This window comes from Aquila chrysaetos, chromosome 1 (assembly GCF_900496995.4).
Source record: "Aquila chrysaetos chrysaetos chromosome 1, bAquChr1.4, whole genome shotgun sequence".
NCBI lineage: Eukaryota > Metazoa > Chordata > Aves > Accipitriformes > Accipitridae > Aquila > Aquila chrysaetos.
Genome location: NC_044004.1, coordinates 53,576,385 through 54,729,817, shown reverse-complemented (window position 1 = coordinate 54,729,817; position 1,153,433 = coordinate 53,576,385). Strand labels below are relative to the sequence as shown.

Here is a 1,153,433-nt window from a genome sequence, read left to right as displayed (position 1 = left end):
GCACAGTTACAGAGAAGGAGATTTTAAACAACGTGCAACTAATGTCTTTTTCCACACTGGCCTGTTGTAAATGTCTCTACAAGACTAGTGGCTGGCGTATTTAAGGGCAATTCTCTGTTTTCCTGGTCTTTAGCAGCCTTAGGGAGTCAGGTCCTCTGACTGCCATTACCCTCTGAGCAAGCTTCAGCAGCTGAGAGGTCCTCAGCCCTCTGCCTGAGCAGATACCTGCTTTTGCTATTCATCAACCACTGAACCGTGGCCGAAGGCAGGCAGGAAAAAAGATACCCTGTCATTTCTAGCTCTGTAGGCACCTCAGTCCCTGAGAAATAAGGGTAAACCAGGATGTAAAATGGAGTGCAGTTGAATGGGGTGAGGCTGGACCCTTCTGGTTTGCACGGTAGTGCAAAGACAGATGAAATTCAGTAGTGCCAAATGAGATTTGGGATTCTTTCTACTCTGTCACGCCATCCAAGGCTGAAGGAATGTAAGACCTGTGCATCAAAATACGTGAGAATACTTGAATGAGACCCTGTGAAATCAGCCAGGCATGTTTCTCACCATTTACAGGACAGAAAGATGGAGGTGTACGGGCATGTAGTCACAGTAATCCCAGCAATTTTCTTAAATCCATCTGCTTACACTAAATGGTATTTTCTATTTGAAAACTTCTTAACACCAAACAAGAAATAAGGGTTACTGAGAGCGTTACGTAGAAGTCAGGGCCTTGTAGTGCGACCTTGAATATGCAAGCACTTGCAGACTTTCCATGCAGATGTCTGTGCATGTGCCTGCAAAAGAGATGTGTACACGTTAGTGGCAGAACAGACATCTGCCTGGCTGCGAATCATGCGAATCTTTGGTCTTTCGAACCCACATAATGTCAGCACATAATTTCCCTCACTCAAATGTTTGCAATTTAATTGCAAAAGCCTGGCCCTTGGTATTTTGGGAGTGAGGGATATGACACTCACAGATGTACCAATAACATTGGAGAAGGCAGGAAAAAATGGAGACAGGGAAAACACACAGCAACTTTTAAGTTTTTGGCTTTAAGAGACCTTCTACGGTATCTTTCCACTCCTGTATGAAGAAGCTGGCAACCATAATAGAAACGGATTTTAATTGCTCTGCTCTCTTCTTTTTAGAAGGATAGCAATTTACTTTGTGTGCTGACTAAATGCAGTCTGAATAGATAGGTGCCCTGACAGAAACTGCCAAGATACTAGATCATTCTGTGCAAATACAGGTACTCAAAATTAGATCAGGACATTTTTGTCAATTGCTTTATCTCAGGTTGCTAGGACAGTGCTAATAAAGCTTTGAAATCCTCTCTGCAGCACAGCTTCTAAATCACAGAACAGTATTTTATTTTTCTTAAATGAGCAATTAATACTCGTCAGCCAGGAGAGCAACACGGCATAGCTCCTGCAAACTCTCCTTCCTCTCCCATACTTCTCTGCTTTACGCACAAAATGCACGCTAACGTACAAACGCAGCTGTAGAGGAGACCCACGTGCCCCGCTACGAACGCGCCACGCACCATTTCCCTCCTGTTGGCGTATCCTTCGCCGGGCAAACGTGGGAAGCGGGTACGGCACCAAGGTCTTTGCTGCCAGCTTCCCTCCTCCGCCAGCTGGGAAGAGCGAGGGCAGGGCGGAGGGGACCGAGAGGCTGGTCCTCATCTCCCCAGCAACAAACCTGCCGCTTGGCTGACGTTCCACTTGAGTGGCCTGCCGGGACGGAGAGGAGCCTGTCCGCTCTCCGTGGGGGCCCGCCGGTCACCACTGCTCCACTGAGCTGGCGGCCCGCTTCGCTGGTGCGAAACTGAAAATTAAAACCGCGGCAAACTCTCTTCTAAGTAAACTGAATTAAGTAGCAGGCGGGAGCGCCTCGGAGCAGCTTCCTGTGATCAGAGCACTTCGCTGGCATCACCGCCGATAAGGAAGCGCAGGCTGCAGTGCTTTTTATGCTCCCTTTGTGGGCTTGATCTTATTACAGAAAACAAATTTACCAAGCATGAATTATCGCTAAAATTCTTAATGCTTTGGCAGAGAAGAAAGTCAGATGCAGACACTAGTAAATACAGGCGACAGTGGGTGAGGATGCCTCTTCCTCAGCACACTGCACTCTCCCAACTTTCGGCTATAAGCTACTGTGAGAATTATTTCAAAAGACCGGCTGCAGAAAAAGGATCAATTAATCTGCCGAGCGAGTTTTCGAATCCATTCTCAATGCTGCTGATAGCCGGAGACCCCCTCCCTGTGCTTAGTAATTACCCCAATATTTCCTGCACGCTTGTTTAAACGGCTTACACTTGGGCTGCCTGTGAAGAAGAGCTCTCCCTCCGCCGATCTGAGGCTGGGGAGAAAGGCAGCTCGCCTTATCGCTCCGCTTCACTCCATCTGCAGCCAGCGGGGGGGCTGCCTAATCGTCATCCCTGGGACAGGGGAGGAGCAGGCTGGGGGACGCAGATAGATGTGACACCAAAGGAGACTGGGACTTTCCTACCGTGCCGGTGCAGCAGAAAACTCATCACGCTCTCGCCGTTTCAAAGGCGAATGAGGAGCCCCTTTAAACCGGAGGCCTGTCCCTTAATTATACAAATGCAGCGATCAAAGTTATTATCTGTCCTTACAAAGGCCGGAGCTTTAATTGAATGGTGTGTTGCTACCTTTGAGAGAAAGTGTTCAATCCTCCTGGAGAGCAAACTGGCAGGAGGGGGGGGAATGGAAAAAAGGAGAGCGAGCAAGAGGAAAAGAGCAAGAGGAAGAGAGATGGTATTTAACAAGCAGGCTGCTTTATATGGAAATGTAATGAATACAGTTGATAAAAAAAGGGAGAGACAAAAGTTGTGAAGTTTCAAGCTGTGAAAGAACTTCAAAGTGTATTCAAATGTCACATTGATTTTTCTTCAAGTCTCTAAGTAGTAAGTTTTTCAAAAGAGGAATATGATCCCCTATTTTATCCACTAATGTTTTATCTACAAAAAGGGGAGAGAAAGCACAGTGTTTTCCTTTCACATGATATAATCCCTATATTGGAAGTCTTTATCTTTTTTTCCTAACCAAAGATTTCTTCCGTGTCTCTGAAAATGGTGACATCTTCACCATATTTGTGTATTGTATGTTAAACTCTAGAGAATTTCAGGTCCGAGACCCTGCTCTACACTGAGATAAGTGGGGGCGAGCCGTACCATGGTGGGACCTCATTACCACAGTACTCCAAGGCAACAATAGTAAGAAAATACTTCCTTCTCTGGAAGGAAACGATGGGACAACTCTGGGAGCAATCTTCAAGGAGACACAAACCAAGGCTTTGTATCATGGTGGTAATATGTCAGCAAAGTAGCACATTAAAATTATGCTAATTATTAAGGCAGCAACACAACCCAATACAAACAATTCAGTTCTAAATCAAAATTGACAGCATGACTATATATCATCTTCAACAGCCTACCATGGATATAGTCACCAGGAAAAACCTATTTTATGCCCTGAAACACTGATTAGCAGTTGTTTTACATGTCCACTGCTTTCCACAATAGCTTGGTAGAAATTCCAGATAGCACCTCTGAGAAGCAGAACATAATTAATGCAAAAAGTCATTAGAGAGGACAAAAGCCATTTTATGGTAAATTCTGAATATCTACAGCTCTTCTTTGCCTGAGCTCCTACAGCAACGCAGAGGCGATGCTTATGCAGCACTCACAGTATAGGGATTACTCTGTAAACATGCAAACCTCAAAGGGAGAGGAATGAAAAGAAAAACAAATGTATCAAATTTCAAGAAAGCGTGATTCCTAAGCTGATCTTGAAATATTTGAGTGAGTGGTTTCATAGTCTTCTAAAGATAGCTTTCAAGCAGAAAGGCTACTTTGGATTTTGATGCTGCTCTGGGAGCCCATATCAAACAAATACTGCTGAAGGCCATATAAATATAATACTGGAAGGAAAATAAGAGATAAAAATAAGGATAAAACTGGATCACAATGGTTGTATCTTTGTCCTGTGGTGCACTTTGTCATCCTGGCAACAGGTGTAAACCTTGGCTAACTCCTGGCCTTGTAGGAGCTGCATCCCCTTGCAGACTGGAGAGAAACCTGGGTGTGAATAGCATAAGGAGCACTCCAGTGCATCTCTCACTCAGGATAATCAAGGCATTAGAACTGCATGAAGCCCACAGAGCACACCTGCTTCAGGTGACTCACATGAATTTTTACACTTAGCAAAAGAAACTAAAGTCTTTGCTTGGGGAGTTTTTTTCTTTCTTTCTTTCTTTCTTTTTTTTTTTTTTTTCCTTAAGATTTAGCCCTCTTATTGAGAAATCACAGAAATGGAACACATTCTCTTCTTTACCATGTCCAATTCCCTCGCAAGTGGATTTCAGTGCCAATACTATTAAATCCAGGCAAAATACACTCAGATTTGTATGGACAGTGGCCCAGAATTTGGATTTCTTACTTAAAAAGATTTGCATTTGGACATCAGCTGGTAGCGGGAAGGGTGCCTGCCTCAGCTGCCTAAGATTGCTCCTTTGTGGAGGTATCCTAAACTAAGGTGTAATAGGGACAGGGTCTCAACTATACCTCTGCCTGAGACTGTAGCTGTTGCACTTTGTGGAAGGGCAGACGGGTGTAAAATATAGCAGTGCTATGCCCAAGTACTTGTGAAATAAGGGTTTCTTCAGCCAGAGGAAAGCTGTAAGAGCCTGTCTTTCAATAAGTATTTTGAACAGTAAAAAATACTCTTGTAGATTACAGAGTTTGTAGTGAGAAAAACCTGTGAATACAATTCCAGTTAAGTGGATATGAAATTTTTTTCAAAGACTTCAGCAGCAATCCTTACATGCCCAGGTGGAGTTCTCCACTCCTTCTGCTGACAGCTTTGAAGTCAAAATAACCACAGTTAAAATTCCTGCTGTAGGAACAGTGCCACTGCTGGCTCTTCAGCAGCCTTCCAGGATTGCTCGAGGAAAACTTTTGGTGTGGTCAGTATTTGCAAGAATCCCTTCTTCCCCAAGCCCCTGCAGCAGAAATAAAGCAGGCCTTCAGGCATATCCTCCTGGGTCATCTGTAGAAAATAGATCCAGTCCCTCCACACAGGGATTCCAGTGTACTTTCTGGGGGGGGCTTAGACTCTGTCTAATGCAAATGCAGATGGGATACTGTGGTGGGTTGACCCTGGCTGGGTGCCAGGTGCCCACCAAAGCCGCTCTATCACTCCCCATTCTCAGCTGGACAGAGGGGACAAAATATAACAAAAGGCTCGTGGGTCAAGATAAGGACAGTTTAATAAGGTGAAAGCAAAGGTCGCGCGCGAAAGCAAAGAAAAACAAATGATATTATTCTCTACTTCCCATCAGCAGGCGATGTCTGGCCACTTCCTGGGAAGCAGGGCTTCAGTACGCATGGTGGTTGCTCCAAAAGACAAAAATGCCTTCCCTTCCGCCTCCCTTTACTTAGCTTTTATATCTGAGCTGACGTCATATGGTATGGAATATCTGTTTGGTTAGTTTAGGTCAGCTGTCCTGGTTATGTCCCCTCCCAAGATCTTGCCCTGCCCCAGCCTGCCATTGAGGGAGGGGGCAAAAATGTTGGGGAGACAGCCTTGATGCTGTGCCAGCGCTGCTCAGCAGTAGCCAAAACACTGGTGTGTTATCAACACCTCTCTAGCTACTAATGCAGAGCACAGTTCTATGAGGGCTGCTATGGGGACTATTAACTCCATCTCAGCCAGACCCAATACAGATACATAAGCAGCCTGAGCCAGGGCTGAATGTATGATGCTTACAAAAGACAAAACGAACATTAGGAGTGAGGTTTTGCAGATAACCTTGACTGCTGGTCCTCCTGACATGGATCTAGCAGGACAGGATGGATGGAACCACCATGAATGAGACCTAAAGAGAGGAAATCCAAATAGGCCAAGTAGGCACCACTATGACACAGCAGAAAAGAAACAAATAATTTATCTTTCCCTGTCCAAAGCATTCAGATGAATGAATAATTCTTTTAAAGCTGTCAGTCCTCTTTGGCTTTTTACACAACTCCCAGCAGCTTTTTGCTGAGTGCGTGCTCCTCTTTCTGTGACCGCTTTCACTATCTCTGCTCACAATTATGTTCCTGTAACTTGCTCATGCAACACTAATTGGTGAGATTTTCTCATCAGGTGGTTCAAGCTCCAGGAATACCTGCTAAATTTCTAATGCAATTGGAGATAAGATCTGAATAATAATAAATGTGATTCTTCATCTCTATACGGAAATACCAATTTGTCTTGTGCCTGCTTTGTAATACAAATACCTGCTTCATAAGACAACAGAAATGTGCCCTTCTTGTGCTACGTTTTCAGTTACCTACAAGATAATTCACACAAACTTCAGAGGGAGAGGTTTGTTTGTCATTTAAATTCCACTGATGGAAAGTTTATCTGAACTAGAGCAGGATGCACTGAATTTCCTCTGGTTACTGGCTGAGATAAAGGATTCTTTTGGAGGCCATGGAGAAGAAAGGGTTGCCACCAGCCCTAGGGACCATTACAAATCTTAACTTGCTCATGCTCCATTTGCAAGGTGTATTTCCTTCACCTTGCCTATTGTAATGTAAGCACATTGCATTTTAAAGCAAAATAAAAGTCTTATCATGACAGACATTACTACCGCAGGTTTGGACACCCGGTGTGATAAACTCCTTCCCTGCTGCCTCCCCAGACATTAGCTCCTGTTAGCGCTGGGAGCCTTCACTTACATTATCCAGATTAGTAATAGCAAACTCCCCCTCCAATGAACCCCTCTTCTGGAGACTCTTTTACAGCAGCTTTTTAAAAAAGCCAGGAAAGTTAGAGCCATTCAGTTATAAATTTTTCTAGACTGGAATTTCCTACACAATTGCGGCTGTTTTTCTTCTAAAGATTTCTCTCACACTAGAGAGCCATTATTTACCCCTGCGGGAGATGCCATGGTTTGGTCTAAAATTATAATCATCTAATACTTGGACTACAGTCAGATTGTTAGTAGATTTCCTTGAAGCTGAGATTAAGCTCATCAGGCTGCAATTCTTGAAACTGATCTTTTAATCAGTTAAAAAAGAATAGTAACTTTTATTCTAAGTATAGGCATCCCTCTTAAAGGGAACAGCTGCTATTTTTAATGATTTATTGCCAGTATCTTCCCTGTTTCGCACTTTATTTCTTTCAGAACCCCCCGATGAATACCATCTGGTTCAAGTGATTTACTACGCTTGCATTTCATGAGCTGCTCAGTGACATCCCAAATTAAGACAAGGAAAATATAGTCTGAGTTTCAGGAAAATCTTTCTGACAGATCTATTAGACTACGGAGTAATCTTTCAGTGGGAGTCTCATTGTCTGAGACATTTATAGCAAGACTGGACAAAGCATTGGTAAAATATACTGCAGGGGACAATTCTGCATTAGCAGAAGAATAGTCTAGATATATGGCTCTGAAACTGAGCCTGTCAGAAAAAATTTTAAGGGAACCATTTTCTATCAGAAAATACGGTTCTGACAAAACTAAAAATACTTGGCTAAACTGTGTTAATTTTGCTGAATATTATTTCAAAGAGAAAAAAATGGGAGGAATTTTAATGTCAAAGTGAAATATTGCAGTCTTTTCTGAATAAAGAATTTCATTTTTTCCCATATTTATTTATCCCATTTCTGTAGTACATTCTGAAACAAAAATCAAAATAAATGCAAAATATTTCCAATAACCCAAATTTTGCATTCTTCCCTCCAGAATTGTACTTCCTAGAGAAATACTGAAAAGTGTGGTTTTGTTGCAGTCAAAAATGAAAGCAAAATTGTATAACTTCACCACTGAAAATTGTCTTCCAACACACTTCTGAAAGTTTTCCATGGCAAATGTCATGTCTTTATGTTCCACGTTTATGACATGTTTCTCTGCATTTGCCCTTTCCCTATGTCATTTCAATGTTTAGTGCCTCAGTTTCTTCCAGATTAAAAGGAGAATAGGAATGTGCATTTTGCTCTGAGAAGCAGAACCGAAAGGCACTTCATAACAGCTTACATTTTCACTAGTGAATATCTTTCTCATTCCCTGTGGCTTGGCTTCTTTATTGTCCTCAGGTTGCTTTGCAGTTTGGTTCTGCTTTCATTGATGTGCTTTATCCTTCCAGCTATAATATAATTGGAAATCTTAATCATGGTTGAAATCACTCTAAAGACAGACATGGAGAAGCAGTCCAACTCTGAGGTGGATTGAATATTTTTTCTAAAGCTTGGCTGGTCACAAATGTTCCTGGAAACCTTTCTGTCCTCTTCAAGAGTAGGAGAAAAAATACAGGTTCCTTTTATAAACAAATCAACTTTCAAAAGTGTCAAAGCCTCATATTTATTTTTGAAGTCCTGGGATCTGGCCAGTGCTTAATAGCTTGGAAAATTACTGTCCTTAGAAGCAGAAAGTCTCTATATTCGAAGACTGACGGTTGCTTCATCTTTCTAAAGGAAGGAGCTTTCTGAAAGTGCTCTGTTACTCCTTGATCTATGGACCCTACTGGGTCTTCCCCTCCTTTAATCACTATTTGAAGCCTAGTATCTTCCACAAACTAAAACAAGAATCTGCAAAAAGCATACATGCCTGGACTCCCACTTACATTCCTCCCACAGGGAGTTTCTTTCCCTTTTCTCACAGAAATTCTCTCTTCTGCCACCAAGAAAATTATCTCCTGCTACCGGTGGCAAACTACCTTGCTGTCTCTAACGAGCCCTGGATGCTTCCCACACACATCTTGTCTCCTTGGAGAGGATCTGAAAGACAGGAGGGTTTCCTTCCTGCTTTGAGGGATCCATCTGTGTTCCACAGAGGACTGGAAGAGTGAAGCATTCCTGTCCCCATCTGCAGAAACAAGCCTATAGGCAACTATCGCCGTTCAGCAATACCTTAGCAACTATACGATCATACCTTGTAAGGATAAGGTTGCTAAGGTCCCTTAGCTACCATGTGTAGTTTTAAGGATCTTCATCCACGCCTAAGCTTTAACAGAGCAGAAGGTGGACGCAAACTGGGCACCTTCTGGCTCTGCCTCGTATGTGTATAATATGCCTCTTCTGCTATGCATCAAGAGACACAGGCTTTTAACAGGGTATGCAAAAAGAAAGTGCTCAGTGGCCCTATTTGACTGCTTTTTTAACAAAGAGAAAAATGAGAAATACCTGCCTAGTAGCTCCCACAGCCTTGAGAGAGAAACTCTCCTGAACCCGAGCTGCAGCACAGAAAGGGAAAGGAGATCTCTGGATTCTTTTACAGACAGTAACTTTGAGTAATAATGTCCCATGGTTCATTTGGTGGGAATCGAGAGAAAAAGGAAAGTCCCAGGTAGGCAGAAAGAGGTAGGAAACGTGACTGACATTTTCTGAAAGATTTCTTGTCATAATGCAAATAGCCACATCAGTCTGCAAGGAAATGTTTGTTTCAGCTCCTTCTGTAACTTCTGCTGTAGGACTCAAGTCACAAGGACTTAACTGTACTTAACGTAAATGCACCGCTCTCACACATTCTTGACACACCCCTGGACTGCTTTAGGCAATATCTGAATTCACCGCATAGTGCTTTTTTTGTGTATTTTGCACATAGGGAAGAGTGAAACACATCATTGATATGTGAATACAGATACATTGTGCTTGTATATACTCATGTAAACCTTTTGCATAAATATAGCCGATATTGATTTTGGCCCTTGCTGGGAAAGGAGTGATCCTTTCGGATCTCTGCCCCCAGAAGGGAGCTGTGCCTTCCCAGGTGCCAGCCAGCCCGTAGGTAACCTGTGGATATCAAGTGACCTACCAGGTGTTTGCTTTCTGCAGCAGTGTTCATTCCAGTTGTTGGGCATTTTCCTTGCAGTTTTAAATCCTGACGTTCAGTGACCACACCGAAAGGGACTTTGTCAGTAAGGGATACAGGAAGGCCCAAGTCTCTCCCTCAGAGGCTGGGGTGAGGCAGTCCGAGGGACCGCTGCCATTTCGAGGGCGTGCTGTGCAGAGACTTTAGCTCACATTTCCACATCATGTTCAGCCCTGTGATGGTGGAGCAGTGAACTTGATGCAGGGAGGTATGCTGGATATTACCTTATGCTTTCAGTTTTAAGATCAGAATTAAGCAAATAATAACAAAAAAGTTCTAGTCAAGAACAAATCTATAAATTCTAGCACTTCTAGCACAAATAGTGCAGTCTGCCTGTCATGAAATATCTGTGATAAAAATAAAGTGTCATTAACCTGCTCATTTCAATCCCTTCATTCAGATCCAATATTTGATAATTAGCTTTAACTACTCCTAAGACGTAACTCTTGCTCATGTCCATCCACACACTAAAATGCCTAGCCTTTAGTAGCAAATGCCAAAGAGATTGATCTTGTCAGGACAGGACTGAGCTCATCTGCTGGACAAGCACTTCCATTGTTCTATGGGAAGTAAAATATTTCAGATTCCAGTAGACTTGCACAATATTTCAATCCTCAGTTAATATCAAGGATTCTTTTTTAATGGACATTAAACACACATACATACACATGTTCAAATTTGTTGTCCAGAACATGCTAGAAAAAGGACTTCAACACTTCCAGATTAAATATCATCATATACTGAAATAGTGATGATTAGCAAAGCAAGCAGGCATACCAATAGCACTTGAGTAAGAGAAGAACAGTTGAAAATATGGCCTAGAAGTTTAGTCAATAGATCAGGAAGCATATTCTTATTTCTCCTTTGATTTAAAACATATAAATGAAATCACTTGCCACTCTACTTATGCAAAAGCGAAATTAAGGCAAACATTATCAATTTCATTGAATCTGCATTAGGAGGGCCAAGTCTCCTGTGGAAACAGTGCTGAAGTATAATTGACCATGTTACCTTCTAGCTTAAAGGGCTAAGTTATTGCCAGATCAAAGAGGACAAGTTTTAAATAACAGTGGTTATTTCAGATCCAGGGAATGCTATTCAAGTTAAAAGCAGTTATAATGCAACCTAATGCCTTTGCCTGTTTTATTTACATTTTATCCCTAGCATGTAACACCTTCCAGAAAGGTTACAGAAAAATAGCCACCTGAAGGCAAAAAGGAATTTCATGATGATCTCACTTTTGTTTAGTGTTAGATGGTTAAATTCTGACACTCTTATTCACATTATTTCCTTAGTCCATAAATACTTTAACTAATTTTGACTGCAGTATGTCTTTGCCTCCATAAAATCAAGAAGATGAGAATCTGACTTTTAAATTCTGCAGGAAAAAATCACTGCAGTTTATTCTGGATCAGATCTACTGATTGATGTTTTGCTATCCCACAGGAAACCAGAGAAAATATTCCTAACTCTTAATTCTTGCTTTGGTGAGCTGATGGGTCTTAAGATACATAGCTGACTCAATGAGTGGACACACTGTCAGTAAAGCATTCTCTTTGGACATACACCAATTACTATAAAAGGAATATTTTATTAGCAAACTAAAATATTCATACTTCATTGCCATTATACAGAAGAGGTGAAAATCAAAGGAGAACATTACAACCTACCTGCAACTAGCCACTGTATTCACTGATTGTCTATAACACAAACAGAAAATGCAGTGTTCAACAAGTAGCATGCATAATTAATTCTACCTACTTCCCACTCCCGTAATTCCAAGAAATTCTGTGAAGTTGCTGCCAGACTACATAAGGGAAACCCAAATCGAAACAACTCCATTATGTATCTTCTTCTGCTGAAATCAATTAATTTGGAGTGGCAGCATACAAGTAACCTAATTTGTTTTATTTATGAGTTACTTGTCTCAGGTCTCACCTTCTAATAGGAACTTAGGCCGGTGCCTCTAAATACATGGCTTCTTGAAAGTGAATGTTAGTGCTCCTGAGAGATACTGCAATGTGATTTCTGACTCCAGGTCACGGGACTATCAAGTGAGTTTCTATTTTCTCAGTTTTCTGGGCAAGCAGGTCAGGGGGTCTCCTGTGAGACTGATTAAACTAGACAAAAGTGGGTCATGCTCTGGTCAGGATAAAAATTTGTGCTTGAGAATCATAGTGTTAAAAGCTAACACTAGTCCAAATAGTCTTGCGAGAGGTGGGAGAGCTGGAATGTTACCTGCTTACAAGAACATTTTCATTACTATAAATCTGGAGTTTCATCTACACAGAAACGCCTATTGGAATATTTTCATGCCCCATCCAGCTTCATTATCCTGTCTTAAAATGCAGTGTTAAAAACGGTGCATTAGCTGAGGTCATTACAGTACTGCTATCTGATAATTTCAGTGCTTTTGCTAATTAAAATGATGACATTATAAAAGAAGAAACCCATCTCATGAGGCTCAGAGGCTCAAAGGCTCAGAACCAAAATGGGCTTTCCAGATTGCTTGCGGAGACCTTCTGGGGAGCAGGAATTACACATCCGTGGCTGCGTGCTCCTGCCATGTCCCCTGAACTGGGCTGCCTTTGCTGCAGGCAGCGTAAGCCTCGGGGCATGGCTACTTTTTGCCATGAGGAGAGTCACCTAGGTTGTCGTGGTTTAACCCCAGCCAGCAACTAAGCACCACAGAGCTGCTCACTCACTTCCCCCCCCCCCCTCCACCCAGTGGGATGGGGGAGAGAATCGTAGAAAAAAATTTAAAACTCGTGGGTTGAGATAAGAACAGTTTAATAGAACAGAAAAGAAGAAACTAATAATGATAATGATAACACTAATAAAATGACAATAGTAATAATAAAAGGATTGGAATATACAAGTGGTGCACAATGCAATTGCTCACCACCCACCAACTGATGCCCAGTTAGTCTCCAACTGGCGACCCCCCCCAGTCCCACTCCCCCCAGTTTATATACTGGGCATGATGTCACATGGTCTGGGATACCCCTTTGGCCAGTTTGGGTCATCTGCCCTGGCTGTGTCCCCTCCCAACTTCTTGTGCCCCTCCAGCCTTCTCGCTGGCTGGGCATGAGAAGCTGGAAAATCCTTGACTTAGTCTAAACACTACTTAGCAACAACTGAAAACATGAGTGTGTTATCAACATTCTTCTCATACCGAACCCAAAACCATAGCACTGTACCAGCTACTAGGAAGACAATTAACTCTATCCCAGCTGAAACCAGGACATAGGTGCAAGCACAAAAACATTTGCAGAAGCTGGTGTCCCAGGGAGTAGAGAAATATTGGCAACTACATATTTGCTGTTTTTCCTTTCCAGGGGAAGGACAGTCTTTAGAGAAGCCACCTATTTCTTGATTTTTGCATTCTCTGTCATGGTAGACACTGGTAAAACCCTGTAGACCACTTCAGATCAGCTGGCCTTCCTGTGACCAGTCTGGATCTTGAATACCTCCTTCAAACATTTTTAGGCACTGTGTGAATTGATTTACCACCAGATACAAAGGAAATATAATTTTTTTTTTCCCCTAATTTTTTAAAAAAACTCAGCTATTTTTTCACTAGCATTGGGGTAAAATGGGGAAAAAATGCTAACAAATGTTAAAAGCCATTAGAAGATTCTCCCAGGTGCCACTGTCCCCTATTGCTACCAGAAAGCAATAAAACAGTTCACACTAAACCACATATTAAATTTGATTTTTTGAAAAATTCCAAATGGAGCCTTTTTAGAATGCAGAATTACTTTTGCTCCTTGAAGCATGGTTGACAATAAAAAGACAAGTCTGATACAGCTTAAACATTTGTAAAAATAGCTATTTTCCAAATACTTTTGACATACTGCTGTTTCAAAATCTACTAAAGGTTATTATGAAATGAGATTTATATACTAAGTGATCTGATTGGCCGTTACAACTTAATAGCTAGATATTTATGATAAAATCATCATGTAGGTAAGCTATAATTAGCCTCAACTTCTTAGCTTCACAGAGAAAATAATTTCATTATGGAATTAATTTTTTAAACCTTCACAGACAGAAAAAACAAATATGAAAAGGAAAAAGACTCATCAGTTTTTAAATGTATTTTCTTCATGAGAAGTTACTGAAGCAGAACATGAACCAGCCTGTTGCTAGTTTCATGAAAGAAATAATGGAAATGTAGTTCAGACCTTACTTTTCAAAGAGATCATGTTCTTTCTTCTACTCCTTCTTTAGTAAATTCTACCAACAACATAAAAACTATATTGGTCACGATTATAAGAGATTGTATTATTTTATAGCTTCATACACAGAAAAGTTCTACGGTGTTTCAGAGCAGATTGGAGAGTATGCATAGAAATGATGCAATTTCAAAAAATGAACAGTAGAATTGATTTTCATTGAGTTGAATAAAATTTTAATGGCTGAGATCAGAAATGTAATTTAGTATGTATCAGAACTTCGTAATTTGGGTTACAAGTAAAGCCACACCTTCCTTAGGGGACAGGTCTAGATGAGTTTCTGATAACTGCTTAAGTAAACTTGAGTTAGGCAGCAAGCAGATTTACTTGAATTAAGAGAGAACCATATACTTTAACATGATGTCTAACTCTGATGCCACTGTATATTAAGCTAGTGCAGAGTGCAGGGAATTTTTTGGGGTGGTTTGATTTCCTTTTTTTTCCAGCAACACATCTAATCTGATATAAATATCGCTGTGGATGCCTTAGAGCTTGTATATATGGAAACATTTTCCCACCAGCTAAGAGCAAACACAGTTTATTCCCTTAAACCTATGTCAGTATGATTCCTCCAGATGGACTCCAGCCCTGCATAACAATGAGTGGGTCTGAAGTAAGGACTTTGATTAAAAAGCTCTGTTTCGTAACCAACTCTTAAATCACCCACACTCCAGAATTAGGTATTTTTATTATAGAAGGTGTTAGCAGTCATGGGTCAGAGAAAAGGATGGGATCCAAAGAGTCAGGAGCCAATTAGACATAAAGATGCTGTTGCAGATGGTGAACTCACATAAGTCTTCTGTGCAATACAAGATAACAAGGAAAAGCATGGGGAAATGCCATTATGGTGGATAAGGTTATAGGATGCAGGAAAGACTAGAAAAAGAGGGAAACATAATTTAAGACTAAAAATTAGTAAGCTATCATTTTGATAGGCAGAAAAGAATAACTCAAGAACAGTGGGTGCATTGGTGTGCCCCACTGATGTGAGAACATTGTGGCACTAAACTGAAATTTTAATCCTTCAGCTGTGGGAGGGATGAAAGACGACTGGAATAGAGGAAGAGATACCAGGCAAGGGCTCCATGGAAGCAGAGTAGCAGAGCACATCACTTGTATCAGTTTCTTCTGATTGGATATTAGGGTACTTCTAGGCTGTCAGACCACAAAAGCTCCAAGTTCCTAGCTTGGGGACACACCTCAGCTGTGTCTGGACTCTGCACTGGATCAAGACCCAGGCATGGATCTGACTGCCCTACCACTGAGGCAAGGTGGCAAAGCTATTGAAAGGATACCTGGGTACACACCCCAAAACCAGCCTCAGGGCATGTTATTAGGCATCTTATTTTGAACAAGGTGGGGACTGGGACCCCGTGGCAGGCTGTGCTCCACTATGTGTGTTCCCAGCGAAAGACGGTGGGAAGTTAAAAAAGAAACTGCTTGAGAAAGCAGCTCAACTTCTGGTCTTTAGTTTACCTTGGCTTGCATCCAAGATTCTCAAAGGAAAAATGGTATCTTAAAACTTTAATTCAAAGGCTGCACAGTATTCTCAAATATATTCAGTAAAGGGAATAACATCAATATCAACAACATTTAGAAGCACTCTGAGTAGAAATTTGTGTGTTCTTTTGAAATAAGTATATTACCTAAAAAAAGTGTTTGTCTTGCCAATTTCTAACTGAAACATACCCTAAGAGTGTGAAATTTAGGCCCTTCTGAAATAGGGTGACAAAGTTAATTTTTACACAAGTTTCCATTAAGTGATACCATTCCATTTATGGAAATGACAGCGGAGACTACTTTGTTTGCTTGCAAACTGTCTTTGGTATTATCTTATCAAACCTCAATTAAACATACTTTGGTATCATATAAAAAGTATGCATATGCACCAACTGAGCAGAAGAGTTAATTAGCTGAAATATGCCAGCTCCATACCAAGGGAACTATGAATATTCATTGGCTCAGCTACACAACAGGTAATCAACTATCCGTTCATGAATTATGTCAACAATGCCATCAGTTACTGTGTACTTTCTCAGAAAGCGATTTTTAAAAAAACATTCTAAGCTCATAGTTCAGGTCCTTTGAGAAGTACACACATATATACATACCATATATATGTATTTAGAAGTATATATATACATACCTGAAATTGTTTTGGAGCTTCTGAGCACCAGTACACATTTAAAAATGTGATAGTGCATGTGGTTCTCAAACCATCAGTGTCATCCCCTACATGGGGTTCAGCACGTGGAAACTGGACTTGGCAGCTCACGCTGAGTGCTGTTCATACGCCCAGGACTCAAAGCTGTGAGTACGCAGCACCACGCGGCACCACGGTTTGTGCGAGCCCATGGGACACTTATGCAACCAGACTCAAGGCATGCAAAGTCAGTACTTGTGAGAAAAGGTGCTCCTTCAGGATAAAAGGGGAGTAGGAAAGTAGAGCATGGCAGAAGAGAAGCCAGTTGTAATGCAGAAGCAAAGAACTACCCAAATTTAAAAAACAAACTAGTCTAAAAATTTGCTTTGCTTGTGGTCAGTCTATATGGATAGAAGTCATGTCTTTTTTCACCTTTCATTTCATGGAGTTATGATCTACAAGCAGCTGTATTATCCTAGAGCTCTGCTGAAACTTGCCATCATTTACTCCTGTATGCCACCACTTATAGTTGTTGTGTTGTGTGTGAAAATGACCACAGAAGATGACAGAGAATGAGTCCCTACATCTCCCTAGAGCTCATCCGTATTTCTCTGGCATTTTCCCACAACAACCTTTAATTTCTTCCTACTCAAAGCCCTAGCGATTAAGAATTAAATTGCTTGTAAGGAGATGCTTTGCATCACTGAACTATTCTTACAGACAATTACTGAAAGGCCTCTGAAAATTCCCAGTGGTGGCCAGCGTATTTCTCCTCCTGTGGGCATCTGCGACACAGCTTCAGGACCATGGGAAAAGGGAACATAGAGGAAAGCAGAAGCTGTGTCAGAACCAGAACAAGTTACACCCAAAGAGCTGGTGGCTGTGGGCAAAAATGACCAGGCAAAACCAAACCCCGATCTATATATCAATACAACCCCTGTTGCATTGTTAGCTTTCACAGATATGTAAATATTTATTGCTGTTTCTTCTACAGATTAAGGTCACTTGTCTCCATAAATTCTGAACAGGTACATAATCAAATTGTGAATGTTCCATTTTCATACTTAACATTATACCAAAAATGTAGCGTTATTAGCATCTGTTTTATACAGTCTTTATCGCAGACTGCAGAGAGAAATGTTAGTGGGTCTTTCTAAGCTGCAAAAATAACAGTTCCCAGGAAAGGTGTAAGTCAGGATAACTAGTATGTTCCCTAAATATATAATGTAAATATTGTATGATTTTTAGGATTCTTTCCAGTTTGAAGTTTGGTGAAACTCCAAGTATGCATAGTAGTTCCTTTAGTGGCAGGAATCATTGTGTTTACAAATCATTTTCTTGCATTACGGCTATCAGGCTCTGATAAACCAGTTATGATTTCCCAAGTCTTAAGGAACAGTAAACAAATAGTATGCAATTACGTAATTGAAAATATTATAGTATATATGGGAGCGGAAATAATGGCCCAGAAGGAAGTTTTAATTCTAGCACTTTAACTTTGACGGGTTGCTGTGTATGAGCAGGTCAGAGAGAGAGGGGGGTGTGGTATTTCACAGGACTCAGAAAAACCAAGCTGCTCCCCTGACCCTGCTCCTCCTTCACACTGCCTTACACCGGGCGGTGACTTCACAGGATCGCAGACTAGCTGAGGTTGACAGAACCTCCGGAGGTCCTCTGGTCCAAACCCCCTGCTCAGGCAGGGCCACCTAGAGACGGCTACCCAGGACCACATCCAGACGGCTTTTGAATGTTTCCATCTCTAAGGATGGAGACTTGCCCCATGGGTGCTTGCCGTTTGGGCTAATGGCACAACCGACAACTGTGTAACACAGATGTAATCTTATATGTGGACCAACGCTGTTAGGAAATAAGAACCATAAGTATTTCACGATAGCAAATGAATGGAGAGAAACGGGAATCAGTTCTCTTGCTGCTGCTCAGTACAGGGCGGGTCTAGTGAGTACAGGCACTGCTGCTCATTTCCCCAGACTTTGATCTGTCTCCCTTAGGCTTACATTATACATTGCTTGTAAATCCACAGTCTATGTCCAGCCTTTCACAGTCCCTCAGATCGTTGCATCCAGCTTCATTTTCTCTTCTCTTTCAGTTTGGTGCTTCCTTGCACTTAGTATACTCTGACTTTCATTACAGCCAGACACAAATTAGTCACACAGATGTTGCCTGCTTACCACTGGCTTCTGGCTTTCTTAATTGTCCAGTCTTCTTTTCTTTCTGGGTGCTATTTCATCTTTCTGTTTCCCCAGTCCCAGCATTCCTTGATACCCTATATGATTCTTGTTCATCTTCTCATACCATTATTCTCAGATGCCTTCTCCCCATTCATCTAATTCCTGTCTTGATTAAATTTTGTGTGTCCTACACAAACACCCACACTCAACAAAAATGCAGTCCCGGTCTGTCGTAGTTTCTCTTCCTACCTCCTTTTCCTTGAATCCAATAGCTGATCCCTTTTTTCTAACACCTTCTGTGACACCTTGTTCTTAAAAAGTTCTCCATCCTGAGGTTAGAGCAGATGCAGCATTTTCAAGAACAAATTTCCGATGTGCAAGCTTTCAGAAGCTTATAACCTTGGACAGCTTGTCCTATACCACAGTTCACCATGCCCTCAGTTGTGCTGACGCAACTCTTTATTAAGATACTTGTTAAACCAGACCACTGAAGCCTCCAAAACAGAAGTGTTTGACTGGTTTGTCATTTTCTCCAAGATATTCGAAGAGAAATATGATCAACATAGAAAATTTCAATCTCCATATTGAAGAAATTAAAGTTTAAAAGCAGTTGAGAATGTTATCTTACAGTGCACAATGTTGGACAGCCTTAAATAAAAATCCTCACATGATACCTAGTAAGGCAAGGCACGATTTATAAAGTATTCTCTTTTCTGTTCATTCGACAGCCCTGACTTTGCTGTAAAGCAAATCTGTAGTTTAATGGTACAACCTGTAATGTTAGTAATCTCCTGAAATAACTGAGATTAGTGAACCAAGAAACATCTACAGAGTGCACGGTCTGTTGCCACTCAAGCAGTAGCATGAGACCTCTTCCTTTTACAAATATGTATTTTGGTGTACGTGCTTGATCTCAGATGACAAGGAAGAGATCGTATGCATTTTCCACTTTCCTGTTTGCACTGAGAAAAATATCATCAAAGTAGAATACAAGCTCTAAGAATTTGTGCTAGGAGGTATTCTGTTTGCCTACCTAACAAAAATGAATTGTGCACAATGATCCTGCTGGTGTTTCGCCTAGACAAAACCCATTAATATTAAGAGATTACTGAGAAAAATAGAAAGGACTTCCAGGACAGGAAGATATCAGTGCTGTTTGATCTTACCAAACAGATGATATAAGCAATGGTTAAAATGCAATTTTTCAAAAAGAAAAGGTGCAACAGTAATTGCTTTTTTTTGCCAAGTCAGGAAGAGCCCTTAAAGGCATGAAATAATCCACTAATATGGATGAGAATGCGAAGTATTTGATTCTTAGAGGCATCTGTTGATCAGGGCAGATGAGAAGACTAACCAGTATATACATCTAGCTATTCTCAAATGTGGATGAATGGTAACTTTATTCTCAGTTTCAGAAGATGTAAAAACTCAGCAAAACTGATCAATGGATGCAATGATATTCTTGTGATGTTTGTGTTTTCATCAAAGCTTCTAAAAAAATTGTCAACATAAAAGCAAAACCAAAAGAAGAAAACATACTGCCACCTTAATAGAAGGAGGTACTGACCAGCCAAGGAATATAAGGAAATAGGAATTCTCTAATATTAATTTCATATGGGACACATAAATTATAGTGGAAATTTTTTAAGTATAAAAAAGAACAAACATAAGAAAACCCACCCATCAAAAAAACCCAGTAAATAACTAACTCCCTTTCCCTCCACCCCCAAATTCCCACACACATGCTGGTATTTTCCAATTCATTGTAACCAGGTGTTCTAATTTAAACAGGAACAGTAACTTTCACTTAGTAATTTTGTATTTTAAAGACTCATTTAACACTGTATGTACATTTGCAATGAACATCCTACTCATCTTCTGTGTAAGTTACAGAACAGAGGTCATTCACTGTGGTAGAGTCCTGTTTTCTAAGCTTTGTCCCAGTTTCTCTGTAAACTAGTATGGTACTTCATACCTGTATTTAAACAAAAACTGGATGATGATGAAATTTGATACATAACAGCACAGATGCCTTGCATACTTCCTCTTTCATGTAGTTTCTAGCATTGGGCTCTTCATAATCATGTATATGTTCAGCCTATTTCAACTGTTTCTCCTCACTTCTCCATTATCAAGGCTTCTTCCACAGCTATTCATCTTAATTCCTCACTCAGCTCTTGTCTCCTTACTCAAATTAATGTCCATTATTTACCTTGCTTGTTGACATTTGTGTATCCTCCTTATTAGAAAAAAGGCCTGCCTTTATTTTGAGTTTGGGTGTGTGCAGCAGGTGTGTGGAGGTGTGTGTGTTTGCACACATGCATACACACCTGACTCACCTAGCCCTTTTAGAAATACATGCACGATCTTGAGAAAAAGTTAGCAGCAAATAATAAAAGCATTTTCTTTAAAATATTTCAATCTGCTGTCAGTCTTATCCAGATGATCTTGCTTTGTCAAACTGCATATAGACAGTCTTGTGCTGAAAATATATGCACACAGAAAGAGATACTATAATCTGAAAGTCAGTTGTAAGAAAGACAACTGGATCAAAGCAGGATTAAAATTTCTAACATACAGATAAGGTGAGCATAATAAGATACCAAATAGTTTCCCACCTTTTTTCTGCAGAGTGTAGCATGTTATTCTTTTCTTTTGTTTTTCTTGCAGAGACCCTTTTGCTATTACGCAGCATTTAACAAATAGTTCTTTAGTGCCTTCTTGGAATTCAGTGAAAAAAGAGATTAATAGATAAAGGTCTGAGAATAGACATAAGCAATCTGTTTCATACTTTGGGAACTGTAGTTCAATGGATGCATTTAGACAAGCATTTTTATAATAAAAAGCCATCCTACCAGTGTAGTACTGGCACCACTGTATGAATGTGAAGTCAAAGAATTTAAATTCAAGAAGAAATATTGTTAATGAGGAAGAACATGCTTTCTCGCTGAGTTAAAAGTTGACTCTCCCATTACAGAGTATCACAAATGTGCTGAAATGAATCCCAAGTAATGCATCTCTTTGTGATTATTACAGTCATTTAATTCACCCTTTCTGCCAGGTCTTTTCCTCCTATTAGGAATTATTAATAACTTGCATATAATTTCACACTGCTTACCTTTTCTACAAGATTGGCTGATCTGCATATCAGCTTCTAACTAAAATGCTTACACTGTTGAAGGGAAAGAGAAAGAAATTTCCTTCAACTGCACAGTGACTTGTTTACAAACTAAATATATATTCTAATTACATCCCTACAGTGAAAAATACATTTTAATAGTGAAAGTTATAAAGTAAGCTTGAACTTGAACCATGTAGGTACACCTGGACTATAATGTAAGGTCTGGAATGGAATGTATAGAACATAATGTAGTCCTGTAGTGGGCAGAGTCAAAAAAGAGCCTCAGGCATCTGTGCACTTAGAGCTAAATCTAGGGATATGGTTAAAGAGGGAGAAAGCTGGATATAAAGCCAACTTTTTTTTTTTTTTATTACACTTCCTAGTTAAAGGCTTTAAGGATCATTTTGGAAAAGCTTGCCTCTAAATTGTACTACCTCAAAATTATAAATGATATCAAAGGCGGAGCTGGACAATAGCTGACTGTCAAATTTTGTTCCCCGTCAGAATTGCCAATGAAGTACATTCAGTTTTGGGATATGCCTTTAATGGCATGCAGAAATAACCCAACTGTAAGAAGGATTTCAGAATATATTTTCTGCCCCAAACCTTTTTCATATTGGACTAATTCCAAATGCTTGATTCAAAAAGTCTGAATGTTGAAAAAAATTAGGTTGGGTCCAGGTGCTGATCGTTCAAATTTAGAAATGCTGGAATGGCAGATTTTGTTTGTCCAGTAGGGACACTAGGCTGAGATGCAGGGCTGAGGGGCTTGCACTGCTGGTCTGCAGTTGGTCTGATGTGTAGCTTTTCCCCACTGTGAGACAGGGGTACTAGGTGGAAGTAAGGTACAGGCAGTATTCTGACCTATTGGTTCGCACTGACTGTACAATACTCTTCAGATACAACGTAGGTGGACACAAGGAGACAGGAAAAGTATAGTAAGTAACATTTATACTAATCAGTGTATATCTCTACTGAGCCTGAAAAGTGGATGAGCTCTAACATCAACAGGTGACCCTGCAGCTATTTTGCTGTGCTGTTACTGGTGGTATTCACAGTGAAGTATTATCTAAGGTAAGATTTATGGAGATAGAGAAAAGGAGTTTAATACATAGAGGAAAATATACTCAAAACTTGTAGAAAATACAGAATATCTCCTAAACAGCTACTTCATAAAATGTGAATAAGAGTTCTATTTCCACTTAGTAGAACACAATTCATATAAATGTTCTGGCAAAAAGTCAAATTTCCTGGAAAGGAAAATGAATACAGACTCTGCATATGGGCAAATGTACTTCCAGTAGCAGTAGCATCTTAATCGATTCTGACCCACTTGGAAAATTCATCTTCGTATGAAATTATTTTTATTGATCGTGAAAGGCACTCCCAAGCTGCCTTTCTGCTCTCATTTATGTCAATGCAATGCCATTCAATTCAGCAGAGTTGAACAGAGAGCAGAATTGGGCCCCCAATGCCCAATCCAGGAAGAGGGAGACTTACAACTCATCTGTCAATATGACATTTCCTGTCCTCAGGCATACGAATATGGTTCTGACTATAATTCTAGGCAAAAAAGAACCTGAAGAGAATATTTTTAAGTTTATGTTTGTCTGATGCCTGAGACAACTTTGCGAAAAAGTGATTTATTTACCACTAGACATAAATTCAGGCTGGATCATGAATCAGTTTTACCAGACTCTAGATACAGGATTTTGGTACACAGTCTTCCTGCAGCTTTCATTTATGAAGTTCACTGGAAAAAAAAAAAAAATCAAAAAATTGTGGATTATTTTGTTGGTCTGATATGAAGCCCCTGCTGCAGGGTGTTTCTTTTTAGAAAGCAAATATTTTCCCAGGTAAGTGAGCAGATGCAATGCAGTAATATTTTTTAATCTAGATATAAAGCATACTGTAGTATCCATGAAGCCATCCTTATGTGACTAGAGGCAGACAGCAATTTTTAACATTATATTTTTATAGTGGTAATGTTAAGGATGTAGCTTGCTTCAGGCATTTGTATAGGCTGTTGGGCACTAGCATGGAAGGCAGCATGAGTTAGCGTTGATGCTGAAAGGCAGGATCCTGCTCTCACCTTGCCCTGGGCTGATTACTCTTCTGCCTCTGCCTCCCTGTTTCTTGTGCCATGCAAGGAACCAGAGTGAGAAACTGGCTTGGGTTAAAACTAACTCAGAAAAAGATGAAAAACAGACTTAACCCAGAGCAGCTGCTCAGCTTAATTCACAATGAAAGCTCAGGACTATTTGTCTGACGCAGAGGAAGCGTGGCGCAACGCCAGCCACAGGTTCAGTAGTCACCGTAGTGATGCACTGCTTGAAACCAAACAACACAATAATAATAATAGCTTGTATGACTGTTTCAGAAATAACTTGCAGATTTATCTCAATCCTTTGTGTCTGTCGCGTAACTGAACACGCATATGGACAATCCACACAGTGTAACCACGGTCTTGATTTTCCTGCTAATTCACAACATAGCAATAGCATTATTAACCCAACTTATGAGAACTATGTAATTCTGCCAGCAAATCTGGGGGCACAGAGAAGGTGGAGGACAGGGAAATGGGAAGATATAGATGCCCAGTGTTCTGTAAATGCCTCTGAAGTAAAAGACCCTATGATTTTTCTTGATAAATATGTTATTCCTCTCTGTTTAAATTCTCTCTCACCCTCTAAACATTTCTTATTACCACATCTATTCTATGCCAATGCCTCTTGAAAACTGACCTCCTCCTCTTCTCCAGACACCTCCATGCAGCTTGTGTACCACACGAGGATCTTCTTTCTGAGTCCTCCCAGGCCCTCTGTGAGCTCCCAACCCCACAATGTCCCACTTAACTTTAGTTGGTCTCCTTTTAGCATTCTCCTTTTAGCAACTGAAGTTACTCAGGTTCTCCCCCTGTGGTTTTCTCAAATCCTTGTGTCTCTCGAGCTCCTGAGCTCCTCTCCCACCTGATCCCAGTGAACCACTCAGCCGCTATCAGGCGGTGATGTAGAGTGCCCAGGGCTGCCTGGGCGACCTCACAGATCCCATTTCTGCTCACTCAGTTGCCTTTCCTCCTTCCACAGGTAAGACTGCAAAGTGGAGAAGTGCAGAGAGAATTTGGGAGGAGGATATAACTACCCTGCAGAGCTCAGCCTGGGACATGGTGTCACATCCTGCAATACAATCACGCCAACAGAGAATAGCTCTACACAAAATATTTCTGTAAACCTCTTATTTTTTATCAGCAGAAGAGTGGCGGGGAAGATCAAATAGAGGCAAAACACTAACTCTGTAGTGAAGACTCGGCACACAGACCACAAGAAAAAATGTCCTGCAGTTTATCTCTTTGCAGAATGCTTTGACAAACACCTTTTTATAAATGCTGTCTAACATATATTTCATATAATTCTTTTAAAAATTTACACATTTGGCCTTTACATTAAAAAAAAAACCCACCCCAAACCAACTGCAATGGCTATATTTTAGAAATGCCTATTGCAATCTAGTTTTTATTCCTGTAGTATAAACTGTAGAGCTAAAGCTGTATGTACCCCTCAATATCCCAGACAACCCTTGATATTCTTTTTCTTTCTATTAAAATAATTGCTTCTTCTTGAATATTTTTTTAAAGTTTTCTTGTTACATGGAAAATATAATAGTTTCAACTTTAGTCACAGAACAATTTGGATCTCTAGCAGCTCATGTAACCCATTCCTTTGCACCAGGTAAGCATAAATTTAATTACCTATAAGAGGTTCTGATAGCTGGCTCTAACTTGCTTATTTATATTGAAATAATTTCCCAAACTCTTGTGATAATTTGCCTCACACCTCTACGTGGTAAGGTTTGTTTTTCTTGGTTTTTTTCTTCAAAGGTGACATGGTTTAACCCCAGCCAGCAACTAAGCACGACGCAGCCGTTCACTCCCCCCGCAACCCCCTGCAGTGGGATGGGGGAGAGAATCAGAAGGAAAAAGGTAAAACTCATGGGTTGAGATAAGAACAGTTTAACAGGACAGAAAGGAAGAAACTAATAATGATAATAATAACAATAATAAAATGACAATAATAATAACAATAGGATTGGAATATACAAAACAGGTGATGCACAATGCAATTGTTCACCACTCACCCACTGATGCCCAGTTAGTTCCTGAGCAGCGATCCCCCCCTCTGGCCAACTGCCCCCAGTTTATATACTGGGCATGACGTCACATGGTATGGAATACCCTTTGGCCAGTTTGGGTCATCTGCCCTGGCTGTGTCCCCTCCCAACTTCTTGTGCCCCTCCAGCCTTCTTGCTGGCTGGGCATGAGAAGCTGGAAAATCCTCAACTTAGTCTAAACACTATTTAGCAACAACTGAAAACATCAGTGTGTTATCAACATTCTTCTCATACTGAATCCAAGACATAACACTATACCAGCTACTAGAAAGACAATTAACTCCATCCCAGCCAAAACCAGGACAAAAGGTTAAGAAGATGACTTTTTCCTCTCTTTCTTGTCCTTTTCTTAACTATAGGGGGTTTTTTTGCATGCCAGCATTACAGTTTTCTTTCCTTCCTTTATTCTCTTATCATGTGTTACTTTCCTCTAAACTGTATCTCAACAAAAAGAGATGCTGAAAGAAAAAGAGTAAGAATACTGAAAAAAACAACAAAACAATAACTGAAATTAATTACTGTTATCAATGCTTTGGATTAGGCATGATTGTAGGAAAGGAAGTATAGTTTCATCTGATTCTTTTCTCTCAGCCAGATTCTGTAATGCTTATTTGGGTTGAGGATTACTTTTCTATTCATGCAATTTCATTGAAATTAGCAGGATTATCACTGCAGCAAATATTTCTCATACTGAAAAAGGTGGCAGAATCTAGTCTTGAATGATTTTCATGAATCATAACCCTCAGTGATTCAGTAGATTATTTACCCCTAAACTGAAATATTTGTATTAGAGAGGTATTTGCTTCCCAAATTGTGGATCACCTTTAAGCAACTGCCTACCTTTTATTCACACCCAACACCAAAAAATACCACTTTTGCTCTCTAGCCTATGAGTCTGATATGCAGAGACACTTTAATTGCTCTGCATTCCTGAGTAATCATTTTATGATGGGTTTATTGCCACCTCTCCCTTATCAGGGCATGGCACTGTTACAGACCCTAGTGATAAATTACCCTTTAGAGAGGGAGAAGACAGTGCCACTTTAACAAGTGCAATAAAGCACTTTTTATACCGGGAGAGTTCAGTGCATTTCCCATTCATCATACACCCTCAGTGATTTTACACAGATTTTACACTGTTGATTAGCTCATTAGTGGGGTTAATTGGATACATTAACTGGCAGAATTACAGCTTGACTATGAACCAGAGGCTGCAGTATTATAAATGACAGACAAACTACAGACATGCATGGCCAGCCTGAAGGAAGTTCTTCTCTTTGATTAACTTTCATTAGGTTTTAATTCTTCCCCTTCTACTTCTATAATTGACTCTGCCTGAATATTTACTATAGCACGAAATGAATAAGGGGATAGATTACAGGAAGCTGCATTTTCCATGGCCGTCTGTCCTGATGTCACAAATATTCAGAAGATGACGACTAGAAAATGAGCAGTAAGAAGCCTGTGAATAGTCAGGCCTTACAATTAAAGTGTATAAGCAGTCAAATCCTAGCTGCCATCACATATTCTGCTAGAAGACAGTGCCCACCATTGCATATTTGGGGCCTAGCCCTGTTCCCCGCACATAGCCAGAATTTTACAGATGGATTAGTGTGACATAAAAGGATAGGAAACATTTGTTGTCTGTGGGAAGCAGAACGGAGCCACTGAGCAGCTATCTGCTTTGCCTAAATTTTGCACTAGCTTCTGCCGCTGCTGGGATGATGTTGTTGAAGGGGTCTGAGTTGTTACATCTCACAGATGCTCAAAGGATTCCCCAGTCATTTTGTATGCAGATTATTTTTCTATGAAGGTAATATGGTTTTGAACGATGTTGGCTAATAATTATAGAAGTTTAAAATTTAGTGATTTATTGTAAGCAAATAATTTGGTAGTGTTTTTACACTGGTTTTCTCACAGCTAGTTCTGGCCATGTGAACCAAGGTTTTTCCACTTCAGGTATTTCATTTTGTCTGCCAAGCACCCAAACTTCTTTCAGTCTGAATAACTCAGAAGGCCAAAAGGGAAGAAACTGTGTCTGCTTTCTCCCCCGTCCCTCTTCCATCCCGACCAAAACCCATTGCTTCCCCTTATAACGACACTGTACATCAGCGGGCGGCAGCTTGGGGCAGATGCAGCATACAGACCCGCCTTTGACCACCCCTGTTTCTCTCCCATTGGAAGCTCTCCCTGCATTTGCACACTCTTCCCAGTTTTACAGGTAATGTTTCCAAATGCTGTTGTTAATCAAAAAATTTATTTCACAAGTCCTGGACACCTCCTCGTGCATTTGCTATTTGCTATTTTGTTTCATACACCTTATTTCTTAGGGGTAACAGATACAGATATGAATTGGTATATGTCCATATGCCCAAGAGAGTATTTGCACATGCAAATATAGGAGAAAGAAATGCCTAAATCTGTCGAGCACACAGCTGAAAATGTGGAGCGGGACCTCAGGCAAACTCATTTGACTACACAAGCAGGGATTACTTTTTAATAGCTCTCTTTGCCTTTTTAGGCCAAAGCTCTTAGTGGGATTTTGTTGCAGGGTTTTTGTTTTTTCATGTATGCCTGCAATTGTCAGCCTAAGATTATTGGTTGTTTTACCAGGATGGAGAAAGAATGTTGTTGTTACTGAGTTTGAGCCAATTAGTATGCACAGTTCTGTCTGTGACCTTCATTTTCACTTTGGCTTGCCCATCTGGAAGGGAATATGTTCCTTGGTCTTTTTTATTGAATGGGTCTGATTTCCATCACTGTACATTATCTTAACTTTTCTCATTTCAGTAAGATAGGCTTTGGAAAGATAGCCATTTATTTTGCTTAGCTTCTGTTTAGGGCCTCTTTTATTTGCCTTTTAATTTCTCTGTTAAATAATGCTAGCTTTGGATTGCTACCAGTCTCTGAGTTTTTTATGCCTCTTCTGGTTAGACAGCACTTAGTCGTGACTGGTAGCAACATCAAAACACTTGGGTATATTTCCCTCAACTACCTATAAACCATTACTTTCCAAATTATGTTATTATCTACAACAAAGTAACTACAAGCAATTGAAAACTTAGGATGAAATCTGTGGGTTGTAAAAGCCATGCCTACATCAGCGTGGAGAAAAGTAGTTTTGTTGTTGATTTTGTTCCACTGAATCACCACCTTACACTCAGAGACAACTACACTTTTTTCTAAAATAAGGTCCTTAATAAAGAGGATTCTAGACTTCCCAGGTGAACAGTTTATTAATTCAGCCCTGAAAGCACGGCAGGATAAAAGCAAATCAACAGCAAGACGGACGTTTTTCTTCCTAATAGGTGGTTTGTTATCTTAAAACCAAAGGAGCAGTTATCAGAAACATCTGAGATGAGTATTTCTTCAAATAGCTCTAAGAACAATATACTCCCTGTTTTTCCTGTCAATAATTTGGTTCCTTTTGGTCTTGTGGTTTATCCCTTTGGGAACAAGATTATTGTTCCATAAACCAGCAAGTGGTTACTATTATCCATTAATTACTAATAATGGTGTGAAGCTGAAAAGTAATATTGCGTGGCTTGTAATATGAGTGTTATTATGCACTGCACTTACTGACAGGGAGATTGATTCTATGTCTGTTTTAGCACTGCCAGAATCAAACAGCTCAGACTGAGATTTGTACTGTCACACAGACATCACTACCCAGACTCTGATGTTTTTACTCACATCAAGTAGCGTTGCTTTGCAAATGGCCCCACTAAAGTGAAAGGAAATGCCAAGAGAGTGAAGTAATGATACTTGGCATAAATAAACACATTTGATCTTGGCCCAGTGTTTGCAAACTCTTCCTCTGGAAATCACGGTAGGCATCAAAGACAGCAGTAACATGGTGTGACTGCAGAAGTAGGCTCCTGGCTCCCTTCAGCCACAGGCACAAGAACATGCCTTATTGTAAATGCATGAGAAGTGCCCTTCGAGTCAACAAGATTGTTCATGCACCTAGGGCTAGACACTTGTGCGAGCACCTGGATTGTTTGCATAGGCATTATGCATGCTGCTGTAGTTTCAGAGAGTTCCCAGGTACTTTTAGCACAAAAGTCATTATATTGTCGAGGCTACCGTGAGTGAGCTGATGAACATTACTCTCCCGGTCACCATTTGAACTGAGCCCGTCAGGGTGCCAGCACGGCACAGCGGATCTAAGCTCTGCCCTGCTCCTACAGCATTTTCACACTCACAGCTGCCGCATTTATTTAACAGTCTGGAACTTCCTAAACAAACCAAAGGGAAAGCACAAACAGAAGAGCTGGTTGCCCTGGTTTCTGCTCAATTAAATGCTCCTTTTCCTAAGACAGGTTTTCTTCCCTATTAATTAAGGTTCTTCTGCTAGCAAAGTTCAACACCACCATGCAGGCAAGAGGCTGAGCACCCAACCTGAAAGCTCTGTGACTACAGCTGCTCGGCCAGGTAATTTGGTTCCCCAGCTTGCTCCTCAGTCCCCTGACCAGCCATGCTACGTCTGTGTTAGCTTTCTTCCCAGCCCTCTTTTGAAATGAACTGACTAGTTAGTTATCTTTGAGGCAAATGCAGATGCAGTTCTGCACCTGCTGCAGTAACAGAAAGGGATCACTGGTGGAATACAGTACAATATCATTTTAGATACTCTGAATTTAAAAACTGTTCGACAAAATTGTCTTAAGGTTACAAGGGGTTTGGGGAGACCTGAGAGAGACACTTAGTGTAGACAAAAAAATTACATTTATATTACTAAAATTATTATTATTACATTACTTGTATTATTATTATATTACTAACAATACAGTGTGGCTTCATGCAAACTGCCTATTGAGGATAGTCCAAACTCATGCTGGAGATGGCTCTAACAACATAATAGTCCAGATAATCCAGGTCCAGCACTTGAGAACATTACCTGGGCCTGCTTAATTCACTCCTACGGATAGACAGCGCTAGGTGGATAGCTCTGAACCTCTGCCCTGGGCACAGGGACACTCACCCGGGCAGATGCCTTTAGTAACCACCTGGCTTAACGTGACTCCTTTCAAAGAAGCTTGCCTGAGTCTGTTGTAACCACTGGCAGATGGTCTTTGAGAGTCATTTTTGGGGTTAAATGTTTATCAGCTAGCTATACGAACAATAATTGTATTCAGGTTAAGAACCTTGTGAATAAAAAGCCTGGAATAAAAAGGTAAGTCCCAGGGCTTGGATAAAAATATTAATAAAAACCTGTATTTGTTGACTTCAGTCTGGCTTACATTTTGGAAGTTCCAGCAAAAAACTTTCAATTCCTTTTGCCAATGGACTTGGAAAAAGGAAGTAATTTGATAATATTAAACCTTAATTCTTCTATGGCTGTTGGTTTGGGAGAACTAATTTGTGATTTTACCATGAAAATGAACAGCGTGAAAGGTATAAAACTGGCTAGAATCTGTTGCTAAAAGGAGGAAAAGAACTTGCAGCGAAAGGCTCCACACATAACTGGATGAATAATTACATCAAATAAGACACTGGGAGTCAGCAGAGAATCTACGGATGAGAATGGAAAAAAAAGAACTGATTGACAAAAATAAGCTGTGTCTTTAGGGACAACATGCTGAAGGTTTTAGTGAGAATTATGAAAAGGCAAGCTGGACTGGAGCAATCAAGCAGATTAAAAGTACCCCCAAAATGTCCTTCAGATACATGCTAAAAGTAGGGAGGAAAAGTGGGATCTTATGTAATGAGAAATAGTGTAGAAATGAAACATAGTGCAGGTATGAATGAAAAAACCCAAAATTAAACATCTCACCTCAGTTTTCTAAAATGACAGAGACATGGGCTACTGGAGACAATTCAGGGTGGTTCTGAGTTGGGAAGCCCTGCCAAAACAGGGATAATACTACCTTGATTAGATAACAAGAGAAGAGCCATTATTTAAGAATTGAAAAAAAATAACCAGGTATCTGTTGGCCAGAGTTAGCTTCTCAAAATTTTGCAAAGCTGGAGAACAACTTCTGAGGGAAAAACTAAAAAAGAGGTAAATAGAATATGTACTTACTAAAGGTAGTCTCATACTAACCTGACACCTTTCTTTGACATGATAGATGATCTTCTAGGAAAGGGAAGCACAGTACAAGTTAGCATCAGTGTACGCAGTCAAGGCTGATGATAAAGTCAAAGTCATATTTTAAAATCATTTGCTTCTTAAATGTCATAGTTTCTATATAGTTATTTATTCTGTTCCGGAAGATCTGAATTATATTTTGTGGGTAGAAAAATTGTAGGAATAGATAATTTGTTCAGCAGCAGAATCCTTGTAAGTTGTCCAGTCTTTTTGTTGTTGTTGTTGCTGCTTTCTTATATATTTTGCTCTCTAGCTACTCTATGATTCATATTCCATAATGCAATTTTTGGCCACTTTCCTTCCCTCTGAATTGATGTTTCTTTCCAATGCTGTTAGCTAACATGTTATTCAAATTCAAAACATTATTATATTTCTCCTTTCTCTTGCTTGTTCTTTCTTTTTTTTAAAGATCAAACCTTATTAACATCCTGGCTCCAATCCCACCTATTTTTCTGCATGCTTACAGTATGACTTCAAATTTTACAATGGAAAAAAAAGCACACCCCCACCCTCACCCCCAGCACGCGCAATTTAATTTGTCAGGGAAATTTAGTTTCCACACTTCCTGCCTTCCCCTCTCCAGTATCCCAGTTTTTACACCTCATTAATGTGATGCAAACACACACACACACAAATACTCCATTACTTTGTTTCTAGACCAAGACACAGACATTTGTAGCTACTCTTCCTCCAACTCACAATTGCTCGCTCTCTCTTGTTTTACTGCTGTAGAAGTCCCTTGATATTTTGACCATTGTAAGGTATTTTCAAATCGTTCCATAGCCAGCTTTTAAAAGCTACTTTAATAAATTAATATAGTGCAAGTGGCTGGAAATGTGAGCCAGGATTATAAATCAGATGACAAAGTATGTTTTTGTGTTAAAAAGGATGGCTTTTATAAGCCTTGGTCCTCACAAAAATATAGATTCCTCTTTAGGTCACTTTGAGAAAATTTCCACAGTCTGATGATTTTAAAATACCGACCTTCCTACTATGTGCAGGTTTTGGTTGTTTTTTTTTTTTTTTTTTTTTTTTAAGAACTCAAGCTGTTTTACTTCATTATAAGGTTATGGAATTTATAATCCAGCCTCAATTAGCCATCAAAGGGGATCTCTAAAATGAAGGACAAACAAGATATACTCCCCATTATCTTCACGTGTCAAGGTTAAGTAGTTTGGATGTATGGTGAAGAGAATATGCAGAAAGTCGTAAACAGCCACATAGCTATTATTTATGATCTGTGGAAGAGTGCTTTCAGCAGCAAACACATATTTGGAGCAAGGCATTGCAAGCACAGTTGTACAAAGCAGTCCGGTCCCACTGAGCCCAGCTGGGTGATGCCACACCACACCACCTCTCAGCTTGCTGCTTTCTCTGACGTTTGGAGGGACAGACAGCGAGGCACTGCCCAGCGAGCCCTTAGTTTCTTCTCCCTGTGCTGGCCTGTGGCCTCAGCAGGCATGGCTGGAGGCCACTTACTTTTTCAAATAGCGTGCCCCTGGCTATAGCTTAGCTTTTATTATTTCTGTTGTGAGATCTGTCATGCCTGTCCCCTTGTTGTTTGACCCGTTTGGATTTCAAATAAGCCTTCCTTAAATTATGACTACAGAGAATAGAAAAAAGGTAAGTACAAAGTGAACCAACATGACTGCAACAACTACATTTAAATCCTGTGTATGGATTTCTTCAGAGTCTCGGCTACCACCATGATATCTTCCATGCCTCCTCAGACAAATCCCAGTCCCTTCAGTCTCAGGTGAAAACTGGGGGAATACCTGAACGGTGCAATGACTCCCGAAGTCATCACCTCCGAGACGCAGAGTGGGAAGGCAGCGAGCCCCTCTTTTGGAAATGTGGCAGCTGTTGCTGACAAGCCTTGAGGTCAGCCTCCTTCCTCCCTCGCCAAGCCACGGAGGAGACTCCGCCTGGGAGAGTATCCCCAGGGGCAGAGGCGATCTCTCAAAGGGACAGAAATGTCACTGACAAAAACATGTTTCCCTGCTTCCGAGGCCTTAGCGTGAGAGGGGAGGTGTGACCGGTTTGGCCTGGTGTGAAAGCCCAGACAGGAGACCAACAAAAGGCGACTGAAAGAGGGCAGAGCTGCATGGTTGTTTTTCCTCATTACAAGCTGGAGCTTGTTTTGCTGGAATATTTCCTGCTCAAGCCTAGTCAACAGAGCAGAGCTGGTCAGAGGTGAATGACAAAACCATTTAATAGGGATCAGTCCCTCCCGGAGGAGTGCAATGTGCAGGGGAAGCCAAAGAACAGGGCAACCTGTTCTCTCTGCATCATGACTTGCAGGTTTGGTTTTCTGCAAGTTACCAGAGATAAGGTGGAGGAAGAACCTCTGCAAGACCTGAATGCCAGGAGTTTTGAATGACAGGCACTCGTATGCTCATCCCAAAGCACTGTCACACCTGAATACTAAGCAGTTCCTTCTCTCTCTCTCTCATTCTCTCGTCATTATTATCAGATCACAACTCTTCGGCAGAGCTTATGCAAGACCCTGAAGTCCAGGCTATGCGTCCCTAGCAGTCATTGTTCCCCCAACTTTACAAAATATCTTCTGGATAGCCTTTACCAGTGATTTTCCCCTGGAGTTGTAAATGGAATTACATGTTCCCCAATGGACTCCTAGGAGACCCAACAGCAGTTACTCCACGTGCCTTCTGCTTAAGGACTGTTGTTCTCAATTATTCTCATTCTCTCACATTTAAACAAGTGCACATGCATACAAATATACACACAGAGGATGCCTGCTTGAACCCATAAGTCTGAGTCACCACATGTTAATACAGAGAATAGCAAGTTCTTAACAGGAATATATCAGATAGCATTTTTCCTTCCCAAATGTGTGGTTCAGAAAACAGATTCAAGTTCAGTTTCACAAAGATATCCAATCAGCCAGCCACATCTAAAAATCAAGAATTTTACTGCAGCTAATACAGTTATATTGCCAAAACTGAATGCTAGTAAAATACAGGTGCACAACTTACCCTCCTTCAGAACTCTGCTGAGAACAGGAAAGAAACTGCCCTTCACAGGAGCAAGATACCAGGTAAGGGAAGGGAGTTGTCTTCCCTTCTGCTAAGCTGCCATTTAGCATTCAAAATTCTTATTTGCAACCTCACACAAAGTGCTTAGTGATGAGTGCTTACTCATCACTATCTGGATTTTACTAGATCCTCACTTATGGTGACAATTATCTGGCTCCACCTACTTGCGTCCCTGATGTTAGTGGAACCACTGATGGCAGACCCTGGCCCTGTGCCTTTGGTTATTAATACTGACACTATGATTTTTACACTGCTGATAGACAAAGTTATTTCAATTATTCTGGGGCATGCTTTCTCTACTTTGTATTTTGCACACAGGGCTTTACACTGACAATCTAGGCAAAGTGTGTCTTTTTGTATTTAAAAAAAAGCAATTCCCTAGAAGATCTTATGGTGTTTGCATATGACAGGGGAGATTTACAGACAAATTATATTTTAGTACATTCTCACTAGAACTGTAGCTGTTAAGAAATTCAGAAACACTGGGAATATAAATCCAGAAATCTCAAGCAATATGTGGAATGTTGCCAGATTTAGAAACAATCCAATAATGTCATATTTTGGAGGCAAGATATCTTCAGTCTAGCAGCATCTTAAAGCTCATAGCTCACATTACTAAGTTCATATTTCATGGAAGTTACACATACAGAGACTTCATTTTTGCTACAAAGGTGATGAATTGCAAAAGGAGATGTCATACCAAAACATAAACATAAGCAGTGAAAATGCGTTGCAAAGTTTTACTGTTTCTATAGAATTCCAAGCATCACCTGTAATGCAAAATTATAGTGCATTATACACTGTGCTTGATATGGGACACCTGCTTATACTGCTTCAAATGTAAAAATTTGGGATACTCACTCTTTCAGTAACCTGAATACAGTCCACTGGCCTTCTGAATCTATGTATAAGCCTATGATTTAGTTGCTATTCAAAATACATCCACTAAATTAAGTAAAAACTACATGGGAAGTTATATGCAATGGTAACAACGCAAGATTTGTTAGACACTCACTAGAGCATGATGTGACACAAGGCCATGTAGCTGGACAACCTTAGAAATGACATAGTTGTTCGCCTTAGGTAGAAATATAATGTCAAAAGAAACCCACCTAGCTCCTTTTCTCTTTTAATGAGATTTTTACTCTTCTCAGGCATTACAAATCATCCAGGAAAGTATCTTGATGTAGGACGTCCTCTGATGTTGGCCAGTTTTATGCCATTTATCCTCTCCCCTCTCCAGTCAGTGCCAAAGATGTTCCACAAGAAAAATAAAGATGAAGGAAAACCTAATTGGATCCTGCTATCTGACTAAAAGCTGCAGCAATAAAACAATGCCTTGAATACAAGGCTTGCTGTAATAGGTGACCCAGGCATTTTGAATTTATAGCTACATGTGTAGACTGACTTGTGGATAACAAAAACATACATGTAATTACTCCTTGGCTGACAGAAAAGGGTCTGGGGGACGCAAGGTGAGAAAGAGAGGAAAAATGCAGGAGAAACGAGGCAAAAGTACCTACTTTTTATCTGGCTTTTGACAACAAATAGTAAAATATTGATTATTAATGGTCTTTGGCATGGGAAAGTGCATTACAAGCTCCCTGCTAAAACTTGTATTTAAGCTGTAGGAATATAAATATAGATATTTAAAGTTAGAGCAAATTGTAGGAGGTGTAATACCTTTTTTACCAACTAGTATAATTTAGTGCAGCTGTGGATATGCTAAGCACTTTAACTATCCATGATATTTTTTGCTCAAAAATCAAATGCAGAAGTGCAGAACAACATCATAACTTCTCCACAACACTTCATGCCTGTGTGTAACACTTCCCTGAAGGACCTGCCTTCTTTCATTAAAGAAGTCTAGTGTTAGATGTAAGCTGGTGCTGCTTCACTGAAAGCAGAGCAGTGGTGCTGATTTACACCAGCTAACTACATATATTCAAACAGCATCAATTAAATGTCACAACTTTTGTGACCAGGGAAGGGGAACATTTTTGCTGAGGAAGGAAGCTTATGCTAATATTGCCCTAGGCAGAGCAGAAAGGTTCTTGGTTTTGAAAGTCTGAAATATTTAAAAACAAAGCAAACTGCACCACCACTAATTTTTCTGGCAACGTTTTTAATAAAAGAACTGAGCCTGTCTGTGAGATTGTTGCAAATACTCGAGTATCTAGGTAGAAACATGATTCACCACTCATTAGTTTAAAGAGTTTTTCTTGGATGAAGCCTGTGAATGTGATATGCCACAACACAATGCCCACAATGAACCCAGACATATTTTTCTATACAAAAAGAAGATCCAAAAATGCAGCAGAGTATGAGAGAGAACAGAGCTTTAATATTGCTGCAGAGACTGTCTGAATGAACTTCTTATTATAGAAGGAGATTGAATCTTTCCATTATAAAAAAGTCTTTCCATTATAAAAAGTACAGATTACTACATCTTGATGAGCCTAGTTTATTAAGGGTTTCTCGCATGATAGGAGGGAGTAACAGTGTTATCTGCCTTCTTCAGGATTTTGGTGGGAGGAACATGTAGCTTTTTCAGAGCCGCCTCAGTCGAAGATGCAACAACAGTGACTTCCCCTGTGCCCTTACATCCGCTACCTACATTTTTCTGTTTTGCATCCAACATATACTGTTACAACACAGATAAGATGGACACTTCTGCATCAGAAGCCCTACATTAAAATGAATTTGGCTTACAATTTTAAAACTTACTCTTTAAAAATGCCCTTTATTACTCAATAAGCCTTTTGCAATTCTTGAAGCCTTAATTCTTGAAGTCTGAATTCCTGAAGCCATAGTCTTCAATTCTAAAAATAAAAAAGGACATGCTGTATTTCATCCTGCCAGCAACACACTTGAAGGTGGGCTGGATTCTCTTCTACCTTGGACATCAGGAATGTAAGCCTTAGCTAAGTGACTGGCTGTTGAATTGTTGCAGTGGTGAGGAGTCCTGCCCGCTTAGCTTTCAAAGTAGTTAATGGTACAATTAAAATTGAAGCTAGTAATCCGTGTAGCTAGTGAGGCCATTCTTAAATTCTGCCTTTACCTATACTCCTTTTAGATTATTTCTCGCATGCTTATGCATTCACAGACATAGGCACACACGAGTGCACAGTGAGCCACACCAGATCTGATTACACTAGTACATGACATGGGGGCAGGATTTAAGGAACTGATGCTGAGGGCCCAGCAGCAAGAGTTATGTCTTGAGAGTGGAAAGAGGTGGAAGGGCATGGTTTCTGAATTGCTGCCTATGGCTACACCAGCAATTCTCCCTTCATGGGATTTGGGGTCTCAAGTGCCACAGGACTTATTGTTACCCCGTGGCTAAAGTAGCAGTCAGTTCTGCCACTGAATCAGGGTATCTTAAGCAACAGGAGTTATTGCTGCCCCCAGGCTGTAGTAGAGGTCACAGCCTTGACCTGCCAGTGCTGTGCTAAGCGTTGGAGAGAAGTCTTCCTCCTTTCCCATATCGTATCCTCAGGGCTCAGCCTGCCTAGCTGGAGAGGGCATGGGGTTGACAACCTGGCCCTTTAGGCAAGACTATTGAGTTGATTATTCCTTTATATGGCAGGCATCACTTTCTCACGTGTCAAATATGTGTCTGCTCACTGCTTTGAAAGACTGACTTCATAAAGAAAATAGAACGGTACCTGTTCTATTACAGAAAAGGGAAATCAGGACTCAGCTGAAATACTAGGGCACAATTTCTATCACACCTCCAGCTCACGAGTTCAACGGCACTACCTTTGATTTACAAAGACCGAATTTTTATTGCCTCTATTATTATTACTCTCAGATTATTTTAATGGGGACACAATATGGATGTGGAAAACCATATCTCTTACATTTTCATCAAATTTACAGATTCTGTTGAAACATCTATCATTTCACTGTGCAATTTTCTTCTGTAAGTGAAATGTCAACTATTCTCTTTCTATCACTGAAAAAAATAAATTATTACAAAATGTCTGCAAACCAACTGCCCACCAAGTCAACTGGAATTTTGTCTGAGATGTGAGTAACGGATCAGGTCCATTATTTGAAAATTTTCCTGTTTCAGTGATATTTAATCACATACCTGTTATGCAAAACACACTGATTTATACAGTGCTCAGTTACAGAACCCAAGCCATACGAAATATAGGATGACTTTCATTTGGAAACATAATCTGGATATAGATATCTAATTAAGTAGAATTCACATTAATTCATTATGATGACATGTCAGTAGACATTATCCTCCCATTTGGTTGTAACGGCTATTACCAGTATAATCAGCATATTATTACTATAAAACACAGAATTTAGCAGCAGGTTTGAATCTTCTGTTCTCTCTTTCTTTAAAGACGAGAGGCCATAAGATGTACCCGGTGATGACTCTGCGAGTCCAAAAATACATGTCAGACTGTTAACATTAACAATATCATAAAAAATGTATCCAATAAATTAATTCTAAGGAAAAAAAGCTCTTTCTGTGTATGCAGATGATGACACTGTAGAGTTTTTAACACCTTGTACTGAAAAAATAAAGCACAGAAATGCATTAGTCCCATAGAGAATTGCCTTAATTGCTTTGACCCCAAGGGTAAGACATTAGGAACACCTTAAGAGCTATATATTCAGTACAAACAATGGTGCCCTCAAGCAGAAAGCAGCCTTTTCACTCTATTGCTTTGATTTTGACCAATGCCTTCAGTGTAATCAACTATGGCAATGTTTAATCTTGCATTTTTACATCTAGATAATACAAAACAGAGGAGGATTTGCAATTAATAACTTATTCCTTATACCAGATATAGGCAAGAACAATTTTGTACTGCACTCCATAGTTAGAAAATCATACTATAAGAATGTAATATCTGTTTAGATTAGAAGAATTAAAAACAAAGTAATAAATTTGCTTGATAAATGTAAAGAGTAGTTCTAATCTTAGTTTCAAAAATATGTAATACTTAGTTCATGTTACCTACAGAAGGTGAAAATGTGACAGAATTTCATAGTAATGTAACCTTGGTGGACTGGATGTGTGTTTGTCCTGTAGGCTGGTTAGTTTAGTTTATACTTGCATACATGTTATGAGTCAGAGTATATAAAATGTGTATTTAACAAATGGATTCAATTTTCTCTACCAAATCAGCCTCTTCCAACTTTCTTTTTCTACCAAATTTTGTATCTGTTTTAAAGACAGGCTCATTCCTGTCTCTCAGAGGTCATTTTAAAAGCCGCGTGTATGTTATTTGGTTTTTCAACTTTGATACGTGCTCTTTTGTTTTATAAAGCTTTTGTTACATGCTGTTTGCCTTTTTCATATCATTTCAGTCTACACTTACTAAGGATCAAAAGTCTCAGATTTGAGTGTTTCAGTATGTTTGTAGATAGACACTTCTGATGCTATTTTGTTATAGAAAATAGCAAGCCCCTGAGTACTTTGAGTCATCAGGAGAAAAAAAGTCATGAATCTTCATAATGTGAACACAGACTTGCAGTCCTGCTCTCCAAATTCCTCAGGCTTTTCATTATGTCATTATAAATTAATAATAACAAAAATGGTGGTGTGAGCTCACCATAGAAATTACAAGTTTAAAACTGTTTTCATGTTTTCCTACAAGCTGGCTGTGATTACATAGGCAAACTGGGGAGATTTGCAACCAAGCTGTGATGAAGTGCTCAGTTTCCCAGAATGGAGGTTCTTTCTGTGTGGGTGACTGCAGTAAATGAACATGGGACTGCTCTGCGTGGGTGCGATGTAAATGGATCTTGAACCCACACTTGGCCTTGCTTCTCTTTCTTGTCTGTGTAATGGATAAGGAGGAGAGAGAACGAAAATATCATCCCAAATAAAATCTTAATCATCTTTGCAGAAAGTGGGGTATTCTCCTTCTCTAGAAGGATTGCTTTTGGCTGATGTGTTCCCACTCTGTTTTGGTTGACAGACTAGCTACCTGACATGCACAATATTTAAAGAGAAGACCACCTCCATTTTTGGCTTTGAGTGTGGGTGACTTGACAGTCAGCAGTGTCAATGTATATTCCCTTACACTTGGGGGAGCACTGAACCCATGGGATCATTCTCCAGTTGGCATAATGTAGATTCCACATTTCTGTTTTGTACATCGTATGGGCAGTTGTGGTTACACAGTGTATTTATTTGGTGATTGCTGGCACCTAGGAGCACGGCATCTCTAATTCAGAAATAATTTTGACTTGTATAAAATCAATTCAGGTATACTATGACATGCCGTTAAGGTAAATAACTGGCTCTGGTGGCATGCAAACCTTTTTTGTTCATGTAACTATATGGAGAATATGTGGCGCATCAGACCTCATCACAGTAACTTATCATAGTTTTCAGAAAGGCTCTCTTTTTATCTGAAAGTCTTCATATGCCTTACAGTGGAGGTTATTGCCATAACAGATAAGGAAACAGCATCACAGGAAAGTGAATTACGTATCTGAAGTGACTCATGGTGGGCCAGGAGCAGACTTGGGAAAGAAGGTCCTATCTCCTTGACATAGTGATTTAAGCAAAATAAAGCTGAAACAATGTGGACAAACGAAATTCATCCAGAATGATGAAGAGGAAGACCTAATCTGAGTTAATTAAATGCTCTCCTCCAGTGTTCCATTCCATGGCCTATTCCCACCTCTACATGAAAGGATTGGGCTGCTCTGATCATCTGAGTTCTTAGCTGCAGGTATTTGCTTCTTGGTGAGGATCTTCTGTGATGAGGGAAGGCAGGGCTCACTACAGTTGGCAAGAGACCAAAGTCAGGACAAGTTGTTCAGCCTTCTAGATTAAAAAAATGGTGTCAAAGTGAAATGAGTCACCAGGATAACACTGCCTGTACAAATTTAAGTGCCACTCACAGAACGGGAAAGCAATACCCTGGGTATTCATCATAGTTGTGTCAAATCTAATGTGCAACAAAATTATGATGAATTCTGGATGACAGATGACAAATCTTTGTGAGTGAATGTGTCCCTGAGGGCAATAGCAATAAACAGAGTGAATAGGCCACAGAAAAGAAAATGCATAAATGCATACTGCTGAACGCTAGGAGTTAAGACTTTGCTGCCAGGAGGCCACGCACAAATATATCCAGCTAGAGCTACCCTTGTGGTATGGGTTATGCTGACTTGAGCATAAGCAGGCTATTTCTGTCTACAAAAGCAGGTGAGAAGGGAGGGAAAGAAAGCAGGTAGAGACTTAGCTACCTCTCACTACACCAAACAAAGTCACTAAGGGCTCAGTTTAGGCTCCCACACATAGATATCAAAGTGCCACTTTGACATAGTGCCAATTTGTTGCTCTAAGATACTTCACCCGGGATTGTGCTGCCACTTCAGAAGACACAGGTCTCTTGCAGGTCCTATTTCTCTATCTGTCAGCTCCATATGGATGTTATTGATACACTAGGGAATCTAAAAAAGCACTAGGTACCTTATGTGGAGAAGCGAGTTCAGCCCTAAAATGTCAACTATGAAGTAGGTCAGCAGCAGAGCTACTACCAGAATGAACAATAATAAGAAGGGGTGGAATGGATCTCTGATCCATAATGTCACCCCTAGCATGACCTTCAGTCAGAGAAGCAATGGCCACCACAGTAGCTTCATGCAGACACATAATTCAGCACTACCAGTCTTTAAAATCCTGAAGTGCAAGTAGCTACAGCAACTTGTGAGAGCTGCTAAATCCATGAATGCTTTTTTTTTTTTTTTAAATTAAAGTTATTATAGAATATCTTTTATCCTGAATTGTTGACTTTTTAATGGTGAGTACTTTAGGTCTGAGAGACTTAGATGGATGGAGTAGATTTCCTGTATATATTTGAATATATTTGTTCTCACTGAATGAATATACACACGCTCTCACTCCCTATGAATATATTTTTAATGTCCTTCTACATTTACTACAGTACATGATATAACATTCAGTTTGACCTTTTAAGCTAATCTTTACTTGTCAAAATAAAGATATTTTAGACATTGAAAGTATCTAAACCTCAGCTGTCTTTTGGCTTCACTGTAGTGCCCTGATGCTGTCAAATATATTTAAAAAATGCATAACACATCATTCCAAAAGGAAGGCTCCTGTTACCTTGAATGGATACATCTGTGGCCAACATTTTCCATTTATGTATTCTAAACTGATAATTGTATCTTGTAACCAAATTCAGCTTATCCTGAATTTTGGCAAGGAAAAAGTAAAATATTATTTAAAAAGAACCCTTCAAAAGTGGTTTGCATTACTGAAAGTTAGAAGCTTCACACGGTGTTTAAGAACAGGGAAAGGATGGGTAATAAATACGAGGCCATAGATAAAGGAGGACACATTAACCACATAGGCTTGGGCCAGTACAATCCAGGCTTCTCCATTTGTCATGCGTAAAGCTCCACATGTTTCTCTAATTGTGATTTCCTCTTTCAGCACTAGAAGCCACCCTTCCTCTTCTGTACTCCCAATAAACAGAACCAGCAGCAGAGAAACCTTGATGTTGGTAATGCAGGTTCAGGCTGGACTCCCCACGCTTTTCTCTCCAGCAGTCAGCCCAGGCCTGCGCTGGGCAGGGATGGAGAAAACCCCCTTGGCTCTGTTAGCTCTTCTTTGGGAGATACAGGACAACAACATTCCTCATAGCTTTTGCTTCTGTCTCTCTGCAAACTCAGGCGGATTATCTCAGTACTAGCCACAGTTCAGAGTTTTTTATTGCACCCATGAATATGAAATATTTATTCCTTAAAAAAAATAATCAACTAATATTGCATGACCATAGGTCTTGGGGCCCTTCCCCAGGACTCCAGTCCCTCTGCCTTAACCATGCTCTGGAAAAATAGGAATTACAGGGTAGGGGAGCAGCATACCCAGCCCTCTGCTGGGAACACCCACAATCTTCATCTGCATTTGCAGTTCAGGGACACTGAACACTGTGTGTGGCTTGCAGGAGTCAATCAGCTCTAAGAAATGGGTTGTAAAAAAGGAAGATTGAAATTCTTCACCTTCGTTTAATTCTTTAACTCAATAAAGCTGAATCCAAAAGAAAGACCGTGGGTGCAAATGCCCCAGTACTACACGTCCTTTAAGGATTTCTCTCTCACCTCCAAGATTTTGAAAAAAGCTAACTTTCATTTCAGATAGCTGCTTTCTGACACTACTGGTTTTGGGTATCTCAAATAAGAAAATTGAGAGGATATCTAAAGTATTCTCTCTCTCAAAGTATCTATTTCTAGAAAATATTAAAAGGAAAAAAAAGTCTAAGGATGCAGAATTAGGCAGCCTGAATGACTGGCAAATGTTCTAAAGCTTTTTCATAACATTTTGGTTTTGTTGCTCATGGGCACCACAAAAAAAAAACCCAAAAACATTGATATCAGATTCTTATGTTTAATTTCCTCCACTCTTCTAAAAGTTGTTTTATTCTTTGAGATTTTTAAAATTATTCTCTGAAAAATATTTCAAATCAGATTAGCTCATGACCACTAGCATCAAGGAAACCATTCTTTTTTAGGTCTGGTTAATTTTAGTTGCATGTATCAGGGAATTTAATGGGCAACTTCTTTAACAATTAAAACCTCTATTTTGCAAATGTATATGCATGCATCTAATTTATAGCATGTAAATAATACCATCAAAATCTATGGGACAAGCCACATGTATTATGTTATATGTATACCTGTACCTACAGAGAATGAAACTCAAGCTCATCTCCAGTGAAATGTTAGGACTAGGAAATAGTTATTAAAATCTAAAATATTATCCTAACAAATAAATGTATGACTTTTCTGTTCCCTGTAGTATATTTTTAAGTAGCTCACTTTTTTTATTATACAGTTCTGAAACTGCTATTTTGGTATCTTTAAGAAAACCCTCCCACACTACATTGTTTGTTACATCCATAATCATCAGCACACTCCATCTGTCTGATGTTTGTAATGGACTTTGAATGCTGAGTTTCTTTACTGGCAAAATATTGCCATTGAATGATATTCTTTGTCATGTCTTCAGACAATATACATTCCATAAAATTAACCAAAGACAACTGGATAAGCAGTGTAGTACCTTTAAAACCTTGGAGGGCTAAGAGTTGATGTTGTGGCATAATGGGGAAAAGAGGAAAGCTGCGCCACTTCTACATTTTTCTTGTTTATAATTATATAGAAACTGAAGGTTAGGCAGAGTATCCTTCATAAACTGGAAAACATTCTTTGTCACCATAGAGTTTTAATAGGCAACTCATGTCTATTAATAGGGGCACATCTGTTCCAAAGGCTTGCATTATGCAGGTGTCTGTTCTCTTGTGTTTTTTGATTATACAGTAGGTATTAGTTAGGCATGATTATTTGCAACCCCCATTTGGACCACTTATCACATTATCAAAGGCTTTAGTTTCTAATTATGAAATATGAAATAAAAACCTTAACTTTGCATGTGTATCACTCAAATATATACCTGTTAGAAGGATTCTGAGAGATTAAATGTTCTTTTACTTAAAAAATTAACACCAAGGTAATGCCATTGATGAAAGAGGAACTATTCCTGCATTACAGCTCTGTGACAGGAAACCACAGCCTCTCCTATTCTTCTTCCTAATTACTACAGGAACCTTAAATAATACTTCGTTACTTAATTCATGTTTAAAATACAGCTTTTCCAAAATCTATTTGATGAGTGTGACAGGCCCAGATCTTAAAGACCACAATTTCTTCTCATGAACCACCTATTTAAGTACCTTCTCTATTTTGACAATTCATGGATCCATTTTGCTATTCCAAAATTTTCTCTCTCCATCTAAACTAAAATCATAGCCAGTCTCTTTGACATCTCTTGCAGTGGTGCAGCTGTTAGTTTAAGCTCAGTATGGCTAAAACTGAAATACCGTTCTGCCTTTCAAGATTTCCATTTATACCCTCCATCAGAATGAACAAGTGTGATGCCTGTTACTGTCACACTTGTCTGGATGCCATTTTTGGTTTGAACCTTTTCCTAAATCTGCAAATACAAAGTTTGCACATTCTTTCTGAGTAATAGTGCTAAGATTGTGCCTTACTTACACTTTCATGCAGAGAAAACTATTTCCTGGGTAATTTTGTTTTTGTGTCTTAGGTACTTCAGTATTGCGCTCTTCTGCAGAAATGCAGTCCTTCCTGTCCAATGTCTATCTTGGGCGTTACCTTAACCTAAATCATCCCACTACCTCTCATTCTTCATACTCTGCTAATCTCCAAGACCTTCCCTTGCCTCTTAACTCAGGGTAATCTCAGTGGCCCACTTATTCAAACTGGCATCCTTGTGCGTTCTTGGTGATATCTCTACAATTTGAGAAATCCCCTGTGAAGTCATTTACTCACTGAAATCTCTAAATAATACTCTTAAACTTGACAAAATTCATGACAGTAATCAAGAAGTATTACTCAGTATCCAAGCATTTAGGATATTCACCTTGGTGAGGGATAACCTGTTAGTCCAGTCTCTGCTGAGACTAAGTCCACTTCATGCCTCTTTTGTCTAATGGAAAATGCATAAACTGTTGAGGCAGAATCCACTACCATCATTTCATCTTTTGGCCATACTGAAAAGTGCAATGAGTGGGGATGCTGGGATTTGCTCAGGGACTCTTGCTGTGGAGTAGATTTGCTGTGGGCACACTTAGCAGATAAAGCTAGGCTTCTCAAGCATCTGCTTTTGGGTGCTGTTTCATCTCACATCTGGCATGCAGCAAAGAACTTAAGACGTTTCTACATATGTGTGGAAACCTTCATTTAGGCTTCTAAAGGTTCTGACAGTTGCTAGTGCAGTGACATCCACATACCTTTTTATTTTTGATTTAGAAGTCTAAATTCTGCCTTAACTAGTTTTTTTTAGAATATTGTTGATACTCCATTTTCAAAAGACATCTATACACTTTTGAAAAAAAAATAGCTACTATGTCCTATTATCACAAATTGGGGCCAAGACAGAGTCTTCAGTGCTTAAAATATGAAACTACACAAGATGGCCAACAGTTGTTAAACAGTGTCACTCCTCCAGATACCCTGACTCTTTCTTCACCATGTCAGGCATTATCCTCTCATTTGCATGGCCTTTCATTGCATAATTCCATCATACCCATCATAAACTCTTGGCACCAATTTCAGTTACACACGTGCTTAAACAAGCACCCTACTATTTTTCCCTGGCTGCATCTCAAACTTGGGAGGCCTCTATGGATACACTTCTCACGAATACATGTACTACAGCAAGATTTTATTTAGAATACTTATGAATCCAAGCATTTCCCATGATGGTTTTTATTCAGGCCACATGGTCACCACTACCAATGTCAATTAATCATTTAGGGATAATCAGATTCAAAGTTAAAATTAATTTCCTCCCTAATATCCTTCATGGATGCAAGAAGATAAATCTTATTTCTGCAATTCATTTCAAAGTGCAAGCAAAATGGTGGAAAAATCAGAGGAGTTGTAAAAGTAACTAGGAACATTATCCTGTCTGAAAGGCAGACTGGAAAAGGTTGAACCATTTGATTAATAGCTATAACACAGAATATGATGGGCATAGTGTCTGGAATAATTAAGCAACAACAGGCAGCAAAGTGACAAGAATAAATGCATGAAACAGAGAAGTCAACTGGCAGGCAAAGCTGTATTTCATGAAACTTCTTCCTTCCTGCCCCCAATTCCTTACTCCTCTGCAAAGTCCCAGGTTTCTTTATCAAACCTTATGCAATAATTTATTATTGTTATACTGACAGAGTAAATTCCACCACGTGCCAGTCATGCCTGTAAGTTCAATTAAAATGACAAGACTGACATGCATGGGTAACTTTTGTGCAAAAGGGAAAAGAGAGGCAGCTCTTCAATGAAATTAAATTCCGATACCACTGTTTTGGCAAGGTGATTCTGCAAGCACAGAAGAAAAATTGTGTTCCTGAGTTTCCATCCCTGGAGACAGTTAACCAATAAAAGCTATAGCTAGGTTTGATTAACTCTGCATGTTTTTCTTGACCTCATTAACAGAGTCAGCTGATGGATTTCTGGATCAATTTGCATGGAAATGTAAAAGAAAAAGAGTTGTGCTGTAATGCTAAGCTATCCACCTTTCTAGACTCTTCCTTACGTCATTTATCTTTCTGTAGGCAAAACTTAGCAATGAATGGGCAGGGGAGGTAATGCACCCTCTTTGAACTGTCCTTTTCCCAAGATCGCAGAACAGAATACTTCACACGCTAGCCTCATGACAGCTTTTCAAGACAAACTTATCCAAGACTTCACAAATAGTCTCCCCTTGGCAGTATGTAGGCTGTTCCTCTTTTCAGAAACTTGAGGTACATACAAAGGGAAAACTAAAATAATACAGTTATTGGAATGAGAAAGAAAGTTTTTAGGTTCATATTGTTCAATTATGTAAAACAAAAAAGTTTTATGGCTATCAATGCATATGTGCTTCTTTACCCTGTATAGACTTGGTATCAGTAAAAATATAAGGTTAAACCCCCCTGTTTTGCTAATTCACTGTCTGGTTTCAACCAGCTCTCATACTGAAGAAGAAGACAATGTTTGCGCAATTAATAAATAAAGATTAAAAAATTCAGGACCCATCCTGTTACATTTTATAACGACAATAGAAAAACATCCATTTTCTGGGAATATGTTGTTTTCAGTGTTACTTTCTAATAGTGTGTAAAAGGAAGGTACACAGGAGCCAGTAAGATCATTCCGGGTTTAATTTTTGACCAAAAGTTCACATAATTCTGTGAGTCATATGACTTTTTAAACACAGGAACTAGGACTCATTTATAACTCAGTTTCACTTGAGACCTCATATTAACACAGAGATAATAGAGGCAGACAAGGTAATTAGATGAGGGCAGGTAAAGCTGAGGGGGAAAAAATAGGTCCCTAACACCATATTGATTTGTTTCTAGAAAGTAGGAGCTTACCTATTAGCTACATTAGCAAAGCTTTTACCCACTGGACCTGTGACAAATATCCACTGACTTAAGGGGATAGTAATACAGTATCTGCATAACACTGGTGTTCACAAACACGTGACAACAGGAGAGCACAATAACATGATACCACCCACTTGATCTTTTAAACAACAAAAATTGTCATAGATGCTATTTATGTATATATACAGCTCCAAAAATCAAGCCAGTTTAGAAGAAAAGGGACTATAGAAAACCTTCCTGTTATTAGTTTATTGATCAGCAGATTAGTATATATTATAAATTAGAATATATATACAAAGTTGTTTTGACTAAGCAAAACACAGATGTCAGGAAGGTAGTGCTGAAAGACCTGTCAAAGATAGACAGCTGGGCAGCACAAGGACAAATGAAATTCACTGGTGAGAAAAAGGTAGCAGAGAACATGTAAGAAAATGCAGACAATCTAGTCACATTAATACCATATGAATGATCTGTAAATGTATTGATAACAACAGACATGGCAGTATTCCTCTACCTTGAATAATATGTTCAGTAACATTCTCTCTTTAAACAGATGCAATATGGATGGATAAGTAAGAGAAGGACACTGAATGATCAGAGATACAGATTTTATACATGGAAAGACTGAATATCCCTTCTAAAACATTTGACAATGATCTGATCGTTAGATCAAGCTTCTGTTAATAATAGGGCGAGAAGAAAGCACATGAAAAACACCTCTCAGCAGTTTCATTTTGAACCCCTTCCAAGCTACAAAGTGAACAGTTAGATGAATTAACAAAAATATTAACTGTCTTTCTGAAATTTCAGTAACGTTTGGGGGGGTTGAGGGTTCATTGTGATTTCTTATTATATTTTAATTAGTCCTAATTACATACACAACTTTTGCCTCAGAAGAGAGTGGAATGACCGGCCATTGACTAGTGCAATATGCTAGAAACAATAGCAAATGTTTGGATTCAAATTTCTCAGTGGAAAAAGAGTTTGCAGAATGACTTTTGTCATATGTACCAAGGCCTGAAAAGTCATCTGGCAACTTAAAAGAAGATGAATATAAACATTCAAACAAGACACCATCAGATGATGGCACTGGAAAAAGCTTAATGGAGTAAGATCGTTAGCCTGGCATCTTCGAGTCAACATCACAAGAGAAAGTGGAGGTTTGTCATCCCCAGAGCTGAGTCTTGTCAGCATTGATCTGGATTTATGAGCCAGTAAAATAATCCTTCATGATTATCTGTCTTGTTGTTCACCATTACTGCATCTTCAAGGAGGCTGTTTCGTTGTGTGCTCTTCATGTCATGCTTAGCTGAAGTATAATTGACTTGAAGACCACCTGTACTTACAGCTTATTCATATACAAATTAATGGATGCTGGTAAAGTTGTACATCCATTAAGCAGAGCATTAGCTTTCATGGTATTCATTTATCTATCAAAGATACTTTATTTATCATAGTTTTTCTGAAAGCTTGTTTACTAAGAGACCATGCTGGCAGGATATTGCTGCTATCAATGAATTTTATGCTTTATACATAAAGTTTGAAAAATGAAAACTCATATCATTTGCCTCTTAGTTGGTACGCAGTGGTCTTAAGCTAATGACTTCTCTAATCTCTTTTCATGGAAAGAACATAGTTCAAAAATTCTGGGTTTGTTCCCCTTAGGTTTAAAAAAAAATCCAACTACCAACAAAGCTTTGATTAGTTAATTAATAGCAATGGTCTTGAAACGTAGAATAACTTTGATCACATTAAAATACTATAGATTCATTGATCCAGAAAAAGGAAAAAGAGTGTGAACAATTTTATAACTTGATTGTCAGGAGAAGCAACTGATGAATCCATTTTCCAGCCTTGCTACAGGTACTTATTTCATATTCAGATTCGCACCTAGAGCCAGCATTCAAATTTGGGTAGAGAGAGAAAGTTTTGAATTGGACACCATCACACTCTGTTTTTATCCTAAGTAATACGTTACTTGGTGGGTCATTATCATTATCTTCACAGGGATGTCATTCACTCAGAAAATCCTTCTTCATCAGGTTTCACAGAAAAGATTCATAAAGCATTCTCAGTGTTGAGAATCCTGCTAGGGTTAAGGCATCGGGTCCAGCACTTGGCAGTCTGGCATTTACCAGTGCTTATGCAGGATGTTTCCTACCTCAGGGACAAGTAACACTGTAATCTTACTGATGGCTATATGACTTTAGAAATTTAACTTGTCATCTAGGCTGAAGTCCCTAGGCCAGATCCTTTAAGGCAGTTAAGCGTGACAAAATCAGTGAGATTTTGCCATCAGAGTACTTCATTTGCACCTAGAGTTTGGCCAAATTTCAATGCACTGGCCTCTAATTGTCTACATTGTTTCTCCACTGTAGGGCACTTTCTTAGCTTTTACTGTATCTGCAGTTCTCAGAAATGGGAGCAAATGTTTTGCCCGTGTTTAAAAAAACCTTGTGCCTTTTTGCACTGAGAAATCCTAGCAAGTAAACAATTTGGTGGAGTGACTTTGAAGTATATGCTCACAAGCTTAATTGTGGCATTCCCTGATTGTGGACAGCTTGGCTTTCCGATTCAAAGACTCTTTATTCCATCTTTTTGCAAGTAACTTTTTGCCAAGAAAGTATTATGGCTTCTACATAGAACAAAGTATTATGATTCCTACTTAGCCATATCAATCTCAATTCTTAGTTCCTCTAGCTGGCCAGGAAAAGACAGAAGATATGACACATTTTCCTTTTAATACTCTTCTATTCATGTAAAACATTTGAGAGGAATCTCATTAAAATTTTGCATTTGAGAAATGTCAACCAGTGTTTCCACTTGTGTTTGACGGCTGTTACCTTCACACCTTCTTCTGCATTATGCAAAGATATGTAGGACTGAAGGGTTACATTGTAAAGCATTTAATCCTAAATATTTGAATATGAAGAAATTGTATATACACTCTCAATCGCTAATAATTTTTAGCTGATTCACTTATCTTGACAATTGTTTCTAAACCAAACTCTCTTCTGCAAATTGTCTTTTATTTACAAATCAACGCTCAGATTTCACTTGTAAAACCCATGCTTGCACTATAGAGACATCTATCCGATCTAGAGATAAAATCACTAGAAAGATCAATCTTTAGAAACATCTCCATCCATGCTGTCAAATTCTAACCTCTCCTACTGACATGAAATATGTTACAAGCACCAGTTATTTTACTAAATACTCATCATCTTTATTGATACCTACAAGCTCAATGAATTTAGTCAGAAAAAGTGTATTTTACACAGGCTTACATGGCATTGAGACTTTATATCAGATGTTCTCAATGGATCTGATATATTTTATGCTTTACAATGCTATCTCATGTATTCAGTAATATCTTAGTGTCAGTATTCTCTAGCTAGAGACCAGAGAGACACAGAGGTACTGGTACTGAGGCATTGTTATTTAACAAAACAAATCTATTATGTTTGCCTTATTTTAGATTCACGGAATTATGTATAAGTCTCAAGGAATTAAGTTTGATAACTCTCTTGTGACCACACAGTAACATGAAATTGTTTAGATACTCAGAGACATCGTTTCTTTCATGCCTACGCTCCTAGAGTTCATAGGAATGTAAAAACTGACCATCATACTTAGCAATGTTTTTGTGCCCTGCAAAGATGGTGTTGACATATTCAGGTGACATTAAAAAAACCCATGACATTCGAAAACTAGCTGTGTTGTCTTAAGTTCTAAATTTAATCACCCACATCAACCAGAAACCTGCATTCCTAATTCCCTGAAGGGGACCCAAATTAGGCTGTGAGTGAAGCAGCAAACACCAATGCTACAATAAACTCCACTTCAGCCTGCTGCTAAATTGGTTGTTGTGCGAACCCATCACCGTGATCTATGCTGCAACCAGTGTCAGCAGCACAGATGTAACATGGTACCTTGGAGGAAGGACAAGGATTTGAAACACCCGCTGACATCCCTGACACCTATGATCACCTGCTGAGTCAGGCAGCTGGACCTAGTGCTCTCTTTGCCATTACTGGGCTATGTAATTTAGAATCTTCATTCTGTAACTGTATATGTATATATATACATACACATACAGCTGAGTACACTTTTACGTGTATACACATACATACAAATTATGCAACATTAACAAGGTATATGATACTTTTATTCATATTTGTTTGTAAACTGGAGCCATTGTAGATTTCCTAGAGACAACCATTAAGTTTATTCCACATATATGGTGGCAAAATGTACTTGTTCAACCATATTTTATGTTGGTTACCAGCAGAGGAAATACCAAACAGTGAGTTTGGATGTTATCTCAAGAACAAAGACAGAGACGCAGTACGCTTCAACTTTAGAACTGTTTTGCAAACAGCGAGCACCCCGTGGTATTTTCTTGAGTGAACGGTACCTATTTACATCTGCTCTTACTGAGGTCAACAGGAGTTCTACCACTTACTCTAGCATTAGCCCACTGCTGCTGTCTTCTGAAAATGTCGTGTGAAATAAATATGCAAATGATTGCAGTAATTTTTAAAGTCCATATTAAAAAATCCTAAATCCTAAAGGGTTATCTCTTCATCCTGTTTATTTTTCCTTTTAGCTCCTAGAGTTGTGACATGTTTAAATGCATGCAATGGCTGTTTTTCCAGGTAGCTCCTCATAAACATTGAAAAATATTAATGAAGTTGTTAAGAAAGCAAAAGGCACACAACACCAACAGTCATCACATATTTAATTCAGTGCTTTGTTCATTCTTTCCCATTACAAATGTACTAAATGACAATATAATTATAACCTAAAGCTGTTGGTAATTATATGCAAAGTGCTATAATAGCAATGAAACCCTAATGCCGAGAGAGGGAGAGCGAAAGAGACTGAGGGAAGCCAGAGTCAAAATAACCATTACTCATTGTACTCCTGGGTACCCCCTAAAATTGTTTCATTCTGATGGGTTACCCAACCTGCAAATTACGGGGAAAAAATTCAGGTCAGGTATAGAGAAAACAAATTAATTACGAGGAAATTACTTGCTGGTGTTGAGCCAAGTATTAGCTCATCAGCATTCAGCACCATTGGAAGAGGGTAGAGTGAAGGAGAACAGTACTGACTTGTGTCAGGAGCTGGAAGCGGAGAACAGCAAAAGGAAAAGTCTTATTGGAAACTTTCCTTCTAATGCTGTCACCTTTCTTCCAGCCAACCTCTACCTCAATGTCCAATGCCAGAGTGTGTGCTACCAGCAGACCACCATTCTCCTCTCCTTCCTCCTGCCTTGGACATGAGCTGCGCTACCTGCAGGCGGCCATTCTCTGGCTCTCCATAGGGCCTGGGGTGAGCCATCCTGGTGGGGACCATCCCTGCACCTTCTGGTTTGTTGTAGACCCTAGAGGGTCCCACCTGCCAGAAGAGCTCCTCGGTTCCTTTGGCATTTGGAATAATTCTACCAGCAAATCAACCAAGACCAACAAAGTCTCAGAGCTGAGATGTATAGTAACCTAGATGTCTCTCATCTTAGCTAAACTGATTCTTTTCTGGCTAGAAATGAGAGCCTGGCTCATACAATTTGTCAGGGGAATGTTTGACTTGTGCTTATTCTGTGTTTGCTGGAATCAGAAAGATATGCCATATAGCTATTGCTTCATTAGCAGATCAGTAATATGCAGCAGTGTGCTCTAGAGATGGAACTTAATTGAGATAAAGCACATAAAAACTGTGAATTACATGACAGGTGGAATTGGCAGCTTGTGATAGTGAAGTAAAGTCCCTGTTTATCTATAATATGTACAGTATGCCACAGCTGAATTAGTTAAACTTATGCAAATACAGTCAGAAAAGTTACAGCTCCTGCTACCCTCCTTGCTCTTGCAGACTTGCTGCCATGTTTGAATTTCTCCTGCTAAAATATATTTAAAAGAGAAAAAAAAAAAAAATAGCATCCACAACAGAACAGAGCAAAAAGCAGCACATGACTCAAAGATTTAATTCTGAACTGTCTTTACTGTCTCTGAACCAGCTCCTACTATACTAAGTTATATGACTTAGGTAATTAATATAATCATAAAAATTAAAACCGTTTCCAATGCACAGCACTCGTCTTGTTTTGTGTTCACACAGCACTAAGCGCAACACAGCTCTTACTAGTGATGCTCCAAATTGAAGCCCAGGTTCAGATAATTCAGAGGACAATGCTCAGATACATGCAGAGACTCCTCTATTTCTCAGTGCCCTTTCCCCAGCTGGGAGCCACCGGGCTGAAATATTGACTACAAACTGCTTGGGCTTTTCAGACAGCCACCTGAACCTTGCTGGCTTCCTCCCTCCACGCACAGAAGCATTGCTTCGCAGCAAGCCCCCCTCTCCACCATGCTGAGAGCTCACAAAACCCTTCCAGTCTCACCTATCCAAGGAGTGAATGGCAAAATGCTTGAAACCACTTCTTGACTGTAAGAAAAGCTCATTACTCCCTTAGATTATACAAGTTCCACACAACATGAGGAAGTTGAACAGGGTTATTTTTTCAAAAAACATGGACCTCAAATTCATGAACAATTTTCAACTAAAATCACTTTCTGCATTTTAATGGCCAAATATTGATTTGTTTGCTTATGTGTGCATTTGGTATGGTGTAGGGGGTAGAGAAGCTCTGAAATATGTGACCACAAGTGCAAAGCAGCTGTAAAAAATTATTGAATCTGAAAGGTTGTGACAGATATCTGCTCTGCACTGATTATGTCCTGGATAAATTATTATGTATGATTCATAAGTGTTTAAACCAGAAAATACAATTACAGTCACCAACTATGAATTCCTTCATTTTAGGTGTAGATTTTTATCCACTGTTTTTAGCTAAATGAGAAAATATTTTGATAAGCAATAAATTGTACAGAAATGCAAATAAAGGGCAAAATTATTTTAAGTGATCTGGGCACCTACCCAAATATGAACACAGAAATAAAAGGACTGCCCTCGAATATGTGTTTGAAAAAGCATGACTCTTCTGATACAAGAAAGATTTTATAATCTGGGATGAAGAGCCATTCATTCCTTCAGTTTGTCTGACAACTGACTGCTTACATGTTAACATGACAGAACAAGAAACCGAGCCCCTTCTCCACCTCTCCTCACAGCGCAGGTATAACATGGGAGCACTGCCCTTGGGGTGACACCGGTAACGCAGGCATAAGACCTACCGCAGCTCTTGATTCTCTGCCAAGTTTGCCCACAAAAACAGTCACAATTAGTTCTAATTGCGACAACAGTGGTTTTGATACCTATCCATCGCACATCCAATATGAGGTAACGATATTTTGCACAGGCTGCCCAGCTGCTATCAGCTACTTCTGCATTTAGTCACTGTCAACCCAGGCTGCTTTTGAGCTGAATTTTCATCTTTTCCTTGATGCAGGTGGATGAGTTCGACCGAATGGGCTGAGTTTCACACAGCAGACATTCATACAGCCAGAGTGTGTTTGACAGCCAACAACCTCCCCACTGGGGCAGCACTCTTCTTCCAGCCGTTTTCTACCCCCGCCCTCCTTCTGCCCACTTTCTGACACCTGCCATCACTCTTAGCGATGGTCGGAGGAGAAGTGGCAGAAAGTAATGTATTTTGAGAGGTTATTTTCAGTTGTTACCACCATGATGTCCCCAAGGGACCTAGCCTTCCCGTCCCACCTCTGAGCTGCTGTAAGCCCATTTTCTGCCTTACGTGGTATTCTCTGCCACTCAGGGATATCAAGCGGTATGTGGCAAAAAGCCTAACTCAGTAAACTGCTGTCCATCAGCTGGCTTAGTTACACTGTCAGGGAAAAATTACAGAAGAAATTTGAAACTCCCCCAAAATCTCGTCCTTTTATTCTTTAAATAACAATCTGAAAATATACTGGCCCTCAAAGTCACAGCACTTTATAGCTCAGGATGCCCAGAGCTTTTTCTCCAGACCTAATTCTAATGCAACAAGAATGATAAACAAGAATCACTACAGCCTCATATTTGTGGATATTCTTTGTCACACAATGCCCTCAGCTCATTTCTCTGTAGATAACCATCCCTCTTTTGAGAGCTGCTAGCAGGGGATGCTTATTGGCAGGATTTGTCACTCTGGTGAGTGACTAGCAACCTGGTGTGTCAAGACAGCATGACTTGCCTGCTCCTCGGGAAGTTTCTGCCAGCCTTGAAACACGCCGGTGAACTAACAAGAAATATGTGTTATCACCAACAGTGCAGGTCAGGCACTCTACTTAATACCATCACCATGTATCTGCAGACAGGTCACATAAGGTCTAGAAGTGATTCAAGATATCTTGAAGAAATCATCATCAGGAATCAAAAACATGATAAAAGATCCAGGAGATGGGCTATTACAATGAGAGGGCAACAACAGATATCTGAAGACTGAACTGGGACACAAAAGAGGGCAAGCATAGTCATTGCAGGATGAAAGTAAGTTTATCACTGTAGTCTTGTTCTGTGAGGTACTAAGTGGAAATTTCATTGGATATTCAGATTTGGCAACTCCACCACTTTCACATGGGCAAATAAAGTCATATCCCAGATGACAAGGCATCAGATTTCAACACGTCAGTTAAGTAAATGGAGGCATTTTCCCTTTCTCTTTGCTGTTATTTAGTTGTGGGTTTTCTTCTGGCAGTACAACTTATAAAGTTGTTGTACAACAAAAACAATTTGATGGACATTGTGCAACAGTTGGGTTTGCTTAATTCTGTGATTCTTTTGTACATGCAAAGAAAGTACAGATATGTTCTGAATGACTGAAAGTTCTTTGGCTTAAGGGGCTAAAGTATCAATGAGTAAAAATAGGAAATATACATGAGATAACAAAGCATCAGTGAAACCTGCCTAACAGTCTGAATTGACCTAACTGGAATAAAAAGTCACTGCCAGTTTTTGCAGACTGCTCTGCCAAAGGAACATTTGATACCTACAATTATAAAGCAAGGTCGGTGCACCTTTGTTCTCAAAATATTTTACCAAATACTCCAAGTACACCACCTGGAGTACTACATCCAGTTCTGGGGCACAAGAGCACAAGAAGGACATGTTGCTGTTGGAGTGGGTTCTGAGGAGGACCATGAAAATAATCAGAGAGTGGAACACCTCTCCTATGAAGACAGGCTGAGAGAGTTGAGATTGTTCAGCCTGGAGAAAAGAAGGCTCCAGGGAGACCTTACAGCAGCCTTCCAGTACCTAAAGGGGGCCTACAAGAATGATGGGGAGGGACTTTTTACAAGGGCATGCAGTCATAGGAGGAGGGGTAACGGTTTTAAACTGAAAGAGGGTAGATTTAGGTTAGATATTAAGAAAAAAAATTCTGTACTGTGAGGGTGCTGAGGCACTGGAACAGGTTGCCCAGAGAAGTTGTGGATGCCCCATCCCTAGAAGTGTTCCAGGCCAGGTTGGATGGGACTTTGAGCAACCTGGTCTAGCAGAAGGTGTCCCTGCCCGTGGTGGGGGGGTTGGAACTATGTGATCTTTAAGGTCCCTTCCAACCCAAACCATTCTGTGATTCTACAATGCTAAATATCATATGAAATGTAATTCCAGATCATGAAAATATAGTTGTAGACCATACTTCGAAAAGTATGCTAAGATACTGGGGAAAGGCTGTTTTATTTTTCAAAAGAGAAAAGAAAAAAGGTTAACCTATGGTCAACCTACAACATTTCCTTCAACCCAAAATAAAACTTTCAGGTCATTTAACTCCTTTGTGTTTTCCTTCAAATGAAAATAAAAGCATTTTAACTCCCAGGAGTTTAAACAGTGCTCAGTCAGTGCCCCTGAGTGGCAACCACCAGGGTCATTTTTGATGCAGAAGACCTTCCAGTTTTTGTTATCAACTGGGACCACAGTCAAATTCCCATCCTCTGCAAAACACATACATTTCCCTGAACACAACTCACCTGGGTATTTGGGGGTTGATGGTTTGCCTTTTGGGGGTCACAACGTATGTGGTAACACAATGAGAACTTAGTTACACAGTCACTTTTGCCTGCACTAAGTCCTCAGACTCCAAATCCTGCCCTTCCCCACCCCAATAAAAATCACTTTGGACCTCTCCCTTCTACTTAGTCTTGCTCTCTTTCTTATGCACATGTGTTTGTGTGGGGGGAGACCATCATAAATCATATGTGTAAGCAGCAGCACTATTTATACATAAGCTACAGTGGGGTTTAACTATGGCCTGAAACAAATTTTGCAGTGAATCTCTAAACTTATGTAAATGAAAAAGTTAGAAAAATGAGGAAAAACTGTTCTAAGTATAGTGCCCTGCACCGCCATTGCCTGATCCAGCTTCAGGGAGTCCTTATAGGAGTTTCTAGATGTAGATGGGATGGGCTCCCATACCACCCAAAAGGTTTCTCTCACTTTGAAATAATGAAAGCACTCCCTATGCAACTCTCTGTCCCAAGCTGGAAAAAAACTTGACTTTTTACAGCCTTCCAGACATGAGCTGCCAGTCAGTCAGCCTTGCACTGGATGATCTCATCACTAGGCAACCATCCATGAAAGGCCACTTCTCCTTGAGGATGTTCACTTATTGTTTAAAGGTATTTCATTTCCGTGGAAGAGCGTTTCACCTGACAACTCTCTTTTGTTAACCTTGTGCTGGTGGCCTTTAGATTTATTTTCTGATGTGGAAGTAAGAGAAAGACAGAAACCCGTCTGCAGAGTCAAAATGAAATATTCCATTTGAATAAGAGTCCTGTAATCTGAACAGTGTATATAGCTGAATAAGCCTATTGATAACAGGTACTATGGGGCATCAAAAGGCATGTAGCATGGCCACATTTTCACTATAAGTGTAGATCAATAACAGAAAAAATATTTTTTGTGCTATTCTAAGCGTTGTAAAAGGTATCCTCAGACCTGACACAGCTTCCACCATGGAGAATAATTGTCCTCCTTGGGTGAAAGGCTCCCATTTGCCATGTTAATGGAATGAAACACCCTGACAGTGGTGGTGAAGATCATGGGAAATCTGCCCTTCTGCAGGAAGCTCCCCATCTAGGACCAGCCAGGCCAGCTCCGCTATGCTTGACTCTCCACTTCTATCAAAACCCAAACAATGCAAGAAAATAAGGCCAGACCACCCTGACACTGCAGCTGTAACTGTGCCCTTGGGCACCCTGCCCTGTGTGCCCTGACCACAGGGCAGAGGGAGCAGGGTCCTGTGGGAGCTGAGGACAAGAAGGTTGCACAAGTCCTCGCTGGACAGAGAAGAAGAGCCTTGGGGGCCAGGAAAAAAATGGCTAAGTGCTTGACAGTAGTATGGGTAGTCCACTTCTGCTTGCTGAGTGAGTTTGTAATTGATAAGGTTCAACTCTGGCTAGAAAAGCTGCTTATTTGTTTTTATTGCGCATTGTTATTTCTCCTGAAATAACTTGCCTAACAGTACTGCTTTATCTTCTAATTGCTTCTAAGATAGTAAATAAGTGCATATCAAGCAAAAAAAAAAAACCCAAAACATCAAGGCAATAGCCCAGAAACTCCTTTTCTGGTGTTGATACTGCTGCAACTTCAAAATAGAGTACTATTCTACAAACCCCATCTGAAAACAGATAAATCAAAAAGTGATACTTTCAGCAAACAGAAAATCAGCATGTATACAAGTGGCTGATTCTTTCCCTTTGCAGAGTGATTTCTTACCACCTTAATGAAATTATGAGCAGTGGTCTTTCTTCCAAGATAGAATAATTAAGAATCAATTACATTTTACACTGAAACACTGACTACCCTGTAACCATTATGTAATTGGGAATCAGCTATATTGTCATTTTTATGTAGTTACACTGAATTACACAATCATTTCAATGGAGTTATATTGCGAAATTGCAGGTAAATTTGTTCATATTAAGTCCTGCAACTTAAGGACTCAATGTGAAATAACTGCTCACTTGGAACAGGCTCTAAATCTAATATGTACAGCCTTGTGACTATGAAGGGAAAGAAAAGGTTCCTTAATAAGTCAGAAGTGTTATCATTAGTATCTTTTAATGTAAAGTGGTTACATGCTAGTGAATTATTTCAATTACTCTATTATATTGCTGAGCAAAAGAAAAGGAACAATTGATAAAAATGTGGTGAAAACTTCATAATATGCAGAAATTAAGAACAGGGCTCAAAAAGCTATCACTGAGTGCATTCAGCTGGTACCTTCAAAATTCGAAAGATACTTAACATTAAATGGGAGAACTTCAAATCACTAATTTAGTTCACAGTGCGCTTCGGGGATTTGAGTAATTTTGTATTTGTATAATGTCTCTATAATGCTGTGAAGTTAAAGTTGAGCAAGGTTTTTAATTTTTACTTGTGGCACAGTGGGTTATAAAACACACCTACAGTGAAGCTATAATAGAAAGTTTTCATTTTTGACTGATCCAAACCATGAACCTTAGGGCTTGAAAGAATAAAAGGTTCTTACTCAAATGTGGTGCAAAAATAAACACTTCAAAGGAGAACCCCACCTGAACGCAGCAGAAGGAGGTGTGTGAGTCAGGAGAAGGGGCTGGCTGAATTCGGAAAAGAAGCTGACAGGGACAATTTCTTGCCCTACAGGGGACTGATAACTCTGGTAAAGTTTGAAAATCTGAGACTGATAAATAGGAACCTAACCTGGGCAAGGCTTGCACGTTAATTGTAAAGGATTTCTAAAATATCCCTCAATCCTCCAGCAACTTAGCTATGAAGTTAAGCCTACCTAACAGAGAGATACAGAAAGAATCACTATTTTGAGTAGCAGTAACTGTTTTTTCTCACCAGAAAACTCTCCTGTTTAAGCAGAAAGTTTTAAAAATAAATATAGAACCTAAACAATAATTTAAAATGTTCACCTTCACAGAGAACTTTGCTTTTCTGTTGAGAGCACAGAGGTGTTCAGAAATCTCACCTTTCTAGCAGTGGCTTTAAAAGCTTGTCAAATGCAGATGAAAATAATGAACAATCTTCTTCATTAGGCACCATGTATCAGTCACTCGTCTTCATGAGAAAACAAGATTTTAAGTAACAAGAACATAAATTTCACTGAAGTTAATCTAAAATCCTCAATGTCATTTGACTGCATCTGTTCTCAAATTGGTCCCTTCCAGGGTATTTTTTTGTATCAGAGAGTAACCACAACCCTTTGCTCTACAGAGATTATTACCTTGTGACTGAATCAGATAATGCTGAGGTAAGAGATCGGCTTCTTTCTCATCTAGGAACAATGTCTTCTACCCTCCAGGCTCCAGCAAACCTGACATTCAGCTTGTCCAAAATAAAAGCAGACGTTATTGGAAAATTCCTTAATTAGCAAGGAAAGATGGAAAATAAGAGGTAATTACAAAGAAACTAATTTAGTTGGACATTATGAAAAGGACTGATAGGAGGGAATGAAGATTAAATTAGAGTTTGGGAATATTACCTGCAATGCTCAGAACTGATTTTTTTTCTCTTATTTTTAAGGTTGTCCCTGAGAACATCTCAAGTCCTGCATAATTTGAGGAAACTGCCCTGCAATATGCCTCATAAATACGATTAGTTCTCTACTTTCTCTACTGCCAATCCATCTCATGAACAAGGTGACAGCTGATTCATAATGTTACCTTATCAAAGCATTTTGTTTTGATTCATATGACTGGTCCATTTCAACCTTGCATAATCTAGATAAATGCAAAGATATTTCCTAAGTAATATTTTCCCAAACTGCACACAGAATCGTTATTTTCTTCAACTAATTCAGCTCCACCTATCAGCTTATGAGAGGTCTGTCTGAAGATACTAACCAAAAGAAAACCTTGGAAGCTGAATGTCCAAAGCCGGTGATACAGTACCTTAACACAAAACGACATCACAAGTTTCATAGTGAAGAATGCATTAGTCATATCTGATGAGATACCCATCATAAGCATCAAGGTTTCAGAGAGATTTGTTGATGTGTTCCATCACTTGCTCCCTATTTTTGGAAATGGTTTTGAAATTCGTTAATGATAAGATGGGACCAGTAAATGGGTAGATAAACCAAGACTAAATAGCCTGCTCTGAGCCAGTTTATGGCTGACTTTAAAAAGATACCTTTTCTACAGAGAAGCCCTGCTATGGGAACACAATGCTTTCAACTTCACTTTCACAGCACTTTCTGAGCAAGCACCACCATTGGCAGTACTTCTGCATTAAGGGAAATCCTTGCCATTTTCAATGCAACAAACTTTAAACACAGAGTTATTTAAACACTGTTTAAATCTTCACAAACTAGTATTTTTGCCGTTCTCCATTATTTCCATTTTACAGGTGGGTAAATTGAAGGACAGAGAAGCTATGACTCATCTAAAACTGAGTCATATTGACTTTCATCCCTTGGCTTCAACTGACAAAATGTGCTCTGTCCCTTATGTCCCAGAGTAAATCAAAGCAGCTTTTTCATTAAGTTTCAGACATGTCTCGTCCACACCGTTGTCTGCTGATCATGGAAAACATAATGAAGTAAACTAACTTTACCCATGCACCAAAGTGACCTCAAAATTTCTCTTTTCTTTTTGTACTCCTGAAAGGTATATTGTCAAAAAGATTATATGAGATTTTAAAAATTACCCAAGAGAGTTTCTTTTACATAATAGGGGCCCTGGAACAGAAATTTGCAATAAAAATTTCTGACAGGCTCTTAGCTAAAGTTACTAGCAAAATTCTCTGGTCTGTGCATTCTGACTAATTTGTTGGTACATTTTACGTTCACTTATGCTGTGTACTCTCAGCTGATCTCATTGGCATTTGAAATTCTGGTTAAGAAACAGCATAAAGAGCAGTTCAGGCTTTTTACCCCTGTCCAAACTATACGACAGTGTCAGCCTCCACATTTGTCATTAGATTTCTATTAGACATCTAATGCAGCATCCAGCTTAATATTCTGGCTAAAATGGAGTAATTAAGATTGATATATGGGCTGTAAAATCTTTTATCTTCTTGTGCGTATTAATTAAATAGAAAGTGGTTATACATTTTATCTCATTCAATCACCACAATACCCATGTAAACAGTATTTTGACTAAATACACCTGTGCCTAGTAAAATGTGGTTTATATCCTCACTGTACTTTGACTAACTGTAAAGAATTTATTACACACTGGCAATCTGGACCTGTCTATTGAAAATCTATCCGTGCTTTCTGCTCCATGAAAATATGTTTAGGATTATTCTAGTGATGCTTCCTTTCTGTGATATTAGTTGGCCAAAGCTTCTCTACTAGCTTCCCTCAGTGATGCAAAATGAGGTCTAAGCCCTTGGTAACCCATAAATCACTTCATGTCATCTGTTGCTAAATGGATGCATTTGCTAGTGAAGTTGTCCCCAGTTGACTCACTGGAGATGTCACATAACAGCACAATCTTCAAAGATCATTTCAGCAGCCTTGCTATGTCTGTGTGGCATCACTACTGAAGGTCACCAGCAGCATTAGTTAACCAGTTATGAGTTAATCCATCATCATGAGCAACTTTTGCAAGATTGCAGCTAATTTAAATGGGGCTCATGCATATTTTAACTGATCTGCAGTGATGACAGCAGTTGCAGTGTAGACTGACTCATCATCATTAATCCTGGAGCACTAACATGCAGAATAGCTTTGGCTGCAGTTTTGTACTGCGTAGAGCTAATACAGACATATGAAATAGGGTGGCACCTTGGACCTGCTCCCCCATCTCCTTACTTGTATTCCTATTCAGTGCCAAGTATAATAAACCTCTAAAATACAAGCTCCTTTATGTTAGGCTGTGTGACAAATAGCTCATCTGCAGATGTGCAAAGGAGTAGAGGCACGACAGGAGGTGGGGAACTCGAATACCACCCTACCCTGCCACCATCCAGGCCCATCACAGGAGAGTATCAGCCTACACAATGAGGCACATTAGCAGGTGGAGAAACCTCAGTAACACAGGCAGAGGAATGGAGCCCCTGCCCAAACATCCCCAGGGCTGTCCCAGGACAGCCATCAGCCCCAGCGGTTCAGCTGGGAAACCCAGCACTATGGGTCAATGGAAGAGGCTCTTTGGAGCACCTCACAGTCTGAGAGGTATGGGGCACATTATGGGATGCAGGCAAGAGCGTTTTGGGATTGCGTAAGACTTATTACGGTACAAGTGCGGAAGCGAGGGATAAGGGGACACAAGGGGCCAGTTACTTGTAAGCAGGGTGCTGGTCAGCATGTTTGTCTGGCCATGCCCTGCACCTGATCAGTACAGTCAGTCCCGTCTTCTTATTTAACTATTTTCCTGGGAGAGGGAAATGTCTGTTCTATGTGCATGTATGTGCATGGAGGTCTCAGGGCCAGCAGCTGGATTGAGTACCATAGGGACCATGTATCTGGGGTGCCAACAACTAAAGGTAGTGAGGGTACATAAACCAGTGTGTGACTGTTAGTGAAGACCAAGCCAGACTAGCCAGCAAGTAGGACAGGTGCATATAGAAGCTCAGCTGCTGGAGCAGTCCACGTGGTAAATACGTATGAATTTCCCACTAACAGCTCTTCAGCCCAGAGGGGGGAACAAGGAAGAGGCTGTTGGGGCAGTTTGTTTCTGCGTGAATACCACGTGTTTCTGCCTGTGTTGATCTGTGTATATGTGTATTTTACACCTGCCTTTGCACATGTACCTATCAGGAATACATGCTCAGCCTTGCTACTGGTTGGACTTGGAGCACTGACCTGTGACTGCCTTGTCTCTACCAGAGAATTGCTGGATTTGGCAACTGCCTAAAACTGTATCCTCTCATGAAATTATATACCATCTATTGCAGCTCTGGACTGTAGTATATACGGACAGTGTGAAGTAATTGACAACCTAGGCCTCCTTTCCACACCAAACATGCAGACGCCAGCGCACTGCCAGGGAGCTCCCACTAAACTCCTTTTCCCACAAGTCTGCAATCACTGCCAGGCAGACTACCAGTAGAAGGGCTGGTTTTCCCCCCATTTCTGATACTACTCCTCCTGGGAAGTAGAGTAAACAATACAAACACAAACCAAAAAAGAAAGGGACAGACAGAGCCCTAAACAAAATTCTTTTGAAGTTGATGGGACCCCACCTCATCACATTTTAAACAGAAGCTTTAAGACTCTCTTATAAATGAACTACTGTCTTTTGGTCTCCTTTTTGATGTTATTGTGAAGCGCCTTGAGGATAGTTGATAATAAGGCACTTTATAAGTTGTTTTACCTTGTTCTGTATTGCAATGTATTATTAACACCAAATGCCAAATGAATAATGAAAACAGAAGCTGGGAAATTACATTTTCTTCTTCCATAGCCTGTTTTAGTCTGATCTAAGCAACTTATTAATTGCCTTCTTTTTGATGGTATGGATTTATGTTTGCTTAATGCAAAAGAATGCATACAGCATCTATCAATACCAATTACCAATAACAATACCAGTGTCTGTCTTTAAAGGAGGGACCTGCTTATAGACAATATTGCTTCCTGGATTTCATGGAAGCTTAAGTATTTTGCGCAAACAGCTAAAAGTAATTTTCTAAAATAAAAAAAGTCTGTAAATTAGAATTTTTCATTCTACTTTTGAATAGGAAAACCAGCACAGTTCTCCTACAGATGCAATTTTCTAAAGATGCAAGTCTAGGAAAGACATCCATAACAGTATTTTATGCTACAAGTATTGTGCCAAGCAGTTAGTGAAAAACATACCATGAGAACAGAATTTTGGATGCTGTCCCCAAAGAACATTAAAGTTCATCTCCAATTCTAAGCTCAATTTCTTTCATATTTTGGCTTCTCCATCACACTGTTATTTAAGACTAATTTATAGCTTCAGGCTTTCAGGTCTCATAGAAATTGGCTGGGTTATTTTGTTGTCAAGAACATAAATGCTTTTATTGGAACCAGGATTTCATCCAGGATGTTTCATCTGTAATATAATTAAGGAGGTAGTTTGGAAAAGCAACATTTATACAGGGAATATATGCAAAAATATTCTCACAGATGCTACTTGTAGAGTTGAAAAGGCTATTGTCGCTAACTCATGGGAGATCTCTAGATTATGGCACTTTTCTTACTGTCCAGCTGCATAACAAGGATATTATAAGTAACACTGGTCCCTGAAAAATGACACTCCTAACTCAGCATTCTCATTTTCAAACACTATACAAAGCACCTTAGCAGCAAAAAATGTCTTCAGCCTGTGTTTGAGTCAGGGAAGACAAGATCAAGGATTTCTATATATCACTGATTTGAAGAGGGCATGCCTGGGATGGACCAGCTACCAAGCAATTATTATGCACACTAGGCAAATATAAATAACTACTTTACTTAACATTAAAATAGAAAGACTACTACTGCTATATTTATAAAGAGATGTACAGAGATGAAAAGAAAAATGCCACTTAAGATAACTAAATAGTAATTTCATCCTCATGGGATTTTTCTGTGTCTTCCGATTACAAAGTTACCAGACATCAAAAATGGGATTCAATCTTCAGGTAAGACACTCTGGGTGATGCTTTTGCTATTGGGAATACTGACCTGGGTATAAGTATGTGCCAATTTCTGTTTGAGATTACAGTCAGAACCTTATTTAACCCTTTCTCCTATGATTTCTTCTGCCTTGCAAACTGAAACTTAATCAAAGTACCAAGTTTTAGCACTTCTCCCAAGATACTAATTTTTCTTTCCATTTTTCATTCTGATTTTCCCTCAGTATCAGACACACTGATATCCCTTGAATTTGGATGGTTAAAACTATCTGCCATTTAGACATAAGGAAAATTCAGTACTGAATTCAATTGAGTCCAAGGGCACAACCATAAATGACTCTTCATTAGCATCGTCATTAAGAGGGAAATGGGTAGACAACCCAGCTAACTGGCTGAAACATCAGAGTGCAACTTTGTGCTCTGAAAAACATATTACCTCCATATACAAAGTGGAGTTCATAGGAACATATAAAGGGGAATGATGCCTTCAGATCATTGCAAATTCTCAACAGAGACTAGACATAATTGAAAACATTTGAGCAGCAATACTGGAAAGGGGTGACTGATTCAGCTTTCAGGGGACGTGATAGACATGAAATCGTGACTAATGTTTGTACAAAGGGACTTTTGTTCTTCCCCTATCTCCTGCACACCTCGTGCATAAACTGCAGTTTGGCCCTTGGAGCTCTCAACTCAACTAGGGAAAGGAAAACTCAGTGGATACCTAAAGAGTCTTGCCTTGTGCCGCATGATTCCAAAATACAATTGCTGAAGAGAGAAAACATAGCTTGAGGCTTGAAAGATATATCAGGCAATCATACAGATTTTCAGATGGCTTCCTAGTTGGGAAAGCTGACTACAGTCTTACTTGTGTGCCATTTGTCATGACAGGTCTATTCAGCCATTGCACAACCTTCATAAGACACTCCCCAATTAACTGCTTGACTTTATTTAATTAAGATCACACCTGTAATAACAAACTAGGTGTCCTGGTTTTGCTGGGATAGAGTTAATTTTCTTCCTAGTAGCTGGTATAGTGTTGTGTTTTGGATTCAGTATGAGAAGAATGTTGATAACACACTGATGTTTTCAGTTGTTGCTAAGTAATGTTTAGTCTAAAGTCAAGGATTTCTCAGCTTCTCATGCCCAGCCAGCAAGAAGGCTGGAGGGGCACAAGAAGTTGGGAGGGGACACAGCCAGGACAGCTGACCCAAACTGACCAAAGGGGTATTCCATACCATGTGACGTCATGCCCAGTATATAAACTAGGGGAAGTTAGCGAGGGGTGGGGAGGATTGCTTCTCGGGAACTAACTGGGCATCGGTCAGCAAGTGGTGAGCAATTGCATTGTGCATCACTTGTTTTGTATATTCCAATTCTTTTATAATTATTATCATTGTTATTATTTTCTTCCTTTATGTCCTATTAAAAAGTCTTTATCACAACCCATGAGTTTTACTTCTTTTCCCGATTCTCTCCCCCATCCCGCTGGGTGGGGGTGGGGCAGTGAGGAAGGGGCTGCATGGTGCTTAGTTGCTGGCTGGGGTTAAACCACTACACTACGGAAATTAATGCCTACTTTGACTAGAAAACATTAGGACTGTAATGCTTTATTTCTTAAGAAGAAAGAGTAAGTCATCGACTCATTTTCACTACACACCAGTAATACCTCATGAGACCACATTCTGAAAATAGCTGTGCTGCTGTAAACCATAATTAGTTTAGTTATGAATTCACAAATACATTAGTGAAATCAGAGGGGGTTTTAAAATTTTAACCCAATACTGTGGTTAAAAACACCACCAGAGAAGAGATGGTATAAACTTTATACAGTAAATACTACTTTTATTGATTTGCTTAGACCAGTAATGGTGTTTGGAAAGCTCTCAATTCAGATGCTTCTTGTGGTAGTAGATGTCATTTCCTATTGACGAGACATTTTTAAAGTATTTTACAGTAGCTTAAAACTACTATACTGAAATCAATAAAAATTAAGAGAGCAAGAGACAGCCATCTCAAGAATATATTTGAAAAATGCTCCATAGTATTTTGCAATTGCAAGAATTTCTCAAAGTCAGAAAGTGGAGTTACTTGTCCAGTTCTTATTGAAAGCTAACAGACATCAAGCACCTTTGTCCCTTTGAAAGGTTCTCTTTTAAATAGTCTTGACATTGTGTCCTGGTTTCAGCTGGGATAGAGTCAATTTTCTTCTTAGTAGCTAGTACAGTGTTGTGTTCTGGATTTAGTATGAGAATAATGTTGATAACACACTGATGTTTTAGTTGTTGCTACGCAGTGCTTATCCCAAGTCAAGGATTTTTCAGTTTCCCATGCTCTGCCAGCAAGCAGGTGCACAAGAAGCTGGGAGGGAGCATGGCCAGGACAGCTGACCCGAACTAGCCAAAGAGATATTCCATACCATAGCACGTCATGCTCAGTATACAAACTGGGGGGAGTTGGCTGGGGGAGGCTGATCGCTGCTTGGGGACTGGCTGAGCATCAGTCAGCAGGTGGTGAGCAATTGCACTGTGCATCCCTTGTCTTTCTTGGGTTATATTTCACCCTTTTTTTGTTATCTTACTTTTAATTACTGTTATTATTATTATTGTATTTTATTTTTTATTTCAATTATTAAACTGTTCTTATTTCAAACCACGAGTTTTACTTGGTTTTGATTCTCCTCCCCATCCCACCAGGGGTGGGAGGGAGGAGTAAGTCAGCAGCTGCATGGTGCTAGTTGATGGCTGGGGTTAAACCACGACACATCACTATCTCAGTAATGACAGTTTTAAGTGTAGACTGTGTATGAAAGATCTACCCTCTTCTTGGTGTTCTTGATTTGCTACATATTTTTCTCGTAGTGTTTGGTTGAATTCCTTTTAAAGCATGATTAAGAAATTTTCTCTTAACTCATTACTGTTCCTGAAGCAAATGGATGGAAGATGATATAAAACTGGTTTCTATCATCATGCATCACACTAATTGTTCTAAAATTTCTGGACTTAGGGACTGGAAAAGCAGAGGAATGAGTTTACTTTTCTCTTCTGGAAGTTCCTGGTCTGGGCTGAGAAACCAAGGAACGAAATGCAGAGCCAAGCATGTAACATATGTGATAGGGTTTTGTCTTATTTGTGGTTCAAACAGAAGGCAACAACTTGCAGCTGTCTTTCATATGTTCAATGGCATTATTCACATATACAAATTTGATTATTTGCTTAAGCACTACATTAACTTAGAATCCATGTTTTCAAGTCTTTCCATACTACTAAAGGGCTAATGTGCAACTGCAAGGCACAATACTTAATTTAATTGCTGTCCTGGTTTCAGCTGGGATAGAGTTAATTGTCTTCCTAGTAGCTGGTACAGTGCTAAGGTTTTGAGTTTGGTATGAGAAGAATGTTGATAACACACTGATGTTTTCAGTTGTTGCTAAGTAGCGTTTAGTCTAAAGTCACGGATTTTCCAGCTTCTCATGCCAAGCCAGCCAGAAGGCTGGAGGGGCACAAGAAGTTGGGAGGGGACACAGCCAGGGCAGCTGACCCAAACTGGCCAAAGGGGTATTCCATAACGTGTGACATCATGCCCAGTATATAAATTGGGGGAGTGGGGGCGGGGGGATCGCCGCTCAGGGACTAACTGGGCGTTGGTTGGCGGGTGGTGAGCAATTGCATTGTGCATCACTTGTATATTCCAATCCTTTTATTATTACTATTGTCATTTTATTAGCGTTACCATTATCATTATTAGTTTCTTCTTTTCTGTTCTATTAGATTGTTCTTATCTCAACCCACGAGTTTTACTTCTTTTCCCGATTTTCTCCCCCATCCCACTGGGTGGGGGGGAAGTGAGCGAGAGGCTGCATGGTGCTTAGTTGCTGGCTGGGGTTAAACCACGACAATTGCCCAGCATAAATTTTGGAAAAGGACCTTGTACAATCTTCTGATTTTATGTCTTTCAAGAATTGAAGTTTTGTTTCATCACATTCCATGATGCAATCCTTATTCTACGTTCTATTAAAAATCATAACTAAAATATGAACCTGTTATTCCTAATATTGAAAAAGAAAGCATCCTTGGCAAATCTATTCATTGTGTAACTTCACTTAGAGATCAAGATCAAGATAAATTTGCATTAAATTCTGGTTCAAAGTAGTCAGCATGTTTATTTAGAGTCAGTAGTACTTTCTTTTATCATTATTTTACCTTTTACCTCCAAATTCAATGGCATTCTACGCCATTTTGAGACTTAGGAAGGTCTCCTATAAGAGATCAAGCCAGTATCTTTCATGTCACGATGAGGTTTTATTTTTCATGGACTTCTCAAAACAGACTTTTCCCACTTTAAAACTGGAAATTGACAAAAGTATCTTTCCAGTTCGGAATTTTATGACATTGAAAGGACTTTTTGTAAGAAAAGAAAGCAGTATCTCAGTATAACAATGACTGACAAAAAGAGATGGGAAAAGTTCTTCAGAATTCATCCCTTTCTATTTTATTTATTAAAATTTAAAATGTTTCTAACAAAAATAAAGCATACTCACTGCTTTAGAAGCCCCATTATACAATGAAATTTCATCAGTATTAAAATAATCATTCCAATGGGAACTTTGGCAGCCAGATATGACAGAAGTTATTTTCATTTCTTCTTTGTTGTGGGTAGGATATCACTACCCTTCTCACAAGCTCAGTGAAATTAGCAATGCTTTGATTATGCACTAAAAGGAATAGCCATCGAACCTGTGTGTAGTTTCCTGTACTCTAACTCCTCTAAGATCTGCAGAAATTCAATCCAAGATACGATCCATGACATAACGCCAGGTTTTGCAAACCCTTAAGTATATACATATATTTACTTACATGAGCAAAAACTATGCACATGCTTCATTGTTTGGCACATGAGGGATTAGTCTGCATAATTCACAGTATGCAATCCGGTACCTTTACTGATTAAAGATACTAGGTGATTACCTCAAAAGGATAATAATTTTAATGATGCAGTGTTGTACTGCTTAACTTTTTTAAAATTAGTTCATCACTGGGACACGGCCTAAGAGTACATAGAAAATGAGTAATTTACAACCAAAACGAAAGAGAATATTAACAGAGAATAACAGGAGAATGAGAAGTACTACACAGACGGGATTAATTGGAACATCTACTGAGCAATGCTTTTATGAAAGATTATTACCTACGTTATTTTAAGTCCCACAAGGTCAAACTGATCCATGAAATCAGTTCTCATTAGGCATTCACAAAAGTACCTAAGGGTAGTTTTAAGTCACAAATCCATTTTCTCCCAAATTTTAAAAGTTTTTCAGAATGGGAATTGAATTCATCAATTAATATTCACAAGTTATTTTTAATCCTATTTCAACATACACTTATCAAGATATATACCAAACCCTAGAAAACAAAAAGCTGATTTTAAATCACTTGAGAAAGAAATGCTAATATTTTTCAGTCCTTTTGCACTTAGAAAAAGACTCATCTCTGAATTCATCTGCTTTAATTCACAATGCTGGTACTGAGAGGAGTTTTGGGTTCAGAAGCAGGCAACTAAACAGAAGGGGGTGAAAATTAGGACAATATATGTTGAAATTCACAAGAAAATAAATATTTTCAATATCTTTCAAACTTAGAGCTGTCAGTTTCAGCCAATATTTCTTTTGTTTTTCACGAGGAACATGCATCTTTCCAGACAGTTGTTCCCTATTTCTTATTCTCTCTCTCTTTTAAAAACATTTTTTGTTTGCTTTCTTTCTCTGACTTGTTTGCTGCTTTTTTATTAGGCAGAATGTCAGAAAAGATTGATCTTTATTTATCTTTGTAAGAGAGGATGTCACAGTTTGCTTTGTGTTTGACTACTTGTTTATGTAACAGATGAAAGAATATCAAGCAGTAAACCAGAAACCTATTAGTATGTTGAGAACTTTAACAGAGTTGGATCAACATATTTTTATTGACACAATCAGTTGCTTCATTGATCAGATGAAAAAGTCCTGTACACCTATCCTATGCAGGTAGAGGACTCATTGAAGTTTGAAGATTGGATATCTGCTACCTCAGCAGTGCTTCAAGTTCAGTTTCTGCTTCTCCCAGTGCTAGGTCATTTTATGTAAACCTATATCCATGAAAGGAAGTAAATAAATAAATAACTATATAAAAGAGCTGCTCAGCATTTTTCCCTGTTTCCAGGCTTTGCCTTCCTTGCTTCCCTTCCCCTCCCTGTGCCAGACACACTCTCTGTTAAATTTCTCCTTTCACCTGGAGATGTCTCCTTTCTGTATGCACAAGTTGAGGTTAAGATGCTTCTCTATAACCAGCTTGGTGCACATACAAGCCTGAAATGCCTTTTTATATTCCCCATTTACACTTGAAGCTTACTGTGTTAGGGATGCTCTCTTGCGTGTTTGCACAGGGACTAGGCTTGGGGGGGTGGCTATCAAGGAACAAAGAGTATATAATAATTCTAGCCTGTCTCCCACAGACATTGTATTGACATAGCTTTATTTTATGTTGCATGGAGACTTTTTCAAGACTGTGTTAGAAATACAGATATAAAAAGATTTATTTCTTATTATTTCAGTAAATCTTAGCAGTTACCAAATGCTCTTGGGCAACATTTGAAACACCTGTGTTTGGTTTTAATTATTGTCAGAAATTGTCTGCACAATCATAACAACTTGGTATGTACTGCTTTTTAGGTGCAGTTTTAGATGATCGAAAATTAGTCCATTTGAATTGATTTAGCAGAATCTGCCAAAGAAAAATAAAGTAATGTGGAGCTCCTAACGCCAATGAAGACTGGTTTTGGAGGTAGTTTACTGGGTCAAACTGTTCTTGAACCAGACAAGGAGAAAACTTGTGCTCAGATCTCTGACGACATGAGGAGTTGTCCGTACTGCTGGGAGGTAGGAAGAGCAATATTCCTCCCACTACTGATTTTATGACTGATGCCTGCTGCTTCTTTGTTCAATGACAAGGTATGTAAAAGAGGTTTCATCTGGTATTCAGGATGGAAACCAAGGATAACCTATGATCTTCAGCACTTCTCCACATCCATTTACATACTTCAGCAACTATGAACAGCATCAATATAGGTAAGGTAAGCATTAGACCCCAGAGTTAACAATCACCAAGAGGAATCCTGGCAGTATACGTGTTATACTATTGCTAAGTCAAACTTTTTCTTATCCAGTTTTCCCCTGATGACAAAGCAGCTAGGTGTGGGATGAATTTGGCCTGTCTGCTTACATTCACAAGGATAGTCTTCAATCACAAATAGGATCTTTTCTCATTTTGTTGTAATGAGTGTTTACCACACTCCAGATTCTGAGGAGTAAATACATAGTTTTTATCAAACCAACAATTCAAAGCACTTATGAGCCTCCAAAATGCTCTCACAGCACCAAAATGTAGTGTATGAGTGTAGAATACTAATTTGACAAAGAGGTAAATGGTTCTTTAAATACTAGAAGCATTTATTAAATACTCAAATTTCTGAGCCCTGCTGTGACTGGATCGGAGAGGACACATGAATGAACATCTATATTCAGTCAGTGACTTGCTAGAATGCTCTTCAGAGATTCAAAATTACTCATTTAGCCCCCTTCGCTATTTCTGTGAAGGTAACCTGGCTCTGAAGTGATGTTCTAAAAGAAAGCCAGTGTTGGTCCCATCATGGTGGTATCAGGACACCTTCTCTAAATGCTCCCCTATACAACAGAATGTCTCATTACCACAGTGTTCTCTCACCCCCAAATAAAAGAGAGAAAAGCAAATTGCCATCCACAACTTGCCTGAAAGAGAGAAAAGAAAGGAAACGCTACTGACTTTATGAAGTCTGTTAATGACCTTCTTACAGCAACCTTGATTATTAACATAGAGAGTGCCTTGGTGCTTCGGTGCAAGCCATACTCCCCAAGCCCAAGCCTGTCAGATTTTGATGTGAACACTCTGGGAGCTCTGACAGCTGAATACCTTTCATTACAATTAATACTGGAAATATTTGGGTGACCGAATGTAGCTTAGCATTGCAATATTCAGCAATCCTTAGCAAACGATTTGCCCATCACAGGACATCCAGCTGAGACACAGTTGCATGTTGACTGAAGGTTTCACTATCTTTGTAGATCTCTAAAAGCTTCCCAGACTTTTCTGTCTGACAAAGAGACTCAGACTTAACTGCACAGGGACTGTTATCAGTATGGGGATATCTGCTGTTGACCAATACAGGGCAGCCCTGACAACCTTCTATGAAAGAAAAGGCTTATTCTGTGTGGTCTAAGATTGCCCACAGTCCTTCAGGCAGCAACTTCAAAAATAAGTTGACAGTGATGGCTCCCTTTTTTAGTTACTATAAATGACAGTGCCTTCTGATGAACATACTGCAGCACCAGACACATAGAGGAAAGGAGTGATACATTTTAAATGCTGTTTTAATCTCTCCTTATTAAACTTAGTGGGATATTTACTTTTCATTCATTCTCAAAGTTGTCTACTTGCAAAATGTGAAATAGCCAGAATAGAAACAGAAGAATCAATTAGAAACAGCACAACACATCACTGTCCATATTCCAGCAAACCCAGAGCATATTTAACATGTGAGAGTTGAAAGTGAGGGAATGAAATGCTATGGGCACTTGACTCTTTGAAAAAAAAAACAACAAACCCACAACTGAACAGTACTTGAATGAGCCAGCAAACTTTTACTAAAAATCGAAGTCTCCTGTGGTTGCCTGTGTTACTGACCTCTTCCCAGCAGAAGGGTGGAGTCTGATCATTTCTCTTCAAGACAAAAATAATGCTTAAAATCAATTGTTGACAGAAACACAAGGCTCTTCTTAGAAGGAATTATAGACATTTCAGGGGATAAATTGTCTAGCTGCCCGAGCACTTCGATTTACTTCTCCACCTATATTGAATAAAACCTCATCAGAAACATTTTGGGCCACAAAGAGCAATTGTGTATTCAGCTACATTATCCTACAAGGCCTCGGTTTCAAGAAGCTGTTTCTTCAACAGCAACAATCACCTGCTGATCTCCTGTTTTGGGGAGCCGGTCAGCCCGAGGAATTTGCAGAAAGCAAGCCCAGTGGGGCAGCTGGAGGAGCAGAAGCTCTTTGATGGCTTGGCCCAAAGCAGAACCCCACAGCTGGTCTCCCCGTGCTCTGGGCACCCCTGTTGCAAGCCTGTCGTACCAGCCCGCTGCTAACGGCACTGACCTAAGAGTGGGCAATGCTTGCACAGTGCTTCTCATTTTTAAATGGTTGAATAGACTTTACATGGCAGTTAAGTTTTGGAAGAGTGAAGTTTTATTGGACATATATATCTACCTCTCACAAACCCTCATATTTTGCAGCTGCCCAGCATTTTTGTGGATCAGTACTAAAATACTTACTGAACATTAGCAACCTTAAGACATACGTACCCAGTGAAGACATACATGCATTCTCTCTAGAATATAACTCAGAAGTTTTTAACAAAGGTGCTGACAGTAGGCCTCTTTTATTCACACTTAGCTAGCTAAATAAACAACTGTTTTTACAGTTACTGAGTGTACCTTTGAAAATTAAGGCAGTGAGATGTTTAAGTGCAGATCATGTCACCAGGCACTCTCTAAACACCAATCATTCAAGCTGTACATATGTGTGAGGTGATTTTCTTAATCTCTGTGGACCACTGTGTCCCCAGCTAGCCACAGGCTGCCAAATTTTGCTCTTATTATCTTACAACATCAGGCAAATTATTTTATTCTGAAAGTCAATAAGCAAGTTGGGGACTGAGACTTTGTATTAATTGTGATCTCCTAATGGAGCAAATGAGGGCTAAGTCCTTGCAATTAATATAGTGTACTGCCATGCAATAAACACTGTAAGCAAAATAAAAAGCTATAAATGAGACCACATTAATGGTCTGTTCTTTTATGACTTTTGCAACGTGATATAAAACTCTGCTCTGCAAGATACTGTGCATATATATGTATCTGTATATGCAGTGTGTATGTATGTGTATAAATATATAAAGACGGTTCTTCCTAGAAAGCATTAAAAACTTCAGTCCTTCTCCTACTTTTCAAATACCCGTAAGTCACTAACCCTATATAAATAAATACAAAATGCCTTCCTTTGGCATTGAGATGGATTTCATTTTAGCGTTCTGAGCTATGAGCAAGACTCCTAACAGAAATTGAATGACAGGTTCAGCATTTTTGCCTTTTCAGGCAGGCTACAGGAAGAGTAGCAGACAGAGACAGTGAAACAGTTGTACTAAGAGCCTGACATCCACAGCATATGCACTTTCCAGGGATTTACTTCGTAGCAGCTCTAGCCTGGTCCTGTCAACCAGGAGTGTTCAGCTCTGGGGCCCCCAACATAAGAAGGACATGGACCTGTTGGAGTGAGTCCAGAGGAGGGCCACGAATAGGGTCAGGGGGCTGGAGACCCTCTCGTGTGAAGACAGGCTGAGAGAGTTGAGGTTGTTCAGCCTGGAGAAGAGAAGGCTCTGGGGAGACCTTACAGTAGCCTTCCAGTGCCTAAAGGGGGCCTACAGGAAAGCCGGGGAGGGACTTTTTACAAGGGCATGCAGTGATAGGATAAGGGGTAATGGTTTTAAACTGAAAGAGGGTAGATTTAGGTTAGATGTGAGGAAGAAGTTCTTTACTGTGAGGATGGTGAGGCACCGGAACAGGTTGCCCAGAGAAGTTGTGGATGCCCCATCCCTGGAAGTGTTCCAGGCCAGGTTGGATGGGGCTTTGAGCAACCTGGTCTGGTGGAAGGTGTCCCTGCTCATGGCAGGGGGGTTGGAACTAGATGATCTTTAAGGTCCCCTCCAACCCAAACCATTCTATGATTCTATTATTCTATGAACTGAGAAGCCATCAGCAGCTGCAGCATCAAGTGTGCAACTGGACTGCATCTTCCCGTTCAGCTTCATCTGAAAGGAAACTGTGCAGTGTGAGACTGCTCCACTGCAAAACAAAGCAGAGCCGTGGGGATGCTGCGGAGCCCACTTCAAAAATGCATTTCTGATTCCAACTAAAATGTTACAATAGATGCACGCTCAATTTCCATCCAGGCCAAGCACCCTGCTGCCACTTCTATCACCTTCATAAACTAAGAGCTTTGCCTTTTTGTTAGAAGGATAATCCAGAACCCCACTATTATGATTTTTAAACTTCATATTTTTATTTAATGGCATTAATTTATACACATTTTCTTGTATCTTGTTTTTTCTACCTTTAAAGTTTCTTTGGTACTTGTTTCTCAATTCATTCACACCAACAAATGACATTCTCTTTCAGTGTTTATTTTGCTAGGCCAACAAAGCCATCCCACCTTAGTTTCTTTTTCTTCATTATTCTAGTCTCCTCCTTTATGCCTATTTAAGCCTAAATTCTTCTTTTTTCAATATGCAGGTGCACAGAATGGTACACACAGTATTCCAGATGAACCAGTGAGACATCCACTGGCATTACTAGCTCTCTTGGAAACAGCTTGTCAAAAGTATTTTAGAATTGCATTTGCCTTTTAAATGGCAACATGATAGAAGCAGCTCCTAATCATTGTATGAGAAACTAGTAGATGCAGATCCTTCTCATCCTTAATAAATTCTGACTAATGAGCTCCCATGATATAAGAGAAATTCTGCTTATACATTACTGACTATTTAACCTTACACTTTCATGATTATATTTCATCAAATTTTTATTACTGTGATCATGCAGGTCACCTGACTCTTTCTGAGAAACACCCAGTTTCTCCTCTGTATTGATGATACCTTTAACACTGTGTCACCAGCAAACTTCCCCACACTACCTTACCTCTCAGAGACACTAACATTTGTTCTAAGTGACGTACCAACTAACACACCAACACTAAACTGGAACAGCTCCATGATATGAGAAATCAGACTAGCTGAGGTGTCCTGGCAAACTTCCTCTGGACCCTTTCAGCATGACTTCTTGTCATTTTAACCACCTTCTTTGCGGATGTATTCAATTTAGATAATTAGCACTAATCTGTATCTCTGTTTTAAGTAATACTTTCCAATTCTTAATTGTTCTACTGAACTGTACACAGGTGAGATCTCCCAGATGTTCTGAATTTTGGAAATCAAAATTACTTCAGTTCTGAAAATCATGGCTCAGCACCCACGTTTGTTGAAAATGTCCTTCTCAACCTCTTATTTTTCCTTTTTTCCAGTAAAATATTTAACTATTCTATGCCATTAATTGAAATCAAGTTTTTTGAAACTAAAGACATTCTTTTTTCTTCTTTTATTGACAAAGCTTAATTTAATGTTCTTCATATTCTTATGCAGCTGATGCAATTTCCACCTTTCAAACTATTGCAACTTACTCTTCAATGGAAGAATCTTGAATTACTGCCATTAAAAGAATAACTGAAATTATTGTAGGATAGAGAGAATTCGTTATGCTTTTACTGAAGCAAATGAAATTTGCATTGCATTATTATGTCAGTGTGACTTCCTAATTTTATTCCTTTATTACTGCCCACTATACATTTCTGCAGCACAGCAAGAAATGCCTTTGTTTTTCCTGCCACAGCTGACTAAAGCTATCAAGAGACATAACCATTTTCAGCAGAGCTTTATCTTGTACTCCCATGTTCCCATGTTGTGACACTTCTGGGAACAACTGTGACATTTTGTTCAGATTGGAATCATTTTGTTTCTTTTAAGTATTGCTGAACTGTATGGTGATTTTTTTCCTCCTTCATCTTAGTACAGCCATGCCAGACAGTATCTTGTTTATTATAGAGTAGCATTTCCCTTCTAGGCTACTTCCCGTGGTGATAATAGAACAGTTTTTCAAGTTAGCCATGGAAATACTGCATGATATTGAGAACAATTCAAATAATTGCTCAAAGACTTAGGATTCGGAATTGTATTTCAACTTCTCCCAAGGCTATGTAAAGAATAGAAGCCCCTTTCACTCCAGGGATGTGAAGCTGCCTGTATAGATTTACCTCAACAGACATCACTATTTTCATCAACAGCGATAACAAAGGACACAGAGAGACACACGCAGACAAATATTAGGAAGTCCCTTAAGGAGGTCTTGCAGATGTTCTATTTTCATCAGCCTTGTCTCTGTCTTGCTTTGAACTCCCCGTTTCACTTTGCAGAATCGTATCTCAAACAACCAAGGACAAAACTCCTACAGACACGGATGCAGCACGCCAGAAGAATCCCTTGCTTTTGAGCTTTTCATTGATCCCCACGTATTTCTTTTCCAGCAAAAAAAATTCCTGGCAGAGAAGCGCTGCTGTTGTTCTTTTGCTATACGAACTTTGAGGGAAATTAAGTTAAATATTTTTTCTAACAGATACAAGCCGTGACCCAGAGCTCTATTTTTGTTCTCAGTCTTTCACAGTGGCTTAAAATAGCATTTGACATTAGCAACAGTGTTTTAAAATGCTCTACAGTTCTACTGCTGTAGTCATGACGGTCTAAGGACATAAACAATAAAAGGCTATAAGTATAAGTAGTATATTTTGTTTGAACAGCTGCTAGAGTTCAAAACACTGGAGAAGATTTTGGGCCCTTCTTAATGTCTGAAAAATACACACGCATTATAGTGACTAAAAAAACCCACCCGAACTCTGTAGTATGTGCTGAAGGATAAGTGGGAAACACAAATGCCAGTACGACACTAAATAAGAGCTAATTAAACTTACTGAAGATATAAACAAAGTAAGAGCGGATATTTTAAAGGCCAGGAACAAACAAGAGGAAGGATATAGAAGAATCTTTGATGGGTCAGAACGTGACTTAGCATAACACTGATTTGGCACTGTAGTACATCGTTTCATGATGTGATGAATCATTTGAAATACCAGCGCCTGGAGAATTGGATTTTTTCTTTATTCTTGATAGAAAGCAGCATGCAGACATAATTGGAGGATGTAGAGCAGTGCAGTTTAGAAAGATCAGTGGTTAGAGCAACTCTTTTTCAGTTAAGGCTGTGAATTCTAATTCTATTCTTTTCACACTTCAGGGTTTTGTGTTTTGTTTTGGGGCTTTTTTTCTTAAGCCTTTTTCATGTTCATTTGTTTTCATACTTCTTAACTTGCCAGCTATGCAAGTTTTTTCTCTTGGGCTTCCAGAGGGATAAGTCCAAGTTATCTGCAATATTTGCAAGTACTCAGATATCCAACAGGTGATTTGGCACACTGCAAGCAGCACCTTCATGTGAATTAGCTTTCTCCATTTCCACTCCTCACCCTCCCCCACGACTAAAGGTGGCATGTAGGATACATGTTGCTAGTATTTCCAGCAGAATCCAAATTATATCACTCAGATCAATGTAATAATTTCCTCACAGCCTGCTTTCTTTTATAAGCAAATATCACAGAGATAGAGGTGGCTTATACAAGTGTAAGGAATTCTTTCCTTCTCACTGACACCCCATTCACTTCCATCTGCCCCAGATTTGGAGCTGGATAATACCAAAGCTGATACGAGATACCCAAGCTGGGCTCAGAGCTTCTTCTGAAGTTAAACGCATATGGTGCTATCTGAAATCACACAGCCTTGTTAGATGAGATAATATGAAATGATGTAACACATCAGAGGGAGAAAGGAAAACTTTGAGAGCGACTATCTGCTGACAACCCCAAAGACAACAATCCCATCACAAAATAACATTACAGATAAAAGTGGAAAGGGCTGCCATGCACTATATATTGTGTACCTGGTGATCACAGCAGTCTGTCTGCTCGAATCTTCTTCTGCAAATCTTCTATGAAAGGCTGGGAAATTACTCTTCATTTTGTACTTTTATAAGCATTTGTTTTATCATTATTGACACAAAATGTAAAAAGCTATATGTACAGATAAGGAGAGAAATATCTAATGAGGCTATCTGCCAGGGTGAGAGAGAGATTCCTGGCACATGAAAGAAATATTGAATAGTAACTTAAAGAACTCTCTCCTCTTCGAGTGCTGCTTAATAGCAATTTTTTATGGCAGCTCCATTCTCCAATACATTTATTTAAAAAAATATATTTTTATTGCTAGGTTCTACATAGGTAATAAATAAGAAAGCTTAACAGAATCAATAATGAATTACAAAACAGCCGTCTTGCTTTACTTAAACTGGACTGTGTTATGGCTATGCTCTTTCTCACTTTGGCTTCAATTCATCAAGGTACTTAGCCTAAAGTTAAGCACATGATTTGTGCCATTGGCTTAAGGAGGTCTGATGGTCAGACATACATCCTCCTGCCTAGGGGCTCAAAATTAGACACAACCTTGCATACCCTAGTGCATGGGAACCTGCACGCAGATGCGCATGTCATGGCGTATCATAACTGGAGGACTCAGAGCATCCTGGATCCAACTTAATTATTTTGAAGGCATTTTAAATGGGTTTATACAGTGCTCAGCTAACAAGCATTTAATCCAGAGGTTAAAGAAGGCAGTAACCCTAGAGACTGGGCTTGTAAAGGGCTATAAAGATTTCTGAGGTAGAAAGTCATCTTTAGCCCTAGGGAGTGGACTGTAAAGGGCTGAGGGGGATTTTATTAGCATCTTTAATTAAGCATTTATTTGAGTCCTTTATTTGGCATTGAATCAATTTGTCATTAGTTGTTTTGTTATTTAATTAGTGTGCTTAATTACTGTAAATACTATTAGGGCTAAATCCTGCAAGTTGCTGAGAAATCTCACAACTCCTAGGGATGTCAATTAAAACACAAAACATTTCCCAGGTCTAGAAAAGTGCAGAGAGTTGCTTCTGAGGTACTGCTTATGACAACCATAATATCAGTGCAAGAATAATTTTTGTTTCTGGAGTGACTCAAGTGCCAAATAACAGTTTGTTAGTTGTACAAGGAGCTATTGTGACCACACGAAGTTGATGGAAGTTTTCATTTGACTTCATTGGGGCAATGATTTTGTCCTTAGAAATTGAACACTCAGAAAAAGAGTAAAGCCTTTGACTTCCTTGTTATGGGAGGAAATCACATAAACTTTAGTCAAAGCCATTACTGAAGTGAGACACCATGCAGGAGGTCACAAGATGGTGTTCTCAAGCTCAATGGGGCAGCAGGCAGCGTTAACTGGAGAATGCAATAACAATTATTCCAGTCTTGTACTAGATTGAAAAAAGGGAGTCACCACACAGCCTAAATGATAAAACAAAAGTTGGTGGTAGAGCCACAGAAACCCTGTCTTTTTTGTCTTTTTCTCTTTTTTTTCCCCATCTTCCATTTCTAGGCCTACAAAAGGAATAGGTGACTGGGAAGGATCTCAGCAAGAGAGGGGGTAGATAGTGCTTTGGAATACAGAGAAAAATCATGAGAGGAAATAGCATCAAATAACTTAGTAACTGATTCACCACAAAAGCAAAATATGGTTTGGGGTTAATAAATATAACCAATGAATTTGGGGAAAAAATGATTTATGGAAAACTGTTTGCATTGTTTCATGAAAGGCAAAATATTTCACTGTGACATTTTCAAAACAGAGGTGTATAATTTCTGTTTTGACATGATTTTTCATTTTAATTAAAAATGAAAACCCAAGTAAAACAAAACATTTCAATTTCATTCCCATAATATTTAACTCAAATTATGTTCCTGTTTTCTTTTTGGTTCAGTGAGGAAAAAGCTAGAGAAAGTGTTTCAGAGTGATGCAAACTGAACATTTTTCACAGGTTTTCTTTCCAGCTATTGACATGAGCAGTATCTATTCCACGCAGCTTTCCCCGTCACTGCTCTGCTGAGGCTCTTGGCAAAGTGCAGGGAGCAAGAAGAGAGATGATGCACAGACAGGATCCAAACTGTTGAGAGGTCAGAACAGGGATTTGGGTTCAGGCATAGCTAAAGGGAGGACAGATCACAGGAAGTATGACGCAAAGCCAAATAAAGTCAGTGGGAGATTCTCCATTGACTTCAGCGGGTGTTGAATCCAAACCAAACCAACAGAGAGGTGTGAAAAATGAACAATGGGGCATGAGGAAGGAAAGGACAGAGAGTGATGTGGAGTGGGGGAAAATACCATCTGCTCTACTTGCTGCAGCTCTAGGAAAGTAAGTATATTCTTTTGGCTGTCAACACAATCTCAACATCCCCCTCTAACTTTGTGAAGTGTAACACTGAGCACATCGGGGAGACGTAGGATTTTTCAGCTGATGCTAACAGCACCCTTGCTCAAGCTGCGGAAGTTGTTCATATATAATATAGTACCATTTTCCCATGCATCTACTATAAAATATGTAATCTAAAAGCTTTCACAGAATTAAATAGACCAAGCAGATGGACAGGGAAATTAAAAGAAATTGGCAAGGTAGAAAAGATAAATGGTCAACTGAGATTTGAAATGAAGAAGAGAGTCAATGAGGCAGAGAGCCACAGTGAAGCTATTCCAGATGGTAGGGGCTGCGAAGAAGGCGGCTCTCAAAACACTGGTGAAATTCAGACCGAGAGAGAGGTCCAGAGGCAGGGAGGGCATGGAGACTCTGAATCCACCTAATCCTGTGATGACATTTGGGTCAGAAAAGAAGTCACAGCCCAAGAGGAGGACTTCAGTGACTCAGCAGAGGCCAAGCTGCTTCTCTCGGTCTATCAAACCTCAGCATGTACATTACAATGGCCACTCTCTGTCATCTGTTAAGCTGCTTGCTGCATCACCTTCTCCTCATGAATCAATGGACAATATCTTTCTATGTGGGAGAATCAGAAAAGGTCAGAACCAGCTGTCCAAATACAAACAACTCTGAATAATGGGAATGTTTAAAACCCAGACTTATGTCCAGATCCAGCTGTGCAAGCTCTCTCTGTCTGGATCTGAATACCTTTTCTTCAGAGTGGCTTTTTCCTCTGGCCAAACAGCAAATTGGTCAGACTTGCTGTTTCTTGTTCTGTGCTGGCAGAACCACATACAGCTGAACTGTACACAGTACCTACGGGTTAATGTGCTCCAGTGTGTTATCTTAACTGCTACAAAGAGAAAACTATACCTAGGGATAACAATTGCTAAGTTACAAAGGATTTATCAAATGTGTATTGGCTTTAACAACTGCAGATTAGTTTTCCCAGATCTAGTCCACAGAAGCCATTGGTGTGAATGTTTTAAGATGTTATCCTTGCCCTGTCCTGAGCAAAGGTGCCTGCTCACAGTCTTTGAGGACCTCAAAGGAGAAATTGCCACCTTAAACCTTCTTCAGTGGCATCCTATATTCTGCAATAAAATGCAGCACTCTGTTCCAAACCTTCTTCTTTTCATTACTTATACTGAAGTAATGTTACAGGAATGAGAGACTGGGGTCTACTTCTAATTTTTAATACTATTTTTGGAGGTAATCCTAATAAGGTGAAGGGTTATATTGCTGAAGTCTATTGCATCCACTGCACAATTTTACAGCTCCATTTTGTGGTAAGATCCATGTAACTGAACCTTCAACATCAATTTCCTTGATTATAAGTCTGTGTCACTGAGCAAATGGCCATCAAAAGCCTCTCCTCCTACTTCTGATTTCCTGAACTTCAAAATGGAATATTAAGTGCCATTTAGTCACTGACAGTAGCAATACCCCATTTATCAGCCTATTAGGTGCAGCAAGTAACACTAATGGGGGTGAATGTAAAATAACAAAAGCCTAGCACCCATGTTGCTTTCCTCCTGCTGAAAGGCATAATTCAGTAATTACCGAGCATGCCTCATTTAGTAGCCTGGCCAGAGGATAGGAAATGGGTTATTCACAGGATTTCAGGGGGCTAAATTAAGCACCTGCTGTTATATTTTTATCTTCATTGTATCTTTCTGTGTACTCTAATGGCCAAATTTCACCACAGGAAGATCTCTTTCAAGAACTTCACACAGGAGTCTTAAGATTTCTCATACACACTGAAGTCAGAACAACGTATCTAGGATACAACCTGTCATTCCCCACACCTTGAGGTTGCTGTGAAACCTGTTGTTTCCAGTCAGTTTGATGAATTACTATTTTGGTGAAGTGAGCAGTAACACTAAACCTGTGCAATCCATACCACAATACGTGCTGGATAAGGGCTCTTCTTTTTATGATGGTTTCCTCAGCAGGAAATCACAGGTGTGCCTAGAAGAGATACTGTGCTATGCACAGCAGAATATTTTGAAATCACCAACCAGATTGTCAGCTACTGTAAATCATTCTGCTTCTTTGAAATAAAAGGCCTTTGCTAATTTATATCATAAATACACCAAAATATTTATATATTGATATTAAATTTGGCTTTATGGGAAACTAAGTGTACTGACAAAACGGTGCTGCAACACCTTTACGTTCGCTGTCCTACCAAATAGTGTTACGCCTCACACCTCATCCCAATGAACTGAACCTCTTCTATTTCATTAGGAAATGGTGGCAGAAGACTCTGGGCACACCAAACTGTGTAGTCTATCAAACTACAAAGATCTTAGCTGAAGTAAAAATGATAATGGACCATGTGAAAATTGGACAAGATCTCTGTGCATCTGCTTCGCGGCAAGCTCTTCCCATTTCAGTCATCTGTGGGCATACCTACAGTTGCTCAGCATTTGGCAGGGCATTTTGAAGCACCTCTGTCAACTGTCCCTGCTTCGGTTCATATCACAGGGTGGTCTCAGCACAAACTGGACTTGTTTAGAATCAAACTGAACTGAATAGTTGTTCCAGGGCTTCATCTGGTATGCTCCAGTCACCAAAGGGCAGCTGTGGGACTGGGGCTAGAACCAGTGCAAAGTAAAGCCCTTGAAATACTTACATCATGGATTTGGGGTTCTCGGTTGCAACCTTTGTGCTATACAAATCTGTTCATACAAGCTGCAGTATTTGCTAAAATAGACATAGCTTATGTGTACTAAGTCCAAATACTAAATAACAAACACAGGTGATGGCAATATGGCAACAGAGAGCCAGGACAGCAAGGAGATGTACCATTTCCTGGAAAAACTTGACTGCAACAAGTACAAAGATTATATGACTACATGAGAATTCAGGCTACTTTTGTGTTTGGGCTTGGGCTAAAGAAAATAAATAAAAACATTAAATGAATAAAGGAATTTGTTAGTGTAATCAGTATTATCACAGGACAGGACATGTTAATCACCAGCCTTTAGTGCTGCATAGTATGGCATAAGAGCCTGGGTGTTTTGAACTACAGAGTAGATCTCACCACCAGTTACCCAGTTTAATCATACAGATTTCTAGAATATCAATTCCCTGCAGACACAGTCTACAGACTCAAATCAATAAGGTAATATTTATTTACAAAAACAATTAAGTTCCTTTTTTTGGCTGAAAAAGATTGAAATCAATTACAATTAAAAAATACCTTATTGAGCCTGATCCAGCCAGTACTATGGCCAACAGGAAAACTCAGCTGGTCTGTGGATCAGGCCTGAATTTTAAACTTTTAACCTCAAGAGTCTTGGATTCTATGAGCAAACACAATTTATGTCAGACTAATTCAATTCCTTTCTGTACAAATACACAGATGATATAACAATGTTTTTGTAAGGTTTAAAAATATTATTGTACAAAGTTACACTTATTCTTTCACTTTTTTTGTTTGTAGTTCCACTGTAACAAATCAAAGTAAAGCGATATATAATAACTTTTTTCTCTCTTCCCTTTGAAATCTTCTTTCAGACTAAGTACACAAAGAGTTTCTTCTATGTCCCATTTGAAAAAGTAAAAGATAAGTGAAGGAGTATCTATGCAACAAAATGAAAGTGTGGCTGTAGTATATGAGAGTATATGAGCTAATAAACTTTTAAAAGTATGGATGTCAATTCCAGAGAAGATCTGGCAGAGGCAAGCAACAAGAATAAAAATTCTCAAGAAGTGCAAAAGAAAGGGAGTCCAGCACTGTGGTTCTGATTGTCCATCATTAAAGCATGTCTTTAAAAGCAGTAAAGTTACAGGAACAATATTTATAGTAAAGCGCACCTTCAATAAATAATTGCTGCGAGAGTACAACAAGAAAAACAAACCTTAACAGTGCACTGAAGTGGACAAAAGACCATAAATGTTAGATAAACAGACATTAGTCACCCATAGATAGCAGCCATTCTAATGGAATTTTTGTAGCTTTGCTTTGTAATCGCACAGCCCTCCATAAGAAACATTACGTTCTTTCAGTCTTTGCTCTTTATCATCCTAAGTAATTTCCTAATTTTTCAACACTTTCCCGGTTTTGAAGAGTTTATAATTTTGCTGAAGTCACGCCCATAGGAAATTCCTGACACGTGTAGTCATTAAGGCAGTAATGTGATGTGATATGTCATCTGAAGGTGTTTACAAAATACAAGAATTCTAGTTGCCCTAATTCCTGGCTTTACTCCTTCTACCCTTAGCTCTTCCCTATAGCAAACGCCAAGAACTCCTGCAAATTTTAATTTGCCCTGAAGACAATGATGATCCAACAAAATAACTGAATGAAACACTGACAGGACTATTGTTCATGGTGTCCGCAGTTCCCAAGAACCTTGTTCTGCAGGAGTTGGCCTGGCTGCAAGGGCCAGACGACAAGGCTGCTGTGCAAGGACTCACACCTGGGATGATGGCACTGTTGGAGGGTGGTAGGGAAAGAAATGAATGAATTTGAAATGAATGCCCTTCTTTCCCCAGCTCTTCAAATTCATCACCTGAACATCATGATTCCTCTCTCCCTTTTTGCAAGTCCAAAGAAGAGATAAAATAATTCTTACAGAAAGATCACACAAGTAAAAAGAGTGTGTACAAATAGGGTGTAACCTAACAAACTAACCTTCTACAAAATAAAAGTAGATGTGTGATTTGGGGGGTCAGAGAGCAACTCTATACTTTCCCTCACAGCTTAGAGGGAAATCCACATCTTGGTAAGAGTCAATTTTGCCCTGAGTAATGCAGGGTTTCTAAAGATTTAGATAATTGCAGAATTGTGAAATTTGTCTATCTGACCTTAAGGATTCAATCACAGTTCAGCAAGAAAGAAAACTCAATATCCCTTTTCCCTAGTAGAGTAATCATGTTTGCAAACATGTTCAGAGTCTCTTTCATTTCTCCTTCAAGTATTTAAGGAGTAGTTGTTGTACAGCTATATATGATGTATAAATATATATGCAATGCAACTATTGTATATTTACCGCGCAAATATGCTTTTTATTTTCACATATTACTTATTCCCAGAAGAAATTAAGCAAGAGTAGAGTCTTTCACTGTTAGCTTGCAGGCACATATTTTAGCTAGTGACACATACTTGGCTCCCAGGCATATAATCTAGCCAGGCACAAGACTGCTTCTCATAAGGAAACATAAAGGAAGTGGCACATTAAATAGAAGTTTATATATGGTAGTTTCATTTTAAGAAAGAAAAGCTTACAAGTTCTATTAAATGTTTTGTCTTCAATTAGAAAAGAGGTTGATAATTTCCTCCAGATTCAATCCTGACCTGTTTAAATTTTCTGATTAGCATCTATAGAAGTTCAAAGACCAAGGGAGTCAGTCAGCTCATATTTTTTCAGGAAAAGCTATTGTAGCTGATGCTACAGTTCAGCTTAATGTAAATCACAAATACTATTATTACACTTCTTTTTTCCCCCCCTTTTGGTTTCTTGCTTCTTTATAGCAAGTTACCACTGAGTCACATCACAGTCAAGCTTTTATGTTAAGTTATTTCTTAAGTCACTGTGGAACAAAGATTTCAGTCCAGATACAAAAAAGATAAAGTGAATATAGAGTTAATTTTCCCCTCTTTTTCTACAGAAAATAGATTTTTAATTCTTTGCTTTCCCCACTGCAAGTTCAAAAATAGATATTTAAGAAACATGGCAGTTCACACTTAAACAGCAGTTGAGTAGCTCTTGATGTTGTAATTAGAATACTTTTAGTGGAAGAAGTCCCAAGAACAAACTGAAATAAAAGAAATCTACTTTTAATTAAAAACAACCAGCCAAACAAACAAAGCCATATTTCTAATTTGAGGACTGTCATTAGTTTGTTTATTTGGGGGCTTTATCCCCAGTTCTGAAAAAAGGCCAATATAGTTTATTAAATTTGATATTGTCATAAAGTTATAAAAAGGTTCTCATAACATTTAATGAAAATGACTACACAAAAAATAATTTATTTGCTCTTCCAGAGCATTTCCCAAGTCCCAGTTTCAAAACACTTAGCAAATATTACACTATAAACCTCGCACCAATACTGTTATCACACTGCATATCACTAGCTCCTGCAACTGCTAGGAAAAGTGCCTGAGGCAGAGAGATGCAACAACTTTGGGGGACAGGGCTCATCAGTACTTCTAAAGACTAAGCAGTACTGAATCTTCATTTGAGAAAGTGCACAAAAATTGTTAATAAGTGGACAAAATTTATTTGGTCTCAGATGTCATAAATAGTGTTCACAGTAAACAATCCTTCAAGATCTTAGTTGGGAGAGCACAAGAAAGGGAAGTCTTGCATATTGGTGCACTAATACATCTCATTCTGGTTCATTTACAACATAATGCTTTATTCTAGAAATTCAAATCCTGTTCTTCTTCCAGCTGCAGGTACAACCACTGAAATGAATGGGATCATTCATCATTCATCTACATCAGAAAGGGAGCAGAATTTGCCTCGCAATAATTAAAAGAATTCTTTTCTTCCAGCCTATCACCGCATGCTTCACTTGCAGCAAAGGGACAATTTAACGGTACCAGCTCTTCCCACATTCACCGGCAGAAATCCACTCATCTCAGGGGGACTGCGACTTGAAGGACTGACCTCTATTATCTGAAATGTCAAACTGTCATAAATTTGCCTGCTCGATTCCCTCCCTCCATAGCTATGGCAGCTCCTGACCCAGCCTAGTTCTCGGGCACTTCCACATCATTTCTGCAAAACACAATCCTGAAAACAGATCAGCGAGAGATGGGGATGAACGTGTGGAAAAGTGCACAATCTGTAGGGTCCTGAATAAGACTTATTTTCAGATTAAGAAATTGAAAATGACACTTCATATTTTGCTTTTTAGCTGGTGAGAAAAATGCTGACTATATTTTTTCTGGTCTATATTATTTGGTGATAAGACAATGAATTTCAGTCAAAATACAAAGGGAGTATCTCTGTCTTTCTCCCTTTCATACGCAGGCACGTGAGCACACGCTTGCATGCTCTTGTCTGAGAAGAAGAGGTAGAGGCTGCAGAACAGCCTGACAGCTGTGTTTCATGGCATCAGCCAAGCATACCAGACTATTTTTTTACAAGTACACATGCCCAGTTATCTCCTGTTAAGTGACTTAAACCACTAATGAACTTTTATGTAACTTACTATGGAAATTACACCATAACTTGAAAAAACTTTTATGTCACTTCAAATTCTTCAACCACAAAATGAAAGCATTTCGACAGACATGTACAAGAAAACACCTGAACATGAGGAAGCTGATACACTGCAAGTAAATGATTACTAAAGTAAATCCAGGAACACATATGCATTACCATGAGAGACACCGACCTAGCTTACTCCAGAAAATTACTTATGTCATGACCTTATCAGCATGAGCAAAGCCAATACCTTCATTTTGTAGACCCATGTCTTTAGAGTCTCCAAGATCTTTTTTTGCCAAATACTTGTTCTTTCATCAGAAATGTCAAATGTCGTCCCCTTCCCCTAAGACTGAGAAGATCCCTTATGCATGAAGAGCTGCAATATTATTATACTTTATATTCCAGTAACGGTGACCAGCCCCAGGAAACGTGTATGCAACATGCAGTACATATGCAGAAAAAATATATAGTCACTGCTTGAAAGATAGAGAGGAAAATATTCCAGAGGGCCAGCCCAAAACTAATACATTGCGCATAGGCTAAGCAAGCCCAGAGGCTTGAGCTCGCCTTTTACAAAGGAGTAAATTTCAGCCCGAATGAATGACTCTTATAAAATAGTATTTCTGCCACTCCACTGGCCTGAGGGTGGTCTTGTTACCTCTGAGAAAGGGGATACTTTTGGTAAGGAAATGTTTTGCTATGGGTATGACTGCAGTCATCTGAGAGCAGCGAACCACAGTGTATCACTACAGAGCTTGCAGAAAGGAAACAGCAGAGATTTAAATAAGTCAGGCTTGCTTCGATTGATCAGGATATTGCTGAGAGTGAGAGGGGATAGATAAAAGCTGTAGAACTCTGAATCTAGGTTGAAATGATATCTCTAAGGACAAAATTATATTGAAACAGGCATTGTGTTTATAAGCTTTCTGTTAAATTCTACGAACTGTACTGTTAGATGATGATTTGAAACCAGATATGTTTTCAAGGAAAACTTCAGGAAGGTTATTTTTCATGCAGATTCTCTTGAGGTATAATCCATGAGGTGCTAAGAAGAAAGGCATTTTACATAACCCACAAGCTTTGCTCATTTCCAATTAGACAAAAAGAGATCAGTTGCTGAAAGAAAACTCCAGTGAAAGCCCGAGTGGCACAGCGTTACATAGAACCAGATCCAAAGGGGAAGGCTGGGAAGAAAGGGGATGGTATTTGTGATTTTATGTACTGCTTCTTTCCCAGTCCTAGAACGAAGATTATGTAGGTTTCCCATAAACTGGACAGTGCTAACTCTTGCAGTTTTGCTTTTGACTTGGTAGTGTTAATTTCCTAACCCATCCCTGCATTAACGTACTGCAACATTCTCATTAATCATATGAGACATCCTAGGCAACTAGTTCGCTTGGGTTTGGATTCATACCAAACTTTTACTCTAGTCATTATCCCTTGTTTTCCACATAGATGTCTTTCACTGCCTGTTTTAATTTCCTCCACAAGTTAGACCTAGAGCAGGTCTTATGAGATCTGTGCACTTCAACAAGCCATAGCTTTCTTTCCTATTTATATGCTTTCTGTAAGCTTTCTGTTCTCATATTATATTTCTATAGGTTGTCATAAAGACTAGAGCCTCTTTGTTTGCAACAGATTTTCCAGGCTTTAGGCATTATCAACCCTTCTCAACATCACACTAAGTTCAGTTGATTTGTCTTTGTCACCTACATCATTTATGCCTCTGTAATTGTCAGAGTTAAACTTCCCTAATGCCCTCATCTGTTTCCTGCTACAAGTGATTTTGACCCAGCTGGGTGGTATTGCTAATGATCTATTCCTGTATTCATATACACCAGGATCTCTACCTTTATTATTTTCTTTCCTTAATAAATTGTATCCCCCAGTACCTGCACTGTGAACCCATGTTTCTGTTACCCTGTGATACTCAATTTCACATCTTCCACCAGCAATTCTGTTTCTTCCACCTTCTTGCCCATTCTTCTTGCATTACTACAAAAACATTTCAGTTGTTTCTGAAACCTAGTAAGGAAACTTCTCTTAATTTTCCTTCACTGTGTCTGTCTTATCATGACTGACAAGAACTACTGTTTTTAACCTGATGCTCAACCTTCTACTCTCCAGTATACTTTCACCCTTTGTTATATCCTTATTTTGCCATCTCTGTATATTTAAGAAAGGTTTTTATCAGCCACACTCAGCTCAACCCCAGAAGGCTACTAGCCCAGCTACTAGCCCAGTGGAGTCCATCAGCCCAGAGGAACTCTTGTTCCATGAATGCTTCCCGATGGTCAGACATCCTCAAGCTTTCCTCACAGCATTTTTCCTTGAACCATCTGTTTATCTTTGTTGTCTTGCCATGCCTTTGCCCTCCTCCTCTGGGAACTCAAAGACTTCCACTGAATGTTATGCACATGGAAATGTCATTGCCACCTGGCAGGAAGAAAATATCTTCCACGTTGTGGATGTTATACCATTTTAAAATGAAACCATGTTTACAGTGAATAATACAGCATTCCTACAGCCAAATCTTCTTTCCTCCAGTGGGTACTGGGCCAGCTAAATGGGGCCACTTCACTCTCTTTCCCTGCTGCTTTTGTGCAATCCTATTAGAGAGCAAGGCAGAGAAACAAAAATGAAGAAAGATGCTGGCAGCAACACTACTGGAGGAGGAAAGGGCAGATCTAGAAGAAGATGTAAATTTTCTGTAATTATTTACAGGTAACATGTATTTGTTGTTGGAAAAACATACATCTTACAACTACTGTGACCTTGTTGGGCAGCATAGGGATGTTCTATAGCAGCTCTTATAAATGGGAATACGGAATAAATTAGTAAATATCCTCAGGTAAATCCCAGCCAAAGTCAAGTCAGTGGAATTCTTTTCCTTTGATTTAAACACAGTTGAGATTTCACATCCATTATTTAAATGTATTGCCTTTACAACAGTAAAGAAATAAACCGAGAGAGACAAAGAGAAGGTGCTTGGAATACTTTCCTATCAGACTCAGCAGTCTTGGTTCAGGGGCCTAAAAGTTTTCTGAGCTTAAGGACTCTCATCTCACTGATTTAAACCACTTTCACATAGGAAACTGTCCCAGCATTCTGTCTTTATAACTTATCTGATGGAGGATAACATCAGCCTACAGGGACAAAGGGTACTGCAGGCAGCTATGAAGGTGAGAGCAGTTCTGCCCACACCCCATCCAGTCATGACAACCCACCCCAAATCCAAAGGCTGCATGATCATGTTAGCAAGACGCTAAGGCTCAGCAGCCTAGCTAGCTCCAGCTGAGCACCCTGGCTGCATGGCTTTTGCTCACCTTGAAGACCAGGCAGAGTAGAGGCAAGCATGCTGTGCAGGTACCCCTGCCTTGCTTAATTTGCATATTGTAACTTCTTTAGTCAGAAAATGCATAAAAAAGACCAGGCAGATGATCAGAGGTATTTATCCACCCCCATCTGAAAGAAGTCAAAACAGACTAAAACTTTTCAACCGGGACCAGGATGACTAATGTTGTGGTTTAACCCCAGCTGGCAATTAAGCACCATGCAGCCGCTCGCTTACTGCCCCTGCCAGTGGGATGGGGGAGAGAACCTAAAAACCCCTAAAACTCGTTGGTTGAGATAAAGACTGTTTAATAGGACAGAAAAGGAAGGGAAAACAACAGCAATAATAATAGAATATATGTAACAAGTGATGCTCAATACAATGGTTCACCACCCTCTGACCGGTGCCCAGCCAACCCCCAAGCCACAGTGTCCCCCAGCCAACTCCCCCTAGTTTATATACTGGGCATGACATCATATGGTATGGAATACCCCTTTGGCTCGTTTGGGTCAGCTGTCCTGGCTGTGTCCCCTCCCAACTTCTTGTGCCCCTCCCAGCCTCCACTGGCAGGGCAGTATGAGAAGCTGAGAAGTCCTTGACTTAGTATAAACACTGCTTAGCAACAACTAAAGCATCAGTGTGTTATCAACATTATTCTAATCCTAAATCCAAACACAGCACTATACCGGCTACTGGGAAGAAAATTAACTTTATTCAAGCCAAAACCAGGACACTAATAAGACAAAAGTCTGCAGATTTGTGAATGATAGATGGAGAAGGTCTTTCACTTGTTCATAATGTGACAAGCACAGGCATTCAAATGAATTCAAAGCAACGTTTTCTCATACAGTCCATAATTAAACTGTGGACTCCACTGCCACAGAATAATTTGGTGGCCAAAAAGCCATGAGAAAAATTCAGGATGGCAAATAGATTAATAGTTATTAAACATAGATTAGTGAGTTTTAAACGTGGTCTTCCAAACGTAACCTCTGCCTCAGGAGCTCAGTAAATCTCTCCCTGTTGAAAGACCCAACAAGGGAAGCTCCATTAATTCCTTGTGCCATTAGATTATTTCTCTAAGCATCTACTTCTGACACTCTTAAAGACAAGATGCTGGTCTAAACCAATGTGGCAGCTCTTAAACTATACGTTTTCACATCCTCTTTTTTATGCTTTGATATGTAAATTATACCAGTTTAGACTTCTTTACACACTACTATTCTGCACATAAGTATGACAAAAAAGCCTAACAGAATAAAGGCCTGCACTTGTAAGAGGGTCACGCTTACATTGCTTTGCACACTACCTTTAAACCTAACTTATTATTTACAGAGAATTCCATTTTAAACCTTTTATTTCTTAAAAAGCAGATGCCTATACAAGAATTGCTGATGGAAAATACAGTCACAAACAAATATGAAGAAATGCCATCATCTTGCCCTGAACTTCATTTTGTGGTAATGTGTGATGCCACTGACACACAGCATCTTCTCTCCCACTTACTGGAAAGACGAAGGTTTCTTTTATCCCATCATTTCTGTAACTGCTTGAAAGGGTGATGTAGGATCTATTAATCTGTTAGTGCTTACAGCATCTGAATTCCTTCTCCCTCATGCAAGGCAGAAAAAAGGCTGTTGGTCAAACAGCAGTGTCCCAAGTCACCTGCTGAGGTCTGAAGCTTCATATGGTTTTGAAGCCACATGTTAAATATCACTAAAAAGCCTATGTAGGTTTATTTCTAATGACTTGGTACAATCTGACATTGGCTATGCTTGACAAGTACTGTAGATTTCAATATGAAAATAGGAATTTCATGAAAAAAAACCACCACACAAAAAGTAACCAACTTTTCAGGCATGCAAAGAATGCAAAAAAAACCCCACCCCAGAACCTCAAATGCTTGAAGTGGTATTATACAAATCTTTTCCATTGTTTTTACAAGGACATAAATTAATATTTGGTTTTCTTAATAGATGGCTTTTCTCACCTATTGAAAGTGGCAGCACCATACAGATGATCAGTTTCTATTTAGCTGAGCCATTCGTCTCTAAAAACAGGGTGCACATAAACACAGCCTGGTAATTTTCTTATTTGAACCCCCTCTCTATTTTACTATTCAATAAACACTAAGTATTTAGCATTAAGTCTACATGGTGCTTAACTACTGAATACTGCATAATTCAGGTACAAGGGCCACATTTGTGATGCAGCTGAAGTGCGGTTCTATCACAGTGCTAAAGAAAGCTGAGCAACTTGACAACAGCGAGTCATCATTAAGAAGCCGGACAGGGGTTTAACAGCACAGAGCTGTTCTCTGACTTAATAAGCAAACCACAGTTTTGTATGCTGCACGGCCACATTTGTTCCAGTACTAGGAGATGCAAACAGTGTTTAGATCTATGGGACTATGCCAGCTTCACCACATAAATAAGTGAGACCCTAAAGAGTTGCACTTCTATAAGTTTTTGAAGAGTATCTAGCAAGAAAATATGAGCTACCCCAGCCCCCCAAAAATAAAAGACTTTGCTCTAGCTAGTATTTCAAAAGGCAAGCATTTTTCTTTGTATTTACTTCTATCCCTGCAGCTATAATGAATTATTTAAGCAATATCTATATAGTACAGGATTTGTGCTTTTATTTTATTTATTTGTCTATTTTATCACAGGCTACTTACAAGGGCAAGTGTGCTGAGTCAACACAGGTATAAATCACTGCACTTTTACTTTAATCAGTGGAACTAGGCAGACTGACACCCATCACAAAGCTGATCCAATATATTTAGCACAGAAGATTTTTTATTGGGTTATTAATAATGGACTTTTTTATTGCTATTTCTCAGGCAACAGGGTTGGCAAGGTACGCTTCCCCCTTTTTTTTTCCCCTCTCATTTCTTTTTAATAGCAATAGAAAACCAAGAAATATTCAGTGCATGTAACCAATCCCTAGTCTAGCACAGTGTCACACCTTCGGGAAGGACTCTCCAGGTAGGCCTAGCACTGTGAAATGTGCTGCAACGTAAAGATCTTTGAGCTAGTTCTGAATGACCTGATACAGCCACTTGGCAGAGCACTTCACTACACAGAAGTGTCAGCTTGGTTTCTAAACGCAGCAAAGTTACATCAGTGCTGCCTTCTGCCAGGACTAACTGGGTCAGCAAAGCACCCCATGAAGTCGGCTGTGTGGTTTCTAGTTCTAGAGGTCATTGTTTTTGGAGCTAGCTCGTACCTCTGCATAGTGCTCACTCTCCCACTTGAAGGTCTAGACCCTCAGCTGATGACTCCACGCCTAGTTGAAAGATCTACATTAATTAAGTCTCACTTCCAAGTTAACTGCATTTATGAACAAAGATCTCTGCAGTCTGTCTTTGACTTCAGAGCATTTCTAAACATTCATTTTCATAAGAAGAATTCAACGCTGTCAAATTCCATGATAGAAACGTGATAACTTTTGAAAGAACCTCCACAGAGAACAAAAAAATGTAAGGCCACACTCTGCATTGGCAAATCTGCACTGCACTGGAAACAAAGCAGAGGAAAGGCTAACAAGATCGTATAAGTGGCTTGTTTCCAAGATCTATGGTAATGTGTGAATGACAGTGCTGGCTCCTATCAATACTTTCTTGGCACTAGGAGGCAAAATATGTGGACAGGAGACGGGGCACAAGTCCAAAGAGTCACTGCATTCCAGGTAATGATAGCTGGCACAAAACCCCCTTGAAACCATAACCGGCTATTAGTGTTTATGGCAGCACTAAGAATAGAGAAACCACAGACATGCAAATAACAGCTGACAGTCTGGTCCCTTACGTTGTTTTGTATTGTTTACGGAACTGTATTAAATGCTATTTGTATAAGTTACACATTTATACAAATGTATTAAAATGTAAAATGCAATAATACTCTTTTCTGTTAAATCCTTTACTTGAATTAGTGATTGAAGCATCTGAGCCTAGATCAGTGTAATATGAAATATGTAGACCTCCAGGTATTGTTACTGAATGAGATCAAGTTGTGTCACATTAGTTTATTGTATTGCCATAGCTACCCTTCACTTCCTTGCTGTAACACACGCGGGGGGTCAATAGCCTGGCTTTGGTCATTGCACATGGAATGAATCGTAACTATCTTGCTGATATTTCCAGGTTTGCTGAGACATCTTGCCTTATGTTAGGAGTTTTTGGGGATGGGAACCACGCTGTCATTATTATTGTCTGAGGTCAAAGACGACCATGATTGTTGCCTAGGTCCTGCAGCATTTATCCTAAACCAAATCATGAACATGAATTCCAGGGTCCTTTGAGGTATGAATTTGTAAGGTATCTGCCTGTCTGTGCACACTTTCCCAATAACAACGTGACTCCCAAAATCATTAATGCAGGACTGCTAAACAGATCCAGGTTTGTTGGCCAGTAATATCAGCAACTTATTATAACTTTGCAGGAGGTTTTAGCTTAGAGATGATGGAGCAGGAGTTCAGAGGTGGTCAGAAAGGGAATCCTGCCTTCATCCAGGCTAATCATTCTGATCTGAACTAGCCTGGCTTAGGTTTTTCACTAATGTGAAGGTGGGATCCATGACATCGCTGCTCATTTGAAAAAAAACCCTGCAGATTTCAATTTAACATAGTCCATGTTTTAAGGAAAGTTCAGGACAGCTGCCTAGTCATTGTATTAGTGAAGTGCCTTTAACTGTAACAAGCAAAAGAAAGTACAAGTGAAAGGGCAGAAAAGCCAGGGTGCCTATTAATTCCATGCTCTCCATTTGATGACATTCTTTAAAATGTGAAACAAAGCTTAAATTCTCGTTATTCGGGACTCTAAGACCAGAAGAAGCTTTTGGCACCTGAAGAGCAGGTTCAGGTCATGTTCACTGTAAGATGCAAAGGCAAAAAAGCAGAAACGGCAAATCCGTGTTCCAGCCAACATCTTTGCAAATGTTAGGAAACCAAATGTAGTAGCAGGGGTTTAGGCTACTGATATTAAGCCTATATTATGTAGACTCCGAGTTTACATGTAGATACACAGGTATCTACATATTTCATGATAGTGTTTTGACTGAGTACTGTTGAGTGCTTCAAACTAACATTCAGATGAATTCAAGTTCAGTTATTTTGCAGCTCAAACTGCATTAGATTAAAACTAGATTTAGAGCAAGATCCCAGGGGTTACAAGAAAAAGAGGCTTGCATGCTGCTGCTAAGACTAATACAGTCATAGTTTATTAATGTAGACAGTAATCCATAATGAAATGTCATTAATTCTCACATGTAATATAGGTTTCTAATTTGAGGAATTGTGTCCAATTATCTGTAGTTTAGTTATTCAGATTTATAACTTGGCAACTGAGAACAAGAAAGTGCTGAATTCTTCTCCATTACCTGAGAAGTTGAAAAATAAAGTACCTGTTCCTTATAAGGGCAGCCTGTGTATTTCTCAACTCTTTTTGCTGTTCTGGATTTATGATTCAGTTCTCCAAGGGAGTCACTGAAAAGCCATTTGGTAACTCTCACTGCACGCATTATGCCAAATCTTTTTCCTTCATATTAAGTCTTTTGTCCGTAAAAGGGCATTTTATTTCAGTGCCACTCTGAGGGGCTGGTTTTTTTGGTGCTCAGAGGCACCTTCCAGAAAAATTTGTCAGGCTTTCTACCAGTTATGAAGGTCACCAAGTTTATGTTTAGTATCTCAGACCACACCTTTTTATCAAGCAACTAAGGACGTATCAATGTAATGTCAGCCAAGCTAGTACTTGTTGCTGCCAAAGGTCATTCTTTAAAAATGCCCATTGGAATTTCATGTATTCTGCTCCCTACCCGAGTTCAGGGACACTCTGAAGCTCCTCGCTGAAATGACTTAAGAATTGGACCCTTTAAATAAAAAATGTAAGTCGTTCCCCATAGAAAGCGCTGCTGATCTCAGCTGCAAGGCTTCTTCAGCCTGCTCAGCAGGGAAGCATGAAGATGTCAGGTAAACATAATCATGCTATTTGTGGAAAGTGTGAGATGAGAAAGAGGGAGGGTAATGAAGCATAGACAGAGCAATTCAGTTTCCCAGCCTATTTAGGTAGATTGTCTTTCTCTAATTGTTTTTCTCCCTGGAGGTACAAACACAGCGAATTTCGATACCATAAAGTTAAGCTTTATTATTGCAGCTTTCAGTTCTTTCACAAAGAAATATGTACTGTATTATAGCAGCGCCTAGTAGCAATGCTATACTTAAGGATGTGTCAGCAGTTGTGCTACAGACCTCTATTTTTCCATGAGATGTAAAAACTAGTTTTAGGCTAAAATTAGGCATATAAGGTGGGTGTCTAGATTCATATCAGTTTATGGAAAGAAATTCCTAGGCATGTTCCTTGGTAATTGCAGATTATAACACTTCTTCCAAAAAACAATCCCAACTGAAAAAAACCCCACCCTGACACAATATCATCTACATTACAAAAGGCTGGATAGACACATGTTAAATGTATCATTTTGCAAGTGTTAAAATATTGCCCCCGGTGACTTCAGTCATTATCTTCAGTATGAAATGAATTTCATCTTAATGTAGCAAAAGATCTAAATTTTAATGGGCTTTGTCCGGCAGAAGCCAATCCAACAAAGCACATATTTATCTCATTAACACTTAAACACATGAACAGTTCCTTTGAAACCATCAGGACAAGATTGTTCATCACCTTGCAGGACAGAGTTCAGAAGAAAAAAAAATGCAGGCATATTTTAAAATTCAAGCAGACACTCAATATTTCTGTGTTTCCTTGCTCTATTTCATAGTGAAAATTAGCAACTTTAATAACTAAAGAGTTTATAAAAAGTCCTTAGGCAGCCAACATATACTGAAGAAAGTTTATTCTAAAAAGTAAGGTCAGTAAGCATGTATTTACATTTAGATACTGGGTATGCACTGACATCCAAAGTTATAGCCACACAAATGCAAAACACCAGTAAAGCAATTAACTTCAAAGTAACAGAGAAGAAAGTGAGCCCCAAAGTTAGATGTAACAACTGACAGGAAAGAAAATTAATGATGAAGTAGTAAGACCTAACTCTTATATTGTCTACTTATGATTAGATCTTAGAGTGCTTTCCAAGCAATTTGATAGAATCACCCAGATTTCACAGAGGAGGAGAGTAAAGTATATGCTGATTAAGAGATTTAGTCAAGGTCATCCACCAGGCCAATGACAAGAGTTAGGAGCAGTAGCCCAGCAGACTGGTACCAGTTCAGTCACTGCTCATGCGATGCTTTTTCCTGCAGTGGATGAGCAGTGCAGTTCAGCATGCCTCCTGCCCTCAGCAGACTTGGCTGTTTGAGCCACTGATTGCACAAGGCAGCCTGAACAGGTGTCCTGGTTTTGGCTAGGACAGAGTTAATTGTCATCTTAGTAGCTGGCACAGTGTGTTCTGGATTTAGTGTGAGAATAATGTTGATAACACACTGATGTTTTAGTTGTTGCTAAGTAGTGCTTATCCCAAGTGAAGGACTCTTCAGTTTCCCATGCTCTGCCAGCAAGGAGGTGCACAAGAAGCTGGGAGGGAGCATGGCCAGGACAGCTGACCTGAACTAGCCAAAGGGATATTCCATACCATAGCACGTCATGCTCAGTATATAAACCCGGGGGAGTTGGCTGGCGGGGGCAGATCGCTGCTCGGGCATCGGTCAGCGGGTGGTGAGCAACTGCATTGCACATCGCTTGTCTTTTGTTGGGTTTGGGTTTTTTTTGGGGGGGGGGGGGGGGGGGTATTTTCCTTTTCATTATTATTATTATTGTATTTTTTTATTATTAGTGTTAGTATTATAGTTTACTATAGTTATTAAATCATTCTTATCTCAACCTACGAGTTTTACTTTTTTTCTGATTCTCCTCCCCATCCCACTGGGACAGGGGGAGGGCAAGCAGTGCTTAGTTGCCAGCTGGGGTTAAACTAGCAGCCACCTAGTAGTGTCCTACCACTCCTCAGCTGCATCTTGTCAACCACCTGATCTCTTACCTGTATTAAATAAGAGTCAAACTGACACTCACCAGCTACTTCACACTTACCACAAAGTGCAGAAGCCTGCGCTGGGTGATTACCATGGCAGAAGTGATGCACAGCAACCTGCTCTCCTGTGATAAGTTGGCCTAAGTTGCACAACTCCCCTCGCTAAAACAAGTGCCACCAGGCTGGCCTGGACCCAGCCGAGCCATCGCTTTCTGGGCACCTGGGTTAGAGCCAGGGCTTGCACACCTGCCTGCAGACATGGGCAGAGGAGGAGGGAAGTGGAGCTGGCACCGCGCAGTAGGAGGGAAATGGGCATTGGATGATCAGGTTCCTAGGGTGACAAATGTGAAAAATACGTAAAAGATGAAGCATGGGTCTAGGTGCAACAAAATGAAAGCCAAAGGACAAAAGATACTCCAAGTTGCTGGAGACAGCATGCAGAAGGTAGTACAATTGGAGGGTGTGTGATTGCACAGAATATCACAGCATCTGGAGACAGGTACAAGGAAATAGCGGTAGGAAGCCTGTAGGGTCAGATTACCATGCTAATAGATGCCGTTATGTAGAGGACTGTGCTACAGGTTGTAGAGTACTACAAAACCTGGGCTCTTGAGTATGCAGCACAGGGAGTCCCCTGAGTGAGCTGACCCTAGATCTCATGAAAAGAGAGTAACAAGACTGTCTCATTAGCTGCAGGTCTTTAATGGTCTAACTATGTATTTGAATTGCATAATGCTAGATCAGAGAATAATTTCGATCATTTTCTACAAAGCTATTAGCTTAGAAAGGAGAAGTACTGTTTATTTTCTGCCCCCCACCCCCCCAAAAAAACCCCACCCAAACAAACTCCAGCAAAAAAGTTTGAGAAACACAAAAAAAGGCTACAGTAGACCACAAAGAGAGCAGATCAAAAGAAATTATTTCACCATCTGAGGGACCCTGTCACAAGGACTATACTGTTGCCCAGTTCTGAGGTCCCCACTACAGCAAAGTGTCAGAGAGTAAATAGCTTAATGAAGGGTGCCTGGCATTCTACCCCACTGGAAGAGGATACGACGCATTGCCCTAGACATGCTGCCCACCAACATTTTGCCACTGCTGTATTGCTCTGGCAAATGCACAATTTGACCTATAAGTGTAAAGCACCTGGAAGCATAAGCATAATCCAGAAACAGATAAGAAAAGTGAAAAAAGGCAACTTTTTTTTTTTATTTTACTGTGTTTTCTCAGTAATTACCTTATGACCTACGAACTATACCAAAAAAGCTCTTCACTAGCATAATTATGTTCAACAAGGGTGTTTGCAGACTGCTAATAACAGAGTCAGGATTTCTGCTGTTTCTCATTATTTTAACTTTTGCCTTTTACATTCCCTTTCTCTTACATCACCTCATTTGCAACCATGAACAAACAAGTCAGTCAGAACTGCATTCACATTGACAAAAATGCCAGGGAGAAAAGAACCTCAGTCAAATACTACTGTGGGTTGGTGGGCTAAAAATATGCAGGATGCTATGCTGCAAATAGCATAATCCAAAGTGATAAAATTCTTTGATTTATGATTTGCTTTCAACAAGAAACATTGGATCCTTGCAGTAATGATGGGTATTTCAGTTGGTCATGTATTAGGTATGCATGTATATATAAATATATATATAAATATGTACATGTATATATATGTACACACAACCTACTACACATCTGAGAGGAGAAAAAAAAAAAAAAAAAAAAGAGTTAAAGAGCTCCAGTCCCCCCCACTCCTTCCAGCTATCCAGGAAAAACAATAAGTAGTTCAGCAGGTGGCATCATGTGTATGGGATGAAGCACAAATTTCTGTCAGGAAACAGTATGTGATAACTTTTTACTTATAGTGCAGAGAGGCAACACTCAGTTTACACAGCCAGTTGTCAATACTTGTCTGAATATTTTGATGGCTTTACTTCACTCCCTGCAAGGCAGTGTGGACCAGTGCTGTTGTGGGGTTCACATAACATCTTTTTCACCACTGTATGCAATACAACTTTTTTCCTTGTATTTGTACTACTTCCTGAACTACTACAGAGGCAGTGGCAGTTTAGTGCAAAGTATTTTGTATGACACGAGTGCACATTTGTAGTTACTGTAAGCTAACACCATTCTTTGAAGCTAACAAAGGCAAACCTGTGTATACTAGCTGAAGATCACGCATCTTCTATGCTGTCCTTAACAACATAGTAAGAATTACTTCACAGATAACAGAAAACATTGAAGAATTTAACAGGAAATAACCTTACCAGGATACAACTTTTTGAAATATAACTGAGTATTCAGAGAACTTAATTAGAACATTAAAAAGTTACCTCAGGTTTTTTTATTAATTCTGTAAGTTTGGGAAAAAAAATACAACCCCCAAACAATTCCATTTTAAAGTTAGATAAGAGATACCATACTCAACGAAACATATTCCCCAGTGATGTCATGGGACACATGAAAAACTAATGAAAATGTCATGAGTTAAAAGGGAGTAATTTGAGACTGTCATACTCTGTGTACACTGCCAAGCATTTCAAAAAAGAATATACACTTGTTTTCTAACCCAGTTGACAGGACATAGACCAAAAAATCAGACTAAAGTGGCACTCTGCTCTGACTCCGCTAAATCCTAAACCCATGCTAATATAATGGCAAGGAATGAATAGTCTATGGAAATAACAAGCCAGCACATAGAAGCAAGATTCTGGTCTCTACCTGGTAGACAGTGCTTTTGTAATCATGGAGAATAATTGCAAGAGGACACCTTTTCTCTTAAGTGCACAGTCATTTACAAATCTTAAAATGCAACTCCTGTCAAGCTGCACAGTGCCCATCGTGTGCATACTTCTGGCAGCGAGGCCTTTAGATTCATGATTGAGAATGTACAGTTCACTACAAGAAATCAGTCGTTTGAATCCAGCAGTGATAAGTATTGATTTTGAACCAATGTGATTTCTTTCTGTAATAAAAAAAAAAAAAAAGAAAAAAGAAACCTCTGCTAGGGTTTTTTCTTCATTATATCCATGGGAACTGAAAAAAGAATTATGAAAAGAGGTGATAAAGGTTAGAAAGTTAGTTCTTAGCTTCCTCCTTTTTCCTCATCTTTCTTCTATTTTTTGTAATTTTTTGGAAAAGCTTATTTTGGCCAGTGCAAATCCTTTGGTGTGGTACTTTTCACCCGCAGGAAAGAACGATGGGACGATAGTGCAGTAAAAAAACTAACAATGTATCTCTCCTTTATAAAGAACATTAGTAGAAATAAGAAGATGCAATTAGATTTTTAATTCTTCAACATTGACTTATAAATGGCAGCAATTAAATACACTAGTATAGCCAATAAAGGAGTGTGTGATACCAAATTAGTTACCTGGCTTTTGTTGCATATTTTTTGTTGCTATGTTCGCTAGTTAGCATCCATTTTCATTTCCTATTGACATACTTCCCCTTATACTGGCTAGAAGCTTTAAATATGTATGTCTTCTCCTATATTCTAATGATACACTTAAAATTACAGTACTGGCTGTGTTGAAAAGTCACTTCTATATAATACTGGAAACAAGTTTCCTAAACAGAATTACAAGTACGAGTAGGTAGAAACTGTGCAGGAATCCTATTTTTTGTGGAGCTGTTTTCAAACTATTCCCACTATTTAATTATTGAAGGTGAGGGCTTGCATTTGCACAGATTTTATCTGCCACCAGCTTTGTTTCTTTGATAAGACAACCAAAAGTTCCCTTCTTCTAACTTCTACACTTGCAGTTATTAGAAACCACATTTATTATGAGGCTCCATAAAAGCCAAGGGTAAGATGGCTCCATGTATAAACCTAGGGATGTCAGGAAGGGTCACAAAAGCCTGAGTGGTACTTGCCTTCAGTAATTCAGGACTTTTCATCCTAAATCCATATATTTAAAAAATGCTGATTCATCTTATTTTCAGGATTTAAAAAAAAACCAAAAAAAAACAAACACACCAACCCCAAAACCAAAAAAAACAGTACAAACTTTTCTCTGTACTTTAATTTAACAGATGAAAACAATATAATATTTCCTACCTACTTAAAAGTCACCGAACTTCCTGGAAGAAAAGTACCGTTTCACACAGAATGCAATATAGAATATTGGAGACAGATTAGTTGAAACATTGCAAAGTTGAAACTCATAAAATATTTAGAAAACTCAGAAACAAGAAGGAATAATACCAGCTAATCTGACCTCTTATGCAGTATTAATTACTGTTTAGTGTTACCGTTACTGCTGAGGTGCTTACACAATTATCACTCCAGGAAATTACTGAAGGAGGTCTTGATGAAAAATAAAGAATTAATGTATTAAATGCTTTTAAAAATACATCATTGATTAATAGATACAAAGGTAACGCTATAAAAGCTATACGCCAGGATCTGAATACCAGTACAGAAAGGCTGAGATGTAATCTAAGACTTATACTTCATTTCAAAAATGAACAATAAACATTTTAAAAATTAATGTAGTGAAACTGGTTTTATAGTAATTATCCTGCAGAGCAGTTCATATTACCATGAACACGGGAGGTAGCGTAAAAAGAAAAAAAAATGCTTTTTTTCCCCAAGAGTGGTTCAGAAACGGCACATCCTGTCAGCAGTATCATTCAGTATATCACTGGCATAACCACATTTTACCTCATATTTTATTCCTACAACTTGAAATTGCTGTTTTGCTTCTCCTACCGCGCAACGCCGTCTGGTTGATGCCCGTTAGGGAAACTCAACCTGCGGACACTGACACTTTGTTAGGAAACTATCAATACTGACAGCAAAAACTGTCCAAAGAAATAATACAGGTTTAGTTACTAAAATGAATGAATCAATTTCTGTTTTGCCTTAAACAACAGTTTGCATTCATATATGATGTAGCATGAAATAGAAACAGGTGGTATAACCACAGTTTAGGCCATTGTAGGCACTTGCAGAAATCATAAAAATCATAAATCAGTCTGGCACAGCTTAGAAATTCTGTATATGAGGGAAACGCTTCCGTAAAAGAGAAAGTTGTTACAAATATATATAGCACTGGACAGTGGTGTATAGTTTTTTATTTTCTCAGTAGGATTTAAGATGTCAAAATGAGTAGTGATTTTACAGAAGAACAGAGTAGGTATTGTGAAAGACACAAGACACTTCAGTATCCACCTCTCGGCACTTTAGCTGGGCATCCAAAATCACAAGTTGCGATTTTGAAATTTAAAGGCAAGCTATATAAATTTACAAGACCTGTCCTAGGAGCAGTGTACTTTTTCTGTGCCAGCATAGATCAAATCCTGTTTTGTAATTACCTACTTTATTTTCATACCCTCATCCTGTATGTGAACAGCAATAGTTTTCGAAATATTTTAAATAGTGACAAGCAGAGTAAGTGATTCTATTTTACAGTGTTAAGGAGTATGACTGCACATTTCTCAGTTGTCAGGGGAGATACTATGTTTCCTTGCAAAGGCTCCAACTTTTTCCTATTATCTGTTTTTAAAAGTACACGCAGCTTGCCCATTATATGAAGAGATCCTTCAAATAGTGCTGAGTGGGTAGAAGCTCCTTAATAAAACTACTTTATTAATAATTTTCCATTAGTTATAATCTTTAATCCATGGGGTCAACTTATATTTATTCATTTCCAGTAAACCTTTGTAAAAATGGTCACAATGACTTCTAGACGAACAATGCACATCACCAAAAATTCAGCCAGCCTCAGACGCAGAAGTGTGACACCATTTGAAATTTTATATGAAGCTTAGATCGTTTTTCCATCACAGTTTTAGCACTGCTATACAATTGCCCATCAGATACTGAACGGCAATGAAAACACAACAGTGCAGATGACACTACAGCTCTAGTATATGGGGTGTTACTCTAAGGTCAGTGCCAAAATAAAGCAATATAGCGTTAGCAGTGTTTCTTATTTCAAATGTGTGCTGTATTTCAAAAGGAGAGTAGTAATCTATATTTGAAATACAGATACAAATCAGCAATAGACTCCCTTTGGTTTGTTTTTTTTTTTTTTTTTTTCCTATGGCGTGCTGCATATGGTTGGCCAACAGAGAAGCTAGTTTAAGGTTTGTCGTGGTTTAATGCCGGCCAGCAACTAAGCACCACGCAGCCGCTCACTCACTTCCCCTCCTTGCCCAGTGGGATAGGGGAAAGAATCAGAAGGAAAAAGGTAAAACTCATGGGTTGAGATAAGAACAGTTTAACAGAACAGAAAGGAAGAAACTAATGATGATAATAATAACAATAATAAAATGACAATAACAATAATAGGATTGCAATATACAAAACAAGTGATGCACAATGCAATTGCTCACCACTTGCTGACCGATGCCCAGTCAGTTCCCAAGCAGCGATCTGCCCCCCCCCAGCCAAAAAAAACAGTTTATATACTAGACATGATGTCACATGGTATGGAATACCTCTTTGGCCACTTCAGGTCAGCTGCCCTGGCTGTGTCCCCTCCCAACTTCTTGTGCCCCTCCAGCCTTCTGGCTGGCTGGGCATGAGAAGCTGGAAAATCCTTGACTTAATCTAAACATTCCTTAGCAACAACTGAAAACGTCAGTGTGTTATCAACATTCTTCTCATACTGAATCCAAGACATAACACTATACCAGCTACTAGAAAGAAAATTAACCCTATCCTAACCGAAACCAGGACAGGTTTTGTAACACAAAGAAATAAAAAATGTTCTGGTTTGTGTGGTTTCAAAGAAAAACAACATGAAACTCAATATCTTTAATGTAAGGTTTGGCTTAGATCCCCGATTAACCAAGGTACCAAAAAAATCCATTTCATGCTACATAGATATAACAATTCAGTAATAATCAAGCTTTGTATTTTGGGTGCCACCTGAACCTGAAAATCACTGTGAAGTAGGCTCTCAACTGATTCGAGTCCCTTCAGACCAAAGAGTGTTGAAAAATACTGGTAAAAACTATTTGTGTGGTAACTATGCCAAGTTTCGTTCTTCTGCTAATTTACCAAACAGTATCTTTTCCCCCCATGAGGATGGCGCATCGAGAAAAACATTTTTTTTAATGAAGGATTTTCATGCCAACTCATTCGTAAAGTCTTGAAGATAGCCTTGTGTATTTTTTGTGTTTCATAGCAGCATCCACACCAGAGCAATAAGACAATCCACAGACCGCACTGTGCTGCCCATCTGCAAGTGATCAACTTGCAGAGCTGCACTTGTAGCTGCCACGAAGATGATCAGGGGGCTGGAGCACCTTCCCTATGAAGACAGGCTGAGAGAGTTCAGGTTGTTCAGCCTGGAGAAGAGAAGGCTCTGGGGAGACCTTACAGCAACCTTCCAGTACCTAAAGGGGACCTACAAGAAAGCCAGAGAGGGACTTTTTACAAGGGCATGTAGTGATAGGATGAGGGGTAATGGCTTTAAACTGAAAGAGGGTAGGTTTAGATTAGATGTAAGGAAGAAGTTCTTCACTATGAGGATGGTGAGGCACTGGAACAGGTTGCCCGGAGAAGTTGTGGATGACCCATCCCTGGAAATGTTCCAGGCCAGGTTGGACGGGGCTTTGAGCAACCTGGTCTAGCAGAAGGTGTCCCTGCCTGTGGTGGGGGGTTGGAACTATGTGATCTTTAAGGTCCCTTCCAACCCAAACCATTCTATGATTCTGCAATACATTAATGTCTAGAAAATCTGCTTGGGTTTATAACTCTTCCCTACAATTTACAGTACCTACATCTGCATGAATACAGCTGAGGTTGGTCTTGCATCCCTTCCAGTGTATTTTATTGCTACCAGTCTCTTCTCTAAGCGTGAGGATTCATGACCATACCTATATCTCAGCACTCCTACTTTTACTGCTTCAAGTACCATGCTTCCCTTTTCCCTTCTCTTTACAGCTGATTACATGGAAGGTGAATATCCACTTATGCTTTAAAGGGATTAAAACTTACACACGAAGCCCCAAATCTCTGAAGAAAGAGCTGAGAGTAAATAACGGTGGACAATATGCCTCAAATACAGTCCTTTTTTTCTATTGGTGAACATGGTAAAGGCTTTTATGATTTCATTTATTGCATGTATAAATTGTTAACTTAATAGTTGCTGTGAATAATTCTAGCACTGTATTGCAATATAGCCAGCTATCAAGCTATTAGCCTTTTGATTTCTGTTTCTTCTATCATTAAGTTTCAATCTCTGTGCAAAAAATTCAAACCATTGTGTGCTGTAGTAAGAAGGAATAGCTTGAATTTGACCAAACATAAGTGAAATTCATGAGTTTTCCGTTTTCATTGAAACACCAAGCAAGAAGAATTTCATCCACTTTTTGGAGTGAAACAGCCATTTAGCTTTACTGAGCGTGATACAAACTTCTGTTTGTCCATATATTCACTTTGCTATTTATCTGATTGTTTTATAAAGCATCTTGGTACTCCATGGGTAGGAAAATATATCATACAAGACTGAAATTAAATTGTCTGTTCTGGTGAAGATGAAACATTCTCTTAAGTGTTTATCCTGCTACAGACTTAGAGCTGTGTAGAGATAAGCGGGTGTTTTATAATTACTGAGCTTGAATACTACTGTCAGTTTTATATGTTTAATAATATATCAAATATTTAGATCCATGGGGTGCCATATAAAGACAGAGAAATGAAAAACAGACCTCATTAACTAGTGTTTTGTTCTTTACAGGGTCTTGCTACTACCAAATACTGAAACTTGCCCGAAAAGTTCAAATGGCACTTTGTCGGAGAAATCAGCATCTGCAAGTGTGTCCACGCTGCTTTAAGCTTTGTTTTTGAAAATCCTTATCTGCCTTTATAAATGCTACTGGAGATTCAGAAGTTGAGAATAAGTAATGAAATTGCAGCTGCCTATGGAATTTGAGGAAAGCTATTAAAAATATGCCCAAGTATCAGCCTCTTTGTTCTTTCCATTAGTGATGGCACTATTTCTTCAGTCAGTGGCTCTTGAAAATGACCTTTATGTGTCAGCAGCAGGAAAATAATGTACTTTGTCTACCTCAACAGATGGTAGTAGAAATACCAATTAGAACTTCAGCAACCTCCTTTGCAGTTATTGCCATCTACTAATTTAGGGACGTGGAGGGCATACAAAACTTTCTTCAGACTTGCACAGCCATAATTTAATTCCCATTATTCTTTGTTTCTTCCCTGTATCACCAAAAAGGTGCAGAATGCACCTGCAGAGATAAGGCTCATGGACCTACTTTCTCTGTGCTTTGATGGCAGAACAACAGGTAAGTGAATTAACTATAGGAATTGAACTGTATGAATTATGAACTGAAGAGCAGAAGGACCTTACCTCTCTGAATTTAGGTTTACAGGATAACCCATGAGATTCACTCCGCTTAACATGCCTGCAGCCTACAGACTAATTAAGAGGCAGGGAGAAAAGACACAAATGGAGAAAGCACTATAAGAAAATGACAATTTAGTCCCTTTCTGTAGAGAAAAACAGCTAAGTAGCTAATTCTTTCATGAAAAATGGTGTATTCTAGCTGATGTTGGCCAATATGGTTCGTAAGTTTTTCATGGGGTTTACTTATTGCCAAGAGCCTCTACAACATCAGTGAAGAGATTTGACTCCTGCAGAACTGCCACAATAAGTTCCTTACTGGCTTCAGTCCGTGTCCCTCCCCGCCCCCCCCCCCTCCATATTTTCAGGATACAAAACTGTCTACTCCAAACCTTTAACTTTCTCAAGGATTCAACAACAGTTTGAGGTCTGTTCCAATAGTTATTCTTTTGTCAGAAACTTGAATGAATGGTCATACCCTTGAACTATCCTCACTAGGAAGAAAAAGAAATGCCATAGTAAGCCCCCGGGGTGGTCAAAACAAAAAGGAGTGCTTCACTGGAGCTTCACAATACTGAAGATAAAGATGGATAGCTGCAGGTCAGTCATTAATTCAAACAATGAGAGGAGGAGAGATGCAATATTTGTCTCCCACTTACCTTCATCCAAAAACAGTATTCTGTGAAATGAATCTTAAAATCAGTGAACGTAAAAAAAAAAATGTAATACAGAAATGCATAACCATGGTGGGGTGCAAATGAAGTAGAAAAAAGTGGATCTTGCATAAGAGATATTAATAAAAAAATTCATGTTTTGATTTTGTTATGTGGAAGGAGGAACACAACATGAACCGGATAACATACTCAGAAGTTAAAGTGACATACAACTCTGATTCTGATTGAAAGTTAATTCAGAAATCATGGTTAATGACTGAGTTAAGAAAAAGGGAGGCTATAAGCAACACAGGAAATGAGTATAAGACTCCTGGCAACAAAATAAGGTAGAGCAGCAAAGACAATATTCTCCAAAGGCAAGAGTAAAGTGCCATACATAATGCCTTCTACAAGCATCGAGTTTGCTGGTAGAAACGTGCAAGTCACAAGAGAGGTCTAGTATAAATATATTTTTCTTAACTCAGAGGTCTTAGAAAAAGCATCCTAGAATCACACAGTCAAATGAACAAGGAGAGTATCTCCAAGCAAAGATGGAATGCCAACTTCCTAAGCTCTTTCTACAGAAATACTTTCTTAAGTAGCCTTGAACGATTAAGATGCATAACACTGCTGTCAAATTCCAAGTAATTTTCAGGCAGATGAAAACAGAATTTCTGAAGAGGCCTTGATGGCAGCGCCAGCTCTAAGTGAGGCAGACCTGAGCTGGCATTCCCTGACCCAGGGGAATGTAAATGTTATCTGCTTCCCTTACATAATAGCTACTGCAGCAAGAACTAGATTTTTGGTTGATGAGGGTAGTTCAGGTCACCTAGGGCAAATCACAGGTATTAGGGAAGTGACCATAAAATAGCTTATTGGAAAATGATTAAAATGAATAAAGCATTTCTTTTGTCTTCAAAGGCCTTGTGGACAGTGAACCAAGGAAACCTGGATAGTGTTTTGTGAATGCTGTTTCAAACTGCACATTGTCCAAGAACAGACACTCAAATATTCTACAGTACAGAAGTGATTAGTATATCCTCTTTACAACCAGCTCAGAAGTGTTTGTATTCAATGGCCAGAAAGTGTTATTCATCGTTCTCAGAGGAAGAGAATGCAACGTGCTTCTTTCCCTAAGCAACTGTGCTAAAAACTGTCATGCTTTCTGGAAGATTTGAGCTAAAACTTCCACCTCATCCTGCAATTCTATATGTTTTTTTTATATATATATAAAAGAAGAAATCTGTTGCATATAATCCTTTAATGCGTGTTTTACAGTCGTACCAAAATAATAGTCCACTTGACAAATATTTCTCCTTGAGTAAACTCAGTACGTAGTTAGATCAATACACCTAGTGGTCAAATGCTGTCCTTAGAAAGCTCAGATTAATCCATTTCCCTCTTTATAGCACAGCAAAGAACAAGTTTAATTTACAGTTGCTTTAGCTGCAGCAAAGTTGCTTGGGAAACAAATTCAGCAGATAGGAATACACTCTAATTCTTTCTTTTCTCTCACCCATAATTCTCACTTTTAGTAGTGGATATTGGCAGGGGAAGTGGTAATTGAGGACAAAATGCATTCTGCAGAGACATGTGAGATATATCATACAGTATTTCCCCACCACCTGTCTCAATTTCTAATGTGCCTGCCCCAGGTTTACTCCGGTACATCTTGGGTACAAAAGAGTTATGACACTGGTACTCAGGTAACTGGGTGTACAGAAGAGCTCCACATAAGCAATAGCTGTTTTCAATTATTGCTTTAGAGCTGTTGGTTTTGAGACTTAGTGAACAAAGTGGGATTGGCAGGTAATAGGGGAGGAATTTGCATAGGGTCTACAGCATTACTTGTAGCTGTTCTTGCTTGTCAACAGCCTAACTAGCTAACCAGAAGTCTGTTATCAAGACTTGCAGTAAGATTGTAAGCAGCAGTGTTTCTCTGAAGTATTATGCATATACGAGTTTTGAATGATTTTTTTTCCATGTGAAAATTTCAGTGACCTAGGAAATTGTGCAGTGTGCAGATGTCAGGGAGAGCTTTAAAAAAAGCCAAACCAACACAACTTACCAGTATACCAATGCTCTAAATGGAGCATGACTGAGATTAGTGAAAGATAATTTGCCTTAACTAAGAAGAGAGGAAAATCACTACCATCAAGACTGGAGAGTACTATATAATGGGTTACATTTATAATACAAATTACAGTCTCACAGCAAAACAGAGTGAAACTTTCCAATTATTCAGCGGAGTGCCTCACATAGCCAAGCCCTGACTTCCTTCACCACAGTGGAAAAAAACCTTCCACTTCCAGAAGACATGATTTTTTTCACACGCACACCAGCACGGGAGAGTTTTGTTTAGCAACATGACTTCAAAATCAAGTGAACTATATTCAATTGATGAGGTAATATATGTAAGCTGACTGAAAATCAAGACAGTTTGAGCCTATCCCTCATTAAAGCTGACTTGCTGTCAGCCAGCTGGCAAAGCCCTCAAACTCTGTGTGCCCAAGTTTAACCACCTATAAATTGGGTTTTAATAACACTGTTCTACTGCACACAATGAGACCTTGTGAATTAGCATGTGTAATGTGGAGGAAAATAAATGGTAAATCATTACCTAAAGACTAAGTGCTATTATTCTGAATGTGTACAGTGATAATAACTTGCTTTTATAGACTAGTAAAATCATGAGATCATAGGAATAAATTCAGATTAGCACATGTCAGAGGGTCGCAGAAGACTAGATAAGGTGACATTCTGGCTTAATCTTCTAAAATGCATTTTTACATAGCAAAACCAGGTTCAGAAGTGTTGTATAAAAAATGGAATATATTTCTTTCCAGATTATGGAAAGTCCTGGTAAAACAACTTTACCTGAAAAATAGTAATAATTTCAAATATCAATTATTCATATTTTTCAATATAGCTCAGAAAACTCAATAAACTTTGAAGTGTGGAATTAAACGCTCACAACAAAGCTATGAAAAAGGGAATGTTTTCTTTCTTTAAATTATGTAAAGAATCGGTTAAGCTATCTGTCTTTAATTTACTACCAATTCTTCAGACGAATATAAATTCAAAGATCTTTCCTCATTAGCGTACAGAATGCTTTCCTTCAAAAACTGTGTTGACATGGTGCAACACAGCAATATGATCACAAGCAGGACTTTGGTGCAAATTCTTTCAGGTACAAAAAGGTGCTGTGGCTTGGAGAGAAAGGAAATAACCTCATAAGGAGAGAAAGTACTGTTCAGCGAGGCAGCATTTTGGCTGGACATTCTTGTGCAAAACAGCTGCAGATCCAATGCTAAACCCACACACTGGATTAAAGAAATTACTGGGATTTCAGCAAAGGACCACAGCCCTGTGAAGAAGGCTGCAATAGCGGTCTAACACTCAGAGAAAGTGATGGGGAAGAAGCCCTGCCTCTCAGTCAGAGGGGAAGATTAACAAGATGCCCTTCTCCTACTCATTTGGGAGGTGGATGTGGATCAGTAACTAGCCCACTGCAGCAATACCAAAGTGTGTATTGCTAACAAGGGGACTAAAAAGTCCTGTTTGATTCTGAGTGGTCATCTGTCATAGCTATGAAGCACTGCTCCAGTGTGTATATATATGCATATTTATATCCTCACTTATGCACCTGTAAGCTTGTCCCCACTTGCAATTACATTCAGGGCAGGAGTTTAACACTTCCTCAGCTCTCTGGAGTTAAATGATAAACTGGGTAGTCAGAATGAGATTTCATTTTGTTCAAAAGACACAGAAAAGTAGCTATCACTACCCTCTGTTCTTCTCACTTCCAGATTTGGGACACTTACATGCACGCAAATATTTCATTTATGACCAAGTACATCCTGGGAAGTGTTGCAGTAGCAAAGTAGGATCTTAGGTCATGATCAAGTTGAGCTAAGAACAGTTCCAAACATGAACAAAACGGTCTCTTTCCCTGAAGACTTGCAGTTTAATTAAATGCATGTTTCTCATTAGGGTTCTGCTTGATATTTTGATTTCCTTTACTAGTTAAGGAACAAATCTTTGCTTGGCCATGTTCAATTACCAAGAAACAAAGTCATCATCTTAAAACACTACTACTTTTATTGAATAAGGCACTGTATACCTTTTCTGATATTGACATTTTTCCTCATCTACCAGATTTATAAAATTTCCATTCAACAAAGAAGATGGAAACTAAGAAAGTATTCATGATGGTATTTGCTGCTTCCCCCCCCCCCCCCCCCCCCCCCCCCAAAAAAAAGATTTTTAAAAAATCAGCAAACAACTAGTAACATTTTCCACAACAGAGGAAGCAGTATTATTTTAAGTCTATTGGACAGATGAACTCCTACTTTAAACCCTATGATGCAGGAGTGATATTGTGAAGTTCATTTCCAATTTGGCAAGAAGTCTCACTCTGACTTAAACCTAGAACTTCTGTTGCCACTGTTATTTTGTGTACACTAGAGAGGGACTTATTAGGGTAGGGAGAAGAGGTTTAGTTAGAGACCTTGCCATGGAGTAACTGACCATATCACAAAAAAGTTATACCACAGTATACTGATGTGATACAGGGCTCTTTTTTTTTTTTTTTTTTTTTTTTTTTTAATAGGATAAGAAGTGTCTAGGAGGAAGGTAGAATATGTGAGCTGAAAAAACAAAACCAATATGTAGTACAGAACAAATGGAGGCAATACTACACAGAACAGATAAGAGAGAGCAAAAAAGAGACACATAATTCCAAGGCAAATACAAATGCCTCACATAAAAAGGTTATAAAAGCAAAAGAAAGAACAAGCAACAAAAGAAAACAGTGAAAACAACCACATTCCATTCAGAGATTGGAAAAATCAACAAACAAAAGAAAGCTGGCATAGATTTACAATACAGTAAAATAATTTTTACTGCTTTGAAATAAGTATTTTTGCATCTACAGGAATACAAAATGTCAGAAGAAATGTATAAGAATCAAGAATACACTAATTGTATATTGGTTTGATATAAAAAACATTATCAGCAAATGAATGGCTTGTCTAAATAGTAGTTTGTTGACAAGTGTTTAAACTTAAAATAATGCTTGCCAAATTCTCTAGGAGGGTTTTGGGAAGGTAATCTGAATGACTTTTGATATTCATTTTTATAATTTGCCAGCAACATGTGAAATATTTCAAACTACATCTGAAATACACTGATCGGAAAATACTAAAAGAATGGGTCATTACCCTGCATACAAACCAACAGGGAGAAAGCTGTCAAATTCTCTTATTTCCTTTCATCCTCTTGCCCAGTTCTATTCTAGAAGAAGGATAAAATAAAGAAGATCTAAATCAATTACCTGGACATTTGATCACTGACATAAGAAACCACTTTTTCCAAGCAACTCAAGGGGTTCTGGAAAAATATGAGAAAAATAACACACACACACCCCAAGTTTGCCAAAAACCTATTTCTCCAGGAGGAGATCATACACAACTAACATTTATAGTTAATAAAACTGTGTTCCATTGGAATTATATCGTAGTTCATAACAAGCACACAACGGTAGTTGTAAGAGATTTACAGAGTAGAATTACATCACTTAAAATAGGTTGCTGAAAAACATTCTGGACACACTACTGATACAGTCAGTAATGGCTGCAGTGGATCTCTCCTGCCATATATTTAGCAAGTTTTGTCTGTGTTTAAGGAACAAAATAATCCATATGTTGCAATGACTAACACTTTACAACAAAACAGATTTTTTTTTTTCCACAGAACATTCTTCCCCAATTAGAAAAATAGGGAAAGTGAAGTAAAAATATAACTGCTATTAATCAGCTTGTCAAATAAGGCAATTACCAAATACTTCATGACCCTTAGCAGAGCTTGCCTGAACAGCAAAGATACATTAAATTTTCTTTTTTGTTGTTTGATTTGAAGTTCAGCAATTGTACAAGCAATTTAAGTCAAACTACAGAAATTTTTATAACAGTCAAGTCTGGTTTTTTCTTATATTATGTGCTACTAGTGAAAATAGGAAATTTATGGCAACTATGAATGATGCTTGGACCAGGCTGTTACGTTACTGGCTTGCAAATAACAGACTTATAAAATGCAATTTCCCTAGATATATATATTCTCCATACAGTAATAGTGATCTAGCTGAGTTTTCAGAAAGAGCTTTAAAATTTGTCTCTAAAATGGTAAATGGTAGCTAAATGATTTCAGGTACTAAAAATTGTCAGGTATAATGGTGTGCTCCAGTGCCACTTGCTTTCAACAGACACTGACTTTTACTTCATCATAAAGTGGATTAGGCCATTCTAGTATACAATTAAGAAAGAATCCATTTCTAATCTTCCACTCAGAGTAATACCAAAGATGGTAAAACATACTGTAGTTTAAAGGGCATAGATCTTTTCAGAAATATTTACTGATCCAGTGATATAGAAGTAATGAAGAAGTATATATGATCTTCCAAGAAGTATCTTAAGAGAACCAGATATTCACAATAGTAATTACAATATCTTGTAAACCCGGAAGGCAAAAATCACCACCAAAAGCAGAGTAACAGTAAGCATTTAAATCTCAAGGTACTCCCGATGGACCTTTTCCTGTGTTATGCCATATTTCACCAAACATGAAGGACTGGCTTTCTAACCCAGGTATGTTTATTCTGATCTAAACCTGCCCACGGAACTTTGGACTTCAAAACAAAGCAGCATTCTCTCATAGGAAAAAAAATGCCTAAATTCAAGATTTGAAGTGAAATGGGAAAAGAGTTATTGATATATATTGCCAAGATGAACAGATATACAATATGCAACTCTCATACAGACATTAACTTCCACAAGCATTTTTACCAAAGAATTATTAAAACCCACTCTGATATATTCAGAGACATAAGAAAAACACCTTTTACATACATTTATGCAAAACTGTTTTACTGCATGTTTGCCAAACACCAACAAACCCATAGAGACAAAAATTATGTAGTTTCAAAAATTCCAAAATTATGAATATGTAAATCTGCAAGAACTGCACTGAACATTCCTGGAAACAACAGACATGAACCAGTATGTACTTCTCTTTTGTTAAGCCTTTAAGCAACACATCATTACCTACAGGAAATTATCTTAAACTTACCTTCCCATTTTTCTGATTAAATTCTTCCTCCCTCCCATCTGATTTAGTTCATAGTTGCTTTCAGCCTTCTAAAACTGGCTACTCTAAAAACATATATTTACACTTAAAGTGGTGTGTTTTGTTTCTGGGCTTTACTTCATACTGTTTTTGTGCTATTACCTAACTGGTGTTCAGTGTATCTGTAAAGCAGATATATAGATAGATAGATAGATAGATAGATACATTTATATATCTCTCATACTAAACAATGTTGACATACCATTCCTACTGCCCTGATATCACAAGAGTCACAGATTGCAAGAATAACTGAAGTTGGAAGGTGCCTGCGGAGGTCAACAATATGCAAGAAACTAACGGAGAACATGTGCACACAGACACACCTCAAGAAGCCAGAAAACCCCAAGGGAACGATCATACTGGTGATGCCTGTGAATCTGAACCAGCATGAATGTGTTTAAAATTCCTCAAAAGCACAAATTCATTTTTTAGAAATACAGCTAAAATGAAAGATTTTCAGTAGTTGCCAGTAATGATCAGAGTTTAAGGGGAAGACAGTCAGTTTATTAACTACCACTTCCAACAAAGTAAACTCATATTTCTGGTTCTCAGAGAAGTTCACTAAAAAATTAGAAGGATATATGTGGGATGCCAATGTACACACTCATAGAAAACCAGCAGAGGGAGAAATTCCTGATCCAAATATGAACACCTACTGAATATTTTGACCATGAGAGAGAGTGCCATGAACTCCACAAATGGAGAAACACTATACTGAAATAGTTTTACATGCATGTAAGAGATATGCACCAATTAAAAGGAAAAACACCTCTGTGTATCACAACAATAACAAAAAGAAAGGGGAGGGGGATCATTACCCTCACCAAAAAGAAAGCACAAAAATTTAATGATTCAGAGACTAAATGAAGATTTTTTTTTTTTAATCATAAAATGTCAATGCATTAGATGGAACTCATCTCGCCAATTGTCTTGTTAAAAGAAGGCTGAAAACTCTCACCTATGACCAAATGTTTCCAGAACTGACTGGGGAGGAGAAGGAAAGCATGAGTACACATTTGATCCTCGTCTCCTGCCACACAGGGATAGAGATATAAATTTAGGCCATTGCAGAGATGCAGGGGAGAACATTAGAGTTTTAAAAAGATGCTAAAGGTCAATCCATTCAAGAATTTATGGAAAATTTGATCATACTGAACTACCCCAATCAATCCCTCATGTTCAGGTCAAATTTAAATTATTGAGAGAACTTTATGTCAGGGAAAAATAATTCCCAGCATTGGTAGCGTATGTCCTGTCAACATAAATCACAAAAAGTGGATATAGCTGCATCCATCTGCACTTCTCAGGTCTGCAGTTAGAAATCTTTGCATGCACCTTACTCTGCTTGCACAGCTTAAGGAATGTCCTTGATCCTCCTGCCTGACCACGTTAGCTTTACTTGCTCTCTGGACATTTGACCGAAGATTGTACAATTCTGTTCTTCTGCAGAATCTCTTACTTCTCTCTAATGGAATTATGAAAGCTTTTCTTCAGGTCCATAAGTGGATTATTTTTCAGACAGAGATATTTAGCCTCCCTTATAATATAATGTGCATAAAACTTAATGACCAAAAACTTTCTTGCTTTCTCTTCCTATTTGCCCCCAGGTCCTGCACAGTTTTACTTTGCGAAGGAATGGGAAAAGATGGATACAGAAATTCATGCAGAGGTTTGGTATGTATAACACTTAAATAAAGTGTAATAAAACCAAATTTGTAGAAGAATTACTACACATACAGACAGTTTTTTTCTGATTTATGCTTAGTGTTCAATGTGCTTTAACTGAAAGTATTAGGAACACGCCCCAGATAATACACAGTATCAGCATGTGACACCTTGATTATGACACCTGGCTAAAGAGTATGTGCTGCACATTGGAGGGATTGTAAAAAGAGGCAGATTAATTTTCTGCGTAAAGGAAAGCAGCCTGGAGGTTGCATCATATGCCAAAAAAGCCTACCTGACAAACAGAGCACTCACAGGGCTGCTATGCTACTTTTCTTTGAGTCACAGCTTACACCACAGACATGAGAAGTCCCATCCCCACTCTCTTAAGGGGATCTTTTAATGGCAAAGTGGAGGTCTCCTGGCTGCAGTACTTGCTTTCACTCTAATGTCAGCTGGTGATGGAATGTGAAGCAGCAGCAACAGGGGAGAAAGAAAGCTATAGCCTACATGACTGACCTTTCGGGTAAGTGTTTGACAAGACCCATCACGTTACTTAAGGGTAATACTGGCAGTGTTCTAGTATGAAAATGTACAAAGAGCTTCCACTATAATTGTCAATTAGAAAGTCACATCTGTCACATTTGTGTCCATTTTTACTCCCATTTATAGATGAATTTAATGACTAGCATCAAAGAAAGGAAATACACTCATCACAGATTTTGCAGCAGAGAAAGGCTGCATTAGAGAAAAAAAAGCACATTCCCACTAGGAACATAATTACAATAAAGGAAATCCTCAGGACATCACCAATTAAAGTCTGAACGTCCTTGATGCATAGCAAATGGTAATTGATCATCACAACATGCTGCTTCTCAGCAATGTTCGGAACTTCTGCCCGTTATTCATAAAAACTCCAACAGTGATGCTCTGTAACATGTGCTACTGTACGGTTTCCCTTTAAAACTATTAGCTTAATAGATGCAAAAGATACAGAGAAGATTTGGAGAGTTGCACAGTCGTCTGCAGTCCAAACTTTAACACTAAATAACAGAGACAGCAGAAACTTAGAGGAAACGTATGCAATTACTGCAGACATGACTTATCATCCCTTGCAGGCCAAGGTGCAAAATTACCTCTTAACATTAACTGGTTTGGACAGTTCAAATCTAAAATCCAGTGCAACTGCATGCGACAGCCTAGCTTTGGCTACATAAAACAAAAAGATACTGAACAATCTGAATAAGTCAGGCTTGCACACCACAGTGCAGGAGTAGTTCCTTAAATGTCTTAAAATGAAGATGCAGCTAACTTTCTTGTCTGCTAAGAACTGCAAACATCATAGTTTGTCAGTGAAAGCTTATCTTTGATGGGATTTTCCTACTTCATTAAATAGTCTTTTCTATGTGTGGTTTATCAAAACAAACAAATTCCTACAGACAAATCCAGCCCTGAGGAACAGTGCTGGAAGTGTCAGTCATGTTCAGCAGTGAGTATTAAAATCTTCAGGAGAGCAGAGCTCTAGGCTAGTTCAAGTCTGCCTACATTTTCTCAGACTGAAGCCTGATGGCTTCAGAAGTTCCTTCCCTACATCCTACTTGATAGCCAAAGGTGGATGCCAATGGTGGGGATGTCTGAAGCATTACATTTATTTATTGTAATAAGAAATAACATTCTTGATTTTTGTTTGTCCAATATATCTTCTAGTTGGGATATACAAATATTGTATAACCAAAGTGGCATCGATCAAAAGTTCTAGACTGGCCTTTCAAGGTATGAACTCTGTATTTCATATATGGACACTGGTTAGTCTTTTATTACCACTATGTGACAAACCACAGAATATTCATAAGGAGTTCTTTATCTAGGTGAAGAAAAATAAAATTCTATTTCAACTTGACATGGGTAGAGAATTGCACAGAAACTGTTTTTTCCGCTGGAGTGATCTGCTGTAGGAGTTAGCCATATGCTTTAAATGTGACTGACATGTCTCTGAATTTAATGTGTCACCTGCTGAGTTCAGGATCTGCTGTCTATCTCTCAACGTGTAAAAAATGCATTGCTTCAAAATGATTTATTGCCAGCAAAACAGAATGTGAAAACAACAATAGGAACAGTGCTGTAAAGGCATCCTACATTTAATAGCACTGTTTGACGAGTAAATTATTTCACAAATATAATCAAACATTCTTATTGTGAAACTCTCAGCCTTGATAAAGTTATTGCACAGTCTAGTATCTGGCTTCCTGATTCATTAAGAGCTAATGCCATTAAGAACATGGAGAAATGTAGCATTAACTCCCTGGGTTCCATTACAGCTTGTAACTCCATGCAGAAAATATAAGGTTATAATTTCACTACCAATCTGTGGAATTAATCTCTCCACTTTTATCTTCTGTGCTTTTTCTTCTTCTCCTGTGAAGTATCTACAGAAGCATCGTTAATAAAGGATTTTCATTTTCTATTTCTTTCTACAAATGGGTGGCTTGCTTTATAAATCTCATCTGTGTACATGCTAGCAAAGGCTTGATACGTAGAACTATTTTCAAAATATCATGGGCTACCCTTCAAAAATGTTAAAAATGTAATAGATTGATGTTAATGTTTAATATTTGTAATATTTTAACCTTAGAAAGATTAACATAAGTGTTAAAAATTAGTGATAAATACCGGAGGTAAAAGCTCCAACTCATCAAGAAGTTTAAACATAAATATCATTGAGCATGTGAATAGTTTTAATACATAAACAGGATTACTATGCTTTAAAGCAGGCTTAACAGAAAATACATCACATTGCATACTGAATCACACTCAAGCTTCTAAATGCAGCAATCCAGTAGACTTCCATAAAGTATATTTCATGTCCTTAAAAACAAAGCCTAAGTGCTTACCTCCCTTTCCAGACTGCACCCATGTCATCCACACCGACATTACTTGCCAGAGCCATTCCTAGAGCACAAACAGAAGATACATGAATAAAACTACTGGCTTTGTTTCTTGTCAAGCATCACACCAAAAACACTATCAGTAATGAAAACAAGTGCTACATATTATTAGGTGTTTCTTGGCTGCCAACATAAACCAGTTTGGTTATTTTTTCTGAGGTCAAGTAGCTCTTTGATCACTAGGTTGTTAAATGACTCAAGCTTATAGTCAGCATTGCCACTGGACCCCCCACCTTTCCCTTTAGGTGCCTGCTGTCACATATTCGGGATTATAATCTCTAAGATTAGCAAAACATGGTTGGCTCTATAAGAAGTCCTGCGAGTTACACAAGCAAACAGAAATGGTAATAAAGTGTTGAGTGGTTTGTTCTTTTTTTTCTTCTAGCAATTACCGGCGCTTACTTTTTATTTTCTTCTAGTAATTACTAATGATAGGGGGACAGAAGCACTTCCTCTGAGCAAGGCTGATTTTGCCTGAAATGGTTTGTTGCTGTTTGGTTTTACAAGAAACTGAAGCAGTGAATATGAATGACAGTGGCTGTTTGCCAAGTCATGGTCAGTTATTTTAAACATTGACAAGATCTAGCTTCTTTCCAGCACTTAAATTTATCCACTAACTTTCAACATATATTTTTCCCTGTTTTGTGAACGTTACCACATTATTCTACCTGCAGAGGAACTCTGAGATTTTAATGACTATTAGTCACAGACACAAGACTGGGAAGTGGGGAGGGAGAGGTAAGAATCTACTTTCTGCACTATTTCTCTCTTTTTTTAAATATGTGCAGAAGTTAGGAGGGAGCCAGGTGCTGCATTTTTTTGTTTGTTTGTTTGTGATATTCATGAAACTAATAACTCCTGTGGATAAATAGATATTGCTTATGCCCCCAGCATTAGCTAGGGCTTCAAAGTGCAGTTGGAATCCCTTTGCCATGCAAGGCACATAGCCATTGTCAAAGTTTACTCTAGAAAACTTCCAATACAGACAAATCTTGGAAAGAAAAATGCAAACAAACCTGGAACAACAGACCAGTGAAGTGATTTGGCCATAGTTTTGCATAAGGTTAATTGCAGACTTGACCGTTCAGTGTTGAACTGAAAGTTAACTAGTTTTGCCGGACCTTATGTACTACCCAGAGTAGTCCGCCCAGTCACAGACTATTCGTAACCACAAGAGGTACATTCCTTAGCAGAGGTATGTGCTTAAAGGTACAACTGATTTACAATCACATTTCTACATGACAGAGAACGGACATGCTCAGTATAAACAAGAACAGGTATTGGACAACACCCGTCCGATCTGCATGCAACTCCAATGTTAACTTCAGGAACAAGCTGTTCATAGCTATACTGGTGGGGATTTTCCTTTCACTTTTATACCTTGAAGGAAAAAGACTGTTTGCAGTCTCTCCCTATTTGAGATTGCGAAGGAATTCCTTAGCAGAATGACAATATGACATTTGAAATACTGAATGTATTCTCTTAAAGGTACAAAGAAGTCTATTGTCATGCTTGATAAAACATGAAACAAACTCATTGGACTTATGAATATTACTCTTTTCTTTTTATTATGTATAGGTCACCACGTTGCTCTGAGAATAAAGAACACAGGCCACTGCAATCTGGTTTGGATGCACGACCTGTTATTGCTCAATCCCTTTTCCCCTCCTACCCGAGTACCAAGGAGAAAGGTTACAGTTTGGGAACAGAGCTTTCTGCTTCTTCCACCCAGCTTCAGCTGCTGGCAGTGTAGACATGATACTCAAAATCCTAAGCTTAATGCTCAAAGGTAAATTTAACGCATAAAACCCAGGAAAGGTGGTGTGGGAATGAATTTCACCTTCTCTCATTAAAAAGGAGAGGGACCAGAAAAAGTACAGAGGATTTCTTTTCAAACACTGAGTATAATACACACAGTATTATACTTCTATCAAAAAAAAACCAAAACAAAACAAAGCAGCTTGGCTCTCCAGTGAGTGCTCCAGCATTGCATACACACAGCAGCAGCGGCTATCCCATGCACATCACTAGCTCCATCACTGTAGAGATACGGCAAAATGACTAACAGTAGGATCCGTGCCACATTGGTTAGTGGCAATATCTGTACACATCATTGCTAAGTGACACGAAGTATGCATAGACAGCTATCGACAGCACTATTGTACTAGAACATTACTTTTATAGCTGAGCTGCTTCCTCAAATACAGGAATTACAGAGTAAATACAGGATTTGAAATCAGGTTTTTAGCTTGAAAAGTATATAGTTGTTCCTTTTCCAGCTTCTACTCTATGGGTAAGACTCCAGAGCCCGTGATTACATTTTAGGGTCTTCACACTAATTGTCATTTTGCCATTTCCCTTCTTTGCTGCATTATATCTGGCTCCGAAGTCAAAACCTTTCATTTTGCTCTATTGTTTTTTAACCACTTCAACAAAAAAGGAAATTAAAAAAATTAAAATTAGATCTATATTGCCCTCAGAGGAGGCTTTGATGATCTGGACAGATAAGTCTTTTGCTTACCACTGAGAGGACACAACATGCTATATCATGGGTATTAAAGCACTTAAGTTTTAAAGGTCTGAAATAACTTCTACGTTTGCTTTTAACTTCCATCACTAACCAGGTTGTGTTAATGCAGCACTTTCAGCTCACGAAAATCTTGAAAACACATTGAATGTCACAGCAAATTACCAGTAATAGATTTTATGCGTTTTAATAACTATCAATAAAGTCCCAAATAAATGTATTGTTACATGTAAGTTTATCAGCATTAATCTTGGAAAGAACTGTAATGTCCAAGTCAGGTACAACTTCTTCACAAGATCTCTAACATAAAATTATTTTAAACAACAATAAAGAAATTTATTTTCTACAGTTACTTAAGAACCAGCTTTGTTAGATGTAAAAACGCAAAGATATATAGAAATAGGTGGATGGGTCGAGATCCATCCACCTACCCATCTATCAATGGGTAAACAGACAGGTAGGCGTACTCCATAGGAAAATAACATTCTCCAGAACTGAACAGTCAGATTCTGGGATTGCAATCAGATGCATGACGAGGGAAAGAACATTTTGTCTCTTAATTAACTATTCATGCATTTTTGAGAAAGGGAAGAGAAAAAGCACATAAAATTACCTCTTGCATCTCCCTGACAGCGTGCTCAACTCCAGTGCCCATCCCACCTTCCTTGCCGGGGGAAGCTGTCTCAGTTCTGCGTGTCAGGGAGCAGCCAGAGCAGCACTGCTCCCTAAGGGCAGGGGAGCCAGGGGCAGAGGACACCCCACGCCTGCCAGGGCAGCGGCCACTTCTGCCAGAGCGCACCCCCCAGCACGCAAGAAAGGCAAGCGGCACGGCCCTGGAGATGGCGGCCAGGTCCAACCAAGCATCCAGATCATAAGGCAATACCGTGGTGATGAGGCAGGTCTGCAATCAAGACACAAAGCCAGCCCACAGGATGAGCTCTGGCTCAAGGGGTGGACCAGCACTAACAGGGCACAGCTGAGGAACGGACTGGCAGCCCCAGGCTGAGCTTAAGGAAAGCTTGGGGGGGGTGTGGGGAGACCCAGGTGAGGTTGGTCAGGGCCATCAAGGCTTATTAGTACACTCAGGGCCTCAACTCAGGGTGTCATGGGGTAGAAAAGCTGTATGCCTTTAAAATACTGGCCTTGCCAGTGTTACACTGATAAGAACTATGAGATTATATGATTTGATGTACTATATTGTTGTGGGGGAGACCCCATATAAACTATGGAATATGTTAACTACTTTTCTAAAAAGGACTTCTTTTTCTGCAGAAGGGGAATGAAAAGAACTCTACAGACTTGATTTTTGCCACAGTGGCTGCAGATAACTTGTGGGTGGTATTTTGGCAAAGGAAAACCTGTTTCGTTAGAGACACAAAATCTGGCACTCTATTACATCTACCCACCCAATGATGGAGACTAGAGATGGAACAATGTATTAACTCTTTTATTCCATATTTGGTTATAAAATCATGGATATAGTAAGCCATAAGGTAGCACGTTAATACATTTCATATAGTCCTATAGGGTGATTTTGCATATTTTCTAGAAAAAAAATGGAGCAAGATACCATTCTTTGACCAGTGAATAAGGAAATATCAAAGCAGAAATTATTAGACAAGTCCTAAAATTTGAATAAAAAAATAATTTCTCTTTTAGTTTTAGCAATAGTAACCATTTACACTAACCCAGTTATTTTCAACTATTTTTTCAAGAAGGAAGAAGAAATTTCCTGTTTCTTTACAGAAGTAAACCACATTAATGCTGTATCACTAAAATACTCTCACAAATTAATATGAGATTAAACACATGAAACCAATAAATTAAAAAATTTGTGAGATTTATCAATAAACGGAAATAACAGTAATACTTCAAGATGACATGCTTTTATAGGTAGTTTAATAGGCATAAGATTTCTAATAAATGTTATGAAATCTAATCATTATAACCATGCCAGATGCTGGATTGTACAGGCAAAGGTTGGTTTGAATGTGCTGTCATGTTAGACATACTTGCCAATATTAAACAGACTGTGACTACTATCGGTACATTTGTCTCTCTCTAGGGCATTTTTAAGAATTTTTTAATTAGCTTTTGTTTCCAAGCAGTGCTTTCATTTTTCTTGATAAAGCTTTTGTTTTTCCAGGTTTTATTGAATTCAGATTAGGTTCCACATTTTCTATAGTCATTACAATAAGAATATGAAGCTTTTAATAATATATGAAAACTAGCAATGACAAGTACCTTACAGTGTTTTCAAATCCGGTTAAGAATGAGATAGTTTAATGGTTACTTTCTTTTATTGTTTTAATTTTGGCACTATCTTGTAGAAACAGTGCTTCTCATTAGAAAATTCAAATAATAACAGTCTATGAAAAATGAATGAGAGGTTGAGCCATCATGACAGAAAGCATAATCTGTAACATAGGTGCTAATCTTAACCCAGTTACTCTACTTTTCATGGTCAAGGTAGAAGACACTTGTCTGAGAGCTGCGTTTATTTATCCTTTGCCGTATTTGTCTCCATTTGGGGGCAAATATAGATACGCTAGGTTAAGATAAGAGTAAGCATATTCCATATGCTGCCAAGAGGATGTAAATCAAGGTTGGGCCAGAATATAGTTTAGCGTGATTTCTATCTTCTCTGCACCCCAAGAGCCTATTGTGATTCTCTGAGCCTACTGTGAAATCTTTGCAAGTCTAGACACTCTTGAGACTCAGTCTGCCAGTCTGTGCCTATTTTATTTATTTCTTATAGTCAATTTTTCCAATTGACTCCAGTTAGGGCAACAAATTCAGTGACATAGGTTTTAACCTATTGTTTTGTAGTAGCAGTCAGATTTAAGTCAGCAGTTACAAACCAACATGATTTTCAACAAATTAAAGTAACCAAGCAATAGTCATTTACCTTTATAGATATTAATAGTGGGTTTACCAAGCAACAATATTCACTATTACCTTATAAAAAATGATGTTTATTAATGGCGTCTCATTGCCTTTCACAGCAGGGCTCCTCATCCTATTTTGCCATAATGACTGAGCCAGCATCAGATTTTAAGAACGAATGTTATCATTATTCACTACAGTACTCCACCGAAGCTTCACTAGAAAGCAATAAAGAACAAAATGTATATTTTAAAGACCCTCATTTTCCCCTAAATGCTTGAATTAAGTTGCAGACGGTGGTGTTCTGAGAATTGAGTTATATCCTAAAGCAACGCTTCTGAAGAAGTGCATCATTCCTGGAAATTGGGCTCTGATTAGCCTGTGAGTTTTCCAATACAGGCTCCTGATTTTCTGCAACTGTAGCTGCTGCTGGATTTTTGCATTCTGGCATGGGGATTCTTTCTGTCACCTGAGAGAATGATGAATAGTTGTCTGAGTAGCTCCGAGCACATACTTATTTCCTCTTCAATAAGAACAACAGTCAATATCATTTAGGCACAGGAAGGCATCACTACAACACAACAAATCCAAGGAATGCTTTCTTTTTTACTGCTGATCCTAGCTACTAAATTGTAGCTCTTTCACAAGCTTATTTGCATTGCTGCTGTGCTCCAATGAACAGGTATTGCTAAAAAAAGGATGGGCCTTCAAACGCCCTAACATAATAAAGCATGAATTCAAAACGGGGCATGGTACATAAAGTACCTGTGAAACTGCAGCAGTCCTAAAACTTACAATTCTTTCACTCCAATTTGAATTTCATTTTAATGACAACAACCCAAAAGTCATACCAGCAGAATGCAGTGCATGCAAGAAACAGTGTGAGACTTGGTTAAAAGCTGTTTAAGGTTTTTGTACTGAAAAAAAAAAGTCAATTTATTGGACTGAGAAGTTTGCAGATCTCAGCTCTTTTGATAAATTTCACCCCACTTTAAACTTCTGTTTGTCTGGAAAAAGAGTTTTAAACTGGTAGACCATCCTGGTTTTACATTTTGAAGGTGAAAACCTGGGAGGTTAATTAATTGGACATGAACACTCTTGAGAAAGAATGAAATGAGAAGGAAAAAGGTTGAAATTAAAATGAAATACTTTGCAATGGCCTAAATGAAACATTTTTATTTTCAGCTTACAGAAATCTGTGAGATGCTTAATGACTTCTGTTGTTGATATCCCACAGTGTGCTACAGGAAAAAAAAACCCTTAACATTTCTTGAAGACTCCATATAACTAAATGGGTATTACTTAGAAATGTGCTTACAGACTTGCATCGTATCAGCAAGGTTCACTGTATTCTTTAATCACAACACATTAGTAAAGATTTCTTGCTAGTCACCTAAGTCCTGATCCCATGGTCACTGAAGTCTTGGAAAGATCCCGCGGCTGAAGGGATTGATGAAGCCCAGAATACTGTATAGAGTATTCTGGAGCCTGAAGTTATGGTATAGCTTTGTGTAATACAGAGGAAGCATGTGTCTGCTCTTAAATTACCTGTTGTAACCAGACATATGTTCTAAATATCGTCACAGTTATACTACAGGTAAATACAATACTGTGAGTATCAAGCAATAACAAAGCTCAGTGACCAGCTTCAGACTTTCTATTTTTCTGACCATTCTCAGGTGGGAGTCACTAGCCAATATCTCTCAGAATTTTATGGTTCATAATCAGGCATAATGTTGATAAATTGGTAAAAAAATACAACTTTCATCGCTGCAGCCAGCAAAGTGTAGGGTATCACATGGAGTGCAATTGCCCTCCACGTAGGCACAGCCTATGAAAGCTCTACGCTGCTCAGTCTCTCCTTGCATGGTGCACAAGCATTTTACCACCTTTGCCCACCTGGAGTGGAGAAGAGAATCTATCGCTTTCATCCAGTGCAATATTTCTATTTGCAAAAAAAGAAGTTTTAAAATGATGCTACAGCCAGATTAGGGCCATAGAATGGAACAGTGTGCAGAATGGAAATCAGACACAAAAAACTGTGCATAGGCGCCCTCTCAGCCCGCACAAGAGTAATACCCACCCCTAGTCTCTGCAGTCTCTGCTATTCAAGCCGTGCCCCAGATAGGGATAGCCTTAGACTTTGTTTCCTCTGCCTACAACCCCCTCCCTGATTATTAGAGCAGGGCAGCTCTGCCTGGGCCGGGCTGAGCCTATGTGGCACAGCAGCACACTAACAGCATCCTTTTGTGTACTCTAGCAATAAACGGATAAACATGCAAAAAGACCAAGAGATTTACATATCTGCCAAAACCAACTTTCAGGTCTCTGCCTCCTGTGCAGAACTGGGTAATAACTAGGGGCCAGCGAATAATGTATATATTTTTTGTTAATATTGATTTGAATTTTTAAATGGACCCACTCTGGCTGTTGTTGCATCTGTGTAGCTGTCACTGGAGCCAGTGCACTCTCAACCAAAGGGAAAAGACAAAAAGATTAACTCTCTCTAGTCCTCCATCCATTAAGATGAGAAAGCCTGGAAACTAAGTTGTTTTTCATAGGAACTCCATGTCCTTTATACAACAAAAATTCCCTATATTTTCACTGGTCACTGATATTCCATTATCAGAACCTTGTTATACCGCTGCCACTTCCATCTCGGTATTTAGCAGTTTGTAACAATATTAGCTACTGAATATCTAATTAGCAGCTAAACATGTATTCTCACATAGATGCTTTTTTCAACAACAATGACAAAAAACAGCAAAAAAAGAAAAGGAAATGGAAGAAAGAATCGCATGTCTGACTTACATCCTCATTTCAAAAAAGGTTTATTGGTAAGCTAATTAGCATGAGTTCCAATTTGGGACTCAGCATCCCTACAATTTGGGATCTAAGGAAAGATGGCACTCTGTAGCTATAAGTCAGTACAGAGCAGCTGAGAAACAGAGCCCTTCAGCAGGGGTGCGGGAAGTGGCTTCTGAGCATCTGGGAACCTACAGGCTGCACACTGCCAAAACAACACTCCTTTGTCAGGACACATTCATCTTCTCCTTTCCCATTTCCCTGTGGTTTGCTGGATGCTGTACCAAGGGATGCAAGCAGCAGAGTTGAAGCACTGCATCGTGCATACTCCTTGCTTTTCCTCCCAGAAGGCTGGCAGAGCCCTGGGTACAGTGGAAGGGTGACGAAGCCCAGCCCCAGCTCTCCCAGGCATCAGGCACCACTGCTGCCCCTTTCACAAGTGATAGCTGGGAAGTGGGAAAGAGCCTGTTTCTTCACAAGTACACTGCACTGCTGGCTAAAGGCCAGGCAGATCTCAGCAGGGCAGGTGTTTCTTTTTTAGGTCAAATCTTTTCAGGCTTTTTTTGCTTTCTGTTGGAAAGCTCTCCTGCATGCATACCTAGTGCAGCATTTCAAAAGCAGTCTGCTAGAAGAAAATATGCTCTTGACATGAAGCAAACTTTACAGTACCCTTTGATATGTCAAATTATATCAGTGAGTATCAACAATATTCTCCAAAACACAGCATGTTTTTAATACTTAAAGTTCTTGGCAGAAGTGTGCCAAAGTTGCTATGAACAACTTGCTAAAAAATAAAACAGCTAAAAGAAGGAGTTTTGCAGATGTTTTTCCAGGTCTGTCAAGTTTCCTGGCAAATTATCTGTGTACGTGAATTGTTAGGTTACTGAAAGTAAAATGTACTCAGCAAACCTAAATCAGTAAGTCATATAAAAGACAAAACAATTATTTTCTTTCAGGACGGAAGAAAATAAGTGTCTTATTTAATTTCTCCTCCCAGTGGGACCTGGATTGGTTGGGAAGATGAGCTGGTACAGATACATTGAATTATCTCAATTTTAAGCCCAGGCAGATTGCCACGATTCGATGAGTTTCTTTTAGAGAGCCTATCTGTAAAAGATGATGTCATGGTATCCACTATTCAGTGCCAGGATTTGTATTAACATTGATTCACCCTTGATGCTGGACAAAGTACTCAAAAATATTGAGATCCTCATGATGAGTTTCTCAAGGGTTTATTACTTGTTGCTTGACTGGTTGCCACCAAATTATCCCTCCTTTGATCACTCTATTTCTTATGAAATGACTGACAAGATGGAAAACAGAAAAATGGCACCCTTGTTCACCTATTTCCTTTTCAACCACAATGGTCAATATCCTCTGTCAAAAGGCAGCGGTGGCAGTGACAAGTCAATTGAGCTATTTTAAAATTTTTAGACAACACCTACTTAGTTTAAGATGAAAGGGAGTCTGTGCTCCTCCAATTTCCTATGATTTTTTTTCTTACTAATGAATACATTTGCACTGGAAAGATTAATGGATTATGTTTTGACACATAATGAAAAGAACTCTCAAGTACAAAAGTATGGAGCTCATCAAGCAATAGTAAAATTTAATTAATATCTGAGATGTCTAAAATGTAGAACTTTAATTTGTATTAAAAAAAAAAATCCCCAAAATCCCAGCACCTAGGAAGCCCTTACAAAAGTGCATGTGACTTAGCTGATTTTCAATGCAGTGTATTAGAAGACTGTTTCAAATTCATGTGTTGAGCTGCTTCACAGACAAGGTTCATTAACTATAGATCTCTATAAGTTGGAAAAAACGAAGTGTATCTCCTTCAGACAAGTCTCAGTGCAACAGAGCCTAAACCCCATCCTCTCATATGATACAGACCTGATGATAACCTGCCTTTCAGCCTTTCTACACATACAAAGAGGATGTAAATCACTAAGAACCCCAAAGAGCAGATTTTTTTTTTTTTAAAGCACTCCACGATAGTGTATAAGGATAGCTAGCATGCGAAACAGCACTGTGAGAATAAGCCGGGTCAAAATATAGGAACACATTGCTACAGCTCAACTGAGAACACAAGGACTATGTTCATTTAGTCCACTTGTGAATTTGGTCTACACAATATATTAATCTAGGACTGTTTCAAACCTCTGTTCAAAAATTCAAGCTCAACTTGCAGTTTTACTCCTGTTCTATATAACAGGGAAGTCTTGCTACCCTTTTGTGAACTCAGGTTGTTGGTTTCTTTCTTACTACTACTTTTATTTGTTATCATACTTCCTGATTTATTTCATCAAGAAATGGGAGTTCAAAAAGACCTCAATATAGGCTGCTGCATCAATAGTTCTGGCCTAAATGGAATTAGAAAGTGATAGGATCTTGCCACAAATTCAATTTCAGCTCTCTCCAGTTGCCAGCTCAGCAGAGGACCTCCCAATTTTGTTGTGTTTCTCTGCATGCCACAGAGGAAAGCAAGAGGCCCAAGAGAGTGACAATTTCATCAGGGGACACAGAAAATCATATCTGCACACTATGCTGGCTTTCACCAACAGACATCCAAGACTGATGCAGATGAATCCAAGACTAAATCTAGGGAGCCAAAGGTTTCCTAGGTTCTTTATCTAATTCTTTGTTTGAGATTTTGCCTACATTTCACTCCTTTCTTGACATGTATTTCTGGCAGTTAAATATATAGCACTCTGTGAAATGGGTTTGGAAGTATATCCTTGAAAAGACTACAACATGGCAGAGAAGAAAATTGCTAGCTAGAACCAATAATAGCATTTCCACCACCATAAGCTCTGCTACCGTCCCTTACTTATTAAGAGACCTATGTCCAAGCTAAATACAGCTTTACATTTTTTAAACAATCCTGAAATCATGCATTATCCATTCTTATACCCTTCATTCATGTTTCCATGGCTGGATGTTTCTAGTAATTGCACTTCTACAAGTTGCTAAGAATGGCACCATATCCCAGTTAACATTTGCAGGATGGTGCTTTAGAAAATAGCACATATAATGTATTCGTGGGTCTGCTACAGTGACTCACTCAAGCTGGAATATCTCTCTAATGGTGCTTGTTAGGAAGAACATTTTTTGGATCTGTTTCAGAAAGTGGTGTGCTAGTGGTTCAACGGGTAGTTAAATGAACGCTTTTGTTCCACCTCTAGGTAGATTCATAAAATGAATAACTAACTATCAACCTTTCTCTTCTAGGCAGCAGTACCCCCACTCACATCTCACACTTAGGACGAAAGTGAAGACTGATGCTTCCTATTACTTTTCTGTAATTAGTTTCTTGTACTAATGGTACAGAATAAATAGAATAAACTTATTCCAGGTCTTCCTCCCTGTGTATCAGGAACACATGCAGAAATACTCTTCTCTGATGTCCAGAGACTTGCTAGACATCTGCATGACGCACAGCTTCAGTTAAAGAAATACCTTGCTTAAAGCAACACTCTTAAAATCTACCTCTGTTGTGTTTGTGAGGTACTGAGAGGGCTTAGGGCTGGTTTTTGTAGGAGACTCAATTTTTTTTACTATAATGTAGACAAAGGGGAAGAAACTGCTTATAAAAATGTTAGCAGGGAGCTACAGTGTTTGAATTGACATGCATTAATAGTTCAAGTTAACTGATAAAATATTCTGTGGTTACTACTTAATGCATGGAAAGGTCAAAAATCCTTTTCGTGTGAAACCTGTTGTAACCTACATCAAAACTTAGCGAGAAAGATCAAGTGTCTGATAAAAGCCTGAAGAGCTGTTAGCTGAGGCTTTAATAAAGACCTGCCTCCTGATCTTACTGTCCTGTAAATAGTGTTCATCACAGTGTGGCCTTTTACTTGGCAGGATAAGCAATGATCTTCAACATTACTTGCAAGGGCTTTTTATTTATAGACATCTCTGACTCTTAACGTCTAAAACCATCATGTGCTGTGTCATATTCTTCCACATAATGCACGTATAAAGCAAATAGGCCCGCTGTTCAGAGAAAAGCCAGTGTGTGGTATCTGCACAAGGGTTTCCAAAAATAAGTGGCATTACTAAAATGAATTAAAAATGCAATTACTGTCTCTATAGACATACTTGGCAACGCCTGTATAAATGGAGAAAAACTCTAACAAGCCATGAAAGCCTTAAGTTAAGTACAGAAAAGAGACAAAACAGGAGACTGGATGCTGTATAATGGACAAAAGAAAAACCCGAGGGATGATTTATTTTAACAGCTGTGTTTCGTAAGTGCTATGGAGCAAGTTGTACTTACTGCAGATAGCCTTGAAGGACCTTAGGCCTTTCTGTGCAGGCCTGTCATTTCTTGTCTGTCTTCTCCCCTTTTTTATTGGAAAGGCTGGTTTTCATTTTAAAACTTAGACTCAAATAGTTCAGTTCTCCCAAATAGCAGGTACAAACTGCACCGCTGGATAAAACAAGCAACAACAACAGCAACAACAAATACAGGCAAGTAAGTAGCAAGCTGACAACAGTATTACACAAAGGAACAAAATTTTTCAAAAATAAATCCAATTGGCAAAAAGGTCTGTAGCTGTACCGTTTGACTATTCGCCGTGAATGAAGTGTGCATATTCCAAATTTAAGAATCGGATTTGTCCATTCAGGTTCACATATGACACCCAGAGTAAGATACACATGGGTGTCTCACAATGCCAAATAGAGCAAACCGAGCGGGTAGTCAGTCAACAAGTTCAGATGTTCTCAGCTTCCCCTCTGTACACCCTGGGCTGCGCTGGCATGTGACCCTCTCTGTTAGCAAACTGCGGATGATAATCCCCAGCACAAATTTAGCCAGGTCTAAGAAGCACTGCCTTGGAGGGGTCCTGAGCCCTGACTGGCAGTTAGACTTGTTCCAGGGGCCCATCACAGCAGGGAGTTTGCACGAAGCCGCGCGGTATTGCAGGCTAAGCAGTTTACTAGACCTGAACTACTCCCCCCCAGTTGGCTTCAGTGCCTGGAAACATTCTCATGAATGTTAAGTTTACATTAATGTGTAGCCCAAGGCCTTGTTTTGTGGCACTGGGAAATTTCCATACAGGCAAGCAAGCAAAAAAAATGAACCGTGAAAAAATTAGCCTAATATTTATTTGGTTGTAAATGAAAATCACCATGGTGACACTGCAGTAGGATGATTAAGTCTGGCGTGTCTTCTCCTAAATTCTGGTCACTTTGTAAAAATGGTGCCTATGTCCTTGCTGCACACTGAAGGAACAAGGGGAAGCAGCACAAGGAGCTTTTTGTGATGCACTTCAAGTCTGAACAGGACTTCAGTAACTCTCCCACAAATTGAAAAATAAAAGTGCACTGGGCTTCCCCATCCCTGCTTCAGCACAGATGCCTAACACTCCACAGATGAGAGCTTTCCTATTGCAGCTCACCAGCAGGCATAATATGATGTGAGCTCCCTTCAAATAGAAAAGAGCTGCCAGTAGTTTTGATAAATAAGACTTGTTTCAACATCACAAAATTACTTGAATGGAGTGTCTAGCCTATATGTGACAATTCTTGTAGACCAAACATCAGCAAAGCAAATTAGGCAGGAATGTAAAAACAAAACAATCAATAGCTCTCTTCGGTAAACCCATGCTTTATCATCCTGTGGTACTCACCTGAAGCCTAGTCACTTCAGGAATCTAACACTTTGCGCATTACCCAGCCTCTCTATTCTGTACGATAGCCAGGGCATTAAAAGCCTACCGAGGCAACGCTTGACTTCAGCTCAGCACAGGGAAACACACACTGCACATGAAGGATGTTCTCATTACTAAAGAGCTATAGGTCATGTCATTGTCATCACCCTATTTTAACACTGCTCATTGAAGCAGAGATGTGCTCACTCTCCTTGCTTCCTTTCATCTCCTCTTTCTGATGCATAGGAGACTGCCTGATGTTAAGATTTTATTTTTTTTCTTTTCTTTTAGGATAACTTCAAAACACCTGCCAAGCAGGTTCCTACACCTCAATTAATTCAAGTTCAGTTGATAACTGCATTGGAGCTCAGCTAGTCTGAAAATATTGCTTAGTCATGCATATACTTTGTTTCTGATCTCTGCTCAGGACTGAAGTCTTGCTCTGCAGAAGAGTCACATAGATTAGACCAATGATTTGAGTAGTTCTGGGTCAGTATCCAGATGAATGCAAACAATAGTGAACTGAATAAAGGGGAGCAGTGGGAGAATAGGTAAATATACTACTATAGAAGGCATATGTGTGGCACATAAAATCAAACAATGTAAAAACAAAAAGTCAGAGAAGGTCAACTCATCAGAAGAAATGATCCACATGTGGTATTAATGACTTGTGGTGTAAGGAAAGGGAACATTCTGCTCCACCTCACTTAAGCATTTCTCACTAATAGTTAAAACTACCCCAATGGTATCATAAAGTGGTCATTGATTTGTGAGCTAAACTCATCTCCCAGTTCCCAGAACACCACTTATTTCTTCATGTCTTCTACTCCTCAGATCCCACAGCACAGCTCCCAGTTGTTTTACTCACACAATACTTCCTTCTGAGGGAGTGCACAGAGTGGGTTACCAGTTGCATGTCTACTGCGGTGACTACACAAAGTACAATGCAGTGGTGAAGGCTGTAATAAATGCAACAATGAAGGAGAAAAAAAAAAAAAACAAACACATGAAAGTGCCTTCAAATCATTGAAATTGGCATTTCTGTCAATGCCTATCTGTTCATCTGGTTATTATCAGGCTGGGGAAAATTCTGGACAAAAGATAAACCTTAATCTCTTCGTACACTCTTTCATAGGAATGGAAGCAGTTAATAGGTGTTATTTTAGGTATTCATTAAGTGGAATGAAATGGTGAAAAACAGATGAAAATCGCAGGACAACTGGTAAATTACAGTGTCACTTGCATCAGTTTACTTACTGAATCTTACACAGCATCACTGAATTCTAAGTAGTGATCCACAAGCAGATTTGAATAAACTTGTAGCAAAAATACTGAGACACAAAACTGTTAGCAGTATAACACAACATTTATTAATCTCTCATCTATGAAATCCATTCCTTGTTCCAACAGATAAAGGTTTGGGATAATTTTATTTTGAAGGAAAGTGACTTATCAGTGACCAAATCCTTCATCCTCCTCTTATTGGTTTCAGTCACAGCTGCTATTACATCTGACCCTGGAACCCTTTCTGTACCTACAGCAGAACACTATCCTAAATTGGATATCAAGAGATTACGGAATTATAGCTGTTGTGAATCAAGTTTAAACTGTTTTATTTTTTCCCCAGAGCTAAGCAGATCTAAGGCAAAAAAATACACAAACTCACAATGTTCAGAAACAACAACCCTGAAAACAGCAGGAGTTACTGTGTTTAAGCAATGCTATAGTCCTTGCTTCCTGGACCTTTAGCCCTGAGAGGACGGCAAGAAATTTTACATATAGCCAACAGTGATATTATATTACTAAACTCCAAAGAATTTGGCAAGTATGAGGAATACCATTCAGGGTAATGCTAACAACTTCTGCCAAAGCTCACAAGCAGCCCAGGAAGTGTCCCTAGGGCTAAAGAAGGTGGAAAAGGCTTTTGAAGATTTCCCAGGTCTTTGATGTTAAGCCACACAGAACTGGATGTGTGTGTTCTCCTCTTTAATGTTACCCAGGAGAAGTGATTTTCCTACTAACTTTCAGGGCAGTTCCTGAGACCATCTTGTGTGGCACTTTCCCAAATAAAAATTAAAATGAAAGCAATGACAATGTCAGTAATAAGAGAGCACTGAAGACAAAATCCAGCAATCTGTACACATGCTGGGGAACATGCGGCTCCGAGAGCAATTTCATTGGAAAAAGAAAATCCATGTAAGCCTTTGTCAAGTGAGGTACAATCACAGTGCGGATCGGAGGGGAGATGTCACTGTGTTAGGTGCTCAGTCCTGCCCAGGGCAGACACAGAGAGAGTGTATAAAATCATGGTAATACAGTGATGAGCCAGCCTGAAACACATTTAGGCTCTTTCCTGCCCAATACCAAAAATAAGACAAGGATTGCAGTTAAGCCCAGAATTTCTCAGCTATAGTCTCTTCTCTGCCCATACTGTCCTATTTTGTTACCCTTGTTTCTAGCTTCAGCAGGCTTAGGTGATCACGTTCATCATGTGTCTGTGCATGTGAATGCCTGTCTGCGTTTGCATGTGTGTGTTTCTAACTCACAGACCAATTTCAGCTCAGTAGGACAGAACATGAAAGGTCTCAAGGATAAATCAAGTTACACAAGTTTAAATACCATAAGGAGCTGAGTGGAGATGGATGGTCAATGCCCTGCCAGGGGGGAGAACAACAGCCTGACTTCAAGCTCACTGGCCGTTAAGGATCCCAAAATAGGAGAAAAATTTGGTACATACCCAAGCCCCTTACTACGCTAAGTTTACTTATTTATGAACCACGCCCACGAAGTAAAACCAGGCTTTGTTAGTTCCAGTCTCCTCAAAGCATCTTGTTCATGCTGTGCTCTTTTTTCTCCATAGAGTAATCCTGGAAAAGGCCTGATGTCTACTGCTGCTTAGTATGAGGGACTGCATCGCAGGCTCAAAAGTGCAAACTGTGAACACTTACAAGAACAAGGTTTTGGGCTCTAGGGAACTATTAAAGTTTGATAAATCTCAGCCAAGGTAAGGAAGGAGCTGAATAATTTGGTCATCATTTAATTTCTCTTGTACATGATTGTTGCCTTCATACACTTGCCTCAGAGCAAAAACAATTTGGCTTTCATTAAGGATTAACAAGTCCTGGCCCCACTGAAAATCCTAGCAAAATTTCCTGCGATTGGAATTTCATCCAATGAATCTGAAGGATACTATCCATGTGCAAAAAATATTTCCATTTTCTTACAAATGTAACTACTCTTGCTTCATAAGTAAATAATGTAAGGTTATGGGGAAAAAAAAGCAGAAAAAAATGATTAAGGTTTTTAATCCTGAACTGTGGATTATTTGATGTCAAAGACAAATTATGGTTCTTAATGAATTCCTTTCTGTTGGAATCAGATTCAATACGAAATAAAAGCTAGCTTCAAAACAGTCAGTGTGATAAGCAGATGATCTAGCAAAAACCACTTTGCTCTTCAGATCAATTTTTTCTACTGATGAAAGTTTATTTTAGACTTACATGCTATACTTAGAAAGTACAATCTTGTTTTCAGAGAGATGGAGTATGTTCTAGGCCTACTTACAACACTGGGGGTTATGGCTCATGCTTGCCACGTCTGAAAACCCAGATTTGACAAAAGGAAAAATAGAGGCAAGTAAATGAGTCAGATCCTATGCAAGCTACACTTTTAGGGGGAGGGAGGCAAGATTAAATATAGTAGACCATTTTTAGTCTCAGAATCTGTGATGCTAAGTCACTTATTGCACTGTAATAGCTTTCCTTGCTCACCTGTTCCCTAAGTGTTTGAGTTCTCACTGCAGTGCTGCTGGGGAAGCTCCTAACAGCAGTGTGCAAGATGATATAACAACTACCATGCTTTAACTGAGGATTAATTTAGGTTGTAACCTCTTCTCTAGATTACACACAAGTCTGTTGGCCACATTTCAAGGTGATATGCAAAGGGACGCAGGTTATGGAATAAGCAGTTACAGGGCTATATATTAAAATGAGTAAGACTGTGTATCCCCGTGATAGACTGAAAAGAAACGAGACCACGTGACAGCTCTCCCAAACTGCACACTTCTAAAGCACAGTGTTACCCTAAATAAATGTATCCAAATTCACAGACAAGTAGGTCAACAGTGAAATTTTCCAGGATTTTTCACAGCTAGTAATAAGTTTGATCAAGTATATTCTTACTCACTCCCTCTCTCAGGCCACTGTAACTACTGCAGTGAACAATACAGACAGGTTACGATGCTTTTCACTGGAGTGGTAGCATTGATAAAGATAAGATACTTGATTTCTAAAAACACACAAGAGTTCTTCTTAATATCGAGTGGTTGGAATGACTAGGCCAGGTGCCAGACTGGGATCTTTGGAGATTTATGTCTTTTCCTCACCCACAGACAGCAAGAGCTTATGCAGCCGTCCCCTCACAATGACTCACTCATTTGTCTCACCAGTTGTGGCCAAGAGGCTTTTTCCAAGAGGGAGAACATAGTTCATACTCAATTCACAATTGACAGTGGCCCTCTCAGATGTTCTGATGAACAAGAGCACTTGTCGTGATCGTGGCTCTTGATTAAAAGCAATTCAGCAATAAGAACAAAGCTGACAGCACTAATTTGTTTCATACAAGCCAGCCCAAAGCTTATCTTCAATTTCTGCCACACTGGGCCAGATTTAAACTGGCAACAAACCAATAAATGTCTACACTTTAAAATGCCTAAGCCACCCAACTTTATGCTGAAGAACATATTTTTATTTGTCTGTAATTATTTATTTTTTAAAAAGGGAAGCTACAGATTCTGAAACGCTGTTCTTCCTCCCCTTGATCTATTTTCTACTTTCTGACAGCACAATATCTCTAAAGCAGCTCAGATAGGGAAAGAATAAAGTAAGAGGCTTAGGCATTACTTTTTGGTTTGTTTTTTTTTTTTTTTAAATTTTTTAATCTTCTCATCACGTCAGGAGTTCTAATAATCACATGCCAGATGCAAAATAATTAGGCCTACGCCTGTTTGTAAGCTGAGGAATAATTGAAGTGATGACAACCCAAAGCTCTTCAATTATAAGAAGAAGGTGGACATATCAACTCAGGGAGGGCTGGATCTATTGCTAGACTGAATATTATTCTGGCATATTCATATGACCTAAGGAATTCACCTTCAGCTATCAGCACAGGGTCTACATGGTTAGAAGAGGTTTAGTTAGAAAAACTCATAATTACTGTATGTGTACTGGGTGAAAGATGCCATAAAGGAACTTGAGAACCCAAGCAAAGCAATTATCAGGTGAAAGGAAAAAAATAATCTCTTTCCTCTGCTATAAAAACCAAAATGACGCTAGCAGAATCAATTGGTACTAGTGGAATCAGTCAAGGTCTCCTATAATGTTTGTCTTCATTCTCAAACTTGCACACCTAGTGCCTACAAAAGAGCCTGAAGTTTCAAGAAAATTAACTCATTTTGTTTCATTCAAGTAAGCTGTTTTCCCTAAGGCTCTGCTGAATTCTCTCACTCTCCCTTCCCCCTGCTCCCTCATCTAGGTAGCCACTAGTTCCCGGGCTTATTCTGTGCTGCGCACATGAGATCCCCTACCCTTACTCCAAAACTAATCACAAACAGCAAGTTACTCCTAACAATCTCCCAGTCCATTAAGGTCATTCCTGATGTCATTAAGATAACGCTTCTTTATTACTGCCCTCAAAGCATCAGTGCTGATAAAGAGAGAGCCAAAGGAGGCAGAAAGTGATTCCTCCCTTTCACGTTAGCAGCGATTGGCAAGGGAACAGAATTAAACTCAGGGCACAGCTGCCTGGCCTGGAATGCTGCAAAGAGGAAAAGAGGCTTTTTTCTCTCCTAGTCCCAGCACTGCCTGAACCTCAGTGGTGTAATTAATAACAACCCCCCCCACACACACAGTAAAACCCACCAATGCTAAAAATGTTCCTCTTCAAACCAAAGAAAATTAACAGGAAACATTAGTAACTTTATCTGTGCAAAGAAATTAAGTCTGATCACTCAATTAAAAATAAATCAGATTACACACTCCAAACTGATTCCAATGAATTAGTACTCAGGAGTTTCCGATTAATCGCTGCAGCCAGCCAGAAAACATATCGTCTGTAGTGTTAATTTTTGTTCAAAAAGAAAATTACACTTCCAGAGAAAACATTTCTTGTGTCTTTAGCACTGTTATCAGAACTGTCTTATTAAACAAGGTTAAAACAACTGGCATTTTGCACTGCAGAGAAAGATCAGATGAGTGAGAGGAGCTGTGGAAGAAGAGGGAAGTGAAAAAACTGTCTCCTTATCTTGGTATTAAACCATAAAAAGCAATTGAAACCTTGATCATGTCATCTTTCAAAAATATACTGGGGAGGGAATCTTTAAAAGGTGCAAAGGACTTTTTCTCATAATAGATATTACATGACCTGCTTGGATGGACAGAAGAACAACACAGATTTTCACCAAACTTTGAAATATAGCTATAATCTGCAAACACTGTTACATTTGTCTGTGGCATCATTTGCTCAAGACAAAAACATTCATGTTACCCCTTTGCAGGAGAAATGGGAATGCTGGATAACATGGCCATAGAGGAGATACATGGTCTATGGTGCCTGAAGGTATGTGTAGAGCTGGATCTAAGATGTAGCTGGAATTAGCACACAGCACAGCTGAGTTCTCAGTGTGCAGCAAATATGGGTGCCTCATTGCTGAGGTTCATTCAACAAATAGTCACCAAGGACCCTTCTTAGTTAGAAGGCCTGATCAAAAGTGGAGGCACAAACCAGGGAAGAAAAATCTTAATCATTCTGGGATAGCTGTGAAACCAGGTACTGAAAACAGCAGCCTGCCTTTATGGCAACACAGTTTTAAGTACTCAGATCCACCTTTGTACTGGCTGTCCTGGCAAGAAAAGAATTCCTCTGGCAGAGCTAAACAAAATAATTTCTATTCATTCTTTAATGATAACAATACATTACACTGTTATGGTGCTTTATTCTGTCCATAAAATGACTTGCAACATCAGCTAATTCAAAAGCTTGTCCATTGTCGCACAGCCAACTCCTACAGTAATATGGCTGGATTGTGTTAAAGGGATAATCTCTTAGCAGTGCTAGTATTTGTGTCCCCAAGTATATCCTCACTGTATAACCAAAATATGCAATACAATCATCATATAAAATATTTATATATCCAGGCGCACTATAGAAAATGTATATTATATAATAGTTATCTATTTTATAATCACTATACTTCACCCCTGGCCCAATGACAGATACATGCCTTTTATATGTAACCATTCTTCTTAATCCACATCTTCAGAATAGGCAAGCTGTTTTTACCAGACATGCTCCTTACCTTGCAAACATACATATTTCATACAAAGAGGCACTGTGATATCAGTGATAAACACTGTGTGCAACTGCAAACCATCCTGCACTGCACATGTGTGAAAACAACATTTTCATCAAATATCTGTTTGCACAAATGAAGCCCTGTGGAAAGGGTTCATGGATGGTACATTTGTGATTTAAGCTCAACCTGTATCCCAAGTCTCTAAGTACAGGCAAATATCCCCAGGACAAACAAAATAGTACCTGAACATAGTAACTGCAAAATGATTCTGGAACATGATGGAAAGGTTCTGGATTCCCCTCCCATCAATTCCTGGCGCCATTATCTTCACCCAGAGGAGCCAGCCACAGATTCAACAAGTGGCCACGGGTACTGGGTATCAGAAAGATCACATAGACTTGCCATGGTTGTGAATGGATAGTCATAGCCCTCCCTGGTTCTCAAGTTAGGAGACAGGATCTGAAAATGTGAGAGAGGAGGAAAAAAAAAGGCGTCCTCTATGAAAGTTTTATTGATGCTTCTGACCACAATCTCTTTAATCACTGTTAGAAGGAAAAACAATTGTTAAAAAGAACACAGAAGTAGGCCCTTCCCTCTCTTCCCTCCCCCCCCCCCCCCCCTTCTCTTCTATTCTCCCTACTTATAATTTTTAGGAAGGAGAAAAGCAATTTTGGATGAAAACTGCCATAGGTCTTCCGGTCAAAATGAAGGAAGAAGGATGTAGAGCACCTGCATTAATAATGGACACTGAGCTGACCTCAGTTCTGTCACACCGGCAGACAACCTTTGCTTCAGATTTACATTAGAGTAAGAGACAAGAAGTGAGCTCAAATGATGAACACAGAGAAAAAGAGCAAGTTTGTTCCTCTTTCAGCTTTGTACCTTAACTGCTACTCCAAAGTGAATGTCCCAATCTACAGTCATTCAAAGCCACCAGTTTGGATGCGAGAAAGGTTCCACAATTTCCCCTTCTCCTCAAACACTCAGCCATCAACTCAAGTCAGTCATTCTATTCAAAGCCAGAGTTTTTCCGTGTTGAACAATAACATTTCAACACATCTAGGACCCACGCACATCTACAATTCATCAGTAAGCAACAGAAGCAGCGAAAAAAAAATCTCTGCATTCTCAAGGAATAATTGTTTGAAATAAATTAAAATAATTTTAAATTTAGAAGAGACAAGCATTTACAAAAATCTGCAAATATTTGAAAATACATGGTGTTGGCAGAAGATTGGTTTATGTATTTTAGTTGCTTGTTTTATTCAATGGAGCATTCTGGTCTATTAAAGAAAGGCCTAAAAAATCTCACCCATCTTATAAACAATCACAGACAATAAAAAGCTTCAAAGAAAATCTCTTATTTCTGATGTATCATTCTCACATGCAGGTCCAGTTGCAGACAGTGGAATGCAATTCTATAGCTTTTTTTTGCTATCTTCTGTAGCACTTATTGCTAAGAATGTTGTAAAGGATACTTGGATTTTAGTTATGACATTTGAGATTTTCAATAAAGCATTTGATAGGCCCTTTTAATCGTGATGTCATTGTAAACTTGCAAGTTATTAGCTGAGAACTAAACACATGAGAAGTGTTTCCTTATGCAGTTGGACAAGTTTCCTTTCTTAAAGATTTTGAATGTATTTTCTCAGTTCTCCTGTTGAAATCAGGCATACCAGCTTTTACCCTTGTTATCTCTAGGTCTATAGCACTCAAGGCATCATACAACATCCAGTGAAAAATGTTAGCTTTGGCCAGACTATTATGTCTATACGCATACTTTACAAGACACTGAAGTGGATCTTATCAGTTAGTAAAGAAAGAACCCTGGAGACTCAATATTACTGGGAATGTATTTGCAAATGTTTAGGATGCAGGGCTCAAAGCAGGATCCTTAAGAATCGAAGAGAGATGTTCTCCTACCTAAAAGTCAGCAGAGACACCAAATTACAGACAGATGATATCCTTGAAAGCCATAGTAAATAAGTGACAACTGTTCACCAGGAGTGCAGCAACCAGAGGAAACAGCTTAACCAGTTTGCACATCAGTCAGTCTTAAAAGTACTATCTATTAATTCTTGTGATTAAATTCAGGTACTTCTCAGTGGAGATAACACCACAGAACACCTCATTTCTGCACTGAACATTTCCTAAAATGCTTTTGGAAATCTACACATTTTGTTTGAAAAGGCCACTCTGTAATGCAGAACAGTGAGGCAACCGTGCCTGCGGTTTGTGAAAAGCAGCTGAACAAAGTGCTTCTTCACACACTCAGGTGCTTTCCGTAATAAGATTTCTTATGAAGAAAAGTCAAATGAAACTTTAGTTGAATTTTGCATAAACATAACACATCTCGTGTTTTGCTTTGTATGAGAAGAGTCTTCTGGAGAGGAAAAAAAGTTCTCACTTAACTGCTTATTAGTTGTGAAGAAATCTGAAAAGGTCAGAACCTCAGCCACGATTATCGGCTGTCTGGCCAGGCGTGTTGATGCTGCAGGCTGCAGGCTGCATTGCGGTCCCAGATAGAGATAAAGCCAGTTACTGAGCTCATTCGGACATCAAAAACAATCTAGCCAGAACAACAAAGAGCTCCGCATGATCTCATTTACTTGGTCCGCCTTTGTTTCTAATATGTGTTTGATGTTTTTTACAGTATTCAAAGGAGCACCACAATAATGAGAAAATAATACCCCATAGCCTTTCTTCTCCTCATGCTGACATTTTAAAGAACACAGTGACAATATGACATTATAATTACAGAACCATTAGGCCCAGTTCTGAAGTTCTTACTCGGTTTCTGGTCAGGAAAACAGCAATTTCTGAAGTCTGAGGCATAATGAGTTCAATCCAGCCCTTTTTTTAAAAAAATAAAATATGCTGAACACAAAAACAAGAACAACAAAAGGTTGTGTTGCAAAAGGCTGGCACAAAACTTGATTCCTCTCTCCAGGAATATACATTAAAACATATGCAAAAGCACATGCAAGTCACTCAGTTATTCAAGAATCTTTGCTGTTTATTTGACTCATCTGGAAACAATAACATGAGGGGAAACTTGGTAGAAAACAATGCTTGCTTTCTGCTCGTTCTTTCCACATTTCCCTTCTGCCAAAAGAACAGGTGCCACTGCTCTCCCGGGTGTCACTGAAAAGCTGGGCTCTGCAGAAATAGTGCTTCCCAGAAAGGACTGGCTGAGCCTTGAGTAAAAAAATGGCTATCTGGCAGGAAGCCCTCCAAAACCAGGGATATGAATGTGGATAATTTTAAAGGATAAAAAGGTAAAAAACATATGCTGGTGTATCCTGGGGTGAAACCCATGGATTTAAATGTATGCTTTAGTTATAACAATAACGCAGCTGGGTGTAAGGGCTGCACCTATGCACACACTCAGTCATCAGTAGGGCAGTAATGATTGCTCCTCTGCCCATTTCTGCCCAGGTGAGATTCTTGATGGATAGATAAAGGACCCCTGCAAGGCAGTCCTGGCCTCACATAGACATCATCATCAGCTGACTGACAGGAACTCTTTGATGGGGAAATCTGGTTCCTGCTCTCTATTATGCTCAGATGTATTTATTACTGGATAGGGCACTTTTTGTAGACACTTCAGATATATTTTCATAACAAAATATGTTTTCATAAGATATGTTTTGTACATATCTTGAGATAGTCAGTAGACCACAGAGTGGTCATGTAGGACCATGGGTAGCTGAATTACAATAATTCACTGGACAGCAGTTCAGGGAGTCTCACCTGACGCAGGTGAAGAAGCTGTCACAAAGATGTCTGTGATGGAAACCCCCATGACCATCTAGACAGTGAATGACCAACCTATTAATAGCATTCCCTGTGTGAGTATTAAACTTTGCAGATGATCCCAGTAAATCCATTTCTTTAACTAACAGTCTGTGCATGGGTATCTGTGCAGCATGCCAGTAGAGGAAAGAAACAAGCTCAGTCCGGATATGACCCAGATAGTGTATGATATGGAATAGCAGGAGTTTTCCTAGTAGGAGAAGGAAGGTTGTTCAGCAGTTTGAGCTTTAGCTCATGGCTTAGCAGACATAGGTTTAAATCCCTGCTCCAGCTATTTCCTTCCTGTAGGGTTTCTGGAAATTTTCAAGATAATAAACCTCTAAGTACTTTTTAGTGCACTAAAGATGATTAGGTGCTCAGGTGCTGCAATGGTGAGGGCCCTGTAAACATCTGGCTCATAATCTTGTTGATGTGGTGCCTGGCTGTGTGACTAGAACAAATCCCTCCACCTCTTAGTACCTCATTTCTTCTTCAGAATTGGGAGAATATTTTTCTACTCCCTTTCCAAAGTATATTAATGCCAAAAGGTGATGAGAAAAATAATGATGAGCAGCTTCTGAAAGCTTATAAATAAATAAAACATACTCTTGTAATCAGGATCTGTGATAGCTTTACTATGAAAGGAGACTGTAGATAGACAGGCGAAATAAATCCAAAGGAATTAATGGATTTATGTTTTAGGTTCCTTGATATCATGCAGATAAAGAAATAAGGCATTTTAAGAAAAAGATAAGACCTAAGCTGCTCAGTGTAAGATTAAGATCTTCTCTGCATGCAGAACAGACCTTTAGGAACCTGGGGAAATCCTGGCCCTAACATTTTGGGGGTTTTAGGCATCTGAAATGTTTTAATCATAAATCTTGGCCCCTCAATTCTTCTTGAATAAAACTCTATACTCTTCAATACTTCTGCAGAGCTTTAAGTCTCTTTACACTTTGACTTCTATAATCCAAGACTTAGAAAAGTATTTTGATGTTTAGAAATTGCAGAGAAATTATCATAGAATTTTCAAATGCTTGTAAGAAGATAAAGTGCTAGGTTCTACTTGAATCTGCATTTACATTCTAGTCAATGCCTGACCACATAGTTGCATAGCTCAATGCCCTAAAAATCAGATCTTCTGCCATTTAGGTGCATTAGAAAATTTTACCCAAATCATATTGCTATGATTTATTTTGTGCCTCCCTTATCAGTAACAGATGAGCAACTACTGAGAGAATTTCATACAATATGAATCATCTGGAAGTACTTTGGTATGGGTTTTACTAGAGCTTAAATAATTGAAGCTTATTACTTGTGACTTATCATTTATTTGTGTAACAGTGGTAATGCAAGACTATACACTATCCAAAATGAAATACTTAGATAAAAAGGAAAATGAAACCCCACAGCTTTTTTATATTTCTGTTTAAGTCATGGTGGATGATCTACTTTATTAGAGAAAACTGTAGATTATATCTGCTACTTCAGGTAGAACTTCCACCAACCCATCACATCTTCATTCGAAAGTCACCTGACTGCTGTGCCAAAATGTAAAAATCTTTTAAAAGATGTAAAGTAATAGCTATTAAGTCTTGATACATCTGATGCATCACTGTGCCAACCGCTTTCCATTAACAGATGATCTTAAAGAGATGATATAAAATGTTACATAGATGAGAAAAGCTTGGTACGCTGTCCAAAAGAAATTGCTGATTTGGGAACTTAATTCCCTCCACACTGGAAGGACAGTAGAAAGATTATTGATGCCACTAAATCAAACTCTATGTTAATGATCTGTGTGAGACCAAGGTGAGGGTCAAGCCTACCATTTCTGCAAATTTAAGTTTCCTTTTAACTAGATCCATCTTTACAGAAAGTGGGGCATCCATTCCATTATCAAGCTGCTGTAAGATGCTTACAGTTGATGCGTTTGGCAAGCAAAATGATTTGTAACAGGAAAAAAAAAGACATGAAACTCAAGAGAAAATGTGGAGCTGAGAGATTCATTCACAGATTGTTTTTATGAGAACTTTTTCATATTCATTTCCTACTTAAGCAGTGGAAGCGTGTATTACTGAGAAGCAACTATGTTCAGCATGGCTGGGAGAATCACCTATGAAGTCTTTTGCTGAATGATATTCTAGGTCAAAGTAAGGAAACTGTGAGGTGTCATCATTATAATTGAAATGTTTCAGTTCAGATATACTTATTCTCAAACTAAAGACCAAGATCAGGAAGCAAAACCAAAAATACTTATTACTTAAATGTGTAAATCTATCAGTAATGCACAGATCACTGTGTAGTTAGATACTGTTATTTTGATGTTTTGCAAATAAGTATGTAAATGAGTTCCTTTTCTTGTGGACAAATCTCAGTGATTCTGCACCTTGGAGATAGAGATCATTACCTGTTTTCTCCGTATTGACTCATAAAAGCCAATAGCTGAGAAGTATCACATTTTCTATTATCATGGTATGTTTTTTTCTTTTTTATATAATTCATGCATAGGTCCAAATTGATGTTTTTAACATCACCTCAGAGTTGAGAATAAGCTGAAACCAATATATTTTTCAGAATGTTCCCAAATGTCTAGTTATTAATACTCTTTATACGCATATTTGACTTTGTGAAGTGAAATCACATCTTCCCGGAATCTATCCAGGATGTTTGCCAAGGACTGTATGCACATCAAGGACAGCACGTTTCACAAGAAGTGCATTTGGTAGCTAAGAGCCCTCAGAAACAATGTTTAGAATCTAAGTGAATTAAAGTTTCTCTTAAGACAAAAATCTGCCCACAGACTTAGCCCATCAATCACTGCTGCGCAAGTTAAAAAGAGAAGAGAATGTATTTATTTTTGGAATTCATATTGATTTTCATGCAATGTATGGGATTTTCAGCTATACAAAGCCAAAATGACAAAAATTAGCGACACATATGTCATAAATAAAGAGAAATAATCAGCGATCTCCAAAATGGCTTTGAAATCACCAGAATGGATAGAAGGCTATTTTCTAGTCTTGGACATTGCCATACATCGGGAATTTCAATTTAGCTAAAAATTGCCCTGTAATATTCACGTTCTATTTGGGAAATTCCCAAAAGAAACTGATACATTCTTTCTTTTTCTCTTTATAAGCATAAGCACAGAATCAAAGAATGTGAAGACAGAAAGTACCAACCAGTTCATACATTCATGCCCATCTCAGTCATGTTAGATTGATTGTTCCTTGTTGTACTGATCCAGTGTGGTTTTAAAACTCAAACAACGTGTTTTACAGCTGAAATTCTAAGATCTGCTCTGAGTTATCCACTTACCACGTAACACTCGGGACATTTTCTATCTTAAGGGGAAATATTCAGTGAGCATAGTACTTTAAAACTTCAAGCTTACAGTTGTTTCTAACAAGTATCTCATAATCTCCAGCGTATGAAAAATATTTTGACACTACGTTGTACTAATGTTGTAGCCCTGTGAATCTTCAACAGTTTTTAATACTATTGAAGTATTGGTCAAACCAATTGGCCTTGGACAAAAATCTGGCACTAAATACCTTAAAAGGGTAAGAAAATGTCACTGGGGTTCTCATTGAAAGTGTTCCATATTGGAGACAGTCCATAGCTTTCCACCCCTTTAGAACTTGCATCATTTCAGCTATTCATCATAAAATTTCAGTGGGGAATTTTACTGTCATTCCTCAGAGCCTCTTGAGTCCTTCCTTCATGTCTCACAGTCATTTGCAAAGACTAGTTTGATAATCAACGGCCAAATTCTTCAGTGGTTTTCAGCCAGCTCTCTGTGCATTGCTAACTTCACTGTAAAGACTGCTAATGTGGACAGTTTTTGTAAACTAACTGAACACACTGAAATAAATGCATGTATGCAAACCCCATATGTGTATAATAAAGTTTAATGAGTATTATGAGATATAATTAATGGGTAAACTGAAAACATAAGCAATGGCACTTTGAAGTTGTCATGCAGAGACAGAAACTTCAATTTAAACATTTAATATCTACTGTCACTTGCAGTAACTTTTTCCTAGGAAGGTGAAGGATTTGGACTGTTTCATTCACGTGTTGTCATTCCTTTGATAATAACAAGGTGTTGCTGAAATTATTAACATGTTCTACTCTGAAAAAAAAAAAAAAATTGCTGTCTTTCTATTACATCAGGAACTTTATTTTCTCACAGTTTTCCTGTTACTTCCCAAGAATAAAACCCCAGGGCCAGTTTTCAGAAGGTCTGAACACTTACAACTCCCACCGACTTCAGCTACAATTCTGTTTTGAACACTTCTGAAAACCAAGCTTGCAGCACAATGGTTCTTGCTCCTTATGAAATACACAAAAGGATTTCTAATGTTCACACAAAATCTCTGATTTTACAGTGTCAGCCTAAAGATTCAAATATGAAATCTGTTTATTATAATTTCCTGTCTCTGAAAGATGAGGCCATGCTGCCCACATTTGAATCTATCCCTCCAAGGAGTTTATGAGTTTCATGTCAGAGGTGGAGATAATTATGCTAGGTTTAGAGATAAAACACTAAATAGAAAAAATGAATCATAAGCACTTAATAGCACTTATGCAATTAAAAAACTGCTCCTATTCAGCTGCAATAATATAAGCAATTGCACTCAGCTTTTGGGGTTTGGAAAATGCTCATCAGAACATTTTCCCTTTTGTTCTTTGAAGCATACTCACTCACTTAACCTATTAATTTTCTGCCTATTTCCAGAAAGCAGTTAAATATCAGATGTAACTTTCAATTGCCTCATTGCAATGCATGGTTGTATTTATAGGACAGCTGAAGAGGTATCTGAGTTAGAGAGTGAGGACACAGATGTGGGGGGAAAAAAACAAGAGAAGACAGAGATGTTCTACGTAAATTGAATCCGCCTGTTGGTGTCTTACAGAAACAATTAAACTAAACAATGTAAAGAAAAATATCTCTAGGGAAATACTTCTCTCCTGGAAAGCTGTCTGAGCATAAAGGACTGCTCTTTCTTCCCCTGCTCTTTCCTTCCCCAGACTCAAGCTGCCTATTAAGCTAATAGAGCTATAAAATGAAGTGATTGCGTTTGAACAGGTTGTGTGTGTTTAAGGCCGTGGACTGCAGAGTGCACGCTGCCATCATGCCGCACTGAAACTGCTGCCACATGGAAGAGTTCAGCATGCTCCCCTCTCTGTGTTTCTCCAACACAACTGATTGTTCTAGAGACAGACTGTCAAACTCTGACAGTGGAAAAGGCATAATTACACAAAGAAGTAATTAGATTGGGATGATTACCACAAAATGATAGTTTCGAAAGGCAAGACAATGAAAAGTGCAGGGAAAAATTATTTGAATCAATATAATGGTTTTTAAAATTTAATAAACTGGCACCTCTTTGAAGAGTTGAGCCATTATATTCATTCCTTTTTCCGTTGCTTGCACATCCAGATTACCCAGAAGCCTGCGCTGCCTTTATTTTTGGCAGCAATGCTAAACCAATCAGGTATTTGTTACTTTAAGAGGCTTACATTTTGTCTCGGCTATGATTACACTCTATCATACTGTATCACATGTTTGTGGTGTTGCTTCCCTCTTGGCAAGCTGAGGATGCTGCCATTTAGCTAGTTCCTAATAAGAAGTAAACCTCCTAAACCTTTTTATTCCCTGCTTGACAATTTACATGAAATTATCGTGTAGTAGTTCTGTAACACAGTTTTTAAACCTATTTTAATGCAAATTAGGGCTATTACCTAATACCTAGACATGTTCAACTTAAACAGTATTATTCAGATTAGAGATTTGATTGTCATGTTTATTATCTACCTCTGATCACTAGGCTTGCATGTATTTTCATTTGACCTCTTTTGTTTGTTTGTTTCAGGACTTAAAGGGAAAATATCACTTTTAATTATGTGAATGGATTTTATTATCATTAATAATGTCTTTGTGGTGAGCTACTATAAAGTATTCACTCACACGAATCTCACTGTGGAAGTGGCACCCTCTTTCTTTAGCACACTAGCAAATTTCACCTTTACTTACTAAAACAAATAGTATATAAAAATATAATAACTGCAGCACACTGTTTGCTTTGGATGTTTCACTCTGGTCAGTTACCTGTTTTTATGTACAAGTGCATTTTCTTCCTCACATTCAACAGCACAATGCTGATCTCACTGAAATTTTCAATGACATTTAGAAAAATGATAAACATCATTTTCAGTGGAATAACAAATATCCTGGAAAAATTTCTATCTAACAAAACTACGTGTAGGTCCTCAGCCACTTGACATTGTCTCTTTAACAACTAATCTTTTTGATAAAGGGTCTTGAAACTCTATAATTACTCCAGTTAATGGGTAAATTGTCCTCATTAAGAATCAGTAGTTCTAGCATGAAAGCCAGCTAAATAGAAACATGAAGTCTAGGCTTATTGGCTTTGACACAGAACAATCATCACAATTTCACTGTATAGTCATCAGAATGGCTCTCTCTGCAAGGACCTCTTGCAGCAGTGATTTCTGGAGGGATGAATCGTGTATCTTCAGAGCAGTAAAAGAGTTGAAACAGTCGCGCATCTATTGGTTCCACATTCAAAAATATTTTTTTTAGGGTCCTAAACATTTCCTGTACTTGCAATTAATCTGAGATGGTGTTATCTGAGTAAAGAAGTTCTCCCCAAGGATGATTAATATGGAAAGCCATATATCTCCACAGTTTAATAGTTTTATGTGAGTTTTATAGTGCAATGCAAGTCAAAATTCAGCATGTGATTTTCATCTACAAACCTCTGCTGTTACAGAATCCTTGTTAACTCCTTATAAGACCAAGTGGTAAACAATCCCTTTACAATGCCTTCTGGAACACTTCTGTAAAGGACATCTCATTATATTAAGCCAACTTGGCAGAGGCATAGATATTGTTGAGCATTTATTAAAGTGCCTCCTACATTGCTATAGCTGTGCAAAATCTAATTAGAATGGAAGCCAATGTATATAGCCTTATAAATAAAATAAAGCCTTGCAGTAGAGACCTGCTGTCTTTGCACATAATCAGAGCGATCATCTATACAGCAGATGGCTACTTAGCCAGTTGGCTAAGGGTTACGGCACATTTACATTTGTAAAAATGGCCGAGAGTTTGTTAAAACCCTTTCAAATAACTGATTTTCCGTGATGTACTTGCCCAATAACATAACTTTAAAGACAGTTTCTTGGCTAATTGAAAAGATCAAAAAGGAAATCAAACTGGTTAATTAAGGGGCTGTTGTAATAACACCTTTTTATCTGTTTTCATTTAATATTCCTTGATTTTTACTATCCTGAAAAAATAATGACACTTCACTGAACATAAAGCTTAACTGCCCTGCTGCTCTGGATAATCTTTCAGACATTTAACAGCTTTTTAGCCATATGGACAACGTATATACAGTTAGAAAACAGCTTTTATCCAGATACATATGAATTTACAGGGAAATAAAAGGGAATTATGTATCTTAGGAAGTTAAGGGCAAGCATCTGGCAATCCCAGAAAATATGTAATTGCTTATTTGTAAACCAGGTATATTGGAAGTTATCTTCAAATAATAACAGTAAAAAATAACACTAAGCATAGATTCATGCATTTATGTTCTCTCTATATACAAACACACACAGAGTACAGGAAGGTTGTGGATAGCTCTATAATTAACTGGTTTCAGCACTGCAGTTAAAAGGGACTCTATCTTTTGATATGCATGAAAATTACAATGTATCCTTCCCAAAATTACCACACTGACTCATTAGGAAATGAATTTGTACAGAATGAATCATAAATCTGCTAATTCTTTTAGGAATTACAATTAATTAAAATTTATTAATTTAAGATACTTAACACTCAATGCCAGACTAATCTTAGTAACAATAACACTGAAGCTTCAGGCTTCTGATATAGTTAAAATAGGGGAATGTTATAGATAGTCTACATTACAATTTTTCAGAGTTATGGCCATTTTTACTTCCATTCTTTTTTCATTCATTGTAACAAAAAGTTATTTATTCACTGCACTCTAAAGGATAAATAGTCAACTCCAAATCATACTGTGAAGAACAGCCTCTTCTAAAGTGATTGTCACCTCTTATTCTTCCCTGGTGAGACTGAAACCAAAGCTGAGCTCCACTTCTGACCACTCTGAGAAAGACTGGATGGCAGCCTCCACACCCTCACCGCGCAGGGGACCACTGTGCTCCCTGTGTGGATCTTGGTTAGGATTAAATTCACACTGTGCTTTCAGGTCAGCATCACACCTGAGTTAAATCCAAGACTGCACAGGAAAAAACTTACAAGATACACATAATGTAGCTCCTAGTTATCTCTGCTTCTGAACATGGTGGGCACACATATAGGTGCAATTCCTTGGCCTGAAAGTACAGTGTATATACTAAATTGCTTTGTAGTGCCATATTGCGGCAAATGTGCAGCATATGATTGTGATTTCTTTCTGGGAAACTCCTGGAGTTGTGTGCAGCAGCATACTGTGCTGTAGGAGACTGTCATGCTTGTCAGCCGCTGGGGTAAGATATGTGGATGCACAGCGTGTAGATTATACACCACACCATGCTTTAGATTGCTCTTGGCCTGTGCTCCACTGAACAGTACAGATACAGCTTTTGACAACACAAGGTGCTGCTGATTGATCACTCTGAAATGAGTCCTTTCTTGTGCAAAGAACCATTTTTGAGATGATAACTGCAAAAATGGACCATTCATTTCAAATCTATGATTTCTGAATAGCTATCCACTGAACCTTATTATCATGTCTGGGGTGGAGGATGGGGAGAGGACAGTGTACATACACTTGCAAAAATGAATGAAGCAGGTGAGAGAAGCAGAAGAATGTTTGCACAGGAAATTCAGGGATGCAAGAAACTGTGTGTATTTGTGAAGATATGATTGCACAGGTGTATGTGCAGGTATACAAATTAAAGAAAGCCAGAAGGGGCAAAAGCCAGGAGCATTTTAAAGCACAGGAGAAAGTGAAAAACTAGCCTGGCAAAATGCAGGATATCTCAATCCAGTTAAAATGGCTAGTTTGCATAGGCAGCTTTGTGCAGGGATAACAAAATTAGAATGTATTGTTGAATCCACAATGCTAAAAAGTTGATGAAAGATTGATACTTCTTATTTCAAATTACTGAAAATATCAGTGGTCACACCATGTTTGGTTTTCAATGTTATTTTGTGCTTAGGGACACTGTTTTTCACCTCGAAGAACCAAAGACACACACCCCCCCCCCCCCCCCCCCCCCGCAAGAAACTGTGCAAAAGTGAAAGGTGGGGCAAATGTACATGTCTATGATGTGGAGTAAAATACTCTAGTGGGATGTTGTGAGTCTTCTTAAACATGCATTATGACCCCCAAAATTAAACATTAAGACTAAGCTTAGGAGCACTCCAAACAGATCACATTAGAAATGTGCTGTAAAGGTTCTGAAATGATTTGGTACTATAACAAATTCTTCAAATGAGGAATAATGAAGAATTTGTCATTCTTCACAAATGAATGATGAAATTCTTCACCAATGGAACTGTACAGAAGCAACATTTGCATATTATTTTTGGACTAAATTGTATGTTTTCTTATGCAATTATTCAGCGTTTATATTCTTTTTCTTTTTCAATAGACATATTTACCCCTTGGTGATGCTACTGTTTCTGGTACTTGACATAAATGAGAATGAAGAAGAACGTCCCACTTATCTGCAGTGGAACAAGAATTTTCATCTTTTCTAAGGCAAATAAGGTTTAAATAAAATTAAAATAATTTTCCCTCAAATCCCAGATGATTTTTTTAATTGAACTTGATCTGTTCTTTTTTTAGGTTCTAAACCACTTGAATAACTTCCTATCTCTGCCTACCAGCCTAAAACAGGCGTTTGTTTTAGACTTGAAACTAGGTCAGGAACTGACAAAATACAGAGATAGGATTACTTTTTTAGCAGTGTCAGCTCCAATACTTTTTAGCTGCTGGGGATTCTTCTTTGCTGAGGGCTACTGCATAGGCACCCTATACTTTCAGTTCCTGTGTGCGGTGGTGCTGGTGTATAAGCCCCTGCCATCGTTGCTTAGTGCAAGAGGAAAACAACTCAGAGAGCTGTTACAGAAGTGATGATCAGGTAGGTTCTGGTGGGGATGGAAGAGCTTCCCTGTGGAAGAGCAGCCCCTTCCCTGTAGTATTTCCAGCTGGCAGCAAATGAGGAAAATAGTGGGAATTCCAAAATCAAACCTAATCAAGCCTCTCCCCTCCCTCAAATTAATCTTTCCATGTATGCTTACCTCAGACCAAACCTGCTTCTCAATTACCTTTTCATGTTTCCTCCCTCACTATTTCCAAAGGGATTCTTTGCCTCTGAGAATCTCAGTGGAGATCAAACTCCAAATCATCACAACTATTCCAGACGGATCTTCATTTGCCAGCTTTCTTCAACCCTGGGCTACTTCTTAAAGTAAAACCCTTTAGAAACTGCTGGAAAAAGAATTATTTGTAAAGGTTCATTATTTGCAGTTCTTTGTCCATCAAAGTGAGCAGGCTATCTGTGGTATTTTTTTCTATACAATTGTTCATTTTAAAAGATTTTCATATATCAAGTTGATACTTACTCAAAATATTTTTAAATCTAAAAGCCTGTCAGAATTTTCGACTGCAGTCAGTGAATTACAATAATTAATAGGCTAGTCAGTTATCATGTTGCACAGATTCGTGATAAATAACTTGTAGTATTTCAATTTTTTTATTGTTCCACCCACATGTGCAAATACCTGAGGCATTAGGGCCTCATACTATCTTAAGAACAATTACTTGCTATGTGAGAATGTCATTTTATCAATGGCTCTTCCATCAAACCAGCCTTCTGTCTTGTTAATGTCATGGTCTTTTTTTAAGATCTTGACATCATTACAGTATGTCACTGCAAAAGAAAATCTTTGATGTTTTTAAATACCAGATGAATAAATACATATTTCTAGTGGTGATAGCTTAGGATTCAAAACTTTCTTCTCCTTATAGGACCTTGAACTCTCCATAAGACACATGCAAATATAAACAGAACGTCACTGGGTGCAACCTGAAATTCCAATAATAAATTTGGAATGTTTCAACTCCTGTAAAGTTTATTTATTTAATATTTTGAGATATTGCTATCATCTAAGACAATATTACAGTATGCATGGTGTATACATACTACATATTTTCCCTGAATATAGGAAAATACTCTGCCTTTGAAGTATAGCAATTCCCTGAACATACTAATTATCTCCAAAACCACAACCTGCGAGGCTTTCATCCTGACAAGGATTTGATTGAGTAAATGTAATTTGGAGCATTTAAAATCATACATGCATTAGAAAATTTTTGTTTGTTTGTTTCTCCTGGTGTTTCTGGCAGGAGGTATGATAATTTTCATGATTATTCTAGCATGCAATCACATATATGCCATTTTGAATGTCATGTGTCAAATGTCTAATAATCTGATCCAATGAGTGTTGAAACTAAAATGAAGGATTTTACTAATTTCACTGAACATTAAACATAACCTTATATGTAGAAAAGGAGTCAAACCCATTTTTACATTTGCAGAATATGAAAGTTTGAATGACATGGTGAACTCTGACTATGAAATTATTTGATCTCTTCCTGTTTTTCCACCGCCTCTACATTAAGCAACATACAAAAGTCTTAACAGAACAAAGAGGAGGTAAAGGACAGTTCTTATGTAGTTTAGAAATAAGATCTACCTTTTCTTGGCTACTTCATGTGGATGTATGTAATTCAGATTTTTAATGCGAAGTTCTGCCTGTCTGTCTTGGTATTGTATGTCTATGACCTCGACCCATTAAGAGATATCATATAGCTACTGTGCATTGGAAAGATATGAGAACCCATTAGAAGGAAACAAAATATAAACTGTTGTAATTGACTGAAATGTGATGCTCTTGCTACATTAAAAATGAAGCAAAAAATCAAAACCAGAGACAGAAATAATCAGAATGCTGGGGGCAGGGGGGAAGATTACCAGTTATCAATACTGCACCATTACAGTATTTTAAAGTCTGTTCCAAGTTATTCACACACAGCCTCAACATGTTTTTGTTAAATAATTGCAAAACTTCCAATGATTTCAAGAAAGGCTGAGTCAGGTCTACTTTTCTTCAGGAATATTAGTGCATTATTTTCTGTAGGTTCCTACTGCAACTACCACTTTGTTTTGTACATTGAATATTCTGGCTGAGTGACTTGAGGACAATTTAAAGTTGCAGGACTGAAACCTTAACGTACACCTTTGGTTTTGATTAACGTTTCTAAGTTAGATTACACAATCTGGCAAGCTAGTACAGGAAAGTTCAAATCAACACATTTCACAAGGTACAGTTCAAGGAGTGGTAGGGCAGAGAAGAGAGAAATCAGGATAATTTCCAGGATTTCTGTCAGTTTACAGAGCTATCTATGATTAAACAATATTAAAATCAATGCTAACATCTATGTTGACCGATGGTATTGCTTATCCGTCAAGTCTGGGGTATCTTTTCTGCTAAAGGCTGCAAAATTGAAAGTAAAAGACAAGAACAAGACTTCAAAAGAGAGAAGAAATCTGGTAAAAACAATGTGTAGCAAACTTAGAACAAAGTTGCATGAGCATCACCAGTGCTGAGATCTGCTTTGAACCTCTAACAGCAGAGCAGAACATCCTCAACCCACTGGTAAAGAGATTACTTTACTTGATCCTGACATTTTTTATTCTGTCTGAGTATCAAACTGTATTCCTTCTATGTATCATATGTAGAAATTTTTTATTGAGATAAAAAATGGCCTCCTCCAGACAACTGCAGTTTTGTTTACTTTAGTTTCTATCAGTAAAACCCATAAAACATGTCTTTGTTTTCAAATTAGCTAATTAAAACATATAATATCAACTTTCCCCATTTTTTACGAATAGATGCAGTTTGTGCTTCTTTAACTATTCTGGTTTTCTAAAAATAAGAGAAGATAAAATGTCTTTTTCCTTCTTATATAAATAGGTCTGAGTATGAATGGAACACATCACTGAACAGTCAAACTAGACTGGTTTCCTCTGAGCAGATAGCAATATTAACAGCAATGTATAGTCCTTTTATATGCTTTTCCATTTTTGGTTTCAGATACTCCCTGTTCTGCATTTGAGGAAATGGAGATATGGTGATGATGTGACGTTTACGAGTTGAACCTCCAGAGCTTTACAGGAATCTCTTTTTTGGTGTATTAATCTCCACATGAATGCTGTAATGTTTAGGCTGCAATTAAGAAATGCATATCTTTGTTGCAATCATAAACATTATTTATCACCCTGACCATTTGACCATCTTTCATCAGCACGCTCAGCACGCTCCCCATGGCTTCTTCATATCCATGTTCATTAAAATAAATAAAAAACAGCTTTTGGAAGAGAAGATGAGTAGGCAGTTTGATCCATCCTACTCACAGCCTGCAGCCTTCCCCACCACCTAAGAAAGAGAGACAAACTCTCTTTAGTCTTGTGTGGATTAAGGAAAGAAAAATTTAAGTACCATTTAGAAATGCCAATTCCTTCCACGTAACCAATTGCCAGCAAGTAGTTTACTGGTATTGATGCCTATCCATACTCCAGAAATCTTGAATGAGTTCTCATCCAGTGGAAAGGTGGTATATGTGTTACACAAAGCAAAGCTTATGACCATTTCCACTCTTTCAACCAAATTTGCATTTTGAATAATGTACAATAAAACTTGAAGTTAGTCAATGCGAACACCACAGCAAATCAGAACTTACTTTGGAGATCCCCGGGTGGACTTTTATTGCTGAAGACTGTAGTTGATAAGAAATGAAGAAATAAACAACATAAATTAACAAGCAAACAAATAGAAGTCATCCTCACAGGTGTGACCTAGCTGATAAAACTTTTACAACCCCTTAAAGAATATTTTCATCACCTTCTCTTGTTTTTTGTTTGTTTGTTTTCCTTCTCAGATGCCACAATTAAATAATGGCTCATTTTTAAAGCTTCCTACTTAAGTTGGTGACAGTTTTTTTACCTGTATCAATGGATTGCTAGTTGGGCAGAATCAAGTTACAATTGAGGTTTTAGCACAAGGCTAGCTTTCACTTTTACTAGGGCTAGTTTTAACTAGACACCTAGGTATTTGTGGTATGTGTAATGGAAGCACAGATACTCCCCAAACATTTGATCTTGAGTATGGTGTTTGCTTTTTTAGCTTAGGCTTTGTCTTGGCTGCTCAGGACATGAAGACTGATCTAAAGAACTCCTTCTATTTGAAATACCGGTTTTCCACTTTTTGCAGGCATAAGAAGGTATGCAGGAACAAAATGTACTTTTTTGAGAGGACAGAGCAGAGACTGGCTTGCAGAATATGATTGCCAGAAAATCAAAGCTACAATTTTGTGAGAATCTTAGGATACCTGTAAGGGTCCTCCCTTTCTATGATTTTTACAAATAAAAAAAGGAAATTCCCTTAGAAACATTTTGTTAAACTAAGAGTACAATTGAAAATCATTACCTTTAAAGATGAGGTATTCTTAACGAATTTTAAAAAGTAAGAAACCATGAAATTAATCTACAGTCAGCCTCAGAAGAAAAAGCCTTTAGAAACAAAGATATTAACCATGACAGAGCTAAGCAATCCCACCAACTTAAAGACAGACAAAAATTTTGACCAGACCATAGTGCTAAATGAAATGCTGACCCATGCTAAGACAAAGCAGGAAAGATTTTACTACTGCAACTCAGTTTTACAAGTCCTCTAGATCCACAGGCTGCATTATGTGGTTCAGTGCCAAATGGATAGCCATAGCTGCAAGCTAACAAGTACAGATGACTGCAACAATACATTTCTCAGAGACCTGCTTATCTGAAACAGATAACACAAAAATTGCTCTATTTATCTGAACTGCAGAATGTGAGGTGTTTAATATTGCTTATCTTAACTTAAGGCCCATAAATCCACTGCTTTATATGTCAATACTCATAGTGTACCCCCCTCTCAAGTGTCCTCATTCACACATGGCCTCCTGCAAAAACAATCCTCATCCTTCCAAAACAGGTCTAGTATGAAAAAAGTTACCTCTTACACCTAACATCTGCTTGCCCCTTCCAATTTGGTATATCATTGTAATTATGTTACAATAATAATATTGCAATAATATTGTAATTCCTGGTTCAATTACAACCAAGTGTGGCAAGCAACAGCAACTCATCGTTCCTCTTCATTCCAAGCTTTCAAGCCATCCATTTATAATTTCTACTTTTGCACTGGTCCCTGTGGAAGTCTCTAAGGATGTTTTCCTAAAGAGAAGAATTGGTAGCTGGGAACCTGATATGGGTGTTAATGACTGGAAGGTATAACATAATGCTGGAAAGGGTTAATGTTCTCTCATTAACCAAGCGACCTCCAGACATTGTCAGTTTGGCCCAGCTGAAGTGATTGATGACTAGAGAGAAGAGGTTAGCAAATATCCCCCAGGTATTTGTATACAGCATCCTCACTTACACCCTTTCGAACTTTTCCAGAGAGAGATTGATTTGTTGCACAGCTTCAAAAAGGACTTGACAAACTGTTAATCAAGGGATCCTGTATTACCACAAGAACATCAATGTCAGTGTCAAGAAGAAGGACCACCTTTCTCCACCATACTCTTTCTAACCTGTAGTTTTAAATGTTTTAGAAACTTTTTTCATAACTGACTATGGGCATGAAGTAACAGGCCTGAAGACAAATACTGCCTGAAGATGCCAAAGAAATAAATTACTTTGACTCAGAATTTTTGGATCAACAGCTATTTCCCACTTGAGTTCTTTCTGGAAAACTTACTGGGTAAAGGTAAGTCATGTACTCTTCCATTCCCCCCCCACACACATAAAGAAACATAAATAAGAGTTTGAGTGTAACAGAAAATACGGCCAGGACACTCATGGGTGAAGAGGCTTGCCTAGAAATCCTTGCCCAAAGTTAGAGCACTGCAAACAGAAGTTTTTTTACATGCACTATGGATCTGCTTTTTGCCAATACTGTAAGCTCCGTTCGAGTCCAAGCAAATGCAACAGAGTCTACTTCCTCGGTAAGAACAACCATGATCACTGTTCAGAAATTCCTCCCAACACGTTCCTAGAATATTTAATCCCTATTTTAAATATGCAAATACTCGCGATCATCCAGAAAGATCTCTGTACCTTACAGAATGTTCACATTAGAAAAGTAAATTATAAACTGCCTTCAGCTGGTGAGAAATCAGTATGTTTTGTATCAAATCAGCATAGCTATGCCTGATTGCACCATTCAAGGAGCGTTTGTTGACATTGAGACATCATACTACTACCTTCATAATGAAAAAGACGCACTAAATAAAAAGAGAAGAAAAGGACAACATGCTTTAGTATAGTTATATTTGGATCTACTAACGAACATTTATGTTCTGGTACCTTGTACAGAGGATCTAGATATTTGCAAATTCATACAATATTATTATTTATTATTTCACATATGTACATATATTTATAAGTGCATAAGTTTTCAAATCCAGGCACTGTGGTAATTTTCTGCGTTTGCTTATGAAAACTTGCTTTTGTTAAATGCAACGAGACGGAAAGAGAGACAACCAGTTCAGTTACAACGTAAACTGGTCTGCACTTTAGAAAGCCCTTGATAATTTCAAAACCTAGGACCTATGTTTCAAGGACATATCGCTAACTACTGAAGCAGAATGAAGCATTCTCATTGTGAGGAAAATTTCATGGTAAAAATAGCCTTTGAGTAAGTCACACAACATTAGCAGAATAATTAGTCTTTAACAATTTTCAAGGACAATTCAGAATGACTTATTTTAGAGCCTGGCTTTTTGTTCTTAAATCCAGTATGCAGAGGTATAGAATGACCTGCAAGGTACAGCTTTTATTTCCCTTGTATTGTAACTGAAATCACCTGTACGCTGAGCTGTTAGAAGGCTTAGGCAAATACAGTATGTTATATTTACAATGAGAATCCTGAAGCTTGTTGTCCAACGCCACAATTCAGAAGGTTTAACTATAATGCACTTTTAATATTGACATGCTCTCATATCATCCCCTTCCTGTGATAACAACACCTTGTCAATGTTGGCAGAGCCTGTTGCCTTCCTTACCAAAACCAACACCAAAGCTCTCAGAATATGTTATGTATATTAAAAATTTACTGCAGGGAAGTCACATAAACTGCATTCAAATCTGAAGGTTAAACTACAGCTGACTTTGCCGAACTGCCAGGCACTTTAAGCAGAAACATCACTTCAGGTGTTACAGATTATTCCATCTGGGAATAACAAAGAAGTAGCAGATGCTCTCTGGTACTTCAGAGAGGTATTCTAGATGAGGTCATTCACTGCAAAATTAGGCATTCTCTTGCGCTGAAAGTTATGAAGAGGCTTCCCTACCTTCCTGAATCAGGACCTTAATAATGATGAAAATACACAAATACCCACAACACAAAAGACATCAATCCTTCCTGCTAAGGACGTCCCAGAGTCTACTCTGGCCTCTCTGTGTTTCTTGGATTTTTCCCTGAAAGAAATGATAATGCACAGGTACAGAATTTCTGTTGGTAACATCAACAGGAATGAGTCTGTCTGCCCTTAGGCTTTACTTTGGGACAACTTGTAGAGACTATTTGATGAGGAATTAGATGAAAAAATGTCCTTGTCTCAAAAAACTACTGGCTTATTGAAAAGAATGTAGCCACACTGCTGCAATACATTCCTTGTATCCTGGCACTCTGCTGGAGAAGGGCAATGCCACAGGCTCTTTTTTCCCCCCAGCCTCAAAGCCAGTGCCGCTATTCTCAGAGGTGTTCCCCTAAAGAGCGTGATGTGGCACCATTTCCCACAGGCACATGGTTAGGAAAGTGGCCTTGGTCACTTGCAAAAAGGACTGGCTGGTAGTTTCCAGCGGTCTGGTGAATCCTAGCTGCTGTGTCCTGGTACAAGTGAGCTCTCGATATTTTCCCTGAGGACCTGGCTTAAGTAGACAAGGTTCCAGCAGCATCAGGCTGTCTTTTCACCCCTCTAGCTCTGAACTGTGCTACATGCAGAGCTAGGAGAATCTAGGTCACAGATTTTATACTGTGGCACGCCAGGGGGACTTGTTATTTCACTTGTTTGCTCTCAGTGGCAGCCTGATGCAACTTGGCATGCAAAAATATGTGCAATGTCACACTGGCCAGGAAAGTAACACATATCACCCTACGGTGAATCTGAAAGCCAATGCTTTTCTGATTAAGTGCATCGGGCAACATTTGCCCCCCATTTGCACCAGCAAAACTCCACGCTTTTCACCAGAGTTGCTTTTGGATGTGTATGTGGAAGTGCAGATAAGAAGACAAATAGATTTATGATAAAATTTTTCAGCTTATTAGGATCAAGGTTTTCTCAGGAAACTGGGAATTCTGCTCACACACTTAAACTACAATGATCTGCAAGGCTCATATTTAACTTAAATGATTTTTATGCAGTGCAAATTAGTTACAGACTGGGGAGATAATGAATCAGTATTTTGAGCTGTTGTGTCTGTGTTTTTCCTGTTGAGTTGATGGGTACTGGTTTTCACAGCGTTACAACCTACACTTTGTTACGTCAGGCACTATTATGAGCCTGGACAGCAGCTCATATTTTTTGTTTTTTATAATGCATAAAGCTTGCAAGGCTCCACTGCTACCACTAATAAGCAGCTTCATAGAATAAAATGACACAGCTGAAGTTAAAATTATGTCCTCTCTCAGAAATTATCAAGCGTTATACATCATAATTCCCTCTAACAAAGAATAAGTTTAACAAATTCAGGGGAACCATTAATACTTGTATAATGTTTTTCAAATCATTTTATATTAAATCTTTTAAATTTTATGTGATAAAAGTATATGTTAAAAAGTAACTGAGAGAACACTTCTGGCTATAGAAAAGGGTTCAGTTTTGAAAGCATATTGAGACATTTTATTGTTGCCAGCATTAAACTGGACTAATCTTTTACTTTCTAATATTATACAACTTTATATAATTTCCAGGTGCTAAGAAGATGTGCTGAGAAGCTTATTTTGGCTTTGGTGAATGCTCCATGAATAAGACATGTATATGAATGCAACCAAAGTTCTGACAGTAAATTGGATTTTGCTCCAAAAGAAGCTTGGAGCTTGCTTCCTAAGCTGTGTAAAAGCCTCTGCACTGCCACTGTCCTGGGAAAGCTTTTCACCTATTTTTGTACACACCACAATCTGCTGGCATCTCCAGTCATATGCAGATGCTTGTGTAACACAAGTGTAATATATAGCTTTATACACTGGAAAGAAAAAAAGGCCTGTGCAATTTCATTCTTGCTTCTTTTTTTTCTGCAAGCAATGGGGTTGCTTTCAGAATCATGAGGAACCTAAGTTGTAATAGAAGATAGATAAAATAGGCCAAATAACCTTCATCTTTGCCTTTGTGAAAGGTCTTCTATCTGAAGTTCCTTGTTCAGAACTGAAGAAATAAGGGTCCTGAGGTCAGTATTTACTAGGAGTCAAAAGAAATTTAACTGGGGATCGGGGAAGAGCAACACAGGACCTGCAGCTGATATTAAAAAATAGTGTGTCCATATTGAAGGCAGTCTTTCTGAGCATGAGACACACAGGAAAATACTTTTCAGAACCTCTGAGATTATGATGGCTTGGCTTTTGTCATTTTGGTTTAATTGATTTTTAACAGTAAATAGAATAAATTAAAGCATAATAAAAATGGAGCATTAACTGAGCACAGAGCCTCCATCCAATCCATGCATCATCCATGGCATCACAGCTATGACAAGATTCTTAGTTTCAAACCCAAACAGCTGTGGCACTGCTTTCTTTCTCAGGATGTGATGAAAAATTCATAGAAGGCTGCCTAAGTATCATCTCACTTTTCTTTAGCTATCGAAAATATAACTTTCATTTATTTTCTTCACAAGTGTTTGCTTTCTTGTTGTATTTTCCCCCGATACATCACTCCATTCTGATTAGACTCTTTTCATGTTTTAGCTGCTATCAATTTCATCTCTCATAAGAAAGCTCCAAAGCAATTTCGCTTTCTTCATAGCTTTATTCTCCCCTTGTTCAGGAAAGTGCACACCACTGAGGTAAGCATAAGCTGGTCACATTACACAGACAGTGACAAGCTCTGCACTGCCAGGTGCTCACTAACCAGGCTTCTTCCCCTTGACCACTTTCCATCCAGATGGGACAGTTCAACAGAGTGTTGGACTGATGACCTTCAATATCAGCAGTTCCTCTGCACAGAGTTCAGCGTAACTCTAGCAGTCCACATCTCTTCTTCACAAAAAGCACTCCTAAAAATGTTTAAACTACTTGTCGTCTACTCCACTTAAGGTTCTTGTTGTTTGAAAAGCTAAACTGAAGGAAGGAAATGTGTCTGTTCAGTGCCAAAAGTCCAAACTAAGGCTGGTGAAGGAAACTTGGAATTTCTTAATCCTGTACTTCATAGGGAGCATGAAAAAATGTTTTCCATTAGGAACTTCTTTCAGCCAGGAGCTTTTTTTTTTTCATATGTGTATCAATAGTCATTCTCCCTTGGACATTCAAGCATAGAGAAAATGGTTTTTTTGTCCAATTTACATTCGCTATTATCAAAAGTAATATGAAGACATAACACTGAAGAGTTAGAAAATTTGGCTCTGCAAGCCTGGTATCTTCTCAAACAAAACACATTTTGTACAAAGCAGGAACTTAATTCTACCTAAAACAAGGAAACAGGAGCACTGTGATCTCTTCAGGCATTTGCAGTTTCAACACTACCAGCAGAACAACAGTAAAATCTATGACCTGACTATTTGGGTTCTCTTGCTAGTTCATTAACCTTTCTCTGATATCTACTACACATTTCTTATTTTCATTTTCAAATAAGCAAAGAATTGAGCTTGTTTTAGGACAAGAACAATAAGGAATATTAGTGATTGCTACCTTACCAGATAAAGAAAGAAAACTTGGTATCTGTATTCTAAATACTCTGCAAAAACCTTCATTATGAAAGAGAAACTACAAAGGACTTGAAACAATGAGCGTGGGTTTGTTTTTATGCCAGAAAGTATGGCCTGAGGGAGGAATATGAGCATGGTTTTGTTTGTAACTTCCTAACATACAGAAATTGTTACTATTTTCAGTGGAAACCCTATTACAAACTGTGGCTGTTAGTTGCCCACACACACACATTAGCTAATACTACTACATCTGTGCATGGTGAAATTTTTGTGTGCTGTTATGATACAAGTATTCATACTTTACACTGACTGCATTATCTACCATATATTGTGGGGTTGTTGAGTCTGGGGTAGTTTAGCCTGGAGAAAAGGAGGCTGAGGGGAGACCTTATCCCTCTCTACAACTACCTGAAAGGAGGTTGTAGCAAGGTGGGTGTTAGTCGTTTCTCCCAAGTTGCCTCAAGTTGCGCCAGGGGAGGTTTAGATTAGATATTAGGAAAAAGTTCTTCACCAAAAGGGTTGTCAAGCATTGGAACCAGCTGCCCAGGGAAGTGGTTGAGTCACCATCCCTGGAGGTATTTAAAAGACGTGTAGATGTGGTGCTTAGGGACATGGTTTAGTGGTGGACTTGGCAGTGCTAGGTTAACAGTTGGACTCGATGATCTAAAAGGCTCTTTCCAATCTAAATGATTCCATGATTCTACGATTCTATGATATTGTCCTCTTCAGAACACAGCTGAATAATCTGTAATAATTGGCTGTCAAGTATTTCCCTTCCAGTAGCTAAGCTGAATTGTTGCATTACTGCTTTGGAGATTCGGACGGAGGGGGACACTGGATTACTTTTTCTTTTTAAATGGTATGCTACTGATGCAAGAGGTAAGAACAAATCATGGGATGTGGGAGATGATGAAACTAGTACTGTTGTCAAACACTGCACTACTAAAACTCTGCTCTTGGCATATCGTCCAGAGCGTGAGGCCCCAATTTTCAAGCATGCCATTGAACATGCTCTTGTGGGAAGGCAAGAGAAGAATCTAGTTAGTCTTTTTCTCTAGCAAGAAAGGGTAATAAATAATAACATGAAAATAACTTTTTGGCTGTTTTACATTTTATATGGTTGTACCGTGTTTTAGATTTGTATTTCATGTCAGTTGTAGGCATAACCTCCCCCCCCCCCAAACAACCAAATACCCCCGAAGCACAGAACATTTAGAAGATTCCCTTTTAAAATGTTTAGACTCAGGTTCTGCCCAGAGATTATAAAGGCAAACTTATAATCAATGCAGAAACATAAAGAATTAAAAGCAAAAATAAAACAAGCTGAATGACCAAAGTGAATGACTCCCTACAGGTTAGAAGCTTGCAAATGAAATACTAAAAATTTCTAAATCACTGTAATTTTCTAGATGCAAAGAATTCTCCTGGTATTTTCATTAATGAAGCATTTCAGAAGGTAAGTGTTCAGGTTGCTATGGTTAAAATGCAATTTCAGGTTGATGATTAGGTGGTTTGTTTGTGTACATGGCAGGGGGCACTGGGAATCATGTTTACATTTGAAGTTACAGTTTTTGTAGAGCACTTTGTTACAAAGAAAACAGCATTACTGTGATTGGAACAAAAAATATCTAATTTTTTTAAAAGGTGATTTTCATATTTTAACAAAGCAAACAGAAAGAAATGTTCAGTCTGTCCAGCTGCAACACAGAAGTCTTACTATCTGCCTGATAGGTATCTGTAAAATACCTGTAGAATAAATATCACATTCATTCCCGTAAATATATAGAAGGGTCTTCTCAGAAGAAAGGAGGGAAACTGGGGAAAAGTAGCATTATCTCAAAAGACAATGAGGTAGCAATAGCCAAAGACTAACAGTAAGGTCACAGTTTTTACAGTTACTTCACTTGCACATTCTTTTCAGATTCATCCAATCCCCATTGGATGATGAGTATGTATTTAGATGCTAAAATGTTTATGGATTTCACCACTAAACCAAATCAATACAACTGGTCAAAAAATGTAGTCTGTTAATATAAAAAAAGTTTAAAGGAATATGATGGCCTCACTGAAATTTTTGAGGGGACTATGCTATATGCTACTTGCAATACAATGAACTTATAATTTTGAGATTGTCATTTATATGACTTATGTTGCAACATTCACCTCCAGGTATTGATTATAACATGATGTTTACTATTTTATATTCCAGTATACTGTCTTCTATTATTAAAAAGAAATATTTTCCTTATTAAATTGAAACATGTGACATTAAAATGACATAACTCACTGACTGTTTAAAAACTGAACTTTTTCAGACAATGCAAAATGTTCAAATTTCTTCCGTTTATATCAATCCAGCATGAAACACTGGAGCTTAGAAATTCCTTTTTAATTTTTATTTGTTAATAGCTGATGAATAAACATACTTGTTTTTTGAAAGAAAGTATGGACATACGGTGCAGCTGGGCATTGAAGTTTTACCCGGACTAGGCTGTTTTAAGAAACAGCATGTTCTTAGAGATGTATTGAACAAAAAAATAATGGAAGGAGAAAAAAAAAATATCTAGAGTTCTAGCTTGTATGGTCACTGCATCCCAGATATGTCCAATCCTAATTTTTATTATGATACTGTGCAACCTGGTATTTGTTAGACCTTCACAGTGCATAGAAAATCAAGGTCTACTTAAAGTACAGTGAAATGTTTTTATATTAGACATTGGGCACAAATCAAAACATCTCCCTCTGTTTTGAAGTCCCATCTTTCCTTGGTGTAAGACTATCTATTCATTATCTCCCTATCTACATTCAGGATTTGTTCACAAATGTTTATGGAGACGAAATTATTTTTTTCCCATAGTGGTGAATCCTCCAGCTTACCTTGAGATGTTGGTGATATATTTGAAGGTCAAGAACCTGAATCCTTACTCTCAACTAAATGCTGTCCTTAAAGTTGTAGCTTTTCATAAAGCAGCAATGTACACAGAAGGAGTAGCACTTTGGTGCTACTTGCAAAAAAATGGGTTTATAGAGTGTGATAACAGAATGCAAATATTTGTACCAGAGGTCATGGCTCATACTCTGTTCTCAAACACTTTTAAACTTAATGGCTTAGACAAACACAAGAAGAGCCTAGACCACGGCTGGATATGGTGACTTTCCAACATTGCTTATACATCTCAACATGGAATTAGAACATTCTCCCTCCTGACGTTCTAGCAATAGCTTTTCAGAATTACACGTTAACAGAAAGGATGTCTAGCCAAATGCTAGCAAAAAAACACTTGAAAGATGCATCCGTGTAATTCCACTAAATGGCTGAAAGCCACAGTATGTTTTTGCTATGAGCAGAGAATCATGACTGATACCTGATGCTAAAAACCAGAGTGCTTTGTCTTTTATATAAAGCATATAGGTATGTATGTGTGCATGTATAGTATAAATTTAAAGCATAAAATTGTTAGCCCAAGTACAGTATCTTACAATAAAACCAGAAGCAATTACCATTTTTCCCTTTTATCCAATTGATAAACATTCATCTTATCTGACAGAACTATCTCAAGAAAAATCATGTTTGATTTTTCCGGCTCAGGATTTCCAAACTGCAGTTCCTTGCTGAGACTGGCAGACAACTACTATGGTTTGTGAAGCAGACGACAGGAGTGACCATGGGAACAAAAACCAGAACAATTGCCATCACCACCACCACCATCACTGTCCTGTCTAGGGACAAACATACAAACTAGTCCAGAGCAGAGAATTTTACCTAATACACTGGCAATATTACAACACATAATTGTACATTCAACTCCGCCACTCAAAAGTCTTCACCCTGTACTGAGAACTGTGAGTTACATCTGTGTTGCATAAGTGTTTCATAGGTCTCAAATGTCACAACTCTCAGATTTTACAGGAAGATGAAGCAGTCTCCATCAAAGCATTAGTTACACATATGCAATGATTACTGAGTACAGCAATTTTTTCCTCTTTAGTTATGGGTCACCTCATTTTGGTTTAGAGACAGTTCACAATCTATTACCCACCATCTAAAATACCATGGATCGGGTTGTCTTAACTTAAAAAAATCCCAGACAGTGCAAACACATGAGAGGCATAAACTGAATGTCAGTGGTTAAATTAATAATTTATATAATAAAGTTAGAGGTGAACTGCAAATCTTTTTATATATTCCCCCAACTTCAGCAGCAGATGTTGAGCTGGAAGATAAAGTTGGGCATTCAGCACAAATGAAATGCAAACCCTACTGGTTCTTAGGTCCCACAACATCCAATCTGTTAAACTTTCTGCCACCAGTTCTTCAGTGATGCCCCACTATACATTAAAGTGTTATCATTACCTCAGTAGTGACACCAACCTGAAGCATAAAAGTGACCTTTAAAAGTAGAGAGGTCATACAAGTGACACCTTTTAATATTTAATATAGGCTTAAAATGTATTTTTATATCTTCATAATATTGAAGATATAAAAAGTGATTTTTAAACTTGTCGAAAACTTTACTTCCAATTGGAAATATAGAGAGCATTTAAAATACATATTTTTATAGCTGAGATAATAGCATGCCATTAGAAGGTATACTGACTATAAGCATCATTTATTTCAGTACTTGAAAGGGTGATGGATATTCTCAAAATATTATTGTAAATACACTTATTGTCTATTGCACCTAAGTAATTGTATGTGCATAGTCATTCTTTATTAAGCTTGTAACAAATATAAACACCATAGATGCATATGTGCATTCTCTGATTACTTTTGAAATATGCATCATTAGAATAAAAAACTGTCTCTAAAATATCATGCACCCCATGATAGGCAACCAGTGTGATTACTTGTCTAAGCAGGGCCTGAGTAAGGGAGAGCTGCAGGATCATGCTCTTAATTTTCCATTTTGAGTTCATTTTCCACCTTTATGATCACAATCTGCTGTAAGAATAAATTTCTTTTAAAATAGGATCTTGATTGTCCAATCCCCTCCCCAGAAATCATCTTAGAATTAATCACAGCTAAGAGACACTTTAAAGGAGCTGTAGCTGTGAAATAACAATATTTGGTATTTAATTGACCCATGGAAATAAGACTTTGTTAAAGCTGATTCCATAAAAAGCTGGTTTCAAAGGACCATGGAAAGCAGATGGATTCTGGGAAGGGATTAAGTGTCTGCTGGTAGGGGGGTGATGGGTTGCTTCATTAATAAAATGTGAACAGCAGGAGGACACTAATGAATAGGCACCCTAGAACTGGCATACCAAATTTATTCCATCAGGCACACACATTCACACACTCTCAAAATGAAAAAAAACCTCACCAACCCAACACAGTTTTACTGTACTGACAAGTTGAAGGAGCCTACAAAGGGACTGCTCTCATAGCAAAGTAAATGGTGACTGCATGATAACTTTGAAAGCAATGGAAAGACCTCTGAATGCTAGGCAACTTTCCCCAACAGGTGGTCTGGCTTTTATGTTGTGTTTCTTCGCAGGCTTAGGTTTCCCAGAACTATCTCTCAGTACACTGATACCCTGTGCAGTATAAAAGATGGTTTGCTATTTTCCTATATGCATTCATGGCACTTGATGGAATGTGACAGTATCACGCAAGTAAAATGCAGTGAATTTAGATCCCAATTCAATATGGCAGTTACTTAGGTATCTAACCTCAAAGACTGTGCTGCTTTCCACCCCTCTTTAGCAAAGAAACTTTCTGTCATGATTCAAGATCTCTGACTCGACTACATACTCAGCCTTCATGGTTGTATATGGTGGTTCTTTATCATGGATTATGAAGACCAATAAAAGTTATATTCAATTACCCCTCACAACACATAAGACCTAGATATACAGATCATGTCCCACACTTTTGGAAGGGAGTACAGAAATCCTGAATAGCAAAGCATTAGTGTTCAGCCGTGACAAAATGCCCGAAGAGCTCTATAGAGAAAGACAAAAATACATGGGAGGGCTTCACTAAGCATTAGTGATAAGGACTGCTGCAAAATGAGTGATATGGTTCCTTTTTAACACACATTAAGGCACATATTTATTATTGAATATTTATGCAAAAACTGTCACTTACATTAACCCTTTTCTTTGGTATACAATTGCTTCTTGAAGGCTTACCATGTACTATACTGGTCAAACCCCATCCCCACAGTTTATAAGATCTCAGGGGTTCATTTATCATTTAAGTTGCTATATTGTGGACCAACAATTAACTCTATCCCAGCTGAAACGAGGACAGTCCCTCAACAGTTAGCCTAACATTTCTCCCCTGCAAGTTGAACGCATTAGGAAATGCTGGAATGAAAAGCCATTGGAAATCACTCTGGAAGCACTAGCTTATGCAAGAGCATGCGTGCTTCCACACCAGAAGATTGCAGTCTATTCCAGGAGGCTCCTTGCTCTTGGAATTGGCTTTGCCAGATGAATGCTGAAGGCATAAACATGTAATTGGTGCTTTTTGTGCCACTACATGTTAATGGCTTCCTCACTGTTTCCTCACTAATCTCTTTTGGGAGCAGGATAAATTTTAGTGATATCTGAAGACAATTCTAGTGGTATCTGAGTGGTTTGAGAATCAGAGTAGTTTCTGTTCTTTGAATGAATGAATGTATTTATGAGAGAGACCTGAAATAAGCCAGTGAATCTCTGTTTTTGCTATGAAGAGGAAGCTACTTAAAAGGAACTATCTATTTAAATATAGTAAGGAAAGATGATAAACATGGTGTGAGGGGTTTTACAGGTTTTTTTCTGGGCACCTACAAGCTTTCCTGGAGGCATTTTTTTAAAAAATAGGCTACTACAATGTCCATTAATTTTATATTCTTTCAGTATTGTTTATGTGCCTCATGATACCGACGTGCAAAGAAGCAGAAAGATGTTTCTCCTAGCTTTTTTAAGGGGTTCCCGTTCAGATATCTAGTAGGAATTTTAGGGAACCCAACACTTTCCCTCCAGGGGTGTCCCATCCAAACTACTTTTGGTATAAGCACTCAAGTCTGGGAATGTGAAATATTCTTTCAGAAGCATAGCTTAGAGAATATAATATCATTGAGTACCAAGCATATTTCTGCTTCTTCTGCAGAGTTAATGGTAATGGTAAGCTAGTTTTTGCTAAAAGCTAGAAGAAGAGGGGTAAGGGAGCAGCTAAACCACTCATTTTTACATTTGTCAAATGTTTATTGATATATTTTGCAGTTTTCACTCAGATCTATTAATAAGTCTCTAAGAAATCATTACTTTACACTACCAAAAGTCTAGATGTGCTCTATTCCTTGGAGTTTGGAAGTTGGTGTGGTAACAAAACATGTATTTTCTCTAGAAATATTGCCATTTCCAAATGAAGTCCTAAGATAGGGAAAAAGCAGCCTGAAAAAGCAATGCTGCCATTTAATACAAAAGGGCAAAAAGTGCTAAGAGTTAAAGCATTGAAAGGAAACTGTTCTTTGAAGTACAATGAAATGGTGTTTTTCCTCTGTAAATTATTTGAAGCAGAATACCACAAATCACCCACTAATCTTCTTAAGTGAAATTCACTGTAAGATTTTATCACCACTTTATTAACTTAGGCACCCTGTGCTCTTCTGCCCATCACGGAAGAGGCACGGTTAGGATATGGAAGATGAACATTCCTTATTTATCCCAACCTTGCTTTCTACAGTCCTTACGCTTGCTGAGGCAGGATGGACCCTGTTACGTATGGCACAGAGCCATGAGGCCTGGCTGTGAAACAGCAGAGCATCTCCAAAACAAAACCACAGCCTATGCATATGGATTTCCTTCTCCACCAGTACAATACATCCAAACCTCCATGCACACTGTGGAAGCTGTCACCTGTGTCCAGTGCCCTTTAGAGGCAATGGAGAAGGGAGCTAACATTGCACCCACACTCACTGTCCTCTGTAGTGATACTTATGAGTTAGGGCGAACACCTCTCAGGTGCAGCAACTGCCCTGCAGCACTACTGCTAATACAACCACAGTTATTAATGGCTTTGAAAGTATTCATTGCAACTTCTAACATTTGAATCCTTTTTAAAAAGCAAATGAGACTAAAAAAATATTAGCTGGATCTGGAGAATGCTTTTTTTTCAACATTAAAAAGGCAACACTCTGGAAAGCTCTTTAATCATTGTTGCCACTAGATAACAGCTGTAATCCCAGAATTTGCTCCTCTCTTCCTCTCTCTTTAAAATCCTGTGCACACTTTTCTACCAAAGATTTCCATTTGCATGAGGTAGGAAAAAATCTGAATTGTCTTTAAAAACGTAATTTTATATTTTCTTCTCTACTCCCTTGGCACATGAACAAATACAGCTAGATAAGCTTAGAATTGGGTTTTCTAAAAAAATCATCTCTTACATTCTAGAAAAAAATATTTAGAAAAGGTTACTTGACAGTGAAATGGATTCTCATGGTTTAGATTAGCAAGCTTTAAATTAAAATAGAAGAAAATTCAATACACGAAAAGAACACAGTAGTTTCTAAATGCAGAATAATTGTACTTAAGGTATTTAAATAAAATTACACATTTTAAACGTACATATGTAAAATACGTTAAAAATTCTTTCAGTTGGCATACATATTTATGTATGTGATATGAATGCGGTTTCAACTTTACTTGATGAGAAAGCACTAGTTTCCTTAGATACATATAGTCCCAAATTCCTTCAAAATAGAACTTTTGGAAAGCACTTATGAATCTAAAGTGTATGTGTGTATGATTGTTTTGGAGGATTCATTGCAACGATCTGAAACATTGTGCATTGCCTCCACTGATTTCCTCTGAGAAAAGCACCTCCACACGATCCCATTAGGTAGCTGTAGACAGAAATAAGATCCCCCTTCATCTTCTCAAGGCTGAACAACCCCAGCTCACAGCCTCTCCTCATACACCTCATGCTGCAGTCTCCCGCTATCTCAGTGGCTCTACACAAGCCTCATTCCAGTATGGCCCTGTCTATCTTGTACTGGTGAGCCCAGCACTGGATCCAGTGCTGAGCAGAGGGAAAGGATCCTCTCCCTCAATCTTCCTAATACAGCCAGAATGCCACTGGCCTTCTCTGTTGCAAGGGCACACTCATGATTCCCCTTCAACTTACTCTCCACAAGGACCCCAATGCTTCTTTCTGCCAAGCTGCTTTCCAGCTGTTTGGCCCTCCACCTGGTCTGCGTATGGGGTTCCTCATCCCATCTGTAGGACTTTGCACTTGCCTCTGTTGTACTCCATGAGGTTCCCGTCAGTCCACTTTTTCGTCTTGTTTAGGTACTTCTGAATAGCAGCCCTGCTTTCCATTGTACAAGCTTCCCACAATCTGGTATCACCTGAAAATCTGCTGGGATACTCCATCCCATTATCTAGGTTGTTAATAAAGCTGTGACCTCGTCCTGGCCCAGTGTCCCTGAGGCATGCCACTGATAACCAGCCACCCGGTGGACTTTGCACCACTGATCACTGCCCTTTCAGCCCCCTGGTCCAGCCCATTTTTCACCTGCCTTGTCATCCACTTTGGTTGGAAGTTGCTTCATGTTACTAAAAATGTGTTTAAGTTCAACAATTGGCAAAGATTTTTCCATTTATAGCAATGAAGATTGCAAATTGACTCAAAAGATCATTCCCCAAATCCCCAAATCTCCATATCCCCATTCCTGTGATAAAATCTGAACACGATGCACTGAAATCCCTACGGATTCCTCATGACTGACAGAAAGTCTTACGATAATAAGGTTCTTCAGGATCATTTGAAATAGATGCTACTATCTAAATATAAATGTACTATCATTATTTCAATGGGCAATCACTGAAGTAAACAGCAACATTTCTATCAATGTGAAGAGCTCCACTGCAGACAGGTGCACATATATTTGCATGTATCTGGAGCACCATGCACTGGCACACTGTTTGGATTCACTGGAAAGCCAGAAGTGGAGGATTTTCAGCATGGAGTTTTCAATCACTTCAAACTATGTTATGTCTTAAGCAAATGTAAAGGCACTTTTGTTCTTGCTGCAGGCTGAAGAAATAAAAATAAGCTACTTCCGAGTTACCCGTATTCAAAGAAACAATCTAAAAAGGTCTTATAACCTGAAAACATCTTTCCATGTAGATATGGCTATTCTCAAAGCAGAAGTATGTTTATTAAAATCCTTGGGAATATCTGACAGTTGAATGTAACAGTAAACATGAATATTTTCGGGTTGAGATCTCTACAAGAATGTAGTTTCTTTTAAAAAACTAGTTAAGGGAGAGGAAACAAAGTACGTCTGTATCAGTTGGAAAACCCAGAAAACAGCAGCTTGTTACAGATTGACTACTTACAGGTTATAGCTTCTTGGTGTAAGTATTTCAAAGGCCAAACAGATGAGTGCGCAGGAAGACAGCTCCTGTGAACAAATAAATAAATAAAAAATAATCTTGTACAGTAGAAAGTTAGTGAAGGCAGAAAATCATCAGAGATATCTCCAAAACTTCTTCACCACAACCTCAATAAAATACTTGAATCCCAAGCACACAGGTTGTAAGACCTGATTTTACAGAGCCATTCCCAGTAGGGGTTGCTGCTGTTTTAATTTCCTTCACATAAGCAAACTCAGTTTGACTTTGGGAATCCTCACTTGTACCCCAGCTTCTCTGTGTTCCAAGACATAACTTTCTTTGCTGAACAATGATATCAGTGCAATACAAAATGATGAAAAGATTTGCAAGCTCAGCTGATTCTGCCTACAAAGACAAGGCAGCAGCACACAATCAGGGAACTGAATGCCATATGGACAGAAGAGCATCACTGATTGTGTTCACTTGCATCAATGCCACTGCAAAGCATATGCAAGACTGTTTATACTCTGAGGGCAGGGAGAAACATCCTTTTTACATCCCTGGGCAAAGCATCTGACTCACTACAGAAGATAAAAGTTACTATAAAAAAATTCACATTGAGCTATAAGCTACAGTATACTATTAAGTATGCAAGAAGATTTAATTTTATCAGATAAATGAGATAAAGGGATGTTACAATAAACAGCATTCTAAACAGAAGTTCTGTAGCATGTGTGTATTCAGGAACCCATCAACTCTACTTTCCAAAAATGTGTAGTGAGAATGGCAAGAGGGGGGGAGAAGGAAGAAACTCAGAATGGTACTACTCAGTCTTGACATTCACAAACAGTACAAATCTCAAGTTGCTGGAGCAAACAGGAACTCTGTTATGCCTGGGTATTTTTTTTCCTACAGTCCCAGTCAGGAATCTAATAGAGAATTACTTTCCTTATGGTATTCCTGCTGGTAGGTGAAACTGTACTAGCTCATAAATTGCAAATACGCAATGAAGCTCCTAATTTATTTGCATTTATGTTCAGCCCTTAAGGGACTTACTGATACCAAATGCTATAAAACACATCATCATCGTCTCTAAAAAGAATTCCTGCCTTGCCTTCAGTGATAAAAGATGAGACCATCATCCCCTAATTACATATATTATTTCCCAGGTGAAACTTAGCAGATTCTAGCTCCAGAACATAGATCATATTATTTTCATATTAAAGAGCATATAATTTTTTAAAAAAATAAGTCCATATGTGTGTATTAATCTTTCCTTATGAACAGAGCCAGGGGAAAAGTTGTGGAGATGTAGATTCTGAATTTGTACAATGGATTAATAGAAAACTTCAACAATATGCCTTGATTTGTACTAAAATATGAAGAAAATTAATCAGCACAATGACAATAAGAAGCAAGATACAAAGTTGTTCAAAAGAGTAAAGATAAACCATTTGCTTAAAATGAAAAGCTGTTGCCTTCCTGTCAAAAATTTTGAGGCTATTTTCACAGTCTTCTATAAAAAAAAAAGGAAATGCTTCATGAAAAAATTTTTTTTGCATCAAAATCAGATTTAATTCAGTTAATATTCCTTCTGTTAATTTTTGGATATGGTATATATTTTATCCCTCAAGATGGTGAAAATATTAAAGAAAAATAATAGAAATAATCATGCTAAAATAAAGAATTTGACTCTTAAATTTAAAAAAAAATACTCTCAGAACTTTTTGGTTTATGGGAAATGCTAAATATCAATTTTCTGTTCCAATCTAGAACATATTTTTTACATGTTAGAATTGCTGATAAAATGGAAATTCTATTCTCAATTTGAATTGAAAACAAAGCCAGTACACCAGAATTTTCCTAAGCTTACTCAGCACAAACATATGGCATCGCTTCTGCCAGGTAGAAATCTTGTTCATCCTTGCCATCTTGCTGGCTTCCTTGTATAGTTACGAGGTTTTACCTAATCTTGCAAAGATGGCAAGATTGAACCGAAATGATGCTTTCCTGACAAAGTCGTCATAAAATTCTATACAATTACCAAAGAAAAGACTTTCCCAATTCAAATCATCATTAGGAAAAAAAAAAAAAAAATTGCCTGTTTGAAAAGATGAATTGCATCAAATCCTTGAAAAATGGCTATATTACATTTTGCTAGGAGATTTTCATTGACTGTATGCTATGGTATCTTGTCTGGACACTTGAGGGAGGAAAGCTGTGTGGGGCTGTTATTATGTGCAATGTGTGTTTTGTTCTGGGACAGCTGCAGGTTCTTTATGTCAGATCTGCTGCTCCTCTTGATGAGATTGATCCTTGACTAAATAGCACACTGAACATAATGACTCATATTTTTTGTCTTTCATATTCCAGTAAATAAATAAAACCCACCAATCATAACAGAAGCCCTGAATCTAGCTGCAATAACGTGAATGGCAAAACATTAATTGATTGACTGGGGCAGGAACAGATCTCAGCACAGCCAACTGGTGCAATCCCAGAAAGGGCTCTAAATAAAACACCTGCATAAAGCTTATTTGAGAATATCTCTGATAGTGAAGATTTAGCCTCATTTTTCACGGTCATTTGGGCCTTGAAAACAATAATAAAATTGGATGTCCAGATGCAATTAGGAAAAAATAAAAAAACCCATCATACTTAATATTTTCATTGCTCTTTTGATTAGAAGATGTGCCTTAATATTCCTTTTTATACAAATAAACGCTTCAGCTTACTATATATTATAAACACTCCATAGTAGATTAAAATTATTATAGCTCTTAAGACTTTTAAAAGAACTATGCAAATTCTCTTTTAACTATAAAACTATTTCATAGAACTAGAATCCATGAAAGATGAGATTACTTTAACTATAAGGCAAGAACACAATTTTTTAATTATTTTTGTATGTGGCACGTAGCACAATGTATGTTCTATTCTTAGTTCAGACGTCAATTTTTTAATCAAGGCCAAGACAGCTGCAGTAAACAAGCATCTTATCAAGCAATATTTTTTTGAGATATCATGAGAAAGAAACTTACACTGAAATCCTGACTACTCCTGATTAGTCATGTAAATAATAAATGCAGCTATGTCTTGTAAACCACACAATTTCGCTACTCATTCTCAGTGCTTGACTTTCAACAGCATTGTAATCCAAGCACTTTCAGAATGTCCATCTGGAGCATGCGCACAGTCAGATAAAGCTATTTACTTGTTTCTAAAAGCCAGCAAATACAACCTCTTTTTGCCTCTTTTGCCTCTTTTTGCAGTGCCGTGATTATTTTATGCAGACATATCATACTGACTTAAGGTGCTTGGACATCCTGATTCAGAGGAGATCAAGTAGGAAATTGTTTCCAAGACTCACTAACTGCCAGTCAGTATCTTTTAGGAGTCATTAAGCCCTTGGCAACAGAGGAATCTACATCAAACCTTTGCTCAGAAAATCAACAGACCAACTTTAAGGGGGCTTAAATAAAGATAAAGGCACCACTCTTATCTCACTTATAAGCCAGAAATAAGCCACATGCATTGACTTCATTAATATTTGTTTACATGAAGAGTTGTTGACTTAAATTTTTATGTGAATTATTAGCTCCAGCACATGAGAAACTTCACCTGAAAATATGTATATTGCCTTACCTGTGATAAAAGCATTTTTCCTCTCAATGGGTTAATGGCTTGCTAGTAGTTTGGTCAAGCACAGAAGTTACACCTGCTGTACTAAATGGGCATTGCCACTTCCAAGAGACGGTCACATTCATTGTGCTGGCTGCTGCTGTCTCTAAATTCCACTGTGCAGTTTAGTTGGCCAGTTCCTGTCACTAAGTGTGCAGAAAACTAGCCAATAAAAGTGAAGAGTTTCTCATTAGATAAACTCTAATTATATTGTTTGCTTTTCTTCCCTTTAGTCACTCATGTCTTTATGAACATCTATTTCCTGAAACCTAAATAGTGTATTTTGGATTTATAATTAATTTTGTTTCCACATTACCATAACGATTTTTTTAAAGTACCTCTCTAATCTGTGGGCACTTACTCTGTAGAGGCATGGCCATCCTTAAATGAAGGAAGTGGAAAAGTCCTGTCACGTCCTGGAGATTCACAAGCTCTACTTGGAGCCAGGCAACTGGGCGCCTGCTCAAGGACAGCACTAGTGTTAGGCAGGTAGCCCAGCAACAGGAAAGTAGTAAGATGAGTATCTGAACCTTCAGAGAATTTGCGACGCACTTTTTACATTTTGAAATGCTTCAGAAAGCTAATTTGTCCTCCCACTGGAGATCATAAAGGAGATTGTTGGCAATTCTAACTGAATGAATGGGGAGGCTTTGGTTTATTTCTAGTACCAAGAAGTATTTGCCTAAGCTCAGAGAGAAAGCAAGAATTTTCAAATTGTATCTTGGTGGACAAGAAAAGTTGAGACTTCATTCTGAAAAAATGAAATGTCCCATCTTTAACTCTTTCCAGCATTGGAAGTGAAATATTAAAGCAAAGCACAGATGGTATGTACTTTTCACTCAAATTCTTCCAACTCTCTCCATGCCATAAAGAGAGTTTAGTGAATGAAAATCCCTTCAGCTTTCACCCACATCCTTGGCCTCTTCCTGACAGATGGGATGTTACACTAGATTAATTTCTTAAGAAGTCAACAACTACTCTCCTATGAAGACAGGCTGAGAGAGTTGGGGTTGTTCAGCCTGGAGAAGAGAAGGCTCAAGGGAGACCTTACAGCAGCCTTCCAGTACCTAAAGGGGGCCTACAGGAAAGCTGGGGAGGGACTTTTTACAAGGGCATGTAGTGATAGGACAAGGGGTAATGGCTTTAAACTAAAAGAGGGTAGATTTAGATTAGGATTTCGATTATATGTAAGGAAGAAGTTCCTTACTGTGAAGGTGGTGAGGCACTGGAACAGTTTGCCCGGAGAAGTTGTGGATGCCCCATCCCTGGAAGTGTTCAAGGCCAGGTTGAATGGGGCTTTGAGCAACCTGGTCTAGTGGAAGGGGGGTTGGAACTAGATGATCATTAAGGTCCCTTCCAACCCAAACCATTCTGATTTTATGATTCTGTGATAAGTGAAAGCTTCTTCTCAGTCTCTGATGAGCAGTATGTGCACCTGTTGGAGATGATGGCCCCAGCTTCACTGAAGAGACCCTCCAAATACATACAAAGCAGTAAGCAAGAGAGATGGATGAGTGCCAGGGCTGGCTAAACACCCTCCTTTAACTGCAGGAGGATGGGAATCAGTAAAAACTAGCATCCTGTTCTAGAAAATGTTATTATATGTTGCACTTTGCAGCAGCAATGGCATCAGGCTGCTGCTTTGCAAGAGATCACAGCCCAAGCTGACAGCCCTCCCTCCAGTCCAAAAGGGAAGATGACTTATTGCTGTCTGCCTTGACAGCACCCATGGTATTTTTACCTGGTGCTGCCTTTAAGTACAGATGCTGTCTTGAACCAGCACGGATAATGACTTCAGCTTCAGGTCAACAGAATTATTTCTGTTCTGATAAAACTCTGGTACTTCTACATCTGAGGTTTATGTATGCCAGCATGTCTCTGCTAGATGTTTCAGGGATTTTGTAGATAGCAGATAGCATGATTTGCATGAGGGATGTCTCAGTAATGTCACTCTGTTCCTAGCTGAGGTCTGTGTACATCTTGGTTCTTTGTTTAGCAAAGAGGCTGTTCTATGACTTCATCAAAATGCAGGAGGATAACATTAAGTTTGCTGAGGATTTACTGAAGCTGTGCTGTTAGTCAAAAATGCAACAGTAAAAAGCCATGTACTGCATTTAAGTCTTCTGCTATTGATCCAGCTCTCATAACCCGCATATCATCAGTTGTCTGGTCCCTGGCCCTCACACACCAGCACTTGCGTGTAACCTCAGTTGCTTGCAGCCACTCACACAGCAGAAGACTGACTACTGCATTTTAGTGAAAGAGGTACAGCTATGGATCTGTTGGCTGGGAGTAGCTATGCCATGTGAAGTTGAGTAGGGAGTAGCTATGTAGAAGGTGAAGCCTTCTATACAGAGAAATGGCTCATGTCAATGTGTACTTCTTCATACACCCAATAAATACATGTGGGCTTTTATGACTCCTGAGTTTGCCTGATCTGAAAAAGACTGAAAAACACTGCAAAGCAAAGTTTTTGAACTAAGCTAATGAAATCATGGAAGACAGCAGTAGTGGGAAGATTAGCTCTCTACTGGACTTCCTGCCTGCTTGCTTCTCTCATGAGCTAACTTTTTTTACAGCGTGTTTTCTCCATGATTGTTTTCTATATGTTTTATAGGACCCAATGTCATCACCACTCTGAGATGGTTTTCTGTACCTACCCAGATGACAAAATAGTTGCAATGCTTCTAGCTTTGCATTGGAAAGGGTCCAAAATGCAGGAGGCTGCCTACTTGTCCTTATCAGGGGGCCAGCTGGCATGATGAGAGTTGCTGATGAACTGCATACAGGTTTGGGGCACTGCCTAATCTCTCCTCAGTTTATGTGTCCAAATGAGGTCCAGCAGAGGTGAACGGACAGAGGTTTTTTCTCCACTTGTGAACAGGGATGAATAATTACATCCTCTCCAGAACTAAAAATAATCAAGCACAGTCTCTAAGTAACTTGTGTCTCTGGACAGTATCCTGCAGCTGTAGGGACTCAAGAAAAGCAATTGCATATACTATTGCACTAGAGGAGGATGGTCTAAACTCTTTTTCCTCCACAAGTATCATTACTTCCTGAACCTGGAATAGTCAACCAAGTTTTGTGACCCTTTTCAGAGCAATTATTTGCTTGTAGCAAAGCCACATTTGGCCACATAGGGTTCATTTTGCAGAATTTCCACAGTAGTTCCTTGATTGAATAAGCTTCCAGAAGAAGGAAACCTGCTTATTTTTCTCTTTCTAAAATGGCCCATACAAAGAACACTCTTGTGAGCAATCATTTGCTGTGATCTCCTAGTACAACTAATTCAACTCCCAGATTTCAGTTTTGAGACAGAAATGTTGGCACTTGAAGTAGAACAATTGTGTAAGATGGAGCTCTTTTCTTTTTCTTTTTTTTTTTTTTTTTTTCTTATCTAAACTGTGTTTTCCAGTCCATTTGGATGTTGGGAACAAACCAAGACCTTGTGGTGCTGACTTAAATTCAAGGCCTGATGGCTATCTCTTAAAACATTAATGGTACAGGCCAGCCAGCACAGGAAGAGTCCTGTGCTGGGAGATGGAGACAGAAGCTCAAGAGCTATTATCTGCTGTTTTGTCCCATGAAAGATGCAATATACTCTCCTCCTGGGTCATACACAGGCACTATATGAATAGGCACTCTATCAGCAATCACACTGTGAGAAGCTAAAATATGGCTACAAATGTCTGAGCTAAGCCAAGTGGAAAACAACATTGCTATACCAAGGAATAAACATACCTGATAGCAAAAATTTCCAGCATCAAATCAAACCAAACAGACAAACCCAAAATTAAACTGGACATTTGAAATGAAACTAATTTGTAAAAATGAGGTAAAGCAAAACAATCCACTCTCTTCTTGCTCTAGCTAGACAAAATTCTTCCAAGTATGATGCTATTTAATCACAATACTGAACTTGAACACATCAGTACTTTTTAACAACAATAGAGTTTATCAGCCTTGTCCTCTCACAAATTCTGTTCATTAGAAATTGCACTACTTGAATACTACTCCTGATTATTTCAGGTAGTCAATCTGACCTTTACAGCTTGATCTGTGGACACTGAATTGCACAAGACAACTTTTCCAGATATGGAATGAGAATCTGTATGTAGCCTTGCAAGTGGGAGGCTTATAATGCAGCCCTTCTGTGCTGGTTTTGGCTGGGATAGAGTTAATTTTCTTCATAATAGCTAGTATGGGAGTATGCTTTGGATTTGTGCTGAAAACAGTGTTGATAACACAGTGATGTTTTTCTTATTGCTGGGCAGTCCTTACACAGAGCCAAGGCCTTTTCTGCTTCTCACCCCACCCCACCAGCGAGGAGGCTGGCGGGGCACAAGAAGTTGGGAGGGGACACAGCTGGGACAGCTGACCCCAACTGACCAGAGACATATCCCAGACCATATGACATTGTGCTCAGCAGATAAAGCTGGGGGAAGAAGAAGGAAGGGGGGGACGTTCGGAGTGATGGCGTTTGTCTTCCCAAGTAACCGTTCCGCGTGATGGAGCCCTGCTTTCCTGGAGATGGCTGAACACCTGCCTGCCCATGGGAAGTGGTGAGTGAATTCCTTGTTTCGCTTTGCTTGCGTGCACGGCTTTTGCTTTACCTATTAAACTGTCTTTATCTCAGCCCACGAGTTTTCTCACTTTTCCTCTTCCGATTCTCTCCCCCATCCCACTGTGAGGGAGGTGAATGAGAGGCTGCGTGGTGCTTAGTTGCTGGCTGGGGTTAAACCCTGACACTTTCTCAATAACTTTACATCAGACTTTTAAAATAATTCTTCTGGTTCACCCTTGTCTGAACTAACTACTGTTATCGATTAGCAGACTTGTTTAATATTCTTTTGAAACTAAAATAAATGAGGCAATTCAATAAATAAAGTAATTTCATGCTATGATAACATTTCAAATAAGAAAAAAAATATCTAGTTATGTGTGTGTCTGTAAGAGAAGGTATGTTAACAGCCTTGACATACTGAAATATATCAAAAAGCAAATGCCTCTATTCTTAGCTCATCATGCAAATGCAGACCTGAAGTACGAGACAGTAAATTATTGACGGAAGGAGAACTGCATGACTTACATCAGGTCTGAATTCACATGTTTTGTAGGTTATACCTTTTTATACTCATCACATTGACAGTTCATATTTAATCTATGATCAAGTACAGCTATAAGGACATTACTACATTTGTATCTTTTCCATCCCATTCTTGTTCAGCTGGTTATTTCTACTTAAATGTAATATCATGCACGTACTGAAATAGCCTAACTATGTTTTTAGATCACATCTCCAATTTGTAAAGATCATTTTGGAAGTAAACCTCTTAGAACATTTTGACAGGTTTCCTAGGATGGTGCCAGCAGCACCTGTGAGAAGCATACTTTATTTCATCAATCATGCCATTAGGAAAAATATTGAATAGCACTGGAATCTGAAGAGATCCCACTGAGCTTCCACCCATTTTGATGGTGCAAGGTTGGTAACTGCTATCTGGGAACAGTTTTCCAGCCAGTTTTACACAGAAACTTATAATAGATTAAAATGGGTTAGGATTCTCAAATTGATTATACTAATGTTATGAGAGACAAAATCCCTAGTGAATTTTAGATTTTTTTATCTGTTGTTTTTCCTTGCACACAAGGGCTGTCAGCATCCCATAGCATAAATGGAATGATTATGGCGCTATTCATTCTTGCAAAAAACATGTTGGGTGTTAATCTTCTCCCTCTGACGTTCTAGGCAACTACAGATACTTACTTTTTTGCCTTTTTTTTTTCTTTTTTCTTAATAGTATATCTATCTGCTCTATTCTGGTTGTCCATCATCTTATCCACCCCACTAACTTCAAATATAGTTATCTTTGAGATTTTTGAGATTTCATCATCCAGTTTATCAAGCTCAGTGGATTTAAGAACATCTAAGATGTTCCTAATCTATTCTTTCCTAACTGAAGATCTTGGTGTTGAAATACTAGATCAAAAATTAATAGGAAGATACTGTTTTATCTCCAGCACTGAGTGGATGTATTTCTAACTGAGGGAGCTTTTCCTGGTATTTATCTACCCGTAACCCTATTTGCAAGCACTGGATATAGGCATGCATGTACATATGAATGCAAATGCAGACCATGCCACAGGGTGGAAAAATATTGTTCCTTTTAATGCTGCAGTTATCCCCCATGCTCATCCAACACAGATAAGTGCACAAACATACATGTTGATATTTCACGTTAGTTGTGTAATTTGCATACAGTTGTAATAATCAAGAAAATGTGGATTAGCTAACTAATGTAAGGTAGGTAAGTCATTCATGGTTCTAAAACATTATCCTCTCCATGATGCACTTAAGTAATTTTTGCAGTCTTGACTAATTTCTTGGATTTGCAATTTGGTAATAAATCTGTCATACACTTCAAACATGAAATGCTAATCTGGCACTGGACTTCAGTTTAGTTATTATGCTTTCATTTAATGCTGGATATGCAGTAGGGTTCTAATTTATAAATCCTCTCAGTGTGGGAAATTTTTCTTTTCTTATGGACATCTGAAACTTTTTTTTAAATTAACATGTGTTAAAATTTCACCATAAAAATAAAAATGCAAAGCATATGTGCTTACTAAGATGCAAGGATTTCTTAGAGTTGTTCCTTCATACAGTTTATAAGGAAACAATTGTGTAGCAGATTAGTGAAGAAAAAATACATTGAGGAATTGCATAAGTACTCGGTCTTAAGCATCTTGATCAGCTGATATCATCCTGACAACCCATGTCTGATCACCTGAAGGCAACAAGACTACTAATCAATGCAGTCCTCTTCTAAGCTTCTGCACTATGTTCCTAGTCCCTGCCTATCTGAGTAGGAACCATACTAGCAGGTCATCACTCAGTTTGTATTCAATGTTTTTATTTGTGATGTCATACACATTTGGCACAGAAAGCAGATGGATAGATAACAGGAAGTGCAGAAACCTGCTGTGGATTTCTTTCTTTCACAGTGCCAGCTGTGTTTCTTCAAAACAAAGATCCTTCTAGAAGCAGGTGAATTTCTGCTCTTTAAAGCTGTGTCATTTCCATCCATTTGTAAAAAAGGCAGGGTCCTAAACCAGTTCTTGACTATATATGCAACATTAGCTTCCCAGGTTTTCCTGGAAACAGAAAGGTTAATAAAATTTGTTGGAGGGATGAGGTTTTTTTGTCAAGAAGCACAAGTGAATAAGTTTCATAAAACATTGCCAGGTTATTAAAGTGAGGTTCTGAGGGGGAAAAAAAGAGATTTTAGAAAGAGTTCCTTTTTTTTATAACATCAGGTAGCCATATTTCTGAGCAAACAAAATGCAATAAAAGAAAAGAATCAATAATGGAACACATACTGCCTTTCCTTACCTATATGGATTCACATTCACATTTTTCTTTATGCATCTATACAAGTTTATTTGCATGAAATTTTACTGGTAAAGAAGTGGAAATTTATAATGAGTTTCTTCCCAAAGAATATTACACTTGTATTTCTTAATAAAATAAGTGCAAGGATAGCAATTTAAAAAAAAAAAAAAAAAAGTATGCAAAGAGAAAAGACTAGCACATAGAATCTTATCAGTATGATTCATAAAGAAACCATGAGAGTTACGTAGTAGTGGAAACTATTCAGAAGGGTCAAACAAGTACAGAAAATGGCGATGCAGAGAACCGTGCAGATATTTAATGAAAGCCATTGACAACCTCTAAGGCTGTAAATTTGAACTGAAAAAGTTCTTGAGAGTATGGGGTTTAATTTTATTTAAAAAAAAAAAAAAAAAACAACAAAACCAGAATTACTTTTGTTTCCTTGTCATAGTCAGACCTTTAACGCAGCTAGGTCATGCCCTCTCAAAATATTTATCAAAGCTGTCTGGTTATATTTTCCCTTTCAGGGAATACATGCAGTCATTGAAATTCCTTCTTTTATACTCCCAACAGCCTTCTTCCCAGTGGCACCTCTCCACGCTGTCCCTTCACAGTATGTAGGCTTCTCGCTAGGGTCTTGTGTCTGGAGAGGTGGAATCTGCACTGCTCTCTCACAATTTTATTCCCATCTTCATGGCAGATGTTCTACACCACTTCAGAAAATTGCCTAATCTTCCTCTACTTCTGCTTTCTCCATATGTGAAAAGGGGTGGGTGGGAAGGGAAAATAATAGCCACTTTTGCTGATAAAACACTTAGAATGTTACACATGAGAAGTATCATATACACAGTAAGTAACTGCAATAAAGAAAGAATTACTATGAAGTTTTAAGCACTTTAAGTGCTGTGGGAAAATTTTGCCCCTGATTTTTTGATGCTATTCATACTTGGATGGTTACTCTTAGGTTCATCATAAAGAGTTTCCTCATGTGTACAAATTTAAAGGACTGTTTTATAGATCATAAAAATATGTACTCAATTACTTCAAATAACACTTGGGGAACTGCATATAAATGGTGCATAAATTGCTCAATGAATCAAGCCAAAGTCGCTTTCAAAATCAGGAACCTGGGGGTAACCAACATCAACAAACACATACACACTGTTAAGAAGGGAAAGCTTATTACTGCAGAGTAGTTTTCATCTGCGCTGTAAATAAAACAAGGGCTTTAAACAAAGCCACTTCAAACATGCATCTGCAGCAATTCTATTATTAAAACTGGTAGTGGCTCAGGGACAATCAATGTGCTTTGCGTCAATATTGTTTTGATTTGCATTACAGTATACTTGTACAGCTTATAGATTTATAAAACAGCTTATGCTCCACTATAGATGTTCCCAACAAGCTTACTTAAGCCCTGTATATCATAAGCTGTAAATCAAAGGTTTGACACTGCAGAGCTCTAGAAAACTGATTTCATGAAGTTGGAATTCTCCTCTTGCCCTCTAGCAAGAGGTGTATTGTCATCATCAAGGCCTCTAAAATGCTCCTAAAATGCATTTGTAAAATGTGTTATACTTACTATGATGTTTTAAAAAAACCTATCGGTTGTTTGGGGGCTTATTGGTTTTTGTCTTTTTGGTTTTTGCCTTTTGACCCATCAAATTTTAGATTCAAATCCTACTGAAATTCAGTGCAGATTTTTTTTTCAGTTGATTTCAGTCATAAGTTCACAGTTGCAGGCTCAATAATGTACAAGTAAAGCCTGATTGTTTGGGGCTTTTTTACACCGAAGCCCATTTTAAAGCTTCTGCTAATTTATATGGAAGACACTAAGATCTTAAATCCCAAACCTGGTTCTAACAACCTGACCAGCACAGAAGAAAGAGAAATATAAGTCCCTGTTGGTTCCTACTTCGGACTAATTACATTACTCTGTCAGTGCATATGGGAAGTGCCTCTTGGGGCAGAGAGCTAGCTGCTGGAGGAGGGGCTGGTGGGAATCCATGCGGTTTGGCCCTCACTTCCTCCACCCCCACTTGTGCTTCACCTAGAAGCTCCTGGGGAGCAGCACATATCATGGCAAAGGGAGAGCTCACCCCCACCTCAGGCATCACATTGCTTGTCTGCAGCTGTGAAGCACTGCAGATAACAAGACTCTAATAGTGCCTTAGCATATGATATTATTCCTACTTTACCTTTATCAAGCACCCTATACCTATGGACAACAAAACATTTCTCAGATACTCAGTACTCTTCAAAGCTTCCCTCAGCAAGATCAGTGAAAGAGGCACATAAGATTTAAATAGTTGTCCTTAGTCACCAAGTTATTTGATGGCTGTGCAAGGGGCACAGATTTTATGATATGCTTATAGGATAATTTGTTGATACTTCAATCTGGAGAGCAGAGTAAAGGAGAGAAGACCTACACTGCCTTGAGATAGGGGCTATTGATTTCATGTTCACTACTGCATTATGAGACTGCATTAGGAGCAAAGAAACCTAGCATCTGAATATAAAAAGGAAATACAATTCAGTCAGTACAGAATAAAATAAATATTAGTTTTATCATCCAACATCATTATAAACCATGCCAATCACTCCACACAGAGCAGAGGTCCCTAAATATAGTTTTGACTTCTTGACTGTTTAAGACTGATAATTGTTTCTGAAGGCAAATGAATCCAAAAATGTGCTTTCCACTGTGTACCTTAAATCATCAGTCTCCAGTTTACAAAGAGTATCTGACCAGATCTACTGCTTCTAATAATGCAATTCAAAATAATTCATATTGTGTTTAGGAAGGAAAAGCACCTTTTTTCCTAAGTATTCTCTCAGCTTTTACTTCAAGAATATCTCAATACCTTGCACTTGAAAATAAATGGATATATGCTATGCCAATTATGCCAGCAAATAGTGCTTTATATCATATTTTCCAGCCTTTTCACGCTGCTGTTTATGCATGGAACAAGTTTCTCATAAACATATGCAAAGACAATGTATTGTGCTTTAAATTTCTCCTTGTGACTAGCGCCTTTCATGATGCTTATTTAAACCAGGAGTGAGTTAGCAGCTTGGATACTGTTCTCATCACGCTGCTCAGGACCTCCTGAATAACTTACAGTGTCTCTCTCTCAACAATACAAACCTCATCTTTATATTCAGCTGCTGTCCAACTGTTACTTAGATAGTTCATTGTTTAGGCCAAACACTAGTATATGTTGTGACACAGAAAGTTTTGATTCTGTGAATAGTACCATAAATACTGATAGTAGCAGGAGTTACAGTAGAAGTAGCAGAAATAAGAATCATACCAGTTCTATCTGATGCAAACATATTCTAATCCCCTCCTTTAATAGATGGGCTATTGAAGCACAAAGATGGAATAGCTTTCAGAGTTGTCTAACAGCAGAGACATAGCTAAAAATCCAAGCATTCACTCACAAATGTTTTTAAGTTTTGAAGATTTGGTGGATGTTTTAACTCTTAACCTAAATATACCGGATAACTTGATTCCTTGGGAGAAAAAGCGAATTGTATTTTTGTCATCAAGCAAAAGCCAGCTTTGTCACAATAGGTTGAAGGACCTAATTCTTCAGAGACTACTGTACCTTTGGAAAATAGCATGCAGACAGAGACCAAAGGACTATCAAGTACACAGTGGGCAACGGACAGCATCCACCACTGTGGATGCTGTAGAGTGCATCTTTGTGGATGTGTGCTGTGGAGTTACGATGCATCCACTGTCCAGAGGACTGTGCATGTAGCATCTCAGCTTGGAATAAAAGGTAGAGAAGTACTGCAGAGAAGGGACAACACTGAAGTACATTTCCATCTGAACTGTAAATATTTCAAATAAGTATGCAAATCAGATCAGAAATGTTTGTGGACAACATCTTAGATCTCTGCTTCTTTGAGCATGTACACCAGAGGAGCATTTTTGTATAAATTATTTGCTCATGGATTCACCAATACTTCTTGACAGAATTAAGAATTAAATGCAGACGTCTAGACTTCCAAATCCACACATTAACCAGAAAACAATGTGTTTTCTTGGCTACCTCACATGTAATACAGTACGGAGAATTCAAACAGGCCATTGACTATATCATCAGTTAAACAAGGCCAAATTCTGATCTTTCATTTAGTTTGGAATATTGCAATAAATTCAGTGACATTTCCATGGATTTAAACGCCCCATGTATGAAATCCTGCTAATGCAAAGCTCAGCCACAAAACTTTAGATCTCATAAGGTCTAAGATGTGGCTTTCAGGGTCAGGGCTTAAGTAGGTGACCTCTGTAAACCCTGTGCTGGGCTAAATTTTACCTTCAAACTAATCTTTTGTAACAGCCTCATAGAAGATATAGCATATCTCATTTTTATAACCATCAGTCCCTATTTAGGACAGATTAATTTAACCAGTAAACTTTTACATAAAACAAAGATTTTTGACCTTCAAGACAAGTATTTTCTGCTGCATCTAAGACATTGCCAGACCACTAACTAGTGACTTTACAGTCCAGAAGCTGCTTTCATTTTCAAGCCTCATATGTCCCAACCCAACAAAAGACTGTGATGTTACTGTACGGCTTCCATGCAGAAATTCATGCTTTCCTGCAATTTGAAAGCTTAAATTGCTCCTCTGGTTGAAGTAGACAGCAGTGCTATCTTTATTAAGCTGTTGGATGCTTCATCCGATTGCCTGAGTCATTGGCAAAATAGCTTGAGGCTAGACAGGTATATTACTCTTTAGAAACAGATGGTGATGCACACAGGAGATTTGAGAAACACACATTCTCAACGCAGCAACAGATCTCTCTAAAATGAGCTGTCCAATTTATTATGGTTTATACAAAATTTCTGCTATTGCCCTCTGTTACCCCACCATTAAAAGTACAGTATTTAGAAATGGGCATGAACACAAAGGAGTTTTATTTTCTGGGAAGCAACATCAACAGAAAAGAATAATAAATTCTTTTTTGTGCAGCAGGTATTTTGGCAGAGACAAATTTAGAAAATTAATGTTGAAGATTAGCATTAGAGAAGGAATTTTTTGTCATCAGTGCCTGAAACGCATAGTTTTCCCAAGAAGATGCAGTAGCTTGATATTATTTTTTGTATTAACAGCTTGGGGGCGGGGGCAGGAAGGGGGGGAGAAAAGAAATGCATTATTATTGCAACCATTTCCTGATTATTATCTTGCTATTTCATCATCCAGCTATCTATCTGCACTTTTCTCATGGTAACAGATAGCCTATTAAAGGTATATCAATATTTCTTTGCAACCCAGCTTATTTAAAAATAAAAAAATGAGCATGATATGTCAATGTACCCTAGCACAACATTCGGTATCATAATCACATTTCTAATGCCAGCTCTGAAGATTGAAATAAGCATCATGCAGCTAAAACTACTCTTTAGTTTCCATGAGAGTAACTAAGCATCTTCAAAGCAACCACAGAATCTGCAGGTCATAAGAGAGAGCAAAGAAAACTACTATTCCTACATGTTTGCATTTCAGTTTTCATTTTGGATTTTGGACCTCTAGATTTGGACTTTTATATTTGGTAAGAACTTTGGAGACAAAGGAAAGTAAATGAGTACCAATTTCCTCCTTAAAAGTGCCAAGATAAAGAAGCCTAATGGCACGCAAAGATCTTATTCATCATATTAGTTAAAAAAAGAATAATTTAGATTCTAAAACTAGCAAACAAATAAGCGGGTAACTACCTCTCAAACCCAGCAATGTTCCCAGCATAATCACCTGCCACAACTAACAATCAGGAGTGCTCTACAACCTTATTATTGTATATTAACCTACAGGTTAATACTTAACCTTAGCACTGTAGGTTGTGGGGGGTGGAAGACTATAGTAAACTTTGTAGTATGTTCAGCACTGTTTTATAGTAACAATTAATTTAGAATTTAGATAGTAACAATTTAGTAGAATCTGCAACACTTTTGTCTCTCAGCAATTCCTCTTACTGAGGAGATAGAATTCAGATTGGACGCTGGCTTTTGTTAAGGAAAATACACTGCAGCATTCTCCTGCTTCGAACAGTTTATGTTACTGCCAGCACTAATCCCAGTTAGGAACTAAGTATTTGCTAGCATTTTTCTTTTTGTGTCTATATTTTTCAAGAACTTGTAGCTTACAGCATTGGCCATCTTTACAAAAGATGAAAGAAAGAGTGAGAGACTAAGTATGTAATAGCATACAATGGTTTGTGCCTCACTGTTGCTCAAACACAGAATTAAAACAAGTAAATGGAATGTATACAATTGCTATGAAAACTGAAGTGATGACAGTATTTAATGACCTAGATGGCCACAAAAGGTGACAGACCCCAGTAATTTTTCAAGATGTGGAGATCTAAGGGGAAGAAAACCACCAATGCTATAAGAGTTTCTATCTTCCAACTAAGTAAGGATGTACTTGCTTGCTTACGGCTTTTCCAGAACCTACCAGGTACTATCTATTTTTCAGGAAAGAAAAGATAAACAACATTAAGTATCACAGCTAAGAACAGACTGACTCATCTTTTCCTTCACAAAATATGGGTTACATCATTCCTCCAGCTGCTCAGCATGAGGGAGGTCAGTTGGTGATAATCCTTGCCAAATGTGTCCAACAAGCACAGATGAAGAGTGGAGCCTTCACATCATCATAATCTTCTTCCTTCTGAGCTTGTGGATTCTCTTTTGGATGAACACAGCATGGTCCAGGGCTTCACATAGTTTCAGGGATATGTCTAGCCAGGAGGAAATGGAGCCAGGCAGCAGCCACTCTTGGTGGCATTGTTCCATGGCAAACTGGTCGATAATCCACCAGAAAATCCACTAAAGTAAATGCTGATTGGAGATGCATTACCTCTAGCTTCTTGGCTTTGCTCACATTAATGTGTGTTCGTTGTGGGCATGCACAGTGAGGGAGTAAACAATTTAAGCTAGGTCACTAATGCTACCGTGTCTCATGACTGATTTTTTTTGCCAGGGAAAGAAGACAGACCACAGCATGAACTGCCCAGAACTCTCTGATTTTGCCCTGAAATTTGCAAGGTGGTGATGAAGATTCCTTGCAGATCCTTATGTCCGAAATGCATATGGACATGTTTTGTGGCTCCTGGCCACATCCAAGGATTTGCAGCAAGTCTCTTTCTCCCATCCTGTTAACAAGAAAGTGGTTAGATATATCTTGATGCACAAAAGGGAATGGGGTATCAATCATGGTACCATTAGCTACTACATTACTTCTAGTGCATGCATTTAGAAAACTGGGGATTAATTTTATCAAGAAGTTGCAAGAAGGAATACCCTAACTACATGCTCATCAAACATTTGTTTTAAAAGTGCTTGACTAAGTTTCTGGAATGGAAGCACCCTAGATAGGAAAATCATTAGAGGTACTTGTGCAAACCCCATTCAATTTCAGGGAAGTACATTCCATTGATTCTAATGGTCTTCACATCAAAGTCTTAAAATTGATTGATTTTTTTTAAAATGCAGTTGCACTCCTGATTCACAAGCCACTCATGTCTTCTCAATAGCCAGCTAAGACTAAGCTACATTTATTGGGAAGAGTCCATGTTCAAGCTAAGCACAGAGTAAAAGGTGCAGCAATAGGGAGAATTAGTCTGTAACAAAGGAGAAATAACATTTAAGTACACTTTATTTAAAAAGTACAGTGACTAAGGCCATTCAATTGCATTGCTCCCATTCAGCTAGAGGATAATCAGATAGGTATCATCTTGTCAGCACAGGAAAAATGCTTTCTAATCAACTAATCATATTCTGATTAATTTTAGGCTACCTTCATTGTTCAATAATAGTCTGAACAAATAAGTAGAAAATAAAATCCTCTGTGGAAGGCACTAGTCAACTAAGACAGTCCTAGAGAGTGGTGAAATCTATAGGAATCTTCTCCAAGATTAGTCAAGTGGTATTTCATCCCTTACAGAGGATTTTAAAACATTCCAACATAGGAGTGAATAGAAAACACCTACCTATAATTATGTAGTGGGTTTTGTTTTTTTCTTTTTTTTTCCTTTAGAATAGCAAAAAAAGCTTCCTAGTGTGGGAAGCTGGCATTTCAACAGAGCATGAGAAATGTACATCACATCCATAAAAAACAGTGATGCCTTTATATTCAGGTATCTATTTACCCAGTGCATCTGAAAATACTGAGGCATGATAATGCCGCTTCTGTTTACACAGAGTAGTACCTTGCTCCACAAAGTGTCCTATCAAAATTAATCTAGTGTCTTGCATATAAGAAATGGATGCTGGAAGTGCACGCCTCAGTCATCAAATCTAGTACTCCACAATGACAAAGGTCTGGGCAGTAAGTGTTTCATACAGCTTGGTCTGAAGAACGGCTGCTTTTTATCCTGCTCTGTAGAAATTAGTTCTTGACACTCCATAGGAAACTAACAAAAACAATACACAAAAAGATCATAGGCATCACAAACAATGTTTGGGGTTCCTGAAATAGCAGGGAACTTGTTATATAAAACTCCAAAATGATCCTAGGAGAAGACTGGTCCTCATATTACAGTCAGAAAATAACAATGACACTAGCAGAAATCCCCGCCAACTTCACTTGAAGGGAAAAAATTCAGCTTGACCTCAAATCTGAAGATAACCTTAATCCTAAACAAGTGAGCAAGACTAAGATATTTTTCCATGTCATAAGCATGGAAAAGAATCTGGTTCCATGTAACGGAAAAAGTTTTAATCAATACAAGCAGGAATCAACAGTACAGATATATACAAAACAGAATCACAGTTGTGCACATGGATCGATCATTTCAACTAAAATTAACTGCACTCACAGTCATGCAGGAATGTGTTCTATTTTACTTGTACCATAAACTTCACAGGGGAAAAACTTCCCGCAGAAACAAACAGGAAATAAACAGCTGGTGGCCATGTAGGCAATATCGTAAGTAACCTCTTTAACTCCATGCTATTACACATCTCTCTCTCTTAATTTTCAAATCTAATACCAAATTTTAACTAAATAACTTGCATTAGCTCCATAAATGGACAGGGCCTCTCTGCAACAGCAGTAAGGGAAAAACTTGCCTCCTCCTAGTTTCATAGCAGACATATTGGAAATATGTTCTTTTCTGACTTTCCTTCCATCCTCCCTCAGCTTTACTTCCTCAGACTGTCACCTCCACCCAATCCAACTCTGGACTTAAGTGCCTCACGGTCCCTTTGAATGATCTCTTTGGAGCGATCTTATGAGTTGACTGGACAAGACAAAATGGATTTTACTTCGCATTTAGTCAGTTCAAGGTAAAATCAACGTAAGCAAATGGAAGGATACTGACACTTCTAGGAGAGTCTTCAGGCCCAACTCTAACTTTCACATAGCAACTACAGTTTTGACTGCAGAAAACAAGCTCTTCTAGCATTTTCCCTTTTGTTCATCAAAGGATTAAAATCAATGCTGTTAACTTTTTTCCCAGCAACCCATGAGCCTCTGCATTGTGTTCATAAGACTCACAAGTCTATTGGCATGCTAGGCAAGCATAAAGGTTGCCATGTTTCTTTGTGGTGTGTTTCTTGTTCTACTATTTCCAGGTCCTTCTCCCTTTTTTAGTCATACCTCTGAGCCAAAGATTTTGTGCAAAAAATATCAGGGCGAGTCTTATGCTATTCAGCAAAGACTTTGTCTAATCCTCATACAGAGATCTGCACTCCATACTTCTTTGTATACAGTCTCCTCTCTTATATCCAGAATCATACTGAATCCATCTCTACCTGAGGGGGCGTTATTACTAAGAGGTAAAAGTGTTTCATAGGAGACACCTTCTCCTGGAAATGCCACAGTATTCTTTTCTTGGTTTTAATTTTTCTTGTACTGGTAATAAACTGAATGCAACTGCACTCAAACACTGATAACTAAATTTTGCATATTTCATAACCACATGTGTTTAAAAACAATACCCAATGGTACACTTAAATTCTTACCTATTATACAAGTCAAAGTTCTCATCCAATGCTTTATGGAATATTTTTTGCTTTGTTCCATCAGCTGTGAGTAATCCCATTCCCAGAAATTTTTAGTCAGAAGACTCATCTGTTTAACTCTTCTCCAAAATTTCTCAGGGTATATGACAAAATTTCCCCATGCCATACAGTGCCACTTTCTGTGACAACATGATTTTCTTTGCCTAGGTTTAAGCAACCACAGATTTTAACACCTCAAGCCACTGTTAAAGACTCCTGGAAAACTCTGCTTTATCTCTTTCTTCAAAACTCTGCAGTATCATTCTTCAAAGACTGATAGAAAGGCCTATTCTTTTGTGTAATCATGATTTAATACACTTCAGTATACTCATTGCTCAATAAGGTAAGAGGGAGCTGAGGTCCATTCAGTTGCTGTAACCATTCCTGCAGGTTAAGATCTCCATGTCTACTGTGACAATCAAATACACAGTTTCATAAATAGGCATTGTCTTTGTTTTAAGCCCCACTCTCTCCAATCTTGGAAATACCTTTTCCAGAGTGGACAGATGTTCAACATTACCTCTGCTTCTTCTGGGAATGTTGTCAATTCTCTGTACCACAGTGTTGAAAGATAACCTTCAACAACTTTTCCATTGTTCTCTAGGAATTTCCAGGTGGTGACAACATTTCATATGGCAAGGTGTTACATTTCAAGTAGCCCTTTCAGAGTTTTAGAGTGGTAAATGTCTTCCTGTCTTCCTCCAGTCTCACATGCTGACAGGGCATACAACCTGCTGCACTTTACTAATTTTAACCCTACAATGGAGGGTGAGATTAATCATAGGTACCATAGATATTTTTGACTGATTTAACTAAAGGCAGTAAAAGCATAGCTTATTCAGGAAACTGCACAGGTGACATAATACCCTCAACTCTCGATCTTTATTCAGGGAGCACAGAGGACTGCTCCTGCTCTCAGGAATTTGGCTGGACCTCAACATGGACACAAACTGCAACCCTTGTCCCTCCCAAGTCACTTTTTTTAAATACAGTGGGCATGTCCAATGTTTTTCCAGAAGGTTGGCCTTTAACTAGGGTATAATCTGAGAAGTTAATTTCTAATTCCAGTAACCCTTTGTTTATGCACTTAGATCAGAGGCATATTTTGTTTCATTTTGTGAGAACACAGAGAACATGAAAGTGCAGCAAACTGAGGCAGCCAACACGCACAGCAGTTTGCACAGCAGCATCTGGGTTCTGCTTTGGGAGTTTCTGGATCTTCTGGGCACAGGGTCCAGGATCATTGGAGAACTCAGGGGAACTCTGAGAACTTGAGAGTGCCTCCTACTCCCAGGTGAGGACAAGGTAAGGGGAGCCACAATACTGTACACAAGAGGAAGCTCTAGCAGCTTCAAACAAGCTTGGTCAGCTGCCCTTGACTCAGAGTACCTACAGCCTTTCTTGCTGCTACCCCGTGATTAGGGAGGATTGAGGACCCTTTTAGGTGGTGCTAGGCAGAGGTCCATATAAGAGCCAGGCCTAGAGTACAGCAGTTTGTGCAGAATAATAGTAAATATATTATATATATTATCTATAAAAGAGCTGATTTATTTTCCATTTTATTTTTTGTGTTTTGGGGACTCACCTCCTGGATTTGGGATGGAATTTGATTATTACCCTTGCTTTTTCAGGCTACGTCAGTTATAATGCTGGACCAATTTAAGTTTACAAACAAACACAAAATAAGTTCCTCTACTTCAAAAGTACCTTTCCTGGGCTTGATTGCTTTCAGCTGGCTTTGCATTCTCCGTGTTGGTTCTACATGCAAATCTTCTAAGTTATTCACTGCTGCTTCCACTAGAGTTGCTAATTCTGTTGCTTTGGGGCAGATCAAGTTCCTTTCTGTCAGCAGCAATCTCCAAATGCTCCTATCACAACACCACAAGCCAATCTATCCTCCACTTTCAGACATCCAAGCAAGCAAGCTATATGCTATTAGTCTGACTGGTCATCTCATCTTTAGCAAAAGAATCCTAATATAATCCTGCAATATATTGCCACCAAATCTCATCACCTGCATTAGATGTTCCTATGTTTCAATCTTCTCAGCATTTTTTGTACTTATATTTTTCCAGTCATCACCATTTTATAAAAAATAATATGAAGGAATGGTTCATTTAGTGTTTTCTTTCCCTTTGACAGCTTTATAAAGGAATCCCTAAACATTCCTTCATATTGCCTGACTAGTTTTAGCTGATATACAGTGAACAAATGTACTATATGCTTCTCTTCGTAATGTTTTTGCACCTCACTTCCTACAAAATAATATCTTTAAAAAATAGCTGCATTTGGAACAGTAAGGGTGGCATGCTTCTTTTTAAAGGCTAGACCTTCCCCCCACAACCTCCTCTTTTTCTGCTTTAAGTTAAAATAAAACCCACTAATGTTGAAAGCACATGGGGTTTTGTGCTCAGCCATTTGATTAGAGTAATTGCATTCTACTTCCCAAAATTCCTCTTTCAGATGCAAAAGGAAATTCTGCCTTTTCTTTTGTCTGTTGTTCTGAACTTCAGCTCTTTGTAAACCTTATCCCACAACCAGCTGTGCTTCATTTCTAGAATAACTCATAAACTTACAAAGCTAGCTAGTAAGGTTGTCGGGTCCTCTGGGAAGAATACTGATAATGCTGCATAAACTATTATCAGATTAGCATTTCCCAGTGACATGACTGCTTTTCCTCCATCCTCCTTAAGATGTGCAATTTATGCAGCAGATGACATAATGATCTTTGGTATATCATATAGTGTATGCCATATACATACTACAATGTGATAGCATTGGATAGAAAGCTAAGACTACTTACTTCCTTAGCACTGCATCTCCTGACTATAATTATAGACATTTGTGTGTTATTTTTATTTTCTTCTAATAAGGGCTACAAAGAGAAGGAAATAAGTCATACCTTACTCAATGTAGTTCACTTTTTAGCTATGTGACACCTGCCCCTGAATAAGACTTCTATTCAGCTATTTACAGAATCAAAGTTTTCCATCCCTTTTTACCTTCACAAGTCACAAGTCTTTCATTCTCTGTTGACACTTAGCCATCAATGGATTTTCAACACTGAAAAAAATAGTATTAAACTATATATGCTTCAAAAATACCTCTCTGTCCTCTCATAAAGGTGTACTTCCAATTTACAAACAGTGCACAGAAACAGGAGCTGTGCTTCTGATCTGCACAGACTATACCTGACTTCAGAACCCAAGCCTTGGAAAGGCCACGCAGGAAAGCATGAGGCTATTCTAAAACCCCACCAGAAGAAGCAGGCTGCCTGGAGCAATTTATTTCCTTACAGTTCAAGGGATCCAAACATATTTACTAAAGACTTGCACATACACCAGTGCTTCAGGGAATGGTGTTCTTCATAACGAAGTCCCTGTGCATTGAAGGATACTGTTAAATGCCTTCCAAGCCAGTTGTCATTAATGTACTATTCAGAACACATGCATGCAGAGATTTGTTCAATAAACTGCAGTTACCACACAGCTTCAACTATCTCACTTTCATGCTGCTCAGTAATCCATCAATCCTGGGATTACTCATAATACCCATAATATTCCAAACTTTAGAGTGCTGCCAATGACTACAGTTTTAAAAATAAAAATTGCCAGAATGTTTCCTCTCTTCATCATAAATGAGGACTTTCCCTATACGATCACACTGGCCTGTGACCAAAGACAGGCAATAATCAGCACTGGAGCAGTCGCAAGTTTGAATGCCATTATTTCACAAGACAGCCAGGCTAGACATGAATGGTATCTGCCAAGAGGTAACAGTGATTCTCATCTTCCAGTGACAAACAGAACCTGCTTCTATGTCTGAAACATAAACTGAAAAATCACAAGCTAGTTGCTCTATCACTCATGTATTTCATGTACATATAATAATATATTTTTAAATCCTAAGTCTTCTGTATCATTCTGTCTCTCCCTGCTGCCTCAAAAGCTAGACTTGCTGTAATAAGGGAAATACATTTTAAAAATAGGTAAGGAAAAGAAGCCTTACGGAAACTTTGTAATGCTCCAGAAACACCTGTCAAGACTTAATCTGCAAACTCTCTTCTATACATAAAGCAGAATACATGAGTGGGTATGAGGAATTACATGCTAGTTTTTGCATATAACACCCCAAACTTAATACTGGTAGCCCAACTCATACCCATAGATATTACACCAAAAGTCTGTAAGAGCTTGTGGGGGCAGAATTACAACTATATGAATTGTAGTCTTCTAGAGAAAATACTGGCTTGGTCCTCAATTCTTCAAGCTGGCATTTGATGGAGAAACAATTCTTTTGACTCTCAAAGGTATTATTTAAAACATAGATATAAAGTTCATTCTATGAAGCTGGATGAGATTAAGTATCCTTCAAATACAGAATAAATCAGAGCCTAAATGAGTCAATGGCAGTATTATCAATTTTTATGGGGCATAGGTTTTAGTGTAGAAGAATAAGTATATTTTGCTATGAAAACCTCTTTAGTACTTCTGTGGAGATCCACAAAGAAAGCAATCATCTTGAGGAAACAAATACATAGTGCTAAGTAGTAGGAGAGGCAAATGAGATGTTTCAGTTTTTAGGCAGTTGGTTTCCCTGCAAAAAATCTGAAATTTACAGCAGAAATCTGTAAAAGTAGGAAGCTGTATTTGCTCTAGTTATCAGCATGTGGCAAGTCCTGCTATTTCTGCAAAAGATGTTATTTTAAAGGATTTTTGGTCAGTGTTGCTACAAGAGTACCAGAGAAAACAGAATGAGAACCTTTACACTGCAGTGACTGACGAGCAAGAGGATGGTGCACATTGTGTCTATGACTGAATGAACAGGAACAGCTTTCTCCCATGTGTTACCCTTATTTTTCATTATGCTTGACATTTATGAGATTTACTGTAACTTCTGAACTGCCTGCTGCAGTGAGAGGTAGGAGATTAGACTTCACCGTGTTGTCTTATGGAGACACAGGAAAAAAGAAAACACATGAGAAATTGGAATGGCCTGGCAGTGAAGGCTGAGATGGTGTCCTAGATGATGCTGTCAAACAAAATACATGCTGTGTGTACATACCACAGAAGTTCTCCACATAGTGAAAGAAATGCTATTTCTTTCTTGTTCTTTTGCTGTGCTGCGATGTCTAATGTTGGAGTGGAAACCTGTGCTTGATGTTCCCAGCATGTTTAATGGTACAGCTATTCCTGAGAGTCCACACTTGCCTGGGACCCCAAAGTAGGATACTGACAGACAGAGAGAGTTTAGGGTCAGTCCCATTACTGTTACAGCTTGCTCAGAATGAAAGTAGAAGAAAAAAGTTGGCTTCTGGTTGGTGAATCCTATGTTAAAAACCACCATAGATGCTACAGGTAAACTAGGCACTTTTTAATCCTCTCCTCATTTTTAAAGAGAGGCTTAGCTATGTAGGTTCCTTAATGTCAACACAACAGATGAAGGTATGCTGGATCACTTTTTTCACCCATTAACAGAATTGTGGTAATTATAATGCTTAATTCTTATATCCTTCTTGAATATACCTGAAATTTAGTTTGGACCTAATTTACCTTGATGTTGGAACACTTGGTCAGAACACAGGAAGGTAGGGCTCGTTTTGGAATAGTCAGTGTTTGAGGATTCATTTGTCAGAGACAAATAAACAGTAAGTGTTACTACTGTAAGCATAAGCTAACAATCAGAGCTCTCGTCCAGTCTGTTAAACCTTATTTATTGATGCATGGAACTTGCATTTCATTTCTGGCACGCAGGACTGCATTGCTAGCAACCTCTGACTTGAGCACAGCTTTTCTAAAGAAAGCAAAATAAAAAGCTTTGCCACCACTCTACCCTTTGTGCTTGGAGGAAGACAGCATTAAAGCAGCTGTGTTTTCAGGGATTGTTCTAAACTGGCCATTTGGGCCAGTTTTCTACTTGCCTGGTGTCACTAGAGCAACTCAAAGTGGTCAGATGCATGACTGGGATCTGAGCCTCCAAATAATGAATCCTTCTTGGTCTGAGAGAGCCAATTTTCTTGGACAATTTCCTCTGGTATTATTCCTTTCCTCCTTTTCAGTTTGATTTAAGAGTGCCAAAGCAATGATCTCAATATATTATAAGCCCTTCAGATAACAGTTTCAGGATTACAAAGAATAGTTGAATGACTAGCAGTGGAGCCAAGTATGTCTTGTCTGGTGCTAAATCAACATTTCAGGAATATTTTTTTTCCCCCTGGTGCTAAATGTTGAAACGATTCAAGCATTTCACATATGGCAGTATTGCCTTAAATCCTCCCTTCTGTTTAGTCAGCTTCCATGTGTACCACTAGACCACTGCTCATACACTAACACCACACAGGGAAGAATCCCTTAAAATCTACTGTTTCTTGATTCCCTTCATGCTGATTCTACAGCTGCTTTCCAGTATTGTAGCTGTCATCCTGAAAAAAGGGAATCTGTTCTTCTTTATAGCAATATAAATCAGGATTCATTGGCTTGAGTGAAGTGATTCCTTACACCTATGTGTGTGTGTGGAAAAAAAATACTCTCATGTTACAGCACTCCATTAAACCGTACTTCAGTGTCTCTGCAGAGATCAGGACACACTGGCATTCAGTAAAAGGATAAATAGGAGAAAAAATATCTGAGTGCTGCACCTCTGCTGTGGAGGATTTGGCCCTGCACTAACTCATTGACAAAAAGGATGCTGGAAGGGCAGTGCTTAGAAATTGTAGACAAATGACAGACTCTTGAAAGAGTCTATTGTCTATCACAGTAGCAAGTAAATTCAATAGAACAATATATGATCAAAAAAACCCAGTAGCATTAGCCAAGTATTAATGGAATAAAAAGAGAAGATGGAACTACCATACAAAGGTGAAAATATTTACATCAATACACACTTGCTCTACATAGGTATAAATGACCAAATAATGTTCTTGTCACTGAACAGGCAGGCATACTTATATGAGAAGCTGAATGGCTGCATGTTGTGATGTAGCATTGAAAAAAAAAAAAAAAAAAAGGCTTTCAGCTGGGTTTAAGCTAAAGAAAAGAGAGTAGGAATTATTATGAACTTGACATGTGCTGAAGAAGCAATTTACCATTTTAAGAATCCTTCCCCCTTCCCCTCATCCCCAGTACCTTTCCTCATGCATTCAACATTTCTTACACACTAGGGTGATGCCATTCTTTGGTGAGACACATGCTCAGTCTTGGTCCAGACATTTTATGTTACTCCTATATGTAACTCTTACTATGGCAAGACTGCCAGGTTTTTCACTTGAGCACCCCTGTCACTGCTCGGTGAGGAGGGAAATAAATAGGATGGGAGAGGACATCCCATGCACTCTGCAACTTCTGCAGTTGCTAACAAAAAACCCTGAGGGCTCCACTTCAAAAGAGACTGTAGCTCCAGCTTTATGTCAGAAGGGTGGATGCACTGGAAACAAATTCAAATAGATTTCCTGTCTCCCTGATATGGTGATAGGTTTTAAAGGCGATGTGCATCTGACTGGATTCTCAGGTCTTCCAGGTTCTTGCTAAAAAAATCCAAAAGTCTGGAAGTCCTAGGCTGTGCATTCATGTCAGAATCTTCAAGGCAACTTTGTCTTACAGACTCATAAAAATGAGGCTTTTAGGCTTGTGGGACATCTGTCTATTGGACTGCCTGCATGTTGCAGTCTGGTGAAACCAGCTACCAAATCAGGGAGCTCACGGGTCAGCTGGTTGTGGAAGCTGAACACAAGGAAATGTCTCTGCTCTGGATTAAGACATATGGTGGCCATAATCTTTGCATCTCTCTCTGCTTTATTCAGTAGTGAACAGCCACGGACCTAACAAAAGTCAGACTGATTTCACTTGATATCTGCTGTAGTCCCAGGCAGCACATGCTGTCCATCTGCTGTTCTTTATATCAATCATCTTTTTTATTTTCCCCCAGTATGTCTACTCTGAATATTTTTCCAAAAAAATACTTTGTCTTTAGAATCTGCCACCTATTATATCGTGCCACTTGTGTGTTGGTGTTTCATTTTATTTTTATTTTCTTAACACTTCAGCAAAAGCAAAATACTGTCTTACTAGATACTTTTCCTCCTACAGCAGTGTTCTGGTAATTCATAGAACAGTGAAAAAGCAAATCCCAAGACATTTTATGGAGCAGGTCTTTAGCTGATGCAACATGGCTTAGCCCTGCGGGATTCAATGAAGCAATATCAATTTACACCAATGGATGGTGTGGCCCTGCTGTAGCTATTCCATCTTTGAAATAATGCAGCAGGAATCTGAACACTCACAGCAGATTCAGCAGCATCAACAGCTGGGGAAGGAAAAACCACATAATCAGTCTATGGGACGCCACAACTGTGCTGAAGAAAGCCTGAAGGGATTCCCTTATTTTGGGTTTTCCATGCTATATTCAGCAAGGAAGGCTGCAAAACTGAGAAAAATATTCAGTTGTGGCTTTCTTAGTCAAGCCTAGCAACAACTGCCTCTAAAGGCTTTGTTAGCTCATGATAGAGGTGCTGGGTGATGATGATGTGCCTTTTGCACTGCAAAAGTGAATGGATCTTATTCCAAGATTTAATACATGCATTTCCCTTACCAAACCCAGCACTCGGTGCTCACAAGCCTTTTGACCAGGACAATGGGGGAGTTGCACACTTTCCATGTCAGCTGAAATAACAAAGACAAAGACTTTGTGACTTTTTTTAGCCTCCCTTACTTCCTTGACTTTTCAAATTACTTTGCAATTTCATGAAGCTCGATATGCTGCACTGGTGAGCTACTCAGTGAGTGCAGAAGCGGTGATTTTCCATAGAGTATTACAATTAACAGGCCTACCAGCTCATTGATTCATTAATTCAAAATGAACACATTCTTTCATTCTTCTTTTTTCTTTTTGGTTGCACATGGTTCATTTCAGACATATTCCCCTCTGCTTTCAGCAACGTAAGCAAATTAACACCAGAGAGATTCAGAATCTATGAAAATGCATCCTCTGAGCATCTGTTAAGTAGACTTTTGTTATGCCATATAAATGAGGATCAGACCTAGGTCAGGTCAAGCACTGTGAAGGACATGCTAAACATATCAATTTGCAGCAATCACTAATCTCTGTTGTCTGCATTTTTAAGACACAAAGTAATAGCTTATTCGTCGACCCAACATGCAGAATTATTGATAGAATTAACATCTATAATGGCAAAAGGAGGAAGTCTCCAGATTTTTTTAATGTTTAAATTTCTTTCTCTCATTTGAAAATCTGTAGAGGTTTTGCTATTTGCAGTGTTTGATGGAAGAGAACAGTGTTAGTAGCATTTGGAAAATAGAGCAGGAGTATTCTAAGCACATTCATTAAGAGACACAAGACTGGAAACATTTCAAAAAACCAGAATTTCCTGCTTATCTACATTAGCCTTTGCTTTCTTGCCTCAGCAGGGATGAAGGGGATCAGAATAGATTAGGATGGCTAGACAGACAGACAGACTGACCAACCACCCAAACTATCTCTGGTCCCCTTCTGTTGAACAGTTGGCAGTCTGCTGTTGTCAGGAGTCTACTTAATGTACAGCAGTGAAACGACACACACAATGCATTACAGTGACAACGTGCATAACATCAGTGGAGAAAGCAAAAAAATCTTGGCTTCACTGGCATTGTCACTCTCACAGCTTATCCAGACAATGGCTTTTGTTAACTGTTACTTGTACTAAAGAGGCAAAGGACAAAGAACATCTATGCAGAGTAATTTTTTAAAGAAAGAAGCTTTTCTACAGGACTTCATAAAATGGCGAGCCATTTCTAAAGTCCTTACACATCGGTCTCCTATCTAAACTGGGAGCACTGGCACTGCTAAACATTGACAAATTAAATTTGTTTCATTATATTAGGACTAACTGTATGATTGTTTTATGGCACAGACAGCTGTCCCCTAGGATTCTGGCCAAGACAGTGAAATTCCTTTTCTTTCCTGCTGATGCTAAGGTGAATTTCCAGCAAGGGGCAAAAATGAGAGGCTGTGACAACATATAGTGCCAGGAAAAGAAATGGGTGACAAGATTTGAGTCTCTCAAGGACCGGTCTTCAACCTGATTTCATTTAGTGCTTCAGTAATGGTCTCAGTCTAAGAAAAAAGACTGTGGTAATTAAATGTCTTGATGACATGAGGAAGAAAACAAAACAAAACAAAAAAACCCCAACATTGAAAAGGCATCCTAAGTATAAGGAATAGGAATAACACGCAGGAAGAGTTGCATGACCTTAAGAAATGGATTAATGCAAGCAGATGTAGTACATTAAAGGACAAAAATCTTCTTCTGTAACTTTGGATCTCATTATAGGAAAGCACCTGCGGAAGAATGAGAGAATTACAGCTCTTGTAGGCAGTCAAGAGCTACCCAAGTGAGAAAGGAAAAGACAGTGATCTACCTGTACCACCAAGCAAGATCCTCTGTAGAGAGCACATCTGAAGCTTCACCCTGTGTACAACCTGGACATCTATCATTGTGCAAGACCACTTTGGTGAACAAATGGAAAAGAAAACATGAACTGAATTGAGCTTGCTATTTTAAGTTTATGCGGGAGAAGGTATAGGTCAATGATGTACAAACACATCGGGGAGATGAAAAAATGACTACTTAAGTTAAAGGCAAATACTGGAACAAGGATTTATACATTATCAGAACTTAATACAGCAGTAGGAAAATTAAGACGTAGAAACTTAATTCAGCAGTTGAGCCTCTTAAGTTTTCATTAAATGTTTAGGATCACAGCCAGTAGCTACTGTTGTTTGCATGAAAAATTAGGACATTTAAACTTCACTGTTATTAGGACTGAAAATGAAAAATAAATTTAAAAATTATAAAATGTATTCTATCTGCAAGTAGAAGTTTGGAAACAATCCACAAACATTTTTGCATTTAAAACACAGAAAGTCCATTCCATGCCAAGAAAGAATTATATTTTAATCGGTACATCAGATTTCCCCACTTTAAAGCACCTTTTCAGTGTTTTCTAAAATCAAGGCTAGAAACCAGTATATAGCTCAGATTCTGTAAGATTCTGCAGTAAATGGTAAGAAACTGTATGGTGAAACAGAAAAAAGAAGCGTGCTTCATTTAACTGAAATCAATGAAAACAGCTGGGGAAAAATATTTTCATTGACATCTTTACTCAGGCATCCTTAGTGACTCAAACTTTGGGTCAGACCCTAAGTTTGCAACTGGAATCAAATTTTGTATTAACATACTGCCTTAAATGCAAGTGTTTGTTAAGAAGGGCCTCATTACTGAGAGGATGTTTGTTGTAATTAATGATTTTGTTTTACTTCTGAAAAGAAATTTTATAAATGTTGTTTGGGCAATAATACTTAATGATACATTTCAATTCCATTTTACTTAAATTATAAAACCACAAGGGTCAGTTTTTCATTGCAAGCTGAAATAAGTTGCTTCTGAATCATTCAAATCACTGTTTTGCAAGGCATTATCCTCAATTACCTAAATGGTTGTTTGACAGGATATTTTTCAAAGGAAACATACATTCTAGTAAAGACTTCGCCAGAAAACGAAGAGTCCAGCCGTCTAGCCAAAAGAACAGCATCTTTACCAAAAATATTAAACTATGGTACTGAAAAGAACATATAGATCTGCTAGCAAGTTCCACAACTAGAAAAAGAAGCTGTCTGAAGGTGCTGTGACTAATAAGTCACCAAATCAGCACTTCTTTTATGGCAGCTTTGGAGAGAGACCCAAATAAATCAGATTTGTCATAACTCTAAATACCATTTGAAATGTCAGCTGGGATTTTGAACTCAGTGTACCACGGCAATGTGTTTGTAAGCCTTGACTGCACTTCATGAGAAGCCTGTTGTTTTCAGAGATCAAGAAGCCATTTTCTGTGGGAGAAATTCTTCAATTTCTTCAAATCATCTTTCTTCTATCTGTTCACATCAGATAAAGATGCTCATTCTGTTCAATCTGAATGTACTTTCTTTTTAACAAACACACTGCTAAGTATGTAAAAGTTGTTCTGTCAGAAGCTGTTTTAAACACTGCTTGCTTTTTACCCATTTGGTTTTCAAAAAAAATGGGTGACAGCACAGAGCAGTCATATTGCCAGTACAGCATGCAGCTCATTTACTTTCCATGTTTTAAAAATGCCCCTTTGCCTTAGAAAAGGTCTCTATTCCTCAGAAGCCCTCTGCTGTAATGTAAGTGGTCATTCATTTAAAAGAAATCGGTAATGGATGGGATGGAATCTCACAGCAGCTTCTTGACGGCGTTTTGTTTTTCAGTCATGAAAAACCAAATGTTTAATCTGAAACAGATTGAAGTCTAAATAGAATAACCATCAGCAGAAAGCAAGAGTATAAAACACATTGGACTGGATTGGTTCAGAGCACAGTAGCTGCACGTTACCTGACTTACCTGTACCATTACTCTTCTGAAATCATTCACTCACAGGAAAATCTGTCCACATCATTTGTGACCACCAATCCTCAGATGTATACCACAGAAGTCAGGGACTACTCTAAATTAATAAGACACCAGTAACCAATAGGGCGAAGGTAGCATTGGTTATACATCATTTTCCATCTGCTATATAAAGACAGCATAGAGGAAGGGTGAAGAAAGATCTGACTTGGTTTTGTGGCATGAAGATCCCCCTCAGAGTTAGTCTGCCTTTATACAGCTATGCTAGATTTAGAATTATATTGCTTTCTTGGCAGAAAGTAACTGCAGTTCAACAGAGAATCTAAATGTGAATATCCAAGGTGGCACTTTATCTCTTCTCTGACGGCTGGGACAGTTTAGGATATTACATTCCTAAACTAAATTCTTGCTAGTGTAGAGACATCCTGTACTCGTATTCAGGTATCAAAGCTCTGTTTCAGTTAGAATCACTACAGAACTGACTTTTTTTGCTTTCAATTCTATGTATATGTATTTTGTCAGTACATTTTTTTTCAAGCCATCGATATATCTGTATTGTCTTTGGAAAACCGTATGTTTACAAAGCCTTAGGAACAATCAGGTTTATACAAGAGATAAGCCTATTACATAAAGTAATAAATGCTACCTTCACAAAACTCCCAAATGACTCCCAAAGAAACAAAGGCCACCATCACTGAAATTAAAGATTGTCAGTGTCCTCCTCACCTTCAGAGACCAGAAATATTATTTCCCTGAAAAATCTCACCACAGCACAGGAATAGATGGTGCAGCCAAATAACTACCCACTCATGTAATCATTTTAAGATAACATTTTCAGGTACATTTTCATAATAATGTAAGCCTATGAATTCATTTTTAAAACAAGGCTTTATCCTTTATACTGAAATAAAGTGAGGAAAGAATTCTTACCTTTTTTCAGTCTCGTAACTCTTATAACAAAGGCCATATTAAAATGGCTTGTTCTCTGATATTCTTCGGAGAAAGGTATTATTCATTAACTAGTGTGATATATATTGGGACAGGGGAAATGATTCCCTGTTCTGAATCAAAACTCCATTGTTCATGGTGCAAACATTGAGCAAAGAGGATGTGCAATCTAAGTAGTGGCAGATACAGAGAAGGAAGGCAGCTGGGCAGAAATGTACTGTCAAAATGCTCTGCACTGATGAACCAGAGCCCACATAATTACAGGAAGCATCCTGGGTAATTCAGGACCATTTAAACCTCTCTGCTTCTGCAGGCATTTAACTAAAAGGGGTAAAAATTCCTGCAGAAAGTGAGCATTGTACAATAGCAGGAATGGAAAATAATCATTTACATAGCATAGTACTTCTCATAGTATCTTGTTCCACATTCATCTTGTAAATGAATAATTATTTTACTTTTTTATTAATTCTGACAATTACAGAAATGTATCCATTGTTTTTGAAAATTTTATAATGATTCTATCTATATGCATGCACCAAAAAGCATCATACCTATGTAAAGGAGTACAACAGATTGCCCGTATACAGGTATACGCCAAACATAAGATACATGTCCTAGCCACCAGCACTGCATCCAACCATGAAAGAGAGGCCAGACCAACCGTTACATGGAGAAGCCAGCTCTGAAAATGCAGAACTTCTTTGGAAGCTCTGTCTAAATTTTAGAGAGCTCCCAGGCCCATGATAACTGCAGCCATCACATTCAGTGGCAGCTGGTCTTGCAACTTCCATACTCATATGGCTGTGAAATGCTTTTTTAAAGCCACTAGGAGTCTAGGTGTGATTTTCAAAAGGTGAAATATGCTACTACAGTGTAATTTCCCCATATAGGGGTTAGCCCACCAGCTGCACTGGCTGAATGCTTAGTGGAAGTAGAAGAGTTAGGGAAGTTAGGGCAGCCAGGACTGGCTTCCATCATAAACCAAGTTCATCTTATCATTCATTTCACACTGGCATAACACCAGTGATTTTTAGGAAGGTACTTCTGACTTACATTTGGGTAAAGAACTGAGTTAAAATTCAGTAAAGACCATGGAATCTTAGGAACATCTTTAATGCACACGATAACAGGCTGTAAATGATATCAGAAGAGCAGCCTTTGTTTATAACTAACATATTGATTCTTTTTTTAACAGTGAGTCAATAGGACAGGAAAAACATATTTTTAAGTAAAATGAATGCCTTTGTGTTAACTACTTAATAGTTTGATATTTTCTTAGAGTATTTCTTTTGAGGGTATAAATCATTGGGCTTCGTGAGCAGTGTGTCAAAGGCTGTTTTTCATCCTGGAATATCAGGTTACTCTTTATTTCCATTAAGATGCATTTTCCTCAATCTATACAGACTGTATTTCCCCTTCTCTGTAATTTCAAAAAGGATTTCTCAAAAAAGAAAAGGACTGAAGTATTTTACACTTCAAACCTTACCCATTTCTGAAAACGTTCTAAAAGCCCAAGTAGGAATTCAGTTTTGCAGATGTATTGTGTTTCCTAAAAACAATGAAAATGTTGATGTTTTCTCAGAAACTTCATAACCTTTCCTGGATCCACAAAGGCAGCATTACACAGCCACAGGATAAAATGCTCTCAGTTCCATCTATTCAAACACAGCCAACTTTTTTTTTAAGATAGCTAACTAAACTGTATTAAAAGCTTACTCAGTACCCTTTGCCAGTAAGTACATTTTCTTGGAAGTATTGTTAAGGCTCTAGAAGTGAACTTAGGAAACTACAACCTTTTGGATCATCAAGTCCTATTCCCTGCTGCTACAAGGGCACCATGACAACAAGTATTATCACTGTAACAAACTTTTCCAGTGCTGTTTTAATTCCAGTTTTGCCCCCATCTTCTGCTGGAGAGTTGATAGAAGCTCAGTGCTCTCACCCTCCTCTAAACCTGGGGAGCAGCCAGTTCACATCTACCAGAAGTTATGTGAACCGATAAACTTATGAAGAGCTGGAATAACCTTTCATTACTTTTCGGCCTCTCTTCCAGGACCTCTAAAAGGTGCTTCAGCTCTGAATTTCCTTGCCCACGTGCCAAGTATTCCCATACAATCTTTCCAGTAATTTCCTTCTGAGGAAACAGAGTGCTTTAGCCAGGTTCAGTACATGCAAACTTACTCATTCGAAAGCCTGCCTCTTTCTTCTATATAGTACCAAATCTTTATTCCTGTCAGTCCATCTTCTCACTGACACAGTATTTTTTGCCATATTCTTATTTTTCCAATTTTCCTTGTCCTATACATTGAAAATACTTATCTCAACCATCTCTCCCTGCTTCTATATTTCTCACAGTAACAGAGTCATACTTTTCTGTCTCTCTCTCACTACAGTTGGAACAGATATATTTGCTTCTTGTTCCTTAGATGTTTCTCCAACCTTGGTTATTTAAGCTGAAACTGCTACGCTGCGTGCTTGTGTAATAGTGCCCTACTTTTAATTGATTTTTTTTTTTTTAAACTCCTGGTATTAAGAGAGGAAATAGCTGGTAAATATATAACCAAAAGTTGTACAGAGAAGAGGAACGGAGCAATAGGGATGCACAGAAAGGCCTGGGGAGAAAAAGGCTGATGTCTTACCAAAAGAGGAAGGTCAGTCTAGTGGAGAGAGGCAAGAAGAGTGTGGGGAGAAGGGTGCCAGACCTTTGGCTGGGCTGTGGAAATGAGGATCTGGATGACTGAGGTAGCAGAAATGTTTAATGCTGCTGCAGCACACACCTCACAGAGCTTCAGATTGAACCCTAGAGTCCTGCTGATCTAATCTCAGCAAAAGGCTATTAAGTCCTCTAGAAAGTATATGGATCCATGAGTGACTAGATACAGATGGCACCTGAACAGATCTTACCCTGCACTTCACCCCTTGCCCCTTCTGCTTCTGACGGATCAGTGAGTGGAGCTGACCTCTGTACAGACATGCCAAAAGCTGAAAGGGATAAAAGCACGGAACTGACGCAAAGCGAGCAGAAAGGGGCTTGCGGTTGGAGCAGTCAAGGAACTGGAGGCTGTGCTGCCCAAGGTATGGGATTTAGATCTATATATAACATCAGATTAAAAACCCAAGAAAAGTCTGAGTTATGAGCCTATAATTCCACCTCGCCAGGGTTCTGGTAGCATATAAAACACTGTGGTAGTTTATGTCACCTGACCCTGCAGTGAAATCGGAGATCCGTAATTCACGGTTACCTGCTAGTTTCCCACAATCAGAAATTTTGAAATAAGTTAGTAATATCATTAAGCAAAAAAACCAGTTATTGCTATATCAAAAAGAAGACTGAACTTCTGATTTTAAAACCGAAACAAAAAATAAAGAATATAGCACAGGAATACTGTATTTCATTCATATTTCACGTTTTTCCCTCACCTAGGTAAAAGCTGGCCAATGTTGATTTTTAGTTAAAATGTATTTAAAAAAAAAAAGTTTTATTTCACTCATTAATGCACTAATGAAGGCACTAACACAGCCTTCATATGATATGTCTTATTCAATATAATAAAAGATATAGTTGATTGATAGTGAAACTAGTCATAAAACAGATCTATATAGAGACATATAGGCTGTACTGTTTCATTTTGGTCTTATAATATTGAACTACAGACTCCCTTGTAGGCAAAGCAAAGTCCTGTTCTAATCATAAAGTACAAGTACACTAAGCAAGAAAAAAATTAATATTTACTTGCTTTGAAACCAGACATTAAGAACTCTAAAACAGCGTGAGAATCTACTACTATGTAAGCACTTTGTAAGACTGTGACATTACAAACAACATAACCAGAGACAATGCATGAGCATTTTGTACAACAGCTAAGCTTTTTATACATATAGACATGTATATAGACATGTATATAAATAATATATAACCGCAAAGGGTTAAAGGAAAACCTGTAGTGTAACTACATGAAAGGGTATGGGTAAACCTGTGTAAGCAGTAAAATCTGCAGGGTAAGAATAAAATGTAGTACTGGCAGGAAAGCTGTATGGTGGAGCCAGAACAGGAACTGCCTCTTTAATTTCAAGGAGGGGGTGAGGAGCATAAAACAACAATGATGAGTATTTAAAAATGGGGAAGGAAGAGATCACTTTGGTTTCAGTTCCCCTCAATGAGGGCTGGAGCCTAGTCCCTCGGCCTCAGTGACTGAGACCAGTGCAGACCACAGCCACCAGTGCTAATGACACAGCATCCGCTCCATGGGGCTGTACATGCACAGCTAATGTGGGATATGATCGTTAAGGACCATCTGTTTGAATACTTAGTGATAATGATTGATAGTGAGTAAGAGCTAACCATTAGCACAAATTGCTAATGAATGTCAGTCAAGCAAAAGGGTGCTCTGAAGTTTGCAACCAGCCTGATTCATCCATCTTCCAAACGTGCCCACCGCAGCAACCTCTCACTCCTGACACAGAGATACGCCCCCAGTCAGTCACAATGCCCTCCTGACAGTGGTAGATTCATTCTCATGTCCAATCCTGTCACAACATAAGTTTCTTATCACTCATACTTAGGTTTCCCTTACATTGCTTAAAAATATTTTATACCCAGAGATGGTCAGACACATGCACACATCCACCAGCTATCTTTACTCCACTCTCTGTTATATTTCTCTCACCTGTTATTGGACATCATTCAAAAAAACTCACTGAGTATTTTGATTCATCTGGTTTGTGCTTTCTTTAGGTAAATATATAAAAGGACATCTTTTCCTTCTACCAATAACACAGTGACAGATAAGAGTTAGAGTGAACTGCTGCAGGAGGGGAATGTATTTTCATTTAACTCCAATAACCACTATCACTATGTATCCATAATGACAACAACAATTATTTCCAATTTTTTTCCAGGCTCATGCTCAATGTTAACATTACAGTGAAAAAGGTCAGAAACAGACTACCCAATTTATAATCTGGTTCCAGAGATACCTAAATGCATACCCCAAATTCCAAAGGTGTTACCAATGTACAGTTACTAAAAAAAAAATAATCAAATTGTTTTAATCTACAATTTAAATACCCCCCTTTTACCCATTAGATCATGAGAAACACATATTACAAATACAAGTGATATCTTTTCAGTGCTATATCAACAGTTTCAAGATTTCATAGACAGAGCTAGTGAGTAATAAAAAACCCCCAGATATATAGTGTGTTGAAAGCACATTATCTGAAGTATTCTGAGCTTTATAGTACCTCACCACTGTATCCTTTATGAGAGTTGTGTAAAAGGACTGATGCAAAATCACCGAGTTCAGAAAGCATTCCAAACTTGTCTGCTTTCCAGCAGAGTCGCACTGAGGTTCAGCCACATACTTTGCTCATTACCGTAATTACCAATGAAATTTTTGAACCATGAGTTCGGTTACATGGTTGAGGCACACAATAGCTTCGGGGTTTTGTTTGCCTGTTTGTGTGGTGTTGTTTTTTTAAACAAGTTTCCCCACCTACTGATCTTACGATTGAGGTGACAGGGAGTTTGTTTCAAAGACCACCAGCTGATGGGTAATTATGTGTGATCTAAAACCATCACAAAAACAAATTGCACAAGGTACTTCAGTATTTCTCTACTCAAAAAGATGATAGAGGATTTTTTGGTTGTTTTTCCGCCTGTAATCACCAGCAGAGAACAACCTTGTGTTGAAGGCCAGTGTTTATTTTCTATCTATGAGGATTTGCTCTTCAGGAAGAGACAGGCCTTTGTGGGAAGTCATGTCTTATCTCTGAAGACAAAACTGTAGCCTTCAACGACGTGCAGTAGGGCAAAACAAACAGTTTACACAACTTTCGGTATTTTTAAGGGAAAGCCTTTTTGATGGGAAGAAGATTAAGTGACAAGAGTGCCTTAAAGGCCAGGGCCAGCTCCAACAGTTTCCTTGCCTACTAAGGCTCTCATACTATTACAAGGAGTGTATTTTGTTCTGCTCCAATGCAAGCATTTACATGACTTATGTAAAGCTCAAACAGGTTTACTGCATGTTTTACCAGAAAACATTCTTATGTGAGAAAAGACAGCCATGAACGTATGGTCCCATCTACTTATAGACTCACAGAGCTTATTAAATATGCAAAATTAGTACCCACTAATGTGAGTTTTCTGTCATGTGAGAATTACTTGTAAAATAAGGAACCTGACATTGATTGATTTATTTTTTATTCTGTGTTTAGATTCTGTGCAAGAGATCTTCTCTAATTGTGATTATTTAAATTAGATTATTATTTGGAGCAACTCCTAACTTAATCCTGATGTAGGCAAAACTCTATTGATTTCACTGGATTCACTTAAACCCATTATGACACTAAGTTTGGAGTCAGACACGTACGACAATAATCAAAATAATGGCAATATCGGCTGGATCTCAGAGAACAACATAAGTAAGAATAAACAAGCTTCTACAGTTAGAAAGTATGTAATATAGTATACAATAAAAATTTTATGCACCTTGTAGGAAAGTACAATTAATAAAACACCTGACATTTCACATTGTGTATATGCTATAAAGTACTTGGTTATTAATTTTTTTAATTCTATTTGTAAGTTATTTACCACTACACTGACTTAAAATCCCTGTAAATTCCTTCTGTATGTCTATTCCTTTTCTAGGCATAATTTGTTATTATATAAACTAATTAGCAGTTTACATATCTTTTCCTTCATTTAATTCACAAGCTAAAATACCTTTTCTTTGCCCTAATAATTTCTTTGTAGTAATTTATATTCTATAGGTTGTTCCCTTCAGGATTTTTGTTCAGTCAAATGGGTTACCTACTAGTACTTTAGAGGACTTAAACATGCAGCTATTGCTTTGATGATTCTAAGGAAGCTTCTTGACCGTATTATCCAATATTTTTACAAGTTCATTCCTCTACCTAGCTTGTTTCAGGAAGCTCCTGGTTCATCTAAATACTTAAATATGCATTTAACTTTAAGTGCATAGGAGAATACTCTTGAAATCAGCTAGTCCTTCTAAATTAAGCAGGAGCTTAAGAACCTTGTTGAATTAGGGTGTACGTGCCTTAAGAGATACTGAAATAACTACAGTTTCACAAGCAGAGCTTTGTGGTTTGCTTTTTTTTTTTTCCCCCTTTTTTTTTTTTAAAGGCTCTTATCTGATTGAGATAAAGTTTCTGGAATTAGCAGAAATTGTGACACCCGTGGTAATACTTCTGCACATTTTTCACATTCATTATGCCCAATTTGAATAAATTGTGCAGTTAATATTGCATTGCTTTTTATTTATGTGACCTCGTTTCTACAGCAGTCAGGCTTCTTTTCACCTCATAGCTGCTTTCTGCACACTGGGGACAGAAACGGGGGGAAAAAAACACTCCAAAGAGAAGATACAGACACTAAACCATAAAGTCTCTAAACTGCTCTCACTTGAAACCAGGAAGGGTGTCAGTGAACTAAAAGTGAGCAATGAGGAAAGACTGGCATATGCATAAGAGCATATGATTTGGGATGGCACGTCTAAGAAAGAAGATGCAAAAATTCTTCATCCCTAAACTAAGATAGGTCAGAAGTTGGAAATAAAGAGGAAGTAAAAAAACAAATGGAGTGACACTTAAGGAGAACCAGGCAAAGAATCAACACAGAGGTAAACACATCTATACAAATGCTAGAAGGCTAAAAATAAAATACGGGAAGTGGAATGTCTATCTCTAAATGAAGACACTGATTTACTAAGTATATCAGAAACCCAGTGACAGGAAAACAGTCACTGGAGTACTGGAATGCCATGACAAAATATTCAGTAAAGAAATAGTAAACCATGCTGCTGTCAGAAGAGATCAATATGTTTATGACAGTCTAAAAGTAAGCCTCATCAATAAGTTAATCATCTCAACAAATACCTGAGAATCTGCATGGATTTAAATTCCAGGCCTAAATAATAGGAATATAATAATGGGTTTGTGTTACTGAATAACCCAGATGATGACCCCAGTGAAAGACCAAATGTGAGGGCAGAAAATACAATTGGGGTTACTTCAGTGATCGTCATGTACTCAGGGCAAATGTCACATACATACATTGTAGGGGACACTAAGCAGAGGTAAAAAATGTTATAGGTCACTGACTGTCTTCCAATGAAGCATCCACCCCTTCTTCTAGTACCTCCTGAGCAAACCTCCACTAGAGAACCTCCATCGGAGAATGTAGGGGGCCAACTTTTTTGGTACCTGAAGACTGGAAGATGTCAAATGTGCCTCCAGTCTTAAAACAGGTTTTTGGCATAGTGTGGAGGAACATGATGAGCTGATGGACTGTTGGTCTGGTAAGTACATACGGCAAATAGGTAGAGGCTACTTAAAGTATAGAGATTCAGCCACTATGTAGTTTTAGTTGACTGTTTAGTTTCTGTTACAGATTTATTGACATTAGGATAAATACAGTAAACTTGGGAAGACTTAGTATGGCTTCTCTAAACAGAAATCCCACCTTACAAACCTCTTGAGTGTTCTTTGAACAGATTTATAACCATGTGGACAAGACCGATCCAGGTGATACATTCTACTCAAATTTTGTCAAAGGTAGTGAACAGCTTCCATACAAGGCATGAAAGAGGATTATCCTATCAGGAAAGAAGATGATGTTATGGGGATATAGAAATCCATAAATTTTTGGATAAAATACAGACCATCCAATAAGGTAGCAGGAACCAAACTCAAAACAAACAGAAGGAGGTGGTTCCATGCATCAGGCAGTAGATCCCTATGACAAAGGATGGTGTAGGTGCAATTCATAGAGCTCAGGGGAAGACTGCAGAAGTAATGAGAAGAAAGATCCAGAGCAGACTACTAATTAAGCAACAACAGGGTCAGGAAATTTCTGAGCTGAACACAGCTGGAGATTTGGAGAGAATCAGAAAAGTGTACATGATTGCCCTCTTATTACTTTTCCCTCGGTGCCTGCTTAGGGCCACTGTTAGAGAGCGCTTACTGGGTTGAACAGACCACCGGTCTGCACCGGTGCAGCCTGTTCTCATGTGGGAAAAAGATCAGCACAGCCTGGGCTGCATGGATGCACCAGCATGTTGGGCAGACAGCGCTGCCGCAGGGTTCCTCCCCTCCTCCTCCGATGGGAAGGAGTAGGAGTGCTGGTAGAAAGCAGAAGGAAAATGGGTCAGTTTGGCCAGAACAACTACATGATGCCCCTCACTGAGGGCATATGGCAAAACCCAATAGAAAACATTGCATATGCTTCATGAGACAAGCAAAAGATCCTTTTAATTCCAATGAGTAGGAGCAGCTTTTCAAAATTACTATTTATTCCATAATTCACTGTTAATAATGTTTGTTGATTTGTATATTAGCAACTACTTCTTTGCTAAGAGATGTTTTTGTTATTTGACAAGTTGCAGTATTTATTGTCCCTACAGTGAACAAAGAAAATATCAGCAGATACCCTTCCTAATGCAAATACAGAGAAATGCCGAAGAAAGTAGAAAATAATAGACATTTTAAACTGTGATAATATAAAATTTTCTCAAAGGTATTTTAATTAACAAGCGAACTGCAGTTATAACTAAGTCCATTGCCTTAAAAAATGAGTACCCCAATCATTTCTTTTCAGTAAGTAAAATTTACTTCAGCTGTAATTTATGGTATAACTTTACAGTTCAGCATCTCTCTGCTAACCCTCTTCCATCTCATACTTTTCAGAGGGTTAATTAATTTTATGTCCAAATGAGTGCAAAATATTTATTTTCATTATTATCACCCTAGTAAGATTAAATTGATAATCACTTTGATTCTAACCAAAAGCCATAAATATCTCCTTGCCTTCTCTTTTACATTTTATTTTCTATACCATCAGACTGAAGTTGCAACAGCAGACTGGGCTTGCACACTTGGCTGCTTCCCTTCTCCCCAAGCTCAGCAGCAGCTGATTTACTCAGTTGTTTAAATAGACTGGCAGGCTGAGCTACCGCTGGTGTTCAACAGTCAGCCTCACCTGTTCAACCTATTACTGCCAAATTCAAAGGGTTTTTTTCTCATCTTCTTTTTAAATAACACAATGGTGGAATATTGAGCTTGCACATAGCACCACATTAAGCAACAACACACACAGTGGAGGACAGGATTTGCATTGCTGAGAAACTGGAAAAATGAGTTGGGAAAAAAACAGAATTCAGTTCAAATAAGACCATTTAAAGATATCATTGGGCAGAAATGATCAGCCAAGGGGTACAAGCAATGAGGCAGCAGTATAGTGGGGTTAAAGTTGAACACAAATCAACACTGTAAGGGCATGGCATGAGACAAACACCATCATTGGCTGTGTGAATGCAAATGGCTGCAAGAAACTTTAAATGACTCATTGCACAATCCAGCACCAGCAGTGCTAAATTTAAGCACTGTGGCTTGTTTTGGGCACGCTCTACAAGACAGATGCACATGCATGGAAGGTGGCCTAGAGAAGAGCAAACCAAGTATTCAAAGGTCTGGAGAATGTGAACCCACAAGGAAGAGATGAAAGAACTGGCTTTTACTCCACAAAAGCAAAGACTGAAAGGAAGAATAGTAATAGACTGTGAAGGAGTAGTGCAAAAAAGAAAAGGGAAAAGATTGTTCTTGATATGTGTGAGGGACAGAACAGGGTGAAAAATGGGCTTAAATTGCAGAAAAGAAGATATAAGTACCTTTCCATGAAAGCTTTCTATAGACAAGGACAGTGAACCAATAGAAGAGCTCATCTGAGAAAGATATAGAGCCATCGTTATCATGTATTTTAAATAAAAAGTAGGACAATCATTTGTCAGCATCTGACCTTATTCTGAGGCAGAGGCAGTAAACTATATGACTTCTCAAGATTCATCCAGTTGTCTTTTGTACAAGTAAATAGCTTAATTGGCTAGTCTCCACATAACAATCTTTTCATAGGTACAGACCCTCTGGTTCAAAAAAGGGCAGAGAATATAGCTTGGTGATCTTGTAATTTCTTGACCTTGTGATCAGGTGGGAGCCTTGAAACAATCTAAAGTAACCCCCAGGCTCTTTCTAGTTGTGCTCACAGAAGTCCTCTAAAAGCATTTTGGCCACAAGAAATTGCAAAATTTCAGCAAATTAAGTTTTAACCTCAGTTATTCTCCTTTATCAGTGATAATCAACTTTAAACTGCATCTTCCACGCCACAGGGATCCTCAGTTGCTTGCTTCAGCCAGAATTAGAGTCCCTCTGCACACCCCAGGTAATGGGTCAAGTGCTTAGACATTTCCCTACTTGTTTATAGTTCTATAGCATCTTATCTCCCAAAGTGCTTCATGATGCTATGTGGACATCCCACTGAAACGGAATCAGCTCTGAGCAGAGAAGGCAAATGCCAATGAAAACTCAGCATGCTGCATGCTGTAGGAAAAGAGCAGAAGAATAATTCTGGCAATGTCAAGAAGAAAAAGCGAGGTTGGATCTTTGACATGCACAGTGCAGGCACGCAGTGCAGGCACGCCCTCATTTGAAGGATGCCATTCAGAAGAATTACTTACTTCTAAATGGATTCCCTGAATATATTGGTCCCCAAACCATGATTATGCACAGTGCAAATATATCCCATTTGAGTTCTCCTAAAATTCTAACGCTAACAGTAGGAAAGCAAACTGCATTTTCTAAATGTCAGAAAAGTTTAATAAAGCCTGAAGAAGGATATGAATGTGCCTATCTTTTACTTGGAGCTGTAATTCATAGTTATCAATGATGATGTTCATTACTGAAACACAGTGCAATGATTGAAGTACCTAATTCAAACTGTGTGCATTAACTAAAAAATAAATGCAATCATAATTCCATGGGCAGACTCCCTATGCCAGACCCTTAATAAATGTAAATTATCGGCTGAGGATCTGGACCAGCCTTGCTATATCTTCCTCCCAATTTAAAAGAAAATGCCATTAGTTGTACATAAGAGATACTGATGCTTCTTTTTTAATTAAGCACAGCAGGACTTTTACATTTTTATGGCACTGCGTAAAAGGAGCTCACAGATCAACCTAGTCAAAGCTTCCAGACCACTCATAGAGGACCTAAAGATGGAAAGAGTCATTACGAGTCCAGGATTAGTACTAACCATGACGCTAATGACTGCTGACACTTACAAAAAGAACTGGAACCTGTCTGTAGTACACATGAAAAGCACAAAGAGATGCTTGGCAAATATAAATGCTAATGAAAAAACTTACATCTAAATAATGCCTGATGAGTGCATTAATTCAAATTATTTCTCAGAATCTTGTATTAACTATCATTTAATAGTTTGGTTAGCACAAGCTCATTTCAAAGCCATCAGAAACTGTTCTCTCTATTCCAGAGCGTGCAAGGTTAAGTAATGTCCAGTCCCAATGACTGCCCACCTGATATGCTTTAGGTAATCCTGCGGTGATACAATAGCTTGCTTGCACAAAACTTACTACAAAGCCACATACTTCTCACTTCACTGACCTGTTTATTTACCCAGACTAAGCTCCTGCGAACGCATCTTGTCAAAAGAGTAACCAGGCTCACAGGCCCATCAGTCAATCAATCCAAACGGACAGTAAAGCTTATTCTGAAGTTCAGCACAGAAGATTTTGTGAAGAAGATGTAGGCCCCTGAAATACTTAGAGATGTAAATAAATTCACTGTGATGTCTCTGTGTGTTGCTATGAATAAGTTAAATGGACACTGTCAAGGTTGTTTGGCTAAGAAATTGTTAGGCACGAAATTTAAAACAAATAAAGCCCACACATGACTTACTGTGTAACCCAGTAAAAACAAACTTGAGCCAGCTATTGTTTGGTGCTTGCTGCTTTTGTTGTTTTTTTGTTGTTGTTGTTGTTGTGGTTTTCATTTGGGTTTTTTTGTTGTGTTTTTTTTTTTATATTTTGGTTTGTTTTTAAATCCATGACCTTGAGAGAAGTTGGCTTTCCAAATGAATACATCACAGGAATCCGGAAGCCAAGATATATGTGAGGCGTTTTTTGGTAGGGCATTTTATTTTTGTTTATCAAAGTTAAATAATAGATGTTGGAAACTAGATTAAATTTAAGCACGTCATTGAAAAAAAAAAAAAATCAAAGTTCAGTCAGAAGGTATAAACCAATGCGAGTTGTGAGTTTAAAATCTGCTAACCATTCTCTTAAAGCTGTATTACTTCTGTGTGGAGTCAGAGAATTAAAATTAGTTATGCTATATTTCAGTTCCCAAAGGCTTTATAAATTAGAGGACATCTTTAATCTCTTTTACAGATACCAAAAAGGATACAGAAAACAGTATCTCACCAGGTGTTTATGTTTTTCTTACAAAAGTCAAGCATGTGGCCACTGTGTTTCTACTTGCATATCCAGCAATAGAAAATACCTTTTCAAGGAAGCACTAGAGTAACATTAAGTAGCAGAAAATAAAATTATATCTCTATATTTATTTTGACAAACCTACATCAGGACCATTCTGTTTTCTGTCAGAAAAACATCATCCATGAAATGCATTCAGATCCCTTCTCTTTTTCTGGTATCTTTTAAAGATATTTTTTCATCACAAGCAAAACTCAACCTTATTGAAAATCAATTGCCTCCCCTTCAACATATACTCTTTTGGTTTCTGTTTTGTTTTATTTTGTTCTCCCCAGTGGGGCTTTCCATCTCAACTTACTCTTCTGTGTTAATCAATTCCAACATAATTACGTGAATTATTTTTTCTTTTTTTTGTCTATCTAAAAATATTGCTGTTTTTATTATCCAAAACCATAAAAAAATATTCCCACCAACATAAACTAAAAAATGCATATAGGCTATGCTTAATGCATGTGCACATCTTACATTGAGTTTGTTTGTCGTTGTCTGGCCTGGTATTTTTTAAATAGCCAGAACAGTACAGTTTAGTGGAAATTCTTCATGGTAGGAGTAGGTTATCTTGTTCATAAACTGAAAAATGCAGTACAGGAATCTTTATCTAGGTTATATATTGATTATTTATAAGTATGTTTTTAAAATTAAAAAAAAATAAATCAAGATAGCTTTGTGGTGCTGTTTCACAACAGGAAGATCACTGAATTTCTACTGCTCTAAATGTTAAGACTGGGGCAATTTTTGTTTTGACCAAAATAAACTTCAGCATCTTTGGCCTCACATCTAACATTTAAAACCTGATTCTACAAATGTTAATCATATATAAGGCATGCCTTCCTCACAGACACCTTAGAAAACTAGTTCTGTAAACATTAGAGCAGTTTTTGAGTGAACATTAATAAAGAGATATTGTTAAAAAAGATTTAAAAGATGGAGGAAAAGGGAGAAGTGTGCGGTTGCAAGATGGTAGAAAATCTAATTTCCAAAATTAATTATGAAAAATTACAGGGCAGGCATAGCATTCTGAGAAAAATAAATGCATCAGAAGACAAAACAGAGAACATCCAAAGGCTTCAAAAGGGACTGTTAAAACAAAAAAAGTATATAACTATTCATAATCAGGAGATTCAGGTATGAAAGTCTTGGCTGAAATTTCTGGACATGTGGAAAGAAAGCAAGTGACTTTTAAACCCTACTCACTCTACACAAACAAGTTTGTGGAGGCCTCAGAATAATTTTGTCCCTATTACCAGTACTGGAAGCGGGCAGTATGACGGGGGTGACTGTAGAGCTGTTCTCATCTATCATCCAGCCCTCTTCACCGAGCCTGTGCCTGAAGGCTCAGAGAAGGAAAGTTTAGATGGAAGCTGCACATGGTTTATTCATCTTCCTCCAGCAGTCTCAGCATATTGTATGAGAGTATGGGTGCGTGGTACGGCTGGAGCTTGGAAGACACAGGTGGGTTTTATTCCACCTTCCTAGAAGCCCTGCACTGCACCTGTGTAGAGCTCCATCGTCCAGCTCTGAGGTGTGGATCCAAGTCAAGATGAAACTTGAGAAACTAAAAATCCCATGGCTTATACTAAAAATCAGTACAGAATGGCAAAGCATAAAAACAGGAAAGCAATACAAGCAGGTGTACAACTGCTTATTTCAGCAGCTCAAACTCACAAGGATGGAATCTGTTTTTTCTAGCAGAAGTTGGCAGCTTTGTGGTTGTGGTGTCCCAATTTGGCTGAAAACTTCCATGTTTGGATGATTCATTATTTGCTGCCTTCCAGAACTGCCATTATGGAAGGAATACATTTTAAACTGAGATGAAGTGCACATTTAAACATATTGCAAAAGATGGGCTAGAAGCAGTGCAAAGAGGTTGCTTTAAATTTCCCAGGTCTGACTTAAGCATTGCTTTTTTTGAACAGAACATGTAACAGACTCAGCTGAGGAACTACTTACAGCCTGATTCATTTCACAGATAGGACTAATCCCTACCTATATTCCTTAATTATTTCAGTGCATGGTTGTGGTCAATCAAAACATATGTGTAAGTGTGCAAACTAATTCTCCATGCTTATATGAAACATATAGTCTTTATTATCCAACAATCTTACCGTAATCCCCTCATAGCTAATTGTTTTGACATCTGTAGGAGGACTGACTCATTCTTCCAAAAATACAAGGTTCGGGAGACTGTAAACTCCTACTCCCTTATTCTATTTGTAGTATCAAGAGGGGAGCTGATTTTCATTTACAGAAAACTAGTGACTTCTCACAAGCCCTAGTCCAGCAATTCAGAACATATGCACACATCCCCAACTCTCCCCACCCCCACCCACCCCCAAAAAAGAGAAAAACCTCTGTGAATTTGAAGGATTCCATTTGAACATTTTTGAAATAAATGTCTTTTTTTCCCAAAAAAACAATAAATATACTTTTTTTTTTTTTAAGTAAAATAATATCGGTACAACTTTTACTTCTTTTCCCCTTAATTTTCACTTTTACTACTGAAAAGAAAAAAGAAAAAAAAATACTTATCACAAAGATCTAGCTCTGGCTCTTATACCTGAAAAACCTTAGCTAATATGCCCTGATTCCCAGGAAATGATAAGTGATGCAGTTTAAGTGTTCAAGTTTACTACTCTCTTTGTTTTGTTCTCAATTTCTCCGTTCCACACCAACATCGGAAAAATAAGAGAACCTCAGACATTACCTCAGCATTTTGCCCTCCTCATACTTAGTACCTTCTTTATGGAAGAAAAGGCAAACCAGCCACTTTTTTAAATTAGGTTCAAGTAGGTGACTTAGATCAAGTAGGTGAACAGTTTTACATCTATATTTATGAACCTCTAGAAACTGATACTTGTTTGATCACATTTGATAGGACTCATCTCACCTTGTCTTACAAAATACTATGCATGTATCAAGTCTCACCTAGTGTCCCCTGTTTCCTCCAGAGTCACTCTAGACAGCAACTCATCCCATCCATGATCCACATGCATTCAAGTTTGTTTCTCCTTCTGGTGACTGGAGTTAATAGAGAGTAAGGTACGATTCATCGCTTAGACATTATGCCCAAATTTCAAACTGTTAAGCACCCAGTCAGAGTTTACCTAAATAACCAGGCTTAATGAGTTAGAAGGATATGAGCTCTTTGTTATAATTCAATGACATTGGCTCAGAGCCTGAATATTGCAGATCATGGAGGATGCAACATTAGAGACCATGAAAATTAAGAAAATAAAACGATGCAAGTTAGTAATACAGAAAGTCAAAACACAGATTCCAGAAGAAGAGGAAGGATTAAGCCATTGCTACTTGACACAGTCAAGTCAGTTCAAAAACAGGATCAGGCTTTACTACCTTTACACAGTAATGAGTGTGGTCTTGATAAATGGAAAAATTATGAATTATATTCCTAAACCACAAAGGCGAGATTGGAACAAAATACGCCGTTAGTCACCCTGAAAGTTTTTTAAAAAATAAACCTAATTTTGAAAAGCTGTTTTGTCTTCTTGTTTGGTGAGATTTTCCTTTTCCGTTTTGTAATTGGGGCCTGAAACTGCTATAACAACTTACCTCCAAAATACTTTTTATGCAGTGATTTTCACCAAGATATATTAGCAACTTTGCAACACACCCTTGTTGAGGTTGGGAGGCAGGGGCTGCTTGTCAAGGGAGGTTTGTTTAATGTGCTGTGCTTTTTTTTTGCAGACAGCTCGGACTATTTCAAACGAGCATTCAAAGTTCTTACTCAGAGTGAACCAGATCATTAAACTGTGGCTCCCACTGTGCTCATATTTAAGCATGTATATGACTTCACTCACATGAGTAACCCTCTTGACGTCTCTCTGGGATCAGGCATCAGAACTGTATTAGGGTTTGCCTGTCACCAGAATGAGGAATAAACACAAATAGTCTAGTTATGAGCTAAAAGTATATTGCAAAACTTTCAATAAAGAAACTTCAACTTTTATATTGAATATTAATAGAATTCAGTTTTGTCAAGATTTTTTCTGGGTTAGCATCAGATCTGAGAGAAGCCTGAAATCCTTCCAAGTGAGAATACTTTTTTGACAGCCCATTAATTTAGCCCTGCTCTCTATGTCATTTTGCTTGCCTTTCTGATCACTTCTGAATCACTGTGAAAATGACATTTCAGAGTTATGCAGGAAGGTTTTTGGGGGCACCATACTAAAAGAAAGAATATAAAAGGGATAAGAGAAGGACTTGCCGTCTGACGTTGCAGGGTTTATAGTCAAGGTAAATTCACTTATCAATTCCCATCCTATCATCTTTCATTAGTCAGTTCAGTGCAGGGTCTGAACACCTCACGGGCTACTTGTCACAGGGACCAAAAGAGAGATAAGAAATGATGTAAAACTATTTCCCTTGACAGCACCGACACAGATGGAGACTTCATTCTGACCATATTGTCTGCTTTAGTGCCATCCCTAAAGCCATTAACTATCATAATGATGGGGCTCAAGTTATTTATTTCTTCACAATTTCCTGATGTTTTTTTCAGCATTACATCAACGTGCTGAGACCTATGACAAGCCTTTGTGTTTGTCCTTGAAGGCGGCTGCCACATGCAAAATGCTCGATCTAAGGTATTCACTTATCAGCAGAAGTACAAATGAGAGTTAAAACACCAATTCTGTACAGTAACTGATCTAACACGAAATAGAAACATTACACTCATTTGCTGCATATCTGTGCTTTCTTGTATCAGGGCTTGAGAACTTTTTTTAACCTTTCTGGCATTTTACTGATGATTAAAACCAGCAGATAACAGTTACTATTACTGATTTGTTATAATCTGTTTCACTTCAAATGCTCTTAGGAAAATTATCATACTTCCTCACTTACTGGAGTAATGAAAAACTACTGTTTTCGAAATTACAATTTAATAAAAAAGAAAATAAATATATAGTAATGCAGACTTGTTAAATTAAGAAATACCCCTTCTGTGTTTTTCCCCTGCATTCCTACTCAGACAATATAGAGCTCCCTAATTGTAGAGCTGCAATAAGCAGCTCCCTAATTCAAGATCTGGAAAAGAAATATATTTAAAATTAGAGATTACAGCAAATTAAAAAACAAGGGGTAAGTGATATAGGGACAGGCCATGACTTCCTAACACCAGAATCATAGAAGCGTTGAATCATAGAATACCAGGTTGGAAGGGACTTCAAGGATCACCTGGTCCAACCTTTCTTGGCAAAGGCACAGTCTAGACAAGATGGCCCAGCACCATGTCCAGCAGAATCTTAAAAGTGTCCAAGGTTGGGGAATCCACCACTTCCCTGTGAAGATTATTCTAATGGCTGATTGTTCTCATTGTGAAAAATTTTCCTCTTTTGTTCAATCGGAATGTCCCCAGGAGTAACTTGTACACATTACCCCTAGTCTTTTCCATGTGACTCCTTATAAAAAGGGAGTCTCCATCTGTCCTGGTTTCAGCTGGGATAGAGTTAATTGTCTTCCTAGTAGCTGGTACGGTGCTATGTTTTGAGTTCAGTATGCGAAGAATGTTGATAACACTGATGTTTTCAGTTGTTGCTAAGTAGTGTTTAGTCTAAAGTCAAGGATTTTTCAGCTTCTCAAGCCCGGCCAGCAAGAAAGCTGGAGGGGCACAAGAAGTTGGCACAGGACACAGCCAGGGCAGCTGACCCAAACTGGCCAAAGGGGTATTCCATACCATGGGACGTCACATCTAGTATAGGAACTGGGGAGAGTGGGGGCGGGGGGAATCGCTGCTCAGGGACTAACTGGGTGTCGATTGGCGGGTGGTGAGCAATTGCACTGTGCATCATTTGTATATTCCAATCCTTTTATCATTACTGTTGTCATTTTATTAGTATTACCATTATCATTAGTAGTTTCTTCTTCTCTGTTCTATTAAACTGTTCTTATCTCAACCCATGGGTTTTACTTCTCTTCCCGATTTTCTCCCCCATCCCACTGGGTGGGGGGGAGCGAGTGAGCGGCTGCGTGGTGCTTAGTTGCTGGCTGGGGTTAAACCACGACACCATCTTCTTTGTAGCCACGCTTTAAATGCTGGAACATGGTGATAAGGTCTCCCTTAAGCTGTCTTTTCTCAAGGCTGAACAAAGCCAGTTCTCTCAGCCTTTCCTCACATGGCAGGCTTCCCAGTCCTTTGACTGGATTTGGGTGGAAGTTTGGGTGGAGTTGCTAACAAAAGAGTTTCTCATCTTAGAGAGGATGAAAGGACTGAACAAGGTTTGGCAGAAATGCTATTTCTGATATCAGATTTTCCTAATCTGCTTGTTCGTACCAACTGGACATTTTCTGAAAAAGGAGCTACAAAAGGCCTGGCACAGATTGCTGATGCTCTGGATGATAGGGGACACTGATACCCCTGGCCATGCTCTCCTGCTAGGGTAGCACAACCTTGACTTTTTCCTCAGATTTGACTCCAAAGACACCAACCAGGCTAAGCTAACAACTGCTATATACATATTTACCAAACTTAGTTGAAAGTCGCTGCAATAATTTACAATGAGGAAAGTGATGTTCAAAATAGCCCAAATTAAAAAAACAAACTAACAACACCCCCCAACTCTAAATAGCTCATTTATGAGAACAACATTATTTATCTGCTCTGTGCTAAGGAGTTTCCCACTCCAGCAGGTACCCTGACAGTAGGGAAGCAGAAAAAGCAAGATGGAATTACTAGAGTGATGCATTTTGTATTCTTAACACTTTTATCCCAGGTGTAGTTATGTCAGTTTTTACATGTCAGGCCAAATTCAGCCCTTGGATGCCACTCTCACCATCACTTCTGATGGGGCTGCACGCACGTCTGCCTCCGCAGGGCAGAGTTTGCCCCTTAGGTCAGTGAAGGCGTTTTGAGAGGTGTTAACATACATGCAGCAAAATATTAAAGAGAAACATCCTAAAGAGTTGTGAAATCCATCCCACCATTTGTCTGATTTCATTTACTTAGAAACTAGCTTAAATTACCAGTCCCTCCAGTTAACCTACGTGTGATCCATGGAGACCCGCATTATGATGTGTTTGACTTCCCCCGCGAGAGCAGGTATTCACACCTGTGCTATTCATAGTGCTGTTTGTCAATACAGTGCAACAACCCAATTTCAATGTAATTGGAATGGTAGCTTTGGTGCTCAGAGCTACTGTGCTGCAGAAATTAATAGGGAGACGTTTCATCCCTGTAATCATAGTGATGTTTATAATTTGGTGCAAAGTAATTCAGCTAATAGGATTTTAACTAGAACAAGCTCCATGGTGAATGCATAGCATGAATGTGAGCATGTGCTGGACTAACAGTCACCTGCAGGTGATAAAACTGGTTGCCAGCTTGAGTGTCATGTAATTTAACAGGTTAATTTGCCAAAGTTGTTTGAATGCCATGACTAAAAAAAAATTGAAACATTTAAATACCAAACACACCTAGTCAAAAGGCTTCATTCAGTTAGGTAATTATTCATTTAAACCTCAAGTCGCAGAGATACTGTGTAACAGCTGGACAAATTTGTGACAGGCCAACTAACAGTGCGTGTATGTGCATGTACACTTACAAGTGTCCATACACATATGCATGCACATGTACTCACACATAGAGCTCCTCTCTCCCGCCTCTGCAATTAATCCCTAGGGTAGGGACAATGCAGGAATTTAAAGTAACCTCTTAAAATAACTATGTCCCTCATACTAAAAATTATTTTGTGTTCCTACATGCTTTAAAAGGAAAAAAGTCTTCTTTTGGGAAAACTGAAGGCAAGAGGCTGAGGTTCATATTTCCACATATTTTTTAAAAAGTATTAAAAGTCTGCGAAGTTTTATCAATAATGACAGCTCACATACCTCCCAAATGAAGACTATAACCTTCTCTTTGCATTTACCTTTATACACCATTTTCTCATTTTGAAGTCTGACATCTAGTATCATTTTAGGGCTAGGAATACTACTGAAAGAAAGTCTTCCACTGGGAAGTTAGGAGCACTTCACTTGCCCTCTAAGGGCCACATATGACAATATTAAACCCATGAAAACGAGATACATAAGGTACTTCAAGTCTACTTCATACAAATAATAATACAATAACAACTAAAAAGCATGGTAATTACATTTGCAAATACACATTCCTTTAAGAGGAAAGTTCAGTAGATTAAAACTCTGGTGTTTTATGGAGGGAAGGTGCATTTCATATGCCCTGTGGAACATCTGTGTCAATCAGATTCTAGTTCCTCTGTGGTGTTTTTCATAGGCTTTCATCTAATTCTGGAAGAGTACAAGCCAGTCCCTTTGGAAAGCAATAAACTACAAAGACCATATGTTTCCAGTGTATATAACATACCTAAACAAACATGCTAAGTGTTGGCTAGCCCTAGACTTGGTGCATCTGTTGAACTCCAGCCACGAGCCTACCAGTAATGAGAGACATCATTTGCACAGTTGCAGAAGTTGCCACTTTTTAGATTCTTTTCTCTTTTATTGGAGCAGACTGAACAACAGGCAGGGCTGCCAGAGAAGAGTAGCTTTTGATTTTTTGTCACACAGAAGTCCTCCAGTGCAGAAGTCTGGCACTGACAGGAACACTGAATGAGTTTAGTGTTTGGACTCTTTTTTTCCTCCGTTCTTAGAATATAAAACAAAATAGAATTTCTTCCCTGATAAGAGGAAACGTGAGCTTGTAGTGCACAGGCCCTGGAAGGCTCATACATTTTCTGTCACTCAGCAGTAAAGTATGGAACAGGTTTTTATAAAGATTAGAATGTAAGTGGGCGTACACCTGTATGGCCAGGCTTATTATTGACAGCTTTCATTTCTGCTCCACTGGTGCATAAAAATGTGTGGCATCAAAACACCAGTCCAATTTAGTTGACAGGCAACAGCTATATGCCTTTTCAAAGTAGAGGTTTAGAAAAGAAGCTCACACTAAATGCAAAGCTCTTACCTGCTCAACCTCTCTGTTCAATTAAATGACTGCTTTCACTGCAAATTTTCCTTCAAAATTCCTGTCATTCAGGATTTCTATGCATTTTTACAGCTCTGTATGTGTATATATCCTGGTGCTATGTGAAGAATCACATTCCACTTCACTGCCAGAAAGAGTAACTGTCCAGAACAATACAGCTCTAGAATCTGTATGCATATAAGCCAATTTTGATAGGGGAAACTACATAACAAAAAAGGTGTACGTTTCTTTTCAGTGATACTCTGACAAGACTGTAAAAAAAACCCAAACCACCCTCTATCAACTTTTAAAGAGTTTCTTGGAAGAAGCTATGTATTACTTAGACCATCTTTTAGTTACAGAAACCTATTTTTCTTTGTTTCAGTAATATAACTAGAAACTGCATTGACAGCTGAGAATTTGAAGATGTTTAGGATTTTTTTTTTAACTTTATAACTTTTCTGTTCCTTATTTCTCTGTTTTTTAACAGTTGAAGTTAAATTCAGTAACCACTGAACTGACATGGCAAAATTTAGTTCAACAGCAACAACTATTTTTATTATTACTACTTCGACACAAAAGTTAACATGAGGAAAGGGACACCACCCACCCCCCCTACCGCATGTGAGAGAATCTTGAGATACAGAGCTCATCCTCTCCTCAGCAATGGCTACTAGTTCAAATCCCATTCAGGGATGGGATTTTAGTTAAGTCCATTACTTAAAATCCCATTCAGGCCAACAACAACAAAACCTTCCCTATACCCTAGCTACAATTTGTCCAACCTACAAGAAAACAGAGCTTGACCATTTTGTTTCCTTGTGTATCAGTGCACAAATTTTAAGAAGTAGAGGACCTTTCAAGCAATACCAATAATGTTACTCTAAGCTCAAAAGGAAAGAAAACAGGTAGGAAACATGCCATTGTAACACAGAGGTGGTGTCTTTTCCTGGTACGCTCTAAGGGCAACACAGAGAAGATGTACCACGTACCTGTTCTGTGAATTCATTCAGGAACACTGTTCCCAAGGCAGGCCAGCAGATGTCTATATACAGACACAAAATCAGCCATCTGCCCTGACCCATTCACCTCATATAAGGTGAAAGGAGACGTCATTTTATATCCTTGTCTTATTTTTCAAGTCACAGAGAAAGAGTGCTTGTTACTGGCCTTGTCTTTTGGAAGAAAAGATTATACAAGGAGTGATTCTGGATCCAACAGAAAAGAAACCCGGCAAAGCTTTCCATTTCCACACATGCCTTGGGAGATTTGCCCTTCAGTTTCCAAACAGAAGCCTAAGTGGTGTTTTTACACTTTCTTTCCATTATTGTCCTTGCCTCACTGATGTGAATAGTGCCACTGAATTAAGTGTCCTCAGCGTGACACAAGGGAATTGCAAAATACAACTGTTGGAATATGTTGCTATTCACTTGTGTTTACATATTTTTTTTAAAAGAAAGATTTGTGTCTTTCTGTCTTAAAAAAAAAAAAAAAAAAAAAAGAGAGAGAAGGGTGATTCCCAGTGGAGTTTTGAAGCATGCCTAATAAGCTGATTTAGTAGCTAACAACTTCGAAAAAAATTGTCATTTAAATGCTCTAAAACAGTTTCTGCTCTCAAAGACTACCAGTATCTAGGGACTCTTTATCATGTTTCTGCCTCCAGATGTAGCTCATCCCAGTTGCTGAAAATGAGAATGGCTAGATGTGAATAAATCAATGTTTCTACTTAGACAAACTTCATGTCTGAAATTACTGGACTGACCCCAATAACATGCGCACACACACATACACACACACACACATTTTTTTGTGGTTTTGTTTTCTTTTTTTTTAAAGACTTATGGGGCTTCAGATCCTTTGTAAGTAAAAATGGAAAATACTAAATGCTGCCAGCTTTCACACAGCATATGTGACTAGCAAACTCTCCTTGTTGTTTGACACTTGAATCATTTCATGCTAACTCTGCTTCCCTACATACACACACAGACACCACCTGCATGGTTGCACATATGCACCCACACAGGCATGGAGTGGTAGAGTGGACAATCACGTTTGCTTTGAAGACAGCTTCCCATCAAGTTAGCATATGGTGATAGCACGCTGAGTGACAACTGGATGATTGGTTTCTGGGACAAACTCAAGCTTGCAGCCTTGAGAATAGCAAAGTAAGAGGTTTTTAGGGAGGTGATGCCCCTGTCTTTGGGAAGACAGCTGTCCAATGCAAGAGCATCTCCCAGAAGACTGGAATTGGCGATAGTTGGTGTGCTGTGCTATTCTTGACTGAATAGAACAGGACACTGCAGAACAGATGACTGAACGTGAAATAAAGAGGGAGAAAAATAAGAGGGGAGGAAAGGAAAATAAAAATCCTTGTTCTCCTCTCTGCAGGATATGCAAACAAATCAGATGATTCCTATGGAAGCAAGTTAGCACCTTTTCCTGCCACGTATTGTTGTTGTCTGGAGCACTACACTCTGCCATGTCTTTCTCTCCTCATGTAAATATGGTCCTCACCTATTTCCTTTTGCTCAGCTTCTTGGAGTGTTGCACAGGTCTGACATGAAATTGCCTTTGGTCTCCGTTTTTCAGTTTGTGACACTAGATGTGTGGAAATGACTGGACTGGACAAAATGCTTAACGTACTAGCATTTGTCTAAGCCTGCTTGTCCCTCATTCTCTCACTCTACCAGATTTTGCATTCAGTTCCCTTACTAATCACAGGGTAATTTTCACTTAAAAAACAGAGGTTAAAAAGCCCCTTTCCTGTCTCACAAACTTTGCTGCTTGTCTCTTTTTCTCCCATCACTTCCCTTAAATTTTCTCTGCCACCTTTTCCTTGTTTTCACTGGAACGCCTTCCCTCTTCTTCCACTTTGTGGTTCTCCATCAGCCTTCTCATCCCTCAACCCTTCTGATGAACCTTTACTTTCTTTTCATTTTATCTTTGGAATAAAGACAATAAATAAAAAATTAACATTGGTTAGTTGGAGCCCAGATGACAATGGGCCATTCTGGATGAAACACAGAAGACAGTCTTCTAACAGGCATCTTAACATACTCAGTTCTCATTCTCAGGTCTCTTTTAATGCTATGTAGCCAAACAAAATACAATAGGCCCATAATAATATAACTGCCCACTCCTCTCCTGTAGGTGATTATCAGAGGAGGACACACTTGGAAAGTACAATATTTACTTCTTTCAGGAGTAAAGATATTTCATTTTCAGTTTTTTAAAAACTGCATGATTTCCCTCTCTCACATAACAGTTCATCACTTAAACAAAAAAAAAGGTATTAGCATAAATTAAATCACATTCTGAGGACAAATTCCTTTCTATTAACATAGTATTCCAAACCCCATTTTCTTTTTGAAACAATGCCTTATTTCAATATCTCTCATTTGAAAACAGTATGTCAGTGTGGGACAGTGGCATAATGCTCTCCAAAAAAAAGCATCTGCACTGAAAACTAACAACCGCATGCTTTAATGTAGACTGAAACGACCAATCCCACTCCATAATACAGATGCCAGTAAACATAGTTTAAGTTAATTGCATAAATCTCCAAGCAAGATGGGAAATTGTATATAGGCAATTGTATTATATATAATCTTCTATATCATTGTATTTTATATAGCTTCATTTTAAAAAGAATATTACATATATATTAACTAGAAGAAAGAGAGGGATGGGAGGACAAGATTTAGATTTGGCCTTCAAACAGATAAAAAGTGTTGTTTTTATTTCAGACAGTTATAAATGTTCATTTATCTTAATTTTTAATGTGTTTCTTTGGTAAGGTAGGGACTGTAAAAATCTGATGTCAATTGCTTATTGAAAGCCCTCTCCCATCTCACTCACATTGAACTCCTCCAGCACCCTACTGACCTTCCTTCTATCTCCACAAATCCCCTGAATATTTGTATTTAAGGCTATTATTCTATAAATGCAAATACATACATCAGTGGCAAGTATACACGAGCTCCAGAAAGGCTCCAATGCTCAGTATGAGCCTTCATAATTTTGGTAGGTGACCTCTGTTTCTGCTGGAGCAAAGGATACAGTTCTAAGTGCTGCAAACCTGGTTTTGTTGCAGCATAGTTTGAAGATCACAATGACAAAAATATATACCTATTATGAGTTTGTCAGTACTGGATTTTTTCTTAGCTGCTTTACTTTCTGCCTAAGGTGAAAGAGCTACAGTTAAGTTATCATTGGTTTAGCTAATGGAACTACTATCAGATATATACAGAGCAAATGGTTTAATCATTAGAACAGATGCTTCTGAGCTTACAGCCATGGATTTAAACCCCAACTGGGAATTCACTATTAGCCCTATCATTAGCATAAATTGATTGCTCTGATTGGCTAATCACTTAATTAGGAAAGAGATCTTTAATATGGAACCATTTTGGAATAGTTTCTCTAACTACAGGATTTTCTTAGGCACATTCTGTTTAGACTTTAGACTCTACTTGTTACTTGCCATCTATGTGGTTTTCAAAATCTTGTATTATGATGAACATACCACAGACCATATTGACTCTCTTCTAATTTTTGAAACTTGTAAAATGAGAAGAATAGATAAAGAATGAATTTTTGCTCAGCTTTCTACACTGATTTCCTCAAATTTTCCCATATTCTTCCCCAGTACAATGTGGAGTGTATTACAAAGTAAAGTTTCACTGTCAGCTCCTTCACTGCCCTTAAAGTCACAAGCTAACACTGCCCTCGAATCACACAAGTGTAGTTCTTGGGTGCAAAGTAAAAGACCCTGTGTTGCATCATAGAGCAATTAAGCTACCATCTACATTCCTTAAAAAGATTGCCCTAACAGTGATACGAAAGTAGGAGCTGAGTATTCTAGTTAAAGATAATAGACGATAGAATGTGTTATGCTGAAAAGGTATGAATAAGATATAAGGAAATTGTTTCAAAGGCTAACCCAGCAATTCTCCGAAAGAATCCCATGGGGTCTGCTGCTTTCCGTCTCCGATGAGCCAGATTAACCGCCTTGCTCAATGGCATCACAAAGTAACTAGTTTAAAACAGCACTTCAAGAGCTTTTTAAAAGCAAGAATTAAGTGAGTCTGTCTCGTTTAATTTCATTTAATGTAAGCGAGCCTCTGAACTGCATTCCTTTGCTCTAACACTGAGCTTGAAGCCTTGCTGGCTGATTAATGCCAAGCTGTTTGAAGTATACTCTTTTCTTATCTAGCACTGTGCAGGCCTCACTACAGCCTGGGGAGACCCGCTGGTAAGTCAGAGCTTGGGGAGATTTTTGTCTGCTCTTCACAGAGGGGGATGGAGGCCAGATAAGCCTCATGCTATAAAACAGAAAACAAAATAAAAACCTGTTGCCAATCCTGAAAAACTTGTTTATATGGAAACCAGGGAGAACACGCCACCCTACAACACTGACTTGCTCTGTCTGTCAACTCGCATATGACTCGCGTTAATGCATTAATGTCCTCTCAATTGAAAATAATCAGATACCCTTACCAAAAAACTTATATTTCTATGCAGATGTCCTTTTTAATTCTATTTGAGCTTCTGACATAATGTAAATGTGCATAATAATCATTAAAGGAAGGCCATGAGATATAAGGTTAGCCTCTAAAAGGGTAGCTATGAAGACCTCCATTTCCAGACTCTGGGCCAGTTAACTTCACACTGTGTTCACAGTGAGTTTCACACTCTCTCTCTGATCTTTTGAAATGTACAGATATTATGGATCTCAAGGAAATTAAATTTAAGGTATCTTCACTAAAACATTGGGAACACATACACATTTGTACAGCAGTGATTACTTCTGTTGCCACACAGTTAAGATGGAGCGAGAAAACTGCTCATAGGAAGCACATCCTAGAGGTGTCTTGTATTTTCTTCGCTGCTAGAAAGCTGTGTAAATATCTGACTTTGATAGCATTAAATGATACTTCATTCTAATAGGATGTCCAAAGTTGATTGGTGTTGGAGCCAAAGAAATGAAAACAAATACATAAGCACTTCTTGTCTTAACTTACTATGACAGTTTTATGCAGTCACCGAGAGGAACAGCTCCCTCATCAACAACATCCAGAGAGATCAATAGATGAAAATACTAAAATTGAAGGTGTTTCCTTGTGGCTTTCAGGTGAACTTAAAAAAGGCTGAGAACAGGTGAAAGAGTTCAGAAGCAACACATTCTAATAAGAGTTTGCTGAAGCATGTTTGTCTATCAGTGCTATTATGTTATTTAAAAGAATTGTGAAGCATTAATGGGCATAAGAGGGAAAAAAATACCACCAACAACAAACTCTCTGAGCTAGAAAATGAGGAAAAAAAAGGGGAAAAAAAAGAGTCTTCTTTTGAACTGTACACCATCAGGAAAGTTTCCATCTCAAAAATACTCATGACAGGCAAGAAAAAAGAACTTCCGCACTTCCTTGTTGGCAAACCTCAACCATGCTTCAGGAAAGCAATATATTGTTTTGCTGACCAGATGAACATTAGGTGATCTTAACTGTATTAAAGTCAAGATGATGTAAGAATAGAGAAGACAGTTTGTATGAAGAGAGACTGTCTTTTATTAGATGAGTTGATAGGCTTAGAAAAGAAGATGGGGTGGGGAGGGAAGAAGCAGCACACCCAATGAACAGACCAGCCCCAATACATAGAGAAACTTCTGGGGACATGTTCCTTACATTGGATCCTTTTTCTTCCTCCCTTCTCACTTCCTTTCCCCCAAAACTTTACCTGCATTTATAAAAAATGTTGTCCCTCATTACAAACTGTATGTCTTTAGACAGCCTTTACTGCAGAACACCATCTGATCACCACAGGTCAGAGAATTACCCACTTCAGAGAAAAAGTCTGATCTAATGCCCATATATATTGAGAGGTTTGAGTCTCTCACTTTGGAAAATTCACATGTCTTTGGACTAGGTTCTAGCTAATTACATACTGTGAGAATTTATGTATAAAAAATTATCTGACTGCAAAAAGCACATAAGATTATCAGAAAACATTTTGAGATGAAAACTATCTTTAGCATCAGTAATATAGTTATTCAATGTAAATTTGAAAGTATATCTAATGAAGCCTTATGAAAATTTCTCTTCAAAATCTTTAGATGGTTTGCTGTTTATTTTTCCCTTTTCTCACTGCTTTAGTCTCCATTAAGTAGTTTCAAATTTCTAGTATGAGAGTGCTGCTTCTTCTCCTGCCCTCCTATTCTCCTGTTCTTCTGTCTTCATCCCCCATTCCAAACAACATATACTGCATTTTCATGTACATCACTGCTTCACTACAGATACTGAAGATTACTAGGCTATGATTATACTTGAAAAATACTTTTTGAATATGAAGGATATTGACTGAAATTTGCTCTGTCTTTGCATCATGCAGAGCAGCCCCATTCTTGACTGCACTTCTTAAGGGAACATAAATAAGTGGATTGTCCTCCATCCCTATTCACTGTCAGCCTTCAAAAGTGAAATTTGTCAGCGTGAACAAGACTATAACTATAAAAAAAATATATTTGGCAACACAAAACCCACTACAGTATCTTAGTACAAAGTAGATTTTAAGCAATGCTTAAAGGCTCAAGAAATGTTATCTGCTAACTATGAGCTCCATCGGTGAGGCCAGTGTGGTCTCACCAGCTCTCTTCCTGCACAGGTTAGTTCTATCAATATGCTACTCTGTGGCTGGAAAGATTTCCTAAATACCTTTGAATCAAACAAATAGATGCAAGATCTCGTTACCTACCATACTTTTAAAAAGCCTAGCTTTTAGGGCTGTTGAGTGATCTTTCAGATGTAATTTCAACCGTGTAAGTCACAATGGCAATCTGCACATGAAACCTAATACAAATGCTCATCATCTTTGACCTTTGTCAAAGACAATTTCCTAAATATCAGTTTTCTTCTGGAGTCTTACAGGAAAATAAAATGTCTTTCTACTGGTCTTGAGCTCATTAATATCATTAATTCAGTGTTAATCCACTCTATATTAAAAGCAGTGTCATTAATTTGCAATATTAGTTATGCAATGAGCACAGTAAATCACAATGTGTGTTTGAAGGACTGTGTTTCAGCCTTAGATGTAAACTGTTGTTTTCTTAAAGCAAGGCAAAGTTTGGAGAGAGATCTGTTATTAGACTGATAGAGCTGGGCAATAACAACTTTTTCTAAACCTTTAATAGCACTGGAAACCAGCAATTAGATTTGTTTTGTAAAAAGTCTGTAGCAGATGCTTTTAATACAGGCATGTCTCCCTCATATTATAGTTTGGATGCTATATTTGTATACAAAACTTACATGCTTTCATGTTCCTGCAGATTGTGCCCTGCCTGCTTTTACAGTGTGGTGATTAGAGCTCTAGGTGGTATCTTCCATATCTATTACAATCCTAGTAAAGGACACATCTCTACTGTGGAACTGGTTTGTTAAAGCAAGAGGCAGAAAGACTGCAGGTATTGTTTGGATTTTCAAGTTTGCTGCTGCCAACTACATGGCTTTGTATAAATAGCAAACTCTGCTTTTCCAGAATCCTCATCTGTACAGGACAAAAATCTGTCTATGTAAAGGAAATCTGGATTCTTACAAAGATATCTCCTCCCAATTTAAAAAAAAACCAACCAAACAAACAAAAAACCCCAACAAAAACAAAACCCCCAAACCAAACAAACCAAAAAAACCCCAAAGGACATTTCTAAACTATATCATTGTTAGTGGAGACAATTATTACATAAAACAAAACAAATAGCACTTCGTAATCAGAGAGGGAAATGAGCACAGAAGTAAAATACAGATCTAAGACTGAGCTAGATCTGACATTGAGACCAAAGTGACAGAAGCAATGTTCAAAAGCACCGCTTTATCCTTCTGTGACCAAGGAGTTCAATGGTGCACATTCTCAGAGAAGAATACACTTGGTTACCTATACTGTGCATGAAAAACTTCTTCTGAAAATTCTCTGGAAACCAAGTGATTTCATTAGGCTGATGTTTTCTTATTCATTGTCCACTGATCTATGGTATCAGAATGCACAGCACTACTTCAGATACTGGAAACAGGGGAAAAAAAAACCCAACCAACCCAAACACATTTGGGGGGTTATATAAGTTTGGGGCTGAATTCAAAAGGAGGCTTAGATGCTAACTGCTGAGCACCACATCATCTGCTTTCAGGCTAGTCCATATGGTGGCACGTACACTCCCCATGAAACACCTGGATTTCACGTACCTGGCCTGCACGTGCTAAATGGGAAATTGACTGGCCAATGAGAAATGCTGTGGACTGAGGATCATGTTATATTTCATCTCCTTGTAATGCTATGCTTAAGAATCCTTAAGAATGCTTAAATCCTTCAGGCTGCAAGGAGACATCCTCTCATATTCTCCAGTGCCTTCCGAAATGCTCATACTCCCTCATCTCCTCAAAAATCTAAGAAAAAAATACTATCTTTGTGAACAATCTATCAGCAGCAATGATGATGCTGCTCTACTATTTTTTTTCACCCCAGTAGTCCACCTTTTTATATTCTTTACATTGAAGCTGCTCCAGAAGAATTTAAGATACACTGTGCCAGAAACACAAGGAAACTGAAGCACTCTGATCAGAGCACTCACTGGGCACCAGGTTGTCACAAAGACCTGTTTCTGTATTTCATCAAATTACCACTTATTGCAACCTTCAAGAGATCAGAGATCTGTTCCAGATGAGAGTCTTCAAGTGATACAGGTTGCAAAAGCATCTAAGGCTAAGAAGCAAACAGAAGTGGTACAGCTGGTACCTGGTAACACAGAGATTCCTGAATGTCCACACTCAGGATTCTAAACCCAAATCTAACATATTTCTAAATACGCATTCTCAGCTATTATTCTAGGAAGGGTTGTTTCTCAGCTATTTATACTAAACATCGGGCAGTTTCCACTTCAAAACTGGGGCTTTCCTCATTAGTGGCCTGCATCCTTTAGATGGAAGACACACCAAGATTCAAAACACTGTTATCCATCTACATTGTGTGACATGGATTGTATACAGCAAAAGCTTTTCCTATTCCCCACCCTTAGTTTTTTTCCTCATGGGCCTACAAGACTCTGCTTTAAACTGAGTCAGATTAAGGAAAAAAAACCCAAAACAAAACAGGTCCTCTGCCGAGACAGCACCACTTTCCATTTGTTTGTTAAGCCTGCCCAAGTAATTTTCCACTCTTTTCTTTTGATTTGAAGGATAGCCACTGTGATTGTCTGATCTCCGTACATAATCTCTGTTGCCCCTTGCTGTGCATTGGCTTTTAGAAAAAAGCTGCAAGTGTTGAGAAATGAAGAGTCTTAAAGAAATTTATGATACAACTAATAACTATCAAAAATGAAAAAGTTGCTATTCTAGTCTGTAACATACACTGGAACATTCATTTAAAAATCTCAATTACTGATGATTATTGGCTTGTTGAAAATTTCAAAGGACAGCAAGGTCTGATCCACTTCATCCGTCATGGTTGTGCATTCTGCTTCCATATGTCAGTCATTAGTTCCATTTCACTTCTAGCCAGGACGGGGCAATGCAAGCTAATCTATGTCATCATATGATGTGCATCAAAATGACAGCTCTCTTCGATGAGAAGCTGATCAGAATTGCAACCACGAAGAAAGGAGTGAAGGGAAGGACACCTAAAGCGAGTGGATTTCTCAGAACTTTGGCAAGGTGCCCACTGATAGCAAAACAGGCACCAACAGGCAGAAGAAGCAGCTGACAACAACAGTTAAACCAGACTTAGGCTCCACAGGAATCAGTCACTGAAAGCCATGGCGGCTTACAAGAGCCTCTGGTGGGAATTTTTAGACAAAAGACCCAAACAGCTTGCAATGTTCTCATTATCTGCAAAACAAAGTGTGTTAATAAGTATGCCAAAATGCTCCCTGTTTCTGAAGTCTGTATGCTGCAGACCTTTCTTCTTTTCACCACTGAAAGTTGGAAAAATATTATCTTTAACAGGCGAGAAAAGCTGGGCTGGGCATAAGGGGCAGCTTAATACATAGAACACATCAGTCAAATTCATTTTCATTCTCTCTTGATTTTTTACAAGAAATTTCTTCTATAAACCCATATTTTTGTTATCATATATGGAGCATTAAATGAACTGCATATTACACTAAAATTAAAGATAAGTAAGTCTCATGATTCATCATTATGGACTTATTTTAAATAGAGCCAACAAATTCTTGTAACTCGGGTCCTACTGTAATATTAAAACAAAAATATTGCATGTTAAAACAAAAAGGTATGACCTGTATGTGTCTTGCCCCCAAAAAATCTTAGAGGGAGGGGTGACTCATTCTGAAGAAAATTAATAATAATTAAGATGTACACCTCAATTACTTTTAGACTTGATCCAAAGACTATTCATGTCAATGGTAGATTTTGCTGATTTTGAGGAGCCTGATATAAATAGGTCACATTCAATGTCTATTTTGACCTCTTTACTTCAATGCAAAGTTATCCAGATATAATATATGAAGGTTACTCATATCTATTATCAGTATCTAAAGTATCGTTATTAACAAGAAAGAAATATGCTACAATAAGTCCATAATCTGAACACAAAATGTGGGCTACAAATCTATTTTAGTAATTACCACAGTATTCTTTAACTAACTCGTATGATGTGATAGATAAACCAGATAAAGACGATGTACTTACTCCTTATTCCCAAATACGTAAAAATGACTAGCTGGACATAAACTCCCCCCAAAACCATTAAAAGTTGAAGGTTGTGCCATTTGTCAGTGGAAAGGTCATTTCACTAACATTTGGAATCACGTCTCATGATCTGACATATGACTTAACATCAAAATGACTTGAGCATATTAATGTACCAATTTTTTTTCCTCCAGACTAGTATAAAGATTAATGATGTGGGTCCAGCTGATGCCATCCTCGTGTACCCATCAGATAAAGAGACTGGAAAAATAAACAGGCAAATGATTTTCTAAAAATTCTTCTCTGGATATGGAAATTTCTAAATCTAGAAATGTTTGCCATCCTTCTCTCTCCCTTTGTCTCTCCCTTTAGGGAGATACAAGGCTCAGTGGATGCTGTGGGGCTGAGAAGGAAAGGAATAAAAACTGTATACTGCCACACACCTTGCTTTCTATCCTGGTACTCATAGACCATGAATGCCAGCTTCCTACATTAAAACAAGAGGTGGATGTTTCAAATTATCTGCAGTGTATCTTACACAGCTCAGAGTATACAGGTTCTCTTATAGAATCATAGAATTGTTTAGGTTGGAAAAGATCTTTAAGATCATCAAGTCCAACCATTAACATAGCACTGCCAAGTCCACCACTAAACCATGTCCCTAAGCACCACATCTACACATCTTTTAAATACCTCCAGGGATGGTGACTCAAGCGCTTCCCTGGACAGCTGGTTCCAATGCTTGACAACCCTTTCAGTCAAGAAATTTTTCCTAATATCCAATGTAAACCTCCACTGGCGCAACTTGAGGCTGTTTCCTCTCATTCTATCAGTTGTTACTTGGGAGAAGAGACTGACACCCACCTCATTACAACCTCCTTTCAGGTGGTTGTAGAGAGCGATAAGGTCTCCCCTCAGCCTCCAGCTCCTCCAGGCTAAACAATCCCAGTTGCCTCAGCTGCTTCTCATAAGACTTGTTCTGTACACCCTTCACCAGCTTCGTTGCCCTTCCCTGGACACGCTCCAGTAACTCAATGTCTTTCTTACAGTGAGGGGCCCAAAACTGAACACAGTATTCAAGGTCAGCCTCACCAGTGCCAAGTACAGCGGGACAATCACTTTCCCAGTCCTGCTGGCCATGCTATGTCTGATACAAGCCAGGTTGCTATTGGCCTTCTTGGCCACTTGGGCACACTGCCAGCTCATATTCAGCCAGCTGTCGACCAACACCCCCAGGTCCTTTTCCTCCAGGTTACATTCTTCCCCAAGCCTGTAGCGCTGCATGGGGTTGTTGTGACGCAAGTGCAGGACCCGGCACTTGGCCTTGTTGAACCTCATACAATTGGCCTCGGCCCATCAATCCAGCCTGTCCAGATCTCTCTGTAGAGCCTTCCTACCCTCAAGCGGATCAACATTTCCACCCAACTTGGTGTCATCTGCAAACTTACTGAGGGTGCAGTACTCGATCCCCTCATCCAGGTCATTGATAAAGAGATTAAACAGAACTGGCCCCAATACTGAGCCCTGGAGAACACCACTTGTTACTGGCTGCCAACTGGATTTAACACCACAAATCTTTAGGCCTGGCCATCCAGCCAGTTTTTTACCCAGCAAAGGGTATGCCCATCCAAGCCATGAGCAGCCAGTTTCTCCAGGAGAATGCTGTGGGAAACAGTGTCAAAGGCTTTACTAAAGTCCAGGTAGACAACATCCACAGCCTCTCCCTCATCCACTAAGCAGGTCACCTTGTAGAAGGAGCTCAGGTTAGTCAAGCAGGACTTGCCTTTCATAAACCCATGCTGACTAGGCCTGATCACCTGGTTGTCCTGTACGTGCCATCTGATGGCACTCAAGATGATCTGCTCCATAACATTCCCTGGCACCATGGCCAGACTGACAGGCCTATAGTTCTCTGAATCCTCCTTCCAGCCTTTCTTGCAGATGGGCATCACATTTGCTAACCTCTAGTCAACTGGGATCTCCCTGGCTAGCCAGGACTGCTGATGAATGATTGAAAGTGGCTTGGTGAGCACTTCCACCAGCTCCCTCAGTACCCTTGAGCGGACTTGTCTGTGTTTAAGTGGTGTAGCAGGTCACTAACCATTTCCTCTTGGATTATGGGGCCTTCATTCTGCTCCCTGTCCCTGTCTTCCAGCTCAGGGGGCTGGGTACCCCAAAAACAACTGGTCTTACTTTTAATGCCTTCTTTGTTTCAGTCTTTAAGTACTTCAGCCTTTTCCTCATCTTTTGTCACTATATTTCCCCCCGCATCCATCTCCTTAGCCCTCCTTTTGTTGCTAATGTATTTATAGAAACATTTTTTATTGTCTTTTACGGCAGTAGCCAGATTAGGTTCTAGATGGGCTTTGGCCCTTCTAATTTTCTCCCTGCATAACCTCACGACATCCTTGTAGTCCTCCTGAGTTGCCTGCCCCTTCTTCCAAAGTTCAGAAACTCTCATTTTTTTCCTGAGTTCCAGCCAAAGCTCTCTGTTCAGCAAGGCTGGTCTTCCTTCCTGCTGGCTCATCTTTTGGCACATGGGGACGGCCTGCTCCTGTGCCTTTAAGATTTCTTTCTTCAAGGATGTCCAGCCTTCCTGGACTCCTTTGCCCTTCAGGACTGCCTCCTAAGGGACTCTGTCAACCAGTCTGCCCTCCACAAGTCTAAGGTAGCAGTTCTGCTGACCCCCTTCCTTACTGCTCCACAAATCAAAAACTCTATTATTTTGTGATCGCTATGCTCAAGACGGCCTCCAACCACCACATCACCCACAAGTCCTTCTCTGTTCACAAACAACAGGTCCAGCGGGGTGCCTTCCCTAGTTGGCTCACTCACCAGCTGTGTCAGGAAGTTATCTTCCACATGCTTCAGGAACCTAACCTGTTTCCTCTCTGCTGTATTGTATTTCCAGCAGACATCTGCTGAGTTGAAGTCCCCCACAAGAACAAAGGCTAGCAATTATGAGATTCCTCCCAGCTGCTTACAGAATATTTTGTCTTCCTCTTCATCCTGGTTGGGTGGTCTATAACAGACTCCCACCACATCTGCTTTGTCGACCTTCCCTGCTAATTCTTACCCATAAACACTCAACCCTATCGTCACCATCATTAAGCTCTAGACAATCAAAACACTCCCTAACATACAGGGCTACCCCACCGCCTCTCCTTCCTTGCCTATCCCTTCTGAAGAGTTTATAGCCATCCATTGCAGCACTCCAGTTGTGCGAGACATCCCACCATGTTTCTGTAACAGCAACTATATCATAGTTTTCCTGCTGCACAACTGCTTCCACCTCCCCTGTTTGTTGCCCATGCTGTGTGCATTGGTGTAGGTACATTTCAGTTGGGCTATTGATCCTGCCACCTTTTTGGGGGGAGAAGCCCTAATTCCTATGTGACCATTCTCAGGCACTTCTTTGGTTTCTCACATATCAATAACGCTTGCGTCTTTGTTGCCACATGGATGTCCATCCTCTGCCTCCACTGAGACGGCAGACCAAAGGACATTACTAGCATACCATCCCTCAAACTTTGGCATGCCGCCCCCAGGCTTATCTCTATCGAGCCTGGTTTTATCCCTTTCCCCCTTCAAATCTAATTTAAAGCTCTTTCAATGAGCCCTGCTAACTCCTGTGCAAAGATTCTCTTCCCCCTTTGAGACAGGTGTACCCTGTCTGTTGCCAGCAGGCCTGATGTCATGTAAACTGACCCATGATCAAAACCCCCAAAATTCTGCTGGTGACACCAGGCTCAGAGCCAGGTATTGATCTGCTGGCAACTACCATCTGCTTACTACCTCGCCAACTTTTAACATCTGTCCCAAAGCACTCTGAACAGGGAGCTTTATGAAAATACCAATGGATACGTCCCCGGCAATTCGTACTCTCAAAAGCAGAATAGTAAAAATTAAAACAGAAGAGAGGAAGAGAATGCTAAGGCAGATGGGATATTCTGGGGGCTGTGTGAAAACAAGGAACCTGGTAGGAAAAACAAATACAGTGAAGGGCCATCAACATGGAATTGGAGGACCCATGCACCAGTCTAACCCCGGGAGTGTGGTCTTTCATGGAGTCATAGCTACATTGGCGTACAGGTCAGTCAACATGAGCACAGTAGCTGTTCACTCCTTTATACCTACATCACTGCCTAGAAAAGGTAATGGCTTGGCCTTTCTGAAGATTCTTAGCTATAAGTAGCTTCTGTGGGCTCATTTTATCACATGCTGGCCACTCCATCCTTTGTAACAATTCCTGATAACAGAATAGAAAGCCAGTGCTGCTGGGCTGCCCTTCGCTCAGGTTAATGACTTACGGAATTCTCCTAATGGGATTTAATTGCTGCTATATTTTGACAGTAGTCATTCCATATGCATCTACTGATAATTGCCTAAGATCCAAAGGCAGTTAATGAGCAATAATAATGCCAGTTGTTTACTTTAGTTTTCTTCTAAAAATCTGTCTTTCTTTAATGATTAATACTGTTGATTCCTTCTGACATCATTTGTTCAAAACCAAAAATAACCTGCATATAAGCTAACAGCTTGTCTTTCAGGTGATGTGGAGGATTTATTTTATGGGCAATGCTTTCTAGAACATTACTTCATTCACCCACCTACGTAGCTGTTCTGGGCAAGGCAGGAAAGACACTAACTCAATCTATCCGGGAAAGTAAACTGTGATTATGTCAGTTTGTAAAGACTACTGGTTTGTGGGTGTTACTTGCACGTAATGCCTCCCCCTCCCTGTTGCTAGAAAGCAGTTTGGCTGACTTTGCTAAGGTTTTGATTTGCTGTAATAAAGATACATTTTATTTAACAAGAAGCCCCAATCCACAAACACTTCACCACACTAACAGGATAAACATGAAGTAGTTACAATGAAAAAAAAGAAGTTTACTTGACAGAAGTGAAGGGAAATTCATTCTCAGTGAGCTGCTGAACTAAGATTCACTGTGTAAGTCTCCTTCCTTACTGAATAATACTCATCAAAATTGCCCCCCCCCAGGGCAGTTCAAATGACAGAAGCAAGCATAAGATCTCTGTGACTTTCAGAGAAGCTTGTTCTCTCAAGTCACATGTGCCCGGACCTGTTACTTAGGCACCCAAATATGCCTGAAAGCTGGTCCCTACATATATAAAGTAATAAAAAATGAATTAAATAAACATGCATGCATGCAGGATTTTGAAGAAGACATCACAGGCTGGCTGACAGGTAGCCTCAGTTGAAAATAACATGGTTAAAAATTCACATTTACAAGGAAGTGTGTGTGCGTGTGTACACAAATAATACACACACACACACACACACACACACACACTCTCTCACAATTTTTTTGTTCTTCCTTTTAAATGAACAGTACATATTGAAAAATCATAATACCCTTCTTATTCATAGCCCAAAACCTAAAATTTTCAGAAATATGCCCAGACAGGCTCAAAACACCAAGGAACTTTTATGAGTTGTCCATTTCCTAGACATTTCTATTTATAGAGCAAGAAGTAACCGGGGCTTGGGAGTGCATATTACACTATGAAAACTTTCTATCTGAACAAAAAGGTGCTGGCTGATGTCATTGCGAGGTCACTCTCAATAATCTTTGAAAGATCATGGCGACTGGGAGAGGTGCCTGAAGACTGCAGGAAAGCAAATGTCACTCCTATCTCCAAAAAAGGCAAGACAGAGGACTCACAGGACAACCAGCTTCATCTCGATCCCTGGGAAGGTGGTGTAATAACTAATCATAGAAACCATTTCCAGGCACATGAAGGACAAGAAAGTCACCAGGAGTAATAAGCATGGCTTCACCAAGGGGAAGTCATGCTTGACCAGCTTGATAACCTTCTATGATGAAATTTCCAGCTTAGTAGATGAGGGCAGAGCAGTAGATAGTCTATCTTGATTTCAGGAAGGCTTTCAACACTGTCTCCCATAAGATCTTCATAGGGAAGCTGATGAAGTATGGGCTGGATGAGCAGATAGTGAGGTGGACTGAAAACTGTTTGAACCACTGGACCCAAAGGGTAGAGCTCAGTGGCACAAAGTCTAGTTGGAGGCTAGCAAATAGCAGTGTACCTCAGGGGTCAATACTGGGTCCAATTCTGTCCAACATCTTTGTTAATGATCTGGATTATGGGCAGAGTGCACCTTCAGCAAGTTTGCTGATGATACAAAACAGGGAGGAGCTGCTGGTATACCTGAGGGTTGTGCTGCCATCCAGAGTAACCTCAACTGACTGGTGAAATGAGCAGATAAGAACCTCATGAAGTTCAACAAGGGGAAGTGCAAAGTCCTGCACCTGGAGAGGAACAACCTCATATAACAACCAATATAGGCTGGGGGCTATGCACCTGGGAAGCAGCTGTGCAGAAAGGGATCTGGGGTCCTGGTGGACACCAAGTTGACCATGAGTCAGCAATGTGCCCTTGTGGCAGATATGGCTAATGGTATCCTGGGCTGTACTAGCGAAAAAGTATGGCCAGCCGGTTGAGGGAGGTGAACCTTTCCCCTCTGCTCAGCACTGGTGAGGACACACCTGGAGTGCTGGGTCCAGTTCTGGGCTCCTCAGTACAAGAGGGACATGGACATACTGGAAAGAGCCCAGCAAAGGGCCACAAAGATGACTAGCATCTCTCCTACAAGAAAAGGCTGAAAGAGTTGGGACTGTTCAGCCTGGAGAAGAGAAGGCTCAGGGGGATCTCATCCATGTATACAAATACCTGAGGGGAGGGTGCAAAGAAGATGGAGCCAGGCTCTTTTCAGTGGTGCCCAGTGACGGGACTAGAGGCAATGGGCACAAACCTAAACACAGGAGGTTCCCTCTGAACATCAGGGAATGCTTTTTTCACTGTGAGGGTGAACGAGCACTGGCACAGGTTGCCCAGAGAGGTGGTGGGGTCTCCCTCCTTGGAGATATTAAAAAGCCATCTGGACATGGTCCTGGGCAACTAGCTGTAGATGGCCCTGCCTCAGCAGGAGTTTGGACCAGATGACCTCCAGAGGTCCCTTCCAACCTTAATTATTCTGTGTTTCTGTAGTAGAATAACCACTACTCTCACTCTTCCCAAGCTGATGCAAATTAGCTAGCTATGTAAAAGTGCTAGTAAAAGACGCCAAGGCAAGCAGTACTCCTTTCCTAACAAGATGAATCTTCTTAGCAGACCATAATATCCAATAGTTTTTCCTTTTTTTCTCATTTTCTCTTTCCTGTTATTTTTATTCTCCCATAAAATCATAAGGAAAACATGATTCATACAACAACAGATGGTGACAAAAACTCTCTCTCTACACAGGAATGTAGGTGATGTCAGTAGTTATTCATCTCAGCTTAATAGGCTACATTCAGTGCTTCAGTAGAGTAAGGATGAGGATCCATTCCATATAAATTATTGACATTATATAAGTCAAGGCTATATACCTAATACATAAACCAAAGATAACTATAACCCAGGGACAAGATTTTCTAAAATGAGTAGTGATTTTTCATGCCCATCCTGATAAAATTTAAATATGACCAGATATTCAAGATGGCGGGGGAGGGGGGGGGGGGGGGCGTGGGAGGACAATGTTTAAGATGTCTTTAAAATGTTCCACACTGGAGAAAAAGAAAACACTAGGCATCAAATTTACAATATGCCTTTAAAACACTTGGCCAAATAGGCCATTGTCGTGTCATTTTAGAAACGCACAAAATCCAATTTTTCACTTACCAGACACCATTTTACCTTGGATAATTCAATTCCTGCTTTCAGTAGATTTTGCTCCATGGAACATTCTGATTATTTCCACACTTAGTTCTTAATACTATTTGCATTTGATAGCACCACAGTGGCTTAATCAGGGAACAGGACTTTTCCTGAGAGGGCATTTTGGAAATGCTCATCAAATTTGTGTTCCTCACTCAAAACCAAAGAGCCATACTCTTCAGTGCAGCTGTATTATCCCTAATAAACAGGCTTAGCCACAGCAAGAATCTGATTCCTATGCAGCATGACTACAAACTACTGGAACACAAACAGGAAGGAGTAACCATAAGTCACTTGTTCTTGTTCATGTCTTTGTTCTAAGGAGCTAGTATCAACATTTGATTCACCATTATATAAAGACACGTGTTTGCTCAGGCTTTGCCCTTTTAAGACTGTGCAACGTCATCATAGAAACACTCAAATTAGTGGCAACTGCCTGGCAATCAAGTGTGTGACCTTTTGTTTCTTACAGAACTTCTTTTGACTTTGAAAGAGCCCAGGGAAAGCCCAAAGCATCTTTAATTCTGTACATTCTTATAACAACGTAATCTTAGTTTTAACTACGTCCATAAATATCTTGAATTCTATGCAGAGCTAGTGTTAGTAAAGTTGAGAATCTGAGTTATTACCTTAAAGATATCATGGGACATTGGCCATTATGTGTGACCTGATTACACTTCCACATGTGCTTAATTTTACATATATGAGAGTAGTCCTACTGAAGTCAAACGAGCACTTCTTTTATATAGATTTAACCACATGCAGAAGCAAACTATTATTTTTCATTTCCTTATAGGCACTATATTTCATTACTGATCCCCAGCTTTGGGCAAATACTTTTAAATGTCCTTGTATGGTGCTATCTTCCTGAAATAATCACACACTATCTAACAGATTGGTTTCTAAACCTACTGCTGTTAATGAAATTACTTGGCTTTCTACTAGCCCATAGTGAATTGCAAAAATATTACCACACTGAAACTTGCTTATCTTTAAAAAAAAACAAAAACAAACCACAACAACCCCCCCCCAAACCACTGTTTACACAGGAGAGAGAGAGAGAGTACCAACAAGCACTGAAACAAGAGAACTGAGAAATAGGAACATATTAACTGCACTGAAAACTTAAAGTTCTGATCAAAAAATAGCATAACTGTCTTTTTTTAGCTATAGATGCCTCATCAGAGATCAGACCTGCATCATACTTGATACTACACAGAATACACTTACATATTAGAAGACTCTTTTTGTTCTGAGGAATTTACAGTCTTATCAAGGAAAGTAAAGAATGTGAGTGAAACTGAAGGAGAGGTGAATTTATTTGCCCTCTCTCACACACTTCCCCTCTGAACAATGCCCTGACTCCCAATCACTGTTCCATAGAGATGGAAAGTACAGTGTTACTTACTGTAAGATATCTTCATAATATATTTTGTGATCTATACTACCTTTGACTGCTGATTAGATTGTGAAAAACAATCCATGAAAGTGGATGGATGAGAAGCCTAAAGCAACTATAATACGAATCACTGCTTTCTGCAATTCCACTAAAATGGTAACTAAGAGTAGATCATTCATTTGACTGCTGGAATAAGAATTGTTTTTTCCCACAGTGTATATAGAGAGAGCAATATTAATATCTGTATGTTTCATAAATATGTACTATATACAGTAGCATGAAATAATCTGTTTGGCAGTTTCAACAAAAATGATTTTTACAAAGAGATCCCTAAAGCAAGGTACTTTAAACACCATGGCAAATATTTAACTACTTTGTCTTCATCAAAAAAGCCACAACACATCCAGTTAGTTAACCAGACTCATGGAGTTTCAATGCAAATCGTTAAACTAAACCAGACACTTTCTGTCTGAATAGTACATCACGTACAGAAATAGCCAGTTCGCCATGTGAAATGTTTGAGAAGAATATTATATTTACTCATCTTTTCTAAGTCTGAATAGAGACTAACACAGATCTCATTGCACAGGCAGCACATCAAAGAAGTGGCTACTTGCTTTATTCTGCTGTTAGTGATGGCGTAAAAGGGACAGGCTTGGGGCAACTTCTAACCCCTGTTGGAAATTACTAACTACTCTGGAGATTAATCCAGATGATGGAAAGATAATCCTCTGTCTTCACACATCTGCATATTCATCTGCACAGACTCTCAAGATCAGACACATTACTGACAAATGCCATAATAATTCTTTTTTTCCCTTAACCTTTATCACACTTTCACGCCTGATGAACTGCCTATGGCTAGTAGAAAGATTGTTTCTATATAAGCAACTAGGCAGAGCTGACTTATTTCATGGGCATTTGTAATTTTTCATCAGAACCACCAGAATGCCCATAAATCTTAACAGCATAAACCCAGCTATTTTTGTATATGTCATTGGGACATACAGATTATCAATTGAATCAACAACCATAGATTATTTCGATCATTAATAAAAGTCAAAATTAATATAAAAGACCAACAAATTTCTAGCATTATTGTTTGTTCTACCATCACAGTCAGCCAAAATTGACATTAAACTGGGTGGGAAAACAGTTACCGAAATACATATTTCTAAAATTTTCCAAATCCTTTTTGGACTCTTCAATGAGGAAAAATACAGTCAGCAATTCCAAATCAGTATTCTTTAATTTCAGTCACACAGCAAACATTACTAAATATTGTTTGGCCTCTTAAAACAGCTTTACAGGTATTAAACCAATTTGACATTAATGAATGATTTTTTGAGATCCTCAATTTTTAGCTGCATATATTCTCCACTTGTAAAAATTTCTTCTCTCATGTATGTGTCCAGATTTAATTACTGCTGAGATTTTCAGTGCAGCTCAGCATATCTATTGAAATTCAATAGAAGTTAGGCATTTGAGCTCTGAAGTTCATTTGGTAAACCTCAATCTTGAAACCTAAATTCAGGAATCAACATTTGGGAACTCTCATTATACTGTTCTAGTTTCAGCCAGCATAGAGTTAATTTTCTTTCTAGTAGCTGGTATAGTGTTGTGTTTTGGATTCAGTATGAGAAGAATGTTGATAACACACTGATATTTTCAGTTGTTGCTAAATAGTGTTTAGACTAAGTCAAGGATTTTCCAGCTTCTCATGCCCAGCCAGCAAGAAGGCTGGAGGGGCACAAGAAGTTGGGAGGGGACACAGCCAGGGCAGCTGACCCAAACTGGCCAAAGGGATATTCCATACCATGTGACGTCACGCCCAGTATATAAACTGGGGAGAGCTGACTGGGGCGGTGGATAGCTGCTTGGGAACTGACTGGGCATCGGTCGGCGAGGGGTGAGCAATTGCATTGTGCATCACTTGCTTTGTATATTCCAATTCTTTTATTATTATTATTATTGTAATTTTATCATTATTATTATAATTAGTTTAATAGGACAGAAAGTAAGAAAATGTCTTTATCTTAACCCACAAGTTTTATTTTTTTTCAATTCTCTTCCCCATCTCACTGGGTTGGTGGGACTGAGTGAGCAGCTGCGTGGTGCTCAGTTGCTGTCTGGGGTTAAACCACGACAATACTCTCTAAGGAAAAAACATTCCACATTTGTAGACCTGTTGGCTGACTTTATTTTTTTATTTTTCCACCACCAAAGAGGAGAGGCTTTCCAGCAGATAGCAAAATATAGATTTGTAGTAATAATGTAATCCTATGCCACATTGCAATAACTTGTGGTGATGCCACGGCTTAAATAAGGCACAGAGCCCATTTCCTTTCAGACTAAGTCAAAGCATTAGAGACAGTACAGTCTATTGTCTTGGACTAAACAGATTTGGTGGATTCACTGGGAAAAAAGTTCCTAAGCAAAGAAAAAACAAAAATTCTGTTTGATAATATTAAAGTATACTAAATATCAGCACTAGATGGCTTTTTCTTCCCTTGATTCTGTGACGAAAAACAAGAGACAATACCAGAAGTCATTCATAGCCAGTTACAGAGTATCACAAAAGGCAGAATAATTAATTTTAAGACACAATGACCTTTAAGATGTTTAGTGGCAAAAAATATACTTTAAAATTATAAAGGTAGTACTTACCAAAAATAGCTTTACATTGTCTTCTGAATAAAGGCATGAAACTAGCTGAGATATGCAGACAGATACACCCGCATTCTTCCATCTTATGTTTAATTTTCCTAAATAAAAGGTAAGCTTCTAATTCTAATTGCTGTAAACAAACAAACCAACCAAAAATATCCTTTAGGATCACAACTGTCTTATTTGGTGCAGGAATGCAATTGCACAAACTTGCAAAGATCCTTTCAGAAGAGTTCTGAGATCTCAACTGCCCTATTTCAACAGGTAGTAAATCAGATGACAAATTGTTATTTTCATCAGAATATAAGAAAGGAGAGCAAATATCCTATTATAAAGTTCAATAGCAGCATTTCTCAAAGTGTAGAGGACTGAGAAGGAAGTAAAAGGATTAAATGGAGGGTACAGAAGATGCATTAATAGCAACCTTACACTCTAGCACCTGAATACCTTACGATCTATGATGATCTACCCTTAGAATACCCTTAAGACAGGGAAAAATACCATGTTTCTGATTTTATCATGAACTGAATTTAGATCATCTGAAAGTAAACACAATGCCCTTCAGCACCTGCTTATCCTTTACTTGCCAGCTTTAACCTAAGTGGCAGAGGAGCAGTGGGAAGTTGCAAAAGTATCATTAATGTCAAAGAAACCTCAGTCTGAAACTACTACTATAAATGCTCTTTTCAATCTCTAGCTTTTTTATCCTAAAATCAACATTTAAAAAATGTTGACATTTGTTATCCAGCATTCCTGTTTGAAGGAACAGGGTGTGCTGAGGAACAATCTGAAAAAAAACCTCTCAAGAAAATTCCTGAAATGGTGTACAATCTAACTTTGAATCTGGAACTTACCACTTTACCTATTTAAAAAAAACTAAAAGCTTTGGTTCTTAGGATGAGGTGGAACAAAAACTGAATACTGAGGTATACTAAATGAAGAGGATTCAAAGCATCAATGGTTGGACTTCCCTCAACCTACCATAACATTTCATCAGAGCACTGACAGATAACTCCAAAGGTGCTCTTAATTAAAAAGCTTCCTGAAAAGGAAGGCAAGATGTATTTCTATGGCTGAAATTTTGATGTGGGGAACTTACTGTGCCAACAGCATACTCTAGATTACAACAATCGACTTCACAGACAGAGCACTATGTTCTCACCACCTACAGAAATCAGATGTTTAGGTAAGAATTTAGATAATTCATTTTAAGTTACAAGTTTAAATGAAAAACAATCCTGTAACAGAGAATTTGAACTTTATATCCCTATAATCTGTTTGTTTTGAAGGTTGATTCATACAAATGGTTTCTATACATATACTCTGCTCTTTTTCTTCTGTCAGTTAATGAATACTTAGCAGAGTAGAAAGACATGGGTCAGTTCACACAATCAAACCAAAGCCTAAGAAATGGCAAAACAAACTTCCTAAGACTTATAAGCTACACAAGAAATACCTTTTTGGAGAGGAATGCTTCCTACAGGAGATAAATCAGCGTTATACCTCTTCTGCCCTGCTGCCCTCCATTGACCAACTTCTCCTTATGTTGCTATCCAAATTCCACTTGTATCGCATCAGAAATTATTGCAAGTGAGAACAAGCCTTAGCAAAGAGCCCACAAGAAGAGCCTGGCTTGTACTCAGGCGCGCGTGTATATCAGTTGCAGGACACACACAAGTTGAGAGAACCTAACTTCAATAACTGACTTCTTGTACTGATGCGTCTGGTATAAATGACAGGAAAGTTGTGCTCAAACATACATTTTTAAGTGACAATGAAGGAAAACAGCTCTTCAGTAACTGTAAAAACTGTTTTCACTAGGGCTCCATTTTAAAGTCCTCCGCTTAAACAGTATTATTCCACACACAAAGACCTTTGAAAGCTGAAATTTCACAGCTTGCTTTTTTTTTTTTTTTTTTTTTTTTTTACTTAAGGCAACAAGCTTCATTCTTGGTTTTTGTGAATGCTGACTAGAAAGACAACTATAATTTGAATTTCAGTTTTAAATTAATCAGTGTTCTACTGTGATAATGTTCACTCTTTAAATTGAAAAAATACATATCTCTACATTCATTGGTTGAAAAAAAATCTGGGTAATGCAGTATATGGAACAGTTTTCAAAATATAACTATTAAGACATACATTAAGTTGACAATAATGTTATGGCTCAGCTAACACCTAACTAATGTTCCTTGCTAAAGTAATTTTAAAAGTTTGGTACAGTGCAGAAGACTCATATTCTGGAGCTTAATACCACCACAGTTGTAGGGCAACAGATTTTTTTTTTCTTGCTATCATGCAGACTTAAAAACCTCAAGAAAGCATGTTAGTTGGAATCCTAATTAAATACAATACAACATAAACTGGAGCTCTGACATTTAACAAAATTTCATAGCCCTAGGGACCTAGTCTTGAACAGGAGTTTGAAATATGAATGAATTTGCAATTCCAACAACACTTAAGCTGAGCTCAAGGTTAAAAATATGATTTTGAGGGCGGATAACTGAAGAAATATGAGAAGGTTAAACAAAACACTAATAGGCAGAAGCACAACACAAACCTATTTGAAAAGCTGAGTGGTGCTTTTACCTATACAGGTCCTAATTATTATTGTATGAAGAACGTGCTAACAAAAATGAATGATCGAATATCAAATACTAGGAGGAAAAATAAGTCCAAGACACAATGTGACTGATTAAACATGTGGGGAACAGAAGTAGGAAGAAAACAGAGAAAGTATTTTATTTTTTTCCCCATAAAGGTTTTGAATGACCAAAGTTCCTGGAATAAAGACAGAAGTATTCTGAATAACGTAAAACAGTAAAATGGCACTAAAAAGAAAATTAAAAATAAGGAAAATGGATTTTCAATACCAAGAAAACTTCTATCTAAAAAAGGATAGGCAAGAATTCCTTACTGCACTCTGACATGAGCCAAATCAAACTTCAAGAAATTTGGGGGGTTTTTTTCCCCCTCAAATTATGAAAGGGGAAAGAAGAATTCTCTCTTGGAAGTATATTTCAGGAAAGACTTAAACTATTCTAAGAGCATGCAAAAAGTTGATTACCTTGAAAGCATCTTTGAATAGAGTAAAAACATTTAAAAAGCTGCTATCTCTCACAATATTTTGAAAGCATTCAAACACTTTGTCCTTCCTCTATTTTTTTTTACTACAAAAATGGGAGATATTTATGTGTTCCAATATCTATTTGATTTTATGAATATCTTTTTCTTTCTTTCTAAGTGTCTTAAGGAATGATTTTGGAGGCTGAAATAATCACACCTTGTCTTCAGAAGAGTTCAGTTCATGGCTGGTGTATCTGCTATGCTTTCATCTTTCCCATAGTTCTCCCCTGAATTTTTCTGTCTCTTCAGTTTCAGCTGAGGCTTCATTGCCTGCTCTGACACTATTTGGCTGCCTTTAGTTGAGAAAAATCAAGTCCTTCTCATTATGAAGCAAAAAGTCCCTTATTTTCATGCCTGCCTTTACCTGTTTTCCCTTGTCCATGAAGGAAAGATTTAGTTACTTCTGCCATGTCAGAGCATACAGCCAGGAATATCAAGATCTCTGTGATTACAAAAAAGGGAAGATTATACTTGTATTTACCTGGATATGACTGTGGAGAATCAATATTTCTTCTAAATGACAGAATATCTGAGGCCTTAATTTTTAAATGCATCACAGAAAAAAAGTGTGCATGTGCTTAAAGCTGTTGTAGCAGTAGACTACTGTAATTCGAGAAGTTTCAACAGTTGTGATCTGAGAGGCAAATTTCTGCATTTTGCTCATAAAGGAGGTCAAAACCTGTATAGGTCCAAACATGCACAGGCACACATTTGGGTTTTCTTCTGCAAATCACAACTGTGTGCAAGGAACACGTGATTTTAGAATATAACATATTGTGCCAGTTTCCAGAATTGTTCACAGTTAGAGCCCTCTTGAAGAACTTGTGGAAAGGTTAGCTTATGTCCTGGCAGCATCAGTCTCTTCTTCCTCTGCAGCATATAGGTAGCTTCCATCAAATTAAAGAACAAGATTTTCAGAAGTGCCAGTGGTCAAAGCTCATATGGTAAAGAAAGGTGCTGGTGTATTTTTAAACCATTTTAATGCTTCTCTCAGTTCTTTATCATCCTGGAAATTGTGCGAAGCTTTCCCATTCAAAAATACCATTCAAAAAAATGGTATTTCAGAGAGAAGTATACTTAGGATAGGACAAAACCTTCTCACCACATGGGAAAAGCATCCCATCTAATCATAAAGCATGGTTGCCAAGTTCACTCCCTCATGGTGTTTACCAAAAGCTTTCAAATCTCATTTCTAAATGTGTGTGAAGAGATCCACTATACTTAAAAAACGGAGAGAAAAGAAGAGCCTAAGGGAAAAAATTACAATAATGTATGGCTTGTAATAGAGAGAGAAGACTATCTATGACACAAGCCACCCGTTTTTTTAATCTTTCCAAAGCTGGTGTAAATAACAATAACTAAAAAACAAAAGGCAAGTCACAGCATACAAAAATTTCCCATCTGATTTGAACTCCTCTGAAAATTGTTAGTATTGATTTTGTAAGAAATCCAGCAGAAAATATCTGTTATGCTTTGGGGATAGAGATCAATACAGGTATCACAAATCACTTCAATAATCAGAAGTGAGAGATTTTTCTTGGAATATTATTTATCCTCCTTAATGTAACACTTTCACACAATACATTTATCACACTATTACATTCAAAGACCAGAGAGATGGATAAGAGCACTTTATTCTAGCAAAACTTTTCTCACTTTATATTCCATCAGCCCACTACGATTATATTGTTAGCCTATTCCAGTTGGTGACAGCTTAAATAGCACAGCAGTATTCTGACTAGTGAACGCATAAAAAGCAAATTATTTAGTTGCTAATGGAGCTGTTCCAAACAGGACACAGAAATAAATACCTTTCATCTGCAACACGGTGGGCAAAAATTAAAGATATCCAGTGACTATTATTTGTATATTTAGGGTTTTCTTCCTTTCCCCAAAGTAACTGACATGACTTAAAGTCTTAAAACACACTTCTGTACCTGTGCTTATTGCAACAAGAACTTCTGCATGTTGTGCAACAAAGCATCATAGAGCTCTGAGCTGGAGAAACCTGCAGAGCTCAGCACCACACACACCTACTTATTCAGGTTTGAAAACATTACAGTTGTATCCCCTCCTACTCTCCAGGTAGTCCTCAGGTGCTTTGGAGCCAGTCACAGCTTTCTATATCGAGCAAGCCAGCACTTGTAGATTAGCATACCTAATAAGAAAGCTTCTGCTTAGCCAATGAATTAATGTCTGCATTTAAGAAGGGAGGATCAACATGCCCACTATTACACATGAGGAACCAGACTTAAGAATGTCTGAATATTCAACCAAATCTATGTTTCCATTGTAAATCTGTCCAGAACTGAACTGCTTAAAACCATGGTGAAAGCCAGATACGCTGTAGGCAGTATCTTAAAAATAAGAACTTAAATCCTTCCTAACAATGAAAAAGTAAAAAAAAAAAAAGTCCACTGTTTTGGAACTTTTCTACTTAGGTCCAACAGTAAAGTCACCACCAATACACACTTAAGTAAAAAATAAAGCCAAATCTCATTTTCATTGAAGTTTCTTTCTTCACCAGGATGATGAGAATTTTCATCAGTGTGGAAAGATGCGTCCAGAGAACCTGGAATGAGTCCTTCCATAACTGATTCCCCCACATCGACTCCACACCACTGCGCAGAGGATTAGCTCATCAGATTTAGACTTTCACTGGTCACCAGATGAGGGGCACACTAAATGACAGACTGCTCTTTCAATGTACTGAAAATCTAAGATAAATGCTTATCTTTAAGAAATAAAAAATAGTTGTTAGTTAGGTTTTAGAAAGCTTCCATTTGAACCACTTAGTATTTACTTAAAAGATCAATACCACAAACTAGTGGGACCTAATAAAACTGAGAGTAGTTCAGACATAAGCCTCTTAAGAAATCAAATTAAATTCTTCAAAATAACAGGCAAAACACCTAAGCTTTTAAGAAGAAACAGAACCACAGCAGTGCATGTATTACAGCTGCTTCTTTCTATCTGCTTATATCCAAAAACCTCTGGTATCGGTATCAGGAATTCTCTGTGTTATTAACCAGCAAAGCCATTACACAAATGCCTTTGAAGAGCAAAACTTGCATTAGCTAGTCTTACTAGTAATTTTCAGTATTCTAATTAATATATACCACTTCAAAAATTAAGGGAAAAATTAATTCTGGGGCTTTTAGGCTATTGGAAAATGTCAGTTTGCAGGAGGTGCCATAACCTAGTTTATCTATGCACAGCAAAAAATTTATCACCAGAGAAAATGGATTCATGTTCAGACTCTTTTATCTGTTTCTGAAATTTGGACATCCAATATACTTTTCAGACATTTTTAAACATGTGTATATTTGAATAACAAACAAACAAAACATTCAGAAACACTCTGCTATTCACTTCTTTAATTTTGAAAAGTCCAGAAAGAATCATTATTTAACAAATCTCCAAGAGCTTATTTTTCCACTCACACAACTAGTGCAAGTGCTAGTGAAAGAAAATTAAACACAAAACAGTGTTGCTTGTGCAAACTGAATGAAGAGAAGCATATAGGTACTGTGGAGTGTCACACCTTTTGCTGTTCACAGTTGAGGGGTCAGAACTTTGACTATAGACCTAGACTGGCAGATCAAAGTATAACAAAGATTATAGTATCCAGTCTCAAAACAGTATCTGGAATACCCAAGCCTTACATATTAATAAAAAAGAAATAATTGAGCAGTAATGAAAACTGTACTATAAAAGTTCTGCATTTTCCTGCATAATTTTCAAACTAGCTTGAGAGAAATGCTGTGCCTGGACATTTGGCATTGTGCTGCACAAAGAATAAATCACAAGACCTTGAAGACCAAGTGCCACAAGGAGAATTTTAGGCACTGCAGTTTTTTGGACAGATCATGCAACACACTGCTTATTTCAAGTGACTACTCCCCATTGCTGAGGCTGAGCAGCACCCTTGGAGAAGAATATTAGCCATAACTTTATCACATGTAAAGAGGAAGGAATTGTAAAAAGACCATTTTATAGAAAATTAATTATATTTCTACTAGCTTGTAAAAAAGACAGTTATTCTAAAAGCTTGCCTTCACAAGCCATGTCCTGTGAATCCAGGAATGTAACCGATCAGTTCAGCCATGGTAAAATTTTAAATCGCGTTTCAATTGACCTTTCAAATTTGGGGAATTCTGAAATGTCTACTTAACCCACTAACCCAGAAAGAAACATTTCTAATTGCCTAAATTGGGCCCAAATTCCATTTGTAAGCATCAGTTTCCCTAGCACAGGTATACAAAATTACAGCCTCAGATAAGCAAGTGCACACTGAAGTTTGTTTTTTTTTTTTTCCAAAATGTGACTAGATAAAACTGTATTAAGTCAGACGAACACAGAAACTCAGGCTATTAATTAAACAAAAGTTAAAGAAACAGAAGAGGTTTAAACTACCCTAATAAAAATAGTTGCATGGTATACTCCAGGTAGCTGGATTTATTTTTGTAAAAAAAAAAAAACAAACCCAAACAAACAAACAAACAAACCCCCACACCAAACACACACAGTTGAAGGACATCACCTGGGTGGATTTGAATGGATCTTTATAAATTGGCTAGGGAAAGGGGCAGAGATGCATGACTCAAACAGAATGGGATTAATACTGGTGCAATCTTTTGTTAAAGTAGTAAGACAGATCTCACTGTCTGGGAAGTGACCTCACAGTCACTTCAACAAAGCAGAAAGTTCTTAATTTGAATCCTTCTTTTATGTCAGTACTATGATATAGAATAAAGTTGTTTTATTACATATTTCCAACATAACTATCCCTTTGGTATTTGGTATATTATTACTATTTTTAGTTATAAGTTCCTGAGTAGAGGTATTTGCCTTGAACTTACAGCTGCCTGAACACCCAAGGTAAATTTATCATGAATTAGTTTATTATTATTCTCATTACTTACTAGGAGCTTTATTTAAATCTTACCTGCCTGCTCTTAAAAATAAAAACGAAAAGAAAGCTATGCTTGTCTTCCTTTCATTTTCCCTTGTAGTTGAAAAGGAATGCTGCTTACTTTGAAGCTTCTAGGTGCCCCATACAATATAAGATTGATTCCCTTAACTCTGAACTAATTATGATTTAATTCTCTATTTAATTGAGTCAAGCATCTTGCATGAACCATTGAAACCAAACTATATGAAAAATTATGTATGATTCAGCTCTTAACTTTGAAGGTCAAAACTCTGAGGCAGACCTGAATAATGCTGACATTTCCTGAGGTACATTTGAGAAACCATGTTATAGACTGTCAGAAACAACTTGTTAAGATTTGCCAAGCTAACTGCGTAAGTAACTTTCTGTGCAGGGTCTGAGCTCTGTGGAAGTCTCCATTCTTGCTAGATAGCAAGATAGCAGGGTCTATGGTGCCATGATTGCCCCTGGCACCAACAGGCATAACATTGGGTGGATGGAAGGATGGATGGGAGAGGGGGGGGCAGGCAGGCAGGAAGGAATAAAGCACAACTTTTCTTTCCACAGACAGACATTGGAAACACAGATCAAGTAACGTGCTTGGCAGCATTGTTTGTCCCTGCCACAACAAAGTAAAGATGAGCTGGTAGCTCTTCTTCACATAATTCAGAGAACCACTGAACCTTTATTCGAAGGGAAGAAAATAACCTGCTCTGTCTACCAGATGCACTGCCATGTCTTGGTCCCAAAGATGCTTCATGTTGCTCAGTATATCCCTCATCCTCCGAAAACTAAGACTTCTCTTAAGAAACATTTGGCACTTGAAAAGAATGGGACAAAACACACTTCCTTTGCTTTTAAAAAAAGACACAAACAATGAAAATGTTTTGCATTTATGGAATCTTAGATGCTTAAATACTTCCAGGTCCTTCTGCCAGCCTGGTCAGATTTCAGCACAGTGAACACAAAAGCTAGAAACTGACAGCCAAGCCAGCCATTCCTCTTCCTTCAAATGTTCACTAATTAACTGTGACAACAATTTCTGAAATCCCTGTAAAATCTGTTGGGGGAGGAGAGGTGCACACACAGGATTGTACTGCTTACCTATCTTCTCATTCCTCAGGCACAAAAGAAACCCACAACCACTCACTGAATTTTGGTAATAGCAGTCCTCATTTTGTTTTGCAAGTACAGATTCCTGCTCTGATTTATTAAAAGACTAAAAGACAAATTTATTTCTAACTAGTCCATTGTGTAGACCAAGTGATGCAGAAAATAATTTCCCTTCTTCTTTTAGAGCTGACCAGGATCTACAGAACCCAGATAACATTCAGATTTTGTGAACACAAAAAATAAATCCCAGACTTTATTACACTCTCCTAGCTGTAACAGTCCTAAAGACAAATAATGTATGAAGAAAATACAAGAAGCTAATTCTAAGCCTCACAGAATTACTGTTCTCATTCTCTTTCACTGTCTCTAGTGCTCTCTCTCTCTCCCTGCCCCCCCCCCCCCCCCCCCCCCAAACACAGCAGTAGGAAAGAAGACTTGCAGGGATAAAAAGACACCGCTGTTAAAACTATTATTAAAACACCACAAGGAACACTGAGCCAATTGTGGCATCTAAGTGGAATCTGTCTTTGTTTACATACAGGCTAAATTGTTACAAAAAGCATAACAAATCAGCAAAACCAAGACGGATATGTCTTAGTTCTTCGTAGGCTGGAAGATTTTTGTCTAAAATGAAAGAAGAAAAAAACACCAGAAAATACTTTTAATTAAAAAAGCTAGTAACTTTCAGATCTGGACAAATAAAACACAAAATTTATCTATAATAAGTGAGTTTTGTGGCATCAGTTCATGTTTCATTATACAACACTCTCTGCAAATTATTAGACTAGAGCTGAAGACAGCATGGAAATACAAAATACATAAACTTTGGTAATACACAGATTTCACAGTGAGGTAGGGTGCTGCCTCAATGTGAATGCCATTTCTCAATAAATGAATGACAACTCCACAATGTTAGAGATGCATATCTGAATCAACCAGAGCAAATGCAGATCCTCCCAGTTATTTTGTTAGCCATAGGGGAAAAAAATTTTATGTCTGCAGGTTCCTTTGCTTCTTCCAACTTTTACTCCCACACCTTCCTTCTCCACTCTTCCTTTTCCTTCATTCTTCCCACACTGACTAACGTAAGAAAGATGCTGAAGAGACTTTAACATCACAGAAGGTTTAAAAACCTAAGCCTTGGAACAGGGGTGATCACAGAAACAAGATCAAGCCATTAATTCTTAAGTGGGGGAAGGGGAAAACTTTTTGACATATAAAAAAGCAGAGGAATAAAAGGTATTTCTATATCTTATTTTACCAAAGAGGAAGTCTCCACTGATCAGTTTAATCTTAGTTCTTTCGGAGGTATTTCAAATTGTAAAAAGGGCACATTGCATAACACATTCTTCTTTAGATCCCCACCCCCAAAAGACACAGCATTCAAATAGTCTACGAAATTAACCTATTATCAGTGCATAAAGATAGTACATGCCTTCAGCTCTAGGTTTTCAACAGCCAGAGTGAACACAAGAACAAAGCAAAGAAAGAGCAAAGTAGATGGATGGTGTGACACAATCATGTGAGATCCAATCCTATGCACATTTGTAGAGAAACCCAATGTACTTGTCTGGCAGCCTGCCCAGCAGAGAGGCTGTCATCCTACAGGTGTGACAGACCTCCCTTTGGAAGCTAGTGTAGCTTTTCTGACAGGATGTAAAGAACGAAACTGTATTTTCTTGATGCTGTGGTTTGGAGCTTGAGAGCCTTTATAAATAGAATTCTTTTTCTAAGAAAATTAGAAGCAGAGAGCATGTTCTTCAAGAAACAATCACCAAGCAAGCTTACTTAATGTTCAAGCACAGTCTCAAAAGTCATATTAGGATTAGCTCTCTACTGATTCATCTTTTTCCCTAAGAATCATTTACCTACTCAGTATAAAACAGCAGTGGACAGAACGCAATGCAAATGCAGATTCTGCATTTGCTTGGTCCCAGTTCTTTCCTGAAGAGGGCGTAATTCAAGATAAGTTTCTCACACATGCTAATTCCAGATCCTGTGCCCCAAGAGTCAAGCATAGGCTGACCGATTTCATTTCATTCACAATAGGCTGTTACATGTTAAAAGAGGATGTTAAAAAAAGACAAGGAATTTTCCTTATTTGAATTAATGCTGCTTAAAATTGTCAACAAGGCAGGCATTAAAAAAAAAAACCAAAAACCACCAAACAACATTTTGAAGAGAAAAGCACCAAGGCTTTGCAGTTAATTACAACATCAAAAATGGAAGGTGGTACTGAAAGAGAAGTATTCTACTTAAAAGAAACTGATGGCTTAGTAATATTATCTCAATGAAGGCAAAATGACAATTTAAGGAAAGAAGCTCGCTAGGCTTAATTTAAACAGATTCTATAAATATTCGTTGGTATCATGAAATTGTTAATAACAAACCTAATGCATCTGTTCTGTTTTTGTGCAGTTACCTAGACTACATTTCTTGACACCACTGTTCTGTAATAACCTCCATCTGCTCTGCTGTGTCTGTCATTTCTTTTGCTGTAACATATTGTGACAGAGGCTTCATTTACCTAAACTTATCTTGGCAACTTGTACTTCATTAAAGAGAATCCTGCAAGCATCAGTTAAAGCTTTCTTATCTGGCCATGCATAGCTAAGCTTCATAAATCATTCTTTCACTTTCCATTTTGCAGCTTCTGGAAAGGTAACATTATTGAATTCAGATCACTGGAATAGAGCAGTACTAAAATGTTTATTGACCAGCTTTTAGGCACTGAGCTCTGCTTTGAATGCAGACAGTAATATTAGCTAAAGCTTTTGAATTTAAAAGGGATGTCACTAATATGTTTTATACATTGCTATAAATACTGTTTGATGGCAGGCCACTTAAGCAAGCTGCTACTAATCTAGCAGAAACAAAATATTATTAGCATATATTCCCTCCTTCCTTGTCCATTTTTTTTAATCATAGCATTTGTAAATAAAATATTATATATTCATAGATCAAAGACCTCAATCACAGCTCAGTAGTGCAGACTGTATCTGACAAAGGCGGCGGCAATGGGCAAAGGGACCTTAAACCAACCCTTATGTTTCCATCAGATCAGTCTGGCATTGCACCAGGACAGCACTTGGTGCAAATCACAGCAGCTGTGGAAGTGCCAGTCACTAGTACAGTGGTTCCTGGTTTGTAACACAAGAAAATTAGGTGAGGTTTCTGCCTCCATCCACACTCCTATGTAGGAATCATATGAAAACCAGCAATTTTTATACTGCAGACAGTATTACCTCATGATAAGAATCATTCGTAATTAGAATGAAAATAATGATGAGCCCATTTACAGATGGACAAAACTATTCTCTTTTGCATCAGATTCAGAAGAGCCCCATGCTGTGCTGGCTGGTAAGTAGAATCACAAGTGCTGAGCTATAATAGGGTAGGAGGAAAGGAAGAGGGAAGACCTTATTTGCCAGACAAACAAAACTTAATCAACACAGAATGACATAATTCAGACGAAATTCAGCCAATAGTTTTGAATGGATATTTCTTATATGAAAACAATATCCAAACTGTTCATTTCAGCAATATCAAAGTACACTGGTTTAACAGTTAAGATTAAACAGTTGTAATAATTCATAACAGTCCAGGAACCTCAGAGACAAGTAGAATGCTGATGGCCTGGATTCAGATTCATACCCTGATCCACAACAATGATTTGAACTGACATGTCACACCTTCTGTGTGTGCATCACTGGGCTCCAGGGAATGTGGGGATAGGACTCTCCTGTTTAGCATAGTCTAGTTTATCTAAACTAAGCATTTTGTAGCCCGGAGAGACAAGAAAGGACATGAAGGTCATTAAAAGACACCCACCTAAACAGTGAGCAACCTAGATTTAATTACCTTTCAGAATTTATAAAAATGCAGTGGTTTAAGCTGGACAGATTAACAGTTCCTTGGAAGTTAGACAACCTCCAATGACAAGGAAAGGATCTGTGTGGGCAATGAATTGCACTTCAATGCAACGGGGTAATGTCCTAAGCCCTGAGCTATCCAAAAACAGCACTAAGAAGCCCCCTGTAGTAGCTGCCTTTCGCCCTTAAAATGCCCCCAAAATTGAATTACTTTTGAATGGATTAAGTCTGAAATTAATAGTCTCAGTTCACCAAATTTAAAAAATAATTAGTTTTAAATTAATCTGAAGCAACATTTCCATAGCTTTCCAATCACAATTCCCAAGTGGGAATTACACCTGCTGAGAAAAGTAAGCCTTGATTATTCACACTAGCCCACAAACCAGCCGTAAACAAAGAGAAATGGCAGGACAATTCTGAATAAGGTATAATCAGGCCTCAGGACCCATACTCAGAAAACAAGCAGCTGCCTAGGACACCATTTCCCCCTTGTTCTGGGCCCTATAAAATAGGCCCAGTATCTAATAGGAACTCCAATGAAATGTTACTAAACTATCAAGCTTGGTCTCCTTTCATTCCCATGCCAGTTTAGTGGAGTCTGTAGCCTCTAGAAGAAAGTCTACCACTTTGATAGTGGCTCTTTTTGGTGGAGTCATGATGAGGGGAAAAAAGGAAATGCTGCAAGGACAAGGTTGCCAGCTTGAAAAAAAACTGACTTTCATGCAGATGGTCACATATTCCCTATGGATCCTGGATACAGTCAGATCTTGGTGGCTGTAATTCTCTCATGGGATTTTGTATTTAAAATAAAAATAATTTCTCTAGCCTGAAGACTACTAGCTATATTGAAGGGGTTTATACACAAAGATGGTAACAAGTTTTCCTAATCTTAGAATCTGTCTAACGCTTAAATAATGTAAACTTACTTATAGCTGAGAAGTCTGTTATCAGTTCAGATAGCAATTTTGTCATCAAACGATGCTTCATTTTAATGAATTATAGCACAAATAATTCCATTTTAACTAAGGGTTTGGGTTTGGTTTTTTTTTTTTTTGCTTTTAAAAGGTTTATTCTGCATCAACTACAATTAAATCCAATCTGCAAGGCAGGTAAAATGAAACTATTATTTTTTATGATCAAGCAAACCATTTTCTGCTGGGGATTTAAAAGCAATTGTTTGTGGCTGCTTAATTATGATCCTTGCAGTGGTAACGGAAAAAAAAAAAAGCCAATGGAGATGCTGCTTCACAGAAGGGAGAAACAAGAGTGTTAATACAAAAATGCAGGCTTAAGGATAATCCAGGGAATAAAGAGGCAATAGACAATTGTATTCAGCCAATAACAATATGCCTCTAATTCAGATCTTGCATGTCATTACAGTAATACTAGGTCTTTATATGACTTTTCATTAGCAGATCCAAAGCTTTTCAGAAATCGCAATACCCATTTGAAGGGGGATGTAATAATTTCCTTTAGACTACAGAGTCAAATCCACAGAAAAATAACTGGGCCCTGTCTATAGCTGGGGTCAACAGACATATTCATAAACCTTTGCCCATGAATAAAAACCTCCTAAGAGTCTCTGAGTAGCTGAAGAGCTGCTGAATTCGCATGCCTTCTTCATTTTCACAGCCTGAGAGCAATCGCCCATCAAAATACATCTTCTCTCACACCTTATCTGCACAACTAGGGCATAAAACTTTTGAAAATGGAGAAAGAAGTGGGAAATTAATGAGCAGAGATAGACTCACTTTGAAGATTTCCTCTTACAGCTCAATACACAATGAATTCAAATCTCTAGATGAACCTCAAGGGAACTATTTCATTTGTAGCTCTTGCAAACCAAATAATAGGAGTCAATGTATGAGTCTTTCTATACAATGATAACTTGTGAGGCTTATGTAATGTTTTTAAAAGACTTTTTGATCCTCAGGTGAAAGGAGCATGTAAGGGCAAAACATTATTACCTCTAATTATAGAAGAGTTCATACTGTACTATTTTTAAAAAATGTAACTTAGAGCTTTATGGTTTTCTACAGTTACACTGGTCTGAAGTTGTCCTGTACAAAAATCTTTCCCTAATAAAAACATATAGATATGCTGAAATTAATACAGATCCCAGTTGCTAAGCAATTCAGAGTGCCACACAATCTTTTTTTTTTTTCTGTAAAGCACAGAGTTAAGACAGCAACTCTAAAGACATGGATAGTTTTCTTATAATCTTTAGTTGTATATATTATAAGCAAACTGATAGCTTTCCCTTTTATTAAAAGCTGTCTCCTTTCTCATTTTCAATTGGTCATAGCTTTACTAAATTATGCAAACTACAATTTTGCATGCAAAGATTTCTTTTGAAGTAAATTTTTGTTTCATTTCTTTTAAAATCTTCAGCCAGAACAAAAAATTACAGAAAAACAATGTTGTTGTTTTTTCCCAGGGATGCGCTTCTACACATCCCTGAGATATTCTGCTAAATTACACCAAGTGGTAAAACTTCGGGAAAAAAAAACCCATAGTTTGCACATGCTTAGCATACATGTGGTGGATCTTTACTGCTGACGTCTCTGAAGAGTCCAGACTGAGAAAGACTTTCCCTATGAGTAAGATGTGGGAAGCAGTGAAAAATTTTTCTCTCCTCTGTTTTCAATGTCCAGTTGGCTGAATTCAGGTAGCACAAAAGTGAAAGCTACTTGAGAGAAACCAAAGTCTAGGGAGGAAGAATGAGACCAACATTCAAGTGGAGAGAGGTGTTGAGCAAGGATGCCACACCTGGGACCTGGAAGGATAGAGTACAAAAAAGCCCAAAACCCAGGAATGAACAAGAATAATTAAGGAAAGGAGAGGAGTGGAAACAGTACTAGCTGTATAAGAAAGTTGGGGATAAAAATGGGGGTGGATGAGCAAGAACAGGTCTGGAATGAAAAGCCATGAATCAGGAAGGAAATTTAAAAAAACAAAACAAAACAAAAAAAACCCAAACAAACAGAAAAGAGACATGGGAAACGGATTGAAAAGGAAATGACCTTGTGGAGAACCTGAAACATCAGTGGCAGAAGAATGCAGTCCCCTGCAGAGCAGAGAAAAAGCCAAACTCTGCTTCCTGTAGTTCTGTGTTACAAGAACAGAATTTCATTCTCTCCCATAATTCTCAATAATTCTTATTAGTTCCTTATCCCTAGTTAGCTATTATCTACAAAATATGACAGGCCACTTATGTCATCTGTTATTCCTTTAGCTTAAAAGCAGACATCAGTATCTGAGTTTTTGATGATAGAGTGATTCTTTTGCATGCAGTTCACAGGGACTTGAGCTTTTGTTGTTCACGTGATCACATAAACTCAACTTCCCTGGAGTTTTTAGATACATTTCATAATCCAAATACTTTAAGCCACAGTGCTGCAGGTTTTTGCTAAAAAACTGAAGTTTTACTTGGAAATGCCCACAATCATACCACTTTCTAATCTGTTTTGTACACTATTTTAAATTACATTATCCAGCAATCTTCCTTCTGTGCGAAGCAAAGAAAATTGTCTGCTACATTTCTTGTTAAGACACATGAAAGATGTACCCTGTTGGGGCCATATGAATGCATCTTTGTAAAACTGTAATAATAATAAAAGAGTAATAAAAGAGTGAAGCTGAAATCCTGAGATCCGAGTCTGTGTATGACTTTCTACCAAATAGGTGGGATTTCCAAAGTGGTTAACAGGAATTGCAGTAGTTTCTCAATGAATCTTAAGTATCTATCAACAGATTAGGTAAAAAATGAACAAATCTTACAATTGGATAAAATGAGTTATTGGGGTATTCTGAATGCTTAGGGTTCAGGATTCTGTCAGCCAGGAATAAGGAGTCTCCAACTAAATTTGTTGGCTCTTATTTCCACAATTTTACAACAGAACCTCTGAATTCAAAATAATTATCCATGGTACTCTGTAACAATGAGTTCTCCTGTCTCAGAAACTATTAATATGAAAATAATCACCAAACAAACAAACAAAAAAACCCACAACAACAACAAAGAAACCCAACAACAAAAAAACAAACCCCAAAAACCACAAACCACAAAACTTGTTGATATTTTTCCACTGTATTTGCTTTCCTTGCACCTCTGAGTGATAAGTAACTTAAACTCCATTTCAGCAACATATGGGCATGGCAGTCTTACTTAGGGCATGCTGCTCAAGCATACAAGTTATCTTATGTACTCTAACATGAGCATGCAAAATGGGAAGAGATTCCCCAAAAGTAGTCAAGCACAGAAAAGAGTATCTGATGAACTCTCCGAGAGCATGGTAAGGGTTCTGTTTTAGCAGATATGCCAATATTCCTCTCTGATCACACTGAAGTAAGACTGTGCTTTAAAACCACTGCAAAATTCCTTAGTCAGCCCTCATCTGCAGGGCTTTTGTCTGCACCTTGTTTATAAAGAAAATACACGTTTATAAATCAATGGTAGTAGTGCTCTGATTTTGAATATGTCCAAAAAAATTTCTTTCAAATACATCTATAAAGCACCAACCGATTTTACACAGGGTTTAAAATTTTCACTAGCAAGGTAAAAAATACCATTTTAGTTATTAATTAGACTGTCTTCATATCCCAATGTGCCAAACCTACAAATTAGTTTGCCATAGGCTAGCAAAATCATTAAAAACTATGAGCAAAACACATCCCCAAAAAATCTATTTTGCTAGCTATATAAAAACTATTAAAAGCATCAAGTTCCTTTGTGCCAAGAGTACAAAATACAGTGCAAGTTGGAAAGACAGTATCACACACACAAGTTATCGCTTTTAACAGGGATTCTTCTAGTTATTAAACATCTACTTTTCTGACAACACTGGTTGCATTTTGTATGAAAAAAACCCTCTGTGTCATAATCTAATCCTTTTTTAGGCCATTATTAAGTTTTTATAAAGAAACAGATTATCCATAATGTGGCTTTTCATTCATTTGTTTGTTGGCCACAAACAGTTAGTTATAATCATACTGTTGTTACCACAAAGAATTTAATCAAGATCTGTAGTCAGATGATCATGCACAGTATGATTACTCTGAATGAAAAGAAACAGTAAAAGAAAAAAAAAAAAAAAGAAATCTGCTACTTCCCTGTCCTCTCCCGTCCCTGAAAGCAGGTAGGAGAAGGTGCTACCTGCTAAAATTCTGGTCAAGGAGATCCAAATTCTGAGATACTATTACAGTAAACACCTCATGGCATGGGAGAGGAATGGATGGGGACAGGTCTGGCAAAAAGAAATACTATTGAGAGGTTAGTGATAGGCAGTAATATGTCAGAATAGGAACGGTTTTGGTATCATTTAGCAAGCATCCACTGACTTGAGCGGAGTATGACCCATTTCACATCAGATGCAGGTCTGGCTGATTGATTGCTAAAAACACAGCACAGAAAGTTTGTGTTGAATTCTGCTGTCTTTGTTGCTCTTTCATAACGAATGCCAAACTTGTCCTGCCTTGGAAAAAACTGTCCCCAAAAGCATTCCATAGCAGTAACACAACCCTAACTAAATAGGATGACTCACTTCCTTCCAAAACCACATAATGCACACACAGTTTGAGGAACAAATATGTCATAGGTCTTCTTCAAGTTTGGAGAATTCAGTACCTTTTCTACCACAGTGGACATTCCCAAGGGGACAGGAAGAAGCCCTCCTGGTTAGTCTCAACTATTGGTACTTAATCACTTCACATTACTTACTACACTAGTGCTTTATCCCTCATATACTTAATTTTAACATGGTTGAAGAAGCAGGAGTTAAATTATTATTTGTACTAACTTCTGAAACAGCCCTCGCTTCTGGTCATAGCAAGAATATGTGGATAAGTATCAGTGCTATGTACTAAGACAAATGCTATCTGTTTGTATACGGGATTCCTTGTGTTCCTGTAATTACTCAGAAGAAAAAAGTTTTCTTCACCGCCATTTGTTTTTTCTGCATTATACTAGTTCCCCACACCCCTTGATGTTTTATTACCTGTCTTAAATGCATGCACCTTTCACACCTGTATGGAACATAGCAGCTTCTGCTATTACAGTTTCTACTGACACCTCCAACACTAATGATTCATGTCTTAAAAATCTTCAGCACAGCAAAACAGATTTTTAAAAAAGCTTCTTTTGCTTTTTGAATTGTCTTTATAAAATGTATCACTAAAGCAATCCAACACTGTAGGGCAAATGGCAACTGCATGAAATTAATACATTCATTGAAGTTGTTCATACTTGAGAGGTCCCTTCTTTCCATGGAAAAGGGTTAAAAGCATTTAATGGTCTGGGTTAATAATAGTCAAGTTACTGAGTCAATTGAGTGATGAACTGAGAAAAATCATTAATGCTGGATAGAGCGCTTGACCTGCTCTTTCAAAGGCAAAAGCTAAAAATGCCTTCCCTTTAAAACATCAAGCAACCTTGAGTGATCTATGCTTATGCGAATGTTTGATTGACACCTGTCTGGTGTGTCAGTATGATGAGTAAGATATTGGCTATTCTCAAAACTGTAGAAAATTATGAAAAAGACACTTTCTCAGTACATTGATAATCAAGGCCAGAATTTTCATGAAACATCTTCAATTTATTCTCAGGGGAATTTAATAGCTGGCCTTCCAATAGTTTTTTTTGAAAATCCCAGACCTATAAGGGTAACTTTTTAATCCACATTTATGCTTTAACACACATCTTTAGCAGCGACATCCACATTACCAAAACTGAAATCACAAAAAAAGAATCAGGTGAATTTTTCACTTGCAAACAATTGCAGAAAACAATGTTTTCTCACTTGAACAGAAGTCCTGGTGTGAGCATGGGGGAAGGGATGAGCAGAGATGAGAAAATGTAAGTGTGACCTATGGCATGTTAGGCAGGAGGTGTGCTCTAGTATGCAGAGAGGTTCAGCTGGGAGCCATCTCTGGGAAGAGCAGCAGATGTAGAAAAATGCTACAGCTAGAAAATCAGCATCACTGCTTTTCTGGAAATCAAAGCAATGTTATCTCTCAGATTCACTTAGAAAGTACACATAGTTTCTGCCCCTGAGTATCCCCATTAAAAAAAACAAGTAGTATAAATGTATCACTCAAAAAATACAATTTCTGCTTCTTATATCTTTATCTAAAAAGTTTCTACTTACGAAAGGAAAAAAAAGCAACTCATTTGGGTGCTCAAAGCTTCCTCATATGGTGAAAAGCTGAGATGCTGACTAAAATGCTAGTGTATTAACAAAGACTGTCACTCCATGCTGAAATATGAAATACACTGAATTATGTCTTTCTAGCTTTAATCTAGGAAGGTACTTGAGCACAAGCACAATTTTAAATCCAACACCATTAATAGTGCCAAAGTCAAAGAGACTGTTCATACATTTAGATGTATTTTGGTGCCTTCAAGAATTTGGACTCTTGAACTAGCATTAAGTACAAGTATGTGAAGTTGGGCTTTCACAGTTCTGAGCCTGGACCTGAAATTTCCTCACTTCGTGGCTTTGGCCTACTCATTTTTATAGGCACCTTCATTTCCACTTACCATAAGGAAAAAACTCTTTGACTGCATCACCAGAAGTGTATTACCTGAAATTGTTTACATCCTTTGAAGATGAAAGAAAGACACATTTAGTCAACATCATATGTTATTATTAAATCTAATTTAACTCTTATGCCTGAGTCAGAAAGCTTAATATTCTCAATTTATAAACTAAATTATAGTTAGCCACAACTTGATTTAGACTATCATTGAACTTTCTCTTCTGTCTTGGTCTTCTATCTTCCATCACTGTAGTACTGGACAGTAATAAATAAAGAAGTGTTGCTGCTTCATTCATAACCACCACTGATGGTATAATCAGAGTTTCAACAAAAAGAATAAAAAAAGATCCACATTTTTTCAAAAAGCAAATGTTAATGCATGAGTACTGAAACAACAAAAATATCATGCCCTTTTAGGGAATACATGTGTAATTTATTTCCTTTGGGTCTAGAGAAAGCTAATTTTTATATTTATTTTTCTTAAATCACACTGTTCCTCCATAGATGACAGCTTTTGGTTCTTACATTTTTCTGTGCATGCTGAACTTTGCACTATCAAATTGATGAGAACACCTAGTAAAAAGCACCAGCAAACATCAACAATGAGATAGTTATTGGCAGACAGTGTTTTGAAATGCAAATAATTATAACAGTCTATCTTTCCCTCAATCTGTAATTGCAGGGTAGAATGGAGGACAGGTGGGTATTTCGAGCTCTGTTAAGCACTAAAGTTTTAAAGTGTCTCTCTGGACATGGATTTGGATTGATGGCTGATGTATTATCAGTTACTTAGAAATCTTGAAAAATTCCATAAACAACACACCCAACGTCCTACAAACCTTCTCCCTTGTACTTTTTTTCTATCAGCAGTTAACACAAAGAGTTGTTTCTAATTAAACTGCAGTGTGGGCGGGGGGGGAATAAATGGATGCAGCAATGAGCTGGACTATTGGATAAACAGAAAGCATGCAGGAAGAAAGTGAATAGCAGCAAAATGAGGATAAAGGACAAAGGCATACACTGTTGCTAAAAGAAACAATTACCAAACCACAGGCAGTCTTTGTTTTGCATGAAGTCATCTGTAATTCTAACACTGGCTCAGCAAAAGGAATTCTTTCATTAAAATAACCTGATTTGTCCAAATGATATGCATTCCTTTTAGCTTGGACTTGCCCAATTTTTACAGAGAATTCAGGAATGGCTTAGACCAAAATTTTAGTATTTCACAAACTGAAGAGAGATGCTGGCCCAACAGTGTAATTTGTTATTTACACATTGATCTTGAAATCTAGGACATGAGCTTGTTCATGGACTACTCTAGGAAAAAAAAAAAAGTATGCTAATACAGAATTTTCAGCCTGAATTAGTCCAATGGATTACACACCAAAGAACGAGCAAATCTCTCACAGAAAGTAATTCTTGGAATAATCCATAACATCATGAAGGAAGTGAAAGATCGCAGCATGCTTGATGGATTATATAGGTACAATACTTAACATTTTGCTCAAGAAACTTAATAACCTCAGGTCAACAAACAAGCAAGATTTTTTGAGAGAGGAAACCTTAACAGGGTTTCTCCACTACTACTTAATACCACTGCTCAGCTTCCTGTTTGGCACAGTAATATACAAATCACCTATTTTACAGCAATTAAGTGCTATGTATGTGTGCTAGGACTGAGTATGAAGGGGGACACACAAGTACACTGGTAAAAATACTGATCTGTTTTCAGGCCCCAGTGCGCAGTGCCTCATGTTCTCACCCAATGCCTGCAGGCATTGTTTCACGGGTGCACTTGGAAAAAGGAGTGAGAAGAGTCCACTTACGAATTATCTTTTCTACTACCCAATCCAAGTACTAAGGCAAAGGCAACTTCTCTCTGAAACAACTGAAGGCTAAGTGGCAGAACAGCTTTGCTGGCTCAGACAACAAGGCCTTGGACAGACATTGTGTATCCTTAACTTCTCCATTCACTAGCTGGAGGGTTTTGTCCCTACTGGCAAAAATGCTCAAGTGATAGCTCATTATTTATTTCAGGCCATACAAACCTAGCTGGTCCAGCCTGAAGCAGATTAAGAAAAACTACAAAATCTTCATAGGCAGACTACAGGAATGGCAAACTCTACAGAGAGGGGATAAACTTACGAGTGGGGAAGACTTTCCAGCCACCAGGGTTATTTGGACCTCAATCAATTACAGAGAGAGATTAAACCTGCCAATTGCCACTTGTATCTTCTTGTCCACATATAGTTCTATCTGTATTTGAAACAATTAATTACAAAAATCCCATAAGGTAATCCTCAAAGTCCCACACTCAGTTCAGCCAGCTACAAGCTAATGTGAACACACACGCACCAAATGAAAAGACTGCTGACTCTACAGAATGAGCCTCCACCTGTGGGAACAGCAACAACCTCTAACACTGTATACAGACTGGGAGCTGGCAGTTTCTCAAGTGGCATTCAAGTGATCAGCATCACCTCCATACCTTACTCCCACAGCAGCAGTTGACAGCAGCTCAAATTATTTAAAAGGCATAATCACTAGGAAAGGAAGACTGCTGACAAAGAAGATACAAATACAAGTACAAGTTCTGCTCTCAGATGCTCAAAGAACTATGGGATTGCACAGTATGTTCACAGTAGGTCAGTGTAACCATATGGTCTGGCTCTTCTGGGAAATGCATCATCTCTACTTTAGTCCTCAGAAACATCAGGGGTAATTACGTGAGGCCTCCAAATGTTCACCATGGTTCAGGGAGTCAGTCTTCTGAAGAAATAAGGAGCAGATTAAGTGTCCACCTGAATTTAGTCCTGAAGCTCAACTATATTAGTTATCTTGTGGTTGTAAGGTTCTCTCCAGCCTTTCGTTTCAGTTTTCTAGTCAAAGCATTTTACCGATCTTCAGCAAAATGTTACCTGCTGTTGGGACTTGATAATATTTATAGAGCATTCAGAGCACACTGTGATAACAAGTGCTACTAATACCCATGAAAAGGTAACAAGACTTGCACCTACAAAAACATGCCTTTCCCTGTGGATTGAAGGCAAAAGACACAATGGTGCAACAGGCATAACAGGATTTAACAATAATACTAACCAGAGGGAAGGAAGACAACAGGAAACTAATGTAAGTAAGTCAACCACATGAAAATGGAAAATGCTTTTCCAGCATATTCAAATAAGACAGGTCCAGAATGGTAAAACACTGAAAAAAACCCAACCAAAAACCACATCAGAGATCAGACACCTGTAATGGAAGGTGTTCAGATCAGAACTGGAACTCTTGCTCTATTTTGAATGCCAGTGGAGCACATGATTGAATTTCACTGCAGAACATTATCGGGAGAAAACAGAGCAGTCAGTGAGTTACAGCTTATCCTCAGTCCACTTCATGACTAAGATCTAAGTGTTAAGGGAAGATATTTGTATTTGGAAATGAAAGATTTAGAATCTGGAAGAAAAGTTTGAAGTTTTGGATTGTGTGGTTGAGAAATGAGAGGAGTATAAGCAGAACCCATGGAGATATACAAAATAATAGAAAAAGAAAATACAAATTGGATAGTACTATTTACCACAATTTATAATACAAAAACAAATGGATAGACAGTGATGTTGAACAAAAACAATTTGAAAAGAAGAGGGAGAAAATATTTCTACACAGCACATAATTAACTGGTGGTGGTTTTCCTAAAGGTATTATCAAGACCAAGAGCTTAGCAAGATTCAAAAAGGATTTAGACATTTATATGCATAATGAGAACATCCACAGCTACATTAGATGAGATTAAAAAAAACACGTGAGATATAAACCTTGATGCTTCAGTGAATAAGTCAACTTCTTGCTGGTGGGCATTAGAAAGAATCTTTCCCAATGGGCAAACTGCTCCAGAATTACCCGTTACAGTGCTTCCTTCACTTACCCTTGAAGCAGCTGGTGCTGAGCACTCAGAGTCAGAATGCCAGAACAGACTTGCTTTGGCCATTTCTACATGTCAAGTTAAAAAAAAAAAAAAAGGTATTTTTATATAATACAATTAAGCATGTGTGATAATGAGCTTGCAGAATTTGAAAAGGAGAATAAAGCTTCTTATCTCATACGTTAACTGTCATTAACTGTAAGGTTTAAGGCACTGTAAGATGACAGCTTTGGCTTTTATAGAAAATTCTGTTTGTGTACATCTTTCTTTAAATCCATATTTGGCATTTCATACTACCTCTTAGTCTCTGGGCCAAACTCCCTGACAATAGCCAGCCGCACTGTAAAACAGACAATCTCCTCGTGTTGTGGGCATTCCTGTCAAGCAAGCAACAGTATGCACTTAAATTCTGCTTTCCTGCAGCTTACCACTCACTAAAATGTGACACCAGTCCTCATGATGCATAAGGGGACAGCCTCTTGGTGGCACCACTCGAATTTACCATACATTTCCAGAAGGCCATGCTTTACCAAGTTTCCTAGTAGCCAGACCTCCTTCCTTCCTTGCAATACACTAATGCTCTCTCCCACCACATTATTTTCCTGCCTTTCACAACTCTTAATAAATACAAATTCCTTCAACCTGTCCCAAAAAGCAAAAATCTCTTTTCAACAGCCAATCCAGTTTGTGGGGAAAGCTTCAGATACAACCAAGATTCTCAAAGAATAACCTGACAATGGGACACTGATACTGTATTCTGTCACCTATGCTTAGACTGGAAAAATGCTTGGACTCAACATGCCACACTCGCGTGAAAAGAGCTACCTGTGGAACAAGACAGTCCACTAAAACATCCTAAAACCTCAAGGCTTATTCACATAAAAAAAAATCCCAGATGATAAGAAAGGGTTGTAATTTGAAGATGGATTGCAGTCCCTGTCTGAAGGGCCATTTCTGAATTCTGACCTATGACCATTTAGTGTAAGACACAGGCACAGTTCTCAGAGCAATGACTGAAATCCCCACAGATGAGTATCCTAAATATTAGTCTGACAAAACATACTCTCCCCTCAGTGTGAACTAATGCACTGTTAAAGCTGCTCTACTGTTCAGAAAAAGACTTCATAGAAAGACAGAAGACTGTCTCCTAAACTTAACCCTACCCTCTTACTCTAACCCAGAGATCCAATGATGGGCCCCCTTCCATGATAAAAAGCATGTTTGAAAAACCTACAGCAAAGTGAACTGGGTTTCCCTACATTCAAGGCAAAAGGTTTTAAGTTTGGCTACCTTACATAAGAGCAGGCATCCCTATCTGGCTGCTTCTTGCAACAGACGTTGCTGCTGTGTTTTGTATAGGGCAGAATACTAGATCCTGCAGCTGCCAGTTCATCTTGCTCACAGCATACCCATGACTGGAGACCAGGCTCCTCAGAGAATACAGACAGTAGAAGGATTTGACTGCAGACACGAACTGCTTCACCACAAGATGGGACAGCACGGAGCTGCTCAGTGCTGAAGAGATTAAGCAGGTCTAAGACAATCACAGAGAGAAATTCTGGACACCCAAGAGAGCTTTACAAGAACTAATGTAACTAATGGGCTAGATGAAGGCCTGAGAAACACGTTTGCTGACTTACATGGCTAGCTCCCAATTACATTTTCCAGATATAAATAAACTGACACTCAGCTATCAATAACAGAGTGGGAACTGCACTTCCAGAGGTCATGCCAGACCCCAAGTGAAAAGAAACCATCATTCATCTGCTACCTTTGCAGAAAAGTCAATGTTTAAATGTTACTGATTTTGAATGCTGATATAAACACACATAATATCCACTTGGATCTTCTCTGAACATGTGTATTTATATTTTCACCATATGCCAAAGACATCTAATTTGAAGGAGGAGAGAAAAAAAACAACCCTATTTATTTCTTTTATAAGAATCTGGCATGCATACAAAATTTGAAATACTTTATTTTTATAGATCACGTAAATTAATGTAAATAATTCAACATGCGGATTATTCACTGTGCTGAAAATGACTGGCATTTTTCAAGAGTATAAAGAGAACTGCTTGACTAAGGATATCAGCAAATGATATAAAGGCAAAAAAGACTTAGCAACTTCCAGCAAAATATCTCAGACTATACAGATTGTTCCACATTTGAAATTGTACAGTATGTCAGAGGTTAACACACAGCGAGCAGCACATATTTTGAAGATCTGTTGTTTGCAATTTAAACAAAATAGATTGCTTTAATTTATTAAAAACTTAAGTGGTTGAACGTGTATATGACCATATTGCCTGGATTTCACTTGCACTTGGCTCAAGCTATTGTACCATCAGGCATCAGAGGGTTTTTTTTTCCCCTGTAGAAAGTTAACAATATAAGAACAAAGGAAACATCTTCACTGACAGCTCAAGATCATCCCTAGAGACTGCTCTTGCTAAATAAGTCTGTGGATAAAGTTAGGTGGAAATGTGGTAATCGTAAGTGCCAGATGGATGCAACCAATCACTGGTGCAGATGACCAACTCAAAGGATACCAAGGGTTTTAAAGTCCAAAATAAGCTCTATCTTCTATCTTAATTAAAGAATGTAGGATTTCTTGTATCCTCCTTTATCTTACACTGTAATGTACTTCAAAAATTCAAATGAAAACCAAAAAAAATCCCAATACCTTCCCATTAGATTAACAGCTGAGGAGGCAAGAATTATTTTTCTGTTTGGTCAGACTTGGACAACCACACGTGACTTTCAGTAACGTGCTATGGATTTGTCTATATTTCACTGTAAGCATAAAAGACATTTCCCTATATCAGCAGTTAGGAGGTTCCATTAACCCAAGGCTGTAAAATATACATAACATATATGGATACAGTATACAGTCAGATGGGCTACACTGATGGGCTTCTGTAGCAGATGTCTTTTTCATTTCTCTGAAATAACATAGCTGCTGTTATAGCTAAAATTTGTAATAAAAATGTAGCGCACCTCTCAGAGATCTTATCTACCAACCACTACAGTCCAAATAGCTTGGGATGCTGGATGCTCTGAGTCCCTAGCTGAATCCAGATTCAAAGTTTACAGCAAGCCGCTACATTTATAATTGATGACAATACTAATTACAGACATACAGGCACACACACTGTCTTCATCTCCCTTTGAGGTGTTAAATATGAATATATAGCCCCAAGTTGTTGCATGAGTGTATCCTTAACATATTCTTTTTAATGCAGAGGGCATAAAATTCTCATTAACAATAATTGGAGTTAGAAGCAGGAATTCCAGGAAGGATGTGTTGTCTCATTAGATATTAACTAGAAATACTGTAAAATACTCTGTTTATGCATTGTTAGAATTCTGGAGTCTTTTTTTTTTCTTCTTTTTTTCATCTTTCAAATTAACACCTGTATGAATAAGTCATTTAGATCTAAATGAAAGCTCCTGCAATTCTAGAAACTATGTGTGTACGTGTAAGCTCCCCCAAGGATACAGCCTTCCCACTAAACTGTAGAGTTATAAGAAAATAGCTCTACAGCACCTGCTTGCCTTACTGCACAGGTAATTAATCCCCACCTCAGTTTATAGATCTAATAATTCCAGCCGTGTCATGTCCTCTCAAAATTCCCACCATGTTGGGGTTCATGAAATGCTGGTGGAGTTCTGCTTCGTGATATGCAAGGGCCTGAATATGTCGATACTTCTTGGCTACACACAGGACCACACCATTGCCCCTCCATGCAAGGGAACATGGATGAGCAGGTATAGTTTACTTTAGGATTCACAACAGAGAAATCAGAAAAACTGCAATTTTCTCTCAGGCAATAATCCCTACCAGGAGCCACCCAGAAGTGGTTTACAGCTCCATCAGAAAACTGCTTCTTCTCAGAGACCAATCTTTCCGAGTCTTAGAAAACTAATTTCATTATACTGGATATGTTAGGATAAGACCTTCATTAGCAGCTTATGCCTGTCTCCTTAAGCCAATAAAAGCAGTTCCAAGGACTCCAAGAAAATTCGGTTATGCTCATTCCAAACATGTTCACAAACCACTCCTCAAGATGCCCCAAATATCAAAAAAAAAAAAAGGGAAAGAGGGGGAACCCACACAGATTTTGCCATTTATAGTAAGATTCACAAAGGGCTTCTTTAACTCTTCCGCTTTAATAATTATTGTCTGATGATCAGAATTATGAAAGGTGATCCTTCCAGCTGCCACTCCCAACTAAGAGATGGCACATGGTCATTTGTTTAAAAAAAAAAAACAAACAGAACTGCCTTCTTAAATTGATGTTGTGAATTGGTTGTTTAGCAGTAAATAAAATCCCAAGGGATGCTTCAGTAATTAATTTCTCAGAGCAAATCTACATAAGGATACAAAGTTAGTTCAAAATAAACAAAGATGTAGTTAAGAGTTAAGACAAAGGACCTGTATCAATTCTCATTTGCTGCTAAACCTATGGTCCTTTCACACAGCAGTTGTTACTTCAGAGAATGTATACTTTGTACACTTTCCAAAGAAACTTTTTTCTATAGGATGGAAAGCACCCTATAGAAAACAAGATAACTGGAAGAGTCTCTTAACGAAAGTAACAGTTGCTTGCAAAATTTTGCCACAAAGAGCTTTAAAAAAAAAAAAAAAACCACAACACAAAAACCCCACACTAGAAAGCAGTATCCTCTTATTGCCATTTCATTGCTTGATTGGTCAAAACTGACAGTACGATTTATCATCTTCACTTCATCTGTTAGGGTTAAACCTTTCCAAAATGCTGCAGGACTGCAAAGGACACTACTCCCACCCTCCTCCTCCTTCCGTTAACTCACTGGTAATTCAGAAAAGCTGGCCAGGATATTTCCAAAGCTGCACCTCCACACCAGAGCATTACACCAAATCTTTTGAAAAAGTTCTTCCTCCTTTGTGGCAGAAGCAAAAGTCTATAAAAACACTAAGTTCTTAACATTAAAATCCTGAAGAAAATTAGATAAAAAGGAATGATATTTATGTGTATGGTAAAAAAAAAAAAAAAAAAAAAAAGGCCAAAACCAGCAAAACAAAACCACAGAAGTCAAGAATACAGACAAGACATACACATACGCACAAAAGAACAACGGGTTCTGGGGGCTTACTGCTCTTCACAGCAATGATAAATCTCCCACTAGACCTGACATTACATTTTGGTACTTAGATTTATTGCCACTGAAGTGTCTTGCTGCATTTAACAAGAGAATACATGTTTGCACAACATACTACCTCCATCCACAACTTTGTCCCATCTCCGGTAGCTACTCGGTTCAACCCCACAGAATACCAAGTGATTTAGCAATGCTTCTACATTGATTAGCAATACTTCTACAGTCTTTCAGCACCTCTTGACTTCAGCAGGCATGGCAAGTTTACAGGGCTTACAGAAGCTGACTTTCCAAGGCAAATCCTTGAAGAATCAGTACGTTCTGTAAAAGGAGGTTTGGATGTTGTGTCTTGGCTCTCTTCACAAAGTCATCTATTGTGTTTATTTTGACATACTTCTCTATAGGCTACCAACAGCTCACCTGCATTGCCATCAATTCATCAAACAAGGAATACAGTTATGTGTCTTTCTAGAGTTTCCTGTACAATGCTATGAAACAGAGTACGGAGCATTTCTCAGCTCAAAGGCAACAGTAGTTTATATCAGATGCAATAAAGTGAAGTAGAGCTGGTCAGCACTTATAGTGTGCTTGCTTTGCCTACCTTAATGAGATATCCTCCAGTCCAGAACTGACTACTGGCTTTTTTAGACTCAGCAGCCCAGCTTTTCTTGTCTTTTCTGACCTACATTCAAAATAGCATCTCCTCACATGGCTCAAGGAGTGCTTAGGACCATATCTGAATTTCCCATGCAGGAGGAAAAGGAAAATGACACATTATTACCTGTCACCCACCATGCAATAGACAAGTACAGAATGGTCTCTCCTGTATATCTCCAGCACAGTTTTAGTGAAAGCACCTTCTCAACCATAAAAACATAAGAGTGGTAACACTTCCTTAACCTCTTCCATAGTTTTATAATTGATTACACTTGCATGAAGACAAAAGATCTTTTCTTTTAGAAGGTCTTGATACTTATTCCCCACTCAAATTGATAATGCTCTACTGTATCTAATATAAAAGTTATATGGTGTTTTTTGAAAGAACATTCACATTGTCATCAATAATGTTTATAGATACAGGGATAGAAATAGAATATGCAGAAAACATATGTAGTATATATAGTATAATGTTGCACCCTAACGTTTGCCACAGACAACTTGCCTCAGCTTGTGAGAGATATAGCTCTTTGTAACGCTTCACAACCCAAACATCTTAACGCAATTACATAGTCATTTCTAATAAATTGCAGACTCTGCATAACTGATGTACCACAGACTTCTGACTAGCTTTATCATGCTTTGTCCAGTAATTCATTCACACCAGCAAACTATATTCATGAACAGAAACAAACATGTATATCTATAAATAAATGAATTATATTGCTTGAAATTTCAGGTATTTATGTAAAAGGTTATGCCATTATTCTCTATTATTTACAAACTGGAAGTCCAAAGTGTGGCATTTTCTACATTCTCAGTACCCAAATTTGGACTCTTAATAATGGTATTATGTTTTCTGTTACAGTACAATGCACCAGCTAAAAAATATTTTATAATGATACACTGAAAGTCTCCAAGAACTATGATCCACTCTATTTTTTTTCCTGCATAGAATAGCCACAATAAAGTGTTCAGTGATGCATACATACAGTGTACATTGATGTTCTTAGCACCATTAAGTAGTCAAGAAACAAAAGTAGTACAATACCAAATCTCAAACTGTGCTAGAAAAGTCATATTAATTCAGTTTTTACAACCATAATTCCTCTGCTCTGCAAGACTAAGACTTTTGGAAAAAGCAGTCTCTTACAATGCTCTGTACACAGTACCTAATGCAACAGACCAAGACCCTGCTTGTAGCTTCTAGGAAATAACCTAACCATGGCAGCTCTCAAGTGCACACCTGCTTACCAAAACTTATACACACACATACATAAGTAAAAAACTTATATTTTACTCTTTGTTATCTACAATAAGCAGTAGCTTAACAGAGCCAGTTTTATTCTGTGCCTGAGGAAACTGAGAAAAACATTACATAGTCATTATTTTGTATAAATAAGTGATAATATTCACCTTCTTACCATCTCAAACACTTACTTCTATTTATTCACATTTACCATAACTACTTCCAAATTCTCCTACATCTCTAATGCAGTTATTATCATAATAATTCTCAAGAGTTAGTCCTAAGTATTCTCTCTATGAAGCAACATCAGAGATACTTGTTAGTTTTTCAGGTCTGTGTATTTTGGCCTCCTGAGGAGATCCTGCACTTAGTTGTCTGTGTTTCTTAGTAATATCCATTTGTTGGTCGAAATTCCTGTATGCTTCTGATCAAAAGCATAGATTTCCACCCCATGACTGCATATGGGTTGTTTTACACTCACTTCAGTGATTTAATCCTCAGATCCATAATCTCAATTTTATTGATAATACCTGAAGAACAGCATATTCCAGATCTGAACTAAGTTTTAGCATTCCCAAGTCTCAGTGGCAGCAGAAAGCCATAGTATTCCAAATTGCAAGTGAGGTTAACAAGTGGGGGGGGGGGGGGGAGGGCACACATGACACAGAAAAAACAACAAAAAATCCTGACATTCTGGTTCAAACCTGATTATTTTTTGTATTACCACCCCCCCCCCCCCCAATACTATAGCGGCAAAAGCTTATTCATTTGAGAGACTGAATCCACCAGCAGTGGAATGGTTTTACTTTCTTCCCTTCCACCCCCCAAAAAGGGCTGGTTCTGATTCAAAACAAATGCGTTCAAATTTGGTTTTCCTTAAAAAATTTTTTGTAATCATAGAAATGTGTCAGTATTTTTCAACTTTTTAAAATGTTCCTTATTAAAAGCTACTTAAAATCCTAAGTTTTTGCATATTTAGTTCTAAAAGGAGAAAACATGAAAAAGTAATAAAAACAGATAAGGGGAACATTTAAAAATTATAAAACTAAGCTGGCATTTCCTAAAGGCAATTTTTGGTTTTTAGAATTGTGAAATTTTAATCCCAATTCCAGAAAATAAAATTTTATGAACGTTACATTTTTTCCAGAATTAAATACTTCCCATCAGGTATGCTGATCTGCTCTTTGGGAAGAGAAGAAAAAACTAGGCTTTTCAGAATACCTGGTTTTGGCCATTTTTAAAGTATATATCATCAAGTCATCTTAAAACCATCTCATTGCATGCCTGCTCATCCCAGATTCAGCTAAAACTATACATCAGCTCCTGCTAGTCAGTGTGTTCTTCCAGCCTAATCAAAATTTTGAAACACCAGTATCTTGTGAGAAATCCTTTGGTTTCAACTTCATACTTGCACTTAGGAGGAGTTAATTAGTCTGCAATGTTATACAAAGGCACACAGCCCTTGAGTTTGGGTATATCTAAAAAACTATATTAAATGTACACTTCTATGAAAATCTGCTACATTGTGACCCCCCCGATCATCATCTCCTTTTTCAGATGCCAGGATGTATTGAAAAGTTTGCTGTTACCATACACTTCCTACAGAAGCTAAGCCTTGTTATCCCCCTAAGACATTACTAGTGTTTGCATATTTTACTGAGGGCTAGACAATGTCACTAAGACACAGCCTGGAGCAGCATGTTTCTGCACTGGAGCATTCCACAGGAATGACTGCAAATTAGACAGAGGCAATTCCATCCTGCTTCCCTGTTGTTGGAGACAGAAAGTAATTAGCTGCTGGCCTATACCAGCAGCAAATCATTAACCCCTCCTGCCCCTAAACATTAGCTCAGCTGTGCTGGCCACTGAATTGCAAAGAACAGAAATACATCTCTGTCCATCTTCGGCTTCGTCAGCTCCAGAGAATCAGCATACGTGTGCTGTCCTCAGCTTCTGGATATCCAGTCTGGGAAATCTTCTTGAGAGGACTGGGCAGCATTTGGATTTGCTCAGACCTGATACCCAAATCACAGTCTAGCCCTCGGTGACTGCAAAAGGTTTCCAGAGCTCCAGAAAGGGCAATGCTGCCTGCACACACGCTGCACTTCCTATACCTCATTATAGTGTGACAAGTCAGCAGATACAAAGAAGGGTACAAAGACAGAGCATGATCTGGAGCTGGGTTTTGTCACCTCTGTCTTGGGTTATCTTTATTTCACATCACTTAGCTAGATCCGGGTTTGTTACTGTTTTGGACTCCATCCAATAAAGGCAATGCTTGCCATGTAACCTAGACTACATGAAGCCATTCCAAAAGCCTAACTTTGAGAAGTATTTCATCAAAGTATTTCTTTCAATACTCTTATTATATGTACTTGAAACGTATGTTGTAAGAGCAATTTTTCTTCACAGCTATCAGCCTAGCAGCAAAGTACGCCAAACACATCCATCTAACTCAATAAGCCAAACACTAAAATGTAGGCCTTTTACAAATGCTTGTAAGAAATTATGTCTTATCATTTGAAAGATGGAGTCATTGCATTGGCATTACACAGCCTGTGCATTAGATCAGACAGCAAATGAGATATTGATAGAACTACTTTGAACAGTCAATAAGCTTTCTAATGATTGATAGCTTTGACATAACTCTAGTAATATCAATGTCTGCACTTGGAAACTAGAGATTGAAACTGTAATGTAATATTCTCTTTGTGGAATTCATAAGCATAACTTAAATGTAGGCAGTGGCTCCAGTTGAGGAATTTGCATGGAGCTCGTTCTTCATAGCAGAAGGAAAGAATGACAGCAAATTTTACTTGTTCTAATCTTTCCATCTAAATCCAACCAAAGCAGTATCTCAGAAGATAAGAAAAGGGAGGGAAAAGCCATGAGAGCAGTCAAATTAAATCACTAAGCAAAAGAATAAACTGAGGAAACAGAATTTCTCCATGAACGTTGTGCTTAAAGCACCCTGCAGGTTAGTCCCACAGATTTCAGCAGAAGTCAGAACAGAGTAAGTTACTGGACACTCCAAGTAAAGAACCAGAATTTTCCTTTAGAATATTTTATGTAGTACAAAGAAAAAAAGCAGCCATTAAGGAGGGGGAAAAGTAGCCATTAAGGAAGGGGAAAAGGAGCAGAGGAGAAAACATACAGCCAAGACTTTTAAAAGGGATATCAAATAATTATCAATGCAGACCTAAAGTAGCTAGATTTTCAAAGACCACATGCTCTGTACTCTACCAGCATAAGCTTCTTTCATCTCACAAGGAATCCAGTAAAAAGCCCCTACTAAAAATATTCCTTACACTTGTAAAAAATTATTTTTGCAGAAGAATGAAGAAGGAATTTTAATTCCCTAACCTCCATCTAATAATGATTGAAATTAACGACAGCATATTTATCTTAATTTAAGTTTCTAAGCTGTCAAGGTGACAGCAATGCTCTAAGAAACCTATAAATCCTGTTTGAACTACAGTTATTCACGTACAGTAGTTTCTACTTGGTTATCAACCAAGTTTTCCTTCAGTTTCATCCTAGATTGGAGAGGGAAAGAAGGTGAAAGAAGTAGACTGAGAGTCTTTCCTTATCATTTATAAACAATTACTTCCCCTTGCAATCTTATTGAAGTTGATGCTACTATTCACAGGCGTATTGGCTCACACTTGCAAGAGGTTTGCAATCCAGCTACTAGTAAAGTAAAATGCAAAAGACATTAAGATTCTCTACAGCAGAAAGAAGGTCCATAAGGATTACTTGATCAAAGTAACTGTTAACGGTTTAAAACCTGAGCTGTATCAGACTACAAGTACTAACGTTACTCCAATTGCCACTAAGATCATCAACGTTTCAGTACACCCAGGCATATCACCCTTCTGCCCTCTCTGTACCTTACGTGGATGCATCCTTGCTCCCTCCTACACAACACAGAGCATAAAGGTGCCTGAATAGTTAGGGATTCTCTTTGGAAAACCAAGTCAGCAGAGGTAGCTCTTCTTTCACTTACTTGGTGTTACGCCAGTGAGAGTCTACAATCATCCATAATGCTGCTCTTGGTTTATGCTGAGGTGCAAGATCAGGATCCATACCTAAAACAAATACAATTCAGCACTTGTAGATTTATTGTCATAATCTACTTAACCAATCCAAAATATTTCCTTCACCACTAGTATCCTGCCCCAAGGAGGCACTATCCTTCTTCTCTACTGCAGCACTTCCATCAGGTTTTTACATCCCTCTCGCTGTTACCTACATGCTTTCTCTCTTTGCCTTTTTAGAAACACTATGGCTGAACTATGGTGTTTGGGTAATCATTTCTAATGCGAACTTCATGGTGTCTGAACAAAAACTGCCCATTTTTAATTTATACTCTTTACACACATGCAGAAAGCTGCTTGAAATTTTAGTTCACTAAAACGGTTCAGTTGCAAGGCATTCCAGCTGCAGAGAGGTGAAGCGGCAGAGTATACTATATAGCAGTGGGATAAGCATATTACATGCAGATAAAGTAATTTAAGAAAAACAGTGAGGACAATAAAGGTTTTGGAAACTAATGTACACTATGCTGTTTGTTTATTTTTATTACACTGACTCCTTGATCTAATACAAACTCAATGAACAAGCAGGCATTGCAGTTTATTAAGGAATCATGTCATAAGCAAGGATATAAAAATAACAGACATTTTTCAAACTTTCTTTGAGCACCTGCATGCCACAATAGAAACAACTGGGGACTGTGAAGGATTCTGAAATTAAATAAAGAACAAAACTGGCATAGTGAAAAACAGACAGAATCCTACCCAAATGAACATGTATCATTTTTCAGATTGAGAGCTAGAAATTATTTTGCCTAAATATTTGGTTGTTACAAATAATTCAAGGTATACATACCCTGTGAGTTTTGCTGACTAATAGTATAAAAGCCTGGCTTTTTACATTCATTGAAAAGCAGTCGTTCTATACTTAGTACTACTCTTGAATTATTTTTTTAACAAAAAGTGACAGCATGGAAACAAATGATTTGGAAAGTGCAGGGAAAAAAAAAAAGATACAATCTATGATCGCTTAGGCTTATGATGATTTATTCTCCCCCAAAGGATACTGGTGTGCATCTAAATCTGCATTTAGAATGTATGCCACCTAGTGGGAGTGAAAATTTGATCAAAATGTTAAAATACGATTCTCCAAAAACTTTAGCTTGGCACACTGCAAGCTGGAGGGAAATTAGAACTTGCATTAGGTGATGAAGCACAGTGTTTACATACCAAGGCCTTCAAAGGGAAGGGTTTCTGATTGTCCATTATCTCCTCCTTACTGCAAAACATGAGTAAAAGTTAGTTGAGTCCTAGGTATGAAAAGCTACTGCTTGATATCACTGTGCACTATGTCTACACTGGAAACACAACTGGCTGTAGACAGACTTCACTATCTCAGGTTAGGTCTAATTCTAGTGCTGCAGCTCAGTACAAGCTTTTTTTTTTTTATTTTTTTATTTGAACTTTGGGAGGAACTAAGTGCAGCAGTTTGGCTAAGCTGCAGCCATTACAAAAGGAATGATGTGTTCATCCATAAGAGGCAAGTCTTGCATATATGTAAGCATGAAGGGAGGTGCACATCTGCCCTGAGACATTTCATAGTCTTCACTTCAGCCTCATTTGGTATGTTAAATACCGAATGAGAAGAGGGATCTTCTTGCTCTAAGGCTCGTCAGCAGACTGAAGGGAAATAAAAAATTTTGCTTAGCTTCACAATGGATAGGTAAAAGGCAAAATATTTCTATTTCACAATATAAATTTCATGAAACAGATCTATGAAACTCACTAACAACAGATGCAAGTATGTCAAAGACCACATGAATTCAAGGAAGGCAGACAAGCAACTCAGTTACGAAATACTCACAGCTACTTCCAGCCTAACAAGTCTCCTGAACAGAAAATGTCAGCAAAGCTAAGAGCGTATGAAGTATCCTTGCCCTAGCCTTACTCTCTACAGAAACTATTGAAAAGGGGACTAGATGGACCTTTGATGTGACTTAGCTCAGAAATTCTTGTTTTATGTTAGGGCAAAATAACTTGTGTATCTAAGCCCTAGTCATTTGAGACTAATACAGAAATATGAAACTTTTGCTCTGTAGAGTTCAAAGGCATAGTGATCTAATATATGTAGTAAACATATTGGAATATTATTTAAAATTAATGATACAAGGCAGTGCACTGTAATCTAATTACCTGACCTTCAGAAAAAATAAATAAAATTCTGGAAACGCAGGAAGTGCCACTACATAATCATAGCTTCAAACCTAATCAGCTTGTATCATTAGTACAGGCATGGCAAGTAGCATACATGAGAGGATGAGCACAAGAGCCTGGAGAAGTCTTAGCTCTTAATGCTTCACAGCCCGGCCACATCGAGTGCCACCTGCCCGCTCTTAGCTCTCCCGGTGAAAGGCCACCGAGCACTACCTTCTGTGAGGAAACAAGGCGAGAGATTTTCAGGCCGATACTATTTCCCCAGGAGCCAGCTCACACAGAGTTCAAGGCAGAACAAGCCTCCGGAGAACTCCTCTAAAGGCCTGTCTATGCTAACCCGGCAAAAGGATCCGTAAACCTCCCCGGTAAGGAGGCAGAGCCTGCGGAAGGGGGAAAGAGGGGCTTACACCCCACGGCACAGCCCCCACCTGCCTGCAGAGAACGGCCCCTCAGCGCAGGCCCGCTCTCCTGCCTGCGCACAGCAAAGGGCAAGGCACAGGCACAGGCTCCTTTGGGAAGGGTCACCCCACAGTCCCAGCCCCTCTCTGCCCCCCTACCCCTCGCAGCCTTTCCCACCCCTCAGCCTCTCGCCCAGCTCGACTTCAAGAGCAGCCCGGCTTGGGTTTTGCTGGTAAACAGTTACTCGAATACAGGAGACGATGGTGCTCGAACACTCGCCTTGAGCACAACCGGCAAGGAGACGGAAGATTCTATTTCTTCCCTCTCTCTCCTCCCCTTCCCGGCACGCAGGGCGCTTGGCTGGCTCACCGACAGCCTCCCCCGGAGCAACGCGGCTTGCATTCAGCCAGGCAAGCCCCACGGACCTCTCGCGGTCCGGGAGCGTCCGACAAACCCCCCCTTTCCCCGGGCTGTCCCGGAGCAGAACCGGCGGTTTTCCACGCAGGGCTGGCACCTGCAGGCGCGCCGCCTCAGGGAGCCCAACGCGGCGGCGGGCCCGTCGCCCTGGCAACGCCACGGGCTTGGGCGGGCGGGGCGCGCGGCACCGCCCCCGGCCGCCCCACGCCGCCCCACGCCCCCGGCCGCCCCACGCCGCCCCACACCGCCCCACGCCGCGGGGGAGAGCTTCTCTCCGTGTGCCGTCGGTGAGGCGCTGGCTTGCCGCCTCGGGCGGGCGGCCCTGCAGCGAGGCTGTGGGGGCTGTTGGGAGGCACAGGCCTCACCCCAGCGAGGATTCGCCTTGGTTCTCCTCCCCGAGACACCAGGGCCGCGTTACAGAGACGGTGGCGGCCCGGGCACACGATCGTGGCAGGAGCTGGAGAGGAGGGGTCTGTGAGGCCGAGTTCAGGCGGCACCAAGAGCCGGGTGCTGAATCCATAAGGCACTTGTGAGGAGGTAGCGCTCTTTTGTTCCCTTTTGTGCTCTCAGCAGCATCGAGCGCTTTATTTTTCACGGTTTCTTGGAAGTATTGCAAGCCCTACAGATGTTGCCCTGCTTTTTGTCTCTTTTGTTCCTCAAGTAGAAGGGCGCTTTAAAAGAATCTCTGTCCCTTGTAATTAAAGTCAAGGCTATTGGCGCTGTGATTTGTCTTCCTCTTCTCTCAAGAGAAAATTTCAAAACGACTTCTACCTGGGCTTTGAGTGCTGGAGAGGATGGCAAAGAGAAGGGAGAAGGCCTTACGCTCTCAAGAATAACTCCTGCTTTCAACAAAACCTCTTCATACAATCGTATCTTTGTAGCTGACATCACATATTTCCATTATGTGTGTTGTTTCAGCTTCAACTTCAAATATTCTTCGCGTAAGATTTCAGGTGTTGGAGAGAGTAGATGCATTTTTTGATTCATTCTGGTGGGTTATTTTACATGAGCTATCTGACGAATATGAAAGCAGTTCACAGCGCATTTCTGTCCTATCAATTTATTACACTCTCCAAAATTTGGTCACAATCTCGTGCAGCTCTATTCTTATGCCTCAGGGATAAGAGTCAGTAAAACTGAAGCAAGAGATGTTTCCATTATTTGGGGGCAACTAAAGAAAAGTGAATGGACGTGTTCACTCAGGAAAGTAGAAGACGTCCTCACCTCTTGCCAGGTCTTCTTGGGAAGAAAACAGACTTTCACAAGCAAAGCTCAAAGGTAGGTAATAACTGTCTGTGTTTAGGTGGTCTGATTTTCAGTAGTGCTGAACATTTGTCAGATTATACATTGATAATCAGGCTGCTGACCCAAGTAGTAACATGAATTTTGGCACCACATTTTAGACCCTGACTTTCTAAAATATGATGTGTAGAGCTAGAGAAACAAAGGTGCAGGGGAAATAAGAAAAACACCTATAACAAACAGTAGAAGGAAGCATCAAGGCTGTTCATATTAATGCATTGAGCTTACCAGGGTGTTTTAGAGAAGGCGTTGACATCTTCGGCAAATAGTGTTAGAGGACACACTTCCAAATCATTATGTGTTTTACAAAGGAACATTTATGAAAAGAAAAAGGCTTTCTAAGAGTGTGCCTTCAGCTAGTAAGCCAGTGTAATGAGAAGTTGGGACCAAACAGGTGCTTCTTCCTGCTTCTCTCACACACATGGTCCTATCTCATCCTCTGGGCTGGCTTTAGGGCTTGTCTGACCCCACAAGAAGCTGGTTTTGGTAACCTGATGAGTAGAAAACAATTCATTTTCTGCGGGCTTCCAATTTGGTTCCCTGAGCTGGTTACTGCTCAAACAAGTGCTGAAGGAAAGGAGGATGGAGGGGAGCAGAACTTCCCATTTGTACAACAGGTTGTTTGGCTGGCTTAGTGTTAAAATTAAACCTTGATATCACACTAGAAACAATTGTTCCAGAGGGCCAGAGACTTACCTGGTACAAATTTGTAAAAACCCATGGAAACTCAGTTTTTTCCATCTGTGGTCTTGATCCACATGGTTTGAAACCCACTGCATTTCAATTCTAGTTGGCCTACTTCCAAGGCAGTACATGGAAAAGTAAACGGGGAAAAAACATCACTAAAAATAATGTACTAAAGAATGTGAAGTCAGTTTAGGTCAGCATATCTACGTAAACAAAATCAGTTATGGGTGTGTATGATCTCCCTGCAGGCTGGCAACTAGCCAAAAATAATGCTGTTGTCTTGCATTTTTTGCTAAACTAGACTATAAAGCAGGATTAAATTTTGGAAGTAAAACCCTACTACTGTTTGGTAGCTCCTCCCATTCTTTACCAGCCTCCACGGTTTTCATGTAACTTAAACTTCAGGCTTACTAAATTTTCAGAATTTGATACGACTGCTTTCCTAAATCTTCCCTTTAAGTTATTGAAATGTATTTGTTTTATCTAGCCTTCTATGACCCGTTGCTCATCCATCTCCTTTTGCTGAACATTATTTTCTGAAGAAGAGAAGTAATACCAGTATACCTGGTCACAGTATACTATCAAGAAAATTTCCTCCACAGTGGCTATTTTGGATCTGTGGTGTTTTATGACAACAAATAAAAAAGTGTATGAGGGTCTGAGTCCACTTAAATTGTAAGAAAAATAATGGCCCATAAAGTGCGTAGAAATGAACAACAAATCTGGTTTTGGTCCTTCTGAAGTCTTAACAATATATTTTTCTTCTTTTCCTGGGTAAGTTGTTTTCAAATCTAGAGATAAGCTAAAGACGTAAAATTGATATAGAATTTGTGTCTGCATTAAATTTTCAAAATGCTTTTTCAGACACTTAAAACATTACCCTTTTTCTACTGAAGACTACAGTAGTGTCACAAATAGGACAATAGGGCCAAGATCAAATTTAAGAGTAGAAAATCAAGTGGCTTTAAAAGTGATAAAGCACTAGAGATTTGGGGGTGATCTACTTCTGCTATATTAAACAGAACAGATAATTTTGTAATTGCCAACAAATTGATTTTATGTTAGAATTTCTCTCGCTTTATTAGCTTCATCCTTAAGAAAAAGACTGATTGTCCTCTTATTCTACAGTGGCTACATCAAAAATTAGAGGTGTGGTACCTATTTAGAATATGTAATGCTGTTAAGGAAATTTCATGAGGAAACTTCATTTCTGCTTTCCTGTGGCACACATTTTCAAAGTTTCATAGAGGGAAATTTGCATCAATTATGCCGAGAAGGCACTAAGTATCCTCAGCTCCTGTCACGACCCGATCAGCAAGCTACCCTGAGTAGTGTGGGAGGTCGTGTAAAGCTTGAAATCCCCTCAGAGTAAATTAAGGCGAAGCAACACCAAATGACCAATCAAATTGTTTATTGAGCGAAAACAGTAACAAAGCATATGTGTATGTGCAAAAACTCCAGTTATTGCTGTCTGCCAGGTAAGTCAGAGAACCAAAGGGAAAGGGGAGGGGAGAAGTTTTCCCGACGTAATCTTAATTCAATATTCAAACTTTATAACACATAACTCTATGGATGAACTATTCAAATAACTACAACATCAAATTATGTATATGAAGTGAGGTAGATGCAGTGAAGAGAAGGAAGAGCGAGATAGATAGAAAGGAGGAGAAGAGAGAGAGAGAGATCACCACCCTAGGATCCAGCAACATCTCACAGGTCATGTTTCAGATGTGGTCCGTGGTGGGCGCGTGCGCTGCCCCAAGTCCCTTTTCGTCTTACATAGTCTCTGGTTATTGGCATCCCTCCCAAAGGAGAAACATCGTTTAGTGTGCGCAGTTGTTCATCTAGAAAGTTCCCAAGAGTTCCAGAAATGGGTCTGGGGTACTAGGGTGGTTGTCTTGTTTAGGACCGGAGTGTAGTCTCATATCAGTGCAGGCACAATAACCTTTTGTGGTTATAAGGAGACTGATGCAGGAAGAGGCACTGTCCAGCCTCCACAGAACCAGTCTCTGTCTGCGGTCAAGTCCCCTTCGAGGCAACTCGTTTAAGACATAAACAATTCGTTTGAAAGGTACTGACAGAGTTCCCAGAATCAGTCCATGACAGCTCCCCATAAATTCAATAAAAGCAGTAAGGGCTCCCTAGAGCACCTAGCCACTTAAAGGCTTGAGGCCTTAGGTACTGCTGTCGTTTACACCTGGAGAATAATGCAGATATATACATGCAGATGTAAAATTGGAGGTCCTTTGTATCTTTTGTTTTGAAGCAAGTTCCCGTTAAAATACACAATTCTTCTCACATGCAGTGCCTTTACCAGTAATGGTGAGTGTATAATGATGCCATTCATACAGCCTCTCTAACAGCTAGATCAATGATACTTGTCACGTGTATGGTTTCCTCGGCTGCTTCTTAAAGCTAACTTTGATGGTTTTACTTGAAAACACACATTTAGCTTTTGGGTTCCTCTTATTGATTTTTGTTTTTCTAAATGTAATGCTTGTTTCACCCTAATATGTAAGTGTTTCTTTAAAGTGGATCTATAATGAGGTAGTTTGGACTGTGTGTCTTACCTCTCTCTGCACACTATTAGTATTGGACTCCCAAGGGCAGTTTGTGCAGTGAACTGCGATAATGAGGTTGATGGTTCATAAAAGGGCTGATGTGACAAATTACTGACCTGTTTTGGAGATTAAGTAACCGTACCTTTGCCAAGGTCTGCATATCAGCTTTTTATTCAGTATAATTCTTGTAAGTATGGTAGTTGCCCTGTTGAGTGTTCCACGTGTCAAGCTGATCAAGAAAACAGTTGCAAAATATAATTACTGATGTGATTAGTTGTGGTTCTCCCAAGACAAAACACATTATTCTGTGATTCAGAATTTACACTGGGTTAAATTTTATGCAGCTTCTTGCAATACTTGAGGTCTCTAGAAGTTCTTCCAGTACCCTACATCTGCCGCTCTAGTTGGGAGAGTGTCGGAAGGAGGACATGTTATAAAACTCACTTCTCCATAATACAAATGTCACCTTTTCACTCCATTAAAATATCTATGACATTTGGTTAAGCTGCAGCAGTATCAATTGGTTACCTACTTACAATCAAGTCTTCTCAGAAGCACTGTCTTTCATGAGACACCATAGTTTCTCTCAGTTAGTGGGACCTATATTCTTTTCTCTAACCTTCTTTTTGGTGGTAATATAACATACCACTTGATTCACTTTAATATCTCAAGCATTCCAGATTGCTAGTAAAAATGAATTGGTTTTGTCATCTGTAAGACATCTGTATAGATAGTTTTTTTAATACTGGTCCATCAACTGGTTTGTGAAGGTAGCCAATAGAAACAATATCCACTATGTATTTTATTTCGTTGCTACTTTTGCTCGTATTTTTTTAAACTTTTCATTTATGCCTGCCAGACTTTGGATGGGTGCATTTTTATGGGTGAAAAATGGCTCTGTGATATACAATGTGTATTTACATGTGTTCCACAATAATATATGGTTCTCAGCAGGAAACACAAAAGCTGCTGTTGTACACTTAGAAGTGTGATGATGATGCTTAATTTGTCATTTTATTTTTGGAACATTCAGCAAACCGAGCTTTATTGTCCTACTGATGTGGCCAACAGAGACTTTGTATTGATAGTCGTTCCTCATTAGCATTGACACTGTCGGTTGTGCTAGCTTTCATCTTTCCCCATAGCTGTTGCTTTGGGTTTTTTGCTACAAGGGCTCTCAGGCATTTAAATGAGCACAACTTGCTGTTGTCCCCTTGCTGCAGTGGGATTGTCATTTCTGTCCCTCTTGCTGTCTCACATGCATACATTTCCTGAGGAAAAAATTAATTCTATGAAGTATCTTGCATAATTGTCTGTGCCATTGTGATGTATATAATGATGTGTAACATTATTTTGGAAAGGCTAAAGTAATGATCAAAAGTTGAATCCTTGCTGCATGTCTGCTTCATGTTTTATCATCACAGTTGGCAGGCGGTGGTCATGTTCACTTCTGCAATGATATACATCACTCTCTAAACAAAAGGATGGCTTTTGCAGAACTTATCTCCTGCCAGGTGCCGAGAAATAATTGAGGCTTTTTGCACAAATAGCAGTGTTGTGTAGTACAAGAATATCAGCACCAGTGTGAAAGTATGACTGAGAAGTGCTGGGCAGATGATGTGGCAATGACAGAATTTGTACTGAAAATGTCATATACAAAGAAGTGCTTTAATTTCCCCAGTACTTTTCACCTTCTCTGTATGCTTTAAACTTATCTTTACTACTTAAATTAGTTATTAATGTTTTTTTCCCAGGAAAATTGAAATGTAATCTGAATGATTTTGGAAGTACGGGACTCTGCATACAGTACTCAGTAGGCCTTTGTGATGATGAGAGTAGGCTTACTTAAAATGGAAGTCAAGGTCCATTGCCAAAAAGCTGAGCTTCACTATTTCATGCATTTTACATATGAATGAATGATTTGTGTACGCCCAGAAAAACCTTGTGCTATAAAGAGTCATTCTTAAATGTCAGTATTATGAAGCTTGCTTTTGGTTTACCAGTCATTTCCAATTTTGATAGCCATCCTCAAAGTCCCAACACCATTTATTTTTATTTAAGTCAGCTCACAAGTCATGCTCAGAACAACACCAAAACTCTTCAAAGCACATTTTGCCTCCAGATGAATATGGTCCACTTGTGAGAAATGCTTATGAACATAAATCTATCTGCTTATCATTATTTATTTTTAATAACCAAGTAATCAAGATTGATTTACTCATTTTCTTGGTCTGAAATGATGTTAAAAATGCTTTCTTCCAAAATGAGTGTTTTGGAATTCTGCTTCTCATTCAAGATTTCAAGGCAGGTGTTCTCACTGTTATCACTCTTTCCAATGCCTTAAGTCTCCAGACCATTCTGTATTCTGCTTGTAAGTACAGCGAGACAAACCCATCTCTGTCAGTAGCCCTACTTGGAGCAGAGCCTTCCTATTCCAGAACATGTCTTAATGAGTATTGTGACATCTGTTAAAGAGATGCAGTGATCATCTTTTCTTTGCAGGGAGTGTCCACATTGCTGGGACACAGCAGCATGATCTGTTATGCAGAGGTTTAACGGACCTCCATTACAAACAAAATGTTTACCCATTTTTATGGGTAAATCATGATTAGAACAACCCTGGAATTTACTGATACGTTGATCAGAGGTGTCTGTGCTGATAATGTCATAGCTGAGTTAAGGGAGCAGCAAAAATAACTTGTCAGTCAAAAATTCAAAAATAGTAGTACTTTGATTAAACTTGATATGCCACGTACGTGTTGTGTTAACATGCATGGCTCCTATTTCAATAGGAATAATTATGCCAAGACTGATGAATGGCATTTTGTGAAAATCTGTCAGCACCAGAAATACTGGGTATCTGTCATTCAGGGACTCTCCTAGTGCCACTTAAACATTTGAACAGGTATGACAGAAGTAAATTTTTAAAGACATAAAATTTCTTCTTATGTTACAAGTTCTAGTAAATGAGGGAACTTCTGAATGGCTTAGCCTTCCACTGACTTGTCTGGGCTCTAGACTGGTAATCAGATTGCTCGCTTACTCTCTTCTTGAAACAAACTTTGGTTTTAGAGAGACTAAAAGTAAACTCAGAAACATTACTAAGAGCAGAGCCCTATTTTGACTTCCTATCCAGATTAATTATGACAAACTTCAAACACAGTATTTCACAGAATCATAGAATAGTTTGGGTTGGAAGGGACCTTTAAAGGTCATCTAGTCCAACCCCACTGCAATGAGCAGGGACATTTTCAACTAGATCAGGTTGCTCAGAGCCCCATCCAGCCTGACCTTGAATGTTTCCAGGGATGGGGCATCTACCACCTCCCTGGGCAACCTGTTCCAGTGTTTCATCACTGCCATAGTGAAAAATGTCTTCCTTATATCTAGTCTAAATCCATGCTCTTTTAGTTTAAAACCATTACCGCTTGTCCTATCACTACAGACCTGTCATGGTTTAACCCAAGCCAGCAACTAAGCACCACACAGCTGCTCACTCACTCCCCCCCACAGTGGGATGGTCAGAAGACTAAAAGTGAGAAAATTCGTGGGCTGAGATAAAGACAGTTTAATAGGTAAAGCAAAAGCCGTGCACGCAAGCAAAGCAAAACAAGGAATTCATTCACCACTTCCCATGGGCAGGCAGGTGTTCAGCCATCTCCAGGAAAGCAGGGCTCCATCACGCAGAACGGTTACTTGGGAAGACAAACGCCATCACTCCGAACGTCCCCCCCTTCCTTCTTCTTCCCCCAGCTTTATCTGCTGAGCACAATGTCATATGGTCTGGGATATCCCTTTGGTCAGTTGGGGTCAGCTGTCCCAGCTGTGTCCCCTCCCAACTTCTTGTGCCCCCCCCCAGCCTCCTCGCTGGTGGGGTGGGGTGAGAAGCAGAAAAGGCCTTGGCTCTGTGTAAGCCCTGCTCAGCAATAAGGAAAATAGCCGTGTGTTATCAACACTATTTTCAGCACAAATCCAAAACATAGCCCCATACAAACTACTGCGGAAAAAATTAGCTCTATCCCAGCCAAAACCAGCACAAGGCCCTACTAAAAAGTCTGTCCCCATCTTTCTTATAAGCCCCCTGTAAGTACTGAAAGGCTGCTATAAGGTCTCTCTGGAGCCTTCTCTTCTCCAGGCTGAACAACCCCAACTGTCTCAGCCTCTCCTTATAGAAGAGGTGTTCCAGCCCTCTGATCATTTCTGTGGCCCTCCTCTGGACCCACTCCAACAGGTCCGTGTCTTTCCTGTGCTGAGGACCCCAGAGCTGAATGCAGTACTTCAGGTGGGGTCTCACCAGTGTGGAGTAGAGGGGCAGAATCACCTCCCTCGACCTGGTGGCCACACTTCTTTTTATGCAGCCCAGGGTACGGTTGGCTTTCTGGGCTGCGAGTGCACATTGGCAGCTCATGTCCAGCTTTTCATCCACCAATACCCCCAAGTCCTTCTCAGCAGGGCTGCTCTCAATCCCTTCATGCCCCAGCCTGTATTGGTACTGGGGGTTGCCCCAGCCCAGGTGCAGGACCTTGCACTTGGCCTTGTTGAACCTCATGAGGTTTACATGGGCCCATTTCTTGAGCTTGTCCAGGTCCCTCTGGATGGCATCCCTTCCCTCAGGCATGTCAACCACACCACTTAGCTTGGTGTCGTCTGCAATCTTGCTGAGGGTGCACTCGATCCCGCTGTCTGTGTCATTGATGAAGTTATTAAACAGTACTGGTCCCAGTACAGACCCCTGAGGTTCACCACTCATTTCATGGGACTTCATTTCTGAGTATATATCAGCTTTGGATAATCCTCTCATTCTTCCCCCATAAATTCCTTTACCTAGTCAAACTGACACAGAGCTGCAGCTATTAGTAACAGCATTATCATGTAATTCTCTTTATCATATCTTAAAGTTCAATAGAATGTATTATCGCTGTTGTCATGGCAAGAAGATGGGGTGCCTTTCTAGTCCTTCAAAGTCCTTAATTGTTTCAGTTGATGTGATTTCATTTGTATAGCATATTTTTCCATAACACTAGCCACTGTAACTCCCTCAAAGAAAAAATTGAAGGGGGCTTAGTATAATGCATGTAGATAAATTTTTCTCCTTACAGGATCCAAAAATTCTCAAAAAAAATTACCAGATTCTCAGGCTCATAGTCTACTGATTACTTGCAAAGATATATAAAGGATAAATTAGAGGTCACTCTGATTGGATTCGCTCAGAAAAATGTTTTGAATTAAAATGACAGTAAAAGGCTATAGTATGTGCTGCCTCATCCATGGTGAAACTTCTCTGAAAATGTTTCTGATCCACATGCTTGTAAGTCACAGTCCTGCACTGTACAGTAACAAAATTATCCAGAATTACAGAGGAAACCTTTATTTATCACCATAATACTGCAGACAAATGATTGTGCAGATGGGAAAATAATTGCCTATGGATATTAAGTATGTATCTACATGTTCATAATGGACTCTTTATCTTACTGTCTGAAAACCAAGTCCTAACTAGGCAAAGACATAACAAAAAGGTTTTGTTAATGCAGATAATAAATAAAAACAGTTAAAATAGGAATTCTATAGAACCCAGTACCTTTAGGAATTACCCACATTATTTGTGTTACTGTTTCACATTAAGTGCCAGCTATGAGGTGGTTATTACACAAGTAAGGAAAAAAACCATTTATTTTAGTCTAGTAAAAAGTTGGAAAAAATCTTGTGATCTTCATGAGGATTTTGGTGAGATTTCTGACATTAGTATCAGAGAAGGGGAGACCTTCATGTGTAGTTAATCCTGCCAGTTCTCTGCAGCTCTTCATAGTACTTGCGTCTTCTAAACGAGACCCAAAGAGTTCTTGGATGTTAACATAGCAGGGATTCTCACACCAAATGCCTTAAGGCTCCTGCCCACCTTGTCCTCCCTTCACCATTACCCTTTCCTAAGAAAAAGTATCATGCAATGCCAGTTCAAGAGTTCTTTCTAAAGCTAAACTGATGTTTGTAATGTGTGGAGTCAGTATCGCCCTACAGATAGCTTTTCACTGTAATATTTCAGACCCTAAGCCTAATTATTTTAAATACAACAAATTAACACCAGTACATTACACTCATAGATAACACTCAGAAACAGTGTTAAGTCTGACATGATGATGGTACTCCTGGACTTGATGCAACTCAGCCAAAGTGGGCGTCAGAGCAGTTGAAAGCCAACCGATGCCTGCTGCACCAAGGTACAGGAGGGCTCAGAGGTGCTGGCAGCACAGAACATTTTGTGTTACTCTCCTACAGAAAACAGGATCTTATGTCCCTTTGATTTTTAAACCAGTCTGCTCCATCTGGCACAGTCTATGCTTCCAAATAAGGTTCAGCTCTCTCTTGCCTGCATGAGGAAGAATGGAAGAAGGACCCTTGGAAGGAACTTGAAACTGAGGTTCCTGTACAAGATGACTAATTTTCCCTGTCATAATTTTGCCTTAAATGTGGTGCCTGCATTTAGGGGAACATAGAAATTCTATCATCCAACTATGTCTAAACATTATTGTTTTCACAGATTAGTGTGAATATTTGCCAGGGAATACACACTTCAGATTGTTCTAGGAAAAGGGTAATGGTATCATGGGGAGGAAAAAAAGAAGGATTTTCATTAAGCTAATAACTGACGTGATTTTTAGCATGATAGAAGTAACATAACAGATCAAAGCCACAGATCTAGATAAGTTAGCAAATGAAATATTGCAATGGGAGACACTGAGAATAACCAGCATGCAGCAGAAGATCATATCTGCTAAAAACAAATTTGGATTGGATTATACCAAACCCCAAACAATTATGCTCTTTATTTTCCCACTGTAAAGTGTCTTCATTGTCCCCAGGGTCTGAACACTCTTGTAAGTCTTGAAGATCTTCATATTCATATGAGGTTGTAAAATCTTGCTGCTGAACTTTTTAAAATCTATGTTGCACTCAAGTGGGTATTGTAATTGCAGAATGAGCAAGGATAACTAGGTGTATCATGATTTTTGTTAGCCATGCTATTCATTATTTGTATACTTCTATCATGTTGCTTCTTCTCAGTCTGCTCCTTGGATTGATTAGTTCTGTTCTGTATATTTATCTTCACTTGGAAGTTGTTCATTCTCCTACAAACTTCTATTACCTGTGTTTGGATTTCTTGTATGCCTGTGTTTCCCTCTCTAAAGGGATGGGGAGAGAAAATATTATTGTCAATGAAAGCATATAATTGATTTAATGACATATTTTCAATTATTTGCTATCCCAGTCTTTCTGTTTATCTTGTATTTAGCTACTGATGAAAATGGACTAGGTATTTTTAGTGGTGTCCCAAATTAATTCAAAGTCATTCTTTCCTCACTTACAGGAGATTTACAATCACTAATTATCTATTCAGTATACACAATGCTTTTGTCATAGAATGACAGGAGTCACTGTGTTTTATCTCTCCTTTTGACATTCTCAGTCTTTATTTAGGCTTGAGCAACCTAAATATTCTGCTGTCTGCAAATGCTGCCTCTTACATTCTGTTATTAGTGAATGCACAGATTCTGCTGTGACACCTTCAAACGAGGCATCTAGTTTTCAAAACAGACATAGAATAACACTTCTTTGAGATTATTGCATTACTATACTTCTTTACATGGGCAAGAAATGCCCCCCAACAAATGACAAATGATCTAATAGTAATGATCTGTGTCAGTGCTTGAAAAGAGTACATGATTTTTGACGATCAGAGGGCAAATGGATATTTTTGGAAGTTCCAGTTATAAAGCAGTTCTCACAGGAAAAAAAAGGGGCGGGGGGAACATGGTCAGTCTTTGGCACTGAGCTAATGTGCCAGAAATCTTAACAAGAACCTATTTAGTGACCTTCTGAAACAAGACACTGTAGATTGAATAAATGATTTAATAAATGCATGAAAACTATGAAACTGACTTTCAAAAATTTTATGAACTCCATCCTAGTGTTGATTAAAATACATTCCTCCTAATCCTCTCCCCATTCTGCGTCATCCCTAAGAGAATGTGAAGATCTGGCCTAGTGCCTCAGGAGAATCATAGCTCATGTCTTTTCCTCACTAAACCTTACAGGTTAGGCATCTTGGTTGGATTTCATTTTCCAGATTGGTATTCCTGTTTGAAAAGCAGAGGGCGTATATTCTGGGGAACTTGCCCTGAGAAGTGGGGGTCTGTGACAGTGCAGGAGGCATTTAGCAAATTAAACATATTTGTTTCTAGATGGTTTTGGATCATGACTTTTGGTAATACCAATATATTTGAGGTATACCAATTTTGTGTTGACAGTCAGCTCTACGTGGAATGTCATGTCTACGATACATCAGATCCATTGTACCTGGTGTGCAGAATTTTCCTGTTCCACGTGCCAGGCTGCCAAATTGCCACAGTCTGTTAGATAATGGAAAAAAGCAGTTCAGCTGGCAAGTGTTGAAACTGGAGTGGCTATCCCAAACTTCAGATACAGTGTGAAATTTAGTTTTGGATTGAAATCTAAATTTGGTACGAAGTCTTGCGTATAATTTTAGTAAATGTAAAATGTGTAGCAAACTTACACATAATAAACTAAATCAGTTAGCCCTGTTATACCTCAATCAAACTTTTAAAGTTTACTCTTTGAAGAAGGTATGTCAACCAGTTGTAGTGGTTTGATAAGTATTTCAGCTATGCATCACACTAGCCAGTAGCTAACAGCCTTTTTCCTACACCAGTACTCTTGTTCATTTTCAAAGCAAAATCATCAACAAGGTACTAATAAACCTCTGATTTAGTCATGCAGCTTGCAGTGAAAGCCTCAAGCTGAAGGCTGTGTGTGTTTGTAATTTCTTAACTGCTGCTCTGAGCTACAAGCTTTTTCTGTCAAGGTAAAATGCATTAAACTAGCTCATAATTCTTCAGTCTGCTTTGTGTTGCTTGAGAGGCTTTAAAGAGCTATAATCAATTTGCCAAATGAATAAAGAACAGCCATGACCCCGCATAATGCACAACGAAGAATTCACTAGTGAAATTACTGTGCATATGTGTAACTCCTCACCTGTTACACAACTGCAGAAGCATCAGGGTCCTTGAAATGATATTGTATGCTGAATAAAGGAGAAAGATAAAAGAAAACAATGGATATTGTACTTTTCTGAAGTGAAATCACCTATCTAATCTGGAATTGGGTATGATAGCAAACTAAACTTGCTGGTAAAAATCCATTCTGATTCACAGGTGCTGCATCTTTCTCCCTGCTCCTAATTTAAGTAAAAAATTGCAACGTCATATACTGTGGGATTATTTCACATGAAAAATGCTTTATTCAGCCAGTTTGCAACTGGGAATTAAGGTTGTAGGTGTGTTTGGGTGAGAAGAAGAGAGAACTACTAATCCATGTGTTTGGCCACAATTTCTAAAACTGCATATGTTGGAAAGTCATTGTTGGTAAAAACAGCTCAATGAAATTAAGGCTAATTTGGACTGATGTATTTATTTATTTATTTAGGAAGTCATGATCAGCCTACCAAAAATGCTGGCAGAGAAGAGTGAATAACTCAAGCTGTTGCTTATTCCACGTGACATATCATAAAATAAAGAAAAGTTCAAACCTGCTACACTAAAAACTGTATTTCTAGAGAAGAGCTGTCCTACATGTGTACACTTTTATCCTATCATCTCAATTACTATCCTTTGTGATGGCCATCAAAGGCTGATTCTACAGCGAGAAACTCTTTCTCTACACTTACATCATGTAATACAGCCGTGATATAATGACCAGGAATTAGGTGGCAAAACCATCTCTGTGTCACAGTGAAATTCTCCTATTTTAGGGAAATGCCATTGCGTTGTGCTGCCAGAGAAATAGCTGATAAAGAGGCCTAGGATGTGACAGATTATTAATCACCTTTTCTTAGAGTTCCAAGTGTAATAATCTTTTTTTAATTTATTATTACTTTCTCTCTCTTTTGTCTGTCATGTAAAACTGATAAAATACAGGGCGGGTTGGGTTAGCCTCAAAGTGAAATTCACTGAACACATAATCACCATATGTCGTAGCTTAACCCCAGCCAGCAACTAGGCACCACGCAGCCGCTTGCTCACTTCCCTGCCACCTAGCGGGATGGGGGAGAGAATCGGGAAAAAAAGTAAAACTCGTGGGTTGAAATAAAGACAGTTTAATAGGACAGAAAGGAAGGAAATAATAATGATGATAATGATAACAATAATGATAATAATAATGATAATATGTCCTTGGTTTGGCTGGGGTAGAATTAATTGTTAATTGTTAATTGTTTATTGTTGAGTTAATTCCAATCCTTTTATTATTATTATTGTCATTTTATTATTGTTATTATTATCATTATTAGTTTCTTCTTTTCTGTTCTATTAAACTGTTCTTATCTCAACCCACGAATTTTACTTTTTTTTTCTGATTCTCTCCCCCATCCCATTGGGGGGGGGGGGGGGGGGGGGAGTGAGTGAGCAGCTGTGTGGTGCTTAGTTGCCGGCTGGGGTTAAACCACAACATAATAATAAAGTGACACTAATAATAATAAAAGAATTGGAATATACAAAACAAGTGATGCACAATGCAATTGCTCACCACTCACTGACCTATGCCCAGTTAGTTCCCAAGCAGTGATCTGCCCCCACTGTCCAACTCCCCCCAGTTTATATACTGGGCATGATGTCACATGGTATGGAATACCCCTTTGGCCAGTTTGGGTCAGCTGCCCTGGCTGTGTCCCCTCCCAACTTCTTGTGCCCCTCCAGCCTTCTTGCTGGCTGGGCATGAGAAGCTGCAAAATCCTTGACTTGGTCTAAACACTACTTGGCAATAACTGAAAACATCAGTGTGTTATCACCGTTCTTCTCCTACTGAATCCAAAACACAACACTATACCAGCTACTAGAAAGAAAATTAACTCTATCCCAGCCAAAAGCAGGACACCATATAACCCAAATAGGCCTGAACTTTTCCATATATAAAGACTTCTCAGAAATGTCAGTGCCACAAAGAAGAAAAAAAGAAATTAAATGATTGAGATGCCCACTGCTCTGAGGCTGACCTCAGAGCTTCAGTATCACCATTTCCCCTCACTTTTTTCACCTTTCAGATTGCTTATAAAACAGCAATCTGTAAACCTCTTTTGTAAATTTTTTTTCTATTTTCTGTAAGATACACTAGTTTTTAAAATTATTATTTGAGAACATGTCTGATTGGCGATCAGGTTCATTGGTGGTAGTGCAGCCAGGAAGGTGCACGTTTCCCTATTAATAATATTCAGCAATGATTTTCTGACATCACAAATTAAAACAATTGGAGCTTGGCTATAGGTCAAGTGAAGCATTTTGTTTGTCTTGCAAAGCTCCATGGCCTACATATTAGCCCACAATGTCGTTTCCTCCAGCCAGATACCTAGCTGTAAAGCAGTCAGTTCAACTTTATGCATTTACCTTGTAACTAGCATAGCTGTGATTGACAGTTTAAAAAAAATGTTGAGGGAAACACCAATTTTGTGACCTTGCCTTTTAATGGGTAATAAATTTTTAAAATTATAAGCCTAGGACCTACTGGGGCTCTTCCTTGGGTTTATTCTTTCTGGGCAATTACATCGGTGAATAATATACTTGAGTACCTTCATTTGCTAACATCGTAACGGCAAGTAAGGGTGTTAACCAAGAGACTCAGCAAGTTTTCAGAATTTTATCAGTATTTTTGAAAAGCTAGTCATGAAAATGGAGATATTCAGAGCAGGGATTATGAAGAGACAAAGGATGGCATTCTTGCGACCTTTCACAGACCTTAAATAATCTCTTTTTAATGACTAGTATGATTTGGTCTGAAACTTGAAAACCAATTAACCCTGTGGAACTGTAGCCCCTTCAGTTTGTGAGCTTATTTCTCCCATAAAGCCACAAAAGACCTGTGTGACTGATCCCTTGCATGCTGCGTGTACCATACAGGCTCATAAATAAGGCCAAAAGCGCTAAAAAACTAGTCTGGTTTTCAGAGTTCAAGATGAAAACAGTGTAATCCTTTGAAGCTGGAATCAATTGACAAACCAGGAGCCAGCTCCTTGAATTGGAGTACATGGGAACGGTGCCACCCATTTGAAAAGGAGCAACAGTAGACCCTGAGTAAGCAGAAAAGGAAGCTTGCTCAGTTTTCAACGAGGAGCATAATTCAGGTCATGAGAGTGTGGTCTGGAGTTACAAGTTTTCTTCCAACACTGAACAAGACCCTTTTCTGTTTTATGGCAGAACTCCTACCTAGTAAGCTCCTCTGTAGTCCTGATGGAAGGCTGATGAAAATACACAGTATTCTCATTTCCATAGTCTGTTTCATTGGTGCTATATGATTGCCACGTATTCTGGTATTTTGAATGTCCCAAAGACAGGGTAACAGTATGCAACATTTTCTAAAACTTCAAATGCTATTGCAGTCTTTATCAGGGAACAGTTAGCTCTGGAACAAGGGCCCTGCTTCAGCTGCAGGCCATAAAAAACGGAGCTTAGACTAATCAGAAGTGGATTCACTGTGATCTACAAATTAAAGGGTATACTTGAAATTTAAAAAAAGTGTGGAGCACTATGATTGGAAATTTCTCATTGGTGATCAGTTAGGTAGGAAATAATTTTTTTTTATGTTTGTTTGGGTTCTTTCGTGCCATGTATTTGTCTTTGAATGTTCTTCAGATCCGCTTTCACTTTTCTGGTGTTCTCTTCTTAATAAACCTGATAAAATGCCATGAAACAGCCTTCAGCTATCTTTCAATACTTACATTAACTGCAGAAGTTCTCGGAGGCAATGGCCCATCTTGTTCAGGTACTGTCTGACTCGGGTACTACAAGATGCTACCTTTCCTGTCTCATCACCACCCCTGTGCAGACACATGCATGTAGCCTTTTCTCCACACCAGTTGGCAAGTCAAGTGCAGCAAAGAAGTGACTCATGGAAGAAACTGGCAAGGAACCATGCTTAGGGCTGTAGGAGCCATGTGGAGAACAGCTGTGACCTGGCCACAGCAGCTGGGGTCACGCTTACAATGAAGTTGCAGGAAGAAGCAGAGATGGGAGGGACAAGGTGCCAGCACAGCAGGTGAGGTCCATTCATCCTGACTGCCAGCTCCTCTCTGCCTGACAGAGATTAGATGGGAGAAAGGATGTTCACAGCAGTAGTTTTCAGAGTGTGAGCAACCGGCTTTGGAAAAGTACATTCTGCCCGGCAACTGCAGTGCTTGGTCTTGGTTGATAACTGCCTGATGGTGTGGGACACAGGAATAGTCACTTCCTTGTTCTTTGTAAATCTGTCTTTTCCCCTGGAACTTGTACTTATACATAAATATGCATGCATATGTGTGTATATATATGTGTGTGTGTATGTATACTTCCACAACTCTTTCTTCTCCATCAGTAGTAAAGAATGGTACCCTGAAAAGTCCTAACCCTGTTCTACCAAAGGACTGCATAGGAGCAGAATTTTATGTTACAGTTAATCTTTTAAACACTCTTGATTTGAATCCCTCCCCTTCTGACAGTCCTTTGCTAGCCGAGTAATTGAGTGGCTATGGAAATGAACTACCAAGGCATGAGCAAAGTATCTTTAGTGCCATCACTTCATGGCCCTGCAGTGAACTCTACTCATGCTTTCTGTACCTTGGAAGTGTTTTGTGACCCAGCAGTGGTGGCTGCAGTAAATTCAGCACACAGTGTCCCTGCCCTAGGGACCATAAAAATGAGTAAGGAGCAGGGAAAGTTTAGATGTAAAGGTACTGTAACTTTTGAGGGCACTCAAAGACTGGTGGTGTGAGTTTGCTGATGTTTCATTGTAGGGTCTTAACTATCAAACTCCCTTCCTTGCAATTTGTTTTGATAAGATGATGTTAATGTTCCCTCTGCATTTGCAGCTAGTGAATGTCATCCCCTAGGGAGAGGAGTCCTGATTATCTGTTTTTCACTAGTACACTCAGTACTTCCCACACAGAGAGCCAAAGAGCTTCTGGAAGAGCTAGGTTGACAAGAGTGAATTGTAGCTCTTGTAGCAGATGTAATTGCCAAGGAGCCTTTTGAGGAGACCAGTCCGATTGCTGGTGAAATTAAAGCTTGCCTAACTGTGAAAGGCTGAGAAGTATAATGGGGATGGTAAAGATTAAAACATTAACATTTGAGGAGAGTCAGAAGGGTTCTTCAGGAAGATCAGATAGCTCCTGTCTGCAGCAAGCTCTCCTCAACTAATGCCAGTCCAGCAGGTGAGACCCTCAGCCTGTAAACTCTCTAGGGAAAACTCTACAGGAGGAGAAATCTCCAGAAAGGATCTGTGTGTCAGATCCTAACTTAACAAATCCCTTCCTTCTTATGTGGGAGTTATGTTTGCCTAATTCATAAAGATAATATGGGGGTGGGTGGGTGTGTATCTTAACAATTTTACAGGGAAAGTTTCAGGAGAGTTTCCAGCTGTTCAGCTGCAAACCATCAATACTAGACTTTCTTGCTTTCCTTCTCTCTTTGTTTCTTTCTTTGGCAAGGGATTTTTTTTTTTTTCCTTAAGAGTTCATTTACCTATTTACTGAATGCTTTCTCTGACAAGTTGGAATGTTTGAAGAAAAAGTGTACCTTAGGTTTCATAACATTTTTAGTATTGCATCTTTTTGTCCAATCTTTTAACCATATTTTTTACCCTGAGCTGCTACTCTCCCTGTTTTGGTAAGGCCTCACTGCCCATCTAATAAGTTCCTAGTGCTCAGTGTCTGTTTTCATGACCTGGATAATATGGCTTTCATAAATATTTTGCACTGTAACAAGTTTTTCCAAGTGACCACAGTTTTCATTCAAACTGTAAAGAAAACATTCTCAGGAAAACTACACAGTTTTAAATCTCATGTTAAGTTTATCCTGTTGACAGGTACCCACAAAATTAAAATTCTTTGTTCAAATACCTGTGTTCAGAGTGTGTGGAAGAACAAGACCATTAAAAGCTGTGTTTATTTGCCACTCCTCAGTTTTACTGGTATTTCATGAGTACAATTTTAGGCAATAAAACTTTTAACTGTAATTGTATGGGCAGCATGAATAATCAGTAGTGTGTTTTCAAAATGGGTGGTTCCCAAATAAGGAAGACTAAAACTGTTTGAATAAATTCTTTAGGAAAAATTAGGCCTAGGTCTGTTTTCAACTGACCTATTAGTGACACAGTAATAGAAGATTGTGTATTTATTCCGAAGTGGTTATTTGTAATCAGTATTGTACTAATTTTGTTGCTTGCAGATTGTCTACCCGCTGCAGTATTATGTCTGTTCAACCATGTTTCATTTTACATGTTTGGATTTAACTGTGTTACATCCTGAATTGGTCAGTATTTCCTACAGAGAATTAGTTTTTGTATACCCTATTTTAGCATCCACTCATTCAAGCTGTGGCTGTAGTTCAGGTGGAAGAACATCCCCTAGTAAGCAACATAGGCAAGAAATTTCAGTACCAACTTCAATTGTCATTCACCCCAGATGCTTAATAGAAGTATCCAGCAGAGCTCTCTTCACATATTTACTAAAAAAGACCAAGTTAATCTCCTATTTTAGGATTTGTTTTCAGCATTTGTTATCAATGAACATCAGTTTCTGCAGCAGAGATTAACTATCTCTTCTGGATTATCTAGCATTGCATGAATCATATTTCTTTCAGGGGAGCCAGCTTGTTGCAGTTAAGCCTCTTTATCTTTAATGCAACATTCATTAATGCTGGGGTTCTACAGGATCCCATTTTGGGACCCATACTGTTTTGTAATTATGTATTTCCCTTAGGCAGTATCAGATTGGTCTCATTGTTTCCAGTATCTCATACAGATGATCTTCACATTTGCCTTTTTCTATTCCATCCTAAACTGAATGCTAGCAGGACAGAGTAGTCACTAATTGGTCCATCTCTAAGTCTTTGCGCTCCTCACTCATTGCTTCTATAAATAGATGTTCCGTTTTCCCTGTTGCCAAGGCTTGTAGCCTTGGTGATACAAGAAGAAAGGGGAAAAAATTGGGTCCCTGAAAAACAGTAAAGATCTCCTCCTTCTAGGCAAGGGCAAGCAGTTCTCAAGCTTCTGTTTCACTGGAGTCCTTACAATGCCACAGATAGGAATTATATAAATACAAAGAATAGATAGCCATGACTAAAGGGAGTCAAAGTGCAATGGAAAAGATGGGCTAACTACAGATACTATATACCATCCTAAGAATCATTATGGGCAATGGGATTTTTTTGCAGCTAGACAGAGGATATCAGTTTAAAGAAGCGTTGCTTAGCCCATCATGGCAAATCTGCTGTCTCAAATGCCTCCAAGCAACAAATGGAAACATAAACATGACAGGGGAGGTGGCAGTGAAGTCCTACATAGTGCAGGATGATAGCAGCTTGACTGTGACGTGGAGCTTTTGACAATGTAAGCTAGAGAGCCTTAGAATTGATAGTCACACTTCAGGAAAGATGCAGACCCACTGGAGAGAGTCCCATGCGGATCAACAAGATCGTAGGAACAAAAAGATAGCTATAGTGCATCGAACAGTCCATCTAGTTCAGTATCTTGTCCCTAACACTAAGAAGCAGTGAGTGTTTAGGGAAAGAGTCTAAAAACTAGGCATAGAACAAAATGCCTCTTGATGTATTTCCTAGATTTTAGTAAATTGGAATTTAGGGAATTCCTGAGTTCAAAGGTGTGTGTCAGCATCATGCTTTTTAGTTGCCATTTTGGATTAAATATTGAATGTAGCTTAATTACTTCTTAAGCCATTTATAATATTTTATCTACCACATCTTTCAGTGAAGACTCCCACAGAAAAGCTTTCTATCAGTAACAAGGCAATGAAGCACTGAAGTAGATTGGAGCTTATGCTGATCTCTCAGCGTATGTCTTTAAGAACAGGTTAGACAACTGTCTGTCTGGAATAATACAGGTATAATGTGAGTTGGGCAAATGGGTGGACTGTTTCATCTTTCCATGTTGGTTTTGGCCATACTTTTCTACAACTCTGTGAAAGTGATATCATCCCAGGAAGGAAATCCCTGCTCCCTAAATCCTCACTCACATAACAGCCTTTGAAGTCAGTTTATTTGCTGTCTCTTCCCCCTGCTATATCTTGCACTGATCCCACAGCAGTTTGGGTGACAAGTCATATCCTAAAGCTTGTTGTATAGATGTAACACTAAACAGGTATGATTTGCAGAGAGGACATCTTCACTTGATCGGACACTGCCAGAATTGTATAATTTTGGCATTTTATTCATTGCCAGTTAACTCGGGTTGTGCAGAAGAGAACAACAGGCCTGCAGATTTAACTTCTGTGTTGGGAAAGATTTCTAGAATTATTCATAAAGGATGAATTTGTTAGCTTGTTAGATAAAAGTCTGTTAAGCAGTAGCCAAGAGCCATGGGTTTATAGAAGTAGATCTTGTCAGAAGCATGTGATAGAATTAATCAAGGAGCAAGTGGGACAAAGAAATTAGAGACTGGGGATGCTATAGATCTGATTGACTTAGATCTGAGTAAGGCTTTGATAAAGTTTCACAGAAGAAGTTGATATGCAAATTCAAGGATATTAGAGTCAATGAGAGGATGATGAAATGGATGAAAAACCGACTGAAGAGAAGAATACTGAATAAATGGGCACTAACTGACTTACTTAGAGAATAGAAACAACTAAAGGCCCCTGGATTCATTCATTTGCCACTTTAAAAACTTCTCCGGGCTTTTTTCAGATGCTTACTTACACCTACCATATGTCCTCTGTTGCAGAAAAATAGCTAGGGAGATGCAATGATGGAATATACTTCTACATCTGAGGAAATTTCCTCCTTCCCCCTAAGAAAGAGAGAGAAAAGGAACTTACAGAATGCAATTTCTCTCATTCCAAGGCACAAATACTAAACAGACAAATTCATTTTTAGAAGGTTTTTTTTCTCTGTGATGAATTATGTGTGACTGGCTCATAGACACAAACATTGTGGACATCTAAAGTGCAAGCAAGATTAAATTATTCTGGTGCTTCCTTTTTCCCTCATTTATGCTCGTTGTACATGAGTATAATTGCATTGACTTGCGTTACTACCTTAATTCTCCCTTTTGTAGGATTTCCCCCTTATACCACCTTTAAAATGCCCACTTTCTCAGGAAGTGTTCTGTCTTCAATCTCCTCTTGCATTCTTTCAGTTTTTAAAGACTGAAGTGTAAGGACAGTACATGACCTTACGAAGGTCCATTGCTCTTAAAAAATTCTCTAGTTCTGGAAAAACTCCTCTCTCCCTTTATAGGGAGTAGGTCTCAGAGCCAAACTATAGAAGCATCATCTGGTACATAGAGGTTTGGGCTGGGATTCAGTCCTGGGTCAACTATAATTTGCCCTCTGAACAATCAATTTATGCTTTGCCTCAGTGCTTCATGTGTAAAAATGAGAATGATACAGAGTTATTTTGTAGATGTAATCAGGTAATGAGGCATTTAGCATTCTGCCATGAGGCAGGAATGCATGTTAAAAAACAGAATCTGTATAAACAAACTCAGGTCTTGGAAGAATCATGCTGTACATGCTTTTACTGGTTTGGGAAAGGGAGGGAGGGGGAATGTATACATATACATACATAAGTGCCTAAATCCTTTCTGATTTATATTGGTGAATGAAATCACAGTGGAACACATTGTAACAGAGCTAGTATGTATAAAACTAATATACATTCATCCATAGAAGCAGCTTCATGATAAGATATATTGAGAGACTTTTTATCCAACCTGTTGTTGTTCATTGGGCCTCTCTGAACTGGTTCATCAAAAACTTATGTATATGGTGAAGAAGCATTGCTCTGCATTCTGGAAGCTGTTAAACATCATGCTTTTTATCAGAACAGTATGCTAGAGAAGCTGCACAAGAAGTATCGTTATTCCTAGGGACAAGGGATATAGTCTGTCCTCAGTCAATGGCAAAGAAACATATGTTAAGATCTGTTTTGGGTTTTTTTTGCTAAGAGTTCCCGTTCTTCAGTATAACTCCATTATCAACATCAACTGTACAGTATAGACACAGACAGAACATAAATAGCAGTACTTTAAAAACAGATCTTCCCTGAGGAATTGTGGATGCCCCATGAATCCAAAATTGGAACTGGGAATAACATTGGAGCAACTCTCTGGGAAAGCAAACCAAGCGCAGGCAGGCAGAAAGGAGGCAGTGTGGCACGCTTGCATCTTGTATGCCCTTAATTCTACACAAAAAGCCTGCAGTTCCCATCCTCTAAAGTACCTAAAAATACTCTGTTCCACTGCAATACGCCATCACAGTGCTCTGTCTCCCAGTACAGTCCCACATACATAGGTTTTCATTCAGCATGACTTTATTTTCCTTTCCCTGCCCCCCCCAAGATCAAGAGAAGCACAGTGTCTTTAAACATCTAGGAAGCTTGTAACAGTCATTCTGAATTCTGCATCGCAGCTGGGTTAATAGAAGTGTTACAAATACAGCAGTCCCATGTTGCTTATGTCCTGCTGTCTTGAATTGGATAGCAGAGTGTCTGAAAATACTTTTTTGATGCTCTGGGGGTGTCCTGACATGCCTGAACCATCTCATGGTCATTTCCAATTTTATTTAAATAAATAGCTTGAAAAATAGAAAGCACAAGAAAATAGTACATCTTTATTTTTGAAAAGTTTTTGAATACAAAATTGAATGATTTCTTCTACTTCTAGATGAGCTGATGATTTGATTTTATTAGATGGTCAATCTTTTTTGCTTTTATTGAGTTGCTTGAGTAATATAACAAGTGGAATATAGAAATTCTAAGTTAAGAAAATGGTTAATGTTGATAAAGAAATGAGTACTTATTCTGCTAGATACTTCTACTTAGATGACTTGTTCATGCTGAGTCTGTGATCGTAAGGTCAACACTCTGTTCCAACAATATGCTAATCAATGCCTTTCCAAACAACAAACAGTTATTTTTCTCCCATGGGGAAAGTGGAAAATCCTATAAAGCTTTTATTGACTTCAAGCTCTGGGTTTGGAAGCAACTTGGTGAGTCCTGAGCAATGTATTGGCTGAGTTCAGTAGCAAGGGGCTGATGAGTGAAGAGTTTTGTCCTTTCTGGTAGATGTCACCACAAGCCAATAAGAGCTACCACAGGGGATTTTTGAGGGACATAAACCAGATTTGACTAGTCAAAAAAAGTCATTAGGCAGCTAGTTTTGTAAATAGCCCAAGTGATTCTTTGTAAAAAAGATTGCATGGTAGTAGCTATGTATTTCCTACTTTCTTCCAAATATATAATCTGTCAGAAATAAAACAACATTGTCTATTTTGAGAAAAAGGAGGCGTTCATTTGAAAACTGTCATGAAGCTTTTTCTTTCTTTTTTTTTTTCTTTTTTTTTTTTCTTGTGGTTCAAAAGGGAAAATACAAGGTGTCCCGCATAGGCCAGGATGCCTTCACTTATAGAGCTTTGTTCTATGTACAGCCTTCTTTATTCACATTTGCAAAAGTCCAAAACCTTATGGTTTTTACTTCACACTGCTTAACATGCGTATGCTCAAAGTACTAAGGAAAAAATTCAAGGGCTTAAAGATAAACATTTAGTGCCATTTTTATGTCAGTTTCTGGCTGCCACTCAAAAAGATTTTGGTCCTTCAGCATACGTATCAGGTCATATAACATTTAAAATGGTGCTAGATGTCTGTGTTTAACCCCTGGACCCAACCTCCCAAACAGGCTACTGGCCTTAATTTAATTATTAAATAAAATGTGTTTATTTTCATTTTGTTCCATTTTGTTCAAGGGACTATTTTTATTCAAAATATGTATGTGGGTGTGCAGTTACCTTGTGAATTCTGTTGTTGGTTCAGCAACAGTCTCAGAGACTCTCTCTTCATTGCCTTTTTTTTCCTGATTGTTTTCAACTGGTTTGCTCCTGAGGAGTTCTCTGAGTTTCCTATGGAAATATCTGAGAAGTCTGTCATCGCTGTTAAACTGAAATGAAAGAATATTTCAAAAATTCATGCAGAATAAAAGATGCCTTACAAAGAAAGAGGAAAAAAAAAGATCAAGAGAAATTTCCATTCCTGGTGCTTTGTTTCACAAAGTACTATCACAATCTGTGTCATAGATTGTTTTCGTTGTCCCCTGATCAATCAGTCATATCATATGGAGCTTTTCATATCAAAGCCCTAACGTGAAGGAGTTTCTAAAGGTAAGACTTTAAAGCTACTATACCTTGTGACCGAAGGCCCTTGATCAGTGTTTGCCAGTGAATGATTATTACAAATATAAAGCCTAATCACCTGGGCTTAGGGAAACTGGTATCTTCCGCTTTGGGAAGGCAGAGGAAGTTGAGGGAGATGGATCAGTTTTTCCATAGAAGAGGTGCTTCTACAAGCCAGGAGACTATGCTGAAATCCCACAATTGAGACATGATCACTTGTTCAATGGATTTGAGTCCAGTTGTTTGGAAAAAGCCTGGTGCCTTGAAAAAAAGTCTCTCTGGTTCACTTCTTGGTCCTGTTAGCATTTCCCCAAGACAGTGGTTTGAATGGAAGCCCTTTGCTATCCCATTTTTAGCTTGAGTTCCCTTGACTTGTGCCCATTTCAGTGCTCAGTTCTATACTCTATTTCTGTGTTACGGGGATCAAAATAATTGCCAGTGCTTTGCGCTACTACCTGAGTCATTAACTTTCCTAAAGGATATGTAAGGGGTGAGGGACACTAATGAATAGGGATTTTCTCCTGAGTAAACCACAGAACTAAACAGATCTGGCCAGTGCTGTCTCATGCAGAGATGGACCACATGCATTGTACTGCAAGCCCTAGCATTTCAGTGTATGAGGATTTACATATAACTTGGGCAAGCTGTTAGCAAATCAAAATCTGTCTAAAAAGACCACAAAATGGATGTTATCTTGCCTGTGCTACAACCCATGTTGCTAAGTAATTCGGTTGGACAGGATTTAATTAATAACAATCACAGCTTGATAAAGGCAAAGATATTGAAGAGCTTTAAAAGCCACTTGATCTATCCCAAGACAGAAGTACACTTGTAATTAAATATTAGTAGTTTACTTAATAATAATTAATAATTTCACTTTCATAATGTTGGTGGTGTTCTCACTTTGCATATGAGGAAACAGCAGCAAAAGCAGGGAAAGCTTTTCGGTCAACTAACCATTCATGTAGCTATCAAATAACACTGTTGTAGGGTTTTTCTCCCCCAGGCTTGCCCATTTTTGATAATTCTGAACCAAGATAACAATACTGATGTGTGACTCAAAAGCTGGTTTTAGTTTGTCTTTCTAAAATTCAGTTATGAAATCTCAGTTGTTAACACTAAAGAATATGGTATAGTATTATGTAAAGAGATATGTTTAAAAAATATTGAATACCTATGCATAACATGGGTTTTTCTGACTTTATTGCTGTTTGTTTTATGACAGCAGCCTACATGGACTGAAATGACAATGAGGCTTTGCATTTTCTTTCCTCTCTCAAGGACTTTTTTAAAAATGGGATGTATCATCCCAGAATTTCTAATGGTAAGTGAAATGCTAATAAACAGATAAATCTGAATACCTTTTAAATCATGCTTTTGTATTTAGAAGAATTTGGAGAGGAACTGGATAACTTCACTGAGTTGGCAGTAAATGTCCACTGCTTTAAGCTGTAGGTCACCTTTACAAAATCTAGCTCAGATCAATAGATCCTAGGTTCTACCTGCCTGGTGGCTGACTGGCATCTCATCTGATACAAACCGGTGACCTTGATGTACCTGCTGGACAGGTGTCTACTAATGTCAGAATAGTTTTAAAGATTTTAATAGAAAACTGATAATTTATGAGTAAGAACTACATTGCCAATATGGAAGATTAAAGAAAGTATAGAAAACAGAACAATCATATAGCATTTAGATTGATGGAATAAAAGTGTAGTCCATTTCCATAAGAGCAACTTGGTTACACTGATAGAGGAGGTCTTATAGGCTTGAATCAAAAGCTTTGGTTTAAGCTGTAGACTCTCAGAAGAGGTGTCACAGAAACAAAGTGTGTGTTTGGCATCAACTTCCCACTAAGTTGCCTATATTAACCAAGAAGTCAAGGAATGAAGTGGCCCAGAGATTAGAAATGTCTGAATGATTTGTCAGAAAGGGCAGAGAAATACTGATGAGAAAGCACATAAAAGCTACTGCCACATGGCATGTGATGTAGTCATACCTTTTTCTCCTCCAAAGGCATCAAGTTTATTTTCTTTCACAATGTTAAACTTCTACAGAAAGCCTGCACTTCTACAGAAATTTGGCCATAAGATGAAACTTTTGGGGGCTATCTTAAATATTATCCACTGTAAACCATTCTGCTGCATAAGTGAAACTACTCCCATTGGGTGCATTTAAGAGTCTAAAGGATTTTTTGCAAGATTGAAACCTTGGACAACATTTTCTGCTCAAAAGAGTTCTGTTTGGTCCTTTTCTCATTTTATATCTGCTCGTTATTACTGTCTGTAATTTAAATGTCACATAAGCTACATCTCAAAAAATAATCTTGATTTATAATTAAATAACAGGTGTTATTAATAACTGCTATGCATTTAATGGAGGCCTATGACTAAAGGCCTTTTTTCATCTAATAATGTCAAAGCAAATGCATATCTTTAAGTTATATTCCAACATGTCATAAAAAATTTTCAAAAGCTTCTTTTCTGATATTTAACAGTTTTAACTACTCACACATTAAAATGGAAGCAGGAACACAGAAAGCTATGCCAGTGATGGTTTAAGAATTTGACCTATACTGAGGCATGGGGTATAATAGTTTTGTGTTGGTTTTTTTTAAAAACAAAACCTTCCTCAAATTCACTTAGGACTGTATGAGACAGTTAAGTACAGACATTGATTTATAGAATTATGTCTTTGTGATGTGCAATAGGATTGTTAATAATAACAGTGTCTCTTCTTTGTTGCATTTATTCTTTGGAAACGACTAGATCCACTGAATAGCTCGTTCTGAGCTTATAGCTCAGTAGGTTTTGGCACCCAGTCATGCATGGCCATGAGTTTTCTTCTTTTGGAGCTAATACCAGAATAAATGCTACTAGGCAACTAGTTTTTATAAGTGAATGTTGTCTGAGTTCGGATATCTAATGGATGTTTTGTTACGTCTACTACATAAACCACAAAAATTGTTCTGTAGAATTTGGTTTTTAATATACCAAGGGGCCTCTCTATCTCATTTGATCCTTTTTTATCATTTTTCAGAGACAGTGTAGCTATGCTATGGATTTTCTCTATGTCATTCTTGAAGGATTTTTAATAAAACAGACCATGTACAGCCATCAGCAGTAATTATGAAAGCAAAGATTGATCACTACCGATACTAATTAGTCAAGCTGATAATTAATGGCTGTAGTACTCCTACCACGGTTTAAAATGGCAATTCTTTTACCAGAGACTAGCACCTCAGCTATGTTATCTCTCAAGTTACAACTGTGCATGACAATAAGATGTTAAGAATAAAACACCTTGTGGCTATGGAAAGAACTGAAACAAGCCATCTTTATGGAGATTATGTTTTCTTCCCAGGCATAAAGTATAAATTACATTTTATTAGAAAAATAATCCAGTGGCATTGTAACTTGTGTAAAAGGCCAAATTCTGCCACCATTTACTAACTGCTATCCTAGTTATTTCTAATTATTTACAGTTGGCTTTACTTCTTTGTTGGAACTTGCAAAGTTACCTGTTTTCTGCTAATACCAATAAATCCATTTACAAACATGCTTATTGAAGATGCTTGTATTTGAGTTTTCACATTTGACTGGTAAGGACAGCAGCTCTCTTTCTGAAGTGCCAAGTATCTGTGGTTACATTTACTTGGATCCAAACTGTACCTTATGCCACCCCACATCGATACCTAAATGTCTCCTCTTCACTTAAAATTGGAGTGCAGTGTTTCATCTTTGCCATGTCCACTCTCCTTGAAGATACTGGGCCAGCATTCAAGATCAGGGTCTATGTAGTCCCATCTGGACATAAAAACTAGCCAAGCATACTTTGTTTTCCTGAAAGTTGATATCACAAGTAATCACAACTGTTCTGTTTCTCAAAGGCAGTAGATTTGCAAATGTTTGCAAGCAGCACAGCTTGTCTCCTCCCCAGTGCCATTGCCCATCCTGGGAATCGCACTAGCCAAGCTATACTGTTTGCAAACGCAAGCGCTCAATAAAGGGACTGTTGTTTTAATATCTAGATACACATTTGGAGTCTTTCACCTTGAAAGTAAGCATTTGTGGTGGAGGAAATATAGAAAAAAAAATTGCAATTTAACCTGCTACGTTAGTCCATACAAGCTTAGTGTAAAATAGCTTGGGCACGAATCCAGGGTATTCTAACCGAGGGCTGGAGCTCCGTTGCTTAAAAGCAAGTCCTTGTACCTGGAACTTCTAAACGTGGAACAGGAGTTAAAACTACAAGTTACAGGAGTTTACTTTTAACTAGGGCATACAGGTGCTTAACACTTTTGAAATAGTACGAAAATTTGGACCCCATCGCTTAGAGCTGCTTTCTCTCCATTTTTTACGCATGCTTCTCTTTTGCTATTTCTTTAAAAGGTTAATATATTAAATTCTTGGGAGTTTTTTTAAATCTTGTTGTGGTTTGATAGGACTCATTTTATCACATCCTCAGCATGGACAGTGGTAGAAAGAAAAGTATCTGTTAAGACTGAGATTTGAGATACAAACTGAAAGAGGGGGAAAGATTTATTCTACAAGACAATAGGAATAGGAATGCCTTGGAAAATGATAGCTACATGTAGGTAGAATGTTGCAAATTATTCAAGTGCACAGGGAAGTGAAGGGTAGGAAAAGGAGTTAAGATGAGGAAACCAGAATATGTATTTATAATCATAAAAAAACAGCAAGAATAAACATTGTTGGAATTGTAGAAAGAAAAGGATATAGGAGTTTCAGCTGTTGCCTTAGCTGTGCAGATGTGATACGAGCTTATAGAGCTTTTTTCAAAAAATGAATGGTGTTTTCATCATGAATAAGAGTTTAGAGGCTTAAATTGGGATTTTTTTAATTAAATAAATGGTCTAGTCCCACAACACCAAAATGAGAACTTTGCAAAGGGAGGTCCCAGCTGTATACAGGGGAAAATGTGACCCATTACAGCCCTCCGAATATGGCAGCGTATTGCAGCCTTCACAAATATGTAGGACTACTGGTATAGCTGGGGAATAGAGACAGTACCCTGCTTTGCCACACTGTACCTCTTTTGCTGGCTCTTCTTCTCCTTGCACTTTCCAGAAGGCAGGATGAGTCTCAGAGCACTGCTTGTTTTCCTTTGAGCCCATAGGATTGGTTCAAGGTGGTTTTACATGGTTTCACAAAGAGAAGGAAAGTGGAATGATTATTTCTTTATAATGTAGCTGCAATAAGCACCACAGTAAAATCAGTAGAAAAACAGGTAAGGAATGAAATAATGATAGCAGAAGTACATAGCTAGGGTTGTTATTTTTACCCTTCAGGTGAACTACTTTGGCTCTTTTGTTGTTCATGCTTGCTGACCAATACTCTTAGGGAAGTAAGACAAGGATCTCCCTGCTGGCCTTTGCTCTTTCTGCCTTATCAAACTCCTAGCAAGCATTCCTGTCAGAGGGGTCTCTCAAGCATAAAAGTCTGCTTGGCCCTCTACCAAATCCTGGGGGGCTGGCTGGAGAGAAGGGGACATCAGGACACTGCTGCAGCTTGCTTCCGCTGAGAAGCAGATCCTTGGAGACAATTGGAACCAAAATAAATTTGAACAGCCTCTAAGGACTAGGCCCACATTACTTCCAGTACAGAGTGTTTTAAAACTGCTTTTTCCTCCCACTCTCTGATTCCTGCGACAAGTACAGCTCAGCTGAACAAAGGATCCCACTCAGTGGGCTGGCCAGGAGGGAAAATAAGAATACGTGTAAATATACACAGTTTGGGACCCTACAGAGGTAAGGAGCTGGAATTGATGTCCCTTAAGAATCAACCAAATTCTTGCATACAGTAATAATAACAATAATAGCAGTTGGATTATTTTACATAGTAAAACTTGGATACTATTTAAACAATTTTTTGAAAAACAAACAAACAAAAACCTGCAAGTTTTACTGCAAAAATGAAGTAAAATATACTGAACTTGGATGATATTCACATAAAGAAAAATAGAGCAAACAGAAAACTACACATTCCAGAGAATTAATTCTTAATGGGCCTTAAAACTACTACTGGATATTTTAGAAATAAAGACAGCTAAATGCAAACATAAATTGCCTAGAGTAGAACACAAGTGAAGTTTAAGTGCCAAGGTTCAAAACTGTTATCATGAAAACTCCAGTTGAAGTGCATGCTCCTTGCACCCAGAGGTGTTTAAATTCCAGTAGCATGGTACTTCTTGGACAAGTTCCCTACAGCTTTGTCTATATGTTCCTAGAAATGCAAGAGTTTTGACAGGATGCCTAGTTGATACTAACTTTTACCCAGTCCTGAGGAGAAGCCAGAAGCAACTTCTTTCCAAACACCTTGAGAGGCTCAATCCAGGAAGCAATCTCAGAATATTTGTAATCTCCACCCAGGTTCCCAAATCCAATGATGACTGCTAGTACTCTTGATGTGAACACTGTTTATTTGATTACCAAGTACTTAGAGAATTTATCTATGAAGTGGGAGACTTAAAGTTCAGTTCTGCTGTATGTCTGTGTCCTGGTTTCAGCTGGAATAGAGTTAACTGTCTTCCTAGTAGCTGGTACGGTGCTATGTTTTGAGTTCAGTATGAGAAGAATGTTGATAACACCGATGTTTTCAGTTGCTGCTAGTAGTGTTTAGACTAATGTCAAGGATTTTTCAGCTTCTCATGCCCAGCCAGCGAGAAAGCTGGAGGGGCACAGGAAGTTGGCACAGGACACAGCCAGGGCACCTGACCCAGACTGGCCAACAGGGTATTCCATACCATGGGACGTCCCATCTAGTATAGGAACTGGGAAGTGGGGGCGGGGAATCGCCGCTCGGGGACTAGCTGGGTGCCGGTCGGTGGGTGGTGAGCAATTACACTGCACATCATTTGTACATTCCAATCCTTTCATTATTGCTGTTGTCATTTTATTAGTGTTATCATTATCATTATTCGTTTCTTCTTTTCTGTTCTATTAAACTGTTCTTATCTCAACCCGTGGATTTGCTTCTTTTCCCGATTTTCTCCCCCATCCCACTGGGTGGGGGGGGAGTGAGTGAGCGGCTGCGTGGTGCTTAGTTGCTGGCTGGGGTTAAACCACGACAGTCCATTATGTACAAAACTACTTTTCTTCTTCCAAGGTGGAAGATGGGTCTTTAGTCACCAGCCATAGGTGACGCTGAACATGGACATATTTCTCTGTTCTTGTTGAAGTTCTGTTGCAGTACAAAAGCATTTATTAGGTCAGGATGAAAGAGTAAACTTAAGGATGAATCCATAGCCTGGAACACTTGCCTGGAAAAGGGAAACGCAGGTCTTGGCCAAAAGGCTGTTGGCTCAATTTTGTTTTCTAGGGTCTTCCAAGTAAAATAGCCTTGTGGTTAGAACAGTCTTTGTGCAAGTAAGAGTTGCTGGTTTGAATCAACTCTAATAGCAAATCTGAGAAGTCTGACGTCTGATTGATTTAAAAAAAAAAAAAAAAGTTGTAGCCCTCTGTCCCCAGAAAACCACACTCAGCTTTGGAGCCACATACATCTGAGTGAACACAGGCACATCTCTGCACTGTAAACAAAGAGGCCACCTTTGAAAGACACAGATTGCTCCCAGCAGCATTGCCTATTGCCTGTCTTCACGGTGATGATGTAGGATGCGTCTGGCCCTGTGCTTAGCACACTGGTTGTCTTGGATCCTGTTCTGAAAGCTCCCGGTGTTGCTCCTTGGCACCTAACCTAGTCCTGGATTTCACTAGAACTTTTCATGTTAGTTTCATTTAAAATGTGGTTTACTGCGTGTAAGTTTTTAAAGCTATTGTTGAAAGCATTTTGAAGACAGTGATTTCCTTAATCTCATAGAGGGAGACAATACAGTGAACCAGCTTAATGATAGGTGAGATAAATCATCTACATATCAATCATGTTATAAGAGATTGTAGCAGCTTTCAAAAGGGGAAGAAGAAAAAAAAAATCCATTTAGGCATTTAACAAAGCTTATTGATATTTCACATGTCAAAATTATTTTAGTCATGACCCGTGACCTAATCCTTGAATGTACGACTGTTTGGAGAGGAAGGTCTATTTGTGAGAGTTGTGTCTTAAGAGTTGAATTCATGCTTCTCAAGGAAAACCATTCCAACAATCTGCTTTTGCTGCAGTGTTTGCATTTGCTTATGCTTTTCTCCCCACTTCAAGCCTCAAATTGCATACTTAAATGCAGCTTCCCCACCGTAGTGCTCAAATACTCACTCTCTGTGCTACATAAAATGATATTGAAGAAAAATGAAGATTTTGCTTGAGCAAAATCTAAAGAAGGCTAGATTGCTCTTAAGATAAGAGGAAGAAGAAAAAATAGGACCAAATTAAGGGCAAGATGGAATATTAGATTTTTAAAGACAAAGGACTCTTCTGTTGATGTTAATTGACTTTGGCCACTCTTAATCTGGTAAATGAGAGTAGTGCCTCAGACAGAAAGAACTGCATCAGCAGTAGCTGGTAGCAAGATGTTGAGCAGTTTGACAATATCCCAGATGAACCAATCCAAGATGGTTTGGTCTAGAAATCACAGGCATTTGGACTCTAGAATTTCTACAGTGAAACCAGTAGAAGGAATTTCAGCAAGACTTAACATGCCTTTATTTTTCATTTATCAGGAGATAAACCTAAGGAACGGAGGTCACTTTTGTTTCACCAAACTCAGTAGAAAATCCAACCTGGGTATTTTTTTCTTTCTTCATTTTGGTATTCCAAATATCCCTATGCACTGTCTCACAATGAATATCCTTTTGAAAGACTGCTGCAGCAAGATCTTTTGTCTCCAAGGAGCAAATAACCCTCTGAATTGGTGGGACAAGTAGTCTAATTCATTTTGCCTCAACTGATTGCCTTGATCCTCTTGTTTGTTTTTTCCTGGGTTAACTTCTTTTGATACTTTATGCTGTTCATCACTATGGGATTTTAATTAAATTGATATATTAACTGTTTGGTAATTACAGTTGAAGTATCTGTTGTAAATGTCACACTGCTGTGCTCTCACCCCAGGTCAGCGATGAAAATGAGATGTTGTGCTTCAATATATTTACTCAAGGAAATTAAAACATAAGATAATTTATGATTTATCATTATCATTAGAGTCATTTATTAAAATTATTTATTACCATGCATCATGCAATGTTTCATAAATGCATAATGTTTTGTGTCTAAGTAGAGAATAAAATAAAAATTGAATGGGCAGATTCAACTTTGGTATCAGTGGTAGCCTTTCTGAGTGGCCACCTGCTTAATCTCGCCTTGCCTGCTGGAAGTTAGGCCAAAGAAGGTAAGAGGTAACACTAAAAAACAAGTAGAAAGTTTTAACTTTAGGTCATGCCTTAGACTCTCACTATCCTAAAGTGGAATTGTTAACATGTGTTTGCTTCATAGAGCTACTACAATGAGCAAAGACAAGCTTTTGGATAATTTAACAGTAGCATCATAGAAAAGATTGTGAGGTTGCTCGTTCTGTATTCAGCAGAGGATGAAAGTGAGTCAGCTGTACAAGGTGTACATTGACTAGTGAAGAGGAAATTCATAGCCAGTTAGGCAAGTAGTTTCAGCTAAATGATGGAAGAATTCTCTAGAAAATACCTAAGTAAATACATTATGAAAGAAAATATTGTAGTGCAAAATGTGCAGGCAGTCCTAGTCCCGGTAGTTCCTATCTATTGAAAGCTTGACTTTGCTGGATTAACATTTCAGTGTATAATATATGCATATATTTGACTACATGTTTCACTTAAGAATGACTTCCAAATAGGATTTCTAGTTCTATTTCAGAGATTAAATGGACATGTCACTAGTGCGTGTAATATGATGGTGCAAGATGTGCTAGTTAGCATCATTTCTGAGCAAGATCCCAGCTGAGACTGAAACCACATTATGCAAGACACTGCTCATATGTATAATTCTACAGAGTTTAAAATGTAAAAAATTTAAAAGATGAAGGGTGAAGAAGCTGAGTACTATTATTGTCCTTTTATAGCTAAGGAATTTATCAGATCTTACTTACAGAATTAATAGACTTACTCTGGAAGGCATGTAGGAACTTATGAACTAACTCAACCCAGCTGTTGAACAAAGACTCTGTCTGTGTCTGCCCTATGGGACAGGAAAGGTCCTCATTCCTAGTGAACAGCTTGTCTGTGTCCTCGTTTCACACCACAGCTGGGGGGCTGTCAGTGCAGCATCGCCCATGTGCCCTGCTTTCCTATAGAGAACCCTCAGCACACTCCAGGAGAGGCCTCTGTCTAGACGATTAAAGGATAAAGGCTGCAAGACACACCATAAAGCACATCTGCCACAAAATGGGTATACAGCTAGTAGGAACCTCCCTCCTTTCTTGTTCTGTTAAACACTTACTTGGGGTTCAAAGTCTGTAGTTCTAAGGTGGTTAGTCCCATTGCTCTCCATTGACACAGCTGTTTTGATGTTATGTTCACTGAGGATGTTAATGATCTTGCACATGTCAAATAATCAATATAAATAAAAGAGGGAAGCTCTGAAAGCAATAACCAGCACTACATCAAAATAAATCACTACATAGATTCCTAAATGTAGAGAGTTGTTCTACAGATCATTGTAATTTCTTGACATTGCTCTGCTGCCAGTATAAATACTTCTTATGTTATGGTGTACTATAGATAGAGCAGTGTGTTCAAGTCACGTAAATTCATTAAGTGGGACAGCTTTTTCAAAATGTCAATTTCTGGCCAAAATGCTGACGTTTTGTGAAAGCTGCCTCACTTAATAAATGTGTGTATATCCTGAATGGACTGTTCTGCCTGGAGTGAGCTATAACTGGAAAGAGTACTTTTCATGTAGGGTTCAAAACAACTGAAGGACATATGTAGACTGTTAGGTTTGAAATGAACATTTTAAATTTCATTTTTATGGAATTTTATGATCTTATGTATTCAAGGCTTCAGAAATATTTGAAAAGTGTGAGGAAAATGCAGATTAAAACCTCACCCCAGCAAATGCCAAACAGTTGAAGGTGTTAGTGTGATCCTGGCCTCATTTCCACTGACTACCGTGGCACAACGATTTCTTGCTTTGCCCATGAACTGACCTTTAACTTTGATTCCTTGTGTGTCTTTGGACAAGTCATTTAGTTTCCCAGTATCTTGATTTCTTCTTCTGTAAAATTGAAAGATTCATACTTAGTTAATTTTCATGGGCATAATGATGCTTAATTAATATTTATATAATTTATGAGAGCCTCAGAAAACAGATTCTTAAGGAAGTTATTAATAATCAGAACAAATTGTTTTATTAATTGATGGAGTGATGCACATGACAACATTGCTAGGCAAAGGAGAGACACAACATCCTGGTTAACAGGACTTTAGACTAATCAAATAATTCTTGTAAGGATTTTAACTTGGCTTAGCTATTGTTTCTCCCAGTCAAATTGCATCAAACCTGCAAGAAAAAGTCATATTCTCTTTCAGCATTGATACATAATGAAAGCCAATGAAAATATTAGACACCTAGAAAATTCAGACTTAGGTTTACTGGGGAAATTGTCTTGAAAATCTTGATAGAAATAGTAGTCACAATCTGAAAACATGGTTGGCAGAGTTTTAAAACCACAACACGATCAAATTGATTAAAGCTGCACAGTGCTGTCATTTGGATATTACAGTTTAGGACAATTGACTTTGAATTTTGAAGAATACTTTCATATTATCCCCAAACTTATGTTACTTTAGCATCAGGCTTTTGGGGATATAAAATAGAGTGAAATCAGGACTGGTGAAATCTTTGTTCACTACACAGCACCTTTTATGGATCCAAAACATGTAGAACAAAAACAGCTAAGTGTGAATATCCACCAAATTAATAGCTGTAAGTAGCACAAGAAACCATTTTCTTCCAAAAGTTCTGTATTTTTCTCAACACAAAATTTAGCAACAGCTAGTCATTAGAGCGCATTGGGCACTCTATATAACTGCAGAGGAAAGAGCAGCAAAGTCCAGGAAACAAGCCACCTCCTCTAGATTTAACATTAACAGTTATTTGAAACAGTTTAATCCTTTGTGATTTTCTCCTTATAGGTACTTGGATCATAACTGTGAGACATTCCTTAGATGCAGGTCCCTGTGCTCCACCCTTCCATCACTTATCTGGAATAGAGAGTCTGGGGTTTTTTTGTTTGGCCTTCTGAAATACAGCAAACTTGGATCTTTTCAGAGTAGTGGACTATTCTATCCACAATCCCATGATTGAACAACTTAAATTTTAATGGCTGACTTCTTGTGCTGCTCCCCATCAGCAGCCAGAATTGTTCACTATTGAAGCTTGTTCTCTTTCACTGGACGGACATGTCAGACGTCTGTAGCGCATAGTACTTTGGTGTGTTCCATCAAAAGAGATCTTCATAGTTGTCTCTACACCAGAGTTGGGCAAGAATGGAACTCTAAGTATGTTTATATGGATAATATTCTTGCTCATGTGTAGGTGTATGAGTGCCATCATTATTGAATGGAATTCGATGTTTACTAAAATGATTTTCTTGTTCTGAGTGAATCTGAGTTTTAATGTTCTGAGTGTAGTGCTGCTGCACTTTTTTCTGGTTTTGAGCGAGTTTTCTTTGTAAATATACATTTTCATTGTTTAAATTAAACAGTACTGCTTACTTCCTTCACAATACGATTGCATATTTATGAGCAGTTTAACAGCCAGACTGCTCTCACAATGTGTTCGATGAAGGATAGAAATCAAGAGGTTAAAGCTTTAAGACGTTAAACAATAAAGTAGGAAAATAGTGCAAATAATGTTCTCTCCCTTAGTGACATAGCATCCTTTATTAAAAAACAGAGGTAGTATTCATCTGAGAGTTACTCTTTATTTCTGTGTCCCCCACTGGCATTCCAGAGGCAAGGGAAGAGTTTCTTCATAGACTTTACATACACTTCAGAGCTTTTGCAGAAAGCTTCTTGTAAAAGTAATAAAGAATGTAAACTTGGTGAAGCTGAAGCTGAAGAATATAAACAAACCTGATTTAACCCAACTTTTAAGAAGATCTTTTACATTAGTCTAGCCGTTTGATCACTATCACATCAGTTATTCACAGGCTGGTCTACTGGGAATATTCAGGTGGAGAAAATGCTGCTGGGCTCAAAGTAAGCACCAGAAAACCTATTTGTCCTGTCCAGAAAGAAAGAAAGAAGGAAAGACAAAGCTGACTGAACCTATTCCTCCATAAAACTGTGGGAAAATACGGTAATATAAAGTAGATGAGACTAATGAAAGAATATCAATTTAGAAATTAGTATTCAATGAGTTATAAAGAAAGATCAAAGAGAAGATTCCCAGAAAGATGTAGAAATGAATAAAAAACTGATGTGGCTTGGAATCTTTCTCAGAAAAATGGAAGAATACCAAGAATGAAATACAAGTTTTAATTGACATGGAAAAGTACCTGCAGAACTGTATAACATTTCTGGTCTCTTTTAAGTACTTCCCTGAGTAAAATCTAAAGATGATCCCAGTGCAACCACTCAAAACAGGCACCAAGCCACCACAGGAAAACAGGCTCCCTACTTGTTGCAGTAATTCTGTCATCAGGTCCATTATTTTTTTTTCACTGCACAATTGAGAAAGGGCATTCAGACAGACATGATGTTAGTAATTTCTAAAAGTTTTCTTCTATGTGGAAATCACAGTAGTAAATTCATAATCTCTGTGTTGTTTATTTTGAATAGAAATGTATCTGAGCAACTGACTGGATCTAACTGAAGGTCTTTGAGTTGATCCAGATGCAGGTCTCAGTTGGTTTCTCTTCTGGAGTGCAATACTGTGGATCACTTGACTTTGAAGGAAGTGTGCTGATTTCCATCAGCTGGAGTCTGAAAAGCTGTAATAAATGTTTATTTTCTCTGGATATTCACCTGAACCAGAAGTAGATTTTGGCTTCTCATAGAAACTGAAGAAGTTTATAGAAGAAAGCAGAAATTTTCCAAAAGTACCTGGAAATACCTGTGCTCGTGAGATACCTATTTACTCTGCAGACACTTAAGTTTTAACTGTTGTGAATAAATGGTACATGATTGTCAATAGTTTTGATGTGCTCATATATAAAACAAACCTCTTACTTTATGAAAACTTTTCATGCTTCAAATAGAGTTAATCAATTTTGCAGAATTAAGAATGAAATAAATTATGTGTCATCACCTATTAAAGAAAAATGGTCTTCACACATGAAAGACTCATTCACGAGTCGCTAACACAGTTAACTCTCTGTAAGGTGTTGCCTTAGGCATGAAGATGTGATCAGTACAAAGCGGGGCTCTGGAAAGAAAAGATTCTTCTCTTGAAAAGCAAATTGATCATTTCCATCTTGAAGAGCCAGTAGTTCATCACTGGTTATTTCAGCCATTGTTTTGTCTTGAAATCTCTCTGTTTAGGCTGTATGGTTATGCCATAAATATCACTGTGGGTATCTAAAACCACTTGGCACATGGTTGTTGCTGTTGCTGAGTCTAAGGAACATCTCTTTCTCATCTCATTCCTCTGACATAATGAAGTTTTGTGTAGGCTCATTACAGTGTGTAATGTGAGCTGTGCCACTCTCATTTCTCCTTCTGTCAAATGGTCTTTTATTTTGGATGATGATATATTATTCACTCTACATTCTGCTTTCATTTGGGATTCTGTCATTGCTTTCCTTGCGAGTATCACCATAGCTTTGCTGCTCAAAAGGCAGAAACTAAATACAGTATAACGCTGGCAGAATTCAACTGAATAATTTACAATGTCAATTAGTCAGAGGAACACACTTTAACAATGTGTTACATTATATCTGGAAAATAATTTTCCACTTTGTAAGGCCATATGACTACAGAAAATCAGAACTAAATTTGCTTCCTCTACAAACCTTGGTAATACTAAGAGTATGTTTTGTAAATGACCTCATTTTTTTTCTTGTTTAATTTGACGAATAAAATGCTGAAGGTCTAAACAACTTGAAAACAGCTGTTAGAATTTTCTTTGTAGTTAACTACAGTTGCTGTAAAGACACATGCTAGGGTATGCATGTGCCTGAAGTCCTAAATTCTGAAGAAATGGTCAGAAATAGTCAGTCATGTGCTCAGCTGAGAAAGGTGGTACTACTGCTTACGCAGTTCTGGCTGTTGGACTTCACCTACTGCTTTCCGCGGCAGTGCAAGCCCATTTACAGCTGTGAAAGGGCTCAACCTGACAGAGAAAAGCAAAGCTGGGATTCTGCTGGACGCAGCCAACCTGCAGGCTGACATCTGTGAATTATGCAAACAGAAGAGCAGAACACAAGCTTATAAACAGGTTGTGTTTTCAGTGGAAGAGGGAATGGAGAAACACTTTTGCCTAATAATTATTGAAGTTGGGAGGGAACGTATTCCCATGGTGCTTCTCAGGGAGGAATAGTTTGTTTTGGCTTGTCTCTTCAAGTGGAAACATAACTGTGAATTAAAAAATGGCATGCTGAGTTTTAGGAGTGGCTTTTTTGCTGCTTGCCAGTGAAAAGCAGTGGGTAGAGGGCAAGTTGTCATTGATTTTTGAAGCTTGAGTGCGCTTTTCATACCCTAATGCTGAATGGTGAGCAGTGTAACGCTGCTTATGATAGAAAGTTTATGAATAATGCTAATAAATGGAGTGTTCACACTGCTGTTCTCCTTCCCTGACATAACATAGCCACCTGCTCCCTACTTTTGGAAGAAGGTGGTAGAAGATAAATTCCACCTTATTTAGGAATACGAGAAGCTAATTTATTCACAATAAGAATGTAATTCCATAAGCATTAGGCTTCTTTTCTTTGTTTAAGTTTCTTTCTAGTTCTGTTTGACAATTTGTAATGAATATATTAAGTTATTTATTAAGTTTAGTTATTTCAGTAATATTCTTCTGTATGTTATGTTCTACGGTAGTAATAATGACAATGCTATCACTACCGCTTTAGCACCAGTGTGAATGCAGATCTGGATGGTGCTACGTGGAGTCAAACAACAGGTCATTATAGTTATTTTTAGTATTGATTTCTTGAAGAAGAAGAAAAACACTATTACCATCATAAAACATAAACTGATTTTTGTAGACCTTAACCACTGAGTCATTTCATAAATTTCCAGACCAGATACAAATGATGATGATTTTATTTATGTGTAAAACATTTGAGAAGCTGTAAAGAGTGTAAATAGCAATACATATGTAAAACTAAACCATTACAGAATTTGAATAACTTTTATGTGATGCTCCCCATCAAAAAGCTGGGCTTATTCCATCAAATGTGATTTCATAAGGACCACCAAAATTAAATCACATGCACAATATACACATGCACAAGTAGCACTTCTGGGCAGGATTGTTGTCATTCTGGAGCCAATATAAACTCGTGGTCTAACTGGTCAAACATAATATACATAGCTCATTTCTACTCTTGATTTTTTCTCTTTAATAAGATCTTATTACAAAGAAAGAGAATGAAAAAGCAAACAAGAACTAGAGTTCATGCATGTTTTCACCTCAATGTCTCCTTCCTTATTTCATGGAAAACTTTGCTTACACACTTAGATATTTCAGCTATAGCTGGATGGTAGATTTCACTGAGAAGAGGTGTAATTTATTGCCTATGTTACTATAACATAATTTTGCATGAAACCATGAAGGATCCAGTGTCATGTCACAGGAAAGAGTTTGCTTTGTATTCTTCCTTTTGAAACAAACATGACATTAGGCTTTCTCTGCTAACAATTGGGAGTTACTCTGTAGTTGAATTACATTTTCTAGAACAATGCCTGAGTCAGCATAATAAGTAGAAATTATATATTCCCATTTGTGCATGGAAAAGAGAGTTTAAACAGGGAACTTTTAAGCAGTACAACTCTTCTTGCCTTTTTTTCCTCTGTGAATGAAATTCAACATTGTGCAGACTGTACGCAAGACCTAAATATCACGTACATTCTATTTTGAGAGCTAATGGGGACTTATGTAGTTCATAGGTTTTGTTTGGACATGGAATTTTACCTGTGTGCTGCAAGGCACCTTCGGAAGTCCATAAATGGATTCAATAAATGTTGCTTAGGTTAGGCTGAGTCTTGGAATGATTTTCTCACTTTCATTATTTTACTTTCCTTTTTGAATGATACTTAATAGCCTCCGCCAAGTGTGTGACTTACTGCTCTTGGACTCACAAACATAATATTGAACAGCAAATTATTTTCTGTAAACAGATTTAATTAAATGGCATTTTTTGTCAAAGGCAAATGATACTCCCATAGGAAGACATCCTCAGATTCCCATAAAAGTCTTCATCTCTCTCTCACCTTTCATGTCATAAATAATATGCTACTTTTGATATTGTATAAGCTTTGCTTCCTCTCTTTGCCTGGTTTGTGGAGGGAAAACAGAAATACAACAAATGTTCTCTTAATAGGTAATATTGCTTAGTGCCATTGCTTAGGAAGGCAAGTGCCTGTGCGTTGCAAATTGTAGCCTCCACAAAAAATACAGACACTAGAACAAGTATCATTCCTTTAGCTACCGTTAATCATGTAATGTAGCTGAAAAGTTTGTTTCTTTCCATTGCAGACTTACAACTGCCAATACCCACAGAGCCCAGAAAAAAAAGTATGTAAAAATAATAGTGTACAGTAAGTGAACTGTCTTTGATATATTTTATGAGTTACAGATGCTCTTGTGAGGAAGGGCAGAAAGAAGATCGTATTTCTTACACATAAACCAACATTGTGCATAATATGAGAGGATGAATGAACCTCAAAGGCTTAGAATTAAGGAGCTGTTTGGAAAAAGGGTGCACAAGTTCACATGAGCATCCAACTGTACCGATGCAGCAAAATATGACTGAAAATGTTGGTAAGAAGGTTTCCTATGAAAGTATTTGTCATAATTTTTTTCCAGCCTGGAGGTCCTTTAGTAAGGGCCATAGTATTAGCTGATGTTGCAATTAAGGTGAAAACTACATTTCAGAAGAGTCATATTCCATGTGGTTCTGAAATGGTTGCATTGCTGTGGTTTCCCTGTTTGTGTACTTGGTTGTCTTGAAGTTTCAGTGGAGAAAATTTTGGGATTAAATATGCTTTTTTAAGGTTATGTTAAAGAAATCATAGTTAAACTTTGCTTTAAGCAATACAATTTGGGTTTTCATCAGAAAACCTAATTCCTTGAAAGAAATTACAGGCTATTTATTTCTTTTCTTCAGTGAAGTGCATGCACAGGTGAGGTCAGTTTTCTGCATCATTACCAATTAACTTACAGGTAAAATGGGTATTCCTAGCAATTGTCTAGATGGCCTCCTGTTTTTCCTTGCCCAGTTACCTGTGACTGCCTGTCTCCTAACAGCTCACCACAGTATTTGCTTTGGTTGGAAGCCTTACATTATCTCCTTGAAGGGTGGCACTTTTCTCATATATGAAGCCTAAAGCAAAGTATGCTTGAGGTAAGTGAAGATACACATGAATAAAATTAGCTACATCTAGAACAATGTATGAAAAGACTCTTTCTCTAGAGAGTCTACTGCCAGGCCTTTCAGAGCACACATGATATTCCCTCTCACTTCTTTTCAAAATGATACTGTAGATGAGTAGGATTTAATTGGAAATACAGTACTGTGGTAAATACTGTCACTCATAAGCATAAATATTGCATGCAGTTATCAGATATACTGACAAGGATCTCAGAAATATGTGTTGTAGGACAGTTTTATTGCATGCTAAGCGTAAAAACTGTTCTTCATGGATGTCCCCAAATGTTACAGTGCTCAAAAAAAGAGGGAGAATTCTATTCATCAAGGGAGACGCTGTTGTTTTGCTACCACTACTGGTATTATAGCTTCAGTGGAAGTTATTCTGGGCTCTGCTGGAACTGCCAGTCTGCAAGCCTCTAATGGGAGCAAATGATAGACTTCCTAAAGCGACAGTATCGTTTCAATAAAGTGCAACTAAAAGTATTCAGGTGAAATCTAATAGCTTCTACTTTCCAGAAACATTGTTGAAATAATTGTTCCCTCTTTTTGCAAAGCAATATTTCATGTAGCAGATTGTCTGAAAGGAAGGTAACCTAAACTATAACAGGAGAATGTAAATTGCCCAGACAATACTTTAATAATTCTCGAGTGGTGTGACCAGAAGGTTTCAGCATACCAAGACACTGTGAGCTGAACAGAACCTGCCTGGGGATAATTGGTGTCTTTCCCATTGCCCAAAAGGTCATGGGACTCAGCCCATCTTGCTTATTTTACTAAATTATTCGGTCTGTGCATTTATTTATCTATCATTAAGGCAGCAGTGTGACAGCTTCATTGTAGTCTGATGTCATCTAATTTTATTTCCTTTTTCACACTCTCAAATTTGTGTGTGTGTGTGTATTTATACACGTGAATACTTGGGTAGCGTGGGTATGAATATATGTATACATATATATGAATCAATGAAGAGAGAGAATACATGAATAAAATATTAGTGATATGCAATTAAAATATGATTAAAAGCAAAAGTAACATTTGGAAAACACTATATATCTGAGCACATTGCCTTTCTTGGCATAAGGTGTATTTCACAGTATTGTTTACCATATTTTAATTTTTTTTCATTTAACAAGCGAAGAGGAATAGGAAATATATATGAAACAACACCATAACGTGAGCGTTTGGTGTTATAAGCTTCTGAGTACGCTGCTGATCAAATGGGCAACAAGTGGTTTTCTGTTTTATTTTTCTGAGTCTTCCTGACTCAGACATGCTTTTTTTTTATTATTATTAAAAGACTAAAACCACATTTCATTACCGCTATGAATTAAGCACAATCTCATGCTGTGTTTTTGATACCTCATTGCCCTCAAGCATGGTAACTGGCACACTTGGTCTCTTTGCTGCTGCCTCAGGAAAGTGATATAATCAGCAGCTCAGAGTTTTCCTGCTAGACCTGAGTCTATTCAATTCCCGCTCACAGCTGAAACAGGTAGCCAGGAAACTTAGGGAAAAACGAACGAGGTGCGGGATGTGGGAGGGCTGTGCTCTGTTCACGCCGTTGTGCTGGAGGGCAGCAGTGCCTTCAGAAACTGCTGCCAGCTCCCTGCAGTTGCGGTGCACCACGCACTCTTGTGATCCCTCTGCACTGTGCTGTGGGCATCGGCTGCCAGCCTGAATATGTAGCGCTGTCTGGTTGTACTTCAAAAAGGAGACTGTCTGCTGCAGCTGAGCTGCTGTTATTTCCCCCAGAAGCAAGAAGTTACCTTTGCAGGCTGAACCCTCTGTTGGTTTCCACGTTCTTCAGATCGTCTCCTGCTAGTGACAATTGCATGGAGAAGAGCAGTGCGGGAGGGCATCTCACCACATCAAAGTGAGGGCCAGAAAAGGGAGAATAACTTTAAGCTTCTATAAAGTGAGGGGATCTCCCATTCTTTTCTGATCGTATGGCTGTGGGCCTTACAATCGCTGTGTGATTACAGCCTTGCATTAAGCTGACAGTGCAGCTCACTGCCTGAACCTTGAAATTTAACACTCTGCAAGTATTTAACCTCCCTGAAATGCTGACAGCAACATTTGGTTTTAAGGTATATAAGGCCAAATTCTTCCCTCCCATAATGTCATTGGCTGTAGTGAAATTATACCACAGAGAAATTCGTCATGGAAAATCCTAAAATAGCCAACCTTTATGTGCTTAAATCACTAATAACCTCTAGACACATAGTGCTGCATGAAATAAATAAATCCCCTTTTCAACCTTCAAAGTGTGTGTCTAATAAGAAAAGTGAGAACTTATAATGTGGCACCACTATACTCAACTGATCTGCTTCCTTTCAGGAGCCAGAATCGCATTAGCTGGCTTCAGTGCCTGCATAGGACCCTTCCTGCTTGGCAGTGTTAGTAGTCCTGCAAAACCAGTGACCTAAGTAGAGAAGAGTTGCATTTTATTCTAACTAATTTTGCTCTGAAATGATAGCTTAAATATATATTAGTATAGTATGTGTGTATACATTGTTTTAATTCTGTAATTCATTATTATGAAATTTTATAATTGTATTGCTATATAATGAAACCTCTATAATCTCTGTCTAAATCTCAACTACCTCTGTGCAATCTCATTGAGAGCACTAGGACAACACAGATGATTCTGATTGTATAATTAGAAGACAGTGGTGTTCGTTGTCTCGTCAGTCCAGCTGAGCAATTGCTGGGGAGAGTGCACCAGAAATAATCCCATTTAAAGCGAGACTCATTACTCCCCTGTGACACCATGGTAGAGAAGGCTTAAGCTACTCTGAAGACAGTTTGAGTTTAAAGTTACTGCGATGTAAACATCCAGCCCAACGATACACCTTTCCCCCAGGTCACATTTCAGAGTAGGAATGTTCTTTAGAACTAATTGGCCCCCATGTGGACATGCTGTAAAGTCCATATATTAAAATAAGTGTTTCTCTGGACTCGGCAAGGCATAAACATGCACTTCATTGGAGCATGTGCTTGGAGTGTCAGCTGGGCTTGGGAAACAGGAGCAGATCCAGATTTAAGTGATGGGCAAACCTAGGTGGTGGAAAATGAGAACACTTATGTACTGACCACACAGAAAAGATATTTTTCCAATGTTTTTAATTCTACCAGCAAACTGGGCTTTTACTCTTTTCTTTTTTGAGATCACATGGCTACTTGTCAACCAGAAATAATTTCTTGATAAGTCTTTAGCAGCACAGTTCATCTGTCTTTCAATTCTTTGTGGGCAGAACAAGTGGAGTCAGGTGTCCAACCTTTGTTCTTTTCCGTGAGTTTTTGCTTTTGTCTTTGTTTACAAAACCTGGGAGGCGGAATTCTTTTATGTTGTTTTATGTCCATCAGTGAACATGACCTAGAGGATGGAACATGGGGTCTGCAATGTACGGAGTTTGAGTCCCCTGCAACAATATCAATACTGAATTATTCCTTTCGAAAAAGAATTATTTTTCTGTTCACGTTTGTATAAATTTCTTGCGTTCTTTTCTGTGACTTCTTTTTGCATTGGGTGTGGCATGGATGTGTGTTTTTGAGAAGAGAGGAAGAGAGAGGTTTGAATCTTTAGAAATGAAACCTTGTTACTGGATCATTCTCCACATAATCAACAGAATTGGGACTTTCGTTTTCGCCTCACAGCTGTAATCATGCCTGAATTTATCTTTTCCATTAAGTTTTAGACTGTTTTTATTTGTTTCTTTTTCTCATTTTTCTGCCTATGTGCATGTGCACACACACACACGCATACTTTTGTCTTGTCCTCATATGCATATGTACACACACCCACACACTACTGCAGGTAAGGTACAATTTAATTTCCCAGTGCACACAGCGTGGCCTAAATCGTATATATGCAGTGAATCCGCAGTGTATTAAGCTGCTGGGGAGATGTGCCCGAGCTCCACAGGCAGAGTGACGTTGGCATTATCTTCTCCTGTACTGAATTGGACCTGTGCTTTTGCTCCCCGTAGCGTAAACCCCACAGAAGCCTGAAGCGATATTCTTTTTATGTCAAACGGTACATTGCAGTGTGTTCAAATTATTTTGTGTACAGTCGGTAACAGGACTCTGGATAAAGAGAAGAAAAGAGGCAGCATTTTGATGCATGATTTTCCTTATTCTCCCAATGGTTCCCCTTTACATTTGAGAAGCAGCAGCAGGTGTTTGTTTTATTTAACACCTCACTGGATGGGTCCACAGGGCAAATGGAGCAAAGTGTGTTCCTGCAGTACACCAAAGGCGCTCGGCACTGGCCTTTTACATGTGCACGTGTGTGTGATGTTGAAGCGCACAGCTTGTTAGAGATGATAGCCCATTTAAAACTGGCTCGCCAGGGCAGGGTAGTGGGTTTCAACTCTAGTTTGGGATGCTGGCACAAGACGCTCTCCCACTACGTCGTTTGCTGCCCTGTTTGATAGTGCTGCTGTCGCTGCTGTCCTTCCCTCATTCCTGCAGGTATTGGGGATCTCCAGGGAGCACTATCTTTGTGCGAATGAGGACTATGACACTGCAGGATACAACTAGAGCGTTAATGGGTCAGTGAGTGACAGCTGAGCCTTCTCTCTGAGGTATTGAGCTGGCTATCACTGCCAGGAGCACAAGGTCTATACAGTGAAGTGTGCCAATTTAATTTTGTCACATGTGGCCTGGGTTGTACAGATAGGGCTGTTTCTAGAACTCTTTGACAATGCTAAAACTGATTCAGGCCACAATGCAACATTTAAGGATGCTAATTAGAAAATAATTGTGCTGGGTTGTACAGACTTTACCATTGTAATATATCTTAAAGGCCCCTATAGAATGGGAAAGAATGTATTTTAATGCACTTTACATGCAAAATGAGGCACTAGATTTTGTGATTTGTAACAAAGTGCAGTACAACTGCCATCACCCAGTAAATCAGAAAGCAAAAATAGTTGTTAAGCAGTTAGTATTCTGCTTTATTTGCTAATTAAAATGGGGTTTGGAACTGCTCTTCAAAATGATTGCTCTAATTAATTCGTTGTTCTTTTGCAGTTCTACCTTCTCTACCATTTGAATACAAGGCAATCCCTTGTGCGTCTCAAAAGCATGATGGCCAACAGAGCATCCTTCCCTTGCTCAGAACAGGCTTTATTGCTTGTCATTGTTTAATAAAATGTCTACTCTATACCAGGGCTAAAAAGTCATCCATATACACACTGTCACAAATCTATTTGCAATAAAATACAAGTATAAAGCCACATTTTAATTAACATCAAGTATTTGTTTAATTTATGCAGAATTAAAAACAGATGATGACTTTTATAAGGCCAGTGACAGATTTTAGCTTTAATTATTTTTTAAAGCTTAATAAAAGATAGTGATTATTGTAATTGCTATTCCTGTCACTGTGATATAATCTTTCATTTTGTGGTTGATGGATGATATTTAAGGTAGTTCCTACACTTGCCTTTAAAACATTGCCTGAATTACTGGCATGACTATGCAGAGTACAAGACATCATGTATGAAAAGGGAATGAAGGGAGTGAAGTATGGAAAAAGATGCACTCATTTTGCAGAGTGCTTGAAAGTTTGAATATGATTCACATCAGTCAGGACAGACATTTAAGGAGATGTAACTGAAATATTGGCTGTGAATATACTATCTGGTAGAGGTAGCCTTGTATTTTCTCAAACCGATCCTCCTATCTGTGCATATATGTATGTTATTCACAGGTTTCACTGAAGAATTTAATACCACAAAGACTGCTTGCAAACTGTTGTTTTTAGCGACTTGTTCAACACAAGAAGATGTGTGTTCTATTGCTTGTTCTACTTATTAGAAATTTTGAATGAAAGGAAAAAATGACAAATGGGTCTGGAAGTTCTAGAGATTCTAGATGGTTTCAAAATCTGTTTGATCAAATCTGTAATACTTGCAAGTAGTAGTATGATCCCACAAGTATCACTGAGTGACCTCTCAGCTTTATTCAGAATAGAGGCATGAATCTTCACGTCTTGCATCATTTGACCAGTTGCACTTACAGTAGCTGACGAGGTTTTAAACTCTTCAGATTTTCATTGCCAGCACATTTGGAACTAACCTCTGTGTCATGGTTTAACCCCAACCAGCAACTAAGCACCACGCAGCTGCTCAGTCACTCCCCCCCCCGCCCACGGTGGGATGGGGGAGAGAATCGGAAAAAGAGGTAAAACTCATGGGTTGAGAAAAGAACAGTTTACTAGAACAGAAAAGAAGAAAGTAATAATTATAATGATAACGCTAATAAAATGACAATAGTAGTAATAAAATGATTGGAATATACAAGTGATGCACAATGCAATTGCTCACCACCTGCCAACCAACGCCCAGTTAGTCCCCGAGCAGCAATCCCCCCACTTCCCCCAGTTTCTATACTGGGCATGATGTCACATGGTATGGAATACCCCTTTGGCCAGTTTGGGTCAGCTGCCCTGGCTGTGTCCCCTCCCAACTTCTTGTGCCCCTCCAGCCTTCTTGCTGGCTGGGCATGAGAAGCTGCAAAATCCTTGACTTAGACTAAACATTAATCAGCAACAACTAAAAACATCAGTGTGTTATCAACATTCTTCTCATACCGAACCCAAAACCATAGCACTGTACCAGCTACTAGGAAGACAATTAACTCTATCGCAGCTGAAACCAGGTTACTCTGTTTTCTTCAGTAGTGTATAAATGACCATGATTACAGCCTGTCGTATTTTAAAGAATTTAGGATATTAAAGATGAATGGTCCTAAATTTAGTTTTGTGGGCTTTTTTATGGCCTCAAGCTAGAGCTAGGTCAGCATGGAGGTTTTTGTATTCTGCTTTGTGCAATATGTGGATACAAGGTGTTATGAGTACTGTATCAAATATTGGATAACTCTAACAAAAATCCATTTTTCAGAAAAACATCTCTGTCAACCCAAACCTCCAAGGTATTTGAAGTTGGTCGCTCCATATCTATTTGGTTTGTCATTAAAAAAAAAGTGAATATGGAAATGCCCTCACAGCGTCTAGCTACTCTCTGGTTAAGCAATTTCCAGCACGACAATATTTGTTAGCAAATTATAAATCACGGGAAGGAACTGGCACCTATTTACCTTTCTCTTCTTGCCCATCTGTCTTTTCCACAGCAGTTCAAGATCAAATAGTTGCTTTTAAATTTTTCTTCCTTAAAAATGAGCAAGCAGACTAAGTGGTCCCTATGGGTCCTGTAAGACAAAATCTTCTCTGGGAACAGAGGCAATGCACAACCTGTCTTCTTGGTGCAGGGTGCCTCTGGCCTCCTTGCAGAGGGCCTTCTCTCTGCCAGGCACACGCTGATCTTCTGGGACAAGGTCCTTCCTACCCTTAGGAACTATCCTCCATCCACTTCTGCTTATCTCCCACCCTCATCTTGCTCACCTCCATGAGATCCTCATTTCAACCTGGCACTAAATGGTTTATGTTTCTTCTTCCATTTTTTTCCTCTTAATGATTTATTAAATTAATGACCCACATTTTCATAGCAACGAACCTTGCTGAGTGTTTGCATTTCTCAAATGGCTGCAGGTACTTAGCCTTCCGCCTCGTGCTTCACAACATCATGACTTATTGCTGTAATAGTTATCTTCCATACATCTGGAATATGAGCTTGCATACTTAAGTCTTCATGCTCCTATACATTTATACGTGCAATTCCTTTGCATTTCCATTCCCACCACCCAGCAGTTTTGTAGATAGGCATTTGCAAAATATTACATCAACAACAAAATCTTTTTTCAGTGAAGTCTATGTTTTAAAATAGCAAAAGAAAGACTCCTCGTGGTAGCAGTAAGACAAAAATTGCCACGTGATTTTCTTCCTATTTTCACTAGATTATTGTCATTCCTAAGTACCTGTCATCTACTCCTGCCTGTCAAAATCTGCTGATTTTCTCTGTTGTCCTTCAACACCTTATTTTAATGGAGAAAGGTTTTTGGAGGTGCTTCCTGATACAAAAAGTAGCTAACACCAGTTTGTTCTTGTGCATGAGCAGCATCTGCTGATGCTTCTACCTGTTAGAACAAATATGTCTGTGGAAAAATGCAAAAGTGTGTATAAGGTAAAACACAAAGTCTTACCAGTTTGAGTACTGATGAGATGTCTGCTGGGAAATGTGTGAGATGGAGAGGGATTGAATGGGAGAGGCTGGTGGTATGGAGAGATAGCTGAAACAAGCAGATGGCTTAAAGGAAGCTGAGAAAGGCTGTTAGCACATAAAGCAGCAGACACTTGATGATGAATTGCCATTTTGAGTTGCTAGCTTTTTCTTCCTTATTTAGCTAACTACTGTTCTGATAATGACTTACATAATAGCTTCTCTGTGAAGACTTTAAGTCTCCTTTAGATTGAAGGTATCTTTTTTTATAGAATGAAAGCACTGACTTAATCATTAAGGTCTAATGCAAGGAGAGGAAAAAACTGGAATGAGAGAAAGGTAACCATGCAATTTGCTTCCTTTCCCCTTAATCAAATGAAACTCATTCATTGCCCTATCAATGCGAAAGAAGACCTAGGAATCCACAGAAGGCAGTCCAAAATGGCCAAGCTGCTCAGGTTGTATCATCTACACCCACATTTGAGATAGCTTATCCCCGTCCAGCTTTTATGTCCTGGACACAGGCTCTGTATGACCCCTAAACTCTTCCTATCTTGCTGTTTAAGATGTCTCGTTATAGCAGTAGACCTATCTGTTACTTCTTGTCTGACTTTGGACAGGTGCCTTAGTTTACTCTTAGCCTTAGTTTCCCTTCCTGCAAAATCTAGATTACAACACTGGCTGATCTCAGGGTGGCATGTTTGGGAGATGGAAGCTCATTACAATATATCAGGTAATAGAGTAAATATCAAGAACACTTAAGGAGGAAACATCTGTTCAAAGCAGGACACAAACATTGCATTTTGCCACGCCAGTAGAGTGCCAGGCAGACCCCTCCATCAGGATAGTCCTGCACAATCAGCTGGTCGCAGGAGAGAGGCTTTTTTCACTTCTTGTCTTTGACATTATGGGTGAAATATGGCAGGTGTATGCATGTGTCGTGGTTTGACCCCAGCCAGCAACTAAGCACCACGCAGCCACTCATTCACTCCCCCCCCACCCAGTGGGATGGGGGAGAGAATCAGAAAAAGAAGTAAAACTCATGGGTTGAGAAAAGAACAGTTTAATAGAACAGAAAAGAAGAAACTAATAATGATAATAATAATAATGATGATAATAAGATTACAATAGTAATAATAAAAGGATTCGAATATACAAGTGATGCACAATGCAATTGCTCACCATCCACTGACCAATGCCCAGTTAGTCCCCAAGTGGTGATTCCCCCCCCCCCCACTCCCCCCAGTTTATATACTAGACGCAACATCACATGGTATGGAATACCCCTTTGGCCAGTTTGGGTCAGCTGTCCTGGCTGTGTCTCCTCCCAACTTCTTGTGCCCCTCCAGCCTTCTTGTTGGCTGGGCATGAGAAGCTGAAAAATCCTTGTCTTTAGACTAAACATTACTTAGCAACAATTGAAAACATCAGCATTATTCAACATTCTTCTCATACCTAACTCACAAACATAGCACTGTACCAGCTACTAGGAAGACAATTAACTCTATCCCAGCTGAAACCAGGACAGAGTGACAGTCATTGCTTATTTGGACAAGGGTGTACTAAGGCATATTTCAGAAAGCTATGAAACATAGACATTCATGTGACCAGGCCTGTGCTGAGTCTTCAGGCAGCTCTGTCTCTTGAGTTGTGAAAGACACTCTGGATTAGACCCGAAAAGTGTCCTTCATCATTGTTACCTAACAATGGAGGAGTTCTAGTTTTTAGGAGAATAGCGTATTGATGTGTTTCAAGGCAAAAGTCCATGCAGCCCTTGGGATCAAGACAGTACATGCGTTGGTTTCATTTTCCTAGATACATTCCTTCAGTGATTTTATAACACCTATTCATTACTGCTAATGAGTGTAGAAATGAAGATGAAGATATATCTCCAATTTCTTACTGTACCTGTAAAATATTAGTAATTTAAATGAGGCCATGCAAACTATAAAATTACAGCATCATGCACTTTCATTGCAATATGATTGGATTGCCTCTCTAAATGGTTCATCATCAATCCCAATAAAGACAAAGCTTGGGTCTAACTGTTGTCTTGCATCCAATAGCTTAGTTTTATTGCCTCAGTAGCAGCTGTTTAAATGCCCCTTCCTCTGCCACTCAGTGATGTGATACGCCTTTTCCATAAGGCAAGTCCATCAAACTTGCCGGGATTCTGCTCCAGACCACCACAAGGGATCATCTCAGGTGTAGAACTGCACAAGTATATTTAGAGGGACATAAATGAGTAATGAAGGCATGAGTGCCCCTTATTTTCCCTTAACTGAATTAAAATTCGAAAGAAAAAAAAGGAATATTCATCAACAGTTCTCAAAATCTCTGGCCATCCATAGGCCATTACTTCCATGAAGGAAAGACACAGCAGGATAAGAAACATCCTGAAATATAAGAACTCTTTGGAAGTCTCCTAAAATAAGTACTAATGAACTCTGGGTGAAGAATTTCCTGTTCCAGCTGGTCATTAAGTGCCAGGAAATTCCAGGACTGGACATCATTACTGATAAATTCTGAAAATACTTGAGAAAGAATTCAATTAGGCAATTAACTTAAAGTTTAAACTGAAAGACAAAAACATAAATGTAAATATGTGTTACCAGGGCCTGGAGTTCTATTCAGTTATTAATATTTTCTTAACAGGTGAAGTTTAATAGTAGGCAGGAGCTGATTCTCTGTGATACCCTGGGTGTATAAATGTCATAACTTCTAATTATTGTAATTCTTGTTCCAATTTCAGTACATTATTTGAAGTAAGAAACAGTGCTGATGTCTTAAATGGGGAAAAAACCCCACATATGCAAATTGAAGCTGATCAAAATGAGGGTAACATGTGCAAATTATTTTGCGATTTCCTAATCCAGTTTTTTAAATAGTGTTTATACAGTTCATACTCAGGCAAAATTGCTTTTTTTCTCACTTTAAATATATTTTTTTTAGTGGAAAATTCACATTTACTTTGATTTAAAATCCACTTCACTATGGTGGCTGGGGATCTGTAAGCATGCATACTATGGAAATGTTTCTTTGTAATTTCTGGGGCTCTCCCATGCCTGAGTTGATGCAGAATGAAAAATTGCTTCCTCTGTCTTTCATATCAGTTGCAATGAAAGAGGTACTGCTCAGTCTGAACACATGGCAGGCACTCTAGAAAGAGGGAAAGTGCAAGGGAGTTATCATATATTGCATTGGATGCCTAGGCCTTCTCTGGGCATCTACCTGGGAATACAGTTCTGTCCCTATAGTTCAGAATTTCAAGTTTGAAATGTCCTACTGTCCTATTTAAGATGAATTTTAGCTATATCTTGGTGCATGCCAGAAATGTTTTAAACAAGGAAGACATCATTTAAATGGAAAAGGATAGCATTCGTGTATCCTCCTGGACAGTGCAGCTTTAACTGTGCACTTTTTGATTGTGTGCAATAATAGAAGATCTTTATAGTCTTATTCTTATGTATTATTTCCCAGATAACCTAATTTATGAGCAGGTTGCTAATTTACTGTTCGAATGCATATGAAATACAGGTAATACACTGCCAGGGTGATTCTCATAAGATATATTTCTGCTTTGTTTTCTAAAATCAAGATTATTAATATTCAGTGAGAATAAAATGTAATGTTATTATTTTGTTTTCAGGAGATTTTCACAAACATTTTATGCCACAAGGAGAATAAATATACACATCTCCACTACAGCTACTGTACATATTTTATTATAATCTTCTATTGGTTTGCATTTTTCAGCCTGGAGTTTTGCAACCTTGATGACAATGGTTATGCTGATGAGTTGTTAAGCTAATTAATATATAATAAAGTAATAGCTAGGTTTATCTCTGTACTTCCACACTGCTGCCCTGTAACAAGGGCTGTTTATAAAAATAAGCATTCATGCTGAAAAAAATAGGTCTGTGAACACAAGTCATTTCAGGCAGAAAATAAACTAATGCAGCAAGATTGATGAAAAACAAACCCACCAAAGATTTTGGTGTGAATTTAAACTTTCATCCTGACAGGTTTTATCATTGTCCTTTAGACAAGTGTAAACCAGCACCTGGTAAAAATCCACAAAAACAACAGTTTAAAGAAACTTCTATAAACACTTTTCCCCTGCTTCAGAGAATGGATTCATTCAGGGACCAATGAATTCATATGTGCAATTGAGAAAAATTCTCATAAATTGAATTTTGAGGTCTCCAGTGGTTACCACAGTATTCCACACATCCATCCTATTCAGCAGACTGCTTAAGTGCATGCTTTAGGACAATGCTTAGGAAATATCAACATTGCTGGCATGAAAACAATTGATACTTACAATAATTTGCTAAATAAGTGTACTGCTGAACTGGGACATTTCCCATATGCTAATATAAATATTTTGAGCCTTTTCTAGGCAAATGTCTAAGCACAGGACTTCCACCTTGAAATTTAGTTACTTGAAGAAAATATCTTACTCTATTTATTAGTCATTTTATGGGGGAGGAGATGTTACTTTTTCACAATCGTGACATGATTTTGTGAAGTGTATATTTTCCAGTACTATTTATCAAATAAGTTCTCCAAATAATTTTGAAAATTTATCAAAATATTTCAAAAATATCAGAAGATATTTCACTATAAATGTCAGTATTACCAAGTTCATGTTTCCTTATTTTCTGGTGTGACTGGAGTCTTTGGTGACATATTACATTTTTTTCTGTTCCCTTGTTAGCTGACTTACTTACAAAAAATGGGTTTTCTGAGTCTAAGCACTTGGGTTTCAAAATTCCTTTCTTTCAAATACTTTTGGAAAATTTAAAAGAAAGTATAGTTTCTGTGAATATACTTCCCAGGAGTGTAACATTCTGGAGAAGAAAACTGTCAAAAGTAAGGAGTGAGGTTTGGGTTTGTTTTATCAAATCAATAACATATTAATTATTTTTTTTAAAAAGTTTGCCTAGATTCTAGTGGAATTGTAGCATCCTCACTAAATGGACCTAAAACACTTTCAGGCTTGATTATAAGTGGGGTTTCATTGTGTTCACTTGCATCGTGTCTGATTTTTATTGTACAGTCTACAAAATCTGTAATCCTGTTTCCATTATTGTACAACACAGGGACAACCATGTCTTTATTTCTACAAACCCACTAATTATTAAGAACCTCATCTTGTTTCAAAGATGGATTTAAGATTAAACTATTTTATGAAAGGCTACATGGGCAATTCTATATCACAGATATAAATCTGTGCTTTAAAAAGTGCATTTCAAATGTGCTGTTGCTGTGATTCTTTTTTAACATCTACTAAATAAGTTATTTTTCTAACAGCTATGCCTTCTGCCCAGGGTTATTTTATTTATGGATTATTTGGGGGTTTTTATTCATAGACATGTCCTAGATCACAGCAAAAGTAAATCTTGGAGGGACTGTAGGAAAATAATTGAAAACATCTCTGTATTGATTTTTCACATTTTTGTCCACTTGATAAAGGAAGTACATAAAACCTTTAGGAAGCAAAGATGTGCCTACATGTAGTACAATGATCAGAATAGTTGAAATCACAAGAACTAAAGCAATTCCCTGAGTCAAGGGAGTATTTTATTAGAATAACACAATAAATTCTAGCAGTTGTCTTTAATAAGTTTCTAAATAAGCTTTAATATCCTCTTTAGTACAATATAGGTTGATTTGATAGCCAGATTCATGGCAGCATTTGGATTAGCAACTACCCATTTCCCCTAAATTAGGAGCAGTTAGGAAATGAGTTATTAACAGACTGTGTGGAGTAGAAAAAGTATTTTTGTGAACTTTTTTGCATTTCTATTTGTTTTGCAACTAACAGTAAATTGTCCCATCAAGCTATTGTGTCCCCTGCATTGTGACTGTCCGTTCTGAACAAAATTTGTAAATGTGCAAGTGAGCCTGATTCGGGTTTGCGTGGTGGGGTTTTGGTAGCGGGGGAGGGGCTGCAGGGGTGGCTCCTGTGAGAAGCTGCTAGAAGCTTCCCCGGCTCCAAGTCGGACTCAACTCTGGCCCAGGCCGAGCCCATCAGCGATGGTGGTAGGAGAACAGATTTAAGGGGAACCTGCAGCGGAGAGGGATTGGAATGTGAGAGGAACCCCTGTGCAGACACCGAGGCCAGTGCAGAAGGAGGGGAGGAGGTGCGCCGGAGGAGGGGATGCCCCTGCAGCCCGTGGTGAGACGGCAGGCTGTCCCCCCCAGCCCACGGAGGGGAGCGGGGGAGCAGATGCCCACCTGCAGCCCGGGGAGGGGCCCACGCCGGAGCAGGGGGATGACCCCCAAGATGGCCGTGACTCCATGGGAAAGCCCGCGCTGGAGCAGTCTGTGACTGAAGGACTGCGGCCCACAGAAAGGACCCATGCTGGAGCAGTTTGTGAAGAACTGCAGCCCATGGGAAGGACTCACGTGGGAGAAGTTCGTGGAGGACTGTCTCCCATGGGAGGGACCCCACGGTGGATTAGGGGATGAGTGAGGAGTCCTGCCCCTGAGGAGGAAGGAGCGGCAGAGACAAGGTGTGACGAACTGACCCCAACCCCCATTCCCCGTCCCCCTGTGCCACTGGGGGGATGAGGTAGAGACAACCGGGAGTGGAGTTGAGCCAGGAAGAAGGGAGAGGTTATCCTTGTTTTGATTTGATTGGTAGTAAATGAAATTGATTTTGTTTTTTTCCCCCCAAGTCAAGTCTGTCTTTTGCCCGTGACCATAAGAGGTGAGTGATCCCTCCCTATCCTTGTCTTGACCCACGAGATTTTCTTTATATTTTCTGCTTCTCATCCCACCGTGGCGAGGGCAGGGAGGAGTGAGTGAGCGGCTTCATGGTGCTTTGTTAGCGCCTGGGCTTAAACCATGATAAAGCCCCATCCTAGTTTTGTATGAGGAGCAGACATAAACTATGTTTGAGATATAGCTTAAAATACTTCCTTTGTTTCTAAATGAAAATACTTAGTATTTCTAGCAGATCAACATCTTCTACCATTCCTGTTAGTGGAGTCCAATGTCTGTACAAAAAAAACTCCAGAGAAACTACTTGCCAGCCATTGAAATGCAAATGGGTGAAAAAAAAGTGGATTGCAAAACCTCAAAGTAACCACGTGGCCCAGTTTTTAAAGCATATTTATGTGACTTTAACCCACAAGTGCCAGTTTTCAATGTGGAAAATTAAATGTAGGCTCTTTAACCAGTCATTTTTAAAAAATATTCTCCCCACAGCATTCTACTACTAAAAACATGTTGCATTTTATTGCCCATCAGGTTCCAAGTTTGAGAACAGCTCTGATTCTGGGAGCCAGGGAGGTGGCCTGTTCAGGATGCACACGCTTACCTGGTCTTTGACTATCCTTACCCTGGGGATTTTAGATCAGTATTTTCCTCCGGGATCCTCCCTGGCTGAACTAAGACTGGCTGATTCTGAGAAGTGTCTTCAGAAAAGGAAATACATCATAAATAATAGTGAACCAACCTCCCCCACCAAAACATTTTTTGTAATTTTCTGAAGGCAGAATTCAGTGTGTCCATGTTTGACTGGAAGTGCTTATCATAAAGGTTATGCTGAAAGTTTTCACCCCAAATGCCATTTCCCTTTTTTTTCACCTCCCTTCAATATTCTTTCACACCCATAATTTTGTGCTTTCCCACTGGGCCATATCTGGTGTCCACTATTTATGCATTTGTTCAGAGCCCTTGAAACTGGGACAGTACAGCTGCTGTCTCCCATTGGGTTTTTTTAGGTTTGTTCCCATTAACATTTCATTGTAATACAATGTTATCAGAAGAAAATCAAGGATGATCTTGTTAATTAAAATGGCATTTTGGATAACCTTAAGGTGATGACAAATGGGTAAAAGCCAGGACATGTAGTATAAAGGCTGACGTGCTTTACTAGGCTTGTCACGTGGACTCAAGCTTGGTGATAGAATATGCAAGCTAGCTATGGTACTGTCTCAGTTTTAAGTTCAGGATGTCTTACCAGAAAATCTGTTGTGTCCTATAATTAAAAATAAGATTTTGTAGCCACAGGGTTTCCCTGGAAAGCTATACTTCTTTTTTGCATGTTGCACCTTGAAATATAAGAGCTCCCTCATCTCTGCTGTTGAGGTAGCAAGTGTTCAGTCTCTTAACTCTAGAGCAGAAGAAAGCAGAAAGAGCTCCTCGTTCAGGATTTCGGTTCTGCTCTTCATTTTTCATTGTCATTTAAATGTGTCATCCAGACTGAAACTGAATGCTTAGCCCTTCATTTCACTACGGTTATGCCATGCTCTCCGAGGTTTAAACTAGCTCGTGCACCAAGAGCAACCTGGCAACCCAGCCCATTTGTAAATTTTGCAACCGATGCTGAATGCCAGGCTGTGATCATACCTCAGTGGCAGAACTTAAATGGTTTCTTTGTAGTAAGTGGGACTCTTTGGATGAACAGCTGTCGGAACTTTAGCTGTCGTGTAGACATAGGCTACCCTCTTTCACTTCCTGTTTATTTTTACAGATTTTAAAATGATTTTTCAGTACTGTTATAATTACAACCTGAAAAACTGTTCTACACAAGAAATTTTCTTTTCATATGTTGTAATAAATCCTTTGAGTTACTGCTCAGTTGAAAGTAATGGAGCCCTTTGAAAAGCATATTAATATATATCACGATACCTTTGCTCAGTGCACAAGGGAGCTACAGAAACCTGTTCAGTGAGCTACTGCAATCAGTAATAGTTTGTAGTAAAGGGTCTGTATACTTTATGTCTAAGACAAAATGTCTGGCTCTGAGTGAAGTTCAAAAGCATTATGGGCAAATTAATTTCTGATAGGATGCAGCTAGTGCCACCAGGTCATAGTCTTAATTCAGTGCTGCTGGATGCCTAACATAGTTTCACCTGCCGTGGAGGAATTGCTCTGGTTTTGGTTTAGGACACCAAAACGACCTCGGGTTTAGGTTTTGGTCAGGAGCTGGTCCACTGATTCCACAGCCACTAATTGGCCAGTGATGTCTTTCTGGTGATGATAGAGCCCTTCATAAACTCCCAGCCCTGCACATCTGTGGTCCCTGTGCCAGGAACTGCAACGAGAGGGGGGGAAAAGTAGAGGATGTAAATACTTGTGTTCTTTATCTGTGTTTTCAATTGCTTTTGAATTTAAAAGTTTAAATTAAAAAATTAAAAATCTTATTTTAAGATAAAAATCTTGGCTTTCGATATGATCAAATTTAGTCTGTAGAAAGAAGAGCAATGCCAGCCTGTGAAATTCTTGATTACTGTTTCTGTGCTTCCTCTTTCTTCAGAATTTCCTTTCTTAGGAAGAGTTGGGAAACTTCAGTGCCTGTCAGCTGAGATCTCTCAACAGGCTCAGTTTGATCCAGATAGCCTGATTTTCACCAGCCCCTGAGAAATAACCAGGTGGCTTCTTAGTGAAGCCAAGAAAGGGATAGCCTATACTCCCTTGCTGGGCAGTTCTGAAGGTGGAGACCGCTAGAGGTCTTTCTACAGTGTGTTGAAGTTAAAAACACCCTGATCATGATGGCTTTCCAGGGCAATTGTGAGGTTAGTGGAAGCCCTTACAAATGACTTTGGGGAATCTGTTGTATTCTGTGTGAGGTTTCTAGGGGTTTTCAGCTTTTTATCACCTTTTAAAATAAGAGAAAAAAGAAAAGATGGATTTTCTTTATGTTTTAGAGAGAGATTGTATTTTACCCTTGTTCTCTGATTATGGATGAATGGGTGTAGCAGTACTTACAGCTCATTGAGTTTATGTTCAGGTGAAGACCTGAGTATATTGTTCCAAGAGGTAAATATTGGCTTATGCCAACAGTAGTCAATAACACCATTTTGCATGCTCAGTATTGCACTTCAACGAAAAAAAGTGGTAACAAGGACTGCACAACTGCATGCATTCCTGACCCAGGTCTTCATTCAGCTGCTCATAATTACCTAGAGACTTAAATCACTCTTTCAACCTTTGAGACATTAACAGTGTAAGGGAATATGTTTTATCCTCCTTTCCCACTTTTGATTTGTCTTGTGTGGGTTTGTTTGCCGTTTCCTGATCCTTCCTTGGCACTTAAATCCTGGAAGAATAGTACTTTATAGTCTCTACTTACATTTTAAAAAATAGATAAGAATTGGGGGGGTTTATTCATATTTGGATGTTGAATCCATATGTATAGTTGTTTCCAGCTCTAGACATGCAATATTCAAGAATTCAGCAAGATTATTGTTTTTAAAAGGAGAGTGCTTTTTTAAAACTCCCAATGAATAATTAGTTCTTGGACTGATACTTCATATATCCATCACATTTCATTATCATGCAACAACTTTGCGTGCCCTGGCAATAGAAGAGCTTTCATTACAGTGGCACTATTATACAGTGTTAGTATTCTAAGAAATGAAATATTAGAAAAATGTACATTTGCAGAGTGTATTACAAAAAATCTGTTAACACCCATGAAAATGAGGAAATTCAAAGTTAGGACCAAATATGGGGATTTCTGAAACAAGCATAACTACAGCAAAACCACTGCATTGTTTAGGTAGTTCCAGCTGTTCCAAGTCTTTCTTATGATATACTCTATTTCTAATCTTGACTGTTTAACTATGCCCGTTTCCCTTTTTTTAGAAGTAACAGTCTATCCAAAATAACTCCTGAAAACAAATTTTTACTTTGATCAACTAGTATATGAGGCCAAATGCACATTTCCACTCTCCTCATCTAAAGTTTTCCAGTGTAAGTATTGGAAAAGTATTCCTTTATAAGGCAGGCTGCTCTTTCACTTGGGGATCCATGTGCACACGTTTAAACTAAGCTTTTTAATAAAAAGCAGGTGAAAGTAAAACATAAAATAAACTATGCCATGAAAATGACCAACCTACAAGGCCCTCTGAGAGTCTTAACATAAAAATAAGCTTAAAATATGGTTATTTATTTCTATTCAATAATTGGGTACCTCTATAGGTGTGTATAACACAGGTATTTTCAGTTACATTGTGGACCTGACCCTGATTCCATTTTGTATTTCAAGCTCCCTTTGGAGTAAATTGCATATACAACACAGAGCACAAAAAAAATTCAGTCCACAAAAATTTGTGGCATTAAATAATAACAGTCAGAAACCTGCTTCGCTACATTTGATATTTTATCTTCCATACCTGATCGACTTGTTAATCACTGGTCAGTTACCAATTCCACCTTTTATTTCACTAGAAATACTTCTTATTTTCTGAAAGATTGTACTAGAGATATACTTTGCAAAAGTACTGCTCTTAAAGAAATGCATATCTATTTACCCAGCTTTGTGACACTGACTTTGAAAAAGAACTGACGTGAATGAAAGGAAGTGTTTTCTTATGACTGTCACTATTATCCTCTTATGGTATCTCAGCCTTATGAATTTAAATCAGTGAGAAAACAAAACAACAGTAAAATCTAGCTTGGTCTTCCTTCCAACTTTAATTTTGCTTTATGCATTGGCCATGTGCCGGCTAAATCACCTTGCATTTATTTAAATGCTTTACAGGTTTTCTCAGTCCTAGATTTTATTCTTTTTTAATACCACAAGTTACAAGAAGAGTCACATCTCTAATGTTTGACCTGTGTTAGCTGCAATAATATATACCACAGGCTCATCAAAATTGTCTGTATGACTAAAATTCCCTCATTAGCTGCTAGAAGGAAGGTTATTCCTTGTTCTTTTACTTTTTAGCACTAATTTTCTGTTTGCCTGACTGTTTCTCAACAACTAAGAAAAGTTTGCGGTTATAGTAATTGGAAAGAAGGAGAAATCTCCTGCTTCTTTATTGATATAGTCTATTAAAATATATATATATAGCCATGCAAAACTTATATTTATTTTTCATAACATCTAAAAGTAAATACATTTTAAGGGGCAAAAGAACAGCAGAGCCTTAGGCAGTGGGCAAAGTAAACATCAGGTGAAAGACAAAAGCCTGGAAGAATTCATTATGCCACTTGGCTGCTCTCCTGAGGAAGATAAAAGAGGCCAGGACATGCTCTGCTACTCCCTGCATGTAGAAGTCAGGCTTGGAAACAATACTCTGACATCTCTGCCATGCAGATAACTCCAGCAGGCAAGTCTGCTGATTTAACTATTCACATTTTGTATTTTTTGTGCCCCCTGATTGACAGCTACAGAACACATTCTACCAGCTTGATCTTTGTGTACTGGCTTTAATGAAAAAGAAAGAATTAGGATTGAAAAGGGATGAAATTGAAAAGATAAAGTGATTAAATGAAAGATTAGGATTCCTGAAGACTGGGTATTCTGCCAAGATAATGCAAGGAGAACTTGAGCCAAAGTGTTGGGCTGTATGCACACAGCTGAGGACACTGGAGACTGTACGAATTTCTGCTGTTCAAAGCCTGCCGGAAAATGTAACTGCAAAAGAATAGCACTTTACAGATGCTCAGCCTTTGAATGGCTGGGTTACAGGCTGGGTTACAAACATGGTGTTACCTATTGTGCTGTAATACCTCCAAGCCAATATGTCAAAGGACAGCATACTACTTACATTCAGTTCCCATTAAATATAATGTCAGTTAAAACTCACCTCACTTGGTACCGTGCTGGATCAAACTGGAGGTACCATGTAATGTTTTGCTGATACAAAAATCTAAATCATAGTCATTATCTGGGAAAGAAAGAACCTGAACTCTGCGAGATATGCATCTGCCCTCGAACAAGTGTAAAGGAAGGAGCTGCTTTGCACCAGGAGGTGCTGGTCCGAAACGATCCCAGTGAGACACCCAGTCCCTGTAAGCTATCATTTAAAATGCTATTTATTACAGCTAACACTATAAGAAGAGAAGAGAATAGGTAATTTTAATATCCTTTTATATGCTGGGAACTCTAGGTGATGTTGCGTCAAAATGACCTCTAATCCACATGCCAAGCAGACCCCGTCCATGGAAGAGGTTCTCCCGTTTTGGTCATTCCAGCTATTATAAGATTTTCTTACAAGAAAATAACTCTATTCATCATTTCTGCTGTCGAACAGAAAGGATGTTCACATGAGAGCTTACTGCTGCAGTTGTAGATAAAGGCAAGGCCACGCATGTGGTGTAATCACCAAGTGGGAGCTGCCTGCAGGCTCCTCTCTTGCGACGAGCTGGCTGAATTTATCCTGCGACCAAGGGATTTATGCGGCACAACACAGCCTGAAGGTCGCGCTGGGCGTGCAGTGCAGGGCAGGCCTGCGCCTGCTTACGCTAACTGCTAAGTGTAAAGTGGTCGCCTGGTCAGGACCGCTGCAGGAGCTGATTTGGTTTTGTTTTAGTCTGAACTTTGACACTGCCATAGTTCAGAAACTAATGATTCTTGAGATGAATATGAAACGTCAAGTTGCACTGAGCAACAAGAAATTGGAATGGCTGTTTATTCTGAGAGGCAAAATAAAAGAAAAGGGCAGAGACATTATGGATAAGAAGTCTTCCCCAAATTGTGTCACTGTAGCTTCTCCCTGCCTTCTCTAGGAGCCAGGCTGTCCAATGGCAGAATTAGGATCTGTGTATGAAGAATCTGAAGAAAAATAAAAGCCAGTAACAACATACAAGAGCTTTGAGATAAAGCCTGAGGCCTTGAGATCTCATGTTCTCAGGGTATGATGATCTATCTTTTGCTCTTAGCCTAGCCTTTCCCTTTTCCAGATTCATGAGATACAAGTGTCGAGACTTCCTACAGATGATAGCATGATCATTTCTAGGCACTGAAAGGCAAATCTATGGAGTTACAGAGATCATTCTGCCTACATGCCATGGCAGCACTGTTCCCAATGACTTCTGTCACTGTGGTCCTCCTCACCCTAGGTGGGCTCTCCAGATCCTCCTGGGTGGAGCAGGAGTCTGTGCACCATTAGGTTTTTATACGTAAAGGAACCTCACTTAGAGAATGAGTTCAAGATTAAGCTGTTCCGAAGTCCTCCAGTTCTCTACTCTGCCACCTGAGAAGAGGAAAATAACAATATCATATTATTTCAATATGTTTCATGTCACCAGTTTTCTTAAGAAAAGGAGGAATTTTACAGTTCTGTCATTCTCTCTTCTGAATACACTTGAGAGGTACACCCTACTTTGGCAAAAATAGCATGTTACATCTGCAAGGTATTCAGGCACATGCAGCAAAACATAAATGTGCACAAACTCAATTTCTTGCATTCAAAATGGAGTTTCAATTATGTTAAGGTAAATCCAGTGCTATAAGACGAAACAGAAAAGCTTATAAAATAGAAGTTATATTCTGTGCACAGGTAAGGATATTACAATGTACAGTGAGTTCAAAACAAACTCATGAAAAATTGCACTGAGGGGGAAAGATCATATCAGCTACGCTACCTATTAAAGATGTTAGTGGATGCAGAAGATGAAAAGTATGAAATGGCCATTATATAGAATAATTGCTGAGAGCCAAATGATAGGAAAGAAATGGGAAATGAAGAGGAGACTCAAAAAATAATAGAGAAAGGGAAAAAATCTAAGATGGCTGCAATTGTGGGATTAGGAGAGAGACGTGTATTAGTAATAAAAATAGTGTATTTTAATCCAGACATAACTTACAAAGAATGAATTTGAATCTGTGGTTCTGAACTCAACATGACATCAACAGAAGTAGCCTCGCTGCTACCTTGTAGACACTTGTAATGTGAAATCTGACAGCCGAAAGACATAAAAAAACAGCACACTGCCTAGCTGGGAACAGTGACCATGGGCAGTGGAGCATGCTCCTCTGCTTAAGAGAAGTATCACTGGTCTTTGATATGTGTTCCTACAGGGACGGACTGTAATGTTAAACTTTTCCTCCAAAGACTCACTCCGTGTTAGGAACATATTAAAGATAAAGGGTGCTGTAGGAAGGTGATTGGTGACCTTGCATTGAATTTAATCTATTAGAGCAGAATTATTTTAGCTGGCATTCATCTTACTGAGAGAATTATTTCTTGGCACTCACTACTGTAGCAACTGAACACATAATGAACATTAATAGATTGTTTTCATCATCATAAGCTTTATGTGAACTGAGTAAGAATTAGCCCCATTTTGCAGGTGGTGAACTAAGCCCAATCCTTCAACATGATGAACATCTCCTACATAGTGTTGTATGCCCTCAACTCCCATTGGAATTGCAGAGCACTGAATACCTTAGAGAAAGCTTTCAGACATCCAAGCATTTTGTTTAAGTGATGTGCTAAAAGTTCTACATGTGTGGCATTCCTTATTCTCAATTACACTAAAACCATATTACATTAACTGGGCAGGAAGCCAGGGAACACAATCTGAACCCTACAATACTAACACAGTGTCTTGACCACAGAATCATTCTTTCCCCTTAAAACAGGCACCAAAAATTCCAGGATTTTCAGCAAAAATGGATGTTGGGATAATGGAATGAGTGCACTTCCCTGGCACAAATGACAGTCTGTCAATAAGAGCAAATGGATAAAAGAAGGAAGGGGGGGGAGGGGGGAGGAGGGTGTAAGGAAGCAGTAGAAGAAAGGAGCGGCAAGATTGAGAGGATGTGGAGAAGGTCAGTAATAGCAGAAAGTCAGGAGAGACAATATGTTTGGTAGTAGTAGTTCATGCAAAGGAAGCCATTATGGGAGTGAGAACACACACAGCAAATGGTAAGACATGAGTAAATGTATTGCAGATGTTTTAAATGAACAAATCTAACAAATCTTCAGTACTTGGTGTGTTATTTGTATGCAGACACAGGTAAATCTCTGGAAGAAGAAGTCATATGTACCTTAGAACACCACAGTAGCAATAAATATTAAATATAATGCAATTTCTACCAAATGGTGATTTGGATTTAATGTTTATTCTTACTTGTCTTTTATGACTCGTGTATTATTTCCTTATCATGTTACAGTGTTTATATTGATTTAAGTAATTATTAAATGTTGAGATATATTTCTTTGTACTGATCCACCACTACAGTAACAATTGTGCTTTGGGGTTTGCTTTTCATTTCATTTGTTGTTATCTTTCATGGAATTTCCCTTCAGGTTCTCCTAAGTCCTACCCAACAGCTTCTAAACAACTTCTTGAGGGAATACTTGTTAAAAGGATTTCAAAGACTTGGGAATTAACACTGTAAAATCAAAGGGCATTAGACAGGGGCTTTGATCTTGCAGCTTTGTGTTCTACCACCTACTCCCACTCCTTTTGATACCCTCCATGTTTGTTGAAGCTAACTGCTGCCCCACAAGCAAACCACAAGTTGTCTAAGAAGGAACATGTGTTCTCCTCCCTTAAACCAGTTTATTCTGCAGTGTCACTTATATATTCATTTATATTAGATGCTGTTTTGGAGAATTCCTTCCAGCTGCCAGGTCCCACCCCTTCAATGTTACATTCCTCTGTAGGAAGAGAAGAGGAACTATATAGACAAAGGCATAGTCACATGCCTATTGAGGAAAGAAAGGCAAGTTTTCCTGAGAAAGGTAATATGTTTTATCAGAAAAACTCTATACTGCTACTCTCAGGCCCACAAGCCCTTCATCAAGTGTGTGAAGTTCTTCTAAATAATTTTTGAAAAATTACTACAATATTGCTAAAATTATAAAGTAGAGTGGAAGAAGGCATGAGAATGTGCTGACCCAATTACTGCTGTAAAATTTCCCAAGTTAAAGTTATCTGTTGTATCTCTGGTTGAAGATACCAATGGTGCCTCATGCTTTCACCTGGTATGTCATACACAGTGATCAGACACTTCCACAGTACAGCATCCTCTCTTCAAAGATAGAGCTTTTAAAATGATCCTCACAGATTTGCTGTATCATATTTTCTGGCAAAAGGACCTTCAGTGGGATTTGTGGGCTGTTCAAGCAAATGTCAAGAGCTGTTACTCACCTTGTGCTTACATTCCCCTCTCTAAAGGGAGAACCAGCTACCTAAACTTCTCTGGGTTGACCACAGGAAAAGTGATAAAGACCCAACAGCCTAACAGTGGGGAAGAAAAAAGTTGAGCTGATAGACATAGATCACACACTGGGCTGAATAGCAGCCGACCTGTCATCCAGTCTATTAACACTGCAGTCACTCACCATAACTTTTACCCTACATTGGTCATTGGCTACTTATTTTCAATGAGAGAAATACAGTTTGTCAAAATACCAGCTTTTCCTGCTAAAAATACCTGTCAGATATTTTGCATGTCACCTCTGGAGAGACTGATCACTTTCTGAGAGCATGTTGGAAATGCCCCTCCAAAGTGATATGTCTTGTGTAATAGCTGCAACCTCTTTATTATTTTTGTACAGCTGAAAAACAGTAAAACATCTTTTAAATAATCCCACTTAAGGTTTAAGCTCAGTGCTGCAGAAAGCTGTCATGGTGATTTTGATTTCAGAGGCTGAGAGAAAGGGAAAATGATGAAAATTGCTCTGACCTTTATTCCTGGTATAATGGGAGTGGATCATTTCTGTGGTTACTGTATAGGCAGCTTTGATGTTTTAGGATGAAACCGTAAGATATTATTCACTGTTCACTTTTGAGAAACCACACACACAGCATAAATGTAACTTGAATTTAAAGAAAAATGTATGCACACACACACATACACGCACACACATCAGCTCAGGTACTACAGAGAATACCGATGTGCAGTAATTTGGAAGAACTTGATCTCTTACCTGTACAACCTCCCCTGTGTGTTCTGTTTTATTCCTCGTGTCCTTCAAGTTGTCTGTTGTTTTAACATAGTCCCAGGTATCAGAATACTGTAAAAATATTGCAATGCCTCACCCAAAGGAGAGCACAAGGGCACACAAATGATGGATGTAAATCTGAACACACTCAAGACCAAGTGTTGCAAGAACAGTAAGGATTCTGGCAAGTTGGTTTGACTCCCACGAAATAATTTTTACTGGAAAATATGACTAGGATGCTTTTTAGGCACTGTATTAGCCAAGACTGCAATGCAATGGCAAGAAGACAAAGCTGTGGAGGAGGCTCTATGTGACTAGCTATAGGAATTAGAAGTGAGATTGGCAAGGCAATCATATCATACATATGAAAATCTATGAGCACATTACTGAATACCAGAAAGCAAGGAGCAAAAAAAGCAGAGCAGTGATTCAGTTTCTCTAAGAAATTATATCCATTACTTTTAAAACCTATACAATAGGTCAGGTGCAAAAACAAGGAATGAAACAGTATGATTAAGGCCACCTACAGCCTACAGACCTTCTTACATCCATATGGTAAATTATTTGCTATGACATTTATTTGTTATTAAGAGTGTGCTGTACTGCTGATGTCATCAGATTATTGAGCACTTCCCAGCTAAAATTGGTTAAATATGAGGAAATCCTTAGAAAACCTAATGAAATCCATAGTTCTCCGCCATACAACATTATTTCAATTGGATTTGTTTATTAGCCGGTGTTAATTGGCATAAGGTCAAATATTCAACCCACTTCTGTTATCATTTTAATCTTTAAGAGCCTAAGGACATTACTAGTCATTACTTAATTGGAATTTCCCTTCAAGTACATTTAATGAAATACCAGGTATGAGAAACAAACAACTAGCAATAAATTTGTGGTATGCCATGCATCCTCTTTGTATTTGGGTGTGAATGTTTTGTTAATAATAATTTTTTTTTTATTGTCATTGTGTCACACTTCCAAGGACCAGAATTTTAATGTTAAAACATTCTGCAGTCTTCCTCCACTCATTTTAAGAACATGAGTCATGAGAAAACTCCAAAATTCTTAAAACATAAAATAAGATTAGGCAAAAATGACTACAAAAGTTCCAAACATAATACTCCCAGCAGCTCACATGCAAAATAGGTTGATTCTCTTCTCTTATCCCATGCTATCAAGAATGACTGGATCGTCTACTTACCATATGAAACAAGAAACAGGTAGGATGTTACGAATCAAAAGGAAATACATAGACAAAAAAGACAGGAATGAAGATAAAGTGTATTTCTCATCTTCCCCATGTCACAATCTCTGACATGTTTCTTAACGGCATTATGAATTGATCTTGAAATTTATTATTTCCAATATTTTTTTACTCAGTGATCAGAGAGAAGTAGCTTTTTCCACTAAAAACAAATTACTCTCTCAGTGGCTGAATTAACATTTCTGAATACAAACCACTGCATATTACTTGAGCCAGTGAAGTATATTTGACTTAATATTATTCAACAGACTATGGAGAAGGTATCCAACCAAATAAACTAAATTAATGGCAAATCTTAAAACTAAGGAGAAATGTTTTCCTTGCGTATTTAATCCTGTACTGGATTTGACTTTGGACAGTAAGAGAAGCAAATCCTCTAGCTGATCAGCTTCACAGGAAAACAACCCAACCTGAAAACAGGGGTCCAAACACAAAGGACTTGCAAGCTTTGCTATTGTTACTGGACTTTATAAGTTCAGTTAGTTAAACAGATAAATGAAGGAAGTCACAGCATCTGCTGAGAAGGTTTGAAGAGTTTAAATAAGCACTATGTGAAAAGTTGCTCTACCTTACATGGTTTTCCTAACCATTATGTAAGGAAAATATCTCCAATCCTAGCTTTATTATCAAGTCCCAAGATGAAAACAGCCCTGGAAATTCAACCGTTTCTTTCTCTAGCAAGGATAACGCCTCCACAGCTGCTGAAGGCAGGCTCTGTAGTTGTACCAACTCACATTCTTTACTTCTTGATAAATGTACTACAGTGTATTTTTAAAATATGGTGGTTGGCACAAGAACAATGTGTGGATCCATCTTTTTGTATCTCTCCAGTGGTACTCTTTGTACTAATACAAAGGAGGAGTGTAAATCATGTTTATTCGGGAACCCTGGCTACAGATATGATTACTGGAGTGCAGGGCTTCGTGATTCACCACTATTTTTTGCTGAGATTGATCACTAGAATGTTTCATTTTGTTGTGTACACCAGATTACCTGAGGACAGGTCTTACACTATTGTCTAAGAAGTATCAGGACTTAAAAAAATATTTTTGAAATAAGAAGAGCCAAATTGTTGACCCCGCAGGCCTGTTTGGTACTATGTCTTGGCTATATTGTTAGTGCTCCCAGCCTGACTTTTGTCTTCTTGCACTAGTTCTTCCCTTTCCCCTTTCATAAAGGGTTCCAGTCCCTTCACTTACACTAGCAGAACAGCTACTTCATCACAACTTTTCCTTTTTTATTATTTTTTTAATGGTTTCTTTCATGTATCTGGTTAATGGTGCAGACACACAAATGGTCGAATCAGTAGGACTGGGGGAGTGGCAGTGTGTGACAGCAAGGCCAAGAATAAGGAGCACAGAGCATAGCAGAGGCAAGGATCTCTTAAACTGGTTCCCAGTTGGCCTCCTCTGGTTCCCAGTTCTCATTTTCTCTTTGGAGAAGCAAGCATAATCTGTGGCAAAATACGGCTGTTCCTCACCCAAACTCAGTCATAAGGAGGAACAAAAACCAGAATGATGGCTTGGGGATTCAGGCTCCTGAGGTTACAACTCTCTGCACCCTGGTCTTAAATACTCATCATTCATCCCTTAGACCTGTATGTAAGTTAAAGAATACTCTTAAATATTTAGTTATTAGCTCATGCATTTAACACACATCAGAACTGCAGAATCACTATGGGCAGATAGCAAGGAAAGGAGAGGTATAGCTGAACCACCAATAACTGCACCTCTCCCTGACTGATGGCTGCTATACACTAGGAGTGAAGAGATTTTACTGTTCCACTTTGTGCTGGCAAATAATTTTGTCTAATAATGTAACTATGAAATTATTGAGTACAATGTGTACTGAAAGGCCATGTCTCAGCTTGGCTGAAATCAACCTCTGAGTAATGCTGTGGAAAAAATTAAAAGAAGATGGGAGAGAAAGGCTCTTTTTTCACCCTCTTTGTTCTGCATTTGTATGAGGATGAAGTAGTCTTCACTGTAGAACAGTAGTTTTGTCACAGAAGATATCTTAGCTGATAAAAAGAAATAACCTTGTCACCTTCTGTATCCTTTGCTGAAGTTAACATTATGTCATTATGCGTCTGGTATTTTACAGTGAGACACTAAGTCAAAATAGCATTTCTTTTGTCTTTTTATTTTTTGTCCTCATCCTCAGAGCCTTGAACTCTAGGCATAATGTGGGTCTTGAATTAAACATCTGCTCTTTCTGGATTTTAGATATTTCCACCTTTACTAGGGACTTCAGCACAGGAGTGTAACCCTGTTCTTGCTAACACTGGTGTAAAGTCGGGATCACTACAATGCAGTCAGTGAAATTACTCTGGTAGAAAATGGGGGTAAATGGGGCTCTGGATTGTCCACAGACTTTCAGACAATTGGAAAAGATGTTGCAGTATGTCCTCCAATTACTGTTAACAAAAGTGCCCTTCCCCACATAGCCATTTTTCTCAAAGTGCCAATTTCTTTTGAGCTCTGCTTCCCATTAAGACTTTTCCTGAATGAGGGCAAATGAGAATGATGCTCACTTTCATCAGCCAAGCAGTATTGGAGGACTGGCCTTGCTATTACTATGCACTCACAAGCAGCTCAGAAGCAATTGCAACACACTTGGTTGTCTAATTTGAAACATTGAAAAAGGAAAGAAAAGGTTCTTTAAGGCTCAGCTCAGTAAGTGAATAGTCTGTGTAGCAGCATTTAAAACTTTCAAGTGCTTTTTAGAACCAAATTCTTGAGAAGAATTTTTTCCTCTCTTCTCTTTTCCAGCATCCATCATCTGGTGTGTTTCTCCTGTGAGAATTCATGACAGCAACAGATATCTTAGAGTTAACGTAAGAATTGCAAGAAAATGGTTTGCATTGATTGTTATTATCATGCCCAGATTTTACAGCAAAAAGCAGAACTGGTCTTGGTAGGTGGGTGAAGGAGAATGTTCAGATATATAGAAATTAGACTGCACTGTAAAACAAGCTGTGAGCTTTGAACAGCAATCCCAGTCTGGCTGACAAATTAAATAATAAAGAAGTTCTGCACTGAGGCCTCCCAGTGAAGTAATGGGTGAAATCCATCGGCTCCTGTTCTTCCTGAGTCTGGGAGAAGTCTTGCTCAAGGCCCGTGAGCCCAGATCTGACATGGGCACTCAGAGCTAACCCAGTGGTCAGGGTCCTGGCAGTCTATTAAAGCTAAAACAATTTTCATCTCTGTGATATCAAATTTATATCATTTAGACTCCCTTATATATGGTTAGATTAAGAGTGACAGAATCGAATTTAGGCAGTTTTATTAATCACTTCTGAATCAAACTCTGTATCTGTTTTCTAAGGGAAATTCAATAAAAAAGATGTCCTGTTCATATTTATGAGGGATTTTCCTCTACCTCAGAAACATATCCTCTGGCTTATTGTTCCTAAACAGCTTCTCAGAAGAATGCGGGCCAAGAAACTGTTTACACTAGGATGCACACAGCTCTCTTTACTTACATTTATTTTTTGTGTCAGTGTATAAGCAGCTGCCAGCTGAGGAGTACCCAGCACCAGCCCTCTTGGACTGCAGTGAAGTGTTTGCATGCTCTGTACCTCACCCAGCAAAGCCATGTCCAATAGGGAAAGAATATGCATGTAATGGAAAAACTTACAGTTTATTGCAAAGTCTGTGCTTTATCAAATTAATATGAAGATGTGCTACTAAAACAAAAAAGTTACTATAAATTTTTAGGAAATTTTCAATAGAGAAGAGTTGAGTCAAAACGACTAAGACTGAAGCAGTCTGATTTCTAAGTGGCTTTTGTTTACTTTAGCAATCGTGCTGAACTTACTGTTATGGCTTAGGTAAATAAAAATCGTTTGTTTGAGAAAATATTTACTATTTTGCATCCTTGTGGCTTAAATCCTCTTTGGTAAAAATCTGATAGAAATCTGGAGTAACTTTCAGTGCCTACAGAGATTAAAGCTTTTTCATCAGGAAATCTCAAAATGCTACACAAAACCCACAAGTAACAGTTTTGTTTTTAAGGGAAAAACTGATAGAGAGTTTGCTTGGGCCATACAGTTGCAGATGGGTAGCAGTGAAATCTTCATCTGAAGCTCTATCCACTTGGTATTTCTTCCTCTTTCTCTCTTAAGTTCAGTATAGGTGTTGTACATATATATGGCATGCATTGTATACGTGCTTTTCGGGTTCCTGTCAAGTTTAATCGGTATGAGTAGAGTATGTCTCTGTACGATTACAAAGATGATGATCTACCTTCCATGCAAAAAAATTCCACCAAAACCTGTCAAAAATCTGTCTGGGCCTGTTTGGAAAACCACTGCCTTCACTGGTGCCATTTGAACTTGATCATTTTTCCCCTTCTCCTCATCTCTTCTTATTAACTTAAATCTGAAGGAAGTTCCAGTGTTTTGATTATAGCTACTGTGGGAATTCAGTTAAAGGAATTCTGATTACAGTGAGCTACAGGAAAATGTTTTACAGAATCTTACCCTAAAGTTGTGTATGTCAGAGCCTCAGCACTTGTTCAGAGTTTTTTATATGTTCTCAGTCAATGTTGCAGTTTGTCTGCATCAGTGATGGGAGCTAGTGCTAGTAGGGACAAAAGGGAGGTGTGTGCACTCTCAGAGTGCTGCATGGAGCTCCCTTACCTTTGAGAGGGGGCACATGGATGTAGGATTCTTTTCAAATTAATAGGGTCCAAATGGCTGAGCAAACGATGATGAAATCAAAAGTTTCAAAGCTGCTTTCACATGAATTCTCTTTTAAAATAGAAGTAATTTATGGGAGGACAGCATTTCAGGTGTTGATTTTTTAACTCCAAAGTTCACATAAATACTCAATTATATTGCATGGTATTTCTGTCTGATGGGCAGAGTGGCACCTATATGCCTACTTGACATCTTCAGATTATGACATTGCTTAGTCATTTTCTTTAAAGTGATTCTAAACATTATTTTTTGTTGTAATTGTGTCTAGTGGTTAAGATGCAGGCTTGCAGCAGAACCTTCCATCAGGGAAATTAACATTTTAGTCTTAAATGTTAAGCACTTTTCATGTTACCGTTTTAAAGAGACAGGTTTATCAAACCTGTTTTAAGAAAGCAATGTTCACTGCCTGAAGGAATCTGATCTGGTTCTGTTTACTACTCTTCAAAGTGTAGAAATGCAGAGATAACCTGGAATAAGATAGACACAGAAAACATTGCTGGAGTGGTTTTTCAGCATTGCTTAAGTGGATGTGCCTCATCTTGGAGGCCTTCTTAACCTTGGTCGGTGGCCTCCATAGCACTGCAGAGCACGTCTTTGATTCTCTAGCTTGTCTACTTGATTCTATTAATTGTCTCTCCTCACAACACCCTGCCTAACTAACCTTGAGAAAATTAATTATACACTCACTATTGATTAGTAAGGGTACATATTTAATTATGTGCAACGGGTTCCACTCTTAAACTTTTAGTTCTTTGTTCATCAACACGTCACGTCAGATTGCAGTTTACTTTCAGCCATTGCAGTAATGATCTTCACAGGAAAATGATGTTTCCCACCTTTCTTAAATTGCTTAAGGTAGAGACTTATTTCCTACTTCTCTAGCTGCATGCAAGCTATCATCCATCCTTTGGTACAGAAGCATGACCAGTCATTCCTCATTGAAGGATTTTTTTTTTATTATTTTATTTTTTCCAAAGAAAACAGTTTTACTGAGGCAGTGCTTTGAGATCTTTGCACTGAATCTGTACTGTGGTCTCTGGGCATCATGTCAGTTAAATTTGGACCTATTGTCATAGCAGTTTCTTTATTTTTAGTTCACAAAAACTGTTAAACACTAGTGTTATGAGATCATGTACTTGAACAAACCTAAAGTCTTCCCTAACCAGTTCCTATTTACTGCAAAAATAATATAATTAAAAACTCCTGAACTCTAGCTTTAGCTTACTACAAACTATCCGACATTGCAGATAGTCTCCCTAGAAGTAATATGTGGTGATTTTCTTCCTGTTGAAAAAGGAAATGAGCATGAAATAAACCTGACTTTACAATATTTCTCTCAAACAGGAGCCTAATCAAATCTTCCTTCCAAGGCAAATCTGATCTATGATCCCTAGAGATGCAGATTGCAATTCTTGCTTCTGAATCTGCATCCCCCTGTGGGTTTTTTTTGTTAGTTCAGTGAAGAAGAATTAAAACCAAAGGACCTTTAGACTCTAGATATGCTCTGAATTGGAAGAAAGGCCAGCAACTCACATCACTGTAGTATTCCCAAAAGCCAGACCTTCCACCAGACTGCACTTCAGCACTGGAGTTCTTGCCTAGACCTTTTCCAGTCTCAAATATGGGCTGATTGTTACTGATAACTCAGGGTCAAATTCAGAAGCATCAAACTGGGTGCTAACTAAGGGAATTAACTTGGGATGAAAGAAAATTAAAAAGTCTCTCCCCAGAGATCACCTCTTTTTTCTTGCTGAAATAGCTTCTATAGACTTTACATAGCATGATGATATTTGTTAGAAGCATCCTTGCTTCCATGGACCTGGCCTGTCTTTATATGATAACTTCATAGGAATCAGGGTTCTGCATTGTGCAGAAGCTGTGCGGCCATGTCATATTCCTCATTATCTGGGGAGTTTTGGTTGCTACCAAGGCAGAGCATAGGAGAGTAAAAGGAGAATGAATGTGTACTCAGAAGACACCATTACTAAAATATTTCCCTATGCAGAAACTGTGACATGAAAATGTACTGATGAGTTCATTGCTTAGTGGGGCTCTTTCTAGGATGTTTACATTCACCTCTTGCTCATAGCTATGCCATGTGTAAGCAACTAGTTTTGAAGGTTTGCTTAAGATAGTAGTGCAGTGTTAAGCAGCGGAAGCATTTTCCTTCGAATATGGCTATACTCCAAAAGAAAGTAGTTCTGAGTAGCTCATTTGTGCAATAAAGCTAGTTGGTAATATTCTTTGGGAGCTGTTTGGATCCAAGGTGTTATAAGTGGAGGAACATTATCACTGGAAAGTGCTTTTAATGGCAAATGGTCTGCATGAATTAACAAAAAGAAAGAGGTTGTAAGGGAAGTGTAAAGATCAAGTTCAGAAGCATATCAGAGTAACTCATAGGGTTATAGCAAAGATTTACATACAGTAGTGTCAGGGGGTTCTGTTTGTGTTGTGAGCATCCCTGGTAAGCTATAGGACTACAAAGCATGACATTGCCATGACTGAACTGAGAATGAGATACTCATAGTTGATAAAGGAGGTATAATAATATCTCATGATAAAAATAATTTACAATATACAGGATGAATTACATTTTTCCTTTACACTGAACAAGAACAGAATGGGAAAAACAGTAGTAATCCTAAGGCTTGTTCATTCTCTGAGCAAGAACTAGGTCTCCCAATCTTCGTGGTTGTCTAGATCAACAGAAAAAAATCAGACTGTGAAAACCTCTTTTAAAAATCACTTCTAAATACAGTAAATAGCCAGTGGATTTTAAATAGGTCTGGAAACAAAAGGCAAAAGAAATGTGTAATATTCATATATCAGAATATAGGTTGCTTTAATTAAATGAAATCTCTTGTATGCTAAGAATCAGGGACTAGAAAGACATTGTTTTATTTTCAGGATATGTGTTGCTGGTACTGTAAAAGTATATTCTCCAGCTGGTAAAAACTTCTGATTGAAATCCTCCATTTTCTAGTACTATTGATTAGCTCTGGTGCATCCTGCAGACTGTTTCTGCTCTTATTTTACGTCTGATAACACCACCACGATGAATTGTGTTGTGTAGTTCTAAAAATAATAACAACCCTCAAACAAACATTATCATTTGAGGAACTAGAGAAAGGTGTGCAAGATGGTGATGGCAAGACTGACAGGAGAAGAATTTCGTTTTGAGAAGTTCACTGTGAGGATTTACAAAACAGTTTGTATGAGCTGAAACAGAAAATATGATGAGATGAGATTTTATCTGAAAATTACATCCAAGCTACTTTTTTAGAATTATTTTTTAATGAAAGCTTATTGGCCTATCCTTTTAATTTTTTTGCATTTGGAAAGGAGGAGAAAATGGACAAGAAATTACCTAACTAAAGTAGTCCTATACAAGTTACATTCCTGCTAAACAATTAACAGATCACGCAGTAACCAGTGTCTACATCAGGTAGAGAACTCTGGTAGTTGATTTAAAAATTGCTTATGGAAAGTACTGTTTCCAATCTATTACTTGGAGCCATGGCATTTTAAAATTTATTTAGATCCTCTCTTTAGGAGCAATATGATCAGTATTTACACTTGACTTCTTAACCTCAAAATACAAATTGCACCACACAGACAATATGACATCCATCCCTGCCTTCTCTTAGCTTTTGCAGAACCAGTGTTATAGGGCAGGCAGTCAAATAGTCAGTCCTGTATAGGTAGATAGGTCTGTTGGATGCAAACTGAATCCTGACATGTAAGTAAGAAGTCAGTGTGTAAAAGTGATGGCACAGTGTGTTCCACATCTCTTGAGGACAGTGTCACTAGTTTCATGAGTTATTTGGAGTAAAGCTTGTTTACTCTCAACACATGTGTCTGTGTAAGCTAAACTGAATAGATCTTTACTGCAAACACCCGACTGAATGTGTTTTCTACTTCATAATGAGCAGGGAAGAGGAGAGTCATATACTTACATTTATTTTGTTATGTATATTATTTATATGTTTGAAATTATTATGTGTCCAAGTTTTTGAAAAATCTAATAAGCATAGATCCTGCATAGAGCTATTTTAATATCCTAAATGTCAAACACCCTCCCCCACAATAAAAAACCCTGACATTTGAGACCTAATTTTTTTCTTCAAGCTATATGCATACATATACAAATAAGTAGTGGATTATATTAATATTCCTTCTGACTCTAGCATCACATGCATGTAGCTGCATCTTAAATTTCCAGTTTACAGGCCATTGTAGCTATTTTGCAGGTGATTCTTAGCCACTGCTTGTATACAAATCTTGCATATAAAACTACTGTACAAATCTTGCATGCTCATTTACTGTGTTGCTTGTATTTTCAACTAGAAAGTAGTAACCCCTGCCTAAACGGTAATGTCAGCCATTCAGACGATGCTTAGGTACACTGTAAAGTTATACTTCATGAAGTATGCACTTAGCATGAATATAGACAAAACCTTTTTTTTTTTTTTAATTAAATGTTCTTGAATCAAATAATGTGACAAATCAAACAAATGCCTGAAATAAGGAATTTTGAAAGACAGAGGGGATAAAAAATAAGTAGAGGGCAGTGCATCTGGATCTGGACTCATCTATCATATCTGGGTTGACAATTACAAATGTGAGATTATGTCTTTGCTTTAAGAAAACTTCTTCTCCTTGGTCAGTCTATCAAAGCTCTGAGATTCATGATTGTTCTGAAACAGGGAAAATAACTTCTGGCAGCAACACCTGGGAAAGCAAAAGTTTCAGATTTCATGGGATTTTAAAACATTCATCTGACTTTTAGTAGATCCACAAAAACGTTAAGTACTAGAGGAAATCACAGTGAGTCTCCTCACTGATATTTGTCTTTGGCTGCTCTGCTCCAGCTGCCTGTTAGGTTAATGCATACAAAAGCACTGCTAACAAGGCCCAGCTAAGACCCCCATTTTTTCAGGTTAATACAAGAAGGAGGAGTGTCAGAATATGACAGTCATCTGCTGTAAACTTGCTTGATAAATACGTGTACTAGATGGGAAAACTGCAGTCAAATTGTGTTATTTTCTAACTAGCTCTGCCAGTTAACCAAGGCACAGTTATGTCCTCCAGCAACAATTCATGGTATGTATTATATCCTGTCATTTACATGGCCTCAGAAAGTCTTTAGACAAGTCATGTCTGACACGGTAGAATCTGAAAAGATTGGGTAGAGGAATCAGCTATCCTGTGCTCAGTCCGTAATGGGGAACCTCAGAGCTGAAGAAACCATCTCAAATGGATCCCTTCTGATTACAAGAAGTAGCAGCTACTTCACAGGGATCATCACTTGGTCCCTGTTTTCAGCAGCAGTGATGCCTGGGAACCCTGATGGTCCTTGATATGGGAGAGAACTTTTATGTTGTTGAAGTAGCATTTCCCCATGAAAACATCATGAGAAAACAGGGCAGGCATATGGGGAAAGAGGGTAGGGAAAACCTCAAATGGCACAAGGAGGAAAGTTCTCTTCAGGAGGTTGTTTGCTCTTGTGTAGTGTTGAGAAGAAAAAGAGAATAAAAGAATAGGAGAAGGATGTGTAGAAGAAGCACTTGTTATCCAAGGCACTAGAAGAAAAAAGTGAAAGAACTCTGGTCCCTTTAAGAGTTCAAAGAAGAAGGTTAAAGTCCCAGTCTGCATTCCTGGACCATATCTCATTACACTTAAATGAAGGATGCTGTTTACTTTGATAAGAAATATTTGTATCAAAAATTACATTGGACTTGGACTGTGGAAAGAAAATAATGTGCATAGCCTAGTCAGTACCTTATGTGAGTGGACCAGAAGCCCTCACATAAATATGAAAGCATGGAGAAGACAAAACAGGGTTCTCTGGATAAAAAGTTGCAAGGACTGATGTGATATTTAATTTTTTAAAGTCTGCTAAGCTGAAATAATGGAAGGATATAAGTCTGAAAATTTTGTGGCACAATTGAGTAGAAAAGCATGAGTTTTGTCAAGTATAATATGCCTGGGAGCTTTCATATTATTCAGATGATGTCAAATGCAGAGTAAACAGCGTAAATGCTGAGCTGTGAGAAACTCTGTGTGAATAAATATGTGCCTATCACACTTTAGACATAAAATATTCATGTATTTCAATGCTAATTCTTCCCTAACTGGACTGCGTCCTGAAAAAAAAAGGATGTTTTTACAGAAAAGTCACTGGCTACAAGTTATACTTCATATTATTGGCTAGAAACACTAACTAGCCCTTTTTTAAACTCCATTTAATTGTGAACCTTCACATTACAGTGTAATTACAGAAGCAAACTTAGCATGGGAACAAACAGCATTTTTCCTGCATCATTGCCTAATAGTGTGGAGGTGGTTGGGATTCAAGTCCAGACCCTGAATTCGCTGGTGTCTCAGAAGCAGCTACGGATTAGTGTTTAATAAAGAATAGGTCAGCTATGACCAGCTTTAATTGAAAAGGGACAGCCAGAGATAATTTCAAATGTAACACCATGGTTTCTTGCCCGTTTGAAGGAAAGAAGAGCTCTCACTTCCTTAAGTGCCCTTAGTGCTAATGGGAAAAGCCCAGCATTTTCAATCTGTCTGATCAGGCCTGGGGGCAATACTAAACCAAAAATTATGTATATATACTATTTTTATTGGATATTTTGGTCATTTGCAGCACTGTGGACTGAGAGAGACAGCTCACCTGTTTGTATGGCAAGTCTGAAGAGAAGAAGCAATTTTAATTAATGAACAAGCATTGCTCAGCTCCTCTGTCATGCTCCAAGTAAGCACATAAGCAATGCAACAATCTGATTCTGTGCCTCCATTCCTAGATCTGTATATTTGGAATGATAATCTCTAGGGATAAATAATGGTCTTTAAACTTGTGGGGTACTGTGATAATGGAGTGATACTACAAAAATATCTGTAAAGAGATAGGTGCTCCAAAGCAATCTCTTCCTGGGGAAAACAGCATGCACCCTACTGACATTGTAATTACCTAGCACTGCCCAAGCCTGCCTTTGCTTGCTTTTATGCCTGCTGGATTCCTCTGCCATGTTATTGGTATACACCTACCTTGGCTAGTTCAGTTCTCTCTTTGGTGGCATTCCCAAGGAGTGGGTTCCTTGTGCTTTACCCAAGGCATTGCCTGTCTTGTGAGCTCCCTATTTATTTCTCACTTGGACTTTGTATTCCTTGAACTCTACACAAACCTTGCCCCAGGATATTTTATTGGGTGTTTTCTTTCTCAGTCACCCTCCTTATTTTTCATACTCATCTTACAGCTGAATTTTCATTGTCTCTGTACAACTCACCACTTGTGGTTCATGATGCATTTTTTTACTGCAGTTCCTGACATATGAAACTGATTCCCTATGGTTCTTTGCCGCATAAACTCTCCACCTTCTTCCAAATCTCAGCTGAGGATGTACCTTTTAGCACTTGCATATATCTCTTAATTTTCTCTTTGCAGTTTTTATTATATTATATAACCCATCAATTTTGTTGCTAAACTGCATAAAGTATGTAGGAATACATGGTATATAAAAAAAAAATTATATAAAGTATGGCCGAATTGTCTTGGCCAGATTCTTCTCATTCACATTAGTTGGAAGAGAACTCCATAATTTTCCAGGGAACTACACAGATACACTCTGGAGTCAGTGAAAGAGACTAGGACACAGTATATTTTATGAGAAGACTTGACAGCAACCCTAGCTGCTATGCAATGTGCCAGAGGCTGCTCACCTGTGAGGGGGGCTGCTCTAGATTGAGTAACAAGCTGGTCCAGGATCGGGAAGTTGGCGTGGCAGCAAAAAGCCATGTTATAATAAGAAACAAGCCAAGTGAAGGCTTCTGTGAAACAAATCTGGTGCATAAATTCATCATTTTGCTTACTGTCTCCAGTGAAAAAATCTTTTTTTAGCCCTTGATACTTTATTCTCTGCAGCTTCCTTATTGATACAAAGCATTAGGGTTCAAATCTAATATGCACAGAAGCAGCAGTAGTTGTGCTTATCTTGAATCCTTGATCACCTTAGGTCCATATACAACCTCCCAAAGCCACAGGGCCAGCAGAGCTGCAGTAAGGCTTTAAAATCACTTTCAGGTACTTACATCAAATGAGTTTTCCGTGCCCCTGCTCTGAGGCTGAGTAATTCAGAAAACAGAGAGTACATATGCTGCCCCCAGAGGTTGTGTCACTGGCAAAGAAGTGAGGCATTGCTAATTACTGAAGTGCCTTACTGTGTCCTTTGGCTTAAGTAACTAAGGGACTGATCCAAAGAGACCACAGGAATCAGTGGGAATTTTCTTCCATTTACTTCAGCAGGCTTGGGGTCAGGCCTTTGTTACAGTGTTCCAAAACCTGCTTAAGTACACCTCAAGTTTCTGCTGGTCTCGTAAACTCTATCAATTGTTCCCAGATGCACTGTGCAGAAAATAATTTTCCTTTTCTGTGAGATTTCACATACAAAGAGCAAGCAATATGAGAAGTCTGTGGGCAGCTGGTTTGACTTTTGTCCTAGAAACTCCAGACTGACCATGCATAACCTTTCTTGAAGAGAAAAAATAACAATAATTCAAATTGATTTGGATGTGAGTGCAGTCAAAAGGATTGAAACTGGCTGAAAAGACCCTGGCTTGGAAGGAACTTCAAACACCACTGAGGAGAGAAATAAGAAGAACAGAGAATGGAACTGTAAGCAGGAAATTATAAAATTAAATTCAAACCAGAAAAGTTAATAGATCTTCATCCAAATTCTGTCTTCATTTGCACCTTATGTATTCATTTCCTTTGCTCCTGATCGCCTCCTCTCTTGCAGGTTTTAGATAGGCCTGATAAGGCCATTGGCTTCAGTAAGGGTGTTGCTGTTTTGCCTCAGTGCCATTGCAAAGTGTATCAGCCTCAAAGACTGTGAGATGACTGCATGTAGTCTGTAATAACATGCCTGAGTTTCTCAGAATCTTCAGGAAAAACAAGTATGAATGATATTTACATGGCTGTTCTTATATTATCCTTTTTCTCAGGATATGCTGGGGAGGGGACCATTAAGATTATACAGTCAAATGGGGATCTGGCATTTCCTAGCTCAGTGGAGGGATGTGTCCTAATGAACTTCCAAATAGCCTCGAAATACTGATCCTGAACACTGAAGAGAGAAAGTAGGCAAATTTGTTAGTGTGACACTGGATGGAAAAGAAATTAAATTTATTATTAAGAGAATTCAAACTAAGTTTCACTTCCTGTCAGAAGAGAAGCGTTTCCCTTGAAATGCGCCTAAAAGACCTATTTCTTGAGATGCCTGAGAAACAGTGGAAGATAAGTACACTGTAAGAGGCAGTCTTGCCTTGGCAGGAGGAAGAACCAGGTAACCTTAAGGTTATATGCGTCTAAAATGGATCCTGCAATGATTTTAATGGAATGGGTCTAATATGTTAGCAGCTGAATTCATCACTTCACTGGAGGATCAGTACATATTTGAAAGTGTTAACACAGTGATATATATTTAGAAACCAACAACAGCCTAGTTTCAGCTGCTTGTCACACGTGTAGGATAGGTGCTAGATAAAAGTGACATGGATTAAAAAAAAAAAAGAAGAGGAGATTTTAAGTATGAGCCACAGAGGCACTGTGTTCTGCTGTTCCAAGGAAAGGTCCAGGAGCCAGAAGAATTAGCTGAGATCTTGTCAAAGTCATTTATTTCAGGGGTTTAATGAAGCCTGGCTACCAAACTTAATTCAGGAAAAAGAAAAAAAAAAAAGGAGCTAAGGAGCTAGCCTTCAATTTGTAGTTATAAATTTGAGATGCTATATCTAGGACATGTGGTTAAACAAAGTGTATCTGCTTCTATATCTAGTTCATCTTAGATAAAACAATCTATAGCCATAATTGATTTATGGAACTAAATGAAGCAATTATGATCAGGCCAGAAAATATCTATATGCATGAAAATCCAGTGTGTACAAAAGTAATTAGATAAGCCACCAATCCAATACAGTTAGACATACTGTACAAATAAGTGACCTGATTGTTCTGTTGTGCTGGTGTTAAGCAGATGTAAAATAGGTTAAATTCAGATCTAATGGCTGCTATGTGTTTTTTATTCAGACCGGGTTTGCTCTGACTTCATTTGATTACAGTGGTATACACCTGGTGTCATGGGGAGCAGCAACAATTTACTAATATTTGTTTGCTAGTTTAAACATTTATTGGTTTGTTAGGATGGACATAAAGATAGAAAGAAAGAGGAAGGAAGGACTGAGGGACTATTTATTTGGGGAAGAAAATGCAGATATACAAACTAAAGGACAAATAGGTAAACACTTCATCCAAGTTGATTTTCACATCCATATACCCATCACAGTTGTGCCTGGTAAAATCAATACAGTTTACTTTTTCTTTTGCTAGAAACAGCTGCCTGTTTCTTTTTAAGCTACCACTCTGAAACTGCTTTCTCTCCTGTGTGCTTTCCCCCCCTCCCCGGTTTGCGTTTGGGATTGATAATCTTAATTGTTGAGTAGCAGGGACTCAAATGCTGTTCTTCTCAGTCTTAAAAAGCTTGTGTATCCCATTCTTCCCCTGAAAACAAAAATTCTAGGGGTTTTTCAATGTTTTTAAGGTTATGAAGATTGCAAAGTAAAGGAAGCAATTACACTAGCCGTTTAAAACCATTGATAGACTCTAACTGGCAGGTCTAATGTGATTGTAGTGACAATTGAAGAGGCAGGAAGGCTCAGCAGACCAACCCCACAGTGGAGGTGTACACCAAGGAGAGTGTAGGAGACTGAGAGGGACAGACAGTGCCTAGATAAAATCAGATACCTTGGTAAAATACAATGAGAAATGCAGGATTGTTGCAGATATGAATAGCAAGTCTTGTTGCTTTTGTTATTGCAGATGCTGCTGTTGCTGGGTTTTACATATTCTTCTTCACTCTTTATGCTTTTTTTTTTCCCTGAGAAAAACAGATATATATCACATCCACATCTTGAAATGTGCTGCATTCATAAGCCTCTGAATGACAAAACACATGAAGAAATCTAACACAAAAGATGAATTGTAAAAACATAGAATGATGCATAAAAACAGAAAACAGAAGAGTGTAGATTAAAATCCAAGAGGTGTTTATAGAACTGAGTCAACAAATCAGCTTGAACACATTCATACATTTACTTTAGGCCTATCTATAATTCAGTTTCTAGATTGTTTGCCTGAGTACATAGGGACTGATTGCCCTCTTGCTTGTTTGTTTAAATCAGGAACATCTTCAGTGCATTTACTAATATAACAGTGACATAGCGGAGAGATGAGTCAGTCACAGAAAAAAGTTATATAATGGCATTTTAAAAAGATGTGCCATAGATTTCTGTAAGGAAAAAATAATTTTTATAAGCTCTTAGCAAAGAGGTGAACAAGTCAGACTATATACTGGGGACCGGTTCCTCAGAGGCTCAGTCTTGATCTATGCTGATGAAAGACCCACTTGGGGATGTCAGTCACTGAAATGAGCACAAGGCAGCAGTCTCTCCCAGTGACGCTACTGACTGGAATTCATGCTGGCCCTGTGCATGCCAGCCAGTGGTCATTCACGCAAGATGTGAGAGCCAGAGCCATCCTGTTCTTCTGATTCCTGGACTCACATGCAAGGCATCTACGGAACCCCCTTTTTGCAGCTTTCACATCCAACATAGCTTTCACTCTGTCAAGAAACAGAAGTGAAGCCACATGGTAGATTTGACGTCCTACAATTATTTGCCAATCTTTTTGGAGCAAGAGAGATCTAATACAGAGAATGGTTCATATTCAGTCCACATGGTTAAACAAAATTAACTTTGGATAATGAATACATTTGAGGAAATCGTGACTTGCATGTGGATAGTCCCACAAACAGGAAATGAGACTAAATCAATTTGATAAATTACTCCTTGCAAATGAGTCATTCAGACATCCTTTTGCAAGCACTGCATTGAGAGCTATCCAGGGCGATTGGTGAGGAGAGGAATAGAGGGACTGTTTCCTGGCCGAAGTGTAAGCAAGCTGTCCATCTTACCCTGTCCAGGAAGAGTCTAATGGTAGTTCCCAGGCAACTCCCTCTATCTCCCACCTACCATGGTGTTGATGTCTTTTTGCTTGAAAAGGTTTCCACAGTGACCAGGGGACATCACTGTGAGAGCTGTAGTTTACACTGATGCTCAGGTCACCTTGTAGAGAGCTGTCAGAAGACAAGGCCCCAGTTCTTTCCTGGTGAGCTGTTCGGTCTGTGAATTTTGAACACTGTCACTGTGGAGGTCCTCAGCCCTTTATGTACATACTTCATAGGATTGAACCATACATGTCAGTGGGGAATTTCAGCCTCATTAGCAACTATGTTACATCAAATTAAACTCCCTGTGAACTCACTAGATCTAGCTCTACTCCTAATGTTGTATTTATTTTGTTTTATGTTGTATTTATCTAGGCACAGCTACACTGGGAAAAACAAAGATTCTGGATAGTTAGCTGGGTACGTGAAAGTAAGCTGGCTATTTTCATGTAGGATACAGCTATGAAATAACATGCAGAGGACAAACTAGATTCCTTAGTGTTGATCTTAGACCTACCCGTGTCTCCTTTATCCATGTATAAAAGAGCCTCATATTTCACAAGAGGCATAAGGACATGGCAACCATGTACGGTGTTAGGCTGCCATGTACACATATGCGTGCTCTGCTGGTTTCCCTGTGGGTAAGTGCTATGACCACAGCTACTTTTTTGGGAGGCAGGAATATATTGGCTCAAAGAGAATCTGATGCAAAATGATTTAACACCCTTTCTTAGCTTTCCACTGAATGTAGATACAAATTGGTAGATTAAATTATTGAGTCATTGGTGCTACTAGATGGAGCAATTCTGTCTTTATTTTTCTATCTTTCTGGGGACCCAATCCCTCTTTCTGTCTGATAAGACTGAGAAGATGGACTTTGTATTCCCACATATTAAATGGCAGGGATATTCTGTCTGGAAAGTAACAAAGCTGTTACTATTAAAGCAAGAAGGAATAGGAGAAACTTGTGGGGAGGACTTAAACGGGAGTATACTGATAAGTGTATAAGTGCTTTTTGTTCAGCAGCGGTAGGTATTGTGTGTGCATATTTGTGGGTGAGAGAGAAATGCTTTCAAAAACACACACATTTTTCAGTGCAGGTAGAATAACAGTTTTTACTCCTGAGAATACTCAGGTGACAGACAAAGTAGTGCTTAAAGAAACTGTGAGCTGAAGTGTTATTTCTACAGCCATTATCAGCTGCACTCCCATGACTAAAATGTGTTCCTCTAGAGAGAGAGGAAGGCTAACAGAGCTTCTAGCCAATTCGCAGGAAATCTGTTTTTTCTTCTTCAGAAAGGAGCAGAGGGAGTACTAGGTGAAAAAATTAACTTGGTTGAGACTGGATTTTCAGCACACAAGCAGACACCAAATGGATGATTATATAAGAAGTTAAAGCCCTAGTCACACAATGGGAATCCCAAGGCCTCTTGGTTTTAATGGTGTGGTGACATTTGGGAACAGATAAGCACTCACTCTTTCAGACTACAGCACACGCAGTGAGGTAGTAAAAGTTTTCAGTTGCCAAAACTGTAAATAACTTTAAGGAGTTCTAGTTTTTTAATCTTCTGTGCTTAAAATGGTACCACTTTATGTACATATTTCTGTTACATGTTCTGTATAAGGATAGCATAGATTCACAACAGATGGAGCCACACCATTTTTATACCAGTTGATGGTATGACTGAGATATAAGAAGTTTTTACCATCTCTCAGAGAAACAGACATTATCAAACCCATTTTGCAGATGGAAAAACAAAGACTCTTACATATATTCTGTAGCAGCATTTGGAAAACTCTGTTAATTTGCAGAGCCCACTCTATCTCTGCCATGTCAGGTCTGTAGGTACTCCTCCTCCTCACTAAATACTATCACTGAGGCCAAAGGGCACAAGGTGCAATCGGTAGATGAAACAAACACACAAGGAGGTAGCCCACAGCTGCAAATCTCTTCGAGAGACCCCATTGTGCAGTCTTTCTAGTTTCTTTCCTCTGTCCTATCAGCTGTGTAGATTTAGAAATATGTTTCCCAGTTATTTCTGTTTCCTTTTCAGTACAGCATTATAATGTATCATGGAACTCTGTCAGCACAGATCTTTTCCAGCAACATGCCACAGAGAGACATTTTGAAATATAGGATAAGTAAGGGTTAAAATCGATCAGTGGAACAAGCTAGTGTCTCCAAATTGCATTTGGTAATTTTAGGTTGTCCTAAAATACCCAGTGAGAGACATTTCATGAAATGTTTTTCAAAAATAATGTTTGTCTGGATTAGAGGATTTTTATCTCATTTATGTCATGTGCAGAAAAACGCTGGCAGTATGAAGCAGTGAGAGAAAACAGTCTGTTTTTCAAAGGACAGTATGTATTAGCAAGTATCCTATGTGTCAGGTAACTGAATTCATTGCACTGCTTGTATGGCCATTAACCTGGTGTTCCGGACTGTCAGGGCAGAGGAAGAGAAACACAAACCAGTAACTCCTCTGCACTTCAGAAAGCAGGAAAAAAGTCAGGAGTACATTTTCAGAAATACAGAGGATGGTGGGAAGTATTTCTAGCCATGTCAGTGTCTCAAAACAAGCATTCCCTCCCAAATCAGACAAATATGGAAGCTCCATTTGAAAACGTGGTCTAAGCATTATGGATGTCTATGTCTGCACTGAATATATCGTCACTATTAGATATGAAATAGAAAACGCCAGGGATCATGAGAGAAACAGCCAGCCAAAGGACATGATGGGAAGCAGTAAGATTTTGAAACTGACTGTGATTAGTCTTGGTATTGAAGGAAAGAGTTAATGCTGGAATACTTATGTATAGCATATCTAATTCACTGAGATGAACAAATTATCTAGGGTTGAGCTAAAAAGAGCCCTGGTTTTAGACTACAAGAGAAAGACCACTGCTTTGAACTACAAGAAGTCAAAAAGTCCTGCTTTGAACTACAAAAAGAGGTACCAGTAAGAAGAACCTTGCTTTAGTTGAGCAGTGAAAGAATTCTGCTTTGAAATACAAGTAGGGGGGAAAAAAATCCTATCATATCCTGAGATGAAATGAAGTAAGAAATGCGCTTCCAAAATAAAGACAAAACCTGGGTTTGGACATTTGAAAAGAACAAAGAGAAACAGCTGTAAATACATCAGCAGAGTTGTGTTATCTAATGGTCAACATCTAAGATTGGAAAGAGCTTCTGAATCACGGTTGCTGCTAATTTTGTCTCTCCTTAGCTGTGTTACTTACCTAACTGCTTCACTTGCTCTCTCTGTAAAACGCAGCTGATGCTGCTTACCTGCCTCGCAGAAGTGGGGCTATTTTTCACAGTGCTTTGAAGATGTTAAGCCTTATGTACATGCTAAGTATTGTTGTTATACTTTGCTATGGATGATTACAATGCAAAGAAGAGAATAAAAGCCTGCTTTAATATAGAAAAGATAAATGAACATTCTAGCTGTAAACAAGAGTAGGTAACGTAGGAAAAAAATCAAAAGACTGAATAACAGAAAAGAAAAAGATGGGGAGGAAAGAAGTAAGCAAGAAAGCTCTTCCAAGCACATCCGTCATCCATGAAACGGAAATGACTTGGAAATGACTTGCAACGGGGTGAATTTCCACATGGAAATGACTTGCAACGGGGTAAGTGCCGTTTGCTTCCCTCCTACCAGATGAAGTAGGCCTCTTGCTGTTGCATTGCCATCTGGTGGGGAAAAGCGACAGGCTTTCACAGCTTGTGCTCTCCAAGGAAGGTTATGCAGGTAGAGCCGAGGCAGGAGCCGCCAGGTATCGATACCAGACATGCCACTGCCTGCAAAGACTGTTTGCTTGATTGATCTCTCTGAGTGCTCCACCGTACCGAGGAGACTGACTGTGCTAATCTGAGAGCAAATGCAATAGGTAATGGTGCTTCCGCTAATGGGTAGACAGAAGAAAGCTAGTCATGCTGAAGAGTATGTGCTGAGTACCTCAAAAAATAATATATAATTAGGGAGACATATGGGTAAATGAATTCCAAAGACTGGATCCTTCATCCACTCATCTGTACGCTGTAGCTAGCTCTTTTCTTTAATATTTCCAGTGACAAAGGAGTAGTAATAAGACAGAGCATATGTACTTGTACTTCTGTATGCATTAAACAAAGAGTTTGCTTTGGATGGCCTGATAATTATGTCCAGCGTAATGAAGATATAGGAGGAAAACACAAAATTAACTTTGTCTTGCAAAAAAATCAAAATGTGCTGAATTCAGTTTTGTTTTTTTTTTACTCAAGCACGCACAACAGAGGAAAGTGAGAATGAAGCTGGCAGGAACAGAAATGTCCACATTCTGCAGAATGTTTTGCCATTTCAGAAGTGAATACTAATTGTGGTATAAATTTGTTGCATCTCCAAACAAAGTCAGCTATTTAAGTCAAACCTTTCCAAACAAAATGCTGATGTTTGTGGGCTAAAGCATATTTCCACTATGTGACAAGACAAATCAGTTGAAACAGGAGTGCCCCGGATAAAACTAGATTCCCTGTAGTTACTTTATCTTCATGAATGAAACGATTAAAGTCAGTCTTGTTCGGGGAGGCCTGATTCTCAGTTCGTTTTCACCCGTGTTTGTCAGGTCACGTCTGCTGACTCCATTCATCAGCCCTGCAGCAGTAAGGTTTCTGTGGCATCATTCAAAGGCATCAAAACAGAAAGTCCTTCAGATATTGATTCTGCCACTAAATATTAGGCACACTGTTACATTTGATTTTTATGGATTGTTACCTTCCTCATGGACCTTTCTATTCCCGGTTCCCCTGAGATCGATGAACATGCATGCTAAATAGAACCTATCAAACATTATTCTTCACTCGTTTTAAACCATACATTTCAAAAAGGAGGATGGAATTCAACATACCACAAAAGGCTACTAGGGAACTGCAATTCAGCTTCCTGTCAGACCAAGAGCAGTAAGGACTCCTGTGCTGCCAAAGGGCATTCTGGACAGGGAACAACTGTGTCCTTCTAAGCTGCATGTTTCAATCACAAGACACCGGCATAAACCTTCTCCAGCTTCCTAAACATTTTGCAAAAATGGAGTACGGACCCATTTTCCTCCTGCAGCTTGTGATGACCCTTCTCTCAACACCATGATGTGGCCTGGAAAGCAAGAGCCTAGGCGGTCTTCTGGCCAGTAATGAGATGGTATGACATCAAACTCTACCTGTGTTGTTGTACCAGCACCAGAACAAACCCTTGGGCTTTCCACAGTTTATACAACTCATTTTAGGGTTTGGTCCTCTGGCTCAAGGGAGCTTAGTGACATTGGGCAGTTTTTTCCTACATTTTTTCAGCTCTGTGGCATGTAATGTGTTGACTTTCTGAAGCAAAAGAACTGCCATGTTTCTGAAAGTGAAGAATGGATGCCTATAACTTTATCTCAGAACAGGTAAAAGTCAGGAGCACCAGCAACTAGGTGCAAGAGAAATGGAGAGACCATAAGGTGGGAAGCAGCTGAGTGTTTGTACTAGCAAAGGTCCTTCTGCAAGGATCTCTGTGGTGCTTGGAGCATCTTCCGCTGACTTCTGCTCTTTAGCTAGGCTGAGCATCAATTCTCCCGGCAGTAGATAGAAAAGGGTGAGGACACAACAAGAGAAGACTGCATTTAGGTTTTATCAGAGTGGTGGAATGGTCCCATGGAAAGTGAAGCATAGTCCACAGCAGTCTTTCTCCCTCCTCAGTTTGGATCAATGTGTACAGGCTGCCCAGGTCTATGAGCATGTGGCTTTTCCCTTTGTCATACCCCAAAGAATCCCTTCTTTCCTTGAATTCTGTTGTGGTGCCTCTTTAGATGGGGGGTTTGGATGGATATGATTTTTCAAGTTTTCTTTACCTCAAAGTAATTATCTTTTAGCTTAAAAATCTAAAAATTACTTTAGCTAAAAGTGTATATTGAAATATGAAAGATTGCCAAAATTAGACGATTACTGGAACAGAACTTATTCTGCTCTAGACCACTGTCCTGGAGGGTACTTAAGTCTCTGCACATAATAAAAACTTAAATTCCATAATATGAAGCTTTGATAATCCCTTCAGTGTGAGGAGATACTTTCCCCCTCCTTTCTGCATGGCTTTTATTACATAGCCCTGAATTCTGTTTAAATATGTCTCTCAATTCACGTGGGCCGTATGGAATTTAAATAATCTGAAAAACAGGTGCCATTCAGCATGGTGTTTTTAGGAATATGGGGCTTGATCCTCCCTTGCAGCATCCACAGGTTGACTCTTTCCACCAATGCAAGATGAAAGCAAGGTGGGTGGGAAGCATTATCGAGTCTGAATATTAAATACCCACTGAAGGCATGTGACAGCAGTATAAGAAAAAAACTAGTGACAAATGAACTCTACAGAGTATACTATAGCCACTGCTTCCCAGGATTGTTATATAAAATGCAAAGTCATAGATTAGATATAGATATAGATATAGATATAGATATAGATATAGATATAGATATAGATATAGACAAAATGCAAAATACTTTTCTCAAATCTTCTTCAGTGTTTCTGGAACACAGCTAGCAGAAAAGTGTTACACACTTTTTTTTTCCTTCTTTTTTATTTGTTAAGTGCCTATCAATTTAGAAATGCAAAATGTCTCACAGAAATCATACTGATATTTGTCTGTGGGCATATTTCACCCCTGCAGGAGTTTAACAAATACAGTTAAGGGACGAACACGCTAAAACAGTGGACTCCAAGTCCATGATTTGGCATTACAGGCATCACTGCAGTATAACAATTGGTGGAGGCTCAAACATGAAATCATTCATACCCAGTTCATTTGGGTTTCAGGTGGTACAGTGAAGAAGCATTTGTTGATCAAGCAAAAATAAATGCCACTGTGACAAGATTCATTATTTAAGTTATAGCAAGATACATTCATCAGCAGTTATAGCTGAAGTACAAGGCAGAATGCACAAATGATAATGCACTTGCCATTTTCATACTCTTTAGCAATTCCAACTTCTACCTTGCAAAATCTTTATTTCACTTAGTATCTTGCAGGACAGAGCTGTTTATATGACTATTTAATTAAAACCAATTATCACAAAGTGATCCCATTTTCTGCATTGCAGTCCCTTTGCTTTACTTAGGAGTGCTCTGAATTTACATCAACTTGACAATTAAAGCTCCAAACCAGTTGTGAAAGCCTTTTATATCTGGTTTTCATTAGTTCATATTAAACGATTCATTGGGTTGATTTTCACTTCAGTGAGCCTTCTCATAAAATCTGCTTAGACATAATGGTGATATCACATAGGAAGTGAAATGAATTAATACATCAGCAGAAACACTAACTAGAAGGCTATTTTTTTTCTCACATTTTATTATTTTGCAGATATACTTGTCAGTCATGTGCAAGATATACTGAGACCAAGAGAGTGGGAAAGAAGCACTAAGTCAAAAGGATGCTTTGGCACTGTATTCTGTGTTCATTTGCTGAAGCAGGTGTGTAGTCAGCAAATCTCTGCTGAAGGGAATTATTCTTTAGACGATCTCTTCTTAGTATTATAATGGTGCCACTAAAGCTGCAGTAATTAAGGATCTCTCAGCATTTCATTACAAAACCATATTTTCAAGTGGATATATAAATTGCATATAGAGAAATTTTGCTTCTTGTTCAAATGTCTTCCTAAAATTAGCATTCTGAGTGCGTTCTTAAAAAAACACACATATTAATTTGTTGATAAGAATGACTTAATGAGTATTTAGCTCAAAAACCATGGGGGAATAGCTGTAACCCAATAAGAAGAAATGGTTTACCACCTTCCAGATCTGTGCAAATATTGCATAAAATGTAATGTACAAAATGCGCCTGTACACAGGAGCAGACATTGATCATCAGAAATATATCTGTTTAGCAGGCAGGGAACATCCTTGCATTTATAGGTTTTTGATGTTTGGCAGAAGGCCTGTACAGGCTAACTGAAAATACAAATCTGCAAAATCTCACGTATTATTAACCTTATTAAAAGGTTGGAAAAAGAGATTTACAGCGTAGCTTGCCTAAGATGGCAATGACGAGAAACGTGCTTCTGCCATCCAGTTGCGTACCCAGTCCAATAAACTCTGTTTTGCCCAAATGATCTTCCATAATCTCTTGTGTACACTTCAACAAAAGGTGATCATCAGCTATAGGAGCAACATGCTGGAAATGTATCTATCATCTACTGCATAGCTTGTGCATACCAAGTATGGCAGGTTAGGCTGGCATAAGTGAGGGGCATTCTTTGCTGGCTGAGATGCTTTAGCCCATAACTATGTAGGCAGACGGCTCGATAGCATGGCCAGGCACTCTGGCTTGCAAATGTAGTTTGCCTTTGTGGCAGTCAGCAAAAGCAGAGTGACTCAGACAGGGAAGATCCTAAACTCATCTTCCCTGAACAGCTAGAGCAAGCCAAGGTTTTCTTTCTCCAATTATTATCGGTCTGTTTTCACTCTTTTCCCTTCCACAAGCCTCCTAGTAACAAGACCAGATTGGGACCCTGGTTTTAGCGTGTGAAACTGTGTGTGTTCGTGAGGGGCTGTCCATGGGTAAACATGGCAATGGCGATAATGTTATTCTTTGTCAGGCTTCATTCTGTTATTTTGGCGTTTCCCTTCTTATGCAAAGCCTGTGTTCACCATTTAGGTGTTAGGCGGAGAAGGATCAGCTGTGTACTTCTGACTTTGAATACCAAATGCTTTCCACAGCACTGTCACAGGCAGTTCTGGGGTCTGAGTTCTGTCTTACAGGTGTAAAAGACCACCAAACAGCATGTGGGTTTTTTCCTTCATTTATAAAGGATTCAACAAAAATTTTTAAAAAGCACCATTTAAATGTCTTTGCTGCACTACAGAAGTGTTTATTTAATTTTACTTTAAAAATACCTAAACATTTTTATTTCAGATTTATTCAGTATTTATCCAAAAGACTGAAGCAGCTCTTTTCAGAACATATAGTGATATGATCTATAAATAACAAAGAGGATTAATTAGGTATTTATCCAACAGATGGTCAGTGAATTAAATAATACAGGTTTTAGAAAACTTGATAATTATGTATTTTTGCCTGAGAGCCCAGCTGAATCTATACAGAACTCTAAACATGCAAATCCGAAGGATGACATTAAAAGGAAAATGTAAATAACAAGAGCACTGAAGTTTCTTTTCCAGGACTTGTGCAGTTCAACAGCAAATGTCTGCTCCTGCAATCTTGTTTTGTTGGAGTTACTTCTGATTCATGCCAGTGTAACTAGGAGCAGACCCAAGGATGAACTTTTGTTCTCTATAAATGATGCTGTTCTGCCTTTTTTTTTTTTTTTTTACTTAAATAGTTCTAGCTTACCTGTCAGTTTGTCAGATCGTTGACACTAAACTGTATTAAGCCATAGTTCCTGTTGGAGTTACCCACTGCATACCTAATACTTGCATAACTGAATCATTCAAATTATGTGAAACAGGGCCTGTATGTGGTGGAATATATTAACCTTTTGCAAAGCCCCATTTTTAAGCAACAAATGAATTTGCACTACAATTATGTTCCCTTTACCTGCCCATCTATGTAATCTGACATCTTGAATAGGTGACATCTGAGCCAGGTGCTGTGGAAAAGCCAGTCTGTCCCACCTACTGAATGATGGTCATTTCCCTACTTGAACAAAATTTTTTTTTTCTTGATAAACAGCCCATACAAAATGAACAAAATGAACTGCAATTGTGTCACAATTTTAAAATCTCACTGCTTTTAAATTAAGCACATGGTATGATTTGATTGAAAACTGATTTCAGCATTGGCAGAAGCGTCCCTCTGTGTCCTCACTGGACATGGGTGGGTGTCAGGAAGATCCCCCTCCTGCCACCTGTCCCAAGGCTAAGACTGTAAAGATTAGGCTGCCATTAGGAAGCATGACGATCCAGTCTGTCTCTGGTGCCCTCCCACTATCATGATCACTTGCCTCCAAGTAGATGAGAAGAGATAGATATATCTGCTAAAAATGTATGTCTCAATAGCTGAAAAGCGAGCAGGAACAATGCTGTAATGCCCTCTAGAAACTAAAAGGTGGGGAAAAGGGCAGAAGGGGGAGGAAACATGGAAAAAAATGAGAAGAGCTGTACAGAAAAGTCAAAGGGGAAGGAAGGCAGGTGACCTACAAACCAGCTACTACTCTTTGGGAAAGTGGCTTTGTCTTGGAAGTCGGAAGAGAAAGCATGACGAGTAGTAGATATGGAGTGTGCAGTGAATGTGAGCCACCCCTGTTGAGCAGAACCTATAAAGCAAGCCTTTTTTTAGTTAAAAAATTGGATTAAATTTCTGTTTAGCTTGATACCACTCACAAATTTTTCTAGGACCAGAGCTAAAGGGTCATCAGAACTGTTTTTAATTTATTTTTCATTACTTAATTTTGGGGGATTTTTCTTTCTTCTATCAACTTTTTTTCTCTTTCAGCAACAAAATGGGATGAGGGAAATGTTTTGTAAGATTTGAATCCACCTTTGTTTAACTTTGAGGAAATACTGGAAGATTTTGAATAAATATATTTTCCTGAAAATACTTGTAGGGTTTTGCAAAGTCCTGCTGGAGGTAGGATAAATAAATAAATAAATCTGGAACTAAAAAGTCAGGCTATACCCTGCCTGACCTTCTACCACAATATCTAAAGCAAGGGTGCCACAGTTAATACTGAAAAGTGGAAGGAACCACGGACACCATAGCACTTCCTAAACTTCATCTGGTCTTACGATTTTTCTGTAGAATTATGACAACTTTTAATTTAACCGAGGGTCTGAACCTACAAAAACGGAGTCGTGGTCTGAAGGGAAGCAATGCGAGCAGTAGCAGACAGGTAAGAACCCCCTGCAAGTGCCAAATGCCAGGTGAGCTGGGACCACTGCCTCTCTTCACACATGTCATCATGCAGATGTGATCTGATAACAATTTACTTAACACTGTAGAAAGAGGAGTTTTTTCATCTTAATTCCACCAGCTCTGAAACACCACCATGGATTTAATTGAAATTATTGCATAATTAAAGTGGTGACTAATGTAAAGGAGAGTATAATCAAGATTCATATTTTATTACTTATAAAGACCACAAACTGTGGCCTGGGGTCCTGGTTTGTGGAAGTGAAGGAGGAAAATGTGGGTATACAATTGGGACCCCACAGCAGAAGGACAGTAGAGGACAAGGGGAAGGAATTGGGGACTATGGCATTGGTGTTCTGCTTTGGGAGGTGGGACAAATTGCGATATACTCCATTATAATGTGGATTATAATATGGAAGATGGAGTAGTCTGAGGATCTGCAGATAACTATAAGCCTATATATTACATTTCTCCCTAGAAACTTGTGCTTAGTGGCCAAGGAACAGCAATTCACAGCTGGTAAGTGGTGAACAGCAGACGAAGCGAATGAATGAAGTGGTAGCTGCTACTTAGGGGCAGTGATGGCAGAGACAGGAAACATTAGAGGTATGCTAATAGCTACAGAGCAATTCAGTGCTGCAGCTGGAACTGCAGCTGGAACTAAGGCTCAAATAGCCCACACCTAAATTTCTGAAGATTACATGCCAAATCAGCCCAAAGAGCAAGAGAACTGACCACTCAATGACCCAAAATTTACAAAACTGAAACCATGAATAGTTGGTAAAACAGCTTGTGATAAATGAAAACCAACTCCAGTCTTTCAGCTCACCCCTTAAAAAACAATCAAGTCGCCCTTCTCTGCCATCAGAAATAGTACTTGGGGGAAAAAAGGGAACCATGGAGTATTTAGAAGTATTGGCTGACTGATTTAGGGGCTTTTTGATTGTATATAATCATAGGAGATGGTCTAGCAGAGAGCTAAAGAGATCATCTAATCCTTTTCCACATCCACAGAAACATCTCCATTCCAGAAAATATCTATTATCTTTGATTTCCAGCTTTCTCAGAACCACTTACTATTAAGAAACTTCAGGGAATCTTTTCTTCATGAATTTCAAGCTGGGGCACAGAGAGACAGAAAATCAAGCAATTGCATTACCTTTTGGAATAGATATTACTTATTTCAAATAGGGCAGAAATCTGCTCTGGCAGAGCAAGTCAGGCACTGGACCTTGGACTGTCTCTTGCCCATTTAATGGATTAAGGGCACACCACGGTTCATGCCTATCACGTGGTTTCTTTCATTGCTAAGAACTGCTCTTATCAAGAAAATACTAACATTTACTTAGCACCAGTAATACAAATAGAAAACATTCTCTGTTCACAGCCCATGACTGGTTACATGGCTGTTGTCTCACACGGCCAGCTGAGTGACAGCTTCCAGGATAGGGATGAATGTGCTGCAGGATAGAGGCAGAGGAGGGATCTTCTTACATCCTGCAGAGAAGCCTGAAGGGGAATGGGATTTGCTTCTTAAAGTCCAAAACAGGAAAAGAAAAAAAAAAAAAGAAAAGAAAAAAGCCTGATTATATATAGATTCTTCGTTGTCCAAATAGCTAGCAATTTGGTAATATGCCTGCATATTTTTTGGCTGAATTGAATACTACTTGGTGTTATCCCTAGGGGAATTTTATCAGTAAAAACATTCTTTCCTGTGTGAGAATTGAGACATCTCTAGGACAGTGATTGCTGAATAGAAGAAAACCAATAGAAACCCACTGACAGCCAAATATAGCATTAATTTGTGCCTCCTGAGAGGTAACAAAACATATGTTTTGGTAGCATCAAGTGGTGAGCAGTGGGAGGAAATCTTAAGATCTCCCTTGATTATGTGACATCTTTCTCCTGTATTAAAACATAACCTTTCTTTTGCCCACTGAGAAATCCTTTTGGCATTTCACAACACCTCTGAGTACCTTGCCCCAAGGCTTTGTAAAAGTCCTCCTCCCAACTAGCTTTGAAAGTGTGAAAATTCTGCACAATATCTTGGGGAATGGAAATAATTTGTTTGTCCATTTGCACTTACTGCAGATCAGACAAAGCTCCCAGTCAGGGCTCTGGGCAGAGTTTTCCTATGCAAATTCCAGCAAAGTGAACATCTTTTGTGCTAAATATTCCCGCACAGTACACGTTATTCCCCTGTCAAAAACAGTTTGTGCTGAAGTGCCTACTTGTTTTAAACAGGGAACAAGGACAATGACTTCAGGGGAAGGCTCACGCGCACGCACACACACACACACGCACACACGTGCGCGCGCACACACACACACACACACGTAGCTCTGCAAGCAGCTCTGATTGAAGCCGCAGGCAAACCAGCAGTTTAAATCTGTCTTTGGAGACTGGAGGCCAAAGAGACCTAAACAGCACAGGAAACTTAAGACATTATCTAACAGATGTGGTTTAATTTTGCTACATCTGTTGGCAGATATACAGAACGTGAGAATATAGGATGACTGATAATAACAGCCTGGGAGGGGCAAAGCCACAGGCACTGAAAGCTGAATGTCAGGAACGTGATGCCCAAGGCAGGTGTCTCTGGGCATAAAGTGAACTCTTTCTGTTCAGTCTGCCAGCTTGATAACATTTGTTTCCATAGATGGAAAAGGTATTTCCTCTAGAGATGCTGCAGTCTTCTAGCAGGGTACATCCAGCAGGTACAGTGAGCTGGGAAGTAAAAAATTACCTTGGCAAATTAGCAGAGGGTTAAAAAGTTAAAGTCAGCATTTTCAGGATTGCACACAGATTTAGGAGGGCTCAGTTTCTGCATGCTCAGCCTAAGACAAATAATGGCTCAGATGCTAAAGGGCTAAACCCCACCCCCACCTCAGTAAGTTCCAGTTTTTCAGGGTTTTCAGCCCTCATAAAAACGAGACATTAGCTCTTTTGTGTAGTGAACACTTACAGATTAAGCGCCACTGTCACTACCAACTTCTGGAAAATGTTGCTTCCTGTTTCCACCTTTATGCTTTATGTCTGGCACCTCCATCCAGCTAACCAGATGTGCTAGTGCAAGTGAGAACTGTGATCTCAAAGTCACTTCTACTTTCATTCAGCTGTTGGGGTTTTGTTGTGGTTTTTTTTCAAATTAACAGTAAGCCCTTATATTTAGGACTGTATTCAAATAGGATTTTCAAAAAGAAAGAGACAATAATGGATTTTTCATTTTTGAAGTGTCATATGCATTGACTTTTTAATAAGGTCTTCCTGAGCATCTCCTTGTTAGTCTGTTGCTAACTTGTTCCTAGTTTATGTGCATAATAATTTAAAAAAGAAGCTGTACAAAGACCTTTCACCTTCGCCTTGCTCTGGCAGTGAGAAAGCAGACTTGCATCTGCAGTTTTTTCACCATACCTCTTCACAGTGCCTGACATCTTCTCAGTTAGACTTCCTCAGGAGAAGCGTAGGTATTTGGTATTACCTCCTGCTTCTGCCATTTACAGACAAGAGGAAAGGCTCCTGCCCATGCTCATTTTGCACTAGCAACCACTTCAGTAAACTGAGGACTGTTTGGAAGGCACAACCGTGGGCTGGTGGATACCCAGCTTAGCTCTGGCCAACCCAATTCAGTCCCAGAGAGATATGGCCATGCTAACACAGTAAATTCGGTTAGACTAATATAGTTGCCATCTGTAGAAATGCCTGTGCTTGCTGTGAATGAGCCGTAGGCTCTGTAGGTCCTTAATACCCTATAGTTATGTCAACATGCCACTCTGCCTGGTGTAAATACCCCACATCACGGTCTCCTGTGGGGCTAGCTCATCCGGTAAAGGCTCACATTCTTCATGCCTTTACCATCAACTCAACTTTCTTCCTTCTCCCCAAAAGGATATTCAGTTTAAAACTAAGCATAAATTCATTGTATTAACATAATTATTTTTATTAAATTATGTCCTGGTACTTTATTTAAATGTGGCTTGAGTATTTTCTACATCATATTGGCAGATACGTACAAGATTTCCCCCTGTCTTTGAACATGAGTGTATGATCGTGCTTGCAGAAGAAGTGAAAATTTTTTTATGTAGTTCCTCCTTCTTCATCCTGTTCTTCCATAGCTTCCTATATCTGTGAAATACAGATAGTGTTGTGTATAGGCTTTCTCAGTGCCAAGGAGAGATAGGGAATGGAAGAAAATGAATTAACTGGAGCTCAGTCAAAACAAGACTAAAATAATATCGTTTAAATATTCAGTTTATTTCAGAGGCAGAGAACAGCAACTATCATTGTAGTAAGGCAAGATAGATGGAGAGAAATACAGAAAGTATCACTGGTCTTTGCCCAGCTGTCGTGGTTTAACCCCAGCCAGCAACTAAGCACCACACAGCCACTCACTCACTTCCCCCCCACCCCGTGGGATGGGGGAGAAAATCACGAAAAGAAGTAAAACTTGTGTGTTGAGATAAGAACAGTTTAATAGAACAGAAAAGAAGAAACTAATAGTGATAATGATAACACTAATAAAATTACAATAATAATAAAAGGATTGGAATATACAAAACAAGTGATGCACAATGCAATTGCTCACCACCCGCCAATCGATGCCTATTTAATCCCCGAGCGGCAATCCCCCCCCCCCCACTCCCCCAGTTTATATCCTAGACATGACATCCCATGGTATGGAATACCCCGTTGGCCAGTTTGGGTCAGCTGCCCTGGCTGTGTCCTGTGCCAACTTCTTGTGCCCCTCCAGCCTTCTTGCTGGCTAGGCATGAAAAGCTGAAAAATCTGTGACTTTAGACTAAACATTACTTAGCAACAACTGAAAACATCAGTGTGTTATCAACAGTCTTCTCAGACCTAACTCAAAAACATAGCACTATACCAGCTACTAGGAAGACAATTAACTCTACCCCAGCTGAAACCAGGGCACCAGCATAAATGGTTCTTGCTTGTAAGCTATAAAAATCTACACGATATAATCATAGAAATAACTATAAGTTTACCTTCTAAGGGACACTAAAATTAATCAGATCATTTTCTTCAATTTCCCTGTCTTGAAGCTGACACCGAAACTCTTGTGTTGCATTGTTCATTCAGTCAAATTTCCCAGTGAATTTGGGGGTTTAAAGCACAAAGGAATACATGACTGGCTCTTCAGGACACATCAATTTTGATGTGAACTGAGAAAAAGACTCCTGCTGTGAATATAACCATTAACCTCATGCTTTGATACTGACAGGTAGGATTTAGCCACTAGGCAGAGAATGGAGCAGCCACAGCTCTGGGAAGCTGGAGAAGGTAACGAGACTTAGCAGGGAGCAGCTCACTATCCTCAGGTACTGCTGCACCCCAGGCCCCCCTTCACTGTGCCCACTATGCATGGCCTGATCCCTGCTTGCACCTCGTAGGGCAGCGTGGGCAGCTCCTGGTGTTTGTGGTCTGCAGTTGTAATGGACCTATGTCCCAAAGGGTACTTATGAGTGAACTTAAAATGGAAAGACAGAAAGCAAGTAGCCACTGAGATGAGGAAGAGGTGCTCAGGAAGCCAGACCCCGGGTCTACTGGTAGCCAGCATCAATGGGAATCAGTCCCATAACCTGAAAACAACTGTTCTGGCTCAAATGCAACTAAGGGCTTTGCAGGGAGCTGGGGCGGACTGCTCAGGGCTTGTATGGGGATATGTGGTGGTTGTGTTTCCCATCACTTGGAAAATCCATGATGTTGTGCTCTTCTACAAGCACCTATGGGCTCAGATGAAATTATGAGAAGGAATGAAAGTAAATTTGGAAGGATTCAGAAATGAAAAACAACACAAAGGAGCTCCAGGAATTTGCAAGCAGAATTGTGTTTGCAGTGCCTGTAGTGGAAATGTGTTCCTTTTACACTGGGCTGGTATAAGCTGCTCTCACGTATTCTGTGGCAATTTGGGAGGCCCACTGATGAAGCCAGTGCACTTACAAAAGTGTAAATCCAGTGAGAGAGAAAAATTAGGAGCTATTATTATGACATACATTAGGAAAGTATATTTACAGTGAATATAAACAGAGATAACTGTTGAATATAGTTGTTCTTGGAAAAGTTTTGCCTGTGCACTGTTTGCCCGAGCAATATCCTGCTTATCATAGGCTGAGTGCTTATTTAATGAAATCAGTTCCTGTTTATCTTCAGTTTCTGATCTGTCTGTCTTTCTATCTGTATTGTAATGGCCTGGGTTTGCATTTTCAGGCTAGTACTATGCAAGCTTTTCATCTAAGCCCACTCCTTTTTTTTTGTCATTCCTGGGCCTGTTCAGAGGTCCCTCCCAGCTCCAACCTGCCAAGGCTTCCTTGTAGGACTCCTTGTGCAGCAGGAAGGGCCGTCAGTATTTCTTACTGAAATAATCTTTTTCTCCTAAGGTTCTGTCAAGCTAGACACTTTAAAAGCTACATTAAACTGACAGAGTTCTTTGGGTTTTGCTTTTCATTTAATTCCTGTGTTTGACTGATTCATTTCTTTTGTCTGCTCTGTCAGCTTACTGTTTATCCTCCCCTTACTTGCTTTAGACCTGCTGTTTGCTCCCTTGGCATTTTTCAGCTCTCTGCTTTCTTTTTGTGGGCAGCTCTATCATCTAGAGGTGGGATCACAGCACATGCTTCCTCTCCTATCACCCACTTCTTTCTGAATAGTTGACCTTAATTTTCTCAAAATTAAAAAAAAAAAAAAAAAAAAAAAATATGGGAGAGTTTTCCCCTCTCCAGAGTTTCCAGCTAATGCTGCACTGCGTAACTTGCAATGTGGTAACTGGCCTTAGTCCCCTTCTCTCTGTCCCCTTCACAAATGTACTATTGAGTTTAACAGTCCTTGAGGTAGAACAGCGGGGCCTTTACTATCCCTGTAGAGCACTGTATTTCAGAGTATAAAGAACAACACCAACAAGAAAATTATAATCATAGAATCATAGAATGGTTTGGGTTGGAAGGGACCTTAAAGATCACATAGTTCCAATGCCCCCACCCCCCCCCATGGGCAGGGACACCTTCCACTAGACCAGGTTGCTCAAAGCCCCATCCAACCTGGCCTGGAACACTTCCAGGAACGGGGCATCCACAACTTCTCCGGGCAACCTGTTCCAGTGCCTCACCACCCTCGCAGTAAAGAACTTCTTCCTTACATCTAATCTAAATCTACCCTCTTTTAGTTTAAAGCCATTACCCCTCATCCTATCACTACAAGCCCTTGTAAAAAGTCCCTCCCCAGCTTTCCTGTAGGCCCCCTTTAGGTACTGGAAGGTTTCCAGTACCTATAAGGTCTATAATGCTATAAGGTCTCCCCAGAGCCTTCCCTTCTCCAGGCTGAACAACCTCAACTCTCTCAGCCTGTCTTCATAAGAAAGGTGTTCCAGCCCTCTGATCATGGACTTGCTGCAACAGGTCCAGGTCCTCCTTATGTTGGGGGCCCCAGTGCTGAATGTAGTACTCCAGGTGAGGTCTCACAAGAGTGGAGTAGAGGGGAAGAATCACCTCTCTCAACCTGCTGGTCACGCTTCTTTTGATGCAGCAAACACACATTGCTGGGTTATGTTGAACTTCTCATCAACCAACACCCCCAAGTCCTTCTCTGCAGGGCTGCTCTCAATCCATTCTCTGCCCAGCCTGTATTTGTGCTTGGGATTGCCCCGACCCATGTGCAGGACCTTGCACTTGGCCTTGTTGAACTTCATGTGGTTCACACGGGCCCACCTCTCAGGCGTGTCAGGGTCCTCTCTGGATGACATCGCTTCCCTCCAGCTTGTTGACTACACCACACAGCTTGGTGTCATTGGCAAACTTGCTGAGAGTGCACTCGATCCCACTGTCCGTGTCGCCAACAAAGATGTTAAACAGCACTGGTCCCAATACCGACCGCTGAGGAACACCGCTCATCACTGGTCTCCACTTGGACATCAAGATGTTGACAACAACTCTTGGAGTGCGACCATCCAGCCAATTCCTTATCCACCGAGTGGTCCATCCGTCAAACCCATGTCTCTCCAAATTAGAGACAAGGATGTTGTGCAGAACCATGGCAAATGCTTTGCACAAGTCCAGGTAGATGATGTTCGTTGCTCTTCCCTTATCCACCAATGCTGTAACCCCATCATAGAAGGCCACCAGATTTGTCAGGCATGATTTACCCTTAGTGAAGCCATGTTGGCTGTCACCAATCACCTCCTTATTTTCCATGTGCCTTAGCACAGTTTCCAGGAGGATCTGCTCCATGATCTTGCCAGGCACAGAGATGAGACTGACTGGCCTGTTGTTCCCTGGGTCTTCCATTTTCCCTTTTTAAAAATGGGGGTTATGTTTCCCCTTTTCCAGTCCATGGGAACTTCCCCAGACTGCCATGACTTCTCAAATATGATGGATAGTGGCTTAGCCACTTCAGCCACCAGTTCCCTCACGACCTGTGGATGCATCTCATCAGGTCCCATGGACTTGAGCACCTTCAGGTTCCTTAGATCCTCAAACCTGATCTTCTCCTATGGTGAGCAGGTCTTCATTCTCCCACTCCCTGCCTTTGCCTTCTGCAACTTGGGTGGTGTGGCTGGATCACTTGCCAGCGAAGATAGAGGCAAAAAAGTCAATGAGTACCTCAGCCTTCTCCATGTCCCAGGTAACCAGGTCTCCCGTTTCCTTCCAGAGAGGGCCTACATTCTCCCTAGTCTTCCTTTTATCACCGATGTACCTATAGAAGCTTTTCTTGTTGCCCTTGATGTCTCTGACCAGACTTAATTCTATCAGGGCTTTAGCTTTCCTAACCTGATCCCTGGCTGTTCAGACAATTTCTCTGTATTCCTCCCATGCTACCTGTCCTTGCTTCCACCTTCTGTAGTCTTCCTTTTTGTGTTTAAGTTTGTCCAGGAGCTCCTTAATACTAATAATACAATATTGTAACTGAAATAGGATTGCTATAGGGGTTCAAATGGGCGATCTCCAGATACAACTCAGCTATCACAGGGAAGGATGTTATTGAATACAAAGGTTTTATTTTTCCCAACTCATCACATAGCCAATGTTTCAGCAGGATGACAAGAGATGCTGTACTGCAGGGCTTCTTTCACTTAACTGTAAAACCAAGTTTATGACTGCTTATGGTCACTAATGTGTCCTGGCATACTTCCAAGTGTTGGATCATTAACCTTGCTGTCAGAGCTAAAATCCACTTACATAATTAGGTTATCTTCATCTCAAATTTCCACTTGCAGTTTCACTTGGAAAAAAACCAACCCTGTTCTTCCTTCCCATTCCTTCAGAAAAGAAAACATCCGTGTGGAGCTGCTGTTAAATAAAGGTGACGTTTTGTATCGGGTTTGTGTGGCGGGGTTTTGGGTGGTGGGGGAGGGGCTGCAGGGGTGGCTCCTGTGAGAAGCTGCTAGAAGCTTCCCCGGCTCCAAGTTGGACCCGCTTCTGGCCAAGGCCAACCCGATCAGTGATGGTGGTCACGCCTCTGGGAGAACAGATTTAAGAAGGGGAACTTGCAGTGAGTAGAGGGATTGGAATGTGAGAGGAACGCTGATGGAGATACGGAGGTCAGTGCAGAAGGAGGGGAGGAGGTGCGCCGGAGGAGGGGATGCCCCTGCAGCCCGTGGTGAGACGGCAGGCTGTCCCCCCCCAGCCCACGGAGGGGAGCGGGGGAGCAGATGCCCACCTGCAGCCCGGGGAGGAGCCCACGCCGGAGCAGGGGGATACCCCCGGAGATAGCCATGTCTCTGTGGGAAAGCCCACACTGGAGCAGTCTGTGACTGAAGGACTGCAGCCCACAGAAAGGACCCACGCTGGAGCAGTTTGTGAAGAACTGCAGCCAGTGGGAAGGACTCACGTGGGAGAAGTTTGCGGAGAACTGTCTCCCGTGGGAGGGACCCCACAGTGGAGCAGGGGACGAGTGAGGAGTCCTCCCCCTGAGGAGGAAGGAGCGGCAGAGACAAGGTGTGATGAACTGACCCCAACCCCCATTCCCCGTCCCCCTTCGCCGCTGAGGGGAGGAGGTAGAGAATTCAAGAGTGGAGTTGAGCCTGCGGAGGAGGGAGAGGTGGGGGGAAGGTGTTTTAAGATTTGGTTTTACTTCTCAGTATCCTTGTTTTGATTTGACTGGTAGTAAATTAAATTCATTTTGGTTTTTTCCCAAGTTGAGTCTGGTTTTTGCCCGTGACCATAATCGTTGAGTCACCTCTCCCTGTCCTTGTGTTGACCCATGAGCCTTTCATTACATTTTCTCCTCCCCATCCTAGCAGGGAGGAGGAGTGAGCGAGCAGCCTCGTGGTGCTTTGCTGCCGGCTGGGCTTAAACCATGACACTTGGCTCTTCTTTTGCCTTTTCCACTTGTTTTTTAAACACAATAATAGATCTAATCCTTCATCTCCTTGCTTTACTCTGATTCTGTATCTAAATCACAGAATTCCGTTTAATACTTTTTATGTCCTTATTCTGCACCCATGACTATTCCAGAGAGGTGTTAGGCCAGGTGAGTGGCAGCTTTCATGTTTTTTGCTTTCCCTCAGCTGACTTCTGACCAGACAAAAAGTTATGGAGAGAGGGAAATGTTGTGGTTTTCTATGAGGTGCTCTGGGGTTTAGCTTTGAAGACAAGGTCAAAGCACCTTTTAGTCTTTGGAAAGGATAATGACAGGGTTTGAGGCAGTTCTTATTGTGTGAGAATTTTTACGTGATATTTTTTGTGCTGTTTTTATTCACATCTTTCCTCTATGTAGCGCATTCCTCAGTAATTTAGTACTTTCTGTCATCTGTACAATCCTGTACTAGGATTTAATGTGATAGTCATACACGGAGAGTGCACCCCACTAGGGAAACGAAAAGCTCTGAAGTGCAGGCAGACAGCAGAAGGCACCTCACATGCAATCAGCAGTGTGCATGCTTCCAGGTTTAAAGTGCAATTATGATTCGAAACGTCTACCTGTGAAAGCAATGTTGTGAGAGTTTGGAGTATCTGCTCACAATGGTCAGAGGCAAAGTGCACTAGGAATTTCCTAATGGCCAGCACTTTCAGCCACTGCCACTGTTAGCATGTGAAAATCCATCATTATTCTGTCTGGTGGAGATAACTTCACCTGTAACAAAAATTCTAGCAGGGCAAAATCTTTCCTAATTTACATTTGCAACTTCATTGCCATCAGATGCCTCAGTTCCCATCACAGTTTTTTCCCCCTCTATATTCCTGAAGGGATGTAGACAGTGGAACTGCACAGGGGCCATGGAGGCACATCTGGTCTGGCAGCTGCAGCTGCATCAACAGGTTTGTTGTGAATGAGAGTAGAATCGAGCTCAGGCACGCTCTGTGCCAGATCTGCATGACTAGCAAAAGTATGATAGCAGCTAAGACACGTTCTTTGCACTAATTCCCATCAGCTTGTCTTGAAATGCATCCTTTCCCACAATTTGATGGAGGCATACACTTCGGTTACCTGCTCCACTGATGGGAATTTGGACATCAGTTTTAATGAGGTAGAGTTTTCTGTTCCTTTTTTGCCAGAGCAAAGAAAATGTTTTTAACGACTCACAAAGCTTTTGTGCTGTTCATTCAGTGTGGTGGTGTTCATGTAAACAGAAGAGGTGATGGCCACATGGGTTTGCATCTATTGTGGTGTAACTATTTGTATTTGTCTCCCCACTACAACCCATCCCTTTCAGCTGTGCTGAGTACTAAGAAGCTGTTCTTGGCAAAGACTATGGGCATAAAAGAAAGCAAAAAAACACCCCAAAATGTTTTTCTCATGAACCATAACTGAGACTGCCAGCTTTATACCAAACCTTTCATAGCTAAAGGGAAGGATATTTTAAGTAATATAATGTTGATGAGAAAGTTTTATTAGTGATAGCATTGCCTTGCTTTTCTTCTTTTAAGCTATTATGGAAACTATTCTGTATTTAGGACTACAGTCCATCTCAATTATATTTAAGACAATAAACTGTATAAAGTAATATCAGTAATTGGATAAGAAAGAACTTCAACTCTTTAGATATATAGGGGCCAGAGTATAACCAACAGGAAAATACAGATTGCTTTCATGAATTGCCATGCTCTTTTAGTAAGCAGTAAGGTGTACTTTGGTGGTGAGAAATGACATATGAAAGAAAATTAGCCCCATCATATGTTATGCTTCACAAACTGTCTCCATGGAAATGCAAAGTTCACTTTCTTCTTTGCTCAAAACCTGTTTTGGGTAGAGATCACTATTGATTTGAAATGTAAATCAAAATTTCCTCATGAATCAGAGGACTTCATTAGTCATGCATGGCACCGTTCTTTCCAATGTGACCTCTGTTTGCAAAATGATGTCTCGCTCCCATTGTCAGACTGATAGAGTCAGCAGTGAGGGAAGAAGGTTGGGCAGCTTTGAAAAAGGTAACTATTTGTCTTGAGTGCTTATTTCAATATTTTCTGATGTGAAAGCAAAACCACATAGGAACCAATTTCCTTACCTTCTGTCAGTCTGCCTCTCTTCTTTCACAAGGTGCAAGTTGTGGGAATTCACTGAACAGAAGTGATACTGCTCATCCTGTCCTAAGCAGAGCTCTTACTTCCATTTTAATGGGCTTGCCATGTGAGAGTGTTGCATGGAGTGGAACATCATTTAACATATACCGTATGATATTCTAGTCCCTGATGCCAATGGTGGATGGCTGAATACTAAAATCAACAGAGAACTTGGTGTACTATAACTTTTTTCCCACAACACTTCTTCCATGTAGTGAAGTTCATTGGTGTCTTTGATTAGCTCAATTTTAGCATAGAGGATGGTGCAGTTTCTTCTCCTTGTTGTCTGGAAATAGTAAAAAATGCAAAGTCTGATATTTCTAGTTGGTATTTGTTGACCAAAGGTACTGCTCATTCCCTCAACCCCAAAATACACTGAAGGATTTATGTAGTGCAAGGTGAATGCATTCAATAGTAGAAGTAAAATCCATTCTCTCTTCTAAGGAATATGCACGAGCATATATGTAGATGAGCAAATACTTTTATTTCCATTCTAAGAAACTTACAAATCTAGCATCAGGATCTAACAGTCTGATTAATGACATTTTAATTAATTTTAATTATATATGTACTAAATAGGCTTCAGTTACATGTTTTTATTAAATAGAGCTTTTAAAAGTTCAAATATTTCATATTAGTTTAAATTAAAATGGCAATGAGCATTTTCTAGCAGTAAAATAAAAGTTGAAAAACTTTAATTAAAAGACAGAGCTGTAAAAACTCTAAAAAAAAAATCTGCTCGAGTGATTTCATTATTTATACTAATAGAAAGTCTCAATGAAGTTTTCAAAGATCTCCATAATGAAAAAAAATCTAAATATAATAGCTTTTCTTTTCTTTTTTCCTCTTTTTTAATTTAAGTCATATAAATAAAAATAAAATGTAAAGCATTTTGTGAAAAGGGGGTATGCAATCACATTTTATGGCTTACATTTCAATTGGTTTAAAAATAGAGACATCAATGAGACAAGGTTTCTATGAAGTTTTATCATTAACTTTAATGTTCCCATAAAAGTGAATGAGAAGTGACAGTGTTTTGGTCATCTCAGTAGTTAAACTAATAAAAATACATACTTTTTCAACGATGCATACAAGTAGTCCCAAATGATTACAACAGTTGCTTCTTTTTTTTTTTTCCCCCCTCAGTTTTCATTTTCTTATTTATTCTCTGAAAATTTCCCTTCTAACTATCCTAAATTCACCTGAGCATCAAATGGTAAGGCTCAGAAAGACCTCTCTTTTCAGGGAAGCAAATAAATCACAGTAAGGACAAAATAATATGTATTCAAATTTGTTTTGTTCAGAGCCATGTCAATTTTTAGCTGAAGCAATTCTTTTGGAGAAAAATGTAAATTGGAGGGGATGTATATTCCATTAAACTTTACTGAATTGTTCCATTAAAAGAACAAAGGTAAAAGAAAAAAATGTTAATATTTTACTTGTAACTTTTAGAATGATTTTTTAAAAATGAAAATGCTTTAGTTTTTCATTAAAAAATATTTACATTTTGAAATTTCCCTGCTTATTTCAGATTTTTTTTTAAAGTGATGAAATCAAAATGGTGTTCTTCCACTGTCCTGATTCGTTCTCATTGAACTATTTCATTTGATCCTCCATTTTTGATGTTCCCCCTGTAAAAGACCTCAAATCAACAACAATGCAGAAAGAAATAAAACTCTTCTAGTTTCAATTTGGAAAACCCAAAGCAAACTAACAGAAAATCCCACCTTGCAGGTCACTTGAAAGCACTGGAAAACATGTCTTCTGAAGCTAAACTGAACTAAACCAGGAATTGTTCTCATCATTCTAGTTGTATTGGTTTAGATAGGAAGGAGCATGGGGAAAGTCCAACCATACATCAGGTGTGCATGGAGAAAACCACAGGCATGGAGAGACTGTAGAGATAAATGAGGCTGTTTGCGAAAGGTACATAGACTCTTGAGATAAATATTCTCCTTCCGAGTCCAAGCTAGTGTCTCTGAAAGGCATTGCACCACATGCATGTGCTCACTGGTGTTGAGGCTGCCTCTACATTGTGGTACATCGCTTGTTTGCACTAGGTAGAAATCACCACAAATGTATCTAAATTATTTTATTAGCCAAATGAAACTCCCCCAGAATTCAGGTGGCTGTGGATTAGCAATGACCTTGTACAACAACATTTCTAAATCCAAAGAGAAACAAAAGGTGCGTACCAGTCACTCTCAGTTATCTTCTGTCTCTCGTTTCCTTTGCGGTGGGTCTGTTCAGCTCCAGCTGGTGCTCCTCCCTCTTCCTCATTACTGCCCATTATCTGAGGCATAAAAGAAAGAGATTGGGTATCCATCCACTACAGTAGTAGCAGTGACTGCTGCTTGGTGTTGAGATACCCGTGTGGACTTTTAAGCAGCTGTGCTCGGGCATAGGAAGCAGTCCCGTTACCCTGGCATGTCAGCACATCAATTCCTGTGGCACATCAATTCCACATCGTTCCTGTGGCTGCGACTGACGCGTGGACAAATGCTGTGTCTCTCAGCAGTGGAAACAAATCACAATCCTTTCACTCTTAACCTTGATTCTGCCTGTTGAAATAGACTTGAAAGCTAATGAAAAAGAGATTATTATTTGTTCCATACTTCATTTCACCAATAAGTCAGGACCTTTAAATATTCAGTGTTAAACAAGGAGTATTTGGAAAACAAGGTGCCAGAAGGTGGCTGTGGATCTCTGCTCGTAGGTAGGAGCCCTGTTAGCTGATTGATATAAAGCAAATGAAAGTTAGATTTTTAAAACAAGAGTAAGCCCAGCTTCTGACTCTAAAGGGAGATGTCAGCTGTTGAATTTGCTCATAGTCCAGCTACTTGTTTCAAGGACTGGTCATTCAAACATGCTTTCCCATAAATATTCTATCTGTTCTCTGTAATAAGAGTGAAAAACAGAAATCATTATGTTAATATAAATACAAGTGCAACAGAATGATCATTATGAGGTAAGAGGGAAAAAGTAGAAAATTTGGAAACTAGGTCATTCAGCATATGTTAACGTGGCCTTTTACCAGAGAGAGTAACAGAGAATTTTGTACAACAGCCACCCCTTCCAGAAATATAAAGATGATATGTTGGAAGCAAAATCTTTCCAATGTTAATGTTTAATTCCACAAAAAATAATTTTTGCACATGGCTACTATTTTTTTAAGCCATGGATTTATGAATATTATGTACATGAATACTATGTATATTAATGCACAATATTTTCTATGAGAAAAGAAATCATCTAATCTACGCAGTATCCACCCATTCTTACAAAAACTAGACGTTCACATAGCAATGCACTGAGCTTGATCAGATAGACAACTTTTAAGATTTGTCTTTTAATATATGACCCTGACAAAAAATTAATAATATTGTTTTCTTATATGTGCCAAGCACATGAAAAAAGTGCTTGGCACTCGCAGCCTGTTAAAAGTAATAGAAATTTCACTCTAGAAATTTCAGTGCTTTGTGGTTTGCTGTTTTACTAATAAGAAATGAAAGAAAAAGGACTCCTTGCTAATCTTCTTCTCGGTGTTTCTCTCAAAGTTACACATCTGTTCAATCCCAGTGGAAATAATTTCTTAACTTTATTTTAGTTACTAAGCAAAATTTTACAGCTGACCTACCAAAGGAAATGTAGTCTTACTTCCCCAGGTCCATTTAAAAAGAGCCGCAAGAAAAGAGTACTCTGACCTCAGCAGTGCACAGTGGGATTGGCACAGCAGAATTTCCTAATCTTGCATTAGCATTAGCGATATCCATTTTTAAACTGTTTCACACTTTGTAGAGCAGAATGCAAAATTTTTACAATTTTAACAATTACTGCTGAGAATATGGAGCTGACAAGTTGTGACATCCAATAAATTAAAAGATCTATTAGCAGGAAAAGACTATGTCTAATCCAAGCTGCAAACTCCTGTTCATCCAAGTGGACATTCCTGTGAAAATCATGGAAAAGGTGTGATCCTAAGCTGTTAAATGAAGGTAATGTTTGAAAGTGGGACTTAAAACCCTGAATCACTTAGGTCCGTGTAGAGTCAGACCAAAATATCTTCCAGACATCCAACTCTTAATCTTGCTGTCCCAGATCCTGAAAGCTATTCAGGTTCTTAATTCCTATTGAATCAAACACCTTTGAAGCTCTGTGCATTCTGGCTCCAGCTAGGTCTGGAGGAAATTACTGTCACACACCGGTGCTGGCTCATATCATTCCTTCCATAGGTTTTCATAAAATTCCGTCTGTACCGCAGAGATAGTACCACTTCCTGAGCTTTTTATAAGGCTGTGAATAGAAATGAAGACCTGAGAGAAACTGGTAGTATTGTAAAAGAAGTTTTGTCAGTACAGTAAGTGGTATCTAACGCTTTTTCTGAGGATGGGCTACTGCAGGTGTTCTCGTTGGCTTCTGTGTGGCTTGGGATGGTACCAGGTACTATTTTCAATCAGTGTTGGAAATGATGTGTGACCTTAAATGAAGAGTGATGGATAAGTACACTGAGAGACTCTCCAAGGCAGGTAACGGTTGAAGGAGAATTGTAGTTTCTGCCAAATAAAGAAAGAAAGGATAGAGGGACAACGGGCTAGACAGAAGAAGAAAGAAGACAATTAGGGATAATTTTCTTACACAAAATTGTGCATCTTGCCCATGGGTTCCTTGCAACTAAGCAGAAAAAAATTTGGATAAACAGGAAAATTATACAGAGGTTCTTTTTGTTTATCAAGAACTCCCCTTCCTTCTGTAGATATTTTGTGCTGAGTTTATGTACATGTTCGTGATGGCCGGTGTCTGTGAAACATTGCCGTGGAGTAACTGTCCCTTTCTTTAGTGATTTTCCTTCAAGGCCTACAAGGTCTGTTCCTGCTTGCTTTTACTGCACTGCTCTTTTGCTCACACAAATCATTCGTCCCGGATTTAAACAGAGAAAATAAGTGAGATTTGTTCTTTGTGATCATGACAGAAACCTTTAAAGATTAAATGCCTTTAGCTAGTTTGGGATCTAGAGTCTCTGGGCCAGAAAGGGTAAATATGATGGCGACAAGTGAGCAATGCTTCAGTCTTGACATGACCGCCTCTTCTAGCAATTACAGTAAAGAAACAGTACATTCTTTCCCTTCTAAGCAAACAGTTATTCATTATTTGCACGAGATGCCGGTTAATAACACTGTGCCTGAAGTAGCCAGAGATTTCTTTCTTTTATTTTGTTTTGGGGTTTTTTTGTTATGTTTTATTTTATTTTATTGGTGTCTTGGTGGCTTTTTCTCTTTATCCCAAGGCATTAGGTGGATATTTTCATCATGTAGACTGGCTCATTTGTCTCTGTAGCTCTTCCATTCAATGCATGCTCCCGCTGCCTGGCGTATAGCCCTTCAGCTAGCAGAACCAATTAACCTCCCTCTTTTTCTTTAAAAGTGAAAAAAACCCTCCTCCCTTCTCTGTGCTTACAATAGGGTTAGCCAAAGTACATATTCACAGCTATAAATATATCTCTTGGAAAACTGTAAGCATGTGCCATGAATTGGATTTATTTTGTCTTGGGAAATCACACTTAATATAAAACTACAGTTTCTGACCTTTTCTTTGTTTTTCATTGTATTACTTATTAGCATAAACTAACATTTATACTGTCACTAATATCCAAAGAGGTGTTGATATGCTTGTGGATACATAAGCTTGCCAGATAAATGACAAGCCGAAAGGACATGTCTTACCTATGCAGTCGCTGCAGTGCATTGCAGAAAAGCAAAATATCCTGCAGGTCAAGGAGGTGTTGCACAATGAACACCATCACCTTGACTGAATACAATCGATCTGCTTGAAAGCACCAACATCAGCTCAGGAAAAGGTAGTTGCTCTATCAAGACAGGATTGGTAAACATTATTTGAGCCACCTGGGGCTCTTCCAGTTGCAATACCTATGACAGGGGTGGGTGGATATACTTTAGTAACCACTGGGTAAAAATTATTCCTTGTTCCTGCCTAAATCCTAGATGAAACACATGGTTTATTTTGATTTTTATAAAGGGAGAGGCTTGATTAAATTGTTTCTGTTTCCCCAGAGTGTTTGTCAGCTGTAGGTTGGAATCCTTATTAATAAACTGAATTAATTAGAATCCTTTTTAAGGGATTTATGAGAAATATTTGTATGGTTTTGTCTTTATTATTTTATATACCATTTATAATTTTTCATGTGTTCTTATTATTTATTAATTTATGAACTTCCTTGAAAGAAGGTGTGATATGTATGGGCTAGCACCTGCTACAACCATGGTCAAGGCTTCTGCTGACTATTAGGGCCATTCTTCAATTCACTGAGCTCCTTTTATTGCTAGCCTGAAAAGGACTGAAGCTTTGTAAGCAGAGGTAGCACCTGACGCACAGCTGTGATGGAAAAAAATGAATTGTGAATAAGAGTCAGAGTGGAAATAAGACTATGGTATTTGGCCGGGTATCTAGTCCTCCCTACTTGAAATACCTATGATCTTTCCTAGGAAGAAAAATGCAAAAATCAGATTAAGTAGGAAAATGTGACTAATTTTGACACATTCAGTCCCTGGTAAATGCATGTTTGTCACTCATAATGTGAAATTTGTGACTTTACTGCAGTAATGTTCACTTTGTTCCCTGTATATCAGTCTTCCAGTTGCAGATGCCTGGAGCATCTCCATGAACTTCCCCATTCTGAAAGTCACAAGACAATGCTTCATAACTGCATCAAGCCCATTTATATAAAATCCTTTCTGTCCATTTGATATCACATCAGTACAACAGTTTCACACAAACTCATGCATAGTGATCTGTTTAACCAATGTCTCTGGCTTTGGTAAAATTGGGAGCATTGCCTTTTGGATCAGTGAAGGACAAGAGGATTTTGTGACAGCATACGTTGTCCGTGAGTGCTCTCCCTAAACCCTCATCAGTCCCACTATGTTATGCTGAGTATGGCAATATGCTAATGGGGACTCACTCCCTCTGCTACAGGGTAAGGTTCCTGGTAGCTGGCAGTTTCCTCAGTGACTAGCTTTTCCAGGACTTTGCTGAGGAGCACAAGCTGCAGTGTTGCAGTTTCCAAGGCAAACTCCTGAACAAAGCTGTAAAAAGCAGCCATACATATTCCAGTTAAAGGTATGGCCATGCTAACCCTTGTACTATCATAGGACTGTGGCTTCTGCTCATCTGTAAGGGGCTTCTACCCTTGCAGCTTTAGCTGCCTGTACTGCTGGAGGCAGAAACGAAGAAGGTGCAGCCCACAGGGCTGTGAGCAGCTGTGTTGTGTTTGCACATTGTTCTGCACCAACAAAAGCAAGCTGAGAGGAATCATCACACTCTTGTTCCTAGGTCTCCCCTCTCCTCATTCTGCCTGTTCTTTCTCTGAACATGAGAAATTCTTTATTCAGAGCTTTCTCTGCCCTGAAATCTGTTGCTTCCCAGAGAGCTTATTTTGTTTCCAGAGGTCTCCTACAACATGCAGGCTGGCAATCAAGGGCTAAACTAACATCTACAGTAGGCAACAGAGCTTTAAGGTAGGTGAGTAATGTGGTCCACAGTAATTGTACCCTGCTGTATTTTGGTACCTGCTGTGAATTTAATGTGGAGGTAGGTAATTGAGTACGCTTCATTTGGTCATAGTGTAGAGGGGATAGTTCTGCAGAGAGGCATCTTCACCCAGCTGTGCAGGCATAGTATGCAATCTGTGTGTGAGGCTGGTGCAGGCAGAACTGAAGTATCTCCAGCATGTTTTGTCCTGCCTAAAGAAATTTAGCAGATATCACCCTTTCCAGACCCCAAATGCTTGAAATGTAGGAACTGTGATTAGCTGCATGACAGAAAAGTTGCCTGACTGTTCTTGCTACTCTAAGACCTGGTTTTAAGGCTATTTTCTCTCTCTGTGAATCCAATAGACCTCTTGGAGCAGTTTTAAACTAGCTAATTGTGTGATGGAGGGGTTTTGTTACAGATGCATTCAAAAATGGGTCATTACCTTCTCACAGTGTGGGAAAAGGGTGAAAGAGGAGACAAACTATTAAACATCTTCAGGGTTAAAAATGAAATCGGTTGCTTTTGATCTGGCATAAAACCAAATGCAGGTAACAGATTTCCTGGGAGGAAAGGTGAGGAAATCAAGGAGCACTGATTATTTGGAGTGCCTACTGAATCAGAAGCAATTGTAACACAGGAATCAAGCCCTGCTGCACAGGTGTGAAATCGAGAAAGTCACACATGTCCAAAAATACATTGAATGCATCAGATGCTGCTGTGATTGACCTTATTTTGTGTACATTATGTTTGTAACCTTGGACAGTAAGTAACGTGTTGCAGGCAGTACGTAGTCCTGATATCCAATGTGCAGTCCGTTTGTTCTTTGCCTCAACAGATTGACTCAATGATTTGCCAGCACCAGTGATCCAAAAGTGGCTGATCTTTCTGTCCAAGTCCCAAAGACCTGTGCCCAATTCTGCTTCTGTGTGTTCCTTGCAATGTTGTTTCAGATCAGAAGCTTCCCTCTTCCCAGATAAAGAATGAAGTGGCAATTAATTCTGCTGTGAAGTCAAACAAAGAAAAAAAGATGCAGGGGAAATATGTTTCCCTTTTGTATTGGGTTTGCACGGCAAGGTTTTGGTAGCAGGGGGGCTACAGGGGTGGCTTCTGTGAGAAGCTGCTAGAAGCTTCTCCTACGTCCGACAGAGCCAATACCAGCCGGCTCCAGGTCGGACCTGCCACTGGCCAAGGCCGAGCCCATCAGCGATGGTGGTAGTGCCTCTGGGAGAACAGATATAAGAAGGGAAAAAAGGTTGCGGGGACACAGAAACTGCAGCCAGAGAGAGGATTGAGAACATGTGAAAAAAACAACCCTGCAGACACCAAGGTCAGTGAAGAAGGAGGGGGAGGAGGTGCTCCAGGCGCCGGAGCAGAGATTCCCCTGCAGCCCGTGGTGAAGACCACGGTGAGGCAGGCTGTCCCCCTGCAGTCCATGGAGGTCCACGGTGGAGCAGATATCCTCCTGCAGCCTGTGGAGGACCCCACGCTGGAGCAGGTGGGTGCCTGAAGGAGGCTGTGACCCCGTGGGAACCCCGCGCTGGAGCAGGCTCCTGGCAGGACCTGTGGCCCCATGGAGCGAGAAGCCCACGCTGGAGCAGGTTTTCTGGCAGGACTTGTGACCCTGCGGGGGACCCACACTGGAGCAGTCTGTGCCTGAAGGACTGCATCTTGTGGAAGGGACCCATGCTGGAGCAGTTTGTGAACTTTAGCCTTTGGGAAGGGCTCATGTTGGAGAAGTTCATGTGAAGGACTGTCTCCTGCGGGAGGGACCCCACGGTGGAGCAGGGGATGAGTGAGGAGTCCTGCCCCTGAGGAGGAAGGAGCGGCAGAGACAAGGTGTGACGAACTGACCCCAACCCCCATTCCCCGTCCCCCTGCACTGCTGGGGGGAGGAGGTGGAGAAAACTGGGAATGGAGTTGAGACTGGAAAGAAGGGAGGGGTGGGGGGAAGGTGTTTTAAGATTTGGTTTTCTTTCTTATTCCCCTACTCTGATTTGATTGGTAATAAATTAAATTAATTTTCCCCAAGTTGAGTCTGTTTTGCCTGTGATGGTAATTGGTGAGCGATCTCTTTGTCCTTATCTCGACCCACAAGCCTTTTGTTGTTATATTTTCTCTCCCCTGTCCAGCTGAGGAGGGGGAGTGATAGAGCAGCTTTGGTGGGCACCTGGCATCCAGCCAGGGTCAACCCACCACACCTTTTTATCTTATCATATTTTTAAATAAAAATGTTGATCCTTTCCAACCAACTTCGTCAGTAATCAGAAAGGAAAAAACCAACTATTTAAAATATGGCTATTTCCCTCTCATCTCTTTTTATCTATTATTTCTTAAATATTGTTAACAACTTTTGCAATTCAATAGACACTGAGTGGTGATGCAGAGGAATTTCCAGCTCTGCTTAGTGGGTCAGTTCTGAGATCCAGCTGATCACAGACAGGCTTTCCATCAGCCCAGCTTCAATTAATGTAGCCAGGCATGTCCTGCAGGTTCAGGCAATTGTTTAGATTGAGTGGAGCTCAGCCCCACTGCTGCCTTCTTCAAAACTCCCACTGTCTTTGATATAGCCTGAATTTCCAGCTTTGCATAACACCAGGTAACCATTGCCCCAGTGAAGTAGATGAACTTGCCTTTACATAGGCTGTTAAAAATGACCATGACTTCTGCCACCTACCCCAGGAAAATGGATGTAAACCACTGGACATCAAAATTAATTGGCAAGATGTTCAGAAAAAGCAGGAGCATTCCTGTGAGAAGTGCGGGAATAGCAGCAGCAGAATCACCACCTCCATGTTGCGTCTTCTAACCTGAATCAATTCCATTAGTTGTCCCGCTTCTTGCATAGAAAGAATTTGTCAGCAAAGGAGCGGAGGCAAAAGCTCTGTCTTATTATGAAAATCTAGCATTTATCATAGCTTTTCCTATAGCACACTTAGCTAATGCTTGCTCAGTGATTAAAAACTCCTTCAAGAGAAACAAAAACCAGTTAGGTTTTTCACTTCCTATTGATACTGCATGTTAAGGGTGCCCTATTAATTAATAGGTATATGTGAAAGCTCTCTTCTTTTTAGAGTAGAAAAAAGCCATTCCAAGTTGCTGGTTTGTGTTTACCTACAGCACAGTTTCCATCCTGTCCCACTGCTACTTTTACTGTTGTCTGCATATTGCATACCTTTCTCCCTCTAACCTCATCACTCTCTACTCTGCTATTGAAGCAGAAATACATTAAAGTGCTTCTTTATAACCACCGAATGCTTCAGTTGCTTTTCCTTCCACCTTTCTCAGTTCCTTGCACTGGCAATGCTCCTAACAGTTCTTTGATGGATCATACATCGTGGTGTATACAGTAGAGCGTGGTAAGGCTGTATCTCCCTTGCAGCACGCGTTGTCGCACTTACATTCCCAGGGAGCAGGTGCAGAGTTCTGCCTCTCTCTCAGGTGCTGTTCTGTCGTTGCGTAGTATAGGTATAAAGGGCTGCACTGAGCTCAAAGCAGAGGTGGGCCCTGCGTTTGTAACTGCTAATACCTATTCTTACTTTTGAATCAAAAGTGTAGAAAGCTTGTGCAAAAATCTGATCCTGGAGGGGGGCAGGGAAGCAAAAAGCCTTCCTAAGGCTTGTCTCTGCCTGCCTCTCTACACAATTGGCAGGATAGATATTGCCCTGTTTGAACAGAATCTGCTTCAATTCACAGAAAATATTGGTGGGTAAATTATTTTACTATCCATAACTTCACCGCTTCTGTTTGCTGAGCATATGTCATGGTAGTGCATCACCTGCTTGTGAAGGCTGAGCCTCACAAGATGGAATAAAACCTCCCAGGTCAGAAGAGCAAAGCACTGTGGAGAGCCCTGCAACTCAGCATGGTGACTGAAAGAGGTGGGAAGACACGCTCCCCAGATTTGTCCTTTGGGAAGGGAAAAAAGCAATAAATTCTCTTTGTTTCTACATCTGTGGGAGTAGACAAGAGGAGGGGAAATTAAATGTGGATAAGGGGCAAAGGATGAAGAGCTACAGGGCTGCTCTGCAGATTTTTTTTTTTTTTTTTTAAAGAATATAAAAGTGGGAAATATAAATAGATTAAGACTTCAGACCCCATAGGCCATGCAAGGAGAGGCCCTGCTGTATACTCTGTAAAGTGTAAGAAGACAAGCTTCACAGTATGATTCAGGCTGTTGTTGAAGAAAAGCAGTACCACAGAAATTAAGACAAATTGGAAGCTTACTACAAGTTCGTTCCCAAAACATCATCATGCTACCGCTTAACATTGGATTTAAATGTCTAGCAGTCTCCTTTCATCCCAGCAGCTCACAGCAGGCAAGGTTTCATCTTGCAAATGCCATCATCACAACTGGCAGCCTTGCTGACCACCTTAGCAGAGAGGCCAAGGACTCATCGATGTTGTGTTAATTTAAATGGAATAAATTGGCCTAAAGAGTCAAAGGCATTAGCACGACCCTGTCGCTGTATGCTTAAACAAGGCTCAGGGTTTTGAGCACAGACTTCAGCTGAGTCCCATGGCAAAAAGTACCATTAAAAAATCTTTTAACTTTCATTAAAGATTCAGAAAAATTAAGAAAAACATTGAAGTCACTGAAATGTAGAGTATTAAGGCTTTCAGTCAGCCTTCCTTTAACCTTTTAGTTACAGAGCTTGCTTTATTTAGAGGAACAGAAAGAAAATATTTAGTCTTAAGTAGGATGAAACTGTGGTTTTGGGGAAAAAAAACAACTTTGTTGAGATGATCTAGACTGTTGCCGTTAAGGTCCAGCCTCAGCTTCCCGAAAACAAACACTCACAGTCACACAGCAAATGGAGTTTTTGCCACTAATGGTGACTCTTCCTTGCACTTCTCCAGTCCCCTGATGGGTGAGGACAGGGACAACCTGAAGCCCACCATAACCCAGTAAGCTTGCAACTCTTTTCTGTGCTGTTTAGTATATGGCTGTTAATGTCTTCACTGGCTACAGAGCCTTAACGGTACTGCAAGGGATTCACTTGACCAGGTAATCAAAACTGAAGGCAAAGGGGAAATGGAAAGAAATTGAGATTAAAAAGAGGAGAAGACACACACTTGGAACACCAGTTCCAGGGGGTCTAGCAATGCTCCTCTTCATGGCATATCCTGCTCAGGAGGCTTTCAGGGCTGGGGAAGCTGAGGTCCAGCAGGGGCTCAGAGCATATGTGGTGTAGCTCTGATGGCAGAAATGGTGTCCTTCAGGGTAATATTTCTTCCTGGCAGAGTTGCTCATTGGGAGAACTGCTGACTAAAGAGATCAGCCCATGTAGGATTTTGTTCACCAGTTACACAGAGAAACAATTTTTCCTTCTATTTGCCTGTGTTCCTTGGGTAGGACCTCATGCCATATGTGAGTTTTCTCAGTGCTCTTGGCTGGACCAGTTCTGTGTCTCTTTAAAGTTTCCTAGCTTCACTACATGTACATATGTAACAGTCTGATCTGGACTTTGTGTACCTTAAATAGCTTAATGTGAAGAAGTGAAGACACAGGCTGGGCAATTGTGTGCCTTATGGATCTGACTGAGGCAAAGTCATAAAGCAGTGTGGAACAAGCATGCTATACTATTTCAGAGATTAACAGAACTTAATTCACCATGCCATCTATTACGATGGTGCCTCAAGCAGCCAAGCCTGAGCCCTGGTTGCGGTAGGTGTCATACAGGGATAGATGACAAGTCCAGCTTGCAGATATTTGATAACATAGTGATGATAATAACTTAAAGTTTCCAGTGGCAAGCCTGCTTCTCTTTCCATTTGGTTACTTAAAAAAAAAAAAAAGGGTAAAAGTCCTGTGGCGTGGTGGCCGTGTGCCCTTTGAAGCACCACCACCAAAAGTTCAGTTGATACCTAGTTTAGAGGGTTTAGTTTAGTTAGCTAACAGTAAAAAGGAGTATTTAAAAGAAAGGAAATACAGCTGCCCATGAATGGCTTCCAAAAACACTCAATGGCATGTTCCCTTACAGTGTACCAGGCAATTCTTGCATGCTGTCAGCCACAGGTAGGTATCAATATGGGACCAAAACAAGGGAATCTGTAGAGCTGCTTGAACAGAAAGATCATGCTCTGGAGCAAATGAAGCATGGAAGGCAAAGGACAGAAATAGAAAATAAAACCTTCTCGCACCTGTAAGGGCAGACATAAAATGTCCTGCATAGGTCTGTACACCTATCTTTCTAGTCACCCAGCTTGCCTGACCCACCTCCAATTATTGTGCCATTCTCGGCTGCTACAGGGACTCAACAGTAGCAAAGGGGGGAAAAGAGGAAGTTTCTCCAGATCTGCAAGAGTTAAGGCCTTTAAAACTCAAGGAGTGTTTTCCTGCTATGCTGGGTTCACAGGGGCAGGACCTATTGTAAATGTAAAGTTAATTCCACATTACCAAGTAAATTAAAGAAGTTTACTTGAACTTGGAAAGGGGGAAATATAACCTGAGTCTATCTCCGCATGTAATCAGCACTCTTTCCCATGCAAAGGCAGCAGGAGCTCTCCCGAGTGCATTAATAAGCATTTCCCTGCAAGGCATTGTTCTGGAAGGTGGGGAGAGGAAGGCTGTTCTCGAAGTAGGTATGGTAGAAATGCAGCAATGCAAACAAATTCTGGTAAGTAAACAAAGTAGGTACATGAGCTTTGTAGGGGGTTTAAATTATAAAATTGCAAAGATAACAGTGTGCACGCTTTGTGGGCCTTCACCCGCCACCTGGTAGATCTCAGGAGAGGGCAGTGAAGCATCTCCTGGCGATCTGGGACGGGGCCAGACTTCAAGATGCTGGAGCTAGTTCTCTGTATCTGCTGTTCTTGTGTCCTTTCAGAGATGGCACGAGGTCAGAAGAGCAGAGCCAGGGTTCAGTTACCAAGCAGAACATTCAGGGGAGCCCAAGTGCCTCAGACACGCTGGCAGCACTTGCTGAATGCATTCACTCCCTGAATCCAACCTGCAGTTGTTCAGTGGCAGGATCAGAGCAGCACTGCACAGCTGAGACAGAAAAATGAGGCCTAATTATTTGGAGACCCTTACAACCCAGATGCACTGTTCCACTAAGCAGAAATTGGTGCCGCTCTGTTCATTATACAGAAACATTCTGCCCATGTAGAATTTCGTTTATAGGTAGAACTTGATACCTTTTTTATTATTATTATTAATCATTCTCTGCTGCTGTGTAATACTACACTGAGCTGTCGGGAGCTACTTTATTGCCCCTGAGTTGTTCCTTTCCTGTAGTGGATGAGCTGACTCCTGTGTTAGAAAACAGCTTTCCTTTTCCCAAACTGTGTAGTGTAAACAAGACTTTTTTTTGCAAGTATGTAATGTTGTTTAATTGAGGTAAAGTACTGTCTAATTGCACAGATCATGCACAAGAAATAAAAGTAGCAAAATTGCAGGATGGAATTTTTAAGGGTTTGGTTTGTTTTGTTTTGTTTTTTTTACTTTCGCTGGGAACAAAACATATTTTTACCCTGATGAGTTTTTAATTAGACACAGCTCCCATTAGCTAAGATTAGGAGCTGGATTACATCTCCTGCATTTTTGAAACGCTATATGCTGATGAAAAGGATAAGTGAAAAGGAAGAATTAACACAAAAAGTTTCATTGCATCTAGGGATATGCTAAACAACATCTGAGAGAAGATAACTGCCTTCCCTCCACCCCTGCTGATGCGTCTGCGTTTATCAGCAGGAAATGAGAGTGTTTATGTATTGGGAGATATTTGTTTTAAATATTTATAGGGTGCAAACTCCTTAGGCATTTACAAGAGGCTTTGTGAATTCATCACGAAGTTTTTTACACAGACATATTTTGGTGAATCTTTTTGGCATAATGCAAAAAGATTCTGTGCCCAGCCTCTGCATTAACCTTACTGCACTGTTTGGATTAAGAGGAGTAGGAGAGGCAATGGCACAGTTAGAGATAAATGGGCAGTACCTGGAACACTGGACAATCTCAGTATGAAACAACGAGGGTGGAATTACAACACTGGCATTCCTAACATTTCATTCTTCCCTTTACTTCACCCGCGCTTGCACAAACAAGTATACACAAATATGATCTAGAGTGTTTGCTCTGACCCTGAGTGTAGCAAAGAGGAGCTTCTTAGTAGCTAGTGACTATAACACTGATGATAAGGCACTGAGAGCAATCAATCTCCTGTGAATAATCATAAAAATCTAGGTGTTTCCTTGTTTCTTTGCCTTCCTTGCTCCATCTTTTGCCCTCAGATATGTTTCCCTTATTTAGCCTAATAAAGCTGCACAGGGCAGGGAGTTATAGATGTTTAAAGACAGGCGTAAGTCAGAACTTTAGGATGCAAGGTAGGTATTCTGGATCATGTCCTTTAGGTTAAGGGCAGCCCATTTGGTGCTTTGGTTAGTTTTTTTGGAGAGGTATGAATGGGAGGCCATGTGGCTTGCTTTCCTCTCAATTTAAGCAACTGTATGTGATGAAGCACAACCCATGAATTTTCTTTTCCTTTTTGTCTCTAAGGAGAAACAAGAGGGTAAGGTAGAGAGTGTATTCTTTGTTGCCATAGGTCACAGTGAGGTACGTGCTCCCAGATCCTCTGCTAGCTCTTCACCTGCAAAGCAATGGATGAGCTAAAAATTGTTTCTCTCTTTGTGGAATGCCATTCTGCAGAAATATATGCTGAGAAGCACTTTAATGAGAGACAAATACTCTCTCCCACTTGGCAGTTCAACATCAGTGATATTTGGGAATCAGAGCTCTAAAATATTCACAGATCTCCTTGTACACCACCTTTGCCATAGGCATACTAACTGAAGATGCAAAATCTGGCTGGACAGGCTATGCTTTGTGCCCACAGTTGATGAACAGAATGGGTATTTCAGCTGCCAGCTCTCCAATCCCATCTGTTAGGATGCTGCTTATGTGGGTTAGAAGTTGGTCAGACCTGTGCCGCTACTCTAGAAATGCTGTATATGAAAAAGTTGACAGGTCAGTTTGATTCCAGACTTGCAATTATTACTTGCAGAAAGCAGCAAGATGTGTATGAGTTGAGATGACTTATGACTGACACAGAATGTAAGACTTGATTAATTAGAAGCTGTATTAATTAGAAAACTTTTTTTTAAAGTCATGGGGTTCTGTATGCACATTATTTTTAACTTTGTTAACTGGAAAAAAATTTAAGCGAGAAGATTATAATTAGTCATGTTTTTGTACTGCATGCCTTCATACACTCTGCCACACCTGTTGACATTTAAGTTCCAAAAAACCTTTTCTAAACAAGACAATAGCCAAATAGCAGATGAAGGGAAGGCATGCAGATCATAAGGCTCATAGACGCCAAAAAGACAGATTGCATGCAGCAAGCACCCTGAAAAAATATTTGGAAAGTCACTTGGTCTCTCTAAGTTTGTCACAGTGAAGAACTGCTTACAGGCAGCCCCACTGCATCCACTGACACCTGGAGATAAACTATAAAAGGGGTTAATCAGATGAGAACATACTTCGGAGCCTGCCAGTCAAAAAGGAATAATCCCAACTGGCCAACCTCAGGGTGCCTAATGCCCTTGTAAAAAGACAAAGGACATCACAAAATATGACTTCCCTGTTAAGTTTATTGGAATATCACCTACAGGTCCCACCTGCGACCAGGACTTTGTTGTATTATAGAATGTACAAATGTAGCCTCTGCAATCAAAAAGCAGAGAGTCTGCGTGAATGAGGTTGTTGGTGCCCAGCCACAAAAAACTGGCCTGATTTGGGTACGTAATATGTAACCTCATTCTCTAGCAGAGAGCAGGGAGTTAAACATGATACCAAGCACAAGGCTGGCTGCTTGGTTCATTGCATCCTGCCTCCTCTTGGTCTGTATGGCAGCTTTTCTTTGTACTGTATGTACTCATAAGTAAAAGCCTCTCTTAGTGCTCTGGGGGGTGACCGTACAAATGTCAACGCTGGCTGCAGATCATCTGTCATACAAGCAGAACACAGCAGACAGCATGTGTTAGGCAAGGGAGAGAGATACTTTAATAGCTCTGAAAGGAGTTCAGTAATTGTTAATTTGAGATCTGACTCATTCCGTCTACCTTTAGCTATAATGGTACACTGAGGAAGTGGGATTTATCATAATTACATTTTCACCCTGAGGAGAGAACTACCTGGAGGTAATTCTGAACTTCAGTGCTATCTGCTGGCTTTCACAGAAGGTTTGGGATTAAATAAGAAAGATCAGGTTTGCACCTCTTGCCAACAGGCTTTGCTGCTACAATGTCAATTTGAGCAAAGTTCCCTCACACAAAGATTGCTGGGAGTCACCATGAACCTCTCTAATGATGGTAGGGTTACAGGTGCCTTTTGTTTGAGAAAGCAACTGTGCTCCTTTCTGTGACCAGATAGTAAAAACAATTGGGGGAAATACATAACTCTCATCTGTGAGAACCCCCTGGACTTCTGCTGAGAAATTGTTCCAAAAAAACGCCAAAGCACTATTAAAAAAATGGGAGGATGTTTGAAGGCTTAAGTCACCATTTATTGTTTTTATTTTCTCTCCCTGTCTCCCAGTCTTTTTCTTCTCTAACCAAATATCCTTCACCACACAATATATCTTATCTTAGCTCATGGATGTAAACAGTTTTCCTCTTGAACAGAAGCCTTTTGAGTACAAACAACATAGAGCATGGCAGGAAACACAGCAACTGGTGGTCTCAGTGCCATGGGAAAAAAAAAGTAGCTTTTGTCATTTCTGACTTATAGGGCAATTACAAAATTACTTCCAGACATCAGCTGAGATCATCCTCTTCAGCCCATTGTAACTTTGATTCGCTTACGTTGTAAAATAAATAAATAAATAAAAATAAGCAAACAAGCAGTAACAGAGTGCACACCCCTATAATCTGTTGCTTCATTAATACAAGATGTAAATGCTTCTCTTAATCTTTCTGAGCCTAGGAGTACAGGATGGTGTATCACGATGACAAAGCAGGGTTACTGAAGGGACACTCTATACACCCTTTTTAGCTCAAATGTGTTCAGTGCCATAGAACAAAAAGCTTTAATTTATCTCATATGCAAAGCTCTGAATGTTTTGCTTGTTTAATCACACTGATGCGGACAGTGCAATTACTGAGAGCTGGAACTTCTTTCACTAATGGCTCAACTGCAGGTCGCATTTAGAAGGAAAAGACAGAGGTTGATTCCAAAATGTTGTGTGGCATGAGACTCATATTGATAGCGGGGCTGGCCACAGAACCGGGAGACTCAAAGTGCCCTGAGTTCCCGCTGAAGTTGTTGGGAATGAAAGCAGCGAGGTGCTCACGCTCCCCGAGGCCACTGACTTGAGGTCCTTGTTGATGCCCCTTGTTAGTGCACTGGGTAGGCACTCGGCCACATGTCGCGTCCCAGAGTTGGAGCGACTCAGGTTCGTGGATTTCCTTTGTCAGAATTAAGGTGAAACGACACCAGGGGAGTTCAAACAATAATCAACATTTATTCAACCTAGATAACCTTGCCCAAGTACAAGTGAACTTATCAATATGAACCTTGCAACATGTCGTTAAGCCGCTGTATGAGAAGAGAAGTATAGAAAAATGAAATGGAAAAAGGAACATGAAACTGTGTCAGAAGGAGAGCCCTCCCGTTGAGTCACGAGGTTCAGAGCAGACCCCCTTGCTTTCTGGACTCCTTCTCAGAGAGGAGCCCAGGGGCGGCTAGATCCACTCCTAGTCTCAGACTTGGTCAACGGTTTATGTTTAAAAGGATGAGGTGTAGGGACTGTGGAAAAGAGAGAAGGAAAAGAGGGAGGGAGAGAAAGAGAGAAAGAAAGAAAGAAAGAGAGAAGGAAAGGGTTTCACCAGTCCTGGGTCCAGCATTGGTCCAGCCAGCGTAGAGATCCAGTTCCAGAGGGCGCGCGCTGAGAACTCGTTCTCCCTTCTTTTATAGCGTGTTAGTCGATGGTCTCGATATGCGCAGTCCCATTCCCGAGGTTCTCTGGAATCGGTCGGAGAGCTTTGGCGGGGGGTTCATCGCAGAGTTGCCTCTCTTTTTCTGCTGGCATGACCGCTTAAGATAGAAGCACAGTCCCATCCTCCGTGGGGCCTCCTCCTCCAGGTGCATATGCTGTGCTCCTTCTCCTGGTCACTTAAGATAAGGAATTGCGGCTTTGGAGAAGCGCGGTCCCACCCTCCGGGGGGCCCTCTCCTCCGGCCACATTGTCCTGTTCACAAAACTCCAGCATTTTTACAGAGGCCGTTTTCTCCACCAAAGTTCTTTAACGAATGTTTGAGACATTGACTATAATTTGTCCGACCGTCACACCACATCTGCAGTGCAGCTCTGCTGATGGACGTAGGTACTTCCAAGGTAGATGCTGGCAGAGAGGACTCAGCTCAGCATCTTTGGACATCAGGCATTTTAGCTGGATAGTTGGGAAGGTCATTACAGGTGTGGATAACGGGTGAAACCACGTTGAACATTTTGCCTCCAGATGCACATGTAAATTGCAGTGGACTTAATGTAGCTTCATAAGCACACAGCAGAGCAGGATATTTATAATGCCTGTCTCTGTGGTATATAAGCACTTATCTAACTTATTTTAAGTGCTGAGCAAGCCAGCTGCAGGCCTTCCAAGGAAGCAGGATTAGCAGGCAGCTTGTCGCTGCACCCTCAATGGGAAGCACTTGCTACTGTGAATTCTTGCTACCAAAGGAAGGCAATGGTTGATTTCTGTGCAAAAGTCATATCCAGATCTGGCAGCAGGATATGTATCCTGAGCAGGATACATTTGGCTATAAATTTTAAATGTCTCAGAACTTGGTTGTATTTTTATTTAGCTCATGCAGCTCTTGTACTTCAGCTATTGAACTGCTTTGGTGATCTGAAAGAAAAAAAAGCAATTATGCAATGCAGAATACAGGTTGTGCATACATGACCTGTTGCATCCCATAGAAAATAATTGTATTAGAACAGATTTTTGTCCTGCCTCTTTCCCCCTGGTGAATCCAGTCTATTTCCCAATCAAGTATGTCAATCATTATAACAATAATTTCTAGATCATTTGAGACACTGCTATGTCCATGCCATGGGAAAAGGAGGAAAATCTTAGAGGATATTTTCACAGTTGCTACAGAGCTTTTCCCCAGTTTTCTGTGTTCTAGGCCCATGAAGGAGTATGTATGGGACAGTCCCTGAATTTGAGTTCAGCCCCATTAATCTTAATGTTGCTCTGCATGGATATAGGACCTAATCACAAATTTCCACTTGTGCATATGTACTTACAAACACACTCAATCTTCACAAGCAGCACAACTACAGTGCAAACCTCTGCAGCTCTTCTTCACACAATACAATGGGCCATAAGAGGTCTGAGCTGCTAGGCAGTGTAGCAAGGCATCCATTTTTGCTGAAAGAAATTCAAGCCCAGTTCATGTGCCATTGAATTTCAAAAAAAACCCAATTTTACTCTCCTTGCGTTAACCTAGAAGGAGTTTAGCATCACAGGATGTTTACACAGAGTCAGTGCTCTTCTGAAGTTGCTCCAATGTTTTGAGATGCTCTTTAACTTGCATTTTTAAGTTAGATATTTATATGGCCACCTTCTGTAACAGCCATCTTTCATTAACTGTGTGAGTGAGAGATCAAGTCCTTTACTTTGCACTATTCAAATTTAAGCTTCAATTTTATATATGTCACTGCCTTTAAATTCAGTTAAGGAATAAGAGCTGAGATGATTATTACTGGCAACATGTTACTCTTTGAGGCACGGACATCTGATCCTGAAATGCAGTCAGTGTCTTGGGACTCCTTTGATAAGGTCTGAAAACAAAGGTAACTTCTCCATGTACTTCCCGAACATACAGCTTGCTTGCATCCTGGTTAAATTGATAGGCTAATGCAGTGTGACTTGCAGAGGTGCAGCAATGATGTAATAATTTGAATTAATTTGAACTACCCAATATCATTTCTAGGCATCATGTGTTCAAAAGCTGCATTTCCAGGAACGATTTAAAAAGGTCACACTGCCAGCAAGTTGAAAGGCAGCTTAAATACCATTTGACATCTACCGTGTCTGCAACTCAGCATCCATCACGTTAGTGTATGCGGACCTCATTCTACAGCTTTGGTCCAGTTTTGGTTGAGTTGAATTAAGTTTTAATTAGCTCAGAAATAGGGATTGTAGTGTTTTGGAAGTGAAAGCATATCTTGTTAATGTTATAACTTCAGTGTATGCAAATTTACTTACACCACTTTGGGGAAGCAGAATTTAAGTAAGTGCCAAGATAAAGATCTCGAAGCACTAGACTCAAACTTTCAGTTGTAGTTGAAGCTGTTCAAGGTGGGATAGACGAGAGGCCATGAATATTAACTTTGGCTCTACAATTTGACATGTGCAAAAAAGAGGACAATTTTGTCCCTTAATTGCCAGAAGTTTTATTGCTGTATGGAAGTGCAAGCAAGAAGGTATCCAAACATCTTTGGGCTAAATTGTTTCCTTCTCCTTTGTGATACATTAAGTTACCTTCATGAAGTCATAAAATACATATTTTTGTGAAAGCCTGGGGCTCTATTATAAGACTTGCACATAAATGGTAATCAAGCAGAGTTTAAAGGGCTATTTAAAAATGTGTACAGAATGGGATTAATGAAACTAACTGGATTTGTATTTAGCCCAGTTTTGCTGTCAAGTTTTCAAGTTTCTGGTTTTGAAGATGAAGAGAAAAGCTTTGTTTTATGCTTAACAACTGGCAGGTAGCACTTCACACATTACGCAGTAGTAAAAAGGTCTACTTTCACTATGGAGCAATGGATTATATTTCTTTATTTCTAGAATAGTTTTATTGTTACTATTTCCACTTAATTGCTTCCAGGAAAGGCATCACTTAGGTTTTTCCTCTTTTTCCATTCTTTCTTCATCTTTTTTTTTCCTTTTCTTTCCTTTGCTTCTAGACTTTGACTTCAGATTCTTTTTATAGAGCGAGCAAAGCTGAGCAGGTTTGGCATTCTATTTCGAGTACCATTAAAATGCATATAAAAGTAATACTCAACAAAATGTGACATTAATGGTAGTCCAAATTCACAAGTGTTGCTGTTTTACACTGCAGTCCCAGCTCCCTTGCAATTAAAAAGCACAATAGATAATGTTGGGTGACATACTCTCAATATTTCCATGTGTTTCTGTTTTTTATAATTCTAACTCAATTCCTCTCCCTTATAACAGTTAGGTTAGGGATTATTACAGTTGTTAGTATACTTTCCAGAAGTATTATGCCAAACTGTATCTCAAACTAAATTCTGTTTAATGTAGGCCATAATCTCAAAAGATATTTAGATGCTGAACTTTGAGGATCTTGGCCCTAGGCACATCGCAGGATGTACACACATGAATAGTAACAGCACTAGTCTTATTTCTGAAGTTACTGCATGGTGGGACATATGCAGGACCAGGAGCTAGTGCTACTGAAATTAATGAAAGTATGCATTAGGACCGTGGTCATAAAATGAAAAGAGCAAATGCAGTGCCCTATAATTGCCTTATTTGGAACACGGCTTGCAGATCTCCTGAAGTTTTCAACAATAATGGTTAAACAAAAGACAATTTACCTTTAATACTTAGAATTCCTGGGTCCTCCCTTCTTTTGGCTCTCCAGACCACATGGCCAGCAGTAATGAGTCTGAGTTTCTCCTGATTTACCACCTCAGAGCAGGTAAAGAATATGTAACAGAGCTGCAAACTTTCCAACTTCTCAGCCCTAATTAACCAGAAATCGAACTAGATATTAACTAAAGCCTAAAGACGCTGCCCTGGCCTCAGCATCAGCCTTAATGTCTGCTCTCACAATAATTTATCTTGCAAAAGAAATCTCAAGTGTGTGTTTTGTGTATTTACAAGCCAGACCATTTGCTGTTGCAGAGGTGATTAACTTGCACATTGTCTACTACTTGCCTGCTTCTGCAGCTACGAATCTGCATAACAAATCTGCACATCATTGTTTATTTAGAGTAGCATCCAGTGTTGCTAATTAGAATTAGATTTTAATTGTCATTCCTAACAGTGTGCTCGAGACAGTGGCTAATTTACCCCTCCTTCAGGCACTGAGATCAACCTCCAACCTTTCTATGATTTCTAAGGGATAAATGAGTTCCATTTAATGTCTAGTTAAGATGTACCCAGACCAAGCATGACCTGAAGAGTCTGGAAGCACAAAACCTTGTGGCCTTAGACTAAAAATGTTCATCCTCAAGTTCCCAAACTCTTGACATTGTAATCCTCTTTGCGCCGTGCCTATTGGCACTTTACCACTAATGACAAGTACTTCTGTCCCTTGTCTTTCTCTGGAGGGAGCTCACAAAGTTTTGGTAGAAACTGTGGCAAGCATTTCTGTGTGTGCTCTTCTCTAGTGGAAATAGGACTTGCCCCAGAGATATTTCATACAGGTTCATCAGATCTTACTCTGTAATCTATACAGAAATAAATTGCCAGGACTTTTCATGTGTGCTGGGATTTGCAGAACTGGGTAGTTTTGTTTGCCATCAGTTTGTACTGGTTTCTGCAGAGGGGTTGAATGGCCTACTGGCAGTCCTCTAAGTCAGTGTTTCTTAGTCTGTTGCAGCTCCCAAAGAGTCTGTGAAAAGGCTGGGAGGGAGTTGTGAGGAGTTAGGGAAAAGCAGTATTGTTAAGCAACACATTTCCTTCACACTGCGAGAGTGAGACGTGGTTGTGGTTATTGACTGCGAGTGCTCACACCGGCCAAGGAGCTCCCAGGTGCCTGCCTTCCTGGAGGCAGCCAAGTTACTGAAGGGCAAGAGAGTGAATGTCTCCACAAGTAACCAAGAATGACAACTGGTTCCCATCCCACCTTCCCGAAAAAAACGCTCTGAGATTATGCTGAGGACTGCGTATGTCAGGGGGACAGACAAAGAAATATAAGACATGTGGAGTGCATATCTTTAGAAATGTCTGAGGAAAGATTGTAAGCCATCTACATATGTTTTGGGTACTTACACTAAACTTTTCTGTTGTTGGACTGGATTACAAACATTTAAGCAAGGCTTCTAGAAACCCCACCATCCAGGCTGAACCACACTTGATAAATATTGTTGTATTAAGTTTGGGGTTTGTTTTGTTGGTTTGTTTTTTTTTTTTCCTCCCAATGTCTATACAAGGGTAATGGCTCGTTTTTCAATTCCCTTGAATGTATGCTCTGTGTGCAGAATCCATCAGCCAAAACAGTCCTTGTTCCAGCAGCAGCCTCAGAGTGCACAACTAACAGAATTACCATCAATAAAATGCATATGGAATTCCTTAAGCTTGTGAACACTTATTTTCCCGCCAGAGGTATACGGTAGTTCATAAGAGTACTAGCAGGAGATTCCAGTTATAAAGAATATTTGTGTCAGTAGCGGATGTAATTAAAGGAATCGTTCTTTGGTTTAATGTTCACCTTTGGCACTAATTCTATTGGGGTTTAAACGTGGAAGGACATAAATATTGTACGTGGGGAAAACAGCATCTCTATTTGCAGACCAGCTGAATTAAAAACCGCAAGCAGTTAGGTGGTCCAGATGAAAACTATTATAGTGAGAGGTGAAAACCATACTGAGTATTGTGGCCCTGAGTTTCAAGAAACGCACACACCTACAGTGATTTGCAGCAATGGCTATGTAGTTGCATGGCCAACCTGCTAATGCACAGGCAACCTTGACTAGCTATAGAAGGAGTTAGTTCACTAAGTGGTATCTGCTGAATTTCTCAGGAAACCAGTAACAGACAAAGCATGGAAGACTTGTTTCATGTTTTCATGGATTTTAGGTGACTTTAGACAAATATTAGTTCTCTTCTTTGTTATTTTCTCTTCCAGTTGCTTTCAGTTTATGCCTCTCAATACCAATCACCTTCACCTTGTATTAATACTTAACAGGAAACAGGAAAAAAAAGGGCAGTTCAGCTTCTAGTTCCACCACCAGCTGTGTCTATTTATCAGTGCTTCCAAATGAATCAACTAGATGCATAGATGCAGTGATCTAAAAGTGTCTTTTTCCTCCTATTGTAAATCCCCAGACTGGCACAGGTTTCTTAATTATGCCACTCATCAGCAGTGAATAAGCATGACACCAGTCTGATACCCAAGCAAACTCCATTAGCTTTGGCCTTGCAGCTTTCTACAGCACATAAAATGTTAGGGGTCTTCCCAGCTTATAATTTTTTTGTATAATTTGGGTACAAAGTACCACGTAAATAATCTGCTGTTGTCAAAATTGTTTGTATGGTTACATTTGGATGTCTCTAATAATCTTTTCTCCAAAATTACTGCTTGAAAGCAAGGGACCTGACTAAACAGGTCTATCAAGATTTTCTATAATCAGCTGAATGGAAAACTGAAAAAATCCTTTATTTGGAGGCAGAGAGCTGTATTGCAGTGTAATGTCCCTGTGCAAAACTGTATTGTTAAGTCCAGACTAGGTCTGAGCCTGATCCTGCTCCAAGACACTACACATTGTTTAGTACTTCTCCACAGCACAGAGTTTTACTGGTGGTTTGGAGAAGGACAAATGATTAATGCTGGAGCTGTGGTAAGGAATAAACAGATCTTACTCATACATTATGGGATTGTTGATGTGTGTACTAATTCTGGGAAAAACAGCTAGGAGGATAAACACGGTATCGAATGTAGACTTGCCTCTTGATCCTAAGACCACTATCACTGGACATCTTAATTCTCTTGTAAACATTAAGGACACATGGTACTCCTAAGGCAGAAGAATGTCCTTAAAAGGGCAAGAAAAGGTCTGGACCCATGCCAAAATGGGGTAAGACTGCACAGGGGCTCCTTTGCACTCCCTGCACTCTTTTTTGGAGCTCCACCAGGCACAAAGATCTGGCTAGATGGATAAAGTCACAGAGCTACCTTCCACCGCATACTCAAAGGCAGTCCAGCTCACAGCACATACTGCTGTGCCAACCACTGCTGTCCTGACATCACTGCGGAAAGGACAACGAGTAAGTGACTGCTGAGGCCACTCACCAAAGGCTGCGCTGTTAAGACATGTCTGAACACCCCTTAGAGCTGAGACCTCTAAGGTTTTGCGGATTCTCTGCCTGCCATGACAATGACCCTGGCTGCTACGCTCAGCTGATGGCCTTCCCTTTGGGGATGATAAAGCAGAACAGGGCCATAGTGCAAGCTGCATCACTATGAGAATGATCTTCCTTGCAGAAAAAAATGGAAAGCATGTGTGGAGTAAAAGTAAATTTAAGTGGAAAATAAATTCTTCCGGGGGGGGGGGGGGGGGGGGGGGGGGGGGCGAAAGAAGGGAAAAAAAAAGAAGGAAAAAAAGAAGAAAAAAAAGAAAAAAAAAAAAAAGGAAAACTGGCTAAAGACGGGGTGAGCTACTTTGTTCTGTGCTCCTGGAGGGATTTTGACAATCCCTGAAATGTTAGAGGTGTGGGGAGGAACAAGAATCATGAAATCTTTTCTTGGCTTGTAACTGTGAGTCTTGTCCTAGTTTTGATCATATTGTTTATCTGATTCTAAGAAAGAGGATCTTGCTGCTTATATATAATGTCCTGCTAGTTTTACAGTGTTCCATCCTCTGCAGTCCTCCCACATGCTCATCCTTGTAAACTGTGATCAGTTCTTCATTTTTCTTCTAAAGTAAGCAAATCTTCCTTATCAATTAAAAATTCAAGGGATAAAAAGTCAACCAGCAGCCTCCAAAATGCTACTCTTGCTCAGTTCCAATTTATGCCTTCCTCTTCCAGGACATGTTTGGGAGCATGCAGAGCAGGCAGAAAGCATCAGAGGTCTCCAATCGTTAACAAACTTACTGCCATTCCCTGTGAATTTTGAGACCATCCAATAATGTGCTGTCTCACCCCCCTCCCACGTCTACTCTCTTCCATCCCATGCCTTCTATCTTTGTCACTTGATCATTAAAAGTTGCTTTTCAAGGGGATCATTAAGTGAGATGGCATTGTTTCTACTTGGAACAATTTAATTCCAGAGAAATTGATGAGTGCCGAGGCAGGTCTGTTATGGTCTAACCTTGTTGTCAAAATCGTATTCTTCCCTTTTTCACCTCCTGTGGTCTGGAAAAGGAGGAGCTTTTAGGGACATTATTCTTGCTGATAACACAATCACTGGTTCTGCTTTGTTGGGTCCAAGAAACTGAACTTTACCATATCCAGTTTTTCAGTGGTAAGTTCTTGTTCCACATTTCAGAACTGTTTTTAATAACCTAGAGACTAAATAGTGAATGATATTTTAGTTATGAAGATAAAGTATCCCTTCTCATCTTGAAGTTCATGTTACTCCGAGAGGAAGCAAAAGTCTTGGCCATTATCAAGCCGGTATTGTAATCTGTATCTCTCTTGAAGAGAGTCTGTGAATAGTTCCAGTTCAGAAAAAAGAAAAAAGAGAAAAAAACCTGCAACATTTTATAGAGGATAATGTAGAATATTAAGTTTTTATTAATAGATTACCATCAACTAATTTATGAATGCACATGGAATGAAATGAACTAAGAAACTCAGTGCAAGATACTTTAATCATTCTCGAACACAGATCAACTGAGACATCTAATAACAGAAAGCATTGTGTGAGGCCACAGCCAAGGGTCCATTTATTTGATACTACCTTTTAAAACATTACTCAAAAGAGAAACAATGAATAAAAATGTACGTCTTGAATGAAAGCAATAATAAACTAGGCAGCTGCAGATAACCTGCAATGCTCCCCACTCAAAATAAGGCACTCACTATTATCTTTCAGTAGAGTCCTATAGGTGAAAGGGCACAAAGTTTTTCACATAGAGGACTTATTCCCAAAGGGCCTCAGCTGGTTTCTGTGAACTTCTATGGAACTTTGTCTGAAATAAGAGCAGACCTGGAATATCTACATCTACTCGGGACAAAACTTAAACCTTTTTTTTTCAGTGTGTTACGAGAAACACACGTGGTCATGGTTAGACTTCAGAAGTATGGGGAGTCTTCTCGTTATTTTTCAAGTTTTGCTTGGTATTGTCCGTGTTGCACATGAGGAAGTGCACAGCTGAATTCCTAATAACATCTTCAGACAAAGAAATCTTAAGGCTGTCAATTTAAATTACTGTAGTAACGCAAACCACATAAGTTACTTTCTAGTATTGAATAACATGCGCTTGAAGGAGCAAAGGTCATACTTAGAACAAGATGACATGTTGTCATTATGGGCAATCTTTATTTTCATAAACTTTTCATCTTCAGCTGTGGGGCTGAACGTTTTTCTTACTCCATCATTTTTCAGCCTCTGTACAGATAGATGAAACCAAGTATTTCTATGAAAACAAACTAATTATTGCTAAACAGTCAAGAATGTTGTTAATTATGTGACTTAAACAAATCACGCCGTTTGTGAAACATTAAGGTCTATTATAAGATGATAATGATAACTACGAGGATTATAACTGCCTTTATGAAAAGACCGTTAGGATAAATGTTCTGGAAATGATACAGTTTCTCTTCTATGGTTTTACACAGAACTTTTCAACTCCGTCTCTGAGTTCATAAGCATTAAATACACACACAGCTTGGAGCACTTCACAAAACAGAATAAATACATCTCCTCATTTGAATCAATAAAGCTACTTCAGTTAACAAAGACTTCATTCTTGTTGGAGCAATCAAAATTTATATAATGTTTGCTTTGATTACTGTACTGGGATATCTTTTCCCCGTACGTTTGAGCTCTAATTGCCCTGCCACCAAGAGGCCAGCAGAAAAAAGACTGAAAACAGACAGCCAGCCTTCCTGTTACAGGCAACTGCAACAGATTTCCTCCTACTGTCACACACTGCTCAGAAATTTGAAGGTTTGCCTATGACAGCTTCTTTCTGCTAGGTAAAAAAGATAATCCAGCTACATGTTGGCAGGAGTAAATGAATTCTAGAAAGGTGCAGTAGAGCAGCTAGTAGGGAGAGTTGCATTTCGAACGCAGCGTACAAGAGTAGTTTGTCAAGTTTCAAAATGAAAAAGGAAAAAAAAACCCAAACAAAGTGAGGCTGTTTGTTCTTGTTGTAGCTGGGTTTCCTCACAGAGTAGATATAAATGGGAAAGCTGGGGCCATTGCCATATACTCAGACTCCCATAGTTTGCTTAATGTGATCCATTTTCACAAAATAGCTTATGCACAAAACTGCAAATACATTGAACTATAAAAACAATCCGTAACAATTAAAAACATGTCATTTTTGGTTTAGAAGACAAATGAATGTTTTACAGTTCTGTGTGTAAGTTCGCTCTTATTGTAGAGCACCAAAATACTGTGTTAGCAATCAAGTTTCTCGGAAAATGTGTTTCTTCATAGGACCTGCATCTTCCTAAAAACGTCTTTTGCCAGAAAGTTTCCTTATTCTTCCTCCGCATTTCTTTCTGCGTGCTATCAGTTTCCTCCTTTAAGAAGTGGTTTAATAAATACTGCAACTGTGATTCTTTCTAATGTCGCTTTACGCAAAGCGGATCAGGCAAGAGAATCCATAAAATAACGAGCGGAGTTAAGAGCAACCCAGCACACACCCCTATAGGGAGAGTTTGAAACACAGCTCCCCAAAGCGGTGGTGCCTTTATCTCCCGTTGCCTGAGGCAGGGAGGAAACACGAAGGCAGAGGTGGGCAGCGTGGTAGTACCGGGACATCGGAGAGAGGATTCCTGTGACACCAGTAAAGAAACGTGGCCCGTTCCCGGGCCGCTCCCGACTCCTCCTCTGCCGGCGGGAGCGGTGGCGGCGGCGGAGCCGGGGCGGGAGCCGCCGTGTCACACCGCCCCCTGCTGGCCGCCGCCGCCGCCGCCACCGCTCGGCGGCCCCCGCCACCGGCCGGCCCGGCTGCCCTCCGGCGGGGCCGGGGGAACGCTCGCCGCCCGCCCCGGCGAACACACGCACACACAGAGACCCGCAGCGGGCCTCACCGTCCGTCCTTCTGCGGTGAGTTGGCAGGCAGGGGCCAGTTTCTTTGTAGGCGGGGAAACGTGTCGGTATCGTGTCACGCAACGGGAATAAGGCAAATAGTTTGAGTATCGAGCGTCAAGCGCTCGTGTTGAATTGTGCCTGAATGAGCTGCAGCCCGGGAGCTGTTCAGAGAAAATATTCACCAAACAAACGTGAAGAGCGAATAAATAAATAAGAAATCTGTGATCTGTTTACTGATAATTCACATGAGTCCCCAGCTCCAGCAGCACCCTCTTGCACAAGTCACGACAGGATGTGATGCACGGTAGGATACAAGAGGATGTTATGCACAGTGTCCAGCATGAACACAGGGAGAGAATTTGGCCCTACCTTTAGTATAATTACTTGAAATCGTTCTTTAGTTCAAGAATGTCCTTCCTCTTCAGGTGTTATGAAGAGCCAAACTGTTAGAAAGAACAGCGAGGACAACAAAGAAGTTGTTCATTGCCATAAATCCGTTAAACAAACGGGAGCTGTGCACCTGAAGAGGCATCAGGTGCGGGACATCATATGGCCTCCCAGGTGATTCAGCACAGTTCCGGGGTGACGGCTGTTATGAGGTGAAACACTGTTTAAACTGTTTCTGGGGGTAGTAACATGTATGCTGACCCATGGTCTTGCTAACGTAATGTGGAGACTGAAAATTTAGCACACTAGTATAGTGCATGAGTATGGATGAACTCAGGAAGATTTGACTCCACAAATAAGCTAACAAAGTAGTGATTTTGGAAGCTGAAACGCAATCAGCTGTTTTATTAGATTTCGCTAGATATGAAAGAAATTTTCCTCGGACCACAATTCTACCACAAACAGTCATTCTCAGCGTGAAAAAAAACGCTCAGAAGTTTTTACTGGGAATGAGGTTGAGTTGCTCTTGAAATGTAAGATATCAGAAGGGTAGTTTCATTTGCTGATCCACACTATCACACAAGGCAACTGCAGAGGAAGTAATTGCCTATCTAAACTGCGAGAGAAAACTGCAGTACTTGATAGCTTGCGGTATGTATGTCAGTGAAGTGAGAGGCTTGTCACACACCTGCTTTTTGGATTGCATTGTGCTGGGCTCTGCCATAAAATAAAAGCAGCGTGGCAGAGCCTGGGGGAATGGCACAGCCAAAAGCAGGTGTGTGATATACCTTTCATGGCATGCATGCCACGTGCTACCCAGCATTGCAAACAGGCAGCAGAGAAGCTTGCAAAACATAGCCCTTGCTCAAATACCCCACGCTGCTTTAGGTGTATCTCAGTAGCTGAGAGCATCTTGACTATCAAACATAATCACCTGATGTGGAGCCTGAATTTGCATCCCTTATTGATGTTTGTGGAGCAAATGAGTCCTCAGGCCGGTTGCCCAGAGGTGACAGTATCCGCCTAGGAACGCAGCGCTCAGTGCAGGGACGGGTTTCCGAATCTTACTCGTAATTATCAATGCACAGGAGGGATTCCTCTCCTTGTTCAAACCAGCATTGCTCAAGTCCTGCGTAACACAGGGGACCTTAGTACCGCTGCTCCAAAATCATTAATCAAATTTTGCAACTCTTTGCAGTGGGGATCAGGGCTCTGGGGATCAGGGCTCTTTGTTTTAATACAGTGCCTGCTGCAATGTGGTCCTGAGCTGTGCCACTGTAACAAAAGAAAATATAAATTTCCCTTGAGTTCTGTAATTAGATTAAGGTTTGTATAAATCGTTACGAATGTAGAGGATCCTGAGAAAACAACTAGAGCAAAACCTGGTACCTCTACTACCATTCACAATATTAATTATGAAAGCTGATAGGACTTTTCAAATCCAATATGCCTTCTAATTGATTGGTTTGCAACTCCAGATGCTTGGGCAATAAAATACACCGAAGTCAAATTCACCAGCTCTGTGCTTTCAAAAACTGCTTGTCAAGAGCTTGAAATTCCTGAGTTGACAGCAGGGGTGAAAAACTTCAAGTATTGATTTAGAACCTAACTCTCGTTTAAAAAGCTCTTTTGGAAAAACAAACAAACAAACCAACCCTTAAGTACACAAGTTACACAGAAAGCTTTAAAATGTTACCCTAGATTTTATAGTCACTCACTGTGGGTATCTGATTTGGAGTTGCAATTTCTTGAACTTACCTGAAAAACTAGCTAAGGCAACACCTGTTAGGCTGCTAAATCCACTTTCCAATGCAAACTGTTTGACACCTGATATTCTTGTCAAAGTATGAAAATTGGAGATTAATATTTGCTTCAGTTGCATTTATGAAGGTTATGCAGTGATTTTTAAGAACATTAAAGGTGCCAGAAAGATAAACTTACACTACATGTACTTTTAAGTCACTAACTTTTCAAACAGCTGCGAGAAAACCCTCCCCAGCCAGGTTCTATCAGGGAAAAAAAACACTTTTGGAATAAATCCAGGCAATTTGCACTTTCTAATCCCAAATCCCTGAATTATCTCAGTCCTTTAACTCCTGTGTCAAATCTGAAATTTATTAAGCTGGGCTAATAATTCTGCTTATCTCATAGGGAGAGAGGTAAAGAGCCCTTGGGACAGACTGGCTCCTGAATAGGCAAAATCCAGTGCAGTGGCATTAGGGATGGCCCAGGCACAAGTGCTGTTTGTCAGTGCGTGGAGGGCCTCTGAGGAAGCTCCGTGATGCAGGCACATGGAGCATCCTTGGATGCCCTTTGTTGAGCATAATGCAGCATAGAAGGATTTGAAAGCACGTTTTCTGGAGCAGACCCCTATTTAGCTATTCGTTGCTGTTGCTTGAACCATCTTCTCCAGGTCGAGGTGTATCTACTTCCAGTAGAAAAGTGATTACTGAACACCTCAGGCTGCAGTACCCTTGTTTCTCTGTTGGCCACCACACCTTGGGTACTGGAGAAAGACTTGCTTTCTCCCCAAGCTGAGAGCTGGTGGTCCCCGTGCCATCACTTCCATCACAGCTGTGAAGCAGCAATGCTCCCCTGTGCACCTACTCCGGGGCAGAGAGGCTGACAGGTTTGCAGCCACCAGGGATCCCTGGGCAGGGCTGCAGGGACATCGTCTTGAAATTGGGATGGACCTATTTAATGAGGTCACTGAGCTACTAACTAGAAACTAAGCCTGGAACTATAGGTATTACTCCTGGGAAGCCCCAAAACATCAAAAATAAATTAACTCCATTTAATGGAGAAGCAAGCCCTCCCTCCCCTGTCCCTCGTGGCTGTAGATGTGCCCGTCAGCTGGTGCTGCAACGAATACATCTTCCACGTGTGACATCCTTCAGGGGTCTGTTTTCTTGCCCCTGCAAAGTTTCCCCTAACACAAGGGAAACAGTAAATACCCAACAAATGAGAGATGCTCCCAACTTACAGAGTTATGGCAAAATTGGCAAACAAACATCACACGTGGGGAGCTGCTCTGTTGACTACCAACCTGAGACATAAGGCTAGGGAGCATGAGGTCAGGAATTGGTGTGGGGAGCACGTGCAATCAAAAAAGCTCTTGTTCAGGAGCCACATTCTCCTTTGAACGTGGCTACAAGTTGAGAGTTTCCTTTCCACCACTTACACAACCTCACGGGTTATGGTGGAGCCTTAATGTTTTCTGAACTATGCCATCATGTTTGAAGCAGATGGGACTCGCCCCCTTAAAAGATGTAGTACAGCCAGGAGATGGAGAGCTGGAGTGCTCTAGTTGGAGAGGACCGCTTAGTGTTGCTGGGTAAATCAGCCTGTTGGGCTTGTAACGTGCCCTTGCTGGGGCACCTTCCAGGCGTACCCAGGTGCGCTGCCCAGAACAAAATCTGCCCCTTTTTCTTGCTCTGTGCCTGTACAAAAAAAGGAACGTTGCTTTCCTCTCGCACTGCAGCTTTGTGTCAGCTGCTGTGGAGGAGAAAAAAAAACCTGTCCCCCCCCCAAACCCAGAGATGGGAACAGTCTGGGTAATTCCCTGGGAAGGGCATTAAAATCAGGGGGCAGGTGGGACGGAGACTGGGGGCAGGCGGCTCCTGTGGCCCCTGGGAAATCCTCCTGCAGCATCAGCAAGGCTCTTACTGTTTTCCTGCCAGGGGCAGAAGGCAAAGCCAGCGTGTCTGGGAAGATCCCGGCTGCACCTCGGAGGAAAATAGTGCTCCTTGCCTCGCACACAGCCCTGCTTGGGGGAGATTCTAGGCTGGAGAAGGCGATGCTCCCTGGAGTACCATGGTGTGGGGAGAGCTGTGGGGCCGCAGTCCCCTGACATTGGCAAACCTGGCATGCGAGTAGCTGAGTCTGGTCATGGCTGGGGACAGCCTGCCTGGGATCTGCAAAGGGAAAGGCAACTTAAAAAAAAAAAAAAAGATAAAAGAAAAACCCCCAAACAAACCAAAACAAGCCCTAGAAAGCAACAGTAAAACCCAAGCGAGCCCTGGTTGAGCAGCGAACCCGAGATGTGGGCACTGCCATCCCACCGGGTGAGATTTGGTGGGTGTGTGGTGAAGGCAGAGGCAAGGGGAGAGCTTTTTGGGGGTGTAAGAAGGGTGGGAGGGTAAGGTCTGGCAGGGAGCAACCCCAGCCTTAAGAAAGAGACCCTGGGGGGCAAATGGGGAGCTATTCCCCAGGGACGGGGGGCTCCTCAACATCCCTCCTAGTGCCGCCTCTCCCCCTGCCCCCCACCCTGCTGCTTGTGGGAGCAGAGGGGTGCCCCCTGGCCGGCATGGGGCTTCCCCCCCGCCCCCGCATTTGGGGGCTCCCTAAGGACGGCCCCGGCCTCCCCGAGCCCTGCAGCTGTGGGGGGTGTGAGCTCCCCGGGGACGGCGTGGGCACGGGAGAGCCACGGGCTTAGTGGGGTCCGGCCAGCGCAGCCCCGGCTCCCGGGGCTTCTCCCGGCTGCACGGCCCGGGTGGGCTGGGGAGGGGGGGCGGTGTGAGCGAGCGCGCGTGTGTTTGTGTGTGTGTGTTTGTGCGTGTGCACGCGTGCACACGTGTGCACTAGCATCTGCGTGCGAGTGTGCCCGCGGGTGTGCGCGCAGGGGGCGCGGGCGGGGGAGGCGAAAGGGGGCCGGTTCTGCAGCGGGTGGCTCCCAGCCTCCCCCGCCCCCTTCCCTCTGGGTCTGCTCCTCGCTCCGGCTCGCATTTTATCGCAGGCGGCCGGCGCAGCCCCCTCTCCCCAGCCCCGGCCCCGGCCCCGGCCCCGGCCCCCGCCCACCCCCGGGGTGGAGGCAGCCGCGCCGAGCCGCCCGCGGGAAGAAGGCAGCCCTCCGCCGGGCTCCGCGCCGCTCCGCGCCCCTCCGCGGGGCCATGCAGCGCCCCTGCCCCCCCCGCTACGAGCGGTGCCCCCAGCCCCGCCGCCCCCCGCGCAGCCTGAGCGCCTCGCGGGGGCTCCGCGCCGCTCCGCGCCCCTCCGCGTCCCTCCGCGCCCGGCGGCGGGACGGGGCCGGCGGAGGCAGAGGCGGCACAGAAAAGCTCCGCGGCTCTGCGCGACACCCCCGCCCCCCTGCCCCGGCCATGGGGAAGGGGCTGGAGGGGACGGCGGCCCGCTGCGGGCTGGGACTGGGATACCTGCTGCAGACCGTGGTGCTCCCCGCCCTGGCCGTCCTGGGGGCCAGCCGCCCCGGCTCCGCGGCGCAAGGTAAGGCGGGGGATGCATGGAAGGATGGAGAGGGGCCGGGGCGTCCTCCGGGTGCGGGCTGAGAAGGCGAATTGATGCCGTGATTTTTTTTTTTTTTTTTCTTTTTCGCCTGTGCGTGTATGTGCAAGCAGCGCATTCCCCCGCACGTACGGCCCCCGCCGGGGTCGGGCGGGTGGGGGTCCGGTCGCCCCCGCCGGGTCGGGTCTGTCGTCGCTGAGCCCAGCCGGGACAGGCGTTTCCCCGCGCTCCGTCCTCAAGCGCGGGGGCACCGAGGCCGGAGGGGGGGCTCTGGGCTGAAGGAGCCCCGCCGGCAGCGCTCGGGGGCGGGGGAGCGGCGGCGGTGCGCCCCGGAGGGCTGGCAAGGTGCGTGGGAAAGGCAGGTGCGCGGCGGGCGTCCCTCTGCCGCGGCACAGCCGTGCCCCGGGGCTCTGCCGGCGACGGTCATTCGTGAGCCCCCCATCGCAATCCCCCGCCACCCTCCTTCGTCGTGCCCAAACCGCGATATACCCGAAGGGAGTTACCGCGTTTCTGTGTTCCTGCTTTTTTTTTTTTTTTTCGCTTTTTTTGTTTTCTTCCCTCTCTTGTCGGGGGTTTTGGAGTACATCTAGATCTGTTTTCCCCGTCGCCCGTGTGTAAATTCCCCTTTCCAAGTGAAAATGTCTTGCTTCTCAGTGCGTGTTTAGCGATGTCTTGAGAGCATCACAAAGAGCCCTGGCTCACTGTGTCACCCACCCGGCAGACAGCCACAGCAGGAGGCTTTTTCTCCTGCGAGCTGATGCTGGATAAACTTTCTCGGTGCTTTTCTTCTCTCTTCCCAGGAGTTAGACCTTAAGTGGAAATGCGTGGCTTTTGCTGGGAAATACTTTTCTACAACCTCCTCATCACTGGAGAGAGAGGGGTTGCTGCTGCATGTGGGCAGAGCTGCGCATAGCAAGGATGTGCGGTTCATTAAAGCACTTGGAAATCCTGGTTATATGGTTAACAAGAGAAAAGGAATTTTAGAAGCCGTTTCGTTTTGGGGTTTGTCTTTTTTTTTTTTTTTTTTTTCATGTATGCCACCAAGAAATAGTAATACACACCAAAGCTTTGATTCGGAGTTGTTAGCATAATGCAAGTGGAAGAATGCTTGGTTTTCCCCCCATCATCTCTGTGGAGGGGCACTTGAGACGACTGCACAGATCTGACCCCGTGCTCTCACCCAGCCATTACAAAGTGCACTCCTCTACGGCCTCTAGGAGAGCAGTGCTGGTTGCTCTGACTCCCGGTGCCCCGGGCAGGCTTTTGGGAGCCGTAGGCTTGCTGCCGGTGGGCTGGATGCACTGTACATCATGTCTGTACATGTAACGGTGCTAATCCGTTTCCCGCTGATACTTGCTCCATCCTCAGAGTCACGTTCCCTCGCCCATACCGGGCGTTTATCTCACAGGAAGATCAGAAATCTGGTCATGAAAAGGGGGTAGCAGAGAACGAGAGTACGAAAATGCCTTATGCATTGTGTCGCATTTCTTCGGTGTCTTACGTGTCTTTTCCTTTCACTGGTTGGTTTCATGTTCGAGATAAGACAGGTTTGCTGTTATGTATTTGAAGGTTTTAGTAGTACCATGTCCACGTAGACCTAGATGTCAGTGGGTATATATCAGTCTGTGTAGATGGGGGGCTGTTGAAGAGGAAAGATGCTCTCAGATAGTTGGACCTGGAGCAGAAAGGAGCCTGCCCGCTCTGCTGGCAGGACACGGCTAGTTCGCATGACAGATGGCCTGAGTGGGGAAGAGAGGACCCCCTGCGTTCGGCTGTTCCAGAGCGCGCATCTCAGTGCCACAGGGCATACCTCACGCTTTCAGATGGTCGCTCCTTTCCACGCGTACCCTCTGTAACGCAACGCTGTGCGACAGAAATGCCACGAGGGGAGAGGAGCTAGGGCCCCTGAGCCTACGCTGTGAAGGGCGGCACGCGTGTGCGACCTCTCACAGGACGCAGGTGTGCTCACATACGCAGAAGGGGTCGGAGAGCTCTTCAGCGATGCTTCCCGTCGTGCGGTGTGTGATAAACTTTCACAACAGAGTGGAAAATCCAGGGAATGTGGCTGGGATATAGTCATTCGTCTTGGATTTGTTTTTCCATGTATGCTTTTATTTTTATTTCCCGTTTGCTAGGACCAGGCACAGAATTCGGGTGCAGACCTGGTTTTGGCATCTTTCCCAGAGCTGAGGGATTTTCTGATTGGTGTTTGTCATGGGGATCTTCATGTGTGTGTATGTGGTGCTTCAGTGAGGCAATGAATCAACAGTTTAACTATGCCCTCTTCAGGAAGTTTTCTCATCATATAGCACCGGGCAAAGTTTTCCCTCTGTTTTATTTATACATTACCAAAAATGCGTGAATACTGAAATGATTTTTACCCAACCTCCTTTTCCAAAGTCATCCTCCATTCAGTCTGTCTCCTTTGAAATGGAAACACCCCTCTAGTCTTTTCGGCTGCATTCCTTTGACAGCAATAGAAATAGGACACACGGGAGTTACACTCCAAACTGGTCTTAGTCTTTGATTTTCAGTGGGTCTGGAGCCAGATGACTTGGTTTTAATTGTGCAAAAAAATTCAATCTTCTTTTGTGATACCTTGAAAAGGAGAAAAAAATTGATGTGGTGTCTTCATACAGCAAACACATAGTTACGACTGAGAAAGGTGAAGAGGGGAAGGGAAAGAGGGCGTGTACATTTTTTCCAGTACTTGCTGCTAGTATTGTTTCTTGTTTTGCCTTTCTTCCCCATTCCCCAACCATCTTTATCTTTTGAAGCAGGCTAAGGAGGCCGTGAGCATTGCTGGGGCTTCTGCTTTCATGCCTTCCTTTTCCATTGCCTCGTGGAAAATAAATTTATTAACTGAGTAGTTGTTGGACCAACCCCCACACTCCCTGGCAGAGAGATTCATATCACTGCATCTCAGCATCCTCCTCTGAGCTTCTCAGCAGAGCTAAATACACTTTTTGTTTTATTAGCATTTCTTATCTTCTTATCTGAAGCTGTCTAAGTATTTTTCCGCTGTTATCAGGAGAGAACAGGAAATGGCCACAATGATGGAGACAGCCCGTAATTCTCAAAGTGGGGTGAATGGGGCCAGAGCGATTATCAAGCCACAATCAACTCTGATCTGGCATTCGCTGCATTCATTTTACCTCTGTAATAAGCTACATCAGAATGAGAATTCAAATGTCCCAAACTGTGAAAGAAAGAGCAACCAACCCTGGACCCAAGCACCTACCCCTGCCTGGCATTTCACTGCCGTCCCCCATAAGAGCAAGTTTTCCTTCAGCTCTTCAATCAGCAGAGATTGGGTTTCAGCTGTTGCACTTCCCTACTTCCCGCCCCACCCCATTTTTGGGGCATTAAAAGTGTTTGAAGAACTTAGCCTGTGGCCCCCACCTTTTTGGGGTGTAGGTGGGACGAAAGGGAAGGTCAAGCTATCTATCTGTAGCCACAAGCATGGTTCAGACAGCTTTATGGGCTAATAACGATGGCATAAGAGGTGGATAGAAAAGCTAAAGGGTCTACGTATTAATGAGTTTTTGTTTCAGTTGTTCCTTTACAACAAAAGAGTGCTTTTTTTTTATGCTTAACCCCTCAAGCCTAATTAAATCAAAGTGATAATTTAAAAAGAAAACTGTAAAAGAGCCATATGCACAGATACTTGTCTTGCCCCAGCATAGTCCATAGTAGCAACAGCAGCAGTTTGAAAATGCTTGGTGCGGAAAAAGTGAAATATAACATGTGAATGTACTAACCTTTTGGGGATGCACTTCTTAATTAAATACCTAAACAAATCTTGTTGAAAAAAGGGGGGAAAAGGACTTAATTATCTTGATGCATCAGTGGACCATGTGGGTTTAATAGTATTTGTATTAGTAAAGTGAAGGCCAAGCAGTATTCTGTTGTGAATGGATAAGCCCCTTTGGAACATTAAAATTGTTTTAAAGCGATGTGCTCTGCGAATTTCAATGATGTTGATGAGTTTGGGCTGGATGTGGTAGCCCGTACTGGCCCTGAGTAGCATTTTAGTACTGCAGTAGGCTTCACTGAAAGCAAAGCAGCCACCGGGTTTCCTTTGCTGACTGAGGTGCAATTTAAGCAGGATTAAAATGAAGTGGACGGATCTGTCTGCGGAAGAGGGATTCCTCCCTGGGAACATGGGAGCCAGAATCTGGGCTCCTCTTCCTCTGGCTCCAGTCTCTAGCAGCTGGTTGCAACAGTTATGAAAAAAAAGTATATACATCAAATACAGCCCCCTTCTGATGGCTTTTCAGTATTACTGAAAAGTGTCATTTATTCCTCTGCACAGTAAGAATGCCTGAGTGTATCTAAACATTTCCACAATTGTTGTGCATACTTACGCTTAATCATTATACGTGGATCATTCACCACACAACTTTTTTTTTCTTTTATTTTTTTCTTTAGTAATGGTCTCCAACCCTGATTATTCACTATATTTTGGGACTAGCTTTGTGTGTGACATCCAAAGTCAGAAACAGGAGACAGCATTAACCATATTAAAAAGATTTTCCTAATTTAATTTTCCAAATACAGTATGTCTGAAAACAGGAATACAGCTCTGTGCCAAGGCCAGGCAAATCAGTTCCATAGCTGGTCTGCACAGCAAGAGAGGAGAAAATGTGGATTATATTTATTAGACATTTTCAAGTAAATATCTTGATTTTTGTGCAAGTTGAAGAGTGGTGTTTTGAGGCACAGTCTGTCCAGTTCAGTTGAATAGGATGCAAAGCAACATCAGTTCTCGTGGAAGGTGAGAAGAGCCCAGACTGACTAGGACAGCAACTGAGTATTTCCATACAGTAAATGACCAGAGTTTTGTGTATATGTAAAATACTAAGGAACGCTGTACTTTGAAAAGTGAAGCTACATTTATTTCATGCTACCAGCTAAGTAATCTTGTTTGGAGTAACCCGTTCTATCGTGTGTGGCTATGTTTGTTGCTTTCTGGTGTCTTTCTGGATTTTAAATCATTGGACTTCTGAGGAATCAGTTCTGGCTACTTTTTCTGGAGAAAGGCAGAAAAGTTGCTTTTGCGTCCTGTCAGAAAAATATATTTTAATTGCTGTTGCAAAGGGGAATTCCTAAGTAAATTTGCATTGCTCATAGTGAACAGTTTGCTCCGATTTAGTCAAAGAGGATTTGACTCAATGTGAGTCTCAAACGTTAAGATCATTGGTTTGTCATTGAAAACACGTCACTGGAGGCTATCTTTGAAATAAAAGTTAATTTAATCGTGGGTGTTCTGCCTGTGCAATATGTTTCGTATAACTATCTATATGTCACTATAGGAAAAACTGGCGTTCCTTTTCCCATTCCCTCTTTCCTCCCTTTTGAGTGGGGAGAGAGTTGTGCTAGTTTGTGAAGTGCACATCTTGTTAGCCACCCAGTGGAGGTATTCAAGTTTAGCAGGCAGCGATCTTGGCATCGGTGCCAATAAAGCAGTAATTACATCGCCTGTCATTTTCATTAGCCATCTTTGCTTTCACGTTCGACTTGGAGGTATAAAACAGCACGAGCTTTTAGAGCGCAAGTCAAGGATTAAAAGCGAGGAGTACAAGACGAGCAGCGGTTTTCCAGCTGGCTACAGCCTCCGTCAACACAGCGGCAGAATAATGTTGTGCAGAGGCACAGTTCAGTGCTAACTGCTTCCAAGGACTGAAGGGATGGTGGTGTTTTAAGTGATTTATTGCGTGTGCTCGGTAGAGTCCAGTCTTGGGAGCAGGCGCCCCTGGAGCTTTCCATCATAACATTATCCAAGAGGTGATCTGAAGGAAATGGTATTAAGTCTTCTGGGAGACAAATTGTATCCAAAGAAAGACTTAATTTGCATCATTTGTAAGCAAGCGTTTGAAATTATGCGAAAAGGGAAATGGTTATAAAGAAGCTTACGTCGAACAAATAGGAACAACAAAATTCCCTTTAATTTTGCATGTACTTTGTTTCCATGTGTTTAATGTAATGGGGTCATCTGCAGATACTCTGACCCCAAACTCCAGCATTGTGATGGGGAGAGAATTTATTTAGTATTGTCATTGGTTTTGTGATAGGTCTGCTTAAACATTTTGCAGAGCATCAGCTGTGGTTTTTGTATTTAGATTTGTCTTTCTCAGGTAAAGATGTAGCATAAAATCTCAGGTAGCATAAAGCTGACTGTAAGCTGTGGGCCTGCATGCTAGCCGGAGAAGGTAAAAGAAAGTGTCCTGGTTTTGGCTGGGGTAGGGTTAATTTTCTTTCTAGCAGCTGGTACAGTGTTATGTTTTGGGTTCAGTATGAGCAGAATGTTGATAACACACTGATGTTTTCAGTTGTTGCTAAGTAGTGTTTAGACTAAGTCAAGGATTTTTCAGCTTCTCGTGCCCAGCCAGCAAGAAGGCTGGAGGGGCACAAGAAGTTGGGAGGGGATACAGCCAGGGCAGCTGACCCAAACTGGCCAAAGGGGTATTCCATACCATGGGACGTCATGTCCAGTATATAAACTGAGGGGAGTTGGCCTGGGGGGATCACTGCTGGGGAGCTAACTGGGCATCAGTCAGCGAGTGGTGAGCAATTGCATTGTGCATCACTTGTTTTGTATATTCCAATTCTTTTATTATTATTATTATTATTATTATTATTGTCATTTTATTATTGTTATCTCTATCATTATTAGTTTCCTCCTTTCTGTTCTATTAAACTGTTCTTATTTCAACCCACGAGTTTTACCTTTTTCCTTCCGATTCTCTCCCTCATCTCACTGGGGGGGGTGGGGAGGGAGTGAGTGGCTGTGTGGTGCTTAGTTGCTGGCTGGGGTTAAACCACAGCGGAAAGCCCCAAACTGTAGTTGTGTTCCAGTCGCTTTCCTCGAGGCTGGCTCTGCTCGTACAAACAGCACGCACAAGTAAGGCACAGCGAGTCAGAGTAGCGGGCAAGAGCTGCCGGAGGTTTTCCCAGCTTTCAGTAACCTCAGAGATGCTTGTATACAGCTTTTCCCCTAGGTAGTCATCACTAGAACAGCTTCCTGTTTGCTTTTATAACTCCATCCCGAATCAAACGTACGTTAAGCAGGAAACGTGGGATTTCCTTCTAATTCATCAAACTCTGGGATTTGGGGAGTCCCTTTATAGCCTGGCACATTATTATCTAAAAGTTTGGGCTGAGGAAGAAAAGCTTCATGCAAAAGTAGTTTCACTTAAAAATATCCTTTTTATCAACATGGAAAATTTTGGGGGAAACAAAACAAAACAAGAGTCCTTTTTGTTTATTTGCTGGGGGAGGTTGAAAAAAAACAAGAAACCTTAATCAAAACCAGAAAAGATTGAGTTATTTTAGTGAAAAGGTCAATAAAGCCCCAAATATTTACCTCACTGGCCAAACTCTTTCTACTTATGGTCTCTGAAAATCTGTTCGGTGTTCAGGGAAAATGAAAAAGTTAAAAGTTGTAAGGTCTTCTGACAATAACAGTTTCATTTCCATTTACATTTTTCCATATATTTCAACCAGCCTAGTGAAAAACCTCACTGTTAAACTTGACTTACAGTCCTGATTAAGCAGTGGTTAAGGCATATATTTACAGCATTTTCTAGGTCTCGCTCTCTTCTTTATCTTTTAAATCACACTGATTTTACTGTGGTGCAGATTGAGATAGAGACCCAGATTCTCAGTGGTGCCAGACATGCCCTTAATGCCGCCAGGGAAGGGCAGGCAATGCCGGATTTAGGTGAGTACCTTTGCTATTCCCCACATATAAGCAGTGCTGCTCTAGCTTGCATGACTGTGCAGTAATCCCATCTAGGCAGGGATGTCCCCTGTGTCGATATGCAATGCTGCAGTGCATCAGCACCTCCTCAAATTCTCACTTTCCTTCGTTATGAGTCCTACACAGGCAGGACAGTAAGAGGCAGCCAAAAAGCTGTGCATGCTCATCTCGGTGATACCTCCCATGGGGGACATCTGCATTTGCATCTTTAGGATAGCTTTGCTACATGTTTGCGTTGCTAGAGACAATGGGAGGTTCTTATTTGTCACATTGCATTAGCTATTTAATCTTTAATCCATCTTGCTGGATCGGAAAGACAGCTATATTTCTCTCTATTTGGTGGAGAGATATAAGGGGAATTGCCTAAGGGTGCAGAGCAAACGTGTACGGAAGCCAAAATGCAAACTCAAGGCCTCTGAGCGCCCAAGACTCTGGTGCTCCAGTCCATCCTCCTTCTTGTCTGACAATCCCAAAGATAGATGCTACAGAGGGAATGCTAGGTTGAAGGCTCTTGGGTGCCTTCCCAATGTCAAATTTGTAGGGTCTCACTAATGGTTTCTTTGTATCTGCTGGTATCTAGAAATACGTGTAAAAGACAAAGGGCAAACCCAACTGCTGTTGCTCAGAAAGAGGGATGCTTCCTGGAAGCTCTGACTTTATGGTGGCAGGCGGTTTGGGAGGATTTGCTTCAGCCAGTGAAATCCACAGCGTTATCCCAAATTTGGAAGGAGCAAGAGCAGATCCAGCGGGTGACTGTAGCACTGTTGTAAATGGAATAAGGATCACTGCCTTGGGTTGTTTTGTTTCATTTGGGTTTAATCTGCAATTCAAGACTATCTTATTCAACTGTACTTCATTCATCTGAATGAACAACTTACGTTCCAAAGGACCCCATTGCCTTACGAGTCATAAAAGCTATGAGGTTGCCTAGGCAATTAAATCAGTATCTTTTTTTCTCTTGTTGAGGTAACTTTATCAACAATAATGCTAAGGAGCTTGGATGGGTTTTACTGGCCTGGCAACAGCTGAGCATTTTCTTGTTAGGTAGCTCCTGCCAATCCCTTTTTAGTTATTTTCAAGAAGGAAAGTAGCTTTATTTCTTAGTCTCATATTGAGTGAGAGGTTGAAATGTTAAGCTCTGTGGATTAATGGTGTATCCTTTGAGCAAAAGGAAAGCTTGCGTTCTTTTTGGTCCCCTGAGTGCTGGATGTAATTGTTTGAGAAATCTTGAATTTCATCAGCTAGATACAAGGAAACGTGCAAGTAAGTCTTGAATGATCTGTCAAAAGAGGTTGACGCTATTGCAGCTGTTTTGGAAACTTGTTTGAACTGATAGTTGTTCCTCAGGCATTTCTTTGCTTGAATTTAGTGCGTTTCAAGTCAGGCAATGAAAAGTGATCACCACAGGATTATTAGTAATTCAGAGCTTCTTGGAGAGCTATATTCCAACCATAAATTTGCTAAAATAATGGCTGGAATGTGAATTGCTGCACTCATACGATATGGTGTATTTATTTATTGTTTAAATACATCGCTTGTCTTATCCTGTCCCAACATATGTGTTTGTACTGGAAAGTTTACGTAGTGAGAGAAAATAATAATATGGTCTCACTGAATGAAGTTAATTGCAGTTTGGTGATACCGAAATCGAGGAATAAGAAATGGGACAGAATAGCAAGCAAGATTAATTCTTTTCTCACGTGCATTAGGTTTACCTATAGTGACTGTAGCGCAGGTAATTACTGTGAGTAATTCAGAGTACAGACATGCACACTGCCTTACTCTGAATTAATTTTCTCCTTCATTAATGTATCTCCTAGATTTGCCAGTTGCTCATGGAGTTAGCACAGATGTATTCCTCTGACCTTTCCCTACAACATCAACAACTTCATGTGTCCGCCTGGTTACTCTGCAGCTCTACACTTACAAAAGATGGGTGGCTATGACTAGCAGTGAATAGCTGGGGCTAGCAGGGTAACAGTGAGGTGTCCAGACTGAAATTTCGGGGTTGTCTGCAGTCAGATGAGGCTATAGAGAAACCTCTGCTGCTCGAGCCTTTATTTTAGGATTAGGACAAAACTCAGTGGTGCTTTCAACTAGGAGGAGATAAAGTTTCCCCTGTTAAACTCAGTCACTTCAGATCTGAAAATCAGGGTTGATCGTGGAAACTAGAAGCCTGTTCGGTTAAGGAACAGGGATGTAATTAAACGGTGAAGAATGTGCCCTTGTACTGGTGGTGTTCACTGAAAATCTTGCTGAATTTTCTCATGAAATACTAGTATTCCTTGCTCTAAGCTTTTTGGCCCCAAAGCTGCACTAGTTTTTTTGGCAAGTCATCATCCCCATTACAAATTCCTTTCATGCAGACGTTGCAAACGTAGCTTTAGGGACTTCCTTTCTGCTTCCTCACCAGTTTCTGAAGGTGAGGGTAACTTTTTCGGTCTCTTGCTTAAATAAAATGCAGCAATCTTCTTATGCAGCAGATCTCTGCTGGCAAGAATGTGAGTGTTGGTTTTCCTTCTCTTCCTCATATAAAATAGCTGTGCTGTAGCAAATAGGAAGTTCCTAATTCCTTAGTTCCTAAGTAACTGGAAAGTTTGTAGCTAGAAAGTTCAGTGCTGGGACATGTCAGTTTGTTGTCAGTTTCCTTTTGTTTTTTTAAATCCCTAGTGCTTATGCCAAGGATAGACTTACACTCTACAAGGCCAGGTTATGACCACCAACAAATGTAGCTCCATTAATTTCAAAGCCAGCACACGTCAGAAGCTGATCTGGTTCTGCGTTAAAAATACGTTGACACAGTGGAGTGAGACTCTAGGATGGACGGACCTTGATCTCATCTTTTTTGCTAGCAAGTTTTTTTGTGTTTTTTTTTTTTTCTTTTTTCAAGCTCAGTAATTTTAATAACTTTGAGGCTTTCCATTTCCCTTACATGTAGCGATGTGGCTCTTTGCTGTGGAGAGATTAACACAGTGCCTCACTTGAAAACATGTTGGCGAGATTCTTCCAGGTGGATGTTTTTTCTCTTGGGTTTTGTCATGTTATTTCAGATAAGAACACTGACAGCCAAATGTCACCGACTGTAGGCAGATATCCACATAAATATCTCTTACACACAAATGCATGGCAATTTCCTGCCTCAGCAATCAGTTGTTTTTGAACTGAAGACCTCTACTACTAAAAGCATGAGCTTTGCAGGCTTGAGTTAGAAATGCAACCTGGTAGCTGGTAACAAAAGCGGTTATTATCCTAGTTTAGGCAGTAGAATGAGAAGTGCCATATGCCTTTCACGAGCACTGGAAAAGGCAAAATTGTTCAGCTCCTGCTAGCTTTTGCCCTTTGCTTGTCCTGCACTATTTCTGTATGGATCTTCTCCCCCCCCCCCCCAATGTTATATATTAATTCTTTGTAGTAAACATAGCTATTAGATAAAACCTTCCAAATCTTAAAAAAAAGTCCTAATTTACTTATTTGCTTTATAAACATTTCTATTGTTTTGTAGTCTCAAGAGGAAAGTCTTAAATTTGCATTTATAAGAAACATTTGCAAAAAAAACTGAATTAAAATGACAAAATGACATTGCGTGGACTATTTATCTGCTATGTTTTACTGATGAGCTTATTTTATGAGTACTTGGTTTCATTCCAAAGATCCTTTCTCTTAGGGCAATCAATTGGTGGCAGTACCTCGATCAAATTTTGCTTTCTGTCCGATTAGTTTCACTGGATTGCTTGGGATTTACTCACTGGAGCAAGACAAGGAAAATTCGGTCTTTTGTCTTTAAAGTTTTATATCCACTAGTACCAATGCAGAACACATATTTCGCTTGTGGAGGCCGGGCTGAGGTTAAGTTGGTTTTAAAGATAACAGTAGATTCCAGCGTCCTTGCATTTGTTTTGTATTTGGTGACAGTCACTAAATCAGAGGAAGGAATGTTCAAACAACACACTTGAGGAAAAGTGATTTTTATAGAAAGGGCCCATTCTTGCTAATAGCCAGTAACTGCACATAACCCCACTGACATTAAAAGTCCATTAGCTAAGCCCAGTTTAAACAGCAGCTGATGCTATGTCAGCTAAATGTACATTGGAATTTTTCATGTAACACAGCGATAGCACTTCTGTAATTTTTCTAAAACTGTGTACATTAAGGAAAGCAAATGTCATCTGATAGTAGTAAGATGAAGAGTTCACATTAAAGTGGGGAGAATTGTAATCAAACTGAAGTTACCATCTGGTTGCATTAACAAGAAACAAAAACGGTTACAAGAAAAGCAGAGAGTGTCAGGTTTCTGAATTAAAGCTAGATTAACAAATCTAGTGTACAAGCTTCTGTAACACAGGATAAGCACAGAGCTGCTTGTCTGCTTGATTCTTTATCGTTAAATATATTATGACCTTGTTTGAGAAAAGTTTCTACTGAAGTCAGTAAGATGCTTTGTCACGTGGAGCACTGTGTTGCCATGGAAAAAAAAGGTTATTTGCTAGCTATTTAGGAAATATGTCTCATTACAGCAGTGTGAAGACATTGAAACTTGTCACGATAGTGTTTGTATGCCTATGGCCTTAAATTCGAGTTAACCATTGGCACAGCAAATAGCACCTATGCATCTCAGCGTATCAAAAAGAGGGTTGAGAAGTATGGTGGAAAAAGTGGTGACTGCTTGGTAAAGAGAAGTGTGACAGGTGACATACTTGTTACTCATCTTCAAAAGCAACCAGCAGGCTGAGGTCCTAGTACTGTGGTCTTGGGACCCACTGAAGCACAGTTTAGCACCCGGTTTGGCAATCAGTCTAATTCTGAGAAGTCACTTTGAAGTCTGTTTTGAAGATAGATCTTGTGCTATAAAGCCATTGTGGAGACAGGCAAAGGGTCGCTTAGTAAGTTAATGTGAGAGCTGGAAACAGAGGGGTAATTAGTCGCTTACTGACATGCTCCCAAGTACAGTGAAGTATTACTGTAACCTCCTCCGCCTCCTTTTTGCTATTATCTGTCCATTAGTGAAACCTTGTACAAGTACTGACAGGAGTAGAGAGCTTAAATGCCTGATGCAAGTAGACATACCCACTGCAAAAATCCTGTGAACGCATCTGGAGGGCTCACTTAAACTCTTAACAAAGTGTGTTAGTCGTGCAAAACTCTCGAATGTGTCATGAGGCTGAACTTAAATTTTTTGTCTTACCAAGGTGAAGAAGTTGACATCAGTAGCATGCCCAGGGCAGCTCATGTGTTTGTGAACTACAGGGTTTAAGGAGAGTAATTCAATTTCATTTTTTTCCTCTTCTGGAACATAACATGTAAACATATTGCTGAACTAAAGCCTGGTTTTAATTACAAGCAGTAACTTTTTCATGTTGACAGATTTTCACATGGAACCCTTTACTGAAAATGAGAGAAGACCTTTTTGCCGTCATTAGTTCTTGCTGCTTAGTGCTTTTATCAAGTACAGTAAAATACTGTTTGTAATTAATTCCAAGCTTATATGGACATGTTTAATATAATTACCAAACAAAATCCTGTTTACTGACATATTGCTTGTGAAACCAGTCTGAATAATCTGGTCTCTGGCACACATAAATCAGGCAGTAATAACAGCTGTAAATATTTCACAATATACTTAGAGTGCTTTCATTTTAATACTGAATCCACTTTCGGGTTTTAAGGATAAAACATAGGTCAAAAGTGACTTTTCCCATATGTTCTTTCCTAATCTCTTTCACTACTTTGCCTGAAAGTTATTAAAAAAATCATTATTGTAGTTGATTATAAAAAAGTAAATATATACACATTCATGAGCTGGGAGAATTATGTAATGGAATTATGCTGGAGCTAACAAAATGACGCCGCTCACATTAGTGCGGGACAATTCCTCTAATAGAGCTGTGAATATTTTTCATTGGAAAAGGCATCGCAGTGCCAATACTCTTTGTCTTTCTCGTAGCTTTACTATTTTTATCTGTCTGGATGTGTCTATATTGTATACTAAGCCTAAAACACGTGCATAAAACTGTTAGAAGCAGCTGGTTATGCAGCTAATTCAGGCGCCCAAAGGGCTGTGGAACTGAAGGTGACCAGGAGCCAGGTTTGTGGTGGTGTGCTGGGGGACTGACGAGACTGTGTTATGTGCTGGGCCCCCTCTTTCAAGGAAGGCTTTGAGCCTGTATTTAAATAGAAGGAGGAAAAGGAGACTGGTAGTCTGTCTACTGCAGAATATTTGGGGTTGCATAAGGCTACTAAACCATCTTTGTGAGTTAGGACTGTGCGTGTAGTTTGTCCAGTTCAGCAGGCAGCCTTGAAATTTCGAGAAAAGATTTATAATCATCCCTCAAGTCATTTTCCCCTGCCCCAAACAAAGACCTGAAAAATCAGTTGTGCAAAACAAAACATTTTGCAATTTTTGCTTGCTTGAGAATGTTCTTTAACCTCTAAAATAAAATAAAAAATAAAGTAACCAGAGTACTATTTTGAAAGACAAAGTTGAAAAATGTTCACTTTGGGGATTTTTTTTACCCTTGTTCTGCAGTTGGATTCCCTCACTAAATTTGACATAAATTTTCAAATGTTTTGGCCATTGCGCTCTCTGAAGAAATTATTAGTCTGCAGAACTGTGCCAGGCTCCTTCATGAATGCTGTCTCCTCTGAGCCATGAGCCTCTCAAGCTTAGCACCCTACCTCCCAAAATAAAAAGCACGACTAAAAAATGGTGTCAGGTAGGCAATAACATTGGGAAATGTTGCAGGAGATACCCCCCCCCCCCCCCCTCCTTGAGGGGATAAACAAAGCCTGTGGATGTGTTCAGCTCCCCGAGATGCATGTCCGTGCAAAGGGAGCCCCGGGGCACAGGACGCAAGGAAACTGCAGGGTGTCTCGGCTGCTACCGTGCACTGGGCGCTGGTGCCCAGTGCATTGGCAGTGGGGGTCTGCAGGGGTGGCCCCTGGGAGGAGCAGGAGGAGGATGAGGAGGTGCTCCAGGTGCTGGAGCTGGGATCCCCCTGCAGCCTCTGGAGAACCCAGGCTGGAGCAGGCTTATCCTGAGGGACTGCAGCCCGTGGGAAGGACCCACGCCGGAGCAGTGAAAAAACAGTTTAAGTGGCTCAGCAGAGGGTTTTTTTTGTAGGAGGCAGATGAAGATCTGTGGCATAACTGGCACACTAAGCTGCCATTAATATTTTCTGCAGTTAGTTAAGGACAATAAGTGATTGCATGCGGTCGCTTATGGAAGCAAAAGCCTGTATCAAGCAAAACTTTGGGGATGTTCTGATTGTGTCAGCTCTTGGTGATATGTCTGACTTCAACATGATTTTCCCAAGGTTTCTGCTGTTACAGTATCTAGGCATTTTGGAATTTGGTGGTCTTATACAAATGCATTTTCTAACTCCCAAGTTATGAAAAGGGCTCTTATTTGACTAAAAAGATGTAAGGACTTTCTAATGAATTTGCTTCTTTTTCTGTTTCTTCTTTATGTACCGCAAAAGAAAGAAAGTCTGGTTGCTCTTGTCGAAGTTCCTTGTTTTGAGCTGTGGACTTTAGCACTTCCATGGAAGTACATTAGTGGGGAATTGTATTTGCCACATGATCTGTAAGGTCAAAATTAATCTTAAAACACTATTGATTACTTTTTGTCAGCTACTGAAGTTTTGTTTGCTTGAGCAAAGTAACCCATACCCACAGTGCAAGGTAAAAACGGATCTATTGCTTGCTTTCTGAAATGGCATCTGAAAAAGAAATACAAATACTGGCCTATTTATTATCACTTGTGCATATTAGAAAATAAATGTACCAGGGAAGGTTTTGCTTAAGGCAGTCCTTAAAAAAAAAAAAAAAAAAGAAAAAGAAACAAACCAAAACATACTCTTTAATGATCAGATTTCATCTAACTTTGCCTTGCTTTTAGATGGTCAGTATTTTAAGATAGATCAATATGTTTTGATCAGTATAATAACACATGTTGTCACTTGATAGTTGTGATCAGTATCAAGTGTCCCTATCGATATCCTATGGGCACTTAGGGATACATAGCTACGATTTGCAAAGGTGTTACTATAAAATATGTAGCAGGTCATCTCTAGAGAGATCACAGGGGTTCCTGAATGCAGTACTTTGATTTTGGAAAGCTGAAGTCCCAATTCTTAGTTTTCTGTAGTATGAGAACTTGCATTGAAGTGTGAGTCATTGCTTGAGAACATTGCAGTGCATGAACAACATTAAATTGCTTTGTTATGTGTATGTGCAGGCTGCATCCAGACACTGTCATTGGGAAGTTATTAGTATATATAATTACCTAACCACAAGGAATTTCTGGACTGAAATAGCTTATGTAATCCTATGTGTTTCCTTCCCACAAACCCAGCTTAAAGGCTCATCCAAGTCTCTTGCCAAGGAAATGTCTTGCTGACCATGAAATCTTACTTGGGAAGATACACTTACCTGCAAGAGTAAAGAGCTTACCTGACAATAGCCCTACCTTCAAAAGTCAGGTCTTCTGACTTATGTTCTGGGTTGTTTATCAAATGCTGGGTTGTTTCGTATTAGGTGATGTGACCTTTAGATTTCAGCTGCTGCCGTTATCTCATCAGCAGCATGAGTCTTCCTACAGGAGCCAAAATTGCTAATGAGAGTTTGTGCCACACCAAGTTTTCATGACTTGAGGGCCACCAGATATGACTTGTGTGTATAAAAACCAAGTAGTTGTAACAGTGTAGGTCTGGAATTTGAGAAGGCCAAAGGTGTTTTGATTAGCGAGGAAATGGATACCAGCTGGTTTATTTATGCTTATAAAGATATATATAACTGTATTTAGGTGCACAGGTAAATTGTGTATACCACTTAGCTCCATCTGTTCCTAATAAATTTCAGCCCACAGGCTCTAGGTTTTGAAATTTCCGATTATGCTCAGATAGGTGAACTTTCTAAGTGGAAGAGCCGGCCTTCACAAAATGTGTATGCAGCTGAGGCTCTTTTTGTGTAAACCAACACGGCTTCCCCAAGTTCAGTGGGTGCCTCAGTTCTGCACCACCTGAAGGTTGTTAACAGGATTTCTGTAAGACTGTATCCTTGGTGGAAAGATTTCTATCTTCTCTGATTGGACAGAAAAAAATTCCATGACTCTAAGAACACTTTTTAAAAAATGGAAAAAAAGGAGCAGACACTGCAAGGTACACCAGAGAGCAATCCCGGTGTTAACAAAGACATTCTTTGCCTCTAAAATAAGGAGGAAAATGTATGTATCTTTACGAGATCTTGTCCCACTTAAGACAGCCTAAAGAAAAGATAGGCATCTAGAATGGTAATTATTGGCTAAAATGCTGTTTTATGACTACTGGTTGTTTGGGGCTTTTTATTTTTTTAAAAGAGAATTTTCCTTGGAAGTTTTTGCAGCCACCCAGCATCCCACCAATGCAAAGTCTCTGCAAAGACTTAGTAATTAAAATGAAAAGACTGTATGTTCACATTGCCCCTGCTCTCTGCAGTTGTTTGTTCTCAGAACATTACCTGACTTCTGATCTAAACCTGAGATGAACTATTCTCAGCAAGTCTCAGTAGCATCGAAGCTGACTTCCTAGCTACGGCAATGGCTGGTCACTTTTGATCATCTTAGAGGATATTTACAAAAATAAAAATAAAACTTGATTTTCCTTATTGTCTTCTCTCAAAGTAGGCAATGGAAACTTAAAACATACAAAAATCAACCTGTTAGGATTAGTAGTTTCAAATGTTAATTAGTAATAACGGAAAAAACATATTTCTTTGGAGAATTAAGAGTTTTGAATACACTACAGTATTTATTTTTATTTCCCTGGGTGGTAAGACAAATACTACACTGTATAAAGAAGTTAAAGCATCCTCTTTCCCCCAAAATACATGTTTATAAACACAAGGTATAGACTAAACATTCTTTTCTCTTGCATGAAAACTTGGGATGGGAACAAACTTATCTGTGGGATTCGAGGCTGGAGAAAGGCGGTGTTTTGATCCTCCGGCTAAATAAAAAGTATGTTTGGGGGAGTATTTACTAGCCACTTCAAAACCACGAGACAGACACAAATGCGTGCAGGCTGTCTGTTTAAAGGTTACCAAAGCATGTTATGCATGATGTTACCTGAGGCAAGAAAGGGAAGATGGTGATTGATAAAGAAACTGCTCTGGATTGTTAGGACACCAGCACGCACAAAGCAGACTGGTCCTGCCTAATGACGGCGAGGGGCCGGCCACACAGTCCTCTCTCACCAGTGGTTGTTTGCAATCGAGTGGACTGAATGTGGCCCTGACATAAAATAGGGGAAGCGGTTAAGAGACAGGCAGGGAATTACCAGCAGCAGGTGCCCATAAAGAAATGCCGGAGAAATGTTTGTAGAGTCAAATGCTGCTTTGGGAAAGACCTCGGGATCCTCTGGTAAGGCTAGAAGATGATTCAGTATGAGCTGAGGTGAGCAGAGAGGGAGAACTTGGAAAACCAAAAGAACATCGCATGAATTTAAGTTTTGGGTTGGTTTGGGTTTTTTTAAATAAATGCGTCATTATCTATATGAACTATCTATGATATTGTGGCCATGAGGCATATTAAATAACAAGTACTTTAAAAACAAGACAAAAAATTAATATTGCCACCAGGTTATCTCTTGATGTTGTGGTGTGGTGTGGTTTGGTTTGGTTTTTTTTTTATGTGAGGCTGTTCCTTGTCCACCTGAGAAATCTTGCAGAAATGGGAGGGGAGGACTTAGAACAATTTTCTGAATTGCTGCATCTAGCCACTAAAAAAGGTATCAGAGAGTCATTATGATCTTTGAATGCAAGAGGAAACTGTAAAACCCAAAGACAACATAAAGTGGGATCCCACAAGCTGTCTGAGTGAGGAATTTGGAGCAGAACAGATGGAAAGTCTCGGTGAAAAGGCCATGGATCAGGCCCTTGGTTTTGAGTGCCACCGCTGCTGCCAGGGCAGCGCCATTTGTTATCAGTGACTCTCCTGTTGGGATGCTGAGATAGGTGTCATTTTGGTGTGCTTGCTGGGTGCACTAAGCTGTAAGTTACATAAAAGGAACCGACAAAGTCAATTTAAGCATTGTGGGGTTTCATACCCGTGAAAAAATGTCAAAGGAAAATTTAAAGCATAAATGGGAGTAAAGGCACAGTGCTGTAAAAATCCTTTCTCCCATGAGCAGGCCTATTAACCTTTGAAGTGTGACGACACTTCTGCGAGCATCTGTGTTTCAGTGCATGAGTAATCCCACACCTCTAATACGCAGCTTTGCAAGGTTGTGGCCTAAAATGAGTAGTCCCACCAAAGTTCCCCAGTAGGATCAGGAACAGTCCCTTAGGAAGGAGTTCAGAGCAGGAACATAACTTCTCCAAAGAATTCTTAATCTAAACTCCCTGTTGCAGGAGCTCTCATCAGAGAAGTTTTGGTGATGTCTATTGATTACGTTTCTTTTTTTCCTATCTTAAAGAGTAAATCGAAAGGTCATTTTTTATATTGGCGTGCAAGGAGTTTTATTGATTCTCTTTTATGAGGCATTAATGAAATCTATAGAAGCCTAACAAGATTGTATAGTTAACCTTGGCAAGATTGCCTGCTCTTTTTACATGTGCAGAAAAGGGAAAAAGACAATGTTCCATTTTGGCGGTTTAAATTATGTGGGAGTGAGTGAATTTCACAGAATCAAATACCTCTTAGCACAGAAAGAGAGCATAATGTATCTATACTAACCCATTAACTCCAAAATGTGCTTAGCAGAGATTTTTTGGGAATACTTTGTTTTCCTGCCTAATGGTACCACATATTTATCACTATGAAAACAAGCAGGGAAGTCAATCACTCATTACGCGTGCCAGAAACGCCTTCCACAGTCACAATGGTGGTATGTCAAGAGTCTATCCCACTTAAAAAGAACAGGCAGGATTTATTCTGGAAATGTACCAAAATGGACCAATCTTTCTTAAAAATATGAAGCTGGGATCAATTTTGCAAAGTTAAATAAACAGTAGTCACACTTGACCCAGTATATTATGCTAACAGAGGAAGAAATGTAAAGAGCTGGGGGTATCCATGGATTTGGCTTGGTAGAACTTTAAACATGATACATTGGATTAAAAAATTATCCACTAACTTAAAAACTATTCATAATAAAATTTGGGAAAAATTTTCAGTGTATTGTTTCATTTCACATTATTTTCTTAAACATATTTTCTTTTTATACCACTTAAATTAATGAAGGCCATCTTGTCTATGAAGTACAAAGCTAATGCCCCCTGAGAAAGGATGCCTTTGCATAGTGAAAGCTCAGATCACGCTCATCAGAAGCTCAGAAGCCTTTGAGTGAATGTCATGCATTTTTATTTGCAGTAGGAAAAACATATCGGAGGGAGGCAAGTATAATTATCTCCATTTTTAGATGGAAACCAGAGGAGCGGGAGGCAGGACTGGGGAGTGAGCAGACACAGGAATTCCCCTCTGGTGGGCTCACAGAAAACATGGAAGTAATTTGTGGTATGAAAATGCCTGGTGTTGCTTGTTTCTATCAAAAGGCCATGGAGAATGTAGGAAGCGGGTGCTAGGTTTTTACACCGCAGTCTGATTTGTGACCAGCCTAACTGCTGCTGGCCTGTATCGTCTTTGCCGCTCAACCTCATCGGGTGGTCAGCAAGCTGCTGGTACAGACACAATTAGGAGTGGGGCTCCTAATGCCAATTTTCGGCTCCACAGACCCGCGGTGAGAACAGCGGCTGGCTGCAAAAGCCCAGCTGGAGGAGCCCTGTCCCGCAGAGCCGTTGGTCCTGCTCTGCCGGTGCCTCTGAGGACCAGCCCTCCCCGGTTTGCTCCATGCCATGTGGTTTTCTCCAGCCTCCTTGCCTACGTGCGCGAGTTTGACTCTCGTGACACCCCTCACGTGGCTTTTCTATTACTCGCTGCCCTCGTGAAAGCCTCCTTTTCTCCCTGCCGGATGGACAGTCTTCCCAGAGCATTTCCAAGACCGTTTTAGCAGTGAAGGTGAGGGGACGCAGCTCTACCACTGCCACCGTGCCCCATGGGGGCTGCGCTCGGGTGGGCGGCTGTGCCGGGTTTCACGTGAAGGAGCCGCACTGCAATGCTGCATCCTTCAAATCTGTGCAGCTGGAAGTCCCTCAAGGTCTTGGTGCAGTTACTCAAGGGAAGTGCCCTCACCTCACCCCTCTGTCAGGCACCCGTTGTATTTGAAGAGGGCGGAATGGGCTAGAGATGCTGGTCTGGAGTTGCTGGAGGGGGATCACATAGCGAGTCAAGACTTTGCCTGTGCCCAGAGGGTGAATGGCTTTGCTTCCCGGTCTGGAGCTCCCGTCTCCTTCAGAGCACTACAAAGTCAGGCTGTAAAGAAATACATCCCAAAACACAGAAGCGGTCTTTAGCTCTCGGCTCTCGCACTTTTATTAGCTGTCATGAAACTGACGGCTAGATGTTGCTGCTTTTCTCAGCTCATGAAACAGGTATAAGTCAATTCTTTTTGTATTTTTAAAGTCGCATTATGTGTTCTATTACTGCTTTGGATTTTTGAGTAATGAGCATTCAGGCTCTGGTGTTTATGAAATGATGTCTGCACTGGAGGAGAGAGATCTGCAGTACTTTAGGCTCGCTTTGTTTCCTCCTTTGGAAGATGTATCCAGAAAATCCATTGCTTGGGTCTCTCTGGGTGGGAGCACGCCCAGAAACCAGCTGGAGTAACCTTCTGAGATACTGTAAGAAAACTTCAGGATTACCTGAACAATATGTCTAAAATGCATTGCAGGATGTAAGTGAATCAGAGGGACAGGCAGGCGAGTTACCTTTTGTTTTCATGTATAAATAACACAAAGGATAAGAGTTTGGTTATTTTCCTTTTAAGGGAACATTTTGATTAAACTTCCTTGTAGTTTTGAGATGTCAATACCTCAGTAGATTAAGATATTTGAAAGTTAAAGACATTTTGATGGCTGCTAATATTTAGTTTCTACTTCAGCTAAGCTGCTGAATTCTTTTATTTATTGATCAAATGAGCATTTAGGGTTAAAGGATGCCAAGAAGTATTTGGACCCTGGAACTCCAGTAATAATATAAGGAGTAAGCACAATTGTATACACTATCTCCAGGTACGTTTCCAGGCAGTACATTTCCAAGAAGGCAGACGCTCCCAGTTTTGTAACAGAAAACACTGAAAAAAAGACTGAGAGAGATAACTGGATAGATGCAGAGACAAAGAGATGAATAGGTGGATGCAAAGATGAAGAGAGATAATGGGGATTAATCAATCCTTTGCAAACATAGTACATGCTCCAGAAATGGCTACTTTTTCTTCCAGGGAGCGTGCTTGAGAGAGGGCGAGCGTGCAGTAGGCAAATGGTGGCCAGGCTGGGGGGCAGGAGAGGGGGTGCTGAGCTGTCTAAAAATGCTCCTGCACAATCCAGCTGACAACTGAAATGAATGCAAACAAAGCCGGTTTTAGCTGTCAGTGCCTCGCAGCACCGGGCAAAGGTAGGAGCACGTAGCCGTCGGAGGAGGCATTTGGCCGCCGGGGAGCAATGGCCACGTCTGCAGTCCTGGTGACTCAGCTTTCTCTGCCCCTGAGCTGTGCACGCCAGCCTCTGCGTGCTTGCAGGTGAGTGCACCTGCCAAACGCCTGTGCCGAGCGCTGATGATGTGTCTATCCGTGAAACAAAAGCTGCTGTGAGGCCTTTGCCACAGATGTTGCTGCCTAGCCCTCTGTCTGTCTTCTGCAGATTGCCAAAGTGACTTGATTTATGATGTGGAAAGGGGGTAATGTGATTCAAAAGGAAAAAAACAGCTACTGACCTAAGGGTGCTCCTCTTAAAGCAGTTTCTGGGGCTTCTCCAGCAGGCATTGTTCTTCAGCCGTCCCATGGCTGTTACTCATTTCCAAAAGCCTTGGCCCAGCTCTCTGGATGGGCTGCACCTTACCCCTGGCTCCACCGGCTCCTCCCACCCAGCACTTCCCATCAGTCTGAGAATCCATTAACATTCAGAAACTCTTGCCTGTATACTGGCATTTACTGCTTTATGGAAGTTAAGAAGCGATGACCCATGTTACAAGGCTGTCTCTTTTTATCTGTCCTTTGATGCAGAGGGCTTCCCTGGACATGGTGGAGCTGGTGACTTCTCCAGGCTAAATGAGGTGTCTGCCTGCTGTTGAATTTGAGAGTATCTTTGTTACTAGTTTGTTATATATACCTCTGGGTCCAAATAGGTGTTTGAATCCCAGAAATGGCCATTTCCTGCACAGAAGTACCACCGGGGTACAGTGGTACTGGTACCAAATACGCTTTAAGAGGCAAACCACCTTCCCCACATGTTTGGAAGCAGGGGTTAAAGCCTGGATAGATACGTCCTAGGCACTTGCACTCATTTAACTGGGCTCAGAAGGAAAATGGACTCCCACAACTACAGCCAAGAAGGCAACATATTTTGGACAAGTGGCCAAAAAAGCCCTTGCTTTTTGGAAGTGTGGAACAAGAGTTCAAGCTGCATCCAAATCATTATTGACCACAAAATGGGACTCTGTTGCAGTAGCCTTTAAAGTACCCCTGGCTTTCTGGCTGTGATTAACCCTCCCAGTGTTTCACTCGAAAGCATCCCTGCCCACGCATGAACTCCATCATCCCCCCCCTTCCTTTCCTTTCCTCTGTGTGGTATTTTGCAGGCTTCGTATCACAACTCATGTGTTACACACAGCCTCCAGGACACCCTGATGAGCAAATCCTGTAGGAGCTGCCCCAGGTACTGGTGACTGCTACTGCTGTACCAGGTAACACTTCGTGCCTTTACTGTAAGAAGCTGCATGACGTTCCAGTGGGAGGCCAGCTGAGCCCCACACCTTCTACAGAAGGTCATGCAAAACAAAAATCCCTGCTCTGCAGCAAAGACAGGACTCAGTGGGTGCGGTGCACAACTTAACTTAGCTTTGCTCTTCAGACAGGGAGGGTTAGTTCTTGATGGTGATGTAAAGTGAATTATGTTCTTGTGATTTGGCAGGGGTTTCTCATTGAAGTTCATCCTCTGGTCTCCACTGAACACAGAATTAAAAAATTAGTGAAACAAAGTATCTCTAAACAACTTTCATGTCTTTTTTTGGTGGTTACTTTTTTGGCATTGGTTTTACCTGACACAGGAAGTTTTGTATTCTTTCCTTCCCCCCCCCCCCCCGCCTCTTCCAAATCAGGAAGCTATATAACCTATGGATATTAGATTATTTCTCCCAAATGCTGTAGTAAGTACTGCACAAAATGAAAGGAAGAGAAGAATGATAGAGTTGCACTCACCTTGGGCTGTCCACCATCTGGCTGCCCTTCAAGGAGCCTGACTAGGACTTCTACGCAGAGAGACACTCTCACTCTGTCCCTGTGCAAAACATTGTTAGGGTTAAAATGGTCGGGACTGCCTTTTACTTGTCTGTTACATTCAAGGTCAGATTAATGAAGAATTTAAACTGCTGATAAAAATAGGGGGAAATGGAGTTGCAGTTTTTTATATTGTCCTAAGGACATTCCATTCTCTTTGGTGTAATATTGCAATTTTTAATGGGTGAAGAGTGACTTACACACCACTTATGTCTTGCTTAAAACATTCTAGTAGAAATTCAGTGTCAATGAGATTTTGTATGGGTCCTTTGCAGAGGTACAAATTAAATTCAGAAATGTCATTCATTTGCACAGGGTAGGAAAAAGACTTTAAGATTTTGTTCTGTTCTTAAATCTATTTTATTATACAGTTTACCACTCTAAACCTTGCTTTGATATTGGGATCATTATACATACTTCTGTTGTCTTAAAAGGTTGTTTTCAAATCTGTCTGTCTGTCTAGCACATAATAAATCTGCTTCAGTCAATTAATATATGGTGCAGTACTTTATACTGCAAATAAATCTACTTTGCTTAATTTATACATGGTAGAACAAATGCTTGAGCTGGGGGACTGGAATCATGTATCTAATACAACTACCCACTTTGGATGACATGGAGATACTGTGCTTTCCATAACAGTCTTTGTCTTTCTGTGGAATATTTTGAAGCATTAGGTCAGTTAGTCAATTGCATATTAATAGCATATTGAAGCTCAAGTATAGGTACAGCAACAGCTTTCTGGAGTGAAAACTGAATGATGCTTTCCAGCTTTTCTCACACTGTAAAGCCATGTCTCAGTGGCAAAATGGTGGGTTTATGTTCTCTGGAATATATTAACACCATTTAAATGGGCATTACGAGAAGTAAAGGAAAGGTAGATGTACTCTGGAGAAGAACTGTAGACTGAAGTTCCATAAATACATGCCATGACATAGACACATGATGTAGCGAGCAATGTTACCTCATTGCTGTCCATTGGATCTGATGTGCAGGAAGCACCGGTTTCCTATTGATCCTTATTCACAAGGCTTCCACTGGGGGATAAAGATACGGGAGTTACATGTGCCTTGCAGTCCTAGAAACTCCTATTTTTTTCTTTTTAAGCCTACAAGAGTGCTGCATCTTGATGGATAAGACCAAAAATATTTAAAAGTGTTCCTAACAAGTGCAGCTTTGTTGTTTCAAGGGAAGGTAAGGAAAAGATGTAGCAGAACAGTCAGGGTGTCTGTTGTGAGGAACAACAGACCATACTTGGTACTGGTTTGCAGTGTGAAATACTAAACGATGCCTTCAGACAACCTGAGTCTCCAGAACATACTCCAGAACATACCAAGAGGGTGGTCAAACACTGGAACAGGTTTCCTAGAGAAGTGGTTGATGCCCTAAGCCTGTCAGTGTTTAAGAGGCATTTGGACAATGCCCCTAATAATCTGCTTTAACTTTTGGTCAGCCCTGAAGAGTTCAGGCAGTCGGACTAGATGATTGTTGTAGGTCTCTTCCAGCCTGTTCTGTTCTGTTCTATTCTAACCTTTCCTGTTGGGAGGGGAACTTTTGGGAGAATGAGTAGAGAAGCATCCGTTCCCAGTTATATACCAGCAAGTTTGGCTGCCATAATCTCTTGCAGCCATTATGTTAGTTACGTTTGTATATGTACTTTAATTAATCAAATACTTGCCAGTTTTCTTGGCATCAACCCCAATGCAAGAAAAAAAAAAATGCTACTTTTTAAAAGTTCAGGAAATTCTTCATGTGTGCGTGCTATACTCAAGGCTTCGTTAGCAAGTTTGGGTCAGTGAAGGGTGCGATGGAATCTGGATACGGAAGGCAGAGTTCTCCAGTCATTTTGAGTTTCCCAGCCAAAATAGTTATGCTGTTGACTTACTCTCTGACTACAGAAATATGTGCAGGCAACGTTGGGGTGTTCTGTAAACTATTTTGTACGTAGACTTGACCAATGAAAACATGTAATTGAGAATGGGCATTTTTCCTTCCTTTTTTAAAAGACATGCCACTAGGATTTGCTCTCTGCTTCATATTTAAATAACATCCATTGTAGCTGTCTGTTCTCCCTATTCCCTGAGCATAAACCAAATGAAAGCAGAAATATGTTAAAGCATGTTAAATTCTCTCTAGCGTAGTCTCAGCCTTTCCTTCCAATTTCTTCTTCCTATGATTACATGAAACAATTCTCAGAAGTTAAGGTCTGCCTCATTCCCCAGCTCCTCCCTCGCTTCTTCCAAATATTCTGGATTTAAATTTGAATCTTTCAGAAGTTTCTAAAACCTTCAGTTAATTTGCATGCTTTTCACTGTCATAGTTTGTTTCTGCACATCATTTTGAAGGGTGGTCCTGATGGAGCAGCAGGTTTGCCTGTGGCGGTGGTCCTGCAGGACAGGAGACTAGCCTATTTCCCCCCAAAAACCATCCCCAGCAACCTTTTTTTAAAAGTTTCTGGCTGAATTCTACAGGCTATTTTCAGAAGCTGTCCCAACAGCTATCCAAATATTTTATTGCTTTTCTGGACTTTGTTGATAAGGTTGATGCTGTCATTAGTTGTAATGCTTTTTCTATCCCGGAGCAAACAGAAGTGTTAATGCAGATTAGCATATTTGTCAGTATGTAACTAGTTTTAATTTCTATGACTCTTTTGGTCATCCTCACCACTATTTTTCAGCATCGGGATAAGGTAGTATTGAAATTATTTGTGAATCCTTAAAGTCCATTGAGTTGTGGTGTGATTGATCATTTGTCTGAAAATTCGTATTAAAAATGTATTGCGTATCAGAGGGGTGTCAGCAGCATACTTAGAATTTACTACTTTCTAGCACTAGGAAGCAGGAATGGCTTTTAATATCTTGTATGCTTTGCCAGGTGAAATGGTATATTGCCAACACAAAGAGTTTGGGAGTAAAGTGTACATAAAAATGTTCCATGAAAATAATTCCATGAACACTGGCAAACAGCAAACATAGCTGAATAATATTCAGATTGAATTGTAAATAAAACTAAGAAAGAAATAAGGCGGTATATAACTTGTAAAGAAGAACGTGATAATTCATTTTTTGCCACTACTTTATCTTCTTGCTGCCATTTTTCAGCGCCAATCAGAATTACTGTGGTTATTTCGAAATGCACGTTTGAATGACTGGGTTTCGGGACACATAAATCTAACCAGCTCTGTTATCACCTTTGACTTACACCGCACAAAAAAAGGCAGATTTTTCTTAGGAAGCAAGTTAAAAGGAACATCAGTAGCCTGGCACAGGTAGAGTTGAAGTTTTGTGAAGTGGGGCTGGTACCTGAAGCAGGGGTGATGGTGCGAAGGGGAGGAAGGACTCAGCAGGGGTCAAACCCTGCCTCCACAGCAGCCAGTGGAAAGACCTTTGTTAACGCTGGCTGGGACAGGACTTCATCCAGTGTATTCGGGGAACACCAACGTGAAGCTACAAGTGAACCAGCCTTGTACAGGACTTTTTCACGATCCACTTTAAAAAAAAAAAAAACCAAAAACGCAAGCAAAACATCCATTTCAATGGCAGAGCACAGTTTGCCTTTCAGAACAGGACAGGAGTGCCGATTTTCAGCTCGCTTGAATTTGTACCCCTGAGGGCACAGCAGAAAATCGGAGGAGAGACAAAAGCAACTGAAACACTTCAGTGTGTTCTCCTACTCCAGTTGTAATGATTTCTTCCATCGCATTTTGCCTCTACCGTCATGCTAGGCATTTTACCTGAATGTGCATTATTCTTTTATAATTGCAAATATTTGTTTAGAGAAAAATGTCTAAGCATTTAAAAATCTCTCTAAGGGAGAAAAAAAGTTAAACCAGTAAAATCTGTGGGACTTCACATAAACCTTTTCTTTTTGAAGGGGGCGGGGGGGCACAGGATGGAGAAAGAGGGTAAGTCAGAAGGACAGAGCAACCGGTTCCTCCTTCCTCAAAGTATCCGCTGCAGGCGTGATAAGTGGTGGGAGGCTGTGCAGTGCTCGACGTATTGGGATGGAACACACGCCGTGTTTCTTGAGTGACTGTCAGTGGTGACAGACCCAGCAGAAAGGAGCTTAGGCTGTCTGTCTCCCCTTTGGAGAACTAGCACAGCCAGAGCCTCCCTCTGGTATTTTATCAGTGCTTGCATGAGGACTGCCAACTTACGCTGAGTAACAACACATCCTCGATCTTGCTTGACTTTTTCTTTCCCCTTTAAGTCAAGGAGAATCAGCTCTCAGAGTGTAGATAGCGTGCTCTGTGATTACAGCCAATGCAGTCGCTAACATCTTCCAGATGTTTTATAGTCCCTCGCATCAGTTTCACAATGAAATTCCTCTCTTTGTTGCCCATAATTTCTCTTATTTTCAGTTAAATCTATACTCTAATGGATACCTCCTTTATAAGAGGTAAATCACTCCATTTTAGCAGTCTGTAAGAAACATTTACTGCCTGACAGCTCTACGTGAAGTTAGTGGGCTTTTTATAAACTGGCTTCAATAGAAACAAGATTGAATATGTGGTAAACACTTACCTACAGAAGCCTACTGTCAAACAAGGAGTCAGGGAAATAAGTAATTCTTATATGAGATTATATAAACCAGGATATTCCTGTACATAAAGAATAGGGATTTAATTCTTGCAGTCCTGCCTGGCTGCTGAAGTTGGGCAATGAAAGGGGGCTGGGGATTCAGCTGTGAGTATATGGTAAATGCTTTCGTCTTCAGCTGGAGTCAGTCATTTTCAAGCCCTTCAGTAGGCATCAAGTCTCAAAGCTTGGAAGCGGATCTGCATGATTCAGTTGAATAAATGTGTTTGACATTGAAGACAAATATTGTACTCAGTAGAGCAATTTTGAAGTCTAATACTATCCTCTCCCAACTAATTCTAAAGCTTAATTACTGAATACCAATATTGTATAATTCACAAATAATTCCCTGTCTGCCTTTTGTTCACTTGTGCCTTTAGTACCGTATTATCAAATACCAAAAAGATTATCAGATAGCATGATTGGTTTGCAGATGCTCTGCAGTGCCAAAAAATATCAAAATACAATGATTTGCCAATTCGCAAAGTGGTGTTTCACTGGCTCCGTAGGAGTATTATTCCACTCTTTCATTTTCCAAGCTTGATTTACATGGAGTAATAAAACCTTCCCTTCATAAGACTATTTATCTCCCAAATTTCAGAGGCAGACAGACTGAGTTTCCTTTGTCTTAATTCGAGAAAATATATGCTTTGCCTGTATAGCTTACCAATTATTTATCTGCTGTCAAATAACTGTAGCCCTAGGAAATAGGAGGAGACCAAGCCTTTCTGCGTGAACAGCTTCTGCCCGAGTATAAACAACTGCAGCTCTACTGACTTTATGTTGCAGCCTTTACCAGGAGGGGTCCATTTGGTCCACTTTTAACAGCTTGAGAAAATACTTTTTTTTTTTTTTTTTTTTACATTAGTTTCTTGAAAAGCTGAGCTGTTCATACGAGAACTTTTGAGTGTCAGTTAGTTGAAGCACTGTACACAAAAGGACGTAACAGCAATATATCTAGCAATGGAAATTGCTAGAATTGATTTTTGTACCATAAATTGATCTTATTTTTAGCAAAAACCATATTACATTATTACATCTAGAGATTTGATAGATGTGTGCAGTTTTTTCTCCCTTTAATGAAAAGGTGTCAGTCAGAAACTTTTAGCATTTCTATGCTCAATGTAAAAATAACACTGTGGGAAGGACTGGGATTTTCACTGTGAATATATATCCCATCATCAGACAGAGCAATTCAAATATTTCGCCTGACAAAGGAAAAGGTGTGAAAACTGAATTGCTGCAAAGCCCTTGGAAAGCAGCAGAATGGTTCAGACTTTGCTGGGCACTTATGGTCTCACCTGGTAATTGCCCACCCTCAGGAGAGGAGCTTTCCTCCCTTATGATCCTTTAATCTGGGAGAGGTGCAGAAGGCTCCATGGAAGGTCTTTGCTCTTGTTTGTTAAGGTATAAATGAGAATTTTGAGTTGAAGCTCAGTTTAGTCATGGCTCTCAAATTCCTCAGGCCAAGCGGTGAGTTCAGAATAGGCTTCATTGTTTTCTGTGTTTCTGGCCTAGATCTCTTACTGAAGTGGAGTGTCTTTAATCCCCCTGAAATATCACATATGGCAGCCACAAGAAGAGTAACAGTGCTGCCAGCCTGCCCAACAAAGATGGAGTGACACGGAACTTTCTTTGCATAGACTTTTTTCTACTGCTTGGCTTTTTGTACTGAAGGAGGTGGCAGCAGCTCGAAGTGTTACCCCAAGCATCAGTGATCAGTGAGAGCAGCAGCTTGAGTCCTTCCCCGGGTGAGCTCCTGCCACATTCGGTGCTAGCAGGGCTGCAAATTCTCTGTCACCAAATGCAAAGCTGCATACTCTTTGGCGATAATTCAAGGTTGTCGGGTGCTAGTCGTGGCTGTGGCTTGCAGCACGGTGACTTGCGCGAGGGACTGGGGGAGATGAGGAGGTTAGAGAGTGGTAGGGCTGAAGAAAAAGCTGTTCAAAGCAGTTAACAAGATAAATTACACAGTTTGTACTATGACACTGGGTTGGCAGCCATGGCTTTGCGTAAGGGTTCAGTTTCATTTCCCCTAGCGTGTGTTTATAGAGGATGCAGGCTGCCACGTAAGGAGGAGGAGGCTTCCAGTGCCTTCTGCCATGTGCTCAGGCAGATGGCTATGCCCTCCCACGGTTTTCTAGGAAACAACAGCAGAGCAGCAGAGCTTATTGCAGCACGAAGAGCAGTGGAACAGGGCTTCAAAATCCCAGACACGCTCCCGCGCATGCAGAGCAAAAGTGAGGCGACATGGGCTCAGGAAAAGCACGTAGGCACTGGGGGCTGTGCTGTGCTAAGCCCAGGGCTCAAACGTGGGGAGCAAGGGCTGAGTTAACCCTCTGAGAAAGATACGCTTTTAATGGTGCTGCTACAGTGTAGACTGAAAGTGCATCAGTAGGATATCTCAGAGAAGCTTTGTACTGCTCCTGACCATGTGAAATCTATCTGTGCATGAACAAAGGCTGTTGGTTTCTAGGGCTACCTATCCATTACCTCAGAGGAACGAATGCAAGGGCTAGAGGAGAAGTATGTTTCAGCAGCAATTACGTGAGGTTGTATTAAGGAGCCACAGCTGGCCACGTAGCTTGTCGTTAGCAACCATCGCTAGGTTCGAGTCAGGAAACCCCAGAAATCTGCGGAGGAAGCCTGAATTAGCAAAATTGTGAGGACAGTTTTGAGATCAGATGTTCAAAGGATTAATTAACTTTTGGAAAAACCACCTGCTGATGGATCCATACTGAGCCTTTGAGACTTCAGGGTTTGGACCACCACAGAGCGGGATGTGGTCCCAGGGCTATGGTGTGGCAGAAGCCATAGCCGTGCAACCACCCCTCTGCCCTGACAGAGCCTGCGGCAAAAGCCAGGCTGCAAATTCAGTGTTAGAAGTGCTTGAGAAAAATATCAGGTCTGAGCTGGAGTTTGCAGAGATAACGAGGTATAATTTTTGAATGACGAAGGGCGTGCATCAATAGCAAAGCTGAAACAGTGTGTTGAATCCTGCTCGCTTGTCCGTTCGTTATTTTGTACTTGAACCCTCTAATGGCTTCATGCCCGCACTTTAACATGAAGATCCTTTTTAACTTGCTGACCTCCAGAAGCTACCGTGAAGCCGAGTTCATTAAGCTTTGAAGTTTTCAGCCTCAGCAGAGGCTGAAGAACTACCTGCATATAAAGCACTGTAGAAGGAGCACAGTGGTATTTTGTTAAAGCAACACATCACACAGGCTGATAATACTCTTGTAGCACCACTCCCTAGAAATACATAAATAACCAGAATTTGTGATTTTTTTTTTTTTTTAGGGGATTTTGCCCCTTATTTGAGAGAAGCACTTAAGAATGGGTACTAAGAGAGTACTTTGGTAGCAGAAGACTTCTTCAGCCACTTTCCCTCCGATTCAGTATTATGGCACTGTGTGGGACTCTTACAGCTGTTACTGCCATATAATGCAATGAGTGACAAACACTACTTAGCATACTGAATGGGGGCACTGTCCCCAGCTTAATCTACCTAATGCCCCCACTGCAAGATATAAATAGATTAAGAGAGAAAATCCAATAATTTCTCCATTCTCCCACCAGAGCAATACACATTACATGTTCCTTGCCATCTAATTGCATTACATGGCAGGGATGCAATAAACATTTAATGGCAGTCACAGTCATCTGTCACTTCCCCTTAGATTGGTAATGTTCAGCATGATTTACATGCTTAACGCTGTACATTTTCGGGGGGAGGGAGGAGGATATCAGTAACCCACATCAAAGAAGTTGTGCTTTTAGCTAAAAGATTTTCTTTAATTAGAGTTAAGAAAAAGGAAGAGATTGAGTACCCAGTGTTCCTGAGGTACCTTAATTAATCCCTCATGAAACCAGGATGGGACTTTAAAAGTCTTGGGCCTGATTTACCCCCAATGGTACTTTAGTTTTGCACAGGTATAATGCCACTGAAATGCAACTGGAGTCACACCAGTGAGTTAAGTGCAAATAATTAGAAGTGTTTAGGAAAAATGTTTTGAGTCCCACGTCTTCACAAATTAATGTGTTTCAGAGGGAGGTGCGGTGGGTGCTAGGAAGCAACGTGGTCTGATATATGTGTATATTTCAGGACATTGTGCATGTAATTGATCTAAACAGCAAATCTTCCATTAGCTTCAAGGAGAACAGGGCAGTTCCATCACAAAAGTCTGTTAAAAACACAGAGACCATGAAATATATTGTTCATGTTGAACACTTTAATGGAAAAGCTGCAAATCCCTGTGGACATGTTAATATCAAATTATAATTCCCCTCCCCCCACCTCCCAGGGCAGGGTGCGGGGAAGATCTCAGCCACACTTCTCGTAAAGCTGCTCTGCTTTGCCTTGTGTAGAGTTTTACCATGTGGTGGGTAACATGTTACACATCCATTGGTAAAACCCAGCTGTTTCTGAACATGGAGAACAAAAGCTTTCACATACTTGTTCTTGTAGTAGCATCGAGAGCTGTGCTGTTGAGTACAATATATACAATATATTGGCTTTATTGAGCAAAGTTAAATGACACTGCTTCAAAAAGTGTCCTCTCCACATCAGTGTCTTTTTCTTTTGAATTTACTAGATAGGCATGAAATACTAAAAAAAAAAAAAAAAAAAAAAAAAAAAATCCCAACGTGGGTAGGAAGAAAGCATAAACCAGACACGACGACAAAGTTAGTGTGAATTAGAAGAGCGAATTTTTAAGGCAGATAGGAAGGCACCGGCTTATGCCAGACAGACCACAAGCAAGTCGTCATCTGGTGAAAACTTTCAGCCAGTGTGAATTTGAGCCAAACAGTAGCCTGCAGGTGACAGTCTCTGTAGCCCATTAACACTCTCTGGAGACCTGTAATCCTGCAGCTGAGCCCATTTCTTACTCTTCCTGAGAGCTTGGTTCATGTTCGCGTTTGCTTTGCTGTGCTTGTGGCTTGCAAGCAAATTGGGGAGCAACTGTGCGCTGCTACGGCATCGTGGTTCCCCAGCAGTTAGGCAGTTTCCCTTCTCCGGCTCCTCCTGTTGATCCCGAGAAGGATTGCTCCAAGGTTTTCTCTACAAACACAGAGTACAAAAGCAAAACTAAGAGACAAAAAGAAGGGGAGCAGGATTTAGTTTTCTTGACTGTTAGAAAGTCAGAGTTGGACTTCCTGGGATCTTTCACCAAGGCATGGGATGAGCAGAACAGAAATCCAGCACTGAAGTACTCTGTCCTAAAAAGAGCTCCTCGAAATTGTGCTCAGCCAGGATGAAACACAGAGAGTGTGTGTGTGTGCGCGCGCCTGCAGAGATTCACTTATTGATAAACTCACCCCTGTAATTTGCCAGCGAGTTACGTGCTGTATGGTGCTCTGGGCTTTTGCTAATTTGACAAGGTCACTTCACATGGCACTATCTGCAATGCAAACAATTACCAAAGGCGGCAAGGCAGCTTTTCTTGTATGAATCGCTAAATCATTAACTTCTGTGTCACTGAAAAAGTATCCTAGCTCCTGTTTGTGTCCTTCTCAATCAATATCCCCAGACAGAGTATCCGTGTCCTTTATCCCCCCCAGGAATGACTAAACCTTTCCAGCAGCTCCGAATCACTCGGCTAATGGGCACGGGAGCAGAGACCTTAATTGTCCCTGACACCAACACAACCGCTTTTTCTCCTTTGCATATCAATCCTATACATCTCTGTCAGAGCAGAGGCAAATCGAGTTATGAAAGCGCTAAGGCCGGTCTCAGAGTACATTACATCAAGTTCGGGGCGTATTGACTTGATTCTGCTAACATACCTGGGATTTTAACGCCCATCTGAAAGCAGTTACCTGTCATGCCTCGCTGAGGTTGTCCACCTTACGCTGCTACAGAGTTGCGCCACGCAAGTCCGGCAAAATCCTCCCGGTTTCAAACCTGGCCTGTTGAAATCACTGCCGGACCAACCGCGTTTTCAGGCGGGGGGGGGGGGGGAGAAAACAGAAGGCACAAACCGACGGCAGTACCCACGCAAATTAAAATAAATAAATAAATAGATTTGTAAAAAGGGCCGTAGTTGCGGATTTCTTTCCCGTAAGGGGCCGGGAGCGGGAGCGGGGGGGGGGGGGGGGCCGGCGCGGCGTCGCGCGCCGCAGGCCGCCAGTCTGCGGCGAGGGCGCCCTCTAGCGGCCGGCGCCGGGGGAGCGCGCGCGGGGTGTCGTGCTGGCGCCGTGGGGGCTGCGGAGCGGGATGGGCCGTGTCACACACACCCCCCCCCACCACCACCACCACCCCCGTCGCTTCGAAGGCCACGCAGTTGTGTTGCTGGCCTTCTAATGAAGCCTTAGGATGGGGAGACGTTTTAAGCATTTAAAGCCTTTCAATGCTTGCGCTAAAGCGCCATGAAACCGCTTCCACACCGATGAAAAAATGAAGATTACAGCTACTGCTATCAATCCTTTGCATTCAGTGACTCGGAGATTTTAAACGCCTCGAAAAGATAGCAATGACTGAAGTTTTGATCGTGTTATTTTTGCACGTACGCTTTGGATTCATCCGTGCGGACGTTTTAATTGGGATTTCTGCTCCTCTTTAACGGTACAAAAACAACTCAGAGAGTTATCACTTTTATGTTTCACGTTCTGTGGTATATCTTCTAACTTTCTAAAAGAAGTTGAGGCACTAACGTAGCCAGAACAACTGCAAAACTCCAGGTCCTTTCTTTATGATTTGAGAAATGCAGGGATTTGTGGGGCTAGCAACACCTGCGAGCATGGATGCGACTGCTCGACTGACACACTCAATTTGGGGATGGCAGAGCAGGAGTGAGTTCTACACCATCCCTCGCTGTCCACTTAAGCATAAGTACATGCTTTGATTTAATTTTCTACTAATGAGGTAAAATTTTACTTAACTGAAAAGGTTGCAAGGATTACTGCCTGTCTGTGCAATTGGGCTTTTGTGGGCTGAGAAGTTGGGAGCTTTGTTTTTCCAGGTGACAGGTCTCTTCCCATACAACTAATATCAGAACGGTATTTTGAAGCTATACCTGTATAGGTAGCGTGAATACGTATGTCTTTTTCATCCTGTCCCACATTTAGCGTAGAACAATGCATGCTTTCACCCAAGGCAGCCGCCCCAGTGCCAACCCCTCCTACCCCTACTGCACCCACTGCTGGACCACGAGAAGGCTGCTGCAGTGGGAGGGTATGGTGCTCCCAAAACACACAGTAGTCTGTATGGTCCCCCCAAATCTGCCCTTTCTCCCCACCCACCTGGCTGTGCTTTCTCTGGAAGCGCCTGCATTTGTGATTGAGTGTGGGAAGATGTCTGCTTTTACACACTGGCTTGAATATTCAGCTTCGTTGCCAGTTTATTATTGTGCTTCAGGCCTCGTTAGAAGTTTTGATAGAAGCATGTGCATATAAATATAGTCATTAACACATTTATTATTTGCAAATTTACACTTAAGTTTGGCTATTAAATAAACAAATGGGAACAGCCTGTACCAGTATTACTAAACTGCCTGAAATATTCATTTCAGTCAGGTCTTGCAGTGGTGAAAACTGCTGTAACCGCATTCAAATCAATGTTACCGTGCAATTTAGAGCAATTTGAAAATCTGGCCACAGTATATATTATTTGTTAATAATTTGGGGAGGGAGTTTTATTTATTCCTTTGAGGACGAACTCAGAGAAGCCTAGATTTAAAAACAAAGTGAAACAACCTATCATTAATATTACGTACAATACTCATCTCAGCAGCACATACCATAAACCAGTATAAAAAACTAGCCCCTAGAAATCTTCTTTTTCTTTAACAAAAATATGTATTTGTATAGCATACAAAGTGTGACTCCATCAAAAATAATAAAGTTTTTGTAAGCTGTTTTCATACTGTGAGAAGGCGTAAAGGACCATGTTGAAGAAGAACAGTGTAGAGAAGCGGTGGGTAGAGGTTACTTAGTATCCCTGTTGACTGGCTAGCCCAGAAAGGGAGACCTGAAAGCAGAAGAGGGTGCTTAGGGTGGCTCCTGATGGGACTCTCGTAGGGGTGATATGTCAGTCCCTGATCAGCATGTAGAGAAAGGCACTCATCTCTTCTGCTCCTTTCAGATGTTCTTGGAGATTTTCATGTATATATGTATATATTTTATATATACATGTTTATATATAAATTATATTTTTATGTATATAATATATTTTTATATGTAGACACACACACACACGTATACAATAACAAGGAATGCACAAATTTAGAAAGTAATTTCCATCCTACTGCAGTGAAAATGGAGTTTTGTTATTGGCACCATGTTGGTAGTATGCTTTGAATGCAATATTAGCAACTGCGCAAGGCTTTGCATCCTTAAAGGAAGCAGTTGATTCTTCCCTTTCCACTGCAAGGCAGGGAAGCGTCACTGTCCCTCTGTTACGGCAGGAGACCCCAGCTTGCACTCATGTTAAATGTCACATGAAACACTCAAAGTAGGGCAAGACTCAGTGTTCAGGAGCTTTAGGGACATGTGCGTTGACCGCCCTCCCGTCCCAGGAGGAAACCCCAGGGCTCGGCAAGGCAGGGGTGAAACGCTTCGGCCACCGCAGAAGCTGGTGGTCAAAACCCAAAAGTTCCCTGGGAGTTTCGTGGCTGTTCAATGCAGGCAGGATCCTAGTTTTATGGGTCTTATCTGTAATGATTTGGGGGTGGGGAGACTGTTGGCTTTTCCAGACCTGCTCTGCCTGGCAGCAAGTGTGCTCTTGCTATGCTCCACTATCTATCATTACCTATTCATCAGAAGCCGTGAGAGTCAGCTGCTCGGTCCTCTGAGTGTTCTGCCTTCCTTTAATGTATTCCTAAATTGCTTAAAAGTTTATTGGTAGCTGTAATAGCCTGTACTATCCTAATTTCTGTCTGCATGTTTGTAAAATCATATGTCAGCAGCCATCAAAATCATTGAAATCATTGCAACATATTTCAATTATATCCCTTTGATGCTGGTAAAGACTGTTTAAGAATAAAATAACAACCGTGCACTTAATGCAATCAAAGTTTCCTCAAAACTAGTTTATACCATCATCACTCATTCAGTATGGTTGAAAACATTTTGTATAATGCTATTACAGTGACTTGCCAGTGAACAATACAAGTTAATACTGATTTTAACATACACAAATGATTCCTTAAATCCCCAAATGCTTTATGAATATTTCAGTGTAGTCTTACAAAAGAATCTGTGGATGTGATCTGGATAGCATGCAAAGAACAGTAGATTCTTCCATTCCAGAATACAACCTGATATATGGCATATTTGTTTATCTTACTGATCCTCCAGGTAAACAGATTCATGGCTCTATAAATAGTTTCTGGTTTTTTTTTTTTTCCTTTTTTTCTTTTTCTTTCTTTTTCTTCCAAAGAAGATCACAGAAGTGTGTCTTTAAGGCTCTATCTGCACTGGGAAAATTCATAAAGTAATTCCCAGGCTTAGCAGTGATAGGAGTCTTGGTACTGACAATGCTTCATACTCAGACCTATTTTTAGCACCACTTCACCGTAATGAAAACTAGCTGCGTTGAGTAGCAATGGGGGTTTCTCCACCTGACCTCATCCTCTAACCTCGTTTCGACTGTTTTAATTTCTGAGCTCCTATGTGAACTGTGTTCCCAACAAGCTAAGGCGGGAGACATGGAGAAGAGAGATCTGTAGTTCATGGTGAGGGGAAGTGCTAACAGGGTTGGTTGTTTAGTTGTTTGTTTTTATTTTAAATCAGACCTGAAAGTGTACTTGCACTGTAAAAGTAGAAAGCCAAAGAAGAGGATTAGGTAAATAAAAAAATAAAGAAAGAGGGCTCAAGAGGGATATCAGAAGAAGAGGTATGCGAGGATCATGCAAGCAGGATGGAGATCCCACCTTCCAGTCCAGATCTGCACAGATCAGCTGGGTCAACTGGGAAGGGAGAACCTCTTCACTCCATTGATCCTCGCCCTCCTCGCTGCAGCTGGTGATTTTACAAGGTCTATATAAGCTGGAGACTGGTATATGCAAAGAACTCATCTGAGATCGAAAAATCATTTTACTCGTAAGCCACCAAGCAACAGTAGACATTAGTACATCTGAGTCACTAGTAAAGTAGGTTAGATTTGCATTAGTGACCTATGGTGAAAAATTCCATATGTGACCGATGCTCCCTGGAGAGATGCATTGCCTTTTCCCCTGTGTTGTTATTAAGCAAAAGTTACGTTTTTATCTCTCCAGCTTATGCATTAAGTGCTAAGGGAAGGAAGATATAGAAGGTACACAGAAGAAATACCTTGCTCTAAAACTGTACAAACTTGCTAATATTTGTGCAGCTTTACATTTTCTTGATTCTTCCCTAATTTTTTTGAAGTTAGAGTTTGCTGTGCAAGAAAGACTTGGCACCCAGGCTGCAATGTGAAATTGCGACAAAAAAGGAGTTCTTGTTGCTGCCTGCTTTTTTTTCCAGCCTGAGAGATACAAAAGCATCAAGGGGCATACTGATGTTTTAACTACAGGCGTCCAGCAAGCACTGCATCTGAGCTTTGGGCACGAAAGGAAGCGTGAGTGCAGGAATGGCCCATCTTCTCTCTGGTCTGCTCTCACCTTCCTTTCCCTTCTGAAACCCCCATTAGCTGGTCCATCGCCGCTTCCTTTTGCACCGATTCATGCATGGAGGGTTGTTTCCCCTGCCCAGAGGAAGGGGGAACGTGGCCCTAATGGCTTCATCCCATTGAATTCAGTAGAGTAGATGGCTTTGCGTCCCCTGCCGCGTTTAGTTCACCCATTGCCACCCTTTCTTCTCCCTGGGGTGCCAAGGGGGGGTTGTGTGCTGAGTCAGCACACAACACACCTCCTCCGTGCAGGGCACTCGTGTGGGCACAGCCAGGCACGCTCAAGTGCCACTGCAGCGTATGCCTCAAAGCGCAAACAATTCCACTCTGAAAATTGCTTTGAGATTGTAAATTGCTTTTTTGATCCTTTGGGATGAAAAGTTCTATATCCGTGTGTTATTATTAATGACAGTAAATTATTCTGGAGGTGGTGGGTCTGCTTCGGTTTCTACGGAGCGAAATGAGTAAGCGCTTTCCCGTGAGTACACCCAAAATGCAAAATACCGGCAGGTGAGCCTAGTGACCAGGCAGCCTGATGCTTCGCTGCCGCGCGTGCGTTTTGCTTGCTGAAAACGCTGCAAAAGAAGACGCCCCGAAGAGCAGGCGCACTGTACTGCTGCGGGCACGCTGCCAGGCGGCAGGGCTAGTGCTAGCCCTGCGGCTCGCCGGTAGCCTTTGCTGGGAGCTGGCTGTACCAACGCCCTCTTTGAGAGGCTCACTGAAGTCCCAGCTCGGTGGCTGAAGCCATCGTTTGTTTTTCTGGGATCCCTTCCAGTTCCTCTGAATCAGCCCCTTGTTTGCCCGCCTTCCCCCCGGCGTGTGCACGGGCCTGCGGCACTCCCCGGGCCTCCGCCGCTCGCTCGGCTCGCACAGGGGGTTGTTTGGGGCCAAGGAATGATTCAGAGTCAAATTTCGGTAACGGACAAAGCGTCCGTTAACTCCATCACCAACTTTCGGCAACAACCTTGTCTCCTGTTTTTTCTAAAACACCGAAGTTCATTACTGCAAGTTCAAGAAAGAAGAAATAAGCCCCTACACTGTAATCAGTGGCTATGGAGAAGCTTGTTTTTTCTTACTCTGCTGCTGACTTTTAAATACTCAGGATTTATTGTTTTGAGAGATGCCCTGTGCAAAGGCATATTTCAAAAGGCAGAGGGGCTGACGGTGCTTAACGTGTGTTCTGGCGCTTTGGGAGCACTGTTAACAAAGTGAGCTTCGCAAAGATGCAGTTCAACTAGGAACAATAGAAATGTTTAGCGTGATGGATCTGTGGCCAGGCACGAGCGGGAACAGCTTTGCGCAGGCTTGGGAATGGGAGAAGTGGAGGGATGACAAGTCATGTAACGGCAGATTTGCACAGCAGTTCTTTTCCTTCTGTTTTTATAGTAAGTGAGAGGCTATGGCAAACTGTTTTGTGCCAGGGAGCCTGTTTTCTGAAAGAAGTCCAGACGCTGTGGAGAAAAAAAGCAAAAAACGGTTGTGAACCACCCCTCAGCCACTTCATACCAAGTTTTCAAGGCTGAACTAAAGCCAAATCATAAAAAGGGCTCTCATTAATTACTGTAATTTCATGCAAAATGTGTTTATTTACTAATCTGAGAACAAACAAGGTGAGAAGGCCAAAAAAAACCCCACAAAACAAAAAAAAAAAACCCAACAACTTTTTTCTCTTTCTACAAAACCTAAAGGGAATGAGGTAGCTGATGCTTTGGCAAGAGAGGGATGGAAAGGGGCCAGGCGGGCAGCGGTGGGTTTATCCAGGTCTAGCACAGGGTGGTCCTACTTCATGGCACGCACTCCTAGGTGGTCTTGCAATACAGCTGCTGATAATAACTAGCCCAAGAAGTGGATGCCCAGTGGTCGGCGAGGCCGTAGCCCTGTGGCACGAGGTCTCTGGCAGCAGCGCCGTCCGAAGGGGGACTCGCAGCCCCCCTCTCCTGCCTCGAGCTGCACGCGTCACCCCTGCAGCTCTGCCAGCTGGGTTCAAAACCACTCACGAAGCTGGTATTGATGCCAGGGCCACTGTACTCTGCAAACTTGGCTTAGGTATGTAAAGCCCGTAGTTGCTTGCTCATGTTTTCGTAGGTAATAAAGTACTTCTTGGCCCTGTGTGTGCACGTGTTCCATTTTCACACTTGCATGCGTGCCTCTTCCAGGAGTGCAGAGATGGCTAGATTTTTAATGGTAAGCTGACAATAAGCTGATAAGATTGTCCTTCTGGATATACTTTTCTACCAGTCTGAAAGGAAAAAAGTGCAGTCAGTCCTCTGGAGATCAGGAAAATATTCTGAACAACAGAAAACTCCTTTTCCCGTCTTTAAAAGAAAAAGGTGAAGAATACAGCAACTGCAGGCTTTGGTTGCTGGGGGTCTGCTGAGGGAGATTTGGTAGGAAATTCTTTTGGAGGGTTTGGTGGAGAGTATTACAGCTGAAAAATGTCATTTCTCTAAAGAAGGCTAGAAGAATGATAAAAGGAAATTCCTTTTTACCCAAGCCATTGAGAGGCAGCACTGAGAAGAAGAAAAGAGGGGTTAGGTTTTATGTGCCTTTTTTCTTCTTTTGCATAAGTGTTTGTATGAATTTTCAAATGCATAAACACAGGGTTTTGATCCAGCAAATGCTGGGCTAGGTACTACCCACTCCATGCCTATGTGTTGGCAAGAAACAGGAAGGGAATAATGAGAAGGTATAGAAGCATTTTCTTTTCCATAAAGCTGAGAGCCCTTGTCTGAAGAGAGCTCTGCGAGTTCAGTGTCTGGGCAGCTTTCCCATCTTCTAGGAGTGGGAGCGTAGGTAAGATAACCAGGGGAGCGGTTATGAGCTCTCCTGGATGTGTTCTGAATTGCACAGATGGCAGATTGCGATCCCAGGCTCAGATGTAGCACTGGGTGTGCGTGTGTCTTTGAAAGATGCTAATTCGGAAAGCTGGCGTGGTTAGTTTTAAGAGATGTTCTTGCAGACAGATGTAAATGATGTGGATAGCAGGGTTCACTGTAGCTGTCGTTGGGATTACCAGTGTAATCAAATATAAATATATCAAATATAAAATTCTGTCTAATTGATGGGATTTTGGTCTTAGAGGCCAGATCCTCCATGGAATTGCTCCGTCTTAACCACAGCTTTCTAGGACAAGAGGTAAATGGATAGGAAATGCAGCTTACTGCAAGATGCAATATCATCACAGAAAAGGTGGATATAATAAAAAGACTAAACCACACTAACTAGACCACATCTTGACTGTGGTGTTTATCATTCAGAATTTAATGCCCATTGCAGCAAAACATCCTTAAAAATGTTAGGCTAGCATACAGGTATTTATAGGCTTCATCAGTAAAATGGAAGAATATAGGTCCAAAGAACTGGTGGTATTATTGAAGGCTCTAAACTAGACCTCAGGGACAATAAAGGGTTCAAATTTGCATGGATGATTTTTTAATTATTTTTTTTTCTTGAGAGCTGACTGCACTTGTCCTCCACTCAAAGACGGGAGGAGTGGATGGCCAGGGACCTATGCTCTTTTTGTCTCTGCTTTTCTTGATTTAATCTTTCTTAATGAGACAAAAAATGAAAGAACCATTTGCCTCTTTTTGTAGAGAACAATTTAATATGACCTAACAAGAGCATTAACAGAATAGAGGCTGAAAATTATAACGATAAAGTAGACCACTAGTAATCTATTCGCATGGCATTGTGTGTGTGTTGTTTTTTTTTAAAAAAGAGTGAGCCATGCAGTTGGTCTAATTATTAGGAAATTAAGAGTGAAAGGGAAGTCAGGCAGAACTGTTCTACTCAGATAGAAGCAAACATATGGAATAAGTTGTAGAGCAAAGCTATTAAAACCAGTATGTGGGTTACAGAGAGACAAAGAGGGTGATGTGTTTATTGTGAACGTGGAGGGGGTTCTAAAAACACAGAAACAGATGCAAGGGAGGGTGGTGAAATAAATTTAAAGGGGATAGACTGGATTCTGTGGGCATAGTGTCCTTTTCTTGTGTGATGAGTTTGTACACACCAATAAGGTAAGGGAGAAACTTATTTTTACATTGAAGTTCAAAGTTAACTGGGTGCTTTTAAAAAATAAAGGAGTATGGAGATGGAAGCGTTAATTTTTCTTGCAGCTGCTGTTTCAAGAGTTTCATTTCACATCCACCAGACCTTTGTTGGACTCTGGTGACACTGGTTTCAGTGGACCTGGGTATTTTATACTGGCCAGTAGGTCCTTGTGCAGGTCTGCCCTTCCCTCCGAAGTCAATGGCTGTCCTATTGCAAAAAAAGATCTCCTGATGCTGTGATTCTGGTGCTTCGGCAAGATACACAGCAGAAGCAGAAAACATATGATGAGGGTGTCATCTTCACAGTGCTCTGCATGTAGAGGGTTCAGCCCTGCCCCAAGAGACCGGCTCTGCTGGCCTCGATGAGACTGCTCAGGCGAGGGGTGGGCAGCCTGCACAATTTAGAAATTCAGAATCCTTGTGACACAGGGAATTAATTGGGAATGGGCCCTGCCTTTCCAAGAACTGGTCAGGATGCTTGCTTTTTTCCTCCCAGTTTCAGGAAAAGTGTGGGGTTTCTTTAAACGGGAATTTTAATGATCTGAGCACTGCCAGGGAGTCCAGCTTCCAGTCCTTCCTCTCCCTGCAAAATCGACCTCTTCCAGGAGACTGCTCTGATCGCAAAGATAAGGCTGTTTTGTGAGAAAGCATCCCCTGCCTCCTGGGGTCTCCTTTGTGAAGTGTGCTGAAATGAAGAGCAGGAGGACAGATCCTTTGGTCCAAAGTGATAGCGAGAAAAAAAGGAAGCGTGACCTGAGTTCCCCTAATTATGGCTCTGAGCACAGAGATCCAAGGCCCGGGGTCTGGTCTTTGCCCCCATGCCTTTTTTTCCCTTGATGTGAAACAATCCCATAAGTGTGATAGCTGGTCTGTGGGTATCCTAGCAATGATACGTGCAGCTGGGAAAGACTGTCTGCTGCTTTGCATCAGAGGTCTCTTTATTTTGTGATTAAAACATCAAAACATAACATCAATCTTTGCATCCTCTCTTAGGTCTCAGAAATTCCTGGCTTCTTGACCAAAAAGTCAAGCTAATATTTAAGGTCTCTGATAGATTGTTCACTAATACAATTAAAAAGTGCATAGTGGATAACATAGTGTAGGAAATTTTTCACTTTTAAGATTGTCTTTTTTACAAATTGATAGCAAATACCGTATTTGAAAAGTTGTAGCAAGCCTTAGGCTGGGAAAAGCCAGCCCCAGTTGTGAGCTGGGCCCAGCCACAGTAGAATTTAGTCTCTCGTCGTCTTTAAAAAATTTGCCTGTTTCTCAAGAAAAAAATATTCATCAATCCTCTGTTTATTTCTACATCTGCTGGAACCATTTTCTATTGGATGATGTGTGAGCAATGATTAATTAGTTGCTTTTGTTTCGGCTTTAAGGTTTGTGCAAGCAAGAGTGGGAAGAGGGGGTTTGTGAGCTGGTCTTCTGCCAGGGGTTGTCATTCACGTGGTTGACAACTCCATCTCTCTAGAAGGCCATATAATAATGTATTTCAAAATAAAAAGTCAGTTAAGAGGACATTCATCACTTTGAGAGCATGTTCAAAGCGAGTGTCAGGCATGTAATTCAAGAGCGCTTCAAAGTAGGGCTCCTGAGAGAAGAATTAACAGGAGAGAAGCATAGCCAGTACTCCCCGTGTCCTTCCCTACCTAACTTTTCCTAATGGGAGAGACATGGCTTTTCGTCTCCGTCTCAAAGACTCCAGGTTCAGCATTACCAGCTGTGCCTGAGCACCACTGCCTGTTAGCATCAGCACGGGTTCAGCCAGCCGGCGGTGCCCTTCCTTCTGTGCCACCTTTCCTTGGACAGAAAGGGACAGCACTGATTTCACTCACAGTATTTTCACACTTGAAATGGCTCCATTAATATGACATCAGTGTGAGGCAAGCACTGGGTCCGGAGCATGCTTGCCAGCTGGTATCCTGCACTCCCATGGTAAGAAAAGGCAGCAGATGCGGTGATGCGGCCCTGTGGTGTGTGCTGTTGATTCAACAGCAGCAGATGTTGCATCCCTGAATCACTTGCACACTTCTGCTTTAGAGCCCGATCTCATTCTTGATGGTCACCTCACTCTCTCACTCCCACCACTACAGCCACCATTCAAAGATGAAGTCTTGGGATCCCGGTAGAAACTGGTGGTGTTTTGCTATGGCCATGAGACCCCACTTACTAGCCCAGGACCTAGCCACAGTCATGTGAGTGTTAAGAGGGGTACTTGAGTCCTTCAGAAAACTGAGTACTTTTGTGTTTTCTGAATAAGAAAACAGGGTGAAACTAGCACATGTTAAATTGCTCTTAATGCTGGTTGAGGATGATTTTATCAGTTCTTGTCTCAGGCTTTAAATTCGTCTTGCCATTTTTTCCATGACATTGCTTTGGACCAATGTAAAGACATTATTTCTCTCATCTTGCTGTTTCTGTGCAACATGCCTGCTGTTCTGGGTCTCAGTCTGGGTGGACCCTTCCACTGTTCTGTGACAAATGTATATTTTGGTCTCACCATGATCTTATCTAATATCTCCATCGGTGCATAGGAGCCAATGGGAGTTTTAAACCCAACTTGTCTTGATTGTATTAGGAATAGGAATGCATCTTAGACCCATTTGTGCCTTAGGTGGAATGCTGTTTTCTGAAATTCTTGTCACTTTGGGTCCAGGCACATACTGTGTGACAATGTTTCTGGGCAGAAGACTTCAATGATTGCTGTATACTATCCCCAAACCAAAAATGTCTGACAACTGCAGGCAAGAGGATCAAGGTGCTATCCGTGAAACTACAGGTTGTTTTCACCTTTAGAGAGCTGGTAAATGAAAATTGCTCTCCAATTTCTCAGAGGGATGTGTTAGAAACTATTAGCTAAAAGCTTCCAGCCTGACAGCGTTAATTTCCTATTCATTTCATTAAAGGGACATTTTTTGAGAGACTTGTAAATTGCAGCATGCTCCTAGCAGAATAATAGCTTCAGGAAAAACATGTAATAGCTCTCCTTAATCAAAATAAGGGCAAGTTGTTGTTTATCCAGCTGAAGAGCTGGGGATCACCAAAGCTTGATTTCTGTTTTTCACATTAAACAATTGTACGTTTTTTGAACTATGTTTTAAGAGAAACATGGGTATATTTCAGTAAAGTACATGTCTATTTGGTTATTTGTTTGTCCTGAACATGTTTCTACTTCTGTTTCCTTTTTTATTCCTATACCGGTCTCCCTGTCCATGACCTTCCTTGAGTGTGACACGTCAGCCAAAAAGAAGCAACCTCGAACTGTTGGACAAAACAGAATTCTGCCCCTGTGGGATAATACAGCAGATATTATCATTGTTTAGATAAAAGCTGCTGATAAAACCTCTTGCCAGAGCTGAATGATTCTTGTCTTAGTCATGTAATGGATCAGGTGGGAGTTTCTGCTGGCGCTTGCGCTGTGATGCTCAAAATCAGCTCACGCTAACTCTACACATGTAAATAATGAACACAAGGTGGAAGGACATCCAGAATGAGGCCACTGGTTCTAGTGGGGCTTTTCAGAGAAAGGTGGATGCAAGCTGGCTGGAGATAGCTAGGACTGTGATCTTCAAAGACATTTTTGATACCAAGTCTAGATCCCCATGTGTATTTAGAAAACAGAGTTCATTTAAAATTAATGTGCCAAAAAAATGTTTTGGTTTTTTTTTCTGGGGTACCATTTTCCTGCTTAGCTTGGCCTATGTCTGCTTTTAATTGGATTTTAGACAGTTTGTACTGTGGAGTTGTGATTCCTCTTGCATTATCTTCTCTGTGCTTTGCAATCAAGAACAGTTTCATTCTGTGTTCCTGCAGGCTGTAGGTTTAATTAAACCTCAGAACCTCAGTTTACCACAAAGAGTTTTATTTTCATTATAAATAAATAAAACAAAACAAAAAGAATTTAAATAAAATAGAATAAATACATTTCTGAAATAACACAGCAATTTAGTAGCTGTAATCCCTTGCTTATTGCTTGTGTTCTTATGAGGACTGGCAGCATACTACAGCGTATCTTCGTACCTCCCAAAACCTGGGTGCTTGTGCTCTTTCCTAAAAGACTAAGACACAGTAAAGCTCGGGACTATTTTTTGAAAGTTAAATACATGAAGATCATTTTTTGGAGTATGTACTGTGTTGGATTTTCAGAAATGCAGGTGATTTCCACTGGTAAATTTGTAGTGTGATGGTTGGGTGGAGGCAGGAAGGGTTATATGGAGATGGGGCAGGACCGTAGTGTTATTGGTTGCAAACTATCATGAGCACTGGCTTTTCCCTAAAGGAGTCTGTCAGCATTTCTAGCCTGGCTGTGCAGGCTCCCCTGGAAAAGGGGAAAGTAACAGCCCTGTCTGCCTATTCAGATTGATGTGTACCTTTCAGTTGGCCTCCTTGCTCTGGTCCAAGAAATGTATGTACAGATCGCAGGGTGGCAGGGAGTCGGAGCGAAGAGGTGAGGCCTCTCCATGTCGTGGTAGAGGGCAGGAAACTTGTGATTAGCACTGCAACAAAATCATACTTTTCAGCGCTAATGGCTGACTTTACTAATAGTGGTGTCGATGCACATGGGGAGGAGCAGAACGAAGAAATAATTGAGTAAACCATGAACAGCAGTAACGTTCCCCAGAAACAGCTTTTTTTTCGTAGATATATGAAGTGTGGCGTGCAGTGCTCTTGCCTATATTGCATTCTCCATCTGGCTGGTTACTGAAAGCTCAGATTCTCCTGGGCTTTTCTGAGTTATTTACTTTAATATTCTGCCTTTTATAGAAAAGATTATCTTACAAACTGGATTCTCCATAGTGGATAGATTTTTATGGTTTAATCCTGTTTTTGATATCTAATTCTATTTTTTCCCCTTGAATTTAATATCAATTCCCCTGACACACATGCATAAACATGCACAGGATTTCATGTCTTTTTTTTTTTTTTGTGGTAGTGTCTCATGCAGAGATTCTTTTCTTACCACACTTGATTGAGAAATAGCTCCTATGGGATTCAGAGAATTGTTCTATACCTCCAGCTTAGGGACCGAGAAATCGCTGTGCGCCTTGTTCCCTTTAAATGGGGACTACAGCCAAAGCCCAATTAATACAGAGGGAATCCTTCCATTGATTTCAGTTATCTCTTGGTCAGTCTGTCTGTCTTTTATGCTTCATTATCATTATCACTGAGCATGTCATAATACATGTATTTATCCTACTACGTGCCTGCGAGGTAAGGAAGCAATAGTCTTCCCACTTTATTTATGGGGATTTGAAGTACAGCGAGATGAAGTGCTTGATCTGGCAAGAGACTGAATTCAGTTATTGAAGCCCTGGTTTAGATAAATTCCAACGTATTGCCACCAAAAGGCCCTGCCAAGTGGCTGTAGGTGCTGGTGAAATGTATGTATCCTTTATGCAGATGCTGCAGTTCATGCGAAGTAGTGTGGAAACAGTTCTGGGAGCACAGCTTGGGATTCAGGACTAGCCCTCCTTCTGGGATGATGGCCTTAAGTGAGAACAGCAAGTCTGCTTTGTCTCTCTCTCTCTCCCTGCTCTTTTTCTCCTGGGTACACAGTTCAGCATTATGCTCAGTGGCGTACATGCAACGAGAGTAAAATCCACCCTGCACAGAATATTGCTTGGTGGCTGTAGGACTCTGGACCTGAGTTATCTGGAACTGAGCCTGGGTAGTGAATGACCAGTGATGTATTGTTCTGCTTTGTTCCTGTGAGATTTCCTGCAAGACACTGGCTCTTCAGAAGAGGGTTCAGGGTTGGAAAGCCCTAAACTGGCAATTGTGGGTTTGGGGTTTTTTTGGTTTCTTTTAGTTGGAAGGTAATTAACTGGTCTCCAGAATGGCTGGTGACAGGATGCTTTGGGTTGCACTGGAGGACGTGCTTAGGATGGGAGGAAGAACATCTTCCAAAGTGTAGCCAAAGCACAACAGCTGGAGTTTTGGCGGCCCTGGGATCTTCCTCTACCCCACTCATCACACTCACTGGTACAGCACTGGATTATGCAGTGAAAGATGGATCTCTTCTGGTTTAGGTATTTAATTTTATGCGGGAAAATAATATTTTTTTTGTCTTTTCTCTACTTTTTAAGACATCCGTGTAAAGGTCCTGCAGTGCCTTAGGCAAATCACTGTGAGATTTAAAGCAGAAAGCTTAGGACTGTGTTTAGTCTTCCCATTAGGCTGAAAGGGGTTTAGATTTCCACTGATTGACCACCGAACCCTCCCTTCCTCCCTCCCCCCACCAGCTCCACTTCTCTGGCCCAGATCAATGTCAGTAGTTAAATGGATCGGTTATTTGAAAGCTGTCTGTTGACCTTTCCTTCATGATTGATTGCATGAAAAGTGCACAGGAGTGTGGCTTCCAGCTAGGCAAGCAGTCACTGCTGACGGCTCTCTTTCACCACTCCCCATAGCCCACTAAGATTTCCCACAGAGGAATAGGCTGCCTGCGAAGATGCCAGACCAGAGAGTGCTCTCAAGTAACCATAATGAAGCTGAAAGCCAGCTCTAGTCTTCCTCAATGGCCGAGAGGAATTATTTATGAAGAGGAGACCAGGGCTGAGTGGTTTACTGGCCTTCAAAAGACTTCCTGACCGGAGGTCTGGAATTGGAGAGCCACAAGAGCCCTGGGTGGCAGTTGCCTACGGGTGTTGGCAGGTGTCCTACCAAAAACGAAGAAAGAGGACAAAACCAGGGCCATCTCACTCTCTCTGGTGCACACATCAGCATGCACTTGCCATCTCATGTGCTCGCCACATCGCACACGTGCTGTCCTAGCCCAGAGAAATAATTAACTTTTCTATCTTTCGATATGCTTTTGAAATACAAAAACAGCCTGCAGTAGCAGATGCATAGAATTAGTCTTTGTGCAACTCTTCTTTCTTATGCTTTCCCAGTCTAAAACTAATGTTGTCAGAGCTTTAATTTGCTTTAAATCTCCTGTAACCAATTCCATGGTAACAGGTTTTGATTTCTGGCATATGGAACATTTTAGTTACTCCCGATTGTTAGCATTATGAATAATAAACCCACCTTTTAACTCTTAAAATAAAGTTTGACAGTGCAGTAAGTGACGTTCTGTTTGCACAGAAGCAGAGAATACAAATTACCCTAAATCAGGTAATGGGAAGCTGATGTATGATGATTATGTTGTTTCATCACCCAGTTTTTAGTACGTTGTGCAGGATCAGTAATTCACTGCATGATCTCCCTTTTAAATCACTTTCTTAATAAACATGTAACAACACTAGCCTGATGTAGGGCACAGCATGACTCTATGCTTAATCTATATTTTACAAACCAGCAATACACCACAAGTAATGAAAAGGTTCGTAATGTCAACGCTTGATTCTGATTATCAGGGAATTGCTCTCTGTAGAGCGTGGGGTGACATGGAGAGCTGGAGAGGAGGGTGGAGCAGGCTTAGAATTGGGCTTTCTGCTGATAAATACCATGTACCAAAGCCTAGGCTGGTACGTGAAATGACTATTGTAACCTAGGTTAATGGTGGATGCCAGGCAATTTGGCAATTGGAACAGAAGTTGGGTCTTTTTGATGGCAACAACTTGCCATCAACTGGCTTCTCTGTTGCCCATCAGTGCTCTTCAGCTCTGCCACTGCAAGGGGATCATGCCGAAGGGTTAGCCTTCACCATTCACAAACAGTGGAGAAAATAGCTTGTGGAGGAGCTCTGAAAGGCATGAGCTGGGAGTGAGGAATGAGTGAGTCTGCTGGAGGCTGAAGAGGTCTTGGGAGCCTTAGAGAGGTCAAGAGTGTGATCTTGCTCCCCAGGGAGGGAAGTACTTGCAGCCTGCTGTATTAATCCATGGGGCATGGTGTGGTAGAAGGAAGGGCAAACAGCTGAAAATGTGAGACCTACCTCCTGTGAACTGCTAGCTGTGTAATAGCCACCCTAAGTTTCAGCTGCTGTAACTCAACACCAGCAGATGAAAGCAATATAAGCCAGGTTTAAGGCTAGGTAAGGCTGCTAGAGGTAGTTTCACTACATTACATGTACAACAACTTTGGATGAAAAAGCCACTGATTTGAATGTGATTCCCATGTTCGAACATGGGAATGCAGAGGGCTTGGGAATAGTGCTTTGTGGTATTTATGACTGACTAATTTTGCCCTCCTGGCTGCTGGAGTCTGACTCAGGGTTACCACAACTGGTGTGCTGTGCAGGTCCCAGCGATGGGGCTGAGCTGGTGGGGCTGAGCTGGAGAAGCACACGAGCGCCCAGCTCTGCAGCCATCCCCAACTGATGGGACAAGGTGGGCAGAGCCAGGCCAGAGCTCTCAGCTCTGAGAAGATCTTCCTGGGCCATTCAGGCTTTAAGGGGCCTCCATGTGGCTGCGCACCCAAAAGTGAAATTCTAATAGGGAAAACCCCACAGATCCACCTGAAGGATACTTGTACTAGACTGTGGTTAATGGCATCTCCATGTTCTCTCCATTTGGCTCCACTCCTCTTTCAGTTTTTATAAAAGTTGTATATGGCTTTTCTTCACCCAGCTAAGACATGTAGCTAATGAATTGACTCCTTCTCTTCTCACATGCTCCTCCACACAACATGGGGTTTATTATGGCAAAACTCTCAATTTGCCATGAACACCCTAGTAATTAACAAATGCCATCAGCATGCCCCCAGTTACCACTGTTGGAAAGTCCTGGTGGAGAGGGTTCACCGTCACTTTTACATCGTCCTCTAAATGGCCTAATAAAAGACCAGGGAGAGCTGTTTCAGGGTTAATAAAAGAAATTGAAGCTCTTGTAATTAATAGTAGCTCTTACTCTTCTATCCAGTCAAAACTAGTACCTTCTTTTTCATAAGAGGTGAAGGATCAAATGGTGACTTACCAAATCATAGGGAAGTGAAATTATTTCAGGCTCTAAAAAGAGTGTAAGCAGGAATAGACAATTTATTTCTTCTCTTGGTGCCAGATAATTTAGTTATTCCTTATACTGGAGGGGGGAGGGAAGGAAGGAAGGAGACAGAAGATGAATAAAATAAATTAAAAAAAAAAAAAAAAAGGTGGCAGCTAGCCAGCTTGCTTGCAAACCCAGTTTGAACCTAGTGCATGCTCAGTCTGCACAGCTGCATGTTTCCTTGCCCGGCTGACTCATCTGGAGTAACTCCACGTATGACACTTATTTTACTTACAGTGGCTTGGTTGGGTGAGAGGGGTGTTAGGCAAAGCAAATCCGTGATATTTAAGAAATATTTCTGTAGTTAGAATTAGCAAGAGAGTTGGTGTGTGTTAGAAAGGAGGCTGGCGCTTATTCGACCCACTTAGTCTGATAAAGATTGAATGGTAACAAAAACCTTCCAGGCAGAAAGCTGTTATATTAAGGACTTGAGGAACTGGACAACACACTGGATGCTATGAACACCAAGAGGCTTGGACTCAGACAAGACTGTCACAGAAATGTCTCTGCTTTCCTGCTCAGCTCTTTTACCAAAGTGGTGCGGAGAATCTAGAGAGAGCATCTTTAAGTCAGTTTAATGTCCACTGGGAGAGTGCCTTCCTCTTTCCAACAAACCTTCAGGTTTTGTTCCAGTAATTCCCTTTCTTATATTGTTTTTAAAACAGAACCTTTTTTCTGGAATTAAAAAAGAAACCTATAGGGACATTCTTCTGTTGCAAAGATGGGATGAGGGCCTTTAATAGGGCTAGAACCTACAGACCTATCAAAGAAGACATTTAGAATTACAAAGCTGTTCATGGGAGAATTAATTGCTTGGGAGTAGCCAGCACCCATTGGTTTGGGTGGTTGGGTTTTACAGGGTCAAGTCTCCATTCTGACTCGGACAAGGGGCTTGAATTTCAGTTTCTACTGAAAAACACCCACTGAGTGTCCTGACTATTGGCTGTGTGGGTTCATTTCTGAATCGGAACTTGTATCTTTGATCTGAAGAAAGGACTGGCAAAGGCTTCAGAGAAATAAAGTTATTTCATTAAGTTGTTTTCATTATGGATACTATGCCAATTTTCCTTCAGGAGGGAGTGAAAGAAAGAAGTCTAAAAATTTCCAACCAACCTAATAAAGAATGAAACAAAATACAGATGTCATATTGGTACTCACTTTCCCTCCCTTCCCCAAGGATCCTTTCATTGCCAAAGCTGAGATACAATGATGACTCTGCAACAAGCACTGGGGCAAATCCTTATCCCAACCCTGGTCTCTTTGCATGGTCGTTCAGACCCAGTGCTAAAGGGAGTCCTTGTGCCTCCCACTGATCTTGCCAGTTAGAGCCCATGGACAACTTCTGAGCACAGGTTTACAGCTCAGGGAAGCAATTACCCAGGATCACTGCAGCACCTTGTTGGTAGGGAGTTATTTCTGAGCAGAGTACTAGGTTCCTACAGGGGATCTTGCAGTGTGCCCAAGATAACAGCACCTTACCTTTGAATAAAACTAGGGTTGATGAAGAATTGCTTTGGTAGCTGAACAGAAATGAAGAGGATGCAAAGCTTTGCCCCTTCCTCTCTTCTTCCCACGTAGCACAGCTGTCCTTAGCTCTCTTTCCCACCCAGCCCTGGGTGCCCAACTGTTCCCAGCGTCGCGGTGTTCTGCACCCATGTTTCACAGGGAGCGCAGCTGTCCTTTCCACAGCATCCCCCCGTTCAGCTACCTGACATCTGATAGACTGGAGAGTGAATATGCTTTCCTGTCCGCTGCCAGTGCAAGGATGACACCAGATTTTGCAAACGACCCTTTCATCCCTCATGGAAAGCTCTGGGTCTGGGCTTCAGGTTTCAGCAGTTTTATTTCCCAAATGGGTTTTTCCCCATAGGTAGGCAGAAAGCAGTAGGTTGATGGAGGACACACAAGAGCTATTTAACTCCCTGCCATCTTAGTATAATGTTCTGCACCAGTGTGTTGTCTTGAAAAAAGGGGGAAAAATATCAGGCAATCTGATTTGTTTTCATTTAGAGGGAGAAATGGAGATATTTTGAGAGATTAAGTGATATGCCTATGGCTGGGCAGGGGGTCTGACCGGAGCTCAGACCTGAATTTACTGTTGCCCGGTCATGTAACTCGAGCTCAAGACTTTTTCTAACCTTTGAATAAAACGTGTTTAAAGCCAAACAGTTACAGTTCTTTCTGGCATAGCTTCTTTCACATCATCCTAGTAAATCCAAGGATATTAGAAAGTTTAAGAATAAACCCAGGTCACAATATCCTGCATTTTCCTGAAGTCTCCTAGTGAATTTTGAGAACATAATTTCTATTTTATCATGGTGAAAAGTAGCACCTGCAGTGGGTTTATTTCTTTGCAAATGCCAAATCTAATGTTTCAAAGAAAGCTCAAGATGAAATGAAAAGGAGAGCAGAAGGGTACATAGCTGTCATTAGCCTTAAGATCTGTTTATGAAAACCCGAGATGACCTACAGCTTTAAATGACATTGATTGGCGTACTTTAACTTTGTGCTAATGGACTAATGACTTGCAAAGCTCTGAACATTCAAAGGAAAAAAAAAAGAAGACTGGCATATGTGAAAGATGTTGATTGCAATCTGTGGTATTCAGCTGACTTTTCCAATAAGTGTTAAATATGCAGGACACTGCATAGAATTGTAATTGTTGCTATTTAAAAAAAAATAAATCATTCCTCAAATAACAAAGTCTTTTGTCTTTAGTGCCAGGAATACAAGAAGTTGAAATGAATATTTTCAACTGTAGACTCTGGACACTAGAGGCAAATCTTGCTACAATTAAGCAGCAAAGCAGCACGTAGTGTCTGAACAGTCCTTCTAAATCTTCAGTCTAAAGGAAAGAGTACTGAGGGAATAAAGCTAAAAAATTATGAGAAAATCCCTTCTTCCTCCTGCTGCAGAGCACATACCAGCTACCTTTGATTCTTGTTTTCCCCCTTAACTGAGTTGGATGTTTGGGATAAAAGGAAGGATAGGATTTGCCTTAAATTTCCAGTGTAGTGGTGACTGTTTCTTCTTCTCCTTTTATTACCCCAAGTAAAATGTGCCACTACAAGAATCCTTTTGAGATGTGAAATACTGCTGAAAGGTCACTGTTTAGAGCACAGCCAATATAGCATGAGACACTGCTAATCTATCGGTTCTATGATGAATATGTTGACAAGCAGCTGAATTTTAATAATTAATCATGATAAAACTAAGGCGAGTTAATAATTTAGAGTCTGATAATGGAGAGTGGTGTGACTCCTTGAGTAGGCAGTTTCTGTTAAGTTTCACCTCTGTTAATTTTAACCAAAAGGAGCACTGTCACTTTTAATTATCAATGAGAAGCTCTTGGAGCTGAACGGGTGGCACAGAGGAGGTCAGCTCCAGTAAATGTTAACAGCTCAGAGAGAAAATTCGGGGAGCACATATAAAGTCAGTCTAAAGCTATTCAATGCGGCTGGTTCGTCAAGATGTACATTTGCTTTAGCATAGTAGTGCGTTACTGGAGAACAAGTAAGCAAAATGGTAAAAAGGTGAATAGATAGAAATTAGATGTTTGCCATCCCAAATATGTCAATCATGAAAAGTCAGTGTGAAGCCCTAACCTTACCAGTAGTGGTGGCAGAATTGTCATCATCTCTAATGGTACCAGAGTTTACCCATTTATATGCAAGTTTTCACCAAAATGTTCTCATGACCTCCTCTGCAATTTCCTTCTCTGCAAATATTTTGGACTCCTAAAGACCTGAGATGTAGGTACTCATGCTTTTGTCAAGCAGGTTGCCCCTCCAAAAACTGTATTTTTTAATTTAAATACCCCATTTCAACAGAAAGAGGTAAGAGACCCCATGAGATATTTCTCCAAGCTCTGCGAAAATCAGTAGCAGGATATGAGAGGACCTAGATGATGTTCTCGTGGAGGGAAGGATGCATGTGTGGAGGGAAGGGTATGCACACCCTGCCGCTGCAGCACTACTCTATGCTGCCCCAGCAGCCGCAATGGGAAGACCGCGGTGCTGCCGGTGGTGAGAGCCCACTGGGCCCAGGGAAGGAGGTCTAGGGGATGTAAAGCAGGAATTTAAAGGAAAACAGGCTTCAGCAATTCTGCCGCTGATTGCTTTTATATCCCAACTGATAAATGCATCATGCTTTCTCAGGGCTGAATATGCCGGTGTAGGGCACTGCAGCACGCACGCTGTATAAGATTGCCAGCGTGGCATTAGATGCTGCAGTGCCTGAGCATTGACTTGTGTTTCCCGCTACTTACGGTAGGAAATTCCTGGAATACTGGGACTACTGAGGTACCTATTCAGTTATCAGAAGCATTTGGCAAGTTCTAAGGGTGGCCACTGTAGCTGAAATGTTATTTTAGTAATTTTACAAAGCTCTTTGATAAACAGAGGTTGACATTTCTAAGGAACCCTGTTCTCTTCACCCTTGTGGCGGTCAGAGTTGGCCAGTGGAGAGGAAACACCTCACATGGTGTGGCTCAGGTTACACAAATCAGATGATTTAACAGACTTTTCAATGTTCACTGTTTAAATAGCTGCTTTTGTTCCAGGCTTGGCCAAGTTTTCAGAGGGCTGCCATTCTCCCCTTAACTGTCTTGTTTTCAAAAGTTGGCCATTCGTGTTAAAGACGCATTGGTATGGCTTTAAAAGAAGAAATAATAAGCAGGGCAGTAAGTAGTTAAAGTATATGGTGTGTAATATTCAGAGTTACTTTACTTGGCCTCAGCACTGTATCAATGGCAAAAAAATTAACACCAAAAAAATGCATGCAAAGAATGGCTGCTTCTCAGAAGCGCTCTGAGCAGTACCCGCTTGCCACTCTTACATCTCCAAGTGTGTGATCTTGTCTCTGTTAGTTTTTTGTTTTGGCCTGACTCCAACGGATTCGTACTACAGGCTGTTTTGTCACTGCAGTTGACATAATTCACAGTTTTTCTCTTTGGTTTTTCACTAGAGATAATTGTATTTGTTGTACTGCACAGAATAACTTCATCTCACGGTTTGTAGTTTCATGTCATGTTGTGTTGATGTGTGATGAAGGCATGTCCTGTCATGATTTTATGTCATTATATGACAAGACACCTTCCTCATAAATTAACACAGTTTGATTAAGTTGCAGTATTGGGTCAAGTTATTCCATTGCGAAGTTTCAGGAGTCCCGGAGACCCAAACTATTTCAGAACAATAACAAAGCTTTAGGCTAAGCTTGTGCGTTGTGAGATACTCCCCATAAAATCAGGAGTGTCCCATGAACTTCTTTGTAGACAACCTTTGCATCATATCCCAGCCTAAGGCTGTTATTAAAAATGTTCCTGAATTGGCTAGCAAGCACGAGTGGTGACATACATGTGTTTTAGGCATCCGTTCCTCTAAAGACAACATTCGCATATATCTGTACCTGCCAGTTTCCAGTCAACCTGCATGAAAGGAGTCCCCAAATGTCTGTCCTTCTTACTCCCTAAATCCATTATGCAGCAGTAGGATGTACTGTAGCAGATGTATGGATGTTTGAAAGAATGACAGCATCCAGTGCCCCATCTATCCATGGGGATACATGATCCATAAATCATTACAACTCCATGTAGCAACCTGCTGCATAAAGTATGGCACTTAAGGTGTGAACAGAGAATGTTACCTGGCAGGGAAAATAGAGCTATGCCTATTTTAGAGTAAATCGTAATTAATAGGCCGTGTCCTCAATAAAATGGCCAATCTCTGAAGTCACATGTGAACCGCATGCAATTATGGACAAATGTCTGCATGAAAGGGTCGCATGTGTTTCACATGCCCTGAGAAGCCCAGTTACTTAGCACCAGACTTAAGAGCTAAGTCTGTATCTCAGGGGTCACCAAATTCAACCCCCTTATGTTAATGCTATCACCTACTGACCTGATTTATTTGTTAAGGTAATTGCATATGCTATTACTCAATTACTGTAGAATTTTTATTATAATTCACTCATCTGTAAATTCCAGGCCAAATTAGACTGCATATCAGATAATCTTTGTATTTGTTACATCTACAGAAAGAAATAGTTGAATCACATTTTTATGTATGACTATTTGTATCAGCAGTCATCAGCTTCCTTTCTGCAGGCTGGAGAAAGAGTAATATTGCATTCTTTCTTAAAGATACATGCCTTTAGTTAGATTCCATATATATGTGTAGAAGGCTTTTGAGAATCTTGTAACTCTTTCAAGTGTTGAGTATTTTTTGTAGGTGACAGAAATGAGCTGAAAGTATAAAATTACCAACCCCCCTTCCTTCAAGTTTTTCTTCTTTGCAGTCATTCATCACATTACAGCATATAAAACTCTGGAGCTTTTTTCTATCCAGCTTTGTACTTACTACATAACATCAATAACTACTTATATCTTCAATACAATCTATGGACAAGAAGACAAATCAAGTCTAGCTTGTTCATGATTTATTGTAAAAGGGTTAGCTATTAGGTTTTGATTTCAGGCCAGCAGAAAGCCCTTGCACTTTAACTATCCCTATCTAGTAAATAATTTTTTTCAAATCATTCAACCAGTAGATGTAAAAAGTGAGCTCTCTCCTACAAACTCACATAGTTGTTGAATGGTTAAAATTGCCTCTTGCATTTTGGCTTTTACTACATTTTAAACAACGGGCATCACATTTATTCCTTCCCTAAACAAATGGTGCAATGAAGTAACCTATTCTACATGACAAAAAAAAGTAATGACAAGAAAGTTTAGTGTTTGGGAGCTGACAAGCTCACTTTAGGATTGAGATGAATCACAGCCACTGGGTGTATATGATAATGTTAGTTCTTCTCTCTGCTGCATGATCTGCAGCTCAGAGATGATGTGCGGGGATGCACTGCGACCTCATTCCTTGGGTGTCCTGTGACACATTCACATCTTCCTCTATCTAAGGTGGAAACCCACCTTCATCTGCCTGTCAAAGGAATGACGAGAGAAAAAGAGAAAGGGCCCGATCCTGCAAAGCGCTAAGCACACCCCAAAGTCTTGCATTCCCTCAGCTCCCCAATGATTAAGATGCTCGGGTTTGTCCATTCTGCATTAGGCATGGCAGCATGGGGAATTTCAAGCGCTCATTTCTGTTTTGCTTGTTTCTGTCCACTAGTAGATCCCTAGTGTTTTGTTTGGCTGTTCTGTGGTAGCTGCAAGGCTGGTGGACTGTAGCAGTAAAAAGTAAAACCTGCTACATAAATCAGATAAAGAAAATATCAGTCAATTCCTTATGGGAGTTTTATCTGGTTTAAATTACTTTCATATGAGTGAAGTTGTTGCTGAGCTAAGAAGAAAAGAAAGCAAGCTGACAGTACCTCTGGCCATTTTAAGATCTCTTGTGGAGAGTTTAATGCTCCTTTTGGAATCATTTGGAGTCATCTACTTGGGCTGATCATAAGAGAACAGTGAAGTAAAGACCATGAAATGAGCAGTGAAAGAAAGTCAGGATTTTCCTCCTGTGGGCTCAGACCTATCGTGGTGTAACTGCCTGTCGTGGTTTAACCCCAGCCAGCAACTAAGCACCACGCAGCCGCTCACTTGGTACCCACCTACCCAGTGGGATGGGGAAGAAAAATTGGGAAAAGAAGTAAAACTCGTGGGTTGAGATAAGAACAGTTTAATAGAACAGAAAAGAAGAAACTAATAATGATAATGATAACACTAATAAAATGACAACAGCAATAATAAAAGGATTGGAATGTACAAATGATGCGCAGTGCAATTGCTCACCTGCCGATCGACACCCAGTTAGTCCCCAAGCAGCTATCTCCCCCGCCTCCACTCCCCCCAGTTCCTATACTAGATGTGACATCACACGTTATGGAATACCCCCTTGGCCACTTTGGGTCAGCTGCCCTGGCTGTGTCCTGTGCCAACTTCTTGGGCCCCTCCAGCTTTCTTGCTGGCTGGGCATGAGAAGCTGAAAAATCCTTGACTTAGTCTAAACACCGCTTACCAACAACTGAAAACTTCAGTGCGTTATCAACATTCTTCTCATACCTAACTCAAAACCACAGCACTATACCAGCTACTAGGAAGACAATTAACTCTATCCCAGCTGAAACCAGGACACTGGCCTTAGCTCGCTGGTGATCACAGGTTGCTCCTGAAATAAACTGCACTTTATGTAGGCTAAAGGTGTACTCCCACCATACTGGTTTTAAGAGAGATAAATATGCTTGGGGTTTTGTTTGCTTTATTTTGCAAAGGTTTTATAGTTTTGTTTTTTTAAGAAAGTGGCAGGGTGGCAAACGTTTCCATATGCTGCATTATGGAAAATTTGAAATGCAGAACTTGATACTGGTGAATTACTGTCATTTGCTTTTTATACTAGAATACCCAACATGCTATAGGAGCTACTCAGAGATGCCAGGAAGGCATGATTCCTCCACTGCAGAGCTCCTCAAATCAGTATAGGCATGGAGAAGAAGGCACAAACCAGCACAGACAGAGAGTGTTAAAATGGAAGTCAACTCTGCTCGCTGTAATATGGCACAATTGTTTCTTAAGGGTATTTCATGGGTAATGAAGCTAAACAGCTTAGTTTCATTATCCAAGCTGAGATAAATGTATGGGGAATACATTTCAATACATCATCTAAGCCTCCATGTGATTTAAGTCTCCAGTCAATTCATGGTCTGTTCAACACAACACTACGTTTGTAGGAGTTGGACTTTAAACACAATTAAAACTTCAGTTCCCCAAAGTACATGAAGTCTAAATTTTTGTAAAGGATTGAGTGATTGCACAAATAAAGATGTTTCCCCGACTAATTAGTTTGGGATCACTGCAGACTATCGTATCTTTGGCATGTCCCATCTCGCAGATTGTACAGAGCTTGGGCACTCTCGCTGTGCTCAGGGCTCGGACAAGAGAGGAAGAAGCAAACTGGAGGGTTGCTGGAGTCACTGGCTTGGCAATACCGGGCAGTTGGCTTCTGGATGCTTGACCGTGGTAGAAGGGTGAAAACAAGAATATTTTCTGGCCTGTTGTATGGAGAAAGGCCCTGTCCCCCTGTGGGCGTCCTGAAAACAGAACAGGATATGGGGGGCAGAGCTGGGAAATCAAGTAGCTTGTGTGGATGTAGGGCTGCAGATATACATATACACGACCAGTCTGACGTGTTCCTGAACTCAGGCACATACACTGAGTTATGCCTTTGAGAGGGAGATTGATACTGGATACATCTTAAGGAATTTTGACTTAACAGTATATCTTATGCAGTGTAAACTGCATGGCTTTAAAATTTCTTCTAGCTACAATGATCTTAGAGCAATTGAAAAAAAACAGGTAAGAAGCGTAAGATGACACAAAGTGGGCAGAGCCCTTGGCTGGCCTCTGCCTGCCTCTTTCCAGCAGGACTCTGGTTGGGGGTTTGGCCTGTGGCGTTTATCTTAGTAATGTCCCTTTACATGTCTTATGCTCTTCAACCCCAGAAACTCACTCCATAGCATCATTTCTGTTTCCTCCTGTGCGGTGCATGCACAGAGTGAACAGGAAAGCTTCAGTGAACCAACCAGTTCCCACCAGAATTCACTGGAGAAACACTCCCTGATACCCATGGAAGTGAGATTTGGCTTCACTTACTGATAGATTACATTATCCAGAAGGTAAAACTTTCCATTTTGAGTTCTTTGATGACCCTGTACTAATTACTGCACATTGATAAGCATCGTGCTGTTCTTCAAGCGGTGAGTAGAAAGCAGAAGATGCCGTCAGTGTGTAAGATCAAGAGATGCGGGAGACATCATAAGGCTCTCTGTCTGGCTCATTTGCTTGCGTGCCCTCCTGTGATCTCAAAAATCTGCTGCGACTCTGCGGTCTGTGGAAAAGCCGTAATATGCAAAACAAACATGATACTGGCGATGCAACATTAAGCAACTGATGATGTTAAGAAATGTACTAATACTCACGTTTGAGGCCGTCTGGTCTGGTTTAGCCCTCCTGAGCCTCTTTAATAGATGAATACTGTGTATTACACAATGAAGTGCTTTAGGATAAAAGTCTTCATGTTATTGTTGCTACATTATCTGCAATTAATATTTTCTGTTTTATATTTCCCCTGCCTCTCTCTTCTTCATATGTATGCGTGTATGTATGCAGTGTATATACATTTTGAAAGAGAATTTTGTATTTCATCTCTCTTGGGAAAATTCGTTTCCCTGAAAATGCCTGGTTTTCCCTAATGTGGGCTAGTGGCAGTGATTTAATGAATTTTTGCTTCTTTCCGTAAGAACTTTCACCAGAAACACTTCAGTAACAGGATAGTACTGAATGTAAGTGGAATATAAATTTTACACAGTTGAAATGCCTGCTTTGATGGAAGGGGGCAGAATTACGAATGTCAGATATTCCAAAGCGTTTTGAGACGACTGGATTCATTTGAAATACAGCTTTGGTGCAGAGAAACAGCCTGGGGGTGGATTGATCTTGTTTACCTACTGACACATTCCTTCCGTAGTTGGTTGTCTGTGCAGAAATTTGTCTGGGCAGAACTGTATGCATTGAGGAGGCAGGTTCATTTTAGACCTTTTGACTGATTTTCTTAAGAGTATCTGGTTTGTGAACAAGGAAAAAAAAAAAAGAAGTGTTGCACTGTTCCTTAAGCTTGAAAAAGGAAGCTCAGCATTCATTTAAGCCTTTAAAATATTTCAGTCTCAGTCTTCCTGCAGTGTCCCAGTGCAATGTTGCATCACCCAAAAGAAATACTTGGTATTTTTCGTTCTGATATTGTAGAGTTAGCCAAGGGACCCAGTGTAAGAGGTAACATCCATACTGGCACGCTGTGGTGCTGTTTCTCTGTTGGATTTGTTGTTTCCCACATTCTGCTGAAAGCATGTCAAAATGGTGCTGCTGCACAGGTTCCTAAATCAAAGAGCTCTTTCCTCTCTCTTACCTCCCACCCTCACCCACACACCCTGCTGGGGGCCTTGGGGTAAAAGGGAAGAGAATGTGAGTTTCCCTCTGACAGCATTGTTTATAATGATTTATTATTTCTATTACTGTGGTCCTTAGAGGCCACATGTAAAGATCAGGGCTTAATTGCACTAGGTGTATTGCAAACGTGGTAGAAAAAAGCAGGCATCATCCTGAAGACACTTGTTAATAAAACACCCTCGCTGACCGCAAAGTCAAACAGGTGTGTGGGGTGGATACAGGGCAGAGAAGGTACAAGATAAAACAGAGGATGAGGTTTGCCATACAGTAAATGTATGCAGAAACTATAGGAAAGTGTACTTTACTCAGGTGTCAGGCACTAAAATAAATCATACCAGCCTCTGAAGAAGAGTCAAGACTGAGCAGAGTGGCTGGACCTGGTGCTTACCAGGAGAATCAACAAGCCTGGCAATAAAACCCTGGGTAATGATGGCTCTGAAGAGTTACATTTGCTTTGGAATTTACTTTTATAAAAGCATGAAATTTTATGTATAAACAAGATCTCTAACCACCTATATAAAAGTAAGGGGTTTTAGTACCTCTGAGAATGATGGACCATATTCTGTATGCTACCGCAGGACAGATCTTGTATTAGGAATGTAGGAGCACAGTAAGTGAGTAATTCAATATTGGTTATTTCATAAGCTTTGTCTTTGGTGAGCATAAAATATGATTTTCTTGAATCAATTTATTATATGACTTTTTTTTTTTTTTTCTGCCAATCTGCTCCTGCCAGACTTATTCTTAGCATTTCCTGGGTCGCTAAGCAGTGACCCAGATGCCAAACCAGAGGTGCCCTAGCCGGGGGTGTGGGAGCCCACTCTGCCTGGGGTAGGGAGGGACCAGCCCTCTCTACTGCCTCCTGCGAGCGTGCCCTTACCACCCTGCCTGGCCTTTCTGCTGTGCGAGGACACGCAGCCTGGAGACCATCCTTCTTCTGCGGCTGGCAACCTTGCAGCAGCTCGCGGTCTCCCTGCAGCCGGCCTCTGGGCTCCAGCTGTGGCAGGAGCCAGGAGATACAGGGACAAAAAAGGAAGGAAGAGCAAAAGATTTTTTCTGAAGTCTGTCTTTGGTCTCTTCCTTCTGGAAACACTGGGGCATGAGTCGTGTTTAAGGGTAGCGCAGATACAGTGTTGCCTTCGGCAAGAACACGCTGAAAAGCAAACTTGCTGGAATTACAGTTTTGCTTATTGCTCCCATGAAGCAGCAGCTTTGTGAACCTGGTGACAAATCACGGTCCAAAGCCCACAGCGATGATGAGGTGAAGTACAGAAAAACCCTGCAAAGGAGAAAGCGAAGACAATGGAGGAGGCATTGATTTGATTCTGATAGCTGCTAAACAAAGTGGGCTGACAAAAAACATTAATGCCCCTTTCAGCCGGCTCCACAGGAGGTCACCTGCCAAACAAGAGAGGAAAAGGCAGGCGTGAGTTATGTGCCAGCTATAAGACCGACAACTTCTTGTGCTTGATGGAGCCAGAGTTGCTTGCTAGTGGATGTCCTGGCGTACCAGAGGGAGGCCTGGGTGTTCGCTTTCTGACAGGGGATCCTGAAGGAGAGGCAATGAAAGAGCGTTGCTTGCATTGGGCTGGCAACAGCTGGCTGTGGGAAGTGCCTGAGCTCTGCTGCTGCCCTGGGAGGCACACTGGGATCACCTGAAAACGCCCTGTTCTTGCGCAGGGCACGGCAGCAGGGCACTGCCAGCCCCGACGTGCCGCAGGGTGTGCTGAAGGTAGTTTTGGTACAAGTCCTTAGCGTGACGATGTCTCCTTGCTGGACTTTTTATGGTGATGTTTAGTGTTAGTGGTTTTGTTGAGTGATCAGCTTTCGTTTTCCTATGCAATGAAATTCAGAGATGATCAAGGTACTGCTGCTTGTGTTAAATAGCCCCAAGAAGCGTAGCGTTGTGGGAAGCAGGGGAGCAGGGTGCAGTGGTAGGGCAGGGTGGGGGAATCCTTCCCAGGCAGCAGTGCTTGCAGTGGGTTTATTTGTTAATCTTCCCCCTTTTGGTTTTCCTCCACTCCTGCCCACTCTTCCTCCAGGATCAAAATATTCCTGTTTGGGTCTATGTGCATTTACAAACTTGCTTTAAGACCATATCTAAGCTTATCCTATCTCAAAATAGTTTCCGTGTTGGCCATGATTAGAGATGCCATTTGTGTCACTATTAATCTGTAAAAATTTTTGCTGAATCAATAAGATACTGCTTTGAGATCACGGGGCCACTCTGCACAAACTCAAGTTGTTTCAATAATGGAGAAAGAAAGAGCAGCCACAAATTGAACATTTTATTATTGATAATGGCCAGCCAAGATGACTAAAACAGGATGCTGGCTACAGTGCTGGTTCTTTCTTCTGTTTTAACATTTCTGTGGCTGGCAACTTGAAAAACACAACTAAATTTTGCAGTAATCAACAGACATGAAGTTTAATTACAATGCAATAAGATAGCTTGCTTAGTGTTAAAGTGGTGCTCAGCTGATGGGCTAAAGGAATTCTGAAAGAACAGTTTTCCTGTTCATTTTAACATCGCATTCTTTCACTGGATGTTTTCCCATTATGCACCATGGAAAACTGTTGGCAGTCTGTTCTGTGTGAGTGACAGAGTATCTTAAAATACTGTAGATTTTGATAGCGAGTCAGAGTTGGCTTGTTTACTCAAGTGGTGGCCAGTGGGCCAGAGACCCAGTAGCCCTAACGGAAATTTTGTCAGTAAAAATCTGCTCTACTTTTAAATGCCCAATTTGTTTCCATTTCATGTGAAAAAAGATAACTTACTCAAGGCTACCTGGACAAATTTTCTTTGACTGTAGATGTCTGATGTAGAAGTCTGTAAATTACTAATAGAGGCAAATTAAGTGAGATTGCTGACTGTTTTCCTAGATATGTTACCAAATAACCTAACTAATGGCTTGTGCCTGACTAATGTGCCCTTCCTTGGCAGCAAAGTTAAATCACAGGGTTCCTCTGTGCTCCCCATCCTCCCTTTGCTCACTACTACCCACTTCACCAGATTCTTCTCTCTTGCCTGTGCCCACACTAGTGTTTGTTGGGCAGCACTGTAACCTTATTGACATGATCTGAGTTGAGAAAGAAAGCCTTAGAAGAGATTAAGAGTTGATTTTTTTTACCCATATTGCTTCTCCAATGCAGTTTGTAATAAAGCCTTGAAAATTATCAGCGTAACTGGGCAAAGAGTGAGCTGTTTTCCCCATCCTCAGGTGATGCAAATACCACTGGTGCCTACTCTAATCTCTCTCCTTTTGATAATTACCTTTATCCTACCACTTGCTGCGTTACTCTCTTCAGTTTCCATCACCTTCCTTAAGCGTCTGATAAGCAAGTAGCTTCTGCATGTGTACAGAATTGCTGGCTTCCAGGACTTTTATTTCCATTACTTGCATCAGGACAACGCTAATGAGGTATGAAATCATGCTGGCCATGAGACATTTTCTAAGCAAATTCTCCTCCAAAATAAGCAGGCATCTGGGCCTGATGGAGCAGTGGAAGTTGCATGGCGCAAGGAGGGCCTTGGAGAGCCATATGTTTGAAGGCTGGTGGTGACATTTCTGCTTTTCTTCCTTATATGGTTCATTACTACAGTTTGTTTGTTTTCTTAATTGCTCTCTGTTGCTGAGCCTCTGTGGACTGTAATGTATGTAAAACAATGTGTATGATTCAAGGAAAAGCAAGGGTTTGACTGTCTTGCTATACATACCAATATGTAGAATATTGTGAACTACAAATTTAAGGGACCTACTGTCCATTGAACTAAATCCTAAACCAGTTATAAGTTAAATCCTTTGTTCTAACTATAATTTAATATTCTGTAGCGGCAGATTTGCTGTATAGCAGTACAGTGCCTAAGGCACTCGCACAAGATCAGGGCTTACTTGGCTGGACTGCTGCACACGCCATAGCCGTTCCAGCAGAAAGGAGTTTGTCTGAGCAGGCAAAAAGTCTGGAGAGAAGGGAGTGTTTTCATCCTTATTCTGCAGAAGAGGTGGACTGAAAAATTAACAGGCTTGCCCGTAATCTCCCAGGGTCTTCACAGATGTGCTGGCAATTGAACCTCCTGAGTCCCGGTACATCGTCTTCATCACAAATTCTGAACTAATCGATAACACGTTTATTTGCCATCCCATAATTGCAGCAGTATTTTGTTGTTAAATACCCTGCAGTGTCATTAAAACCTAGGTTATTTAAGAATTGTAACCAACGTGGGCACTTGAGGCATTTTTAAAGGAAATAGTGTTTGAGCCGTTCAATAGAACTAACAATAAAGCAAAACACCCAGTGATGCAAACCTGAAATCCTTCCTGAAGTAATCTGGAGAAAGCCTGACAGTGTCATACCACCATGGCACATCCTCTTTACTACTCTGCATAGCACTGTAAAATGGATACAAAATGAAACACAAGATTTAAAACAAAAAAATAGACCTGGGCTACCTTGATCTGACGCCAAGAGTGAGAACATGCCCCCACTGACACCCTGAAACAAAGCAGCACGGCACAGAAGGGGAAATCCAGAACGGCAAATTAGATCTTTGAGATTGCAAATTCAGCATTAAAGAAAATTGAAACGTGGCCCAGCAGGCTGGTGGTCCACTGGAGTGATCACCTGCAGCCACATTTTCAAACAAAAGCTCTGAAGAAAGCCACAGGGTGACCAACAAAGGGGAAGAAAGCTAATTTTCCACCTACCTTTTGTTATAAATGGTGGTGAACTGTGACTCCTGGTTCTAGAGGCAGAACACTGCAAGGGGGTGATTCTGTGGCTAGAAATGATGTGTTAAGACACTTTAGGCAAAACCAAAAAAGTTGCCCCCCCCCCCCCCCCCCCCCCCCCGTCTTTACATGGGAAAAATCTGATTAAAACACTGCTATTGTATCAAGATCGGAAGAACTGAAGCTAACAAGGTAGGCAAAGGAAGATGGTTAAGATTTAGCCGACAAAGGAAATGTCTATAGATAGTTTTCCAAATCCCAACTGTTAAAAAAACCTACAAATTGAACTGACATATGGATAACGCAGCATTGTTTCTGCTTTCTGGATGGGAACGGTGCTTTTAATTGGGTTTTCAGTACATGTACTTGCTGTTAGAATTGGGTTTGTATAAACCTGCTGAGAAGTTTGCTTTTAATGTATTGTTTTAGCAACATTCTTGTTTTCTAACATTCTGGTGAGATCGATATTTAAAGGCTGTGAAAGCACTTAAGTAATTTTATTTACAATTTTGAATGAACATTTCGGGGAACTGTTCTTCTTTTTTAGTTGCCTTTTTTCGCATTTGGTTATCAATATGCTGGAGATAAGAAGGCAAATCCTGTTCATCTCCTATTGATTCTGGACTAAGTGAGCAATCAGACCCTGTAACTCTACTCCTCCGCATGCTCAAATAACAACTGTAAAAGCAGAGATGCAGTAACAGATGTGAAGACCAGATATAGATACACTGCTTCTGTAAGGGAAGCATTTCATAGAAACAGGAAAAATGAAGTGAGTACAGCGAGTAGTTTGGGAAGGCTACCTGAATTATTTGCACTCTTGAAAGTGATAGTAACTGAAAACATAATTCCTCTTTAAACCAGTGGGGGAATTCCTCTACATCAAAAACTTGACTGGAGTATATGAAGCAATTAGTGCAAATATACTACAACATTACAGAGCACGAGCATATTTTTTCTTTTAATTTTGCAACAATAGAAGAGGCCAAATACCATTATATATTACATTAATGAGATAGATTGCTACTTTTAATGGAGCCTCTCTGCTCTGCACTGCACTGTATGCAGATTTGCTAGTTAATAAGCCCGAACGGTGTTTCTGTTTATGGAAAATGAATCTGAAACGTTTGTCAGATTATCTGTTTGGCATGCCTGACTGGTGTCTGGAGTGGCACTTTGCTAATGTGCTATTACTCGGTGTCATTAACCCACAGAAGTGATTGAAAGGTGAATTTATATTTGCATCATGCTTCTCAGAACAGGCGGTGCTCTGGATTAATCTGGTGCTCTGTGAAATGGTGCTGCATAGGATAAAACGAACCATGCATCTCAGAAAGCGCATATCCCTAACTCTTGGTAGCTTTTTTTGTTAGAGGAGTGTCCCGTTGTGATTATGGTAAAATGTGGTCATGAAGTTGCTTGTGTGAATGTTTGTTTGTTAGCTGTCTGTTCAACATAATTAGAAATCCAAAGTTTTTATAATTCCTGTGAAAAGCTTCCGATTGCTTTACTCATCAGCATTAAAACCACATCAAATATTTTGGCAGCTGCATTATGTATGCATAGCTTTGAAATACTGCATTAAAAAAAAGGGGGGGGGATTGGTCTGAGAACTGCAGAGCTGATGGTTTTTTCCTTATCGATCAAGAAAGTGTATCTGTTTGCATGCAAGTAGATTACTTTCATCCTACAACATATTTCCTTCTCCACTGAAAGTGAATAAGTCTTATTTTCTTTCCATAAGCAGAACCACCATTGTTAGTTTGTTTTGGGTTAAATAAGTGTTTGGAGACTGCTTAATGCTTTTTATCTTACAATATTTTTACAAACAATATTCTTTGCAAACAGTTTTTAAGAGAGGTTTGCCAAGTAAAAGCCACAGCTTTTTCATTTATGTGGATTTTGGAGCTGAAATGGGGTGTCCTATGACCTGTTCAGGCATGCAAGGAGATATACAAATCCACAAAACAAAACAGTTTCTTGCTTACTGAAAATATAGAAAGATGGGGGGAGAGAAGGAGACTGGGGTTACTCTGCATCTCTCCTGATTTGAGTTCTTTCTGTTTGGTTGAAGTAATTAGTCTTCTGGATTTTTTTTAACGGTTTTTCTTTCAGTAGTTTTGAAATATTGGCATATTTGTCCTGTAAAAAAGCGAGAAAACCCCTTAGCTCTTTTGCACTGTGCTTCACAGAAGACAGAGGAGTGTGACATACTGTGATAATCTCCCTTTGACGTACCCCAGAGTTGGAAATGTTTTCAAAAACCCAGTGAATGGGGATTTTATTTCCTACATTAGGGGCTCAGGGCTCCCACTCGCTCTGCAGCCAAAATGCCCACCGCTCCAGCAAGAGTTTTACCCACATAACCGCGCAGTGAGAGCCTGCGCCCAAACAGAACTGAGAAAAATAAATTTAAAAAAAAGGTGTGAGTGAAGACTGTGACGTTAACAAATCATTGTGAAAATGAGCGCAGAGCTGATCTTAAAAGAGAGGTGTCACGGTAATAAATGACTTCTGAAAATCGTGGTGACAGGCTCGCGTGTGTGGGAGCGGGGTGTGTAGAGACGCCCGCCGGTGCTGTGTTACGCGCTGCGCTAAGACATTGCTTGTCCCACATCTCTTTAGAAAGATGCCCGTTCTTATCCATTTTCCTTGTAGTAAGGATTAGTTCTGTCTCCATTTATGAAGTTTAGCCCATTTATGAAGTTTAGCCCTTTTTCAGGGACTTGAAAATAACGGACTTGATGTTCTTCTCAATTAGTGCTTTATTTTGTTTAATCAGATAGAGATCAGTTTTCTGTCGTCATTCCTTAATAACAAAAAATGCACTGATGAGCCTAATTGTTATAGTAATTAGACCTCAAACCCAGGAGCAGTCACCCCTAAGTTTTGTTGTTCAAAAAAGGATAAATGCAGAGCAACCTTGAATGTCTTTCCAGATGTTGATTAGCTGTATAGCCTAAGTACTGGGATTCTTCTGTGTGTTATTTTTACTGTTATTGGATGGTAAAACAAAGAAAAGAAATCCCGAGGAGTTCATCTACATTGACATGATAGATTACAAGAGCTTCTCCAGGGCATTTGTTCATCACATATAGATAAATTCAATCTCTCTCCTTTTTCTGTAATGGAAAGATTGCTACAATGTGGGAGTTAATTAGCAGAGCTGTTTATGAAAGGCAGGGGGGTGGTTTATAGGCATGGATAGATGGGTGGATGGATTGATGGATGAATAGATAGATGCTGGGATGATTTTAAGTTTAAAAAAAAATTCAAGTTTACAGGGGATTGCAAAATTCGCAGTTTGCCAATTTTTATATAAACAAAATTACTGCTTGCTGTCAGCCCTGGAAAAGCATTTTACCACAGAGATATTTTTTATTTTTGTGTGTGCACATGTGTTTTTGTTAACTGAAAAGCACTGTCTGGACATTGTGTAATTCCACTAACAGGTAAGTCCCTTCATAGCACCCAATGGAAGCAGGACGGGAAGCATGGAAAAATAAAGGAAAAATAATTATGAAGTTTAAGAAATTGTTAAGGAGAGCCTGGAGTGGTGGTGTAGTCTGTTAGTTGAATTCTTATGTTGATGAAGAAAATACACATGGTAATAGCATTTGTAAAGAGAAGGCAACACTATTAATTTTGCTTCTTTTTAAAGACAAAACTGGGTCATATTTGGGGGGTATTTCTTTATTACATTCTATATTACTCAATTTGGAAAAAAGTTACAAACTGCAACTAATACATTTAGTTTTCTGCATTTCACTCCAACGGGGGTAAGGCAGTGACCTTCTCCTCTTTCCTCTTTAATGGCTAATACCAATATAAATCTGAACAGATTCAGGCCTTTTCTGTTTCTGATGATTTTCTATTTCTGGTTTGCATTCACTAAGGAAACATCCTTGTGGACCAGCACAGCACTCTGCTACTTGGATTTCCATTCCTCTGTTCTGATGTTTATTTCATTTCATTTGGTTTTTAAATAAAGCCATTGTTCCAATTTAATTATAAAAAAACTGAGTAGCTCTTGAAGTTAAGGAGAGAGCTCATGAAATAATTAATTCCCATTTTAACTTCATTTAAGTAAATATATATTTTTAAGAGATGGTTGAAGCCTTTTCATTAGAATATATACATATATTTCTAGGTTTAGCTGAATAATGTGTCTTTGACTCAGAATAATTTTTCTTTACAAATATAAATGTTAAAAAAAAAATACAGAAGTCTTAAAAGCACTACAGTTATTTGCAAAGTCCATTAGCAGGATGTATATAGATAGCATTTCTTTGGGCTTTAAGAGGGAAAGCAGAAGGTTCAAAGTCAAAATGCAACCAAAATTCGTTGCTAATGAGCCCATATACAGTGAAATATGTAAACATGTCAGACAAAACACATTTTGGGATTGCACAGAAATACTTTGAAACTTGCTGTGAGATGAATTATGTTTCATAGTTGCCTTATTATCTGTTGATCTGGAAGAGACTGTCTTACTGAACATGAGACCAGTGTGTCCCCCAGCCTCACAATTATTTCATTCTGTGATTTAATGCAGAAAATAGTATGGCTGTGTTCACATGAAAGTAGGTAGAAGTACTGCTTAGGAAGGGTCTTCAAGAGGAATGAGGACATTAGTCCCGGAATAAGAACCCCTTTGTGCCGTTTGCTCCTCCATTGCCCCAAATTTGGTCTTGGACTTTTGGAGCAATTCATGCCCTGGGCTGAAGCACACCTCACCCAGAAGCATCCTCTCTCCCCCAAGCATGCCTTCGATTGAAATGAACATCCCCCCCGTGGCTTGCCACTGCTTCCCCTGTCCTTGCTTCTCGCAGCAAAGTCTTTCTTCAGGGAGGCTGCGAGATGTCCAGCTGCACGTGGTCTCCTCACCAAAATGTCTCCCCGAGGTATCCCACGAAGTTTTCCATTTCCTAAAGCTGCCTGCAAGAACACAGTTCGGTCACAAACATACAGCATGGCTATATACTGACCATCGTCAACAAATTGTGCCAAATCCTCCACGTGCTTTCTATACACAATAGTAGTAGAGAAAGTGAGAGTCCTTCCACTGGGATCTCGCCACCGATAGGTGTTAGTCAGGTTCATAGTGAGCACTTATATGTAGGCCATGTTTTCAAACATTACCAGTTGAGATCCTTCTCACTAACAAAAGGGAAGATCATGAACCAGTTTTCAAGGCAATAAGCTGGTGAAACACACTTAGGGCAAATGTCTCGCTATCGCTTGGAAAAAGAAAAATGAGGTGGGGACTCATTCCTTTGTCCACGTGAGAAACCACCCATTGCTCGCTCTCGAGTGCTCGGGGGGCTCTGCGATTGTTAGATTTTAAATTTTTTATTGTTTTGTTAGCTTAACCTGCAGTTGACCCATACAGATTTCATTCAGAGTGATGCCACTTAGTAGTAATGCATTTTCTGACACCCTGTAGAAATTATGCTGCCGGCATCGCGGTCTGGACCATCAGCCCAGGTGGAGCTTCTGGCGGGCTCATCCCCTGCCGGGGAGCCTTGTACAAGGCTGCTCTTTTATTATTTAGCACCTTGCTTATGGCATCACACTTGAACTCTGGAACTTTTCAAGTCCACTTCCCAGGGGTTCAAGGGCAATTATTAACCCCTGCAATGCCCAAAATCTCCAAGAAGACGAAACCCTATAGGTGCGTCCGTGCCTGGCTGGTGTGTATGGGGCATTCACTTACCGCTTGACAACTTTAAATGAATTTAGACACCATCTTCTGTAACTCCCTCAAAGACATCTGTGGGAGTCCCAGCATGGGGCCGGACCCCACAGGGTCAGCTGTCACCACCCCAAACGTCCCTTTGCATGCTCCTAGGTGTGGGCATAGCCCCCTAAAGGCAAAGCTTCCTTTAGCCTTGACATGGCCAGGATTTCAATCCCGACGTCTAATGCCATCATGTATTGAGAGTCCTACGTTGCCTGCAGAAAGAAGTGTTTAGTCCAGTTATTTTCTGTACTTGCCAATATATGGTACTGGTTTCTTCAAGCGGAGCTTGTAACAATGTCTAAGTAAAATATGTCTGTTATAATGTAATGAAGGCTAACAAAACAGGCTCATTACCACACTGATTGCTGCTGATATTCACTGCTCAACGCCTTCTTGCAAACGTGATCCTTTAGGAAATCAATTTTAATTAAAAAAAAAAAAAAAAAAAACACGACGTGTTAAAATTAATGTTTCTGCTGTGCGTCAGCCATTGGAACAATCAAAGGCAGGCAGAATTCAGGTTTTATTCTAGAATGTGTGAGAAATGAGAATATTTTATCTCATGAAGTAGAAGTTATGAAGAACAACCAAATTCATTAAGGTTTTATTTCTAACTTGAAGCTGCAGCTCAGGAAAGCATCAGGTAAGAGAGTAATAACGCCAGGAAAAGCTCGGCGACGAACAAGCAGGGTTCTTGTGCTGGCATGTGCTTCCCTGCGGCTGTGTGCAAGTCTGTGGGGAAGGGGAAGCCGGTGCGTGAGCGCTTGTGTTTCGGAAGGACTTTGGGAAGCCATCCTGACCCTCCTACTTGCTTCTCCCATTCTCCTTCTGAGCAGTGAGACAGCTCTCATGGGCATTGCAATGCAAAGAACAGGGAAGGAAAAACCAGCACCCGTGAGTACTATTAAAGGCTCCCTGGAAGTGCTGGAACGAGCCCTGTGTTTTGGAAGAAGACATCCTTAGGGTCCCCCCAGACAGATTGTCTAGGTGGACTTTGTCTGTTATTAAGGCAAGGGGTTGCTGGTGGTAGCACAGCGAGGGTCCTGTAAGGTGGAATGGAGAGTCAGGGGCTGTGCATGGTGCATCACCTTCAGGAGGGCCCTGCTCAGGCACAAGGGCTCTCTTTATAGGCTACTCCCTAAAGAAAAAGGCTTAGATATTTTAAAATGGAGCTGAGTGACTGTCTCAAAACCAAACATGGGCAAAAATGCCTGAATAAAAAGCCAACCCTACACCTGTTTCCCTTGTATCTTTTGGCCCCATCTGTGCAATGGAGAAACGTTTCTTTTGTACTCGAACGAGCTGGATGCAGATGGCAGCTACCTATAGTCCCGGTGCAGCAGTACTTTGAGATCTTTGCATTTTGCTCGTTTTTCACACCACGGCTTAAACTCTCTCCTAGGGTAGGAGCTACCTGCCAGGTGGTTGCAGCAAACCACTCTTCCAAGCACATGGGGCTGATCCAGCCTTCCTCTCTGCAGCTGCTCTGTCTGCCCTTCTCAACGCAATGGGAAGATAAAGATGTAAATGGTATGGCACTGTCATGAATTTTGTCCTAAATAGAGCTGTACCTCCCTTAGCTTTGTAACTGTGGACTGTGAGTCAAAATAAAATGTGGCAAATCATTATGCAAATGAGGAAGGGAAAAAGTGTTATTTCTTAAGTGCTAGATCTTGCAAATGGATGTCTGCAGGCTGGCAGAGCCCTGCCCTCATGTAGAGCTCTGAAGAGCTCTGCAAAAGGAGGAGAGGGCATCTCTGTGCATTGGCTTGCAGGATTAGGACTGCTAAATTAAAGCAAGGAAAAAATGTAGAGCCATCATTTGTCTTATAGAAAGTTAGAGTTTGGAAAGGTTTTTCTATAGATAGATTATCACTGCTTCACAACTAAGTACCCACATGAAAACACAAAATGATTGCAGTTCCTTTGTTAAAGGGATATTAACTTTTAGTGGATGTGAATTTAATCTAACCTATCTATTTGCATTAGACAGATCATGCATTATCACTGATGATTATTGGAATTCTGCTTAAGCATTTGAAATTCAGACAGGATGCTATGAAAGTAAAATTGAGTAGGAAATGACCGCAGACAAGTGTGAAGCTGACTAGCCTGTCTTCATCAAGAAGGGAAGAAAAAAACATTTTAAGCCTTGAAAAATGAGCTAGGTGGTCAGAAAATCTTTCTGGTGTTGATAATCTTCACATGCTTCTACTGTTTATATGAACTCTAAAATCCAGCACTTTTAACCTTATGAATGTATCCTTCATTCATTTGATAGCATGTTTATTTTTCAGCTATAGAGTCTGTATCATAAAATTGATTGGCCAATTGATGGGGAATTGCCTGCGAAAATAAAAGTTAACGAAGCCCCCAGAATCAGAAGTTACCCACCTCTGAGTATTTTTTGTTGTTGGTTTACAAGGTAGCATTTGCACTTTGGTGGCTAAAATCCCTCTGATCAGATCTGCTGTGCCATCCTGTGGCATTTCACAGGGTCAGCTGGCAGGAAAGCTTTGCACTTGTGATTTATCACATACATGACTTGCACTGCAGTTTTATTAATGCAGTAGACCCAGCTTAGGCTGAGTTTTGAATTAAGAGGGACCTTCAGGGAGAGGAAGACTTTTGAGATTGATCATCAGATCCTTATATTGCCTCTTTTTGCTTATTTTACACTGCAAAAAGAGGTTATTTTCCACCTTTCAAAATGGGAAAATGAGTCTGGAGTGTCTACTAGAGTGCCCAAACTTTGGATGGTGAGACACATCTCTTTAGTTCCATCTTGCTCATGGTTTGCCATAAAAAAGCAAACCTCTCCCAGTCAACCAGAATTTTGTTTAAAATACTTAAATTTTAATTCTTTAGCTCACAGGACTGTTTTGGGAATATAATTATTAATATTTATTCATTTAATTTTCTTTCATTAAAACTAACAGCTAACGTTTTAATTTTTAATACTGCTCCTGGTATACCTGGTCCTAGAGGGAAAATAAGGATGCGCCTGGGAATCTTGTTAAATTTATAGCTGACCTATCCAGTATGAATCATCAGCCTTCAGAGAAATTAGAGGTCCATTTTGGTACTCCTTTGTCTAGGGTTTTGCATCTGCAGCAGGGAGATAGGGGATGTTTAAACACTTAACCAGCTCAGTAACTATCTGCAGACGATAACTGAAAAGCTCAGTTATAAGTGATGGCCAGGCAGTGGTGAATTTGGTCCCATATGTTGAAGGACAGAAAGGTATATAGTCCAGTCAGGTGGGCTGGACTGTTGGTAGGTGACTGGAGAAAAAACAATGTATGGATGAAAAGAGTCAACAGGTAGTTTTTGCTCCAAACTGCCTTTCTGAGGAGGAGTGAGCTCAAAAAAGAGATATAACTGAATATTTAAATTGAAATCCAAAGTCCTCTTTGGTTATTAGAGTTCATTAAGCACTTCCTTATCTGAACTGCTTTCGCTAAGTGTTCTTGTGACTTTCTGACACCTCCAGAAGTCCCCCAGAGTCCCTAATGATCAGAGGAGGTCGTGCCGTCAGGAATAATGTGGGAAGCACAGGCCAGGCCCAGCCGTGAACTTGCTCTTCCTGCAGTCGATCGCTGTGGCCTGAGGCATCTTGCAGTGGCCCAGGTTCAAGGACGGGTGTTCAGAAAAGGGCTGTGCCTTTGGAGTAGAGCTTTCCAGCTGTGAGTCCCTTTGAAGCCGCAAGTCCTGCGCCTATCTCTGAAGGTAGTATGGCATCCCTCTGTTGAATATTTCCCACCTGGCTTGAGGCAAGGAGGGGTTTCAATGCAGTCAATGAGAGAAGCTATATGCCTAGTTAATCTCTGGCATGTCTGTGAAAAACACCCTTCTGGGGCTGGCTTTTTCTGTTGATTATGTCTTCAAAATACATCAAAGGTGGCAGGAACCTTTCAGGGTTTTTTTTGCTTAACTTCTAGTTTTTAAGAAAAAATTAAGGTGGCTGTTTTTTGGGTTTTGGTTGTTTTTTTCCCTAGATAACTAACATTAACATTGATAGAAAGGGATCAAGTCTCACAAGTGAATGACTTCTATTTGAGAAATCTCTAGGGAAATCTGAGGGCTTAAAACTTACCTCTCTAAAAGATGGAAAGCAAAGTTACAGTTTGTGTACATATATCTGAGGATCAGTTTCTATACACTTAAGAGTATACGTTCTAGTTGCATGAATGAACATGTGTGGATAGAACTCACACTTTTGTTGACAGCTTTCTTCAGTGTGTCGGCTGCAATGTGGCAAAGCTTAACAGAAATGGACACTGAATTGTTTCCTCACCTTAGAGTGTCCTGTAGGAATAAGGGCCTGGTCCTGCACCAAGCAGGGACAGCTGCAGTGATGCGTTATCTCTATGAACGTTAACCTTCATTCAGATTTGAGGATCAAGCCCATATTCCAGCTGTTCCTACAGTGTACTTGATGGTGCATTTTCATGTTTTCAGATCGTCCCATAGATGGTCGGCAGGTGCTCTCGTGCGAGTGCTCAGGGTCACGCAGGTAGAGGTGAGGTGTCCCGTCTGCTGCCCTTCGTGACCCTCACGGATTACACTGTCCCTGTCCCTCAGGTGATGTCCGGGAGCTCCCACCTCTAGCTGCTTCTCAGGGTTGGTACCGCACCGGAGATGTGGCACTGCTGGTCTCAGACCTGCAGCGAGCATGCAGAGGATGGGGAGGTTCTTCTCAGGGAGTGGGTTTACACACCAGGTACAGGGCAGTTTCTGTAGCCCACCCTCCTTGCTATCATGGATTTTGCTGGAGAAGAGAGAATCCAGCAGTGATGGTGAGCGCACAGCTCCCTTTGCGAAATGTTGCCTAGACAGATGGCAAGGTCAGGTCCTGTACAAAGCAATATTTAAATTACAGGCCACGGAAATGACTATTCTGACCTTTTTGTAAACTTTCTGCTACTCACTCTGTTCGCTTTTATTCTTCGTTCATCAGTGTTTAAAAAAAAAAAAAATCCAGCAGAAGGTCTGAGACTGACATTTCCGAGTGAAACAGAGAGTGCAAAATTTCAGTTTGACCCTGGCACTGCAGCTGCTGAAATATTAACGGCATTAAATGCAGGTGAATCGGAAATGTGTGTGCAGGCCAAAGATTCCTCCAGGCGGTTTTCTTCGAGCTCGCCCGCTCCCTGCATTGCTGCTGCCGGTGGGGAGTCTCCTCTGCTCACCCAAATGAAGAGTGACAGGGGTGATGAGGACGGCAGTTATTGCAACAGCCTTTCTTTGATAGCAAAAGCTGTCTGTCTGATAAGATTTAACAGGCAGCACGGGTTGTTCAGGCAGTGCATAACCACTGCCAGAAAGCGCATAAGCCAGCTAAGGAAAAACCATGTTTTCTTGCACAACGCCGGCTGCCACTGCCAAGCCCACGACCGTGGAGGCTTGGGGACATGGGTCACTTTGTTGAGGTAAATCGAGACCTCAGGCTGGGCTGCATTACCTCCCCCGTACCAAGCTTTGCCGGCGGTGTTCCGACGTTTATTTTGTACATGTATGCTGTAACATGGGCTACCCCAGCACGCGCTGCAGTAGCGAGGTAGGGGAGTCCTGCAGACACTCTTCCTGGGAATTGCTTGCTTGGATAAACGATTGCAGCTTGAAGCCTAGAAAAGGAAATATTTGATGAATAGAAAAAAACCACTCTGAGCTGTCTGTCCCAAAGAGCGGAGAGGGTGGTGGTGCTACACGGCTGTCAGGCACTAAGCTCCCGTAGCAGCAAGATTTTGGTGGTGTTAGGAGGTGAAATATTTGGAAGCAGGCACTCTTGTGGCTGCCAGAACCATTTGAATTGTTAATTTCCATCAATGTCATGCCAGCTTTTTCACAGAACTAGTTAATGAGTTAAAGCAGTCATTTCGATATTGCCACGTTTAGGTTACTGGAAAATCTTCCCTGACATAAATGGACTTTAAAAAAAAGCCAAAATGAAATGAAATGTCTTTAACTATTCCCCCCCCTCCGCTTTATTTGAACAAAATAAAATGCTAAGAAGGGGATTTAAATGACTATATATGTGCCCAAGGCATGAGTTGCACTCCTTTCTCCTTTTAGGACATGAAAGAAGACCACAAGTTTGTTTTCAAAGTTAGTTCTCCATCAAGTTTGTTGCCTGATTTTTCTTTAACTTTCTTTCTGCTCTTTTACCCCGTCATTCTTCCCTCCCCCAACTGCCACCACACACCATCCTTGCTCGCTTTCTTGCAAAGCTGCCAAGAAACTGTGAGCAAATTTAATGTCTGAATAACTGCTCGGTCTCTCAGTGACCTTGAAAAAATTACTTTGCATCATTAAAAATTCATAGAAATGAAATTTTTGTGAGGAGACTGGCACATGCAAAATTAGTACTTGTTGAAATGCAGCTGGAGTAATCCAACCTCGTGAACTTTCAAAATTGTAATTCTTATGAGAGCTAATTGCGGCCACCTTACAACTTGGATCAAGTGTTGCTGTTTGACTTCCTAGAATAATATCATCCTATGCATGATATACCTGTAAGCACGTGCAGTAAGTGCAGGTAAAATTGATACATAGCTTCACAGAGAGAAAAATGTTTAAAGATTGTTAAGCGCTGATACGATGATACGTGCTGTAACAGGATGCAATGACTGAGTGGGATAGTTGGGAAGTTAAGTAAATTATAATGCTTTGCCACTCTTAATGGGCTGCATAGAGCTCTAGGCTGCACATCCACTCCGTGCCATTAATTAGTTGTGGTGCTGTGAAGTTCAAGCCCATGTTGGATGTGACTTCCTGAACTCTGAGAATTTATCAGTCCAGATTTTTTCCCCTTGTGTTGGTAATCTAAAGCTGTAAAGTGTGGTTGTGCATTTGGGGGGGCGGGGGGAGGATGTTTGGGTGCTAACTATGTTCCGTGTTGTCTCGCTTTCCTGTTATACGTGAAGAATGTTTCGCTGGGGAAAAAACATAATTAAATAATAACCACTGAAGTATAGCATGTAGTAGCAAAGTGCACTTTCCCTCCTTCAGCTGTGTGGCAGGATGGAGGCTTTAACAGATGTCGCTTGTTCAGTTTTCAGTTCAGGGAAATAAAATGCAATGTTCATGGGGCCTGAGCAGGAGGGATGCTGTCCGAACCCGAGCGCACCGGGTTGTTCAGCCCTGATGGAGGTAACCGCTTAGGGTTTCCCAGTACTGACCAACATCCTCATGGTCTGGCTCTCAATTTTTGCAGTTCATCCCTTGAAGGCTGCTTGTTAATACAGGAAAGCCCTGCAGTGTATTGGGCACGATCCCAATTTCATTAATACCACTTGGAGACTTTCCTTCTACTTGCCGGATTTGAGATTTGGGTTCATTGCATCCATGGGAAAAAGAAGGAGATACCTTTTATGCTTATGATCCACAGAGGTTGTTTTATGCTGTCATAATGTAAAAATCACCAACTTTGGGGGTGATTTCCTGTGGAATTCAGTGCGTGTCACTAAAAGTGTGATGTCCTGGGCTCTCAAGCAGAGCTGGGACCATGCGAAGGCTGCAGCCGGCAGCGGCAGTATTTCATTGTAAGTAGCTTTTGTTTGCCCGGCTCCGAAACATGCCTGTGAGTTCAGTGGACATGCTGAATACCAGTTGCAGCTCCGTCACCACCCACGCTGTGGTCCATTTTGCTGTCACATCATAATTAAAAAATCATTGCTCTCAGTAACGTTTGGCACTGTGGCTGAACCGAAGCAGTAAGTGGCTCAGCTAGGATGTGTCTGAATGAAAAAAGTTTGACTGCCCAGCCAGCATATTTTCAGCCAAAGTCTGTGAGGATAGCAATACACGCGTAACTTTGGGGAGCAAGCTCACTCCTTTTTGATCTGGCTTTGTTCCTGGGCATTTTCCTGCCTTTGTTATTCAGTACCTTGGTTTTTTTGAACACATCGTGTTGTCTTCCCTAGCGCCTTGCTGCTGGATGCCATTAGCATATATCTGGGCCGCCCCTTGTGCAGAGTTGTCCCCAGGTGAAAGCCCTTGTGGTCTGGGATGGAAAGAGGCTGCAATTTACTGAGTCCATTATCACCTCCGGACGTGTAGAATGATAATGGAAGTGACAGAGGTGCAGCTGAAAATTGGCTCTTAATATTTTATGTGTTAAAGCTGAGGATTGGAAATCTCACACTGCTCTTCAGGGAAAATGAAGTGTGTGTGTCTTCCCCCCCCTCCCCCTCCCATCAAATTCAACCATTGGGCAAAACAGCTCTCTTTTTACACCTATGCATGATGGAAACATTGTGCCTCAGTAGTGGTATTTCAAAAGACAATGGCATGAAATAGTATGAAGAACGACGAGTTATCCTGGATGGTAGTATGGTGCCATCAGGATCACTGCTGCAGTGAAACTTTGGAGGACATAAATGCAAGGCTATTTCTTCCTTTCTCCCTTCAAGTTAGGGACGAAACAAAATGTCTGCCCTGAAGCAGCATCTTCAGATTGCTTTCCTTCCCATCTTGTAGTCTGTAACTTGGGTAGTTTCATCCCTCTGCTCTAATACTTGCAAATTATGCTCTTTTATCAAGGCAGCTCCCTTCCCCCTCCTCTGCACATAGAGACCGAACTATTATTCAGGATTACTGTTCATCTGTTCACGTGTAATGTGTCATAGATACATAATTTTAAATAGTTTCTTCTTCTAAATGACTTATGCAAATGGCAAATTAGCTTCCTGGCCTTTCACCAAACTCTGCCTGCAGACTTTCTGCATCTTCTTGGTAGTGATTACAAGCAATATTAGATGAAATTGGTTCTTGCAGCTTGGCTTTATTAATTTCTCGTGTTCTTACATCAGTTAAAACACTTAGGACTGGGTGCTTCTGTGATTCCCATTGACCCAGAGATTTCTTGAGTGCTTTGGAGGACTCCTTCCCTTCTGCTTAGCTTCTTCTGTGCAAATGCTAAGACTGGGAGTAAGAGCACTCTGCTGAGGTGTATTTTCATGCATACAAAAGGGATTCTGGCTTTCCTTGTGTGCTCTGCATTTTTGAATGAGATATTCAGCAAAGTCTTCATATGTATTGCATCATTTCCCTTGCAGGCGAGTCTCGCAGCAAGCGGACTTAGGGGCCACATGTTGTAAGACCCGGGTGCAGTTTAATGCCTCCCATTAGCCTGTATTATAACAGCCCCTGAATATAGTTGCATTCAACTTCATATCATGGGCTGCCTTACTCTGTGCTGTGCATTGTTTCTGCTGTCCTACCCACAACCAGAAGTGTTTAAATATTAATGCAAACCACCATTTTGTAGTTGTCATTACCATAATGGGCTGCGAGTTGTGTAGATAATAGATTAAGCTTGGATTTGGGGAGCCTAGGTGCTAGCCGTGGATCTGCAGAGACTTCTTCTGTCGGTCCGGACGTGTGATTTCTCCATGACTCGGTTCTTCATTTTTTAATGAGAAGTAAACACACTTTCTCAGTAGAGTTGTTGTGACATAACTGTTACTAATTTGGAGGTTGCTCAACTATGATGCCATTATGACAATAGGAAAGCTTAGGAAAAGTCAATATTACTCATCACTTTACAAATTGGTAAAATAAAGCCTTGAAAGAACTGCAGCATAAACAAGGCTGAGACATCATAGCTAATCATGTTTTTATAGTGTGCTGAACTAATTTCGCAGAACGGAGAAGCACTACCCACCCCCACGCTGTTCCTGCTTCTCTTCTCCGCAGAGACATGCTGGGATGCAGGGAACACCGTTAGCTGTAGCTGGTTGCAACTGGGGTGCAAGAGATAGACGTGCCAGTTTGATGAGTGGGGAAAATTGCCAGGGTAATAAACATCTTTTCTTTAGCAGTTCCCGCTTGACTGTTGTGAAAGTTATGGAGGTTTTTTTAATTAAAAATCGTTATTATTGAAATGAGCAACCCTGCATGCCATATGGGTGCAAATAAAATATGAAGTCCAACCTTTCCATACTATTTGTATTCTCTCTTTTTGCTTGTTCTGTTTTAAATAAAGAACCAGGGAATCACCCTATTAAGATTTAATTGACTTAACACACACAAAAAATCCTAGCTAAGAATGAGGAGCAAATGTTTCCTGTAATTCCAACAACATTTTATCTGAAATAGAAAAAAACTACCCATATTCAGAGTTTGTTATTTAATCACCATGTTTGTTCCCAATTTCTATGTTTCATGCCAAGCCTACTGCAAATAGGCAATGAGTTTTTCTAATGGAAAGCCCTTGTGCAGATGGTCAGCAGGAGCAGTATATTTGCAGGACGTTATGGAAGTCATAAAAAGTGAAAGAAGATGCTCCAATAGCCTGAGCAAGGTGAGCAGAGAAGAATGGGATGGGAGTCGAAGTGAAACTGGGCAGCTGGAGTCTTAAATCCTTTTTGAGGGTGTTGGAAGGTGTTGGCAAGGGGAGGAAGAAAAAATCGAGGAAGATTTTTCTCCGTATCAGATGGTTAAGATGAGCAAATAATGAACTGCGATGTTAAAATGTGGCTCCAGCTCCTCAAAATTCAGGCTGTTTGGATCTTCTGGGTTTTGGATTTGTATTAAGTCCTCCTGAAAATAGAACCATTCAGATGTTTTGCCTTTTGCAAAATACAAATTTGGGGAAGGAGGTAACTTTTTTTTTTTTTTTTACGTTTACATCTGCTTTCCAACAATGGTTATTTAAATGTATCTACTGTTTTAGGGTTTTAAAATGTAGGGAGTAATTTCTTGGCTACCACAATAAACATATTCCAGAATGGGGAAGAAATCAAATTATAAAGTATCCTCATGAACAATTGTAGAAAGTTGAGATTCAATGTGATCTGGTGCACATGGGTTTGATTAGCTTAAGATACGAGTGCTTGAAATAATGACAAGTAACATTCAACCATTTCAGCAGCCTGACCTTTTTGAGGACGCTGCTAGGTTGCTCGTAGTTGAGGAGCTTGGCGTAAAGGCACATTCAGTTCTCGTGTCCCATCAAATACTGGCTCCTGGCTGGAAGCTCTTGCCCAATGCTGTACGAACAGGCAGGCTCCTATGACAGGGCTGTGTCTTTCTTGCTTCAGAAAGGTGGAAGCGGGTTAGACTGAGCTCTTTTTATTTCAGGGTTTTCTGCTGGCTCGTGTTGTTCTTGACACTTCACAACTTAGGAACATCTGCCTGCGCTGTGGCCGCCTCTGTCACCCAGATGTGGTGACTGAGGCAGGGAGAACAGAAGTGGTCAGTTTAAGCAGGACGCTGTGGCAGGAGGAAATAAACTCCAGATCACTGATACAATCATTCTCTGCCTCCTCTCGCAGACCACAGCAGCGCTGAGACATCTTATTTCAATTCCATGTACTCAGTACTCGCATCAAGTATAAATAGGGCTATTCATGCTTCACTATCTGGTTGGTATTTTCCCCCTTTTCTTTTTCCAGTTGCTTTAAGAGCAACAATTGAAAAGATCGTATTTTGATTAGGTCTTTATTACAGCTGCACAAAGTGCAGAAGGACTGACCTGGGCAACTTTGCAAGTTAGAATTTTCTGAATAAGCATAAAACCATTTCATTTATTTTTTTCTTTTTTAATTTTGCTCTTTGACATTGGGTTAATTGCCTAATGTTTGAGAGAGAGAGACAGAAGTAAAACAAAAGCACTGATAAAGGTGGTGGGCGCCTCTGTGTGCTGCCAGACCTAGCATCGGAAGACTGAAGTTACTCAGATTGGAATGACCTCAGGGAACTAACGTGTTCCCAAAGCAGCCACACTGTATGAATTTTAGCACTGACAGTGCGTTGCTTTCCACCTGCAATTAGTTATTCCTTAATTTTTATTATTCTTTTTTTATAAAAATAATTCGGTCAGTGAATTAGCAAAGAAAAAAACAATCCTATATGATTAAAATGACTGGTTCTTCTAGGTTATTTTGCAAATACTTCTAAGTAACATATATCCCCAAATTCAAGATCCAGACACAGACTGTTTTCATTTGAAGAAGGGAAGCAAGCAGGGTTACACGTGAAATCCATTTTCATAACAAATGATTTTGACAATATTTTGTCATGATTTTGCACAAATTAATCATATATTTTTAAAAGTGACTACTTCTTAATAAATACTAGTGTGCTTTTATAATTTGAAGGAAGAGATACCATTGCCTGGTGGGAATTAGCTAACACTCCTTTTCTTCTCAGAGCCCATTGAGGGAAGAGATCCTAAGGATTTACAAATAAAGAAGGAGTTGAAAAAATAAAATACTTGGTATAAATACTTTGTGTAAAGAGACTTATTGATTTAAGGAGAAAATAAGAGAGGGAGAAGAATTCCATTGTAGCAGTTGGCTTTTCAGACACTTCTAGAGCAGATGGTCTAATGGTCTAAGCATCTGGTTTGAAATATCTGCTTTCCCTAGGGCCATCAGCTCAAATTTAGGCAAGCTTCATTTATACCTTTATTTTCAAGACAGATCATTTGGTCTGACTCTGGTTCGTTACAGGAGGGGTTTTTGCCCTACTAACACCACTGATACTGGCTCAAAGGGTTTTGTGCCATTCACAGGGTACATTTTTCAAACTTGACCTTAAAAATGGAAGTTCAATTGGCTATGTGTCATTCTTTAAGAGGATCCTTGTGCCTCGGAGGGATTTGTCATGGTGCCATTGTTCAGAATTTCCCCCATGTCCCTACTGCTATGTAACATGTCTTGGATGGATGATGTATTGTTCTTGCTTCTCTTCCGTGCTTTGAGTATTTAATTGAAAACCTTGAAGATCATATCTGAATTTGGATGGAAAGCTTTTGGGTAAGAGCAGGTAACTGTTCAGAGTGAAAAAAAATCACTCTTATATGGCAAGTAATACAGGAGTGTTGCATCCTCGGTGCTAGTTGCATGAGGTTTTACAAGGTAAGGCTTGTTATGTGCCTTGAGTCACACTTATGTCTTGCTTTGCTCTCTGCTATCTATCACACAGAGCATTCCCTCAGACACGTTCTAATAAAACCGAGAGGTATATTTTCTTGTAATAAAGAGGCAAATCTGAAACAACAGTAGGAGAATAGGAGGGCAATGGAAGGGCAGGTTCATTTTGTGATCATTGTGTGAAATTGTTTATGCTATCATGTATTCCTCATTGCTGAAATCGTCCTTCTAACAGATTTCCTGCAAATTTCGTATTATGCTGCGCTACAGCTGGTGACCTATATGCTGTCATCTGCATGGTTTTTTATAGTAAGAATTTGAGTTTGAATTAGTTTTCTTCCCTATTATTTATTGATAGCATGTTTTTAGAAAACCGAGGAGAAAAAACAAATGAATAACAGGGAGATTTATAAGCCAAATGATGAGAACGGAATTTAGCCTGCTGTATAGTAACTGAGTGGCAAAAACAATTCCCCTTGTTGAAGAGAGATTAATCAAAAGATTAACCAAAAACACTTGCTAACGGCAGTTCTTAGGACAGTCTGGAATATGTACTAGGCAAAATTAATCCTTCTAAATTGCTAGGAAACTCAGGGACTTCGAGATTTAACCCAGAGTGCTGCAGGTAGTTAGTAAACCATTTCCAATTAGTATGTCAGGTTTGTAATTCTTTTTTTATTTTGTTTTGCTTTGAATATAAATCTCAGCCATGTTTGTGCCAGGGGTCAAACCCTTGCCTGGACTGTGGCATGCTTGTGTCCCTCAGTTCCTGCGCAGATTGTACAGGGCTGGGGCCCTGGAGACTGCTCCGAGTTGTGCCGGCTATCTGTTCAATAGAAAATGGGGTGGCCGCCATTGATTTGGGGAGACTTCCTTTAGCTTGCGTCCCATCAACATCTTTGCCCGCCTCTAGAACGGATCCCAGAGCGGTTGATGTAGGCACTATGCTGACGGCTTTTAGCCACTTTAAAGTCTAGCTACATAAGCAAAGGGATCCTTCATTAGTCAGCTGTATTGATTTTATGTTGGCTTTGTATAATTGCTGCCCTACTGCAAAAGAGGTCTTACTCCACAGTATTGGATGTCACAGAGCTTTGATGGGGCATTGTGGATCTCTAGGGATGATCAAGGGCTATAATGAAGAGCATGTGTTATTAAGGGGTGTCTGTGTATGTTAACTTAATAGGTGACCTGAGCCATTCTATAGAAATATTTAGTACAAATAATGTCTGCTGTGATTAGAATTTAAAATAATCTGCTTCTCAGATCTGGTTCCCGACGGGTTTATTGTGATCAAGGAAAAATTAAGAAAGAAATGAAAGATAAAAAATACTGAAAAGATAAATGGGAATCCTGCACCATTCATTTAGTAAATAGTTTTTTCCTCAAGTGCCTTTCAGAGTGCAAGGGAGAAAGAAGCAGCAGAAAGACAAAAGACTTCTGGAAATTTCACTGCAATGTTCTGTTTTCTTCAGGCTCTTTCCTCTGCCAAAGCACGACAAAAATCACAGCAAACTGGGAATGAGGCAGCAGCTTTGTCTTTTTTTGGGTTGTTTTTTCTCTTTGTCTTCATGACTGACATACTCAGTGCTTCACTTTCCAAACTGTCACCTTCCCTCCTCAAACTGCTTTCAAATCCCACGGAGCTCCTGCAAGGGAGCAACCCTGTCAGGTGTACCCATCTGCTTCTGAAACATCGATGAACACAAGGACCTGGAAGAGGAGTTAATCCCTCCTGCTCTTGCCCCGCTTTTCTTCTGCTCAGATTTTCCCAGTCCAAATTTTCCTGGAAGTTGGGGTTTTTTAAGTAAGCAGGGAGCCAAGCAAGAAACCTGAGCTCCATGAACCTTCCGGCCCTGGTGGCTTTGCTCCTGTACCTGGAGTTCAGTCTTGCAACTATCCTGCCGCATTTTTGGTAATGACCTGCTGACAGGTACTCCTGCTGTTCCAGGCCCTTCCCACACCGGGACCCGGCATCTCGGGGGATACATCTGCCGCCTTCATGGAGAGCTCTGCCAAAGGTTGGCCGGAGACCACAGCAGTCAGAAGGGGCAAAGAGAGTCTCGAAAACCTCTCCTGAGCTAGAGCAGGCAAGGCTAGGAGATACTGCAAGACACAGGGGTACAAATAAGGTTTCCTTTGCTGTGATAACCAGGATGTTTCTTAACTGTTAAGTGTTGGGCTCCAGAAAGCTGTGGTTTTCCGTAGGGCTGTGAAATGCAGCATAACTTTTTCCTTGCCTTAAGAAGTGCTCTGGAGGGTGAGCCAGCAAGTATCCTGAGTTTACCATTCCCTTCCCTCTTGCTGAATTTTTTTGTTCTGCTGTATCGAATTTCTCTGAGCAAGTAGAAAATTAGTGTCTAAGGGGGGGGGGGGGGGTGTGATTAAAACCAGGCAGCAGAACAGTAGGATCCCATTGACTTTCTGAAGGGTTTTCTTCAGAGGATAATCTAGTAACTCAGTATTTTGCTGTTGCTTGCTTTTTTGCCACTTTAGAGACCTTTAAAAATGTACTTGTTTGCTGCTAAAATGGATTAATTCTTGTTGAGTAGCCAGTTTTCTTTCTAGGTGATGGCCAAATATAAAATACTTAAGCAAAACTACCACCATTGATTCTTTATCAGATACTCTGACTCGTTATCACATATTCTGTGTGGGGTTAAATGAGTTCCCATGTTATCTATTTTTGCTACAGAAAATGATCAGCGTTTTTTTCATCGCTGGTCCCCTCAGTATTTTGAGGGGGGCAAAAAAGGAAAACTAAACCAAAGCAATATTTCTTGAGTAGTTAAAGGCTAAAACTGCAGCAGACACAGCCCCATTGCTTTGCCTGTCAAGGCAGTCGAACACCACCGGAGTTTCGGGATTGGTACTGTTGCAATTTCTGTGCAGTTTCCTTTTGACATACTGCAGTTTTGAGCTCCTGAGGTCCCCTGAGGCTTTATGTGGATTGAGAGAGCCTTAGTTAAGCTTGATTTGATGCAGCACTCCTGGAGCCAAGACAAAGCAAAGCTTTTGTATTTCCTAAAGAGCATGTTATCCTCAGAGCACTTAATTTGTACCCTCTACTTTTGCTAGTAAAAGAGGCAGTGCTGCTCTGCCCTCCATGGGGTAGTAGCAGGGTTTTACTCCCTTCTGCCTCCCCTACACATCTGTGTTAACCATAGTTATTTACCTGTCTTTGCCTGCAGATCTTGATGAGGATTGTATAAATAAGGTGATAAAAATGCGGCGCAGGAGGATATTTTGCTTTGAGCCTAGTGCACATCTGGAGGCCTTTTTTGTCCCACTGTGCCTGTGCGAAAGGGTATCTCAGAAAGCAAGGGAGAGAAAATATGCATTAGTAAACATGTGATAATGCTTCACAAATAAGAGAAGTGGGAGAAGAGCAAGAAAAATGTTATCCACCAATATTGTGATACGGGTAGAAAGTCTTGTAGCTGAGCTGGCAATGTACAGAAAACCTAATCCCCTGGATATTTTCCCAGGCCTAATCTGATGGCCTCTTTTCACTGCTGATTGTTGTCCTATTTATTCTTATCCTTGGCCACAACTCATGCAGCAGATACAAGTATGGGGTGGCATAATACTCTTGAGGTTCTTAGTCCACATATCAGCTCGTAAATACCTCTCTCTGATGCATGTGGCAGAGCCTTAGCAGTCGCTAAGCAGAAACTGCTTGCCAGCCGTGCCGGGGAAGTGGAAGCGTAGCTGCCCTGATCACACGTGGGGCAATGTGCTTGTAGAGCATCTCATGCTATAGTGTTTGACCAAACAGAATACGGTCACGAGTACTTTAGGTGGCAGCAAGCACCCCCTGCCCAGCACACGCAAATGCTGGAGATTTGCCAGAGACTTGCCTTTGCTGTGCAGGCGTGAGCCTGGCACAGTTCCACCAGGGTCAGTGGGCAGCCTGCTGGTGGGCAGCAAAACGTATGAGATGAGAAGCTGCTCCATGATGTCAGGTGTTATGCAGCTCTGTACTTATTTACGCCTACATGGACCATAGTCCGGGATAAAAGAAATAAGAAGGATGAGATCCAGCATCCAAGAATGCCACAGGGTGGGACTAAGGATACAGAGATGAGACAGCAGCTTAGGAGTGCTTTTTCTGCACCCAGCTGGGCTTTGCTGTGTGGATGTAGAGTAGAGGTATTAGAGCTTTGAAATGCACCTCCTTTTATTCTTATTTTGCATCCTCAGCTTGTTAGGGATCAGTAATAACCTAATTTCTGTAAATGCTTGCAGTTTTGCCTGGAAAGTCAAGGACCAGTGCGATCTGCAGCACGCAGCAGATGGAAGAGATCTTTGATTACCTGTTGTGTGCAGGGATCAGGAGATAAAGGTTAGGTTCTGAGAGGTGTCTTGTGGAGCTGGTGACATGCATCTGATCCTCCTGAGATTTCCATGAAAAGCTGTGGCACGTGTTAGTGTGGGGCCATAGATACTGCACAATAGAAGTATCTAGGAGGTAGGTAAGAATCATAAGTTATAGGTGCTCCTTCATGCCTAGAAATCCAGGAGAGCAAAGCCACATGCTTAGGCAAGGAGATGGGAGAGTAATGAAGCATGCAAGCCTTGTATCAATTCTTGCTAGCCAGCTCTTGCACACTCCCTTGCTGCATCTATGTGCAATACCCAGAACGAGGGGAGCTCCATTTTGACTGCCTTATCTAGGCACTGAGTAATGCAAGCTATCAGTAGGAAAAATTAAAAGCCATTCTGGGATCTTTTTATGTAATCTGTGTAAATCTATCTAGGTAGTGTGTGTTTGCTATGCCTGTTACACTCTCATATTTTCTGTGCTGCATTTCTGTTGCTTTACATGTCCGAGATAATCCTTTTCTAAAACTGGAGGGAAAAGTGGCACTGGCTAGCAAGATAAATCTGATTTACCTGCAGTGCTAACAAAAAATGTTGAAGAGGTGTTCTCTGGGAAGAAGAAGGCAAAAGCATTAAATGCATTTTCCATACAGCAGAGCTCCTTTATTGGTTTCTTTTTTTGGTTTGGTTTGGTTTGGTTTCAGTGAGTGAATAAGATCTGCACGCATTATTAATAGTCAGGAGCAGGAGTGAGCTGGCTTTTACCCGCAGCCGTGCTGTTATCTCTAACGCACAAATAAACTACAGCTAAATTGCAGAATTAATCACATTAAATTTTTGGTCCCTGATAAGGAAAATGCCACTCTGTTTTTATTTATTCTGAGCCTAGAAAACAATTTAGCTGAGTTCCTCTGGATGTGCAGTTTGCTTCCGTTTCGGCATCCCACAGCATTACATTAGATCTTATCATTACTGCTGCATTAGTGTGTCTAAGCAGCATTCCAGTGATTATATCTACCTTCTTCAGCTCCACTGCTAAATGAACTGGGACAGAAAAGCTAATTACACCTTTGCTATGGAGGAAGGTTTCCTATTATCCAGTCTACCCACTGCAAAAGAAATGCACTCTGAGAACTACAAGCCTTGGCAGGTTTGTTTTTCCCTGTAGAGTTGGGGGGCTCCATGAAATGTACGTTTTTGGGAGGTTTAGCGATAAGATGTCTCTGAGATCTGGACCTGTGGACAGAGGCAGTGGCAGCTGTTTGCCAAAAGGTCCAGAATCCTTTTATTATATAACATGCTGAAAATTTGGAAGGGCCTAGACTCGAGATCTGATTTATAATATTGCTTGGTCTGCCAACTGGCTTACCCAGGCCCAAAAGGATTGCTAAATCACGGACCACCAATACCTGTAGTTCAGGAAAGACTGGAGGCGTGTGTGTGAACAGAGGAAACTCAACTGCTTTTAGCAGAAGGAGGTGAACAAAAGTGTGCAGGAGCTGGGATGAGGAAATTTTGGAGGCAGGAAGGAATGCAGCTTAAGAAATGATGCAAGTAGAGGTAGGCTCCAAACCTGAAGCCACATCCTTTATAGGGCATTGGTAGGTTTGCTGTATGTGCAGACCCACTCGTCACTATAAATGTTATAAACCATAGTCATAAAAAATAACAAGTATGTCTGAGGAAACCATGACCTGATTATAAAAAAGCATTCTAGTTTCACTGAATGAACTATTTCCTGAAAGTGATTAACTCAGATGGAGTAATAAATGAAGTAATAAATCTCTGCATTTGATCCTCTGGGTTTAATCCATGAGACAAGATTTATGACTGGACCCATTAACTCTTGTACTGGGGAAATGGTCTTCATCTCTCATCCGCATGATATTAATTTGGAAGATTTGCATTCAGACAGGTACATCTTAGCTTTCAGTTGAAGTAGGGAAAACTTTTGAGAATATTTCACACTAAAAATATGCAAGATAAGTTCCCAAACCAATGCTCTTCTGATGTGTGCAGCATTTTGCTGGTTATTCTGAAATTAAGCTATGCTCTGACTGAAACCTAAAAAATGAGGAAAATCCATTTAAAGCTTCAGTCTGTTCTGAATTCATGCTGCTCTTGCCAAATGTGTTGGCTAGTCGTGGATCTATTTCTGCACGAGAGAAGACCATATGAACTGCAATGTATTGTCCTAACAGGGAGTGTTAAGAGCAGAATGGGGCACTTAACTCTGCATTTCACTGTCTGTCTGGATTTAAGCCGGTCTACTGCAGGCTTGTTCAGGCAATTTGAAGGTCCAGTATATATATTTGTACATTTTAATAGTCTAAACAATTAGAAAGACACTAAAGCATATAGATGCATTATGTAGGAGATTCAGCCAAGCCAAAAGACCAGATCTCAACAGATCTGGGCTTTTGGGTAGTTCAGCGCCAAGAGTAAAAATGACCTCATATTTAGGCACTTGTAAGTGCCTACGCAACAGCATGACTTGGAATCCTTGCAAGAAATCTAGGAACCTCATTTATAAATACTGTTAGCTCCAGATCTTGTGTCTGTACCATTCCATAGCAAAAAATAAAGACTGTCAGCAGAGATTGCTATACAGAAGCATTCAGCTGCTATTGTACGTTGAAACCTTAGGAGCCGCAGTCTTAGAGTTTGGCTCTTATGGTACACAGTACCTTTCTTAGAAATTCTATTTCAAGACACTTTCCATAGTTATAAAATAGCCGCAGAATGATGTGCAATATTGGCTGACAGTGACGGCGTCATAGCTAATAAGCTCAAGTGAGATCTCTTTGTTTCTTCCTTAAGTTGTTTGAAAACAGATTTTTAGCTTATAGGGTAAAAAAACCCCTGCTAAATAAAAGTTTCACAGGTAAGCAAGAAGCAATATCCCATTTTAGGGTTCTTTTAATTGAATTAGTGCAGAAGAGCCCTTCTGTCTGTGTATCGTATAATCCAGTGGTCAAAAGTGTGTGTATGTATGCATACATATATATATATATATATGTAGTAAAAACTACCCACTGCTTTGAGTGAGTTTAAGTGCCTATATTCAGATTGTTACTTCTGACACTAATGGGGAAATAAGTTCCTTTACAGTGTGCTTTCAAGCACTAATATAATACGGTGTTACTATCCACAGCATTCAAGGTCCTTTAACATCAGTGAAAGCTTAATTATAAAACGTTACCCCATAATAAGGACGTGCAGTGTTTTGGAAGTGTAAACATTAAGGCTGCTCCAATTGCAGGTTTCCCTTTTTCTGCTTTGGAAAGACACATACCTCTCTGCCTGCTTTCAACAAGCAGAGAAAGGTGTAATCCGTGTTATGGGCCGATCCTGTGCATGTTCAGCTGCACTGGCTGAATAGTCCATTGACATCAAAGAAAGTTTTTGGAAGATAAAATCTTGGCATCCTATGGCCAGCTAGGATTTCACCTAGGTTCCCTAATTAAGGCGGGTATGTACATTTTTTGCAGATTTTGGGCCTTAAAACCAAACACTACCCTGAGGTAGGGCTCTTTTAAAGTCATTAAGACCGCAAAACGGAGCTGTGCCACTACATGTCTGGAGAAGAAAGATTTCTTTCTTTTTTTACTTTTTTTTTAAAGCTGGTGAGGTGGCAAACTGTGAAGGATTGGTTTGGGATGAGTATCTGGAAGGTGATATAAATTAGTAAGCTGCACAGAAATTTCCACACTTCTTATTTGATCATTTCTGACATTAAGTGTTAAGTCAAAATGTTCAAAGGATGTCTGCAGCCAGGCACTCTCTCCCTCTGGTTCAGCACCTGCATTCACATAGCTTGTGTGCAGTAATGCTGCCTGCAACCCGTGCCCGACCAGCCCCGTGTGCTTTGCTGTGGCTGGAACTGACTGAGGTCACCTGGGTTCGATAGCGTTGACGCAAACGACTTTTAAGCTAATGATGGGACATGCTGAATTTCAGGAACTTCTCGGGGCTGCCCATGGGAGACAACAATATGGTTAAAATTCAGTTTTCCTCTGGACTAATACAAATTTGCTGCTAAAGCAAGGCACGATGCTCTGCAGACCAATTCAGCTCAGACTTGTCAGAGGAGGAGGAGGGCCACGATGGTGAGATGGGTAGCACCCGAATCACAGCCATCCACAACCTGATGACAGACGTAGCTGGGAGATAGGACCTCCTGTTCTAAGGAATGCTTTTCGAAATGAAGCTTCTGCTGTGCCACTCGAAATACCCGTGTGCCAAAATTTCCGACACACTTTTAACACTGCTCTGCGTGTTGTGATGCCGTCCTCTGCGCCTGTGCAGCGTTGGGTGGGTGAGCTGCCTTTCTCTTTGCATGTAGAGCCCTCACTGACATTGGGGATGTCAGCCAGGGTGGCTGTACTTCTGTGAGCTGGAAAGCCCATGGTTCCCGTTTTGTGCCCAGATGTCCTCATGGGTACCTTAGTATGCTCTGCTTTTGCTCTTGGTCGGCTGTCAACTTTATACAATAAAATAAACACTCAAACACTCCTCCGTGGTAGCTCTGGAAGCAGTTAATTAGCTGAGTACAGCCAAAGCTGAAATGAAATGTAGATTCCCCCCCTCTTTGGTGGTATTCCTGGAGAGCCAGAGGTCTGTCATCTGCTGCAGTATCCAAATGCCTGCCTTCAAATACTGGACAAACACAGGGTGGGTGGTGGTTATGCAGAGTGCCGGACGCAGGGCGGGTGAGATGTCTGGGCTCTCCCGACTGTCACAGCAGCAGAAATGCAGAATAACTCATTCTGCATCACTGCAGTTTTCTGGCGGTGTAACTTTGCAGAGTTTAACCCCTGGCCCTGCTCATGGGAGCTCCTCCGATCATCCCACTCCCTTCCCTGTCCAGGAGTGGGGGAGTGCAGTCACCCGTGCTCATGGAGCGGGGAAAACATAGAGGACTCTTGGCAGTGGGTCTGGCCCATGACATCCCCTGGCTGTGCACTTGAGCGACCCATTTCTTACCCTTTGGTTTATTCTTTCCAGCCCTTGCACAAGGGAATAATCTGTTTTCATTTTATTCTTCCGATTCAAATCAACATGACTGCTCGCATCGTCTACGTTTACAAGATCAGGCTCCCTGGTTTGTAAGGCTGCATGTAGTTCATCTCTGTTGGTGAACTTCTTTCCTTACTTGCAAATCTACCCAAGAGGAAACAGTCAGAAAATGTGTTACTGGCTTGGAGACTCACTAACCTGCCATTTAACGATGGTTGTAAGGGTTTCTCTATTTTTATGTAGAGTGTAGATCGATAAATCTTTAATAAACATGTATTATTTTAGACAATGCATCTTTTGAGCTATGGGAATGCTAAATTACCTACAAATATGATTTTCAGTACAGAAGAAGAAAAAGAAAAGCTCACATATAAAATTTCAGCCCTGGGAATTTTATGTTTTAATAAGTTTGCTTAATAAAATACCATAAAGCTATTGCAGTTATCAGCAAGATACTTTTCAGGAATCTGACACTTACAGCTGTCTCATTTATTAATGTGAATCACAAAAATAAATGGCAAATACAAAGCATTCAGCCGAAGTTGTGTTAACTCCCAAGATGGCTTTCTTATTCTGTTGCCTCACTAGCTTAAGTTTATAATGACAGCACTGCAGATCTGATGTCTTTGTACTGAATTTTTAAATAATCCTTAGAAGAAAGAAAAATCGGGCGTCTAACCAATTAAGGCTAGGGGTTTGGATTCAGAGTTACAGACACTTCAAAGAAAGCTAACTTTGCCCAAAAAGACGTTTTCTCATGTCACTTTTGGTTCAGATGTGAACTGTGAGATGTATTTGGTAAAAACAAATGCTGCTTGTTTCACATTTAAAAGCCATCTAAACAAGCCTGTGGTTGTAACAATGACCGTCATGTTTTAAAAGTAGTTGTATATATTATAACATAATAAGACAATAAATAATACATGTCTGTCTATATCTATCTATCCACCCATCCATCCATCTAGCCATCCATCCATGTAAATCCGTTCCTTTTAACTGTGAAATTACGAATAGCAAAAAATGCTCTTTCTCCCTGATATGCTGTGTTTTGTCCTAGGAATGATTCTGAACCTAAACCTCAGATTTAGAGGAACTCTTATTTTGATCAGGCCTGCTTACAAATCTAAATTTTCTTTGTGACACCAGAAATGTCAGTGTGACCAAAAGGCAGAGCTCCCCTTGTATTCAGCAGCGACTTTTTGTGCTTGGCCTTTCTTTCCAGGCAGGAGAGGTCCGGTGATAAACCATTATTGGCATTTACAGTTTGTTACACTTTGCTTGCGTGCAGTCCGCATCAAATGGTGCGGGAGCAAGTCAGGCTTCACTAGAGTCCGGGCAATATTTGGGATTATCTAGAAGGGGACCAGAGCCGTCCTCTTGTGCAGAAAACGTGTACAGAGACACAGCCTTGCTCAAGCGGTTGGTCTCTGCATGAATCTGAGGACCGGGACCTCTTGGGTCCAACTCCCAGCAGTGTCTCCGTGGGCTACAGTCAGCTAAATGGTGTTTTCTGTTATCTGCTGATGGCGGATAAAAGTCCCCACCGACTTTGGCAGGGCCCTAGGAGACTCAGCGAGCTGTTTGGGGTTTGGGAGGCAGGCGGGGGAGCACGCCTCCCTCATGAGGAGCATCGCTGCTTTGCATCAAGGCGGCTGCTACCAGCCGCGGGCTCCAGGGATGCCAGTTTTAATAATTGAAAGCTTTCCTCCCCTACACAATTCAGAGCTTTATACCCTCCTCTTACAAAAACTTCCCGATTCCTTTTGCTGCCGGTAAAACGCCCGTGCCTGCGGGCAGGTGCCGGCTACCTGCCGATGCTGGCAGCTGGAAATGGGCATTTCACCGCGGGGCACGGTGAGCGCTGGGGTGGCGCGGGGACCACGGAGCCTCATCCCTGTGCTGCTCGGCAAGTGGGCCAGTCTGCAGGGATGCGCTGGGACAGCCTGGCACAAGGGGCACCGCATGCAAAACCCCGATGCCGGGCTTTTGTGCTGCGGGCTTTTATCATTCATGTGAGGTGCGGATGATGAAATAACCTCTCTAAGCTGAAACTTCATCATCGCAGCGGGGCACCCCTGAGGGAGAGCAGTGAGGGGGCAAGTGCAGTGAGGCGGTGGGGCTGCTCTCAGCATGCCTGCCTTCTCCAACGTGGGGCTGGAAACTGCTGCATGGGGGTCACGGCAATATCTGGCATATGGCAGGGATGCTTCCCATGAGAGGAGGGGAGAGACAAGGCAGGGGCAAGGTTGGGGTGGTGGGGAGACAGCGAGAGAAATACTTGGCACAGTGTGATGCTGGTGAGACCAGTGCTGCAGAGCAGTGGTGTTCACACAAGTAACCGTAACTCTTTTTGGCTGCCTTTGCATCCTCGCTATGAATTATTTTAATTTCTTCTGTGGATTTATTAAGCGCTTCTTGTCCTGGTGGCTCAGCACTTATTTACCAAGTTAAACCAAGCAGTAAATTACCTGTGCTTGCTTGGCCACAGTGGACAACGCGACAGAACTGCCGTTGATGTGTTAGGAAATTAAAAGCAGGCCAGAAATAAAGAAAATGAGAAGGCTTTTACTATATTCACTGCCTTTGCCTTCTGCTAGATCTCCCTGGAGAGAGGAATCCGTGCTGGAAGTCCTCCTGGAGAAGACCTCTGCTGTCCCCAGGGCCTTAAAACTAAGGAGCCTCCCAGCTGATGGATAAGCACTGATTTTCTTCCTGCTGGAGCCTATGTACACGGTTGCTTTTTGCCACAGCTCCTAATATTGACATCAAAATACACCTTCTCCCCAGCAAAGACTGATCCAGCCTGAGAACTTGCTCCATCCATTTATTCTGGCTCCATTTGTCTTCTGCAATGGAGTTGCAGTGGGGCTACGTTTCCCCCAGTGATTCGCAGATAGGTCAGGTATTAGCCAGGCACGCAGGAGTTTTGCGGCTGGTTCCACAGTTGGCCCTCCTCCACGGAGCCCATTAAAGCTTTTACGCTACAATTTAGGCTAAGGAATTCTATTTTATCAATTTTATTGTCCTCAAGGTATCATGGTGAATGTCAGATTGGATTATACAAATGAAGACAGTTTTACTGAGAGCCTGTTAAAGGCTCTGTGCTAATTTTATAACTTAGTTTATAAAGTGCTTCTGCTAACATTGAATTGATTGTGAGCAAAGAGGCAGAGGCTGTTTGGTCTTTTGATACATTGCTTCTCGGTAGAAGCAACACCACTGTGGAGTTTAGTCAAGAGCATCAGATAATCATAGTGGGTTCCCAGCATTTGGTCGTTTACAATCCCCATACGTTTTCTGAGCAAACATTTTCCCTTTTCTTATGCTTGTTTTTGCTGACCCTCTGTAGTCAGGAGACAGGGTTCCCTTATTAATCTGTAAATCAGAGACATTTAATTGCTTCTGCAATTTCAGTATGGGTTTGGTCATGTTCCAGTGGAAAAAATGTTGCTTTGACCAACCGCTGTGATGTCTGTTTTTCTAAGCGGGAGACAGAAGAGAGAGCAGAGATAAGATACAGTCAAACAGAGAATGCCTTTTCTAATTACAAATGGCCGATTCTGATCTGCTGTGGGCAAAAGGCCAAATGTAATATATTACAGAATATAACAATATAACCGTATATATGTGTGCTTAATATTAGGGGAAAAAACCACATGTGAACTTAGAGTGTCTTCAGCAGAAGGAAGCTGCATGTTTCTTTGGAATAAACTAGCAGTTTGTAAAAGGGAGAATTTTCTTCTATCTTTCTGGCTAGCTGCAGACTCAGGGTGCAGTTACAATGCTGTTTACATTCACAACCATACTCAGATCAATTCATAATGAAGGCAGGCTCCCCTAATGACTGGAAAGAGTCCAGAGTATGTCAGGAATTTCTGAGACTCTTTTGAGGATGCACTGCAGCTAATTAAATCCAAGGAATAATAAAAATAATAATAATTAAAAAAAGTAGAGGAAGCGCAAATACAGATTGCAGAACTAACCTCAAGGGTCTTCGCCATTTCTAAGCTGTCTTCACTTGAATCTAATTTTTTGGAGGGGATAGCTGCATTTATTTACATTTGTATGTACATCTCCTTTCTCACAGTGCTGCCTCCAGCTTTGTGTGACGAGCATCCTCAGTGCGGGGCCCAGAGGCTTGTGCACAGATAAGAAAGAGCCAAGCAATCCCAGTAGGATGGGCACTGCCTTCCTCCTTTCCTTCCAGCTCTTGGAGCGCCTCCGTGTTGGTTAGGCTTTGTGCACCCCATCGGTACCTGAAAATGTTTCTTTTCACTTCCACGCGTGAGCATCTCTGCGAGTGTCTCGTTTACTCCTCTCCATTTGAAGCTGTCTGAGAGTCCAGGCACACCACGGAGAGTCCGCACACGGGTTAGGCTTTAAGCATGGGAAGACTTACTCTCTTCCCGAGGTTGGCAGCCGGCACTGGAAATCAGCAGGCTCTTGCTGGACTCAAATAAAATGCAAACTAAGGCTTAGGGGGAGTGGAGCGTCCGTGTGCAGGGGTGCAGGGCAAGATAAGGCTGGGCTGCTCAGCGGAGGAAGCGCTGTCCCCGGGGTGCCTTGAAAGCCTGGTTTGGGTGAGCAGGTGGGGTGCAGTGCAAGGTGGGCGATTGCTGTCAGGGTCTCCATCACCAGCGAAAAGCTTGCTCATCCCCCCAGCTACTGCCACTTAAATCACACTGCCTTAAATAAACAGTGAGGAGGGTTAAAGCTTTTAGCTGTCTTTTCAGAAGCCATTACAAGGAGCTGATAGGGCGGCCGGTGAAAGAGAGAGCTGGTTTGGAGCTAAAGATCCAGGTGATGGCTCGACGTGTAAGAGATGGCTTCATGGGAGAGGGATACTGGAGCAGCCTTGTCGCAGGGGGAGAATTGCTGGGCTTTCCCACTTGACCTCTGGTGGGAGTAGGTGGGTTTCAGGGGCTCGCAAAGAGCTTTGCAGAGAAGCTGTCTGCTCTGCCGACGCTCGCAGATCTGCGCTGAGGCTCAGAGGCCAGCGGCTGCTGTCTCTTCTGGGCCCCTCTGTTTATTTCCCTTCAGAGAGTCTTTGAAATCCTGCTATATGAAGTCTGGTGTAAACATATTTTTTAAGGCCCCACAGTTTAATGGGAATAAAAAGAAACTTCTGTGTTCCTGCATTTGCTGAGCTTGTTTCCCACTGAGGAATAAGAAATTGTTTTAAACAACTAGTAAAGTGGCTGCAAAACTTGAGGAAGAACTACGGGAGGGATGCAGACTTTGAATTTGTAAATCCTTAAGTGTGGTCCTGTAGACTGGCTACCGAAATCTGCTTTGAGCTATTTATTTGTGGTGTGCGTGCAGGCTGCAGGCCTAGGCTCTGTTGTGCTTAATAATGCCAAAGATTTTCTACATGAACAGATAAATGCAGATAACAAATACTGTGGCAATAACAAAACTCAAAAGGACCCCAGAAACCCCAGTGCAAAGCTGCAGAGCACCTTTTTGCTCATTTATGCTGGTGCAAGGCTTTGTTTCGAGATCAGACCTTGGTACTGCAATGCCATTCCAAGGAGCTGAAAACCTAAGAAAGAGCTGTACGAACCATCGGATGAGTGACATGGCTGAATGGTTACTTCATTCAGTGTTCTCAGTTCAAAAGTGGGTTTTTTTCAATCTACTAATTTTGTTTGTTCTCTGCCAGTCAGTTACCATTAAGTTCCCAAATATTTTCTGCCCTTACATGTGTATGTGCATCTATATATTTGTGTAGGCTTACAATAAAGCTCGAAAGCAGAGTAGACTTATTTCATTATTTTTCTCTTTAAGAGCCATTTTGGGTTTATTTTTTAGTGAAAACATAGATGCTGGGAACATGCCAGGTTGTCATGTCCCACTAATAACTAGAGGAGCTGCCCTCTAAAATGTCACTCTTCATCTTGAAGGAGTAAGTTCCTGATTTTTCTTTGCTGGACAAAAAGTGGAAAAACTAGCCGATGTGGGGCATATCTGAATGATAGCCATTGTGGGCTTTATTCTCCTCCTATTCCCTAACCATCTTGTAAATGGAGGGACTTCCCATGCTGCTACCATTGGGACAGAAGCATCTCTGAGCTACCCGTGGCCTTCAGCCCTTGCCTGCAACAAACTTGCTCTTGGGTAGCCATGGAATGGGAGGGGAGTTCCCAGTGTCTGGGAAGGGAATGTGGTTTGTGGGGTAAAAGAGAGGCCTGGAGTGTGGCTGGCCTTCACAGAGCACTCGCAGGTTTTGCAGCATTTGGGGTCCTGTGGGAACCACAGATGCTGGACTGCAGTTGGTATTTGTGATTTCTAACCTCCATCGCTGTAGGCAGAAGCCTGACACTGTGACCTTAGGCATGCCAGGACCATCCCAGAAAAACTGCAAAGGACCTTGAACAGATCCTTTTCTTTAGTTTTCCTTTTCCTTTTCCTTTTCCTTTTCCTTTTCCTTTTCCTTTTCCTTTTCCATCTTTCACTCTTCTAAGAGATCAGAGTGGGAAGGTTCAATTGATTTTGTTTCTCTTGGCAGCATTGTGTTTGGTACAGGTACAAGAAAAAGGTAGTTGAGTGGTAAGCCAGAAGGAGAGGGGGAGTGCACTCTGCATCCCCCAGGGCTGTACTCCTCACCTTGGGGTACTTGCCAGGAAGGAGGTAGGATGACACTTTGAAGGAAGAGTATTCCAGAGCATCCTTCAGAGAGGCCGGGCTTTTTGCAGGTTTTTTGTTCATTTTCCTGTCTCATCCTGCTCCAACATATGTCCCCATTGATTTCAGGAGCCTCTCCCTCAGCGGGAGTGATGTGCCGGTGCCTTTAGCTGTTGAATACTGCTAATATAGCAGAGATTCTCCCTGAATGCCTTAACTAGATGGTGCCAAGCTGAACCTTACAGTCTGCAAAGCATAGTTCTTCCAATGCTCCCTGTCTTTTAATGAAAACAAGGCCCTTCCTCTGACATTATGTGATGCTTTTGTTTTATACAGATTACGCTGAAAGTCTCACTTACGAGGTTATTACAGTTTATAATCCCCTGAAACTCCATTATGTATACTCTTGTAGTAACAAGTACCTGACTGTCATGTATGCAAATGCCTTATCTCATGAGAGCAGCCGGGCACAGAGGGTACCCTTTGTTGAACACTTCAAGGTATGTGCTGAGATTGCTCGTTTCTTTTTGTGCGAGTTTATCCCAAAAGGAACCTGCCCTCCAAGAAATCAATAATGCTTCTATATTTGTCCAGGGGTTTTTGTTGGTTTGCTTAGCTGTGCCAATACAAATCCCAACCAGAAAGTTACTGAAGCAGGGAGATAAATTTTGACTGGCTGCTACCAGAAATACCTTGTTACTCAAAATTTGTAGGGTAGCATGCTGTATGTGCGATCTGCCTCATCCGTGATGATCAGCAGCAGTGTGTACTTTCCAGTAGCCGATTTTGCATGTTTAAAACAAAAATAAAAATTACAGTTCTTTGTAGTCTCCTGCAGTACTTTTAGGTCCTTGGAAATATGCAGCGAGCAGACAGGGCTTTGCTTTGCTGCCTCCCAGCTGAGGGGATCTTCTTGTCTTACCAGCAGTGACTTAAGGATCTGAATTTCTTACAAACTGTCCAGTCTAATCTTAGCACTTGATTTGTCTCTAACATCTTCCTGCCTACACTTCTCTTCAGCTAATGATAGGGGTAGTTCATCTTTCTGCAACACTGGGGAAAAACTACAAACTCGGAAAACTACCGCTCGTCCTTGCTATAAAAGTAATTAAGGAACTTGCTGCATTAACATGCGCAAAGTGAAGCAAGATTGCATCCTCTCCTGAGACCCTGGGGAGAGAGAGATACTAGGGCTTTATCACAGGAACACTGGGTCTTCGTCTGGGCTAATTGAACTGTCATAAGCAGTGCATCAGTTAAGATGGCCAGATACATCTCCATTGCGAAATCCACAACTGACAACGTGGCTTTCTCCGGAGAAAATCCTGGCCTCGCTACAAGGCCTTTGGCTTCGGAGATGGGGGCAGGGAGCAGAGAAGGTTAAAAAGAAGAAAAGGGAAAAAGCAGGGCAGAAAAAAAATGCTAGGGCCTAATTGAAGTTAGAAGTGATCTTATTTTAGAGAATGTTTTTTTAACAGAGTGCTGCAACCCTCCGCCTCAGAGTTTTGGATTAAATTACTGTTGGTAGAGATAAGCTCCATTAGGGCTGTCATTTCCAAAGGAGGCTTTTCCATGGCCTTTACTCTCCCTTCCTCCCCCAAACCTCAGGTACAACGATAAAAACATTAATTGGAGCCAGAGCAGGCCGTGACGATGAACTTTTTATTACTATGCAAATGCAGGCAATCTAAGAAATTAATATTTCATGTGTGCCTCTCTTCACAAGGCGTGTTTCTATTATAGGCTCCTGGTCCCTCGGCCGGGTGGCTGGCTGCGAGGGCTGTTGTCGTAAGCAGGGTCTTGAACTTATTTTTGTTTCTTGCCAGCTGTTACTGAGGACCAGTCAGGGGACTAGCCGTGTTGTGTTGGACGGGCTGCCCTGGGGGCTGTCTTAGCATTGCCACGGGAGGAGCGGAGCATCTGGGTGTGCGCAGCACGACGAGTGCCGCTTCCCAAGCCCATAACGCTATGTTGCACATCCTTCCCGGGAAGTCAGCTTACAGAAGCAGCTGGAATAGTTTTCTCTGCACTTCCCTAGCAGGTAGCTGGGCAATGCTATAGACAGATGTACGGCCAAGATGTGAGCAGGACAAGCTGCCGCCCGGCGTGATAACCCCGCTGTGTGTTTGTACAGCACCAAGTAACGCAGGCAGGGCCACAGCGGTGGGGTGCTCCTGGGAGCGGTTTCAGCAAGGAGCAGGTCTGCTTGGCGCAGGTGAAGTTGCAGATTTCCTCAGACTCCCCCAAGGGCACTGGCAATCCTTGCACCTGGCTTTGAGAGAAACGGCGTGTGGGTCCCCCAGCACCTGCTGATGGGCAAAACGCTACCTGCATCTGCAGCGCCGTTTGCTGTGGTCCCTTAGGCTGGGGCTGGCAGTAGGCACGCTGCCCAAAAAGCCTCATGCGCTTGGGAATACCGAGTTATGGCTGGGTCCTGCCCCTCTTCTCTCTTCCTCAGCCACTTTGCAAGGAGCAGCTGCAGCTTCACCTTCATTAAGCCTTGCAGCGTGCCTGCGAGGTGAGTAAATGCTGCTGTACCATTTGTTCGGCAGGCAGGCAGTTGGTAAATGGCCCAGCCAAAGTGACGCAGGGCTCAGTAGTGAAGTTCAGGGTGGGTGTCAGGATTCAAGTGCTCCCTTGCTCTTTATCGTGATTTTAATGAACACTTATCACAATATATATGCAAGGCAAAAAGCGTGAGTCAATACATACCGCAACCTGAGACCACGCAGGGAGCATTCTGCTTCAGATGCACTCACCCAGAAGGAGTAAGAGCCTCCTAATGTGTTCAGAGCATTAATAAACTTAAAGTGGATTTGAAGAAAAGGTAAGAGAATTGTGAATTAAATATTGATCCTGGTATTTCATTGTTGAATTGCAGACATTCAATTGCCCATGGATTATTTTGCCATTGAATCATAGCAGCGAGAGATGGAAAAGCCGTACAATTATCCCATTCATCTCCTTGCCAATGGAAGAGTGTTCCCCACAGTACATTCTCGTAGTGGTTGAAGTTGATTACTTAATTCCAATTACTGACAGTCTACTAATTGCTTAGGCTGTATTCCAATTTTTGTCAGCCCTCCCATCACGTTAACTCCTTATCTAGAGGTCTGCCCTGCCTTCTGGAGGGGGATCACATGAGTGGTTTTGAATAGGAACTTTTAAAATAAGCCAAAGTTTCCCCCTGTATTTTTTTCTGTTCACCTTCATTTCTGACTGCATGTGCTCTTGATCCACCTGCACTTTATAAAATAAACAGGCAAAGTAAAATGCCTCCAAATGAGTCATATAAGGAGAGCAGACGTGTGTCAGCATTCCCCAGCAATGATTATTTTCCTTTCAATGTGCCCTGGTCACTAGCCTCCAGCGAATGGCTTTCTGATGTTATATACTTCTAAATAAATTAAGGCAAAATATCTCTGCCAAAATCTGTAGCATCAGATTCACATCATTTTTTTCCCTGCCATTAGAGAATTATCCTCCAGCAATCCTTAGTTCCAGAAATTAGTCTTGATGAAAAGGAAATACTAACTTTCTCTGTTACTCACTGGTAAACTCACACCTCAGCCCTGCACCATCTTTTCTCTCCCTAAAACTGCCCTGTTTTACCCCAGGCCATTTTGCTGTCAGGGAAAAATGAGCTGCACGCTGGCAAACATCAGAGGGCAATGGGCAGTTTTCTGACTGCTCACATTCCTTTAAATCATTTATTTATTCACTCATACATTTTTTTGGCCAGGAAATGTGTGTGAGCAAGAGTTTCTTGATGGGACTGGGCAGCCAGAAAGGTACCAGATGGAAAGGTTGGCAGAGACAGGGGTCACAGGAGAGCGAGGACGAGTCTGTGAAGTTTATTTAGAAAAGAAAGTGCTAGTGATGGAGCCGAGGGGTAAAGGCTGGTGTGGGTCTGGGGAGAAGATGAAATGCTTGAAGGTGGATAAAAGGACTTTTCTTCTGTGTGTGTGTGCACTGCAGAAGCAAGTAGCGAAAGGCAGCTGGGGCGATAGCAGCAGACTGGAAGAATGCTCAGCATCCCTGAGCGGTGCTGGGCTGTGCCCGGCACCATGGGGGGACAGCGGGCACTGAGGGGCTGGCGGGCTGCCTGTGCCCACAGATCTCAACCGTCCCTGGAGGTGATGTCAGTGTGAAAGGAAAGCCTTGCGGCTCACAGCAGCATCGGGAAGTCTCCGAAGGGACCGTGGTAAGGAGGCTTAGTTTTGACAGGTGAGGGCACGGCACTCCCAGATGAAGCGATGTCAGATAAATGACTGTCATTTTCAACCGCATCTCTGACGCGGAGTTTTGTGAAGGAAGATTTCCAGGCACAAAGGGAGGAATTTGACTGTTGCTGGGGAATGCAGCCAGAAAGAAGTAAGTCAGTAAAAGAAAGTCCACTTTTTAAGAAGTTTACAGAAGACAGACAACCATGTGGAAGCAAATCTATTAGACCTCCAGGCACGTGAAATTAAAGAATTCTGCTCAGTCACGAGATGACACAGAGATATGTCTAGCTTTCGGCCTGAGAGCTTATAAAATGGCTTAAAGTCTTGGCTTTGCTTTTACTTTGAACATCCCAATTGAGTGCTGAACGAAAGAATAGCTGGGGAGCAAGCAGGCTGAAAATGAGCCTGTGCAGCAGAGCTGCTGCTTTGAAGGTGCGTGGCCTTTCACCGCCACAGAGCTTTATCATCTGAGGCTCGCCAAGTTTTTAACCTGATAAAATGAACTAGGCAAAGGGAAAGGAAAATGTGCGAAGGGAAAATGTTACATCTGTCTGCAGTTTAAGCTGAGCCTCGAGTTCAGGTTACAGAGCAAAGTAAGGTTCACAGGAGTTATTTTAATATTTCAGTAACTGTGGTCAAGACCATGGTTGCGTTTATGACTGGCAGTGTAGAATAACCTACAGGAAACATTATCTGTCCTGAAGAATACACAGTCTGAGACAAGGATGCTCTATGTTAGCTCAGAGTGTAATATTAAAAGGAGCTACTATCTCCCGTGATAGTTGCTTACGAAAGAAATGTATTGCCAGTTACTGTAGTTATGCTATGTAACCTCCAAAACAATTGCAACTGTCACCTCCAAACAATAGTTTGCAGATTTTTAATCTTCTATTTGATGGTTCACATGGCCATTCTCTCAAATGTGAATTGTGTCTCCATTAGAGATGGCTAGCTAAAGCAAGAAATCATCCTGCTTCTTTCAGCTTACCTTATGTTGGTATGTACCTTATGGCACGTGCATGTAACTGCTCTCAAACCTCAGTATATCCTGTATATTTCTGTCCCTTGCAATATGAGTCTGAACCGAAAAGATGATAAGATGATGCGGGTGATATGGGCCCCATGGGTCTCACACCTTAGGCAGTTATCTTTAGACATAAATTTTTTTATTTGAATAGCACATAATTTTATACTTACAACTATGGCATTCCATAATTAGGGACTGCTTATACTTAGGAGATTTTAAAAATTTACTTACCTTCCTTAATTTCCATGCCAATTCTGATGGTAAGATATTTGTGTTTAAACAGATGAAAAAAATTACTACAAAGAAGAGATCGGACATCTTTCTGTGTTCTCACAGGGCAAAACTGAGTGGGCTGAGATTACAGGAAAGGAGATTTGGGTAGATCTCCTGAAAATCTTTCAAAGGAGAAGAATAATTAGGCACCAGGATAGTTGCCTGGAGAAGTGGTCAGGTCTGCACTGAAGGTGATTAAAAACTCATTGGTAGTGTGTCATAAGTGTGACCTAAGTTGAGTGGATCTTGCCTGTGGACTGAAGGGTGACGTCTGTTTTCAGTGATTCCCAAGAGTCAGGGAAGAAAGACAGCGGGTCTTACACCAGCTACTACTGTTCTGCCTGGATTTAACACTCCTTGTCCAGGCTGGGTTGTAGGATTAAAGGTCTGTAAGCCCCCAAAACAGTGCTGTAATTGCAAAGAAAGGTCAATGACCTTATTCAGAGTTAAGTGAAAAGATCTATGGTCCAACCGGGAGTAAGCTTTTGGCAAACAAAAATAGCCAAATTTAGCAAAGCAAAAGAAAATAAATTAGTGGGCAAATGCCATTCTGTCATTGTTTACACTGTAATGCTCTTCTCTTTCAAGGCTGCTCTCCAGTTGAACCTTAGGCAGTTGCGAACAGAAATTTTAGGATCTCCTTCCCGAATAAATAACAGCTCTGGAAAGCAGGTGCAGATTTACAGGGTGGTGATGAATGACTGCAGAGACCTTGGCACTCCATTAACACTGGCGTGTATAGAGTGTCCTCCCAGATCATACAGTGTGGTTCACAACTCTTCCATCCACTCTCCATGAAGTTTCTTTAAAAAGCAATCACCCTCCATCCTGGATGGCATGTTGTAATGGGCAAGTGGAGGGGATTACAGAGCTCTAGTGTTGCAGCTCTTCTCCCAGTAGATGTTGCCATCAAGGCAGCTCTGGAAAGAGAAAGAGAGAAGGAGGCAATGTCTAGTTCTTTTGCCTTGCTGTGATTAGCTATTTCACTGAGAAATATTGAAGAAGGGATTCGGGTGCTTTTGCTAAGAACGCTTTGTGACAAATGCTGATAATCACGCATGGCCCATCTGGCTGGTGGGAAGGCTTTCCAGCAGCCCAAACGCAGCAATACCATTCTCCAAGCATGGACCTTTGACCTGCTCTGAGCAATTACTTGTCAGCTTTCAGTTGTGCTACAGAACTGCTAAGCGCTCTACATTGCATATGAAATTAATATGTGTGGGTAAGAATGGAAAACCAAGCAAGCAAAAGTATGTTTCCAAATGCTTTTTGTTTTTTTCCTCCAGCTTTGCACCCGAAGGAAAGCTTCCTGGAACTTCAGGGTTGGACTGCCAATTGAGGAAACTGAGGAAGCATGCCCATGCGTGTGTTTATTTTCAAAACAGCCATCCTTGTTTTGGGTGTTGTTTCCCAGGTGAAACAAGGGAAGTGTTCCCTCCCCTGCTGCACACAGCTCTGACAGATTGACATAGTATGCCCAGGAAGAAAAGAAATGCTTGTCCAAAAATTATTTCCTATATCTTTGAGAGGAACAAGCCATATTATTTTTTCCCTTGGTTCTTAGCGCTGAAAGCTCTGCCTTTACTCTTTAATAGATGACTGTGTGTGATGAAGGTTTTTGAACTGCCTAAATGGTCAGGTGTCAGAGATCTATAGGCAGCTGGTGTTTGTTTAGTAAATGATGTCCCTGTTATTGTAGTAAAAGACAGGCCTCAGTGGGCTATAAATACACTCTGTTCCCATGCATCATACCTCTGTCCAAAGGTACATTTCAGACCTTTGGTTGTTTGCTCTCCAGTTTCTTTCTTTTTCATTACATTTCTCCCTCCCTCTCTCCCACCAGGTTATTACACTGAAACAAGACCAAACCAAGTAATTCATGTAATAACCCTTTCAGAAGGAAGCAGAATTTTCTGTATACAACAGTTGTCATTGTGATCTTTATCGTTGTCGTTTGTGAACCAACGATGCTCCTGTGTTACTTGAATGATGTGACAAAGACAACAATGAACGTGTATTTAGTGGATACTACTAGTGCAAAATGCTCCTATCTATCTGCATGAGAAATTGTGAAATGGAAATGGTGGACTTTAATCTATTTTCTGAAGTTGATTGCACGTCTGCATTGTGGAGGGTTAGAAAGGGAACTCTGCTGGTTAGAGAGTGCATGGGGTTTTGTGATCGGACGGGTGGCCAGAAGAGAACTTAAACAGCAGGACTATTTCCTGTCTGTCTCTCCAAATTTTACTTCTATGATGGTTGGTTTTGTAGAGGAATTTTAGGTAATCTACAGGGTCAGTAGAGCCCCACCAAGATCCCAAAGCTCACCAGACATTCATTTGAATATCTAAAGCTGTAAGGTCAGAGGAAAAAGTGGCTTTGGGGAGCCATTTTTTTAGAACTATATTTCCTATATAAAAGTTCATGTTCTTCTCAGTTTCACATAGACTGATATAATTGTAAAAATAGCTTGTCTTGTGGTGTCTTGACCATTTATTTACTGGTTATGTTTGGGACTCTAGTATGTAAAAGTGGGAGTTCGGTGCAAGGCTTGGAAAATACACGAATGGGACTTGTGCAGTAAACGGGAGCTGACCTTTCCTTGTCTTGGATACTGCATGGTCATTATTATCTCATGTCAACTGGGTTGTCTGCTCTCTTTTTTCTTGCCTGTAAGCCAAAGCTGCCAGTCTGCTCAGCTGGAAGTGCTGGTGCAGTGTAATTGAGAATAGAAAGTGCTCTGAACACATCTGCCATACAGGTGGCGCTGGGTCAGACCTTGGAGTCAAATCCATCCCGAATTTGAAAACATCTGAATCCAGGAGGAGAGAGTATTTGCAAGAGGAAAGGAACATGCAAACACTTGGAACCTTAGAGAGATTAATAGGCTCATCAAACTCTGAGCCCAAGCTTTCCAAATAAGAGCAATCTCCGCCCTTAACTCTTTATGCAGTAAAACTGAACATCTGATATTTCACTTCTGGTGAACAACTGGCAGAAAGCCCAGGAACACAGAGCCTTGAACTGTCCTCCAGTTAACATCTCAAAATCTCCAAATCTGTGAGTGGGAATTAAGTGTCCCATAGGATCTGGGCACACCCTGTGGCTAGGTTTGCATTTGACTGTGATTTAACAAAGGCACGTATGATTTAAAAATCGCCTTCAGATTCAGAATCAGATCAAGTTGCTGGAGGAAGTCCTCCCCTGGTAGACAGAGTTAAATTTACGGTCCTCACCAAAAGGTCACGAGGACAAGAAAGGGTGACATTGCAGGATTTCTAATACTTTTCTGAAAGAACACAGTCATTTGTTTAGTATTGAGGAGAAGCACGACCTCCTTTTAATATTATTTTTTCTCTTCTAGCATATCTGGCAGAATTAGAATTGCAATAAAACTGTCCTGATAATGATGCAAATGTGTGAAATTGCAGATCTCCTTCAACAACCTTTTGCTCTTTGTTTCTTTTTGGCTGTCAAGCTGCTGATTTTAAGTGTCCCTTTCCCCTGAAACAATATTTTATTGGAAAAAAAAAGATGTTTTCTCACTTTTTCCTGGCTTAACTTTCCATTCTCCTCATTGATACTCCAAAGACGAATCTTTGAGGGAACCGAATAATTGGAATCTTCAGGGTATGAATTGTTCATTTTCCACTAAATATGAAACCCATCATGCTGAACTGTGAGTACAGCAGGATACACTTAGCAGGTATATGAAAATGAAAATAAAAGGACATTGATTGAAAGGAGAGGGAAAAAAAATCATGAAAGTGATATTTCCTCAACTCATCCAAAATATACCAAACTATTTTAACTGCTTTTATAACAGATACCATGCAAAGAGACCCAATTAATTTTATCTTCATGCTGCTATACAATCTGTATAATTCTTTTGGTCACCAAAATGTCTGAGGTACATTATATTATTCATACAGACTTCACTCCTTGGAAAAAGAAATCACATCTAACCTCTTATTCTCTTTATCTACGGATTGATCTGTCTGTGAACACCTCCAAATCTTAGCAGGAAAAAAAGTGTGAGTAATAACAACCTGATAAATTCTGGAAGAAACCTTAAAGAGAAAGCATGTTCGCATCAGACAGAGATTGACGTTTAAATAGAGGAGCACATACTGCGTGAATGTAATTGTGTTTAAAGGTATAATGTCTTCTAACTTGGTATATTGAAGAGATGAAGTGCTTTTGCAAGAGGTCACAGTAGCTTTACAATTCGCATGAGAATAATGGAGGGAACGCTAACAATAGCAAATGAAGCCCTAATTCCTTGCGTAGTTACGGGTAGCTAAATCCATTTCTACAATTCTTTGAGCCAGACTCAGTTTTGGTTTCCACTGCTGGAAACCAGTAACAGTTTTGTGTATCAGCAAAGAAGGGGATTTTTCCAAGACCCCCAAAGGAGAGTGCTGGTTCAGTTGAGCAGCAGGCAGTGCCAGAAATTTTATGAAACTTTTGTGCCCGAACACAGGATGGGAAGGTCAAGTTGCCCTCTGGTTGTAGGAATGGGTACCTTGTTTCCTTTGCAAGACTAGAGCCAGGTAAGTCCTTACATTTGCATTGTTGATCTTCGCTTCAGCCTATAGTGAACATTACAGGCTGCTCACTATGCCTGAGCCTAATGTATTGATCTACAAGGATGTTGGAGAGGGAAAATGACACAGTCTGCTGGAATTTGGTTATAGCCTGGCTAGCTCAGTCAGGAGAGCATGAGACTCTTAATCTCAGGCTCGTGGGTTCAGGCCCCACGTTGGACACCAGGACAAGATGTTAAAAATGTGCCCTATACCGCAGCCGAGGAGAATGGCCCTACCTGGAGCCTCTGGCAGAAAGCACCTGGGGAGACCCGAAGCTGAGTATAATTGACAGGTTAGCAAGTGGGTACTCAGTGATTTTTTTCTCCAGAAACATCAAAGAGGGAGGGTGGATGGATAGATTGATTTCATAATTAGATGTGAAACTGCCTCATTTTCTGGTTTCATTGTCAGCTCAGAAGCCAGCCCCGGTTTCACCAGTTTACAAGGCTTTCAGAAAGCTTTGGTGCAGTTTCAGGTAATCTTGGGCTGCATTCAGCTCGAGACAGGGGTCTGGGTAAATCTGGGTTAGTGTATGATTTCATGCATCTAGTACAGAGAAATCAGCAAATTGCATACAGTTCTTTTTCTGCCTATGGGCTAACGCAGAGAAGTGCCGCAGCCAAAAAACAGACAAATTTGCAGGGGACTCCAAATGCCAACTTTGATATGTGGGCCTATGTTATTTTTTAATCCCCAAAGACCCAACATTTGATGCTTTATGTTTGTTGTCTCATCTGAATCTAAATCACAGTGTAAAACTTGTTTATCTCCTGCAAAGTAAAAGCATGAAAACTAGTCTTGTGATATTCACTGAATAGAGCCTGCTGAATCTAGAGACCAAACTGTGATCAGCTCACCATTGGGAGAAGTCCGTAGGGTACCTGTGGCCATTTGGCATGCGGTATGTAGGAGAACCATCTGGATCTGCATTTGAAGGTGGAAAAAGTAAATGGCCATAGAAGAGGGGAAAACACCACAACTTTCACTGGCTACAGATTTCAATGGCTCCTTTATTTGCAGATGAGAACCAAGAAGGACCTGAGACCTGATCTGGAGTGCTGCTTGCCCTCCAGTTTGCTGCCCAGGTAGCCCTGCTGCTCCCTGCCCCTTTCTCCCAGCAGATCAAAACTACAGGCTAGCCTGCCTTGCGGGCTTGTTTTTGAAGATAGCAGTATCTTCTCCAGTCTGGCCTGATGTCAACCACATAGTAAGTGTGTATTTGTTACAACATGGGTGGGAAGCCTGTTGGAATATAGGACAGAGAGCCTGCCCTGTATTACAGGAGGTTTTTTTCAATTAACAAACACTCATTTATCAGGCTACTGAAACCCAGCTATTTATGCCTGTGTGCCTGCTAGGATTTAAAAAACACCTTTAAATGTATAAACAGACTTGAAACCCCAAGGGATTTAAAGACAGACATGAAGCATATGCAAGTTTTCAGAAGGATAAGTAGCTAGCTCCATCCTTATTGTGTTTTTACTGATTCTAGAAAACATCTTAAAGCAGGGATTTAAAAATGCTTCCTGTATTCCTCTCTATGCATTCATCTTTGCATGGTCTGCACATTTCAAGGGGGCTTATTTTGAAATACTGGATTTGGATAGTGCTTCTCCTTTTCCTTCTTTTAAGTCATCTTCTTGGCAGTGATTGTACTTAACATTAATGCCTAAACTAATAGGCAGAATGGATGTCATTGGCCCTCATTCCCTTGTCTTTACCAGTCAAAGGGTAACTGAAGTCAAAGTAATTATGTTGGTCTGAAGTTGGCATCAGAGGCTTATGCCTGCTAGAAATTATCTTTTGTGTGTTTAATATATACAATGTTTTTAGGTTTTTGCTTATAATATACATACGCACAACTACGTGAAGAATCAGACCTACTCTTTGTGTCCTCTAGTGACCTTATTTATGATATAACTGCAAAAGAAAAAGCTAGGTTGGTTCCTTTTTGAGGCTATGACTTTGATCATAGGACATTGAATCGTACCTTTATTTTAGAGATTCTAATGAGAACAAAAGTCAGGAAAATTGAGAACAGCGGGGAGGGCATTTCTATTCAGAGGTAGATTACTTTTATCTTTAATCGTCTTCCCTTTCTTGCGTCTGATGCGATATGCACATACACACATCCATGTGTACACAACTACTTGTACAGTTTAAGTTTCTTTTGCCCTCCCTCAGAGCCAGAAGCATAAATCTTGTTCTTCTAATAAAGGCATTTAAAGCATAAAGTTATGAAAATATTCTCTATATTTCTGTGTCGGGTATGTCACTGGCAGTAGGAAGCATTTATCTTGCCTGTCACTTAGTTTCCTTGCTGAAGTCCCTAGGGACAGCAACATTTGGTTTTCTTGAAATTTTCAATAAAGGACAGGCAAATAATGTCTTTCTCTACTAGGCTACCCCAGCTTAGCTCTACCGAGGGTGTCTTCCAGGGACAATTACACCGCGCCATTGCCTGAGTTTCGGTGGACATTGTTATTGCAGCATTTGTCCCCTTCCTGACAAATCACATTATTCCTGTAGTCATGGACCATTAGTGGGCCCAGGGGAGCCAGGAGGGGATCGCGACTGCCTGCTTGCCCCCAGGCAGAGGCAGCCCCAAGAGGGGACGATCAGAAGGCGGCCAAAAAGGAGCCCATTTGGGTGCTCTCCTGTACCTCTGAGCTGCCAGCTACTTAGTGCTCAGTGTACCTGATGCCCCTTCCCTGCGTGGGGCTTGCTTCTCTCTTAGCTCTGCAGTGCTGTACCCACTGCCCTCCCTACATGTCCTCCCACCAAGGAGGGGACCTTTTCCATGTGCTTCTGTCTCTGCCCAAGCATTTGGCAATAGGTGGTCGCTTAAAGATCAGCAACGCCTGGAAACCATGCCGTTTCACCAAAATATCCCTTTTTTCTTTGCCTTTTGAGTGGGTTTTTTTTTGCTTGCTACCTGATTTAGTTTCAGGCTTTGCCTTCTCTGGCACACAGCCAGGAAGGATAGAAGAAGTCATGGTCTAGCTGAGGTTTTGAGGTCTGCACAGCAAAAAAAGGCTAGAGCTTTTCAGCCTCACATCGGGCACTACACAGGCAGCAGTCAGGCACTGTCTGTGTGGGGCATCGCTGAGCCCGCGGGAGCAAATACAACCTTGATACTGCTCATTACATTAAATGGAGCTATGCTAGTGGCAGTTTTCTCTTTGAGACACTAACGTGAGGGGGACAGGAAAGTATTAAGAGATCAATAATTAAAGTCTTATCTTGAGTTGAAATTCTTCCCCTGTTCAGTTCCTGATCCCAAACATTCAGCTGCAAAATCCCCAAAGACGCCAGTTTGTAATTCTCACCTAGTCTTTATGTAACCAGCTGTGTTTTCCGCTTCCCAGGGGTGATGTGGGTCTCGAGGTCTCTTGCTTAAGCCTTATTAATTCATGGGTTTTTTTCTAATATGGATGTTCCCAATTCACTTTTTGACATATAGACAGAAGTGATGATGCATTATATATTTCCTACTATATAGGTATTTCTGTTAACCTAGATAGCCTGCTTGGGGAGGGATGGAAGGGAATGGTTGTGCTTTGAGAGGTAAACATAAAAGAGTCTCTGGTCTTCTGTCAGTTTGCTTGCTTTGCCCAGAAATTTTCACCCCAGAAACAGCATGTACGTGGTACTCCCTTCATGTGTGTCACCTTCATATGGCACTACACCTTGGTGAAAATACACTTTTGGTGTGTTAGATAGGCTGGTTTTACTTACTCGGTACTTCAGGTTCGCATCTAGAATTGTAAGCACAGCCGTATTGGTAATTGTTACCATTGGAAAACAGATGCTTCGCTCTCTCAGTGAGGCAGGTCATTTGTCTGATGTTCTTGCTCACTAGGAATTTTTAGATTTTGGTGGTATTTGTAGTATTTCCATTTGCTGTGGACAAAATGCATATGCTAACGCACCAATCTTGTGCACATTTCTGCTGTTAGAATTTATACAGAATCTAGGTGGAAGCACGTGAATCAAAGTGGTTAAAGAGTTAATACATAGCAAGATTTGTTCCTTCAGTTCTCTTTCTACCTTTGCTTCAGACAATGCGTTATTTAGTACAGGTGCTTCGCTGGGAATCTCAGTGCCTTGCAGTAATGATCACTGCAGATAATCAGCCTCTGTCTACAACAGAAAAATGACTGCAATTGGATAAAGTAGTTTATCTCCGCTGGGACCCCGGATGAGGTGCGTTAGCGTAACTGCACAGCCAGCCGACGCAGCAATTTTAAGTACCATCTTGAACCGTGAGATCAGCAAGATGCTGCGGTGCTTGGTAGGGCAATTGTTGCCAGCCATCTGCCGAGGCTACAGTCCCTACTGCTATTAACAGTGTGGGCACTGAATTCCTAAAATATTCCTTCCAGGGACCAGAGCCATGGCTAGCAGTCCTGCATTCCTGATTGTCTTTATTCACCTGTGAAGCTCTTTCACTTGCAGAAGGAGAAGCGCTGGCTTCAGTGGCATTGCTCAGCTCTCCTGCACTCTTTTGCTAAACATAGCAGGGTGCTTTGTCTTAGCATGCCTAAAAATAAATGCTGTGTTTTAAAGATAATTTCTTGAGGAAGTGCACCATTTAAAGTTACTGCTCTTATAAAGAAGCCACGTTACACTCCAATGACTACGTGGGCCTTTAATTTGCTTTGGTGGTTACTTGTCGTGGTTTAACCCCAGCTGGCAACTAAGCCCCACACAGCCACTCAGTCACTCCCCCACAGTGGGATGGGGGAGAGAATCAGAAGAATAGAAGTGAGAAAGCTCATGGGCTGAGATCAAGGCAGTTTAATAGGTAAAGAAAAAGCTGTGCACGCAAGCAAAGCAAAACAAGGAATTCATCCACCACTTCCCATCGGCAGGCAGGTGTTCAGCCATCTCCAGGAAAGCAGGGCTCCATCATGTGTAACGGTTACTTGGGAAGACAAACGCCATCTCTCCGAACGTCCTCCCCTTCCTTCTTCTTCCCCCAGCTTTATCTGCTGAGCACAATGTCATATGGTCTGGAATATCAGCTTTGGTCAGTTGGGGTCAGCTGTCCCAGCTGTGTCCCCTCCCAACTTCTTGTGCCCCCCCAGCCTCCTCGCTGGTGGGGTGGGGTGAGAAGCAGAAAAGGCCTTGATGCAGTATAAGCACTGCTCAGCAATAGCTAAAACATCTCTGTATTATCAACATGTGTTTCCAGCACAAATCCAAAACATAGCCCCATACTAGCTACTATGAAGAAAATTAACTCTATCCCAGCCAAACCCAGCACATTACTAGGTAGGTTTAGTTGGATGCAGCTAAGCTTTAGAAGCACTGATCAGGTCTGAGATTTGGGAGTGCACCTTGACAGCATCCCAAATCTTCATTAGAGTAAGACCTGAGTGCATGGGAGCACAGCCCCCAGGCATGCTGCAAGAGCTGTACGCCAGCAGCAAATACTACGTCCTCATGGAAGCTCCTGCGCACACAGAGATGAAGCAGCCCTGAGCTGCCAGTGCACGGGAGCCCCCTGACAGGAGAGTGTAAAAGGGGTAAGATGATGCCAAATTATGAGACAAGATAGCTCCATGTTTTTCACAGGGTGTTCTTTTTGAGGGTTTTGTTTTTAATTTTGGGGTTTTTGCATTTGAGAAAACACCAAGGCTTATGCTTCTGAGAGCTGGGTTTGCAGTGCTTTATGCTACATAGATGTTCATAGCACCTGTGAGTTAAGATCTTGATCCTAATAGGAACCATAAGTGGTATATAATGTTCCTCATTTCACTGGCTCAGCTGAATAAAACAAAATAACAGAAACAGCAGCTATGATAAAGAGTGAACTTTTAAAATTCTTTTTGTTTTGTATAAGGTTAATTTGTGCATCCAGTTGGTCTCATGAACCTCAATGGGACTGTTGTGGGAATAAATAGGCTAGTTTTTAAACCCCTCAGGTTTTCCTAATAACATCATTATGTCATTAAAGCATAAGCAGCATTTATCTTGATGACTTCTTGTTACTTGACATCAAAATCAGGTAAAAGTTGAAAATGAATTCAACCTAGCAATCGCATTAAGAAGTCATCTACAATAAGAGTTTCACTACAGAGTCATTCTGAAGGTTTCATTTTGGTCCTTCACTGAAGTCTTTCCTTCCAGAAATCCACTTCTTGGCTTGGGGCACTAATTACCATCTTTATCAAGAGCCCTGTCCTGAAAATGTCTGCGCACAGTCTGTGTCTCCTGGCATCACTAGCATCACCAAATGGGAAATGAATCAAATTACAAAGACCTGAAGATTTGACGAATTCTAGCCTTGAGTAAGAAATAATACCTACCTACTTCAAGGTGAATTGTGAGGGTTTGATAGGGACATAAAAAATCCCTATTAGTGCTAAAGTATTATTGGAATTAGGTCACGATCCAGTGTCTTTTTCCTAAGGATAGGGGTGTGATATTTATATCAGAAAGACATGTGAATCTCTGTGAGCCTGAAGCTGTACTAGCTTCAGAGTTGCTTTTAAAATATTATTCTTCCCTCCTCGCTTTCTGAAGGGTCTCATGAGTCTGTCTGGAGCTAGTACCTCAGTGAAGACCATTTTCATTGTCTAATTCAGATTTACTATAACATATGGCGCTGGTGGCAGGAGCATCACATTTTGTGAATTAAATTCCAGAGACAGAAATAATTCAGCTTTTTTTGAGCTTAAAAATTTCCTCCGATGAGTCTTATTTATTACACACATTGGTAACAGAGGAAAAAAAACAACAAAAACCTAACATTCTGCTTTGGTCTGTTGAATACATCCAAAAAGTTTCCTTTCTAATCATCTCCCTTTTAATGGCTAAATCTTGCTGCTTGAAAAAAGGTATTCAAAATACTATGTAGAACAGAACCGGAGTATTTTCCCCTAAGTTTTTAACTCTTGCCAACCCAGTGGATGCATGATTTTTAATACAGCACATCTCAAATTACATTAGGTATCTACGTTTAGGCAACTGATTTAAACCCTTTGTATGGTGATGGCAGTATAATTAATTCATACTATGTAATAAAATATGCATAAGTAATTCATACTGTAATGAAAAGTGACATTCTTGTTGTCTAGTGTTAGTAGAAAGACCTGGTACAGAAAAAGACTTTAAGATTTCCTTGTAGGTGTTCACACATATGCAGGATATATAAAAATATATTTAACTTCTTATTGCATTGGGCATATCATCTAATGCAAAAGAAGCAAAGTTGCATTACAAAATACATAACTGACCTCAGCCTTGAAAGTAGTGCTAAAGATGGAAATTCATCTTAAGCTCTGTTTGTAAACTCATGGTACAAAGTAAAATTTATTGGCAGGTAAGTTTTAGGTGGACGCTCATCAGGGGCTATGAGAATTGGCAAGATCTGTATAGGCAAAGGGAAATAACAAGCTAATGCTGAAGTGTATCAGGAGCAGGAATCCACAGAAATCAGCAGGTCCCTCAAGATATTAAGCAGTAATCAGAGAAGATAAGAATGTTGCAGATGCTTTTCAAGATATTCTTTTCCTTGGTCTTTACTACTGAAGATGATGAATAAATTTGGAGTGGGGGAATTCCAGAGAGTAAAGGTGCAGTGCCCCCTTTGACAGATGGTTCAAAAAAATTTCTCTCTCTCCATATATATATTTGTGTGTGTGTGTGAAATGGAAGAACTCAGGAAATTAAATGTCAATAAATCATTGGGACCAGATGGCATTCATCTGAGATTTCCAAAAAACACAGTAGCAGAGTTACTATAAAAATATGTATAGATTATCACTGAAAACAATCTCATCTATTAAATGAGAACAGTTGTCAATTGAAAAGACTTTTTAAAGGACAAGAATAGTGGCAGGAATGATATTGTGGCCAACGAATTTAATCTGCATAGTAGGAAAATAGATGTATGATGTTTTAATAAATTAACATACTATTACTTTTGATGTCCTACAGTCTTTGATTGGCTTAACAAAATATTTAAAACAATGCAGAAAAACCCCCTGGGTTATTAGAACATAGATATAACTAATATTTTTTTTTTTCAGATGTCTTCTTATAAAGTTCTTTTTACGAAGTTTGTTAATGAAACTTGTTAACTAGAGGGTGAGGGTAAAGTTAGATCTGTTCAGAGATTAAGAGAGGGAATTAGATTACCTAGATTACAGATAGGAAAAAAGAAGACAAGGACTGATATCTGTGCCTCAGCACGGAAGGTTATTAATACATAGCCACAGGGTTTAAACCTAGAGTGGGTGTTGTTAAACACGTTTAGAGTAGAAGGGGGAGGAAAGAGGTGACTGCTGGCACAACAGGAACTCGTTTGTGCAGCCACACAATGCACTGAAAATTCCTAAGAAAGCTAGAAACTTGGGCAATGTAATTCAAGATAGGCAGGTGCAAGGAAATGCATACTGGAAAGAACAACTTGGCAAGCACCCAGACAGGCTTTGGATTAACCCGAGCCACCCCTAGAGGAGATAAAGGTATGGGAGGTAAAAACCTGTCCCTTCTACAACAGAGCACACCTGAGATCTACAAAAAATTCAGCCCCATGGCTGGAGGGGAGACAAGCATCACGTGTCATGGGGGTGTCTGAGGTGGGTACAGGTCCCAGCAGCACCAGACGAGCACTGCGTGCCTTTTCTTTGCCCCTCTAGTAATGGTACCCATGACCGTGTCTCCTAGAGTGTTTATGCAACACATCAGTTAGCTTTGTGCAGGCATCCGGGCAGCTTCCCTTACCCATCCCAACACAAACGTGTAACAAGCATAATTAACCTTACAGAGCTAAGCGGCACTGAAGATAGACAGCTAAAGATATCTGTGTGGCAGAGAAAGATGATGAGTGGAACACCGAAATGTTGCAGTTTGTTAAGGAGGAGATAAAGTTGTCTATTATACCTTTTCACCTTTACTAAGGGATTCACTTTTGCTCATTTTATTCTGACAAAAAAAGTAAAAGATAACAAAGAAAAGAGTGAGGGAAGGCTCACCAAAGATGAGAGGAATGGTAGATAGAAGTGAGAAAAGAGATTTGGCAATGAAGACTTGAAGCAGTGCGAGGAAATCAATTTGTCTCCCTTCCTATGCGCAGGCTGTAACTAATGATTTGGAGAACGTTTCTGAAGGAGTCACTTGCTATAAACCCCAAACTAACTGATCCATTTCACTTCAAAGTATGTGATAGGGGAAAAGTCTACTTTATCTTCTCTACTCGGGGTAGCAATAAAGTCCTACTCATACTCCTTTCACTTCCAGCAAGAAGTCCGCATTACCAGCATTCTCAAGCCCAGCTTTGCAAAGAAAACATCTAGAGATTGTTTTTTAAAAGCAGGCTGAGATCTGGTTTCCTCCCTGGGATCAAAAGGCTGGACTTTTCACAAAAGATTTATGGGCATCTCTTCCAAATTCTCAGCATTCAGCTGAATAGGAAGTCTGCCTGTTTAAGAGTTGGATTGATAATGCAGTGCAGTGGGGATAAAGTATAAGCTTCTGATGTTTGCCAAGAATTTTGTATCAGAGCATCCTAAAGGAGTGGGAAGGAAAGCTTCTGTGCCTGACATTACAAAGCTCATCTCTAAAAACAAATATCTCACAGTTGTGAGTTTCAAAAGAGGACTCATTTTATTCTGCAGTGTTTGGAGAATTTGAGAGGTCAGGAGAATGGAACTTTCTTCCGCTGTGATTTTTTTTTCCTAATTAGACAAAAGCCAACTTTTCCTCAGAAGGAAAGCCTGCCTTCCCCAGCTCCCTCATTTCCTTGCAGAGCGTGCTGTTGGCAGAACGAGGACTTGCTTCTGAAATCATTGCTACCAATTATACAGTAAAGATAATTCCGCTGAGAAAGTGTAGACCAAACTTTATCTCATTAAGACAAAGTCCAGATGCTCCGTTTATGTGTGTTTTAAAACCAGCGCAGTAAAGTCTTCCAGATACATATAATTGGCAAGAGAAAGCAGAGTACAAAAGGGTAATAGTTCCGCTCTTTTGTTTTAAATTAACAACTGCGGTGTATCGTCTTGTCTCCAAATAGAGATCTGAACAAGGACATGGATTGTATGGCATGCCAAAAAGACTTTGCGGGCGTAAGTTGCAGGAACAAAAGGAAAGGACTCTCTGATGGATAGGAGATGCTACAAAGCATCTAGGAGAGAGTAATGTTGGAAAGAAATCAAGATGCCAGAAATGTGAGAAAAAATGTCAAATTGTTGGCTTCATTATTTTCAGGGTAGGAGGGGAAATAAATGTTCTTTTGGGTCTTTGGCAGGGGAGTGTTTCTGTCCATGAACAGGGGTGGGAAAGACCCTCTCCCAATTAGTCAGGCTGTCTGAAAGCCAGGGTGGGAGAGGTTGGTTATGGCTATAGATGCCTTTGTCTCAATTTACAGATACTCAGTAGTACACATTCCTCTCCTGCCCCTGGGAGCTCGCTTGCAGGTAATCGAGAGTAGCATTTTACACAGGAAGAGGAAAAAAACCTGCATTTAGAAATTCTCGTTGGAAAATTGTAGCCCAAGGCTGTAATAAAGATGCCAGTTTCATGAAACTGAAACAGGCTTGGACATGCTGAATTATGGAGTAAGGGGAGCCCAGACAATTAATAGTAAAATTGCTCTTAAATATAAATGAGAGTTTAGGATAATGTTTTTGATAATAATCTCTTTGTAATAGCACAATAAAGTGATCCGCACTCCTCGCCGTGCACAGAAGAGCTTATTTAAATGTCCTCTATTCCCTCAAGACCAGGCTTAGATATTCGATGTACACCGTAATGTCAGTCATTATTTCCTGAGCATAATCGACAAAGTTTGACTCCATTTATCCTAAGTGCTGAATTTAGCTGGGGGCTCTGCAGGCTCCATATTGCACCAGCATGACCGCAGCTGTAATGCAGAATGATATGTGATATGGAAATGGCATTGCCATTGAAGTTTCTGCCTTCCTTGGCAGGACACGGTGGAGGAGCCTGGTGCCGTGTGCTGGTGGGACGCATGCCGCGGCTCAGCGCACCCACTGCGGGGCAGGCAATGCTCTTGGCAGGAACAGGAGGAAAAAGCTTGTTATGAGGAGTCTGTTTGTAAGGCGAACACTGACAGACTTTTTTCAGTCTCTTGTTTTGAGTAATCCAGTAAGGTTTTTAAATGCGTCTCTTGGAAATTATGCACTGGAAGATTGCACGTAGCCGCAGCGCAGGAGACGGCGCGGAATTGCTCCCTTATCTGTTGATGTTGGCTTCACAAAAGAGCCCGGCAGAAACTACGGCCCCAATCTGTCTCCCGGCGGAGGGCCGCTAGCAACCCAATCTTATGTCTGCGCTGCTTTATAGGGCATTGATTGTCTCTCTTAGGAGTGGATAAAGCTCTCACTAAATCAAGGACAAAATCCCTATTGATACCAGTGGAAGTAGAATCTGGCTTTTGTGATTTAAGTGGTGTGTATAAGGAGGGGTCTCTGTCCCAAAGAAGAAAGCCTCTAACTTTTTTAAGCTTGGTTGCATTCATCTTACAAGCGATCTGAAAAAGGTATTATAAGCATCCCAGTTCCCTTAAGTGCTTTCCGGGGGAAACGCCAAGTGCACCAAAGCTTCGTGTTATTTCTTTTGCCTCTTGACTGAAAGGGCTGACTCTGATATTTGTGGATGCAGCAAAGAAGCAGCTCTCTTTCATGCTTGGGGGAGCCTGGTTGTTGCCCAAAATGCCGTGATTTCCTTCCAGCTGGGGCAGTGCCCTCCACAGGCTGGAAATCCAGGCACAACTTAATGCTCTTGCCCCTGATCTGGCTGTGTCATTGCTTGTGGTGAAGGAAAAGTGACGCATCTTAGTTATACCATCAGGATGTGCTGTTCTAGGGATAGGGTTAATTGGCTTTTTAGGGTGGTGGGAGGGAAAGGAGGGAAAGTGTGACAGCTGTTTCATTAGACGGGATGTGGAATAAAACAGTTCAGAGGCTGCACCCCCCAGAGTTAACCTTTCCTGCCTGCATTTCAAAGCTCAGTCGTGAGGTTAGGTTTGAAAAGGCTGATGGGGTGGGGAAGGGGAGGTTAATGTATTTTATTAGAGTCAGCTAAGGAAAAAAAAAAAAAGCTTTTCTTTCGTGATGACCTGAATTATTCTTTCCTACTATAAATGAAATGACAGCTCACCTGGGAGAAGAGAGAGGGGAGTTAAAACCAAATAACGATTCATAAAATCCATTGCCGCAAGATAGGTAAGTTTTGAAGAACATCTAGTGCTAGGCCAGCTTTGCTGAGTGCAAAAGCCTTATAGCTGAAAGCCATTAAGTCAATTAATACCATACAATACATCAGAGCTAGTTCGTGCCGACAGAAGGTCAGCTCAAGGGAACGATGCCCGGGCCCAGCTGATGTACTTAGCTAAGATGTCACGTCCCAGGGCCCTGTCCCAGCAGCACAGGGCAGGACGTGGATCCCGGCTGAGCAGTCCAGGTTTTTGTGGTTTATAGCTGGCTACTGCATAGGCTTTTTTGTCCGACTTCTATCTCCTGGCATTTACTTTCTGCACATTTTCTGGCTTCTAGGCCAGCATAAACATCTCTTTGGCAGAAATTTGCATGACCGGTGTACTATCGGAAGATGTCCTTGGGGCTTGTCTTCTGAGCAGGGGAGCCATGCTGCCCTGTGTTTTGTGTTCCCAGGTACCACCAGGCTCTGCTGTGTTTCACACTGGTGTAAATCTGGAGGAAATCCATGGCCTATCAGTTTACACTGAGGAGAGAGAGACCCAGTGCAGCAAGTGCATTGTACAAAATTAAGTAATAAGTCAGTCCGGGTCTTCACTTGGCCTTGTCAAAGGGCAGGCAGAGAGACATGCAGCAGGGAGGTGAGGTGAGGTGGGGGGGTGGCAGGCTCAGTTTGAATGTTTGCCCTTTGAATTAATTCTGGTTGACCTACTTCAGCAATGATTGAAGAATTTTTTATTCAGTTTGCCCTGATCTATCCCCTGGTGAGAGTATGCTTGTTATTTTTTAATGAAACCATTTTCACAGCCTGTTGTTTTAGGTGTTGCGAATGGAGGAGAGTGAGGTTATTCTTTGGTTCGTATTCTATTTTTTGTTTCTTCAGGGTTCCCGGTGCCGCGCGGTTGCTTTTAACTGCGTGAGCACAGTGCGCTCCCCGTTCCTCACTCTCGGCTCAGCAGGATTGTTTTCACAGCAGATAAAAATAGTGTAAAGATATAATCAATGATTAAAGAAAGATCTCTCTTACGGAGTCATAACCGAGTATTTTTGTCTTTCCCTGTGAGTCATGTGCAAGTAGACTTGAGGAGCATCTTGCTCTGGCTTTAAACTTCTCTGGAGCATTGGCGTTTGAGCCTTTAGACACAGAATACGCGTAGGATGGGATGCACTGAAGTAACTGTGAAAAATAGCTGTTAATTTACACTCTGTGCTTAGGTCAGACACAAAGGACTTGCCATACTGGGTGACATCACTGTTCCATCTTGTTTTCTATCCTGAGGAAAGTGCAGCATCTCTCCTCTCCCGTCACAGCACGTACATGCACATCCTCCCACTAAGGCTGTTTCACTGCAAATGCAGTACCAAATGGTGAGGTCCTGAGGTCTCTGCATATTTGGGAGCTTAACTCCACAAGAATTGCACTTACTCTCCACCACTCTGAAGCTTTTGTTGTACAATGAAAAAGGCTCCAGGGATGACTAATGGCTTAGTGACTGTGCAGATCCAGGGCTGATTGCCTTTTGAAGGTACTGCTTTGGCTCTGAAGTAGCAGGTGTACGGTAAACAACGACTTTTGGGTTTTGTTAGCAGTCAACAGCCGCCGCATTTTTATCGCATTAAAAGACAACAGGTTTGGTTTTGTTAAGCACACAAAGGAGGTTTACTTGTGGCAGTCTCAGAGACACTTGTGTAATGTGCCATTCCCTGCCTGTTTGCTGACAGTCTCAGCTTTCATTTTGCAGGGCAAGGGTAAGCAGCAGTGAGCATGGAGGTTAAAAACATTGTCTTGGTTCTTTTTGTGGTTTGGACTTTTTTTTCTGTCTTAAAGAAAGTAATTTCCAGGTTTCTGGCTATGAAAGAAACATGAAAAATGTTAGTTCTGAACAACTGAAAGTTAAATAAAAAGGCCCTCAGTTTGTTAAGTGAATGCTTCTTAGGCAACTGGCATTGATCACAGTTTCAAATATTGATTACTGGCTTAAAAGAAAAATTGACCAAACGCCAGTAACCTTTCTTCAACAAAGAAATAAATAATGCTTCTAGAGAGGAATAACATAGTGTTGTTACTTGTTGTATCATATCACTGTCATCAGCTACATGGATTAAGGGACATATAAGTTGAAAGGGAAAAAAAAAAAAAAAGAAGCCTTTATCTTAAACAAAGACATACAGCTTTATTCCTCCTTCTCAATATAACTTGCCAGGAACAGGTTTCATAATGGGACACTATTATCATAACTTTAATCTTGTTTAAATTCAAAATTCTTCCTGCAAGCCTCAAGGCCTAGAGGAAAGACCTTTAGTAAGTTATCTTAAGAAAGCAGATTGCCTGTGAATCACTTCTTGTAGTCTATAAAATCCTTTGTAATTTACAGAACAGCTGTCCATAATAAAACATCAGAAAAGCTCTACTTTGAGTCCTTAAACTGAAATAAACACGACGTAGAAAAATACAATTATATGGAACACATTTAGAAAGGTGCAGGTGCCAGCTATAAGCTTTTCACCTCCTTACTGCTAAAAAGTCTTAAGGTAACAGATTAGAAAAGGATGCCAGATTAAATAATAGCCAATAAAAATCCATGGAGGAGCATCAAAATGTTCAAAGATCATCCACCGGGGCTTCTAGAAAAAAAATGTGACCTCTAATGAATTTGAGAGGGAGAAAATGTTTCTAAATGCAGGTTTTGTTAAGTCATTGACCTTCAGATTTTTAAGTTATTCTTCTTTTTGCTGTTCTTATAAACAAGTTCCAGGATCTTTTCAAGGTTAAGAGAAGAGTTGCTGTAACATTTCAACGTAATAGGTGTTCACTTAGCATATGTTGGCCATGAAGAGGACAAATGGAGCCTTTTCATCCCATGGCTGTTTAGAAAAATAGCATTCATGATACTGATCCCACGTAAATGTCTTCATAACTTACAGATACGCTTTTTTGAAATGAAATTTCCCATAAAGTCAGGTGCCAGTTAAAACAATATTGATGCCTGTTTCTCTACCACCTTTGTTCCTTGAAGACCTTAAACTTACTTTGGCATCACAGACCCATCCATAATTTACTGACAGAGTCTAGGACATTGTAGGATGGGAAATAAAATAACGGACCTGAAGAGAGATTTTTTCAGAGAAGAGCTCTTACCTCCATTGGGAACTAAATTGCTCCTTCTGCTGCTCTTTCTGGGATTCTCCAGAGTGGACTTCTGTTTTCAATAATTTTCCTAGGTTTTCTAAGGCAACCAGCTCAAATTTATTGTGGAGGCCTTTTTTTTTTTTTTTTTTTTTTTTTTTAAAAAGAACTGCTGCAACTGGGATGGCATTTATGGTAAGCCTGCCCACCGTGGAAAAAATCCCTTCTTGAAAAGCAAACCATCAGCATTCAAGCAAAGCAATGTGGGCTCAGCAGAAACCCCGTATCATGGTACTTGGGAATGAAAAATTAGGCAACTAGATTCTGGTGGCAAATCTCTTCCAGCCCTCTTTTCATTTTTATACCATCTGAAGTCTTGTACTTCTTTTCTGACATAGTGACTGGTTGTATACTAACTTCACAGTGGTTAGATTGCGGTAGGTTTGGACACCTGATGATAAGACGTGTATAATTTGCAACATGTGATGGCCTTTATATGAAGCACAAGATTACTTAAACTATGTTGTCTTGCTTCTGTCTAATCAAATGAGAATGATGAGAGGAAATGGTTGTTACATCCTTACATAAGGACTTCATGTTATGTATTAACAGAGGAGTAGGTTTGTTTCTTCTGCCCAGTGTTAATAAATAGATGAGACAGGAAGACATAGTGGATTTTTTAGGGATCCTTTAGTTTGCCCAGCATGCATTGAAGATTGTTCCAATGAAAAGGCATAGCTTTCTGGAGGGTAGGAGGTGTGTGTGCTTAACTAGTTGAAAAAATATGTTCAATCGTATTGCAGAACTACAGCAACTCCTTCATTCAAAAAGCATCAAGAAGATCTATTGACGACAGATTTCAAACCAGCTTTTTACATGTTTTCTCTTCAAAACCCAATAGCACCATTATCCAAATGGTGGCACTGGGAATCCAGTTGTGGTCTGACCAGAGGAACTACGGTAAGAGCAAAGACTGAATTCAGCAGAACTGTGGAGTAGAAAGATTTTCGTTCTAAGTAAAAAAAAAAACCAAACCAAACTTGGCACACCGTATACACCAACTCCCTATGACCAGTTCCATAGTCCAAGGTTCTGGGATATGTCACATACCAGTGAGCAGACTGGGAGTGGGAGTAAGGAGGAAAATCGCAAGCCACAGGAGTTAAGATAAAAAAAAGAAAGGGAATGTGAACAAAAGATAGCCTGTGTAACAAACACCCCACATGATTATGCTTAACCAACTAAATAACTTCAATAAGTAATTCTTTCAGTTGCTTCCCCCTTCTGTTAGTATTTCTCATTATTATTTTCCCAGTACCACCTGATCTCAAACCTTCACCATTATAGTAATCACAACTTAAGCTGTCACTTTCTTGGAAGAGTAATAGATTATATTGGATAGGGGAAGGAAACTAACATGAAAAAAAATGGGTGATGGGGGAAAAAAAAGAGGTTGGGAAAGGATGCATAGAGTCTGGCCAGAGCTACAGACACGTTTTGTGTCCTCATGTGTGAAAGGATATCCCTAAAGATGGTTCTGCCAGGAAAGATTAAGTCATGCTTGGGAAGAGGGGCTCAACGGTGGGTTTGGCTATTGAGTAAGTGCAGTAACTCTCCTTGGCTTTCAGGATGTTTTTAGCTATCTATTCTTGATAAACACAGGCAGAAAGAGAAGGTTGAAAAGGATATAGCTTCCAGTTGCGATTAGTCCCCCATACTGATAAAGGATTCAGGACTGTCAGTTTGGGATTTTAAGGGTTTCATTACCGTTTTCTAAAAAACATCTTGGTTGCTGATTTTTTCTCTTCTAAACTGGGCAGATTTCGGTGAATGCTGCCCCTGCACCTGTTCTCCAGCATTATCCTGACAGCGAGCTGATGCTGTGCTCATGGTTGCAGTTCTCCCTGTGGCATATAAGAGGTAGTGTTAAGCAGTTCCTTTTTCTAGATCAGTAATATTCACAGTAGCTTGTTTTTATTTTGCTAAATTCAAGCAATTAGTATATCCATCTGATATTTTTCCGACTTTCAAATTAGATATTTCAGATATGTACCTCCTTTTTGTCATCTTAGCAGCTCCAGCAGTTAAGCTGAATTTGCCAAAAGCTCCATTTATGGAATAACATTGGTGGCAAAAGTTAGCAAAAGCTTTGATGCAGAGGCCCTCAGAGCAGAGAGTCTTCAAGGGGGAAGGGCAACGTAGCTTAAGGTAGGTAATCTCTCTTTTGTGCTGTGTACCTGAGCAACGTCTGCACAGCTTAAAGTTGGCCAGGGCCTCTTGAGTAGGTGGCACGCTGGAGCAACACAAGCTGGAGAACCTGAGATAGCCTCAAAAGGCTATCCATAAACACCCACAGGTGTCTCGAGATGGTAAGAGCGAAGGAGATGAATGATGGGAATGATAGCTCTCCCCCACACCACCCCAGCTGCAATGTTGTGCAACACAGGGTATGGCCCAGCGTTCCGGGGTGTGATTTACACTCCCCTGGCCCAGCAAGGGCTGACAGTGTCAAGATACCACATACTTATTGCTCCCACGCACCCTAAAACTCTGCAGTCTCGGCTGTCAGTTTGTCTTTGCTCAATGGAAAGACAGCAACCTTCCTCCCTTATCAGGCCGTGCAACATCTGTTTCAGTTTATTAGCTAATTTCCTACAAAATTGGGAGGCTTTAGTTTGCTGAAAATGAAGTTTCTGCTATCAACAGCTGCCAGTGGACTGTGCGTTTGTGGAGCATCTCGTGCCTTTGCACAGGGCTTGCTCAGCTGCTTAATTAAACCTCTCTGGTCTGGAGAGTGCACAGAAGGTGTAGAACAGGAGCGGAGCTCATGTCAAAGACATCATTCACAATTATTTCATATCCAAACTCTGATTTTCCCATTATAGGCCTGGTGAAATTTTATTTTCCTTCTTTTGTTGGCTCCTGCCGCCAGCTCAACCACATATTGTGGTTTCCTTCATCTTAACAACCTGCTTTTCCAAAGCCACTGCTCAAGCGAGGCAAAGACTTGCTAATAGGGTTGTTTTAGTAGCTGATGCACTAGCTGCGAGGGAACTACCTTCTTGGGGTGATTTTTAGTGACTCTTGCTGGGATTGGTGATGGAGCACTAAAAAGAAGTAAAGCCGCTGTGCTGCCCAGGGAGTAAGATGGAACTATCAGCTCTGGCAAAGAATTCTTCTGGGGTAGTAGCATATCTGCCTTGTATTTCTATTTGTATATATTTCGATGTGGTAAAGTGTCCTCCAACTCAGCAGCTTGAGGAGTGCAGCATTAAATTTCCCTGTTGTCGTTATTTTGAAATTTATCAACTCCTGCATTGATGCATCCTAAAGTGACAGGTTTAAAAGGCAGTGTTGTTTTCATGTCCTTCTTTCCCAGATGCAAAATATCACTCTCTTTTTGAACTCCCGTAAACGCATGTACAGAGTAAAATACTGAGCTCTCCTCACCCTCCCATCTGCAGATTGCTCCCCATATGTTACATTTTAAGATGTAATTTAATAACTAAAGGGAATTAATACATTAAAAAATTGGGCATGAATTTTTAGTGCTTGTGGAAGGTGCCAGATGGACAAGCAGTGGAGAGGGAAGACCTTTCTTTGTCACCAGAGACCCTAAAACAAGAGTAGCAGCAGTACAAAGCTCCTCACGTTGCCTGTTAACGTGCCTTAATCTCTCTTCTTAGCTGATCGCTGAGCTTTTTCTCAGGCTTTGCTCCAGACCCAGGCCAGACTGAATTTTTTGGCTCTTCGGATGTCTGTAGGTCCACCACCCTGCCCCAAGCAGGGGGATCAGCTTAACACCAGGAGGAGAGGAAAGCAGCGCATTTGGGCAGGATGGTGAAGCGTGCGCTACTCCTGGGCTGGGAATTGGTTTGTGGACTTGCTGGAAAGGATGAAGGCAGAAGCCAGCAATTACTGAAGCCCTTCTTGGGTGGCTGGTGTTTTTTGCAAGGATACAAAAGCAGCTGCAGATAAACAGAACTAGCACTTTAAGCACGTCTAGTCTGCATTGATGTAGTCTGTGGTTTGCTGAGATTGCCAGAGTATTATACAGCAGAAGTCTGTTTGAAACCTGGATTTATGTAACTAATCCACTAAAATACTATAATGAATAGTGCATTGAGCTTTTAATCAAGAAGTGGTCTTTATAGCTACAAAATCATCGCACAATAGTATTATGTAATACAATTGCACATTTTAAAAAAAACCCAGTGGTTCAGTACTGATGGCTTTTGCTATCTTATTATTTTCCTCCTCCTAAATCTGCTATTCATCAGGTTGCTTGTTTCTCAGAGCATGCTTTTAGGTAACATCACAGGTAAGACTTGCCACGTTTATTTAAAAATAGGTCACCAACAGTATTCCGTCTTCATTGAAAAGTATCTGCAATTGCTTACTGAATATTGAGTATGGGCACCCATAGTACAGTGAAGCAGGACTCTAGAGAGTTTTTTTCAGCTGTTGAACTGCCTCATAATCATTGTGAGATTTCATGTATTTTTGATAGAAGTCAAACCATTGATCATAGAAAGCCTGAAGTTTTACAAGAGATTTACCTACTACAGCTGTTAAAATAATGAAAACAAACGAACAAAATAGAATAGATAAAAACGTGATTTGAGGGCATGCTAGAAAAGCCAACCCCCTTTATCACCCCGGTGCTACTGCAGCTCATTCTGAGCCGCAGAGCACTGCCAGCCAGAAGCTGTGACTGCAAGCGTATGTGCTTCATATATAGGGTAAGGTTTGGAGCTAGGTCAGCTATAGATGAAGCCATTATGTCAGTGGCACACCGCGGGTTATTATTTTTAAAACTTCTTTGATGGTGCTTTTTACACCTACATGACATGGGGAGAATTTTTGTAGCTTTCTCACCAAGCTGTGCAAAGGTAGCTGTGCAAAAAGAGGCAGAACAAATGTATGCAATTGGAGGGGGATTTTTTTTTTCTATTTTAATTTAATATTTGTTGTGGTTAAAAGTAATCAAAATTCAAGTTGGTAATAAAGAGCTTATAGCAGCATTTTATGTAATATATGAAGCTAATGAATGAAAGAACAGTTAATGGAATAATTTTAAATGGATGTGATAAACATAATTGTTTAGATAATAAATGTTCACATTTTTTATATGTAAGAAAATCTAACTTTTCCCTTCAGGATGATAAATACATGGTTGTAGGTACCTGGATCGGTTACTGCCTGATGATGGCTACCAAGTGACAGTATTCTTGCCGTGGTGCCCAAGCACCTGTCTTGGGTGGCCACAGAAACACACCACATCTTGTCGAGGAGTGTGTAGAGGCATGTCAGCTTGAGGTAGTTATCCAAATTTAAAAAAAGGGAAGTAAGTGTTCAGGTGGGTAATGCGTACATTTGCCCGCTTTGCAGTACGTGAGGCGTAAGGAACGGAGGTGCTTTAGGCACGGTTAAGTGCAGAGACTATGTCAGAGGTGTCAGGCACCGCTCTGCAAACCCTGGAGATGGATAAGCCATTTGAGAGTGGGGTTGCCTGCTACCATCAGTAGGAGGCATATCTGGCCAAAGCCAGGCACTTCTGAAAGTCCTGCTTTAGAATGATTTACCCGGAGTTACAGGGTATGGCCCAGTCCTGCAGGCGGGTGTAGGGTACCCCAGAGGCACCGAGATTCCGTATAGCCTGCCCCGCTTCTGGGTGCCTGTCCTGCCCAGCTGTGACATGTGGGTCCCTTGTCCCCTGGTACGGCGTGTGCCAGCTCAGAAAGTGGGGCAGCCTCCTTATCCTGTAAAAATTGCCTGCTGGCTCCAAGGGTGCCTCGTGGGGGTCTCTGAATGCTGGCCAAGACTGCAGCTTGCTGCTGCTAAGCTCATCATCCCCCCCGATATTGCCCCTACACGTCGGGTCCGTAGCCTGGGGTCCGGTGTATGTTTTTGGCCAGTCTGTACCCTGCTTTGGTTGCTGCCTGTGATAAATAAGTTTAACAGGTGAAAGGTGTTCCTTTTCTAACTCATGGCGTTGCGTCTGCACCCTTTATCTCAAAAGGAAGCACCAGACAAAGTAGTAGGGTTTTTAAGTTAAGTTTCTTTTTATTGTCTAATTGTCAAACAACCTGCAGCCCAGCTTTGATGCTACACCGTGTTTTAGAGCAGTTCTTTCGTGCACGCTACCCTCGGTGTTTATCTCTCGTTATCATACCCTGCTGACATGATAGTGAATAGAAATCGCGGCGAATATGTGACAGGCGATTCAAGGAAGCATTTGGATGCCCCTAGTAAGTTAATCACTTTTTGATACCTGCAAACTAACTGTACTAGGGGCTAGAAGACTGATGGCATGACGCCGCAGTAAATTGTGTCTTCTTCGTGGGAAGTATGTGGCAGCAGCGTAATTTGGACGATGGAGCATTTGACAGCTAACCCGTCACGGGCAGCGCACCCCACGGGAGCTGCTCACCCTTGCTTTTGCATGCAGCCAAGCACTGATGAAGCAGGGGCTAAGTAGGAGAATGAACTTCCCAATCGAACAGCAGCGTGGCTATTTATCCCATTGCTGAAAGGGTTTCTGTCAAACCCCGCTGCCTAGAGGACATTTGCTTGGCATGTTTATTCAAGTGAGCCCTGTGCTTGGCTGGTTATGCTTTATGCATCAGGTGCTGTAGCCTTTTTCTTTTTTTTTTAAAAAAAAAAAAAGGCTGAGGAGATAGGGAAAATGGTAAAAGTCTTTGCTGATGTATGGTCTCATCACATTCATTAATGCAAGGTGGCAGGGCGACAGATATTGAGAAAACTGTGCAGGGTCGGTGCAGCCATGCAAAGAGGATCTTGCCAATATTTAATAAAAGAAAGAGTGATGAGACAAAGAATGTATGTACATGGGCTGACCTGGTTAATCGGTGTTTGGCTTGTCCAGATGTTGGAGTATTCGAGTAGCTTAAAGAGTGACCTGTAAGCAGAGTAAACAGTGTTATGCATGTGCTGTTGAGGCATTAATCTGAACTTCCTGAGGGATTTAAAATCCAAAGAAGAACTATGATTTTACAAGTGATGGGGATTGGGATTATCCAGGTCTTAATATAGCTATTTCTTTTTCATAAAGCACGTGATCTCTACTCAGTGGAGAAGCACTTATCTTCTAAAACTACTGGGAAAATCCTACAAGCAAAGATGAACTGAAGCAGTATTATCTGAAAGGGGGGTGTGTGGAATGCAGTTTTCATACAATAAAATTCCCTGAATTATTTTACATGTCTTTGCATGAATTAGACAGTCTTTTCCGCTACCTTAAATTTATTATTCTACCACTGCAATACTATGGTTTTTAGCTGTTGGGTTTTTTTAAGCATTTCTTAAAAAATAAAGATAATATGTAGTTTGAAAAGTGGTAGTTTAGGAGCTTACAGAGGTCAGAGATCAATTCATCTTCCCCCAGTGTTCATCGGGAACTTTTTGCAGATGTTTGTGACTTTTCTTTAAGTCCTAAAGTACTGCAGACAGCTACTTGCTTTCTTGCCTAATCCTGTATTTTCTTCACCAAGCACAAATCTTTTGGTTTAATTGTGTTAAAAAAACCTTTAATTTGCAGTGATAGGAATTCAGTCTATTTCTGCTGAAATGGATATGTCAGTTTTAGACTTATACCCAGACAAATTGAAAGCAGATTTTAGCTCACTGTGCCTGTACATATGCACACACTTATTTTTAAAATCTTTCATTATGAAGTTATGTATTAGATGTCCTGACCACTCAGATTTGCTGATCCAATAACTTTTGGGAATACTCTACCTCCTTTGGTTGCCTAGCTTTTCTCCTGGGTGTTGTCTCCTTATGCTTTAACACAGCTCTTGTTCAGTTGTGTCTCTCTTGGATCACTGCAGCCAGAGCTGTAACTTTTAGGAAGGTGGCCAGGTTCAGGTATGCAAAGTGTTTTTACTTCAGTTCTTAACCCAAATGTGGGTCATTGTCCGTATGCAGAATCAGTGCATGTCCTAAAATTCCATCTTAATTTCTGCCCATTCCCAATTGGATGCATATATCAGTCTATCAGTAGGTCAGTAAAAATTACGAGGGGTCTTTCCAAGTAAAATTTGGAAATCTATGTCATTTTTACTGAGTTATTTCTTGAATCAACTCATGCATCTCAAAGATTGAATAGTTTGGCATCATGATGCTTGATCCAATATCACTCAGAGCTCAGGTTTTACTATAACTGTACATTACCAAAGATCATATGTGATCACATCACATGCAGTGTATGTCCATCAGACCTCTTGGGGGCCCTGTGAGATCCTTGATTTTGGTGCTTAAAATTTCAGTTCAAAGTCTGTAAAGACACCGGAAATCATCTGTCCCTCTAAAATTAGCTTCAAAAATGTAAGCCCTAAAACCTGTCCTAGTTCCTGTCTTCCCCCACACTCCCTAAAATATGCCTACATGTTAACACATGCACCTGCTTCCTTTGCAGAGACGACCCATTTTTGAAGTTATATATAAGTGTGTTTCACTAGGTTTGGTTCTGTGTTTTCTACAAGCGAGACCTCAAGATTGTGTTTGGGTTATGCTACAGATATAAGACCACAGACCTCTTAACTTTGCTTAGCCCTGTGCTGGGGAAAGAAAGCATGGGTTTGATCTGTTGGTTTTGAATGCCCACTCACAAGTCAGTAAATTTGGACACTGTATGGCTCGTAGCATCAGGATGTGGAGGTTGGTGCTCCATGACTTTGCACTGACAGTGTCTGTCCCCTCACTATTGCTTTGTTCAAGGTCAGGAGCCAAGAAATTTGGAGGTGGGATGGGAGTAGAGAGCCAGGAGAGACAGACCTCCAGGTCCAAATCTATGTGGGTGGAAGAGAAGAGGGGGGAAGGATCAGGGGAAATGACACAACAGCATTATGCTGACTGGTTGTGATTTTAGCAGCAGGTTTGCCAGAAAAACACCAGACCACCTCCTGCCTGCTGTCGAAGTGTCCCCTCACTTAGTAATCCTCTGCACAAATGACAAAGTACATACCATTAGAGACTCACAACCAGAACATTTGGTCCTAAGCTATCCCTAATACATCCCAGTATTTTCTGTAAGAAGTTAATTTTCTTAAATTTGCTGTGTACCAGAAGATAGAAAATTAAGTTCAGTGATTAAATAGCGTCAACCTTGTCTCAACAGGGCTGCATAAACCATAGTCATGTAACATAGCAGAGGTTCATAGTACGTTGTACACTGTGTGGGCCTTTGAGTTTCTGCATGTGCTAATGACATGTACTTACCAGAGCCAAATAAAAGATCCCTGGGAGAATTCTCTTCTGATAACACACTTCTCTGTTAGAGTGATGTTACATAGCATAATGATATGTTACCATATTGCACGTAGCTCCTTTTAGAATGAAAAAAACTAAAAAAGGAGTAGGTCAGCTGCATCAAAATACCTAGTTGTACACCTTTCTAGTCAGTTAAAGAGCAGCAGTTTATGGACCAGCAATTCCAAATGGATGTGGTGGGAGTTACGTCTCGCTGCCTTTGACTTTGTAGCTCAAATAAAACAGGACTTGTTTAAATTAGAGTCAGCTGGCAGCCACCTTGGGAGGTTTTCAGAATGAGATCCAAATTTGCAGCCCTAAATCTTTAGGAAAGTGTCTTCCCTGCTTTATTCCCTTAACTACATAGCCTATGGCAATTCTTGGTTATGCTGAAGAAGCATGTGATAAAGACCTGAAGGAAGAAAGTTAAATAGGAATGAAGCAACACTGCCTGTTTCCCATCTTTGCCGCTCTCACTCAAGGGCTCTTGAAGACTTCTTGTTTGGGGATAGGTATGGAGGAAGAAATGGAGTTACAGTATCTCTTGAGCTGCTTTGTGAGTTCATTTCTCCATCATTTAAGAAACTAGATAGTCATTTCCATAGAAGCCAAGAATCTAAGGGATATAAACATACTGCTTTAAAACTAATGGTGCACTGTTGACTCATAGGATTGTTTGAGCTGGGAACATAGCAAGAGTGCCTTGAGATACACAATGCAAATGTCTTGTTTTGTACAAAACAATATCGTGATTTTAAAATGTAGAACTACATGGTGATTTTTACAGTCAATCAATCAAAATACATGTTTTCTGGCAACAGTGATTCACATGGGTTCTGTAGCAACCTCTAAATGAAATACCAACATTAAAAAGGGCCTGCACATGCTTCTAGAAGCATTTATATTTTTCAGACAATGTGACACTTGTGGGTTTTTTTGCGAGGGGGTGGGGGTTTTTAAAGACACAGAAAGGTTTATCTAACCCACGGCTGCATGCTATTTGCTGTGTGTCATAACCTTATCTTCTTAGCAGATTTTCCAATACTGCACAGTGTGCATCTGTGACTGAGACAAAATCAATGCTTATAGATTTAGCTGTGTAATCCTATCGCTTGTCCTCCTAGATATGATTTGAAATGTAAAGTTCGTTAATGTTTAAATGAACTTGAAGGCCTAGGGTCTCTAGAGGAGTTTTCAGTTTCTTAGACAGTAATCCATTTCTTATCTTTTTTTCCCTGCTTGTCACTGTCTGTCCTTTTGTCTCCTTAATCATTTAAGACTCTGGAACACTCAATCATGGCCAAAGTATATATCGAAAGAAAAAAGCATGAACGTTGCTAATCATGTTACCAATAGCTGCTTAAGCATCAGGAATGCTTGAATTCCTCTGTACAAATCAGGGTTAGGGAAAGTGAAACAGAAAGTGAGTAATTGGCTTTTACTGCTTTTGTCATAAAATCAGTTAAAATTCAGTTCCCCCACACCATAGGCAACTGCTCTTACCTCTTTCAAAAAAAAAAAAAAAAAAAAAAAAAAAAAAAAGGACTTTTCTACAATGCTCTATGTTACCTGTTTTGGCAATAAATATTTTAATGAAGATGTAGAAAAAAATATTTTATTTTTCTCTTTCTCAGTTTTACTGGAGTATATGTACCAATGTCAGGGGGAAAAAAAAATATTGGGCGGGTACTTTGAGGCAAAAATTCCTATATGAATTTGTAGAAGAGGGAGGCAAAATAATTTTGGGACTTGTTGCAAATTTTGCTAATCCTGCATTTATAACCGTCTGTTACTTATTTGGATTGCACTGGTGAGAAGCCAGGCTTGTTTGCCTAAGTAAGGAAGTAGACTACTTGGGAGGAGGTATTTGGGTGCTTTAAGAGCTCACCTGGCATGAGTGCTTGGATGCTGAGAGTAGTGATTAATTACTTTCAGTCTCTTAAAGACCAGCCTAACTCTGAGACAAAATGCTGTTTCAGTGGGCTGATGTTCTGCACTTTAATGGATTAAACTGCTGGATGGGGCCCTGATTCCTAATGTTTTTCCTGCGTATTCAGTGTCTTCCTACACTTTGTCTCGTGCTTGCCTCCAGGCTGAGCATTATTTTTGAACGAGAGCTGCTCTGAAGTTTGGAGATGGGGTTCACGTAGCAGAGCTGCATTCACCGCCGTCAGCGTAGGCTGCCAAGCCAAACTGCCTCGAATGCATCAAACTCAGCCTAGTGTTTGTGTTCTTCATGTTTATGGCCTTTGGCGGTTCTGGCGGAAAACTTGGCTCTGGATTTAGTTTATTCCCATCCCAACTCTCCTTCCGTCATTTCCCACCAAGTGAAATTCCCTCTGCGGGGGCACCTCTGAAAGTGCCTGGGGCGTGTTGGGAGGGACGCCTGCACGCCTGCCTGCTTGCGGTCGGGGGACAGCAGCTACGTGTGGAAGAATTTCTCTCAGGTTTCTTCAGCTTGAATCCTCAAACAAACCAGCAAAGAATCAATAAGCTTTTTTCTTTTTTTTTTTATTTTTTTGAAACCACGCTCAGGATTAATTTCCTAAAACCCTTACGAAGTGAATCCTCAAAAGTGTGTTTGTGTGTGCATGCACAGGCAGGAGAAACGGTCAAATCACGCTTTTCCCACAAGCCTCAGTATGAGCAGGGCCTTTCAAGGACTCTCAGGCCAAATGCAAGGAAGAATCTGAGAAGGATTTTTAAAATGCCATTGTAGGTTGGGGGATGGGGGAAGACCATCAAAGTTTCTTGCCTTAACTCAAGACTAATGCCAAGGCAGTTTGTTACTTCTATCATTTATTTATTTATTTATTTATTTATTTATTTATTTAGCAGGAAGGTAGGTTTAACAAGGATCTTGGGATGTGAAGTTTGCATTTGGTGATCCCACAGCAGTAACCTGTTCAAGTTTCTGTATATCCAAGTCCGATACTTCCAGCTTGGTTGTTTTCATCGCCAAAGTAGAGCAGGGTAGGCGCAGCAGAGCTAAGCGTGTTTGATCCGAGCAAAGTGTCTCAGATCATTTATATAACATCCCCGTGCGGCTCCCAGGTGGGACCAAAACTGCAGTAAGATTACTAAAAATGTGGGGTTTGCCTTTCAAGAAAGAGTGTCCTGATAACAGAAGGATCTCGCTTTGAAAATCATTATCCGTGTGGGCTGATGCCTGCTTACATATACACAGCCTGTGGGCTCAGCTTTGATGTGAGGTTTTACACGTTGGCACGAATACTCCCCCAGGCTGACCTTCAGCCCTGGTTGAGCAGCTGAAGCTCAGGGCCGGTGGGTTGGCTGCTCCCACGGAGCAAGGGCTCGTCCTCTCCCGGGGCAGGCAGAGGGGCTGCTGCTGCAGGAGGGAAAAGCAGCAAGGTTTTCTGGTGGCTGCGGCATTATTATTGGGTGTAAACTCAAACTGATGGTGATCCGGGAGCACTGAAGCCCAAGAATGGACAGTTCTCATCTGCCAGGTGGGTTCTTCACAGTTTGCAGTGTGCACCCACTGGGAAACGTTGGGGTTGGAGTCAACTGGTCAGATTCAAAGCATTTTGTGACCAAATGAACTCTAATGACAAAAAGCAAGGCAAAGAGTGCTTAACTTGTTTTTTAACTTACCCTGTCAGTGTGCTGATAAGGAGAGAAGGATTTGGGGGACTTTGCAGATGGGGAAATTAAGGAACATAGGTGTTACAGTTACTTTGGCCTTGCCAAGTGGCATTTAGGGGCAGAGGCAAAGTCCAAGGAGGTGAAACAGACCAAGAGGGTAGCGTTAATGGAAACTAGGGGCTATTGAGTGGCTTGAGGGAGTATAAATTGCACCCAAGGCTCTCTCAGATCAAGCAGGTGTCTGCATGCAGTGCTGTTTACGAATGTGAAAATAATCTATGTTAATAATTGATTGTTCAATTAGTAAAACAAATGTTACAAAGTTAGACAGCTTTGTGTGCCAGTGATGACAAGAATATATTTGACTGCAGCCCATTATCAGTCCAAGGCTGAGAAACATTATTCCAAGAAAATCCTGTTTGTTATTCCTCTTGCTTACCCTTTTCTTCCTTCACCACTTACAATGGAATAATAAAGGCAGTAAGTACATGCAGTGAATAGCATTAGATGAAGATGTAGCTATGCTTATTGTATCGCTGGTGATAACGCTAGACAGCATAAAAGGCCCAGAGCTGTCTAGGCAAGGTGACATCAGAGCCCCAACTTCTTCTGCAGATTTTGAGGAGGAAAAGCAAGCTGGCAGGAATTCTTGCAGAGGGGCACAGAAACAACATCTGCTGCTGTTTTATCTCATTTGCCCTTGTAATGTCGTTATGTCCAGAGTGGCGGTGTGTTTTGCAGAAGAATGCGGAAACTCTGGTGTAAGCAAATGTAACTTTTTGACAAGCCTTGGAAATGCATGAATGCAGGTACAGATTATTCCCTTTACAGTGCAAGGCTTTAAGTCTTAAAGATGTTTGAAAAAGTGAAAATAAATCCTTTTCTTGGTGGCTTATCATACAAAACAGTGCACGTGGAGTACACTGTAAAGGTTTTCTAAATCAGTTGCCAGAAGCTTGCAAATCCCTTATCAGATGTTATACAAGAGCTGGACCTCTTCTGGTTACTTTATTCAAATCTATACAGTTTTTGTACAAATCTGTATTGGAAGTAACAGACCAGTAATCATTCTTCTGATTACCCCTAGTAATACATGGAGTAGCTTTCCTAGAAGGTTCTCAAAGAAACACGTAACCATTAATTGCTTAATCCTCACTGCACTCCTGCCAGGTCAGTCTGGTGGGTGTAAAAATGTATTATGACTGTTTTTCAAGGGAAGGTTGCAAGTGAAAGGAGGCAGCTTAATAAATGGATGCAACAAACTTAAATGGCTGCGCCCTATGTTGGGCTCTCTCCTTTCATGAAGCATGATCCAGTCCCGCGGCCCCACTAGCTCGGTCAGCACTTTTCAGGCTGCTTCCTGTCCATTTGGGAATTTGAACTTCACATATTTTTGCCCCTTTGAGTTTTGGGAAAGCAATTAGCAAGTTAGTCTGCTTATTGCTTATTTCCGCAATGCTGAAGCTATGTGGAGGTTCCGCGTGCGAGCATAGGGATGCACACCTCCGCTGGCAAGCCCCCATGGCCCACGGTGTGAGAAGTGTCTTGGCACAATGGGCTGTAGTTGGGGACGTTTGGGGATAGGTCCAAACCTGCAGCGGTGGGTGTCTTTATTGACATCAGGAGTGAGGAGGCAGAGCTAAGTGCATTTATGTAATGAATGTTGAGAAGAGAGCTGTGATTAATAAAGATCATTATGAAGCTGAATGGGTACAGAGGTCACTAATGCTCATTTTAATAATCCCAGAAGGCTTTGTGCCTTTAAATAATGGCAGTGACAATAAAGGGAAAAAAATAATGAGATGAGACTGAAAGGCAGTGGTTTATTCTATTGTAAGAAGTGTTGTACTTCAACTTTCAAAGATTTCATGCCGAAGGAAATGGCACGACAGTTTGGAAGGAAGAGGCAGCTATCAGAAGCGGGTCTGCTTTTTTCATTGTTTTGTTCTGGTTTTCTCCCATCTTCCTTTGTGTTTTTCTAGACCCTATGCTTGCCAGTGCAGGAAGATTTAATAGGTGTTTGTACAGCATGTTTGGGCCTCGTTCTAATTGTAGTATTTGAACACTACCAGAACAGAACTAATAAACAATAATTATATCAATAATAGAGCCACAATGACACATGTATAAAAGTTTGGAATGCTGAAATAAATCTCAATGAGATTAATTTGTGGGTAAGGTATATAATCAGGCTTATAGTAAATTGCAATGGTTTTCTGATATGTGCCTCTGCTGATCCCATGAAAATCCCTGTCACAAGTCTGGCATATAAAATAGCTTTGCTGTACACATTTTTCTATACATATTTCTTACATCAGTGCAGCATGAAAGCGGACTGTTTTGTGTTACAGATTGCCATAACTTTGACAAAACAGTTTCACAATTCCAAATGAATTAATAAAAAACAATGGTGACTGTTTGCAACTCTTCATGTGTTTTGTAATATTAGAAGTCTTAAGGGGATGGATGTGGTAGGAGACAGACTGCAAGGAAGTTTGTCAAAGGTGTGATAAGTTCTCATATGCCTCTCAGATTTTATGGCACAACTTTCTACTCCACACATAGTGTTCTCCTACTGCTCTGCACTTATACATTTGTTTAAAATGCAAATAAATTAACTTAGAAGAGCAGCTGAGGGAAGTGGGTCAGCATCTTGGAGTGAGCGTTCTTGGCTTCTCCTCGGGCTTGTGTTCAAGGAGATAGATAGTGAGGAGAAAGCAGATAAATGGTCAAAATTATGATAAATAAATTTGTGACACAGATCTGAAAGTTACATTTGGGTTTGGTTATGAGGTGTTAGCAGATGTTATGTGCCACTGGCATTTATTAGTGAATTTGATGTTGCATCATTCAGCTTGGCCTGAGGGGAGTTTGTAGAGCCGTACAGGTTATTGATGGCAGGGATGCAAACGAACATGGTGGGTTTTTTGGCAATGTTGCTAGGTCCTGACTTTCTGAAGTGGTATACATTACATTAGCCAAAATGGAGCCTGAACTATGACATGAAGTCCATAATTGTCACTTTCTGTCAGTGCCTTTCAGGGAAGGGCTGCAGTTGGAGTGGTTTCCCAGCCAGTGGCACAGGTAGCCCCTGACCGATAACATATAGGGCCTGGGCAGGGCTTTTCCTTACATGTTTGACTCACGGCACACATGCCGAGTGGCTCTGTGCACAAACAGGACAAGGTCACGTGCAAAGAGAGATCTGGCTGGATTCATTGACTCACTGTGCCAAAATTGTTCTGCATTGCCGAGATGTATTAGCCTGGGACATGACAGTAACTGCATCAACGTTGGGTCCAACTTTCAAAATTTTAGGGCACACTGGATCTCTGTACTTTGGTGGTTTTCTGTGTGATTGCTAGCAAGTGCCAAATATGAATACAACTAAGTTGTTACACTTCTCTTTGCTATACAGTTCACGAGTATGTAAAATGTATATTGAAAAAGCTGTTACTAAAGGAAGATTAAAATGGGAAGGCTGTGATAGTCTTGTGCTGTGTTAGAGAAATGCATTGAAAATTACTGCTTCGCTGAATCTAAATTCTGCCTCTTAAATTTAGGTACAGCATATCTCATCTCCTGGAAGTCTATGGTGCTAGCAGTGATGTTCTATTGTTTAGCTTAATTTAGGCCTTGAAAACATGGAAGCCAAACACTTAGAAAGCAGCTGTTCATCTGAATGTATTAAGCAATTTACTTTAGGTAATGTAGCCTATAAAATTTTAATTTTGGATTAAATAAACCGTATCCTTCAGCATGACTCTCCTACCTTGATGTTCAGAGAATGAAATATGGGCACATTTAGTGAATTTCTTCTCCAGGATGCTCCAGTGGATAAGGGTCAATAGTTTCCTAATGAAAGCAGTCAATAGCAATTTCTCTTAGTAAGCACAAAGAAATTAGCATTAAACAACAGGCATCAGTGACAAAAGTTTTATGTGATTATGTGGTTGGACTGCTACAGGCTTTAGGAAATAGCTGTAGCAGGTAGCATACTATTCAATAGATAGGAAGCAGCTTAATTATATCCCTGTTGACAGAAGATGCATCATCAAAAAAAGTGTCTAAACAAGTTGGCAACAAATGTACAAATATTTTTGTCTGTGTGTGCAAAGGTAGGCATGTTTTCGACTGTTTATTTTACACATTTTATGTCTTAAGATGTGGAACTAAGCAGATGTTTTGCTACAGAAGAAAGGCTGAAATGATTTCTTGTCACAGTTCCTTCGCAAATACCATTCTTACCCTAAAAACATGTAATTTCTTGCCACAGTTAACTGAGGCAAGATTGCATGTGTTTTACGGGCACTCCTCTAGGGACGAGACCTTCAGCTGGTACCGAGAAGTTTTGCTTTCCTGACAGTGATTGAAATGTCACTTGGAGCTGCTGAAGATCTAGCCCTCCTTTCCTTAGTCTTGGAATAGCACAGCATTGAAATGATGTAAACTAAAGCATTAACTGAGGCTGTTTTCCTATATGAAGTGAATATTATATTGCAAGTTTGAATCAAAATCCCCCAGATACAGTAGAGTCTCTCCATTGACTGGAGTCACTGGGATCTAACTGTGAGAGTGTGCAGGCAGGGATCTTGATGCGGGTACAAATAGCAACAGAGGCTATGATGGAAAATAGTCAACTATCTCAAACACATCTTGGTTTTAATTTAAAAAATCTAAGCTAAAGCATATGTAGCAATTTTCTAAGGAGACAAAGGTTGACCTGTATCTAGAACAGTTTCATAAACACATGTAAAAATAACCAGCCCTGAGAATCAGTGAACACCTCCAGCCTTTGCTTACTCCTGCTTATTCTTGATATCAAGTTAGCTTTTGACTTGTGACTCAGTCTCACATGTAGGCTCTGAGATGTGAGAGATAGGAATTCAACAGATTTCATTAATCTATGTAGGAAATGTTAATAGCCTGGGAGGCTTGGTTAAGTGTTGTTTGTCATCTGTTTGTTTTTAACTCCTTGTTTTTAATGTGGTCCTTCTAAAGCTCTTCTGAATTTTTCACAGTAAAATAGAAGTCTCACACGGTCGATACCTAAGTTTGTACAATCTATATCATAGTATTGATTTGGGACAGATGAGGAACTCAGCTATTGGCAGACTGAGGAATGAAGGAGCATTTTTAATATGGCTCAGATGAGGTTGTGCCAAGGGCCCTTTATTCATCCCAATTCCAAAGCAATACCTCATTGCATCTAAATAACAGCAAGAGAGGCAGAGAGGCTGAGTAAAAACAGGGGAGAATAGCAAGATCTTAGAAACAAGTCTCTTCCAATGTTGCCCAAGGCTGTAGGCTGTGAGGGACTGTGAGGGTAATGCCAGTTTAATGTGTTGCTTTTAAAGAGTAATGTTTCATCTCTTCACATCTTGAGAAAATCTAACTCTTAGAATAAAATTAATATAATAAGCAAAAATACTTTTTGAATGGCAGGAGGAAAAAAATCAGGGTTTTTTGTATGGTGGCACAGCCAGCAGTCACTTTTTTATTAGTTTTGAAGACCCATGCTTTCATGTACTTGTTTCTTTGATGAGAAAAGTAATTAGTTTTGAAGACATGCTTTCATGTACGCTTTGATGAGAAAAGTACTATTGTATTACACTTCAGAGCCGTTGTTTGATAGAAAAATTTAAGGCATGGATAGTTTATTGAAGTCTTGGTTTTATTCTTGATAGACTACTGATTCGCCCAGCAAAGGAAATTGTTAGGGTAAATTTTTCTTCTGCCTGCTTCATTCATTCTGCAGTTCCCTTTCCAGAAAGCACAACTTTATTACATATTCAATCTCATTCTCTGCTGTTACACAAAGACTATGCCGCAGAGATACGCACTGTCTGTCAGAAAAAGCTTTGCTCTTGGTCAGTCATGACTTCATGAATAACCAGGCAGAGAATTACTCACGTCGTTTATCCAGGCAGTGTTGCGGTAGCAGCCTGATTTGGAGGCAGCTCAGGCAGAACTGAAACGGTGCTCTGGGCTGCCTGTGCCACAGGCATAGGGCAAAAAGCGGTGTTTTGACTTCCAGGCTTCTCACATCTACACAACCCCACAGCCATCATCTTCATTGCAAGCAGTGTCCAGTTGCTGTTTAATCTAGAGGACAGAGACACCTAGAGCAGAGAGACAAATTATCATTTATTTCTTCATAAGCCCAGGCTCCTTCAACAACAGGATTTGCAAGACCAGTATTATTTATTATTGTTTAAATGACAGTTTTACTAGAAATCCCAACCACTTGTACCAGGTCTACATAACGTGTGGCACAGGCAAAGCACACGAAGGCCACTTGCTACTGGGAAGGCTAATTGTGTGCCCAAATAAGTACAGAACAGGGGCAAATGCTCCCATTTGTATGTACATTCAGTGTGTTAGCCCAAGTCCTTCAGTCGCAGTTGACTGAGGGACATATTATTCTGACACACTGGAATAGCTCGTCAGTTGGTACAAGGCAGTTACTTACAGTAGCCAAGACTTGTGTAAGGATTCATCTGACTCTGCACAAAAGCCCATTTCTGCTGAAAGAATAGGAGATAAGCTATTTGAGAATACCAAAGCAAGTCAGGAAAGATGCTCTATATTGTGTTACTGTATTTTGGAATAGGACTGGTATTATTTTTCATGGAATACCACTAGCAGGAGGAAAAGCATGTGTTAAAATGGAGCAATGGCATAGTGTAGATGTCTATAATTTGGATCGAAACACAGTACAATTATTCCCAATCAAGGGTTATAAATGCAGGATATTTGGACTCCAGTTCAGAGATCCATGCTTGTCAAGGTAGGGAGGTGCTCCCTATCAAAACAAGCTTAACACTTGCCACTCCCAGTTAGCAACCCTATTATTACGAGCGAAGCATTTAACCTTTCTGGTCCTGGATTAGGTTAAACTCATCTTGAAGGGCAGTTCTTCTAGGTTTTTCTCTTCTGTGGCTGTGAGATTAGGTTGCGTTCCCATGCCTCTAGCCTTCCCTTGGACACACACATTCCCATGTGCACCTACACTCCCTCTCTCTGCGGTATCCCCTTCTGCCAGGGCCTCCCACCCCACAGCTGTAAATGCCTGCTCTCCTTTTTTCAAGACTGCTGCCATCTCCCCTTGGTATTAAAAGACTGGTAACAGAGCTGTGCTATGGTGCCCTCTCTACATGACCGTTTCCTTCATTATTTTCAAAAAAAGTGAAGTTGTCTTTTTCAGGAACTAGCTGTAGTCTCAGTTCCCTTGTGAATAATGGGGGATAAATGTTCTCAAAATAGCCACCTAACAGTGGGTAAATTACAACCTTTGTCCCTTTCAGAGCAATAGGAAATGATAGCCATTTGGAAAGATGGCAATTTTACATTAAACTCTCTATGGTACAATCATGTGCTCATGCTGGAAAAAATAAAAGTGCTCAAAGTTAAAAAGAATCGCTAGAAAAATACTAAAAGGTTCCCTCCCTTCCCACATGCCCAGCTTCTGCGTGCTATTTCAGTGAGTCCCTGGCTATTTCTGACTGCAGAGTATCTAGACATACCGCAGCTTGCATTTATCTTAGGCACCACTGGTACAAATACACTTGGAAGATCCAGCACTGCAGATTGCGATGGAAGCTAAATATCCAGGGTCCCAGGTGGACTGGCACACAAGGTACTGAAGACAAACCTGTCACTTATTCATCGCTTTTATTATCCAAGCCACAAAGATTAAAGTGGCTCAGTGCCTGCAAATACAATTCAAATTGTGATGTAGACCCAGATTTAACTCAAAGAGAAGCATAATGCATCCATCTTACTCAATAATGAGACAGAAATGGTCTGACACCCACAGGCCAAATTTCTTGAAGGGCTCATTTTAAAATAAACTCGTACATTAATCGGTTTATTTGCATTGTCTCAGAGAGAAACGGTTCTTTGATCAAAGTCGTAAGCTCATTGTCGGTGGAAGGTCAAGTGACTTCCTGCTAGAAGCGTAAACACTTTGTTGCATCTGCACCTAAATTCTGTAATTTTGGGAAGGCTATTGTAGACATGTAGCCATAACTTTAACTTCAAGGCTAAGCTTGCTCTGTTCTAGATGCAGTGTGAATGCAGTGAAAGGACATCTTTGTCCCTACAAGACTAAAGTATTAAGGGGTAAAATAAGGGTGGAAGGAAGAACGATTGCTGCTACGATTCTACGGACTGAATGGCTTGCCCGTGGTTACCCAAGTTGTCTGTGACAGAGCTGGGATTGACCTTGTAAGCCCTGTGTACACATCTGTCACGTAGCTCAGCTTCCTTCCCTCAGGACTTTGCCACCCGGTTTATGTTATATTGGACTGGACTTGTTTCCTGCGTGAGATTTTAAATCTTCCTTTCCATGCCTGGCAGGAGCATGCTTCACGTTGCCCTTGCTTAGGTTGTTGAGAGCACGTGGAAAGCCAATAAGGGACGTGCGTCAGGCACAAAGACTTGCTCCCACCTGACTGGCACATCCTTGCACAGAGAATTGAGATATCATTGCAGCATGGGACACAGCTGTTGGTAGCTGTAATACAGTGTGCTTGCAAATTTCCTGGCAAAATTGATACAGTCAGCACACCGTATGCTTTACAGCAATGATAATCAAATGTTCCATAATGATGTATGATTGAAAAATAGTGCTGGCATTCCTGGCCCCGCTCTCACAGGTTCTTCATATTAATGGACAGCTCTGCCAATTGTCCCTCTCCACCCTGGGCAGGGTGGGGGGGAATTCATCCAGGCAGCTGGGTTGCGTTTAGTTTTGCAAACCTCAGGGCATACTCAGCTTGCTCTGGAGTGACAGGAGCAGCAGTGCCGTATGTTTGCAGGAATATTCCTCAATCATTTCTGAAGCGCACCAGGTACTGGCTGGGGCTATAATGGGGGTTGCTGAGAACTTAGTGCAAGTCACGGTGGGTGCCTGCTTGTAAGGATATGTGAAATAGCAGCGGCTGTGGCTAGCATGTGATTCGGGGAGCACATGAAGACCATCCTCCATCTCCCCTGCTTCTGTCAAAATTCTGCAGGAACTGTTCTCAGCACAGCCGCTGGAAAGAAAAATAATAGGCAGCTCACAGGCTGTGTTGTTATTATTCGGCTGGTATTGACTGGCAGTACCAGGACACTGCAGAGCTGCCTTTCTCTAGCTGTCAGCCGATCAGCTGTGACAGCCCTAATAATGGTTATGTCAGGAGGCAAGTAAAGAGATGCCACAAATGGATTGCACGTGTATAATTGCTTCAAAAACAAATCTGTTAATAAAAGGAGATGAGAAAATTGACAGGAAGAAATGGCTTATTGCATGCTAATTTTCTCCAGCTTTTATATTCTCTCTCTCTCTTTTTTTTTTTCTTAAATTCAATTGGGTCACTTCTGGGGGAGAATCGTGGTCAGAAAATTGAATATGGGGAGGAATTCTATACAATAAATAATTACAATGATGTGTTTTTCCCAATAAAGATCAAGTTCAGGCAGATGGATTTGGCGGAAGAGCTGTTACCTATCTGACGGCTCTTTCAGATTACATTTACCCTGTAACAGTCCTTAGAGTTTATAGGCGAAGAAGATGAATGGAATGGCCCAGAGAGCATAAAATCTCTTGGCCCACATGTCTTCAAAGGTACCATGATGTTGTCGCACCTGCGTTATCCCTCTAGAGGAAACAGAAGATGCTGCAAGTTCTTGTTCATAGAAATGGCAACATCCACAACAGAAGAAAAGGATTTTATTTTCCTAGCCCACAGCCTATCAAGATCCATATGGGTGTTCCTGAATTAAAATGCTTTGCCTTCTGCACCATCTCAGTAAGGTTGCTAGTGTACATAAACAGGGGTATTTACAGAGTGTATAAGACAGACTGATATGTATATCTAAGCAGTTGAAACCTGGGTCATCCCAGAAATAAGATAAGGAAGCCCTGAAGCAGGGGAACAAGAGAAATGAATGGATATAGCTGATGAGACAATAAGGCTAGAAGTAAATAATTTGAGAAAATTGTACCAAATAATGGGATCAATGCTACTCTTGATGAAGGCAATAGTTTTCATATGACATTAGTGGAAGCAGCTGCAAGACCAATAAATACAAGCTCAAGAATGCCCATTTTGGTGGAAGTTTTTCTTTTTCAGAAGAAAACATTTAGCTATTCTTTCTAAAGAAAACCATCTCTTTATCTATATATAGCTAAATATATCTATACTCCCCAAATATATTTAGATCCCGCCAAGTCTCCAAACCATCAGCTGTAATGTGAGTTGTTCTGACTGCAGGAACAGCTGGAACGCCTCCTGAGCTGGGGCCCTATCATGATGCTGATATACAAATCAAAGTCATGTGTACCCTGCTGCAGTTTAGTGGTAGAAAAGGTCGGTGTATATGCACTGGGATCTAGATATTTGGGTAGTTTTATGAACTTTGTTGACAAACATTTGTTTAGTTCAGAGTTACAGGCTGAGGTGCATTCTGACTTGCAGAGAGTAAGTGGAAACAACCAACTGGAAAGGATCTGTTTGGAAGAGGTGGGGACAACAGTATGGTTTATTTTTTGGTTATTTCTGGTCTGAGGTTGCTGAAGATGAAAGTTCTTATTGTAGAAGTCGAATCATACCTGAGAATTGTGAAGTTAATTTGCGCTCTTGCTGGCTTTATAGTGAATGCTTTTCTATTGCATGAATCTCGGCATCTAGATTGGTCACAATTTGCAGCCTCAGCAGAGAGCCCAGGAGTTAGATTGCTTCAGAGGTAAGGTTTACCCTTTGAAAGCAGTCTAGTAAAGCTAGACAAACTGCTTTAAAGGAAGAATTGAGACTAAACTCCCTTAGGCTCTGACAAAAATCTCAACTCAAAGTGACAACCCTACCCCTGGAAAAGTTTGTCTAAGTGATGACTAGGGATGATCTAGAAGAGTGAAGACTAGACTGAGATTTCAGAAGAGTGGGTTTGACTCCCGATTCAGCCATTTCTAGTCTGACAGGGTCCCTCTGTTGTAAACAAAAAAGGAAAAGAAAAGAAAATCTTTGTCTCCAAGATGCATGAGACCACTGCTGACAGGGAAATGGACAGGTTCTCTGGCAGGGGGGCAGGGTTACTGTGCACTTGCAGAACCTCCTTGATGTGTCCGGTTTTGGGTGTTGGAGCAACCAGCCTAGCATTTTTTCTAGTACTTTATTCATGCTACAAATACAAATTTCAAAAAATGTATCTGGGGAACAGTTATTTTCAGATTTGTAAGGAGATACTAGAAATGGCAAATGATAAGAGCAGTAATACAGCCAGGGAAAGTGGGACAAATATGAAGAGAGATTTGAACGATATTCTTTGATGTTATTCATTTAACAAAGATAGAAAAGACTTGGTTCATAGCTGACTGCTGTGATCTGTGCTAAGATAGTTTATGGCTGCATCAGTTTTTACACTTTTCCTTAAGTTGTTTGGGGATGTAGCATTTACAGTACATTATTTAAACACAATGCGTGCTTCGTATTCATGCTTTCCTTAATTAAACATTCTGCGCTGTGGCTTGGGGTTCAGAAGAGCAGTCACTGCATGAGCTCTCTCCGCTTGAGCAATGAAGAGCAAGTTGCTGTACATGACAGCATTTCATCTCTGTATGGCTGGGGACAGTAATGCATGAGCAGCAGGTGAAGGCATTAATCTCCTTAGATATCCAGAAATGAACTGTCATGTACAGCAACTTGTTCGCTGCTACTGCTGCTGCTACCTAGTCCCCTCTCCTGTGTCCAAGATTACCTTTGCATACATTAAGCATATTCTTGAAGTAATGACATTTTTCCACCTGGGATTAGCAGACTGGGGGAATATGAAGCCAGGAGGTGCTGCAGTCCATGGAGCCAGGCAGTAGTGGTGGTTGTGGCAAGTACAGAGGTGGTGGGATGCTGCAGGACATCCCCTTTCCAAGCCTACAGGTCACAGGGTTTGAGGGGTGCTATGGAGGAGATCCTCAGGACTTGAAAGAAGCTGCCATGTGTGGGGCGGTGGAGAAACAGGCTGGTAATTTGTTATCTCTGAAGCGTGTGCGATACATCGGAGTGTGTCCCCAGTACCCTGGGCCATTTGCTGCCTGGCTTATGTGTAAAATAGTCCTTTCCCAGTCAAATTCCAAACCCTTTGGGTTTCTGCTCATGTGGCCAGAGCATAGACTGTCCTACATGGGAAGGAGGATCCTGGAAGAGAACAAGTCACTTAAAAACCAGCTCCAGCTGTGAGTAAATCGTGCAGAGCGATCTAACTTCAGCATATTGGCAGAGATTAACACCATAGCGGGTTTTTTTTTTTTGTGGGAGGAGGCAAATTCAGCTTAATTTACAGTGGTGGGAAGTGCTGTGCCCTGTTTAGTGTTGATAGGGTGACAGTGTACTACACGTTACCAAACAGCAGAGGTGGACTTGGGAAAGAAGTAGCTCAGCTAGCAGAGATTTTGTTCTTTAACAGGAAGCTCCAGCCCAGACTCCGGAGGCAAAATGCTGACTGTCTTGCTTGTACAATACCTGTTTTCAGCTGTGCTATAATGCGTTTTGGCATCAGCGCTGAGTACAGTGGGAATCCAACCAAAATACACCCCTCGCTTTAAGTATTAGCAACAAGCTTCTGAGGTTTCTTGCATACAATTACTACCCAATGCACAGCTGCTGTTTTAATTTAGATATTAATTTGATTGTGTGCTGTGATTTTGCCACTTAAAAGGAAATGTGGCTCAGAGAGTGAAATAGAACCTTTACAAATGACCTCTTTGGTGTAAAACCTTCACATACTATGGCTAATAATTAATGTTATACGTTTTCTACCCTTTCTGCCCCAAGCCTTGTACGATCACAGAATGTGACCTTCTCCCATATATTTACAGATGTTTGATTTAATACTACTGTGCTCTGCTGGTCACAAATTAGAAACCTGCTGAATGAGGCTACCTAATGTCAAAATGAACTTGTGCTATTCAAGCCAATTTTGCCAAATGAAGAGCATAAAAAATTATTTACACTAACTGGAGAACCACTTTAAACTGTAATCTCTGGTTAGACACTAGAATAAAGTAGGATTACCTCTTGCCTTATTTAAATATTAGAATATTATTACTATTGCATGAATGGATGGATTTTGCATGAATGTGGGTAAAGTAGATCTGTAGTTAATTATTCTGAAAGTTATAAAAGTAGGTATGACTACTTAGGTTTGATGTTGTCTTTTGCAAGATTTCTGTCCTCAATCATTCTCTGTCTCCACTTCTTGGCTATTAATCTTTATCCATTTGTAACAAAATGGGGAGATTGCTGACCAGTCAGGTTTGCTGAACTTGAGGAAAAAAGGATGGGAGGGATGTGGAAATAAAAAAAAAAAAAAAAGGGATAGAGAGCCTAGAGGCAAGAAAGAAGAGGATAAAAATGGTGAATAAAAGATAGGACAGAAAATCCAAGAAAAGGGATGAAGAAGGTCAGAGATGAGAAAACAGAAAGTGGGATTGAAATACATATGTTTTATGCTCAAATCAGTCAGATAGCTTAGGTCTGTGTTTCTCTAGTGATGGCGTTTATGATCAGGACTTGACAGATTCAGCTGGGGCTGGATATCAGTTTCCTCAGAAAGGCTGGGGATGATGGAGAGGGAGATTAGAGCACTGATTCATTGCTCCCCAGCTTCGAGCTGACCTGCTGAGGAGTGCTGAATAAATAAATACGATACAGCAATACAAAACATGTCCAGCAAAGCCTGCAAATTAATTGCATTTCCATTATTCCTCTACAATGTTTCTTTTTCTTTATGTTTTGGATTCATTCATTAACATTGCTATGCTGTCTTTTTGAGTGCAGGTCCATATTTTAAAAATCAAAACCAAAGGAATCTATTTGCTTCTTGTTAGGGCCAAGGCTCTGGCACAAACAGCAAAGTTACTTGTGCAGGGAGTTGAGACCTCAAAGATTTACAGTTTTGGACTAGACTGAGATACAGACAAATGCAATTTCTTGGAATAATCTGGGCTATTATTGAACGATACCGCTTTCTTTAGACGCAAGGGAGTCAATGGCAGGTATAAATGACCACGTGTCCCAATACAGGCAATGCACATTTAAGGGCCAGTTTAACCCTGGCTAAACAATACTGTGCTGAGCGCTACGCAGTGTGTTAGCCCTTGCAGCATCTGCAAGGCAGAGGTAGATCTCTCTCAGCATTTCTTATCGCTGCTGCTAGAGGCAGTTAAGCTAGAAACACTTCAAGCAGCCTTTTTGCTCTGTTCCCGCATGTGTGCTTTCAGCTACTGAAATACAATATTGTTATTATCTGACCTATAGTTTCAGTTTCAGAGTGCTTCTGATTTAGTCCAAACCAATTCACAGCACTGATGAGAAACAGCAATGTAACTTGGTAGCAAGGCTTTTGCTTCTCAGGATCTGAAGCCCCACTTCCAGTGGCATTTTCTGTTGGCATATTAAGAGATACCAGTCCCTGTAGGAACCTTACATTAAAAATGGATGTGGCAGACAAGAAACTATTCACAGATAAGGAAGGGAAGCAAGTCAGTGTGTGATAGATCCAGGAGTTAAACTTCAGCTGCTGGTCTCTGAACATCGGCACTGTCTGTCTTTCCACAAAACATCAGTGCTGGATTTGTTCTCAGCACTTGTTGGGGATTTCTCTGGTTTAACTACCATTGCCAGTCCTAACTTTGATTACTGAGTATTCAGAAGGTTTCCTTTCCTTTTTCTTCCCTTGTTTGTTCTTCCTGTTAGTGGCCATGGAGTGAACTTGAAAAGATTTGGAGGCAAAGGGTAGGGTGGTGGCTATGAGGGGTGACCATGCACTTTACTGGTACTGGAGTTTTACATGCTGGGATCCAGAAGATGTCTGATGGCACATCTCAGAGCTTCCCATAGGCACAGCACATTTGCTATCTCGTCTCAACAACTTCTGTCTGAGCTATCTTGAGTGCTCCTGATGATGGAAAGGGCGATACTTCACAGGCACTTGGGCCAAAGGTTGAGTTGGAGCTAAAGCAAGGTCAGGAGCCTGCTGTCTCAGGTTGCTCTTTGAATTTTGAGATTTTTTTTTTGTTTTAATTGTTAGGGAGTTTGAGAGTAAGAAATCAGCAAGACTTAGGAAATTACTGTGAATGAAATTAATCACTGCAGGGGGAAATTTCCCATCTGTAACCGCATACTTCAGACCTTTCATGGACTCCTGAAATAACCGTGTGGATGCAGACTGTTTCTGTAACTTGTATGAGAGGGACTGTACTGCAGTTTCCCTCTGTGGGTCCTGGGATCCGTCCATCATAGCTTCCAGCTTTAGAAAACGATAGGGTGGATGTTAATGTCCATGAATTAGCTGCATTCTTCTTCCATGATCCTTCATTTGCTGAGTCTACTGGTGGTGGGGGTAGAGTGGCAAGAAGAGAGGATGTGCTCTCCTGTAAATAAATGTGTGCTCAAAGAGTACATAGTCCATGCATCTCCTCAAATAAGCAGGCTCTGCATGGAGGATGATAGCTGATTAAATCATCCTGTATGTTTCCAAAGTAAATAAGCCTTTCCTGCTTTCATTTTCCCTTAGAGGGAGGAATACATTTTATTATTTTGTATTAAGATTTCATTGAACACCTTATTATTAGCTTTATTAATATATATAGTGCACACAATCTGTTGTTATTTTCATGAATGCAACCATGATATTCAAGGAAATCAGTGCTTTTCATCTGCTTACAAAGTCTCATGTATTTACAAACCTGATAGCTACTCAAAATAAATAAATAAATGCTGGAGTCATATTTCTGATCCTAGGGAATAATCTGTGTTCTTCCATCTGGCTCCCTAAATACCTGGGTGCTTAATTCAATAAGAAGATATTTATCTTTTCTATTCCTTTTCTACTTCTTTTAAGGATTTCTTTTCCCCTTTTCCACAACTGGTGCTCAGATTTCCAAGTTCTGCCCTTCCCTTTCCCCTTCTCCCTAGAAGCTCCTGCTTAGAATTTCACTAATGGATTTATAATTCAATTTGGACTTCTGCTGGGATAAATCAGCCTCACACAAAATAATTTATGGTTCTTGAAAAATTGGCTGTGGATGAAATTAGGTAACTAGCACCAGGCAAATAATAATCTCATTAAGATCCATGGAAGAAATTAGTGAGTAGATAGATATTCATGAGGACTAATGTTCGTCTCAGGACAGCAGTCTCACCAGGATGCCCCTAGCCCATGGAGGGAGCCCTTCAGAGCACCCAAGGTCAGGCTCCTGCTCCAAATCCTGCTCCTCAACTGCTCCATTGATACAGAGGGAGACCAGCGACAAAACTTGCATCAGCTCCAAGATAGCCAGACTTTGTTCCCTAATTGTTTCATAAACATAGATTTGTTTGTTGTCCTTTGTGTAACTGTTGTTGGCAGTTTAGTAAATGATGCTGACAGGTATTTTGGAGAAATTTTGAAGGAAAAATCAGAGTACTGAGTTGTTTACTCTGTTCAAAGGTAGTGAATTAGAGTGCTACCTATTACGCTGCTACATCCATTTTGCAGATGGGACCCTGAACCTGACAGAGTAGATTTCCCCAAGGTTGCACAAGAATATCTATCCCCTGGGTCTCAGCTCGATGCCTTAACCAGGTGGCCATATGACTGAGCTATTATTTTAGGTATAGGCAAGTGTCCTGTGTTTTTCTGAGATGGAGTGATCCCACTAACTAGATTAACTATACACTTCAGATGATAGCTCATGAAGTCAGGATCCATGACATCCCACTAGATCTCAGTTTTACCAGTCATGAGATGTTGGATCATCACTCTTTGCTGAGAAAAATGCTTGCATTGAAAGTGTTAGAAATCTGGGAGCAGAGCTCTGCAGCAGTTTTAATAATGGGAAAAGTAAGGATAAAAATACCCATTCTTGCTAGAACCAAAGGATTGACATTTTAACCCTAACATACTGATGCAAGAAGCAAGCTTAATTATTAATATGAAACAACATAAAAAGCTTAAGAAAGTATTTGCAAAGTACTACATTCAGTTACAGATCCTCCCTCAAGCTCCTTTCATTGCGCCCTAGCCATCAACAATACGTTGCACACAGATTTATCTATATTAAACCAACTTGTGCTGTGTAATATGATTTACCACTGGCACTAAAATCCATCTGCCTATGGCTGATGACTCTCTAGCCTGAGCTCTGTTGTTGTTTCTAGTACATGATAGAGCCTTAAGAAATAGTCGCATGAGAAAAGGTAGGATCAATTCTTCATTTGTTCATCATATTCAGGACACCACATTTGGACTGTTGACATGGCAGTCAGATGAAGGACCTGAGTCTGAACTTGTAATTCTAAAAATACATAGAGTTAATTATCCTCAGATTTTTCCTGAATTGTGTGCTTTGGACTATACCCAGGAAACTTGTTTCCAGTATGCTTTGAGAATATATTTTATGTGCTATAAAATGCATCCTACCGTCTAACCACAAAGGTTAAGTTAGGTCTTGTAAAAAGAGATTTTTCATATTGTAACAGGCACCTACTTTCATGTTCATGCAAATATGGCAGGCTCTGTCTTGTGTGACAAAGAGTGCCTGAAGGGGACTTGAGAATGAATAGGTTTAACAAAAAGTATTTTAGCCTAAGCCTTGTCCATCTTTAATTAGTTATCAGGGTTAAAGGAGGGGTCAAAAGCCTGGAGCTGCTTCAGGACTAATGTGTCAAAGGAAAGTGAAGCCTAACACTGAAGAGGAAATGATGCTCCTCAGAGGTTTAATAATTTTTTGACCTTGTGTCAACCGTTATGACTACTAATGGCTGCTGGGGCAGAAATGTTTCAAATTAGACTTTGCTTTGCAGGTGATTAGGAGGGGATCCCATGCCATCGTGCAGACCCATCACATGCTAGAAGCCAAAAGGAAAAATGCATTTCAGTTTTACAGGCAGGACAGAAAATCTCGTGGTCTGACACCGAAGTTCCTCTGCTGTTCATACGTTGCATTCGTATCAGAGAAAACAGAACTAGCAATAATATGCAGCCAAACTGCTTGAACTCGACCAGCGCAACCATGTCTAACAGGAGTCGTGTTAATTTTCTAATTAGGTTAAATGCCCAGAGCTCACACTTATGGAATACAGTGTATGTGCTCGGCAAAGTAATACTTGCGTGTTATTCTCTGTGGTTTTGTTACATGATGGAGTAAGGGAGATAAAGTTTCGGAGACAGTCTGCAACCCACTTTTTTTTTAGGCATGAATATTTTATTAGTTTTAAACAAATGGAAAGAGAGAGCAACAGGACAAAGGAGAACAATCTTCCACAGGATAATAATTACCAAGAAATGTCACTGGTATCATCTGCTGTTTGTACAAGCACTTTTGTTTTATTTTCAGATGCTGTACTTTTGATAGCCATGGCACAGTAACTTAGCCAATCTTGGCCAGTAGCTCTGCACAAGCACAAAAAAAGTTTCCATCAGAATTAATGAAAGTGTTGCAAAGAGGGATGTGACTGCTGGTACACAGGACAGGGTGGCAAAGCAGCAGCGCCTTTGCCTCTTGACATTTCACACTGGTGGTGCTCATAAGTCAGCCTCACCCCCCGATGATTTGCCTCCACCCTGTTTTATCTATTTGTATGGTTAGGCAGGCTCATAACAAACAGCGCTTGCAGATTAGTGCATTAGATTTCTTGACAACGATTATCATAAACCTCGTTGCCCAAAGAACAGCTTGGTGCTCTTCATATGTGACAGAAAGTATTTTCATTGCCTTGAGTGAAATCATACCATGTGCCAGCATTTTCCTACACCAAGTCCAATGCTAACAAGTACCTGTACCATCTCTTGCACGTTTAGGCAGCAGCTGGTAGTCTGATGGAGTTTGTCTCAGGGCAATGGTAAAATTCTGGACACAGAACCTTAAATGTCATGTCTGTGTATATACCTGCAATTTTTGTCTTGGATTAGCAATGGGATGTATAAAGAAATTCCTCTCCCTTACAGAGGGTTGTGGGAGTTGTTTTGAGGACACGTGTTTTGTCTTTAGTTTGCCTCTGATCTGATTGATGATAAAATTGCCATTAGCCTCAAGAGAAGCAGAAACTTTAGTTATAATTATGAATTAAACAAACTGGGGGAAGATGCCTTTTTCCCAGACAGTAATATATAACTTGCAAGCTGCTTTATAAAGCTGGTACAGTCAATGTTTTCCTCATCTAGACCTGATTCTCCTTTTCCTTACTCTGATGCAAATCAGATCTGACTCCACTGGAATTAATTGTTGATTACCAGCAGTGCAGTCTACCAGGGTAAGCCAGGCAAAATATATTCCAAGCATTGACCTGAGAGAAGGAGATGGTGCTATCAAAGCAGGGGAGGTGAAGCATGAGATGACTGCCGTAGGTAACATGGTTGCACAGTGTCCAGACTGGCCATGGCCGCGTGGTAACCGTTTACACTTTCGTCTTCCTCTGCCGTCGGCTTTGTGTCGGACCGTGCCGCGTTCGCGTGAAATCGGAGCACGGAGAGAAGCGCACAAGAGGAGAGGCCTCTGCTCAGGGCGGTGCTGCCAGGGGGGAGCACCAGCAGCTGCTCGCTTGGCTTCCTCGACTGCGAAGTGTCCCCGCTTTTGAACCACAGCCCCCAGTCTTAGCAGGCACCCTCTCTCATGCCAGGCCGTGCACTGCCGTTGCAAGGGAAAGCATGGCGCTTTCTTGTCCCTTTCAGCTCTTCCCAGCTTTCTGAGAAAGGCTAGTCGACGCAAGATGGGCATAACGAGCACGATTACTGTATTAGGCCTTCGGTAGCCTACTTATTTATTTGGGGCGTTCAGTGTAGTAGGCCTGTCATTGAATAACGGAAACCTCCTTCCCGGACTCTTTAGTCGAGCCAAAAATCCACTATTTGAGATGTCCTAGATGCCCATCGTCTGGGTTTTGGAAAGGGCTCCCGGTTGGCACCTGTGGCTGACAGTGGATCGCATATTGATTCCCATGCCTCTGTGGAAGTTGCTTTTTCGGTAGGGGTACAGGAGGACAGGAAAGGATGTGTTTGAGTTTTGTTTGATGTGTGTGTGTTTGCGGGGGAGACTTTTGCCCAGCAGCCTTCTGATCTATACGTAGCCACTCAGTGGATATGTTCCTCGTTCTCTAAGTGCATGCAAAGCTTGGGTTTAACCTCCTGGGGATGTGTTGTTAAGCTAAGATGTGCTAGGAGGGTCTTCACCAAGCCATTGCAGGTGCAGGGGAAGTTCATTCCTCTTTGCGGTCTTTATTTATTCTGTTCCTGGACTGAAGTCACCCAAAAAAGATGAACACTGCGTGCCCTATCGATTTCTCTATTACTTTTCCCAGACCATGCCTGCACTCTGCTTTCCCTGCCAAAAAGAGCATTTAATTTTGTGGGTGCTCAGTAAATCTGAGTCTGAAATTCCCTTGACCTTGCTCCCGTGAGAGTTCAGCAAGGTTCAGTAAGCATCTGGTTTGTGGGCTGCCGCAAAACCAAGCCTCGTCTTTAGGCACGTAAGGGCCTGCAGTGAATTCAGCTACAAGCAAGCAGATGCCAGCCTCCCAAGCTGTCCAAATATTATACTGTTATAATATTGCAATCTTCCTGGGCTATTTGGTGAAATCTTCCAGTTTTGAGATGCTGAAGAATAATGTGTGATTGCCTTATTGCGTGCCCACCTTGCAATCAGCTGGAGGTAGGGCTGACAGAGGATAAGTGCTGAGAAAGCCACCCTCCTCCTCCTCTTCCCCAGGGCAGGGCAGGAAAATGTGCTTTCTCTTTCAGGGCACAGGCTACACTTTGCTGTGCCCATTCTCTGTCCCTGTGTGGTCTCCAAGGCTGAGGCAGGGTCAAGAGGGCCCTCTGACATGGAAACCACTCACTAGTAATTTTTAGGAAAAGTCCCGTTTTCTCCCATTTCTCATTCAACTTGGCCTAATTTTGGATTCATAGTTCTGTTGGTGTTACGGGGTTCTAAGGTGGAGGCAGGCTGTATGGCATACAAATTTTTTGCTTCCTTGCTTCCCATTTGGTGGCACTGTGATATGGCATGCCCTTCCTAGGAGGACAGAAAACCCTGTGACCAAAGGACTTCCAGCTGAGCAATTTTCGTTTCCTGAAAATGTGTGCACTGTAATCCAAACCCTTGCTTCCACCCTGATAAGCTGTCTTACCGAGCTAGCACCTGCTGTTAATTTCACAGTAAACAGTACTTGTTGTTCTAGAAAGCTTTTTAATCATAACATTAAAAAACTGAACAGAAATCCCATCCATACAGTTAACTCCAGCTGCCTTTCCTGCAATGCATGGGGAATGATCTTGCCGAGTGATGGGCATCCAAATGCAAATGAAATTAGCTTTGCAGCCATTCATTTTAAATTGCTCTTGAATCATTCTGAAGTAAATTCCATTTGAGAAGAATTTGCTTCAGGTCTCGCACAAAGAGATAATGGTCCAATATATTATGATCTAAGCAATAATAGTTTAAGTCTCGCAGTTCAGAAATATCGTGAGTTATATGCTGGGTTGATGAGAATTAAAGCTTGATATATAGTAATAAAACTAGTGATCTAGAGATGAATAGATTGGTGTACGGAGCACAATATTTTCCTGCCACAGATGAGAGCAGGGATACTAGTCCATAAAAAGGGAAGTATACCATAAAATCTCCTTTTTCACTTGTTATGCATGAAGAGCTATAATATGTACAGTTTTACAAACAAATGCATGAAAAGAATAAAGACCTTTCCTAACATCAAAAGGTTCCTGACTTAGGCAAAGATTTGTTTTACCTTAAAAGAAAATTGAACTAAAATTAAACTGACATTCCTATGTGTGACAGCGCATGCCAGGTTCTATCAATGCTGATTTCAGTGGCACTTCACCTGTTCCTATAGATTTTGGATTTGACTTGCCTTTAAAAAAAAATATATTGTTGTCAGATACTACAGAAGGGAAATAAAAGACCGTATCTGTATTTGGGCCAGCAACTAAAATAAAAATTCCAAATTAAGTTTGTAGATTAAAATGGCTTTTTAAAATTTATTTTCTTAATATGAATGAATTGCATGAGTGAAACCAGTTTAGCGGTGCCATTAATCAGGTCTTTTGTCTTGCTAATATAAATCAGTCAATAACAACAGATGGGCTGTACACTTTATTATGTGAAAATAAAGATGAATGTGACATACTGCAGAAGTAAACTTGCAGCTCAAAGTTACTGAGCACAGAAGGGGATTTGTTACAACAGGAGGGTGTGTGCCTCGTATTTGCATTTGATCAAGGTTGTAAGGAGAACTTGCTGCACGTGACATTGACATAATGATTGGAAATCAAGTATGTGAATTTTTAGTTTTTGTTTGTATCTACACTCTCAGATCACTCCTAAATAGTTTAATTAGCTTTTTTTCCTCCAGACAGAAGAAAAAATGTCTAACTACTTAAAGGAGTTAAATAAGAGAGTTATAAAGTTTGCTGCTTTGTTGCACCATTGGGAGATGAACATTTTAAATAACCAGCGATAACCATCAGGAAGATTCAGATCAAAGTCTCAGGCAAGATTTATCTCCTAGTATAGTGATGGAGCACACAATGAGAGGCAACCACCCATCCGAATTATAGAAACAGGCCCAGGAGGCCACACGGTTAGAACAAAGTCATCCCTGAAAAACCTAAGTCAGAGTTTGGTCTTTGTACAGACAGAGGAATGACCTGTGTTTAACTGGAGCTGGTCAGGAGAAACTTTGATAGAAGTGTTTATTAGGTTGTTAGAAACTGTGGCCTCATGAAAACACAGATTCACGAGATTGCTTCAGTGTTACCAAAAGTTTGCTTTGTAGAGAGTTGCAAAAAATCTCAACACGCTCAAATGTCCTATATTGGCATTTTCAGAGGTAAATATCTGTGTTGGATTTTTAAGAATATTTTGCTATATAATTACACTGCCATTATAATTATGCTTGCATGTTGCTGCAAGCATTGCAATGAAAGCATAACAGCATATCAGTCTAATTAAAAAAAATGAAATGCAAGACTTGGATGCGAGATGTGTGTGTCCTGGTTTTGGCTGGAATAAAGTTAATTTTCTTCCTAGTAGCCGGTGTAGTGCTGTGTTTTGGATTTAGGATGAGAATAATGTTGATAACACACTGATGTTTTAGTTGTTGCTAAAGCAGTGTTTATACTAAGTCAAGGACTTCTCAGCTTCTCGTACCGCCCTGCCAGTGGAGGCTGGGAGTTCACAAGAAGTTGGGAGGGGACACAGCCAGGACAGCTGACCCAAACTGGCCAAAGGGGTATTCCATCTCCTTGGGGAATGCGGGCAACACCAAGTGACTTCCCGCTGCGATTCACACAGGCTGATAAAGCCGCCTGTTACCTTTCAGCAGTGAATAGCAGGAGCGAGGAGCACTGCATGCTAATGGACTAGCTTTGCAGTGTGATTGGGTTTTTTTCTGCCAAACACAGGAAAACCCAGTCGTGGTCATATTTTGGATGTTCCTCTTAAGAATCTGCTCTATAAAAAAACTCCAATGTTGCTACTAATAGCAACAGTACGAGGGCAGGGACTGAATGAACATTCTCCAGCTTAAAAAGCTCAAAAAATCTGTGTTAGCTACTATCTTAAGTTTATTCTAAAATTGCAGGTTTTTAAATGCCAGTTTCCAGGGACAAGGCAGTGCTCTGTTTTTGTGACAGTTTGTGAATGGTTTCCATCTATATCTATAACATTTAAGAGCGGTTCAGATGCCTCTCGACAGCAATGAGAAAGAGTGTGGAAAAATAAACCTAGGCTTTATTATTGCTTAAGAAGAGTAAGGTGGAATTATAGCAAGAAGCCAGTAAGAAAACTGGCTTATACCTGATTGTGGGATACCAGGCTGGTGGAGAGAAACAGCTATCTCCACAATCAAAACATGAGAGTAGGTTATCGCGTACTGGGCAGTACTGTGAATCCACTTTAACATAAAAATAGTATTTAAACTTTAGAATCATTTACCTTCAGGGGGGAAAGCCAAAGCCCACACACAATCTCCAGGCTGATTAAAGCAATAATTTTAAACCCCACCTTTTTCTTTTCTGCAGCTTCCTGATCCCTCCTTTTAGACTTTCTAGTTACATCTTTGACAAGATGCAGTTAATTGGTCAGGCAGCATAAGTATTGTCTTTGATAATGTGCAGAAATCTAGTGGTGAAAATAAATACATTTGTTCTTCCAGTCACCAGAAATTAGTGAAGCAATACTTGTTTAATTATAAAACATATGTGTGCTTTGTTAGTTTCCATCTGTCTGCTCGCTGATTTGCAATTAAATGACCAGAAGAAAAAGATACGTCCTGTGGCAATTCAGGGGAAATGATTCATCTCTAATGTTTCTGTGTTGTGGATGTCTATGGAGCGGCGTGTGTGAGAGGGAGGGAGTGGGGAAGAGGGGGAGGTAGGGATAGAAGGGAATGAGGAATGCTGAAAAGCCTCTTGCTTCAGTTCAAACATGTTTTGTTGCCATGAAACCAAATGTGGACTCTCATTAACTTATTGTAACTCATCTTTCTCTTTGGGAAAAACTGGGGAGCAAAATGGAGCAAGGAAGAAATGCCTAACGAGGAAAGAAAATGGGATTGCAGAAAAAGGAGGCTGGTGTGGTCAGAGTGAAAAGGAAACCACAGAAAAAAGGAAGGATGGGAAAGTGATAAAAATTAAATTTAATTTGAGTATTTGGAGGTGGAAATTGAATTGTTATAGTATGTCACAGATTTTCCCTTTGCTAGAAAAATGCCAGGCCTTCTTTAGTGTTCCTTTCTTCCATCATTGAACCAGTTCATTTCTATTAGCTCTCAGGGATTGCTGCAGTGGTGAGTCAGGCCTGTTACTCTTTTTAAAATGAGACATCCAGAAAGGCAAGAGTATTTTTAAATTAATATGAAGAGAAAAAAAAGAAATTGGTGAACATATGGTCTCTTCATAAATAGTTCAAGAGATTCACAAAATCTTTTGCTGTGTAAGGTATTCCCATCACTGATAAAGACACACAGTCTACCTCCATATAGCTATGTGGATGGGTATCATATTAGCTTCTCCCCGTCTCCTTCATGTGTTACTATTCTTCCTTCTCTTTCTGCAAAGCAGTGGCTGGAAGGAGAGCCTTTCATGCCCCTTGTAATTCTGGACACAGCCTGCACAGGCACATCTTTGGTACCGGAAGGTAGCTGTCTGACATTTCATCATCTTCATGAAGACTGGCAGGGAGAAGATAGCCAGCCTTCCCCAGTATTTTTAGTCTGATGTTCTGCGGTGTTTTATTGATCATCAGCAATGTCCGTCACTGTGTATAACGATAACTGCTTCAGAGGCAGGAAGGGGGAGACTGAATAAGGCCTTCAGGACTGTCAGCTTGCTGCTGGTGGATCTGTCAGTCGTTGGTGCCCCCCCACCCCTTTGCCACTGGGAGCTTCTTGGATGTTCTTCCGCACTGATGGCAGGTGGGGAGGTGGGTGGGAAGAGGGTTATTCTCCGCTGAATTGGTGCTTTCTGATGTGGAAGACTTCCTCTGCACAAAGGGGCAGAGGGGTTTTAAAGGGAGATTTGTGAAGAGGGAGGGAGAGACAGAGGGAAGTCTGTGTGTTAGGTGTTTTCAGTGTTGCCTCTTGTGCGTTGGATTCTTGTCCTCCTTCTCTGGACTTCTTGCATCGACTTTCTTCATTACCAGCAGCACCAGAGAGGGGCAGAGGTTCCTTATGTTAATAGCACGCGTCTGTGTTGGCCCAAAATGTCCCCATCTCACAGCTGCTGAGCCCCATGTCCCAGCTCCCGCTTCCTCTCTGTAGTGAGGACTGCACAGACCAGTGTACTAAAGATGAAGTAAATAAAGCATAGCTTGGCGCCTTCATTATCAGCCTTAGCAAGAGAGTCAGAGTATGTACAGAGCAGCATAGACTGGACTTGCATTTCGTCTTTTGCCCTTAGAGCAGATTTCAAATTGCTCATCTGAAACGAAATCACTATTTCCTATTTGTACCAGCCTCAGCCAATATGTGCATGCACTTGATTAAACAGTGCGATAAGTCACTATTGAAAAGTGTGACCTTGAAGCCTCCAAAAGTTTCTATTATTTCTTTTTACGGTTTTGCAGGCAACTCTCCCAAGCGCTAACATAATGCTTTATTGCTAATATTGCTGGTGATGATAACAAAGGACCGTTCCCAGTCATGTGAATGTGCACATGCCTGTTGCATCACATAGAGGGAAGAGAGCTCAGGATGTAAAGAATACTTTCTTCTCGTCTGAAAAAAGCAGTAAATTTAAGACTCAGTCTAGGAATGCTCCTAAGATAACATTTTATTTGAAAAGTACTCTCCTTTTGAAATTTTCAGAAAATGCTTGTAAATCTTTGCCAGATGAATTTTGGTTGTTTCATTTGTCCTTTTCGTCTCTTCTCTACAGATGATGATTTTTTTCACGAGCTTCCAGAAACTTTTCCATCTGATCCTCCAGAGCCATTGCCCCACTTCCTCATCGAACCTGAAGAGGCTTACATTGTGAAGAACAAGCCTGTGAACCTGTACTGCAAAGCAAGCCCAGCCACACAGATCTATTTTAAGTGCAACAGTGAATGGGTTCATCAGAAGGACCATGTGGTGGATGAGAGAGTAGATGAAACCTCTGGTGAGTTTGCATTATGTCATGGAGGGATGAGAATTAAAATGCATTAATATCAAGCCCACTGTTGTAATCTACCAGCTATGTCATATGGCAGCTACTTTATTCTTGATATAGCTGTGACTTCTGTATCTGGCATTACTGAATAGTAGCTGTCATAGTACAGAGGTGGTGTCTGTATCCAGATCAGTTAGTGAAGCATGCTTGTAGAGCACCATGCCCGAGTTTGAAAAAAAAACCAAACAGGATAACCATGCACAAATAAAAGGGAATTGCTTTCTCAGCCAGGTCTACCCTCCATTCACTTCCCCAGTGTCACAAATTCCCAGTGGTTGCACTGTATCGTAGTCACAGACCAAGAGTCATGTTCTCCCTAAAGTGCCAAAGACCATTTGGGTTGTTCCTAGAATGATGTTTTCTTTGGGAGATTTGTGAAAAAAAGGAGAAATTTACTCAGCTTCCAGCAAGAAAGAAGGAGAAAACACACCTGGGCATAGTTTAGAGCAGTGTATTGATCCAGAGCAAGCACCTGGCTGTTATTCCATTACACTTTTCTGCCTGCTTCATAGAGCCTGTATGAAGGAGAACTACAGTAGGTTAGCAAGGAAAAGAAAGAAAAAAAAAAAAGAAAAAAAAAGGAAGCCAAGAGCCTCATCCTTCCTCAGTCAATACCAGAAATCCCACTGACATTCATGGAAAAATAATAGGAACTTCACAGTCCAAAAAAAAAAAAAAAAAAAAAAGGTTTAAAAACTTGAGTAATAAACGAGCATAAATCAAAGATATGATTGTTTCTGTTTAGGAAGACTGGTAATCAATAGAGTTTGAGTCACGTGCAAGGAGAAGCAGGACTTACTTTTGTTTTGATGGCTATGAGAAATAACTGGATACCTAGCAAGAAGGTACCTTCCATTTGGGAATTACACCACCACTTGGTCTAATTACTTAGAAAAATAACTCCACCAGATGTCTTGGAAGTCTCTTGTGAACTGGGTTTTATTTGTTTCAGCTCATTTATTTGCACAGAGATCAAAAGCATAAGCTTTTAATGGTGCTGTGGTGCTCTCAGCTTGAGAAAGAGAAGGTGGGTGTAGGAAGAAAGGCTGTAGAAAAAAAATCTGTATTAAACTTTGGTCCGGTTTATTTGTTTGTAAGAATTGACTTTTCCAACAAGTTGACTGCAGCAGAAAAACTAAAAAAAGAAATTCTTGTTACTTAATACATCTTCAATTTTTTTCATCCATGGGAGTCCACTGGAATGAATAAGGACAAGCAGGAGGGGAGCTATCACTGTGTTAATTTTTTAAGCTTTTATTAACATCAGCATTCAGAAATGTGGAAATGCTGATGTGGTGACTGCAGTTTTCACTACAGGTGAAAAATTCATTCTTTTTTCTTAAAAATCTAATTGTAGGGGAACTTCATGATACTGTAAAGCAAATTGCATTCGACAAATGTAGAAGGCCAGTCTTGAAAAGAGATGCATCTGAATATATTGGAGGACAAATGGTTTGCATAATAAACAGCAGCAATTCTATGCAAATGAAACCCATATCCACTTAGAGATTAACATTATCTACTGGACTTTGGTGGGGCGGAGAGTGTCAAAAGCTATGCACATCAGATTATTACCACAAGAGTCACAAACCCAGCCACACTAATAGCTTGTTGAAATGAAACTGTCATCAGAACCTAAATTTGTCAGTCAACCGGGTTGTTGCCAAAAGGTTGGATAACGCATGTCACAGTTGGAGTGTTTGTGCACTTTCCTGTAAGTAGACTGAGAACCTAGGGCTCACAGCACATAGTATGGAAAAGGATAAACAATGTATTTCAGGTAGTGGTAAAATAATATCTTTTTCAAAGCGCTGGAAGCTTGGGAAAATATATCCACTGCAGATGGAGCTGGAGAAAAAGTTGCAGGAGACGGTGACTGTGAGGATTCATTCTCACAGTCTGAAGAAGGAGGTATGAGATCATCGGCTTGGCAGCTTGCACCAGTCAGGCTGGGAAAGCCCTTTGACTCCACCACTTTTGAGGCCATTTGGGTTTCTTTTGTTATTTTTGGCTAGCTAGTGCGGTAGTTGTGACCTAGGGCGCAGCAGTAGTGACTGAGCTGCTCAGAGGGTGGCATCAGGATGGCAGCGCGAGCCTACGCTGCTGCTGGCTTCAGGCTTGCGCTTAGGGGCTGGAGAAATTGTCCACAAACCAGGCTAGGTCTAGCCTTTACGTGGGCTCAAAGGGATCTTGGTTACACAGTGTTTCTGCTGGGTCAGTCGTGTAATCCCAGCAACTAAAACTGGGTGCATTCTTCTTTCCTTATATTTTACTGTTCTTAAGGTCTGTTCTGCCTAAATACGAAGAAGAGCACCATGCTGAGGCCGTCTTCTGCTGCCGTTTTTGAACCAGGCTTTCTCTTTCAGGTCCTTAGGTAGAAAAGCAAAGCAAAGAAAATCAAGACAAACAGACAATAAAATATATGAGAGGAAAAAAGTAAAGGTCACCTGTGCTTTCTTTTCTAAAGGATGGGTAATCAGGAAGAAAGAGGACTAAAATACAGGTGTGATGCTAGCAGTACATCATCTTGGGATTGTAAATGATGCATGAAAGAGAGAAATAGGTTTTGATTTGCAAAAGATTATGTGTTCATGGACTTTGAGCCTGTGCCCAGGAATGAATTCTATGTAGAGATGATTAACTCTTCTTACAAGGCAAATTTGTTTCTGTCATTGATAAACCAAAGACAACAGCACAGCAATAGCAGTGGCACAAGAGATGGAATGAGAGTGCAGTCCAGCTCTCATTGAAGAGAGCTGCTAGATAGGAATGTTGAATATATTAAGAAGGTTAATTTTATAGAAAGGAAAATAAATATTTATATGTTTTTCCTCGGTGTATATATATTTTTTCTTTGTAACAGAGAGAAGGTACAAAATAAGAGTTATATGCACTTTGCACTGTGTGGTATTTTTAAACAGTAGGTAAAGCATTGCTGTAAAGAACATGCATAGAGACTCTGTGGGAGTTGTTGCCTTCTGGTTGGAGAGGATGAGAACAGTAATAGTGACAGGGTGTTCTAGTACCACTTTATTTAATTAAATTAGCCTGAAGAGAGAGCCTTGCAAAAAAAAATTCCAATGATTGAGTCTGAGAAGCCAGGAGCTGTACATAGAAGATCATTACATTCTGGTTTTTAATCCTCAGACTCACTGGAATTTTTCTTCTTTATGGAAAAAGCTAAGCATTTTCATAAAGAAGTCAAATGGGTGCTTTGAAAATCTTTAGTGCACATCTTTGACTCTTTCATTTCCCATGTACGTGAAATACAAGGCAGGGCATGGTCTTTTTTATGTTTTTACTGGAATATTTCCCCATTAATGTGGAAAAATATATGTAAAGAATAAGAACACAGGTTTTAAAAAACAAAGATGAAAGTTGTTTTGAGGGAACACATTTGATTTTATGGCTGACTGTCATAAAAGATAACAGCAATGAAAGTAAAAGGAACCCTGCAGAACTGATGTTTTTGGGGGCAAGAAAATTCCATTGTCACAGGGCAGGAAGCTCAATAGCATCAATAATTGTTAGAGCAATTTGTGCACGTTTTCCAAATTACTGTACCTCTGAAAATTACTATGGCAAAAGATTTTATTTTGCATGTGTGTTTTTTATGGAGAAATATTTTCAGACACAGACACACACCAGTTCTGCAGTGGTGGGAAAGTTGTGGATGTATAGAAACTCAGTGTCCTGCACCCCTTTAATTTGTCCAGAGGGATTAAATGCTGCTAAATCAAACCCCACATTCCAGTGATGTACAACAGAGAAAATTCAGGACTACAGGGACCTTGTTTTTGTCTTTTCAATTTGGATATGCATTGTAATAGTTTCTCCATGACTATTAAGGTGAAATGATCTATAAAACCCCTCTTGCCCTCTGCAATGCCAGTGACATGTTGTTCTCTCTCCTTCAAGCAAGGAGAAAACAACATTTGGGACTCTTCTAAGTGCTAATTAAATAGACATATTGGGCAATTCAGCCGGCATTATTGTTTGCCTACACTTTCTGTCTTCTTTTGCTGGGATGCATAGGGAGAGGAGGGCTCAGGGAGTTTGCTGATGACCTCCTCCATGTTCCCAAATAGCAGCAAGACGGAATAAGGACTCTTGAGCCTGGCCCGAGGCCCCCGCTAATGCAAAATGAACAGGCTTATCTGTGCAATCTCAGAGGAAAGGCATGCTGAGGGAGGCTCTGTCAAGGAGCAGGTGAAATCGCCAATCCTTTTCCCATGTCCTGCCTTCAGAAGCAGGCTCTCAGAAGACCTAATGTCCCCTAGGAGCATCCCTGGTGCCACCCAGCCTGCAGCAAGGAGGATAGGTGGCTCTGAGGACTTTCCCTTCAGCTGCCCCTTCAACTCTCTGCCTCCCCACAAATCAACGAAAATGATAAAGTTAGAATCTGGCTCAGGATAAGGTTTTTGTCTGATTAAGAGCGTTTATTGAACTGCACTGAGGTGGATGAATATGCTCTTCTTTTCAGACAGAAATCTTAGACTTCTTTGTTTCAGTTTCTTTACAGAGCTGCTGCTGTGATTCCCATGCTTACCGCCCACCATCACCTTTTCCCATTAATAAAGTATTTTTGGATGACTTGCAGATTTGATGAAAGGAGACTGAGCTTTTGACGTAGGGTCAGCATTGATCTGGTAAATAGGAGGTTGTTACCTTAAGCAATGGGTTTGGCTGCCTATTGAGGGAGCAGGTACCCAGCTAGCTAAATCTTTAATAGATCACCCTCTCAACAGAAATATCAAAGATTGACGTCTGCCCTTTTGTCTTTAAAACAGCTCTTACAAGACGCTGCAGCCAAGACAGCAGTGGGGAAACCTCCATAGTGACTGTCCCTGCTCTTCTGGCACCATGTATAGAGGCAGGAAAACGACTTCCAGCACACAATGCTCTGTCACTTTATCTTCCTCTTTGTGTGTACATCTCATGAAAGCTGTGTATTTTGGTGTTTGTGACACCACATTTTAGAAGGCTGCATTGCCCTAACAACAAAAGTCACATCAACTTGTTTGGATGTTGTTTAAGCTGGGACTTTTGATTGTATATCAAAGATCATCATACAGCCTCTCATTTTGAGAAGTTGTGCTTATTTGTCTTAGTATTTTTTATAAATAAGAAAAGCTATTGTTTCTAAGTATAGCACTTCTTTGAATACCAGTGTTGAGAACTTAATTTGGGAGCCTAAATACAAAATTCACATGCCCCCTACCCCCATGTAAGCACAGCTCAGGGAGAGGAATCTCGAAGGGTAATGTTTTCCTCGTTTTCTCTGACCCACAGATTTTCCTTTCCTTACTGCTGTTTTCCCTCTCTGCACGTCTTCCTTCCTTAATCCCTTTTTGCTTCTTGACCTGCTGCAGCCTCCTAATTCTCTGTATTATTTTTCAAGAGTCCAAAAGATAAGGAAAAAAGCTATTTTTCTGAACAAATGTGGCCAGTATCCCTATTAACTTCACTAAGGAGATGACAAGTGATGCTAACTGCTCCAGTTATACTTAGCCTGCAATATTTTGACTCTCTGGGGTAGAATACCTTGGGGTTATGTTAGTAAGGGTAGCCACATATCATAAATAAGGATTGTTTTCATTCCACTGTTGTCACAAGTCATTTTATTTTCCATTTATCATTGGATCAAATCCATTACAAACTTCAAGCACCCCAATTCAAAATAATTATTTCTCAGCAACATATTGCCAATTTTTAGCTCTGTTCCTTCAATACTCTGCCCTAATCCAACTCATTTCAAGGAAATTTAAAAATGTGTCTGTGTGTCTCTTCCCAAATGCTTCTATTAATAGTTTTGAGGTGTGGGTTAGAATTGATAGATACTACAGTCCATTTTCTTTAATAATTCGAAGTCTGTCTTCTCTTTGGAAGGATTCAGTAAGTGAAATGTTTATACGTATGGTCTGAAAGCCTGCAGCTGGTGCAGAAAGGAGCAGACAACTCTATTTCTCCAAAGAACTGGAATTCTCTGGGGAAATACAGGCTGTTTACTTATACAAAAGTATATGAACAAGCCCACACTTTTTTCCTATTTGACATTTAGGTTGCAGCCATTTTTGATGTCACTCGGGCCATCTTCTTTCTGCCTATCACTGCATGTGGCCTGGTGGGCAGCTCTCCTGGGGAAGAGGAGCCTTGTGCCCATCACCATTGCAAGAGAAGTTCTGTCTTCTCACAGTTTGTGTCTTCAAAATCAGCTGCTGGGAACGTGGTCCCCAGCACGCCCAGATCAAGGGAATACCCGACAACAAAGCTGCCACAATATTTTTTTGCAAGCAGGCAGTTTCCACTTTTATCTTAAGTAATTAGTATATTTTGATAGGAAAAAAAAAGACATTTTGGAAGCTTCAGAAGAAACACCCTCACAGAGAGGCAGAGAATCACCATTTTCTAGGATATAAATTCAAAATGGTGGTTATTTTTGTTGAAGTGAGGGGAGAAATCACTAAGGTCAGTCCTGACCTAAAGAAGGGAAATAATCTTTTTATATACAGAGTAAGAACATGGGGCTAGATATTTGCTTCTGGAGGGAAATCTGCTTATAGGCAATGCAAAACTACTCCCCAAACCCAGGGAGATTATCTTTTTGTATAGAAGCCTGCAAAAGACTTTGGGGGTTTTGAGTTTAGACTCTACTGAGTATAGTATTCACTTATAATACATGTATTAACATGTCATTGATTTCTTATCTAATCAAACTGTTGTATGTGGGTTTTTTGTCCCTGTAAGTCTTTGTGGAAGGCTGCTTCTAGCTCTTAGACCTAAATGCGTTCACAGCCTTTGACACTCTTCTGCTAATGCTGTCCTTCCCGGCAGCTCTTTGCCCTGCGGGGGTGCGTGCCCACCCACCTTTACAGACAGTAGCCGTGGACCTCGTGAACCCCCTGCCCTCATGCTGCTGAGCTGACTGAGGCGGGCTCTTCCAGCCTCAGCGCTTGTTCTATCCTTCAGGGTATTCAGGGATGCTAACAGTGGGGCCCAGAGGGAGCTACTCTTCCTGCAAGTTAATCCTGCTCATGCTCTTCCTCCAAGTAATGATGGGTCCATGGGAAGGGTCATTTGCCTATTCCAAATTTTCTGTGGATTCACCACGTATCTCTGTGCAAATCACTCAACGTCTCCGTTATTTACCTCTGCAAAGTGCTTTGGGACCAAAAGATAAAAGCTTTAGGCTATTTGTTCATTTCTTATTGCAGCATTAACTTCCTATCTGCAGCTGTTCACCTAATTGTCCTGAAGGTTTCCTGTGGGCTTCTAGAAAAACAAATCTGAGACAGGAAATAAAGTTATTTAAAATAATAAGAAGAGGATGCTTAGTGCATTCATCTGAAGCATTTGAGGATACCCCTCTGAATATTTCCAGCCTACACCTTATCTTCCTCCAAGTTTTTCCTTCATTAAACCCTTTGTTACACACTCGTAATCCCATTAATTCCCCAAAAGACATCTTCAGACATCAGTCCACCCACCACAGCTTCAGACTAGCCACGGCTTTGCACAGCAACGCTTCCTTTTTCCATCCGTGTCCCCTGGCTCCTTTGAAGCTGAATGCCCTTTGAGTGGGATCTGGAGCCCCCGTGGTGAGGGTGGTCTGGTGCCTGAAAGGCTAATAAATGTCAGCTTGGTTTGGAAGCGGATCCCAAAGGTTAGTCTCTGTCCTGCCTCCGCTGGCCTAAATGGATAACAACTGGTTTTTGGATACAGGAATGGCAGAAAAGAAGAGCAGAGCCACGGACTTGTGTGCTGTCAAACAAAAGTGCTGCAGTCAGTAGCACCCCGGCAGTGCAAGGGCAGGGACATTTGCATCCTATAAATGTAGTTTTTTTCAGTTCATTAAACATGAGAATGAGTAGGACTAATAGGTCTGTAGTTTGTTTACAAAAATCCCTGAATATTTTCAGGGAAATGGAAGGTCAAAATTATACTTTATGAAGTATATATGTCAATGAAAACAAGTTATAGTCTGATGCAGTCACTGGAAATGTGGTCTAATGCTGTTTAGAGACATTCGGGTCTTGATGACTGTGCAAGACATTTAAGTGTTGTTGTCTCGAGTCCCTTGATGTCTGTATAAGCTTGTATCTCAGTTACCTGGGTAGTATCTTCTACTTTTTCCTCTATTAGCTCATTAGACAGTGAAATCATTCTCTGAAGGAGAATTCCTATTGCTTAAAACTACATTGGAGAAATCCTTTTTTTTAAAAAAAAAAAAAAAGCCATTTGTATGGAACAACCATTGCACATAGATCAGATTTAGTGAGGCTTTTTTCACTATGAGGGTAGGGTATCAAATCATTGCTAATATGTAAGGGAAAGAGAGGTGGCTGTCACATGCAGGTCTGACCCATACAGGATCTAATTTTGTGCTGCCATTGCAAGTTCACCGCCTGTATTCATTTTGTCATTCCCATGCATTCCTGATTCGTACATAAATGAGCAGCATGATGTGGTAGGTACCAGCAGGACTGCCATTCACCTGCAAGGTTATGTACAGCTCTTTCTCATCAGGTTTTGATGGGATGCCTTTCACAATTCCTCATAACTTCTCATCCCTCTTCATATTTTGATTGTGAGAGCAGAAAGGGAGTCTTTTGTCAGCCTCTTCTGTGTCTCTTCTTCCCCCTGAATACTGATCTTTAGGCCCTCACAGCCTCTTCTATTATTTGCTCCCAGATTTTGATTTTAGAGAGAATCTCGGTTGGTTGATTGCTGCTTTTGGCTTCCCAGTGACTTGTATAATGATGTGCTGACACTGCACCTGGGTCGGTTGCCATGCCCTCCTCTGAAGAGGAGTAAGGATTGCCAGCCCTGAAGAATAACGATGCCTGGAAGTGGATCAGGCTTGCTTTGGGGTTTAGTTTTAATCCTTTTATTCTTCAACTAAGGTGGAAACCAGTATTGGATTCAGTCAGAGTGGGTACCGCGAAAAAAAAAAAAGAAGAGGCAGCCAGAATTATAGGAATACTATTGACGGCATTTACTTACATAATGAAAAAGGTCTTTTTTCGTGTCAAAGTCTCATGGATCTGCAGAGCAACTTGCTCACATCCGTGGTGCCTCACTGTAGCTGACGGGGATCATGAGCTGTGCTGTATCCAGAAACACATACACACCAAACGACTTCTGTGACCACCAGGCTGCCTTTTCGCACACCTTCTTGTGATGATTCTTTTATTTGCTACAAACTAAGAAAAATCTCCTGGCATTCAGGAGCCGGTGTTTTGACTGCTGCCCTGGCACAACCCTGAAAACACGCTGGATGGGAGAGCAGACAGTAAATTCCCAGAGCTTCATCTCTGTCTGGAGAAAGTCACTTCACTTGACAGTGCACTGGACAAAGCTGTTTTGAAAGCAGCTGCTTGCCTTTCTCTTTTTTTCTTTTTAATATTTTTTCAAGATACCCAAGTCGGCTGTGAAATGCCATCCCTAGCATGCAGAACAACAACGGCAAAATACGGTGGGGCTTTTACACTTCTCCCCCAACCTGCTGTTCCTGCACATCGTGGACTAAAAAATAGGAAAACAACTGCTGAGGAAGGCTCCCGAGTGACCCCTTGTGTCACATTGCGACTGTCCTTGTTCCCACAATAGCTGCACCAGCCACTGAACTGTGTCATCACATCAAGTTCACAGAAATAAGGCATTTTCACATTGTCTCTGCTTCTCAAAACCATGCAGAGTGGGTGTGGTACATAAGTACATGTGCAGATACATATTTTATATGTATACACGCACACGTATATGTCACTAAGTCAATAACATAAACAACTTGGTGTATATTTTTATATAAAAAATTTACACACAAACCCATTTACTGTTCACTTCCCTGCCCCCCCCTCACTATGCAAAGGGAATGTAAACACACTGTTCAAAATTCAGATGCTCTCAGTTGGCTTCCCAGATGTTTGAAGTTCAATAGATTTTTTTTTTTTTCATAATTTCCTTGGCTTCTTCTAGTGAAGTGCTAAACAACCATTATTGCTTTTTGCCTGCACATTGAGATTCATCTGTAGGCTCTGAACAGCCTCAAAAGTGCTTCAATTTTGCATGAGCACTAAGCTGGGGACTGGGAAGCATTACCCACTGCTGAAGGCCCAGATCATTAGAAAGAGCATGTAAATCCTCTGAACCAGAAATAAAAAGTGCACAGATTTTCTTTGTGAAGTCTCAACTGCAGCTTTAAGTAAAACATGAACCATTGGCACGTTTTTTTCCTGGCCCTTGAAAAAAAAACCAACATCTTTTCTCAGCTGCACGTGCGTCGACCAAAAGAAGGGAAGATTGGGCTTTGACCCAAAAGCTGGAGCTGTTATAAGCTCATACTTATGCTTTCCTATGTGGACGACCTCTCTTCTTCCTGCTCCCTGTAAGTAGCACCAGCCTGGCAGGGAATTGCTTGGGTACTGCCACTCAGGCAGGGTTGCTTAGTGTCGGGATGGCTTGGGTCAAGATGCTTTGACTCGCATTTGTTTCTGTTCCTAGACCTCAGCCTATGTGAATTCAGAAATGATGATGCCCATGGTTGAATGTAAATATATGCTTGTAGTGAGGTTTTCTTTGGAGTCCTGCTACACTGGAGCATGATTATTACTTTTGTATGAGGAAAAAGGAAAAAAGAAAGTGGCAACAATAGGCACGCGTTGTTATATGTTGAAGAGAACAACACATTTTGGAGCAATTTGTGCATATTCGCAAAAAAATGCCGTCAACCAGAAAATAGCCTCCATTAAAAAAAAAAAGCAGGAGGTGCTTTTCCTTTGTCTCTGAACTGTTTATAGGCTGAGAACAAGCAATCCATTGCTGTTCTAAGGTATTAAACGGCAATAGTTCAAGGGTGATGTAAAGCAGTCAGCTGCTGAGGTTGGCTGGGGGAGAAGATAGCAGAGGGGCTGTTTTACCTTCCCCAAGGGGACAAGCCCACAGGGCTGTACTTCCCACCTCCACCATGCTGGCAGGGACCAGGGCACAGGGTTTGTTTTCCACCAGCATTTGAGAACTCAGTTTTGAAATCTTCCCTGCATCTTACACAACTTGGTCCTTCAGATGTTAATGGGAAAAGAACAAAAAGGCCTTGTTTTCACTAAAAGAAAATAAAACCCAAACAGAATGTGTGTTCTTTAATTCCAGTTCAAAGTAAAATCCTTCTGAAGACAACCCTTTGTAATTTTTGTATGAGTCAGTCAAAAAATAGTAGGGGAGCTGGGATTTTCAGTTAACTCTCTACCATTAGCTGGTAATTAGATACCGTAGCTAACTGATGCAAACCAGTGCAAACTTGACATCGGTTTTAAGGCAAACTTGACTTTATTAGGCTGTTGCCTTTATCTGTATTAATTTGAGTTAAGAATGTATCTGTTTCCTAAAGAGAAAGTTATGAAGAGAGCAAAAATAGCTGGAAGCCTTGAATTTAAATATTTAAGCTAATATTTGTAGAAAATAGTTTGTGATCTTCAATGCAGTCATTTCATATCACCAGCCACCCACAATTTACAGAAGAGCAGTATTGAGGCAAAACCAGGTGCGTGCAATCACAGCGTGAAGGATTACTGGATGTTAAAGCTGTTTGCTCCTTTAAACTATCTCTAGATATCTCTCTGTCTATCTATCTTTTGTTAAGATTACAGATACTCTATATAGAAAATAAGCTATAGGCAAAGTGTGCCATTATGCAATCATCTCTGTCCCATTAGGATGCATGGAGTACATTTTTCTCAGCAAGAACTTTAATATTTGAAGCCATTCTTCTTGTGCATAGCCTATTTATTCATTTTTTAAACACCAAATTCCATAGCTTAAGTACTCTGATATATTTGAGCAGAATAACTCTGACTGGGAGGGATCCATCTCTGCAAGAGGGTAAATAAATTTCAATTTTGACATAGCACTGATTTTATTTTTACCTTTATAAAAAGGTTATTTCACCAAGTAAAGTGATCAGCCTCCTGCTACAGAGACAGGTTGTTTATAGCACCTGTGATGAGCGATTAAATAAATCAGACAGGCCATTCTGGACTGTCGGTAAGTGAAAAGATCATCATTCTTGGCTTTGGTCACTTAAGTTTTACCATCAGAGAACAACCTAATAACTAAGGACTGTATAATAAGAAAGCAATCTGTTTACCTTTTATTAAGTCTGTTTATAGTCCTACCACTTTGGTGTGTGGTCTTGGCCACTTTCATGAAGCAAAAATTATGATGCTATTTTAAGGATTTTTGGATGAATCTTTGTATGAAATGTAAGACAGGTGGGGAGTATGAGAACTGAAAATGCTTTCACCCTTTTTGCCAAATACTGTGGAGATAATCCAGCCCCTCCTGAAATTATTGCAAAACTCCAATGTTCTTTTTTGGTATCAGGATTCTCCTTCCACCCTCATCTCGCATTAAAAAGCATGTATACTTACGTTATTCAAATCTGTCCTGACTGAGCAACATTCATAAAGTATTTCTTCACATCCCTCTCCTACTCCTAATAGCTACAAAAAGGAACTGTGAGTCAGAAACCATGGACTGTTTCAGACTGGCACTGATTTATTTTAAGACTGAGCAAGCCACCGCATTTTTATCTGTGTCTAGGTTGAGGCTCTGAATGGGGATGCACCGTGGTTTTCTAAGTTGCATGTCATATAATTTGATTCTATAGCAGCACGTGTTGCATGGACATGCAGAGGAATACCCCTACCCCAGAGCTGTTTTGCTGCTGACTCCCCAAAGCCTTTTCTACGTCATCAAGAAACACCACACCTGCCTTCTGTGTCCCCACTGCACAGCAGGAAGGGAGATTTGGGGGTGCATGCAGTCGGGGTGCGGGGAGGGAGCCAACAGCACTGAATATCACGTTTGGGAGGGTACTCTGAGTACTGATTTCAAGAAATTGAACTTGTAAAAGGCTGCAAGTTACCTGCATGAAAATGGGCTATATTTCCATACTTATTTACAGTGGCTGCGATACACCTGCAATCTATATGCATGTATTACAGTAATGTCTTTTTCCAGACCAGTAGGTCATAAAGTTCAGTCTCCTTGAGAAATGTGTTCTATGGCGTATGTGATTACTAATTAATGAAATACCTTTCAGGCAAATGAAAGCACAAAAGCACAGAAATTGTTTGAACTTCTACTTACAGAGAAAATAAACAAATTATCCATGCAGTTTCTCAGAGTTTGTAAGTGCAGTCTAGTCTTGCACCTAAATAGCTCCTGTTCAGTGTTGTGCCAGAGGGTCAAACACATGCCAATATAATACTTCCACAAAAATTACTCTGTCAAAGTCCTGAGGAATATTTTCACACATGCAGGTTTTAATATCAAGCGCTGAACATTTATGGCAGCCAAAATACACCAAACTAATTTCTTGGCAGAATGATGCTCACTGAGGTGTAAATACTCTGTGACCTAGACTGACTCCAGGTTGGATAATTACATTTGATTAATTGATAATAATCTTCTGTTTTCAGATGTTTACGGTGATCACTTATTGTCTTGCGCAGTCCTATACAGTTGCAGAACCTTCTAAGACATTTTTGTTTCCCATAGAAAGGAATGAATCTGATCAGCAAATCTGTTCCTATTAAAATCATTGGGAAATTTGCCAGTTACTTCGGCAGTGCAATATGGAACCCACAAGTTATTATTGCAGTTACTAATAATCTACCATGATCTCATACAATTACATTACATTTGCATACATTAAAAAAGATAACATTTCTGCCTCTGAAGACCAGATAATCTACCTCACAGTTTGTATAGCCAGCTAAGTTCAGCACTCGGGGACTGCGTGAATGAAGTGTGTCTTTGCTTGATTGTGTTTCTAGGATACAGCTTATAATAAAAGACCATGTATATAAGGCACAATTCCCTCTTCGCTCTTCCTTTTGCTCCAGGAGGGGTAGTAATTTTATTTTGATATATACCATCAGCCAGTGCCTCTCCCCTGTGCTCATTCAGCTGCACACATTAGCGGTAGGCAGACTGAGCAAGGCTCCCTCCGCCCTCTGCCTCTCTCCACCCATTAATCCTTCCTTAATGTGCAAATACAGAAATAAGTAAAGTTCTGGTTCCTCCCTACTCCTTTTCAGAGCCCAAGGGGTATTAGTCCCAGAGATACATTTATTTTATTGAAATGAATAATTGTATATGCTGTGTTACTAAATACGCAAAAGTTGTCATTTATGGAGAACCTATTCAATTCATGGGACTGGGACATAACTGCAGACTGATTATGCCAAATGCCGTAAGCTATCCTCCATCCTGAACTGGACAGAAAACTTAGGGGCAAAAGGATATCTTAGACCGGTTTATTTAGTCTCCTGACGGCTACAGGGTTTTGAACCTCTCTTTAGGGAAATTCCACCAATGCAGTATCTTTTTGTGGTGCCAGGTTTAGGTAAGTGTATTAAATCTGACTGATCTGTGTGTATAAATAGCCTCAGCCTTGAGCAGCCTCTGTGACATCTTTTATAACCCAGCAGATCCAGATCTATATACTCAGGACCCAGAGAGGACAGCAAATATTTTTGCTTTTGTTTTTTTCCTGAGATTTTTTTACTTCCTCATACTCAAGTTGTAAAAGTTCTTACATTGCTTCTCTCTTGGGAATGCTGCAGTTATTCACTGAGATCAGAAAATAAACACTTGTGCAGAAAGAGCCCAGCAACCTGGGGATGCATTTTTAAGGATCTGTGGGTTTTTTCAGTGAACAATCTTAAGATACAATTACCGTTTATTTTGGAGAATTGCTTTCAATTACTTTGATTTTCTGCATTTTCATTTTAAAGCTCTTCTCTTCACAATCTTCTTGTTGCCAGAAATAGGGTGGTGATAATTAGACCCAAAATCTTCACATATCTGTCTTCATACCCAAGATCCAGATGGGCTACAAGAGGCTACAGAAACAGTTCTCACTTTGTTGAATGCAAATCAAGTTTGGACAGTGCAAGCAAATGCTTTTCCCTGTCATATTCTAGCTATTCATCACAGGGAGCGTACGAGTTAAAAATACTATATAGATGCTCTTTATGAATTTATATGCGTTAGAAGGGACATGTCAAGCATTCTAGCTGCCCACATTTCTGTTATCTCCCTTCAGCTGTGTTTGTTACTGCATTGCTTTAAAATAGGAAGATCCTGACTTCTTGTGGATTGTGCCACCATCTACGTGATTTTATTAATTCTGGAAATGTGCAGCTTACTCAAGTGTTGTAAGAAAACATTTATGCTGCATATCTTTGCCTGCTGTATAGTTTAGCCATATGAGGAACTAGATTGAAAAATTCAATATATTCCTAATACAGAAGGTAAGGTAGCGGAGATATTCTCCATGAGAGGGTGACATTTTGTTACTTAGCACTGCGGCAAAGTAGAATTGGCCAATATCAGGTAGATTATATGCTGCATAAATTGCTACTAATGTCTTAATCTGTTTTGTCCTAAGTATATTTAGGCAAAATATAGGGACTCATTTTATAAATTGACTTCTAAATTTGCACTCAGAGGTTGTGCACTGACCTATAACCAAACAATTTGATAAACAGTTGCCTGAACTACAGGCACAGCGTGTCACATTGTCTGGAAATATTGAGACATGGGTTGTTCGGCTTTTTTCTTTTTTTTCTTTTTTTTTTTTATGACTCCAGCTACTGTTCTTTGATGTAGAAGCAGAAGCAGCTTTGACAGGGATAAGATGAAGATCTCTGTTTGAAGTCATCATACCAGGGTTGTCCTGCACTTGGTGCCCATGTGAGGTGGATAAGCGATACACTCCTGAATGAAAGCAGACAGACTGTACCAGCTCCTCTGTGAAATCTGATGTACAGCAGTATGTCAGCTGGTAACAAGGCAGTTGCTATCTGAGGTATCTCAGCAAATTGCGTTTTTTGTAATCTAGCCTAGAAAGGGATTTTCTGTTAGGGGTTACGTTGCAGTGTGTTAGCAGAAGGAATAGGATTGCAAGTTGGCACAACAAAGGAAACGCATCCCTTTGTGCTTGCCCCAGAGTCTGAGGCTGCGTGCATTTCAGCTGGTGAGATGTTTCTCCTGTATCGTTGTGGCTGTGCAGTGAGGTGCCGATGGGCGATGCTGGGAAGCAGTGGTTGAATCAGCTTCGAGTTCTGGCCGTGGATCCTTACAGCCCAGATGATCTCATGGCATCACCAACTGGTTTGACACATTTTGAGCTCTAGGAAAAATACCTTAAAGACAAAGACACAGTGATATTTTTTGCCTGTAAGCAGAAAAAGGTGGCATCTATTTGGTATGTAAAGAAGGTATGCATCTCCTTGGTCATGGCACAACAGTTGGTATTACTCAAAGATCAAAGGCCAAATTACTTTGAATAACCTGAAACCTATCAGTACTTCATGGCTGTCCTAAAAGACATTACCTGGAGTAGCTTGTTATTTTGAATTAGAAAGCATCTCAGGAAGTCAGAGATAAAAAGTTCTGCTGGTGTGTTCACTGGGAGCTATTTATCGTATGGGTTTGTATCTTCAACAGACTATCAGAAAATGGTATTTATGTCCTGAATGTTAAGACTATTTCATAATCATTATTAACCAGTACTGTCATTATGAGCCTGCTTGCTTTAGCCCTCGGGTAACAAAGTTCACTGCTCCATCAAGCTCTGTCATAATCAGCCTTATTATAAAAACATAATATTGTAACCTTCAAAGGCTCCCTGGGCTAGTGCTATGAAAACTGGGAATGAACTGAAGTAATCTTTAGGCTAGCAGCACTTGCACTGGGAAAATACAACCATTTCTATGCATGGAATGTACATGCTTCCACCCCACCCTCTTCATGCTCTTCTCAACAGGACAAAAGCTATCCCTGAGACCCCTTTTGGAGCCAAATTAGCTCATCAAAGCAGAACAAGTTTATAACAGTGTTCACTGCATATCAAATGCCCTTGCACCACTTTGATTTCCATTCTTTGGAGTGCAGTTGCCATATTTTGAGTATTTCATTTCAAGGAGGAAAGCTATTAAGTGTTTCCCCCAAAGTAGCTGATTATTCAATGGCTAAAGATGTCAAGGATAATGAAATAAAAAGGGATCTAGGCTGTGATAGTCTCTAGCAGGAAAATGCATCTCATTAGAAGGCATTCCCACCAGAGAAGTCTATGGTGTTACATGCATGAATTCCTTTCTGCTGTTAAGTTGTTAACCAAGTTTTGGATGCAAACAGCATGCAGCCTCAATGACAGTGCACAACTGTGTACAAACAGTAATTAATCGTTGGCTCCCTGAATGGAGCCTCTGTGAGGCTGGAGGCAAATCAAAGGGCTGGCCTGGTTTCCAGTGCTTGAGGAACGTGCCATGCTGTGCAATTGGGAACATTCAAGTTATGAATATTACCTTGTAAGCCGTGTGGCAGGAGGCTGAGGGTAGCTGGCCTCCACGGGCTCAAGTCTGCGCTCAGCAGAAGGACCTGCCCTTTGGTGTTTGGTGATGGGGACAAACTGTGCACGCTGTGATCCAAGGATCTTTCAGTTGAGTTTCCTGGCAATTCTGGTAGGAAAAAGAAAATCAGTCCCACTACACAAAATACTTTTATGTGAATTTATATATTCAAGGCTGTTTGCAAGAGTGCATTTTTGAAATGGCGATGGTGTTTTCTATAGGCAGACACACATTAGAAGCTTATTGATACTTTGGCATCGGCAACAAAGACCAAATATGCTGACAAGAGGTGTAAGCGCTCTATCCCACCCCGGCCCAGTATCTTGGCTGGAATTAAGAGTGTTTTGAGCAGGCAGTGCATTTTGAGGCAGAGAAAGGGGTTGTGTCAGTATGAAACACAGTGGTTGTAGTTAGAGGATCAACACATTACCAACGCTCCTTGCAGCAGTGTCTGAGACACCGCAATATTTCCTTGCACTTAGAAGAAGCAAAACGGCTTCCCAACAGAGAGTACTGTGTGGGAAATGTGGGCAAATATCAGTCTGCTTGGAAGGATAATGCATGGGTCACTGTCATCGTTGGTGCAACTGTGGGTTTGGAGGGGGTTGCGCTGAGATGTGTTATGAAGGGCAGGGCCAGGGAGACCGTCAGGCACTGAAGTGTATTGCACAGTATTATAAAATCACCTAAAAAATATTGCCGTATCTGCAGTATATATGACAGTAATAGTCCCCAAACTGCAGCTTGCAATAACCATACTGCAGCACATGTGCCCATCATTACAGAATATTGGGACATTTTCTGCAATGGTAAAATCCGTTTTCCTGGACAGTTCAGTGTCGGAGTGAACAGGACTTCTCCCTCTGCTGTATCTGTCTAGCAAAAGGAAATGAAATACAGGAGGGCTAAGGGAGTCATATAAATGGAATGACTCTGTGATCTTATGATATTCATATGAAAATAAAACTGGGCTGGATCATCACTTGATGTAAATCGTCCTAGGACATGGTACAATTTATGTCAGCTGAGGTGCTGTTCCTCTTACTTGTCTAACATATATGTGGTATGTGATCAAAGTCAAAACCACAGTGATTAGTTTTTCATTCACCCACTTCTCTTATTATGCAGGTAAAGTGGTGGGTTTTTGGTTTTTTTTGCCTTCACATCCTTATGACAGCATGTGTTGCTGAGTAGATATTGGTAGAGCTGTAAGGTCTCACAACAACTTTGCAAGCAGAATTCTGTACCTACACTTTTTTCTTTCTATCTGTAAGCCTAATATTAACCACCATTACTTGTACCCTGACAGGTCTGATTGTCCGAGAGGTAAGCATTGAGATTTCCCGACAGCAAGTTGAGGAGCTCTTTGGGCCTGAAGATTACTGGTGCCAGTGCGTTGCCTGGAGCTCTGCAGGCACCACCAAGAGCCGGAAAGCCTACGTCCGCATTGCATGTGAGTGTCTTTGCTCTGTGTGTTAAGTTGATGGTGTTTGGGTGAGGAAAAGTGGAGTCTCCACCATTTGGGAGAGAGATTTTGTTTCTGACCAGTTAGGCTTTGTATTTTCTGCAGTTGTTGACGCATACTAAAATTAAGGCCTTCAGAAGCATTTGTAAGAACTTCAGCTTAACCTGTTCTTAAGAACAAAATCTCCTTCTTCTCCTTTGTGTGGGGGGAAAGCATCAAAAACAATATTTCTTGAGTACAGCAGTTATATGTCTCAAGAAAAGTGTCTGAATTTAATTGTCGTGGTTTAACCCCAGCCAGCAACTAGGTACCACGCAGCTGCTCGCTCACTTCCCCCTTCACCCAGCGGGATGGGGGAGAGAATCAGGAAAAAAAGGTAAAATTCTTGTGTTGAGGAAAGAAGAGTTCAATAGGACAGAAAGGAAGAAAATAATAACAATAACAATAATAAAATGACAATAATAATAAAAGAATTGGAATATACAAAACAAGTGATGCACAATGCAATTGCTTACCACTTGCTGACTGATGCCCAGCTAGTTCCTGAGCAGTGACCTGCACCTCACCCCAGGCAACTCCCCCCAGTTTGTATACTGGACATGACATCACATGGTATGAAATACCCCTTTGGCCAGTTTGGGTCAGCTGCCCTGGGTGTGTCCCCTCCCAATTTCTTGTGCCCCTCCAGCCTTCTTGCTGGCTGGGCATGAGAAGCTGAAAAATCTTTGACGTAGTATAAACACTACTTAGCAGCAACTGAAAACATCAGTGTGTTATCAACATTCTTCTCATACTGAACCCAAAACATAACACTGTACCAGCTACTAGGAAGAAAATTAACTCTATCCCAGCCAAAACCAGGACACTAATGAGTAGGAATATTACCAAAGCAAGCTATGAAATGACATGACAGCTGTTCCTTTCACAGAATCACAGCATGCTTGAGGCTGGAAGGGACCTCTGGAGGTCATCTGGTCCAAACTCCTGCTGAGGCAGGGCCATCTACAGCTAGTTGCCCAGGACCATGTCCAGATGGCTTTTTAATATCTCCAAGGAGGGAGACCCCACCACCTCTCTGGGCAACCTGTGCCAGTGCTCGTTCACCCTCACAGTGAAAAAAGCGTTCCCTGATGTTCAGAGGGAACCTCCTGTGTTTAGGTTTGTGCCCATTGCCTCTAGTCCCGTCACTGGGCACCACTGAAAAGAGCCTGGCTCCATCTTCTTTGCACCCTCCCCTCAGGTATTTGTATACATGGATGAGATCCCCCTGAGCCTTCTCTTCTCCAGGCTGAACAGTCCCAACTCTTTCAGCCTTTTCTTGTAGGAGAGATGCTAGTCATCTTTGTGGCCCTTTGCTGGGCTCTTTCCAGTATGTCCATGTCCCTCTTGTACTGAGGAGCCCAGAACTGGACCCAGCACTCCAGGTGTGTCCTCACCAGTGCTGAGCAGAGGGGAAGGGTCACCTCCCGTGATGGCTGGCCATACTTTTTCGCTAGTACAGCCCAGGATACCATTAGCCATATCTGCCACAAGGGCACATTGCTGACTCATGGTCAACTTGGTGTCCACTAGGACCCCCAGGTCCTTTTCTGCAAAGCTGAAAGTATACGTCTCTGCAATCATATAATAAAGCTGCTGTTCTTTAATGAATAAAAAACTGTGTGTTTAGCATATCACATAATCAGATTGGTAATACGAGTTTGAAAGTGGTCATCTCAACCCTAATATATCATCATTGTTATTCATGGCTACAAACCTCAGTATTTATTTTGAACCATTCCCAGCTTAGAGCCCAAGAACACAGGGAAACTAGCTCCCTGAAAACAGATCTTCATTTGACTGTACAAATATTTAATGTTCATTAATTTTCAAAGAGGTGCTTTTCTTTGTAATAGAGTAGTCACACTGGGGACTCCCATTTCTCTTTCACATGATGAAATCCTGTTTTGTATAATGGGAACAAAATATATCATCCGGAATTGTATCTATCTCTTCCACTGTTTTCACCTCAACAAAAACACATTTTGTGAGAAAAGGTCATTAGAAACTGGGTTTGCAGCATACTTATGTTTCCTGCACTGTGCCTAACAATTTATAATGAGAGAAAAGAATTCTTCCAGCCAAATAAAGCTTTTCACAGACACGTTAGAGGAAAGACTCTCTGTCATTTAAAACTCCCCATTTAGAGCTTGAGTATCCTTTTGTTCTTGAGAAAATATTGCATGGTTAAATCCTCAAAGACGAGTTACTTTCTGTGTAAACATCCAGATAAATATCTCGGACGTTCAGTTTAAATACCCATTTTTTAATGCTTTTAGTCCAAGTAACTGACTTGGAAATAGAGGACCTGTACGTAGTCCTCTGTACCTGTACCTGTACCTAGAGAAATAGAGGACCTGTACCTTTGGGTACAGGACTAACCTCAGAGAATTTCCCCACAGTTAAGGGGAGTTAAAATTATTGTACAGACAGTCCTCCTGCAAAATTAGAAATGGCAGTACATATGTACATAGTGCTTTCCCGTGGCAGGCAACTTTTCAAGACTTTGAGGATTTTCTTTTTCTGTACTGAAACAAAAGAGAGGGATTTCAATTTTCTTTCTTCTAAGCAGTCAGCACTTCAGAGAGGCTTAGCAATGTTTGAACGGGTTTTTTAGATTATGACTCCTAAATTAACTCATTAAGAAGATTTTCGTGTCCTGCCAGTTAGCCCTTGACAGATGACCATTAAATTAACACAGTTTAGAAGTCTGAGTGTAATTCACTTGATGGCTAAGTAACTTTTGTGTACTGCCATACCTATGTACTTAAATTCTATATAACACATAATCATTGTGTATGTATGGAGGTTATTTTATATCACTTGACATATCTTCCCAGGCATCCAAATTTTTATTGAAGGCACTCATAATACAGAGTTTGCTTCTTTTTCTTACCATATTTTGGAGAGAGGAACAGTCAGTTCAGTGATTTTTCTAGAGTCTTGGTGGGGTTTTTTTAGAACAGTCTAATTAAATAAATTCCAGGAAGTTTTATGTGCCTGTAACTCAAATGTGGCTTTGTATGTTACTGAAGTTTTTTAACCTCTTGTTCCTGAATTTGGATTTCTTGGGCAGCTGTGATGCAGGCAAATCACTTAGACTCCTTGGGATTAAGGATTGAAGTGTTAGGCCTTCAAACTGCAGATTTTCAAACAGCAGCAAAAGCATGTTCTCTGCAAAATTGTCCGTTTCCAATTTCACAGATTTCTATAAATGTCTCAGGTAACTCAGGACTATTTTTTTAGGAACTCAGACATATGATGTGGGGTATATGCCTTACTTTGTGATATCATTTGGTCTACAAGATGACTATATTAAACTATGGACTCAGATATACCGAAACTCGTCTGTATTCACAGCCTTGACTTCAGAGCACTGAATCTGTCCTGGCAACATAATAGTTGTTTCTTAATAAACTTTAAACACAGCTGGTAAGTATTCTGATGGTTACACAATGTGCTCTGAGACTGGGATGCAAAGTAGGGTCCATGCAGTATTTATTAATCCAGAAAATCAAGGATGTCCAAAACTTAAGAGGGACAGAAGAGTCCATCTCTCCAGCTCTGTCTGCAGCTATAGTTGCATGTTTGTCACCAATGCGGTCTTCACTTTTAATTGGTACAGAAAGTGAGCACTGACACCTTTGGGAAAGGTGAGGGGTAAATGGAGCATGTAAAGTGCTCTGCTTAAGTTATAATATAATTTATCTTAATACCTGAGCCTGGTGATTTCATCTCAACAGCTACAACTGTAGCATAAGTAGGCATACCTAGCACATTAAGAAAAGCTTCTCTCCTTCTCCCTCTCCCTCTTCCTCTCTTCCTCCTCATCCTCTTTCTCCTTCTGCTCTTTCTCCTTTTTCTCTCTTTTCTCCCTTATGCCCACTGGTCTTATTCTGGAATTATTGTGTCCTCTCAAGGGCTGGAGCTGTACTCCATTAAAACAAACAACAAAAAAAAAAGCATGCAACATCTCTGTTCACTGAGCGTGTAATAGAATTAACTGAAAAGTAATTTGAAAGTGTGAAAAATGTGCATCCTGGAAAACCGGCTTGTATTTGTTTAATGCAGGGTCAGGCATGTGTCAGAAGGTACGTAACAACCTAGTCAATGCAAGTTCTCTGTGAAAATCAATTGCAACATCACTCTGGCCGAGAGCTTCAGTTATTCAGGAAGGGAGTAATCTATAAATATGGAGTGAAGATGCTGCTGGTTTTCAAAGGCTGCCCGTGCTAGCAATATAAACAGAAAAAGAGTCTGAGACTAAAGCCAACATCCTGGCTTCTCTAACTATTCAGGGTATTTAACGGTGTCTCGCCTTTTCACTCCTGGACCATGAGTACGCTATGAAATCACTCCCCTCTGTGCAGGCTGTTTCTGAAAAGGAGCTTTTTTCCTATTTCATGGAATTCATCTTCCTGCAGCTTCGGCCTCCCCATGAGAACAGAGCTGAGCATTTCATCCTCTTAAATTAGCAGATTTGTTGGGATTAATTTTCACTTTTCCATTCTAGATAACTCAGTAACCAACAAAGTAGAGACACCTAATGTATATCTTGGTGGAGCTGGAAAGATACAATAAATTTTCTGAGATATGGGCCTATGAAAGTGCTAAAATGCATTTCCTATTTATTCACACATTTCTTATTTATTCTATGCACATCCTATCAGGAGCACTAGGAGTAACTAATATGCTTTAATACAGTTTTTCTACTCAATTAAAAATATGTTACTTTTGTGGAGGGAGGGAGGAAGGAGGGGGGTTGGGTAGCTTTACCTTTAGCTGAAAAAACCCAAGCCCAATATAAAGTTTTAATGTGAATTTTATGTAACAAGACTGATGTCATTGAACAGATAAAACCTAACAGGGCAAAATTCCTGTTAAAAGGATGAATGAGGTCTGAGCCTGTGTAACTGAGAGTAGAGTTAAACCCACTGGAAAATACATCTGATAAAGACTAAACAATAGCTGCAGGATTTGACCTAATTTTTAGATCAGATAATAAAGGGGTGGCTAAGACAAATTGCTTTGAGCCCATGTGCACAGGGCAACCTCACTTTTCATTTGCTCCAGTGTGGTGTTGCTGTAGCCTCACTGACTTCATGATGTTAACCCATGCCATCCTTGAGAAAATACAGTAAGAATATAAAACCTAAATCTGCTGCCAGGTTTTGAATTTGTTGAAAACCTTTAAGAAGATAGCAGCTTTCTCTGTAATTTCTGTTACCCGATCTTTTTTGGTGTAATGAATGTGGATAGTCTCTTCTTTTCCTTTATTCATTATCTTAAAATCAGAATTTAAAAAAAAATTTTCATTTTAAAAAGCCTTGATGTAGTAAGGGTCTGCGCTTGTTAATCTTTTGTATAATTTGATACTAGTTTCCTATGTACTTATCTAAAAGCCTTTTTTCCCCCAGACATTTTTTCAAAGGACTGTAGCTAATATATGCATGTCAGATACTGTATACTGATAAGATAAATGCAATATAGAAGCATAGACCAGTTCACCTGATGGTTTATCTCCACTTACAAGGGGTATGCAGTCATACAAAGAAACAGATATGAAAAAAAATCACAGATTCTTTACTGACACTTGGTTATCTCACCTTTTAGTACTGGGGCCCATGCTCCACGTTACATTGCTGCAGTGCCTTTCTTCCCTCTCTTCACACACCTAATCCAAGCAATGCTGTAAGAACATGTTCCTGTACCCACAAAAGCATTACAGCACATTGCAATAGATACAAAGTTGGGTGGATGTTGAGATCAGGAGAGGGAGCTGGGAAGACTTAACTTGAAAATTGTAATAGGAAGGTATGTCTAGGATATGCAGTATTAAAAAATAAGACAAAAATGTGTTTTATGCACTTTGATAAGTGTGTATGAGAGTTAGCAGAGATAGGACCTCAAGTCCTTCCTTGTGTAGCATTTAAGTTACTACTAATTGATGTCCGCTGCTTGTCGTTAATAAAGGGATAATTAAAACATGTGCTCTTGAGCTGAGATTACTGAAGAGAGAACGGCAGATCACAGAAAGGGCAGCAGAGAAGTTAACTGAGCATTTAACGTATTTGATACTACCGCTCAGCTTTTGCTCCTGACAGGCATTTTTCTGTACCACTTCCCCAGTTAACAGGCATGACTGACTCCCAAACTTAAGGATGCAGTTGCAACAGTAATGAATACAAATCACATCATTGCTTTGTAATAAAGAGCTAAGACTTTATAAATTAAGATGGACTTGACTTGACTGTTAGCGTTGCTTAAAAAAACAAAAGGAAACCCCTTTACTGAATTGATATGAGTTGAATCCCTCAGTAGGAGCCTTGAGAATATCCTACCTACACTGTCATGCCTAAGAAATTATCATCTTTCAGTAGAGTCTGCTTAGTGCCTGATGGTGAAACATAGATGCAGCCAGGAAGTTAACAAAGTTTTGTGTATATTTTGGTAATGACCAGACAGCTGTGTGAGTCAGATTAGTGTATCAGAAGAGCAACTACAGCAAAATATCACATCTGTACAAATTATTGTCTGTTTTAGTGTTTCAGTGTGTTGTAAATTCAATTCTACATATGAATTGCAATGTACACCTGATGTTTCTAATGTCTATATTTAGTACCTTTAGTATATCGGTCATCTAAAAAGGCACCTGTTGAAGTTAGGTCATTTGAACTTTACATTTAGATTTATTTGAAAAGGAAGAACTTTGGATTCCATCTTCAGTCACCAAATAACATAATGAATAGAATTAAGTTTGTAAGTTACCTTGCAGGTTAAGCATACAAAGAAAACCAAGAAATATCGAGCTATCAGGTAAAAATATAAGAGGAGGAGAACAGTGCAATCGATGTACACCTGGGAACCCATCTGCTCAGTGAATTCTTGATAAAGTTTTCTTGGTTATATTTTTTACAGTTGTATCAATACCAACTGTGTTGAGTGGGTCATTCTTCATTATAAGCATAACCCACAAGGAAGCTGTGTTGCAAAGGAGTGTTTTGTCTTACCAGCGCCTGGCTGAACTAGCTTAGAGCTGAAGAGAGGAGAGGAAAAAGTGTTTTTTCTGCAGACATGCAGGCAGTGAGTCTCTGAGGAGTCATCAGGCTGCAGCGTTATCCCCAACTGGCTGAAGATGCCATCGGCAGAATGAGGGGCTGGCAGGTGTGCACCTCCCATTTGCTCAGACTGTAAATATGTAGGGAATAAAACAGGAGAGAAGGTCCTGGGCCTTCAGGCAAAATGTCTTGCAGATTGTAGCCTGGCAAGCAAAGGATGCTCCTCACCTCATTCCGTGCCTCAGGTCAGCAGATGTAGCAGCCTGCATCTCCAAAACATGTTGTGCACTTCCAAGAACTCTGCTTCAGTCCCCATCAGCTGCTCAGCTGTGAAAGCTGGTGCTACTTCTTGGCTGCATGGCATAACAGCATGAGGCCTCGCTCCCTGGGCTGCCACAGGGCTGCGGACAAGCTCAGCCCAAGCCATGGCATCTTTGGAAAGGGGGAAGCTCCACCGTCCCTGATGTTCCTCTCCAGGCTCAGAAGGTGGCTGAGTCAGCCTCGTGGTGCAGCGGCACTTGTCTTTAGGGCTGGCCAGGTGTGAAACAGCCCCTCCAGAGAAGGAAAGGGTGGCACAGAGTTGTGTATTGAGCATAAAGACAGGGTTTCGAGGTGTCAACTCATTTCTGAGCTGTCCTCAGCTCCAGCTGCTAATGCTTGGGCCGGCTGAGAGCACAGCCCTGTCCAGCCGCGATCTCATCCCGTGAGCAGCAGCGCACTGAAGGAGGGCAGGAGGCTTTGATCAACACCCGGCGTGCAGCTGATACAGCAGGGGACTCGGCAGGACGAGGCACCACTCTTACAAAAGCAATTGATAGAGGTTTCAGAGGGAACCCCTAGGTTACAGACTGATGACAGACACTCCTGTGACTGTCTCAGTGGAAATCTGGTTTGATCTAATTAACAACAGAGAGCTGGAACCACACAAGGACAAAAAAAAAAAAAAAAAAAAAAGAAAAGGAGTTTTTTTTGTACCTAACCTTTGCATTACTTACCCACCGGTGTGATTGATCCCTGCGCAAAGGTCGTAGACTCAGCTGTGAACAGAAAAGAGAGGCCAAAGTATGCCTGATAGCACATGGTTTCTCACATTTAGAATTGCAGTTCAGTCTCTAATGCCTTTTTTTGCAGAAAAGGCGTCTCTTAACTCCACCTGCATCATGGAACATGATGGAAGAGGAACAAGCCAGTTTTACAATGTTAGTCATGTTTCTCTAACTCAGCATCAGTCATCCAAGTTTGGGAATAAATGCAGTAAGATATGTTTTAACAAGCACGTGGATCCTCTTTCATTTTGTAGAATGTCAGTGGCATTTTCCCACCATTTTTCCACAATTATTTTTCTGTTTGGGTATTTCTTATTTGGTAAAATTAAAACAGCATTGAACCTTGCCTCTTGAGAACTCTCAATGGTAGGAGGTAGACTTGAAGTGAAGAGCTTGGCTTCCTGTTGATCCTATTGATACCTGCTGAATAATAGTTAAAATAATACCAAGCCATATTCCCTTTTTTTTCCAGTGTTTTAATTACATTTTTTTGCTTATGACATGTTTGGTTGTCTATGGATGCCTGTATATACTTACCCGTATAAAGCAAGCTATCTTCTATATGGAAATATGTACTTCTTGTGAAGGTCTTTTCACATTCCTAAAACCTTATTTCTCTGAAAGCACACCCCAAATGTACTTCTCTCAATGGGCATAGTTAATATGAAAGTTACATAGAAGATAATGTGGTTTTTCTTTTTCCGCTCTTAAAGCTTGCTCATTTTTTGAATTGTTTGTTATAGAAGGAAAGTTGACATTGGAGTTACTAGAAGGAGCACAGAGTCTTTAAGGTCTACCAAGGGCAGAAATCCATCTTTCCCTGACAGTAATGCTGCATTGTTCTGTTCATTTCTGGTTTACATCTAATTCCTGGCTGACAAGTGTCCGTTTTTCATGCTCATTCATTAGTCACCCTTGCATTAGCACTGCCTTGAAGGTGTCTGGTCTGCCTCTTATCACATTTCTCAGAAATGATAAAAGATATCCTTAAAGTTTTACCCACCCACTCATCGCAGTAAAACCCAGAATAGCAAAGAGATAAAATACATTTGATTACAAAAAAAGAATAGGGTCATTCTTTGCTCTTTCTTAGAAGTTGACAGGTAGAAAAGGAAGTGGGGAAATTCCATGAGTTCCTGTAGAAACTGTTACCTTTAGCAGATGAAAATTCAACTTCTGAGTTGTTTGTAAGCTAAAAATGCATTAAACGTAAAAGGAGGTCATTTAACAGTGCATCAAAATTAAGATCTAATGCCCCTCTCCCCCAAAAGTATAGCGATTCAGGAATAAAGCTAACAATATGGTGTACACTGAGATTCTGATTTCCCACTATACTATTTCAGTTTTATGCTTGTGGAAATTCTCTCATTTCAATGCAGTTCTGAATGCAGCCATCTGTCCTTACCAGAGAGGGTTGTGCAGGAGTATTTCAGGAGTCTTGGAAGGAAGTCTCGTCTTAAGTATGCTGTAAATGTGCTACTATATATGCCACAAGAGCCCCCTCTGAATTTACTAAGACTATGCATTAGTAAAGAAAATAAGAGTCTGGCTCACAGTGGCAGAGCAGAATTTTAATTCTTCTCCTTGGTTTCTTTTTACAAAGACAGCCTTGAAGGGAAGTTAGAGGCAGGGGAAAACACCTGATTAGGGTGCAGGCTGTCCCCTGAGCCTGGTGGTGACATCCCCACCTGCAACTGGGTGAAATACGTGAGAGAGCTGGTGAGAAAAACAAGAGGGATCCTTCAGCATCGCTGTCCACCAGGGCTCGCTCCATCCAGGAGAGATGAGCTGTGGCAGCAACATCACCTGTGTAAGGGGAGGAAGAGTATTGCTAACACAGACAATCAGGGATTATTCTACATTGCCAAAATAATAATGAAAAGAAAGTGCAACTGCCTTTCTCTTGTGTCTCTCCCTATTGAAGGTGAGGGTAGAGAAGGCTCTCTCTCAGCGTCACATTAGCAGGGCTGCTGCTGACCCGAAGGCTTTAATAATTCACACTGCCTCTTCACAGACAAAGAGGTGCTGACCCAGAATGGATCAAATGTTTTATTGTTTTGCTTTTTCAGGCATATTTTCTGAAGATTGTTAAAACTTTTTTTTTTTTTTTAAATGGGATGTATTTTATTCATCTTTTACCATTCTCTGGGAAAATGTATCCCTTCTGTCCTTGCTTGCAAGTAATAGTAACTTATATGACACTTTGAAAAAGTGAAAAATGTTATTGAAAATACTCTGCTTGGAAAAGATCCAAGGTCTCTCAGTAGATTAGCAAGCTCACCCACACCCCTTCAACAGTGTGAAGCTGCCATGATGACTATAATTGTTAAAAGGCAAAGGAAGCTGAAGATTGAAGAATTAGAAGGATGATGTTGTTATGCACAGAAATCATAGCAAGGGCCATAGAACAAAAGCAGTCACTTCAAAACCCAGTGCTGTCCCAGCAGGGTGTTTCGTGATAGTTAGAGCAAGCGACAAAGTTGTTTGTCCGGGCCCTCTGCTTCTTTATCACATAAAAAAAAACCACCTTGTTAACTTGTTTGTCTGTTACAACCAGGTAAAACCTGTCTGTTTGTTAGGTAAAACCTGCCCTGCACAGCCACCATCTGTAGCTATTTGTAGGTGGCATGGCTGTAGCGGGAGGTGGTGGGTAGTTCTGGTGGCATAAAGCTGTGAACACGTGGGAGGGAGCCAACAGAATAGAGTATAAGAGCTCCCAATCTTGTAAGTACACAATTATGTACTTTTTTTCCCCCCACAAATTAGTATCATTTACTCAATAGTATCTAATGGCTCCTTTGAGAACATTACTATTATGTCAAGGCCCCTACTTAGTGTATTTTTAGTTTGTGGATCACTGACCCGCTCGAATCCAACGGCGCCCTTAAAGCGTCCACACACAGCAAGGCTCCGTGGGCGGGGGGCAGCCAGGGAGGCCGGGGTCCCGCAGGGTTTGTCTCACCTGCGGCAGCCCCACTGCAACGGCTCCCAGGGAACAGGGGCTGTTCATACCCTGCAATTCCAACTGTGGATAATAAAGAGGTTCAAGTGGGATTTTTTACTGTTATTGCACTTTTCTGGACTAATGCTATTTACTTTTGTATGCACTAAAATTTGGGGGTCTTTTTAAAGGCAAGTGCTTTATAAGAGAGGTGATTATTGTGTACGTGAGGCTATGGAGAACTTCAGAGCTCTATTAATGTTTCAGGAAGGTAGGCAGGACAGTAAATCAACGTGTCAATGAAAAAACTCAGATTATTATCTATCTAATCTGCCTCTACTGTCTTCATCCCTCCATATCTGAACACCTGAAAGCTATTATTAATATACTATTTATTACTGTGCTTATATGCTTCTATTACCAGCATGGTAACTTTCTCATTTATCCTCAGCCATGATATTAGAGCGCAATACATTTGTTATAATTGTCTGCACCATGCACGTATGTGTACCTGCTAGATGCACTAAGGTGTACCTGTTGTGGAGGTAATTCTTTTCCTTTGGAAATACCTGTGGAACTAGCAATCATACGATCATATGGATACTGATAGCAATATAACCCCAGTTGCTTGCTAATTTAAAGCAAACTACATTAACCTGGCATTATGTGTGCCCAGGATACCTATCAAACCCACAGGATGTGTGAGGAACCTGGGCCAAAGGAAGAACGTCACATCCCGAGAAACCTGCCAGCTCCTGAAAGAGCAGCTCATCTCTATGTTTAACATGCAGAAGTACAGCAAGCCAGAACTCAGCATTTTGTCCTTGGAATGACTCCCACCCACAGGGCACCTGGAGGTTTTTGGTTTTACTCAAATTGAGCCATACAACCCAAATGTCCCCTGGTTAGCCTGTCAGAGAGGGTGGGATGAAGCTGGTGTGCTGGTGATGCTGGAGCTGGCAACGTGGTGGGAGCTACGTACAGGCGTTGGAGACCGACCTAATCTGGCCAGTTGTCTTGCTGTGGTCGCTCTCACATGAACAAGCCTCGCTGGCCTGGAATAATTCCAGTGTGGCAAGGATGCTGACAGGCACAGTCTGGTGAATCTTGACATGTGATCCTAAGAAATGATCACTTCCAGATGTTTGCTTCTCCTCTTTGCCGTAAGTTGTCTGGTGTTGCAGGTTAAAGCCCCGTTCATCAACAACTGAGGTTAAAATGGTGGATTTTGTAGTGAGGTAGCTGTGACATCGGCACGTGCTTCCTTTCAACAGAGGGTAAGCCCCAAACAAGCAGACGGCTGGAGGCGATAATTTCTTATATTGCCACAGTAAGACCTGCCAAAGCTTATCTTTCTGTGCCCTAAACTGTGGCCATAAATCCCATTCCATCAGAGGGGCTCTCAGCATCCCTGCCCTGTGTGCCGCAGGGAGCAGGAATGCCAGCGATGGGGAGGGAGTGGGGTTTGGGGTCGCTCCTTCCATGCCTGTGGTGCAGGGGAAGAACAGAGATGCCTCAGTTTCACTAGGGAAATGCATGGGTTTAAGGACATTAGAAGTTTACCATGTTATCAGCTTAAGTTAAAATCAGCATCTCCAGCTATGACAGAGCTTTTCCATGGTACAATTAGGTTGACATTTAATTCCAGGTAGTTGAACAACCACATTTTCTTGATATAGGCTGAGACAGACGTCTCGTGCTATCCGAAGGTGAGTTTCAGAGAAGCTGATTTTGGTGGCAGACACCCCATCTCCTTTTCCATCTGTGCATTCGCCTGCCCCAGGTTTTGCCTTTTGGTAGTGCTGATGCAGGTCCTTGTGGGGTCAGCTGTAAATCAGATCTTGGAGGTAATCTAGATGAAAAATAACGCTTTGGATGGTTTATTTGTAAACTGGTTCAATTCAGTGATCTGTTTTCCGGCACAGCTGCAGGTTATGGCTTCAAAAAATGAAATATTTGGCTTTTAAGTTGTTCCCATATGACTTGTTTCCAATATGACACAAGTATTTGTGCAACCTCACCGTGAGCTGGCATAGGGAACTGGTCTGACTTCAGAACAAAAAGTAAAATAAAAATAACTTTTTTGCAAGGGTTTTTTTCAAGTCAGGTCAGCTCTCTGATGTGACTTTGAACATGGCCCCATGTCCATTTGCAGCAGGAACCAGCACCAGGGAGAAATATCCCCAGTCACTACTGGGGCTGAATGCTCGGTTCTCCAAAACCCCATCCTCCCTGGCACAGCAGAGAAGGTCCCAGTCTGTGGCAGAAATATGGAGCCTGTGGTAAGGAGGGGAATTCTCAAGTCCATTTACCACCAACACAAAGATATTACAGAAGCATACAAAAAAGCCAGAGTGCACAGCTGTCCAGTATGGTGAACTGGTCTGATGTTTGGAGGCGCATTTGGTGCCCTCTCTGCCTGGCACATTTCTGTGGTGCTGTACAGGGATCCAAGCATGGTTCAGCTCCCTATTACGATTCATATTATTATTATCTATTTAGTGCTACAGGGATAATGATAAGGTGAAGACAAATTAGCTAAAGCTGTAAAGTTAATGCTTATAAACTAAAAGTACATTAAATTGCAGCACGAGCACTTTCATCCATGAGTTTAAGGCAACTCAGCTTATGTGCTGTAGTTTTATGGATTTATTTAATTTTCCGTAACTTTCTTTAGTACTTCACTGGCATAGTTTACCAAACGTAAATTATCTGAAGAAGGGACTTGTTTCACTTTTTGTTCTGTGTCTGGACATGATCTTCAACAGTGATGCCTTGGATCCTTGCTGGGTTCACATGCTCTACCACAATATAAATAGTAAATCCACTATGAAACCTTTGACCACTTTATGTTGGAATGAAGTGAAAACACGTCCCAATCTTTTTTTTTAAGTGCTTCACTCTCCAGGGAGCAGAAATGTTATTTTCTCTGTTTAGAAAGATCTTTTGCATTAATGCAGTATGGCAATCAAATGTAATTTAAACAACCAGCTATTAATACTATTAATTCTTTTGCTTCTGCTTCTCCCTCCCCAGATCTCCGGAAAACTTTTGAGCAGGAACCCTTGGGGAAAGAAGTGTCCCTGGAGCAAGAGGTTCTGCTCCAGTGCCGTCCTCCCGAAGGCATCCCAGTAGCCGAGGTGAGTAGCAACGGCAGCGTCCTGGCACTTGGACATCCTAACTAAGGCGTGATCGGTGCCTAATGGTGCAGTGAGTTAGGGCATGGCATGATGAATGGGTGGTAATGGAGAGCTGACTGACTGCTGCTCATAGACAAGATTGATCAGGAACTGATTAATAGCTTTGGATTATGGTGCCTTGCTGGGCAGAGCTGCAGGTGGTTTAGTTTCAGTTTTTTCTTCCCTTTCAAAAATCACAGCTATACCTGGCATCCATAGGACACATAGCTGGTAGAGCATATTAATACCAGCCTACTGTCTTTCCTTTTCCTTTTAAAGAAAAAAAAAAAAATCACTTATTCTGAGAGGTACTTTTCAAGCATAGTGTAAAGGCATTTTAATTTTTAGTTTGCCAGATTATATTTCCCTCAGATGTTTGTCCATGTGCTTGTGCGTGCACCAGCCGGCCAGCTCAGCACAAGAGGATGTGACATGGTCCAGTACAGGCTCCCAGGTGAAGCAGCATGAGGTGGGGGCAAGTAGGGGATGTGTCTGCCTAATAACCATTTTCAGGGGCTTATCTGCTTTTCTTACTGTCATTTAAGTAAACCTGGAGTGGGTAGCCTGCCCTCTACCTGGCAGGATAGAGCTTACCCTTCAGCAAAATCCGTGCCCACCAACAGCAGTGGGTGTCCCTGTGAATGGGAGCTTCCCTAATTGCAGTGGTAGCTCCAGCTTCAGACTCATTGCTCATGGGAGGGGGGTCTCTGAGTCACAGGGGAGCCTCTGAAATCCTAAATCCGCTGTGGCTGTTAAGAGAAAAATTGATTGTTAATGACGGTAATTCCCCTATCTGAATTCTCCTCGGTTTTCTTCTGCCATGCACAGAAGAAACTGTTGCCAATTTACATTAGGATAAGTTAGACTGTCATGGCTAAGTAGCAAAGTGGTTGTCACTCAGTGCTGATGACTGATTTCTCAGGAGATGAAGCTTAAATCGTTACCTCCCCATCTAACCCAAGTTTAGATTTAATCAGAATTGCAGAAACGTGTCCACAAACTTCAGAAGGAATAATTAACGTAGAAGATTTTTCCCATTTTCTTTTTCTGCAGGCTGTTTTCTTTCCCTGTTAAGATCCCCAAAACTGTAAAGAGCATTTAGGTCTGCCAAGCCAGCTTGCTGACAACTGTAATATTAATCAGTTGGCTTTCCTCAGGAACTTAGCAGCAATTTTTTATTTTCCTTTCTGATGCTTCTTTGCATCAAATCTACTTGCCGTTTTGCCATGACAGGAGTGTTTGCAATGGGATAAGTTGTTCAGGTGGTGCAGGGTAGTACTGGGGAACTTCATTACCTTTGCTAGAAACAGAGATTGATGATGATGGGTAGTTTGTTTGAATGCAGTGTTACAAGTGCCTCTGAAATTTCAGCAGCCAGTCCAGTTATTCCCTCGGAAAGGTCTGTAATGCCTGGTCGGGCGGCTGGGATCCAAACAGCATGATGTAACATGATGCGTCGAAGTGATGTCTGAAAAGATCTTCTGTGAGCTGCTCTTATAATAATTGCACTTTTTCCTGCCTTCTAGTATCCTGGCTGACTCTGTCAGTAGCCGAGATTCATGACTGTACATTAACTGGCTCTGAATCTTATTTGTACCGTGGTCGGGGCAGACACCAATTAACACTTGGCAGGCTCAGAAATCGTATACTCCCTGTCTGACATTCAAAAGAACCATTCTCAATGTTGTTTTTTTTTCCTCTTCTGGCTTTTGAAGTCAGAAAGAGATCAAACACCCAGATTGGACAGCCGCCTAATACAGCCTCTTTGTAGGTTCTTTCCAACACTATTAAAAGAACAAAGACCTGAACACTAATGAATATGAATACCTTAATGTGACACTTTATTACAGCCACTTGCTGAAGCTGGTAAGATAAATTTAAAAAAATGGAAAGATGAAAGGTAACTTGGTGGGTTGAAGGATTACATGATTATTTTAATTTAGAGATGAATGAGTTCTTTGTTTAAGAATTCGTTTATTTGTTCGGAGAAGTTTCTGATATGATGGTACAGGTAACTAAGTAAAAAAGGACTTGGGAGAAGGCAGGCAGCAGGCTGAGGCTATTTTCCATCTTGTTGAAAGACTGCTTTGATTCCACATAGCATAGGGTAATGCATATGCTGCAGCTGTGAGCAGCATTTGCAAATGCTTTGGTGAGCATGTACCTGAGACTCTTCCCACTCTGGGCACTGTGTTTTGTTTTGGGTTTTTTTCCACTTAGTGGCTTCTGAAGTAGTCACTGGTTTTAACACCAAAACAGAGGAAGAAAAGCTTACGCTGTGAAACTGTACAAAATACACATTCAGTGTAATGTAATGCTGGAGTCCAGAGTCCCAGCATCTTCCCCTTGCTTTTTCTCTTTCATTTTATTCTCTCCCTTCATTTTGTTTTTTTCCTGGTATTTCAAAGTGGTGGGAACAACCACGCTCAGGGATACATTCTGTCCTCTTTTCAGCAGCTGGGGAATTTAGTCTTATCATTCCCAGCATATTTAATTGCAGTTAACTGTGTCAAGCTCTTATGGATCAATGCTAGAGCAGATCTTACTATTACTGAAAAGCTGAACCACACAGCAGCATACAGCTGCTCCAAAGGCCAAGAAGGACAAAGACAGAGATTTTTTTTTTGCCTTAAAGCAAAGCTTTTAAGGCAGCACTTACCAGTACCTCAGGTCCACGAGGACATGATGAGCATTAGAGTAGGCTCAGGTTATGGCCACTAGAAAAAAAAAAGCCTAAGATCCAAATAGAAGAAGGTGTGTTAAAATACACCAGCCTCCTGGCCTGAGGTCAAATCAAAGCACGTCTTGCTTGTTCACTTGGGACAAAGTAAGGAACTGAGGGTTTGCTTGGTCTCTGGGAAAACCAGATCAGCTTCTCTGTGGCCATATACCCCTGCCCACAAGCCCCGACCAGCGTCGGTGCCAGCTGCACCATGGCATGCCTCCCCACTCCCAGCTCTATAGCCAATATCAAGCTGAACCTACCTACAGGTTCTGAAACACCCGGGTAAATGTTCTGTCTTTTCCAGTTCATGGTCCAGGCAAGCAGCAGAAGGACCAGCACAAGCACTGTTACATTGGGGTTTCCACACATAGATGAGGGGTGAAGGGGCAAACTCACATATTGCTGCCATGAAAAAAAAAAAAAAAAAAAAGAACGAATGTAAAAGCAAACAACACCCTGCCCTAGCTCCATGCTTCCCTGCCTTCTGCTTTTCCTCAGTGGGGAGGAATAAGATAAGGTGGTAGGATAAGCAGTTTGACCTGCCAGACTCGGCAGGAGCTGCTGGTGCTCACTGGAAATCAGACAGTTGCAGCTCCCTGGTGTCAACAGAAACATCCATTTCAATTCCACTCTCTTCTGTGTGTGCATTTTTTCAAACCTAACCTGAGAAGACAGGAAGGATCCCATTCCGTGACGCTCCAACAGTAATGGCAGAGTTATTAGCAATTAACCCCTTAGCTCATTTAATTTGTTCTTTGAAAGATGCCAGCACCGTATTGCACATGATAAAATATAGTTAGAGACACCGAGTCACATCAAATTAGCTCATTGCGATAGGTTATAGATCAAAATATCAATGAGATGTAAGATTGGTTAATATGCCATAAGCTGCCAGACGAACTTTTGCATTGAAATGTATGATTTACGGTGCCTTTAACAGGGGGATAATTGCTTCTTTAATTATAATTGAGGTGTTTCACAGAGTAGTTTAATTGCAGAACAGGGTGTAATGTACAGTTTGGTGACCCAGTTGGGTTTAAAACTGGATGTGATATTTATCCACATTCATGGCTTTAATTAGGAACTAGAGCAAGGGGAAAAGCATCCCTGAGTCAAGAGGCAGAGGAGGGTGTTTTGCCGAGTCAAGATGACTGTGACACAGAATTTATTCAGCTGCTCTTGCATGGGCAAAAGCTGGTGGAAGCTGGGGACTTCTCCAAATAGGCAGCATCAGGTGGCTGCTCCATCTAATTGATTATTAATATGACTGCTGTTTGCTTTGTTTCATGAGAGCCACTTATGTTTTGCAGCAGTTATCCCTTAATTGGGAGTTCATGTGTATGCATCTCCATGCAGGTGTGTGTCGCCGAGGCAGTGTTTTATATTCCCAGCAGGAAAGTGAGCTCTAAGAGAGGCGAGTAGAGGAGTTTGTGGCCACAAATACTAATTAGCTGGGAAGTGACACTGTCTTTTGCAGTTGCCTTGCAATATACAGCAGAACTGCCTTCGGGTGTCAATGGGAGGAAGAGCAGGGAGGGGGAGGCGGGTTTGTGTGCAAAAGGAGCACAGCCCAAACTGAACCAGGACTGCTCATTCATTTTGCCCTGGAGAGCCATTGGTAAGGTCTGGCAATGCAGGCCTGTCCTTCTCCAAAAGTACAGGATAACGCTCCCTGTAATTGTCAGTGTCTGGTCCCACACATTTCTGTTCTTTTTTGCATACTTTTTACACCCCAATCTGCTGGTGGGTGGTCAGGTCACTCTTTTGAGAAGCTTGAGAGATAGGTTACACCCCCTGCTTGAGGCTAGGCTTGCATTTGGGTCTTGTGCTTTCCTGGGCAATACGCTGACTACTAGCTTCCGAGTTTTTTGAGACCTGAATTTTCTATGGGATCCACCCCTATACTTTTCCTTTCTAGTGCAGTTCCATTGATGCTGATGAGGATCAGTGAGGGCAGAGCATGCTCCTAAGTGAATCAAGTTGCTGTATGATCGGAACTGGCAACAGGCAAGGATGATCTGTGGGACTGGAGAAGGGTCAGGTTTCCAGTTCCCCCATAAAATATTACAATGGGAGGTTTTCTACAAGAGCATCGACATGAACCCTGCTAGCTTATCCTCTCTACAACTTGATTTTTGCAGTGAAGATGGCCCTGGGATGCTGGTTTTAGCTAACATGAACTACGTCTCCTCTTCAGACTGTACTCAGAAAGAGCAGCATTTTACCTTACGCATATTTTGGGAAGATACGCAATGTGGAGGACAGCTTTTAGCTGCATTTTTTTATGAGATAGATGAACATACCTCCCAACTTTCCCCTTAGAGAAGATAGCTCTTCATCCTGGAGATACTATTCTGTATGCCTACAAGATTAGTCCATCAGGTCCTACTTTGACACTGATTGATTCTTTCTCCCTATAGCCAACAGGCCTCGTAGTGCCTGAAGTGTGAGAGTTACCTCCAGCAGGGCTTTGCAGAGCCCCCAGATCTTCACTCGAGTTGTTTGATCAGGTTTTGCTGGGTTTTGCTCAGGAATTTCCATGTGCTTCTAGAGCTGATGCTTTTCTTTCACTAAAAACTGTAACCTGGACAAAATCCTGTATGCCTTTTAAAACTGGTAGGAGGAGTTGTCTGTATGACAACAGGCACTATGCAGCTTTCAGGGAGAATGAGAAAGGGGCTGTCCTCAGGGACCGCAGCCACCCCCAACATCCTGTTCCCTTATTGAATTTAATGGTCCTGAAAAGCATATAGCTCTGTGCTGTGAAGAATGAGAACCATCTACCCATCCAACCAAAGAACCACAGATGTCACATTGGTAACTCGTTTAAAGTTGTCTCCAAACAGACCCCTCCCAGTTGCTTCAGGGACTGGGGAGTCCACATGCCCCCGTGGTGCCAGAAGTGCCAACCAACACACGTGAGCTATGGGACCTCCAGCTCAAGCCCCTCTTTCAGGTGGGAAAGGAAGCCCAGCAGCTCCTGGTGGCCACATGGCAGCCGCTGTGGTTTTCGGTTAATAATGCCGTGATCTGTATTTGAAATTGAGGCACTATGAAACAAAGTACTCCACCTGCTGCTACCAGTCCACCTCAGCCTTTGAAGTTTCTTTTGTGAGACTTCACTTCCTCATTGTGCATAAAGCGAAGCTGTAATAGGGCAGAGACACCCAGCAGCTGTATGTACACCCTGTGTAGATTTTAGTACTCAAGCAGAAAGCTGGGTATATGTGCAATTAAGGAAGTGTTTCCACAGCCAGAACACAACTTCCCCTTATTGGCAGCAGAAACACGGTAGCAACAACTGAAAAAAATGTCATGGTGGTTTGCATTTGCTGTCTCATTCTCAATATGTGTTTTGCAGTCTCTCATAGCTGTAATTTCAGCCTCTTTGGAGACCACCCTTTTTTAATTTTCTTTTTTTTTAACCTTAAATGGGTACAAAATCTATTTCCAGCAGGTAGTACATGGAGGACAGCATCCTCTTCAGCGGGCAGTTGCTGGGATTAAAGCGTACATTTGAAACCAAATCCAAAAATCAAATAACATTCTTCAAAGAAGCACTCAAGTCTCAAGGTACTTGAAATAGCTGCTGGCTCAATAGCCCGTATGAAAACTGCTGAAGTTTTCTCAGTCTCACTAGGGCGTCTTGTACTGTGTCCAAATCAGTAGTTAGCTTCACAAATGTTTTATTCTTACTGGCGTGTGTATGTGTGCCCTTACTATCAGTATGATACGGGATGTGTGTCTGTTGTTACAGTTCAGGTGAAGCAGGGGAGCTGTGATTTCCCTGTGGCTGTTGGAAGCAATGTGAGCTCAGCAGGGACTGCAGCAAGGCAAGTGGTGCCACCATGACTGGTCGGCACGGCTGCGGAGAACACCAGCCGCAATGCCGGCACGGTTCGGGGACCAGATGGAAAGCGATCCTGCCATGTTGGCCAGGCATGGGGAAGGCAGGGGTGCAATGGTCTCACCACCCAGAATGCTGAATTGCCTTTTATCGAGGGAAATCTCTTGCTGCTCCCAGCTGTTTGCATCTTGTGTCTTCTGGAGAGTTGCACCGGAGGGCTTTGCCTGTGTCAAGAAGGTAGAAGGTTTGCTGTTTTCGGCAGGTGCTCCCCACTCTGAAGATGACTCTAGGGCAGGTTGGTGCAGAGGAGGCAATGAGACACCAGGATCCAGGACTCACACCCTGCTGGCTTTCCTCTTGAGATTGTGAGAGGTGTAAGGAACGACTCATATGATCAGGAGGGGAGGACCTGGATGAGCTCTTATCCCGTTCCCGTTCTTGGTTTTCTTTTGGAGCAGATGTGCTTCCGCTCTACCAGTTTCTAAAACACTCATGCATATGCAAGTGTGCCAAGAGTTTTAAGTGTCTAGTAATGCTAGTAACTTGTATGGCTAAATTTGTGTCAGCAATTAGCTTCCGTAATAGGTTTTCCTGCGTATGTAATCGCTTCTGTGATTTATGTTCCCTGTGTTCATTTAGTCTGCACAGAAGCCTGGCCCGGCTTTGCAAGTCTTAGTCTCTGCGTGTGCTGCCTTATTTCAGGCTGCTGCTGGAAACACCCTGCAGCAGCACAGATCTGGCTGCAGCTCCAAGGTATAGCCGTGGTGGTGATTGCAGGTTTTCTGTTATTGCCGATGGTCTCGCTTTTCATGTTGGGTGGCATGTGGCAGGTTCCCTCTGTTAATTAGAACAAATGTGCCAATTATGTTAATGTATCTCCCGATACCAATCAGTGAATAATTAGAGACAACACATCTGTCTCTCACCGGGGAGTGGGATGACAGAAAAGACGCTACAAGGTATGTTGCTCTAAATTACAGCCGCCTTGGATCGTGTGGTTCCTCAGCTGATTACGGGGAGGGCTCAGACTCATGACAGGCTTGCCAGCATGTTAGCAGCACTGGACGTGCAGATCCAGCACAGCTGGTAGGAGCCATGTGCCTCACTGCTCCCCAAATTGCATCCTGAGCACTAAGGAGCTCTGACCAAAAGGTAGCTGACTTCAGGTGTGCTCCACCTTCTCAGCATCCACAGTTGCTGTGGGTCAGGATTTCATTCACTGCACTCACACCTTTACAGAGGGGCCTTTTCTGGCTAGTCAGTTTGCAAACATATAACAAAAATGCCTTGAGTGGAAAACCAAAAAAAAGCAATGGGGATTTCATGCCTGCTTTGTTCCACGGGGCTGGTATGTAACAAAAAACAGTTGCACTTTGTTGTAATTTTCCATCACTGTCATCTCCACAAGGGAACACTTACCCCACACTTCATGGCAGTTTTGTTGCCAATTAAATTATTTCTGTTATGATAAGGAAAAACTGATGCCCAGGCTTTTTCTACATATATGCACAACCATCCATACATTTATTAATAACAGTTGGAGGGATGTGCCTGATTTAATTGAATAAATAGAGCTAGGTACCTGTTCAAGAATCATTGTGACTATAGCCAGTAAATATACATCCTCAATATTTAGGCAACAGCAAACACCTACTCTAGAAATGTCTTCTCCAGAGAGTTGAAAAATGGAGCCATGAGGGCGTGATTTGGTATGACCCTGAAGACAGGCATCTTGTGCACTTTGAAATGCCCATGGGTATCCTGCTGCCCCTCTGTCCGCTCGCCTAGAAGGGTGCAGGTCTCTGGCACATAAATGTCCAGTGTTCCATCTGCCAGCCTTGTTGCGAGCATCGCGGTTTTCCCCGGGCACCAGTCACTATTATTCAGGCAGCGGAATTAAATTCAGGATAAGTTTCTTCATTGACTGGATTAACAGCCTACTTCAGCGAGGGGGCTGCACCTTGGGGAATGACATGGCATCAAAAGACATCGTTGCTTTTAACTTCTGTAATAACAGTTTGCATACCTGTCATTCATAAATCACACTGTCTCATTCTGCTTTGTTCTCTTCTCTTTTGTATTTGACACCTGATCTCTTCCTACTTAGATGACAGAACAGCCCTGCTCCGATCCCACCTATTCTGGTTATCGCAAAAATATAAATCTAAGGTTTGGTGGTGCAGAGTACTGCAGTCACCTGCACCAGAAAAATGAAGCCATTAGTAACTGAAAATAAGTACCGACAAAAGTCTCATTTACATTTTGTAGTGTGTTTAATTAGTTATCATTTCTACAAGGACTGAGGGAGAAAACACGTCCACTGGAGGGGTGTGCTCTTCATGTTGCTCTACTGATGGCTAAAATGTATATCAAAGGACACTCCTGTCTTTTGTCAAATCATACATCAGTTTCCCCCTTCAGATTTGGTGACGTTATCATTTGCTACATGAACAGACTCATGACAAAAAACAGGATGCCAGAAGAAGACTGAATTAGACATGTTAAAGATGCATCTTATAAAAGAGATGGAGTTTAGACATGCACAGGCAGTACCAATGTCCTGGCAAAACAGTTTTTTCAGAAAAAAAGACATCCTGCAAGCTTAATGTTTTATCGTTAGCAAATTCTGTGAGCCATTAGGTGAAAAGGATCTTTTTCCTGAGAGATTTGGTGAAGAGCCAGAGGCTGTATACTGAATTATACAGAGTATCTTTTTTTTGTGATATCGGCAACTCCTGTTTTCATATCATCTTCAGTGTTTTTGCAGGGATGAAAGGGAATTTAATGCTCATAGCTTTAATTTTGTCTAATCAGCTGAGACTCAGACTGAATATGCATGTGTATGTTTTTGTGGAGAGAGAAAGTGTTGCAGAGTACTGGAAAAAGAGAACCACATGCTTGAGCATGGAGCCTTGCTTAGTGCCGAGGACAGCTAGTGTATGTGCTTGGATGGGCATACCAGAAACATTTTGGGATGAGCCTTAGACTACTGGATGACTGTTGTCCTGTCCTCACTGACGTCCTGATGTCCTCAGTGCGCAGAGCACAGGAAAAGTGCAGGTGTATTTGAAGGTGGTACACAGCTGTGGCAGCATGTGTAGCATCTTTTAGAGTCCTGACACAAGTCTGTGGTCCATCCCAGAAATAAATAACGATATTACAACCCAAAAAAGACATTTTGTTTGTGTGAGAGGCAGGCCTTAAGTGGCAGCCTACCACTGGAAGAGAGGTAAGGTCCTGACTTGTTTTACAGTCTGGGATGCATGCAGACTTGACCTGTGGGTGAGGAAGGAGCTGAATATTGTCGTTGACTGAACAGGAATCTGTCTGTCTTGATTATACCTGGTACCCATTAGGATTCAAGAAAGGAGGAAGAACAATTTTAGTCATTGACTAAGAGCTTGTATCTTCCGTGGTAAAACATGAATGTTGTAGTGACAGAAACACTGCCTCCAAATTTTTATGTCTTTTTTCTTCCTGCCCTGGTCCTCGCAGACACACGTATCCATTTCCACAGCTCTTTTTGCACCATTAATTTTAAGCTATACAGTATTGATAGTTGTGAGGCTACCACATACTGCAGCGATCTGCTGGGGGAGAGGAGGGTTTAAATCAAGCCTGCCCCGGGGCAGTGCCTTTACATTCACTAAGGTGTATGTCTTTGGAAGCAGCTCACATCTGATGCACACCCACCCAAACTGGGGTAGGGGAGCTGGAGCTGCTTAAAGTAAGGGTAAAGATGGGGTGTGGGCAGTGGGCAGCTTGAATCTAAGCCCACGGCCGCCAGTGCTGGTCTTGCAGCATTGGACCGGCTCTGTCTGGGAATGAATTGAGCCCTCTGTGTTTTAAGACCGGGAGAGGCCATTGGGTTTCTCCCCACAGCTTGGGGCAGTCTGTACGGCTGTCTCAGCGGGGAACAGGTTCTCTGTTGGTTTTGGGGTATGTTGATGCTCAGGCAGTTCCTCTAATGTCTTTGGAAAAGTGGGGTTTGTGAGAGCAGGTCTTGGCAGTTAGCACCTCGCAGGTCCGGCGGGTCGATTGTGTTTATGTTTTTCTTCCTTTAATTAGATCCTGGGCACGAGCTGAAGTGATCCAGTGACATCAAGGCCCAGCTTTGATCCATCCAGGGCCCCAGTCCGGTCCTTCAGAGCACGCTCAGTTCAAATGAAAACAAGCTACCAGATTTGCAGCCAAATTATATTAGAGTGGCTCACAGCAGTCAGCTGGGATATAATACAGTGTTTCTTTAGGAAGGCAATAAAGAGAACATTGTCTAGATTAAAAATCACATATGAAAATATTTTCTGTGTAACCAAGGAAATTACGCTTTATTAAAATAAAATATAGCTTACATAAAGAAAAGGGAAAAATAAGCACTGATGTAGTCTTTGTGATTCCCTATTTCCTTGGTAACTGTCTCTATTTTTTTAATCCTGATTGCAGCAAAATGGTAACATGCATGTACATGTGAATGCATGTGTGCTTAAAAACATTGGCATGTTTGTAATTTGTTAGTGTGACCTACTCTGGTGTAGGGCCTCATTGTATTAGACCCAGGTCAGGTACGTACAAGGTTACTGCATTATTAGCTGCCTAATTAGACAAGATGTACAAAAGAATGGGTGAGATCTCTGCTGGTTTAGGGTTTTTGATGTTGTAAGGGAATTTTTCTGTTTGTAGATATGGTCCCAAGGTATCACCCCTTCCTTATCCCTTGCCTCAGACTCTGAAAGCATAGAACAGCTATTTGTCTCTGTGCAGTAGCTGGCAATCTTTGAAAATGCATTGATATTTTCAAGGCAAGGCAAGACAGCTGTTGCGTGGAAGGATGGGAGGGAAGGGGACCTGAAAGAAAGGGTAGGCGTGAAGGGTGTTCTCCCACGTTTCTGCCGTCGTGTTTTATTTCATTTGGCAGTGCGCCTCAGGTGAGTCCTTCATGATGTGCCTTGACTCGTAGCACTTTCTGGGATGAGCAATGTTAATCGCAGATACTGTGACCGTTGTGGTGTGACCTGGTGCTGACTCACTGCCTCCCCTTTGCCCCTTTGAAACCCCAAGGTTGAGTGGCTGAAGAACGAAGAGGTGATTGATCCCGTGGAAGACCGCAATTTTTACATCACCATCGATCACAACCTGATCATCAAGCAAGCCCGGCTTTCTGACACGGCCAATTACACTTGTGTCGCCAAAAACATTGTGGCCAAAAGGAAAAGCACCACAGCGACTGTGATCGTCTATGGTAAGTGATGCCTTTTCCCACTGCATGTGGATGGATGCGCACTCAAAGCGAGAGGTGGGGCAGGAGGGGGATGCAAAATGCCTGTATGCAACTCTTAGTGCGGGCAGTGTCCAGGCTGGGCCGCCTGTGCTGCCTGTTGACTGCAGAGACTGCAGTAAGGGTTCACTACCGAAAACACTCAGAAGTACGGGCCTGATGGCTTGGCTTATTGGTGACAGACAATGGCATTAAAGGAGGAACAGGCACCTACACAACCAGCCAGCTGCCTCACTGAAGAGAAGGCAGTTGCTCCCCTTTCCATTACACATGCCGACTGGATGCAGCAAGGAGCCATTAGGGCACTTGCTCCAGCAGGAGTGTCCAAGACATTGCTTTCTACCAACGCATTTCACATTCTTAGTGATGCTTTTCAGAAATAAGAGTAAAACCGAAAGGAAGTTTGTGCTTCCAGATACTGGTAAGAGTGTCAGAGTTCAGCAGAATCTTCCATCTTCTTATATCTCTTTTAATAAACTTATTTTTGGTGTCTACTACCAAAACATACTCTGACGTCAGGGGCAAAGTAGCAAAGCACTCTGGGAATGCAGTTCATAGGCACACAACCTAGCTTAAAAATAAACACCAAGGGAATACAAAGCATGGGATAACATTACTCTGTGTCTGCATCCACAGTCCTGATATAATATTGAGGCTGGCCGTGCTTTGGCTGGGGAGGGGTCAGATGAGATGCCCTCCTGAAGTCTCTTCCAGCCTGTGTTGCGCTGCAGCTCTGCCCCACCAGTCCAAGCCTTTGCCCCTGCAAAGTTACTGCCCGGATGCATCCCAGGCAGGGGTATCCACCAGAACAAAACCTGCTCTGACGACATGCCAGCTGACTGTCCTGGTGTTCCTTACAATCAGCTTAATTATAGGATAGACAAGTAGGAAAAAATCCCTATGATTATCCCTAATATTCATTTCATATTCAGGGTAGCAGTTAGATTTAATTGTAAGCAGTTGCTTCCCTGAAGTTACAATGAGGGCCTTTTAGTTCAGTTTTTATAGAAAACCGACTGAATTGAGTTGATTAGCAGTGTTTGTGATATTGAGGGATGGACCATGCAAGAGCACTGTGTTTTGTAACTGTGATGAATGCAGAAACATAAAGATGCAGGCATACTGCAACTCTTCCTCATACATATACAGCATTTTTTTCAACAGTGCAGTCAAGAGACATATGTAGGAGAACAGCCATTTTTATGGGGTTTGCTGCCAGAACTGCTTAAGGGTTGTGTCATATCACAAACATTTGGGTTTAGGGAGTCTGAGCAGTTAGTATGTTATCCATATCCTGGTGATGACATTATTACATAGACCACCACAGCTCTTTCTTCATCCATCCATCTATCCCAGAAACTGAGGTGGGTGACAAAGAGAGTCAGCATAAATATCTTCCCAGAGATAAATATCTTCCCAAAGTTCAATAGTAAAAATGCATTTAGTGTGAGTTGACTCTGAACAGCTTAAATATATGTTATGGAAGTGCTGGGACATTCATATGCACCAGCTATGTCCACAGAGGGGTGAGTGAAGTTATCCTGACATCCTGAAATCACCTTCTGGAAAGAAAGGGAAAGAAAATTATCAATTTGTAATCAAGGCACAGGGGTCGCTCAGCATGTATAGATGATGGTTACATCCGAGAATGAGCTGGAGTGCAGGGTACCTCCCTTTGGAAAATGGTGCAGCTATCAGAGCGCAGGCTTCTGGCTGGTGGAGCTGTGGGTGCTCTCTGAACCCACAGGGATTTTGGCCGTACACACGCCTTAGTGCTGGGTCAGGTCGGTTGTCAGGAGAAGGCAGGTCACCTGCCAGCCCTAATAGTCATCAAATGGTATTTGTCATTCAGCGTCAGCATTTCTTCGACTTGTACAATGACTTCTGGCATGCTGTACATTCAGTACGTTGGAGACATGGGTTTGTGTCTGTTCAGTGTTGCCACTCATGCTCTTCCCAGACGTCACTTGTGACTGCTGTTGGAGGCAGCATGACACAGAGCCAGAGGTGCCTTTGGGACGACCAGGGTGGCTTGCTTATACTATCATACACTTTCTCTCTTGCTTTTCAGTGAATGGAGGCTGGTCTACCTGGACTGAGTGGTCAGTGTGTAACAGCCGATGCGGGAGAGGCTTTCAGAAGCGTACGAGGACCTGCACCAATCCTGCCCCACTCAACGGCGGTGCCTTCTGCGAGGGCCAGAGCGTTCAGAAAATAGCTTGCACCACTCTGTGTCCAGGTTCAGTATGAACAGTACATAGCCCTAGATAAACGGTTTGTCTGTCACCAGTCATTTCAGGAGAACTCTATTAGTTACAAAAGCCTCCTTCTCTTTATTAATAAATCCAACATTTCAGTGAATGAATATGAAATTGTATTGCGTAAGTAGATAAAATCATCATTTACATCATATCAAGCAGCAAGGGATTCAGCCTTACTTTTGCACACAGCTTGCACCGGTGTCTCAGCCCTGGTAATTCAGGGGATTTGGGGAACATTCAGAGCTTCAATTGTGGGAGATAAAGGTTGAAAGCTCTGGAAAAGGACTGGAATTTGAATATAGAAAGCAACTGTGATGTAAATATATTTGCAGTGTCTCTTCAGTCCAGCTGTCAGAGCAAGTGAAGTGTCTGGGGTGTGGATGTTAAAATTGAGGCACGTGTTACTTGACTTCAAATACAAAGATGTTTATACTGGAAAGAGATGTGTATCCATGCCTTTAAAAGATATTTAAATGTAAACTTCTGAAAAATACAAAATTGTCTCATGCAAGGTAGTTGGTGGCTTTTTTGTGACAAAAGTTCTGCCATCTGTCCTATTGTCCAATGCTTTCCTACCTCTGCAGTCCCACTCAAATCAATGGCAGTAAGGTCATTTTCATCTAGTGAAGCTTGGCCATCCAACTCTGGGTCTTAGTGGTGGGTGGAACTTGATGAGCTGAAATTTCATCTCTGGTCGCTATTCCAAGTGACTGACTCCTGGTTCAGGCTGTGTCACTAGAACAATTTCATGGTTTGTTCTTCAGCTGTTCAATTTAGTGCTTTTGAAAATCATTTGTGGGATTTTGAAAGGTGCTAAACACATTCCCGATTCTGCTCATGTGAAATAGTTCAGTGCCTCTAGATATATCTTTTAATAGAAAATATTTAACATCAAATATCTTCCTACTAAAGAAGAATTTCTGGCCAAGCTTAACTTCCTTAACTTTAACCTCTTTGTTAAAAAATGCCAAAAAAACCCCCAAAACCACAGAGTCCTGACTTGTTGCTCATTTTCTTGTACACATTGAGCACAGATAAACTGCTGACAAGTTTATAGAAAGGGGAGGAAAGAGCAGAAATGGGGCCGGCGCAGAGAGAAAGGAGAGGGAGAGTGAATGTGCATTGACAGGCCAGAAATAGAACTTTAAGAAAAGCAGACTGAATCTCTTTAAGAAGATCAGACTGATGATCCTTCTGCCTTGCCCGGAATGGCCAGGAGTTGCAGGCTAGCTTGTGCCGAGGCATGTGTCACTCCAGCTTGGTCTCACTTTTATGTACCCCATAACAAGTCATGTCCTTTCTTTGTCTCAGTGGATGGCAAGTGGACGTCCTGGAGCAAGTGGTCCACCTGTGGCACGGAGTGCACCCACTGGCGCCGGAGGGAGTGCACAGCCCCGGCGCCGAAGAACGGGGGAAAGGACTGCGAGGGGCTGGTGCTGCAGTCCAAGAACTGCACAGATGGGCTCTGCATGCAGGGTAAGTGCCGATGTGATGTCTCTGGGGTCTGGGATGTATGTGGCCGCCGGAAGACCTGCAATAGCTGCAGATCAGCATCAACAACCTAAAGTCACGGAATCACTTGTAGGATGGAGAAATGAGTTAATCCAGTTCTCACCAGTCTGGACACCTCACTCTTCTTCCCTGAAGAAGAATGTAATGCCATCTGAGGTTTATGAAGTTGATCAGTGAAGAATTAGAAAGTGTCATAACAGAGCCTTCTCCTCCCTGCCCTCTCCTCCAAACAGCCCTTCGCTCTAATACAGGCTCAGCATCTGTCCAGGGAAGCCTGGCAGTGACTCTTATGGCAATGCAAATGAAAAGCAGAGGGTTTAGGGCAAAGCCAGCATTTCCAAAAGAGTAAACTTGGCAAAGCAGATCAGCTTATGGCTTCTTACTGTCAGGAATGGTGGATGCATGTGTTTCTACATATAATAGTTATGCCCCTTTTTCAATTTGGGGTGCCCTGTAGTAGAAAGAGGTACCCTGTATCTATTTAGTGCCTGTGCAAACTTCCTATATAGTTATCAGCATGCTGCAGCCTCATGAAGATCAGGTCTATTACTGAAGTCTATTCTGCCTGCGCCTATTCACGCCATGATCCTGCCTTTGTGACTAATAAGAGCGAGAAGTAAAAGTAAGTAGGCTTTTAGTGTGATTCTGACATATGCTGATGAACAATTAGTCTTCTCTGCACCCCATCCGCTCTCAAAAATGAGGTCTTCTCTGTTTTGCTGGTGCATTGAAACTTCCTTTCACATTTTGTTAGCACAATAACCTGAGCCAAAATCCTCACATACACCTCCTGTTCCTTCATCCTGTCTCTCTGCAGTATTTCTCTGTCAAGCCTCAGCTCTCCATTGCCCAAAGCCTTGTGGTTGTAACTATCTGGTATCTATGTGTCCAGATCATAAAATGCTTTTGAGTTCTCTCATGAAAAAGGAGTCAGGAATTTTTATTCTCTGAGGCAGGTTACCTTTGACTGAAATAGTCACAATGACAGAAAAGTGACACTACTAGCTAATAAATAGGTCTACTTCTTGAAAAAGTGCCATATAGGTGGCTACTGTGCTGGCAGCGATCTCTGAGCTACTCTATGGCACAGCATGGCCATTTGCTCTGAAGTTTCCCAGATTTAGAAAAAAGGCTGCTTCAGTGTGGCTTGCACAAACACTTTCATCACGTTAAAAACTATTACTCAATGTCAGCAGCCTATAAAGCTGTAATTCCTCAAAACGTTTGTTTTTATGGGGAAGACAGAAAGTGAGATTCAGAGCGCCTCTGTTTTTTTTTCTAAAGGTAGAAAAAAAATAAAAATCCAGCCACGTCTTACTGTATAACACCTTGGTGACTTTTATAGTGGGGAAGCTAACGTACCCCTAGCTCCAGCAGTGTGAATAAGTCATTATGGGAAATTAGGAAGAAAAGATACATTTCCCCATATAGAAGAGCTCTTCACTATCAGATTATATTTAGACAGGTGTATGTCATCTCTGTGTATGTGCATAAAGAGAGCCATTTAAGCAGAAATCTTGTGGAAAAGTAGATATAATGGTACGGCAGAATAAAAGCCCTGTAGGGATCTCATTTATCTGTTGATGGTATATTGCATTTTATTTGTGAAAGCGGATGCTGATTATAAAGCAGAGGTCTTCAGCGGGAGAGAGGGTGAGGCTGTTGTGAATCCTATTCTGCTTCATATATATGTGTATAAAAAATGGTAATGAAAAATATACAGTCACATATTGACCTGCTTGGCTCCAGGGGCTGTGATAATCCTTCAGTGTTGGAATTTAATGGCAGTGTTTTAATGGTGTCTTTATACTCGCGGGGTTTCATATACCTGTAAAACTTGCAGTCCTGCTCCCTGATCCATCACTGCTGAGAAGATTGATTTGCCGTACTTGGTGGCAGTGTGCCTGCTGCTCTCTCTCTCCCTCTCTCTTTTTCTTTATTTCTCCTTCTCAGTTTATGCAAAACCAATCTGAACACTTACATTTTTGCCAGCGTGGATCTAGATTCATAGCAAATCTGCCTGCTGAGCTAGGAGGAAACACAGGACTCCTTTCATTCCTAAAACGCCATGCCTCTTTCCACATTATTTGAGGCTGGTGGGGACTGGCCTGGAACTGACATTTCTCCTAGCCTGGAGACCTGTGGATCCACAGCAGACTTCTCCAACGCCTTCATGCCAGTGGGTCTGTCATGGCACGGGTGGCATGGAGGGAGCCACAGCCGCCTTTTCTCTGTGGCTGTAGCCCTCTGGGAAATGTGTTGGCCAGCTGCTTACCTGCATCATAGCCAAATCCTGCTCCTAGGTGCCCTGGTGCTTCCTCCTTAGTGTACGTCTTTAGTGAGAGCTTGAAGGTTGACTTTAGCACCATGGGTGTAGTTAAGGTCAAAGAATTAGTAGACGGACCTTCTTACCAGGAGTCATTAGGATGTTGCTTTGAAAAAAACTCACTTGTAAATATATATCTCTATATAGCTGTACATAAAAGATATCCTGGAAAATGTTGGATTGAGTGAGTCTAATTTACAAGCCCTTTCTCTTCCAGTCTATTATTCACTTCAGTAGCATCAGCTGGATAAATCAATAAGCTCTTTCATCAGACTGCCTGTGCTCCAGCAAAGAGCAGCAGTCTGCACCACTATCGATTTCTGTGGGGATAAAAACTGTGGAGCTTTCTCCATCCCTTGTAATTACAGTATTTTACACCCAAAGCTCTAGTTTGTGCTTACCACTAACTGTGGCATTTCTCGTGCAACTCTGCTGTCACATTTATTCAGACTAATGATCTTGCTAGTACACACATACGCTCCCTTATCCAGTAGTTAGTATTTTTCTGTTAACATGAAAGGATGAACAGTCATTAAACTAGAGAGCCTGCAGAGAGACAGCAGGCTGAATTGAAGAAGAAAAGCAGCTGTAGTGAAAATTCAGGACGGTCATTGCTATTTTAAGTTTCCAGATACACAATATTGCCTAGCAGGTCCCATTATAACAATTTCATAATTCCCATAATACCATTAATATGATCTTCCGGAACAAAATATGCTGTAGGTGTAAGAAGAATTGGCTGGTTACCACCCACGCTAGTTGCATTATTGCCTCCAAAGTTGCATTATTTCCCATTTGAAGTATGAGTACTGTGGTAAATACTTCAGTGCAAGGAACAACACTTTTAAAGGCACGCACTGCATCTCACAGGGGATCTCTATAAACTGAAACACTGCAATTAGCCCTCCACTCACCCCACCTAATGACTTTGGTGGGTGTTCTGAGTGGGAACCAAGAAAGCGAAGCACTCCACCGCTGGCTCAACTTCAGCACAAGTAGTTCCCTTCACTAGATCACAAATATGTTTAAAGCAATGTACAAGGGGAAGTGCTTTGCTGGGCCCAGTCTGGAATGACTGCGAGATCATGTGTGTGGTACCAAACAGACGCTAGAAGTCCCTGGCGGGCCAAATTCTGCTTTGCGTTATGTGTAAAATGCTGCTGGTAATCAGGAAGAGGTGGGCAACCTATGAAAAGAGTTAGCTGTGTTGCATGGTTATGTTAAAGGCTTATTACACGAGTCGTGACGTGCAGCTGTCATGTTCACAGCATGTCACCTGTGTCCTTTCTGTTGAGGAACTGAAGTGACAGTGTTCAGATCTGTATTGTCCCTGTCCTGAATAAATAAGTAAATAAATAAGTACAGAAAGTCCATAGGCGTGAGGTTGGTGCCTGTGCATGCTGGCAAAGCTGTTGGTCTTTTCTGAAATCATGCCTGTGATACGCAGGGTTGGCACTAGCACAGTCACAGGAAGACAACCAGTGCCCCTTCTTCAGCTCACTCTTGGCTTTAGTAGACCACTGTGGCTTTCCATAAAAGGCTGGCTAAGTTGTGCTTTCAATTTTTTCCAAAACACAGGGCTAGCTATCCTACAGCAGCAAGGCAATACTGAAGCACATGTAGTCGCTTGAGGACTATGGATTATATAGTTACATAAATAGTACTTTTGCTCTGTGTAGTAAAAACTGTTTGCTTTATACAGTCTAACAATATGGAATACAAATCCATCATTGAATAGGGCCAAAAGGAAATTTCCACTTGTGAATCATTGCCAAGTGTCATCAGATCCAGTGTGGACTTTTCCTTTGTTGCTTGGATTTAAATAAATGAGCATGAAAAGACTGAAACGTGCTGCTATTGCTAAAGAATGGAAGAAAAGATTCAAAAGATCTTCATCCGTCGTCTGGGCTAACTCTCGGGTCACTTTGGTTCTCTCCCTGCATGTAGCTTAACTACTTGGAAATTCAAATAGCGGATACACCACTTGAGAAAAAGGCACCTATACCATGGTGAAGATGTTATTATCAGACTAGTAATTCCATTCCTTGTTAAAAAAAGGTTGCCTTCTAGTCGAGAGTGAATTGATGTGAAATGATGTCGGCAAATCTGTATTTGCTGAGCACTTTGAAATCCTCGTCTGAAAGGCAGTATGAAGTTCATAAGGTTCCCTCTTACAAAGATAGTGCCTAAGCAAGTGAGAAGATGCAGTTTGTCATGCTTGTGCACAAAATGGTTAACTGCTGCCCTTTTCCAGTCTCATGCCTGTTTATACACAGATCTTGAGTAGAAAGCAAGGTTAACCTGATACTAACATCTCTTTCTTCCCAAAACATATATATTCTGCACATGCCCGGCTTGTTTAACATAACATGCCAGAACCTCTGATGGAATAAGCATTCATTTCCCTTTTTGGCTTGTTTTGAAAGCAGGCATTCAGGGAAGAATTACAGGGCAGAGCAGTTTGATGAGGACCTCTGGTCCTCCAGAGCAGATTAGTGTGCAAAGAGCAGGGGAATGTTTTCCAGACTCCAGAAGGTAAGCAAAGCTCTCTCAAGGGAGACTGCAACAGAAGCCTGTGTGTGCAGAGGAATGAAATAAACCCTTTTATTAAGAGCATGTGGGTCAAGAGAGAACTTCTAATATGTTCAGTCTGTCAGCCTAATGATATAGCCACCTGGCCTGTTTCGCTGAGCCCTTGCAGGGCGGGTTTCATTCATTTGAAGAATGCATCTCATCTGTTCCTAGAGGAAGTTTTCTGTAATATTGTTATTTGATATGAGTAAAGAGATGTGTCATTCTATTCTCAACCCCACTACTATGTAATGGTGTAGCAGCCAAGGGAGTTTATGCACACATCTCAGAATTACGACTCATCTTTATTTTTATTGTAGTGACATGAGAAATCCCCAGCTGAGAAGCGTCCACGGTCTGGTGGGCCCTCTGCAACTGAGAGCTCTTGCCTAGAAAACCTGCTGCTTGAAGCAGACAAAAGCATTGAGAAAATAGAAGTGCAGAGCCACGAGCAGAACCCAGGACACTGAAATCACTGTGTCTTACCCCTGTCAGTTCAGAAAGAGCTACCTCCACATTAATTTTAATGAAAGGCAAGTGCTCTAAGATCTCTAGGCTGTTCTCAAAAATCTGAACTAATTAAAAAATATTATAGGCATGCAGAGAGGAGAAAAACCCCAACCTTGTCCATCTGTAATTTTCATTCTTCTTAATTCCCTTGTTTTTTTTCTTTTATTCTTCCCTTATTCCTCTGCACATTAAAAAAAAAAAAAAAAAAAAAGTTACTCAGACAGATGAAAGAAAAAGGCAAAGCTTACAATAAAGTCTAACTGACACATTAACTTCACTGTAGAAAAAAACCCCAACCCATACAGTGACAGTAATGAGTGTTTATAGTTTCCTTACCATGTACAAAGGTGGGTATATTTCATGACTTTTGCTTTCCTGGCAGGGTGTCAGGCAGAGCAAGGTTACATGAGCAGCCCAAGGTTCATTAGGGAGTCAGTGACAGAATCAGGAGTAAAACTCAAGTGTTCTCTATTTCTAAACCTGTGTTCTACAAAAAGGACTACTAAAACATTGGCAGCATCCTTAAATGAAAACGCATGTTGGGGAAGGAAGTTTCTGTAGTTTGGGAAACGAACATTGAGCTGATCAGCTGATTCTGGAGTCTCTGGGATTTTTGAGGTTGTAAGCCAGGGAATACAAGTTACCTTGCCTGTAAGCTTACAGACCTGCCAAAGGTTTTGGTACCTGTCGCTGAACAATCATGTGGATAATTCATGTTTTCTATGAGCCTTTTTTCCCACCATTCCTAACAGTTTCAATCCCCTCTTCTAGATCCTCTTCCAGCTGTCACTTCCTTCACCTAGCTATTTGCCATGTGTCCTCTCTTCAGTGCTGCCCTATGTCCTTATTTCAGCCCTCCCTGTAACCTGTTTGCTCTTGTCCCGCTACAAATGCAAAACAAAGCAAACCCCAGGAAGTCTATTTAACATTCAGTCATTGCAAACGTGGAATTTGCAAATACATGATCTAGCAAATTGCAATGTTAGACATGTGTTTACTTTTGCTGTCAAATGTGCATAACAAACCCAATGTTAAGGTTCTGTGCTTCTAAGATACTAAAGACTGACATAAGATTTAGCCAAAAGGTCAAAGTCCTTAAATGTAAAAGACTGCAAAAAAAGATTTGTCAAAATTGCCTATTCTAATCCACATCAAATTTTAGCAACAAGTTATCCTACTCTTCCATCTTCCCCCACTCCCATATAGATGACATGCATGTTTAAACTCCAGCAAGACCTTTCTAACAATGTTAACAAAATGTCAGAAATCTAATTTAAAATGAAAACATAGTTGCAATCTTAATTATAGGATATTATAAACTCCTGTTCAAGGACAGAACAAGAGAGGCTCCCCATTTAACCTACCCACTCAGGAAAGATCTGAGATAATACCCAAGTAAATAATCAGTCACAAAACCTCAAGCTCCCTGTTTATTAGCCCACCCTGAACATGCCAATAATTAGTCCGTTAGAAGGAAAATAAATTACTGCGCATTATCTCTGGGATGCCTGATATCATATCTGACCTTCAGCATCATTACTGGAGACATGAAGGTCTTTCTTTAGAATAGCAAATACAGGAAGAAGCTGGGCACATTCTGTCTGAGAGTTTTTTGCAGCTCCAGGGACTTTGTTGGTTTTGTTTTTGTTTTTGTGTTTTTTTTTTTTTAATTTTTAACCACCCCAAATAAGGTATAAGACATCACATCTTCTTGTTTATGTGCTGGAGCTCCTGGGAAATAGCAGGGGAGAGAAACAATTAACAGCAATTACAATTCAAAGATTATTGTTAATATTTCTCCTGTGGTAAATTTGCATTAGCAACATGTTAAGTGAACATGAAACCTTAACGCTGAACAGTCAGAACATGGGGTTTACTCCAAGGTTCCTCTTGTACCATTAACTCTGCCCCATTGTAGAAAAGGAAGTACTGGAAGCTTGTGCAGTCACAGTCTCTGGACAGTGGGACCTGCACAGAACAATTTAAAACTCCTGAATGTCAAATTAAGTCTTCTAAATTCCTTCTCCTAACATCAGAATATGTGACTGCTTGTCCATCATAGGGACTAGACGGAAACGTATAGCATTGCAATGCATCTGAATTAACATGTTGAAAGCCCTTGAAAGTCTTTTTTGAAAGTGTCTTTTGAAAGCTTTGAGCCTTTGGATGTTGTATTGATCATCTAGAATTTCCTTTAAAAATAATAAAGAAACTCAGTAAGCTGGTGCTAGCTGTAGGATTGCTGAGAGGTAATGGTGAGCTAGGTAAGGCAAAAGGAGGCATAAGATGGAAACAGGACTAGTAATAGAAGGTCACGACTACAGTCACGGCACTGCACACACTGCAGGGGCACGTGCCTTTTTTCTTCTTTGTCTCAAAAATGTCTTTTTATAATGGAATTCAGAATTGCTGGATGTGTCTTCCCAGGAGTGCAGAGTTTTACAAAATCTGAAATTGGACTGACTTTGAATTGAGAATGGCATTTTACAGGAAAAGGGAGAGAAACTGAATTTCTAGAACCTGGAATTTGGAAAGAGCAATATATACTTTTTTTTTAACCCATTGAGGTCCATTGAACAAAAATCAACAAAACAAAACCAAATAAAAAAAATTATTAGGGTTCTTAACCCAATTTTATTCAAACTTTTCAGGATAATTTCCAAGACTGAGACTGATTATAGAAAATTTCAGAAAAAGCTAAAGATTTTAAATAAAATTCTGAGCTGGGGAAAAGAGGAAGATAACTGAATTAATGCTGAAAGAAGCCCTCATCATGGGAATTAAGAACAGAAGCAATTGGGTGCATGTTGCTTGGGACTGGTATGGAAAAAATGACCAGCTTGCTGGCTTTGAGTTATTAAATACTGGAACTCATTTGACGTGTATGTATCACAGAGAAACAAAGGGTTGTTTCAGGAAACTCTCATGTCACAATGTATGCACTGCATACCTACTTTACATCCTCTAAGAAGCGCTTCCTTCAAATTTTAGGCATCTGCATGTGAGAATTAGTCTCTGTTCGTCTGTCCATCATAGCTCTGTTGTTCAGAGCCTGTTGCCAGCAAGAGCTTAGTCCTACTTCAGTGTCGCTACACTGGATAGAGCCATCAAAGTAGAGAAAGAAAGGCAGCAGTTGAATGCATGCCTTCTTCTTTTCTTAGAGGCGATTTAAGGGCATTGACTTTGGAGCCAGAAGGGGGATAAGTGCTGTTACAATATGTTATGCTCAGTCTGTTGAGTTCATTGCAACAGGATGTTATTGAGACATGTCATGTGGCTAGGCTTTCAAAAGGGCCGCGTAATTACGTGACCTTAGCTCCTTTTGAAACTGCTACATAGAGGGTAAAGTAAAGAACATTTATAGATTAGAAGCAAGTGGTGCCGGATTAAAATATGATGCATTAAAGGAACAAGCAGTTATGGTGTGCTTTATGCAATCTTCACTTTATTAAGTGAAAGTGGATGTCTCCAACTCTCACTGACCTTGATACAGTCTCAAAATATATCATTAACTGTGACCTCAGCAGCTGATGGTATAAAGCAATTTCTTAGCAGGAAAATTGTAAATATTTTTGTAATTATGACCCAAACTCTATAAGCCCTAGTAAATAAGTGCCCAGAAAGATCACCTTCAGCTACTCCACCATCTTACCCAGTTACTTGCTGGGAAGAGGGAAAGGAGCTGGGGAAAATACAAATGGAAAACTGTGAATTCTTCTGTCTCGTGAATATTTTATTTTCTGCAAGCAACAGAGTAAAATATTTTCATAATCTGATCAATTCACTCTAAAATTGATATCCATTAATACAAATTCAGCATGACTAGAAAACTAGCAAAAATCTATTAAGGACCAAAAAGGGGAGACACTTACAAAATTCCGTCTGCGTGAAGTCGTGACCTAGTGTTTTATACCACAGAGATAAAAGTTGTCTTTAAAACATGCCAGTTCGCAGACCAAGGCAGTATATTCCCAGGGCTTTGTACGTAAAATCAAACGCAGGATTTCAGGATGCCCATTGTCATGATACTGAGTTCCCAGTCTGAGCACCATGTATGTGTATATATGCCCATGAATATGCTGAAGGGTATATTCTTCCCCAGCGGAAAAAAGAAAGCTTAGAAAAGTTATTTTGGTGACTATTTGGTGACACTGTATTTCAGTTTCAGTCTCAAGGGAGTCAGTGCCATAATCTCTACACAATCTTTCATAGGTCTGAGATTCTCCATTCCCAAATGCTTCATTTTTCCCGAACTTGGCGGAAGGTTTATCTACTCCTCCCAAGGAAAATTGCAGCAGATGAATTCATGCTGTAAAAAGGGTCAGCCTGCGTATTTGTCAAAGCTAACCCCCCTAAGGCAGATGATCCCACACATGCAGATATGCTGAAGGCCATTCATCCACAGAGACTTGCCGTTGTGTCTCCTGTGGCCTCTGGCACAAATGTGTTTCCAGAAGGTCAGAGCAAGACATGTGGGACCAGAATGCTCAGGCTAGACTTCCAATGTTGGGGATCATCTGCCTTCCCAAACTGCACCAAACTAATTAAATGAGCTTCAAAATCTATTTAGTTAAATGGTCACAATTTCCCAAATCAGTGCAAGTGTGACTGATGCTGAAATTGAGTTAAACTAAATTGATAAAAAGCCTGCTGAAGTCTTTTCTATATACCAACGTCAGATTGGTTTATCTTTCCAGTACAACCTGACATATTCACCCTTCTCCACTTTTCCCAGTGTGTTACATCATTAAGTGCTTAAATTGCTCTTCACATGCTTTATAGAAAGAGAGTAGGCAATGCCTACGTAATGCACCTTTATAATGATACATCTGCATTTGTACAAAGGATTTGTGCCAGTATAATTACTTTAGTTAAAAAAAGCCCACCTTTAGCACTTAATACAAGCACTTCCACAGGGACAAAAAATGTATTTACAAGCCTAAAGTGGAATATAAAGTAGAATGCATGGAGAAACATCAACTTAATTAAAGGCTTTTTAATGAATGCATTTACCATGCAATTACAGTAGTGCAATTTCTGTGCGTTAACCTAAGCCTCCAGCTGATTCTCCGGGTACGACATAGGGTGAGGTACTTGTAAAATGAGGGAAACAAATACCAACTTTTGGTAAGCCTGTGAGAGCCTCAAATAGGAGGCACTATGCAAGTGTAAAGTATGATTATTACTATTTTACTCATCCAGCAATAAGTTACACAACAAAACATCAAAAGCCCCTTTGAAAATGTACATTTCCCAACAAGCTGGAGGAAGAAGCTTAAATTACTTTTCTCAAAGCAAGTAGCTCACTGTGAAACCAGCTGCTCTGAGTGTGAGTCAGCAGCCCCAGCAGCCATCCCAGAGTCAAACCCACCAGCACCTTTCTAAATTCACCCTCATTAAAAATTTTGATGATCCTGCTAGAAGTCCCTCAGGTATTTGCCAAGCAGCGCTGTTGATACAAGGAGGGGGAAAAAAAAAAAAAAAAAACCAAAACACAAGAAAAAGATCTCTTTTCACTGCTGTTACTTTGAAGAGAGGAGGGAAGTCATTCTTCATTATTTCAGTTACTAATCCCAGCAGGTTTGCATCATTATCTGATGAAAATGTCCTTTCTCATTGTTTGAAGGTGTAGTCAGAGGGACCAGCGTGAAAGCCAACTTTCTAAAGAGTGTTATACCTGTGCTCTTGTGCTGGGAGCATAGCAATAATCCTACCTCCTGCCCAGCCACCACCACCAGAGCATGGCTGCAAGCCTTCCTCTTACCCCTGCCACTGCAACGTCCACTTTCTTTTGGAAGAGCACTTTCATGACAAAGGGGTGTTTCAAAGTAGTTTTATTCTAAAAAGTCCTGCCCGAACGGCAGAAGGCATCTGTAGTTGCCATGTTTGAGTGATCTCTGACAAATGTGTTTAATTTGCAAGTGCAAATGGAGCTGGCGTTTGACCAGCGGACAGCTAGGGTTGCCAGCTTGGCTGGGATGCTGAAAGTCAGCCCAAGGTAAGGTCTCTGCTAGCTTCAGCCAGGGAAGCCTGCCTACATACTGTGAGAAAACAGGGTTGTATGACCACCACAGCATATCTTGTGTAGTGCCATAACCTCAACAAGGACTTTACACCCAGCATGAGTGGCCATCTATCCATCCACAGCCAGGTTGGTCAGCTGTGACTCTTGGCCCTCAGCAAAAAATTGGCATGCCATGACTCAAATGCATCTCACTCAGCAGCCCTTACCCTTTCCACCTTGTCCATGCCTTCTTTCTATGTAAAAACCACATGTTTTTCAGGCTGAAAATGTGTCCTTGCAGACACATGTGCAAACTGGGCTATGTTTGCATGGAAACAGTTGGCTGGAGTTGGATGCTTGGTTCAGTTTGCAGCACATACAGGAGAATAAAATCAAGCTCACTTTAGTAAGCATGTTGGTTTGCAAGGCTAATGGAAGCAGCAAACAGTATCCTCGCCTCATTCTCCTGTTTTAACAGATGTGCCTTTGAATACATACACAAAAGATTTCTGTTGAAGAAACTGGTGTCACTCTTACGTAGCTGCAAGGATGCTCTCTGTAGTTGTCAGTAAAAGAATCTATGCAAACTTGTAAAACACAAATAAGTATTTGTGACAGAGTCTATAAAGAGGTTGCAATGAGGTAAATTTCTTTTAGAGTATTTGAGGACCACACTTGTTTACTTTGCTGAAAAGACTTGAATTTGGATTTCCATTTTCCTGGGAGGAGAGAATGCTTTCAATAATATCACAGCTAATCCAGTACTTTGTGCCCATTGAGTGGCAGTTGCTAGATCACTTCAGATGTGGCAGGAATGAGGCACAACCTGGAATGCAAAACTCACCAGCTGAAATGCAATGTAAGGAGAGAGGAGTAGCCTTTGCAACTGCACGGGTGAGTTTGAGCTCCGTGGGTGATGCAGAGCCGGGAGATGCATGCTGCCCCATGCCAGCTGGCTCCGCTGAGAACATGCTGGGGCACATGAAGTGCAGAGAGATGTCCTCAGCTTTCCCAGTGGATTTGAGTATGAGGCAAAAAGGTGTTTGGAGATGCAGCCAGCTTAAATTCCACCTTGTCCTTGTGCCTTGTATTTCCTGCTGGCTGCCTCTCAGTCTCCAGAGACTTCTCGCCAAAGGAAATATTGGCCACAAGGCTATAGCTGAAATTGAGGTTGACTAAATATGGGCCTCAGCATTCATCTGGGGAGCAAGTGGGGAGTAACTAGGGTACTGTAAATTCATGCCCACACTTGCTAAGCACTCACTCAAGCCCTCAGAAGTTGCTTACCTGACTTTTTATGGCCAATACTTGGAGTGCACTGGTAGAAGTAGGAAGCAGTTATTACGAAAGATTGAGTATGTGTGCTGAGAGTACGCATAGGTGAACTTGCCTCAAAGAACCAAATAAATGAATGTAAGAACATAATATTTCTAAAAGCAATTATAAGGCTAGAATCATTGCTGTGAAATAAAGTTTTAAATAGATATTACAGGCAATATAGTCTGTCCCATGATGCCTCAAAAAACCCATCACCATCAAAAAGCAGCTCTTCTTGCTCTGGTGTGGTAGGTTGACCTTGGCTGCATGCCAGGCGCCCACCAAAGCCGCTCCATCACTCCTCCTCCTTAGCTGGAGAGGGGAGAGAAAATATAACAAAAAGCTCATGGGTCGAAGTAAGGACAGGGAGAGATCACTCTGCAATTACCATCACAGGCAAAACAGACTCAACTTGGGAAAAAATAATTTAATTTATTGCCAATCATATCAGAGAAGGGTAATGAGAAATAAACCCAAATCTTAAACCACCTTACCCCACCCCTATGCCCACCCCTTCTTTCCAGGCTTAACTTTACTCACAGTTTTCTCTACCTCCTTCCCCCAGTGGTGCAGGGGGACGGGGAGTCGGGGTTGGGGTCAGTTCATCACACGTTTTCTCTGTCACTCCTTCCTCCTCAAGGGGAGGACTCCTCACTCGTCCCCTGCTCCAGCGTGGGGTCCCTCCCATGGGAGACAGTCCTCCATGAACTTCTCCAACGTGAGTCCTTCCCATGGGCTGCAGTCCTTCACGAACGGCTCAAGCATGTGTCCCTTCCACGGGTGCAGGACTTCAGGCACAGACTGCTCCAGCGTGGGTCCCCTACAGGGTCACAAGTCCTGTCAGAAAACCTGCTCCAGCATGGGCTCCTCTCTCCACAGATCCACAGGTCCTGCCAAGAGCCTGCTCCAGTGCGGGCTTTCCACAGGGTCACAGCCTCCTTTGGGCACCCACCTTCTCCAGCGTGGGGTCCTCCCCAGGCTGCAGGTGGATATCTGCTCCACCATGGACCTCCATGGACTGCAGGGGGACAGCCTGCCTCACCGTGGTCTTCACCACGGGCTGCAGGGGAATCTCTGCTCCGGCACCTGGAGCACCTCCTCCCCCTCCTTCTTCACTAACCTGGGTGTCTGCAGGGCTGTTTCTCTCACATATTCTCACTCCTCTCCTCCCGCTGCAATTGTGCAGGTTTGGTTTTTTTTTTTTTTCCCCCCTTCTTAAATCTGTTATCCCAGAGGCGCTACCACTATCGCTGATGGGCTCGGCCTTGGCCAACAGCGGGTCCATCTTGGAGCCAGCTGGCATTGACTCCGTTGGACACAGGGGAAGCTTCTAGCAGCTTCTCACAGAAGCCACCCCTGTAACATCCCTGCTACCAAAACCTTGCCCGCAAACCCAATACAGCTGGTATTTCAGTTAAGGTAACCTTTATGCAATGGTTAATGTCTGGAAACTTTGGGCGGAAGTGTGTCTATACCTGTGATTGGGATAGACTATATCTTCATTAGCAAGCAGTGCAGCAAAGCAGGGAGAGCTATGTGAAGCACAACAGATGCCAAGCACCCAAATTCAGCATTTCTGGGATTTGGGGATTATTACTCTGGTCTGCCTGTAATGTGGTCCTATGCATTAGGCACGCACCAGGAGTGCATTTTCCAGTTTCATTTCACCTGCAGGGAGTCCTTGGCTGTGCAAGCTCCTTGCAGTGCAATCCAAGGAGAGGGGGTGAAATTCCCTTCAAAAGCACTGAAGGGAAGGTGATGGAGGAAAGGTACCTTCTGTCTTACACCAACTCTAATCCCGTCCCTGACAGCGACTCCCCCACTTACTTTGGATTTGTCACTTACCTTTCCAGCAGGATGGGATTTCAGCATTTCACTCATTTCCCATATGGACGGAAAGCAGCTGGGAGATGCTTCGCGAGTTCATAGGACTCATGCAAACTAAGCAGCTCCAGCGTGCTGTGCTGTAGGAGCTGCAGAAAGAAAAGACAAAGGAAACGATCTCTCTTATTTATCCGTTCCGAAATACAGCTGTAAATTGTGTTATGATTTTGTCGATATATGGTGCTTGCAAAGATTTCAAATAAATAATGTTATGACCCCAGGGGCCTTATTGATTTTGTAATAATTTCGAAGAGAAGCCACTCAGTTTCTTGTTTGCTGACAAATTCTCTGCTCCCTGAGGAATTCCTATTGAACATGTATTAAAGACAGGATAAAATAATTCCAGGGAAATACAGAGAGAGGGCTTTGTGCATGGACTCTGCTTGGCAAATGGGTATTTAACCTCTGACCACTGACGACAGGTCTCCTTTAGGTCTATTGGATCAACAGCAAGCTACTATAATTAAATAAAAAAACTGTTTAGAGCCTCACCGAACATGTCCTGGGAATTAAAGCATATGGCAGGGATAGGGAAAAAAGACTTTCCATATGCTAATGACCCTTGATGTCTGAAATAAATTAGATCCATTAGAGTTTATGCTCAATAAAAGAAAGACTTTAAGCACTCCAAAGTTAGTGACTCGAGACCGATTTTGGCTTAGAAATTCAATCTGCCTGCTTATTAATTCTTAGTAAGGCTCTGGAGGAGACAGGGGATGCAAAATCATAATTCTGTGCTGTATCAGAATTTTAAAGTGCCATCAGTTTCTTTTCCTCCTTTTTTTTAATTAAACCATTTTTCATGCTTCCCTTTTTTGTTCTCCTCATTAATTTGATTTTGTTCCCATTTTTGTTTAATTTCTTTCTTTTTAAGGTTTCATTTATCCTATTTCAACTGAACAGAGAACGCAGAATGAATATGGATTTTCTTGTAAGTTTAATGTTTGATTTTACGTTCCTGGGTGCTAATTTGATGCTGTTCCTTGGGTCAAGCTTTAGTGTTACACCAGCTCTGTGTGACTAGGCAAAGAGGAACCTATTCGGCAGAGTAAGTGGCATGCTGCTTGCTTGACAGCAGTCGCAGTGTTTCTCTGTCAGCGGGTTGCCACAGAATGATAACAGCCCTTATGCACGAGGGAAATGGGAGAAGATGCTGCCTCGGAGAAAGAAACTGGAGAGAATGAACCCTCTTCTCACAAAAATGTCCTTAGCAAATGGAAAAAATGTGGTGGAGGGATAACTTTTCTTTGCGCTGAAACTCAGGGATCTGCTTCCTGAACTGCTGGGGAAAAAAAAATGTGATGTTTTGAGGCTGGTACATTGAAGGTATGATAGCTAGGAGCTTACAGCAATTCATCAGTCCCTTTCAACATCTGCCAGCTCTCACCTCTACAGCTGCAGGGCAGCCTGGCTTGAATGGCTAGAAGGTGGGGAGCAAAAAAATAAAATAAAAATTATTTCACATGTTTCAAACTAACAAAAATGGGGTACTAAAAAAGTCTGATTTGGTTTTTCACTTTCTTTTTTCATTACACTATCTCTAGAACTGGGATTCTTCATTGTATAGAAACATCAAATTTTGATCATGTAGTCAGACCTTTTGGAAAAAAAAGTCTAGTGGATAATGATGCTAGAGATTAGCCTGGAATTAGTGCTGAAGATACAGTATAAGCAGCTAGTAGAAATATCATAGCCATTTTCTCACAAGACAGCTCTAATAAATCTGGGTTCCTTTCAGTAAATTACCACATTATTTCTTGTGGTTGCTTTGGCTTTTATCCAAATATGTATGTGTTAATGCCAGTGATGAGAATTCAGTGTTTGATTCTCTGCTTCACTAGTTTATTTTTTTTAAATGGAAATGGATGGAAGGTAAAAATGTCTTGACACATTATAGTTCAAAAAAAAAGCAAACTCAAAGATACATCTTGGTATTCCAGGCATTCCATTAGAAAATGGACTTTTTGGTTTTTCTGACTTTTTATTTGATTAAAAAATTAGGCTTCTGAAGTTTAAAAACCCACAGCATGGTTTTTGTTATTAGATGAACCACTAAATACCAATATTATGACACTGTGTCACTAAGACATACTATTTTATTTCATAGAGTGAATTTGCTTCATGAGACTAAGTCTATAACATTTGTTATGCTTAGTAGTTCACAGCCTGGGTACTAGATAGATGAACGAGTAGATAGAGAAAGAGTTAGAACACAAGTTAGAGAGAAATCAAAGATCATTTTCCATCAAAAGGGCATAGACCTGTTATATAGCTTTGGAAATGGATTTTAAATTAACCTATAAAAAAGGTAGTAAATATCTGCAGGAAATGAGAATAATAAGAATGTGTTTTCTTGGAAGTCCTTGTGAGGAGCACATTTCTTCAAGGTTCCTGGCCTCTCTCCCTCTAGCTGCTCCTGACTCGGATGACGTTGCTCTCTACGTCGGGATCGTCATAGCTGTGATCGTGTGCCTGGCTATTTCCGTGGTTGTGGCCCTGTTTGTCTATCGCAAGAACCACCGTGACTTTGAGTCAGATATTATTGACTCCTCAGCGCTAAATGGGGGATTTCAGCCTGTTAACATCAAGGCTGCAAGGCAAGGTTAGTTGTCATTTCACTCCATGGTGACCAGTTCGGGAAGATGCTATAAGGTTATGGTCTCTTGGGCTACATGAATGATACTCGCTGGATGCTTGTTGGCACTTGACAAAAGGGAGAAAGATCATACCCGTTTGTTTCTGATAGTCAAGTGCTCAAAACTCACATTGGCGTTTTTCAGATGTGCTCAAGAGCATAAAGCAGAGGAATTTAACTTCTGAAGAGAGAGCGTGAATGTGAGAGTGAAACACAAAGACTTTTATGAAAATAGAGGTCCAGCTCAAATTGAAATCAAAGGCAAAGCTCTGACAGAAACAACAGAGGCAGGAGTGATACTACAGTACAGTAATTCTATCACATCTTTCTCCCCTTTGTTTCACTAATAGCTTTTTTTATTGTGCCCTGTCTCCACAGGTATAAATAGTAGTTTAAGAAGTACTGTACTTTCAGTAGACAATGTAGAAGAAGAAGTTGCAGTAGAACATCATTTAATAATAAGCATTTTTATCACTGGTGTGTAACATCTTGATTATTGCTACACTTCACTGGCCAGAAAAAAACCACTCTAAAGTTAGTGCTGGCTTTTTCAAGACCCATATTTAGGCTGTAGAGTTCCTCTTTTTTCGCAGTATGTGTGCAAAAAGAATAAATCAAAGTAAGAGTTAAGGTGACAAGAGAGTTGTCATGTGGAAGATTAGCAGAAAAGTCATTTTCTTTGCTGGGGATACTTTTAAAACAAATCTCCAAAATGTGTGATGCAGGTACTAATCCCCCACTGTGGGGAGTCACGGGCATGATGACTTCATAGATTTGTTCTGTCTTTTATTTCAGGAATGCTATCGTTAGGCCAATTAGATAAATTGGTTAATGATTCTCACTTAGCATTTAGGGAGGGGCTATTAGTTAATAAAACTATATCCACTGAGTATGGAAAACATCTTGCCCTGAAGCTAAGCATGTCATACTGGAAATCTGAGTGCAGCCTGGAAAAATAATCCCAGTGAAAAAAATCCTTAGAGCAGAAACGTGCTGTAATTTTGTATGACAATTAGATTCCATAGCAGCTGGGGCAATACAAGCCCTGGGAGTTTGCTGTAGAGATGCATGGAAAAGGAGACTAAGGTCAGTCTGCAAGGACTTTGCGTATCTTAACCTTTGGTAGGAAGTGCAAAATACAAAATACAGAACGCAAACCCGAACCATTACCCGGAAGAAATTCATCAGAATAGAGAAGTAATATGGTTCTTCTTTCTCATCTCCAATGCAGACCTCCTGGCAGTGCCACCAGACCTCACTTCAGCTGCAGCCATGTACAGGGGTCCTGTTTATGCCTTGCATGATGTCTCTGATAAAATCCCAATGACCAATTCTCCGATCCTGGACCCACTGCCCAACCTGAAAATCAAGGTTTATAACACCTCTGGTGCAGTCACCCCCCAGGATGACCTCTCTGACTTCTCCTCCAAGCTGTCCCCGCAGATTACACAGTCTCTGCTGGAGAATGAGACCCTGAACATGAAAAACCAGAGCCTTGCTCGGCAAACAGACCCATTGTGCACTGCATTTGGGACCTTCAACTCTTTAGGAGGTCACCTAGTAATTCCGAATTCAGGTAAGTGCTAGCCATGTTGGCTTAAAGGCTCAGTTGTTTTGTATTTTTAAAAGTGGAGTTAACTTGCTTTTATGCAGGAAAAAGCAGGGTCTCTCCTGGGACTCTGCCTTTTCTTTGTTCAGAACAAACAGATGGGTTTTTCCCCCCGATTCACGTCTACCAAGGTACTTCAAGTATTCTTTTCCCAAAGTCCTGGCCACCTTTTTAACAGAATATTGCAGGGCTCTTTTAGCCACTTTCTGAGACAGGAGAGCCTTCAGAGCTTCCCTGTGTGAAGTGAGATTCACCATCCTTGACCTTTTCCTTTCATGCAGCTCTAGAAAAGGGACTGTGAGCCAGAAAGCCTCAATCTTGTCATCACACATAAAAAGGACAAATTAATTAAAAAACAAATCGGTTGTTCCACTTCCAATTCATTGCAGACTGTGTGGCATTGAAGTAGGACAGCAGAATATTAATTTTTGGAAGGCTTTTTTCCTGCACGCATTACATACCCAAGGAAAATAAGGCCCAAGAGTGTCTGTTCTGTATTCCTCTCCTTGTTATACATATTGTTGACTTGTTTTACAACTAGGAAAGAGGGGGACTGAGCAACGAGTGCCTTTTGATGTAATTGCAAAGTGCTGCTCAGTCTTTCTCATACTGTACGAGGCCAGGCTGCCAGACCCCCTTCAAGCCGCCCAGGCACCAGGAGGCAGTTTCAGAGCATCCAGGGAGCTCCTGGGCAGCCTTGGGAGAGCTCAGCTCTTGCAGCTGGATTTTTTAGGGAAGCCATACTACTGTTTGGTTCCTAAATGAAGTGTTGATGTTCAAAGGAAGTGCAGCACCTAGATGTTCCCATGGGTTTGGCATGCTAATGAAGAGCAACATTAACATCTAAAGTGGGGTTGAATCAAATGCATAAAACACTGGATGTGGGGGATAAGCAGGCTACACAGTGGTCAGGAGTCCCCCTGCCTGGTTTCTCTGGAGCTCTGAGTCCAGGTAGGACCACAGTACATGTGAGACCACAACTCACAGCTACCTGACACGATAGCTCAAGGTTTCACAGCATTTCTGCCTTCCTCCTTTACATCTTGTGGTCAGCTCTTGGCCATTTTACAGCATGGTACTCTGACCGAGGAGATATGCCTACCCTTGCTTCCCGCTCCATTGCTGGATCTTTTCTTGTTGTTGTCTGTTGACGTTATGAAGAGAACAAAATGCCTAGGTGGCCAGGGACCTAGGTGGTTTGGTCCTTCCAGGATGCAGCCCGACACTGCCCGGGAAGCAGCCAAAAATCATCAATGAGCAGTAGCCCCTCCCTTCTGAGTTACTGTGGAACAGGGGGCAAAAATAGCCATTAAATTTAAGTGAAAGCTGAACTAGTTAAAGAAATCTGGGGCTGACTGCTGATCAATGTTGAAAATTCATGCTATACAATCCTGGATTTCACATTTCTCTAAGTAGCAGCTGAAGGTGGATATTAATACTTGGGTTTCTTATGCCATGGTGGTGCACGTTGTCAGCAAAGTCTATTAGTCACATTTAATTCACATATATTAATATCAATTTATAAAGAAAAAAAGGTTATTTATTGCTGTAATCCCTTCAAAATGATTAAAATAAGTTTTGTAAAATATATCAATCTGTCTACCGCTACCGTGTATGCCTCCGTGCTGCTTCTAGATGTATGTATATCCTCCTACTGATACAATCAAAGCCCTTCATTTACACTACGCCTGCCCTGTTACAGTGGAGAAAATGCACAGGTGAGGTTGTAACAACAGGCCTGTAAAGAAACAAGTTTCAGAAGGCTTTCATGGAAAATGCCTTCCTAGCTAATCCCTCCCCTTCAAAGCCAGGTATGGGACTACGCCCCTGTACACCAACACATGGGACGTCTCCAGCATAACCAACTCACATATGCTAAAGAAAAGAGACAGGGCCATGCAAGGTTTCTATAAAGCCTCTCTTGTGCATATGCATATACGCAAATAATCTGCCTGTAGGTTTGTAGTAATAACCGTATTAAAATCCTTGCACTGATTCCCAGCTAATCCACATCTGCAAAGACAGCTGGCTTAGACGTGTCCAGCAGAGTGAAATAGTTGGTTCGTGTGCCGTGTTTGTCACGTAACGACAGGACATTTCTGAAATGGCAGTAATGTAAGAACAGTGTTTTGTAATCAAGTGTGCAGCTAATCACCACTGAAAAGGGCGCCGAGCATATTTGCCCAGATTTTTTCATGGTTGGATACCTGAATTTGAGCCACTTTACAGGACTAGGCATATTCAAAATACCAAGAAGCCCAATTTTGTCTCCCTGGTAGTCTAATTAGAAGCTGAGTGCATTAAAAGACGGGGTGCCAATCACAGAAGCCATCTTTCAGGAAACAACTTGTTCTTGTTGCTTCCTGGGACAGTGCTCCGCTGCCTTTCTTGCCTGATTTTAATTAAGTAAGAATTGCCTAGGGAGAAATGTCCCGTTACAGCTGTTGGAAATTGTAGTCAGAGTTGTTTGTTTTTCCATCATTTTACAAGGTAAGCAGCAACGTAACCATCTGTCTGCTCTTTAAATAAAATAAAAGGGAAGAAAATCCTCTTCTCCACTCCTGTATTTCAGTGCCAGTGCACAAGAGGAATAAGAACAGGCCAGTTGACCACCAGAGATGTCAGGGTTGCAGTAAATACTTTTTCTCACAAGTTGCTGAGGTAATTTAGAGTCTTCTGGCAAGGTTGGATGAAAAATCTGGCATTGCAGGCTTCATCTTCTGCCTCTCCTGTCACTCCACAGACCCACTTGCCTTTTTCTCTCCACTTTATCTTTTGTGTCTCTTCTGTTCTGCAGGAGTAAGCTTGCTGATCCCAGCGGGGGCCGTTCCACAAGGGAGAGTCTATGAAATGTATGTGACAGTTCACAGGAAGGAGAACATGAGGTAAAAGACTGCCTTTGTTTGCTTGTGCATTAACGGAGGGGAAAAATGTACTAACTAAAGACCTGTGGTAATATGCTTATGCAAAGCCTCCTGCGTTGAAACTATTTGCTGACTTGGAGGTAAATGCGAGCAAAGCCGAGGATAAACTTTGCCACAAAACCAGCTCAGACTTTTGCTTTTCTAACCAAGAGTTGCACTCTGCAGCAAGCCCTCAGGCTGGGGGGATGCTGAATCGTAGCCAGAAGCAAGGAAAATGTGCCAGCATGACTTTGGTGCAGCAGAGAAAGTGTGAGGTAACCTCTTAATAAAGACCCGTGCTGCAAAGGACAAGGGAGCGGAGGAGCAAGGTGACAAATAGGCTCAGCAGAGGGACAGGTGCCTGAGCACCTGGCTTGGAGAATCTCCTCTCCTGTTATAATGAATGTGAATTTTTATTTTACCCTTCATGGGCTTGGCTAGTCCATGCAGTGAAGAGGATGAAGCCAAAGCTTTTGGCGTTCTCCACCCCTCCTTGCTCCGAGGTGGAAGTAAGCGAGTAGTTGTCCTGCTTACGCCCAGGCACTCCACACCAAGGGCCACCCAGAGCCAATGTTGGGATGACCCCCGTTGTTCTCACCTGTTATCTGCATGTGTGGCCAATTCATATTCTAGATCTTAATGTCTACTGTGTGTGATCTGGCAGCCTTGGCATAAACAAAGAGTTTCTGAAAAGGCCAAGATACTGTTTGAAGCAGTTTAGGAAAATCTAATGAAGAGAAAGGTGAGATCTTAGTATGAAGAATGGACTCATGTGCACAAAGGCTGAATGGCAAATGTGAATCTAAGCAATCATTACACGGTACTTTGCCTCTTTCCCCTCCTCATAGCTAGATACATTTTTTGGCTCAGCCCCTTAATGGCTTTTATTATGTGCTAAGCCACAGCTGTTTATACACTGCGTGATATTGAACACCATTCTTTAGCTTGGTAGTCTTTCACCCATGCTAAAATAATCTGCTTGAAGAAAAAATAAGTAACCCCTCCACCCACCCTTTTGCATATATTATTCATTGCCTGCTCTTTGAAAATAGCTAATTGCAGCTACAAAAAAAGTGTCTCTGTTCATATCTAGTATTGATTGTATTCCTATTACTTTTGGCTGTGTTTTAAAGACACTTATAAACAGTATTGAAAAAGAACTCTTTCCTGCAGAAGGAAAAAAAAATTAAAATCAGAGGGCATCCCCTGTTATTCAGCTTGCCTCCAAATCTCCCTTTTTAAAATATCTAAATATTCAAAAAAAATTTCATTTCATTCCTCGGAGGAGCTATTTGTGCAATTATTTTCTTTCCAGCCAGTTACGGAGGGAATCCCTGCCTCCTTTTTCATGCAGCTGTGGACAACCAATGTCACATGCTAGTCTGATTTATTTTCTTCAAGGGTCATAAAGCCCGCTCTGCATGCTTTGTGATAGCTGTTACTCAGCAGGTCACACAGGGGATAGAAGGATAGGTTAACCTGTATTGGGAAAAGCATGCTTGGAGCTGTGCTCTGCCAAACTGAGCAAGTGTGGTGAAGTACACCTGCAGAAGTGAACGGAGAGGTATGAATCCTCACTTGCAGTGAAGACTTTGAGAAGTGATTTCTTTCCCTAGAAGAGGAGAGCAGAGAGCGGGCTGCCTTGGCCATGGGGCAGCAGGGCTCATCCCATCGTGGTGGTAGTCGCTTCCTGGGTGCACAGACCCCAGCTGCTTATTTGATTTATGGCAGCTTTTCAGCCCCCCTCCAGCATGCCAGGCTTGTCATGCTCGTGGAAACCAACCACTTCTAGGACATTTAAAATGGAGCTCGTCAGGTGTTGTCTAGATCATTCGGAACTGAATAGTCACCGAAAAGGGCTTAAATGTCCTCCTGTGTTAACCTGCTCCCTTTCCCCAGGTGCCCAGGAGCAGAAGGGGCTGTAATGGTCTCCTGCTGCAGGACTGTGTTACCAGACACTTCACTTGCTGTAGCAGAGCTGCAGCTCGGTCAAAGCCTCTTTTTCTGACTGCGTGGGCCACAGATGTTGCTTCATATAATTGGAGTCATATGGGTACCACAAGTTAGTGTGCAGCATAATTATTTTTTAAATCCGCTGCTGCACTCTTACAGCACTCCAGCAGAGAGTGATAGTCCACAGTAAGGACTATCTGCAGACATTTGCTTTTGTAGCCAAGCAGTAACTGGAGTGTGTTCAATAAACCCTGTGAGTCCCAATATTTATTTTCATGAGCACTGTGTAAATGTGTATGGGTTGAAAAGTCTTGTCGTGTGTTGATGTAGTTTGGAGGGGGACATATAGGAAACTATAAAATGGGTGTTATAATCAGAAATGAAGGCAGGCTCTTTTTCTTGATATACAACCACCACTGAGGTAAGAATGTGGTCCCCATAGCGCTACCCTAAATAGAACCAGTGCAGCAACAGAGAGGCATACCATCACAGCTCACATATCTCCAGCAACTTAAGATTTAGCTCACACTTTGTTTGTAGAAATATGAAACGACTTCTGAACAGTCAAGCTGAAACAGGAAATCTGTTATCCCTCAGAGTCCTGCAAATTCCCCTTTTCTTTTCCTTCCTTTGTTTTCCTAATACATTTCCCCAGTTAGTCTCTGAAACCTGTAGTACAGACATTTGAGACACTTTGTAACCCAGTAATATCACTCTTTGTGTTGCCTTGCAGATTGGTTAGGAGAGCTTTTCGAGAAACTCTATTTATTCCATTTCATAACCATCAAAGCATGTGAGAGCAGGAGGGTCATCCTAAAAGCATTATCCTTCTGCAGTGAATTGGGTTTCTGATGGCTTGCACTTGGAGGCAGTTGTTTTCTCTAAGTGTGTTAGCGTGCCTGTGGCACAGTGGGTTTTCTCTTTTCCTAGACTAATACTCCAGCAGGCTGTTTTTCCTGCTCCTGCACTGCGAGGTCATCCCTATTCTGCCTGTCATTCCGGGCAGGATGGATGGCAAGCAGCTACTGGACTCTGATCCCTGGCTGGTGTGTTGATCTCATGGAAAGGTCCATGTGCTTTATGAAGTGGCTACAGTGGGAAAAGGATATCTATGTATGTATGTGTGTGTGTTTGTACACGTATATGTGTATGTGTGTATATATATATATATAAAACTGAAAAAATGACAAGCCTATGAGACTATTTCACACCTATCAGACAGGTTTCTGTCTTGAAGCTCATTGGCTTTTTCAATGGTGATCAGATGCTCTCTCCCTTAGTCTAGTGAAGTATCACTGACTTTGAGATTTGTAAGAAGGGGTCCCTTCTTGAGTTGTGGTTTCACCTATAAAATAAACACATTGCTGTGACCAGTACTTGGCAAGAGCCTGTTGCCAGGAGCATCTGTGAGAGCCTAGGTCTTACACGATTTAAGGATTAAATAGCATGAGTATAAACCTCCAACCTTCAGGATTTTCTTGACTGCCTCGGGTTAAAAAACAAATTTAGCTCTGAGCTAAATTAGTGGAGCTGTGTGCTTCCTTCAGAAACATCTGGCACTGGTCCGTGCTAGACAGGGTCTGGGTCTTGATGGACCACTGGTTTGATCTCATATGGCAGTTCCCGTGTTCCTGCGTGAACCCCTGCCGAGCTTGCACAGCTTTAGGTGGAGCTACTCTTGCATACTCTAATCAGAGGCAAGAACTGCGCTAAATACGGCACAGTGAAGGACACTCCTGTATAATCCATCACACAGGAGATGATGCAAATGAGAGTGGATGTCGCCATGCCCTCGAAATGTGACAACCCTGAAGAACAAGGGAAGCAGTGCTCCTGAAGATCTTGATGGAAGACACACATAAATTGTGCAACTTCCAAATTAGCTACCTTAAAAGAGGGAAGGGTTGGGTGAGCCTTGTCAGGGTTTGGATAAGTGGCTTCATAGTGTATGTATAGACTTTATATTAAAGTCACACAGCTGATCAATGAGTTTGATCCAAGGAGAAATGTTGCTTTTTTCACCAGTAAACTCTAAGCTTAGTGATGTGAAATAAAAGAAATTGAAGTCTTCTGCATCTCATTTCTCCACCTTCCTTCTGTATCTCAGTTGCATAAACAAAATTACTTTGCAACTCCAGAAGACAATTTCATGAAGTGCCACTCACTATAATTGAAAAATTCAACATAAAAAAGACCAAAGCATGAGCAAAAGGGGAGGAAAACTTTTCAGATCATTTGCCTTCTAAAGATAGACTGGTAGAAGAACCAGGGTCAGTCAAGAATATTAAGTTTGAAACTTAAGAAGCAGCACATATTAAAAATAAAGCCCCAGCAATGAAAGGAGAAATAAAATGTCTTCCCTCTGGCTTTTGGCTAAGCTGTGTAGAAGGGTTGCCATGTGTTGCTATGAGTTAGCCATTCCTCTCTCCCTGCTCTGTCCTGTGCTTCCTGAGCTGCTGTGATTGCCTGTAACGTCTACACATGGTGCCAGGGAGCACAATGTAGGCCCGCTGAGGAGCAGAGATTTCTCTAGTTGTGCTCACATCTGCTGTGTGACAGCTACCTTAATGAATACGGTCTGGCTCATTACAGGGAGATGGTTTTGAATGAGTAATCCCATTAAAACCACAAATTTGATTGTGAAGGGACCAGATATAGTGAATAAAAGTTTGTTTGCTTTTAAATAAAAGTTGACTGTTCTTGATAAGCGGTGCAGGATGGGACAACATCTAAAAATATCTGAAGACCTTTCAGTTACTGTTAGTGCCTTTTAATAGCAGTGCCATTAACGGATTGAATTTTAGTCTCAGTCACATCTTTGTAAAACAAAAACATCTCTTTTGCCTGCAGTGAAGTGACTTCGGAGTCATACAGCTGAATGCCCAGTCTCGTCTAACAAGTTGTCCCTAGACTGCTGCAAGCCTAAAGCGAAGCACATGTGGATGTGGTTTTTGGGGGGTTTGGGGTTCTTTTTTGGATCACAGCCTAAGAGTAGGTTCTGGCCCACAGTTTTGAAGATGTCTGCTCATATATCTTTCTGCTTTGGAGGAGATAACTCCCTTGCTCTATATGCTCCCCTGTGTCCGTGTTTGTGCTGGATCTCCTGCGATCTGCAACACAGAAACTGCAATACTCGATCACAACAGGAGCTCATCTACGCCACGATCCTGACTTTCCTGGTTCTGCATCACCGGCTCTGGAGAAGGAGTCATAGAATCATAGAATAGTTTGGGTTGGAAGGGACCTTAAAGATTATCTAGTTCCACCCCCCTCCCCCCCCGCCATGGGCAGGGACACCTTCCACTAGACCAGGTTGCTCAAAGCCCCATCCAACCTGGCCTGGAACACTTCCAGGGACGGGGCATCCACAACCTCTCCGGGCAACCTGTTCCAGTGCCTCAGCACCCTCATAGTGAAGAACTTCTTCCTTACATCTAATCTAAATCTACCCTCTTTCAGTTTAAAGCCATTAACCCCTTGTCCTATCACTACATGCCCTTGTAAAAAGTCCCTCTCTGGCTTTCCTGTAGGCCCCTGTTAAGTACTGAAAGGCTGCTATAAGGTCTCCCCAGAGCCTTCTCTTCTCCAGGCTCAACAACCCCAACCCTCTCAGCCTGTCTTCATAGGAGAGGTGCTCCAGTCCCATGATCATCTTTGTGGCCCTCCTCTGGACTCGCTCCAACAGGTCCATGTCCTTCTTATGTTGGGAGCCCCAGATCTGAACACAGTACTCCAGGTGGGGTCTCATGAGAGCAGAGTAGAGGGGGAGAATCACCTCCCTTGAACTTCTGGTCACGCTTCTTTTGATGCAGCCCAGGATATGGTTGGCTTTCTGGGCTGCAAGTGCACATTGCCGGGTCATGTTGAACTTCTCGTCAACCAACACCCCCAAGTCCTTCTCTGCAGGGCTGCTCTCAATCCATTCTCCTCCCAGCCTGTATCTGTGCTTGGGATTGCCCCGACCCATCTGCAGGACCTTGCACTTGGCCTTGTTGAACTTCATAAGATTTGCACAGGCCCAATCTCAAGCCTGTCAAAGTCCCTCCGGATGGCATCCCTTCCCTCCAGCGTGTTGACTGCACCACACACCTTGGTGTCATCAGCAAACTTGCTGAGGGTGCACTCAATCCCACTGTCCATGTCATCGACAAAGATGTTAAACAGCGCCAGTCCCAATACCAACCCCTGAGGAATGCCACTCATCACTGGTCTCCACTCGGACATCGAGCCATTGACAGCAACTCTTTGAGTGTGACCATCAAGCCAATTCCTTATCCACTGAGTGGTCCATCCATCAAATCCATGTCTCTCCAATTTAGAGACAAGGATGTCATGCTGGACAGTGTCAAATGCTTTGCACAAATCCAGGTAGATGACATGCGTTGCTCTTCCCTTATCCACCAATGCTGTAACCCCATCGTAAAAGGCCACCAAATTTGTCGGGCATGATTTGCCCTTAGTGAAGCCATGTTGGCTGTCACCAATCACCTCCTTATTTTCCATGTGCCTTAGCACAGTTTTCAGGAGGATCCGCTCCGTGATCTTGCCGTGTACAGAGGTGACTGACTGGAAGAAAATTGCTCGTAATGAATGACTACACAATAACTTGTCTTCAGGGGAATTTGTTGTTTACTAATTCCATCAATTAGTGTTGGGCTTATGCCTTGAAGCAGAAAGATTAATATCTCTTGTATAATATATCTTGTCTACTGCATCTGTTTCTGTTCTCATTAGCTATAGTAAGGCATAATCCTTTTGTTTTAAAATGGAAATTGGAAACAGTAAGAAATAAGAAAAGATCTGTCAAGAGATTTTTGTTCCTTTTTCCTGTCAGTTGTCATAGGGTACCTCTCTGCTGTATGTGCCATTACATGGTTTAGCCTCACTCCTCTGGGTTTCAGGTGTTTATTTTTGAGATCTCACTGCAGTCCCTAAACACACTGCTACCTGCAGTCACATTAGAGCTGGATAGGAAAGGGAATATCACCTCAGCGTGCTTTGACATGTCTTGTCCCATACAGCCCCAGAAATCAGATTTGCTTTTTGCCACTGTGCCACATTACAAGTTGACGCCTGCTGCGTTGCAGTAAGCTCACCTGAGATCTTTTTCACTTTCATTGCTTTCTTTGCTACTAAGTAACTACGTTTGGAAATTGTTTTGTTGCAGCAGCGTGAGCTGCTCTACAATTAATAGGATTTTATTTCCTACCCATATTTTTACCATCTCTGGATCTTTTGCATTATTTTCTGGCTCGCATTGTTACTTGCAATAATTCCTTATTAATTGTTATCAGTAAATTTAATGATTGAGTTGCTATTTACATTGTCTTCCACATTGAGAGTAGAAATCCTGGCCTCACAGTAGTCAGAGAGAGGTTTAGCATGGACATCAGAGCTGGGATTTCACCTATTCAGTGACACTGACCCCTGTTTCACACCACTCAAGAACTTCTCTGCAATTCATTGGATCTCAGTTTTTAAAGGTTTGTCTGCATGAGGTGGATGGTGGAGAGTCACCAGGACTGGCAGCGTTCAATAACTTTGGGGTGCCGGACTCAGATGCATGTCTGGTTGGCAATTTGGGACTGCAAAGTCAAGCACCCCCGCAACTGGCCCATTTTTCTGCTCTTCACTCATCAGAGTGTCCTGTATCATAAATATCCAGGTCAGGAGCATGCATATCTCATCCACTTGGCAATAAATGTAGTAAGTCTGGTCCGCTTCCCATCTCACTTGCTGACTGTGCAGGCTGGAGCGCCTCCCAACTTCGTGTTCTGCATCATTTTTTTATACTTGTGCTAATCGGATATAAAATGTGGCAGCGCAGAATCATGCCCTCCATCAGAGTCCTAAAATTTAACACCTAACAAAATTTTGTCACGGAGCAGTGACTAAACTTAATTTTACTTTGAGACAACTTTAGGCTGTATGATTTATCAGTACCATATTATTTTAATGACCTTTTGGCTTTTTTTAACTGCATGCATCGGTGCTCAGATTCTTGTCGATTTTAACTCATTTTTCACCTAAAAGGCACTGTATGAGGTTTTTTATGGCAATCATGATATATTCCCTGCTATATTCTTTTTGACTGCTGGTTTTGTAATTCAGTCCAAAAATCTCTGATAACTTGTAATTTTTTTCCTTCCTTTTTCATGGGTCAGTAGTCTTTTAGATGAAGTTAGGTTAACCAGATGATTAAGTCTATAGCTTGTCATATCTGTAGCTTTCCAGACAAACATTGTAATTTTGAAAGATCTTTCTCATAAGACATTATGTTTTTTGAAATTTCCTGAATTAGACTGTAGGAGAGTGTAAAAATATCCATTAATGCACAAGGTAGATGACCATTAAAAACCACTGCCACACTGTGAGTGTTTTTTAGGCTTCTTGTTGCTTCTTATGAAAAAAAAAAAACCTGAAGTAAATGAGTCTGAAAAAGAAGCAACATTTTAGTCAAAAACTGCCCAATGATTTATTCAGTTCAGTCTTGCAAGAGAGTGATCCCTGATCTTCTTAATCTGAATCCAGAGATCTGTACAGCATGCAAGAGGAGCTGGACTAGGTACTCCATCTGCTAGTGTTTCATTTCTTTTGTGTACTGTTTGTTAGGCTAAAATATCTGGCATAACACGATAGCTGTCCAGATTGTTATACTTTACATCTTTTTTGAAAGGCAGCTATATTGCAGCTGTTTGTTTCCAGTCCACGGCTTTTCAGAAACAATTGTTAAGTCATTTAGTAAACTCATCAGTTAATTTCCACAGATGCATATCATCTGGATTCACTGATTTGCATAGATTTAAATTTTTCCATGCCGGACCTTTTTTTTTTTTTTCTTAAATGTTATAAAAACCTCCCACAACATTTGTAGCAATGAGATGCTTTTCAAAAGTGCCTTTGTCCCACTTTGAAAAAGATTTCTCAAAAGTTTTTCATTTTCTGTGAGATTAATGGAATATTCAGGGAGAATTAAGGTGGACAAAATTAAGTTATGCCTGTGGACATATCTTTGCAATAGCCAGAATAGCTGCAATAAATTGGATATCGGAACAACTTCTGTCCTGATTTAGCCTCCTTGAAAATGTTATCTAAGATTACAGCTACTTTTTTTTGCTCTTTCTTTTGGTAGAGGCAAAGACTTACAGAAATAAACAGTATTTAATGTTGTCTCAACTAATTCCACTAAGACCAATACAGATGTAAATACAAGTATTTGTAAATGCAACAAGGGATTGAACCCTTAGCTGGAGCAGAGGACGGGAGGTCCTGTGGGCAGATCTGGAGTTTAAGCGCAGATCACATTGAACACTTTTAATCTCCCGCTTGCTGTTTTCTGGATCATGAATTTGTCCTCTATATTATTTGGGGAAGGCAGCTGATGAGGCACATTCAGCTGTATTTGTCATACACCAGATGTCGTGATAGTTAAAGTCACTCATGCTTCCTCTGTTTTTAAGCTCCTCAGCAGTTGGTCTGGGATAGTTTACGCATGCACAGGCACACACACACACACACACGCTTTATCATTTACAAACTACAGTGTATGCTATGTATCCTAAATATTTATACAATTTCCCATAACACCCATTCCTAGTGACTGACAGCAAGCGCACTGGACAATACCCGTGTTTTTAACTGAACAGCTCTGGGTTATCAAGAGAAATCTCAGGCTTTGCAAGCGTGTTTTGCTCTCTGCACTATTACTTGCCATCCCTTCGCCCTCTCTCCCTGCCACCGGTGACACCTGCTCCCCGCAGGCGTATTTGCAATAGCCATTTTAGTAGATCTGAATGCCTTCTAAGTAAAATAGAGTATCAGTGGGTTTGGTGATGACTGAACTCAAACTGCACATCTCAGATGTGCTGTATACCACTTACTAGGTTTCACACGTGCTCATTAGTTCATTCTCTTCCTCTGTTCTTCAATTTTCTCTGTCCAGACAGTAAATAATTCTCACACATGGTGCTTACAAGAGCCACTGTTCATTTTTATATGCTGCGAAACAACTGCCAAAAGCAGCAGTGACCACATTTCAGCAGTGGGTGAAACGAAGCTTCTGCATACAGTCGGCAAGGATCCTTCAGAGTGGAGGGTGCTCAGCAAGTGAGGTCTATAATTTGCTGCCACCTAAGCCTGCATTTTGACAAATGAGTGATATCTGGCAAAAAAAAAAAAAAAAAAAAAAAAAAAAAAAAATTGGGGGATTTGGAAAAAAAAACCCAAGCCCAAACCATACCCACCCATTCTTTGCTTGCACAATCTTTTTATTTTAAGAGAAGGATTTTTTATTTTTACATACCTGAATGTACCTTTTTGCCTTTTTCAACTTACTTAACATATCCATCTTTCTGTCTCCTCATCAGGCCTCCTGTAGAAGACAGCCAAACCCTGCTGACACCGGTGGTGAGCTGCGGCCCACCAGGAGCCTTGCTAACCCGGCCTGTCATTTTAACCATGCACCACTGCGCAGAACCGAACACGGAGGACTGGCAGATCCAGCTGAAGCACCAGGCTGCCCAGGGGCCGTGGGAGGTGAGGCTCCAGAGCTCCAGCCTGTGTGCTGACTGCGTGGAGGGCTCTCTGCTAGTACCCTCAGCTGCCTTTCTGAACAAGGATGCCTGTATTTTGGGTTTTCCGTGTGAGATGCATGGCTGCTACGGGCAGGCAGGAGTGCCCTTCAATACCAGGTGTCTAAGCTGCCCAGTGGTCATGCAGAGATGCTGTCTTGGGGCAGTTTGGTGCCTCCTAGTTCTAGCTATTTTCCATGAAATAGCCTCCATCACAGGATTTCGGCACTTGAGCTTTTGGTTGTAGCAGGATATTGTGCCAAAGTCATGGGGACAGAAGGAAGAGAAAAGGCAAAATAAAAAACAGTGGCTGAAAATAATTTCTGACTTGATTTTAGAAATAAGAACATGTTTTTTACAGAATAGTTTTCATTCTCCTAGTTTTCAAGAAAGTGAAACAGTGTTGCAAATGATCTCCTGCTTCAGCACCAACACTTCATCCAGCTTAATAAAATGTATAGGTGTGTCTTTTGTTTTTCCGAAGATGTTGGCGGAGCATCACTTTGCTTCAGTTCCCACAGCCGGGATCCAACTCTGCACCCTGTCAGCTCAGGGGAGCTGCACAAGGATTGCCGGGCAGTGCAGGCTTGGTGGGAGCCTGGGGTGGTTCCTTGCCAGTAGTGCAGCAGGAGGATGTCCTGGGGCAGGGTGGCAGAAGGATCTTCCACTGTAACTGGAGCATAAAGTGATGCTTTTGGCAAGACTGGGCCATCCTGGCAGAGCCTTCTTCTCCAGCCCTGTGCTCCTAGGTACTTGCTGCCACCAGTTTGGTCTCACATAATTAATTTGGCAAGGGTACTTTCTCCTACCGGTAGATATAATAAGGTCAGGGTGGCTTCTGAAGGCAGTTGGGCTGACAGCAGCAAGAGCGTGGTGTCCAGCATTGCCTTCGAAAGGCTCTTGCATTTGTCCCCCTGCCTGTGGCACTGGCTCTTCCTCACGCTGGGAAGGAGCACGCAGCGAACACAGATCTGTCTCGCCAACTAATCTGCACCCCACCGGCCCGACTCTTGGCACCACACATATGTTCCTTATTTGCGCCTGTGTGTTACTGGCACCTCTTCATTTTCTCCCTCATCATCCTCCTGCCCTTGACAGAGCGGTTGCTCCTCCGGCTGTGCACAAGCTCTGGTGCCAGCGCAGCCTCCGCAGCACCCACAGCGTCCTTGGCCATCACTCGGTGATCTTCCTCCGCTCAATTCTGGAGCAGCTCCTCCAAGCTGAGCCCCACACATGCATGCACACACATGCGCACACACACACGCGCATGTGCATGCATGCTTGCACACCCCTGCAGCATTGCTCAGGGCCAGGGGCTCCTGCCAGAGCCAGTTGCTGGTGTGGCCGTAGGGGCGTGCAATCAGTGCTGCAGCAACTTACCCTCCAGAAGGATTGTGCCACCCCTGCAAATATGGCACGTTTGCCGTTCCTGAAACTAGGGGGCCCGAGCTTAATGCCAAATTTCAGTTGAGCCCACGCTGCTCAGCTGCCAGATGTGTACATTGTGCTGCAGACCTGCAGGCAGTGGGGGTGAAACAGATGAGTTTTGCCGAGCATCATGTGGCGCGTGGTGGCTTTGCAAGAGGTGGCCATCATCAGCTGCTGCTTTTTCGCTTCTGCTCTCTCTTAAAGACATTCAAATCACCTTGTGTTGTGTGCAGGATATTACACGCAGGGTTGAATGGAGAAATTAGCAAGGGAGCTGTTTTCCTTTACACACAAGGTGGGGAGGCTGTCTGCATTTAGGCTGTATGTATTTTTTTTCTCATCCTGCAGTCTCATCACGGAGGATTATTCTGATGAAGCAGCAGGTGATATTTCATGTAGATGTGGCATTCGGCCATCATAGAGGTTACTTCCCTTCCTTGAGTTTTTATAACTCCTTATTGTCATGCTTAGGAAGTGAAGGGTGGTTATTTATTCAACATGCTTGTGACTACTGATGTTAAATCACGCTCACCAAATGATTAGTTCTGCAATATCTTTTTCAGTAAAGTTTTGGTGATATTTTCATTATTTGCCTAACTCTGCCCAGGGCTTTAAAACTGCTGCAGGGTCCAGAGGAAAGAGTTACAAGTCTTAGGGGAGTGTTGTACGGGAGGAGGTTTCTACCACCATCATCACCTCAGAGAAATCATGCCCTCCCCACGCCTACGCAGGAGAAAAGCCAGAAGCAGGAATTTTAAATCTTGATTAATCTACAGTGCAAACAGCAAAGACTTTGTGCATCATCCAGGCTTGAAAGGGGCATTGCTGTCTCAAAGGAGAGCAGCTCTGAGGGGTCGGGAGCTCTAACTTGGCCTCTTTCTCCCTTAGGATGTGGTTGTGGTCGGGGAGGAAAACTTCACCACTCCTTGCTATATCCAGCTGGACCCAGAGGCCTGCCATATCCTGACAGAAACCCTCAGCACGTATGCCTTGGTGGGACAGTCAATCACCAAAGCAGCAGCCAAACGTCTCAAACTGGCCATCTTTGGACCACTGTCCTGCTCTTCGCTGGAGTACAGCATCCGGGTCTACTGCCTCGATGACACGCAGGATGCCCTTAAGGTGGTTATTGCTTTCTTGCTCGCTTTCCCTCTCCCTCTCCAGCTCTCACAGGACTGCAGTCATAGCGGTGACTAGACCCTCTGCTCCGTGTATTCCTGCTCCCTGGGTTATTTTTCTGATTAGAAGAGCTTGACAACAAGCTGCTGTTTTACAGTTTAACCTGCACACACTGTAAATTGTCCTTTGTATAGGGATCTCACACTATTTTCCGCCCACCAGTCTTTTTTCCTTTGTTTACCTGTATCATATCCTGAATCCTAAGATTTTTGCATTATTAAAAGGCCATAAGGTACGCGGGGCTTCATTCGTTATTCATGTATTTTTAATGCTAAGTGCCAGCTCCCCAGAGATGGGGAAACATATAAATGCTTCTTTGTAAATAGTTGATAATGATAAAAGAAGCTTCTGGGCTGTTAATCACTGCCTGCTTTCATACTGCTTTATTACACCTCTTCGCGTGCAGCTTTTTGTGTTGGGAATTCGCAACTGAAATAAACCGAGGCTGTTGCTATCTCTAACTATATAATCTTACTCTCACTGCGTAATTCTGGCATGCACACAAACATACACTCACTACATACAGAAGAGCAGATAGGTGACCATACTTGCTATTTCTCTTTATAAATACCTGTATTTATACAGGTGGTATCTATAATAGATGCACTCATGAAACATGTAGCTCCAACTGCACATGTAAGAATGGAGTTTATTAAAAGGTGGGCTTTTTTTCTTCAATTGTAGCCAGTGCGACTTCCCAATGCCTCTTTGCAGCAAAATGAGTTCAAAGCCTGACTCTAAGCAGAGTCATCCTGGTGCTGTGTATGCTTTTGTTTCCTCAGCTGCACATGGGAATTATGGGGATTTAAACCCACATATACTGGCTGGGAGATGTTTGTGTTTTTCAGAGCAGTGATTTCCATCACTGTGAATGGCACACAGTTTTCTTCCCCAGTACTATCTGATATCAAGGCCTGCCTGCCTAGGCTTTGCTGGGGGGATACTCTTTCACCAAATGTAGGAAAGGCAGTAAAGTATAAGGGTTGAAGCAGGCATATCATGACTTCAGCCTGGTTTTGTCTGTACAGGGCCTGGGAGCTTGGCCTCTGTCAATGCATTGGTGTTATCAGGCTTTTAGAAACAATTATTTTCTCCGGTCTGATTTCCCTTTTGTTTTTCCTCTTTAAAAAAAAAGTGAAAAGGATCTTTCATAGCGATCAAGCTTCAAAAGTCCTGATGGTTTTATGCCTGTGCAGCATAATACAATTTTCCACGGGTTCGTCAAGGCCTGAGGTAATAATAAGTGAGTTGGAGGGGCCTTGGACAGATAGCTAATGCAGTCAGAGCTGGGGGAATCCAATTAGGTGTTACTCAAGAGCTGTTGGTTTGTTTCTAATAGACTGTGGGGAGAGTTGTGAGGTAAAGTTAATCCGATTTGGTGTGATAGCAAAAAGGATCAGGAGAGGCACTGAGCAACATGGAGGGACCATCTTTCTCCTGAGAAGCTGCAGCCAGTGTTTGGGAGGGGAGCAGGCCAGTCCTTGGGCTGCTGCTGCAGGTAGACCCCAAAGCGAGCCTGTAATTTGGTGAGGAAAGGTGAGCAAAGTCGGGCGGCCACTATCCCACTCGTACCTACTGCTTTTTTACAGCAAAGTATATGCATTTTAATTTTCTTCTTTTTTGGCACATCCACCAGAAGACTGGAAGGCCACGCACAGGGTTCAAGACCCAGCTAGCTGGTGGTTTACGGGAGGACAAGCACACCTACTTGCTGGCCACAAACTCTTATGATTGTATCAATTGCACTTCTCTGGAAATGAAAGGTCTGGGGAAGTAGAAGGTTTAAGAAAAATGAACCTAGTAAACTAGCTGTAGATGAAAGGGTTGAGCATGGACCGGTGTGTACAAACCAGCCCTGTGCAACAGTGTTGTGTAGACTATGACTATTCAGAAAGAAAAAAAAAGGTTGGGGTGTTTGCTGCGTGCTTTCACAACAGCTGGCACCACAGCAGCCCCAGCGTGCTGGGAGGAGGTCCTTGGCACTGCCATATTGCCAAAGGGAAGGCATTAACGGGGCAATTACCGCTGGCTGTGCAGGACAAGGTGTACAGACGGGGCTGGACCAGTGGGTCCTGAGGTTAAAAGTAATTTGGAGAGGGTGGGAAAGTTGTAGGCGGCAAGCGAGGCACCAGCTGCAACGTCTCGGTGTCTTGGGGCTGGCTGCTCCGGGCAAGGCATGGCAAGGGAAGGGAAGAGCAGTGTGAGATGTTCCTACGTTGGGATGTCTGAGGTTTGGAAGAGCCTTTGTAGGGGATTATGTGTTTATTTTAATAGGCAACTGAATGCATTCTGTTATTATTTACAACTAGGAATGAGTGTGCCATATGCTGAATGTGTCCTAACAGCCACCAAAGGAAGACAAGCAGTTGCGGTATAAAACACAGTGCAGTATTTATCCAGCAGGCTTTTCCCTCTCATCATGCAGAGTAAGCGCTTGCTGCTGAACTGCCGGTGCCTGCAGTACAGTAGGGAAGTGTAATGACTTGTCATCAATAAGGGCTCAGTTATTTTGGTAGTGGCTTGGCAGGGTTCCTGGGGGCTGTGGAGCAGCAGAGTGGGCTTAGCGCTGATCAAGCATGCAGCATCCCCTGTCCCACAGGATCTCAAGCCGCCTGGATGGGATGCTCACCAAAATGCTTTCTGGGGAAGGGTGAGGGTAGCTGTGACCTCGAGCACTGGCCTCTTTTTTTAAGGCTGATTTTTGCACTTTGAGGGGGATACCCAAGCTAGTCTGCTGTGAAAAAAAAAAAAAAAAAGTAATAATACGATAACTGTAAAGCAATCCAGCTGCTTTATTCTGTTTATTCACGTATGCCTTTGAGATTGATGTATGTGAGCTGTGTGTGGCAGCATGGTGGGGGCTGAGCAGCCAGGCACGCGGAAAAGGCTGCCTCTCACACCGAGGGCAAGTGAATGATTTCAGGCTGTAGCAGAGCGGCATCCCCCAACCTGCCTCATGCTCCACAGTAACTGTCCCGCCAAAAAACCAACAAAACAGGCATGTGATCTTCTCGCAGTTACTTAATGTGTATCTTTTCCTCTAATGAAGAAAGGCAACAGCTTAAACTGACTGCTGTTGCGTGCTTGTGCCCCATTAATGAGGAAGCCCTTTCCAAATACAGGTTGTGGCTGTCCTGGTGACGCTGACAGTGGAGTGATGCCTTACACAGCTCCCTCTCCTAGGAAAGGCGTCAGGGCATGAAGTGCTGGCTCACAGGCATGGTGAGAGGCGATGGGGAGGGTGGCTGGAACCACCTCAGCATGGGGCAAGCAACGTGCAGCTCGGGTTTCAGCTCAGGAGAGCACAGAGGCACCAGCCAGCAGGATAAGTACTGCTCTAAATAAAATGCCGTATGGCTAGAGCCAGCCTGCAAGTTTGAAGGGCTGTGCAAATCATGGCTCCAAATTAATTCTGAATTAATTAACTGAGCGGCATGGGAGAAGCACGGGCTGCACGGCATCCTCCAGTTGGAGCCCATAGAGGGGCTAGAATGATCAAGGGTGGTTACCAAAGGTGGGATATTGAAACGAGACATCCAGATCTGGTGGGTGGGATGGTGCAGCATCACGCTGCAATGTTTTTCCCCACAGTAGTGCAGCTCCCAGAGCTGGTGCTGCACGGGCAGGAGCGGTCGTTCAGCCCCGGCGCCCCATGTGCCTGAGAGGTGGTGTCTGCAATTAGCTCACGCAGTGCCGTGAGTCGTCTTCTGGCCCTTCCAGGGAGGTAATTTGGACATAATGAAGATCTATAGTAATCAGATAATTAGTATCGATTGCTCTTTAGACATCTTGACGAGGTAATTAGGGGGCACTGGAAAGAAGCTGGAACTGATTCATTGGCATAACCTTAATTTAAAAGGTTTCCTGATTTTGTTTCTTTTCCTCTAATGGCTGATAAACGAACATCATTTTAGCTTCAGTATTTGCCAGGTGCTGGGCTCGCCAGGGACAGGGGCTTTTCTTGTATGCTAACTAGATCATGAACATGGTCAAGAGTAGCTTGTTTTGTGCTTAGCTAAAACAGAGGTTCCTTTAGTTGGCCTGGGGTAGCATCCTGGTTTTGTGTGCCCACGTACTCCTTGAGTGTGCTCACTCTGTGTGTGATTGGCTTTGGCCATGTGAGACTGGTTGGCTGGTTGGTTCTTGTAATTAAATATGACTGAGTTTGGCTGTGTTGGTTTCTAATGGGCCTCCATGCTTCTTCCATGTGGACTACAATTAGGCTGTTTGTAGGCAACGGTTCACTGTGGTCTCATTAACTACAGGCATATATTTATTTTTAGCTGCAGAAAATGACCAGACTCTTGTCTTACTAGCTTTTAATTACAAGATCAATATTTCAGTAGCCCTGAACCTATGTATTCATATGGACAAAATGCTTTGTCACGGTGTCTTGAATTGTTTTGATACCATCCCACTTGATGGTTAGCGTCAGCATAGGCATCACCAGGTACCTCCTGTACCGCTCTGCCACAGAGCAGTTTGCCAGGAGGCCACAAGCTGAAGGACCAGTGGTATGCACAGGTCCCATATCAGCAGGACCTACACAAATAAGAGCTTCCAAAAACAAAATAGTAAAGCTATCATTAGGTGTCCAGTTTGATGAGCAATGGAGAAGACTGATATACTTCTGTATTCAAACAGTGCCTGTATACAAAGTCTTTGCATTCAATTTAATAGCATGCAATTAAGTTTTCTGCTTATAGGACAGGACACTGTGTCTCCTAAATGAGACATGGGTGCCTGCATCCCTGCTGGGCTGCTGCTGTATGAAGGGGGCGAGGGGGTTATACTCAGATCCACTAATGCAATTCCGCTTCACAGGAAAACACAACTCTGCGCTTTTTTTTCCCTGTATTACACAAGTTACAGCAATTACAGCAGTCAATCTTGAGGAATCAGAAGCCCAGTGTGCTGTCTTGATGAAACCTGACCACTTTCTTCTTTTTATCGCAATACTGCAGGAGGTCCTCCAGCTTGAGCGGCAGATGGGTGGGCAGCTTTTGGAGGAGCCCAAAGCTTTGCATTTTAAGGGAAGCACCCACAACCTCCGCCTGTCCATTCATGACATTGCCCACTCTCTCTGGAAGAGCAAGCTGCTGGCTAAATACCAGGTGAGCATCACAAACCATTCACATTGGATCCTAGCAGTGATACTTAAAGAAATACAGTGACACACAGGGGTGTTTGTTTAAAAAACACCCAGTGCCAGGTTGCAGTACTGTGAACATTTTTTTCCCTGGACCATTTGCAGTAACAGTGGTATGGAGCCCATGGTCTCTGGTCATATAGCATCCGCACCCTGGTCCCACATCCTTCCCTTACTATACTTTTTTTTTTTGCTTTTCTATTGCAGGAGATTCCCTTTTACCACATCTGGAGTGGATGCCAGAGGAACCTGCACTGCACCTTCACGCTGGAAAGGTTCAGCCTGAATACCTTGGAGCTGGTATGCAAACTCTGCGTGCGGCAGGTCGAAGGAGAAGGGCAGATCTTCCAGCTCAACTGCTCCGTCTCAGAGGTAAATGACATTGGTGCACTTCTCTGTCCAACTGCAGGAACATGGGAGGGTTAAGGAGGTATATCCTTTCCCATTGCTACCTCTTTAGTGCTTCCCATTTTCCTCCTGACTGCTGGGATGGACATAAGGGATGGATTAAGTTGTTGCTTTGTATCTCCTGTTGCATTTTCCTTTAGTTTCTCTCATCTGGAAGGGAGTGTCCCCCCTTCAAGGGAGGGAGGAGGGCAGCTATGGTCTCCCTGCTAGTGCCGCCTTTCTGTGCCTATGTGGAGGACTGCTTTGCCCGCCACTCCCTGATGCATCTCGCAAAGCACTGCATGGTCCTGTTTCCTGGCAGTCCACAAGACCATCACCCCCAGCATTTCCCTGGGGAGGGAGGAAGGAGAATAGGAAAATGTCATTGTCATATGTTTGCATGAGCCACTCCACTCTGATCCCACATAATAACTGCTGTGCAAGAGGGAATATCAGATAGCCTAGTTGCAATAGACTTCTCAGATTTTGCTACCGCTACAAATCCTGACTATTATCTTCAACAATTTTTCTTTTGACGGCTGACATTTTCCAATAGAAAAATGATCATAAGTTTTGGAACAGCTTTGCTGACGCCATGTAACACCTGGAGAATTTTCACTCCTTGGGGCAGTCAAGCTTAGGGATGAGACCAAACTACATGTTCAGGTGTGAAGTGGCGTTGCCTTCAGTGAATGTGCTGGTGGCTTTTGTGCCTGGTAGCCTTGGTGGCTATGAAGAGCAGGCTCTTGGGCAGCAGTCACTGCTGGCTGACTTTGGGAAGGGCTGGGAGACCACAGACAAAACTTACTTGTGCTGTAGGGCCCTGACGGTGTCTGCCATTACCCATAACATCTGCTTGGTTATTGGGTGTAAAGTTACATATTCAGCTGGGGACTACACAGCATTAAAGACAGATGGTAAAACAAGTATCATAAACAATTATTGTAATAAGTGCTGCATTGAGGTAATCTCTAATTTAACCTCGCAGAGAAAAGAAAGAACTGAGAGTAACTTTAATGAAATGCAAGTATACACTATAATCATCTTCAGCTGCTTGTGCGTAATAGGGCCTGGTAATGGATTCAGAGGGAACAGGATAATATTCTTGTCTTGTGCTGTGATCCCATCCATCAGGGATGAATAGAGGGAGGGAATAATACTGCTGCTATCAAGGCTGCCTACTGCAAAATTGCTCCTCCTGGTTGACATGGAGTGATGTTCCTGAGCCCAAGTGAGGGGCAGGAGGACCTTGGGCTGCTAAGGGCTGGCATACAGGGTTGTGTCAACTTTGTTACTACAAAAAAAACCCTAAAACTCAGCTGGTTTGATGACAGAAGTTACCTGGAAATGCAATAACAGCAACCTGGAAACCAATGTGTATGCCTCTAGAGGTGTAAGAGGAAGGGGTTGTTGTGATAAAGACACCAGACCAGGCATCAGGAAACCTTAGCTGTGGTTCCTCACACTTTCCTCTGGTGACTAACTAGGTCATGTAAGGGTGAGTTTTGGTCCCTGCTTTGAGATAGTGTCTGGTTTGGTTTGCTCCTGGTGATTTCAAATTGTGCACATTATTCCATTCTTGTGGGGGAGGCAGGCAGCTAGTGGTTAGGCATTACAGGACCATGCTGGTGCCTTTCTTCTGCATCTCTACCTCTGTCACCCTGTGGTAAAAATACAGTAACACGGTTTCCTGCATCCTCCCTTTATGGGCTTTCTTTTTTCTCCCCTGTAAAGGATGTAAAACTTCTGCAGATTAAACTGTCTTATTCTGGCTTTATACAGTGTCTTCCACTGGGATTTCAAAAATACAAGTGCAATGAGTGCCAAAACATGCAAATTCACGAGGCAAGAGGAAGAATGAGATAAAGGTCTCCCACTGTTTGTTTTTGAAGCCCCCTTTTTATCTTATGCTGTCAGTACTCACCCAAAAGAGCCCCAGGGCACCACAGCGGATAGTTGGGCTCCCTCTGCACCCATCCTGATGCACCTGGGGCAGCAGGTAACCTGGAGAGCCAGGGCAGCACTGCTTCAATGTGTCGCTTGTGTCCCTTGGCCCAGACTAAAAAGGGAAGGTCATGTGTCTGCGATGCCACCAGTCACCACTCTACAGCCGCTTCCAGGCAGTTAGAGGACAGTAGCTCATTGCCTGAAGCGGTGGGGTTGGGGTGGACGGTCTGTGATGCAGGGCCTTGGTGCCCAGGTAGGGATGCCGCATTTGGCACTGCTTTGGGCATGTTCACCGAGGACATTACAGTGTGGTGTAAACCTTCCTTGGTTAGAAATTTCACTGATTGCCTAAAATGCCATTTAAAAAAAAAAAAAAAAAAAAAAAAGCAAAAAAAGGCATATTTATAGAGTGGAAGAGAATTAATTGTTGTGGATAAATGAGTGGAGTCAAAAGAGGCTTAATTCTGTTCATTGCTCACAGATACTGGCTCTCCCCTTTCCATCTCTGCATACATTTTTGGGGGGGAAACCACAGACTGCGCTGTCGTGGTTTAACCCCAGCTGGTAACTAAGCACCATGCAGACACTCGCTCACTCCCCTCCCACCCAGTGGGATGGGGGAGAGAATCAGGGAAAAAAAAGGTAAAACTTGTGGGTTGAGATAAGAACAGTTTAGTGGAACAGAAAGGAAAAAACTAATAATGATAATAACAATAATAAAATGACAATAATAATAAAAGGGTTGGAATATACAAAACAAGTGATGCACAATGTAATTGCCCACCACGCACCAACCAGTGCCCAGTTAGTTCCCGAGCTGCCCCCCAACCCCACTCCCCCCAGTTTATATACTGGGCATGACATCACATGGTATGGAATACCCTTTGGACAGTTCGGGTCAGCTGCCCTGGCTGTGTCCCCTCCCAACTTCTTGTGCCCCTCCAGCCTTCTTGCATGAGAAGCTGGAAAATCCTTGACTTGGTCTAAACATTACTTAGCAACAACTGAAAATGTCGGTGTGTTATCAACACTCTTCTCCTACTGAACCCAAAACATAACACTGTACCAGCTACTAGGACGACAATTAACTCTATCCCAGCTGAAACGAGGACACGCGCGTAACTGAGCCCTGCAGCACCTCGTTGTTCCTAAGCAAACCCAACCATCCAAATTGACCATACCCTTGTCCTACCAGCTACCGAGCCCCTCTTTCTACCTACCTGTGCGTGCTAAATCCTTCCAGGCCAAGAAAGAGATAAAATCCTTGCCCAGAAGAGCCAATCTCTTGTTATTCCCAGTGGGGCCACATTACAGCTGTGTCATGGGGAGCCTCCGAGCTGGGAGGACCACATCAGAGAGCATCAACCCTGTACCCACGGGGGACAGGCTGGCTTTGGAGGTGACTTTCCCCTTGAAACACTGCTGCCACTGCCTTTGAGTGCAGTGCTGGTCATGGGGAGCAGGGCGACTGCCACCCCTTGAGCACACACGCTCCATGTGTCTCCAGCACAGAGTTAAAGCCGCATGAAAATGAGGGATCAGCTTGTGCCTGGGGCGGTATTAACCAACCTTCCGTGGTCTGCCCAGCATCGGAGGCTTCAGAGAGTATGGGTGCTGCCAAAGGGATGTCAGCAGCGTGAGCCCAGCGCTGGCTGCATGTGGGGTGGGGGGCTTGGGAGGCTTCTGGGAAGGGGCTCCTGCTAGCCAAGCTGGAAAAGCCCTGTTCTGCCCTACTAGTAGCAATTTGCTCTGAAATGTGTCAAAGTGCCTGGTCTTTCATTATTTCCAGTAGGTAAGTGATTAATTAAGCTGGGCTCAATTTTGTCCAGCCATAAGTAACCTTCACCCTTAAAGAAAAAAAAAAAAAAAAAAAAAAAAAAAAAATCTGCTGTCTACCCAAAAATCAGTTATAAATATTTCTTTTTCAGCTGATTAACATAAACGCTTGATTAGCAGAGGGCTGCTCTCCCTCTAATGCAAGTAAAAGCACTGAGTCTCAGAGGATACACTTCTACAATCATCTCTGCACTCGGTAACAAAACTGCTGTATTTTTTTTTTTTTTTTTTCCTTGCTTTCTTTCCAACCTCAGGAACCTACTGGCATTGATTATCCTCCTATGGACTCAGCAGGCACCATCACCACCATAGTAGGGCCCAGCGCTTTCAGCATCCCCCTCCCAATAAGGCAGAAGCTGTGCAGCAGCCTGGATGCACCCCAGACCAGGGGCCATGACTGGCGGATGCTGGCCCACAAGCTGAAACTGGACAGGTAAGCGAGGCTGCCTATGCGTTGTCGGGCAGCAAAGTCCCCCCCAGGGAGGTATGTGCAAAAGGGTCTTGGTGAAGATGAGTGACAGCAGATGTGTCTACGGACTGGTCAGACTGACCGCACAGGAGATGAGCACCTTGCCGGCACCAGCAATGGGGATGGGCTGAAATTATATAAATTCAGGTAGCCTTCACGCAGCTCAAAAAAATGAGTTTCCATTTGGCTTGTTGCAGGTACCTAAATTATTTTGCTACGAAATCAAGTCCCACCGGGGTGATCCTGGATCTCTGGGAAGCCCAGAATTTCCCTGACGGCAACCTGAGCACGCTGGCGGCAGTTCTTGAAGAAATGGGAAGACACGAAACCATTGTTTCTTTGGCAGCAGAAGGAAATTACTGATACAGCCTTGGCGTGAACAGGAAGGACAGACGCAGGGAGCGGTAATGCCCTGTTATTACAAACGAGAATTGAAATGAAAACCCAGACCAATGAGTTACACAAGAGACATTTCGGAGAAGAAAGCAAGCAAACAAACAACAACAACAAAAAAAAACCAGCCCTGACCTTCACACATGCGCTCCTTGTACATTATCACAGGATCTAAAAGAAATCATGCAAACTTGTACCTTGAAAATATAAATCAACCTAATGTTCCTCTCGGCTTGGCTGTACACTGCTTGGTACAGGATTTTACAGTTTCCTAGGAAACGCTTTTTATTGCTATCCAGATATATGGATAAACTTTCTTAACAATCCCAGTTTCTATGGATGTTGTTTACATCAAATTCTGGACAGGGGTAAGGAGACTGTCCATGGCTCTTTATATTTTTTGTTTAAAGCCATTCTAGACAAAGCTATGGACAGTTGGTTGTGGCTATTTCAGCTTATTGGTTTCTGGTGAATTCAGATTTTGGCTACAATTCTGCACATCAATTGTCTCACAATGATCCTCCTGTCATTGTTCTGTTTCCTAGACCTACTTGTAAAAAAAAAAAAAAAAAAAAAAAAAAAAAACACAACAAGAAAATCAGAGCTTAAGAGGTGTGCATCTGGAAAGCAGGTACTCTGGGTGCTAAGCAGGAACACACGTAACGTCCCCTTCCTTCCCCGATCAAGTCCCACTGAGCCTGTGTGGAGAATAGCTGTAGGACAGTAGGGAATTTAGGATCGGAGTTAATTTTCAATTCACAATGTAACAACACCCTTTCCACCCCTTTGCAATACGAGGGGGCCGGATATGCAATTCAGAGTGGTTTGGGGAAGAAAAAGAAACCCAGAAAAAAATAAAAAAGAGAAGTTGCTATGATAATTATTTACTAATTAGTATCTAGTGCAAGGACTATAATTATTATTATTATTATTATTATTATTATTATTATTATTATTACCACCATTATTACTTCATTTCTAATTTTGTCAACAGCAGAATTATTCCTGTTTTTATGGAACCTGTTGTCCCCTTCCTGAAGGTCTTTTAGGACATGTCCCTCGATATGCTGTCTGTCCTTCCCTTCTCCAGCCATCGTACTCCTCCTCCAAAGTCCTCTGCTAGCCCACACAGGTTGCTCACCTCATGTTAGCATTGCTGTGCCTCGTGCCCGATGCAAAGGTGGTATAAACTGGTGACGCTCCGCTGAAGTAACTGATCTGCACCTGCAAAGGTTGCAACCCAGCACCTCTCCCTAGGATGTTTTGCACCACCTTGGTGCCTCCAGGTTGCTCCAAGAAGTAATCCTGTCCCAAGTGACAGCGGCTGTGAACCACTGACAGCCTCCCAGTCCAAATACACGTAGACCACTGGTTCAGGAGCACGGGTGTAAGCATGTGGAGGCACTGACATTGACCACCTGATGTGTGCATCCAAGGTGGGCCTCCGTATGTCTTGCGTTGCTTTGAAGTGGTCTGAGAGCCAGCAGCTCCAGTTAGCTTCCCGCGGAGCTGCAGGTACTTGCTCTTACTGAAACCCACTGTGTCCCATAACGTTTGTGGTGGTCAGGGCTACTGGGAGTCCTCTGCTGGGACATTTCTGGGTGAGGTGGACTCTGTGGCTCTCCGCAGGTATTCCCAGGCTTGCTGCAGCCAGGGAAGCCTCTGCTGCATAGGCCAGTGTAGGGCAATGGAGCGGTGAAGTCGAAATCCCGTGTACTGCGGTTTGCTGCCTTCTCAGCACTCCCTCTGCCGCCGGCACCTGGGCAGGGCGGTGCAGGTCCTCGCTGGCTGACCAGGGGGACGTTTGTCCCTCTCAGCCATGTCCCTCTTGGCCACCACAAACAGGTGAAGTGGGAACTTGACAAAAGGAGCGAACTCTTGCTTTTTCGGTTGTCACTGCGAATGTTATTTTATTTTCTGCTCAGTGAAAAGACTGACTCTTTGGTACATGACAGCACATAGGACCGCAGTAGTTTTACTGCCAGGTTTGTCTGTTCTCTACTTCTGGTGCAAAAAAGGCTTTCTTCCCCAGCCTGGCTACTCCAGGTTTCCAGCCAGGCCCTGGTTATTGCTGTCGTGCATGCATGCATGCCCCTGCCCATGCACGTATTCCCATTCCGTGTGCTTCCCGAGAACAGAGTTGGCTTGTTTTCTTTTGTGTTTTTTGGTTTTGTTTTCCCCCAAGGCTTTCCAGATTGCACCTTTAAAGGTAACTTTGAAAATGTCATTGGTCAAAATGAAAGGAAAATTTCATCTGACCTTTTTCCCATTTGACATTTTCATAGGCTTGGGACTTTTTGTTTTTAATTTCTCAGCTCCCTGACACGAGCAGGGTTTTGACTGACCACTGGGCAGCAATCACAAAGCGCTCCCTTCCTCGTAAGAGGTAACCCGGCAGTTTGCAAACCAGCATTTCAGTCAAAACCAGAGACCAGAGGACATACATTTTAACTTTCAACATCTGTCTTCATTTTGCCACATAGACCCCACCTTCTCTTACTATCGAGATGCCAAGGGCATCCTTTCAACAATAAACCATCTTCTTTTTCACCTTGGGCATCTGATGCAGCCCATTGCAATGCTAATGGAAATCTTGCTTTCAGCTTCAGGAGGCTTTGACTGGGGCAACCAGCTCTGCCCTTTCCCTATGTTTTTTTACTCACCTTGGAGCTCTAAAATGGCTCTTAAAAGATAGGGCTCAGCTTTTCTCCCTCCTCTGCCATCTTCAGGTGTAACCAGTTGTATTTAGTTCATGCTTCTTCACCCTTCCTGCGTGATTCCTCTTCCAAGGCGGGTGCATGAGCTGAACTGTCCTTTGGCCCCTTCCCCTTTTCAGCTCAGTCTTCGTTAGCCGATGCCCAGGCTCACTGGGACTCCCAGCTCTCAGCTTTTGCTTTTTTGGACAGCGTGTGCACCCTTCTCACTGGGGCCTTGCCAGAAAGTGTCTCATAGTTATCTGTATCACTATGAGTTGACGCTCCTTTTGACAGCTCTCTGACCTACCCCCCCGATGCCTCCCTCAAGAAAAACAGATGAGCATCTTTCTTAAAGTATTCTGGGTCATTTTCCTTTTACAGTGTCACTGTAAAGGGGATTTATTGAGAGGAAAGGGCATGCTCTGATTAAGAGGAGCATCCACAGAGGTGGATGGAGGTCAAGAACATCACTGCCAGCTAGGGCAGCGGCATCGCTGTCGCTGGGAGGTGGAGCTGCTCTTCTTCCACCCCAACTGCTCAGAAACCCCTCGCCTGCTCCAAGCACGGGCTGGACGATTTCTCCAGGCCCTGCTCCGTCAGCCTTTGCAGGGTCCCAGTGCGGCACCATGCCAGCTGCCTCAGCCCTGACAGGGCAGGGAGAAGCAGGGACTGCCGGGCACGGGGAAGTTTCCTCCACAGAGCTACACCTCATCCCAGCAGCTCCGCACTCGTGCTTTGCCACCGCTACTAATGACAGCTCCCACCTCACATGACACTCCCCCTGCATTAATTTTGCTCAGTTTTTTTTCTGTTTTCCAAGGGGTGCAGCAGTGGCAGGGTGCGTGGCTGGGGAGAGGGCTCTGGCACAGGCTGGTGGTACGCATCCCTCGGCATCCCCCATCCTGCTGCCCCAAGGAGGGAGGGTGGGAAGCAAGGGTGGCCAGATCTGCTCGGGAATATCATTTTTGGTGGGAGAAAAACCAGCAGCAGTCCCTCCGCCTGGCTTGCGTGGACACAGTGCCATCTCGTGGGGCTGAGCCCTTGCTCCAACATGCTGCCGCCGCCACGGCGAGAAACATCGCTCGGGAAAAGGCTTTCCCGTGGGTCAGCTCTTGAAAATGGCAAATAAGTTTGGCAGACAGAACCGACTCTTAAAAGTTGTTGTAACATTTTATGTCAGGTAAGCACATCTGCTTTTAAAAAAAAAAAAATGGCTGCAGGCTTCTTATCCTCCAGTTATTACTACTTTTTGAAATGCTTATCCTTTTAGTTGTCCACCTTCGGCTACGTGCTGCAGCAGTTTTGCTGCTCTTCACACCATCTCTTCATTACATGTTGATTGCTAGCGCTATAAATAATATATATATTATATAAATATATATGAAATATCTACTGACTTCAAGGAAAACCTCTCATTTCCAAGTAAGAAACACTATCGGAGGCAGTCCTTTTCACCTGAGTTTTTCTTCAGTTCTTCTTGTGTTGTGTTCTTGTAAAGGTGGCTGTCAGTGTATAGGGTAAGTTTGGGGTTTGGTTGGGTTTTTTCTGAATTTTCTGATCACAGCTGATCCATTGTATCTCCCTAAACAGTGCAAGACCTAAGTGCTGTTTTACTGAATCACGAAAGTTTTGAGGCAGTGAGGGTCTCTTCAGTCAAGAATTGCTTCCATGGGAGACCGAGATTCTTTTTTTTCCATATCACTGGCAGAAATGCAGACACTCATGAGACATGTTGGAGTCTGGGATGCCCACAGAGAAAAACATGTCTGTTCCTTGGGTTTCTTGCTATTTCTGTTGATTACATATAGAATAAATGTATTTACATGCTGTAAGTCCGTCATTGTGGACAGTGTCCTAATGTCTTGTATTGCTACCTACAATAGTTTCTTTTTGGTTCTCCTTTTCTTCTTGTTTTGGGGGGTGGGGGTTTGGGGAAGGGAGGGGTGGGGGGGCCTTTAGACCATTGTATGCTCTAGCCAAGTAGTTACCACATCTCTGAGGTTAATTTTAAACAAGATGATACTGTTGAGGTTGGGGGTTTTTTTTAATCTCATGTCCAGGGCACTTTGCAAACTATCTTACTAAGTGTTCAGAAGTCTTTTCAGGTATTACTCTGGCTCTTGTCTGGCCACGAAGTAACTAATTGTTTGCAGGCTGGCTTGCTTAATATCAGGCGGTGCAAAGATGCGAGTGGTTTGTGAATGGAAACCAAACCTTTGGCCCTTTTCCTACGAAGACTCCAATGAGGTATTGACTTTGGGGTCACCACCGCAGTCCGTTCCTAGCTTGTGTGTGAAACCTTGAGTTCATAAAATGAGCTGCACTGCAGATTTTTAAATGCTGAAGCATGTATCTCGGACATCCTTTGAAGTGGGAATTTAACAGAAATGCAAAGTGTATGTGTGTATGTACATACAGACAGACAGGAGAAAATAAAGGACAACTGCTGCTGGAGGCTTTTAGCTCTGATGTTAGTTGTGAGCATCCTCTTATGACCAACTTTTGCTTGGGAAGGTGAAGGTCAAAATTCAGTGCTGCATCATCACTGCAAGGTCAAATAGGCAGTACATCGAGAGCCAACAGAGTAAAAACTGGCAAGGAATTAGAGTTGGACTTGAACCAAAGCCGCAGAAATGAGCCCTCAAGTTTGGTAGGTCAAGCTCCTTGCTTGAAATAGGAGCATTTAGTTTACTTACTTGTCCTTAAAGCTTGACACCTGCTCCCTGAAATCTGAAAATCCCTTTATCTGAAAGTCCTTTGATAAGCTCTGCCTGTACAAAAAAGCAATGATAATCCAGAGTTCCCACAAACCTCCATCACTGAATAGGTATTTCACATTTTCTGTGATGCTGGTTAAATGTATTTAATAGTGGTTCAGTCTCCTTGACTGCTTACAGAGATGAATTGCTATGTGCGCTGTACCCCGGGCCTGCCCTTTTCTCCAAAAGCAACCCATGCCATGGCATGCGCATAATTTCTGGATGCCTGTGAAGAAGCGGGATGTAATCGGGCAGAGCCCTCCCGCAGCGGTGAGGTGGCTCTCCGAGTACTGGCACTCTGGTCTCCAGCTGCCGGCTTGCAGCTGGTGGGACAATAGCCCCTAGATGAGAAAAGCTTGCGTGGCCCCAAGAGCTTCTTTGGCTGCTGCCAGCTGGCTCTTGCTACGGCTTGCCAGTAAATTTGGGAGCTTAAACAATACAAATAAAAAGCAAAATCAGTCTGGAAAGTAAAGAAAATTAGGAAGAAGGAGAAGCAAAACACTCTTCTCCCGTAGGTCTTGCAAGGCGCCTTGCAAAAACACCCCCCCAGCCGTGAGCCAATAACCTACTTTGAAGCAGGGTGAGTAACGCAACTGAGAGAGAGAAGTTTTGGCATTACCTGGCATTACTGTTTTGGCACATCTGTGTGGTAGACTTTTTTGCTAACACATGTTCTGTCTGTTAATGTTGAAGAGTGGAAAAAAAAAAAAAAAAGTTAAGATGGTACCTTTGGTACCTTTCCAAAGCAAAGAAGGAGGGCCCGCAGGAAATGAAACGTCTGTGCGACTTGGGCCGAGAGGGTGTATCGCGTTTCTCCCTCCTCTTCCCATGTCTCAGCTGTGCCAGGGTTCATGGGATTTGTTTTCTTTGCTATTCAGATCTGGATAAATATTTTGGTTTTGATTTCCCTATTGCTGTATCTTCTATGCAATTCCTTTTCTAAAGACTTACTACCAGAGAAGTGCTAGCCATTGCATTATTTGTATTGCTGTACAGTGGAGGTGTGGTTTACTAGTTCTGAGTGTGCCTCTTATCCCCCTCCCTTTTTCTCCTTCCCTCTGTTTGTAAATGCCTGCATTTATTCTGTCAGCCTGACATGTACAAAGTGTAAGAAAGAATTTTTAAACAGGTAATAAATTATATTTATAAGCAACTGGAAAAAAAAAATACACCACTACCTTGTGTTCAATTGTTTAGTTCCTGGAAGTTTGGAAGGAAAGAGGAGCCTTTTATTTAGTTGCTTTTTAAAAAAAAAATTACCTGCTCAGAAGGAAGGTTTCTGCACACAAGAACTCCTTGTGATGTAGTCTGCCTCATAAGATACCATTCATTCATGACACGCACGTGCCCATGGAGGCTGTTTCATTGCACTTCGTAAATCCTCGTGCGTCCCCATGGGGTTTTACCTCAGCAGCTACAGGAGGATTCACCCCAGACAGTTTTCCTCAGGTTTGCATTTCGTGGCCGCAGTCAAAGGTGGAGAAAAGCAACAGGCAAGAAAAGGTGTCCTCAGCTGCTGAGCTCAGCTCCCCTCCCTGCATCCAGCCTTTTTGTTAGAGAGGGGAGCAGCCCGCTGGGCTCGTCGCAAATGCCTGGGAGGCAAACTAAATGCCACTTGGGCGAGGTGATTTTGTCCAGCAATACCTGCTTATGTCCGATTTAGCCAGGTGCATACAATGCCCGAACACTGAAGTTCACCCTTCTTGCACCCGCTCCCCGCTGTCAGAGATGGTGGTTGCTTCTCACCTTAGCCCTGTTGTGCTCACTATTAAATTTCTTGGGGTGCAAGAGGCAATTCCCCAGCACAGCCGTGCAGCTGCTTCTCCCACCTGAGGTGTGGGGTGGCAGTGGGGAAAAAGTCGTCTCCTACAGCCAGCTCCTTGTGAGCAGGTCAGCCCCGGGCTGAGGAGCTCATCCTGCCCGGGATGGAGGCGATACGGGGGCCTGTGCGCTGCCGAGGGCAGCACCATCCCATCCCAGCAGCACCATCCCATCCTGCGCCATCCCAATCCCACGCGCTGGGGGTGCAGGGCTGCCTGCCGGCCCTCGGGCTCTCCGGCTGTGCCATGCCGAGGAACGCTCAGCCCGTGCCGTCTCATACGCCAGACCCGCAGCCTGCCAGCGCGGCCGCGCAACGTGCTCGCTCAGCGGCTCTCCCTGCGAGGGGCAAGTCAAGGTTAAGTCAAAGCCGAAGCATTCCGATAGCGTACGAAGCCAAACAGCACACAGCCCAAAAGCCGAGAATGTGGCAACAAGTGCATTTGCCAGGTTTGCGAGTCCCTGCAGTCCAGCTGGAAAAGGGCAGGCCTTTGAAAACCCATCCCCTTGGATTACAGCAAGCTTTTCCCAAGGTGTAAGGTAGCTTTATTTTATTTCCCCCCCATTGCAATTTTTAATGCGAGCTACACGGTGGGCAGAAGACAACTGCTCAGGCCGTTCTCCCTGAGCATGGGACCCCGCTGGCTTCTTTAACGCTCCGCAATGAAGTGTGTCACTAACACAAGGCTCCTCCGTTTCCCTGGCTTCTCTGCTAAAACTGGGATGTAGGCAATATATGCCCACTGGCTCCTGTAATTTATTTGCACTTAACGGGCAGCAATTCTTTGCCGGAGGGCAGGCACGGGCAGCCCTGCAGTACCAGCTCAGACAGCTGTCCCTTGCAGCTACTGGGGACGGAGCTGGGGACTGGCAGGACTGGCAGGTTACTGAGCCAAGCCCTGATGCCCCGAGTCCGGATGAAATACTGGGCATTGCTCAAGTACATCGAGCATGGCACAGAGCTGCGGCCAAGCACCAGTGACAGGTTTGCTCCATCCAAAAGCCACTGGACCTTTGGCAACACGGAGGGAGAACTATTCTTTTTTTTTATTATTATTATTTCGTGATTATCTTCCCCATAATAGGAAGAGGTAGATTATATATGAAGAGGACTTGGAGCTATGACATGAAGGGAGGATCTGTATCCCAAGGGACACGAGGCATAATTTCTTCAATGGTAACTTTGGCCACCACATGGTCCCACAGCTAAAGAGAGCTGAGCTGCTGGCAGGGCTGGTTTCTGCAAAATTAAGATGCCCACTTTGGACACAGTCACTCCATTTAGATTTCCTGGTGTCTGTCTGCCTTTCCCTTTGCATACTTAGCTTTCACAGGAGACAAGCTCTTTTCTGTCCATCCCACTATTCCCACCCTGTCTACATGTATTGCCGAACTTAAGTTTCCTTTGGTTTCTGACACCCCCATGGGCTGGGTCTGCCACAGCCTGCAGTCTTTGCATTGGCCAAGCAGCTCCCTCCTTATCTTCAGGGACTTCTCCTTCAGGTACCTCACCTTTAGCTGTTCTTCCTGAGACTCCTGGAAGTGTCTGCTCCAGTGCTTCTGTGTTTGAAGGTGGGACTGCAACTCTCCTTCCCAGGTCGTGAAAGGCATGGTTTGGTGTGTTTCAGGAAGAAGCAGAGCTCTGGTTTTGGCAGGGCACAGTAGCACGACTCTGCCAACCTCAAATGGAAGCGAAACAGTGCCAGTGCTGCCTGCAGCTGCAGAAGATAGGGGTAGCTAAGCCCAAGGCTAAATAGTAGCCATGCACCTAGCAAGGTGGAGAGGAAAGAAAATGAGAACAGAGTCTAGGACTGCCCCAAAAAAGCCATACCTGGAAAGTCAGGGGAAAAAGCAAGCAGGATGGGGGGAACAGACGGCAGCTGCAGAAACACCTATCTCAGCAGCATGCTGGAGAAGGTGCAGCTGAGACGGGCTGTGCTGAAGCACCAAATCGCCTTCAGCACCGTGCAGCCAAGGGGGGCAGAAACAGCCCCAAAACTATGGGATACAGTGACATGCCAGGGACAACGTGCAGCGAGCATGGGGCTTTCCCACCTAGACATGGCCTCGCCAAGGGATTGTGGAAATGCTGCTGGAGACTAACTGCAACACTCCGCCACTGATCACAGATGGCCTGGGGCAAACAGGAGGGCTGCAGGGTCTGTGTTAGTCAGCGGTAAGATGCAGCTCAAGGAAAAAATGCTGTTTACACACTTCTCTGAAAATAACCGGCAAGGTAATTACATGTTAGGAAATGCTGAGCTGAACGCTGCGTGCTGCAACACGGCACTGCAGAACCAGAGGAGAGCTCAGGCCGTAAATACAAATACATACAAATATCTCTCTATATGTAGAGATACATATGCTCCAATGTCTCTCAGCATTAAGCAACGCCGCCTTTCAGCTGATGCGGTGTATGTAGGCTGCAACTTTTTTTCTCCTGAAGCACGGGGCTGGAAAATCTAGCTTCAGTCTGTGCACAGATTACCTCCTGTGCCTTATGTGCTATTAAAAATAGTAGTCACAATTCATAAATATGTGGGGGAAATAAGGGAAGGGGGGGGCTCACAAAAATTTTATGCGAATGCCAAATTTCTAAAGATTCACATAATCAACCACAAAATGCGAGTGACTGCTCTATTAGTGATAACACTATTTTAATTACCATTTCTCTCTTCACTGAGTTGTGAAAGGGGTGATGCTTTTTTATGCCAGTGGAAACATATGCAACATCTTGCTGTTTACTTGTTTGCTCAGGAAAAATCTTATAAAAAAAAATAAATAAATACAGTGAGGCACGGTCAAAATAATCTAGCCAGTGAAATGAAACCCAAAGGTGGTGCTTTTCAAGCACATGAAAAATAAATAGAAGTAAAAGCAATCTTTTTCATGGAGATGGAAACAATTTTATTTGGGGGGAATGTTAAAACAACCCTATACAATTTGAACAAATACAACGTAACACAGTTTGTTCCCCAGGTTTTCTAATTACAGTATTTACAGGTTTAATAAGGCACTGGTTCTCAAAAAAGAACACAAATTCGTTTCTTAGTCTTTACATTGTCAACCTTTTCTTTAACAGAAATAACTTTGTGCTAGAGAAAGGATAGCAGTTGCTAGATGGCATCTCTCCTCTTTTTGTTTTGGGTTTTTTTCCCCCTTCTCCCACTTACCTATGCCATTTTACCTATGCCAATAAGTCACTAAACTAAGCTTCCTTCAGTGATTTACATTTGAAAATTGGATTTTCAGACCTGCGGGCACTGAAGCCATGATCATCTTCATCACCTACTTCCAAGCCCTCATTGATGTGCACTGTGAAACTACCAAAACCTGGAAGTGACATTAAAAGGCCACATCTGGCAAAATAAATGTACTAACCTGCAGTCACTGCACATGCTGAAACCATAATAATTACATGTTGAATGCTGCAGAAAGTCAGCCATGCAAGTGGTAACTCGAATGTCACAGTGCTAGAACAAACGACTTCCACGCTTGCCTTAGGCTGTTTTCTGACCTTAGGAATATCCCCTTACAATAGCATCGATTACAGTGGGCAGGAGAATTGAGGGCAATATCTGGCCTTTTGAGTCTTCAGAGAAAATGGGCAGGCACTAGTTATACAACTGCAGACCCTTTGCTTTCTCAGAGTGTGTCTCCATATATATATATATATTTATTTTCCTATATAGCACCGTTGCAGTGATTTGTCATTTATGCATTTTCACAAATAAATATTATGTTTTATTTAGTGCTTTATCATCCATAATAGTTTACTCTTAATCCACATACTGGAGTTATTCCAGACTCTCAACTGAATATATATATATATATTTATATATATATATAAAACACATAAACTTGAACATTTAACATACACACTTTATGTAACCTATCAATCAGTATCTTAGATCCCTTTCTTTTGGACCAAAAAATTAAGACTTGTTCAGAAAACCAGCGACTGGCCCTTTCTCTTGTAACACACTGACAGCAGGTGCCAGGGGCATCGTGTGCATCACGTCCACCAGCCAGCAAAGCACCCTCCAAAACATTTCTGGGGAGAGCCATGATAATATTGGGAAAAAAAAAAAAAAATTAAAAAAAAAAAATCTATTTGAGGAAAGCAGATGTGAAAAAACACCTAAACATGGCAGGGAAGAGGCACCCCTGCTGCACGACCGCTTACCCGGGACCCACAGGGACCGGGCTCGGAGATGGGATTGACCGAGCCTGCCCTGACCGCTGCCAAAGTCAACGGTCCCATCTGCTTCGTCGGAGCCAAGAAACCCCTGTTCCTCGGGGCTGTGCTGGTTTTTATGAAAGGGCATGAAGGCGAAAGGAGTTAAGAGTAGAAACCCTGTGGCTCCATTCACTAAGACAAAAAGGTGAAGAGAGGCTGGGCTGTCCTTCTCATTTTGGGCCACAGATCTTCAAACCAAGGCAGCCAAAGAGAGGAGCAAACTCCGCTCTCAGCCACGCAAGCACGCTGTTTATTAAGGACCGAGGAAACCAGCATCGCCTCTCTTGGGGCCAGGTTTCAGTGTACTATAACCTCTCGGAGATTTTCTTTTTGTATTGCTCGGTATTTTTGGGTACAGGCAGGGAAACTGCACTGTGGAAAAAGCACTCTAATTAATGAAAATCCTCTGATTAAACTTTTTAACACCTACAATCATGGAGGTCTTGCTGGTTCTCTTGAACCTGTGCATTTTTCTCTGTTAGCTTGAAAGTATAAAATGGTAATTTTTCCAACTAGAAACACCTTCAGGGAGCTGTGAAGTTAAACCCCAATTATATACCTACCTACCACAAATAAATCAGTTTTGTCCAAAAAGGGAAAAAAGAAGCATTACAGAAATGCTGAGGCTAAATCCAGCATGGCAATTATTTCAGTTCTGAAATAGGCTTAGCATAATCAAAGCAGCATTTGTAAGGACTTATTTCAAAATTAAACTGAACACCACCTAGTGAAACAGGATATAGGCAGGCAAAAATTTTAAAAAAATAGAAGAAAAGAAGGGTAAAAAAGGGCAAACTGGTAACTCCCATACAGCTCAGCTTTGATAACCTGATGAAGAACAGAGACCTTTCCAAAGAAAATACTTCACAGGGAATATTTCACCTCTCATTTCCCCTTCTGTAGTTTTAACATCGCAGCAACTGCTGTGGCCCCAGGAAGGAGGAACGGGGAAAGATGGTAAATATGTTTCCCATTTCTCTTCTCCCCTAAAAGCTCCTCTTGCTGGAAACCACGATGTACGGAGCCCCAGCTTGGCAGCAGAGCCTGTCACTACCGTGCAGTGGCTCCCAGAGGCATGGAGGCTGCTGGAAGGACACTCCAAATAGTAAGGCAGACGAAGCATGAGCCAAATTGTTTGGTTTGGGGTGCCTCTCGCTACAGCAGGAGAAGGGCTGGAGGCACCTGCCCAATGCCGGCCCCCGTGCCCAGCTCTCACCGCCCACCCAAGTCCCACGCTCCTTCCCTGTTGGCTTCCTACTGTGGCCAGGAGGCACCAGGTCTCCTTACGCTTAAAGAAAAATGATTGCCACCCCACAAACGGGGTTTCTTTGAGTTTTTTCACTTTCCCTTAAAAAAGGGAACGCAGATTTTTTTTTTTTTTTTTCTCCTGTGGTTGTAGATGGATACCTCACTTTTACACAGATCGAAGAGCAAGTGAATAATTTTTTTCTCACAAGGAAATTCCTCTTACTCAGTGGTTGTGTATGTAGGTCACAGCAGTTTCAAATTCACCAGCGGATCCAAATGTGTACTTCATTTCCACTCACACACAAAATACTTCATTTTGCAGTAGGGGGAAAGAAAGGAAAAAAAAAAGCCAAGAAAAGGGGCACTTGTTTATCATCCTCGTACCATACCCCATCAGATTTCCTGGAAACATGAAGAGCTTCTTCAAACAAGTCACGCCGAACCATATTCATACAGCTCCCGATTATCTTAAGCAAAGCACGACCTCCCCTGGGACGAGTCACCCACAGGAACCCAGCCAGCTGTGCTAACGATGGCAGGGATGTAACTGGGCTCCATCTCTATACTATGAGAACTGCTTGCACGTGCAGGGCTACGACAAGTCATCTCCGCAGGTAGACGGCTTTCAGAATGGTTTCCATTACAGCTCCTCTGAGCTGCACAGACCCACTGTCCTTGTTTTAAATGCTGGAGTGCAATAGTCTCTTTATAAATGAAAAAGTCGCTTTGCTTTCAACTTTCAGCACAGTTTCCTCCAATTATTTTTTTTCAATGTAACAATATACATCTTTTTTTACTTCTAACCAAAAGTTTTATTTTCATAAAATTTAAAGCAGTATCTTTTTAAACAGTCAAAATAATAATAATAACAATAATAATAATAATAATAATAATAAAATAATAAGTGGCTTTCACGGAAAGCAACATGCATAATCTTAAACCAGTTACTAAAACTGTATTTCCCCGTGTAAACAAGGGCAGACAAGCCTCTTCCAATCTTGTATGTCAAAATTCAGCCGATTTTTGCAAAGGATAGTCTCCTCAAAAGCTGTCAAACGAACCTACAGCTGCTCTTAAGCATGACTGCATTCAAGATACTTATTACCAAAGACTTTCGATACCTCTTCAGGACTTCTGCCTGCACGAGAAAGTCCGTTTCCATGGGCCTTCACAAGAACTGCCTCTGGCCGAGTCAGAGTTTAATGTCCTGCGACTCTGACATTTTGGCAAGTGTTTTCTTGACCCGCAGGGCTGTGAGCCGGGAGGCAGGGTTGTGAGCCCAGCACTCCATCATCAGCTTCCCCATCTGCCGTAAGCACTGCGAAGAGAAACGGGAGAGAAAGTCCCACCTGGGTCAGTGGAAGAGGAGACTGCAGGTGGTGGCAATGCCGAAAAACTGAAGGGAAAAGGTCTTTTCTAAGGGCAGCCAAAAAAAAGACAACGTTCTGGCTGGTATCACTTTTCAAGAGCTTTTGTTTTCTGTATATTAAAGAGAGTTCTTCAAACATGGCAATTACTCTTATAATTTATGACAAGTTATAGTCTAGATTTGGCTGTACGCTCAACAAAAGCACTTTTCTTCTTTCCCCTTCCCCAAATCCACGCAGCCTGACCTGTACAAGCGTGACTCTGTACAGCGAGCCCTTTGCTGTACAAATTCAGTGGAATTCGTTTTCCTCAGCCAGCAACTGGCCCCCCGGGGTACAGCCCAGGGTCAGCACGCACCCACAGCTCCTGCCCAGCCGCCCTCCCTGGAAAGCCACCTGCGAGCACCCGGCTCAGCTCTGCCCTGTCCCGCTCCATCCCCTGCTCGCTTCCAAAACATAGTCAGACCCTCCTCCAGCTCCCAGCAACAACTCTCTTGCTGCCAGCATCTCGGCATTGCCTTTGCCATCCTGGAAAAGGAGCATACATCCTGCTCTATGTCTACCACCTTCTTCCAAACATGAAGCAGCACGTAAGCCACCACAGCTGGGTGATGACCCCATCAGCCTACGGATTTATGCTGCGTGAAGATTTGCTTGCCAAAACAGGAAAAGAGAAGTTTCCCATCTCACCCAACTCGCTTTCCGTTTTCATGAGGCTCCTGGCCCAGAAGCAGTGCAGACTCTCAAAGGCATTAAGCATAAACACCACCAGCAGTTAGCTGCGAGGTTAGACCAGCCTAATACATTTCAGATTAATGCCAATTTTTATAAACGCGTTTTGGTGATACACATGGTTTTATGCACTAACAAGTTTGCCTCTCATTGCTAGAATGCCTGAAGTGGGATTACTGATGACGCTAACCAATTAATCAAGAACAGTTATTTCAACAAGCCCCCCTGATCCTCGATACGTGTGGTAGCAGACCAAACACACACCACGTGCCACCACACAAAAGCCCCTCCCAGGATCAATACTAACAGTGCTTCCTCCAGTATTTCCACTCCCGGTCTGAAATCTCAGAGGGATTTGGCTAGGGAGAGGATGAGGCAGGTAAGTCTCAGTTAGATCTTCCCACACTGGCTGTTGCACAAGTCCTCGAGCTTCCCAGGGAGGTTGTTTTATTATTCCTTCACATTCCCAAATTGCCTACATCTCATGCCACCTAAATCTTTCATCTACCTGCAGAATATTCATCTACACACTGCTATTCCCAAATGGCAGCTGTCTTCTGCGATGGTAGAAAACTTTACAGCATTAAACTGTACCAATTAACATGATTAATGACCCTTTCTCCATAGCATCTCAAGAGCAGTCGGCCGGTTTGCCTGCGGTACCTCAACTGTTTGACTCTGATCCCATGAACACAACTTTGCTTCGTTACAGATGCTCAGCAGAGAGAGTTCAGATTCTCCCCCAGCCCTCTCACCTCCTCGTTTTATTCTGGAAAGCATTTTCTGGATCCTACGTCTCCTCTGAAAAGCCATACCTGTAGCCCTGTTTGCTAAAACGCAAAGAGGTACATGAGCACTGTTTTCTGCAAGATGTAAAGGGGCGAACGATCGGTGCTCCTCGGTGCAGCCCAGCTGCTGTGGTCAGTACTACTGCATAACAATACCGTTAAGTGTGCAACTTAGTATCTTGTGCTCACGTTAGCATAAAATCATGGTAAAATCATGTTTCCAAGCCTGCACACCTGTGATCACAAACAAGCTGTATGCTTATTTCATTTCAAAGAGATAGGAGATACTTCCTTCTTTAAAAAAAAAAAAAGAAAAGGTTGGAATTACAGCCCACACATCACTCTGAAGCAGCTGCCAGTACACCGAGTATGCTGCCGCTGCACTATACACTACAAAATAATCTCTCTTTCAAAATTTTTGGCTAGCCACTGATTTAATGCTATTAATGCTGGGAGTGGAAAGCAAAATGAGTGCAAGAGGAAAACAGAGAGACTAAGAAGGTCTGAGCACAGCCTGCTATCGCTGTGGGATCTGGTAGACAGCACACAAGGAACCCGCTTGCAAATATCGTAGGCTATGGCCTCCGGGGTTCTGAAACCTTCAGTGGGGATATCCGAGAATGTCGTGCTCCTTCCCAAGCCCTGTTACACTGTGACTGGTGTGAGCGCCAGTGGTAAAGCTCCTCCTTGCTCAAAATGATGCAGAACTGGGTCAATCTCCCTCACTCACTCTGATTAAAAACACAGGCTGCATTTTAAGAGGGATGATACCTCATCACTGCTCCATCTGTTGGGAAATGAAGGGCGTAGTCTCTTGATGCACACAATCTCCCGCATGTCCTCATACGAGGGGTCGCTGGGCACAAGGTCATGGTACGGAAGCTGGTATTCTTCAACTATTCCTGAAAGAAACAGTTAGTTGCCCATCACTTGCAGAAGACACCTTCCACTACCCTCTTCCCCTCTCATTTTATAACAGATTGACCATACTGTTCAACAATTATATGTACTTCTCCTTAAAAGGACATTCCTGCCCTAGAAGTTTATTCCACAGTCAAGTTCCAATGCAACCATTGCTGTGTAAAGACTGGATGGGTATCTTAATCTGAAAGCATAGCTACTTGCCTGGTGAGACAGTTCCTACCACTGCTGCCCAGTCCAGCAATCTCCAGTAAGTTATCACAGAAAGAACTATTAGCATAGGGCCTGTATCAGAGTAATTTGGCAGAGAATTAACCTTGAATTAGGTCTCCTTCTTATCAGTGGACCTGGTATATATTAAAGAGCATTTCTGTGCCTTTTCAGAACATGGCAAGGTACCGTTCTTTGAGCACAGCAACGATGACAACAATATTACAAATTTTACATCACATCATTGCAATACGCTTTACCAATTTGTAAACACAGGCATCATGTTGCTCATCAGTGAAATTCAGCTCCTCTAGGGTAAGCATGGAGCGAGCATTCAGCACAATACTGCAGGCTTTAAAGACCCATAAAGTCTGGCGAAGGTAGCGTAGACCCGAGAGACATGCTGTACTCTTACTTGCCACCAATCTGGCACGTAATGGCTGCCAAGTCATTTCTCTGCATTTAACTTTCCTCAGTGGCAAAATAGAGGTAATAACACCCATCATTTTTTTGCACTGCACTGAGCTCTACATGCAGAAAGCACACATAGCCTACGCGTATGAGGATGGATCTATGCCCCGAGTCTGCAGCTGGCTGCATTGCTTTACCTTTGCTGTCCTCACGCTTGAATGCCTGATATCAGAAGGAAATGAAGCACATCACTGGTATGACAACGATGTAATAAGTGCCACTTGCCTCTGTTTTTTTTTCTACTTGTCTTGTAAACAGATTATTTCTTTTAAATAGTGGCACAGCATACCCCCAAATTGTTTGTCCTCCTCCTCCTATTTAACTCTAACAAAATGAAGAAATCACTACTGTCTTTCTGCTAAAATAGCTGAATACCCCCAGTCCAGCAAAAATGTGTTGCCATTGGAAAAGGCCCCCAAATGAGTTCCATATTCCTTCTTCAGTGCAGGCATCTGCTGCCTTCAAACGAGCCATTAAAATACAGACTAAATCTTTGCTGTTGAAATAGCACTGGCTGATGCTTTAAAATAAGTTTCAACAAGAGAACGGACATTAAGAGAGTTACCTGTATGGTTTATCCACATTTGTTTATTACAGTAAAAACAATTACCCAGAGAAAAGGATGTAATGGAAGATTTGGGTTATAAATGGGATTCACTGACATAATTAAAAGCAATCTCCCAGCTCTTTACCTCCTGAAACACATCTCCTTGCTATCTCCCAAAGGATGAGTCCAAAACTGTACATATCAGCCATGATGTACGACTGAAAGTGATTTCTATTCAAGCTTTCATCCAGCACCTCAGGAGGCATATAGCGTTTTGTTCCTACACGGGTATTTGGAGGTATGTCTACCTCATTTGTATCACTAAAAGAAAAAGAAGGGGGAAAAAAAAAAGGCATCAAACAGGCAATAAAATGGCTTGAAAAGAAAAGCAATTTAAATGGAAGAAGTACTAAATTCACACCACATCCATTCTCAAAACAAGGTCAAAAGTAATGCATAAACTTAATGGAACAATTCTTACAAGGAAAGCCTCTTAGTGTGAAGGCAACCCTCCTTAAAAGACTGACCCGCCTGAGGCTATGTTAAGCATTCAAATGCAGAACCACAATGGAGATAAGACTCAACAGGGATGCTGTAACATTTGCGAGATTTCATTAGCATTAGCCTGAGCTCTAATGCTGGCGATAACAATCAAATCTTCATTAAATGCTGTTTTCTTAACATACTCCACTACCTAATGCTTTAGTCTTAGCAATTAATGGAGGACACTAAATAGCTGGGGCAGTATCACTTAGCTGTAGCAAATCAGATCTGCAAGGAAGATAACTATTTTTTGTGCATGCGTTACGTTTGTCCAACCTTTACACATCAAGATGTGTAAACATACAGATGTAAATGTGCAAAAAAATCTAAACAAATGTGTCACACCTCACACATTGACCAGAAGAGACAACGTATATCTAACAGGAAGCAAATTCCTATTAATTACGTGACTGGATTTATTTTTTTTTCTTAACTCAAATTCAGCTGTATCAGTTTTAATGTTTTTAAAAGTTTAATATATGGCATATATTGTGGTTTGTTTAGAAAGGTCTGTTTCCCTTTCCCCACCTTCAAAATGTAAACATTTTAAATGTGACGGATGCAACAAAATCTCACAGAATAATTATACAACATCTGTAATTTTTTTCACCTACAGCAATTTTCTTCACCTACAGTTACGAAAATGACAAATAAAGCCAAGCCTGAGGTACAACCAGTCACCTACACAGTCATTAAATCATACATATGCTGGTAGCATTTCTGTATGCCTCCAAGAATGTAACATAAATCTCGTGACCTGCACTGTCTTCCAATATTTCAAATAAAATGAGAAATGCAGAGAACTTTACTAAACTCATTAGCTTCAGCAGAGCACACCCCTTTCAACTACTTTTTTCTGTTCCTGGTCATTGCCTGAGAAATGCTGTCTAAGGAAGGATTCAGTATGAAAACAAGCTGAGTATGTAATGTAAATTCCATTTGGACTGTGATGAATACATATTTCACCTTCTTTTATAGCAACACTTGGTAGTTCCTAGTTCCTCTCAGTTCATTCCTAAGCAGTGTGCTCCTCTGTACTTGTCAGGAGAGGTGTATCTGCAAAGGGTGAATTTCTTCCCCAAAACTTCTACAGCAAATAGTGTATTTCCAAGCTGTTGTTTTCTAGGCCGCTGTTCCTCAAAGTAAAAATATTCCTTCTCATCTCCTAAACAAAGGTCAGGTTCATGAAGGAAAAGCCTCACCAAGAAACCTGGTAGATAAGTGAGTGGCAAGAAGAGCACATAAAAACTGCCATTCCTTACACTCCGAATAATTTCAGGTCAAGATTTGTACAGAATTCTTAAAATCTTTTTTGATACTTCAGGGAGTGCATGGTTTCAAAGCTGACCTCTGAAAAGGAAACCTTCAGTCTATGGCCACATTTCTGCGTGCAGAAAAATCAGAGACTTCCTAACTCATGTCGCCACCAGCAGGACCAGTGCCCAGAGCTCAAGCTCCTTTTGAATGGAGCTGTCAGACAGCGATGACTCCTTTACAAATCCCAGGAGTGAGTAAGTCCTACTCGTCTGCTCTAAGTTGTTTAAACACACAACCATTTTTTTTTAAATCAAATTTAAAAGCCATTTCAAAAATCAAATCTGTACTTTGGCAATTTGATTTGTAGGAAATGAAACAAAAGGCAGCCCAAATGGGGCACTTTTCAATAAATACCAATTAGAAACTTGTGCAAATGATTAGAATTATTCTATACAAGTTGTGAGTGAATTATCTTGCGATCAGACAACCTGAAAGCTTCAGCGACAAGTTTACTGACATGACTCCAACCTGTCAGTGCTATGTCCTTTTAGCATGTGGCAGCAATACTCAGATTGCTATTGAGGGGGAGAAGTGATGAAAACCGAACCTTTATGCAAATGCTACTAATGTGCTCAATAATAAAATAGTGACTATTTATACACCTGCATTATGTGTTTACGTGACATTCTCACTCACACAGGCAGTCCCACCTCACGTACAGATAAGGGTTGCCTGAAAGGCATGCACATACACTACTGGTGCCGACTCACATGTGCACGCTCGCTCAGCCAACAACTAAACCAGCATTTGCATCTGATTTACCAACTTTTCCTCACCCTCCTCACTTCTACTCACCTGATAAACTTAACAGCCAAGCCCAAATCTGCTATACAGCAGGTGCCGTTCTTTTTCACCAGGATATTCTTACTTTTTAGGTCACGGTGGGCAATAGCGGGTTTGCCCTGAGTACTGAAGATCTCAGTGTGCAGGTGGCACAAGCCACTAACGGAGGAGTAAGCCAGTTTTAACATGGCTTTTGTGTCCAAGGTAGTAGATTTTAGATAATCATAAAGTGAGCCATTCTCATGGTAGTCGGTGATGAGATACAGCTGGGTCCAAGATCCTGTACCTTTAATGTCTGCGGCAATGAATCCTGCAAAGAAAAAGAAGATTTTCAAATTAATACTTCTTGGGCTTTTTTTGACTGCTCAGAACTCTGGACTGTCAGCCACTTCAATAGTTTTATTTTAATAACGTATTTAATTTCTTTAATCTTACTTTCATGGAACTATGCCTCACCTCTAGCCTTTAACATATTTTCAGAAAGCCCAGATATGGAAATCCAGGTGGCAGAAACGGACGTGTGGTGTTTGCAGTAACAGCCCCCAAACCCCACTATTTTTTAACTTTTATTTATATTTCAGCAATCCTTGAAACATCTTTCTTTTGAAAAGTGCTGGGTGGCTAATTGCAGAGCACAGCAGGTGACAAAGCACATAGGAAAGGGCATCAGACAACAGCGAATACAAAATTACTAAACTTAAGAAACGTGTACACTATCAAATAATTCTCTTTAATGTCACTCACCAAGAATATTTTCATGCCTCATCAGGACAGTCTGGTAGATTTCTGTTTCTCTGAACCAGCTGGCCTCCTCCGTGGTAAAAAACACTTTCACGGCTACCTTTTCGCCACGCCACTTTCCCATCCAGACTTCTCCATAGCGACCTTTTCCAATCTGCTTTACCATCTGAATCTGTTTTGCGATGGTCCTTTGAACCTGTGAAATGCCAAGATGGGGGGTTACAACTTGCTCCGCAGATACCTTCTGCGTTCACCTCCCTCCTTCTGTGTCTCCTTCCCACGCCGCAAGCCCGGTGGAAAGGGGAATACACAACCATTGCAACGTGGATTTCGGCAAAGCTCCACAATGCGGATGCTCCCCGTTTCCCCCAGGACGCAGTGTGAATGAGGCCATTCCTGCCACCGTGAAGATGCCTTTCCATACATTCCCAAAAAACACCGTGGCCTCTCAAGAAAGTAAATCAGTCTGTGTGAAGGAAACATTTGACTACTAACCTTGAAATTTTTATTTTCCTGTGGGAGGTTGCCATTTTGTGGAAATTTTTTTGTTATTTTTGGAAAAGCTTTGACAGAAAACACTGCTGGGCACCCCAACGTAAACCAAATTCCAAAAGGGTAGGTAACACATTTTTAATTAAAACAGGGATGTTCGTTACATACTCAACACCGTTGAGACTCAAGGTTAGGGCTCACAAGAGCCAAAAGCATATAATCGCCCTAAAACTAGCAGAATTACTGAGAGCAGCTTCCTACCAACTTCCTTGAAAATCCCATGCCTAATAATTTCAAAATACAAATTTGGTGTTAGAAAGTGCCTACATTAATTTTGATAATCATCTTCACATAGCAATAAAAAGTAAGAATTTTTTTCCAAAGATATGGAAGCACAGCTTTAAATCTGCCTTTTCTAGTGTCCGTACCAGCTTCGCCAGTGGCTATACTGAGAATTGATGCTAAAGTCAAACCATTTGTGCAGCTGTAGCAGAAGTTCAATGTACTCAGCAGCATTGCAGAGATACCCTTCATAAGGATGGCAGACCCCATGTAGCAGATGGACTGATTCTACATTTAACAAGCTTTTATGACTACAAAAAATCTTGGACAAATGGAGACTAATATATTCTCATAGGATTTGAGCATTTCCACAGATCATGTATTTTTAAAAGTTCACAAATAAAAACTCAAGTAGATGCTGCAACACAACCCACTGGTGTTCGTGGTTGACTCAGCCTCACCCTAGTATAACAGAAGATTAAAATGTCACCCTTTTGGGCTTCAGTATTGCCAGTTCAATCCACAGCTAATGATTTTTGGTTTGGTAGGATTTTACAAGACTTTGAAAGAAAATAACTTTACAGCCTCCAATGCAAGGGTTTTTCACCTGGCCCAAGGAACTGGCAAAACCTGGACAAGTGCAAACTCGAGGTCTCTCGGTTTTTCCACCATCCATATACAAATTTCAAGCAGTTTATTGCAGTGCACTGCCTGAATACCTATGAAATCATATGCATTTCATGTAGTCCCAAATACAATCTGTCTTGGCTGACAGAAATTATTAAAACTTGATTTTAAAATAATTTGCTTCCTTTGTTCTCCCTGGGAGGTCCAGTGTAAACTACCAGTTTGGTAATGCAGAGCAGGACTGCCACAATCCCGCTGCAGCATGAACATATGTCCAAAGACAAACTCAAAATCTATTAGGTAAGGTCTATTACCATTTATTTTGTAAATAAATTACTGGTTTTCATATTAAACAATTTAAAGAAGAAAAACATACAGTGGCATTTATGCAAAGCTATTTCAAAAGTCCCAGCTTTCTTCTTCTGTCATTTAAACAGAATTCCATTTTTTCAGCCCTGCAATGTATTATTAGACTTCCAAGATGGTGGCTTCAGTGCTGTTATTTTTTAACATCAGTGAAAGCCAAGAACAGAGATTAGCCTTAATTTTTAAAATTGATTTATTTTCTTTTATACTCTCATGTAGTGATTGAACAATAGTTATATTACATTGGTATTTTGCTGTAACATTTTGTAATGTCATTTTAGCATTGTTGCTTTCTATTTTGCCCATTTTAAAAATGCATCCTGAACAATAATGCAGTTATATCAAATAACTTAATTTGTGTAAATATATGTAATGGCATCATAAAGTACATGGAATTACAATACTTAATGATGAAAAGTTCCTTATTAAATTACATTAAGAAAATGAAAAACACATTGCTGTTATGGGTTTTCAGGCGGCAGAATACTATGTGAAGGGCCTTAACCTGGTTTCCTCTTGCTAGAACTGGTCAAACGATTTCCTATGAACAATTTATTTTATTTTAAGGAATTTAGCCCTTTCTTGAATCATAAACTGATTACAATTTCCAAAACAAATCAGTTAATCAAAACTGTTGGATGAACTGATTTCATAAGCATGCTGAATGATGTGTTCATGTGAATTATTTACACTGTGTGGGGTTGGGTTTTTTTTATTTCTTTTCAAACCTGTATATTTTGCTGCTTGAGCTCTGTGAGCAGCCAGGTAAGGTTACATGGCCCTTTGTTTCCTCTTCCTGACTGGAATCAATCCAGTTACCAACCGTTTCTACTTTCTGCATTCTATTTTTCTGATGTTCAGCTAAATGTGTTCAGTTACTGCAGATTAAAATTCAGACAAACCAACCTTTTCTAACTTCAATATTTTGAACAGAGAACTCCATACTTATGGCTGGGATGCAGTCCCTTGAAAAGCGAAATTCATTGGAAGAGGAATTAGGAAAAAAATACGTGAAAAGGTAGAGACCAAACTGTAATTCAGCAAACTCTTCATACAGACCACTGAAATAAACGTCCCCAGCATCAATCTCCTTCCCTGATTTTGTATGTGGATTCACAGGGCCAACAGCTTTGCCTACGCTTCTTGCTTTGTCAAGGCCAATGGGGTTCCCCTTGCTTGCACAGACTTGATTGTGTACCCCAGTTTGTTGGCTCAAAGCTTTTATTTACAGCTCACTTTATTTTTTTCTTGGTTTAAAATTTGATTGGCAGCATTTGACCTGCAGCAAACTTTTCTGTCAGAGGTACAAACATGTCAGGAGAAAGAACGCTTGCTGAATGTCAAAGTATCGATAAAATCTTGGTTAATGCTTGGTTTTGGTATAATATTTGTATCCATTAAAATAAATGTTCTGCACAGAAGGAAAACATTACTGTTTAGCATAAAGTGACATTTTGTAATAAATTTGCATCTTACTTTCCTGAAATAATAACTCTGGATATTTCGGTCTTTGCATAAGAAATAATACAGTTAAAGACAAACTCTTCCGCAATAAAGTCTAGAGCATTATTGCCAGGCGCTTTCTATATACTTGTCTCAGGCATGGGCCCAGAGGTATTAATCTGTGCATTTCTAGTGAGCCTGTAGCGGTTGTAGCTGTCTGGGTAATGCAGCAAACATCTATTACCAAGTGCAAGATTCATTATAGCTCTCGTTTTTCTTCTCTTCCACAGAAAATCACTACTTAAAGGGAAAGTCTGGGAGAAAAACATATGCATTTTCGTAGGCAAAGAGAGAGGGGAAAGAGTGCCTTCAGGAAAAACACTTGGTCCAGCGGCTGCAAAGTCTCCAGGCTTGAGAGAGGAGCACTGGCAGAAGACAGGATGGTTTCTGCTTCACGGAGCACCGGCACAGCTCTGGGAGTTACTGAGCAACAACCCAGTTGGGATGCCACCTCGGCCATTACAGCAGTTAATTAGCAGAAGTTAGTTTTTCTGTCCACCGCAAGAGTAGACCTGGGGACATCAGTAAGACCACAGATCCCATCTTCAACCAGCTCACTGGGACAGAGGAAGGCATAAAGCACAAGCGGTCACAACCAGCGTTGCTCCAGCTTTTTTCTCTCAAGGGCATCCTGGAATGGAGTATGGAGCCATGCACTGCTACGAGATGTCCCAGGGCACCTGCTACCCATGTGGGCTGCTGGAAACACATCCTCTCAGAGAACAACCACCAAGTTCCTTGTGTTTGCTTTAAATTATTATTTCTGTCACTGTAACAGGTAGGAGCACCAAGCACAGACCAAGACTCTGATGTGGCAGGTGTTATGCAAAAAAATAAAGCAAAAAAAGCAAGAACCCCTCACAACTAAATCAAGTGAAAGCACTCATTAGGAATGGTCCTAAATTGTAAGCATGGTCCCTCCCCTTTCATGGCTTCTAGAGGGACACTGGTATGGGATATGACAGAGCTTTCTTAAAGCCTAGACTTAAATGATGGAGTTTCTCTCAACAGAGAAAAATAACCGTGGGTTTTCCATGCTCAGTACTAGTCACAGCACTCACTTGGCAGCTTGGCTTTTTTTCTCAATAGCTTTGTTAATTGCCAGAACACTGGATTTTTTAAAAAGTCAGCTCTTTGTTTAAATGGGACTCTAAGCATTTACTCCTGTGAGAACAAACTGAGTTTAGTCAGATTTTCACCAACCACTCAGCCTGTTGCTTCATTTTAAGAAATTATAAAATTTCTCATTTTATTTCTTCTTTAGGGTGTAGAAAAAAGATGCGTGAGCAAAAACCAGATAGATAGTACGTAGTACTTGGAAACTGGACAACATCTACAGTAATAGGATCACTACAGACAAATAGGTTTGGGAGACAGGAGGGACATATCATCTCTGAAAAATGAAAATGAAATCGAATTCATTTTGTCAGAGGCAGTGTTTTAAATAAGTAACCTGGCTTTTTTTTTTTTCAGTGCTAAAAAGCAACGATGACCCCCAGAAACAAAAACCCCTGGTGAACAGAACTGTTTTGCCACAGAAGGCAAAACTTCTGCCTTCTCAGCAGGTGAGCTCAGGGGGCTTAGTCATCCTGGAGTCAGTTCAGAAATAATCACAAACTCTATCTCTGTGCCTTTAGCCTTTGAGATTGCCACACTACAAGGAAAAATAATTCGCTCTTGACTTCTGAATGCAAAGTGAAGTCTACACATAAAAAGGTTCCAGGTTTGATGAATTACAGTTCCCTTTACATAAAGACGATGTGTCAGTGTTTGAAATGCTATTGTGTATTGCACATAAAAAGCAATAAAATAAGATCAGCGGGCCAGATGCTGTCCTGTATACTGGGGTAAATCCTGATGAATTTCTGTGAGCTCTATTAGCCTGTACTTACCCTATGGTACCTAAACTAAGAAAAGAGCTGAGGTAAAAAAAAAAACTAAGCTTTTTTCACTTAGTCTCCATGAAAAAAAGTCTCCTGCTTCTAAAGCAGTTGTTCTCCAGCTTAAATCCTTGTCATTTCTGGGAGAGGAAAAAAACCTAAAACAACAACTGAGGACACAGAAATGTAATTTCTTGTGCCTCGTTTAGTCTTCTCCCTCTACTCATTTTTGCCTTTTAAACTTGCATAAAAACAATATCGCTTCCTTACCAGGAGAGGGAGCCCGGAGCCGCTCCCTGAGCTCTGGGACTGCTCGATCAAATCCTTCAGGGACTCTCCAGGGGGAATGTAGGTCTCATCCTGCTCCAGCCCGATGCTGTAGCGGGGCCTCGTCTCTTGGCGTTTGTATCTGCCGTTTTACATGAAAGTGAAATTAGCTTTGAATACGATGAACACATGTGCAATGAATAACGCACATTGTCCTTCACATTTGCTTCCTTTATAGACTCACAGCTTCCTCTGCTTCCCTGAGGAATATGCTGGACTGGCTGCCCAAAATTTTCTATTTTATTTTTAGCAACTGTTTTCAGCATCAAAACTCTAAGTATAAAACACAAAGACCGCGCAATCTGGTATAAGTTTGCAAAGCAACCAAATGTTTTTCTTTCAGAAACTTAAATATGTTTAAAACACAGACCAAGTAAATACACAGTTTTATTTTACTGACTGCAGTGGTTCTTTTAGGAGCCAGAGGAGGTAAGGTCATGGGATCTGGGACTATTTAAAAAATGTGACAAATTATTTAAATGTAATGTATGTAGATTATGATAACATTCTAGGCACATTTACTTACATTCCTGTACCCCTCTCTTTTTTATGATCAGTTCTTCACCACATAAACGCATTCAGAAGCCTTAGGTTTATTTACCCGATATAAAATTTGTCCTGTGGCTTTCTTAGTCTCAGTAAAGCATAATCTGTGTTTCTACCTGAATGGCTTTTTACCATGTTGGGCAAAAGATGCCATATGAAATACATCACACAGTTATACCTGTGACTAGCATGAATAAAATACACATTTTTCCTCATCATAAAATTACAGCTTCTCATTTCTTTTCCGCGAGGTCCCCTTCAATTTTTTTCAAATTCCTAAGTCTATAAAAAGATAAATGTTGGGAGGAATATTAACAAGCTAGTAACATATTCCTTATTTACCTGAAGTAGCAGAATATGATGATAAGCACCAGAAGTATGCTGCAAACAGTCACTGAGATCAGCAGGGCCTTATGGTGAATGTTTCCTTCAGCAAAGTCTGGGGTGAAAAACAAGGATGGTGGAAAATTTGGAAAGGGAGATACAAAGTCAGTATCAAAAGACACACACGCCTTAAAAAGTGCCACGAGCACAAGTTCGTGTCCTTTCTTTTCTACTGAAGTCTTGTGCAAGATACCCCTGGATTCCCCAGGCATTTTGTGCGCTTCCTCTTCGACCCTCACTGACCAGGGCAGAACCAGCACCTCCAAAAGCTCACTTGAGTTTTCAGCCCTCACTCAGGCAAAACATTGCCTTGATTTGCAATCCCCTGTTTGGCTCTGAATGAAAAATCAATTAAGACCCATAGTCTGTGTCTTAACCTAAGTGATCAGCCAGGACATAGAAAAATTACTGCCTCTATCTTAAATCACTCTTATTAAGTAGCGTCCTATCGAGCAGTTAATATAAAATAATGAAGTATTGCATTTATCCTAGGAGGGAAGACACAGCGGACCATCCAACCCCCAGGAAGGCGGGCCACTAAAGGCCTTGAAGGTATATTTCTATCACTGCAGAATAATCAGTCTCTCAGATCCTGTTTTAAACACCCGAGCAGGAATTTTCTCCTCCATTCTCTCTATAGCAGCCCTGTGTGCCAGCAAGTCCTTCCTATGATGGTGGGCAACACTATCCTTCCAGCAGCTGTTCTGTAAAACACTTTGAAAATGAAATGTGTCAAATAACTTGTAGAAACCGTTAAAATGTTTCAGTCAATCTTTGCATGGGAGACTCATATTCTCCTTCAAAGCGTACCATTAATCTCCAAATGTGTATTCTCAACTCAGGCAAGCGAGTCCGGCCTTCATGCATGCTCCTCTGCTGAAAACGAAGAAACCAAGCACTATTTTTCTTTAACCTCCCCTAACTCCCAAAGTCTCAAAATTATGGTATTTCAGCATGCAGACACACACACCACCCTCTCAAAGTCGCTATCTGGTATAATGCAAATGAGCACTATGTTTTCTGAAGCTCTCCCTGCCTGGCTGTCTTGCATCTTTCACGCTAATGCCAAACACATCGTAAAATGCAAGAAATCTATCCGTATCGACTCATCCTGGAACGGCGCTATTACGTTTCAGATTTACAAGGGTAATGAGACAAGGAGATTCCTAAGGGACTCTTGGTTTACTGTCAGGCTCTTTTAGTTTAAAGATCCAGTTTCCCCTTCTGTTTTTGCCCCCAAACTATTTCTTTCCTTCCCCTTTCCACTACAAACAGAGATTACCAACCAACGCACCTTTTGATCACACCGGTCATGTTTTAACCTGCCATTACCTGCTCCAGGAGCATTAACAATGTAAACACTCAAGACACAGCCAATGCCTTTGAAAGGGGACACTGACACGATGTCTATCAAGAAAACACTGGAGCCCATCATTCTCCCTGCCACAGCAGATTTCTACCTGGCCTGCCACTCCAAGTGGGCTGTGAGCCGAAACCGAGAGCCCACCGGGGAATCCAGACCTCCCTCGCGAAAGCGACGGCTGCTCAGCAGGGCTAAGAGCTCTAGTTCACGCTTTGTAAGCAGCCTGTGTCGGCCAGCCATTTCCCTCTAAAATGCACGGTATGTAACAGTTTAAGATGTCGCAGCCCATCAGCTGAGGAGAGGATAAATAGGGCACACAGACCATATAGTGGGATTTTTATACTTGGGAGAAACCTGAATATCTGTCCACAGCAAGGGTTTTCCCACTTCACAGAATAAGGCACAATGGAAGTTGGGCTTTTGTGCTTAGCAGTAATGAATGTTGATGTCAGATGCAGAGGGAGCAATTCAGACCCTGCTCATACTCGTATATGTCAGAGAGCAAAGCCATGGAAGTCTGCACGTTTACACAGGCACCAAGTGTTGCACTACCAGAACTTGTAAAGCGCCCACTGCTCATGCTGTCTGTGTGCATCTGAGTACGTGCATTTGGGAGAGGGGTGACAAAGATGCTGAAATCTTAATCAAATTCCAATAATTTTAAATGATCCAGGCCCCGTGCTCAATGTTTCTAACGGGCTTCTCCCATTCAGAAAAGTAAATAAATGCAGTTTGATTTTCCCAGAGGCCAGAAGGCATTTTGGAAGTGCTGTGTAGCTCTGAAACAAACTTCAGACTCCAACACTGCAAAAACTTTTGGTACCCCAATGCAATTATGTGAAGCAAGTGCAAGGAAAGCATGCAAGACATAAAGGAATGTGTCTTGATCTCAGTGCTGGGAGCAGCTGATGCAGACTGCAGCAGCAGTGATGCTTACGCTCTTGCAGTAGGTGATGTCCCCCATGCTGGCAGCGTCGGCTAACATAGCTTAAGTAGCGGTTCACTATGCACAGCACGGGCATGCAACTGGCTCTCACAGGAGAAGAGAATAACTTCCATATGTCTTTATATTTATTTGGCTACGTACGATGAGAGGCAATACTGACGATAAGTGAGCTATTGTCTCACCTTTCAAATACTTCCTGTATTTTCAAAGCATTTTGGCAGAATTTCATTTGCTTGCTCATTTGAGGACTTCATAAACCTGCTGGCTGTGTGGACAACACAAGATTAAAAGCATGTCCCCATTCTTACACCAGTAATGTCCGTTTGTTCTGCTGAGCCAGGCTGGTGCTGCTGGAGACCAACTCTTTTCTCCTCCTACAGCCCAGGCTGTTCCCCACAGCGCAGCAGGACAAACCTCCCTTCCCCTGCTCCATTTTTGGCACCTCCTTGACCAGGCGGAGGGATGGGGCAGCTCAGCTGAGAGTCCACTTAACCACTGGCTCGTGGGCTCTGTGGCGAAGACTGTGGTGGGTACCAGTCGGTGCCAGTTTGCGTGATGGAGATACTCTGTCCTTTAAGAAGTCCAGTCCCGTGCTTTTTAGTGTTATGTTACTTGGCAACTGCAACATGCCAAGCAGTGGGGTTATGAGAATAAGCAGTAGCTTCCGCGGAGGCAGCGGTGAGCGATTACCAGGAACACGGTGTGGGGAGCGCAAAACAAACATGCGGGAGGTTTGGGAAGCTTCTTCACATACCTCGGCTGGTCGATAATAGCGAAGCCCAGCACACAGCACGTTAACAGTTTTGTTGTATGAAAACAGTGGTGCTGCTGGTGTCAGTGGTGAGCAGCACAAAGGGAGAGATGGCAACAAAAGGAGGGTCTTTGGTGATACTAAGCTGCCTCTCAGTTATTTTCCTGCGATTCCCCCCTCCTCCACCACTCGTTCCCCTCACTCTGCCATCCGCAGGACCGTGCTGAGGAGTGCATTGAAAATGCCACCCAGTAGGTTCAAGGGACAAGTCAGCATATCAAAGGGAGGGGAGGTTCTCCTCCCTCCTCAGGTCCCTTCAGTTCACAGTGTTACGGTTATCCAAGTAAAAACTGCAGTGAAATCTGAGGCGTGGAGACTGTGTGCACACATCAAACCCCATCATTCCTCCAATCATTCCCTTGCCCATTCATCACTAGCTCTACAGGCAGGGAGCCAGACACGGTGGCACCACCACTTCTGCTTATATAGGCTCTAAATCAGTAAAGACATATTTCTCCTTTTGACTGGTCTCAGCCTGCTCTTTTGCTGGGATTTCCAGGAATATCTTTTATTGTTTAAAGCAGAGGTGTTGTATCAGATCCAATCATGACTCTCATTTCCTTAATAAGACAGATGTACAGCTGGGACGAGGACTTCATGGTTTCTCTAGGGTATTTTATCCTGCTAGTTCTGTACTGAGATCAGCTCAAAACCTAGGCTTAGCTGTTGTTTCTTCCATCTTGCTCAACAAGCCTTGCTTTGACCAGTGTTACTTCTTCCAGCTTCCACTTTCATGTATGTGGCCCTCCTTTCTTTTTTGGGGGGAGTGGGGGGGATAAAACTCACTTTCCAGCACATGCCAGGAATGGAAAAGCACTTTGAGAACACAAGTCACTTGCCTTCGTAGATGTTACCTTGGTGCACAGGTTAATTTGCAGTTCAACAACCTCTGACCTGCAGCTGGACACTCTCCCTAGACTCTGTTTCCCATGAGATACGGCCTCGGACGTAAGTTCATCAGAAGCCAAATTTCTATTTGTTTTCTAAATGCTGAGGAACATACATATTTTTCATGGAATCCTAGAGGTCAGAAGGTTGTTCGTAGAAGGTTGTTTTTAAGTTCATTTTCTCTTTCTTTGTACTTACAGTTTATGTTAAATTTGATATACAATTCTACCAGTACTCAGTCAATCACAGCCTAATCTAAATGTTTCCAGTAGAAAAAATTATCACAGCCATAGTACTGGGCACTGGCAGTAGCGTGTATTTGTATACAGTATTTGTACACAGTATTTGTACCTGGTTGCAGTGAGGATCTACAGTTCAAATTACGGCTTTTCTCTGAGCTTTCATACTAGGATACAGCAACAACAAATTAAAACAGGCCTGGCACCAAGAATGATGTATTTACTTAAGGCTTCCATAAAGGTGCTGACTTCAGCCCTGTCCAGCCACATTTAATGAAGCAGCTCCTGAAATTTATTTCCACACGATACTATCAGGATGCCGGTAGTGCGAGAGCTTATTTCAAACAAAAGTCTTCAGAATATGTCGAGTGAATACATTGCCTTTTGTTTGTCACGCTAAAATAGATAACTTTGCAACACAGAGCAGCTAGAATCCTGTTCCAACTCAATGAAATTTTTCCTTTCAACAAATATTCTCTCTGCTATTTAATGGGTCTGCCACCATGGTGCCCAAGTGATGTTTTGTTTACCCCATATACACACAGAGCAAAACCAATATCAATCCAAACAACTTCTGCCACTACCAAAAGCTTGTTTTATTGCTTTCTCTATAAGCAGCAGATAGTATCCCCAAATAACAAAAATCTTAATAAGGCAGATGTCTAGTGTTAGGCACTGGTTCAGTATTTTTAAGTAGTTTTAATGTAGAATAAACTCAGTCAGCATCAAGAAGAAATCATGGCAGGTTTTCCAAACTGAAGTGATATTTATTGATACACTAAGTCAGCATGAACAAATATTGACTTCCTTTTGGAGCTTCTCTCTCAGTCCAAAGAACTTTTTAAAATGAAAAAAACAACAAAGTAGTACATAACTCTTATGTTGGAAGTCAGAATTTTATAAGGTTTTGCTGACTTAATGGCTTGCTAGTAAACAGTGAAATATTTACATATTACTCTCCATAGGCCTGATTCTGCAGCCCATCTGTGCAGAATTTCATAGGCGTGAAGGGAACAGCTTACATGAGTGAAGGCTTTCTCTGAGCATGCATTTGTGTAAGTATCTGCTGTTTGCGTAATTAAGACTGCTTCTGCACAGTGACCTGGATTTTCAACTCAGAACGCCATGATTACAAATTATCCTGTAACCTTGAGCTGACTCTCGCAGACTAAACTCCATGCTGACCACCACAAATCTTGGCCATTGCTGCCAATGCCAAGAGTTTATCATAAACAAATTTACACTTTCTTAGGAATACATTCCTATAAAATGTACTCTGCAACATCCAGCCAAAATAGCTCTACCAAGTTTCAGAAAGTGATGTTTAAAGAAACAAACAAACAAACCAAAACCTAAAACCTTGCCCCAGAATCTACTAAGTTAATACATGTCCATTTATTCTCAAATAACAAATAAAAAAATCAGCGCATGAGTTCTTACTCTACATTCTATTTTCAGCTACATTTTTCAAGTAGAAAATCCGCTTTAGTGACTAGTTATTGTCCTAGTGCTGGATGATCAGGTCTTTTAAATAAAAAAAGCTTAGTGGACTTCAGACAACTTGAACTGACTGATTAACCACTGCAGACCTGGTCCCAGATGTGTGTCGAGTTATGAACAATAGTAAGGCAGGTTGCAGGGACTAGAAAGAGGATTCAATTTTATTATCAGGCTAAAAACATACACAGCAAGAGGCATCCTCTGCCACGACTAACCTAAGTCTTTAGGATGACCACTGATAGCCAGCCGGTCTGTGCTAGGACAATATCGTGCGACTCTAACGCATCTGGTGCTCATGGCATGTATGCAATAGGAATAATAGCAAGTATCAGTGACCAAGGGTCAAGGCACTGCTTCCCATATGATCATGATCCATAGGAATTCAGTGATACTGTTTAATGCAGTTTATCTCTCTAATCACACGCAGCTCAAGGGAGGTGCTTTGGCTTTGGCTTTGTTTCTTCCTAAGGCACAAAGAGCAACAGCAGGAAAAGATCAGTTTGGGACTGGATTTACTTCCCCTTACCTCTATTTTTCAGCGGTGGCAGCGTAGGGTGAAGGTGTTTGTTACAGTAATCTTGGCCTGTGCAACATTCAATAGATCTTCTTTGGTGTGGAATAGGAGTGTCCTGCAACAAACAGTTTGATAGAAAGCAAATGAAATATCTGTGTTGTAAATATACACTGTCATTCTGGCACTTGAGAGAAAGATGTGCTTGTTAGCTGGACTACAGTCTGTTACAAACTTCTAGGATGTGAGGAGTAAGGATTTCTGCTACTGACCATATCCAGCAACATTTCATCCAGATAATTAAGAGATGAAATCACCCCTAACGTATTTCTATTGGTGCCCTAGTGCTGCAGAGAGGACTGATTGACTCTAATGGTGCAAGACAGAACTGTGAAAGTCACATACATCCACCAGTTAGACTTACAGTACAAAAATAAGTGGGTATTCAAAACCGTTTAGCCAGAATAATACAGGAGTTGCTTTGCAGACTAATTTAGCTGCTGCTTCCACTCTCCTGGGAAGCTGGGTAAAATACCTTCCATGGACCTCGATGGTTAGACTGTTCGTGTACTCATGTAAAATCATTTAAGGTTAGCACTGGGAAAGGCAAACACTTTACAGCCACCTTGCTCCATTGCCCATACCCCTTGCATTCCTGCAGTGAGATTTGCTCTCCATCAGGAGATCACTGTACTACTTGAAGCGAATTTCTGGCACCAGAAATCCAAAACCAAAGTGCAACTGCATGTAAGACATAAAGGTTGCTGCGATCCATCAAATAACATCCTAACTAACTTTAGCTACTGTGAAGACTTCAGGAATTAGACTGCATTTCTCTAAATTCAAACTTCCTCCGAGCGGGAGTGTTACTACTAACAGCAGTGCCAAAACCAAAAACTTAAGTTATTGTTAGGAGAAGCTATAATATCGCCATTCAGGGATATAAATGCACTCCCCTCAGCAATCAAGGCAAAGCAACTATCTGCCAAATGAACAGAAGTGAAACACATGGACATAGCAATGTCTGTTGACTGCACTTCAATTGAAAGCTATCAAAAAGCCAAGTGACACTATGGCAGCAAATGCTTTCTTACCCGACACTGGAAGTCCGAGCCCTCTAACCCAAGACATCCCTTGGTGACTAAATGTCCACCAGACTCATCTTCTTCTATTATGGTGAAGCAGTAGCCATCAGTGCTGAGGATTGGAAAGAATGAATCAGGAAAAGGCTTTGAAGTGAAAAATGTGCTGCTAAACACAGCCTTAAACTTTGTTCCTTGCAAGACAAATCTGCCATTAACAAACTGATGTACTAAGGCAGGCTGGAAGATTCAGGAACCCAAGGCAACTTCTCGCAACACAGTCCAACAGCCAACAGTGCTGCGGACCAGCTCTTGCACACACAAAGGAGGGTCCGCCTTGCAGCTGGCACACTTACCTTCCCAACATATCACAGCTATAAACCCCGCTAACAAACATCTCAACATTGTCTGCCTATGATCATTAGTGTGCTAAGACTTTGGAGACCTATATAAATGCAAGCATCAATGCTACAGCAGGTCTGCCTTGTGTGTGGGAACAAGGCATGGATATTTGCACCACGGTGGAGACCTAAAGAAAGAAACATTTTTGAGATACTAAACATGAAATATTATTAAGAGTGATTTGTGATTCCTGTTTTAACCATATTACAAACTGCAACGCTCTTGTGTATGAGTCCTTGAGTTATCATCAACACCCTTCATAACTGTTTACTTGGGTTATAAGCCTAAAGTGATCCATAATGCTTCCGTTTACAAGAACGTGCACCAGGGAGGACAAGTATACTAACAGATGGCTAGATGGTGCTGGTGATAAACGTCCTTCCTCGATGAAGGTCAAATGCCTGAATGCTATGGAAAGAGGGGGAGGAGGGCATGAAAAGGGTGGCTGCATTTTACTGAGACTGCTGTACATTAATTTCTCAGCACTCTGAGGGAGATACATAGCGTGTGTAAGAAACACAAATTGACTGATTTGCAGGAAGAGGATCCAAAAATAAAGAAAAAATGTCTTAGGTGAAAGAGTTTAAGTCACATAGAAATAAAATATTTTGTTATTTCCCCAGGAAAATAACACTGGTTATTATGTGCAATGAGTACTTTTCAGAAGAGAAGAAACAAACTCAGTTAAAACAAGGAAATAAAAAGGAAAAATGATTACGAAACTTAAACACAGCAAAATTTCAGATTATTTGCTCCTTACTTGAATCAAAGGAGAGTCTAACAGAGCAACAACAGCAAAGGCAATGAAGACATAGGAAACGAGAGGCACAGTTACACATGTAAGAGAAACACAATTTGGAAGTATTAGCTACACGACGGAGAGATGCTGGATAGGATCATGTCAAACATTTGCTGTCGCATATTTTTATATTAGTGGTGCAGGGTCTAGCCACAGTAAGCTTATTACTTCCAATAATAATCTATCACGGGTTATTGACTTCTGGATTTGAAAAGTAACCAGTTGCACATTACAAATTACTTTCTCAGAGAAGCAAGCAATGACTTCTACCCTTCTTTGACATTGTGCATATGAGTAAGGCAAAGGAGAAAGCAACCCTTTTGGGCAACAACCACCTTGATTTCATTGCTTAAGCTTAAAAGATAGGAACAATAGGATTGCCGAGAAGAGAGACTGTAAGGAATCCATTAGAGTAGAATATTATATTAGGTTAGATTTTATTTGTTTGCATGGTGCCTTTGATTCAAAGCAATGAGTAAGTTTAACCCAGGGGACAGAGCAACAAAACAATAGATTGCAATCAAGTGAAACACAAAAATGAACTCCACAGCTAACAGTCCCCAGCAAAAAACAAAACGCTCAGCTCACCAAAGGAAAGCAGGGGAAGGAAAAGTCAAGTTGTTTGCAAAAGGGAAAAAGGAAGGAGGAAAGTCAGCAGTTTTATTTCTTTTTTTTTCTGACTTGCCATGGGACTCTGATTCTTAGCTCATTTCTGAAAATTAAATTCAGGCTCCTCAAGCACTTCAGTCCCTCTGAAAATTTTAATCCAAATTTAAAAAGACAAAGAAAATTAGATTGGATAGAGCAAAATGGAAAAGTTATAAAGCTCCAACAATAAGGATAAATCATGTTCTTTACAGACAACGGTAGAGTAATGAAGGAAAAGTGCAAGATAATTAAAAATAGCAATGCTGAGCAGAATAAACATTGGTACTGCTTGTTTCTACCGCTAAGAAAAGTAAAACAAAAAGTTTTCATGCAATGTAAGAACTCATTATCTTATTGAAAATTTCTCAGGTGTTTGGGCAAGAGGTAAAAGCGACTTCTGAAAAGAATGCAGTATCTCTTACCTGCTTCCCCACTCCCACACCCAACCTCTTCTCCTGGTTCACAGGATGTCAGATAGACCACACACTGCAAGTAAAGGGCAGGGCATACCCCTGCTCTTTGATTGACTACCCTACCTCATATCTGCTGATGGTAGAAATGAAACTGTTCTTACTGTTATAACAAGTCAGAAACAAGTCAGATAAGTCTGCAACATCTCCAATTTTATGTTTATTTTGGTGTCTGCACAAATAGAAACATATGTACATCACTGATACATGCAAAGCAATATGAAAAACCTATTCTCCACTTCCTAGCAAAAATTTGTGGTATAGGACTATTATTTTCTTAAACTCTGTAATTTGAATTCTGTGTAATTTGATTCTGGGAATGCTGTGTAAAGAAGGAACTCAACCTGATATTACTGAATACATCCAGGTACACATCCACTAACCTCCTCCACTAAAGCATCCTCTTATTAGAGTATGGTGCAGGAGAGCAATTAAATACATTTTGGATGTGATCACTAATAAGCACAGATTTGGTATGTCATATATTTGCCAAGAGCGAATTTTTACAGCCAAGTCAAATGCCAGGAAAATAGAGGGAGTTAATAGCGGAAACACTGACAGACACTGATGTAGAAGGTGCTGCCACAATTACAGATTACCAGAAAGAAAGAGGTGATCTTAACTGAGACCTTTACTAAATGTCAGAAGAGAGGAACAGAGGCCAACAGCTTTGCAGCTGCTCACACAGATGTCCTCACTGGCCAACAGCCATTTCTCACAGAAGATGCGATACCTCAGCTACCAAAACTTGACTGCTGAAGATTTCCTGTCCTGCTCTCTGTGTGTGTGACACAGCTGGGGATGGCAATATGTAACTTGGAAATGCAACGTCTTTCCCCCATTCAGTGCCTATCACAAACAGATGGGTTAAATAACTTGATGAAAAGATTCCTTATCTTTAATTTTATTTGCAGTTGAGTCCATACGAGTATTATTATTTTTGTCCACTCCTCTTTCTACTCCTGGTTTTGATATCAGAAAGAGGTACTGCATCTTTTCACTTCCATCGAAAGCAACATGACAAGTTTCTGCACTGTTTTTAAAAATGATCAAAAATTGTTACATTATGTACAGAAACTGGGAAGTTCATATCCTTCTGTAAAGACTGGCTGAAATAATCTAATTCAAAAATTGGCTGACTCCCAAATCGCATCTAATTCACGTATTTTGTCGCGTTCTTAAGGAAGATGACGAAGGCCAAACTTAGCAAAACGCTGCCTTTTGACACTATCCATTAAACAAAGAGTCACTGTAAATGTGTTCAACACAGGCTAATTTTTCAGAAAAAATAATACACTTAGTGGCTGTGCATCAGGGAAGTAACATGAAACCAAGCAAGAAGAGCATTACACAGTTGTTGAGCCAGATGCACCTTCAGATGTTTGCAGAGCTACTCTGAAGGCAAGGAGAGACATACAGGTGTAACAAAGCAAAGAAGCTGGCTCACAGCAGGCCACAGTTTGTGGCCACACTAGTCTCCAAGATGGTGATGCTGGTCCTACCACATACGCTCTGCTGTGTATGCTACCTTTTGGCTCTCTGGGTGCTCAGCAATGACCCTACACGCAGAGAGAAAGGAGGGTACCCAACACATCCTAGCAGAGCATCTTTTCATATATCACATGTAGGTCTATCCATCAGTATTTTCTCTATACTACCTGCCTGTACTATTCTCCCAGGACTGAGAAATGACCCAGCCCACCAAATGTGTCTTGCATTGTTCTACTAAATCACAAATCAGATCAACTAGTTCTCCCTGACACGTGGAGTCACAACACAGAAAACAAGCCATTATGCCAATCTGTGAGGGAGAGCCCTAGAAACCGTTCAGGCTTCATGCTGAGTATATGAGATCTGACAGGTCTATACACCTGATAGCCCAACTTGGGGTATGGCAATAGCACCAAGCATGGGTACCTCTTCATTTTCACCAGGGCTCTCTAGCACCTTTCACTTATGTGCAAGATCCATCTCAGTAGATGTAAGAACTATCAAGAAGCAAATAGTCAAAATAAAGCTACTCATCTTCCTCTCTTCATTTTCCCTTTTTTCTTTTATTCCTTTCTTTTGTCTCCAAAATTTAAACACAGACCAAATGTTTTCTTTTACTTGACCTTAAGATTACACTGCAGTTGAATTTCTATGATGTAGCTTCTTCTTTAATGCTAGGACACACTTAACATGGATATTTGCTGGTTTGGAATTTTTTTTGGTATAAGTAAATTCAATATGCAAGGGAAGTCTTAGGTATCCCAGCACTTTCTGCACAATACCACCAAAGTACTCCCACATGCTAAAAAACTATCTGAGACTAATGCAACAGGTCTCAATACAGGGAGACTGGACTTGCATTACTATTTAGTTTAAGGTTTATATTAAGTATCTAATGGGCAAGCCCTGAACAAAACTAAGAACAAGGAATTTCTGGGGCACAGTTGAAAAGCGTGGGAGGAGGACTTTGCATTTTAGTTTAAACACTTGGGGCGAAGTCACCTGCTGATCCACATATGAGACATTCAGCCCTGGCAGAGGGGGCAAGCAAAGACTGGAGCTTGCAAGAATTTGTCACTGTTGACCTCTTTTTTGTTTTAATCATCAAAGGGGACTTAACTGCCTCCGGTACAGCCCTGTATAAAGGATTACATTAAAAAATAAAAATAAACATTAAAAAAATCAACAGGCTAACTTGTAAGATCTCACCATAGCTCCTTTATCAGAAAATGTTCAACCTTACCCTAAAAACTAAAGTTGCTTACAAGAAAAGTTGCCTAAACTCAGTGCTTTGGCCCACTGTTGAAGTCTTCTTCCTCCTACATACCAAATTACAAAGAAAATTCAATCCTATCATCTGGAAAACAGGAGAATAAAAATAACATCACTCAAGTGAATTATTACCTCTGGTAACACTGAAAAAGCAACTTAATTATTTTATTGCTTTAGATAACCAATGCTACCTCAAGACAAAGTTGGGCAGAAACACAATCAAGACCAGTAGGCAACACGTAAAAAATTAAACTCTATCAGCCTGATCTTTAAAACTGTCAGCATTTATTTATGAATGGAAAATAGAGCACAACAATGCACCCAATCAGCCTCTGCCTTTACTGCAATCCCATTACAGTCAAAGCTAATTAAATCTAACACTAGTTTTTAAAATATGCAATTAATTATGATTAGACACAACTGCCCGTGCATTCACTTTGTACACAGAAAACTTGAAATGGAACAGTAAAACAAGGTCCTGGTTGTGTTCAAAGCAGCTTTGAGCTTCTTTACTGAAAGCCTTTTATGAATCGCGCAGATGTTCAGAAAGAAGAATAAAGTTTCAACACGTTGATGGTTAACACACCCTTTACAAGCAGAGGATTGCAAACCTTCTGCAAAGATCTTAATTGCCAGGGCCCTGAACATGCTAATGAGCTTCAATTGCCCAGAGTGGCCCCACCTGGGACCCCCCACCCATACATACCCCCCTGCTCCATTTAAGCTCAGGTCTGAGCATTAAACCCCTCCCTAAGTGATAGTAGAGGAGTGCCTGCCTCCAGCCTCATCTCCTGCCTGCATCGAGATCACTACTAGCCATGTGAAGGGCCATCAAGGGAGCTATCTCAGCCTGTTGTGTTTGGGTACCCTTGGAGAAATGGGGTCCTGGTGGGTAAAATATGGTTGGCCCTAGCATCACCCTCAGCTTCTGGCTTGGCCCCCTTTCACTGCTCCCTGACACTAACCCTCTCTTGATGAGATGACCCTTTAATGGGTCTTCTAAAACTTGTTGTGCTCATGGATTGCCCCATTTTTTTAGAGCGCACTCTAACTAGAGCTACTGCTTTTCTGTTGATATAGAAAGCAATCTGCATTTTAAGCTGCAGTGTTATCCTTAGCTCCCTAAAGTATTACTGGACTTAAGCTGCAGAAGTATAAAGAAAGGGAAATTCTGTATAGGAACACAGCAGGCTGTTAGAGGATTTGATACAGATGTGGTTAAAGAACATTGACTTTTAAATTTCTAAAAATACAATTATGGAGAGGATTTTAAATGGCCACCAGATGTCCTCATTTTTATATAAACATTCAGACTACTGGTACTACAGGCAAGATCTATACTTTAATAGATAAATACCTGTGGTAGCAGACCAAAATCTTCAGGTGGGATAGCAGACTGCTTTTTATGAGAAATTTTTAATGGTGATTGCGATAGGACTAGCTATTCTATTCTGAGAGTTTTAATTTAAACACAGCTGGAAATGCTTTCCACTGAACTTTCAGAGCCCTCCTTGCTCCTGGGCACACACAAAGCTTCCCTGCTTTGGCGAGAGCCCTGGCAGGGACAGTGCCTGACGCTCTTCAGAGCCCAAGCCCTGGCTATGGGTGTGCTCAGTGAATTTCCCAGGTGTCGGTGCTTTGCCAGGCCCTTGGGTGCCCCAGCACATGCTGGCTCACCCCCGCAGGGCTGGCAGAGCCAAGCTCTGCAGGTCCAAGCACAGCCCAAAGCTTAATAGACTGATAGAGCTGATTAGAGGTTTGATTTTTTTTTTTTAATATAAAATGTAAAAGGCTTTCAGCAGCTACATCTGAGGGAAGCAGATAATTAATCCAATAACGTTTAATCTGGAGCAGTTCATTTATTTTTCAGACAAACACAGTGCGATCGATACTGCTTGAACTTCAATATGGGGAAACTTCCTTTATAGTGAGGTTCAATGAGAATTCCTGTGTGCTTTAAAACTGTGCCAACACTCCTTCGAGCTAGGATGAAATATGAAAGTTACTGCCTGACTAGTAGGATTATCCCAAAACACAGGGGGAATGAATAATGCCTGCTAACCTGGTTGGTCTTGGTCAAATCTTTTGAAACCTGGTCTCAACGCAGCCGGCTAACCTGAGACCTAACAACTCCTCTTTCCCAACAGCAGATCTAGGACCCTATTCTCTATGTAACACCCCATTTCACTTTTCATCTGTAATTCCAGCTATGTAGTAGGCAATTTAAGAAGCAAATGATTACAGACTTACAGGTAAGATGTAGGGAAAACAAGGGGTGTTGTGTCCTTTGTACCTCACCGCAGCTCTCACACCAAGGTAAGGGGAGCCACAGGAATGATCACCATCTGAAAAGGATTCTTGCTGACATTTAATTTAATTTACAATTTAATTTAATTTTTTTTTGTTTTATACTACTCCAAACTCTTCAGCTATTGCTCACTGGGCAAGTGGCAAGGTGGATACTGCTGAGGTGACAGCACAGGACAGGAAAGAGAAGTAGCTCTAATGCAAGTCTTTTGACTGTTTCCATTTTCCTGGACAGAAAAGTGATTAATATTTGATGGGTAAATTCCAGTTTCAATTATTATTTTAATGTCTAAATTGGAAAAAGTAATTTTGTCACTCAAGTAGAACATTCAAGCCCGAAATGTGCAAAGATATGAAGACAAAAGGAGTTATAATTATGTGTTTTATTACCACTTAACTGCCTGTCCTTGGGCATTAACACCTAAAACCAAGTTTGGTATTTGACACTATAAAGGGGACTCTGAAGAGAGTTTCTCTAAAGTATCACAGTGAGGGAAAATGCACAAATCCATTTTAATAGGACATTCACTCATAGTTTCTGGTAACATGAAAAATACTTAATGTCAATGATGCCTACGAAGCAATGTGCAACAGCAGGCCTACCCAGCTGGGGTATAAACCTTGTTCAATGGGCTCCTTAACATGGATCCCTTTGTGCTTCCTAATTCACGGATTTAAAAGTCATCTGCAACTTCCCTGTTACTGCGTGTGTGAGACAGCACGTGTGAAAGCAGTGGCTCTTGCTGGGCAGGAACAGGAAACAGCTGATTCACGCTGCAGGGGATCTGCAAATTGATATCAGAGTGGGTTTTTACAGCTTTTTTAACTGATTGCCATGTGAGAGCAGTTAGGTCTAACTCCTGGCTAGAGCACGGGTTTGAAGGAGGAGGATAGAAAGCGGAAATGGGATTTACAGCTGTCATCAAAACTTTGATACACTTCAGTGTCCAACTGCAGGCTGAGCAGAATTAAGTCAGGCTACAAAACAACACCCAAAAATCCAACAAAGCGATCAACATCTTCAGCAACCTTAGGCCCTCCCCGCCTATCTTTTTAATGTGCTGCCTTGAAGACCTGACACAATGTTAGACTGTCTCACCTCAAACAGCACTGCATACCCAGCTGGCATGTTCCACTGGGCTCACATCTGTGCCCTGCTTGGATACTTCTCCCATTCCCACAACTCCACTAGGCTACAGCTGATGGTGAATATTTCCAGTATCCTACCTGCTCTAAATAAGCAGAAAAGTTTGAATTCCTCATGTGGAACATGAAGAGCTCGGCCCTACTTTGCTGCAGCTAAAGCAAACTGTACGTGCACCTCAAGCCAAGGCAAGGGTGTTTGACCACTGCCCTCATTCAAAAGCAATAGTACGTGTCCAGCAAGAGCTGCTTTTGAGTGGAGGAACAGGAGCCTGGTCCCACCACAGGTACCCTCAGTCACCTCTGCTGCTTCAGGCAGCGGCAGTGCAACAGAGACCAAGGCTGAGCCTTCAAGGGGACTGTGCACAGCTGGACATGCCTCTCCCCCAGGGAGGCAGAATCCAACCCAAATGAGAAGTTTGTAGTACTCTAAACACAAAACCAAACAGAAGACTGTAACTAGAATAAGAAAATACTCAACACTTCACCTCAAGAAAAAGATCACTTTCCTTTTAGCATGGAAGCAACAAAAAACCCAATGCCTCGAGGACCTACAAAAGATAGCTCAGCTATTGCAAAGACACACACCAAGAGCAGGGTTCTTATCAATTCTGTAGAAAGCGATTATAAATTTATACTCATTTACTGACATTTCAATATATCTCCATTAAGTCTCCTCCCATTAACTGCATGCACCTTTAAAAACAAACTTCTACCTTCAGAATATTTCACATGCAATGAATTAATGCAAGTATTATCAAAAACTGTAAAGATGTAAACACTCTAGCATAAAAATCTAAATACATAGCTGGTATCTAGGTAAAAATTACCTCTGATTTTTAGACACAATGTATAAACAACTCATTTACATATTACTCCTTAAACAAACAACTGCGACACCCAGCTTGGGACTGCTGAGCTACCACATACCCGTCTTCCCATGTTTCACCGCCAAATATATATATATCCCACAAACCTGCAGGTGCTGTTGACTGAGTCCTCAGGACAGTGGTGGTGGCACTGACAAGACAGCTTCTTCTGCGGAGGGGCAGGTGCTGTGCTCTCTCCATCTTCTTTTCTGGTCTCCATGTTCAACTTGCCAGAACTTCGCAAGGGCATGTTGTCTAGAAAATTGGCTAGAAATATAAGGGAGAGGAAAAAAGAAACAGTTCTAGGCTGGATTGCAAGGCTTGGAATGAAAGCTTTAAAGTATTTCTACTCATCAAAATTTGAGAAAGTTATTTGAGCCTAGTGTTCACTACAGAGCGGTTTTCTGTAGAAGCCTCCGAAGTGGTCACTGGGTTTGAGGCTTATTGAGCCTCAGTGGCATTAGATCAAAGGTGCTGATGTTCAAGTTCTGCTGCTGCCAAAGAGATATGTTGTGCTTTTCAGATTGCAGAGTACAGCTTTCCTCCTATTGCATTACACAGGTCAAATCCTTGGTTACACCTGTGTGCTTTCTTTGTCTCTATACTTGGCATGTATCTACATCCACTGAACCCCATAAAAATGAGTGGGATTTATGGTACTCCAGGCAGAGCAGGAGACAGGCATACAATTTAACAAAGATTTAACAGAAAGTGATGTTCTTTCAAGTTCAACAGCATTTTCTGTCACTGAATTGCAGAAATACTACTTGGAAAACAAGGAAAAACAGTTCATTTCTATAAAAAAAAAATCTATAAACAAAGTAAAAGGCAAGAATGTGTTTTAGAACGCACAATGCTGAAATATATGGAGGCGATTACTTCTAAAAATATCAGAGTACTGAATCTCCATGGAGCTGGTGGAGTACAGCTAGAGATGTTGGTGATGGGCTAGGAACTGTTTAAGTGACACCCCCACCCCCCCCCCCCCCCAGCTCCACTCATAAATATCAGCTTTCGGTGCTTGTGAATATTTTAAGCCTCAAAGACAAAAATGAGATCAGCATGAAAAGCTTCAACTGGCAGTTTCTCACTTTCCTTTTGCTTCCCTGTAAGAAATCTTACTAAAGGGTCATTTATGAACAGCTCGCTCCAACAGAGTAGTTGAAGAGCAGGCTTGAAATTCTTGATTTACTGTTAAGTCTTTAGAAACAATTGGCATTATTATTATTATTTTGATTGGCTCCTGAACTGCTGCTTTGACTCTAAAACCTTCCCCAAACCTCCATCATCAGGACTGATATATTGTGGAGCTGACGGAAAACTGTATCCTTTTCAGCTCCCTACAGAGAGATGGAGGGGGCAAACAGGCAGAGGTGATGGGAACCAGCAGCTACACTTCAGGGCTTGGATGGCAACCAACCACCAAGGCGAGAACAGGCTGAAAGGTCCCGAAGCAGCAAAAGGCTGGAGGAAGAGCAGGGCCGTTCAATCAGCCCATATGCCCTTCGGAGGACTAACGAAGTCCAGTCTGTGCTCCTGGGTGCCTGGGGCCGGGCAGTGCCCTGAGCACAAGCGTGCATGTCATGCCTCCCAGCTGCACACCCCTCCTCTCCTGTGCCAGCTCTGGTAGGAAAGCACTGCAAATGGGCAGGCACCGGCAACAACTGGCAGACAGGCTCTACTTTTCTGCTGTGTAACAAGAGACACGCAAGCTTGTCCCTAGCAAACTAGGAAAAAGCTGAAACTCGTTAGCTCTGGGAAAAGCGGGGCTTTGCACAAAAGAACAGCTCATTTAGAGAAGTGTTAGCTTTTTGAGCGTTATAGCCCTTCCACTCCTTGCGTATTCCTTGCATAAGACGTACATTAGTAATACTAAGGTGATACACATGAAAGACAATAAGACAATCATTCACCATATCAGACTATAACACCTATGAAATGCAAAACTTGTGTGGCTTGATCTCTGCTTAGTACCTATGTATTCCACTGAAACCGACTGGATTTTTTATTAGCTCACCTCTTCCTAAAGTCAAACCAGAAAACTAGTTACAAAACATAGACAAACTATGGGCTTGTAACCCTTCTGCCCAGCATCAGGATACTAATTGGATTCATGTCACAACTGGATGTTGAAGTCCCATACTGTTTTGACTAACATTTGGCAAAATTAGAACTAAATGGATTAGTTCACTCAAGATGCACTGTATATCTGTGTACTCATAGGTATACCTTAAGATGCAGTAGGTTCTTCAATTAAAGAAAAAATGCACTGTTTGTTTCTCATAATATAATTATGAAACTCTAAAATGCAGCCTGTGTACAACAAATTAGTATCAACAGATGTTTGCTCCCTGGGTCACAGGATTAGAGATTAAGTAAATTCTCTTTCAATCAGCAATTTTTGTCTGTATTACTTTGTTACCATTGAATGGGGAACATTCAACTATTAATATTCCTGTCAAGGATTTTTAGACTTCAAGCTTATGAGGCAACAAAGTGAACTTCTAGCTCATGAGGCAACTGAGTGAAATAGTTTTCTCTGTGTATCATTTCCATGGCTCCTTCTACAACCCATCTACAGATTTAGCAGGGATCTTTCCTCAGCAAGGAGTGCAAAACCAAAGGCATTTTACACCTAGCACAAAAAAAAAATGAAAGGTTTAATTACACATTTGAAAGTGCCTGAAGATGTTAAATTTAGACAACTAAATACCTTCCTCAATACAGACAACTGTAGGTCATTCCTTTTTTCAACAAATGTATAAGGCAGTCATACTCTAATGCAATCTGTGCCCATCATTTATCAGGGATGTGATCATGAACAGCTTCTGCAGAACTCGCCATAAACAACAGCTTACATCCCTAGACCCGGTTGTAGTCTTAAAATAAGACAGGTGGGAGCTGCTGAATTAGAATCAGAAGTCTGAAGTATCATCAAAGCATCACAGGTGGCTATTTACAGATGTAGTTTGGTTTTTAGAAAACTTAGGACAAATAGGCTGGCATTCAGATTTACACTTTCCAAGAGTTTGAAGTAGGGATGTAGCCTAGGATTTTGCTTTCAGCTAATGCCTAGGGTAAAAAGCAGTGTAAAATCATTGCACTTTGGTGCTGAATACATTAAATCAAATAAAATTAAAGGAGATAGGAATAAGATACTTTCAACCAGGCCCTTTTCTATCTTCTAAAAAGAAAACCTCTTCTCATTCCATTCTCTGGTTCCTTTTATGCCTTAAATTCCTGGCTGCTAGCTAAAAAGATAGGCAGATCTTTTGCCTCTGAAATTCAGATGTCTCACCCAGCAGATGACCGTGGAACATGTAAGAACTCTTCTTCTCCCACTCAGAGCTGAGTTTCTACAAGATCTTTTGACTTCTACGTCTGCTTGACTTCGGAGCAGAAAGATTTTCAGCAGTCCTTTCCCCAAAAGGTAACGCGTAGGAGGAAACCCACAAGAGCTTTTCAGTTTGGCAACAAGTTTCTCCTGATACCAGGTATGAAATGCACAGTTTAGGATGGTGAACAGACAGTCCTCTTGCATTTGCTCCTGTGCTGTAAGAAGCACATGTTGGTCATGCAGCCCTGGCTCTGTCTAGGGATTAGAAGCCCTTTGGGTTTTGAAAGCTCTCCTAAGGAGCCATGTCCAAGTGCCCTGGAAGCAAGGGATTTCAGGCTATTTAAATTTGGCTGCTTCTCTGCTGTAGCCTATTCTGTTGCAGTCTGCTTATGGCCAGCTTCCCATCCCTGATGAACTGAGTGCAGCTTGGGACAACTGCAGAAAAATCGTATGAGAAATAAGGTTATTGTAGTCTGCTGAGAAACTTACTGACTGCATCAGGGAATTAATCAAAACAGTTGAGAGCCTGAAGGTCACCCTTGGACTGGTATACCTTCATCAAATTTAGTTGATTTTCTCAGCCTATCCCTCTTTTTCCACTAAAATTCACCAGCATGTACAAAGCACCTTCCACCACAAAGACAGGCAGGTGGCCACCAGGACTTTTATGTCTCCTTGGAGTACTGCTCCTGAGAAATATTTTCCTCTAAGGACTGGGACCACTCCAAATTGCAATGTGATGGCCTCTGTTAGGAATCTCCACCTGAGAACAGGGACTGTGTGCTCAGAAGCAGCATGCTACTGTTGGTTTTTTTCCAAATGTGTATCTCTCCATGCTTTGCTTCACCTGAGCTCCTTTACTGAAAGGCACGTCTACAAAGATCCTGAAGCCAGGAGAAGGAAAATGAGGAAAATAAAGTGCTGTAAAATGAAAGCATTACACTGGATGACCATGAGAATGACTAATGTCTAGTCTAAACCCCTGCTAACCTCCATGCCAACAACTAATCCTTCTTAGAGATATTCTTCCATTTTGCTTCCCATCCCTCCTAGACTTCATGGTAATCTATAAGCACTAAGCTTTTGCATCTAAATACTAACTTTCTAGGGTGGCAAACCATTTCATTGTTTCGCAGTTTGTTTTGCTACCATTTCTTTAAATGACAGAGAAGCGATCACAGATCCCTGCTCCACAATCACAGTGAAGTAACCATCAGGATGAATTACATCCTGGTTTTAAATAATGCTGTTTCATGTTGGTTTGAGAGGTCTGTAGACAGTGGTACCTCACACAGAGGGAAAATCGCTGATTTAAGCTTTGCATTTACTCATGGTGGTGCAAAAAAAATTTGATCTAGAGAGCCCATCTCTTAGTGTACATTCAGTCCTCAAGCTCTCTGCTGTAGCTGCCAATAAGTAGTCCAGCCCCTGCCAACTGTAGCCATAGTTATGTGATTTGGACAGGAATTTCTCCACTAGAACCTGGATAAAGCCCAATAACTCATTTCACACCAGCCCACAGCCATCAGATGGTAATGACTTTTGGGCACTGCTCTGATTCAACAAGTCCGGTAATGTAGGAGGTGAAAAGCTCTGTATTCTGTTATTCTGTAGTCCAAATCTTAAGCCATCCTGTTCCCTGAGGATGAATAATTAGCAATAGTTATCTTAACAGATTGATTTCTGTGCCACAGCTGCACAATTTATGTGCTGTCTATGCAGTGAAAAAGCAGATCTTCCATGAGCTTGCATGGGTTTGTCACAAGTAAAAGCCAGACTTGCTCCTTCCCAAAACATGCTAAGGGCCACAAACAAGTCTGTTCAGAAAAAAACCATCAGAGTGCTGTGCTCTCTTCTCTTTCTACACAGGGTATTTGAAGGCTCTGATTAATGCAGTACCATCCATTCGCATTTTCCCAGGCCAATAACAACAACATTTGGCTAGCGATAGCACCCACTGACGGGCAGCAATGCTTACTGCTTCAGAGAAGGTACACACCTCAGAAGCTTTGCACATCATGGAATGGCTGTTTCAACCGCTGCTTTGGACTGGGAATTAAGTACACTCATAAAAAAGTGTCTGAACAGTAATTAAAAAAACAAAACAAAAAACACCCAAACCTCAAAATAAAATCAGTCAACTTGATAAAACTGTTGGACGGAACTTTTAAACCACAAGGTTACTTCATCTATGCTCTGCGCTAGCCTATACAGTTAGTGTGCTTTTCCTCAAATCATACTTTTATTAAAATATGAAACTATCATGCAACACCCTGCTAGAGTTTCCTATGCTATATCATGAACTACAGCCTGATGACTTCCCACCAGGCCAGGGTTATACCATCAACATGATTGTTTTAAGAGAAAGGGAAATAACTAACTGCTAACTCACTGTACTTTACAGTCATCAGATAAAAGAATTTCCATGGGATATTTTTTGGCAAATAGTCAGCAATGAAAACACAGTGCAGTTAAAGAAGTTGAAATAAATTACACCTCTTAACTCAGCCTGATCTACTGTGTAAAATAGTCAAGAGGTAACAGTAAAACACTTTTTATTGGTGACAACCATATAACAGAGAAGGAAAAATGGATCATGACAATTTCCCTTTGCTGGATATTCAAGGCTACCATAAAACCCAAGGAAAGGTCAGATGCCAAGACCTGCATATTTCTGATCCGAACCCACTTTAAACAAAGTCTGGCATAAAAAACACCAGAAAAATGAAAACAACATGCTTTCCTTTTCACTGTGTGACTGTATTGCACTAGTGAGCCCAAACTGAGGTTGGTATCAAATGGTGTTTGAAAATAGCTGTACCTGACATACATCCACTGTAATAAACTGGCATACTAGACAAATTGTAGCGTTGTTGGGCTTATCAAGTATGATTTGCTTCATTTCCCACCTATGCTGGCTTTCCTGTACACCAAAGTACGTAGAACCCACACATTGCTCCTCATCTATGTATTTCAAAATTTGGGGTGGTTTTGCTTCTATTCATGATGTAAATAAATAAGGTTTACAATCTGATGTAATTTTAAACAATCTGTCAAGGTAGTTTTCTTAAAAACTGTTTCTGTCCATATTCATAGAATTGCCACCAAGTACCAATATAGCTACATGTATACGGCACTATTTCAAAAATTGCTTTCGCATTTGGCTTGAAAAGGATAAGCACCCTTCTCCAAAAAGTCTGTTTAAACCATCTTAATCACACATGACATTACTAGCTAAATTAGTTAAGTTCAGCATGGAATGTAACAAGCTGTGACAAAGCCACTGAGACAAGACCCTTCAAATTAATACTCATACCGTACTACTCACAATTTCAAAACACAAAGGCTTCTTTGGTGTCATAGCCCATGGAAAATGCACATGTAATTTGCTGTCCACCATTACATCACAGTTTGATTGAGTGTTACTTTTTAATGGTTTCCTCTCATTTCTGCTATCCACAGTTAATCTGTGACATATTTTTCATTTGGAAAAAAATGAGAATTGGTTGGCACATTTTTCATAGCATGAGATAGTGTACCAACAGAATAGAAAAAAAGCACAAAGGAAAGGCTTCTTTAAAATTTCCAAAGGAAAGTACATGCAAAGTGTTCTAGCCTGCCAGCTTGGACTCAGTAAAGTCTACCCCTACCCACTGTAATTTCCCATTAATAAAGAATTTCTCCAACTCTGTCGAATCTCTCGCTTAATTCTACCTTCTACAAGCCTTTGTTTCCATCTATAAATGTTCCATGGCAAAGAAAAGCTTTTAAAACGTAAGTAAGTTTTTAATATTTGCAAAGATGAATGAAAAGGTATTTCACATAATTCTCGTTAAGATATCAACATATCTTCTTTATTTCTAATCTCTTTTCAAGAGCCACATTTTACACAGCACAGGTAAAATGTGTTGGAGCTACCACTATTCTTTTCTGAATTGTGTGTTCTTGTACAATTCAAAATGAACAAACTTTTTGCAAACATTTGTGTAAAAGAAGTACTGTTTGATGCATGTATGAGGCTAACAGGTAATAAAACTTGAACAGTGAGACACTAATATTTCAGGAATACTAAGGTGAGATCCAAGGTCCAATATGAGAATGACTGACTCTTCTGACTTCATCCCCAGAAGGATTTTGAGTCATAACAGAGCATCACATGAAAAAAACCCAGAGGAGATGCAGCTAGATCAGACCTCTTCTGATCTCCCCAAAGCATTGGTATTTAAGGCACCACAAAATAATAAGAAAGGGATATTTATTTCAAAGGCACACTAGCCTAGCTTTGCGAGACAACATGCAGAAATCTAAGTTTTCCATGGTGGCATTACTTTATAAATTGCTTCATTTATCAGTTTGGTTCATACTGAGTGCCTACACTTACTTTACAGGATAGCTTCAGGTAGAAAATAAGCTACTGAATACGTACATTATACAAAGGCACATTAAAGGATAGTCTCATGTCTTCAAACTTACAATATTCTTTACCACAGAAAACAAAATCAACTATTTCAGTGAAATTGCTGAAGCAGTTTCTTTGAAAGAGGTTGCTTTTATGTCCATCACTTTTATGTACCTGAGCTTTTTCATCCCTTCCTCAACAGCATCTTGGGAAAATGTCTAGCTAAATGTAATCAAAACTCATGAAACTATGCCGGCTGCAAAATCCCATCTCCTAGCTATGAGCACCACCTGATCAAAACAGGGAATGGAAGCTCAGGTAGAAAGATGTGAAACAAGCAGTCTGGATATTAAGCTAAAAACAGCAGAGTCTGTGCCACACTTCATTTAGAAACCTTTTATGTAAAGAAAGATAGGAAGATTGCTGTTAACATCCAAAGCTAGTTATTTCTGCTTTTAAGCTGCAAATCCCCACATACACTTGCAGTTCCAAGCAGCAAACTCCCAATGCCACTATCAGGAGAGTATGCAAACATCACTACAAGCAATCTTGAAAACTCCTGAACACTAGCAACAGGGGGAAAAAAAAAAAAAGAAAAATACAGACAGGAAGAAATGTAATGTGATACCATTACTACTAAACTATGCTTTGCTATCTGATCTGTAGGGAAGTATCAAAGATTGCAATGGGCAAGCCGTAGATTTTTACTTATTATCATTTCAGATGATATTTAGATTGATGCATTCAGACAATAGCATTTAAAAGAAACAGCAACAGACAGCTTTGACCCTGTGGCTCTCTTAGATATGTTTAATAAATCATTGTCACTCCTGTTCCCTTTTCCAATGAAAAGAAACCCAAGACCACCGTGCCAGTAGTCAAGACAAAAATAGTGCCTGGAAGATAAAAATATCAGCTAGCCGTTCTCACCCCAGCATCAAAGACTGCACCTGTATATTAAAATATAATTAGCATGTGCAAATGCCATGCTTGCAGAAGACAGTGCCAACAGTATTCAGAGCAGCCAGTGCCCTTCTAACTGACTAGGTTTAGCTGTTCCTGAGTAGATGTGACATATCCCCAGCTCAGCCTAAAGAGCAATCTACTTCATAAATCACTAACTCCTTTCTCAATCCTACTACATTGAAGTTGTTCCCTCTCACTTCTCATAAGAATAAATTAAACAATGTAGACATTCACAAAAACAAAACTGCCATACAGCTATCTTATGGCATAAGCATGCTATATTTTTAATGGCTTTTTTAAAAATTTATGGCCATACATACATAACTTTCCTTAAATTTGGTTTATTGATTAGCTTATCACAAATGCTTCCCAAATCATGGGGATGATGATGCTTCCTACCAACTCCCCTCCCCACTTTTCCTCAAGTGCCTGTCTATCTCCCACAAGGACAGATTATTTAGTGTCTGAAAAAATCACTAGTATATTTTGATAATTTTGCACGGGCAGATGCCATCGGCATCCCTAAATCCCACGTGTTTACGACACACTCAGCAGCTAACTGTTGCTGAATGAAGCGCTGAAGGATCTGTAAGAATTTTTCTTCCTGGAGGCAAATGCCACCCTGCCAGGTCAGCAGGCCAAGCAGCGTTTTAAGTAATTGAACAAGTGACAGTATAAATTCTTGCCCTGTTTGGCTGCCAAGGCAGGGACTGAATTGAACTGACTGCCGCTACTGTCGGCCTCACCCCACACGCTGAGCAGGGATTTGAACCGCATGTGTAGAAATCGTAAGCAATGAAGAAGACCTTTGTGTTCGTGCAGGAGGGCCGAGACACAAATCTTATCTTCTGCAAACATGGCCGAGTGCAACAGAAAATGTCACTGACTTACTCACTTTGACAGAAAACAAATAAATCCATTTAAAGAGGGAGGAAAGCATCTCTATTGCAAACCAAAATTAATTGCACGCGTGGAACAACAATAATCAATTCCGACCGCAGACATAAGCGCTATGGTTTTCCTGAAGTGTTCTAGTAGCCTAAAAGCATTTCCCTGCCTGAAAGCTTCAGAGCATCTGCTAAGCTTGTGCCTGGGCAGGAAGGAGGCACACGCACCCCGCGCCCTACGACGCTGCCGACGAACCATCGACCGGTCCCCGCGGGCAGGCTGCCACGCTCACCCACCCGCGCCACTCTCTGCAAGAGGAGGAACCAGCCGCCAGCCCCACTGGGTTTGCTTCCTTCAGTTTTTTCCAATGTCATATGGCTACATCTTCATCAATGCACTTCATAAAGCACCTCAAAGTCTAGGAAAGAAAAGTGAATTGCAAACACCCTTAAAACTTGTATCCCACATGCTCTTCTCCTTGACGAGTTTTCACGAGCTGTGTGACCGTCTTTCTCTCCTTTCTCTTCCCTAGAGAGTATGAAGCAAGAAACAATTCTGGTGAAAATGTAAAACTTCTTTTTTTCAGCACCCAGCCCCATATAAACAGTGATGAAAAGTTTTAGTAAAGAAAGTACATTTGTTTTTATTATTTGGCCATTTTTCCAATTAACTAGTATTTAACATGTACGGAACAGATGCAGCGTTTTAATAAGCATTATTGACATACACATGCATTATATATTGCCAAAGTACCTTTAAAATTAGACAAGAAAGATGTCTATTGCTAAAGCTTAAACCAGTCCCAGCTCTGTAATTCATCCTCAAAATGCAAACCTGGCATCAAAGTTGGTCTATTATTGCCAAACCATTTATTTTTAAAATAACTTCAAACCCAAAGATTAATATAAAAGCACATTTCAGGAGAAAAAGAGAAACATCCTTTTAATTCACTGTCAGGCTGAATGCCAATTACCAGGTCTTCTACAAATAATTTTTTTTTCTCGTTCTTCACCAAAAAAGAGAATAGGATATCTTTTGGTTTATCTGCAGTATTTTCTCCATAAATCTACCACCTCTCTCCTTAAAACTAAACTAACCAAAGTGCACCTGAATGTTTGCAGCAGACCCCTGACACCGTACAAACTCTGACCCACAGTCCAAGCAAATGAAAAGGAAATCTCCACTATGTTCCCCCTGCTCCCCGCAAGAACTGAAGCTCCAAACACGAGACGGCGCGCGTGCCACGAGCAGCTGGCTCCCCACTGCCCTGCGGGGCAGCCCCGCATCTCGCCAGCACGCCAACGATGCTGCTTTTTTTTCAGTCACACATTTCCTTCTTTGACCTTTCTGCAAAATCCACTGAACTTCATTGGGTTTTGGTTTTTTTCAGTCTCTTCAGTGTTCTGCTCAAACCAGGCTTTAAAAAAAAATTAAAATAAAAGAAAGAAAAAAGTAAAAAAAAAAGAAAAAGTAATAAAAAAGTAAAAAAGAAGAAAAAGGGAAAAAAGAGGCGGGGGGGAAGCACAAGCGCTTTGTGAGCTGAAAAGCTAAGCCTTCTACTTACACTGGGTTTCTGTGGGCTTGCTACGTCGCTGCCAGATTCCCCAAAGATGAGAGTCATGTGAGGAGGCAGAGGGCGGCTCGGGGGGCTCTGCTAAGCAAACACAGGACCGTCCGCTGGGCTAATCCTGCACCTGTGGCGTGTTATTCGGCAGTAAAGAAATGTAGTCCAGACTGCCTCTGCCTAATACGGCTCAGCTGTTTTTCTCTGTACTCCCTTTGATTGTAAGCTGGCAAACAATATTATTTCAGCCAGGCACAAAGCAATATTCAGGCTACATAGGATATGACAGTAGAAAGGTGGAAGAAAAAAGAAAATCCTGGAATTACAAATAAAATAAAGATTCTGAGCAATACAGAATTTGTAACTATTTCCAGATGGTTGACAGTGGCTTCCAAGGTCAGTATGTGAAACGCACACTAGAGCTGGAGCCTTCTGCTCCCCACCTCCCTTTAAAGTGGGTCTACCTGCGATAAGGAATACATCACAGCGGCCTGGCTCTCATTTACCCAACTCAATACATGTTTTCCGATGAGCGCAATCACGAGAAGGTTTCAATGGTTTTGGGGCTTCCCCTTCTTTACTTTATAGGCAAAAAAAAGAATTCTGATAGAGAACAGACCATTAAAAGAGAAGGCATGCAACCAGCAATTTGTGATTTTTTTTTTTTTCAGAGAAAGGGCCACCAAAGAGGTCATGAAATTGCTACCAGGATACATAGGTTTTATCCTAGCATGTCACAAAAAAAGATAGGAAACTTGAAAAAACTATATAAAAAGAGTAGCAAAATTTGGTCCCGTAATGTAAAGACAGCAAGAATTTCACTCCAAGGTAGAGACATAACAGTTGAGAGTAATTAATTATCCTGATATTTGTCTTACAGGTTGACTAACCACTGTTAAAAATTCCCTGTAATTGTGACCCACACAGATATATAACAAAAGAATATTATTAAAAAAAAAAAAAAACAACCACAGATTTTATTTCACAACCTTGAAATAATTTAGTTAGCTTGTAACGTTAATGCAAGGAAAAGTAATCTGGTAATTGACATTTATTCCAGATAACATGGTCATTTAATATATCACACCCCTTTCACGTAACACATAACATCTATCATTTTCATGCTAGTATGTTAGATATGACCTATAGCTACTGTTACTAATCAGCTTTTTCTCTTTCTGATATTAAGCTGTAAACATCAGACGTTGCAGTCAGAACATGCTCACAGCGTTTTGTACTTAAGTGCTTTTCTCTACAAAATGATACTTCGGTTTCTGCTCCATCATTACCTAATCTAATTCCATGTATTGAAACTGATAATGAAAATAAGAGATATCTGCACATTCAAAACTATGTATCCAATTTCTTGTTGGAAGGCTTATTACTGCTGTTCTTTACCAATGGGGTTGTTCCCAAATAAATAAGAGCTATATTCCTATGAGAAAATGCTCAAAACTAACTATATGAACTTTCGACTGATTTCATACAGAAGGGCTGACTCTTCACGATGCTCACTGAAACCAGTATGATTCCTAGTGCAATAACCAAAGACAGGTATCTGGATATTCGATTTGATTTACAGAGGAAAAGGTAAGAAACAAGACTTTATACAACCTCAACATCAAAATAAAAAAGTTGCCTCCAATTTCCTCTTTCAAAAAATTTGCATATATCGTCTTTGTTAATACTTACTTCCTTTTTTGGAGCCTTACACATGCTTTTTAAAAGCTGTTTGACATTAGCAGAGGCAGCAGTTGAATTTTTCCACCTTCATACTGTTTGGGCTGTTCCTGCTGCATCCCTACTTTAGAGAGCTACTGGTACACGCTAACAAGACCATGCATACCCTGTGAAAAAGATACATGGCATGCAATCTTCTGTCAACGCAATGTAACATGGTCCAGCTAGAAACCGCTTGAACTGCACAGTGGTGCTCCTGGCAGGCATCACGTTGCTCCTCTTCAACTCTCCAAGGGCATCCTGCTTGTTCTACCTTGGGTCTCTTGTAGTCAATTCATGGGAACATCCAATAAAAACATCTTCAGTGCTCTAGGTACTGTTTTGAATTTGTTTTCTTTGTATAGTGTGGCCTTTGCACCGGATGTGGTGTTACCCAAACCGTGCTCTGTACCAGCCTGCTGCTGTCCAGCCACTACAAAGCTCAAAACCTACTTCTAAGGTAATGTGAAATCTCAGAAAAACAATAAAAAACACGGAAGCTGAAGCATAAACAAGACTGATATAAGTTTCTTTAAGTAGGAACAGCTTTCATATACAGTTCCTTTTACAACCGGTCACCCACCTAAATGTTTACATTTAATTAGCTTTTCAAAACAGTGGACTAGATGGCTGTGGAGACATAGGAATTAGGTACGGAGGCTGCTTTGTGTATCACTAGCAAAAATTCACCTAAAGCCAGCAAAAACTGGCTGCTGGATTGCCTATTTGAAACCAGAATGTTGTCCTGGCTGAAATTCTTCAAGGGCAATATCCATCTGACAACACCTATATTTGCAATTTCCAATAAATACTCTTCCTGCAAGTTAAATCATCTCAGGTAAAAGATCATATTGACAAGCTGACAGAAGTAGAGAAGAATATTAATACTTAACGCCATGAGGCATTGTTGCTCCCCATGTTATTTAAATTTCATGGATAAACAAGCAACTTTTGTTTCCAAGGTAATAATAATATAGCATTTCTCATGGGTGGTAAATCTACTCCTTTCTTTCCTTCTTTCTCCTCTCTCTTCCTGAAGCATGCACTTAACCCTATTACAAAGGAAAGCCTACCACTCACCATTCAGGAACCAAGCCAAAGGACTTGTCAGGGAAATATAAAGAAGGCATCTTACTTGCATTAATACATTAAAATGTCATAAAAAAAGCCCTAGGACAAAATACAGTAATTGCCAGCTGCCTAATTATTTTCTCATCCTCTTTCAGCCCTCAACACAATGCCTCCGTTAGGCTGCCTGCCAGTGATGTTTGGAACATTAAAAATAACCCCAATTTCTGCAGAGATTTCATGTTGCAAAATGTGCTCTGATGGGCAAAACTGAAGCAAATATAAGAGTGAACTGCTATTATTTCCTTTAAATGATGAGGGAAGCGAGACTACTGTGTGCTGTCAACTCACCCTTGGGTTTGTACCCATATTCGTAGAAGAACAGTTCAGTGATAGGAGGTTAGAGGTGACCGAGGACAAATTTCGTTTCCCAATTAACACTACTGAGCCATGAAAGCCTTGTCTACTAGGCGCCACCACATCCAAACTATCCTCCCACTGCACAGGGCCCTTGCTCTCTGCAGAGTTCAGTGTCTCCTGACTTGCTCAACAGTGTAAGCAGAGGGATCATTAGTTATGACTGGTAGAGTCTAGGAGATAATGTTGACTCTTATTTCAGGAACTATTAGGCTATAAACACTGCTCTGAAAGCCATTTATCTGCATTTTAAGATAAACAGAGAAGCTACTCAATTAAGTAGATTGCAAGAAATAAGCTACAGATGCCAAAGCGAGTGACTTTTAAATTCCAAAAAGGAAAATCTGTGCATTTAATAAGCACAATTTTATACCACGAAACTACTGACATGGAAGTTCATAAGCAGCATAGCTTAACCACTCTGCGATGTCTGATAAAGAAATACAAATCAAAGTATAATTACAAAACAGTTAATTCCAAGCGATGTAAATTACATACACTTAAAATTTGCAAGTTACTACCACTGATACCAGTTACGAAGTACAATGTTATGAAGTGGCAATCCTTGTACAGCAGTATTTACATTTTATCGCCACATCGCTACAATTTGAAAATGAGATGCTATCCCAGACCTCTGTGAATGAGATAAATGCCAAAGCTGTCATGCCTGAATCTGCACTTGCTAGGGGAGAACATTCTTACTGAGATAAGCCACAGAGTATGAAATTATTTTCTCCAGTGTTGCCAACTAACCACATTTTTTAACTGAATACTATTCATCTATTTGGACATATCTCTATGAGATCTTTAAGATACTGGTTTAATAAAATTAAGAGCAAAAAAACCAACCCCAAACCACTAAGAAGCACACCCACAAAATAGTTTCCACTATCCTTTAAAAAGATGTAAAATACAAGGCATTCTAAGCGTGAAGAAAAAGATGGCTTTTTTTTTTTTTTTTGGTCACAAAAATTAAAAACCTGATCTTTCCTCACACTTCCAGATGCCAGAGCTTTTCAAGCCAGCTCTGAGGTCAGACAGGGGAACACGCAGGTGCACTGCACGTCAGCAGCTGAAAGCTTGCAAGGTTGTGCCGGAATCTGATCTAACCCCCCCCCCGCCCCCGCTGCCCACATTCCTGCAGGCATTATAAACGCTCCCTGAAGGAATATTACCCTAATACGGACTAATTTTCCGCAAACAGCCCCAGCCTCATTAAACCTCTTCTTTATCAGCATTGTTCAAAGCAGTTTTTCTGGTAATATTGAACTCCCTTACGCCCATCTAAAAAGAGAAGAAATTCCTTTTATGTTCTCTCCAGTATCATTTCTCCTATTCAGGTCCACTGGCACTGCACAATAGATTCAATAAAAATATTCAGTTTCATCATACAGTAGTAATGTCCTAAAGACTATGACACGGATTAAGAGAGAGAGGTTCTGTTCCCATAAACAAATACAGAGTAAAGAGACCACTCTCCAAACAGGATTTGATAGATTTATATGGGTGACTCATCTCAGCAAGCAGGCAAGCCCAAGTGAATGAACAGGACAATATTCCTAAAGCAGGTGTTTTCCTGGACCTGCAATTCTTCATGCTCCTGAAATGGCCTTGCACCCTTCCATAGACAAATCCTTTTCCCTTCAGTGGGATCACACAGACTCTGTTCTCTTAACATGAATAGCCATTGCCATTAAAATTATTAAAAAATTTGAACATGCTTTCACCTAGCTTTATCGTGGAGCCAAAAAAAGAGCTAGTCTGCATTCAAGCACCCTGCAAAGCAGCATAACATAAAAGTGAGGTTATGACATGCAGAAACCAAAAGTGAATCCTCTTCCCAAAGTGATGACTACCTATATGACCTCACCCGAGATGCTCCATGATGCACCTTGCCCATCTGCAAATCATTGACGCAAACAGTAATGTGCTTTTAAAAGCATTTCTGGTTTGCAGATGAAGAAAATCATTATTACAGGACAGGGACAAGAATACCGTCCCCGGGCATTCCTTCTTCCCCCGCTCCATCCAGATTGTCCTGAACGGACTGAAACTCCAAATACAGCAGAGGATAACAAAATACAGAAAGGAGATGTAGCCAGAGGACATCTGCTTTTCCTAACCACACACTCTAATAACAATCCTGAAATGATAAAACCAGTTGTACCGTAAGTTGCTTGTTCTGAGGAAAACAGCAGACCAAACAGTGCTGTATTTTCCAGTGATTCTTTTGCCTGCTGTTCAACATACAAACGCCCAAAAGGGATTGCTAGGAATACGGACACTGGGAAAAGGAAATGCAGGCAAAAGCACTGGGAGAAGGCAAGCCATGCATCCACAGTCTTTGGCCAGTCCAATTCCAGCTGGTAGGGATTTTTTGAAAGAAATATAAATAAATAAATATTTATATTATTTAAATATTACATATAAAAAATACACATTCTATCTAAACAAACAAACAAATAAATAACCCATGAGGGCTCCAAATTCGGGGAAAAAAGAGTTACTTACACTGAACAAAACACTGTGAAAATAAATTTATTTGAAAACCGAAAATACTGCTACTACTCAATACAATAACGTCAATATAAGTAATGCGAGTATGAAAGCTATGGTCCTCATAGCCACCCTTCACACATGCACAATGAACACAAGACTGTGGTATAACATTTCGATCACATGCATCTCATTATAAAATAAGGGACTTCTTAAACAACAATTGCTGGTAATGAACAGACTTACAAAACACGCCAAAGCAATAGCCCTACACAAGAAAGCAGCCGCTCCCCGCTCTGGACAGCGCAGTTACAGACCGTACTGCAGAGAGACACACTCTGCAATACTGTGTAGTGCATGTGCTCTGATGACTGCTTATGCCCTCCTTACCATGTTGAAAAGAAAAATTGAAGTACCATATTTTACAGCATTTATAAATACAAATAAAACAGTGTTTCCTATAATTTATTCTTCTGTTCTTCAAATCACTTATCTCTTCTTTCCTGTTTTCCCTCAAACTACTTTCCTCCTTAATGTTTTAAGCATTTACTTTCTTTTTCTCAGTCCATTTTTTATATTTGTTTCTTTCTTTCTGGAGTTTTCGTTTATATAAATGAAGTAAGTTTCTTTCCAAGAATTCATTTCCCCCCCCACTTACATTCCCCTGGACTTCCTCCCTCTTTCAGTTGCCTTTCTTCTATTCTCTTCTATAACCTGATCCTTCTTCCAGCCCCTCACTCCTCCCACTTTCCAATGATGCTTTGACAAGCTCACTGGTATTTTTCCCCTTTCTCTCTCACTTACGTTCTCCCCGCTTCCTGAATGATTTATGTCAAAACCATCTGACCCCGACTCCTTCCTCAGCCTTTGTGCATCTGCCCCACTTTCACATACCTTCAAAAGCACGCACAATATGGACTCCCAGTCCCAAACCAGGCCCTGCTTGCTCCCAGCTGGTATGTTCCTGTACACCCAGCATGCATGCAGTGCAACACGCTCAGTCCTCTACAGGAGGGCAACCTCCGCATGTCCTTCCCACTGGTCCTCCTGCTCCCCTGGGAAGGGAAGCCCTTCTCCCTTCCCAGGTTTCCCCCGGGAAGCACCCCAAAATGACTGCTGCGGACCAGAGCAAGGGCAAGAGGAGCACTGCTACCCCTGAGGAGAAGGAAAGGCAAACTGGAGACAGGCAAGAGCCCTCTGACGTGACTGTAGCTTGCCAAGTTGCTAGCTGACGTGACAAGCTTCTTTCTCTTGAACAAGTTTTTGGGGTTTGGTTTTTTCGGGGTTGGTACGCTTTTTAAGGAAGACCCAGATAAGAGAACAGAGGCTGCCGTCTACTTATTTCAACCGAGACCCCATCTGAAGTTCAGCAAGCTTCCATTAGCCCATTAAAATTGAATTAGAAACCTTGACTTCAGCAGAAGTCAATGAGAAGTTACAACTAATGCCAACAAAAGACAACAGTGTGGGTCTTCTAGACACCTCACATGAAATTGCAAGGAAGTGGCTATGCTCACCGATATGAATTAAAAAAATCAAAATTAGATTTTTCTCCCCCTTTTCTTCTTTTTAGCTATTTTAAAGAGATAGAAATTGTCATCCAGCTGAAGTTTCATTGCTTTCAGCTCCAGTCAATCTCTAAAAATACTCCAAGTCATAAGAACAAGGGGCCTACAGCAAACATGTGTTTCAAGCTGAGATTTTGTGTGATTTCAGAGAGAAAGAAAAATATTTTCCCAAGCTTTCAACTTTTCATTTGTATAAAATAGTTTATTTTATAGCTAGGTAAAGATGTAAAATTAAACTTCTTCATTAGTGTCATGTACTGCAACTCGCTATAAATACTGTTAACATAACTAAATGCATGAATTGTGCAACATTTTCCATCAGAATATGTAAGGGAGTAGATGCCAAATATAGGGTAAAAAAATATAAGAAGTCAGCTTTCTTCTATAAAATAGCAGAATTCTTAAAGAATGTGTTGGTGGTCAAGTCTCTAACAAATAAGAGGTTGTTTCCGTGCTACACAGCCTGACTATTGGTCTGATTAACCTTAACTAAGGAATAAGAAAAAGTATTTGGATATTCTGTAAATAAGCACAGGGAGTATTATTTTCCTATAAAGTCATCTGAAATTACTCCCTCCCAACTTGTATTTCTTATTGCTGTTCTTTTAATGCACCACTGCTAAAATAATTCCCTACTCAACTCTGCAAAAGAGGAATGATTTTCTAAAGCCCTTTCCTGGGTGGGGACCGTACCTGATAAAACAACCAGTATCACTGAGTTGCAGCCAGATGGAGAAGGAAGAGGGTAAAACCAGTTTTTAAGCATGGATGTGATAACTGTAGACATTCACACACTTTCCTACATGTAATAATTTATATTTCTACACTGCTTTCCTTTCTGAAGTAGCTTTCCCTTGGACTGAAGGTGGTGGACAGAAGTACCATGTTCTGTGAGCTGAAGAACAGGGCTGATCTCCATGTCCAAGCTGTGGAAAAATCCTTCAAAAAAGGCCAGTTGATTTGCCCCAAGACAGAGTTCACATTTTTTTCTCCTAGGTTACCAACATCCCCAAGGAAATGCAATTAAAAGATTTAGTAATACGTCCAGCAGAAAATCAATGTAAACGCTTAAATATGTGTGACATCAGAAAAGGTGTCAGTTTTAATAATTTTCTTCTGTAAAATATACCGTAGTTAGGTTATAAGTAATTAACTAATCTTACTCAAAAACTATTTAGAATACTGCACTTGCAGATCCGCATATCTGCAATGCCTACTTTGTTCACCAACAAAAATGACACGTAACACATGGCACAAACCCAAGAAGGCCAATCGGAAATTCAGCTGCAACTATGACTAATGTTTGCCAAATTGATAGTGAGCTACGATTGCAAGCTCCTCTTCAGGAGCTGAGTTTCAAGGCATGCATTCCAGCTGCTGGGTTGTATCAAGAAAAGTAAGAGGGAGTATTACTGGGGGGGAAACATCATGGGTACTCTCTGTTAGCTTTACCTTGGAAGTTGGCTTAAAACTGAAATTTAAAACCCTGACTCCTAACATGAGAAAAACATGAAGCTCACCATCAAGCCTAGAGATTGTGGAAGTGTTGGTAGGCTATACACGTTACTTCTGTACTAAATGTTACCCACGTAGCCTCAAAACAAGCAAGAACGAACCTTTTAATAAGTACTTGAAAGAATGAGGTTAATAAACTTATGTTCAGAAAAGTCCAGAATATACTCTGAGAGAAAAAAATATTTTCTCGTGCAATCAACTATATATTTTTGTTATTCAGCAACAGAATTCCTTATATGAAAATAACTGTCATAGATCAACAGACCCGGGAAGCTACACTTAAAGAAGTGCGTCAGATATCCATGAAAAAGTATCCAAAAGAGGAAGAGTTAAATACAAAAATAACTGAATTAGCACTTTATAATTTATTCTACATCCTGCCGGCTGCAGTTTCAGTAGGATGTGATACACTCAGGATAAAAACAACCATACTTCTTCAGTTTTACCCTCAACAGCACTGTTGACATGTCATTAAATTGAGCGGATTCAATTCCAAAGCTGGCTATGTTTCAGGAGAGAATCACTGATTTCTGCAAACTGTTTGTACATCTCTAATACAGGACATGATCCCAGATCTTCACCCCTTTAAAAATCCTGAAGCTAGAGAACAAAATCCTGGCTTCACTGCAAGTGTTGTTAGTTTTGCCATCACCTCCAATGGGTTTAGGATTTCAAGGCAAGATCTCATATGTGCAGAATTCCTCTTGCTTTCTCTCTGTCACTTAGAGAAAGTCAATTAAAAAATTTATGTACTGAAGTAATTCCCCTGTTTCTCACCTAGACCTTAGTTCCCACTGAAAATAAACCAAGTTGTGATGTTAAAAAGGAACGTGAAACCAAGCCCAGCATGCACTGTAATAGATTTACAGGGTCCCTTTTGGATTTCACATTCATTGTTCTGCAGCCCATGAAATACTAGGGAGCCTTGGGAAGAAGTCAAAACCCTTCACTTTAAAACCTCACACCCATTCAGAAAGAGATTATTAGGAACAACAGTATTCTAGCATCATATTTCTGGTTCCCTTCACTAGTATAAAATGTTTTCAGATTCAGCAATAATATTAATCAAGTGTTTTAAGACCACCTTTTCCTTTCCCCACAAAATTGCTCCTTCTTAGCACTCTCAGGAGTTTTTGTTTCTGCCAAAGGCAAATTCAGTTTCTGCCCATAACAATGGTGGCAAAATGGGGCTCAGCACACTTCTAGTGAGGACCAGATGTACTTTATATAGATGATTGTATTAGAATAGCTCAAACCAAAATACTGCCAAACTGAAAGTGGAAAAAAACGCTTTTCAGACACGCTTACAAGAAACCAGCATAATCAAATAACTCCGTCTGTATGTTGCATTTCTTACACAAGTCCAAAAAAGTCCAGTAAAACAGATTCTTTCTCCTTTTTTTTGTACACTTTTTTAGAGACCAAGAGTCATCCATCTTAGAGATGTGGGGAGAAATGGGGAGAGTTATTTATACAACAGATGCACTAGAAAATTTTCCTTAGAAACACCTTCTCCCCATCCCCCAAGGAATTTGCCCCTCCTAATTTTTCTGTGTGTCGATACACTATATCCATTGTTTAATTTGCCCTACAGCACACACGGATCATCGCACCAGTGTCTCCTTTCCAGCCGTGCCACCCTTTCCGGGAGAAAGTCAGCTCAATACTCTTTCCAAATTGCCTGAGCAGAGGGTCACCAAAATCCCCCAAATGACATCACAGGACTGTCTGGCAGGTGAGGGCCAACCCTTCCTCAATAAAGCCAGCCATGAGATTTTAAGAGGCTGACACTCAGCTTCATCTCAATAAAAGGTTTCCAGGGGTTCATTCAAGGAAAAGAGATGGAGGACAATGGGCTCGAGCAATTAGCCCTGCTTATGAACTCCCCCCTCGCCCCCACCCCCGGCAATTAGGATATGGACAAAGGACTTCACTTCCACAGTGACCCAAACTAGGGAGCTCTTCTTGCCGAAAGAAACACCCTTTTCAAAATTCCTCGGCCAGCAGGGATGTGCAGGTGTTTCCCCCCTCCTAATTTTCTAGGCCATTGGTTGAGGGACCTCTTCATCTTCCAGTCCCAAACCACATGTGCTGGGACTTCCCTAAACTGTAGAGATTATTGTTACAGAAAAATAAACGCTGGAAATCTAAACCTAAATAATCCCCAGAGATCAGATTTACATCTGATTTAAGATGTAAACAAGGAAAAACTGGAGGTTGGTGGATTTAGGGTAGGTCTCCTCTCCTCTCATTTTAGCCATCAAAGCCTAGTCACCGAAGTTTTCTCCCACATAACTCAGACATATTTCAGATATAAAGAATCATTTTCTGGACCCATCTTTCCAAAATATCTAAATATTTCTAAAGCCTCTTTTGCTCTCCTTTGTCTATGGACACTGGGCAGACAGCTAACATTTAGGCAGTAAAGGAGAGATGACATATTGTACTCCCCCAGTTTGGATACGCTCTTCACTTTTTGCACTTTGTGGTTGATAAAGACATGAATTAGAAGCAAATGACTCCTCTCCTGCCTGCGCTTTGCAAAGAAAAATAGGACACAATATCTGAAACACTCAAACCCTGCGTACTGTTTTGATGCCTATTGCCACTGCCAGATGCAGTGATGCTCTTTGGCCAGTTGTGGACCACAGGACATGGGTAGAAATCTTTTTTCACCACGAAAAGCTGTCTAAAGCAAAACCTCTCCATCCTCCTGTTCCAGAGTCGCATGTTTCGGGCCACAGCAGATTTGCTCGTTTCAACTAGCAGCTCCGTGACACAACCCAGAGGCCGAAGGAGATGTAAACTATTTACCCTGTCTCCACGTACGTTATTTTTGCAAGCCGGCAGGCCGGCCTCCCTAGGCCATGTTTGTTTATAAGGCAAGTGTTCCCTGCTCCCGCGGGGCGCTCATCGAAGGAGACGCCTGGGAGTTTCTGTCTGAGGAAAGCCACTAACTGTTCTGCATTTCTGGTACGGGAGATGCTTTGTTTAACTTGAAAATAGCTTTGAAAAGTAGTACAGCAAGTGCGTTTTCGAAAAGTAGTACAGCAAGTGCGTTTTCCCTGAAGAACCCAGTGTCACCAATGATGCTGCCATACGAGTAAGAGGAGAAGACACTCATACAGAGGAGTTCGTATGGAAATATTAGGGCATCTTGAAAAGCAGTCAGTTAAAATGTCCATGGTCTGGTTTCACATGTATGCTGTGTGCTTTATCTATCTATCTATCTTTCTTTCTTTCTTTCACTCCCACCTCTGTAATTCTTCTCCCTGGATGGTCTGTCTTTCCGTCTGTTGTCGTTGGTTTTGGGGGTTTTGTTTGTTTGTTTGTTTGTTTGTTTGTTTTTAAATAAGACAGGGGTGCCCAAGCTTGAGGATGAACACATAAGGAATTTTCAAATTTGGTGACTGAACAAAAAATAAAAATTGGAAAGAAGCTTAAATAAGCTATGGAAGCTTCCTTCAATAATGTCCCAGCCAACCTGCAAGTGTCACTTTGAATGCATATTGTTCAGCCCAAAGGATTTAGTTTCTTTCCTAGATCATTTACTGCTGCTTGAAATCATTGTCTTTTTTATTTTGTTGCTTAGAGCTAGGTCAATGTTTACATGGAAATGTTATTTTGAAATAAAAATATTTACATTTTACTGAGAAGGTGGTGTACTAATTTTCAAAAATGCTGCTTTTATTTAGTTGAAACTATTAGTCAAGCATAACTCAAATTTATGAATACTTTAGGCCTAAAGTGAAACATTTTTCTGCCGATCTGTACTTTCTTATGCTTTTTAATTGTTTTAACCTTTTGAATCATCTCTATCAATAATATCACCTTCCAGTCTTCAAGGAGACAAATTAAGGACAATGATGAAAAAGTTAATTAGGGATTTCTTATTGTATCTATAAATTTGAATAGGATGTTAAGGTCACATATTAGACTGAACAGAAATACCAGATAAAGCCAAATAGAAGTGCCTTTTATTTTTTCCAAAAGTAGAAATGCTGGGGAAATAGCACTTAGAAAATTCACAGGAAGTCACTGTAGACACTTGTTGCCATAATAAGGAGAGAGTCACTTAAATATCTACAGAGTTATGATAAAAATCTAAAAAAGCTCCATTTAGATGTGAAAATAAAATGACATAATGGGTCCTACCTAAAACAAGTCATCATTCCACTGTCCTCTTGGTATTCAAAATTTTGTCACAGTAGGCAGTGTACCATTGGGAAACACTCCCGTTTCACAAATTCACCTCAAAAGTTTGGTCTCACAAAGATGCCAATGATTCATTTAGAAGTAATCCTGGGTTTTAATAAGGCTTAATGCAAACCACACTCTTTTTTTTTTTTTAATACATAAGGAGGTCGCAGCTCCACATCAATGGTTAAATCCCAGGGGTGAAACAAGGGTTTCAACCACAGCTGGGGCCAGCCCTGCTGGATAAAAAGTATCACTGAGGACACACCAAATATTTCCCATGGAATCACAGAAAAGTGGCATTTTGAGAGAAGGAAGTATTCTCTTGTAGCTCTCCTTCAGTGGCAAACCCTGCAGTCAATCACACAAGTCTTTTCAAAACATCCTACTGCATGACTTTGCTTCCTTCCATTTACTTATTAAGAGATAGCAAGGAGGAAAGAAAGAACTCGCATAAAATGCAGGTGGGCTGAAAAAATAAGGCTAGCTAAGAATCTCGTCTCCTCTCCCACTGATGTGTTGCAGTGTGCACCATTTCACGCAGCATGCAAACTTCTTAGGGCAGTTGATTTTCGTTTCCACCGCAGCTTCACTTCTATTAGCACAGGGCTGCTTGAGTTTAGTATTGAAGGAGAAGGTTCAAAGATGCCTTTCAAACTCTGCGTGGCTCTCTATGCAACACGGCTACAAACTAATAATGTCTGCATTTGCTAGTAAAACAACTATAAGCTTTAGCTTCAAATATTAGACAAATTCAGCACTAATTAAATGGCAGTCCTGATGCATGAAGTCTCTACTAGACTACAGGGCAGCCGTTAAGAAAAGCTCTCCAGTTCTGGCAGCGTGCCTCGTCCCCGATTTGGACTTTCAAGGGTAACTTCGGCGTGCTTCACATAGCACACTACTGTTAACAACTGCTCGTCACTCCTTTTCCATCTCCTCTGCTTTCAGCCCACCTGGCAGCGTCATTATTTAAGCCAACAGAAATAAATTTTTCATTAACATTTTCAGAGTATTAAATACCTTTTCAAGATTAAAATCTATTAGATGTCCAGCATTTGTTTCTATTTTTCAACATTTAGTGTTCAAAATGTCAGTCTTGCGCTACTTTCTGTGGGATACTTTGCTGTTAATATGGAAAAAATATTTAGATAGAGTACATGTAAAGTCTATAGAGCAAATCTTAAATAATTGCTACTGACTGCAGTGACTAGTGCTGCAAGGAAACCTAAGGGAATTCATAGGTTTACTTTGAACGCTTTAATATATTATTTTTCATAAACGCTTGCCCCTGAAAATGGGACCAAATTATGCAAGGGTCTTTATTCTCTGAAGAGATCTGTACTTTGCATTACTATGTCCTGCTAGGGTAAGACTGTATGAATGTTGTTCCCCACAGAATAATATGAGAAGACTGAAGCAAATCTTAGCAGAATGAGAGTTAAACAGTGCCAAAAACCACCTACAAAGAACACCTCTTCATTCACCAGCTCAGACATTAACCTTCATTTATATAACTTTAAATGAAGGTTATAACCTGAAAACAGGGGTTTGTAAGTATAATGCTCATTATAATAGCATTATAAATGAAACTTGCTCACCCTAGAAGTGTTTCTGCTTTTGAAAAATAATTCTGTCTGTACTTCAACTTCTTGTTGCCAACTGTGTGAAAAACAGCAGTGAAGGAGCAGAAAAGAATGGCTCCGATTTTTTATTTTGGGGGTTAGTTTCAAGTGTTTGGCAGTGGGATTTACTTCCATGCTCTACAGATCAGAGGCAAAACAGCTATTTGAATTCCTTCTCCGTTACCACCTTTCTGTCACCCAGAAGTTCACCTTTATTCATTAACAGAAGGAAGAGATGGACTATGGAGAGCTGAAACCCGCTCAGTCAAAACTCTGCCTTTTGTTTCTCACAATACACGGGGATTACTTGTGTGAGGACAGAATGCTACCCTTTGCTGGGATTTTGTACAATAAATACAATCTTTTATTTTATGATTTTTAAAAAATTTTAAACAATTGATAATTTGGAGTGAGAAACTTCTGAGTCTAACCAGTTGAGCTTTAAATTGTTGTGCATGTCTCTACTGTATCTTTTAAAACAAGACTCCGGTTCTCATCTCAACCTCCTACGTGCTGACAGAAGTGCAGCCTTCAAGTCAGAAGTCCAGTGCCAGTTCTCATACGCTGAATGGATGCTGATGGATACATTTGCAAACAGACATGTTAAGTGTATAGAAACAGAGACATGTTATGGGAGGTGCTGAAAATGAAACTCAAAGCTCTGGCATTTCCTTCAGAAGGGATAAAACAACACAGCGATCTTAGCAAGCATTATTGTGGTGAAAGAACCCAATAGGACGGCTGTGTGAAAAACCCTAGACAAATAATCCTTGTTCAGTTAAAATTAGATACACTGCCAAGGCCCCTTTACACTGCTTTGGTGAGAAGACCATTCTCCAGTTCCTGAATAGACTGAAGAGACCTTAGTGCTTAATAAGTGTGTTTAGAAGAGTCTTCAAATTATTTAACAGATCATCAAGATATTAGGAGGTTTTCTCCGACTTCCCAAAGCAATTAATGTGCATAGATTGAGACCCAGATCTTCCAATGAAGCATGAATGTCTTTGCATGGGCAGAGATGGGAGATGACATATCATTCTCTTCTGCATGCTACATGAATGTGCGTACTGCAGATTTGAGTAAAAGACAAGTTTCTGCATTGCTTAGAAAAGTGGCTGAATTGAACTGTGTGTCAATTTACCCTGCAGTGTTTTGCCCCATCTACTGAACGGTAAGCAGCCACCTCCATCATCCTTCCAAGCAAAACCAACAAAGGAGCTAATCCTGATTAGGTCTAACGTTGTCTGAATCACATTTATGTTCAGCCTGGAGAAACAGGTCACAGAAGTTAATCCAGCATGTAAAAACATCTAGAACCAGAAAACCTATTAGCCAAAGGACAAGTCATACGCCCAGTCACCTGACACAAGCCACACACCCAGTTTTAGGAAGAATTTAACCATTGGCAACCTCTTCAACATCCTTCCTTTCCTCTCTCCCCTTTCCTAAGTTGCTCAACAACAACAAAGAGCTAGCGATACATAAAGGAAGGCGAATTGCATCCTTATATCTGAATTTAGTTATGTAAAAAAATGAATTTTGCTTAAGAGTCTTAATATAAAGGTCTAAAAGAGGGGCAGGACTCTGTAGGTAGAAGCTTCTGTTAACAGAGTCTTTCTGTGGAAGGTGAACAGGGAAAATGAATCAGAAAAAGCCTTCCAGGAGAGCAGTTTATAAAAGCGAGAGGTTCTCTGTAACAGCAATCAGGGCATCCTAAAGTTGATCCAAGGGAGACTAGGTTTTACTCCCCTTCAGGCTTGACCAGACATGATACTTCGCTGCTCACAAACCGGCTGGACAAGGAAATCATGTGCTGACAGTTTGGGCATCACCAAAATTAAGGTGTCAGTCTTACTCTGAGATCACTCAACTGAAGAATTACCTTAGCTCATCCAGAAGTGTTTCACTGCTAATGGCCAGCAAGCAAAGTTGCTGGCTTGCTCATTTCCTTCTATGAATATGTGCCAGCACACCTGAATTTTACAGCAGAAATAAAGGAAAATCCAGAACCCTGCTGCTAAACTTACTGCTTACATTAAAATCACTGCAAGATGTCTCTTTGCGGACCTTTTTTGGGCCATTTTCCAGGATGAAGCAACAGCTGTCTTTGCCAATCTCCTCACAGGCAAAGAAAATTTTCAAGATGAATTGCTCTGATAGAAAGCAGGAGGTTTTTTTTTTTTTCCTTCACTTTGCCAGTGTTGCTTCTCCTGGAGTCAAGTTTCTGATCCTGGAGGCACTTCCAGCTGTGAATTAATTACAGGTTTGATAAATTGTGTACCTGTTGTTCATAGAGATCAGGAGTGGTAAACTTAAAAAAAACTTTTATTTCCTAGAAGTCTGTAAAATTAATTTCCTGGCTTCTCCAAGTAGGCTAAGATGAGGCAATCGCTGATGTCTTCCTATGGTTTGAAGTGTAGCAAAAGGGTTTCCTTTTGCTGCAAATTGGGCTTTGGCAGAGGACAAGGACCTGGAAACACAGCAACCCTTGCACGGGAAGAGCTTCCAACTCATTGATGAACCAAAGTAGCAGAGCCCATAGTCCAGATTGGTGAGTGCCGTTGCTGAAACCCATGCTGCTCAGGATGTCGTCCTTTTTAATTAGGACATTTAACAGATGAATATGGCCAAGAACCAGAATTGCCTGTTCTTGTTTAAGAATAAGCTCTCCACCCAAACAAAGTATTAATGTGTCACTCTGTATAATAAATACATGACTTGCTATACAAAGAAGAATAGTCGAATGGCTTTGGCCTTGTCTCGAACTAATTTATTTTAAGTCTATATATAACAAGTTCCTCTGACAATGAATTGTGTAACGTCTACAAGACAAAAAACGGCACACTTTGTTAGCTACAGAAAGACAGGTGGACCGACAGAAACTTCCACTTAGTGCTTTATTGGCTGCCTGCCACGGTTTGAATGGGGGCAATTATGAAAAAATTGAACACATGACTTTAATAAGCTTCAATATGGATCGCTGTCTGGTGGAAACAGAGCTTTACAATAAGTTACTCTGAGTCTAGTCTTTGCTGCTAGGAACAAATGTGTTGTTTCAGACGTCAATCACATATTCTTGGTATTATTTGAAAAGGTTAGCGAGAATACTGACATGTGAAATTGCAGGTGACAGGAAGCAGCCACGGCACTGATTTCCCTCCACGTCCTGGGAGAGAGCAGCCTCCCTCCGTGCCGGCCGGGGAGTACCTCCCTGAGCGCGAGGGGGATGCGGCAGCAGCACCCGACCCCAGGAACGCACAGCGACGAGCAGCTACCGCTGCTGCGGGCGTTCGGCAGCAGCCCCTGCGAGCGGACTCCTCTGCTGCGGAGGCAGTTGCTAATACGGTGCTCTCTCCCCACAGCTGAGCACTGAATGCTTTCCAGATAAATGAAAACCAGCCTTATCAAATATTTAGGATGGACATGTCTTGATGCAAAGATGTCCTTCACAGGCTTTACACTTCAAGCTGCCACCTCCAGCATTTGCGTTAGCTACGAGTAAGACAGCAAATAAGCATCACTTCACACTACCCACGAGGTCAGGGAGGCATCGCTGCAGTTCATACTCGTTCCACGTTTTGAGCAGTTTCAATGAAAGTTGAGGTTTGGATGAACCGCCGAGTCTCCTTCCCAACCAATTCTCTTCCCTCCCCAGCCGAGCACACCCTGCCTTTTAGAAAAAACTCACTCACGCATCCCCCCAAGAGGACTGCCGTCTCAGCAATAAAGGTCTGCAGGGAACTTCTTCAGGACTGAAGCAGCAGGGTTGATGGGGGAAGCAGCATGGCATCAGCCCCGTCGCCTGCCTGGCCTACGTGCGAGCCACAGAAAGCCAGGCTTGCTGGAGCTGCTCACATGGGAATGGGGGCAGAGAGCCCGCCCAGAGCAAGAGCAGCAGTGGTCCCAGCCCCCCCATACAAACTCTTCCCATCCCCCAGCAGCACAAGCGACAGGACGGTTCCTCCCCAGTCTCCCGTCCCCACTCCCACCCACCAGCTCCAGCTCCCTCCCCTACCAGCACTAAGGGTGCACCAGTCCATCGTGCTTATATTGCTAATACATCTTTGGTCATCTCTGCACTACTTCACACATGGTTTTTTACTTTGTGTGTATAGAAACGTTCATTCAAAATACAACACCCAGCATAACTATTTCATAACAAAGATGCGCTCAAATGGCCATGTGTAGTAGTACATCCCAGGACTGAAGGCTCATGTTTCCAGTCCTGTATCACCTGTGACAAGACTGCTAAAGCAATTCCAGGTTATTTTATCCCCTTTCAAAAATCAAAAACAAACAAAAAAGGAAAACAGAAAATGCTGTTCCATTCAGTGAGAAATTCCAGAGAGCTGCATCACCTTGGGAGTGGAAAATAAGAGGAATATGATTAATTGTCAATGGCTTCGTCCTTGAATAGGACCATGCCACCAGAAACATTTTAATAGCTTAGGATGCTCAGCTACAACATTATCAGAACCGCTCCTCTCCCTGCAAGTTTCTATTTTTCTGAATGCCTGTTGCTTCTGCCTATGCTGCTCTTGCCTACTTTGGTCATCCTCCTTTGCACATGTTTGAGAGGAGCTGTGCATGGACACCGCATCCTTTCGTATCTCCAGGCTGCTTGCTCTTAACCGCATGAGTGCATGACTTATAATAATCTCACACAATGTAAAGTAACTATCACTATCACTTGGTTACTACTAATGGTAATGGTAATTTTTACTTTCACAGGTTTAACGTGTTTTCAAGTGTTGCCCCAGAAATTATTATATTCTGTTATTTCAACCTGACCCCAAAACACTTCATCTGTAAAAACAGTAACAATTATTAACAACAGGAACAATGTGTACTGATGACAAATCCATATGAGACGTTTCTGACACACCGTAAATTCAGTAAGCACAAGTCCAAATAATGAACAGTCAGAATTTGCCACACAAATACAACATGGAGAACAACTGGCTAGTCAGTAATCTGCAGCATCAGACAATGGGTCACTGACTTAATGTGAGTCATCAGTGTAATAATTTATGAGAAAGCAGTTACCATATCAGGAGATATCCACAGACTGTTCTGCATAAAAAAGGAGAAACAAGCTTCTTGCTCAGGGCTGGGAAGCTACTTCAAAAGCAGCATCATGCTTTGGGGAGCATTGCTCCCAGAGGACAAGAACTTGTGAAAAAAAGTCCAGAAAGGCGCAACAATCACCCTCACAAATTTGAAAACAATGAATTACGAGGAAAGATTAAAAGGACGAGGTTGGTTTGGTCTAGAGACAAGGGCCACATGGTAACAGCTCTGAAATAAGTAAAAGGTCTCTGCAAAGAGAGGTGAGATGTACTCTTGCTCTACGTGCGCTTGCACAGGATGGGAAATAAAGGCTGAAATTTTAACACTGAGGATCTCAGACATTCAGAAAATCAAGTTTTCTTCGAAAGCCTAAGAATGGGAACAGATCATCTACAGAAGTACAAGAATAAAGCTCTCTTCCCAAAGGTTTAAAAAACGATTGGACAAAGAGGTGTCAGAAATGGCTTATGTACAGTTATACATGCCTTCAGGTGGAGGGACAGCCTAGACAACTCAAACTTCCTTCCAGACTTACTTTCTGTCACTCTTTACAAATTTACCGCAAAATGCAAATTCGGCTCATTCAAAAATTGAATCCAAACCTTCTAATTTTTAAAACACCAAAACTGTTTTAATGTACTTCCACGTTTTTATTTCATAACATTGAAAATGTAACTTGGCCTAATGAACAAAAGATAAAATAATCTAAACCCAAAATGTTTCAATGTAATGCTCATAAAACATGTATTATGGTGACCCTCTGTATTACTGTTTGTTGCCCACCAAGCCGAAAGATCCATCCTCCACAGAGCTCTTAGCAAGACAATCAAGATAATTCCATTACCAGAATTCCAAGATTCCAACAATATTGTTCCATATTGCTTCCATTGTTGTGTTCACATCAGAATATGAATAGAGGTTGGATCAGTTATAGTATCAGTCTTGGTGACAATCTGAAAACCAGACTGTTATCTACCAGAGAGAAGAAAAAGATTGAAAAAAAGGAAAGCAGCAGCTGAAAAAATGCTCAGGAACTCAGGAGAAAATTGTTTTGAAGAGACATGAAACTTTGGAAATAATGAGACTGCAGTATTTTGCTCTTTCTTAACTCTAGAGACTCAGAATTTGCAGCAAGCGCTAGGCTAGATTAAAACATTTTTACTACATACTGAGCCTGACTCTGCAGTATGTTTCTTTGGTAATGATAGCTTAATTTCAGAGGAACAAGGCAACATTAAAAACTGCTCTGTGACTCTACCCATGTTTCCTAATCTCCTCTGAGATTATTTTTAATGAAGGCAAGAAAACATCTTTTTCAACTAAAATAACCCATCTCACATTTGTCTCCAGACCTTTAATTGTTTAATGCAATTTCCCTCGGAAGATGTTCAGTTTCACCTATACAATCGTTTTTTCCCAAAAGACTAATCAGTATTTTGAAATATAAAGTTACTTAGTTTATAAATTGCCTTGACTTTTCAAACGAGTCAAACTGAAGTTCTAAGAAACAATACCATTTACCGTGTTTTCCCCCATTCAACGTATGCGAACTCTTGCGAATGGTAGCTTCTGCCAGTTGGGATTCTGGTTGTCAGAGCAGTAAAATTTTGCTTTCCAAAGCTCATTCTTTACGCACTGCTGCAGAACCTTGCATTTAGCACAGAATTGCCACGTATGCACATGCAACCGAATTGTTCATTTATAGGGGAAGGTGGAAAGCATATTTTCAGTGTAGACTGAAAGAAGATAATAGTTAAACCAACAAGGGCCATGCACGACAAAGGAGATGGAGAACATGGTAAAACAAGTCAATTCTGCTGGACTGAAGCTGCCAGGCAATACCATTTCTTTACTAACAACAGTAATGCTCTATGTATAGCCTAGATCCCTAACAGGCAAAAGAATGTTTTAAAAAAGGGAGGAGGAATGCTACTGCAAAGAGTTCCTTCATGTCTCTTTTCAAGGAGTTTAAGGAAACAGATACCAAGTGCTCGCAACATTGCAGAAATGTCTTGAATTTCTTTACGGTCTGTGTCCGCTGAGTTTCAGGGGAAATTTCCAAAGAGGCAGCCCCAGACACACTGCTGGAGCGCAATACACTGCAAGGATGCCACATTTAGCTTCGTCCTTTGGGAAGAACATGCAGGTGTTTCGAAGGAATGCTTCGCCTGAAACCTGCCTTTTGATTATTATGGCTTTGGAGACCTTCTGAAAAGAGAGACCTGACAAGGGCGCTGAGCTTTGTTTAGAGAACTTAATCCTCATTCTCCCAGCTGCTGACAGGAAAAGGCCATGTTTTGCTTAAGTAAAAAATTCCTTTCTTAGAATCAAGGGATGAAAGTGGTAGAGAAGAGCAAACACCCTCCCTGAACAGCAGAGCTAAAACACCCAACAGCTGACTGTTAACAGCAGCAGAAACAGCTTTTTCTATTCTACGATATATATCAGGGTAAAAAAATCTCTGCCAGGTGGCATTAGGCATTATACGGATACGAAAACCATCCAAATAATAACCTGATCCTGCGAGATACTGAGTTCCTCCCTCCTGTCGAAATGAATGGTGCAAAGGGTGCTATGGATGTAACCCGAGCAGTGAATCACACTCCAAAGCCTACAAAGCATAAGCCATTCCAGTGCTATACTGAGCGTTATTTGAAACATTTCCAAAAAGAGAAAACCCCACTGTTCATTTAAACTGAAATTCAGATCTTGGATGCACATGTTGCCATGAGCTTTGATTTCCATTACTCCTACAACACTGATAGCGTGAGTCCAAGGGAAAAAAAATCATTCAAAGTGTTCATAGATTTGATTTTTTCCCTTAAAGACCTATATTCTTGCCAGTGGCACACAGACCTAGAGACTTCCAAACATATTTCAATATGTTCAATATTACAGGCTTGTAGTAAATATAATTTGAAGCATTACAGTCCATTCCATGAAGCAGTTCTATTAACTTTCTCTTAAAAAAAAAAAATCTTTATCCATTAGTGGAAGAATTTGTCCTAGGTGTGCGTTTGCTGCTGTTCCTTCAAAAATCAGACCTAGCTTAACCACGTAGGCTCAGTAAACCCCCCAGGCTGTACTAATTCAGACCCTAGGGACCTGAAGAGTTGGATTTCCTGACAACGTCACTTCCAAAGGGAATATGCCAACTCAGCAGGACTTTTCCAGCAGCCCTGGTTCCTGCCTGCCCGAGGCTATAGCAGGCTGTGCAACAGCACACTGGATGATGCACTGTTGTTCATCCCAGTACTTGGAATCACAGGCAGATCTGATGAGGAGTCAGAATGGGTGGAGAAAACAGACAGAGCTGGACTGAAAACCTGAGAAAAAGCACTGGAGGTAAAACCAATAAGCCTGACAAGCAGCAGAAGTGAGCTGAGAAACCAGGGCAGTGGGAACTCTATAAACTCGCTCAAGGAGGGGAATGGGCTGGGGACAACCGAGTCGAGTAGGAATGAGAGTCACCGGATGCTTCTCTATAGCTTAGCATGGCACTTGGGTTTGCTGAATCTCATCACTCCTCTGTGGAAAAATCTTTCTGCAAGGCCCTGGCAAAATGTCCTGTCCCTTCCAAGTGCTAGACACGTGGAGATTTGTAACCTATTATTTGTGCCACTTACTCTGTTCACTCAAGGAAAAAGTTTTGTGCAGTGGATATGCATGGTCATCATGCTGCATCATGCTTTGGCACGATGGGCGTGAGCACAACACGACAGGACTTCTGTTTTCCATTTGCTTGTTTCAAGTCTAAGCAATCACCTATAAAACCACAATATGTTAAAAGCACACATAAAAAAATCACCAACTTACCCACCCACCCACCTACTTCGGAGATGGTCGAATTAGTGTTACTGCTGCAGGATTTTTTAATAAAGGATACTTATTGTTGCGTGTAGAATCCTTTTTCAGTTTTTGACAGAAACTTAAAAGGTAGGTAAGGTAAACAACCATGAGTAGAAAAAATTATTAAAAAAAGAAAAAGAAAAGGAATAATGTCCGAGTAATGCAGCTACATGCTTTGCCGTGACCTATTTCTCCCAGCACTACCTGGGTGTGAAGCCAGCAGGAACATCTAAGCCACTCTTTTCTCAGGCGATGCCTGGTTCTTTGCTCTACTTTTCTATGTGCTCAACCTGAAAACCTAGGACCTAACTGGCAAGCACACTGAGCACACACAAGTACCGCTGACATCAGAAGACCATGCTTTACCTTGAGTAAGCGCATGCCAAGGGATCGAGCCCACAGTGCCTCAAACCAAGCATGTGGTAGAACAATGGCGTGATTTCACAAGTGGATCCATTGAAAGAGTCAGTCCAACCAAAAATTGCTTTTCCTTCTGTTTTGGTGGGGTTATTTTGCAGTCATATCAGTGATCTGCTCCACCATGCAGCTGCCTAAGTACCAGAGACAAGCAGAGAGAGGGAACAACAGCAAGGAGGTATACGCTGCTGCTCGCATGCTAAGTTAGGCTGGTTTTACCCAAATGTGAAACCACAACCTGGGTGTCATCTTCTAGCCTGAACTGTCCTCTGCCTTGATGCTCAATCTGCAAAGTGGGGGGACAGATATCTCTTTGTCTAACCGTGGAGATTTGTGAAACTAAGCTGAAGTTAATGAACATTCAGATACTATAATGATGGGTGTCTCAGGAAAAAAAAAAACACAAGGAAATGAATAATTATGGCCTCCGCAGGGTTTGAATAGCATGTGGTAAATAAGGCGATGGTCACACATTGAACAATGCAACTAAAAAAAAATACTGGATAGGGACTCATTAAGCAAGTGCTGCCTATCCTTTGGACTGAAGAAACCAGGGGTCCAACGGAAAAGCTATCTGCTATCATGCAATTAAAGACTGCATAGTAATGCATATGCACAGAGGTCAAATAAAGGTTGCGTGTGCAACATAAATGCAGACATTTTGAATGCAACACTAGCAAGGGTATTTTCATCCCACTTTGTGCTTGTGTAGCGTGACTTCCTCTGAATATAAAACTTACCAGGCAGTGTTTACAGACTTGCCATCATTTTAGATCTATAAATTGCCTTTCTAAATGTCATGTTACTCTCCTTAAAACATACTAGCTTGGGTGCATTAAGCACTTGGTTGAATTCTTTGGTCCAGATCAGGCAGGAGGCCAGATAAACAGATTCGGTTTGGAGTACTGATGTTGGGACACACACCTTTCCTCCACCACATCCCTCCTACGGTTCTTACGATGAGGCCAAAACACGGTTCCCCTCACTCCACGAGTGAAGATCCTGTCTGTGAGACAGGCAAACGAATGAATGACAAAACTCTCTTTGCCATTCTGCAAGGGAAATTTATTCTATATTGTTTTAGATTAAGCTGACGTGAGAAAAACGATGGGCACGTAACATGAAACTAGCTCGTAGCCTAAGTGGGTTGCCATAGGACCACTCAGATTCTGAAAGCCATTTGGTCCAGCATATGGAATAGCAACAGTCTGTTGCTGTTTATATATATCTATCTACAAATATTTCTATGGCCTTTGTCACCAGTGGAGACAGCTGCTTCCAATTAATGTCTCTCGTAAACAGCTCTCTGGAGTCAGACTGCATTATTATTTCCATTTTGCAGGAGAGAAGGTGAAACAGGAGAGCAGACCAGATTCACAAAGGTATCTTTGTGCCTAACACCCACTGAAATCAGCCGAACTTGGTTCAACCACAGAACTTTTGTGGATCTGGATCCACAAATCAGATGCGCATCTAGGTCGGATTATACTACAAAGCTGCAAAATCAACTTAAGACTTTTAACTCTCACTCTGGTTTTCTATCTGTAAAAGGTCATTAGTGGACTGAACACAAAATTGCCTATTCAGAAAATTGAGGTGTATTATTTCCTTTAGAAATGTCCTCTTTTCTGTTACTACCAAGACACTATTAAACAGACAAGAGAAATTTGGAGGGCAGGGGGAGGTGGGTTTTTTTATACCAAATGGTCGCAATGGTGGGTTCAATGGCTCTTTTTCATGCTGTTTATGACTTATTTTTCCCCTAATATTGTCCACACACTATTAGAAATAGTACGCCAATAAACACTGAAAATATAAAAATCATTAATGCTGTCACAGTAAGAAAAATCTTGCCATTTTAGCTAACAGTTTCGGAAGCACAAACTTCTATATATCTTGTAGTTCTATACAACAATATAATAAAGATTTACAACAACACCTTTAGTTACCTCTGAAAAGTCCTTCTTATGTCAGATGTAAGCGTTAAACCTAATAACAGGACGAAAGCTCTCCTCTAGCTCTGCAAGTCTGAGTATGGAAGGTGTTTGCCCACCAGCAGAAACGTATCGTTTGGAGAGAAGTGAGAGCAGTACACCATCACGGGAATTTTTCCATCAATTCTTATTTCCTCTATTTGCCAACCGCTTGCCATCACATCCATGGCAGGGCTGCAGCCCTTCCCTGATGTAACACTCAGCTAACAGCACCCACCGAAAGCATGAAGGTGCTTCCCAGAAGCAGCAATGTCATCTTAGCACCAGGACGTGAAAACATACAGGTGGAAGCATTTTTTCTTAGCGCGTGTTGGTGCCCACGGTTGTAAAGCTACAGATTACATTCCCTCCTTGCTCTCTAAACATGCAGAGGACCCTGCAAACACATCACTTACAGAGCTTGCAGAAAAATCAGATCTTCTTCACCTATTAGAAACAATGTGCTTTAGAGACTGAATTTATTTTCCCTTTGTTTTACATCACCTAGGCCTTTATTCCTCTCTGTTATCTAAAATAAACATAAACTATTTGTTACAGAAGGAAGGATATGCCATTAAGCTGATTTTACCACATTTTTGGGTGGTGGGATGCTAGCTTAGTGCACAAACATGTTTCAAGGGAAATGTGTTTAGCAGCCCCTTCCCAGGGCTGAAAGAAACTTGGTTAAAAAGGTTAGATTTTTACATAAACAACTGCCCAGGCACTTTACGTGCTTCCATAACTTAGCGGCATTCCATTTTATTTGTTTATGAGATTTAGTTTGCTCTTCTTTGGTGGTACTATTTTGTTATTAAATAAAACACGTACATGACTCAAGTGCGTGTCCACGGAGCTAGAAAGAGTCTAGGGCTTTTTTTCCCCCCAAAAGAAGAATTTCTGAGCGATTTATGAAAAAGTTACAATATTGTATTCAAAAAACAAAATACCAAAGTACAATGACAGTAGATATTCCAGACCGAATCCTCCTCAGGTTATATACAGCATAGCATCTCCCTCCATCCCAGAGAAAAGTCAGCTTAAGTCAAGTATTAAAAAAACCCTCAAAAACCAGACCACCACACAGTACTGTTAATAACCATCCCCAACGATAGTGTCAGCTATCACTGACTGCTACTAAAAGATACTGGATCAATCCCAAACATTTTGGAGAACACCGTTTTAAAGGGAACTGACCAGTAAAACTATCAGAATATAACTATACTTCCATATCTAGGTTTGCATGGAGACAGGAATCTAAGAGAAAGAAGAATTTATGTACATTTAATACAGTCACTACCAAGGAGGAACCATTACACATACCAGCATCTCTGAAATACCAGCATTTCATACAGAGCAGCAATTCCATGCCCAAATTTTCCCATGTGAACAAGCCTCTCCCTAGAGAGTTTAATCCTTACTGTCCAGCTAAAACGCCTACTGCAACTGTGCTATCCCTATTTGCAGCAAGAAACATCTCTAAATTTCCTTTATTGCAGCTATAGCTGGAATTTTTCCTGTCTCCTTTCTTTTTTTAAAGGGAAGAAATCTTAATAACAATTGATTTGGACAGAATCCGGTATTAAACTTTACAAAAGCCATCATTACTGCAGACAATTTTTTACCTTCCTTCTTTTTACTGATGCCTTCTGGTATATCTTTATTTATTTTCCAATTTATAAGGCAACAAAAATAAAAAATAAAGTACATCTTCAGGCAGTTACTAACAACTGAACTGCTAAGAGAACATAAAGAAAACTATGTTTAACAGATAATAGAGTTTATGAGGTGTTCCAGCTCTTTGAAAACTGATCTGAAAGAATGCTCCCGAAGCCCAAATTTATTCACCAAATTGAAGTCAGTAATGACAGATTCAGAAGGCGGCGATGTTATTTCTTGACCTGTAGGTGTATTTTCAGCTGGTGACTTCCCACAGGCAGCTATCTTTCATTCAACAAAATCTACTTGGTGGCCCTTATTCAAATAGAATATATTTAACAGCTTAATACTGAGTTTTCATTTGTTACTCAGTCACGATAGAAAAAAGGTTAGTATAATGTCATAATGATCTAATCAATATGCATTCAGATTTAAGAATAAAAACGTAGTTTGGTTCGGCTTCCAACAGCTAATTTGCACTGAAAGAATAAATCAGAGCAAGTCTCAAGAGACCACCGGATCGCCCTGTGACGGAGAGACCCAGCTAATCCACCAAGCAGAACAGCGCATCTCAGGAGGGCGCCTTTTCGTCAACCCGATGTCAGAAACTTCTACCCTGTATGAAGATGCTGCATAACTTATGCTGAGGCATCTTAGTCAGTAAGAGCTTCGAATATTAACACAGTAAGCAGCATCTATTCGGGCAGAAGGAACCAAGACAAGCTCAGTTAAAGCCAACACTGAGGAGAAAGACCATGCGATGCTTGTACTTGCCTTATATTTCTAATAGAACTGAGTTGCCAAAAGGAGATAAAACTGATTTACATACTCTGTCACAGTATGTTCTGTTCTGAGAAGTGTGGGAAATGCTTTTATCTTCATTCCTTACACAGTGTATTGAATTAATAATTATTTAATACATATGTTGCTTGATCACTACATATGTAATTGTGGAATTGGATTGTTAATCACTACATTTCAGTATATGATTTTTCTGCATTTTTTCATTAAAGGAAAATCTAGCTGGCTGCTGTAAAGCTTCACTCTGTATAGAAGTTACCACAGTTAGTAAAAATCATGGCAACTTCTGCACGGAGTGAACCTGAACAATAGCAAATTGGGTATTTTTAAGTTCTTCATTTCTGATTCAAGGCTGACTTGCAAGGATTTCCCAGTTTGATTTTTAGTCACTTCATTTTCTTAAGTAAACATTGTGAAGAAAAAAAAAATATTTTTTTTTAAAAAAAAGAGGAATCTGTGCTACTCCTGCGTTTTCACCTTAAAAAAAAAAAAAAAGGAGGCGGAAAGGGAGGGAACGTTCTCTTATTGCTTAGGCTGACCAGACAGACACAAGACAGAGCCGTCCATCAAAAGCCTTAGACGGTACCTAACCCAGGTAAAGGAAGAAACTAAGCCCATTTGTTTCTGAAGCTGTGTCACTTATGCTGAATTTCCCAGGGCTACTGCAGAGTCACCAAGACATTCTGTGGTTGGCAAGAAAGAGAAATTTGCTAGAAACCTCCTGCAAATGAAACCCAGCTGCTTAAGCACAATCCCAGATGTCTCCTGCACCGTGTGGCTTTGATAGATTAAATTGAGCATAAGAAAGAGATGAAATATTTATGAAAATTAAATTTGCAGGATGCATGTCAGTAAGCCTGAAAAACACTTTTTCAAACGAAGACAGGAAACCACATTTTTCACCCAACCGGGTTAGGTTAGGTTATAGCGGTGGTATTCATGGAGCTCCTGAGATGCTTATGTTTCCTGCAGACTGCTTAGCTTTTATTCAAACCACTCATTCCAGAAACAGCAACCACAAATACTGTCTCTGACACCAGTGTATCAAACATTTATAAACAACACACTCAAATGAAATATTATGTTTTACTCCTTATCCACCAAAAGTTTATAGTATTTTGAAGGCTAGGAAAAAGCTCAAATCACATACAGTACTCTGTGTTAATGATACCGTGCCCTGGACACCGAATACTGCTGCAACGAACAAAACCCCCCTGGTTCCACATTTAAGGGAATGTTATTGAATATTTAAGCAAATTAATATATTCTGAGACATCTTCAGACTATTTGTTCATCAAAACTTCATAGTCATATTGGCTTCCTCAGAAGAGCAGTGAAAGGAAGAGTCAAAGTGGTAAAAGAGCAACAGAAAGCATAAATTAATTAAGATAGTATTTACAGTTAAATGAAGCCATGAAAGCACTAAATACCTCCATTTTTCCAATCATAAGTGTCTTGCATAAAACCCCCAAACACAGCTAGCATCTCTCTCTCTGTGCGGCCCAGGTCTTGCCTGTCTCCGCAGATCTGTTACCGCTATGGTAAGTGCTACTGCAGAGCACAATCGGGTTTTCCTTCCCTAGCTGTTCCTACCTTCCATCCTTCTGCAGGCAACTGCCTTGGAAATGGCAGCACTCTCTTTCAAGGCGCTTTTCTCTCTCTCTTTTGGGGCAATTGAGAAACCCAGAAGATTTTTTTTTTAGGGAGTTAATCTTTGTGATCATTTAGCACTCAATTACTTCAAAATCCTGCCTGATACAAGTATCCATTCAAATACAGAACTATGGCTTCACACAGATGTGGTCCTCTCAGCAAAGCAAAACTAATACACAGGATCAATATTTATTCTGTGGATTCATAATAAAGGGGCTGCAGCTCTCTGAGCGGCTCACTGAATACTTTTGAAACAGAAATCAAGAGGCCATTAACTTCAGCAAAGCAAGAACAGAGACAAATCTCATGCTTACCATTGCCCTTGGGCTCCTCGAACACCTCCCGAGCGCGTTACAGGGCCACTGGATGAGCCAGGACAGCAGAGCTGTCCCAGAGGAGATCAGGGGTTTATTTGAAGAAGCCCAGCAAGTGACATTTCCCAAACTCTCTTTCAAAAAGGAGCAACGAATATCCCATTTCCTTTTCACGGGATGTTTATATGCTAAGAGTCGAGTACCTTTTACACTGCTAAGCTAATGCAAAGCCAGATTTCAGCAGAGGAAGAACAATACACTTTCTTAGTGCACTTTTTGAGTTGTATTTATATGAACACGCTGTGTCTGAAGCAACAGTCCAAAAATTTGCTGATAGATGATCAGTACCATTGCAACATCACAGTAACTCCGCAGACAAACAGATGTCATAAAAATCAGTGGTATTAGAAAATACCTCCCCTACAGTCAGTTTGCAGCATAAGATACTAAAAAATAGTAGAGCTGCAAATAGAAGTTAGTAAACAGATATGACTATCCTTGGTCTGGATAACCAAACGGACACACGAGTCCTGTTATTTTTTTAAAGGAGTTAAGCCTCCACTTCTGCAAAGTACTCAAGGAAGAGATTTGTCCTGTCAGTCTCAAAAGGACCATTCAAGTTTAAAATCATATAGGTGTTTGAAGTAACCTGCTGAGTAAATGCTTCATGGTTACTTTGGCTAACGCATAGCACATTTAGTTTCAGTCGACTTAAATATTCTGCTTCCTAGCGATGAATCTGGAACAAAAGGCATTCAAAAATCACACGAGTGAAATGTTCGTTAAACTGCAAAACAAGTCAGGCCTTCAAACCCACTATCTTTGTCAAGGCCAGACAGCTGAGGACCTGACACTCGGTGCATGATAAACTCCAGTTCAGAACAAGTGGGTGCAAAGTATGCTTCATGTGTCCTGGGTTGAACCGTATCTCCTAGAAAAACGAGGAGGGAGGGAATAAAGGAAGGAAAGATCCTAGTATTGCTATCTTCCCTCCAGGTATGATGCTGAAGAGATCAGATTTCAAGCATCTGTGATGCTCACCACAAGCTGCTTTTATTGCTGATTAATAGCGAGAGATTAATAGCTGGGGATGCCACATAATAGCTGCAGTATAAAACTCTTGAACACAGAGTCATGGTTATGCATTTAACAGCTGGGTTCATACTTTCAGTGGATTTTGCCATATGGTAACCAGGATCAGTTTACACTCACAAGATTACTACTTTAAACATGTGCTGTACAACTACACTGCACAGCTACCTCTAAAGTAACGCAGCCCACGGTATCCTCGTGTTTTCCAAATCATCCTTCAGCTTTCAACAGGCCAAACAATGTCAGGTCCTATCTCCTAATTCCCAGAATTTTTAGCTTTAAGCCTCTGAGTGTTAAAATGCATTGAGGAGCAGCAAATATCAGAGGTGGGAGGTGGAGGCCTGGCACTTCGCCAGACAACAACTAGACCAGCAGGTGAATGTGAATTTTTTTGGATTAAACCAAAGTACAGTACTGCCTGCTAAATCCCTTGAGCAGTGAACTGTATGACAAGTAATTATACCAAAGAATTTTGTTACATCAGGTTTATATATTCACCAGATTGCAACGATAATTAACAATTGCGTCTACTCAAAGTCCCTGCGGCTTTGGATCTGTCAATTGTAAAGGCTGATATGTCGCTCCACGGCATGAGGCTGAAGTATACCAACAGAGAGCACCATAGGCATAAGCATTACACTCCTCCTCAAAGATACAACTGGCTCCTGCCCAGTCTTCGCATACTTTCTCCCCCGTATTTTTCCCGAATGCTACGCTCTTTCATTCAGAGAGACTTCTCTGTGATTTCCACATACCAGTTTAGGACAAGGCTACGACATGGTCGGTGCCTATTAGAAAGATGCTCATTTGTGGCTCCGCTTCAGATGCCACCAATAGTAGTACGGGAAGATGGAAAAATCTACCAAATCAATATCCTGCCTCTATCCCACATGGGTAAGATGGGCAGGAAATCTCCATTTTTACAGTAAGTTAAGGCTTACACTTCATTCCACATATAGGACTGATACAGCTGTGCAGTGCCAGATGCAAGGGATCTGGACCAAAACTACAACTTTGCCCCAAAACTCAGCCTCTTGTGCAACATTTCTTTCTTTTTTTTGATCTGAACTTTGCTCAGATTATGGGATAGAAGGGAGTTTTCCAAAAAAAGAAGTAGTGTTCTGGCAAGAAGAGCTTTTGTCACCCGTTTCCTTTACAGGAGAACCCTCTAGTTTGCATTATCGAGCTCAATTAAGCATTTTTTCTAAATGTCCAGTTAAATTAGGTTTTGGCCTAGTTTAGAGAAGAGAAGATTAAATTCAGCCAAAACCACCCAACCAACAGATAGAGATCAGCAATGGCCGACATAGTTTTGTCAAGAACAAACCATGTCAAAAGTATTTCAATTCCTTCTAGGACAAGGTATAGGCTTTGTGGACGTAAGCATGACTGCACGTGAACTGCAGGACAGGGCTAGCATTCAAAAATGTTCTCAAGAAGTTGTAGAAATGATCGGGAGAATCTGGAGTGCATGCACACAAGCAATTGCACAAATAAAGAAACACTCTGGTCTGAGTTCTGCATTTTGAGGCATATATGGAGAGACCGAAAAATGCACAGCAGAGGTCAGCAAGAGTAATTGGAGACACTCAAGACCAGACAAATAGAACTGGACTTGAACTGGAGCAAAGAAGACCAGAGTACCCCTAAGACTAATTTTTCTAGCGGTGAGAATAGGGAGGCACTGGAACCCATTGCCTGGAAACCTGTGGTCCCCTCATCACTGAAGGAAAGTCAAATACTGGTAACAAACATCGTATACACGTCAGAGGGACTGACTAAACTCTTGGCGTTGCCTTCCTGCCCTATATCCAGTGCAAATCTGCCATTACATCAATGATATAACTGGTTCATATTAGTAACCATGTGGAACCATCAGGATCTCCCCAGGCATATGTACAGGCAAAAGGCAGACTCCACAGGCTAATAATTCATGTCCCCACTGTGATTAGCCTGCAAGGAAACAGAAGCTTTGGAGGGAAAGAATAGAAGCATCTACTAAGCAAATTTAAGCTAGAATTAATACAGCTTTAGAAAACCTTGCTGTCGGCCTGAGGCACAGACTGAATTACTTAAAAGACTTCTTAATTTGATTTTAAGCTCTCGTTTCATAACAACTTCTGGCCTTGAAACTGCCTAGAGCAATAGGACTTTGACCCATAACCCAAAGGGTAGGAGGAAGCAAAGTGTTACAGTCAGGTAACTTAAAAATAAGTAAATACATAAAGAATATCATTACACAATGCACAGCTTTACAAGGTGTTTTTTTCCAGGGATTTAGCTTCTAAAATTATCCTAAAGCACTCAGCTTCAATTGCTATCACTTTGTCTTTCTTTAATTGCTGAAAGATTTTGGGCCAGATTCCATTTCATGTTCAGTATTTCGGAGGATATGGAGCTGGTGAGAGCATCCACGGGAACCTGCATGGGTGCTCCCTGGCAAGGATTCCCCGGCACAAGCCTCTCACCCTCTGAACAGTGCTGGCAAACGAGAAACATACAGTCCTCTGAAGGGAAACAACTCTGTGCTGAACTAGCCACTAGTTACATTTCCTCAAAAGTTCGTACAAGCGCTCAAAAGTCAAGAAAAGCTTTCACTCCCAACTGCCGGGAAGTTGGGAACATATTTCAAATGCAAACTGTGAACTCATGAGCAGCTGGGTTTCAATTTATGCTACTGGGAATCTCCTACTGACATTTGTAGTTACACTGTTGATAAGACACAATATATGAGGATCTTATCTTTTGGCATAACTTTTGCATGCTCGTCTTTGTGCCTGGAATTCTGCAGAGAGGGAAACCTCTTAGTCTCTTCGGGACAAGAGAAGTTTTCTGTGCACATCTTCCAGCAACCTACTGCATTTCTTCTACAGATCTGCCTAATGCCCTTGCAGATGCTCCAAAGTCAGAATACACGTGATTTCCTTGAAGGTCATCGCACCAAGATTCTCGGTATCTTTAGGAGCACATTATTTTGGCATGGATAACTCTGAGGATAATCTAAGAACCCCCTTGTTTCTCAAGAGATTGCACAAAAAGAAGTGTCAAAGCATTTACGCATCAAAATTTTAAAAGGGAACGGAGAAACAAATAAGTCTCAGAAACATTTATGACTCCTGGTTTCAGGGGAGTTGATGCAGCCCCAGCTGCACTCCCCACTTCGGCAGCAGAGGGTGCTGGCAGAATACCGAGGGTCCCTGCAAAAATATCCACGGCTGGTCTGTCAGGTGTGACTGCAATTTGTCCAGAGCGTGCACTTCACACAAGTATCACTTAGGAAGAACAGTACCAGTGAATGGTTTTAAACTAGGTTTTCAGTATCGCCCAAAGAATGTAAGATCTGCTCATCCCACGTAAAATTGTGCAGCGTGCTCGCTCCTATGCCTCAGATACAGCTTCTGCAGTCAAGTCTGAAAACGAGGTCAAACATTAAATACAAAACATCAGTCCAGCCATTCCTGTGATTCAAGGAGAAAATGACCGACCAAGGATCGCAAGCTTGAAACTGAACTGCGTACACCGTTACACTTGGTACGGACTCCTGCAGCCCAACTGCTGCTCTGAATCCCGCTGCGCAGCTGCCGCCCTCTCCCCAAGCCCAGCAGCTCCTGTGGACACCATGTCCACTTCCCACCACATGAAAGCTTTCAGGACAAATGGACTACAGGAGTGGTGCTGCTGCTTCTTCTGCTCCTTAGTTTCATCATGCCTCATTAGGAAGCCAGAGCAAAATCATCTCAAGCGTCAGAAAAACTCATGGTTAATGCTGAAGGGCTGTAGGTGAGGTCACAGAAAGTTTATCTGTTTAGTTAACGGAACTGACTAATTTATGGGGAGAAAGAAAAACCTTCCTTGCTGTGCCAATTTTTTTTCTCTTCTCAGTTGTGATACTCAGCTTGCTAGCTAACTGCTTCATGACAAAAACATCCAAGCCAAAACACCAAGTGTGTTTCATTAAATTATTTACCGCTTTTTAAAAGACACGAAGCTTAACAGAAAAATGTCTCTTCAACAACAGCGATTTTACAGTTCTTCCAAAGAACGTCAATACGTGAATGAAGCGCGCTACTGTAAGCGCATTTCTAAACTCCCGAAAACACGCCATCTCTTTTACTGCATCCTGAACTTGTTTTCGAGGGCAATTGTTGTAAGAACGCTTCAAACCCATTAACACAGGTTCCTTATTTTCAGCCTCCGTGATGAATAAAGCTACTACGATTCCGCTGTCAGTCAAAATTCTGCCTTATTACAGTCTCTGTTTCCTGCTAATTAGGGCCCCCTTTTCTTATTAGCCGTGTCAAATTTTTGCTTCTTGATGGGTAAATGCGGCATTTTCCCTCATAATTAGCATGACGCTTTCCTGTGAAAACTGAAGCACGAACAAGCCCGGTCTTCCTCCGAAAGCAGCGCACCGTGTCTTAGTCTACAGTTACTATCAAAACCCCGCTCGCTGTTAAAAGGGGTGGAAGAGACAGAAGTTACAAAACAAAGCGTAAGCCTAAACCGCTCCAGATTCCTAAAGGCGGATTTCATTTAAGGCAGTCGCTTTGAAAGTTCTTCTGTCGAGCGGGGCGAGCGGTCTCAAGTTGCGCTCCCCAAGAGCAAGCAGCGCCGGGAGCTGCTGTTCGTGCCTCCCCCGGCACGCCGCCCGCTCCCGCCAGCCCTGCGCCCCGCGGCAGCAGCGCCCGCCCCGTCACTCCGAGCAGCCCGGCGGCACCGCAACGCCAGCCCGGAGCCCAAAACCTTCCCCCCCTCCCCCGCCACCTCGCCCCGCCGGCGGACACCTTCCCGAAGCCCGCCGCCCCCCCGCCCCGGCTCACCTCGGGCGTGCAGCCAGAGCAGCGCCAGCAGGGCCAGGCGCCGCGGCCAGCGCCGCTCCTCCCGCCGGCCCATGGCAGCGGCCGCCGGCCCCGGCCGCCTCCTCGCCGCGCCCCCTTCCCCGCCGGCTCCTGCCCCCGGCCGGCTCCGTCAGGCGGCGGGGCAGGGCTGGCGGCGCGCCCGGCGGGAGGGAGCCGGGCGAGCGGCGACCCGCCGGGCTGCCACCCCCGCGGCTCGGCCACAAAGGGGCGGCCGGGACGGGGACGGCGGCGGCGGGGGGCCGCCCGCCCGCTGCCCTGGGGGAGCGGGCAGCCGCCGCCGGCGAACCCCCCTCTCTCCCCCCCCCCGCCCCCCCCCCCCAGGAGCCAGAGCCCTCCCGTCAAACTGCTTCGGGCTTTCGCACATCAAACGGTTTCCGTCGCCGGTAGGGAGACCGCACCGGCGCGCTCGGGAGCTGCGGCCCTTTGACGGGCAGAAAGCGCTCGGGAGCGGGAGCGGGCAGCAGCCAGCACCGAGGGGAAGCCCAGGGAGCGACGCTCCTGCGCGGCGTTCCTGAAGACAAGGCACCCTCCCCGCAGCTTTTCACTGGACGACTGTTATAAACACTTTCTAAGCTGGTGTCATTCTTCAAGTACTAAATGAGCCGCTTCGACATATGCGCAGCGCATGATTTCCCTGTAAGCCTGTTAGTGCATCAGGCGTGCATACGGATTTACCGTCACCCCTGATGGTCACACAGGCACAGCGGTTGTGTCACTTCTCCGCTGGGTGCACGAAAAGAAAGCCACCTCGTCTCTGGCTAGGGTTATCGGACTTCGACGTTAATCGGTTCTTGATATTTGCTCAGCAAAATATTGTTTTCAGCTGATGCGCCCATTCCGATCACTTGCCCAGAGAAAGGCTGCTCAGGTGGCACCAAAATGGATTCAAACCCACAAGGTAACCCGTCTACACGTCTGCCCCTTAGGACAGGAACAAGTGCTTTGAACAACTGTTGTGGCATCAAACAGCAGAAGTATCTGGTTCTACGTTCTTGAACAAAACACAGGTGATATCCCTAAAACACTGAATATAGCAATGTAAAAGGAAAATTACAAACCCACAATAAAAAGAAACTCCCAGCTACCATTGAGAAAACAACCCAAGAGCAGGGGTAAACTAGGTATTTACAAATAAACTCCATATCAGTACTAATTGTCATTACTCATGACAGCACTATTATTTTTATCTATAAGAATAAGAAAAGTGGGTTTTGTGATTCGTTAGCTCGTGTTTGACAAAGTGTGTTCAGTCTGGCGCTGATACTGGACTGCTCTAGGTAATGGAAGCCTGGCACCTGTCCTGGTTTTGGCTGGGATAGAGTGAATTTTCTTCTTAGTAGCTGGTACAGTGTGTTTTGGATTTAGTGTGAGAATAATGTTGATAACACACTGATGTTTTAGTTGTTGCTAAGTAGCACTTATCCTAAATTAAGGATTTTTCAGTTTCCCATGCTCTGCCAGCAAGCAGGTGCATAAGAAGCTGGGAGGGAGCATGGCCAGGACAGCTGACCCGAACTAGCCAAAGGGATATTCCATACCATAGAACGTCATGCTCAGTATATAAACTGGGGGGAGTTGGCTGGGGGGGCGGATTGCTGCTCGGGCATCGGTCAGCGGGTGGTGAGCAACTGCATCGTGCATTGCTTGTCTTTTCTTGGTTTTTTTTTTTCCTTTTTTTTTTAATATTCCTTTTCATTACTACTATTATTATTATATTTTTTATTATTATTGTTAGTATATTTTATTTTACTTTAGTTATTACATTATTCTTATCTCAACCCACGAGTTTTACTTTTTTTTCGATTCTCGTCCCCGTCCCACTGGGAGCAGGGAGGAGTGAGAGCGCAGCTGTGTGCTGCTTAGTTGCTGGCTCAGGTTAAACCACGACAGCATCTCAGTGGGCAAATTCCACTACAACACTTCGAATGGTATTTTGCTCCAAACAAGCGATCTCCCAGAAGCTTTCTGGGGAAGATCCACATCTTTGATGATGCTTAGCGAAATGGCAATCTTTGAAGTGGCCGCCTAGCAGCTGTCATACAACGATTAGTAGTAACAGAATAAAATTCAACTTAATGTGACTGAGAGTAATCTGGCCAAAGCGTTCATAAACCAGACCTTGACCAGCTGTCATAAATGTGATGAGCAATACTCTTGTCTTCGCAGTGATGTGTGGAATTTATTTTTCTCTCCTCATTGTTTTGTTTAAAACTCTATTACCTGTTTGATTACTACACCATTTTACAGTGCAACACAGACATACATTTCTATGCACACGATCGGAATACATCATTTACGTGAATATAATTTTTCAGTCTTTCTCATGTGTTTTCATTGGAATATATAGCAAGAAAGTAACATGGTAGCATCTAAACTATTTATTTTCTAATATGAGTCCTAATTACAGATTTGCTCCACACCTATCAGTTTTCATGGGAAAAATTATCTTAGCTCTAAAATGCATATTTAACCTATATGCTGTCTTCAAAAAGCATGCTTGATGTTTCCTTCTCAAGCTCCCATATAAGCACAAATAAAAACCCTTAGAGCAATGCTTTATCATCTGCTGACACCATTTAAAATGTTTCTATTACAAAACCAAAAAAATCCCAAACCACTACATATCACACATCTTTCATCAAATGCTACAAAGCAGACCATTCTTCCTACGTCAAACATAGGATGGCACTCCTATGACCTTTTTGACTGCAAGATGCAAGAGTATCATTATTTTGGACACTTGGGACAGACTCCACAAGCCCCAGTTGTGTGACCATAAAGGACTGGATGAATTCAGATCTGCAAACGTCTGAATCTGAAGGACTGCCATTAAAAGTATGGGGAATCTAACTGGGATGCTTTTAGGATGCCAGCAGAATCAATGCATCAAAAAATGAGTTCCTTGTGCAGACTGAAGCAAACATAAGCATTTAAAATCTGTCTTTAATTCATGTTTGTATCTGTCCACAAACGTAACTAACAGAGTGCAGTAGCGAGGTCAAAACTCACAGTGGGAAGAACCTCAAACACAACGGAAAGCTGCACCATGACTGGGCCGTTTAAGTCAACACGTGCTGGGATGGCCACGGTTAGCTAGTCTGGCTCACTGAAGGAAACGAGATCTGCAAGTAGGCATGCACAAGTTAGCTGTGGTAGAGCACCTCCTGAAAGTTACTGGCTTTCATCTGTTCTTTTTCAGTATTATCATTTGTTGGGGTGTGGATGGCAGGAGGACTCTTTTGGACAGAAAGGCAATGATGTGTCTCTTTAAATTAGGTTTCCTTGCAAATCAATACAGGATATATGGATATCAGGACAGACTGTTCTTTGGGGCAGTGGCCCGAAAGAAAGCACAGATTACCCTAACACATATCTTGATCATTTTTTGGAAGAAAAAAGGCGGGGGGGGGGGGGGGAGTGCGACATGGTTGCTTGAGACACCTTTGTCATGGATTTGATGACACAAGAGGTTTCCTCTCTTGTCCCGTATTCCAGTGTTTCTGACCGTTACATGAATAATACCGTCCCATTCAGCAGAGCCAAGAGGTGACAGCTCAGTGATGGGATGCAAAGGGAAGAGAGAAGTTGGTTGTGGATACACGTTCTGCTCATCTTTCTCTGAGGTCTTCAGAGTTCAAGGTGTGAGCTGCAACTAAGGAATCTTTTTTTATTGTGCATCTTCAATGAGGACTAGGACACTCCTGTTGTTATTAGAGCACAAAGCAAAATAAATAAGTGAAGGAAGCAATAATGTGCTATAATTACAGGGTTTGTAGGCAGGCTGTCACAGCACGCATGGATCTTCCCCTCAATCCTGGGGAATACATCAGTATTAGACACTTATTCATACAGAGTACGTAAGCAAGCAAAAGTATTGCAGATTATTGCCCTGATAGGGACATTATATTTCTGAAAATGGCAAGAAAATTTTCAAGTCATCATAAATGTGGAAAAATATTTTCGCATCGTAGAGGATGACATCATTGTTTCCATAGTTGTTAATGTCATCAGTGACATAACCATATCTTTGATTTCTTCCTGTTAATTATGCTATTTTCCTATATACTTTGTGTTCTGTAAAAGCTCTTCACCCATTAAAATCCTTTGTTAAGCAGAAGCACAAATCAAAAAAGTCTAAATTAACAATGTTTCGTTGCTCCTCTTTTTTTTTTTTTTTCCTAGTTAAAAAAACAATCCAGTACTTATACTACAATAAGTAATACCCACAAACGGGAGGCTCTTCCTTCAGACAAAACCTGCTTACCGCTGCTTTCTCCACGAAAGCTGGCAGAAATGAATTCTTTAAGGCACTATTCTCTAATATTTTTGCTGGCTTTGTGGTGAAACACAGCATCCCCATTCGTGGAGCACAAACTCAAAAAGAATAAAAAGATGCTTTCACTCCACTTTGAAAAATTGAGGCATTCAAACCCAGGGACAGGCAGACAACAAAAGCTGTGACGTGCTTAGAAATCTCTGAAAAGACTCTTAAGAGGCACCGGAGAAGCGAGCTGAACCTCTTTTGCCCAAGTTTCTTCCCTCCCGCCCCGCTCCACCCGTGGGGTGCTCCATCGGCAGCCCCAAGAGCAGCAGCACAGCCCAACCCCTGCGCGGGGACTGCCACCGCCTTGCAAACAGCCCCCATCCCCCTGCGGCCCAGCTGAAGGGGCCGTCTAGTATTCCAGGCACGTATTCCTCGGGGTTTTGCCTTTTTTTTTTTTTTTTTTCTCCAGAGGTCTGCCAAAGTTCCCCCTCCCCTCTGCCACCTCCCCCCCATTTGGAAAGGGTAAAAGGAGCAAGAAGGGAAAAAATCCCGTAACTTGTCCAGAGCATGCAAGGATGATTTGTGTTCTCACTTATGGGGTATGACTGTCACCGTTGATCTGCTTTCAGGCCTAGATTACATCTGATAAGGGCTGACCTTATTTGAGTATTCACACATTATGCACTCATGGAGAGCACGCTGGACACAAAAGTCCCTCAGATGTTCTGGGCATCAATCACGCTCACAGCATGGAGGCTGCCAAACTTTTCTTCCCTTTAACTCGGGAGAGGAGAGGGTAGTCCAAGACAGACTTAATAAAGTTTAAAGCTGTGCCACAGTATATTTGGGGCCCATTGTCTTCTAAAAGTGTGCTTTTCAACAAATTCTCTGCAGTTACCATGGGCAACAATTCGTCTTTAACAAATTGGGGCGGGGGAGGCAGACTGTAGGGAGGAGGGAAGGCGAACAAAGGGCTTGAGAGGTCCTTTAAAAAAAAAAAAAAAAAAAGCCAAACAACCAAAACCCTTCTCTCTCTTATTCGCCACGTATTTACAAAAAACAAAAACAACAACAACAACAACAAAAATTTCTCAAAATCATTGCTAAAACCGGAGTATTTTCAAAACATGTCTTAAAGGAAATCACATTCTTAAGAACTACTGTTCACCACGCGCAAATACTTACACTCATTACCTCAAATAACGTGTGCAAAGAATATATTATAAACATCACTAACCACTAAAACTTTTCATCTGTTGCAATGACTGACACCTCTGTTTAAACTTTCCTGATTTCACAAGAATTACAACTAGTTTTATAAACCTTCTGTTTCAGTCTGCACCTTTGTTTTAAATTATGAGTGTCAGGAGGAAATAAGAGCACACAGCAGGTGATGCACGTGCTGCTCAGAAATATATTTACCAGCAGGGCCCAGCTTAATTTGTAAAGTCTAAATTCTCATACAGTATCATCCTTACAGACAAAACAGACTCTATAGATGGCAAACTTTCATGGAAACAAACACACGGCCCAAACAAACCATCATACCTAGCTCTCAGACATCTTTTATTCCCCATATCTGTAGACAACATGAAATGATTCTCAGAACAAGGTATGATTTGCTTCACTAGAACATGCTTGTTAACTCTGAAACCTACTTAGGCCATGTAAACTTACTTTTTTCCACAGCTGGCCACTCCAGCAGTAACAGTGAGCTAAAACAGTTTTTCACACGACTGGAAATATATAAGTACGAAATGCAAACACTCATCAACCAAAGCCTTGGACAGGATGCTCTGAACAGTTCAGTGTGTTCCCTCTTTTTCAGTTCTAGATGCTCTCAGTGATGGAGGGTTTGTTGCTGCAGTTTGGGAGATCACTTCACAGTATGACACATCTCATCGTGGGGAAGTTCTCCTGCTTTTCCAGAGCTGGTTGGTTGGGGTTTTTTCCTTCCAATTTAAAACCATATATTTCTCAGTTACGTGTCAAAAGTGACTGATCCTTGAGAAAAGGAGCAGTACACTGCCAAACGAGGTGAAAAGACCTTTGAATTAAATCACGGGAAAAGTATATTGAGAAGGAGGTCCTTTTCAGGCACAGGAAGATCTAGTGGCTTCCAATAAAAGGGACAATATCCAAAATGATAGCACAGGGAAACTCACTATCAGTTTCTCTAATTTTTCATTTAAGCCATTCCTAGCAGTAGTTCAGACACTCGCTGCCTTCAGGAGGTACATTTCCTAGTGAGGACCTGCTGTGGCTCTGCATCAAGTGTTGCAACACATTCTTTTTAAAATACAAACAGCAAACCATCCATCTTATCACACATGGGGATCAGGATATGGTATGCCAACTAAAGACTGAGATTTAAGTCCATGTGTCCTGCCTATAAAGCTGTGTTCAGTCTTAACTGAAGTGTTCATTAGAAAGTTTTTGGCTACACAGCATTTGGATCACAAAGTTTCAAAAAAATCATCATCCTAGTAATAAGTCCTACCCTGCCAGTAAGATTGGGTCTGCAGGTTTTTTTCTTGGTTAAAAACTAGCCTATAAACATAAGTTAAAACTAGCAATATTTTGATGAAAATAAATTAATTGCTTTTACCAGTATAAGCATACACACAAACATACACATATGGATACTCACCCCATTAAAAGTTCATTTGTTGGTTTCAAATGCATTACCATATGATAGAATAAAAGCACATTTCTCCAACAAGCTGGATCAAAATCTAAATATGCAAAGGAAGAACACATCTTTACCTTTACTAAAGTTCCTTGCTAGGCTGACTATATTTCAGTAAGGAGCCAGCATTGTAAAAGGTGTCTAGGAAAGTTAAAGGAGCTTGGGCATGCATTTGTCTTGATAAACCGGAAACAATTATTTATAGTGTTTTGTCATGTTCTGCCTGATCTTGCAATGAGAACCTGCACAGACCTTTACGTGATACTCCAACCAGAAGTTACCCCCACAAACTGGGAGCCATGCAGCCACCATCAGCTCAAACAACTGAGCGCCCCACAGCAATAGATCTGCCATGACTACCACTACCACAGCGACTGTATCTACCCAGCTGTTGAGCCTGAGCAGGCTTGTGTCCAGATGTCTCGGACTGTGGCAAAAAAACTCCTCACCTAGCTACAAAGGCTAAAGACATCCCCAAAAGGTCCCATAACGTAGCGATCTCTGCACTGACACACCACATCAGACCAACAGCTCAGCTTGTCCATATCCCTGTCTCCAATAAAAGGTATTTGCTTTTTATTAATTTTTAAATGCATTGCTTTTTAATTTTATTGGGATGTCTCCTGTCTTTTATTATGTAAAAGGTTAAATGGAAGAATCCAATTTGCCTCCTCTTTTTATATGTATTATTTTATTTTCCTTCTTCTGTCTCCTCTTATTGAAGTCCTCTCTAACCATCCCCCAAATTTTAAATTCCTCACCTCTCTAGGAGATAGTTCATCTCATATTTTAGTCACCCACCTATTTCTGCTGCACCTTTTCATCGGCTGAGGTGGCCAGATACGAATGCAGTCCTCCCGGAGGGATGTGGCACTCACTGAGTGGCACAGTCACTTTCAGAAATCAGCTCTATCTGTTGTTTGGAGTCAAATGTTTTATTCGCTTTTCTCACTGTGCAAAGCAGAAGATTCCGTTAACTTGTTCAAGAGGACAAGAAGGATACTTTTTGTGCTCAGAGTTAATTCAACATTCCAGAAATATACCAGGATTTCATATTTGACAAAGTGCATTTGCCAAAAATACTTTAACCTGCCTACTCATATCACTTTAGCAAATCTCTCGCAGCTTTGCTTGATTCTTTCTGATCTAAGTTAATTTAGATAATTACTTTTTCCTTCTCTGAAGTCACTCTTTCCTCCAAAGCCTAACGTATCCAAAACCAGTCCCAGAAGTAGCTTATTACTGCCTTCCTGGTTAACATGGCAGGAGCAGTGTGCCTCGCAAATCTCTGTTTCTCCTTTCCCTCTCAGCATGCCAAACAATGAGGCTGCAAGATGACAGAAGAGGAAGACCAACAGAGATGGATGGTTCAGTGTGAGGATTAGGTACAGAGGGAAGGAGAGCAAGAAGAGGGCTGTAGCTACCCTCAAAAAACTCTTAATCATTCACACTATTTTTTCAGGGCTTTCCTCTCTCATCCGTAAATGAGATCTGCAGCCAGCCTCCCGCCGGGGAGCTGAAGCCCCCTGTCCCCGGGAGCCTGCCCACTCGCCTGCTGCGGGCAGAGCTGGCAGCTGCTCTTCAGCCCCTTTCGCCACCTGGAAACCTAAATTTAGCCCTCTGGCCTGGCCAGAAGAAAGGGTTGAAGGGTCGAGGGCAGACGGGCTCAGTCCTATTCTTGGCATGCTGTTAGGGAGCTTAAGCAAGGCGGGTGCATCTCTGCACACATTGACTCCTGCCCGGTACGTCGTTAGGCAAACCAACCATCTCCTGCTGGGCGAGAGCTTCCAAGGTGGTTGTAACGCCAGCTAACATGCAAATTTGAATGCGTGAAATGTCAAAGTTTACACGTACAGCAGTAAGCCACTCTATCGTAAATTTTATCTTCTTTTATAACTGAGAAACATTATGCTAGCGGGTTTTAAGCATGCATAAAAATAATAGGTAATGCTTTTATAACATAAAGTGTTCTCACCGAATAAGTTATGGCAGAGTCTCTTGGTACAATATCTTATCAGTACATAATTTCGTATTTCAGAAGCTCCTCTCACCACAGTTTGCATTTCAACCTCCAAACTATTCTCCCAAGCAATAAATGGACAAAGACATAGATGTGTTCCTCCCCCCCTCCCCCTGCCCCCAGATGCGTGTCTGATGGATTTGGAAAGTGTCCTGCAAATTCAAGATAGGCATCTGCCAAAATAAATCTGACACTAAATGCTTGCAGAGGATTTTTTTTTTCTCCCATACCTCTTACTTACTGGTTAACAACTTCCAGTTGAAATCACTTTTTTTACTGAGCAAAACAACGTGTTCCTCTGTTTGCAATCACATTGCTCTATAGGTTGGACTTCACAGCAGATCACCCTGAAGAACCACAGTGGCACACTGGTTTTGGGTACCCAGGCCTCCAGGGAGGTTAATGCCATAATATTCACCCAGTATTTATAACTTTCCTATAATGACAGGTGTACAAAGACCACAGAAGTAACCAAACGCACAGAAAGTAAATGCATTTCATGACTTCAGCGTCGCAAAGAGCACAAGCAGTACTTGGCATCAAAATAAATCTCAGCTGTATTTACAGGTTTACCACAAGCACATGTTAGAAAAAAAGAAAAAAAACCACAGCACCAAAAAACCCACCAACCAAATTTCACTCCATTGCTACTAAGTTCTTTGTATTACAACAGAAGACACGTCAAAACCTCAAAGCAGTCCCTAATGTGACGTGGACACAATACGACCTCTCTGAGTCACTTCTAACCGGTATGATGAGCTTGAAGGCAAGTAGGAGTTTGCAGAGTCCACTGGGCTACTGAATTTTCAAGTACTAATTTCAGTATCACTTCTACAAATATTACTAAAAATAAATCTACGTTTGAAGATACTAGACTTCAACAGTATCCCTTCTTTTGGTGGAAGGTTTTGTTTGCTTGTTTGTGTTTTCTTAGCTAACATGCATATTAAACATCAAAAAAGAATTCCTTGGCTCTGCCTCTTTAAATAAGTAGACAGCTTCTTTAGTCCTTCACATTCCTTCACCTGTCCCCAGTTACACAGCACAGCTGCTTGCGGGTTTAAGATTTTTTTGTGAAGTAACAGTTCATGATAATCTCATTAAATCCTTTCTAACGCTTTCCAGTTCATACAGGATTTCCTTCGCCGGGGTGAGTGGAGCGAGGACTGGCTGTTTAAGCAATCTCCGTGCAAAAAAAAAAAAAAGTCACCCAAAGCCCTCCTCGCAGAGCAACCCTCAGCAGCCGGAGGGTGCAGGGGAACCAAAGCTTGGCCCCAAGCAAGGAGCTGGAACAAATCCGGAGATGCAGCAGTTCTCTGCCTCTTTCTACAGCTGAAAAACAGCATTAAAAGTGTAATCCCCGATATCTTTTGCTTGTAAAACAAATCAGGTGCTAAGCAAGCTCCTTTACCTGTAAATCGTTCTGTTTAAATGTAGACAAGTCCCTCTCTCCGCTAGCCTGGGAAGTACTTGTCTCAAAGGAGCTGGGGAGTTGTGCTTTCTGGGGGAGGTCCACAACCAGGTTGGCTGCTTAGACATCTCCGCCATTCCCAAGAACAGGAGACAAGACTCCCCAGGGGGGACAGAAAGTGGGAAACATAAGCGAGACAAAACGAGGCCCAATTATTTTATAGATACGCCTTCTCTATCAGATCCTACAAGCCATGCTGTGGGTGTCCTGGAAGCATTTTCAGGGAGAGGAGCCTCCCCAGAGAAGCCTTGGTGATGAGCAGATATAAGCGAGACGTTGGGAGTGACAGCAAGAAAAGCTGGGTTGTCTTAAACTGCTCTATGAGGAAACGGGAACAATTTTTAGGCTCCATTACAAAAAATTCTGTAGTATCAACTATTTCTATCAAAACGGTCAGTTTTCATTTCACTGTACATGGTCTCATCAACTGCAGTTTAATGAGGTTTTTCCCTATTTACATGCACTTAAATGGCAAATGTACATTTCCTGCTCCAACTGCCAAAAACTACTTTGTCAACTTGCCTGCCTAAACCCATCCAAAACGAGCAATGCAAAACGTGTAAGACCATTTAAAGTCTGTAGAAAGGGCTGGCCAGCTCAGGTATCTGGATAACAAATATTTTTACAGGCCTTTCAGTGGCTTAAATCCAGAACAGCTCTGCACTGATTTATTTGTCTCCAACAGCTCTAGGGTGGCCTATGTAAAATTAGCTGGTAATCACAAACCAGGTCCCTAGTGGGCACGTTCCACACCCAAAGCAGCAGCGACTGCTGCTCTCTTGCTGAGGATCGCGCAGTAGAAAGACCGAGGACTAAGGGGGGAATGCAGGATATCTCATGCCATCAGAAGGAACAAGGCTCAGTGGCAGAGCTAGGATTTTGCAGGAGCAAAGCACAGTTTACCTTATTTAAGCCATAAATATAGGTGTCACTTTCTATGCTTGCCCTGCTAGCAGTTTGAATAAGCATTAAACACAGTTTTTAAGGGTTATGCACAATCTGTCTTTCAAAAACATATTCCCTTAAGAGCACACAGTGCAGGCTGTCTGCAGTCTGAGTTGCAACTGCAGTTCACGGTTTTTTATCTGGCAAGGTGAAAATTGTCCCTACATCTCAGTGTGGAAGGGAGCAAATATTAACAGGACAACCTGTGTGTTCACTATTGAGGACAGTTCTGATGTCTGAGACTTCACTGATGAAGACTCTTTGCATAATTGTAACACCTTATTTAAGATAGAATTGGTTGCAAATCTCCATGCACTGGAAGTCTGCAAGTCTTGCCACCACCTCCTCTGCTGCAGGGCACCATCAGTACAGTGCCCCGGCCTGCAGGCTCCAGCTTCATCCACAGAACAAATACGCTTCTCAAAACCCACATGAAATATAATTAGTGGTATAAGCCTCATTGGATGGTGCAGCAACGTATTTTTTAATTCTTGTACACTCTTAAAGTGAAGACTGCCAATCAATGAGCTCCTGGCCACTCATTGCAACCAAAGTGCTTGCTCTCATCAGGAATAACTAGCCCAACAATTATCACACAAGTCTTATGATGCTGAACTCGCCTCAGTCAGTCATCACTGAAAGGGCTGCTCAAGTAATCCATAATAATTGTTTGGCCCTTAGCAGCTCTGGTACCACAAAAGGAATTTTGCCCAATCTCCAAAAAGCAGCATGTGCGTACACCAAAACCGTACTGACACATTTATTCCGTGAAATCACACCAGGCCGGCACGGGCCACTCCGTGATGTATTAGAGGAGGCTCTTGGGAACTCATTAAACTTCTACCACTAAACTCCCCAAGTCTAACTGACGTTGCAATTTTTTTTTTTTTCCTGCCTCCAATGCAACTCCATCCACCTCCGCCAAAACATCCAAACAAGACGGAGGCTGAAGTGTAGTGCTTATGATTTTTGTTTGGCTGACATGATCTGGCAACATCTGCATGGTCAGTTCATGTGCTGATGCAAGTCTGGTATCTTCACTGTCTCTCAATGACCTTAAACTATCATTAGGCTGTGGTAATTCTTACACTCTCAGATGAAAGCTAGAAGCTGGTGGGAGACTCCCAAACCTAACGCGACCAAAACAAACACAGAAATACAACTTCTTTTCTCAAACGATTCCCCACTACCTTTAAGAGATGTGATTCAAACAGACATTACAATTTTATGCTCTCCATTCCTATTATATTCACTCAGGTCTAACATAATAACTACCTCGTGTCTAGATTCAGTTTTGCCACATTTTTAATTAATTTTGGCTGATGTATTTTTGATATATTCTCTGTATGTACCTTCTTTCAAATGTGCCAATTTAGTTCTCTGGCTGTAGATAATACATTAATCTCAGCACTTGCAAACATTCAGATGGAAAATAAGAACTAGACACTAGAAGTCACATGCTTATTTAAAACATGTAGCTGGACAGTATCAATATGACACAGGGTTAGTAGATTAAAATTAACCTACAATTCTGTAATATCATCAAATAAATCAACCTGCTAATAAAAGGAAACACATTTCCATAAGAATACGAGTGGTATCCAAGTAACAATTCCACAATGATACATTTTCAATTAAAGAATTACAATAGACTACTCTCTTATTTTTTCTCTTTAATGTTAGATTGTAATTCATTATTGTACAGACAGCTGAATATTAACTTACAGCTTCTGTTCTTTGTCTTTGTAGTAACTAGGAAACGTTTTCAAGGTCAAATCCTGATTTTATTACAAAGATATCTACCCACCAAATTTTTTAAGTTGTCTTGTTATCCTCTATCTCTTTGCTTGTTCTCGTCTTTTTTATCAAGGTACAGAAATATTAACAAAATCTATGAGAAACTGACTGCCAGACTGACAAGAGTGCAGCGGGGTGGGTAACACAACAAAAGCAGAAGTAGTTCTATTTACTGCTATTCTGTAACCAAAATAGGCTAATTCCCTATAAGGCCACAAGACTTAGAAAGCAAATACATGGCTATAAGAAAGCAAAGCCATTTACTGGGTCAATGTTTGCAGGGGGCAGCCAATTTATTATTTAACTATCCATTTATGGTGACAACCTTTTAAGTGCAAGAGGGTGAAAATTAGATAAAACGTGATCTTTAATTTTCTTCTTATACGGTCACTTCATATTGTATTCTATCACAACATATCACTCACTGATGTTGCTGTATGATACTACAAAATGAACACATTTAATCAAATTACAAGCAAAATGCATTACGTTCTAAAAATGATTTTTCATACGCAGCTACGTTTCTGTCAATAATTACATTCCTGAGTTTTGGTCAGATTGCACTGGTGCCTGACAGGAAGGAAACAGTACCCTGTATTGTCAAATTCTCTACTAAGGCTTAGTTTCAGTAATTCAACATTCATTCAAAATGCTTAAATTCAGTAGTAACTGAATTTAGTAGTAACTGAATTTAAAGCTTACCAACCCCCCCACCCCTCCCCAACCTCAGAATCTGAGAAAAGTGGTTTTCCTCAAATTTGATGGGAAAATCAAAAAAGAGGGATGGAGAAAGAGAGAATCAAGACATTGTTCCCATTACACAGTATCTGTGGAAGGATTATTTCAAGTTAGAAAGCTACCAAGAAATGGAAAAAAAAAAAAAAAAAAATCTTATATGCTGAACGGTAGTTCCTGCTTCCCATGAAAGCCATCTGTTCTGTGTATGTACATGGTTTGAAAGACATTCCCGGGATTGTGTCAAGCCAAAGGAATCCCCACTAGAGTTACAGAAATATAAACTCCCTTTACACTGGCAGGAGAGCTCTCAAATGCAACTCTGAAGACACGTATACCACCACCAGGCTCAGAACCATAACAGTTCTGCTGACATACCAGACGTTACGCAGGATTTTCTCATCTGATATTATATTATGAGAACTGAAACTTTAGCAGGGATAACGTTGCAATACTTTGAATTAGAAATTCTTCAGATGAGTATAAGGCGAGTTCTCCACTCCTCTCTATTGCAAAATGGCATCATCACCCTTTCTCCCATTTGCAGCTGACATGAAAAATGCCTGGAAAATATTTTTGAAATATTAATTCCATAACGCAATTTTTGCCATTACTGATTTTAATGTGAGTGGGACATGGCGCAGTTTGAATTATATACTTGTTCCACATTCATTTCCAAACTCTCGAAACAGGACACTAAAACCAGAAGTCTAATAATTAATACTTGTATAAGAAGGACAATCCTTCCTGTGAGCCTGGCATTTTTGCAATCCCTTGCCTACTTTATGACTGAGTTCAAATTGCAATTATTTTTCCTAGGGAGCAATTAAATACTGCTACCAATGTTAAGCATAAACACAACTCTAACTACAAGCAACGCTCAGATGACCAGCTCAGGTTCAAGGGTTCACTGCACATGAATATCCGTAAATACCACTGACAGCCTTAGCAGTATAATGAACTTTGCAGCAACTCATGCAGGCAGCCTACACAATACATGAACATAATGCCCCTAACCTTAAAGCAAGAAACCTCCAGAAGCAATTCTGAGCTACTTTTATGGTTGAGACAGTGTATTTAAGAACTATTTAAGAAATAATCCAACCTTGGTTTTTAAATGTTCATGTGTTTATTATTTTTGAAATCATCCTGTGCAATCAGGCAGTAGAACTGAACGAAACACGAGCTGTACGTAAAGATGGGCAGTTCCACTGAATTGTCACGCCAATTAGCAGTATATTCTTACCTCCATTAATTTAAGCATGCAACATTACAAATTAAACACCCTTTGCTTTTTAAGGAAGCACGTAATATTTTATCTTTAAGATATTTACATTTTTTTCTTGCAAACACTGGCCACAGTACCACACAACCTCCCCTAAGTAGATATTTCTGGCATCTCTTGAAATGTACGCCCTGCTCCCAGCTCCAAATCGGTTCTGTATTAAAGAAACAGTGCCTATTTGAAATCTAGGGAATACGTTTGCAGCATTTGTTTTGTTTCTTTAACTCCACTACTTATTTTCCTAATTGCAAAGATGCTGCTTCTCTACTTCTGTGCGGAGCCGCAGCACAAATAATAGAGGAAGCTACTGTACAAATCTGTATGCTTCGTAAATGCTGCTAACAAAAATGAGCAAATTGAAAATACAGTGTATTTTCAATTGACTCCAAGCTTTAGGAACCCTAAGGGTTTATTAAGATGACGTTAAAGAGTTATAAACTAGGAAGATGTATGGTTATTAAGTCAATGGTAGTTTTGTAGGTACATACAATGTAACAGCCGTGTCCCTTCCTATCTTCTTGATCTAGATCACGGCGGAGATATTCTTACAGGGTATTTTTTGCTATTTTTCTAAGTCACACAAAGTTATCACATCCGTTTCTGTCTCTGCTGAAATGTTATCGCTCCTTACAAAACACTAATTCGGCTGAACCATGCGAGACCCCCATCTATTTTGCAGACAAGTCAGCTGGGCTTAGTTTAAACAGCCTTCAACATCAGCTTAAAGCAAGATATCCGAGCTTATACTAAAGCAGATGAGAAGCACTCAGTGGTCTTGCCACCTCTCTTCGGAAGAAAGGCAGTAATCATCAGCAGATAAGCAGTGATGTATTAAGACCAGCACATCTGTTCCAGCAGCAAAGATCTGTCTGCATCCTACTTTGTCAATGTACTGACCTGGAGTTCAGCACTGTAAGGGAGCTCAGTGTTATTATTTACGATGCCTATCACGCAGACTAAGAATTTCCAGCATAGGTTAGGGTGCTACAGGGCCCAAATATAAACTAGAGATGATGTCAATTACTTTATAACTAATTTGCTTTCTGATAGTTAACATTAGATGAGCAGCCTACTGAAGTTAATAGAGCCTTCCGATTTTGAGCTCAGGTTATGCATTGATCGCTGATGATCACCAAATCTCCGTAGGCATTTGCTATGGTCTGATCAGCTTTACTAACCTACACAGAAGGAGCTCACACATGAATACTATGGCCTGTAATGAAAACCTCCTTATTTCCCGTGTGATCCTGGGTTGGGGAAAGCGTTTGCGAGACTGATCGTGGTGAAAGACAGCTTTTTAAATGTCAGCTTTTTTTTCCGCTGCTCATCAGTTGAGACATGCTTCTGCGCAGCTTCAGAAGGCTGCTGCGCCCACCAACCAACCTGAGCCGGAGATGCTAATGCTTTTCTGGCCACAGCAGGCCTCACCTTCGTGCAGAGACACCCAAAAAGCACGTTATTCTTGCAACTGATTCCTCTGCACCACAGTGGGGGGAATTCTGTCTTTAGTGAGGGGACGCATACATGCCTCTCTGAGAGCTCCCAAAAGAGAAGGTGGCAGGGAAGGGAGCGCAGTGCAGCAGTGCAGTACATCTGGCCTGCCCACACCCATGCAGTCCTTGAGAGAGGGAAAAGTGGGGTCTAGATCATGAACTGGGTGACCCAGCCCCTGCCGACCACTGATTTCAAAGTGAAGAATGGGTTTGTAATTCCAGGAAAAACAAATCAATACAGTAGCTGTGCCGTCTGCATTTTCTGTCTCCAGTGTTTGCCTCTCTAGTGCTTCAAATTTCTGTGGGTGGTTTTGGTAGTCCTTTTAACATATCACCTTACGGCTGATTACGATCTCTTTAAAACCTTTGCAAGGGATTTTCCCCAGATAGATGGGGCAGTAATCACAAGCCTTTTCAGTGGCTGAAGTAACATGACGTGAACGGGTCAGTTCCATCTTTTCTCTCTTGCTCTCGAGAGCTATTCAACCATACTCACAAATAGCTTTGTAAAGGGGGATCTGAATGAGGTATTTATCATTCATCTTGGGTTGAAAAGCCCTCTAACCCTGCTAGGACACAGGCTAATATTTAGAAAGTAGTACTACTTGCTTCCTTCACACCTATAAGCTTGCTCAAGTTTATAATCCAAGTCTGAAAACTGACATAATGAAATGTAGCTATTTGAATATCCTAATTGCAAATTTATAGGGAATTATTGCAATTCTGTGATAATTCTTAAAACACTACAAGTGTTGCCCTAATCTTTCTCAGTGACATGCAAATACAGCTTGAAAGCATTTACTATAGTCCTCCTCTGATAACTAAAAGGCCATTATTCCAATGACAGTATTTTGCTTTAGGGTTGATATGCTACAATGATTAAAATACATAGACTGAGAAGGTACTTTATGCATGTACCTAGGATGCAAATCTGGTCTTAAAGCTAGAGGCAAATAGCAAGCTATCTCAAAGGCAATAGAAAGAGCTGGCTACGGAAGAGCAACGCACCCTTCTGAAGAGCATGAGAAAGGCCATAAGAGGCCATGCAGTGGTGCGTGAGTGCGAAAGGCAAGCCATCCGCTGGCCAAGTGTGGTCACTTTAGCTGCCAGAGCGGCTGTGACCTCGAATCCTGGCCAAACATTGAATAGGCAATAATCCTACAATAACAGTAGTATATACAATAGGCTCCCAGAACTAATACTGCTTTAAAATAAATAAATAAATAAATAAATAAATAGTTTATTTATTCAACTTGTTAAATTCAGGCACACTGAAGAAGTGCGATTTCTCAGAACTGTTACCAAATCAAGATGTTATTTCCATGTTTCTTTAGAGGCAACTGTTTTCCTTTTAAAAAGCAGTATTTAAAAATACAGTCAAAGTATAAAACCACCAGTCACCATCATGTTTAAAAATTTTACTACAACAAATGATATTTAATTTCCAGGTTACATCCTTGTGCTGACAGCTTGGCTGTAGCAGGAAAAAAAAAAAAAAAAAAAAAAAAAAAAAGAGCATGCTAAATAGCTCCTAGGATAAAACAGATACACACTGAGAATTTGGATTTAAAACCTTGACAGTTTAGGAGACTCTCCCTCCTCCATGAGCCAAACAAATCCAAAATGTGTAGTACTTGTTCAAAAACTCATATGTTGCATGATTCGGCATCTTGATCACTTTAGTAACTTGTTAGTCTTGATCTTAATTCTTGATAAATGGACCCATAAGGCTGCTATCTTGAAGACTCAGATTTTTTTTTTTTTTCCCCCAAAACCCACTACTGAAGCAACTAATGATAAATTTAAGAGAACCATCCTACAAAACCTTGAATAGTTTCAATCTCTACTAAGACTTTAGGGCACTCAGACCTTAAAAAAAGACAACAAAAATAGAAGTCAAGAGCCAGCAGTATTAAGAGATTCAACTCAGTATATTTATAGAGCAACAAAAAAGGCACGAGATTTCACATCTAAGACCTATAATGAATCAACTCCAGGCAAAAATCAACATGAAATATTGTCCTTGGCTGAACACATAACTCACAGAAGTCAGCATCGGACACTGCGTATAAGGGATCGTTAGCATTCAAATGAGAGATGAACTTGCAAGAACAAAGAGCGGAGTTTCTACAGTATGAGCCTCTGTAACAGTTGCACAAATGGATTCATCACAATATCACTTAGGAAGATTGTTTCTTGCCAACAGGACAGTATCTACAATGCCACTGTATTTGCCAGCTCCAAATACAGTTTTTGACAAGTCACAATTCCACTACCTGTGAAGTGGAGAAGAAATGATCTAAATTAATAATCTGCAATGTGATTTGTCACATTTACTGGCTGCCTAATGTCCATCAGTTGGGGTCAGTGGGGTCAGTAAATAGAGAAATTACTGGTTTTATTGTTCTGAAGTGATTTGTAGAATTTTTCATGTAGCTTCTTCTGTGCCTTCCCCATGTACGAGTCCTTCCTACTGCTCAGTCTTTTTTACTCTGCCAATTACTTGTTCAAATACCCATCTTCTATATAATATCTAGCTGATACAATTTTTCCTCTGAACTGCTGAATTTATGGGGCAGGGGAGAACAGAATTTCCTTAATACCCACATTCTAGACTGCGAGAGGGAAACTTCTCCCAGTAAAAGTTTCGGATGACTCTCACCATCCCCTTGTACATCCTGAGCCTCAGCTTAAAAACAATTATTCATGATCTACATGGGAGACATAAGTAGTGCAATTAAATGGGTCCATTTGACAGCATTAACTCCTCACTCTCATATGAGCAAAGCCGGATTCTCTGTAGCAAGTACATATAAACCACAGAAACGGACTTACCATTTCAAGGCATCTGAGCAAGAACAGAATCACGTTTCAGATACAGAATTCCTTGCTCCCAGAAGGCATTTAATCCTCTGTGGCATGAGTAATTTTTACTCCGTTTCTAGCATTCATGCAATTCTTTCAAAAGACTGCAAGATAGTCTTTGCAAATGAATTGCTATTCTGCTATTGCTAACATTTAGCAGAAGAGAAGTGCTACTTTGGGAGGTACTCCGGTCTTGCCATATTAAAACTTGGACAGAAATTACCATATATGATGATTCACGTTCAAAGCTGGATTTTCACAAATTAAATGCTGCGTTTTAGTAGTTTCCACCTCTATTCTACAGAGTAATAGGGAGCAAACATGTTCATACTTGCCTGTGGCAGTCTAGAAGTAACTAAGTCTGGAACCAAAAGGACCCTAACTAAACCATGAAACCTGAAACTCTCAAAACACGAGGAATGGAGGTACCTGAAATGCCACATCAGTCATCCATATTATTGTTATTCTATTTTGTGTATATTATATATACCTCTCAGAAACCCAACATCATAACTTGATTATGAGTCTATTAATTAACAATGCATATACACGATAGTCACAATGAGGAGAGTTGTAAAGAAACCATGAAATTGCCTGGGAATCTGTCACCTAAAGCCAGAGGAACAGGAATTCAATTAACTCCCCAAATAAGAGAGCTCTTCACATGCCTCAGAAGTTCTTTCAACTCCCCCAATGTTTTCATTGGGGCTCACAAACAAACAGAGCTCAGCCAAACTGCGAAGGCTATCAGTATTACGTGAAATGTACTAAAAAGGCAGAAGAGTGGGAGCCCAGAGACACCTTGAAGACACACCTTCACACAGTAGCATCTTAATTACTCTTAATTAACAGGGAAAGGAAACACTGTAGTCACACTTGCAGTAGACACCATCTGTAAGGGCTAGATGCTGCTGAGTTGATCCCTAGTTGTTACACTCAATGACAATTTGGAGAAAAGATTAGTTTGGACCTTTTGAGCTTTTCAAGATTTCAGCTTTTTTTTTTTTTTCTGCCACTGTACATTGACATATTTTTCTGTTTTAAACATCTGCACAGTCCTGTACCTTAAAGGTACAATTTTACAACAGAAAAATCTAATACTTTCTGTGATGCAGGCAAATCTGTGGATGCATCTCCAGCTCCAGAAAAGTTTGGGGATTGCTTTTTGCTGTGTTGCAAAAGTTCTTTCAAGTATGAAGCTCATCAAATGCCAGGAAATGGAACTGAAATTTGCTCTCCCTTGCCAAGTAGGCATTGCGCACTAATGCCTATACATGTGGAAAAGTGCCTACAGCTTTGCAGGTTGGGATTTTCAGGAGAGGTAAAAGCACCCTGCAATTTTATGTTTTCATTCCCATTTGATAGTAAAAGCCCATTTGTAGCTTTGGATGCTCTCTTAAAAACACAGATGATTTGAACACAAGAATTTCTTGATTTATTTTTTTTTTTTCATGCTAGTCTTCAAGATTTTGGAAATCACATTTTCAAACTTCTCCCTGACTTGATGAGAGCTAGAAACTTTGTTTTGCTTTCTTGCATGAAAGCAGAATTTTTCACTCGATCACTTGAGTGTGGACACTAGGGATATCAGACAAAAAGCAATTATTGGGAGGCTAATGATGAGGTTACAAATGCTGGCAGCTTTGTGCATCCATTCAGAGCACTGCAGGCGGATGCTGACAAGTTTGCCTGCTCATCATTCAATTTCCCATTGAAAATGCTAATTCACTGCCATCTATTAAAAAAACCAACAACAATCTTTCAAATAGGACTTTCTAAAGCATTCTTCATTGTAACTTTAGGACCTCATCTCTTGCATGTGAGCTGACTTCCCGGGTGCGATGATTGCTGACAGACTAGAGTATTGTTTGACCTTAACTGCTCCCACTGAGCCACCAGCTGCTTTTTCAATAAGAGGGAGGAAGGAGCTCAGGGAGACAGCCCGGGAAAGGAATGGGTAGGAAAGGCAGCATGAAACACACCCTGCATCGCCACGCTGGCTAGCATCATGCAGTTCCCAAGTTCTGTAGGTATACAACAGCAATATTCCCACCTATCTGTGTCACTAGTAAACACACCACAGGAAAATGAGCTGGATGGGTGGCTTCACCACAAAACGCAAATGAACATGTCAAATGTAACAGGAAGAAATGCCTGCAACAGGAGAGTCCTAGGGATGTGAGGAAATGATGAGGCAGATGCCACTGAAGAAGTGATCGTTTGTGCCACCCTTTTCAAATAAACATAAAGTAGGAATAAGTGCCAGTATCAATCCCTGAGCTGCCCCACCTTGAACACAGGGGGCATGGTAATGTAATTAAGCTACTACATAACACCTTTTTATTTTTTTAGATTCTAGGCAAGTGCGTGCATTCACATTACTACAAGAGTTTGACAGACTGCTTCAGCAACCTATTAGCAGTTAAACTTTGGCCAAAATTGGGATTCTTATTCCTGCTAGGCTTCAGCATACCTCCTGTACAGGCACAGGAAAAAAAAAAGAAAGAATATAGTTTTTCCCTTGAACAGCAGCCAGCAGAAGTGAGCTGTCAGGCCACTGGAGGAGATGAGCACACGATGTGAAATGTCCTCTATGGCACAGGAAACCTTCAGCATCTATCCTTCACCTTCTTATCCCTTTAAAGTGTTTGTAAAACAAATCCGCTATTTTGTTCCAACTCCTGCAACTTTCTGTCCTCTGCTCTGGAATGTGAAGAGAAGCTAGACAAAACACGGGGGAAGGCCTTGGAGAAGGAGGGGACCTTCAGACGCACAGAACCTCCTCAAGGATGAAGTTTACAATCCACTTCTGTATTTGCAGTTAGCATGAGCAAGTTTCAATAATCATAATAAAACACACACTGGAACTGTGTATGTCTTAGCAGGAATTTAAACTTTCAGCTCTCCATTCTGAAATCTGTCCTTAGTGAGTGAATGTTAAAAATAGTTGACCCTTGCTCATATTGCCTGAACTGACTCAAGTTAAGATAGGCAATGCTTTTAGCATTGGGTTTTGTATGCTTGCTTTAAGTTTTTTCAGGGCCATGGAGATACATGGGCAATGAATTGATAAAACATTACAGTAATGTGTTTCAATGGTTAAATATTTTGTTTTTAACTAAAATCATTTTAATGGTCAATGCACCTTCTGAAATGTTTTTAACTTAAAGTAGGAAGAAATTTTGAAATCTCTTTAAATATATGTTGTTTAAAAAAAAAAAAAAGGAAAGCATTTCAAAATAAATGGCTTATGGCTTGAGGAGTGTTAATGAGGTAAGACATTTCCAAAGAGACCAGAGAGTGACAATAGCACACAAACTGTGGCAGTGCCACAACTGCAGAACTGCCCCCCAGCAGTGAACGCCTACTGAAGCGAAGCAAAGCTGGGGCAGGGGAGGCTGGGGTTGTGGAGAGAGAGAGAAGAGGTGGGAATAAAAGAAAAAAAAACCTGTTGCAAGTTCATGCACCCCTATTACAAATTCATTTTAATTAAACAAGGAGATTATACAGACATTGCTGACAGGGATTATCAAAATAGAATGGCGCCACCTGCCCCTTGCAACCCAATTAATTAGTAGAGAATCTGAGGTGCCAATTATCACGAAGGAATAAGAAAGGATCAGTAAACACAGCGCACGGTGAACTTGAAAATTAACTCTTTCAGCTCACAGCTGAAGCCCCACAGCCTCACACACAACCCTGATGCTTCTGCTACAGCCTTCCAGAAGCCCCACACTGAAAACACACAACAGACTTCTGCAGATCCATGTTCCCTGTGGTCTTGTGAAGGATGACCACTTCTGCTCATCCTAAAGTCACCAGTGTAGTTTTAAAATTTATGTTAGTAAATTTAAAATAGCAGATAAAATCATTTAAGTTTGAAAGGGTTCTCAAAGAAAAAGATGGTCTTCTCACTGTGCTTGAGGTATGTCAAGAAAATATAGATCATTTTCCACACCATACCAGAGAGTTTTTAAGACAGCAAGTCCCTGAGCAGACTTCCAGTTATTGACAGAAATCAGCTAAAAATTTTAGTTTTCTAGGAAGTAGGTCTGGCTCATACATACTTGCCCTCTTCTCTCCCTCCCTATATAAGAGGAAGAATAACCTCTTCTCTTTCAAGCTCTTGGGTAGGATGCCTCTAGGAGTAAAAGGCTTACTGAGAAAGGAAATAGGAAGGCTCAGCAGCAGAAACTAACTGCAAGTCTGTTTTCTTGGCGAATCCAGAGTCTACCAGAGCATTCCAGATACTTCTGGATTTGGATCTATGCAGTGTGAGCCATCACCAAAGGCACTGCAATGTCCATAAGGGGAGTCTGCCTTAGTGCTTGCACAACAGGCTGATGGTGGCCCTGGAAAGGGAAGGGCTACTGCCATTTACCCTTTCCTGGTATGAATCCCATATCACTTTTAGTAGAACTTCCTCCTCCTTCTAGGAGATTCAAAACTGTGACTCAGTCTATGGGCTTGAAGCTGTGTCATAAAGAGGAATTAGTACTTCACACGTGGGGCTTCTGTATTTTTTCCAACCATTGGAGGAAAGACACTGAGTAATGGCATTTTCGACTCTACTTCACCAGAAGAGTGATGTGCTGCCTTTTGGGGGAGGCAGTGCTAGCACATTTCATGCAAACTTGTAATCACAGCTTAACCCTACTTCAAGGTTTCCTGAAGGTCATAAAAACCAAATGAACAATCAGATGCAAAACCATAGAACCAAGAAAGGCAACTGCTTTCTTTTTTTCATTTATTTCCCTGAAATATGTTTTCTTTTAGGGAATGTTTACCTCTCCACTACGTATATTCTCATTTTATGGTTACATTGACAGCTACTAGAAGTATGGTATAGAATGATAAACTTGGCTTGTAGAGCTATAAATGCTCAATACAAAAAGGGTGGGTGAACCCTCAGTTAGCCCAGTGTAAATTCAGGGATATTCTGTGCCACAGCTGGAATTCAACATAGCTCCCTGGTTTTAGGTTATTTCTTCTTTATTATATGTGAAATAGAAAAAAAAGTGTTGTACATGACAAAGTGTGTCATTAAGTAGCAGCTAGGTGAAACCTTTATTGATTCAAATGGGGAAAAAATTCATTTCAAAAGTTTGTTTTCACTGTCAACATTGTTCAACACTCCTGTAAATAAAACTGAGAACATGGATGTTACAAGCTTGGATAGAAGCACCAAGTAGTGCAACTGGATTTAAATTAATCGCACAACTGATGTTGCATGATACATAATTATGTTTCCGGATCTATCTTAAGAACTGCAAAACAAAGGCCAAATACTTCAACAATGGCAACCTGTGAAATACGACAGGTTTTAAAAGCAAATTTGATTGCAATTCCAAACTCCTTTTGTAAGTGCCTGCTGGATCTTTACTGAATGGCTTTATTGTTTTGGGATCAGAAAGTGAGGGTTTCAGCTCTACAATGCACAGTTTGTCACCCTTTGGATGAAGGAGTTGCCAACCAAAGGAGCAGGACATACTTGCATTTAACACGGCATGCTCTGAAGAGCGGAGCACATGCTGGCAGGACTTAAAAGCCCTGAAATACCAACCAGTTGCACCAGTTAACTTGGTGAGACCTCTGCATACCTGTGGGGTGTGAAAAGGCCCTGGTGCTCATCATTCCGCATCAGGATTGAGTTCATCTTATCAAATGGACCTTTGAGGGTATTGTGAAGTAATTTACCAACTGAAAAAATCATAACGATTTTCCACTTCATTTACTTCAACAGTAGCTACGTAATGTCAATAGTTTTAAACATTTAATTAGACACACCACGTGTTTTATGCTCTACTAATTATATAAAATCGTGCTCAATAATTTTCTTCCCATTGAAACAAACCTTAAGCAGCTGTTAAAACACTAATTGGGCGAATGCTTCCACGCCGCGCATTTGACTCGGCGCCAAGCGCGTTTCTCCCGATGGTGAGCTGGGGTTTTTCCAATGTCCATGATGAAACCGTAAACGCACGTCAATCTCGACTGTGCCACAGAGCCAAGACCGAACTCCAAACATTTACTTTGGCCCTCACCTTTGAAAACTAACATAATATATAAAATGCAACAGTTCAGAAAGATGTTTAATTATACTGGGCTCTTAATTTTCTCTGCTTCCATTTTTACCTCCAAAGAGCAGCTAAATTTGACACAGAGCTTGTCATTTACAATCTCCTATGAAATCAGCACTTTTTTTTACAACGGAGTTGCTTCGCAAATGTTATCTTGCAGTATGGTCAAATGGAAACGCTCTCTGAAACGTGTTGCTGAGCCTGGTATGGATGAGGCCGTTAGTACTGGGAAATTTTAGGGATATTTTGTTTCTATAAAGTTTAAAACAAGTACGTGAACCACAGTTATCTGTGCGTACGGTAGCAAGGGATGGGAAAACTTTTTTTTTCAGCTTTACATGAAAATAGAATTCAGAGAGCTTTTATTTGTTTTAGATATCCTTATGAAAGGGCACGTAAGTCTTACCATTGACAAGTTTGTGGTGATCCCAACGGCAACCTGGATTGAGTCAATACCTCTGAATCTCTCAATTGGCTTCATATGGAGTTTTAACCCTGGATGTAACTCCATTAAAATCAGGTTCTTTTAATTAGTGAATAAATCTGTACAGCTGCAGGCCTAATCCTGGCACTCTATGAAGATGGAGGCCTAGCAGAGGGGACCGGACTGCCAGTAACAGGAATTGTCAGACACGATTCCTACCTCAGCAGTCCCCCAAGCCGGCCTATGCCACTCTGACCTGGGACGTTGGTCCTGACCACATCCTGATGATTCCAGACTCCGCTTCAGGATTTGTGGGCAGGGTTCCCAGAAGAAGAAACTGCCTACACTGGCCACCTTCAGACACACACATTTACACTTTTTTCTACATCTGTTCTTTGAAAGGAGACCCTAGTGGAGTGTACGTAAGTGGTCTAAGATTTGAAAGAAAACAGATTTTTCTCTTTGACATGTTTTGACAAATTTCTAAACATTATCACCTGTGCATGATTGCGGCCCCTACGGCAACAAAAGCATGCCTGGCATATTACAAAAAATAGATGTCTTATATTTTTAGTTAATAACAAGTCTTCCCAAATTCTGTTAACTATACTTTTTTTTGTTTTTAATCATTTCCAGCAATTGGTGATACAACTGACAATAGGTCTTCTAAAATACATTGCACCTGTGGACTTTCTTCTTTTATATATTCCATGTAGAACAATTCATTAACTACTGTACACAAAATAATTATTTCATTTGAAATAATCATAATTTTACCTTAAAGGCTGTTTATAAACCAACACTGCAGCATTAATTGAAACAAATCGTCAGTTTACAATCCCTTGTTTGTATGAAGCATTAACTCTGAAAGGAAAATGAATCACATGGCTTTCCACTAAGATACGAAGCCTGCCAACACTTGTGGGACTCTTTCCAAAACGCTTCTGGAAAATGAAGAGGGACACGTACTGGCTTCCTTTTCTAGTACCATTATCATCTACATCAGATGTACTGTTGAATGTTTTTATTTTTTAACTTGTATGTTCTGAATTTAGGTAGATCACTAAAAAGGGCATGATTTTAATCCACATACCACATCACTGAAAACTGTAAGAGTAGGTCTGCTTAAAAAAAAACCAAACCAAAACATGAAAGATATTGAATTCCCATAGTTCACTTTGGCCTCATGTACCTGTACAAAGGGAACAAACATTTTCTTAAAAAAAAAATAATGAAAAGAACTAAACATATTTAGTGTCTAGATATAAATTGAGACAGATTTCCTTTTCTTCCCCTGTTACGTTATGTTGGAAAAACCCTGCCAATGCAACAACAAAAGCCATACACAACTCAGAAATGTTTCCTGGATAAAGAAGAGTGTTTTCCCTGGTTTTTGGAAGTTCCCAGTTTAGCCCTTTTTTAGTCCATTTTCAGAGCAGTAATATATGCCTGTACAAAGTAGGCAAAGAAAGGTGTAGCTGAGGCAGCGTTAATATGAGCCAAACAATTTTCCTTCTTTCAGACAGTCCCTTCAACTAAGACATGGAGCGTAAATCCCTATCAATAAATGATACTGAGATGTAATACAAGAACAAATGGAAGCGGTATTAAATGTATCTGTGGATATAATTTCAAGCGCTCTTCCTACACAAACAGGCCTATAACATTTTTCCTAGTAATTAAGATGTCATTGAGTCTCACTGTAAACTCTTGAGTCCCAACCAACACAGAGTTCCCTTTCTGACTCCATTTTACAAATCAAAATAGCAAATTTATATTTATTTTCCCACCTTGCAGGATAAAATATCTCCATCCACAGGCTAACTCTAGCAGGCTGATCTAGGAAAGTGTCATATGAACAAGCTGACTAGTGCCCCAAGCACCATTACTGCAGGACAAACAGTTAATGGTAGACCTTTTTTGTGCTGTTCCAGATGAAAATTTGTCTTCTTTTCATAAATAAGTCAGGCAGTGTCATACCGGTGGAAGGGAGGAATTAATCTACATCGCATTTCCGATAAATACTTAAATGAGATGGGCATGGGCACTTGCCATGGATTTGGAAATTTAAATTAGTACACAATAGCCACTGTGTTTTCTTCTGCTTTTGTGTGGACTTGTTTAATGTACTGTAGGGATGTTACAGAGGGATGCTGTGTAAGTTTAACATCTAGAGTTTAAAAACAAAACAACAACAAAAAAGTATTAGGTATGACATCTTCTATATTCACCACTACAGAAAAGTTACATATCCACAGCACAACACATCAGCCAAGCTAGCACAAGGATTTTCTAATCTTCGCATGCATAAAAAGTGAGCGAATCTTCACAGTGTAAGTGTTCTTCCAGAAAATGATAGCGGAAATTATACTAGTGTGGAACAATTACATCGTACACATGGTGCTCTTTTTTTGTAGCCAGTCCCTACACAAGCTGACAGACTGTAACACACAGCCAGACTCCAGTACATCTTTCCGACATTCTCATCGCACACCATGTGAAGATGTGTTTTAGATGGGATTAGATGACTTCCCAAGGTCCCTTCCAACCTGAACAATTCTATGATGCTGGCAGAACATTAATAATTACATCAGGTGGCTGTAACCTCAGTATCTTTCACATGCAAGTCATTTCCTAATTCTTCCTTTTTACTGCAGGAGACTGCTGCACCCACACACCTCAGCCTGAATATCTCAATGATTTCCTTTTTATGCACAATGCACAGCAGAATATGGGGGCTCCATAGTAATTTTCCCTTTCCAGCTTCCATATTTACTTCACAAAAACTTCCTTTATCGGCCACATTCATGTTCATTTCAATAAAAATGACTTACTATTTTATGGAATTTTAAGGCCAATGACCCAAATCCTATAAATCATTAAAAATATTTTTTCTTATAGAATCCTATGTTGCTTTTTTCTCAGTAGCAGAGAAAGCATCTTACTATAAACAATTACATTTTTGCCCACACTAAAAATTCTGTATTAAAAATATACTAAATGAGGGGACAGATGTTTAAAACAGTGGACCTACAATGAAGTATTAAATATTGCTGGCACAGTGAGTCTTTTGGTACAGTTTAGTCTCTTTTCGCAATAGGCATGTTTTTACAGCTGTAAAAGCACCAGAAAATACTGTCTTTGCTCCAATATTAATATAGGAATCAATGAAAAAATACACCAGACTGCTGAACAGATTAGACTATTGTTCATACATTCTATTATTAAAATAATTTGCTTTTATAAATTAATATTAAAGTCAAATGTTTTGAAGTTGTTCAAGAGGAATAGTGTCACTTTGAAGAGTACATGGATTATCTATGTAGAACCAAACAATTCCACTTTTGTCAAAAGAGAATTGCAAGCCTCATTAAGAAATCTAACGTGGTACTTAATTTTATGCTTAATGACAAAGTCTGACCCACAGCAGCACAGAGAAGATGGACCATCTTGTGTGATATCACTCCAAACTTGCACTGAGTACGCAGTGCTAGGATTAAAGCCCTTTTACAGGCAGATGTCTTAGAGCTACAGGAGCAAGAAGTGAGACAGGGCACGGAAGAGCAGATTCTGTGGTGCAGTAGATTTTGATATTAATACATGCTAAACATACACACGAAGGGCAAAGAGATAACACATAGAACAGAATGATAATACTAAAATCTGCAGACCTTGATCTAGTAACTGTGGGGATGAACTTGGCAAATTTATAACCACGGTAGGACCTGCTCACCACTGTATATTAATCTGGTGCTCCCACGGCAGGTATGGAAGAGCACACGCCATGAGCACTTCATTATGGATCTCCTGCTACATCAAAGGTTTAATTTCTGTATCCCAGACTGGTGGCTCAGAGCTCCAAAAATCAAACATCACAAGTTCACACTGCTGACCAAATTTCGTGTCAGCCTGTGCTCCATTTACTTGAGCACTAAGCAAGCTGTGACCATTGTAATCCTGATGAAGTGATGCCTACCTAAGTTTGCAACCCATCTGGAATAATAATAGGTATGAGATGTCAGTAGCTCAATTTGTTTTAGTGGGTCCTACTTCAAAAATCAGTTAGAAACATTAATTCTTGCGACATGAAACTCTTTTACTACTCAAAGCAATAAGGAGAGGAAATGTTACAAAAATCTGCATCTATTGTTACATGAAGTGTGGAAGACTAGCTTGGGCCCTTGAGAAAACTGGGAAAAAATGAATCAATTGAATGTGTAGGCATCTAATAATCTTTGTTCATGTTCCCGATGGAAAAGGGATGGGCTGCTGAGGAGAGAAAAAGCTTGATTAAAACCTCCGAAGTCCAGAAACACTGGGGGGTTTTAAAAGCTGGGGGGGGGGGGGGGGGGGGAGAGCCCCCCAAAAACCTAGAAGAAAAGGGCAGAATAAGGCATAATACAGGCAAGGACTCAGCATGTTGGCCAGCCGGATCAACGGGCAGGATGCTAGCATATACGGTAATAGAAACAAAACCGCACAAGGCTTACAGCCCAACAGCACAGCTCTGACTCAGTAAACAAATTCCTTGGACTGGAGACATTTTTTTGGAAGGAATTTGTGTGGCACAAATATTTCTACTCTCTCCTTGAAGCCCCCAAAAACCAAAACCAAAAAACCCACACACATACACAAAAAACAAACTGAAGATGTCGACAGCCCAAGTGAAACATGATTCTCATCCTTTAGAAAGTTCCTTGTTAGCCGTCTTGAGTAGGTCTTTGTTGAGTAGGTCCTACCCAACTGTGAATCCAGAGAATGAAGCTCAAACCCGTGACATAACTAAGTAATTCTTGCCTTCAAGGGATGCCCACTGTAGTACTGGGAGTCACTCAGCACAGAGAGGACTGCTTGCAGTGGCAAAGCCAGTGTTTGCAGGCACCGGCTCTCACAGCCAGATCCACATCTCTGTAAGCCTTGCTGCCGTGGTGGGAATGTCCCACACAGAGGCCCACCAACTTCACCAGACTTCCCCTGAGCATGGAGTCCCAGCTGTGCATGCCTTGGGACACAGAGGCATGAACCAGCAACGCTGCCACGGTGGCCAGCACAGCCCAGCACAAAAGGAAACAAAGAGAGCCCTCACCATTCTGGTTAGATAAAAAAAGCCAGGGGCTATAAAACATGGGGAAGAAGGGGGGGAAAAACAATCTCTGAGTAGAAAAACAGGATAAATTCATTGAATAAATTATTTACTGGAATTATTCACTTAGCTTCAATTACAATCTATCCATTCTATCCACCATCTACATTAAATTATAATAAATTCTTCTATTATAATTTGGCTTCATGCCTGCTGGTTTACAATAGCTTATTTATTCAGAAAACAAAAGTCTGATGCTGTGCAACCTTCCACAGGACTTAGATGTGCACACCTGGACATCCCCAAAAGAGAGTTTCTTTTTGAGAAACTCATTCCTTTTCTAAATTAGAGAGAGAAGAGAGTGAGCATATTATATTTAAATTGCTACCAGATATTTTGAACAACATAAAAAAGGCCCAAAATATCAAAATAACCTTAAAACAAAAATATCCTGCTGCTTTCCTGAAGAGTTTGGCACATGTCCTGTACTGAATACCCAAACGCAGTTCTGAGAATATATACGTTCTCTTCATCCTTCAGCCATCAGGTCTCTTCACTGAGCAGATGTTTTAGGATTCTTCCTAATGAAAAATATCTTGTTCTACTTTACCAGATCATCTTTGACATTTGCAAAGGGCTGTACTTGAAAATTAATTACACAGGGATGCAGAAAAAGGAAAAAAACATGAAGGTTGCTTTTTTATGTAATATACATAAATAAGTTCTGTTTACACAGCAACACAGAATGATTATTTGTTAGGAATCCCAATCTGCACTGGGATAAAATGAGCACAGGTTCAAACTAAAAGGACTGGTTACGTTGAGAGAACAGCAGGGGAAGCATGCAATTAAGTCAAGGGTTTGTAAACATGAGAACACCGTTCACCTTCCTCTCCTCATTCCCGCACTCCTGCAGCTATTATGCCTATAAACTGAACTGATCAGACTGACACTGTATTTTTAATTCTATATACAATATAATTTTTACATCTTCCATGAATTAAGCACAGCATGTATCATATTATGGAGGAAAAGCAGAAAAAAATAAGGGAAAAAGGCGAGCAAAATTGACTTTTATAAATTTTAACAGTACTCTGTGAACCAACACTACAAAGCAAGACACAACCACGGCCTTACGGGTCTGTTTTACCAGGGGCAGCTGCTGAAGCAGCAGGACGTGGGCCAACTTCTACCCATGTGGGCAATTCCAAAGGCACAAGTTAAACCAGCTGGATGGGAGGGTGGTCGTGCTCTGAATGGGATAGATTTGTTCTGTCCCTGGCAAAAGATCAAGGACAACATAGAAAATATCAGTGCAGAAAAACTCCACCATACATTCATATACACATTTCAAGAACCTGAGAGGACCTTGGATGCAGCCACTTCAGATCCTTAATGACACAAGAATCCACATTTTCAAATCTGTGTCTTAGAAAACCACTAGACATCATACCAATAAGAGGAAACTAATGTGTACTTTCTCCCTCACTCCTTATAGGAGCAGCACAGGGTTTTATTTTGCTAAGATCAACATGTTCTTCTATGCTAGAAGTGCTTTTGTAATCCTGAAAACACACTAGCACTACTTCCATGTAGTTTCACTGCTGATTACTACTACTATTAAAGGGTAAGCATATACTTCAAAACTATAATTCACTTAGCTAGTTACCAGAGCCAGTATTATGTGAATAAGCTTGATATATCTCTGTTCCTAACCTATGAGAAAACAATTTATGGAATCTAATAAGTTAAAAATGAATTGTCTCCAGCAACAATATATTTCACAATAAATGTACGCTCTTTGATCACAACTGACTGTGCTATGTTCTAATTAATTTTTATACAGAACTCTGCTATTGCCCCTTAAATAGATTTTATACACAAGACTAATCAGCTAGCATTTTCAGCTGTGCCTTTGTCTTTTCACCTTCCAACCAAGTTAAAAATTCACAGAATTCTAGTATTTATGGCATAGCTTTCTACATATGTGCCATTTCAGTTTATGGAAGCAAAGACCCATATTTCTCCTTTGCTTTCTTGACCCCGACAGGCATATAATAGAGATAAATACATCCAGATAGCTTAAGGACTTGCTCTAGACTAGACAACCATGGAAAAGAATCCTTCTCTAGCTCTCAATTACTTTCTTACCCAGTGAAAAGTACTAGAATTTCTCAGTCACTGTGTATCCCCTCCATGATCTTCTGAGACAGGAATACAGCCATTTGATATTGCTGTTTGAAATGGCAGGGTAGCCAGCATGGTGTAGCATTTTGGCCCTATTTCTGCTGTGGTGCTGTAACTTTCCATACGTGAGTATATCTTCCTGTATCAGTGACAAGGAACCTGGAAAAAAGACCTACGAGCACAATACAAAATCTCTAATTCAGACTGGATGGTCTATGCACATGTTATTTTATGCATCTGATGTGTAGATTCTGGCACCAGATTTAGGGAAAGAAAATAATGGTAAGCGTGGGCTAGAAGGCATTAGTCTGGGGAGAAAAGTAAAGGAGGAGCGAGAAGGTTCGCTGTTGACACTATTTACCTCCTGCTTTGCCATGGGAGCAAGATTCACTTGCAGGACTAATATGTAATTAAAGATTCTAATTGATTAGAAAGAAAAAGAACTCTACTGTCTTGATGAAATCTTCCTCTGTCTTTACACATTCATGTAGAAAGGTCTAAGGCTCTTTGCATCTTTTTGGATAGCACTATCATTGTCCTTGCTTACAAGTAACAAACTATTCCTGTCTACCTACCATTAATCTCTGAAGTGCAGTACAATGCAAACACTTAAGCTATGAAAGATGCATACACATATATGTATGTTTTGAAAAGAAAAAAAAATTCTTGAGGAAATGAATACAGCATCCCATAAATTCCAATGAATTCCCTGTGAGAAATAGAACAGCAAATTTAGCCTCAGCATCAGGCATTGCTGCACAACACAAAATTCTTGTTGCATACCATGTGGTCTAGAGACACCAGTAAAGTTGACAGAATATCCATTTAAGAAAAGGTCAGAAAAGTGTCTCTCTAGAGTGGCTTAAGTATATAAAGCTCCTGCCTTGGGCTACAGCCGTAGGTCAGCTTGGAGATATCTTTCAGCATTTTTCTATGACTCTGTAAGAACCAGGTATATGAGGAATTTAAAAACTGGTATTTTAAAAACGTTCATTGCTCTGTGGAGGAGCTCTGACAAGAGGCATTCTTACACTTTGATACCATCTTCCTATGGACCAATATTACAATGAGTAAGTAGTAATATGCAGAAATTAAATGAACCTTTTAGATTATGGTGTGGGGATTTTTTTTTGCATGTGCAGACCATACAAGACCTTTTATGTTAAATGCTCAAAAATTAAAATAAATTCTGTAATACATACAGGAAGTTAGTGCAATGGGAACCAAATGGGAGTAATGGGACCCAGGTGGTTGGAATGGGTACAAAAAAAACACATAGATGGCCATGTACGGCACAAATTGGAGCCTGGAGATGATTATACTGAAACCTTCCAAAAGAAAGAATGGCTCTAAACTGTAAACTGTGTCAGTGCAAATGGCTTGGTATCTTACCACTGAGGAACAGGTTGGGAGAGGGAAGTATGTAATTTACTTAGCTAATACAACTTGATGTGTTCATGCTGAAACTATACCATATTAAGGAATATATTGGCGTAGGGCATCATATGCGTATAATTTTAACTCTTGATTAGGACGAGACCTGAGCAGAACAGAAGTGGTTCTTTCCCCAAGTCAAGATGGATTTTACTTTGAGTCGAGGAACAGACAGACATACTGCTGCAAGAGTCACAGGACAAAATTGTCAGATTAGTATAATTAACAATAATAAGCAGAAGCAGAGGAAGTCCATTATTCAGTACATAAGCTGGTAGGGCAAATACATTTAAGCTTTAGTAATACAGTATAGTTTGGGTCACTGAAATACCTTCATTTACTTATCTACCTCTCTATTTATTCCAAGGCAGAGTACTAACTAACATCCTAGTACAAATAAGGTCATGTACAAAACACATCTAACTGATGAACAAAGCTCTCTCGGATGAAAAATAAATACCTTTAAGAAGTTTTTCATTAAGAGAAAGAATAGCCACAATATGGTACAAAATGGCAACAACTAGCCTAAGAGAAAGCGACAAAAAAGGATTTCTGGCATTGGTTATATAAGGTTAATACCCTGAAAGAACACAGGGAGACTTTGTGAGCCCTGAGTAGCCCCACTGACAGCAGAAGATACACTGACAGGGAACTAAGAGCCCATGCCCAGGACTTGAGAGATTTGCATTTTATGAAGGTGTCCAGCAAACATGCGACACAAGGACAGTGTAGTGGTTTTAGTAGTCTTCCACCGCTACAGAAAGATTGTGAAAAGGCACGCCATTTTTCTTGCTGCATTTAATAAAGCAGTAGGGCTTGCTTGGCCCCTCTGGCATCCTGTGATAGCTGAAGTCTGCTTTTGAGCACATTTTTTTGGCTGAGGAGAGAAGGAGAGAGGGAAGATGTTGCTGCTGTTTATCATGGTCCAATCTGAAATCTTTAGAAACCCTTTATATGTATATGTCCGTGTTGTACACTGATGAAATACCATTTTGTCATCAGCAGACTAGTGTAGCTAACCTACCAAAGAACAATGAACCAAAAATTGAACCCATAAAGTCCCAAGTAATGTGGAATTTTTAACTTACTCAAATCTGTACTGTGAAAAGAAATAGATATTATTTTCTCCTACTTAGATGACACATCACCCCAAGAACAAAAAGACTCAAAGTACATATTATTAACAATGTATAGTTTTGGGCCATTCATTTGGGTATATTTCATTGTTTGCTAATCTTTTATCTTTTTTTTTTTTTTTAAATGAGAACCAAAGCCTTTGTAGCGTACAGCATAAAAATAAATAAAAATCCAGAAAGGAACAGTGAGGAAGCAATCAGAAATTTGTAAAAACATACAGAATACAAACAAGCAAAGAACCAAGCGCTCTGGATGTTAAAATCAAATGGAAGCAAAAGTCACTGTTTCAAGATGGTAACAGAGTAAGACGAAAAAACAGAGCCAACAGCATCAGGTTGACCTATAATCTAAAGGCAGACAATGTAGAGGACTATTTTTTTTCCTTTTCATTTCTTTTTTGTAATTAGAAGGTTAAAAATATGAAATGTCAAACTTCTGCAAAGCAGAACAGAGAAGATGAAGTGAGTTCATAAAACACAAAATACATCAACATTATGGATAAATAACATCCATATAAGTTTCGTGCCAGTAACTCAGTCGATACATTTTCTGATGGTAAACAGCCTGAAAGAGGTGGCTGGCCTTTACTGGTGTAAGAGAATAGATCTAAGTAAATCCCATGTGAAAAAGAAATGAAAAACATCTGCTAAGGACAGAAATGGTTTGTTGGCTGACGTCAACCACGGGAAAGCTTCCAGTATATCAGCCCTGGGCTTGCTAGCAGGTGTTGCTGCAATTATTCAGAACAATTAGAGGTGATATTTCCAAAAGCACGGAGACGACAGGGCCAGTAAATAAGGCAAGCATGATACTGTCAACAACTGAAATGTAAGTATTTCTCATAAAACCTTTGAGGACCTGTGCAGCGAAGTATTTTAAAGACAGCCACCAGAGCCTCAAATTCTACCAGTCATACCCATGTGAAATAATATCCCCCTCCATGACCAATGCCACTGAAATCCCTTGAAATGACCTGATTTCTAAGACGCCTCCTTTGCTATGGAGTAGAATCTCACCTTGACAAAGAGAAATATAACCTAGAGAGAATATGCCAGATAATATTTTCAGATAGCATGTATTTCTGTGTGTGTATTTTCAACAAACGTGAACTTTCACTAATGTTGAAATTCATTATTATTTAGATTGACAAACCTGATTAGTCTCATTACACATTTTCCTTTCTCTTTTCCTTTGCAGAAGATTTCCAGTATTTATATTCTTTCACTGTGGCTATGCTCCAGCTTACAAGAAAGCATAAAACTCAGCTCTAATGTTTAGTTGACAGGTTTCTTTGAGTATGACTATACGTACAATATTCTCCAGCTGGGCATACAGGCTAGCATTACTTTGTAGATCAACACCAAACACAGCATAAATTTACCTAATTCTAAAATCTCCCCTTTCTGCCCATTAATGAACTGCATCACATGCACCCAACATCATCAGGAGTTTTTAGGGAACCTTCTCAAAATTACGTCCACCTCATGATATGCTCTCCAGCCTGACTCAAATTGCATTCTTAATTCAGTCATCATTTTAAAAGAAATCAGAACTTGTTTTAATTGTTTTGAAACCATTCATCTTTCTAACTACCTTGAACTCTAGATAAGAAAAAGTCTATTAAAAAACTCAAAGTGGACACGGTATGACTTGCATCATTTTGAACCATTAAATTACTGCTCACAGAAAGCAACCAAGAAGTCTAGTGGCTTCTTCACACTGAACTGCATCATGACCCTGCATCCCTTGATTTGCCATCTTGCAGCGGACTCTACGTCAAAAGCAAAACCCTCTGTCATTTACATCATGCCCTGTATTTTGTGGAAAACCTGAACTGAAAAGAGATAGCAATTTTTACTTCATTAGAGTTAGAGGGCTAGGCTGATGCCCCAAGGCAAATATGCCTGCTTATTTCAATGTTATATTATGGAGATGTCATCTAGATGCCTGGCCTCAGGGGCAAGAGTCAGTCCCTCCTCCCAGGCACATTTTACAAAGCACTGACTGACGCAGTACAGGTGGAGTAACCTTACTGCAGTACTTTTTTATAATTAATTTCCAATCATTCATATGTTTAGAGCTGAAAGTTAATTGCAAGCTCGAGTCACTTACTCTCAGATTAAACAGCGCCAATTCCTTGTGTGCCCAGAATAAGTTACTTAACACGCTCTCAGCTTTCATCTTGAAAACATGCATGTTGCTGTTTCCCTACAGGAAAGAAGCGTTAATGCAGACTTTCAAAATCTTCTCAGGATGCAAACTGCTGTTTAAGTGGTAGATATTACTTTATTCTAAAGAGCTCTGAGGGTGGAAAAAGTTAAGATGCTGCTAACTGTCAGAAATATTAAAAAAAACTCTATGAAAGAAATAAGATCTGGTAGTGCAAGTGTAGGATGAAAAGCAGTTTGGCAGAAGTGACACAATGAAATTCAATATTTGTCTTACAATGACTCCAAAGTACATTTTCTTAATCTACAGGTTTGAAGCAAACCAACCAAAAAAAAATAAGAAAACAAGTTGTTCTTCTAACAGCCCACTTTAAAAACACACCTGGAGCCTGACCTGAAGTCACGCTGCATGCTCTCTGGCTCATGTTAGAAAGCAATTAACAATTTTGTTGACGATCAACAAACCAGAATAGAATCCAACTCATTTTCTCATACCACTATAGAGCCAATAAAAGTAAGTCATCAGCATTTATTTTTGAACTAAGGAAAGCAGACATATCTTGGAAGAGAGACAGATTTTGGATCTCTGGAGAAGGATGATAGCATTTGTACACAGTCATTTTCTGACCATATATGCACTTTGCAAACAATTCCCCTATCCCACAGCATCTTAGCTGGACTTGTTCAAAACTGGGAAAGTGACTGCATTTTAAATAGCATCCCTTTGCAGCCACATCCAGCGGGTATGCCATTTCCTTCCCTCAGACTATTGAAAAGGGCTGCAGAAAAACTTTGCCTAGTGACAGATGCAGAGCTGCCCTCAGTGGCTTAGGAAATGGAGTTAGTACCTGCCATGCGATGCCTGCGCTATTTTCATGAAGTAAGAAACCTCTTCATTCTAACTAGGTAGAAAATAAAGCAAAAATCTTGGACCATACATGCATTTCTTCATCTTTTCAGGAAGTAAAGCAGGATGGTTTGAGGGAGAGCAAGAGCCGGCTAACCCGCACTGCTGCCTCTGCTCACACGACACTGCTTTTGGAGGCACAGGCTGCGAAGCCAAAGCAGCAGAGCTGGGGGGCTGGGGACACGCGGGAGAAGTGCTCTGACAGCCCCTGGGAACATGGAGAGGGACACCAGGTTTGAACCTGACTTAGGGACTGGCTGAGACGAGGCAGCCCTGAGCAACCGCAAGGGTAATCCTTTCAAATTCATACCATTATCATGCTGAGAAAACACGAGATAAAAGCTACTCTGAAACCCACGGTGACGCTGTGCACTACATGTGGAGGAGACAAGCAGTGTGAAGAAGGAATAGAGATGAACATCAACTGGCGCCTACCTGGCCCCGCTTTTACTGGCACAAGATAGCTAAAGGCCGCACGTCTACTAAAGCAATCAGAACTACGATGCTACACATGCATCAAACTTATTAGACATGCACTTTTCAGCACAAGGAGAAAGGAATTATTCCAAGTGAAAAACATCCCAAGTGAAGGGCACGGCATAGCATCTCACCTCTCGCACTCGCCGCCGCAAGTGCCAGGACCCCTGGTCAGCTGCTGCCTAACCCTCAGGGCTGCCCACCAATTGCACCTACCACGGGCCAGTCCCCAAATTCGCTGGCCATAAGAGGGTGCCGGCAGAAATGGCTTCCTCCAAGCCAAGGTGACAGCGGTGCTCTGGGCGAAGGCTGGGCAACCCACCTCTGGGACAGCCTGGGCCAGATTTCAGTGTGCTTGCCTCTGTTAAAGGCTCTCACAGCATCAGGAGGAAGAGTATTTTAGCACACACACAAAAAAATTAATTAGCAAGTGAAAGGGTTACAAACTCCATAATTCACAGGTCCCACATTAATGATTAGCTAACCGAACTAGCTGCCCAGTTGGTAATTTGATTCGTTGGAAAGGAAAAGGCACTCTACGGACCTTGAAAGGTTGTAGCAGAACTGTGTGTCCCAGGTCACCCTGCTTCCCCCTGCCTTCACCATCTCATTGTCAAGCTCAATTTGCCAGCAAGGTCCTGACAATAAACACAAAGATACTTTTCAAGGTTAGTAGGCAAAACTCTTGCTGGATGTCGTGATGAGCCATTGTAGCAATGAAATAAAGGAGATGCAGGGATGGAAAGGGTTGGGTTTTTTGTTTTGTTTAGCAAAAGGCATAGCCTTATTCAATTACCACCCTTCATTTATTTTACCTTGATCATTAATACTTCGTATGTACCTATGACTGCTAAAAGTAAGCAGAAGAACATTCCTGGGAAGTTGAAGGATATTATTTATGGCTTAGAGGGAGAAACGAATGGTCTGCTAAACTGTCTAGATACTGATATGTAATTTTCCAAGTCAAAGCACTGGGACAATGTGCTTGTTAATTAAAAATCACACTTTACACTTATGCTTTCTGAGGTGGGATGAAATACAGTAAATAACTACGATTCACTGGCTTATTTTAATTTTTAAAGAAACCATGGTCCCACTTCAGTGCCCTGGCACATAGTGCAAAGTCTAAGTAAAGGGTATGGTGACCTTAAGAGATATTTCAAACATAAGGCCTATGGGCCAAGTAACAATGTGGGCCACAAAGGATTAAGAAAAAACAGATTTTTTTGTCTTCAGCTGTGAGGAATGCATTCTTGAGTGCCAGTTTGACATAGGAAGCAACAGGCTGAAGACTTTCAATTTGCATTTTAGAACATAGAGTAATTGCTTGGTTCTTCCCCTGCATGGTCATTGTTTGAAGCACTGTTATTTTGTTGAGGCCATCCATGTTAAAGTCTGTCCATATTAACCAATATAAAAGACAGCACCTAAACTAAAAAGCACATTAAAAGCTCCAGCTCTTTTCCCAAACCCTTCTTTCTGTATAGTCAAGGAGGTTTTTTGCATTTGTAACTCCTGAAGTATGAGAATATCAACCTAGATCAGATTTTAAGATCCGTCTGGAGCTACCAGTACTTAGTAGTTTAACTCTGAACCACAGAGAAGTGTTAGCAATGACAATATTTTTATTTACACAAATATTAAACACTACAAAGAAATTAGAAGCAGCAGTAGACAAAAAAAAAAAAAAATCACTTTTTTTTTTTTTAAACAGCATGAAAACTTGAGTCTTCTTCATGGTGTAAGTACTTCTGTATTATGTCATAGACTAAGATAGACTTGAAAGGACCATTCACACTGCAAATGCTATTTCTAAACCAACATTAACGAGTGACCATGTGTAATTCTCTGCATTCTTGGTCTGCCTAAATGAGCATTGGTTAAGCGAATAAGTCTTGCTCAAATAAGACTGGACTTCCTGTGTGCAGGGAAAAAGATAAAGGTCAGTGATCAAGGGACTCAGTGCCCACAAATACAGTCTTCTGTAAACACACATGTTGTTGAATGTGCACCTGCTCTCAGGCTAAGCAGTGTTTCCCTCGGACATTAAATACTCTCATGGTATATATACATAACTTTGTTGATGTAACCACTTTAACTAAATTTTTCTCATCCATAGGGGAAATTCAATGATAAGAAGCACTTCGTAATGATTTGCAAATACAAATCAAACTGCAAAATCCAATACTCACTACTTATTCAAGGAGTAAATTCCAATGCCAGTTCAGTTTTTAAATACCCATGGCATCATGCCAATAACATCACTGTACAGGACACCTGCAGGCAAGGTTCAAAAGTTCTGATTAGGAAGGTTTTCCGGCTAGGTAAAGAATATCCCCAGCTATAAATTCAAAGGTGGAAGGAACAAAAAGGGCAAAATTGCTTCTGGGAGAGATGAGAACCAAACAGGAGCTCGCTTGAATATAGAAAGAGCACTGGCTCCCAAAACATAAACAGTTTTCTTCGGTCACATAAGCGCGTTTTTGCTTTTTTTTATTTGCTCTCAAGTTCGTTACAAAACCTGAAGAGCTCCCAAAGTCATCATCAGCAAGCTATGGCAGTGAAAAGAGGCAGGTGCCACTCTTCTGACACTAAAATGTATCACAACTGAGGCGACACTGGCATAAAAAGTAAATTTATGCCCATTTTCCCATCTCTGCATGGGAACATAAATTTTTTTAAAAAACCAAAACAATGCAGAGGAAAACACCCTGAAGAAGATAATGAATACTGCAGTGTATATTGCTAGGAAACAGTTTGCCCCAAGATGAAGTCTGACTGGGGGATGTCTTAGTAGAGATAGCCAAGAAATCCAATGGAAAGGAGTATGTATTTTTTTTTTTTTAATTGAGAGATTTTACTCTGCAACCTCTTGAAAACAAGATCTTTCAAAAAGATTTCCTCAAAAATCACAGAGGGAGAGAATATTACTCCAGAAACCTAATAGCCTGCTCTGAATTATAAAATCTGCACACAAAAATTAGTATTTCTTAAGACAGATCACAAGACACAGAATGACTCAATAGCCTAGACGTTAGAAGAGTCACTTACAATACGGGAGAACCAGGTCTGAGTCCCCAGTCCAGTAAACCTCTCAGCATATGTACAAACAGAAATAGCCTTGGGTGGAGAGGCTTGAGAAGCTCTCAGTATTTCATAGGCTGGTGTGGGAAGTGCTCAGCTACAGTGTGGGAAATGAGGGCCCACATCCCTGACCTGAATCAGGTAAATCCATGAGATCAAACTTGAACCCTTCACAACTCACATACGTGCTTTCTCCATCAGGTATTGGCTATTTAACATAATGGTCGTTGTAGTTCTGGTCCTGACTAGAAACACATTCCCAGATCCGAGACAGCTTTCCCAATTAAAATTTCTTCAAAATCGATGTGTTATAAGATAACCTCCCACAGTGGCATACCACCATTAGAAATATCATCAGAAATCATGCTCAGCCCTCTCCCCACCCTGAAAAATCACTGAAACTCCAAGGGACTACCTATGTTATTTGTGCAGCATACCTTGCGCAAGGACTACCTTCAACCAAAGCATACACCTATTTCTATGAAGTTACCTTTACACATACACATGCATACTTTTTTTTTTTTTTTTTAAAGTCTATTCCTGCCTTCCTTTTTCCACACGTACTTTTTTTGGCTACGCCATAATCTCATTTCACCCATGAATGCAGAGCATGGATGATGCTGTTATGTCAACCTGATTACCTAGTTCTGATGGGGACTCCTCATATGGAACATGAGAACAAGCTAAATAGCAAGCAAACACAACACGAAAGCAAACATCCCAGTTTACACCATCCCTGGAAATGCAGCTGCGAAAGCTGAAGTTATACAATGGGTTTCAAGCTCTGGAATGGCTAAGAAAAGGGGAAGGCTGGCTTTTGACATTCAAAAAAAACAAAGATAACCCACATCCAACCCCAAACACAACATGGTCGTGAAGAGACAGAGAGATGCCTACTAATACACTTCTATGTCTTTGCTCCTGCTCCAATTATTAATGGGGGGAGGGGGGCATAATAAAAAAAGTTATCCCTACTGTCCTTTCCCGTGAAGCCTTCCTAGCCATCAGTTCTGTAAAACCTCTGGAAGACAACTTCAGCCTCACTCAGCCTGAGAGTTCATCCCATCCTAGCAGGTAACCACATGACAGCCCTCCCAGGCATGTTAACAATAGTCAGAAAGCCCCAACATTAACCCCTGCAACACCCAATGCTGTTGCAATTCCTACAGTCACAAGTGCTAAAGAGGCAGCGTGTGACTTTTCTCACCCCAGCCCCAGCAGGTAATCGGAGTTTCCATGGATAATCCCAGCAATCAGAGAGAAAATCTCTGCCTCTGAGGTGACCCATTAGCACAGAGTTCACTGATCAGTAAGTTAACATGCCATTAAAGCATCTCTCTGTAGGGCTTAGGAGGGTTCAAGAAAACTCCATCACAAAGAACAAGGTTATACCAAGATCTTCATGAACAGGTCAAATTCAGCTCAGAGGCTATTCTCTTCCCTGAGGCAAGACCAGCAATATCTGCAATCTTGACATTATTCTCCACAACTTCCCTTGAGTGTCACTTAAATACGCAAAATAGAAAATGTTTTACTAAATTATATGGGAAAGCAAACAACCAACCTCATTGTAAGGTTGGATGGATACTATTCTGCATCAGGTACTCCACAACACTGTACACACTTGCAGTTTACAGTCCGTGGTTATAAATAAGACACCTTTTTTTTACCCATTACCAACAGGTAAGCCACATTAACACAAGGTAATTATATACACACACAGGCAATTACTGAAGAACAGTTTATGCTCTTTAAGGACCATGCAGGTTTGCCAATGATAAATCACTTGTATGCCTATAGTAGTAAAAGGCACAGTAATAGCAAAACACAGTAATTGTAAAAACTATCAAGGCTGTGATCATCTAGGGATGTACACACACACCCACTGAAACTCTGAGGATGTGGACTAATCCGTAGTAATCTACTGTGTCCAAATACACCATGCTAAGTCCCTTTTCAACAACTATACTTTCTCTCACTTCTTATTAGTTGCCTTTTGGCCAAGATACTAGACAAAAGAACATCCATATCACCTTCAAACAGAAGCATAGATAAATTTAGGTAAGGAAGCAGGAAAAAATAGGAGGTTTCAGCTTGCATTTATCATTTATTTATAAACCTCAAAGAGATGTGACAGTGCTGTCCTCTATAAAATTCACTGGTTGTAAGGCAGTTATTCTTTTTCTTTTTTTTTTTTTTCCCCAATGCCCATCTACTGGAATAGCTCCATAATGAGAGATTTTCCCAGCAGATTAGTTTTATTAGTGTTAATAGTCCGTATAACATACATTTCTGTCTCACCTGTTGCACTTCCCAAAGTAGTTTCATAATGTTTCTAGTGTTTGTGATAACCAGTGTTCTAACCAAAATGTGAAATATATGATACACATAGGAAATAATGATCATCGTGATCTTTAAATATATACATTTTTTTCCACAGGTTCTCATACAGACTGCTCTTCTGATCTGGAAACCACCACTGTTCTTCTTTACTTGGTAAGTCTTAAACCAGTGGATAGTGGCTTACGTTACATGCCCTGTCCATGCAAAACATTGGTGTTAACAAGTAAAGTTAAGGATCTAACATGAGCCCTATCTTGCATTTCCTTTTATTTGTTAGTTTGAGTCTCAAACTTAAAGTTATTTTAACACACTTTTGTTTTCAACACATATTCAGTATGTGTCTAACACCCTCTGGAGTTGCAAGCCACCCTCCCACTCACCCCCAAAAATCTTCAACCAGTGCCAAAGTCTATATTTTCTTAACTTAAAGAAGTAATTCCAGGGCTGTCAACTGATAAATTTCATTCAGGGAAACGCTGTGTTCTTTAAGCAACACATTAATCTTCTCTGAGCTAACCATAGTAAACATCAATGTTGAATAGTACAGATTTCACGTGTTGCTGCCAGGAGAGAGTTTTAGAAGAATTATCCCCTTTTTAGGTAACCTGGCTTTTAAAATTACACCCTAGAATATGCAAACAAAGAAGACTAATGAACTCAGCAGCCTGTATGCATCGAGGAGGCTGTTGAAAAAGATACTGTGAGTAATGGAAAAAAGTTCATTTTTCAAAAGCTGTAGGGAGCTGCCTGTGTGAAGGTAGGCAAGGGAGAATCTCTCTTTCACCTTGGTTATAACAGTTTGCTGTAAACAATCATTTCCCTTCTGTTATCAGGGAATATCCTGCAGGGGTGTGTGTTCTATGTCACCTTGAACAATCCACAAAGAAGGGGCAATGTTTCTCTCCTAATAACCCACTCACGTACCCAACTCTTTTTTTTTTTAATTTATTTTTTAAACTGATGTATGTAAGAACATCCATTAACTACTGTCCTGCTCCTCATAGAAAACCAGTATCGACCCTGATTGCTAATACAACAGCGGCAGAAGTTTGAGCTGAACTTTTTTTTCTTGTTTTCTTCTATTAAAAGAAGTGCATATAGGACAGGAGGCTTGCCATGCAAGTACAACCATCTGTATATCAAGAAATGGATGCTTTAAGCCACAACGTAGACGTTACTAAGAGACGGTATTTTAAACGAGCCGCAGTACTTTCAGTTGTGGAAGTAGACTGTGTGTATTCCTTCTCTGATGCTAACTGACCTTTTCAGCATGTTGCTAAATGAAGAAACCACCTGATATTCTTCTGTAACTGTATACAAAATCCCCCCCCCCCAGAACATCCTTACACAGCAGGCAGCACTACACCTCAGTCACAACATGCACCGAGCTCTTGATGCAGTACCCTCGAAGGGCAGCGAGCTGGCTGGGACGCTGGAGGTAAAAGTGACACTAAATCAATTACTTACCCTCAAATGTCTTATTTTAAATCTGTTGCTTCCACCTGGTCATAACGCGAAGCAGGACTGCTATGATTCACCAAGAGAAGATTAAACTTGACAAGGGGGATTTATTTAATGTTGCTTAAATAACAGAAATCTGAAATAAAATTGCCCTCAGTTCAGCCAAGATTTCTCTCACGCTCCCTCTCCGTCTCTCTTTCCAGGACTGCTATGTAGTGGTCTATAAATATTGGCCCCAACACTTGCTCAGTGCTTTCCTTGCTGATGGCACAGGTCGGTGTTACTGTACACCGCGGCACGGCTCAGATGAAGTTCTCAGCTGCTCAGACAAAGCCATGGACTGGCTCCCCACCCCGCCTGCCTGGAAATACCGTGCTGCTGCCAGCTTTACAGATGCTGCGGGCCTTTCCTGCAGGCCCAGATCAGGCACAGAAGGGTAATTATGAGGCTCGTCTGAAAAAAAAAAAACAAAAAAACCAAACCACCAAAAAACCCAGCTTTTTGCAAGCAGGTGGAAAAATGGGGGAGGGAGAAAGAGGAGGAAGCACTTTTGTTTCAGCCCCCTTTACAGTGCACATCTACATACCAGCTAGCTATGACTATACAATTTAATTCCAAACTAATATGGATGTCAAAAAATTTTGCAAAAACATTTTCAATAAAACAAGCTCTCAAAATTGAAGAAAGTATGTGTTTCTCGTAGAATTCACGCAAGAGCATTAAGACTATATGCGTATTCACAGTGTGATGAAAAATACGCATTAATGTTGCCCCTCAAAATTTCTCAGCATTCAGGTATTTGGTGCCCAGATTCATATTTAATAATCACGCACAGCATGACAGTAAGCATGAGACATCACTGGGGGCAGGAATCCACAATCCTGCCCTGCAATAAATATCAGTTTCAAAGTTCAGAAATCCTTCCAAAAAACAGAATCACCATCTCTGTGAACCCCCAGAGAAACTGGGCTGTTAAGAGATGGGTGCCTTGAAGTGGAAAACTAAGGGAAATTGAAAAGAAGATGGCAAGACCAGCACAAACTCTGTATTTCATGCACGCCCTCAGTGTACACTGTGGAATAGGCACCACAAATGTAGATAAATGTCCTGCCTTTAATCAAAACATTAGATGGCATATCTGGGAGTTTTTGCCCAAGTAAAACATAAAGCACATCATAACTGCATTAACACTATGAGCTACAGGGGTTTGTTTTGTCTTCAAATTGGTGTCTTTTAAATTTTCCTTGCCCTCCACACTTTCCCCAGGACATTATCTATACATAAATCAAGTCTGTTCCAAGGCTTAGAGGACCATCAAGCTTGTGTGATTAAGACAATGCAGTCTCTGCAGCCACTGGCACAGCCTGGCATAATCCAGTGGCGAGCATCCCTGCACACCTTTGAGGTTACCACCAAGGTCATGGCTTGTGCTTATCCACCCATTTGCAGCTCAGTCAAGTGGAGAAGTTTTAATAGTAAGTTTGGAACAAAACAGGAATTTCATCTGCATCTACTGAAAGATATGTTAACTCTTACTGCTTTACTTTCACTGCTTACATCAAAAACAGCTTTTGGAAGTGCTCCTAGTACCTTGTTCACAGAGTTAAGGCTCTCCTTTCATATGATTTATTTATTTTTACTGTGCAGCTTGAAAAACTAAGTTTATCATTAGTAATACACCAGTACTGAAGTTGACTTTGTTTAAATGGGCACTGTTTATAAAACCTTGGTTTAGAAGCTTGTCATTGATGCTACAGAAACCTTTTGTCTTTAAATGAAAATACATTTTGATGGCATGCGTAATTGCTAAGCTTTGGTGAACTGCCAGATGCAAAGCCTTCCAACTAATTTGCTCATTACAAGTTTCTCAGTCATAAAATTCCTGCACATAGCTCTCATCCCCAATGATGTACACGACAGTTTCATAATATCATTCCATCAAACTTTTAAGCTGCCACAAATATATCCCTGAACAACCAGAAACCAGAGTCGTTTAATAATACTGGGCAAGCAACTGAAGTATTTATCATAGCTTTAAGTGTAGTATAATGTCAAAACATATTCTTGGACATCTACATCTGTAAAATAGAGAATTATCTTAGATTTTTGGAAATGATACAGAAGCCCATAATTTTAATGAAACATGTACATCCCTCTACTTCTGGAAACAAATACACAGCATCACTTTACGATACTACATCATTACCATGCCACCACACAAAAGCAAAAGGAGACACGTAAACAACAGTGAGAGGAGGATACCACAAATACTTCAGTTAGTGAAGGCTTGTTTTTTAACAATATGTTTATTTGGCATTGCACATGCAGAGGTGTTACAACGCAGGTGATGAAGGACACAAAACCAGCATCACTGACATCAAATGATGCAAGGGCAGTGTGCTGACAAAAAATGAGAGCATAGCATGCTGGAAAAGTCTGACAGCACTGAGAGGATGAGTGCTGGAGGAGGGCAAAGGAGGAACAGCAGTGTTAGCCAAACATTCAAGAAAAAAATCCTAACTTTTTAACAAAATGTCAGTAGAACCTCTTAAAATTCACAGGCAGCATAAAATACCTTGTTAGGTCTCATCGGTTGGGGAAAAGACAAGGAGTTAGTTTTTCACTCCAAGCAGTGTTCATTCAATTCACCAGGACAAGAGGTTTTCCCTAATACAAGGTCCATTCTCCACCGCCACGAAAATTACAAAGTTTGTCTTGAGTTTGAGAAACTCTTGCACCCAATCTCACATTCTTTTTTTTTTACATTGAGACTGCTTATCATCCTTCTCAACAGAAAATTTAGCCCATTCGTCACTTGGTGAATGTCAGGACTGTCCCCATTCATTTCATTAGTCAGGCAAAAAAAAAAAAAAAAAAAGTCTCCTGTGTCCCACTGTTAGAAATGACAACTTACATTAAACTCTCACAGTTAAAGTGTGCATAATATAGAAGAATTGGACACTAATTTGGGTCACCCTAATATTTTCTAGAGTTTCTGAAAGCCTCCAACAAAATTTTTAGTAACAGGAGAGCTCTGGAGGAAATGCCTACTAGCTTCCTAGTAGGTCCTTTCCTACTGTTATCACAGAAGTCAATGGCACAAACCATGACATGCAAAATTAAACATATGCAAGGTTTAGCTGAATCACAACCTGCAGTTTGCGGAAGAAGAATGATAGCTCAAGAAAAACGTGAATGTATTACTACAGCTTTTTTGCTTGCATTTTGCATACCCAGCAAGTCTGCAATTTAATAACGAGACAGTTGTTACTACACTGCTTAAGCTCAAAGACTTAAAATGTAATCTGGTTAGCCCTAAATCTAGGGCTACCACTTGTATTAATCAAAGATAATAGGCTTACTTGAAATATGCTAACACTATCATAAATTTTAAAAGGCTGTTGTAGTTAGATAAGATAATCCCTATGGGACACAGAACTGTATATGAACAATATGGACCGGTAAAGTTCCAAAATCCCCTTTTAGCGAGATTAATAATACCAAAGTTTCATAATCACCTAGTCTGACAAAAAAAAAAAAGGAAAAACCTGCTGAATGAAGTAAGCTGAAAAAAGAAAACCAGTACTGTGAAAGATTCAAGTTATTTGGGAAGGAAAAAAGGAATGAGTCCACCACTAAGAAAAGTATTATAAGGAAAATTTATTTCCAGTAATGCTATAAAACTGAAAGATTGTAGCAGACACTAAAATCCAAATTGTGCCCAGAAGCCTGGATTTTTGCAACTATAAACCAGTTTAAATAATGAAAAATATTCCAAATATTCTGTGTATTTTTAAAAGCATCTCATTCTGTTTTCTTTTATTACATTGGTTATGATACAGTAAATCATGCCAAAAGTTCTGAAACCACAAAATAGCTTTAAAGGTCTGCAAGATTATTTTTAAATCTTTTGAAATCTACCTTAACATATTGTTCCTCTACAAATATTCAAACACCTTATATAAAATTTCATTACCATATGAGAACCTCCACCTGTGTCTTCATGGTACATTGTGGTTTTATTCCATATAATGAATGAGTGAATTTTATCCTCATTTAAACAAAGGTTCTTCCTTGGCTATTCCTGCCAAATAGGGGAACAAGCCTATGCTAAAAGCCAAACACAGATTATGACTTGATCCTGTAGGTTCAAAAAGCTCTGTGCCTGTGAGGCTTGCAGACTTAAACCTGTCCCAAGCTCTACCAACAGTAGACTTGTTTTTCTACCTTTCTACCGACCATTATCACATAGGATACCTCCTGTATCAGTCACAAATAGCTTAAAAGTTACTTTTCAGATGTTACACAAACTAATTGCATGTTTACTTGTTTCTGCTTGTGTAAGGGTCATGTTTTTGTGCTTAGAAAGACTCATGCACTACCAGCTGGTGCTTCTATTCCTACTTTGGGAAAGTCCGTTCTCACTGCTTGGCAGAGATATGTCATTGTATGAAGGTGGTCACTACAAGGAAAACTGTGTAATAAGGAATTCTGATTTTTTGATTCCATACTTAGAGATCCTGAACTTTAGCACCTTCAGAGAACTTCATTTTGATTACAGATATCGGTTGAGAAACTTGGTAAGTTCACAGTAATTCCTAATGATCTCAAAAGCACGACTGCACAGCCCATCTGTTTTCCCATAAATCTATAGTCTTAAAAATAAGACGAAACATTGTTTGAACAGGCTGAAATACAAGCATCTAATTTCACACTGCCCTGTGTCTTATCTTGCCACTGCTATGTCAGGAAAGTCACAAAAAATGTCAAAGTTAATGGCAGCATTCTTTACAAAGGAAGAAATTACTATATTAAAGAAAACAAAGCCCCAACTCTCTTGTATGGTCATCAAATATAGAAGAACTAAAAAGAGGCATTGCTTCATCTGACTTCAGTGTAGATTTAGAAAGTTTTAGGTTGTCTCAGAATTCAGTTTCTCCAGCAAGGGAGTGTAAACTACAAGACTAATACACTAGACCATGACCATCATCTTCTTCCATTTTCTCTAGTGGTCAGTACTCATCTGAAGGCTTCTGTTGCATTATAGAAATATATTGCTAGAATCCAACATCTCAGTATTGTATGCAAATTAATCAGTAAAAGATAGATAATTTGAATTATTTTCAGTCTCTTTCTACTTCCTGACTCTGAAACTATTTTTTTTTCCTCCAAAACTCTGAATTTCCACCAAAATTAGAAATTTAAGGCATCCTATAAAACCATCACAGAAATAAGTTTTATCTGTATAGGCAGTAGTTGCATTTCCTAGTTTAAAGAAGGACGTTAGCTGAAGATATATATATTGGAATTAGCTATTGTGTGTCACACACTGTAAAAGATGGCTTATGTTCCCCTTTAACTGGAAAGGGGAGACAGAAATCCTCCAGAAATTTTTCTGCTGTTTTCTCTGATTAATAAATGCTTTAGAAACTCTGAGTTTGCTCTCTGAGCAGATGACTGAAGCAGTAAGACCAAATTCTATGGCATTCTGTAGTGTTACCTTTCAACCAGCCAAGAAAAATAAGAAAATAAGCACCCCTGAGGGTTTTCATAATGTAGCAAAAACTTAGACAAACCTATATTAACCACACAAGGATAGTAACATCTGTCATCTAGACTGGCGTATTTTCAAATGCAACGTATGTGAAATTGCAGTCATTCTGAGTTTGAGTCCTCAGTCTTCATCAGAGCCTACTCTTGTGTACACTGCACAGTGGGAAAGTCTATCAGCTGTGCGGACACTAACGAACATGGCTTCAGTTTGCTTTTATGAAATCCAGAGAATTTAAAGACATTGCTGGAGGCATTCAGTTCTTCCACAGGTTTTGTGACTCAGTGCAAAGAGTCATTCAATGCTACACAATGCATACCATCTACAAAATTATGTTAATTATCCTCAATTGTGGAACTAAGTTTGAGTCTGAAAGTTAATTTCAAATAATGTTTCTTCCCATCAGGATGTTTCTAACCACCTATACATTTACAAAAAATAAGATATCTCGTGAAAGCCACTATCAGGGTGCTTGACAACTAGAGACCAAATTCTGTAATGCTTACTCAATGAACACATGCTTTGACTCAGTGCTGTTGTGAGATCCACCAAATAAAGGACCCAGCCTCTCATGGTAGGGCCACTGTCAATTTCTGCAGGGGCAACCCGCTCTCAGGTGACCTGCTCTCTGTTTCTTCAGTGACCAAGAGCCTATTAAGCCTCCAGAGTGGCCCCTATAGACAACTGGTGGTTGGTCCCAGCCCAGCTGAGGACAACTGGACTAGCTGCTGATAACAGCTGTGCCATTTGGCTGTAGCTATACACTTCTGTCTTCACACCTGTACCTTTATTTCTGCTCACTATTGTCCCATCTCTAGTTCATGCTCCTGATTTCTTACAGGCTTGCCCAATCCTCAAATCTATCTTCTAGAATAGGTTCTGATGGTCTCTGGCTCTCTGCTCCGGTCTGCCTTCTTTTCTTTCATCTACTCATATCTTTGGCTTTTCAAGTTTCCTGACAATGTTTTCTGGTTCCAAACTTGTTCCACCTTGACTTAAGAAGCTGGCTCAACTGCCCTTGGATTCCCCAAGGGGTCAAGGTTCCCCCAGGGTTTTCAACAATTACCTTCTCTCTCTAGCTTCCCCTATTACAGGATTTCATCCAGAGTTGTAACCAAAAATGTACCGGAGGAACAGAATTTCTCAAAAATCAGCCAAGTGCTTACCCCAAGCTATTCCTAACTACCATCGTTTACCTTACCAGTATCTCTTTCTGGAAAGTCTTCCTTAAAATCACATTTCAACCAGTGCAGCATGCTAGGCTCATTTTAGCTGGTAACAGTAAAATCTTCTTCCTCATTCCTTAGAAAGGTACAATCTTTAGGCATTCAAGGCCAAAGAAAAGCCATTTAACTCTGAGGTAATGACTTACCAATACCAAGAAACTCTGATGTACTGACTTAGGAATACTAAGAAAACATATATATAATGTATGTTCATTTATACATCATAGCCACCTCTCTTTCATATGATGCGTTCTCATCAAGGTCTTCAAGAATCTTAGCACAGAAATTTTAGCAAGAACGTAAATAATTCATGGAAGACATCTACACTTAGAAATAATTAAAGTGAATGATGTTACAAATTTTTAAAGGCAAGGTCTTAGACTTGGTAAGCCAGAAGGAATCAGCTGGCCTCTGGTGATGCTGTTTCTCCATTTCAAAGACCACTAAAATTTCTGGAAATTATAGCAGGGATTTTGTTAAGCAATAATATAGAACTGTCCAGAAATTGTGAAAATTCATTTCTGCTTCATGGATGCATTCCCTCTTAGGAAAATTAAAATTAATTTGAACTTGGTGATCTCACACTGAAATAAATGATAACTGTTCACCCCTTGCCTCCTTTCTCTTTGATGCCCAGACAGATCACATCAGTTTAATCGAAGAGGAAATGGACATGACAGTAATGAACCAATTGGTCAGTGAAGCATACCTTGGGAAGACACCATTAAACAGTAGTTGGGAAGAGAAGCTGTTAAGAATAACTCAATCAACCACACGTTGTGCTCATTTTGAAGACGATTAGCAGAGGATACATCACAAGAATAACACTGTTTGCATCCCCCCAAAAAAATTTCAAAAAGAAACACATTTATTCTATCACATGCATATTAAGGTTACACTGAAAAGATTAATTTTTTCAGAGTAGTTACCAACAAGTTCTATCAGCTTCAGTGAAATTTCATGGAGTCTCTATCACTGACTTTGAGAAGAAAAGTAATTGACCCCAAATATTTATTTTCTTGATTTACAATAAATATCTTTGTATTTCTACAGGCTTCAAACTAAATATTGCCTTAGTCTAAGTTATAATGAATCAAACACTTCTGTCAAAACCTTGACAATATTGAATTAAAAAAAAAAAAAAAAAAAAAAAAAGCAAAGCAAAACCACCCCCAAAAACTCAAACTAGAGAGCCTAAACTTGCCAAGCGACCGCTATGTTCAAACTTTGGATTACAACACAACACTTCTGACTTCCCTGTGAATGGACATTTACATGCCATAGCTAAGGCCATGAAACTACACTCACGTCTGCAGCACCCCCAGTCAGTCTGATCTCTGGGCACATGCAATGAAGATTGCCAGGAGGGAAGCTTGTAGGAGTCAGTTGTTCAAAAACTGGATTCTAACACCAGCTCCCAAAGTCTATACACCTAATCTGGCACTTCAACCACTTTTAGAAGTGCACGCATCTCAGCAGGTTCCAACCAAATCAACTCCATTTGATAAATTCTGTCTGTTACTTGTCAGAATTCAATCATGTATCAACTCTCCTGGCACTGCATGGCCATATGCTACCTTAAGGGTGCCACAGAGAAGGAGAAGTAGGGCTTCAAACTGTTTACCCTCCCAGCTGCATATATCTGAAATAATACCTTAAAGAAAAATATGGGAGAAGTCAAACTGCTGTCTGATAACACAACATAAATAGATCCTCTGCTTAAAGTTCTTCCTGTAGCGCAGTAACTCTCTGCCAAACAGAAATGTACAACATGGGAACACAAGAGCCTCCCGAGGAGATGCCACTACTCACAAGTAACAGGTAACTTACTGTTACTACTTTTAACCTGCACTAACTTATTGGCCTCACAATAAGGAAAAAAAAAAAAAAAAACCAAACCACAACAAAACACCAAGCAATAAAAAAAAAATCAATAATCAATTAAGCATTCTGGAGCTGGACTTCTCCACCTCCACTCAGTAGCTGCTGTATCACCTAGTGGCAGTAGCCTGCCACCCCAACCACAGATGTCCATCATGAATGACTGGTTCCTGCACCAGCCACCTCACTGCCGTAGCAGATGTTTCCCAGTGAGCCACACAGGCAGAGGAAAGATTTGGTTCACGCCATGCCTTACGTTTAACTTTCATTCAGCATGCAAATTCTAGCATTGGATGTTAGACTTCACTGGTGAACAGATAAAGAAACCACAGTTAAGACAACGCATGGGTCACTTCCAAAATCTTGGAAGGCTGAAGTTGGAGAAGAAAGATTCTCAGTAAACTTAATGGGTTGTCTGTGTGTCTAGTTGAAAACATTTTTGGTGAACTGTGGGAAAAGAAGTCAGTGCATACCTGAGCTTTTATGGCCTGAGGTCAAGCATAAGGAATAGTTAACACACCTCATTACAGCAGGGTAGCTCTTTACACTTTACAAAAATTACCTCCTCATCTCTTAAAACTGATCAACAGCAGGTCAATGCCTTAGTGATAGTTCAGTATAATAATGCTTTCTCATCTGCTCGCTCAGCTGACACTCATTTGAGACACTAATCTTTAAAAACAAAGTTAGTCGAAATACGTAGTACTAATTTTTTTTAACCTAAAACTAATTTAGCTGTTTAATCAGAGAGTGAATCAAGAGTAACCTTCCAGCTACATCACTGTGCTTCCCCATTCAGAAATGCCATAAGCAACAGAAGACACAGCTATTGCAAAAGACAACTACAGCAAAAGAGACACACCTATAGATGACTTGTTTGGAATGCCATCTTGTTGAATTATTTCCTATAAAAGGTCAGTAAACAACTTTAACCACATAGTCTAAGCATCAGGTTGACATTTATTGTATAGTCAAAAATCTGTTACCAATAACTTGCTGCTTTGATAAAACTCTACATCACTTCATCTCTGATTTATCTGGTAAAATTAGGAGATGTATTATCACAAAGAGCTAGTTTCACACAGTAATGGAGAGACTGGCAAGTTCTTAAAGTGAAAACAGATCAAGTGGCATTTCTTTCCCACTGAACAAATCTAGTCCCTAATGCCAGAATGTATAGGAGTAAATGACTCGCATCCATTCATTTACAGAAAGCGGCTACAGAGTTAATGTTACACAGTCTGCTCTTTACTAATGAGTTCTTCCAGTAAAACATGTTTTGGGTGCCACATGACTGAGCAGTGAAGGCGAACTGATCCTGTAAATGATTTTGGCTGAATTTATCAGAGATGTCACTGTTTTCTAATGTTTCACGAGAGTTTAAAAGCCTGTCCATATGAAAGAACACCTGGGAAAAAGTTGAAAGCGGGGGAGAAAAGGCAGAAGGGCAGAGTGAGTTGTAGCAGACCTCCAGTAGGAAAGCAAAAATGCAAAATAACATAATTAGCAGAGATAATTTTCAACACACTAAATTTACACTACATATTCCTTCATGTATGCTTTCCTTTAGGAACGTATGCTAATGGAAGAAAAGGAGATGCTGCCATGGAAGAGTACTCTGGGGCAGGTCCTTGGTTTTGCACATTGTCCCCTAATCCAGCAACAGAAAACAGGTATCTCCTACCCTTCTGGGGATTATAAAAACTTCTAATTGTTTAGATAGATACATATACACATCTGTGGAATCATCTATATATCTAATACAAATCAGGGTAAGAAATTTTGTTAGAATAGAGATAAAATTCTATACAGGCAAACTCCTTTCTAGCAATTCAGTGCAGCATATATGAAAGTTTTAATTCCACCTGTATGACAAACTCTAATAAAAGGATAATCTTCCTTAAAAAAAGTTTCCTTAAATTTTCCTCTCAAGCTCAAGAACATGCGTTTAGTCATAACTAAAATATCACCAGTTACTTTCAAAGTTTAAACCATCCTTAACAAGCACCTCAGATATTCATTAAACACAGTACGAACAGAATACCACAGAAGTGAAGAAAAGGGCTTGCAAAATGGAGAGAAAATAATAAAACCACAAAAGGTCCCTACATTTATGGAAAAGACCACAAGAGTCTCCAATTCTTTCAACTAAAAAAAACTTTATGATTCTAACAAAATAATTTGGGGGAAAAAAGCCACAGACAGTAAGCTGCACATGGTTGCACACATTGTTGTGTTTCTGGAAGATGAAAACCTAAGTCAAGTTTTGTGAAATCTGAACTTCAGGTTCCTGTGATTCTGAGTTTCTAGTTTCTTTTCCCTCACAACCTTAATGATTAGTCTGTTTTTCATTATAAAACTTGATCTCTTCAGCTAACAAACCACCTCCTCTCTCTCAGGTCTGACAAGCACGATGTACATTTTTAACAGCAGCACTGATCTGAGTTTCACTTAGGTGTGTTGTTTGCAGTATGTGTTCAACTGAACCACAAAAAGGGAACTCTAAATGGAAGATAATCTCACTGTGTTGTCAGTGTTGACTGTGAAATTGTTTTAATTAAACACACCTCAAAGAGTAAGTATTTCAAATGCCAGGAGAAGGAATATGTAAAAAAAACCCAACCCACAAACCAACCAATTTTCTTTCTCCTCCTTGAGGGTGCCTATTTGAAACTCTGAACAAGTGCCAAACATCGCAATGAGACTTTATCATATTTCATTCATCCTCACATTATGATCCATTCTAATAATCTTCACTCATCAGAGTGAATTCTATTCAGCTTTAAAAGATTTATCTGTAGGCAGCTCAAAGTAAAACAAAATTTGGATTTTTCAAGTTCGCTGGAGCTCAGTGAATCCTGCACTGTAAGAGTTGTTAGCTTTTGCTCATAAAGTTAATGGAAAACAGACCAATTTAATTCCTAATTTATGTTATTTTCTTAAATATGCCCATCCATGACACAGATTTGTCACATCTGAAGAATTACAACATGGGAGAAGGACACTCACTCAAAGATTCTTGCTCTACTACATGGGTGGGCCACACTGTCACAAGGGCTTTATGTATTTGAGAACAGTTTTCATCCAAAGACCGTTTAAGGGTCCAACCTCACAGAACATTGAATCTACTCAGAGTAATCAACAATACACTTGAAAGAGGGATCTGCAGAACCAAATGCTATGTATTTGGCTAAAACAAACATACAAGAGCATTGCATTCCTTGTAAACTACTGAATGCATGTAAAATATATGATGATGCACGAACTTACTCTTTACGAGCGTGGCCACAGGGAACTGCCTCTTAGCTGAAATACCTTAGAGGGGATGGGGTGGGAAGAGAAGAGTGAACGTACAGTGGGCCCTGCTAGAGGTCCATTATTAACTGCTCTCCACCATATTCCCATTTACGGGCATGCTCTTGCTCTTTCAGCACACCGTTGCTTACCTTTGACTCTAAGAGTCTTTGTTTCCAAGTAATAAATACTTTGGACTCCAGGGAGCAGACAGGAAGATCATACATGACTCCAAAAAAACCTTTACTGTTGATAGATTATTGTAAGTGCTTATTCATTATTAGCTGAAATGCTATTGACTGCACACTTAATAAATAGCCTATTTGTTCTTTTCAACTGAAGCAATACTGTAACGGGACTTCTGAAGAGAAGACCATTAAAAATATAAAGACATCACGCAGCAGGTAATTTGGGGAATGTGGTTTCAGTTTTCTGTTCATCGCAGCACAATCAACAAATGCTGCATCCATTAAAATTTCTGCTGCCTGAATAAAAACTTAGTGCAGGGCAGGCTACTCACACACCCTAAAAATGATCTAGAAGTTTTCAAGAAATGAGGCACTGAGATAAACTGTAGCTACATTAACGTAGCTTTATAACATCACAGTGTAATCAGCTTTCCTCTTCTCTGGACAAAAATGGCAGCCTTGGCTCTGCCAGGGAATAAATACTACTCTGAAGCACAAGACAACAAACAAGGTGAAGAGCCCGCTTTTCTGCAAACCACCAGCAAGTTGTCAGCGCGAAAGCCATACAGCTGAATGTTCCACCCCCTCGCCTTATTTTGTTTTTAAAAGGAGCCTAATTTCATTTAGAAGAAGAAAATATTCCCATTTTAAAGTTCTTTTGCTCTAAGTCAGTCTATTTAAATATTTTCAGCTACTCACTAAATCACTGTTAATCAATGCACTGCTTTTAAGACCACACTTAATAAACTATGTGCTAGATAAATGTCACAATGACTCCAAGAAGGAAAACAATCACATTTTAAATTGCTTAAAAGGATTCCACACAATTAAGTAGACTAAAAGCATATTGTACAGGAGGAAGAGATTAACCAGGAAGGAAGAGACAGAAAGAGAAATATTCAAAATGTATGATTGTAGAGTTAAATAAAAAAAAAAAAAGCACCAACATGCACAGCAGTTAACAATAGTTAATTTGCAGGATTGACAATAAGAAAAAAGCAATACATAGAGCTAATACTTAAGTGATCCATTCCTATGATAAAAGCAACTATATCACATATAAGTAATCTCCTATTAAAGTATAAAAAAAATCCTGGTACAATAGGATATCCAAAAGTTTCTAAGATGCTTCTGAAAAAATCTTATGCACAACTTGTAGTCAAGCACAGTAAAACAATACCTGTAGGAACTAATGAAGGGAAAACATCTATAATAGCACATGTTGAGGAATATCTGTTTCTTTATGGCTTTGTATGGTAATGTCACTGTAGCACAAATGAGCACAAATTAACTGAACATTACAATATGTTTACTTAGGTTCTGCAGTCCATTATATCTTCATTTTCTAACTTAGTTAAAACAAACAAACAAACATAATGAACACTAAAAAAGGTAGAAAAACAGCATACATTATTTTACATATGCAATTATTTTTTAACTTCACAATTAGGCACCTTACTAGCTCAAACATGCTGATGGTTTGTTTTCAATGGTAAAGGATCAATGTAGTCTTGTGAGAGTAAATGATGCTACTTATCTACAAACACATCTCTCATAGGTGTTTCATTTTACTTCTGATGTTGGACTTCCCCAAACAGCTGCATGCCTGCAGTCACAGCTGGATGCAAGCTGCTGGACAGCTACACAACTCATGGTAGAAGGAAAAGAGAGGTAATGATATGCAGTGAATCGGGCTTGTTTGAATCAGACTAAATATTTGGATTAGAGTCAAATTCCTTCTAAAATACATATTGCAGGCATATGTATGACAGTCAGAAGGTGAGTTCATCAGAGGAGAAATACAAAATAAAAAAATAAGTAAGACTCCAGTGCATGGGAAAGGCAAACTAACTCCCTAAGTGTTTCTCAGACAAATGCAATTGATTTATTTCTTGCAACCCTGTAAGAATTAGTTTTCTAGTAGAGTTAGTTATTGCAGTCTGGCATCTCTCAAGCACGTGTGGAAGCTTTGATGATTTGATCATCATGATTTGGTGACCTTATTTCTTCAGCTATACTTTACTCGTGCATCTTCCTTTTCTTCACACAATGAATGCAATAATCTAAACATCATCACAAGATATTCTAATGTAACAGTCTCCTGATTTAAGATTTAGTGCTACTGGGACAGATGTTATCCTTAGTTATACCAGCAGAAATCCCACACTGACTCTGCTACTGATGACAGCTATAGAACCGCACAGAGTTTACACTAGACTAACAGCAACTTTTTCTATTACCTTGTGATAAGTCATGTCAACAGCACCAAGACTTCACTGCAAGTTTTATTCCTTCCACGCTGTCAAGCTTCCTTCCTCTGAAAAGCCAAGATACCAAACACAGGAGGAACATGGGGCACGCTGGGTCTATCCTTCACATGAAATCTGAACAGGGTCTGAGACATGCAGCCTCATCTGGGACTCCTTGACCCACTTTACAGGTAGCCATTGACGCACTTACAGAGATCACGTAAAAATTAGAGATTAAGTACTACCACAATTTTGAAATAGGCTTCAAATCGGCTTTTTATTACAACACTGCTCCTTGCTTTGGATTCTCAGACCCTCCCACCCAGAAGAATTATTTCTAACCAAAAGATGACTACCGTTTAAACAAATCCAAAGTGATTCAAGAAGTTACACAACATGAGGAAGTAACTGATGAAACATTCAAAAAGTTGCATTGGCAACAACAAAAATAACTTTGGTGCCATCTCAATTACTCTTTTAAGTAATCACATTATATTTAACTAGGAATGCACAAACAGCATACTAATTAATGAAAGGCTGCTCTTACTTTTTAAACTGAGTTTCCATGCTTTGCATCATTGTGGTTCAAGTCTGAAAATGGTCATATATTTCCTTATTATGGAAAAGGATAACTACATACAATACCTTCAGATTAGCCCACCAAATTGTGTGGTTACTTCTGGTGAGAAATAAGGTATCTATCTTTTAGATAAAACACCCAGCTCGAAATTGAATTTATTATTTCATATAATTACACAGTGGTTGAGGTTGGAAGGCACCTTGGAGAGAGTTTAATGCAACCCCCCTGCTCAGAGCAGGGTCACCTGGAGCAGGTTTCTGAGGGCCTTGGCTGGTTGGGTCTTGAATGTCTCCGGGGATGGAGACTTCACACCTTCTCTGGGCAACTTGTGCCAGACTTTGGACACCCTCACTGTTAAAACACTTCCCTCCTCGCCCCTTATGTTTAAAGAGAATTTCTTGTATTTCAGTTTGTGCCCATTGCCTCTCATCCCATCACTGGGGACCACTGGAAAGAGTCTGGCTCCATCCTCTATGCACCCTCCCTTCAGGTGTTTATAAACACTGATGAGATCCCCCTGAGCCTTCTCTTCTCCAGGCTGAACAGTCCCCTCTCTCAACCTTCCTCATAGGAGAGATGCTCCAGTCCCCTAATCATCTTCATTGTGCCTTCACTGGACTGGATCCAGTATGTCTATGTCTCTTTTGTACTGGGGAGCCCAGCACTGGCCCCAGAACTCCAGATGTGTCTCACCAGTGCTGAGCAGAGGGGAAGGATCCCCTCCCTCAACCTGCTGGCAGCACACTGCCCGGTGCAGCCCAGGAGGCTGGTTGCTTTCCTTGTCACATTGCTGGGTCATATTTATGTTGTTTCCTGAATCTTTTCTATTCTCTGAGTTACTGTTATATGAACGTTCCTTAATCTTCAGCACTGACTATATGAATTTTATGAATTTGAGAGTTATCTCATACCAGTGAAAATTCCTTTCATTAGTCAAACATTCACATAATCATTTAGTTTGGCAATCCAAAGAAGCTTTTAAACCTTTTTTTTCAGTTGCCTGGCAAAAGCTAGGTGTTTTTGTAAAAAAAAAGCTACAGAAAAGGGCAGATGGATTGACGACTAATAAATCTTCCAAAATAAGCTATATAAAGACATTGAAAATACATCTGATCTAAACAGTGGGTTAGAGGAAAAGGTAGAAAGAAGAAATATCTTAAGAAATGAATGGAAAAATTCTCACTGTGTACCACAACTTTTTGGTTGACCATGGATCATAATTTATCCAGTCAGGTACGGATGTTTCCACAATTATTCACAGTCTTGGACTCATTCCCCATCACTCTTTTCAACATGTTTTCGGAAAGTGCTAAAATGTAATGAACACGAAACCATGTATCAAACTGCTAAATTATTAAAAATGAGACTTCGAGGCATGAGAAACCATTGGCTATTTCCTTTAAAAAACAATTTTTTGTTTAAAACTTCCCTGCTTTATGCCTATATTGCTTCCAAAACCTTTATCCACTGGCTACTAGCTGAAAAGAAAAGAAAAGAAAACAAAACAAAACAAAACAAAAAAAAAAAAAAAAGAGGAAAGCCTGTTCTGAACCCTGTTCCATGCAGTTGCAAACTGATTTTATGACTCCACAGCAAGGGTGTGCAACATGTGGCAAGAAAGCCAATCATGGCCCATGGCATTATATAATGCAGCCATCAACCATCTCTCTCTCCCTGTAACCATGTAACTGATTTAAAGCTGATTAACTGTATGTATTTGCTTGTTAATACAAGCAAGCAAATTTTGTTCAGCTCTCCAGGAAACTGGCAGCCTAGGAAGGTATGGTTGTGTGGCTTTCTTGTAGCTTAAAGAAAACCACAAATAGTAAATGCAAAGGGAATTCTGAGTTTTAATTCAGAGTTTTGTTATAGCTTATATATATAATTCAGGGCGGACATTACTTTGACTCTCTCTTTTTCACACAATTTCTAGCTTTCTTGCAGAAAGTCTGGGTCCTTTTACTTCCAGCCAACACACGAGTTAGGTTGAAATTGGTCAATGGGGGTTGAACATTACTAATACACAGACTTACAGATGGACAGTGTGGCCACAAAATCCTGGTGGGAAACCAGTCTCGGGAACTTTGCATTAGTACCTCACACGTAGCATTTGGGAAACGTTCAAGCTGCAGGAGTCAAAAGAAATTGGGCACTCAAAGTGGGACCCCATAAAATAACTAATTTCATCATCTGTTGTGCCATATATCAGCTTCATAGAATCTCTTGACAAAAACCTGGATGTCTTATCACTCCTGCAGCAAACACACATGCTCAGCCAGATGTGCAGTTTGCAACTTAGGTCCAAGTGGACAAGAGGGTTGTCAGCAGAAAAACATTCACCTGGGAGGAAGAGAAGTGGCATTTTCTCACAGATAAGTAGTAGAGGAATAAAAATAAAATCTTTCAAGTGTATGAAATATTTTGTCTTTGTACTCTTTATTCCAACAATGAAAGAAATACTTTGCTTAGCAGTGGTGAGTGTTTTGAAAGCATTAACGTAAGATAGTTAATGAAGCCTGACACTCAGCTGCTATGTTATCTACTGCAAAACATGAGAATAGAGAATGAAGAACCCAGCACCTGACTGGCTTTTTAGCTTTTGGATGCCCATGATAAATTGTAGTTTATTTGCCAAAGGTAAACTATTTTTCTTCATTCTTCATTAAGCTAAAAATAAAGCAGCTCAAAGAAAAGCTACAAATAAGCAAAATTCTGAATTAAAAGATCCTGGAAATTATGTATAGTTCAACTATATTGTCTGGAAAAATATCATCTCAGGGTTTTTTGCTGAGACATAAATGCAGTACATAAGGAGTCACACATTTTTAAAAAAAGCTATCTTATTTTTTTTAACTTACATTTACAGTTTTATGCAACCAGGAGCTGAGACAGAAAAAAAATAATTTTAGTCATAATAGCTTGTGATAGAAAGGTGTTTGAGGTTATGATGTCCCCTTCCAATGAAGGAAAGATATGGAGCCCGATGGAAAAAATGTCAGATACTTAACACAGTCAGAGCCAGAAGGTTGCAAACCTCCAGAAAATGTCACTGATTAGATAACATGCACCTAACTGAACTGATATTAGACAAAAGCACTTCTATCTCCTCTAAAATAAACAGAGAGATGGGAGAAGAACAGAGATGAGGCAACTCCTGGACTATCACCAGAAAAAGAAGGGAAAGGTTTAGTTATCCGTGATGGAAGAGAAGCAAACTGCCCAGAAGAGGAGGCTCTAAGATTCTTCAGAGGCAGCTGAAGAATTGGAAATTAATGGATTTACAAAGGAAAAACAGAAAGACTGATCTACCTAGCCAGGACTAACTTGGGAGAAGAGAGATTTAAAAGCATTTAACTCCCTACCAAGAGGAGGAAAGCATGCACAAGGAATGGGTACATCTCTCATGGCACAAGGAAACAGCAGAAGAAAACTGTTGCCCTGTGGAAAAGTGGTGAGTACAGAGAGGCTCCTGGGTGCATAAGTACAAACTGATGTGAGGATGCATAATGAAAAATCCTCTAAGAACATGAAGAGGAAAGATTCCAAAAGTTTTCTGAAGAGAAAAAAAAAAATTAATTCAGGTGTTTGCAAAGTGCAAATATAAAAAAATGTGATTAATGTACATGTGCTAAAATTCACTTGCTTTACAGCAACTAGAGGTAAGTCCCACCTACTAATTTATGTGGAGAAGAAAAAAAGAAAGGAATTTTGCTCAAGTGGAGAAATGAAACTAACTATTAGCACCTAGAAAATAAACATTTGTCAAGAGGATGGTTACTATGGATAAGGACAGGAACAAGAAGTCTGTGTTGCAAAACTCTTCTTGGAAAAGTTAAAATAATATAAGCTATATTTACCTTTCATTTATTGAAGAGAACAAATCCAGTGAATTTTATTTCTGTCATCACAACTTTCAAAGTAGTTACATGAAACTGGTGTGTAATAAAAAGTTATTATACACCAAACAGATTCCACGTCAATCTCACTGCTTCCTGAATTTTTGATGCTGGTATTTTATCATCACAAAGCTATTCAGGTTCAACAGGCTGGCTTCCAAGCTTATCACATCAGCAAAAATATTAAATATTATTTATTATTATTATCCTATATTTGGCAAAAGTGACCAAGACTCCACTACAAGATACATACATTAGAAATCAGAGTACGAGAGTATCTTTGAATTACTACCACATGTGCCTCAAATTATATTCAGGGAGGCATCAGTACCAGCCTTCAGAGTCTCTGTACACATTGCACTGAAGTGTAATTTACAGCAGACCTTACACATTAAGCTTTCATGGTGGTAGCTGTGTGTCTCATTACTTTTTAAAGAGAGATTTGGATGACAGTGATTTGTCCCACATACACAGACCTTACACATAACAGACTGCGTTAACATCCGCGGTCTGCCTATTCAGGTCATGTTTTTCTGTCTCTCTCCTTGACTCTTCTTGGCCATACGTGTAATTTATTTGCTTACACCAGACTTGCACCTTATATTTTAGTGTGTCACTGTATATATCTGTATTTCAGCTCCTAAACAATACTTCACACTACATTTGCATTATTTTGCTTCTCCATCCTTGTGCCCCTACAAATGTGCTTTAATCAAGGCTGGAAAACAATCTATCCACCCACTCAGCTAGACAAATGCCAAAATGCCTCCAGATTTTAAGCTTTCTTTTGGCTGCAAAATGATCTTCCAAACATGAATGTGCAGTAAACATCACAGCTGGCTTCTCATGTTTGCAAGCAAGTAAACAATTTTTTGATACCTTTTCAACTGCAGAGATGCATGCCAAGCTGCAGCAGATCACGGTTGCTCATAAGAACCACACAAGAAACAACGAGGGCACCAAGAAATGAGTGCCTGTGCGGGTGGCGCACAACACGGCAGGCGAGCAGCAATGAAAACACCACAGAACTCAAAGCAGAAAGGACATCTTCCACCTCCTTTGCTACAGGGTACTAAGGTTTAGGCTCTTTTCAGGCCAATTTGTCACATCCTACCTGGAGGCTGATATCAAGAAGGATCCCACCCTGGCACTCATTGTAGTCCTGTGACAGCACAGCCAAAGAAATCCTAGTACATTGGGGGGAGGAAGGGAGAAATTCAGCACATATTAACTTATGAAGTTGAGAAGGACTCATCAAATCAGTGTCTGTTGGAAGGACAGAGCTGAAAGGAGTTGAGGCTAAAGGCTTCAAAGACACTTAGGAATCTAGAAGAGGAAGCAGACTGGCTCACAGTGACTGAGACCAAACAAGGAATACATTTTTCTTCTGGAGGCAGAAGAGTAAGGGACACAGCACGCTGCATGAAAGCAATGTCTGACAAAACACACTTCTACCTTTTCCTTCTTCACACCTTTCTTTCCTCACTCATTTTTAGTCTACATGTAGGTTTAACACAGAGACATTTTTTTTTCACGTTCAAATCCAAGTCCTCCTCAGTCACTGTCTATGAACACAACAGGGAGAATGGCAGTCCAACTATTTTTCGCCCTGCCACTTAGGCACACGCTACATTTTTCAGGCCCTGGCTTCAGCCTCGCTCTCTGGTCCAGCTCCTTGAGACGACACGACAGCTCACTCACACCTCATTCTGCAATGTGCGGAGAGAACTATTTGTTCTCTTGCTGCAACTGCATAAAAGCCAAAATGTCTTGGGACTCCACAGCAGCCCTAGGCTCACAGGTCTTCAGCAACAGCTGGCATTAGTATAGCATTATAAAAGCAGTGAAGACACCAAAGACAATTAAACGGCACTGGTGAGCTTGCTACTGAACTTTGCTGCTTTAATAACATTTGTTGCTCGAGAAGAGAGAAATCCCACCAAGAAGGGTACAAGCACTACAGTTATCATGCATGGTCCAGCCGCTGCAGAGAGAAGGGACTGCTCTTCATGTGTTAGTGCCCACCACACCAAGCAAATGCCGAGCAAAACACAACTACAGAATGTCAGCTAAAAACCAAACCCAAGTAAACAGGTTTTATGTGAAGCGTCTTGGGAAGGGAGAAGTGGAAAGGCAACAACTCCACAAATGCCGTTTTCACAGTGTCCCTGTGGGAGGACTTGGCAGTACCTTCAGCCTGGTAATCCACATGCCCACGGGCATCTACATATCCTCCCGACATTGCAAACCAACTCCTCACAGTGAATTTAGGACCCTCAATGAGTCTAAAACAGCATTCATCCTTGTACACTGCACAAGGAAGCTGAGTACTTTTTACAGATTCCCTGCTCCCTCCCCATAGTAGAGAGGGGTTTTCTTTGTCCACTCTATTCGATAGTCCACTGGTACAAAATCTATTGAATGACGAAAGTCATTCAATAAGCTGTTTTCCTTCAGCCTGTAGTAATAAAACTATACAACTCTATAAACATTTTCCGCACTGGACTCCAAGATGTTTGGTGCTCTAGCTGGAAACACTGCTCCTTTTGTTTTTACATTACAGCAGACCCCTTTCGACCCACTTTCCATCAAGACACCAAATATTTTTGTCTTCTCTTTTCTGTGAGGACAGCCCTTTCTAAATCTAGGCAAGAGACTTATGAGCAGCTATTGGGTGAGTGTCATGGCTCCAGACCTAAGCATATCACAAATCAGACTCATCAGAAAAGCAGAGCGATGCCCAGGGAACAATATTGCCTTCTGTAATGGTACCAACGCACAGGCTGCCATGCAGGGAAGATTATCATTAATGAGAGATATGGACCTACATCTCTCAAGAGAGGAGAAACAAACAAACACCACAGAAAGGAAAATTCCCTTTTCATAAAAAATTTAAGTTAAAGCTAAGGAAAGAAATAAACAAACGCTCCAGTGAGCATTCTCAGTCTGTGTCTAAGGACTCATCTTTGTAATTGAACATATTCTCTCTTTCTGCCCCGCATCTGAGAAGTGCAGGGCAGGTAAAGCACAAGCAGAGGTATGGTGTATGAAATTTGGCAAAACACTGTGCCCATGCTGCTGCTGGCTTTTCTGTTAAAGCTGCCGACAGGAATGCTAATGTGTCAGGCAAAGTTTGCAGGGAGAGGTAATATCTTTTATTAGACCAACTGATACAGTTGGAAAAAACAGACAAGCTTTTGGGCACAGAAAGCCTTTCCTGCACAGACCTGAAGAAGGGCTTGTTTGTCTGAAAGCGTCTGTGTTTTTCCAACTGTATTGATTCATCTAATAAAAGATATTACCCCTCCCTGCAAACCCTGCCCCACTTAACAGTCGTTGAACATCATGGCTACACCAGCGATACTATTACATTTTGGTTGTACTTATTTGCAGCATAGACTTCTGCATTTAGTCTAACAGGCAACAACTTCTCTGCATTTCACAGAGAACAGGTTACTGTTTTTAAAGGCAACAACTTATTATAAATTATACTTATTGTCAACATGGGACAGCGTAAAGCTGACGGTGATGAAGGCAAAGAAACCCCCCTCCTCCCAAATAACCCCAAGACCTCTTATTACCATTCATATCAACCATCAGAATAGTCTCCAAGTATGACATGTACCACAATATTAGGAAATGCCAGAAGAGCACAAATTCTCAAGTATCTACTGAAGGAGTAGTAAAACAATCCCCATAGGGGATTTTTAAATAGGAGTAATGAGATAAAGTTATTTTCAAGACACAGCCACAAACTTTCTCCTACACTGTGGCAACACTGCCACACTTACTAGGACTGGTCTTGGCAAGTGATACTCCAACACGTGAACTGCACTCTAAAGGGTTTATCATGAGGATACACATTTACATAGCAGAGAGAAAAACACAAAGAAGCAAGTAAAGACTTTCAAATACTGTGGGCCTCAGGAAGGTCTTTGTGTCTTTCATATTTCGATGTTCTGAGTAGTTCTGGTAGAACAGATGAAGTAGCTGACTGACCTGCTTCACAGGGAGGAACTGATGCTAGGAGATGCAATAAACATCTGAAAGCTCAGGTCAAGCTAATTAAGACATACTTTTCTTCCCATAGTCTGCCATTAACTTTAGCACAAATCTAATTGAAAAGCATCTGTACAGTGAATGAGAAAAATCAATTCTCGCTCTCAACATACAAGTTACTGTTATTTATTTATAAAACAGACTGTATTTAAACACTCTTTATTGTCCTCTCCTCTCAATCAAACGTTCATGTTTTCATTATAATAACGGTTTCAGGTTTATCACTGTAAGAAGGGTCTCAACAGGAAAGCCACAGTTAAGTAATTTTTTCAGTGAATTACATTTTTTGGATATATTCTGTTGCCAAGACATATTTCGAGTTTTATGTCAGAGGTCTACAAAGCAAAATGTGAAACATTTTTCATGACATGTCTGAAGAATGGTAGAACTTATTTTCCAGATCTCTCTGTATTCAAATTACAAATGCATGATCCATATTTTTATTTGACTCAGTGCTGTAACTCCAGATTAATTACATTAATTTCAGTGGAATTTCTCCACAGTTTTGCTTTGCCATACAGTTCAGAACGACGTGGTCATTATCATTAAATTACTGGATATTGTGTGTATTGTAGAGTATACGTATCAGTGACTGCAAAATTATTTTCCATAATAAAGTGTTTCGTGTCTACAGGATGCTTGATGTTTTGCATTTTTTAAATAAAAATAGCAGCTACAAAATAGATTTATTTTGTAGGTAAAATTTTTATAAGGTGAGCTTGCAAATATTTATCTCTGACATCTATTTAAAACCTATTAATATATATTTATGCAAATATGAATTACTCTCTGGAACCTTCTTCTGGGGTGGTAGGAAATGGAAAAACGATTTTCTAAAGAACTTTATTTACTGAAATGAACTAATAAAACAATCCACAGCCTGTTTGTACACCTGAAATATGCCAGACTGACTAGAAATGTAATACCAGAGAGCTATAATTTCAAAAATGATATGGGGGTTGAGGGAAGAGGAAGGAAAAAATTAATTTCTTCATGCTTTAAAAAAGAAAAACAATAAGCTAAAATCAGTACAAGTCCCTACAGCTTTCCCCATATTGGGGAATTTTAGGGTAATGAGAAAGACACTTTCCTCAGAGAATAAGTGGTATGATAAGACATAACATGCTGTTTCTTCACTTTGCTTTCTAATTACCTGTAAAAACTAAGTGAAAATGATACACAGATTTTGTTCCACTGAACATCAGACTTTTTACACTCATTTCAATGTAAACAAGAAGAAGATGACAAAAAAATGAGTTTCAGAAATTATTTAACGTTGGAATGAAATTGGATTTTTGTTAGCAGTACCACCCTAGTGCGAGCATGGCATCAGTCACATTATATACTCACGTTGGTTTAGGCCGTCCATGGTTATAAAACAGAGGGTAATTCTCCTATGTTCTGCCACATCTGGGCTAATAATAATTTGCATTAATATTATTTATATATTACATGCTTTGAAGTCTGCTTTAGGACATGAATGGAGAACAGGTCAAGCAGTCTCTTGTAAAGTTCATAATAGATGAAGAAGGCCTTGTAACTGATAATGCCCAGAAGGCATTAGTTATTTCTTTCATGAAATTATTTCTCTATATGGAGCCACAAAATGGGCACCATGTGATGAACACCACAAACAGGGACAACGTAACCCTGTCCTTATCTAGCTTCTCATTGCAAGGTTAGTATCGATTTTGCTTTAGTATTTTTCAATCAGCTCACAGTCACCTACCTGGGGCATAAACCATCTCCCTGCCTCACAAAGAAGAGAAGTACTTAGTTGCTGCATTTTTTCCCCACACAGGAGACAATACACAGGTGTCTTATTTTCAAATGAAGGGAGAAAGCACCCCAAAAGACAAAGGACTGAGATAACAGCATTCATTGATGATGAGTCATTTTGTGGCCTTATTACATTGTAAGGCTTGGCTGGTCTTTAAGTCAGCCAGGCTCCAGCATGCCCTCCCCCGGGTCAGACCGGCCACGCTTCTCACACGAGTGGGTGCAGGGCTGGAGCCTGCTGGGCACTCCGGGACACCAAACACCCCAAATTGGCACCCGATCTCTCGTACTGCAGCTGGGACCCACTTCCTACAGCGATTCATACTCAGCAGACCTCTGCACCGCACATCCCTCAGTACAGCTGAGCACCACAGCCAGGATCTATCACAGTGCTTTGGGTTTGTGTGGTGGGGTTTTGGTAGCGGGGGAGGGGCTGCAGGGGTGGCTCCTGTGAGAAGCTGCTAGAAGCTTCCCCAGCTCCAAGTTGGACCCAACTCTGGCCCAGGCTGAGCCCATCAGCGACAGTGGTAGCGTCTCTGGGAGAACAGATTTAAGAAGGGGAACCTGCAGTGAGTAGAGGGATTGGAATGTGAGAGGAACACCGATGGAGATACGGAGGTCAGTGCAGAAGGAGGGGAGGAGGTGCGCCGGAGGAGGGGATGCCCCTGCAGCCCGTGGTGAGACGGCAGGCTGTCCCCCCCCAGCCCACGGAGGGGAGCGGGGGAGCAGATGCCCACCTGCAGCCCGGGGAGGACCCCACGCCGGAGCAGTTGGAGGCCCCCCAAGATGGCCGTGACTCCGTGGGAGACCCTGTGCTGGAGCAGTCTGTGACTGAAGGACTGCAGCCCATGGAAAGGGCCCACGCTGGAGCAGTTCATGAAGGACTGCAGCCCACAGGAAGGACTCACATTGGAGAAGTTCGTGGAGGACTGTCTCCCGTGGGAGGGACCCCACGGTGGAGCAGGGGATGAGTGAGGAGTTCTTCCCCTGAGGACGAGGGAGCGGCAGAGACAAGGTGTGATGAACTGACCCCAACCCCCATTCCCCGTCCCCCTGCGCCACTGAGGGGGAGGAGGTAGAGAATTCAGGAGTGGAGTTGAGCTGGGAAGGAGGGAGGGGTGGGGGGAAGGTGTTTTAAAATTTGGTTTTATTTCTCATTATCCTGCTCTGATTTGATTGATAACAAATTAAATTGATTTGGGTTTTTTTTTTCCCCAAGTCGAGTCTGCTTTTTGCCATGACCATAACTGGTGAGTGATCCCTCCCTGTCTTTGTCTGGACCCATGAGTCTTTTGTTATATCTTCTCCTCCCCATCCCACCGGGGTGGCAAGGAGTGAGCGAGCAGCCTGGTGGTGCTTTGTTGCTGGCTGGGCTTAAACCACGACACGTGGGATGAGACAACCCTGGGGGCAGCACAGCTCATGCATTACTGAAACCATATACTGAATTACACAGGTTGGGCATTTCCCCAGTAGCCCAGTCTGATTTTTGGATCCTCTAGACAGGTGCCAAGCCTGAAGAGAATTGTAGAGGAACACAGAAAAGAAAAAGATTGGCTGAAGTTGAGCTCTGGTTGCAGAACCATTAAGCAAAACCCACCCCAGCTAGCAAGAAGCTGGACTTTACAGGCGATTGTGCAGATTTCTCTAAGCAGCAGTTGGTTCCATCAACAATCAGTGTGGTCTCCTTAGTCCAGCTGGAGCACCCAGGTGAGACCAGAGTTGGCTGTTAACTCCTGGCTTGCTGGATGGCAGGAGTGACCTACAAACACCTCGCTATCCTGCACAGCGTGGCACATTTCTATCTAGAGCCATGTAAAGGATAGGTTTTGTTTATACCTGCTATTTTTGTTAAACCCAATGCAGTTATTGCTGAATGAAACATCCAGACTTCAGCATTGGTTTGTACAAGTCACCTAAAAGATACTAAAACTCCGGTCGAGGTATTCTAGACAAATCGCAATATAATGACCTAAAGGCCTACATCATTCTTTGACACGTTTCAGCTATTTACAGATGGAGCCAGATAGAAAATTAGGTGTACCAACAAGACTGATGAATTCCTAGTTTTATTTAATACTCTAGGCTCCAGGTAAAGTGGCCTCTAAACCAAGCCTGAATGCCAGGATGTACAGAGAAACAATGAAGCGAGTTTCCTTGATCTGAACTGTAAGAACTGAAAAGAACTTTAAAACCTCTATGCACAGTCTGCCTAAGAATGATATTAGGAAAAAAAAATACAATAAAATTCTTCATGCAAATTGCCATCTGGGCCAGGAAGCTGAGTACAGTACTGTTTTCATCATCTTTAATGATGCACAGTTTAGTTCAGGGGGAAGGGGGAAAGGAAATGGGACCAACCTTTGACCAGTATGACAGCAGCATAAGTAATCCCTTATTGCATTATGAAACAATTCATACATGGGGACCTGTTACATTACTGGCCTGTTAACAGTATTGCAGCTCCTTACTTTTACTTTTTTTCATTTTGTTTTACATCAGACGAGCCTATTGCTGTCATTTGTAGAGAACGGAAAAGCTGCTACAGTTTTAATATAAAACACAGGAAAAAAATACACAGCAGCTGTTCATATTTTCTAGGAAGTCTGTTACAATAATGATGTCATGGAAAAAGGCTGGAATCTATTAAAATGGATCAGACAGGCAAGCCATTCAAAGCCTTCAAACAATATGTGTATACAAGCTGCACCATGTACCTTACATTAAAATAAAAACAGGCAAAGAGTGGAGTTCCTTAAAAATATTGAGAACAGGCAATTAAGGTCATTTCATAGATTTACTTCCATAAATTCAGTTTACTACTGGAACTACCCAATAAAGCAAAATACAAAAGCCACAACCAGCTCACTGTCAATTAAGCTCATTTTCACCTATAAAAGCATTTCAATCTGTTTTGAAATCACTGGCTCAAGCTACGTAGGAACAAAGAAGCTCTCCCAGCAAAAGATTCTGCATTGACAAGTGAGACATTTAAACACCAGGTATAAAATTCAGCTCATTAGGAAGGGTGTTTTGTTGGGGTTTTCCCCCCACCTCCAACTTGGGGATTAAAGCATGCAGCTAAGGGGAGTCCTGTCCAGGCACTCCATTTGACCTGTAATTAGCAATCAAATAGTCTTCATTTATATGATGCTGCTCCTGGGCCCTAGCAAGTTTGCACCTCTTGCTTCAGCTTGCTTGCATATCACTCCAAACTGCACAACTTGCTCAAACATTATGCTTCTCTCCCCTGGGGTACATTGAAAAGAGAAGGGTTTGTGGTAGAAAACAGGTAAGTTTTGTTGTTATCTGGATGTCTCAAAAATTATCTTTATGTTCTCCCATTTCTGACAAGCTATGCCTTCCTCCCTAAGGCTTTCATTAGAAAGGTTTTTTCTGATGGTGGCCTAAATATGTCTTCCTAACACATGTAGAAGTACTTAGCACAATATGCATATACTTCTGCTAATGTGAGATCATATTTTGACCCCACATTCTTTAAACATTCAAGCTGGCTTTTTGCATATTCAGGAGCTGGAAAAGTAAAGCAAGACTGATCATGTTTAATATTTTTAAGTCTCGATAAAAATACAGAGACCCAAACAAACTGGACACAAATACCACAGGCAAAGTTTTAACTTGTATACTGGGTGGGCAGAAGGAGCAAGAATTATATTCTTCAAAACAAGAGGGGAGACCCTCAACTCAATAGCAGCCATGAATAGTTTGGAAAGTAATGAAAATTCAAATGAAAGTTAATATGACATTCTTAAATTTCTTTCTTTTCAAACTATCAAATAATTTTTTTACTTGTTAATTGTAAAATACCAGCTACAAACAAACAAAATCAGTGAAAATACGTTGAGACTCAAAAGAGTAATGAAACTACAAATTGGTTTAAAGTGATAATTCCATCAAGCCATCTGAAAAGATCTGCTTGATTACAGCCCTGGTGAGTTACGCATATGTAAGTTAAATTGCTTTCGTTATACTCCATATTAAACTACATTCAACACTACTGCTACAACTATCTCTACAAAAAAGAATTACTAGCAGAACTCCAAACCAAAATTCAAATTGCTAAGCAAACTAAACCCCCCCAGAAAACAATGACCCTAACTTCACAGACACATCCATGCTGAGGCCATTCAACACTTCTTCCTGCAACTGGGTATGTACAAACAAATTTCTGAGTTCACACAAGTCTAGATGCCAAATCAGATCTTTACTGTCTTGCTCATGTTTCCAGTCCCAGTAAAAGCAAAGCATGCACGAAAAGTATGGTTAGGCATACAAGTAGTTCTGTGCACTTAACTAAAGGCTCTAAAGATTTGAGCCAGAGTACAATAAAATGAGTTTGAATGCCTTATCTTCGGCACCCCACAGTATTCATAAATTTTGACTTTAAGCTGTTATTGGATATAATAAAATAGCATTAACATTTCAGATGAACATTCAGGGCCAGCTTATAAACTATTCAGTGATTAATGTCCTTGTCTCATGTTTTCAATTTTCATAGCTACTGGAGGTCATATGTTATGATGTCAGCTTGAATCTGGATTTCCATTTTGAGCAAATCTAATTTAAAATTATGATACTAAGGCATATGGTAAAAACTGCTTAAAAGTTCTATACCGAGTAAATTTATTCACTCTTTTACTAGGGTAGATTTCACATTCTAAAGCGAACATAGTTTGGGTGTATCTTCCCATACAGTAAACATGCCATAGGTTGAATGTGCAGGAACAGAACTCGTTTATACCGACATGCACACTTGCCAACCTTGAGTGCAAGAGGTTTGCAGGACTGGGCCAATAATAGGAAATTAATCACATCCCCAGAGTGTGACGTAAATTGAATCTGCCAAAAGGATTCAGGAGGAGGAAGAACAGGAGTCTGAAAAGAGCTCTGAGCTGGAGGGAGTCTCAGGGAGTATTTTTCTTGGCAGCTAGAGGGATGAAGATGTTTCATGGGGTCTGACACTAGTAAGACACTCGCCCCTTTATTCTGCCCTGCTCAGCAGACTGGAGGATTCCTCACCGACTTGCAAAGAGCAGTTTTATGAGACAGCTGAGCATAGACAACAGTGGGTTGCCACTGAAGGGACTACTCTGCTCTCCTCTCCCAGTCCCACCCTCACCCTCCTTCTATTTCCCTTGGACTGCCACTACTTTTCTCATGACACTGTCTACGACACCAGTTTATGAAGCTAAACCACATGAGACCTACCTCTGTCTTCTTCCTCCCTGGTCCCCCCTACCCAAAAGAAATAGGTTTCAGGTGGTTGTCCTCCCTGAGACCACTCACTATGAGCCTCATAAGAGTCAGTTCAAGAATCAGTGTAGTTTCAAGCCCAGGCCATGGGGCAACAGTTTTCTGAATATTTCCATATCCGTATCTCAGCTGCATTGGTTCCATGTGAAATATTAGCAGAAAATGCTTTCAGCTGAAGTTATTAGGTTTGATGTTATTATTTCTTCTTACTATTATATTATTATTTCTTCTTTCCACAGAAGAAATATCTGTGGAATAACCACAATTAAGTTAAAGTCCTTCTCAAAACAAAACCAAGCTCAAATGGTTTTTTCAGGTGCACAATGCATGAAGCACCAGACTTATTATTACTTTTTCTTATCATTGATTTTTCCAGTAATAAATGGTAGTGCAGATATACAAATAAAATATTTATATACAGCCTTTGAAGTACAACAGTTCCCTGTATTGGTAAAGCAGTGGCAGACACAACCAGTACAACCCACTGGAGCTACTTCAACCATCACATAAGGGAGGGCATTAAAAAAATTAAGTAGTCACTAAAACTTCAAAGATTGATTTGAATTATAAATGGTCAAGTGCTAAAAAGCTGCTACTAAAAGAGTGGACAGTATTCTATAGCATTTTACAGGCAGAATCCTATAATGTAGCATATGCCAGCTCAAAATTTTTGTATTATGCAAGTATAATTCTAAAAACAAGGAATAGTGCGGGAATTACATAGAAAAAGCATGGACCTACTCATGGCTCTTTCTGTGTTTAATTTACCAGTGCATTTTCCTCCCAAAAAGATTGAACTGACTAGGCACATAATATAAGATGTCTAAGGTACCCCCTTCTTCCAGGGAGACATTTTAAGCAGGGAGTAATCCAATGACCTTCAGAAGGTCTTCAGTGTGAAGCAGTAAAGCCATTTAAATCTATGCAGATGTACAACCAAATACAATGTATACATCCATGCAATTAAATTGGTACTATTATCGTCTTTGTACTCATTTCTACTCAGATTCAAGCAGATAAACAATAAACTAGGATATTGGAAAAGCAGGACCAGCATTTGCTTTCATGTAGTTACATATGGTAAATAGATTACTAATCTTAAAAAGATTCAAAACCAACAGCCAACAACAACAACAACAACAAAAAAAACCAAAAAAGAGTTTCTTGTAAAAGGAAATATTTCTAAACTCAGTTTAAAACCTGCTTAACATCTAGCAAGAAAAATAATCATTTTCTACAGGCATGGCAAGACAAAGATTTGGAACAGAACAGAGAAAATTAATAGCATTTTAACAGTCTTAAAAATTCTTATATACCATGTTCCTATATAAATAAAGAGTAACATAGAAAAGATTATGCTTAATTCATTTGTTTAGGTTATAAGCTTTGGAAGATAACAGATAGCTTTTTATTTCCTTAATACCTCCATGCAACTTACTGGCACTTCAATGATAACATGTCCAGTTTTATAAGAAAAGGCTACAATTTTATTTTAAACTTAACAGGCATTCATTCTTTTTCCTTTCAAAACCTAGGCATAAGTAACAAAGCACCAGAGTCTTATAAATTTTCTAACACCAAATGCAAATTAAGTCGTGAAATTGCTCTAGGAAAAGTTCCAAGAATACGAACCCAAAGGAATTTCAACACAATTTCTCAATTTCAGGCTCTTTATGATACTCAGGCAAGGTAACAGAATACGGTGCAGTCAGGAAGAGCTATCTCTGTATGGAAAAATGTTTAATTATCCATTTCAACAACTTCCTGTATTTTGTTTATAAGCTCTAAGATGAAATAGATGTGTATAAATGGAAGAAACTGAAAGGATGGCAAGGGGTCTGTAGGTTGAACAGCTCACAATTTTCATTACCTTAGAAAAGTGGGTTGACAGTTCATAACTTAAAGGGTATCTTCATATGTTATGTAAACATCTACCAAATTAACATATTTCTCTCTCCTTTACTTGCAGTCGAATGAACTGCTTACCTGCATTGTACCAGTCTGCATTAGAAGTAAAATAAGCACAACCCCCACCCCATTATGTGACAAGGTAAAACTTGTCACATTTTATTTTTATGTCAGCTGTGACTATATGGCTTTACAGCACCATCTCCAGCAAACTGGGGCTTTTCCCATAATGAGCAGAGTAATTATTTAATCTTTCAACAATCCTCCTGAAAAGCCTCAAATCCTTTTTCTTAAGCACAAGGCAGGAGTTTTAACAGGCTGTTTAAACAAAGAGCTGCTGATTTTTCGCTCTGGAGAACTACTGCTTGTTTATCCCAGGGGAGACATCAGTCAAAGAACGACAACTCAGCTTGCTGGGCATGCTATTATTTAGCAATAACCCCAAGGGGACTAGGGACATTTCCTGAACATGAAGTTTAGGTCTACCAATGCTTCTTTGAAAATATGAGATGGACAATGACAAGCAGCCTGCACCCGAGTCAAGCTGCTAAAACCTGGTGTCAGTGCTGCCCATTACTTCCAGCCACTTTCTCATCTGGCTCCCATTTTTCTGTCAGAAGACAATTCTTTACCAATCCCTTCTTGAAAGACACCGTAGGTACAAAGCATTCAAAACAGTAAGATCATCCAAACGTGCATACGTGTGTCTTTCTCAAGTAGCCTGTTTACTACAGCCTGTATCACCATGAACATCTCAAGTGATTTTTTCTTCAGCTTTTCAAAGTGTAGTTCACAAACAGCAACTGTCCTCTGCATTTACTTCATGCTGGTGCTTATTAACAGCAATGGTCTTTATAGAAAGAAAATGACTTAAATCAGTCCTTACCTGCAGAACTCTTAACTTTCAAGAAATATTACTGTCTCGCAGTTTAAGTAAGATGGTGTAATCTGCAACAGAGCAGAAAGAAATATCAGTTACATTTGATATTGTGCATTTAACATGAGCATTATAATTCAATCACACTTGAGTGAATTGACAGATAAAATTTTAACTATTATCATGGTGAGCCACATCTTTTATGGAGACACACGCCAAGCAGTAATTGTACAATATTACATATACATGCCAATAAGAGTGTGTATATACACCTTTTTCCTTTTCCAGTGTTTCTGCGCAGACATGGAGATCTAAGAGTTTTGATCTACCTCTATGCATTACTCACAATGCTTATGTTGTGGTTAGATAGATTAAAAAATTAAGGTCCTGCTGACATTGTATTTCTTGTCACTAAACAACACAATCAATTGAATTAGGTGCTTCAGGAAGAGGTGCATGATTGGGCCCAGATGCACTCAACTTCCATCAACATCTAATAAGCTCTTCAGTAACAACAAGCAAACAAAAAAACACTTAAAATACAGATCTGATTACATCCTAGTGAACACTCTGTGAAGCGTAATTATTAATTAGCATCCTGAAATGCAGCTAAACAAAACACTATGAGCCTGAGTTTCTACTGACCAAAAAAGGCTCCCCATCCAAAAAGCAGCAATCACACTTCAAAGACATTCAAGTCAAGACAGCACACATTCATATGCGCCATCGCCCACTGAGGGCAGAAGCTATGAGTTTAATCTTTTATATGTCTTGCTGAAAACACCATTAGGTTTCACATCTACTGCTCTTTAATCTGCATCTGCTGCCACACTTGCGTAAAGTTTTTCATTTATTGTTCACTGAGGACTGTTTGCTGACTTGATTTTAGAGACACTGACTTACAGTCAGACCAAGAACCTTTGTTGTAAGAGACAGTCTATATGAACACCTGCAAAGCTCAAATCTTCCTTTTTTTTTTGTTTTTTGTTTTTTTTTAACCTTCTTCAAGTTACCTACATAGGGACAGCACAAGCTGCCTCTGTTCTAGGAGAATTTGCTGGCATAACCATCATGACAAATTTACACCTGGCCTACCTAAACAGTGAAGCACTGAGCCAAATGCCAGCAGAAGAGAACAGCGGTAAAGTAACAGCATTTTGCTGCTCAAATATCTGAAGGAACCAGTGTCGAGCCTTTGTTCTCAGTGCTGGTTCTCCAAGCTGGATAGGCAACCACAAGCCTCGAATTACACTTCATTGATTCAGGGAAACTGAGCTGGTGTTCAATTTCGGTTCTGCAACCTGCACGTTGACCTGCATGTTTGTTGGCCTAAACAACGAGACTTCAGGAAACGAAGAATTTGCACTTTGTCCGAGTCTCGTTTTTGGAGAGGGGGATCTCTACCTCGAAGGTCTAGGTTGGTGTGGGAAAACTGGGAGGAAAGCCAATCATCCAGATCCAGGCTTTTGCACTACATTCCTTCACTGTGTTAATTTCTGCTCTGAATTCAATACAATCAAAATCACACACAGACGTAGAAATGGGAGGTGGTCTCAAAAAGTTCTAATTCCTTTAGCATAACTTTTGTTACCTCTGGTAAAATTGGAGGAAGACAGGGACATTACAAAATAGTTCATTCAGTAATATTTTGAAAATGTATATTTACACATTTGGAAGATTTTATATAGTCAGTCAATACAAAACCAAAACCCAACTGTTTGCAATAAAAACACATAGTTTACATGGAAGTTTCAAAAACTCATGTAAGATTACATTAATAAGATCCACAGTAATGGAGTGTCACAGTCTAAATGTAGAAATAACCTGAGGAAAACAAACAAACAAAATTGTTTCTTCAGTATTCTCTATAAAATAACTAAAATATTCCTTGATAACTTTTCATTAAGCTACATTACAGATTAAAGTTGCCCAAATGTACAATGCAAGAATTTTAATTTGGGACTCAAGAGAAGATCTTTGTTTCCATAGTGCCATGAAAACATTTCCACAAAGATGCTTATAAGGCGACATAACTTAATCCCCCACCCACCACCCAAAAAACCCATACAATATGAATAAATCAGAGAAGAATTTTTTAAGAAACAATGTTCACTTCTCTAATGAAAGTAAGAAACACTATCTCATTGTATTCATGTATGGGAAATAGAAGCCTAGAGTTTCAGTTATTTGCTTGAAACCATACAAGATATATAATCCAGTGCCTAACTCAATTCTAAAATCAGCTGCAGTACTGTTGTATTATTTTATCTTCATTTTAAAGCCTGTGTAATTTTAAAGTCCTGTTGGATTGCAACCTTGCCTTACGCCTCCAAGCAACATTTTATTATTTATTCTGGCTAACTGATTTGCCTGATTCCTCATCCACAGTCAGAAGACACATCCTGTTTGGAAAGAAAATCTAGTACTTCTGGACTTTAGGTCAAGGATACTCGTCACATCTGAGCAAAGGCTAAGACCCTTGTTTCTTTTAGAGCATTATTTCCTATATTAAGATCTTCACAAGCCTAACATTCACAACACACTTGGTCTCCTTTTTTTTTTTAAACAAAGACCTTGGAGGTCTTTCCCTTGGTTTTGCTTTAATTTAACCTTAAATAAAAAGACTTGTGAAATTCACATTTATACCCCAGAAGCCAGTTCTTGGCAATTTGCAGCTTTTTACCCAGCAATATCCGAAAAAGGCGTATGTGGCACAAGTTTATGCAAGTGTTCCATTACAATAAACCAGTATCCTGAAAAAGTCAAAAGGGCCAAAAGTTCATCACATTAGTATACTTATTGTCCATCCTGAACACAGAGGAGAACTCTCCATAAACAACAAACGCTGTCTCCAGTGACGATGACCATGCTCAGTTCAGAAATGCCTTTTTGCCTGCTCAGAGAGGACATGAGGCACCATGTGGTACCTTTATTGCAGAGACACAGATATATGCCCCACTAGTAGTAGATGGGCTGTTCAGAGTAGTTTCCTTTTCTGAAGTACCAGATAGCCTTTTATTTTATTCTAATGTCTTAGCTTAGTTTTTCCTTGTACTTCACAGCACAAGAAATAGTAGAAAACTGAGGACAAGTAGAAACCTAGCTGAGACATGGCTTCTTTTACAGTTCCTTCAAAACTAGCAACATGAAATATAAAGTTTCACCTTCTTATCTAGAATATGTAAATTTTTCAGATTCTGATCTCGGGCTGACTTCCACCAACAAGAGCGTCGTGGCTGCATGGGGAGATGCCGCTGTCCATCTGCTTTACACTGATACAAGATCGCAATCAGATCTGGGTCATCTCACCTTTGAGTTTGCCACACACATAAATTAAGAGATCACACACAATAGTGCTTGTGCTAACTGAAATCCAACTTACAGGCATAAAAATATTTTTAGCCTTTTCCCTTCCACCCACGGATGTGAAACTTATCTACATAAATAAAAGAGGAATTTCTTTATATTTGCTCTTTCCTTTAAGAAACAGAGGAACAGCATGCTGTATGTTTACCTCTATGTCTATGGAAAATAGACCAAATATACCTCTAGTATATAAAATACTAGAGTATTTTAATAGCTAAGAAGCTATTAAAATACAGGGAATATATTTTCCATTATTCAAATATTACAAATATGTGCACCTAACACTATATTCAACATAATTACAAGCATTATAGTAGTCACATGAATATGCACTGCCTAATAATTACTTTGGTGTGTTTATACATGTCACTATTCATGAGATGTCTCTGCACATCCTCCTGGATAACGTAAGGATTTCAAAATCCAGCCACTAGAAAATGCATGAATAGTGTAAAGTGCCAAGTTGTCCTTTGCCAGTAGCCACTGCACTATTCCCTTATGCTTGCAACCACAAGTCACTGGTACGCTGGGCATCACTGGGAGGTGGCTGCACTCTGTTCGTTCAGATCAAGCAGTCCTAACAGGAAGAACAATCCAGTAATGCCAGCAACTCAATATGGAATGCTGAGTTTGAATAAATTTTAGCAAGATGTTCATGGCTGAAAAATGACAGCAGGGGATCCCTGAAGGTTTCAGACTAATAAGCAGATGCCTTTCAATGGCAGAAAAAAATGGAAGTGCAAAAACTGACCCTTGTTATTCTGAATACATACACGCTGCATTACTGAACTCCAAACTGGCACCTCAACCAAAACATGATATGTCAAACATAGTTTTAATACAAAAAGCATGAAAAAAGACAGCACTGCTAGACTCAAGCTTGAACAGCATATGCCAGCTTATGTCCACAACTCCAAGTCACTGCAAACATTAACTCATCCACATGTACACAACTCAGGTACATTTCCTATGTCCTCTACCACTGTTTTCTTAGTCACAATAAACACAAAAGAAATATAATATTACATGTGGAACCAAAATTTTCCATTCAGTTTATAGAACGAGTATTCTCTCTTGCCTCTTTTCGTAATTCACTTATGGTTTAGGTTTACAGCACAGAGAGTATGTGACAACAGACAATACACGAGAAGTCAGCAGGAGCAAAAGGCACCTCCTATGTGGGTCCCTGTTTTAAAGGACATATAACCGAGGGGCTCAGGTCTACAGGGTAGATTTATTGTATTTGACTCCTGCAGGTGAGTAGTTCTCAAGTAGACAACAGTCATCTAGTTGGACCAGTAGGATATCCTTACTTTTCAGTGTTTATCTTTCTCAGTGTCTTAGAGGAGGCTTGACTATGAGCGAACACTACCCTTTCCAAAGTTGATGTGTTTATTAGCCACTGAACTAAATGGAGGATGATTAGAATGCTCTTTGTTAAATGCCAGCTGAGACAATGAAAGCCACCACTCAAAGACCAGTGTGAACAGTAAGCTACACTTCTGCTCTCTCTGACAGATGCACTCGACAAAATTCTGCAGTTCTGGGCCACCTGGTGTGATCTCTGCTTTACATTCAATAATGGGAACCATCAGGGTTTTGGAGCACATCGCTCATGGGGACAAAAATGCAGTAGCCTTCAGTATACGGCCAGATTTCCCTAACTTGGGGATTTACTTTGCTTGCCCTGAGCACAGCCAAGGCATAAACTTCCTAGGAGGGGCAGGAGGCTTTCAGGCTCTTCCAACTGTGATAGTACAGATGTACCTAAAGGGGCGAAGAGCTGACTTGGTTCCAGGTGTCTTTCCTGCATTGAACTTGCCTGGAGGAGCAAACTCAACAGGGAAGTCACAGGCAGCAGGGAAATCAACAGTTTGTTCCTCCCTGCAAAAGAGAGGCAGATTTTTCAGACGGGGTGCTGGATGCGAAGCCAAGTTTCATATTACAGGCGAGGAAACTGCTTCCTGTTGTTTGATCTTCCCACTTTAGGAAAAGAGCACTTGCTAAATATGGCATCAAAGACATTCTTATTGTCGTCATTACTTCCACCTGTCCACTGAAACACAACTCCAAATACCGGCTAAAACCTCACACCCTGGGTGGCAATGGTGCGTGCTCTTGGTTTGATGCTACGACAAGGGCAGTCTCGGTCACACCTTGAGGACTATTTTGCAGGAGATGCTGCTCTGACATAGAAGTAAAAGGTTTGCATCCTGTCCCCTAAGTATAATATTTGCTGTCTGCCCTATAAAGACCAGCATAGGACAGTAAGCATGCTGGCTAAGAGCCTGTATTATACACAGTTTGCTTTTAAATTATGAGAAAAGGATTCATTTCAAAGAAAATCAAAGTGCCTAAACACACAACTGTTTTAGGTTTCCTCTGAAGATATCAGGGCCCCTATCAAATCAACACCTCCTCTCCCTCCCTGGAAAAGCACCCTATACATATACACATATTCCTGTGATTTTTTTCAGCTGTTCAAACTTTCTATTCAGATAGGAATTTTTAGAAGAGGTTTGGGGGGGGGGGGGGGGGGTAAGGTTTTGTTTTTAACAGAGTAACATAAGATCTTTATTGGAAATGAATGTCTATAATCATTGCTGCTCCTACTGAATAAAATCAGTTCAATAAATGAACAGCCAAGCAAACAAAAGAATGCAGTAACAGTGAAACTAATGACTGGGAAATCACAAGAGAGTCATATCACCATAAAACTTTTATCAACTGTTCAAATAACTTCTGTGATTTTTTTTTCTGTAAAAGTTAAACAGAAATACACTAAAGTATCTAATTGCATAAATTTTTGCTTCCATAAATCTCCATCTCCAGTAAAGTCCATAAATTACCTGCATCATGAAAACTCAGCAAATCTGGCAGTGAACATAAAATTTGAATTCCTTCCCATCAAAAATCATCACAAAAAACCTCAAAACCATCTGAAGTAATCTATATAAAGTTTTCCAAATAAACCTGGTAACTTGAAAATAAGCAGGATCACACTTACTTGAAAATGCCTGGATCGTTATATTCTGGCTAAACCCAGAACACACGCCTATTTCCCAAGCCTGGCAGCCAAGCGACCCACAGGGCAGCCCAGAAAGAGTGGTGGAGCTGCTTTGCTTGCAGTGATTTTTCAGCGGGAACAAACTGCGTCTGAACTGCCAGCTAAACTCTGAGTGGGCAAGCACATCACGTAGTACAGGGAAGGCGACTAATTGGTAGAGGACATGAGAGCATTTCAAGGGAGGAAAAATTCATGGCCAGATGAACATCTCTTATTCTTCTGCTCCCCTACTCTGCTCTCCTCTTCCCATTCACATTAATAGAAAATATCAAACTAACAAGGCAGTACAATATATCACAATGCAGTTGTGTCACAGGACATACATTTCCCTGTCAAAATAAGGCCACATTTTGTTTCAGTGATACACGACAGCAATAACAGATTAGTCAACATACAAAATCCTAACAATAATAATGCAAAAACAACACAAGCCACGTGTTGGCTGATGTTCCCTGTAGTCTTTGTGTAAAAAAGATGTTGGAAAACATGTAGACATGACAGAGCTATAAGATGTCAGCCTCCAGCCATACTCATACACAGACTTCACGAGAATGTGGAGCCAACAGTTTTGCAATCAAACTGCAGGGTAGCCTTTTACATCCTCCTCTCTGGGCTCTTGCCTGAACATAACAATCCTGAAAAGCATGGCTACTGACACCCTGCTTTGTGACTCACTGAAGTATTTTGAGCCTTTGAATCACCCTGGGAAATCACATCTGGAAGTGCACTACGACATGCTATTGGGATCCGGAGGACAAGCACTAACCAAAAGCAGAGACCATTATCAACTGGTTTGCTATGGGCAAGCTATTCAAAACACAGTATTGGGTCCAACTCAAACCGCTGAATCCTGCCTGGCTTTTCCCACACATTGAAAGGATACACATGTGTTCCAGCCCTATCCTTAAAGTTCACCCCTTCCCCGTCCAATGCTGTCTTTTATTTTCTGTATTTTCCTCCCTCCAAATATCAACTGCAGCCACGTAAAGTAGAAAATTCTTATAAAATAGAAATACAACACTGGCAGATGGTGAGAATGAAACAACAGAACACTTTCTTCCTTCTTTACTAATTACACTGAAAAGAATTTACCTTGGCAGTGTCTTTTCAAAGCTGTACTACCAATTCCCAAATTTTCTTTGGTGATGCAGCCTGGTTAGATCTAGAGTTGCTCGTACTCAAACTCTCCTGTCTCCTCCCTGAGGCTTTTCGTCTTCAGACCTAAGTTAAACAGAGCACCAAACTTCTGTTTTACGAAGTTTCATATGTTTCCTACCTGCATATAATCTTTAGAGTGTTTTTCTTCCTTTAAAAGAAGCCAGACTGTGTTGTTATTGTATTAGAAGCTTATCTAGTGTTTGTTTCTTCAGTGCTCTAATGTTTAAATGGGGTTTACTAAGCAGCTGAATTTTAACTCTGTGTTCATTGAGGGAAAAAAATGCTGTGTTTTTATATAACATTCAGCTTTAGTCCCCTCATATTTTAACATTTAGCCTCCAGAACAAAAACACTTATTATTCAGCCCCTCTCACTGCTAAAAAACCAAGCTGTGCTGTGCTTTAAGTGCCTGATTCATCACTTGCTGGTACATCCTTTCATCACTTTTAAAATTAGTATGCGATAAGATGCTCAGGTTTTACACACTCGTTCTCCCCGTGCACACTGAAGTAACTACAGAGGCAGCAGAAAACCAGGCCAAGCTGCATTATCTGTCCATACACGCCTCGTAACGCAACACTGCTGCTCACAAGAAACCTTTTTATGTTTGAGCGGGACACCCTTTCCCTTACACCTACCCTAAAAAAAGCTGGATTCATCCTAAGGCTGCCGGAGGTCACTCTGCACTTCAACAGCATGCTGTGAGCGCCAGGACACAGCTTGCCCCCACGGGCAGGCAGCACCCACAGACAGGTAAGGTAAGGTGGTGTTAAGGCTGCTGCCCACTGCTGCCCGCCAGCACCCTGCCTCCAAGCCGCCATCGGCTGCTACAGGCTGCGGTGTCTACCTGGCTCTCAAAAATAACGGCAAAAATGTTCTGAGCATGTTATTTCACATCTAATGATCCAGGAGCACTGATGAGTTTAGGAGTCCCATGCAGGAGCGCTCATATATAAATCAATGCATATGCAATGAGTGCCAGATTTCCCCACAGAATATCTGGATTTGCAGCTTTTACCAACTCCACAATACAGGAGGCAAGAAAAAATAATTTTATGCCAGAGATCCTGAAAGAAATAGAAGCTACCTTGATGATGAAGCTTTTGTTTTCATTTTTAGGGCCTAAGTGAAAAAGCTTTATGCAGGCACTGATGGTGCAGTACAGAGAGGTATTAGGCGTTGGAGTTCCATTACAACTGGTTTTTCCTTCGAAAAGGAGATGGCACTTCTGGAAGAGCTTGAGGCACTCTGCAATGCTCCCTGCTTTATTCAGCACGGAAGCCATATTTAATTAAACTAGACAAAACAGATATTTCACCATTTTAGCTGGAAATGCTGGTGCAGGGGCTCCGCTAGCACAGGGATAGCCAACTGGGGCTTCCCAGCTCGCCAGCAGCCCATAAAGCTGCTACTGGGGGGCCCTGGCATTGTATTCAAAGCCACTTTTAATAGCCAATATGGTAAGCTGTGCAAGATATGATGTGTAGGGAGCCCCATAAAATCCTTTAATGGAAACAGCGGGCCTGTGTTGGAAAAAGTTTCAGGAGCTGCATACACCAGTATAAAGAGTTCAGCTCCCGTAAGGCACCACAGCCAGTGTGAGTGTAAAGGCTCCCATAACCCCAAACCTCACCCCCAGCTTCTGGGACGCCGTTTTCTGTAAAGAAGTTTGCGATGTCAAGGCACAGTTCATGCAGCAGGAAACATTGATATAACAATAACAGATCACTTTTTTCTCCTTTTTTTGTGCGTTAGACCATCAGAGGCAAGGTGAGTAGGTTAGCCAGTTAGAAGCCCATCAGTAAGACAGAATGGCAGGGCAATCCTCCTGGTCTACATGCTCTGGGAAGGCACCACGGATCTAACGGGGATACGTGGCTGCCACTGGGACAGTACCATTGAAGGTGCCCTTAGTGAGTTATTCTTAGGTAAAGGACTATCAGTTATAACTCCCTCTAGACGGAAGGCAGTCCGAGGCTGTCTCAAGGAGGGATATGTGCAACACCGAGGGTCTTTCTACCTCTTCTTTCTTCCATTACATACAAATGTCACGACCCTTCTCTTTAAGCAAAAGCTCTGCAGGTTTCTGCTACCGTCACCTGCAGTGCCGAGTATTACTCATTTCCAGACAAGAGGGAAGGCAGGACCCCCGCTCTGAAGAGTATTACAGAAATAAGTATGGGGATGAAGCCAGCAGCCCAGCCCACGGTTACGGAGCAGCCCTGACTCCTGCTTTGCTCCTGCTCCCGGACCCCAGTGGTACAGGGTGCAGCTTCTCCACTGTACGGGCACCTGCCGGTCAGCTACACTGAATACTCAGGATCCCAGCCTGGAAAAAAGGCTGCAGGACTGCAGGGAGCATCGAGGCACTTCTGCTTCAAGGAGCCTCATTAGGAAACAGATTCCCTGGATATATAGGCCTGTGCTTATGAGACTTTACCTACCACGTCATCTAAAACCCCCTTACGTAATTCACCAGAACAACGTGAGGGGCAGAATGTGACCATCACTGTGTAGTTGACTGGCACCCAGAATATACTTCTTGCCTGTTTACTTAAGTTCTCCACAGCCTCCCCTAGCTACTCAGAGCAGCCATCCCTTGACCAGCCTGAGGAAAAAACAGCAGCGGCTCTAAGCAGGCCAAGAGAAGACCACCACCAGTGAGGAGCCCTTACACACTGGACCTGGAAAAAAGCTGATCTCTCATATCTAAATATGAATGATACTGTAAATATTCAAAGGTATAACCACAAAAAAAGCACAAGCATCAACAGTCAGAATATGGAACACCCGCTGCTACAGATTAGATCTTCATTTCTAAAAATGATATGAAACCTGGAACATTAAAACCTCTGCTTGAACTGAAGTCTGTTTGATACTCATGTACAGTAATTACACTTTCACTCCTGCTTTGAAAGATTAAAAGCACTAACGTGGTCATCAGGGAATCTCATCTGTTTAAAGCCAGAAACAATCAGAATCCACAGAGGAAGGAAGGAAGGAAGGAAAGAATTAATACAATCACCTTTTCTTGATGCTTGTTTTGTGTGTAAGGTCTAACACATTGCCCAGTTTTCCACTCGAACTACCATTTCACATTGGCAAAAAAAAAAACCAAGCCCAACCAGTCTTTGGAAAACAGTGAATGACTTTTTCATGACTGAGTATCTGGTTTATATTTGAACATACAGGAAATAGATTCTCCTAATCAGCCCTTTTTACCTACTGCCAAAAATATGAGAGTGCAGCTTTACAGCCAAAGCAAGCTGTTATCCACTGCTTTTATAATTCACTCCAAACCCCTACATTAATGCAATATTGCAAATGAGTGCTTATATGCAGCAGAACCAGGAAAAGCAAATGACAGAGTCCCTCTGACATGTGCACAAATCCTACAGACTTCCTATTCTGGACCATTCTTATGCTGATTTTCCCCAGCACAATTTAATTTTATTAAAACCCCAAAGTAAATCCTATAAAAAACCATGCATACAAAACATAGGAAAAGTCATTTGTCCCTAGTAAACTCTCTAAGAAAATATACCTTTAAAACGTCTGTTTGCATACAGTATCATTCTGTTCATACTCTTTCTGCTTACAAAAAAATGAAGTTATCGCACATTCTGGCTAGTTTAAATGTGTTCTCATTTTCCAAAACACTTTTTTTTTTTTTTTTTTTTTTCTTCCAACAGAAAATACACTTTTGGCCATTTGTCCTAGAGAACGGCTCTTGTACCTTACTTAATGCACAATCGCTGCACAGGTGGCTTATGTACATGCAATTAATCAAAAAAAATCTACATATCAGATTTATTGTATGTGTGCCAAACAACTGCACAATTCATCAACATACAGTAAATTCATAGTATTTAGAGCACTTCAGATTCACTGTCCAGGTACAGGCCATATGGCCAGCCCTACAAAAACGTGACTTATTAGACACCAGCTACCAAATGTGGATGCTTGCCATGCAGCTGGAACAAGCATTTTATCAGAATCAGTAAGAGATAAAGCTCACAGCATCTTTAACACCGTTAAGTGACAGACGATTGATCCGTTTTCATTTCCTCTACCAGTCAGCGAGGACTTCCCCAAGGGAGGGAAACATTCATATGCACATGAGGAACACTTTCATTCTGACTTAAAGCCAGCAAGATCAAAAGAACATTCAAGATCTATAATTTGGGAGAACAGAAATTAGAAATAATAAGCCCAGGTCTGAAAAATATGACAAGTGTTTTAACAAAAATATGGCACAATAGTTAATGTATTGTGACAAGGCAGAAAACACTCGCTTCCTAAGACAGGGCACCTGAATAAACATTTATTACCCTGACCCAAGCGCAACCAAAGAGTTCCAGAGTTTATATGCTAATGTACCTTACTTCAAAGATTTCCTTAAGATACATCAGAAGGCAAAATCTCTAACGTCAAGAATTTTAGCACTGAAGAAAAGGGGGCTGACAAACTGTCATGCTGGCAAAAGCACAAGACACTGAGAAGTGTTCAAAGATACAAAACCTTTATTTTTCTTGAAATGGACTATCTCTGTTTCCTGCGATTGCAAAACCTGTACCTAGGTGAGCTTTGCTCCCACAGAGGACAAAAAAAAACCCGGTAAATATTTCCTTTTCCTAAGATACTCCCCAACAGCTACTGCTACCCTTCTAATTTTTAAATTACTTTGTGTTACTGGGTGCTTGCTAATCAGGAATTTGATCTTATGGCACCTGGGCAAGAGAGCGATGCAGCCAAAGCATTACAAAGAAAGGTCCTGTGGCAACACAGTTTACTGGCAGAAGGCTCAGGTCAGCTGCTGGGACTGTTTAGAGGACCGCTTGAAAGATTATTTTAAAAGTAAGTAAGATAAAAGGAGACAATCAACTTCACTAACTCAGGATAAATCCTAATAAGGTAAGGAGAGACCCGCTCAGGACAAACAGTGATGGACCCCAACAGGGACTACCAAAAGAAAGAACAAAGAGTTAAGCAAAAAAGTCACTGAATTTGGGGTGTTGTCTCTTTTTAAAGTGATCCACATTTCTCATGCTACTAAAGTAAGAGTGTAAGCCTTGTAAAAGGGTCTGTTTCTCTGCATACATTTAACTGTATCATGAAGGAGTTAAACCAGAAGTCTGACACCTTCAGCAGTAAGTTTAGGATGAAACAGTTGGGATAGATGGAGCATTAGGAGTCAGACATGGGTCCACAGAAACCAGTGGCTGGCCTTCGGTTGCAGGTCCGAGTAAGCGCTGCTCAACACCAAGTTTATCGTTTAAAAGCCTGTCCCGAGATGGCAAGCACAGATAATGTCTGTATTCCTCAGGATCCAGAGGCTCACAGCATGTGGTGCTTAGGACACCGCTAGATTTGGTCTGTAACATTAAAACCAGATCATGTTCTGGAAAATTACTTGGTTTCAGTTATCAGTATTCATGGCTGGTGCTCACTGTCCGGAGGAATGCCAGTTTAAAAGAAAAAGAAGTAGCCATCTATTCTAATTAGAAAACCGCTTTTGTAACCAATTACTCCTATGCCCCTAAAGTTTACTTATTGCTCCTGAAACCTGCTGGGATGATTTGTATGACAGTCACGTGGAAAGTTGTAATGTTTGGGAAAACAGAGTGGGCAAAGGGGAGAGTGGGTTGGTTGGGTTTGGATGGGAAGGAGGGTATTTCATGTTACAGGTACAGCTTCCTCCTTCTCAGACTGATGACCGAGAAGCAGAAGACCAGAAGCACTCACAGGTTGGGACGTGGGGGCCTGGTTTGTTCCCTGTGCAGCAAGCACGTGGGCAAGGGTTCCAGATCCAGGGCTGGGACACCAACCCCTCCTGATTTCTAGGTGGGGCTTAGACGAATTACAGGAAGTCAAAATAGTGAAGCTAAAAATGAAAAAAAAGATCACGCTTAGTAATGCTAAGGATAGTAAGGTCTTTTTCAAGGGTACTGGGCACAATGATTATTTACAAGATGGACATGATCTAACAACAATGCAGAAAACACATTAAGTTTCTAACACATAGATTACATAAAGAAAGAAGGCACCATTCTAATCGTGCAGTGATAGTCCTTCATTGTACACTGTACCAGAACAGCAAGATAGTACAGGGCTACCACACTAAGATGAGGTACCACCTGTTCATTTCTCACTGCGAATAAACAGACTCTCACAGCATGTGGCATAAATCCTAACAGGCTTGGTTGGATAAAGTGATCTCTGCTCCATTAGTAGCTTTTAATAAGGTCTATGATACCAAGGACATTCAAAAAACCTGGAGGACAGTTCATATTGTGTCAACATTCAAAGAAGGACAACCCAAGTAACTTACAGGCCATTTATAATCCAACATCAATCCAGACAAGGAAAGGAAATATTTTCAGGGGATTCATTTGATACAGAACCAATGAACAGCTATTAAATTAGTGCCAGATGTCATGGATTTATGGAAAATAGATCTAGTGAAACAAAGTAGGTTTCATCCTCTGATGAGTATACCAAATTTATCTGATTAAATAAGGGCTTACAAATGATGCACATCAATATTTGAGGCATTTCACTTTGTACTACCCAAAATTCTGATTAAAAATTTTGACGCTAAAAATAACCAATAAGCACATGTTCAAAAAACTGGCTGATCTCGGAGTCATCGCCAACGTAGAACTGGACCCTACTTGCAACATCTGTATCGAGGCTCTGCAAGAACATGTATTAGCCCAGTAGTATTTAACACCAAGTTGAACTGTTTCTCCATGCAGCATTGCTAATATCAAAATCAGCTTAAAATTTTGTGGCCCACCTTTAAATGACATTTTTAAACTGGAGAGAACACAAAAAAAGATTTGTAGTAAGCAACTAAAAGTTCAACTTGTTTAAACTTACAGAGGAGCTCTGAGAACAGACTTTACTGCAGTTTCCAAGTACCTCCATTGGAAAAAACCACGAACCTTACTTCATCTAAGGAAAGCATAAAAAAACCCCAAAACTCAGCTGTAGACCAAAGTTCTGGAAAGGGTAATTAATCAATGATCTAAATTACCAAAGCCAGTCACGTTGGATTCTTCAGCTCTTGATACCAAGAGATTAAGAATCAGAAACATTTCCAGAATATATACAACGGCAAAGTACAAATTTGTGTTAGTCATGTAAAATTTACTGTCTTAATACAGGGTAAGTACAAGAAGTACAATGGCTAGTGATATACAGGAGGATCAGACAACCTTTTCAACACACCCTTCTGGTCTTACTTTCTTTAACTGTACAAATGATACCAAAAAAAAAAAAAAAAAAGGCAATTGAAGATAAAAGCTAAGAACCTTTAGGCAACAGCTGTATTTTTAATCTCTACAAAAGAAAGTTAACATTAACATTGCATCAATAGTGAAGAAGTTTTATTTATACAAATAAAGAAGAAAAAGACACACCATTCTCCTCTTTCATTTACTGTATTGTCTTTAATACTTACAGACTGCTTGACTTGCTGTTGCTGACAGGAGGAGAATGAAGTAGAATGTGTCCAGTACAGTACAACATGAAACTGATAACATTATCCTACTTGAATGTCAAGTTTGCTTTGGTAGCGCATGAGTGATATGAAGCCAGAGGAAAAAAAAAAAAATCAGCAACAACAAAAATCCCCAAGACACTTAGGGGAAAAAACCCAGCTAAAATGAGCAATTGATCTCAGGGAAATACAGCTTGGAAAGGGGCACTATTGATAAGAAAAAAAACACAGGAGGAGAAGACCTCAAAAACAGATGGGAAGACAGGTGGCAGCATAAAGATCAGAAATAAAATACTGCATGGCTTGAGAAATTTAGCTGTAGGAACAAACTGTACAACTAGATTAAGGAGGAGGGTCAGAGTTGCTAGAGCACTTCACTACTTTCTCTTCTATCAAAACCACACAGGGTTTGTCAAAGTTTGCATAATGCCTGCTGGATCACATACAGGATAAACAGCTTGCCAGGCTGTGCTTCTGTTTGTTCAATTCTACTGCCTGCATCAGGAGCTGGAAACATTACTTTCAGAAATTCCAGCAAAATTTCATCTTCTAGGACAAGAGTAACATCCCTGTCGCCAACTGATGGAATTAATGACACCAAACTACTGCCAAAAAAAATACAGAAAAGCTCCAGTGTCAATGAAGCGACACTTACACATGGAACCTTTGCCCCGCACGAAGTAAAACGCCAAATCCCTTTAAGCCAGTGTGACACAGACATAATCTACTACTAGCTCCAATACAGTTAATAATGAAGAAGGTCTGTGAGGAATGAATACGTGAGGAATGAGAAAATTCTTTATGGAAAACAAAAAGACTCAGATGATCTTGATACCACCTGGTATCCCAATGACAGAGGAAAAAGTTGCCTGTCCAGGTATCTTGAAAATTAGTTGTGGTTTGCTGAGCAAGCAATATGTAGCCATTTCTTCATGGTCCACATTTACCTCTGTATGTGACAGTTTACTATAGATGAGGAGCTTGACTAATTACTGTTATCACCTAACCTGTTTCACTGATGAGCAGTTACTGCTCTTGCGTAAATACCATCTTTATATATACACTAACCTTTATAGCAGATGGAATATTCCTTTTCACTTCCTGAATTCAATGACAACCTGTTTGTTTTTTTTTTTTTTATGCAGACTACTTTGCAACCTTGAAGGTTCACAAACAAACGTGAAACTAGCACTGAAGCTCTCATGTAACAGTTCTGAATTTTGGTTACACTCCTGCAAATAACATCTCAATTAGCTATAGGATGGCCCAAAGATTACAACCCAAATTACTGAAAAGGCAGCAGTCCTTGTCCTGTATCATCATCTCATAAAAAAAAGCTCGAACCCAGAAAACCATTCACTGCCTTTCTCAGTGCACTTTGTGTCCAGTTGAGGTTTGTCCATTCACCATCACTGCAGTTCACACAAACTGAGCCTTACAAAAGCCACCTTGTCCAATCTGTCAGTATTTCTCCACCACATGAGCACACAGGGGAACTTTCAGCATATCTTCTCTACAGAATTTCTCTGGTCCAAAACATCAAGTAGTGGTTTCGCACTTTGACATAAATCATGAGAAACAATACACATTCAAAACTGAAATCTCTCATGAGGAATCATTAAAGATAAAGAGGGTACTGTATGAATACTTTACAAAAAGCAAATTATTGAATTCATGGTACTGCCAAAACTCTGGATAATTTCATTCCTTGACTGTGCTCTCAAGTTTCAGCAACGTACAAAGAATTCATTTTCACCTTTTAATCTTATGGATTAAATACATTTGAGAAAAAATTTGGAGCAGAAAAGAGACCTCCCAGTTTATAATTCACATATTAAAGAGGACCTCCTGCTAAGAGCAACTATTTTCTAAATATTGATTTAACAAAATTCATCACTTCAAATGTGTGGATTATGATGTTTGCACCAAAATAAATGGTTCCCAGTGCAAAAACTGCCATACTTGATGAAATATGAAAGCAAGTGTTTTTATAGGAAAACAAAATATTATGGAACACTTAAAACAATGAGAAAATTTCAGACATCACAAACAAAACCCAAGAAGGCTGCAAAATCTGCTTCTTCCTGCCATTACTAAATATTTTGCTTTTTAATTCTGTAAAGACTGAATAATCCTGAAACATCCGAGGAAAATACAATTCACTGTTGATTTCTGGGAGAACAAAAAAAAAGTCAGATTTAATTTTTCCTTTATTTTTACAATTAGCCTCAAGTGGAAGGCACTACAAAAAAAGAAGCCTTATTTTCTGCTTTCCTGCAAATAATGAAACCTCAACAACCTTTCTACATATATTCTTAACATATTCTTCTGGCATGCTGTTAAGTAAAGAGTTAACTGATTTAATTGTTATAAATGTCAAGGGATTTGAGGGCACTGGGCTCACAAAATGTGCTCAACATTTGGCAAAACTGGACTTTTCTAATACCTCTGAATTTATTTATTTATTGAATCTTTCCATCCTGATTCAGTAGCTAGCAGAAATTGTCCAATTTTAGGGAACACAATCCATTTGATTTCTGGTCTAAAGGCCAAAACCTGGCTACCTTTTAAATAAGAGAGGGGCAGGTGAAAGGCATGGTGCAAGAATTATCTTGCCTTAAACAAATATACTGAATGAAAGGCGGTGAAGTCCAGGGACATGAACGCACGCAGAAGTAGTAACATATAAGTGACAAAACAGTCCTGAAAATACAAAAAGTATGAGCACTAGTAGACCTTGCTAATAATACACAAAATATGACTGGCTTTCCTTTTATATTTAATTTTACTGCAGCCAAAGTGTTCAGTACGCTCTCCATAGATGACTATTGCTCACAAAAACAGGAAAAAGGAATTAGATGCTTCGCTGTTCACAGGCCACTTCTGACTTAATACACTTAACAAGATACATGAGTAAAAGACAGATTCAGACAAAAATCAATTTATTCCAACAAGCTCTCCAAGTGGAAAAAATGTCTGACCTTGCACGTGGGTTTAGCCTCTTAATTAATACTACCTCTAGGGAGACAATAATGCTCGCAAGTCCTGCAACATTAATTTTTTTTTATTGGAACAGATTATCTTTTTGAATTGTATAATATCTGCCCATTGATGCAGCCATCCATGAAATTATTCCTTCATTAAATGCCTACCCTCCTCAAACAAGACAGGCCACAATATTGAAGAAGTCTTGCTCCTATTACAACATCTGCTAAAACCTGGCCCTCCTTGAAAATAAGAAAACCTCTTTGGAAGAGGGGGGTCTCAGAGCCACCACAGTTAGCATCTGCCACCTCACATGAAGCACTCCTACAAGCACCACACTTCCTAATAAAATAATTGCTAAGAAAAAGATTCGAAGCCATCTCTATGCCTAGTATTAAAAGAGAGGGGGTCACTCAGAGGTTAAATTCTAACATAAATTCCTTTATTAATCAAAATTTGGGGGCGGGGGAGAGTAGTTGTGGTTGGTACAAATGCTAGAACCATATTGTAATTGTCCTAAATTAGAAGCAGCTCCCTCCTGCTCAAGCCCCATTTAAGGAAAGCTGGCATACTGCCAGCTACGCTAATTAAAACACTTGCAAATACTGTCCCTACGCACCTTCATCACAGACCTTTCCAGATGAGAAGTCGCATGCCTGATTTATATCAATATGATCAGACAACGTACCGAGATATAAAGAAAAGTGCCTACAGCAAGCGTTTTAAGTCACGTATTTGCTACAGTGCAAGTCAGTAACTCAAGACACCGGAAAATGAGAGCATGAGACCTGGGAGATTTTGAGCTGCTGTTCTCTGGTGGTGCCAAATTTCAGAAAGAACCTTACCTCACTTGAGAAATGCTGCATTTTCCAATTTAGAAGAATTCCTACTCTTAAACTAAAAATGCACTAAAAGGTTTTCAGACATGGCTGGGAGCAATCCACGTTGATGACACTTTAGATGGGTCTAGGTTTGCAGGGAGAACATGGGGCTGAGGAGCATCCTGCCCTGTCCCATCTCCAGCCCATCGCTCCATGCCACCAGCTGTGCTGCCTCCATTACAGGAGCAGCTCAGTAGTAAGAATGAGCACCCACAATTGGAGGAAATGAGGCAGAAAATTATTTTTGCCACTGAAAAGAGTGTCTGTGGACCTGTACCCAGGAGTGGTATCCTCAGTATCTAAACTGCTGCTGGGAACGGACCCTATACTCCTAATGGTGTAAAGATACTTTTCACACTGCTACAAGTTTATTACCTAAAAGCAAAAAGGATTCTCTATGGAGTACAGTATGACTTATATTAAGAAAGAAGGTTAAAAAGGTTTCTATATTGCAAGACTGAGAAAAAGAAAGAGCAGATTCCTCTAATTGAAGACATACTAGTTTCCAATCCAGTTCAACTTTTTCAGTTGCTCATAGTTTTATCAAACACTTCTTTTCAGTCATTCTCATTGCCCAAAGGGAAAATGTTGCTAAATTCAGCTAACATGCATGTATGTGTTACTGAGTCAAAGGTGAATGAGCCACACAAATGTTCTCCAAGTACACCAGATGAGAAATCTTGCGATTAGGGAAGATTTCAGGCAAGTATTATTAACTTGGCTTGGGTTTACGTAGACTTCCTCTGGATTTAAAAATTAACTCTATATCTAAGAAAATAAGTTCAGATGAGAGCCTTGTATATTTTAATTTAGTGCCACGGTCCCCTGAAAGGTTTAGCAGATTATGTTTTTCATTCTTCTAATTCTTTAAGACTCTCCAACTTCACGATGAATGCCTGTATACTCAGCTATTTCAATAGTTAATGTCTCAGGGGGAAAAAGTATTTTTCAAATGCAAATTTCATTCACAATTTTTAATTTTTCAAATGTAAAATCTAAATTAGCACTAAAAGATCATAACTTACTTTAATTATTGTGTGGGGTTTTTACAGTGTTAGTTGGTATTCTTATACCCAGGGCCCTTCTGAATCAGAGTAGCTTTGGCAGTTCTGGGATTTCAGTCAAAAAAAGAAAGTTAGGGAAGAGGCAGGCAAGTCCAAGCTAGGAGCTCCTCAGTTGTTGATGAATTTCAGTTTTAAGCCCAAGAGATAAAACACTGAGATAAAGCTATTCAGAAAGCACAGATATGGACATCAGTTTGTTCTGTAGAGTTTTCCTTTCTCCTATAAGCATTTTACTCCTGGGAGCTTACCGATTTTAGAAACTGTACAAAAATATAGCACCTATTTCATATTAGGTCAATTGAAACAGAACTACCTACATAAGTGAAAACATCCCAAGTGATTTTTGTCCTTACTTATCTACCCAGGATGTCCTGGATCACAGACTTGGAGTTCTCTGAGAGGGCAACAAAAGCAGAAAAATGCAGCTCACAGTAGCTTATACAACAATCTTCTACTCAACTTCATTTTCAAATTCTTATGCACTAGAAAATTGTGCAATGCCAAAAAAACAAACACTTCAGGTTGATTAAAGAACAAAATCATACCTCCAAAAACTCTAGCTTAAAATTGACAAGCAGGATAGAAGACACTAATGAAAAGGAAGTTGTAAATCTTATAGCCACAGGAATGTCTCAGCAAGTAACATCTAAAATAAGTCAACTGAAAACCCATATGTATGTGTTTACTGTATTTCTTAGCCCTTGTATGCCAGCAGTATGTTATTTGCCTTTTCTCAGCACATTCAGCATCTCAAAACACTTGATATCAGATACAAATTATATGTACCACCTGAACAACTGTTAAGAGACAGAAGGATGGGAACCAAAAACATGTGTTTAAAACGTATGGACAACTGGCAGCTTTTAAATTACTTTGCTGCTACTTTTACTGTAAAAATAATCAAAACCTGCATCAAAACTACAGCAGGAGTATGCTGAAATACATGGTAGGACCCTGATCCCCTGAGCATCCAGGCCTACACGTCCCTCTCCCTGGACCTGCGGTTGGCAGCTGGTCCAGCTTATCATGACCTCAAGCCTAGGAGGGATTCCAGTAGTTTTAAAAAGGCAAACTAACAACATTCATATTAAAATGCACACACACCTCTCATACTAAAACTATGCCCAGCTACAATACCATTAGCCTTCAGCTCAATAGTTCAAATATGTTCAAATTTTGACAACACAACATCTTTGATGTACGCTTCCTGAAGCTGCTCTTAAATTGCACTTCCATACTTGCTGCTCATATAGCTATGATTGTAGCATTCTTTCTGATATTAGTTTTAAACTTCATAACTGAAAAGAAAAAATAAACTTTTGGGTGGTAAATACAAATCACATTTGCACTGGGACAAAGTTTTCTTCCTGGACAGAGATGGAAGGAAAGAAGAGCAGCGGACTAGAGCTCTCCTATCCTATAAAGCAAAGAGAAGCACATCTGCTATGTCGGGAGCAGGTTCCACGAGTGCTATGTATGAACAAACTCATCTGGGAAGGTGAGGGCACTGCTACAGGGGCATGCACCTAAAGCAGAAAATACCTAGGCATATCTGATGGTGCACAAGCTGAACTTGAGCAAACCTTCAAATGCCTGCTGAGTACAGGACATATTTTTAGCTTTCTTTACAAACTGAAAAGAGTAGTTCCCAAAGCTTGAAAATGGATTATTTAATTTAATTTTATTTTTCCTGGCATTTTATTGAAAACACTCTTAAGACTGTTTTCAGGTTAAGAAAAACAAGCGAAGGGAAAATGCACAGGTTAGAGTTCGCTCTTCTTGAAATTTAGCCCAGAATTGCTAAGTGCTAATCTCTGGAGGAAAAGCAAACTAATTCTGTAAGAGTGGCTCTGATTTTAGGCCATACGACCTGTTTCTCACATCTCTCACAGGTTTCATATAGCTCTTGACAATCTACCATTTGCACAAAATCCCAGGAAGATTTTGTTCATTAAATCTAATGATTGTAGCAAACTCTCTTCTCTCTTAATAAGCTTTCAAGAGCACCTGCCAATAGCAGCATTCCTGAACTACTACCTACCAACTTAATGTGGCTGTGGCAGCTGAAATTTTGCTTTCCTCAAACATGAGCAAAAACAATACATTAATATCTGCTTAGAAAAGAAAACAGTAACTGAAAATAGGGCTTTTCATATTAACAACTAGTCAATGTCTCTTAAAACTCAGTAAAATTGTTCATGTATATAACAATGTCACCAGTGGCATTTCGTGAACCTGTACATTTTGAAATACAGTCTGTACCTCACATCTCATTTTCCGAGTAATTTGTATACATGATTAGCAAGTCATGATTCTGTGTGATAGTCTCCATTTAGCATTTATACACTAAATGGAACACAGTTCGTTTCTAACTGACTCTCATTATTATTTGCTTAAATTCGCTGGGGGGGGGGAAACAAAAGAAAGGTTTTGTTCTTTCTTCACTAACCTGTTTAACCTTCTGCAAAACATACTAAAGCTTGTTATGTTTGTTGCAACATTAGAACAGGTATTAGAGTGGATGCTTCAGGAAGCTACACTAATAATTCAGCTATATACACAGGGACAAAAGCAAGGGACTTCAGTCACTGCAGGGAGAAACATTTTCCACAGGGCACCCCTAACTCCACAGTTCAGGCTCTCTACTAAGGTGCGCCTTTCAGCTTCTCCTGCATGGAGCCCACTGTGGTTCTCGCTCCTTACCTACCCTTAGCCCATACAAATATAGCGCTTAAGCCGAAGGCCCCTCACCCTTTTGATTTTTTTTTTTCCCTTTAAAAACATATTTCTCTACTTTGAAGGCTGCTTTTGTTCCCAGCTCCCCAGTGGGGGTAAGCCCTTCAGTGCTTCTTGGCTGAGCAGCAGATGTAACGTGCCATGTGCCCCTTGGGTTGCAACACTGATGAAGGAACTGGCCAAAGCCCTCCACGGTTAAATGTACTTGGACTTCCTCTCTCTGTGGGACAAAAGCAAATGAATAGCATCCATCCCTCACCTCACTATCTGTGAAAGGACTCAGATTCCCAGGCAGCTGGAACCTCTGCTTTTTCCTCTGTCTACCTCCACCCTGGTGCAAAATAAAAGAAGGGAAAAAAAAAAAAAAAAAAAAGGAAAAAAAAGGAGGGAAAAAAAAAAGAAGAAAAAAGAACAAAAAGAAAAAGAAGAAAACAGAAGGAAAAAAAGAAAAAGAAAAAAAGAAGAAAAAAAAAAGCAAAGACAATGAAACAGTATTTGAAATGAGGGCTGATCTGTAAGCTGATCCTTGCCTTGTCTACCTTGTCTACCCTAGTAGACCTCTAACCTGCACTGAGTCTTTTCAGGCCAGTGGAGCACATAGATAAGGAGTTATATCTATCTAAAACAACATCAGGATCACTGTAAGATGCATGGACATGAATGTCTTATGAAGCTCTGTACCGGGGCCACCAGCAAACTCCCCCAAGTCAAAGCAGAATAGATGAAGGGATCGAGACTATCTCTCCCTCTCAGTTGTCATGGCTCTTAAACAACACGGCACAACAAGCAGTAAAAGGGTTACATAGTCTGATCCTGCACCATGCTAGGAATTGACATCTTGTACAGCAAAGTGCAGGGGCTTCTGCCTTTCTGAGCAAGGTTTCCTGAAAATAAGCGTGTGCTGGCACTATATGGCACTTCTGCAATAAGCTTCATACATCTGGCACAAATTTATGGAGGTGCTGACCCATGAAGATGAAATGAACATTCTCCAAGCCCCACAGACTAATCTTTGCCCCTTCTGTTCCAAATCCAAAGCACATTTGTTGACTTTGCTTTCTCAAACAAAAAAGCATATAGCCACATTTATGCTCAATGTAAGAAATGCATAAATAAAAGAACTTTAAATTTGTCAAAATAACATGCCACTATATAGTTCTCTAGCAAGATACCTATATATACAGCCAAAATTCCACTCAACGGGGAGATGAGTAAAGTACGAGTCTTACTAAAACAAAGGCAAGCTATTAATATTAAACTGCTTCTTTTCAGATTAAGAAGTGAGGAAGGTTCTATTTTAACAGAGTTTTTTTTAAAGCCCAAAAGCATAGAAGACCTTGAGTATATTTTTTTATTATTACTTTCTATTACACCCAAGGCCCTATCATTCAAATTAAAGATAAATATTGTCATTCCAGTTCAGTGCTATTATACCAGCTATTTTCCCCTCCCCTACGATCACTACCCTTTTTTTCCTTCTTTTTTTCCCACTCTTTATGGCCGCAGTGCAAAAATACAACTGACGCAGAAGGTCGGCGCCGTACACAAAGCCAGCACTGAATCGGACTCGTGGGCCTGATCTCCTGCACTGTGGTGCCTTTCTGAAAGGGAGTGTGCAGCTCAGCCTGCAATGTTGTGCTTGGACACCATACAGGTCTCTGAAGAAGAAAAAAAAAAAAAAAAGGGAAAAAAAAAAAAAAAAAGAACGACCTTGTTTTCATTCCAGCCGTGTTTACATAAAGGCTCTAAAGATCCCCACCGGCAGGTTATTTCTAACCCCCGGCCTCCTTCCCACCCCCCGTGTGCCGCTCCAGCCAGCCCCTGTGGTAACAACCTGCCATTCTCCATAGTGGCGAGGGTTAAATATCTGGCCATAAATTGCGGGTGCTGCACGCTTCGAGCCATAACTATTTATCCTAGCTGGAGAAGGCAGGCAGGAATGGTTAATTGCATCTAAGCTCAACTCTACTGGCATGGCAATTTTTGTTACAGCATCATCACTTGGCATCTAGGCAAAACCAGCCAACAAACCCACTTTTAGCTGAAGCAATGTTTGCAGTGAATTAGCCGGTATTTATCTGACTGACTCTAATATGGGTCATTGAACTTCACCCAGCTTTTCCTCACAAAAGACAGGGAAGTACGACCTAGCAGTATGCAGTTACTTGTATACTTGTACATCATTCGCAGCCCTGCAGACAGAGCGAAGAAGTACGTTTCCTACGAGATCTTCGGGGCAGGGACCGCAATTTCACCTTGTAGAGCACGCCAAACAGCGCAGACGTCCTTGGGCAGCAGGTGTAGGCAGTACCTCAGCACAAATGATAAATAATAAAAGCAAAACAACCCCTGCTTTCACATGCCCTGCCACGATTCTGCTTAATCAGCCGGGATAGCTGGAAGTGCAGATTCAGCCAGCAGAAAAAGACTTACACCAGCTGACAAGGTCTGCTGTGGCTTCTGCTCATCACTTGGCACACGCGACACAGAGCAAGGGAGCTGTTTCAAGTAACACTTACGAAGATGTACTTTAAATTTGTAAACAAGCATGGACAGCACACTAAATAAGAAGCTGCATACTTCTGATATTTTAAGGACTGCTTGCGTGCCCCACGGAAGCCCAGGGGAATTTCACCGCACATCTTAAGGCCACTGGCATCTGGCCCTTGTCCTCTCAGGTGACAAGCGCACCGCACCTCCTCACCTGGGAGAGGCACAGGCAAACACCACATTCCACGTGCCTTGACTTTTGTAGCTTGGTTTTGTCTATTTTGTGCATTATTAAAGTGGCAGAAATCGTTAGGAGAACGCACTTGAAAGAAATTTAAACTCATGAAGATAAATACCTGACTTTCTACCCCAAACTTCAGAAGACAAAAGCACTTCCCTCATGTCCTAGCACAGCACACATTTGGGGTTTGGGATTGTGTTTTTTGGTTTGTTTGCTTATTTTTTAAAAACTTTTTTCCCCCTTCACATATTTGAATAAGATGGAATCTGCATGGCTATTTTTATTTAACTTTCTCCAGCAGCTCTCACCAAACTGACAGCCTCTCATCCCTGAGCAGCTAGCATCAAACTTGCTGGAAGCCTGCGATTCTAAAGCACAGGTATAGAGTATCTCTCACAAGCACCACATTTTATTGGTAGCCGTTACAGACCTACGCAATTCCTGATCACTATCTAAGCCCAGGCTATGTGCCCACTCTGACTATGGTCCCATGTACACCTATTCCTGAATATATTAAATATTCACACATATGACATTGGTAATTTGATCTTGCATTAAAACATGGCTTTCAGGAGGTATTTGTAACAGAAATCACCTTTTCAGGGCTTTTAACTTCACAGGAGGTTTATTTTTATGCTTCTAGTCCATTAATACAGTGCCAAGGAACAATCTTGTGTTGCTTATATTAAAAGCTGTTAACTTTTCATCTGAAATCCATGTTTAAGATTCTTAAGCTATGAAGCAATAATAGGTATATTTGCAAAAATCCACAGTTCTCGCAGGCAAAACTGCCCCGCTGAGTCACCTATACTTCCCTTCTAACGTATCCTTTGTAAATATTTTGGGCCAGAGGCAGTATATCTGGTTTTGGTGCAAACTATCACATACATAATTGGTATTAGCAACATCTCAGAAAGGGATATAAAGGTTTCAACCTTCAGTTCTTGTTAACAAGGGAACAAAACTAGTGCTAGGACATAAAACATCCCCTGATTTTGCCTCATGCACAAACCTAACAGCCATCTACTTCACACACCTATTCCACCTTTACTAAAGTCTTTATCTTCACCTTTACACGTTCTTGATAAGCATTAATTTGTCACAGGACATTGCTGGAAGGTTGTTGGATGAAATGTAAAGAGAATCTCTCAAATTTTATGCTGTCTGTAAGTAAACTTATTACCGCTCTTCTGATAGAGTTAGTCCATGACAACATTTTTGCTCAGTATTATTTTTGGCTTGGGTCACAGCATTACTTGTGTGCTGCTTTTTGGTTTTTATGTGCTTATTAGGATCATGAACTGAGAAGGAAAATAATTTCCTCAGCGGAAGCCTCCAAAATTGGAGAATGTCCTCAGAGTGAAAACTGCAGCTTTTATGAATCCTTCTTAAATTTAAGTCTTATGTTGGGTAAAGGAAAACAGAGGGATGAACTTGGCCACCACTTAAGTTAAAAAATTAGTTCACAGATGTCAGTTCATCTCCCACCAGAAATCCCATTTCATCTGTTCGTCTAGGGAAAGCAGGTGAATGACTGCAAGCTATAGCATCCCCTCATGCCTATTCTGAACAATGGCTAGAAAGGTAGCAAGAAGGCACACTTTAGAGATCAGAAAAACTTACAGTCTGATGTGCAACCATTATGCCTGTGCAAATGCAAATGATTTATGGTAGCATTTGGTTTTCTTCCTTCAGCACCATCCCTCACTTACAGCAAACTTCAGCTCTGCTGGAATGGAGCACAGATTTCCTGCTAGCTTCAACAGAAGGACGATCAGGCTATTAATGGTCTGGACAGAGGTTGTAACGGGTACAAAAACTACTGTAACTTGCATAGATGGAAGTATGATCGTCAGTAGCCATCGACAATTTCTGCCCCAGAAGATGGAGTGTTCTAGAAATCTTGAGAGATTGTCCGATTCTGTAGTCCTTTCCCTTCCTTTTATTTCTCCCAATGTCCTTCAGATACAACTCTGCATGTGTTCAGATCTAACTGACAGCATCTTTACAAAACTTACATTGCCATTTTGACATCAAAACTATCTATTTCTGTCTTTCTACAAAAATCTTGAATATTTACTGGGGAAAATGAAGGTAAAATAGAACCTGTATATGTTCTATGCCAAAGAAAACAAGTCTTATGTGGGCTTCATAGATTTAGGAAATGGCTCAAGAACAGCTTATCTGAATGAAAATGGGATCTCTGTAATGCTGCTAAAGCCAGCAAGAATAGTCCTTGGGAGGATCCCTGTAACTTTGTTAGATTTATACCTACTGCATTTTATTTCTTAAATAATAAAAAGCTTTGGTAGGTATTATAACCATCCCATACTGAGGAAAAACTCTACACTGGGACAATTTTATAACATTTTATTCTGCATACTATATCAGCCCTGTATCAGTATTTACACAGTAAGTTACTATGGGCTGATGCATTCATTGAACCAAGTGCCTTAGACTACATACTCCGTATAAAAGCTTTTGTGCGCAGCACGCTTATTTTCTGTTTTCTTGGGCTTTCTTTTCCTTCATTTGTACATCTCCTGTCCTGACTATCAACGTGACAGGAAACCATGGCAGGAGGTACTATCAGCGCTACTAGTACTTAGAGTAGTTCACGGGAAAATCTGGAATACTCAGAGAAATACAGAAACTACTCTTTTCTGTGTTTAACATGCTATGATTCAGAATAGTAAGTTGCTATATTGACACAATTTGTCCCAAGGATTATGAAACTTTGATTGTGGAACTAAGAAAGATGCTGCTGCTGCACTACCTAATGTGCAAGCATTACCGAAGCCCAAATACCTCAGGTGTTTCTAGTGCACTAAATATCCTCCCCAACCTGGGACTCTTGAAAATGGAAGGAGAGAATTGTTAAAATTGCATGACTAGTTTCTATTATAATCATTTTTCATTAAAGTCAGTTTTTGAAAAAGTAGGTTGTGGAGTTTTTTTAATGAAACTTCGCTTGATCTCACAAAAAGCAGAATTTAAAAAGATTGCAAAACTCAGAAATATCTTATAATGAACAAATTTCTTCATGACTGAAAATACCAGCTGGATCATGCATGTTAGTAAATAAATTGTGAGTTTCTGGACAGGGGATGTGTGTACACCCATCCATAACGAAAATACAAACCAAAAGCTAAATAAAAGTACAAGAAAAATCAGAACTGTTTACAACTGTTACTCTTGTAATGCAGGTGCTCCTTTGCTTTCAATTTCTTCTCATCATTCTGCATATACTTTTTTGTTGTTCTGCAATTAAGAAGGTATCACATTCACCATGGGAGGAATTTATTTTAGATTACTTGGTTCTCTGTTAACAGTCATTTTTAAATATCACAGCTCAGTCCTTGTGTAGTGAAGGGAATACCTCTTTAAATGCATGTGTAATATGATTTAAAGTCTGTAGCAATTAAGAATTTATACTATCAACCCCCCCTATTTTCTACAGTACAACTGGCTCATTTTTATTGCTTAGTTGGGATGGATCAAGGAGATTCTGATGGTAAAGGGATAACGACTTATTTTCAGGAGTGCAGGACCTGCTCCTTTTGTGCATCAGTGGACACAGGCACTGACAGAATACAAAGACTGAAGCAGCATCAAGACCAAAAGGCAACATTTGTTGTGCGGTTCAGGCCAGTTTTCACCAAGCACTTGCCTTCCCCCTACCAACCAGGACAATGCAACCTCTGTCAATGCTGACATTGAAGAATTTGGCTCCAAGTGAAAAGCTCTCTCACTTTTTTTATGAAATAAAGGGTTTTGACACCTTTGCAGGATTGTAGAGGCAAAGGAACTCTGACTTTGCTGGGTTCTCATTGCTGCTTCTCCCATGCTGCTGGCAGGAATGTAATACAATAAAGACTACTGTGGATAGAAAGGAGCCAAGATAAACCTGACAGGACTGACCTGCCATGGACTTGCAAGGTTCAGAGCTGTTCCACAAGCCAACAAAACACGTGTCATTACTGTCTCAAAACTGATGTAAGTCATTAGGCACAACTAAACTGAGATGAAGGCAATGCTATGCAGGAAGCTTCTACTTTGAATGTCTGTCTCTCCCTGATACCACTGTAGAGCAAACGTTGCACCACCAGGAAGAGGATTAAAATCTTGTAGTGTTTGTTTTTATTTCTTATAACACATTTCACTATTGCCCAGCTTCTATGTCCATTAACATTTAAGTCAATTAAGTCCTATATCGATCCCATGTTTTATTTTTGGTTGGTTGTGAGGTTTTTTCCAGTTTTTTGTTTTCATACCCTTCCTTGAAGCACCTCTTATTTTTAACAGTACTCATTTGGACAGTTCGATGGCTTTCAAAGACAGACAGCAGCATTGTCTGTCTCCGCATGGCCACAGACAAAGCTTAACTATGTCTGACATTAAAGACCAATACAAGATTTAAAAACGCAGCTATGAATATTGTGAAGAACAGGAAGAAGCGCTAAAAGGAAGCAAGAAGCTTTCCACTGGATTAAATGTCACTGTGGTACAGCTCTATGGTGTATAATATGATAATGAACATTAGGCATTCAAGGATGCAGATCCAGTAGGTCTAGTAAACTTTAAAACTTGAAGAAACACCAGTCTTGCTATACAAATTTGTCACTCAACCACTGAGGATACTGAACAGAATATTCTCTCCAAGGCCAACAGTTCATTTTTGCTGTCTCTGGAACCTTTATATTCAACTTTCAAAGCTCAACTTCAGTATTTTGTTAATATCCAGCCTCATAACTTTCTATTCTTTTCTCTTTGGATGTGTGCACCAGATACTTTGAGGACAGCACCCACACACTTGCTTTAAGAACTTCAGCTATTATAGCCAAACAGTATCTACTGTTTCTTTGTTGGCTGTAAAATAAATAACCAGAACAAGAAATCTACATCTATCTTAACCAAGCTAATAACCAGAAAACATGCAGCTATGTTTGGGAGCTCATTAGCAAAAAGCACAGACACACAGACATTCCCTTACACAAAACCTCTTTCACCAGCATCAGATATAGAATACTTTCTGCATTTGTCACCTTTCAGGTCTGAGTTTCCAGCACACTCCTTGTTATATGCAATTAGCCCCATGCCAAGGTTTGGTACATTTCGTAATAAATCCCTGACCACATTTGCTTCAGGCTTGGCAGCTCTGGAAAGGCTCTATTCATCAGGGCAGCAGCAAGCCACAGGACTCACCACACCGCACAACTCACTCGCAGAATTCCAGCACGCTACAGATTTCAACAAGCCATCCCCTCCCTCCTCCTCTCAAACAGCCTGACATATGACTGTGATTAAGTAGGATATGAAAAAGCTCCAATCAATTTTTCTCTTTTTCATCCCTCACCTCCCTCTTTCCACCTCTTTTCCCTTCAGACACCCCCGCAAGAAAACCCTCCTTTCTCTCCCAGCATTCCATGTTAGGTAGGAATCCATAATTTATTTTTTTTTTGCCTGTATTTAAAACAGTAACCATCTGTTACTTGCAGGAAGGCTGTCTCTCCTTCTCAGGTTTCTTCAGCTTTGGAGCACTACTCTCATAGCAGAGCATAAGGCTAGCTCTAGGCTGGGAAAGCTCTCTGTGAGGCACCTGAGAACAACAGCAGCAGGAGCAACCACTGGCCACCAAGCTATCTGCTCACAGACAATGCAAACAGAAAAAAACTTACATATTTCCAGCATTCGGACAGCTAAAATGACAGAGGGAGCTGGGAAAGGCACCACGCAAGCACACAAGCCACAGAGAGTATGAGTGGGAGAACAGTTATCTCCATAGTACGCATACTGGATTTCTCTTCACACTGCGCTGTAGGTCACACTTGCTGGCAACACTGGGATAACCCATTTCTGGCATCCAAAAACCCATTCAGATGGGAGCAGAGCCCTGGGTAAAGAGGGCTCATCACGCTTATGTCCTGGTTTCAGCTGGGATAGAGTTAACTGTCTTCCTAGTAGCTGGTACAGTGCTATGTTTTGAGTTCAGTATGTGAAGAATGTTGATAACACACTGATGTTTTCAGTTGTTGCTAAGTAGTGTTTAGACTAAGTCAAGGATTTTTCAGCTTCTCATGCCCAGCCAGCAAGAAGGCTGGAGGGGCACAAGAAGTTGTGAGGGGACACAGCCAGGACAGCTGACCCAAACTGGCCAACGGGGTATTCCATACCATGGGACGTCCCATCTAGTATAAGAACTGGGAAGTGGGGGTGGGGAATCATCGCTCGGGGACTAGCTCGGTGTCGGTCGGCAGGTGGTGAGCAATTGCACTGCGCATCATTTGTACATTACAATCCTTTTATTATTGCTGTTGTCATTTTATTAGTGTTATCATTATCATTATTAGTTTCTTCTTTTCTGTTCTATTAAACCGTTCTTATCTCAACCCGCGGGTTTTGCTTCTTTTCCCGATTTTCTCCCCCATCCCACTGGGTGGGGGGGAGTGAGTGAGCGGCTGGCTGGGGTTAAACCACGACAGTAGCAACATTGCAACTAGGCCTCAAATGAGCTTTTCTTTTAACTAAGAAAGGGTGAAATACCTCTGGTAACTCAGTATTATCTCATCTTTCATAGAATGGAACCCCAACTGTTACACTAGTACATAGTTCAACTCAGGTTACCCATACAACACCTTCTTGCAGTGCCAAAGCACCTTTGCATGTGCTTCAATCCTCCTTTCAGCTCCAGGCACACGTTCCCAAAGCTTCATCTTCTTTCTCAGCAACTCTTGCCCTTCCACTTAAGGAACTGACACAGAAATAATGGGGACACTGCAAAGCTGCAACACTTCCATTGTCCACCCTTGTCAGGCAAAAGATGGACAAAATGACATTTAGAGGGCAGAAGCTAAACTCCAAAGAAGAGCTCTAGCTCAAGGCTACAGTCAAGAATCAAGAGACAGCATGCAAAAGGTCATGCTGTATTAACAGGCCAGGTTTTCTGCAGGTATGATTTCTCCTGGAGTCCCTCCTTTCAGGATCCATCCTTGCCAGAGAACCTTCCCTCTGCCAGACGGCTGTTCATGCCAAAGCCTGCATCCAAATTACAATCTCCCCTTTCAACATGATAAAGCGTAAAATCATGCCGCAGCTGACTACACCCAAAGGCAAAACCTAATGAGAAACTAAAAGAGAAATTAAACCAGGAGTTTATCTAATTACTATCTTTGCCTTGTTAACCTACCCTTTACCTTGCCAAAACACTAACCTAAATATGCATCCTAATTTTATGTCATCACCTTGCTTGCCTGGAGCCACTGAATACCAGAATCCACAATGAGATTTTGTCACCTTTTTTTTTTTTTTTTTTTTCTTCTTAATCCATTTTTTACTGAATCCAAGACTTTAAAAATAGCAGAACAACTGCCTGTGGCACAGTGAAGTCAAACAATACTCCTCATCAAACCGTAGCAGCCACAGAATATATTTGATTCATCTAAAGACAAGTCAAACTTGCCTGAGACTTTTAAAGCTGTGTAGCTTGTGCCTCATCTCCTTTCAAAAAGCTGAGTTCACTGACTGCTCAAGTACTGCCTGTTCGTGCATCCCAGCTGAGTTTCCTACAATGAGGACACAGTTTCATTCACAACTTTTGGAGAACTCGATTACACAGCATCACATTGTGTTTCCAAGGTTTCTATTTACCTCAACACAAAGCACCTCTGTAATGGGATCAAAAGCTGGAAAAGCTGAAAGATTATTTAATAAAACAACAATGCTAAATTTACACATTACCTTGAAAGATCCTTCAGGAGTTCTTACACAGCGCTCTCCCAATCATTCCATGACTGTGTACACACGGCCCTGGGACAGAACAGCACTTAAGCATCCCCAAAAGCCCTTTGTGAGTACAGAGGTGGATATATGAAATTCTACCAAGTTACTGAAGATATCCAGCACACACGGGCTGTTCCTTTGTTAATAAAAGCGAGAAAAACTGGAATTGGAGTTTCTGCAACTTGCTCTTACCACCAACCATTAGCCTTGCTTCTAAATTTACTAAACCTTTCACAGACAGCAGAGAAGTGTAGATGTTTTACATGAGTATGAATGGTACCAGCCCTACTCAGAGGCAAAAAGCTTGACTCTCTCTGAAAGTCCAATCCATCTGTTTTTACAAATATGTACACTTAACTTTAATCTAAGCACTATTTACAAAAATACATACAGACATAAAAGAGCATAATAAATTAATAGCTCACAAGAGGCAACAATGACTAATGACAGATCTTACTCTCCTTTCCAAAGCACTGACCCAAGGGAACACAGCAGATAAAATTACCTAAGCTGACTTTCTGTGTTTCTGCGTGATGTTTCCCAGCTGGAAGACATAAGCTTTCCTAAACAATTCAGGACTTTAACGCGACCTTACAGCCATCATCTTCTTTCATACAGCTAGAGGGATATGCTCGTTAGTTTATATAGGGTTTATCTTATCCATCAAATTCTTCTGCCTGAACACTGATGTTGCCTACTTGTGGCCATACTGTCAATACAGCCTGCAAAAACCTCTCCAGTAATCCGACTCCCGGTCATGGGCAACAGTCAGTAATTACTAACTGTAAAAAGCAGTTGTGCAAAACCCTTCACGGGTAATTACTGCATGAGTGAAATGGTCCAACCCAGATAAATATGTTCTATAAATTGTTTTAAATCCACACACTTGCCCTGTATTTCTTTTCTTTGATGACAATTGTCACCAGTGATTATTTGATGCTGCCAAATTTGTACATCTAAGTGATGACTCTTATGTGAGTCAGAGCTGCAAGTTCAGAGGTAAAACAAGACAATACTCTGAAATTCTTGATACTCCTGTGGCTTCGTGTAAATGTCAACTTTTGAGAGCTTATTTTCAGTGTATTTATTTATGTAAACATAGTGGGTAGTGTTATAAAATTGAGAAGTGAAAGTGCTGTTTCTTCTCTAACCCAGATAAAACTGACTGGCATTCACCAGAGCTTTTCACCTCCCACATCTCGTGTTGCAGGGATCGCTTACTGAAATCTGCATAGGCTTTTCTATTCACTTCATCCTGGACTGTAATGTGATTATACATGGAAGAACAGCACGTGTGCGTATGTACTTGCGATTGAAACATAACAATTATTTTCTCCTCTCACAATTTTCTCTTTTTTTTCCTTCCTAAATTACCTTTTCCAACACATTTCCCAGGTGATCACCTCTTCTCTTGGAGCTGAACTGTTTATTTTCATTATCCTGCATTTCTCTTCGACAAACTTTTACCAACCCCATGTCTACTAAAAGCCCACAAGTTGACCAAACTTTGAAAATATTAACAAATACCTAAAATGAAATTAAAACAAATGACACAACTTTTACCTCTTTGTTGATAAGATTTCCTCATGTGAGGTATTACTGCACCATCATCTGCTCTGAGGGTGCAATTCCACAAACATTTACTCCAATAAGGCCAGTAGTCCCTGTCTGCTAACAGATTTTATGACATTTCTGTCATTCGCTATGCTCAGCTACATGTTCCTGAGTGAGGTTCACCATGGCACCGGTTATGCTGAGAAAACAGAGAAGGATCATGCCTGATAAATTCCCGTTTAAAAAATAGTATCATTCTATCTTATAGTATGACTCCTGTTTATGTTACATCATGGCAAGGAAAAGCACAAGTTTTGTGTGGGAGGAGAGGATGGGGGAAGGGAGAGGAGAAAGCAGCCTGTCATGGAAAATCCTCTTTGCAACAAGAGGAAAAAAAAAATCTCTTCAAATTTTACCCTAACAACTACTAGCTTTCAGGTAACAGCCTAATTTACTTCAATATAGCTCAAATATTTAATAATATTAAATCATTAATATATTAATATTTAGGATGTAGCAATAATAATTGTAAGCTGTGGTTCACTGAGATGATAACTGTGGTTTCTTGGTGCTCAGTACCTAAAAAAGCAGCAAAAGCTCATGACAAAAAAAAAAAAAAAAAAAAAAAAAAAAAAGCAAGCTGAACTGGTACCAAGCCATTCTGCTGATACAAATAAATTTTAAAAATTTTTTTGAAAGTAATTTTATCTTGGTAGATTTTATGCCAGATCAGGTATCATCCTTCTTCCTGCAGCTGGTACGAGGCAGCTATAAATACCTCATTGTGTGCTCCTGCCAGGCTGACAAAAACGCGAGCAAGTTCTCACATCTGACCTGGTTCAAATCCACATGGCTTGGCCACTCTGCAGCACACAGATGTAGCGACAAATATTGATGATCACAGCCTCACTGGCTAACAGGCACTGTTCGACTCTTCAAAACACCCAGGACTCAGGCACCAATATCTGGGATCAACACAATGACTTCCACAATATATTACAATGGGATTTACAGCTGCAATATTAATTTATTCTTATTTAATCATATGTAAATGAATAAAGTAATGTTTCTAATAATTATGGAAAATTTAAAAAAAAAACCTTATCACACACAATCAAAATCTTTTGGCAAATTTTAAAGTCTTAGATCTGATGGGAAACTTCCAATTTACTTCAGTGGGATATGGATTGGGCCTTTAATCTCCTGTCTGTAGCTGATTCAGCTCCAACTTAGACTTGACACAATTCTGCCAACTTTACCATATCACTTCATAATAAACTCTGCTTTTTAACTGAAGCTAACTGAATGTTGGAGCTTTTGATAAGTACTTGCAATTACATTTTCATTTCCCTTCATCGACTACGCACACAAGTGCTGTAAATCTCTATCATTTTAAATGAGGTCTTCAAGGATAATTTTGGCAGCCAAACAGGAGCATGCATCATGTTTGAAGTACTGTAGGATCCTTTTTTCTTTTCCTTTTTTTTTTTTTTTTTTTTTTTAAATCTTTTGGACTCGGATCTGAAAGTCTCAAACAAACTCATTGCTCACCTATCTCAGATGTCATTTTAATTGTAGCTTTTAACTACACATAGGCTAATGAAGGAAAACTGAGTAGAAAGTTCTTTGAGTATACATTCAGATGGAGAGGCTTTACTGAGAGAATTTATTTTGCACACTTTGTATTAATGTGATACCTATAAATATTGTTAAATGCAACTGGGGAAAATAGCCTTTAAAATAAACTGCATGGATTTCGGGGGGGGGGGGTGTGAAATTTTATTTGCTGCATATAAGCATTTAAAATCCAAATGTAGTTTCATAATTCATGGTTTTATGAAAACAACTTCCCAAATCTCCATATCTGCCACCTCTTATTGTTTAAGGGGTTTTTAATTCTGTCAAAAATTCCCACAGGATGTGTGCATACATATATATATATATATCCACAGAGCTAGAAAGTCTCATAGGACTACCAGGTGATTTTATTTATTTATTTATTTTGCTTTCAGCTATCAACAAATTTATTCTCTCCCAGTCAATATTGTGACCCTCAAAAAGATGTTCTGCAGGTGGTCTTTATATGCAAAGCCTCACTGACAATATTTACATTTGTGAAAATGTTTTAAAAGCACAGAAGGATGGGCATGCAAAAAGCGAAGTGGAATTCCCATACTTCACAGCTATATGAAACAAAAAGGAACATCTACTCACCACCCTCAGGCTCTCTCCCACATGGTACCACATTTGCTTAGGTCCCTCCTTTTCCTTTGTAGCACTAGTGTTTAGTGCAATTCTTCATATGTCTATAAACATTAGAGATATATGTGGAATAACAGTATTCACAGGTTTCATGTGTTTGTTGGTGTTTTAGGTACGTATACTTTATTTTGAGAAAATTTACATCGCTGAAGAAACCTTAAGACTAAAACCAGTTTCTTTCAGCTTTGACAAAATAAGTGACACTTTCTGTTGCGGCTTTGCAATATTCATCACGCTTAGGTTTTTCTTCTTGTGAACGATATTTATAACAAACATAACTAGCTAAATGCAACTGGAAAGCATTAAAGTAAAAAAAGTATGAATCATCTATTACAACTTCTTTTCATAACAAAGAGCTACAAAGACTATATTGAACATTCATTCCCATTTATCTAAGCCGATATTCCCAGAAGGGAAGCCCAACATCTAACCTCAAAAACTGCGAGGTGTCTTAGAGGCATAAAAAAGGAGATCAAAATGAAATAAGAAAACACATGCTACAGATAATGCACAGAATATTAAATATGTAAATAAAATATTTCAGCATTAAAACTTACAGGAAGCAATTACATAAGTATTCAAGTATTTGATAACTATTTAAAATAAAATACCAATTTGAAGCTGAAGACATTTGAGGATTTTGATGTCTGATTATCAAGAAAATTCTTTGTTAGAAGAAAGTGGTGAAACAGTGCATCTACATTAAAAACTCCACAAAAGACCTACGTGTCATACATATTGCTGCAAAAACTGAAAGGCAGAACTTTTTAATAACTGAAACTGCAAAATTATGTTTCTAGCATACGACCATGTAAACTAACAGAAAAAACATACAGTAACATATTAGAGGGGAACACTACCAGTGGTGCTCAGCCACCCACTGCCATCAATGGGTGCCTTTCTGCTGACCTTGGCGAGACATGGATGAGGACGTACCACGAGTAGCCGCTTGCTGCACAAAGTTCTCCAACTTTGGAGGCAATCTTGAAACCTGCACTCAACAATTTAAAACACACATTTTCTGATGGGAAATGTAAATATGAAGGCATGCCTATTAGAGCAGAGAGCAATGAGAGCAGTGACTCGCACATCTGACCAAAGACAAAGGCTTGGAACTACAGTTTTAGACTGTGCTGGAAACTTGATGACCAGTATTAAAACATTGCAGAAGACCAGCAAAATAAGTTCATGCAGCAGTCTGACTTGAATACTCATAATAATTCCTCTCCTCAAGCCACTAAAATCTGTTCTCATCAGGGCTACATTTCTTCCCCCAAGTTAAAAGTCTAATTTTTCACTGAAGCTATGAATCTGGTATATTTTACAAAACCAATGACCATACAATGTTAAAAAAGTTATCTAGAATTCAGTGAAAAGATCTAAATACATTTTAAGATATTCCATAAAACCTCAAAACTCCTTAAATCAGTGTGAGTTCTCCAGACTGAAAGACTAAAATATATATTCTAACTTAGAAAGCAATTAATTCATTCACAAAATACTCACGTCTACTTTATACTAGAAATTTTATGGAAATTGCCAGAAAGGTCTGGTATCTGAAAGAACCATTTACTAAAATTTTTTATAATTCACGTCATCTTGACTTCCCAATCATACTATCCTACTTTGAGCAGGGCATGAAATTTTAAAAGCTTACATGAAGTTATAGTCCTAAATACTATTACCTTTATTGAAAAATTGGTGCTTGATTTTTGTAGACCTTTTGAAAAATCCAGAAATAGATATTTATATATTAACTCCAGCAGCATTAGGCTTCAGATGCAGCTAAATAACTTACGCCAGAAGCAAGACACTTGAATCTAAAACATGATACATTGCCTGATTAAGAATTAGTTATTTGATCCTAAAAACTTACATGGGAAATGTAAAAACTCTGGTTGCTACCTAGCTGTATTTAAAAATCTTACAAAAAGCTTTAAAAAAGCTTTATGTCTGCACTATATAAAATAAATGTAAACACAGACATTATAAACAGAACAACCACACAAAACCCACTACGAGTCTCCCTTTTTTCCTCCCCTCAAAGTCGATACTTGTCTCAAAAACAGAAAACAAAGTACTGCTTACAAAAAGGCAAATACAGATTTATTTAAACAACACCTTAAAGAAGTGAAGTAGGCTATAACTCACCTTTGACAGCACATTACAGCCGTGCTGAAGTTGTTTGTTTAATCTTTCCTAGTAAAAGAAGCAAAGACGAACTAGCCAATAAAGCTCACTGCTCTCAGAAAGCGCAGTGTTTTTGAGAGCTGTTTGCCACCTGTAAATCGTATTGTTATTATTCACCTATTTTTCAAAAAAATTGTAGCATCATACCATGCATTGTAGAAGACCAAAAAGCTGTGAGGCACTTAACTGCTGTCATTGTCAAATATTTATTTCCTCTTGGGTCATGCCAAAATAACTATCAGAGAACTGGTGAGAGTCATGACATATGTGAACCTCACCATTTCTACCCATCTTTTTATACACTTGTATACAGGCTAATATTACAATCTTGATTTTAACATATTTGTATTCGGTGCCCTTTCCAACAGCATATTTGTATCCTGTCAGCAGTCACCTCCTCAAGCTATTGAGCCAGGAAAAAAACCATATTAAAGCGGTATCCCTGTCTCTTCAGCATGAACAATCCATCAAGTCTCAGGGTTAAAAACAAACAAACAAAAAAATCCTGTTCTCTATTCAGTCTCAGGATCAGTCTCTACTCCAGCAGCATCTTAAACAAGCATGATTTTGTTCTTCATTCCTCAAGTCTGAACAACTGAGTTTTTTCCTGGAATTTAAACTAAATTAATAACTAACACCACCACCAATAAACCAACCCTCCCACCCTCCAGTTCCTTGGTATTACTCTTAAGGACAGTCATAAAGCCGCAAAGAAAGAGACAGAACACTCAATGGCTTTTAAACAAATGCTACCACATTTTAAACACGTGCATGTTTGCAAAAGCTCTAAGCCTCTATTGCTCAAACCACTTGTGGTTTCTCAGCACTTCTTTTTTGAATGATTGTGTCTTTATAAAATAAACATGTTTGAGACTAAATTACTTGTGCGTCTGTTGGGAATAATTATAAAATTAGCTCGTTCTAATTTACACTTGCGGGTTTTAAAAACATAACCAAATAGCATAGCGAGTCTCCTGGTGAAACCAAAGCCTGGTATGTCAAACATGGTTTAGATCATGCACATGGACTTTGATTTTCTCAGTGCAGCAGTCTGATCTCTACAGAAGCCTTAGTCCTTTGGTTTTGTCTCCTAATTCTCCAAATAAGTATCCCCATTTGTAGGTCTCCAGAGACATTCTTATTCATTCAACACGCCAATAGGTTGTGCAATATATTATACAAATAATTCAATTCCAGACACAGAGCTGCTATTATCAAAATGTGGTATCTTCACGCATAGTTTCAGTAGTTTGCAATATGTTGTTCGGCCATATCACACAGAGTTTCGGCCGCTGAATATCTCAGTGTCCCAAATATGATGGAGGGATGTGCTACAGTTCCAACTACATTACCCAGGAACGTATTTAAGGTCCAGCCAGCACTATTCAGGAGAGCAACACACGCTTTATTTTAACTGTGTCCTTCAGTCCCACGGATTTCGGTGATCTAAATTATGGTTTTCCAGGAAGAGAAATTATCGCATTATCATAATGCTTCTATTGTACTACCCTGGCACAGCACATTACATTCTCGTGCATTAGGTAGTCATGACTGCAGATAATAATTTCCAGGGAACTGCAGTGATCAGCTTATTTCCAAAGTGTTTTCTGTTATTCTAATAGACAACACTGGTTGACGTAGTCGGTATTTTAATACTAATATGCCTGGATTCAGTTAAAACGGTCTCAGTCAGCAATAGGCAACTCTGGCAGATCAAAATCTTACTCAGCATCCTCCTCGTTTGCTCTGGACATGTCACCTAATGCCTTTCCAGCAGTGGACTTGCAACTCCATGGATCCCCAAGATCCGTGCATTTGTAATGAAAATTATTCGTTTCGTATGACGAAATAGGTTTGTTTCTACTCCCAGTGGCTAGAACAACTTCTATTAGGCATCCTACAGCTTGTCTTTTTATCCAAGGCCAGGGGAGATGGAAATTGGACTTTCTGTACCAAGATAAGGTGGATTTAGTTTCTGTCTTTACATTCTGCTTTTGATCCCTCAAGGCTGCAAAGGTTACATTACCTGCCCTCACCACCACAACTTGTATTACCTTATTTTCATCTTTTCATAAATACCTGAACAAGTTTTTTTTCTTTTAATCACATTGAAGCTAACACTTTAGTCAGCAACTTCTGCATGCACAGTCTGTGGTTTCAGACTTGTTCCATGTTTCTCAAGCACTGTAAATTCTTCTTCCTCTATCTTGTTTTTTTTAATAGTTTTTTTTTTGTACCACTTGTCCTGCTTCTTCTCCCCCTACAATATAAACATATATCTCAACAGAATCTCATTCCCAATCTGCCCCAAACTTCAGTCCTGCCAGGTCTAGTAATAAATCATACCATCAACCCCTTCTCTCCCTTTTCCTCCCCTACTGGGGGAAAAACAAAACAAAACAAAACAAAAAAACCCCCAAACAAAACACCAAAAGAAGGCACTTAGTACACCACCACCACCCAATTGCCTACACCACCCAATTGCCTACAAGCTTTTTGTACTCCCTCACTGACTCCTGTCGCCGCCTCCTCACAACGTCAAATTAAACATTACTCTTGATATGAGTAGTGGTGATGAGAGACTATTTGTGGATGGATAGGAAGGGAAAACCCTGGATTCAGTCTTCCTGGGCCATCTCGTGCATTCCAGGATACTTCCTGCATACCCAGTTTGAGAATCTCTGTACTTGTTCTTGTTATGCGTACACATACCTATACACGCATATATATGCGTGCATATATATGTATATGCATATATATGAGTATATGTATATTCTATATACAGAATATTTATATATGTGTATGTAGAACATATACACATATATGTATATTCTATATGTATATATAACATAGACACACCACACATTTAAGCGATGGTGCAGGGTGCAAAGCACCACAGTGTACACTGCCACTTCTTCACATCTTCCACGGCGTATTTTTCCAGTGCATTCTCGGGAGTTGATTCATTCTCTAATCCAATATAAAAGTCAATAGTAAACATTGTATTTAAAAGCCTGAACTACACATGGGGGTTTTTTACCAGTGTGGTTTTTCAAGTGCACTTGAGTTTACCTTCTGGCTATTCTAAAGAATGAGTAACCTGTTCCACTCCATTCAGCAACATCCACTCGTCCCCCACCTCCCTCTTCTGTGCTAATCGCCTTTTAGACACAAAAGAAAATCAGCCCCAATGTGAGAAAGGGATGTATTTTAACCAAATACATTCCCCAGCATCTATATTTTATAGTAGTCACCTTTCCAAGCTGAAAATTGCTTACCAGTAATCTGAAATGGACTATTTTGTTAGAATATGAAACAGGAGAGATAGCAAGATGTTCCCTTGCATGATTTTCTACACAAATCAGCCTTGTTCTGTTGATATTTGTTCTACGTTATAACATGCAACTAAGTCATGCATTGATAAACTGAAAGTCATGAGAGCAGTTATTGAAGGATAGTTCCGTCATAGAACATCGTACACTTCCCTGACTCAGTGACTCCACTGCCAGCTATACACAGTACTAGAAACGTAAATGGCACTCCGTTCTCCTCCTTCAGTGGAAGGATCGCAATAAATCTTTCCAACTGCAGTTACTGTCTGTTTCAGAGGCCTGGCTTTATATTTTGGTAATTAGATTACAATCAATTAGTGGAAATATCCAAAATAAATAAGTCAAGACAACGTCCAACTTCCTGGAGAGTTAACCTCCCCCAGCAAACCAAACATTTCAGCAGTATTAAAGCTCTGTTCATATTTAAGGAAAACAGCAACCTTATTTTCCTTGCTTCATTTGTGATATAATGCTTATTCTTGCATTTTGTTTCCAAAAACATCATAAAGCAGGTCAAGCTCCTTTGAGGCAAATATTATTATTGGGGACAGCATTTACTTTCTGACACAGCTCTCTGTTCGGGGAGAAGACCGAGCAGAACACGTACATGCTCTGTTGTAAACCAGACAAGTATGAAGAATGCTGCTGCCCCAAGGGGTTCTTGATTTTAAAAAAGGGTCAAGGAATAAAGAATTAAGACACGCATGGGGAGGATTGTTGGGTTTGGACTTGAACTATGTTGTGATGAAAAAAAATTACACCGTTCATCATAACTGGGAGGGAAGACGTAGGAAAGCTGAAGGACAGTTTCTGGCCTTCCCCTCCCGAGGACCTGAGTTTTCCCAGCCTACGACATTAACTCGGACCACCCCTGGGAGAAAGCAGAGCTGAACTGGCAGCCTGCTGGCATCCCCAGTTTTCAAAGCATTCATCCTACACTCACACAGAATGTACAGACTAAAAATTTCAGTGTATAATACAGAAGCATATAATGTTGAAAATAAGGCTAAATTAATACTTAAGGGCAGTCTTTTCGGAGCAGGCTGCAGGTAGGAGACAGGGAACAGTTAACGTTTTTCTTCAAGAAGGCTGCAGCCATTGCAAGAGTATTTAAGCTGAAAAAGTAGTTACGATATGGGGAAGCATCAGAGCTCACAAATTATAGTTTTCTTTTAGTGATACTGTTAACTGAGCCTGCCTGTATAGCTCAAGTTCCTCCCACAGCTACACATGAGCACCAATTCAACACAGCCAGAAACCGCATCTGCCACTGATTACATTTGGGAATTTCTGTCATTAAGTGCAATTCCTAAACCCTGCTGGGTACTGATAAACTTAAGTATGAACTCTGAGCTCTTCCACTCCCACAAAGTAACAAAGAGCAAGCAAAGTGCTGCTGCTCTGTCTGTGCACCCGTGGGGAACCACACACCCGTGAGAGTGTATTTCTGTATTTTTTCTAAATAGAGAAAGAAGTACAGCGAGTCAGATCTAGCCTATTACATATATCACTGAGCAAGGCTTACAGGATGCACAAGAAGCATGGAGCATTCTCTAAGGAAAAATAACTTCTGCCCAACGTTCAGAAAAAGCAAGAGCACACAATTTCACCAGAGGACCATGCTTTATACAGGCAACTGAGTCTTACAAGGATAGGAAGAAAATTATTTGCCTCTAACCAACAAATTGACACAGTAGGTACAGTACTATTAAATATTTAAGGCTATTAGTTTAAATGAGTTCTCCAGTGCAGGGAAGAAGGGGAAAAAAGAAAGGGGGGGGGGGGGGGGGGGGGGGGGGGGGGGAAATCAGCCTCAATTAGATCCTAACCCAGTAAATTCTCATTTCCTTCAACATGGGTTTTGGCAGAATGAGATTAAGCTCAGGCCATATTAATTTATCTGTAAATTATTATTAATACATTTTCATGTATGTTAGCATAGCAGTTTTTCCCCGTGCATCTTTAGCAATCTAGCACTGGAACACATTCCTTCACTAAGAGTCTGCAAGTCCTCCAATAGATGTACCATTTCAGCAGGAAAATTTGTTTCTCCTTTCATGATTGATTGAGAATTCATCCAACAGGGATTTAACCTTTGAGAGTATACATGCTGAGTAAATTTAAAAAAAAAAAATTACAAAATGTGAACATTTGAAATTATGGCAATGGGGGGGTGGGGGGGTGGAGGGCAGAAAGACAGGAGCACCAGGTTACATTAGAAGGATTTTACTGATCTTAAGGTAATTTTTTGTATTTATCAGTGGATAAGAGATCAAAGCTGAAGCCTAAACTCAGAAACCAGTCAAAGAATTTGAAAGAACGTTTTTATACCAAAAATATTTTAAGTTGTATGTTTTGCAAAGCAAGAAGTCAATGTAACTCTTAATGTCTACCTACCTATACAATCATAAGGTTAGGAAGGTGATTATAGCTCTTTCTCATTCCCTGAAGTAGTAGGCTATAGTACAGTAAGCATCTGTAAATTGATAAAAACTGCATCCATACACAGTGGCATGATTATGCTGCTTTAAAGTACTGCTCAAAAAAGTTGTATAATGCTTACAAATAAAACCTCAAAATCAGCTACATCTGCAGAAACACACAAATCTGACTTTTGGTGAATCTTCCAATTTCTCTTCAGGTTTGTTAGAATTTTGAGACTTTTTTTCCTTTTACAAACTATTTAACTTTCAAGAAGTAGACTTATGCCTTGCTGTTCTTGATAATCTAAACTTTAACATACAAGTGGCACCTTCATACTACCATGCAGTTAAACACAATGCTGAGCAAGTCAAAAGCGGATCTACAGATACAGTCACACAATAGGTAGTAAAACACATTACCACCCTCAGCTAGAGACTGCAGCCTCTGTCAGATGAGAAATGATAAATGACCATGTATGAATTCCAGCCCCTTTGAACAGAAATTGAAACAGGCTGGCGCTCCCTACCTGCATTGCACCGCACAAAGGACATACAGATAGTCAATCTGCTGTGCGCATGGTAACTGTTAAACCAGACCAACCCCATTCTTTGCAGTTGTCACATCAAACCTACCTACAAACACTTTTCAAAATTTGCCAAATGGAAGTAAGGAAAGTCAGTGCCATGTTGATTTCTGCATCAAAAATTGCAATTAAGAGTTCAACACAAAGTTGCACGCTATACCTTTAAGTGTTTCTTGCAGATTTTAATTTAACACTCTGTAAAATTTATAAAACATCAGACACGTTTTTAGCACAACATGAGGCAAAAGTCATTGGGGAAAACGTGCCTCTGAGAAGACTTCCAGAGTTTTATCCCCTTCTCCGTCTCCTACTTCTGCTTGTCAGAAGTAGGATAGGCATTTGCTGCTTAATTTTGAAGGTGTATCTCGATTAAAATAGGTCTCAAGACCCTTCTCTCTTCACATCAAACCTCTGCACTCTTGTGACAATACAGAGCAGTAAAGACAGCACCGAGCAAGTCTACACATTTTCTTTGAGAAGTGGCATGGACAGAACTTTTCTAAGTTCTTAAGAGCTCTCACCAAGTGTGTGCAAGTGATGGAGTGAACTTGCACAGGCCAGTTCAGTGGCATATGAAGTATGTCACAAGTTCCAGTAGTGTAGAACAAATTGCTATCTACTTTGTCATGCCAATCTACAGGTACTTGCTTATCTTCAGAGCCTTTACTGATACCTGTGGCAGAATTACACATTCCATTCCCAATACAAGTTATGTTATCACATATTGAACTTACTACAAAGCACAGAACTTGGGGGGGGGGGGGGGGAACCCCAACCACAAAATAAACAAACCCTCCATTGACAAACTTTCTATGAGCTCATAATAATGAACAGTGTCTTATCTTTATCAACAGATGCTGTCTTACCTTTATCAAGAAAAGCTGAAATGTCCCTTTCTCCTATTCAGCTCCCAAGAACAAAAGAAATGAACTCCACCCTGTGGGCAAAGAACATTTTTTTAAACGATTAGTGATATTCTGAAGGAAGGTTTAAAGCATTGCAAAATAATACCGACCTTCAATTTTGGTATGATACTCAGGTAAAAATATAATGATATCTGGAAAAAAGCCCACTGATGGCATATAGCTAGTTATATATTTACTACATTATTTCAACAAGTAACATGGTAAATGCTCCTATGAACTGCAGCCCATTGATAGCGAAATATTCAACAATACTATTTTAGAAGGAAAATTACACTTTTACTTATTAGGTCAGCTTCCAAGAGAAAATGGCAATATTGCAACCCATTGTGCAATCTTCGACCACACAGGTTTCCTTTACATCTTAATAGAGGCCCCAGAAGAACGAGATAATATGATACACATTACTAAAAATAATTCTAGATGCCCTAATAATTCACATATCTTACAAACCAAGGATCATCTCTCCTCTCTGATGTAACAAACACAAGAACCCAAACACTTCCATGGGAGTAGGATTGGATTTGTATGGCAACAGATGTTGTAAGTCTTAGGGTGAGATCAACAGTCTCATAAGCAGCAGAGAGATTGAGATTCATTTATTCTGCAATGTAGCCATAAAAGGTTTACTGAAGTCCTCAGCAAGAGCAGTTTCAGTCAGCCGCAGAGGACTGAAGGCAAGGCTGGAAAATTAATCATAGAGGCTAAAAGCAAGAGACAAAAAGAAGATGGAGCAACAGCTACAGTAGGATGATGATGAAGTTGGTGGTGGCTGCTGGAGAATGAACACGTTACATGCTTGTATTGTAAGGAAAAGCCATTTCATGGGTTGAGCAAAAGGCACAAGAGCACAGAGACAAGGAGAAACACGAAGACCAGAGCTTTTGCTTCTTTGCTCTTTAATTAACTACTCCATTATCACACTAGAATGTGAAGCAGAAATTATTCATTTAGACAGCTTCCCTAAAATCTTTAAAATGTCACTGCTTATCTTATCTGAAGTAGTTTTACACATATCAACACCAATTCAAGAGTTGCAGAATGGCTCAATTTCATTCCTGTCCCAAACAGTGGCCAAATATTTATCATTTCCTTCACAATACTGGAACAGCTAGAAATTTTGCAAGGGCATAAATCCAACTGACTTGCTGATAATGGCCCAATTCAAGTAGTTGTCCTTGTTCCTACAGCAGGTTTCATACTCTACAGTTGTTATAATCTGTTGTTTGAAAGGAAAAAATAATGTTGTTTGTTATTGAAGAAAATACCTAGCTATTTAAGTGACACCAATCAGATACTATGCATTTTAAATATGCAACTAGCTTGTAATGGTATAGTTAATTCACAGTGTACATTAGTTTCCCTTTTTCTTTGATAAAAGAAAAACTCCATGCATTTTGTTCATACTAGTTCTGTGAACATTCATGTGTAGAACAAACCAATGAAGTGAGTTGTGATCATTTGGTTTCGATTTTAATTAACAGAGACTAGATGCTAATGGTGAGTACGTCTTCCCCCAAACACCTGTAACATTGACATCCTGGGAGCTCTCGTGCATCCGTAATATATATATTTCAACTTAGATTAAAAGTCAGGAAAATTACTGCCTTCACTCCCTAAGATTCACTGGAGGGATTTTGAAACTTTCCTTTTTCATTGCTGAACTTCTTCAAAAGGGCCTAAATATTGGGGATTCTGCCCTTTCACATACATCAAGTTGTGCACGTAAGGTCATATCCACTCTGAAATACTAAGTTAAATTGTGTTTATACATCCTAGAAGTTTGTCTGGTGTTAACAGAAAGCTACAGGTAGAAAAGGTTTGGTTTAACAACTTACTTTCAATCCACTCTATATCACTATGTCATCACCAAATTATTAACAGCACACGTTTAACACAGCAACTTTCACCAACAGCAAAAACTTTCTCAAGTTAGTAAACCTTCATCAGCAAACTCTCGTGGCCTCTTCCAAACATTCACACAGCTCTGCTTCTCTCTCTCTTCCCCCAGCTCCTGTTTGGAGAAGAGGGAGATGTGCGACTCTTGCAACATCACTTTGTGACCAAGCAAATCTGGCCATCGGTAAACCAAGGCTTCACAGGATGACTTGCCTGGCAGCCACCCAGGGTATGGTGAAGGGTTCCCCACAGTGAGAATCCCACCCAGTAAGGGACATAAGCCTCTGAGTTCAAAGTAATAAGGATCATAATCTAGCACAGCAATTTCAGGATTGAAAACCAAAGTATTATTTATACTTTAATACTAATTTAAACTCTACTCTGAAGTCTAGATTAAAGTAAACCTTCCCTCCAGAGCAAAGGTTTTAAGTTTATAAGAGAATGGCTTGAGGGCTAAAAAGTGATTTCCAGTACCCTATAATGACTTCTGCTTCTATCTGAAGGGTGATCATTTTCCAGTAAACCTAGCTCAATCCTTCGCTCCCAGAGAGCACCATTTGTACCTTCTCACAGGATGTGTGGAGAAGAGGAACAGTAGTACCATCCACAGTCACATGCAACTCAACTCAGATTTCAGCTGCGTTCACACCTGAGACAGCAGTGGAAAGCAGACAGAAAATGCCAACTTCATGCCTATGTATGGACAGAGAAAAAAAAAAATCTGATCCTGAATAGAAAAGGCAAAGGTCTTAGATAAGCACACCATACAGTTGTTTGAACTTCCCAATTTCTCCTATCAGATACTTCTATAAGGAGTCATAGAATATCTCAAGTTGGAAGGGACCCATGAGGATCATAGAGTCCAATTCCCTGCTCCTCGCAGGACTACCTAAAACTAAACCCTATGTCTAAGAGCGTCATCCAGATGCTTCTTGAAGTCAGACAGGCTTGGTGCTGTGACTACTTCCCTAGGGAGTCTGTTCCAGTGACTGACCACCCTCGCAGCGAAGAACCTTTTCCTAATGTCCAATCTGAAGTCATTCATATCTGTTTGACTGTGCCCTCTTACACAGTTAAAAGAGGGATGAGGAACTGATTGGGAGGTTACAATTTATGTAAGCAGTTAAATTTTCATGATCTTGTTCTGGAGGAGTTTAAACAGGATGGTTGGTAGCGAAGAATGACAGCTCCTTCCCTTCAGCTCCCACAAAGGAAACTCTCCACTTTGCTGTGCTCAGCAACAGCAACAGGCAGAAACATGATAAAGACATTTTCACATGATCTTCCTGTTTTCTAGTATCTCTAGAAGCCATTTTCCTAGTCTTTTTTACTCTTTTTCTCAACTCCAACCTGCAGAGATCAGGGATTGATCTCAAGTAGGTACACCCTACAAGAGAACATGCTCCATAATCACAGCGCAGCCTCCCCAGCTCAAAATAATAATTTCCACTTACAAACAGCCTTCAAGTATGTGATTTCACTACCTTATTTTTAAAGGATTCTCAAAGAAGAATTTTCCCATGCTAAGCTAATGTTACATACACAAATGGTGATACATTTCACTACAGACAAGGCAGGTCTCCCTTCCTGCTTTAGCCATGGAACTGCATGCAAGCTTCCAGCTTCTAAAAAGCATGTTGTATTATTTGAGAATGCTTTCCACTCTTCTCCTTAATCTTTTTTTTTTTTTTTTTATTTGTGATCTAGAGGAGGTGCCTAACAAACAAATGTTTCAGCTGGCATTTGACCATATGTTACCTGTATGGGCTGGGTTAAAATGTAAAGATTTTTCTTCATTTTATTCTCAGAAAGACAGAAAAGCCTAGAAATAGCAAGCAAAACAATGCATAAAAAATAAGCAGTACAATTTATGCTATGCTTTAGCAGACCAATATAGCTGCAATTTGACATCCATGTGTCTGACCTCAGAATTGGTACATAACCAATACAGGAGCCAAAGAGGTCAACGTCCATAAAACTGTGAAGATGATTCAGTTAGCATTCACTCCAACTTGCATACAAAACACCCATAATCCCGAGCTAATTTATCATTCCTCTTAAACCCTGCAAGAATAGAGACAGAAAGTTGAACTTGACACTGGCTGATACAATCCGGGATTTCATGAGTAAGCTGATACTATGGCAATAAAAAGCTGGGAAACACTACAGTAACCATAAAAATGTCCTGTTTCATAAAATAAGGAAGCTTTTTGCCACAGCTGATATTTGTTTTGACTTCTTAAATGAAGCTAAATAATACTTTCATCGTCTTCTCACAGCTCTTTCAGGAGTCCACCCGCTCTGACAGCCCATGGCACGAAGCAGTCAGAGGACCAAAGGCTCCCCAGCCACTAACAGGAAGGTGCCCTTTCCCCCTCCTGCCATTTCTCAGCCTTGCAGGCAAAAGCTGAGAGAGAAGCACAGATTGCAATAATTACACAGATAGTTTGGGGCTAATTAAACAAATTACTCGGAATCAATAGTATTTAAAATCTATGAGGAAAACGAATAGATACCATCAGAAAGTTTCTAAGGGAGACACATTGTAGAAAAAGTCCTACAGCATGAGGAATATGAGATTTCGCTTGATGCAGCCTCCATGAGGCAAAAAAACTGAATGGAAAAGCCTATAAGAAATTTTTTCGTAATGTGTAAACATAACGTATATAAATATGTAGTTTGATTGTAGAAATCCAGATAATTCTTCTGGACATCAGTGCCTTCAGTTCTCAAATTATACAACGTTATGATAGAATGAAATCAATTTAATGCATTTGCATTTGTCTGTACCTACAGATTTTATCAGGGAAAAATATAACTGCAATACAGACAAGAAACTGAGTAGGCACATGATTCTAATTACAAATAGACAAAAAAAAATTCATCTGAAACGGAATCAATTCCTCCTCTCCTATTAGACTACATGATTTCATAATAAGACAGAATCACTTAAGATATCACTTTTGCTAAGATCAGGGCAATTTTAAGTTTGCAATTTTAGAGTGACATGTCAGTGAGACAAGCAGAAGGCTCTAAATAAAAAAATAAATCAGAACAGAAGATTCAGCAAAACAGCTGAATTGACATGAACCTTCAGCTGAGGAGAACTGAATCTTTGGAAAGACATGATTCTAGCAGGAAAGTGGCCATCAGTGTCTTCAACTGTGAACTCTTCTACCCTCCCACCCCACCCCAGTCAAACACTAGGGGAAATTACAGCACATAGTGGGTAGGATACTGATAATTCACCACCTTAACCATAATTGACAGATGTGGCTAAATTTTCTCTATAGGTTTCCTAGGTTCCCTATGGCTGCCAGCATTTAGGTTATCAGGAAAAAACCAAGACCCTTTCTTATGACATTCTTAAATTATTACAGAAATAAAACTACTGCTGCTTTGCCATGCACTGAAGGCTCATCTATTTCAATACACTTCTGTAAGGCCTTATTACTTCCTATTTTCTGTACTTATTGTGCTGCAAATTAGTGCTGTCTGAAAGATTCTCCAAGGTGCTGGCACTAAAAAAACACAGGTGATCTCCTATGCAACGAACTCCTTGTCTTGGTCATGCTTCCCACATCCACCCATAATACGCTTTCCCTGCCTATGGCTCCGTGCCATTTAGGCATTCACACACTGAGCCTTCTTTGCTCACTATTAGAATGACAAGCACCTATCTAAACAGCCAGTATGAAACCTGATCCACCTGTTTTCAACTGAAATACACACAAAAAAAAAAAAAAAAAAAAAATCAGACTGTCTTTTGGAATAATACATTCAAATATTTTCTTAGTATGAAAAGACTAAACTCCGCCCTTCCAGTCTGAAAAGTCTCTGCAAAGAAAAACAGCAGAGTTACATTCCCAGCGTTACAAGGAGCACGGGGAATTTAGCTTCAGTATTTGCAGCAACTGTTTCCATAGCACGCAAGTACCACAGCTTAGATGCTCAAGGAGTAAAGTTTAATTCATAACTCATGAGACTAGGTCAGGTTTATCCCAGGATTAACGGGACACAACACAATCATAAACAACCGAGATGACAAGGGCTGTCATTGCATGGCATTGTTAATTGATTCTGGTTTTGGATTTTTTGAGGTTTTGGGGAAGGTTGTCAGTTTGGGGTCTTTTTTCCTTTATTGTGGTTTTAAAGCAAATTATAGATTTTTCAAATGCATAAATCTTTGATCTTTAAAAGTCTGATAAACAGCTTCAATATATAATTAATAATGCACTTGGCTTCAAAGGATTGTAATGCCTCCCTATCAGCAGAAATGCAGTAACATTGTAGTCGTTCCCACTTACTTCATGGAGAAGATACCAAGAAACTAAACAGATATCATTACTTAAAACAAATTCAACTTTTAAAGATTTTCTACAAAGTTCGAGTACAAACAAAATGAGACAGTATAAATATCCCTTAAGTTTACATGGCTCTATTAAGACTAATCAGAGTTGTCAATATTAGAATACTGTATTCTAGCCAGTCATGAAATTAATATTTGAGACATTCTAGTGTTGTTTTTAACTCCGAAGTAAAGGAAAAAAGGCACTACGAAAATCATGTGTGTTGACAGTATGAGTCATCTATTTATATTTTTTAAAGTAACCACCACGCTTAGTTTGAGGCACGTAAGTTTAAGGGAAGAGTCAGAAAATACATTTCAAAGGACTAAAATCAAGAATTTAACTGTGGCTTCCACCTACACTTAGCAACTGGAAATTCACTTCCAGTCTCAAGCACAGACTGGGCCCCAAAGACCTATTTTGCTCTCTACACACAAACTGGCTGGTACTATTGGTAGAAATGCTGGGCCTGTGTAGCTACATTTTCCACGTGGAGCTGATGGAGGCTGTTATTAGAGATGTTAAAAAGAGCACTAGGCTACGGACCCGTAAAGGAGAGCGCTATGTGTTCCATGAAAATGACGTCAATACCTACACCAAGGCACGTTTGAGAAGACGGAACACAAAACTATAGGATGCCAATGACAAAAGCACGTATGTATATTTGAAGAGCATTTGATGTATTTGATACCAGCTCAATAACGTCCCCGTAGGGGACTAAGAAAGCTGAAGTACACAAAATCAGATCTGACGAAGTACATGCCGAGAAGCAACAGGTCGCCGTCAGTCAGCTTCGCTTTTCTGCGACAGGTGCTTATGTGAGAGCGGCCTTCAGTGCATGTACCTGGCTGATGACATGCAGCATCCAGATGGTCCTCCCAGAGACACCAAGGGCCATGTGTTCCCACCTCCTACAGCTGGCATGCAGCGTGCAAGCAGGATCCCCAGGACAGTGGTCCAAAGAGGAACCGTAAGCCCAACTCCCTTCTCCTTTCTGTATGCACACTCTACATCATAGAATCGTTTAGGTTGGAAAAGACCTTTAAGATCATCGAGCCCGACCATCAACCATGCCCACTAAACCATGTCCATGTCATAACGTGACATGCACCTGAAATAGATAGATGGTCTCCTAACAGACCCACCTTCTCAGCTTAATCTGTAACTCACTGTTCATAGGGCAGGCCACAACCATGGAACGCCTATTAAAACAGAAAAATATTTATCCAATTCAGCATCCAATTCGGGGTGTGCCTCTATAAATTCAAAAATTTTCCATTGAAACAATAGGATTATGACAATCGTGAAATGTGTTAAAATTATCTACCCATACATATGATAGCTCCAATGTGAAAGAAATAGCTATAATGGGACAAGGTTACAAAAAAAAAAAAGTTACAAAACTTCAACTTTTATTCTCTTTTTTAAAATAAGACTTAAAATACAAGTAGATAGTGAGAAACACCCACAGGAGATAGAATTACAGGTCATTTCAGGCTCATGCAGTGAAAAACAAGGAAGCTAAAGTGTTGAGCATAAAAATCAGAGTAATTTCTAAATCCTTCCTTATTTACAACATGATGTGCTATTACCATTTTAAACAAGGAACAAGATCTTTTCTCTCCTATTTTCAGACTTCATACACAAGCAGTCTGCATTTCACATTAAAAAGACCATTCACTGCATACTGTAAATAAAATATGGTAAACTGCGGGCAGGGGGGACATGATGGACGGAGACAGAGAACTCCTTTCTGAAAGGACACAACCACATTGCTGTGTTAAGCTACAAGAGAAGTGACAGCCAGATCTTCTCCATTTATGAATAGATTTCATTGCCTTGAAGGAAGGAGAAAAAAAACGGTGGCTTTCCATCGCAACTGGGAACACGGCATATCACGCAATTTCAAACTAGATGGCCAAAAGCAAACGAACACACATGCGAAAACTGGTAACGCAACAAACACTGCTCGCTTGATGAAATCTCACAACAGTAGTAAACCATTGGAGTACAAAGTCATTTGTAAACCAAATGGTTCAAATGGAAAAAATGCACCTCACTACAGCACAAAGCAAGTTACTGATTCACTGCAGTAGAAAGTAATTTGTGAATTGAATCTCAGAGCATGTTTCCTTTTGCTTTTGTTTACTTTGGAGTTGAATGTTCTTAAACTACATGGGCTGCATACTAAATAACAATTACAGGGTTTGTGTGTATATATATTGTGTATATGTAAATATGTATTTGGAAATCATATGAAGATTAGGAATGATTAGAAGCCTTATGCCATGGAAATGTTGCATAGGCATGAAGAGTGTATAACATTACTCTTGAATTATTAAGGGTCAGAAGGTCAGCCCACGCAGGCAGACCTTTCCTCAAAACAAGGTTACTGCAGTGACCTCTTCAGAACTGCCTGCCTCCTGGTGTATTTTTTGCCCATCTCTGCTCCAGGTTTTCTGCGTAGTTAGAATTCCACAGATGGTCCCCATCGCCCCCAAAGAAATGCTCTTTCCAGATGAATTCCCCAGAACAGGACTTCATTTCTTAGACAGCAGAGGGATATTTTCCAGATACTCGTGATTCCCAAGAGCACAACAATTGGCTAATACTTAATCATTCTATAATCTTAGAAAATCTGGTAGAAGTTTAAAAACATTTTCACAAGGCACTGATGTTCCAATAAATGCTAGAAGCATTCTGACCAGCATTTGATAACTGTACATTGAAGGACTTGTGTGTCCCCTCTCATCGTTTCAATACACATAGCATATTCTTAATACAGCCTATGCTAATGTAATGCTTTTGAAGTTTTAGTCAACTATTTTAAACATGGTATTCTAATGTCCTTTAATAAACACACAGAACAGTCAATAGCTCAATACTCTAGACTTCCCTTTCTCTTACTATTTTATTGTATTTGTTGATGTTAATGATTTGCTAAGTTTATTTCCCTTCAACCAAAGCCTCTGTGTTTCTCAAAGTTCCTTAAAAATTACTTAAGTAACAACAGACATTATGACACAAAGATAAAAGGAAAGATATTTTAGTATATAAATTCCCAGCTGAAGTGTCACACCTCAACACACACAGCTGTGCCCATAAACCCTCTTCATGCCGTCATAGTACTACAATGATGCATACGCATACACCCTTTGGCAAAAATAATCCATGTTTATCACACAACATTTGCATTCAGATTCAACATTTAGCGATCCTTTTCCAGGATTTCTGCTTGCATCTCTGGTTAAATGCTGCAATTCCAGCATTGTATAGTCATTCTACACAAGGGGCAAAATAGAAATTTCTTTCTTAAAAGAAATTTGGTATAATTAATAACACAATAATTATTATAAAGAAATGAGTTGTATCCTCTCTGTACACAGACAACTCTCTTATACATGCTAAGTGGACTTACTGAGCATGTTTATCAGGAAAGATATGAGAAATCCTGTAACTCAGATGATACAGAAATGTATACAAGGAAAATCTTTAATTTCCTACATTAGTATAATACCTTAAGGGGAAGTCATCAAAGAGAGGCAAACATTAATAGAATGAGAATAAAGGAAATCTTGATTTAATAATTGATTTTTAATCTCCTTTACATTTATACTTCACTGACCTTAAAAAAAATAAAATCTCATTTTCACTAGCTGCTGTAACCACTGAAACAAACATTAACTCTAAACCAAATTAAAACAAGATTTTAAAGTAGTGAAATAGCTCACTAATGATACCTTATGTGAGTGGTAAAATGGGTTTACCCAAATGCTCTTTGATTCAAAATGAAGTTTTTGAATAAAGAATTTTCTACGAGACAGGTTTATTCTAATTGTGGATCAGATTTTTAAAGGTTTCATTTCACTGCCCCAAAGCCTTTCCAGGATCTTCACAGACGATGAGCACCATCTTCACCTTAAAATAGCATTCCATTGAACAACCAAAAAACCAGTAATGAATATATTAAGCCAGCACCTGCTGAGATTTTTAAATGAGCCATGGTTAGCTACTACTCCTTGGTAACACCATTGCACATTCCTCCTCATCTGGGTGTAGCCCCCAAATGCTACAGTTAGTAGAGGCTGCAGGAGGAGGGCTGCAAAGCGCTTACTGAAAGTAACCCAACAAAAAGTACTTCAACACCAGTGAAGCCTAGTAAAAACCTGCCTACTCTCTCCCACAGTATTATCTAATAAGATCAGCTGATTTCAAGCTTTCCTCTAATTCTAAATTTAAGTTTTCTGTTAAAGAGCCAGTTTCTGAAAATTAGGATGGTAACTGTTCAACACTTTCTTCAAAGATCAAAATTCAAGTTGCCTCACAGCTAATGCATTACTCTCTTTTTAAAGAAAAACACCAAATCAATTTTTAAAAGGCAGATCACTTAATTGGTTGTTTTACTGAAAAAAATACTAGAATTACCACCAATCTTGAATCTTTAAATAAGATTAAATGCTCTACTTCTACTATACTCCTCATATTTATAAACTTTTTATTTTTACCTTTTCAAACAATTTTGGCAATGCAGACAGACAAGTGATTTTTTTTAAGTTTCCCCCGCTCCCATTGTAGCTGACTCGGGCTTCATTTCAAATGTCTGCAAAATATATTTAGTGTCTGGACTACTAATCCACAGAGGTTTCTTTTTCAACTTGTTTCCTTGGAAGGTGATGGAATCAATTCTATTACTGTTATTTTCAGAAAAATTGATAGAAGTTCAAAGACCACTGTTTTGTTTTAAATAGAGCCAGCCTTTGAAATTCAACTACCTGCCAGTGGTCTAAAATACCTTTTTAAGCAGTTCACATAACATAGCAAGTAATAAACATAAGGCAAAACTTTAGCAAGTATGAAAAGATAGGAAAACACCCACATGCCATTACAGCTTGTTTCGACCTACACATACAATATAAATCAAGCATAAGGTAACAGTAGCTTAACTAATTCTATTAATCTCTGTGAGTAAGCGTTTCATTTGGCCATTTTCACATCCTGTAATTATTCCAGAGGAAACACAGGTTAAAGGTTCAACTAGCACTTAAAATGTCTCCTAAAGCATAATTGTATCTACAAGACTTAGCCTGTGGGTAAAATTGGGAAACCTACAACACAAAGCATTTATTTTTCTCAAATACACTGTGGAGTCCAATTATACCAAAGAATTTCTTTTTTATTATTAATACTCAGTTCCACGCAAAGTGTATCTCAAAGGAAAAGTTATCTGCAGCCTGCACAATTTGGGCCATGAAACATTATTACTCAGCTATAATAAATGGTTAAAACAGAATCATGAGCTCCCTCTTCAAGTTCATTCAAAGGAAGAATCATAAAAGCATAGTCACAGCTGTCAATTGCTCCATGTTCAGGAGGGGATCAAAACAGGGGATCGCTGCAACATCACAGGCCTCACACGCAGCTCTGTTTGTTAAATGGAAAAATACAGTTTCACACAAATACAAAACACCTATTTGCTTTCTCGTGGCTTGTTTTTGGAACAGAAACTCATTTTCGAAGATGGGAAGAAAGCCCACAAACTGTGCATGCCATGATGTACCTGTTTAGATAAATTACGCTCTCAGGAAAAAAACAAAACAAAACAACTCCATAAATTGAAATTGCCTGCCATACAGTGGGAAAAGGCTGAGAAGAGGTGAGCATTCAAAACAGGCAGGAATTCAAGTCAGGTAGATAATATACTACAGCAAGAGAATCTTGCAGTTCTTAGCTAGAGAGTCCTCTGTTCTCCTTCTTCCCATTAAATATGCACGAGTGCTATGTGCAGTACACATTAATTTGAAACAAAAAGATATTCAATCGTATTAATTTGCCATTGGCCACTTATAAGACACATAAATAAAAGGCTATTTGTTTGCCATTATTGACAAGGCTCTGATTTGGCTCAGCTACGGTCTTTCTTTGATTTTTGATTTGAAAGCATTAATGGGAGGTGTTCATAATGAAGTTTGCAGGCACCAATTCAAAGTTTGGGTCCTGAAAAACAACTACGTCACTACTTATTGCAAGTGGTGAAATTGATGGAATCTGGCAAGCAAGTTCCAAGGTTTTAGTTAAAAAAAAAAAAAAAACGCAACTTGAAAAACTCATGAAAGGGACATTAATGTTAAAAAAACCAAGCTCTCAAATTAGTAAATACTAGAATTAAGGCTGTTCATGAAGCATGAATTCAGACCTCTTATATGTATTCAGTGTAATGACTTTGCTCAATATTACAGAGCAAGCCATCTATGCAGCCAAGGAAAGAAAAAGAAAAGAAAAGAAAACAAAACAAAAAAACCACCTCCAAAACAAACACCAATGCTCCCCATGACCAGGGCAATGTTCTAAGCTAAAATTGTTCTTCTCTTCTAAACCTTTATTTTAGTCACAGTTTATCCTTTTTTAGATGATACAAAAGTCTAAGAAATCACTGTACCACCACATATAAAAAGACTGTATAAAAATGCAGAAAGGGAAGTTTCATAAGACACTACATAGCTACTATAGTGTCAAGCCAAAACTTAAATCCAAACTAAAATGACCATAGGTCAAGAATTTTGGTTTACAAAAATTTTTCCATTATTTATTTTAAAAAACATTCCACAGTTTTACTAAAAAGCTCCAAAACCACTCTAACTGCTTTTGACATATTTTTAGAGTTCTCCCAATGTTTTCCTTTCCTTGGCAATTTTTCTTCAGAGTCGCATTAACATCTTGCTCGCCAACACAGACGGCTAATGGATCTGTATAGGTGTCTGCCAAAGGTGGCAAGCACTAAAAATGCAGGCAACAGAACAAAGCCCAAGATGTTTTATGTTTCGGACACTCTTCCTAACTGTTTTGATCTTCCAGCATCCAGAGCTACCATTAGATCAGAGACCATCTTAAAAGGATTCCCCAGGTATCTTCTACAAGATAAAACATAAAACTCTATTCAAGAAGATACCTCTTTGCCACTAAAAATAGTTTTCTGATTGTTTCTCACTTAATCCAGTTTATATTGATGACATCTAGGGGATGGAGAGGGAATGGAAATAGAAAAATGTTGTTTTGCCAATTCCAGTGTGAGGAAATGTTCATCACTTTATGAAGCAGCAGATAACTCCAGGGTCTCCCTGACCTTTCAGCACTATGGGACAATCTTTACATGAGGACTAACTGTTCTCACACAGTTCCTGCACTGTACAAGGTACTAATCTTTTTGTTAACACTTGGCATTCAGGTCTTCTTGTTCTACTTCTGTTTTCCCAAGGAAACTATTCATCACAAATGTAATCCTGGCGCAGTGATACAGCACGAGATCCTGTCCCAAACGTAGGTCTGGCTTTTCAGTTCCTTCCTCTTCCTTCTTCAGTATCTTAGTGTCCCCCTAGACTGGAAATCCTTTCATTTTGGTGGTAAAATTGGTCATCTTTTATAAGTGACATGTGAAAGGGCCAGGCTTTAGACACTTTGCTTGCTGGCAAGAGTCAAGTTCTGCTGGTTTACAGCAGGAACACCAGAAGCAGGTTCGCTTTAATCATCAGATTTGCCTATGGTAGGCTCAAGATTTCTCTTCCTCTTTCTATTCTAGTACTAGTGAGTTGCTACACACTACGTAGAACCACTTTACTGTTGCTGAACACTGGCGAGTCCACTGCAAGCGTTCAGTGCTTGGTTTTCCCTCCCGGTCAATGCAAGAGGAACTCCTGGGTGATACTGCAAGTTTGCAAGGGGTGAGCTGAAGTCAATGCAGATGATGTGAATTATTCAAGCATTCCAAACATGTCTCTTCTCAACTATCAGTCACTTAATGCATCCAAAGTTAAGATGTATTTTTGAAGAGAGAGGCACGTGGTAAAAAGAAAAAGAAGTTTATATGGAATCGGGGTGCATTCAGACACCTCTAGCAATGGACCTTATTCAGCATGCAAAGAATTATAAATTGAATGCTGTTTTTCTTAAAGCATAAGGCATCTGCAAAACTCGCATAAGAAAAATAGTGTTCAACTGATATATGCAAATATCACAAGCATGCTGATATCTAAAATTCAGGAAACTACAATCAATTAGAAATAAACACTAATCTAAATCAAGGTGCACAATACTGGCGAGACACTTATTAAAACAATATGAAAATGTATGCATAGTCAAATACAAACTTTGCTTTTTGTTGAAGGAAAGTATGACAGCATCCACCTGTTGTTTACAACCACTGCTAATGAAAAGATGCCAATGCAAACCAACTTGTGAACTCTCCATGCTGCTCAGCAGAAAGAAACTAAGGCCCTGATTCAGCAAGCACCTACTTTTGCTGGAACATGTTACCCACCTTGAAAGTTCAAAGGAATGTCTCACCCGAAATAAGCTGTCAGCCTACAGTAACATTTCAACACTTGAGGCTAAATCGGGTACCTGAAAAAATCCACACCAACACTATATACTTTGTTTGTGAAGAAGTGTGATGTGTACTTTCAGATGGGGACTGAAGTTCCTTGTTATTTTTGTCACATATGGCCTGTCATAGCTCAGTAACTGCCCACTAGAGTAGCTGTTGCCCAAATTTCTATAGCTGCAATTGGCAGGCAGAGTTTAAACCGATGGCCCATTGCTTTATAAAAGATGTCTGGCGCTGCTGGGCATGGCGTTCTCTGTAAGTAACAAGTTACTTCAGCTTTCAGTGCGAAGGTCCTGCCTAGCAGGACAAGTGTAAAACAGCACCAACTTATAAGCCCTTATCCAGTCTGTCCTATAATTATCTTCCACAAGACCAGCACTCTGTCAAAGGATAGTGCTCAACTTATTTGTGCAATAGGAAACAAAGAAAATAACCAGCTGGGAAATAGCTATACAGCTTTCATTCTAATTCCAATTATTGCCAGGAAGGAAAGGGCGGGGTGAGGAAATTAAACACTTATATGTAGTTATCAGTGCTTTGGAAACATGAATTTATCTGGAAGCATCCAATCTCAAATCCCAATCAATGGTCTTCGCCAAAATACACAGAATTCCAACAAAGCAAGAAAATCGCCAGCTCTTCTCACTACAACCCCATCTGGGACCCAGGGGTGGGTGCAAAGCAACCCCGGCCGTCTGCAGCCAGCCTCCACGCGACCTGGTGCTCTGCCCTCATCCCCAACCCACCTTTGCAGCTGCAACACCACGCTTCCCTGCAGCGCCCATAGTTGCTGTAGCTGCTCCTGATGTAAACCCAAGAATATCTTTGGGCTCTAGAGATTAGTTAAGTATTAGCGTTTTCAAAATGCATCTGGCCGAGAAGGGAAAGGAGAAACCTGCTAGACCTGTTCACCTCCGCTTATCTTAAATCCCCCGATCACTGGTAAGATATTTAGCGTCTTAAAACATATGTGTGTTTTTCAGACTTCTTCTGTACAATCTGCAATTATAAAACCAGATTTCATAAGGTAATTTTATGGATCCAATAAAAGCAAGCATCTGGTATCTTCTTAGATTTCATTTTTCAGAAGAGACCTGCTCATCTGTGAGAGTATTTCCCATAATGTTGTTCTTTGCAGAATACTTAACTATATATGGTTTGATTTACAGACTACCTTCCAGTTACAATGTTACCTCATCATACGGAGATGCAAGCCCCATGCATCTAAGCCTAGAGTCTTTTATTATACTGGTGAAACTCCACTACAAAAAAAAAAAAAAAATCAGGCCAGATATTGCTACATGGACACACAGCAGCAGAGTTACAGCAAGCACGCCTCACTGACAAGGTTTTTCTAAGAAACAGAAATGACAAAGGCAGTCATGTTAGACAGCAATTAGTGGTATTAAGCAGGAAATTCAGGACTGAAGTAGGTGGCTTACGACAGGCAAAAATGTCTTTCTCCACAGCTGGTAGCGAACATCTTTGAACTCCGAGTCTCACACCACAGCCTCATCTGGCAACAAAAACGGCCTAGGCAAGCTTGGGGGCAAGAGGCTGGGATGTATCTCTAACCCCCATAGCCCAACCGCGGTGGGTGCTGGGAGGGTCAGTGGGGAACGGTCACTGATGGGGCCAGGCTTGTTTGTCCTCCCTATGGCGCATCCTCCACAGCTGCCATCAGGGACAGGTTCCTGAGCGAGACCCACTGCTGTCCTGACTGTTCTTAGCAGCCACTATTATTGTTATTAGTTAATCAAATAAAAGCAAAACATGATTGTCAGGCTGAAGTGTTCAATGTTTGAGAACAATTTGTTTGGTTTTGGCCACTTCTCAATACGTACGTACAGAAAATTTCAGTCCCACAAACACAAAATCACTGTATTCCATTTCTGATAATTCCTCATGCTTTACAATTGATTTTTCATTTCTTTCCCTTCATATTGTGTAAATGCACACACAAACTGTCACACATGCATATAAATGATACAGAATTGTGAAACAAAGACAAATAAGTACTTAACTTTTAAAAATCTTGATCTTGCTTTGCCTGCATCTATAAATGTTGCAAAGTGAAAAAAGACTCGGTATTTGTCTACATCAGCTAAAACATTCATCACATATTCTAGAACATATCATGGCATTAAGCACACCATACATCAAGCAAATAAATCGAAGGCATAATATTTTATTTAACTACATCAGTTAGCATTTCTGGATAAGAATGTGTCTTCTATGGCGGGTGAAGGGATAATTTAGCTGTTGCTGTTAGCTCACCTTCTGGTAACTTCCAGATACCACATCATATGACTTAAAATGATCCTCAATAGGTTATCATCAATTTGACATTTACATTGGTACCATTAGTGTTAATTTTCAGTTCTCATTCAGATGGACAAGGATTTTAACCTAGTAATTACAAGAGTAAATAGGCTACAAGTACTAATTATAAAAGTAATTATTATTTTAATTAATATTAATTTTCTATTAAATGTAATTATTATAAGAGTGATTACTAGTAGTACTAGTACAACTGGTCTTTGCAACTCTAGAGGCTAGACCTGATTTTGTATTATGTAAATGATATATTTTCTGTGTATTACTCACCTTTATAACAGGTTTGTTTTTTTCTAAAGACTGGAGGTTCAATAGCTGAATTTGAAACATTTAGCCCCGTTGTTTTTACTCACCTGGGTGAATAAATCCTGGCTCCACAGAGAACAGAAGAATTCTATTTCTTCATTAGAAACTTCCTCTGTGATACAGAAAGTCCTTTTTAAAATACTGCCAGGTACTAAAAACAGATTTAGCCTTTTCTTAAAACAGGAACACTTGTAGTAGGAGATGAGCTCCCCATTATCCATCTGTTTCCAGTTGGTTTTATTTATATTACCAAACTTTCCAGATGTCATGCTCTTCATCTTTTGTCCCTGTGGAATGATAAACTATGTTCCTCTTACAAGCTCTTTATATCTACCCTTATATTTAAACATTAAAAGTAATTTTTAAATGAGAGGTGTTAAATTCTGATTTTCTGTAGAGATTTCCAAGACCAACATTCACCAATTCCCTCTTGCAAACTACCTAACAGAGAAAGAAAAGGATGGAGTGCACTTCTGGGTGCGGCGATGTGGGTGTTGGGGGGCAGCAGCATGGGGTTAAGTTAGCTGGAAATAAAACTAGAGGTAGTCTTGCCTCCAGTGAGCCATTTATATATATTGAAAGGAGAGGAAGCAAAGAACAAAACAAATGCCAGACCTGCAGGTGTGCTAACAAATTAAAACTGGAGCAGGAAAAGAAAAAAATCTGCTATATACTTTCAACCTCTGCCTCACCTCAGCAATCGCTATGATGTAACCTTTATTCTAAGGAGAATTGCACTCAGTCGGTCTTACCCATAAACACGCAGCAGATGTCTGCACAGGTTGGCATGACTCTGCGGCTGCCCCTAACAAGTGCCAGTTGGCACTGATTACAGGAGCCCTGAAACTGTCCTAAGCTATTAAAAGGTGGAGAAAGGAAAAGAACTGGCTCTTTGCTTGACCACAAACACTAACGCAAAAATAGACATCACCTGCAACGACAAAGTATTTTAGTTGTAAAAAGAAATTTTCAACATTATGTGGTACTGTTTTCTGGCTTCTCAGGAAAGCACTGAAGAGAGAGTTATTCAAATAAATAATTTATGTTTCTCTGCCTATGTGATTTCTCTCAGTATGAGTTACTCTACTGCAAGGGAAAAGAGAGTACTTGTGAGGTTGTTGTGTGGTCTGCGTCAAAAAAAGTCAGAATCGTAAAATGTGTTCTTAAATCTCCAAATGGTATTTTATCTCTTTACATGTTCCACTTGGAATTTTCCATATCTAGTAAAAATGTTGTTCTTTCCTCTACGAACAACTGAAATTTTTATGTTATGTTACCAAGTTCCTTAAAGCTAAGAGAGGGAAGAAAATGAGTCATGTACGTCAGGTGTTAATATTTTAAACACACTATATAAAGCTTTCTACAGAAATTACATAGTAAACCTTTAAATAAAAAAATTGATTTTTTAATATATATAATACATAAGCCATGATGTAACTATGAAAAGCTTCATGTTACATGCTTTTTAGGATTTAAAAAAAAAAAAAAAAAAAAAAAAAAATCAAGCTTCTGTGCTTTGTGTCCACAAAATGGAACAGTATACTTTTATGACTGCAATCAATTTGTTTCCCTGAGAAAAAGACCAAACAGAAAGGAAAGATCATCACATCCAAGGCTCGTACTCATCATGGGTATATACTCTGAAGTAGAGCAGGGCAATGTCACAGACACTAAGCAGTCAGGCAACACCACACATTCATAGTAGGGAAATATGAAGGGTCCTGAAACATGCTTTAAGCATTGAAAGTCAATACATCGCTCAAACATAGAAACTCAAAAACTCAGGAAGATCTTGTGAAACACAGGACTCCACAGAAGTGCCCTGGCAGAATAGGTCTTCAGTTTGGAATTTACTCTAGCTCACAAATGCTTCTTTATAACCCAAAGACACCTCTAGAAAAAGATTGAGGTGAAGTATACTCTGCGGACAGATTTTATTGCCTTAATGCTTCTAATTTGTGATTAAGCCTCCAATACTATAGCAAGAATTTAACCCTTTTGCTTTACTAAAAGAAAGCTGCTAGTTCTTCTTTTAAAAATTGCTTGGTAACTGAAGTTCTGCTGAGCAAGCAGGAAGCACTTTGCCTAAGGCAGTAAATCTAAAACCTGTCATGGCAAACCAGTGCTGGCAATCCACAGCAGGCTTGGGATCTGAGAGTTTGGGCCATGATTCCTACGCAGCTTCAAAAGGTAGTTTGTAGGTTGGTATTATCAACTCACAAAATTAGAAGAAATATACCCAAGTGGGATGACTACTCAAAAGACCCTGCTGTCCCACACAGGTTTTGCCTCCCTGTATAAGTCTAGTTTCTTCAGATAGTTCCCCAACAGCCACCCACCCTGCTAGAAAGAAAAAGTAGCCTTTCATAATCCAATCAAAACACTCTCGGTTTTGGCAGCTCCTGAGCTTTTGTCCTGTGGACAAAACTCCCACGGCTAGCACTGCAAGGGCTTAAGCCAGATTTCTTGTAGTTAAAGAGTTGTCCTGCAACAACCCTGCACTGGAATGGCTTATCTTGAGCCATTTTTCCTCCTTGCGTATTTTTTCCCCCGCTTTCTTATTAAACTACACATTCAGCATACACATACACGATCATTCACATACACACAGCATGCTATGTATACTTACAGGATACATATATGTAAAGCATACATACAGTAAATATGTTATTGGCCACGTTGGCAAGCAGACTCCATGAGTGGCTCCAGCAGAGTTTGGCCCTGTCCCCAGTGCAGCAATACCAGGTCAAATGACGAACCGTCTGTTTACAGGAGGTAAAGATCCAGTTCTTGGTCTTAGATACAATTCATACAGAGAGTTCTTCCCCTATCAGCAGCTAGAGCTCTCTAAACCAATGCATGCCTGCTTTGGGGGGCAAGAAGATCAGAAAACCGCTGTTAATACAAAGGACACCCCTGCAGTCAGTTTAGACTGTTGTAGCTCCATTCCACACTTGCTAAACCTTTTCACTGAACCTTATTAGAAACAGAGCTCCCCCAGCACAGGAGGAAATTAGAGGGTTTCTGCAGTGCATTCACACCACGACGAGTTGTACTAGAGCAGCTATGTGCTGGAGTGTTTTCCACGGCCTTCATATTAAAGCAACTCACTTTACAGGTCAACGCTGTGGCAAGCTTGCTCCTTGGCGAGACTTGCAGCTTCCACAGTGGCAGAGTGAAGTAGCCACAGCTGTACCAGCTGTACATTTAATGCCGAGCACAGGTTCCCAGCAGCTTAAATAGTATGAGTTCAGTGTAACAGTCAAGATTACACATTAAGCAACCATGAGCAAAACAGGAGCAATTAGAGAACAGCTAGGGAGTGCTCAAATGTGTAACCAGATACTCTCACAGCCAATACATATCAATACAGCGTATAAAAACATGGTCAAGCATCACAGCTCTCTCCCTCAGAGTGTTATAGTTGGGTGGTCTTGCAATGAAAAGTATGTGTTAAATCACATCTTGTCCACCCATAAAGACAGCCAGCCGTAAACCAGCCCCTGACACTTAGAAATAGAAAGTGCTCCAATCAACACTGCAAGTAACTTGAGTAACCCCGAAGAGGACATTTCTGGACAAGGTGATGGCTGACCACGGCTTTTCATAGGAAAGCAGCAATGGGAGGGACCTCCTGAATGACAAGCCTAATGCACAATTTCCTCCTTTCGCTCCAAAAGGGAAAACAAGGCTCTCTCCATACATAATTGTGGAATGCTCTATACCTACACATCTATACCTTGACAGCTGCTTTGCAAATAACATCGCACATTTTCTGCTACTCACGATACGATTAGGTAATACGAAGACTACTAGCAACTGAACTACTGCAATAAGGACTCCAAATCAAGTAATCAAAAACAAATTGCACCAATTCACAGGTCCTAAAGGAAAAGATGAGAATAAATATATTCAGGTATAGTCAAAGTTTCTGAGTAATGAAGAACAAACACTAACAGAATGAGCAAGTACTATGTAGAATTAATTTTTTTTTTTTTTTAATTAGATCTGCCAGAGTACCTGTGGAAAGGATAGATTTTCAGAAAAAAAACTTGAAAACCCACAGATGGTTAAATATGCAAAGCAACTGCTTCCTAAAATACTGAGGAATAGCACAAAAAAGGCAGCATGGGGAAGTCAGGCAAGGATTGGAAGACTGTGCAGGAAGCTGGAAAGACTATAAAGAAGATGACAGCAAAACACAGATAGAAGCGCAGAGATGAAATACGTGTAGGGGAGAAAGGAAACGGGAAGGACACTAACATTTTTGATGTGCTGGAACATCAGACACATGAAAGGAAAAACTCCACATGCAAGATTTCAAGGCATCCATTTTCTTCCTCCTATACTAAAGGAATGTCAAGAGGCAACAGATTGAACAAAACTAAAAACTTAGTTGAAAGCCACAGAGGAAAATAGTCATTATTCTGCCAAATGGCTCTTCACCCCACAATTTTAAATTTCTGGGAAATGTACATTACTTTTACTGTCAATTGGCTTCTGCTTTTTATGGCTTCTTGGGTAATATTCATAGGCCAGTGAATTATACAAGCAGTTTTAAAGAATGTTTACCAGGCTGTTTCCAAGATTTTTGGAGAATGTGCATTACCAAATATGTGTTTTTAATTTAGGAACTTATAAAGAAAAAAGTTATATTTTCTTCTTTGCGATTAGTTAGTGGACGTGAAAATAAACACAGCCAATGTGACAGCAAAATTCAATAGAATTTAATAAACTCAAGTTAGGACTAGATAATTTACATCCCAGAGCTCTGGAAACACTGGCACATGAAGCAGGAGGTGTTAAAGAAAATATTTTAATAGGTCTCCAATGTTGAGGGTGGTGCCATCTGATTGGAAAATAGCAAATATAATACCCATAACTTGAGAAAGCAAAAATGGAATCTGGGCAAAGGAAGTCCAGTTATTCTGATCCCAGCAGAATGCAAGGCTTTAGGACAATTACTTGGAGGGGAGAAAAAAAAAAAAAATGTTGACGAGTAAACAAAGGAATAAACTTCTAGCTGCATTTCCAAAAAAAATAAGCAATGTCAGACTACCTTGTGTTTTGTTTTATTTTTAAATGTGAGCATCTCTAGTAGACATCATTTATCTGGCCTTCAAGAAAGCCTAAGATAGCATGACATACAAAGAATTCTTTAGTGAACTCAGGAACAGAGGGGAAACTTGAAGTAGGTATTAGCAGTATGAACAAACTGACTAGCTTATGGAGTTTTATAAAGGGAAAGCATGCACCATGTGGAGATTATTAGTGTACTTCCACAAACATTTGTTCAGAAAGTAATTTTATTTAGTACTTTTACCAATTAACTTAGCAAGGAAAAAAAAAAAAACAAACACAACAGTACCTTCTTAAAAACAGCTTTTAACACAAAGTTAGGATACACGACCAACACATAGAAGGACCATATAGAATATCACACAGAATTTAATGGGTAACTTCGAGATACCTGAGCATGACATCCTATAGCATAAAATGGAAGGCTATGTGCATGGAAGCACCAGAAAATGAAGCTATTTATCAACCGGAGAAGTTCAAGGAGGGAGAATACCTTGTTGACAATACTCATTGACAACACATTGACTGTGACCTGCCAACACAATGCAGACACCTCAAAGGCAAATATGATCTGAAAATGTATGAGAAGTCATGTGTCCAACAGAGATAGGAAAGCATTAGTGCCGGTGTGCTTCAGCAACAGCACGTGAAATCTGGCCATTTACACTCCAGAACACTGAATACAAACCAGCGGCAGAGGAGGACTTCCAGGATGTTACAGGAGTGGAGAACCTCTCTCAAAGAAGGAGACAAAAAAAAAATATTGACCAAAACTAGCCCAGCAAAAAACAAATGGTGGGAGAATGACTTCTCTTTATAAGTGTTGAAAGACAAAAGACACCAGAAAAACTTGGCTTGCTGCACAAGAACTTCCACAACTGGTTGCTCAGACTAGGAACCTGACTGTTGATACAAGTTTCCTGTTTGCTGAATTTGGTATTTTAACTATACCATTCCTACCTGATTACATGCAAATCTGCAAAGAGCTTACATTCCACCTTACAGGGAAGTTTAATCCCACTGAAATGAACAAAGTATGAAAGCCAGAATCTAAATCCCAGACACCCAAATATTAAGAATTCCAAAGGAATTCAGACATACAATTCTTAAAATCTTTTGACTGGAATCCAATATTCAGTTCTGTTAGGTCCCATTGAATAACCAAGCTGAACTAAACAAACAAGAATAAAAGCGTTCCTACCCCTCTTTCTGTACAAAAGACGACTCAAATTTGTCTGCCTGTGGTGCAAGCTGAATGATTTCTCTTATCAGACAGGAAGATACAACCAGACTATTTGGTCTCAAGAAACCCTTTAATTAAAAAAAAAAAAAAACAAACAAAAAAAAACAACAACAAAAACCAAACAAAAAACCCAAACCAAACCAAAAAAACACCAAACCCAAACACACACATAAAACCAAGTTGGATTGTTCAAACTGGGTCTCTGAAGCGAAATTTGGGCACTTCTGAAGAAGACAGGCCAACCTCCACAAGCACTGAACAATCCCTCTGCGGTCAATTTTGGCTTATGTCAACGTGGGGTTGAGGTCACACATGAGAACAAACCCTTGGTCTCATTTCAACGCTCTCCTGGCACTCCTCACTTGGCCCAGCTGGGACAGCTGTGGTCCATAAGTCAGGGCAAGGGCGCATTTACCCTCCACAAGGACGCTCCATAACACCCGCCTGTACCACAAGACCGAGACCACATCCCTTGAATAAGCAGATAGTGAAAAGCCTTCTTACCGACTTTAACATATTCACTAGTCCAACACACCTCAACCTGTTTTAATCAAGACAATCCTGGCTGGTTTTACCCTGCTGTTCATTTTTGGAAGTTCCTCAAACATTTCTTTCTCTTCAAAACTATAGCAGACTACTAATCCAATGTGTCCCTGTTTTCTTCTCCTAAACACTCCCCATTTACAGTCCTCAAAAACACTGGCATAGCTTTAAGCACAGCCTTGAGCTGCACTAGGGATACTTTTAGTAACACTGAAGTTTTATAAAGCTAGGATGTGTAGAACATTCCTTTACATAAATATGCAAGATGTAAATAATTTTTTATATTTACACAGACAATTTTCCTTTCAATAGAAAATTTCTTGGGCTCCTATTCGGACTAAACAGAACTGAAAGCAGACTTGGCAGAGCAACTAACTGTTCTTCATAACAAATGGAAAGTAAGAAAATACTTGTAATTCTTTTACTTCCTTCCAGCTCTTGTTCGAAACCAGCTTATTAAGTACTTTTGCAGTTGCCCCAAAAGGAAAAGTAATTTAAACAATAGATTTCAAAAGCCTCTTTCAATATATAGTTCTCATAAATGTTGTCTCTTTGATCTGTTTTATTGGACTTTTTTTTTTTTTAAACTCTCTAAGGTCTACTGTTATAAAACAAAAAAACTCTTCTGAGATTATATATAAAAGCTTGAAGCGGGAGAAAGTGCTTCCATATTTGAAGTTGCTAATAGCTTTATATCCATCTAACAAACATCAGGAGAGAAATGAGACAGCACTGAGAATAATCTGCTTTAGGAAGGACACATGGTCAGTGGATGAACAAGATAAAGGCAAAAGAAAATACAGAACATGAGAGTTGAAACAAAGGAGAAGGGGGGGGAGAAGGGAACCATAAGATTTAGTTTTCAAAAGGAAGCATTCAAGCAAACCCAAAATGTGAAAAGAGGGAATAAAAAAACCAGAAAAGTTACAACTTCAAAGATTGCCAAGTTCTGTCCTGTCATGGATGTGTGCAAGATCCCTATTCCACTCATTTAACTGACTTCAGCTGAAAAGTCCTTAAGCATCTTATTGTAGGCACTACAAATGTATCTGACAACAGCCAATGGTTCAGCAGAGAGGGGTTACTGGAGAGCTATGGCACTGGTAAATTGATGCTTGATGCTCAATACTACATCAATACAACAACTTGCCTGAACAGAGTTGGGCTGGGCTCTTAGGTTATGGCATGCAGCTAAATACTGTACACTGAGGGGAAAATACATGTCCAGGAGTGGAAAATTTAAGGCTAATTCTCAACCAGGGCTGAAGCAGATGTGGTGGAATGCACCCTTTCCTGAACATGAAACACGAAGGAAATCAATGTGAAAAAGCAAAAAAGTGTTCTTTCTTCCCTTCTGCTTTGGAAGAATGAGGCCTTCAAATGGTTTCTTGTTAACTTTCCCAGTCTGTGTTTGCTTTTTCCATGAAGACTCAGGAAAAAGGTAAGTATGTGGTGGTAACTGACCTGTGAATTTATATACTACTTGAGGGGAATTCCACCCATTCCTGTACCCTAGGTATTTCCATAGGTACCAAACAGACCAGTTTGAACACTCTTATTTCATGTCTCCTTATCCCTCCTCTTGGACACAGGTCCTTTTTCTCAAGAGGTCTGTTGCCAAGACCTCCACCACCTCACCGTTATCAGAAGTAAGATCCAACACAATGAGTCAAGTGCACTGTGGATGCAAATACAGTGAAAGGTTCATGTGAAACATAATCTTCCCCTGGGCAATGCTACAGGTCTACCAAAAAGAGGTGCTTATGCTCTTGTGCTTGCACAAGGCTTCTTTCAGTGCAACACTATGCAGAAGATGCCCAAAGAACTGTGTTATAGCTCCCTTCCCAAAAAGTGCACGCCTCCCCTTTTTCTCTCCTAAGCACACTGACATAAACATGCACCATATAATACAATTCCCCCAAAATGTCATCAAACATCAAGCAATTCAACAAAACAGAAACTAAAATGTACAAATTTAACATGCTGGAGACTGATTTCCCCTTCTTTGCCGCTGCAAAGTTAAAAGCTCTGATCCTATAAATCTTTTAGCCCTTGGACTTATGAGCCTGATTAAAAACCAAAGACAAATCATAACAAATGGTAAGCAAAATCTGCTTTTTATTTGTCTAAGAAAATGCTGTCAAAAACACTGCAAAAAATTTACATAGCACTCCCCTGTACTTACTGCCTCTCTAATTTGACTGAAAACAAAAATTACACTCCATACATGAAAATGCTTATTATGTATTTTAGTCAGCCACATTACTGTGTGGATCTACCACAAATTTAGACCTCAGTGGTTTCAGAAGGCTCAAAAGCATTTCTGCTGCTTTACCTAAGACAGGGAAATGAGCATAAACTGATGGCAAAAGTAATAGTTGCGAAGTAATGTTCACTTTTTAAAAACTATTTGTTCTTCCTCTGAAGTCTGTACCATTACAAATCGGCAGGCCAGTTCCATCCTTGAACCATTTGCAGTCTCACCAATTTTGGAGTCACTCACAAATGCTGAGCTAGAAGCAAGTGCCACAGAAAGGTAGGAAGCACCTATGCAGGCTGGACGGAGTATTTTTAACCTTAAAGTTAATTCCCAAAGCAACTGGAAAAAGCTGTAGGACTCCTGCCTAGTACCACAGCCTGGAGGAAGAACTGGTACTTAAACTGACAAATACTTACCAATAAGACTGGATTCACTTTGTCAGGCACTCCAGTGGTTTGTCAGTCATAACCATTCTGTTATTGACTGAATGAATAAATAGCAGTAGGACCAAACCACAGATTATTCTTGGTCAGGAAGAACTAAGTAGTTCATGCTTAGGCTTTATTGCTCATACAATCTTGCCTAAACAATTCCTCCACTGTTCACACTCTGCCTTATACGCTCATGTTTAAATGAATTGCGCTACATAAATAAAACATCATTTAAAAATCAAAGGAAGTCAAATGCAAAAGGTTTTCCAACAATTGAGTGGTTTATATTCAAAGAGTCACCCTACCTATGTAATAACCCAGCCACTAGCCTTCAGGTAGATGGATTTCTCAATCTTGTTACAATAATCCAAAAAGTTTATCGTAACTGGGTTTACAGATGTAGTTTTGCTTCAGAAGGTGATGCTATGCACAAGGGAGGAAAGGGATGAGTGATGCAGTGAACAAGCTGTATACTTGTGGCAAGCCTGCAAGCAAGCTAACCATTACTGTATGTGGAACTGATGAGGCTTGGCAGAGCTATGAATGAAGAAAGAGAATCGAGAGACCAACACAGCTTGAGAACAAGGTAAAAACCAGATTCTAAAAATGTAGCTCATCATTTAGCAAAACAGGTTAACAATTTGCAGCAAGACAGCTGAACGTGACAAGACAACAATCAAGACAGCAGGTCACCCTTTTCCAAATGGGAAATATAAATGCAGTACAGAAAAATCATAAGCTGATAAAATTATTCTCATGATAACACTGTAATTTATGAACAGATGTTTTACAGGAATAAGCTAGAAGGTTATAACAGGTTGTTTGGTGGTTTTTTTTAAATAAGAATTATTATGACATTATTCTTCAGTAAGGTTCATACCACTTTACCTCCATTCCTAAGAACCATAAACATTTCTAGTTAGGAACAGATAGAGCCTTGGCAACTTTTCCACTCACTTTGGCATAATACTAGAATTTAGCTTCATAAAAATTAATACTTGAGTCTTGCATAAAGTGTTTTGTTTAACTTATATACACTCGAATAATGGAGTGCAAGATTTTGTATACTTTAAGGTATACAAAAATGTGTAGTTTAGCTGACAGTAAAATAAATAATCTTATATTCTCTTGAAGAAAAAAGTTACCATAAAGGCGTCTTTATGAAATTCGAAGGGGCATATTTTCAGTGACACTGTGAAAATGAATTCTTCTTCAGCAAGGTGGTATCAAAATTTATGCACAAAATGGCAGAACTGATGATACATAAATTAGCATCTGCTTGATCAGTTACACACTTCCAACATGCATATACAAGTTGCATTCAGGAGCATTTATTAATAACTGAGTAAATCTTTTAGTCATCTGCTGATTACTTTTTTCAGGGCAATCTAAAACTTGTCCTTCAGCTTTAATTCCACTGGATCAATGCAAAATGCATCCAGAATACAATTTAGTTGCTTCACTCTATAACTGCACAGCTAACTGAAGATTTGCTAGCCCTCAGATTCTCACTTAAAGCAAAGTTAATAATTACAACAAATTGTACCTTACATATAGCTAACTAAAATGTACTATGTCCAATTTTTTTTAAGCTAATACCACCCTTAACTTTAAAAAAATGGAAATCTGAGATATAACTGCAACTGTTCATACATGAAGAAACGTGTCAAGAATCCAGTTCCATCGTAGGTATCCAGATAATTTAAATATATGCCTATCCATACACATTTCACTAAATTTTATATCACAATTAGTATGCTGTACTTAGGACTTTTTTAGTCTTATCTTCAAAGTAGGGGTCATACTCCCTATATGTGGTGTACACTATCTGGCTCCTTCTGGGAGCTACTAGAAGCAAATAGGAACAACTTGATGATGGGTTATTCACACACACACACACACACTCTGATTTTGGAACAAAAGCAGTATGAGACTGAGCACTTTTCAACCCAAAGACATAGGACCCATCATTGTCAGCCCAGGAGGAAGAGTTAACCACCATGGAGTCACTCTCCTTAAGGAAACAGCAAAGGAGTTTGGAGCATGGTAGGTGGGGTAAGAACAGTACTACAGTCCCAGAAAAAGAAATGTTTCTACTACTTGTGCATATTCAGAAGAGAACAATGTAAAAATTGAAACAAGGTTTCTGACTCCTCCCTGTAACTACAAAAGCATATTTTATGGTGGGGAAAAAAAAAAGGAGAGTCTGCTTTTTGCTGTTTCTAAGGGCATCTTTGAAAAACCTTGGCTTTAATATGGGGACTGGCTGGTGGTAACCAAACTCCATACTGGTCTGAACTGGAAACGGAGAGCAACCTACCCTGGTGCCAGGAGCCCTGCATCCCAGCCAAGCTGATCTGATGCATAGATGATGCCTGGTGAGAGCTTCAGGTAGCTGTTGACCCCTCCAGTTTGGAAACCCTTCTTCTGCAGCTGAAAGTCACCGGGACATAGCACATACTCCTAACGTTTTATTCAGCGTATCTCCCAAGCTGCATCACCTCTCTCCAGAGTTTTCCACTGAACTGCTCCTCAGAGGGTCATTTCTACCTCGCTTGAGGCTCTTTTATGCCACAACAGCACAAGCAGACCTGGAGGACAAGTACAGGACGGGACCTGGCCTCATCCACAACAGCTGTCTGAAGTATCAAGAGGGTAACGGGGGCTCTCCAGTCAGCAAAAGCCACTGAACACCAAGGAGAGTCAGGCCTAGGAGAACGCCAAGGGTGACACACCTTTTCCAGCCAAGGAGGGATGTGGATTTGCAATGCTTGAAGAGCACAGTTAGCCAGCAAAGCAAAGGTTCAGTTTAAAAGCACTTCCATGTTTGCGGAAGCCGATGAGTCGTTTTGACGGTCACAGAGATTTCTGTGGACCAAGACCTGTCGAAACAATTCTGGCCTTTGTACAAACTCCCAGGAAAACCAATAAATTTGGAGTAGGTTTAAGTCACGTTCATCACTCTCGCTATGGCAAATCATCAAAAGCAACTAATTCTCCATTCCCAGATTCTAGCATAGGCACTACACAGGGAGAAAAAACAATCAGTGATACTTGAAAGTATTTTACTTCATCTGATATCAGTGTGCTTAACACACAACCTAAAGCCAAGTTTCTCAAACAATCCTTTATAACATAAGCCCCATAATAAACACTTACTAAACCAAACAAAATACCTAGCAATCAACAAAATGTTTGGGGTTCTTCTTTTAATTAACAATTTACAGTGGAAAAGAAACAGAAAATACATAAGGTTTTCTTAAACCCTGTTAAGTATATTCATGAACATAGCATATATAGCATGTTCATCATACTCTCGAAAAACAAAAATCAAAAAAAGACAAATGAGAAACCCTCTTCACCACCAGGAGAGGAGCTACACCACATTGTGGGGGAAAGTGTTATTGTACAGTAGCTCATATGCACGTAATAATTTTGAAATGCGCTGACACGTCGCACGCTACGCTAGACAAGTGGCTTGGCTATTGCTGCTTGCACCGAATGCTAGATTTGCTGAATATAAACATACATATCAGTGGTTCTATACCTTGAGATTGCAGAAAGTTGATGTTCAGAGTCCCAACTGACTGGATTAATTTTGTCCGCGGCCAAGCATAACACCGCTTTAGAGCCTCACACTCTATCAAGGGAGAAATTCTAATTGGATCTAACAAAGGGCTCACTGCTTAGGCACATGTGTTAGAAAATAGTTTCCACATCACATAAACTGTACTACTAAGGAGAATTATAAAAGGACATTTTCAGACCTCTGGAATAATGACACATTATATTACATACACTGCTTTCAAGTATACCGCTTTCAGGAAAGTATCATGTAAGTTATGAATAATGCATTTACTTGGGTAACAGCAGGTACGGTGAATCAAGGCTGGATTCAGACACTGTTACTGGCATTCATTTGTGCTACACTTCACTACAGGAAAGTGGGGTGGAAGATGCTTCACAATGGAAATATCAGAATCTTAATATTTAATCTTCAAAATTATGCACTAGAAAGGAAAAAGTGATAAAAGGTGGTGAAAAATAATCTAAGGAGCTATAAGGGGCAAAAAAGCAAACATTTAAATTGTGGGAACATAAAAAATACATCTCAGCCTCCCACTAAAGCCATCTTTTGTGTCCCTCTTCAACCTCCCACTTCTCTGTGACAGGCGTCTCAGTCTTCCTGACTAAATGTGCACAATACCAGAATTACTAGTTGAGAGTACCATTGAGTAGTTGCGAGCTACTACTAAACACACAATACTAATCCCATCAACCTTTGTTCACTAATCCATGCCTCCCTCTGCTCACGCATCTCTCCCATCTACTCTTCAAGTGGAATAAGCCTACCTGGGCATCCCCTCTGCTTCAGCAGCACAGGAAGGAAAGGTTGGCAAAGCAGAGCATGGGAGAATCCCCCACCATCATTGCCCAAAATGTCCAATGTTATCACAGTAGTCCATAACATCTTAATACTTTTTTTGGTAAGATAACCAGGAAGGATTCAGAGTTTATCAAATACAATTTGACACCATGATATCATTTAGTTTCGTTCTAATTAGTCTATCTTTTCCCTACAGTCACTTTAGTTATGCTCAGAGGTTGGGCACAGTGGAGAACCTGGGCCCGTGCACTTCACAAGCTAGACCCTAAAGTTGAGAATTGCAATGGGAAGCAAATGTATGGTGTGACGAGTCAGGTATCTAGAAGCCTGGAACTTCTGAGAAAACAAATGGATTGTCTAGCTGCAAGCAACTTAAATTAACAGGAAAAAGTTTTTACGTTATTTAGAGTTGCCACCATAGGTTTGTTCTCAGTAACTTCTAGCCTAGGAGCTCCCCTTCTCTCAGCAAAAGGAAAGGTGTTCCTGACCCCAAGACATGCTCTTGATTATGACAGGAGACAGAGAATACTGAATCAGGCTGACCAGGGGGAAAACAAGCAGGTACTGTAAAACCAGGACATGCTCTGCTGGGAAGCCTCAATATAGCCCCATGGACAGGGGTCACTGCCGCACCACGAAACACTAGTCCCGTGCTGCTACCACTGGAATTTCAACAATGTGGACACACATCGAGACAGACCAATTAACCTTGAGGGGGGGGGGGAAGGCAAAAAAGAAAGCACGTAACACCAGAAATCTTCTGATTTGGCTCTGGACTGAGGACACCGGCCATTGAAAATAGATCAAATCTTCATTTTGCATTTCCTTGCCCTTGTCCACACTAGCCCACCAGCTGTCCAACTTGCATTCCCTACTCTACTGATGATGAAACATGTACTGGTTTTGGCTAGGATAGAGTTAATTTCTTCACAGCAGCTAGTATGGTTCTGTGTTTTGGATTTGTGATGAACACATTGTTGATAACACAGAGGTGTTTTAGCTATTGCTGAGCAGTGCTTACACAGCTTCAAGGTCTTTTCTGCTTCTCACAACGCCCTGCCAGTGAGGAGGCTGGGGGTGCACAAGAAGTTGGGAGGGGACACAGCCGGGACAGCTGACCCCAACTGACCAAAGGGATATTCCAGACCATATGACCTTATGCTCAGCAATAAAAGCTGAGGGAAGAAGAAGGAAGGGCAGACGTTCGCAGTTATGGTGCTGGTCTTCCCAAGTATCTGTTAGGTAGGATGGAGCCCTGCTTCCATGGAGGTGGCTGAACACCTGCCTGCTGATGGGAAGTAGTGAATGAATTCCTTGCTTGCCTGTGCAGCTTTTGCTTTACCTGTTAAACCATCTTTACCTCAACCCATGTTTTCTCACTTTTGCCCTTCTGTTCTCTCCCCCACTCTGCTGCGGGGCAGTGAGCGAGTGGCTGCGTGGGGCTGAGCTGCCCACCGGGGTTTGCACACAACAAAATGTCACTACAAACCTTCCCCCTTGGTGCCTTGCTGCAGCTACATCTGCCGGGAAGCAAATAAGTAAAAACACATGTGAAGAATGACACTAGCTTTGCCTGCCCTGGCTAACATACCTTAGCAAAACAAAGGCTGAGAGGGCATGTGATGGCTGTCTACCAGCATATCAAGGGAAGAGCAAGAAGGCACAAAGAGCAGAGAGGAAAAAGCAGCATATATGCTAAGGGCAATGTCAAGCATTGTGTATGAACCAGTTGTGATGATGTTCAGGTTGGAAATGAAAACAAAGGTCCTCACAGCTCCACAGCTCAGCATCAGAAAACACCCTCCATACAGGAGAAAGAGAAAGCAGAGATTCAGCCTTTAGAAGAAGAAACTTGCTACTTCTACAAAAGGAATTGTGTAATAGATGAAAAGGCAGAGAACTGCAAAGTGACCCAGGAAGTCTCGCTGGTCTGCTGCCAGGAAAGACTGAACAAGAAGCCCAGAGCATGGGGAGCTCCTCTAGGTAGCTTCTGGTGGAGCTGTCAGCTTCTAATTAGGATTCCACAAGAGAGGAAGGAATTCATCTCAAAAGCTTTGTCGTGGCTTAACCCTAGGCGGTAACTAAGCACCACGCAGCCACTCACTCACTCCCTGCCCCCACAGTGGGATGGGGGAGAAAATCGGGGGGGAAAAAAAAAGGTAAAACTCATGGGTTGAGATAAGAACAGTTTAGTAGAACAGAAAGGAAGAAACTAATAATGATAATAACAACAATAATAAAATGACAATAATAATAAAAGGGTTGGAATACACAAAACAAGCGATGCACAAAGCAATTGCTCACCACCCACCGACTGGTGCCCAGTTAGCTCCTGAGTAGCGATGCCCCCTGGCCAATTCCCCCCAGTTTATATACTGGGCATGACGTCACATGGTATGGAATACCCCTTTGGCCAGTTTTGCCCTGGCTGTGTCCCCTCCCAACTTCTAGTGTCCCTCCAGCTTTCTCGCTGGCTGGGCATGAGAAGCTGAAAAATCCTTGACTTAGTCTAAACACCGCTTAGCGACAACTGGAAACATCAGTGTGTTATCAACATTCTTCTCATTCTAAGTCCAAAACATAACACTGTATCAGCTACTAGAAAGAAAATTAACTCTATCCCAGCTGAAACCAGGACAAGCTTATTTTGATGTTGGGGGCCCTAAACCCTAGTAGAAGGCATAGTTTAACCTCTACTATTCCTAACCATTCCTAAACAATAATAAAAAATTTAATAAAAAGGGGTGACACTCTTACAGAGATCAAACAAGTATTTCATTAAAAAGGGTGTAATTTCTCTCACATGTATTCAGCTACAAGCCCTAGCATTATTTTGATATCTCAAGGAAAAGGACCCTGGATTTACAAATATTCATCACTGTCTTAAAACACCTTAATGTTAGGATAGGACAAACTGAACTGTCTTCAGGAGGCCTCATTTCCCACCACTGACTACAGAGAAATGCTAGACAATTACAGTTAAGCGAGATGAACGCCAGTTACCAATGCAATGACATAGAAAGAAGAAAATCAAATGGACAGACCCAGACACAGTTTTCCCTGTCAGAATGGGCCATTAGAAAACCTAGTAAGATAGATAATAAGGACTTCACTGGCTGTTAAGGTGTGGGAGTATAAGCTCCTAGCTTAACTATTATACTAACTAACCTGGCTTCAAGTGAATTACAAACTCACTTCTTTAAACATCAGAGTACTAATTCCCAAATTCATGGGTGAACCACATTACCTAACAGCTCATAAATCATCATAATGATTTTTAAAGTTTCTCTCTTCTGTAGCCCTTAAACAAGACAACTTCATTTTGATTTTATCCAAATATTCTTCATCAGTGTTCTCAAGCCACCCTGGAGTGGAGCTGTGACTCACGCGTGCCCCAAGCTTGTGGCTGCTTTCACCTGGCTGCTCTGGTGTTGGAGGGTTTGCAACGCTGAGCGAGCCAAGGACTCCCCAGAAATGTTACACACACAGTGCTAAGCCTTTCCTACCAACCTAGTGAGTGGGAGTTGAATTATTTTGTCTAAGCGTTTCTTGGTCTGCTTTGAAACATAACGTTCAGACAAAGACTTTCTTGGGCTTTGCAAACAGAAACAGAGGTAAAGGGGTGGTAAGACAAGGTTTTGGCTTGCCAAATGAAATTATGGTCCTATTAAAAAACAAGCAAGCAACTAACGAGAGCCCAATGACATAATATAAACATCTTAGTTTCCTTCAGTAGATTAAAGGCAGTTCATAAATGAACTCTGAAAAATAGCAAAAAAATCAAGATACACTTCCACTTCATCCACATTTAAAACCTAATTTTAAGCTTTTCCACTGCTGATATTTTTTTTTAAATAGGCAAAAATCCTTTAGAAAGGATCATAAAGAAAGGTAATATAAATATCAGTGCATGTTCTAAAGAAATAAGTGAGCTGTGTTCAGGGCAACGTGGAAGCACTCAAACCAGCACCAACATTTATCGAGTACTCTGCTCATTTCTCCCTTTGATACTCGAGCGTTATTTTTCCTATAAGTTGATGTAAACTTTGAAGTTTCACACAAGATCTTGAAAGAAATATAGTGTGTAACCAGCTGCTAAGTATGATTCTCTAGCTAGTGGTTTCCATGTATATTATATAGAAAGCATAAAAGAGAATAGGTCGAGCAATGTAAACCGCCAGTGAAGCTCTTTGAAAATTTATACTAGATAAAAGCATCTGTAGTCTCAACACTTGTACCCTGTAGTCCAGCACAATGTTAAAAAACAGCATCCAGTAGAACAGCTGGAGTCCACTGAAAGAGAGCAAAGCCAGCATTTGAATACGATTTGCTCTGGATATGCTCAAGTTGCGAGACACACTTTCACATCCACAATAAACCTCTTATAACAGCTAGTCCATTAGATGATCCATCATTTTTTGAAACTTTAGAAAATCAGAGGCAGAGAACTGCATAAAAAGGGTGTTATCAAGGAGAAGGTAAACCTGTGAGACAACATATCTGAAATTATGCGACAACAAAAGTGCTTTGCATATATGGGATGTGCTTGCCATACAGCCATAACTAAAGGTTGTATCTTTTATCTCTTGTCCATAGACCCTCCCAGGGAATTCATAAACGCACAAAACGTACAGTACCCACAGGCAGTCTGTGCACTCATACCACCACTTGGACTGAGCGAGCATCCCTGTCCGCACCCATCCTGAGCCACAGCAGGTTCTTTTGGCAAAATACTGCTTTCTTTCCAGAAACAGTGACATGAATACAGCACCTGATGCTAAATTAAATGCAACTTCTGCTCTGTGAAATGGAGTAAAATCATGACATCTGTGCCAAGCTCAAAGTCATGTATTTAGCAGGCGTTAAACTACACCCAGAAAGGGACCACCAGAATCTGCTCCTTGCAAAAACACCTTGCCCATGGAAAAATTGCAGGGACACGAGACAGCAGATGAACTCTTGCATGCATGCAGCGGCATTCACTTAAAGCAACCAGTCGCAACTGCAACATGGAAATACAGAGAGGGTGGGTCTATAAACACACCGCAATAAAAAAAAGGGGTTGAATAGGTTACTGTGTTCAAGGTAAATGTTTGATGAACGCAGTAGAAAAGCAATTTATCAAAATGAAAAAATTGCTAGTGTAATTGCTCTGGTTTACCTATCTAACTCATTTCCTTGCTCTTCAGACTGTTTTTAAGCACTCATCCTGACCCATCTCCTAAGGGAGAAAAGAGAGGAATTCAGTCAATATTGTACTTAAAGTCATGCATGAAAATTAATAGGATTAAGGTCCAAAGTAAATGTTATTTTCACAGCTAACAAACTACAAAATTGCAATATAACCAGTGAAAATGAAAATTATTTTAAAACTGATGAGCAGAAATTGTGCTTTTACTAACTATAATCCACAAACTGTTAGGGTTTTGCAGCTAAGGAAAGAAAAGTCAGTAGATTTCAGTACAGCCAAACTGAATTCTGTGGAGAGGAAGTAAATGTCCTCCTAGGTGAGCTCTATCTGTACATAGCCTACACCGTTAAATCCTGGAACAGAGTCAGAAAGTCTGACAACCACTGAGCAGCACCAGCCTAGCACCCGATACTACAGAAGCACAAAAAACTTGGAAAATTCAGAGAGTAAGAACAAAAAGATGCTTAAGGGCTGAAGAAGTGGATTTATAAGGGAAGACTAATAGCTGACTACATACCAGATTGAATAAAAGATGACATTAAAGTGTCAAAGCAATGTCTTCAAGCAATCAAAAACACATCACAAAAATAATTTGAGCATGCAAAACCAGTAAACACTACAGGGAACAGAGAAGGGGTCTGAAGGCAACTGATGTTCTTTAAAAACACAGGCTTGTCCCCCATGGTTGCTCCTCATATTCTTAGTGAGGGCAGAAAAAGACAGAGGAGGGAGAGCTTCCCATACCTCAGTACTAGGTGATGCTTCTTTGGAGTGGGTGAGTTCTGGTGTCTCTATCTCAGAAGTGGATTTAGGACATAGCAGGAAAAAAGCAGAAGAGGGACCTAATTTTCTGAAAACAAAAGTGGGCATCTGTGGAATAATAAAATGAAGGCTCCTTTCCACCTGTGGAAAAGTGTTAGAAGGCAAGAGGACGCACTCCAAGAATTTCTGGGCCACAAACAGGAAGGGTCTCTAGCATTATTCAGAGTCTAAGTTTTGGTGTGTTTTAAAATGGGAAACTACAGAGTACTTACTTTACCCATAGCTACAGTAATTTGCGCATCCTAACAAAACCAAACCAAACCAAAACAAAAAACCCCCACAAAACCAAAACAACAAACTTCTTACATTGCTGCTTCTATTGTGATTCATTTCCACAGCTGATGATAGAAGAACTGTAACTGGGAAAAGCTGATTCAGGGAAAATAAACAAGGCAAATGACACTGCACCCTCTCACAGTGTGTAAAAATAACCAAGTGAGCTTGTGTAATTTCTGTATTTTCAGACTTTTTGGTCAAGTGAAATAGGACACTGGAAAATACACCATATGCACATACCTGACAGTAACAGAGTGAGGAATTTGATTATATCCATTAAGATGAAGTTAGACCTCCTTCCCATCAGCAGTTTTGAAGATTTCTGAATAGCAAAAGATGCTTGCTTCCCATGAGTTTAAAGTGGTTTATTCATCATCATTTGAGTTTCTCAGTGTATTTTTTGGATAAAAACATATTTTATAAGTCTGTTAAGAAAAAATTACCTTCCAGTTTGTGATGTCATTTGCCTCTTTTGGCAGGGTCATTTTGAACTGAACAAAATCAGCTGTTGCTTTCATTTCAGACCTTTCGTATCATCTATTGCCATTCTTTCCGTGTAACTCATGAGCATAACGTCTGCAGCTCCAACACATCAAAGTACCCCTTCCTCCTCCTGCTGAACACAAGGGCAACCTTCTAACTGATCACTGTAGTGTCAGATTTAAGGACTAGACCTTAAATCTGGATAAAAAAAGTTTAGCCGAAGATCAACTAAACTGCGAGTTCTGTTAAATTTTCAATGTGAACAGTCTGTTTGTCAGTCTCTCCCAGTGCTCGTGACCTTCAGGTTCACCATCTCTGAGTACCAGTAAGATGGCAGCAAACCACAAACTTAGCTGTAAGAACTCCAAAAGTCAAAATGAAATTCTGATGAGACAAAGAGACATTCCCATGTTTACACAAACACATCTGATAGGTAAGGTAAAAAGTTGTTTGGTAAAGCTCTCTCTAGATATTCTTTAAGCAAACTGTGTACACACACTCCCTATTATAGCCTGCTTTCCTAAAAATATAAGGCTTACAATCCTCAGCTTTGTCATTTACCACCTCTTTGGTTCTTCCCTCCAGTAAGTGTTGAACCATACAGCCCACGTAAACTAAACCTAACAGAAGTGAATACCCCAAAGACATAACTACTATGAAATTCAGCGTAGAGAGAAAACCTAAGTTCTTCCATCCTGAATGCAGGATTGCATCATGAGTTCCACAGCCATGTCTTCTGCACTGTGCTTATCAGCCTGCTAAAAAGGCTTTAGGGAGCAGTCCATTGTAACACCGGAAGGGGCAGAATTTTTGCCAAACAGATTTATCCAAGTAATTTAGTTGAATCTTTCTCAAGATGGTCACAGAACTAAAATTCACTGTGAAGTACCGTTATTTTTATGTATACAATTATGGCAATTTTGATTGAAGTTTTTTTTGGTGAAATCTTAGGCATATATACTATTTCAAAGAGACACTTCGCATATTAGCGGTCTCCTGACAATAGCCACCAAGTACATTTTAGTGTAGCCCCTTGCTTTATTTTCACGAACAAAGGACTCACTGGAAATGTACATCAGTTACCTTATGGTGGTTATGGAAATCTAATCCCATTTTGGATTTCCCATGTCAAGTGACACTGTAAACATCATGTTGGAGTTAGTACAAGTGTGGAAGGACAGAGATGCTACACTTGAATTCCACATGCGGCATGATTCCCTAGACTTATCTGTAAGACCAGCTGCACTGCACGTGGTAGTTGCTTGTCTACTACATTCAAATGATGTATTTACTAATTTGGCACTGACACCCTGTGACTATGAATTCTCAGTTCGGACGGGATCCCTCAACTTCCTGGGGAGGATCATAAAACCATCAAGAGAGAGGAAAAACAGAGATTGCAACAAACGTCAGCTAGTTATTTGAACTGGGATCGCTTTGGGAATCTCCTGAGCACTGACGACTCTGGCCACAAAAATCAAGTAACACGCCCAAAAAAGTTAAGCTGACTTATGCAGATCTGCAGTTATCTAGGCTTCAAAAAGACCAAGCAATACCAAGCTTTATTTGAAAAACCTAAGAGAAAAATGGACATATTCAGTAAATAATAAACATATTAACCCTGTTAGTCAGTCAGTCAGTCAGCTGGCCCCAGAAGATGTTGACGACCACCTACAGAAAACACACAATGGTTTCAAAAAGTACTACTTTGAGAGCAAACCTTCCTCAAAGAAGTGTTATGACCAGATGTTTAAAAGAAATTTTAAATCTCTTCAGACATGAAGAAAGAGTTTGAAAAAAATCTCAATACTCAAGGCAGACAGAAATTTATTGAGAAACTCTCAAAGCAAGGAGCTCAACATGATTTGTATTCTCACTAGTGTGAGGCCCTGTTTCCTGGACAATTATAGTATCAGATGGATAGACCCCTATGAAAAACAAACACTGCAACTTTAAAGATAAGGCAGAGAATAACACCCATGGAAACCATCTCCAGGACGGTTTATATATATTATAGTAACATTACTAATGGCATGCTATGGCTCAAAGAACAAAGAAAGTTTACATGGGCACAGTTCACAGGCTTTGCAAATGCCAGCCCATCAGCAAAATGTAGTAGTCACAGAATCTGCATTTATTGGAAATAACTCAGTAAAAAGTGCTCAGAGATGCAACTGAGGATCCAGCCCAAGCATTACTTTCAAAAGCAGATCAAAAGGAAGCGCAGGTGCCTCAGAATCTTGATTAGAAAAGGGAAATGACTGAGATAAAGCCCACATGACTGTTCTCTGTGCCACAGGGGATTGTGTCCATTTCAAACTACCTGAAGACTGCTACAAATAAATGAGGCTACTCTACACTTCTCGTAAAGAAGCAGAACGTGTTATTTTGCATATAATATTTTTGGCCTGAAACAACGGGCACAAGTGAATGCCATTGTTAGTCCTACCACGTCAAAAGAGAGAAAATAGATTCCAGCTGACTCCTACTAAGCAAAGAGTGGTTTTGAGCATGCACTGCATGAAACTGTCAAGCAGGAATTTGGAGGCATTCCCCACAATGATAACGTATTAAGTCAGGACCAGCAAGGACAACTGATACCAATGGAAGTTTCACCACAGAGGTTACATATGCAATCTGGTCACATCCTCACACTATACTGCCAACGAGACCATTGTGGGCAGTAGTCTTGGGCAAAGACCCCTTGCGCGTGAGCTGCCACATACTCTGGTCAGCTCCTTGATCTAGAAGCTGATACATCCAGAACTCTGGAGAATAAAGCAGAGTGGACCCATCACCCTTGAAGGATGGATAGGTGCAGCACTAATGCCAAAAGGTTTCTTCGAACTTCTGAAATCCATGTCAGTAAGCATCAATGCATGCACAGACTCAAGTGCACAGAACTAAGCAAGCCACACAACTACAAAAAAAAAAAAAAAAAGAGTGTACAAGATCATTTCAATAAGAGTGTGTGGAAGAAGAATATTCTGTTGTTTGACTACACTCCTAGTATCTTTTATGCACCTTACAGTATATCTATCATGCGTTCACTGATGAACAGGATTGTATTATTTGTATATGGTACATTTAAGCAAGAATTAAAGTTATATTTATCACTGTGTCAAGAACCTTTCCTGATTAATGAACGTGTAGAAGAGCTGCTGTAAACAAGCATTTATCATCTGATTGGAGAGTATTATCATTAAATCCCATGATTACTGCTGCTAAGCTAACACTCAACAAAACTTTTCATACTGCACAAAGGAACATCTTTTAAACAATAAAAGCAGCTGCAAATTTTGACACTGGCTTATTTGACAACAATCACAGCAGTTGGCTGCTTTTGTTCAGGGAGGAATACTGTCCAGAGAGAGAGGGAATTGGGCAGGGGGACAAAAGAGGCTAGTAGCTGGAGGAGAACTGAAGTAGTACAGGAAGAAGGGGAGGTAAAGTCACTTAAATGGAAATAACATTTCCATTTGTTACAGAAGTAACAGAAGAGCCTTCATCAATTCATTATTTCATTCATTAAATAGGCAGCCCATTTATTTTATTTTTCACTAGTGAATTAGAGAGTTATCATTTGCAACACCTTTTAGAAGATATTCTAATTAAATGAAATAATTTTAAAAGGTATTTTGCAAGACTTATATTTGGGTTTTTTATTTCTTTCCATTTAAATAATATAATTTCACTCTTGAAGTGCTAAAGTAACAAAACAGTAAAATATTTAACCCAGATATAAAAACATTTCAAAAAAGCCATCTCAGTTGAAGATATATTTTCCCTTTAAGAGTTTTATGGAAGAGACTTCACAAAGAAATTATTGTATTTAAATGTGGACACCTCCATTTTAAAAGCACACGCAACAGCTGATATTGTAGCACACAACTACTCTTCACAAAAGAAAACTATGCTTGCATCCCCCAAATTATACACGTTTATAGCAATAAAAAAACCTTTGATTTTATCCTGTCAGCTGTGGTGTATTTTTCTGACATTCCAGAATTCAGATAACTAGAGAAGGAGCAGTCTTTTAAAGGATGTTAGTACCAGTTTTAACTGCAAAAGCAGCTGTTTATCTCACTACAAATCTAAATTTTGGCCTGCACAGATTAACAAAAGGTAAAGGGTTCTCAAGAGCATAAACTGATCCTTGTTTTGCAGTTGAACAAGCATTTAGCAGCTCTTCTGCTTCTAAAGCTAACCTGTTTTCCTGCTTTTGAAAAAGAAGGGAAGGGGGGAGGTGGCCAAACCTGCACTAATTATCCTCCTTGTCCAGCCACATATTCTGTCAGAGCCATACTTTTATCCATGTCTGAGGACAATAAAGAAATTAAAAGGAAGGGCAAAGACATCCTAAATTTACAGTCACGTACACAGTTCCTTTGAAACTGGCTCACGGAATTTAAGAATATGTGCGAAAGGGTTGACTACATCAGCGCACTCAGAAAGTCTCCGACATCATCCTCGCCTTCCTGTGCAATAGGCCATCTGCTGGAAAATGCCGTACCCATAGCCAAAAGCTGTGTGTGGGCTGTAGGAAAAAAAAAAAAAAAATGCAGCAAATCCCCGAGATTAATGACTTCACACATGCATCCCTTGTGCTGTGGCCCAGAGCTGTTTCCCCCCCCTTCCCCAAACCACACAGTTCTGCCACCACCGCCACCATCATAAGGTTTCCTTCCTCATTCAGCAAAGATTAGCACAGAGATCTGTCCATGTGATACGCTTGGCAGTGCCTCATGGTGGGATAAAAATCACCCTATTATCCTCTCTCAGATACAGCCCCTGGTCCGACACTTCACCTTATACACCTTAGGGAAAATACGGAAGGGACAACGAGATTAAGAAAAATGGTTCTGTGCAGAAAGTTTCTCAACTCCTGACATTCATTTATTATTCATTCCCCACCACCTCTCCTTATTTGATGATATTGCTTACAGACTGCAGGCAGTTTAAGATGTAGTTTAAAGTCACTAGCAACTATTCGGTGATAATTTCCAGTCCTCGCAAAAAGAAAAGCCACTGCTTAGTCCATTCTAGCATCTCGAAAGAACAGGTAACTGGATCAACATCTGTTAGAAAGTGAAAAATCACCTGTAATTTAGCATGTGTTTTCTCTGGAAAGACAGATCATCACCCGGGATAGTTCAAAGGCCTTACAAATCCGAATTAAAACTTGCAGTACACAAGCAAAATAAGAAAGGTAATTATTTAATTTTTAAAGGTGCTGAACACTCATACTGCTCAAAGAAGTTAACAAGCACCAGAGATGAACATGCATGCTTTGAAATCAAGCCAACAAACCACCAAAACAGTGACAATCAGTCAGTGGTCACCCAGAAAGGATTATCTGGGTTTGCAACTGCTCCCTGGGACAGTATAATGCTATTTAGAGGACAGATTCCGCCCCCCCCCCCCAGGACCAATATGCCAATTTAAGCGTGATTTTGCTATTTCAGCCTATACTGGTTTAAGTGAAATAACCTATGCAGATAAAAAAAGATCCACGCTGCTCATTACATGATGTCCACATTATAGGTGTGACACGTACCCTTTAAAGTGCAGACTAAATGAAAGGGTCAACACCAGAGCCTGGAATGAAAACAGGAATTGCTGTGTGCATCCTTCAAGGATTTTATTATAATCCTTTCCAATGTTCGCTATGATCTCTAACCATTAATAGAACATATAGACAGCTGCTGCCTGAAGTAACCTGTCCCTTCTGTCCTCAGCCGATGTGGGAAGCAGAACCAGTAAGAGTCCTGACCGTCCCCTGCAACCTTTCCTGTGCTTTCTCTCCCCAGGGTTAGGCTGACAGCATTCTCCTTCGGCCGTACCTTCGGACAACTCACAGGGCTTGTTTCAGGGTGCTGAAGCTACATTGGTTCACTCCAGTCCAGCTGAGATCTGAGCACCTAGCACCAGTGTACCTACCTGTAACATGTTAAGCTGTGCATGTTATACCATTACCATCAGTTAGCCTACTCACAAGCCCAAAACCAAATGTGGTAACTTTGCAGGACCTCTGTCGGTATTACTGTGTTTGGATCTTCTCTAGCCTACGTCATGGGTACCACCTTCCACTATTTTCAATGAAAAAACCCCCATCTATTCTTTAGGATATTAGTTGCGCACACACACAAAAAAAAAAAAAAAAATCAAAAACTCTCCATCTCTAGCCTTTGACATTTGTCAAGTGCCATTTGAGAGCATTGCTTATTCTGCAGTCACAGGGAAAAGAAATTCATTTCTGCGAAAGATAGCCTCTTCAACTGTTCATTTCGGCGCTAGCCAGCTAAGCCGAGCCACGCTTCCCAGGAGGATTGCGTCACTTTGCTTGAGGACAGTGAGGGAGGTTATCTCACATCACAGCTGGGGAAGAGACAAAACAAGGCAGGTGCCTTTGCACTGATGCGGACCAGGCACATTCCCACCGCCTGCTGAGAGTGCTGAGGACCCTATCTTCCAGCAAGAAGGATAAAAAGAAGAGCTAGGCACAGAAGCTCTCCTCAAATGCTCCAACAATTCCCAAAGCAACTGCCCATTTACATCCTTAATTTTATGGCAAAGCACTTCCAAAAGCTTAACTCAGCCTTCAAATCATTAATTTATCCTTAACTGCACTGCTTCTGGTCAATCAGAATATCTACAGTTTATTTTTCACCTTGAGCCAAGTCCAGTATTTAGGTATGACTAGCATAAAAGACATTTCAAAAGGCATTTCAATACATGTAAGACAACTCCTGCCTGTATGCAAAGGCCCCACCAACTTCTAAAAAGATTTAGCATCAATGATTAAACCTGTAAGAATATAGCCACTTACAGAAGTAGAGTCACACAGTTTTAGTTTATATTAATTTGCATTAAGAGAACAGAAATGCCAAGAATGGTTTATAGAAACAGCTGAAATGCTACTAAGGAAAGAAATTACATCGGGATTAATAATTTCAAATATATGTGCAGCATTTGAGAGCAGAAGGGCAGTATAAAAATAGATCAAACCCTTTTGACAGGATCTCATTTCTTCACACCATTCCAAGTCACGGTGCCTGAACTGGCAAGGTGAATCAGAAAAATTTTAGTTCTGCACAAAGTATGAAATCTACTCTTTTGCAGAAAGCTAGCAAAACATTTATGCACAAATTAAGCTCCAAGTTAAGTAAATCAGATGGTATTATGCACACGCAAAAAAAGTCAAACAACTCAAGTTTCAAGCCTCAAAAAATAAGAATAAAGTTTATAACCAAGAGGATTAGAAACTATTTTTTGTGTTGCTTTGGGTTTGGTTTGTTGGGTTTTTTTTAAAATTAAAGCGCTAATTCTCAAATAACCAATAACTTCCACAAAACCTTAAAAAAAGCAAGTAATAAGAAAATTCCACACGTTCAAAACACAGTGTGTCGTTCACATCACGTCAGTTCTTGTCAGGAGAGCAAATTTCATTCAAAATGAAACAGTCCTCAGAAATTCCATAATTCAGTTACAGAGAAGCTCTATTACTCCCTGTCAACGGATTTCCGAGTAAAAAAGTTATAAAGGTTATCTTTATTTTCTTTCATTTTTAAGTGGACTTAACTATTGATTTTGGTGGGTCCTCAATCAGCAGCATCCCTATTACACTAAACAGCCCAACAGTGCTTCATAATCCCCATTGTAAGCAATTATTTGGAGGTTTGAGGGTTTTTTGTGTGATTCTGACTTACTTGTGGAAGAAGCACAAAGGAAACAGACAAGCCTAAACTGTTGTGATATGCAGTTATCAGAGAAAAATTAATTAGCTTCAAGTTAAAAGTGTACTCCTCCTCCTCTTCAAAAGCACAAATATGGATCTGCCTGCTGCTCCAACAGCTGTCAGGACAAAAAAAAAAACCTGTTCCTTCCATAAAATACAAATATGCATCTATGTGATGCCATTGCTGCTCACGTACCAGTGGCAAGCATAACTCACATGCCCTGTGTAAATAGAGTTAACCCCTAGATAAACCCCCAAAGTTTACCATCCATTTCCAATTAATGCCAAAATCCTAGAGGATAAGGGTTTTGCTCTTTAGCTATAGTAAGGTGACTATATCTGTGCCGAGGCAAACTTGAAAAAGGAGATTAATACCTGTGGGAAGAATTTTTCCTGCCATAAGAAGCTCACTTCACGTGACAGTGAAAACCACCGAGCTAAGCGGACTGTAGTTTGAACACAGAAATCACACCAGCAATCTTAAGACAAAGCACTTCTTACCATCTCCCAAACAGAAATTATACTAGTATTTTAAACCCTAAACACAACACAGATTCAAAGTTTCACGTTCATAATAGCTGCAAGGTGCTGAATGTAGCAGCCCTGAACGCCTGCCTAGGAACGCTTGTGAGTAAAGGAAAAAGACAATACACGTTAATATTTTTAAAGATGAAAGCATAAAACAGTCTTCTGAGTAACCTAAGTCTCATTCTGTCCATCAACAGCAGCAGCTTGGACTCAACCTCATTCTTCACCCAGGGTCTCAAAACACTTTATAAGGGGTACTTGTGTCTATACCCCACAGGACAGAAACCGAGATACAGAGACGTTATGGACCGATCCTGCAGCATCTCCTTGAAGCAACAGGACCCTGCTCAGCTCAAAGGGTTTCTCCACTTCGATTCTCCAGTAGGACAAGACCCTACAAGACTTACCTATGAATAAAAGAAGCTTATGATGCTTGCACACACTTAATTATATTTCTGCAGGCTACAAAAGTCTTGCTATATTCATTTTAACAAACTCTACCAGATAGTTATGCCTGAAGAGAAATTCCCTGTTAGGAAAAAAAAAAAACCTGTTCATCCAACTTCAGTAGCAAATGCAAATAGCTAATTAACCTTATCTCCATTACACTGTCCTGACTTTGCAATACATCTGGCACAGAAGCATGAATTTTTTTGCCGTGTCCAAATCTTCTCACATACATACAGAGCCGACAATCAACAGGCTCTGAAGCAAACCTGACTAGGAAAGATTTAGCCTGTACGTATGCCTATACTCTCTGCACTGTATGCACACTTGTGGATGTCATTTCATTATCACTTCTAATGGGGAAGACAGAAATTGGCAGACACATGAAGAAAACTGTATTTAGCTATCTGGTTACAAATAAAGTTGTATTTGTGTACTTAAGAGATAAAAACAAACTAGCCAAACCCTTTTCATATACACATTATGAATCCAAGGTGAATAAATCTATATTTCACCCACCATGATTTTTTTTTTTCCCCTAAAATAAACGTATGCCCAAAATACATGCTTCAGCATTTCACCTTTTCACAGTCTGTTTTAAACACAACTCTTTTTCCTTGGCCAAAATTAGTAAGGATAAAGGAAAGCAAGCTGGGCAAAAGGTCAGATTATACTGAAATTGAAATATTTATCAGAACAACTATTTCTGCCAAGGAAGATAATCACAAAGGTAATGTCTCATTTGATCCTTAATTGACCTGTATGTTTTTAATTAGGAAGCAGGGGGGAATTAACCTAGAGCTAATTACGGTCTTGATTCTACAAACCTGCAAGTGCGTCATTTTATTCATGTAAGTATTCCTCAGTGAAGTTATGCATGAACAAATACATTTGTAGCTTCAGGGAATAAGTCTTGAATAACTTAACCTTTTAAAAACTTTTAAGCGGCTGCTTTATAAATATGTCTTATATACAACCCATTTTGTATTTTAGGCCTTACATGTGAAATTTTTCTGAAATATTTGCATTTGTTTCAGAAAAACAGCAACGGTTATGTTTGTGTTAGGAAATAAGAGGTAGTTTTAAAGAATGAACATTTCAAACACGTGCCTTTATTCATCCTGGTATGTGAAACTACAGTCTTTGGTTTAATGATGTCAAAGCGTAGAGGTTTGTAGCAATGTATTTTGACTTTAGCACTGAATTAATTTTCAATGTGTAACACAATCAGTTTCAAGGGAAGAAACTTCCCAAGACCTGTGTACATGCAGATCCCTACATACTACAGTTCACGCACTGCCGGAAAAACTTTCTGAAACATGTAAAGGGGGAAACCTACGCTCACTGATGCTCTCCCCAAACCCACATTGCTCCCCCAGTCTCTTCATTACATTCAGTGGTTTGTGCCCATTTCCTCAAAGTCTGAAAACTCTGTGGACCTGTATTTGCAGTCCTGCAAGCCACCACAGCTGACTCCAAATACCAATTATTTAGGGCTCAAAACTGTAATCACGACTTCCACGCAAACGCCCTCCCAGCTGGCCATTGCACCACCAGATGAGGACTTGCTTTACATCCAGACTCAAACAGAAAACAACTCCTTCAGCCTGCTTTCCCAAGGAAATGTTTATATGTGCTTATCTGCAGATAAACACGTCTGCCAGACCCTCTCTAATAAGTTTTGAGCCTATTGGCCAATTATAACCAAATTTGACACAGGTTTGGAGGCCTAAAAGATATTCACTCTGACAAGTGGCAGAAAAGCAGGCAGCTGGGCTGAGAATACAGCCCCCATTAGTGACCCTGTAAAGAGAAAGGCTGGAGCAGGGACTCCAGCCTTGAGACACAACGCCTAAGAAAAGAGGTTCCTTTGAGTTTTGCTTCTTATCAAAATCCTGGACATAGTCTGACTACGAGAGCAATTAAAATGTATTGCCTGTATACCAGAGACACGCAGATACACGCACCTCTGTGTAAGCACTCACACCTGGGTGCGTGCCCACAGCATGGCGTGAACTGATCATAAAGAATAATTGATCACATAGGAATTTCTTTACAGCTTGATGAGGTGTTGACGTTTTAAGCAGAGAAAAGTAAACTCAGTAATGTAATGCATGAAAAACCTGGTATAATGTAATCAAACACCACTTTATAAAGTATTTTAGTTACCTCAAAATCATTTCCTTACTACAAAAAAGTCCAGCCCTTATAGAAGCTGTAATAGATAAATCTTTCCTCCTTTCGTGCACTCAAAAGAACAAGGTTGTTGATGTAAAGCATGATATGATTCATAGATATCATCAGAATGTTACACTTTGTAGACTTTTTGAAAACCTTATCATATAACCCTTGTTACATTTTTGCTACCTTAACCAGACACAAAACAGCAAGACGCAAGTGCTTATCAGAAGAGCCTGGTCTGAAACGTGTGCTAGTGAAGAAACCAGTTTGACACATGAATTTTAGACTAAACTAGTGTTTGCGAACCAGTTTCCTCCAAATTTTGCCTATCAGTGGCAACATTTTCAGTTTGTTTGAGAATTTAAAAATAGGCGCTCACATCTTCTGAAAAGGAACAAAAATTCAAATGGTAATAAGTCTAAGATATATTTTATAGTTTGTTTTACAGGGTAGCACCAATAGATCTAATTAATTTGTTTCTGTTCAACATTTGCGGTATTTACAGCATAATGATCTAGATCATTTTGGCACATCCGAGTCACATACTGATACATCTGCGAATCCTCACCAACTTAAGTAGATTAATGACAACTGAGGTAACCGTGTTGCTTTATATGCTATTCTATCCTTGCAACTACCCTGAGGTCAGTAGAAAATACCTGTCACAAGTTTTTAGAGAGTTTTCTGGCTTATCTCATATTCTGTCTGAACACTGTAAACTACGTGCAATGGCTGTTGTTAGTAGCAGCATTTAGGCTGGACCCAGAGACACCCCTTCACTCCCCCCAGCACACTGCATATCAGGTATTGCGTTCATAAGATAAATCAAAGCAGTCCCTTCCCCACAGGATTTACAGTCCAGGTAAGTGCTTTGTAGTCAATGGCATGTGATCAGTGGTGGTTAAGAAACAGAGCAGCTCATAAACATTCATCTAAAAAAAAAAAAAAAAAGTCAAACTTACTTCTTGGGAGTAGTAACACATCATTTCCCACCTGAGCATCAGACTTCCTCTCATTGTTTCCTTGCACCTGGCAACAGATACTATGTCTTACGTATTGAAACTCTTGTTTTCTAGGAAACAATACACAGAGAAGAATGACAGAAACAGGCAAGAAAGACGAGATGCTGGGAACAGCCTTTGTGAATCTGTCAGTTTACATCATTACCAACCAAAGCTCTTTAAAAGAGAGTTTCAAGACCTGAGGGCTTGATTCTGCAAAGCAATGCGTGCTCTGGCCTCACTGCAGCAAAGACCCCAGCACATGCATCACTTTAATTACACAAGTGCACCAATTAAAATGGACCCGCTCACATCCTTAAATTAAGCATGTACTTAAGTGCTAACTTGAAGCCAGAGCATTCGGTATACTGAGCCACAGGAAGGACTGCTAGGCCAGGGATGCACACACACACAAATATACATGGGTACAGATACAACTACTCCAAAGATCTGAGGTTTTTTTTTTTTCCTGATTGCACAAGTGTCAATCAAGAGCAGCTCAGCTGAAGCCAAGCAGGGTAGTAGGTTGTGGGAAGACAGTCAAGGCCCTTAGGTTGTATTTACTGTGATGGATTCCTTATTTCGAAATAACTGCAAAGCTCTTTCGTAACAATGCAAAATTTCAACACATGAACCAGAGAATCTACTTATAAGCAGATTATGAATTCATCATATCACTTTAATAGTAAACCACTGCTTTGTTTTTTTTGATTGCTTTTAAAAACCTCTGAAAGAAATCCACTCCCTGCTCACGCAGCCTTTGCCAGGAAAAGAAAGCCAGAGTAAGTGGTGCCGTAAGCTTCTCGCTAGTTGTCAGACAGAGGCGATTTTGTCCTCTGTAGGCAATCACATGGTAGCCACTCTGTCAAATTAATGTACACTGCCTCTGTGAGTTATTCCCAGAGACTGTAGCTTTTAACATCCTGACTTTAACATGCCTGTCATTCAAAACGATCCATTCTCAGAAAATAACGATGCCTGTACTCATTTCCCTTCTCTTAAGGTAAACTTTAAACGAAGCAGAAGAGAGCATTTCAGCCTGAAAAGGAGACAACAGAGGAAACACTGGAAGTTTATAAAAGAACAAATGGGACAGAGAGGGATAGGGACCCGTTCTGCGCTATCTCTATGAAAGACATAGGTGCCATCAAACGAAGGTTCAAAATAAAAGGGTGCGGTGTTTGACACAGTGTACAGTTAAAGCTAAGAAATTGCTTGCCACAGCACATTGCAGATGCTAAAAGTTTACACAGGGTCAAGGGGCAATCAGAGCAGTTCATGGAAGGGGAAAAGCAGCGAGGGCTATAAAGACATCAGCTCTCCCTTAGGAAGCATCCAAGCTGCAAATGATTGCATGCTGAGAGCGCCTTCTGGAGAATTATCCTTACACGTCTGCCTTATTTTTACCCCCCTCCCCCCGCCGGCACCGCTTTTTGCACTGTCAGACCCAGGACGCTAGGCAGACCTCTAGTTTTATCTACAAGAGCCTCCTGAAGAATGACGCTTTCTGTAATTTACAGTCACCAGGTTCTTAAATCAAGTAGCCAAACACTATGTTTCTGAACAGCATCACCAAAAAAATCGAGTGCTACGATCTGACTGGTAAATCAGAGTTCATGCCAGTCCATCACAAGCGACAAAGCCCCTCAGTTAACAATAGCGTACCACCGTGCGAGATCACCGCTTTCCAAAGATTCAGAGTCCTCCGTCATCCTCAGCTACAAAACAGGACGTACCTCGACAAACTGGCCTTTTGGCTTAAAAGCGCATTTTGGGAGAACCGAAGATTAATCAGTGCAAGATTAATCAGCCTCTGGCGTGCGAGTAACGAGATCGCATCAACACACAGCGTGTGACCGAGGAGAGAAGAAGGTCCAACGACTTCCCAGAAGCCTCCCAGCTGGGGCAAGTAACCTACTCCGCCGCAGCTGCTCGCGCTACGAGAAGTTAGGAAGAGCCTAACGCAAAGGCTCGACACCACGCGTGGGACGGGACGGGACGGGACGGGAGCCAGCCCGCTGCCGGGCTCGCCGAGCACCCCAGCCAGGGTAAGCGGAGCCCCAGGTTGGCGCCGGAAGGCGCCGGTGAGCTTTCGGGGCGCTCCCCTCGCTGAGGCCGGCACGAAGCCGGGACCACCCCCGGCTGCCCCGGGGCACGGCAACTCCCCGGCACCCCGCTCCGCTCCGGGCAGCCCCGGCCGCGCAGGTGCCGGGCCGCCAGCCACCGCCGCAGCAGCATCCCCGCTCCGCAAGCCCCGCTCCCCGCCCGGCCCCGGCGTCCTTACCGGCTGCGGAGGCTGGCGGGCTCCGCGGGGCTGCCCTCGCCGGGGCTGCCTCTCCCGCCGCGCTCGCACCCCGCCTGCCGCCCGCACACACCCCCTTCCCGCCCGGCTCGCAGCCTCTGCACTTGGGTTTGGGGTGGTTTGGGTGTTGTGGGGGGTTGCCCCCCCCCCTCCTCCTCTCGCCCTCTCCAGCTCCCACTAGTGATCGCACACCCGGCCAGCCAGGGGAGGATTAGCCGCCGCCGCCTCCTCCCGCCCCCCTGCGGGCGGCCGGCGCGGAGCTGCCGCCTCCCCGGCCCCCGCCGCCACCGGAGGGGACCCTCGGTCACCCAGCGGGAACCGCCGAGCCCCAGGGAACGGGGCTGAACGGGCCGGTTACCCACAGCCAGGAGTCACCAGCCAAGTAACCGGCCGCCGCGTCCTCCCCCGCAGCCGGCCGAGCCCCCCCGAGCTCGGCTGGCGAGGCGGGGAGAGTGAAGAGAAGCGGGGCAATTCACTGCCGGGGTTAAATTAACGACCTCTCGAGATAAAACGGACAGCGTGGGAACGGCCCACGGAAAAACGGATCGCCGATATGTCGTATAGCGTTTATAGCGTCAGCAATAATTCATTGCAAAGCGTAGGCTCCGCCACGGCCCCAACATAGATAACTCGTGCTGTGACCTGTACTGCATCTCACAGGCTGCCCCGTACCGTCCCGTGCTACCTTACAGGCACAACAGAAAACTCAGCCCAGGGTTTCCAATCTCAGTATTATTTTATTACTGCTTCCCTGTTATACGACTGGCTAAAGAAAATAACATCAGCGGTTCAGGTTATCACAGTAGAAGTCTGTGGCCACAATTTAGTCCGTTATAACACATGTTAAAATTTGTGACTTCTGAGAAAGAAGGGGATTTAAAATGGGAATATTTGAGGTATGACTACATTAGCATTTTAATGTGCATCAGGAGTGCACTTTGAAGCAGTTGTGGCTTCAGTGCACAGACCACAAGCAGTAAGCCAGAAAATGCGTGCCAGGAGCGCACCTAATGCGCTTCGGGGCCAACAGGCACTCTGGGCACAAGGCGAGGCCACAGCCAGTTCAAATGCATTGGCCTGAGCACCAGGGCCTCAGCACCAGCTGTTTCAGGCCGCAAATCTACTGGGCCACGCTCGCTGGTGGTGCAGGCACACATTACCCTAACCTCATAGCATTTCAGTTTCTCGCACTCAAGAGGAGTTAATACTCTCCATCACTTTCCAAGGGGGTTGATCTGTCATTCACACACACAGAAGCCAGTCTATCCCCCTTTAACTCAGAACATTCAATTTGCAGAATATTGCATCGGTATTTTGGGGCAGCTACACAGAGGAGAGGGCAAACTAGCCCCAAAGAAGGAGAGCTTCTTCCACTGCATCTCACTCTGTTCTTAGGCCCAAACCTATACTCTCTCCACCACTGTAGGTGTGGGGTGTTTTTTTACTTTACACATGCCTCAGTCAATATTAGAGGCAGAAGCAAAGATAAGACCTTGTTACTAGCTGAGGCAAATTTGGAAATGCTGAAAAAAAACTAGTAGAAAGCTTGCTCCAGCAAGATTTCTGGACTGCTATTTTGTGAAATCTGTGTATGCAAGTTGTCCTTGTGCACTTCATGCTCCGCACTTTTTTTGGCCTGTATCCTAGCCACAGCTCATTATAACACAGGTATGCTGTGTATTGTGAGCCTAAGGTTTCCCTCTCAGCAGAAATACTTCACTTTTTAATTGTTTTCCCTCTTCTGTTTGCCTCCTGCAGACAAACAAGGGAAGACCGAGACAAAAAGAAGTCCTGGCTCTTCTAGAAAACAGCTGAATAACTACCCCATGCTGCACTGGCAAGAGAAACCTAGAAAACAGAGAACTCGAAGAGAAGAAAAAAAAAAAAAAAGCACCCTCAGGAAGTAATAAAGAGAGGGATGAAAAGGAAGAGAAGACATAAAAATAAATAGAAAGGGAACAAAAGGAAGGTGTAACAGAATTAAAAAGTGCCATAAAGTAAAACAGTTGGCAATGAGAAAAGAGGCATTATGAACACCTTTGCTTCACACTGCTGAACTGAGAGACTGAAAAGCATGGTTGCCTTTGAAGCACAAAAATAATTAAATATCTGCTGAGTATGTGAGAATCAAGGATTTGTGCTATAGTCCTCCAATGCCAGAATGCAGCCCAAACAGGGCGAGTTGTTTACCAATTTCCTTGAAAACATATGGCAAATCTTCAAAAATGCATGCCCTTCCGAGCTGCAATGAATCAGCAGCCACAAAAACTATGCAGTCCTGGACTGAGGTCTAATGAAGGCATGACAGTTTCCCTCTTCTCTCCACAACCTCCAGCTAATCTCTTCTAACTGGATCACTTCAGCCAACATTCTTTAACTCCTAATTCTATCAGATCTGATTATAATGACACTGGAATGAAAGTGCTCAAAATATTGAGCTCCCAGTGATGATACCAAAAAGGAGATGTAGTATTTCTGAACAAGACACTGTTTGAGGTTGTTGGGTAATTGTCTAAATCTTCTATCACTGCTAAGGTAAACAGATGAAACCACAAAAATGTTTGAGCCTCCCGGCAAAGTTTTCAGCGTGCTTTCACCTTCCTGACCTCAAAGTGTTGAGCGCTGCACTACTCCTCTGCAATTCCTTCAGATACTACATGTTGTCGGTGGAGGAGAATTCCCCCCTAAACACATGCAAATAAACCATCCGGTGGAAAAACAAATATTGTTCGATCTCTTCACCTTTTGTCTGTGTTTAGAGAAGACAACATAATCCTTTCTATTCTAGAAGCAAATGCTCTATCTCTTTCCAAAACAGTAGTATTATCTTCCTGTCTTGTGAGGAGCTCTGTGGCTCTACACTTTATGCATTGCTTTTCCTTGGTAAACAACTTCACCAAGTCTGTTTGTCATTTGGTGGCCCTATGTATTTCACAGAGGAAAAACAAGCACATGCAACCAATTTATTCCCATTTTCCTAACTGTTGATCATACATTATGATTTTCCTACCGTACTAAAGTTGCAGGTTTCAGTAATGCAGCAAGAAATGGCGTTATCATGCCAGATTAAATAGCATTTGTTCTTTACTGTACAGGCAGGATGATACAATATTTCATGGCTTTCTTACAGTTCTATAACACAATTACATCTCATCTACAAAACTCAATACCAAACTTCATTTGTCTGTGTTGACTCACGGATTACAGCTGATGGTTCTCTACCATCTGTTTGCTGGAGTATAGTGTCTGTAGTGTAGTGCTGGGATTTTCAAATCAGCCCTTAAACTGTAAGAAACAGAATATCAAAAGGCTTCTTCAGCCAGCTAGAAAAGGACTTAGGAAAGAGATAATCGCCACATACACTTTGTCAAAAATGCTTTTGTTCATCAGGTATGCTGATCACCTACCAATCTCTCATGTAGTATGCTTAAAGAAAAAAAAACAAACAAGTAAAATGCATTTTAATGGCCAAGAGTTGATCCAAACACTATCCACAGACTCAAGTTATGCTTATTTATATGCGGCACAGTCTTATTTTGTTTTTGTTGTGCAAACTTTAGAAGCTTAGGATCAAACGTACTTCATGTTACCTCACTCTGCCATAGGATGCATATGTACATATACGTGTTTGAGTGTGTATTACAATGAGGGTAAAACACTGACAGCCCATCTCAATAAAAGGAGAGGAACAAGAAGAAAGGGTACATGCTTCCCATGTGAAATGGTAATTGCGAGAGGGACAGAGAATTGGAAAGAACATAAAAGGCACTATATTTGAACAAAATTATTTAAGACAGCCGTTCCCAAACTGAGATCCAGGGACTAACTCCCTCCTGGGGAGAGCAGCTGGCTGCCTGCCTCAGCATCTTTCACCAGCAGGAGAAGCCAGCAGTCAGCCATAACATCCTCCACAAGTTTCAATGTGCCGGAGTCCTCTCGTTATGAATTTCTGGCATTCGCAATCCTTATTGATTTAAGTGGGGCTCGAAAGCCATCAGAACTGAACACTAGACATCTTTACCAAATAAGAAAGGTTACAGTACAGAAGTCTTCAGAGGAAATTTAAAAGAATAAAAACAAATGACTGTCTCCAGGACAATAGCAGCAGGGAAGAATGCCCTCCGATTAAAAATAAATCTGTTGCCTGTAATGTTTTAACTTCAGTTAAACTACTCAGTCTTAAACTGCAGAAAAAGTATCCTGGATTTAGGGTACATCCTAAAGCACTCACATACACCTTGCTGATAGCAGCAGTGCACCCGCGTCCAGTGAATGGACTCGCACAAAGAGCTCTTCACTTGCCTAAGGCTTCCATGGACTGGGACTTCAGGCTCCACTTTTTTGTGGATTTTGTTATTGTTTTTCCAACCTTCAGCAGTATTTTATAGCTTCTGCCCTCTGAAACACTATTTTTACAATATGGATTAATCCCTTTTCCAGTTTAAAGAAGCAGCTGAGATAGCAAACTTTAACAGTTTCATATTATGAACTCTAATTAGTTTAATGTAGTGTTATTTGTTCAGGAGTGTTGGTCCTTTAGTCAAGTTTCAGTATAATCCCAACATAATCCCTGATTTTTTTTTTTCTCCTTTTACATCTCGTACTTCTCTGAAGCATTTTTAAATGTTTTGATCTACTAAACACTTACTGTGTGCCTTGTTTTGTGCTCAGTATTTTCTATGATCCCTTCTTTGAAACTTAATCCAACAGGTGTTATTTTAATTAAAAAGCAAGTCTGTCATCCTTCTTTTATAATATTAACTTCATTTCACTGTTATGGAGTATATTTTATGTGTTTTCTTCCTCTGCTACTCCTTAATTTAGGTCTCATAATAAGTATGACTTTTATATTTACTGTTTGTTATTTCTATATAGGGTGTATATATAGAAACATTCTTATTCTTCCTATACTGTAATGTTATTTGAAATTAGTGGGATTTCCTCTTGGGTTTAAACCCTTGAAAAGGGATGGGCTTTCTGAAGAGCATAAACTGACCAATTTAATGCAATAACAACAGCAGTTCTCCGTGAATGCAGCTGTGTTGTCACAGGGGATAAAATGCGACCTTTTGCACAATGACAGCAAAAGATCTAGGTATTCCTTAAGACATCAAAACAAGGATAGAGGCTTGATCTTGAAGCAGCCATTGAAAGTTCTTGGAACAAAACTGTTTAAGCTATTCTACTTTTACCCAGCAATCTATACGACTACCACAGGGAAAGGAGACCCTGGTGGAAGCCTGATGAAGTCAGCAAAGCCTACATGGAAAAAGGTACATTTCTTTATTGAGATCTTCCTTTGGACATGTTTTGCCTTTTCTAAGTGCGTCAGGCTTGATCTGGAAAATGGGAGTAAGAACACAGCTGATTTCTACATCAGTGACCCACCCACCACAAAGAAGTCCCATGCTGAGAGGCTGTTTCATTCTCCCAGTGGAAAGGAACAGGATCTCACTTTGTTTTAAATTAGGTGTCCTTTTATTTGCTGGTACCCGTTTCACCAACCACAGGCCCAACCATACGGTGCATTTCTCCAATACCCAAAGTGGAATATGTAAAAATACAAAAGGCATTCAGTAACTCATAAAAGGATCCTTTTCATTTGCTCACTGTTGTATGGTGTGGAAAGCAAAGAGAAACGAGGCATGGAAAACAAAAGAAAGCTGACATGTAGAACATTGCATGTCAGGGATAAAACCACTAAGAGCCAGGGAATTGTCATCACACTGGAGTTACATCAGACTATAACCATCTCCAGCACTATTTCACTAGCTCTCCCCATACACATCACTGTTGCATGGTGATCTGTCAGTCAAACAACTCTAAAAATAACAGCCAAATACCCTTGCAGTTATGGCACTCCTTCCTTCCTTGATGTGCTATGCTTTCAAGATCTGCCATGTCACATAATCCATTGGACTGCTGCTCTCTTTTGCAATGCAGAGATGATTTCCAGTGGTTTAGTATCCTGGCTTTCTCCTGATGAGGCTCCAAGGAGTCAGCCTTTTGATGAGTTAATGACAGAGCACTGCATCAGGTGAAACCCAATGGGTACAACATCCAGAAAATAAGAAAGTTTTTGTCTTCAGTTTGTTTTAAAAAATAGAAATTTCTTGGCAAGAACGCATTTAAAACAATTTATGCATCCAGGAATCACCCACCACATCCCCCTTCCCCACCCTCAGCTTTGCCATGCCTTCACACTACTCAGATTTAAAATATTCATCGTTGTATATTCCCCCCTACACACCCTGGCTATGGGACTAGCTGTATATTGAAACTTTGGAAAGCTAGTCATTTGGGCCAAACCCTACCCTGCTATTACAGCGTCTTTTCTAAAATAAAGAGAAATATAATAATAAAAGAACTTTAATCTTCATAATGTTATTAGGAGGAAAGAGAAAACTTTAAAAACGATTTTCAGTCATAAAAAATGGTAACCAAACAACCCAGAGGTAAATACTATTAAAGAAGCAAGCAAAAAAATAATCACCGCTTACATGCAATTTCTAATATCCAATTACAGTAAGATACACAAACAAAAAAAGAATCATTTGGGAAAGGACCTTTTGCTCTCCCACTGAAGCCCTCAACCAGAGGTTGGAGAGCCTGTCTTTCCTTCCCTGCCCCAGTCAATCCAGCTACTCCATATGCAACTACAGAAAAATTTCAAGAGGAGCCAGGGAAAATTTCCCTCTCCCACCCCAAGACTTCTCATGAGAGAGATCCTGAGCTTCTCACTAGTGCCTTTTATCCCAACCACTCTCCTGGAACATATTGCAGCTCAGATGCAGAGATCCCCATGTCATTATGTCCTTTTTAAAGGCTACTGGAGATGGGACCATGCTTCCCAGCCATATTGTTAGGGCATTCCTTGGGTTTAAGGGGTTTTATTGACAGACGTAAGTGGGGAAACTGAAATAGCTTGCAATTACCAAAAGCCATGCAAAGAAACTTCTTCAAATCCAGGACCATAGAGTAGTAATTGGATACAACAAGCTGCGTCATAGTTGTTGGTGTAGATAAGAACTGGGAGAAGAACCAGTGAAATTATCCAAACTCTGTAAGAAGCAAGGAGACAGTACACAGAAACTGGATTACAGTTATTTTCCTGCTATGTTCTGAGACCCAGGCCAAAAAAAAGCAGAACATTTGTCTGGTGGAAAATAAAGTGGGATTTCTTAAATTCCCAGTGTAGTGCTTAGCTATAAAGCCACCTATAATAGATGGCTCTTATTTCATAATAAGAATATGATGAAACTGAAAATGGTCTCCTTATGCTGCCAAGATGTCAAGAGTAAAACTCCCCCAGAGCCCAAAATATGTCTTAGCAGATAGGCATACACTTGCTGCACATAAATGTTGGCAGTCCGTATTAATAAATGCTCGCACTAATCTGTTTTTCAGCAGATCAGCAGGGCACAGGCATCTCTAAAACCATGCATGAGGGACACAGCTAATTGTATCATTACATATCACGATACTGCCCTGGAAGCAGAGCAGAGCAAGAGGGGAGGAGCTGTCACTCTAGGAACTATTTTTCCAGCAACAAATTATTTCCTTGCATGCTGGTAGGTCTATTTGCCTTCATCTTCCCCTCTCCTTCATTCTGACCTATTTCACCTTGAACAGCTTTCTCGAGGCCCTAATGACCACATACTCTTGTGCAGTAAATGATGATCTAGTACCTTCCCCATGGGTTTTGGGTAAAACAAGACATATCAGGGAAACATGTTTCTCTCTTCCCCTGCTACCAATATGGTGGCATTGCCTAAATCTGATGTTTATTTTATTTTGTTTAGGCAGATGAAAAGTTTATGAAGACATCATTATCAACACTGATAAACACCCACAGGCTACCTGTAAGCATTTATGCAGTATCCTGCATTCACAAGAGCATAATACAGAGAAGGAACTGCTGCTAGTGAAATACAACCATTCTTGCATTAGAATTATAGAAATCCCCTTTAAACCTTTTCCTATTACTGTTATTGTAATAATAATAAAAAGCAGCAGCACACGAGGCACAGTCCCTTTTATCACCATCCATCACAAAGATTAAAATATATGAGATCTCTATATTTTACTTCCAGTTCCCAAGGTGAAAAAGCAATTATACTGTAGAACATCAGCTCCTGCCAGTTCTGGAAAGTGTTTTACAATACAGAAACGCAGCCTACAGATCCCTTCCTGCTCAGCCCTTTTTGGCCCATAGGCTCTTGTGCTGGAATGGCCCTAGTACGGTTTAGGTAACGGATGGGAAGTTGAGGGCAGTGTCTGAGCCCCACTGAAACCCTCTTTGGGGGATTCAAGGGGAAGGGAAGCGGTGCAAAGGGCTGGCACGAGTATGCCTCAGGGGACACGTTTATACTGAGCGCAGAAAGCACTGATCACAAGAGGTAAAGCTCAAAGGATGCAAATACTGAAACAAGAAAAGATTGCCCTGTTGACTTCGTTGTGTCCTTCACTGCCTCCCACAGACTTTCATTTTATTGCTGAAAACAGATATACTTGTGGGAGAAGAATAAGATTTAAGAAGGTGTGCTAGAGAAAAAAAAAAAAAACAAAAATCTTCCTTCTACCCTGCAACCACAGGATCCAGCTTTCTTCTATACAAAAACCCCATGCCTTTTTTCACAGATCTTTCTGGGAAGAAGTTTTATGTCTATTTGTTCAGTGTTAACCCTTCAAATTTTTAGAGAATGCAGATACATGTGGTTGTAAATCCAGAGATAGCACATACACAGTATGGATTCATTTTAGTTTTTGAACAAGGGAGAGAAAACCCATACCATTATTGGAAAGAACAAAACCTCACAACCAAAACAGTTATTGGAGTGGAAGTTGAAGAACTCTCCTATTATTAAAGCACAAGCATTCCTCCTCCCATAATTATAACTGTCATGACATAGGAAGACTACTGCTCCTTTGAGGTGCTGCTTAAACATAGTGGCACATTACAGAGAAAGCATTTAAAAATATGGCCTTATTTATCCAAAACACATTTGGCTTTGGCTTTTTTCTCTCCAGACTGGGGAAAGCTACAAGCATTTTAGAATTTGAAATTATTTTTGTGAACACTGTTAAAGAAAGAAAGAAAAAATCCATTATTATCTTAGCCATAAAATTTAAAGTGGTTGCTGTTGCATCTCAGCTCCCCTCTGGATGCAGTCAGCAATGGGTAAATGCTGGACCCCTATAACTCTTTGATTACAGCCCCTTACATTCTTTCTGGGTGAGGTGCTACACCATCAGAGTAGCTGGTTTTTTTTCCTCTCTCTTTGCAATTGTTATTTTCCGAACACAGGTTTTCATTGAGCATTTGACTTTAGACATATTATTTAACCAAGTGTTTATCAAACACCTGGAAAATCACTCTCCTTTAAAAATTTTATGATGGAAAAGCAATTACCCTTTAAGCCATGTTTCAAAGTCACTTCCCAAGAATCCTCTGGAAGCAAACCTCAGCTTTCTCTCCTGCTTAACACCCAATGTCACCCAACAAGCATGTAAACTATCACCGATTCTATTCTTTTAAGATCTGGTAACAAAATACAGATAATGAGGGTTTTTTGCAATCCATGGCTATTAGTAACTGAAATCCTTAAATACACCAGGATGGGGTTAGTTTCAAATATTTCTATTCCTTACCGGTGTTTAAATTTGTACCATTCTTAGAGCCAAGTATGTCTTAAGCTTTTTCCATACACCAAAAGCAAAGAGCAAATATGAATCAAAGGCCTTGAGATTCCAGATGAAAGAAAATGTAAATTAAAAAGTCTCTGTAAAAAAAACCAAAACCAACTTTATGGCAAAGAAATGAAAAGAAAACCAAACCCACCAACAAGCAAGAAATGAGCCAACAATACACATCTAACAGTCTATACTCATCTGAATATAGAAAGATCTGCAGCCATTAGGATTTTGAACACGCATTAGGCAGTAAGCAAAGAAGCAAGAGTTGCACAGAAGATTGCACAAGGAGGATGCTCTGGTGCAGTTAACTTCATTTTTACTGAGGGGAAGCAACATGCAAAGGCTCTACATCCATAATGCAAAACACTGTCTTTGGGACATTTTGAAACAAGGATCAAAGTTCAGTTTGAACAAAAAAAAAAGACAGGAACAGGCAGTCAAATCCCATTCTAGATTCATAACCTGACTTCCCAATTCACCTCTTCAAAAATTTTGAAGCCTGGCTAGTTTGTGCTAACTCATTATGCCATCGTGTTTGTGACAAGAAGCCACGCTAATCAGCATTTACCCACTCGGCTGATCTCAGCACAGTCAAAAGCCTAGCCGCTCCCCCACTCTGTGACCAAGGCTGGAGGTGGTAAGCTCCCCAGCTAGCCCTTTCCTCCCTCTTCTTTCACTCCAAATTAACAAATACTGAGGCAGCAAACAGAAGCAAAGGGAACCACGCTTCAGAATTACTTTTTACAATTTTTGCACACCATACATGACACATAAAACAAACACAACTTTTATACAAACTCATAAGTGTAACCGCATTACCTATGGAAAGCCCAGGTGAAGTGTCAGTACGCTGGGCCACATCCACACACGTGCTCACTGGGTGGGAAATCAGCCTCTCTAGAGCACAAATTGTTTGTAGTTACTCTTCAATTATGGTCTATCTCATCCTTGTCCCACCATGATGAAGGATGCTGAGCTGCAAGGCTATAGTGCCAGGGAACAACAAGAAGGGCTGTTCAGGGCAGGAGGGAGCTGAGGACAACCCCAGCACAAGCCATGCCCTCACCCACAAGAAGCCCATCTCCCCACAGCACCTGAACACGACAGGTAGAGCCAGGTCCTTCAATGGCCCTGGACATGGCAAGGGGTGAGCCAGATCTGGGGGGCCAAGCAGGAGCAGCAGAAGACAAGACTGGAAACAAGGGACGGAGAACAGTATGCCCAGAGAGAAGGAGGAGGTCTTCAGACCTGACCTTAAATGGAGCCCCGTCACCTGGGTGTGGGTGGAGGTCCCAGGTGAGGCCTCTCTGGGCAATTAAGGCTCATTAGCATGCCTAGGTCAAGACAGAGAGGAGTCAGATTGGTAATAGGTGGGAAACTCTCAAGATTACTGCAAGACTGGAGCTCATTCCCCAGTTTATTATTTTGCACATGAAAACTACATGCTATAAATGCAACCAACAAAAGTTGAGACTCTCTCAAGGTCCCAGGAACAAGCCCTGGCTGGGGAAAGCTGGGGACACTTAGTCCACAGGCAGCTTCTCCAACTATAACTGGAGTATAAATAAGTTAATACAAGACACTGTTGACTTCTCTTTTTCTTTTCAAGAAAATGTAGTCTGAAATCACTGAATTTAAAAGCAACAGACATTTTATACTGGAGCAGTGAAGGGAACAACTGTGCTGGGTAGACTGGCATAAATACACTTGAGCGTCTCACAAAAGATACAAGACAAATTCCAAATAGTACCAAACAGTAAGTTATAGCAGGTGCAAAACTCATAGCCAGTTTCTGTGGTGTATCAAATCTCCTCAGGGAACAAAAAATAAAATTAAACTAAAAGCTGTGATTTGGTCAAGGTCAAGTACCTTTGAATGTATTTTACCACTGTTTAGGATTCTAATTCCTTGTTAAATCATGAGAAAACACTGAGGTTACCCTTAATATCAGTTAGCTAAGCAAAAGACTGTCGCGTATTGCCAATTAGCACATATATAAAGGCACCTAACCATGAAACTTCACCTTTCATAATAATGGATACTACTGCCTTCAGATTCCCTAATGAAATTCTCTTTTTGCAGACATGAGCCTCATCAGAGTTATACTGATCCCTTCAAAGACAAAGCCATTCCACAAATATACACTCCATTTATCAACACTGCAACATTTACCAGAAAAAAAGTACTGCTGAGGTCTACTAAAGTGGACTCTTATTTCACAGTTCCCAGTAGTGATAATGTAATAGTTTAGATTTATTCTTTGGACCAGGTGCTTACCATTTATAAGATGTTACTATTGTCTCCTGGATTATAACAATCTTTTTTACAAATTGTAATGATGTTTTTTCTGTGCTATTATAGTGTCCATATAGGCTATCCTGAAGCATTTCCCATAGTCTCCAAAGTGAGACAACAGCAGCATGAGATGGGTACATGCAGTGGAGTTCAATGAAGTTTTAAAATCTGGCCAAAGCAGGGAACAGACTGTTGTCAGCCATAGCTCAGCTAATAAATTATGTTATTTTAAATAAATGCACTTTCTGAGCCAGGGTCATTCTATATGGAAAGTGTGCATGTCAGAGGAGGACATAAACAAGTCATGTGCTCTTAAAAAATGTATCACTCATCTCCCTGGTGAAAAGTAACATATAGATGCATCCAGAGCTTACTTCCATCCCTCTTTGCAAGAGATACTTCAGAATATAAAAAGTCCTCATGTTCTTCCAAGTAGCATAGATGGGACAAGGAGCACGAGCAGACGTTGTGGATGGGGAGACAAGAAATCCTAATAAAGAGAATCCCAGATGATTCTGATGGGCACAGGTGGGAAGCAGGACAGACAGGAAAACAGGGAGCAGCCATTTGGTCAGGTAAATCATCATCTACTTCCCATTTACCTCTGTGGGTGAAGCCCACACACAGAGCAGTTCTGGAGCAGAACAGCTGTTACAGAAATCCACCTACAACCAAAATGGTGATGAAACACTCATAAAATAGCTTCTCCAGGTAACTTAGTAGTTATATAGTGGCAGAAGTTTTCTGGGGGTGCTGCTCAATCATTATAAACATGGGCATTTTGGAAAAGTCTAGATTAGATGGATTTTAAACTCTTAAATTATATGCTTCTTTGGGAATCAAGAAGAGGGTGTCATCTGTCCTCTGGGCACATACATTAAGAAGCAACGTACCAGCCAGAACGTGAACATGGGAATGGCTGTGGGGACAAAGGAAAATGCTGAATTCAAGCAGCTGAAAGCAAAATGGCTGGGCTGTGAAAAGAAAGCAACATTACACTGTGAAATAATGAGGAGATTGTACAGCATGTACAGACTAAAATTCCTCCATACTGGAAGGCCGTACAAAATCTTCTTGCATAGACTTCTTCCTCCATATGCACAAGGTGTTCTTCTCTGTGAGAGGTGTGATGTTGGATTTTCCGAGCTTGAGTATCACAAAATCTCGCCTGTTTTGTCAGGAGTACCATGCAAAAACAGAGCCCAGGAATACTACAGTCCTTCCAAAATGCTCCTATTTAGGGGAGAGTCCCTCATGCTGGATTAAGTTTTAGACTATTTTGGACAGCTCTCACTCCTTTGAGGCGGTATTTGGGTGTGTATTTCAATATGAATTACTTAAAGAAAAAAACCTACATATATTTCCCTCAAGAAATCAGGGGGGTGCATAAAACTCACACATCCGGGCCTAAGGAAATGACTTGAGCTTTTCTGATGGAAGGAAAAAAGGACTGCAGCACAAAAGACAGAGGCAATGATTACAGCCATAGTATTAGGACCAGTGTCATCTGCTGCCTTCCTATCTGATGGGGATTTTCATGCTCATCAATGTAAAGCCTGAACTTTTGTCCAGTAGGAAATACACACACATGTGCATGTACCTACATTTGCTCTCAAACGCGCACTGCCTTGTGCTGTATACTCTAGGCAGCATATTGCCAGCATATTAAGATGCTTCACTTCTGGAGCCTTTCAAGTTGTACTATCTTCATTTGTTAGGATTTGCACATTTCAGCAAATGACTTGTTACCTCATCAATGGACCCTGCCATGCTAGATTGTGCTTATAGGATTTAGAAAATTTAAATCTTCTGAGTAAAATTTTGCTTGTCCCAAAGCATCAGCAAGTTTTATTGCATAAGATTATTCCTGCAGGCCTTAAAAACAATTTTTTTCTGAAGCCTTAAAACAAAAGCACCTGAGTAATCCTGAAAATCATTAAGTATGAATCCATCCAAAATATTTCCCATCATAACCACTTTTCAGCCAGAAGCCAAAGACTGCATATTTGTTCACCCATGCCCGAGGCAGCTGACAGGGCGGCTCGCCTGTTTCCCCCAGCCCAGGAAGCACTTTCCACCACACCCAGGGTTTCTTACAGGTCAAAGCTTTTTCTTTCAATTATGAACCTTGGGCAAAATGTCAAACAAAACAGTTCTCGCTTAGTTTGGGCTACCACCCACCTCTGAAACTCCTTCCCTTCAGTTCCTCTGCTCCAGGGACTATTACAGGACATTGCCTGAAACTTCGATAGGGAGCACCTGGACATGTTGCAGACAGGTTTTATAACTGTACAGGGCTGACTGGCCAGAGGTCTTTCCAGCCTATACGAAGACCTACCTTTTGTGGTGAGAAAACTCTCTGTTTGGTGCAGAATACTCATCTTTCTGTAGACGGGACTCTTCATGGCTTTCAGGCTTCAGAGCTTTGTCTGGTTGCATGCAAAACTGGGGAAGAAATGTCCTCCACACATGTATAGATGTCCTGATGACCCTCAAACCCTCACAGTTCTCCCAGAGACATCAAACCTGGCACCATACAAGTGGACTAATGACAGAGCCAAAAGCTGTTCCTACGTGCCCATCTGTGGAATCTTATATGGCAGATTTTTTGACAGATTTGGGAGCAAGAACAGGGTGTGAATCACCTGCCTGGATCAGCTACCCGTATTTTCCTTTCTTCCCATTTTGTAGGCCAACACTGTTTGTGAAATGTACCCATTTTATTCTCTGCTTGTAGTGAACATCAATAATTTCAGTGTGCCAAAGTGCTTTGTTTGACTTACCTGGCTCTTCTTAGGGAGCAATGGGTAAGAAAACATTGATGAATAATACATAAAAGGTCAGACCATGCAGTTTGTATTTTGCCATAAAATTTAGTAGAATAGATTTAAAAAAAAAAAAAAATCTAGCACTGACAACATTTTATTTTGTCCTTTTCTGGAAAAAAAGAACTGTGTTAATGTTTGGTCCCCCTGGAGCCCTTTGGCTTTCTCCCTCATCCTAGCTACCATCACCTGCTACCAGAACTGTCCACGAAAGCAGGAAACATCAGAAAGGCTTTCTAATCCTCTTCTGCAGCCACATCACTGAACTTCCTGGCTATATAAAATAAAAATCTCCAGATAAGGAAATCAACCTAAATATATACTTGGCTTAAGTTAAAGGTGATGTCTTCAGGGAAGGCCAGCAGCTTTGATTTTCTAGTCAGGCAAATTGGATGCTGTGGCCACTTCTAGCCGTGGCTGCTGCATAGCTTGGCCCAAGCACTTCCATTACTGTGCCTCCGTTTCCCCTCCCACCCATCTGTCTTCTCTGTTCAGGGTATAAATTCATTGAGTAAGGGACTCTCTGCATGTGTTAGCACAGGACCCGGACAAAAAGAGCTCTGGTCTTTCACACAGAAACATGCTAACAAATAAGAACTATATGGCAGGAATCTTACTTTAATTCACTATCAGTCAGAAGTTTGTCTTACCAAAACCTCAGCATCAGATGCATTGCTCTTATTTTCTTTGTATCTGTCAAAAATGAACATGAAACCATCAAGGGACAGATTGCTGTACTAACTCTGTAATATAGCAAGGCATTACAAACACCCCCTCCCACCAAAATACTGCAATATTTTAGGTATATGAAATAATTTTTCATAAGATAAAAGCTGATTTTTCTTGGACTGTGAGACAGGATAATACCAGGATTGTCAGCATCTGGCTCACATGTGACAAATGTACAGTGTCTGAATGGATTTTTGGGGGGGGGGGGGGGGGGGGGTTGGAGAGCGTAAATTAACCTTCTGAATTCGATTTTTATGAACCATGAATATGAGCATTGACAAAAAGAACCTTCATAGCTCTGCACTTTCCCTGACTTTGCTCTTTATTCCCAAAGCTGCTTGTGACAGCTTATTCATTCCCTGAGATTGTTTATTCCTGGTAAAAAGAGCACACCCAACCCAGTGCAGCAATACATGCAGATAAGTAGTTTTCAACCCAGAAGGGTGGAGAATTACTTCTAGAGGACCACAAAGGGACAACACAAAAAGCAATTTCATACGCACTGATCTGAAACATGCATAATTTCTGAAAAGATCCTCAGTGTGACTGGAAAAAACTAGGGGCTCAACAATGTTAAAAATATTGAAAAATTCTGACATAGACGAAACAGTATTTGTGATATATACAAAACAGATCTTTGATAAGAACATCAGCTATATCTGGTAAATGGAAAATCTGGGGCTGCTAATATGCTTAACAATGTTTCTCAAAGCCAAGGCCTTCAGATAAATACACTATATGAAAATCTGGCCACATGGCGACTTAGCAGCTTCCTTTTGTACTGTTATGGTGTGTAGTTTACAAAGTCACTGGTGTCCTTACAGTTTGACAACCGCTGAGGCAAGGAGTTTGGCCCAGCAAATTACAGAGAAAAACCCTCCTCGATTTCAAATCAGCCAGATGATGACATAAGACCAGACACACCAAGTGAAGAATGTCAGTCTAGTATGCCTGATCCGCCAAGCTAGTATTCTCACCAGAAAATAAGAAGTGCTATTGTTGAAGCTTGAGTTGCCAACTGTACATCATTCTTCCCCTCCTCCTGTGCTAGAAGCTGTCTATAGTATGTAAAAAACCTTGTTCCTTCATTTGCTTATGGTCGTATAGGTGAGGAGTCCTGGAAAATCTCCCAATCTCCCATCAAGTCAGCAAGTTGCCAGGAAGCGAACAGTCATTTGCCAGATTTGGAAATTCAGTGGGGATTGTGTCAGGACACCTCAGTACATGCTGACAAGGTCATGTGCTGCTACCTAGCCTTTAGTAGTTGAATCCCTTGTTTCATCTTCCACAGTGCAATGAGAGAGAGAGAGAGAGAGAGAGAGAGAGAGAGAGAGAGAGAGGGTGTTCACACAGTCCCTTGTAAATAACTACAGTGCAGATTCATGATCTGAATCAAAGGCACACAATTATACTTTGTCTAAAACAAAACCCTCTAAGAATGTTTGGGCAACAGCAACAAAATGTCCTCACCCTTGAGTGTGCAGGCTTACTCTATGCCAAAAATTAGTCTCAGTGTATGCCGACACTGGTGCACATTGCACAGGGTGACCTGCTTGCTGTCTTTTGCATATGATAGAGAACAAAAGCCAGGCTATGGAAGTGTTGTGGCATATTGCTTTTTCTGCTTCACTTCATGACTCAACTGTTACCTGGAAATGAGATTGAAAAGATTCAATTATTAATGAATAATCTTAGCATATGGCCTTCAAAACAATTCAAAGCACCCTTTACAACATGCCCTCTGTCTTGAGGCAAGAAGTGACCCACCCCTAGCACAGAATTCAACATCCAAATATCTCCTTCTGCTTTTACATTTGTGATGAATTAGCTGGCTGAGGTTTATATAATTTATAATATTCATTCCCCAATTTGTCCCTCATGTCTGCCAACCCAGTTTTTTTCAACTTGCTCTTGACACTCTTCATAATTGGAGTTATCTGAAACAAAAACTCTGAGCACCCCTAATAACCAGAGTTGGAATCACCAGCTGAGACCTATAAAATCCTCTGGTAGTTGCTACATGCATATCCAACCATCTAACACAATATGTAACAGTATCACATTTAGATCCCTTAATACTGGTTTTCCATCAGAAAAATCATGACCAATACATTGGGATCTTTTATACAGTGACAACTATTACTAAATTTAATTACTTCATCTAATGGCCAAAGCAGCCTTGTCTTTCAAGTGGTTTCCTTGTGGTCATCAGGTTATTAACCTCTTCAACCATGAAAGAAATTCAAAAGCACTGTTCATTTACAAAGGCTCTCATTTCACATCTGTGGAATGTGGAGAATTTCTGAAAGGTGGAAAAGTATTAAGCACAGATGTTCTTCCATTTATTATCAAGACAATGCATACAATATATTAGTCAGGTTTGGAAAACTTCTTGCCAACTGTTAATCTACAAGAGAAACCTGCAAGTAATTTAGTGAGGATTGGTTATAGGAGTGTCTATAGTCAAATCTGTAACACACATCTGCTTGAAGAACTGTTGATAAACACTGGTATACAAAGCTAAGGGTTAATTTATGCCTGCCTCTGCAAAATGCAATGATGGACTAAGAAGAAAGACCCTTTCTTCTGACCATGGTTACACCCATAGGGCATAAGGATATCTATCCCAGGATACAATTCAGGGACAGACCTCTACTAGCTGAGCTAGATAACTAGGGACACAGTGAAGGACTTTGGTCTGTAAAGCCCCATGGGACAACGAGCCCTGTATCAAGTACTCTAGTACCAGTACCTCAAACATGGAGTGAGAGAGTTTGGGGTGTCAGAGCTGGATTGAAAGCAGCTGAGACCCAACAGAGGGAGGAAGCTCAGAGGATGGAGTCGTCTCATCCCACTTACAATTCTTTACTTAAAAAGTAGTCATCTTAAGAAGAACTCCTTTCATTCAACAATCAAAGATGCATTGGAGAGGAAAGGAAGAACATCTAGGCCTATCTACGCAATGAACAACTCACCTGTGCAACTTGTCCAAGGACTGGTTGCTGTGAAATACACAAATGATCTAGGATAATGAGAAGAGAACCCAAGACTCTACACATGTTGAAGCTCTGCTCCATAGGCTATAAAGTCACTCTCATCTGGGCCAAAGAATCTTTAATAATTATTTTTATTTTGCTCAGAGGCAAATTAAACCAAAATAAAACATAAAGACCTATAGCATGGGCTCTAGGATGCTTTTCAGAGACGGGACATTCTGACCTTGGATTCCCTTCAGTATAGGAAGAAACAAAGGCATCCTCTCACTTGGTGAATAATCTGACTAGGATGCTGTTATGGAAATGAAGGCCTTTTTCTCTTCCTCCAGCTATGTTTTAAAAGGTAGTGGCAGTTGTGACTTCATTTTGTGAGGAACCTAATCCTTTCAGTATGTATCAGGCATTTTCTGAGAATGCCTACAACTGGGTAAAACCACTAGTGGGGCTTTTTATTGTTTGGGTTTGGGGGGTTTTTCTTGAGGGAATCACCATTTATGGGAGTAGATAACACCACTGATGGCAAAACCTGCCAGCTCCATTCAGACTTGTACACCCCTTTGGACTGGTTTGCACAGACAACTGCTATGCTCCATTTTGGGGACCCCTATGCTACAAGATCAACTGTTCCTGAGGACATCAGGGGAAAAATCTTGATGTGTTTTACTTCCGTGCTAACAGGTGGGTTGCTCAGTCCTGTGAAGATTAGGGTGAAATGTTCAGAGGTACAATCCTAGGCACCTGGAGAACTTAACACCAAGCAGGAAAGCTCCTAGAGAGGTCAGGTACCTCCAGAGTCTAGTAACAGCTTAACCAGCTTTTTCAGAGCACTTTTGAATGGAGGTTCCTAAGCTGTTTAAAGGCCTTTGCCACTGCACTGCTTGCTGGTAGCAGTAGCAGACAGCTGTCTTTTGTAGATTATTATAAAAAAAAGAAAAGATGGAAAATACGTCATGCCAGTTTTCTCAGAAGTTCTTTCCAAATTTCTGAAGTGCACAGCAGTTGGCACCCCCATGAGCATTACCACCTGTAACTTCTTTCTGATTATGCCAACAGTGGGAATGAAAACCCAGACTACAGTCTCAAAGCCCCTCAAATGAAAGGACCTCATCCATTAGCTTGGGTCAGTGGTCATCCTTGGTAGATTAGCCACAAGAGAAGCTGCGTAACATGCTTTAGTGGTACGTCAGCCAGACAGCCTGCTCACAGCACAGCAGCGTGCAAATGGAGAAGCTGGACTAATACTGACAATAGCTATGACTATCCTCAGGGAGGATAGTCCTGAGTTGTGCTTAGGCAGGAAAGGATTACCATGACAGTGTGGTTGTGCCAGGACAAATGCTTTCCCTATCATTCTTAAGGTGTGGGAGGCCAGTTCTCTACCACACCCCTTCAGAGTCCCTTCCATCTGGTTTCAGTTTTATCAAATTCATGATGCCTTTGTTGCCACCACTCTGGTCATATAGTGGTGGCTATCAAGTCACCAACGCATGGCTGTAGCAAGGAATTCTGTATCTCAGGGGATGCATCTGCTCCTCATTCCTAGGCAGTCATCTGATGCTGCTAGATTATATAATGAATTTAAATCTGCCAAGAATGAACAAGAATCCTATAACAAAAGTAGAAACCTGTTTCACATACTAGATCAAAACAGGCACGAATGATGGAAAGAAACTGTTTCTAAACTGAACTTCACACATTCCAGTTGCGAAGCTTGGCAGACTGTCAAGAGACTGAGTGGAGACTCTGGTCTGGGAAAAGGGAGTACCCTGTCACAGCAAACTCCACAGCATCACAGCTGGTAGCCAATGGCACAGACCCTTAATTGAAATAAGGCTTTCAATCATGCATTAAAAATGATGGTTTCTGAGACAGCAGATTCCAAATGTCAGCAGGAACCTGATGGCTTCTTTCACTTGCCCGAGCTCAGACTGGCTCTTCATCAACACCACATGACTTTGGGGACCAGCAGTTAAACAATCAGCAAAAGTTGATATGCCGTGATTTATGAACCATTATATTCCACACTGCAGATCCGAAGCATGCAAGGATGGGCAAGGATTATAGCAGTTCCTGAGACAGGGAAACCAGTGACAAACAGGAGGAGCTTCTGACCTGCTTCTTAGCTGTGCACTGCCCCCAGCTTTATGGGAAAGCTAATTCTTTTGTGGGACAAGGCTTCATGCCACTCCAGAGGGGATGATGTTTGACCAAAGATGTGAAGAGTAAATCCTTAGCAGGGAAAAAAGTAGTTGGTGCTGTACTTACTCATCTCCCATCAGTTTAGGATATCATGTAGTATGAGTAACTGACTGCAATCTACCTATTTTCCATCAGCTTCTCCTAGAACAGATGCACAAGTGAGGCTTCATTCTGCAAACTGAGTAAGATGCGCTACATAGTGGCCTCCTACACATTTTACCTCCACTCCTAACTTCTTGGATATATATATATGTATGTATGTATTTATCTGTACATCTATGCGCATGTTCATAAATTTTACATATGCTGCATGTATGTTAACAACATGCAGTGACAATTGTGGAATGATTTTTTTTTTTTGTGCCACCAGAAGGCATCTAAAATGTAATGGATATACCTTGACCATTTTGTTCCAACAGAGAGGAGCCATCCTCAGTAAGACCAGAACAGTAGCGAACACATCTTTGATGCTGGTCTCTTTCTAAGCACTGGAAATTTTTAATGAGTTATCCCATATTTGGGAACAGCGCTGAACTTGAAATCACTGGTGGGCCTTGTCTGGAGCAAGTGAAAATAAAACTGGCTTTTGACTCTGCCTTGAACTCTTGGAAACCTTTGGACCATTTGGATGCTGGTACCCAGATACTGGCCCTGATTGTTGATGATGCTCTGGGCTCTGTAATATAGTTGCTGTATTTATCATTTTGGTGTAGCGTTGGACTTGACCACTGATCTCACTAGCATCTGTTTGAACCTCTGTGTTCTGCATATGATAAGAGAGGGGATGAAAGAGTCTAGTGTCAAACCGCAGATCTGCTGGTTTTCTCCATCTGCAGAGCCCCAGCTTCTCAGCACCATTTGGGAAGAGGACTTGCAGCCTACAGGATAACAGTGTTGCTGGCCTCTTGCTATGTCTTCTTTGCCAAAAAAAAAAAAAAAAAAACCCACAACTTTGCAAAATACACATAGCAGCGAGAAAGGGATTCCAAATGCTGAGGAGCTTGTTGGTGTAGCTGCCCCCTTGCCTATTGAAAGGTAAAGCTCAGCAGAGTCAGAAACGAAATCTGACTCTGAGTTGTTTTAACCATGAACCGTTTCTTTCTATGGAGCTGTGCAACAGACTGGAACTCAGGCAGTAAAAAAGCTCCTGCATTGCCACCCACCAGATGTCTAGAAGGTGGTCTACTATGCTCACATTCACTGAATTAATAAGACATCTATACTTACAAAACTCAGATAATGATGTCCGACTTCTGCATACAAGCAACCAACACTTCAGTGCAGTTCCTTCTTATGTATCTTATAACCAAGTCCTAATTACTGATCAATCCTCTTCAAAATTCTACATTGAATCAAGTACAAATCAGAATATTTAATTGGCAGAATACCCACACATAAAAATGAAGGCCTAATCAGTGGTGCAAACAGAAACGCAGACAATGCATAAGATTTTAGTGACTAAAATGCTGCTGTTATTTTAAACTCAAAAGACCAAAAGTGTACTATTTTCCCTATTTGTAGTACATGAGAAAATCCAGATACTATGCACTTCAATTTTAATCTGTTTCATATGAAACAACTAATCCTTTGTATTTAGTGTCCAGTCTACTTGCATTTCTCACATAATGGTAAAAGTAAGGCTAAGCTATTCAGTAACTGCATGTCACTTCTGGAGCCTGAACCTTCAGTCTTGTCTCAAACTATGTCCCATTACAACTAAGATAATTAAGTGTCTGAGAAGTGGTGGATCAATCCCTTAACTGTTCAAATAAAAACTATTTTTTTTTTCTATTGAACTTGTGGAAAAAAAAAAAAGTCTCAAAACAGATTTTGTGCTATTTAAAAGTTGCCAAACCAATTTCTTTTAAACTTAATTAAAGAAAATCATGATTTGCATCTTACTGGGGCATTTGTATCAGGATGCCCACTGGGAATGAAATTCCATGTCCAGAATATAAACCCCTAAAAATATGGGCACATAATGGAAGGATTGATACATCTTTAATGATGACAGTGCCAAGGTAATAAAACCTAACACCACAATGTTACCTCTTTATACCAAAAATATACAGAAATAAACAAATAGAACATGTTGAGAAATTATACAGAAACTCTGTTAAACATTTTAAAGGGTAATAAAAATGCCTTTGGCCCATTAAATGTACTCTACTGACTATATGAACCAGTGCCAAAAAGTATCAAAGCTTTTACAAAGAAAAAGAAATAAAAGAAAAAGGTCCAAGAACTTGGTAGTGTATGTCCTCGCTGAATAATTAAATGAATGTGCTGGGCATAACCCAGGAAAAAGTATATAGGCCGTTTCATCTTAGAGAAACCCATGTGCACGCATATATACATGTACATATTATGTATATATATTTATACCCACAAGCACACTTGATATGGGAGTTAGAATCCATGTGATAATTTGGCAGGGATATGATACAATCAATTAGCATTCTGCCCACATCTATTCAGTAATGTAATTCTTTCTACCTCCTCTAAAATTTAAAACTTAAGACTACATTCTAATGTTACTTTAAGAAACCTGAATCACCTATAAAAAAAAAAATCCCTTTTGTTTTCTCCATTATTTTCACCTGTAGCACTTGAGCAAGTTTCTGTCCACAGGCAGATGCACAGAGTCCCAAAAGCAGTTTCTTCTGAGCACTGAAAAGTCCTGGAACATGAATTTTCTTTTCAGTTCTGCCAATGACAGAGATCAAACTTAGAAATAAGTATTTCTTATTTTATCTCAGAACTGATTCATAGCTAAAAAAAGAGACACGTATTACTCCATCTGTATTAACATGTATTTCTCCATCTCTTGTGCAGCGAATTCATAAGGCAAAATCCTAATCCCAGAATCAACCATTAAAATGACACCTATTGCAAATTCTTTCTGAAAAGTAAACTTTATATCTATTGCCACCACCAAGTCCATGCGCTGTTCTGTACCTAAACCTAGGTCTACCTCTTTCTAAATCATAACACTTTCATTTTTAATACTCTACATAAGTCTAGTTGCGGTAATGCACACTTCAAATCTTTTGAATGTATTTGCTCTACGATCTCTTTATGTGGCCAGAAGAGACAGGACAGGCCCTGAACGTTAAATAATTATAGGAAAACAGTAAGAATCCAAGTTATTCTTTCCTTCAAGCTTCCATCTTCTCTGCTTCACCCCTTCCTTGTAAAGATTGTTAATATTTTATCAAAAATTCGCATGCTCTACTAAATGCCAACAACAGCGCACAATATGCCAACCTCTCTGCCACATTTGAATTGCAGTCCATTAGATTTAACCTCTTGGAGGATGACAAGGGACTCTTCTGTCATGTTATTCTCAAGTCAGCTGGCTTTTTAAGGACCCAAAACACATAAAGTATCTCCCAGAGTCACTCTGACTTTACCTTAGTTTGGATCCTTTCAGTATCAGTATTATAAAATAAATCAGCATCATGAAATAAGAGGATTTGGGTAGCTCTGTGCAGGTGAAGGGGAAACTGATGACTTGCTTGGAAAAATCCAAAGGCAAAAGAAATGCAGATGAAGATTCTCACTTTTCTATTTGAAACAACAACACAAGTTTGAGAAGTCAGTAGACTGGGATTACTCCAGCGACTGTATACACTCCTCTCTTTGTACAATAACAGTAATTTAATCTGTTTATAGTGACTTCTACCATGACCTCTGGAAGGCGTCACAATAAACTCAGAATGGATCTATGAAAAACATGTTTGAAAAATTTCATAGCTAACCAGACAACTAAAAGGTTGGCTTTCTGTTTGAACCAGATGGAAGAGATTTCACATAAAGCCCATGTAGTTTCATTTTCTTGTGTTCAAACCCAAACCAGCTGAGGTCTAAGTGACTTTGAATCACTAAAGACTTGGCTGATTTTTCCCTTTACCTAATTTCATTTTTCTCTTGCTGTTGAATTTACTCATCTTTCAGCTGCTAAGCTAATATGTGGCATGTTACCTTTGTGGAGTTTTCCGTGAACATTACTATGTAGGGCTGAAGTCAGGTTAAAACAAGATGTATGCACACATGGAGGCAAGACTATAGAGCCTCTTCCCTATGCTTATTCTAACAGCTTTGGCCAATCAAAATAATATTTTACTGAAGAGTTTGAAATATTATGAAAAGCACAAGCATAAGATTTCAGATTCAGTATCTTATACATCCATGTTTCTTCAGATGTATTATTGGAAACATGTATAAGCAATAAGAACAGACAGTAATTGACAGAAAAAATGCCATAATAATGATTAGCAGCACAGATATTGTTTTATCAGCCAAACCAAGAACAAAAATAAATAAAGGCATGAGTAGGAATTTCATAGAAAACATTTAGCAGCTGGCATAAATCACAGGTGGGATGAATGAGGTGGTCCCGGAATTATTCCAGATAGGCTCTTCTGCTTAAGCAATAACTGCAGAGCCCATAATGTTGATCCTGCATAGAGTATTATCAACAATACGCGTAGCTCAACCTACTAAGCTAATATAGTTCACACTATCCTGTTACTTCATTTGCCAACCTACTCAGTCATTAACTGCTCTCGTGTTTCGTCATTTATTTAACTTCCACATTTTGTAATATTTTCATTCACACCTAAAATCATAGAAAGCTATTAATGAAATGGAAGGTGGTTTGATATGATATTTTCGGCAACATTTCCTGGAAAGTGTGTAAAATTACATATGAATCCAGTTAAGTCCTTGCTTTCCATCAAGAAAAGCATTTCTCGCACACAAAAGCACAAAATTTTGCCTAAAAGCATGACATAAAAATCATCCTTCTTTGTCTGCTTGATAGGATCACAGTATAATTCAGTTTAGAAGGGACCTGGGGAGGTATCTAGCCTAACCTCCTGCTCCAAGTGGGGTCACACCAAGTCGCTCAGGGTTTTACTCAGTTGGGTCTCAAAAACCTTCAAGCATGGAAATTACACAACCTCTTTGGGCAACTCAATATCCCAATAAGATAGAAATTCTTTAAATACAATGCAATAAATCTTGTGGGCAAACCCACAAGTTGCACTCTTTTTAAGATGTACATCGTCTCAATACATTTCCTCAAAAGCCAGAGAATTAAAAAGAACTGAAAAACATTCCCATCTCAGGTCTTCTACTTCCATTTTTCACCCACTTAATTTTTCATTAGTTGAACTCTATAAAAATTATCAGTGTGAGGCTTTTCTTATTTATGATCCAAAACACGCATGTTCGAAAATGAGTAGGTTTTTTTTTTCAAATCCAAGATTTTTCTCTCATCAGTTGGATGCGAACTTACCTGAAACCCCTGGGATTCCATACACTGGCTCCAGACGTAACTCTATTTGTCCACAGTGTGTGTAATAGCAATAATAATAGCACCAGCCTGGTGTCTGTGCCAAGACTGCTGCCCTTCCTGTGGCAAACTGTAAATGAATACAAATGCTCAGCTGAAGTTTCCAGTGTTGTCGCAAGCAAAGCTCAGCTAGATCATTTGGTCAACCACAACTGTTCTGATGTTACAAAAAAGATCAAATATTAATTTCAACTCTTTCTATTGTAGCAGACTTAGTCATCTATAGCAGTTTTATACAGCACTTCTATTTCTTCTGTGTGCCTGTGATAGTTTTTTCAGTTTCTCCCCAATGATGGTAGAAAAGGACCTGATTAGGGCCATGAAACTTCTGCTGGGTTGCAGAAGAGTTTGTAGGAAAGGTCCTGCTAGTTGGCTATTTTTATTTTCTGGCATCATTAGATATCTGGAAAAATGCCCTGAAAAATTGAGTCCAGGCACATTGACTTCAGAAATTGTTATATATTAACCAGAAATTTCCTCTTTCCCCACCTACTTTTAAAATTTTTAACAGTGGAATATATTGAAACATGCAGAGAACTGTAAAACAGCCAAGTGGACTTACATAAAACTCACTGAAATGATCCACTTCTGCAGTGGAATAAATCAGAGGAAATATCAGCTAGGAAAGAGGATATCCAAAGAAAGCGACTGCAAACCGCTAGTTAAAATTGAAGTGTGATATCCCTTTCAATTCCCATTTCTCTATTCTTGAATAGGCAACGACATTTTCTAAAGAACCTTTTCTCTGTTAATTCGTTTGCTTTCAGAAAAACTCACGTCAAATCCATTTACTTTCCATTCTCTCTAGAAAAAAAAAAAAAAAAAAGTCATCTTTTCACTTGGACCAGCACGGGATGTTTGCAGGCTGATCGCTTTAAGGGCATGTTTGTCCTTCAGTGTTGCATGCAAATACAGTCACTTCAAGCTGGCTAACGAGCAGCTCCTGGGAGATGTGACAAATGTTGAAACGCGTATGACAAACTGATTTTTCTGCCAGATCGCTGCCCCCTGCATTTTATAGCCCAACATCTTTTGTCTGTGGGGTGGAAGGAAGCGGAGTGCCTCAAAGATGAGGGCAAGGTTGGAAACTGCGATCAGAGCCCAAATGCGCTGGCATCTGTTACAAGTACAGGGAGTTGAAATGATATTTCTGAGAACTCCCATTACCATTTATAACTACGTATTCCAAGAAAACTCCCAATATAGTAGCCATCGTGAATGAAGACTGCAGGCTATAAGCAACAGATGAGCTAACCTTTCTGCCTTTTGGGGCCTATTTTCTTTGGCCCCGAGCTGCAGGCAGGGACAGCCGCCCTGGTGCAAGGTGCGGGAGGCACCGGAGGGTGCAGGGGGTGCAGCCCGCGACGCAGCCGAGAGAACAGGACTGCAGTGTTCGTCGATGAAATGCCAGTCGTAACCGGGCTTCTCCCGTCCGCCCCGCTCCCGCACCTTGTAATGCTCAGTGACGGTGAGAACACACCGGCGATACGACGCGCGAGGTTTTGGCTTCAGCCTCCGCTGCCCAGGCAGGCTGTGGTAAGGAGCGGACGTGCTCCTTTTCTGCCAAGGACAGGCAGACAGGGAACCCTGGGAGCTGCTGCGCACATCCCAACCACCTCTCTCAGTCCAGCTCCTCAATTTTAGTGTTTCAGAAAAAAACGCAACCCTCAAACCAGTCCTAGCTCTGCTGACAATCCCGGCACCCAGCAAGCAAGCAGTGCAGCGATCACTTTAACTGCTTCCCACGAAACACCCTCAGAGCTTGAGTTTTGGCTTCACTGGCATTTGACTAATCATATCAAAGTCCCTACCTACGCTTTTGTTCCTATTTTTGTTTCCCCCTGTAATATTAGCTTCAGATTTCACTGTTTTGTTTACTTTTTAATTAAAGACTTTGACATTTTGAAGCCATTTTATATTTCCTATCCTGGCAATATTCAAAGAAGGACTACACAGATGGGCAAATAATCATATCAAGATCTGAGGTAACGCTTCCCTTCATCTCAGTCCACTTGGGTAAACTCACACCACGTGCCAGCGTGAACTATTCTTGTAACAAGGGCTGTAAAGCCCTGCTGAAACTTATTTAGGAAGGGTAATTTTGGCTATGCGTAAGTGCCCTACATTACATACATTACAGGTGAAATCTGCTGGGAAGGTCTCTGACATTTATAAGTTATACAGATGGTATATATTACAGAGGCTTCAAATTCTGAGCAAATGTAATAGAATATAATTTTATACCTGCGGTCTCTTCAAAAAGAAAGAAACACCAATGCCCTTTCAATTCTACAGCTTTTGTTTTTTTTTAAAAAAAAAAAGTCTCCAGCCTTTACAATTAAATAATTTCACTTCAATTCTTCCTAGGTATTCCCTGTGCAAAGGCACTGTAATGCTATCTCATTTCTGAAGAGGAGTTTGGAAGGCTTGGACAGCATCTGTAATGCGAGCTGTGTAAGGAAGCAAACTTTTACTGTCTCCTCTCCCTTTTACAGGGCGCCGCGTGCATCTTCCTTGTGCCTCCCCCAGGGAGGGGGAAAGCCAGGATCCCCACAAAACAGTAAAGGCAGCCTGAACCAACCCTGAAATGCAAGCATGAGATAAATGTGACAGGGCTGATCTTACTTTGCGTGGACTTGAACTGGGAACCACAGCTACGAAACCTAGTTTCTTTGCAGATATCCGTGTCCTTCTTTGCCTTATTGCGAATATTTTATGCCAAAGTTGGTAGGTTATCCCAGCAAGCTCTGGAATATCTGTTTTGTTAGAGTTATTTGCCACTGAATTAAATTCCTCTCTAAACCTTTTATTTCTTATTGTTCTCTGGTGTATTGGGGGCACCTGAGACTCACTTGTAAAACTGCAGGTGACGCGTTTCTTGCACACAGTGTAATTCTCACACGGACTTTTAAAAGTTAAAGCCAACTCTCCCACATGAAGGTGGTCCATCAGCTGTAATTCCCAACAGGTAAATGGCTGCTTGGCACTATCTGCATACAACCTATTTTGACATTTTGTTGGACTCATTGCCACAGCACTGCTTTTGGCTCCTCCATGGCACCGCAGAAGGGAAACCACTCCTGCATGGGCAGGCTGATGAACAAAGCCAAGCACGCGACACACAGAAACCCTCTCCAACGTGAGTGGGGAGACTCTGACAAAACACAAGGTGCTTTAAAAAAATCCCCTAGAAAAACGACAGCTGCTTTCTTATAAGAAGGTGCAGCGGTTACTGGTTGCAGCCATCTAGGCCAAGTCCAGTGGTGATTGCCACTGAGCCCTGCAAAGCCCCGCACCACCAGGCACGCTTCCCCTCTCGGCTGCTGTATCTGCATCAGTCGCCAACCTGACCAGCTTCAGATGGCCTCTTTTCTCCTCACAGCATCTATAAATATCTATTTTCTCCTCTAGTTCCAGCATAAATCTTCTCTCTTAGCTTGTATCTGCCCAATTCTGGATCAGTGACATGTTTTAGGTTTGACATATTAGACCTCCATGCAACAAGAACTGAGAGCTCAATGCTGTTGACTTGAGGATAGCTTTGTGTCGTGGTTTAAGCCCAGCTGGTAACAAAGCACCACAAAGCCGCTGGCTCAGTCCTCCCCTCTGGTCCTGGTGGGATGAGGAGAAAATGTCTTGTGGGTCGAGACAAGGACAGGGAGGGATCACTCACCACTTATGGTCACGGGCAAAAGACAGGCTCAACTTGGGGAAGAAACAAAATCAATTTAATTTACTACCAATCAAATCAAAACACGGATAATGAGAAGTAAAACCAAATCTTAAATCACCTTCCCCCCCCCCCCCTTCTTTCCAGGCTCAACTCCACTCCCAGTTCTCTCTACCTCCTCCCCCCAGCAGCGCAGGGGGACGGGGAATGGGGGTTGGGGTCAGCTCATCACACCTTGTCTCTGCCGCTCCTTCCTCCTCAGGGGCAGGACTCCTCACTCGTCCCCTGCTCCAGCGTGGGGTCCCTCCCACGGGAGACAGTCCTCCACGAACTGCTCTGGCATGAGTCCTTCCCACGGGCTGCAGTTCTTCATGAACTGCTCCAGTGTTCCAGGGTCCTTTCCATGGGCTGCAGTTCTTCAGGCACAGGCCGCTCCAGCATGGGCTTTCCCATGGAGTCACGGCCATCTTGGGGGGTATCCCCCTGCTCCGGCGTGGGCTCCTCCCCGGGCTGCAGGTGGGCATCTGCTCCCCCACTCCCCTCCATGGGCTGGGGGGGGGACAGCCTGCCGTCTCACCACGGGCTGCAGGGGCATCCCCTCCTCCGGCGCACCTCCTCCCCTCCTTCTGCACTGACCTCCGTATCTCCATAGCTGTTCCTCTCACATTCCAATCTCCTCCCCCACTGCAGGTTCCCCTTCTTAAATCTGTTCTCCCAGAGGCACGACCACCGTCGCTGATGGGCTCGGCCTGGGCCAGCGGCAGGTCCGACTTGGAGCTGGGGAAGCTTCTAGCAGCTTCTCCCAGGTGCCACCCCTGGAGCACCCCCACTACCAAAACCCCACCACACAAACCCAAAACACTGTTGCACCACAGGGTCCACAGCATGTACATATGGATCAGGAAGCAGCAGTCCCAATGACTGCAGCTATTTTTAGCTATGCAAACATATAACATGTCAACTACTAAATACATCACTGGTCCAGAATTAAAAATTGCCACTGCTGTCTCTTAAGCAGCTGTAACTTTCGGGAGAAGATTCGTGCTGGAGTCACGTAAGTAATTGCACTGATTGAAGATCACTTAAACTTGTTACCATCCACAAATTCAGCCATGTGGAGTAATAATAATATTGTTGTGAATCATTTTGATAAAACCCACCCTCTACATAAAGAGACAAATGTGAGGAGCTTAGAAAGCGTTCATATTGTCTGGGTCTGCAAGGAAGAGAAGTAGCCTGCTCAATTTCAAAACAATAATTATTAAAAAAAAAGGCTAGGAATATAAACATTGATAAACCTGCCTTACAAATATTATTTTAAAGATGTCTGCAACAGACTGCTTGGAATCAAAGCCTAATAAAGCAGTTATCTTCAAGGGGACTTCTTACATGTTTAAGAGGAAGCACATGCATCAGGGCTTTGCTGGGTTCCAGGCACTGAATACTGTGTTCGCAACCTGCAGTCTCTGCCTTATTCCAGTGAGCGTTTCCCTGGGTCCAGATCCCAGGTCAAAAGGCTGTAAAGAGTGCTGTAATGGAGCTCCTCTGTCCAGAGCCAATGACCAAGAATGAGAGAAGGGCTGCAGGTTACATTTTATGTTCAACATCTTTATGAGTCAGAGCGTAAGGTTTTCTATTCTTTGTATACATCTGCATAGTATTATCCATATGACAACCATAACAAAAGAAAGATAATTAAAACCAGACTGATTGGAATTAATACAAAATAAACAGTTTGCTAATATCTCTGGCCAATTTATCCTATGAGAAAAATGAAGCAAATGCTTCCGTCTAAGCTGTGGGAGGAAAAAATTAGAAAAAAAAGCAAAATATTTAGCTTACCTCACCTGAAAGCAATCTCCTCTTTGATCCTGTTTTGCTTGAAGTGCCAGCACCACTTGTTCTCCGGTATCATCAGTTCCTTCTCTGTCTCTATTTGCTCTCTTCCATGTATCTCCTCTGGCCAACTGTTAAGAGTCTAATAATGTATCAGGATGATTTTCATTAAATTAACCAGAAAAGTCCTCACTTAGAATTTCCATTTGCAAGAAAGGCTGTATAATTAGCTCCCGCATCAGCTCTACAAGTTTTGCTCTAGCTTTTTGTGTCCATGCCTAGTGTATCAAGTCTTTAACTTACAGATGAATATTTGAATTGAGTTTGTCCAAAATCTCTGGTAGAATTTAAAGCAACTTCATTTCTGCTCATCAAAGGAGCTTGACATGCCCTTTTACTAATCTCTTCTTACCTAGAGCAAATAGACACTTGAAGCCCTCTTCCATCACGTGCCGTTTGCTGCATAGTATGATCTATTTCCTGGGGCAGGGGGGAGAAATTAAGAGGCTGCTCGGTGTATCTTTCACTATAGAGGCCTTTGTTTCTGTAACTGCATGAACACATACAACACACACAAGCCATATAGATGTTGCACTAGTCAGGTCATATCATTGACTGCTGTGCCTGGGCTTTGTCTGCTAATAAATCTTCCCTTGGATTTATTTTTACACTCCAAGCCTCTGAACAGTTTGAGCTTTGAACCAGACTAGAGCATTGATATAAACACCACACCAGCGTGTGCCTTTGCTATACAGATTATATTCCATTAAAAAAACATCCATGAGGTTGAAAACTCAAGGACTCCAAAGTCAGGAAGCAGATAGTGCCAATTCAGTCTTCTTCAGATACAACCTTTGATTACCTGACTGTATGCTCCAGTTTCCATAGGAATCTGCTCTCATTCAATACAGTTCAACACAATTAAATGAAAGCATCCCTGCTTCCCTCATAGCACGTTTTGGCCGAGATGCAGATCCTAATTTTCAATGATACTGGGACTCACTTGAACAACCTCCCAAAAAGCTGATGAATCAAAAGCAAAGTTTATTTTTTAAGTTATGATTTGCAAACATCGAACTATGTATAATAAGAAAGAGAAAACAGCCTTTACCATGGGGCGTGTTGGGCTCATCTAACTCAATCACATTACCAAGTCCATTTGTGAATAACAGAGAACACACTGATGGCTAAAGACTTGGGTTTGTGTTTTGGTTGTTTTTTTTTTTCCATTTCCTCTATGATTAAATACACTTCTCTGGGCTAAGCTATGTCTTTCACCCCCAAACACTGAATGCACATTAAAATGTGCTGCAGGTTCATCCCCTGTGCTCTTCAGGGCACCATCCCAACCCTGCCTCATAAGAGCCAACTGGGGCTGGACATGCCCCAGGAGAAACAAACCTGGACAAGGACGGAAAAGCAAAAGCTCCTGGAGGCTTCCTCCACCCGTAATCCGGGGCACCGGCCTGGCCAAGGCAGGGGATGCTCGGGACTGCGAGAGGCGAGGCGTTTCCCTCCTCCAGCATCCTCATCGACCAGCCACCGCTAGGTCAAATCATAGCTCATACCCAGCCGCCTGCAGCCATTTCAAACAGCAGCTGGGGCGGGTAACCAGCAGTACCGCCGCCGGCCACAGCACAAGCTGCATCCTGGCAGAGGGACCACCGTTGTTCTGGGTCCCCCATCCCTGCCCACCCAGATACAAATTCTTCTGGAGCTGGTAGCAGGCAGGAGGGGAAGGGCCAGGGAGCTCTTCTAGATGGACAGGAACTCTAAACAAGGCAGCGCTGACAAAAATGACAAAGCAGGGTATCAGACTGCAGATTAGCTCTGTGGATCCTCATGAAGTTATTAATTTCTGGCTGACATGAAGGAGGATATGAAATCTATGCACTAGGGTAGTGCTGGACAAGGTCCATAACCCACAGACTGGAAGAAGCGATGGATTTGTTTAACCATGAGCTACAGCAAAGAGCTTCCAGAAATTTGTCAGCTCCCAGAGCGGCTGGATGCCCCTCGCACTGGGCCACAGGTTAGCTCAGACACTCAGTGCTTCCTCGCGCAGCGTGTTAAACAGCATGTGGAGAACAGCAGCTCCAACTTTGCACACGGCAATAGGTAAAAAGCTTAATTTTAACGATCGGATGAGATTTTCCAGTCCATTTCATCCCCTGCGAGTTATGGTACTGCACAAGGGCAGCAGCAGCTCGAGGTGTGTTTCCCACTCGCAGACCCATGGAGCTGCTCTGTAAAATCTCCACGTGGACTTTAGCAGAGGTGGCCATGCCAGGAGCTGGAAGAAGCTCAGAGAAGCAAAGCCCTGGGGGAATTTGAGATAGGGCTGCTGCCTACAGACAGCACAGCATGGGACAGTGTAATCTGAAGCAGCAGCCGGCACTGGTAATGTTAAACAACACTCGCTTCAGCCTCTCGGTAGCCCAGGATCAGCCGATGGCAAAAGGATTTATTTGTGCCCCCAAGTACATCATGAACATGAAAAAGCTATTCGACCTCCAAGGAAAAAGCCGGCAGAAGAAAAATGAGCACAATTTGGTGATGAATATAAATGTAGAATAGGGAGGGGAGAAAAGTCTGCTGCCACGAGGCTGTAAGCTCTGCCTTTAGGAGCACCCTCAGCTCCTGCCTGCTGTTTTACCTTGCCCCCCCCAGTCATTCCCCTTCTTCAGACCATGCTCACATGAACCTCTGACAAGAAACAACTGACAAAATGGCATGACTCCCACCAGCTCTTGCCCTTTTTCTAAACCCCAAACTGTTTCCTACTGTCACCTCACCTTTCCTCCTATCACTGTCCCCCATCTCCTGGCCCCCCTGCACCTTGCTTTTCCCTTCTATCTCTACAGTGACTAAAAGCACAACTAAAAATCACTGCCCAACACGCCTTTTCTTCCTTCCAAGAGCAAGACAGGACCTTACCGTATATCATGGGAAAACATGAAGGCCAGAATAGCACACACTGTTACTGTTCAAAGGAACTAATTTGGAGTGCCAATTTCCATCCTGGTCGATTTTGCAAACCCCTGCCATGAAGAAGGTAGTCTTCTCTCAACATGCTCCCTGAAAAACAAATAATTTATTATGTTAACTCATACACATATTGATAGAGTAGAGTCATGCTCACACTCAACAGTGATTAACCCTGAACTTAATTTAAAAATCTGACCTATACATAAGCCTCCAAAGATGTATTTTTGGCTCTCTGGATGTAGGAGAGCAAAGGCTCAGTGTCACCAGGGTGCTGCTGGGCAGAGGGATGGGAGATGAACAACAGAGACAGAAAGTAGGGGCGTTTGTTGGGACGAAGTGGCCTGGCTGGCTGCTTCTGCCAAGATCTCTGCAGCGGCAGGACCTATCCAAGGAAAGGAGCTGGAGCCTGGATGCAGGTGGTAATCCACAGCTCCCATGTATTGATTTTCATTTAACTGTTTGCACCCTTTGTGTAGCAGCACTATGATTACCACATCTATCACATCAAGTTCCAAATTATGACTCTTGGTTTCACGGTAGTACCATAACATTGTCTAACTAGCAATCCAATGCTCCCACAATACACCACAATCCTTGAATGCTAATTGCCATTGAGCAGAAAAATACAAGATTCTCCTACTACCATCATGTAACTGCCTAGAATATGAATATGGTATGAGGAAACCTATGCCAAAGCTCTAGAGACCTTGTAAAAGACAAACTTTAAGCAAGAAAATATGCTATTGCTATTTTTGGGGGGAGTTATCACAGACTTCATCAGAGCATCCTCAGAAACTGAACTCCACCAAGACACCACAGACATCCACTTGGAATAAATGAAAAAGGAAAGCATCAAAAAATAACGTCTCTCCAAATTTTGCAGAGGGACCTTCTAGCCAACCATGAGATTCATTCTATTAAAAGTGGGGAAAAAACACTTGATTAGCCACACGCTTGAGAAAATATATAAATAAATAAGGAAGAATATGCCAGATTTATTTGCAGCCTTATTGTAGTGTCATTTTACTTCCATTGATATACACCGAATTATTTCAGAGAAAACCCAACCTGTTTGCTTCTCCAGATATTGGTCAGATACTGGTCAGAATTTCCCAGTAATCCTCTACTGATTGTCAGTGGGTACCACATGGGGAAAAAAAAAGTCACATAGCAGATTAACTTCACTGGGGTTGTTTAAAGCCAAGTATAAGTCCAAGATTGTACCCTAGGTGCTGTAAATATTAAGTTGCTCTCTTTTATACCCTACCTGCCTCCAACAGGCACAGACTGAGAACATACAAGGAAAAACACACTGTATAGTAAAGAAAAAGTCCTGTCCTATAAAATGTAATTTATTCTTTGCACACAGCAGGAGAGGGTGATTGCTTTATGATCAACAATTTCAATAATGGAAGTGAATTTTAAAAAATACATACTCCAGTAATTTTTGAGAGATCTGAATAATTTTCAATCCACCCTTAAAGGACACTTTGAAAGGTTTACATAGCTTGGAGAAACGCTGCTAGGACAACATAAATGGCAAGAAAAGCTGAAGAACGCTGATATGGTTAAAACCTACAAAGAGTACCTCAACTTAGTGCAAATGCCAATAGTTCATCTTTCATGCAGAGCCAAATCATTTATTAACTTACCATCCCTTTTATTCTCAGAGAATATTGATCCAAGCACAGGATGAGTACAAAAATTTTATGTTCTATTTCAGTGGAAGTGTATAACAATTCAATTAAATTTCATTGAATCAGCAAGGTGCCAGTGTAGGCAGATTAGCATCAGGGAAAGATTTTCACTTTCTTACCTAACCTGTTATGGTTCGTCCAGAGACACTCAACATCCGAGATTTGAGAAATGAAATACACCATTAGGAAGCAGTTTTACTTCTTGTAGTGATGTTCCTGTCTCTGGGTAGCATGGTACTCAACTGTTTTGTCATCTACCAAATGAGAGCATTCCTTCAAGTAGATTTGTGACACTTAATGGAAATCCTGCTAAAACCAAGGACCCAGATCCTTTAGTTTAATTCTGATCCCACTCACTGGGCAAATGTAAGCATAAAATTAACACAGCTTTGACACCAGTCATTTTTAATTTGGAGGGGAATAAGTTGAAATCAGTGAGGCTGTATCTGCTTAGGTTTTCAATGATTTTGGCCCTACACTTGTTTTCATGTGTTTCCCTTCTGCTTGATGGATTTCAAGGGAAAGAAAGAGTTTATGTAGGATAGAATTACTGCTTTGGTCTAGTATCTTGAGCTATTTTTCCAGCGGAAACTTCTGGGTGGGAAAACTTGACACTTCAGAAGCGTGCCAAAATTTAGTGCAAGTTTATATTTACCAAAGGAATATTTGACATTTCATTGATGCATCACAAAGAGAAATAAGGGACACATGTGACAGGATTATCTTGTACTGAAATACTTTAAAACAAACAACGGCACTGCCCAACAGTAAGAAAAATGGGAAGCGAAGCCATGAGTACATGAGTACTGAAAAGGAAGTAACTGTCATCCTAGGGAAAGTGTGAATATTAGTCAGAGCACAATGACACAACCCTTAGTTTCACAGTATAGGAGAAACCTTTTAAAACATACCCCAAACACTAGATATTTTTAAAGAGTTTAAGGTATTTCCAGTGTAAATACAAAAGCCTTTTATTACAACTTGCATACCTTACCACCTTAAATATTTTTGAAAAAAAATCTTACGGAAAATATTTTTGCAAATCAGCAATATTTAAATTTTAGCATGGTGATTTAAAATTTCTTTAGAGACATTTTTGCTTGCACTCCATCTTACTATAACATGCCATTCTGACACAAATAAAACTTTCATAAGACCCTTAACAACAGACAGTGTTTTTCTGTCCCCAAACTGCCATACACGCACTAGATTTGGGCTTATCAGAGATGTGAATACTTTGCCCTATTTTTCAGTCATCAACACAAGTTTCCTATCTATGCCAACCTCAACTTTCATGGCAAATGATAATGAAAAAGATCTTTAGGCAAAGCAATAAAGAGCAATATAAAAGCTCATTATAAGCCCAATTCATAAAATTACAAGCAGTAATGTACAGTATGCACAAGTAAAACTGAAAACCAAGTTCAAGCATACCAAATGAGATTATAAACTAGCTGTTGTTTTTCTGTCTTGGAAAAGCAATTCTTTAATGAGCTTGGAAACACAGCTAAATATTTTCTTTCATAAATTCAAGAAAAAGCTGTACCACTTTTGAGACTTCTGCTGGGCAGCTTTTTCTCCTCTCTCTTTTCCTCTTTTAAATTTTAAATACTGCACAGGAACCATTTGCTCTGTGAGGTTCCCATAGTTAGGACCAAACCCTTCTCAGAGGAATTTTGGCACCTTATTAATTAGTTGGTTATGAGAAGGAGCTGCACTCTTTCAGTGACTCCTATTTTGCCATCAGTAAAGTGTGATCCCATAATAAATTTCCATCAAGCAAACTATTTCTGGTAATTCCCCCTAATTAACACCAGACTGCTAATAATAAATTAGGGCCCTATGTGTTTCTGATATAACCAAGATCTTGTCTGAGCACAAGATATTAACCAATGTCCTGAGAAAGTAAAACTCGAACCTAAATTAAGCCTTTGCTGGTAAAAGGATTTATATGCAATTTTGTGAAAAACCCTTTGAAGATCTCATACAGGGCATTTTGACCAGCAAACATTTTGAGTGACAGAGAGATTTGTTCTGTGCTGAGCAGTGAAAGTGGATTTATTGTGAAAACACACCGTTGAGTTTTAAGCCTATAAATCTTACACTGGATTACAGTGTCTTAATGAATGAATGACAGATCTCTTTTTTTTGTCGGTGCATTTTAATGTTACATGACGTTGTGATTGATAGAAACCAAACCTTTGCCATTAAAACGTCAAATGCAGACTTGATGCTTTTAAAAGTTTGGCTTCTGGAGTTTAATATACTGTTTGCAAATAGACTTGCGTTTGTCTCATCCATAGCCTAAACACTGGAGGGAAGGCAAGTTTTCTGTAAAGTTGCCTCTAAATTTTATAGAGCTGTGTGCAGTGTTTTCCTTTGCTTGTGTAAATAAAGGTAGAAAACAGCAGTGCATTTGCCTAGTTAAGAGATACTCAGCTAAGGAGAGTCTCACCAGGTTGGTGTTATCATGAAGTAATTGGCCATGTTATAGTAGACAGTTAAGTATCCCATGCTGAAAGTGGAGACTGCTGTGTGCCAAGGCTAAGTACAGTACCAGATAATGCTTGCCAGAGCAGGCAATATTTCCTTGAACAGTCTCAACTTAGGAAAAATATTAAATGCTTCTAAACAAGCATTGCAAAGTATTCTAGATGGGCAGTAGAATGAAGTAAAATAGCAAATAAATAGGAATCGGTCAATACTGAGTTTTCCATCGTTACATGTTCTACAGTGTTCAACACCATATTTTCATCTTTCATTCCATTTTGAGAAAAGATGGAGAATCAGAGACTCACCAAGGTTGGAAGTGACCTTTGGAAATTAAGGGACCTTGTCTAGTCCAAAGGCCGTGTCCAGTTGGGTTGCGAGTATCTCCAAGGGCAGAGACTCTGCAATCTCTCTGGGCAACTTGTGCCAGTGTTTGACCATCCTCATGGTTGTCCTGTCACTATGTACCACTGAGCCAAGTCTGGCTCCATCTTCTTTACTCCCCCTTCCAGATATTTGTACACATGGATGAGGTCCCCCCCAAGTCTGCTCTTCTCCAGGCTGAACAGTACCAGCTCTCTCAGCCTCTCCTTGTATGACAAATGCTCCAGGCCCTTAATCATCTTCCTAGCTCTTCAGTCCAGTACGTCCATGTCTCTCTTGTACTGGTGAGACCAGCGCTGGACCCAGCACTCCAGATGTGTCTCACCAAGGCTGAGCAGAGAAGAAGGATCACCTCCCTCAATCTGCTGGCAATGCTCCACCTAATGGACCCCAGGAGGCTGGTGGTCTTCCTCGTCACAAAGGAGACATCACTGGCTCATGGTCAACTTGGTGTCCACCAGGACCCCCAGGTCCTTTTCTGTAAAGCAAACCTCCATTCAACCAAAAAAACCTGAAGAACAAGCAACTCAAATGATATCTATTCATGTGTACAATCACAACTTTCTTTTACTGACTATGATTCAGAAGAAGAAAACATCCAACAACCACAAAACAACTGAGGACAGATAGAGAGTTGGGGGTTTTGTGTTGGGTTTATTTGTTTGGTTTGGTTTTTTAATTATAATTAAATTTGCAAACATGAACAGCCAAAATTTGATGCCAAGGACCATTAGCCACAAGCAAGGAAATCACCAGGACTTAAGCTGGTTGTTTAGCGTAAAACAATGAAGAAAAAAAAAAAAAGGCATTTCAAGCAAGTAATCTGTGAATTGGTGTAGTTCCCCTTTTTACTCTTGTTTGCAAAGCCACTCATATGGCTAGATGATGCGAGTAGCTCCATGAAGAAACAGGTACACAACTGAACAGACCAACACACACTGAACCACCACTCAACTTTTGCTTTTAAGTTTATTGCATTGTTATATTAAGCATTTATATTTACACATAATTCTGAATTATTTAGTTACAATATACTGAAACTTTCATCGTGATTCAATTATTCACTTACAAAGACCTTCTACCTTCAAACAGAGTTAAACCCGATTCGCTTACAGGCAGTTTTGGAAGAAAAATAATTACTGACTGAAAATGCATGCAAAAAACTACAGTAGTTAGGTTACTAACATGTCTCTCCTGACTTTCTAACGTTCCCTCAAAACATGAATGCTATACGTGTTGTATGAAAATTAGTTGGAAGTATCACAAAATCCCCAAGTGATGATGGAACGGTGCCGATTTTTCACTACGTCAAGTCTGCAGTCAAATATACATATGTATATGTGCATATATACCTATGTCTCTCAATGTACATGCATATGTGTGCATGTGTAGAGAAGTACATATAAATACATACACATACACACACTTACACACCAAAGATTCTAGAGGTAAATATGCAGGCTTACAAATAAAACAAAATACAAAGATACCAGTATGAAATAGTCCTAAACAAAAAAAGGTAATAAATATTCAGTGAGATATATGGCATTATTATAAAGTGCTCTACTAAAATCTCACTTATTAAAATAACGATAAAAATTATGTTCCTTTTAGTTGATCTATATAATTTGGTAGAGCCATTAAATATTCATTATGTATCAGTGACTCTATGCTTCCTTTTAAATTTTAAACAAATAGATAAAAGCAGAAATTAAAAGGCAAAGCAGCTAAATGAAGCAGTACTATCAGAGCCTTTCAGGCTTTTGTCCTCAAATTCATTAACAACTGCAAAATTTCAAACCCTAGAGCATATGGACTAAGAAATATAATTCCAATCAAAATTATGAAACTAAACAAAATTCAATTTGATTTTAAGAACAATGAAAAACTGTAAAGTTTCTATCTTACTTTAAAAGAGCGAGGTTTGAATTGCAGAAATTACTGAACGCCTCATCCTGTGCATTCCCATCCTCTTTCCTCATGCATGTGCAATATAGCTCCGCTGAAACCTAGTCTCTAGGTCTCATTTCTCCACATTCCACCTAATTTCAAAAGCAACCTGGCTCATGTATTACCATATCTTGTCCAGTCTGCTTCCACCCTTCTGATTTTCAGCCAAACTCACAAAAGGGTACATCTACAAGAGTGTAAACATTTTAAACAGCTTTATGCCATTTCTTCTGTACCACCATAAGTTACAAAAAGAAACGTGGTAGTATTGAAGAAAAACAACTCCAGGAAGTAAAGTCAAAGAGCCCCACAACATGAACCTGTCTTGCTGAATTAATAAGAAAGCCAAATATCTTTTCATATTTCAGCACAGCAATTTTGGTTTTCTTTCCCCCTCTTTTGTTGACGTTCCTTGTTACAATTGCTTTACTCAACCACGGCAATTTTTTGTGATTTTCCCCATGGTTTTACGGACGAACCTGTCCTTTGTATGATTAAAAAAACCCAACAACAACAAAAAAACCAACAAAACCCCCACAACAACAAAACCAGTAAATGGTTATTTTTAATGTCTACTGGAAAGAGCACTAAAGACTAACAATTCAGCCCTGACATCCCAGTTGAATTAAATAGCATGGAAATTCAGTTTCCTTCAGGAATCTGATCTGGCCCTGACAGGGCCCCCTTCTCTGTTGTGCAACTCTGCTGGAGCGAAATTCACCCTATGCAAACGGTTACCAACTCTTCCCTATCTGCCTAAAATTGCTCCATGTCATTTAAGGCTTAATTTGAAGTTAAGTGGGACTTAGCTGGTGCACAGGTCTTGCGCTGACTCTCTGTGGGGAGGACAAATTCATATCCAGCGACAGAATTGGCTATGTCTCCTGGCTCGCAGTAAATGCATAATGACAGCATTGTCTCTCTGCTCCCTTGCAAGAACTGAGAGATACTGAGCTGCCTAACAATATTATATTATTCAACAAGATATTCCCTACATCTGGAGGAAAAAGAGAGAAATAAAACCTAAACTAATAAAAATCATAACAGCTGAGCAAGAAAGTAAGTTTTCGGTACGCTACCTGGCACACCACCAATATACATACTCATGAGCTACATGGTAAAGAATGTACTGAGAGAAAAAACAATGTCCTCAGTTGCACTTCAGTTTCCCTCATTCAACACCAATCTCACATACTTGATATAAACCACTGTTACCTGCAGAGTCAGTGCAATTTCCCCTTTCTAAGGCACTTAAAACTACCTAAAACCTGAACTGCAATAAGAGCGTAACTCCTTGCTCCCTTATTTTTAAGATCGGCTCTGACATTTCCATCCTGTCAGACACACCTTCACTAGCAGGTATTTTTGGCTAGTGTTCTGGTATTACACGAGTTAAGGAAGAGTTTCCCATTTACGTTTTTGAAGTAGCATCTTCTAAACTATTCTTGTTCACCAGCATAGCCACCGCCCCACTTAACTGCTTTGTAAAAAATCTCTGTCCTTTGCAGACCCATCAGAGATTTAACTGCAAAGGCACAGGTACATGTAATTGTGCAGGAGGCTTCATGTATATGAGTATCAGATAAAAATATCAGTTGTTGAACTATATATTCTGTGTAATCTTATCTTTGCTTTGAGTTCCTTTTAATGGAGCTGAGCTGCAATACTTCTAGACACACTTTAAAAAAACATCAGCACAATAAAGTGATCTGGATCGCTGAAGCTGATCTCCTTTTATTTGTTGAATAGCAGCAAAACCAAGACTTCTAATATCAGGTATTTATTTTTATGGACGTTTCACTTATACTGAAGCAGATATAAATGTGGTCATAAAATCATGAAACCAATAATAATGTGCCAAGTGTAGAGGTAAAGGCACTGTAATCACTTGGCTTGGGTGCAATTCCCAATTCCTATCTTTTTATGAAGCAAAACCCTAACTGAAAAATGCTCCAAAAATTAGTGTACAACCCCCTCCGCAAGTTTTCACGTCTCTCTTCCATTCTAGAAAATCATAGATAAATATTTTTAACCAATTATTGAACATGGACATTTTAACCTTTCTTTCTGCTAAGTACATTTGTTACACAAGATGAGCTCCAAGTATCAGATGTTGATGGAATGAGCATGTTTCTTGCATAGTGGCTTGTCCTTCTTGGAGAAGAAAGTCTGACCCTCCAGACTGTCACTACATACCTGAAATGGGATAAAAAAGAAAAGATCACTCAATTCAGATGGATGTATGACACCATACATTATTCAGAATGCCAAATCGTGGCATTGTTCTATGCACAAATATATTCAAACAGTAAGAGTTATTACCTTTTTGTTAGAGATACTCTTTTTGATGTAATACTAATGGTTGATGTAAGCATAACCTTCCTTTCTTTAAGTAAACAGGTTCTTGACTGGGAGCAGAGTTAGGCTCAGCATTTAAAAAAAACAAAACCATCCAACCATTAGGATTGGAGGGGGGGGGGGGTTTTGTCATACAATATTAGCAGGTGATACTTTGGCTACAGTGCCTTTATGTCAAAAGCACTCTTGCTACTTTGGGAACGCTGCCCATTCCTGTATGGCCTTCAACGCTTGCTCCGAGGAAGTAAACGTCAAGGGTTAAATGCTAGGACACATGGCTGCAATCCAGGCCAACTCCTCTGGACCGGTGCCAAAGGCTCACAATAGCAACACACCTTCCAAATAACTGGGAAAGTGCTTTTTGTTTGGGCTCAGAGGATTGAAAGAGGCTATAGCTGTTAACTCCCATATGGGTCAGGTTAGCACAAGCATTGCTGCCATGGGTTTGTTTAAAATGTAGACTAGCTTTACTTACTGAGCATACAAAGCAAGTGTCATGCCAAGTGTGGCCCAGAGCTTCAAGAAACCTGTCTCCAGCTTCAATGGGGAATTCACAGCCATGGCACATAGTACCGAAGAGGGCATAGTAATCTGCAAATAAATACAAACAGATTTTTAAGATGAAGCATATGCAGAAAAGCAAGACTGACCCTTTGACACCTTTGTGCTTTTGCTTTCAATGGCAGTGGGTTTGCGCTTGTCAAGTTTTATAATACTGGGCACACTGAATAAAGAGCTCCTAGATCGAAAGACCGGGATGCCCTCCTTTCCTCGCTAATTCAGTTCTCAGCCCCTTCCTTATCCTTTCAAGTGAGCAATGCTTCCATCTTCCTGGCATTTCATTTCCTTGAGATCAATAGTGTGCTCGGGAGGGGAAATGCACTCCTTGCAGAGCACCCATGCGGGCTCTACATGCTCCTTACGTTCCCTCCAGCTCTGGCTTGAAAGCATACCCTGGCTGTCCACATGACAGACCTCCTCAGTGAGTAACAAACTCCTGCCTACATTCTGGCACAATATTTACCCCAGACTACACAAAATCATATAACCATTAGGCTTCTGTCCTAAACAGACTCTAGCAATTTAGATCAGGTCAGAATAGTTTTCTAGTCACTGGAGTTTATTACATGGCTTAAAGGAAAAAAAAAAAAAAAAAAAAATCAAAACACCCCCCCCGCCCCAAACCCAAATCGAAACCAAACCAGAGGCTTTAGGCAATACATTTATTGCATTTAACGAAAAGTTTCAGTAGGGTGTCAGGATGGTTATTGGTGACTGGAATCACTGAAAGGTATTTGCACCATTCATTTTTAGGCACAGAATTGACCTGGTGCCACTGGAGGCTCCCCTGGAGTCAGCAGAGTAAAGCTCCTTCAGCAGTCTCAGAGAGCAGGGACCAAAATGAAGGGCATCAAACCGTTCATATTTTGAGCAAAGCTCAAAAAGAGAGAGCAGGGCAGACTAGCAGGATAAAATATATGTATAAAGTTGGGTGGCAGGCACTGACACCCACCCCCATCCCCATGGTCTCAGTGTGTGACACCCCCCTCTCTGTGCATAGAGCCATCTCAGGGGCTACAAGTCATCACAGCCCTTTCGCTGCCCACCTGTGCAGATCTAAATTTCACCCCAAGTTGTCTCATCTTTTCCACTTATTTCAACTCTCAAACACCCCATTCTAAGAAGGAAATGTTTTTTTCCTGCACAGAAGACAACAGCATTAGTGGTATAACACAAGAGAATTTGGGATCAGCACACTACCATGGCAAATATGTAATGTCATGCAACTCTACGTCTTCGTAAGATGAACTACAGACAGTGTGACAACCATAATGAAGCTTTGGACTCCATCCTTAATAGTAACACACTCTGCCTCTGACAGGGAAATTAGTTGCCAGGGGTTGTTTTCAAGGAGACTTATAAGGAGTAGCAAGTGGGGTACAAGGAGATTTTGTTTCTCTGCTAGATTATACAGATCTGCTGAAGCTCTAGTGCTTACTGCAGCAGAGCCAATAGAGGCTTATCACGTGTCAAGCCCAAGAGAAAAGTCCTGTTTTGGTTTAGATAGTGTTTTGTATGATGACCTCAAAAAGCATCATCATAGGAGGCATCTCAGCTGGACAGGGAACACAAGTGCTCTGGAAAAGCAAAACCCTTGATGGCTGCCAGTGGCAAGAAAGAGCTTCACCGATCACCTTCATTTATCCATGCTATGGGGATGAATTTGCAAGTGTTTAAGCAGAAAAAAAAGACAATTAAAATGTCAAATAGTTGAACATATCTGTGCAACACCCCTGAAGGACACCGTCTCATGACCATACTGTTTCAGTTCTTTGCACTCGTGTTCATACAGAATCTTTCACTGATATTTTCCTGGTGCCAGTAGTTAAAGCCTTTTGTAAGTTGGCCTGTGGTTTGTGTTGATAAGTTTATTGGCTTTTCTTCTGAATAAAGGGCAATAGATAAGGCAGAATGAAGGGCATCAGCTTTCTTTTGCATGCTTGAATTGCGATACCACAGAAGCCTTCCAAGGCAGACTTCTGGTACAGTCACATATCAATGCTTCCTGCACACAGCATTTTCAAAACCAGGTTACTAACTCTGCACTTAAAAAAAGTTCAAAGTTGTAGATATCTACACTTTTCATTTAATTTTTAGCATCAACATCCAAAACCAGAACGTTTTGCATATTAAACCCTCTTAATACTAATAGCTGATGCTGTTATAATTTCAAATACAGATTTAAAATTAGAACCCTCCTTTGCACTAGGAAGAAGGAAAGTTGGCAGTGACATTTACTCCTCATTTCTTTAAAATTAGTCATAGACTCTTAACTCCAGCTGGACTGAAAGTCTTTGAGGCATGAATATATCTCAAATTAACATCTAGTTAGAGAGCCAGAGCCATTACAATGTATCACTGCCAATAACACCTCACAGAATGCATCTACGTTAACTTGTGCTAGCAACTTTCTATCTCAGAAATAAACTTTGCGAGAAGAGTAGTATTCTTGACATTTTATCCCAGTGTTTCCTGCTCACAGTACAGAAAAGTGCGCATTTGTGCATGGGAGTTCTAACAGTAGCACAAATCAATGCACCGCACAACATACGGGTCATTTGATGGCAGGAACAAGAATTCAACATTAGCAAAACAAACCCGGTCACAAGCTTTCCACCCAAAGGGGAGTTATCGATTCCTCCAGTACTATTTTTGAATCATCAAACAGTTCCAAGATTAGGGGCTTCAGATTGCTTCAGGATGAAATTTCACCGTGCTGTCACACTGGAGGATGCTGCTCCTATATCCGTTTCCCCTGCTGCTCCGCAAACTCAATAGTAGCAACACATTACCCTACTTGTGTCACTGAGTTTGCAATAACCTACTGCATCCTTTCCTATCAGCTAACACCTCATTAAAGCTGCTCTGACAGAGAAATTTTGGATAAATTTTGCCTGCTTTCCTCATCCTTTCAGTACCTAGCACTCTCCGTGGCACTCGCTGCGAACAACTGTGGAATCAACCCAGAAGGAAATTTAGCTCCACACAAGTCACTAGGATTTTGTGCTAAATCTCTTCCTGGTCAATCCACTTCCACCTCTAGTTAAACTACAATGCTCCTTACAGTAGAAAGAAAAACACAGAAAAGGTCTGATAGACAGTTCTAACACTGATGTAAACAGCATGCAGTGTGAAAATAGACAATTTCGATACAATTTTGTTTCTTTTCCCTTTTCCGGGAATTGTTTTACAAATACTATTTCTTTCCTAGCCCAAAAGGGTACATGGAAAGTTTTAAGCAAACTGGGAAGCCAACATAAATAAAACCTGTTCATATTAATAAAAAAAAGATACAATTAGCTGGAAGTGCTAAAAACCAAACCAGAATCCCTCTGAACTTCTAAGCTGCATCTTTCACATAATACTGCTCATCAGGCTTTTAATCGTATCACTGTATTTTTCCCAACAGCCTGATTTTTTTATCCCAAGCTTATGTTCAACAGATGTTATCCCTGATCGTGCAAAAAACTTCCTGGGCAGACTGCTTACTCTTCGAAGTCCCTCCCAGCTGTGAATAAGGTTATTCAGAGTAAAACACATTACTCCACTAGCATTTGCTTGGTTAGTAAATAAGCAGATTTACATAAACTCCAGATTATTTTAAAGCCAGCCAGAAAGTCACCCTAAAATTAACACTTTGCTATATCACCGATACCTACAGCTGAGGACTTAACAAGACCAACAAGTAAAACCAGTGACAAGAAGCCTGGCTTTGGCAGGAGCAATGAAGAAATTCTCACCAAATCCTCCTGCTGCAAGCTCAGAGTGTCTACAGCACTTGTTGCTGCTTTGAATTGACATATCAAAGTTACATGAATTTGCTGGGACACTTCTTCTCAAGTGAAGCTTGAGAAAAAAGAATTACTATTTTTTTCCAACCTTATTGAGCTCTGCTTCCCCGCGCAGCTGCAGTAAACTTTGGTTGTGTTGCTTCTTACCAGTCTCACAGTAGGGATCGCCATCTTCTAAGTGGAAGACATTATTGCGGATGGGGTTATGACAGGCCACACATACGAAGCAGGAAACATGCCAAGTTTGTTTCAAAGCATTTATTACTTCCTGTGGGGATTAGAAAAAGTGATACTAACACATTATTTTGATGTGATGACTAGACTGTGGTGACCATGCCTCCACACTCGATTCATTTCAAGAATACTTTGTTTCCTACTGCTACTTTGAAAGTGGGTTGTGCACGCAATTTCTGATGTTAATCTTAATGAGGTGCTTTATTTATGGCACATCTCCTTATTTGTCGTAAGCAACCTTTCATTTTTCGGAAGGTTCAACGTAGAGTTGGACAGATTTAACAACTCATTTGTTCACCTTTTCCATCTTAATTAGGATCTCACCTACAATGGTGCCCTGAAATAAGAAAAGCAGCATCTCTGATGTCTCCTCAAGTCTGTGAAGAGTTAATCAGAAGGCATCGCATAGAAAATTATGACTGCTCTGTGTTGTTTTGGAAGACAATATAGTGCCAAATATGACTTGAGAATTGCGCTGCCAGAGCCCTGCGTGACCCCAGTTACACAAGAGTCCAGACACATCGCTGTCTGCAGTAAAGCAGCGGACGATCAGCTGACAGGCTCAAATTAGCAATATTAATGCCGAGTAGGATAATGCGTCTTTCTATCTACGCTACCACTGGGAATATTTCAGTACTTCACATCTAGCTAACCAGCGTGTTCCTCAGTGCTCAGCTCAGCTAAGGACAATTATTTATTCCCACCCCCCTTCTGTAAAAAGCTGCCAGTTAAAAGCATTTTGCTCAAGAAAATCTAGTAATCACAACAGCTACAGAACAGCTTCATGAAAACAGGAGCTGAACTTGGAAGAGCCAAGGAGACTACAGCAACTTTTCTCAAAGAGACTGAAAAGGCTCAATAGAAGAGCCAAAAAAATATCCTGTGTGTGATGGGAGCTGAAAAGGTATGTCAGAGTATGTCTGGAAGAATGCAAACTGGGCCAGATAAGGGGATTTCATTACAGAGAAGCACTGAACACTGTGGTTATTGTTCCCACTGAAGAACAGGCCACTTGCTGGTCACTTACCCCAAGAATCTTCCTCTGGCACTTTGAACACTCAGGGGCGAAGAACTTCTCATAGCAGACCTCACAATACAGCGCCCCTTTCTCTTCCACAAACCCAATGTAAGCCATGGAGGTTTTGCAATGAGCACAGTTAAACTCCTCTGGATGCCACGACTTCCCCAAAGCCACCAAGAAGGGTCCTCTGATTAGAAAGAAGAGATTTTGTCAGCAAATGCCCTGGCTTGGCTCCTGCAAAAGCTGTTAATAGGCTTAACCTACGATACCTCTGTGCCATTACTACATTGTTCACAAACATATACTGCTCCATCCCTCTTTCCTCTGACAGGCTCTAAGAAAGCATCAAGCGTTGACTGTATCTATTCCCATTGAACTATCTCCCAGAAACACCTGACCACAATAAATACTAATTCTTTTCGCTTCACTGCATTTCAGAAATCTTATTTTAGAACTACATTAAACACAGTGCTGAAGTGGCTGCTAGGGAAGAGGAGAAGAAGGATGTTCCCAGTTATTTCCATCTATTGCAGAGAGGTATTTGACTCAGTGATAGGATCAGCTGTCTTTCAGTGTGCATTTGTATCAAGGCCACAAATGTTCAAATAGACTTAACTCCATTAAGAGCCAATATCATCAGTTTCTTGTGAGACAAATTCAATCGCTGTCCTTATCTGACAAATTTGTTACAGGATAACCCATCCCAGTTGTTGGGGGATTTTGGGGGGGGCTGGCGGGGGGGGGTGGTGGTGTTTGTTTGGTTTTTTTCTTCTTTTCCTTCAGAAGCTAGTTAAAATAGGACCATTTTCTCCAAATACAGAGCCTCCTCTATTATTTGCAAACACAAAACAATGATGCTTTTAATAACATTTGTCTGGCTAATGCAACAAGGTTAAGAGACAAGATAAACCTGTCCATTTCTCAGTCAACAAAAAATTCTCAGTTTGTAACTCGTAAATCCCAGGCATATACCACTGTATCTGTATTCATTTGAAAACATATTCAGCATGCTAATTTCTTTAATGAACATATTTATTTTAATGAGGTGCCTCCAAGGTCCCAACAACACTTAACCTTCCAGAATTTAGGTTTCAGGTGAACTTTTTGCTTCAAGTTCACCTCCCTCACCAGATTTCCCATTTTTGCAACACCAGTAAAGATGCCATTCTTTCAGTAATGCATCACTTTTTTTCTGATCTAATACTTCACTGCAAAAAAAAAAAAGTGTAAGGTACTAATATCAGCACCCTGTTGCTAAACATTTTTTTGGAAACAGAGTAAGCTACAAGAACATTTTTGTGTAAGATAAGATTTTCATATGAACAAAGCAACAGCAATAGAGAAGAAAAAAAAAAAACCTTAAAATTTGCTTCCAGGGTTATACTGACTCTAAGATGGGAATATAAGCAGGCAGAGGACAGAGGACAGCTTCATTGAGAGTAGGGGGTAATTATTTTCATTTCTCTTTTACATTTTCTCTGGAGATGCTATGTATTTTCAACAGGTTGAAAAGTCAAAGCTAAGGGACTCAAACAGATTTAGGACAACTCACACACCTTCTGAGATGATGAACACATTTAATCTGAAACAGTTTCTTCTATTCACCTCTGATTATTGGAGAGAAAGCAGTGAAAAATGGCTCCTGGAGAGCAGCTCGTAGCCCTTTAAGGAGGGAGCTGGGGTCGAGCGCAGCTCTCTGGACCCCGCTCCCAGCGGATGCCTGAGCAGTGCAAACACTGACCTAACCCGATACCCTCCCGTCGCTCTACAAGCACCTTTTTACATCAATGCCCTTTCAGTTATGTACTGATCAAACAATACAAGCCCTTATGTACAACAAAGTGCTCTCAGTGCGCTGTGTCAGCACAGGCTAATTTAACAGATTCATTAACACGGGGCTGACACCGAAGAGACTCTCCCAGCTCCAGGTAGGATTGAGTTTCTGGCCATCTGCACCGAAACGATAGGCTCAGTTAGCTCTGCAATGGAAAGCAAGTTCGCTAGTGACGGCAGGGGAAGGAATTTTTACAACATCTGCTGCATTTAGCTCTCCAGAGTTTACAGCTCTGACATGTTGAGGTTAGCCATTCAGGACAGCGCACAGGAACCCAGACGGATGGGGAACAGCCTGAGAGTGCATCTACAGAGTTTCTTTCCCAAAGTCCCCAGACAGCTGTGGCCGTGCCCTGCACAATGTCTCTGAGGTGTTCCATTAGCGGGCTGGCTCCCTGCGCACACGTGTCCAGAAGAACGCTTTCTAAACACAATTTTACTTTTAATCAGGCCGTAGTTTAAACATGTCAAGCTGACGCTGCAGCTTAATGATACTAGTGACTTAAAAGCTGTCCCAAAGCACGTGGAAGAAAGAAAAAAAAAAATAAACACCTGCCACGTAAAATACACTAAAACACGATATTCAGAACTTGGAGGTGTTCCTGGTCTCTGCATATTTTTGTGATCGAAACGATAGCTTCCAGCAATGAAAGGTATTTATTTGCTGTATTCATTTGAAAAGGAGTTTAAAGCCCCGATTTGAGTAAGGGGGGCACATGCCTACACTTGTGCAACCTGATGGCAAGTAGCTAAGGCATGAAATGCTAGGAAGATGGCTGCAGATGGTTTCATACTTCTTTCCCCATTTAAGAACAACAAAAAAAAACCCAATAAAAAAATCCCACATGCCTCTGTCAACTAGAACATCTTTTTAAAGGTGGTGCTAAAAAACCATGTTCCTTCCACCCAAAGATATGGGATGATCCGAGCGGCAACAGTTGGCTATGAACGTGCCTCTATCCCAGGCTACTTTGACATGCTTAAGCATTTCTGAACAGATTTTCTGGTATCACCATCTCAACCATGTGAACCAAACTCACAGATGGAGGCAAATAGTAGTAATTTATTTTTACTTTTTTTGACAAGGGATTCTGACGTATTTAGAACAGTATTTACAGAATCGTATGGCCCAAAGGATCACCAGGTACATAAATTTGTTAGCCACCTAAAACATCTGGGTTCTGCATGTAGCAATGATATAGGGGCAAATTGGAAGGAGAAGTAAGTAATGTACAGGGAATATAATTGCAATTTCACTATCTTTACACTTGTAGCAAAATATAACTTCATCAGTATGGTCATGATGTATTAGTATGCCAATAATCTAGCTTCTGATGTGGTTTTTATTATGATAGCAAGCCAGAACTGAAATTTGGGGGTAGAGAGATCAAAAGGATTTCCACATCTGCTAAGTAGGTCAATCACTTTACAGTTAACCATACAACAGTCTACACTCTGGAAAGTTTCTTTTTCTCCTCACTTGAAAATGCCATGATACATAATTTCTGTATAGGAGATGCTGAAGGGAAGCACCATTCGTACTTTTTCCCTTTTGCCTTTAAAAGCAATTAAGCTGTATGAAAAGGTGACAAAGCCAAATCATCATTCACAAGCAGACATGCCAAAGAATACATTTTCAATGGAGATCCAGGGAAAACACATTTGGACTTCAAAGGAAGAGCCAACTCTGCACTACACCACTCAGTCCGACTGCCTGGGAACCAGAAATCTTCATCAGGAAATGTCAGAAATTTGTCAGACCATCTCAGCAAGTAGATGATGGGAAATTTAGTTTGCCTCCAGCTTTGATTCTTTTAGACATGGAAAGAAAAGCTTACTTAATGAAGCTTCGGAAAAAACTGGAATCTTCAGACAATCACTGTATGAATAATTAAAGATATATTAAAAAGTTATAACATGTCCCTAAGAAATGGTTTTGCCTCAACCACCCGTGGTTATTCTATGCCTGAGTGTAAAGTAACCAAATCCACAATGCATTTTGGCTTCAAAACAGATGTACAATGCAATGTCACTCGATCCTCCTCCTACCTTTTCATAGGTAATGCTACCACTAAGGCCATGAACTGTAATTATGCTAAAACTTGAATTCAAAATGCCATTGCAATCTTCCAGATCCACTGTATGCTGTGAACACAAGGCATATTTGGCATTGATTAATGCACGTCAGCTCATCCTCAAATGACACAATGCTTGCTTTTAATAATTGAGGTGGCATTTAACGTATGAAGAAATATAAGGATTTAAACACCACCAGCAAATTACAAAGAAGTTAGATGTGGGTATCAGTTACTATTCATGAAGAGGTGTCACTTACAATAGGTGACAATGGCTTAAGTACTGTCAAGTAGGGCTCTGCGGTTTCTCCTCGTGCATCCACTAAGGAGCAAAGGTTGCTCCATGGACCAATATACTCCCCTACTTACAGGGCGGCAGCTCATCTCCTTTTTAATGGTGATCGAAGTGGGAAAGCAGGGAGTAGCAGCAAGTGATTTAAGGGCTGAGAGGAGAGGTTGGCTGCTCAGGAGTGATCTGTGGACTGTGCTGCAAGACCCCAAGGCACAGAGCATCAGCGAACCCTGCTAAACCACAGGTGCTGTAAAAGGCACTGAAGTTTCTTGCATAAAAGATGCAGCATATAGTGGATTTGCTATGTTCAGTTTTAATTTTAAACTGAAATGGTAGTAACAAAAGGGAAAGTGCATGGTTGCTTGCATATTAGTTACTAGACACAAATCCAAAGCCCAGAAAACAAATAGGTCAGAATACTGAAGACAGACAGAATGATTATACAGGCCAAACTGTTCAACGAATCAGATTAATCTCATCCAAAAGTGTGTAGACCTTTTTGATATTAATCATCCATTTTGCAGTGAAGCAAAAAATCTGGATTAGAAAAGATGCGCACCTGTGTTGGAAATTTGTGTAAGTTTTTCTGTCACTTCAAGGGGATTCAGATAATGTATTTTTATCACCTTGACATATACAGTGAAAGTACGAAAAACTTCTCTAAAACATCACAGATCAGTTAGCAAAGAGTCCTCTAAAATTAACCCAATGCTAATTGAACTGGTAGTGAACTATCAGAACAGAAATCTAATGAAAGTAAACAAGCTGGACTCAACTGACCCCTAGAGATCAAGTGAATGAGTTAGCTGCATCTTCTGATGCAGAATCCAAGCCAGGGCTCAAGAGGCTGCAAAAAGCCATGGTAGAAAGGCTGATTTTCTATTATACTGAACGAAGTTTATACAGCTCACAGAGCTCCTCATTTTTCAGAACTCGTTTTCTAATCAAACAAGTCACTTTCTTTAACTGTGGTGAAACATAGTGCAGGCTCTCCTATTTTGTTCACTGAAAACGTGGGACATGGTTGAATAAAAACTGAAGTGCTACAATGCATTACTTTGCCCTTATAGTTCAACACCACAGATGACTGAACAAGCAAGAAGAAAACATTTTAAAAGAATACATTTCTTCCAATAATCCCAGGAAATTTCTGTTTTAGGGAAGAAATAAAATGCAAGGTAGATGAAAATCAGGATGATTTGCACATTGACATGAAAAGTGATTACAGTTCCCTGGATGAGACAATCATGACTAATAGTCAGAAATCACTGACTGAACAATGCAACCCAGATTCAATTCTTCCTCCATATGAAATTCTGGCTAACGATAGCATATCTTAGGGGATCATCAGAATTTATTTAACTTAATCTCATTTGGAAAACTCATGTTTGTATCGCTTAATCTTTGCTACTCGTGTCATACAAGTCAAGGACACTAGCTACCATAATACCCAAAGGCCAGAGAGCCCACCAAAGAAATCTACCACTGCAGGAAATTACTATTAATCCAGTCCTAGCAATGTTAAACCTCCATTCCTTGCTTTTCTTATATGGATGGAGCCTGCTATTTCTCTTCTTGTCAATTAGAAATTCTTGTTTATAAATCAACATTTGTGACAACTTAGTCTTTATAAGACTATACTCTCTGATTGGTTCCCAATTAGCTAATCTCAATTTTATTGGAATGGGTGTATAAGTGAAAACTAGCTTGCTTGCTTTTCTTTGGTTTTATTTTTGCTCTATTCCACCCAGCTCTCTGGTTCTCTGTAAAATGTGTTGTAAGGCTGTGACTGTTAGCAGTTCACAATGTTTTTCCTCCATCAGTACTCTCACTCTCAGTTTTGTTAGATAAACCATGCATGAAAACAGTGTTCTGCATTATTGAAATGAAGCCTTAAAACACTTGTGACTAAGGAATCAAAAACCACAAAAGCAAAACAAAGCCCTGCTGTTAGAGAGCCTGCAGGATGAATAGAATCATAAAATCGTTTAGGTTGGAAAAGACCTTTAAGATCACCAAGTCCAACCATTAACTTAGCACTGCCAAGTCCACCACTAACCATGTCCCTAAGCACCACATCTACACGTCTTTTAAATACCTCCAGGGATGGTGACTCCACCACTTCCCTGGGCAGCCCGTTCCCATGTCTGACAACCCTTTCAGTGAAGAAATTTTTCCTAATATCCAATGTAAACCTCTCCTGGTGCAACTTGAGGCTGTTTCCTCTCATCCTATCACTTGTTACTTGGGAGAAGAGACTGACACCCACCTCGCTACAACCTCCTTTCAGGTGGTTGTAGAGAGAGATAAGGGCTCCCCTCAGCCTCGTTTTCTCCAGGCTAAACAACCCCAGTTCCCCCAGCTGCTCCTTATAGGACTTGTTCTCTAGACCCTTCACCAGCTTTGTTGCCCTTCTCTGGACATGCTCCAGCAACTACATGTCTTTCTTGTAGTGAGGGGCCCAAAACTGAACGCAGTATTTGAGGTACGTCCTCACCAGTATCAAGTACAGGGGGACGATCGCTTCCCTAGTCCTGCTGGCCACACTATTTCTGATATAAGCCAGGATGCTATTGGCCTTCTTGGCCACCTGGGCACACTGCCGGCTCGTATTGTCAACCAACACCCCCACGTCCTTTTCTGCTGGGCAGCTTTCCAGCCACTCTTGCGTGGGGTTGTTGTGACCCAAGTGCAGGACCCAGCACTGAGCCTTGTGGAACCTCATACAGCTGGCCTCAGCCCATCGATCCAGCCTGTCCAGATCCCTCTGTAGAGCCTTTCTGCCCTCCAGCAGATCACCACTCCCACCCAACTTGGTGTTGTCTGCAACCTTACTAAGAGTGCAGTACTCAATCCCCTCGTCCAGATCATTGATGAAGATATTAAACAGAACTGGCCCCAATACTGAGCCCTGGGGAACACCACTTGTGACCGGCCGCCAACTGGATTTAACTCCATTCACCACCACTCTTGGGGCCTGGCCATCCAGACAGTTTTTTACCCAGCAAAGAGTATACCCAGCGAATAGATACAAACCTAATGACTTGATTACAGTGCGCACACATGGGAGTACGCTTTCCTGCTGGAATATGCTCTGCCCTCTGAACCAACGTGTCTTGCTCATTTAGCTGAGGTGCTGTCGCAAATTTTTCACTCGGGGCAGTTGTTCCAGGTGGTTTAATACTGTTTGATGTCCATCCGCTGGCAGGAGCTGGGGAAAGAGTGCCAAAAGCATTTAGAAGACCATCTTTCCGTACCAAGTGAATTATCCTGAAATACAAGCAACCAGCAACATTCACCTAACATCTTTGTACAGTGTATGCCAGCCTACCTAAAGGAACAAATTAGAAAGCACTTATTTTTCCCTCCTCCCCCACCGAGTCAGTCCTACCTACTTTATGAAATGTCTGTGAAATAACACAGAATGGTTTTGGCTAACTTGTAGAAGTAGTGGACAAATTTTAACATACTAAAGAAGTTGGGCGAAAGAATATACAACCTGTGAAGGCATTATTTTGCTTTAGATACAAAAGCTGAAGCCAAGAATATCAGTGTATGAACAGACAGGAGAATATGACATACCTACTCAAAACATTTTACAGTGAGTGCAATAGATCATATGTTATTACTAACAGATTAAACAAGAGCACACATTCAATACAACATGTACAGGAACTTAAAATATAGTACTGCATAAGGAAAACATATTTCTAAATCGAATTTAAACACTAGTCTAGATCACTAGATACTGCCAATCTGAAGCACTCCAAAGTCCACATTCGCATCCTCTTTATAAGAGTTATGACACAAATAAAAACCTGATGTTTTCAGAAATGTATCCATCCACACACCATTTGTGCTTAGGTTTTTAGAGTTGTAGAATAGACATAAGCTTTTACGGTGTACAAAAAATGCATTTACAAAAATGAAAGACACAGATGATACTGTTACCAAGGGTAATGAAGAAACAAACAGTCCTCTGCTTTTCTTTCTCCTCTATTGATATATGCACCTTGGTAACGTACAAGCTACAGCAACATGAGTTTATGGGAGCAGTTATTTCTGTCAAGTGGAGAATTCTTTTTCTTTTTCAAGTACGCTAAAAAACCCCCACATTTCCATAGCCTTTTGTTTGTAACCACGGGCAAGAGAAACCATGAGTGTTTACTCAGTGTCCTTGCCTTAGTGCAGCCGTACTAAATCTTGTAAATCAGAAAGCAAAATTAAGATCTGAGTGAAAACTCAGAGAGAAACAACCAAGTAATGACAGATATCGGACAGTGCAGGATGATGCTTGTGTTGCAATGATGCAGCTCTCCAACACAAGGTTAGGGCATCGGTACGTAGCTTTGCAAAAAGACTAGTTTGTGGAACTATTAATCTTTGCGCTAGTCTTCCTCTCTCATCTTTCATATCATCATCCCGGGAAAAGATGAAAAATTGTTTATCATTATCTGCCTTAATGTAATGCTGATCAGCCTCCGCCCTACAGAAAAGCTGCAAATACCTTTCAGGTAAAACATTGCATTCCCTGCTCAAATGGAAGTAGCATACTAATTCACAGAGAAGATAAATTTAAACAACAGTGAATACACAGAAAATTCAACAGAAATGCCAATCCCTTGCTATTTACAGAAGTAAGATAGCCACACACTACACAATTTAATCAAAACAATCCAGTGAATTTTAGTTAACAAGACCCCCCACTACTCGTGTATTTGTAGGCTAAGGCAACACAGCTGGAAGAGAAATCCTTTTTAACACCAATACTTTTGTACTATAATTATGACTGGTATTAAATCCACTGATATGGGCTCAATACCTACTTTTGCTTACTCCTTCTCTGTATGAAGAAGCAATATAGTCATACACCTTTTTTTTGTCTAACTGGTTTTCTCAAATCAAATTATCTCAAATCAGGTTATTTCAAGACTGACGTATTTTTGGATCCTTTTCGGTATCTGGAGTAGCAAAAAGTATACCAGTTCACAGGGGGGTTTTGTTGTGGTTTTGTTGTTGTTGGTTTTTTTAAATACAAGACTATTGATTATATTGAATGTATAATTAATTAATTTGCAATATCTTGAAAAAATGACATCTTGTTTCTAGAAACATTCAGCATTCCTGAGTAGAAAGTATTTAGGAGTAGAAGCACTTGATCTTGAACAAGTCACTCTGCCACTGTAGTTCATTTTAGGTTATAAATGCCTGCTAAACTGAAAACATAGGAACAGATAAAAATGGAAAAAGGGGCAGTAAGTCTTTGAAGACATGAACAAAAGTGGTTTTGATTAATAGCACTTTCCTCCTCTGTCACCACACATGGCTAATTTTCAGGTCCTATTTCATGAGAAGACAAAAATACACACTAAAACCAAATCTGTTTGAAGACTGCTTTTGCCATAAATCAAATTGCAGTGCAGCTTCTAGTATATTGCTAATTTCTGTTTGAGTTCTCTGCTGAATCCCAAAGCCCATTCAGACACATCAGCTAGCTCTTGTTTGCACTGCATAGTTTTAAAAAGTCCTGCTTGATTAAAGGGGGAAAAAAAAATTACAAACATCACAATTATTCCCTTTTCTTTGGTCTCATTACAGCTTTCATTAATGCTGTTCTTATGAATGATGCTTTTCTGAACACTACCCAACTCTAAAGTTACTACTGGTGAGGAGTAGTATTTGTCTACATAAACTTTCTCTACAGAGTTGATATACAGATCAGTCATTTCAGAGTTATTCAAAGCACTAAAAAAGAAGAGAAGGAGATAGTCCATCCGTTTGGGAAATAACTTCAGTCTACTAATGACCCTATGTTAAAAAAACCCCTCTCTTTTAAGCAAACCGTAATATAAACCATACAAATTAGTACTGTGTTAAGCAAGAGCTGTGGCCTAAACAAAAACAAGCTGGGCATTTAGCATTGAGGAGCAGTGAAGGCAAATGGACCCACTCCACTTCCACTGAAATCGGTGAACTCAAGTTCAACGCCCAGACCTTCAGCAGATGCAGGACTCCCATGGGATCACAGCCACAATGCCAACAGAATAATGGCAATAACAAATAAGCCCTAAGCCTTCAGATACTTCTATATTTGCCAGAATATTTTTGGATACTGCACAAAACCTAAGTTCTAAAAGGCTTTTCGACTGTCATTTGTAAATTTACGTCACTATTTCGTCTACTATGATGGGAACAATATCTAATTGATCACTGCAGATGCCATAACCAGCTAAGAACTGAGACAGAAAAGGTTGCCTTCTGCTCAAAAATCCTTCAAAAGCAAGACCTTAAAGCATTTTATTAAATGCTCTCTTCTTCCATCTCTTGAGGCCACTGTAAAGCCAGGAAGCTCCCTGCCCATGCTTACAGTTTGTCCCCACAGCATTCTCTCAAGGGGTATTTTTCTCTTTGCTGGTATTCACTTTAAGACTTTGTTGGTCTTGCACAGCATTATTCCCCTCTATTCCTGTTCTGAAGTGGACTCAAGTTTCTTTCAGTACAGATTTTTCATCCTAAAACAAAAAAAGGAGTCAGCCTGCTTCTACTGCCTTTAGATCCATACTCTTGTTAAAGAAAATACACCAGTAAAGTATAGTAATAGCCATTTCACCACATTTATTATACTGGTTTCCTTGTAAACCTTCTGCAGTTGTTCTGCTAGATTTTTTCTCCACCATAGATCATTCTCCCTTTCTTACCGCTTGATTTGCCTCAGTCTTATCTTCCTCATTCCCATCTGAACACCAGTGGGAGGACAACTTTTATTGCCCACTTGTGTCTTTCCATAGGCCACAAACATGCCTTTAACACTCCAGTAATTTTACCAAAGGTTCATTACGTCCACTGCAACCCACGGAGCATTTTTTTTGGTGGTGGTGGTGGCATTTTTGTTTCTTTGGTTCAGTTTTTTATTAAAAAAAAAAAAAAACAAACAAAAAAACCCAAACCACAAAAAAAAACCCCAAACCAAACACTATTAGTTCCCTACTTAAAATCTGTATGAATTCTCAGTATTTTTTTCCAACAATATTCCACCTCTTGTAGCTACAGAATTTCAAATATTAGGTCTGTTTTCTTGTTTAGAATGAACATTGATGTTTCTCAGCTGTCCCTTCTACTTAAACAGCAAGTTTAACACTCCTGTACTGGACAAGATGTTTTTAGATGTTTTTTCTGCAAGCAAGAGAGGAAGGGGACACTCTCAGAGTTCACGCATTCTCCTCTTCTCCTTTCTCTTCCCTATTCAATTGGAAACCCTTCAGACTGAAACACAACCACATGATTTAAAGAAAAACATCAGGCCTGGAAAACTTATGCAGGTGTTTTTTCTTGCAATGAGAAGCTTTTACCAGGGCACACCAGTAATAACAAGGCGGGTACAAATTATTACACTCAATCTAAGCAAAGGCATCTCAACTCTTGGTAATCATTCTGAGCGCTCCTGTGGTTTGTGCTTTATACTTTGCTTTTTACATTTTACATATATGATTTTGGATCCCATCAGCAGCTCTGTTCTCCAAGAGTGCTGGGGAGGTGCATGCACATTTTCAATTGCAAACGACGACCGCGTGGGGATGGGAAAGGAAACGTCTCCAGCTTCCTCACGACACAATCTCACCACATATTTTCTGGGCGCCACCTTTGCTGCTTGAAATGGGACAGAGTGAAGCAACTTTTGTGGATGCTTTGAAGAATTATAAATTATAATAAGTAAATACAATAAATAAATAAAAGAAATAATTTATAAGAATTACACACCCCATCAGGAGCTATTTTACCCTGAGTACCAGAGAGGTTTGGGTTCTCCACAAGTCATGAAAAGGTCTCAGTGGTCAAATTTTGGAGTTTTGCAGGCTTCACTTCACCTTCGCTCTCTTTAATTAAACCCTCTAAAGCGCTGTTGATTTGCACTTGTGTATTGTCATAGCTGGCTTTGCTAAAACAGAAAACACTCTGTACCTGACTATTAACTTTCTACTTTATTAGGTTTACCCTCAGTGTTTGCTTTCACTAAACTCCTTGGTATGGCTAGTTTAATATTTAACAAAGTTTTAGGCAAGGTAAAGAACTTGCTTTTTTTCTTTTTCAAAAATCCCAGTGTGACTTTGCCCTCGTTAGTCTAACAATAGGCTGTTCCATCACTGAGCACATGGATAACTGCAAACACTAGCGAAAGGTTTGGAAGACAAAGGGAGAAAGGCAGATACGCGGCGGTGCCAAAGTCACTTTGACAGAGGTTCTCCGGTGCGTAGCAACAATACAACAGCCTGAACTGTTTAACGCTCACTTAAACATAACATCAGACTTCATGTAATATCTATAAATAACAATGCTACTTTAAGCAGTGGGAGTGCCAGAACTTCATTTTAAAGTGTTCTAGCTCAGTGATTTATACGCTGCTATCAAACTACTGTATTATAAATGGAAAATATAAAGCTGCATACGTCCAATTTTTCTGACTTTTCTTAATATATCTGTACAATAAGAAATCTTCCTGTTCCTTCCCTCCAAACCAAACAGATGGCCGGATGAAGCAACGTGTCTGAAAAGCTCGGCTGTCAGCTCGTTACATTAGCCGTATATAACACCCCATCCACTCCCAGGCCCGCGTGAAATCACACAAGTTCAATGAAGAAAGCTACAGGACAAGCAAAAGGGGAGGAAAAAAACGAAAAACAACACACACACAAAAAAAAAAAAAAAAAAAAAAAAACCACCAAACCAAAAACCAAACCAAACCAAAACAAAACAAAAACCAACCCACCAAACCCCTGTGTTCAGCAGTTCTCCTTTTGTTTTCTATGGAGTCTTGGAAGTGCAGTCAGAGCTAAACCCCCACCACTGATTAAAGGCAGAACAGGAAGGATTAAACCATTATCATGTCTTTAAATGCCGGCAAAGGCTGGTATGCGCCCCGTGGAAAATCACAACAGGTGCCACCCCAGCCCAATTTCAACAACCCCTGCAACTCGAGGGGCTAGTTCCTGCGCTAGCAACCAGCCTTTCAACCGGAAAGGCTCTGGCTAAATTAGCTGTAAAGCATCTTAATTAAAATGAGTATGGTGGTTTTGGCTTACTTAGCCTGTCTCCTTGTGATTTGTTACATCACACACCATCACAAATTTGGCACAACTGGCGTCGCTTTTACCGAAAACATGCCTGGAGGAGAAAGGGAAAATGAAGACCTGGACGACAGTGTTTCATTTCTCTAGAGTGAGAGTTTAGAAACCCATTCGCTAGGTTTCTGCAGATAACATTTGCCTCCCTTGCTTTTAGCTCCTGTTCTGACCTCGACAGCTTGACTATGCCTGTGGAGAGCATGACTGCCCAGTCTCACTCACACGCAGATTATCTGCCAGTTTTATGGAGCTGATGTTTAATGTTCAATAGTGATAAGAATGCATTTACCAGAGAAACATTGACTTTTCATTTGTTGAACAAATATTAGGCATAATCCTTGGATGTCCTACACCTGTACATCTGAACAGGACACATCACCGCTCTGAGTCGGTGTTAGCAAACGAAGGGGAACTGATCTGGTCAGTCAGTCTGTGACAACAGGCTAGTTGCTTTTTAACAAAACAAAGACAAGGAGCATCTAATTTTGAAAGTCGGTGAATATTCCCACTCAATGGGTGTGAAATAATCACAGAGACAAATAATCTCTTCACCTCTGTTTAAATGACTAGAGAAAGAAGCATGCATCTATCTGATTTATGTATGCAATTAGTTTAAGCGCACAGCTTGGTGCAATAGCACATGAATTTAGCAATACCAAATCACAGGAAAATTGTCAAAGGTCACATTTGTAACAGAAAGTTGAGTTTCTGTTCAGCAGATCCTGTAGTGAGGTACAGCAGGTCATTCTGCCTCCAACAAGTAGGTGGTACATTTCTGCATCATTACTATGAATGATCTGCCCCTTCTTAAATACAAACATTCAAGTTTTAGAAACTTATTCATTTTTTTCACCATGTCTGCCGGAGTTACAATTTCATACTACCATCAAATTAAGGTTGACATTTATAAATTACTCTTGTTTCACAATGGGTTTTGCTTGGCTAAGTGACTTCACATTACTTAACTTGTAAGAATAAATTCTTGTGGTTTGCTGTCACATGACGATATAATAACTTAGATTAGATGAAAAATTAATAAGAATAACAGTCCATACACCAGGATCAGGAAGCTTTTGTGTTTTGACCTGTCAATCATATCGCTTTTATGGACAAGGCTTTCTGGTTTTATGAATGGTGACTGCATCGTGGAGGAGCAATCTTTAACAACCCTTTTTAGTGAAAAATACTGGAAGTGTTTATGTTTTGGGACTGTTTCTAGTAGAGGCCTTACCAACAATATAAGGATTTGCCTTAACAACTTGTAGCATTACTCCAGTTTTCTTCCCAAAGTTCAGACCATGGCCCTCAATGGGCACGTAGGTCCTTGAACTCCTAAAATACTCCTGCCTTTAACTTCCTGTTCTACAAAGGAAACAAATTGGGATGAGATGGCCCTAAAAACAACATTGCAGAACTTTATGAACAAGGTGTTGCTGACACAATAGATTGGTTGCCTTTTCCATGCAAAAATATTCCCAAAGCCAAGGGGGCATCAACTTAACTTACCCAGTAAGCGTGGCCTGTAAGGTCAACAGAACTGAGATGGGGGCTGGGGTGATTACAAATGAAATACAGAAAAACAACAGGACAAGGACAGAAAGTGCCACAGTCCATCCCTTTGTGGATCTGGAGCAAAGCCTTACTTTTCCATTTTGCATTTTGCAACAGCACAATAAGTCTTGGTGTCTCCCTCCCTCTCCCCAGCTTCATACTGTTTGACCTCATGGCCAAACTCCCCAGTCTGATACGGTCTGGATTTTTACCCCATTTTTCTTAGCAAACCTCTACAGAATAAGTCACAAAGAAGGAGACAAAGACCCAAACTGTCAGTATGTGCAGGACAGGATGTCAAATCACACCTAGGAGCAGGCTTGTATTTTCTTCTGCTTTTAAAGTTCTAATATTATCGAGGGAATAGGAAATAGGAAAAAAAAAGCACAAGACAGCACACTAAGGATAACTCCAGAGATGGTAAATGCAAGCCTACCAAACACATGAAAACAACTGTAAGGAAATAGCAGAATTTTTCAAACAAAGTTGCCTGGGGAGCAATTTTCTATGCTTACAGTTCTCTTCCAAGTGCATTCCCTCTGCTGAAGGGAGCATGTGCTTAACACATGTGCTGGCTCGGGATTAGGCAACTGACAGTTGTGGGTATTGCAGAATATGCTGACATTCCCGAGCAGCTCTACTGGAAGGGGATTATGTATCCCAGTGGTATCAGGCTGAGAGAGACCCTGGGAATAAGGAAATTGGCACATGTAGGTAACTGGTCGCTTGAAACTGCAAGCTTTGGACACTTCTATCGCAAACCTACCCCATCCTGTCCTCAAACTCAGCTGACAAGCCCAGGAGGAACGAAGGTCATCGATTGCAATGAAACCCTCCTCTCTAAGCAGCAAACCAGCTTTTCTGGCCGCCAGCTGTACCAGCTCGCCACAGGACCCCCGCGATCCCGCGAGACCCCCATGAGTGAAGCAGGATGCTGCCTGCCCAGCTCCTGCACGGGAAGGCAGGACACGGTGCTGGCAGCACCGTGCCTGGCACCAAGCCTCTCCGGTCCCCACTGCACTAGCAGCTTGCCCTCCAACAGCAGCGTTTTGAAGATGCTGGGAAAAAGGGGGCAATTTTGTGTGAGAAATGTAACGTTGGAAGTCCCGACTGCTTGTGACCATCACAGATCTGCTGCGCTTTCCGCGAGAACAGTTTGTCTCCTGGCCAAACTCCAGTTTGTGTAACTGCATTTACTGGGTAATTATACTTTCTTAAATTGTCCCAGCAGTTTCAATTTGCCACGGTGCTATTCACTTCCTTTCAAGGTGCCGTGGAGTGTTACAGCGTGCTGACAAGCAGCTGTTACGTTTCACCCAAGAAGTGACTGCATGGCGGTGGCGGGTGAAAGCTATTCCTGTGCGTGCATCGTGTGCTTCCACACGGTACTGGGACTGGAAAATGCTTTGGGGTTCCTTGGGCGTGAGCGATGCTACGTAAGAATAGGGTAACAGTTAGCTATCAAATAGTAGAATAACTCACTGAGATGTAGCTAGGATGTTCTGAGTAATTTTTTTTGAAATTGAATATAATCTTGCAAAAAGCTTCTCCCTCTGGTGGGTGAACAGAACATCATAGCTCAACAGAAAGTAAGTGAGAACTATTATAAATTCTAGCCTGTACACTTAACACACAGTAACAGCCACAATTTGGCTTATTTCAACAATTGAAAAAAATCAACAAAACAGGCAAGAGAGGCTGATAGCAAATGCATAATTTGGAAACCACTGTCCGGGCAGATGCTACCGCTGTACTGTTTGCATGCCCCACCTGCCCTCCATCTTCAACTCCTTGTGCACCCATGTCCCAAAGATCAGACTTTTTTCATTTGTTTGACAAGCCAGGCTTTTATCCTGCTTATCCAGCTTCTTACCCATGCCTTAAAAGAAAGCATGAGGCAGCCATCCTTCATTTCCTCTACCAAACCACTGAGGAATCCTTCAATATCAGGATTTTATTCCAAAGGGGAATAAAACCTCTGTTACTTTCACAGTGGGTGACTAGCCTAGTAGCATTTGTGGGTACCCCATGAGTGCCCCCCAACAGCAGATGGGCATAGTTCAGCTCCAAGAGTGCTATGACTGTGAGATCACTTGGAACACGATTGACTGCTGTGCAGAGAAACCCAGTGCCTGAAGCATCTCCAGGTTCGCTATCCCAGCCATTCATTTTAGACTATCTTTTTCCTTCACACCTTCTTCTTGCCAGGTCATGAAATAGAGATCAATAGAGCTCATAACTCAGTTCCAACAAAAACCTTCTGACACCTTTAGGCATCTCTGCACAATCTCAAAAGAAAAAAAAAAAAAAAAAAAAAGGAAAAGAAAAAAACCCAAACCCTAAACTGAAACCAAAAAAAGAAACCATGTAACTTTTAATTAAAAAAAAAAAATAAGGGTATTCTCTGGTGGCCTATCCAAGAAAGAGAGATTCCAGCTAATAAACAAAAAGATGCTGCCTGACCAAATGACTGATCTGTGTAGTCAGACATCTTAATAAATAAAATCACTGGTAATATTCATGCCACACCATCAAACAGCAGATTACAGCTGCCCCAGACTCAAATAAAATCCTGTGACATGCCTGCTTTGCTATGGAAACAACTTGGTATTATATACAATGTTCATTAGAAGGGTGAGTGCTATTACAGCTACAAAACTGTACCCCAAATAAGTTTCTGCTATTAATAGCATACTGATATACACATTTACATAAGATTATGTCTTCCTTCTAATTATTTCCTAAGCTAGACTTCAACTATGAAATCAAGGGGGTTTTGTTCGTTTAAAATTCTGTCAGGCCTACGACCCACGAAGCCAAATTTTGTTTGGCCTGTGAAGCACTGGCAATTTTACTTTAAAGAAAACTTTATGCTCACAGACTGCAAACAAACAGCACAATTAACGACTGAACGCCAAACATGCACTGAAACTGTTACGGTCTTTCTTCTTCTTCAGCATGTGGCTAATTTTATCAAAAGACTCAAGTATTGAAACAGTTTTACCTGTCAGACTGCTGGTTTCAGCCTTACTGAATAAGCTCAGGTACAGCAAAACCTTGCATATTTTTATTTGTGTAGAATATAGGCCTGAGAAAAAAAATGCTGATCCCGTTTCTCCTGTAACCATGCTTAGGTCTCTCCCATCTGCTAGTTTTGCATTACCAACTTGAATGACATGGGCAATGCATGGCACATAAAACCAGAGGAGAGCCTAGGGCAGGTTTACAGGGCAGACCGGCAGTGAAACCTGTCAGATAACCTCTGGACAATCCTCCGGCACCTTGGCAACTGTTGGAATTTCAATCAAATCACGAAACGCTTCAACTCAGAAATTGGGCTAGCAGGTGTGCTAGGTACATTACTTCTTCACTCATTTGCAGACTCTGCTGTAAGATGAAGGTGCCTTCAGACTGATGAAGTCAGATAATGTAGAAGATGAACAAAACCCAAGAGCATTCTGACATCTCCAAATAGTCCATTTTTCCTCCCCATTTCAGCAAGCATCTCCATACAGTGGGGACAAGCGCAGACCAGCTTCCCGTGGCAGCGTGTGACTCCTCACCCTGCTGAGATGCAAATGCTAACCGAAGCTCCTCCAGCACCTGGGACATCATACCTTCTTCTTCCCTTGTTAATTCCCAGGCAGCTGCCATTTACACTGCGGTGTTTTCCTCCCTGCACTTTCCCATTTTAGGAAACTTTGAGTTTTCAACGCCTCTTTCCCCTACAGTTTTTATTTCTGCCCCCCCCCAGTATTTTTGGAGGAGGTAATGACTTTGCTTCTTTGGAAGTTAAGCAGTGCATCTCAGGACCCTACAGCAAGGCAGCACAGAGCTGGAATCCTCATGACCACTGCCTTCCACCAGCTTCTTTATCACTATGAATTTCATAACGTTTTGTTAAGCTATTCTGGAATATAACAACCAAAAATTCTCTGGCTGGCTTTCCCCCTCACCTACCTACTTAATACCTCTAATGTGTGTGTGGGGGGGGGAGGGAGATTTTCACATTATTCAAGAGAATGGGCACAGATTTTCAGAGAAGTATGGAACTGTAATTTAATTCATCCTTCTAAATCTTTCTCCTTCATGTGTCCATTATTTAAAAAAAAATGAAAATAAAAGTCCATTTCAAGCATCAGACTTGTATTAATACTAAAGCATGCTAGTAGGATTTAGCAGTGAAACACCCACAAACATACTGAAAATGGGTGTGGTGCTACCAAAACCCCAAGCTGACAGGTGGTTTCTGGGCAAGTGAAATAAATTTATCACTTGGTGAGACAGAAAGAGAGTTACATCAAACATGGAGCACAATCAGTCACTTACAAAAATGCAGGATTATGATATTCCCACAAACATTTGCCTGAAGTACACATGCTACCAAAAATGTAACTTTAAAAAGAGTTGGGTTTTTTTTTTCCCCCTCTAATGATAGCTAACTCAAAGAAGTAAAACAATGCTAGAATTAAACTGATCTAAATTTAAGTAAGTCTTTACCTTATTCCTTAAGAATATACTCAATATTTGACAGGGAAGTGTAGAAATGACTGTGTATTGCCATCTTGAGGTTTGCTAGCAGAACTGCACGTCCCAAACAAAATACATATACTTATTACCAGGCACAACAGTAATTTAGCCAGATGTGCCAAAGCCATTATAAAACACACAGCATTAACACCAAATGTTGTATCTTTATTTTTATGCCAGGGCCTTTTCTGGACTGGATATACATTTAAAGAGGGAAAACCCTTAACAGTAGTAGAACTAAAAAAAAAAAAAAAAAAAAAAAAAAAGCTACTTAGCATCTTGGATCCTGTCAGAAAGAGAATCAAAAATATTCATCTCATTCTTACAAGAAAAATCTTCAGTTAAAGCTTAATTAGTAATACAGATTTCCCAGGTCCTTTGAAATTACTACTCAAGTTTAGTTCAGCACCAAAGACTGATTCAGTTTAAGAAACAAGTTACATTAAAAGATTACCCCAAATTACTGCATGTAATATTATGAAAATATAGGTGCACAGTTACACATGTTGCATGTCTTAATACAGATATCGTTGTAGCATAGGAGCGTTCATAAAGGTAATGGCATGCTTTCCAGACATAAGACATTTTGGTGCGGGTTTAAAGGGTAAGAGAATCACTAAGCTACTACCTTTGAATGTAGGTATGTAAATTGTCCTTGCAAGAACCCACCTTTAAACAAATCTCCATATCACAAACCTATGCAATACTCTGGCACCCTGCTCCAATAAAACCTACAAATGTCAAATACATAACCACTCTAATGTTTTAGCCTTTTTTTTTTTTCTTTTTTTTTCTTTTAAATTAACACCTACTTCAGAAAAGATCACTTGGAAAACACGTCTGTTAATAGTCCCACCCCTGAAACAGCATGGCATATGCTCTGTTGAATTTACAGTCACATGGGAACCACCAAGTTGAAACTGTGAGGTGCGTTTATACATTTGATTGGTATATATGCTTTTAATAGAGGTCAGAGACATCTGATTTTGCTTGTTTGTGAAACCAATTACATCTATGAGGCTATTTACAAAGGGCTACTGGTTTACTAAAACTGCTAGATCTGTTTTTCTTCTCCTCTTTTCTAAACGCGCTGGCCTGTACTCAAAACACACAAATAGCCATTTGAAGGCTGCTGTTTTTACACCCACGGTGAAGTATGTATTCCTGAGCTACCCAAAGGTCTTTAAGCGACCAAGAAAAAGCCTCACTGAAAGTTACCTGCTTGGTTTGCAGGCTGCCAGCCTGAGTACTTGGCAGCACCCGGGGGTCCCGTTGGCTTGAGGGCTGCAGCAGATGTGGTGCTGGCGGGAGCCGGTCTCGCATCCACGTCTTCTTGGCGGGTGGGCACGCTCCTCGCCGAGGTGGCCGTAAAAGCAGCGGGCTGGGTAGCCTCCAGGGAATCACTGTTCAGAAATGAGGGAGGAAAAAATAAAATGCATTTCTTGCTAGAACAAGAGAATTTGTGAAATGGAGATGTGGAGTGACATTCCTGCACCTTGGTGCAACAGAGCGGCACCCGCTATTCTATCATCACCGATGCTGCGGTGATCACCCCAGGACAAGGCTGTGAAAGTTATATTTTCAAGCTGTTTTTTTAAGAACTGGACACTTGAGTAATTTCTGCCAAAAGGCAATACAGACAACTAAATCACTTCACAATTTCCACTTAAAATAATTAAGCGTTGGCGTGATACAGACTAAAGCAGAACCCTTACTGTAAATTTGGTAACCTCCCAGACTTTTTCAATACTTTTTTTTTTCCTTGGAGAGTAGGCAAATACTCATATAGTCAGATTATACTTGTAGATCTTAATAAAAGTCATCAATCTAAAAGTGACTGAATTAAATGCAATTTTCTTCTATGGGCCATGGCTGCCCCAAATGATTAACTATTTTAAAAGAGCTATAAGTTTCTTTATTCATTAACAACACGCGCAATATTTTATATTGCCTCTTTAGACCAGTTTACAGCTGCTTTTATATTTTAAGGGTTAGCAGAACTCTTTTAGCTATTTAAAAACACACGTGATGAAAACTGCACTTAATCACAATTCATGTAGAGTGTAAGTAGTCAGTAATTACATTGCCAGCAAGAAAATTTTTCATTTCTCATTTCTCATTTCCAGAGGCTGTTCGAAAATAAGAAAGTTAACATAACAGATTTTTTATGCAGTGTAACGGTATTCATATAATGGATATTTGCCTTTGGGAAACTGAAAACAAATATTTTCATTAAAAACCTTCAAAGTAGAGGAGTAATTGCTAATGAAGGTCATTTGCAAACTAAGAGGATCACAAAAACAGGAAATGAACTCAACAACGTTGCGAAATACAGCCAAAACAATTCCAAATACATATTTTGTGCAGTCTGGAAACCCATCAGTTAACATGTTAGAAGCCTTGTATTCTTTCCTCTACTGAAGAAAAACAAATTTACAGCACATGTGCATCGTGCATATTTCACCAGGGTCATTCACAGAATTATAAATTGTGCCAAGTTCGTAAAGTAAAAATCCTTGAGCTATTTTTACTTTACAAGTATTGCACACGCACAATATTGCCTTGCCCATGCGACATGCAAGAACTTGAACATACCATGAGGCTAAAATGCAAGTTCATAACCTTGATTTTTTTGTCTCTAGATTTACAGGGTTAATAATTGATGTATTTAGAATCTTTTCCTGGGTAAGGGATAAAAAATGATTCCCAGTTTAGAGAATATATCTGAATGCTCAGTTTAATGAGTAACAGCTATTGCATTTGTAGGCTTTTGATAACAGCAGTGGCTGTGCCGAACTGACACTCTGATGGATTTGCTGTACGCAGCATGCACAAGCCCAGTGAAGCACAGAGTGAGACCTTGCATTCTGTTACGTTCAAATGTTAAAAGATATTTAAAGACATTTGTATAGCACAAATGGAGGCATTTAAGGTACACACACATTAGACTTAGGATACAAGTCTCTTTAACAACAGATTTTGAGGCAGTGGACATATATTGCATAAAAGCACTGCTGCAGACTGAAAGAAAAAGGATAGGAAGACATCTTTTGACATGAAATAGCAGCTCAGTGGTTGAAGATGACAAGGTAGTTTAGGATTGGCTTCCACTACGAAAAAAGTGCATGACTGCAACTTCAGTGTCACAGAAACATCCTTCTGCACTGTTGAGTACATTTGACACGTAGCCCATCAAATCCGCTCCAGGCCAGAGCACCATTACAACTTTAAGAATTCCTCAAAACACTGTTGGTCCTAAACCCAGGAAGTTTCCTCCTCCTCCATCCAAAAGACTCATCACCATTTGTCAAATCACTCTTCATGTCTAGAACCTCTTTACTGCCTTTGTCTGGAACATATAAATCATAAATAAGAAAATCCTACTGAGTCAGCAACTGTCTTTACACAGAAGAGGCTACTTAACAAGCAAAAACGGATGCAAGACAAGCAAAAAGGGTATCCTTCAGGCAGAAGAAGGATAGAAAAATGTAGAAATGGCTGAGGTGTGCTGCTGACAAACTGCAGCCTTATTGTAGATATAGGCAAGGAAGTAGACACTGATGCATGCCCACAAGGCTAGTTGTAATGCTGATTGGTACCTCCACCGTTGACATTTTCATGGTTTAATTCTGAGACTTGTGAATGTCGTGGCATGCTAGTTCCTGAAGCAACAGATTATTGGAGACACTTAGGCTTTCATTTAGAAATTCGGTGAATCCTAATGACCCCAAACTAAAAGACAATGATAAGCCCAGCTATAAAACCACCTGTGATTTTTCTTTTTTTTTATCACCTCTTGTGGTTTATATGCCAGGAGCCTATCCTAGAGAGAAGCTTCCCAAGGGAAAAGCTTGAAGCCATCACTGACAGAGGGGATCGTGTTGGCCTCAGGGCAAAACTTCTGAGAGATCTTGGACACCCTTTGTACTTTGTGCCTGGTTCTTTCAAGCCAGAGTTGAATAAACTCAAGCCAGCACTACAGCCTGTTAATTTAACAGGCAGGCTACTACTGCAGCTTGGCAAGTCTCTCCAGTGTGATATTGCCCACCTATGGTGGGCTGCAGGAAATAGTGCACACACCAGTTTTCCTGAATTACAGCCTCTAATCACACAGTTGCCTGGGAGCGCACGTGTAGCATTCTCCGTAGAAAGACAGATCCATCTTTGTCTCACTTTCAAAGAAGTGCTGCACCCTGGAGACATTCAACCTTTTAAATGCTAAACTTCTTCAAATTCATGCTTCAAAATTAATTCCTCAACATTTTACTTTATGGTCTTCTACACTGAGAAACCTCAAACTCCTATTATTTTTAACTATCTTTATAAACATAGCTATGTATCTTTTCAGAAGCACACTTAACTTCTACAAAGTGGCTGTACAATACCCACAATTAGTCCTACTAGTATTTTGTAACTCACTAGGATATTGTACAATGACGATGCAAGATTCATTACCTAGAAAATACACAGTTTGAAGAGACAGAAGTATATACAGAAACTCAAGAAAATGCATCGATTATGGAAGAGAGCTCCCATCTACTTTTCAGTCTCATCACTAGAAAACTAAAGGAGGAATGACAAATCTTACGTATTTACCAAGTTCTACGTAAGTAGCTTTCTCAGGCTTCCCAGATGACACCTGTAGGTCAGGTTCAGGTCAAGCACATTTAGATGTCAAAACACTTGTACTGTTATTAATGACAAGCCTCCTTCTAACTCTAGCTTTAACCTTTTAACTCTGTTTCATAACTCTTAAATCATTCCTCCTCCACCTGATGAGTACTTACAGCAAAAAAGAAAGTTTACCACGATGAAAACTAATGCAACCAAGAGTCACATCCATTTTAAGAAAGATGATGTTGCTTGCAAGATGTGAATGCTCTGCTGTCAAGCTTTGGGCAAGGGGTTTCAACACTCCAAGAATGAAGGAACAGTGGAACGTGAGCCTGACTGACTCCGAGTCTCGTGTCCTGAAAACCTACGATGTGTTTAATTAATAAGTTATGGGAAGATTAATCAAAATAATCTTGGAAGTGTGTTGCAAGGGAAACAGATTGCAAAAACAGTCCAAGAAAAACATCCAGTAAAGAAGAAAGCCAAAGACACTTCTCTATCTTTGACATATGCTAGTTCGTATATGACATAGTCTTCTGAATTTCCACGGAAAACAACTCCGGCACAGTGGAGCCCTATTCTATCAGAGTAAGGACATGTATGGAAAAGAAAGAACTTTCAGGGGGGCCAGTCTGAGACTTGGGAACACACACACAGGGCTCCAGTGCCAGTGCAAACTTTATCCAGAGCTCACAACAGGCTCCTCAGACTTACCCCCTCCTGATCCACAAAAGCACGGTGGAAACAGGCAAAACAGACTAAAAAGCAAGTAAAAATTCCTCTGCTATTCCTCCTCATCTTCCTCCACAAATACCAAACACTGTATTACATTCTGGTTTTTGGTGGGAGAACAGGGAGAAAAAGACATTTGCCAGATGACTGTCCCACCGCTGAACACGGTACCGAGAGCTTCTTGGATGCTACAGAGGGGCAGTGGGCAAGGAACCTGGTGGGGAGGAAGCGAGTCCAGGTCACACGTGAAATGAGCACCAGTTTTTCAGAGGCCACTCCAGGATATTTGCATCTGGTACCACAGCCACTTCCTTCCCAAAATCAGGTGCACCAAGACAAGGCTGAACACATTTCAGAGGCATTTTAAGAAATTTGCACTGGAAAATCCTTCTGAATGTATTTAGAGGTTTTGACGCCCCCCACCAAAATCCAAGAGAAGAAAAACACATGGCCTGGGGCTATAGATGCCTAAACCTCCCTCCATCCTTCCATGGAAACTCCTATATAATGCTGCCTAGAATTTCTTCACACACACTTGAGACAAGATAACTATGTATCATGTTGTTATTAGCCAAAGGAGAAGCTAAGATCCTAACTGAAAATGAAATACAGTTTGTCATCGTGTAACTTCTAACACCACTAAAATGGTAACAAAGGCCAAGTCTCTCAGACTTTCCCGAGCAGGTTCAAGAGGTCTGGTGGACTTTTTCCTCGTGCAAGCCCAAGATACCAGGTTATCCATCTGTAAACATCATCACTTGAGCCCCAAGCTCAGTCTGGTACATCAGTATTTTCCTAATAGTTCTCTGGATTATAAATGATATTTTAACTCCCACTTGTTGTCCAGAATGACTGCATGTCAGGAGCAAATCCCCTGTGGACTGAGGAAGCTTGCTGACAGGAGAGGTCATGTAGTATCTAAGACACAGTCTGTAAATGCTTTCTTCAGATGGCCAGGAATTTTGTGAGGTTATTTTCCCTTAAGAACACTAAATCTTTAAAGACAAAAACGGGGGGGGGGGGCGGGGCGGGGAAGAAAAGATGTGAGCAAATCACTCTTCTTGGTTTCTGGCACAGCCAAGTGGAATATGATAGCCTTGATTCTGCTTCATGGCTTCTAAACCCAAAACAGTTTAACAAAAAAGTAAGACTTCCCTTGCATTACACATTGCTGCCTGTTGGTTGTCTGTTAACCCCAAGCAGGCATCCAGCACACCGCAGAAACCTGAATAAATGGCTTCTAAAATATACATGCAGTGCTTGATATAGCACTGAAGGGGAAAAAAAAAAAAAAAAAAAAAAAGAAATTTTTGATATGAACTTGTTGAAACATTTCTACTAAAGAAACTTTGCAACTTCAAAGTAAGAGAAGAACGATTTGTCTGCCTTAAGACCAAGTAAACTCTTACACAGATGCTTCTCCAAAGCTTTACAGCAAGGTATTAGCACAGCTGAGATAAAACTTGTATCTCAGATCTCAGTTTCTTGTTTTAAGCTATGTTGTTTAAGTTGTAGACATCACAGGATGTATTTTGTCCAGTATCAAAATACACATTAGCTGAAGACATATATAGGAGGCCAGAAAAAGCCAGGTATGAGAATGATGACAAAACCCCATGAACAGGGGAAATACATACGCCTTTTTGCAAGGGCTTTCTCATGTAACAATAGAGAAACAGCAGACAAGAAATACTGACTGCTGACCTTGTTCCCACCCCTACTGCAAACCCATGGTCTCAGTCAGCTTTTTGAAACAGTATTTACATTTTGTGTTAACCTAGCAGTGTTCCAATAACTTGCAAGAAAGAAGAAAATGCAAAATAAAATAATAAAAAGAAAGAGCAGAGGTATGTGTGGGTGGAGGTATTTTCATATCAAGTTACAATGAGGAAGTATGTAACCCTTCCGTAAGCAGTGCTCTACACAAAAGCAATTCAAAGCATCTTTCAGAGTCAGTATTCTCTCAGAGTCAACACCATTTGTCTCACAAGGCCAGACTATCCTCTTTTCAAGTAATTGTACATGGCATAGTGTCAGGTAGATAAAGCGAAAGCCATGCCAATGCCCATTCTTGCTAGCATCTCCCAAAATTTCACAGCATTTTTGCAATGCAATTTAATTTTAGGGCAGAGCTGCAATTCTTGGAACTGCAAGATATTAAATACATAATTTCCTTTGCTGCTTATATGTCATGTGTTAAAAAACACAAACCCCAACAAACTTAAGGTTATCTCCCTTGCCATCAGGATGAACACAGCTTAGTGAAAGAATTCTTGGCTGTTATACAAACAAAAAAGTCCATTTCTGAGGAGTCTGGTAGGGGAAGAAAATGTGTGGTGTTCAGCACCACTTCAGGCCAGTTAATAACAGATATTAAGTCAGGAAAAGGTCAAGTTCTCTGGCAGCTACCCAGTACTGAGCAGTTTAAGACAGCCAGCTTTTTGGAACAGAGACAGTAAAGTGAGAGGAAGAGAAGGGAAATATTTTTGGAGCAACCCTACTGCAGAACAAAATCAAACCCCTGCTTTTGCTATAGCTACAACCTTCTTGAGTTTTTCCCCAGAGATAATGCCAATAAGCCTAAGCTACCTTGGTAAAATAGATTCACTACCTTTTCATGAAAGTTATACAAGATAGAGCCAGAAAACACAAACCCCAAAGTTGTTTAAGCTTATTTACTTGGCTTTCTTGGTTGACCCAGTTGTTTTTTAGTTATGGGACATAAGATTTCAGATCTCCTTCCTTATCAACTCTTGTGTTGTGGCATGAAGTGAGCTGCCATTTAAAATACTTTTTCAGCATTACATTCGTGTACATATTACAATATGTCATTAGATGGACAGTAATGCAAAGACATTTTAACATCTAGTTTCTCACACTCATTGGGGTCATTTCTCTGAAGTCTGTTACATTTTTTTTTTTCTGACATAATTGATTAATTTTGCTTGATCTTTGTTGAACTTAAATGAGAATATGTACTTACTGACAGTAAATTGTAAGCATAATTTATCTTCTTTTATCTCCTTTTCCTTCATGTTTCTCAAGCCATACAATAAGGCTATGCTCCTTTATTCACTAGGATGAGGCAGCACTAAGCTTCATTTCTACAGCTCCATCTACTGGCAACACCTTCCTCCTTACCGGCGCTGGCAGCTCAAGGTGATAGGAAGGAAAACAGAAATCATTACCCTGGTATGTTGTATGGTATCTTCAGATCAACACCAGTTATTTTGGGAAAAATCCTTTAAAAATGCCGTTTAGGCATAATGTTCTCAGACTAATGGTAGTTACATCACATTTCCCAAATTTTAGGTCACACCCTATTTGGGATGTCCCTAACAGCCTGAAAATCATAAGCTTCCCGTTATAGCCTTATGCCACAACCCATATGCAGCAACCTGAACCAGGATAACCTGGCTATTACAATGGTTTAAGAGAAAATTTATTTTTCACAAGTTTAGAAATAACATTAGAAACACCCTAATAATCTATGGATGTATTTTTCAAGCTGTTCAACCTGGATCTTGATATATCCAATACTGATAAGGTCTTTTGGGCAGGCTTATATGGTCTCTGTACTCCCAGTAGACTTTCCGGCCCCAGCACATCTCTCTCCAGCTCTGCCCGCTGGAAGAGCAAAACAGAGAAAAACCTCCAAACCTGCACTTTAACTATGGCAGGACAAAAGAAGTTCTCCATTGCTTCCTTGCCTTTCCCAACAGACCCATGTACTCATAAGGGACAGCAACTGAACGGAGCCAGTTTGGGAATCTCAACTTTCTAGCAGAAATAAGTGTTTGCATCTCCAAAAATAAGCCTTCAAAACCAGGAGAGTTTCTCCCCATGTAGTGAGCAAACAACGGATAAACATAAAGCCAGTTTCAGAGTCAGGAAGGGAATGTTTCCGTTCTTGTAACAATCTACCTTCATTTGCAGCTTATGCCATAACAATGCACATTAGTGAGTGAAGTAAAAAAACAAAAGGCAAGTCAGGGAATTCACTTTCACCACCATTATTGGCTCTACAAAAGTACCAGCAAAAAACCACCACAGCTAAAGAATAAAGTCTTGCTGGCAGCATGTCCTGGACTTCACCCGAAGTGCACAGGTATCAGATCCCCTGGAGAGGTTTTCCCTTTGGATACATACGTAAAAAAGATTTCCTAGTAAGTGTCATTCAGTGGCAAAAAGAAAATTAGTATTTAAGGGTGTGTTATATCACTATAATTCTGTTAATATTTTTTTTTCTTTTTGAAGTGGATATGCCACAAAGTTAGAAATTTTGATACAACTTCAGATTGTCTGTTTGTATCTAATAACTACCATTTCCCCTCCACAAGGTTAGGCTACTTTAGCCTTTTCTAGTGACTGAGGTCACGTTGGAAGCCATGAAACAGGAGGGAAAGAACTAATACTTCTTACTCAACAGAAGTTTCTACATCAAGTGGATCTTAGCTCTACTTATAATTGGGCCTTATCTCTAGAAGGGTTTTACTCTTCTGAAAATGCAAATAAGTACATGAAAACCCACAAATTATTTCTTCCTTAGTACAACTTAATACGTACTGTCCTGTAAAATAACCAAATAGATTTCCGCCTTTGAGGCTGAAGTCAATTACATAAAAGCATCTTTCCACAGAAGCAAGCATTAACATAGCTGTGGTCAGGAAACGAGAACAAAAAGTCCTGTGCACTGAACAGAATCAGCACTGGAACAAAGGGCCTAGACAGCAAATAATTTTTAAAACAGTTATTTGCTCCGCATGCCAATTATTTGATTTTACACATTAAAAGTAAGCTTTGAAAAATAGCAGCTCTTTGATCCCAGAGCACCCTCGCAGCCTAACATGCCAGTTACTTGCCCAAGGAATTGTTGCAAATAATTCACCTGGATAGAGGTTTCAAGCCAGAGCGTCTTCTTTCTTCTCCAGGCGGCTATTGAGAGTGACGGTGCCTCCCTCGGAGGTTCGCAACGCAACACAAACAGCACCGTGTTTCTCAGAAGGGCACCTGATGCCAGCGAGGAAACCTTTGCTTAGTACGGTGGGCTTGCAGAAACACCATTGGCAGGGCCAGGGTGCAGATTAGTTCTGCAAAGACGTGAAACCAGTAGGATTTGGGGTTGGTGACCTCGTGCCAAAGACCACAACAGGCAGGCTGCTTCAAGCGTGCAGACAACAGAAACAGGCTTTGAAGGAGAAGCCAGTTTCTTGCGAGTCCTAAGTGCCAACCGTGCACCACACTCGGACAATACCTCTTGCTCTTTTGCAACTCCAGAGCACTTGTGGACTTCCTGGAGGGCCCGATGGCCTGCAGAGGAGGCTTAGTGACAGGCGTGATGAGCAGGGCATCCAAGAGCGAGCGGTAGACACTAGGTTCGGAGAGTCTAGCAAGCGTTCAAAAAGACCACGTAAACAAACTAGGTGACCAAACAAAGATCAAGTTGGCTGGGACCACTGAAAACCCAAAAGCCCTTTACGAAAAGCCTGTAAGTTCTGTAGCAGTATGGAGAAACTGAACCTAGGATAACTGATGTAGAAATTATGTCTAACTAAGCAGTCCCCACAGTGGAGGTCGCACACCACAAGGGGTGCACAAGACAACCTATTAGGGTGTGAGAAGAACTTTTTTAATTTTACTTTATTTTTATCACTAATAAAGTAAAATAGAAAATAGTGTTTATTTCACCTTTTTTCACATCCTTTTTTAATTTCTGCTCTTGGGTATGTTTTATAATGTACATAATGTATTAGTACATTAGGACTTTTATATAATTTAGAAATACATAAATATACATATATTGCATGCTCAAAAATTTTTTACTGATATGAATACATCATCAAAATAATTGAGACCACTGGTCTAAGTAAGCCTTTATAAAAAGCAATGCAGTAAAGATTTAGATGGAACTCAGAGAGTTATTTTCTTCGAGCATGTAAAAGTTACTCCAAAATGCAGATTATTCTTTGTCACCTATGTAACAAAATTGTTATTTACAGTTAGTTTACCGACTGAACCATAAAACAGGTATCATGAGGATAAGAAACATAGAATTACTCACCAAGGTTCAGAGCAGCAGTCTGCAGCTAAGCTAAAAATAGGGCAAGGGAGCCTTGGACACATTATAACAATTTGCCCACCACGCTATTGTGAAAGAGCTGATTTTGCAACCCTGCCAGGGACCGATTATTCTTGTATGAGCTTGAACTTTCTTAAACCAAGCTATAAAATGTTGCTTTTAAAGTTCGTATCTACCTGGCCCGGACAGCAACGGCAGCAGACACGGCAGCAGCAGCCATGCTCTTAATTTTTGATCTCTGCTTGAAAGGAGAAAGAACGGGAAGAGGAGCAGGTCCAAACTTGGGCAGACGTCCCAAAGGATTTTCCAGCAGTACTTTTCTAGCACAAAAGCTTTGAGCCAACAGAGGAGAAAACAGAGAAAGCAGGAAAGATTGACAGAGACACAGCACAATACCGGACCACACTAACTGCTGGAAAGTTACGCAGTTGTAGGTTCCCAGCTCACAGAGACGTCAGGCAATGTATTAGCCACTTGAATACTCATCTAGAAAACAGTAGTTTTGATTTCACCCACAAATAAAACTTTCCCCTCATCAAGTCAGCATTCAGCATCTACCAGCTTTCATCTTCCCCATCCCAGACTCTGTCGCGCCCCCCTGGGTCATTCCCACTGAATGAGGGCCCAGGACACTCCCTGCAGATTCACCTAAGTCTCCACGGTCCTGACAGAAAAAGCCCTGAAAATCATTTAGCTTCTCTTCTTTTTCATAATAAATAATAAACATGGAAAACTTTGGAATATTTGCTGATATAACTTCAGCAGGTCTATTCTTAGCCACCTTTACCAAATTCAGTGCGCTCCTCACCCCTTTTCATTTCCCCTACTTATTTATCTGGGTTGGGAAGAATGTGAACGGGGAAAAAAAAAAAAAAAAAGTGAAAAACCAGACTGGCTCCAAAATAGTTTCTACAGTGGTGAATCTGTAACTCAGGCTCTTATTTTAAAATTTCAAGTTTATCCCCAGAATTGCTGTGTATTTTTTAAAATAATTTCAGAAATCAACACTCCAAACACTTACACAACTATACTTTATACCACTTCTCAGATTTAAATGCAAAAACTCTGCCTGAAGACCTTGCTTACACCTAGCAGTCTGCTGTAGATATACCTTAAAAGATTTACCTTGTATGACTTACTGATGATTTAGACTGCCAGCTTGAGATTTTATTGAAAGAATTTGTTTCGCGAGTAGGCAGAGATGCATCGTGCCTGCCCAAAAGCAGCAAGAGAAGTAAAGTCATTAATCAAACACTTATTCACCTCTGGCAATGCTAACTAAAGCTCAGAAGGAGTTCATTTAAGGATTTTTAAAAGCCCTCCTTACCCATAAAAAAACAAACAAACAAACAAAAAACAAACCCAGAAGAAACAGAAGAGGTATGGTTTAATATCCCACAGAGTTAATTACTGAGGGAAGCTCACTCTTTCCCTATTGGTAAACACTGTATTCTGGATGTCCCGTCGCTACACAAGTTAATGCTTTTATTCTCCTCCAAAAACTTCAGGCTACTGGACAATTCAAAAATACACATTTTATGACAAGGGTGACTAACCTTTGAAAGCCAGGTGAATAAAACGTGGAATAGCAAAGCATCATACGTTGTGCTCACTCTACTGTGCCTTCCCCCAAAAACCTTCTTCCGCACTTTGACACTGTATGTTCACGCCATGTCACCAACTTCTGACAACAAAGTCACCTTCCAACTGAATCACCTACCCATGACTGGTTTCTCCGCCTCCATCTAAGGGCCGCTTTGCTCTTTGAATCATTTTTCTAAATTTTGCCTAAAAGCTACTCAAATTTCTAATTGCTATGCAAATTTCCAGAGCAGCATGATGGTCAGCAGATACCTGTAAGCTGCTCCATCTTGACAGCATCATCATTAAAAAAATTAATCATAAAATTATAAAGTTGTAAAAAATAAATTATAAAATTATTTTTTAAAATTATAAAATTATAGTTTCTGATCATGCCTTTTTAAAAACAGCTGGCTTGGATGTACCTGGCAGGAGCAGGAGGCAGCCCAAGGGCTGTTTCCACAGGTGGGGTTGCAGAAGGCAGCCGCACGGCCGTGACGGTGAGCAGGGGGAGCTCGGGGGTCTGCTTGGCCACAGCACACTTTGCTTTATCAGCTGTCAAAAAGCTTGCTGCATCTGGAGCAGGCAACTCCGCAGTTATTTTCCTAGTTGATGTTAATTCACAAGCAATTATAATGAGACAACATATGGAGAAGAAATCTCTCATTTGATTAAAAATACTGAACAGTAATGGACACCTCTTTCCAGCTGGTGTTCTTCAATCTTTTGTTAAGAACAAGAAATAGCACGTGAGGGCTTTTTTGTCTTCCCTATGAACCAAATATTCATCCCCTAGGAATCAGACCATGCTGAAGCTGGTTCTTTGGAGCATTTTTACAGCTGAAGCTTGAGAGCTTAGAACCAGGCTTGTTTAAACACAAAAACCAACCATTTGGGTAGCTGAAAGTCATTAAAAAATAGACAACAAACTTGAAAGAGAGCACAATCAGTATATTAGAAACTCTACCTAGTGTAAGTAGATGACACTTTAGACACTGTGGCTACTTGGCTGCTGGTATTTAAAACCTGAACAATTGCAGGGTGATGAGGTGCGCGCTTGGGTAAGGCTTCCAAAGGGTTCTCAAACAAAAGTTCTCAGAAGTAAAAGAAAGCAGAAGAACAAGTAACATTCACCACAGGAAAGCAATATTTTTTCCCCCATATTTTACATCCTCTTGCTTGTCACCAAACCAAGACAACCATGAAAGCTGACAGTTTTAGTTCGGTCAGTCTGAGACCTCCTCTCCTCCCCAGCCTGATGCTCATTTGCCAATTAAATGAGCAACTCCTGTCTTTGCAATTTCCCTTTTGCATGATCACTACAACCGAGGGAAGGTGTTTAGGAAAATTGATGTAGAAATGTCAAACCTGCCAAAAAGGAGGTCTGGCTGAGTTGAGGAGAGTACAACAACAGTTACAACAATTCATGACAGAACAGGGGTATGCACAGATTATACCCTTTCCTGGAGCTGCCCTCAAGTTCTCCAGAACTTCACACAGCATCTCTGTGAAGCTTTGTAAGTCATAAAAAGGGCCTTGAAGAAGGTGAGGAGAAAGGGAGTAAATCACACACTGGGTATACGCTCCAAAGGGAGAGCAAGCTGACTCCAAATCTGATTCATACATACATAAATACATAGTCATTGTATTTCCATTTTTCACTTGCTTTGGCAGTAGCTAGAAAAAGAGGAAGAAATTACTCCTGGAGATTACAATTTCTGCAGAGAATATTCTTGGCTGTCCACTAATCAGAAAGTGCTCAACAAAAATCAGGATTAATACCTACTATTTAATACTAAGTCTTTGTATTTATGACTATCAGGAATAATTCCACTGAAAGAAAAGATAAAAGTAGGTCTGTATTACTGTAAAAAGCATTTAAATAAAAGAGCAATCTAAAGACTTGCTGGCACTGGATCTGCTTTATATTAGTTATATATTTCTCAGGAAGTGCCAGATTCTGTGGTTTACATGGTCTAAAGTTGCCAGGATGACTTTTTAAGATGACTTTCTGCAGCTTTCTGGAAAGGCTGTAATTGCTTTTAAATATTTTGTTAAACTTATAGGAGGACATTGCATGTATGAAATTGAGTAATAATACACTATAAATTACAGTAGTTGGCTGTATCACCATATGACTAGTTTAGGCTTTCAATAAAGAACTAAAACTACAATAAAAAAGCATTATGCTTTATATTATGAAGTCTGCCTAATAAGCAGCAAACCTAACTTTAATCCAGTAATCAAATCCAGATCCTTCATACATTTCACAGCAAGCTCTTTCTCCTTCTTGGTGGTTCAGTAGTGGGTGGTACAAATCAGAGAGCTCCAGCCAAAACAAGATGGAGCCCACTAGGAAAATAAAGACCTATGCCAGTCACCAACAAATGCAGGGCTTTAGTGGCAAAAGTCTACTGACCTGCGGATGGCCCAATTCTGCTTTACTAAAAGTCTGACATGGGACACACCAATTGCTCCATATGGATTTCTGATAGCTGCCATTTTACAAAAAAGGGGGGTTGGAGATCAGCTTTGGGTGTATTTCCCACCCCAAAGGGTGTTATAAAAAAGCAGCAACATCAGGTCAGTAACAAAACATAAACCCCAAACATAGTTGCTACACTGATTTCAGGAGAGAATCAAGACTACATAGCTTTGTTAAATAATTTATGTTCTCCTTCCCACATTCAATGCTAATCCTTCCTTCTACAGGTCTGCAGAAGCTGCTCAGATTTCTGCCCTTCTTGAGTAGAAAATACTCATCATCTACTTTTTTGACTTTTTGTATAAACACTTTGGCACTCATCCTGAACCACAATGAACGTAGCTGTCCTTTCTGATTTCCTGTGGCTAGTTTTAAAGCTGCTCTTTTGCTAGGTTAATTTTGCCAAATAATAAACTTAGAGCCATAGGTCTTGAGTGAGAGTAGATTTAAATTTTGTTTCCCTGGACACAGATCCAGAGCTAGAATTTAGAAAGAACTCCTTGGTACTCAGAACACGGTAGTTGTAGTAGTATCTGCAAGGCACCTGCAGCTCAGCAGGTGTAATCATACTAGAGTTTCATTGGTAGATATGAAAATCCATTACTGAAGCAGTACTTTTCCCCCTGCCTTTTTCATCCCAGGTTTTCTGCTCAGCTGCCCCCCGCCCCCCCCCCCCCCCTAAAAAAACCCGAAACCCAAAACCACACAAAACGAACCACACCATGAATATTGCCATACACCTTTTCTGTGTATTCTTCATCTTTGCTGAGTCATAACTACTCACCCCATCTGCTTTGTGGGATTTAAGAGAACGTGCTGCTGAAACCACCTCAACCAAATCTTCTCTTCTGTATTGGCTCAAACCAAAGCTTACCATGAAGGTACTGGCCTGCTGTCCAAGCAAACCTCTGTCATCACCCACCATCCCTTCCTGACTAATCTCACATTAGCTCATGAAGGTACCTCTTCTCCCAGACATCAAAAAAGCCTTCAAAGGCCACTGCAACAAAACAGACTTGACATGTTTTGTTGTGAGGTTTGACCTCATCTCTCTCAGCTGGTTGAGACTATTGTTTTAAAGGGGAAACCGTCAATCCCAAATCTTAGTATTAGATTTCTAGTTGCAGAAAGCCCACACAGGTATGGGCAATAGTATATTCCTGTATGTTTTTCGCAAGGACAAGTCCGTCTAGGGGCCTGGCAAGACCAGGCACTGTTCATTCAATTCTCATTTTTAAAGGACCAGCTTTGTTTTGTGTTGTAACTTTCTGCTTCTGCATGTGTAATGAACACTACCTACCCGGAATTAAAAACCACTCCTGCACTATGAAACACAAGCCATCAGAAAATGTTATTGACCTTCAATAATAGCATCATAACCCTCCAAATTACTGTGACTTCCAAAACATCACCGATCTGCCAAGATAAGTTGCCAGTGAAGCTATCCAAGGCCAATGACAGGAAATTTGCCACATAATCATCTAGTTTTCTTTGATTGCATCATAGCACCACATAGTGCTATGAATGAAATAATCCACTTATTTAAAAATTATTTATAGATTTTTAAAGGCACTTTTCTGTGTGTTGAAGAAACCTGAATTCACTTTGGTGTTGTTTAGACCACTGAAAAGTTACTCCATCCAGGTGATAGGGTGGATACCCACTGACAACATACCAACACACACTAAATATTGTGTCTTATTTTAACTGGTATCCACGAGACTTCATGAATCAGCTCAGCTTTATTTCATTTCTCTTCTCCTTCTCCCTCCTACCAGTTCCACGAAAATCCCTAGTCATGGCAGATTAATAGATTTTATTTTAAGTGAATGACAGACAACCCTCTCTCTCTCCCAAGACAGACAAATCTAAACTAGAACAACATATAGATAGATTGTTAACTGAAGCAAAACCCCCTCCGAATGATTTACCTCCCAGGATCTGCTGCAGCAATGTGTTCAGAAAGTCTGGGAGAGGGGACACTGCCAGGGGAGGACTCTGCTATCGGCAAAAGAGCAGCTGCACGTTCTGGTCTAGCACCGTTTTCACTCCATTCACAGTAACAAAAGCAAATGGAGACACATGGAGAAAGAGGTTTTTAATCCACATTGAAATAGTATGCTGAACAGAAGACACTATGCATGAAAGTGTTAGTAGATTGGAAAAAAAAAAAAATAAAACCAAACCATGGAGCTTATAGCAAAACACAAATAGGGCGATAAAATGATGCACAATACACTTAGGAAGTGTCACACTTTTAGTGAAGGTTGAGAAGTGTCCTGCTGCTTATGAACTCAGAAAGCCAAGTAGTATTTTAAATTTACAAAGATGGAACACATACGTTTAGTATTACATTATGCAATGGAAAACTTTTAGGAAATACTGGAAAAGAAACAGACAAGTACTAGGGGGATTCACTCCCAAAGTTATATACACTTTTTGCTGCAACTTTTTTAGGGCATTAGTTTTGTGAAGGTTAGACTATATATTTCTCAATATTTTTTCCATATCCTTTCTTTTTTTCAGTTGTGATAGGAAAAAAAAATAAATCTAGAAATTGTTGTCTTAAAGCCCTCTACTTGAGGAAAAGCACCTGTGAGACATCTCACTAATACACAAATACAAAAGTAAACTACGAGGTAGAAAGCAATCACAACCACAAGTTTTGAGCAGACTAAATTAGCCACAGTAGTAGGCAATGCTGCCTTTTTTTTTTTTTTTTTTTAAATATTAGCATGCAGAATTAAGTATCTTAATAAAGTCAAGGGAGCCTTAAGTGCTGAAAATTATTGAACAGACTTAGGAATGACGAGGGAGCAGACCTCATAGGTGGTAAAGGTGCAGATGGAAATTCTCGTACAGGTGGCATCTCCAAAGTCTGCGTAGCTACAGAGTTTTTATTCAGATTAATACAGGTATCCTGGGCTCCTGCTCCATTAGGTAGATCTGCAGGTATGCTTTACAGATATTTATGACATAGGGGGGAAAAAAATAAATACATTATTTATGACAGGTTGTTTCAGGACTGACCAAGAATGGGACAAATATTTTCCAGTGGCTATGGATTAGCTGAACTACAAATCTGGAAAATTCAGACACATCTCTCACCCAGGACAATGAACTGACTCTATAATTTAAGGCCAAAATGAAATCTGTACCTGGTTGCTCAAAAGGAGATGGTTAAAAGTGAACATCTAAGACATACTTGGAGATAGGGTGCCGCAGAATTAGAACTAATTAGTTACTAAAACACATAAGTAAACTTTACATAAAGGCTAGACTTTGCCTTTCTAAGCTTTAAGTAACTGGTTTAAGAGTTGCAATTTACATATTTCAGAGAGGGCTCTCCACTTCTATTTCCTGTCCTTCCAGCTGCTGATGTTTTATCCACACAAAAAATCCCTAGTGGGTTACAGTTTAGGGATAAACAATAATAAAAAAAATCCACAAGGCATTTGTCTTGGATAATGCCTGCCTGAAAAGTTGGATATTATTAGATTGGGATATTTATCTGTAGATTACAGATGGAAGAGAGGTTTCTATTTCATTGTTTGTCATATTCATCCTTCCAGGTGATCTCTTAAATGTAAGCTTATTCATTTATATCAAAAACCACTCAGAATATTTTTTTTCAAAGATCAGATCTATGCTGGGAATCAGACATGAGCCAGGGCATGTTATCCACATGCAAATGGAAAAGCAGTCCATTGTTTTGGAAACAATAACAAAGTCCAAAATTTAATGTCAACAAGTGTTGTGCAATGGGGATATTGGGCAAAGAGATGACATCTTTAAAACAGTAAATGAAATTCATTTCACACATTCAAAAAATGTTTTTGCAACTAGTGATTTGTTACTATGAATTTATAGGAAACCAATAATTTTGGTAGCCTCTCTCAGACTATTCTCATATCCTCAATAGACAGCCCTTATGACTATCTGTGTTTAATTTTAATCAAAACAGAGGCGTCTATACTTTGGATTATTTAGAGAGGCTTTTTCTTCCATTTCTTGCTAAAGCAACTCACCCTTCAAAGGGATAAGAGCTGGTAAGATAGATAAACATAATGGTAAGTTAAATACCAACATGAAGATATTCGTATTACTTAGAGACATCTCTAAAATGTAAAAATACTTGAAGGTCAAACCATTCTGCCCTTATGAAGAAAACTTTACAGAGAGTCTAAGTGATATCCTTTCACAGTTTTCATTGCATTGATGCCCTCTGAAACTCCCATCTTCCTTTCTATTCACTAAAAATTCTTTAAACCCAGCAAAACATTTTTAACACTACTTCACATTCGTACTTTAATAAGGAGTATTCTATCAAACGATTATATTGTGGTGTATGTGCACTCAGTAACAGGCTTGGGTTTAGTAACACAGTACTCGCTACTGAGTTACACAATGGCGGGGTGGGGGATTAAACTAATTGGCACTTCTCATCAAAACAATCTTTAGTGAAATTATTGAAGCGAACATTTTCCCCTACTATCCCTAAGGAGTTAACCCAAAAGGTGTGTAAGATGTGATATGCCTTGGTCCATCATTACCAGTGCAAATCTAATTGTACTTTATGCTGTGCATTGTTAGGCATCCACATCGGTGACTGTTAGTGTTAGATAACTTGGCTATTACCTGAAGTCTCCATTTTCTGTTTGGCTTTTCCTAAAGATAAAATGACAAATAGCATAAGCTACTGCTGTACTGTGTAGCAGTATAAACCATCTGAAAAGGAAACACAAGCTTAAAATGCTTCCAAAGGTCTCCATTCCTTTCAGTTTTCCAAGTTGTGGAATAAAAAAACCCCCACACACCACCTCCCCCCACCCCCAAGTCTGCAGAAGCATTTGCAGTGGACGTCGATCTGTTCACAGGACCAGTTCCATCAGAAAAGCGTGTAGGTCAGCTGCACAAACTACAAACCAATTGCAATGGTTCTCATTAAGCAATTATGAAAGATTGGGCTTTTATATGTGCTTTACAATTCACCTTTGAGGTCTGAAACTTCTTTGATTCATTAAGCATTGCAAAAGCCAAGAGCAAGTTTTACATAGCAGAATTCTTACTTCTGTGGCCCCCCACTGAAGGTCAATCATTTTACTGATTTCTGCAAATCTCATGTCAAACACAAACTCATACCCCATTTTTAACATGATGAGGACCTGTACTACTGTGGTAATTTTATACAATTTGGATAGTTTCTACAACACAGCAGGGATTTAATTATTTCTCTTACTATAATCTGTGAAAGTGCAATGAAATTACAGCTCCGTGCATGAGAAGACTATTCAAGGAGTCAGAGAGACTCGAAAGAAAAACAGACAGAGCTAAGATAAAAGCAACTTTTATTAAAATACTCTTCAAGCTTCAGAAAGCATAAATTAATGAATGTGTAGCTACTATAATACATTATTTTACAGGAGAACCACAGGGCCATGAAGCTTTTATAAACACAAGAAAGCCTATGAGCTTCACTCTGTAATAAATAAATACTACTGTCTTGTCTTGTTCTTGTTAGAGGATGTGTTGAAGCTCTTACAGGTACACAGCAACTTTCTGCTCATTTTTTTTCTAAGTTTTCCACAATATGAACATATTACTAGTTTAAGCAGCAGAATCTTTATATTGAGCTTGCACTTTGATTCACAACATCAGAGGGTTTTTTTTATTTATTTATTTTTTATTTGCTTAAAAGCAGTCTGTCTTCTTGCTCTACTTTGTAAAACATTTACAACCACTCTAAAATTGACCTGCTGAAAATCTAGTGAAATCCAAGATAATTATCCTGGTAAGTACAATAGCTTGAAACAAGTGCATACAGTCCCTCTTCATCTTCTTCCCCCAGCCCCAAAATCAAAGTAATACAAATTCTTATTCTTTTGTTCATAATTTTCTGCTTTCTAACAACCTACAGTAACTCAAACTCAGCAATGCAAATGACTCCTTTAAGGCAAAAAAAGAACTGCAACAGCCATCTCTCCTCCCCCGCGTTGGGAGATTCAGTCACCCAAGTTGTTCTGTTTTAAATATGTATTTTTTGTCAACTAGTGATTAGCACAAAAACATTTTCATCTCATTTTTTATACATCAGTAGGAAAGTGTTAGAAAAGTATAGAAAAGGCTAGAATTTCTCTCGCAGTAAGGCTAGCGAAATAAGTTTTCTTTTTCCTTTTTTTTTTTTTTTTTTTTTTTTGCAAAGCAGATGGAAAAGAAGAAAGGAAGGAAGTGTTTGTATTTTGCTTTTGCAACTTGGGTAAAATCACTGGACATTAAGAACACGTGCTGAGACTTCATGGTGCCAGTCACGTAATTTTGTATATTTGGGGCTAAAGACGTGGATGGGAACCTTTTCCCTGTGGAAAGAAGTGACAGAAGAAAAATAAGAAAGAAAGAAAGAAAGAAAGAAAGAAAGTTTGTCTTAAGCAGTTTCACAAGCAAGCATGCAATCTCCATGCACTATTTCTATCTGCACATTGCCTTTCTCTCTGTCCAAAACTTGGATCTAGTGTTAGGCAAAGTCAGTAGAAAAACTCCCACTGACTGCAAGAACCATTAGATTTAGCCACGGGTTGGTCCTCATTTTGAACAACTTATCCCAAAGGAAGGAGACAGCTGACCCTCGTTCACAGTCCAGAACAGTAATACTTTCCAGCTATGCCTTGCAATCTGATCCACACACAAATCAAAAATGCCTGGTTAGATTTAGGAAGAGGAAAACACATCAACAAGCTGACCTTGTACAGAAAACCAAATCAGTCCAAGTTTACGGAAAGTCTCAAACTCCTGCACAAGCATTAATACTGGACTGCAGCAACAAATTTTAAAAGGTTGGTCTACGCAGAAAAAGATCTTGATTTTTACATGCTGAAGTAGAAGGCAAAAAAAGAAGCAACATTTTTAAAACACCCAGATGTCACACAAATGCACCAAACACTATCAGTTAAGAATTAAGACATGCAAAGTATTAAAAGTAATAAAAATGGAAAACATCAACTCACTTAGTCTTCTTTGCAGCTTCACGATCTGGTTCTTTCACTGCAAGAAAACAGAAAATTTTTATTGTCAAAGGCACGGTACCACCATACAGTGAGATTCTGCCCTGTGCCAACACATTTACCAGAGCAGGAGATTACAACAAGGCTCGTTAGGACTCCTCGATTCTAAATACACCCCAGTGGAAATGAGGTATGTCTATAAACTTCAAGAGCCCCTTTGCCAGCAGGATTGCTGAAAGGTGGCTCTGCTGCTCTCTGCCCTTTCCCTTGGCCCACTCTCCACGTTGGCATTGAGAAAGGTGAGTTGAGAAGGGGAAGATGAATGGAAGCTGGGAGGTATTTCTTTTGGACGAACATCTGGGGGTTTATATCAGGTGATAATCCAAGAGTCTGTCTGCAGCCAGGCTGTGAACCGTCAAGGTGCTAGAGGACTGCACACAGGATAATGTAAATTCCCAGCCCTGATTTTAAATTTGACAAACCTAGTTGCAGTCACTTTCTTACAGTATTTGTCAACATGATTAATTCATCAGTACTCGATGACATGTTGTTTGATGTTCAGATCTCGCATTCTGCCCTTACAAGGATTAATGATGAGAATCCAAAGATAGACAGTGATCCATTAACAGACTAGCGCAACGCAGGACCACAAAACAATCAAGGAACTGTCCAAGTTCAGAAGATTTATCATGCAGGGACAATAATCCTTATTTGGGGAGATGTTACCATTGGCTTCTAGAGTAATTCTACCAGAAAATCAATAGTTGATTTAATCAAATCTGCCCCCGGGAAGGGGGTCTGATTTCTCACTGCCTTCTTTATCGTAGCACTAGCTGTGAAAAGCAGAAGAATGAAATAATCACCTCTGCATTAACTGCCTCAGTCTGAACATGACTGAGCTCAAACTTCCTGATGGCACTTCTGATGGCTTTTACACAACATTACAGATCTCACCCAATGAATTATAACTGACAGCATAATATGAAGTTTTACCATAAAATTATATGACTGGGAATGACCTTCTCTGCATCATCTGTTCCAGTTCACAGTACATGTAATCACACCATAGCATGAGCAGAGAATGGAAACATGATGTGGGAATAAACTGAGGAACTATGGATTTATGCTTCTGATTGATTAAATCATTGCAGATTACATACTTTTGTATGACTGTCAAAGATTTTCTACATGCCTGAAAACACCTTAATTTTTCTGGAGCATTAAATTTGAACAGGAACCTTACCATTTTGGTGATACAGGAGGGGAAAGAAACAACAAATACATATCTGCCCACATCTTTGGGAGTAGAAATGGAAATTTTAAGATTTATCTAGAATATATTAATATTCAACTCAACCAGGAATAATGTCCAGTAATGAATATGGCCTGAACTATTTAGCAGTTGCTGGAGTTTTACAAAAATATTTTCCTACTATAGTCTTCTCAAACTTTTTTCTTTTAAAGAGCTCACCAAAATTCTGACTACTGGATTTATTATCCAAGTGGGAAAAATGCAAGAGATGTGACCGAATCATGTTATTATCTCCCCCCCGCCCCCAACTTTTAAAAACACCTATCTGTCCAAGGCCATTACTTTTATTTCGTTTACACCAAACTACTCACTATGATCAGTGCCGGTGATTTGGGCAAGGATGCGGAAAGAGCGGGACTGGGTGGTGCCTGTCCGGGGATGCCAGTCTTCGGTGTCTTCAATCAGTCGCTTCTTGCTGGCATCGCTGTGGGTGGGTGTGTGGTAAAACTCTGTATAGGTATCCACAATGTGCTTCCGCGGGGGGCTGTGTTAAGGAGGAGAAAGCAGTGAGTGAAAAGCTTCAGAGACCGCCTGGGTTGGGCTAGCTACAAAGACAAGGGCAGAACTGTGACTTTTCGCAGCATTTAAAGGCAGCTTCTGCGTTTGAATGCAGATGTGCAGCAGTGAGCTCTACAGGCACACCTGAACACAGATTCAGTTCTCTGAACCAAACACAGCTTTATAATTACTCTAACTCAACTGAAATATTTTTCCTTGTTTCACTGCTGAAACATTTGAAACAGTAAAAGACAGTATTATCAAGACATTTACATGTTGAAGCCTTTACCGTTTGGGTGGGTTTTTCCTTGGAGATGACAGAGTAAGACAGCAAGAGAAAGTTTTCCCAGCATGAACAGGAAAAAGAAAAAAGAAAACAAGAAATAAAGTCAGAAGGTTGAAACAGAAGCTCAGCTAATTATTCTATTGAATTAGTTTTGTGGGAAAGGACACTGAAATCCAATTAATAGTGATATTCTCATTCTACCACCAAAACCACAGCACAGAACTCCCATACTTAGATTAAACTCACAGCGATTTCCTTACAGGGATGAGAGGGGAATTTGTTTCGGTAAAGCAGGGCAGTCTACTTAGTTTGGATCAGGTGCCCCTCGACAAGTTATCCCCCTGGTTCACAAGAGGCAAAGCACTAGCTGTGTGCAAGGGCCACCTAGTACATGCCAAGTCTTTTGCGCTTGGCAAAGTCTGGATCAGAACCAGGCCATCTGAAAGTGTATGTAGCGATGTTCTGGAGCATAATATGGAGATACTGATGCTCAATACCCTCTCTGAAAGTCAAAAAGTGGGGTAATCGTTTCATCTGGAAATTTTCCCCACAGTAACCTACATGCTACTACCAATCCCTGCACTAGCAGATTTGCAAGAATACAGGGTTTTAAAACTTTGCTTTCAGTAACTGATGTAAAGAACATGTAATGGCACTGATCACTTTAGGAAAAGGGAACAGAAGATTCAAGCTATATATATTACTCCTAAATTCTACAATTGTTATCCCAAAGCTTTAATCTTTAAGACCCTTTAAAATGTACATTTATTTTTACATAATCTACATAAGATCAACTGGGCAAAACTAGCTCTTAAGACATAACAATTCTAATTAAAAAACCAAACCAAACCAAAACAACCCAACAAAACTTTAAAAGTCACTTTTATTTTTGCCACTACTTCCCCACTGTACTTTTAATGTCCAAAGTATTTCTGGTGAAGAAAGGTGGAAAATATGAATGAGAATGATGTAAATTATTAATCGTCAACAAGTAAGAATTAGGCCCGTTCAAAGGAATGCATTAGTAAATCCTTAAGCTTAAAAGAACACTTAATACTTGAAAGAAAGAACGATGTGTAAGGTATCATACAAAATTATATAAAAGATTGAATTTTTTGACACACAGTATTAGTGAAGTACATGTATCTCATATCAAAGTTACTAAAAGGGGGAGAGGTATAGAAACAAAGACAGTGGTGTTTCCAGGATGGAGTACAAGAAGTACAGAGAAAAATGAAGTAAAGCATCAAAACAGTTAATAGCAAAAATAACATCTGAAAATTAAAGCAGTAATTAAAGGTGTGGAACTACATGGAAATGTAATTATTTACATGCAGTTGACTGCATTCTAGCAACTACCACAGTGAAATAAGTAGTCTTTCACGTTTGTTGAAAGTGGTATTATAAACAAAATATGCTGCTGACTTCTCTTGTGGATCTTACTGGTCCCTTTTTTAAGGCTTAAGAGTCTACTAGTAATGACACATTGAGGCAACAAGGTGGTGCCAGAGACAAAGGAAAATTCAATGAGACAGGCCCTCCCTTAACTCAGCCTTGAGGCAAGGGGAGAAAAGACAAGCCAGTAAAACCTCAATCATATTGATCATCCTTAATATGTACAAATCACAGTATATGGATGTTACTCTTATTTTTGTTATACGAATTCAGTATCTGGCCCTTCATTCCATAGTCCTCAAACCATTTTTACTTTTATACTCTATTTCACCATTTACTAGTTGTATTACCAACACCAAATCAGCCATAGGTTCACCAAGAATTTATCAATACACACAAACACCACACAAATGTTTTGTGGAATAAAAAAAGCTGCAAAATGTAACACAGTGGAAAGCAAGATCACATCATGTCCAATGCAGACAAAACCATTTACTATACTAAGAAGTTACTAAGAAAAGCTGAAGCTGTTTTGCAAAATTTAAATATAAAGCTCTGTAGGAGCCATAATTTTGCAAAACAAGAATACATGCTGGTTATTCCAACAGGAAAAACAACCATAATTCAACTCCAGTGCTGTTGATACTAACTTTGTCACTGTTGTTATCTGCAAGGGAAAAAAAGTATTTGATGTGTTAATACATTCTTTCCTTCTTAAAATATTACAGGAGTTTCAAAATCCAAGCTCTCGTAAAGCCATACGTCACGTAAGTCAAACTTAAAATTATCAAGAGAACCTACAAGGGAAAAATTTAGCCCAGCTGAGCTTAAAATGAGTGAAGTATGTGGACATCTTACCTGTTTTAAGCAGCAGGCACGTTTCCATGCAAGAGGTGGCAAGAAGGTCATAATAAAAACATAACTGCATGCAGCCTAATGAAGGCAAATTGCTTTCTTTCTAAGCCAGGACTCAACAAGGGAAACAAAACTTCCTTCCCCATCCTGAAGTGAAGGCAAATAGTTTACATCCTGAATGTGGTTTGAGGGGAGCCAGGAGGGTGGGAGGAAATTCCGAGTATGACAAGGTGCATGTCTGAAGAACTGCATTTGCTCAGCAGAGCTATCTATGACAAGATATGTTGCCTTTTTTTCTTTTTTTTTGAGAAAATGAATAATATCAAACACAGAAGCAAAATGGAATTTATTGCAGACTGATCAATTATTCTAAACTTCAATGTTTCTGATATTTCATGAATGTCATTGATTCCATTTTAAATGAGGAGATAGTCAAGCATCATTGTAGACATGTAATTTTTCTAAGTAAAAATAAGTAAGTAGTGTAGCGGGAGGCCAATATAATAACTTTAGGGGGTTTTGTTTGCTTGTTTTTGTTTTCTGCCTTAGGACTGCAAGAGAGTTAGATAGCGCAAACACACTATTGTAAGAAAGATGGCAAAATAAAGTAGGTTTTTACAGCTCTAAACATTTTCAAGCTTTCCCAAATTAGATCTGCAAGATTGGCAGGGAGACAGGGATTTCTTCACCTGTCAGCTGTGATACTCTTCAGTTGGTATTATTCATCCCCTAACTGGAAGGTAGGGCACATTACAGCGCTCACCCAGTCATCCTATCTTGATTGTCAAGCGCTTACTCTACGCCTGCAGCACTTCCTTCCAGAAGACTTAATTTTGTTGCTATTGTTCCTCTTTTTCAGTACTAATTGCCGCTTTTGATTACTCCTTACACAGTTATTTGGTAAAACAGCATTCCTGGAAAGATAAGAGATGGTTTGGCAAAGTGTATTCAACAAGTCTACCAGCATCAAGCAAGTCCTTGGGATCTCCGAATTTCATCCCACTTCTATGCAGTGTGGACCCCTGCCATCAGCTGTTTAAGAAAGGGCTGGAAGTTACCATGACAACGGTGTGATATAAAATGCATACAGACTGCATTATATGAGTCCACATATGGAAAATATTCATACTGCAATATAAAGGGAATAGGTACCTAAAAAAATTTTTTTCCCCCATGAGAAGCTCAACTGAAACTGCAATTTATTCTGTATTTTAGTTGGTGTGGATGTTTACCTTTCTGTAGTGTTCTTCATATACTTTACATACTGAGAGAGTATCAGAGGAGATAGGTACTAGGTCTATTCCTCTAGCCCCTTTCCTTTGAGGGATGGGAAATAGTTACCACAGCTTTTAGGTTTTAAGCGCAGGCTTTACGTTCTTAAGAACGAAGAGAAACCTACAGCTCCTCTCCTGCCCTTTTTATTACTTAATTCAATCTGCCAGACACTGCTGCTGGGCACAGAGGCCAACTGGCATGGGACCGCTCGCACCCAGCCGCCTCCTCTCCCGGCTGGGAATCAGTCCCTGGGACGCTGCAGCTCCCGAGTGCTGCCCAGGAACTTCTGGGAGAGCCCGAGGCCGCCCTGGCCAAAAGCATGCTGCTGGAACAGGGCAGCAGTGCAGGTCTGAGTGCCCAGGATTGCTGCTGGGCTCAGTTTAATTTACTAAGCTATTGTTTACCGTCTAGATGCTACACCAGATACAGTATAAGCCTTTTATGTAGCCTTACAGTCCCTTAAATGTTAGGTCTCCAATATCCACTTTAACATAAACAATTATCTGCATACAAAAATTACTCATGTTTTAAATCTGTGTTGCTTTGTTAAGGTAAAGGTAACATTTAAAGTTGAGGTATTTACACATAATGCTGCAAGAAGTCTGCTCAACGCCGCCAGCTTCCTTCTGGGACCTTCCTCCACCACTCCTGCTGGGACCACGGATGGTCTTTCAGAGCATCTCATTCCCTGCCATCGCAGCACCCACTGACCCTTCTTGACAGACCGCTCTGCATTTTTGAGTGCCTGCTGCTTTCAGCCACCGTATCAGGAGTCAAAATACACAGTGAGACACGGACATCGAAATTAATACCGGGCTTGTTGTAAGGTCCAGAACACATTGTGATACAACCGATCGTGTAAAGCATTTTGTGGTCCTGATCCAATTTAGCTGTGACACTCTATAAGCCGGTATGTCACCCCTGAGGAAAATCACCACCGAAAGCCTGGCTCAGCCCTTTGAAGCATCCCTTTTAAGATGCGAGTCCTTCCTCAGGGCTTCGCTTCTGAGGATTAAACGACTCCTCCAAGCTGCGTTTTACCTAGCCCTTAAACAAGCCCAGCTTTTTTCCTGCGAGGAAAGACCCTCACAGCAAAAAAAAATCCCACCTACCCATTTTGCTGTTTACTCTCCCCCTGGTTTTCTCTGAATCCTCGTCGCGGCCCCTCGGCTACGTCCTGGGCGCCGTCGCCGGCCGAGGCGCTCGGGGCGGCATTGTGCGTGGCGGCGGGCTGCCGTGGGACATTAACTGCAGGTTTAGCAGCGCTCGGTGCAGGCGGCCGCTGCTCAGCGTTAGGCTTGGCATTAACATGCAGTCCGGGCGCAGCAAAGGGGGCCGGGGCGGCAGCCGTCGCGGACGGAGCCGCCACCTGGGCCGGGGTGAAGGCGGAGGACGGTGATGGGATGGAGGTGACTTTGGAGGAGGTTACGGCTCCGAACGGCCTCGGTGTCTTATTGTAAGCCACGCTCGCCGCGGCAGTGACTTTGGGCGCAACAGCAGAGGCAATGGGCACAGGCTTAACTACTTCTGTAGGTTCTCCCTATGCGAGATGAAAAACAAAAAAGAAACACACAAAACCACGCCAGACGCATGCACGTTCCTCAGCAGGGATTTTCGCTGCTCTCAGGGGAGATAACCCACCTAGCGTGGAATGAAGAAGCATAGAACAGAAGCAAGCTTTACCGAGGCTGCAGCCACGAAACGTATGGGAAAAAACGAGCCATGCGTTTTAGGAAAGGGAACGACCCAAGCATGCACAATCAATATGAAATCCCACGATGCTAACTCCTCTCATCATATCCAAAACAGACACCCCACAAATCAAATTCAAGCGAAACTGAAGAGCCACTCTATTGCAAAACCCACCGGGTAACTCATGTGGAAAAAATTAGTGTTTTTTATAAAAATCCACATTCCACCTCTCAAACCCAATTCAAGATATGCACATTCCCCATACACAAACAGCATGTGCATGTGTACACACACACATTGTATATAAGGGCTGTATCAACAGATCAGTAAGAGTGGAACCAGAGCCCTCGAGCTCATTTATTAGAGGCTGGTGCTTTGGGACTCAGTGAGCTTTTCCAGTTGCACTCTATCAACGTACCCCAACGTCTTCACAAAAAATATAATTTTTTTTTTTTTTTTTTTTTTTTTCCTGGGAGCTATGTTTTAACATGGTGGTTCCCAAACTGTGGCCTTTCAAATCACGGTCAGCAGAACACTAACATACTATACGTTATTTATGTCTATTGGAGAGGAATTTCAAATACAGGCCATTTGTAAGTATTTTCAGGTTTGCAAACAGCCTTCTTATCAAAAAGGAGGGTTTGAAACTATTGCTTGAGAACAAAACATTAGAAGAACTCAAGAACAAGTAATTCCCCAACGCTCTAAGGAAAGTGAGGGGAATTGTTCTCTGAAACTCTAATATTTAGATAAGCTTCTTCCAAATACAAAGGGAGATTTCAGTGCCCATTAAAAAAAGACAAAACAAGTAAAAAACAAACAAACAAAAAAACAAAATAAAAAAAAGGAAAAAAAAAACCACCACCAAAAAGCCCTACTAGTGTTTCTCTCTTAGGGATAGAGGAAAAACTTCAGCAATATCTTTCTAAAAAAAATGTTCTGAGAGTTGGCAGATAACATTTATTCACTTTTTTTTTTTTTTTTTTTTTTTTGGATAATAAATTGCCAGGTCTCTCAGTTCTTTTGGCTGGGGGGGGGGCAGGGAGAGTAAAGTTACTCAAAGATACAAACGCTGCAATGTTCTTAATGTAACACATGGAAATCAAGCATGTTATATTGAAAGGAAAGTTTGAATGACAGTGCTTATCCACAACAGGGTTTGACAGATGGGTAACAGTTAGTGTCACATGCTACATTTCTTGGTTGCGATGATGAACATACCTTTGGTACATTAATAAGATCAGGTTTTTGTACAGAAGCCACTCTGGAAGAAGAAAAACATACACATAATCATAAATAACAACATAAATAACAAGTTCTTCAATGTTTAAGCATTTCCCTCTTCCAACTCACCACATCCACCCACAGATATAAAGTATTTCATTTTGTTTCCTCTAAAGGAAACAAGAAGTATTCAAGTTAAACCTACAACATTGTTGTTAATACAACGAAAAGGCAAAACCAAACCAGATTAATTTCTCTGGATACAATGTCAGGAACTCTAGCATCTATCATCAAGTACTATTTGATTTATAAATTCATAATACCATATCACCAGGTAGGAAACTTCAGCTCCAATTTGCTTATTGTTTTCCATCGTTTCATAAGAAACTGTCATGTAACTGAAAAGCTCTGATCAGATGAATTGCATTTTAAATAGCACATAACCTTTATTCAGGCTTAAAACAGAAAGATTCCTTTTAGAACAACAACAAGAAGAATCCTTCTGAAGGACTTAGCAAGATAAATTATACAGAAACTTTTTGAACAGTCTTTGGTCTTCAAAGATAACGTTAACGTCACTTGAACTCCACAGTAGATGGCAAAAAAAATTCTTCCAAACAATGGCTGCATTGAAAGTACTATGGGGTAGTGGGAAGGAAAGGAAGTACCGCAATGGAAAGGATTAAGAAGATGAAGAATTGACAGATTTTGTTATACCTAATGTGAACTGGCAACATGTTACAGGTAAAGGCATCTCACTTGACTGGTTTTTTTTTTTCAGATTTGCATATAGTTATATGCAAAAATACACACACACAAAATTTAAAAAAAAAAAAAAACAGCAAAAAAATCTGGCACACTAACATTTTGTCTGCAAATATTGCTGCTGATATACTTGACTCTTTTCATGCTGTTTCGGTAGAAAAGTGGCTCCTTGCCACATTTCAAAACACTTCTGGCCATATTTGGTAGCTGCTCAGAAAAGCTGACACCCTTAATGATCCAAGAACCAGCAATCATATCCTGCCTGAAATCACACAACCCCGATTTCCGATGAATCTTCTAAATAGGGTTTTGAAGAACTGAAGCTGGATTCTCATTTCCAAAGATAATTTGCCAGGGAGGCAAAAAGGTTCGTTTAAACTGGAGATCAGCTAACAGAGGCTACAATTTAAAACACTTCTATTGTATAAACCAGCTTTTCTATTTCTACCAGGAAAATGTGGAGAACTAGATTTGAATTAGGCACACATGGTCCATTTAACAACTCCTTTTATATTCTCCTTTTTATCCTCCTTTTTTTTCTTTTTACTAATTATGTTCAAAATGTTTCTCCTACCCTCAAAGCCATTTGGCCCTCAGGGCTCATCAGGTTCAAGCAACAGCAATCCTGCTGCAGGTTCAGTAGCTAACTTACAAAAAGGAAGATACATACAATCCACACGCTATGTTGGCAGGAAAAAAAAAAAAAGGAAAAAAAAAACCACGACAAAAAACCCCAAACAAAAAACCCAAACACCATCACATGAGAAGATCATCTTCTGCACTTCCCCTTCACCATTTGTGCATCACTGCTGACACACATTATGTCCACATCAACAGTAATTCTCAACAGAGAGAGGGTTTTGTACGCTCTGAGGAACAGGTTCGTTCTCCCCTTTCCCACAGAGCGTGCAGCCTATGAGAAGACTGACCTCCGGCCCTCCAAAGCACTGGGGTGCATCATTAATCACTCCTAATTGCAGAGTTGTCAATTTGCAGCAACAAAAGCAACAAGAAGGGGGAAAAAAAAATGCCAATACATATAGAAACTCTTCTTTCTTTTTTAAGACTGGAGTTAGAAGGAAACATGCATCTCACTCCATATCCTAGGTATACATTTTTTAATAAAGTAGCTTGGAATGTTTTGTGTATTTATTAAGCTGACCTAACAGTAAGAAGTAGAAAGACATTCATTATTCAAGTCAACTACCATATTTCATGCTTGAGAAAAAAACCCTTCTCTTTGCTAATGCTGGACCTTGACGTTTCAGTCTCATAAAAGGCACATACTTAATTTTTTTTGGTTTTAGAATATAATCAAATTTGAGTTTGCAATGGATGAGATTGCTCTACGTTCATCAACACAGCACTGAGCAAAAGTTATTTCAAACCACTATTTCCAGATGATCTGAAGACATACTCTTCAAAATTCATCTTCAAAAATATCATACAAAAAGAAGAAAAAGAAAAAGAGGGTGAAAAAAGGCTTGATAACTGAAATGTTCGCAATGTTCTTTTAACATTGGAGTCAGACAGCATAGCATTACTTTATTTTCCCCAAACACACTTGAAACAAGGACATAAATTTGCATGTCCCAGACATACTTCAAACAGTTTAACTTGGCCTTGTTGACTTCAGACCATAATCAGACTAGAATCTGTGATTTACCCCATATTGTATAAAGAAAATGGTCACCCAGCAAATTGAGCCACCAGGATCTGAATGTGAAAAATGCACAGTGGTTAGACAAGACAGTACAAAAGGAAATGCCCACTTTAAGTTGAAAAGCGAAACGTGTCCAACGTACATTTAAGAAAATATTTCCTGCAGGGCTATTTCCCTTAAGATTTTGCTAGATACTACCAAACTGCATAGCAAAAAAAAAATAATTAAACTGCAGAATCTTGTACATTTTCTTAGCTGTTAGCACTTTGCTTCCCACCTAGCAATTAAACACATTAGGATTTCATGCTGGTTTTATCATGTTGAATGTATGAATAACTGATGATAAAGGCTTTCAAAATGAGATGACACACTTGCCGTGTTACTACTTATTAGAAAAGCAGGATGGCTTGAAGCAGGTTATTTTCTGAATTATTTAGAACTAGCAGTTCAGTATATTAGTTTATGCAATATTTTCAATAACGTACAAACAAAGCAAAGACATAAAAGCTCGGTATAAATGCTTATTATAAACAACTCACACAAAAGACCTTGGCAAACAGCTACAGTTTTCAGCTTCATACAAATTATTATAAACAACAAAAATAGAAGCAGCAGCCATCACTTACTGAGAGCCTAATACTGAAAATGAAAGTGCACAAAGTTTTTGCACAGGCTTCTACATCTAAGTCGTTTATTCTTTCAGGAAAAAAAAGCTATATTTAGCCTGTGTAAACAGTTCATTTTGACCAAACATGATCAAATTTGCTCTCTAAACATACCACAAGCCGTTCCTCTCTGATGAATACTTTCATGACATTTAATGCAATTCAAAACATTCCAACTTCCAGCGCAGCCTTATTAGGAAAATGAATTAGTCTGCTCTTCGCTGCAAGCAATATGCCCAGCAAAAACTATTCATTCTTTAAATTCTCCTTTTATTCATTCCCTTTCCAAGTATTTCACCCATTAAAAAAAAAAAAAAAAAAAAAAAAGACACAAGCAATTCAACAATCCCCTCAATAACTGGAAAAACCCATTATTAAAGCTAAAGCTACAGTATTTCATGCTTCTGCAATGAGTACAATTTGATACATCACCTCCAAAGACCGATCATCAACGAAAACGCTGTAACCTCAATAACTAGCACTATGGAAGTAAATTCAATGCAAAGCAGGATTTTTTTGGACAAGTCTCAGCTGTCCTGTGTGCATAACCACACCACAGAGGCCCAAACCCTCAGCCAATAAATCCCTAAAGCTTCATTGAACCTAAAATCCAAATGACACTTCAGAGTCACATCTCCTCTGAACTCCATTTAAGTCCCACCATTCCCAGTCCTTCTGCCCCTTAGTAAAGGGACTATATTATATTCATAACTTAAAAAGCAGATGCCAAACTCAATGGAAAATTCACAAGAAGGTAACGGTCCTTATGAACCCCTGTATAAACAAGGGGAGCACACAATACCAGTATTAACATAGGTACTGCATTTGGGTTTTTCATATCTCCGTAACTTACAGGATTGTTCATAAACTCTGGTGTGAGATACAACAACAAGAAGCTGCAAGACCTTCATAGAATCATAGAATCATTTAGGTTGGAGCAGATCATTAAGACCATCGAGTCCAACTGTAAACCTAGGACTGCCAAGTCCACCAAACAAAGTCAAGGCTGGAAGATTTTCCACAAAATTGTATTTGTTGTTCTGAACTGAAGCTTTCTAATAGGAGAAAGGAAGAAAGGAAGGATTTTTTTCACCCCCTCTCATTTTCAAAACTACCTCCTTTTTCCTAGCTGATCAACCAGGATACAGGTTTTGGCAGCAGATACTACATCCCTGAAAAGCCACTGGTCAGATCTTCCTTCCGAAAACCTGATCTTTCAGCAGTTTTGCCATTGTAGTCTGTAGTTCTGTTGGTTTGCTTCATTTTATTTCTAGACAGCAGTCAGCTGACAGGGCAGGAAGCTAAATGCATTTGCTTTTTGTAAATTAGCCAACTCGTGAAAAAAGATGACAAGCAGAAAACGTTTAACATATATAATAAGCCATGACTTTCACTAGGGGTTATCTGAACAAAAACAAATGCAGATGTAATTTAAAACACAGAAAAAAGAACAATCCAAATATATTTCTTTTTGCCTTAGACCCAAGCCCCTTCTCTATTACAGACATAATTCATTTCTTACCAACCTTGCTCTGGCTCACAACAGAAAAAGCAAAAACATTCATAAGCTTGCTTCTTGTCGCAACTTACACACCATCAGAAATGGTTGCCTTACATACACTAATATAATATATGACTACGTTTCCCACAGTTTTGCAGAAACACACACACTGGCCCAGGCAACACCAGCGGGTAAATCAGTGCTTCAGCAATCTTGCCAGGACAAGCACCTGTGGCCTTGAGACTGCAAACCTCTGCATATCCCAATGCATGGCAAAGCACAGGTAGCAAAATTATCACTAAGTACTGCTCAATAAGAACTGGAATCTGTTGCAGTCATTGCAAAAAGGAGATGACTTTTTCCACCTTAAGAAACACGGTAATGTTTTCAAATCTATACTCTGGTCATCATGCTTGCTAACATACCAACAGATGGCTGTCAACAACATTTTATTTCTTAAGTCATTCTCTTCATTCTAGTTTATTATGTCAGTTTCCATTTAGTTGAACATACCAAATTATGACAAATATGGATGTTAATTACAATCAAACAATGCAGACTTCAGCACTGACTGCCTGCTTAAGGGAGCAAATGGCAACTTCAAAGCAGTGACATAGCAGAGAGAAGAGGGGATGCATAATGGCATTGCAGATACCATACATCTCCAGGAGCCTTGGTACGAACACCTCATTCTGACAACTAATTCTTACAATAAAAATGCATTCTTTCTCTTCTTGCCCTTCAAAATACAGGCTGTAAATGCATGATAATTCAAACATTAAAATGCAAACAGTGTGAGACACAGTTGTTTCAGCATTAAGAAAATATTGAAAAAAGCTCCTGTGGATGCTCCCTTTATATGTGAAATCTCACAAAACGATCTCTTCAGTCAGATGAACCACTTTAAACAGCTTATAACTTTTGGGCTTCCTGCCCTTTGATGAGGTATATTTAATGGAGTATGCTGAGAATATCAGTATTCATTTCTTGACAGAACAGTACCTCAAGATAATACTTAACACCTTACTTCATTATATTTAGCCTAGGAATATTAGCTAGTGAGTCACTCTCAACCGATTCTACATTTTCAGTAAGTTTAAAGGGGGAGAATTAATATAATGTGCATGTCAGCATTTTACATTTGGTACACACTATGTAATACCTTTACATCCTCACACCATGCACTCTACCAGCACACCAGATTACGATGAAGCACTAAGACAGGTAAAAGCAAGAAAAATTATGTTCTTGCTTTACTGGCTATTTGATAGTTGGCCAAATCAAACGCAGGTCCCCCCTCTTAAATTTAAATAAGGTTTGGGATTTCATCATTATGTGTTAAAATAAACAGTACTGACATTCTAGGAGAGAAACAAGCTGCCCTCTGCTTTGGTATTCCTACCCACAAAGGATTAGTTGTTTTCAAGACCTCCCAAAGGCAACCACTGCTCATAGTCTCATTCCTGTGGTCTGTGGCAACCCTACCGAATGCATTTGTAAAGAGAGTTTAAGTGCAGGCAGATAATATTTTATTCTATTAAAGCAAAACCAAAACCCAAACAAAAAGCTAAGGAAAAAATACCGTTGAATTTATCTCACTTACCTTCTAACTGCCAGAGACTTTTAAAAACATGCTTCTCACTCCCAGGAAGGCAGAAGGTTTAGAAACCTTGAGAGCCCATGCATATGGCCAGCACTGGAATAGGGGGGCACATCTGTCCGTACCTGCCCATGACTTCCCTCATCAAAGCCCAAACAGGTAAAGCATCCCCAGTCCCAAGTATGGCCAGTGCCTTACAATTCTGTACGGCAGATCACTGCCATTTGTCCTGGAAAAGTTATAAAGCAGCCTATAAACAAGTGGTAGCTCAGCATGTCTAAATGAGTTTGGTAGGCAGGAATCCCATCTTGCTGCTGCTGCTTTGCTACTCACAAGCTATAGGAAAACTAACGGCTTGTATATAAGACCTTATATACATTACCTTCAGTGATGGTGGTAATTTCTATCAGTTATGCCTTGTTATAAACTGATTTTTTTCTTTAAGCATTCCTAAAGCTGTCTTGCCAAGTAACAGCATCCCCATAACAGTTCAGTGCAAATAAGACAAAACAACTATACCCAGGCTTTTAATAAAGCGGAATTTATACATTTGATTTTCTTTAGAAGTGCTTATTAGATACTAATTCTAACACAGCAAGCTACCTTTTAAAAACAGCCAGCTTAATGAAAAGCATAGGTCTAAATGACTTGCAGACCTAGGCAGTCTTCCAAAGTCCTCAAAAAAAAAAAAAAAAAAAGCTCAACTTCATGTTGACTTCAGTCTGTCATCAAATCTAGGTTGTAATTTAGGAGATTCAAACCTAAACACTAAATTATTTTTTCCAGTGCTTTCCACAATATAGTGACTAATGTTTAAATTACCTCTTTTGTCTGAAACACACTCCAAATAAGCTTGAAAGTGCAGTCGTATCTATTTTAACTGGAAATTCGTGACAAACAGCTCCACAATCGCCAACATATCCTTATTTGGGATTTTGATTTTTTTTCCTCTTAAGGGCATGCTTGGGAATGAGCATTTATATCAATATTTTTTCTCTCAAATGAAGAATCCGGCAATTTAGAAAGCCATTAGATTATTATATTTTACTTCTTACGGGAGCTAAGTACATCTCTCCTCTATAAAGCAGCTCACCCATCCATGGCTTCAAGAAAACCTGAGAGATGTAGCGGAAGCATAGTTAACCAAATGAGACGAAAACTGTTTCCGAGGTGTCGGGCAGCAATAACAAAGAAGAGACGAGTCCTTCTCTAGGTCACCAGCATGGGAAACAGTGTCACCCACCCAGACCCCAGAAGCACTGCCCAGGCGTCTTTGGCCAAATCCCAGCTGCTTCCTTACACCTCCTGCTTCTTAACGACTTGCGATGATACAGGAACAATGTGAGCAACCTAATACTACAACTTCTGAATTTCCATCTGCGGTGTTTGGAGCCGTACATCATCTCAACTGCGTGGACGTGCAGAGAGCCTGCCGCAACTGCATGGCTGTCAGGAAAATTGCTGGGCCTGGGCCTGGTCCAGAAAAGCCAGGGACGCGGCAGAAGTCACCGATAAAGAAACATAATGCTAAAGATATTAAAAAGGATGAACTCTGTTGGTTTTAATAGGATATGCTATGGTTTTAATTCTTTCCATTTAAGGTCAGGACTACCATTAAGCATTTGTCTGACTCCTGAGCGTGACCCACCACCAAACGAGCACGTTTTCTTTCCCATCCAGCCCCTCGGACACCTCTTTCCTCCCTCCTATGCCACCCGAGCAGCGAGGGATGACCATCTACCCTCGAGGTGCACGAGCCCAGGGCCTGGCTGACAAACTGCCATGAGGATGACCACGGGCCCTTCCACCGCGGGGACGACGCAGCCTTCCTTGCAGCAGGTGTGTTTTGAGGGACTCCCCCAGGCTGTCCCCAAAGGGGACACCACCACAGGTGGTGGTGGCTGTGGACAGCAGAGCTGAAGCACTATAAACCACCTTACACAATTATTACAGGATCAATTTAATGAACACACGCTTGCCAGAAGTTAACTTTTCCACTACAGGTCCTGTCTTTAGTTGCCCTTTATCGTTTCTATGTATTGTTTACATGTTTATGTATTTAAGGTCACTGGCTTAGCGGCATGCATTGCAGGTCTAACATTCTCGGAAAAGCCATTTATGTCTCGACGTGGCTGTCTACTATAGTTTTAGGTATCTAACAACTTCAATTTGAAAGAAGCCTTATAAGGAAACCTCCAACTATTACACCTAGAAGACCTTAAGTTAGCCTGGCCAACAGGTCTCACCACACCTTTAAGGGAAAGGGAAGTCAAAGAGCAACTGTCAGAGTACAAGCTGTAGGTGGAAATTATTTTGTTTACTGCAAAAGCTAAGCAAGGAAGAACAAAAAAGCAGCAGTGATCTCAAATAGTTAATTCCTGTAGTCAATAAACTGGCCAAGGAACCAATTATACCAGAAACTCTAACACTGATTAAAGGTGCAGAAAGAGGGCTGGAATTCTTCTGTTGTTCGCAACAACCGTGAAAGAGGAGAAAAATTAATAATCCCATCTGACTCCGACTGATCCAGCTAACTGGATCATTCTAGCTTTAGAAAAAGTAGCTTTTATCCTTCACAGCTCAAAATATTTAGGGGATAACATTCACAGCACGCTCACAGCATATGAAGCAATTAACTGCTTTTGTGGGCAACTAATCACTGATGCAAAACAGATGTAAAACATCTGATGGTCACAAAACCTGTTGAGATTTTTCACAATGCTGCAAACATTACTTTGCTATAAGGCAAGACGAAAGGAAGTGAGCAATGTTTGACAGGCAAAATATGTGTTTTTATTACCTCATGGGGTTTTGTGGTTCTGTGCCACAGACATGACTTTCTGCTGACAATACCCTAGAATTTTTCAAAGGCAGTAATTTTTCAAAAACTGGGCAAAAAGAAAAAGCCCCCAAAACTATGCAGCTGTGCAATTCAGTTATTAATAGATGTTCGACTTTGCAGCTACCACTAACCTTTCTATTAGGTGGTGTAACACACACATATCTAGTTAAACTTGCAGTGGCGGCTCTCAACTTGTATTTAGCTTTGTTTCAGACCTCTAGAAAAATGCTGTGTACCAGAAAACCTGCCTGCTTTTCCCAGCCTGCTTTTCCCTGCATTACCAAAAATCCCATCTTTCTTATACTGTTACATTTTCATGATACTACCACTATCTTTCAGGAAGACATTTATTTTCCAAACAGCCAATCATTAATTTAGTCTCATTCCATTCTTTACTAGAGGAAGGTAGCAAGAGCCCTATTGATGAGTCAGGACACTACAATTTTGATTCTCAACAGCTGAGAGATGATCTTGCATGGCAGAGGACAGGTTTTATTTAAACAGTGTCTCATTTTCTCCTGTGGGCTGATGCTTAGGAACAGTTTATCTAACAACACTGGTCAGTTCAATATGTGAACACATATTTACCTTAGGTTTTTTTCTGTTCTTTACATCCCACATTCACAGAGATGCAAAATTAACTGCCTGAAATCCAGAAAATAAACAGTTACCTGCATAGGTACTAAATACACTATTTAGCCAGTTCAAGCTAACGAACTATTTTCAGCATATGAAGGGCACAGCCCATATTTAAACTGTGTAAGCTTCTTTTAATCCATTTAGAGACAACTGTCCCTTGACAGATCATCACATATCCTTTTATAATTAAAGAATGCCTGCAAGTTAGCATCATAAACCCTGCATGTCAGAGAAATGTGTTTTCCAAAGGAAAGCAACAGGTGTGGGGCATATTCTGTATTTGAAAAACAAAAGTGTAAATAGAGACAAGTAACATCACTTGTGGCACCCAAACAATGAGATGAGTGTTTATGAAGGAAAAAATGACACCGATTACACAGTGGACTGATGTAGGATGGACTTGGGCATCATTAGGTCAGGTAAGCTGCCTGTATATTACCAGATTTTGAGCTACAGGGAACCCATAGTAGAGAGAACAGTGAAAATTACCCATTTTTCCCATTCTTAACATTGGAATAACAGGAGCAAGATTAAGTCAATTTTCAAAAGAAGACTTTAAATAAATGCCATTAAGCATGTCACACAATCCAGATAATATATCAAATACAAAGCCCCACATTTTCTGAAAAAGGGGACAAAAGTTTCACTCTCAAATATATACACACACTATTCAAATCCACAGGTAAGAAGAGTCATATTCTAAGAAATGTTTCAACTTTCCAAAATGCAAGCTTTTCTACTTATCTAGACTTGGCCAGGAGCGCAGGAAGCACCACTGCTCACGCATGACTGCTGAGCGACTGCCAAATCCCAAGGCTACTTCAGATTCTGGGAAGTAAACCAACAGGGCTTTAGAAACTTTTTGATCAGAAAACTTTTGGACCTGGGACAGACGGCTATTCTTCAAGCTCGCTGTCTTCCTGGCAGTCTCATTAAACTATTGAATTCAGTGGACATTTGACTTAACACTAGCATTGGAGACTCAACAGCAGCAGCAAGAAAGTTTTGCCTAACATTTGCAGAGTCATCATTTTCTTGACTTTCTGATATCTTTCTACTAACACTTTTCTTTACATAACTAGTACAGGGAAGGAAAAACAAAAACAAAATCAAAAAAACAACAAAACATTGATCAGTGTCCCAAAGCACTACAAACACGGTCATAACAGCCTCAAGAAGTTTTTAATCAGGCTGTTTGTAAATTGGTGACGCAGTCAAAATCAGGTCTGTGCAGCTGTATTCCTTAGGAAATTACAGTGGACACGACACACATCAGACTTCCAAAGTGAAACTCCTCACGCAGAAGCGCAGGATTCCCCTGCATTTCCTAGTTTGAGACCTTGACAGCTTTGCTCTTGGTGTCCTTTACATGACAACTTTCTGCAGTTGAATTGGAGGCTGCTGAAGGCTTCCTCTAATAAAAACCCGGAGGGGAAAGCAAGACACAGACAGCATGATGACAACCGTGATGACAAGACTGGTTTCCATCACAGTGAAATAATTTCTTCAACTTTATGTTCCAGTCCTCAAACACTCACTGGCATGAAACACGTCTCAGCAACAGGCACAGAATAACATCAGCTGTTACTACCAATAATTTTAGTAGCTACACACTGGCATGCTAGAAGAGGCTAAAGCACCCCCAAGATTCTTGTCTCCATTTTGCTACTGGTTTGTTATGGCATAATGATTAAGTCACCTTTGATTTTCTCATATTTATCTTTAATTAATCATCCTACTTTTAATGCTTTTAAATTAAAGTAACAAGTACAAAACAAATACCTCTGGCTATACAAAGAAATGTGAAATGAAGCAATTTGTAGGAAAACAAACACACTAAGAAAGTGATTAATTAATCCACCTCCGTTGTCTCAGTCATATGACAAATTTGGTGTCCTTTACACATCCAATAACATTATGTATTTCTTAACAAAAACATACCATCCCAAGACACTAAAAAGATTTTGTTAATTCAAAGCTGACGCCTCTCAACCTTGGGTTCAATCACTTGGGGAGGAGATCTTTGAGTATTTCATACCCTCATACCACATAAAATCCTGTCCAGTTGCTGGATTAAGTTGCTGGTACATACAATTTAAACAGTCTCATTTTTTCAGTCAATCAAATCTGACAACTCTTTCAGACTGCCCATACAGGCTAGGCTTGCTCTAACTCAATGACTGTAGCTGGCATAGAAACAGAGTGAGCAAAATTTGAGACATAATTTATTACCTGCCAAGACAGGAGCAATTCTTCTAAGAAAAAAATAATAATTCTTCCATATCTAAACTTATTACCTCTTTTAACAAATGCCTTGCAGAGCCTAGATTACTGACTCCATGGAAATGGCCAGAGAGTTGTCCTAAGATATGGAGACAGACAGCTTATGTTGACACATCCAAGTGTCCTGCCCTTTAATACTCTCACCTACTCCCTTGTAAACTGGCTCAATATTTGGCCAGGCATTTTTTCCCCTTTGGAGTAATGAGCAGCCAAACACAGTATACAAAGAACAGTAATCAAGCTGAAATAGAGCATTAGGTATTTCTATAGCATCACTGTGTTTTTCGCAGATACAGCTAAAGCTTGCGAGGAGGTAGCACTGCAACACATTAGGCACCATACACACAAACACTACACAACTTTGTTACAGCGATGTTTGTTTTCAGACACCAAAGCAAAGATCCTCAGGGCAAGATACATGTCTATGAGTCTGCTTATACCTTCCACTCCCTTGACAGAATATAATCAAGGACTGATTTCCTCAGATTAATGCATCCCAAATAATTCTCTGTATCCTCAAAAAAAGTATACAGATATACCCATGAGTAATATTTGGACCAGATGAATACATGTATTCTGGGGCATGGAGGAGTTTTAACAGCTGCATTGTTCTAATGCAGCTGTTCAGTTACTGGCATGCATTGTGAGGCACTTTTGATTACTGCATGTTTAATCTATATATAAATGCATTATTTTGCCACTCAAAAGTTTGGCATTTAGATGGTATCTGCAAGGCTTCAAAACTGAAGTCTGCCTGTGATGCCCCAGCTGGCTATTTCAAAGTGTGCCAACAGAATTAAAATGTCACTAAAGATCATGCCACTCTCTGAGGTATCTGTGTTATTTTAAGAAGTGAAGATAAACTGTGGCCAACTTCACATTGTTTCCTTAAATCTTTCACTTAATAACTACAGACAGAGCTTAAAATAAAAGTGCAAGGTCAACGGCACCACAATTTACATACTAGCTAACGAGCCCCTGAACTTTCAAAAAGGTATTGGATAGGTGGCACAGGTCAAACCAGAAACGGGTAGAAAAGTTTTACCTGAGATTGTGAATGGCAAATCACCACCAGCCATACAGGAGAACCTACACACTCTTTCAAAGGAATCAGCAAGAAAATCTGTTATTATGGAGCAGAGTTGGGGGGAACATTTAAATTATTTACCTGAAATACAAGAACTCTAAAAGCATTGGCTCACTGACTGCAGAAAATATTCATTATGAACAGTTGTACACTAATTCAATCTGGCAAATTATTGTTATATGGATGCTGTTTTACTAAAAGATGCTGTCCTGTTAAGCCATGGCGAGGAGTGCAACTCCACAGTCTACTACTTGAAGGCATTTTTTCAGCGGAAAAGAAGTCATGGGTCTCAGCTGCTTCCTACAACAGTTTTTAGGCATGCATTTGACTTGGAGGTAGGAAATACATGATGTGAAACACCGGTCTCCACACTGTAAATTGCACTTCTTGGGTGATCTCTTTGGACAAAGATGAAAAACTCAACTGTCCAGACATCTTTTCTTAGTAACGCATTTATGTTAAGTGGACTGGGGACCAGTATTATTTTTCTTGGGGCAACTGCTATCTCCAAGAAGAAACATCCACAAACAAGGAGAAAAATACGTCACTGACCTCAAGACCACCTAAGGAACCTGAAGGTGCACAAGTCCATGGGACCTGATGAGATGCATCCGTGGGTCTTGAGGCAAATGGCAGACGAAGTGACTAAGCCACTACCCATCATATTTGAGAAGCTGTGGCAGTCCAGGGAAGTTCCTGCTGACTGGAAAAGGGGAAATGTAACCCCCATTTTTAAAATGGGAAAAAAAGACCAGGGGAACTACAGGCCAGTCTCACCTGTGCCTGGCAAGATCATGGAGCCGATCCTCCTGGGAACTGTGCTAAGGCACGTGGAAAATAAGGAGGTGATTGGTGACAGCCAACATGCCCTTGACTAAGGGCAAACTGCACCTGACAAATTTGGTGGCCTTCTACGACAGGGTTACAGCTTTGGTGGATAAGGGAAGAGCAACTCATGTCATCTACCTGGACTTGTGCAAAGCATTTGACGCCATCACGTGTTACGTCCTTGTCTCTAAATTGGAGAGACATGGATTTGACGGATGGACCACTCGGTGGTTAAGGAATTGGCTGGATGGTCGCACTCAAAGAGTTGCTGTCAACGGCTCGATGTCCGAGTGCAGAGCAGTGATGAGTGGCATTCCTCAGGGGTTGGTATTGGGACCGGCGCTGTTTAACGTCTTTGTCGATGACATGGACAGTGGGATCGAGTGCACCCTCAGCAAGTTTGCTGACGACACCAAACTGTGTGGTGCGGTCGACACACTGGAGGGAAGGGATGCCATCCAGAGGGATCTTGACAGGCTTGAGAGGTGGGCCTGTGGGAACCTCATGAAGTTCAACAAGGCCAAGTGCAAGGTCCTGCAGATGGGTCGGGGCAATCCCAAGCACAAATACAGGATGAACCATGAGTGGATTGGGAGCAGCCCTGCGGAGAAGGACTTGGGGGTACCAGTGGACGAAAAACTGAATATGACCCAGCAATATGCGCTTGCAGCCGAGAAAGCCAATCGCATTCTGGGCTGCATCAAAAGAAGTGTGGCTAGCAGGTCAAGGGAGGTGATTCTCCCCCTCTACTCTGCTCTGGTGAGACCCCACCTGAAGTACTGCATTCAGCTCTGGGGCCCCCAACATAAGAAGGACATGGACCTGTTGGAGTGAGTCCAGAGAAGGGCCACAAAGATGACCGGGGCGGGGGCTCGAGCACCTCTCCTATGAGGACAGGCTGAGAGAATTGGGGTTGTTCAGCCTAGAGAAGAGAAGCCTCTGGGGAGACCTTATAGGGGCCTTCTAGTTCTTAAAGGGGGCCTACAGGAAAGCTGGGGAGGGACTCTTTTACAGGGAGTGTAGTGATATAGTGATAGGCTGACAGGTAACAGTTTTAAACTGAAAGAGGGTAGATTTAGATTAGATATTAGGAAAAAAATCTTTACGGTGAGGGTAGTGAGACACTGGAACAGGTTGCCCATAGAAGTTGTGGATGCCCCATCCCTGGAAGTGTTCCAGGCCAGGCTGGATGGGGCTTTGAGCAACCTGGCCTAGTGGAAGGGGGTTGGAACTAGATGATCGTTAAGGTCCCTTTCAACTCAAACCATTCTATGAGTCTATGACCTGTAGAAGGCTTAAGATTTCCGCAGTCTCATGCAAAAATGAGAAAGCATTTCTTCACAGTCTTGAAAAAATATTCTGTGTAGTTAAACAAAGCTTGGGTTGGGTACCATGGTTTGGAAACTAATAAAGTAGCGCTGGCCACCTTCTAGTCCCCATGCATGATATCACATTGTCTTCACTCCAGCAGCCACATGCACAAAGACTGATTTTTAGAGAGGTCTCACCAGGCTGGTCCTTGCCTACCCAAGCCTTTCCTACACGCTTGACCAGCCCTAGAGGTGGAGAGAGTTTGAAATGATTGTGACTACTACAAGAGCTCCCTAATCCCAAAGATTTCCACATCTACCATCACAGAAATCCAATCATCTTCTGGGTTCTGCCCATTTCTGCCAGTTTCTGCCCATTTCTACTAGTTTTCCCTTTTCCCTCCCTGCCTGACCATTAGCAATCTACAGTGACCTAAAGCAGGGAATTATATTAGACCATTAATGGCATATACTATATCTTCATTTCCACATTTTTACCTAAATGGCTAGCAGTGAAGTCTAACATCCTCTTTAGGAAGAGCAATTTAAAAACAAAACCAAAACTAAAAAAAAAAAAAAAAAAAAAAAAACCAAAAACAAAAAACCAACAAACAACCAACAGACAAACAAAACAAAAAAAAACCCCACTCAAATGGACAGACAGACAGACAAAAAAAGAAAAATGCTGAAAATGTCAAGAGGTAACTTAACAATTTAAAAAAAAACCACAAAACCAAACAGCAGGAACATGGTGCATCATGAGAAGGATCAGATGAATTCTTAGCATTTTTTAACAACAAAATCATTTGAGCGAATTATACAATGAATAGGGTAGTGAAGAGTAAATATCTACTGTTTGCAATTACTCCAGCTCACCCTTATACTTCATACTTTCATATTTTATTTTGGCCTCACCCACAGTGTGCACCTATTCATGATACCTCATCTTAACAAGGAGACATTCTCTGGTGCTAATGTATTAAGGGAAAAAAAGGAAAAAACCCACCTCAGCCAAGAAAAATATCCATAATCAAAATTAAAGGTGTAGCTTTAAAGTAAAAAATTTGCCATAAAAATTACATCCTCGGACAAAGCCACATAGCAAGCTACAACCTTCTCCGTTTCTCTTGCAAAGAAAGAAAAGGAAAACAAAAGGAATAGCTTTACAGTGTCCCTTATTCAGTTCTTGATCAAAGATGTGCTGTCTGTTAATTACTGGCTTATGGCAGAAACAGTTCAGGTCCAGCCCTGCAAGGTATTATGTTTCTCCAGGAAGGCTGCTAAATGCCTCAGGCTCCATTATCTTTAATAGCAGATGAAGTCCTTCTCATTAAACAAAGAACCCTTTTTTCTCCACATCAAGAGAAAATCAAAACTTTGTAACCGTATTTTAGTCCAAAATGAATTTGTTATTTCTGGTATACAAATAAACAAAGACATATAAGTTAGGAATCCATACTCCCTACCAAGATAAATCTACAAGATTATACCACTTTATGATACCATGAAATGTAGTTTTGATTTCTCCAACCTTTTTTTTTCCCCCTTTGAAATGATCAAACATTGAACTGATACATTACTAATTTTAGCACTGGCATGCTACCTCCACTCACCTCTATGCATTCTGCGTGACAGAATCTGTAAACAGTATTTGTTCTTTACTGTTTGTAACAACTCCATTCTGTGTCACTACAATACTTAACAGCTAATGTAAGTAAGGATCATTTGGGTTTGTTTAAAAAAAAAAAAAAAAAAAAAAAAAGTGACCCATCGATCTTATTCATTAGTTTAAGATATTAGTTCTGAAATTTATCTGGATCCTTAAAAAAACCCAACTCTAGCAGCTTTTCACAAAAGTGACTAGGAACTGCAGGAAGCAATTTTCACTTACATAAGACATCTAATTCTCTTCTCCGCAGTCCCATTTCCTGCCAAAATACCTTCTATATGATAACTGAGATTAAATATTGATTTTTTTTCTGATTTTTTTTTTTAAATGACAGTGCTATTTACCTGAGTTGTGCTGAAACTTGATTTTGTCCCAATTTCCATGTAAGCCCAAGATATCCATGTTCACACCACTGTGCCACCTTAGTCTAGCAGCCCTGGCACGAGGTTAACTTCAGTCTGTCCTTGTTCCCACTCACTCAAATTGCAGTAGGCGCATTCTGCTCCAGGAAAGCTCCCTTCAGCCAAGTTAAGAGATAAAAAATTCCCACAACCATATTCTCTTCATAATTAAGTTATTCAACATTGCTCCTTTGTAGGCAGCTCCAAGAGATGAAACACACAAATATCAGTCCCAGCATTTACTTACTCATCACATTAATGGGGTGGTCTCTTATGAGTTAACAAGACTTTGTGGAAAATGACTGACTTGTCAAGCCATTGCCTTCCTTCCAAAACTTGGAAAGGAGATAACTGGCAACTCTTTTGGCCAAGGGACTCCAAGACCACTATTGACAGCAGGCGCACTTATAAATTTCAGCACTTGAGAGGCCTTGAATGGAAAATATTACACATTTTTGTACTTGCAATAACTGTTATACATTATACTAAGCCCAGTACGTGTATTTTAGTGACTCCATGTGTCACTGAAACTTATAGTCTGCTCATGGGGAGTGGCTTTGTATGTAAAGGAAAAATAATCTGTTAGGAATCGAGAAGCATTAGTTATCTCTGAAGTCACTGTGCTCGTTAAAACTTTGGCTTCCTAAACTCTGTAATACATTTTAAGAATGTATTCTACATTCCATTTTTCACATAGAAGCTTAGTAGTTAGAAAGGATACTATATCGTCAACAGACTTAACTACCCTGGGTTTGGTCATTTTCCCTCCAAAAGACATTAAACAAGTGTTAAAAGTCCCCTCTGCCGAAGCTCACGTTATTTCCATAATTCATTCCCTTCTGACAAGTTGTTCTCTCTTGTACAGTAGTGATCAGTCACAGCTTAAATGCAAACAACAGACTAGGCCAAAAAAGCAAGCCCCCCAGAACTATTGCCACTCAGAAAACCCATTTAATTGCCTGCTGAAGACTTTATTCCAAACAGAAAGCAACATGAAACACCAGCTTTACAACTGTCTCACCTGCTGACATAAATTCTCTATGAAGTTTGTGTGTGTCTCAGACAATGGCTTATAACCTCTCAAATTTGAATTATTTTCTTATTATTTTGGAAGATTTTGTGCTCAGCCACACCCGCATAAAATAACCTATCAGACCTTCATGGGGTTTTTTGTTTGGTTTGGTTTTTTTAAGTAGTATTTTAATTGTATCTTGGTAAGAATTAGAAATGTTAGGAGATTAAAGCTTGCCAAAACTGTGGGGGAAAATACTCAACAGACATTATAAGCTTAAAAGTTATAAGGCACTAAGAGGAGCAATGAAGATCCCAAAATATGAAAGCATGTAAGTTTGTTGTGAATTTAAATGTAAGAGATTGAACTCATTTGCAAATTTCATTTTAACAGACAGACTCCACTCAGCTTACACAGTCCACAAGAATGCTGGAAAAAAGCTAAAGCCTAAACTTGTGCCAATATTTTATGCACCAAACACTTTGTTAGCATCAAGTGCAATTAAGCCTAAACTGAGAAAATAAGCAAGAATAAGAATCATTTACTCAGTTTATAAGAGAAGTAGATGTCATTAAGTAAAAATAAATAAATCACTAAATAAATCCAGGTTCAGTTCTGGTTCAAGTGGGCACAACCCCCCCCCCCACTGTAGCTACATGAGTTCTGTTTTAAGCATCTAACACATGTAAGCAAACTTGCCCAAATTTTTTAAGTGGGCAAATTACTACCCAAAGTGTTCTTGAGATATTGGCAATAACTTTTTTTTTTTTTCCCATTTCATCCCTATACATTTATTGCTACCGGTTTTGTTTTTAAACTCTCATAGATCAGAAGCAAAGGCAAGTCTTAGTCATCTTACACTTCTGCAGAAGAGACGGTCATTCAGCGACATGAGCCAACACTAACATCTCTGTGCTGACGATGTGCCACATCATTTTCACTGTTTTTTTCCCCCAGTGTTTGCTTTTTTCTTTTCCTTCTTCTGCTAAAAGTTACACTATCTTTCCTTAAAACCTGCCTTATTCTTTGAGACATAACATTCTTTCTGACAATTGTTTTCCTCCTTCTCTGCCCCCCTCTGCTGTTATCTGTATAATCTATATATAGATTCCCACTTCTCATAGTGCCCCAAAATTGGCAGCATCAAACACTTCCCTTGTATTGATTAGCTGCCTCGGGGTTGGGGAGAGCAAGGATCTGACATCTCCAGCAGCAGCCTGTGGCGTCAGGTCATGTGCAAGACAGAGGAGGATTGTGGAGCAAACACCAAACAAATGCAGGAGATTAAAAGGGCAGTTCAAAACCTTTATAAAGTTGAGGTAGGGTCTTTCAAACTTCCTTACTCATCACAGGAAGGAAGGGAAATTTTTCTTTCCAAGCACTTTTTGGGCAGAGGCTCAAACACAGAAGGGCTGCACCAGAAGCACCATGAGGTCAGGAGGAAGCATGTCCTCTAGGGCTCTGTCCCAGCTGGGAACTAAAGTCCTTTCAAGACTAGAAATTGCTGCATCTCTGTGAACGAAAGAATGTGCACATCAGCAACTGCAAAGACAAAGTGGTTTGGTTTTTTTTCTGGTAGGAATAAGGATTCAGCTGTGACTAAACTGAAGCGTCAGATGAATCCTCGAGACTTCCTATCTCAAGTCTTGAACCACAAAGTTGACAAAGGCTCAGATCCGGTGCAGATCCTGCCAAAAGCAGAAAAGATGCGTAAAAGCGGGTGAAGAAATTTGACGATTTCTTTCTGAACAACTCACCATGCATTAGGTGAATGTGGGGATACGCTGTGCGCAAAGCTGGAGGAAAGTGCCATTAAAAAAAAAAAAAAAAAATCAATGTGAGAAAATACTTTCCATCTGCACAGAGCACAAACACTTTGATGTTGTTAGCCTGTCTGGGATGAGAATCATGCTGATAGATCTATCAAACAACGCCCATAAGACCCCAATTTAATTATTAGTTACAAGTGTTTATGATAATCAAACCCACATCTCTTGTGTAAGCACCCAGGTTTTCACCATGCAGGGCTTACAAAGGCATAATTTACTTCTCACCCCCCTTCCTCTGCTGAATCATCAGATACCAGCCACAACGGGTCTAGATACCAGACTAACAGGTTCACTGATCTAATTCACTCCTCTAAGACAAAGCTGTCCCTACAGTTTTTCAGTTCTCTTATTTTTCAGGCTTAGTATTCAGACCAGAACACGTCCACTGAAACACATCCTATTCAGTGTCAGGCCAAAACACGTCCCATTGGAACATGTGAGGCTGTGGTGGGGATGTAAAAATCAATATATACACAGCTCTTTGTTATACAACCACCAGGAAAAGCTGGATTTTACTTATAATATTGAACTAACAGCAGCATTAAAAGATGAAACTCTCAGGTCTATTTTACAGGGCAATGAAGCTCTACAGTGTGTTTTGCCCCAGAGCATCCAAGAATACATCTTTCTTACCATTTTATTTTGTTGTGGGAAACTTCTCATTGGGAAGTGAAACATGTATGCACTCCAAAACCTAAATGTTATTTAGCAGTTCAAAGCAGATTTACGTCATCACCAAAATGTAAAAATAAGTGCAACGATCAATATTTGCCTACAGGGCTCTTAACAACAAGAGAATATTTGGGGGGAGGACACAGACACTTTAGTTCACAAGGAACTAAACAAAAATGACTGGGAACTAAACTGTGTCTGGGACACAGACACTTTAGTTCACAAGGAACTAAACAAAAATGATGGGAATAGTCATCACTGATTTAATGGTCATCATACTTTGTTTTTTCTTAGTATCTTCTACTGAAGTCCTCAGAGGCTCAGCAGCTATCAAGTAAGATCAGATTTGACTGTCTGAAAGGTAGATAAAGGTTATCTGCATAAGAAAAAGAGGAAACTTCTAGTTCTGGGAAATAAAACATTAAAGCCAAACCAAGTCTGCTGCAAATCCAGAAATGGAATTAGAAATCATGAATTTAAAACCTACGTTTAACCACTAAATCAGTTCTGACAAATAAAATAACACCTAAAATATCAAGATCACTAATGGAAAACATTTTGCAAGTAATATAGCATCTTAAAAAAAGCTGTAATTAGCTGCTGCACACAGTATGTAATATTACTAGAGAAACAAAAAAATGGTTTACTACATTATGCTACAGTGCTTATGGAGTATCGGTGACTGTCACTGTGAACACCACGGAAGTCCACTAGAAAATAAGGAAATGAAAGCCAGAATTGCATCAAAGGCCTCCTGGAGACTAATACTCCATGGAGATCACTTCAAATGAAACAAAATATAACAAAATCCTAAGAATATCACTTTTCTGATGGCTTGCTGTAACTCATTAAAGAAAAAACCCCTACACTCCCCTCTGAGGATTATTTATAAATGGAAGGAAAACAGGAGCTTCCTGAAACACAGCTATGAACCTTCTCCTCAGAATAACTAAAAAGCAGGACTTAACCGGGAAATCACACTAAGAGCAAACAACATTGCAACTAAGAGCAAACAGCTTGCCTATCAGCCATCAAAATCTGAACTATTGAATGGCTCAATTTCTGCCTTTTTCTGAAACAATCCAAACCAAACCCAAAAAAGAATTCACCCCCCCCCCCAAAAAAAAAACCAAAACCCACAACACACCTTTTAGCATCACCTGTGTGAGGAGAAGAGATAAGGAAAAACAAAAATCGCATGGAGCGAACTTCTACTGCCACTACAGGTCTTGAAAATGGTGGCGTAGCCCAAAGCACGTGGGACATGACGACTACAGAAAGGCTGATTTGGTATTGCACCGTTAGCTGAGAGTAAATGCTTTCCCCTCATGTAGGAAGCTGGCACTTCTACCTATTAAATAGAAGCTTTGCTGCACATCATGTAGATATCAATAGTCAGCAAAATTAACTCCTGTGGTTTTCAAGAGATTTTTTTTTATATTTCCATAATGAAGATTAGCTTAGTTTTGTTCCTGTATTCCTAAAACACCTATATTTAATGTTTTAGAAATAAATCTACTACTTAGAAGCATCTATGCTATTAAAGGTCACTTAGGAAGAGTTGCACCTCTTCAAAGTGGGGATGTTTGTACATGTATTGCATGTTCTGCTTCTACCCTTCAATAGCAATGAAAAGGTTTTTCAACACTGGGAATGTAAATCAACTTAAAAGACAATCAAACCTAACTTGAGGAGTTTGCAACCTGCAGATTACTGTTAGACAATGGTCAGACTCCTAGTTACACTAGTTACGACCGCAATCAACGTAGACATATTTTCTGTATTAAATTTCAGCTTGCAAATGTTAGTCCTTGCTTACAGTAAAAGCACGTAAATCAAACCATGTGGAGTACATTAGGTGATTCCCTGACGCCCACAAAGGTACTCCCTCAACTCAGCTTTTTTGAATTCTGAAGGAGAAAGCTATTGGTACTGCAGAAAGTTATTTTAAACCACAAGCAGCAGTTTACCATTAACTTGTCTTTTACCCACTTGGCAGAGCGCTGCAAACTGGTCCTCACCTCACATACTGAGGCATACTGGCCATCCAGCACATGCCAAGATCAAGATGACCCAATTAACAGATGTTTCCTACCAAGTACACTGTTTCAGGTAAAATATATTTGAATAAATCATCACTGTTTGTTCCTGTCTTCGCAGACATATATCAATTGTGTCACATCTCAGTTAGAATACAGATTAGTTTTAGTTTAGTTTTAAATAGAACGAAAATAGGCTTCTAAACTACTGTATATCTAAACATCAAGCCAAAACTATTATCCTTCTAACGATCTGCTTGTGTAAAACCACTTTTGAAACTCATAATCTTTTGCACTGTATATTTTTTGCTTTAGTAATTGAATCTTTGTTTTAAAGAAGTCTCACATCATTGTACATCAGAGTGGTTTAATCCCTAGAGTGGAGCTATAATGGAAGGCAATTATTTTCATATCTACCTTAAATGTAGGAATTAAAGACTATAGTCCATATAATAACAACAGGTGATAAACATTTATTCTTTGGCTAGTCCCAACATATCTGAAAGATATGCATGGTTTCAGACCTTACAGCAAACATCTATGGGGTCAGCAAAATCACATTCATCACTTCTTAAAGAAAAAAAAAAAAAAACTAAAAAAAAAATCTTTACTTCCCTGTCTGAAAACAAGCAATATTTAAAAAAAAACAAATTAGGAGACAAAGTTCAGAATTAGATTTTCCTTTATTTGTCAGATGTCTGTGCTATGCAACAACTTGTACAAAGCAAAGGCACAGACATTTCTCACTGGTTAAAGGAAAAAAAGCAAGACGCCCAGTTAAGGCCCTTTAGTTACCACTTGATCCAATGCAAACAGGTGGGAACTTCTGGGATCGAACACCTTCTCCCTCCATTTTCAGTGAGGGACTCTCAGATTACACAAGATTTGCAAACCTCCTCCCACAAGCACTCGCTACCCTTCAAATAGTGATGCCCCAACTCATTTCCCACCCAGCTACTTATAAGGCTCTGCTGATTATAACATCTGAGCTATCCTCCCAAGCAGCCTCTCAACTGACCAACCCTTATTCCATCAAGGACTTGGACTGTGAGGGTAGGAATCCTGAAAATTTATCCCACATTGAAATTACAGGCTCCCAGCTTGTGAGAGGCAGTTACTTGATGGTGGCTTCCTTTATTTTCATACAAATGAAGGTGGAGTTCTGAAATACCCTCCTAATCTGACTGCCCTCAGGTTCAGCCCACCATGATACAGTATGTAGACAAAAACCCAAAAGCATAATGGTAAATTTGCTTCAATTGCTGCAACTCAGAGGTGATATTTTGCATTCCCTGGGGCAAACAAACTAAAAATAAAAAAAAAAAAGAAACAACCACCCATTACACATTTCTTTTTCAACCCTGACTGAATCAAATGTTTAATTTCAGGGCTGCTCCTTTGCTTGATTTTGTTTGCCTTTTTTTTCCTATGGTGGTATTAATGATAGGGGCACAGGGGAGGGGAATGTAACCGAAATTAAAGTAAAAAAATGTCTTTAAACTAAAAGTTGAAAGAAACATTTTGACATTCAGTAAATAATGATCTACCTTTGGCACCTGCCATTGTCCACTATCTATACTTACTACTGTATTTATGTTCCTATGCTACATACTGTATCAACGTCAAGAAACTGAACAGCCTTTACAGATCCTGATCTTTTGCAGCAATAAAGATCCCCAGGAAGGCTCTAAAGGTATGCAATGTGAGGAAGACTGCTACTCCTTAACTAGTCCTCACTGCCACCCATTTTCCTGGCAGATGAATAGGTATGATCCTGCAAAGGTCACTGAACTCCGTTTTTACCCTGCAACCTTCCATTTTCACCCCAGCAACTCTCCTTTGAACTTCCAGGCAAGTCTTTAGTTTGTCAGGTTCACTTAGCTGCAGCATGTTTTGTGGTTCACCTAATTGCTAGCTGATGTGCAGCAAAGTGCTTTGCACAACAAAAGATTTTGAATTCCAGCTAGAAGCAAAAGCTGTACCCCTCCATTTATTTAGTTTGTGGGCAGGCTTTCCAAAGGCATGGCTTAGCTAGCAAAACCTGTTCAGCTGCTAAATTAGGAGCAAAAGCTTTCTACATTGCCGCCAATAAAAAAAAGTGCGTATACATATACACCAAAACACCTTTGTATGCAAAGAAGAACCCAGCATCATTCATTAGCTATGAATTCTTTGGACAACATTTTACCCAACGCCACTTAATTTCAAAACCAGAAAAAGCAGGAAGACTTAAGATGACTCAGGTGCTTGCACTGCAACGTACAGCATAAAAAGCCACACGCAAACCCCTTTCAGCTTTAGAAAAGCTCCTCTTAAGATGCAAGGGTATGAGCCTGGAAGGCTTCAGGGCAGCTGTCACCCTGTGCCTGAGGCACACACCAGCAGCTGCAGCCTCAGATGTGGTCTGGGAAGGCACCAGCCCACACTTTGGGGAGAGAAGGAAGTCTTCAATGAGACACCACCAGCAGAGCCGAGAGAAAGGAGAAAACCGCCAGGCTCTAGACCAGCAACGCCTCACCTCCATGTCCTGAAGCTGGCATTTACAGAGCCCACAAGAATCTGAAGAGCCTGCACAGAGTTCACGGGGTTTACTTCAAAGAAACACCAGCTCAGAAACAGATTCTGCAAATTTGCAGATTAAAAGCAGCTTTCTCAGCAGCACCCGGTTACTGTACATCGCACGGCAGCATTGGTCCTGCAGGCCAGGTTAGTTCCAGGCCCAAAGGTCAGGCTGACAAAAGCGCTTGGCCATTTTCATGCCACGAGGCACACAACCTCGGATCACCTCCTCCTCAATGAGCTATATACCGAACATCTCTGTGGGCCGCCACCGAGCGCAGCAGGCCGGGCAAGCCCCAGCTCCACATGGAGCTCCTCAGCCCCGTTCAGCAGCCCCTGCCAGGGGGCAAACCCCAAAGTAGGCGTTAATCATCCAACACTCAGTTCTGACATCCCTGAAAGAAGAATTATGCAAGAATTAATATTACAGAAAAAAGGATTCCAGCAAAAAATTGTTTTCAGGTTTAGAAAAAATTACTCAGAAGTTGTAATGCTTTGAACCAATTCATTGCCTCTGTTCAACTGGCACAGGACAATCAACCTCCTTCTACATGCTAAAAAAGCAAATCGCTGAAGAAAAAAACTAAAGTCAAAATGCCTATGTAAGGGAAATGATGATGACTAGTAAACCAAAGTTGGAGAAAAATAAGACTTCCGAATGCATTCTTAACATAGCTTTCTTAAAGCACAGCCTTATATGGTTTATGGAAACAAAATACCCACCCCAAGGAACCCATGACTCATGAGTTTTAACCATCACCTAAAGTGAAGCCTGTATTGTAACAGTTTGAAACCCTTTCTATACTTGTATTCTTCTGCTTGCTCCTCTTCTTTTATTTTTATTATCATAGCCCTCCCTGCCATTTGATTTAGCAGTTATACTATTTTCTCAACTTTCTGTGGAGCCACTTTTAAACTTTAGGACTTCAGATCCCCCTGTAACAGTGACTAAGGCTGGCTCTTGGGAACCCTGGTGTCATTCCCCGCACTGCTGCTTTTTATTTTTGAGAAATTAAATAGATTACAGCTAACCTACACTAGGGGAGTATTTCAACACCTGAGGAGCAAAGGACTCGAGTCTCTTAAAACCTGGTCTACAGCAAGATGCCTCACTTCTCCATCTTCAAAATGGGAATAAGAGCATCCATTTTGTCCATATAGTTTGTCAGAACACACATTCCTTACAGAGCAAAACGCTCTTCCTCCTGCGCATTTCCAAAGCAGAGCAGGACTCTCAACACAATAAATGGTAATATCATCATATTGTTTTCTAATAAAACCAAGACTGGGAACAATAAAAATAGTAAGTAAAAAGCATACTGAGCTATTCTTACTGCAGAAAACCCTTTCTGAATTGGATAACTTGAAAAATGACCTTAGAAAATAGAAATCAAATGATCCATAACATTTTTTCCCTATTACCCCACCTCAAATCATGAGAATTTCAGCTGTTCTTAAGCTAGAAGTCTAGACTTCATGTTTCCTGAAAGAAAAACCAAAGAGACGAGTGAGAACGGAATGATAAAGATTCATACTCATGCAGGCAGATAAAATAAGTGTCACTGTTTTTAACACTTGAGTTCACCAACTGCAGAACCCAGCCTTAAGGCTCATCTGAATTTTGGCTCTGAGTCCTGTCAACATGGACATCAAACACACCCAGCAGGCCCTAGCCTCACCTGTGACACTTGGGCAACCCTGTGCTTTTAAAAGGTTTAGGGGAAGGGAAAAAAAAAAAAAAACAAACAAAAAAACCAGACACAGAAACCACAGCTGTCACTGAAATTCGTCTATTGCTTCATAACACCCATGTTCATTTGTGAAAATCCATTAAGTCATCCACTGAAGAGCTGGAAGGAGAACTGTAGTAACTGCTCACTGCTGACCTACTATACCCAAAAAGATTTCTGAAGCACTGCAATATAGCGAGAGAGGCAAACAACCTTGAGAATCCTCCTTTCACTCCCAAGCCGAGCAATCCCAATGCCTTTTGTCCTGAATGTCTAAATTCATAGTGAGAGGTGAAAGAAATTCCTTTACAAAGCACACTATAGCTGTGCAGATCTGGTTTACAAAATACAGAGGTAAAGAAGTTTTACATCATAAAAACCAAAAAAAACCCCAAAACAACAACAACAAAAACCCCACACAACTTTCCAAGCTTTTCTGTATTATTTTTATCCCTGTATTGCTCACTGACACTTTTTTCCAGAATTTTCATGAGTATCACGATCTCATGCAACAGTAGAAATACACAATTCTTCATCTTTCTCACTTCCAAAGAATCATTAAGGCAGAAGTCTGGAGAAACAGTCCCCAAAAATAATATTTAAAAAATAGGTGGTGGCTCTTAGCTGTTCAGCAACTTACAGATTTATTTATGGAAATCCATGCTAAGTTACTGAACTTGAAAATATATCCAAAAAGCAAGCATCTGGTTTCCATCTGTCCTCATGGGAACCAGGAAAGGGCTTTAACTGAAAATAAAATATTGGGGTGCAAAAGAGCAAGATCTCAGGGAGGGAGGGACACATGCAAAGAAAGAGTCCCTATGGAAAAAAACAACCAACCAACCAAACAACCACCACCCAAACTATCAAGAAGCTAAAACTGCAGGTTACAAAATGAAAAAGAAAAAACACACCCCATATTTTTGAGCCATAGCTAATACAAAAAATGAGCTAATAACATACCAAAATTATAATTTTGTGTCACAATTTAAAAAAATATAACCTTCATACTAAACAGCGAGACTTGTTTACAGAACTAATTAATTTTAAAGACATATACCTGAATAGGCACCTACTAGTGTACATGGCTGGCAAGCACAATTTTATCCATCTGTATTTAAGCAATCTCCAAGCAAAGTGGACTTGCAATTGTGACAGCTGCAATTCCAGTTTCTTTCAGGTGCAGTGAACAATTCCATATTTAAAAAACCAAGCTGCGATATGGCCTTACACAGGAAAAAGGGGAGCTTTTATTTTCCCCTTCAAATATTTTGCCAACATTCATTTACAAGTCACAAAACATCTAAATTGGTTTTCCACAAGAGGTACGTGCACATCTGCCTCCATAAATATACTGCTTTAAACCTGTAAGTAAAGTTTTTGAAGACACTGCTTTAAATATCCCTTCCAACCTCCCAGGCAAGCTACTTCTTGCCCCTTATTTTGTTTCTCTTCATTTTATTTTTTCCACTTTGCACACAAAGAATAGAGGAAGTCAAGTGAAAACCTGATCAGCAGTACAAAAGCATATCAAGTTAGAATATTTACAATAAGGAAGCTGGTCTTAAAGAATTTCATCTCTTGCCTTTGTCACGTAGACTCACGAAGTTTCCTTTGCAGCTTTTAAAGGGCAAGCTGTCACCGTGCCCTGGCCACCGTGCAAACTGGGATGCTGGAGCCCATCAACCTCAGGTGGTACCCACTCAGGTTCACTGGCCTACTAATCCCTAGAGTGTACCACTGCTTTTCTACCAACTATCATTTTGATCCTCACAACACACACAAAAAAAAGCCCCTAAAAAGCCAGAGCAAGACCCTGTTTCTTTTTCAAATAACTACTGATTATTTTGGTTAGTCCCTCCCTAGCAAACAACACAGCCAGCCCCGTCTCTGACATGCCGTGAGGCTGGTGGTATGTATACCCAGCAATTTTTCCCCATGTTGCCATTATCTTTACATTACACTTAAGGCTGCACCACTATACTAATTTTCACATATGCCACATGAATCTGTGTCAAATTGTAACTGATCAAGAGTAACGCAGGCATCCACAGATGAGTGCACAGTACTACTTAGAATTTATCGTGAATAAAGGTAACTCAGTGCTACCACCAAAACCGTACCAAATTGAACTCACAAAATATATTCTGGTTCCTACAACTAATTTGATGAAACTGAGTTCTTTCACGTCTTTCAGAAAACATCACATGGACATGCTCAGTGCAAAAGCCATTAGCTCAAGCCTTAATGCTTTTCCAATCCTCTTGGACCTCAAAGTAACACCACTAACCAACTTATCATTCTGTTCCTTTAAAGCAGCAGCAAACTAAGGCAGTATCTAAGAATTTATACACTCTTTCAAGACTAACCTCAACATTCTTGCATTGTAGTTCAAACTATCAGTAGCCTATGTGGATGTTGATAAAAGCTCAGAAGTGTAAAATCCCCTCAAGATAAAAGCGGTAAGAGCAAAATAAGATATGTCTTAGATTTTCCTATCTATGGCACCAACTCATATTTTGAAGGCCAACATTGTTTCACATTGACAGCATCTCTTTAATCTTGCATGTGAACAATAACAGCTCAAAATATTGTATTTAGTTTGGTTTTGTTTTGGGAGAAGAGGCAAGAACAGAAGAATATAATTATGGAGATCCCTCAATATTAAAATGGCTTATCATGCCACTGGGTTTATACTCTCAAGCTGTCCTTCCCATGGGCAGCCAGCATCTGCAGTTAGTGTGAGCCAGTCTGACTCCAAGAAGCACTTTCATCTAGGCTATAAAGAACGAATAAACAACTGAAGCAAATCTCCTGCTAAACAGCAATCAGAGCAAGGAGGTTTTCACAGACAGAGCAGCCGGGAGAGCACTGTCCACGGCTTTGGTTTCATGGGATCCGGGCAGAATTCGAAACAGCTGAGACCCTGGGACTGCTGACCGGCAGAGCGACAAGAGAGGACATCTGTCCCACTCCCAGATGCTGGGACAGAGGCTATTCCTTTGATCTCTGCTAGTCTGATCCTAACTTAGCTTTCAGCTGTCAGGTAGCCGATGCTGGTGAGTCAGATGCTACACTGGGTAGGAAGGGTGAGAACAGGAGGGGACCAGGCTAACTCATGATTAATTCAATTTTCAAACCACTCATCCTCGCACCCAACCAGAAGCAGCCTCAGACAAGTTATTGCCTGACCGAGACACATCTGCTATTCCTTTCCTATATCTGATATTAACCCTGCCCATCAATTTATGGTGACGGGAGAAAGTGGGCCAAACCCCCACGCTCCCAGCTGCCTGCTGCAGTGACTCAGTGGGCTCCTGGAAAGTTCATTTCCAAACAACCTGCCTGCCTTGTTGGGAGACAGAAAAGCAAGCGACACGCTAGGTACACCAGCTCATCAGAAGAATCACACATTGTAATACCTCTGATTCATCAAGAAACTTCTAATGCCACCTTTACAAGTTTCACTCGAGAAGATGCCCTAGGCATGAACCACACCACAAGATACTCCTTCCCTCAGAGACTCAACAAAGGGAATCCCTTATTAAGGGTAGCTAAGAACCAAAGTACAGAAGGACAACAGAAAGAACAAGAAACAAGAAGGGCTGAACTGTAGCCTCTTAGAAAAGACAGCACTCGCACAACCATTCAACTACACATCACTTAAGGCCAGGAACAAGCACCACCACCCTGGAGAGCTAGACGTTTGTCAGACTACAATCACATCATCTCTTTTATTCTTATACTGATGAACTCTGAGAAGTGGTCCTTTCATTAAGGGCAGGATAATTTGCCAGAAAAGGTAGTAACTGGTGAAGAGATACTGTTATGGGCCTCAACCAACACTCATTGAGGAACTTTGCACTGCTGAAGGCAGGCACGAACAGAAATCACAGGGTGCAACTGCTGTTGTTTTCTTTGATAACAAGAAAAGATGGTTCTCATTATGTGATGACTTCAGAGGCCAATCCTCCTCCAGGATGCTCACTCACTTCATTAAATAAAAATAGCAGTCTTCTAATAAAAGCCAGTATTTAACCCTGGGAGACTTTTCAGAGCTTGAAGGAATTTCTTGCTTGTGCTGCTGCTGCTCTTCCTGCTTCAGTTCCAATAACCTGCACATGAGCATCCTGCTCTCTTCTTCCAACCCCTCCCAAAACATAGTCCCAGGCTAACAGAGGTATGCTGACATTCAATAAACTGTATGTTCTGAGAATGAGACTGGACCAAGCTGTAAGTTCTATAGTAGACACTGCAATTAGCAAAGGGAGGCTGCTACTTTGTGAAACAGTAGTATCCTTTCAGGAAACATCTCTCCATGACCCTGAGCTGCAGTATTTTCACCCACATAACTCAAGGGTTAACTGTTTAAATCCATCATTCTGTTTGTCAATAAAAATAATGATGCAGAACTTGACCCAAAAAAGAAGTGCCCCTAGTCAGTCAGGGAAGGGAAAAAGAGCTTGGGTAAGACCTGTTTTTAATTAAACAAGTGATAACAAAACTGAAGCTCAAAAGGAAAAGGAACTAGACTTCATTCAATGTAGAGCAGGTGACAGAAGATTGGAAAAGGTCTTTGTCAGCTCATATAATTAACATCTAATAAGTTTTCTAAAATGCTATAAATCAAAACACATTTCAGGCTACAGCAGTGTATCTTTCAATCATGGCCACTTAACTTTACGCACTTTGCCAAACCACTTACATGTTTTTATCCTCCCAAAACAATCATGATTAATGCTCTTTTAAAAAAAAAAAAAAAAAAAAAAAGAAAAAGGTATCTTACCTTTGCAGAGTCATGTTCAAATTGCCTGTACATGCCTTGATCTTGTTTTGTGCTTCTAGATGAGTCATTCCGTCCGTGCTTATCCCATCAATGGTGAGAACCACATCACCTATCCCCACATGTGCTCGGGCTGCCTTGCCACCATCGTTAAGCTGAAATATCACAAGAATGGTAAATGAGAAACTTGGATGATTTATGTTTATATTCTCTGAACACAGGACCACAATATCTTATTCACAGTGTTGTTTCATAGAAAGAAAAAAAAAAATTTATCTTTTCTCCTTTGTGAGTATGTGCCTGTGAAAGCTGCTGCACTATCTTTCTGATGAAACAGTATTTATAGGTTCTTGTTCTTATTTCACTTGAATGACAGGAAAAGTATTGCACAGTATTGCCTATTTTTCAAAATCAAACTCCACTTCTACTTTGCTGGCTGGAAGCTCTGCACATTCACCAAGAGACACAAGCAGGGGTAGGCACACACAGTTTCCTGGACGCCAAGTTCCAGCCTCTTCTCTCTTCATATATGAAACTTTTCTCACAAGAGGAGAGAGGAAACGAGCTTTTTCCATTCCAGATTTTCCATCTAAACAATCTCTTCAAAGTTTGTGTGTTTGACAATGACTGGTCACATGCGTGGAAGACTTCATTAATAGCGAAGCTGACTTTTCCCCAGCTGCAACTAGTAGAAAGTCAAAAGTTCAACGCCACAGACAGACCAGTTGCAGGACTTTGTTTTGCTTTTCTCTCAGTAGGTTTATAGCCCGCAGTGACCCGCAATATATTCAGACTAGAATAAGAAAGGCCTCTTGAGCAGCCTGCCTCTTTGATCAAGGTCACTGCTGAAGTTCAGCTCAACTGCCTTTGGTCCACTTGAATGAAACAGTCTTGCAACAGAAACCGTTGTAAAGTTCACATTATTGACCCCATTTGAACAATAAATTAATCTTTTCATCTGATGCCACTGAATTTCAGCTAGCTTCATTCCCAAGAACAGAAATAGAAATAAAGCAACACATGGTAAGATCTACGCACTGATTTATATCCCTGGTCCTCAATCTGCTAATCATTTTATAGCTGGCTGCAAAGAGCAGTCCTGGGTGGTGCAAATTCCCTCTTTGTTTCCAGATGTATTTCCCGTCTTACAGCAGAAAAGTTGTAGCTGCTTGTGCTGTGCATACAAAACCTCACAGCTCTTTCCTCTGCCTGCAAGCCTAAGTCTGTTCCTTGAAGAAATTGCTACGTTTTTAGGGAGGTGCTGCAAACGAAGCATTACAGTGCTGCTGTAATGAAGAATTACTTCATTTTTATTTCCAAAAGTAGAGTTCACCTTGGGCCACAATTGTGCTCTAGCAAGTGAATTCTCAAAGGGAGACGGAAGGAAGGCTTTCAGCTCTGTTGGTTTTTGACTGCCTCTGGTTTAGTTCATTCAGTAGAGACCAAGAGGTTTTGGTTCCTTGCGGTTCCTTCTGACAATGACCAGCCACAAAGTACAGTCACCAGTCTCCACACCCTTCATTTCTCCAACAGGAGAAGTGAGGCTGGGTCTTGACAACTGCTTATGGCGAAGGGGTAGTACTACATGAAATACTAAGGACTCAGTCTTTGCATTTGCGTATGAACAGTCAGTTGTTGGTAAACCTGTGGAAAGTGTCCCATCAGCCTACCTAATATGGTTAAGGCTTTCCTAAAACTTCAGAGACTATAATACATGACAGCTGCGACACATGTATTGGATGGCATCTGAAGCAAATACTTTAACTGAGGAAAAAGTATGGTCTAATGCTGCAAGACAAATGCAAATGCAATACTCCAAAAATGTATCGTTTGACAACATATAGACAGAAAGCAGGAAATGTCACATTCAGTGGATCACAGCTGGCATTTTTCAACAGCAGTCTACATCCCACAGACATTTGCAGTAGCAATCTTCAGCAACTAAAAACAATAGCCAAAAATTCAAACAAAACCAGAAAAACCCTTCCATTTGGTGTTAATCCTATGCTAACAAATACATTATTCTGGTGAAAGGGGAGGCCCGAGATGTAGGAAGGCTCGTCATTTCTTCAGATTCAAAATAGTGGGCAGTCCCTCAGCACTACGGGTCAACACAGCAATTTTACCCAGAGCTGAAACTGAGGCATACTAACACGGGAAAGTTAGCAGAGCAAGTCCCATGCAAGGAAGAAAAGTAGAAGACAAAGGAAAAAGGAGATGCACTGATTTCAGAAAAACTTTTTGACTTGCTAAATTCATAAGAATTACAACTTGTATAGTACATCCTTTTACAAAAGCCTTCAACAACAAAGCCAAATTCCTCCAAAATTTGGTGTTCATACACAAATTCTGAGCTAAGAGACCCAGTTACTACAAAACACAGATCAGGGAACCCCACAAGCATATAGAAAGCTATGACCAACATAGCTATTTATAGGGAAGCTCCTAAAACCTTTGGGTGAGGGGTGGAACCTGCCATAAACAGATCCCTAAACCGATACGTTACAGCATGCTGACATTTGTCAGCAAGGTCTGGAAAAGGGAAAGGAACGTAAGGGCGCTAAAAGCTAAAGGTCAAATGGATCGCTGTGCTTTGTTATTGGACTCCCCAAGTGAATAAAATCTAGCTTTCTCTGAACGTACGCAAATGCACGTGATGCTCATACATTGTAATCTGTGATAAAAAAAGCAACCCCCAACACATTCAGCAGTAAGACTTCAAAAGCAGGCTTCAGGCTAACTATTCTCATGGAGGGGTGGGGGGCCTTACCATCCATGGAAGTGTAAAATAAAATAAATTAATAAATTTTAAAAAAAACCAACCAACCAACAACTTTTTTGTTTGATTCTGGTGGCCAACACACAACAACCCACAACTAATCACCTGACTTCCAAGAGGTCCCTCTTAAACTGTTGCCTACTGGGGATGAAACTCTTTGCAAGTACACATGGGAGATAGCTGTAAAATCATTTCAGCAAAACCCCAGGCTGAAAATCCCTTAAAAATATGGCTGGAAAGCACACCCCGGAGATGAGGAAAAAAGCAGACTGGTCCCGAGAAGCATGACGAGCCCCTGGCTATGACCAAGAGACCTGCCGTGCAGGCAGGGTACTGAATCTGCCTTGTAGGTGAGGCTGGCGCAGACACATCTGAACAAACAAATTACTGGACAAGGATATGAAGAACTGCACATGCAGAGGGATGCCAGAGCAGTAATCTCCTTATCTAGATACAGTGGATAAGACTCCCAAGTGACACCTACTGATTTGAGATAAGAGATCTGACTAACCAGGAGAGGTGAGGTTGATACTTCTAGGAAACCTCAGCCAGAGCACAAGTCTTCCCTGAGAGTACCAGCCAGCATCCTTGGCTTGTGAAGCGCCTATAATGAAGTGGGACCGAAGCTACAAAGGCAGAGTTTTACCACAGATGCAAGAGGAATATAATCACAAGAACAGGTATATAAAAAGAAACAAACATCTACACTGAACACAGCAGGAGGAATTAGAACATTTGAAATAATTATGGATCTTTTCCAGACTGCAGACCTATTTATATCCCAGGAGCCCCAGTTTTGACACTTCTTAGACTCTGTAACTGTGCCTTACCATTATAAACAATATATTCATATACATACTGGAGATTACATATGCAAAACTGTGTACATATTCAAACGAAAACTAAAAGAAAGGTTCCTCATGTTCCTTGTCACAGTGGAAACTGACTCCATTTCTTTTATTTTTTCACCTAGATTTTGAAAAATCCAACAGATGCAGCAGATATAAAAAGATGTAGGTGCTAATACATAGGAAATTTTGAAAGCATTACTACTTTTGTACAGCTTTTTTTTTTTTTTGTCCTCTATGAGTGATCTTGTTCTTAAACTGAAAATTTAACCTTAGCTTAGTAAAAATATCTGGCATCAGTCAAGGGTGAGCTATATTATTACCTATGCTTAAATACCAAAAGACTAGTAAACTGGGCAAAAGCAAAACAACACCTAATGCTTAATTCCTAGTAGGAAAAAAGCATATCCTTAAAAGGTACTTTTATTTAACGTACATGTGCAAACAAATTGAATCAATGCAACAAGACAGATGTGCAGAAGAGTATAGCATTAAAATTATAAAACTGGCTACCTATGAATCAAACTAACTTCTAAGCACCACAAATATTCTTCAAATCCTTGATGAATCTGTTTTAATTCGGTATTTACAGTATGAAGAAAGTTTCTAAAATCAAGCCTGAATTAGAGCTACAAAAAAGGGGGATTTTCTTTTTGATGTTACACAGCAGACTTAAAGCTACAAAATTGCCAAAACAGCAATGTTACCTCCTACTTAGTTCTATGTTTCTATACTCTGCGAAGCTCCTTTGGAGAAACAGGGGGAGGCAAGCAGGAGAGACATTTCATGATCAGGCACCTGCTGAGGCCAATCACTCCCACAGCCTCCCCCAGCAGCAAACCTCTTTTCCACCCCTCAGCAGCAATCAGCTTCATGGCTGAAAGCCAAAAGCCAGCCTATGCCATCCAGAGATGTTCAGGACGCTTTCTAATAAACATAAATAAAATCACCCATCTAATACCAGATTTTAGTTTTCTTTGGGAAAAAAAAAATCTTTTTTGTTGTTCTTGTTTTAAACATCAGAATTCCAAAACTGCAAATATTGTCCTAAAATACATTCCAAATGGAGATAAAACAAAAGTAAAGCAGTTCTTGATCCAGGATGAACTTCAAAAGCAACAGTATAAGAAGTAATCTCAGCATAGTTCCATGCCTCAGGTTCTTAAAAGCAAACAGCCCCAAACACAGTGGAATACAACTGTTTTCTTGAGCTAAATTTTAGCCAGCCTATTATTTTGTTTTGCAGTAACCAACATTAAAAAAAAAAAAAAAAGTGAGAAAAATAGCTTTTTTACTTTTACTCTCAAGCTTTAATGAGGTATTTTGAAAGATCCTTTCCAGGAAAATTGCATGTGTGCACACACATGTGCATCTATCTCTCATCTATCAATGTTAACTAATTTCTAATTAACAAATAACCATCTATTTTTTCCTCACATGACTAAGAAGAAAACTGGACAAACATGTCTTCTTTGAACCATCATTATTTAATTTCTATGCAGTAATAAATGAAATACATGAACTGCAGCTACTCATAAGACAAAGGTCTATTTGGCTAAAGGTGGAAGCTGCCTTTTATCTTTTCCATACTGCCTGCCTTGAATCAATCCTAGCTGCAGCCAGCCCATGTGATGGTGCATCACAACCACTTTCCCGAAGAAACTATTTCATAGTCTGACAGTAAATAATGTTCCCCCCATCACACAAGCATCCTTCAATGTCATCTGCAACTTTCTCTCAGAATGTAATTCATTGCTCCCAATTTAAAAATCCCTGGGCTGTGTGACATCCCTCCAGCTTGATTTTTTACCCTTTGAGCATTTCTGATACATGGATGGCTATAGCAATCCAGTTTAAAGACATGCATAATCAAAGCAGAAGTCAACCAGACAATGATCTTTGTATCATTACCACCCTTGCTTCTCTTTCAGTCTACACCCTTCCCTATAATGAAGTATTTTAAAAAAGTAAAAAACCAGAACAACACACCCACATACAGAAAGAACATTACAAGAGAACTTTGCAGAATCACAAAATAAGCAATTGGGCAACCTCCCATACCAAACAATGCTCTGCCTTTTCACACAGCCATTCAAACCATGGGGGCTTTATCTCCCTGCTATACTACACTTTATGCTAATACTTACACTCATTACCTGTTATTACCTTGTTTATCCCTAGCCTCATTTCACCTGACCAAAGTACCACCTCGCATCAACGGCTAGTATTTTAACAGCATGCTCTCAAATGCACGTCGAGTTCAAAGCGTTCTAGAAAGCACCCCTTCGGTGAATTGCTGCAAGAGAAGCCACCCTTACCGTATTTTTGGAGAATGCAAGCTTGCCCCAAAACACGAGAGGGGGCACACTTATGGGCTGTAGCTGCACTGGCTCCCTCACGCAAATTCACCTGACTGACTCCTGCTGGGTGGTCCCAGCACCACACAACCCACAGGGGCGGCAGCAGCGTCTCGTACCCGGGTCTGACACCTGAACAACACGAGCACAAACAGGTATCGCTGTGCTCCTGCGTGCCCTACCTAACGGGGTGGCTCACCAAAGCCCTTCCTCACCTCCTTCCCGGCAGGGAAGGAAACAAATCCCAACTTATGCTCCAGGCTCCCGACAGGTTTGGGACGCTTAGGGTCCAGCTTACCACTTCTGCATAAAAAAAAGAGCCAGGGGAGCACCTGCTCTTTGTGGCAAATAAGCTTCCTCTGCACTCAATGGAAACTGAGAGCTGTATCATATTCCTCACAGCCTTTACTACAGCAATATTTTTCACATAGCCAACAGATTAGCCAGCCAGCCTCGATATTTGCTTCCAAATCAAGAACGTACAAGCCAATTTTAAAGTCCAGATCAAATTTATACAGCTGAGTTATAAGAACCCTAATGCAGGGTTTGCAGTGGAAACCGCTGACACAACCAGCTATAAAAGGAGTTATGAGGCAGTTCTGCAAATAAGCAAAGGTTTTCCCCAACCCAAGCAGGGATCAAAATTAGCTTAAGTCAAAAACCCCTTTCGATTAGCAGAGTATTTTGCTACCTACCACTGACAGGAAACCCTGCCCTCACCTCGCTCCACGAGGCTGTACTCCTGCTTGCTCCTGTACGTTTTCATTGCTCTCCTTTTTCTCCTCATAACTTTAAAGGTGCTTCCAGACCGATTTCTAAAGCTGTAACCTAAAGCGTGCATAGCATGCCAATAATCATTAAAGATAATGTGTAAGGAAAGTATAAGGCAAAGTACCAACTGTACTTCTTGGTCTGGCTGTGGACCCCAACAGTAGATACCACCCCAGTCCTGGTGAGAGGGCTACCACCCATGTCTCCTGGCCTGTCCTCCCAGGTCCTCCAGCTTTGCTTCATCCCTTTCCCTCCACGCGCAGCAGCTCCCTCGCTGTGGTGCGGCAGTGGCTTGGCTGAAGCAGATCCAAACCAGCCCTTCGACTCATCATAGCCCATGGGAAAAGGATGGGGAGAGCCCACAGGCATTCAGCCATTTTGCCAGCAAAGAACCCACAAAACCACCTCTTGCATTTCATTCTCAGTTCTGCTACTTATCCTCAGCAATAACCCTGACAACAACATATATTTTAATGTGACTGAGCTATGTATCCCTGTAGTCCCACATTCAGGGATTATGTCAAACAAAAACTAACACAAAGTTTGAGCCTTCCCTCTACACAAGCATGGCTGAGCATGCCTGTGGGTTCACGTTTTAGGAAAAAGACAAATGGCTTCAACCCTCTCTCTTCTTAAAATTTTTCTCTTACTGTATTTCAACCTTTAATATTTATCTAATGCCCACCACAAAAACAAACAAACAAAAAAACCCTAACTTGCTTTTGCACTTCAAATGAACTGTTGCATACACCACCACCCCCCACTATCCATCCTTGTATGCACTAAACGTGGAGCTACACACCTAACAGGGGAGAATGAGAGGACTTTAGCTGCTAAAAACAGAAGAGGGACTACGTAGTGTAAATTACTCTTATGCACAATTGGGTTGATGTAGAAAAGGATCCACAAATATAAATTAGGTTTACAAAATAGGGTAACTGCAAAATGCATAGGCCTTTTGGATACGTGCCCTTTTATTTTTCAATCAACTAACACTAAACAGATCAACTTGAATGCCAGGAGAGTGAAGCAGAAACAGCAGCCCTCAGCTTCCCTCCCTTGCCGCAGAACAGGTTGTTAATAAGCAGGAACAGTTTCCACATGACGATGCCAGAAGGGTTATTAGCTGGTGCCATCTCTCACTTGTCATGGCTTGACTGATCATGGCTTCCTTGCAGCTCTGCTCTTCCACGAGCAGGTTTCACCTTCCCTTATGACAGCCCAACTGCTGCAGGATGTAAGGAAGCAGAAACAACTTCACAAAAAGTGCCTTCAGCTTTAATTTTTGACATAACACCGCTGCCTCATCATTACTGCAAGTTCAGTAGCAGTTATTAGAAAGGATGATCCCTGCTTTTGAACTTGCCAGTGTGAAAGGGAAGCAGTTAACTGTACATACAGCAATAAATTCTGATACAATTCATGTATTTTACATGTAGCTTAAACATTTTATTCAGGTAGTGGCATACAAGTTAAAATGTGATAATACCCACCGGAATTCGAAGGATTATTAAAATGAGTCAAACTTCACACTCACCTTGCACAACGAATAAAGAAACTACTCTCTGCAAGTGTAGCTCTATTGGCATCTAACAAGACTAAGCATCTGGTCTTGCTTTTCCAAGCCCCTTGAAGCATGGAAGAGAACAAAGAGGTGAAAAGATTGTCACTGAGATGGGATGGGTGATACTTTCTGAATAACAGGAGACAACTAATGTTCCGATTTGGAGAAGAAATAATGTCACAAAGTCAGAAAACAAGTTGTCAAAAGGACTAAGGCAAAATAATTCAGACATTGCGGCTAAACCCACATTTGCAAGAAGAACATGGGCAATTCCAAAAAATATATGCTTTCCAAACACTGAAGTGATGGAAAATGATTTACAGTCAAGTGCCAGAATGTCTGCAGATATTTAAGACCCTAAATTAGTAGCTTTCACTAAGCCTTCTCTCGAGGAGCTCAGCCGTGTTCCCATGCTGCCAGCATACCTTAGAGCCCTATTTATTTTAACTGGCTGTCTTCTCTCTGAAGATTATTCTTCTGTTCAGAGAGTTTACAGAACTAATCCAGGTTTCTCCCTGGGAGACTATATGCCAGTGGGTAAAAATTACTGCCTACTTAATTTCTCGGAGAGACAGAAAGAGGAAATGGAATGAAAATGTAGCTAGAAACGCAACATAAACTTTGTACGGCTGCTTTAGCTTTTGGGAGCTGCGATTCTGTAGAGTCTCTCCTCTATAGTTATGGGGTTGGGTTTTTTTGGATGGCCAACACAAATTAACTCCACAACCAAAGCACATAATTACTTGGGACTGCTGACTAGGCATCACCTTAGGAGCCACATGATTTGCATCAGAACAGAAGTTTCAAGCGCCTGTCTCATTTGGAATAAACAGTTTAGAAAGTTAGCAGGTTTTATTGCTGGGGCCTCCTGAACAAACCCAAAACAAAGCAGAGTTAGTTTTCTCTAATGGAGCTTAAGTGTGAAGTGGCAAAAGGGGCTGAGCTCAGCTTCTTCCAAAGAAATTCATTTCCATACTGTAAAAGCCATACATATAAAGATGTCTGCAGAGCATATAATGGTGTACTTCCTCCCTTCCCAAACAGGATTATTTTTATTCATTTACAGATGATAAAATTAGTTTGACTAACTGAACATCCATCTCCTTAATAACCTTAGTAGCCCAATATGCGTCATCTTGTTTTCATAAGGTTTTCATGGTCTATGATGTAGTCCCTCTTAATGGCATATACATGTCCCGCATCAAATGTGATGCAATCACCCCATGCTTTCCAGAACACCCAATTGAGGAATACAAATCGAATAATATGTCATACTGTGCAATTTAAAGGTATTCTGATTTTTTTGCCTTGGAGTCCCTCTCACAGGAAAAAGAAGAGCCTCGTACATGGCAGCAGTTAGAAGAAATGCAACTAATGAAGCAAATCCCACATGTGAAAGCAAAGCAGAGAGAGAGTTAAGTGGGGAAGCATGAACCAAAAACTCATCTGACAAAAACTAACAGCCAGTAGCAAGAAAACGCTACTACAAATTGAATCCCTCATGATATACCAGCCGTTGTTCCACTTTCTCCTATCCAAAAACAAACCAGGCATGCATAAACACGTAGGAAACAACCACCTTGCTTCAAAGAACTGAGATAATGGTAAGCTGCACCACATAAGTAAAGAGGAAAATGGAGGCAAGTTCAGACATTGCAAGTATTGCTTGTTGGCACAAATCATCTGTCCAGGGAGCACAGCTCACCGGAATGCCATCCCAAACCAGCATTCTGCAAAATCTGTAGGAGTCCACTTTCAAGGTGAAACCCAAGCGCAGCAGTAAGAGCCACCAGACCCACTCCCCACAGAAAGTTCTGCCACGTTTAGGAGTCATATATTAAAAAAAAAAAAAAAAAAAAAAAGTAGTGAGCAAATTCTGTTAGCGTTATAACTGGCAGCCAAAAAGGCTGGGGACTCAGAGCTACACTTCTGCCAGTTTTCCTTTGAGCATGCAGCTCAGCACCCAAGGAGAAAGTGCAGAAGAAATCCATCAAGGTGCAGAAGCTCCTCCAACTCAACCATGCTACATCAATAGAGGGTTCACATTTTTACTATAAAGGCACTAATGCTTATGGCACATTCTTTTGGTACTGTGGAAGAAAAAGGCAACCTTAAACATGTGAAAGATGACAACGCATTTCAGAAAAATAAGCATGCTCTGAAGTGCACAGAAAGTAAGAATGAAACAAATTATGGCTAATACACTGATGGTGCTGAGACCTACTCCAGAGCAGTGAAAGCACAGTCCTATATGTATGTGCCTTTATTTAACACAATGGAGAGAGAACTCCTCAGCATTAGTCCAACGCAAACTTCTAGCACAAAGAAGTAAAACAGAAACAGGAGACATTAGTAAATCCTAGTGAATATCTTGCCTTTTATACGTCATGGGAATATTATAGCAGACATTTATTTTAAGCCAGACACTTACTGGCTAAAACCCCAAAGTATAAAATACTGCAGAAAAAAGTCCAATAAAAAACCCTCAGCAAACAAGAAACACATTTTAAAGGAGTTGCACATTGTTTAATAAATTCATACCAGCTGTATATAGCTAAGACACAAAAATCTTTATCACGAGCTAATAAAGCTCATGAGAACATGTAACAATTTCAAATTTAATTTTCTATTTTGAAATTACATACATATACACACACACAACACTGGTTTAGTTTACTTGACTTTAAACATCACTTTTACACGATTTTTTTTTTTACAGTTCCAGGTGGGGGGGGTTATATAAAAATTTATTTATATATGTATGTAAAACACTGGCTATATTACTATCGATGGTGTTATACACATACATTCTTTAAGTAAATATTTATGTATAAATATTTTATACACATACACCTATATAAAGGCATTTATCCTCTCTGCTGGGGACCTGTGCAAGAAGACCACGTGAAGATTATCAGCATTTTTTTTAGGCAGCACATGACAAAAAGCAGTTGTCCAAAGAAAACAGGAAGCTATTCAGGACAAATACTCTGATGGCAAAATGAAGACCCTCATTTTAAGTAAATTCTCCTTACCATTCAATTGCCAAATGCATTGCAGACATTTAAGACTTAATATAAACCCACGCAAAACTTCCTTACTAAAACTCCAGAGAGGAAAATGCTAGTGTACTTGTTGCCACTGTGAACTTCATCTAAATTTCTTGCTGCTCTGTTTTAAGTCTTCCGAGTTTTGCTGCTGAGAGTTGCACGGCAACTGCTAATTCTAATAACCTAAAGTCTGAGTTACACCACAACATGTTTTTTCTTACTCGGACATCTGGAGATCCAAAAGTTACACACACAACTAAACAATGAATAAGATTGGTTATCAAATAGCTCTGAAAAACCAATGAAGAAAAACCTCAACCCTTCAAATTTACTCCCTGCAACAGTCTATCACTTGCTCTCAGCCTATCGCTGTGCAGTGGAAAGTGTCCAGCTATTCAAAGCCTAGACTTGCAGAGGAATCCTGTTAAATAGAGCCTGGTAGTCACGTTAGCTCTCTGGTGACTTTTTCTTTTTTTATTTTCGCTTCCCCCCCCCTCCCCCCCCCCATTTGTATGTCAAGATCTCTGAGCTCTATACTACCAAAACTAAAATCAGGACATTTCAAAATTAAGATGCAGAAAAAGAAATCCACCCTAAATATTCATTGTAAATTCTACTTCATTATCACATCGAAGGAAATAAAAATTTAAATAATTTACAGTCTTAAATTTTACAACTAAAACCAAGACTGCTCTAGCATTCTAAAAAAAAAAAAAAAATCCAATATGCACTGCTGGTTACAGACAAAGCTAGGAAACTATTCCAGGTTTAACAATGCAACACCAAAACCCAATATCCATTAATTTCTCCAACTTGATCCAAGACAGATGGTATGGAAAGCCTGCAGGGTTTGTTTGTTTGTTTATATTATTGCTGATAACAGTACAAAATATTGATGACTCACATAGGAGTCACTGGCCTCCATGTGACTTACACTCTCCTCATAACCTCTACAACCTACATAGAGCCTCTTGAATGCCTCCGAACCTATTTAAGAATAAAAGCCCAACTGTCACACAAGCAGCAGGCTTTTGATAAACATGATGATAGAGCCTACCTTTATGCCTGCTAAGTCTGGGCAATTTCTTTTTAGGCATGTCACTTCAGGGGTTTTTTTAATGAATACCCAACAACAACAACAAAATGTTACTGTAGGAAGGCTCATGCTAGATTTCAAATAATTTCTAGAAGTAAATGTATTACTCCTAGAACTGCTGGAAATAACACTTTGGAAGAGTTTTATAAATAAGTAAGCAAATAAAAATCAGTACTTAAATTGTTTTTTCAGCTTGCTTTTGCTTGAATTCTGCATCAACTATACCAAACGAAGAGCAAAGTTTCTGGCCCTTATTATAATGTCCTTTTTGACCACTGTTTTGGTGACAGCCATGATGACTTGTTCTTTCTGTCTTGCCGTACTACTCTGGAAGTTACTGAGTTTTGTATACATCAAGTTTGTGTAGGCCACTCACGAGCAAGGCTCTGGTGAAAGCTGGGAGTGTGAGTGATTACGTACGCTTTGGCAGAAGAAAGACAGGAAAAATATTTTCAGATCAAAAAGGTATTCAGAATAAATCGTCACGGATGTTCACTGCTAAAGCTTATCCTCAAAAGAGATTCTCCACATCTGCCCGAATCCAACAAAAATTACGCAACTAACACAGCCTCTCGAAAGCAATGAAAATCTCTTCACATACCTAGAAAAAAAAGGAAGCGAGAATATCCAAGAAACATCTTGGAAAGCAGGGCAGGAGAACTGTCCTGGCAGGGTTACTCTGCCTTCATGCTTCTTCCCGCTTGGAGGCTTACCACAGCCGGGACTGCTGGCAAGGTCAGTACCGCCGCACAGGAGATGCCAGTGCCTATTGCCCAAGGTGGGGAGGATGGCAGAGCAAGCCTTCGCTGCAAGCCTCCGCTCCTTCCCCACGGCTAACAGTATGATGCGTCCATCAGCTGTGACTAACATCCAAATATTCAAACCCATAATTTAACAAGACACATAAGCACATAACTCACTTCAGTGGGATATATGACTCATTGAGCAGCGGTGCATTGAATGCAAAACGAGCTCTTCAAGACAATAGAAACCAACATTTGGCTGCAAAACGGGATGGGGGGAGGAACTCAACCAAGCAAAACCACCCCCATATACTGAGGTGAGACGGGGATTGCAAACAATTTCCAAAACTGCTGAGGCTCCACCTTTGGTTTATGGGAACATAAAAAAAGAGGTAAAAATATTTCAGTCCTGTCTGTTCCCCCCCCCCTCCCCAAACATCACCAGGCAGGATAAGATGCATTATTCAAAGGCCACCACAAAATCAGGCTGGCCACCAGAACCAGAAGGGTCCGATGGCTTCCCACCCAAGACCACCATTCAAGGTGCACTTCATCAATCACCAAAGAGCAATAGCATCTCCAGCCCTGCTTCTGCAGGTGGAAGGCAGGAATATCCACACGCACACATGGAAATGGAAAGTGAGAATTAACGTGCAGCCGGTGACCTTTGGCAAGCAATGTCCTCATGTCATATGAGCTGGTGACATCAAGGGTTCATGTCGCTCCGATCCTAAAATGCATCATTTGCATATTTACTGTCTGTTTAACAAACCAATTTTAGAGGAAAGCTTTTTCCACATAAATTCATAATTTTTATTCAGCCAGTTTCTAAAAGCTAAACGGGTTCAGTGGGAAAATGAAAAAGCTACAGAAGGATCTGAGCTCTTCACACAGCCATCCATCATGCCTCTCTTGAAATTAACAGCTTCATACATTCATTCTTCTCCGGCCACCTCTTAGTAGGCATCAGATATCTTAACATTACACAACCTAGCAAAGGGAGGCCCTAGATTTACAGCACATGTCCCTGACTGGCTCTTCCAGAGCCTGAGCAGTCTGGAAGCATTTCATACCTCTCACTAGTGTTCAGTTACAGCCCATACCTCTAATCTACTAAAAGGTTTACTTTTCCAGAGAGCACAGGGGTGTTTTCTCTGTCTTCTAAGCTGCTAGATTTAAATGGCAACTTAGCACAATTATAGCATCCAAAGTATGTTTAGGTATGCTGAGAATACAGAGTTTTCATACATTAATATGAACAAGAGCTCATTGCGTTAAGAATTTTGAAGAAAAGCATTAGCACTGACATGGCTACAAAAAATATTAAGATCTATTCTTACTTGAATTTGATACTGAAATTATTTTAATATGCATAAATTCTCACTCTGAAGTTTTATTTCACTCACATAAAATAACTGAAGCTAACCTGGAACAATCACATGCAAGCTAAACTCCTATTAATATCAGTAGGAGTCTTGCAATTGGTTATAGCGAGAAACAAATCCTGAACAAGAACAGCCTGCAATATAGTTGGAAATGCTTTTTCTTTTTCCTCCACCTTTCCATTAAGATTGTCCTTAAACCTATTTGGGCACTAACCGGAGGAGGATGAAATGCCTTTCTGTGCACTATAGTATTCTGATCTCTGTGCACTGTGCTACAAGTCACCAACTCAAACAACAGCCACATGGGCATGAGAACTGAAGGAGACAAACATCTTCCACAATCTCTTCTTGAACAAAAAGGAAGAATGCACTAAGAAAGTTACTATTTAGTAGTTCAACAGGGCCAATATTTCACCTTAGATAAAATACAGCTTCTCTCAGAAAACACTTGTTATCCGTGTCATCTTGCAGATTACAAAAGTACCTTTTGCACCGCTTTTTGAGCATGGAGATGAAGAACGAAAGCAAACCATACAAGTGAGAGGGGACAAGCATGACCAAAGCAAGAAAACGAATAAAGCTGAAAACCTTAGAACTAAAACATCTTCTCAGAAACATACCTTCATTCCTACTTACAAACAAGGTGAGGGGAATACTAGGTTAGCATGGCTTTACAGGTTTTTCTCTTTTCCCATTCACATAAGGACATCTGTGACCTAGCGAGGCAATTTGGTCAAATGAAGACACTGAAGTTCCTTCTTACAACATGTGTATGACTTGGAGCATGAACTGACGTAGCATTCACATTTTTAACCTGGAGTTCAGTTCCTTACCACAAGAAAAACTCACACAACTGGCAGTCTCTGTTCCAAGGGAAGGATCTGGAGCAGTAAGTCATTACAGAAATACATATTGCACAGGTCTGAGCACCCTCCATGAGACCATGACGCCAAACTGCAGATTTCTGCAGAGAACTCAATGTTATACAAAGTTTGGGCCAGAAATTAGTAAGATGCACGGGTGACAACACACCCTTACAGATCTGATATCAACCAATTAATTTCATACTTAACCCTCCCCCCCTCAATGCGACACCCCCCCCAAATCCCTTCCACCTCACACCATAGTCTAGAGACATGACTGCATTAATGACTGCACTTCTAAAGAGTCTGATACAAAAGGCTCAGTCTTCACACCAGTAAAGCAGAAGGCAACATGGTCTCCTCCAGGGCCACACACTGAGTGCAGCACGTTGCTGCACACATTCCTGAAGACTGGGAAACAGCAGCATCCAAACCAGGACTTGTGAGGAGGGGAAGCGGAGAAATCGGAGTCTTGCAAATGTTTCCAAATAAATGCATGAATACGGTAAGCAGACATGGAAGATGACAGATATGGGTACTTCAGCACTCTCACTAGGATGCTCATTGACTGGAGCAGCAGCAACAGGGTCAGCCCTAACCTCCCTTGTCTATATGTGCATGTGTGTGAGCTTCCACTATTACTGCTAGTGTAAGAAGTCACTTATGCAGCAATGAATGGACATTTGTTAGCTTGACCAAGAGTTACTGGCCAAATGCAACCCTGTGTCAGAGTCACAAAAATAATTCCCATCTCACATTAGGACCAGTCACCTGGTGACTTCAAAGTCTCCATCCCAGGTGTTTGTCTGGCTAGCTCTCAGATGTGGATGGCATCCCCAGGAAAACAGCCTTCCCATGGAGACAGGCCCTCGTTCATACATGGGAGCTCACTGGCAGTACTATATTTTGTAGCAATGACTCATAGTGAACAGCATGATACCACTAAGTCAACTGCTGAAGAAGTTAAATTTCAAGGCATTCAGATGCATAAGCAAACTGAGTTCACTCCTTCAACCCGCAGTGCTTAGCTGGAATGAGGAAGGTCAAGCCTTTGAGAACTGAAAGCATATAAAATTCAAATAAAAATGACAGCAGCACAAGATGTGTACCAGGGGAGAAAGAGTTTCTTCCACATTGCTATTAAATTGGTGTCCTAGTTTCAGCTGGGATAGAGTTAACTGTCTTCCTAGTAGCTGGTACAGTGCTATGTTTTGAGTTCAGTATGCGAAGAATGTTGATAACACACTGATGCTTTCAGTTGTTGCTAAGTAGTGTTTAGACTAAAGTCAAGGATTTTTCAGCTTCTCATGCCCAGCCAGCAAGAAAGCTGGAGGGGCACAAGAAGTTGGCAGAGGACACAGCCAGGGCATCTGACCCAAACTGGCCAAGGGGGTATTCCATACCATGGGACGTCCCATCCAGTATAGGAACTGGGAAGTGGGGGCGGGGGAATCGCCGCTCGGGGACTAGCTGGGTGTCGGTCAGCGGGTGGTGAGCAATTGCACTGCACATCATTTGTACATTCCAGTCCTTTTATTATTACTGTTGTCATTTTATTAGTGTTATCGTTATTTGTTTCTTCTTTTCTGTTCTATTAAACCGTTCTTATCTCAACCCACGAGTTTTACTTCTTTTCCCGATTTTCTCCCCCATCCCACTGGGGGGGGGGGGGGAGTGAGTGAGCGGCTGCGTGGTGCTTAGTTGCTGGCTGGGGTTAAAACCACGACAGTTGGGAAGCAGACCTATGAAAATCCCAGTGCAACTGAAAGTTTGCATTCAAATGTCAACATGTATAGTGATTAACCTGCCTGAGGTTACAGCAGACCTCCCTGCTTCTCCGTTACTGTCACATTCACTTCCTAAACACTAACCACAGTGCTCACTGAACATAAAATAGCTGTCATTCCTCCCCTGTTACAGAAAAGACATAGGCAGGCTGGTTTTCATCATCCTGAGGAGTACAAGACTGACGCAGCAACTCAACAGCAGAAGGGGCAGGTTGGAACAGCGATCAAGTACAATCTGCTGGAAAACAAAATAACTTGTCACATTCATCAGAGTCTGCTAATTACAGCTCGGAAAGAGAGGGCAACCCAGATCACTGCATATAAAAGGGTGCAGAAGATAAAGGAAGGTATCACAGGAAGTAAATCTTTGTTAAGTGAAGTGTTACCAGTCAGATATGCTGCATAGTATCTCCCTTTAGATCACTGAATCTAACACAGGTCAGTAACAAGTAAAAGTTAATTTCCCAGCAGGTGGGGAAACTCTCACATCCCTGGGGTGGGATTAGGCAAACCTCACCAAAACCAACCAAGAATGCACTCTAACCTCCAGTTTATATGATTAAACATGACACTTTAACACCACAATGCCCTGCAGTTACAGGTAGTTCTCCTGGAAACCACATTTTTAGGATACACATATCCCTAATTGAAAAGCTGATGGTAGTACCCAGCAAAAATGAAAACAAAGTACATTTTTCTGCTCTTTTAGCACAGTATGTGAACAGATGAGCAGTGGCGGTAACATAGGGGCTGGGGGTGTACATGGTGTCAGGGGAATGGCAGGATTGAGGCAATACTGACTTAAGTCAGTGCTTAAGACTTCCTACCTAAGGTTATTGGTGATGGGGCTGAGCAGCTCTCTGAACCATAAAGGCAAAACTTGCAATGCCAGAGGAAACACCCCAAGATTGGAAAAGAATTTTGAGTAACGTGAACCACATAAATACACATCATTACAAAGGCAACCCCAGGCAAGCACCTCTAGGACACATCGCATGAAGAAATTAGTACTAGTCACACAGCTCACCAACACTATCCCCCAATGAAAAACATTTTTTTTTTACTTTTCCACCTAATCTGATACTTTTTTGGTTGATGGAACAATAACTTTACTGGCAGAAAAGTCTTCTGGTTTAGTTCTGCATAATTAAATACCTTTAAATACTGTTTCCAAATTTTAAATATCATCCAGCTAAGACATTTTAGTATGGTTGCCCCAAAATCTAAATTTAGTCAAATGCTGTTTCCCCTATATGAAACACCTGGAAGTAAAAATAAAATCACTCTAGCCTAATTTAGTGCTACCAAAGACAGTAGGGTGGTAAGGAACAGGAATGAAAAGGCTCACAGTCATTTAGCTACAGACAGATATGGCGGAGGAAATGAGAGCTTTGTCTCCAGAGTTGTCACTTCAATTTGGTATTAAAAAAAAAAAAAAAACAAAACAAACAACAAAACCAAAACACAAGTCTGACTAAAAAAAAAGAAATGGAAGAGCAAGTGATAGGGGAAAGCCTCCAAAAAGGACACAGGCGCCCCAGAGCCTACGTGTTGAACTGTGAGCTCCAACTGTGGTGTGGGCTGCTCAGGGAGGGTCTAAACTTTCATCTAGTACTCAGGGGGGGATGAATGCAAGTTATTTAAAACCATGGCACACTGAGCTGGCACGTCACTTTAATACACTGCCTATAGATTATGTTACAGTTCTGCTTTATAACGAACCTTTAGCTTCATCTCCAGCTCTCTGCTGAAACAGAGCAGACAGAGGGCCACAGCTTTAGGGGTTTAATTAATTAGGATTTAGTTAAAGCTTCTGCCAATCCGGATGTGCAGAAGTATTCCACAGCAGTGAAAAATGCCATAGGTTCTTGGCAAAGGGTCTCAGATTGAACAGAGGTAAAATTTACAGTGAATAAGTGAAACAAACTGAGCTTGCAACTGAATTTAACTATGATTTACAGACTCCCCATCTGATTTACAGCTTCTGTCTTCACTGCTTTTTAAGCATGAGCAAAAGCCTCATTTTAAGGCAGAAATAAGAAAAGCATCCAGGTATCCACCTGAAGCGCACTTAGCAAAAACCAAAGGGCTCGGGTGCTTTCCCAGGGGCAGTCTCAGCCAGTGATACAAGCAAATGCAAGAGGGCAGGGGAGGGAGGGCAGGGAGAGCGCACCAGCGGCGTGCCGCACAGAAACCCAGGTCAGGCAGGACGAGGGACAGGCTGTCCCATAGCAATGGCATTACCTACACACAAACTTCACGTTAAAGGGCAACATGAAAACCGAACAAAGCACCGAAACATTGCAAACCACTGCTGCTTCACATAGTAGATCAGAAATGCCGTGCTTCCATCAGGCACGTAGAACATAACAACCAAAGGGAGCGAAGAAAAAGACAACCTTTGCCACTCGTTTTTAAGTGGTATTTAATTTGACAGTGAAACTCATCACTCCTTGTTTGAGACCCCAGCGAGCGAAGGGGCTTGAAAACACACAAATCAGGTTGGTTTTCACAGTAAATTCAAGAACAATTCAGCGATCAGCATTTTTCGTGATGCTGCCAGGTAGAAGAAGGGTCAGGCCGTAGTGAACCACTGCAAGAATGAAGCTGCCCTACAGGACACGGCCTGAGCTACACCTTCCCCAGGAAGGTGCCAGCACAGATACTGCTTTTCTTGGGAGCAAGTTTTTGATCCTGGACCAAGCATTGCAGTGGGTGCTCGCAGAGACCAAATCTGCCCCAGACTAAACAGCGATGCTCAGCTATATGTACATAAATACATACTGCTCCTGAAGATTTTGGTAATAGTGCCACGATGAAAATTTTTTAAAGGCATGACTCCTGCAGATATTTGTTACCACCTCTGTTTCAGAGCTGATATGCATCAATAAAAAGCTGTACTAAGGAAACCACCTCTGATTTCTCCTTCAGCAAGGCTTTGCATGACAGCTTTCCAGTGCCTGCTGGCAGCAGGTCAGCTTGTAACTTTGAACAGAAAACTTAGTGTTGCAACATCTATCTCCTCATCGTTCTGCAGCACTAAAATAAAACATGCAGACACACATGCACATACACGTTTTTGATGTCTACATTAAAACCTAATAAATATAAAAGCCTACGTATGTCAACATGAGTCTGTTTAATACTTGCAATAACTTACAAATCAGCTTTTAAAGAACTTCAAGACATTCTTGACAATAGAAAATAGTGTCATAAATAAAGTTTCAAAGTCCATTAATAAACTCAAAACATTTTCTAAGGAGAACCAAAGTAAATTTTTCAGTGAACTGCTGATGAGGAAAAGCTTGTTGAAAGACATCTCATCCTTCCCTCAAAGGTGTGACTGTGTTTTGGTCCTTGCTTTTTTTTTTTTTTTTTTTGGTAGCCTGGCTCAAATAATCCAAGACTTTCTTTTTTTTCCAAGTGTGAAATATTTGAGGTCTGAGGAGAGCTCCAAGTCTTAGAAGAACTGGAGGAGAGGAGACAAGAAGGGGAACAAATTATAGTTGTGGCAGCATTCAAAATCAGCAGTGAAATGGAAGGGCAAAGCATATTCACAAGGATAAAACCACCTTTTTATTTCAGCTTTGCTGTAAAGGAAAAAAGAAAAAAAAATACGTAGCTTTTCAAGCAACAAGAGAGAGTAAAAAAAAAAAAAACCACAAAAAAACCACCACACAAAACCAAAAGCGTGGCTTTAGTAGAGAAACATCTGCTGAGTAATAAACAGCAAAGTATTGAAGTTCTGGGCTCACCGCTGCATTTTTTAATAAATAAACTATTACAGCAGGTTAGCCATGTAAAAACTTTTAGACAAGACTCTCCAACTGCTGTCAGAAAAGACAGTTTGCATGCTTTTCCTCCAGGCACTGTCATCACTACAGTGTCCATCCACACGCTGAAGGTGGGACCCCCGAGCAGTGTTTCAGCACCTCTCACTGCTCTGTCTCCAGAAAAGCCCCTTGTATTGCAGCAAGTCTGCATACTGGCACGCTGAGGAAGCTGTAACTGTAATCTGTTGAGCTGAACTATTTATGTTTGCAGAGTTAGTATTAAGTGCCCAGGTGGAGGGGAAAAGGAGTAGAAGGTAAAATGATTATGGTGATTGCTTACAGTAGGTGACCGCTCCAGACTGTGTGTATGCATCCCAATACCTGCATGTTTGAGAGCTCAAAATTCAGCACCTGCTTAGATATTAAAGCACAATGGGCAGAGTTGACTAGAATCAGGCATTTGCCCACAAACACCACAAAATTCCTCATGCAGCCTGAAGAAACACAAAATATTCACTCAACAGCCAAATCAGCTCTTCATTTGTCTGTAGATTTCTGAAGCCAAAACACATTAATATAAGCAATTCTCTTGAAAATTCTCTTGAAAACAAAGGTCCTGTTCATCACTTATTAAAATACTCATTTGCTAGCACCAAAATACATTTTAACATGCAGAAATAACAAGATTGTCTAAACTTTTCTTTTCTAAGCAGTAACTCTTTGTAGGCAGACTTCTCTTTGACCAGGAAATTCACGAAACTCTGCTAAGAAATATAGGAAACATCAACAGCATTGCAACAAATACACAAAGTGAAGCATTTTTCCAAGTTTTGCTTCAGATTTTGTTTCGGATTTGGGATAAATCCCCTTCCACGAGTTTGCACTGTCCCAATTAACTGCAGCATGCAAGTCAGGGGTGTCTTAGGAAATGCCCCAAGAAGCTTGGGGATGAGGCAGCACTCCGGTGGAGCTCTGCAACACTGCAGAGATGGAAAGCACGAGCTCCGTACCCAGAGACGACATACAAGAAATGCTCAAGTAAATTACTGTCCGGGTAAGCCAAAGGAGGAAAGTTCAGGGAGTATTAACATTTTTCTATCTGACGAAAAACAGACTACAAAAGGTACGAGAAACAGATTTGTCACTCTATAGCTTTCCACACGTATCCAGCTGCCAGAAATGCTAAACGGCACAATTCAAAAAGGAGGCATCATGCCAGCTGTCATATTCCTGTAAATAGAGAGTGAACCAAAGGAAGAAAGGAAAAGTTATTAAGTTTAGAGTTTCATTTAAGGGGAATGTATTAATGCCATTTCTTCCCCACAATGTGTTAGTTAAAAATCCAAAAGCTAGTTTCACTTGTGATGTAAAGCCCATTCTTACACTGAAATTCAGTTTTCAAAGTAAATGTGTTAGATATGCAGATGGCCTGTGAAATTACATCCCAGTGATAACTCTGGAGTACTGTGCTTACACATTTGTTATGTTCTGCTCTCAGTTACCTCATTTTAAACAACAGCATATGAAGACATAAGGTACATATCGTAAACATCATTCTTTCTCCTCTGCAGAAAGGGAAATCGTTAATTTACCTATATTACAATCCTGTACAGTTTACAATGACTGGGCCCAGCCCAGATATTTACACAACATGATATAGAACTTTTCCATACTTTCTTCCAGCATCTTTATGTTTTAGTGCCTTTTAAAAGTATTACAAATTTATAAATCAAGCAATATATTTCCTACACATCTTCAAGAGATGTTCAGGTTACTATTATCCACGTATCTACTTATTCCAACATTTCCTCGGGATCTTGCCTGCCGTGCTCCATCCCCTACTTCCAAGGATTTCCCACACTTGACACATACTTGTTAAAACAGCAGCAAACACAACAAGCAAAGAAGCTTTCCGGACTAATACACATTTTTCACTGTCTAAAGACTTGTGTCCCCCAGATCAGAAGAAAGCAGTGAAGCTGGTCCACGAATTCTTGAGGGACAAAGGAAGCCCAAAGCTTTATTCATTAAAGGGCTTATTTCACATAGCACAACAGTTTAGATTCAGCACACTCATGATGGACAAATTACAGAAAAAAGCGTATGTATTCATCCTCCATCTTTTTCATCTGGATGCATTGCAGGCAGAAGAGACCCACTACCCACCGCTTTCCATCCACAGAGCTCAACCTCATTATTTCACCACTGCACAGAACAGGGCACGGAGCAGCTTGTTCACACCCACACGTCTGGTAATCGGAGAAAGCAAATTAGCAGTTCAGTTCTCATTTTAAAGCACGGAGGGACCTCATTCAGCATTTCTGGCAAGTCACGTCCAAGAAACTCATGAGGCCAGCGCTCCCAGCTGCCCGCTCCTCCCCATGCCGCCGGAGGTGACACCGCAGCACGGCGGGTGACGTGCCAGCTCCTCGCCCGCAGCACCCCGCATCCGATAAAGTCCTGAGCAAGACATTCGTGCACAGCTCCGCCGAAAGCCCCCTCTGCCCTTTAACGCTCTGGGCTCGCGGCAACTTGCAAAGCCTCGTGAAAACTAATAGAAAAATACTTCCCCTAGAGTGCAATCTGTCAGAGGAGAATTCGTTTACGATTTGGCTGAATGAGTTTCAGGATACCAAGGGTTTCCTGACAGGCAGGAAGAATTATTCAAATCCCACTTGATTCCCAGCCCCACCCCCGCCTTTCTTTTGCTTTGCCTATGCTGCCACCAGAAGCTGGAGCCACCGTTAATAACCAGCCATTTTGCCCTACTTGTTTTCCTAACAGGGTCAAATTCTACTACACATGCCATGTACTGTTTATTTCTGAAGGTCTCTAGCAAGCCAGCTGCTCTGCAATTCACTTTCCTCTACCACATGTACGTGAAACTACATAAACTATGTCCCAATAAAACAGCTTTTAGACAGTCAGCAACACTTTGGTCACTATGTAATCGATTTAAATACTTGGATTTGACACATCATTTTCAAAAATTTGGAGATTTAACATGTTGTCTGTTTAATTACACACACAACCCAGGTTATAAGAGATCTGCAAAAATTTGTTTCGGGAATTAGGAAAAAAACCCAAACACGAGAAAAATATTTGGCACAGCTCTATGCCCTGAAGTCCTGAAATATTTATAATGCTACTTGACCATAGCAGCTAGCGCTGCCACCCTCATGCATTCAAAAACCATGAGTCAGGCCCTAGAAATAAGGAGTGTTTTTTAATATCATGACTTTAATGCCAAGATACACTCTGAAGTTTCGCTGAGTTTTTCAACTTACTTTTCTTGAACCTTCAATGTGACACTGAGGGATTATTTCGATGATTTAAATTGAATCCAGATTTTGATACAAGTGCATCAATGCAAAGGACTGGGAGCTTAGCACCAGCCCCCCCACCACTCCCCTCCCAAAAGTTCACGGTTACCGTGACACTCAAGAACAGCACTAGCAAGAGTAACTCTGGGTTCCTCTATAATGTCGACCGTAGCAATCTTCCCATGGAGCCCCCCCTTGGAAGGGCTGCCTAGGAATATCACTCCAGCATGCAGGAAGACAGCAAAAGAGGTCAAAGACAGCTACAGGTGGTCCTGAGTAACATCCAGCTGGGGTTGCTGGTGAGGATCTCAAAGCACTTCCTCCTCCTTATGGGACGACTGGCAAAACAAACTCAGCTCTGTTGCACTGCAGTGTGGCCCCTCTGATGACTTAGATTTTGGCTCCATTTTAGTTCAAGCCTTTCAACAACAACTCAACCTTTACTCTTCTTCCCAGTGTGAGGAAAAGGGATGGGGATGGCCAAAGTGGTATCTTTGGAGTGATTTTTAACCAATACTTTGCTTTTAGACTGTGTTTATTGCTGAACAGAGATCAACATGAGGAAGTTGCTACTTTCTTTACAAAGCAGTTTAGCCCTATGGCATTGTAACAGCCTCGTGGGGAAGTGAAACTTAACCACTCCATGCTCTCCTGAATCAGAACGGCCTGAAGTGGCTGAGGGAGGAGAGCTGCTACCACTGCCATGAAGCTGGGAGAGCAGCAGGGATCTTGTGGCAGGCTCTGAAAGATAGCCCCATGCACAGGGCTGCCAGAAACTGAAATACATGGTTGAGTCTACACGCCCAGGGTGGTCGCACGTCTGTCAGGAGACTGAAAGCCAGAAGTCACCTCTAGACCCATGTCACCACCTCCCATGTAACACCAGCTACAGAATTTTCCCTGAAGAAGCCAGCGCGCTTTTTGGTCTGGCAACCCAAAGCGTGTGTGTGCTGCTGATGGCGTCTATGCTTGTTCAGGAATCCAGTGGTACCCAAGTGCTCTCTGCTGCATAAAAGAGTGGCTTGTTTCTTGATGCTGAAGCATTTCCTGTAACTGTACCAATAAAGCAAAAGCTGCCATATGGCCTTGCTTTTCTGATTAAACAGAAACCCAGTGCTGGGCACAGTAAAGCCAGGACATACTACAGTCTGGCAAGGAGTGGCACAGTAAGTAAAAATAGGAAGGAAAAGGATGGTTACAGACTTACAATACAGTACTTAGGCAATTCAAAACAGAGGCAAGATATCCCTATAAATACTTATACCATCTGGTATATAGAGTCCAAAGCTTTCATTTGTCATTTGAACCTTTCTGAAAAATATCCTATATATTTGTTTTTAATAGTTTTGTGGGGTTTCGTAGTTTGGGTGGGGTTTGGGGTTTTTTTTTGATACCTAGCTTGTATTATCCCCTTCATTCCTGTCCCATCACACATTTTTCTGAACACTAAACCCTGTTAATGCCACAAATAATAATGGCTTCTGAAGAGCACTTCTCTTAAATGATAGCTAACAGCAAAAACACCTGGTAGACTTATTTCAGCAGTAAGACATGTCCTCAGGCTAAGGAAAGCAAGGGAAAAAAAATTTAAGGTAGTACAAATTGTGTTCTTGCAAAACTACCTTCCTCTTTATGCTAAAAGAAAAACAGGTGGCAAATTGAAGGACTCAAACCTATTTGGCAGGAGCTCAAAAAATGGCACTAGATAACCAACTCTGATTCAATTTGAATGGTTAGCAATCTTAAATGCCTAAGTGAGGTATTTCCTAACTCATAATGTCCATTGTTATGCATTATGTTTCCCAGAATTGATACTAATATTACATAAATGTCATTGCACCTAAGTCTAAACTATTTGCATGCCACCCCTCTCAAGTGTATGCTTCCCCTGAAGCACAGCAGCTACACATTCCACAAAGCTCATCTTTATCCCCTTATTCTGGATAATATTTTTCTTCATGAGGGATCCCCTCTTGTGAGGTCATAGGGAAGTTTCTTTCAAGGGAACGAGTCCATGCTGTCGGATAAAGGCTGACTTGTACTAGGTTATCATCATCAGGGCAAAGCAGGACAGGAGAATCTCTACAAAACCTCATTTGGTACCCTGCGGATACGTTCTTTGCTAAAGAGAGCAACCGAAGTCAGAGAGCGGGAATGAAGTTATTGCTGAGCTAACTGAACAGGCATAGATTAGGATATGCAATAAAACCAAATACAGAGCTGTGCACACGGTGAGCGAGTGACAGAGGAGGCATTCAGAGTTACCAGAAGCACTCAAAGCACTCCATCCTGTTGATGAGGTCAGGAACCAGTTGACGTCAATAGCTACAGCGTCCAAAATCGTGTACTTACACCCATCTGTCTCCATCACCATGCTAAAATCTTGCCTTATATTTGCAAGGAGGAAGCATGGGGGAAAACCCCCAGCACTTCAGCCTTCTCCAACAGCAGGAGGTTGTGAACTAAATTGTCAACATCGACTGGTGTTCCCTAAATCCTTACTTTAAGTGCTGCAATCAGAGTTTCCTGTGAGCAATTTCCAGTTATTTAATCCCACACCATCCAGGACAAAATTATAAACTGATCTGGGCTGTCAACTGCAACAGCAGCAGTTTTCATCAGGTCAGACATCAAAACAAATTAATGTCATTTGAAGTTTTAATAATCAGCAGTTTCTATGTTTTAAAGTTCAAGTGTAGATGTGTCAATGGAAGAAAATACTCTCACAGAGGAGTTACTCAACTGGCCAGAGAGTATCATGTTCCCTCTGACATAAGAGGGATGGTGATACTTTTATCCAGAGAGATATTGCAAGAATTCAGGTCTCCAAGATTTAAGTGCAAACCTCAAGGAAACCATCTTTAAGTTTTCACACTGAAAGTGAGTTGCATTTCTACACATACACACAAAATTTGGTCTTTCAGTCAATAAAACTACTCATCTGTATTTTGTTCATAAGCTCAATTATTTTAGTCAATAGTTCAGAATAGACAGTTTTACAAAACTACCCAAAAAAGGACCTGCTCTGAGGTACTGATCTGTAGCTTAAGAGTTCAGTAATTGCATATTGCAAAGAGAGATAAGTGGATAGAGCATCTCTACAGCTTTTCCAGAGCAAGGGGTAGTAAAACACCATCACCACATACCTAATACGCAAAGACTCCTCATCCCCAGGTGCTACTATACCACTTGATTTAGCCCTATAGTTTTAGGTATGGACATTGACTGGCTGGTCAAAGGTCTGTTTCTAATCTAGCTCTCAGGTTGTCATACAAACATCTCTGCTAGCCAGTTCTCTTATGGCTAACAATCACTGGCTAATGCATCTTTGAGAGAAAGTAGAAAGTTGGCTGGGAAAGGTCAATTGTCTCCTCTAAGCAAGTCAATGTTTCTTCCCTTCTGGTAACAACAGTCTGAAGACTCAACACTGCAGGGTGCTGAGCAGCAACGCACATCAACATAGGCTGAGCCCTAAACAAGAGTCATCTTATGGAAACAACTTATATGCCCAAAATTACATTTTTGCTCAAGTCTTTTTGCAGTGCCAAGGCTTGGGTTCTTAGCATTTACAGGATTATGCTCGATCTGCACAATAGCAAAATAATTTAGTTTACAAATTGAATCTCTCAAAGGAGATTCACGTAAGCTCCTGCTACAATGACTTTTGCTTATAGCCAGTTGCCAAAATACGACAGCTGGAAAGTGAAGGGAATAGACTGCATCCATAGCTGACAAAAGCTGTAATTTAATAAGCATTCAGTGGCAGTTTTCACAGCTTAGTACACTGACAGACATGTCCTAGCAAGTCTGGCTTCAGCACTTCTAGACTGTGCTGTCCCCAGGTATCTGCCCCAACCACTGTGCCAGCAGCCCCAGCTCCCGCGGCCAAGCCTGCTGGGCTGAGTGAGCCTCTGCTGCACCAGTCCCACCTACTATCCCTGCTTAGGGCACTGATGGTGGAAGAGTGTCATACGTGGAGTTGGCTTTGAGCTCTGACATGGAGATGCAACCATAGGTTTTCTTCTGCCAACCTTCTTCAACCAGTGATTACCACTGACAGGGGGGTGGGGGCCAGTACATGTAGAAGAAAAGTGTTAGGTATTACATGAGTTCACTCCCATTTTAGGGAACTGCCAATGTTTTGGGTTCACGCACACACACACACATCTCTGTGCATTAAGAAAAGATTTAAAGACGACAGGAACTTAGGCTGCCAGATAGGATGCAATGCTGCTGCCTGCTCTCCAACTGCTACTGCTTCCTTTGCGAGGTTGATTGGGTCCCCTGATCACTAGCTACATTGCATTTGATCAAGCCATGAATTCAGACAATCAGTCCCTCACAAAGAACTAGTACATTGTCCCCTGAGGGCTGAGTATACACTGCTTGTCAGAATACATATTTTGGGGGATGCCTTTTCATTCCTGAATAATTGCTAACAAGCCACCTTAGACACTAGGCAGAGAACACTCTTATTTGGTCTGGACTCAAAATACTGTGATTTGACGAGGAGCTGCAAAAAGCCAACAGGAAACCAGAGAAGTTACTCTACCAAGATGTCTTTGATGTTTAAAGCTTTACAAGCTTTCCATTTCCCTATTAGTCTAATAAAAGCAAGCCCAACCAAACTTGCACAAGCTCTCTGGCTTGTACATCTCCACAGTTTTTTTGCTTGCTTTTCTTTTTGTTTTTTTCCTCCCTTTAAATGCATTCAGTAAAAGAAAAACAGAACAGCACAGAAGGAATTGCTTAGATACATGAGCAAGTTGGAGAAAAGCAATCCCATTAGTCTACCTCTCCACGTCTCTCACAACGCCAACCTAAGTCTAGAACCACAAAGAGTAGAGGTAGAAATTACTGGTAAGGGAGACTCACCCTCCCCCCCAAAAAAACCCAACAATTTTGGCCTCTTATTTCACAGGAAAGAAAGAAAAGTTTCACTTACCAGCTGCATTGGATTTGGAACTACGTCTGGCTTGTCATGTATAAGATGTACATTAGAAAGAAAAAGCTTTAATAGCAGATGTACTGTAAACTTTGAGATTAAGCTGCTCTGTCTGGCAGAGGGAGCATTTCCACAGCAAAGGTGCTTTTTTTAAGCACTCTGAACAGAAATGTTCTATAGCTAGAGTTACCACCAAGGTGGTTCAATGTTTTTAAATAACAAAAACACATCTTTGTGTCTGCATTTTTCACATTTACAGCATTTTGCTTTCACTCTACAGAATTCCTTTTTTACAGTCTCAAATGCTATTACTACCAATAGAACATCATACTTAACGGAGACACTGTGATCATTTTCTCCACAGGTTTAATAAATTTTGGGTATAAGAATATCTAAAGATGATCCAATTACATTCAAAACCACAAATGCTTAACAAACAGGGAGTTTTACCCTCCTGAAATTGATTCGCTCTCCCTTAATCCAGGCTTCACATCTAAATCACTATTCAAGCCTTCAAAAGAACTATGAAATAATTAACACAAAATAAATGTTTCTGTTGCCTTCCCATGGTAAGTACTTCACATTGTTCAATCACTTGTTAGGGGAAGAACTAGATACCACATTAGATCATCCCTTAATATAGACCAGGGTAAGCCAAACTTCTTTCATATCCAGTTAACATGCAAACCATTTGACCTTTCCAACAGGACTACTAAAGACCTGGCAAGATCCACTTTTTAGCCTATGGGACGTCACACAAGGCATTACATTTTACTTCAGGGCTTTGTTACAGGCACAGCTGACAGCAATTGTGAGAGTTCATACTTTCAAATACTTTCAACAACCAGATGCCATTTTCTCTTGCTTTTACTTTTACTAAGCTTAGCTGTTTAAGATGAAGTTTCTAATGCAAGACTAACTCAGAAAGAGATAGAACTATAATAGTAATAATCCATAATAGAAAAATATTATGGACTGTTCTACTTGAAATTTTCTGGCCTACATTAAAAGAAAAAACACCAATCTTGTAAGGAACGCATAGCATCTTCCTGTTCTGAGTGGGGACTCAACACTTCGTACATCTTGGAGCTTGATAGTATATAGGCAGAAGAGTCACCCAAGTGTCACAGAGTTATTAATTTCACTCCAAGTTTTTTTGGATTGTAAACCACTGAAAACTACTGTTTTCCCTGTTAAGTAAAAATAAGGGACTGACAGCAGAAGTCTCTGTGCTCTGTGGCCCCTAACTATACTTTACACCAAAACTACTGAGTATATTCCATTGGTGCAGCACTTACTCATCTGCTTTGAGAGTGTGCATCATGATACGGTCTTCAATTTATAACATGTTATTTTGTCCCCCTATTACCTCTCTACTTGGGTCAGCATACACAAGAGATTATGTGGCAGGAACCGCACTGGTGTCTCAAAGTGACAAAAGATGAAAAGCTACTGTGTGTGGCATACCATCCCATTAACTGACAGTGTTGAAAGGTGAGTGATGAATGAAGCAGAGAAATGTAAAAAGAGGGTGGGAATATGCCTGTGCAGTGCTACACAAGTCATTTAAATCAGACTTTTTACAGCCTGTCCAGCAAGGGTGGCTTTCATTCCCCAACTTGAAACCTTAGCTCTGTTCTGCAGGAGTGTTTAGTGGCCACGGGCACATGCAGCCAGCTGGTACTTGAGTAGCGGTCAGTCACAGAGTAGTACCTGCATCTCCTCACAGCTGTATCAAACCTAACAGCATCCACGTTTTGTTTCTCTGCCTCTGTTGCCCCTTCCTACTTTCCCCAGATCTTCATTTCTGTATGTAGCTAGTTCCAAGTAAGTCATTAGAGAGGCTGCTCTTACAGCCCAAACATAGCACAAGCTCCTAATGCCTTCTTTCTTTTTCTTCCTCTTAAGAAGATGAGACTGAATTGCTACGACATAGCATTACCAGCATGACCATGCTCCTGTAGAAAACTCTTTCAACAGTTCCTGGAAGCAAACGTCATTACAAACCTGATCTACCAGCAAACTTGTCTGACAAGACCATGATAGCCCTAATCTAGACCTGTATAGCCCACAATCACCTACTGACATATTTACAGCAGTAGCTTCTCTGCATTTAAACCAGGCTAGTGGAGTTGGTGACACTCAACGTCTTGCCCATCAGCTCTGTCTTCAGCATCACACGTCAGAGCAGCAGGACAGTATAAACTCCTTAACACAAGTAAGGCTTTAAGTCAACATGGTAACTGAAGCTACTTGCACCTCAAAGGACTCTGTGCCAAAAGTTCATAGCCTTTTTCTTCCCTTCATGTCAATTCTTCTAAGGAAAGATAGTAACTCTCTCTGCAAATTCAGCTTGAGGACCTCATATAGCAAGGGAACCTGAACAGACACTTTTGTCATATTTTTCCCTACTTTTACTGCCCTGAAGACTGGAGTCATTCAAAGACTAATGTAATACCAGCCTTAGCAGTGGCCTCCTTTCCTTCTGTCTCTATTCTTCTAACAGCTACCTATGGAAGTAAACATACTTCTAGTTCTTATATTTGTTCAAGCAAACCTCAGCCTCAACTTTTTTTTCTTTTTGACCACTGGCAGGAGGAATATCACCTTTCCCATATATCCACTGCTTTAGGCACACGAGAGACAGTTTTCTCTCACACTTTCCCTTACATTGATAACATATGAAATCTATTCTTAAAAAGTCAAAACAAATGGGGGGCAGGGGTGGGGAAGCCAACAATGTTATCTCCTGGCTCCATACCAAAGCCAAACAAACAAACCTTTCAACACCATGTCTCTTCTCACAATGCCTTCTGATAGCCGTCGGCCAATGAATAATGAGAAAAACAGTTACACTAAAAATAGCATCTCCAAATGGTGGGGAAGTCGACAGAAGTTGTCAGGCCTCCAGGGCCATATACTCGTAAAGAAAACATGCCTAATTTTTTTTCAGTTACTATTCAATAAATGGTCCTGCTTTTTGGCCTCTGGAAGGACTGCCAATTTTGCATCTGCTCTGAACATCTAATCAGAGTTTATTTTTTCACTACATCTGTCTTTGAGAAGTGGACACTGCAAACAAATACTTTAGTTTTTCCATCATGAAATATTTAGCTTGTACTCCTCATGCTGTAACTGTCACTTATAAGGGGAAAAAGAGTTACCAGAATTTTTAAATGTAAAAAGAATATGTTCACACATCATATCAGATATCCCTCAGCTACAAGCTATTTGGTTGCTTTTTCCCCCCAGTACAGCCAGCTTCACTTTTGGGGGAATGACATCAGTAGAGGAACTATTTTAAAATAAGTTAGCTTCCTACTTGGTCTGAGAAGGTTGTCTGACAAATAAGGTCATGAACAGATGAGATGCAGACACTTCTCTTCTGCCTCTTCTCCCCTACACCCTCCCTTCTTTCCAACCCCACTCCAATGATGGTTTGTCTTGCTTTAAACTGCACAGCAGAACAGGCAAGGGAAGGAAAACAAATGGTCAGGGGAAACATAGCCCGCTTCCCAATTTTCAGTACAAAAAGGTTAAACAGCAGTGGGAAAAGAGGCAATCAGGAAATTACGTCTGTACCAACTGATCTCTCTTTCCATCTTCAAGTTAAACTGAGGAGCTCTCTAAAGGAGGTTGTTGCTTGCAGGCAACTACCCAAACTCTTGACACACTAACCAGCACTCTTAGGACTTTCAGAAAACTCGCTCATATTAAACCACTTGTGCAGCCAGGAGCTTTATAACTGACCATATTCTACTCGGTTCCCAAAGAAAAACCTCTGCTCTTTCAGGACTCAAAGCAGAGAGGATACAGATTTTAGCACTAGTAGCTCGTTTGCCATTCTCAGTATTTTTATTTTTTTTTCCAGCAAACCACATCTTGTAAACAGAATTAAACAGAACAGAATAGCACTTCTTGCTTTGTGTCTTGGCTAACCCTATCTATTTCATAAGCACTGACAGCTTCTGTAAAAGACAGCATTTATTGCCCTAGGAGCAGGATCAGCAGGTAAGCGCTGTGACCTCTGCCGGTACCTCTGACCCTGTGCCAGGAAGTTGCAATAGTGGAATACATCTTCAGCTGTATTTTGTGCGAACCACCACAACTCCGTAGCAAATCAAACCAGCACAGCAATGCCAGCAGCTGCCAGTTAGGGCTTAGTTAGTAGCTCTCAGTAGCTTCCAGGATGCAGCGTAAAGTTACCAACACAATTATCACTGGCCAGGCCAGCAGTTGTTCTAGTGTTTCTCTCCTATTTCACATGCTTGCTTGAAAGACCACTTCCTCAGTCTCCCACTCAGTAACTTATTTCATACTTACACAAAACTTGATTTTACTGGAAATGACACATATAGCTTAATAAAATAATTCACACAAACACAAGGGCAAGAGGCTTAGCCAGACCCCAGTCAATCAAAGCTGACATGCTCTAGGTCCATTCAAAGCATCACTTTCCTTTATTCTCTTCTCATTAACGTTATTTTCACAGATGTTAAAGACTTTAAAATAGCTTGCTTCCAAATATTAACAAGGCCAGACGCCAACCCCCTGAATAAGCAAACACTATGGAAAACCAACCATACATGCTCCATCCGTGCGGACAACTTGCTGGGTAACCATGTATGTACCTGAGCAGGAAGGAAAGAAAACGGGAGAGCAGAGGAGACGACTCCTCCGATAGTGAGCTCCCGATACCAGCACAAAGGATGTCAGTGTGCTCACACGGGATGAATAGTGAGCGGGTGATGTGCTGCACATGCATTCCTCACTTCATCCCAAGGTGGGCTGCTCTTCCACCTACTCCCTGGGTGTACTGCTTGCTGACAGATTCATTACCCTCAGTCTTCCATCAACTATAAGCTTGCAACAACAACACAGAAAAACATATTTGAAACAGATGAAATAATGAAAACTGAAAAACTGCAAAGAGAAGGGGCTATTTATAAGAGGTGCTATTTAAAAGGGGTTTGGTTTTTTTCCTTTGTTTGGTTTGGGTTTTTTTGAAGAGGCAAAGTGACCAGTGAAGCAGGAAGAAGCAGGGCGGGTGGGGGTGAAGAAACACACTGAAAGAAGTTGCAGTAGAAAAACAGAGCTGTCAGTCAGGTCAAGTATTTCAGGAAGACTGTATTCCATTTTATTCTTACAGTAGGAGAAAGACAAACAGCGAAACATCTTCTGAAGGAAGATGGCTAGAGTTCCCAGCAGGATTGAACAAAAAAGTAACTTTTAAATACAAGAAAATTTCCTGTTGTATTTGCATTAGGTGGGAGGGTATATATTGCACACAGGCTACATTACTGTTCAAACTACAGTTTCACTTCAGTATTTCCTTGTTCCTAGTGGCAAATACTGCAGTAAAACAGAGACAAGCACTGTTTAGAGACTGCACCACAAAAATTTTATAGGCTACAAACATTTCAAGCGTACATTTAGAACAAATATCTAAACCTCTCACAGGTCATCACAACATAACGAATACACCGTCAATACCAAACACTATTTATTTCAATCTGCAGAGGAGGACAGCAGTTTTGACAATTCTAATGCTACAGTCATGCTTACTGAGTTTATTCTTATTATGTTAATTAAGCATTGGGAACTAACCAACTCCCCCAAAAGTAAAGCAAATATAAAGTTAGTTCAAGCTCTAAAGAAGTGTGTATTATTTTAAAAGCTACCGTGTTCCATGTAAACAACATAGACCATGTTGTAGATATCATTAACCCCAAATTCTGTAAATGTAATACTTAGCATGCCCAAAAGCCACTCCAGAAATCCTACCTAGCCGTGCGTTTGCATTACTTTATCTCCAAAACTGCATTTCTTTATTCTAATTCAGCAGAGGAAACAAACTCTTGCACAAACAAATCTAGAAGGCAAAGATCTATTGAGTGTAGACCAATGTTATTCCCAAACTGGACCTATCCTTAGCATCAGTAAGATTTATCCAAGACCACATATCTACGTGGATATCAGCAATAGCGGATCACTTATTATTGGCAATCATGATTAAAACCAAAATAATTCAGCTCCAATTATTTTGGTCTGATAGTCTTTTTTGACCCAGCTGGTGTTTAACAGAACATCCTGCAACTTGGAAATGAGTTTTGTTTGGAAATAATTGAGAAACAAGGCGGATCCATGATATAATTCTTGCGGTGTAGCCAACACTCAAAGTGTTGGGACAATGCCTCCCACATCTACCAGGTACAGATGGAGACGCCCATTAAGTAGCTGACTTTTCAGTGGTCTGTGTTGATTCAGAAGCAACCAATTAATTCATATGAAGACAATCGCATTATGGCAAACGTCGTTTCACATGGCTACATATATTACAGATAGATGGATAGATATTAAGCTTTTTCTTCCATAAGGAAAAAGTCTGAATCTTAGTCATTTCCTACAATAGCTACTTTACAGCTACCAGAACATAATTTAACCTTGCATCTCAGTAATTTGTTCTTATCTGCTCTAGGTTTCCATTTTTTCAGTTCTGCATTAAAACATAGGTCTTGAATGAATAAGGAAAACAGCTGTTTCATTAATTAATGTAAAATGCCATGAGGAAAAAGCAAGAACAGCAACTCAGAATAATCTAAGTTTGCATACCTCGGCCCCAGTAATTTCGGCCTTCTTCACTGCAGGCTAACCAATCTCTCGCTACACAAGTACCACTACAGAATAAACTACCTGGAAGCCCTACAGTACAGTACCTGTGGTGGCCTGAGCCACTTTAACACTTGGCTGTCAATAGAAGATGGAGATCTACCACCTCAGCCCACCCTTTATTCCTGGCTGAAGGGTAAAGATCAAACTGTTTTACTTGCAGAGCAGCTTTCTTCCCGCTGACCCCCCTTTCGCGAGAGCCATACCCCCCACACACACTCAAATCACCCCTCCCACGCCGCAGCAGCTTCCCGATGTTGGGTTCCTGACCTGTGTAATGGCACGCTGCAGGGCTCAGACAGGTGCCTTCGCAAGGTAAGGAGGAGGACTCTGAAAAGCCACCCCGCTGAAGTCCAGCCAGATACAAGCATACGTAACAAGTACTGCACACATTTTTCTTGTACTGATTTATGCCACTAACTATAAGGCTATATCCCCAACATCACATATATTACTTACCATGGCATGTGTACAGCTGTATAAGTATACGTAGCAACTTTAAAGCACCAAGAGCCATTTTAAGTGACAGCCATAACCCTGCAATAACTGCTGCAATTGGTTTTGATGTTGCAACTAGTCTACAATATACTAGTTTACAAAAAATCAAATGTTACTGCTACACCTAGCATTAATGTTATCCTGATACGCCTTAGCTGACTTTAAGAATTTCAACTGAAGAACACGTAACAGGCTCATTTTACCTTATAGAGGCAACAAGGAATATTCCTATTTAAACTGCATTCTGTACAAAGCCAAATGACTTACTAAAAAAAACTTTCTTCCAAGGAACCATACGAGATCTTAATTTGTTTAAATCATTAGTAAAAAGAGATTAACTTTTCAGATAAACAGCTTTTGAAACCAGTGTATTTTCTGTGCTTCATAAACTGTACTTTATTTGAATTTAATTTAAGGAGTTTAAACTACAGCAGGAAATTAGCCCTCAGCAACACAGCCAGATTCATCCTCAGCATCTAGAGGACAAATTAAAAACAAAACAAAACCAAAAAAGCCCTCCTTGCCAAAGAACACAATTCTGCTGTCTCATTACTGTTTTGCTAAAATAATTTAATTAGCAGTCCTCAGATACAGGAAGGCATTTATACTTCATCAGGAAAAAAAAGGGCTGGGGAGGGGAGTGAATGGTACGCGCTGTTCTAGCATACCAGGAACACGGCGTTGAATTCTTCCAGCTATTGGGCCAAAGCTGGATTGGCATACCAGAACTAAGCACATTTTTTGATCCAAAGAGGGGGGGGGGGGGGGGGGGGGGGAGGGGGGTGGCACCAGGCAGTCTAATATTTGCATACTCTTAACTGCAAATAAGAAAAAACAGTTCAGTTGAGGAGCAGTGCTGAGGTATAATAGGTGAATTGGATATTGTGCTTTCCCCTCCTGTACATAAAGTCCTAAAACCACCCCAGTCCCCATCTTTCCTTATCTTCTGCTCTTGTGGGCGCCGACACCTGTCATTAGGGAATCCCGTAACTGAGGCTTTTATACGTAGCTATTTAGGCCAATTCCCCTAGGCTACTCCATGCGACAGCATATTTGATTCCTGCAATAAAGTAGTAGTCTAGGCTAATTTCAACATATGCTTCCTCTTCAGAAACTTTTAGATGGGAAGCTTGCTTACAGCAGGAGTGCACAGGACTGCACTCTAGATCTCCAGGACAGCAGAGGCCCCTACAAAAAAGTACTACCCTTTCCTAAAACTAGTTGTATACTATGGTTTACTGCCTACAGCGCTTAATTGCTCATCAGTACCTTGCACAACTACCCTACGCAGGCAAGAGCCTATGCTTTTGCAAATCCTTGTCATGAGAGCACTTCTACCATCAAATCAGAAGAGTGCTATCTGCATCCCTAGTTCAAGTTTCTCATTAGTGGAGGAGTAACCAGCTACAGAACAAGAAACTGAATTAGAGTTTAGCTGGAAAATCCCCAGAATTTGGGAATAAACTGCTTCCCAACCCCTTTTTGGCTCAGATATCAGCTGTATTCATCTGCACACAGGCATTTCTACAGCTCTCCAGTCCATTTTAGCCATATAAAAATAATTTCGCAGAGCTAAACTATATTTTAACTTCACCAGCATAATCCGCAGGTGGATAGGATAAGCCAAGTCTAAATGAACTTGCAGAGTTTGAATCGCTAGTTGAGATTAGCTAAAAATATTGCCATGATGCATAAACCCAAATAGAAACCTGCTCCATCTCCCAGGGCAGTATCAATTCTGCGGTCCCAACAGGTGTGAAAAATAATTCATCTTTGTCACTAAACTATTTGAATATGCAGGACGGGGAGGAGACCTGTTGACAGAGAAGGGGCCATTTGTACATAAATGCTTCCATGCTGCAAACCAAATAAATTTAAAGGTGCCAGGGTATAGAGCCATCAGAAGCCAGTTTCTTCACCCAGAGATTTCCAGTGATCCTATAAATTCAATACTGCAAAGTTTGTCCCTACATTTTATGTGTGAAGTGCTTCAGCCATCTGAGGAAGGCTTTGAAACTCAGCCCACACTGAAAGACAAGCCTTCCCTGAAAATGTGGTTTTAAAGTAGGAAACTAGTTAGATAGTGCCTGGGTACAAAGATCACATTTGTTTTGACTTAGATCCTCAAATCCTTTGAATACCAGTTCAGAGCACATACGCTATAAAACGCTCATGAGAAACTGGTACGTTCACTCAGGCACATATTGATGAACTGCTATTTACAACTACTGTCATTTAAGTGCCTTTTTGTTGTAAATAGTGGGATTTGCAAGAACAGACACCAAAAGATCCTCAAGCTGCTGAATAAACAAGGGTAACATGAGTGATTTTTCCCCGCTGCCTCCCGTTTGAACTGGGCTCAGTCCCGCACAGAAAATTGCTTGTTTCCTGCCAGCGTCCAACCTCTGCATCTCTGTTTTCTGGGTGGGAACAGGGAGAAGAATTCAAGGGTGGTTTCTTTTGTTTGTTGCATAAATAAATGCAGATAAAACAACCATTTCAAATGAACGCGTCCTTCCTAAGACAATTTAGTTGGAGCTTTCAGACGATAAAGAAGATTTATTTTCCCAGGTCCCCCCCCCCGCCCCCAACAGCCCTCCATGCCACGGGGCAAGTTGAGCCCAGCTTCTGTAATTAATGGCTTTGCATACTTATGTCAAAGCCTGAAGGTTGCAGGTCAGCCACAGCATAACAGATACCCACATGCAGGAAAAGAGGCAAATGCACTTACCCGAGAGATAGACAGAGGCACATTGAAATCCTTGCCCCCTTGAAGTCTGAAACCCCAAGGAGCCGGGCCGACCAAAGACACGCTGTAGTTGCTCATGATTTTTAGTATTCAAGGATCAAATCCAAAGAACTGATGCCTGTGGAAGAGGATTAGGGTATTAATTTAAAGATGATAAAAACAAAAGGCACTGTCTACCATTTTGAAAGCCTTCCTTCTTTGTCTGTGTTCCCCTCCATAGTATAAAAACAGCCAAAAAAACCCAAACCAGGTCTGTTGTTAGTTGTGCTTTTATTCTGCACGTGTTGTTTTCCTCCATAGCTCAGGAGAAACATAACTAGGGAACCGGTAACATGAACTTGGGACTTTGAGATGTTTGACAACTACATCTTACTAACAAAACACTGTGTGGGGGGAAAAAAACCACCCAACATTAAAGGTCATCTTAAAAAAAGTCAATGTTGAGACAAGCATGAATTGACAGTATCCCTTAAATCCAAGTATGGAAGAAATTAGCACTACTGGCACATTCATTTCTAACAAAATGAATTTCATATGCTGCCATGTCATCAGCTCAAAGCTTGTTTCTAAACACATTATGTCTTGGCAGTTTCAAAACGATGTCAAAACATCACAACTTTGAAGTTAATCAGAAGAAAATAAAATCCCTGCGACTTTTTTATTTTTCTAGCATAGCTTCATATTGGTAGAACAATGCTACAGACAAAACAGATATTAAAACCAACCCTCAAATGAAAGCTGTGAACTAAAGCGAAATAGCCCCGGCCACAACTCGGTGCTGAAGAAGCAAAACCCAAGCATCTCCCTCCCCACAAATGTGGGCGACAAATTACCTTTAAAAGGCAACCGAGGCACTTAATTGCCGTTCAGCGTCAAAGGTAAGGGCTTCAGTTTCACCTCGGGTAAGTAACATTACAATGACATCTTAGGTAGTCGATGCCGTCTATTTTTGTATGGTTGAAGCCAGGCAGGAGCACACCAGGGCGGGCTGGTGTAAGACTACACCGGGGCACAGCCAGATTCCATACTCGTATAGGGACATTTAAGGTGGACCTTCAGCCGAGCAGAAGCAAGCGGGCTGCACACCCCACCGAGCTCCGCAAAGCTGAGGTTTTAGCTGTTCATACACTGCGGGGGGGGGGCTGCGCTTTTTTTTTTTTTTTTTTTGTGAAGGCGGTGGATTTTTGCAAACGCAGCCCACCCTCACAGACCATCAGAGCGGGGCTGTCACACAGCCCCCGCCGGTGCAGGGGTGGCCACTTTAACTCACATTTCGGGGTTCCCCTCCGTTTCGGGGTTCCCCTCCCAGAGCCGCAGCGATCCGCTGCTCAGACTTGTTTCCAAACCAAACGGCAAACTTTATCCACACCGACGGCCGCCCAGGGAACCAGAACAGAGCTGCTCGCACTGGGCAGGACAAGATGCATATTGGGAAGCAGAATTCGGAGCTGGTAAGAGAGGTGCCTGGGTACCTGGGCAGCTCCTGACATGCCCCTGCACGTTGGCATCCAGCGAAGAGGCAGCTCTGACCCCAGGTGCTGACTCAACCCCCCCTTGAAAGCCTCAACGAGCACCGATGTACAGAGGGGGAAAGACATGCCGCTGAGCTTTCATGTGGCTGAAGAGGAAGAAGAGAAACAAAAAGCCTCTGCCAAGTTTGAGCTAGGACTCTCAGGGGGCTCGCTCACCGCTAAAGCGAGAACTCCAAGTCGTTTAATTGCTCTGCGCACTGAATTCCTTACAAAAAGAGGATTTTAATTAGTCACAGATTCCTTTCCATGTAAAAATACGAATTCTTTTCATTCCCTCTAAATGAAATCCACTGCAGTGACAGGTCACTATAAATTAGAGACCGCAGAAAAGCAAACCACATCTAGTGACCAGCACACATACAGTTCATCGGCACAGGCAGAAAGCGTTACCTGTCAGTTGAAACTGAAGCACTTGTGTAGCGCTTTTTTTTTTTTTTTTTTTTAACTGAGTAAAAGCTAGTTACAATAGCAGACCCAGGAAAAGATTAAGTTACGCTAGAAAAGGATACTGTTCTTTTTCATTTGTAGCAACTACAAATGAAAGGGAAGAGACTGCATGCTGAAATGCCACGCATCACACTCGGCATCACTCATCTTTCCTTTCTCATCCCCTCGATTCTGCCATGTCTGCATCTCTCGACTTACAGATACACCAGGCAGGAATGGCAGACAAAGGAGATCCATTCAAAGTTTAATTTAACTAATTTCTTCAAATATGCTAGAGCAACATCCAAGAGAAAGCATTGCAACCCGCTAACCCCGCTTCATGTGGGGAGCATTACACAAACCAACCAGCTAAGGGTGAGATTGTGCAACTTCCATTTAGATGATCAAACACTTGGGGGATCTACTTCTGGAGGGGGGAATTTCAAAACCTAAGCAGAAACCCTCACCTTCACCACTGCCCGCCGGGGCACAGACCCGCAGGAGTGGCTACCGGGCCTCCTGCCCCGCCCCCCCCCCCCCCCGGGGGGGGGGGCTGTGCCGGGGGGGGGGGGGGCCACCGCCAGCACAAGCCCCCGTACCCCCCAGCACCCCCACAAAAACCCTCCAAGCGCCCCGGGACGAGGAGCCCCACGGCTACCGCGGGCTGGGGGAGCAGACAGCCCCACGGAGCGCTGGGTCTCGGTCCAAGGCGTCCCCGCAGCCCCAGGAGCACCCCGGCGTGCAGCCCCACGGGTGCCACAAAGCCTGGGGACCGAGGCACCCCAGAGCCCCGTGCCCGAGGCACCCCAGCACGCCCAGCCGCGGGGCAAGGAGCCCCACAGGTGCCCCACGGCCGCGGGACAAGGCACCCCACGGGGCGCTCCGAGGCGCTGGCCCCGGGGCCGGGCGCTGCCCGCCGCGCTCCCCGCCCCCCCCCCCACCGCGACACCGGGGCACCGCCGACAGCCCCGGCCCAGCGGCCCCCCGCCCACCGCAAACCGCACGCCCCGCTTGAAAAGAAATTAAATTAAAAGTAAATAAAAAATAAGCACCGTGAAGCTTGAAAAACCCCGTCCAACCTGCTGACTTTTCGCTTCACCCCCCCCCCCTTTTTTTTTTTTTTCTTTTTTTTTTGTGTCTCTCTCCTCCTCCCCCCCCCCCGCCCGCCCGCCGCGGCCGGGCCGCCACTCACTCACCCAGCCCGGCGGTGCGGTGCAGGTCGCGGAGAGTCTCGGACACCCGCGGCGCGTCTGGGAGGCGGCGGGTCCGTCCCCCCGCTCTTGTTTTCACTTCCGTCTCCCGCCGCTCCTCCCCCGGCCCGGCCCGGCCCGGCCCAGCCCGGCAGCGACGGACGGGACGGGACGGGACGGGACGGGACAGACGGCGGTGGGGAGCGGAGCAGGGGCTGGAAAAGCTCATAAGCACCGTTCCCGGGCCGTCCCGATTTTTTTTTTTTTTGTGTGTGTTTTTTTGTGTGTTTTGTTTTGTTTTGTTTTTTTTAATAGGGAAATGCACACTTTTTCCCTCCTTTGCTGTACACACAAATAACTCAAGGCGCACCTGTGAAACGCAAGGGCGAGCGGGGAGGGGGTGCCGGCTCTCCGTGTGCTGAGGGAAGGGGCTGCTGTGCTGGGCGGGGGGTAAGCAAAGGGGCCGGGCCCCCAAAGTGCCCCCCAGGCAGCCCCCACTGTATCGAATGTACAGACTCCTCAGTACAGCCCCACATACGCTGCCACAGCTGCAGGGGCAGCCTGCAGCAGACCTTGCAAACAGAGGGAGTTTGGTTTATTTAACGTGGAGTAACGCGAGGACTGACAGGGATGTACACTCGCCTCCTGAAGTACATCAAAGTGGGGAACAGCAGCGAGGCAGAAGAGCTGTTCAAGCTAAAAGACAAGGCTGGCACAAGAACAAATTGGGTGTAAAGTGGCCATGAATAAATTCAGCTCAGAAATTAGAAGGGGTCCCCAGCAAGGAGGAAAGGGAGGTTTCTGGCACAGCCTCTCCATAGAAGTGGGTGCAAGAAATCAAACTGGTTCTAAGGTGATGCTTGGTCAGATTACATTATACGATCCGCTTGCCTGCGAGCAGAATAAGTATTGAACAGGGAGGCTCTCAGTTTGACAGTCCACAAGCTTGCTGGGTCTGGAGCAGGACAGAGTCGCCGGGAGAGCGGGCTGCTGCGCTCAACGGGAGGAATGGGCCGAAGATGAAGCGATAGCACTTCGGTTTCGTCTTTAGCTGCGCCTCACAGCTAGGTGAGGCTTGAGGCTCCTGTCATATTTCACACGCATTAAAAGTTATTACACGTAAAAGTGGCTGCGAAAGAAAGGTGCATCTACTTAACAGTACCATTAGCACTGTAATTCAAAGGATTTCAATCCCCTCTTCAAGCATGCCTATACTGTGAAGAAAGAGTGCAGAAGAAAGCTTTAAACT

At 40.5% G+C, this 1,153,433-nt stretch overlaps 3 protein-coding genes and 1 long non-coding RNA gene across 31 annotated transcripts; 1 reads left to right on the top strand and 3 right to left on the bottom strand.

Moving 5' to 3' along the window:
• The first annotated feature begins 446,903 nt into the window (after window positions 1-446,903).
• Window positions 446,904-715,460, top strand: UNC5C (unc-5 netrin receptor C). Of its 2 annotated transcripts, XM_030019883.2 has the most exons (17): window positions 446,904-447,464; window positions 614,745-614,966; window positions 633,744-633,887; window positions 648,020-648,123; window positions 659,793-659,973; window positions 662,081-662,248; window positions 663,582-663,746; window positions 679,269-679,325; window positions 680,805-680,996; window positions 682,261-682,605; window positions 685,436-685,523; window positions 695,861-696,029; window positions 698,381-698,614; window positions 703,636-703,785; window positions 704,028-704,192; window positions 708,245-708,423; window positions 708,657-715,460. In XM_030019883.2, the coding sequence occupies exons 1-17, from the start codon at window positions 447,134-447,136 to the stop codon at window positions 708,820-708,822; spliced, it is 3,060 nt and encodes a 1,019-aa protein (XP_029875743.1). In that variant the 5' UTR covers window positions 446,904-447,133; the 3' UTR covers window positions 708,823-715,460. The 2 variants fall into 2 exon arrangements, with proteins under 2 accessions (XP_029875743.1, XP_029875751.1); XM_030019891.2 differs by lacking the exon at window positions 679,269-679,325.
• Window positions 715,461-719,008: 3,548 nt separating this feature from the next.
• BMPR1B (bone morphogenetic protein receptor type 1B) lies at window positions 719,009-978,575 on the bottom strand. Of its 7 annotated transcripts, none has more exons than XM_030023205.2 (13): window positions 978,437-978,575; window positions 926,218-926,288; window positions 879,745-879,806; window positions 753,289-753,448; window positions 743,793-743,895; window positions 742,714-742,816; window positions 736,399-736,495; window positions 735,454-735,592; window positions 730,037-730,229; window positions 729,305-729,602; window positions 726,795-726,970; window positions 725,272-725,402; window positions 719,009-722,931 (listed from the first exon to the last, which is right to left on the bottom strand). In XM_030023205.2, the coding sequence occupies exons 4-13, from the start codon at window positions 753,429-753,431 to the stop codon at window positions 722,806-722,808; spliced, it is 1,509 nt and encodes a 502-aa protein (XP_029879065.1). In that variant the 5' UTR covers window positions 753,432-753,448; window positions 879,745-879,806; window positions 926,218-926,288; window positions 978,437-978,575; the 3' UTR covers window positions 719,009-722,805. The 7 variants fall into 7 exon arrangements, with proteins under 7 accessions (XP_029879065.1, XP_029879072.1, XP_029879077.1 ...); XM_030023212.1 differs by lacking the exon at window positions 978,437-978,575 and adding an exon at window positions 977,889-977,968; XM_030023217.1 differs by lacking the exon at window positions 978,437-978,575 and adding an exon at window positions 977,818-977,834.
• A 16,771-nt stretch (window positions 978,576-995,346) lies between these two features.
• Window positions 995,347-1,011,103, bottom strand: LOC121233608. The gene is made up of 3 exons (XR_005933462.1): window positions 1,010,066-1,011,103; window positions 1,004,497-1,004,623; window positions 995,347-995,648 (listed from the first exon to the last, which is right to left on the bottom strand). It is a non-coding gene; the product is annotated as an uncharacterized LOC121233608 (long non-coding RNA).
• Window positions 1,011,104-1,018,568: 7,465 nt separating this feature from the next.
• Window positions 1,018,569-1,152,307, bottom strand: PDLIM5 (PDZ and LIM domain 5). 21 transcript variants are annotated; one of them, XM_041124259.1, is made up of 21 exons: window positions 1,152,187-1,152,307; window positions 1,149,019-1,149,154; window positions 1,109,840-1,109,991; window positions 1,077,957-1,077,999; window positions 1,076,156-1,076,583; window positions 1,071,522-1,071,539; window positions 1,071,046-1,071,218; window positions 1,069,426-1,069,462; window positions 1,067,063-1,067,092; window positions 1,065,247-1,065,381; window positions 1,064,356-1,064,472; window positions 1,060,365-1,060,544; window positions 1,059,484-1,059,570; window positions 1,058,535-1,058,690; window positions 1,057,534-1,057,665; window positions 1,048,152-1,048,336; window positions 1,034,770-1,034,944; window positions 1,027,540-1,027,720; window positions 1,026,426-1,026,546; window positions 1,022,402-1,022,517; window positions 1,018,569-1,021,764 (listed from the first exon to the last, which is right to left on the bottom strand). In XM_041124259.1, the coding sequence occupies exons 2-21, from the start codon at window positions 1,149,112-1,149,114 to the stop codon at window positions 1,021,675-1,021,677; spliced, it is 2,652 nt and encodes an 883-aa protein (XP_040980193.1). In that variant the 5' UTR covers window positions 1,149,115-1,149,154; window positions 1,152,187-1,152,307; the 3' UTR covers window positions 1,018,569-1,021,674. The 21 variants fall into 21 exon arrangements, with proteins under 21 accessions (XP_040980193.1, XP_029866201.1, XP_040978511.1 ...); XM_030010341.2 differs by having other exon boundaries at window positions 1,152,191-1,152,307; XM_041122577.1 differs by having other exon boundaries at window positions 1,076,156-1,076,274; window positions 1,152,191-1,152,307.
• Window positions 1,152,308-1,153,433: the final 1,126 nt, after the last annotated feature.

Coding starts and splice junctions, on each gene's coding strand:
- PDLIM5 (XM_041124259.1), bottom strand. CDS start 1,149,114: ATGAGCAACTACAGCGTGTCTTTGGTCGGCCCGGCTCCTTGGGGTTTC. Junction 1,064,473..1,065,246: donor GCACCTTTACCACCTATGAG/GTCTGCTCCCTC, acceptor CTGTGAATGGAG/TGAAAACGGTGCTAGACCAG. Junction 1,021,765..1,022,401: donor ACACTTGCTTTGTATGCTCA/GTAAGTAAAGCT, acceptor ATCCCATTTCAG/GTATGTAGTGACAGTCTGGA.
- UNC5C (XM_030019883.2), top strand. CDS start 447,134: ATGCAGCGCCCCTGCCCCCCCCGCTACGAGCGGTGCCCCCAGCCCCGC. Junction 633,888..648,019: donor AGCCTACGTCCGCATTGCAT/GTGAGTGTCTTT, acceptor CTCCCTCCCCAG/ATCTCCGGAAAACTTTTGAG. Junction 680,997..682,260: donor CATCAAGGCTGCAAGGCAAG/GTTAGTTGTCAT, acceptor TCTCCAATGCAG/ACCTCCTGGCAGTGCCACCA.
- BMPR1B (XM_030023193.1), bottom strand. CDS start 800,658: ATGGGCCGGCGGGAGGAGCGGCGCTGGCCGCGGCGCCTGGCCCTGCTG. Junction 729,603..730,036: donor GAGGCATGAAAATATTCTTG/GTGAGTGACATT, acceptor TTTTCTTTGCAG/GATTCATTGCCGCAGACATT. Junction 722,932..725,271: donor ACAGATGGAGCAGTGATGAG/GTATCATCCCTC, acceptor TTCTCTTCGCAG/TGCTTACGGCAGATGGGGAA.